At 38.7% G+C, this 1,153,433-nt stretch overlaps 3 protein-coding genes, 2 long non-coding RNA genes and 2 pseudogenes across 9 annotated transcripts; 4 read left to right on the top strand and 3 right to left on the bottom strand.

Annotated features, from left to right (window-relative positions):
- The first annotated feature begins 39,594 nt into the window (after positions 1-39,594).
- On the top strand, positions 39,595-41,342 carry LOC105732274 (heterogeneous nuclear ribonucleoprotein A1-like; annotated as a pseudogene).
- Positions 41,343-90,686: 49,344 nt separating this feature from the next.
- Positions 90,687-217,941, top strand: CDK13 (cyclin dependent kinase 13). Of its 2 annotated transcripts, none has more exons than XM_012473569.2 (14): positions 90,687-92,208; positions 116,952-117,611; positions 125,565-125,732; positions 127,420-127,559; positions 129,981-130,151; positions 166,854-167,043; positions 168,801-168,857; positions 185,000-185,101; positions 185,197-185,274; positions 198,507-198,623; positions 199,229-199,360; positions 208,320-208,525; positions 212,483-212,755; positions 213,585-217,941. In XM_012473569.2, exons 1-14 carry the CDS (start codon positions 90,998-91,000, stop codon positions 214,433-214,435), a joined length of 4,356 nt encoding a protein of 1,451 aa, XP_012328992.2. In that variant the 5' UTR covers positions 90,687-90,997; the 3' UTR covers positions 214,436-217,941. The 2 variants fall into 2 exon arrangements, with proteins under 2 accessions (XP_012328992.2, XP_012328986.2); XM_012473563.3 differs by having other exon boundaries at positions 90,998-92,208; positions 212,303-212,755.
- A 23,823-nt stretch (positions 217,942-241,764) lies between these two features.
- MPLKIP (M-phase specific PLK1 interacting protein) lies at positions 241,765-243,853 on the bottom strand. The gene is made up of 2 exons (XM_012473555.2): positions 243,243-243,853; positions 241,765-242,279 (listed from the first exon to the last, which is right to left on the bottom strand). Exons 1-2 carry the CDS (start codon positions 243,579-243,581, stop codon positions 242,079-242,081), a joined length of 540 nt encoding a protein of 179 aa, XP_012328978.1. The 5' UTR covers positions 243,582-243,853; the 3' UTR covers positions 241,765-242,078.
- Positions 243,854-243,993: 140 nt separating this feature from the next.
- Positions 243,994-935,486, top strand: SUGCT (succinyl-CoA:glutarate-CoA transferase). 4 transcript variants are annotated; one of them, XM_064366747.1, is made up of 15 exons: positions 243,994-244,141; positions 257,740-257,850; positions 260,653-260,704; positions 262,183-262,256; positions 265,710-265,795; positions 266,731-266,781; positions 274,138-274,258; positions 321,132-321,223; positions 362,649-362,792; positions 394,829-394,924; positions 518,559-518,630; positions 530,015-530,112; positions 577,266-577,368; positions 829,640-829,703; positions 935,034-935,486. In XM_064366747.1, the coding sequence occupies exons 1-15, from the start codon at positions 244,021-244,023 to the stop codon at positions 935,195-935,197; spliced, it is 1,449 nt and encodes a 482-aa protein (XP_064222817.1). In that variant the 5' UTR covers positions 243,994-244,020; the 3' UTR covers positions 935,198-935,486. The 4 variants fall into 4 exon arrangements, with proteins under 4 accessions (XP_064222817.1, XP_012328957.2, XP_064222819.1 ...); XM_012473534.3 differs by lacking the exon at positions 257,740-257,850; XM_064366749.1 differs by lacking the exon at positions 266,731-266,781.
- Positions 356,915-359,826, bottom strand: LOC105732223 (keratin, type I cytoskeletal 19-like; annotated as a pseudogene).
- A 78,326-nt stretch (positions 935,487-1,013,812) lies between the features above and the next one.
- LOC105732375 (uncharacterized) lies at positions 1,013,813-1,031,134 on the bottom strand. Its single transcript, XR_001110965.2, has 3 exons — positions 1,030,603-1,031,134; positions 1,017,000-1,017,069; positions 1,013,813-1,016,431 (listed from the first exon to the last, which is right to left on the bottom strand). It is a non-coding gene; the product is annotated as an uncharacterized LOC105732375 (long non-coding RNA).
- Positions 1,031,135-1,056,277: 25,143 nt separating this feature from the next.
- Positions 1,056,278-1,060,307, top strand: LOC135270728 (uncharacterized). Its single transcript, XR_010338855.1, has 3 exons — positions 1,056,278-1,056,732; positions 1,058,365-1,058,474; positions 1,059,949-1,060,307. It is a non-coding gene; the product is annotated as an uncharacterized LOC135270728 (long non-coding RNA).
- Positions 1,060,308-1,153,433: the final 93,126 nt, after the last annotated feature.

Genomic DNA, 1,153,433 nt, shown 5'->3' with positions numbered 1-1,153,433 from the left:
CCCAGGAGTTTGAGACCTGTTCAGGCAACATAGAGAGACTCCCATCTCAAACAAACAAACAAAAAAGATGAGGTCAGCCAGGCGCGGTGGCTCAGGTCTGTAATCCCAGCACTTTGGGAGGCTGACGTGGGTGAATCACCAGGTCAAGAGTTCAAAACCATCCCAGCCAACGTGGTGAAACGCTTGCTCTAGTAAAAGTACAAAAATTAGCTGGGCATGATGGCACACGCCTGTAGTCCCAGCTACTCAGAAGGCTGAGGCAGGAGAATAACTTGAACCCAGAGATGAAGGTCGCAGTGAGTCGAGATCATGACTGCACTCCAGCCTGGCAACAGAGTGAGACTCCATCTCAAAAAAAAGAAAGAGGGGAAAAGAAGATGAGGTCATTAAGGTGGGTCCTAATTCAATATGACAGATGTCCTTGTAGGATGAGGAAAAGCGGCCCATAAGGAAAAGATGCCATGAGGCGCTAGAGGCAGGGGTTGGAGTGATGTGTCTATAAGGCAAGGAATGCAAGGGTTGCTAGCAAACACCAGAAGCCAGAGGGGCAATGAAGGACTCACCCCTCAGGTTTCAGAGAGAGCATGGCCCTACTTTTGGATTTTAGCCTCCATAGCTGCAAGACAATTTCTGTTGCTTTCAGTCACTCGATTTGTGGCACTTGGGTAGAGAAGCCCTGGGAGTCTAACACACCTGGCCACACCTGGTGGTAAGAGAGGCCAGGAAATATAGTTATTCTTCTGGGCAGCTGTGTGAGATTCTGTTATTATGGAAGAAGAGGAGAACAGAAAGTGGGGAACAAGTGGAGTGTCTGCCACAGGCGTTGAGCGCAGCAGGCTTGAGAACATCTCACCAAGTCCCCAAGAACTCAACAACATACTTACCTAGAGAGCAGTAAAATGACCTCTGCACGTGGCCAAGGGCAGTGCAGACATGGCACTAAGGATCTAGTGGGGGTGACGTGGACATGGTTTATCCTAATCTCTCGTCCCCATGTATTCCTTCCTGGGGATGAGAGATTAGGATAAACCATGTCCACCCCAGCCCCGTTCTTTCTGGAGGAGTCTTTGAAGCAGAAACTGAAGGTGAAGAGAACATATAGAGAGGAGGGAACAGGATGGACACCAAGCTGGGGCTTCAGGAGGCAATACCAAGACCTCAGCTCTGAGCACTGCAAAGGAGCAGGTTTCCGGATATGGTCAGGGCGCCGTCAAGAAAAGATATCCTTTCTAGGGTCATGTCTGGTTATAATACATTCACTTTGTTCAGTACCAATGATCACTTTCAGAGCAGAGGCTGGGATGGAGAGTTTGGAATTTAAGTTCTAATGCATCCTAGAGCCAATCTCCTTGAGGGCAGGAACCTTATTCTCTTATTCATTACTGCATCCCCAGGCCTTGGAAAAGGACCTGGCTCATAGTTGGTTCTTGTTTATCCTGAGAAGGAAAAGAGGAATGACTTCCTTCCAGGGACCCTCCGCAAGCTGGACTGAGCCAGGTTCTATGGCCACCTGAGGAAGCACACTGCAGGGTTTGGGGCACAAAGAATCCTTGGCAAAGTCCTCCCTCACTCCCTCCCTCCTTCCAAATACCAGTGAGTAGATGCCCACCTGTAGGAACATCCAGCCTGGGCTCTGTGGCTCCAGACCCATGTTTTTCACTGTCTGCTTGCCATCTCCAGCAAGACAAGGTGGCATTCAGGCTCCCTGCTGCTCAGCTTCAGCCAATTCTTCCCCTTCCCGCCACGCACACTGTGACTAGTGGAGTCATTTTCCAGTGTGGGATTTTCCTCTCCTACCCTCCCCCGTTAGGAAAAGTCCTTCCTCTCCTGGGCTCCCATCCCTGCCTGGACTCCACTCAGCCTGCCCCGGCAGAAGCGAAAGCCAGGAACAGGATTTCCCCTGGAAATCTCTGCCAAGGCCAGTTCCTCTTACACTCTCCCACACCCAAGGGCCACTCCTCCTACAGTAGACGGTGGTGCCTACATGGAAAAGGAATTCAGGAGAAGGAGCAGGTGAGGGGAGGAGAGAGGTGGTATTTTGGAGGCACTTGATAGGAGGTGCCTTGGGACACCTTGGAGGCGAAGAAGCTGCGTCTATCAGTCTGCAACTCTTACTCCTCAGCCTGCACAAGAATCCCAACCCCCGGCCAGAGAGACTCCAGGGATCTGCCAAGCTCGCAGCCAACTCTGTAAAGCCTGCCCAGCTACCGTGACGTCACGAGATCCCCGCTATCTCATTGGTGGCTATTTTCTATCTCGCTGTGGTCCCTGGAGACGCAGGAGGAGGTTTCCGTGACAACTGCAAGTTGGCTCCAACCAAGCCGCCCACGTGGGCCTCCCCGGGCTGCTGAAGAAGAAGGGATCCCCCAGGGCAGAGGCGGCTATACCCGGAGAGCCGAGAAACCGGAAGCGCGGATCCTGCCTGCTCTGGACACTCTGCTCAGCACCAGCGCGGAAGGAAGGCCCGGCGAGGCGAGCGCCCAGCCTCCATCCGGACTTCAAAGCCGCTGGCGAGCCCTGGTTTTGTCATCACGGCCTTGGACTAGTCTTCTTCTCTCTCGGACATCAGTTTTTCATATATAGACCCAGGAGCCGCTCGTGATGTTCCGCAAGCAGGTTCCGCTACAGAATCAGAGGTGCTTAAGCAGGAACCTGGATGCTAGATCTGCCCTCAGTTTAAACTGCTGGCCTCAGTTTCTTTACCTGTAAAATTGGGATATCGGAACTGTGAAATTAAATCACTCAAACTTAAAAGAATTCCAGCTTAAAACTGCTGAAAGTTTACATGATTCTGAGCCTTGAGAGGAATGTGGTATGCAGCTGCAACCTCTGCCTTTTTTCCACTGTAAATAATTAAGAAGACCAGCACCCAAGATAAGACCCCCTTAGATCATTGCCCCTTGTCGCAGTCATAATCTTCCTTGGAATGTAGCAATCTGAAACCAACCAAATGTCTGTGGGTATGCACCTTGCATGGACACTTTTAATCCTGCTGGAACGTCCGCATCTCTGCCTATATAATTGTAACCTTAACTTCACTTTGGAAATGCTGACACCGTTTGTTTGGAGTCAGCCCTTTCCTGAGTGGCCATCCTCAATCTTTGCTCTCAAATAAACTCTAGGCTTTTACATTTTCTGAACTTCATTGTTTAAAGTTGACAGAATGCAGGGAGTGGGGGGAGAGTGCAGTGGAGGGACATTAGAACCCCTAGAGTCCTGTGATTCCCAGTCAGATGGGTCTCTCAGCTGCCAGATCTCTTTCAAGTGTTCGAGATGAGGTGACGTGCCCCAGGTCCCACAGTGAGGAAGTGGCTGAGTCGGAACACAGGTAATTTCCAGAGCTTCTAATTAGCAATTCACACGGAGATATTTCTGAGCCCCTGCTTCCCCATTTGTAGAATGAGGATTGTAAACCCTTCTTCAGTGTGATGTCCATAGAATTATGTGAAACCACTACAAAAAGTGCCAAACACATGACTCTTAATAAATGGACATTATAATGTCATTAATTTCTAATAAAGAAAATGAATTCTTATTAAATTTGTATTCTGTGTTGGGTCCTCATGCTTATTCTTCTGTTAACTCATTCCTCTTTAAGCTAGTCTGGCTTCCTGGTCTTCCTCTCTCCACCTCACTTCCCACTTCTGTAATTCCTTGGGACTCAGCTTGCTTCTCTTTCACCCTGGTCACTTCACTATCCCCTCCAGTAGGTTTTGGGAGGTTTGTACCCTAATCTGCTAGTCTCCTTCCCGTTCCAGGCATCAGTTTTTAAAATATATATAGATTTACCCTAGACCGGGCCAGGGGCTCACGCCTGTAATCCCAGCACTTTGAAAGGCCAAGGTGGGTGAATCCCGAGATCAGGAGTTCTAGACCAGCCTGGCCAACATAGTGAAACCCCATCTCTACCAAAAATACAAAAATTAGGCATAGTGGTGCGTGCCTGTAGTCCCAGCTACTTGGGAGGCTGAGATGGGTGAATTGTTTGAACCTGGGAGGTGAAGGTTGCAATGAGCAGAGATCACGTCACTGCACTCCAGCCTGGGCAACAGTATAGGACTCCGTCTAAAAAATAAATAAATAGGAAAAAAATTAGACTTACCCTAATCTGCATAAAATGTTACCCTATCTCTTAGCTTCCCTCTGTCCTCATCATTCCCAAAGACAAGGTTACAGAACTTTGCCATAATTAAGGGTTTTGCGGTTTTTATTATGGAAACACAATTGGATGCAAGGAGAATAACAAACTAGAGGTAATTATGGAGCTTAAGGAAATAACACAAGTTATTGTGTAGTATTTCCCTCAAGTCCTCTGCCACATGCTTAGATGTTGGCATCCCTCTGGGTACTTGCCTAAGCTGGCTTTTCACCTCAAGTACCCTCTCTGCAGATAGCTCCCACCTCTCTGTTGGCAGCTCAGATCTCTCCTGACCTATGGACTCATGTATTGTGCACCTCCTTCTTCCATTCAAGGGTACTGATCTCTTCCCTTCTCTGAGTAACTCTCAAGAGGAACAAACCAATGAGAGACAAGCCCCCACTTCTGATCTAACAACCCAGAGGTGGGTGGACCAGGCAGGAGTCAGCCAGATTGCCCAGATGCCAGCAATCTCAGTGATGGCAGCCCCAGATAGCTACAGATAACCTGGCATCACCAATCTTAGCTGGTGGGAAGAAGCTGACTCTAGGGTGCATGAAGGTCCAGCAGTTCTTATCTCATCTCCAATAAGCCTAGACTAGGGAGATTGGCCTTTAGCCAGGCCTCAAAAGCCACTGAAAGTGCTGGGTGATGACGAAGTGAAGTAGCAAGGCTCGTGCTGCCAGGGCTGATCGGTTAACAACCTCAGTTTACTCATCTGTAAACTGGTGAGAAAAATACTACCTGCCTCACAGGTAGTTATAGGGAATAAACGAGTGAATGCATATGAAGGCCTACTAAGTGGTATGTAAATCTTAGCTATTATTATCGTTTGGAGAGGTGAGAAAATGGAGTAGCTTTTTTAGTGGGTAAAATAGAAAGATTGTCCACACACCTCTCTTCTTTTGCCAATGTGGTCTCTTCATATGAACATATTCATAAGTTAATCTTTCTTTTTAGTTTCTGTCTTACTGTAAGAACTGCAATATTTACACACTGTCACAGTATAAATGAACTTGTTTCATAAATTATGTAGTTTTCTTTTTCTTTTCTTTCTTTTTTCTTTCTTTTTTTTTTTTTTTTTTGAGATAGGGTCTTACTCTGTTGCCCAGGCTGGAGTGCAGTGGCAATCATGACTTACTGCAGCTTCAACCTCTTGGCTCAAGCAGTCCTCTTGCCTCAGCTTCTGGAGTAGCTAGGACAAGTGTGCCACCATTCCTGGCTAATATTTTTATTTTTATTTTTTATAGAGACAGGGTCTCATTATGTTGCTGAGGCTGATATTGATCTCCTGGACTCAAGTGACCCTCCTGCCTCGGCCTCCAAAAGTGCCAGGGTTACAGACGTGAGCCACTGTGCCCGGCCAATTATGTAGTTTTCATGTACTTACATGGTTCACAGTCTATCAGGCTTCTGACAATTGCACTTTCCTCCTTTGGAACATCAGCAAGACGTTGGATTTATACTAGGACTTGTCATGTTGGGGGAGGTAGCTCTGAACATGTTGAGGACATGGAGTTTTGTTTGAAAGGGACTTCAGCTTCCTCTCTACCCACCAAATGCTGTGCTTATGCCTGTGGCTTGTCCTTCTGCTTTGGCTTATTGAAAGAAAAATATAAGACACTTAGGAGGCAGAAATTTTGAGGCCAGGGATAATTGAGTGTGGCATGGTCGGTCTGTCTGTATGAAGTCACTTGGTTAACTATGCTGAATAGAAAAATACAGTCAAAGAGCCCACCTGCTGTTCTCTGGGGATCCTGGGACATATGCCAGCTCCATGCTGTTATAGTACCAGAGCCCAGAGGGGCGTGGGTGGAAACCTCACAAACAGTCTGGCTTCTTCTAAGCCCCTTCAGATGTTGATCCTTTATATATCCAACTTGGAGCACAAGTGAGGCAACTCAACTTGCTGACAGGATTAAACAAGAATACCTGAGGCTGGGCGCGGTGGCTCATGACTGTAATCCCAGCACTTTGGGAGGCTGAAGGGGGTGCATCACTTGAGGTCAGGAGTCCAAGACCAGCCTGACCAACATGGTGAAACTCCATCTCTACTAAAAATGCAAAAATTAGCCGGGTGTAGTGGTGCACACCTATAGTTCCAGCTACCTGGGAGGCTGAGCCAGGAAAATCACTTGAATCCAGGAGGCGGAGGTTGCAATGCACCAAGATCACACCATTGTGCTCCAGTCTGGATGACAGAGAGAAACCCTGTCTCAAAAAAAAAAAAAAAAAGAATATATCTGCCCTAACCCACCAACCCCATTTCTTTCACTCTCTTGAAGGAAAAAGGCCCAGGAACTGTCAACAATTTTTATCCAAAGTAACTGACGCCAGGACAAAAATACTTTATCAAAACAAGAGAGACTATAGACTATTTATTAATCCCCTGGAAACCTGGGCTTCTTTTGAAATGATGTGGTGTATCTGAAACCCAAATTCTGAAGTTCCTTGGACACACCAAGAGCAGGGCAATGACATTTATTGTTGTCTTCTGTGTGTCAGTCAATGAAAATGCTTTACATATGTTGAATCATTTTAAGCCCTCAAAACAAAACTATCTTCACTTTTATGGGTCTAGGAAAGGAAGTTCTAAAATTGAAGTCATACCTACAAAGTAGCATGACTAACATGTGGTTGTGGCTGGAACACCAATTCTGGATCTATCTAAAGAGTCCAAGTTCTTAGGGGAGGCAACTCATCTGTTTATCAATAGCTGGTCTGTCTTATAGTGAATAAAATGGCTAAATATGTTTTTTTTTTTTTTTTTTTTTGAGATGGAGTCTTGCTCTGTCACCCAGGCTGGAGTGCGGTGGCACAATCTCAGCTCACTGCAACCACCGCCTCCCAGGTTCAAGCCATTCTCCTGCCTCAGCCTCTTGAGTAGCTGGGATTACAGGCACGTGCTACCATGCCCAGCTAATTTTCATATTTTTAGTAGATACTGGGTTTTACAGTGTTGGTCAGGCTGGTCTCAAACTCCTGACCTCATGATCCACCCACCTTGGCCTCCCAAAGTGCTGGGATTACAGGCATGAGCTACCATGCCTGTAAAGGTATGAGTTTTATAGACAAGTTAGAAAAAAAAATATAAGACTGGGCGTGGTGGCTCACTCCTGTAATCCCAGTACTTTGGGAGGCCAAGGTAGGCATATCACCTGAGATTAGGAGTTTGAGACCAACCTGGCCAATATGGTGAAACCTGTCTCTACTAAAAATACAGAAATTAGCTCAGCATGGTGACACGTGCCTGTAGTCCCAGTTACTCAGGAGGCTAAGGCAGGAGAATCACTTGAACCCGGGAGATAGAGGTTGCAGTGAGCTGAATTTCAGCCTGGGTAACATAGCAAGACTCTATCTCAAAAAAAAAAAAAGGGAAAAAAAAGAAAAAATATATAAGCAAAATAATCAAACATAATCCCCTACCCAAAGTTACCACAGAAGACATTTTGGTATTATATTTGAAACTCACATCAATATATTTACCTGCTATTTTCATCTGAGCTGTTATAGTGAACCCTTTTCTAGATCAATAAATGTAGGTCTACGTCATCTACAGTTGGCTGGATAGTATTTCAGTGCTTGTAATGTCTCATAAATTATTCATCTGGCTCCCCTATGTTAGATATAGGAAGTAGAAAAGTTCCACTTCAAAGTTTCCTTTCTTGTTTAAGAAAATTTTGTGTTAGAAATAATAGCTTGTTTTAACCACTTTCTTCAAAAACCTTCTTGCCTTTTTGCAAGAAGCCTTATCCTATGTAGCTGTTATACATGCTTACAGGCACGTAGTACATTCTATGTCCTTGTACTTTAACCAAGATATCTGTGCTGGACGTGCCCACAGGCATGTCCCAGCTTGCTGTCTATGTCTCTTCCTCATTTGGACTTCCTTTTTTTTGCTCTCCATTGCTTTTACCTGTTTAGAAAAGTTTCAAGTTATTAGCCAATCAGGTTTTAGTTTAGATTGTGAGGTCTGGCTTCAGCCAACGGAGATCAGACACAGCAGTAAGGTCAACCCCAAATGCGTAAGAAATAAATATGTCTGCTTTCCTTTGTTTGTTGTACTCTTGTGGCAAAATTGCTAAAGGGAGTACCCTTTCTGCAGGAAGTAAAAAGAATTGCTTTGCCTAGAGATCCTTTGTCCCACTACTAATTTTTCCTTGCAGCACCAAAAAGAAAATTTTTATACATAACATTAGACATTTAGGTTGTCTCTAATTTTTATTTATTGCAAATAGTACTTTCATGCATATCTTTGTACATTTTTGGGAGCTTTTATTTTTCTTAGGAAAAGCTCTTAAAAATAGACTTGCAATTCAAAGGGCATGCATATATTTTTTGTAAATTTTAAATCATATATATATATATACACACACATATATAAAATACATAGAAACATTAAAATGGTAGCTATGGAGGGTGGGGGCCCTGCAGTATAGAAGGAAATGGGAAGATGCAGGTCAAAGGAAACAAAGTTGCAGGCTTGTAGGATAAGTAAGGTTATAGATTTAATGTACAGCATGAGAACTATAGCCAATAATACTGTATATAAGTAATTTTCCAAGAGAGTAGATTTACCACAAAAAAGAAAGGTAACTATATAAGATTATAGGCATGTTCATTTGTTTGACTATAGTAATCAATTCCCTATGTCTGCATATATCAAGATAGGTCAGTATAGCAAAACATCATGTCATATACCTCAAATATATACAGTAAAAAAAAAAAGTATATCACGTATACTGAAAGTGCACAAATTATAGTTTGATGAAATATCACAAAAATGTACCTGTATGAATATGACTCACTCTAGTCCTTCAATGTAAATAAGGAAAAAAAATACATATATATGACCCAGATTAAGATATAGAGAAACACCAATACTCTTAACCTCTCTCGTGCTTCCTCCCTATCTTTTTTTTCTTTTTTTTTGAAACAGAATCTCACTCTGTCGCCCAGACTGGAGTGCAGTGGTGTGATCTCAGCTGGGACTACAGGCATGCACCACCAGGCCTGGCGTATTTTTGTATTTTTAGTAGAGACAGGGTTTTGCCATCTTGGCCAGGCTGGTCTTGAACTCCTGATGTCAGGTGATCTGCCTACCTTGGCCTCTCAAATTGCTGGGATTACAGGCGTGAGCCACTACACCCCGCCCCCTCCCTATCTTCACTGCACCTCCTTTCCAGATGTAAGCACTCTTCCAACATTTAATATACCAGATTAATGCTGATTTCTTTTAGGCTTATATAAATGTAATCATTCAGTGTGTACTCATTCGTGTCTGGTTTCTTTTACTCAATATTATTTTTATGAACTTATTCATGTTGTCAAATATAGTGGTAGCCCATTCATTTTAATTGCTGTCTTTTTGGATGGTAAACTCTAATATTTAATTTAACTTAATTTAATTTTTTTTAGAGACAGGGTCTCACTCTGTCACCCAGGCTGGAGTACAGTGGCATGAACACGGCTCACTGCAGCCTTGACCTCCCAGGCTTAGGTCATCCTCCCACTTAGCCTCTCAAGTAGCTGGGACTACAGGCATGTGCCACCATGACTGGATCATTTTTGTATTTTTTATAAAGATGGGGTTTCACCATGTTGCCCAGACTGGTCTCGAACTCCTGGATTCAAGTGATCCACCCACCTTAGTCTCCCAAAGTGCTGGCATTATAGATGTGAGCCACCGCACCCAGCTAATATTTAATTTTTTTTTTTTTTTTTTTGAGACCCAGGCTGGAGTGCAATGGTGCGATCTCGGCTCACCGCAACCTCTGCCTCCTGGGTTCAAGCAATTCTCCTGCCTCAGCCTCTACAGGCGTGCGCCACCATGTCCAGCTAATTTTTGTGTTTTTTAGTAAAGATGGGGTTTCACCTTGTTGACCAGGATGGTCTTGATCTCTTGACCTCGTGATCCACCCGCCTCGGCCTCCCAAAGTGCTGGGATTATAGGCGTGAGCAATATTGAATTTTTTAAAAAGTGAATACTCACATGTAACCATCACTCCTTAAGCCTCTCTTGTGCCCTCTACCAGTCATTACTTCCTCCAAAGGTAACCAGTCTTCCAATTTCGATCACCCTTGATTTGTTTTGCCTACTTTTGAACTTCAGATAAATGGATCATGTATATTATTTGATGACTGGCATATTCCATTCATCATTATGTCTGATTCATCCATGTTGTTGGGTGTAGCAGGAGTTCATTCTTTATTGCTGTGTGAACATACAATAATTTATTCATCTATTCTACTGTTGATGGATATTTGGATCTTACATAATTTTAGGTTATTATCGATAATGCTACTATGAACATCCTTGTGCACGTCTTTTAATGTTTGGGGGGAGGAGTCTCCTCTTCATGATTTTTCTTTTTCAGAATTTTGGGGCTATCTTTGCATGTTATTCTTCCATATAGATATATTTTGATATTATTTGGTAGAAATCTCAGAAAAAGTAATGTCAGCATTTTGATTTGGACAGTGGAAAAAAACAGATTAGTTTAGTATCTTGATTTTAAAAATTGTCATTCAATGTTATTAAAATTTTTGTGTCTCTTGGAAAGTCTTATAGTTTTTTTCATATCATTTCTATGCATTTACGTATTTCTACTCATATATATGTATGTGTGTGTGTATGTACGTGTGTGTGTGTATTATAATTTTTTTTTTTTTTGAGACGGAGTTTCGCTCTTGATACCCAGGCTGGAGTGCAATGGCGCGATCTTGGCTCGCCGCAACCTCCGCCTCCTGGGTTCAGGCAATTCTCCTGCCTCAGCCTCCTGAGTAGCTGGGATTACAGGCACGCGCCACCGTGCCCAGCTAATTTTTTGTATTAGTAGAGACGGGGTTTCACCATGTTGACCAGGATGGTCTCGATCTCTTGACCTCGTGATCCACCTGCCTCGGCCTCCCAAAGTGCTGGGATTACAGGCTTGAGCCACCGTGCCCGGCCATGTATTATAATTTTTGAGACAGAGTTTCACTCTGTTGCCCAGGCTGGAGTGCTGTGGCATGATCTGGGCTCACTGCAACCTCCACCTCCTGAGTTAAAGCAATTTTCCTGCCTCAGCCCCTCAAGTAGCTAGGATTACAGGCGCATACCACCATGCCTGGCTAATTTTTGGATTTTTAGTAGAGATGGGGTTTCACCATGTTGGCCAGGCTAATCTCAAACTCCTTACCTCAAGTGATCCGCCCTCCTCGGCCTCCCAAAGTGCTGGGATTACAGGCATGAGCCACTGTGCCCAGCTCTACTCTTATATTTTTAAAGATGAGGTCTTGGTCTGTTGCCCAGGCTGGGGTGTAGCAGTATAATCATAGCTCACTGAAGCCTCAAACTCTTGAGGCTCAAGTGATCCTTCCCACTTATCCTCCCAAGAAACTGGGACCACAAACTTGCACCACCATACCAGGCTATTTTTCTTTTTCTAATTTTTATAGAGAGGGAGTTCTTGACATGTTGCCCACACTAGTCTTGAATTCCTAGCTTCAGTTGATCCTCCTGCCTCAGCCTCCCAAAGCACTGGGATTACAAGTGTTGAGCCACTCACCCAGCTATTTTTAAGTTTGTTCCTAAGTAGTTTATATTTTTCTTTTTTTGGTTGTTTATGTTGTTTATGTTTGGTTGTTTGATAGTTTGTGTGTTTCGGTTGCTTTTGTGAATAGGATCTTCTTCTAGGGAGGCCTTTACATGACACATCGTAAAAGAAACTGAGTATTGTTTAGAAATTCAGTGTCTTAAGGAAATTTTATTTACCTTTTTTATTTGTAAATAATTATCAAAAGGTCTGGCATGGTGGTTCACACCTGTAATCCCAGCATTTTTGGAGGCTGAGGTGAGAGGATTGCTTGAGCTCACAAGTTGAAGACCAGCCTGGCCAACATGGTGAAACCCTACCTTTATTAAAACTACAACAAATTAGCCAGGTATTACGGCGCATGCCTGTAGTCCTAGCTACTCAGGAGGCTGAGGCAGGAGAATCGCAGGAACCCGGGAAGCAGAGGTTGCAGTGAGCTGAGATCGGGCCACTGCACTCCAGCCTGGGCAACAAAGCAAAACATTGTCTCAAAATAATAATCATAATAATAGTCAAAAATGATCATCATTGCTTAGTAATGTGTCCTGTTGGCTTTTCATCTCATGGTGGTACAAAGGTAACAGAATTTTAGAAAAATTCGAAATTGCATGGTGGTGTTGGAAGCTTTCCCACTTCAGGAGCTGCTACAGGAAGTCTTTATTCGGCTGCCAGAAAAGAACACCTAAAAGTTGAGCCACTCAACAGGTGACTATATTACAGGTACTAAATCTTCAGCATGTAAGTGCTAAAGAGAGGGTAATAAACCCAACAGATGAGCACAAAAAGCATGCATAGAGCTTTGAGTCTTGCCTACAGAGAGGGAATCGCCAATAACCCAGCATGTGCAAAGGCTTTCCAGGCCCGGGAACCTCATGAGGAAGGTCCTGAAGAGGGAAAAAGATTCATTCTTCGGAAAAGGAGGAGCGCTCTCTGCCGGTGCGATGCGGTGCTGCAGCGAGGGCTGAGTATACTTAGATGTCTGCAGTCCCACGCGGGGGTAACACACGCGGGTCTTGGAGGACGCTGAGACTGTGGTCTTCCCACTCTGGCTTAGACCAACTTGTAGACCATTCCGACTCCGGTGGACAAAGTCCTGGAGATTCATGATCAGGTGGTCTAATACCAGCCACTATGAACAGCACTGTTCCGACCTAGAAGAGACCCTGGAGGGGTCGGTGGGCACGAAGGGGCTGGAGGCTTCAAGTTGGGGGCTCAGGTGGCCCTGGTTGAAAGGCAGGTTAGGACTGAAGGCCTCAGACTGGACTTTGTGGCTGGAAACTGAGTTCGAGCCCCAGCTCTGCCTCTAACGGTGTGCATTAGGGCCGGTCACCTAACTAGTGCTCTCTGGGTTCAGTATTGAGTTGGACACCTGGCACTTTAGCTTCCTACCCAGTAAAGTAAGAAACATTACTGATGAAATGACCATTTAAAGCTAAACATAGGAAAATACATTTTAGCATCATAATTACAGATTCACTTCATTTTTTTTTTTCAGGCAGAGTCTTGCTCTGTCACCCAAGAGTGCAGTGGCACAACTCAGCTCACTGCAACCTCTGCCTCCGAGGTTCAAGTGATTCTCCTGCCTCAGCCTCCTGAGTAGCTGGGATTACAGATGCACACCACCATGCCAAGCTGATTTTTGTATTTGGAACATCAGCAAGACATTGGATTTATACTGTAGACGGGGTTTCTCCATATTGGCCAGGCTGGTCTCAAACTCCAGACCTCAGGTGATCTGCCCACCTCGGCCTCCCAAAGTGCTGGGATTACAGGCACGAGCCACCACGCCTGGCCAAGATTCGCTTTATCTTAATTTTTAACAATATTTAATAAGCAGTGACTTGGGAACCTTTGGCTTTGACATTCTCCCTCTGCTAAGCATTTAAAGATCTATAAATATACCCAGGAGAAGCTGCTTCTTAAAGGGACCCTTTTGTAATCTGGGAATCCTTTTGTTATGATGATAATTTCACCCTCTAATTTGGTGCAGTAAGAAAATAAATGGTAAGCACGATTACATTTAATCATGTAAATACTGCCCATTGTGGGGGAGGGGATGCTTACTCACACAGAAGTCTTTTTATTCACACTCTGCTGTGTTGTGTGTTTCTGTGACTGGTGTCCCGGTGTCCTGTTATTCCAAGCACTCTCCTCCAGGAAAGCCATTGTTTGGCCCAAAAGAGATAGAGAATCTGAAAATGATTTTCAGACAAAGGCTAGACAGGTTGAGGATTGTAAGTAGGTCGGTGACTTCCTGGGGTCCCTGAACATCTGGACAAACTGGAGATAGGGGGCTCTAATTATGGGGCCCATTGAGAAAGCAGAGGATGTGTCCAAAATGAGGACATTTCTGAGGCAGCTGGAGGTCAAATGACCTTTGAGATTTCATTATTTTCTAAGCTGGCCTGCCCATAGTTCAAAATTTGGCACTAGTTTTCATGGAAAAATGCCGTCTGCCTCAGCCATGAGACCTCTTTCACTGTCTGCAGTTCCACTTCCCAGCTGAGCCAAAGCCAGCTCCTGAACTCAGGTGGGCCAAGCCACCCCGTGGTTCACAGCTAGCGTGCCCATGTCTCCCAGTTTGCCTGTGACACTCCTAATTACACCAGTTGTCATTATTAAGACTGCCCATTCACTCTCCAAAGTGCCTCAGTTTGAGTGATAAATTATTTGATCTTATTCAGAATCCTTTCTGCTACTCTCTCAACAGTTTGCAAGATTTGACAGCCAAGGTTTGGAGAGCAAGGTTCCAGGGACACGACACTGGTTCCTAAAAAGGTAAAAGGAAGGGAGAGTGTGGGAAGGGTCTAAAGCATTCAACCCAGTGTGGGAAAGACCCAGGAGGCAATGAAGCCTGCTCCAGTTCTCTTCCATGATCATGGTCACCCTCGTTTGTTGAGCTCCTGCATTGCCTCTCCAGATAGCAGGAATCCAGATACAAAAAAGGCAGCGCACTGATCTCAGCCTCTGATTAGGAGGAAATCGAACATTCACCCCACCTAAGGAACATTTACTGATGCTCTGCCTTGGGCCAGGAATCCAATAAGGACTTCAAAGAGTAAATAAAAAATTATAATAGAGGCCAGGTGTGGTGGCTCACGCCTGTAATCCTAGCACTTTGGGAGGCCGAGGTGGGCGGATCACCTGAGGTCAGGAGTCCAAGACCAGCCTGGCCATCATGGTGAAACCCCATCTTAAAAAAAAACAAATTATAATAGAGTAAGGTGAATGCTGTGAAGTAAGTTGAAGGTGTCACAGGAGCCCAAAGGAAGAACCTACTCACTTTTCCTATAAAGGGGGTGGGATGGGTAATGGGAAAGATGTCACCAAGGAGATGTGTGAGCCTGGCTCTGCAGACAAGACAAGGTATCGGATATCTCCAAGTGGAGGCAGGGAATTCTCAGCTTTCAAGAGCCAAACAGCCATGATTAGAAGCATGTGTTAGCCAGCAGCGGAGGCCCAGGCAGGCAGATGAGGAAGATGAATTATGTCCCCAAGGGTAGGGCTGGTGCTCCTTCAAGCCCTCCCTCTTAGGGCCAGCTGGTGCCAAGACCTGAGCGGGGGTTGGGGCTGAAGGTCAGCAGCAACCATATGGCCTGCAGAAGAGAAGGGGTGGGGCTGAGTCAGATACACATTTATCTGATATCGGACCAATTTCTCGGGGGGTGGGGGGCGGGGCAGGGTGGAAATATGGGCACAATGTGTCGAGGCAGAGAAGCAGAAAACATGGGCAGGCCCCCAAGGCACTGGTTTATGCCTGACCACAGGGAAAGGTTTAGAAACAGGCCCTCCCTAGTCCACTCCTCCACCCCTCTCCACCCACCATGATTTCTGCAATGGCTGGCTCCACTCGGCGGTGTGCCCAGAGGATCTGGATGACTTAGGTTCCAGGATCTGGCCAAGGTAACCCAGTACTTCAGCCTACATCCTCAGCATCACTGAGCAGGCTTATTAAACACAAGATGTTGGGCCTACCCCTGAGTCTCTTATTCAGCAGGTCTGGAAGGGGGCCCTCCAAATTATGCCTTAACAAGTTCCAGGTGATTCGAGTACAGGGACCATGTTTTGAGAACCACCAAGTTAATCCAGGCCAGGTATCCTCGTTGACCAGGGGCCATGGAGACCCTGCCTGGAGCTAAGGCAAGGACACTGGATTTGGAAGCTGAGGGCTTTAGTTGTGGGTTGGCTCTGGCTACTGGGTTGCTGCATGTATAAAAGGGTAATTCTGTGTCTCAAGTAAGACCTTAGATGTGAAAGCCCTTTGTCAACTGAGAGGTGAGATTTGATGTCAGTTTTTTTACATCAAACCTAGGGCTGTAAAGTTTGCTTATTTCTCTTAAAATAATTACAGCTGTGGTCTGAGGACCCCCCACACCTACATGAGGATCCCCTGGGAAGCTTCCTAGAATGCAGATTTTGCAGCTCTAAATCTTGGTGTGGGCCTCATCATCACATTTACATTTTCTACACATCTTTAGTGATTCTTGTGCACCCCAAGAAATTTGAAAACCACTTGCTTACGTTGGGGCAGTAGCGAGGGTTGGAAAAAAGTTGTTCTTCCGTTTTCTGGTTTGCTCTTGGGCCACGAAGATCCCCCACCCTCGCCCTGAAGTCTGCTTGCTGCCAGCATCCTGGGGGAACCTCTCTTCTCAGGAAGACTGTGTCTCTGTGCCCTCATTTTCCTCCTGGCTCCCAGCTGCAGGCAGGCGCCACCTCCTGGCAACATAGTTTTTTCACTTTTTTTCTTCTGTTGTGTTAATCAGATCCTCCCACATTAAGCATTGAGAGGAGCCTTTCTAATGTCAGAATGAAATGTGATTCTGTCATATTTGAGGGGTTTCGATGCCTCCTTAAATGTCTTCACTACTTGTGATTTTACTGTTCCAGTCTCTAAAAAACAACTACAACAACAGTTAATAAATATGTATACTTTTAATTCTCAGTTTTAAGTTTTTCTTTTTTTGAGACAGACTCTTCCTCTGTTGCCCAGGCTAGAGTGCAGTGGTGCTATCTTGGCTCACCACAACCTCTGGCTCCCAGGTTCCAGCAATTCTCCTGCCTCAGCCTCCCGAGTACTGGGATTACAGGTGTGCAGCACCATGCCCAGCTAGGTTTTTTTTTGTATTTTTAGTAGAGGGTTTTACCTTGTTGGCCAGGCTAGTCTCAAACTCTTGGCCTCAGGTGGTCCACCTACCTCGGCCTCCCAAAGTGATGGGTTTACAGGCATGAGCCACTGCACCTGGCCTTAGTTTTAATTTTTAATACAATAAATATCAATAGATATATCCCACATAAACAAAAACATTTTGGGACTCTGTGTGTGTGTGTGTGTGTGTGTGTGTGTATGTGTGTGTGTGTGTTTTAACTCTAGGTGCTAACCTTAAATAATTGCCCTCTGGGCCAGATGTGGCTCACACCTGTAATTCCAACACTTTGGGAGGCTGAGGCAAGAGGATCTTTAGAGGCCATGAGTTTGAGACCAGCCTGGGTAAGATCTAGTTTCCACACACACAAAAAAGAAAAAACTAGCCAGGCATGGTGGCAAACACCTGTGTCCCAGCTATTTGAGAGGCTAAAGTGGGAGGATCACTTGAGCACAGGATGTGGAGGCTGCGGTGAGCTACGATCACACTGCTGTACTCTAGCCTGGGTGACAGAGTGAGACCCTGTCTCTAAAAACAACAATAGTAATAGCACATGTTAAGAGAACAAAGATTCTAAGACCAAAGAGTTTGAGAGTCACTGATTTATATATTTATAAAATGGAAACAAAACTCTCACACTACAGTATTCATCCTTATATCATATAATGCACCCTGAGGCTTTCTTTTCTATTCCATTTTATTTCATCCTTTTAAAAGTATTGGTCATGGCCATGAATTTGTGACAGCTTAAAAAGCAGTCAACCAAAGTATGCGAATACTATGTAATTTTCTGGGGTCCACTTTTTATTTAAGTTAAACATGTTATTTAAATTTAAAAAGTGTCTAAGGCCACATTAGCCTTAGGATCATCTTCTTTCTTCTAAACAGCTGAATTTGCCACACAGTTAGTGAAGCTCAGATTCAAGGCTCCTGACTTTCACAGGCCCCTTCTGGAACCCCCACCTATTTTTTACCTATAATTTGGCATTCTTTCTAAAAGATAGTCACCCAATCTGTATAAGCTTCAGGCCCCACAAAAACCAGATCCGCACCTGCTACTAAACCATATTTTTTTCTGTATACGAGCTGGAATGTATTAAAATAATGTCATTTCTGCTTGCTTTTCTAATTAGAAACAATGGTAGTTAATAGTCAGTTTTTCTAATTGAAAAAGAGCTGCTGTTTGCATTAGGTCCTCTAAGACGTTTCTCCTGATCCTCCCATCTCTCTGGAACATGGTATCTCTCCTTCAAAGGGAGCTCAATATAGAACAAATCGTTAGCTACACTGTTAGAAGTTGGGAATTTAGGTAAAAATCATTTGGAATGAGTGCAGTGGGCTGTCTTCCATAATGACTACTAGTTGATGCTTTGCGTTGGTTTCTATTATCAAGTCATGCACGTTCCTGATTCAGGCTGGAACTGCTGCCTCCCCTGGAATGTGTTTACTTTAGACCAAGACTCAGCAAACTGTGGTCCATGGGTCAAATGCAACCCACAGGCTATATACACAGCTTTTGAGCTAACAATATTTTTTACAGTTCTTAATGATAGGGGAAAAAAAGAAAAATAATGTTTTGTGACACATGAAAATTACATGGAATTCAAATTCTACCATCCATAAATAAGAGATCATTGGAACACAGCCACACTTATTTATGTTGTCTATGGCTAGTTTCCTGCTACAAGGATGGAGTTGAGTAGCTGCAACAGAGACTGTATGGCCCACAAAGCCAAAAATGTTTACTGTCTGGCTCTGTACAGAAAAAGTTTGCCAACCCCTACTCTAGATGACCTCACGTTTCACTCCCTCACTTCATTCAGGTCTCCGATCAAATGTCACCCTGGTAGGGAGAGGTATTCCCTGATCTTTCTATCTAAAAAAGAACATGTTCCCCCAACCTGCTCTCTGCACTGTTATGTTGCATTATTTTTCTTTGTGGCACTTATCCTCAGCTGACGTTATAGTGGTATTTGTTTATTACGGGTCTCTCCTCATAAGATCCAGCTTCGTGAGATCGAGGCCTTTGTCTTGGATCACCTCCTTTTTTTTTTTTTTTTCTCATTTTTCATTTTAATGAGAACCTAGAGAAAATAATGCTTTTTAAAAAATGTATTATTTATTTATTTATTTTTTGAGACAGGGTCTCACTCTGTCACCCAGGCTGGAATACATTGGTGTGATCACAGCTCACTGCAGCCTTGACCTCCCGGGCTCAGGTGATCCTCCGACCTCAGCCTCCTGAGTAGCTGGGACTACAGGTCTGAACCACCATGCCCAGCTAATTTTGTATTTTTGGTAGAGATAGGTTTTTGCTATGTTGCCCTGGCTGATTTCAAACTCCTGAGCTCAAGGGATCCATCCGCCCTCCTCAGCCTCCCAAAGTGCTGGGATAACAGGTGTGAGCAACTGCACCCAGCCAATATTTTGGCTTATTTCCGCATGCTCAGAGGCTCTCAATAAACATTCAAATGAATGAATGAATATTCTCTAGAGTATCTCTCAGACCTTCCCTGGTGGTTAAACTATTTTACTTTGATTTTGGGAGGGACAAGGTGTTGACTGAGTGTACACGCTAAACTAGGTTACATTAACAGAGATAATTAAAGTTATTGTTTGCCTTTTATAAAATGATGAATATACATTGTGAAATATTTCTTAAAAGACCTGGAGGCAATGCCTTCAGACTTGGAGGCCATAAATCAAAAATCATTCTTCTGCTGGGCGAGGTAACTCATGCCTATAATCCCAGAACTTTGGGAGGCTGAGGTGAGCTGATCACTTGAGATCAGGAGTTCAAGACCAGCCTGGCCAACATGGTAAAACCCTGTCTCTGCTAAAAATACAAAAAGTAGCTGGGTGTGGTGGTGGGTGCCTATAATCCCAGCTACTCTGGAGGCTGAGACAGGAGAATTCTTGAACCTGGGAGGTGGTGGTTGCAGTAAGCGAAGATCGCGCCATTGCACTCAATGGAATGCGGAAAATTGATTTTGACTGTTTGTTTTTTAAGAGAGCTTAGGGACCATTTTGTCCCATTCTGTTTCTGTTTTATTTCAAAATTCTTCTACATTTTAATCCAAATATGTATATATATATATAATGTGTATATATATATATTTATATAATGTATATATAATTTATATAATGTATATAAATATATAATGTAGGCAAAACATGGGTTCCAAGATATAATTTATATTCACTTTGGGGCAAGGAGTTTTCTGGAAAAGTAGCTAGCATCACTCAAGAGCCTCTAATGACCTTCTCATACCCTCCCATTTCAAAGTCAAATGAGTTGTTTTTAAAGGAATAATTCACCTTCCTCTCCCTCCTTTTCTTTTATAAAAACTTATCTCATAGTTTGTCTGAACAATGTTTTTAAAGAAACGGCCTTGAGTTTACTTTGTGTTGGGTGAACAGACCCTGTTTACTAGGAATATGCCTTCTTTTCTCCTGCAGACAAACAAAACAGAAGACTGTATCTGAGGGATTGGCTCTATTACCATATTAAGGAAATTTATACAAATGACTTCTATCTGGAAGAATCCATACTTTTACCAAGTTGTGGTAGTTCTCTCAGGAAGACCCTCTTTTTGAGATTGTCATTTTGGGGAGAATTATGACTTCTGTTTTAAATTCTGAAGTATTTGCAGTGGCTCATGCCTGTAATCCTAGCATTTTGGGAGACTGAGGCAAGTGGATCACCTGAGGTCAGGAGTTCAAGACCAGCCTAGCCAACATGGCGAAACCCTGTCTCTACTAAATATACGAAAATTAGCTGGGCAAGGTGGCGTGCACCTGTAGTCCAGCTACTCAGGAGGCTGAGACAGGAGAATCACTTAAACTCAGGAGGTGGAGGTTGCAGTGAGCCGAGATTTCACCACTGCACTCCAGCCCAGGGGACAGAGTAAGACTCCATCTCCAATAAATAAATAAATAAAGAGGAAAAAAGAGAGAAAGACAAAGAGAGAAAGAGAGAGGGAGAGAGAGGGAGGGAGGGAGAAGGAGGGAGGAAGAGAGGGAAGGAAGGGAAAGAAAAAAAGAGAGAGAAGTATTTTTCTTGGATATCATGGTCTAAGCCCCAGAAAGTTAAGTGGCTTGGCTGAGGTTACAGCTAGAAGAGGATTCAGGGGTCCTGCCTCTACCACCAAGGCTCATTCTGCCTCCCCTCATGCTTCGATACCTCCCTCCACTTTCCCAGTTTCAACTCTCAGAAAGGCACTGGGGCTTTTTTTGTTTAGTATTTGCCTATTTGCCAAGTAAGGATGGAGACAGACTGATTTAAGTGGAATTTCTATTTTTAGACATTTCTGGTTCTGCTGAATAGAAAATTTAAAAACAGTGTATTCCTGCCTCAAGGAATGGTAGGACTTTCTGAGGCTTAATGACAAAGGGAAACAAACATGAGTGCTTCAAAGTACACTGAACTCTTAGGTTCAGTGAATGCTTTCTCGAATACACTTTGGATCTAAAATGAGAAATCAGTTTGTCCTGGTGCAGACATATGTGGGAGCATTAATTCTCCTGGGCTTAAACTGCCCCAGAAGACAGTGCTGGGAAGAGGAGATCATGACTGGCCTCAGATCTGTTAGGATGGTAATCGATCATTTAGAAGCTTTACAACCAGGAGAAAAATGAGCATGAGAGGAAATGTGAAACAAGGACACATCATCACTCTCCACCTAGAGCCCTCCAGTTTCTGAGAAAGATGGAAAAGGCAGAAAAACAAACATACTAACAATGAAAATTCTAAAGATTTTTTAAAATGAGAAACTGAGAGGAAAAATCACATCTAAGTTCTTCTAGAAAGATCACAATTTCAGAAAACCTATTGTTTGGAACAAAAACCTATGTTTAAGTTTATTTTATTTACTTGAGAACAATTTAGTAGAATTATTTCAAGTGTCTATCTTAATACAGACTTTTCAGAAGTGGGATAAATGTACACTTTCCTGCTACCGAGGGCTGCTATGAGAATTAACTAAATTTAAAAAAAATTAGACACAGTCGACTGAAATCTTTCTCTTAAGAGTTGTGCTATGGCTGGGTGCAGTGACTCATGACTGTAATTTCAGCAGTCATGAAATTGGGAGGTCAAGGCGGGAGGATCACTTGAGCCCAGCAGTTCGAGACCAGCCAGGGCAACATGGCAAAACTCCAACTCTACAAAAATACAAAAAAGTTAGCTGGACATGCTGACACATGCTTGTAGTCTCAGCTACTGGGGAGACTGAGGTGGGAGGATCACCTGAACCTAGGCTACAGTAAGCCACAATCTCATCACTGTACTCCAGCCTGCTGGGCAACAGAGTGAGACCCTGCCTCAAAAGAAAACAAAAAGTTGTGCTATGAATTAAAAAAAAAGAAACTCAAATATTTACTGCTTGAAAATGAAAGAATTAGGTTGGAGCCTACCTATTCTCTAGTTCAAATTTCACTGTCTCTCTTTAGGTAAGCATCGGAGGCATTTGTTGTTTTGTTGTATGGATGTGTGCTGGGCCTTCATGAACCAGCTTATTGGCTATTGGTGGTGGTTGTTTTTACTCAGCTCTATTCTGTAGAAACAGTACCCCAATTTTCATTTGGGAAATTACCCCTGCCCCCTGTCTGAACCCACTTGCTTTGGGTGAACCTGAATCCATCCATGGACTCCTAGGGAGTAGAAAGTGAGTGAGGCTAAGCTCCTCAGCACCGTCTCTTTCCCCTGATGACAGTCATTGTCTCAGGGAAAAACACATCACTCAAATTAAACCCAATTAGAGCATTAAAAACTTAATTGTTGGTGGAACTGCCAAATGTTATAACCTTATGGAGGGGAATCCAGCAATCTCTAAAGATAAATAATAATAGAGTACAATTAATTGTCTGTTGTTTTCTTTCCCATAAAAGATATTACTGGTGCTGGGTGCAGTGGCTCACGCCCATAATCCCAGCACTTTGGGAGGCCAAGGTGGGCAGATCATGTGGTCAAGAGATCAAGACCATCGTGGCCAACATGGTGAAACCCTGTCTCTACTAAATATACAAAAATTAGCTGGACATGGTAGCGCATGCCTGTAGTCCCAGCTGCTCAAAGGCTGAGGCAGGAGATTCACTTGAACCCAAGAGGCGGAGGTTGCAGTGAGCCGAGATCGCGCCATTGCATTCCAGCCTGGCAACAGAGCAAGACTCATCTCAGAAAAAAAAAAAAGATATATCAGGAAAATGGGTGAAATTTAAGATCTGTAGATTAGTTGATATTATTGTATCAGTGTTACTATCTTGAGTTTGATAATTGTATTGTGGTTAATGTTCTTATTTTTAGGTAACACTGAAGTAGTTAGACATGTAGGGTCATCACATCTGCAACTCATTTGCCCGTGGTTCAGAAACAATTATATTGTATACACACACACACAACAGATAAATATATAGAAAGTAGGAGGGCAAGAGAAAGAACGATAAAGCAAATGGGCTAAAAAGTTAATAATTGGGAACTTGAGTAAACGATATATAGCAATTCTTCATACTGTTCCCAAAACTCTTCCATAAATCTTTATTATATTGTAAAAGTTTATTTTGCCAAGGTTGAGGACACACCTATGACACAGCCTCAGGAAGTCCTGATGACATGTGCCCAAGGGGGTCGGAGCACAGCTTGGTTTTATACATTTTAGGGAAACATGAAACATCAATCGGTATATGTAAGAAGTACATTGGTTCAGTCAGGAAAGGCGGGACAACTCAAAGCAAAGGCAGGAACACTCGAAGCAGGACATGGCTTCCAGGTCACAGACAGGTGAGAGATAAAGGTTGCATTATTTTGAGTTTCTCATTAGCCTTTTCAAAGAAGGCAATCAGATATGCATTTATCTCAGTGAACAGAGGGATAACTTTGAATAGAATGGGAGGCAAATCATGCCTTAAGCTGCTTTTTCCCTATAGCCTAGTGATTTTGGGGGCCCAAGATATTTTTCTTTCACATTTCCCCATTTTCTTTTTTAAAATCTTTTGGAGAAGGCATTTTAGAAAAAAATGAGTCTCTTGTCCTAGGATTTGTCTGATCTCTCATGGCTAGGATGATTTATTCCTATACAGATAGATCCGGAGTTCTTAGGAAAGCTCATTTTTAGAAGGTTGTGAAGTCACATTTCCTACGAAGAGAAAATAGGGGGAGGAAGGGAGAAAAACAACCACAAACAAAAGAGCAATCCTGAAAATCTACATAGGCCATATTACTCTGAAGTCTATACATCAGTAGGCAGGTATGAAAGTGGCTTACGTATGTAAATAGGTTGCCATTATTTTGTTCTGAAGTTTAAGTTGTCTACTTTCAGTTCACAGGGCTTTACGAAAGCACAGCTTAGTTTTCAGTGAATCCAAATTAAGAAACCTGGGGGACAAAAAGAATGAAAAAAATTGAAAACACTATTTTGAGACTTGTAGCCAAGAAAAAAAATTAGAATTCTCTCCAAACTGTAGAAAATAAAATGTAAAAACATTGAACAAGACTAGAATCTCACAACAGGTGTACTATAGTTTTCGAAACATAGTTTTTCTCTCTCCAGTTTTCCATTTTTGCTGAAGACAAATCATAGTAAGGCTGGCTTGCTTTATTTTACTTGGCATAATTATTTGTATACAGTGCACCAATAATAATTATTTTTTACATAGGCTTTTAAATTGACTTTGATGGAACTTTGTTCCATGAAAAGAATCTCAGATAAGACATTTTAAAGCTGAGCCCAGCCATGAAGTTGTGCCATCAAATACCTATGAGTTGGGTTAATTTCCTCTCCTCTTGAGGTTCCAAGATAACTGGGGCTTCTGGGCCTGTCAGAAAATGACATTCTTTACTTACCACAGGTCAGAAACCCTGTACAGGGACTGTGTACACAAAATATGAGACCAGTTTTTCCAAGGGTGTTTTTGGCTCCATAAGTCAAGTTTGATTCCTTAAAGGAAAGCATGTCATCCCAGTCAAATCCTTGGTAAATTAACTAGTTTCTCCAATTGTGTCCTGTTACAAATGAAAATAGATTCTTATTGCACTTATGCAAATAACTGTATTGCTAATAAGTTAAGAATACTCAAAAATGGTTTCCAAATACTGGATAAATCAGGTAGAGAGAAACAAATATGCTCCAAATTTTGTTCATAGGAGTATACTAAATTGTTAAAGTCTGTCAATAGTTCAAAAGAAAAGTTCAAAGATTCTGAAAAACAAAACAAAGGATCAGCAACATTTGAAGCAAAAAGTTAAAAATATTAGTTCAGTCCATGCAGTTCCTTCCTGTTCTGCTTGATACTTATGAACATTTTAGTGCTCCATGAGTCCTAAAATTTTTTCCTCTATTCTGATGTCATAATCTCCAAAGTTATCAGAAACCTGAATTCAAGAGCACCTGTTAGAGTTTTATAGCTAATTATAAAACCACCTCCTAGGTCGGGCATGGTGGCTCATGCCTATGATTCCATCACTTTGGGAGGCCAAGGCAGGAGGATCATTTGAGGTTAGGAGTTCAAGACCAGCCTGACCAACATGGAGAAATCCCATCTCTACTAAAAATACAAAAAACTAGCTGAGTGTGGTGGTACATGCTTATAATCCCAGCTACTTGGGAGGCTGAGGCAGGAGAATCACTTGAACTTGGGAGATGGAGGTTGCAGTGAGCAAAGATCGTGCCATTGCACTCCAGCCTGGGCAACAAGAGCAAAATTCCACCTCACAAAAAAAATGGGAAAAGTTGATAGGTGCACATGTACTCCAGAACTTTAAAATAGAATCAAATTAATTTTTTTAAATAGGCAAAGAACTTGAATAGACATTTCTCTAAAGAGAACATACAATAAGCACATGAAAGGTGCTCAGTATCACTGATCATTAGGGAAGTGCAAGTCAAAATCACAGTGAGATACCACCTCACACACATTATAATGGCTACTATCAAAAAAACAGACAAGTATTGGCAAGACGTGGAGAAATTGGGACCCTTGTGTCCTGTAGGTGAGAATGAAAAATGATACAGGCACTATGGAAACATTACGGTTATTCCTCAAAAAATTAAAGACGGAATTACCATGTGATTCAGCAATTCCATTTCTGGATGTTTATGCAAAAGAACTGAAAGCAGCATATCAAAAAGATACGTGTATTCCTTTTGCAGCCAAAAGGTGGAAGCAATCCAAGTGTCCATCAATGGATAAATGGATAAAGAAAATGCAGGATATTCATACAACAGAATATTATTCAGTCTTAAAAGGGAAGGAGGCCAAGTGTGGTAGCTCATCCCTGTAATTCCAGCACTTTGGGAGGCCAACGCAGTGGATCACCTGAGGTTAGGAGTTCAAGAACAGCCTGGCCAACATCATGAAGCCCTACCTCTACTAAAAATACAAAAATTAGCCTGGTGTGGTGGTATGCACCTGTAATCTCAGCTAATTAGGAGGCTGAGGCAGGAGAATTGCTTGAACCCGGGAGGCAGAGGTTGCAGTGAGATGAGATCGCGCTGGTGCACTCTGGCCTGGGCAACAAAACGAGACTCCATCTCAAAATAAATAAATTAATAAAGGAAGGGAGGAAATTTTAACACATGCTGCAAGGATGGACTTTAAGAATATTATGGCAAGTGAAATAAATCAATCACAAAAGGACAAATATGGTATGATTCCACTTATATGAGGTAGTTACAGCAGTCAAATTGCCAGGGGATTGGAGGAAGGGGAGAATGGGAAATCAGTGTTTAATAGGTAGAGTTTCCATTTTGCAAGAAAAAAGAACTCTGAGGGTGGTTGGTGGTGATGGTAATGGTAATGAACGCAATACTATTGAACTGTAAATTTAAAAATGGTTAAGATTGTAGGTTTTGTGTTATGTGTATTTTACCATAATTGTAGAAAAAAGTTACATGGACAAAAATACTTGTTATAGGACAGACTGAACAACTTACATAGCTTGGCCAGAGAACAGCTGGAGTAAACAAATGCATCACCTAAAGGAAATGAAAAATTTATAAATCCTGAGGGGGAAAAATTTTTGTTTCAACTCTAAGACCTATGCAAATTTCTGCAAATAAATAAATAAAACTCTAAGACATATCTATGTAGAAACCTTAGGAGAAAATCAGGCTGGGCACAGTGGCTCATTTTTGTAATTCCAGCACTTTGGGAGGTCGAGATGGGCAGATCACTTGAGCTCAGGAGCTCAAGACCAGCTTAGGCAAAATAGTGAGACCCTGTCTCAAGAAATTAAAAAAAAAGAAAGAAAGAAATCCTTCAATGTCTCCAATATAAAGCCAGCTTTGGGATCTACTACCCTGTGTTGGTGCTTCTTAAACTGGAGACTGCATGGTTCCCCAAAAATATATCCAGAGATCCCATCCCACTCCCTGTGTCCTGGGATCTGCTGACCTCATTTTAAGGAATACTGCACTTAATGTCAAAATAATGCAATCACCCTGCATTTGTGATTTTTACTTTGGTTGAATTATTTTATGTTATAAAGGTTTGTTATATTTAGTAATAATACACAGCCAAAAGCTTTATAGATTATCTTTAATTTCTTGAGGTAGTGTTTTCCCAAACTGAACGCTCTTAGCTGCCCAAGAATATCATTAGAGAAACCAGTTTGAGAAACACTGTACTACATAGAAGTTGTCTAAAGACCCTGAGATGCAATAATCTGGCAACAGAAGTTTCTGGTTTGAGCTCAATTGACTTCTAAACAAAGTTGGGGGCCAGGCATGGTGGCTCATGCCTGTAATCCCAGCACTTTGGGAGGCTGAGGCAGGCGGATCGCTTGAGGTCAGGAGTTTGAGACCAGCCTGGACAACATGGTAAAATCCCATCTCTACAAAAAATACAAACATTAGACAGGTGTGGTAGCACACACCCATGATCCCAACTACTCAGGAGGCTGAGGTGGGAGGATTGCTTGAGCCCAGGAGGTAGAGGTCACAGTGAGTTGAGATTGTGCCACTGCACTCCAGCCTGGGACAAAGTGAGGCTCCATCTCAAAAAACAAAATCAAAAACAAAAACAGGGCATGAGGGATGATGAAAAGATGGAACTTAACCAGCTGGGGCATTCTCCTGGACACTTCTCATGCTCCTCTGCTTCTCTTTAGCTCCTAGAGAACTAAGCCTCACCTAGCCCCCAACCCTGCTCCCCTGTCCATAAAGCAGCGCACATCCTTTTCAATACTTTCTGACAAAGACTAGGAAACCCAAGGGCTGGTTTTGTAGTGGAAAGTGCTGGCTAGGGTTGTGGAGCCCATAGGGACCTGGTTTCCTAATCTGACCCCACAGCTCTATGGCTGTGTGGTCTGCGGCAGCCACCTAACCTGTCTCAGCTTCAGCTGCCTCTCCTGTGAAACAAAGATGGTATTGCCCAACAGATTGTGGGAAAGTCTGAATGAAGTATTATTATATGTCATGTGCCCAGTGAACTGCATGGTATACAGCAGATGTTCAATAAGTAAGAGACATGGCCGGTTGTGGGCTCACACCTATGATCCCAGCACTTTGGGAGGCCGAGGTGGGTGGATTGCCTAAGGTTAGGAGTTTGAGACCCAGCCTGGCCAACATGGTGAAACTGCATCTCTACTAACAATACAAAAATTAGCTAGGTGTGGTAGGGCATGCCTGTAATACCAGCTATTGGGAGGCTGAGGCAGAAGCATCACTTGAACCCAGGAGGCGAAGGCTGCAGTGAGCCGAGACTGCATCACTGCACTCCAGCCTTGGCTGGAGCGAGACTCTGACCCTCCCCTAAAAAAACAAAATGGCTATAGTCACTCTGTTGTGCTAGGAAATACTAGGTCACCTTCATTCTTTGTATTTTTTGGGCCAAGATTGCGCCACTGCACTCCAGCCTGGGTGACAGAGCAAGACTCTAAAAAAAAAAAAAAAAAAAAAAAAAAAAAAAAAAAAAAAAATTTTAAGTGAGAAATAAGGGCAAGAAAAAGCTCCATTCACTGCCTCAGCCACATCCACTGCCACGACCACTGAAACCTCATAGGATAATTTGCACCTTTGATTTCAGATGCTGATAACTGCTTTCTGTAAGGTGAGGTCAGGGCAGAGAAAATCCAGGAAAGGGCTGGCATGCTGCTCAAAAGACTCCTTCCATAAGACGGCAGGGCTGAAACTGTCTTTGCAAAAATTATAATGGAGGAAATCATGTCAGTGAAAGAGATCAGACCTAATCAACTCCATCTTGCTTCTAACCTTTAAGCTGTCTTTGTTCATTCCTGGGCATAGGCTGAACTAACCTTGGGAAGGAATTTAGTTTATAGTTTGACTCTGAAACAAAATTGGTAATAGTCCTTTCCCCAAAAAGACCCACTTCTTGCCTGGGGACCAGTCTATCTTTGTAGGACTAACAAATTAGCTACAAGATTAGAAATCTGGTTTAGGGGTCATGCAGACTCTGGCTGCAAGTGTCTGAACCTCCCAGATTGCTTCTGGGGATAACATCACTATTAAACAACCTAAGATCAGTGCTTGAGATATTTTGCAGACCTTGCACTGGATGGATCAGCGGACACTACCTAGAAGGGTAATCTGGCTCAACCAATTCTGTGATCCCACCCAGAAACAGAAGACTGCAAGAAAACCTCATTTTGATCCCCTAAGATTCCATCTGCAAACTGGCCAATCAGCACTCCCCCACTTCCTGAGCCCCCACCCCCCAAGTTATCTTTTCAAATTCTCCAAATGCTCAGGGAGACCGATTTGAGTAATAATAAAACTCTGGTCTGCCACATAGCCAGCTCTGTGTGAAGTACTCTTTCTCCATTGCAATTCTCCTGTCTTGATAAATTGGCTCTGTCTAGGCAGTGGGCAAAGTGAACCTGCTGGGTGGTTACAGGGCTTTAGGTAGGTGGGAAAGAGATGAGAAGAAGAATGCTTGCAGGGGAGGCAAAAGGGGAATTTCTGAGGCAAATCCTGAGGGGAAAGTAAGGGAGAGGTACTCTTCAAGGGACATAGGTGAAGCCTGAGTCATCTGTAAATGTGAATACCTCCAAATAAATAGAAGAAATGTGAATAGTACTTGCTCTGTGCCAAGGCTTATTCTGGATGCTTTACAAATATTGACTCATGTAAACTTGTCAATAACTTGTGAGGTATGTGCCATTATTATCTCAATTTTGCATGTGAATGGACTGAGGCAAACAGAGGTTAAGCAACTCGCCCAAGGTTGCCCAGCTGGTAAAGGTTGGAGCTGGGACTCAGATCAGACTGGCCTGTTCAGCATCTCTCCACCAAATCTGGATATCTGTGACTGAGTGTTGAGAATGGTACAAAGAGTTGGGGTTACCGCATTTTGGTGGATCTTTCTTCTCCTAAAAACTGGGTCACCCTAACAATCCCCCAGGTTTACCTGGCCAGGATACCTTCAGTCTCCAGCATTTTTTTTCCTCCCTCAGGTCTGGTTCCTGGATCCCTCTTGGCTTGTGCCTTGTCTGCTCCAGATGGAGTGTCCTCTCTCTGTGCCAGTGTATCAGCCAGGGGTCCATCCAGAAAAGCCCATTCAGAGTGATGTATACTAGGGAGGTATGAGAGGACCTAAACAATTTTGGAAGCTGGCTAATGTAAACTAAAAATAACATTCTGGGCTGGGCACAGTGGGTCACACCTGTTAATCTCAGCACTTTGGGTTTTGTTATTGTTGTTGCTTTGAGACAGAGTCTCACTCTATCACCTAGGCTGGAGTGCAGTGGCATAATCTCGGCTCACTGCAACTTCTACCTCCCAAGTTCAAGCAGTTCTCCTGACTCAGCCACCCAAGTAGCTAGAATCACAGGCATGCACCACCACATCTAGCTATGTTTTGTATTTTTAGTAGAGACAGGGTTTCACCTTCTTGGCCAGACTGGTCTCAAACTCCTGACCTCAAGTGATCCACCTGCCTCAGCCTTCATCCCAGCCCTTTGGAAAGCTGAGGCGGGTGGATTGCTTGAGCCCAGTTCAAGACCAGCTTGGGCAACATGGCAAAACCCCATCTCAACAAAAAAAATTATGAAATTAAAAATAATAATAAAATTCTAAGGTCCGCCAACCATCTGAATGGACCCTTCCTCTCAACCAGGGCATTCCAAAGTTAACCTGAGAAACTGGTTCAGGCCATGATGGGAAGGGAGGGTTGGACATGCCTTATTATACCCTCCTCCCTTTTGGATTTCAGCAAAAGCTGACAAGCATTAACATCAACACAGATCTTAAGTCTGACAAGAAACACTTATGGGCCAGGTACGGCAGCTCATGCCTGTAATCCCAACACTTTGGGAGGCTGAGGCAGGTGGATCACTTGAGGTCAGGAGTTCAAGACTAGCCTGGCCAACATAGTGAAAACCCATCTCTATTAAAAGTACAAAAAATTAGCAGGGCATGGTGGCACATGCCTGTAATCCCAGCTACTCAGAAGGCTGAGGCAGGAGGATCACTTGAACCCAGGAGGCAGAGGTTATGGTGAGCCGAGATCACACCACTGCACTCCAGCCTAGGTGATAGAGCAAGACTCTGCCTCAAAAAGAAAAAAAAAGAAACGCTTTCAGTCTATTATATCTGAAGCTGCTACCTGGAGGTTTCATCTGCATCATAAAACTCTGGTCTCCACGGCCCTTTATCATTGTAACCCAGACATTCATTTCTCTTTATTCCAGGTCTTTATATAATAACTTAATAACTTAACTCTTTCAACCAATTGCCAATCAGAAAATGTTTAAATCTACCTATAACCTGGACCCCCACCAACTCTGCTCCTTTCAGTTGTCCCACCTTTCCAGACGGAGCCAATGTACATTTTACATGTATTTGATGTCTTGTCTCCCTAAAATGTATAAAAGTAGGCTGTGCCCCAGCCACTTTGGGCACATGTTCTCAGGGTCTCCTGAGGGCTGTGTCATGGGCCATGGTCACTCTCATTTGGCTCAGAATTAATCTCTTCAAATATTTTATGGAATTTGACTCTGTTTGTCAATATTGAATAGTCTGTAGATGGCTGGTTCTGGGGTCTGAAGTCTGCAGGGCAGGTCCTCTGGGGTGAGGATGAGGATGGATATGAAGTAGAGGAAAGCAAGTAGAAACTGGGATCCGTGAGCCAAAAGCTGAAGCCAGAGGACAGATTGGAACCCACATAGGTCTTTCAGAAAGCTTCCGGTTTCAAGGAAGTAGATGTCCTATTGGAAAAGCTAGAGCCCTCCACTATAGAACTAAACATACACCTGGCTCAAGAGTCAGAGAAGCTGAAAGAGGCTCCAGTGGAGTATGGAGGAGCTGTGGGCCAGGGGCTGCCACCAACAAAGTGAGCCAACAGAAAAGCAGCAACGTGAGCGCACACTGGGTTGGTAGCTGGAGCATGCACCAGTTGGCTTAGCACAGAAGGGATACAGCTGCTGTTTCACCTCTGTCTTCCAAATTCCACCCAAGATGTCCCTTGTGGGACAGGCCAGCCTGGAACTATGCAGGGAAGGGGATGCTGGGAGACATTGTTGCAGCTTAGCTCAACTGCTACAAGCCCAAGGCACACAACTGGGATGGGATGCCCTGCTTTTGCGGGGAAGCCCCTCCATTCTTTTTCTAGAAATCAAATTGCTGAAGAAAACAAGCCTCCTGCCCAAGGAATTTCTTTGCTTTAATATTTGCTTTGTAGTTTGGTGGATTTATTCCCTGCTGCCAACTTCTAGTATGGACACCCGGGTGGGTGCCTTTGCTTCTCTTTGGAACCACCCACACCTTTCTATCCTTGGGCTCTCCTCCCCAGAGCGGGGGGTCATTATCCCAGTCAAACACAGTGATGATGAACAGAGAATCCCTGACAGTCACCAGAGATGTCACATAAATGACAGTGTATTATGTCTACCACAGTGTTTATTCTTGATCTCTAGGATAAGCCTGGAACCAGTTATTTTTACTTAAATACTTTAACAATTGGTGGTGGCATAATCTAAGTCAGCAGTTGTCAAACTTTCGTCTATGGCAAAATCACCCAGAATCCTCAGATCCCCATTTTGATTTTCTTTTTTGTTTTCTTTTATTGAGACAAAGTCTGGCCATGTTGCCCAGGTTAGAGTACAGTGGCTCTTCACAGGTGCGACCATAGTGTGCTGTGGCCTCAAACTTCTGGCCTCAAGCTACCCTCCCACCTCAGCCTTTCAGGTAGCGGGGACTGCACTGTGCACACTGCAGCATCCAGCTCCTTCCCAAGTTTCCGATTCAGGTCTCTAAGGGGGCCTGAGAATTTGCAGTTCTATCAAGTTTCCAGGGGATGATGATGATGTTGGTCTAGGGGCCACACTTTGAGAAACACTAGCCTTGAGGTTAAGAGCACAGACTTCCGGATCAGACTCCATGGGGTGGAGTCCCAATTCACCACTCGTTTGCTTCATGACCGTGGGCAAGTTACTCAGTATCCTCATGCCTCAGTTTCTTTAGGACAAAAATGGCACCTACTTTTGGGGGTTGTAGTGACACTTAAATAAATTAATCCACATAAAATGTGTATCCATAAAGCACTATATTCATGTTTTATCCATAAAATACTTTATCCACATTAAGTATGGATACAGCATAAACACTCAACAAATATTTGCTATGGTTTTAATTCAACATATGTTTTGTGAGTGACTATGTAGCAAATGCATATTGAGTTCTATATTTACAGATCTTTCACACTCATAAAGGCTGAGTCTAGAATACACTGGTCTTTGATTTAATTTCTCAGTAATTGTGACATTTTCTTGTTTCTTCATACCTGTCCCTTCCTATTTCTCTAATAATGATCACTGAGCCAGGAAGTACAAGCAAATATGTTAGGAAAAAAGTATTATGATAGATATACAGAAGGTGTCAGCTCTTTTACAAAATATTATTCTAATGGAAAAACTAGCTTTATGGCAAAGTTTGAGTTTAATTTCCTAATTGTCCAGTGGGTGGCAGCACCACACGGGAATTTTGCAGAAGAGTATTCAATTCCCATCCCCAATCTTCAGCACCGGGCTGGCTCTTTTGCACTTTAAACTCCATTTCCTGGGTCTCAGATGCTTTTTTGTCTTTGTTTAGATTTTTCAAAAAGTAATTAATTATTATTATTATTATTATTTTTGAGACAGAGCCTCTCTCTGTCACCCATGCTGGAGTGCCGTGGTGCTACCTCGACTTACTGCAACCTCTACCTCCTGGGTTCAAGCTATTCTCCTGCCTCAGCCTCTCTAGTAGCTGGATTACAGGCACCCGCCACCATGCCCGGTTAATTTCTGTATTTTAGTAGTGACAGGGCTTCACCATGTTGGCCAGTTTGGTCTGGAACTCCTGACCTCAGGTGATCCGCCTGCCTCAGCCTCCCAAAGTGCTGGATTACAGGTGTGAGCTGCCGTGCCAGGCCCAGAGTTAAATGTTTATACACATGTTAAATGATTTCCTTTGGATAAGTTCTTATTACTATAATTGCTGAGTTAAAAGGTATACCGGGCTGGGTGAGGTGGCTCACAGCCTGGGCAACAGAACAAGACTCCGTCTCAAAAAAAAAAAAAAAAAAAAAAAAAGGCATACTGTACTATATATATCTTTAAAGCTTCTGACACTATTCTGAATTATATGGACAACACTGGATATTATAATTTTAAAATTCTTCGTAGTTTTTATAAAATCATCATTTTGTTTAAAATGTTACATTAAAATGGTTAAAAATGGTAATTTGTTGTTTTCCTTTGCTTTCATGGTATATTTAACTTTCTTAGTTTATAACTCGAATTTGTTTCAAGCTCTCTTTCTGTTGATTAAATGGAACAAAATAAAATGAGTTAAATGGAATTAAGCTAAATAGAATTCAACTGATAGTTTCTTGTGTGCATATATCCTTCCAGAGGTATCCTATGCATTTTCCACACAATACACTTTTCTACACCTTGCGTTTTCATATTTGTTCCTTTTTTTAAAAGAAAATCCTAGATTGACTTTTTTTTAACTTTCCTTAACAAATGTCAACTGTTACTTTAGCCTCATAATGATTGCAGTAGTCCAATTTCTTTCTTTCTTTTTTTTTTTTTTTTGAGATGGAGTCTTGCACCGTTGCCCAGGTTGGAGTGCAGTGGTGCAGTCTTGGCTTACTGCAACCTCTGCCTCCCAGGTTCATGCAATTCTCCTACCTCAGCCTCCCAAGTAGCTGGGATTACAGACACACACCACCACACCTGGCTAACATTTTGTATTTTTAGTAGAGATGAGGGTTCACTATGTTGACCAGACTGGTCTCAAACTCCTGACCTCATGATCTGCCCACCTCGGCCTCTCAAAATGCTGGGATTACCAGTGAGCTCCTGCACCTGACCAATAATCCAACTTCTTAAGCAGTAATTTCTTTTCATTTCCTTCTTTTCCTTTTTTGTCATTTGTCTTTTCCTCCAGATGGAATAGTAGGCAGTCAGATCCTGAGAGTCCTGGGGACCCTGAGGAACAAGCTTGCTCACATCTTTGTCACGTAAACAGGAAAGGCTGAACACAGCCCTGGGTCGAGCCGCAGAAGTCTCTCCTCTAAGATCTGTTGGCAGAGGCAACAGGTAATAAATGACAGATTTCTCCTTCTTGTAAGGAAGTCTCAGTCTCTCTTTCTCAACATCAAGGTTCATTTTTCTCATTCATCTCTCCATTTCCATTCAAAAATGCATTGCATGTAATCGACACTATGCAAATACTTGTTGAATGAACAAATTAATACATGAAAATATCAATGAATAAATACTAACCACAGAAATATCTGGTTATGCCTGTTTGAACAGTCCTAAAGACTTTCGTCCATGTGACTGGCTAACTACAAACAATCAATGTTAGTGTAGCACAAGTGCTAGTGGGATAGCAAGGAGTCATATCCTGTTACAGCTGGAAGAGGCCTTAGAGCTTATCATATCCCAAAGTCTCAAACCATTGAACACTAGTAGAGTATACTTATTTACCCTGCATAATCTTGTTGCTGGTGATGTTGGTTTTTACATTTGAATTAGTTGCCAACATAGAAAAATTAGGAGACCTCACAAAACGTGATTCAGGGGCTGCTTGAGGAACAAAACTGGAAAATAGCTACAGAAAATAGCTTAGGCTGACTAGTTGCTGCCCCTCTTGCATTCTATTTTATTTATGTATTTATTTATTTATTCTTCTGGATCTTCTTTCAAGAACTGCCCCCATTTTAGGGGAGTGTGTTCTATTCATTTAATGCAGCTCCCAACCACCCCAGTGCACCTGATGCATAGACAGGACTTGTCAGCTCTGGTAGCAGTTGCATTTGTGATGCCTGATCTAATCTCATGCCACTCCACTACCCCATTTTTTCAATAAGAAAACTGAGGCCCACTCAATTTGCCTCCCTAAAAATTTGCCTGATTTGGGCCTCATTCCTGCATTGTCTTCCATCCACTGCCATAGTAAACACTGAAAGATACAAATTTAACAAGGTCACTCTTCTGCTTAAAATCCTTCAGTGGCTCCTTACTAGTTTTGAAGCTCCCAATCTTCTTGTCGTGGCCTATGAGACCTTTCAATGCAAAGCCTACTTTACGAGCCTTAACTCTGACAACGCTAACGAGCCAGCCACACCAAATGTCTTCAAGTTCTTTTACTCTGCCATATGCTTTTATGCCTCGCTGTCTCTGTCTATGCTGATCTCTTTGCTTGGATTGCCCATCCCTATCATTTGTCTGACAAACTCATGCACATTCAGCACTTAGCTCAGGCACCTATGATTCTGCCCTGCCAATGCCTCCACCCTCCTCCTACTTCTCCTCCTCCTCCATCATCTCTGAGCCATAGGGCTCAGCTCACACTCCTATTTATTTACAGCTTTTAGAACAGTCAATTGTAACTTCCCCACTAGACTATGTGCTCCTTGAAGGAAGAGAACACAGCCCATTCATTTTTATTTTCAGCATTTTTTTCCCCAGTGCTCAATAAATGTTGAATAAATAAATGATAGCCTTGCTCCAGGTGACTTTGTTAGTGACCTATCTCTGAGAAAATAAAGGAATCCTTTAAAACTTGAGAGAGTGCAGGGACAAGCTACTTTCTTTCCATAATACCAGGCTGTCTCAAGAAACTTCGTCTTGGTGATTCTCTTCCTCCTTTTTCTCCTTCTAACATATTATGCACCTCATTTTGGCTGCAGCTTCCCAGTTAAAAAGTTTACCCCCTAATGTTCATTTGACTCCAGATAATTAGTATAAGCCAATCCTGGAAATTCTATACTTCTTGCTAGTGTTTGGTTCGTGAATGAGACTGTAATGAAAACCTGGTTAATGAAACATGAGGGAATCCCGATCTCAGGAAGATAGTCCTGAGAAATTTTCCTTTATACTAAAGAAAAGCCACAGAGCAGATGCTTCCTCCCTTTATCTTTTGGACATTATCATTACAAAATATTATGTATGGAAGTGCTGACAGCATCTTGCCATCAATCTGAAAATGAAGCTAATACCAATGGTAGAAGAATGGAGAGATGGAAAAAAGCTTGGAATAAAAGCATCACGAAGCATCTGAGCAACCAACCCTGATTCTTATTCCATTGTTACATCCAATAATACATTTCCTTCTTGTTAAGCCAGTTTAAGTCATGGCTGTATATTTTAATTTGGAACTAAGCCATACTGATACAGTTCTTCAATTCATGTTATTTCTAAAATGACTACATATAATCCTCAACTTTCTAATCCCTTTGTTAGTCTATGAATAGCCTAATTAATCAGGTAAGCCTCGGATGATCTAAAATTAGGCACCACGACGCAGGAGGGAGCATGACCAGGAATTTCTTAAATATCTGTTTTCTCCTTGTCAGACCTATACATGGCTCTTAATAAATGAAGTCCATTTTAGAGTTGGCCATGAGTGAGTCTCATTCCATCATTCCCTACCACGAGCCATACTATCAGCTTCTCTCCAGCTTTCAGCCACACTTCTCCTTCCTAACAGCACCCAGATTTGTTTACAAGAATACTTTTCCTCCTTGCAGCCACAACACCCCCACTTGTAAAGAGAGGCCTGATTCTTCCACAGACAATCCCATTGATCCTTGTTAATGATCAGTTATGCATGGTCCTGTAACTCGGTTCTGGCCAATGAGACAGGAGGAGAATTTATTAGGAAGCTTCTGGGAAAATCTTCCCCAATCCTAAAAGAGAGCTATAGGAGAAACTCTCCTTATTCCTCTTGACATTGCCCTGTTGGGACGTGAATACTCCAATTACTGCTGCCATCTTGTTATGAGCTTGAGGATAAAGCTAACAACAAAAATAAAATCAGAAAATAAATATCAGAAGAATGATGGAAGGAATCTAGGTCCTTTTCTTGAGACAGAGTTTCACTTTGCCACTCGGGCTGAAGTGCAGTGGCACAATGTCAGCTCATTGCACCTCCATCTCCCAGGTTTAGGCAATTCTCGCATCTCAGCCTCCCGAGTAGCTGGAATTACAGGCATGAACTACCATGCCTGGCTAATTTTTGTATTTTTTGATACAGACAGGGTTTAACCATGTTGGCCAGGCTGGTCTCAAACTTCACCTGCTTCGGCCTCCCAAAATGTTGGGATTACAGGCATGAGCCACTATGCCCGGCCTGGAATCCAGGTTCCTGATAGCACATTGAGTTGTTGAATTGACCAATCCTGAAGCACTCCCTACCCTAGTTGGGGATTTTTGTAATGTATGATAATGTGTTTTCTTATTTTTTTTAAATTATACTTAAGTTCTGGGGCACATGTGTAGATCTTGCAGGATTGTTACCTAGGTATACACACGCCATGGTGGTTTGCTGCATCCATCCCCCCATCACCTACATTAGATATTTCTCCTAATGTTATTCCTCCCCAATCTCCCCACCCCCTGCTATCCCTCCCCTAGCCCCTCACCTCCCAACAGTGTGTGATGTTCCCTTCCCTGTGTTCATGTGCTCTCATTGTTCAACACCCACTTATGAGTGAGAACATGCGGTGTTTCGCTTTCTGTTCTTGTGTCAGTTTGCTGAGAATGACGGTTTCCAGATTCATCCATGTCCCTGCAAAGGACATGAATTCATCCATTTTATAGCTGCATAGTATTCCATAGTGTATATGTGTCACAATTTCTTTATCCAGTCTATCATTGATGGGCATTTGGGTTGGTTCCAGGTCTTTGCTATTGTAAACAGTGCCGCAATGAACATACCTGTGCATATGTCTTTACAATAGAATAATATATAATCCTTTGGGTATATATCCAGTAATGGGATTACTGGGTCAAACGATATTTCTATTTCTAGATCCTTGAGGAATCACCACACTGTCTTCCACAATGGTTGAACTAATTTACACTCCCACCAATAATATAAAAGCGTTCCTATTTCTTCACGTTCTCTCCAGCATCTGTTATCTCCAGAATTTTTTTTTTTTTTTTTTTTTTGAGACCGAGTTTCGCTCTTGTTACCCAGGCTGGAGTGCGATGGTGCGATCTCGGCTCACCGCAACCTCCGCCTCCTGGGTTCAGGCAATTCTCCTGCCTCAGCCTCCTGAATAGCTGGGATTACAGGCACACACCACCATGCCCAGCTAATTTTTTTGTATTAGTAGAGACGGGGTTTCACCATGTTGACCAGGATGGTCTCGATCTCTTGACTTCATGATCCACCCGCCTCGGCCTCCCAAAGTGCTGGGATTACAGGCTTGAGCCACTGCGCCCGGCCTCTCCAGATTTTTTAATGATCACCATTCTAACTGGCATGAGATGGTATCTCAATGTGGTTTTGATTTGCATTTTTCTAATGACCAGTGATGATGAGCACTTTTTTGTGTTTGTTGGCTGCATGTCTTCTTTTGAAATGTGTCTGTTCATATCCTTCACCCACTTTTTGATGGGATTGTTTGTTTTTTTCTTGTAAATTTGTTTTAGTTCTTTGTAGATTCTGGATATTAGCCCTTTATCAGATGGGTAGCTTGCAAAAATTGTTTCCCATTCTGTTGGTTGCCAGTTCATTCTAATGATTGTTTCTTTTGCTGTGCAGAAGCTCTTGTTTAATTAGGTCCCATTTGTCAATTTTCGCTTTTGTTGCCATTGCTTTTGGTGTTTTAGTCATGAAGTCCTTGCCTATGCCTATGTCCTGAATGGTATTGCCTAGGTTTTCTTCTAAGGTTTTTGTGGTGTTAGGTCTTATGTTTAAATATTTAATCCGCCTTTCTGCCCATGGATGCTGCCGAAGAAGCATCGTTAGAGTCTCTCTTTTCCCTGCAATCATGTCTAAGTCAGAGTCTCCTAAAGAGCCCAAACAGCTGAGGAAGCTCTTCATTGGAGGGTTGAGCTTTGAAACAACTGATGAGAGCCTGAGGAGCCATTTTGAGCAATGGGGAACGCTCACAGACTGTGTGGTAATGAGAGATCCAAACACCAAGCGCTCCAGGGACTTTAGGTTCATCACGTATGCCACTGTGGAGGAGGTGGATGCAACCATGAATGCAAGGCCAAACAAAGTGAATGGAAGAGTTGTGGAACCAAAGAGAGCTGTCTCAAGAGAAGATTCTCAAAGACCAGGTGCCCACTTAACTGTGAAAAAAATATCTGTTGGTGGCATTAAAGAAGACACTGAGATTATTTTGAACAGTATGGAAAAATTGAAGTGATTGAAATCATGACTGTCCAAAGCAGTGGCAAGAAAAGGGGCTTTGCTTTTGTAACCTTTGATGACCATGACTCCGTGGATAAGAGTCATGCCATTCAAAAATGCCATACTGTGAATGGCCTCAACTGTGAGGTTAGGAAAGCCCTGTCAAAGCAGGAGATGGCTAGTGCTTCATCCAGCCAAAGAGGTCGAAGTGCTTCTGGGAACTTTGGTGGTGGTCGTGGAGGTGGTTTCGGTGGGAATGACAACTTTGGATTTGGAGGAAACTTCAGTGGTCGTGGTGGCTTTGGTGGTAGCCGTGGTAGTGGATATGGTGGCAGTGGAATGGCTGTAATGGATTTGGTGGAAGGTGGAGGTGGTGGAAGCTACAATGATTTTGCCACTTACAACAATCAGTCTTCAAATTTTGGACCCATGAAGGGAGGAAAATTTGGAGGCAGAAGCTCTGGCCCCTATGGTGGTGGTGACCAATACTTTGCCAAGCCACGAAACCAAGGTGGCTATGGCAGTTCCAGTAGCAGCAGTAGCCATGGCAGTGGCAGATTTTAATTAGGAAACAAGGCTTAGCAGGAGAGGAGAGCCAGAGAAGTGACTGGGAAGCTACAGTTTACAACAGATTTGTGAACTCAGCCAAGTACAGTGGCAGCAGGGCCTAGCTGCTACAAAGAAGACATGATTTAGACAAATACTCATGTGTATGGGCAAAAAACTCAAGGACTGTATTTGTGACTAATTGTATAACAGGTTTTTTCAGTTTCTGTTCTGTGGAAAGTGTAAAGCATTCCAATGAAGGGTTTTAATGTAGGTTTTTTTTTTTTTTTTTCACCCATGCTGTTGATTGCTAAATGTAATAGTCTGATCGTGATGCTGAATAAATGCCTTTTTTTTAAAAAGAAAAAACTTTAATCCATCTGAAGTTAATTTTTGTATAAAGTGTAAGGAAGGGGTCCAGTTTCAGCTTTCTGCATATGGCTAGCCAGTTTCCCCAACATCATTTATTAAACAGGGAATCCTTTCCCCATTGCTTATTTTGTTAGGTTTGTCAGAGATCAGATGGTTGTAGATGTGTGGCGTTATTTCTGAGGCCTCTGTTCTGTTCCATTGGTCTATATCTCTGTTTTGGTACCAGTGCCATGCGGTTTTGATTACTGTAGCCTTGTAGTATAGAACATTTTCTTATTTTTAAGCCAATTCAGTTTAGACTTTCTGATATTTTTAACTTAAAACATCCAAATGATACATCCACAGAAAAGGAAAAAAAGTGCCCTGCACGTAACCATTTGTTACTTTCCTTCTGGCTCTAAGATATTTTTGTATATTTTGTTTGATGAGTGAAGATCAATTTTTCATTAAGGATCTGCCATAGGAATGATGGGACCTTAAGAGGATATTTTGGAATCAGCTACTCTTCAGTTCTCTTTTCCAACAGAAATCAAATGGGACATAAATGTTTTAAGTCAGGATGGCATAGGATGATACAGTATCAAATTCCTAGTACCAAATTTTGATGTCGGTAAGCCAGAGTTCTCCTCCATCTGATGACTCAGGAATCCAGTCTTCTTCTATGTAGAAATGTTGCCCTTTCAGTATAGGGCTTCCAGGGTCACCATGGTGGGGAACAAAGCACATGGAGATAACATACCAGTTCTTAAACATGTCCATCCAGAAAGGACACACATCTCTTACATTCACATTTCACTGGCAAGAAGCAGACACATGTCTTGCTTAATGACTAGAAAGCTGGGAACTGTAGTCTCCCCTTGTATCTTCGAAGGAGAGGTGAGCCACATAGGGATAAGCTCTATCTTTTTTTTTTTTTTCCCAAAACGGAGTTTTGCTCTTGTTACCCAGGCTGGAGTGCGATGGCGCGATCTCGGCTCACTGCAACCTCCGCCTCCTGGATTCCAGCAATTCTCCTGCCTCAGCCTCCTGAGTAGCTGGGATTACAGGCACGCGCCACCATGCCCAGCTAATTTTTTGTATTTTTAGTAGAGACGGGATTTCACCATGTTGACCAGGATGGTCTCGATCTCTTGACCTCGTGATCCACCCGCCTCGGCCTACCAAGCTCTATCTTTTTTTTTAAACTTTATTATTAGTTTTTTTTGAGACAGGATCTCACTCTGTCACCCAGGCTATGCAGTGGCACAATCACTGCTCACTGCAACCTCAACCTCCTGGGCTCAAGTGATCCTTCGTCTCAGCCTCCTGAGTAGCTGGGACTATAAGAGTGTGCCCCACGTCTGACTAACTTTATTGTTATTTTAATTTTTGTAGAGACAGAGTCTCACTAAGTTGCCTAGGCTGGTCTTGAACTGCTGGTCTCAAGTGATCTTCCCACCTCAGCCTCCCAAAGTGCTGAGATTATAGGTAAGAGCAACTGTGCCCAATGATAGAAAAACGCTTTTAGTCTCTACTACAGTGTCAAAAAATTTTTTTTTAGTTTCATTTTTAAAATGACTGTTTCGGCTGGGCATGGTGGCGCATGCCTGTTATCCCAGCACTTTGGGAGGCAAAGGCAAGCGGATCACCTGAGGCCAAGGGTGCAAGACCAGCCTGACCAACATGATAAAACCCCATCTCTACTAAAAATACAAAAATTAGCTGAGGGTAGTGGCGGGCGCCTGTAATCCCAGCTACTCAGGAGACTAAGACAGGAGAATTGCTTGAACCGAGGAGGCAGAGGTTATAGTGAGCCAAGATCGTGCCATTGCACTTCAGCCTGGGCAACAAAAGCAAAACTCCGTCTAAAAAAAAGAAGACTATTTCATGAAGAGGGACTGAGGAAGTACTTGTTATAAAAGTTATTATATAAAATTTTTTGAAATTAGATCAGGAAAGCCTTGCTATTTTTTCCACATGTAAGTCAAAGAATAACAGTTATACTGAAGCTTCTTAGTAATCTGTTAATTGACTTCTCTGTTCTGAGCGGTAAACATCATCATCATTATTATTATTATTTTGAGACAGAATCTCACTCTGTTGCCCAGGCTGGAGGGCAGTTGTGCAATCTCGACTCACTTCAACTTCCGTATCCCAGATTCAAGCAATTCTCTCACCTCAGGCTCCTTTCTCCCACCTAAGCCTCCTGAGTAGCTGGGACTATAGGCATGCACCACCATGCCTGGCTAATTTTTGATTTTTAGTAGAGACAGGCTTTCACCATGTTGTCCAGGCTGGTCTTGAGCTCCTGATCTCAAATGATCCACCCACCTCAGCCTCCCAAAGTGCTGGAATTATAGGCGTGACCCATAGTACCCAGCCTATTTTTAAAACTTCCTTTAATTACCATGTTGTTTCACACTAAAATAGCACACTTTAAAAAAAAAAAAAAAGAGCTATAAAAAAAAGAAAAAGAAAAAAAGGGATTATATTCTTCAAAAACATTAATGTCATAAAAGATAAAAAAAAGACTGATGATGACCTGTTCCCAATTAAACACACATGACAACCAAATAAACATGTGATCCTAGTTTGGAAACTGTACTGGAGGAAAAGAATGCTGTAAGGAACATTACTAGATCAACTGACAAAATTGGAATACAGACAATGGATAAAATAAAAATATTATATCTATGTTAAATTTACTGAGGCTGGTAACTGTATTATGGAAATACAAGATAATATTCTTTTTTTTTCTCAAATGCCTTTTTAACAAGAATATTCTTATCGTTAGGAAATACATAACTTAAAATTTAGGGATAAAGGGTCATAAAGTACACAACTTACTAAGAAGAGTTATCAGAAGTCTTCACACAAAGAGGCCAGGAAGAAAACAATTAAAAAAATTTTTTAACTTATCAGAAGACTCAATATTGTTAACTGTCAACTTCTGCCAAATTGATCTAGAGACTCAATGCAATCACAATAAAAATTCCAGCAGGCTGTTTTGTAGAAACTGCCAAGATAATTCTAAAATGTATATAGAAATGCATAAGATATAGAATAGTCAAAACAACTTTGAAAAATAACAGAGTTGGAGAACTTATGCTACCTGACCTCAATACTTAGTGCAACTAACAAAAATGAACAATAACTCTGATGCACTTATCAGGAGATTCAACAGGTCCACGGAAAGAATTTCTGAGTTTGAGAATTTCTCAAAGAAATTGCCAAAACTGGGCCAGATGCAACGACTCACACCTGTAATCTCAACACTTTGGGAGGCAAAGGCATGTGGATCACTTGAGCCCAGAAGTTCAAAACCAGCCACGGGTGACATAGGGAGAACCCGTCTCTACAAAAAGATACAAAAAAAGAAAAAATTACCTGGTCATGGTGGCATGCACCTGTAGCCCCAGCTACTCAGGAGGCTGAATGGGGAGGACCACTTGAGTCTGGGAGGTTGAGGTGGCCATAAGCTGAGATCGTACCACTGCACTACAGTGTGGGGACAGAGTGAGACTCTGTCTTAAGGAAAAGAAAAAAGTGGCCAGGCGTGGTGGTTCACATCTGTAATCCCAGCACTTTGGGAGGCTAAAGCTTGTGAATCACTTGAAGTCAGGAGTTCCAGACCAGCCTGGCCAATATAGTGAAATCCTGTCTCTATTAAAAATACAAAAATTAGCTGGATGTGGTGGTATGTGCCTGTAGTCTTAACTACTTGGGAGGCTGAGGGAGAAGAATTGCTTGAACCCAGGAAGTCAAGATTGTAGTGAGCTGAGATCATGCCACTGCACTCCAGCGTGGATGACAAAGTGAGACTCTGTATCAAAAAAAAAAAAAAGAAAAGAAAAGAAATTGTCAAAACTGAAAAGTGAAGATAAAAAAGACTAAAGAAAAACCAGTGCAGAACATCGAAGAACAGCATGATGACTAAAAAACGTATAACAACATGTAATGGGAAATCCAGAAGAAGAAAAAGAGAAAAGAAAAGAAGCAATATCATGACATAATAATGACTGAGAATTTCATCAAATTAATTTTGTTGTTGTTGTTGAGACGGAGTTTCGCTCCTGTCACCCAGGCTGGAATGCAATGGTGCGATCTCGGCTCACTGCAACCTTGGCCTCTGGTTCAAGCAATTCTCCTGCCTCAGCCTCCCAAGTAGCTCGGATTACAGGAACCCACCACCACTCCTTGCTAATTTTTGTATTTTTAGTAGAGACGGGGTTTCACTTTGTTGGCCAGCTGGTCTCAAACTCCTGACCTCAGATGATCCTTCTGCCCTGGCCTCCCAAAGTCCTGGGATTACAGGCATAAGCCACTGTGCCCAACCCTAGAATTTCATCAAATTAATGTCAGATACCAAACCACAGATTCAGAAAACTCAGAGAACACTACACAGGATAAATGCCAAAAAATACTATAGCTGGCATAACATATTTAAATTGAAGAAAATCAAAGGGAAAGAAAAAATCCTAAGAAAGAAGTTGGGAGGGGAAGAAAATCTTAGATATGGAGTAGCAAAGATAAAAATTACATCCAATTTATCTCAGAAACTGTATAATCAAGGAGAGAATGGAATGAAATATTTAAGTTTTGAGAGGAAAAAAGACATAACTAGAATTCTGTACCCTTCAAAATTATTCTTCAAAAGTGAGGAAGAAACAGACTTTTCCAGACAAATGAAAAGTAAGAGAATCTGTTGCCAGTAGACTTACTTTACAAGAAATGTTTTAAAAATTTCTTTAGAGAGAAGGAAAACAGTATAAGTCAAAAACTCAGATCTACATAAAAGAAGAACGTTAAGGAATAAGCGAAGGTAAAATAAAACTTCAAATTTGTATTTCTAATTGATCTAACAGATAGATATACATACACACATATAAACATACACTTATGTAAATATATAAGCAAATATAAGCACATGTATATCCTTATGTATAAGTGAAATGAATGAAAGCTATTATACAAAGGATAGGAGGGAGGAATCAGAATAATTTGTCATTATATGATACTTGTACTACCTGTGAACCACTATAGTGTTATTTGAAAGTGGACCTGGATTAGTTATAAATGTATATTGCAAATTTTTTTTTTTTACTTTTTCACTGCTCGTTTCAAGGAAGGTATATTGCAAACTCTAAAACAACCAGTGAAAAGAAGTTAAAAGGCAGTATAACTGATAAGCTAAGATAAAAAATGAATTCTATAAAATGCTGCCACTCCTGCCATGAAACTCAGGACAAGCATGGAAGACAAAAAAAAAAATAAAGAACAAGGACAACAAATAAAAACCAGTAACTAATATGGCATATATTAACCCAATATCAATAATGACTTAAACGTCAATTGTCTAAACAAATCAATTAAAAGACAGAGATTGTCAGAGTGGATCAAAACACGAGGTAAAGGCCGGGCACAGTGGCTCACATCTGTAATCCCAGCACTTTGAAAGGCTTAGGCGGGCAGATCACCTGAGACTAACCTGGCCAACATGGCAAAACCTCATCTCTAATAAAAATACAAAAATTAGCTGGGTGTGGTGGTGCATACATGTAATCCCAGCTACTCAGGAGGCTGAGGCAGGAGAATCGGTTGAACCTGGGAGGCAGAGGTTGCAGTGAGCTGAGATCATGCCACTGCACTGTAGCCTGGCTGACAGAACAAGACTCTGTCTCATAAAAAAAAGCAAAAACAACAACAACAACAAACCCCAAAAATTAGTTGAGCATGTGGCACATGCCTATAATCCCAGCTACTCGGGAGGCTGAGGCACTAGAATCACTTGAACCCGGGTGGCAGAGGTTGCAATGGACCAAGATTGTGCCACTGTACTTTATCCTGGGCAACAGAGACAGGCTTTGTTTCAAAAATTAAAAAAATATTAAAAAGGCAAGATCAAGCCAGGCACGGTGGCTCACGCCTGTAATCCCAGCACTTTGGGAGGCCAAGGCGGGCGGATCACAAGGTCAAGAGATCAAGACCATCCTGGCCATGGTGAAACCCCGTCTCTACTAAAAATACAAAAATTAGCCGGGTGTGGTGGCACGCGCCTGTGGTCCCAGCTCCTCGGGAGGCTGAAGCTGGAGAATCGCTTGAACCCAGGAGGCGGAGGTTGCAGTGAGCAGAGATTGCACCACTGCACTCCAGACTGGCGACAGAGCAAGACTCCATCTCAAAAAAAAAAAAAAAGGCAAGATCAAACTATTTATTGTCTACAAAAATCTACGTTAGATATAAAGACATATAGGTTAAAAGTAAATGAATGGAAATGATAAACAAAATTGACAAGCTAACTAAGAAAAAAAGTGATAAGACCTAAATAAATAAAATCAGAAACAACAAAAAAGACATCACTACCAATGCCACAGAAATACAAAAGATCACTGCAGACTATTATGAACGACTATACACCAATACATTTGAAAACTTAGAGGAAGTAGATAAGTTCCTGGACACACAACCAGTCAAAATTGAACCAAGGAAAAGTAGAAAGCCTGAACAGATCAATAGCAAGTAACAAGATTGAAGCAGTAATAAAATGTCTCTACTAAAAATACAAAAAATTAGCCCAGTGTGGTGGTGCACACCTGTAATCCCAGCTACCCGGGAGGTTGAGGCAGGAGAACACTTGAACTCAGGAGGCAGAGGTTGCAGTGAGCCAAAATCACGCCACCATACTCCAGCCTGGGCAACAGAGCAAGACTCTGTCTCAAAAAAAAAAAAAAAAAAAAAAGAATAGTGCATACAGATTTACACTGTGAGATTTTTTCCAAGAAGCAACACAGAAATTTAACAAGGAAAACTGAAAGAAACCAATTACCCTGTGAAGGAAGCAGTGAGCAGCAGCCTTATGTCATTAGGCAGGCAGAAAACTGTGAGTCCCCAAGAGTGTGAGAGGAGAGGCTGCCTCTGTGATATTCACTCCCACTGGGGAACCTGGCAATCCAGGCCCTGGGGCAAAGCCTTAACCCTACCCAGTGCTGGAGCTGATTTACTGAGCTGTGGGGAGTATGTGTGAGAGAGAGGCATTAGGATGTGCTTTGTGTGCAATACCAGACTCCAGTGGAGATGATGGGAAGCCATTCCTTGTCCTAGCTCATAGGGGACCTCATGGAAGTCGGCCAGCTGTCTCAGGCAGCAGTCACAGGTTGAGAGAAGCTCCCAACTGAGATTTGTGATACAATCTTCTTCTTCTTCTTCTTTTTTTTTTTTTTAAGATGAAGTCTCACTCTGTCACCTAGGCTGGAGTGCAGTGGCACAATCTCAGCTCACTGTAACCTCTGCCTCCTGGGTTCAAGCGATTCTCCTACCTCAGCCTCCCTAGTATCTGGGATTACAGGCACCTGCCACCATGCCCAGATAATTTTTGTATTTTTAGTAGAGACAGGGTTTCACCATGTTGGCCAGGCTGGTCTGGAACTCCTGACCTCAGGTGATCCACCCGCCTCAGCCTCCCAAAGTGCTGGTATTACAGGCATGAGCCACTGCACCTGGCTGTGAAATAATCTTGAGCAGGGATGAAATCCCTTGGCCAGGACTGAGGGACAAGTGGGAAGTGTGCTATAGCCACAGGTGTAGGAGCTGGGTGCCCCTGCTTCACCAGGGCAGACTGGGAGAGGCATGACCTGAAAGACAAGGTTTCTGTTCCAATGGGGAAGGCTTATGGCCTGGGGAAGTTTGAGTTCTGAGCACAGGATGTCCTGAACCCAGTTAGCTGCTGCTACTAGAACACCATCAGTGTGAGCCTTGCCTTGCTAAGTGCATGAGAGCTGGGCAGGGCTTACTGCTGCCTGCAACCTGTCAATCCCATGTGGATTCTTCTGTGCAGCACAGGCAGCTGTGCTACTCCCTGGAACATTAACCCAGTGGCCCCAGAACTGTCCGATTTCCATTAAGGCTACTGCTTGCACCGACACATGGAGAGCCAGAGCACAGACTTGTCTGACCCAACCTACATCTGGCTTTTCACCTCCATCTGCCCTGGTAACTTAACACAAAGGACAGGGACTTTTGGGAGCTCCACGGTCTCACACATTGCCTGAGAAACCAGAGTACCTCCCCTGGGTAACATAAGGCAAGCACAAATCCCACTACGACTACTGCAGCTGGTACTCCTTTGCAACTGCCACCTTCTGGCTGGAGGCCAACCAACACAGTCCATTACAGCATCTACAGACACAATAAGACAACAGCCAGGAAGGAGAAAACTTTTGTGAAGCCTTGGCTATCACCACTGTCTGCATCATTCTTACTAAACAGGTTTTAGTCTCCTTAAACAGAATAACTGCCAGCCAAGAATGATACATCCAGCAAAATGAAGTTTCATACATGAAGGAGAAGTAAAATCTTTCTCAGACAAGCAAATGCTGAGTGAATTTCTTACTACAAGAAGTGGTAACAAGAATTCTGAATTTTGAAATAAAAGGTCAATATTTCCCAGAATAGAAACTTTTGGGCTGGGTGCGGTGGTGGCTCACACCTGTAATCCTAGCACTTTGGGAGGCTGAAACAAGCAGGTCATCTGAGGCCAGGAGTTCAAGACCAGCTTGGCCAACACACCACTGTCAGCACTAGACAGATCATTGAGGAAGAAAGTCAACAGAGAGACACTGAACTTAAACTTCCCTCTAGAAACAATAGACCTAACAGACATTTACAGAACATTCTAGCCAAGAACTGCAGAGCATACTTTCTTCTTATCACCACATGAAACATTCTCAAAGACAGACCGTATGGCCAAAAAACAAGTCTCAATAAATTATTAAAAATCAAAATCATATCAAGTATCTCCTCAGACTATAGCAGAATACAATTAGAAATCAATTCCAAAAGGAAAACTCAAAACTATACAAATATATGGAAATTAAACTATCTGCTCCTGAATAATTTTTAGGTTAACAATAAAATCAAGATGAAATGTTTTTTGTTTGTTTGTTGGTTTGTGACAGGGCCTCATTCTGTCACTCAGGCTGGTGTGTAGTGGCACAATCTTGGTTCACTTCAGCCCCAAACTCCTGGGCGCAAGTAATCCTCCCACCTCAGCCTGCTGAGTAGCCAGGACTATAAGCACAAACCACCATGCTTGGCTAAGTTTTTAGTTTTTTATAGAGACAATGTCTCGCTATATGCCCAGGCTAGTCCCAAACTCCTGGGCTGAAGCGATCCTCCCACCTTCAAGAGAGAAGATTTACATAAGCCCAGTTAGAAATGAAAATCGAGACATTCAACTGATACCACAGAAATAACAAAAGATCATTCAAGACTACTACCAAAGTGCTGAGTTTATAGGTGTGAGCCACTATGCCCAGCTTCAAGATGAAAATTAGAAAATTCTTCAAAATTAATGATAACAGCTGGACATGGTGGCTCATGCCTGTAATCTCAGCACTTTGGGAGGCCAAGGTGAGCAGATCACTTGAGCCCAGGAGTTTAAGACCAGTTTGGCCAACATGGTGAAACCCCATCTTTACTAAAAATACAGAAAAGTAACTGGACATGGTGGTGCATAGCTGTGGTCCCAGCTACTTGAGAGGCTGAGGCATAAGAATTACTTGAATCCAGGAAGTGGAGGTTGCAGTGAGCCAAGATTGTGCCACTGTACTCCAGCCTGAGTGACAAAGTGACATTTTGTCCAAAAAAAAAAGATAACAGTGACACAAGTGATCAAAATCTCTAGGATACAGTAAAACCAGTGCTAAAAGGAAAGTTTATAGTACAAAGTGCTTACATAAAAAATGTAGGCCAAGCACAGTGGCTCACACCTGTAATCTCAGCACTTTGGGAGGCCAAGGCAGGAGGATCACCTGAGGTCAGGAGTTTGAGACCCGACTGACCAACATGGTAAAACCTCGTCTCTACTAAAAACACAAAATTAGCCAGGCATGATGGTGCATGCCTGTAATCCCATCTACTCAGAAGGCTGAGGCAAAAGAATCACTTGAACCTGGGAGGTGGGGATTGCAGTGAGCCGAGATCGCACCATTGCACTCCAGCCCAGACAACAAGAGTGAAACTCCATCTCAAAAATAAATAAATAAAAAATGTAAAAGATGGGCCAGGTATGGTGGCTCATGCTTGTGATCCCAGCACTTTGGGAGGCCAAGGCAGGTAGATCGCTTGAGGCCAGGAGTTCAAAACCAGCCTGGCCAACATGGCAAAACCCCATCTCTACTAAAAATACAAAAATTAGCTGAGTATGGTGGTGCATGCCTGTAGTCCTATCTACTCGGGAGGTTGAAGCAAGACTACTGCTTGAACCTGGGAGGCAGAGGCTGCAATGAGCCAGGGTTATGCCACCGCACTGCAGCCTGGGTGACAGAGCAAGACGCTGTCTCAAACACAAAAACAAAAACAAACATAGTAAAAGACCTAACGTGGTTTAAGTTCAGTGTCTGTCTGTTAACTTTCTTCCTCAGTGATCTGTCTGATGCTTCTGACATAGGTTTTGAAACTTAAAACCTAACATGACATCTCAAGGAAATAGAGAAACAATATAAATTGATTTAGAAACAAACCATCCTAAGGAAAAAAAACCAAAAACAAACCAATCCAAAGTTAGCAGAAGAAAAAGAATAACAAAGATCAGAGAACTAAATGAAATTGAAACAAAAAGATACAAAACATCAATGAAATGAAAAGTTGGTTCTTTGAAAGATAAACAAAATTGATAGTCCATTAGCTAGATTAACCAAAAAGAGAGAAGACTTAAATAAGCTCAATTAGAAATGAAAATAGAGACACTGCAACTGACACCACAGAAATACAAAAGATCATTCAAGACTACTGTGAACACCTCTATGCACACAAACTAGGAAACCTAGAGGAAATGAATACATTTCTGGAAACATACAACCCTCCTAGCTTGAACCAGGAAGAAATAGAAATCCTGAACAGATCAACAACAAGCAATGAGATTAAATCAGTAATAAAAGAATTGTCAATAACAAAAAAAGCCAAGGGTCAGATAGATTCACAGCCATATTCTATCAGATGTTCAAGGAATAATTGGTACTAATCCTACTGAAACTTTTCCAAAAAATCAAGAAAGAGAGAATCTGCCCTAACTCATTCCATGAAGCCAGTATCACCCAGACACCAAAGCCGGAAAAGAATTTAACAAAAAAACCAAACTATACACCAATATTCCTGATGAACATAGATGCAAAAATCTTTAACAAAATTCTAGCAAACCAAATTTAACGGCATACCAAAAAGATAATTTGCCATAATCAAGTGGATTTCATCCCAGGAATACAGGGATGGTTTAACATATGCAAGTCAATAAATGTGATTCATCACATAAACAGAATTAAAAACAAAAACCATACGATCATCTCAGTAGATGCAGTAAAAGTATTCAATAAAATCCAGTGTCCTTTTTGATAAAATCCCTCAACAAACTAAGCATAGAAAGAGTATATCTCAAAATAATAAAAGCCATATGTGACAAACCCACAGCCAACATCATATTGAATTGGAAAAAGTTGAAAGCATTAGCCCTAAGAACTGGAACAAGACAAGGATGCCCACTTTCACCAATTCTATTCAACATAGAACTGGAAGTCTTGGCTAGAGCAATCAGGCAAGAGAAAAAAATAAAGGCAATCCAAATTGGAAAAGCGAAACTCAAAATATCTCTGCTTGCCAATGATATGATTATATACCTAGGAAGCCCTAAAGACTTCACCAAAAGACTCCTGGATTTGATAAATGAGTTCAGTAACTCTCGGGTTGCAAAATCAATGTACCCAAATCAATAGCACTGCTATACAGCATCAATTATTACATTGAGAATCAAATCAAGAACTCAATCCCTTTTGCAATAGGTGCAAAAATAATAATAATAAAATACCTAGGAATTCACTTAACTAAGAAGGTGAAAGATCTCTGTAAGGAGAACTACAATACAGTGCTGAAAGAAATCATAGATGATGCAAACAAATGGAAATACATGTCACCAAAAACCACTTGTACCCTGAAAGCTGTTGAAATAAAAAAGAAAAAAGAAAACCAAACCAAACAAAATAAACAGAAGGAAACAGGCAAAATACTTCAGGACATTGGTCTGGGAAAAGATTTTATGAATAACACCTCAAAATCACAGGTAACTAAAGTAAAAATAGACAAATAGCATTACATCAAACTAAAATGCTTCTGCATAGCAAAGAAAACAATCACAGCAAAGAAAAACAAACAAGGGAGTGAACAGACAACCTCAAATGAGAGCACTTGTTTGCAAACTACTTATTCATCAGGGAATTAATATCCAAAAAATACAAGGAACTCAAACATCTCAAAAGAAAAAAAAAACACAACACTCTGATTTAAAAATGGACAAATGATCTCAACAGATGTTTCTTAAAAGAACACATACAGGTGGCCAACAACAAAATATGATCTCACTCCAGTTAAGGTGGCTATCATCAAAAAGACAAAAAATAATAAATGCAAGGCTGTGAAGAAAAGTGAACTTACGCGCTGTTGGTGGGAATGTAAACTAGTACAGCCACTATTGAAAATAGTATGGAGCTTCCTCAAAAAACTACAAATAGAACTACTATGTGATTCAGCAATCTCACTACTGGGCATTGTCCAAAGGAAATGGAATCAACATATCAAAGAAATATCTGCACCCTCTTGTTTACTGTAGCACTATTTACAGTAGTCAAGATATGCAATTGGCCCAAGTGTCCAACAACAGATGAATGTATAAAGAAAATGTGGTTAAAAAAACACAATGAGATACTATTCATTGCTTAAGCTCAGGAGTTGGAGATCAGCCTGGGCAACATGACAAAACCCTGTCTCTACTTAAAATACAAAAATTAGCTGGGTGTGGTGGTGTGTGCCTGTAATCCCAGTTACTAGGGTGGCTGAGGCAGGGGAATCACTTGAACTTAGGAGGCAGAGGTTGCAGTGAGCCGAGATCATGCCACTGCATTCCAGCCTGGGCTACAGAGTGAGACCCTGTCTCAAAAACAAATATCTAAAAGTAAAATAAAAATTTAAAAAAAGAAATCTTGTCATTTGAGGCAACATGGATGGAACTGGAAGACATTATGTTAAATGGAATAAACCAGGAATAGACGGTTAAAGACTCATGTCCTTGTTCATCTGTGGAAGCTAAAAAAAAAAAAAAAGTTGATCTCATAGAAAGAAAAAGCAGAACAGAGGTTACTAAAAGCTGGAAAAGATGGGAGAAAGAAAGAGAGATTTGGTTTTTGTTTTGTTTTGTTTTTTGACTTTTTGTTTGTTTTTGTTTTGTTTGGTTTGGTTTTTAAGACAGAGTCTCCCTCTGTCGTCTAGGCTAAAGTGCAGTGGTGTCGTCTAGGCTAAATTGCAGTGGTGCCGTCTCGGCTCACTGCAACCTCTGCCTCCCGGGTTCAAGTGATTCTCCTGCCTCAGCCTCCCATAGCTGGAACTACAGGCGTATGCCACCACGTCCCGACTAACTGTTCTATTTTTAGTAGAGATGGGGTTTCACCATGTTGGCCAGGCTTGTCTCGAATTCCCTACCTCCAGTAATCCACCCCTGAACCTGGGAGATGGAGGTTGCAATGAACTGAGATTGCTCCACTGCAATCCAGCCTGAGTGACAGATTAACACCCTGTCTAAAAAAAAAAAAATAAGAAAATAAAAAAAGAGAAACTATCTAATGTCTACTCTCAGACTACAAAGGAATTAAACTAGAAACTAGAAACCAATAACAGGAAGAAAGCAAAAAAATCTCAAAACACTTGAATAGAAAATACATTTCCAAATAGCACCTGGGTCAAAGAAGAAATCTCAAGAAAAATTTTAAAATATTTCTAACTAAATGAAAATAAATAAAAACACAAGTTTCAGAATTAGAAAGATTCAGCAAAAGATGTGCTTAGAGGGAAATTTATACCACTGAATGCTTCTAATAGAAAAGATCTAAAATCAGTAATCTGCCAGGTGCGGTGGCTCATGCCTATAATCCCAGCACTTTGGGAGGCCAAGGCAGGTGAATCATGAGGTCAGGAGTTTGAGACCAGCCTGGCTAATATGGTGAAACCCTGTCTCTACTGAAAATACAAAAATTAACTGGGCGTGGTGGTGTGCACCTGTAGTTCCAGCTACTTGGGAAGCTGAGGCAGAAGAATCGCTTGAACCCAGGAGGCAGAGGTTGCAGTGAGCCAAGATTGCACCATTGCACTCTAGCGTGGGTGGCAGAGTGAGATTCCATCTCAAAAGAAAAGAAGAAAATGAAATAAAATCAGTAATCTAAGTTTCCAATTTAGGAAATTAGAAAATAAATAGATAATTAAATCCAAAGTAAGCAGAGAAAAGAAATAATAAAAATTAGAGCAGAAATCAATGAAATTTGAAAAATGAAATCAATCAACAGAAAATCAATGAAACCTAAAGCTGGTTCTTTGAAAAGATCGGTAAAATCAGTAAGCCCCTAACTAGGCTAGGAATAGAGAAAACACAAATTACTAATATCAAAAACAAAAGGGCTGGGCGAGGTGGCTCATGCCTGTAATCTCAGCACTTTTGGAGGCTGAGGTAGGCAGATCGCTTGAGGTCAGGAGTTTGAGACCAGTCTGGCCAACATGGTGAAACACTGTCTCTGCTAAAAATAGAACAATTAGCCGGGCATGGTGGCATACGCCTGTAGTTCCAGCTACTCGGAGGCCAAGGCATTAGAATCCCTTGAACCTGGGACATGGAGGTTGCAGTGAGCCGAGATGGCGCCACTGCACTCCAGCCTAGGCAACAGAGCAAGACTCTGTTTCAAAAAAAAAAAAAAGAAGGGACATTACAATTTCCAAGGACATTAGAAGGATTAAAAAAAAAAAAAATACTATGAACAAATCTATGCCCACAAATTTGATAATCTGGATGAGATAGAACAATTCTTTGAAAGACAGAATCTCCCAAAATTCACACAAGAACAAACAGACAATCTGAATAGGTCTGTATTTATGCCCTTTTTTTTTTTAAGATGGAGTCTTGCTCTGTCGCCCAGGCTGGAGTGCAGTGGCGCAATCTCTGCTCACTGCAACCTCTGCCTCCCAGGCTTAAGCAATTCTCCTGCCTCAGCCTCCCGAGTAGCTGGGATTACAGGCACATGCCACCATGCCTGGCTGATTTTTGTATTTTTAGTAGAAACAGGGTTTCACCACATTGGCCAGGCTGGTCGCAAACTCCTGACCTGATATAATCTGCCCACCTCGGCCTCCCAAGGTGCTGGGATTACAGGCGTGAGCCACCATGTCCAGCCTGAATAGCTGAATAGATTTATGTTTATTAAAGATATCAAATCAATAATTAATAACCTTTCAAAACAGAAAGCAACAGACCCAGATGGGTACACTGGTGAATTCTACCAAACATTTAAGGAAGAAATTAGATCAATTCTCTACAATCTCTTTCAGCAAATATAAGTAGAAGGAATACTTTATTTTTTCTTCTTTTAATTTTTTTTTTTTTTTTTTGAGACAGGGTTTTGCTGTGTCACCCAGGTTGGAGTGCAGTGGTGCAATCATAGCTCAGTGCAGCCTGGAACACCTGGGCTCAATCAATACTCCCATCTCAGCCTCCTAAGTAGTTGGGACTACAGGTGCACGCCATCACGCCTGTTTAGGAGGAATACTTTCTAACTCATTCTAGGAGGTTAGCAATTCCCTAATATGAAAACCAAACAAAGGTACTCCAAGAAAACTATAGACCAATAACTCTTGTGAACATCATGAAGAAATCCTCAAAAAATATTAGCAAATAGAATCCAACAATGTATAAAATTAATTGGAGGCTGGGTGTAGCGGCTAACACCTGTAATCCCACACTTTGGGAGGCTGAGGCAGGAGGATCATGAAGTCAGAGTTTGAGACCATCCTGGCCGACATGGTGAAACCCCGTCTCTAAAAAAAAAAAAAAAGAAATGGATACCACTACCAAGTGGAATTTATCCCCAGACATGCAAGGCTGGTTCAACATTTGAAAAATTAATGAATGCAATCTGTCTCATGAACAGGCCAAAGAAAGTAAATCAATAAATCACACAATCTTATCAATAAATGCAGAAAAAGCATTTGACAAAATTTAACACCAATTCATGACTTAAAAAAAAAATTCTCAATGGCCTGACGTAGTGGCTCATGGTGTTAATTCCAGTACTTTGGGAGGCTAAGGTGGGCAGATCACTTGAGGTCAGGAGTTTGAGACCATCTTGGCCAACAGGATGAAACCCTGTCTCTACTAAAAATACAAAAATTAGCTGGGAATGATGGCAAGTGCCTGTAATCCCAGCTACTTGGGAGGCTGACGTGAGAGAATTGCTTGAACTCGGGAGACGGAGGTTGCAGTGAGCCAAGATTGCATCACTGCACTCCAGCCTGGGTGACAGAGTGAGACTCCATCTCAAAAAAAAAAAAAACAAGAAAGAAAATCCAAAAGAATCAACAACAAAAAGTCCAGGAGCTAATATTAAATTATAGCAAGGCAGCAGGATGCAAGGTTATTATACAAAAGTCAATTATAGCCCGGCACAGTGCCACATGCCTGTAGTCCCAGCTACTCTGGAGACTGAGGCGGGAGGATCCCTTGACTCCAGGAGTTGAAAACCATAGTGAGCTATGCACTCCAACCTGGGCTCTAGGTGACAAAGTGAGACCGTATCTCTAAAAAACAAAAACAAAAAAAAAAGTCAATTGCTTTCCTATATGCCAGCAAAGAACAGTGGAATTTGAAATTAAAAACACAATATTAGCAGCCTCTATGATGAAATACTTTAGTATAAATCTAACAAAATTATACAAGATCTATATAAGGAAAACTACAAAACTATAATGAAAGAATTCAATAACTAAATACATGGAGGGAGAGAGTTTATGTTCATGTGTAGTAAGACTCAATATTGTCAAGATGTCAACTCTTCCCAACTTGGTCTACAGATTCAATGTAATCCCAATCAAAATCTTAGCAAGTTATTTTGTGGATATTGACAAGCAGATTCTAAAGTTATGTGGAGAGATGAAATTCCCAGAATAGCCAACAGAATACTGATGGAGAAGGAGGTAGTTGGTGGAGTAACACTACCTGACTTCAAGACTTACTATAAAGCTACAGCAATCCAGCTGGGCGTGGTGGCTCATGCCTGTAATCCCAGCACTTTGGGAGGCCAAGGTGGGTGGATCACCTGAGGTCAGGAGTTTGAGACCAGCCTGATCAACATGGAGAAATCCTGTCTCTACTAAGAATACAAAATTAGCCAGGCATGGTGGCCCATGCCTATAATCCCAGCTACTCGGGAGGTTGAGGCAGGAGAATCGTTTGAACCCAGGAGGCAGAGGTTGCGGTAAGCCAAGATCGCATCATTGCACTTCAGCCTGGGCAAAAAGAGTGAGACTCTGTCTCAAAACAAAAAAGGCTACAGTAATCAAGAAGTGTGGAATAGACAAAAGAAGAGACAAATATGTCAGTAACACAGAACAAAGCCCAGAATAGATCCACCATAAATACAGTCAACTGATCTTTGACAAAGAAGCAAAAGCTATACAATTGAAAAAAAGATAGTCTTTTCAAAAAAATGTATTGGAGGCTGGGTATGATCACTTATGAATATAATCCCAGCACTCTGGAAAGCCAAGGTGGGAGGATTGCTTGAGGCCAGGAGTTCAAGATCAGCCTACGTAACACAGTGAGACCTTGTCTCTAGGAAAAATTAAAAAATTAAGACAGAACATGCTCTCTGTGGAGATGTCTCTTACAAGTCTTGGGTTCCTGAAGAGGAATTTTAGAGATGTTTTAACAACTAAATCAGATGAAATAAGTTAACATGTTTAAATTATTATCATTTGCTTCTGGGATGCCTTGGCCCACACGGAACTGCAGCAATCTCCTTGAATGAAGAGTACAGCTTTGTCCCCAAGGTCACAGTGCCTCTGGCATTTCTGCTGCCTACTGTAAAACCCCTATGGACCAAAACTCTTAGGAAGTGTTTGAAGACTGCAAGATTTCACCCTCTCCATCACCAAGCCAAGGAAATCTGACCAAAAGGGTCAGATTTTCTCTTCTTCCTAAGGAGAAAAACACAGCAATGATTCTATTGAGGAATTCTGGTCTTCTGTTCAAAGGCCTGTGTTCCATTCCTGGTTTGTTTTAACAGATCTTAGGCTCATGCTTTCTGGCTAGGAAAAAGAAGACATCATGTGCTGGTCACTGGGTTTTAAGCATGACTCAATTTGTAGGTCAGAAGCCTACCCTTACAGGGTGTTGTCTCCCAGCTGACATTAGGATTTCAGCAGAGCATTGTGCTGTCCTATCAAATGAATTTGTGATGTCTGTGGTAAGATAGGTGAAGTTCACAGATGTTGGGTTCATTGTCCCACTTCTTAGGCAATGTTGCATGGGATATGAGAGTGGTGGATAAAGTATTCTGAGAGTCCAAAAACTGGTGGAGCTGGCAGAAGCACCGAGGATAGGGAAGATACATCTACAGCCAGTTTATGTGTCTATCCTAAACCTACCACTAGTTCTGTCCCTCAGGCTATCTCTTCTTCCACATGTAGTAGGCAACTAGATGCAACACCCAACACTCTGCTCATAGGGATTTTCCTTCACCGCTGTCTCTCTGGGCCACCCTTCAGTGAAGAGATGGTGTAGCAGCCACATCCCCACTTCCAGCTGGGGATGGCCAAAGGCAGATCCATCAACAAAACTGGCCTATGTGTTTCTTCTTCGATTAACTGGCTATATGAAACTCCTCAAAAGGGACTGGTGTGACTCGAGAAAGAGGCAACAAAGTAGTAGGAGCAGGAGCATGGGAGCCTGTGCTGCCTGCTCATACAGGGTGCTGTGTCTTCCAGACCTGCTTACCAAGCAGGTCATATCATTTCCATTTTATAAGAAACCTGTTGTTGGCCAGGCACAGTGATCCACCCACCTCAGGTGATCACCTGAGCACAGTGATCCACCTGCCCTGCTGTTGGCCAGACAAGTGATCCACCTGCCTCAGTCTCTCGAGGCTGAGGCAGGTGGATCACTTGAGGCCAGGAGTTTGAGACCAGCCTGGCCAATGGGGTGGAACCCTATCTCTACTAAAAATGCAAAATTTAGTAGAGAAATGCAAAAATTAGCCAGGCGTGGTGGTGCTAAAATCCCAGCACTTTGAGAGGCTGAGGGAGGTGGATCACTTGAGGCCAGGAGTTTGAGACCAGCCTGGCCAACAGGGTGGAACCCTATCTCTACTAAAAATGCAAAAATTAGCCGGGTGTGGTGGTGCACACCTGTAATCCCAGCTACTTAGGAGGCTGAGGCATGAGAATTGCTTGAACCCGGGAGGTGGAGTTTGCAGTGAGCCAAGATTGCACCTCTGCACTACAGCCTGGGCAACAGAGTGAGTGAGACTCTGTCTCAAAAAAGAAAAGAAAAAAAGGAAAAAAGAAACCTGCTGTGTGCAATTTTTAGGTTTTAGTGGAGCATATAATACCCAGTTCAGAATGACTAGTTTGGGTTACAGGTGTCTGTCAGAGCCTAGTAGTAATCTAGGAGGGTATTTTTTGGTTTTGGTTTTGGTTTTCAAATAGAGAATAAAGTTCTTTCAGGAGCTGAGTCCCTTCAGTGAGGGACAAAGCTAATGCATGGTGACTTCTTAGAGAGGACATTGGAGGAATAAATATCTCAATCTCACTTTCCTCCCTCTTTCTGGTCTCCTCCTGGGTTTGCCATGGACTGAACTCAAAACCCAGAGAAAAAAAGATTCACCAATGATTGCAGACCATCTGTCACCCTCCAAGGGCATACAGTAGAGTGGAGAGTGGATCTGGAGGGGCAAATAGATGATTTCCTGCACAGCAGGTGAATACAATCAAGAAAGAACAGAAATAAGAAAAAATGGAAAGATCATGAAAGTTAAGCTGGATAAGGGGTGTGGTGAGGACATGGCAAGAGAGTGATGAGAAAGACAGAGGATCCTACAACTATAGGTCCAAAGGGAGGTATCTAAGTGGGAATGCTAGAGTAAATTGGAAAGACAGAAGGTGCCCATCAAGAATGGAATTGGTGAAAATAGAGTTATTGGTTATGGTAAGGTTTTGAGCAGCCCTGGCCAATACAACTTTCTGTGATGTTCTTTATCTGTGCTATCAAATACAATAGTTACTAGCCACATGGACCTACTGAGCACTTGAAATATGGCTAGTGTGGATGAGAAATGAAATTTTTAATAATATATAATTTTAGTTAATTTAAATGTAAAGACTAGGAGGGGTGGCTCACACCTGTAATCACTGGAACTTTGGGAGACCAGGGCAGGCAGATCTCTTGAGGCCAGGAGTTTAAGATCAGCCTGGACCACATGGTGAAACCCCATCTCTACCAACAAATATAAAAATTAGCCAGGTGTGGTGGCACGCACCTGTAGTCCCAGCTACTCAGACGGCTGAGGTGGGAGGATTGCTTGAACCCAGGAGGTAGAGGTTGCAGTGAGCCAAGACCGTGCTACTGCACTCCAGCCTGGACAACACAGCAAGACTCTGTCTCAAAACAAACAAACACTAAATAAATCCATTTAAATAGCCACACATGGCTAGTGGCTACTGAATTGGAGAATATAGGACTAGAATATGAGCATTTCAGTGGCTTTATCAGGATGTGTAATTCCAGGGAAGCAAAGAGTAATAGAAAAAAGGAAGAAAGAGAAACAAACACGATGCTGCCATGGGCATCAGGGAAGTCAGGCCAAAGCCAAGCACTCGCCCCAGGGGAGTGTGAGTCAGCTGCGGTGTTAGGAGACCAGACAAGCTCCATTGAGCAAGAGGCCAAGGTCCAAGGGTAGGGCTGAGTGGAGCCAGGTGAGTCTGGATGGGGTGTAAACCCAGTCAGGTATAGGTGAGTGAGGTTAGGCAAGTCACTTAAGCACCTCAACTTTCAGTTCCCTCTTCTGTGAAATGGGTAATATTAGTACCTACCTCATATGCTGGCTCGGATCATTTATTTACGTTATCCAGTATTATTACACGAATTTTGTAAAAATAAGTGAGGCAGCTATCATTCTTGCCGTTTCACAGCTGTGGAAGCTGAAGCAGAGAGATTAAATACATATGACTTATAAATGGCAGAGCCAGACTTTTTTCTGACTCTTAGCCTCTTATGCCTTCCACCATACCACACTTCCCCTGGAGCTTTCACCAGTGGACTGAATTTCAAATCTTAAGAGAAACATAGTGAGGCATAAAAGTGAGTTAAAAATGATACTTGGGGCTGGATGCAGTGGCTCATGCCTGCAATCCCAGCACTCTGGGAGGCCGAGGTGGGTGGATCACCTGAGGTCGGGAGTTCAAGACCAGCCTGACCAATGTGGAGAAACCCCATCTCTACTAAAAATAGAAAATTAGTCGGGGATGGTGGCACATGCCTGTAATCCCAGCTACTCAGGAGGCTGAGGCAGGAGAATCACTTGAACCATGGAGGCAGAGGTTATGGTGAGCCAAGATCGTGCCTTGCACTCCAGCCTGGGCAACACGAGCGAAACTCTCTCTCAAAAAAACAACAACAGCAAAAATTAGCTGGGCATGGTAGCATGTGCCTGTAGCGCCAGCTACATGGGAGGCTGAAGTGGGAAAATGGCTTGAGCCTCGGGGGTGGAGGCTGCAGTGAGCTGAGATTGCGCCACTGCTCTGATGGAGTAAAATCTTGTCTCAAAAAAAAAAATTATACTTGGCTGCAGATATTATAAAGGATAAAATGTGTGCCCATGCAATTCTAACATTTCTTAATTTATTGTATAAAGTAAGATGTACTTTCATGACGGCACGTACCTCTAGTCTCAGCCTCTTGGAAGGTTGAAGCAGGATGATCACTTGAGCTCAAGAGTTCAAGGTTGTGATGCACCATGATAGCACCAGCCTGGGCGGCAGAACAAGACTCCATTTCTAAAAATGAAAATAAAAGATTAGAGATAAAGCCTCACTCTGTTGCCCAGGCTGGGGTGTGGTGACGCAATCATACTTCACTACAGCCTCAAATTCCTGGGCTCAAGTGATCCTCCCACCTCAGCCTTCTGAGTAGCTAGGAAAATAGGCATGTGACACCACACCTGGCTAATTTTTAAAAATTTTCTGTAGAGACAAGGTCTCCTTATGTTGTCCAGGCTGGTCTCAAACTCTTGGGCTCAAGCAATCCTCTCACCTCAGCCTCCCAAAGTTCTGGGATTATAAAAATAAAGTGACCAGCTTGTGTTTCTAAATTTTTTTTAAAAAGATACCTTGAAAGCAGTTTACAAGTGTATTTTTTGAAGTACCCCAAAACATCTTTGATTTGAATTCATGTATTTCTGTTGAATTTCAGCATCCTATTAAAACATAAAACAGAAGGTTTATTCTTCTAAAACATTTTAGGGGCCCCAATTTCATTTGCTAGGAGAGCGCAATAGGAGAGCTGCTATCGTTGAGATCACACTTGCTCTGATTTGTCAAGAGTTCCTTCTTGTGTCTTCGTCCCGCCAAGTAACAGGCTCAGCTATCATAACCTCTAATCCCTTGGATCCAGCTGCCCCCAGACTGTCAGAGCCTAAGCCACGTACCTCCCAAGCACAGCAAGCCTCTTTCAGATCTGAGTGTTCCAAGGAAATAATGACAATGGAATGGAGGGATTAAAAGCAAAGACCCTCCACACTACCCTGAGTAGAATGCAGTAACTACAATGAGCTGTGAATTGTGAAATGTTTGCACTTTATGCAAATACAGAGAGAAATCAAAAGTCTTTGAAAAATAGGGTTATTACTTGCCAGCCTTCAAGCCTTCAACTATCTGAGTAAGACGATATGGGAGTGACGTTAATGAGCTAGAGGTAGGCAGGGCTCTTGAAGCAGCCTCAGTTCCCAAAAGCACAGAGTAGAGATGAGCCTGCTCATGACTGAAGACTTTCCTTGAGAACTTTATGGACTTCATCAGGCTGCGGAAACAAACTGGCACCTGATAATGGAGTTGTTACCCTGAGAAAGCAATGCTGGAAGGGATGAAAAGGTCACCCAAATGTTAGATTGAGTCAGGTGTCCTGGACGTCTGGAGCCTGTTCATCATGCAAGAAGACAAATGGGAGTGCTGTCTTTTTTTTTTTTTTAAATTGGACCCACCGAATAGGAGGGAGTGCAGTCTTTACAGTATGACTTCTCTCACCCTAACTCAGACAGTGGGGCAGAGCCAAAAGGTATGATGATCATAAATATTGTTTTCTTTCATGGGGGGCTAACTGGTGGGCTACTTCTGATGTAAACACTTATCTGAATTGTCTCTAATGACATTTTTCTTTTAATTGTTTCTTTGTCAGGCAAGGACATGTTTTTGTTTTAGGGAAGAAGAATCTAAAATATAATATACCCTGGGATGATGGTATGCTATAGAAACTCATTTTAAATAAACGCAGGCTGGGCATAAGGGCTCATGCCTGTAATCCCAGCACTTCGAGAGGCTGAGGCAGGAGGACCACTTGAGCCCAGGAGTTCAAGACCAACCTGGGCAACATAGGAAGAAGCAGTTTCTACAAAAAGCCAAAAAATTAGTTAGGTGTGGTGGTATACACTTGTGATCCCAGGTACTGGGGAGGCTGAGGTGGAAAGATTGTTTGAGCCTTAGAGGTCAAGACTGCTGTGAGCTGTGATTGCACCACTGCACTCCAGCCTGGGCAACAGAGCGATATCCTGTCTCTAAATAAATAAACCTTCCCCACAAAGAGATAGAAACTGTGCTGTCAGAAAGGAAACAAGTCTGCTTTATGTTTTTATGTTCTTGTGCCCAGAGTAGTCCCCTCCATACACACAGTAGGACTCAACAAATCTTTGTCATCAATGCTGATAATTAAAAGTTTTGATTTGGCCCAGTGCAGTGGTTCACACCTGCAATCCCAGCACTTTGGGAGGCCACGGTGGGAGGATTGCTTAAGGCCAGGAGTTTGAGACCAGCTTGGGCAACAGAGCAAGATTCTGGACAACATAGTGAGACCTCTCCGTCTCTACCCAAAAAAAAGGTGGGGTGGGGAACTTGATTAAAAAAGAAAAAGTGTCCTGGGCTTTCTGAAGTAATGGCTAGGGAATGAAAACATATATGCTTTGACTTGACATTATCTCATGAAGCATTAACCGGCTGTCCTTTCCCAAACAGCTGTGAAAAAAATGTCTCAAAACAATTGTGTGTTCTTTAGACTATTATTCCCATTTCATGCCATCTCCTTTCTGAAGCATTAAGAAATACTGCTTAAGTTTCTATTCCTTGCTAGTTGTATGATGTTGAGGAAAGTAAATAATTTATTTAAACTTTATTTCCACATCTGTGAAATAGGAATGATAATAATGATACCTACCTCACAAGGCTGTTTTGAAAAGTAAATGGATTATTGTCTGTGAATGTTTTCAGCAGAATTCTTAGTATACTGTAGCTATTCATAGGACTATTGGATTTTAAAAACATACAAAAATGGCAGTTAAGCTTTACTGATGATATTTTTTTAAATAAAAAGAGCAGGATATAGTCCATATTTTGAAAAATATTTTAAAAGAAGATAAATGACTTGTGTTCCAAAGCATTTTTTTCAGAATTAAGTCAGTTCTCCCTTTTCTAGTCAGTTTGAATTTTCTTTCATTTGTGAAGGATTTCATTTAAATCAATGACCTTTATAAATCTAGATTTTTTTTTTCAGAGAAATACCAAAACTTATCAGGAAAAAAATTTCACAGCATTTCTGGTTTTATCTGGATTTCAATTGATAGATTCTTATCATCTCTTTCATAATTTTCTTGTAAAAATTGAGCATACTGTTAAACTTTCATGAATCTTCTCATTATCAATTAAAATTTTTTGCAAAATAAAAGCTCTTGCAATAATTTTTTGCTGTTGTAATAATTTTATTTTTTGCAAAATAAAAGCTCTTGCAATTTCTGCTGATATGTACAGAGATGAACTTGGAAATCAAGTCTTTTTAAAAATCATCAGCATCAAGAAATAGTCTGTGAATGCCCACTACTTTATACAACATGCTGAGCAATGGGAATATAATTCAAGTTGTTCAAAAGAAAAGTTAGGAGAGTTGATTGCAAGTACCGTGTTCTTTGAGAAAACAGTCCTCTTTCCTTGGCAGAACTTTCTTCTTTTTTGTTTTTTGTGTAATTCTGGTGTTAAGGTCTAGGACACCCCCTGTGGGAAGTGGGGAAGAGGGCAATTGAATTGTAAAGGGATCTAAGGGTGGGATTAGGAAGAATTTGATTATTCATCAGGTTTCAGATTTGTCTATTTTATAAATGAACTGAGAATGAAAGTCATTATTTAGAAACAAAAGAAGATGCAGTGGCTCACACCTGTATTCCCAGCACTTTAGGAGGCCAAGGTGAGAGGATAGCTTGAGACCAGGAGTTTGAGATCAGCCTGGCCAACGTGGCAAAACCTCATGTTTACAAAAAATAACAAAACTAGCCAGGCATGGTGGTGGCATGCTTGTAGTCCCAGCTACTCAGGAAGCTGAGGTGGGAGGATCACTTGAGTCCAGGAGATGGAGGTTACAGTAAGCTGTGATTGCACCACTGTACTCCAGCCTGGGTGACAGTTGTTTTAAGGAAGAATAATCTAAAATATAATATACCTTGAGTGACAGTGAGACCCTGTCTCAAAAAAAAAAAAAAAAAAAGAAAGAAAGAAAGAAAAAAGAAAAGAAGTCCAGGCGTGGTGGCTTATGCCAGTAATTCCAGCACTTTGGGAGGCTGAGGAGGTTGGATCACCTGAAGTCAGGAGTTCAATACTAGCCTGGCCAACATTTCACACCCCATCTCTACTAAAATACAAAAATTAACTGGGCATGGTTGTAGGCACCTGTAATCCTACGTACTAAGGAGACTGAAGCAGGAGAATTGCTTGAACCCATGAGGTGGAGGTTGCAGTGAGCCCAGATCATGCCATTGCCCTGCAGGCTGGGTGACAGAGTGAGACTCCATCTCAAACAAACCAAAGAAACAAAGAAGAAATTTTCTCAGTAAGGTGACCAATTTTCATGGTCATAAAGTTATAAATCCACTAGTGAGATTACCGTCAGATGATAATAGGTGAAGAAGCCAAACTATGATGAGTTATTCAAGAAGATGCTGTGGAAATACTTAAGATGCTATACAATTCAGCCTTGAAAGGGTGAACAGCGTCCCTCCCTGAATGAAGCAGACCTAAGCTGAGCTTTCATGGATAAGCAGAAGTTAGCCATGGGAAAGAGAACTGGAAAAGGAAGGAATAACACACCCAGGAGCTCAGGTTCAAGAACAAGCAATCATCACATTTGAGTTGATTAGAGAGTTGAGAGAAGAGGCCAGAAAGTGACCTGAGATCAGATCCAGAAAGACTTCATACATCTGGGCATGAGATTCCATGCCTGGAACCCCAACCGAGAGCTCTGGGAGGCCAAGGCGGGAGGACAACTTGAGTTTAGAAGTTCAAGACCAAGGCCGGGTGTGGTGGCTCACACCTGTAGTCCCAGCACTTTGGGAGACTGAGGCAAGTGTATCATCTGAGGTCAGGAGTTTGAGACAAGCCTGGTTAACATGGTGAATCCCCGTCTCTACGAGAAATAACAAAAAAACTTAGCTGGGCATGGTGGTGGATGCCTGTCACAGCTACTTGGGAGGCTGAGGCAGAAGAATCGCCTGAACCCGGAAGGCAGAGGTTGCAGTAAGCTGAGATCGCAACACTCTACTCCAGCCTGGGCAACAAGGGTGAAAACTCCATCAAAAAAAAAAACAAAAAACCAACAACAAAAAACACCCAAGAGTTCCAAATCAGCCTGAGCAACATAGTGAGATCACATCTCTAGGAAGACAACAACATCAACAAAAATGCTATATTAAAGACAGTGGGGATCCAGTAAAGGATTGGCTTTAGGGGAAGGCCTTAAGCAGATTTGCCTTTGAGCAAGGTCCCTTAGGACTAATATGGAGAACAGATTGAGGGATATAATCAGCCTATTTGTCTAGTTTTCATAAGTGTCATAGAGGGAAGAAAGTGACATATAATAAACCTATTTCTAAAGTTTAATCTAATTCTAATTTCTTAATATTGCTCTCAGAAACATCTTTAGTAGAGCTCTTTAGTAATAACACTACTTAACTGTATCAGTTCAACTTGTAAACTTCATGTAAATATATACTACTAATGTGGTGGTAGGTTTTTATAAAAACAAGAATTTCCAGATAATCTGGGTATGGTTCTAGAGATGATTTTCCTCTCATGCAATCTCTATGGACTGATTTTTTTTTTGATTTATCATTTGAAATCATTAGTCATGCCATTATGTCATGAACAGTTGTATAATTAAAGAATCTGTACTTCCAGCTGGGTGTGGTGGCTCATGCCTGTAATCCCAGCACTTTGGGAGGTCAAGGTGGGCGAATCACCTGAGGGTCAGGAATTTGAGAGCAGCCTGACCAACATGGAGAAACCTTGTCTCTACTAAAAATACAGAAAAATTATCCAGCCATGATGGCACATGCCTGTAATCCCAGCTACTCCGGAGACTGAGGCAGGAGAATAACTTGAACCTGGGAGGCGGAGGTTGTGGTGAGCTGAGATCTCACCATTCACTCCAGCCTGGGCAACAAGAGAAAACCTCTGTCTAAAAGAAAAAGAAAAAGATAGTGATGGAAGAATGAGGACCAAAAAAAAAAAAAAAAGAATTTATACTTCCTTTATGAAAGGCACAAACAGCTCCATGAAATATGGGTGGCACTTTCAAGTTTTCTCATAGATGATTTCAAAATGAAATGACTAGAATGGATTCTTAATTTTTTAGTTCCTCCTTAATGTAAAACTTAACAGATTACCTTACTCAATTTTTTCATTTCCACAGATTAAAGCATACTTAAGATTAAAGACTCTCATGACCTCCATAAAGATGAATTCTGAGGGACAAAAAAGTGTGGAAACCTAAATTTTGTCTGTTCTTTCAAATCTGCTGAGACCTATTTTCCTTCAGCGAGAGATAATGTCTTTTGCACTCTTCCAAACTTTTTCCAGCTATTGGCCTCCTCTATTATTGCTGGCAAAAAATATAGTTATACTTACTCACTTTCAGAGTAAGTTCCTGGCATGCCTAATAATACCTACCTGCCTTTCAAAATCAAGGAATATAAAAGAAATTATAATGGAAAGCAACAGTCACCTGCCCCACCCCTTATACCATTTTCCAGAGGCAACTACTTTGAATCATTTTATTGCTATTTCTTAATTAATCAAGTTTAGACATTTTCTCTTTACTTCCTGCTGTAACAGTTGAAAATTCAGCACACTTATACCCCATCTCAGCTCACTTACCTCCCTTCTCAATTCTGTCAGTCATAGCCCATTCAGTATTAGTAGTTTCTCTACTGCAGAGGTTGCAAACAGATGGCCTTTTTTTAAGCCAACATTGAAAACTTATTAGATATATTACTATTTTTTTAAATTCAAATGTTGGCTGGGCATGGTGAGTCACACCTATAATCCCAGCACTTTGGGAGGCTGAGGCAGGAGGATCACTTGAGCCCAAGAATTCAAGACAAGCCTAGGCAACAAAGTGGGAACTCATCTCTACAGAAAAAAAAAATAGGAAAAATTAGCTGGAGGTGGTAGTGTGTGCCTGTGGTCCCAGCTACTCGGGAGGCTGAGGTGGGGGCATTACTTGAGCCCAGGAGGTCCAGGCTGCAGTGAGCTGTGATTGCACCACTGCACTCTCACCTGGGTGATAGAGCAAGACCTTTTCTCAAAAAAAAAAAAAAAAAAAAGAAAAGAAAATGTTTAACTTCTCACAAAAAGTCAGTTGTAGCACACCTGAGTTTCCTAGGATTGCTATAAAAAAGTACCACAAGCTGGATAACTTAAAATAGCAGAAATATATTTTCTCAGAGTTTTGGAAGATAAAAGTCCAGAATCCAAATGTCAGCAGAGCTAGGCTCCCTTTGAAAGCCCTAGGGAAGAATGTTTCCTTGCTTCTTCTTAGCTTTTGCAAGCAATCCGTGGCACTGGTTAGCTTGTAGTTGTCATTACTCAAATTTCTGTCTCTGTCTTCATGTGGCTTTCCCGTGTGTGTGTGTGTGTGTGTGTGTGTGTGTGTGTCCGAATCTCCCCTTCTTGTCAGGACACTAGCCATTGAAGTTAGGGTACACCCTAATCCAGTATGACTTCATTTTAACTAATTGCATGTGCAAAGACCTTATTTCCAAATGAGATAACCTTATGAGGTCCCAGATACACATGAAATTTTGGGGGCATAACCAGTACATGAAAAATACAGCCCCTATCCCAAATATTTATCTCATTAAAATTAATGATCAAGTGACTGTACTTTCCAGATGTGGCAAGTACCAGCTTGTATACCAAAGTTTCACTCTTGTTGCCCAGGCTGGAGTGCAATGGTGCGATCTTGGCTCACTGCAACCTCTGCTGCCTCGGTTCAAGCGATTCTCCTGCCTCAGCCTCCCAAGTAGTTGGGATTACAAGCGTGCAACTGCTTAATTTTGTATTTTTAGTAGAGACAGGGTTTCTACTAAAACCTGCCCAGACTAGTCTCAAACCCCTGACCTCAGGTGATCCGCCCACCTTGGCCTCCCGAAGTGTTGTGATAACAAGCATGAGCCACCATACCTGGCCTCCTGTTTCATGTTGAATTGTGTCCCTCAGAATTTATATGTTGATGTTCTAACCGCCTGTATCTCAAAATGTGGCCTTATTTGGAAATAAGATCCCTATGGGGTAGTTAAGATGAAGTGAGCCTCTAATCAAATATAAATGATGTACTTAAAAAGGGGGAGATTTAGAGACAGTCATACATAAAGAGACAAAGACATGTAAAGATGAAGGCAAAGACTGAAGCAACAGGAGCCAAGGAATGCTGAAGATTACGTTGAACTTGGAGAGAGGCATGAGCAGATTCTCCTTCACAGTCTTCAGAAGGAACTAACCCCAATGACACCTTTAGCTCAGTCTTCTAGCTTCCAGAACTGTGAGACAAAAAATTTCTTTTAAGATCCTTTTATGGTACTTTATTTTAGCAACCCCAGCAAACTGATACATCTACATGTGTTAAATGTTGTCAAATCTATATTGTATTGTAACATTTTTTTTTTTTGAGTTGGTGTCTCGCTTTGTCACCCAGGCTGGAGTGCAGTGGCGCGATCTCAGCTCACTGCAACCTCCGCCTCCCAGGTTCAAGCGATTCTCCTGCCTCAGCCTCCCAAGTAGCTGGAAGTACATGTGTGTGCCACCATGCCCAGCTAATTTTTGTATTTTTAGTAGAGATGAGGTTTCGCCACGTTGGCCAGGCTGGTCTCGAACTCCTGACGTCAGGTGATCCACCCACCTCAGACTCCCAAAGTTCTGGGATCACAGGCGTGAGCCACTGCACAGCCTATGTTGTGAAAATTTAAGTAACTCTTGTGTTCTATCATCCTCTTATATCTGCTGATCTTAGGTTATCCATTCATATTTAAGAATGAGTCAGTGGAATTCTGCTTCCACTTATGGAGTGGTGTCAATATGGAGTTTACTATACTGCCATAAAAAAACAGAAAACAAAATGTGTGAAATCAATGTGTTAAGCCCTTTTTTCTTCCTTTCTTTTTTTGAGACGGAGTCTTGCTCTGTCACCCAGGCTGGAGAGCAATGGCGCAATCTCGGTTCACTGCAACCTCCACCGCCAGGTTTAAGCAACTCTCGTGCCTCAGCCTCCCAAGCAGCTGGGATTACAGGTGTGCACCACCATGCCTGGGTAATTTTTTTTTTTTTTTTGTAATTTTAGTAGAGACGGAGTTTCACCATGTTGGCCAGGCTGATCTTGAAATCCTGGCCTCAAGTGATCCACCTGCCTCCACCTCCCAAAGTGCTAGGATTACAGGTGTGAGCCACCATGCCTGGCTTGCTTTCCTTTTTTAGACAGGGTCTCACTCTGTTACCCAGGCTGGAGTGCAGTAGGGTGATCATAGCTCACTGCAACCTTGGACTCCTAGGCTCAAGGGATCCTCCTGCCTCAGCTTTCTGAGTAGTTGGGACTATAGGTACAGACCACTACACCCAGCTAATTTTTTTATTTTTACTTTTATTTATTAATTTTGGCAGAGAAAAGATCTTACTTTGTTGCCCAGGCTGGTGTCGAATTCCTGAACTTAAGCAATCCTCCTGCCTCAGCCTCCAAAAGTGCTGGGATTACAGGTGTAAGCCACCACCCCCAGCCCTAAACCATTTATTTTTAGCTATTGAAAGAAAGGAAATCAGTAAGGTGTGTCTTTTGATTGCTGCAGCTTCCTTCCTAAAGGCAATTCCTGGCTACGGCACAGAGAAGGGAAATGCAAACATCACTGAGAGATTTCACTGAGTTAATGAAGTAGAGATAAAAACTTGGTATATTTTACCTGCTCTGGATATTTAAAAAACAACAACAACAACAACAACAACTTGGGGAAACTGAGGTGGCTGGAATTTGTGGGGCAGAGTTCCAAAGAGGGAGATACGCAGAGAAAGAGATCCAAAAGTTTGCATCACCTTGATTATTTGGCAGAATGTAATGTGTACTATGTGAGGTGAAATTACACAAGGCTGAGTGAAGAACAAAGTCTGGGAGCTCTAAGCTAAACAAGTCCTAGAGCTCACACAGGGCTAAAAGACATTTGATCTTCTCCTTACCAGAGTGAAGAGAACTTCAGAAAAACCTGGGCATTTAGGCTGGGCACAGTGGCTCACGCCTGTAATCCTAACACTTTGGGAGGGTGAGGGGGACAGATCACCTGAGGTCAGGAGTTCGAAGGCCAGCCTGGCCAACATGGCGAAACCCTATCTCGACTAAAAATACAAAAAATTAGCTGGATGTGGTGGTGCATGGCTGTAATCCCAGCTACTCGGGAAGCTGAGGCAAGAGAATCACTTGAACCCAGGAGACAGAGGTTGTAGAGAGCTGAGATCAAGCCAATGCACTCCAGCATGGGCAAGAGAGTGAGACTCCGTCTCATAAAAAACAACAAAAACAAAACAAAACAAAAAACCTGGGTATTCAGCACAGAACCAAGAAGTGTTATGTCTTAGTAGTAGAGCTAAATATCTTAGAATAAAAACTACTTTAGATCTTCCTTAACAAAGTGTAAAAGTATGTCTTTAAATGATCAAGCTGATATCCAAGTAACTAAATTGCCTACCAAATAAATTCAACGTTCATTAAAAGAAACTAAAATCTAAATATTCAACAATATGATGTTCACAGTGTTCAACATCTAGTGAAAAATTGCTAAAAAAAAATGAAAATATGATCATCCCACTGCACTCTAGTCTGGGTGCCAGAGTAAGGCCCTATCTCTAAAAATAACAGTAATAAAATGAAATATATTTTTTAAAGAATCAGATGGAATTTCCAGAGGTAAATAAAACAATATGTGAAATGAAAAATTCACTGATCTGCTTTCATGGGGACATAAATTAATTTTTTTTAAAAAAGAAAGAAAATTTGACTGGATGAGCTTAATAACAGTTTAGATACTGCAAATGAAGAGATCAGTGAACTTGAAGACACAGTAATAGAAATTGCCCACATGAAAAAGAATAAGCTAGCAGTAGCGGCTCATGCCTGCAATCTCAGCACTTTGGGAGGCTGAGGTGGGTGGATCACCTGAGGTCAGGAGCTCAAGACCAGCCTCACCATCATGCTGAAACCCTGTCCCTAGGAAAAATATAAAAACTCTGTCCCTACCAAAAACAAAAAAAAATTGTGGCGGCGTGCCTGTGAACCTAGCTATTCAGGAAGCTGAGTGGGAGAATCGCTTGAACTCAGGAGGTGGAGGTTACAGTGAGCCGAGATTGCCCCACTGCACTTCAGCCTGTACTAAAAGCACTAAAATTAGCTGGTCATGGTGGCAGATGTCGGTATTCCCAGCTATTCAGGAGGCTGGGGCAGGAGAATAACATGAACCCAGAAGGCAGAGGTTGCAGTGAGCCCAGGTTGCACCACTGCACTCCAGCCTGGGTGACAGAGTGAGACTCATTTCAAAAAAAATAATAAAATAAATAAAGCCTATTACCTGTATATTTATCAGTTCTGAAGTTTATTATTCCTTTGTATAAATTTAAGGTTTTCTGCTATCATTTCCTTCACACTGAAAAATAGTCTTTATATTTCTTGTCTGAAGACAAATTTGCTCAGCTTTTTTTTGTTTGAAAAAGTTTTAATTTTTTCTTTATTTGGAAAGTATTTTTACCAGATGTAATAAAAATGAAGGCTGGGCACAGTGGGTCTCACCTGTAATCCCAGCACTTTGGGAGACTGAGGTGGGCATATTATGAGGTCAAAAGATCGAGACCATTCTGGCCAACATGGTGAAACCCCGTCTCTACTAAAAATACAAAAATTAGCTGGGCCATGGTGGCGTGCACCTGTAATCCCAGGTACTCCGGGGACGGAGGCAGGAGAATCACTTGAACCAGGAAGGTGGAAGTTGCAGTGAGCCTAGATCGCACAACTGCACTCCAGCCTGGCAACAGAGCAAGACTCCATCTCAAAAAAAAAAAAAGGGTTAAGTATGAGAAACGGGATTTTTTTAGAGCACTGAAATTATTCTGTTTGATGCTATAATGGTGATACATGAATGTTTATGGCTGACATGAACTGATAGCCCCAACCTAGAAAAAACTCAAATGTCCAATCACAGGTGAACAGATAGGCAAAATGTGGTACTGTATATCTGCTGTATACTGTGAGGTACTACTCAGAAATAAAAAGTAATGAACTGATATGAGCTATGACACGAGGAATCTGAAAAACATGCTGAGCAAAAGAAACTAGAACCACATACTCTGTGATTCAATGTATAAGAAACTCTGGGATATAAAAACAAATCCACAGTTAGTTGCCTGTGCAGGGTGGTGACTGTGGGCATTGATGGCAGAGAGGCTATAGCCAACTTTTTATTTTTGTAATGAAATATTCTTTGCTTTGTGTGGTAATTATATGCTATATATATTTGCCAATATGTTATATTTTGCATAAGCTATGCATCTATAAAGTTGACTTTTTTAAAAAAGAAGACAACATCAAGACTGGCTGATTTGTGCACAAAAGATGAGATTCTCAATGACAAGTATCACTTGAGAATGCAGGTCAAGGACTGGCTTTTATGCTGGAAGCTTCCCACAGGTCAGAATGGAGAGCTTTCCTCTGTTATTCCAACTCTTCCCTGGTAGCCCTAGTTCTCTCTAGGCAGTTCTTTTGAGAGTAATTCTCCTGCTGGTATATACTAAGTATTTTCATCCTCCTGAAATTTATATGTTGAAACCTAATCTCCAGTGTGGTTGTGACTGGGTTTGGGAGGTGATTAGGTCATGAGCATTGACCCCTCATGAATGGGATTAGTCTTCTTATAAAAATACCCCAGAGACCTCCTTTTTCCCTTTTGCCATGTGAAGACATAATGAGAAGACAATGTCTTTGAATAAATGCAGACTCTCACCAGACACTGCATCTGCTGGTGCCTTGATCTTGGACGTCCCAGGCTCCAGAACTGTAAGAAATACATTTCTGTGGTTTATAAGCCACCCACTGTATGACACTTTGTCATAGCAGCTTGAATGACTAAGACACCTGCTGTTTTCAACCTTCACCACCTTCCACCTTGGCTGCACGCTATTCAGTGCTTCAGGGTACGGGTCAGAGTCAATCTGTTGCCTGTACACCTTTAAACTATTCTGTTTTGGCCTCACTTCTCCCTCTTTCTTTCTGTAATGCTTTCAATATCCAAGTCCAGAACCTCTCTAACTCCCTGCAAATTCAAAGTCGTTAATTTGTTCTCAAGGTCTTTATTTATTGATGTGCATTCATTGACTTAATCCTAACTAAAAAGCAGTATATTGCTTATCAGTTACCTGTTGCAGTGTAACAAATGCTTCACACTCTAGGAGCTTAAAAAAACAATAAAAAAAAGGCTAAGGACCATTGGAGGCCATCTGAAAGGTTGGCTAATACAGTTAGTAAATATTTACTTGTGTGTCTGTATTCATCAACTTCATCTTTATTCCACAGCAAGTCTTTCATCTGCTGCTTGTGAAGAAAATACCAATCACAGATACCATATATGATGATAAGCATAACCAAGAAATTTCTAGTATTTTTAAATTACATTTGTAGTCTAGGTGCAGTGGCTCACACCTGTAATGCTGCACTTTGGGAGGCCAAGGCGGGTGGATCACCTGAGGTCAGGCGTTTGAGACCAGCCTCGCCAACATGGCAAAACCCTGTCTCTACTTGAAAATACAAAAATTAGCCAGGTGTGGTGGCATATGCCTGTAATCCCAGCTACTCTGGAGGCTGAGGCAGGAGAATCGCTTGAACCCAGGAGGCGGAGGTTGCAGTGAGCCGAGATCTTGCCATTGTATTCCAGCCTGGGCGACAGAGCGAGACTCTGTCTCAAAAAAAATAAAATAAAATAAAGTAATTACATTTGTAGATACTCTTTTTATTTTAAATTAACATACTTTTAAAAGCAATTTCAGTTTTAAAGAAAAATTAAGTGGAAAGTGTTGCATTCCTACGCACCCTCCCCATCCCACTCCCAGTTTCTCCTATAGCTATCTTGCATGAGTGTGCTACATTTGGTACAACTGATTGATGAGCCGATATTGATGCACAGTAACTAAAGTCCATAGTTTACATTAGGGTTCATTCTTTGTGTTTTACATTCTATGGGTGTTGGCAGTGGGTATGGTAGCATGTGTCTACCTTTGCAGTATCATATGGAATAGTTTTGCTTCCTTAAACATATCTCTTTCTCTGCCTATCCATCCATCCTCCCTTTCTTCCTTCCTCCCTGAATCTCTGCAATCTCTGATCTTTTTACTGCCTCCATGGTTTTGCCTTTTCCAGAATGTCGTATCATAGTAATCATCCAATATGTAGACTTTTCAAATTGGCTTCTTTCACTTAGCAATATGCACATGAGTTTCCTCCATCTTTTTTTTTGTTTTCTGTATTTTTAGTAGAGATGGGCTTTCACCATGTTGGCCAGTCTGATCTTGAACTCCCTACCTCAAATGATCCGCCTGTCTCAGCCTCCCAAAGTGCTCATATTACAGGCATAAGCTACTGTGCCTGGCCCTCCGTATCTTTTTGTGGCTTGATAACTCAGTTCTTTTTATCACTGAATAATACTTCATTCCATGGATGTGCTACAGGTTATCACTTTTTTGAAGGACATCTTGGTGGCTTCCAAATGTCAGCACTTATGAATAAAGCTGCTATAAACATTTATGTGCAGGTTTTTATATGAATGAATACTTCTTTTTCATTCCTGGTTCTTCAGGTTTACACTGGGTATTTTTTTTTTCTTATATGGTTCATTTCTTCCATACCTGAGAAAAACTCTTAATTTTGTTTTTACAAGCCTGAATTCTCATTAGATTTTCATTAAATATTAATTGTAAGAAAGTTTCCTCAAAGTTAATATAAACATTTAAAAATTTGTTGAGTGATTCTCAAAGTCCCTTGAGTTTCTCGGCTCTTGGTCATTTCCACAGAAAGATGAAATTATGTGCTGTAATTGAGATTGGAGCACTAAATAACTTTTCCGTAATGTAACCAAAAGTATCTTAACTTCTTTTCAGTTGATACTTTAAAGTCTATTTTGTAATTTATCTTTAACTGAACATTTCATTAAGTTAAATGTAGATATTTATCACTGCATCTGAACTACTGAGTATTCCTTTTGATGACAGCATGAAAATTACGCTTCTTTAAGAGCATCTCCAAAAACATTACAGTGTGTTTTTTTATTACTTTTTGAGCCATTCTAGAAGCCCTGAATATGCACATGGTACCAAAACAAACTGCTTCTGTGTGGGGACACATATTTTGCTTTAGCTCTAGACAGCTGTAACGAACAGCTGTACTTTCTTAGCTGCATTATATCCAAACCTTTTCCTTCTTATGTGAGGGAATTCCCTACTGTCTTGGTAATGCTTGTCTTCCTACTCTGGAGGCATTAGAGAACCTATCCCCAGCCACCCCCCCACCTCCAGCAGACTATGCATGGGCATGTGATCTAGGCTCAGCCAATGATCTTTTTTCCAGAACACTGATTCTTGACCAAATGACAGAAAGACAAAGGGGAGATGATATTCAATTCACAGCAGTAGGGAGATTATCTCCAAGAGTACTGAGAATGAATCCTAAAAGTACCCTGCAACAAAGGTGGCTGTGTCTTTCCCAGGCTATTGCTAAAATCTTGTAGCTTCTTGGCTGTCTGGAACCACCTGGGTCTCTATCCATTTTTCAAGCCGAGTATTATAGATTCCTGTGAGTTTGTTAGCCCTTGATAAAGCCCTTCTAATAAATTAATTTTTCCCTTAAGATTGTTAGAGTAGCCATTTACTATCCATAAAAGTATTTCATGGAAATATTTGGATAATTAAAATCAATCAATTCATTCATAAATTCTCCTAATATTCATTAAACACCTGCTGTATATTGTGGTAGAGCTTAAGAATATGGTGGTGATTAGGCAGAATATAATGGTGACAAAGAATATGATGGTAATAGACACTGTTTCTACTGTCTTGGAACCCACAGTCTATTGGAAGATACAAACAAGGAAAGAGATAATTGAAACACAGGCATGATGGAGAAGGATGCTATTCACCAGCAACACAAAGAAAGAGCATTTACTCCACCCTTAATGATGGTAGTGATGGGGGATGTCAGATAAAGCTTCAAGTGGTATCTAAATTAAGATTCTAAAATATATAAAAATGACACCTAATTGTTAGGTAGGAGGTGAAAATGAGAATTCCAAATAGAGGAAAAATGCCATGTGATGCTCCAGAGTTGAGAAGTGCAGTACCTTTAAAAAAGGAGAAAAAAGTTCTATATTTCTGAAGTGCAGAGTAAATTTAAGCAGGTAGAGAGAAACAATAAGTGGGACTCAGATTATGCCAAGTATTGTGAGTCACATAAAGGTGTTAACACTTTTCCCTATAAATAGTCAGAGGCAACTGAAGGGTTTCAAGCAGAACCATCAGTAGGCAGCTATCTGGTACCTGGGGCCTGGGGAAATTGTGTAAGAAAAGATTGTGAAATTCAGGAGTGAGAGCAAAAATCTCTGATATGTCATGACTTCAAAGTCATTGATTTTTTTTTTTTTTTTTTTTTTTTTTGAGACAGAGTCTTGCTGTCACCCAGGCTGGAGGGCTGTGGTGCAATCTTGGCTCACTGCGACCTCCACCTCCTGGGTTCAAGTGATTCTCCTGCCTCAGCCTCCCAAGTAGTTAAAATTGCAGGTGCATGCCACCACATCTGGCTATGTGTGTGTGTGTGTGTGTGTGTGTGTGTGTGTGTGTGTGTGTGTGTTTAGTAGAGACAGGGTTTCACCACGTTGGCCAGGCTGATCTCAAACTCCTGACCTTAAGTGATCCACCTGCCTTGGCCTCCCAAAGTGCTGGGATTACAGGCATGAGCCACCGTGCTTGTCCTGTTGATTTTTCTAAAAATTTTATCTTATTTTTTACAGAGATAGTATATCTCTATGTTGCCCAGGTTGTTCTCAAACTCCTGGGCTCAATCAATCCTCCTGTGCAGCCTCCCAAAGTGCTGGGATTACAGGTGTGAGCCACCATGCCCAGCCAAAATCATTTATTTATTTATCTTTGAAACAGAGTCTCGCTTTGTCCCCCAAGCTAGAGTGCAATGGCGTGATCTTGGCTCATTGCAACCTCCGCCTCCCAGGTTCAAGCGTTTCTCCTGCCTCAGCCTCTTGAGTAACTGGGATTACAGGCACGTGCCACCACTCCCGGCTAATTTTGTACTTTTAGTAGAGACGGGTTTTCTGCATTTTGGTGAGGCTGTTCTCGAACTCCTGACCTTGTGATCCGCCTGCCTCGGCTTCCCAAAGTGCTGGGATTACAGGTGTGCCCACAGTGCCTGGCTGTGGATTTTTTTTTTTTTTTTTTTTTTTTTAAGAACAAAGCTGCTGGGCGAGGTGGCGCATGCCTGTAGTCCCAGCTACTCGGGAGGCTGAGGTGGGAGTATCGCTTGAGCCCCAGGAGCTCTGGGCTGTAGTGCGCTATGCCGATCAGGTGTCTGCACTACGTTCAGCATCAATATGGTGACCTCCCGGGAGCGGGGGACCACCAGGCTGCCCACGGAGGGGTGAACCGGCCCACGTCGGAAACGGAGCAGGTCAAAAGTCCCGTGCTGATCAGTAGTGGGATCGAGCCTGTGAATAGCCACTGCACTCCAGCCTGGGCAACATAGTGAGACCCCATCTCTTAAAAAAAAAAAAAGAACAAAGCTAATGTGCTTTCCTTTATGTGTGGAAATGATAATACTGGGTTAAAAATTAGTGGACAGGCTGGGTGCAGTGGCTCATGCCTGTAATCCCAGGACTTTGGGAGGCCGGGGCAGGTGGATCACCTGAGGTTAGGAGTTGGAGACCAGCCTTGCCAACATGGGGAAAACTCATCTCTACTAAAAATACAAAAATTAGCCAGGCATGGTGGTGCACTCCTGTAATCCTAGCTACTCAGGAGGCTGAGGCAAGAGAATTGCTTGAACCCAGGAGGTGGAGGTTGCAGTGAGCCAAGATCATGCCAATGCACTCCAGCCTGTGCAACAGAGAGATAGTCTGTCTCAAAAAAAAAAAAAAGAGCAGACAGGTTTGTTGAGAAATTTTTCTATAACGGTAATGGATTTACTATGATTTAGCAATGTTTCACAGAGGACTACCTATGAGAGTGGCCTTCAGATTTTTTGCTTGTATTCTTTAAAATCATCTTGGAAGCCTATATGTTTGTACATTTTTAAGTTGATGTTTAAGATTTTTTATTATAAAATTAAATAGTTACAAACAGTAAAATTTTCTGTCATTGTGTAAGTAAAACTAAATCACTTGTGTTTATGTATGGAAAATATTGAAACTATAGCAATTTTATATCCACTATCATTCTTTTTTTTTTTTTTTTTTTTTGAGACGGAGTTTCGCTCTTGTTACCCAGGCTGGAGTGCAATGGCGCGATCTCGGCTCACCGCAACCTCCGCCTCCTGGGTTCAGGCAATTCTCCTGCCTCAGCCTCCTGAGTAGCTGGGATTACAGGCACGCGCCACCATGCCCAGCTAATTTTTTGTATTTTTAGTAGAGACGGGGTTTCACTGTGTTGACCAGGATGGTCTTGATCTCTTGACCTCGTGATCCACCCGCCTCGGCCTCCCAAAGTGCTGGGATTACAGGCTTGAGCCACCGCGCCCGGCCTCCATTATCATTCTTTTAGAAATACTGCATCATCTTTAGTAAGCAGAATTTTACATTGTTCCTTTTTCCTTGACTTGTTATTTCCATTCTACTTCCCTCACATAATTTTATCATAATATAATATGTTAATTACTTTTTGGCTTCCAACTCCCTGATTACCCTATCATATATCCTGCTATAAAAATGTGTATTAAGTTGAAACTTATGAGCTTAAATTTTTTTTTTCTTTTCCTCATTTTCTATGGCTGGAGAAAAATTTTTTATTCTAAATTAAGCCTTAATTTTAATTATCACTAATATTGATTAAAACAGCAAATATATTTTACACTTTGATAAATAATTAATGTGCCATCCACCATTAATTCATATGTCCATAGAAGATTTGTACTTACTGCTACAATGAGACAGATTGCCTTGATTAAAAAAGTCTTTCTCATACCAGTGTTTTGAACTGCGGCTTGCTTTGTTTGTATTTGTTCTTACATCTTTGGGCAATGCACCATTATGATTAGAAAATGAATAAAAGTGGCATCAGCCGCATGTGGCTGTAATCCCAGCACTTTGGGATGCTGGGGGTGGATTCTTGAGCCCAGGGGTTCAAGTCCAGGAGGAGTTTGAAATCAGCCTAGGCAACATGGCGAAACCCCCATCTCTACTAAAAATGCAAAAATTAGCTGGGTAGCACGGCATACACCTGTAGTTTCAGCTTCTTGGGGGCTGAGGCAAGAGATCACCTGAACCTTGGGAGATTGAGTCTACAGTGAGCCATGATCATGCCACTGCACTGCAGGCTGGGTGACAGAGCAAGACCCCTGTCTCAAAAGAAAAAAAAAAAAAAGAAAGAAAGTTGTGTCTTCTTTTGGTAAAGTGAGAGAAAGAGACCCAGCAAGACACCTTGAGGCCGGGCACAGTGGCTCACACCTGTAATCCCAGTACTTTGGGAGGCTGACGAGGGTGGATCAACTGAGGTCAGGAGTTCAAGACCAGCCTGACCAACATGGTGAAAGCCTGTCTCTACCAAAAATAAAAAATTAGCCAGGTGTGGTGGCGGGCACCTGTAATCCCAGCTACTCAGAAGGCTGAGGCACGAGAATCGCTTGAACCTGGGAGGTGAAGGTTGCAGTGAGCCAAGATTGTGTCATTGCATTCCAGCCTGGGAGACAGAGTAAGACTCTATATCAAAAATTAAAAAAGACGACTTGACCACAGGCAGATCAATTTTATTTTATGTATTTATTTAAAATGTTAAAATTTTAATTTTATTTTAGATATGTGGTCTTTCTCTGTGACCCTATTAAAGTGCAGTGGCACGATCATGGCTTACTGTAGCCTTGAACTGCTCAAGTAATCCTCCCACCTCAGCCTCCTGAGTAGCTGGGACTATAGGCAAGTGCCACCGTGCCATGTTACTTGTTTTATTTTTTGTAGAGATAGGGTCTTGCTAGTCTCAAACTCCTGGCCTCAACCAATTCTCTCACCTCCATCTCTCAAAGTGCTGAGATTATAGGTGTGAGCCACTGTGACTGGCCTAGATCAATTTTAGAAGTATACAAGTTGAGGATCTAAAAACTCATTTCCTTAAAACTTTCCCAACCTATTCATTCCTTAGAACATCTTTGAGTACCACTAGTGAATTTCAAAATCATGGATCTGGATGGAAGGCAAAATAAACCAGGCTTCTTTTACAAGGATCTTGGACAAGAAATTTGTGTAAATCTCAGTTTATGTTATAAAAAGTGAGTGTGGGGGGATTGAGTTAATTTTTAAGATTTTAATTTTTTTTTTTTTTGAGACAGGGTCTCACCCTGTTACCCAGGCTGGTGTGCAGTGGCACAATCTCAGTCTACTGCAACCTCTGCCTCCTAAGCCTCAGGTGATCCTCCCACTTTAGGCTCCTGAGTAGCTGAGAATGCAGGTGTAAGCCAACATGCCCATGTAATTTTTATATTCTTTTTGTAGAGGTGGGGTTTTGCCATGTTGCCCAGGCTGGTCTTAAAACTCCTGGGCTCAAGTAATTAGCCCACCTTGGCCTCCCAAAGTTCTGGGAATCACGGCGGGAGGCAAAAGGCACTTCTTACATGGTGGCAGCAAGAGAAAATGAGGAAGAGGCAAAGGCAGAAACCCCTGATAAGCCCATTAGATCTTGTGAAACTTATTCACTATCAAGATCTTGTGAAACTTATTCACTATCAAACTTATTCATTATCAATTTATTCACTATCAATAGTACAGGAATGACTGGCCTCCATGGTTCAAATATCTCACCCTGGGTCCCTCCCACAACATGTAGGAATTCTGGGAGATACAATTCAAGTTGAGATTTAAATGGGGACACAGCAAAACCAGACACTTTAAAAAAAATAGTTTTATTTGTGTTTAGAATATGTTTTGAGGTTAATTTTTTTTTCACATTATTGTTTATGTGGCTATGGGCAACTCAATCTCTTCGATTTTTACTTTTCTCATCTGTTAAACGATAATAACGTCACCTATTTTGTACTTCAGGTGATGATTACAAGAGAGAAACTAAGGCTTCTTTCACTTAGCATAATGTCTTCAAGGTTCATCCATCTTATAGCATGTATTAGATATTCATTCCTTTTTATTGCTGAATAATATTCCATTGTGTGAATATGCCACATTTTGCTTATCTGTTCATTATTTGATGAACATTTGGGTTGTTTCCATGTTTTACCTCTCAAGACATATTGTGCAAACATACGCTTTCATATATTTTGGGTAATATACCTAGGAGTAAGATTGCTGGGTCATATGGTAATTCTATGTTTAGCATTTAGAAGAACTGCCAAATTGTTTTCCAAAGGGGCTACACCCAGCCTGGTGCAGTGACTCATGCCTGTAATCCCAGCACTTTGGGAGGCTGAGGTGACAGATCACTCGAGGTCAAGAGTTTGAAAGCAGCCTGGCCAACATGCTGAAACTCTGTCCCTACCAAAAATACAAAAATTAGCTGGGTGTGGTGGAGCGCCTGTGACCCTAGCTACTCAGGATGCTGAGGTGGGAGAATTGCTCGAAGCTGGAAGGTGGAGGTTACAGTGAGCCCAGATTACCCCATTGCACTCCAGTCTGGGGGATAGAGCGAGATTCCTTCTCAAAATAAATAAACAAAACAAAAAGCACAAAAGACATTTTGAGAGAAGATCTCATATTTAACAAAATTTGAGTATTAAGCAATTATAAACATCTACTTTTTAAAAAAAAAAGTGGCTACCCATTTTTACACTTCTACCAGCGAAGTATGAAAGTTCCAATTTCTCCACATCCTCGACAAAACTTGTCCATTGATTATAGTCATCTGTTGTTTTTTATTTTGTTTTGTTTACTTATCTATATTTGAGACAAGGTCTCGCTCTGTCCCCCAGGCTGGAGTACAGTGGCATGATCTAAGCTCACTGTAACCTCCACCTCCCAGGTTCAAGCAATTCTCATGCCTCAGCCTCTCAAGTAGCTGGGACTACAGATGCGTGCCACCAAACCCAGCTAATTTTTGTATTTTCCTAAAACCCAAGTTTCATAATGTTGCCCAGGCTGGTTCTGGTGTTTGAAATGGTATCTCCTGTGGTTTTTATTTGAATTTCTCTAGTGGATAATGACATTGAGCATCTTTTCATGTGCTTTTTGGTCACTTGTATATCTTCTTTGGAAATATGTTTGTTTAGGTCCTTTAACCTTTTTTTTTTTTTGAGACGGAGTCTCACTCTGTCACCCAGGCTGGGGTGCAGTGGTGTGATCTCCGCTCACTGCAATCTCCACCGCCTGAATTCCTGTGATTCTTGTGCCTCAGCCTCCTGAGTAGCTGGGATTACAGGTGTGCACCACCACACCTGGCTGATTTTTGTATTTGTAGTAGAGATGGGGTTTCACCAGGCTGGTCTTGAATTCCTGACCTCAGGTGATAGTCTGCCTCTGTGTCCCAAAGTGCTGGGATTACAGGCAAGAGCCACTGCACCCAGCCGAACTTTTTTTTTTCTGATAACACTTAAGATCTACCCTCTTAGCAAATGTGAAATATAGGATCAGTTTTTCTTTGTTGTTGTTTTTTTTTAGATAGTGTTTCACTCTGTCGCCCAGGCTGGAGTGCAGTGGAGGGATCTCGGCTCACTGCAACCTCCACCTCCTGGATTCAAGTGATTCTCCTGCCTCAGTCTCCTGAGTAGCTAGGATTACAGGTACGTGCCACCACACCTGGCTAAATTTTGTATTTTTAGTAGAGACAGGGTTTGGCCATGTTATTGAGTTTGGTCTTCAACTCCTGGGTTCAAGCAATCCACCTGCCTTGAATTTTAATTTAGATGAAATCCAGTTCATCTATTTTTCCTCTTGTCACATGTGCTTTTGGCTTATTTTGGATTTTTTTTTTTAAATATGGTATGAGGTTGGTGTCTAGCTTCTTTCTTTTGCATGTGGATATCCAGTTGTCCTGGTAATTATTTGTTGAAAAGTCTATTCTTCCCCATTGTATAGTCTTGGCACCTTGCTGAAAAATCAACAGACCATAAATGTAAGGGTGAATCAATTCTTAAATGCTGATTTTTATACTTTTAAAAAATGTTCTGTAAACAAAATAAGATTCACATTGCCAGTTAAAAAGTTCTAGTAGAAATGATTTCCTGTGACTTATATCATCATCAGCATTAAATTTTAAGATGTTAATGACTCTACTTATGAGAAATTTTAACAAAACACAGATGAATTGTTCATATTGGTTTTTTCTCTCAAATTTGTTGATATAATTAGTAAATTGAAATATTCTTGTTCTCTAGTTGAACTTCCAAATATTCTTGAATATTTATCTCCTAAGAGTACCTAAACATTCTTGTAAAATTAAAGAATAAAAAATATTTGGCCGGCTACAGTGGCTCACACCTGTAATCTCAGCACTTTGGAAGGCTGAGGCAGGCGGATCACTTGAGGTCAGGAATTTAAGACCAGCCTGGCCAACAGGGTGAAACCCTGTCTCTGCTGAAAATACAAAAATTAGCTGGGCATGATGGTGGATGTCTGTAATCCCAGCTACTTGGGAGGCTAAGACAGGAGAACTGCTTGAACCTAGGAGGTGGAGGTTACAGTGAGCCAAGATCATGTCATAGCACTGCAGCCTAGGCAACAGAGCAAGACTGCATCTCAAATAAATAAATAAATAAATAAAAATATTTTTTCCAGGCCAGGTATGGTGGCTCATGCTTATAATCCCAGCACTTTGGGAGGCCAAGGAGGGCGGATCACTTGAGGCCAGGAGTTTGAGAGCAGCCTGGCCAACATGGTGAAACTCTATCTCTACCGAAAAATCCAAAATTAGCCAGGCATGGTGGCATGCACCTTTAGTCCCAGCTACTTAGGAGGTCCCTTCACTCAAGCCTGGGTGATAGAGCCAGATGTTGTCTCAAAAAAGAGAAAAAAAGTTTAATAGTTTTGACTGTGCATGTCCATTGAAAAGGTTTTAGGACCAGATCACTTTTTTTTGAGACAGTGCCTCACTTTGTCACCCAGTCTGGAGGGCATTGGTGCCATCTCAGCTCACTGCAGCCTCAACTGCTGCTCACTGCTAGCTTCAAGAGACCCTTCCACCTCAGCCCGCCAAGTAGTTGGAACTACATGTGTGTACCACCACCCATGTTTTGTTTTGTTTTATATATATATATTTAGAGACGGGGTTTCTCCATATTGCCCAGGCTGGTCTTGAACTCCTGAGCTCAAAGGATTTGCCCACCTCGGCCTCCAGTTTCCTGCATGAGCCACTGTGCCTAGCTAAGATCACACTTGGCTATAGAGTGGTATAATATAACCTGTCAAACAAAGAAAGCAAAAATGTAACCACCTTTTCTTTAAAAAACAAAACAAAACAGGAAGCAACAAACAATAGCACACAAAACACACAAGCATGTAATCCTAGCACTTTGGGAGGCCAAGGCCAGCTGATCAACTGAGGTCAGGAGTTTGAGATCGGCCTGCCCAACATGGTGAAACCTGGTCTCTACTAAAAATACAAAAAAGAAAAAAAAGATGAGCCGGGAGTGGTGGCAGGCGCCTGTAATCCCAGCTACTCGGGAAGCTGAGGCAGGAGAATCACTTGAGCCTGGGAGGCAGAAGTTACAGTGAGCTGAGATGGTGCCACAGCACTCCAGCCTGGGCGACAAGAGCGAAACTCCATCTAAACAAACAAACAAACAAACAAACAAAAAAACCCCAAAAAACCAAAAAACAAAATATATACACACACAAGCAGTAATATAAAAAAATATAAAATCTCAATGGCAATTTCAATTTCAAATCTCTTTAATATTCAGGCAAGCAGACAGGCTTATAGACACAGCTTCTAATTCAAAGGTCGTTGCCATTTTTTGGAGTTTGAATCCTATTATTAGTGTTTCCAACCACATGGGCAGGTATCTTTGGAGAGTTCAAAAGGCTTCATTCACCCTCCCCCACCGATAGACTCTTTGAGGAAATGTGGGTGGTAGAACCACAGTAAAAATATTTTAGTACATCTTTTTTGCATTTGCTGCTTGGATTGGGAACCATCCATTTACCTTTTTTTTTTTTTTTTTAACTCCATTAATACGTTTACCCATGGGAATTATCCATTTACTATAGATCAAATTTTCTTTGAAAGTATATGATAGAAGATAACATTCTCAAGTGGAACTGGTTGTAGATGTGGGGAGCTGCAAGCTAAACCTCTTATTTCCTCTCTTTGTTCTGTTATTCCAGGCTATTTAACGTGGGATGACAGAATAGGTTGAACCTACATGTTTCTGAAAAAGCCACTTGCTAAACAGTCTGTTAGGAGGCTGGCTACAGGACCTTCACTCAGTAATACTGCTACCGAGAAATTTGTTTTGGGCATCCTGCCTCTAAAACTGAATAGAAAAGTATTCTATTCAGTTTCCCAATGCCTGCCCCATGGTGTGACCCACCCAGGCCTGCCCTCCTGGGAAATGCACTGACTTTAAGATATTACCTATTCCTTTGCCTTCTCCTTTATCCATCAGCAAACAAACATCCTTTGTATTCTGCCAGTGAAGTCTGATCTTAGATCAGTCCAGTCTGTGATACTGTGAAGTCAAGCTGACTAAAATAATTTACACTAAGGTATTAATGATGGATAAATACCAAGTGTTTAAGAACTAAACCAACTGATGATCTGAACAAATATATTTTCAAAGGGATGACTACATGTAGTCATTGAACAGACGGCTTAGCTTTTTCTTTTATTTGAGGCAGGGCCTTGCCCTGCCGATTGCCCAGGCTGGGGTGCTGTGGCACGGTAATAGCTCACTGCAGCCTCGAACTCTTGAGCTCCAGCTATCCTCCTGCTTCAGCCTCAGGAGTAGCTGTGACTACAAGTTTGTGCCACTGCGCCGGGTTGGCTTGCCTTTCCAACCATTGTACAAGCCAATAAGCCATTTAGATTTTAATCTAATTATGCTGAGTGCTCAGTCTGTAACTGAAGGGCAATTCTAAGGCAAGAAATGAGACATGAGGTCATATATAGCTATGTTTGGCAACCTCAGAGGTTTGGATATTAAGGTGACAGTGGGTGAAGTACTAAGAGGGCAGTCTCATCATTCGAACAAGATGTTTTGATTTCAAGGCCCCTGATAAATTATGGAATTTTCAGTAGTTCTTTTTAACATTCCACTTATTCCCTCTATTGATTTAAGGCCTAAAAAATTTTTATTTTAAAGTAAACAGTGTTACCGAAGCTTGAGCTATGATTCCCAAGTGTGTTTTTTAGGATGAGATGGGGCCTCGCGGAGGTTGCGGTGAGCCGAGATTGCACTCCAGCCTGGGTAACAACAGCGAAACTCCGTTTCAAAAAAAAAAAAAAAAAAAGATGGGGCCTCGAACTTTGGTGTACGTGAGACAAGTTAAATCAACGCCATCTCCGCCCTGTTTTGCGGGGTGTCTTCTCTCCTTTCGCAGCCGTTCCACTCCCCGGGCTTGACTGAAGGTAGACGACGGGGTGACTGCCCAGCCCAGAAGGCCACCAACAGCATTATGTCCCTCACAGTCTCCAGATATACTTGTTCTCACTGTGACCTTTCGCTCAACAGGCAGGCAGTGCGGCGTCTGCAGACAGCTGGGACGGCATTGCACGCTGGACGCAAGCAACAGGCACGACCCGCGCGCCACCACAGGGAGAGTCTCAAGCAACAGCAGTGGGCGGCGCACGAAGCCTCTCCTTTCTTTAACCCTTCTTCATACCGAGTCCCACCCTCGCCGGAAGTCGAGCGACTGCTACTTCATGCCACTTCCGGTGCGGCCGGCCAGTCCCTTGCGGGAGCGAGCACGCCACTGCGCGGCAACTTTGTTCCCGCCTCTCTTGCCTTGCCACCACTCATCTTGGGCTTTCGCTGAGCGTGACGTGCGTGCGCGCTCCCGGTCGTACGCCGGGGCTGAAGGGAAAAGCCGAACGAGCGAGGCGAGAAGGAGGGGTTGTGGAGGTTAGGGCCCAACCAGCTAGTCCCGTTGCTCTCCCTCCTACTGACGAGGAGCGAAGAGGGAAGGGGAGGAGCGAGCAGGGGCCGGCCGCGCACGCCAGGAGCCTCCTCGTGGAGGGGGGGAGAGCGGAGGAAAGGGGTAGCTCCGCCACCTCTGCTCGCGACGGCGGGGGCGAAGGAAGAAGAAAGTCAGGGCCCGTACCCACCGCCACAGACTCAGAAACGCCCCCGCCCCCATCTCCCCGGAAATAGCCCCCCGCCCAGCCCTGCACGTTCGCTGCCCCAACCGTCAGCCGCGGCCCGGTCGCCCCCGCCTCGCCCCGCCCCCCAGACCCGCGGGCCGCAGAGTGCGCGAGGTCCTAGGCTGGGAGTTGTTGTCAGGCCCAGGCCACTTCCGAGGCGTCTGCGGTGTGTCGCCGCCACCACAGGAGGACGACGTCGACGCCGAAGAGGAGGTGGTGGAGGCGTGTTGTTGTCTCGCCCACTCCCCTCCCCTGAACTCGCACCCAACGTCAGGGCGCGATGGAGTGAAGCGGCGAGGAAGGTGGTACTTCCGCGTTGCGCTGCCCGAGCCGAGAGCGCGGCCGAGGCCGCTCCCCCACCCCCGGGGGCACTTGGAGGACTCGGGACTGCCCCGCGGGTCAGCGCCCGGCGCATCTGGTGTTTTCGTTGCCGCGAATAGGACGACGAGCGCGATCGGGAGCTCTGCCGCCCGGATTCTTGCTTCCCTGAGGCCCGGAGGCCGCTGCGTACCCCACTGTGACCTGGAATCCAGGGACTCGAGTCCCGACCCGGATTATCGTGGCGCGTCTCCCGGCCGGCCCTGGTGCTCGGTGTCCCTCCGCCGCCGCTCCCGTTTCCGGCGGGGGAGATGGCCAGGGTCTGACCCGGGAGGAGGCCGCACCCGCGCCGCGCTCTGCGGCGGGCTCTAGGCGATGCCGAGCAGCTCGGACACGGCGCTGGGGGGAGGCGGGGGTCTGAGCTGGGCGGAGAAGAAGTTGGAGGAACGCCGCAAGCGGAGGCGATTCCTGTCCCCTCAGCAGCCGCCACTGCTGTTGCCGCTCCTGCAGCCGCAGCTCCTGCAACCGCCGCCGCCCCCGCCGCCTCTGCTCTTCCTGGCTGCTCCCGGCACGGCCGCCGCCGCAGCCGCCGCCGCCGCGGCCTCCTCCTCTTGCTTCAGCCCGGGCCCCCCTCTGGAGGTCAAGCGGCTGGCGAGAGGCAAGAGGCGCGCAGGAGGGCGGCAGAAGCGGCGCCGCGGGCCCCGCGCCGGGCAGGAGGCGGAGAAGCGTCGGGTCTTCTCGCTGCCCCAGCCGCAGCAGGACGGCGGTGGCGGTGCTAGTAGCGGCGGGGGTGTGACCCCGCTGGTGGAATACGAGGATGTGAGCTCCCAGTCCGAGCAGGGGCTGCTGCTGGGGGGGGCCAGCGCGGCAACGGCGGCGACGGCTGCCGGGGGAACGGGGGGCAGCGGCGGGAGTCCGGCCTCCTCCTCTGGCACCCAGAGGCGCGGGGAGGGGTCAGAGCGCAGGCCCCGCCGGGACCGCCGCAGCAGCAGCGGTCGAAGCAAGGAGCGCCACCGCGAGCACCGGCGGCGGGATGGACAGCGCGGCGGCAGCGAGGCCTCTAAGTCCCGCAGCCGCCACAGCCACAGCGGCGAGGAACGGGCCGAGGCCGTCAAGAGCGGCAGCAGCAGTAGCAGCGGTGGCCGCCGGAAAAGCGCCTCGGCCACGTCCAGCAGCAGTAGCAGCCGCAAGGACCGGGACTCGAAGGCCCACCGCAGCCGGACTAAGTCGTCCAAGGAGCCGCCTTCGGCCTACAAGGAACCGCCCAAGGCCTACCGGGAGGACAAGACCGAGCCCAAGGCCTACAGGCGGCGGCGGTCTCTGAGCCCGCTGGGAGGCCGGGACGACAGCCCGGTGTCCCACAGGGCCTCTCAGAGCCTGAGGAGCCGCAAGTCCCCCAGCCCAGCAGGAGGTGGCAGCAGCCCCTATTCCCGGCGACTGCCGCGCTCCCCGAGTCCCTACAGCCGCCGCCGCTCTCCGAGCTACAGCCGCCACAGCTCCTATGAGCGAGGCGGCGACGTGTCCCCCAGTCCGTACAGCAGCAGCAGCTGGCGGCGCTCTCGCAGCCCCTACAGCCCTGTGCTCAGGTGAGTCCCGCCGTTCTCCCCGTGTGTGCTTTGGCTGCGCTGATCCCCAGCAGTAGGGAAAGTGGTGCCTGGGTGCTCAAAACCACGCAGGTCCACTACCGAAACAAGACAACACCGCCTGAGTCTCCCAGGAAGGAGAGGCGTTTTCGCGCGCCTGTGACACTTTTAGGGGGTCAAAGGAACAAAGCAACTGGGCAAGTGAAACTTCTCTCCTAGCTGTGGCAGGGAAGATTTCTGAGGAAGAATTTAAAGTTTCAGACGTGTTGCATTAATGTATTAACGGGTTTCTCCCAATTGCTCTTTGTTTTTCTGGCACAGTTAGTTTGGGTAAACTTAGAAGTGGTTTAAGTTGTCTCAATTTTGAAAGTTCTGTGAAGAGGTTTCATTGTTGAGGATTTAGGAATGGACTGCAGCTTAGGGTCTAATGTACAGGGAATAAGAATCAGGTGCTGATGTCAGAGTTAGATGTAGATTGCAGATGTTTCTTATGATTATTACAGTGGTGAGAGAAGCAGCCTTTCTGTAAAGTTTATTCTTTTAGCATGTGAAAAAAGCTTATGTGGAAGTTGTTAGTTCTCAATACTGAAGATAAGGAAGCTATCTATTTAGTGATATTGTTGTGGGGGATTGTTTTACCTGATCTTCCAAAGTCATAATTACAGAAAGTAGAAGAAAATGAGAAGATTGTGGTTCCTTGGTTTGTGATGACACCCAGTTGCTAATAACATTATAAATCTGGGTGGTGTAACCTAGTGTAACCAAGGGAATGGTTTAGTACATTCTTATACTATTATAAGTCTGTAACTGCTTAATTTAATGTTACGTGGACTTTTTTTTTGTTTAGATATGCCCGAAGGATAAAAACACAAGATAACTAGACTTTTAAATATCAGAATCTTTGTCCAGAAATCTTTAAAAGGTTTAATTTAATTTAGTGAAATTGGAGTAAAAGTTTTATGTAGCTTTCTTGCCTCTTTTGTTATATAATATTCTTTTTTTGAAATGTGCCTTGAAATATACTTATCAACTAAGCAGAGTTCACTAAAAACAACTTTCGTGTATTTTATGGGTTCTTATATTCCTTGAGATGTTTGCACATTCCAGGCCTTATGATTTCTATTGCAAAATGACATTTGGATCACTTTTTCTTACTGACTTTCAGTAATGGCAAGTGGATGCACAGTACCTCTAAGTATGGGTTATGTGGAATCTTAACACAATATGAATATGCATCTGCAAAATTAGCAGACCTCTTTGAAATATCAGCCTAGTAAATGTAAAGGTGTGATGTTTGCAGAGATCTGAGCGTGTTTGTCTTTAAGCCAAAAGAGTTGTATAAATTGCTTCACTCTTAAGAGGGTTGAAGCACACTTAAAATGGTAGTTGGTGCCTTAGTGAAGAATTGAAAAACTCATTCATCAAAATTAGCCATTATATCTTGTAAGACATTGTATTTTACTTTTAACTATAATACTTGGTTTGCCAAAAGGTTTGCGATTTTTGCAGTTGAACTTGTTTTGCAAACTGATTGGTTTAAGTTTCAGGACTTTAGTAATTTAAAATGATGCAGTTTTAAGAATGGACTTTTTATTTATCAGGTTTTTTAATTGCTGGATACTTTAGCGAGGTCCTTTATTGTATAATAGTAGTATGTATTTTATGTAATTTCGGTATGTATGATTAGGACTATTCACATTTAGTATTTTTGTATTGTATGTCATATACTGTTTTAGGTATTGAGATGTAGCAGGGAAGAATTAGTTACTGCCCTCATGGAGCTTACATTCTGGAGGACCATTCTATACAGAATCTTTTCATAGTGTTTATATTGACCACCAGTATTTCTACAGGATTGAATTTGGAAGGAACTTTAGGGTATCTTGGCTAACATTCCTGACAAATGGCCATTTGGTATGTGCCTGAAATACGTCTGGAGGTGGGAAGCACATTACTTTGAGCAACCTCTTCACTAGATTTGGGACTTTAGCAAGATCCTTGGAGACTCAGTTTCCTAAACTATAACAGGGAAACACTTGTTTTTTGGGATTATTTCAAGGATTAAGTGAAAATTTATCTTTTTAAAGCTTGCAACCTTACAGAAATATTTAATATAAGGTGGTTGAATTATTCATTATCTCAAATAGTTAGAATTCTTCATATCGTAAGCAAAATACACCTTCATGTCACTTACCCATTGCTCCAAGTTTAACCCTTTGGAATGGTACAGAGCACGCGTGTATGCTAAACCTTAAAATGTAAAGACAATTGTCATGTCTTCTGAGTCTTCTAGGCTAAAAAACTCATATGGTTTTCAGATTTTTCACATTATATCTAGTTTGTCAAATGTCCAGCTTAAAACATGGGTCCCAGAATTAATAGCAAAATAGTTGATTGAAAAATCTTAAGATTTTAAAATATAGTAAATGTATTATTACTTTTAGGAACAGTTGATTGAACTCACTTGTACAGATTAATGCAAAAAGTGTTATTTATTTTCAGAATTTATTACTTGTGGTAAGTGGCTCATGTTTTTTAATGAGTAGACTGGCTGTGAGTTCCATGAAGGCACTGGCCTGTCTTGTCCACCATTGTATTTCTAGTGCTCAGCATTGTATCCAGCACAAATACACTCTTAATAAATGTTGAATAGGTATATGAAGGGATGATGGAGTTTACTGAACATGCAAAATATTAATGTGGGACTGTATTACAAACTTTGTTTAAATATTTAATATAGACCATGTGTAATGCTGTAAGAAACAGTGTAGTCTTTTCCCAGCCTACTCAGAATTTACATATTAATGAATTGTCAATGTAGATTTTTTTTTTTTTTTTTTTTTTGAGACGGGATTTTGCTCTTGTTACCCAGGCTGGAGATATTTTTAAGGAAATACATACACATTCAAAATAGTATGGGAAATCATGGTATGAAGATTAAAAACAATTTTTTTAAAAAATAAATAAGCTGAAAATAGAGATAGGGTTTCATCATGTTACCCAGGCTGGTCTCGAACTCCTGGGCTCAAGTGATCCACCTTCCTCGGCCTCCCAGAGTCCTGGGATTAGAGGTGTGAGTCACTGCACCCAGCCTGAAGTTTTTTTGATGTCAGATCCTAGAATAAATCATTTCCATTTTAGTGATTTCTACCTCACAACTTATTCTTTGTCTTCATTTGAATCTTCAGTCCTTAGCTAATGCATTTCTTTTCAATCAGTTCCTTCTTAACTTTACCTGGCCTCCCCACCTCCCCATATAACCTGTTTGCTGTATTTTCTTTGCTAGTTGACTGTTGGGGTGTGGAAGGTCACATAATCTTGCTGGTTGGCCCTATAATAAATGTGAGGGTGTATTGAAAAGAGGGGAGGGTACTGTTTGTAGTGTTTTGCTGTGTGCCAGGCAATGATAAATATTTAACATACATTGACCACTGAAATCCACGTGATAGTTGGAAACATTCTCATTGATGGATTGGGAAATGGGAGCTCTAAAAAGTTAAGTGATTTGCTCCAAGGTCAGCTTGGATTCAAACCCTAGGTTGATTTGAAAGTACACACTCTTAATATTAAAGAGCATGGATTTTGGTTACAATATGAAGGTAGATTTTGGTTACAATATGAAGAATTCTAACAGCAGTCTATTCATTAAAGAACATGGGCCACTTACCACTTAAAGCATATGCTATATTGAACTTAGGTTTGCATTAAGGAAGCTGGCAACCTCACACAATGACCTCTTTTGGTGAAAATCAGCTGCTGTTTGGATATTTATGTGTTAATTTCTGTTTCTTGGCCATTTATTCAGCATTTTGAAGATTTTAAAAGACTAATCTTATAAAGATTCTTTCAGCTTATTTGTGTTTATTAATTCATAGTATTTATGAACAATTAGGTTTACATCTTGTGGATGTAGTTTCTATTTTGTCTTTACAAAGATTGGCTAAAAACATTTCTTGAAGGCATTAATTACTCTTAGTTATTGATGGTGATTTTCCAGAGTTATTTTGATCTGAAGTTACTGATGTCAGATTAGTTAAAATCAGTGCAAGAAATTATTATGTATGTTTTGTTCTTTCTCTAAACCTATGGAAGTTCCATTCCACCAAGAAACACAGAAGCCTTCATTATGGAATAATAAGAACTTAAGAATCTGAAAAAGATGGGTGAACTCTTGATATAAATAAGTAAAACTATTGGTATTCACTTATTATATATGGTACTTCTGTTATGGATTATTTAGTGTTTTTTTCCTGATAACTATTGTTCAAAAGTATATGAAATGGAGATATTCCAGAATGAAAAAAAAAATCTACTCATAAAATATGCCACTGATTTAATATATGCTTAATAGAAATCAGTCATGAATATCCCTAGGTGAAAGGAATTCTTAAAATGCTTTAAACAGTTTCAAAAAATGGATCCTGCAATAAATGTAGAAACTCTCAGAAGGGAATGGAAGTGTAGATTGACTGTCTTAAATCTCCAAAGCTACAATCATTATTTTCATTCTCAGAGTGATGGCTTTGTGTTTTCCTCCTTCTCTGACCAAACTTTACCTGACATTTACATCTACTCAGTCCTTGTCACATTTCTTTTCCGCTAACACTAATATTTATTTCCTCTTTTCCATTTCTATCACTCTTTAAGGTTAATCAGTTAGACTTCCTGTTACTGTTAACATTCTTCTCATTTCATCCATTCTTTTCTTTCCAGATCGTTCCTTTTATCAAGAGTTTTCTTAAAATCTTTGTTTAGCTCATGTCACTCCCATTATATTAGAATTATTATTAGCATAAATCTAAACTTTTTTTTTTTTAAGGGATAGTGTCTAGCTCAGTTGCCCAGCCTGGAGTGCAGTGATGTGATCATGGCTCACAGCACCCTCCAACTCCTGGGCCCAGAGGATCCTCCTGCTTCAGCCTCCCTAAGTAGCTGGGATCGCAGGTGCACACCACCATGCGTGGCGAATTTTTGTATTTTTTGTAGAGGTGGGTTTCACCATGTTGCTCTGATTTGTGTTGAACTCCTGGCCTCAGACAATCTTCCCACCCGGGCCTCCCTGCCCATCCAGGCATGAGCAACTGTGCATGGCCAAGTCTAAACTTCCTAATGCATTGTCAATTAATGCCTTTTATGATCTGACTCCATTCTATCAGAATTCTATTTTTAGAGACATTTTTATTTCTATTTTTATAATTGCTATTCTCTTAGCTTAAATGATAAGAGACTCCAAACTCTCTTTTGCTCTTCATCTCCAGCTTTGCATTTAAAAGTCAGCTGAAAAATCCCACTATCTTTTGTGGGTTGTTTATTTGTTTGTTTGTTTTTTGGTAAAGATGGTGTCTTACTATGTTGCTCAGACTTTAGGCTGGTCTTGAGCTTCTGGGCTTAAACAGTCCTCCTGCCCTCACCTCCCAAAGTGATGGGATTACAGGTGTGAGCCACTGTGTCCAGCCTTAAATCCCACTATCTTGAATTCATCTAGATAAAAGTTATTTTTTTTTTCCTGTATCCCCACAGTACTTTATCTTTGTTATAGAGCTTTTAAAAATTCTGTTTAATATCAGCTTAGTTGGCTGGCTACTTTTGTGTTTTCCTTATAAATTGTAAGCTCCTAGAGGACAAATTCCAGAGCCTATTTATTGGTGGTTTAATTTAAATACATTTTTATCTACAGATTAGTGCATATAAGTCTGCACAGATGCCAATTATACATCTAAACTTGCTTGCTATTTTGGTTCATATATACTCTCATACTCTAGGATGGGGCAAGAAATTGTTTTGAATTATAAGGAGGGAATTTAAGAACCTCCTTCTAGCTTCTACTTTATTAGATTGAATAGAGGATACTGGGAGTCACTTTAGTGTGAATGCAATTAATTCAGACCTAGTGTTTATATTTGCCCTCTTTTGTGCTGATCAAGATAAATTCTTGGTGAGTTTGAATTAATCTTTAAAGCAAAAATTTTCTGAGCAGACATTATGTCAAATTTTTATTTCCCCCAAAATTTTAATTTTTCCTTTATTTGCACTTTTTTGTGAATATCATTTTGTTGTTGTTATTTCGGTTTTGGTTGGCTTTGTTTCATATAAATTCATAAGCTTTGAAGTGAGTGTTGGAAGCAGAAGTACCAAGCTAGAATCAGAAGCATTACTTGTTTGCAGTGATTTTGTTGCTTGAATTTGTGCACATTTAAATCATGGAAGAACCTAGTATTCTTTATGTATTTGGAAAATAAAATTGATGTACATTAGAGGATAAATGTAGGTAAAACTGGAATGTAAATAAAATGAAATGAGAAGGGTAGTGAGAGGAACTGAAAGTGGTAAATGATCTACATGCCTCCCCACTTTTCTGTTTGCATTTTCAGTTGCATAGGGGCACTTTCACTGGTATATTTTATTGGCATTCCAAATTCAATTTATCTAACATTAAATTATTTCATCTTTCTTAGAGTCATTTTTTTACTGATACTGCTCTTTATTATTTTTCACCTGTTTGCAAACATAATAGAAGCTCATGGTAGAAATTTTTAGTTAGTACAGAAAAGTGTAAGAGATTAAAAGGCCTCTTAGGTCCAGCTACCTGATGAGATGATCACTCATGACATTTTGATAAACATTCTTCTAGACTTGTTTATGCATATATGCACAGGGATGTATGATTTTTACATAAGTGGGAACATATAACAATGCTATCTTGTACCCTGTACTCCATAGTAGAGTATATCATTTTTATTAGTAGCTCCTAGTATTCTGTTGTATGGATATAGCATAAATTGTTTGGCCAAATCCACTTTGATAAATTCTTAGTTGTTTTTTTTTTTTTAATTTTTGCTATGTGCATGTATCTAAAGCAAATATATTTTTTGTATATTTGTTCCATTTTTTTCTTTAGATTAAATTTCTCAGGGGTAAAATTATTGAGGCAAAGGTGGTATATACATTTGTAACATTGATATATTGTCAAAATGCCTTTCTGAAGGGTTTTACAAATTTACATTTCCCAACAGTGTGGGAGTACCCATTTTTCAGTCTCACCAACACTTGGAGTTGTCACATATTCCATTATTGGTTTTTTTGTTTTGTTTTGTTTTGTTTTTGAAACGGAGTCTTGCTCTATTGCTAGGTTGGAGTGCAGTGGTGCTATCTTGGGTCACTGCAACCTCCACCTCCCGAATTCAAGTGGTTTTCCTGCCTCAGCCTCCTGAGTAGCTGGGACTACAGGTGCCCACCACCACGCCCAGCTAATTTTTTCTATTTTCAGTAGAGACAGGGTTCCACCATGTTGACCAGGATGGTCTCGATTTCTTGACCTCATGATCCACCTGCCTTGGCCTCCCAAAGTGCTGGGATGCAGGCTTGAGCCACTGCTCCCGGCCGTTGTTTTGTATTTTTAATAGAGACAGGGTTTTGCCACGTTGGCCAGGCTGGTCTTGAACTCCTGACCTCAAGTGATCTGACTGCCTCGGCCTCCCAAAGTGCTGGGATTACAGGCGTGAGCCACTGCACCTGGCCAATTTATTTTTTATTGACAAATAATTGTTTATGTGTATGATGTTGTGGTGTTTACATTGTGGAGGGCTTCAGTCAAGATAATTAAGAAATCCATCACATCACATACTTATTTTGGTGGTGAAAACATTTTTAAAATAAGTTTTTTTAAACAAAGCTCCAAACAGCCATTGAAGAACACATTTTAAATCTACTCTTTGGCCAGGCGCAGTGGCTCGCGCCTGTAATCCCAGCACTTGGGGAGGCCAAGGTGGGTGGGTTACTTGAGGTCAGGAGTTCAAGACCAGCCTGGGCAACATGGTGAAACCCTGTCTCTACTAAAAATACAAAACATAACTGGGCATGGTGGTGTGCACCTGTAGTCCCCAGCTACTCGGGAGGCTGAAGCAGCAGAATAGCTTGAACCCAGGGGGTAGAGGTTGTAGTGAGCCGAGATCACTCTGCTGCACTCCAGCCTGGGCACAAAGCAAGACTCTGTCTCAAAACAAACAAATAAAAAAACTACTCTTTTGTCAGTATCAGCATATGCAGTGCTTTATTGTAGTCACCATTCTGTGCAATAGATCACTAAAGTTTATTCCTTCTATCTGAAACTTTGTGTCTTTTGATCAACATCTCTTTCCCCATACACTCCTCTCTCTTAGACCTTGGTAACCACCATTCTACTCTCTGCTTCTGAGTTTGACTTTTGTGGATTCCACTTGTATATAAGATCATGCAGTATTTATCTTCCTGTCACAAATGACATAATTTACTTTTTTTTTTTTTAAGCTGAGCTGAGTGTGGTGGTACATATCTGTAATCTCAGTACTTTGGGAGGCTGAGGCATGCAGATCGCTTGGCTCAGGAGTTTGAGACTCGTCTGGGCAACATGGTGAAACATCTCTACAAATACAGAAAAATTAGCCCAGCATGGTGGCGTGTGCCTGTAGTCCCAGCTACTTGTGAGACAGAGCTGGGAGAATTGCATGAGCCTTGGAGGTCGAGGCTACAGTGAACTGAGATGGTGCCGCTGCCCTCCAGCCTAGGCAACAGAGTGAGACCCTGTCTGAAAAACAAAACAAAACAAAACAAAAAACAAATTTGAATAACATGAAAAAAAATCCATTCATCTAATGATGGACACCTAGGTTGTTTCCATATCTGAGGTATTTGTGAATAATGGTGCAGTGAACATGGGAGTGCAGACATCTAAGCATACTGATTTCAGTTCCTTGGGATATATACCCAGAAGTGGGATCATGTGGTGATCCTGTGTTTTGAAGAACCTCCATACTATTTTCCATGATGTCTATAGTAATTTACATTCATACCAACAGTGCACAAGGGTCCCTTTTTCTCTGTACCGTTTCCAACACTTGTTATCTTTCGTTTTACTGATGCTAGCCATTCTGACAGGTGGGAGATGATATCTCATAGTGGTTTTAGCTTGCATTTCCTTGGTGATTTTTTTTTTTTTTTTTTTTTTTTTTGAGGCAGAGTCTTACTCTGTTGCCCAGGCTGGAGTGCAGTGGTACAATCTTGGCTCACTGCAATCTCCACCTCCCAGGTTCAAGCGATTCTCCTGCCTCAGCCTCCTGGGTAGCTGGGATTACAGGCGCGAGCCACCATACCCGGCTAATTTTTGAGTTTTCAGTAGCGACCGGGTTTCACCATGTTGGTCAGGCTGATCTTGAATTCCTGACCTCAGGTGATGCACCTGCCTCAGCCTCCCAAAGTGCTGGGATTACAGGCTTGAGCCACCTTGCCCGGCCTCCTTGGTGATTGTTGATGATGATGGGCATTTTTTCATATATTTGTTGGCCATTTGTGTGTCCTTTTTTTAAAAAAAAAAACAAAAAACATTGAGATGGGATCTTGCTGTGATGCCCAGGCTGGTCTCAAACTCCTTGGCTAAAGCAGTCCTCCTACCTCACCTATCTTAGCCTCCCAGGTAGCTGGGATTCAAGCACTAATCACCAAACCCAACTATATCCCCTCTTTTGAGGAATGTCTGTTTAGGTCCTTTGCCCATTTTTGAAATTGGGTCATTTGTTTACTTTCTATTGAGTTGAGTTCCTATATTTGGCTGTTAAGAGCAAAGCTACTGAACATTTGAGTACGGGTCTTTTGTTTTTGTTTCTTTTGAGTAAGTTAGGAGAGGATTTGTTGAGTTGTTGTATGGTAAGCAAATGCTTGACTTCCTACAATCCCATGTTTTTTTTTCAAAATGTGTTTGCTATTTGCATTCCAGTCAGTTGAGTATAGGCATTCCAGATGCCTTGTCTCCTCAGTAAGACTTCATTTTTTTTTTTTTTTGTCAGTCTTTGATTTTAGCCATTATGGTGGATGTGTATTGGTATCTCATTGTGGTTTTATTTGCAATTCCCTAATGATAAATGATGTCAAATATACTTCCATATGTTTATTTGCCCTACATATCTTTTGCTGAGTGTCTCAAAATGTTTTGTTTATTCTTTATGAATTGGATTGTTTGTCTTACTGAGTTGTAAGAAGTCTGTATATATACTATCTGCATATTTTGCAAATGTTTTTTCCTCAGTCTGTGGCTCACTTCCTTAACAGTAATTTCCAAGAACTTTTATTCCAAGAGCAAAAGTTTTAAATTTGGATAAAAACCAGTTTAGCATTTTTCTTTTATGATTTATGCTTTTTTTTTTTTTTGAGCTAGTGTGTCTTGCTTTGTCACCGAGGCATGTTATCAGATCACTGCCACCTCCGCTTCCCAGGTTTAAGTGATACTTGTGCCTCATCCTCCTGAGTAGCTGGGATTATAGGCGTGTGCCACCATGGCAGGCTAAATTTTGTATTTTTAATAGAGATGGGGTTTCACCACGTTGGCCAGGCTGGTCTCTAACTCCTGACCTCAAGTGATCTGCCTGCTTCTGCCTCCCACAGTGCTGGGATTACAGGCGTGAGCCAGTCACTGTGTTCAGCCAGATTTATGCTTTTTACGTCCAAAAAAATTTTTGCCTGGCTGGGTGCATTGGCTCATGCCAGCACTTTGGGAGGCCAAGGCGGGCGGATCACCTAAGGTTGGGAGTTCGAGACCAGTCTGACCAACATGGTTGAAACCCCGTTTCTACTAAAAATACAAAATTAGCTGGGTGTGGTGGCACATGCCTGTAATCCCAGCTACTTGGGAGGTTGAGGCAGGAGAATCACTTGAAACTGGGAGGCGAAGGTTGTGGTGAGCCGAGATGGTGCCATTGTATTCCAGCCTGGGCAACAAGAGTGAAATTCCGTCTCAAAAAAAAAAAAAATCTTTTTTTTGCTTAAGCCACAGTAACAGAGATTTTTCTCGTTAGGTTTATAATGTTCATGTTTATCAGTCTACTTTTATGTATAATGTTAACATTTTGATACCATACTTCCTTTATTTTTATTTTTTTTTTTTGAGACGGAGTCTTGCTTCTTCACCCAGGCTAGAGTGCAATGGCATGGTCTTGGCTTACTGCAACTTCTGCTTCCTGGGTTCAAGCTATTCTTCTGCCTCAGCCTCCCCAGTAGCTGGGATTACAGGCATGTGCCACCATACTTGGCTAATTTTATATTTTTAGTAGAGACAGGGATTTCATCCTGTTGTCCAGGCTGGTCTCCAACTCCTGACTTCAAGTGATCCACCCACCTTGGCCTCCCAAAGTGCTGGGATTACAGGCATGAGCCAGTGTGCCCAGCCTGTTGTCATTGTTTTATGTCTGTGTTTGCATGGTATATATGTGTTAAATATAGACATAAAATTTAAAATGAGAAGAGTCACTTATATTTACTCAAATATTTACCTTTTCAAATGCTTTTCCTTTTTGCAGATCTAACTTTCCATATAGTATCATTTTCCTCTGACTGGAGGAATAGCTTTGAGCTTTTTTTATAACGTAGGTCTGTTTTTTGTGTGCCTGATAAAGTTTCCATTTTGAAAGATAATTTTACTGGATATGGAATCCTAAATTGAAATTTTTTTCCTTAATATTTTGACTTGTTTTATTTCTGGATTATAAATTTGCATAACATTTTGGTTTTGCTTTAGCCATTGGATTTCAAGTCCTGTGACTTTTTAAATATTTGTGGTTCTTAAGCATATGATAGTAGATACCTAGCAAGTGAGATTTAATTGCTTTTTTTGTTTTGTTTTAAAATTTTATTTTCTAGGGCTGATTGTGGTGGCTCATGCCCATTATTCCAGCAGTTTGGGAGGCCAAGGCAGGCGGATCACCTGAGGCCAGGAGTTCGAGACCAGCCTGGCCAACATGGCAAAACCCCATCTCTACTGAAAATAAAAAGATTAACTGGGTGTGGTGGTGCATGCCTGTAATCTGTAATCCCAGCTACTCAGGAGGCAGAGGCAGTAGTATCACTTGAACCCGGGAGTTGGAGATTGCAGTGAGCCAAGATCTCGCCACTGCACTCCAGCTTGGGCAACAGAGTGAGACTCTGTCTCAAAAAACAAACAAACAAAAAACCTGGTATTTTCAAGCAAACGATTCTTTCAGCATAAATTGCTTTGGATTAAAAAAAGAGGTCCAGGCTGGGTGTGGTGGCTCACGCTCAGCACTTTGGGAGGCCGAGGCCAGCTGATCACGAGGTCAGGAGTTCAAGATCAGCCTGGCCAATGTGGTGAAAACCCCATTTCTACTAAAAATACAAAAATTAGCCAGGCATGGTGGTGCACGCCTGTAGTCACAGCTACTTGGGAGGCTGAGGCAGAAGAATCGCTTGAATCCTGAAGGTGGAGGTTGCAGTGAGCTGAGATCACGCCACCTCACTCTATCCTGGGTGACACAGTGAGACTTTGACACACACACACACACACACACACACACACACACACACGAGGTCCAGATCCACTAGGTTAAAAAAAATATCTGTTGATATTAACAAGGTCTATACACTATGAACAAATTCTTAATGGGTAGACACTAATCAAAGTGTATGTGCCTTTGTGCAAATCAAATACTGAGCTCCCTTCTACTCTTCTCACCTTCTTTGCTTTTTCTGTCTTCACAAACACATCTCAGGGTGTGGTTCAGAGAAACATAGAGACAAACACAGAATTTATGCTCAGTGGACTAGAACGTGTTTGCTTGAGCAAATCTGCAAAAGTTGGCCACGTGTCTTTTTGTTGTTGTTACTTTTAATACAGCATAAGGACCATAAAGGAAGTATACTTTTAGAATAAACAAAATATTTCAATGTTGTTATCTGTGCATTGAGATGTTTCACATACTGTACAGTTACTGTTTTAAACTACAATTTATTCTTTAGTCTTTTCATAGCATTGTGTAACTGTCATCACTAATTTGAGAATATTTCAGTCACTCCAGAGAGAAACTCCATGGCTATTAGTAGTCACTCCCCATTCCCACATCCCCTAGTCTTGGCAACCAGTGGTTGGTGATTTCTTTCTGTCTTTATGGATTTACCTATTCTGTACATTTTATTTCAGTGGAATCATACAATGTATGGTCTTTTGTGGCTGGATTCTTTCACAAAGTATAACATTTTCAAGGTTTCTGTGTTGTAGTAGGGATCAGTATTCCTTTTTCTGGCCAAATAATACTCATTGTATAATTATGCCATAGTTTGTTATTAGTAATGAACATTTGGGTTAACTTTTTTGTTATTTTTGTTTATGCTGCTGTGAACATTAGTTTACAAGTTTTTGCATGAGCTTTTGTTTTTATTTTTCTTGAGTGTATACCTAGGAGTAGAATTGCTGGGTCATATGATAATTCTATGTTTAAGATTTTAAAGAGCTCTTTAAAAAAGAACATAGAATTATCAAACTGTTTTTTAAAGTAGCTACCTCATTTTTTTATTCATATCGGCAACATATGAGGGTTCCAATTTCTCCACATCCTCAACAAAAGTCTTTTTCGTTGTAGCCACCTTGATATTTGCAGTATGATCACATTTTGGTTTGGATTTGTGTTTCTTTAATGATGAATAAAGTTGAACATTTTTTCATGCTTTTTGACTGTTTCAGAAATGGCCAAAATCTTTTTTTGAGAAATGTCTACGTGAATCCTTTGCCTGCCCCCGTCTCCCCTCCATACTTTTCCTTTTTGAGACAGGCTTTCACTCTGTTGCCCAGGCTGGAGTGCAGTGGCACAATCTCGACTCACTGCAACTTCGACCTCTGGGGCTGAAACGATCCTCCTACCTTAGCCTCCTGAGCAGCTAGGACCACATTTGCACGCCACCACACCTGGCTAATTTTTTTGTATTTTTGTAGATATGAGATTTCGCCATGCTGCCCAGGATGGTCTCAAACTCAAACTCAAGCAATCCTCCCACCTTGGCCTCCCAAAGTTCTGGAATTACAGACATGAGACACCATGCCCAGCTTTCTTTGCCCATTTTTCAATTGGGCTGTCTTCTTATTGGATCTTAAGAGTTTTTTATATTGTCTATTCTAGACATAAGTCCTTTATCAGATAAATGAATTACAAATAATTTCTCATTCTGTCACTTTGTTGATTGTGTCTTTTAATAGACAAAAGTCTTTTATTTTGATGAAGTCCAATTCATTATTTATTGCTTGAGTTTTTTGGTATCAAATCTAAGAAGGCTTTGTCCAATCTTTTTGTTCACAAATATTTTGTTCCTGTATTTTCCACGAAAAAATTTATAGTTTTAGCCCCTACTTTGATCCATTTTCAGTTAGTTTTTTGTATGGTGAAAGGAAGAGGTCTAACTTCATTCTTTTGTATATGGATATATAGTTGTTCCAGCACCATTTGTTGAAAAGAGTATTCCTTTTTCATTGAATTGTCTTGGCACCATTATTGAAAATCAACTTATCATAAATGTTAGGATTTATTTATTTATTATGAATTCTATTACATTGATTTATATATCTGTCCTTATGCCAGTACCACACAGTCTTGCTTACTCTGATTTTGCAGTAATTTTTGAAATCAGGAAGTATGAATCTTCCAACTTAGGTCTTTTTTAAGATTGTTTTGACTGGGTTCTTTGCATTTTCACATGAATTTTAGAATTAGCTTGCCAATTAGTTAAAAAAATCAGCTAGGATTTTGATAGGGAGTACATTGATTAAAAAAAATTTTTTTTCATCACTACAAAACTTCAATACATTGACCTTTTAGATTAATTTGGGGAGTATTACCTTTTATTGTTAATTTTTAAATTTCTTTTTGAGATAGGGTTTCCCTGTGTTGCCCAGGCTGGTCTTGAACTCCTGGACTCAAGCAATCCTCCTGCCTCGGCCTTCCAAGGTGTTGGGATTACAGGCATGATCCTTCATGCCTGGCCAGGGAGTATTACCTTTTAACAAATTTAAGTCATCTAATACGTGAATGTGGGATGTCGTTCCCTTTATTTGGATTTTCCTTAGTATTTTTTAGTGTTTTTTGTAGTTTTCAGGGTATAAGTTCTGTACTTTTTTCATTATGTTTTTAGATACTTTATCTTTTTAAAGGCTATTGCAACGAAATTGTCCTTTTCTTTCTTTTTTTTTTTTTTGAGATGAAGTCTCACTCTGTTGCTCAGGCTGGAGTGCAGTGGCATGATCTTGGGTCACTGCAACCTCTGCCTCTGAGTTCAAGCGATTCTCCTACCTCAGCCTCTCATGTAGCTGGGATTACAAGTGTGCACTGCCACACTGAGCAAATTTTTGTATTTTTAGTAGAGAGGGGGTTTCACCATGTTGGCCAATCTGGTCTTGAACTCCTGACCTCTCGGGTGATCCACCACCTTGGCCTCTCAGAGAACTGGGTTTATAGGCGTGAGTCACAGTGCCCGGTCTGGATTCCTTTTATTTCTTATTCTTGACTAATTGCAATGGCTAGAACCTCAAATACAATGTTGAATGGAAGGGATGGTAAGGGACTTTTCTTGTCTTGTTCCTCATCCCAGAGGGAAAGCATTTAGTCTTTTGTCTCAAAGTAGTTAGCTGCAGATTTGTCATAAATGCCTGGTTTTATATTTTAATAAAAAATAATGACTTTGATTCCAAGTCATTGCAGAAGTCAGGAAAAAAAAGACTTTGTTTCCTTCATAGACTGTGTTTTGGTGTCAGAAAAATTCTGGGTTGGGCATGGTGGCTCATACCTGTTATCCCAGCACTTTGGGAGGCTGAGACGGGAGGGAGGGTCACTCGAACCCAGGAATTTGAGACTAGCCTGGGCAACACAGCAAAAATGTGTCTCTACAAAAAATACAAAAATTAGCTCGGCCTTGTGGCACCTATAGTCCCAGCTACTTGGGGGCTGAGGCAGGAGAATCGCATGAGCCTGGCAGGTTGAGGCTGCAGTGAGTCAAGATTGCACCGCTGCACTTTAGCCTGGGCAACAGAGTGAGACCCTGTCTCAAAGAAAGAAAGAAATACCTTGTTTGACCCCTGTACTTGAGCATATATTAATATAAGTTTTCATTACTATTCTAGGGCCCATGAACAAAGGCAATCTCCTGTTTTGTTTGTAGTATGTGTGTAATGATTTGCCGCATTGATTTCTCATATACCATACCTACAGAAATATTTGAACAGTGTTTTATAATGAATAATGTATGCATTAATGTTGAAATTATGAGAAAGAGCCAACCGTGTGATGATATAAACATCCCAGGAAAAGAAAATGATGTATGCTTAGGCACCAAGTCAGGAAGAAGCTTGACCTTCTGCAGAATCAGAAAGGAGAACAGTGTGGCTGGAGTCTAGTAAATAAAGAAGGGTATAATAAAGATGGAAGGTGATTTAGGCCTTGTGTGTCACAACACAGAGTTTTATTTTTATTTTAAATGTAGTTAGAAACCATTGGAGAGTTTTAGTTAAGGACGTGGTGTAATCCAGTTTATGTTTTTAAAAGACAAAGACATAAAATAAAAGGCAATATGTAACAAGTACTGTGTGATTTCAGCAAATGGGGAAATGATAGAGATGAGACTTTGGGTTGACCTGTGAAAGATAAGAATTAAATAGACCAGGCATGGTGGCTCTTGCCTGTAATCCCAGCACTTTGGGAGGTCGAGGCGGGCGGATCACCTGAAGTCAGGAGTTGGAGACCAGCCTGGCTAACATGGTGAAACCCCGTCTCTACTAAAAATCCGAAAATTAGCCGAGTGTAGTGGTGGGCGCCTGTAGCCCCAGCTACTTGGGAGGCTGAGGCAGGAGAATCACTTGAATCTGGAGTTGGCGTTGGAGTGAGCTAAGATCATGCCATTGCACTCCAGCCTGGGCACAGAGTGAGACTCCATCTCAAAAAAAAAAAGAAAGAGTTAAATAGAGAAGAAAGATGTAGTGTGGTAGCAATAAATACTGCCTGGCTTTGAAGTGGAAGACTTGTGTTTGAGTATTGATTCTGCCTCTTCTTAGATGCCCCATCTGCTTTCTCTATACCTTGTTGCACATGAGGAGCAAATCAAATGAAAAATGCTTATAATTGTGACCCTGTCAGGGTGGTATGTAGTCATGTCCTCAGTTTTTTATATATATATCCGTGCCACTTCCTGAGAATAGGATATATTTAAGGAGAAGAAGGGTGGATTTGAAGAGGAAGCTTAATAGTTTTAGCTATATGGTGTTGAAGATACATGTCAGAGAGTTGGAAGTAGAGAGCATGTGGGGGAGCAGTGGCGGTGGGGGGGATGAATTGACAACATTTAGGTAATCATTTAAGTCATACATAGTGTAAATTAAACTTGTGAGAGAATGAGTATAGGAAGGAAGAAAAACCTTAAGGTGTAGAAATAGCCATAGAAGTAAGAAAATCATGAAAACAAAAGTTAGTAGAAATAGCTAGGACATGTTTTTGAGGGTATAGCCAACATTATCACAGAGAGTGATTTTTCTTTTTCTTTTTCTGAAAGGTAGGTCATCGGTTGCCTCAGAGGTGACCAGTTGTAGAGAGGATGTATGTGTAAGTCAGATTGTAGTGATTTGAAGATTAAAAGGACAAATGAGAGTTTGACCGTAACTGGAAGGAGAGCTAAAGATAATACCAATATGCCATCATTTTCTCTTTTTTTGTTTTAATTTTCTTGTCAGTTTTTAAAGATCTTAGAGACTTGAGTAGTTTATTCCTTCAGAGCAATTAACAAATATGAACAGCAAAGGTTAATGTCACAATTAATAGAATAAGCCAGCCATAGTCATAGAGTAGCCTAGCGTAGTGCATCTCAAACTTTAATGGGTATCTTGTTAAAATGCAGATTCTGGTTCAGTAGGTTTGGGTTGGAGTCTGAGACACAGCATTTCTGACACGCTCGCAGTTGGTGCTAATGCTGCGTGTCTATGGACTGCACTCTAAGAGATAAGGCTCTGGAGAGTATGAGATTGATGCATTATAGGGGAGTTAGCCTTAGATAGAAAGAGGATCACCTCCTCTCTTAATTGAGGTGGGATGTATGGTGGATGAAGATAGAGGAAATACAGATTAGATTTGCAGGCAAGCGACATGCCTGATAGTCTTTGTTCTTTCTGTGAAACAATAAGTGAAGCTATGTTGTGAGAAGACTGGGAATGGGATTATGAGCTTGATGAAAGTTGTGAAGGTTTGGAATAGCTACTAAGAGGAGGAAAGTGAGTGAATTTGGGGCATGTAATAATTGCTGAACATTGAGGATTAGTTTGGTTATGGTGTTGTAGAAATAATTGGAACAGAGAGAGACTAGTAATAAAGAAATTGCTTATTTTTTCATTTCAGTGAGGTGGAGTTTTGCTCTTGTTGCCCAGGCTGGAGTGTAATGGCGCTATCTTGGCTCGCCACCACCTCCACCTCCTGGGTTCAAGGGATTCTCCTGCCTCAGCTTCCCTAGTAGCTGGAGGCATGCGCTGGCACACTTGGCTAGTTTTGTTTTTTTAGTAGGTTTCTCCATGTTGGTCAGTCTTCTCTCAAAGTCCTGACCTCAGGTGATCTGCCCGTCTTGGCCTCCCAAAGTGCTAAGATTACAGGTGTGAGCCACTGTGCCCGGCCATGAGATTGCTTATTTTTTAAGATGATATGGTAGCCTAAATGATATGATGATAGGATATGAGGTCTAAAGTAGAACAGTGGCTTCAAGAATGGAAGAGGAGGATGTGGTAGGCCAAATGATACTTAACCCAACACCCGCTCCAGGTGCCATGCCCTAATCTTTGCAATCTCTGTTATAACTTACATTTTAAGAGGAACTTTGTAGGTATGATTAAATTAGGTATCTTGATATAGAGGGGTTATCCTGGGTTATCTAGATGGGTTCTGTATAATCACAGGAATTTTAATAAAAGAGGAGCTGTAGGGTCTAGTCAGAGAACTCATGTGATGACAGGAACAGGAGAGAGAGGAAGTGTCATGATGAAAGTAGAGGCCTAAGTGATGTGCGGTTTTGAGCCAAGGAATCTAGGCAGCCTGTGGAACCTGGAAAAGGAAAGGGAACATTTCCCAAGAGACTCCAGAAGGAACAAAGCTCTGGTGACATGTTGATTTTAGCTCACTGATACTGATTTTGGACTTCTGACTTGCAGAACTGCAAGATAGTAAGTTCATGTTGTTCTAAACTGCTAACTTTGTGGGGCTTTCTGTTACAACAACAATCAGAAACATTCAGAGGGTGTGGATATCAGGAAACTAGATTTCTAGACTGGGTAAATGAGTGGGAAGTAGTGAAATTAAAAATAGAGGAGTAGATGTTAGAGGACGGTATATTCACTTTGCATGTCATTTCAGGAACTGGTGAGAATGGTATTTTGAGTCTAGTAATATAGACTAGATAGAGTGGAAGTAAATCGGAAACGAGATGAATTTAAGAGGCTACCACAGTGGTGTTACATATAGTTAATAGGGCTGTTATAATAATGTTACATGACAAAATACATAGGAACATAAAAAATTTTGACTGAGAAGATGGTGAAAGGGATGATTGAGAGAGACAGATTTTTGAAAAAGTAATACCACTGTATATTTATATAGTGCTTTTCAGTTTGGGAGTCATATTCATACCTTTTTGGGGGGTTAATAAGTTTTTGAAATGGACACAGCTGCTATTAGCAGCTCTCTCCAAGGAACACTAAATAGTCTAACAATGGGCACTAAACAGTTGGGTTTCAGGATACTGGGTTTTTATTTTGGTACTACTTTGTGTTGTGTGTATTTGGGAAAACCTGTCAGAAACATGCGAAGTTCTCTTCTTAAAGAGGTCCTGTAGCCTCTTAAAAACATCAAAAACAAGAAACAGGTAATATGTATTCATTGATTTCTACAACAATATTGGGAAAACATTTTTAGAAAGAAAAATCTTGGTGTGATGACTCATGCCGTAACCCTAGCACTTTGGTAGGCCAAGGTGGGCAGATCACTTGAGTCCAGGAGTTCGAGATCAGCCTAGGCAACATGGCGAAACCCTCATCCTTACAAAACATACAAAAATTAGCTGGGCATGGTGGTATGCCCCTGTAGTCTCAGCTACTTTGGGGGCAGAGGTGGGAGGATCATTTGAGCCTGAGATAGCAAGGCTGCAGTGAGCCTTATTTGTGCTACTGCACTGTAGTCTTCAAGATAAAGTGAGACCCTGTCTCAAAAACAAACAAAAAAAGATTATCTATTAAACAAGGAAGTTGGACCTGCTACCTACCTCCATTTCTATTATTTTAGTAAAACATTATCATGCCAGTTCATTATATGGTTTTAAAGATGCACTTCTCTCTTCTTCTCATAACCATAAGGCTGAAGTATTAAATCAGTAGTAAAAATGACCTAAACTTAAATTTGTTTAGTTTTAAGTTCCTAAACCATGTTTGTTATGAACAGTAAATATATTACTGGAATTTATTAGCAAATCACAATATCTGAGAGAATGGAAATTTACTAAGACATGGAATACATAGTTTAAGGAAGGAACTTTTGTGGAAAAATAGAGGAGTTGGAGAGGAATGGAAGTTGTATCTAGAAGAATTCAATTGATATAGTGATCAAATATATAAAAAGCCACTTTCAAAATATCTTTTTATAGAACAAAAGTTTTCTGAAGCTTTATTGATACTTGTGTTTGGATTTTACCTATTATCTTTGTATCTCTTTTTTAAGATAAGATTTACTGATTGTAAATCTCAGTTAAATACAGTTTTTGTGTCTGTGTGAAACTGATGACCAGAATCTTGCCAGTGTAGGAAAGTTGATTTAAGAAAGCTTTGCTTTCTAAGCCTTCTGTGCTGTTACCTTTGATGAGTTGATAATCTCTTTGCTTTCTTCTGCTGCTTGCCTTTCTGCTACTCACAAGTATCTGATCAGGGAATAGAAACATGACGTGTATCAGACTTATTTGGAGCTCCAACAAAATCTGAAGGGAGAAGAAATTTAAAATGTGGCTGAGTATTTCATTTATGACACTTTTGGTTCCTATCTTATTTTACAACCATCTTAAAGTGAGTTCACATTTAGCCAAACATTTCCCTTCATTTCTATGTATAATTATAAGCTTATTGATTTTTAGCAATTGGTATATATGAATATTTAATAATAAGCAAGTATTGAATTAGGATGTTTTCTAAAACAGTGTTCCCATTAATCTAAATCTTGATATAAAGTATGGGTTTTTATGAAATGCTTCCTCAGTATTGAACCCTAGTTGACCTTCATACTTGTTTTTGAAAGAATGAAGTAGAAAATGAACTTGTGTCTGAGTCTCTCCTAAACCTAATCATCATTTGTTTTTGATCCTAAAGTTATAGGATGTTTCTAAACACTTCCCTCCACCCTCTATTAATGTCAACTATGAACAGAAACTTTCAGTGGCCAGGCACGGTGGCTCACGCCTGTAATCCCCACACTTTGGGATGCCAAGGCAGGAGGATCCCTTGAGCACAGGAGTTTGAGACCAGCTTGGGGAGCAAAGTGAGACCCCTGTCTCTACAAAGTTAGCTGGGCATGGAGGCACAGACCTGTGGTCCCAGCTACTCAGGAAGCTGAGGTGGAGGATTGCTTGAGCCCAAGAAGTAGAGGCTGCAGTGAGCTGTTGGTAGTACCACTGTACTCCAGCCTGGGTGACAGAGTGAGACCACGTTTCCAAAAAAGAAATTATTTTTCTCTCTGCTTACTTATTTGAATTTTAAAAATTTGGTGAAATAAAAATTTAAAAAAATGTCATGGGTACATAGTAGATATATATATTTACGGGTTACATAAGATATTTTGATACAGGCATGCATGCATATTAGTCACATCAGGGTAAAGGGGTATCCTTTTATCCTTTGTGTTAGAAGCATTTATCTTTTGTGTTACAAACAATCTAGTTATCCTCTTCTAGTTATTTGTAAATGTGCACTTAAATTATTTTTTACTGTTGGCCAGGTGCGGTGGCTCACAATCCCAGCACTTTGGGAGGCCTGGGTGGGTGGATTACTTGAGTTCAGGAGTTCGAGACCAGCCTGACCAACATGGTAAAATCTTGTCTCTCCTAAAAATACAAAAATTGGCCAGGCGTGGTGAGGCATATCTGTAATACCAGCTATTGGAAGGCTAAGGCAGGAGAATTGCTTGCATCCGGGAGGTGAAGGCTGCAGTGAGCTGAGATTGTACCACTGCACTCCAGCCTGGGCTGGAGCAAGACTCTGACCCCCAAAAAAAAAAAAAAAAATTATTTATTCATTTTTACTGTAGTCACCCTGTTGTGCTAGCAAACACTAGATCACCTTCATTCTTTGTATTTTTTGTGTCCATTAACCCTCCCCCCACCATCCACTCTATCACTACCCTTCCAGCCTCTGATAACTGTCCTTGTACTCTCTATCTCCATGGTTGAATTGTTTTAATTTTTAGCTCCCACAAATAAGTGAGAACATGCAAAGTTTGTTTTTCTGTGCCTAACTTATTTCATGTAACATGATGATGTCCAGTTCCATCCATATTGTTGGAAGTGATGGGATCTCATTCTCTTTTTATGGCTGAATAGTACTCCATTGTGTATATGTACCACATTTTCTTTATCCATTCATCTGTTGATGGACACTTAGGTTACTTCCAAATCTTGGCTATTGTGAATAGTGCTGTAGTAAACATGGGAGTGCAGATATCTCTTCAGTATTATTGATTTCCTTTCTTTGGGGTATGTACCTAGGAGTGGGATTGCTGAATTGTAAGATAGCTGTATTTTTAGCTTTTTGTGGAACCTCCAAACTTTTCTCCATGGTGGTTATACTAATTTACATTCCCATCAACAATGTACAAGGGTTCCCTTTTTTCCACATCCTTGCTAACCAGCTCCTTGGCAGAGGAGGTTAACGTGTTAACCTGCCTACTTCAGAGTTAAACACCAACAACAAAAAATGTTGAATTTAAGACTTGGGTTCTAGAAAAAAACAGACTCTAACTCAGATGGTATAAGAGACTTTAATGCAGGGACTGTGGAGGTGCAGTGGATTAAGGGAACCTGTAAGGTATGTTTTTGTTAGCAACAAGGAAGCCCAAAGGGGCAGGTAAAATAACAGTGCTGTTGGAGCCTTATGAGAGCTATGAAGAGGGTGCCTTACAGCAATCATGGTGGTAGAGGGACGCAGCTTCTGCCAGAAAGTGTGGCCATGAGGAGGGAGGGAGCTAGGAAGAAATAATCCAGCGTTTCTCTGCCTTCTTATCTTCTGTCAATGGCAGGACAGCACTGGAACCCAGAAAGCATATCTGTTGAGGTCAGCATTATTGGGCTCAGAGTAGGGCAGAAATATATTGGGTGATAAGGTAGTTGCAGTAAGATAATAAGTAACACAACTACTAGTGATTTTAGGTGTTGACTTCAGGTAATGTAATATTTTACTCAATTTCTTATCTATTAACTATGCATACCTTACTGGGTTGATGTGGGCATTAAATGAGACAACATGTGAAAGTACTATCATAGTGTCTTTGTCTTGTGAGTATATTAAAAGTTTTGGTAAGGTGTGGATTTGAAAAGCTCAGCTTCCTTTTACTTGGTACTGTGCTGAATTTATTTTGTAGGAACTTCGGTTGCCACCCTACTTTTAAATATATGTTTTCCAATAATTTTTGAGAAGCGAATGGCAACATTATTATTAAATAGTTCCTAAGATTTAGTTTCTCATTTTTTATAGAGCCAGGAGCCTGAAAACCTAAGTCCTAGCTCAGACTATACCACTATTTGTGGCATAGTTCTTTATGGGAATTATTTTTACTTTGCCTCTCTGTGCTTTTCCCTTCTGATAAATTGGAGTAACAATACTTAATTAGTAAATGTTTGACTCTATTATGGTAAAATAATAGTTGTCAAGCACTTAAATGAAGACTTAAATGATACGTATATTAACTTTTTTTACTATCATTCAGTTTGAAGAGTATCAGAGCCTCAGATTAAGAGTGATTGGATGGTTTTTACTTTGTTGCATTTTCTGTGTGGAATTATGTAGCTCATAAGATATTATTTTGTATATGTGTGTTATGTGAGTAAAGTGATTATGCTCATGTCTATTTTAGTTAATATGTGTGTGAATGTAAATTTTCTTTTCTTTTCTTTTTTTGAGATAGTCTCGCTCTGTTGCCCATGCTGGAGTGCACTGGCATGATCTTAGCTTACCACAACCTCTACCTCCCAGGTTCAAGCGATTCTCCTGCCTCAGCCTCCTGAGTAGCTGGGACTACAGGCGCACACCACCATGACTGGCTAATTTTTGTGTTTTTAGTAGAGATGGGAGTTTCACTATGTTGGCCAGGCTGGTCTTGAACTTCGGACCTCGTGATCTGCCTACCTCAGCCTCCCAAAGTACTGGGATTACAGACGTGAGCCACTGCGCCTGGCTGTAAATTTTCTTAAAACTGTCTTTCTGAAACAAACCCTAAGAGACCCTATTTATTGCCCAGTAGTAGGTCTTATCTTTTTCACTCTTGCCATGGACAGTGCACTGCTTACATCTGAACTTATGGATGAGGAAGGTAGTTTTGAGGTTTGGCAACTGTCTCCTGGTAAAAGATATGTTAGACTTTACCTACTACTATTACCATTGATGTATCCTTATTGCCTACTTCTTTTTTCTGAGACAGCAGTGATGCCTTGTCATGTTTTACCTCCTAATTTTTACATTTGTAGACCACAGCAAGATCAGGGCAATCCATTTTGAAGAAAACTGTGACCACTTTAAAGAACTTTTTATTTTTCTAAACTCCTTCAAAAATGTAACTTTGAAATTAAGTAAATTCCTATTTTATTTCATAAGCTCAAGTTAGCACTGTCTTTGTAAATTCCAAACTGAACCTTTTTCCATTACTGACTAAATCTTAATTATTTCTCACCAGACGGTCTGGCAAATCCCGAAGCAGAAGCCCATATTCATCTAGGCATTCACGATCTCGTAGCAGGCACAGGTTGTCTAGATCCAGAAGTCGTCATTCTAGTATTTCTCCTAGCACACTAACTCTGAAGAGTAGCCTGGCAGCTGAATTGAACAAGAATAAAAAAGCACGAGCAGCAGAGGCAGCAAGAGCTGCAGAAGCAGCGAAAGCTGCAGAAGCAACTAAGGCTGCTGAGGCCGCTGCCAAAGCTGCAAAAGCTTCAAACACTTCTACACCTACCAAGGGGAACACAGAAACTAGTGCCAGTGCATCGCAAACAAACCATGTGAAGGATGTGAAGAAGATGAAAATTGAGCATGCACCGTCTCCCTCAAGTGGTGGAACTTTAAAAAATGACAAAGCAAAAACAAAGCCACCTCTTCAGGTAACAAAGGTGGAAAATAATTTGATTGTAGATAAAGCCACCAAGAAAGCAGTCATAGTTGGAAAGGAGAGTAAATCTGCTGCTACAAAGGAGGAACCAGTATCTCTTAAAGAGAAAACCAAACCACTTACACCAAGCATAGGAGCCAAGGAGAAGGAGCAACATGTAGCTTTAGTGACCTCTACATTACCACCATTACCTTTGCCTCCCATGCTGCCTGAAGATAAAGAAGCTGATAGGTAAGTGCAAAAATATTTGTCAATAACTGTTTAAAGAAAAAATGTAAATCTGGAGTGAGAAATGATTTGGCCTCTCCAGCCCCCTCAAAACAACCTTAGTAAAAAAGACTACAAGTAACTGAATGAATTCTGTGTATTATATGCATCTTAAAATGAAGTACATTTGCATACAAGTTGGCAAAATTAAAGTTTATGCTAAGAAATTCAGGGAAATATTGCCATTGCCTTGGGATCCAGTGAATATTTCAATATGAGTTTGGGTATTAGAAATGCCAGTATTCTCTTTGGTTTAGTTTTCCTCGATGATGCAGTCAGAGACAGGACATTTTATGAGTGAGTTGGCCCTGGTTGATATAAGTCTCATAAGCATTTGTCTCATTTATTTCTGAGTTTCTTCAGTGGCATTGTAAATTTATCACTGTCAGTGGCTTTTTTTTTTTTTTTTTTTTTTTTTGAGACGGAGTTTCGCTCTTGATAACCAGGCTGGAGCGCAATGGCGCGATCTCGGCTCACCGCAATCTCCGCCTCCTGGGTTCAGGCAATTCTCCTGCCTCAGCCTCCTGAGTAGCTGGGATTACAGGCACGCGCCACCGTGCCCAGCTAATTTTTTGTATTAGTAGAGACGGGGTTTCACCATGTTGACCAGGATGGTCTCGATCTCTTGACCTCGTGATCCACCCGCCTCGGCCTCCCAAAGTGCTGGGATTACAGGCTTGAGCCACCGCGCCCAGCCCTGTCAGTGGCTTTATTGTCACTTTTTAGTGTAGTCTTTTCGTAAGTTTTTTTTTTTAATTCTTCCCAAGCCAATGTATTTCTTAATCTTAACTCTTTTACTTAAAAAAAAAATTATTTTAGCCCGTCTTGCGGTTAGGGATTAATCACATTATATTATAGAAAACTCATAATGTGGCTGGGCACGGTGGCTCAAGCCTGTAATCCTAGCACTTTGGGAGGCCGAGTTGGGTGGATCACCTGAGGTCAGGAGTTCAAGACCAGCCTGGCCAACATGGTGAAACCCCGTCTTTACTAAAAATACATAAAACCTACCTGGGCATGGTGGCGGGTGCCTGTAATCTCAGCTACTAGGGAGGCTGAGGCAGGAGGATCACTTGAACCTGTGAGGCAGAGGCTGCAGTGAGCTGAGATTGAGCCATTGCACTCCAGCCTGGGCGACAGAGTAAGAACTTGTCTCAAACAAAACAAAATGAAGCAAAACAAAAAAACCCCAAAGAAACCCTCAAAACTCATAATGTGATTATGCTTTCCTTTAAACATTTAAACATTTCTATTATGAACATTGGGGGTATGGCTTTTTTTTTATTGAGAAACAATATATTCTTAAGAGGATGAAGGTAAGAGGGACTGTAAAGTAAATACAGCTAAGAATGTTTCTTTTATGTATCCTAGGGTAGAAAAAAAATTAGACTATTGTGTGGTTTATCTGCCTATTACACCACTTAGCTGTTTTTATTTTTATGAAGAAGTTAGAGCTGCCACTCCTTCCCACTCCCCATTAAAAAGCAACTATATGAGTAGTTTTCCTAGCTAACTTTAAAAATACACATATTTTGAAAACAGATGGATAAAAATGCCATGTGCACAAGTGCTTACTTTGTCATTATGAAAATTTTAGAATTTAACACAAACGAAAGTAAAATCGTAGTTCTTGAATTTCATGCCCATTGAGGTGCCTTTTTAAAAACAATCAAAATGTTGGGAGACCCTATCCAATTTAATCAGGTTTTATTTGATTATACTGCTATAATTGTATTTGCAGGTTTGACTGTTTTCAAGGAACACTTAAGATTCATAACAGTAGTGATTTGTAATTGTGATGAGTCCTAGAATGGGCTCTCCAGCATAGAGGGACTTGAGTGTGGAATTGATCACTTCATTAGTGAGAGAGTAACCAGTTACTGAGAATACATGTTTGATTGAGACTGGTGGTTCTCTACTTTATTCTTCATATATGTTTTAGGAGTAAATTTTTACTAGGATATTTTCAGGAACTCTGTACGTACACATGAGTACTTAATGAGGTTATTCTTTATGCATCTGTCTTTAATTAGTTGGTGGCACATTTAATTCTTGGTCATTACATTTATTTTTGATCCATCTTTTCTGTCTTCTGCTTTTTCCTCTTTTTGTTTTCTCTTTTTTCTTTGAATGTGTTTGTATGTTTAATGGATACAGAAGTTTTTCTTAGATTCATGAGCACTATTACTATATGTGTATAGCCAAAGATTAATTCATCACCAGTGGAACTTTCCTTATCTTGATGTCTGTAATTTAACTACCAAAATGTAAACATTTTACTTTTTATAAAAGTTTTTAGGTGATTAAATAAAAATGTATTTTAAAAAGAAATGGTTAGAAGTGATTGCTTTTAGAAATAAATGGGTGTTGAAGGGAATGGATAGCACAGGAGACTTATTTTATATTTAATATTTGTAATACTTTTAGAAGTACAATACAGTTTGTTAGTGGACTATAGTAGAAAGCTTAGTTTTTAGTGCTAGTTGTACCTCTTACTACTCTCATGACTTAATCTTTCTGTGCCTCAGTCCATTTAGTTATATTCATGGGTGAAAATATTTACAGTTTAAACTCACAGATTAGTTATAAAGATTAAATGAGTTGATGGACTGAATTTTGCAAGCTGTAAAGTGTTACGCATCTTAGTTATTGTAATTAGTCATTGTATAAATCAGCACTGCAGGAAATATTAAAAATATTTAAAACTGCTTTAGGTTACTGAAAAAAAGTAAAAATTACAAAATATGATTTACATTGTGTAATATATAAACCATTATATGTGTAACATGTAGATCTGTTGCTTAAGGAATAGACCTAGTGCTTCGTTTGAAAAGGACTGGTTTTTGTGAAAGAGGAACTATTGGTTGGTTTTCCATCCCCTTTTATAATGGAGGGGGACCATTATATGACCACCCCCAGGCCATTTTTTTTTTCCATGTATCTGAAAGTAATAGTCCTGGTAATTTTACGTTTACAAGTTTCTTTTTAGTAACCATTGTATACTTTTTATTTGTGCTGAACAGCTATTAGTTGAAAGTGGTTTATAAACTATTTCTGTTGAGGTAAAGAAACAATCTTTTCTGTCATAACATGGTTTAGGAAACCTGAATATGGGAGGTGTCTTTATTTACTTGTTATTCACTGTAAATTTAAAGATAATTTTAAAGAAGAGTGAGTAATGGTCTGCATAATCTCATTGCATATCTTAAGGAAAGCTTTTGATCTTTGCTTTCTTTGAACGTACCTGTGTCTATATTCCTGGTTAACTGTCACTGTTGTATCCACACATACATTAGCAAAAGAGTGTGTGTGTGTTTTGGGTGGCCTCTTGATTTTGCAAATCTATACTCAACTTGTTTTTGCTGTTTTATTATATGTCCAAGTAAATTCTCCCCTTCCTTCATACATTTTTTTGTTTTGAAAGTATTCAAGCACTTAGAAAAATTGAAGAATAATAAAATTAGCATCTGTATAACTACTGGATGGAAGTTACCCATCTAGATTCAGCAAATGTTAACATTTTGTTTTATATGCTCCGTCTCAATGGGAGTGATGGCTCACAGTTGTAATCCCAAAGTGTAATCAGCACTTTGGGAGACCAAGGTGGGCAGATGGCTTGAGCTCAGGAGTTAGAGACAAGCCTTGGCACTTGGCAGTACCCCGTGTCTTCACAAAATACACAAATTAGCTGGCTGTGGTAGTGCACACCTGTAGTCCCAGCTACTTGGGGAGGCTAAGGTGGGAGCATCACCTGAGCCCAAGAGGTCGAGGCTGCAGTGAGCTCTGATTGTACCACTGCACTCCAGCCTGGCTGACAGAGTGAGACCCTGTCTCAAAAAAAAAAGAAAAAAAAAAAAAATTACACACACGCACTCAGGCACATTCCATCTCTAGTTAAGAGAACTAATGAGGGTGTGTGTGTATGTATACACTTTCTTTCCCCCGAGATGAAATCTTGCTGTGTTGCCCAGACTGGAGTGCAGTGTCAGGATCTTAGCTCACTGCAGCCTCCGCCTCCCCAGTTCAAGCAGTTCTCCTGCTGCAGCTTCCTCCTCCCCAGTTGAAGCAGTTCTCCTGCCTCAGCCTCCCAAATAGCTGGGATTACAGGTGCGCACCACCACGCCTGGCTGATTTTTTTGTATTTTTAGTAGAGACAGGGTTTCACCATGTTGGCCAGGCTGCTTTTGAACTCCTGACCTTGTGATCTGCCTGCCTTGGCCTCCCAGGCAGTGAGATTACAGGTGTGCTGAGATTATGGGTGTGAGCCACCACGCTTGGCTGGTATACATTTCTTTTTGCTATACCTTAAATACTTCAGTCATCTCCCAGGAATAAGGTCAGCCTCCTGCTTGATCACAGTATCATTGTGATAACAAGGAAATTAACAGTAGTTAATAATCTAATGGAAATGAACAATAATATCAACCACTATATGTAATCAATAATCAGTACTCCCCACCCCAGCCCCATGACTTTTTGAAGAGTCTAGGCCAGTAATCTTATAGAATGTCCCACCTTTGTATTTATCTGATTATTTCTTTTTGTTATCATTTAACTTCTCCAACCCCTTTATTTCCCATAGTCTGGAAATTACTTGTGCTTTGTTTAGATCAAAAATAAATAGTTTTTTAGCCAGAATAGTTAAGAGATAATTTTATGTAGTTTATGCTATTGTTACAGGGGAACCAAAATATCAGACTGTCTTACTCTCCTATTAGTGATGTGATCATTTGGTTAAGGTAATGACCAACCTTAAGGTCTCTCCATGTATGAGGGTGTATACCTGGAGTTTGCTTTGCAGTTAGAAGTGAGCTATAGGTTAATACTTCTGACAATGATTGAATATCCTTTTTCCCAACAGCCTATCACCTAATGGTTTAGCAACCATTAATGATATTTGTCTAATTCAGTTACTATAGTAGGGGCTGCAAATGGTGACTTTTTTTTTCCTATTGCTGCTGCCCAAATTAAAAATGGTGATTTTCTAATCCTGCCATTCATTTTAACATTAGCTGGCCGTCTTTTGTAAATACATGTTACTCACATCCCATTTAATCATTCTACTCTCATGGATTTTTATTCTGTGTTACTGATAGTAATAGCCACTATTCTTTTTGACCCTCACATTGTCTGAAATTTGGCCAGTGCAAGCTCCTGTAAGCTGACTCCTTTATTATTTTGACATGATCTCATTTGTTTTTCAGTGTTTCCTTGCTTTCTAGTCAAAGGTATATCTTAGGCTCACTTTGAATTTTGCTTCATTCCCAAAATTGGAGTCTATTTTCCTGCAAAATCATAAGATAGATGGTAATCTATGTGTTTTCACAGAATGTAATTGTTTTCTTTACTTTTTTAAAAAATTAAGATCATACCATGGATAACGTTTCTTGACTTGCTTTTTCATTTAATGTGTTGGAGATCTTTCCATGTTGGTATGGATGGGCCCAGTATTATTACAGGAATGGATATATCATGTTCTTCTACTGTTGATTAATGGATACTTAGGTGTATAATTATTTGCTATTAAACTCTCCTTATATATTAATATTTTTTGTATATTTAATTAATTTTTATAGGATGGTTATATGTTAAAGTATGCACATTAAAAATATGATAGAAACTGCCAAATTAATGTATTAATAAGGCTATATACTAATTTATGCACCCAGATATATGAAATTGCTTTAACAGTTTTGGATAGTGTCAATTTTGACAGTCTTTAAAATATGTAATTGTTTAATTTTGTATTTTTTTGATAATGAGGTATAGTATTTTCTTGAATGTTTATTGGTTATTATTTTTCTGGTGAATTGCTTGCTCACATTCTGTGCTAGCTTTTCCTTAAAGTTGTTTTCCTTTTTCCAATTGATTTTTAATTGTTATTTTAGGGATGTTGACCTTTGCCTCTCAGAGTTTATTGCTTATCCTCGTCATTTGTTTTGCTTTTGGTCATATGAATGTTTTCCGTTTTAATCTAGTCAAGTCTGTTCTCTTTCCTTTAAGATATCTAGGTTTATAAAATTTAAGAAGGTTAAGTCAGATCTTAGAGAAATTTGGTTTTGGTTATCGTGTAAAGAAGTGTTCTGATTCTTTATTCTCCCCAACCCAGTGTTGTTACCAGTATCGTTTATTGAATAATTCACCTCACTAATTTGAAATGACATACATAAAAATTCTTACAGATACGTGTTTCTCTACTTTCTTTTCTTTTAACATGTTTTATTTCTTTGTCAGTATCTTACTGTTGTAATGTCTTTAGATACATAGTGTATTGGCTCCCAAACTCAAATTTCTATTTTAGGGGTAGACAGTAATATAAATGTGAAGGGAATGGTGTAAATTAATGATGAGTAAACCACTCTGCTGTTGAACCTCAACACCATGTCGCTGTATAAGAATTGAAGCCCAGTGTATTAGAGCTTTTACTTTTTTTTTTTTTTTTTAAAAAGGAAGCCTAGAACCTGAATATTATGTAAATCTTTGGATTTAAAATTACAATTCATAGTTCTTTATAAAACATTGAATAGAGTGAGTAATATATATCCTTTGACTTCAATTAAACTTTGGCTTCTAGTTCTAGATCTTTGTATAGGTTGATAGGGCAAGTCCCACTTAATTTTACTTTTTCAGAAATTTCTTGGCAGTTCTTTTGCCTTTATTCTTAGACAAATTTTATATCAGCTTGTCAAGTTGTATTTAAAAAAAAAATCTCTTGGATTTTTTTTGAACTCTTAAATGTAATAGAGTCATAATTTGGTGACAGCTTTATAATATTAGAGTTTCCCCTATTAAAACATGGTTTCTTTTCATTCGTTCAGATCTAATTTTATGTTCTTTAGTCAGATATTTTTTTTTTCTATTGCTCATGTATATTTCTTTTTAAGGCATTTTATTGTTTTTGTTGCTATGGTGTACAGAAACGTTTTTAAAAATCATATATTTTCTATTTGATTATTGCTAATATTTAATAAAAGTGTAAAGTTTTAAATTATGTAACATTCTTGGAAAGTAATATTTGATAGTTAATATACTGACATTTAATATAGGTAACCTTTTAAATTTTAAATTGTAAGTGAAATTAAGACTTAAGTTTTTTGCTCACAAAAATCTTGATTTGAATCTTCAGACAAATAGGAACTTTTGACTAAAGCCTAATTACAAGTTAGAGACTATAGTTTTCTAAGTAAGTTATTCTGAATAGGCCTATTTTCAGATGGTGTTCAGATGATACCTTTTCTAAAAAGAAGCCTTTACTGTATTTCAGACCTGATTTAGCGACCCATTAGCTACTACAATACTCTAGGAATTTGTTTGTATAATGCTTTATCCTATTGCCTACCTATCTTCCAGACTGTAAGCTCTTTTTTGAAAGAAACTGTAGCTTAAAAAACAAAACAAAACAAAACAAAAAAACAAATGCTTTGCAAAACTGAGTTTTATTGCAAAGCATGTTTAGTTGATTTTTAATTTTAATGTGCAGTTTTATAGTTAATCCTATATCATTTTAAAAAATAAACTTTATTTTTATAACAATCTTACCTTTGTAGAAAAATTATGAAGATAACACGGAGACCCTGAATACCCTGTCCCTGGTTTTCTCACCATAATGTCTTACATCAGTATGGTACACTGGGTAATAGTGAATCAATATTGATACAAAGTTATCATTAAAGTTCCTACGTTAGACAGATTTCCTTAGTTTTTACCTAATTGTGTATCATTTGTACCCCAAATTTTGCATTTTACAGTTGAATATAGTGTATTACTTTAGCTGGAAAGAAACTCAGACAATAGTCTTATAATGTGAAGTATTGTTGAATTATTCATGATTGTTGCTACTTAAATGTAAGACATGAGCACAATTTTTATTACTCAACAAAATTTTTGTTTTATTTATCTGACTTCTTTCATTTTTAGCTTACGAGGAAACATTTCAGTAAAAGTTAAAAAAGAAGTAGAAAAGAAACTCCGATGTCTACTTGCTGATTTACCGCTGCCCCCTGAGCTACCTGGAGGAGATGATCTCTCAAAGAGTCCAGAGGAAAAGAAAACAGCAACACAGTTGCATAGTAAAAGGAGGCCTAAGTATGTGCTTGCTTTCTACCTGCTCTTAAATTGACCAGCAGTGATTCTGGGTCATCAGAAATTCATAAAACACTAAATTAAGGTTTAAAATTAAAAATGTACTTATTCTTTCAACTTAAATATATGAATTCTATTAGAGTTTTGAAAAAAATCATAATTGCTTGCATTCTTATTCACAATGACTAATAAAACCAAATTTAATTTTCTCATGATTTGTAATGTATTAATTTCCTTGGGTATTTATTGTATATGTTAAAGATACTTTATTAAGAGATTGAAATAACACAGAAACACTGAAATTGGGCAGAGTAGAAGTCAGCATTTAGTGAGCCCAAATAAAATTAGTAATGGGCAAGCTGCTATTTCCTTTGCTTTTACCTCCGTTTTCTCCCATAAACAAATGTATTCTTCATTTTGCAAGAGATGGAGTAGAAGAAGGTTTGAAATCTGTATCCTAAATTAGCTTCAAGTAAGTGCCTAGAGAGAACACTTTTCTTTAAAACCTGTTAATCAGTTAAAGGCAGGGAGCATTGGTGCTTTTTTTTTTTGTTTTAAACTTCTAAGGGACAGAGAAGACTTTTAAGTTAGATATGATTTTAGAATTGCAGTTCAGGTAGTGCCTAGTGTATGAATTTGAGATCATTTTCTAAATGGAATAGAAAGCTAGAAAACTGGCTTGGCACAGTGGCTCATGCCTATAATCCCAGCACTTTGGGAGGCTGAAGTGGGAGGATCACTTGAGTTCAGGAGTTTGATACCAGCCTGAGCAACATAGGGAGACCCCATCTCTACATATAATTAAAAAAAAAAAAAATTGGCTGGGTGTGATGGTGCACGCCTGTGGTCCCAGCTACTCAGGAGGCTAAGGCAGGAGGATCACCTGAGCCGAAGAGGCTGTAGTGAGCTGTGATTGTGTGCCACTGTATTTTAGCCTGGGCAACAAAGCAAGAAGGATCCAAAGAAAATTTAAAAGCTAGAAAATAGTCTCTTCTTGAATACTGCAGTTTATTCTTTGACTTGAATTTCTGTGATTTAGTAGAATATTAAAATACTACAAAATTATGTATCTTTTTGAAGACTGTAAGATTTTTGGATTTTTGTCCTACCTGTCTGTCTGTATCTGCTTAAATGTGGATTCCTGAGAGTTGGTTATATTAATACCTTTTGTACTCTCTTAGACTGAAAAATCTTTTTTTGATGTTTTTCAGATAATTTTATCCAGCCATAAGTCTAAATTTGTCGATAAGTTTTATAGTTAGATTTTTGTTAACATTCATTATCAAGCACTTGTTCTTTAAAAATACATATTGTTAATGGATGAAAAATAAAACTTTCTGGAGTTTGGTTAGAGAATTTTGACTCTACTAGTGTTGGTTTCATCTACTCATTGAGAAATTACATTTTATTTCTGAAAAGTAAGCCCTTCATACAAGCTCTACTACTTTTTTTCTGAGTTTAAATACTTATCTACAGAGGAAGAGTCAGTATGTAGAAATGATACCTCAGTTTTTATGATAACTTACAATACCAAATTGTTGTTACTTGTTTTGGATAAATGATCATAAATATTGCAACGGTAGGGAAAAATAAAGAGTATACAATTGGGTGGCGGGTAGATACTGAGTTATTGAACAGTTGATTCAATTTGCTTGATTGTATATAAAAACTTTAGAACTGTATTTGATAGAATATGTGGGCCTCGCTATGGTGAAATCAAAGAAAAAGATATTGACTGGGGAAAACGCTGCGTGGATAAATTTGATATCATCGGAATTATTGGAGAAGGTACTTACGGACAAGTTTACAAAGCCAGGGATAAAGACACTGGTAAGAATGCCAAGTTGTGGGGATCTTTGGGCCTATGGAATGTGCTTAGTTTCTGTTTCTCTTCTAGTGTTTAGCTTATGGAAATTTTCCAAAAAGTTTAATTCAAATTTATTGTGTGTTTGTTTCATCTTGTTTTTTATTTTATTCTATATATGCACTTACGTAAGATCTGAGTACATGTAAGTGGGTCTGTATATGTTCATATTTTAAAAAGTGTACCTTTAGTATTTGTGACATACTGTATGGTAGGATTTAGTTTTTCTTTCTTCTTTCATGGTGAATAATTCTTATACTGTTATTAATCAGAGGGAAAAGTATCTTGACCTGAATTAATCTTAGTAGTAAATTTTTTTGTCATAAGCCCAACACTTTCATTTTAGTTTTCAGTTTTTTTCATGCAGAAACTACCCTTGGAGGCCAGTTTTAGCAGCTTAATCTTTCAGAACGTAATCAGGAACTCAGAAAGTTTTAAAAGGCCTCATAGGAGAGCAAAAAGTAGCTGTTTCAGAAGCTATGTATTTTACTTAATAATGCATAGAGCTAGTAATTTATCTTTCTTTACTCATAATTCCTTATTGAAATAAACCAATAGGCTGGGTGTGGTTGCTCATGCCTGTAATCCCAGCACTTTGGGAGGCTGAGGCAGGCAGATCACCTGAGACCAGGAGTTCGAGACCAGCCTGGTCAACATGACAACACCCCGTCTATACCCAAAACACAAAAATTAGCTGGGCATAATGGCATACGCCTGTAAACCCAGCTACTCAGGAGGTTGAGATAGGAGAATTGCTTGAAACCAGGGGGGCTGGAGGTTGCAGTGACCTGAGATAGTGCCACTGAACTCGAGCCTGAGTGACAGATCGAGACTCCATCTCAGTAAATAAATAAATAAATAAAATAAAAACACAAAAATTAGCTGGGCATGGTGGCGGCACCAGTAATCTGCTACTTGGGAGGCTGAGGCAGGAGAATTGCTTGAACCCTGGAGGCAGAGGTTACAGTGAACTGAGATTGCGCCACTGCACTCCAGACTGGGCAACAGAATGAGACTCCTCTAGAAAAAAAAAAAAAGAAGCCAATAGATTAAAATAGCATAGCTATTTGAGGCCATATAGTATATGGGAGATGCCCTTATGGTTAGAAACTACTGAGGGCAATTACTGCATAGAGTAATAATTGGTATTTATAATGATGTGTTATCAAAAAGATTAAATTACAACTTTTAAAACTGTTTAGTAAAACAAGGACTCATATACAATATAGGAGGAATTTTATAAAAAATGAATAGAATAAGTTGTAATGATTAAAAGAATAAACTTTGTTCTTTTAGAAAATTTGTAAGAACATGTTTTTTCTCCAAAGAAGTGGAATGAACAAACTTTATTATAGTGAACTTATTATTATTCACTATAATAAAGCTTGTGTATGTGTGTATATTTACTTTCTGGATCATTTCTGACGCAAAGCTGACTCATACCTAAATTATGTAGCAATTTAGTGTAGTGGTGAAAAACACATATTTTTGAGACAAGTAACTGGATTTTGAATTCCAGTTTTACTACTAGGTAACTGGCCAGGTTTGAGCAAGTAGTATGTCAGAGCATAATTTTTAACTGATAGAGTTTTTCCTCTTCTGTTCAGAGAAATTTTATGCATACATAAGCATATTGGCTATTTACCATTTGCCTCATTCGCTTAAAAAGAATAAAAATGACAGTGTGATTTACTACCCACTCTTCAGCATCTTTTTTTTTGAGATGGAGTCTCGCACTGTCATCTGGGCTGGAGTGCAGTGGTGTGATCTTGGCTCACTGCAACCTCCACCTCCCAGGTTCAATCAAGTCTCCTGCCTCAGCCTCCTGAGTAGCTGGGATTGCAGGCGCTCCCAACAACACCCAGCTGATTTCTTGTATTTTTAGTAGAGACGGGGTTTCACTATGTTGACCAGGCTGGTCTTGAACTCCTGACCTTGTGATCCGCCCACCTCGGCCTCCCAAAGTGCTGGGAACAGGCGTGAGCCACCACACCTGGCCTAGCATCTTTCTTTTTTCTATCTGTCTATCTGTCTGTCTGTCTGTCTGTCTGTCTATCTGTCTATCTTTTCCTTCCCGAGTGAATGTAAAAGTATCTTACTTTTTTCACTAAATATATAAATGGGGAAATGTATTTGACCTACCTCATTCTTTCTAGCAGTTGTATAGTATTCCCTGGTTTATATAAATATGCCATGATCTATTTAATGACAGACTTAATTTTTTGAACTATAAATATTATGATTTGCTATATTGGAAACAAACATTTTTTGTGTTGTATTTTTGAGAATTAGGAACAGAATTGGATTAAAATACATTTAAAGTTAAGAAAGATGTCATCTGCTTGCATGTCAGCTGGTAACCTGATTTTATTTAATTTCCTTAATAGGAGAAATGGTAGCCTTAAAAAAAGTACGTCTGGATAATGAAAAGGAAGGCTTTCCAATTACAGCAATTCGAGAAATTAAAATTCTCCGGCAGCTTACCCATCAGAGTATTATCAATATGAAGGAAATAGTGACTGATAAAGAAGATGCTTTGGATTTTAAGAAGGACAAAGGTGTGTGTGCATATTTACTATTTTGTATTCATGATTGATGTTGCTAACTTGCAAATTTTTTTAATAGATGTGACTATTTGCGTAATTAGATGCTGTTGCTCTAATGTGAAACTCTGTATTTTTAAGTTTGGTAGAGTTGAAGAATTTACTTACTTTAGTCGTTTTTGAGTAAGCTTCGTAAAGAGTATTTGCCAATATTACACATAAAGTATTCACTAGTAGTATGTGTCTTTTTGGGCATCAGTGTATAGTTTTTAGTATTCATTTTTTAGTAGTTGAAAAACTAGTTCATAGAATTTTATTTTTACCCTACATTTTTATGTTACAAATGCCTTAACATACAAGGAAATATCATGGTAGCCATATATATTATTTCTTAAAGTGTGGAGGCAAAAATCTGTACTTGAAATTTCCTTTAATAATTTATGGTGGGGTATGTATATCTGTATAATTATTTAGCAGAGAAGCTGACAAAAAATTAGTCTGCTTATTATAGTTATTACATACTTATTATAGGGGACATGATGGGTGAAAGCAATGCTCTACTGCTGATATGTTTTACATCTCTGTAGTAAGATTTTAGAACCAAAGTTTACGACTTTATATTCTGAGGTTTGCAAACAGCAAAAATTTTTTTTCAAACTAAATCTAACATAAAATAGACACAGTGTCTCACATCAATAAGCCAAACACTTGGGAGTCCAGGGTGTGAGGATCACTTGAACCCAGGAGTTCAAGACCAGCCTGGGAAACATAATGAGAACCTATCTCTACAAAAAAATCAGAAAATTAGCCCTGCATGGTGGTACATGCCTATTGTTCCATTTACTCAGGAGGCTGAGGCAGGAGGTTCACTTTAGTACAGGAGATGGAGACTTCAGTGAGCCATGACTGTGCCACTGCACTCCAACCTGAGTGACAGAGCAAGACTGTATCTCTAAAAACGATAAGAAAAAGATACAAATAGATATGTTCTGATTGAACATGGTACTTAGCCTCCTGTCCTCCTCCCCAGCTCTACACACACACACTCACTCACATACACTCTCTCTCTCACTCTCTCTCACTCTCACTCTTATTCTTCCGGGGGACACAATTCAAAATGATTGATATGCTACATCGTAGTTATTTTGCATAAAGGAACTGTTTGAAAGTATTCTGTATACAATATGGGGTTCAGAATCATCTTTTTAATTGATGTCACTTCCGTTACTTTTTGTCCCTAGTAAAGATTGGATTCCTCAGCTTGACTTTTAACCTGATTTGTCTTTTTAACTTTAGTTTTCATTACTACTTAGTGTGTAGTAGAAGGGGTAATGGTGTAACTTGAGTTAGAATGTCTGGATCTTGAGACTTAGTGTATTAGTGAGTGTGGCCTTATTAGCAAGACTTTTAGCCCTTTTGAGTCTGTTATCCCTTCATCCTTAAAAGAGAAACATTATCTCTCTTAGTAAGAATTAAATTAAGACTTTTAAACATGAAAGTGTTGTGCAAATTCTGTTTGTTTTGCATTAACCTCCTGCTCTAGCTAAATTAGTATATTTGCTTTTCCTCCAGCATCCTGGGGACGTCTTGCTTTTTTTTATCTATGAGATCACCTGCCTGCCTACTTCTCCAATCCCTTCTATGCCATTTTGATTGTCTACCAAGCTACACACACACACACACACACACACACACACACACACACACACAGACACTCATTCACACATGCATGCACGCACAATTTGAAAGGTTAAATTCTCACGCCTAAGATCTTAGCCTGAATGTTGCTTTATTCATTAGTGAGACCTTATCTGATCAGCCTTCCCACTTTCCACTATATATAGACACAGGCAATTTAATGTTTCCTAATAAGTGGGAATAATTATAATGGTTTATTACTTGTTTCTATACAGATAAATGGGAACCATACCTGTTGTATTCACTGTTATACCTCTTACCTAACTCAGCAGCTGGACCGTAGAATGTGCTGAATGACTAATTCCTGAATGAATATATGAGCTCTATTTTTTTAATAATCCTATTTATACTTTAATACTTAGAAAAAATAGTACCTGTGAATATATGAATAGTTATTAATAGTCTTTAATTATGATCGTAATTTATTTTATCAGGTTAAAATTCCCTGAGCCTTTGTATTTTGCTTTGTTTTTAGTTTTATTTCTTGTCATTGCCTAGCACTGCATTTCAGAAATCGTCGATTTTCATGTTATTTGCACCCTTCATCATCTTTCTTCCTACCATAATCCTGTTTGTAATTCTATGAGTCATGATAAATAAGAACATGTTTTACTATGTGAGAAGTTACATGTAGGTATCTGGAGTTAGTTAAATGCATTAGAGTATGTGAGAGGTTATACAATTTAAAACATAATTCTTTCTTAAATGAATCTAATAATTTTTATGGGAACTATGATGAGGCAACATGATTTTCTGAAAAGGGAACTAGATTTGGAGTTTAATCCTGACCATGCTAACTGTATGACATAACACTAATTGTGATTGCTGTGCTGTGTGGTGTTGAACTAATTTTGATTGTCATACTAGAGCATAAAGACAGTTCATGAACACTGGTTAAATATTATGGGCTACTCTAAAATGAGTGTTCAGCCTTCCAAGTAGCCAGGATTACAGGTGTGGGTCACCACACCCAGCTAATTTTTATGTTTTTAGTAGAGACGGGGTTTTGCTATGTTGGCCAGGCTGGTCTTGAACTCCTGACCTCAAGAGATCTGCCCACCTTGGCCTCCCAAAGTGCTTGGATTACAGGCATGAGCCATATGCTCTGCCAAAAGTGAAATATTATTTCATCTTAAAGAAGGAATTAGGGTTAAGTGATATCACCAAGTCATGAGTATATTTTTGTGCAGAAACTTACAGATGCTGAAGAAGCTTTTTCTTGTTTTTTTTTTTTGTTTGTTTGTCTGGTTTGTTTTTTCTTTGAGGCGGAGTCTCATTCTGTCACCCAAGCTAGAGTGCAGTGGCATGCAATTAGGGCTCACTGCACCCTTGACCTCAGGTGATCCTCCTGCCTCAGCCTCCCAAGTAGCTGGGATTACAGATGTAAGCCACCATGCCTGGCTAGTTTTTTTCTATGTTTAGTAGAGATGGGGTTTCACTGTGTTGGCCAGGCTGGTTTTGAACTCATTATTTCAAGTGATCTAACCGCTTCAGCCTCCAAAAGTGCTAGGATTACAGGCATCAGCCACCTTGCCTGGCCATAACTTGTATTTTCATATAACTTCTCATGTTTTCATATGTTATTCTTACTGTTTTTCTGAGGGCAGGGACTGAATTTTATTCTTTGTGTTAATTGTGTGCATCACACAGTTGATTATCATTAAATTTCGAGTAAGTGAATGAATGAAAGGAAGAGGTAGGAAGGTTCTATGGAACAGGTGGAATGTTAAAGGTGTGTACAGTTTGGATAGGTATAGTGGAAGACATTCTAATTGTTAGTTGTCATGACTTGTTTTTACAAGGCAGCAAAATATTGTCATATCCCCTAAAGAATACCTAGCTTCCAAATTATTTACCTTGTGTTTTTCTAGGTATAAATTTATATTCCCACAGTTTAGAACTGCTAGTATCTCTTAAGGTTTAAGAAGATAGCAACACTGATTTGTTCATTCTTTCCACAAATGTTTGTTGTGCCAGGTTCTAGATAGATATGGGCTGGCCAGTGCAGTAGCCACTAGCCATATGTAGCTATTTAAGTTAATTAATATTAAATAAAATAAAAAGTTTAGTTCCTTAACTGCATTAGTTGCGTTCCAAGTGCTCTATAGCTACATGTGGTTACTGGCTACATTTTGGACAGTGAAGTTATAGAAGATTTCCATCATCTTAACATTGAATAATGCCCATCTAAATACTGGGGATATTAAACAAACAAACATCTGGTCCCTGACTCAACCTAGTTTCTGAAACCAGAAGAATCGAAAACACTGCTAGAATTGAATCAGACTAATATATGAATGACAAACCTGATTTGCATAGTGGTTTTTCTTTATTGTTAACTTAGTTAATCTATAATTGTTAAAATTTCAGTTGAAGGTATTGAGTTTCAAAAGAAGTGAAAAAACTTAAATGATAACAGACCCTGGAACCTACCCAGTAAGTCAGGGAGCTTTACTAAGGAGTCTGTTCTTAGCAACTATAAACTATGTCTCTTTTTTTCCTCCTAAAGAAAGAAATGAACTTGCAGGGTTTTTTTTTGTTGTTGTTGTTAAAAATAAAATGCTCTTGTAACAGTAGGGCTCCTAGCAGCATGTTAAGGCATGGTTGAAAGTCACTCATAAGTTACTTCTTTTTTTTATAGTGGGGGCTGCCTATATTGTGTTATTCATTATGTTATATAAAAGATAAAACTTGCAAAATAGTCTCAGTTCTAATTTTATTTTTATCTGGAATTTTATGTGGGGAAATTTACAATTAAGGTATAAGGTCAGGGATTCATAGTTTTAGAATTCTACCCCTCTGTTGGTGTAGTACTGTTACTATGTAGAGTTAGTACCTTTTTGGGGGTGGAGCAGAAAAGGAGAAAGAAGAATGTTAATGTATTGGTTTCCTTTACTTGATTATAAAAGAAATATTTGTCACATATTTGAAAAACAAAGTATAAAGGAGAAAATAAGATTACCCAGATACTGTCACTATCATCATTTATCTCTATTTTCCTCTAGTGTCTGTTTTCTCACATCTGTATGATTAGTACGAAATGAAGGTTCTGCTTCTTTTGTCTTATTTAATAAAATGCTTTTGTAATGGCATAATGTCACGTGAGTGAAATGTAGCCTGAATTGTATTTCATTCCTCCATTTTGCATATTTAAGTTCCTTTGGGCATTTCACTATAGTTCCTTATATTGAAGTTTTATGTTTGGCTATTCTAGCCTGCCACTATTCATATGCCTTCAGCTAAAGAAGAGGCTTCTTCTGCTAGGAAAAGTCCTAATCAATTCCGAATTACTGGTTTGGTTAGGAATGAAGTTTTGAAGATAAAAGTCTTACATAATGAGCAGCTGTTGCATCAATCCTAGGAGTCGGTGGGTCATAGATACTAGAAACAGATTTCCTTCCATTCTGAATGTCCTTAGGGGTAAAACATTTTTTAAACATCTGATTATTTCCTTAAGTAGATCAATAGGAATTGAATTGATAGGCCAGAGTTTTTAAATTTTGAAACTTCTTGACATATATCACCAAGTTGTTTTCCAGAATAAAAGGTGCCAATTTATACTCCCAAGTCCAGGGTACACTCAACAACCTAGAAATAGAAGGGAACTGCCTCAGCCTGATAAAGGACATCTTATGAAAAACAGGAATATCTGCTTCTACCACTTCTATTCAGCATTGTACTGGAGGTTCCTGCCAGGGCAATTAGGCAAGAAACTGAAATAAAAGGTGTCCAAATGGGAAAGAAAGAAGTAAAACTATCTTTGGTTTGGGTGTGTGTTTATATGTGCATGTGCGTTAAAGTATAGAAAATCCTGTGGAATCCACCAAAACAGTGGACCCCAACCTTTTTGACACCAGGGACCAGCTTTGTGGAAGGTCATTTTTCCTTCCACAGGAAAAATGGAAGGAAAAAATGGACTGTAGGGGAGGTGGGGATGGTTTTGGGATGATTCAAGCACATTACATTTATTGTGTACTTTATTTTTATTAGTATTGTAATATGTGATAAAATAACTCACCATAATATTGATCACTGGGAGCCCTGAGCTTGTTTTCCTGCAACTAGATGGTCCTGTCTTGGGGTGATGGGAGATAGTGACAGATAGTCAGGCATTAGATTCTTGTAAGTAGTGTGCAACCTAGATCCCTCACATGCACAGTTCACACTAGGGTTTGTGCTCCCATGAGAATCTAATGCTGCTGCTGCTCTGATAGGAGATGGAGCTCAGGCAGTAATGTGTGCATTGGGGAGTGACTGTAAAATACAGATGGAGGGCCAGGCCTGGTGGCTCACGCCTGTAATCTCAGCACGTTGGAAGGCTGAGGCGGGCAGATCACTTGAGGTCAGGAGTTTGAGACCAGTCTGAACAACATGGGGAAACCCTGGCTCTACTAAAAATAGAAAAATTAGTCGGGCATGGTTGCATGCACCTGTAATCCTAGCTACTCAGGATGCTGAGGCAGGAGAATCACTTGAACCCTGGAGGCAGAGGTTGTAGTGAGCTGAGATCATGCCACTGCATTCCAGCCTGGGTGACAGAGTGAGACTCCATCTCAAAACTAAATAAAAAACAGTTGGAGCTTCACTCATCTGCTACTCATCTGCTGTGTGGCCTGATTCCTGACAGGCCACAGACCAGTACTAGGATTGGGGATCCCTGCACTAAAAAACTGTTAGAACTAATAAGTTCAGCAGGGTGGAAGCATATAAGATCAATATACAGAAATCAGTTGTTCTGTATACGAGTAATGAACAAAGTAGAATTAAGAAAACAATTTAACCATCCTGGCCAACATGGTGAAACTCCGTCTCTACTAAAAATACAAAAAAAATTAGCTGGACGTGGTGGCGTGCGCCTGTGGTCCCAGCTACTTGGGAGGCTGAGGCAAGAGAATTGCTTGAACCCGGGAGGTTGAGGTTGTAGTGAGCCCAGGTCACGCCACTGCACTCCAGCCTGGCTCCTGGTGACAGAGTGAGACTCTGTCTCGAAAAAAAAAAAAAAAAAGAAGAAAACAATTTAACTTAAAAAAGCCTTAAAGATAATGAAATACCTCAAAATAAATTGACGAAAGAAGTGTAAAACATGTATCTTGAATACTAGAAAACATCATTGAAAGAAATTAAAGAAGACTGAATGGAAAGGCATTCCATGTTCATTGATTAGAAAATTTAGTATTAAGATGGCAATACTTCTCAAAGTGATCTACATAGTCAACACAATTCCTGTCAAATCTTAGCTGACTTCTTTTCAGAATCTGACAAGCTGATTCTAAAATTCATATGCAAATTCAAGAGAGCTAGAATAGCCAGAAGAATCTTAAAACAGAAGAACAGAGTTGGAACCCTCACACTTCTCAATTTTGAATCTTCCTGCAGGCTGGACACTGTTGCTCATTTCTGTGATCCCAAGCCCTTGGAGGCCAAGACAGGAGGATCACTTGAGTCCAGGAGCTTGAGACCATCCTGGGCAACATAGTGAGACCCCATCTCTATTTTGATAAATTTATATAAATTAAAAAAAAATTCCTATAAAGCTAGAATGCTCAAGATTTTGTGTACTGGCATTATGATAAACATATAGATCAATAATATAATTGAGAGTCTAGAAATTAAGTCCACACATTTTATAAGCTCAGTTGATTTTTGACAAGGTGGCAGGACGATTCAGAGGGAAAGAATAGCTTTTCAACATCTGGTGCTGGGATAACTGATTATCCACACACAAAAGAATGAAGTTGGACCCCTTCATACCTCATACAATAATTAACTTAAAATGGATCAGTGACTTAAATGTAAGAGCTAAAACCGTAAAGCTTTTAGAATGAAATATAGGAATAAGTCTTTATGATCTTGGATTGGGCAGATACTTAGAAGATATGACACCAAAAGCAGGAGCAACAAAAGAAAAAAAATAGATTTTATTGAACTTCATCAAAATTAAACTTTTGTCCTTTAGTGGACATTATCATGAACATGAGAAGACAACACTTAGAATGGGAGAAAATATTTGTAAATTGTATATTTTATAAGGGACTTGTATCTTAAATGTATAAAGAACTCTTAGAACTAAATAATGAAAAAAGACAACCTGATTAAAAAGTGGGCAAAGGATCTTAATAGATAGTTCTCCAAAGAAGATATGCAAATGGCCAATAAGCACATGAAAAGATGTTCAAGAACTTAGCTATTAAGGATATGCAAATCAAAACCATAGTGAGATACCTCTTTATACCCATTAAGATGGCTATTCTAAAAAACAAAATACCACCACCAACACCAAAAAAAAAAACCCTAGGAAATAGTGTTGGTGAGGATGTGGAGAAATTGGAACCCTTACTCACTGCTAGTGAGAGTGTACAATGGTGCAGCTGCTGTGGAAAACAGTATCGCCTTTCCCCCAAAAAAATCAGAAATAGAATTCTAGAAATTCTACTACTGGATCTCCAAAAGAATTGTCACTAGGTGTGGTGGCTCATAGCTATAGTCCCAGCACTTTGGGAGGAGGCCAAGGTGGGAGGATAACTTGAGTCCAGGAGTTCAAGGCCAGGCTGGGCAACATAGCAAGACCCCATCTCTTCAGAAAATTAAAAAATTAACGAGGTGAGGTGGCACGTGCTATAGTCTCAGTACTCAGGAGGCCGGAGAGTCACTTGAGCCCAGGAGTTTGACGCTGCAGTGAGCTATAATCATTCCATTGCACTCTAGCCTGGGTGACAGAGTGAGAACTTGTCAAATAAAACATTTAAAAAATAATAAAAAATTGAAGACTGGGCATGGTGGCTCACACATGTGATCCCAGCACTTTAGGAGGCCGAGGTGGGTGGATCACCTGAGGTCAGGAGTTCGAGACCGGCCTGGCCAACATGGTGAAACCCCGTCTCTACTAAAAATACAAAAATTAGCTGGGTGTGGTGGTGGGTGCCTGTAATCCCAGCTACTCAGGAGGCTGAGGCAGGAGAATTGCTTGAACCCTGGAGGTGGAGGTTGCAGTGATCCGAGATTGCACCACTGCACCCTAGGCTGGGCGACCGAGTGAAACTCTGTCTCAGAAAAAAATAAAATAAATAAAAAATTGAAAACAGCATCTCAAAGAGATTTGTAAGCTCATGTTCATAGCAGCATTATTCACAGTAACCACAAGGTGGAAGCAATCCATGTGTCCTTGGATGAAAGAACTGATAAGCAAAATGTGGTATGTACATACAATTAAGTACTGTTAAGCCTTGAAAACAAAGGAAATTTTTATACATGCTACAACATGGATGTATCTTGAAGACATGCCAAGTGAAATAAGCCAGTCACAAAGATAATATATGTATGTTCTACTTATTTGAGGTACCCACAGTACTCAGATTCACAGAGACAGAAAGTAGAATGATGGTTACTAGGGGCTTAAGGGAGAGGGGAATGGGGAGTTACTATTTAATGAGTAGAGTTTCAGTTTTACAAGATGAAAAGAGTTCTGTAGAGGGGTGGTAGTGATGGTTGCACAACAGTGTGAATATGCTAATGCCACTGAACTGTACAGTTTAAAATGGTTAAGATTATGTTATGTGTATTTCACCACAAAAAATTAAACGAGATGAAGTGATACATACTACAATTTGGATAAACCAAGAAAACATGCTAAGTGACAGAAGCCAGTCATAACAGACTATTTATTATGTGATTCCATTTATATGAAATGTCTAGAATAGGTGCCAGATAGCATCAGAGTATAGATGGGTGATTGCCAGAGACATGGGGAGGGGATTGGAAGTGGAGAATGACTCCTAATGCTTATGAGGTTTGTTTTTAGGGTCATGAAAATGTTCTAAAATTCATTGTGGTGCAGCAGAACTCCAAGTACACTCAAACCAATTGAATACTTTAAGTGGTTGAATGTATGATATGTGAATTACATCTCAATAAAGCTGTTATTTAAGGAAAAAACCATAACTAGCTCCTATGAGTTTTGTGTTTAATGAAAATACAGTGCAAATTGAGAGGGATAATTGCAGTGGAAGGGGTGTCTCTTATAATAAAAGATGAGACTGTAAGGGTAGGCTACTACCCAATTTGGTGCTAGACCTTGAATACTATGCCAAGGAACCAAAATATCAAAACACTTACTTTTTTCAAAAAATAATACAGTGCTTATTGTACATTTTAATCAGCATTTGTAGTGATTTTATTTCATCTTTGGGCATTTGATAGACAAAAAATACTGTCTTTTAAATACATGTTTTTTAATTTCTGTGGTGCTTGAATAGCTTCTTATACTTCTAGGCCATTTATATTTCTATTTTTTGAGACAGGACTTCACCCTGTCACCCAGGCTACAGTGCAGTGGCGCAGTCGTCTTGGCTTACTGCAGCCTTGACCTCCTGTTTTCAAGTGATCCACCCACCCCAGCCTCCCAAGGAGGTGGGATGACAGGCACATACCAGCACGCCTGGCTCATTTTTGTAATTTTTTGTAGAGATGTGGTTTCACTGTGTTGCCCAGGCTGGTCTCAAACTCCTGGGCTCAAGTGATCCGCCCGCCTTGGCCTCCCAAAATGCTGGGATTACAGGCATGCACCACTGTGTCCAGCCCATTTGTATTTCTTTAAACATACATTTCATGTTTAGGTCCTTTTTTTTTTTTTTTTTTTTTGAGGCAGAGTTTTGTTTTTATCGCCCAGTTGCAATGGCGCAATCACGGTTTACTACAACCTCCACCTCTTGGGTTCAAGGAACTCTGTTGCCTCAGCTTCCCAAGAAGCTGGGATTACAGGCATGTGCCACCACACCTGACTAAATTAGTATTTTTAGTAGAGACAGGCTTTCTCCATGTTGGCCAGGCTGGTCTGGAACTCTTCTGACCTCAGGTGATCCACCTACTTCAGCCTCCCAAAGTGCTGGGATTACAGGTGTGAGCCACTGCACCTGTTCCTTTGCTCTTTTTTAACTAGGGTATTAGTGTTTTTCTTAATTGATTTTGAGTATATGTTTTACATAGTAAAAATGTTCCATCTTTTGACTGAAAAGCATTAAAAGCTATTCAGGCATCTGGTTTTCTTGTTCTCCATGTGTTGCTTATGTTAGTGATCAATTATTTTTTTGGGGGGGTGAGTTGAGAAGAAAATATTTATAAAATAGATTATAGTCTGTTCCAGAATAATAATCAGTAGAAGATAAAGGAATCTGTTTTACTTAAGATATTCCAAATAATGTTTTAAGGGAAAAAAGCTCAATTCTTAGTTTAGCATGACTTTCTTCTGGGTTTCAAGGAAATGTAGAGATAGTACCATGTGTTGAAATTTAAAGAACATAAAGAGATCAGAATGTGTTGGATGCCCATCAGGAGATGATCCATGGCAAAGGGACTGTTAGGAGTTCAATGGAAAAGGAAACTGTGGGCAAGTAGGAAAGGGAGTTGGATAGGAATGGAAAGTAGAGTGGGGAGAGCATTTTCCCATATCACTATTTCCTGAACAGTGCACTAGAGCACTAGAAATACTTGCTCTTGGAACAGGTGGTATAAGGTAATAATGATGGTATAATGGGTTAAGAACATGAATTAGAATTCTATACTGTTTTCCTCATCTGGAAAATGTGGTAGTAGTGACTATCTCATAGGTTTGTTGTGATTATTTAGTAATATAGGGCATGTGAAATATTTCACATAGAATATGGCACATAGTAAGCACACAGCAGTAAAGTTTAGCTTGGTAGCAGATTGATTTTGAGGGCAGAAGTAGATCATTAATATATTTATTAGGCAGGTAGGATGGAATTTTGGAAGAAATAAAAATTTTAGTTTTAGTCCTCTAGTGAAATTTTATTATGTGGCGATCAGACATCGGTAATGGAGTTGATCCAGAAGTTAAAAAAAAAAAAAGCACACCTTTTCTGAAAGCTTAGAAGCAGCCTCTAATTATTAATAGTAAAAGTTGTCAAGAAAAGTGAAGAGTTTCAGTCACATCTGACTAGCTGTGAGTGATTGGTTAACTCACCAGAAAGAAAAAAATGAGTCATTGGTTGTGATCAAACCCAAACTGGCAGTGAAAAGACTGAGAATTGAAACTCAGGAGCGGATAATAAGGGAAATGCAAAGAGCAGATGCCTTGATACGGGTTAGAAATGGAGAATAGAAGAGGAAGTTAAGGAGCATATCCTCTGATGTTGAGTTACTTTAGCCAACAAGAACAGATAGAATTCTGCAGTTAAATTCTGTACTGGGAGAAATGCCAGCAGTGAGAGGGGTGGAAGTGGCAGAGTGGTATTTAGAGGATATTAAGCTGAAAGTTACCTGTTACGTTGCTGTGCAGTTTTGGAGCCCTGTTGGAGGAAACTACTAAACTACTGTTCTTCATTGTGAAAAGTAGAGGACAGTGAGGTTGGGGGGATTGTTTAACTTCTGCCACCTAGTAGTTGTGTGAATGTGGGCAAATTAGTGTCTCTGAGCTTGAGTGTTACATGAAGATCGTTACACATTTTTGGTTATTGTGAGGCATAAATGCAGCAATATGTGAAGTATTTTCACCATTCTTTCTTCATGATTACCATTAGAGTCAACCTATATGTACTAGGATGTCACTCTTACTATGCCATATGATAGGAGAGACTTTGTATAGTAGTTGATGCATCATGCAATTACCATATAAAACTTTCAGGTTTCTTACTTGTTTTAGTTTGTGTTAGAATTTTGTTGAAAGTCAAATGTTAAAGTTTGGGAGTATTGTTCCAGGTGTTATATATTTTTAGAAATATATCCTCTGATGTTGAAGAGAAATATGAATTGTGGCATAACTTTTCTTTTAAACAAGAAGGTGCAGTTCTCCTTTATACCTGATTAAAGATTTACTATAAAAGGACATAAGGCAGGGCAATAAGAAAAAAGTAATTTCTGGTAAATGTAAGAAAAAACATCCAGCCTTACCATAATAAAATAAATGTAATTTAAGTGATACAGACTTTTTGCCTGTCAAAAAGTGGTAGTGTTTTTAAAATTTTTTCTCTCTTGATTTTTTTAGAATTATAAAATTATCATATTTGGGTTAATTAAAACATTGGAAATGTAGAAATAAAAAGCATAAATGAATAGAAGGGGAATATGCATATGTAGCAGATAAGAATATCATGGCCAATGGTGAAGAGACACTAGAGTTGCACTTTTTGTTTCTTTACACACAAGTTTTTTGTGCAAAACAAGCATATGCATTATTCTATTCATGAATTTTTTCAAAATTGAGGCATTAATATACAACATTCTGTAAAATAGATATCTTTATGTGCCATGATATAGCCACTTAAAAAACAGAGATAGTATTCTGTAATTTGGATATATTTTATATTTTATTGGGCTTGCCCATATAGATGGATATTTTGGTTATTGATTTCTAGCTTCTACTAACAGTGCTTTACCAAACATCATTAAGTGTAAATCTGTATGTATGTTGTTTGAGACTTGCGTAGGATACATTTCTAAAAGTGGAATTGCTAGTTAAATGATAGTTATTTTGTATGTTAATAGTTATAGCCAAATTAACTTATAAGAAGTTTATTCAATTTTTTTACATTCTAGTCAAAATTTTATGAGAATACCTAGTTTAGTGAAACACAGTATATTATTGATTTTCTGGTTTTGCCCATCTGCTAAGAGAAAGTAACACCTTTTTCACTATTGTTTGTGAAATCAAACCTTTTTATCCATAATTTTTGCCATTTCCTCTGTGAATTTGCCTGTTCTTTTGACATTTTCTTACTGATCAGAGAGAGATTAAAATATAGCTGTCAATGTTTTATGTGTTTCATGTGTCAGATAATTTTTCCATTTTTATTGCTTGCCCTTAACTCTGTTTTTCTGTGTTCTTTGTTATTTAAATCTTTATGTGGTCATGTCTGTCTGTTTGGGTTTTTTTTTGGAATGGTGCTTTCTCTCATGCTTAGGAAGGCTGAATCCTTGGCAGGTATTTAAAAAAAAATTATAGTTTGGAAAAATATTTAGATGTCTTAATCTTTTTTTTTTTCTTTAAATCTTATACTGTTCTGCCATCTTTAGCCCATATGAGATTCCCACATGTTCTTTTTTTTTTTTTTTTTTTTTGAGACAGAGTTTTGCTCTTGTTGCCCAGGCTAGAGTACAGTGGGGTGATCTCAGCTCATCCCAACCTCCACCTCCCAGGTTCAAGAGATTCTCCTGCCTCAGCCTCCCAAGTAGCTGGGATTACAGGCATGCACCACTACACCCAGCTAATTTTGTATTTTTACTAGAGACAGAGTTTTTCCATGTTGGTCAGGCTGGTCTAGAACTCCTGACCTCAGGTGATCTGCCCGCCTCCCAAAGTGCTGGGATTACCGGCGTGAGCCACCACTCCCAGCCCCCCACTTTTTAAAAAATTCCCACATGTTCTGAGCATTCCTGTGTCATTGATGTGTTTGTGTATCCTGCTACCATATAATATTGTTTTAATTATCACCACCCTATAGTATATTTTAATTTCTGGTGGATAAAGGTCTCCTTCTCTTTCCCCCTTAAAAAAAAAAAGATTTTATTTTTATGCATGTTAGATGGATAGGTGGTCTGAAAACATACTGATGGAAATTTGGCTATAATTACATTGATGTTAGTGTGGGGAGGAAGAAGGCTTTTGAAAAATTGATCAGGGTATGGGATCATTGACAAGCATATTAATATAATGCTGCTGGAGAGTAAAAATTTTTAGAGAGTTATTAAGGACATAGTATAGAAACTGGCATGTGCTAATGACTACATAAACTTTTATGTTAGTATTATAATTATTATTTCTTAAAATAGAATGTGTTCTTTAACTCTGCAATTGTATTTTTGGAAACATAAGGAAGTAATCATACCCAAGAGAAAACAAGTCATTATATCAAAAAGATACCTGCATGCATATGTTTATTGCAGCACACTTCACAGTTGCAAAGGTATGGAAGCAGCCTAAGTGCCCATCAGCCAATGAGTGGATAAAGAAAATGTGGTTTGTATACACCATGGAATACCGTGCAGCCATAAAAAGGAATGGGAGTGTCTTTTGCTGCAACTTGCATAGAACTGGAGGCCATTCTTCTAAGTGAAGTAACTCAGGAATGGAAAATCAAATACTGTTAGGTTCTCACTTATAAGTGGTAGCTAAGCTATGGGTATGCAAATGCATACAAAGTGGTATAATGGATGTAGACTGAGAAAGTGGGAGAGTGGGAGGCAGAGTACGGTGAATACTACTCAGGTGACAGGTGCACTAAAATTTCAGACTTTACCACTATACAATTCATCCATGTAACCAAAAACCACTTGTACTCCTAAAGCTATTAAAATTGAAAAAAAGAAATTTAAACAGTAATCAGGGCTAGATATAGCTACAAGACTGTTCTTCATTGTATTGTTTATAATAACAAAACTTTAGCAGCAACATAAATATCTCAACAATAGAGAATTGTTGAACAGAACTATGGTATATTATTACTATAGAATGCTATATAGTTATATATGTTATGTAAAAGTTAAATTATAAGGAAGGTTATTCACATTGTTTACAAAGGACTAGGTAAAGTTTAATGAAAATTTTTGTTAAAATTTATATTAGGAACACAAAACTTTTGAGGATGATAGATATATTTACTAAATTGTAGTCACAGTCTCATGGGTACATACCTGTGTGAAAACTGTTTAAGTAATTCCCTCTAAATACATACAGCTTATTATTGTCACTTAACACATTGAAGCTGTAAAAGAAAATTTTCTGTTAAAATGTAATAAACTTAAGCTAAATTATTCAGTTTATTACCTTAAGAAAGAACCAGTAGGATGTATATTTACATATATATAGAGAGAGAATTATTTTAAGAAATTAAGTCACACAGTTGTAGAGACTGGCAAGTCTGAAATTTGTAGGGCTGGCCAGCAGTCTTGAGTCTGAAGGTAATCTGGAATCAGAAATTTTTCCTTTTTGGTGGACCTCATCCTTTTCTTTCAAGGCCTTAACTGCTTGGATGAAGCCCACTCACATTGTGAGGGTTCATCTCTCCCCAAAGTCTTCTGATTTAAACATTGATCCTATGTAATAAATACCTTCATAGCAACATGTAGACTGGTTTTGACCAAGCATCTGGGCACTATAGGCTAGCCAAGTTGGCATATGAAATTAACCTTCAAACTGTAACAGGATGATTTTGGCAGAATAACAAAATACCCAACTGAGAGAGTTTTAAATCATATGAGAATCTGTTAGCTTACATGAGAAGAGACCCAGAGATAAGGGCAGGGTTTAGGGTTGATTGAGTTAGTGTCATAAAGATGTTATCAGAAACCCAGTGTATACCATAATATATGCTTCATTCTCACTGCTCGAGAATTTGGGTAACAAAAACTGAATGATTTTTGCACTTTGGTGAAGTTTTTTTGTTATTTGTCTCTGGCTTTAAACGTGTTTTTGGAAAGTGAAATGCAATTTTACAGTATGGTCTAGATTTAATATAAGTGATAAACTTTCAACTTTCTTTTTTTTTTTTTTTTTTTTTGAGACCGGGTCTTGCTCTGTCACCTAGACTGGAGTGCAGTGTTGCAGTCTCCGCTCACTATAACCTTCACCTTCTGGGCTCAAGGGATTCTCCTGCCTCAGCCTCCTGACTAACTGGGACTGCAGGTGCATGCCACCATGCCCAGCTACTTTTTGTATTTTCGGTAGAGATGGGGTTTCTTTCTTTTGCCAAAACCGATCTCTAACTCCTGGGCTCAAGTAATCTGCCTGTCTCAGCCCCCTAAAGTGCTGTGATAGCAGGTGGGAGCCACTGTGCCCGGCCCAAATTGTTTTAGTGCCTCATGTTATTTCTGCAGCAGCCACTTTACCAACCAGGATTCCTTTATTGTTACTTTCATACTCCTTTACTCTTCATTTTTGGAGCTCTCCTTTTTCCTTCTGCTGTTCCCCCAATGTGTTTTGTTGCATAAGAAAGACTGAACTGGCATGCTACTCTTAAAATGTTAACAGTGATTGCATTTGTCTCAGAATGTTATTTAGGTTACACATACATCTTGCTACACTTCCAACTCTTTTAGCAGACACTATATTAAATAATGGCAGTTCAATGGAATATTCATAATTAGACTAAATAAAAGTTGCTTAAATATAACATATACTTTTAAGATGGTAACAGTATAGCTATAGGTTAAATACTTTGTAGGTAAAATTTTGAAAAAGCAAGGTAGCTTTGAAGGATGAGATTATTTTAAATAGATTAAAAAGTTTAAAATCTGAAATTCCCAAAGATCTGTTTATATGCTCTCTTAGAAATAATAATTTTGGCTAGGTGCAGTGGCTCACGCCTGTAATCACAGCACTTTGGGAGGCTGAGGTGGGTTGATCACTTGAGGTCAGGAGTTTGAGACCAGCCTGGCCAACATGGTGAAACCCTGTCTCTACTAAAAATATAAAAATTAGCCATTGTTGTGGCACATGCCTGTAGTCCCAGCTACTTGGGAGGCTGAGTCAGGAGAATCGCTTGAACCGAGGAGGTGGAGGTTGCAGTGAGCTGAGATTGTGCCACTGCACTCCAGCCTGAGCAACAGAATGACTCTTGTCTCAAAGAAAAAGAAAAGAACTAATGATTTTTATCTGTTTTAACTCAATAATTCTCTTATATATAGACCTCCAAAAAGTTTTTGAAAGTATCACTAAAAAAGACTAACATACTTTTTTTGGAAAACTAATTAGAAACTTAACAAATCTTAAAAAGTAGTGTTTTATTTAATTAAAATATATAATGCTTACTGTGGGCCAGACACTGCTTTAAGCTATTTACAAATATTCATTTAATCATCATAACAAATCTAAGAAGGATAGAGAAGGAAATGAGATACAGAGGTATAGGAAAAGTTAGAATTATTTGATAATACACTAAGTATCTATGTGAAAAATAGCGGCTAAAAATATTCTTTTCAAGCAGATAGTCTTTTCTGTTTGTTTGATTTTATCAGAATGTAGAGAATCTCATTATTTACCAAGGTATATTTATGGGAAAATGTGTTTAGAACTCAGATTTTGAGGCCAGATGCACACCATACCTATTCCCACTCCCAGTTGTGGTATCGTTAAATGGATTTCTATTCTTTATACTCGTATCACCATTCATGTTGCGGGAGCATATTTATTTAGGCAGCTCACTATCACTAGAGGCCTTAAGGCCTGAAATTAGGAATGGAAACCCTGAGGTAAAGAGCCAGGTGTCTTAAGTTTTTTAGTTTGAAGGTTGGAGGACCAGAGTTTTCTTTGGGCCTCTTTTTGGTGTAAACACTTCTGGGTTTGAGATAGATACTTGGTTTCATGTCGGTACAGTGACCAGACCTTTCTTTTTTGCCATTTCAGGAATTGATCTAGTTTTTCTTCTGTCAGCGGCAAACTTCTTGTAATGTGCATGTATCAATTTTTAGGTTTCCTACCACTGATACTAATGAGAAATGGACGACTATAGGTCTCTTCTCTGCCAATACCCATACTACACCTTCTACCTTCAGGCATTTTTTTTTTCATATTCTTGTCTACAGGTCATGACTTTGGGGTAAATAGAAATGTTGTAATAAGATACCTGAATACTTTGAAAAGAAATATTGTAACAAATATTTGTTAAGCACCTGTTATATACCAAACGTTGTTGTAGGTGCTTGGGATAGATAAGGTCTCTAATAATGGCTGAGGATTGGGGCTTAGGGAAATAGAGGAAATCTCTCTCTCTCTCTCTCTCTCTCTCTCTCTCTCTCTCTCTCTCTCTCTCTCTCTCTCTCTGTGTGTCCCAACTTGAACCAGGGTCAAAGGAGAGTAGAGGAATGTCCTGATCCACCCCCATTGATACTGTATGACTTGAGACTCTAATGTTAGGTTAATTTGCTTCCTCCTGTTAAAACTAGAATTGTTTTCTAGCAATTACAGATTAAAAGTAGAGAGATTCATAGGAAGAAATGTTTTTTCTTTTTCGTTCTTTTTTTTTTGCAGCATTTAGGTAGAGTGGTTTTGAATTTCATACAAATGTCCCGAAAACTTTGCAAATTCTGATTCTTTTGTCTTCTCAAGTAAAGATCAGTGCAGTTTTTTGCAGCCCTTAGTTTTACAGTTAGAACTGTTAAATCTTGTTTCTGAAATTCTCTTCCTTAGTTTTTTCTGTTGAATTTGAGAAAGCAGAGTTCTAGTCCAACTTAACTTTTTTTTTTTTTGAGACAGAGTCTCACTCTGGAGTGCAGTGATGCTATCTCAGCTCACTGCAACCTCTGCCTCCCAGGTTCAAGTATGCTCATGCCTCAGCCTCTTGAGTAACTGGAACTACAGGTGTGCACCACCATGCCCGGCGTGTTTTTGGTAGAGAGGAGGTTTCTCCATGTTGGCCAAGCTGGTCCTGAACTCCTGGCCTCAGGTGATCTGCTCACCTCAGCCTCCAAAAGTGTTGGGATTATAGGTGTGAGTTTCTGTGCCCGGTCACCTTTTGATTATACATTTTCATAAGGTATTTGTGGTTGAAATGGATCTGAGACTTTGGTCAGGAAGTTTATACTCTGATATTTTGTCTTTTGATGTCACACCTGCCCTAGTCTTGCAGCTTGGATCGATCTCTTAATACTAAAACTGCTGGAGAAAAATCATTACAGCCATCTGGGTTATTTTCTTCTCAGATTTATGGTCAACAAAGCTAGGACTTAAGGGCTACTAAACTATCCTTTTATTTGTCTTTAGTCAGTTCTGTCTTCCATTCTGCAAAGCAAAGAATCTTGTTCAGCTTCTGTTTCTTTTCTCTTGAGTAGAAGACATTTGCTTCATTTTCTGCAGGGTAAGTCAGACCAGCCAAGAACTCTCAACTTTTAACTTTTCATGCATTTACCTCACTCTATACTCGTTTTACTCATTTGTCTCAGAGGAAGTAATATTTCTCTTTCCTACTTGAAGCTGATTCCCTCATGTTCTTAGGTACTTTGGTGTGTGTTATCTCTTCTGTATTTTCAACTGCTTCCCTCTCCAACTCCTTACCTTCAGCACCAACCCTATCCACATCTTTCCTGTATTAAAACAAAAAAATTTTTCTCTAATTTGAGTCTGCTTTATGAATCATTGCTTAGTCTTACTACTTCTCTTTGTTGCCAGACTTTGTGAAAGAGTAATCAGTACTTGTTTTGTACTGCCTCACTTTGTCATTCACCCATTGGTCTGCATTTTCTCACTACTTTATAAAGATAAGTAATTTCTTGCTAAAAGTAATAGTAGTTTCTCAAGTTTTCCTTAGGTGACTTGACCAGAATTTATTATGTTGACTTGATCATTTTTTAAAATGTCTGCCTTTTCTGAAAGAGTTCTATTCAGGTTTGCTTTATCCCTCTCTGGCTGTTGCTTCGTAGTCTTTCTCAGTGGCTCTTCTCAGGAGTGTCTACTTGGTGGTGGTCTTCTTCCATGTTAAGAGTAATAGGCACTTGTTAAGACTAAAGCCTTCTGAATGGACAACTTAGTTCTAAACAGCTTGGTAGTTGCCCTACTTTGGGAGAGATGGCATTTGACATGTTTTGGGGCCACCCACCACTGATTTACCTCACTTTCTATAGCAGCCTTGGGCTTTTTTTTTTGAGGATTCACCTTTTGTCTGTTCTCAGTCCCTATAGTTGTGAAGCCTACTCTATTTCTAGGGGTACATGATTCAGCTTGGGCAGTTGGAGCATTACAGTTCAGCTACAAGGTTGAGACTTATGCTGAGATTTCATATACAGAGTGAGATTCTCTTACCTGTGCAGTGTGAGTGTGAGGGTAATCATTTGAGACAGGTTAGGTTCTGAGAATAGAGCAAGCACTGAGAAATGTAGAGAAGGAACTTAGGCTCTTGCCATAGGATTTTGATACTTCTATTTTTTTCCGTAATTATAATAGATGTTCAGAAGATGGAGAAGTTATCTTTTTTTTTTTTTTTAAATTAGTGTACATTGGCTTTTCTGTCACTTGCAAGTGTGACATTCCAAGTAAATAAGAAACATGGGTTGGGAGGTTCAGTTTGAAATAGCCTTATGTCTTAAAATGCCCCAGCAGCAGAGGGTTGTTCTCTGGTTGATGGGGTTTTCACCAGGGAGAAATCAGATCCTTTGTGATTCCCAGGACCTCAGATGCTTGAGTTGACTTTTTACCAGGGTTTCTACAGACTTGTTGGTGGGACAGATACTTAAGGATCTACTCAGTGAAAAGGATCAGAAATGCAAATAACACAATTATTTACTCCCCTGGTGGTGATCTCACTGAGTCTTACTTGCTTTGCTTGTGAGTTTTGAACTAATTGTGACCAACTTTTATTGACTTTTAAATCTGTTGTATTTTAGGGACTTTTAACTATAAATTCTGCAATACTTCTCTTATTAAAATCAAGTTCTTCTGTAAGAAGTGTGAGTTTACTATGACCATGGTAATGCAAATATATATAAATAACATATATAATGATGTAAATACACATGAAGAAAAAATTAATTTCCCATTTTCTCTTGCTACTTTTTGCCCAGTCCAGTGTTAACAGCTTACTATGTATCATTGGTGCTTAAAAAAAAAAGGAAAATAAAAATGGAAAAGTATGTTAGATATACGGTTGAACCTTGAATAACCTAAGTTTGAGCTGCATGGGTTCACTTATATGTAGATTTTAAAAATATATTGGAAAAAAGTTTTGGGAGATTTGCAACAGTTTGAGAAAACTCAGATGAAGCATGTAGCCTAGAAAATTAAAAAATTAAGAAAAAGGCTAGGCATGAAGCATGTAGCCTAGAAATTTAAAAAAATTAAGAAAAAGATTACAATGGCTCACACCTGTAATCCCAGTACTTTGAGAGGCCAAGGCAGGTGGATCACTTGAGGTCAGGAGTTCAAGACCAGCCTGGCCGACATGGCAAAACATTGTCTCTACCAAAAATTACAGGAATCAGCCGGCATGGTGTTACACGTCTGTAGTCCCAGCTACTAGGGAGACTGAGGCAGGAGAATTGCTTGAACCCAGAAGGTGGAGGTTGCAGTGAACTGAGATCATACCACGCACTCCAAACTGGGTGACAGAGCAAGATTCAGTCTTTTTTTTTTGAGACAGAGTCATTTTTTTTTTTTTTTTGAGACAAAGAAAAAGATATGTCATGAATACATAGAATTACATAAAATACATGTAGATGCTAGTCTGTGTGTTAACTGCTATTGGGAAGGCTTCTGGTCAATAGTAGGCTATAAGTAATTAAGTTTTGGGGGAGTGAAAAGGTAAACATGGGATTTCAACAATGTGGGGGAGTAGTGACCCTAACTTCCACTTTGATCGAGTCTCTCTCTCTCTCTGTATATATATATATGTATACACACACACACACACACACACACACATTATTCTTATTGTCTGACGTAGTAGACAAGGACACTATTCTTTCAAACCCTTGGTTAGCAGTCTCAAAAGCACTTGTAGCATCTCTTTTAAGTGCTAACCATGTGGGGAGAGTATTTCAGTAGAAGTAGTTATGGCCACTGTATCTTTTCTAGAGAACAAGAGTACCTCACCACTGAAATTAAAAGAGAAATACACACACACACACACACACACAGAGAGAGAGAAACAGTCATTCATGCAGTCTGTCATGCAAAGACAGAAGAGAATCTGAGAGTGAGACAAAAAATAGTTTTTCTGCCTTAAAAATCCTGTGTTCATTCTTGCCACCCCTGCAACTCTGGCAACCACTGATTTTTTTTTTTTTTTGAGATAGAGTCCTGCTCTGACATCCAGGCTGGAGTGCAGTGGCGTGATCTCACTCAGCTCACTGCAGCCTCAGCATCCTGAGCAGCTGGGATTACAGGTGCACACCACCACACCCAGCTAATTTGTATTTTTAGTACAGACGGGGTTTTTGCTGTGTTGGCCAGGCTGGTACAGAACTCCTGACCTCAAGTGATCTACCTGCCTTGGCCTTCCAAATTGCTGGGGTTGCAGGTGTGAGCTACTGCGACCTGCCATTGAGTTTTTAAAAAAACTTTATCCATAGTTTTGCCTTTTCCAGAATGTCATCTAGTTGGAATCATACAATATGTAGACTATTCAGATTGGCTTCTTTTACTTAGCAGTATGCACTTAAGGTTCCTCTGTGTCTCTTTGTGGCATGATAACTCAGTTCTTTTTATCACTCAATAGTATTCCATTGCATGGGTGTGCCACAGTTTGTTGAACCATTCACCCAATGAAGGATATTTTGGGTACTTCCAAGTCTTGACAGTTATGAGTAAATATTTGTATGCAGGTTTTTGTGTGGAGATAAGTTTCAACTCCTTTGGATAAATATCAGGGATTGATGGATTATATATAGTAAGAAAATGATTAGCTTTGTAAGAAACTACCAAACTGTCTTCCATAGTGTCTGCATAAGCAATAAATGAAAGTTGTTTCACATTTTTTACCAGCATTTGGCCTTGTCAGTTTGGATTTTTGCAATTCTAATAGATATGTAATGGTTGTTGTTTTAATTTGCTATTCTCTGATGTTAAGACCAGGTGTGGTGGCTCACACTTGTAATACCAGCATCTTGGGAGGCCGAGGTGGGTGGATCACTTGAGGTCAAGGAGTTCAAGACCAGCCAGGCCAGCATGGTGAAACCCTGTCTCTGCTAGAAATACAAAAATTTAACTGGATGTGGTGGTGTGTGCCTGTAGTCCCAGCTACTTGGAAGGCTTGAGAAAGGAGAATTGCTTGAACCCAGGAGGCAGACGTTGCAGTGAGCCGAGGTCATGCCACTGGACTCCATCCCTGGCAACAGAGTGAGACTCTGTCTCAAAAAAAAAAAAAAAAAAAAAAAGAAAAGAAAATAAATATGATATTAAGCATTGTTTCACTTGCTTATTTGCCATTGGTGTATCTTCTTTGGTGAGATATCTGTTTAAATGTTTTGGCTTCTTTTTAATTGGGCTGTTTATTTTCTTTTTTCCTTATTTTATTTTGGAGATAGGATCTTGCTCTGTTGCCCAGGCTGAAGTGTGGTGGCACAATTATGGCTCATTGCAGCCTCAAACTCCCAGGCTTAAACAGTCCTCCCACCTCAGCCTCCTGAGTAGCCAGGACTATGGACATGCACCACCACGCCTGGCTAATTTATTATTATTATTATTTGTAGAAATAGGGTCTTGTTATGTTGCACAGACTAGTCTCCAATTTCCTGCCTTCAAGCCATCCTTCTGCCTCGGCCTCCCAAAGTGCTAGGATTATAGATGTGAGTCACCGTGCCCAATGGATACCAATTTCCCATTCTCTGACTTGTCTTTTCATTTTCTTAGCAGTGTCTTTTGAAGAGCAGAAGTTGTTGCTGGATTGTTTTGTTTTGTTTTGAGATAGGGTCTTGCTCTGTCACCCAGGCCTAGAGTGTAGTGGTATGACTTTGGCCCACTGCAGCCTCTGCTTTTCAGGTTCCAGCGATCTTCCTACCTCAGCCTACCAAGTGGCTGGGACTAAAGGCGCATGCCACTGTGCCTGGCTAATTTTTGTAAGGTTTTTAAAATTTTTTTTGGAGAGATGGGGTTTTGCCACATTGCCCAGGCTGGTCTGGAGCTCCTGGGCTCAAGTGATCTGTCCACCTTATTCTCCCAAAGTGCTGGGATTACAGGCATGAGCCACTGCACCCTGCCAAAGAGCAGAAGTTTTAAATTTTAACAGTATTCAATTTACTAGTTTTTTCTTTCACATATTGTGAATTTGGTGTCTTATATAAAAAGTCATTGCCAAACCCAAGATCACCTAGATTTTCTTCTATGTTATCTTCTAGAAATTTAGTTTTGCAGTTTACTCTTAAGTCTATGATCCATTTTGAGTTAATTTTTGTGAAAGGTATAAGGTTTGTGTCTAAATTCATTTTGTTCACATGGCAGTGTCCCCTTGTTTGAGCAGCATTTGCTAAAAAGGCTATCCTTTCTCCATTGAAGTGCTTTGACTCCTTTGTCAAAGATCAGTTGACGGTTTTTTTAATGGATGCGTTTCTGAGCTTTTGTATTCTGTTCCATTAGTCTAGTTGTCTGTTTTTTTCACTAATACCATAATGTATTAATGTAGCTTAATGTTCAGTCTTAAAGTTGGGTACTGTCAGCGCTCTAACTTTGCTCTCTTTCAATGTTTTGTTGCTACTCTGAGTCTTTTACTATTCATATAAATGTTAGAATCAATTTGTTGATAATCAACAAAATAACTTGCTGGGATTTTGATTGGGATTGCTTTAAATCCATATATCAAGTTGGGGAAAGAACTGACATCTTGACGTTGTGGAGTCTATCTGTATGCATAGAATTTCTCTTCATTCCTTTGATTTCGTTAATTAGAGTTTTGTTATTTTCCTTATATAGATAAACATTTTTAAATTTTCAAATTCAAATTGTTCATTGTTGCTATAAAAAAAAAGCATCTGTGATTTGGTGTCTATCATTAATTTGGAGTCAGTTTCAGTCTCTAAATGTTTCTTCTGTTTTTCTCCTCTCCTCTTCTTGTTCCACGTATGTTAAACTTTCTGCAGCTGTCTCATGGTTTTTAGATATTCTGTTGTGTCTTTTTCATTCTTTTTTTTTTTGGCATTTCAGTTTTGGAAATTCCTACTGATGTATCTTCAGGCTCACTGATTTTTTTCCCTTAGCCATGTTTACCATATTGATGTGCTCATCAAATATATTTTTTAAGATGGGTTCTCACTCTGTCACCCAGGCTGGACTGTCGTGGTATGATCATAGTTCACTAACTTTGAACTCCTGGGCTCAAGCGATCCTCCCACCTCATCCTCCTGAGTAGCTTGGACTATAGGTATGAGCTTCTACACCCAGCCGGAGACATTCTTTTTTTCTGTTACAGTGTTTTTGATTTTGAGCATTGTCTTTTTTTTTTTTCTTTGAGACAGAGTCACTCACTCTGTTACCCAGGCTGGAGTGCAGTGGTACGATCTTGGCTCACTGAAACCTCCGCCTTCCAGGTTCAAGTGATTCTCCTGCCTGAGCCACCCAAGTAGTTGGGATTACAGACATGAGCCACGATGTCTGGCTAATTTTTTGTATTGTTAGTAGAGATGAGGTTTCACCATGTTGGCCAGGCTGGTCTCGAACTCCTGACCTCAGGTGATCCGTCTGCTTCAGCTTCCCAGAGTGCTGGGATTACAGGCATGAGCCACCGTGCCTGGCCTGAACATTGTCTTTTGATTCTTTCTTAGAGTTTCCATTTCTCTGCTTTTGCATTTTGTCCACTTTTTTTTTCATTAGAGCTCTAGGAATATTAATTAGAGCTTTAAAAAAATTCGTAGTCTGGCTGGGTGCTGTGGCTCACGCCTGTAATCCCAGCTCTTAGGGAGGCAGAGGCGGGAGGATAGCTTGAGCCCAGGAGTTCAAGACCTGCCTGAGCAATGTAGCGACACCCTGTTCTCCACAAAAAGACCCCCCCCCACAAAAAAAGTGTAACTTCCCTCAAAAAAATTCGTAGTCTGGTAATGCCAATATTTCTGCTGTATTTAAGTCTGACTCTGATGCTTACTTTGTTTCTTCAAACTGTGTTTTAGCATGCTTTTAAATTTTTCATTGAAAATCAGACATAGTACATGGGATAGAAGGAACTGAGGTAAATAGGCTTTTAGTGTGAAGTTTTGTGTTTATCTGGCTAGGAGTTAGACTATGTTCATTGTTTGCTGTGTAAGTATCAGAGGCTAAAATTTCCTCTAGTGTTCTTATTTTTGTCTCCACTGTTGTCTTTTGGTTTCTCTGGAATTTCTTTTAAATAAGGTCTGAGATGTGCAGTTTGTTTAGTTGTGTTCTCCACTTAGTATACAGGAGCTATATTTGTATAGTGGTAAGGTATAGAGGGAAGGGAACTATTCTATAGTCTAAAGATTTGTTCTCAGTGTTTTAGTGAACCTGTGCCCTTAGACTGTAGTCACCACAAGTACTTCAGATGTTTTGGTTTTTCCCTGCAGTGAGACAGGAGTGCTAGAGAATGCTGGTGGTGGGTATTTCATTCCCCTAAGGATAGAATGCTTTGGAGTTGAATATTTCCCTTCTTCTAGGTTGGTAAGGCTCTGGTAGAACCCTGGTGGGTTAGGCTCTGATAAATAGTTTCTCTTGAAGTCAGGCCTTGTTAAGGACAGAATGTTCTGGGCATATTTCATCATAACTACATATTTTTCTCTGATTTTCACTATGATAATCTGGTAGGGCTTCTGGTTGTTAAAAACTGACAAAATGGGCTTGGCACAGTGGCTCGTGCCTGTCAACCCAGCACTTCGGAAGGCCAAGGTGACTGGATCACAAGGTCAGGAGTTCGAGACCAGCCTGCCCAATATGGTGAAACCCTGTCTCTACTAAAAATAAAAAAATTAGCTGGGTGTAGTGGCAGGCATCTATAGTCCCAGATACTCGGGAGGCTGAGGCAGGAGAATTGCTTGAACCTGGGAGGCAGGGGTTGCAGTGAGCTAAGATCGTGCCACTGCACCCCAACCTAGGTGACAGAGCAAGACTCTGTCTCAAAAAAAAAAAAAAAACCTGACAAAATGTGGAGGCCTCTCAGACAGGGTCCTGCCTGGAGTTTTTATAATTGAAACTTGTGTACACTGAGCCTCCAGCTCAGTTTAGGCTTTCCTACCCTGCTAATAGTTCCCAAGGATGTTTCTGCTATGGTAAATTGTGATTGTCTGTATCTGCCTGCCTGGCTCTCTCTCTCTGATTTTGGAGGCAGTGGTTTGCCCTGTGACTCCAATTTCTTTCATGGCTCTAAGAAGAGTTGTTGCTTTTCACCTTTGCTTTTATTTTATTGTGAGTATGAAATGGAAATTTTTAACTCCTTAAATTCCAGAGCAGAAACCAGTGGTCCCCAGGCCTAATTTTTTTTTCTATAGTTTACTTTTCATATCAAAGAATATAACATATCTCTAGCTGCATAATATACCACAATATGGATATATTAGATTTATTCAACCTTTTGTTTATTGATGGTTATTCAAGTTTTCTCAGCTTTTTTCCATTATAAAAAGTACTGTTAAAAATATTCTTCCACATGGCCAGGCATGGTGGCTCATGCCTGTGATCCCAGCACTTTGGGAGGCCGAGATGGGTGGATCACAAGGTCAGAAATTTGAGACTAGCCTGACCAACATAGTGAAAACCCGTCTCTACTAAAAATACAAAAATTAGCTGGGCAGTTAGCTGGGCGTGGTGGCACATGCCTGTAGTCCCAGCTACTCTGGAGGCTGAGGCAGGAGAATCACTTGAACCCGGGAGGCAGAAGTTGGAGTAAGCTGAGACCGCACCATTGTGCTCCAGCCTGGGTGACAGATCGAGACTCCATCTCAAAAATAAAAATAAAAATAAAAATATTCTTGGACATGTATATTTGCATACTGGTGCTGTTATTTCTTTAGATTTACTCTTTTTTTTTTTGTTTTTGGAGACAGAGTTTCGCTCTTATTACCCAGGCAAGAGTGCAATGGTGCGATCTCGGCTCACCGCAACCTCTACCTCCTAGGTTCAAGCAATTCTCCTGCCTCAGCCTCCCGAGTAGCTGGGACTACAGGCCATGCCACCATGCCCAGCTAATTTTTGTATTTTTAGTAGAGACGGGGTTTCACCATGTTGACCAGGATGGTCTTGATCTCTTGACCTAGTGATCCACCTGCCTCGGCCTCCCAAAGTGCTGGGATTACAGGCATGAGCCACTGCGCCCGGCCCTAGATTTACTCTTAAAAGTGGGATAGCTAAGTCAAAGGATATTTGTATTTTTAATAATACATATTGTTTAATTATTTGCCCAAACATAGCAGTGTATGAGTTTCCTCTCTTTGGCCATTACTGGATATTGTCAATTTGATAGATGAGAATAGTACCTCATCATTGCTTTGATGAGTATACTTTCTTCAAAACTGGTGAGGTATGGAGTATCTTACATATGTTTATTTACCATTATAATTTCCTCTGTAGATTCTTTATTTGTGGATTTTGACATTTTTCTTCCAGTTGGGTTATTTGCTGTTCCCCTTATTAATCTGAATGTTAGGCACAATTGACAATATTTTTTTAAATTGTATTTCTTTCGGAAAAAGTTAGAAAATAGCAGCATAAAAGAAAGTAAAAATCACTTATCTGTTCACATAAACTCCTCTTAGAATTTTGATAGCCAACATTTTTCAAAGGATATGTATGTATATCAAATTTCCTATAATAATGAAATGTATGTGGCATGCTGTGTTTCTAAAACTGAATACAATATAGGAAAAATATGGAGCAGTATAAAAATGTTTTTAAAAATGCAGGTCATGACCTATTCAGTTGATTGCATGACCCACAGATTGAAAAACATTGCCTTAAACCAGGGTTTCCCAGCCCCCGGGCCATGGACAGGTACTGATCTGTGGCCTCTTAGGAACTGGGCCACATAGAAGGAGGTGAGTGGCAGATGAGCGAGCAAAGCTTCATCTGTATTTACGGTGGCTCCCCATAGTTCCCATAACTACTTATTTCTGCCTGCTATCAGATCAGTGACAGCATTAGATTCTCATGGGAGCACAAACCTTATCGTGAACTGCGTATGCAAGAGATCCAGGTTGTGCACTCCTTATGAGAATCCATTGCCTGATGATCTGTCACTGTCTCCCATCACCCCTCAGATGAGACCATCTATTTGCAGGGAAACCAATTCAGGGCTCCCACTGATTCTGCATTATGGTGAGTTGGAGTTGTATAATTATTTTATCATGTGTTACAATATATAGAAATAAAGTGTACAAGAAATGTAATGCACTTGAATCATCCCAAAACCATCCCCCCACCCCCGCCTTACACCCATACCCAGTACATGGAAAAATTGTCTGCCATGAAATTGATCCCTGGTGCCAGAAAGGTTGGGAATCACTGCCTTAAACTATATAAATAGATAACCTTGGCTTACACCTATAATCCCAGCACTTTGGGAGGCTAAGGCGATAGGATGGCTTCAGCCCAGGAGTTTGAGACCAGCCTGGGTGATATAGTGAGGCCTCGTTTCTATAAAAATTACAAAAATTAGCCAAGCCTGGTGGCACACACCTGTAGTCCCATCTACTGGGGAGGTTGAGGCAGGAGAAGGATCACTTGAGCCCAGGAAGTGGTGGCAAGATTGTACCACTGCACTCCAGCCTGGGCAACAGAGTGAGACCTGTTCTCTAAATAAATAAATTAATACATATACATATACATATACATAAATATAAACATATACAAACATCTATATATAAAACCGTGATAAAAAAATAATCAATTTTAAAATATAGGAACATTAAAATTCATCTCTGAATTCAAGATTATTTCAAAGCCTTCTAAAATTTTATTTACATTTTTAAAAGTCTCATTATTACTGAAATACTCAAACATCTCAAAGTCAGGAGTTTGAGACCAGCCTGGCCAACATGGTGAAACCGTATCTCTACCAAAAGTACAAAAATTAGCCAGGGTGGTGGCAGGCGCCTATAATCCCAGCTACTCCGGAGTCTGAGGCAGGAGAATCACCTGAACCTGGGAGGCGGAGATTGCACGGAGTTGAGATTGCTTACTGCACTCCAGCCTGGGCAACAGAGCAAACTCCGTCTCAAAAAAATAATTAAGTTAAAATAAAATAAAATATAAAAAAAGTAGAGGAAATAGTAAAATGAATTCCAGTGTTGCCATGCTTCAATTTTATAGTTAACATATTTTGCTAAATTTATTTATCCCTACTTAAAAAAACAAACCTCCTAGATTATTTTTAAGTGAATCTAAGGCTCATTGTATTATAAAAGTTAGTCTTTGATTATCCAGAGATAACAGACAATGAAATTGTAGTTATATTTCAAAAGAAAAGAGACTTTATATTTAACAAAATTGGCAATAATTTTATTTCATCTAATGGTCTACATTCACATTTACCCAGTTGTCTCAGAAATGTTTTTTTATAGCTGCTTTGTTTGAACCTGGATCCAAAAAAGATGTGCATGTTATTCATGATAAATTAATGTTTTAAGTCTCATAATTTATAGTGGCTCTTCTTGCCTTTTAAGCATTTTATTCCATTTATTTATTGGAGAGTAGACTGCATTTTCAATTTGGCCAAATGCTTCCTTTGGGTGTTAGCTTGTTCTTCTATCCCTCATATTTCCTCTAAATAGTAATTAAATCCAGAAGTTTATTTAGATACAAATTCAATTCTTTGGCAGTTGTACTTAAAAGGTTATGGTGGGAGCTACTATGCAATTTCTGTGGGCAGGAATTTGGGAGCATCTTTGCTTGGCAGGTTTGGTTTGAGGTCTCTCATAAGATTGCAGTGAGATGTTAGCTAGGGTTGGTTGTAGTCATTAGAAGGCTTGACTGGGATTGCAGAATCCACTTCCAAGGTGGCTCCCTCACATGGCTAGCAAGTTGTTGTCTTGGTGGAAGGTCTCACTTATTTTTTACATGGGCCTCCCACAAAGTTGTGTAAATATCCTGACAGCCTTGATGGCTGGCTTCTCCCAGGATGAATGATCTAAAAAAAGTAAGGTAGACACTGCATGTCTTTGCAACCTAGTCTTGGAAGTCACATTATTCACTCCAGTGTTTTTCTGGTCACACAGACCGTCCTTGAATCATTATGGCATGGTATGGATGCCAGATAATCAGGATCATTGAGGACCATTTTGGAGGCTGGCTACTGTAGATGATTTCAGTTTCAAAGTACAGGATTTATACATCTTTGACCTTATTTTTCTTGTAAAGTAAAAGCCTTAGTTCCTAAAATATTAACATAGCTTGTTTTGTCCTACAGTGTACATGTAATAATTTCAAAGTACCTGTAATCTCTGCTGCTTGGGAGGCTGAGGCACAAGAATTGCTTGAACCCAAGAGGCGGTTGTAGTGAGCCAGGATTGTGCCACTGCACTCCAGCCTGGGCAACAGAGTGATACTCTGTCTTAATAAAAACCAACCAAACAAATAATACATTTAACCCAGTATATCTAATAGATTATTTCAGCATGTAATCAAGACCACAAATTGTTGAGATATTTTGTATTCTTTTATTTTGTACTGTCTTCAAAATCTAGTGTGTGTTTTGCATAGCATTTTCATTTTTTTCTGTACACTTTTAATAATTCTCAATTAAAGTCATATCAGAACTCATAGCATTTTTTAACTAGCCACATTTCAAGAGCTCAGTAGCCACATGTGGCTAGTGGTTAGTAGCTACTGTATTGGACCGTGCAACTCTAAATGCTTTCTTTTATCTTGCTGTGTTACATAATGCCACCAATATCATGTTAAATAACAGCAGAGATAGTGAGATATATATATATTTGATAATTGACTTATTTTACTCAGCATACTCAGTACATTTCCACGTCAATAATTATGCCTCTGCTACATTTTTCAAAGTTGCATGTGACATAAGATAGATACACCTCCAGATGAGGTTTCCTGCCTTAAAAAAAAAAAAGAGAGAAAAGAACTTTTTTGGCGTATTGTTTTGTTTTTAAGTGTTTTATTATTACGTTGCATTAGTGATCATACTTATAGCTAAATCTTTGCATTCTTGCCATGTAAAAGAGTATGCAGTTTTTAAAGATTTGAAATATTGCCAAATTATATTTTCTACATATTCATACCAGTTTATTTCTGGCAGTATATAACAGTATCTGCTTATCTCACACCTTTATTGAAACTGGGCACTGTCTTTTGAAATCTTTTTCTCTTAGTTAAAAGTGGTGTACAGTTGCTTTGATTTGTATATTTTGTTTAGTAATGAGATTAAATATTTTTCCTGTGTTTTTTGGACATAGCCATTGTTTTGCATATTGACAGTTCATTTGATTTCTTATTTTCTGTTGTGGGATTGGTCTTTTTTTTTTTTCCCCTCAGACATAGTCTTGCTCTGTCTCCCAGGCTGGAGTGCAGTGGTGCGATCTTGATTCCCTGCAACCTCCACCTCCAGGGTTCAAGTGATTCTCCTGCCTCAGCCTTCCAAGTAGCAAAGATTACAGGCATGTACCACCACACCCGGCTGTTTTTTTGTATTTTAGCAGAGACAGAGTTTCACCATGTTGGCCAGGCTGGTCTCGAACTCCCGACCTCAAGTGATCCCCCCTCCTCAGCCTCCCGAAGTGCTGGGATTACAGGTCTGAGTCACGACACCCAGCCATTTTTGTACTGATTTGTAAGATCTCATTTTATATTAAGGATATTAACCTAGTATGTGTTATAAATACTTCTCCAGTTTGTCATTTTCTTTCTTTTTTTTTTTTTCCCCCCGGGACGGGTTACTCTATCACTCAGGCTGGAGTGCAGTGGCACAATCACAGCTAACTGCAACCTTGATCTCCCAGGCTTAGGTGATCCTCCCACCTCAGCCTCCCAAGAAGCTGGGATTACAGGCATGTACCATCACACCCAGCTATTTTTTGTGTTTTAGCAGAGTCGAAGTTTCACCATGTTGTCTAGGCTAGTCTGAAAACTTCTGGCCTTACACGATTCACCCACCTTTGCCTCCCAAAGTGCTAGGATTACAGGCGTGAGCCACTGGGCCTGGCTCTCGGTTTTTTTTTTTTTTTTTTTTTTTTGGAGACCGGGTCTGTCCCACTCTGTTGCCCAAGCTGGAATGCAGTGGTGCCACCATGGCTCACTGCAGCCAGACTCAACTCTGGCTCAAGTAGTCCTCCTGCCTCAGCCCTCGTAAGTAGCTAGAATTATAGGTGTGCACTACTACACCTGGCTAATTAAAAAATTTTGTAGAGACAGGAATCTCTCTCTGTTGCCCCAGGCTAGTCTCAAACCCCTGACCTCAAGCAGTCCTCTCACCTTGGCCTCCCAAAGTGCTGGGATTACTGGCGTGATGCCCAGCCGTCATTTGCTTTTTACCTCTCTTCTATATTGTTTTCTTAGGCAGTACGTGTACATTTTTATTTAGTGAATTGTGACTTGATGGTTTTTTATTGCATTTTTCTTTGATATAACTGCCCACCTCCCTATGGGATTATACGTTTGGCAAAACACTTTTATCTATTCTTTCTTCACTGACTTAAATTGGCTATTTTTATAATTATTAGACATATAATTGGGATCTGCTTTCTGGTGTGTATTATTTCCACTGTTCTGTCAGTCCCTATAGTATGACAGGTCATATTAATTTCTAATAGGGCAAGTGTTTCTTTTCAGAAATGTTTCTGCTAGTACTCTGGTTTATTTTCTTCAAGGATAATTTTAGAATTATTTTGTCAAGTTAAGTTTCCTTCTCTGTCCTAGTGATAAAGGGGAAAAATAAACCATTGGTCCTTTTATTGAAATTGCTTTAAAATACAGAGTTTTATTTGGGCGTGGTGTCTCGAGCCTGTAATCTAGCACTTTGGGAGCCAAGATGGGAGGATCTCTTGAGCAGGGGAATTCAAGACCAGCCTGGGTTATGTAGAGAGACCTCATCTCCACCAGAAATAAAACAAAAAAATTAGCCAGATATAGTGGTGTGGGCCCGTAACTCGAACTATACTTGGAAAGCTGAAGTGGGAAGATCACTTGAGCCTAGGAAGTCAGGGTTACAGTGAGTTGTGATGGTGCCACTTCACTCCAGCCTGGGCGACAAAGTGAGTGAGACCCTGTCAAAAAAAAAAAAAGAAAGAGAGACAGGAAAATACAGAGTTTTACAATGTGGTGTTTCTTAATGAATTTTGTATAAATTTTTTTTTTTTTTTTGAGATAGAGTCTTGCTCTGTTGCCCAGGCTGTAGTGCAGTGGCACGATCTCCTCGGCTCACTGCAACATGATCTCTGCCTGACTGGTTCAAGCGATTCTCCCGCCACAGCCTCTGGAGCAGCTAGGATTACAGGTGCATGCCACCATGCCTGACTAATTTTTGTATTTTTAGCAGAGACGGGGGTTCACTATGTTGGCCAGGCTGGTCAACTCCTGACCTCTAGTGATCCGCCCACCTTGGCCTCCCAAAGTGCTGGGATTATAGGCTTTGAGCCACCATGCTTGGCCCAGTTTTGTATAATTTTGTTAAAGTTTAGTCCTAGTCATTTGTCATTTGTAGTTATTTTTTTCTTTTGTGAAATTATTTAAATTTTATTTTCTAGTGAATTTTTGCTTTATATATTAAGTCTTTTGCTTTTTTTTTTTTTTTTGAGACAAGGTGTGGCTCTTTTGCCCAGACTGGAGTGCAGTGGTTTGATCTCAGTTCACTGCAACCTCTGCCTCTTGGCCTCAAGCCATCCTCCTACCTCAGGCTCTCAAGTAGCTGGGACTACAGATGCACACTACCACACCAGGCTAATTTTTGAGTTTTTACAGAGACGGGGTTTCGACATATTGCCCAAGCTGGTCTCACGTTTCTGACTGCAGATGATCCATCTGCCTCAGCCTCCCAAAGTGCTGGGATTATAGGCATGAGCCACAGAGCTTGGCTGTCTTTTGCTTTTTGAATATTGATTTTTCTTTAACCCAGCTAATCTTTATTCTTTTGAATTGTCCAGAAAAATAGCCATCTTATCTGTCAATCATTGTATTTTTATCTCTTTCAATATTTATACTTGGTTAAATTTTACGAATTTTCACAACAGAGTTAGTAAAAATGAATTATTTATTATGATTTTTGAGACAGTCTCGCTCTGTCCCCCAGGCTGGAGTGCAGTGGCACTGAAACCTTTGCCTCCTGGGTTCAAGCAGTTCTCCTGCCTCAGCCTCCTGAGTAGCTGGGATTATAGGGATGTGCCACCACACTCGGCTAATTTTTTGTAGTTTTAGTAGAGATGCGGTTTCACCATGTTGGTCAGGCTGATTTCAAACTCCTGACCTCGTGATCCACCTGCCTCAGCCTCCCAAAGTGCTGGTATTACAGGCATGAGCCACCACAGATTTCTTTTTGGCTTATACGTAATACTTGGCCTTTCCTATTAAATGTGACATTGGTTGTTGGTTTTGGAGAGGGACCATAATAAACTTTTAAAAAAGAATCCTTCTGTTGCAGGTTTACCAAGAGTTCTGTGCTCGGTTTTTTATTGTTGTTGAGACGGAGTTCACTCTTGTTGCCCAGGCTGAAGTGCAGTGGTGCGATCTGGGCTCACCACAACCTCTGCCTCCTGGGTTCACATGATTCTCTTGTCTCAGCCTTCTGAGTAGTTGGGATTACAGGCATGTACCACCATGCCCAGCTAATTTTGTATTTTTAGTACGGACGGGGTTTCTGTATGTTGGTCAGACTGGTCTCGAACTTCTGACCTCAGGTGATCCACCCGCCTTGGCCTCCCAGAGTGCTGGGATTACAGGCGTGAGCTACTTTGGCCTTTTGCTCTGTTTTTAAAATTAGGATGCCTTTTAAAAGTTCAGATGCCTTTTTTGTTTTGGTGTTTTTGTCTTTTTCACAGATGTAATACATTCTAGTTCTCATTCAGTTTGTGTATAAGTTTCATTTACGATTTCTAAATCTCTCATAAGTATGTTTGTATAGTTTGTGTGTGTGTGCTATGTGCTATTTTAGGTTTTTGCAGCAGGACTAACCTGGTCTTTATAAAATAAAGTTGTAATTTCAAATTATATTGTTTTTTTCTCAAATTCTCTGCTCTTAAGTACTCTGGAGCTATATAGACAGAATTAAATTGTATGTTTATTGAAGGATTTAGATGTCATCTTACGTCTTTCTGTGCCCAGACTCTTTTTAATTAAAAGCAGTTCTTTTAACAACTTCTAATTTTTTGATAAACTATATTGATTTTATTCAGCTTCTAAGAGACAATTTGATGTCTTAAACATTAATCACACCTATAAACTATACAATATGGAAAACAGCAGGGTGATTTTTATTTAAAAATTATAACAGTTTTTTTTTGGGAAAATAATTGGTTAGATGTTTTCATTGGGATTTATTTATTGATATTATATCCAGAGAGAAAGGTGAATGTTATTAAAGTAACAAAGTGACACTTCAAGGATTAATTTTTCCCCCACCAGCATTTTATTGTTAAAAATTGTGAATTTATAGAAAAGTTGTAGGAATAAGTTTTTAATGTATTAATTATTCTCATTCTTAGGTGCATTTTATCTGGTGTTTGAATATATGGACCATGATCTGATGGGACTACTGGAATCAGGCTTGGTTCATTTTAATGAAAATCACATAAAGTCATTTATGAGACAGCTCATGGAGGGTCTGGATTATTGTCATAAGAAGAACTTTTTGCATAGAGATATTAAATGTTCCAATATCCTTCTAAATAATAGGTATGGGTATGAACTTTATATATGTCTAAAATGAGTGTTAGCATGGATATATACATAGAGAGAATAGACTGGAAACTGTAAAGGTGGGGAATGTGGGGGGTGGTGAGGGTTGAAAATTACCTATTAGGTACAATGTGCAACATTTGGGTGATGGATACCCTAGAAGCCTAACCCCTACTATTACACTTGTAATACCCATGTTACAAACAGGCACATGTACCCCCGAATCTGAAATTTTTTAATTAAGTAAAAGGTAAAATGAGTGTTGCATGATATATACCTTGATTATGTTAAAAAGATTTAAAATTTAGTTGATACAAACTATTTAAAAATAATCAGGCCAGCCACAGTGGCTCACACCTGTAATCCCACCACCTTGAGAAGTCGAGACTGGCAGATCACTTGATGCCAGGAGTTCAAGACCAGCCCGGCCAACGCTGGCGAAACTCCATCTCTACCAATAAAATACAAAACTTAGCCAGGCGTGGTGGGGCACACCTGTGATCTCTGCTACTCGGGAGGCTGAGGCATGAGAACTGCTTGAACCTGGGAGGTGGAGGTTGCAGTGAGCTGAGATCATGCCACTGTACTTCAGCCTGGGTGACACAGCGAGACTCTGTCTCAAAAATAAAAATAAAAATAATCAACAGTATTATAGCTTGGGATACTCAAAAGTTGTGTTAAATCCCTGTTAGTGGCCGGGTGGGGTGGCTCATGCCTGTAATCCCAGCAGTTTGGGAGGATGAGGCAGGCGGATCACTTGAAGCCAGGAGTTTGAGACCAGCCTGGCCAACATGGTGAGACCCTGTCTCTACTAAGAATACAAAAATAAACCCAGTGCGTTGCTGCTTGCCTATAATCCCAGCTGCTAGGAAGGCTGAGGCATGAGAATTGCTTGAATCCGGGAAGTGGAGTTACAGTGACCCGAGATCATGCCACTGTACTCCAGCCTGGGTGATAAAGCAAGATGAGGTATCAAAAAAAAGTCGAATAATAGTGTGTAATGCATAAAAAATAATGCTTAGTTCACTTTTCTGCTTGCTATTATTCCAAATAATGTGAATGGATCATCTAATAAGCAATATAATTTCAGCTTTAGGCTGAGAATAGATTTTAGAAAATTTAAAAAAAAGTCACAATTATAAAGAACTTTTTGGAAGTGTGTACACACACATACACATATTTAAAATTTATGTAAATAAGCTTATATTTGTAACAGCTTATGTTATATTTGAATCCTGGTAATTCTCTTATAATTGGTAGTTTGTTAATTAAAATAAGGCATGCCTGGTTCTGATTTTAATTAATAGAGAGTGTTCTATGCATCTAGCCCCTCTAAGACCTGGAAAATTAAACAAATTAAAAGTGATGTCACTTAATTTTTGAGCACTATTAACTTGAACAAGGAATTCGTCTTATTGCTGAGTAATAAAAATGATCGCATTTTCATCGAAGTATGCTTTTCTAAATAGGAGCTGAATAGTAATAAAATACTACTCTACTAATATTATAATGCAATAATTATAATATACTACTATAATTTTAACTAAAACTATCCAAAGTATTGTTTACTTTCTCGTTTTGTGAATTTATCCATACTTGCCTTTCCCTGTATTACCTTGATGATGCTGCAGTGTGAGCAGAGTTAAAGTTTACAAAGGTGTATGTTTTGTCAGTTGTAGGCATAGAATATATATGTGTATTGTCAATTTAGAGTAAATTAATACCTTTTGTTCATTTTGTCTTATTTTCACCAGAGGGCAGATAAAACTTGCAGATTTTGGACTTGCTCGATTGTATAGCTCAGAAGAAAGGTAAGAGTACCTTCAAATGAATGTTGTAGACATTAGAGCTTAGTATTAGAGGCTATACTAAGAATAAGTTATTAATTTTATTTTTTAAAAGAGAAATTAACTTTTCTTGGTTAGTATATAAAACATTGAAATTTTATACAATATTGGGTTGACTATTGTAATTAAAAATTTTAAACATTATGTCAATTGATCTTTAACACTTACAGGTAAAAATGATTTTTAAAAAACGTACATCTTTAAGTGTGACTGCAGTGAACTTATACTGACATTTCTAATGCATATCTAGGTATTAATATTCTTTTTTTTTTTTTTTTTTTTTTTTTAATTTTTATTTTTGAGACGGAGTTTCGCTCTTGATACCCAGGCTGGAGTGCAATGGCGCGATCTCGGCTCACCGCAACCTCCGCCTCCTGGGTTCAGGCAATTCTCCTGCCTCAGCCTCCTGAGTAGCTGGGATTACAGGCACGCGCCACCGTGCCCAGCTAATTTTTTGTATTAGTAGAGACGGGGTTTCACCATGTTGACCAGGATGGTCTCGATCTCTTGACCTCGTGATCCACCCGCCTCGGCCTCCCAAAGTGCTGGGATTACAGGCTTGAGCCACCGCGCCCGGCCGGTATTAATATTCTTAATGAAAACCTTTTAAATTGCATTTTAAAATTTATAAACTTTGTTTTCATTATTATTTTAGACTTCAGGTTTTATTGTTATATCTACAGTTTTTTGTTTTTTTTTAACTCCCTAGAATGCTTTATTTAAACCAACCGTTGTGAGGATGTTTAGTTTGTAAGACACAAAAAAGTAGAACTTTTCTGGCTAAAGTTGGAGTATATACCCAACTTGATTTTCTTTGTGCCTGGTAGTAGTGAAATATGACTTATCTTAGTGGAACTAATATGGAATTTCAAAATAAGATATTTTTGTGCAATAGTAGGTTTTATGTAAATAAACTATGGAATTAATTGGGTTTAATAAATCTTTAGTCCATTTACCCCATTCCTTTTCTGTCTTTATTTTCAGATATATAGGTATATATCTCTGTAATAATATATTTAAAGAATTTTAAAATTACATACAATTTTACATATAATTACATATAATTTTAAAATTACTTATGACAATTCTTTTTTTAGTATCATAATTTAATATAATGAAACATCAGTTGTTTGGAGTCTTAGATGTATACTTTCACTTAATCTGTGCTTATTTCGATAAAGGAATAAACAAAAACTCTTGTTTGAATTTTTCAGAGTAAAAAGTCTATTTTTTTCAATCTTGCAGTGTCTGTGACATATTCTGGAAACTATTTTCATTATATAGTGTTCTAGAGGTTTATAAGTGTATGGTTTGGATCCATTCGAGTTCCATGAAACCCCTCAAAAAGTGTGCTGCAGGCTGGGCACAGTAGCTCATGCATGTAATTTGAGCACTTTGGGGAGGCAGAGGGGGGCAGATCACCTGAGGTCAGGAGTTGGAGACTAGCCTGGCCAACATGGTGAAACCCCATCTTACTAAAAATATCTGAATATGGTGGTGCACACTTGTAATCCTAGCTACTTGGGAGGCTGAGACACGAGAATCCTTGAACCTGGGAGGCAGAGGTTGCCGTGAGCCGAGATCGCAGCATTGTATTTCAGCCTGGATGACAGAGCAAGACTGCCTCCAAAAAAAAAAAGAAAGTGTTCTGTGGATGGGGTTTTGTGATTGGACCTCCAGTCCTTTGTACCTACTTTCACCAGAGTTAGTTGGTTTTTATTTATTTTAACTACTACACTTAAAATTAACATTTTATGCCAGGCACAGTGGCTCACGCCTGAAATCCCAGCACTTTGGGAGGCCCGAGGCAGGTGGATTACCTGAGGTCAGAGTTCAGGACCAGCCTGACCAACATGGAGAAACCCCGTCTCTACTAAAAGTACAAAATTAGCCAGGGATGGTGGCGCATGGCTCTAATCTAATCTCTAATCTACTTGGGAATCTGAGGCAGGAGAATCGCTTGAACCCAGGAGGTGGAGGTTTTGGTGAGCCGAGATCACGTCATTGCACTCTAACCTGGGCAACAAGAGTGGAACTCCATCTCAAAAAAAAAAAAAGAAAAAGAAAAATTAACATTTTAGGAAAGCATTGTATGGGTTTTTTTTTTTTAAGTTTTAAACTGTTTTAAAACTCAAAAGCTATATCCCTCATTTTGCATTTGAGAGAATTGAGACCCAGAAAGGGTTGAGTTACTTTATTTTTTAAATTTTGAAATGTGTATACATTGTGAAATGACTGCATTGAGCTAATTAATATGCATTATCCCACATTTTTTTTTGTGTATGCTAATACTTAAAAATCTACTCTTAACAATTTTCAAGAATACATTATTACTAACTGTAGTTACCAAGTTTTACAATAAATCTCTTGAATTTACTTTTGTCTAACTGAATTTATATATCCTTAGGTCAACATCTTCTTCCCATACTCCCTACACCCAGTGTCTGGTAACTACCACCTCTACTCTCTACTTCTGTGTGTTCAGGTTTTTTAGATTTCACATACAAGTGAAATAATGAGTTATTTTGTGTTTTTATGCCTGGCTTATTTCACTTAACACAATGCACTTCACTTTCATCCAGGTTGACATAAATGACAGGATTTTCTTATTTTTTTTTAAGACTTGAATAATATTTCATTTTGCATATATGCCACATTTTCTTTTCTTTCTTTCTTTTTTTGGAACAGAGTCTCACTCTGTTGCCCAGGCTGGAGTGCAGTGGTGCAATCTCAGCTGACTGCAACCTCCACCTCCCGGCTTCAAGTGATTCTCTAGCCTAAGCCTCCCGATAGCTGGGATTATAGGCCACATTTTCTATATCCATTCATCTCTTAGTGGACACATAATGTTGATTCCCTGTCTTGGCTATTGTGAAGGGTTGAGTGACTTTAAAGATCAAAAAATGTTGGCAGAGCCAAGGGTATATAGTTTTCAATTCCTAATTCTTTATTCTTTCCATCATATATAATAGTGCCTCTTGGTAGAAATTGAAAGGAAAAATTGATCTGATTGTGTACTTAATCCAAAACTTCACTTGAAATACATTTTTTTTCTTCTGTAGTTTAAGAAACATACATATTTTATTTTATTTTATTTTATTTGAGACAGAGTCTCACTTTGTTGCCCAGGCTGGAGTGCAGTGGATCCATCTCAGCTTACTGCAACCTCTGCCTCCAGAGTTCAAGTGATTCTCCAGCTCCAGCCTTCTGAGTAGCTGGGACTACAGGCATACACCACCAAACCCAGCTAATATTTGTATTTTTTTAGTAGAGACAGGATTTCGCCATGTTGGCCAGGCTGGTCTGGACTTATGACCACAAGTGATCTGCCTGCCTTGGCCTCCCAAAGTGCTGGGATTACAGGCATGAGCCAGTGTGCCCAGCTGAGAAGCATATATGTGACTAAATTAATGTAGCTATTATTTTGGGCAAGTTCTGGTTAATTGAGAATTCTGTCTACTAAGCTGGTTAATTGAGATTTCATTATAATTAGATTTTGCTTAATAGAAGTTTTTGTCTATCATTAATTATGTAAATCCTTTTCCATGGAATGGAAAATAGCTAATTATAATTTCATCTAATAGATTTTTGTTATGCAGATATTTGTGCACGTTTGGAATAGATATGTTCCAGAAAAGCTGATTATAAAGCCAGATTTTATATATCAGGCTCAATTTTCACATTGATTTTTATTTTAAAATATAATTTGGGTTCCAGTGGAGTGCCAAGGGTATGCCATGGGTTCACTATCATTATGGAGTTTATATACTCCTTTAAAACTTCTCTTTTTTTAAGATCAGAATAATTCTGATTTCTTTAGGATACTGGAGAAGTAGGGTTAATATAATGGAATACCTTTAAAATACATATATTGTTCTAGTGAACCTTAATAACATACTGATTTTAAAAGAAATCTACCGGCCGGGCGCGGTGGCTCAAGCCTGTAATCCCAGCACTTTGGGAGGCCGAGGCGGGTGGATCATGAGGTCAAGAGATCGAGACCATCCTGGTCAACATGGTGAAACCCCGTCTCTACTAACACAAAAAATTAGCTGGGCATGGTGGCTCATGCCTGTAATCCCAGCTACTCAGGAGGCTGAGGCAGGAGAATTGCCTGAACCCAGGAGGCGGAGGTTGCGGTGAGCCGAGATCGCGCCATTGCACTCCAGCCTGGGTAACGAGCGAAACTCCGTCTCAAAAAAAAAAAAAAAAAAAAAAGAAATCTACCTTTAGCAGATTTATTGTATTGTCTCAAATTTTCCAGTTTTTTTGAGATAAATATACAACAAATGATTTTTTATTCATATTTCTGCTTTGTTATAAACAGAAAGCCAGATAGGGCTTCATTATAATGCTCATGCAAATATAAAGTCACTTAGAAGTATTTTTATTTTCTAAGTAGTTACTATAGATCGAATAACTGAAGTGTTCAAGAATTCCGTGTAAGGTTTTTTGTTTGTTAATAGAGCATATTTTATGCTACCACTGTAATAGGATCAACCACAGCTCTCATTAGGTTTTGGATGTGCCTTTATTGAATTTGAGGAAAGCTAGGTGGAGGTATAGCTAGTACTTGGGGGTCTGTGACCAGTATGGATCTGGTCTGTCGTGTACCTATTATTGAAGAAAGAAGGAGAACCACTGGATTAAAATTAGAAGGGAAAGTTATTTATTTAGATTTGTGTCATTTTCTCATTTTGAACATTGGTGTTTATACTTTGTCTCTTCTGCATTGGGGACTTTAAAACTTGAGAATACCTATTCATCTTTCAGTATCTTTTTGTTTTTTCGAGGTGGGGTCTTGCTCTGTCACCCAGGCTGGAGTGCAGTTGTGCCATCTTGGCTCACTGCAGCCTCCGCCTCCTGGGTTCAAGCTATTTTCCTGTCTCAGCCTTCTGAGTAGCTACTACAGGCACCCGACACCACACCTGGCTAATTTTTGTACTTTTAGTAGAGACTGGGGTTTCACCATATTGGCCAGGCTGGTCTTGAACTCCTGACCTTGTGATTCGCCTGCTTCAGCCTTTCAAAGTGCTGAGATTACAGGCATGAGCCACCATGCCGGGCCTGGTATCTATTTTAACTGTAGTTTTTCTTAACAGCTACAATGTTTCCTTCTTCTTCATTTTTATTTTACCAAGTCATTGTTCCAATGGTTTCAAAAGGATGGAGTATCTTTCTCTCTTTATGTGACTGTCCTGTGAGAAAAAATGTTTTCCATATTAATTGAAATTAGCTTCATTTTCTAGAGAAGAAACTATAATGTAACACTTTCTCGTTTATAATTTTTTTTTTTTTTTGAGACGGAGTTTCACTCTGTCACTCAGGCTGCAGTGCAATGGCATGATCTCAGGTCGCTGCAACCTCTGCCTCCCTGTTTAAGCGATTCTCCTGCCTCAGCCTCCTGAGTAGCTGGGATTATAGGCACCTGCCTCCATGCCCAGCTAATTTTTGTATTTTTAGTAGAGATAAGGTTTCACCCTGTTGGCCAGGTTGGTCTCAAACTCCTGACCTCAAATGATCTGCCCACCTCTGCCTTCAAAAGTGCTGGGATTAGAGGTGTGAGCCACTGTGCCCAGCCTTGTAAAATGTATCTTGAATAATGGTTCTAAATATTACTATGATCAAAATAAAATAGTTATTTGAACAATAACCAGAATGCCTACTACATTTCTATATGATGATCCAGTAAGGAGAGAGAAGGGAAAAATGTAAAGGGCCTGAGAGTGTTAGCTCACTAATACCACCCTCCCAAAACACAGATACCTTTTTGAAGGCGGTATCGCCATCTATTGACTTTTCAGAACATTGCTATTGAAAGCAAAAAGCAAAAATTTTTCTGAAGTTAAAGGTATTAATGAGAGAGGAAGACAGTATTACCATATTTTATTCTTTTGTGTTTTATGTGCCCTAAAACATTGAATGAATTAATGGTAAATGCTTGGTTGATTTTGATCTGGGAGAAGGTGGTCCTTATCTGGAGTATCCTCCTGATGTAGATGAGTGCAGGAAGCTTTGGGGATTCCAGGTAATAAAGAGGATCTTCTGAGAATCACTAGACAAGATTGGAACCATGATAATAAAAAAAAAATACCAATAACAGATGAAATACAATAAATAATATGATTAAACAAGCTTTAGGAAAGGAAAGCTCATTTAGATCACTGTTTTAACTGTAAGATCAAGATTAAATTGTTCTCCCTTCAGCTTTCATGGAGTAGTCTGCATTTTTGAGCATATAAAGTAGAAAGAATTCCCCCCTCCTCCGTTGGAGGAGTCTCACCCAAAACCTTAATGCTGAATACTTATAAATCTGAATTCCTAGCCTTGATCTTTCTTCTGATCTCCAAACCTTTTTGTTTATTGGAAATCTCTACCCAGGTGATTTGGGTACCCTAAATTAAACTTTGTTACAACACCTATCTGTTACATTCCCCAGAAAAATGTCTACTCCTTTTCCTTTATTTCCTGTTTTAGTTAAAGGTACCCAGTCACCTTCTGATATAGACCATTACAAACAGAATTTTATTGGTTTTCCTGCCCTCTGTTTTTTCTCACTTAGGTTTTTCTGTCCTGCCATTGCAGTCCCCCAGAGAAAAGCAATGTTGAACTATTTGTAGTTCCTTAAACTTGCTGTGCTCTTGAATGCTTTTGTGAATCTAAGTAAGCTGTTCCTTTTGTATGTAATTATACTTCCCACCTGAGTTTGACAAATTTGTTTTTTTTTTCTTTCAGTGTGCAATTCAGGCCTTACCTCCTTTGAAATCTGTCCTGAATCCCACAGGCATCATTGGGCACATCTTCTTTTATGTGTTCAGAGTATATTATTCATTCTATATACTATTTATAGTACATGATTATGATTTATATTACCACTTTTTTGTTGTTGTTGTTAAAGACAGAGTCTCGCTCTGTCACCTAGACTGGAGTGCAGTGGTGAGATCTTGGCTCACTGCAACCTCGAACTCCCAGGTCAAGCAATCCTCTAACCTGAGCCTCCTGAAAGGACTACAGGTGTGTGCCACCATGCCTGGCTAATCTTTGTATTTTCAGTAGAGATGGGGTTTCACCATGTTGGCCAGGCTGGTCTCAAAACTCCTGACCTCAAGTGATCCACCTGCCTCAGCCTCTTAAAGTGCTGGGATTGCAGATGTAAGCCACTGCACCCAGCCTACCAGCATACTTTAATGCTCTAAACAACTATAAGTGTGGATTTTTGTTTCTTTAACCATCTGGTAGTGCTTAATTAGCACAGGGCCTAGCTCAGAGTTTCAATAAATAGTTGTTTATAAAGAAAGGAAAAGGAAGGAGCAAATTTAACTCACATTTGTATACATCACTTTATTATACATAGTTTCCTTTCATAAGAATTATTTTAAAAGAAATCTTTTTGAAATGGATAATGTTGGTATCATTATTCTTATGTACATTTTCAAGATAAAGACTTAAGTGGAAGACTTAAGTGCATTTGCAAGATCACACAACCAGTAAATAGTGGAGCTCAGGATCTTTTGACAGAAAGATTATTTTTATTATGTGGGAGTGCTTCCCTGGTAACACTCTGAATGCAGCCTTGATTACCTAGAAGTATCTTCCAGGTGGAGAACTCTAGGGGCCTCTCAAGTCTGCTTTAGAGGTACCATTAGGCTGGTGACAATTTTTAGAGTTTTTTTGTAGTCAAGGGTCTGTTGAATTTTGCTTTTTGCCTTTTCATCCTCCAAATATAATATTTTATTTTTGACAAATGAAGTATGCGATAGTTTTAAATTTTAAGCAGCTTAAAAGCTCTTGAAATATCTAATGAGAAATCTGTAAACAAAAATATATTGATGCAGCAAATATTTTTAAATTACCTGTAATTTTTCACATGAGAGGTTTTTTTTTTTTTTTTTGGAGATGCAGTCTAGCTCTGTCACCCAGGCTGGAGTGCAGTGGTGGCATGATCTCAGCTCACTGCAACCTCTGCCTCCCAGGTTCAAGCAATTCTCCTATCTGAGCCTTCTGAGTAGCTGGAACTACAGGTACCCGCCACCATGCCCGACCAATAAGGTTTCACCATATTGGTCAGTCTGGTCTCAAACTCCTGACCTCAGGTGATCTGCCCACCTCAGCCTCCCAAAGTGCTGGGATTACAGGTGTGAGCCACTGCACCCAGCCTGACTCTAAATTTTAGTACTTTGTTAGTCACATAAGGTTTAAGGAAAGAAAAAGTGTTTGATTTTGTTTTCTAAGGTGTTACTTTCCTGGCAGACAAAGAAATGGTGTCTGCCTTCTTTTCAAAAATATTAATGAGATTTACAAATGAAAGTATTTAGCAGAGGGCCTGGCCTTGGTGACTCATGCCTGTAATCCTATCCTAGCACTTTGGGATGCCAAGGTTTGAGGATTCCTTGAGCCCAGGAGTTCGAGTCCAGCCTGGGTCAGCATAGTGAGACCACTATTTTTTTTAAAAAAGTAGAAATTTAAATACACAATATTTAATGTTGAGACCATTATTTTTGGTTTAGTTTTTTGCAATCTAATAACAGCTTATCGAAGTTAATAATTTTGTTTTTCTAATTTAATGGCAGAAGGACTATGTATGTATGTTTTCCTGGATTATTGAGTTTATTGCTTGGAATTGATCTTTATGGAAATAAAACTGCACTTGGGGAGGCAGAGGCGGGCAAATCACCTGAGGTCAGGAGTTCGAAACCAGCCTGACTAACACAGAGAAACCCTGTCTTTACTAAAAATATAAAATTGGCCGGGTGTGGTGGCGCATGCCTGTAATCCCAGCTACTTGGGAGGCTGAGGCAGGAGAATCTTTTGAAACTGGGAGGCAGAGGTTACGGTGAGGCGAGATTGTGCCATTGCACTCCAGCCGGGACAACAAGAGCGAAACTCCATCTCAAAAATCGTTTCATTTTTAGATTTTTCTTTTTTGTGTGTATACATTTATTTGATAACACCTAAGAACTTGACTGTATGTTTTTCAGTCCTGTTTCTTTTTCAGTGATAGTTAATTTGCTTTTTGTACAAATACAGGTATAGACACACCACAAGAATGTAATTTGTTTTTTAATCCATAAAAGAAATAGCTTCGTGTATGTAGTGTCACATCAGTTTGCTGCTGCTTTGTGTGATCTAAACAAGATAATCTCTATCATGTTGGCAATGGGTAGCAAATCTTACAGAGCAAGTTTTAGAAATACTCATTTTTGAGGATTCTGGTTTTTTTTTTTTTGGAGACAGAGTCTTGCTCTATTGCCCAGACTGCAGTGCAGTGGCGTGATCTAGGTTGCTTGCAACTTCTGCCACCTGGGTTCAAGCAATTCTTGTGCCTCAGTCTCCTAAGTAGCTAGGATTATAGGTGCATGCCACCACGCCCAGCTAATTTTGTGTCTTTTTAGTAGAGATGGGGTTTCACCATGTTAGCCACAATGGTCTCTATCTCTTGGAATTGAACTTTATGGAAATAAGCTGCACTTCCAACTCGATCTCAGGGTTTCACCATGTTAGCCAGGTGATCCACCCACCTCAGCCTCCCAAAGTCCTGGGATTACAGGCATGAGCCACCACGCCTGGATGGATTTTCTTTTATTTGTCTATCTTTAGATAATGTATTTTCATATTACAACGTGCTTTAATTTTCCTATGATTTAAATTTCCTGGAGCCAAAACATAGTTTCAGTCTCTGTTACTTTTGTCTTTACATTTGTAAATGGTTAATGAGATTTAATATTAGCATCCTAATCATAACACGGATTTTTTCGATGGTATCCTATATTATTGAATTGAATGAGAGTAAATCATCATACATTTTTTCTGGTCCTTAGTAACGGTCACTTTCATTTTCTTTTGTCAGTGTTACCTTTTAAAAGCTCTAAAAAATGCTTTATTAAAAATGTTTTAAAGTACAATTAAAGCACCACTAATTTCTTTAAAATTTTCTTGCCAGCTCTGTTCTCCTCCTGGGTTTATCCCCTTTCTCTGGAAAATGAACATTTGCTGTCCTCCCTTAGGGAACTGAAGGTTCAGTGTGGTTGGAACAAAAACCAAATGATAATGCATTTTATAAGCCTTGTGTAGATATTCTCTAGATGGAAGCAGTGTGTACTATAGGCATAACATATTCATGTTTTATTTCATACTATCACTTTGACTGCATTTTGGAAAGTGGCTTGGCCTTGTAAGTCTGAAAGCAAGGGCAATCACTTAAGAAAGTTGTTACAGTAAATCCAAATAGGATGATTATAGCTAGAACCAAGGAACAGGCACAGGTATTGGAAAGACAGGTTAATTATAAGGATGTAGAATTGTAAGAACTTGATGGTTGAATGTGTTGTGAGATAGATCCCTGCCTCTACCCCCTACTGTAAGCTTTCTGATTAAGCAACTAGATGAGTGATTTGTTGGTTAGGATAGTCTAAACTTTTGTAACAGAACCACAAAAGTTAGTGGCTTAAAGAATGAGAAGTTTATATCTGTATTTCTCACTTAATAATCTTGAGTGGTGGCTGGGCATGGTGGCTCACACCTGTAATCCCAGCACTTTGGGATGCCAAGGCGGGGACAGGTCACCTGAGGTCAGAAGTTCAAGACCAGCCTGGCCAACATGGTGAAACCTCATCTTTACTAAAAATACAAAAATTAGCTGGGTGTGGTGGCATGCACCTGTAATCCCAGCTACTTGGGAGGCTGAGGCAGGAGAACTGCTTGAACCCAGGAGCTAGAGATTGCAGTCAGCTGAGATTGTACCACTGCATTCCAGCCTAGATGACAAGAGCAAAACTCTATCTCAAAATAAATAAATAAAAATTTTGAGTGGTTGCTGCTTACCTCAGTGCACAATTAAGAATATTTAACCATATCACCAGGTCAGATGGTGACTGCTTCATACAGTTATTCTGAGAAGCAAATTGGAAGATCTGCCATCTTCTATACATGCCTTCTAAGGCTGATGCCAGAAGTGAGAAAAGAGGAGGGAGGAGAGTAATGAGCCAGGCCTAGAAATGGCACTTACTACACGTGCCCATGTTCCATTGGAGAGCACTTGGTCATGTGACCACACCTAACTGCAATGAGAATGGGAAATGTAGTGGAGCTGGACAGCTGCCATAGCAGGGAGGAAGAACAGATTTTTAGAGGACAGCTATGAATCTGCCACGAATAGTGAGGCTGTTTGCTGAGACAGTAAAGAAGAACAGAGATGCAGTTTGTAGCAAAAGGTAATAATGTAGGTACTTACAGGACTTCTAAATTTGCTTGTGTAATAAGTATGGGCAAGTAAGACAGTTGATCTTCATAAGATGACAGCATCAGTTGGGAAAAATTGGATTTGTTTCTCTATAGCACTGTGATGATAGAGGAATTTTAAAATTATTTTTCTTGGAAGATACCTAAAGGAGGAAAACAGTTCAAATAGAAAGGCAGGGGGAAGAGCATGAGAGAAAAGATTGTGTTTATTGTTATGTAGTTATGGTATATGAAAGTATTAATAAGTTAGACAATGCACATGTAGGGTAAGGAATTTAAAATAACTAAGTGCTACAAAGCAAATAAAGACTATAGTGCCAAAGCAGTGGTGGTAGTGGCTAATTGGGTAATTTTCACTAGAGTAGTTATGATAGACATCTTTTAGGAAGTAAATTGGAGCTAAGACCTGAGTGATGAGAAAGGGAGAACTTAATGAAGACCTGGGCCAAGAACATTCCAAGTACAAAGGAGAAGGAACTCAGTACAGCCTAGAAACAGACTTGGGAGGTTTAAGGTCAAAAAACTGCCCAGTGTAATAGGATGTAAGATCCTCAGCGTACATGACAGCTTTATCAACTGAAGTAAAGTCTAAATTTTATTTGATTACATTGGGAAATTACTGGGCAGTTTTAAGCAAGTAGGTGATACCTACTTTTATGCTTAATAAAAAAACTGAAAAGAAGTTAAGAGTAGCCAGGCATGGTGGCATGTGCATGTAATCCAAGCTACTCGGGAGGCTGAGGCAGGAGAATCGCTTGAATCCGGGAGGCAGAGGTTGCAGTGAGCCAAGATCATACCACTGCATTCCATTCGGGGCGACAGAACAAGACTCTGCCTAAAAAAAAAAAAAACGTAGGGTGGATTAGAGATGGAGGCAGGGAAACCAGTGAAGATATTGTTGTGGTCATACCAGTGAAAAGAATAATGACTTGGATTAGGTATTTGGATTGGGGATCTATTTTGGATATAGAATTGACAGAAGTTGTTTGGAAATTTGAGGGAAAGATGAATCAAGAATGACACCTGGATTTTTGACATCAAAAGCTGGGTAGGTATTAAAAAATAGATCCCACATTTCTTTTGTAGGTTTGGTAGATTTTTCTGCAATGGATTGTGAATGTCATAGAGATGACATGGCATTTTGTATATATAATGAATTTAGTTAACTGAAGACTCTCTTTGTCTTAAAACACTATAAATTATAGTGTAAAAGAAGTGCATGGGAGGCTTGCCTTCAAGCAAGTAGAAGTACAGACTTTATCATATGATGTTGGAAAAATGAAGCATTTTAGAGCAAGTTTAGGTATTTCATTTTATATGATTTTTTTTTTACCACTTAGAATGGTCTTTAACAAAGGCACCAACTCTGCTTTATAAATTTTAACTGGGATTATCCAGTTCCCCCAAATACTTCAAGGATCTAGGATTTTATTCTATTTTTCTATACATATCTAGACCAATAGGAGGTTGAAACATGTGCCAGAAAAGTTGCATACTCCTTATCGCAGTGCTTGGTTTGTTATGGATAGAGTGCAGCTTATCAGGCCTTAAGGTAGGGAAGGCCACAACCATATCTCATCTTCCCTGCCCTCCATCTCTGGAATTTCTAGGATTGTTTTTTGTTTGTTTTGAGACAGAGTCTGGGCTCACTGTAACCTCTGCTTCCAGGGTTTAAGCAGTTCTCTGCCTCAGCCTCCTGATTAGCTGGGATTATAGGTGCCTGCCACACCATGCTGGGCTAATTTTTGTATTTTTAGTAGAGGTGGGGTTTCACTGTCTTGGCCGGGCTGGTCTTGAACTCCTGACCTTGTGATCCACCTACTTGGGTCTCCCAAAGTGCTGGGATTACAGGCATGAGCCACCACACTGGCCTTCGTGGAATTGTTTAGAGGCAAAGTATTGGAATCTATCAGTGAACAGATACTCTTTGATCTCTACTCTGTTGATACTTCCTTGAATGTAAAAATAATTTTGAGAGTGTAGTACTAAAAGTATATATCAGTCTGAATATTCGTTCACTTCATAAATGAATTTCCATAATTTTGAAATTACACTAGTGTTTTAAAATTCAACTTCCTAGGCTAAATTTTACAGTTGAATGTTTTCTTTCAGTCTTTGCCTCGTTCTTATTTCTTGTCTAAAACAGAAACTAAGCATTTGGAAAGGCCATTAATTAGTATACATTAAATATTTTTCTGTACAGTTAGAAATATATTTTGTGTGGTTTTGTGTTTAATCATTTTTGAAAATTTACTATTTTCACTTCTACATCAATTAAAAATTGTAGCAATTAATAAAAATTATAGTTTTTTTTTAAGATTCTATTTTTTTCTTTTTTTTGGAGCTTTAAATTAAGTCTGTTTACTATGTATTACAGTTTTAACTGCTAAGATGACTGCTAAATATTGCCTAGAATTTGATACACAGTATGTAAAATTATCTTTTATTTAGATATTCCTTTTTAGTCACCTGAATTTGTGTAGTTTCTCTTCAATTCAACATACTTTTAAGATGTTTTAAAAATTATAAGACACGGGGAGGGATAACATGGGGAGAAATGCCAGATTTAGGTGACGGGGGGATGGAGGCAGCAAACCACATTGCCTTGTATGTACCTATGCAATGATCCTGCATGATCTGCATATGTACCCCAGAACCTAAAGTGCAATAAAATAATATATATATTTTAAAAATTACAGGACACTAAAAATATTTTTAAAAATAAAATAAAAATTAACTATTTGCAGATAGATTTATATAAATTTAAACATTTCCTTGAACCTAGTTACCAGTTGTGCTCATAGACCCTTGATGTGTTTGAGAAACTAGTTGTCATAATTTTTACAAATTGCATTGTCCCACTCAGTTAATCATGTGCCATCTAAAGTTGGAGGCCATATACATTAAGGTGCCTGACCTATACCCAGCATTGTTCTGGGCTTTGTGTGTGGGCTTCATAATAAAAAATGTTATAAGGTCCTTTTACTTTCTGGGAAAATACAAAATAGGGAGTTCAAGACAGTGATAAATACAATGTAAATTTAAGAATGTGAAGATAAATACATTATTAATAGAGATTAGACTTATGAATATGCATTTTTCACTAGGTTGTAAAGGAAGTATAGCACTTGAATGTGAAAAACAGGGAAAGCATTTAATTAAAAGGAGGTAAAGCAGCCAGGTGCGGTGGCTTATGCCTGTAATCCCAGCACTTTGGGAGGCCGAGGTGGGCAGATCACGAGGTCAGGAGTTTGAGACCAGTCTGACCAACATGGCGAAACTCTGTCTACTAAAAGTACAAAAATTAGCTGGGCCTTGTGGCGTGTGCCTGTAATCCCAGCTTCTCAAGAGGCTGAAGCAGGAGAGTCACTTGAACCCGGGAGGCAGAGGTTGCAGTGAGCTGAGATCATACCACTGCACTCCAGCTTGGGTGACTCGAGCGAGACTCTGTCTCAAAAAAGGGGGGAAAAAAGGAGGTAAAGCCTAAAGAGGTGAGCATAGTTTTTAAGAATAATTAAGTTCCGTTTAGCTAGAGTAGCTAAAATTTAAGACTTGCTCATTATGTGAAGATAAGTGATTCCAATAAACAAGCAACAATCACTGAGAAAACTACATTAATAATGTTAAAAAAAACCTAATCTTAATTTACGATTAAAAATATTCATCTTAGACTATCTTTTTGCAATTTTTACCAAAGTCAAACATTTTTTCTAGCTGTGGAATACTATTAACTACAGTCCTGTCTGTGGTAATGCTATAATGCCTGGATTGATAGTTTTGTAATACTAGTGCTTAAATTATTTGGAGAAATTTGGCTGGATGGGACTAGAGAAGGCCAGATCTTATGTTGCCTGGAACTGCAGATCTATAGGTGGCAAGAGGGAATTGCTTTGTAAATTGTACGCTCCTTTTACTTAACAAGACTGATTCAGGGCCAAGCCAAACTTAGGAAAATGGGCTTGGAATACAGCCTTTCTGGGAAATTTGCTATGGCTTTTGAGTCCTTGTGATTTGGAAAACATCTGGATATAAAGAGATGTTTACAGTTGATCTGAATACATATGTGATCTCCCTGAAGTCAGTAACTACAGATCAGCCAAAGAACCTCCTCTGACTATTTAGGATTCTCTTCATGCATGTCAATCAGATAGAACGTGACCATTCTCTGAGGCTGAACACTTTGCCAGAGAATTTGTACTGTGATAGTCAAACCCGACCCTATGACTAAATAATCTCTTCTGTGGCAAATAAAGAGGTAGCAGTATGTATATGTCCTCTTTTCAGAATGTGATAAAGGGATTATCTTATAAAGTATCATACTTTGCAGGAGTAGACCTCAAGTACTATATAGTCTGCATTTCTATGCTTTTTTCTATTCACATACCACAATAGGTATGTGAATCAGTGAAAAATGGCCAAAAATATGATCAATTGAAAACTTGTTAGGTGATCTCCATTTGAACGATATCTTGTCATCCATTTGTAATTTACAAGATTTGGTCAGATCCAATCAACTCTCTTTAAATCAGTTAATCCCATTAAAGGTTTTTATGGAAAGGAAAACAGTATTCAACAGTTGAGTTGATACTAAAGCTTTGCTTTGACCAAATTACAGTTAATACCAGCCAATTACTTTTTATTTTTATCTTCATATATTAAGGGAATTATTCAGTTAAACAGATTGCCCTCACACACATTTTATGATCATATAATAGATGCCTTTGGATGTCTGTATTTTTTAGTAGGCAGATGAAAATGTTTTTAGTTACAATTATAAGGATAGCTTTAATAAACAAAATAATATTTCCTAAGAGAATTTCTTATTCCAACAAATACTAACTCTAAAGACTGCTTTCTGTGTTTTTTAGTCGGCCATATACTAACAAGGTAATTACTTTGTGGTACCGTCCACCTGAACTGCTACTGGGAGAAGAACGATACACACCAGCTATTGATGTATGGAGCTGTGGGTAAGATAGCCTTATTGACTGGTTTATTTTACTTGAAACTTTTGGTAGTGAATTAAAATAGATCATTTGGTAATGATGGATATTTTTTTCATTAGCTGTATCCTTGGTGAACTCTTCACTAAAAAACCTATATTTCAAGCAAATCAGGAACTTGCACAACTAGAATTAATAAGGTAAGCTGCTGATTATAATATTGATGGGAGTTGGGAGACTGTCATAATCCATAGGAAACTTAAACTCTCTCAAGCTTGTCTTTTCAGGAAGAGAATAACATGGTTCTCTGGAGGTTTTAATGATTGCTAAATGGAGGACAAACTGAAATGTAGGCACTTTGATACTTGTTCCAGTGAAATTAAGGATCTTAAAGCCCCTGGGTGTGTGTGTGTTTGTGTATGTGTACGTGCATGCATGCATGCATGCATGCATGCGTGTGTGTGTTTTTTTAAATAAAAGGACTTGAAGCCCAAAAGATAAGACTGGCAAGGAAGAGTAAATATAAGGTAGGAGAGAATGAATGATATATATATATTTTTTAATTATGACAGAAGGAAAAATTAATGTTTTAGGGCATTGTTAAAAAATACTGTAAACACATGAATATTCTTATTGTGTATTTATATGTGTCTATATATGTGTGTATACACACTAAAATACATGCATATACCCCCTAACATATGTCTTCATTATTTGGAGCCTATCATAGGACCTAGTTCATAAGCAATTACTCATATGTTTTAGTCACTTTTCTCTTTATCTTATATTTTATTTTATTTTTTTGAGACAGAGGTCACTCTGTTGCCCAGGCTGGAGTGCAATGTCATGATCTTCACTCACTGCAACCTCTGCCTCCCAGGTTCAAGCAATTCTCTTGCCTCAGCCTCACCAGTAGCTGGGATTACAGGCACCTGCCACCATGCCCGGCTAATTTTTTGTATTTTTAGTAGAGAGGGGTTTTTACCATGTTGACCAGGCTGGTCTCAAACTTCTGACCTCAGGTAATCCACCCACCTCGTCCTCCCAAAGTGCTGTGATTACGGGTGTCAGCCACCACATCCAGCCCATCTTATATTAAAATAATTTTAATTTAAAAAATGGGCTTCGGTTTCATATGTAATAATGTCAGTGTGCACCTTACAAAATTTTCATGAAAGTATCAAAATATAGATGAAGTTTTTTAGGAAAGATGTTGGTAGGAGACACAGATTTACAGAATTTTACTTTCCCACTTGAACAAAATGAACATAAAGCAACAAATAGTAACCAGAGAAGGACCGCAACATCATCTCATAAACAGACAAATTTAATCAAACTAAAAATCTTCCTATTGCCCTTTTTGGTGGTTAGGCAAGGTTTTTACTACAGGGTACAGCAGGGAACGATGAGTGTCCCAGTTAGAGCCTACTTCTTCTCTGGGGATAACTTGTCTATAATCAGAAGTACCCAAGCCAGAAACTAGCACTGCTTCAACTCCAAAACAGCTAGTTGCCTCACCTTAAAATGGAAACATAGAACTAATTATGTCCAGACTTCACTGAGGGTATCCAAGCACAGAACTTTTAATAAAATTACAAAAAGGAGAAGGGAAGGGAGGGAGTTCACCTGAAACATAGAAAACTTTTATCATACCTTTGTTTTTAGTTTTTTTTTTTTCCTTCGAGGCAGGATCTCATTTCGTTGCCTAGGCTGGAATGCAGTGGGGCAGTAGTCATGGCTCACTGCAGCCTCGACCTCCTGGAGCTAAACGATCTTCCTGCCTTAGCCTTCCAAGTAGGTGGGACCACAGACATGTACCACCATGCCGGGTGACTTTTGTTCTTTTTTTCTGTAGAGGTGGGATCTCCCTATGTTGCCCAGGCTAGTCTCCAACTCTTGGGCTCAAGCGATCATCTTGTCTCAGCCTCCCAAAATGTGTCTTACCTTTTTAATTGTGTGACAGACAAGTAAAAAGGGTTAGGAAGAACTAATACTCTTGGAAAAAAGAAATATGCCTTTCAGTGCTAACGGGGCATTTACAAAACTTAGTTATATAATTAGTAGAAAAAGAAACTCCAAAACATTGAAATAATATAGGCTAGGTTCTCTAAAATGGAATAAAACTAGAAATTAATATAAAAATGGAAACAACACAGTCTCTCAGCTATCTAAAAAATTTGTATATGCTAAAAAAATTTTGAATTAAAGAGAAATCAAACTTTAAAAGACAAAGGTGTTCAATCTTTTGGGTTCCCTGGACCATAGAGGAAGACGAATAGTTGTCTTGGGCCACACATAAAATACAGTAACACTAACGATAGCTGATGGGCTTGAAAAAAAAAAACCTCATAATATTTTAAGAAAGTATGAATTTGTGTTGGGCTGCATTCAAAGCCACCCTGGGCTGCATGTTGGACAAGCTTGCTTTAGAACGTTTAGGTTTAAAAAGAGTGATAAGTATAAAAATCCATAGATGAACCCTGTGCTTAGGAGAAAATCACAACCTTAATAAGAAAAGGAAAGGAAATGAGTTAAGCATTCTACAGACAAACTAGCCAAAGCAGCAAAATAAATCCAGGGAATAAAAGTGACTTATAATAAGTAAAATGTAGAAATTGTGAAGAAATCTATGATCTGGTCTTGGGTTTATTCACACACGTATGCAATACAAATTAATCCAGTAGTTTAACTTCATATGAAAAGAGAATATAAAGAAACTAAATGACTTGAGTGCGGTGGCTCATGCCTGTAATCCCAGCATTTTGAGAGGCCGAGGGAAGATCAGTTGAGCTCAGGGGTTTGAGACCAGCCTGAGCAACATAGTGAGACCTTGTCTCTACAAATTAAAATAAACAAAAACAACAAATCATCTAGTCATGGGAGCATGAGTCTGTGGTCCATGCTACTCAGGAAGCTGAGGTGAGAGAATTGCTTGAGCCCAGAAAGTCGAGACTGCATTGAGCTGATGGCACCACTGCGTTCCAGCCTGGGTGACAGAGTGAGACCCTATCTCCAAAACAAAACAAAACAAAACAAAAACCAGCCCCAATATTTTCTTTGATAAATTATTGCACATCTTTTAGAAACCAATGATTGTAATGTTCTTTAAACTATTCCAGAACATAAGAATAGTGCAATAGAAGCTTTCTTACTCAGTCTTCTCTTGAACAGTCTTATTAGATTAATTGATGCTCTTCATTCCCTTTGTAAAGAAAAACTGGCTTGATAACATGACAAGCTGAACTAGTAAGACTGTGTATTTATCCCACCAGTTGAAGAGTGTGCTGAGGTTGTTAGTTTTCAATTTTTATGTTAACTTATTATTATAATTACATAGTTTAAGCATAGATACAGTGCTTTACAAAAACTTTAAGACATTGCTCTCTAGGGGTGGACAAGTAATTGTGTAACTTAAAAAGTCATAAAAATCTAATATTTGGCATTAGATTGCTTTGAAAGTATGTTTAATTTCTAGATTTATTTAAAGAAATCAAAACTAAAAATACTTGATGATGTATTATGGGTGTGGTTTGTACAAGATTGCTAATACAGAATTCCATTTGGTGAATCCTGTGTTCAAAGAGAAAGCCTTGGCCTTTGTCAGAAGATTGGGAAACAAATGTAAAATTTGTTAAAATAAAATGTTTAAATTATGTATCTGTGTATCTTTTTTTTTTTTTTAATGATTCCTTCTAACCCATTTTTTTTTTTTTTTAATTTAACCAGCCAACTCTTGGTTCTGATTGTACTGGATACTAGGGCTTCTATTAATGATAGTTAACATGTATTTAGTTTATGTACAATATGAGCATTATTCTTAGAGTTTCACTTGAATTATCTCAGTTAGGCTTCATAACAACCCTGTGTTTTCTCTTTGTAGTTAAGGAAACTAAACCTTAAAGAGATGAATAATTTGTCTAGGGTCATATAACTAGCAAGTATCAAAACTGAGATTTAAACACTGCTAGGTGATACCTTAGAATCTAAACTTGTAACCATTACTCCAAACTACAGGCCAGGCGCGGTGGCTCAAACCTGTAATCCCAGCACTTTGGGAGGCTGAGACGGGTAGATCACTTGAGCCCAGGAGTTCAAGACCAGACTGGGCAACATGACAAAAACCCACCTCTACTGAAAACACAAAAGTTAGACGGGCATGGTGACACACACCTGTGATCCCAGCTACTTGGGAGGCTGAGGCACGAGAATTGCTTGAATCTGGGAGGCAGAGGTTGCAGTGAGCTAACATCGCACCACTGTACTCCAGCCTGGGTGACAGAGCAAGACTTGGTCTCAAAAAATAATAAATAAATAAATAAATAAATAAATTGCATAGGAAGGAAACTATCTGGAATCTTTTCTTTTACAAAATCAATATGACACAAATATCAGTACTTGACAAAAAAAAGCATGAAAAATTTTATAAGATATTAGGCTGGGCATGGTGGCTTATGCCTGTAATCCCGGCACTTTGGGAGGCCAAGGTGGGAGGATCACTTGAGGGTAGGAGTTCGAGAACAAGCTGGGCCAACATGGTGATACCCCCCTGTCTCTACTAAAAATACAAAAATTAGGCCGGGCATGGTGGCTCACTCCTGTAATCTCAACACTGTGGGAGGCCAAGAGGGGAGGATCACTTGAGGCAAGGAGTTCAAGACCAGTCTGGCCAACATGGTGAAACCCTGTCTCTACTAAAAATACAAAAACTAGCCAGGTGTGGTGGTATGTGCCTGTAGTCCCAGCTTCTCAGGAGGCTGAGGCACGAGAATTGCTTGAACCCAGGAGGCGGAGGTTACAGTGAGCTGAGATTACTCCACTGCACTCCAGCCTGGGCGAAAGAGTGAGACTCCATCTCAAAAAAAATTAAAAAAATTTTATAAGATATTAATCCAAGAATTCTAAGGGAGGTATTAGCAAATAGTATCCAGCTTTTTATCAAAAAGTTAACTTGCAGAAAATGATGGGAGGTAAGCTGATACAGAGGGTCAAGGACGTTTTATCCCATAAAGTGGCATTTGAGCAGAGATCTGAATGATGTAAAGAAATGGCAAAGTAATAAAGACTCTGAGTGTATTTGGTTTATTTTAGGAATATGTTCTCAGTGAACCATATGGGGGGAAAGCTTGGTTTATCCATTTTATAGCATACTGTACAGTTGATAAAAAGGTAATAGTTGGTCAGGCTCAGTGGCTCAGGCCACTGAGGAAAAAGTATATGCTTGATTTTTAGATACAGCAATGGAAAAGAAATATGAAAACAGTTACAGAAGGCTATATTGAGATTGATCCCATTTAGGTAAAACAAAAGACTCAAATTGTTCATCTGAATATGGACTTTCTCGAGAAGACTAGGGAGGAGAAATTTTTATTTTCTGGTTTATTTCAGCATTTTTGTTGTTGGTTGTTAAGATATTTATAATTTTATAAAGAGATTCACCGGGCACAGTGGCTTACACCTGTAATCTCAGCACTTTGGGAGGCCAAGGCTGTGGATCACTAGAGCCCAGGAGTTCAAGATCAGCCTGGGCAACGTGGCCAAACGCTGTCTCTACAAAAACTTCAAAAGTCAGCTGGGTGTGGTAGCACACAACTATAGTCCGAGCTACTTGGGAGGCTGCGGTATGAGGATCATCTGAACCCAGAGAGGTCGAGGTTGCAGTGAGCTATGATCGCACCACTGCACTTTAGTCTGATCAACTGAGCAAGACCTTGTCTCTAAAAAAAAAAACAGAAAACAACAAAAAATAAGATGCTTCAATTTTGATTTCATAGCATTAATTCCTTTTTAAACATGAAGAGAATGAAAGGAAGTTTCTGATAAACAATGAGTATAATGAAGCAACAGAGTATACTGAAAGGTGTCTGGGCTTTAGAATCTTACAGACTTGGGTTCTAATGCCAGCTCAGCTACTCTGCTCTTATGATTTAGGGTAAATTCCATGTGCTCCAAGTTTATTTCTTCAAAAGTAAAAGAGTACTAATAACATGCTTAGGATTGTAGGAATTAAATGTAAATAAGTTTTCAGTACATATTTCTTCCCTCACCTTATTTGCAGTAATGCTAGGTGGTTTCTCTAATCTATAGGCTCAGGAACAATGAGATCTACTGTCAGTACTATACAAATACATGTAAAACTGATCAAGAGTGGTAACACTAATCAGAATTCGCTTTAAATGGCTTTATACCATAGTGATTGAGTTACTTTATTTATAATTTGCTTTGTTCCAGAAAGTATTTTAGGCAGATTACAAACATTTCATAATAGAAGTGGCATTAGGTTAAAAAGTGATGGAGGAGCTGGGCCTGGTGGCTCATGCCTGTAATCCCAGCAGTTTGGGAGGCTGAGGCGGGCAGATTACTTGAAGTTAGGAGTTCAAGACCAGCCTGGCCAACATGGTGAAACCCTCCCATCTCTACAAAAATACAAAATTAGCCTGGCATGATAGCTGGCACCTGTAATCCCAGTTGTTTGGAAGGCTGAGGCAGGAGAATCTGTTGAACCCAGAAGATGGAGGTTGCAGTGAGCCAAGATTGCATCACTGCACTTGAGCCTGGGTGACAGTGTGAGACTCTATCTCAAATAAACAAAAAGTGATGGAGGAAGACAATGGAAAACACAGATGGGGACGAAATGGGATGAATGAAGGCAGAAATCTCTGTAGCCATATATACATATCCATATATATTTTTTTAACATGAGGGTTACATTTTTAACTCTGCTTTCTAACAGTCAGCTAAAGAGCCTTTATATCACAGTGTACATTGATTATGAGATAAGAAGGATTATAATCAGTGAAGAAAGTAGATTAGAATTAAATGAATCTTCCTTTTCTCTGACCCTCTGCCACCCCATCCAGTATACACAAAGCCTCAGGCCTAGGTGGTTTACACAGGTGAAGTTTTTTAAACTTTAAAGGAATAGATTTTGGTTGTTCCAGAAGACAGGAAAAGAAGGAAACTTCCTTTTGAAAAAAATAAAGCATGTATACCTTCATAAACCAATAGCACAAAATTCTGTAGAGTTGTGCTTCTCAAACTTTTTGGTATCAGAACTTCTTTATACTCAAATTATTGAAGATTCCAGGAGTTTTTGTTTATTTTGATTATCTATTAAGATTTACCACATTAGAAATTAAAGATATTTATGAATTCATTTTAATATGTTAACATGTTTTAAAGTCAAGTATAGTTTCTAAAATAAAAGTTGTTGGAATGAGTGGCATTGTTTTGCATTTTTACAGATCTTTTAATGACTGGTTTAGTAGACATGACACTTGTATCCTCATTATCTGTGATGTGCTGCTTTCAGTAGCCTTTTGGGTAATGGTGCATATTATTCTTAGAAAGATGATTGGTAATTTCTAACAGGTTGGTGTAATGTGTAATCTGAAACCATATGAAGGAATATTTTATACTGTACTGTATTGAAATCCATTGTTCTGTCTTGCACATTGAATGGATCTTTTATCTGTGATAATTTTGTGACATTATGCATTAGTCATTTGAAAAATGCTGGTACACTGAATTGAACAGATCTTCCAAATGTAACCTTTTATTATATAATTTGTACTACCACTGATCTCATCAGAAAAGCTTTTCAGTATTGTGAAGCTGTTAAGCACACGGTGGAGGATATAAGTTTTCCAATAGTCTAATTTCTCTAGAAAGTTCAAATTTTATAACTGATAATAAATACTGTTGTTTTCCTTCAAATGCCAAGCTGACTTTGTTCCTATTTGAAAAAATGTCTGGAAAATACCCACGTTTGAATGACTACAGTTTGTTAGTTGTCTTTGCTGGTAAAAATAGTGGTCTATGAAGAAAGCAGCTACGTCAGCTTGCAAGTTGAATCATTGCACAGGCACATCTCCTCAAGATAACTACCATATTTTGTTGTACAGTAGAAGTGCTGATGAGTATTTCCCATTTCATCACAGAGAATATTAAAGAGATACATACTCAAATGTCAGAATTAAATGCCATTAATAATTTGTACTGCTTCAACAAGTACATTCTTTTTTTGAGACAGAGTCTTGCTCTGTCACCCAGGCTGGAGTGTGGTGGTATGATCTCAGCTCACTGCAGCCTCCACCTCCGGGGTTCAAGCAATTCTTTTGCCTTAGTCTCCTGAGTAGCTGGGACTACAGGTGCACGCCACCACACCCGGCTAATTTTTGTAGTTTTAGTAGAGACAGGGTTTTGCCACGTTGGCCACGTTGGTCTGGAACTCCTGACCTCAGGTGATCGCCCACCTTGGCCTCCCAAGTGCTGGAATTACAGGCATGAGCCACTGCGTCATGCCTAACGAGTTCACTTAAGCCATTCTTAAGTGAAACTAGCTTTTCCTCCCAGCCTGAAATTTGCATGATAATGAAGAGTACATCCTGCTAATATAGTTTGTTGCCACTAAGTTGAATCATTTTAAGGTGCTGGTAGTTTGGTTTTGTACCATTAGTGCAAATCAACACGTTGAAAAAAGCAAATAATGGCTTAGTAATAACTTTGACTTGCCAGACCTTGAGGTGTCTAGGGGACACTCAGTGGTCTTTGGACCCCATTTGTGAAAACTTGTTGTATATCAGTCTCACATACGAATACCGATGTACAACCTCTAACTTAACAAGTAGAAAATACAGCGTTACATTGAAATAATAGTACTTTTATTGGGCTCAGCTGATATTCTGCTTTTGAATACAATGATGAATATGTATTAGGAAATCTGTTAATCTAATTTACGTTAGTAGCTCCGGGAGAAAATGCAGATGATGATTGTCATAGAAGTTCTAAAAAATAAAACATAAACTAAAGCACTCTTAGAATGTAAAAGCCACAGAAATTAAAACCCATAGTAGAGATGAATAAACGAACCCTTCCTTAACAGGAAGTATATGTGAATTTGTAGGTATGTATGTGAGTATATTTCTCTCATATGTTTCTCAGACCAGAAGGCATCGTTCTCCCCAGAACTAAACAATGAATGTGCTCCCATTAAAATCAGAAAATAAAGTTACCCAATGTTGTGTACTGTCATTATCATTTTAACATTGTTTAGGAATTGCCACATAATATACCATAAAGATACATTTGAAAAAATACAGATGAATTCTAACATGGGTTTTCTGATTTATATACCTGAAATGCCTCAAAGAAACAACTACTAAAACTGGTAGGAACCCTATGATCTTAGATGACTACCTATTAAAGTTTTGTATGTGGCCAGGAATGATGACTCACACCTGTAATCCTAGCACTTGGGGAGGCTAAGACAGGAGGATCGCTGGAGACCAGGAGGTTAAGGTTGCAGTGAGCCTTGTTTGCACCCCTGCATTCCAGCCTGGGCAACAGAGTGAGATCTTACCTTAAAAAAAAAAGTATGTAAAATTTCAAACCTTTCCTGTAATAAAGCTTTCTTTTCTTTTTCTTTCTTTTTTTGTTTCGTTTTTTGGGGTTTTTTTGACCAAGTCTTACTCTCTGTCACCCAGGCTGGAGTGTAGTGGTGCGCTGTTGGCTCGCTGCAACCTCTGCCTCCCAGGTTCAAGCTATTCTCTGGCCTCAGCCTCCCAAGCAGCTGAGATTACAGGTGTTCGCAACCATGCCCGGCTAATTTTGTGTTTTTAGTAGAGACAGGGTTTCCTCATCTTGCTGAGGCTAGTCTCGAACTCCTGGGCTCAAGCGATTCACCCACCTCAGCCTTCCAAAGTGCTGGGATTAGAGGCTCACTGTGCCCGGCCAAGCTTTTCTAATTAATTGCTTAGAAAATATAATGGGCTAAAAACATGTTTAAGGTTGGGCTCAGTGGCTTACACCTGTAGTCCCAATACATTGATAGACTGAGGCAGGAGGATCACTTGAGGCGAGGAGTTTTAGACCAGCTTGGGTCTCAGCTTGGATGGATGTAGTGACATATGCCTGTAGTCTCAGCTGTTTGGTAAGCTGAGGCAGGAAGATCATTTGAGGCCAGGAGGTTGAGGCTACAGGAAGCTATGATTGCACCACTGAACTCCAGCCTGGGCAACAGCGGGACCCTGTGTCTATTTTTAAAAAAACAATTTAAAAAGCAAAAAATAAAACCCATAAAGGAAATACACAAGATCTCACTGAAAAAAATTATATAACATGGAAAGAAATAGAAGAATTGACTATTTCTAAGACAGAAATATTAAGCATTGTAAAGGCAGCAGTCAGTTCTAAGTTAATCTATAAATTCAAAGTGGTGGTTGAATCCTAGCAGGATTCTCTTTTGGAGTGTTACAATATTGATTATAATTGTTGTACAATAAAATTTTTAGGAGAGTAAGTGAAGAGGTGGATAGAAGGAGATCTGTGCTATCATGCTTTCAAAAAAATATTAATAGCACAATATGGTATTGACACCAGAGTAGAATGATCAGATCACAGTAGATTACCAAAGGAGACCTCAGATAATTGGGGATTTAGCATATACCTTAGCATATGATGCATCTCAGTAATAAATGGTATTGGAGTAGCTGACTGGCCACCAGGCACAGATTTTGATAAATTCATTTATTAGCTGTTATGTCTACCTCTCTAGTTTCTAGGAACTTTCCCTGCCTCGGTATGTCTATTCCATCTTGTATGCTGCTTTCAGTTAGGTAACTTCAGTACTCAGTTATCTTTCAACATAGCTAAGTGTAATGAAACTGATATTTATTAAAAGACTATTAATGGGCTAGAGGCTTGCTCATTTAATTTCATAGCTTCAAAATAAAATCTTTAATTTCCAAAAGAGGAGCAAATTCCTAAGCAAGATAATTTGACCAATGTTAGATAGGATTCAAATCTAAAGCTTGCTTCTAAAATCTGTCTTCGTTTTAATTAGGCAAAGTACCTTCTTAGAACTGTATTGTGGATTAGGTGCAATGGCCCATGCCTGTAATCCCAGGAGGCTCAGGTGGGAGGATTACTTGAAGCCAGGAGTTCAAGACCAGCCTGGTCAATATAGCAAAACCCTGTCTACAGGTATTATGTAGACCCCAGTTATGCTTCCAGCTAAGCCCCCCTGAGCCCCGTATTCTACCTACACTGGTTTACATAGCGTTCCTTCCAAATGTCTATACTTTGCTACTTCTGTGCCTTTGCCTGTGTTCTCTCTTCTGGTAACATAATTATCTTATTCCCTTTTCCACCTGTCTATGGTTTATTTATCCTTGGAATTATAACCAAAATTCTTCACCTGAAGAAAACTTACTCAAGAATACTTACCTAACTTGAGTAAGTTTTCTTGCATTTCTGCAAATTGCAAGTATCTCTGACTTCCTGTATTCCAATATGCTTTATACTTCTACTATAATGCCCATCAGTCTACCTGGGGTTGATTGACTATGTTTACATGGTTACTGGGAAAAGTATATAAAAACAAGAAATAGTTTCTGAACCTACAATGTAGGAAAAGAGATGTAAACAACCAAAATAGAAAGCAGGATGAAAAAAATGTCAAACCAGTAGCATGCAAAGAGTAATTCTGAGTAGTAGTGGGGAATGCAGAAGACTTGTTAATTAGATTACTTTTGATCTGAATCTTGAGAAGCGAAAAGAATTCAGCTATATAGAATTTAGAGAGAAGGATCAGGAGCACAGACATGAAGGAGTGGCCTGTGGGGAGAAACGCATTGGGAAATGAGACTAGGAAAGCAGATTGGGACCAGCTCTAGAGAGCTACAGGAGTTGGGCCTTCTGTCCCAGGGAGTATAGTTGAGGCGGTTGTAAAAATTGGACTTTAAGGCAAAAGTGAGTAAAACTGTACAAAGAATAAGATCTTAATATCTTTAAAGCTTTGGTTTATAAAAATGTTAAATATATTGAGACAAAAAAGTATATTTCAGTGATAGATGGCTTTAAAAACATGAAAGATCTCATATAAATATGTGTTTCTGAGGTATCATTCTAAAGCTCAGCTAAAAGAATGTCTGGCAACTTTAGCCATTACTTATATACGTTTATACATGCATTTTTATTTACGTATGTATGGAATTTTTTACTTTGAATCAGCGATACATCAACATTTTCTTTTTACATATGCAGACCAGCTGACAATTTTATATATAATATGCAGCTATCCTTGAAATTTGGCATACTAAACATAAGTAGGTTTGTTTTTTGCTTTTTGAGACATAGTTTTGCTCTTTGTTGCCCAGGCTGGAGTGCAGTGGGTGTGATCTCGGCTCACTGCAACATCCGCCTCCCGGGTTCAAGCAATTTTCCTGTCTCAGCCTTTTGAGTAGCTGCGATTACAAGCGCCCACCACCACGCCTGGCTAATTTTATTTTTAGTAGAGACAGGATTTCACTGTGTTGGCCAGGCTGGTCTCAAACTCCTGACCTCAGGTGATCCACCTGCCTCAGCCTCCTAAAGTGCTGGGATTACAGGTATGAGCTACTGCACCCAGCCAATAAGTAGATTTAATCAAATTTTCATCTACATATTACTAAATCAGTTTTTAAATGTTTATTAGCTGGAGTTGCCTATTTGTTTATAGCATTTCTTCTACACATTACCATAACAATATTTACTAGTTAATACCAAAATAATTAGGGTTTTTCAAGATGCAGATAAGCCAGAGTAAGGCAGTTAGAATTTCTTTGTAACTTAAGATCAGCAGCAGTACTTAAATTGAAGAACTTTAATGTTTCAAGAGTGTTAGGTTTAGGGTGCTTCTATTGATGGCAGTCCTGAGGTCATATAGGAATCTGTTTCTTCTGCTATTGTAGACTGCCTTATATTCATGGGAAGGAGGAGTGACAGGTACCAAAAAACTAGAGAGGGACATATACTAAACTCTATTTCTTTAATTTATTTGCATAATTTTTTATATTGGTTTTAAAGTATAGGTCACATATTTTGAGTGTCATCATGTTTTCAGATTTTATTTTGCAAATATGAAAGTCCTCTCTAAGAATTGGAATGCTTGGATTGTTAGAAGTACCCACTGAAAATAAATTAATTTCTCAATTAATTAAATTGGGATGACTGAAATATTTAACGGGAGCCGGGGTGGCTCATGCCTGTAATCCCAGCACTTTGGGAGGCCTAGGTAGGTAGATCACTTGAGGCCAGGAGTTCGAGACCAGCTTGGCCTACGTGGGGAAATCCTGTCTCTACTAAAAATACAAAAACTAGCTGGTCTGTGGTGGCGCATGCCTATAATCCCAGCTACTTAGGAGGCTGAGGCAGGAGAATCACTTGAACCCAGGAGGCAGAGGTTGCAGTAAGTTGAGATTGCACCATTACACTCCAGCCTGGGTTACAGAATGAGACTCTGTCTCAAAAAAAATAAATATAAAATAACAAAACGTTTTACAGACGAAGGCTTCAATTTTTGTGTATTTAAAAAATGAGCTGATACTTTGTATAACAGTTATATGTATTCTTTAGGTAGTTTATAGTGATGTACTTCTTTTTATGTGTTGCTTAGCCGAATATGTGGGAGTCCATGTCCTGCAGTGTGGCCTGATGTAATCAAACTACCGTATTTCAACACCATGAAACCAAAGAAGCAATATCGTCGAAAGTTAAGAGAAGAATTTGTTTTGTAAGAAGGAGATGTGTAAACATCCATATTGCATGAATGTTTTACTTATAATTCTAGTGAATTATAAATGTTAGCCAATTCTCTAGTGTTCTGAGGTAAACCTGTAATTCTTCTAGGGCATTTAATTTTGAGTTCTGTTTGCTATATGCAGATTACCATTTTACCATTATTATGGAATCAGTGATTTCAGGTTGTGTGTTTGATTTGGTGCTTACATGAAAGAACTTTAATAAGACCATTTAAATATTACTGGAACAGTGTCAAGTTACTTGAGACCAAGTTTTCATTTTGCTTTAGAAAAAACCATACTGTTCAGTTCTTAATTTGTGTAATAACAGCAAATTGCCCATGTAGTAATAATATATACTATTGCTTGCCAAATGGTTACAAAAATTATTTATAAATAATGAAATATTTATTCAAAAGAAAAATTGAGATTTATTGGAATAAAGTATTATGCACATATTATAAAATGTTATCTAAAATTATTTTTAAATTTCCTTAGTTTTAGTTTTAAAATTTAATTAAAAATAATTTAAGCTCCTAAAGAAACATAAACTTGTGTCTAAAGAACATACCTGACTTTTATAATCCTCTCATGCTAGTATTCCTGCAGCTGCATTAGACTTATTCGATTACATGCTCGCCTTGGATCCTAGTAAGCGCTGCACTGCTGAACAGGCTCTTCAGTGTGAGTTCCTCCGAGATGTGGAACCCTCAAAAATGCCTCCACCAGAGTAAGTGACTTTTTATTATATTAGCTTTCACATACACAGACAGTTTTAATAACATATATAATGATATTTCATGCCTGGTTATGAGAAAAGAAATATAATCAAAAGAAAGATAAAACAGCAGTAATACACATAATTTGCACATCTGGGTTACAGGTGCCTGCTTAATGTTTACCCATAGGACTAGCAAAAACAGCTGGCTTCTAGCTAATTTTAGGCTTGATTGACCTCAAGATTTAATAATATATTTCAACTCTAATAAAATATTACTGCTGTTGCTATTCTAATACTACTTCTACTACATGCACTACTAGTAGTACTGCTATAGCTATAATTCTGAGTGCTGTGCTAAGCATTTTTTCATGTATTACATTAATCTTTATAATCTTGTAAGGTAGGTATTGGTATTATTATCATCACCATTTTACAGAGGAGGAAGCAGGCTCAGAGAGGTTAAGAAACTTGCCCAGGAATACAAATCTAGTAAAGGGTACAGCCAGCTCTCAAATTCACATTAGTCCAATAATAAAGAGAGGTTCTGAAAATACTTTATTTATAGCATACTATGCAATATATATTTCTTATCATTGAATGAAAAACTATTAGTATCAGAAGCCTGTATGAAAGGAAATATTGTCTGATGGGGGAAACATACAGAGTTTGGGAGTCAAAATAGCTGGCTTCTCTTGAACCTTTACCTTCACATGGCTCCTGTTACTGCTCTAGGATTGACTTGAAGAAGGGGTAAAGGAAAAACAGTCCATTTGCATCTCCTTGACAGGATCTAGAAACCTTGTAGGGATTTTCTTAGTAATTTTTTTGTTTTTGAGACAAAGTCTTGTTCTGCCACCCAAACTGGAATGCAGTGGCAATATCTCAGCTCACCGCAACCTCTGCCTGTCTGGTTCAAGTGATTTTCCTGTCTCAGCTTCCTGAGTAGCTGGGATTACTGGCGTGCACCATCGCAAATGGCATATTTTTGTATTTTTAGTAGAGACGGGGTTTCATCATGTTGGTCAGGCTGGTCTTGAACTCCTAACCTCAGGTGATCCATCTGCCTTAGCCTCCCAAAGTGCTGGGATTACAGGTGTGAGTCAGCACGCCCGGCCTTTTCTTAGTAATGTTTAAAATGATAAGGAGTATCATTAAAAGCAAGCATATTATCTCTAATAATAAAATATTTTCATGTAATAAAATTAGCATATTTTAAATGAACAGACCTGGGCTCTGGAGTTCAAATCCTGGTTCTTCTACTTATCAGTTAGATAGTGCTTATTATATTTCTATGAGGCTGTCATATTCAGCTTCACTAAGCTTTTATTGAGCTGTACATAGTTGTCTTTTATGGGATGATTTGAAAGCCAAAATGGATCTATTATCTGACATCATGAGGGACCTGAATCTTTCACTGTTGAATTCATTGTTTTATGTTTGCTTTTTTCTTAGTATGTATCAGTAATCTTAAAACTTGGGCTCAGTACCCCTTCAAATAACATTTTTTTTTAAACTTCTGACTTGGAAAAATTTCAATTCTACAGAAAAATAGAATAGTACAATGAGTATTCATGTATATCCTTTACCTAGATTAAACAATTATTAATAGTTGGACACATTTGCTTTATCACTCTATACTTTTTTCCTCAACTAGTTGGATAGCATGTTGTGGAGGTGACACTTATAAATATCTAATCCTATCTGTAAGAACTGGGACTTTATTCTACATGCATACCATACCATTATAAAGCATATGAAATTTAACATGAGAATATTTAATGGTCAGTCTATATTCAGATTTCCCCAGTTGACCCAATAATTTCCTTTACAGGCTTTTTTTTTTTATAAAGAATTTTTCAGAGTTCAACATTCTATTTATTTGTTATGTCTTTTTTCCATCTTTAATTACTCTCTGGGGAAGAGATCTTACGGCATTTAACAGTTCTGAAGATTCCAAGCTAGCTGTTGGTAAAATATTTCACAATTGGGATTTGACTGTGTTTTTAAAATCAGAATTAGATTAACAGTTTGGGAGCAAGAATATAACCTAGCTGGTGATCCTGCTCTATGATTATTATGTTCAAGAGAACATAATGTTATTTTGTACCACTATTCTTGGCAATGGTGACTTTGATCAACAGATGTAACCACTCTACTTTAAAATGTCCGCATAGTAAATGCTGACGTTTTTAAGTACAACGGTTACATCACTCTTGTAAATGTCTCAAGTGGAAGGCAACTATCATAGCATTTTGATATCCACCAATAGTTACTTAGAAAATGTTGAGCAGTGTACATTGTCCTATTTTCATCTTGAACTTAGGTTACTCTTATAGGCTTTTATTCTAATGTAACATATATTTATGCTTGAAAGTATTTTATTAATTACTATATTATATATTTTTAAAAACCAGTACATGTATATAAATGGAAATTAAATTTCATAACATTTCCTGTGATTATAAAGCTCTCCTTGATTGAACTGTCATTGCAAATACCAGTAGTGAATATTTCCATTTTAAATAAAGAAAAAATTAGTAATTTTGTTAGAAGTACAACCTAATGAAAAAGATAGGGCTGAGTTTTTTTACCAAGTAGTTTGTATATCTGTTGATTAATACTGCTTATTCTAGAATGAGACATATTTCCACATTAATTGCAATTTTGTTTTTTATTTTTATAAGTAAAATAAGTATTTGAGAATGTAAGGAGTTTTGTCAGTTACCATCACTGAGTTACTGGAACTCCTTTGACATGTGTGAAAAGTCTTTCATCAAAAATGACTTTAGGCCAGGTGCAGTGGCTCATGTCTGTAATTCCAGCACTTTGAGAGGCCAAGGCAGGTGGATTATGAGGTCAAGAGTTCAAGACCACCTGACCCATATGGTGAAACTCCATCTCTTCTAAAAATACAAAAATTAGCTGGGCGTGGTGGCGGGTGCCTGTAATCCCAGCTACTCGAGAGGCTAAGGCAGAGAATTGCTTGACTCCAGAGGTGGAGGTTGCAGTGAGCCAAGATCACACCACTGCACTCTGGCCTAGGCCGCAGAGCAAGACTCCATTTCAAAAAAAAAAAGATTTTAAGGCTGGGTGCGATAGCTCATGCCTGTAATCCCAGCACTTTGAGAGGCTGAGATGGGAGGATCAGTTGAGGCCAGGAGTTAGAGATCAACCTGGTTGACATGGCAAAACCCTGGCTCTACTAAAAATAAAAAAAATAGCTGGACATGGTGGCCTGTGCCTGTAATCCCAGCTACTGGGAAGGCTGAGGCAGGAGAATCACTTGAGCCTGGGAGGCAGAGATTGCAGTGAGCCAAGATCACACCACTGCACTCCAGTTTGGGTGACAGAGCAAGGCTCTGTCTCAAAAAGAAAGTGATTTTAGGCCAGGCGCAGTGGCTCATGCCTGTAATTCCAGCACTTCGAGAGGCCAAGGCGGGTGAATCCCTTAAGCACACAAGTTCGAGACCACCCTGGACAACATAGTGAAACCCTGTCTCTACTAAAAATACAAAAAAAAAAAAAAAATAGCCAGGCATGGTGGCACATGCCTGCAATCCCAGCAGCTGAGGCATGAGAATTGCTTGAGCCTGGGAAGTAGAGGCTGCAGTGAGCTGAAATCATACCACTGCACTCCAGCCTGGATGACAGAGTGAGACTCTGTCTCAAAAAAAAAAAAAAAGATTCTAATGACGTCTTCCAGGTGTCAAGTTAAGATTCTTTCTCCTTCAGTTTTGTTGATAGTAAAGAATTGGAGGCCAGGCATGGTGACTTGCACCTAAGTAATTTCAGCACTTAGGGAGGCTAAGGCAGGAGGATTGCTTGAGGCCAGGAGTTTGAGACCAACCTGGGTAACATAGTGAGACTGTCTTTACAAAAAAAAAAAAAAAAAAAAAGATGAAAAATTAGGGATCACATGATCCACAGAATGATTTTTTTAATCTAGTAATTACTTGGTTTTTTAGTTCTCTTACCAATACTTATGACATTTTCTAGTACTTAACTACCTTTTCTTTTCATAGCACTTGTTTAATCCAGTATACTTAAAAAAGATTAGGAAATCAGCATGTAGTATCACTGTTACTTTGCCAATCCATTTTAAAAATTGTTTCTTAATGATGTTTTTTAAGTATTTTGCCAAAACCTTGGAACTATATAGGTTTATTCCACTCAATTTATGGGAAATGCCTGCCTTATAATCTAATTATAAACTGTGTCCTTATTGTAAAACAAATCACCTAAATCAGATTTAATTTTATCAGAACACACCTGACTGCATTTTTTTAAATTAAAAACAAACACGTTAACACACATTTGAGGAAAATTCTGTAAGCTATCTATAACAAATTCTGAATGAATCTCATTACATACATTACTAAAGCATTCAAATAAAGATGATCAGATTGATCCAATATTTAAATAAAAACATTTTATAAACAACAAAATATATCTGTACTTTGTAATATGATGTAATGAGTAGTTAAAATTATAAATTAGGAGGTAAGGACTATGAAGAAAGGCATTTGTATTCCTTTAGAGAGTTGGAAGATGTATCAAGCTCTTTTGATCAATTTTTTAGGAATAATCAAATGAGAGAGCAGGGTATTTAAAAATCAGATATAGGCTGGGTGCAGTGGCTCATGCCTGTAATTCTGGCATTTTGGGATGCCGAGGCAGACGGATCACTTGAGGCCAGGAGTTCAAGACCCACCTGACCAACATTGTGAAACCCTTTCTCTACTAAAAATAGAAAAATCAGGCTGAGCTCAGTGGCTCACCCTGTAATCCCAGCACTTTGGGAGGCTAAGGTGGACAGATCATGAGGTCAAGAGATCAAGACCATCCTGGCCAACGTGGTGAAACCCCATCTCTACTAAAAGTACAAAAAAATTTAGCTGGGCATGGTGGTGCTCGCCTGTAGTCCCAGCTACTCGGGAGGCTGAGGCAGGAGAATCACTGGAACCCAGCAGGCAGAGGTTGCAGTAAACTGAGATCGCACCACTCCACTCCAGCCTGGCAACAGAATGAGACTCCATCTCAAAAGGAAAAAAAAAAAAAGCCGCACGTGGTGGTACACAGCTATGTTTGCAGCTACCAAGGTTGAGAAATGAGAATTTCGGGCTCAGGTGGAGGTTGCAATGAGCCGAGATAGTGTCACTGCACTCTAGCCTGGGCAACAGATGAGACCCTGTCTCAGAAAAAAGTCTGGGTGCAGTGGCTCATGCCTGTAATCCCAGCACTTTGGGGGGCCGAGGCGGGTGGATCACCTAAGGTCAGGAGTTTGAGACCAACCAGGCCAACATGGTGAAACCCTGTCTCCACTAAAAATACCAAATTAACCGGGTATGGTAGCACATACCTGTAATCCCAGCTACTTGGGAGACTGAGGCACAAGAATCACTTGAACCTGGGAGGCAAGAGATTGTAGTGAGATGAGATCACACAATTGCACTCCATCCTGGGTGGCAAGAGTGAAACTCTGTCTCAAAAACAAACAAAATCAGAAATAACTCCATTAATTGCATTAGATGCCCTTTCAAACCTAAAGTAGATATAACTAGAAAGTGAATTAGACTAGCAGCCAGCTTGTAAGCTTTAACAGCAAGTAAAAAGCATTAAGCCATTTATAAGACAAAATATCAGTTGCCACTAGAATAAATATTTCATGATGTGATTTGATTGAAATAGTTGTAAACTACCTAATTGAATTATGACCAATGATATCAAATGTGAATTAATATATTGCCTACTTTGTAAGAGGCACTGCCCAAACGCTTACAAATGTTAACATACGGTACCTCTACCCCATGAAGTAGATAGTATTGTTAATCCCATTTTTAAAGATAAGGAAAATGAGGCACAGAGGTCAAGTTACATGCCTAAGACACACCAAGTAAGTGACTGAGCTGGCATTTGAACCTTTAAGAAAGCAAATAAAAGTTTGGTTATTTGGAAAACATTCCTGATTCATCTGAAAGCGTCGGCATCAGTAACCTGTACTATTTTAGCTATTTGTTGGGTGAAGTTTATCTTTCCTAAAGATGAATGTTAAGATCATCCATAAAGAATGTCTTACTTTTAAGAGGGCTAAGCACAGTGGCTCATGCCTGTAATCCCAGCACTTTGGAAGGCCGAGGCGGGCAGATCACCTGAGGTCAGGAGTTCGAGACCAGCTCGGCCAACATGAGAAAACTCTGTCTCTACTAAAAATACAAAAATTAGCCAGGTATGGTGGTGTGCACCTGTAATCCCAGCTACTGGGGAGGCTGAGGCAGGAGAATTGCTTGAACCTGGGAGGCGGAGGTTGCAATGAGCTGAGGTCGTGCCATTGCACTCCAGCCCGGGCAACAGAGCAAGACTCTTACCTCAAAAAAAAGGAAAGAAAAGAAAATAATCTCTTACTTATAAATTGTGGGAGGGAACAAAAGCTCTTTTTAATGGATTGCTTTGCTTTCATGGGGTTCTCCTTCAAGAGCAAGCTTCAGGATGGAAAGGTGGAATCACTTCAGTTACTGTACTCTGCAGTACTGCAGTATATCTGAATTTAAGGTATCCCAACAGAGGTTAAGGCCCATATCTCCTCATACACACACTTAGAAAGGAAAGTCTTTGGTGGGTTTATGATGCCTGAAAGCTTCCCAATATCGATATTTCAAATTGTCCCTTTGTTTGTTACTCCAGGAGGTTTTTACACGCTGAGGCAATGCATCATAGTAAGATGGCTGAGAGGTATGCCTTTGTTTTGTTTTTGGACCTCAGGTGCATAGACTTGGTTTAATCATAATCTTTGTGTCACTCATCATTGGTCCATGCATGGCTCTCTTTTATTTATTTTAGTTACTTTAGTTTTTTAAAATAAAGTTAATAAGCAGCCATGAACCTACCAGACAAAAGCTAGAATCTTGAAAATAACATACTTTAATCATATTACCCCTGTCCCCTCCAACGTATCCCCTTGCCTTCTTTCACCTGAGGTAACCATCATCCCTGTTTTATTTTGTATATACTTTTTGTTGCCATCTATATGTACTCATAAAAGGTTATATTTTAAAATTTAGTTAATTTTACAAAAGTGTCATGCTGTTTGTAATATTTTGGGAATGACTTTTTAATACTGCTAAGATTCAACCATATTGTTGCATCTGCCTTTATTTTATAACATGCGTAATTGTGAAAGAGGAGATATGATAGAAGAACTTGCTTGAACAGGCAGGCCATCCTCAAAGTTCAATCATAGGAAAGTGGACATATGGATATGGAAATTCCTTTAAAAAAATACCAGGTGTATACCCCTTCAAGAGTCTTCATGTACCTCCTAGAGGTAAACAGATCTGGGTTGAGGACTATAGGTATATATCACCAGGTGGGGTTGCTTAAGGGAATTTGTAGATATTCTGGGCAAGTTTATTCACCTTTCTAAGCCTCAAGTTTCTCATCTTTAAAATAGATACAACAGTAACGTTCCATTAAACACTAAATTAGGGTAAGAAGAAAGCATTTATAAGTCAAATATTTGTATCTTTAAGCAAAAGTTATTCTCTAGTGTTACCAGTTGTATGAAGTTACTTTTAAGATAGAATTGATGAAGAATTGTGGGCAATTTTGGTAGTTGTTATTCACAACTCTGTAGCCACTCTATCCTTGGATTACCCATTTTGAAAACTCATCTATAGCATCAGTTTAATTCTAGAGCATTTGGACAGATAAGCAAATAAGTTAGTAAAAAGTAAAAAGTTTTTACTATAAAGTTCTTCACAAATATTATGTTCTAGCCTTACTCCTTTTTTTTTTTTTTTTCTGAGACAGGATCTGGCTTTGTCACCCACGCCAGAGTACAGTGGCATGATCTTGGCTCTCTGCAGCCTATGGACTCAAGCCATCCTCTCACCTCAGCCTCCTGAGTAGCTGGGACTACAGACATGCGTCACCATGCATGGCTAATTTTTTTGTAGAGACAGGGTTTCACCATGTTGTTCAGCCTGGTGAACTCCTGAGCTCAAGTGATCAGCCCACCTCAGTCTCCCAAAGTGCTGGGATTACAGGCATGAGCAACTGCACCTGGCCCTTTACTACTTTTTTTTTTATCCCATATCTAGTTTCTACAAGTGGCATATTTTTCTTTTTTGTGTGACAGAGTCTGGCTGTGTCGTCTAGGCTGGAGTGTAGTTGCATGATCTCAGCTCACTGCAGCTTCTACCACCCAGGCTCAAGCTGTCCTCCCACCTCAGCCTCCCAAGTAGCTGGGACTGTGCACACCACCACGCGTAATTTTTTTGTTTTTGGCAAAAACAGAGTTTCGCCATGTTGCTCAGGCTGGTCTTGAACTCCTGGGCTCAAACCGTCTCCCACGTTGGTTTCCCTAAGTGTTGACATTACAGGCGTGAGCCACTTTTTTTTTGAGACAGAGTTTCACTCTTGTTGCCCAGGCTGGAGTGCAGTGGCACAATCTCTGCTCACTGGAACCTCCACCTCCTGGGTTCAAGCAGTTCTCCTTCCTCAGACTCCTCAGTAGCTGGGATTACAGGTGCCTGCCACCACAGCTGGCTAATTTTTGTATTTTTAGTAGAGATAGGTTTTTGCCATGTTGGCCAGGCTGGTCTTGAACTCCTGACTTCAGGTGATCCACCTGCCTTGGCCTCTCAAAGTGCTGGGATTACAGACGTGCACCACCATACCCAGCCATAGTAGCCTATTTTCATGAATATATATTTTTCATTCATAATTTTGATAAATGATTTTTCATTGATTATTCAGAAGCCAAAGAAAAATAGTTTTATCTGTAAAGACAAAGCAAGCCCTGAAAGAAGTGGGGCAATAAGGATGATTTTTATTGGAGGAGTTTTACAGAGCCATTCTATGAAGTCTTCAACAACTGTTTGGGGTGGGAGCATGGCTTGGTGGTACATAGTAACTTTAGCATTTTTTGTTAAGAAATGCCATTTACAATATAGTTCTTTTTTTTTTCCAGCCTTCCTTTATGGCAAGATTGTCATGAGTTATGGAGTAAAAAGCGAAGAAGACAGAAACAGATGGGCATGACTGATGATGTTTCCACAATTAAAGCCCCCAGAAAGGACTTGTCTCTGGGCTTGGATGACAGCAGAACCAACACACCCCAGGGTGTGCTGCCATCTTCACAAGTGAAATCTCAGGGCAACTCAAATGTGGCACCTGGTCAGTAATGCTTCCATGGGTTGGTTTCCTTCACATTGTTTTGTGATTAATGCTGATCATATTGTTCTAGTGTTGAAGCATCTTGTGGCTAATGATAACAATTAACATTTATTCACTGAAGTAGACATTTCTTTGTACCAGTACAGAAGTTTCATTGCTGTTGACACCACAATTTTAAGTAATCTTAAGATAACTTATAAAGAAGCATCAAATTACCTGATTGGCAAGTCCTCAGATTTCTGTACTTCCTTTTTGCTCTTAGTGCAGGAGTCAGTAGGTCTTTTACAAACACTACTCTCATCGAGGCTCAGCATTCAGTGTCTACAGATGCTTAAGGAGTAGGAAGAAAGATGTAAGAAGACAGCCAAAAATCATAATGGGAGCTCTTTCATACCATTTATAATGTCCTGATGTCACTCCTAATGTTTTGATTTCTCCAATTATAGTAAAGAATCTAAAAGATTGGAAACTGATATTTGAGCCCAAAATAACTTACAATATGAGAAGGGAAGGTCAGGCATGGTGGCTCACGCCTGTAATCCCAGCTTTTTGGGAGGACAAGATGGGCAGACCACTTGCACCCATGAGTTCGAGACCAGCCTGGACAACATCCTGAAACTCTGTCTCTACTAAAAATATGGAAAAATGTAGCTGGGTGTGGTGGCACGTACCTGTAATCCCAGCTACTCAGGAAGCTCAGGCACGAGAATTGCTTGAACCCAGGAGGCAGAGGTTGCAGTAAGCCAAGATTAAGACACTACACTCCAGCCTGGGTGACAGAGTGAGACTGTCTCAAAACCAACCAACAAAGGACGGTATCTTATTATCTAGTTATTTTAGGAAAACTTAAATTTCTTCCTCTGACTCAATCTGTCATAGAGTAAGCTTTTTGATACAGTCTGCCTCTTTAATGTTGTCAAGAGTGTTAAAATCATTTAATTCATTTAACTTTTTTAAAAGGACATCCACTTCCTCATTTTGCCTAAAACATCCAGAAACATTCATCTTTAAGTTTTAACAGAGATTGATGTAAAATAATGAGACACAGAGAGAGAGAGAGAGAGAGACAGAGAAAGTATGTGAGGTGGTGGCTTATTAAACTTGAAAAAATAGACTAGCAGTTCTTAAGAGATGAGTAAATGTTGACTGATCAGTTAGTTGATTAAAACAGATATGTGGATCAGACTGAACTTTTGGTGGTTAAAGATAAACATAGGTTAACTGAGAAAGCTTTAAAAAGATTACCATTAATGCTTGCCCATGTAGTCTACAAGCTACTACTTGACTTTGGTTTGACTGCATACTTAAAGTACTCATTCTATAAATGCCAAAAGCGATTGTTATTTGTTGTCCAAAAGTATTCTTTCTTGAAATAGTGAGTTCCCCTTATACATGAAAATTTTTGTCCTGCCAACAAAAGGATGTGAGATGGTAATAACAGAAATTTTGGATGGTGGTCCATTTTCCCAGGCAACTGTTGTCATATTTAGCAAGACTCTCAGGTCTTTATTTCTTGTTCACTTCATGGAACTGATGTCTTAAACTCTGCTAAACCTGGTACAACAAAAGGGTTGTTAGTTTACTCATTTTAGCTGGTAAAAAATGAATTGCCCTTTCTGGGCTCATTTTGTTGTTAATTTGCTCTAACTTACTTTACAACCCTATTTTAATGGAGAGGTTTTTTTTAAATTAAATTTAATTTTTTTTTTTTTTTTTTTTTTTTTTTGAGTAGAGTCTCTGTTGCCCAGGTTGGAGTGCAGTGGCACAATCTCGGCTCACTGCAACCTCTACCTCCCAGGTGGTGATTCTCCTTCCTCAGCCTCCCAAGTAGCTGGGATTACAGGCATATGCCACCATACTCAGCTAATTTTTGTATTTTTAGTAGAGATGGGGTTTTGCCATGTTGGTCAGGCTGGTCTCGAATTCCTGACCTCAGGTGATCTTATGTTCAGGATTTTGATACCAGCCCAGGTAACATGGCAAAACCCCATCGCTATAAAAAATACAAAAATTAGCCAGCCCTATATTCCCAGCTACTTGGGGGACTGAAGCGGGAGGACTGCTTGAGCCTAGGAGGTCAAGGCTGCAGTGAGCTGAGATTGCACCACTGCACTCTGGCCTGGATGATAAAATGAGACCCTATGTGGAAAAAAAAAAAAAAACAAAAAAACGGAGAGAGAAAAGAGAAAAATCAATATTATCATGAGTGAGAAGTGAGAATTGCAGGCTGGGCATGGTGGCTCATGCCTGTAATCCCAGCACTGTGGGAAGCTGCGGTAGGTGGATCACCTGAGGTCAGGAGTTTGAGACCAGCCTGGCAAACATGGCAAAACCAGTCTCTACTAAAAATACAATTAGGTGTGGTGGTTCGCGCCTGTAATCCCAGCTACTAGCAGGGGCTGAGGCAGGAGAATTCCTTAAACCTGGGAGGTGAAGGTTACATTGCGCTGATAGCGTACCACTGCACTCCAGCCTGGGCAACAGAGCAAGACTTTGTCTCAAAAAAAAAAAAAAAAAGTGAGAATTCTGTTTTGTTTTGTTTTTTTTTGAAAAGAGGATGAATCCTTCTCCATCATCAGCTAAGTGTGCTGAAATAAGAAAATGCCCCTTCAGCAAAAGAGGCACCTCAATTAAAGAACACATCCCTGAATTCACATGGCTAGACTATCTGTGCTAACAGGGAAATGAAAATAAGGAAAAATGACTTTTGATGTGTAGCAAACAAGCATAGTTTCTTATTAATGTTCACAGGTCATCAGAAGAACTTGCAGAAGTATCTCAAAATATATAAAGAGAATATAAAAGCATTAAACATCAGTTTTTCGTTGTTTAGAGTTCCTCTTCTATCAGTCAGTCATCTGTGATTATGGGAATTGCTTATCACTGCAGTCTTACAGTTATCATATGTGGTATTATATGCATTTGAGCCTTGTTGTTATATGTGATTCAGATAAGCTTGCATGCATGACGACCTGTGTAAATATCCCAAGTCTACACTGAAAATTGGCAAACAACTGAATCCATGTTACTGGTGACGAGTTAATACTATCATATGCATGTATTAATAATAAGCATGTTTCTGTAGGCAGTCCTAACTTACTTAGAGTTACTTAAAAGGTAATTTGAATAAAAACACAGGCATTTTATCAGAATCGGCAGAATGTCATAATTTCAATATAGTGCAAAGATAACCTTAGATTTTACATAATAAACTTTATTTTAGAGAAAGTACGGTATAGTTAAGAGCTCAGATTCTGGAATCAGAATATCTGGATTCAGATCTCACCTCTGCCACTTACAGAATATTTAACCTTGGGCAAGTTGCTTGGTCTCTTTGGGTGTCAGTTTCTTCTTCTCAGTAAAAGGAAGCTAATAATAGAGCCTGCCTTATAAGGTTGTTGAAAGGAATAATGGATATTAAATGCTTAGAAAGTATGTGACACTCTTAGCTGTCATCTATATTCATTTCCCATTCACAATGTGCTGTTTCCTGGTAAAATCCATAACATGAGTTTCTAGTAGTGATCTTGATTTTCCTTTTGAAGTATTTACCCCTAAAGATAAGTTACTCAAAATTGACTGCAGTTCTTTTTATGTACATCTTAAATGTACATGATATTTAACTAAACTTGAGGTTCTTTTTTTTTTTTTACAGTATTTCTTAAACGCTCTTCTCCAAAATGTACATTTTCATATGGTAATACAGAGCCATTTTGCTGTGGGGGTGGGAGGAGATGTGAATTATGGCAGTTCTAATTAATACAATTTTGTCTTTAGTAAAAACAGGCCCTGGACAGCACTTAAACCACAGTGAATTGGCAATTCTACTAAACCTACTACAGTCTAAAACAAGTGTTAATATGGCTGATTTTGTCCAAGTGTTGAACATTAAGGTAAACTCTGAGACTCAACAGCAGCTAAATAAAATAAACCTTCCTGCTGGAATTTTGGCAACAGGTGAAAAACAGACAGATCCATCAACACCACAACAGGAGTCTTCGAAACCGTTGGGAGGAATTCAGCCTTCTTCTCAGACCATCCAGCCTAAAGTGGAGACTGATGCTGCCCAGGCGGCTGTGCAGAGTGCATTTGCAGTTCTGTTGACTCAGTTAATAAAGGCTCAGCAGTCAAAGCAGAAAGATGTGCTACTAGAAGAGAGGGAAAATGGATCGGGACATGAAGCGTCATTACAACTCAGGCCACCTCCAGAACCTAGCACTCCAGTGTCGGGTAAGTGTGTAGATACCAGACCACTAACACGGCTGCATTTACACTGTCAGCTCAGTGTTGGTGACTATAATGTATATAGTTCAGTGAGATTGCTAAAAGGTGTCCTGAAAAATCTCAGGTTACTGGCAATAGGTTGGTTTTTTAGTCTGTTTACTTCCAGGAATGGATTCTTTAACAAAGTATCCATGTGAGTTAGAACTCATTATGAATGGTAAAGATATTTCTAAGGTAAGCCTATGGTTAAGGAATAATATTTAACTCCAAATACAAAAGGATGCTTGACCAAGGCGTAATTTATATATACAGTAGCTTTTGTTCCTCAGGCAATACAGTATATATGAAGTACCTTTGAATAGCAAATTATGGCTGAGTGCGGTAGCTCACACCTATAATCCCAGCACTTTGAGAGGCTGAATTGGGAAGACTGCCTGAACCCAGGAATTCAATAGCTATCTGGACAACATAGTGAGACCCCATCTCTAAAAAATTTTTTTTCGTTAACTGGGCATGGCACATGCCTGTGGTTCCAGCTACTTGGAAGGCTGAGGTGGGTGAATCACTTGAGCCCAGGAGGTCAAGGCTGCAGTGAGTTGTGATTACTCCATTGCACTCCAGTCTGGGTGACATAGCGAGACTGTTTTAAAGAGAAGCCAAATACAGTAAAATCTTCCAGTTACCATAGTATTTGTAAACTTTGTTTTTTTCATTTAACATTTTGCTAGAGATGGAACTTCTAATCATCTTTAGGACTACCTACAGGAAACACTGAGTATTTTGAATATCAGTTTTCCATGGTAACTTTTGACCTTGTTTTTGCTGTTTCACTTAGGACAAGATGACCTCATCCAGCATCAAGATATGAGGATCTTGGAGCTAACACCAGAACCAGACCGGCCTCGAATTCTGCCTCCTGACCAACGACCTCCTGAGCCTCCTGAACCACCACCAGTCACTGAGGAAGATCTGGATTATCGGACAGAAAACCAGCATGTACCCACCACTAGTTCTTCATTAACTGACCCTCATGCCGGAGTGAAGGCAGCCCTGTTACAGCTGCTTGCTCAGCATCAGCCCCAGGATGACCCCAAAAGAGAAGGTGGGATTGATTATCAAGCAGGAGACACTTACGTGTCCACGTCAGACTACAAGGACAACTTTGGATCCTCTTCTTTCTCTTCTGCTCCTTACGTTAGCAATGATGGTCTAGGAAGCAGTTCTGCTCCACCATTAGAACGACGTAGTTTCATTGGAAACTCAGATATTCAGTCTTTGGATAACTACAGTACTGCTTCATCTCATTCTGGTGGTCCACCTCAGCCTTCTGCCTTTTCTGAGTCATTTCCCAGTTCAGTAGCTGGATATCGAGACATTTACCTCAATGCTGGTCCCATGTTGTTTAGTGGAGACAAAGACCATAGATTTGAATATAGCCATGGTCCTATTGCAGTCCTGGCAAACAGCAGTGACCCTTCCACGGGGCCAGAGAGTACTCATCCTTTGCCAGCAAAGATGCATAACTATAACTATGGTGGTAACTTACAGGAAAACCCAAGTGGTCCCAGCCTCATGCATGGACAGACCTGGACTTCTCCTGCCCAAGGACCTGGATATTCACAAGGATACAGGGGACATATTAGCACATCAACTGGCAGAGGTAGAGGCAGAGGGTTACCATACTGAGTATCTGTTTTTCCTCAGGCACATCATTTTTATCTGGAAAGACTTTTCTAGCTGCAATTTAAGGCAGCAATCCAAGAGACTTGAATAATATTAATTCAACAACAGCTTTATTTTTATGTGGAGAAGGGTCTTGCATACAATAGTTTAAAAAAGACAGAAAAAAAAACCTTTGCTTAAATTCATGCTGTTCTAAAAACTAGATCTATCGATTGTACATCTTCACAAATTCTAGTTAACAATTTTATTTTGTATTCTTGCAGTTTTAAGTGGATGCTAATTTTAGGGACATAGCCTTTTATGGCCCTCTTGCAGATCTTCTGAACTATGCACATTTGTGCTTTTTTTGTAAGTTTGGACCAACTTTTATGTAACAAACAGCCCCTCCCCACCTCCAGTTTTACAACAATCAGAAAGGGCACTGATTTATTTGGTATTTTTCTTTTTACAAAGCTACCTTTAGTCAAAGGTCACTGTCAGTCTTTGCACCTGCTTTCAGTGTTATTGTGAAAGGTGTACTTTGTGCTCATTTCAGAAAATAAAACACAACCTTTCTCTTGATGCAACAGTTTTATAAAAAAAATGGTAAACGTTATTTTTGTTTTGTTTTGCAGATTATCATAGCCTAGCAAAATGCATTCAAATGAAATAGTGAGTTTTATATGCAAACTATGGGTGGGGTGGGGAGGGAAAGTAAGTGCCTTAACAGGTAAGGTCTGAAAAAAGAGTTAACTTTTTATCCCCATTTGTCTTTTCAAGGGAATCAATGCATTGAAAAGGCAGGAAGCTCTCAAGTTTTCAGGGGCTGCCTGTTCAGTTCCTGTTAGGTCCATTCCCTCTGCCTGTCACACTTTCTCCTTTTCTGCCTGTCTTTGGGCTGTGTTACCTTTCACTACCACCTTCTCTTGATAGGGGAGTGAGAGCAAAGAAAGGGAGAAGAACTGCAATCAGTACTTTTTTTGTTACTTCTGAGAAGTTCTAAAAAGTTTTGTCATTTAAATGGTTGAAAGTAATAGCTCAACGAGAATTTTAGAGTGCCATTTTCTTTCAGGCTGGCATATTGTCCCTGTTTCCATTTGCCATGGATAATTGGAGGCCATAGTATAGAAGCAAGAGTTAATAACAGAACTTACATAAATGTGTTAAAGTTCATGGGGGAGGGGTGGCAAATACCATATTTTAAGTTATGTAATTGCCATTTTAAGGAAGTCAGTTCTGTTCACTTGTTAACTAGAAACATTGCCTACATTGAATTTATTGAAGCAAAAAGAAAAGGCAATGAGAACTTTTATATTCCTTCCTGTCACCTTCTATAAAGTTGATCATGACTTCTGCCAGACTCAGAGCAACAACTTTAGTTCATTTTAACTTTTTTTTTTTTATAAAGAGCATCAAAGAATGGAGTAATCCTTATTTAAACTAATGGTGTGAAGTCTCACTGCGTGCACAGTCACTCTGACACATACACACACAATTATAATAATTCTAGAAAGGAACCAAAGGTAAATCACCAGTGTTTCCATTATTACTAAATGGAAAAATTGACTGGAAGTTAGAGTTGTGCCAATTAATCATTTTGTTCATTAACTGTTCTGGTAACTTTTGTTTTTTTTTATTGGAATCTTAAATTGGAACACCTGTTACGGAATATATATTGCTCCAGTTCTAAAGCCAGTTAACCCTGTGCCCTCTAACTTATGAACCTTCATTTCAAAACAATGTGGGAAGCATTGTAGTTTGATGACAGTAAGACTATTTTAAAGAGGATAATTTACCATTTTACTACTATAAAATAAGTTGATATCAGTTGACCATTTTATTTTTTGATGGACTCTTTTTTTCATTGGGGAGAAAGAAATGAATGAAAGAAAAAAAAATCTTGCTTTTATTTGAATATTGATTACTAACAGCTTATAAACTACATTGCAGGAAGTGAGGAAATATTTTGAAATTAGCAAAATAGCAACAGTATTCAAGTATCTGAAATTTTAATATGGTGAGTCTTAGAGCTTTAGGCTTTCCTATAAGTGACAGTATCTAAGTTATTCTGAATAGTCACACTTGATAATTCTGCTGACCATAAGCAGCTAACCTACAATTGAAGATATTTATGTGACATGAATAGCCTGTGTTTCAAAAATTAAATATTTTATATAAAATTGAACTGTGTTTGGATAGTTTTTCTAATCAAACATTTCAGTGACATGTTGGGAGAGCGGCTGGGAGGACAGGGAAATTGTTGCTTTGAAATTGAAAATTTGAACTAGAACTTCTAATATTATCCTAAGATATCACTGCATGTGAGACATACGTCTTTTATGTATCCCTTAAAAGAAAAAATGTTGCCAATTAAGCCAAAATACAGTGCTAAGATGTCATCAATTTTAAGCTACATCCCAGATTCAGACATGTTATATGAAAATATTTATCTTATAATTGATAAAATATGATAGTCAAAACTCTTAATGCTTCCTTCCATAGTATTTAATACTTTAATTCAGTGAATTTGGATTGATAGGACAAGGTTGGGAAATCAGTAGTACTATAGGTGGTAGTAAAAGCAGTCATTACTGAAAATTTGAGTGAAATCTAAGGAACAAATAATATTGCTTAAGTTTTTTTGAAAAAAGCAGGTAAGTCAAATTGCAAGTTAAGAAGACAAAAATAGAAAAGATTTGACCTGCAAAAAGAAGAAAGTATCTTCTCCCACGTGAAATTATCTTTTGTACTTAACTCACACAGCAGGTTTTTCTGCATGCAACTCAGTATGTCCCATGTCTTCATTATTTGTTGGAGAGTTGCAGGTCACTTGCGAAACCTTAAAATACTGATTTTTAAGGAGTTTATTGATTAAAATCATTTGTGGAATGTGAATTAAGGTAATAATTCTAGCTGTGATTCACAGCTTTATTCTGTCAGCAAATACATAGTGCCTACAACATGCCAAGTACTAGTCTAGTCCTTGGGGTACATCAATAATCATCAACAGTGTTAAATCGTACTTCTAGTGTGCTGACAGTGAGCAAGATTTTTTAAATGTCTAGAGAAGCTAGTGGTATTTGCTTCCCTTAGCTGTATCTAAGTTGAACTTAAGTGAATGTAAGGCATGAAAATTTGAGTGTCTTTTTGAAATTTTAAATTGAAATTTGGATAGAGATGGTTCTGGAGAGAATCATCAAACAACTGGAAATTCAGTGATAAAATTTTAAGTTGAATCTGGCCAGTTTGCAATGGCCTATTTGTAAGAAATATCAAGACTTCTTGAGGAAAATGAAAAGTGAATAGGTAAATGTTTACAATCGAATCGGACTGGTACTTCTGAGTCAAGGTTTTGCTGTTTGCTTTGAGCTTAATCCAATTTGGGATGTTTTTTTACCCTAGGGCTTTTTGTTTTCTTTATTTTTTGGGGAGGAGGAGACTTGTTTTATTTTCCAAAAAGTAGAATCCTTCCTGTAGGAGATAGCTAAAACAAAAAAAAAGTTGAAATACATGTTTTGAATATAGATCAACTAATTCCCTGGGATATAATATCCTTTCAATTTTTTTTTTTTGGGGGGGGGCCCAGTCTGCCAGTACCTTTTGATGTTTTATTTTTTTAATTTTTGCAAGACAGTCTTGCTCTGTCTCCCAGGCTGGAGTTGCAGTGGTGCCATTTCGGCTCACTACAACCTCCGCCTCCCAGGTTCAAACGATTCTCCTGCCTCAGCCTCCTGAGTAGCTGGGATTAAAGGCGTGCACCAGCATACCTGGCTAATTTTTGTATTTTTGGTAGAGACGGGGTTTCAGCCATGTTGGTCAGGCTGGTCTCGAACTCCGGACATCATGATCCGCCTGCCTTTGCCTCCCAAAGTACTGGGATTACAGGTGTGAGCCACCACACCCAGTCTCCTTCTGTTATTTTAAAAGCCTTGAACAAGATGTCCCAATAACCTAAAATGATCCAATCAGCCTTCTTACTTTACAGCTAAGAAAAATAAGGCTTAAAGAGAGGGATTGCCAGAAATTTTGGCAACTGGATTGCCTGTGCTTGCTCTGCTAAGCCATACTTAAATTCTGTAGTACATAGTTAACTTTTTAATAGGGAAATTGCCTCAAAATAACTTGACCAGTGGTACAGTAAAATAATTAAATTTAGACTATGGGACTAATGGTTTTACACAACTGGCTTTAAAAAGTCTGCTTAAAAAACAATATTTAGAAAAAAATAGAAAAAAACTTTTTGAAATCTAGGAGCCTAAAAGGGCTGTTTGTTTCATATATGGAGAATCTTTGAAAAGGAGAGTCCTGTGTATTTTTTCATTTGTTCGAAGAAGATTAGTTATCAATAGGCTTGCAAACATAATTTGCTTTGAAGTTCTTTCAAGGTTTTATGCAATAAATGACCTATTGATTTGGAATTTTTTCTTAAAAAATTAAAAAAAAAATACTTTTAGGGTTTCATAATTTCAGGTGGATTTTTAAGAGGAGCGATAGTTTGCCATTTACCAAAGATTTCTCCAGATAATTTCCTAAATATTTCTACTTAAAAGCTATTAATAATTAGCTGTCATGGGATCCAGTTGAAGATAGGGAAAATAGAAAACTTTTATCAGAATGGGAAGAACTTATCCTTTGAATTTTATAGACTAACAGATTCTGTGGGTCTTAACTCATTTCAGCCTATCAAATGTCCCATTAAAAATGAATTCTCTAATTGTATTCAAATGAGGCTCTATGGTGAATACAGAATCACTCTTTTAAGTTTTTTCCCCAGTTAATTTGTTGTAAAAGTGTTATGCCCTTTTGCAAGAACGTTGTCTTGTAACTGTTAAAATCTAATGTATTAAATACAAACCATTTGTTTTTTACCTTTTTTTTTTTTTAAGGCTGTATTCAATAGTCTAAATAAATTGCCGTAACACTCCCAGGCCATTTTTCAGCCTTGTTTGCTTTTTGCTTCTATCCAGAAAATACTTTTTGAAGTAATCTTATCTGATAAGGATAACTACTTGTAATCCAATATACCATATATATATATTTTTGACAAAGGTTAAGATGTGGAATCCTTTTATAATCTTTTTATAATTAGTACATATTCGGAAATAGGAACACAGAGAAGAACACCCCCAGATAACCACTTAATATTTTACCTTTGATGGATGTCTTTGAATGCTTATCAGTTTTTTCTAAAACCATGGGATCATCCTGCCCATAGCTTTGTAATTTGAATTTTTTCATTTAATAATATGTTGTGAACATCTCTTGGTATTAAACAATTAAATTCTACCCTCTTATTTAAAAAAAAAATTTTTTAGAGACAAGGTCTCACTCTGTCCCTGAGTCTGGAGTGCAGTGTTGAGATCATGGCTCACTGCAGCCTCAAACTCCTAGGCTCTAGTGATCCTCCTGCCTCAGCCTTCCAACTAGCTGGGACTACAGGTGTGCACCACCATGCCCAGCTGATTTTTTTTATTTTTTTATAGAGATGGAGTCTCCCTGTGTTGCCCAGGCTGGTCTCGAACTCCTGACCTCAAGCAATCCTCCTACCTCGGCTTCCCAAAATGCTGGGATTACAGACATGATGAGCCACTGTGCCCAGCCCTCTCCTCTTTTTAATGGTTGTAAATTACTGCTTTATAGAGGAACCACAATTTCACAATCTCTCATTGCTGGACATATTTTGAACTTTTCTGTTACAAATAATGTGATGAAAGTCCACAAACATATACATAGACACAAACATAAATTAATGTCCTTGGAGTTGCTGGTATAAAGAATGCAGTTTAAAAATGTTTGCTAGATCCAAATTGTTTTAAGGAAAAGTTTACCAGTTTCACATTCCTCTTCCTTAACCTTTTCATTTAGTTATGTTGGGTACTTAAAAGTTCGAGATCTCTGTTAGTTTGACAGATGATAAATCATCTTGTTTTAATTCATATTTCTTGGATTACTAGTAAAGTTCAGCACTTCATATGTTAGCCACATCTTTCATTAACTATTCAGATGTTTAATTATTCGGTACTACATCTTTGCTTTGAAGAACTTGTTTCATTAGGAAGGTAGCCCTTTGTTAAATGTATATATATATATAAAATATTGTCTATGTTTTGTTATAGGAGAATTTTAAAATTTTATGTAAAGTCTGTTAATCTTTTCCTTGTTTCTCTTTAGAAAACCTGTCCTACTCTAAGGTTATTTAAATATTTACACAGATTTGAGTGTACATTTAATTACCATTCTATAATTTATAGATGTTTGCTGTGAGATATGGATCTAACTTTATACTTTTTCTTCTTTTTCTTGATCTTTCTCTCTTGTTTACAAGTCCTACACTTGTATCATTATAAACTAGACATCTGACATTGTGTGTGTGTTTTAAAAATCACTTTATTTTCAGTTCCTAGAACAATGTGTAGCACATATAATTTGTCAGGCAGAACTTCAAATTAATTTATTTCTCCCCTTTTCAGAGTTTCCTATTCCTGCCTGTTTATTTTTCCATGTGACTTTCAGAATCATTTAGATTACTTTCTCAAGTATTCTGTTAGGATTTTAACTGGAAACATATTAAATGTTTTTTACTTAGGAGATCTATCTTTCCACTGAGAGCATAGTAGAATTGTTTCTTTACATGCTCCCCATTAAGAGATTAAGAGTTCCTTTTTTTTTTTTTTTTTTTTTGAGACAGAGTCTCACTCTGTCACCCAGGCTGGAATGCAGTAGCATAATCTCAGCTCACTGCAGCCTCCGCCTCCCAGGTTCAAGTGATTTTCCTGCCTCAGCCTCCCAAGTAGCTGGGATTACAGGCACCTGCCACCACCCCCTGCTAATTTTTGTATTTCTAGTAGAAACCACACCCCATTAATTTTTGTATTTCTAGTAGAAATAAGGCTGGGTGCAGTGGCTCATGCCTGTAATCGCACTTTGGGAGGGTAAGGCAGACGGATCACTTGAGGTCAGGAGTTCAAGACCAGCCTGGTCAACATGGTGAAACACTGTCTGTACTAAAAATACAAAAAAATTAGCCAGGCGTGGTGGCAGGCACCTGTAATCACAGCTGCTCAGCAGGCTGAGGCAGAAGAATCGGTTGAACCCAGGAGGTGGAGGTTGGTTGCAGTGAGCCCAGATTGTGCTGTTGCACTCCAGCCTGGGAGACAGAGTGACACTCTGTCTCAAAAAATTAAATAAATAATGAATAGTAGAAATGGGCTTTTACCATCTTGGCCAGGCTAGTAAGAGTTCCAAAATTTTCTTTATGTTCTTTTTTTTTAAGTTTCTAAAAAAATTTTTATTGCTTTTAGATATGGATTTCTCATAAGTATTGTAATATTTCTAACTAGTCACTGCTTATATTGGAAAGCTGATTCTTTATTATTGTTGTTAAAACTGGTTATATAACTTTTATTACCATTTTTAATAGTTTTCAATGAATATAATAATGGGCATTCTTGTTTGATTTTACTGATGTCTGATTTTTAGTGTTTCACTTGTGTAATTTATAGGCTAGAAATTGAATATTATGTTTAAGAAAAATTTTTTCATGAAGTCTATTAGGATCAGCTGAAGTTTTTTTTTTTCAAATGACATTATATGCATTTGCTCTTTTGACCTTTTGATGACAGACACCAATTTTATTAATAGAATGTAATAAGAAACCATTAATTTAAAAGGCTGTTATATTCAAATGCCTAAATATGTATTTAGGATTTTGTATCTACGTTAATTTTGATTAACAGGTTATGGCAGGTTGGCAGAATAAGCTGGAAAACTAATGTTTTATTTAGAATATAGATCCTGCAGGGTGCAGTGGCTCAGGCCTGTAATCCCAACGCTTGGGAGGCTGAGGCAGGTGGATCGCTTGAGCTCATTCGAGACCAGCCTGGGCAACAGGACAAAACACTGTTTCCACCAAAAATACAAAAAAATTAGCCAGGCATGGTGGTACACACCTGTAATCCCAGCTATTTGGGAGGCTCAGGCAGGAGAATTACTTGAACTCTGGAGGCAGAGGTTGCAGTGAGCCGAGATCAAGCCAGTGTCCAGCCTGGGTGACAAAGTGAGATCTGTCTCAAAAAAAAAAAAATATATATATATATATATATATATATATATATATATATATATCCTGAGAATTACCTGTTTTTTGATGTTGGAGCTATTTATAATCAGATATACTTGGCTCTTGAAAGTAATTCTTTCACAATGTTTTTATTTCCTTCTGTTTGGTCTGTTGAGACCAACAAGGAAATCTTGGTACTTTCCTTTTTTCTGGAAATTCATCATTCTGCCTTTTATTTAAAATGTTTTAAGCATATAATTGGACATAATAATCTAAATATTTTAAATACACATTTATAATTACATATACTTTTTGTGTCTTTTCTCTCTTTCTTGATTAAACAGCTAAGGTTTGCCCAGGCTACCTCCATTCTCTCTCTCACCACCTGGGAATGAGAAACTATCATTTATTTTCTAATTTATTTCAGTATTTTGGCTTTGATTCCTTCCTTCTACTTCCCTTATTTATTCCTATTTCTTGAGTTAAATAATTGGTCCATTTATTTTTCTTTGAATTCTCAAAGGAACCATTTTAATGTTATGAATGTCCTCTGGTTATTTATCTGGTTCCATCCTATAGGTTAAAAATGTTTTCATCCAGGCACGGTGGTTCACGCCTGTAATTCCAGCCCTTTGGGAGGCCAAAACATGAGGATTGCTTGAGCCCAGGAGTTTGAGACCAGTCTGGCCAACATGGGGAAACATCGTCTCTACTAAAAATAAAATTAGCAAGGTTCGGTGGTGTGAGCTGTAATCCCAGCTACTTGAACCTGGGAGGTGGAGGTTGCAGTGAGCTGAGATCACGACGCCACTGCATTCCAGCTTAGGTGACAGAGCGAGGCTCGGTTTCCAAAATAAAAGGGTGTTTTCATTACTGTTTTCTAAATATTCAGTGGCTAAAAGTTGACTGCTTGATCTGAGTTGCTGAGGATAGTATGTTTCTATTTCCATGTGGTTGGATATATTTTATTTTTCAGTTTTTGTTAACAGTTTGTAGTTCTAATACGTAGTATATATAATCTGCTTCTGGAAAGTTTTTGAGGATTTCTTTTTAGCTTGTTAAGCAGAAATTTTGTAAATATTTCATGGGTTCTAGGAAGGGTGGTTCTTCAGTGCACTTTGTTATGTATCCATTTAATCAATATTAATAATTAAACACTGGTGGATTCTCTATGCTTATTTATCTCTCAAGTAGTGAGAAATGTAAAATAAAGTCTATACTGCTGTTACGTATTTTTTCCCTTTTTATTCAGTGCTTTGTATATTCAAATCCCTTTTGCTTTTTATATTCAGTGCTATACTCATCACATAAAGGCTCACAACTGCTTAATTTTTGTCCCATTTATTTACATTTTTTACCATTATGAATTCTATTACATTCAGTTTTAGCATTACCACAATTACATGGTCTTCTTTTAATTTTATGCTCCCTGCTTGTGTTTTTTTCTTCTTAGTGCTAATTGTTCGGTTTTTAATATGTTTTTTTTGTTTTTATTTTGTTTTTGCTTTGAGCAAAATGGTTTTTAATCTTTTCTGAAAAGAATTTGTTTGTTTGAGATGGGGTCTAACTCATCACCTGGGCTGGAGTGCAGTGGTGCGATCTTGGCTCCCTGAAGCCTTGACTTCCTGGGCTCAGGTGATCCTCCCACCTCAGCCTCCCAAGTAGCTGGGACTGTAGGTACATGCCACCATGCCCAGCTAATTTTTTTTTCATATTTTTAGTCGAGATGAAATTTTACCATGTTTCCCAGGCTGGTCTCAAACTCCTGGGCTCAAGCAATTCACCCACCTCAGCGTCCAAAAAATGTTAGGATTACAGGCGTTCCCTCACGCACCCAGCCAAGAATTTTGAATAACTTCAGGAATAGAAGAGTGGCCATAGACTGCCTCCTAAATGAAATGAAATTTTCACATTTTCACTTTAATCTGCTATTTCCTCCCCTTTTATTTTAAGGGTCATGATTTTATTTTACTGTAAGAGTCTGATTTTAGACTCATTTTAAAAGTGATGTTTTAGGCAGGACATGGTGGCTCACCCTGTAATCCTAGCACCTTGGGAGGCCAAGGCTGGGAGATCACTTGAGGTCAGGCGTTCGAGACCAGCCTGGCCAACAGGTTGAAACCCCATCTCTATAAAAAATTAGCTGGGCATGGTGGTAGTGCCTGTAGTCACAGGTACTATGGAGACTGAGGCAGAAGAATAGCTTGAACCTGGGAGGCGGAGGTTGCAGTGAGCTGAGATCATGCCACTGCACTCCAGCCTGGGTGACAGAGTGAGACTCCATCTCAAAAAAAGGCGATATTTTAGTTCTCTTCTTTAACTATTATAATTATTTCGAAAACATAATCCAGCAAACATACTTGGGGTAGAATGTTAGACGCATTCATTTTAAGATGAGGAATAGATAAGGATGTTCATTCCATTGTTAGTTACTGTTCAGTTAGTCAGCATTTTTGAGGAATGGAGGAAGGTAGAGAAGGGTTTGAAAAGGAATACTTTTATTTATTTATTTATTTATTTGAGACAGGGTCTTGCTCTGTCACCCAGGCTGCAGTGTAGTGGTGCAATCATAGCCCACTGCAGCCTTGAAATCCTGGGCTCATGTCATCCTATGGCCTCAGCCTCCCAAACAGCTGGGACTTACGACTTACAGGCACATGCCACTATGCTCGGTTATTTATTTATTTGTATTTTTAGTAGAGACAGGGTTTCACTGTGTTGGCCAGGCTGGTCTTGAACTCCTGACCTCATGATCCACCTGCTTTGGCCTTCCAAAGTGCTGGGATTACAAGCGTGAACCACCGCGCCCGGCCAATTTTTTTGTTTTTAGAGACAGAGTCTTGCTATATTGCCCAGGTTAGTCTCAAACTCCTGGCTTCAAGTGATCCTCCTGCTTGGGCCTCCCAAAGTGTGAGGATTACAGGTGTGAGTAACTGTACCTGGCTAGAAAAAATTATTAATAGCACACTTATATGACTATGTAAAGCATACAAGATAAACTATTAGCATTGACAGATTTGTGTGAACTGCCAGAAACATTTACAGTAGTCTCGCCTTATCTGTGGGTATATGATCCAAGACTCACCACTCAGTGCCTGCAACTGCAGATAGCACCGAACCCTGTCTAATACTATGTTTTTTTAATCTGATAACTGAGACAGCTACAAGGGAGTAATGGACGGGTAGCCTCTACAGCAGGTAGAGCCAGGATGGTGTGAGATTTCATTATGCTACTCAGAACTGCTCACAAATTAAAACTCACAAATTGGCCGGGCGTGGTGGCTCAAGCCTGTAATCCCAGCACTTTGGGAGGCCGAGGCGGGTGGATCACGAGGTCAAGAGATCGAGACCATCCTGGTCAACATGGTGAAACCCCATCTCTACTAATACAAAAAATTAGCTGGGCATGGTGGTGCGTGCCTGTAATCCCAGCTACTCAGGAGGCTGAGGCAGGAGAATTGCCTGAACCCAGGAGGCGGAGGTTGCAGTGAGCCGAGATCGCGCCATTGCACTCCAGCCTGGGTAACAAGAGCGAAACTCTCTCTCAAAAAAAAAAAAAAAAAAAAAAACTCACAAATTGTTTCTGGAATTTTCCATTTAATGTTTTCAGACTTGCAGTAGAGCTCTGATAACTGGGTAAGCAAAACTATGGATAAAGGGGAACTACCGTGTGAAGAGGCCATGAATAAGGTAATTTTGAACAAGATTTTGAATTTGTTCTACCAGATATAAAGATTCCTGGGACAAATTATTATCTACAAGAAGAAATAGGAAGAGGCAAATTTTGAAAAACAATACACATTTTCATAGATCTGAATGGCAAAACTTTAAAATACTGAGGAAGAACAAATACACTTTCACCTAGCAACTCCACTTCTGGACATAGATATATGTAGCTTATTTCTGTCTGTATTTTATATATAAACTTGTTTGAACTGTGCCCCATTAGTGATCCTTTAACAAACTGCTTCAAATTTTTTTTTTGAGATGGAATCACCCACCTCAGCCTCCTAAAGTGCTGAGATTACAGGTGTATGCCAATACGCCCGGTTAATTTTGTTTTGTTTTGTTTTTGTATCTTTACTAGAGACGGGGTTTCACCATGTTGGCTAGGCTGGTCTCAAACTGCTGACCTCGTGATCCACCAACCTTGGCCTCCCAAAGTGCTGGGATTATAGGCATGAGCCACCACGCCTTGTCTAATTTACGTCCTTCTTGTATGCTGACGTAAGTAACCAGATCTCATGAGAACTCACTACCATGAGGACATACCAAAGGGAATGATGCTAAAGCATTAATGAGAAATCCTCCACCATGAAACCTCAAAGTTTCAACCTGGATTGCAGGCTACAGCTAGAAAGAACTCCTGCTTTCAGACAGGCCATCTTCAGCTAAATGCATCTGTTTCTTGCAGTTTACAAGAAATAGCCAATACATTTCAACATCTGAATTTTTCCTACCATTTTCTTTAATAGTACATTCTGTAGGTAAATGGTTAGTATCCCAATGTAGAAGGTAACAATTTAACCAAATACAAGGGTCATCTGAGCCTGGAATAGTGGGAATCATGTTGCCCAATTCTCTACCTTGCCATTTCCACATTTTTTAATTTGTTACTTGAACACCCCACTTCCTTTAACCCATTTCTGTATCAGGCTAGTATGTTTTGGCTGCAAATAACAGAAAACCCGCTCAAAGTTGCATGAGCAAGAGGGAAATGTGTTTTCTCATTTAAATTCAGAGGAGGTTTGCTTATACCCATTACTGGAGATAGTAAAGCAAAAAAAAAAAAAAAAGAAAAAGAAAGAAAAATAAATAAATTCAGAGGAGGTTAGGCTTTCAGACATGGTACATCAGGATTACAGGACTACTACTTAATAGTTCTCTTGGTCCTATTTTCCTCTATGTGTTGGCTTCATCTTCAGCATAGCAGCAAGATTGCTGTGGCAGTTCTACATACCACAGTCAAACAAAACTCTAGAGCAAAAAGAATAGCCTCTACAACAGATGCTGGAGAGGATGTGGAGAAACAGGAACACTTTTACACTGTTGGTGGGATTATAAATTATTAGTTCAACTATTGTGGAAGACAGTGTGGTGATTCCTCAAGGACCTAGAAATAGAAATTTCATTTGACCCAGCAACCCCATTACTGGGTATATATTCAGAGGATTATAAATTGTTCTATTATAAAGACATGCACACGTATGTTCATTGCAGCACTGTTTACAATAGCAAAGACCTGGAATCAACCCAAATGCCCGTCAATGATAGACTGGACAAGGAAAAGGTGAAACATATACACCATGGCATACTATGTAGCCATAAAAAATGATGAGTTCGTGTTCTTTGTAGGGACATGGATCATCTGGAAACCATCATTCTCAGTAAACTGACACAAGAACAGAAAATCAACCACCACATGTTCTCACTCATAGGTGGGTATTGAACAATGAGAACACATGGACACAGGGAGGGAAGCATCACACACTGGGGTCTGTTGGGGGGACTAGGGAAGGGACAGTGGGGGGTAGGGAGTTGGGGAGGGATAACATGAGGAGAAATGGCAGATATAGGTGATGGGGATAGAGGCAGCAAACCACATTGTCATGTATGTATGCACATGTATCCAAAACCTAAAGTGTAATAAAATATATTAAAGAGAAGCATATCTCAATAGCCAGAATTGAGCTACATACATATTGCCAAACCAATCACTGAAAAGAGAAATGGAATTACCATAACTGACTTAGATCAGGGTTAAAGGAATTTTGGAAAGTCACCTATAATTACTATTACAGTATTCCTTCTTAAAAAAAAAAATGGCCAGGCACAGGTGGCTCACGCCAATAATCCCAGCACTTTGAGAGGCTGAGGTGAGTGGATCACTTGAGGTCGGGAGTTTGAGACCAGCTTCACCAACATGGAGAAACCCCATCTCTACTAAAAATACAAAATTAGCTGGGTGTGGTGGCACATGCCTGTAATCCCAGCTACCCAGGAGGTTGAGGTTGTGGTGGGCCAAGATTGTGCCACTGCATTCCAGTCTGGGCAAAAGAGCAAGACTCCATCTCAAAAAAAAAAAAAAAAAGGCCGATAAAAGTAAGAAAATTCTTGGAGGCTAAAATATGACTACAAAGAAAATGATAGATGGTATCCATAAGTAAAGAGCAAATTAGTGGCTGGGTGTGGTGGTTCACGCCTGTAATCCAGCACTTTAGGAGGCCAAAGTAAGCAGATCACCTGAGGTCAGGAGTTCAAGACCAGCCTGGCCAACAGGATGAAACCCCGTCTCTACTAAAAATACAAAAAATTAGTCAGGCATGGTGGTGTGTGCCTGTAGTCCCAACCACGCAGGAGGTTGAAGCAGGAGAATCACTTGATCCTGGGAGGCAGAGATTGCAATGAGCCAAGATCATGCCACTGCACTCCAGCCTGGGCAACAGAGTGAGACTCTGTCCCAAAAAAGAGCAAATTAGTGAACCTAACTATCAAATTGAGAGATGCTAGGGATGATCCTCCCTAAAATTAACCACTAAAAATTTTTAAAAAGTATAAAGGCAAATTGAGAAATGAAGAATAGCTCCAGATATCCCATTATCCATCCTATAGGGGTTCCAAAAGGAGAAACCACAGAGAATGTGGAGGAAGAAACAAACAAAGAAATAATAGAAGAAAAATTCCCAGAGTTAAAGGAGACATGAGTGTTCTAATTGAAGAGGCCCTTGGAATACCAGGCAAGATACATGACAAAGGATTCAAACTTGGAATACATCAAAGCAAAATTTCAGAATTTTAGATTTTATTGGAACTTTAATTTATATTGAGAAAATAATAAAACCAGATTGTCTACAAAAGAAAGGATCAGCCTAGCATCCAACTCCTCACCAATTAACATTAGATGCAAAAAAGATTCTTCAATGTCTAAGAGAAAATAATTTTGGCTGGGCACAGTGGCTCACATCTATCATTCCAGCACTTTGGGAGGCCGAGGTGGGAGGATCACTTGAGGTCAGGTCTCTATTAAAAATAAAAAAATTAGCTGGGCATGGTGCGGGTGACTGTAATCCCAGCCACTCAGGAGGCTGAGGCAGGAGAACTGCTTGAACCCAAGAGGTGGAGGCTGCAGTGAGCTGAAATGGCGCCACTGCACTCCAGCCTGAGCAACAGAGTGAGACTCTGTCTGTAATAATAATATTGACCTTAGCTTACCATACTAAGTGTGTTAAAGTATGGTTTTGTTTGGAGAAATACAGACACCTTTTCTCTAAGTGTTCCCTTGGCCTTCTTGGACTGAAACCTGGCTCTTCCCTGAGGACACTGATTGCCCAGTAGCCTTCTCCAGTGATGGCTGTTTTCTCTCCTTTGTACCACTGGGTTTGGAATCTAGCTGAAGGTTATTTCATAGACATATAAATAAATAGGAGAGACACATCAGTTGGCATCTGAGAAGTTTTCTCGCTCTAGGGAGATTCTTTAAGCAATCACTAGGTTGGTAATACACAGATGTTTCATTTTCTTTGTATGATGAAGATCAGGGATCTAAAATTTAATCGAAAAGCTAAAGAGGCACCATTCACCCCCACTGGAATGGCAGGTTTTGTAGCAATTGTTGCATATGGATTATACAAATTGAAGAGCAGGGTAAATATTAAAATGTCTCATTATCTGATCCACATGCGTATGGCAGCCCAAGGCTTTGTTGTAGGAGCAATGGCCGTTGTTGGTATGGGCTATTCCATGTATCAGGAATTCTGGGCAAAACTTAAGCCTTAGCAGAAGATATACTGTCTTGGTCTTGCTGGAGGAGCTTGCTTTAGTTAGACATCTCATATATTAATGTTGAAAATAAACTATTTGAGTAGGTTCAGATGGTAACACGGAATTCTGAATACTGGCTTCCTTTCTCGCAGGCTTGATTTGCCTGGTAACTGAATTACTAGTGACTAGTTTACTAACTAGGTCATTAGAGGAAGTAAAATTAACATAAAAGATACATGTCACCTAAATACACTTGATGGTGTTGAAATGTCTACCTTCTTAAACTGTTAAGATGAAATTAGTTCTAAAGAAGATAGTATTCCAACCCTAAAGTACTCCCAGTTTGCTGCAGAAGCTCACATTTTGGATGTTATATAAGAGTCCTATTTGCCCAGTTAATTTAACTTTTTTTCTGCCTGTCTTGTGGACTGGCTGGCTCTTTTAGAACTCTGTCCAACAAGTGCATGGAATATAACTTGTAAAGCCTCCCACGACTGATATTATCTATGTGTATGTGTGTTTAAACCCAATCTCAGAAGCTTATAATAGAGCTGCACAGTAGTAGCATTTATTAAAGAATCACAACTGTAAACAGAATAACTGATGGATTCTAGTTTAGTTCTTTGGTAATTGCAGAATTCTATTTTTGCTGCTGTTTAAATGTCATCTTGAAATAGAAATATGTATTTTGGTTGGGCACAGTTGCTAAAGTCTGAAATCCTAGTCCTTTGGGAGGCCGAGGCAGGTGGATTGCCTGAGCTCAGGAGTTCAAGACCACCCTGGGCAACATGGTGAAACCCTGTCTTTACTAAAATACAAGTATTAGGCATAGTGGCAGGCACCTGTAGTTCCAGCTACTTAGGAGGCTGAGGCATGAGAATCGCTTGATCCTGAAAAGTGGAGGTTGCAGTGAGCCGAGACCGTGCCACTGCACTCCAGCCTGAGTGACAGAGTGAGACTCTGTCTCCAAAAATGAATAAAAAAATAAATATGTATTTTAAGCACTCCTGGAAAAATAAATGAACACTTTAAAAATGTGTATGTTGCTTGTTTTCTCTATAAAAGCTGTAAACATTAAATAAATCACCTATAATGGCATTGACTAATGACTTACAAGCAAACTGGTTTAGCCAGAAAATATACACAAACTTTTTTTTTTTTTTTTTTTAGTTTCACTCTGTCTCCCAGGCTGGAGTGCAGTGGTGCGATTGCGGCTCACTGCAACCTTCACCTCCTGGGTTCAAGTGATTCTCCTGCCTCAGCCTTCCCATTAGCTGGGATCAGAAGTGGCAGGCACCATGCCCAGCTAATTTTTCTATTTTTAGTAGAGATAGGGTTTCGCCATGTTGGCCAGGCTGGTCTCAAACTTCTGACCTCAGGTGATCCACCCACCTCAGCCTCCCAAAGTGCTTGGATTACAGGCGTGAGCCACCATGCCCAGTACACAAATTTTTATATACTACAGAATGCTATTATACTTGTGAAATTCTCCTGTCTAGCCTGAATTTGCATTCCATGGTGATAACATGGTATATGCATTTTTATGAAAGTGACCATGTCGAAGAATAGGAAGGAGAAATCCCATAACTCCTACTACATCACTTCTACCTCTTGCAACCATTTCCATTTCACTAACTTCTGTCCTGCTGCTATGGAAAAATTATCTGAACACCTAGAAAATCTCTGCTTGACAAACAAAGAACATACCAGCTCACCACTGTCTCCTGCATCATTTTTTCCCCCCATATAATAAGCTCCATGAGGGCCATAGTTTTTTTGTTTGGTTGTTTCTACCCCTAGCATCAAGTAGTGTGCCTGGGACACTATACAAGCTTAGTCTTTAATGAACAAATACTAATTAAATCTGTATATGGGCAGAGTATAGTGACTCATACCTGTAACTCCAGCGCTTTGGGAAGCCAAGGTGGGCAGGTCACTTGAGGCCAGGAGTGAGACCAGCCTGGCCAACGTGGTGAAACCCCATCTCAAAAAAAAGGCCAGATGTGGTGGCTCATGCCTGTAATCCCAACACATTGGGAGGCTGAGGCGAGTGGATCACCTGAGGTCAGGAGTTCGAGACCAGCCTGGCCAACATGGTGAAACTCAGTCTCTACTAAGAATACAAAAAAAATTAACTGGCATGGCAGTCGGCGCCTGTAATCCCAGCTACTCAGGTGGCCCAGCCATGTTTTCTGTCTACGATTGCATCCTGACTAAGCCGGAGTCAGTTAAGTATGATTTAGCAATCATTTGCCATGAGAAGTTGTATTATATGTAAACCTGAAAAGAAATACAAATCATCCATGGGTTTTTGACCCTCAATAGGAATGAATAATGAGACTTTCAGCCCCTGAGGTGGTGTGTTTTGTTATATAAGTTAGACAGTTTCATTAGCTTGGGTGTGACTATTTTTTTTTTCTTTTTCCAGTCATTTTAGAGCATTTATTTTATTTTTTTGGGTGTGACTATTTTTAAGAAAGTATATGGATGCTATATGCAGTGTGGAATCCTGGATTGGATCTTGGAATAGAAAAAGATTGGAAAAACTGATGAAAGCCACATGAATTCTGTAGTTTGTTTAGTCTTCTTAATTTTAACACATGTTCTATGGTTATGTAAGATGTTAGCACCAGGGTCTTTAACTTCTGGGCACAAGTGATCTGCCCACCTTGGCCTCTCAAGGTGCTGGGATTACAAGTGTGCACCACTGGGCCACTGCACCCAGCTTTTTTTTTTTTTTTTGAGACTGTCACCCAGGCTGGAGTGTAGTGGTATGATCGTGGCTCACTCAAAAAGCTCCAACCTCCTGGGCTCAAATAATCCTATCTCAGCCTCCCAAGTAGCTGCGACCAAAGCATACACCACCACACCTGGCTAATTTTTGTATTTTTTGTAGAGATGAGGTCTCACTTTGTTGCCCGGGTTGGTCTTGAACTCCTGAGCTCAAGCAATCTGCCCATCTCAACCTTCAAAAGTGCTGGAATTACAGGTGTGAGCCACCATGCCTGATCTACAAGCTCTCACTTTAAGTGGAAGCTAAATAATGGATACATGTCGACATAAGAGTGTGGAATAGACCCTGGAGAGTCGGAAGGGTGAGAGGGTGCTGAGGAATAAGAAATTACTTAGTGGATATGATGTATATTATTCAAGTGATGCTTGTGCTAAAAGCCTAGACTTCACCACTATGTAATATATCCATGTAATAAAATTGCTTTTGTGGCCATTAAATTTATACAAAAAAAATTTTTTAAAAGTCATAGCCAAACCCAAGTTCACACAGATTTTTTCCTGTTATCTTCTTTTATAGCTTTGCGTTTTACATTTAGGTCTGTGATTCATTTGATGGTTTCTGTAAAAGGTGTACTATCTGTGTCTCGATTCACTTTTAGCATGTGGATGGTCAGTAGTTCCAGTACTATTTGTTGAAAAGACTATCCTTTCTCCATTGAATTGCCTTTGCTCCTTGATCAAACATCAACTGATCTTTGATTAAGATCAATTTGTATTTGTGTGGGTCACACAACTGTATTTGTGAGTCTATTTCTGGTCTCTTTATTCTGTTCTACTGATCTAGTTGTCTACTCTTTTGCCAATACCACATTGTCTACATTACCGTAGCTTTATAAGTAAATACCGGTCTGGTACTGTCGGTCCTCCAACTCTGTACTCAATCAATACTGTACTGCCTATTCTGAGTCCTTTACCTTTACTATTAAACTTCAGAATCAATTTGTCTATACCCACAAAGTAACTTGCTGGGATTCTGACTGGGACTGAGTTGAATCTACAAATCCAGTTTTGAAGAACTGACATCTTGACAATATTGAATCTTCCTACCCATGTGCATGGAATACATTTTTTCACCAGTTCTGCAGTTTTCCTTACATTAAGTCTTGTACATATTTTCTTAGATTTATACTTATACTTAAGCATTTATTTTTTGGCTCTAAGGTAAATGGTACTAGGTTAATTTCAAATTCCAATTGTTTATTACCGATATGTAGGAAAGCAATTTACTTTTATGTAATTAGCCTTGTATCCTGCAACCTTGCTGTAATCGCTCATTAGTTCCAGAAGTTTTGTCTGTTTTCGATTTTCTGCAATCATGTCATTTTTGAGGAAGTTTTATTTCTTCCTTCCGAAATTCTATACTCTTTTATTTCCTTATCTTATCGCATTAGTGAGTATCTCAGTACCATATTAATACGAGCGGTGAGAGGACATCCTGACCTTTTCCCTGATCTTAGTGGGAAGAATCTAATTTCTTACCATTAAGTATGATGTCAGTTGTAGAATTTTGTAAGGTAAAAAAAAAATCCAGTTGAGAAAGTTCCCTCCTGTTCCTAGCTTGCTGAGAGTTTTTGTCATGAATGGGTGTTGAGTTTTGTCAAGTGCTTTTTTGTGGTTGGGCACCGTGGCTCACAACTGTAACGCCGGGAAGTTAAGGTGGGTGGATCACTTGAGTCCAAGAGTTTGAGATAAGCCTGGGCAACATGGCCAAACTCCATCTCTACAAAAAATACTAAAATTACCCAGGCGTGGTGATGTGCAACTGCAGTCTCAGCTACTCCAGGGGCTGAGATGGGAGTGCTTTGGGCCCTGGAGGTGGAGATTGCAGTGAGCAAAATCATGTCACTGCATGCCAGCCTTGGCAACAGAGTGAGACTCTGTCTCAAATTAAAAAAAAAAAAAAAGCTTGTAACTATCTATGGATGTTGAGTAAGCCTTACATATCTAGAATAAATGCCACTTGGTCATAGTATATAATTTTATCTGATTTTGAGTCAGGGTTTTGCTCTGTCCCCAGGGTGGAGTGTGGTGGCGTGAACACTGCTCACTGCAGCTTTGACCTCCTGGGCTCAAGCTACCCTTCTGCCTCAGCCTCCCATGTGTTCCTATGCAGCTGGGACCCTAGGCGTGGACCACCATTTGTACAGATAAGGTCTTACTTTGTTGCCCAGGCTGGTCTCCATCTCCTGGGCTCAAGTGATTCTCCCACCTTGGCTTCCCAAAGTGCTGGGATTATAGGTGTAAGCCACCATACCTGGCCAATATAATTCTTTTTATTTATTGTTGGATTCTATTTGGTAATATTTTATTGAGAACTTCTCCATCTACGGTCATGAGATATTGGTATGTATTTTCCTTTCTTGTAATGTTTTTGTCTGACTTTGGTATTAAGGTGATGCTGGCATCATAGTATGAGTTAGGAGGTCAGAGTAAATTTTTTATTATAAAATATTTCAAAGAACAGAAAATAAATATATGTGTATTCCATGGCCAGGTTTAATAAATTTTAACATTTTCCAAATTTGGTTGACTTGAAACCATACCCACTCACACATTCAAGTTCATTTGAAGCTTGTATCTCCCCAAACCCACCCCAAAATAATTACTTTATCTAAAGTATTTGTTACTTTTATTTGTATTTATACTATTACCTTACATTTACCGCCTATAGAGAGTATAGCATATTGTTTTGCAGACTTTTAAATTTTATGTAAAGAATATCACGTAACTTTTGCTTTGGCTTTTGTTTGTACACGATTTTAGGTTTATTTATGTTGTATCAAGTGGCTCTAATTCAATCAACTGCTATCTTATTACACTGTGCAAATACACAACTTATCATTTCTCCTACTGATGGTCATTCAGATTGTTGCCAATCTTTTAACTGTAAAACTTTTTTTTTTGAGACAGGATCTCACTCTGTGGCCCAGGCTGGAGTGCAATGGCATGATCTCAGCTCACTGCAACCTCTACTTCCTGGGTTAAGTGATTCTCCTGTCTCAGCCTCCTCTGTAGCTGGGATTACAGGCACATACCACCATGGCTGGCTAATTTTTGTATTTTAAGTAGAGACAGGGTTTAACCATGTTGGCCAGGCTGGTCTCAAACTCCTGACCTCATGATCTGCCTGCCTCGGCCTCCCAAAGTGCTGGGATCACAGAGTGAGCCACCGTGCCTGGCTACAATTATGCTTTTTAGTGAATTTGAACAAACATAAATATCTGAGAAGAGTTAACTTTAATTAAATAAAGTCAATTTTCTAGCCAAATGTACTGTTCCACATTACTTTTTCAGGACGTCTACTCCTATATACCTACCTATATGTAAGTATATGTTCTGCTTTTAAGAGTATTGTAGGCCGGGCCTGGTGGCTCATGCCTGTAATCCCAGAAATTTGAGAGGCCAAGGCGGGCAGATCAGGAGGTCAGGAGTTCGAGACTAGCCTGGCCAACATGGTGAAACCCCGTTTCTACTAAAAATATAAAAAATTAGCCAGGCATGGTGGTACGTACCTGTTGCTCCAGTTACTCGGGAGACTGAGGCAGGAGAATTGTTTGAACCCAGGAGGTGGAGGTTGCAGTGAGCTGAGATCGTTCCACTGCACTCCAGCCTGGGTAACAGAGTCAGATTCTGTCTGTAAAAAAAAAAAGGGTATTGTATAAGAGCTGGGGGTAGTGCCACACACCTGTAATCCCAGCTACCCAAGAGGCTGAGGCAAGAGTTGGAGACCAGCCTAGGCAACATAGCAGGACCAGTCTCAAAAAAAAAAAAAAAGAGTATTGTATGGTATCTTATTAAACTAAAACATATATTTAACATCTCTGAAATTAAGATGTACCTTATAATCAATGACATATCATAGCTAAACTGGCAGTATTTTTGCTAAGTGGCATATAAAATAATAGTGAATCTTAAAGCAACTTAAATTAGATGATAAATTATGGAAATTATGAGCAAAATAAAAGAGATAATTGAGGCTGGGCATGATGGCTCACTCCTGTAATCCCGGCACTTTGGGAGTCCAAGGCTGGCGGATCACCTGAGGTCAGGAGTTCGAAATCAACCTGGCAAAACCCCATTTCTACTAAAAATGTAAAAATTAGCCAGGTGATGTGTCCCATCTACTTGGGAGGCTGAGTCAGAACTGCTTGAACCCAGGTGGAGGTTGCAGTGACTTGATATTGCACTACTGCACTAGCCTGGGCAATACAGCAAGACTCCATCTCAAAAAAAAAAAAAAAAAAAAAAAAAAAGAGATAATTGAGTCATTAGGAAGTTCAGCTTATATAAGATGTCCCGACGGCTACTATTTTTTTTTCCAGACTAAAGTGCAGCAGTGAGAAGGGGTGGGGAAGAATAGAACAAGGAGTTTGATCTGTAACTGACTGTGAAGAATTAATTGATATAACTCACTGAATTCAGACCAGCCTCACAGAGTGCTGGGATTACAGGCATAAGCCACTGGGCCTGGCCTACAACACTTTTTAATTCTTTATCATTATTAAGAATATTAGAAATACAGAGCTTGCTTCACAAGAGATTTACCAAAAGTAATCACGCTTTTACACTAATCTTGAATATTTTAATTCTTAGATAGATGAGGCAAAGAGCATTACCATTTGCTTTTTGCCTAAAAACAAGGTATCTTTTCCTTCATTTTAATTAGTGCGCTGCCACGCCCAGCTAATTTTTGTATTTTTAGTAGAGACGGGGTTTTACTATATTGACCAGGCTGGTCTTGTGTCTTATTTACAGTAAAAACCACAACATATTTCTGTTAACTGAAACCTAAGTATATGGTAGGAATGAATGAAACAGAGAAATCGTTGAGTGACAATAGCAGTAGATTTTGGTCTAGGTAAAACAATTAATATGGATTTATAGAACCTAATAGTAAATGTATGGGCAAGGGTTAATGAAAATGTTCCTCTTAAGAATCTGAAAATGTTTCAGAGAATATAAACTTACTTCTAAAATATGTTTTTAACTTGAAGATATAATGTTAGTATGTCAGAAGTAAACATGGAACTTTTAACTTCTTCCTCCTTGAAATCATGCAAATTATGCTACTGAAACAGGAATTGAGAAATCTTCATCAGGCTCTTTATCATTATCAAGAATAGTGGAAATACAGAGCTTGCTTCACAGGAGATTCACCAAAACTAATCATGCTTTTACACTAATCTTGAATATTTTAATTCTTAGATGAGGCAAAGAGTATTACCATTTGCTTTTTGCATAAAAATAAGGTATCTTTTCCTTCATGTTAAATTCATGCTTTTCGCTTTCCTTTCACACGATACACCCACAGAAGAAACGATATTTTTAATAGTCCAGAAACAAAAAGGCAAGGTCATTGAACACTGTCATCATTATTTCCCAACTTGATAATACATCTGAATTCTGAACATCTCCACATGGGCCAATATAATGTTTTGTTATTTTTGACATGGGAGTCTCACTGTCACCCCAGCCGGAGTGCAGTGGCGCTATCTCAGCTCACTGCATGCAACCTCTGCCTCCCAGTTTCAAGTGATTCTCCTGCCTCAGCCTCCCCAGTAGCTTGAATTACAGGTGCACACCACCATGTCCAGCTCATTTTTGTATTCTTAGTAGAGACAGGGTTTTACCATATTGGCCAGGCTGGTCTCTAACTCCTGACCTCAAGTGATCTGCCTGCCTGGGTTCCCAATGTTCTGGAATTATAGGTGTGAGCCATGGTGCCTGGCCCATAACTCATTTTTAACACCACACTTTACCCACAATGCATAATTATGGAGGTCAGAAGTCGGCTAAGAGGCTGAAGGTGGTGGCTCACACCTGTAATTCCAGCACTTTGGGAGGCCAAGGATGGAGGATCCCTTAAGCCTAAGAGTTAGAGACCAGCCTGGGTAATATAGGAAGACCCTATAGGGAGATCCCCTATCTCTTAAAAAAAAGTCTGTTAGCATTCAAAGGGAAGGAACATAAATCCACATCTTGATGGGGTAGTGGCAAGGTTCTAGAGGGTATGAGACTTTAAATATTTTTGGGGTCATTTTTGGAAAACACAACTTGCCATAGGTTTCTTTTGTGAAATGGGAGAACAGTGATTACCAAAAGTAGAAGGGAAAAAGAACTGGCATGATCCCTTGATCACGGACATGTTTTTAAGTAGGGCAATTTAGAGTTTATATGGGCATTGGGATTTGAATTTGCATTCCCTTAAAGCTATTTATGCCTGCATAACCCTTAGAAAGTTTAATATTCCCAGGAGTATACAGACCCTTGTTTGAAGATTCTACTATGGACTACACTCCTATCCTTCAATCATCTGAATTTTTTAAGACATATACTTACTTGTAAGTTTTTCTAAAAAGTTATTTGGCATTTCTATGAAGGTAAAATGTGTATTCTAGAACACTAAAATACGATTCCTTTCATTTTAGAGAAAGATCAATTCCTTTACTCAGCTAAATAAGAGAGTAACAGTAGCAAATCAAATAACCAATGCCGTAAGAATTTTGATAACTGAATACACTACTAATTGTGTATGTACTTTTCCTTAGGAATAAAGTTTTCTCTTAAAACACTCAGAAAGGCCAGATCTCTGGAAGCAGATGTTGGTAAGCTTTAGCAAGAAATTTTACCTTTATGTTACACTTATAGTGAAATGAAATGTACGTAGATCATTAGAAGAGCTACAGTTTGAATGTCCTCCAAATACTCTATGAATACACTGGCATAAAATCCTTCCCAATTTCTATTTTCGTCTTTGCCAATAACCCAGTGATCTCTAAGAGACGCTTCAGTAAATTACTTTCAAGTGTCATTTCCTAAAGACAGTATTTCTTACCTATAAAGTTCAATGAAGTATTTACAAAAGTATTCTCTTTGCTTTAATTTCCATTACACATCAAGACCTCAACACATCTGGAAAGACATGATGTTAGGGAATAAAGACTTTCTCTTTATAATACTGGGGAAAATTTACTAAGTTATCCCTTTTATATACAGGGTATAGGTAAAACAATATAGTAGTTATAATCAGAAGTTCTATATCCATTCGTCAACTTATTAAATATCTACTATTTTGCAGACACTATTCTAAAAACTGAGGAAATAGGGGTAAACAGAAAGTAACAGCTACCATTTATTGAGTGATTACTATGTGCCAGGCCCTGGGTTAAAGTTGCATACATAAATCCATTTAATCCTCCAACACACCTCTATGACACAGGCATTATTAATTTCCTCATCTTACATATGAGAAAATTGAGGCATAGAGAAGTGAACTCATCCAGCTATTAACTTGCAGAAACAGAATTTCCAAAATCTTGGCTTTCATGGAAATTTTATTAATCTAAAAGCCTTCCATTCTTATTTTCTAGTCTCTGTGAAATATCTAATGAACAAATAGAACTGGGTATGTTTCAAATAGGAGGTGTTGACCATTTTGTTTTTACATGTTTCTTTCTGGGAATGCTGAAACAAAAGTTTTACTAGCTTTATCTTCATATTTTGTGATTTCAAAACATCTAGAGTCTATGTTACATGTTGAAACACTTGATTTCAGGCCGAGTGTGGTGGCTCACACCTGTAATCCCAGCACTTTGAGGCCGAGACAGATCACCTGAGGTTGGGAGTTTAAGACCAGCCTGGCCAACATGGTGAAACCCTATCTCTACTAAAAATACAAAAATGAGCCGAGTGTGTGCCTGTACTCCCAGCTACTCTGGAGGTTGAGGTGAGAGAATCATTTGAACCCGGGAGGCGGAGGTTGCAGTGAGCCAAGATCGTGCCACTGCACTACAGCCTGGGTGACAGAGTGAGACCCTATCTCAAAAACAAAAAACAAAAAACCCCACATGGTCTCTACTAAAAATACAAAAATTAGCCACGTATGGTGGTGTGCGCCTGTAGTCCCAGCTACTCTGGAGGTTGAGGTGGGAGAATCACTTGAACATGGGAGGCGGAAGCTGCAGTGAGCCAAGCTCGCACCACTGCACTCTAGCCTGGGCAACAGAGACTACATCTCAAAAAAAAAAAAAAAAAAAAAAAAAAAATTCGAGTTTTAAAAAATAGTTGGGGTTAATAATTCTTCCATATGTTTCTCTCTAGTACTATAGGTATATACACATAGCATCTCTTACTTTGGAAAACCACTTCTCTACTCCAGGTAGGCCTAGTGGTGCTCAAGGCCACAGAATCTTGTCTCATTATGGTGATGTGTCCATGATTCAAGCTAATTAGTCTCAATTGGTTCAATAATAGAGAAAAATGATCTAAGCATGGCCAATTTGTCTTCTCTTGGACTGATGGAGATGAGAGATGTTCTTTTTGCAATGGAAGTGATTTGAGACTGCGGGTAGCTATCTTCTTTGGCCTCAAGAGAAAATTACTCCATAATGCTAAAAGGTAAAGAGTAGAGAAATTCAGATAGAACACTTTGATTTAGCTATATGTGGTCTGTCTTTGCTTTTTCCAGTTCAATGAGTATAAAGTTATGCTTAAGTGGGATTCTGGGGCTTGAAGTTTTAATGCATTTTAACAGTAGCATTAGATAAAATGAGTATGAATAGAACTGTTATTCTCATCCTCATTGTTTATGAACAAATACAGAGCTGACTACAGCTCAAAGGATAATTTATCTATTTCATTTTCAAAAATAATTTGCACTTTACCTATGAACTCTAAGTGATTACAAACCATTACTGTAATAAGTCTACATCTTTATCATACCATAAAACCACAATATAGCTAGAAGACAAAATGTTTTATTTTAAAACATTGAAAAAACATTATAAGACAAATGTCCATTATATAACCAGGAATGTTAAATATATGAAAACTGTAAATCTCTAAAATGTGGTAGGCACTTCCAGAGCTAAATGTTGCAAATTATCCTACTTTTTTCTCTAATATCAACAGTACCCGATATTATGAAAAAATAATAAAAAGACCTTACTAATTATCCAATCAAAGTCATCTTTGGGTAAATTTATATCAACACAAGTTAAAGTTTTGTCCAAGATGTTCCTGACACATGAAGCTTCCAGTTGAATTTCAGAAATGTTAACAAAAGTATCTTCCTTTTTTGCCTGTGAATGTTTGAGTATTGCTGTATTGTTGGCTTATATCCACTACAGATACTGGTTCTAGGCCAGCCCAAGGGTCTTCAAGCATTGAAGGCTTGAAATAATTTTCCAACTCATTAGACATTCTTTTTTCTCTAACACGCCCTGATCCAAATGGTGTAGATGTCCTTGGAGAACCCTTTAGAAAAAAAATCAGTTAAAAAAAACACTTAGTAGAGATAATTGGTACTTCTTCCTTTAGCTAAAGGTTAGAGGGAATCACATTGCTGCTTAAAGGTTGTGACTTGAACCTAAATACGTTCAATTACAAAGTCCATGCTTCCTTAAGTTTTTTTTTTTTTTTTCTTAAAAAAGTACTTAAAGCAATTTGGTGTTCTCATTTATTAATAATTCCATGCCCACTGTCATCTCAAATACTTTTGTGTCTAATGTAGTGACTTCGCAGTAATTAAATACAAGTACTGATGAAATCAAGTTATTCAATTTTCCCTCAAAATGTTCATTTTTTCAGGAGAAAACAAGACTATAGTTTTAAAGTTTCTAGAACTTTTCTAGCTCATGAATATTTTCTTTACTCTTTCGCTCCAGGCTCAAAAGAGGTAGGGTTGGTGTAGAATGCACCAAGCTGGAAAAACACATAGTTGCAAGTTGTAAACCACAGAAATCCTAGACAGGCTAGAAACACTCCGTCTTTTGTATTTACTTTCACTAAAGGAAAGGAAAACTTCCACTACCACCGATTTTCTCTCCAGGGAAGTTGGAACAGAAGCCAGTGTAGCTCGAAAGATAGATTAAAAAAAAAAAAAAAGAAAAAAGAAAAAAGAAAAAGAACGATTTACTGAAACAAACTGGCAAGGCCCTTGGCAAAGAGGAGGAAATGGAGAATTAGAAAAATCTGTGTATGGGTGGCAGTGTACTGGTTAAAAGCACAAGGGCTCTAAAACAGAACGTACGACTCTGCCACTCTTTAGGGTAATCTTCCGAAAGTTATTCAACTTCTCTAAGCCTCGGTTCGCTCATCTGCACAACAGGCCTAACAATAGTACCTCACAGAGGCTTAAACAAAATAATCCACGTAATGGGAATATTAGTACCGTGCCTGCCATACAGTGAGAGCTCGGCAAACGCTGGCTATTATTACCTGGGGGTGGGTCTGCTGTTGCCCTGGGGAGTAGCCGAATTGCTGCTGGGACCCCGCAGGGGACCTGGAGTAGGAGCCAGGGTAGCCGCCAGGGGACGGAGACCCGAACCGGCCCCCCGGGAAGTTGCCGCCGTGTCGCGGAGAGTGGCTGCTCCCGTAGGGCCTAGACCGGGGCCCGTACGGCGGCGTGTGGTGCGGACTCCCGTACCCGTCTCGAGGGGAGGGCGGCCGTGGTCCGCCCCCGCCCGGGGTACCCCGGAAGCTGCTTCCACTACCCCAACCTCCTCCACCCGGACCAGGGTAAGGAGGAGTCGGTGGCCGAAAATTCTGTCGCTGCATATCAGCAGCCGAAGCCGAAGACCTCGCTGCAGCGTTCTCCCACCGGAACTGTATCGACCGGCCCTCCACAGAGAACTGCTAGTCCTTTACCAAAACAGTCCTCCGACCGCAGCCATCTTACCGCACATTGGTTCCGGCTTCACAAAGGTTCCGCCAGGGACGGCGGTATTACAAAAGTTACTAACTTGGCGAGACACTTCGTGGATTAAGTGAAAAGAGGAAGGAAAGGGCACAGGAAAGGACGGAGACCCGACCCCAGCAACAACCTTTCTAGTCTGAGTGCCCTCGGTCTGACTGACAGACTAGAAACTGGCCCGGCAGGAGGCTGGGACTGAAGTGCTCCGCCCCGCCCGGCGGGGGCGGGGTCTGCGGCGTCCTTGGGCGCCCCCCAGTGGCGCAGGATGGCGCCTCACGGAGTTTGCAGCTCGCACTGTGACTGATGCTGTGTGAGACGCGCACTATGCTGGCGACGCTGACAAGGGTGGCAGCTCTGCGCAGAACCGGCTTCTTCTCCGACTGGGGCGGCAGGAGCGGGCTGTGGACTGGCCTCCTGCAGTCAGGTACCCTCCGAGATTCGGTCTGGGCGGCTAAAGGGATCCCCGTCCCAGCTTGCCCCCCGGGGCGCTCTGAGGAGAGCAGTCGCGGTCTGCTGAAGTCTCTGCTGACCCCGCAGCCCATCCGGTGGCTTTGCTGGCCTCCCTGCGTCCCCGCTCCGTGGGCCTCTGGCCTGCCTGACCCGCTCTGGCCGCCTCGGGGTCGCCCCTGCCCCACGCGTTGCTGGGACCCAGGACTCGGGGCGCGGTGGGGTCCGGCCATGCGCGTCCCGCAACTCGCGCTTGGCGTCTCTTTACTCCTATCCTCTCATTTGCCAAGTTTAAGTAACTTCGAAAATGCACACCCATCAGCATTTCAGAAAGACTTGAGCCCTCTGCTTTGAATAACTTGCGGGGACAAAGGCTGTGCTGACAAATGCTGGACTCTATCTCCCCTTCTTTGCAGTTCTTGTCAAATGGAAGCGAGTTAGAGAGGAGATTAGGAGGCAGAGATACTGATTTAAAAAAAAAAAAAAAGCAAAATGTATTCAAAACTCTTAAAATGTGGATTATTTCACGAACTTCTAGTTATAAAGAAGTGTGATAGTTCAAGAATGACACTTACTGTACAATAAAAGACGCCTTTGTACAGTTACGTGTCGCAGAATTTTATTTAGAGGTTGAAATTTAACTTTACTACAGTGTTATAGAACTTTCTTTACTCCCTCTGAATTTGAGAATGGTAATCCACTATGAATCTTAGAAGCATTAGTTTTTTTGTTTTTTGTTTTTTGTTTTTTGTTTTTTGAGACGGAGTCTCAGTCTTTCACACAGGCTGGAGTGCAATGACACCATCTCGGCTCACTGCAACCTCTGCCCCCTAGGTTCAAGCGATTTTCCTGCCTCAGCCTCCTGAGTAGCTGGGATTACAGGCATGCACCACCATGCCCGGCTAATTGGCTAATTTTTGTATTTTAGTAGAGATGGGTTTCACCATGTTGGCTGGCCTGGTCTCGAACTCCTGAACTCAGGTGATCCACCCGCCTCGGCTTCCCAAAGTGTTGGGATTTCAGGCGTGAGCCACTGTGCCCGGCCGACTATGAATCTTGAAATCAGTTGTAGGATACGGGATTTTTTTTTCTTCTCCAGAGATGGAGTCTCGCTCTGTTGCCCAGGCTGGAGTGCAGTGGCACGATCTTGGCTCACTACAACCTCAGCCTCCCGGGTTCAAGCAATTCTCCTACCTCGGCTTCTCGAGTAGCTAAGATTATAGGCATGTGCCACATGTCTGGCTAATTTTTTTGTATTTTTAGTAAAGACGGGGTTTTACCATGTTGGCGAAGGTGGTCTGGTATTCCTGGGCTCAAGTGATTTGCCCTCCTCAGCCTCCCGCAGTGCTGGGATTTCAGGTGTGAGCCACCACACCCAGCCTAGGATGCAGAATCTTAAAGAGCTTTAAGACTCGTTAAATTATAGCCTAATGGGTAGCCTGGACCTGTGATTTCCATTCACCCTCTTGTAGTTACTACTCCTTACTGTCTCTTTGACATGTTCTGTGACATCCCAAGCTGATGAGTGTGCTCTCTTCTCAGCTTCTATCCTCCTTGATGAATGGAGACACACACACAGTTTTTTTGTTTATTTTGTGGGAATTCAATTCATTACATTTTGTTTCTTCTTTTAAGCCTGTTTTTTTGTTTCTTCTTTTTAGCCTGTTTTCCATTGTGCCAAGTGCAAAGATACTGTGGCCTAAAGGAAAGGCAAATAACATAATTACATCTTAGGCCACTTTCATTGCCTATGAATCTCTGCTATTCAGTTGTTCAAATTCTTTAACTCTCCCTCAAGAAGTAAAGTATAACATTTTGTGAACAACATTTGCCCCATAAGATGAAATCTCACAAGTCCTATAGGAAAGTTTACCATCTGCTTTAAAAATTAAAATCCACATCTATTATTCAGAACTAAAATAGAGGACTAGGATTTATCAAAGGGACTGCAAAAATACTGTTAGTAGTAGCACAGAGCATTACTATTTGTAGATAGCAGAGGCCGGCGCAAAAAATTGGGATTACAGACATAAGCCACTGTGCCTGGACTAGGATACCTAAGATTTTAGTGCCTTGTCTTAAAAAAAAACTACACTTGGAAGCCCACTACACAAGAGCAAATGGGCTGCATTCAAAGGAGGAATTGGAGTCCCAGAACCCTGCTCACTGTACTATTTTAACTACCCCTCTACCCACTTACCACCACTAGAAACTTCTGAGGGCACCACTGAGAAATTCCCAAGGTTCTGCAGAAAGGATTTGAAAGCCACTATTTTAGGTAGGTGTCAGGGATTAACAAGTGCTGCAAATAGAAATCTATGGTTAGTTTTACTATGTATTATTAAGAAGCAGATATTGGCTGGGCATGGTGGCTCACACCTCTATTCCCAGCACTTTGAGAGGCTGAGGCAGGCAGATCACTTGAGGTCAGGAGTTTGAGACCAGCTTGGTCAACATGGTGAAACCCCTGCCTCTACTAAAAATACAAAAATTAGCCGGGCATGTTGGTGCACACCTGTAATCCCAGCTACTCAGGAGGCTGAGGCAGGAGAATCGCTTGAACTCAGGAGGCAGAGGTTGCAATGAGCCAAGATGGCACCACTGCACTTCAGCCTGGGCGACAGAGCAAGTCTCTGTCTCAAAAAAAAGAAAGAAAAAGAAAGAAAGAAAAGGATAAATATTTTCATGTTTCTGCATGGTCAGGGCTTTCTGAGCATAGAAAAGTAGAACCTGGGTTAAAGGACAAGCCTTGGAAGTTAAAAGATGGCTTAAGGGATATAAAACCTAGAGCGTTGGAAACATTCCAAGATTATAAACCCAGTGATGCTTATCTTACCTTCTCCTGGAGACATTTATTTATGTTCCAAAGGGTAGGAACTCAGGGATCTTCCCCTTTTCTTCCCAAGGAGAATTTGCTTACCAAAGGTAGATTAGCTTTCTTTCTCTTTCTTAGGTGAAGGTGGCAGCTGGGCAGTTATCCTGTACAAATTTACAGATTCAGAATTTTGGGATTCTTCTCCTGTGGTTCAACCCTTACCAATCAAAGGGTTTTTATTGCATTGTTTATAGGGTATTAGGTATGGGGAAATGATGTTATTTCTTGACTTAAGTAATTATAACTCTGATCTCTGCTCCAGAAACTTTGTGTTTACTTTCAGTTTACAAGAATGAATAAATATAGAGATTAAAAACTTAAATATTTTTAATGTAATAATGTGAAACACTTCTTAGGAGATATACTTAATAATTTTTCTGCACAGAAATGATTGTATGTATACTTCAGGTTTTAGCTTTACCTTAGTAGTCCTAAAACTTTTCAGATTATCTCAGTTTTCCTTATAGAGGTGCTTATCGTTAGCTGTTTCATGTTAAAGACTACTAATAGTGGAAAAGTAAATGTTTCTCTAGGATGTGATTAGCTCACTCATTGATAGGGTTAGACCTGCACTGAGCACAGTAGATTGCTTAACTCTCACTTAAATAATGATCTCATTGAAAAAGCGAAAATTAGAAGTGGCTTGTTTTCAAGGGTTTCTGGAAGCCAAATTCTACTGCTTCATTAAATTGTGATATTTTTCAGGCTGGGTGCAGTGGCTCACACCTGTAATCCCAACACTTTGGGAGGCCAAGGCAGGCATATTACGAGGTCAAGAGTTTGAGACCAGCCTGGCCAACATGGTGAAACCGTCTCTACTAAAAATACAAAAATTAGCCAGGGGTGGTGGCGCATGCCCGTAATCTCAGCTACTCAGGAGGCTGAGGCAGGAGAACAGCTTGAAACCAGGAGGCGGAGGTTGCAGTGAGCTGAAAGTATGCCACTGCACTCCACCCTGGGTGACAGAGCAAGACTCCATCTCAAAAAAAAAAAAATCAGTATTTTCATTTCCAATTATGCATGGTAGTCAAGCACAGGAGAATTGTTTTATACATATTTACTTCTTTGTAGACTGGTATTCCTCACCCAAGTGTAACAGGTATTAATGCATTAACTTATGCTTATAAAAGTTTTTAATGAAAATAATAAAATTGCTGACAGATTATTTCTATATGAAGAAAAATATAACAGAGTATGAATATTGTTTTTCAGATACAAAGACTAAAAGTTTATTTAAAAATGAGTAAATATAGCTGGGCGTGGTGGTTCATGCCTCTAATCCCAGCACTTTGGAAGGCCGAGACAGGTGGATCACCTGAGGTCAGGAGTTTCAGACCAGCCTGCCAACATGGTGAAACCCATCTCTACTAAAAATATAAAAATTAGCTGGGCATGGTGGTGTTCGCCTGTAGGCCCAACTACTTGGGAGACTGAGAGAGGAGAATTGCTTCAACCTGGTTGGGGGCGGAGGTTGCAGTGAGCCGAGATCATGCCACTGTACTCCAGCCTGGGTGACAGAGTGAGATTCTGTCTCATTAAATAAATAAATAAATAAATAAAAGAGTAGGCCAGGTGCGGTGGCTCATGCCTATAATCCCAGCACTTTGGGAGGCCAAGGAAGGTGAATCACCTGAGGTTGGGAGTTTGAGACCAGCCTGACCAACATGGGGAAACCCCATCTATATTAAAAATTCAAAATTAGCCAAATGCGGTGGCACATACCTGTAATCCCAGCTACTCGGGTGGCTGAGGCAGGAGAATCGCTTCAACCTGGGAGATGGAGGTTGCAGTGAGTCGTGATTATGCCATTGTACTCCAGCCTGGGCAACGAGAGCAAAACTCTGTCTTAAATAAACAAATAAAATGAGTAAATAAAATTTTTAGTTTCTAGCATTTACATATTTGGATTTTTCCAATTGTTCAAGTGATGCATATGTTTTGCAGAAAATGTGAAATATTTAGGAAAACAGAAAGCAAGGAAAAATACAGATCTCTTTTTAAATTTTTTTTTTTTTTTTTTTTTTGAGACGGAGTTTCGCTCTTGTTACCCAGGCTGGAGTGCAATGGCGCGATCTCGGCTCACCGCAACCTCCGCCTCCTGGGTTCAGGCAATTCTCCTGCCTCAGCCTCCTGAGTAGCTGGGACTACAGGCACGCGCCACCGTGCCCAGCTAATTTTTTGTATTTATAGTAGAGACGGGGTTTCACCATGTTGACCAGGATGGTCTCGATCTCTTGACCTCGTGATCCACCCGCCTTGGCTTCCCAAAGTGCTGGGATTACAGGCGTGAGCCACCGCGCCCGGCCCTTCTTTTAAAATTTTATTTTTTGAGACAGCGTCTGGCTCTGTCTCCTAGGATGCAGTGCTGTGGCATGATCACAGTTCACTGCAGCCTTGACCTCACTGGCCCAAGTGATCCTCCTACCTCAGCCTGCTGAGTAGCTGGGACTAGAGGCATGTTTCACCATGCTTGGCTAATTTTTTTTTGTATTTTTTATAGAGACAGGGTTTCCTCATATTGCTCAGGCTGGTCTCCAATTTCTGGGCTCAAGTGATCTGCCTGCCTTGGCCTCCCAAAGTGCTGGGATTATAGGTGTGAGCAACCATGCCCAGCCAGATACTTTCCTTATGGCCGGTTTTTACACAGATATGGCCGAGAGACAATTGGCGTAATGATTTTAGGTTTTGTGGCTGGCCTTGGGAAAAAGAGGTCTGGTTTCTGTGACTCTTCTTGGGAAAGAGGGATTCTAGTTTTTATAGGTAGCCTCAGAGGAGCATGGGACTGAGTGACAGGAGGGCAGGAGTTCAGAGTAACACTTTGGCTTCTGAGGCTGCTGTGATGCCTTCATTTTGGGGTATGGTTTCTGTGTCTAAACGAAGGTAAACACCTGTCTTTCTTATGGGAGAGAGTCTGCAATTTTGGTACATAGTATGCAGAGAGTGCCTATGTAAATAGTCTTCAGTGAAAACCTGGATTTTGAGTCTCTAATAGACTTCCCTGGACAGAAACACTGTCTTTATATCTATTTTTTTGTTGTTACTGGAGAAAGAAGCATGCTTGATGTGGCCTTCCATCAGAGCAAAAGAATGTAAGAAGCCTCTGCAAGGTATGAATATTTTCCATCTCTACCTGTGTCTTTTTCTCTTGTTGGTCCTGTCATATGTCATTTTGCTGTAGTAAACCTTAGCTCTAAATACAACCAGATATTAAATCCTGTGGATTCTCCTAGCAAATCACTGAAAATATGGGTGGTCTTGGGAAACCCTGAAACAATACCAAAGGCAGAAACCATAAAATAAACGATCTTCTTTTCTTTCCTTTCCTTCCTTTCTCTCTTTCTCTCTCTCTCTTTTTCTCTCTTTCTCTCTTTCTTTCTTTCTTTCTTCTTTCCTTTCAAGATAGAATCCCACTCTGTTGCCCAGGCTAGAGTGCAGTGGTGCAATCTCGGCTCACTGCAACGTTCGCCTCTCGGGTTCAAGCGATTCTTTTGCCTCAGCCTCTCGAGTAGCTGTGATTATAGGCATGAGGCACCATGCCTGGCTAATTTTTGTATTTTTAGTAGAGACTGGGTTTCACCATGTTGGCCAGACTGGTCTCGAACTCCTGACCTCAGGTGATCCGCCTCCCTCAGCCTTCTAAAGTGCTGTGGCCAAAATGATTTTTTTAAAACGTGAAATTTTAAAACACCTTTGAAAAATGAAGAGCACATAGGGAAAAATTGCTTTTACTAAATATGACTGATAAAACGTTAATATTCTTAGTGTATGTATAATTCATATAAACCTATAAGAGAAAGATAAATATGCATATAGAAATATAGACTAACACCAAGAATAATTTGTAAGAGAAGATATGGAAAGAGCAGATTTAAAAGATGTTTAATTTCAGAAGTAATTAAATAAGTACAAATTAAAATGATAGTGACATGCAAATTTTTAACTGCTAATTAAAATCAGAGATGCCTCTGATGCCTGGCATCTTTATTGGGCAGGACTGGTTGGGTTGTGCTGCAGTACAAATTAGCCCAATATCAGCAACTCATTACAATAAAAACATCTTTCTTACCTATGTAGCTATACTATTTAAAATTTGTGGGCTCTAAGGGGAGTAGAGGACTGGAGGATTTCATGGGGTGTTTTTAAAGGTCAGAGTTGGAACTGGCTTTTATTATTTGTATTTAACTGTCAGGTTTGCAGCAAACAAACAAAAACCCCATAAACCCAAGAGATTATGTTTAGGGTTATGGAGGATGATGGAGAACATGATTTTTACAGTATACTGATATATATATACACACACATATATATATACACACACACATATATATATATACACACATATATATACACACACACACACACATATACGTAATATTATATATACCCTTTTTGGTGGACAATTTAATAATGTATTAAGAGTTTTAAGGAATTTGTAATGTGAACATGGCTAGGCCACTTTAAAGCCTGCCTCTGTCATTGGAACCTTGTCCATCTCCAAAAACTCTGAAAGCATTAAAGACTAATTTTTACCTTTACTACTTGAAGAGAAGTCTCTGGGAAGATTCCATAGTCCAGGTCACAGAAACTTCTAAATGTCTCTCCAGACATTTCTTTTGCTTTTCAGAGTTGCTTACTGGAAACTGTTAAAAACAAAATCAAATCATAAAACAAGTTCTCTCTCACATGCATATCTGCCCCCACATTTCTTCCAAGCTGCCTCTTCCTTTCCCTTCTATTCCTCCCAGTTAAATATCTGAAATATTCTGTGGAATAAGGCTTAATATATTTTTGTGTCAAGAGGCTCTTGGCATTCACAGTCTAACACTGCAACACCCCACTGTCTTCACCCACCCCTGCATATTTTCTTTGCTGTGACAATTATAATTCTCCTCAAGTACCTATGAAGGTGTTTGATCAACCAACCTAGATGGGCACTACTTTGCCAGTTTTCCCCAGGAAGGGATGCATTTTTATTTATTTATTTATTTTTAAAATTTTAAAATTTATTTTTAAAAATTTTGTTTATTATACTTTAAGTTCTAGGGTATTTGTGCAGAACATGCAGGTTTGCTACATAGGTATACACAGGCCATGGTGGTTTGCTGTATCCATTAACCCATCATCTACATTAGGTATTTATCTTAATGCTAAGAGATACGTTTTTCTTATTTGCACTAAGGTCTTCCTTTTGGTCAGTCTTCTCTCTAGGAGAATCACATCACCAACATTGAGAAATTCCAGGAATCTTTTGGGTTTGTGAGCATTCTTATATTGAATAGTAATTTGCAGTGATCATTTCCCCTCAAGTTTCTGGTTCAATCCCTTCTATCTTCTGGACGGTTAACTTCAGGATGGCCAGTTGAAGAAGCCTGAACATCTAAGAAATTTTTTCCTTTGGCTTGTTTACTTTGGTTGTGGATTCTATAACTGTAGATTGAATTATAAAATCTATAAATTGGTACCATTTTGCACCCTTCCACATACCAATTCCTAGTGATTTTCAAATCCTAAAATTTGGAAAGCAATTCTTTGCATATTTTAAGTTGATATTTTAAAGTTATCATTGCTTATGTAAATTTTATACTGTAAACTAAGGTGAGAGTAAGAGCTGGGATATGTTAGGAATCTGCTTTCCTTTGCATAGTAGAAGGCTTATCATGAAGAAAGGCTTATTTATAGGTTGATCAATTGTAGGAAAGAATAACTATGGAAGTTGAAAATCTGGAAATTGATTTATTGAAACAATTCATGTATCTCTTAGGCAAGTATTTTTTCCCTTTTTATTAGACAGGGTCTTACTCTGTTGCCCAGATTGGAGTCCAGGGATGCAATCATAGCTCATTGCAGCCTTGACTTGCTGGGCTCAAGTGATCCTCCTGCCTCAGTCTCCTGAGTAGCTGGGACCACAGGCATGCATCATCATTCCCAGATAACTTTTTTATATTTTGTTTTTATTTTGGTAGAGATGGCATCTTGCCATGTTGCCCAGATTGGTCTCAAACTCCAGGGCCTAAGCGATACTCCCACCTCGGCCTTCCAAAGTGTTGGGATTACAGGCATGAGTCACCTCACCCAGCCTTAGGGAAGTCTTTCCGTATTCCAGTTTTGAAGATTGCCACTAAAAGGACAGTGAAAACAGTCTACCCTGAAATAGACTTCCTAGTTGTTGATAGTGTGAACTCATTCAACACTCACGCTGCCTCTGATGCCTGGCATCTTTATTGGGCAGGACTGTTTGGGTTGTGCTGCAGTACAAATTAGCCCAATCTCAGCAGCTCATTACAATAAAAACATCTTTCTTACCTATGTAGCTATACTATTTAAAATTTGTGGGCTCTAAGGGGAGTAGAGGACTGGAGGATTTCATGGGGTGTTTTTAAAGGTCAGAGTTGGAACTGGCTTTTATTATTTTTGCCTGTGTTTCATTGGCCATATCCCAGTCATTTGACTCCAACATAATTGCAAGAGAAGCTGGAAAACGTAGAAAGAACAGTGAGATTTGGGATTGGTACTGACTTGTACTTTGGTTGTGACATGCTTTAACCATGATTCCAAACATTTTCTTCTGGCCTTTTTGTACCATACTTTCTGTAAATTTCTCAAGTTTTAATTAAAATAGTAGTGTTAGTTGGGGGTGGTTGCTCACACCTGTAATCCCAGCACTTTGAGAGGCTAAGGCGAGCAGATCATGTGGTCAGGAGATAGAGACCATCCTGGCTAACACGGTGAAACCCCATCTCTACTAAAAATACAAAAAATTAGCCAAGTATGGTGGCACATGCCTGTAGTGCCAGCTACTCAGGAGGCTGAGGCGGAGGCGGGAGAATTGCTTGAACCTGGGAGGCGGAGGTTGCAGTGAGCTGAGATTGCGCCACTGCACTCCAGCCTGGGTGACAGAGCAAGATGCCATCTCAAAAAAAAAAAAAAAAGCAGGTTATTGTATAATATCTAGCACATTAGAGTTTTTTGAACAAAATAGTGCATCTATCTACCTACCTATGTATGTATGCACCTACCCACTTGTCTATCTCTGAGAGGATTTATACCCAAAACACTACCAATTATTACCTTTAAATGATTACAAAATAAGTGATTTCAATTTTGTCAATTTTCTTAATTTTTTGTATTGAAATTTTTTTTTTTTTTTTTTTTTTGGAGACGGAGTTTCGCTCTTGTTACCCAGGCTGGAGTGCAATGGCGCAATCTCGGCTCACCGCAACCTCCGTCTCATGGGTTCAGGCAATTCTCCTGCCTCAGCCTTCTGAGTAGCTGGGACTACAGGCACACGCCACCATGCCCAGCTAATTTTTTGTATTTTTAGTAGAGACGGGGTTTCACCATGTTGACCAGGATGGTCTCGATCTCTTGACCTCGTGATCCACCCGCCTCGGCCTCCCAAAGTGCTGGGATTACAGGCGTGAGCCACCGCGCCCGGCCTGAATTTTTTTTTTGAGACAGAATCTAGCTCTGTCACCCAGGCTGGAGGGCAGTGGCACAATCCCATCTCACTGCAACCTCCACCTCCTGGGTTTGAACAATTCTTCTGCTTCAGCCTCCCAATAGCTGGGACTACAGGCGTGTGCCATCACACCTGGCTAATTTTTGTATTTTCAGTAGAGGCTGGGTTTCACCATGTTGGCTAGGATGGTCTCGAACTCCTGGCCTCAGGTGATTCTCCCACCTCAGCGCCCTAAAGTGCTGGGATTATGGATGTGAGCCACCACGCCTGGCCCTTGAATTGTTTATGTAAAGAGAAAACATGGAAATTAATTGCAAAAGTTGAGGATTTTTTTTTCTGTTTTTACTGTGTCTTATTTATTTACTTTCTTAATGTAACATAGGCTTCAGGAAATTAATATTAATTAGTTGAATTGGAAGGTGAATTCTCGTTTTATTTTTTATTTTGCATAAACATTTGATGCTGAAAATTCATGTCCTCCTCTCTGCCTCCAGAGATTTCAGAGAAAGAAAACTAATTAAAAATTATCATCTTGATGTGATTCTTTTGTGAGTAGTGGTGTTAAAGAGGAATAAAGTGGATGATGATGAGAGTAATTAATCTGTAATTATTTCAATACATACTCATGAATTTCCATGATGAATAGAATTGAAGCCTCTTTGCGTCTGTGAAGATCTTTTATTCTCCTTTTCCACAAACCTCATTTCCTATTTCCCATGAACTTGGAAATTGAAAACAATCATTGTCTGGTGACTCCCAAATTATAATTTCCCTGGAATGTCTTCTAGTGAATACTAATTTTCCAGGTGGCTTCCTCTTCTAAAATTTCCTGTCAAACTGGATTGTTAGGAACAGAGCTTCTTCTGTGACTTCTGACACATGCTGGAAAGAAAACATCATGCTAACTATTACAGATAAAGCTTCAGCAGATTAAGAGAGAATGCTTTGAAGAGAGGCCCATTTTCTGCCTTCTCACACATAAGTTCTGGTGGTTAAGTTCTCTGTACATCAAATTTAAAAAATTATTTTGGTGTATATCACAGGTTTCTGTTTCATATTGCTATTTGAGCAGTTTGTTTTGTGACTTGGCCTTTAAAAATTTTTTTAAATCTCAGTAGTTGGCTAGTATGGGTGGGAAGGGATGCCATGATTCCTGTCACAGATGAGCCACTTGTGTGGGCATCTGTCAATTATCCCTGCTCTGGTGTTGCTAAAGTTTATTTGTGTCATGGAAACCCTAGAGCCAAGTACCAGGGGAGTCCTACCAAGCAGCTTTGGCAAGCATAGAATTGATGGCAGCTTCGTTATAATTATACTTCTTTGCATGGGTGACCAGCTGTATCATCATAATAGCTTTCCATACTAGAGGCCAAAAAGACAGAGAGATATACAAGCTGCTCAATATATTTCAACAAATTACATTACAATTTATGCCTTTTCCAACTGTTTTATGCCTTGTAATCATTCCCTACTCCCACCCAGCCCATCATTTCTTTCACAAATAGGCAAAATACAGCTCTAGATATCCTTTTTAAGTATAGTGCATTAAGAAGTATTTTTTCCTGTTCTGTAGAATAATCATATGTTTATCTTTTCTTGTTTTCAAACAAGAAGTTATTTGCTTTAATAGTTCGTGTGACTGTGTAATACATATATGATAATGATGATAATAATAACAATTGCAGGCCCGGTGCGGTGCTTCGTGCCTATAATCCCAGCACTTTGGGAGGCTGAGGCCAACAGATCACCTAAGATCAGGAGTTCAAGACCAGCCTGGCCAACATGGTGAAACCCCGTCACTACAAAAAACATTAACAAATTAGCTGGGTGTGGTGGCACATACCTGTTATCCCAGCTACTCGGGAGGCTGAGGCAGGAGAATCACTTGAACCTGGGAGGCAGAAGTTGCAGTGAGCCGAGATTGTGCCATAGCAGTGAGCTCAGATTGTGCTTCTGCACTTCAGCCTGGGCAACAGAGCTAGACTCTGTCTCAAAAAAAAATTGTATATGTGTGTGTGTGTGTGTGTGTGTGTGTGTGTGTGTATATATATATAAAATAAGAATAATAATTGCAAACATTTAGTGAGCATTTACTTTATGCCAGGGAGTGTACTAAACACTTTATATACAACATTTCATTTAAAACTTGCAAACTCTATGAGACAGGTGCCTCACATGAGGAAAGGGAAGCTTTGACAAGTGGAGTTACCTCACGCAATGTCACTCAGGTTGTACGTGGTAGAGCAGGGAGTTGAATCCAGGCAGTCTCACTCTTAACGATTTAAAACTCACTCATTGATTTTGACTTAAATATGTTCTAGAAGTCCTTTCTGAGTTTCTTATCAGATAATAAAAGTAAAATTCCATGACCTGATATTAAATGAATTCAGTTTAAAGGTTTTTGCTTCATTAAATGGCCAACTATTACATGAAATGATATTCAACACCATTAGTCATCAGTGAGATGCAAATTAAAACCACAACAAGAAACCATTATACACCCATTCAAACAGATAACATTAAAAATGAACAATTCCTATGTTTTAAGGTTGTGGAACATATGGAGCTCTTGTACAATGTGGTGCAAGCATTTTAGAAATCTGTTTTGGCAGTTTCTTAAAAAGCTATACATACACTTACCATATAACTCAGCCATTCCACTAAGTATTTACACAAGAGAAATGAAGACATGTTCTCACAAAGATTTTTACACAAATGTTCATAGCATCTTGATTCACTGTAGCCTAAAAATCAACTCAGTGTCCATCAACAGCTGAATGTGTATAAACAAATGTGGTATATTCATACAGTAGTGTATACTCATAAAAATGCAACAACATGGATGAATCTCAGAATCATTATGCTTAAGGAGAGAAGCCAGACACAAAAGTACATACTGTTTTTCATTTATATAAAATTCTAGATAATGAAAATTAAATTATAGTGACAGAAAGCAGAGCAGTGGATATCTGAAGCTGAAAATTGAGGTAGAGGTAGTTTGCAAAGGGCAGGGGAAAGTTTTAGGTGATGGAAAGTTCTCTTTCTTGATTGTTAAGGTGATTTCACAGGTGTATATATCTGTCAAAATTTACTTAATTGTATAATTCATTGTATTTATAGAAATAATATATAGTCTATCATATAAATTATACATAATGTATCATATATATTGTTATTTATATAACATAATTTATTTATATAATGTATATACTCTGTGCATGTTTGTGTGTATTTTTCTTAGAAACAGGGTATTGCTCATCACTCAGGCTGGAATGCAGTGATGTGATCATGGCTTACTGTAACCTTGAACTCCTGGGCTCAAGTGATCCCCCCATCTCAGCTTCTCAAGTAGGTAGGGCCACAGGCATGCCACCATGCCTGGATAAGAATATTATAATTTGTTAGATATTATTATTATTATATGTAAGTCATTCTTCAATAAAGTTAATTAGGTGCTGGATGCAGTGGCTCATGCCTGTAGCCTCAGCTACTCAGGAGGCTCAGGTAAGAGGATTGCTTGAGCCCAGAAGGTCAAGGTTACACTGAACTAACTATGTTCCTGCCACTGCACTCCAGCCTGGGCAACAAAGTCCAGATCTTTTCTCTAAATAAATAGATAAATAAATAAATGAAGTTGATTATAAGACATCTAAAGTACAGCAGAAAATCAAAACAAAATTTCTGCCATGAACGCTTTTATACCTGTGTCTTAGCATACTTGTAGAATGTTTCTGTGAATTAAATTCTGCCAACAGGAAAACTTAATTAAAGGTCATTTTCCTGGCAAATAAATTCCCATTTCTATCCAAAAGGACAATAAAAAGTTTTCAGTGAAATGTAAGAAAAAAAAAAGATTTAAAAATATTATAGAAAGTATCAATTGCTCTCCTAAAAGATGGTTATTGATTGACATTCCACAATATATGAAAGTATCCATTTCACCCCACTTTTGCCAGTATTGAATAGTCAGTTATCTTTTAAATCTTTGCCAGTCTGGTGAGACATTTTTTTTCTTTTTTTTGAGACAGAGTGCTCTGTCACCCAGGCTGGAATGCAGTGGCTTGCTCTTGGCTCACTGCAACCTCTGCCTCCCGGGTTCAAGAGATTCTCCTGCCTCAGCCTCCCGAGTAGCTGGGACTACAGTCACATGCCAGCGCGCCTGGCTAATTTTTTGTATTTTTAGTAGAGCACTCCAGCCTGGGCGACAGAGCTGCCATTAGTGAGTAGTCAAATTCCTACATACAGAATCTGAGGATCAACTGTAATTCCTCTGTAATGCTGCTGCCATGTGTACAATGAGTCAGTAAAAGCTTCAGAGTGGAAATATTCATCAAAGCATTGCAGGGCGCTATATAGCAGGAGAGACACAGAATGATACTTCACCCTGTTCGTGAATGTAATATAATTTATTAATTTATTAATTTTTAAAATCAAAGTTTTAGGTATACTTAGTTTTAAAAGTTTGGAAGTTCTACAATGTTAATTATGAAAAAGAATAACCCCTTGGGCCTTTCTGCCCCTTCCCTTTGCCCAGAAACAACAAATTTCAATTCTTTTGTTGTTTCTTTTGTTTTTTACTGCCAAATTGCTAAAAAACCTGATTATAATGTTATTGATTCTTTTGTTTTGTTTTTAGGCACTATAAAGACTAGCTTTCAGGCTGGGCTCAGTGACTCATGCCTGTAATCCCAGCATTTTGGGAGGCCTAGGCGGGTGGATTACCTGAGGTCAGGAGTTCGAGACCAGCCTGGCCAACATGGTGAAACCTTGTCTCTACTAAAAATACAAAAATTAGCTGGGCATCATGTTGGGCACCTGTAATCTCAGCTACTTGGGAGGCTGAGGCAGGAGAATCACTTGAACTGGGAGGTGAAGGTTGCAGTGAGCAGAGATCGTATCACTGCACTCCAGCCTGGGCTACAGAGTAAGACTCTGTCTCCATAAAAAACGAAAAAAAAAACAAAACAAAACTAACTCTCTTTCACTACCATTTGAACAAATATTCATGCACTTTACATCCTTCCAAATCTTAATTTTTTAAAAATTTTCCACCCAACTCATGCAAACAAATCATAAATTTTGTTACATCACTATTCAGTATTTACATTATTATACTGTTTCATCAAACTAAAATCTGGACTAAGAAAGCCTCCATACTCACATACTTGAATTTTTACCTAAAACCCACAACCTAATTTAGTAGGTAAGCAAACTGAAAACCTAACTTAGGAATATACTTCAATAACAAAGTTGCTGACTCTCAGTCGGGTGTGCCACCTGTAATTCCAGCACTTTGGGAGGCCGAGGCAGGCAGATTACCTGAGGTCAGAAGTTCAAGACCAGCCTGGCCAACATGGTGAAACCCTCTCTCCACAAAAATACAAAGTCAGGCATGATGGCGGGTGCCTGTAATCCCAGCTACTTGGGAGGCTGAGGTAGGAGAATCGTTTGAACCTGGGAGGTGGAGGTTGTAGTGAGCTGAGATCGTGCCACTGCACTCCAGCCTGGCCAACAGAGCAAGACTGCATCTCAAAAATAATAATAAACAATTGCTGACTCTCAGCCAGTCCCAGCAGCCGGACCTCAAAGGCTTACAGGCCACCAGCTGTTCAGACCTTGTTCTGATAAGGCAAATGCTGAGCTGTAACTCACTCAACTGGCTGTTTCTGTACCTTGCTTCTGCTCCCTGAACATCACTTTCCTTTTTTTTTTTGAGATGGAGTCTTGCTTTGTCACCTAGGCTGGAGTGCAGTGGTGCGATCTCGGCTCACTGCAACCTCCATCTCCTGTGTTTATGAAGTTCTCCTGCCCCAGCTTCCTTAGTAATTGGGATTACAGGCAGGTGCCACCATGCCTAGCTAACTTTTGTATTTTTGGTAGAGATGAGGTTTCACCATGTTGGCCAGGCTGGTCTCAAACTCCTGACCTCAGGTGATCTGCCTACCTTGGCCTCCCAAAGTGTTGGGATTACAGGCGTAAGCCACTGCATCTGGCTGAGCTTCCAGTATTCTTTACTAGAGCTATGTGGTCTGTGGATTCCCATGCTAAGAATCACTGTAGTCCTTGTGATCTGTTTTAAGCTTATAATGGTGTATGTGAAAATTTATAAAAATTAGTAACCAATTATCTTGAAATATTTTCTGTGTTTTGCCAGATATGGAGAATGTAAAGCCATTGGAAGGTGTAAAAATTCTGGATTTAACAAGGTTTGTATTGGTTTATCTACATTTTAGTGATTGGGTTTTTCCCTTTCCTCAAAAACATTTAATTTTTTGAATTATAAGAGGAACTGATATGCTTATGTTGAAATTTTAGAGAAGAAAATAAGAAAAGAAAAATTCCTGGCTGGGTGCAGTGGCTCATACCTGTAATCCTAGCACTTTGGGAGGCTAAGGTGGGCAGATCACTTGAGGTTAGGAGTTCAAGACCAGCCTGGCCAACATGGTGAAACTCTGTCTCTACTAAAAATACAGAAATTAGCCAGCCATAGTGGTGGGCGCCTGTAGTCCCAGCTGCTTGGGAGGCCAAGGCTGGAGAATCACTTGAACCCCGGAGGCGGAGGTTGCAGTGAGCTGAGATCTTACTATTGCACTCCAGGCTGGGTGAAACAGCAAGACTGTCTCAAAAAAAAAAAAAAAGAAAAAAAAAAGGCTTTTCACATGTTCACAAGATGGCGCTGAAAGTAAAGAAGGAAGCTTCTGCCCCTCCTAAAGCCGAAGCCAAAGCGAAGGCTTTAAAGGCCAAGAAGGCAGTATTGAAAGGTGTCCACAGCCACAACAAAAAGAAGATCCGCACATCACCCACCTTCAGGGACTGCAACTCGAGAGGCAGCCCAAATATCCTTGCTCCCAGGAGAAACAAGCTGGACCACTATGCTATCAAGTTTCTGCTGACCACTGAGTCTGCAATGAAGATAGAAGACAACAACACACTTGTGTTCATTGTGGATGTTAAAGCCAACAAGACCAGATCAAACAGACTGTGAAGAAGCTCTGTGACATTGATGTGGCCAAGGCCAACATCCTGATTCGGCCTGATGGAGAGAAGAAGGCACATGTTCGACTGGATCCTGATTATGATTCTTTGGATGTTGCCAACAAAATTGGGATCATCTAAACTGAGTCCAGCTGGCTAATTCTAAATACATGTGTATCTTTTCACCATAAAAAAAAGAAAAATTCCTGTAATATCATTCTAAGAGATGATTAATGTAGTATTTGTCTTTTCCCAACTTATATTTATGTGTAATCTTAAGAAACAAAAATTGGAACTATATTGAAATTACAGTTTTACCCACATTTTAAACACAATGTTATATTTTAAATATTTTCCTATGTAATTCAAAATTCAACAAAAACATAAGATAGTATTTTATTATATTGATGTCACATAAATTACGTAATCATCCTCTAGTCTTTCACTATTATAAACTAGGCTTCTTTATACACAAATGTTTCCCTCAGTTTTGATTTCATTCTCAGGATAAAATTACAGAAAAAGAATTCTAGGATTAAAGGGGATATTTTTAAAGCTCCTATTACATATGTCCAAATTGCAGTTTTAACTGTTTTGTTTCTTACTAGCATTGCATGAGCTTGTCTGTGTTGATGGGTTGTTAAGAAAATAATTATTATAAAAATTTTCACAATGATAATTAATATATTTATCATTGTTAACATTGTAGAGTCCTGGCAGGACCTTTTGCTACTATGAATTTAGGAGATCTTGGAGCAGAAGTTATAAAAGTGGAGAGACCAGGTAAAGCTATTTCTCTCTTTAAAAAATAGAAACAACCTAATAAATATTTAAAAATAATTCTCTAAGTACCTAGGTTTAGTGTACCTGTAGGTGGGATAAAGAGAGAATCAAGATGAAAGGATTGTCTTTTTCTTCTCCATTTTTCATTTTCCTGTGAACTAACACTAATGATCTCTTTTTACTCGTTATGTGTGCTAAGTGCTAAGGCTCAAACCATTTTCTTCTTCGTACCTGAGGGCAATTGTTAGAAGCTGAGGCCAGGTGCAGTGGTTCACACCTGTAATCCCACCACTTTGGGAGGCCAAGGAGTGAAGTTCACTTGAGGTCAGGAGTTCAAGACCAGCCTGGCCAATATGGTGAAACCTCGTCTCTACTAAAAATGCAAAAAAAATTAGCCAGGCATGTTTGGCGGACACCTGTAATCCCAGCTACTTGGGAGGCTGAGGCAGGAGAATCACTTGAACCCGGGAGATGAGGTTGCAGTGAGCCGAGATTGTGCCACTACACTCTAATCTGGGCAATAGAGCAAGACTCCGTTTAAAAAAAAAAAAGAAAGTGGAGATACAGCATATAACAATGATGATAACAACACCTACAGTGCCAGGCATAGTTCTCAATGCTTTGCTTGTGCTTAATTACAACCCTATGGGCTGATGGTATTATTCATAATTTATAAAGCAGAAAATGGAGGCACAGAGATGTAAAGCAACTTATTTAGGGGCACACAGCCAATAAGGAATATTCAGACCCTTAGCCCTGATCCTGGCCTTAGCCCCTGCCTCGCTTTACCGTTGAGGCTGATATTAACCTGGGCCTGACCACCCTCCCTCACTGTGGGATAAAGAGAAGGCCAGGAGAAAGGAGGATAAAAGTGAAGAAATAGGGTACAGAAGAAGGAGAGAAGCCAGCTACTCAGGAGGCTGAGGCAGGAGAATTGCCTGAACCCAGGAGGTGGAGGTTGCAGTGAGCCGAGATCGCGCCATTGCACTCCAGCCTGGGTAACAAGAGCGAAACTCCGTCTCAAAAAAAAAAAAAAAAAAAAAAAAGAAGGAGAGAAGGAAAAAAAGTCAAATTCCTGCAAAAAAGAACCCAAGGCCAGGTGCGGTGGCTCATGCCTGTAATCCTAGCACTTTAGGAGGCCAAGGCAGGCGGATAACTTAAGGTTAGGAGTTTGAGACCACCCTGGCCAACATGGTGAAACCCCATCTTTACTAAAAATACAAAAATGAGGCGGGTGTGGTGGCAGACACCTGTAGTCCCAGCTACTTGGGAAGCTGAGGCAGGATAATTGCTTGAACTTGGGAGGTGGAGGTTTCAGTGGACTGAGATCATGCCACTGCACTCAAGCCTGCATGACAGAGTGAGACCATGTCCAAAAACAAACAAACAGAAAAAAACCCCAAATACTCCAACCTAAGTCATTCTTTTCTATTTTTTTTTTTTGTTTTTATTTTTTCCCTCTGTCACCCAGGCTGGAGTGCAGTGGCATGATCATAGCTCACCGTAGCCTCCAACCACTGGGCTTGAGCAATTCTCCCACCTCAGCCTCCTGAATAGCTGGGACTTCAGGCATGTCATGCCCAGCTATAATAATAAAACATTTTTTTTTTTCTTTGTAGAGACAGAGTCTTGCTATATTGTTTGGGTTAGTCTCGAATTCCTGTCTTAGCCTTTCAGAATGCTGGGATTACATGTGTGACCTACCACTTCTGGCCATAAAGGAAACATTTCCCCATTTTATAATTTTAAAGATTTTAGAGGGAGAAACACCTAAGCTTAGATCAATTTTTTGCTTTTATGTTTTTCCTGTGACATCTTTCCTGTTCTTTCTTCCTCCTTTGTTCACCAAATAAATATATTCTGTGTACAAAATTCTCACTTTTATTTGGTATAATCTTAGCATTTTGGTGTTTAGTTCAAGCTGTTACTGAAAAAGTTGCTTAGAAAAGTATTGTTGGTCAGGTGTGGTGGCTTATGCCTGTAGTCCCAACATTTTGGGAGGCCAAGGTGGGCAGATCACCTGAGGTCAGGAGTTTAAGACCAACCTGGCCAACACAGTGAAACCCCGTCTCTACTAAAAGTACAAAAATTAGTGGGGCGTGATGGTGGACACCTATAATTCCAACTACTTGAGAGGCTGAGGCAGGAGAATTGCTTGAACCTGGGACGCAGAGGTTGCATTGAGCTGAGACCACATCATTGCACCCCAGCCTGGGCAACAAGAACCAAACTCCATCTCAGAAAGGAAAGTGTCATTGTTATGTGCCCTTTCTCTCCAATAAGCACTTAAAGGGTACAGTCCATGTTTTTAAATGTCTGCTACATCATCCTATAAACAGCTTGTTTTATTTTACTTTATTTTTCTGAGACAGAGCTCCTGTTATCCAGGCTGGATGCCATCATGTGATCATAACTTATTGTAGCCACGACCTCCCGGGCTCAAGCAATCTTCCTACCTTAGCTGGGACCATAGTTGTGTGCAACTGTGCCTGGCTAATTTTTTTTTTTTTTTTTTTTTTTTTTTTTTAGACAGAGTCTCAGTCTGTCTGTGAGCCACTGCACCCAGGCTTATTAATTTTTTTTTTTTTTTGGTAAAAATGGAGTCTTCCTATGTTGCCCAGGCTGGTCTTGAACTCCTAGGCTCAAATGATCCTTCAACCTCAGCCCCCCAAAGTGCTGATATTACAGGTGTGGGTGAGCCACCACACCTGGCCTATGGAGCTTCTTTTATCCTCTAACCTGTGAATTTTGTCTGTCTTGTGTGTGTGTGTTTTAAGTAAATGAGTTGCTTTTGCTTTTTTCCTTTCAAAAGAAAAAAAAGTCTGTTTTTCTTGTTCAATTTTAATGGGTAAAGTCTAATGGCTAATAAATTGGTTATGTCATTTAAATGATAAGGGTTTAAAACTTTATCCCACATTCACAAATTCTCTCTTTTTGGAGGTCTAGTGATAAATACTTTAATTACCTATATAATAATTGGTTTTATCTGTACTCTCCGATAGTTGCTTTTTGTGCAAAGAAAACATTTTTTTCTGTAATTCTGTAGTGTTGTCTTTGAATCAGACATGAATACAGTTCAGAATTACTTGAAGTAGATATCCATCATAAAATACCCCATCTTTTATGGTGTTGGATTTGTAATCCCATACCTGTAATCCCAGCATTTTGAGAGTCTGAAGCGGGTGGATTGCTTGAGGCCAGAAGTTTAGAGACCAGCTGTCCAATGTGGTGAAACCCTATCTCTACTAAAAATACACAGATTAGCCAGGTGTGGTGGTGCACCCCTGTAATCCCTGCCACTGGGGTGGCTGGAGGCAGGAGAATTACCTGAACCCAGGAGGTGGAGTTTGCAGTGAGCAGAGATCATACCTTTGCACTCCAGCCTAGGCAACAGAGCAAGACTCCATCTCAAAAAACCCCCCAAAGATTAATAGCTCATATTATTATTTTCAGGAGCTGGTGATGATACACGAAGTTGGGGGCCACCTTTCGTGGGAACAGAAAGTACATATTATCTCAGTGTTAACCGAAATAAAAAAGTAAGAATATCATTCCCTTTTTTGCTTTTTTTGTGTAATTCTCTTGTAACAGCAAAACTGATGATATCATTGTGGCTGTTTTTTCTTCCTTTTATTTTTATTTTTTTAAAGATGTAACTAACATTTCAAATAAATTAAACTTCCATTCATTTACCATTCACTGAGTAGAAACAATGAGCTTTTTACTACTCTTTCTTATCTACCAAGTAACTTAGAACATTTCATAAGAATTTATAATGGAAATAATTTTATGAAAGAGAAAAATTATTTGATGGCTTACATTTGTTATTCTTTTAGGGAATAATTATCTAACACTCGGTATTATAATTGAAAAACTTCTCCCATAATCCTTGTTAGCATATATCCTCATGATAAATAGAATCAGTAGGATGATTTAAATATTTCCTCATGCATAAAATAAATTTAAGAAGATCTATGATATGAATGGCTTTCTTGTCAGCAATAAGAAGAACTTTTATGACCAGGCTCAGTGACTCATGCCTGTAATCCTAGCACTTTGGGAGGCTGAGGCAGGCGGATTGCCTGAGGTCGGGAGTTTGAGACCAGCCTGGCCAACATGGTGAAACTCCAAAACCTCATCTCTACTAAAAATACAAAAATTAGCTGGGCGTGGTGGTGGGTGCCTGTAATCCCAGCTACTGGGGAGGCTGAGGAAGGAGAATCGCTTGAACCCTGAAGGCAGAGGTTGCAGTTAGCCAAGATTGTGCCACTGCATTCCAGAGCAAGACTTTGTCTGAAAAAAAAAAAAAAGGAAAACTTTTATGATAGCATTTTAATATACTTATTATTATTTTTTTTTACTTTTTATTTTAGATTCAGGGGATACATGCGCATTTTTGCCCCTGTATAATGGTGGGACTTGGGCTTCTTGTGTACCGGTCACCAAAATAATAGATATATATTTTAATTTTTAGAGTATTGCTGTTAATATCAAGGATCCGAAAGGGGTGAAAATCATCAAAGAGGTACAGTATGCTATATAGAAGGCATCCCACCACCTAGGTTATAATTAGGGATTGGAACATCAGAGCAAAAGTATTTTAAAACTTAATTTTATGGATGAGCTGAACATTTGCAATAAATACCTTTTAAGTATTTGTCTTGATTTGTATACTTCTTTGTAAGTGCAGTGTGCTTTAAATTTCTTGTATATTGTGTGTAATTATGGTGCTAGCTACCATTGACTGAGTGCCTACTGTGCATCAAATCCTGGGCTTGGACTCTTTGCTTACATTATCTCCTATAATCCTCAGAATTTGCTTTGTAAATGAAGCATTGAAATCTCATTTACATAAAAGGGAATTGAGTTTCCTGGGGCCTAAGTGATGCTCCAAGATTACCGAGCTAATATGGGGAAAAGCTGACATTTGGTTGTGGGTCACATCACTGGAGAGTCCAATCTTTCTATAACCCTTACTCAGATAACCAATACATCCAAACCTATCTCAGCATCTTTCTTTGAGTAGCTGGAAGGCACAGTGGTTAAATTAAGGTTGGATACCTTTGCATGTGATTTGAACCCTGCCTTCTGTACTTACTGTACTACCATATGACCTCAGACAAGTTACATAATTTCTTTGTGCTTCAGTTTCTTCATCAGTAAACTGGAGGCAATAATAATACCTACTTTCTTTCTTTCTTTTTTTTTTTGAGACAGAGTCTCACTCTGTTGCCCAGGCTGGAGTGCAGTGGCACAATCTCAGCTCACTGCAACCTCTGTCTCCCAGGTTCAAGCGATTCTCCTTCTTCAGCCTCCTGAGTAGCTGGGATTAGAGGTGTGTGCTATCACGCCCAGCTAAGTTTTGTATTTTTAGTAGAGATAGGGTTTCACCATGTTGGCCAGGCTGGTCTTGAACTTCCAACCTCAGGTGATCCGCCAGCCTCAGCCTCCCAAAGTGCTGGGATTACAGGCGTGAGCCACTGTGCCCAGCCATTTTTTTTTTTTTTTTTTGATACAGAGTCTCTCTCTGTTGCTCAGGCTGGAGGGCAATGGCATGATCTTAGCTCAGTGCAACCTCCCTCTCCTGGGTTCAACCAATTATCTTGCCTCAGCCTCCAGAGTAGCTGGGATTACAGGCATGCACCACCATGCCTGGCTAATTTTTGTATTTTTAGTAGAGATGGGGTTTCATCATGTTGGCCAGGATGGTCTTGAACTCCTGACCTCAAGTGATCTGCCTACCTTAGCTTTCCAAAGTGCTAGGATTTACAGGTGTGAGCCACTGCACCCAGCCTAATAGTTCCTACTAAGATTGTTGTTAGAATTGAGTTAGTCTATATAAAATGTATAGATGAGTGCTTGCCACAGTCAGCACTCATTACGTTTTAGCTGTTATTATTTTCTATGCTCCTGATGTTGGATTCATCATGTGGGATAAAACTTGTTTGCCATACTAGTTAAGGTTTACAGTTGAATCTAATAGATGTACAGTATTCTTCTGTATTCAGGGGATTGGTTCTACTAGAACCTCCACATATACCAAAATCTGTGAATACTCAAGTCCCACAGTCGGCCCTATGGAACCTGATTATACAAAAAATTGGCTCTCAGTGTACATGGGTTTTGCATCCAGTGAATACTGTATTTTCCATCCACGTTTGGTTGAAAAAAATCCGCCTGGGGTGGACTTGCACAGTTCAAACCCCTGTTGTTCAAGGGCCAATTGTATTTATGGCTATTTGGTTAGAGAACCAAGTCTCAAACTTTATTTTTTACTTACTTACTTACATATGTATGTATGTATTTTGAGACAGAGTCTTGCTCTATTACCCAGGCTGGAGTGCAGTGACAAGATCTCGGCTCACTGCAACCTCTGCCTCCTGGGTTCAAGAAATTCTCCTGTCTCAGCCTCCCGAGTAGCTGGAACTACAGGCACATGCCACCATGCCTGGCTGATTTTTGTATGTGTAGTAGAGATGGGGTTTCACCATATTGGTCAGGCTGGTCTTGAACTCCTAACGTCAGGTGATCACCTGCCTCAGCCTCCCAAAGTGCTGGGATCACAGGCGTGAGCCACCATGCCCGGCCTGCTACATTTCTATCAGGGCTTCTCAATAGGGCAGTGTTAGTGGGATTCATAACTCTTGCTACTAAGGCATTGGTATACCTATGGATAATTTAGGGCTAGATTTATAATGCTGAGCAAAACAAATGAATTGCTGTTACTTCCTTCCTACTCTGTCCTTTATCAGTTTGTAACAATTTAAAATTATATTTCACTCTAGGCTTGATTTCTCTTCAAGTCTGATTTGTAAATAGTTTTAAAAATTTTAAGTACATTCAAACTCATTAAATATAAATAGGTTGTCCGGGGACATTATTTATGTCTATTGCTTTTATTTTTTGTTCATTTTATTTTATTTTATTTTATTTTTGGATACAGTTTCACTCTGTCACCCAGGCTGGAGTGCAGTGGCACATTCTCAGCTCACTGCAGCCTCTACCTCCTGAGTTCAAGTGATTGTCCTGCCTCAGCCTCCTGAGTAGCTGGGATTGGGTGTGCGCTACTACACCTGGCTAACTTTTGTACTTTTAGTAGGCAAGGGGTTTCACCATATTGGCCAGGCTGGTCTCAAACTCCTGGCCTTAAGTGATCTGCCTGCCTCGGCCACCCAAAATGCTGGGATTACAGGCGTGAACCATCATGGCTGTCCAATTGCTTTTAGGTAGTTATACAATTCATAAGTTATGAATCTTACTATCTAAAGGAAAATTATTTTTTCCCTAGTCTTTCGTATTTCTGGTATAGATTTCTCTTCTGACTTTAAGAATAGCAAAAAAACCCCTCTCTATTTAGGCCTTGGTGGCCATGATTGCTAATATAATGAGTCTAGTTTATAGAAACATTTCCAAAGTATTATACAAGGCAATCTGCTGGATACATGAGAGCTTCAATAAGTATGACTCCTTTGTCAACTAGGCTAACCAAAAACAGGTTGTGTGAAAACCAAAACTCTGCTTAGGAAATCTATATGGAACTTAGTATTATTGTGGCAATATGATTTGATAACTCTTGATCATGTATTATCCATTATTTTAGACAACTTTCTATGTTAATTAGTTGACAGTCACAATATTATTATTATGGGCATGTGTTATCGTCAGCAAAGCAATGCACGAGTTTCATTTTCCTATAACATTTTGTTATAAAAAATTAAAACATTCAGAAAAGTTGAAAGAATAATGAACTCTCATTTATCCTATGCCTAGATGAAACAATATTAGCATTTTGCTATCTAGCATGCAGTTTCTTTTCCTTAGAGATTGTAGGAGTGTTTTTTTTTTTTTTTTTTTTTTTTGAGACACTGTCACTCTGTTGCCCAGGCTGGAGTGCAGTAGCGTGAAGTTGGCTCACTGCAGCCTCCACCTTCTGGGCTCAAGCAATCCTCTTGTTTCAACCTCTTGTGTAGCTGGGACTATAGGCATGTGCCACCAAGCTTGGCTAACTTTTAAATTTTTTGTAGACACAGGCCTTGCTATGTTGCCCAGACTTGTCTCAAACTCCAGACCTCAAGTTATCTGCCATCCTCAGCCTCCCAAAGTGTTGGGATTACAGGCGTGAGCCACTGTGCCCCGCCAATTATCGTGATTTCTTTTTTTGAGGTGGAGTCTTGCTTCGTTGCCCAGGCTGGGGTGCAGTGCAATCTTGGCTCACTGCAACTTCCACCTCCCAGGTTCAAGCAATTCTGCCTCAGCCTCCTGAGTAGCTGGGATTACAGGCATATGCCACAATGCCTGGCTAATTTTTTTTTGTATCTTAGTAGAGACGGGTTTTACCATGTTGGCCAGACTGGTCTGGAACTCCAGACCTCAAGTGGTTCACCTACCTCAGCTTCCCAAAGTGCTAAGATTACAGGTGAGAGCCACCACCCCTGACTTACTTTCCTGAGACAGGAAACCAGAATAACTTCCAAAAAAAGAAAAAAAAAACAAAGCCAGCAAGAGGTTCCTTACAGCAATAAGAAAACACAGAAACTGCAAAACCTTTTAACTGACAAGGGTGTGGGGTTGAAATACCTGTGATGGAACAATAGATGATGTGAGGAGCAATCTTGTCTGTATCTTCATGTCCCAGGCCCATTGCAGACAGTTTACCAGGGAGATAGTTTTCCACAAACACATCACAAACAGCTGCAAGCTGAAGGAAGAGGTGAACATGAGTCAGACTTCCACTGAACAAATCCCCACATGATGGAATTTTAACTTCTACACAATTGATTCTCCCTTTGTAATAGCCCAGAAAAATCGAAGGACAGATGAAGTAAATTAGATAAACATAGAAGCTCTGGTCAACTACTTAAAGTATTACTGTCAGTAAAATAATGGTTATTAAACTTTCTGTAAGTACATGGTATTCAATGGATTCTGCCTCCTTTAAATGTAATAATTATCCAGACTAGACTACATGGTCTGTCCAAATAGATTCTCAAAAAATTAGGTAGAAAAATTAGAATGTAAGTACATTAAATATATAAAAGAACACCTTTTAAAATCTTTACAGGGTTTTTTTTTTTTTTTGCTACTCTTAAGGCCAGAAGAGAAATCTATACCAGAAATACGAAAGACTAGGGAAAAAATAATTTTCCTTTAAATAGTAAGATATATAACTTATGAATTGTATAACTACCTAAAAGCAATTGGACGGCCATGGTGGTTCATGCCTGTAATCCCAGCATTTTGGGTGGCCGAGGCAGGCAGATCGCTTAAGGCCAGGAGTTTGAGACCAGCCTGGCCAATATGGTGAAACCCCTTGCCTACTAAAAGTACAAAAGTTAGCCAGGTGTGGTAGCGCACACCCAATCCCAGCTACTCAGGAGGCTGAGGCAGGACAATCACTTGAACTCAGGAGGTAGAGACTGCAGTGAGCTGAGAATGTGCCACTGCACTCCAGCCTGGGTGACAGAGTGAAACTGTATCCAAAAATAAAATAAAATAAAATAAAATGAACAAAAAATAAAAGCAATAGACATAAATAATGTCCCCAGACAACCTATTTATATTTAATGAGTTTGAATGTACTTAAAATTTTTAAAACTATTTACAAATCAGACTTGAAGAGAAATCAAGCCTAGAGTGAAATATAATTTTAAATTGTTACAAACTGATAAAGGACAGAGTAGGAAGGAAGTAACAGCAATTCATTTGTTTTGCTCAGCATTATAAATCTAGCCCTAAATTATCCATAGGTATACCAATGCCTTAGTAGCAAGAGTTATGAATCCCACTAACACTGCCCTATTGAGAAGCCCTGATAGAAATGTAGCAGGCCGGGCATGGTGGCTCACGCCTGTGATCCCAGCACTTTGGGAGGCTGAGGCAGGTGGATCACGAGGCCGGGAATTCAAAACCAGCCTGGCCAAGATGGTGAAACCCGTCTCTACTAAAAACAGAAAAAATCAGCCGGGTGTGGTGTCATGAGCCTGTAATCCCAGCTACTAGGGAGGCTGAGGCAGAGAATTGTTTAAACCTGCGAGGCAGAGGTTGCAGTGAGCCAACCCCTGGCTAATTTTTTTGTAGTTTTAGTAGAGACAGGGTTTCACCATATTGGCCATCCTGTCTTTGAACTCTTGACCTCGAGTGATCCGCCCGCCTTGGCCTCCTAAAGTGCTGGGATTACAGGCATAAGCCACCATGCCCCGCTTTTTTTAAAAATATTTTTTTTTCTTCTTTGAGATAGGGTCTCACTCTGTCACCCAGGCTGGAGTGCAGTGGCGCCATCTCGGCTCACTGCCACCTCTGCCTCCTGGGTTTAAGTGATTTTTGTGCCTCAGCCTCCCGAGTAGCTGGGATTACAGGCGTGTACCATCACACCTGGCTTATTTTTTTTTGTATTTTTAGTAAAGACAGGGTTTCACAATGTTAGCCAGGCTGGTCTTCAACTCCTGACCTCAAATAATCTGCCTGCCTCGGCCTCCCAGTGTGCTGGGACTACAGGTGTGAGCTACTGTGCCTGGTCCTTTAAAAGCTTGTCTTTTTTTAGATGGAGTTTTGCTCTTGTCGCCTAGGCTGGAGTGCAATGGCACGATCTCGGCTCACTACAACCTCTGCCTTCCGGGTTCAAGTGATTCTCCTGCCTCAGTCTCCCAAGTAGCTGGGATTACAGGTGCCTGCCACCACAAGAGGCTAATTTTTGTATTTGTAGTAGAAACGGGGTTTCACCACGTTGGCCAGGGTGGTCTCGATCTCCTGACCTCAGGTGATCCACCTGCCTCGGCCTCCCAAAGTGCTGGAGTTCAAGCGTGAGCCACTGTGCCTGGCCTTAAAAACATTTTTAAAAGTGTGTAGTCACAATTGAAATTTTGGGAAAAAAATTAAAATTAAGGTTTACAATGCTGCATTGTTCTCTAATTCCTATAACAGTAGTCTGGGCATCACAATCTGGATTTTGTTTCTGACAGTTCCTGGTTTCCTGGGCTATAGTTTAGTAGCCTGAAGTAAAACAAACAAACAAACAAATAACAACAACAACAAAACTCCATTGGTTCATTAATACATTTAAAACTCTTTGGGAAGAATGCATCTGAAAGGTGTGAAAACCTTTCAGATGTGAAAGGTGTGAAAATCGGAATCCTGTTTACATGTGTTAAGTGCATGTTATAATGAGGAATATTACATAGTAATAGGGATGCAGAGTAGTAAAGACATTGTATTTAGGTCTTTTTTTAAGACAAGATCTAACAATCTCCCAGCCTGAAGTGCATTGGTGCCATCACGGCTCACTGCAGCCTCAACTTACCAGCTCAAGTGATCTTTCCACCTGAGCCTCCCAAGTAGCTGGGACCATAGGTATGCACCACCATGTCTGATTAATTTTTGTAGAGATGGAATTTTGCCATGTTGCCCAGGCTGGTCTTCAACTCCTGATCTTGTACTCCTGGGCTCAAGCAATCCACGTGCCTTGGCATCCCAAAGTGCTGAGATTAGAGGAGTGAGCAACCATACCTGGCCTATTTAGTTTTTTTGTAAAGGTTTTAAAAGATGTTTTTTATATATTTAATGTACTTACATTCTAATTTTTCTACCTAATGTTTTGAGAATCTATTTGGACAGACCATGTAGTCTAGTCTGGATAATTATTACATTTAAAGGAGGCAGAATCCATTGAATGCCATGTACTTACAGAAAGTTTAATAACCATTATTTTACTGACAGTAATACTTTAAGTAGTTGACCAGAGCTTCTATGTTTATCTAATTTACTTCATCTGTCCTTCGATTTTTCTGGGCTATTACAAAGGGAGAATCAATTGTGTAGAAGTTAAAATTCCATCATGTGGGATTTGTTCAGTGGAAGTCTGACTCATGTTCACCTCTTCCTTCAGCTTGCAGCTGTTTGTGATGTGTTTGTGGAAAACTATCTCCCTGGTAAACTGTCTGCAATGGGCCTGGGATATGAAGATATAGACAAGATTGCTCCTCACATCATCTATTGTTCCATCACAGGTATTTCAACCCCACACCCTTGTCAGTTAAAAGGTTTTGCAGTTTCTGTGTTTTCTTATTGCTGTAAGGAACCTCTTGCTGTCTTTGTTTTTTTTTTTTTTGAAGTTATTCTGGTTTCCTTTCTCGCAGGGTGTTTAGGCTGCTGAACATTAAGGAACATTAACCTAAATGAACATTTTCATAAATTTATTGACTATTCGTATTACTTCTTTGAATTTTCTGCCTATAGTTTTGCTAATTTTTATGTTGATGTTTTACAAATGTTTACAAAGTGCTGTTATTAACTTTTGCAAAGGTGAATTTACAGTTCAAAAAACTTTTTTTTTTTTTGAGACAGAGTCTCACTCCATTGTCCAGGCTGGAGTGCAGTGGCGCGATCTTGGCTCACTGTAACCTCCGCCTCCTAAGTTCAAAGAATTCTTCTGCCTCAGCCTCCTGAGTAGCTGGGATAACAGGTGCCCACCACCACGCCTGGCTAATTTTTGTATTTTTAGTGGAGACAGGTTTTCACCATGTTGGCCAGGCTGGTCTCTAAATCCTGACCTCAGGTGATCCACCCACCTCGGCCTTCCAAACTGCTGGGATTACAGGTGTGAGCCATCTCTCCCGGCCTACAGTTGAAATGTTAATTGGCTTTCCACTTCTCAACGAAATAAGAGAGGACACAAACAGATGGAGAAACATTCCATGCTCATGGTTAGAAAGAATCAATATCGTGAAAATGGCCATACTGCCCAAAGTAATTTACAGATTCAACGCTATCCCCATCAAGCTACCAATGACCTTTTTCACAGAACTGGAAAAAAATACCTTAAACTTCATATGGAACCAAAAGACAGCCCGCATAGCCAAGTCAATTCTAAGCAAAAAGAACAAAGCTGGAGGCATCACACTACCTGACTTCAAACTATACGACAAGGCTACAGTAATCAAAACAGCATGGTACTGGTACCAAAACAGAGATATAGACCAATGGAACAGAACAGTGGCCTCGGAGGCAATGCCACACATCTACAACCATCTGATCTTTGACAAACCTGACAAAAACAAGCAATGGGGAAAGGATTCCATGTTTAATAAATGGTGTTAGGAAAACTGGCTAGCCATGTGCAGAAAGCAGAAACTGGTCACCTTCCTGACACCTTACACTAAAATTAACTTCAGATGGATTAAAGACTTAAACATAAGACCTAACACCATAAAAACCCTAGAAGAAAACCTAGGCAAAACCATTCAGGACATAGGCATAGGCAATGACTTCATGACTAAAACACCAAAAGCATTGGCAACAAAAGCCAAAATGGACAAATGCTATCTAATTAAACTCAGAGCTTTGGCATAGCAAAAGAAACAATCATTAGAATGAACCTGCAACCAACAGAATGGGAAAAAATTTTTGCCATCTACCCATCTGACAAAGGACTTATATCCAGAATCCACAAAGAACTAAAACAGATTTACAAGAAAAAAACAAACAAACCCATTCAAAAGTGGGCGAAGGATATGAACAGACACTTTTCAAAAGAAGACATATACGAAGCCAACAAACATGAAAAAATGCTCATCATCACTGGTCATTAGAGAAATGCAAATCAAAACTACCTTGAGATACCATCTCACGCCAGTTAGAATGGCAATCATTAAAAAATCTGGAGACAACAGATGCTGGAGAGGATGTGGAGAAATAGGAACACTTTTACACTGTCGGTGGGAGTGTAAATTAGTTCCACCATTGTGGAAGACAGTGTGGCGATTCCTCAAGGACCTAGAAATAGAAATTCCATTTGACCCAGCAATCCCATTACTGGGTATATATCTAAATGATTATAAATCGTTCTATTATAAGGACACATGCACACGAATGTTTATTGCAGCACTGTTTACAATAGCAAAGACTTGGAACCAACCCAAATGCCCATCGATGATAGACTGGACAGGGAAAATGTGGCACATATACACTATGGAATACTGTGCAGCCATAAAAAAACGATGAGTTCATGTCCTTTGTAGGGACACGGATGAACCAGGAAACCATCATTTTCAGCAAACTGACACAAGAACTGAAAATCAAACACTGCATGTTCTCACTCATAGGCGAGTGTTGGACAATGAGAACACATAGACACAGGGAGGGGGGCATCACACACTGGGGTCTGTAGGGGTGAAGTAGGGGAGGTAAAGTGGGGGGTGGGGAGTTGGGGAGGGATAACATGGGGAGAAATGCCAGATATAGGTGATGGGAAGGAAGGCAGCAAACCACATTGCCATGTATGTACCTATGCAACAATCTTGCATGTTCTTCACATGTACCCCAAAACCTAAAATGCAATAAAATATATACAAAAAACAAGATAATAACACAGGAGCTCAAGGTATCTCTTCAATATATTCAGAGGCACTAAGCCAAGGGATGGAAAAGAGTGGCATAAAATCTTCAATTGCCAGCGAACCACTTGCATGTATGTGTATGTTTAGGCTATAGGGAAAAAGTCATAGTATTACTTAGTTTTATATATAAATACTTAACTCTTAATTAGGGATGCAATATAGAAAAGTGACTCATAACATGTTACGTTAATAGTTTACATCAGAAAAATTCATAATATTTTAAGTTTTTACTCATTTATCCACCAAATATTTACTGCAAACCCATGATCTTTCAGGCAATAGTCTCATGGTCTGGAATACAGGAGTGACAAAAACCCATCTGTGTTCTCTAGAACATTTATGCTCTAGGTTAGAGTGATAGCTAGTAAACAAATAAGCACTTTTGTTTTGTTTTCCGTAATGGAGTCTGATAGTGGGCAAGAGAGTGGGATGAGGATAAGCTATTTTATACTGGTAGGTGAAGGAATGCTCTACCCATATGGTGACATTTGAGTGGAGACCTGCATGAGGTAAGGGAGTGAACCACATAGCTACTGACAAAGAGGGTTTTAGGCAAGACAACACCAAGTGCACTAACCACCCACACCTGGCTAATTCTTTAGTTTCTTGTAGAGACGGGGTTTTGCCATGTTGGCTAGGCTGGTCTCGAACTCCTGGCCTCATGTGATTGGCCTGCCTCGGCTTCTAAAAGTGTTGGGATTACAGGTGTGAGCCACCATGCCTGGCCAGAAGTGTTTATTTTCATAGGCAATTTAAACTTAAAAACATAGATAGTTTAAGCAGAAAGGCATACAGCATATGTAGGTTGGAATTACTTTTGTTTTTTAAAAGACGGAGTCTTGCTCTGTTGCTCAGTCTAGAGTGCAGTGGCATGATCTCAGCTCACTGCAACCTCTGCCTCCTGGGTTCAAGCAATTCTCCTGACTCAGCCTCCCGAGTAGCTGGGATTACAGGCACATGCTACCACGCCCGGCTAACTTTAGTATTTTTAGTAGAGATGGGGTTTCACCATGTTGTTCAGGCTGCTCTAGAACTCCTGACCTTGTGGTCTGCCCGCCTTGGCCTCCCAAAGTGCTGGGATTACAGGCATGAGCCACCCGCACCCAGCCCTGCAATTACTTGCATTTCTTAAACTCACTATATTCTCTTTCACTTCAGAGCCTTTGCCTATGATGTTCCCATTGCTTGGAATACTGTTCTGTCACCACACCTGGTTATGGTGTTTTTATCCTTTAGATCTCAGCCTGTATGTTGTTACTTCTGCGCATTTGATTCCTGAAGATTCAGTTGGGTATTCTCCATCTCATTATTTATTTTACTTTTATTTTTATTTTTTGAGGTAGACTCTCACTCTGTAGCCCAGGCTGGAGTGCAGTGGCATAATCTCGGCTCACTGGAACCTCCGCCTCCTTTGTTCAAGCGATTCTTGTGCCTCAGCCTCCCAAGTAGCTGGGATTACACACGTGCACCACCTCGCCCAACTAATTTTTGTATTTTCAGTAGAGATGGGGTTTCACGATGTTGGCCAGGCTGGTCTCTAACTCTTGACCTCAAGTGATATAGCTGCCTTGGCCTCCCAAAGTGCTGGGATTACAGGCGTGAGCCACTGCGCTCAACCTCTATCTTGTTTTTTTTTCCGCTTCCTTTTTATTTTCCAATTTCCCCCAGGCTCATGAAGGCTGTTATTCTATTCCCAGTTCTACCTGTAATGCAGAGCACATGATAGGGGCTCAACTGCAGGTTGTTTTTTTTTGTTGTTTTTTTTTTTGAGACAGAATGTCATTCTGTCACTCAGGCTTGAGTGCAGTGGTGCAATCTCAGCTCACTGCAACCTCCGCCCCCCAGGTTCAAGCGATTCTTCTGCCTTAGTCTCCCGAGTAGCTAGTCTCCCGAGTAGTAGGTGCCCGCCACAATTCCCAGCTAATTTTTGTATTTTTAGTAGAGATGAGGTTTCTCCATGTTGGCCAGGCTGGTCAACAGCAGTTTTTGAATCAATGAATGAGTAATCAGAACTTGACTAAAGGGTTTGAAAGTTGCAATTTTTTCTGCATTCTTTTTTTCAGAGATAGGGATAAGCAGTAAATAGTATGCTTACATTTCCAAAGAAACTTTCAGAGCATAGCCGCAGGTTAGTACATAGTTCACCTTATCTGTGATTTCTTTTGCAGCTTATCCATGGTGCTATATAAGATCATTGCTTTAAGATACCAAAAGGGCCTGTACCATGAAGCAAATATTCAATTATTGTCATAGGTCACTGTACCTTGTCTTTTCCCAAGCTAGGAAAAGGAACTAATGCATTTAAAGAGATTTTAAAAAGGAACTAAGCAAAAGTTTTACTCCTATTGTTCAGTAAGTTTATCTTAAAATAGATATCTAATTTTTTTTTTTACCATAAAAAGCTTCAAAATATTGTTTTTTTCCTTTGAGACAAAGTCTCATTTTGTCACCCAGGCTGGAGTACAGTGGCATGATCACAGCTCACTGCAGCTTCTAACTTGTGGACTCAAGCAGTCATCTTGCCTCTGCCTTCCGAGTAGCTGGGACTAGAGGTGTGCACCCCCATGTCTAGCTAATTTTTTAATTAAAAACTTTTTTTTTTTTTGTAGAGATGGGATCTTGCCGCATTGCTTAGTCTGGTCTAGAACTCCTGGGCTCAAGTGATCCTCCTGCCTCAGCCTCTCAAAGTTCTGGCATTACAATTGTGAGCCACCATGCCTGACCTATATATGTTGTGTTAAGAAATATTCATAAAAAATAACTAAAATACTGTTACCATCTTTCTTTTAAACTGTAAACCATAAACCAAGTTCCTCTCAAAGTTAGTTCAGCCTATGCCCAGGAATGAACAAGGACAGCTTGGAGGTTAGAAGCAAGATGCAAGATAGATTTGGTTGGGTCAGATCTCTTTCACCATGTCAGTTACAATTTTGCAATGGCAGTTTTAGTGTCTTCATATAAAGTAAGCTGCAGGCTGGGTGCGGTGGCTCACACCTGTAATCCCAACACTTTGTGATGCTGAAGCAGGTGGATTACCTGAGGTCAGGAGTTTGAGACCAGCCTTACAAGTATGATGAAACTCCATCTCTATTAAAAATACAAAAATTAGCCTGACATGGTGGCATGTGCCTAGTAGTCCCAGATACTCAGGAGGTTGAGACAGGAGAATTGCTTCAGCCTGGGAGGTGGAGGTTGTAGTGGGCTGAGATCGCATCACTGCCCTCCAGTCTGGGCAACAGAGTGAGACTCTGTCTTGAAAGAAAAATTAAAGATATAAATTAAGCTGCAATGTTAGGGTGGTTGTCATTTTAGATGGGAAGAAGAGCCATAGTGATTTTTTTTTTTTTATTTGAGGCAGGGTCTCACTCTGTTCCTCAGGTGGCAGTGCAGTGGTGCAATCTCGGCTCACTGCAATCCCCACCTCCTGGGTTCAGGTGATTCTCTTGCCTCAGCTACCCCAGTAGCTGGGATTACAGGCATGCATCACCATGGCCAGGTAATTTTTGTATTGTTAGTTGAGACAGGGTTTACACCATGTTGGCCAGGCTGGTCTTGAACTCCTGACCTCAAGTGGTCCACCCACCTTGGCCTCCCAAAGTGTTGGGATTACAGGTGTGAGCCACTGTGCCTGGCCCTGATGATTAACTTCTGTACTGAATGTCAGATTCTGTACATGGTAGATGATTCTTGGCCACTAGATCTCACTTTTTACAATGTGTTATTTTATAGATCCATAATCATATTTTCATTTTTCTGTCTAAACAACAATATTTATATGTGTGGCTGAGAGAGGGAGAGTTTTTTTCCATTAGACTCTTGTAATCTAATGGAAATATTGAGGTTTAAAATGTTAATATAGGTAAATTATCTTCTTAATTATATTACCATAAAAATGCTGCATAACCAAAAAATGCAAAATGTTATATGACATAAGCATTTATTTCTGTTTCCCACGTCTGTGGTTGGCTGGGATTCAGTTGATACAGACTGGTTAGGTTTGGCTCCAAGTTGTGGGTTGGGGGCCTGGTATGCTCTGAGTGTCTGTTATCCTCCTTGGACCAGTGGCCACCAAATGCATTTCCCCTCATAGGGAAAGGTGGAGTGCAAGAGAACAAGCCCATTCCCACCAATGTGTTTAAAACTTCTGCTCCTATTGTGTCTGCTAACAAATGGAATATTTGTCAAAGCAAGTCACATGGCCAAGTCCAATACCAATGGGTGGTAAAATATATTTTATTTTAGAGGGAGGAACTACAAAGTCTCATGGCACAGGGCGTGGGTTTTGAGCAGGATGAAAATTGAGAATAATAATACAATTCGTCTGGGTGCGGTGGCTCAGGCCTGTAATCCCAGCACTTTGGGAGGCCGAAATGGGCAAATCACCTGAGGTTGGGAGTTGGAGACCAGCCTGACCAACATGGAGAAATGCCACCTCTACTTAAAATACAAAATTAGCTGGGTGTGGTAGCACATGCCTGTAATCCCAGCTACTCGGGAGGCTGAGGCAGGAGAATTGCTTCAACCAAGGAGGCGGAGGTTGTGGTGAGCTGAGATCTCGCCATTGTATTCCAGCCTGGGCAACGAGCAAAATTCCATCTCAAAAAAAGAAAAAATGCATTTTATCACATCATCAAGTCAAATAAAATGCTAGTCCACTTGGGAAACCCCACACTTCCCAATGATTCACATTTAAAACTAACTAGTTAGGGTCAAAAGCTCTTTTGGACCTTGACTTAATGATTGGAGAGTCTCTAAGTTTTCTTATAGTTCTCCAATTCTATATTGACATTTTAGTTTGGCAAATGGCATTGGAGATAGATTATATAATTCAGCAGTTCTCAGATAAGGAAGAATGGGTCTCTTATGTGCTTTTCAGTGGTAGAATGGAAGAATAAGAGGGTGATAGGCAGAGGCATGTGTAGTCTGAAAACTTACTTCTCATTATTCTATAATCTCCTCATTCTCACCTCCTGACAATTATTAGAATAACATCTATATACTCTGTTCTCCTTTATTTCCTGATAATGAAACAGATCCAGACCTAAGGTCACACAGCTATTTGATAGCAGATGGGTTTAAAACTCAGACTTCTTGACTCAGTAGTAAGTGCCTCTGCGCTTTCCATACTTAGACATATCAATAAGTAATGATACAGATTTTGTAACTAGGAGACACTGATCAGTGTTACTTGAGAATAATATATTTATGCCATTTTCTTTCACTTACTGTTAATCTTATTTGCAATGGTGGATGTCATGAACAAATTTATTAGTCTGGGAGTCTAGATTTCAACAGATTCTTCTGAAAGCCGAAGTCATTCATGAGTCGTGAGTTTGTGTGCATACAAAGCAAGGTTCATCTCTTCTTTTAGAAGTTTGATTTTCTTGGCCAGGCATGGTGGCTCACGCCTGTAATCCCAACACTTTGGGAGGCTGAGGCAGGTGGAACATCTGAGGTCAGGAGTTTGAGACCAGTCCGGCCAACATGATAAAACCCCATCTCTACTATAAATACAAAAATTAGCTGGGTGTGGTGGCAGGTGCCTATAATCTCAGTTACTTGGGAGGCTAAGACAGGAGAATCGCATGAACCTGGGAGGCGGAGGCTGCAGTGAGCCGAAATCATGCTATTGCATTCCAGCCTGGGTGACAGAGCGAGACTCCATTTCAAAAAAAAAGATACATTTTTAAAGATTAATAAAGGCGCTTACAGTGTTTCAGAGTCAATAGCAGAGAATGGTGAGCCCAAATGGCTGAGGCAAATTATTTAGCTGGTCAGAGATATTCTGTAAACAAGTTAAAACATACAATAAATATGACATGTATTAGCAAACTGTACTATTATGAAAGAATGAAACAGTACTGTGGTGGAGATTTTCTTGGTAATCATTGTTTTTTAAAAATGTTTTTAATAAGACTGATTACATCAGTCTAAAGTTGCACATGTTATGATTGGGATCCTAGACTTTCCTGATGTTTCCCAGTGGTATTGCTGTCTTGTCAGTGCTGTCCAAGCCCAGAGAGTTTGTTCTCACTCACATGTTGGCCTTATTGCTGATGAGAGTAATCTTAGAATGGCTGGGAGATTACTTTAATGCATTCTGTCAGTTGTGTGGTTGAAATTGCCTCAGTCTATGAAATTTGGTCTGCAGGACAAAAATGCTAGTGATCACAAGGGAGGAAGGACCTGATTATTTTTATTAGCACGGTCCTCTTATCATTTCAGAGGGAGCTGAGTATGCACATTAGGGGGCAGTGTTTAAACAGCTATTATTCACTAGGAATTCTTTTTGTGAAAAATGTAATGTTTCCTGTGTACTCCTGGGTAGGGAGATTCTCTGAAGGACGTATTTATGTTTGTAAAGTGACCACTCTATATTTCTCCTTACTTTTAGAAGTACAATGGTATTTCCCCTAACAATTTAATTTTAAGTTGTACCTTTTTTCCCTTATATCTTCTGAGCATGTTATTAATTATAACAATTTAGCAGTAGGAATCCTCTCTACTGCATTTTAAAATGTTACTTTTTCTCTTCTTGTTAACTTCGTTACTTTTTTTTTCTGGAAGGATAAACATTTCATTATACTGTTGACTAGACTAAGTTTTTAGTGGGAACACTGTATATGTCATTTAATTATGTTTCCCTTTTTTTTTTTGAAAGAGAGTTTGAAAAGTGCCTTTTTGATTTTTTGTGAATTCCTCAGGGGCATTTCCTTAATCTCCATTAATATAGCATTATACAGAGTTAAAATCATACAAAATATATATGGTAAAAATATGAAGACATACAAGGTAATGAATAGTACAATATCCAAGAGAATTATTAACCCTGGTGAGGGGAAGGGAAGATATGGGACAGGGAAGAGAGACACACAGAATTTCAATTATACTCACAAAATAAGCTGACTGGCTGGTACATGAGTATTTGTCGTCTGTATTTTATGATTTAAGTAAGAATGAAATATTCAGAAATGTCCAATAGCTCCCCTACTTATTGCCTTCCTTTCCTCCCTTCCCTACCCCCAAACAACTATTTCTTGAGCTTCTGTATATTCCTGGCTATGTTGAGTGTTTGGGGCAAACAATGTAGACATTGTCCCTGCATTTTTTTTTTTTTTTCTTTTTTTAAAGAGAAAGAGAGAGAGAGAATAGGAAGGAGGAAAAAGGAAGAGAAAGAGAGAGAGAGAATAGGGAGGAGGGAGAAGGAAAAGAAAGAGGGAGAGAGAATGGGAGTATTGCTTTCTTGCCCAGGATAGAATGCGATTTAGTAATGGGTATTGAAAACCTCTTTTATACTGATAATTATACTTAATGATGTAGTCAGGAAGGAATAAGGGAAGAAGATAACAAACAAACAGCCAACCAATATTTAATTTAAACCTATGAAATGCTATGCGATTACTGAGGAGTGATTTACTTCCAATTATATAGTCACCTTTGGAATAGGTGTGAGGTGGTAATGTATGTTTTGTGTATTTGAAGTGGAGAGTTCTATAAATGTTTATTAAGTTTACTTGTTCCGGGTCTGAGTTCAAGTTCTGAATATCCTTGTTAATTTTCTATCTCGTTGATCTATAGAATCGTTAGCTCTTGTTGCATAGATCCTTTTGCCATTATGTAATGTCATTCCTCGCCTCTTTTGATCTTTGTTGCTTTAAAGTCTACTTTATCAGAGGCGAGAATTGCATCTCCTGCTTTTTGTTTATTAGTTTATTTTTACTCTCTGTTTGGTTGGTAAATCTTCCTCCTTCTCTCTGAGTCTTTGTGTATTGTTGCATGTAAGATGGGCCCGGATGCAGCATACCGATGGGTTTTGGCTTTTTATCCAATTAAAATATATATAAGTTTAATACTGGCGTTTGATGCTAGCTGGCTGTTTTGCCCATTAGTTGATGTAAATTTTTTATTGTGTTAAAGTTCTTTGCTTTTTGATATATTTTTGGAAAGGCTGATATTGGTTGTTCCTTTATATGTATAGTGCTTCTTTCAGAAGCTCTTGTAAAGCAGGCCTGGTGGTGGTGAACTCTCTAAGTACTTGTTTGTTCACAAAAGATTTAATTTTTCCTTCGCTCATAAAGCTTAGTTTGGCTGGATAGGAAATTCTGGGTTGAAAGTTCTTTTCTTTAAGGATGTTAAATATTGGTCCCCACTCTTTTCTGGCTTGTAGGGTTTCTGCTGAGAGATCTGCTGTAAGTCTGATAGGTTTCCCTTTATGGGTAACCTGACCTTTCTCTCTGGCTGCCCTTAGTATTTTCTCCTTCATTTCAACCCTAATAAATCTGGCGATTATGTGCCTTGGGGTTGGTCTTCTTGAAGAATATCTTTGTGGTGTTCTCTGTATTACCTGGAGTTGAGTATTACCCTGCCTTGCCAGGTTGGGAAAATTTTCCTGAATGATATCCTGAAGAGTATTTTCCAACTTGGATTCATTCTCTTCATCACATTCAGGTACACCTATCAAACGTAAATTAGGTCTTTTCACATAGTCCCATATTTCCTGGAGACTTTGCTCATTCCTTTTCATCCTTTTTTCTGCATTCTTGTCTTCTCGTTTCATTTCACTGAGCTGGTTCTCGACTTCTGATATCCTTCCTTCTGCTTGATCAATTCTACTGTTTAAACTTGTGCATGCTTCGCGAAGTTCTCGTGTTGTGTTTTTCAGCTCCATCAATTCACTTATATTCTTCTCTAAATTGTCCATTCTCGTTAACATTTCGTCAAACCTTTTCTCAAGGTTCTTAGTTTCTTTGCATTGGGTTAGAACAAGTTCTTTTAATTCACAGAAGTTTCTTATCACCCACGTTTTGAAACCTGCTTCTGTTATTGGAACACACGTGTAATCTATTAAGCCTTGTTCTGTTACTGATGAGGAATTGCAATCTGCTGTAGAGGGAGAGGCATTCTGATTTTGAGTATTCTCTACCTTTTTACGCTGGTTTCTTCCCTTCATTATATATTTGTCCGTCTGTCGTCTTTATAATTACCGACTTTCTAACTGGGTCTCTGACGTCCAACTTGTTGATTCCCTGTGCCGAAATCTGAGCAATCCACTGAGCCGGCCAAAACAGCGGTGTTAAGATTGATGGTGCTTTTCTGCCCGGGAATCTCCGGACTCTGCACCAAGAACTGGCGTGCTAAGGCACCAGCAAAACCGCCACGCCGGCCACAAGAGTCGCCCTGGCGACCCGTGGAGCTCCTCCACTGGGAATCTCCTGGTCCGTGAGCAACTAATATTCGTCTGAAAGTGTGGCGTCCTCTCGTTCTTTGCGCTTTCACTGGGAGGTACGTGCCCGAGCTGCTAATCATCAGCCATCTTGGATCCGGATTAAATCTTTTAGAAAAAAAAAAAGTATATATCTGTCCCTGCATTTTTAAGGAGATGATAGCCTAGGTCAGAGACATGCTATAAACAAGTTAAAATATATAATAAATGTGACATGTATTAGCAAACTGTACTATTATGAAGGAATGAAACAGTACTGTAGTGGACATTAATAGAGGAGAGGTTGCATACTGTAAATGGCCTGGTCAGGGAAGGCTTTTTTGGGGAGGTAACTTTTAAGAGACCTAAAGGATGAGAAGGAACAAGCCATGTAATGAGCAAGAGGAGAAATGATTCAGGCAGAGAGAATATCATGTGTAAAATCCCCGTGGTAGGAAAGATCTAGACACCTTTAAGGACCTAAGAGAAAGCCAAAGTGTTTGGAACACTAAAAACTGAGAGCAGTATTCTTGAGAAGATATGACAGAGGTGTGCAGGGGCCATGGCATGCTAGAAGGGGTTTGAGCAGTGGAGGAGTAGGATCATAATCTTTAAAAGAGGTAGGATTTTTCAATAGAATGCAGATTAAAAAAAGGTAGAATTCAATTCCTGTTGGCTGAATTTATTATAGGCATTGGAGATTGAAGTTGAGTTCATGTTTCACAGAGTAGGTATAAAGATAATTTTTTAAAGATTTTTTTTTTTGAGATGGAGTTTCACTCTTGTTGCCCAGGCTGGAGTGCAATGGTGCGATCTTGGGTCACTACAAACTCTGCCTCTCGGGTTCAAGCTATTCTGCCTCAGCCTCCTGAATAGCTGGCATGCACCACTACACCCAGCTAATTTTGTATTTTTTAGTAGAGATGGAGTTTTTCCATTTTGCTCAGGCTGGTCTCGAAATCCCGACCTCAGTGATCCTGATCAGACGATCAAGTGATCCTACCTCAGCCTCCCAAAGTTTAAAGATTATTAAAGGCCCTCATAGTGTTTCAGAATCAATAGCAGAGAATGGTGAGCCCAAATAGATGAGGCAAATTATTTAGCAACTGCATTCTACATTTATATCATGGCAACGGGAATACAAAACAAAACACTGCTGCAGTTGGATTCTTATGGGATGAGTTAGTCTGTGTGTGTGTGTGTGTTCTTATTTTTGGCATATTCACCCCATAACCGTAGCTTTTAAAAAAGATAGAATAATTAGAATAGGATCTGCAAATCCATACTGCAAATCCATAGACATTTTGAAAGTAAGAAAAGACATGAAGACTAGAGAGAGGGAAAAGAAGGGAGGAAGGAAGAAGGAATGAAGGAAAAATGAAGGAGGTAATGAAGAAAGGAAGACAAGAAGGAAGAATAAAATAAGAGAGGCAGAGTGGAGTAAAATAGGATAACAGTGACATTTAAAAAAAATTTCTAAAGTAGTAGTCTAGATTAGATTATCTGGCAACATTCACATGGCATTAAGCATCATTTTTAGACTGAGTAAATAGTCAATATGGATATGATAGTTCTTGACATTAAAAGGAACCCTCATAGTCAAAAGAATTGAAAACTACTGGTCTAAATTATGAGTGTCTCTGTTGTACCCTCTTATATCAGGAAATATTTTTTCACCAGAATTTCAGGATATTGTGGCCATCTGTCCAACTTTATAACCAGTGATCTTTAATGAAAGTGTGGTTTGACATATTTACCATTTCGTATTAAGCTCATTATTTAAAGAAATAATGACACCATCTCTTCAGGGGAAGAGAAACTTAGCATATAAATGTAGGGTTTCAAAACACAGCCCTTGGAACTAAGGACTGAGATTATATTTTGTCTGTAGACATGGACTGATTCCAGAAAATGACTATGCCTTCATTTTATTCCCCAATGGCATAACCTTTTATCTTCAAATATTTCTTTTTACCCATACACATATAACAGATGTTATATGAGTTGGAATTACCGGAGTACAAGCAGACACTTTCTTCTCTCCCAGTCCACCTCTGCAAACCTGCACTGTCCGGTTATTCTCCTTCCTCATAGACGAAAACCCAAGCAAATCCTATAGATTTTTTTCTACCCAGTTATTTCCTTTCCTTTCCTCTCCTCTTCTCTCCTTTCCTCTCCTCTCCTTTCCCCTCTCCTCTCCCCTCTCCCCTCTCCTCTCCTCTTCCCTCTCCTCTCCTCTTCCCTCTCCTCTCCTCTCCCCTCTCCTTTCCCCTCCCCTCTCCCCTCTCCCTCTCCTTTCCTCTTCCTTTCCTCTCCTCTGTCCTTTCCTCTCCTCTCCTCTCCTTTCCTCTCCTCTCCTCTCCTTTCCTCTCCTCTCCTTTCCCCTCCCCTCCTCTCCTCTCCTTTCCTCTTTCCCCTCCCCTCCCCCCTCCCCTCCCCTCCCCTTCCCTCCCCTCTCCTTTCCTTTTTTGAGGCAGGGTTGGCTCTGTTGCCCAGTCTGGAGTGCAATGGTACAATCTCTGCTCACTGCAACCTCTGCCTCCCAGCTCAAATCATCCTCCCCCTCAGCCTCCCGAGAAGCTAGGAGTACAGGCGCTTGCAAACACACCCGAATAATTTTTGTATTTTTGATAGAGATGGGGTTTTGCCCAGGCTGGTTTTGAACTCCTGGGCTCAAGTGATCTTCCCGCCTTGGCTCCCACAGAGTTGGGATTATAGACATGAGTCACCATGCCTGGCAGTTATTTTGTTTAAAGTATTAAAATGTTCAGTTAAATCTAATTAATATCAAAACCTCAGACTCCTGTCCAGTTTATGACATCTCCTTTTCCCCAACTTCAGGCTACTTTCTTGGGAATGTGAAGAGTATGTGTGTGTGTTTGTATTACAGGTGCACATATGTTGCATGTGTGTGTGTTTGTGTTATGTATGCACATGCGTGCACGTTTGTGCATGTCTATGTGTTTTGAAAGAGCCTAGTCAGTTTCTTCATTATCCATCTTTTCCTGTTCATAGCTCCTATTTGTGGTTTCTTCAGAATCAGGCCGTGCCAGGGAAGGGAAGCCAGTTAAAGGGTGCAAAAAGACTACTACTTAACCTGTGTAGTTGCAACCTGCAGTGGAGTCTTCTGTGTGCCTGAAGCTCTGTAGGTGGCTTTCTTTTTATGGGGAGCTTTGTAGTCTCCTCAGAGACCTCAGACTGTAGTTCTCCACCTTCAGACCCCGTTTTTTTGTGGTTGTGTATACACAGAGTTTATCTGTTATGATCAACTTGTCCTACAGGCAGACCTCATGGGTAGAATTCCTTTTCAGACAAACTTCTTCTGCTTTCCTCATGGTGCACTTGGCCCATGGGGTAAAATCTTCCTTCCTCTTTGTCATCATTGGCAGGTGTACAATTTATTCCCAACTCTTAGCTCTGTTGCCTTTAGCTGATGTAGCCATAACCCCTTGCCTTTGGTATTCTTTTAGGCACATGCCACAGGTGCTTAGGTAATTCCAAATTCCCAGAATTCCCAAATTCCCTCGGTGTGTGCCAAGGTCTCTGATGCTTTTTTGAAAGTCTGTCTCATGTGGCTTAAATTAAGGGGAAAACAGCTTGTTCCTCTCTTATTACAGTGTGAGATGCCTAGCACAATGACAGCTCTTTTCAAGGAAATTTGGCTGAAGGTTTTATTTAGCTTTCCACCTTTTTTCATATATCCTCAAATGAAAGATAAGCTAATGGCAGTGAAATTGGTTTCATAATCTTTTAGTGTTATCTGTGCTGGTGTTCTGGCACTTAGGACATTTTTTGGGGATTTGAAGCCTCGGATAAAACTGAGAGAAGGAGTCTCTTTGGAACATTTTTGAAAGCAAATTTTGCTGAAGAAATATGTTTTCAGGTAGTAAGGAATAACATTAAGTCAAGTGAACATGAGATAGCTGTCTTCAAAGTTTTTAAGTATGGAAATAGACTATTTATTTAAGCCAGGCATGGTGGCTAACACCTATAATCCCAGCACTTTGGGAGGCCGAAGAGGGCAGATCACTTGAGGTCAGGAGTTCGAGACCAGCCTGGCCAACAGGGTGAAACACCATCTCTACTAAAAATACAAAAATTAGCTGGGTGTGGTGGTGCATGCCTGTAATTCCAGCTCCTCAGGAGGCTGAGGCATGAGAATAGCTTGAACCTGGGAGGCAGAGATTGCAGTGAACTTACATGGTATCATTGCACTCCAGCCTGGGCATCAGAGTGAGACTCTGTCTCAGAAAAAAAAAAAGACTATTCTATAAGGTAAAACTATTTTGGCTAATGTTGTAGATATTTTCAACTATTTAAACTCAAATGAAACGGCTAAACTTTTCTGTATATATAATTTTAAAATATATTTTCCCACTATCAAAAATCAATTTAAAGGTAATAATGAATTATTACTGGGTATAAGAAACATTATGGCAGTTTTCCTTGGGAATTTTTTTTTTTTTTTGAGACAAAGTCTCACTTTGTCATCCAAGCTGGAGTGCAGTGGCGTGATCATAGCTCACTACAGCTTTGACTTTCCAGGCTCACGTGATCCTCCCACTTCAGCCTTCTGAGTAGCTGGGACCACGCATGCACCACCACACCTGGCTAATTTTCTGATTTTTTTTTTTGTAGAGATGTGGTCTCACTATGTTGCCCAAGCTAGTCTCAAACTCCTGGCCTCAAGTGATCCTCCCGCCATGGCCCTCCGAAGTACTGAGATTACAAGCATGAGCTAGTCACTGTGCCCAGCCTACTTGGGAACTCTTTATGAAACTGTGGTATTAACAAAAACTCTTGGAGTGGGACACATTAACTCATGCCTGTAATTTCAGCACTTTGGGAGGTCAAGACGGGAGGATCGCTTGAGAATCAGGAGTTTGAGACCACCTGGGGCAACATAGTGAGACCTCGTCTCTACAAAAAATTAAAAAAAAAAAATTAGCCAGGCATGATGACACAAACCTATAGTTTCAGCTACTTGGGAGGTGGAGGTGGGAGGATCAGTTGAGCCAAGGAGTTGGAGGCTGCAATGAGCTCTGATTGCTGCAGTGAGCTCTGATTGCGCCACTGCACTCCAACCTGGGTGGCAGAGTGAGAACTTGCCTCTTAAAAAGAGAAGGGCCTAGTGCGGTGGGTCACTCTTGTAATCCCGTCACTGTGGGAGGCTGAGGCGGGTGGATCATCTGGGGTCAGGAGTTCGAGACCAGCCTAGTCAACGTGGCAAAACCCCATCTCTACTAAAAATACAAAAATTAGCCCAGCATGGTGGCATGTGCCTATACTCCCTGCTACTTGGGGAGGATGAGGCAGGAGAATTGCTTGAACCCGGGAGGCGGAGGTTGCATTGAGCCAAGATCGTGCCACTGCACTCCAGCTTGGGCAACAGAGCAAGACTCCATCTCAAAAAACAAAACAAAACAAAAATAAGAAAAGAAAAAAGGAAAATGTATTGGATTGAAACATGGATAAAGTGATTTTCCATCCTGTTAAAAGTGACAAAATTATTCATCTTAGAAGAACTCTGCTAGGTATAATTATGAATATGCAAGTACCCTCTCATAACACAACTTCGTACATAAATGTATGTGGTCTACTTCAATTCCCAGATATTTTTATTTTTCTGATACTATCGATTTAAAAAAGAAAAACCCAAAACTTTAGCAGGAGACTGAGCTGTTTTTCTACATGCTCTAAAGTTCCAGAAGCAAAGAGATTGCCTGGGCCTAGAAATATGGTATAAATTTAGTATAGATCATTACCCACCAGAATCAGTTGGTTTCACCTTTGGTCTCTAACTTCTGATATATGGTTAGAATAGTTTCCAATTTATAGAATCTCTTGGAGACTAGGGACCGTAGAGGGAAAAAGATGACAATACTAGTTAATGTCACAGCAGTAGTTATTTCAAAACTGTCACAGATAGAATGTTTTATAGATAGTGCCAGATAAACATGCCAGGACTTAGCCACCATCCAAAAACCCTGTCATCAGAACTGAAATTGTTTCCCCTTATGGTAATAGGCCTGGGAAATAAATCCATAAATTTGAAGAAGCAATGTTAGATAAGAAAAATTTTATACTTAAAAGGATAAAAACATACATGTCAGATAGTGTTTAGATAGCATTCATCTCGCAATTATTTTTTCCATTCTTTGGATGTTTCTCCAAGCCAGCATTAGTGCAATACTACAACTTTCAGCCTTTTATTTGAACCTTATCACAAATGTTAAAAGTATGTGGTGTAGGTAATAGTCATGAACCTGGAAATATCAGGGATTTTGATGGAATACTAGATTGTGGAATCAGTGAAATTCGACTTGTAAAGAATATATTATGCACAAAGGATTTTCAAGTCAAAAATAGCAAAGTTTAAGAAATTTGGGAAACATACAGTTATTTATTTGGCAAACATACAATTAAGTTTATGTGAGGGATTGGTTTCAGGACCTTCTATGGATGTTTGAGTCTCTGATATGATTGGCATAGTGTTTGTATATAACTTAATGCACATCCTCTTGTATTCTTTAAATCATCTCTAGATTACTTGTAATACCTAATATAAAGTAAATGCTATGTAAATAGTTGTTATACTTACTGTTTAGGGAATAATGACAAGAAAATAAAATGTACATCTTCAGCACAGATACAAGTTTTTTCCTAATATTTTCCATTTGTGATTGGTCGAATCCATGGATGTGGAACCCAGAGATACAGAGGGCAGATTGTTTTTGATTATAAGAAAGATTAGTCTGGTCAGGCATGGTGGCTCATGGCTGTAATCCGAGCACTTTTGGAGACTGAGGCAGGAGGATTGCTTGAGCCCAGGGGATAGAGACCAGTCTGGGAAACATAGTGAGACCCTGTGTCTACAAAAAATTAAAAAATTAGCCAAGTGTGGTGGTGCACACGTGTGGTCTCATCTACTTGGGAGGGTGATATAGGAGGATTGCTTGAGCCTGAGAGGTTGAGACTACAGTGACCTATGTTGTGCCACTGCACTCCAGCTTGAGTGACAGAGCAAGGACCTGTCTGAAAAAAGAAAAAAGAAAGACTAGTCTAACAAGCCATCAATTAGGAAATGGGCAAAGGACTTGAATGGACACTGCTTCAAAGAAGACTTACAAATGACCAATAAGCACATTAAAAATGCTCAACATCATTAGCCTTTAGGGAGATGCACACCAAAACCACAATGAGATACAACCTCACCCCCATTAAGATGGATACTATCAAAAAACCAGGAAATAGCAAATGTTGGTGAGGATGTGGAGAAATTGGCACCCTTGTACACTGTTGGTGGGAATGTAAAATGGTTCAGCTACTATGGAAAATGGTATGGACATTCCTCAAAAAAATTAAACACAGAAGCTGGGCATAGTGGCTCACACCTGTAATCCCAGCACTCTGAGAGGCTGAGGCAGGTGGACCACAAGGTCAGGAGTTCAAGAGCAGCCTGGCCAAGATAGTGAAACCCCTTCTCTACTAAAAATACATTAGCTTGGCATGGTGGTGGGTGCCTGTAATCCCAGCTACTCGAGAGGCTGAGGCAAGAGAATTGCTTGACCCAGGAGGCAGAGGTAGCAGTGAGCCAAGATCACACCATTGCACTCCAGCCTGGGAGACAGAACAAGACTCCATTTCAAAAAAAAAAAAAAAAAAAAAAATTGATTCTTATATGTGTAAGTTAAAAGCCCTTTATTTTAAGGATTTTGTTTTTTCTTTCTATCTGCTTAGTACTGTATAGGGCACATACTTGTCATTTGCCTAATGATAAATTTTGACCAATATTACATGATTTTGCCCTTAAAATTCTATTTCATACACATCTTTAGATTCTTACTGCTATTCACTGTATTTTGTCATACTGTTGTAAATTGTCATTCCTAAAATTGTCTAGGAAATGCTCAGAGGATTGAGTGGTGGGAGTTTAAGTCAGTGCTTTCTGGAGAGAAGAGAGTTTTAGGAGAGTTGCTGATATTACTTCAAAATAAGGATAAAGGGCCAGGTGCAGTGGCTTACACCTATAATCCCAGCACTTTGGGAGGCTGAGGTGGGTGGATCACCTGAGGTCAGGAATTGGAGACCAGCTTGACCAAACCCTGTCTCTACTAAAATACAAAAATTAGCCACGCATGGTGGCGCTCTCCTGTAGTCCCAGCTACTTGTGAGGCTGAGGCAGGAGAACCACTTAAAGCAGGAGGTGGAGTTTGCAGTGAGCCCAGATCGCGCTATTGCACTCCAGCCTGAGTGGCAGAGTGAGACTAATTCCAAAACAAAACAAAACAAAACAAAACAAAGAATAAAGATTTCATAATTATTTTTAAAATTTCAATCCAAGAAATGAAGTATTTTGGCCCAAGTTTTTCTAAGAAGGCACATTTCTCCTACATAGTCCATCTAGAAAGTTCCATTGTGTTTCTTACAGCTATCCGAGGAAAGCCAAATGGTAGTATGGGACAAGTCTTCACCTCAGTTAGATGCATCTAGAATCTGACATATTCTCTTATCATCCTCGTACCTTGAATTTTCGACTTTTCTTTCTTTATTATACCTCGGTTTTTGCCTCCTATACACCCTCAGTTGTGTTTCAAACCCAGCATATTGATACAATGGTTCTACTAAGCTGTATGTACATATATATATATATATATATATATGTATATATATATATATATACACACACACACACATATATATATATATATATTTTTTTTTTTAAGACAGAGTCTCTGTCACCCACACTGGAGGGCAGTGGCATGATCTTGGCTCACTGCAACCTCCACCTCCTGGGTTCAGATGATTCTCCTGCCACAGCCTCCTGAATAGCTGGGATTACAGGTGCCCACCATCCTGCCTGGCTAATTTTTGTATTTTTAGTAGAGACGGGGTTTCTCAGTGTTGGCCAGGCTGGTCTTGAACTCCTGGCCTCAAGTGGTCTCCTGCCTTGGCCTCCAAAGTACTGGAATTACAGGTATGAGCCACCTCGCTGGCCTTGGACTTGAATTATTTATTCCATACATGAGGCATGGGGATTATTGGATATAAACTTTTTGGTCCATCATTATTACCACCTTGAGATCTGCAGTATCTAAGACAACCAAAGCTAATGTGGAAGGCACAGAACACTGGATATGCGGCCCAGACCCTTCTCAGGTAAAGATGGTGGAGAAAAAGAGGGACAAGGCCCAGTGGAATCTGAGACTGTGAGTGACATGAGTGGAGCTTATGTTTTCTTTTCATGCCCCTACCTCTCACACCACCACATTCCCAGCATTTCTTTGAATTCTTTGCAGTTCCCAAATTTACTTATCTAGAGCAGGGGCCTGGAAGAATTATTTCCATTCTTGGGAATGTGGGCACAAGACTCACATTCTTGACTTTTACATCATAGCGCATTTTCTATCCTAAGTATCCTCAGGGTCTAGATTTTTGAAGCTCAAAAGGGAACAAATAATGTACCTTTTTTTCTCTATATCCTATGGTGTCATCCCTGCCTTTAGGCCATGAATACCAAGTACTCTAGATCTGGGGGTTGCAGACTTTTCCTGTAAAGTGCGAGAGAGTAATTTTTCTTCTTTTGCAGACAGGGTCTCACTCTGTTGCCTAGGCTGGAGTGCAGTGGCATGATCACGGCTCACTGCAGCCTCAACCTTCTGGGCTCAAGTGATCCTTCCACCTCAGTCTCCTGAGTTTGCTGATTCTAAAGAGCCTGGGTAACATAGTGAGACTCCATCTTTAAAAAAAATAGCTGGGAATGGTGGCATGTACCTTTAGTTTTAGTTATTTGGGAAGCCAAGGCAAGAGGATTGCTTGAGCCCAGGAGTTTGAGGCTGCAGTGAGCTATGATCAAGCCACTGCACTCCAGCCTGGATGACAGAGCAAGACCCTGTCTCAAAAACCAAAAAAAGTTATGTGCCCCAAATAGTATGGCCGCATTATACATAAAGCAAAACATGATAAAACTATAAGGAGGAACATGTAAATTGATGATTATAGTTCTATATATATATATATTTTTGAGATGGAGTCTCACTCTGTTGCCAAGCTGGAGTGCAGTGGCATGATCTTGGCTCACTGCAATCTTTGCTTTCTGGATTCAGGTGATTCTTCTGCCTCAGCGTCCCGAATAGCTGAGACTATAGGTGTGTGCCACCATGCCTAGCTAATTTTTATGTTTTTAGTAGAGATGGGTTTCACCATGTTGGCCAGGATGGTCTTGATCTCTTGACCTTGTGATTCACCTGTTTCAGACTCCCAAAGTGCTGGGATTACAGGTGTGAACCACTGTACCTGGCCTATAGTTCAAGATTTTAATGCATCTTTCTCAGTGATTGATAAGAGAACAAAAATAGTAACTGTGAGGTGATGGTACATTAATTAACTTGATGATAATTCTTTCACAATGTATATGAGAACATCATATCATATATCTGAAATGTATACAATTTTTGTCAATTATACTTCAACAAAGCCAGAAAAAAAATTAAAACGAAATAAAAAATTTGAAGGTTTTTTCCATAGGTCAAGATTGTTAATTATATAAGTATTTCATATTTTTAATTTTTTTGTAGTTTATTGTCTTATCAATTATCAATTATCTTATCAATTATTGCAAAAGATGCATTAAATCTTTATTATTCAGATTTGACCAACTTTTTCACTTAATGTCCTTTTCTGTCCCAGGAACCAGTGTAGGATGTGGTACCGCATTTAATGCTTACACCTCCTTCGATTTCTCCAACATGCAACAGTTTCTCAGTCTTTCCTTGTTTTTTTGACCTTGACAGTTGTCAGAGACTTGTCAGATATTTTGTAGATATCCTTCAAATTGGGTTTGTCTGATGTTTTCTTAGGAACTAAGGTGATGGCTTTTGGGAAGAATATTACAGAGGCGAAGTAGCCTTCTCTTTGCATCATGGCAGGGATTATCTGATGTCATCATGACATCACTGATGATGTTAAATTTGATCTCATTAGGATGGTATCTGCCAGGTTTCTCCACTGTGAATTGACTACCCTTCCTTTTCCATATGATACTCTTGGGACTCAAATTCAGCTTCCTCTCTGGTGAAGGGAAATGAAGTTTCACCTCCTGAGAAGGGGGAGTATCTCTATTATTTGTAACTATTCTGAAAGCAACATTTGTTCTTTTTTTCCCAGTTGTTTATTCAGTGATTTGTTTATGTCACTATTGACTTATATATATTTGTTTTATTCTTCAAGTTGTAGTCCAATACTATTGATTTTTGTTTTGTTGCTAAAATGTCTCCAGCTTTGGCCAATGGTTACTCTTTCAGGTTGGCTTTTGTGTCTTTCTGACATGACTCTATGCTTTCAATGTCCTTTTCTGACCCAGGAAAGAAAACTATAAGGAGGAACATGTAAATTGATGATTATAAATCAAGATTTTCTTTTCCTTCTCTCTCCTCTTTCTCTCCTTCCTCCTCCTTGCATCAGCCCTATAACTCAGTGTTTGTTTTGATAAACTCATTGAATCCTCAAGATAGCCTTGCAAGGTAGATAGATATTATTATCTCCATTTTTAGATTTTGAAACTAAGTCACATAGTACTTGGCATAGTCAGACCATGAACTCAGCAGTTTGAACCACACTATCGATTGCTAAACTATGTACTCTCTCCTTTTTCTGACAAGTTCACATTCAAAGGGAGAGGTTCGTTGAGGAGGCTGTTACTGATAGAGTTTAAAATTTTCTTATAACTATTGCCCTGCCTTCCAGACTCTTCTGTCACTGAGAATCCAGTAATGAGCAAAACAAAAAAATTCCTGTCCTCGAAGAGTCCATATTGTAGTTGGGTAATGATAGCGATTACTGAATACTTATTAAATGTTAATCACTGTAAATCACTTTAATGTATTACTTGATGTAATATTTATAACAGCCCTGTGGGGTAGCTTCAATTATCATTTTAAAGTGAGATAACTGAGGCACAAAGAGGTTATGTCACTTGTCCAGGATTACCCTGCTACTAAGATACGGTTGTGATGCATACCTCTTTGTGTGTCTGAACTAGGGACTGGGAGCAGAGAGTTGTTGTTGTGGTGATGTTCTTTATGAGAGGTATTGTGGATCTAACCTGAGATTCAGTGAAAGTAGGAAGTATGGGCTGGGCGCGGTGCCTCATGCCTGTAATCCCAGCACTTTGGGAGGCTGAGGTGGGCGGATCACGAGGTCAGGAGTTTGAGACGAGCCTGGCCATTATGGTGAAACCCTATCTCTACAAAAATACAAAAATTAGCTGGGCATGATGGCAGGTGCTTGTAATCCCAGCTACTCAGGAGGCTGAGGTGGAAGAATCGCTTGAACCCGGGAGGTGAAAGTTGTAGTGAGCTCAGATTGCGCCACCGCACTCCAGCCTGGGTGACAGAGCAAGACTTAAAAAAAGAAAGAAAGAAAGGAAGGAAGAAAGCAAGCAAGCATGATAGAATATGGCTGGCCTAGCTTGCTTAAAAAGAATGTTGTCCAGATGTGGTAGCTCACGCATGTAATCCCAGCACTTTGAGAGGCCAAGGCAGGAGGATTGCCTGAGGTCAGGAGTTCCAGACCAGCCTGGCCAACATGGTGAAACTCCATCTCTTCTAAAAATACAAAATTAGCTAGCATGGTGGCACATGCCTGTAATCCCAGCTACTCACTTGTGGGGCTGAAGCAGTAGAATTGGTTGAACTCGGAAGGGGGAGGTTGCAGTAAGCCGCGATTGTGCCATTGCACTCTAGCCTGGGCGACAGAGCAAAACTTCATCTCAAAAAAAAAAAGAATGTTGTAATTTATTATTTATTAGTACCCTTTTCATATCAGAATAAAAATCGGTGGGGTGCAGTGGTTCATGTCTGTAATCCCAGCACTTTGGGAGGCTGAGGTGGGTGGATCATGAGGTCAGGAGTTCAAGACCATCCCGGCCAAAATGGTGAAACCCCGTCTCTACTAAAAATACAAAAAGTAGCAGGGCATGGTGGTGGGCGCCTGTAATCCCAGCTACTCAGGAGGCTGAGGCAGCAAATCGCTTGAACCCGGGAGGCAGAGGTTGCAGTGAGCTGAGAACCTGCCACTGCACTCCAGCCTGGGTGACAGAGCAAGACTCCATCTCAAACAAACAAACAAACAAACAAAAAACAATAAAAATCATTACAGGCAGTCAGGACATTCAGGGCACATATAAGGATTTTCCTTTTGGTGTTCTTTTTACTCTGTTCATTTGGTTGCTGGCATGTCCCCCCTTTCAGTCTTAGATTGAATGGCAAATACTTTTTGGAGTCTGTATGAATTTAGCAAAAGTTTGCTGCACTGAGGTTTATAGTCTCTTGTCTTAACTGCCAGATACTGTGATTCAGCTAGGGCCACAGATACCAATTGATGTTTGCCCCTCTCCCTTGCCCACCAACCTATCTTGAATTGACTCCAGAATTATTCTTCTTCTTTTTAAGGCAGAGTCTCACTCTGTCACCCAGGCTGGAGTGTCATGGCACCATCTCAGCTAGCTGCGACCTCCGCCTCTGGGACTCAAGTGATCCTCCCACCTCAGTTTCCCAAGTGGTTGGGACTTTAGGCTCGTGCCACTACACCAGGCTAATTTTTGTATATTTTTTTTGTAGAGAAGGGGTTTTCCCATGTTGCCCAGGCTGGTCTTGATCTCCTGAGCTCAAGCAATCTGCTGATCTTGGTCTCCCAAAGTGCTGGGATTATAGGCATGAGCCACCGTGCCTGGCCAACTTCCAGAATTATTGTTATCTCCACACCTGCTTACAGAGGTTTTCCAAAGCATCCCAGCATGTTGTGCCCTTCTACCCACCCTCTGTTTTCTCCTCTGTTGTGTACTGGCAACTTGGAATCTCTGATTGGCTGTAGAAACAGAAAAGTGTATGGGACTGATGGAAGACTCAAATTTGAGTTTCAGAAAGCTATCTGCTGTTTGACATGCCATCTAGAATTAAAGACCATACCAAGATACCCTTGGAACATCTTACATTTGTGGGCAGAAGCATTTGGCTACTTGCCACAGGATTATCCTGGAAAAAGATGGGCTTGAAAAACTCTCATTAGTGTCACTTGAATTGGTCATCCATGGTTGGTAAGTTCCATTCCAAGAGGATAATTTACACAATTTAAAATAAAGGGGGCTGGGTATGGTGGCTCACACCTGTAATCCCAGCACTTTGGGAGGTTGAGGTGGGCAGATCACCTGAGGTCAGGAGTTCGAGATCAGCCTGGCCAACATGGTGAAACTCTGTCTCTACTGAAAATACAAAAATTAGCTGGTCATGTTGGGCACACCTGTAATCCCAGTTTTCGGGAGGTTGAGACAGGAGAATTGTTTGAACCCAGAAGGCGGAGGTTGCAGTGAGCCAAGATTGTGCCACCGTGCTCCAGCCTGGGTGACAGAGTAAGACTCTGTCTCAAAAAATAAAATAAAATAAAATAAAATAAATAAAATAAAATAAAGAGAATGAAAGCAAGAGGTGCTTTTCAAAATTATTATTTTCTCATTGGACAAATGTACACATGCACTACTTTGTAGTAGTAACATTTTTATTAAACAACAGAAGCCTGGTTCCCAGTTCTCCAAATGAAGTGGGGAAAAAGGGTTGTAATTGGACGTCATCATCCGTTATCTCAGTTATAAAAGTTAGGTGATGTTGTCTCTTTGGGAGATGGTGACCAGGCTATGTGAATGAAGGTTGTCAAAGGATAGGCCTCTTTCCAGCAGGTATGCCAATGATGGTGGTAGGGGTGGTGACTTTTTTGTTTGGATATTAGAATGTGCATTAAACAGACACAATAAAAAAAAAAAAAGAAAAAGAAAAAATGTAAAAAAACAGACACAATAAAATACAAATTAAAAAAAACTAAAAAACTTCTTAGAAAAGGGCAGCAAAAACCTGTGTAGATAATGCCTTAAATTAAAATTAAGAAATTAAAAGGGAACTTGTTAGTAAAAACTCTTTTTGATCCAACTTTTTTCCTTAGAATTCTCAATCTTTTGTTCACTGCCTTATAACAATGTCAACTAATTAATTAGAACCTGGTTGAAAAAAAGGAATACCGTAATTGCTGGCTAGTTTTCCTTAGTATTGGAGCATGTGAGGAAATAAAGCTTTTTTCCCAACTCATTTGAAGGCAGTTTGTACTGTTTTGATTCAGAATAGGAGACACATGATTTATCATTTAAGAATGTGCTTCTTAATCCTTTGCACCAATGATACTTTTTGTGGAAATTCTTTACTAAACATGGTATGTGATGTTATCTTCCCTTTAAAGTGTTTTTCCTCCACTTTGGCCAGTTTTGATCTTTATTATATCTCTCTATAAGTATTTTGATGAGATGTTGAGAGGCATACTGGTATGGCTGTCTGCTGCCATGCTAACCGAGAAATAGGAGCTACTTTTGATGCATTCCCTGATATTCCATCTGGCTATAATGATATTCCCAGAGTGTTTCAGATATTTACATGCATCTGGTGCAAAGTTATTATTAATTAAAAGCATAAACCTGGCTTTGCAACTTACTATATCAGGAGGTAAGTTGTTATTGGTTCATGACTTTTTGATAAGGCTGTTACCAAGTATTTTTAAGCCATTAGGCCATCTAGCCAAGTGATAGTCCCTGAGTGACAATGGAAGAAGCACCACTTAATCTAAGTTGCATGTGGAGATGACAAAATCTGAAAGCCTTTAATGATTTCATCCACCCCATTTAACTTAGGGCTACAAGGGAAAGTACTCTTTATGCCATAGTTTCTCATATAATGTGGGAAATTTTCTCTTCTTGGCACAATTCCACAAATACATAGACATATCCATTTTCAAAAAAATAATGCCAGCCTCACGTTAGCTTCCTATTTTAGCATTGTAAATTCTAAATTATTTATTTTTGGAGTAGCCACAGAAAAATTTTGAGCCTGAGCTGACTCACTCAACACAAAATGTTTTGACATCATCTTCCTTTACTATTGTTTGGATTGTTAAAAGAGAATATACTTTTATTTTACTATTAGCTTAGCTCAAACAATGAGGAAGGTAATTTAATTGATGTAAAGCCACATTTTCTGTATTGAAGATGCATTAACAAGACAATTTTTGTTTTAACTTTTTAGAGTCAGTGTCTTTATCATCAGTGGAGATACAAAATATATGAATATGGTTAGATCCCCTCTTGATATTTGTCATGCACTTAGCAAAAACGACCCAAAAAACAAAAGGCAGTTTTCATCTGTATTCATACTGAAAATATACTTTTAAATTATTATTATCAGAAATCTAATTATAGCCTGTAATCCCAGCACTTTGGGAGGCCAAGGCGAGCAGATCACCTGAGGTTAGGAGTTTAAGACCAGCCTGTCCAACATAGTGAAACACTGTCTCTACTAAAAATGCAAAAATTACGTCTGTAATCCCAGATACTTAGGAGGCTGAGGCACAAGAAATGCTTGAACCCAGGAGTAGGAGGTTGCAGTGAGCCGAGGTTGTCCCACTACACTACAGCCTGGGTGACAGAGTAAGACTCCGTTTCAAAAAAGAAAAAAGAAATTAATTATAGAATAACTCATATGTTTATATTATCTATTTTTTAATTTAGAAAGCTGTTACTGCTTTTTTTGTTTTGAGGCAGAGCCTTGCTCTGTTACCCAGACTGGAATGCAGTGGCACGACCTTGGCTTAAACTGCAACCTCCATCTCCCAGGTTCAAGTGATTCTTGTGCCTCAACCTCCTGAGTAGCTAGGATTACAGGCGTGCTCCACCATGTCCGGGTAATTTTTGTATTTTTAGTAGTGATGGGGTTTCTCTATGTTAGCCAGGCTGGTCTCAAACTCCTGACCTCGGGTAATCTGCCCGCCTTGGCTTCCCAAAGTGCTAAGATTACAGACTTAAGCCACTGCATTTGACCTCATAATCAGTTTTTGTTTTCCTTGAGATGGAATCTTGCTCTCTTGCCCAGGCTGGAATCAGTGGTGTGATGTCAGCTCACTGCAACCTCAGCCCCCTGGGTTCAAGCAATTCTCCTGCCTCAGCCTCCCAAGTAGCTGGGACTACAGGCATGTGCCACCATATTTTTAGTAGTGACGTGGTTTCATCATGTTGGCTAGGCTGGTCTCGAACTCCTGACCTCGTGACTCTTCCACCTTGGCCTCCCAAAGTGCTGGGATTACAGGCGTGAGCCACTGAGCCCAGCCTCTTGCATAATCATTTTTAATTAATAAATTTTAGTTGAATTTCATAGTTTCACAAGAAACAGTTCTACAAAATCTATAAAGGCAAAATAAAGGGGCTTCACTGGGACCTCTGGAAGATTTTTGTTTCCTGGGCTTAGTGGATGAGTGGATTAATATATGATTCACGCCTGAGATATTTAGAGACTTAGAGGATGTCTGGAGGGCTGTGGTTTGGGATGCCACTGCAGTTCTTCAAATATTTCCTGTGGATTGGGGTAAGAGAGAGAAGAACATTGTGTGCTGGTTTTAGACCCTGCGCAAGAGGGCAGAAGGAACCTGGTGGTGTGCTGATGATGCCTGCGGCTGAGGAGGGACTTACAAGTGATCAGGTGGAAAACAGATAGATTAATCAATGTAAAAAATTCTGGCGGTGAGAGATCCCCACTGATGGAGTGGAAGAGATCTTGGAAGAACCTATTACAATGCCCTGTGTTACAATAAGTAGGCTTTAAATCCCTGTGAATCCCAGAGAGCAACAGTGCTGGGTCACCACAGTAGTGCAATTAAGACCTTCATTACTGCCCATACCTCTTCTCTGTGTTCTCCAGTCCCTCCACCTCATGTCCAATCATGGAGGCATTAGAAGCTAGGCTTTGCACAATGAGGTGCTACATGGATTTGCTTCTGTCACTATTGAACACTGATGCTTTTTCTTAAGTGTTTCTGATTTTTTTGGAAGTAATGTTTACACATGGTAGATATTCAGATATTTGTCAAATCAAAATTAGTGGAATAGACTGGGCATGGTGGCTCATGCCTGCAATCCCAGCACGTTGGGAGGCTGAGATGGGCAGATAACCTGAGGTCAGGAGTTCGAGACCAGCTTGACCAACATGGTGAAACTCCATCTCTACTAAAAATACAAAAATTAACCATGCATGGTGTGCGCACCTGTAGTCCCAGCTACTTGGGAGGCTGAGGCAGAATTGCTTGAACCCAGGAGGTGGAGGCTGCAGTAACCCAAAATTTGCACCACTGCACTCTAGCCTGGGCGACAGAGCCAGACTCCGTCTCGGAAAAAAACATAAAAAACCAAAATTGGTGGAATAAAATGTTGTGACTAATTTTCTAGAAATGAGATGACTTTGTCCAGTGATGGGTGTTCTTTTCCTTCCTGAGGTTTTGCTTTAAGAGACTGGCTTTGGTGAGCGGCTTTAATTGCTTTGCCGTGACTTCATCATAGCCTTAGTCTCGTGTCTAAGTGGTACTCTCATTGCAGCTTAGGAGAAAGCCCAGAAACTTTGTGACATAGAATAATGTTACATAGTGCTTTAAGGTTTTGGGCTGTTTCTTCAAATATCTTACACAGAAGCTGAACACAGATAAAGACGGAACTGCTCAGGTTAAAGTAGGGCTAGGAGAGGAGGGTCATTGTGTCTTATAGACTGGTTAAAGTACTGGCTCTACCACTTCTTTAGTATTTACTTATTTACTTATTTGAGACTCTTGCTCTGTCACCCAGGCTGGAGTGCAGTGGTGCAATTTAAGCTCACTACAACGTCCGCCTCCTGGGTTCAAACGATTCTTGTGCCTCAGCCTCTGGAGTTGCTGGGACTACAGGTGCACACCACCATGCCTCGGTAATTTTTAATATTTTTAGTGGAGATGGAGTTTTGCCATGTTGGCAAGGCTGGTCTTGAAAGACCAGGTGATCTGCCTGCCTCTGCCTCCCAAAGTGCTGGGATTACAGGCATAAGCCACCATGCCCGGCTGGCTCTGTCACTTCTTTTGTAACTTTGAGCAAGTTATTTAACCTTTCTAAGTGAAATTTTCTCATTTGCAAATTGTGGGGTTATTGTTAAGTATTAAATGAGATAATATATGTGAAGTGCTTGGCATGTAGAAAGTGTTGAGATGTTAGTTCTTCTCGATGTTTCTTTATGAAGAAATTAAATACTTTTGGCAGTCACACCCCACAGAGTGATGCCAGTGTTCTCAGCGCACATGTTGGAAGCACATGCTGCTGATTAGTTCCATTACTAGCAATGCAACTTGGATCATTGGGTTAAGGTGGTGTCTGCCAGTTTCTCCATTGGAAAGTTACTGTTTTACTCTTTGTAATTAAAGAATATCTTCTGGGGAGAATATACTTTGAGACTATGTAAGTATTCTGGGACTTTTCAAACTTTCATCCACTAGTTATCATACATTATTGATTCTTGCATGTTTATTATTGTTATGATATATGTAAATAGTGGTTTTCTACTTCCACCTTTCCTTCTGCATTTGTTAGTTTGCTTTCTACTACAAGGAAGAGCTTTCCCTTCTCCCTTTATTATTTCCATCCATGTGGACTCTTGTATTGGTATTCTATTCAATCAGTTGTAATGCCTAACTGTCACTATTTCTTCTGATGCTCAAATTATTTCAGGTTTGGCCAGTGGAAACATCTTCAGGATGGCTCCTGTATGTTTTTACTCTGTCCCCATCTTCTTTGGGCACTTTCTTAATTTTTGGCACAAGAACATCTTATTTAATTTTTATTCGTTTTCTTTTCTTTTTTTTTTTTTTTGAGACAGGGTCTCGCTCTGTCTCCCAGGCTGGAGTTCAGTGGTGCTATCTTGGATCACTGCAACATCTGCCTCCTGGGTTCCAGTTATTCTCCTGCCTCAGCCTCCTGAGTAGCTGGGATTACAGGCGTGTGTCACCATGCCTGGCTACCTTTTTTTTTTTTTTTGTATTTTTTGTAGAGATGTGGTTTCACCCATGTTGGCCAAGCTGGTCTTGAACTCCTTGAAATCAACCATTTCTCCAAGAAGCCTTCATTCCATTGAGTGACAAAGGATATTTAAAAACCAAGATCTGCTGGGTACGGTGGCTCACGCCTGTAATCCCAGCACTTTGGGAGGCTAAGGTGGGTGGATTAGAAGGTCAAGAGATTGAGACCATCCTGGCCAACATGGTGAAACCCCATCTCTACTAAAAATGCAAAAATTAGCTGGGCATAGTGGCACGTGCCTTAGTTCCAGATACTTGGGAGGCTGAAGCAGGAGAATCGCTTGAACCCGGGAGGTAGAGGTTGCAGTGAACCGAGATTGCACCACTGCATTCCAGCCTGGGTGACATAGCGAAACTCTGTCTCAAAACAAAAAGCAAAAAACAAAACAAAAAACAAAAAAACAAAGATCTGAGCACTACATGTGCTTATAACTGCAAACTTTTAAAACCACTCATTAGATAGTTATTCTATAAGTGATCATTTTCACCAGGGCCATCACATATTATACATGCCATTACATGCTCTTTCTCCTGTTTTCACATTCTTTTCAGCTCTGGGATTTGGAGCCACTGTGTATGTTTGCCTATTTAGGAAGCATTGCTTGCTCTGAAGTCTGTACTTTTGAAAAGACTTTAATTGCTCTTTCTTTGGGCAGTTCAAAGGTTACTGGATTTTATTTACTATCTTTCTTACTTGAGTTACTTTTATTCTGTTCTTTCATTTATATCTACTAAATAAAGATGTAGACTGTACTTAATTGTCTTTTTCCTCTTGGCAATGGAGCAAGGCTAAAGGTGATTCTTGTTAATTTGTTACTCATTTGGGTTATTCATTTATCTGGATTTGATTTGAGATGATGTTTAGTCTTGGTTTGTAAAGAGATCTGTACTGAACATTTCTGTGTTCTTTGCCTAAAATGTCCTTTCACAGGCTGACGTAGTGCTGCTATTTGGAGTGTGGGAATCCAGCTATAGGGAATTGGTTTTATGTGAGAGTCTGGCTAAGTTTTTATTTTCTTTTCTACTCAAAGAATATGTTTTATATTCCTGTCATTTGAAATTTAATTTTGCTCCTGACAATGAAAAATATTTAACAATGGTAATTCTCTTCATTCTTTAATGATTCTTTGATCCATCTGCCAGAATGTGAGCTGCATTCATTTTGTAGAAAATGTGTGACCTTTGGGACATAGATCTAATTCCTGATGTAGTTTCTTTAGAATATATTCCATGAAAATATATTTAAATTCTTAATTTGAAGACAAATTTTGCCTTTTATTTTCATTTAGTCTGTGTGGTTTATAATAGTTTTTTTTCCCTCCTTATTTGAATAAGTCTTCTAGTATTTAGGATAATCTCTCTTTCTCTCTCTCTCTCTCTCTCTCTCTTTCTGTGTGTGTGTGTGTGCGTGTGTGTGTGTGTGCTTGTGTATAAGTGTGTGTATGTGATTGTTAAGTTTAGGTAAGGTCACTTTTAGCAAGATACATTGACATGGTCATCAGAGCCTTTGAAATTGTAGACTCCATTTGAATAATAGTTTTGAAGACTTTTTATTTTTTTTCTTTAAAAAACATAGTGTATGTTGTAGGCAAGATAGTATTTTAATACCTAGCTCCTGTCAATCTTCTGAAAACACTCATTTTGACGGTTTATCTGAAAAGCATCACAGGCATACATGGAATACTGTAGAAGGCAAAAATATGCACCAGTCAGGTGAAAAGTGTTTATTAAATTCCTGCTATACTACTGTTTCTTGTGTCCCGTGTTCCAGCTATTCAGATCAGACAGGACCTCTTTTCATCTGTATGGATGTTGATGTTCCAAGTAGGGAGATATTGTGACTCTGCCTTTTGTATAGGCCTGAATTTGGGGAGTGCTTCTCCTGTGGGGCTGCAATCATTCTGAATTGTTCCAGGATGGCTGTCTGTAGGTGCATCCATGCTACATTCTCATGGGAGAAGCCCCAGTTGTGTTTGCCGTGGGGTGCCTGGTGGGGAACCAGACCCTTCACTATCACAGAGGCTACCTCCTGTTGGGGTAGAAGGTGCTATCTAGTTGAGGAAAATGAAACAGATGCGTATGAAACAATTGCCAGACAAAACATACCTTTATATATTGGTATTCCCAAGTTGGATTTAGTAAAACAAAGTGGGAATTCTGTGATAAAGACATATATCAGTGTAAACTTTTTTCTTTTTTTGTTCAGTATGTTTTTGCTGCTTCACAGGATACTGCTTATCAATTTACTTACCTTTGGCGACTAGTGACATATGCTTCTTAGTATTACGTTTCAGAAGTTTTAGGTGTTGTGTAATTAATCAGCCAGTTTTCCTGCCTCTCTATGGTAGAGATTGAGGCATTCATTTTCAAAGGGGTTATTGAGGTAGCAAGCCATATTAATCACATTTTTGGTCTTAGAATAATATATGTTTTTTTTTTTTTTTTTTTTTTTTTTTAGATCGGGAGTCTTACTCTGTCACCCAGGCTGGAGTGCAGTGGTGTGATCTCAGCTCACTGCAACCTCTGCCTCCCAGGTTCAAGTGATTCTCCTGCCTCACCTTTCGAGTAGCTAGGATAGTACAGGTGCGTGCCCAGCTAATTTTTTGTATTTTAAGTAGACATGGGGGTTTCACCATGTTGGCCAGGTTGGTCTCAAACTCCTGACCTCAAGTAATCTGCCTGCCTCAGCCTCCCAAAGTGCTGGGATTACAGATGTGAGCCACTGCACCTGGCTAAGATAAAATTGTTGATACTCATAGAAATACTTTGTAAAATATCACTCATAGTAATGAGTGTTTACAGTTCAATAATTACAGAATTACAGAAAGTAGCTATGTATCTTTGGGTAAGGTACTTAGTCTTTCAGAACCCCAATTTTCTCAGTAGTAATTAAACTAGGACAATAAAATTTACTTCGTATATTTCTTGTGAGACTTAAATGAGATGACACATATGAAGCTCCACACAGTTCCTAGAATACAGAAGTGCTCTGTACATGTTAGCTATTATTATTACAACCCTAAATTATTGCTATTTGTTGACCTTATGGAGTCTTTGGGTTATATATTAATTTAGATTGGCTAGCAGGTATACTGGGAGTTCTCTTGCTGTATTGAAATTTACATAAATCTTACTGGAATCCTGCTGAGGTTGGTTTTGGAATCTTGCATGTAGAAAAGTGACTATCTTGTAGGTTGGAAATGCTATATCAATACCCTGAGGGAAAAAGGATAAAGGAAATAAAGCAAAATGAGGTGCAACTGTATGAATCTATATTATTATACGTATGACAGAAGGACAAACTACTAAATTGACAGTATGGTTATGGTAAAACTTCTTTCAAAGTAATGAGAAGGCCTTTTACTATGTCAATAGAAAAAATTAAGTGAAATGCCATAAGACTGTAAAACTTTGGATCATTTGCTGACCACATCTCATTTAGTTCTAACAAGGGAACTGTCTGCAAAACAAAACAAAACAAAACAAAACAAAAACACAAAGCCTAAAAACACTGGAGAACTGGCTCTTGGTTTTGTTTCTGAAGTAACTCTATGAAGTAGAAAGTGGCTAAGAAGAATCTTCAGAATAGAATACTAACTCTTTCTTTTCAGGTGAAGGGTATCCACTGTGGGAAACTGAAATGAGCATTAGTTCTAGTTTTGTTATTGCTTGGCTTCGTGACTTTGGCCAAGTCTCTTAACCTGTCTGATATTTAATTTTTTTCATCTTTTAGGGAAGAATTTTTGCCCCAGACCCATTTAGCTCTAAAATTCCTTAGTGAACTTTTAGACATACAAAATTAAGTTTAAATATCATTTAAAAATTTATTGGCTGGGTGCAGTGGTTCATACTTGTAATCCCAGCACTTTGGGAAGTCTGGGGTGGGGGGTAGGTCACCTGAGGTCAGGAGTTTAAGACTAGCCTGACCAACATGGTAAAACTCTGTCTCTACTAAAAATACAAAAATTAGCCAGGCATGGTGGTGGCAGGCGCCTATAACCGCAGCTACTTGGGAGGCTGAGGCAGGAGAATCGCTTGAACCTGATAGCTGGAGGTTGTAGTGAGCCGAAATTGTGTCATTGCACTCCAGCCTGGGCGACAAAAGCAAAACTCTGTCTCAAAACAAACAAACAATTTATTCATTTTTTAAACATTTTATTGTGGAAAAATTTAAAGTTACCTAAAAGTAGAGAGAATAGTATATCTTTTTTTTTTTTTTTTTTTTTTTTTGAGACAGAGTCTTGCTGGATTGCCCAGGCTGGAGTGCAACGGCGAGATCTCTGCCCACTGTAACCTCTGCCTCCTGGGTTCAAGTGATTCTCCTGCCTCAGCCTCCTGAGTAGTTGGGACTACAGGCACCCGCCACCACACCTGGCTAATATTTTTGTATTTTCATTAGAGACGGGGTTTCACCATGTTGGCCGGGCTGGTCTGGAACTCCTCACCTCAAGTGATCCGCCCCCCTTGGCCTACCAAAGTGCTGGGATACAGGTGTGAGCCACTGGCCCTGGCCTGTATAATAGATCTTAAGGTACACATTGCCCAGCCCAATAATGATAATTCATGGCCAATCTTACTTTGTCTAGAATTCTACCTCTTCTCCCCTTGGTTTAAAAAAAGTTTTAACTAGTACTTTATTTTTATTCCACCCCCTCCGTCCGCCGCTGCTTTTTTTTTCTTTTGAGACAGGGTCTCTGTTGGTTGCATAGGCTGGAGTGCAGTGGTAATGGTATCACAACTCACTGCAGCATCCTTGACCTCTTGGGTTCAAGGGATCCCCTCACCTCAGCCTCCCCAGTGGCTAGGACTACATATGTGTGCCACCACGTCTGGCTCATTAAAAAAATTTTTTTTGTAAAGATGGGGTCCTGGGCTCAAGAGATCCTCTTGCCTTGGCTTCCCAATGTCAACTTTATTTCATCAAAACATTTTTAATTGATATATAATAGTTGTACACTCCTCAAATATTTTTATTTATTTATTTATTTTTGAAATGGAGTTTTGCACTGTTGCCCAGGCTGGAGTGCAGTGGTACAATCTCGGCTCACTGCAACCTCCCAGGTTCAAGCGATTCTCCAGCCTCAGCCTCCTGAGTAGCTGGGATTACAGGTGCGCACCACCACGCCCAATTAATTTTTGTATTTTTAGTAGAGACGGGGTTTCACCATGTTGGTTTGGCTGGTCTTGAACTCATAACCTCGTGATCCCCCTTGCCTTCGCCTCCCAAAGTGCTGGGATTACAGGTGTGAGCCACTGTGCCTGGCATCCTCCATTATTTTAAAGCAAATCTCAGACTTCATAATTTCATTTCTAAATATTTCAGGATATATCCAGGAGGAAAGGACTCTTTTTTAACGCATAAACATCCAGGCCAGGTGCTGTGGCTCACGTCTGTAATCCTAGCACTTTTGGAGGCCAATGCCATTATCACACATAAGTAAAAAAAATCATAATTCCTTTATTTATTTACAGATGGAGTTTCACTTTTGTTGTTCAGGCTGAAGTGCAGTGGTGCGATCTCTGCCCACTGCAATCTCTGCCTCCTGGGTTCAAACAATTCTCTTGCCTCAGCATCCCAAATTGCTGAGATTACAGGTGTGCGCCCCCACACCAGGCTAATTTTGTATTTTTAGTAGAGATGGGGTTTCACCATGTTGGTCAGGCTGTTTTTGAAGTCCTGACCTCAAGTGATCCACCGGCCTCCACCTCCCAAAGTGCTGGGATTACAGGAGTCAGCCACCGGGCCGGCCTTTCTTTTTTCTTTTTTTCTTTTTTTTGGTCATAATTCCTTAATATCGTTAAATATACAGTTGTTTTTCAGATTTTTCCCAGTTCTCTTTTTTTTTCAGTTTGTAATTTGAATTGGGATCCAAATAAAGTAATCATAGCAATTGAGTTATGTATTTCTTAAGACTTTAAATTTATAGTTCCTTCTCAGTCTTTTTCTTGCAATTTATTGTATAAAAAAACCAGTTAATTTGTCCTGTTGTATTTTTTGATTTTGCTAAATTTCTGTGATGTTAATTTTTTTTGTTCTTTATAAAGTGATCTATAACTTGCTCAGTTTTTTTTTTTTTTTTTTTTTTTTTTATCAAGAATACATCATAGAAGGTGTTGTATTCTACCAAGAGGCATATAATGGCTGGACATTACTTTATCTGTGATATTGACAGGCACTGATGATGATTTCCTAGACCTGTGAATTTATTAGGAATTACGAAATAGTGCTATTCTAGTTCTATCATTCCTTCTTCATATATTAGTTGGAAAACTTCTGTAAGGGGACTCTTTCTCTCATGGGCTATTTGATTGCTCTGAGGTATAGGCAGGAGAAATGCACATTCCTTTTATTTACCAATTGTCATAATAATTCCCCTAGGCTCTACCAGTGGTAGCTATTTTTTTTGGTAAATATCATTATGAACCCATGGTATTGAGCATGTTTGATGTGCTTCAATTTATTGCAATTATTATCCTTCTTGATGTTCACATTCTCAGGCCAGCAAAGGCCTTTTCAGGTTGGCTGCTGCATCTTTTTGACATCACCAATAATCTTTGATATCTTCCTTGATTTCTGGTATAACAAGGTATTCCAGCACCATTTTGTACATTTCCTGCCCCATTCTGGAATCAGCCATTTCTTCAAGGACTCTTAGTTCCTTTTAGTGGGAAGTCGTATTTACATACCACTGTCTGATAGTAGTAATCTCAGTGATACTGGGTTAGTCTTTGCTTCTAGGCCTTTTAATGGATGCGTAAGAAAATAAATATTAAAAAAATAATATACACTGGGCGCAGTGGCTCACACCTGTAATCCCAGCACTTTGGGAGGCCAAGGTGGGCGGATCATCTGAGGTAAGGAATTCAAGACCAGCCTGGCCAACGTGGTGAAACCCTGTTTCTACTAAAAATACAAAAATTAGCTGGGCATGGTGTCATGCGCCTGTAGTCCCAGATACTTGAGAGGCTGAGGCAGGAGGATCACTTGAACCCAGGAGACAGAGGTTGCAGTGAGCCTGGATCACCCCACTGTACTCCAGCCTGGGTGACAGAGTGAGACTCCATCTCAAAAAAAAAAATACATCATGAGTTTATACTTCATCATTTTAATTCAGAAACATCCTACACTAGAAAATGAGTAGAGAAATAAACAGAATCCAGATATGTATATGCATTTTGAAGAATTACATTATTACTATGAAATATTTTATTGCATTTTGTTCTCCTTTCAGGTAAACAATCTATTTTTGGAGTTTCTTTACTTGCTGGAATATTAATATTAACCTTCTAGCTAATAACAATGGTATTACTTTTAAATATCACCTGTTTTTGAACTCATTACCAGGATACATTTCAGTCCTCTTTGAAAACAGCTTCTTTCTTGTCCCTAACAACCCATCATTGACCAGGTCTATATCTTAAGGAGTGCTAGGTTCGCGGCCGGGCGTGGTGGTTCATGCCTGTAATCCCAGCACTTTGGGAGGCTGAGGTGGGTGGATCACGTGGTTAGGAATTCGAGACCAGCCTGGCCAACATAGTGAAAGCCTGTCTCTACTAAAAATACAAAAATTAGCTGGGCATGGTGGTGGGCACCTGTAATCCCAGCTACTCAGGAAGCTGAGGCAGGAGAATCGTTTGAACCCAGGAGGCGGACGTTCAGCAGTGAGCTGAGATAGCGCCATTGCACTCCAGCCTGGGCAACAGGGCGAGACTCATCTCAAAACAACAACAACAACAACAAAAAAAATACAGTGCTAGATTTGAGCTGTCCTGCTGTCCTTGAACTGACAAACAATGGCAATGGGGATCACAAGTGAAATGGCTTGTATAGAGGCCCAGAGGAATGAAAGAGTTTGCATATTTGAAGAACAGCTATTCTAAGTATGAGTTATTTTGGAGGGGTGGCCAGAGATAAGATATAGGGAGTGGGTGGGGGCTAGGTCACAAACAATTCAGTATGCCATGCTAAGGAACTGTTATTTTTATCCTACAGGAAATTTCCTAAGAATTTTAATATGGAAATATCTTGATTAGAATTGCAAATTTAAAAGGCTTTTTTAACCACCTGAAGAATAAACTGAGATGGGGAAGCAGTAAACAGGCTATTGCAGGACATGAGAAGCTGGACGGATTTGGGAGTTATTTGCCAGGTCAAATAATTAGAAATTAATGATCAACTGGATATAGGCAGGAAATGAAAGAATAGAGTCCAGGATGGCCCTTAGGTTTCCTTCAGTTTGAATTATAAATGTAGAATGTAGAAGGAGCAGTCTGGGTTGGTGGCATGTGAGTGTGGCTTAAGTGGGATAAGTTCTGCTTAGGGGTTGTCAGCTTGCATAACCTTGGACTTTCTGGTAGAGATGTCCATACATGCACAAATATATATAAACATAAGGACCCAGACTTGGGTTCAAATCCCAGCTCTGTTACTTCCTATCTGTGTGACCTTGGGTAGGTTAGTTAACCTTTCCATGTTTTGTTATAGTTGTAGAAAGGGGATAATGGCACATAATTCATAAGGTTGTTGTGTGAATTAAACAATCTAATTGACAAAAGTCTAACAGTGTCTAATACACAATAACTTGATAAATGTTGTCATTGCTATTCTAGATATGGGGATTGCCAGTATCTTGTTTAGAGCCGTGGAAGGGATGAGATTCATTAGAGAGATGAGAATGAGAAGAGGGGGGACCAAATATGGACTGTTGGGTATGTCAACAGTTGAACCTCAGAAACTCAGTTGCTAGGACTTCTCCATTCTGTCCTCTACCCTCAATAGGTTATTTCAGACATCACTGGAGGAAGTAGAGGTTTATTTCTGTCTTATAGCCAGTTGTAACAAGTGTTGTTTTTACTCCCAGGTTTATATATTCACATTCATTCATTTATTGAACATGCTTTTGCTAAGTTACTGGTAGACGTTATTCTAGGTGCTAAAGATATTGCAGAGAACAGTCACCTCAGTCACAGGCCTCAGAATACTAACATTCTAGAGGAGAGAGAGGTAGCCATCAAAAAGATAAAAGTATTTGCTAGTGATAAGTACTTTAGAGAGAATGAACATATGAAATGCTAGAGAATTCCTAGGTGTCTATGATAGATTGGGTGGTAGAGAAAGCTTCTCTGAGAAGGATATAGGACATGAGAGGCTGGATGGATTTGGGAGTTATTTGGCAGGTCAAATAATTAGGAAGATTGGAGGGAAGTGCAAAGGTAGTGCAAGGGCCCCTTGGTAGTGCAAAGGCCCCACCATGGGAATAAGCTGTGGAGAACACTAAAAAGACCAGTGGGACCCAAGATAGGGCACTGGGAAAACAGACAAGCTGAGGCCAAAGAGCAGGTGGTAACCAAGCCACATAGGGCCCTCTAAGCCAGGATAAAGAATGGAGGTTTGTTTTAAGTGACTTGGAAAGTCTCCAGAGAGCTTTAGGCAGGGAAGTAGTACACTGATTTGCCTTTTCTATCTTTCTTTCTTTTTTGTTTTTGAGACAGAGTCTCACTCTGTCGTCCAGGCTGGAGTGCAGTGGCACGATCTTGGCTCACTGCAACCTCCCCTTCCCAGGTTCAAGTGATTCTCCTGCCTTAGCCTCCTGAGTAGCTGGGATTACAGGCGCACACCACCATGCCCTGCTAATTTTTGTATTTTTAGTAGAGACAGGCTTTCACCATGTTAGTCAGGCTGGTCTTGAACTCCTGACCTCATGATCCTCCCGCCTTGGCCTACCAAAGTGCTGGGATTACAAGCATGAGCCATCATGCCCGGCCTTTTGATTTACCTTTTCAAAAGGTCACTGTATGGTCGAGCATGATGGCTTATGCTTGTAATCCCAGTACTTTGGGAAGCTGAGGTGGGAGGATTGCTTAAACCAGGAGTTCAGGACTAGCCTGGGCAACAAAGCAACATCCTATCTCTACAAACAATTTAAAATTAGCTGGGTGTGGTGGTGCACTCCTGTGGTCACAGTTACTTGGGAGGCTGAGGCAGGAGGATTGCTTCAACCCAGGAATTTGAGGCTTCAGTGAGCCAAGATCACACCACTGCACTCCAGCCTGGGTAATAGAGCAAGACCCTGTCTCAGTCAATCAATCAATCAATCATTCAGTGAGTCAATCGGTCAATCACAGTAATCACAAGAGTCAAGAATGAGGTAGGGACATTGATCACAATCAGTCAGTCAATCAGTCACAGTGATCACAAGAGTCAAGAATGAGGTAGAGTATTCATTTGACATACCTCAGGGCAGAAATAGGTGGCTAATGAAATAATATAGATGAAAGATACTTTATTTTGTTCTCTCTTTTCCTTTTATTACCAAGTGAAAGCCTCATCCTGAGTCTCTTGCTTGCTTGGAAGCCTCACAGCTGTCCTTGAACAGATCCCTGTCGGGAGAATTGTTTGGATAATTGAGGTGCTTCAGGCCTGGAGCCCTAATGACCTAGTGAAGGTACTTAACCTGACTCGTAACACAGGGCAGCAGGGGTTAATGAATGGGGTTCTAAGATATGAGCATGTGTTGAATTACTTTCTTCTGAGGAGAGTTCATAGCTTCTTACCAGTTTGTCAAAGGGACCTGTGACCTCCAAAAGGGTAACCATTAACAGACAGTGCGTTGAGCACTGATGGGAGGTGTCATAGGAATTACAGAAAACAAGAGCACCAGTGATAGCTCCCGCTTTCTAAGGCAGAGGTTAGGGAGAGAGGGAAAACACAAAGTTAGACATAATTATGAAGAAAAATGGGGTAGGCAGGCCAGATCATATGGCAGTCAGGGAAAATATTAAGAGATAATAAATCTTTTCCCCTTAGCTTCCTCCCTGTACATTTTTACTTGGGTCTAGAAATTCACATGTTGCATTCAATGTCCATAAATACCACAAGATGGCGAGGTTGCTCCTTAAAACGAATGTAACTTACTAAGTGGTAAAGAGGGAGGGAGGAAGAGAAAGAAAATGTGTGTTAGGTGCGCCTCTCTGATTTTCCATAACTTCCCTGATTTTTCTTAGCTCTACTTAAATATAAAATAGAACTGACATGCATACATTTTTCCTCTTTAATTTAGATTTTGATCGTAGTTGTTTTTGGAATTGTAAAGCTAAAAATAAAATTTAGAAGAACTATCTGGATCCCAGGCTTAACATTTTTTCTAGCTCTTTATTAAATCATTAGTGAATAATTTAATTCTGTACATTGCCAACAGAGCCATCTTAGCAAAATACCATTTTGATGTCCATTCTCTGCTTTATTCTGTTTATTTGTTCTCGTAAATATTTGTTGATAGTACAGGTAGTCAGTATTTAAATAGTTATGGTAAGTATAAGGTGAAAATGTGGAATAAATTTTGACTCATTATAGAATATATGTTTATTATTATTGTCAGCTTCTTTGCTATTATGAATAAGTGCAAGGTTTCAACTGCAAAATATTTCAATTTTTATGGTTTATTAAACAACATAATTTCAATACTTAGATGTCTATTGTCATCATTTGACATATCTCAAGGCAGTTTTCTTTTTGTTATTCTCAACATTTTGTAGAAAAGTTAAGCTAATATAGTATTAATATATTGATTAATTCATCTTTAGTAACTATATATTTAGCTCTCAATGTAAAATTCATTTTGCTTGTGTTATCTAATCAAATTAAATCCTCATAAGAAATCTATGAGAAAATGTGAATATTGCCGCTTTACAGTTGAAGACATTGAGTCTTAGGGAGATTGAATAAATGTTAAAGATTTAATAGTTGTCAGAGCTATAATTTGAATCTAGATTTTTTTAAATCTCAAAACTCCTCTTTTTCACTATACTTTACTGCTTCCAACAAGAGCAACTATTCCTTTTCTCTTTAATAGTAATACTAGAAGTTGTAATTTACAGTAATTAGGATATTTGTGTCTCTCCCTTTTTCTAAGCTGAACAGAAAGAGAATTTTTCTTGTAGGCCTTTATTTAGAAGAGTCCGTTTAGAGCTGCACTGATGGTGAGAGACCTGGGTTTGTGCCATTTGAGGGATTTAGGCTTCTCGCCAGAAGCACCTGATTTTCCAAACCTAGAGTGAACTGAAACTTAATTCCTTTTTGTGACTTCCTGCTGAGATAACAGGTGGTTCATGGTGCACAGGCCTTCCTGCTATTGGCAGCTTCTCTCTGTTCCTGGAGAATTGTTTTATGCTGGGGACTACTTGTGGTTTGAAAACCATTGCTTTGAAGACTGGAATCCCGGGCCAGGGTGCCCTTTACACAGTATGCTGCCTGCCCTGGAACTCATTCTCTAAAGCTTGGTGTTAATTTATTTCTGTACAGAGAATGTTGACTTATAGTTTGTTTCTCTTTATTTACTTCATGTTCCATTTTTGCTTTTCTGAAGACTGAGAGAGTAATAGTTAAGAATTTATAAGTTTTGTTATTGATATTGGGAGACAAAACGAATTTACCTGAATCAAGACGTTTGGGTTTTTTCAGTATGGTTTTATGTGGCTGGGAGCAGTAGCTCATGCCTGTAATCTCAGCACTTTGGGAGGCAGAGGCAGGTGGTTCCCTTGAGCTCAAAAGTTCAGCACCAACCTGGGCAACATGGTGAAATCCCATCCCTACCTAAAATGCAAAAATTAGCCGGGCGTAGTGGTGCATGCCTGTAGTCCCAGCTACTCGGAAAGCTGAGGTGGGAGAATTGCTGGAACACAGTCAGTGAGGTTGCAGTGAGCCCTGACAGTGCCACTGTACTCCAGTCTGGGCGACAGAGTGAGACTCAGTCTCAAAAATAAACAAATAAAAATAAAATATGAATTGAAAAAAACAATGATTTTGTTTTTTCTTCATGTAATAGTTCTAATTGAAAAACAGGCATAGTGGAAATAAGATTGACCATGAATAATTATTGAAGTTGACTGATGGGTTTATTTTATATATATGTGTGAGTGTGTGTGTATATATATATATATATATATTTTTTTTTTTTTGAGACGGAGTCTTGCTCTGTGACCAAGTTGGAGTGCAGTGGTGCAATCTCAGCTCACTGTAACCTTCATCCCCTAGGTTGAAGCAATTCCCCTGCCTCAGCCTCCCGAGTAGCTGGGACTACAGGCGCGTGCCACCATGCCCGGCTAATATTTTGTATTTTTAGTAGAGATGGGGTTTCCCCATGTTGGTCAGGATGGTCTTGATCTCCTGACCTCGTGATCCGCCCGCCTTGGCTTCCCAAAGTGCTGAGATTGCATGCTTGCACCACTGCGCCCAACTGTGGGTTTAATTATATATTCTATCTATTTTTATTTGACATTTTCTAAGTTAAAACATAAGCAGAGACATGTTTTAATACCTTTTTATCATCAGTAATTATAAATATAATATTGAACTATTTTAATTCTTTTTTATTTTAGCAATTAATTCAAGAAAGATATTTTAATTCTTTAATATTCAGTGATAATTTTATCTGTGGAGTTTGTTTTACATACTCTTATTTGTAACAAAGATCATTTCTGGTGGCGAATGCATCTGGGTACGTTAATCGGTGATGATCACTTACTTCTACAGTTTCCTTTATTTACTTTTTATAGATTATTTGTTTTTTTTTTTGAATTATTATTATTATTATTATTTTCTGAGACAAGTCTCACTCTGTTGCCCAGGCTGGAGTGCAGTGGCACCATCTTGACTCACTGCAACCTCCACCTCCCAGGCTCAAGTGATTCTCATGTCTTAGCCTCCTGAGTAGCTGGGACTACAGGCGCATGCCACCACACCGGCTAATTTTTGTAATTTTAGTAGAGACAGGGTTTTATCATGTTGGCCAGGCTGATCTTAGATTCCTGACCTCAAGTGATCTGGCCTCCTTGGCCTCCTAAAATTCTGGGATTATAGGCATGAGCCGCCACGTCCAGCCAAAACATTATTTTTATATAAAATATTTTTGTATTCATTCCTTCCTTCAATAAAGCTTATTGAACACTGTTCTAGAGGCTGAGGATACAGCAGCGAACCAAACAGAAAAACATTCTGGAGTGTACACTTTAGTAGGGAGGAGACAAAATAAATCTAACAAATAACTGTTTTACATTTCTATTATGATAAGCACTGTGGCAGCATATATAATGAGGGTACTCTTTTATAAAAGGTTGAGGGAGAGTCTTCCAGGTGGCTGGAGAAACAAGGCTTGCAGGCAATTCTTTCATGGCCTTCCTAAAGCAGCACATGCAGGGAATATCATCAGGTAGCTCATGTGTATGGAAAGCTCTTCATTGGGCTACTCTGCTTGTTGGGGACAGATTCATATAGCTTCTGATACAGACTTTATTTATTTTTATTTTTATTTTTTTGAGACGGAGTCTTGCTCCGTTGCCTAGGCTAAAGTGCAGTGACGCGATCTTGGCTTACTGCAACCTCTGCCTCCGGGATTCAAGTGATTCTCCTTCCTCAGCCTCCCCAGTTGCTGAGATTACAGGCACTCACCACCACGGCCAGCTAATTTTTGTGTTTTTAGTAGAGATAGGATTTCACTATGTTGGCCAGACTGGTCTCAAACTCCTGACCTCAGGTGATCCTCCCATCTTGGCCTCCCAAAGTCCTGGGATTACAGGTGTGAGCCACCACACCTGACCTGATACAGTCTTTATAATGTAGCAATAAGCACCAGGACTGAGGGGAGCAGTAAGAAAATCTTTCTTGTGTTCTGTTGATTCTTGCTGATTGCAAAAAAAAAAAAAAAAAAAGAAAGGAAAGAAAAAAATGTGATACCTGTGATACCTTCTCTACCTTCTCTTTGTAATCTTAAAAATCACTTAGTTGATGTAATTGTTTTATTTAGTCCAAATTTTAAATTACACCCAGCCTCTGATTTTCTTTAAGAATAGCCAGGGTAGGCCACTCATGCCTGTAATCTCAGCACTTTGGGAGGCCGAGGTGGGCAGACCACAAGGTCAGGGGTTCGAGACTAGCCTGGCCAACGTGGTGAAACCCTGTCTTTACTAATAATACAAAAATTAGCCAGGTGTGGTGGCATGTGCCTGTAGTCCCAGCTACTTGGAAGGCTGAGGCAGAAGAATCGCTTGAAACTGAGAGGCAGAGGTTGCAGGGAGCCAAGATCTTGCCACTGCACTCCAGCCTGGGCAACAGAGTGAGACTCCATCTCAAACAAATGAACAAGCAAACAGAATATCCAGGGTAGAGCACTGTAATGAATTCTTACTGCCTTCTTCAAGGAATGGTATATATCTAATAGTCTCAAAATGCTGCAGGATTTCTGGATAGAAATGGTTTTAACACACTGTATTTATTGTACAATGATTTTAGCACACCCTGTGTAGTGCTGAATATGTTTATTCTTGTTTTTTTAGGGTATGGTCAGACAGGTCCAATTTCTCAGCGAGCTGGTTATGATGCTGTTGCCTCTGCTGTTTCTGGTCTGATGCACATCACGGGGCCTGAGGTAGGTATCCTTCTTTAGAATATTCATAATTTCTTCCCTTACATATTCCAAAGGGATTTTACTTTGCACTATCCCATAGGATTAAATGAGTTATTGGGTTGGGGCAAAAGTAGTTGCTGTTTTTGCCATTGAAAGTAATAATTTTAGAAAGAAACCGGGGAAAGAGAATGACTTATGAAAGTAAAATGGGAAGCGTTCATTACAAATGTATTAGAGGCTAAACATCAATTTGGCCACATGGAAAAGAGCAGTGTTTTTAGCAAGAAGCCATAGATAGTTGGTGAACACCTTTTCCACATTTATTATGTTATTCAAGCTTAATATAGGTAACTTTGTGTGATTTAGGAATATTCCTTCTTTGAAATAAAACAGTTGAATAGACTAGACCACAGATGTCGATTTCTACTAGAGTGCCTTCATTTGGCATGTATACATAGCAGAGGGTTTCTTAAATTTGTCGCTTAAGGCCTCAGGTTTAAATGTATCTGATTTGTCAATGTGCATTAGATTCTGACAGTGAAATAATTAATTTGATTTTATAATAATTCCTCTCCACTGATAGTGGGTTGGGAAGTTTCTAACAAGTATTTAGATGGCCAAAATGTAGTTGGTTAGATTAAAAGAAAGACTCCTGGGGAAAGCAATATGAATGACATTAAACAAAGTTGAAAAAAAAGTGTGAAAGTCTAGTAAATAAAAATGCTTAAAGACATCTATTTCAAAACAAGCAGGATTCATGGCCTTACAAAACTTGTTTTAGTAGGTATTCATTCCCTAAATCACTTCCTGTAGTTAATTCTTCAGGAAATATTGCTTGCTGTAGTGTTGAAATAGACTGAGGCAGAGTGACCTCAAGTCTTTTGCAATCTTCCTTTCATTTAATTTTACTAATTAATGAATTATTTCCCTTTGTCTCTAATTCCTGATTATGAGATTTACTTTTTATTAATTTCAAAGAGCTGTTGAGGTTTTAATTTCTTGAAATATAAAGTTATTGTACTTTCATCTTCGTTTCATTTTCACATATTTAGGAAAAATGTGAGTGGCCTTTGCTTTTGTTTTGTTTATTTTTTTATTATTATTATTTTGATACAGAGTCTTACTCTATTGCCCAGACTGGAGTGCAGTGGCATCATCTCGGATCACTGCAACCTCCATCTTCCGGGTTCAAGTGCTTCTTCTGCCTCAATCTCCCAAGTAGCTGGGATTATAGGCATGTACCACCACCCTCGGCTAATTTTGTACATTTAGTAGAGATGGAGTTTTACCATGTTGCCCAGGCTGGTCTCGAACTCCTGACTACAGGTGATCCATCCACCTCATCCTTCTAAAGTGCTGGGATTACAGGCGTGAGCCACGGCACCTGGCCTTGTTTTGTTTTTTGAGACAGGGTCTCAGTCAAGGCTGGAGTGCAGCCTCAATGGCACACTGCAGCCTCCTGGGCTCAATAGATTCTCCAACGTCAGCCTCCCACATAGCTTGGACTACAAGTATGTGGCACCACACCTGACTAATTTTTAAATTTTTTGCAGAGATGCTATCCTATTATGTTGCTCATTCTGGTCTTGAACTCCTGGGCCCAAGCCATCTTGACCTCCCAAAGTGCTGGGATTACAGGCGTGAGCCACTGTGCCCTGCTGGCCTTTCCTTAAAATATTCAAGAGCACCAGTTTCCTTTCCATCCATCGAGAGAATAGAGCATGAACATTTCTCTCATTGCTCAATTCCATAGAGTCTCATATGGCCAAGACATTCTTCATTGTGAATGCTTTTATTTAAGGGTGTTGAACTCAATTAGGAATATGTGAAAAGATCTGGGATTTAAACATTTGTATATTCAAATGATAAAATGAATTAAATGAAAAACTGCTGAGATGGGTGATTACTGTAGTTCCTTTAGTACATTGTACTGTGGTCTAACAGGGATAACCACACAGTATAGCTCAACCTTATAATTTCCCAGTCAATAACAGCTTTTAACTCTTGTATTACCCTACTTGGGTGATTTTTGTTCTAGGTGAGCAAATAACATTTATTGAGTGCTTGGTATGTGCCAAACATTGCTTTATATACTTTCCATGTATTACATTAAGTAAACTTAACTCTCATACTGTATTTCTTTCACATGGACACATCTTTCACTTCTTAATTCAGTTACTCATCCACCTAGTAAGTAGTTACTGCATCTGTTTCCTACTGTATGATGGGAATGGTGGTAGGTGCTGGAGATTAAGCAGGCAAGAGGACAGGCACAAGTCCTTACCTTCCTATAGCTATTAAGTGGGGAAAACAAATATTAACAGAAAATATTTATTACATGCAAATAAAAAGAACTCTGAAGAAGTGTACAGGGTGCTATGAACATATATAACAGTGTGCCTCAGGCCATTATTATGCTTCTAAAGATCTCCACAAAGTGTGGTTTGGCAGCCAAGGATAAGAGCAGATTGAAAAGAATCAGTCCATGCTGGGAGTCCCGCTTAAGAAAGTTGTTTTCCCTTATCTTATCAGCAATATATTAATAATTTCCTAAGCCTCTCAGTGGAGATTGTATAGGAAAGATCACTTCTGAAAGCCTTGGCTAATATTTTTAACCAGCCAATGCACATGCACTATTGCCAATTATATCCATTGTGTATGAGCTTTTCTCTAACTGCACAGCCATGTATCTGTGCTGTAGCATAACTCCATGTTGTCAGATGACTGATTGGAACCCAGGCTTCTCTGACATCAGGAGCCTTCTCCACATCACCCTACACAGTGGAGCCCAACTTTATCAGGGCTGTTGGTCAGGGAAGGCATCTCTATAGTTAGAGTGGGATCCTGTTAACCATTAGCTAATTAGCATTAGAGAGTAATGCATGGTATTGCATGTCATCTAGATTCTGCTGGAGAGTCTGGTAGTTTTGAAGAGCCCAGAGAAGGGCAGTGTCACTAAATTATTGTGAATTAATAAAGAAGTGGGGCCAAATGTGGTTGGGAAGGTAAGGAACAGTGGCCGACTTATTGGTTGTGGATTTAATACATTATTATATACAAATTTATTAAATACTTTAATACATTATTATATACAAATATATTTTTAGTGATAATCTTATATATTTCTGCCTGTAAATCAAGTGATATTCCAAAGATATAGACTAGTGTTACAATGAAAAAACTCAAAATGCATCTTTTTTTCCCTATAATGTAATAATAATGTAATTTTTATACAAAAGGGGGCATATCTAAACGTATAGTATAGGGGCTGGGCACTGTGGCTCATGCCTGTTATCCCAGCACTTTGGGAGGCCAAGGCAGGCAGATCACTTGAGGTCAGAGTTCAGGATCAGCCTGGCCAACATGGTGAAATCCCGTCTCAACTAAAAATACAAAAATTAGCCAAGCATTGTGGCACATGCTTATAATCCCAGCTACTTGGGAGACTGAGGCAACAGAATTGCTTGAACCTGGGAGGCAGAGGTTGCAGTGACCCAAGATTGTGCCACTGCACTCCAGCCTGGGTGTCTAAGAGAGACTTTGTTTCCAAAAAAAAAAAAAAAAAAAAAAAAAATTATAGGGAAAATTTTATGAAAGCAGTCTTTATCATGTGATTTAAGGTAAACTAGTTACTGTTAACTTTTACTAAATCTAAAATCCAGCCTTTTAAGCATGCTATGGTGTTGTCAGATTAGATTATATTTGATTATGGACAAAAAGAGAATATGTTTTGAATATCTACACTATGCCAGATAGATGATAGACATTTTACATATATTATTAGTTCTTTTGATCTTCACATTGATACTTCCAGGTGCGTATTGATGAACTCCTTTTCTCTTTCTTTCTTTCTTTTTTTTTTTGAGACAGAGTCTCATTCTTTTCGTCCAGGCTGGAGTGCAGTGGCACAATCTCAGCTCACTGCAACCTCCACCTCCTGGGTTCAAGTGATTCTCCTGCTTTAGCTTCCCTGGTAGCTGGGATTATAGGCATGTGCCACCATGCCTTGCTGACTTTTTTTTTTTTTTGGTATTTTCAGTAGAGATAGGGTTTCACCATGTTGAGTGGTCTCGAATTCCTGACCTCAAGCAATCCACTTGCCTCAGCCTCCCAAAGTGCTGGGATTACAGGTGTGAGCCACCAAGCCTGGCCTTATATTGATACATTCTATAACTGAAGCTTAGAGGCTTACATAACTTGATATGTGAAGTGGTAAAGCCAAACTTTGAACCCAGGTTTGCTTTACTTCTGTAGCTTGTACTCTTTTCACTCTCCATGATACTTGCAGAGTGATCCTGATGTCTGTTATATTTGCATCTTGCTTCTGCATGATGCTTGATATATGTTACAGTGTGTAAATAGACCATTTGGAAGAGTGGGAGAGCACTCGAATAAAGAATTTGGGGTTCTAGCTCTAATTTACTGCTATCTGTTCACTGACTGCCTAAAATGGGCCTTGGTAAGATATAAGCCTCATAGGAAAGACCGTGGTTTTTTATTTGGTCACTACTTTATGCATAGAACAGAGTCTTACTAAATAATAAAAATATATTGAATAAATGAATGTCTGATACTATATTATGTGATTTTTTTTTTTGAGGTAAGTTCTCACTCTGTTGCTCAGGCTGGAGTGCAGTAGTGTAATCATGGCTCACAGCAGCCTCAACCTCCCCACTCAGCCTCCTGAGTAGCTGGGACCAAAGGCATGTGCCACCATGTCTGGATCTATCTATCTCTTTATCTCTCTATATCTATCTATCTATCTATCTATCTATCTATCTATCTATCTATCATCTCTCTGTCATGTTTATCATCATTTTTTAAATGCATATAGAATATGAAGAGATTGGGAATGAAATCAATTAGTATGAAAGATTCTGAAAAGTAAATGACCCAGACATATGAGATATGTGTTCTGAGTAACAATTCAACTATAAATCTTGGCACACTTGAATATCAAGAATAATTATACTGAGAAATCAATGAACAAAGATGTATTGACCATATGTGTAGTGTTGCATTAGCTTCCATAATAAGTTACTCTGTAAGGAATGATTTCCTTCCCTAGATTAGACATGTACGCGTGGAAACATTAGAAAATAAAAAGAACAGAAAAGTGAATAAAATTAAGTGATATGTTATGTTGTAGATAATACATCAAATTGGAAAATAAAGCATCTTTAATTTTTTCTTGAGGATTAATAACATTGGAAAACTCTAGTATTATAACCCTAGAGGCTTGGGCATGGAAGTGTGTGTTTGTGTGTGTATATGTCTATATATACGATGTTGACAATGAAGGCAGTTCTTTGCAAGTAGCTGAGAGTGGCAGATATATGAGGGCAAGTTAATATGATGGCAGTTGTTAGATATTTCTATGAGAACTTCCATGATAGGGATAGCCTCTTATTCAACTCTGTGTCCTAGTTGCCAGTATAACAAATGCTTTTCACAACTTTTTTTTTTGAGACAAAGTCTTGCTTTGTTGCCAGGTTGAAGCGATTCTCCTGCTTCAGCCTCCTGAGTATAGGCGCACGCCACCATGCCTGGTTAATTTTTGTATTTTTAGTAGAGACGGGGTTTCACCATGTTGGCAAGGCTAGTCTCAATCTCTTGACCTTGTGATCCTCCCTCCTTGACCTCCCAAAGTGTTGGGATTACAGGCATGAGCCACCGTGCCCAGCCTGCTCTTCATAATTTTAAAAAACTTAATTAATAACATCTTTGGAATCTATTTATGGCTTACACTGAATCTGTTGGAGAGAAATTTTTGTTACAATTTGACAATGTAAGGTATAGGGTGAATGCAGTGACTCATGCCTGTAATCCTAGCACTCTGGGCAGCCGAGGTGAATGGAGTTTGAGACCCGGTTAATTTTTGAAACCACGTCTCGACTAAAAATACAAAAATTAGCCGGGTGTGGTGGCAGGTGCCTGTAATCCCAGTTACTCTGGAGGCTGAGGCAAGAGAATCACTTGAACGAGGGAGGCAGAGGTTGCTGTGAGCCCAGATTGTGCCACTGCACTGCAGCCTGGGTGAGAGAGTGAGACTATGTCTCAAAAAACCAAACCAAACCAAAACAAAAAACAAAAGCAAGCAAACAAAACAAAATTAAAAAAAATATGTAAAGTATAAATGTGGTTCAGGGTGGGACTTTAAGGAAGTGGTGGAACTTAAGTTGTATGGTGCCTGGAAAGAAAGATAGAATGTGGATGGATTGAGACATTCCCAGTGGAGATTACAGGGTGGAAAACAAATACAGAGAAGCAGGAAGGATTCAGGAAGATTTAGGGAAAATAATAGGCTAGTTACAGAGGCACTGAGAGTTAAGGTTTCAGAACATTAGGGGAAGGTTGCTTTAGGCCATACTTTGGCACGTCTTCAAGGTCAAGTAAAGAAGTTGGGAGGTTGTTTGCTCAAAGTGAAGTTCAGAAGATGTTTCAGAAGGGGAGTGATATGATGAAAGCTGTTCTTCATAAGATTAGTTTGGCCCAAGTGTGCAGGATGGATTAAATCAAGTTTATAAGCATTGCTTCTTAAATATTTATCTCCTCCTTTAAAAACTAAGAAAACACAAAATTACACAAAGAGCAATTGCTCTTACATTGCTGTCAAAAGGCACCGTATTATGCTTAGTTTATATTTTATTTATTTTTTGAAGAGGCAATACATTTACATAATACTAAATCCACAAGATACATAAGTAGGCAGATCGTATAATTGATCATACAAACCAGGACACTTTTGAGACAGAGAGCAGGAAGGTCCTTTAAATGATAACATTGGGACATAAACTAGGTCTTTTTCCTTGATTGTCTAGCAGTCTACAATATAAATCTCCTTTCCTCTGTGCCCATCCCACCTTCTTCTCTTCCTCAGATGAAATCCATGTTGCCAGTTCTTTTTTGTATCTTTTCAGAGATATTCTATTCAAAACCAAACAAAACAGTCTTCCTTTTTAAACTTTCTTTTCTTTTCTTGAGACAGAATCTCACTTTGTCACCCAGACTGGAGTGCACTGGTATGATCTTGGCTTACTGCAACCTCTGCCTCCGGGGTTAAGGCAATTCTCCTGCTTCAGCCTCCCAAGTAGCTGGGATTACAGGTGCCTGCCACCATGTCCAGCTATTTTTTTTTTTTTGTATTTTTAGTAGAGATGGGGTTTCACCATGTTGGCCAGGCTGGTTTCGAACTCCTGACCTCAAGCGATCCGCCCACCTTGGCCTCCCAAAGTGCTAGGATTACAGGTGTGAGCCACTGCACCTGGCCATAAACTTTTTTTTTTTTTTAAATTTTTATAGGTACATTGTAGATACATATTTATCAGGTACATTAGATTTTTTGATAGGGGCATACAGTATATAATAATCATATCAGGGCTGGGCACGGTGGCTTATGCCTGTAATCACAGCACTTTGGGAGGCTGAGGTGGGCGGATCACCTGAGGTCAGGAGTTTGAGACCAGCCTGACCAACATGGAGAAACCCCATCTCTACTAAAAATAGAAAATTAGCTGGGTGTGGTGGCACATGCCAGTAATCCCAGCTACTTGGGAGGCTGATGCAGGGGAATTGTTTGAACCCGGGAGGCAGAGGTTGGGGTAAGCCGACATCATGCCATTGCACTCCAGCCTGGTCAACGAGAGCGAAACTCCAACTCAGAAACAAACCAAAAAAAAAAACAAAAACAAAGAATGACAACAACAACAACAAAAATCCAATAATCATATCAGGATAAATGGGGCATCCATCACCTCAAGCATTTATCATTTCTTTGCATTACAAACATTACAGGTCTTGCTCTGTCACCCAGGCTGGAGTGCAGTGGTGCGATCACAGCTCCCTGCAGTCTGGGCTCAATTGATCCTCCCATGTCAGCCTCCTGAATAGCTGGAACTATAAGCACATGCCATCACGCTCAGCTAATTTTTGTAGTTTTTGTAGAGATGGGGTCTCTCCATGATGCCCAGGCTTGGTTCAATTTTTTTTTTTTTTTTTACAAATGTATACACCTGAATAGACACTACGCAGTTCAAGCTACAGCATATTTCTATCACTCCAGAAAGTTTCTTTTTCTATTCCCAAATGCTACTTCCTCCAGAGGTAACCACTATTTTGACTTCTAATACTATATGCTATCTTAACTTCTTCTATAAGTAGAACCACATAGTATGTTCTTTTTTTTATTTTTTTTTGAGACGGAGTCTTGCTCTGTCATCCAGGCTGCAGTGCAGTGGCACAATCTCAGCTCACTGTAGTCTCCAAGGTTCAAATGATTTTCCTGCCTCAGCCTTTTGAGAAGCTAGGATTACAGGTGCTTGCCATGACACCTGGCTAGTTTTTGTATTTTTGGTAGAGACCAGGTTTCACCATGTTGACTAGGGGTGATCTTGAACTCCTGGGCTCAAGTGATCTGCCTGCCTCAGCCTCCCAAAGTTCTGGGTGTGAGCCACCTTGCCTGGCCTAGTATATTCTGATTTATGCCTGACTTCTTTTGCTTAATTGAAGGGTTTTTTTTTTTTTTTTTTTTTTTGGTCTGAGATGCCTCCCAGGTTCAAGCAATTCTCCTGCCTTAGCCTCCTCAGTAGCAGGGATCACAGGCACCCACCACGATGCCTGGCTAATTTTTTTGGATTTTTAGTAGAGATGGGGTTTCACCATGTTGGCCAGGCTGGTCTTGAACTCCTAACCTCAAGTGATCCGCCTGCCTTGACCTCTCAAAGTTTGTAATTACAGGTGTGAGCCATTGTTCCCAGCCAGTCTTTTAAATTTTAGCCATTTTGGTGGGTATGTAGTAGCATCTCATTGTGATTTGAATTGGCATTTCCCTGATGAGTTAAGATGTGTTTTTTTAATGCTTAGTAGTTATTTAGGTATCTAAGTGAACTATATGTTCCAGTCATTTCCATTGTTTTTATTGGAGTGTTAGTCTTTCCTCAATCATTTAACAGATTTCTTTGTGTATTCTAGATATAAGCATTTGTGAGATGTATACATTGCTAATATTTTCTCCGAGTCTGTGGCTTGCCATTATACTATCAAAATGCTATCTTTTGACAAGTAGTTTAAAGTTTTATTTAATTCAAATTAGTTAATTTATCTTATGGTTGGTGTCTTTTATGTTGTTTTTAAGGCATCTTTGCTTACCCTTAGTTTTGAAGATTTTCTTTCAGAAGGTTTATAGTTTTGATTCTTGTTTTTTTTTTTTTTTTGAGATGGAGTTTTGCTGTTATTGACCAGGCTGGAGTGCAATGGTGTGATCTCGGCTCACTGTAACCTCCACCACTGGGGTTCAAGCTATTTTCCTGCCTCAGCCTCCCAAGTAGCTGGGATTACAGGCATGCACCACCACACCCAGCTAATTTTGTATTTTTAGTAGAGATGGGGTTTCTTCATGTTGGTCAGGCGATCTCGAACTCCTGACCTCAGGTGATCCACCCATCTCGGCCTCCCAAAGTGCTGTGATTACAGGTGTGAGCCACCGCACCTGGCCCCACATGTAAAATTGTATCTGTAGGAAAAATCCCTAGAAGGAGACTGTGGTGTCAATGGATTAGTTCATTTGTATTTTTGATAGGTATTGATATTTTATAAGATTGAACCAATTTCTGTTCTTAGCAGCAAAGTCTGAGAATAAAACCCTTTGTAAAATTAGAAATATTTATGCAAATAAACAAGTAGAGATGCCCTTTCCAACACACATGCGCAAACACACGCATACACACACGCACTCTCTCTCTCTCTCTTTCTCTCTCTCTCTCTCTCAAAAATTCAACTGTATTTGCTATGGGTTAAAATACACGTTCCCCAGGCTGGACATGGTGGCTTGTGCCTGTAATCCTAGTACTTTGGGTGGTCGAGGCAGGAGGATTGCTTGAGCCCAGGAGTTTGAGACCAGTCCTGCCAACGTAGGGAGACCCTGTCTCTAGTAAAAATTTTAAAAATTAGCCAGGTGTTTTGGCATGAACCTGCAGTCCCGGCTACTCAGGAAGCTGAGGTGGGAGGATTACTTGAGCCCAGGAGACTGAGGCTGCAGTGGGCCCCGATCTTGCCACTGCACTCCAGCCTGGACAATTGAGTGAGACCTTGTCTCAAAAAATCCACCAAAAAACTCTCTCTCTCTCTATATATATAAAATATGTAAGATATGTAACATAATCTATAGAATATATTATATACAAATATTACATGTATTATATTATAGTATAAAATATATATTATATAGTTTATAATATTATATATTTATTTTATATTATATATTTATATAATATATAATTATATAATGTTTATATAATAATATAGTTTGTAATATAATATAAAATATATAATATAAAACTATATAATATATTCCACAAGAAATGTCATGTATTTCTACATCTCTAGTGCCTAGGAAAGAACTTCACGCTCAATAAATATTATAGGAATTACGGGTTCTTATGTGTATAAAATATATTTCTCATTTTATGACTTAGAATGATATAGTTCATTGATTTTAATCTTAACCATTATAAATATTAGTTCACTAATAAATGAAGTTAAATAGTCTAGGTTAACTAATAAAGTTTTCCTTAATTCGTGCACCTTTCTACAATGACACTGCTGAAACATATCTGACCACTGATTACAGTCAGAGTTAGTCAGAGATAATGGTGGAATAACTTAACTGCTCATTTATACTTTATTTTAATTGACTTTTTTTTTTTGAAACGGAGTCTCTGTCACCCAGGCTGGAGTGCAGTGGCGCGATCTTGGCTCACTGCAACCTCTGCATCCTGGGTTCATGAGATTTTCCTGCCTCAACCTCCCGAGTAGCTGGGACTACAGGCGTGCACCACCATGCTGGGATAATGTTTGTATTTTTAGTGGAGACGGGATTTCACTCTGTTGGCCAGGCTGGTCTTGAACTCCTGACCTCAGGTGATCAGCCTGCATCCCAAAATGCTGAGATTATAGGTGTGAACCACCGAACCTGGCTTAATTGACTTTTAAAAGTAATTATTCTTGGGTCAGGCACAGTGGCTCATGCCTGTAATCCTGACACTTTGGAAGGGTGAGGCAGGAGGATCGCTTGAGCTCAGGAGTTTGAGACCAGCCTGGGCAATGTGGTGAAACCCCATGACTACAAAAAATACAAAAAAATAATTAGCAGGGTGTGGAAGTACCCGCCTGTAGTCCCAGCTACTCTGGAGGCTAAGGTGGGAGGATTGCTTGATTGAGCCCAGGAAACAGAGGTTGCAGTGGGCTGAGCTAGTGCTACTGTCCTTTGGCCTGGGCAACAGAGCAAGATCTTGTCTTTTTTTTTAAGTAATTATTCTTATATATAATACATACTTATTATAAAACTGAAACATTGTCAAAAATAATGGAGAAGAAAATCATAAATTATCATAATCTCATCAGTCAGAAGTTTCTAGTGTTAATAGTTGGTAAGCATCAATCTATATGTCTGTATATACTTATACGTTGGCATATTCATAGCATATGATGAACAGAAATTATTTTATAAAGATGAGATCATAATATTCTTGCTAATTTAAAGTAAATAAGTATACAATTCAATTGAATTTAACTGAGGAACAATTAATTGAAGTGAAATAGAGAGTATTGCTCCAATTTGGCTAAATGTTTCTTCTTTACAAAAGTAATCATTACTAAAAGATCATATGGAGGTTGAGAGGAGATTATGAAAACCCTTAAGACGTTGGAATCATTTCATGCTTTTAACTACTACCTACATGTTCCATCCTGTGCTGATTTTGTGCTCTGAGAAATGATTAGCATTCAAACATTTGTTCCTTCCATCTTCCCTCTCTTCACTTTGCAATTGCTGCTGAGTAAGTACTTGTACTTAGTCAAAGTTAACTTCCCCTTTATACTTAGATACTTTTACTTAGTAATTGCTGTCAAGTACTTTTACTCACTTAGCATAACCTAACTCTAGTCAAGTTCCTTAACATTTAAATTCTATACTGCAACAGTGTTTCCTTAGCAGTTGCCTGAGGTAATGCATAGAAGTGGGATGATGTTGAAGAGAAGGCACCATAGCAGACCAAGCCTTGCTAGGCTGAGTGCTGTCTTTACAGGGCTTGGGGGTCAGCACTCTTCCCAAGACCCCAGTCTATTCCTTGTGTTAGGCATCCTCCACCCAGCCAAGGGTGCATCCCACTCCCAATTGAAGGGATGTGGCAAATCCTGCCAGCACCTTTAGTCTTGGTTCTGGGCCTGAGACTTTCTCCTTTAAGGTTATTTTTGTTGACATTTCCCAGTGTTAACTTATTATTTCACTGTATTTTCCCCTTTAGAGATTTTTGGTGGGATAATTCGGATTCAGTCAACTGACCTTTTTTTCCCCCTCAGTATTGTCTTGGTAAGGAAGGAGCAGTGAGGCACTCTCCTACACAGGTAGCACTTCAGTCTTCAGTTTCTTTGCTTGGCTTTATCCTTTCAAGTCCATAACATAAGTTTGTTCTCCTTTCTTTGGTTGTTAACAGGACCAATTTGTATGACCTAGGAAAAATAAAAAAACAAAAAAGAGCTAAGTAGAGATGTTTTTGAGAAAAAATGTGTTGGTGGAATTCTGCCTTAATGTGTTTGTTCACTACCAGAAAACTGGAGATTTTCAATATTATTTTTATCTTTATGAATGAAATGATGTACTTAACATTTGATTTGTTTGTTAAAATTATAGTACTATAGATCATATAAAGATTTCAAGATAAAAAAAATCTTAAGATAAACTATAAGTTGATAAGCTATAGTTTTTTTGTTTTTTTCTTTTGAGACAGGGTCTCATTCTGTTGCCCAGGTTGGAGTGCAGTGGCACCCTGTCACTGCAGTGTTCACCCCTTGGGCTTAAGCGATCCTCCCACCTCAGCCTCCCAGGTAGCTGGGATACAGGCATGCACCATCACGCCTGGCTAATTTTTTGTTAGCTAGGAGTTTCACCGTGTTACCTAGGCTGATCTTAAACTCCTGGGCTCAAGCGATCTGCCTACTTTGGCCTTTCAGAGTGCTGGGATTACAGGCATGAGCCACTGTGCCTGGTCCAAAAAACTCTGGGTTTTATTGTGATAAATGTTTTGGGGTACCTTTAAACAATGAAATATGATTTGTGAAACAGAGCAAATTTTACTAGGAATTTCCACATACAACTATTTCAGAAATGATAGTCACCCTCAAAGTACTACATTTTTAGAATTCATATTAATAAACTTACCATTCTTTTTATTTTCCGACCCCTCTAGAAATATGGTATATAGTAAGGATTTGGTTTCTTAAAACTTATTTTATTTTTTGAGACAGGATCTCGCTGTGTCACCCAGGTTAGAGTGCAGTGGTGCAGTCATGGCTCACTGCAGCCTCGAACCCCTGGGCTCAAGGGATCCTCCCACCTCAGCCTTCTAAGTAGCTGGGACAATTCACACATGCCACCAGGCCTACCTAATTTTTTTTCAGTTTTTGTAGAGACGGGGACCTACTATATTGCCCAGGGTGGTCTAGAACCCCTGGGCTCAAGTGATCACCTCAGCCTCCCAAAGTGCTGGGATTACAGGTGCAAGCTGCCATGTAAGGCTAAAATTTATTAAAGCTAATGAATAATATAACTGTGGAAACATAACTTTGAAAATAGACCATTTTGATTTTTATCAGCAGTTGTGTGATATAGTGCAAAGAACACGGGATTTGGAGTTACATAGCTTTCAAATGTAGGCTCTGCCACTTATTATCTATGCAAATTGAGACAAGCTATTTAGACAAGGTACTGTGACCCTCCCTTTTTTCATCTGTGAAATGGAGATAACATAGCTATTTCTCATGGTTGTTGTGAAGATTATACCTATTAACATGCCTAAATAAGAATATGTGTTCAATAAAGGGAATACTTGATTGAGTGTACTACTAATTGGAGGTTCAGTCCTGAAAGACTGACATCCCTTTTAAGTTGTCCACTCACCCTCACGATGTTTCCAGTTACTCTCCAGTTCCTTATCCTCCTTTAGTTTTCTTCATAGCACTCATCTTCATGTGTGAAATTATATTTCATTCTTATTAGTTACTTTCTTTATCTACCTTTAAGATGTAAGCTTTCTTAAGGCAGAGACTGGCTGTACTGTACCCTCAAATCTAGAACAATGCCTGGAATGTAATCGGCATTCACATACTGGTTGATTAAATGTGTAAATATATTTACTTTTTTACTTTTTTTTTTTTTTTGAGGCAGAGTCTCACTCTGTTGTCCAGGCAGGAGTGCAGTTATTCGATCTCAGCTCACTGCAACCTCCGCCTCCCCATGGCTGGACAGAGCCACCACGTCCAGCTAATTTTTCTTGTCTTAGTAGAGGAGGAGTTTTGCCATGTTGGCCAGACTGGTCTTGAACTCCTGACCTCAGGTGATCCACCTTGGCCTCCGAAAGTGCTGGGATTACAGGCATGAGTCACTGCACCCGACCTAAATGTTTTAAAATAACTAGATTCTTAGTTAGTTCAGGGAAACAGCAAATAAATATAGAGAAAATAAACAAGCATGTTTTTCTACATTTACACAACTCATCTGTTGGTTGACTGACTTGACTGCTCAGTTTAGTTTAGTTAGTTTAACTAGAGTTGGATTTATAGACTCAATCCCAGTGACTGAGATTAACACTACGGATATTTATTATTGAAGCTCATATGATATTTCAGTTGTTATTTCATAGAAGTTATATCACTAGGTAGTTTTACTTTGGTTTTTCTTATATTTGATCCCTAAATGGAAGGAAAGCCATAACAAGAGTTATCTGTAAAATTTATATAGGAAAGCAAAATCTTCAAATTCCTTTAAAACCTCTTTTCTAAAACAGAGTGCTTGTGAAAGATTTCACATACACATACACACATACACACACAGTGAATCCTAGTTTTTCAAGAAACAATTCTTATATCTTTTGGGGGAAAGGGACTTCCCTATTTGAGATTTTTTTTTTTTTACATAGAAAATATTTCGTTTTAGAAGGATTATGTCTCATTCTGAAATATCTAATACTTGTTAAAATGTATTTATTTATTTACTTATTTGTTTTTGACAGTCTCGTTCTGTTGCCCAGTGGCATGATCTTGGCTCACTACAACCTCTACCTCCCGAATTCAAGAGATTCTCATGCCTCAGCCTCCTGAGTAGCTGGGATTACAGGTTGTGCACCACAACGCCTAGCTAATTTTTGTATTTTTTTTGAGACAGAGTCTTGCTCTGTCGCCAGGCTGGAGTGCGGTGGCGTGATTTTGGCTCACTGCAACCTCTACCTCTGGGTTCAAGTGATTCTCCTGCCTCAACCTCCTGAGTAGCTGGACCTGCAGGTGCCCGCCAGGTTAATTTTTTTTTGTATTTTTAGTAGAGACAAGATTTCACCATGTTGACCAGGCTGGTCTCCATCTCTTGACCTTGTGATCTGCCCACCTTGACCTCCCAAAGTGCTAGAATTACAGGTGTGAGCCACTGCACCTGGCCTGATTTTAATATTTTTTAGTAGAGACAGGGTTTTGGCATGTTAGCCAGGTTGGTCTCAAACTCCTGACTTCAAGTGATCCACCTGGCTTGGCCTCCCAAAGTGCTGGGATTACAGGTGTGAGTCACCGTGACTGGCCCAAAATTTATTTATTTTGTAAAAGGTCATGCAGTTTTCTATAGTTTATAATGTCATGTTTTATCTCTGTTATATTTCTCTTTCTATAATTCAAATGCCTTTTAAAGAAAATGTACCTATCCTTTTTTATATAAATTTTTTTTTTAAATAATTTGGCACATTCATGGTAATGATCCTTTAGTGTTTATGTGACCCAAATAAAATATTTTCTTTAAACTTTGGAAAAGAATAGTAATGAAAGAGTATGTCTTCAGTTTGTATTTGTCCATAAATTGCAAGAGGAAAGAACACTGGTAGAAAGATTAGGTAAGAGATGGTTTATTTTTGCCTGGCTCAATGAAAGCGTTCAAAATAACAGGTTGCATTGTTTATGATCGGTAGCTTTGTACATTTTCCTTTCTTTGTAATCTCATTGCTCCTTGATATTTTATTTTCATCATTACAGTCTAAGAAGGAGATATTGGATGTTGGACTTAATTTACTGCCACCTTGTACATAGGTCTTTGAAATTCTCTATTCGTTTGGTAAATATAATGGACAGAGTTCATACCAAGTACTATGAGTGCTCACCTGATTTTTGATTCTTATGAAGGTGTAGATAGTTGCTAACTCCTTGTGTGTGTGTGTTGGGGGATGATTGGTGGAGCTTTCTATTCCACCATCTTGCTCCACCACTCTCCTGTACAGAGTTAATCAGGGTTAATTTATTGTCGTCTCATGAAATCTAAATTTCTTTAAATTTTATGATCCCATTGGAATTTCCTATTTAAGAAAAGTATAATTGCATAGTTGTTTCTGAGAGAAAAATGGAGAGGAGGAGATGATTTGCACGTCTCAAGAGTCAATGAGATTTATATTTAGAATTTCCTTTCCTCTGACATTTTTGGGTTGTGGTTTAAGGTCCTTTCTGGGACCAGATACAGATGAAATTCCAGCCTGTTCCTCGTTTTCCATTCCTTATGGCTAAAAGGATTGGTTTTGGCTCTTAGTAGTTTTTAGCCTTCTCTGTACAATGAAGATTCCGTAGTAAGAGCCATAGCAATGGAGCCCACCAAGGTCAGCTACAGCTCATTTATAGATGCTGTTACTGGTCAAAGCAGAGTAAATAAATGAGATCAGGGACATTATTTGAGGAAAATGCTTAAAAATTTTCTCATCTAAATACTTTTAAATTGGAGTTACATAGGCTGAGGCATGAGGATGCTGATGTATTTCCTTTTTTGGGGAGAGAAAGGTTCAGCCCCTATGTTTGGACTGGGAATGAGGATTCTCAATGGTCAATAGTCCTTGTTATGGAAGCAGTTATTTGTTGGCATCTTTCTAAACAGTATTGCAAATGTAATCACATTTAGAATACATTATTTGATTATTTTTTATTATTTATTTATTTGTTTTTTTGAGATGGAGTCTCACCCTGTCGCCCAGGCTGGAGTGCTGGGATTACAGGCACTCGCCACCACACCTGGCTAATTTTTGTATTTTTAGTAGAGATGGGGTTTCACCATGTTGGCCAGTCTTGTCTGGAACTCCTGACTTCAGGTGATCTGCCTGCCTCAGCCTCCCAAAGTACTGCGATTACAGGTATGAGCCACTGCACCTGGCCTTTTATTTATTTATTTATTTTAAGACAAAGTCTCTTTCTGGTGTCCAGGCTGGAGTGTGGTAATGGGATCTCTGTTCACTGCAGCCTTCACCTCCTGGGTTTAAGAGATTCTCCTCCCTCAGCCTTTCGAGTAGCTGGATTACAGGCATGTGCCACCACACCTGACTAATTTTTATATTTTACTGTTATTTTATTTTTTAATTTTTAAAGATAGAATACATTATTTTTATTGAGCATTCTATGTAACAATTATTTCTTGATGTTGATTCTCTTGATATTGTCAATATTTTGAGCTGTGTCCATTTTTGTTTCACATTATAGAGGAATAAGATCATCATAGTTTATATATATAGGGCACTGGTACATTGGAATCTGTAATCCTGAGTTGGTCTATAAGCATCAAAAATGCCAGAGAAACATCAACAGACTGAAATAATTTCAAAGAAATGTTTTTAAAAAAGAGAAAGGTTCTTTTAAAAAGGTAAACCAGGAGGAAAGACTAAAGTAAATATTAATATAAATGGTTTGTTTCACTGTTATAAGTTATAAAGGAAATTTAAGTATACATAAACAATATAGAAAGAGTATAGATTGGGATAGTGGTTTTAAGTTACTCTCAATTGGAGGATGCCCGTTCTGGCTACTCCACTTTTTGTAAACACTAAACCAGGGATGGTGTCCCAGGCTTCTTGCTGTCTACCTCCACATCTAGTCATGGTTCTACAACCTATGCCAACATCTATTCCACTTCTAAACTCTATGCACATACTCCGTTTCCCACTGTCCTAGATAACAATCATCCTGGCCTTTTTCCTTCTCTCCCCATGTTATCTGAAACCTTGACTCTTACAGTTTTCTCCTTAAGTTCATGTCCTGTCCTTACTTTGAGCAGTTTTAGCATCTTCATTGAAGATTTAATACCTTTATCGAACAGTCTTAGGAATCAGAAAACCTCAGTTTGAATTATCATTCTGTCATTTTGTGTAACATTAGACAGATTTTCTAACTTAAGTTTTTCCATCTGTAAAATAGGGAAAATATGTTGTTGTTGTTTTCTTTGAGATGGGGAGTCTCACTATGTCACCCAGGCTGGAGTGCAGTGGTGTCATCTCGGCTCACTGCAGCCTCTGCCTCCCGAATTCAAGCAGTTCTCTGCCTCAGCCTCCCGAGTAGCTGGGATTACAGGCACCTGCCAACATGTCCAGCTGATTTTTGTATTTTTAGTAGAGACAGTTTCACCATCTTGGCCAGGCTGGTCTTGAACTCCTGACCTCGTGTTCCACCACTTCAGCCTTCCAAAGTGCTGGGATTACAGGCGTGAACCACCTCACCCGGCCTAAATGTGTTTTTTAAATGGTAATTGTAAAGTTGTAAAGTGATGACTGTTAGTAGGCATGTAAATTAATGTGGCCATATGGAAAGCAGTATGGAGGTTCTTCAAAAAATTAAAAGTAGAACACTTGTATGATCCAGTAACCCCGCCATTGGGCATATACCCAAGTGAAGTGAAATCAGTAATGTGGAAGAGATATGTGCACTCCTCTGTTCATTGCAGCATCAACCTAACTGTCCATGAATGAATGAATAAATGTATAAAGAAACATGGTATATATATGCAATGGAATACTATTCAGCCTTAGAAAAAACAAGGAACTCCTGTCATATGCTACAACATAAGTGAACCTGGAGGCCATTATTTCAAGTGAAGTAAGCTAGGCACAGAAGATAAACACCACATGACCTCACTTATATATGGAATGTTAAAATGTTTAACTCATAGATGTAGAGAGTGGAATGGTGGTTATCAGAGGCCTGGGGTGGAGGGTAGGTTAGGGAGATGTTAGTCAAAGGATATAAAAATTTATCTAGGAGGAATAAGTTCAAGAGATCTATTGTACAACATAGTTACTATACTTAATATACAGTTGACTCTTGAATAACATGAATTTGAACTGTGCGGGCCCACTTAAATGTGGAGGTTTTTCAACCAAATGCAGATTGAGGGATACATATTCACTGAGGATCAATTTTGCATATATTTGTGTTCTGCAGGGCCAACTGTGGATATGCAGATTTCTGTATTTACCAAGGGATGACTGTATTGTATTCCTGAAAAATCTCAGAGAGTAGATTTTAAAATGTTATCATAATAAAATATAAGTATATGAGGTAATGCATTTGTTAATTAGCTTGATGGAGCTATCCTACAATGCGCATGTATTTCAAAATATGTTGTATACAATACATGTATACAATAAAAGAACAAATACATGGCTGTAAAGTGATGGTGCAGCATCACATGAGGTATAAGTGTGAAACCATGCTGTAACTTGTAGTCTTATTTAGATGCCAGTTGTATGGTTATCTTTACTTACCGACATTCATTTGATATAGCTACATTTTGTATTTTGTGATATTTGTGAAGATTGTATTTTTGATTTTATTCTCTGATTGCATATTTTGTATCACAAATTTATTGACCTTATTAGCTCTTTTAATATTTTAAATAAACACTTTCACTCATTTATTTAGTCATTGAACTCCTAGCTTCACTTTCCCTGCTACTGTTCATAATTAAGAAGCAATAGGATAGTGGGTCCCTTCACTATATCAGTTCTGAGCTTGAAGTATCCTAGGCTATAGCGTTGGTTTTCATCTGGAGATAGTAAAACTCTAGGGAAATTTTAAAATGATATGTGGGATAATTCATTTGTTGTTGACATTTAATGCTTGGAGTATAGATTAAACATCCTTAATGTATAGGACAGGCCCATGGATCTAAATTTTTCTTACAGAATGCCAATAGTACTCCTATTGAAAGTGCTACTAGGCATGCGGGACTTCTATCCATCCTTTATGACCTGTTTTTTTCTTAACTCTCAGATTTGTTTTGCCATCTTTTTCCTCTACGCTTCTATGTTTTTACTTATGCTGCTAATATATATCTGTTTGTCTTCCTCTTTAGAATATTAGTGGCTTAATTGAGAGAGAGTCTTTGGGACACTTTTTTTTGTTTATCTAGAATATAACAGACCCACCATAGAGTGCTTATTGGTTATTTGCTGTATATGAATTTGTAATCTTAAATTGTTTCAGGAAGGATTCAGCTTCAGTTAGATAAGAAGAAGCTGCTACATGGTCGCCATAGGTATGGCACTTGATTCCAAGAGTTCTTAAGCTACACACTTAAAATGAGAGTCTTTCTTAATAGGTAAAACCATGTATTCTGATAATGTGAATAGAGAATTTCTGGGTTGTGAATATTTGGAAAAAATATGGTACAAATGTTTGGAAAAAATATTTGCTCTGAGGTAAGGATTAAAAAGCTTCCTTCCTCCCGCTCCTCACCCTGGTGTCTCCCTCTGTTGCCCAGGCTGGAGTGCAGTGGAGCAATCTCAGCTTACTGCAACCTCTGTTTCCTGGGTTCAAGGTATTCTTATGCCTCAGCCTCCCAGGTAGCTGGGACTACAGGTGCACGCCACCTTGCCCAGCTAATTTTTGTATTTTTAGTTGGCCAGGATGGTCTTGAATTCCTGATCTCAGGTGATCCAGCCTCCTGTAGTGCTGGGATTAATTACAGGCATGAGCCACAATGCTTGGCCTATTTTCACTTTCTGAATTTTATTAAAGAAAGGAACCCCACCCCCACTTTTTTTCGTATCTCTATTACTTTTGAGAGTGTTGTGTTCATTTGGGTCATAATGCTTTGAAAAAGTTGTTATAATTGGAGAAGAAAAATGGCCAAAATGATTTCAGGGATATAAAGTAGACTTTCTTTGGTGAAAGCCTATAGGGACTGTAGTTGTTTGCCTTGGATAACACAAATAAATAATTTGATTTCTGTTTTAGTCTATTTTTATGGGAAAGATGTGGAGCAGTTATTGCTATTGTAGATAGAGCGATGAATAAGAGAATATTAGCTCATATCAGAGAAGAGGTTTTAATTACCTAATGAAGAGTTCTTTGACTACCAGGGCAGTGAAACGTGGAATAGATAAAGAAGTAGGTCCAGGTCATGCAGTTTTTGTTAGCATGATGGAGTAGAAAGATCTTGGGCTTTTAGACAGTCCTGGCTTGGAATCTTAGTCCCAGTTAACATCTCTCAGCCTCATTATTTTTTCAATTGTAAAACTGAGAATACTAACACATATCCTGAAACATGTACTAAGATTCAGTGAGATAATGTGCAGACAAACACAGAGGAAACAATGCTAGCTCTTTTCCTCATTGTAGTGCTAGCCTGGCATGTAATAGACACTCAAAAACTGTTCTTGGTCCTCTGGAGATATTTAAAGAGAGAGAGGGATGAGCATATCTCATAGATGACTTAGAAATTTACCTACCTAAGTCAGGGAGTTAGGCCAAATATCTCTTTAAAAGTTTTTTTACAGACTGAGTTCAGAGGATGCCTATTAAATATAGGATTATTTATACACAGATCATAGTGGATATAAACATCATTTTGTTTCAGAAGTTGGAGCCATTAACTTTTTTTTTTTTTTTTTGAGACAGAGTTTTGCTCTTGTTGCCCAGGCTGGAGTGCAGTGGCAGGATCTTGGCTCACTGCAAACTCCACCTCCTGGGTTCAAGCGATTCTTCTGCTTCAGTCTCCCGAGTAGCTGGGATCATAGGCATGTGCCACCACTCCTGGCTAATTTTGTATTTTTAGTAGTGATGGGGTTTCTCCATGTTGGTCAGGCTGGTCTCAAACTCCCAACCTCCGGTGATCTGTCCTCCTCATCCTCCCAAAGTTCTGGGATTACAGGCGTGAGCCACCGCACCCAGCTGGAGCCATTGACTTTTACATTTGTTCTTTCTATCCTCTGATCCATCAGTGGAGAAAGCTGTAGCACAGAAACTATAACTAAGAAACTTTTTCTGGAAGAGGAGCATGGAAAGATGTAAAATAATTTTTGAAATTATTTCTTAGTCTATTCCTTAAAATATCACAATTCCCCAACCTTCCATTTCATTTTCTTTTTTTTTTTTTATTGCGTTTTGGTTTTGGGGTACATGTGAAGAACATGCAAGATTGTTGCATAGGTGCACACGTGGCAGTGTGATTTGCTGCCTTCCTCCCCTTCACCTATATGTGGCATTTCTCCCCATGCTATCTCTCCCCAACTCCCACCCCCTGCTGTCCCTCCCCTATTTCCCCCCAACAGACCCCAGTGTATAGTGCTCCCCTCCCTGTGTCCATGTGTTCTCATTGTTCAACACCCGCCTATGAGTGAGAATATGCGGTGTTTGATTTTGTGTTCTTGTGTCAGTTTGCTAAGAATGATGGTTTCCAGGCTGATCCATGTCCCTACAAAGGACGCGAACTCATTGTTTTTGATGGTTGCATAATATTCCATGGTGTATATGTGCCACATTTTCCCTGTCCAGTCTATCATCGATGGGCATTTGGGTTGGTTTCAGGTCTTTGCTATTGTAAACTGTGCTGCAGTGAACATTCGTGTGCATGTGTCCTTATAGTAGCACGATTTATAATCCTTTGGATATATACCCAGTAATGAGATTGCTGGATCAAATGGAATTTCTATTTCTAGGTCCTTGAGGAATCGCCACACTGTCTTCCACAATGGTTGAACTAATTTACACTCCCACCAACAGTGTAAAAGTGTTCCTATTTCTCCACATCCTCTCCAGCATCTGTTGTCTCCAGATTTTTTAATGATCGCCATTCTAACTGGCGTGAGATGGTATCTCAATGTAGTTTTGATTTGCATTTCTCTAATGACCAGTGATGATGAAAATTTTTTCATATGTTTGTTGGCCTCATGTATGTCTTCTTTTGTAAAGTATCTGTTCATATCCCTCGCCCACTTTTGAATGGGCTTGTTTGTTTTTTTCTTGTAAATCTGTTTTAGTTCGTTGTAAATTCTGGATATCAGCCCTTTGTCAGATGGGTAAGCTGCAAAAATTTTTTCCCATTCTGCTGGTTGCCGATTCACTCTAATGACTGTTTCTTTTGCCGTGCAGAAGCTGTGGAGTTTGATTAGGTCCCATTTGTCTATTTTGGCTTTTGTTGCCAATGCTTTTGGTGTTTTGGTCATGAAGTCCTTGCCTACGCCTATGTCCTGAATGGTTTTGCCTAGGTTTTCTTCTAGGGTTTTTATGGTGTTAGGTCTTATGTTTAAGTCTTTAATCCATCTGGAGTTTATTTTAGTGTAAGGTGTCAGGAAGGGGTCCAGTTTCTGCTTTCTGCATATGGCTAGCCAGTTTTCCCAACACCACTTATTAAACAGGGAATCCTTTCCCCATTGCTTGTTTTTGTCAGGTTTGTCAAAGATTGGATGGTTGTAGATATGTTGTGTTGCCTCCGAGGCCTCTGTTCTGTTCCATTGGTCTATATCTCTGTTTTGGTACCAGTACCATGCTATTTTGATTACTGTAGCCTTGTAGTATAGTTTGATGTCTGGTAGTGTGATGCCTCCCGCTTTGTTCTTTTTGCTTAGAATTGACTTGGCTATGCGGGCTCTCTTTTGGTTCCATATGAAGTTTAAGTTGGTTTTTTCCAGTTCTGTGAAGAAGGTCATTGGTAGCTTGATGGGGATAGCATTGAATCTGTAAATTACTTTGGGCAGTATGGCCATTTTCACGATATTGATTCTTCCTAACCATGAACGTGGAATGTTTCCCCATCTGTTTGTGTCCTCTCTTATTTCGTTGAGCAGTGGTTTGTAGTTCTCCTTGAAGAGGTCCTTTACGTTCCTTGTTAGTTGTATTCCTAGGTATTTTATTCTCTTTGTAGCAATTGTGAATGGCAGTTCGTTCTTGATTTAGCTCTCTTGAAGTCTGTTATTGGTGTATAGGAATGCTTGTGATTTTCGCACATTGATTTTGTATCCTGAGACTTTGCTGAAGTTGCTTATCAGTTTCAGGAGATTTTGGGCTGAGACGATGGGGTCTTCTACATATACAATCATGTCGTCTGCAAATAGAGACAATTTGACTTCCTCCTTTCCTAATTGAATACCCTTTATTTCTTTTTCTTGCCTGATTGCTCTGGCTAGAACTTCCAGTATTATATTGAATAAGAGTGGTGAGAGAGGGCATCCTTGTCTAGCGCCAGATTTCAAAGGGAATGCTTCCAGTTTTTGCCCATTCAGTATGATATTGGCTGTTGGTTTGTTGTAAATAGCTTTTATTATTTTGAGATATGTTCCGTCGATACCTAGTTTATTGAGGGTTTTTAGCATAAAGGACTGTTGAATTTTGTTGAAGGCCTTCTCTGCATTAATTGAGATAATCATGTGGTTTTTGTCTTTGGTTCTGTTTATGTGGTGAATTACGTTTATAGACTTGTGTATGTTGAACCAGCCTTGCATCCCCGGGATGAATCCTACTTGATCATGGTGGATAAGCTTTTTGATGTGCTGTTGCAATCGGCTTGCCAGTATTTTATTGAAGATTTTTGCATCTATGTTCATCATGGATATTGGCCTGTAGTTTTCTTTTTTTGTTGAGTCCCTGCCGGGTTTTGGTATCAGGATGATGTTGGTCTCATGAAATGATTTGGAAGGATTCCCTCTTTTTGGATTATTTGGAATAGTTTCAGAAGGAATGGTACCAGCTCCTCTTTGTATGTCTGGTAGAATTCGGCTGTGAACCCATCCGGACCTGGGCTTTTTTTGGGTGGTAGGCTCTTAATTGCTGCCTCGACTTCAGACCTTGTTATTGGTCTATTCAGGGTTTCGACTTCTTCCTGGTTTAGGCTTGGGAGGAGGCAACTGTCCAGGAATTTATCCATTTCTTCCAGGTTTTCTAGTTTATGTGCATAGAGTTGTTTGTAATAATCTCTGATGATGGTTTGAATTTCTGTGGCATCTGTGGTGATATCCCCTTTATCATTTTTTATTGCATCTATTTGATTATTCTCTCTTTTCTTTTTTATTAATCTGGCTAGTGGTCTATTTTGTTGATCTCTTCAAAAAACCAGCTCCTGGATTTATTGATTTTTTGTAGGGTTTTTCGTGTCTCTATCTCCTTCAGTTCTGCTCTGATCTTAGTTATTTCTTGTCTTCTGCTAGGTTTTGAGTTTTTTTGATCTTGCTCCTCTAGCTCTTTCAATTTTGATGATAGGGTGTCAATTTTAGATCTCTCCTTTCTTCTCATGTGGGCACTTATTGCTATATATTTTCCTCTAGAGACTGCTTTAAATGTGTCCCAGAGATTCTGGTATGTGGTGTCTTCATTCTCGTTGGTTTTGAAGAACATCTTTATTTCTGCCTTCATTTCATTGTTTATCCAGTCAACATTCAAGAGAACGTTGTTCAGTTTCCATGAAGCTGTGCGGTTCTGGGTTGGTTTCTGAATTCTGAGTTCTAACTTGATTGCACTGTGGTCTGAGAGACTGTTTGTTATGGTTTCCGTTCTTTTGCACTTGCTGAGGAGTGATTTACTTCCAATTATGTGGTCAATTTTAGAGTAGGTATGATGTGGTGCTGCGAAGAATGTATATTCTGTGGATTTGGGCTGGAGAGTTCTGTAAATGTCTATTAGTTTTGCTTGGTCCAGGTCTGAGTTCAAGTCCTGGATATCCTTGTTAATTTTCTGTCTCGTTGATCGGTCTAATATTGACAATGGGGTGTTAAAGTCTCCCACTATTATTGTGTGGGAGTCTAAGTCTCTTTGTAAGTCATTAAGAACTTGCTTTATGTATCTGGGTGCTCCTGTATTGGGTGCATATATATTTAGTATCGTTAGCTCTTCTTGTTGCATTGATCCTTTTACCATTATGTAATGTCCTTCTTTGTCTCTTTTGATCTTTGTTGCTTTAAAGTCTGTTTTATCAGAGATGAGAATTGCCACTCCTGCTTTTTTTTGCTCTCCATTTGCTTGGTAAATCTTCCTCCATCCCTTTATTTTGAGTCTTTGTGTATCCTTGCATGTGAGGTGGGTTTCCTGGATACAGCACACTGATGGGTTTTGGCTTTTTATCCAATTTGCCAGTCTGTGTCTTTTGATTGGGGCATTTAGTCCATTTACGTTTAGGGTTAATATTGTTATGTGTGAATTTGATACTGCCATTTTGATGCTAGCCGGCTGTTTTGCCCGTTAGTTGATGCAGATTCTTCATTGTGTTGATGCTCTTTACCATTTGGTATATTTTTGGAGTGGCTGGTACTGGTTGTTCTTTTCTATGTGTAGTGCCTCTTTCAGGAGCTCTTGTAAAGCAGGTCTGGTGGTGATGAAATCTCTGAGTACTTGCTTGTTCACAAAGGATTTTATTTTTCCTTCACTTATGAAGCTTAGTTTGGCTGGATATGAAATTCTGGGTTGAAAGTTCTTTTCTTTTCTTGAATATTGGCCCCCACTCTCTTCTGGCTTGTAGGGTTTCTGCTGACAGATCTGCTGTGAGTCTGATGGGCTTCCCTTTGTGGGTAACCTGCCCTTTCTCTCTGGCTGCCCTTAGCATTTTCTCCTTCATTTCAACCCTGGTGAATCTGACGATTATGTACCTTGGGGTTGCTCTTCTTGAGGAATATCTTTGTGGTGTATTTCCTGGACTTGAATATTGGCCTGCCTTGCTAGGTTGGGGATGTTTTCCTGGATAATATCCTGAAGAATATTTTCCAGCTTGGATTCATTCTCTTCGTCACATTCAGGTACACCTATCAAACATAGATTAGGTCTTTTCACATAGTCCCATATTTCTTGTTGACTCTGTTCATTCCTTTTTACCCTGTTTTCTCTAATCTTGCCTTCTTGTTTTATTTCATTGAGTTGATCTTCAACCTCTGATATCCTTTCTTCTGCTTGGTCAGTTCGGCTGTTGAAACTTGTGCATGCTTCATGAAGTTCTTGTATTGTGTTTTTCAGCTTCATCAATTCACTTATATTCCCCTCTAAGTTGTCCATTCTTGTTAGCATTTCGTCAAATCTTTTTTCAAGGTTCTTAGTTTCTTTGCATTGGGTTAGAACATGTTTTTTTTAGCTCATGGAAGTTTCTTATTACCCACCTTCTGAAGCCTGATTCTGTCATTTCATCACACTCATTCTCCATCCAGTCTTGTTCCCTTACTGGTGAGGAGTTGTGATCCCTTGTAGGAGGAGAGGTGTTCTGGTTTCGGGTGTTTTCATCCTTTTTGCACTGGTTTCTTCTCATCTTTGTGGATTTATCCACTTGTCGACTTTGTAGTTGCTGACTTTCTGATTGGGTCTCTGAGTGGACGTCCTGTTTGTTGTTGATGAAGTTATTTCTGTTTCTCAGTTTTCCTTTTAACTGTCTGGCCTCTCTGCTGTAGGACTGCTGAGGTCCACTCCAGGCCCTGCTTGCCTGGGGATCACTTGCAGCAGCTGCCCAACAGTAAAGGTTGCTACCAGTTTCTTCTGCTTTGTCCCAGAAGGATACCTGCCAAACGTCAGTCTGAGCTCTCCTTTATGAGGTGATTCTTTGGATATACAGGGGTCAGGGAGCTGCTTGAGGAAACAGTCTGTCCTTTATAGTAGCTCAGGTGCTGAGTTGTGAGCTTCATTGTTCATTCAGAGCTGCTGGGCAGGTAAGTTTAGGTCTGCAGCAGCAGAACTCATAAACCCCTTTTTTTCCCCAGGTGTTCTGTCCCGGGGAGTTAGGGCTTTATGAGTTTCTGCTGTGCTGCTGCCTTTTTTTTTTTTTTCTTCAGGGCTGCCCTGCCCACAAGGAGGCAGCCTAGTCACTCTCTGCCTGCAGAGGCTTCGCTGAGCTGCTGTGGGCTCTGCCCAACTGCCATGTGAACTTCCCTGCAGTCCTGTTTATATGGGTGTAGTTAGAACTGCCTTGGCAATGGTGGCCCACCTCTGTAATGACGGACTCTCTCTGTAATGGTGGGTTGCCTTGGCAACGGCAGGCTGCCTCAGCAATGGCAGACTGCCTCCATAGTGGTGGAGTGCCTCGGTAATGGTGGACACCCCTCCCCCACAGAGCTGGACCATCCCGGGTTCAGCTGTGCTTGCTGTGAAACTCTCAACCCAGAGTGTTTCCAATTGCTGTTTTTTTGTTTTTGTTTTTGTTTTTGTGGGGGTGGGACCAGCCGGCCCTGATCACCTGGCTCCCTGCCTCAGAGCCTTTTGTTTTTTAGTTGAACGGTCGGCTCTCTCCCAGGTGTCCTGGTTGCCTGTTGACAAGGCACCGGGATCTATGTGATTTCCTGTGCGATGACCCACTGCGCCGGCTGAAACCGCAGCTCTGAGATTTGTGGCGCTTTTTTGCCCAGGAATCTCCTGGCCTGTCTCCCTGTTTCAGCTTCCCTTGCTGGCTAAGTGGGGACACAGTCCTGTTTACTCTGCACTAGGAACTGCTGCGTTGGGGCGCCAACAAAACAGCCGCGCTGGCGACCCATGGGGCTCCTCCGCCTGGGAATCTCCTGGTCTGTGGGCAATAAAAATCTGTCTGGAAATGCAGCGTCCACTCACCCTCTGCGCTTTCACTGGGAGCTGCAATCCTGAGCTGCTCCTAACCGGCCATCTTCCAACTCATGATCCCATTTCATTTTCTTCCAGTCTTACTCTATTTAAATTCATGAGGACAGCCAGGTTAGATGATATTTTGGGCATCTCACTGTGGGAGCTCAGTAAAAATGATTGAGATGGTTTTCAGTCACTAGACAAGAAAACAGTATGGTTAGAGTATTAAGGGATTTTCACAAAAAATTTTTTGTAATTTTTTTTTTAAATTTATTTTGTGGTTTTGTGTATTTTTCAATGTAGGCTGCCAAGGAATTCATTCTTTCTATTACTTTCTGAAAAAAGTTTTGGTTTACATTGTTCAGATGGTAAAAGCATCTATGGCCATACCTCCCTGAATGTGCCCTTCCTGCCTGATCTCCGAGTGGTAAAAGCATGTTTCTCTGTAGGTGCAATAGATTGTTTGCAGTTCACTTGAATTGCATAGAGCAAGGCATACGACATTAGGGCCAATCATTTCTTGACTGCAGTTGTAGAAATGACAAATTAATGTACATAGTTAAAATTTTTGCTCTTTAGTGATTGCCTGAAAATGAAAGATGAGGAATATTGAGGTATAATAAAACAATATATTGAGAAAAAATGGTAGCAAAAAGAGCAGAAGCTTTTGGATCAGAATTTCCGAGTTTGAGTTGTACCATTTTCTTTCTGTGACTTTGACAAGTTATTTTCTAAATACTTATTTGTTTTGAGACAGTCTTGCTTTGTCATCTAGGCTGAAGTGCAATGGTGCCATCTCAGTTCACTGCAAGCTCTGCCTCCTGGTTTCAGGCAATTCTCCTGCCTCAGCCTCCCTAGTAGCAGGGATAACAGATGCGTGTCACCACATCTGGCTAAGTTTTGTATTTTTAGTAGAGATGGGGTTTCACCCTGTTGGCCAGGCTGGTCTTGAACTCCTGACTTCAAGTCATCTGCCCACTTTGGCCTCCCAAAATGTTGGGATTACAGGTGTGAGCCACCATGTCCAGCCTAAATATTTATTTCATGAATTGTAAAATTGTGATAATATTGGTACTTATTGAGTGTTAAATGCAACATCATGTGTTAAACCACTTAAAAAACCATGAAGCTAGAAGCATACATGTTACAGATGTGAAAGAGATCTGAATATAGCTTCTTACTAGTTTACTAAATACAAAATATTTAATCCAAATCTGATCATCAGGAAGGCATTTGAATTCAGCAGTGTGATATAGGCAGCAATTTTTGGATTAACTGATTTGGGGGTCTCATCTTGACTTTGCTACTTAACATCTTGTAGTATTTACTTAAATTGACTCTTCCTTAGCTCCTCATCTATAACAAGGATTGCTGGCTTTTAAGCCTTGTGTAGAGTAAGTTAGATGCTGCTTTTAAAATTTGACTATATAATGTTATGATCTGTAAGTTCAGCCTCTATGTCATACTTTTCATGTTTGGAAGGGCAGAAAATTTTAGTATAGTATTACAGAGACATTAATAATATTAGGTAATCAGTCATTTACAAAGGATCCAGAGAATGACACAAATCACTTTGTTACATGTTCCCCTGAGTTACCTGTCTAATGTGGTGAGTCCACCTGTGATGAAGATCAGAGAGAGTTTTTGCTTTCTTCTTTCCCCTTTCCTCTCATTCTTTCGTTTTTTCACTTTCTTCTGGGGTCCCAATTTGTCATTTTTTTTTCTTTCTGGCTTGTACTTTGTTGAGGTTTAGCTGGAGGTCTATGAATGAGGAATGGGTTGGGAGCTTCAAGTCTTTTAGGATGTAATGAAGAAAAATGATCTTCCTGTTCTAGTCTGCAATGTAAAGACCTTTCTCTTGTTGGGATTGTTCACCACCTTTAGCCTAAATTTAGTGCCTTGTAGTGTTAAGACTCTTTTCTCTGTCTTATTAGGGCTCTGTTTGTCAGTAATTAGTAGACACTGATCTCTAAACAACTTGTGTACTTTCCTGCTTGTTTACCTTTATTCATAAGAGGATTGAACTACAGGAGCCTTTCAGGTTCTAAAATGATGTGATTTAGACTGGAGGACTCCATAGTGTTACTGAGGTACATAAGTAATATATTTTGTAATGCCTATTTATAGATAAGGCAGTGGAAGGATTGGAGTTCAGTGTTTTGAGTTAGTAAATGGAATTTCCTTCAAGTAGGGGAATGTTAGTTTGTGGAAATTTGTATGTGAACGTCTGTAAGCATATTTTTAGTATCAATTAGTGGTTCAAGTAGAGTGTGTGTTTGGAACAGAAGGTTCAGATGCTGTGTAGTTGGAGAGTCTGTGCCCATGAAGTGTGAATGCAGTGACTGTGAGGACTTGTGTTCTGTGTGCACGGAAACCCTCATTTGATCTGAATATTCTGTTCTTTGTTCTCTATGCTTGCACTTCCACTAAAGACAGTTTTCCTACTAGTTAGGGCTACAAGTTGTGTTAATAGTGGTTTTAACAATGAAAATATTACCTTCATATTAAGAAACTTAATTTCCTGTTGATTGTTTCCCCAAATTTATTTTACTTTTTACTCTCCCCAACTGATCAATAATCAAAGTCTCTGAATTCAAGTTTCTAATTATCTCTTGAATCCATGTCCTCCACTTGTCCTTGATTGAGATTCTCATCTCGTCTCTCTGCCCTGCATGATTGTGAAGTCATTCTGATGGGTCTCCCAGCATCATATCAAGTATCTTATAAAAAGTCTCATTGTGCAGCCTTTTACATTCATAAAGTGCTTTTATACACCTTTTCTTACTTAATTCTTATACCAAATGATGAAGTAGATTTTATCATTATCCGTATTTGACAACTGAGAAAAAAATGCAGAAAGGCCAAGAACTTTTCCAAAGGTTATGGGGTTAGTAAATGCTAGAAAGATTCATATTTTGGAAAGTAGTTCATTAAAAAATTTGTGTGTCCCAGGATGCAAAAAAAATTACTGTAATGAATGACTCACTATGAAATAAAGATATGACATAGGGACACAGATACATTTAAGAATGATTTTTTCTTTTAGAAATGAAGCCAACTACTTAAAAAAAGTTTTAACACTTTTGTTGTTTTATGAAGTAATTAGGTTGAGTAATGTAACAAGAGAAAAATGCTTGGCGACTTTTCAAATTCATGCTTCTTTATTGAACATATGCCCAAATTGATTTACAGCTTCGATGTACTTTTTAACAAAACAAGATTTTAGAAACTTAGAAAAACACATGATTTTTTTTCACTCTATCCCTTCATCCCCCCTCCTTCTGTTCTTCCTTCTCTCATTTCTTTCTTTATTTCATTTGACAAACTCTGGATGTAGTGAGAAGAACATAGGGAAATGAATAAAAATGTTAAAAAATCTTAAATTGTGTATGAAAGTAATCTTTTAAAATACTTAATTTTGTAATTTAAGAGATCAGGATGTAAAGGAAACAAAACCTTTGGCCGGGTGCAATGACTCAGGCCTGTAATGCCAGCACTTTGGGCGTTTGAGACAGGCAGATCACTTGAAACCATGAGTTCGAGACCAGGCCAACATGGTGAAACTCCATTTCTACTAAAAATACAAAAATCAGCAGGCCATGGTAGCACTTACCTGTAACCCAGATACTTGGGAGCCTGAGGCAGGAGAATCACTTGAACCTAGGAGGAGGAGGCTACAGTGAGCTGAGATCATGCCACTACACTGCAGGCTGGGCGACAGAGCAAGACTGTCTCAAAAAACTCCCCAAACCAAAAACCTTCACAGGTAGTGGTGTGGTTTTCCCCTTCATCTCTAGATTACATCATCAAAATAATAATATAATAAAAACCACTAAACCATTTCTGTCATTTCAAAATCATTTTTTAAAAGAAAGAATTCAGGTTTTACTTTTTGACTTTTTAATTTTGAAGTTTTATACCTATCACAAAAGTGGCACAAATAATAGAGTGCCTATCCCCTTCACCCCATTTCTCTGTAGAACTATGATCAAAACTGAGAAATTATCACTGGTATAATTCTTTTATCTAAACTGCATCTTATTCAGATTTGACTAGTTTTTCCACTAATGGTCAGCCTTTACTTTTAGTGAGTTTTTGAATACATGAATGAATGGGTGATGACAGAGTATAAGAAAATAACACTGGGGGCCAGGCATGGTGGCTCATGCCTGTAATCCCAGCACTTTGGGAGGCCAAGGTAGGCAGATCACGAGGTCAGGAGTTTGGGACCTGCCTGGCCAACATGTTGAAACCCCATCTCTACTAAAAATACAAAAATTAGCCGGGTGTGGTAGTGTGCACCTATAGTCCCAGCTACTTGGGAGGCTGAGGCAGAAGAATCACTTGAACCTGGGAGGCGGAGTTTGCAGTGAGCCGAGATTGCTCCACTGCACTCCAGCCTGGGCAACAGAGTTATACTCCATCTCAAAAAAAATAAAATTAAAAAATTAAAAAACGAAAGAAAATAACATTGGGAACAGTGAGAATAGAGAAAGACATGAATACTTACGGAAAGTGAATAATCAAAAGACTTTTAATATTTTTATTTAATACTTTGTTCTCCCACTATAGTTGTATGTCTTAAGTGTTAACTAGAGACTCTTCCCTTTCTTGTCTTTATCCATGATAGGCATATCTGTTACTTTTACAGCAAAATTATCATAAATCTCTCTGACAAAGGGTTACATTATTTCATTAAAAGAGCTAAATAAATTTAAAGCAATTTCTAAGTGAATATAAAAAAATAAAAATTGTACTATCAGTTTCTAGAACTATAATTTAATAAAATAAAATATTACTTGATGTTTTGAAGTCTATATATGAGTTTAAGTCCACTTCTAATAGATTATGATGAGATTCTCCGGCATATTGCTTAACAAGGTTTCTTAATTACCCATTTTTTTCAATGTATTTTTACTAAAGATTTTGAGTAATGAATTCCTTTACCCATGATAAAGAGACAATACCACCCCATTCATCCCAGAGTTAAGAAGGGAGACATTTGTTTTGTACTGTCCTTGCAGCAGAGCTCTCTGGAGTTCCAGATGTGGAAGGGAGTTGTACCTGGTAAATACACAGCCCCTTCTCTGATTTTTGTCTTATTGTAACTGGGAATACTTAAGTCACTTCACAGCCACAGTGTGGTTCTCTGTGGGGATTCCTACTAACTAAATGGTAATCTATTTTCACTTTTTTATTCCTCTGGCATTCTGACAACTTTTCAATGACAGGAATATATTTATAAGAGATTTTCACAATATAAACGTAGCCACCTCTGAATTGTACTAGGGAATGAAAGGTACACCTTCTTTAGTTATTGTTACCCAATAGGCTTGAATGAAATAAAACTTCTAGAATTTCTACTAAATACATGATTTTAATCAGGCCTTTAAAGAGTTTTTTTTTAAACTTTATTTTTTCTGCTTCATTTAATCATCAGGATTATGGAGTTTAAAAATACAATAGCTTTATGGAGATATAATTCATATACTATACAACTCACCCATTTAAAGTGTACAATTCAATGTTTTTTAGTATACTTAGTATACTTCACAGGTTTTGTGACCTTACCAAGGTCAATTTTAGAACATTTTCCTCACCCCATAAAGAAACCTCTTACCTATTTGTGGTCACTGCCTATTCCTGCCTCCTCTCAGCCTCTGGCTAATCTACTTTCTGTCTCTATGGATTTGCCTGTTCTGCACAGTTCACATAAAAGGAATTATATAACATGCAGCCTTTTGTGACTGTGTTCTCTCAATTAGCGTAATATTTCTTAAAATGCTTCCGTGTATTTCATTTCTTTTTTGTTGCCTAAAATATCCCACTGTATGGCTAGTCCACACTTTATTTATCTGTTATCATTTGGTGGACATTTGGGTTACTTCTCTTCTTAGGCCATTATGAATAATGCTACTATAAAAATGTGTGTCTAAGCTTTTTGTGAGGATACATGCTTTTGTTTTCTTTTAATTTTTTTTTTTTTCCTGAGCTAGTCTTGCTCTGTCCCCCAGACTGGAGTGCAGTGGTGCAATCTCGGGCCACTGCAACCTCTACCTCCCAGGTTCAAGCCTCAGCCTCCTGAGTAGTTGGGATTACAGACGTGCACCACCATGCCTGGCTAATTTTTGTGTTTTTAGTGGAGATGGGTTTCACCATGTTAGCCAGACTGGTCTTGAATTCCTGACCTCATGATCCGCCTGCCTCAGCCTCCCAAAGTGCTGGGATTACAGGGATGAGCCACCGTGTATGGCCTATGCTTTCATTTTCTTGGTTATATACCTAGTAGTAAAATTTCTGGGTCATATGGTAACTCTATAGTTCTAAACTTTTTGAGGAACTGCCAAACTGTTTATCCCAGTGGCTACCCCATTTCACAGCTCACTAACATGCATGATGGCTCCAGTTCTTCACATCCTTGCTAAACCTTGTTATTGTCTCTTTTTTATGATAGTCATCCTTGTGAGTGTGAAGTGGTATTTCATTGTGGTTTTAATTTACATTTCTCTGACAGCTAATGATGATGAGTATCTTTTCATGTGCCCATTGGCCATTTGTATCTATGTTCTTTGGAGAAATGTGTCTTTAAAACCTCTGCTCATTTAACTTTATTTTTTAATTTTTTATTTTATTATTATTTTTTGAGACAGAGTCTCACTCTGTTACCCAGGCTGGAGGGCTGTGGTGGAATCTTACTTAGCTCACTGCAACATTCACCTACTGGGTTCAAGCAATCCTCCCACCTCAGTGTCCCTAGTAGCTGGGATCACAGGCGTGCACCACCATGTCTGGCTAATTTTTGTATTTATCGTAGAGACAGGGACTAAGCCCAGGTTGGTCTCAAGAAATCCTCTGGCTTTGGCCTACCGAAGTGCTGGTATTACAGATGTGAGCCACTGTGCCTGACCTGCCTGTTTAAAAAATTGGATTAATTGTCTTTTTATTGTTGAGTTGTTGACTCATTGTGGTTTTCATTTGCATTTCTCTGATGGCTAATGATGTTAAGCATCTTTACATGTGTTTAGCGACCATTTGTATATTTTCTTTGGAGAAATGTTTATTGAGATCTTTTGCCCTTATTTATCGCCCAGCTGGGCTTCAGTACTGCTTGCTGATCAGTGCCTGAATGTGTGCCAGCTGGGCTCTAAAGCACCCCTCCGTTTCTGCCAGTGTGCCTTCCAAGGTGGCTTTCATGCTCAGCTGCGACTGCAGCTCAGTCTCAAGACCCTGGAGGGTGCGCCGCAGGTTAGCGACCTTGGTCCTGCTCATCTGGAGATGCTCCGTGTGGCCAGCAACCTCCCAGTTCAATTCTTCACTCCGGCTGGTGAACCAGGCTTCAGCATCCTGGTTCTGCTCGGCCATGACCTCATATTGGCTTGCATGTCACTCAGGATCTTGGCAAGATCGGTGCTTGGAGCCGAATCCACCTCCACACTGACCTGGCCTCCCACTTGGCCCCTCAGTGCACTGATTTCCTCCTCCTGGCTGTGCTTCAGGTAGGCCAGCTCTTACTTCATCCTTCGATCTGCATCTCCAGGTCGGTCCTGGCCAGGGTCAGCTCATCCAGAACCCTGTGCTGGCCATTGATGTCGACCTCCAAGTTCATGTGCAAAGCCTGCTCCGTCTCAAACTTGGTTCGGAAGTCATCTGCAGCCAGAGGGGTGTTGTCGATCTGCAGGACAGTCCTGGAGTTCTCAATGGTGGCACAAAGAATCTTGTCCCGTAGGTCCTGGATGGTCTTGTAGTAATGGCTGTAGCAGCGGGAGGGCCCGGGCCCCTTCTTCTGGTACCAGTCGCGGATCTTCACTTCCAGCTTGCCGTTGGCTGCCTCCAGGCGCGCACCTTTTCCAGGTAGGAGGCCAAGGCGGTCGTTGAGGTTCTGCATGGTGAGCTTCTTGTTGCCCGCCAGCAGCTCGTCGGATGCGGCTAGGACGCCGCCATAGCCGCCGCTGTAGCCCCCTGAGAAAGACGAAGACACGAAGAGGGCGGATGACACGGACACGCCGCGGCCTCTGGAGCTCCCGTGCATGCTGGGCGCGCGAAAGGTGACCCCCAGCCAAAAATGCACGGAGCCGCCGCCCAGGCCCCCCTAAGGAGAACGTGGCAGACGACTGGCGATAGCTGTAAGAAGTCCTGGCGAAGTGGATTACGGACAGAGCGACCCTGGTCCCAGAGGCTGCGATTTGCGGGAGGAGCCTTCCCCCCCGCCGCCGCCCTGTTGTAAATGTTCTTTAAAAATTCTGGGCCGGGTGCTATCGCTCACGCCTTTAATCCCAGCACTTTGGGAGGCCCAGGCCAGCAGATCGTTTGAGCTCAGGAGTTCAAGACCATCCTGGGCAACATGATGAGACGCTGTCTCTACAAAAATTACCTGGGCGTGGTGGTGTGCGCCTGTGGTCCCAGCTACACCGGAGGCGGAGGTGGCAGGATTGCATGAGCCCAGGAGGTGGAGGTTGCAGTGAACCCAGATTACACCATTGCATTTCAGCTTGGATGATAGAGCAAGACCCTTTCTCTAAAAAAAGAAAATTCTGTACAAATTTATCAAATACATGATTTTCAAAACTTTCTCTTATTTTTTGGATTGTCCTTTCACTTTCTTGGTGGTGTCCTTCGAAACACATGTTTTTAATTTCAATTATGTCTCATTTATCTATTTTTTCTTTTGTTGCTAGTGCCTGTGGTGTCATATCAAAGAAATAATTGCCAAATCCAAGATTGTAAAGATTTACTCCTATATTTTCTTCTGTTATATAGTTGTAGCTCTTATGTTTAGATTTTTGGTCCATTTAGAGTCAATTTTTGTATGTACTACGAGGGGATCCAATTTCATTTTTTTTTTACCATTTTTTTTGTAAAGATTCTTCCAATTGAATCGTATTGGCGTACTTGTCAAAAGTAATTGGATGTAAACGTGATAATTTTTATTGTTTATATGTCTGCCTTACACTAGTACCAAGCTGTCTTTATTACAATAGATTTGTAGTAAGTTTTGAAATCAGAAGTTATGAGTCCTCTAACTTTGTCTTTTGGCTATTCTTTGTCTATGGTATTTCCACATGAATTTTTAGGATCAGATTTTATTTCTGCAAAAAAGGCATCTAGGATTTTAGTAGGTAGAATTGCCTTGAACATGCAGAGGAGTTTGGGAAGCATTGCCATATTATCAATATTAAGTCTTATGCTTCATGACTGTGAGATGTCTTTTGATTTATTTTTGTCTTAATTTCTTTCAACAGTATTTTGTTATTTTAAGAGTATAAGTTTGTACTTCTTTTGTTAAATTTATTTCTAAGTATTTTATTCTTTTTGATTCTATTACAAATTGAATTTTTTTTAATTTCATTTTTTGTTTGTTTATTGCTACTGTGTAGAATACAGCTGATGTTTCTATATTGGCTTTTATCTTGCAATCTTGCTTAACTCGATTACTAGTTCTGTAAGTTTTTTAGTGGATTCCTTAGGACTTTTGATATATAAGACTGGGTCATCTGCAAATTGAGATAGTTTTACTTCTTTCTTTGCAATCTACATTCGTTTTATTTCTTTTTGTACCTTAACTGCACTGGCTAAAACCTCCTCTGTAATGTTGAATTGAAATGGTGAGAGTGGATGTCCTTGTCTTATTCTTTTTAAAAATATTAGTTTAAATTTATTTTCTTTTTTAAAATAAATAGTTGAGGGTCTCACTATGTTGTGCAGTCTGGGCTCCAACTCCTGGGCTTAAGTGATCCTCCCCTCAGTCTCCCAAAGTGTGGGATTACAGGAATGAATCATTGGGACTGGCGTCTTATCTTGTTCTTGATTTTAGGGGAAAGCATTCAGTCCTTCACCTTTAAGTATGATCTGGGTTGTGATTTTAAGTAGATGCCCTTTATTAGGTTAAGAAAGTTGTTTTTTTTTTTTTTAGCTTTTTAAAAATTGATACATAATAGATGTACATGTTTTCAGGATTCATGTGATAATTCCAAACATTAATATAATCAGATCAGGGCTGTTGATATACCCATCACCTTAAATATTTACCATTTCTTTATTCAAGGAACATTCAAATTATTCCCTGCTAACTATTTGAAATGCACAGCCTTTTGGTGTTAGCTATACTCACCCTACTGATCTATCGAACAACAATTCTTATTTCTTCCATCTAAGTGTATATTTATACCCACTAATCCACCTGTCTTCATTTCTCCTCCCCTTACCCTTCCCAGCCTCTGGTAACCATGAGTCTGCTCTCTATCTTCATGAGATCTGCTTTGTTAGCTCCCACGTATGAGTCAGAATGTGTGATATTTGTGTGTCTGTGCTTGACTTCTTTCACTTAACATAAATGTCCTCTGGTTACATTCATGTTGTTACAAATGAAAGGAATTTATTTATTGTCCAGCTAATTTTTTATGGTTGAATAATATTCTGTTATATTATATAATACATAATATAATATAATATAAGTCAAATTGCAGTTGTTTTTGAAACAGGGTCTCAGTCTTTTGCCCAGATTGGAGTGCAGTGGCATGATCATAGCTCACTGCAGAGCCTGGAACTCCTGCACTCAAGTGGTCTTTCCACCTCAGAGTCCCAAGTGGCTGGTGCTATAGGTGTGTATCACCATGCCCAGCTAAATTTTATATTTTTTGGTAGAGACAGGTCTTACTCTGTCACCCAGGGTGGTCTTGAACTCACAGCCTCAAGTGATCCTTCTGCTTGGCCTCCAAAGTGATTGGATTTATAGGCATGAGCCGCTGTGCCTGGACACATTTCTTTATCCATTCAACCAGTGATGGACACTTAAGTTGACTCTATATTTCCGCTGTTGTCAATAGTGCTGCAATAAAAATGGGAGTGCATATATCTCTTCATTATTGATTTTCTTCTTTCTTGGATATTTGCCCAGTTGTGGAATTGCTGGGATATAAGGTAGTGGTTTTTTTTTGTTGTTGTTGAGATGGAGTCTGGCTCTGTTATCCATGCTGGAGGGCAGTGGTGCTATCTCAGCTCACTGGAGCCTCTGCCTCCTGGTTCAAGCAATTCTCCTGTCTTAGCCTTGTGAGTAGCTGGGAATATAGGTTCATGTATATACGACACCTGGCTAATTTTTGTATTTTACTAGAGTAGCTGGGAATACAGGTGTGAATACACCACACCTGGCTAATTTTTGTATTATTAGTGGAGACGGGGTTTCACCATGTTGGCCAGGCTGATCTCAAATTCCTGACCTCAGGTGATCCACCTGCCTCGGCCTTCCAAAGTGCTGAGGTTATAGGTGTGAGGCACTGTGGCAGGCCTTTAGTGTAACTTTTATTGAAAAAAATCCACCTATAAGTGGATCCATGCAGTTCAGAACGTTGTTGTTCAAGGGTGAATGTAACTTTGAATTTGTCTCTCACTTTTAATTTAATCTTAAATTCTAATGACAAATTTAATTTTAAATGTATCGATTTAAGGCGTTACATTACAACTTTTGACAATAATAACAGAAGGCTGCCAGACATTGCCAAGTTTCATGGCAATATCGTCGTTGAAATTGTATTGAAAAGCAGGGAAAAATAAGTTTAGCCACTATATAGTCTCAGTTACTTGCTTTAAACATTATTTAGTACTTTTGGAAAACAATTTACATGGTTTATGATGGGCTAAGAAAAAGGACAAATTAACTTTTGAAAATGATTCAACAGAAGCTGGAATTAATTAATAAGGAGATGACTGAATGAATGTGTCAACCAGTTGAAATGTGAAATGTGAGATTTTTAGGTATTCTGTGCAATTCAAGGCTTAGCAGAATGAAAGGTAGTGACAAGTAAAAACTATCTGATATATCAATGACTAATAATAATGTTGATGATAATTTTGATAGGTGATTTTTATTTTGTGTCAAGTACTGTCCTAACATCTTTACACATGGGCCAAGGAATGGATTGTCAAATCAGACTGACATGAAGTGGAGACGTTAATCAATATTAAGCTTTCATTATAATTTCAAGAATATAAGCAATCAAAAGGCTCAGGAAAAGCAGAGACAGGTCCGGGACATTGAGAGAGGCCCCTGGATCCTTTCTTACTGCAATAGATAAAACTCTGCAGTGCAAAGCAGTAGATGAGGTCCTTAATGAAATATATGAGTTACTAGCAGGGAGTGTTATAGGCTGTGAAACATCTCCATTTTATACCCAGATCGTTGCAAAGTTCATGCCCTGTGCCCCATGTTCCACATCCCATAAACCTGTAGATTCACAGTTTGTTTATCGTAATAATCCTAATTCAGGTGCAGTCTGCAAAAAGCTTTTTATGGGTAAGTAGTCTTTTTTAAAATTATTAAGCAAATACCATTAGTATTTTTTGTCAGCTATTGGCATACTTATAAGGAGGTTAGACCAGATTTTATAACCTTTTTTTTTTATAGTGAGAGAGTCTCTCACCCAATAAGGAGAAAAACACTGCTTTAACTCTTTCTCCTCAGCAAATTAACTCATTTAAATTCAACTAATTATTTTTTTTTAGCATAAACAAGATAAAATATATCAAGAAGGAATTTAAAACATTTGAAACATCAGATCGGTTTCTAAAATATCTTTTATTTTTACTTTGGTTTAGTTTGATTAGTAGGGGTTGGGGAGAGAAATACACTGAGAAGTATATAATAAATATAAATATTTTCCTATTATGAACAGATATTCACAATGGCAATTTATTTTATTAGTTTGTTTTTGTGTGTATGTGTCTGCACAGTTCATAGACAATTCCTTTTTCCATTTCATATTAGAAGATTTGAGAAATCATATGATTCTTTTAATTTTTAATTATTTCTTCTTTCTCAACCCAACCTTCGTATCAGGATGGAGAGCCGGTTCGCCCAGGAGTAGCCATGACTGATCTTGCCACAGGCTTGTATGCATATGGAGCTATTATGGCTGGATTGATACAAAAATACAAAACTGGGAAAGGACTATTCATTGACTGTAACCTACTGTCATCTCAGGTAACAATCCAAAGAACATTTTAGATAACGTTATAAAAACTGTGTCTGGGTTATACCTTTTCAGATCAAATTCTCTGGTTACATGTATAAAAACAATACAAAAACCAACACAACAACAACAAAAACTGCTTTGCTTTGATGTACTTGTTTTCATATTAAAATATGTGGACCATGAAGATTTTGTTATAATGTAGACATCGTTGTTGAACTCCAATTTTCCAGGCTGTTTTTACTAGAATGTGTCTGTTGCTTCTTGTGAGACTAGAGATATAGTTGCTTCACATGTGCTCTATAACTTCTTTTGACTTGTTTCTTCACCCTTTTTGTGCCATGGATCCCTTTGGTAGTCTGGTGAAGTCTGGACCTTTCCCTGCAATTGTGTTTTTGAACACATAAAATGAGGTACTTAGGATTACAAAGGAAGCCAGTTATATTGAAATATATTCAGTGGAAAAATCAATTTTGCATTATAAAAATACATATAATTTTTACTGACACATTAAACCACAGTATCTAATAGTGGGTATAACACTATTACAATTTTGAAGTTGTGTTGAGCATAAATGGTATTTCACAATATCGGTAGTAATTGTAATATGATACAAAGGTATGTATAATATTTATTTGTGATCAAGTCATAGGTACTGCTATGGTTTGTCACCTACATTTATAATAGAAGAAAGTGCTAAAGTTTAGTTAGAGGTTGATGAAAATAAAGATATAATTTTTTTTTTTTTTACTCAAGTTGTTTAACTCCCAGAAATCTGTCCATAGACCCCAGATTAAGAATTCCTGGCTTCCACAGTTATCAGTTATGTTGTGCTAAATACTAAACTGAGGGAATAAAAGGGTTAACTCACTGTCAAAATGACATTTTGCCTTCTTTTCACTGGATCAGACCCAGATGCTGTACCATATGTGGAAGTTGATTCTGAATAGATAATTTTTCCATGATAGAAAAAGAAAATATCTGATTTGTGCAAGGAGACATTTTACTGTGGGAAAAACTACTTTCTAGACATAGAGACCCCAGTTGGGAATTTCAGATTTAAAAGACATACATGGGAAAATAGTAAACTTGGAACACAGCTTTGGACATTTTTTCCTCTTAGGCAAAATTAAGGAGGTGTATAGAAATAAAAAACATCAATATGGTTGAAAATGAAATATTACATATGGGTTTTTATATAATAGTAGCTTTGAGTCGCAGTCAGAATTTTAATGTTTCTATAAAAAGGTAAAAGAGCTCTTTTCAAATGAATGGTCTCACTCCTTAGTAGAGAACTATGGATGTTAGTTATAGGAAAGTGCAGAAAGTCTTTTCTTCCCTAAATTTTAAGCTGTAAGGAACCTGAAGTAGGGTCAGTAACTGAATAAAGGTTGCACACCCAATAGGTACGGAAGCCATGGAGGTTTCATGGGTGTGTGACCTGTGCAGTCACAGGTGGCCCTGGGCTTAGTTAAATGTTCTGCTGTCACTGTGTTGAATTCGTTAATAACTTCAACAGGAGGCCCTATAGTTTTTTATTTACACCAGGACTCACAGATTATGTAGCAGGTCCTGGAGTTGGGACTCTGCTTAGATCTCCTGATTTTTACCTATACTGCTTTACTATAATTTATAAAGAGTATTGTATTGTTTAAATGAGTATTGTAGAGTTTAATTCAGTTCTAGCATCTAACTAGCAGTTCACCATGTGAAGGCGTGTATTTCCCTGGGAGTAAGGGTTGGGAAGGTGGAATCACCTGCAGGGTTGCTTCGAAGTGAAGGCACAATGAGTGTAAACTCATGCATATACACACAGCTATATAGTCAATCCTTTTTGGTGTGTGTGTATGTGCATGTGTGTGTCTATTTTTATTGTCTATGTTTCTCCCTGAGACTGCAAGTTCTATGACTGCTGGGACAATGTTTTTGCTTACCATGATATCCTTAATGCCCAGCCCAGGCTTTGTTAAAGATTAGCTTTTCCAATCTTTTGAGATCAATGTGAGAAATCCTATTACTAATGGGAATGTCTTGTAACCTTTAGGTTTGCCAGGGAAGATGAGAAAAGGTAGTAAACCATTAGAATTAGGATAAGTACTCGATAAACAGCTAATGATGAGATGATTTGATTTTGGCAAACACAGTAGCACTGATTTGGCCTGTTGTACTATAGTTAACTCAGATTGCCAAAATATTAGTATATTTAAGTCTCATTAACTATCTATGCATCTTTTTTTTTTTTTTTTTTAAGATAGGGTCTCACTCTGTTGCCCAGGCTGGAGTGCAGTGGCACGATCTCAGCTCACTGCAACCTCCGCCTCCCAGGTTCAAGTGATTCTTCTGCCTCAGCCTCCCAAGTAGCTAGGACTACAAGCATGTGCCAAAACATCCGGCTAATTTTTTTTGTATTTTTTGGTAGAGACAGGATTTCACCATGTTGGCTAGGCTAGTCTCGAACTCCTGTCCTTGAGTGATCCACCTGCCTTGGCCTCCCAAAGTGCTGGGATTACAGGCATGAGCCACTGCGCCCGGCCAGAGCCACTGTGCCCAGCAAGAGTTCTTTTTCTTTGTCCATAAATTCTGTTAGGTGATGGTCTTTTAAGGCAAAGAATATGTCTCTTTATATACTTGCTATAGCTGCCCCGTTCAGAATAACTTCTGGGCTGTGAGTAGTGGTTAGAGAACTTCAAAAGGCAGTTGTAAAAGATAATTTATTCTACAGCTTACCTGACATGCAAGGCAATGCATGGTAAGAACTTTTTAACTCTCTGGATCCACTACATCCTTAGCTGTTTTACTCTTATCTTTTTGCCTCTGCCTCCTTGTCTCTGGCCTCTGTTTCTTCTCATGTGCCCTTGTCTAGCCTGGGCATCTCTTTTCTCCTCTTTTCTCTCTCATCTTTCTTTTCTTTCTTGTTTTCATTTCTCTTCTATGCTCTCGGCCTTCTTCCTTCTCCCTCCTCTTTTTCTGTCCTTCCATATGTGGAACTAAGGTTGTAGCAGTTTTGGTTTCAGATCTTACATTTTGTTTCTCATGCTGTTGCCCAGGTTGGAATTCAGTGGTGTGATGATAGCTCACTGCAACTTCAAACTCCTGGGCTCAAACAATCCTCCTTCCTCAACCTCCCTAGTAGCTGGGACTACAAGCATATAGCATTATGTTTGGCTAATTTTTATATTTTCTTTTTGGAGATGGGGGAGGTCTAACTATGTCGCCCAGGCTAGTCTCGAACTCTTGGCCTTAAGGGATCTTCCTGCCTCGGCCTCCCAACGTGCTGGTATTACAGATGTGAGCCACTGCATCCAGCCAGATCTTAGATTCTTACACCATCTTATTCCGGAAAGATTCAGAATCTTACAGTAGTTCCTATGAGAGAAAAATGAAGTTCCCTTTCCTAGAAGTCCCAGAAAACAAGACCATAATTTCACTGTTTAAATGACCATTCCTAAAGTGATAAATGGGGCCTGAAAGATAGAATACACTGAGTGGCTTAAGCAATCCCTGGCACTAGAGATTGGGTAAACTCTACCCAGACTGTATGCCTGAAACTGGGGGACAGGTGATTCCTCCAAAGAATGGCATGGTTATTTTTTGGCCAGAAGAGAGGAAAATGGATATTGGGGAAGCATCTGCAAGTATTTACTACCCTAATATATAGGGTTGTTTTTAGGATGTAATGCATTAAAGGATGTGAAAAATGCTTTGTAAATTAGAAAGTATTTTGCTGATGACAAGCATTAATTTTACTAGGTTATTGAAAAAAATACATCAGTGTTAGTAATGTGCTGAGATTAAAAAGTTGGCTAATAACATAATTTTGTCAGAATTATTTTAACTTTTCCTAATAGATAAACCTTGACTGACTTCAATTTGTCTTTCAATTTAAGATAACGCTTATAGAGTCTAGATCCAAAAACCAACCACAACATGATTAAAATCTGCTTTATGTAAATAAGGAGTGCTATTTCTAGGTACTTTTCAAAAAAGTATAACAGGAAACTTCACCTTTTTTTTTAATTAAAAAATATTATTTTTTAAAATATAAATATTCACCTGCATTAAGCAGGTAACATTTGAACTTAATTCCAGCTGCCTGGAAAATGCATACAATTTCATGCAGTAGTAAAAAACACCCTTTTCTACTCATTTTGGTTATATTACATAGAATGACAAATGAATAATTATAACATTCAATGTTTGTGGCTAAAAATGAAATTGTTATACTCTTTAAAAGTGATCTAGTGTAAGAAAGACAAATTACACTCGATTTGAATAGTAGCTAATTATTAACTCAGAAATGATTGCCTCAGCCACAACAAAACCATTTCAAGTAGTTCATTGTAGAGACATGACAATTGCCAGGATGTGGTTTGTAGTGGGCACCAAATTTTTTTATAGTTTTAGGGCTATAAACTTTTAACCCTTGTCAAAAATTCCTTTGATTTTTTTTCTGAATCTGAATATGATTTAGATTTGTCCAGTCAAGACAACTAGCATCAGCAATTAAAGCGTGTTCTTTAAATGATATTGGTAAATAACAAGGAAGTGGGTTTGGATGTGGTTCTACTTATTCTGTTGCTCTGTTCTTCTGTTGTGGCTTATAGAAATATCTTTTGGAAGTTTTAATATCCTTCCTGTACTTAATTGCAACCAGGCTCCCTTAATTACTACTACAATGAGTTGTTTTTTTAGCACTATAATTATTTTCACATATAGAATATTTTGTCACTTTTGATGTCACCATCCTTTACTCACATAAGTACATTGGTCATATTATAATATATGAACATATTCGAGAAGATATAGTTTTAATTCTTATCATTTTGATTGATAAACTTTTGACTCTCAAACAAGTATAGTTATCTAAAATTCATTGTTTTGTGTCCTTAGATATACCAGTGTTTCTGTTTTTTTTAAAAAAACTCTATATATTTTTAAAAACAATTTTATTGAGGTGTATATTACATATAAAAATTACAACTTAGTGATTTTAGTAAGTTTAGTGAGTTATTTAACCATCACTATTAATCAGGTTTTGATGAGTACCCATATTGTTACTTCTGGTGTGGGTCTTGCCTGTGAGGCTAAGAATGGACCAGTTTTGAGTTGGGAGAGATCTGAGACTGAGCTGACTTAAAAGAAGGAGACCATTATGACTTCTGTGGGCCCTGGCAACTTTGGCCTTTGTGGGTCCTTTCCTTCATACAAATATTAAAAATTATATTCTATAACTGCATTGGTATAAAGATGAATATAATTCGTTATTCTGCATTTATTGTTATTATACTTTTTCCCCTAATTTTAAATGAAATGTAAATGGAAACATTTTTGTGTACCCCTGAAGTATTGTGGGCCTTAAGCATTGTGCCTACTGTGCCTAATTGATAGGTCAGCTTTAGAAGAATTACCTCGAGAAAAGCCCATGAATGTACAAATCTGTGAGGAAAGACAGTTGTATATCCAGGAAGAAAGTAGAGCTGAGGCAGGAGAATTGCTAGAACCCGGGAGACGGTGGTTACAGTGAGCTGAGATTGCACCACTAGACTCCAGCCTGGATGACAGAGCAAGACTCCATCTCAAAAAAAAAAAAAAAAAATGAGGTGATGTGTATGTTAACTAGCTTGATTCAATTATTTCACAGTGTATACATAGATAAAAACATTATGTGTACTCTCAATATTTATAATTTTATTTTTCAGTTAAATAAAAAATCAATTAAAAAAATTGAAAATAAAAGATCTGTTATTAAGATGAGTAATTAGGAAGTTAAAGACAAACCAAAAAAGGAAAAATCAGATTACTTCCAAAGAAAACTAAAGAATTTTTAATACTCTTATCATTTTATGTTACTGTTATGCTATTGGTTAGGTTAAATGCAAATTGACTTCAGTACAAAATATGGTTTGTTGTCTTTTTGAGGAAAATTGAGTGAAATGTAAGTGAATTGGGAACATGCTCTGGTTTTGTATAACTGAAGTCATTAGTTATATTCATGGGCATTGCATATTTTTATATCATATGAACTACATATGAGGAAAGCCAGGTCTTTCAACTTGTAATAACTGGTAATTACTAGTAGGAGAATATCCTAAAGGAAAAAAGAATAAAATGGGGAGACATATTTATGGTGATGTAATTTTATTTTTTTATTAGATACTTCAAAACACTTTGGAGGTTTCCAATGTTCTAAAGCAATCAAAAAATAATTAAGATCAAGACATGAAAGAAATAGAAATGGAAAGGTTTATTGATGTTAACATGTTATTTCCTGAATTTAGATTTTTGTCTTTGTAGAACCTAGTAGCATCATGAATTTGATGGACTTTAATGATACTGGAATCACCTATATTGTCTACTTTCAGAGTTAGAACAATTTGTTTTTGTTACTAAGTTAATTAATTTCACCTTTATCTTTGTATTTTCTCAGCTCAGGGAATTATTTATTTATTTATTCTTTTTTTTGGGTGGGGGTGTGGGAATTTTGTTGAGAATAAAATGTTGCAATCATGTCCTTGTGTATTGGCTAATCAATGGTGACTACCCATCATATGTCTGTAGACTGGATCGTGTCTCTTTGGTTCCAGCTGTTATGCCATCATTGTAGCTAAATGATAAGTAAACTGCTTGGATCAAGCATTGTGGCTGAGGTTTAATTCTAGGAAAATTAGTTCTCCAAAGAATGGGTATGAGGTACAATGGTGGTAAATTTTTAATGTTTATAATTGGTTTGTAGCCTAGAGTCATTATATACAAGCAATGATAATCAGATGTTAATTAACTGGAGTGCTGAGCAGTCTAATATTATGGTTGATGTCATTTTCTAGATGAATAATAGTTAAAAGGTAACTAGTTTATACCCTTGTCACAGAAATTCTTCTAAAATGCTGTAATTTACTTTATATATTGTAATAAATCCCATATGCTAAATATATTTTCACCTCCAAGGGTATTATTCTGATCTAATTCTTTTTACATATTGATATTCACTTAGGAAGTAAGAGATTAAGTTGCATTTGTACAAACAGAATCCATCCATTCATACCTGCTCCTCATCTATTACATGCCAGAGTATAAAATGAATGATAGATAAGCCAGCAAGTTTCCTGCCCTGTGGAACTTTTATTGTAGTTGGGGATATAGACAAAAACCAAGTAGTTAGTAATAAATGTACATTAGGAAACACAGTTTGCTAAAGATAACAGGGGCACTTGTGTTAGGCTGGGTAGGAAAGCCTACTTTAAGGAGTTAAAATCCAGGGGATGAGAAGGAGCCTGCCACAGGACTAGCCAAGTCAAGGTAGTTCCAGATAGACCAAACAATAAATGCAAAGGCCTGAAGCAGGAGAAAGCTTGACATGTTCTACAAACTGATGAAAGGTTGGTGTGACTGACTGAAAGTCTTCCCCTAGCATTTGTGACTGGTACTAAATCTTGCCATTTCTTAATACTAATGTGAAGAATAAACACTGGGTGTGGCATTTGAAATAATAACCCTATGTTCTATAGTTAGTAGGTCCATTTGAAGTAAGGAATCAGTAACAGGCTGTTTTTTGTTTGTTTGTTTGTCTGGGAAAGAGGGAATTACTTGGCAGGCCAGTTGGCCAAGCTGGTAGAGCAGGAGTTGATTACTGGTGCTCTTTTGGTGGAATGGTAGTAGAAGCAACACAAGACTGCAGACAGCTTTAATCTTTCTGTCACTTGGACCCTGACTAGAGGATGGTATTGAGAAGATTGACATGGCTTCTGGAGAAAGTGCTGTGCTTATTATCCTTGTCTGCCAAGGTGCAACACTGGGAGGGTGCAATAAGTTTGCTGATCTTGGCCTAGGTGCTGCATTACATAGGCTATTTATATTCTCTAAAGTTCAATTATTGTGATCAGCATAGAGCAATATAACATAATGTGATGATCATATATTGATCTTTTTTTAATCTTACAACCTTGCTGGGCTCATTATTTAGTTCTAAAAGTATTTTAGTGGATTCTGTAGGATTTTTCATATGTGAGATTACATCATCTGCAAAATAAGATAGTTTTACTCTTTTCCTTTCTAATCTGAATGCATTGTATTTCTTTTTCTTGCCTAATCACCCTGGACAGAACTCCAGTAAAATGTTGAATGGAAATGTCAAGAGCAGGGATCCTTTTCTCATTCCTGATCTCAGGGCAAAACATTTCAGTCGTCTTTCACCATTATGTATGATGTTAACTGTGTTTTTTTTCCTTGATATCCTTTTTTTTTTTTTTTTTTAATTTAAGTCAAGGTCTCTCTCTGTCACCCAGACTGGAGTGCAGTGGCATGATCATGGCTCACTGCAGCCTTGAACTCCCAGGCTCAAGCAATCCCCCACCTCAGCCCCCTGAGTACCTGGGACTACAGGCATATGCCATCATACTCAACTAAATTTTTTTTTGAATTTTAGTAGAGATGGGGTTTCACTATGTTGCCCATGCTGGTCTCAAACTCCTGAGCTCAGGTAATCCTCCTGTTTTTGATCCTCCTGCCTTTGATCATCCTGCTGGGATTACAGGCATGAGCCATGGTGCCTGGCCTTCCTTGATACTCTTTAACAGGTTGGGGAAGTACCCTCTGTTCCTAGTTTACTGACTGTTTTTTTTTATAATGAAAGAGTGTTGAATTTTGGCAAATGCTATTTCTGTGATTATTGACATGGTGATTTGGTTTGTGTTAGTTATCCTATTTATATGTTATTTGGTTATTGATTGATTAACGACTGACAGATTTTTGTGTATTGAATGAATTTTTCAATGCTTGGAAAAATCTCAGTTGGTCAAGTTGTATGATCCTTTGTATATATTGGTGTACTCAGTTTGCTAGTATGTTGCTGAGGATTCTTGGGCTTATATTCATGAGAGATATTGGTCTGTATGGTCTGTAGTTTTCTTATGATGTTTTTGGTGTCTGAGTAACATTTGTCTCATAGAAAGAGTTGAAAAGTATTCCCTCCTCTCCTGTCCTGGCTTTTGGAAGAGTTTGTGAAGAATTAGTACTAATTTTTCTTATATTGTTTGGTAGAATTCATCAGTGAAGCTATATAAGAAAAAAAAAAAAAGAAGAAGAAGAAAAAGAAGAAAGTCTGGGCTTTTCCCCACTAAACTTTAAACTCATTCTATTGACTTTTGTGGTTGCCAGGCTGCTGATATTTAGTTACTGATGAGACTGTTGGTTCTCAAGCCTGGTAGAAGTAGATGGTAATATGGCAAGTTAAGACGCCGCAAAGCTTGCTGGTCTTATTAAAATTCCGCTGTTTTTTCTTGGATAAAAACTCATCAGTTATTACAAGTCTTTAGTTATTAATTTCCAGAGTTTTCAAAAATTTGATTCTGAGAATTTTTGCCAGTGTTCTTGTTGCTTTTATGGCAGAAGGTTTTATTTCATCTTTTTTGAGTTTACTTATTCCCCACATCTGTAATTTAAAATTCTCTATTAGCCCTGTTAAAAAAATAAAGAGGAACAGATGAGATTAATTTGGTTATATATTTTATTTGACCAAATATGCCCCAAATATTTTCATTTTAAAATGTAAAATTTGTATAAAATTAATAATTAGATATTTTACTTTTTTCCTATATGATGTCTTTCGAGTTTTATATGTAGCTGTACATTTACAGCACATCTTAATTTGGAATAGTGCCATCAAAGTCTCAATAGCCACATGTGGGCAGTGGCTATTGTAATGGCCTGAATAGTCTTAGAACACAGAAGAATGGGCTGATGCTTTGAAATTCCAGTCTTTTCTTTCTTCTTTCTCCACTCATGTTGAAAGTGAAAAATAATGTTTAACCACTACTATGTCTACTCTTTCCTCCTTCCGTATTACCACCTGTGGTAGGCTGAAAATAGTCTCCAAAGATGTCAACGTCCTTATCCCCAGATCCTATGAATATGCCACCTTACATGGTAAAGGGAACATCATAGATGTGATTAAATTAAAGATCTTGAGATGGGAGATTATCTAGGATTATCCATGTGGACCTAATGAAACTAAAAGGGTTCCTGGGAAAGAGAGGGGAGAGTATCATAGTCATTGCAATAGTCTCTTCTTAGCTGTAGGGGATATATTCCAAGATCCCCAGTGGATGCTTGAAACCGTGGTTAGTACCAAATTCTATAATACTGTGTTTTTTTCTATACATTCATACGTATATATAAATTAGGCACAATAAGAGATTAACAATATGGTAAGATAGAGCAATTGTAACAATATACTGTAATAAAAGTTATGTGAATGTGGTCGGTCTCAATATATCATTACAATATGTACTATACTCACCTATTTCTAGATTGCAGTTGAAAGTGGAAAGTGAAACCACAGATTAGAGGGGATTACTATAGTTTGAGATGTAATAACGGTAGTAAGAAGTTGAAGTGATTTGAGGAATGGGGCCACACATCTAAACGAATGCATTCAGCCTCTAGAAGCTTAAAGAGGCAAGGAAACAGGTTCTCACTTGAGAGCCTCCAGAAGGAACCAGCTTTGTCAACACCTTGACATTAGCCCATGTGGTGTGATTTCAGACTTCTGACCTCCAGGATTAAAAAATAATATAAATTTCTCTTGTTAGACGCCACTAAGTTTAGGGGAAATTTGTTATAGCAGCAATGGGAAACCAATTCACCACCTTAGCAGGTGGAGGTGGCTACAGACAGTTTTGATTTTATATGCCAATTTTTGTTAATATTAAAGAACATACATTCTGTAGAAATGAAGGTCTATATCAGCTCTGATTCAAGCTTTACATTGCTGATGGAGTTGTACTCATTTTTAATTTCAGCAATTTTAGGTGGATTTTCATAGGGGCAGGGGATTAACACATTGTTGAGAGACAATTGCAAAAAAATTTCACCTAGCTCTAGAGTCTGTATTTTTTAAAGTTCCAGGAACTTCTTGGTGGGATAGTTTATTTTCAGTACAATCAGTTCTTCCTGAAACTGAACCGCACTTATAGAATAGATGAGAATTCAGATATATTTTGAGGTTTTCTTTAAAGGAAGCTGGAGACATTTAAAGCATGATTTGAAATCATGTAAGTCATTGAGTCCTTTATGAAATGATGGCTTCCTTTCTACCAGATAGCTCTGTAATTCTTTTATATCTTTGATTCTATTGAACTCAAGCCAGGTCACAATAGTAAAATGAGTACGTTCTCCTTTTGCCTTCTGTGAAGTCTATAAGCCCAGTTTGAGTTTGAAATTTGTACTTCATTAAGGAAAGACATACTTTTAAAATTCTGTGACTGTAGTTTCTGGTGCAGTATATTCACATATGTTTCGTCAGGTTTAATAATCCACTATCTTATCTTGTAAGCTCCTGAGGTGCATCCATCTTTCAGTCTTTTAACTACAGGAGCTCTTGATTTGAGGTATCAGCTCAATGAATCTGAAATTTAGTTTGTTCTGATACATATTCTATTTCTGTATTTTTGAACTATCCCCAAGCTGTTAAAAAACTGATTTGTAACAGCATGGAAAAAAAAACCATATTGGTCACTTCATCATGTTATTTAATGAAACTGATTTAGAAGATAGGTTCAGAGCTGTATTTAGAGCATAAGTTTTCTGTCAATAGAGTCTGGAATTAATGAATTGCCTTTTTGTTTGTTTAAAAGCATTCAAAACTTTTTTTTAATTGTATGGGGTCATATTTGGTAATGAGAATTTTTCTGTGTTTAAGCCACACTTAACATTTTTTATGGAAGCTTGTTAGGTCTTATTGTTAGCACTATGAAAAAGTGAGTATTAACCATTTTGTCATTGTTGTTATTGTTAAAAGTCTCAAGTTGAGTGTGATTTGACACTCAGGACTCGAATTGGTCTCTAAGCTGTACCTTGGTCCTTTACAACACCAGTGCTCAAAGTTGGCTGCCCAGTGGAATCACCTGTGGAGTTTTCAGAACTTCTGCTCCCTCTTTCCCATCCCCAGAGATTCTAATTTAATTGGTATAGGGTGTGGTCTGTGTACTGAGGTTTTAAAAATCTCTCCAAATGATTCTGATGTGCCACAGAGTTTGAAAACAGCTGTCCCACAGAATAATTCATGAACTTATAATGTATAAAAGTACCAGAGAGCTTTTTGAAAAAAAGGTTACTGGGCTTCACACGCAAGCATAGAGATCCAGTCAGCCTGGGGCAGGATTCAGGAATCTGTCTCTTGGAGCAGCAGCCCAGATAACTCTGATGCAGTAGACCCGGGGGTCATAATTTTTAAAAAAAGTGTGTTTTAGGGTAAACCTGCAAAGTGTATCTCTTATATATAGGGGGTTCTTGGACGGTTCCACTAATATTATTATTTGATACTCCTAAAATTAAATGGTATTGAAGTTCCCCCCAATAATTTTTAATCAAAACTGAAGTTGTAGTAACTTTCTTGGCTGGTCTGTGGGATAGTGCTGTACTTCGTGTCTTTGCTCTACAGGCTACCTCAGGACAGGGGACTAAAAGAACATAGAGTGATTTAGAAAGAACTTTTTTTTTTTGAGATGGAGTCTTTCTCTGTCTTCCAGGCTGGAGTGCAATGGCGTGATCTCGGTTCACTGCAACCTCTGCCTCCCGGGTTCAAGCGATTCTCCTGCCTCAACCTCCCTAGTAGCTGGGATTACAGGCATGTGCTACGGCGCCTGAATATTTTGTATTTTTAGGAGAAATCAGATTTCACCATGTTGGCCAGGCTGGCCTCGCAAACTCCTGACCTCAGTTTCCCGAAGTGCAGCGATTTTGTATTTTTAGTAGAGATGGGGTTTCACCATGTTGGTCAGGCTGGTCACGGACCCCTTGAGTGCTGTTCACCACCACAGGGTTAGCCACCCGCCTTGGCCTCCCAAAGTGCTGGGATTACAGGCACTCAAACAATGAAAATTTTAAAGCTAGCTTAGCTGTCAGTGGGAAAATGTGCTGTGCAAAATGATTAGATTCTGAAGTAGTTCTGTGGTAAAGGGTATTTGTTAGTTTAACCAGAAGCTGTGTTTTATTAGTGTGTGTGCAAATCATTTACACAAATAATTGAAATGTATAAGAGACTTAGAGTCATAGACATTGAAATGTATAAGAGACAAAGTTTTATCTTTCAGTGTTTCTTCATTATGACTGTAAAAGTGTGGAGCATAGTACTTTTTCACATCTTTAGCAAAAGAAGATCATATTAGAAAAAATGCCAAAATGATACAAATGTGTAAGTTAATAAGTAATTTTTTTTTTTTTTTTGCAATTCCACTCCTTAGTGATAACTACTACTAAAAGTTTGGTGAGTGTTTTAGAAAAAAAAAACATTAAAAGAATTCATGGGCTGGGTGTGGTGGCTCACACCTGTAATCCCAGCACTTTGGGAGGTCAAGGCGGGCAGACCATTTGAGGTCAGGAGTTCGAGACCAGACTGGTTAGTGTGGTGACCCCATCTGTACTAAAAAATACAAAATTTAGCTGGGCATGGTGGGACGCGCCTGTAATCCCAGCTACTGGGGAGGTTGAGGCAGGTGAATCGCTTGAACCTGGGAGATGGAAGTTGCAGAGAACCAAGATCGTGCTACTGCCCTCCAGCTTGGGTAATTGAGATTCTGTCTCCAAAAGTAAACAAACAAACAAACAAATAAAAGAAATATAACTCACTAATGAATGTTTCTTGAATTCCTTCCAGGGACATAATTAACTGTTTTCTTTTAGTGGTATAATCAGCCATAATGTTGTGGTTTTGGATGAAAACTAAACTTCAGAATTTATTTAAGTCATAATATAAACATTGTATGAGAATTTTGTAAAAATAATTGCCTATTTAGGTGCATAGATAAATTTTACATTGTTTGATGCTTGCCCAGCTCCTCTTCCTACATCCCCTTGTCTCTCCTCCATCATATGCTTAATTGCTGCATCTGTTTCTTTTTGGAGGTTCTGTAGTGCAGGTGCTGCTAATAGCAGAACTAGCCATGATTTACTTCGCTGTGTGTAGGGCAGGTGCTTTCAGCCCTAATCACTGAGTGCTTCTGAACTCTGCAAAATACGCGAACTGAAAAGTCATGTTAGGCAGCAAGAAAGTACCGTATATGATGACAATATAGCTTCGTTGGACGGCTGAGATGCTGTTAACGAATAGTTTGAATGATTTCTTGAGGAAAATCAAGTACTCGATTAGATTATCCAATTATTCCTCTTTACCCTCAAGTTAATAGTTTGAGTTGGTCTTGTCTGAATTTATATACTTAATTAAGAAATAGTGGAGAATTTGAATGTAAGGTAATTTGGCAAAGGTTATAGGAAAATAAAAGATAGGTGTTACTCATGCTAATTTCCTTTCTTTATGTGAAAGTTCTGAATTGCTTATTGAAAAGACTAAGGTTAAATATTCGATTCCCTTGCAGAAGAGGATGCGCTCGTGCTTCACCTACTTTATCGCTGGATGGCACTGTGTGCTCTTGGACTGCCCTACAAATGGGATCTCTTTGGTGGTTAAAATGTTGTGTGGCCATGTTTCCGGAGAAGGCTTTTTGTGTTCTTTTCTAATGTTTGTAATAGCACATGTTACTTGTTGCCAAGTACATATTACATTTTATATTGTATTTATTAGTAGGAGAATATTTTAATTTCAATGCAATGCAAATGTTTTTTTCCCTTATAAGGCAAAATCTCAGAGAGAAAGTGGTAGGGGGAGAGATAATGAGTGGTGTGTGTGTGTGTGTAATTAATTTTAAGCTTATTGTTGAATTAACTTCTTTATTTGGTAACCTTCCTGTATAGGCCCCTAGGGTAGTGGTTAGGAAAACCTCAGTGTGTGTGTGATTGTGTGTGTATAATTGATTTCAAGCTTATTGCTGAACTCACTTCTTTCCATTTGGTAACATCCTATATAGGCCTCTAGAGTAGTGGTTAGGAGCATGGACTCTGGAGCCAAACTACATTGATTTAAATCCTCAATATACTACTAAGTAGCTGTGACACTCAGGTAGGTCATGAAATGATCTATGTTTTAGTTTCTTCATTCACTAAATGGGAATAATAATAGTGTTTGCCTCCAAGGATTACTGAGGATTAAAATGAATTAATTTTTGTTAACTGCTTATGGCAGTGCCCACTATATAGTAAGCACTAAATAAGTGTTAGCTTTATTACTACATTATTCCATTACCTTAGTTTCTCCTTTTTATTCTCTTTCCTTCATTCCCTCTCTGCCCATTTTCAGCTATTACTACATTGATTAGCCATGCATGTCCTGCCCCTAGGAGCCCATTGGTTGCAGCAAAAACTGATTTTTACCAAAAGCCTTTACTTTTGGATAGTCTTGCAATTATGAAGTCTTCCTGATGTAAGAGTCTTACTTTGCTACTGCTTTAAAAAAAATAAATTAGGGTAATGTGCATGCTAAAATGCTTCAACCAAAATTAAATGAAACTTGCTGATGGCATATTTCTTATTGTAAACATCCATGTGAAGCTTATGGATTCTGGCTGCTTCTTAGGCTAGGCAGATAACTGAGATAACTTGAACGTTTAGGAATGACCTCTTTGATAGTCAGCTGTGATGCAAATGTGAGCATTTCGAGGAAAAGTACTCCAGTGCACATTGACCTCTTTCACTAAAAGAGATCTTGACATAACTGAGGTTCAGATCTTTAGCATTAAATTGGTGAAAATCAGTTTACTGAAACAAAGGTCAACATGAATTAGTATAGCCAGCACATATTACTCACTACAGGTAAAACTGTTATTCCCTTTTTTGGGGTCTTGTTTTGTTTTTGGTTTTATCAATAAACTCCTCTTGACTCTAAACTGCATCATTTCTCAGGAAATGATTTCTGATTTCCTGATTTATTAGGAAATGATGCAGTTTCCCACATACTCTCAAGCATGTCCTGTATACATGAAGTATGTGAAAACTCAAGAGATGAAAATTTTTTCAAGGTGATTCATAACAATGGTATTTGGATTTTGTCCCTGCCCAAAATTTGTATTAAGAACAATCTAAGAAGACACATGACATTGTTTTCCTCCTTCTGTTTTTTAAACATAGACCTTCTTTTTTTCCTCATGTAACCTCAAACCTTCCTTTTCTTTCCCTTCCTTTCCTTACCATCCTCCCTCTCTTCTTTCCCTCCTTTGCGATTCTTTAACCTTCTTGTTTTCTTGCTGCAGTAAAGTTGACCTTATAATTTGGGGACTAGGATAGAATTCCAAATACTTGATATTTTTGAGCATCTTGATTAACAAAAAAAAAAAAGTCAGTCACCATTCTAAAGTAGGCCTGAGACGAAAGCAAGGTTAGTGAGGGGAAGAGGAAGGAAGACAGATTCTTTAAAGTGGTGCATTGGGGTAGAGACTTCTCATAGGTGCTCATGTTGCACCATTTTAAAGGTGGAAGTGATTACTGTTAGGACAGTGTCAAGAAATACAAAACCTATAGATGGGAACTGTTTTAGGAACTTCCATTTGTCTTTGTTCTTTCTCAATTTTGTCCTCTGTATTTGTTCTTAGGAGGTGGTTTTTGAAGAATGATTTTCTTTTAGTGGATAGGACTATGAAGTTCATGCCCCAGGGGAAGAGACTGATAACATGAAATCATTATTGTCGTGGGAAACACAGACCTATGTATTAGAACAGGATACACTATAGTCATCTGTGTATGAATCCACTTAATGTGACATGAAAGGGAATTTTCCTGACCACTATCATGTCTGGCTTCATGTTCAGACATTCTTACCGAAAGACTCATTTAATCAGAGGTTTCTCTTGTGAAGGAATTTTTTTTTTTTTTGTCCAGGTTTTCAAGATTCCGTCCAATATCCATGTAAGGTTTTTAGATAAACGAAAAAATCCTTCATAGTTTTGAGAAGCAATTTTTTTCACTAGAAATAAAAATTTCAGGTTTTATAGTTTGTTTCTTAAAAGTATATAATTAATGATCTCTTTTTAAAATATTTATTTTTTGCTGACTCCTTACTTTGTGATTTTAAATGTATGTTACAGTCTTCTTTTGTGCATGAATAACAATGGTTTGAAAAGGAACAAAAAGGAATCTAAAGATGATATTTCAATTTGTCCAACAGTGTTCAATTGAAGCAGTTTTTTAAAAAAATTTTCAAACAAGCACAGTGACTTGATTTTTTTCCCCCCATGTTATCATATAACTAAGAGTGTGTTTTGAATACAGTTTGACCATAAACCAGGAATTTCAAAGTCAAATGCTTAACTATGCCAGATGGGTAATTAAAATAAGTGGACTGAGTCAGATGAAAAATAATAGGAAATGGTGATGGATGTGAACTAAAAAGCCCACATCCTGTCTGAGGAGAGAGTCACTAGTCTCTCCAGTCATGTGCTACCATGTGACATTATGATCCCAGTGCAGTGGTGTGCTGGTAAATGTTTAACAACTGGTTGATTAAAACAAGAACAACAACAACAACAAACTGTAACATGTAGCATTTGCCAATTCTCATAGTGTAAACACTCCCACTTAGCTAATTTCAAGCCTCTACTATAATTGTCACTGAATATGTTTAGAAAGGATACTAATAATTGGCTCAACGAGCAAGTACAAGCTACTTCCAGTACACCACTAGCTCCAGTGTAGCAAGGTTTGCAATTTTTGAAGAAAACTTTTTTTTTTAATATAAAAATCTCTTAGGTTTTAAAATACTATGTAGTCCACGCCCCCCCACCAAGAAAACCCACATTAATGAACTAAATCATGCTTATCAATTGCCAATTTACAATCTCTGAGAGTAAACTGATAATATTTCTTGGAAATCTTATTAGAAATCAATTTTGCTATTTTATGGTCAAACTGCAGATGTCTAATCAATGGTTCCACTGGCATTTTTTGGAATCCACATTATTTTTATTTTTTTACACACAAAATGCACTGCTATCAACAGTGTTTTAATGTATGTTTAGTATTTATATAAGGTAAAAATTAGCAGTTAAGAAATTATTCTTTGATTAATTAAAATAGTCAGTATACTTGGAATTTCTAAAGCTGACTAAACCTGGCTTGCCATCTGTAGGAGTTGTTTTTCCTAGATGCATTATTTGTATTCGTGAAAGATGGAAAACATCAGTCTAATTTATTGAAATTATGACACTATTGTATAGCAAAACCCTAAGTAAGCTGTTTTGTCTGTATTTCCTTGGACGATATTTAAAAAAATTGTATTTTACAATTATTCTTACTTTCGAGTATTTTCGAAGCACTTTTGACAATGTTACTCTGAAGTCATACAGACAAGGGTGTGAGGAGGTTAGTGATTCAAAAACTCTGCCCCCTTCGGAACTGTCTAGCTCTCCAATTGTGGTTAAAGGGTAAATGGAGAATATGGCTAAGATAACGATAATTGCTGGATGAATATGAGAATTGACACAACAAAGCAGAGTGGCTCCTTAAGAGTTTTATCATATTACAGTCTTCTCACATATAAAACATAGTTGTGGGTATGTTAGAATGCAGACCATATGCAAATGTGCTGAATTAGGGACATATGAGTATATGGATATTTGATATAGTATGTCATCAAAGGCTGATTGTGTTAGTCTACCTTTGAGGTCTCTTAGGGTTGACGTTGAAAAGCCCAAACATGTCTACAGTTTGCTGCTTAGATCTTAAAAGCCATCCAGTTACTGCCATGTGGTCTGTTGTTGATGAGTAAGTTAGAGAATTTCTGAAATCACTTTCCTTGATTTTATTCTGTGGTGAGATGCATTAGTAAGAACAGAGAAACAATTATACAGGTGTTCGTGTGTGTAGTGGGATGTTCTCATTGTTTCTGTTCCTGTGAAGTGATGATCATAAAATGACAGTTATATTTAACAAAAGAATCTTGTATGAGTTTGGGGAGGGGGCAAGAAGGTGTGAAAATAACATAATTGTCATGCAAGCTCATGTTTGAAGTAACTCTTCTGGGCCTGTTTTCAATCAGACTTTGTCCCTCAACTCTTCATGTCACTGGCTGTTATTATTATTATAATCTCAGCATATCATCTCTCTGAGTTACTGGGTTTTATAGTGTTTAGTATGTGTCTTTTGTACCAGACTCTATGTTCCATGAGGACACAGAATCATCTCCTTTCACCACTCTATCTCAGCACCTAGCACAGTGCTTGAATGAAGTAATAAGTATTTGCTGAATGAAAAAAATGAAATATACATAAAAGGTTTTTAAAACTTTCAAATAAAACAGCATTAATATATGAGAATATAAAATGTGTTTTCTCTCTTTTGCTATTCTTCAGGTTGGTTTTTAAATCATTGAGTTTGTTTAATTAATTAGTACAGCAATCCTTGGCATTGTGTACCTGTATTCTTTGCATGAATTTTTGCTTGAAGTGTAAACACATAACACATATTTTACCTGCTGAATCATTTGGTCACTGAAATAATGCATTTCCTGTTCTATTCCACACTTGGCTTTGCACTGTTCCCTGGAACTCTTGTGAGATAGACCACTTTAAGAAGAGTCATCACTAAAGAACTTCATCATGTACTGTGTAGTCTAGTGAGTCTCCCCTGTTGTTTTGGGAACCATTCCACAGATGCTCAAGAGAGCAGTGTAGTGGCCAGAGAAGGACTGTGCCAGCTGTGTGGTGGTTCATAAAAATAATCATCAGATTCACCATTACATTCTTAGATTTTGGTTAATCAGAATGATCAGATGTAGGCAGAGTGTCTAAGTTAATTTATTTTGTTTTCATGCTGGGGCTTGGTTCATGAGCTGTTGTGATATGTGGGGTAGCTTTGTTACTTAATAGTTCTAAGAATGCCTGAAATTCCACTAAGAGAGCTTCATTCCTTTAGCTGTAGGGAAAGCTTTTGAATCTTTATTATTTTTTTTATTAAAGTATGTGTATCCCTGGAAAGGGTAACATCATGAATAACCTTTACTTGATTCCATTTTTGGTGATGTGGTTGTGCATTCCCACTGTTGTTCTATTTCTTTCCTCTTTCAGTGCCAAACTTAATATGTTACTTATATTTGAGGTTTCTACTTCCTACCTACTAATTATTTTCTTGATGGTTTGCATTAGATTGTACACTCCTATCCTGCTACTGATGATGCCTTTGATATACATTCAACACTCTACCTTCTAACACTCTCCTCCTTTGGCCTTTAGACACCACACCACCTGTTATTATTCCCACCTGTTTTTTTTTTGTTCCCTCCTTGGTTGACTCTAGTGGTCCTGCCCTTGTCCTCTACTCTCCCTCCAATTACACAGTCTTGTCATCCACTTCAGTGGCTTTATCCTGTGTTAGTTTTCTATTGCTGCATAACAAATTATCAGAAATGCAACATGCAAGGTGCCTTCCAACAACATAAATTATTATTTTATAGTTTCTGTGTATCTGTTGTCTGGGAATGGCTTAGATGGAGTTTCCGCTCAGGTCTTAAAAGGCTGCCATCCAGGTATCTGCTGGACTGCAGTTCTCACCAGAACCTCAGATGTCTCTTCCAAACTCATTAGATTGTTGGCAGAATATAGTTCCTGTGGCTCTAGAGTTCATGGAAGTTGTATTTTCAAGGCCAGCAGAAGCATGACTCTCTGAGCTTCACCTTCTTTTAAAGGTTCCTCTGGTTAGACCATGGCTACTCAAGATGATCTCTTTTTTGATGAATTTATCATTGACTGATTACAGATCTAGTCATGGGAATGACATCCCATTGTACAGGATGTATATATCAGAAGATGGGAATCTTAGTGGCCATCTTAGAATCCTGCCTACCACAAGCCTCAGTGTAGATGGGAACTAAATATTCATTACTGTCTCCCTCATCATTATTCAGGGTTCCAGAGGCTGGATGGCAGCCACTCATGGGCATCTCCACCTGGACATCCCATTGACATCGACACCTTTAAGTAAATATCCCTTCCCCAAACAAACAACCCCATTCTAACCTAGCATATTTCTTCACCAAGAAAGCCATTTCTATAAAGTAAATTCACATTTCTTGTAAGTTCCAGTGTAAAAACATTGGAACTCTCTTTGTAACTTCTTGTTTGTTCCCTACAGTCTGTTCCCAGATCTTGTGATTCCATCCTTTAAATGACTCTCAGATTTTCCATTTCTTCTCTTTCACACTATCCATACCTTACAAAGACCTGTGCAAGCTGGCTCATTGTCTTGTGAGGAAGAGGAACAGTCTAAGGAATGCCTACATGCACTATATTCCATACTTTCATAGTTTTGTGCCTCCTCTCCCCTTGTCTTGAAGGATATAATACATTACTGAATGGTGTTGGCCAGGCTCAGTGGCTCATTCCTGTAATCCTAGCACTTTGGGCGGCTGAGGCGGGTGGATCATTTGAGGTCAGGAGTTTGAGACTAGCCTGACCAACATGTTGAAACCCCATCTGTATTAAAAATCCAAAAATTATCTGGAAATCAGCTAATTGAACCCAGGAGGCAGAAATTGCACTCCAATCTGGGCAACAGAGTGAGATTCCATCTCAAAAAAAAGAAAAAAAAAAGAATGATGTTGAAGAAACAGTAACAAAACAGCACCAGGACATAAAGGCAATGGTAATTAGAACTAGAGGAAAATGTGACAAATAGAGAACTAGAGAGGGTAGTAGGATAACTAAACAAAGGATGTGAAGCTCTTCCCAGAATGAATCACTCCTGTGGAAGAAACAGCCTCTTGGGCTCCATGAAACAATGAAAGAAATCCACAGAGGTTAGAGGGAAGTAGCCTTTATTCAACTTGTTTGCTTTGGACATGCCTAGTGCTACCTCATGGAACCTATTGGTCACCCCAGTTACAGACTCATCCCATGCCCTATTCCTAGGCCAATTCTTTTTTTTATTTAAATTTTAATTTTTTCATATTTAATTTTTTAATTTTTTTATTTCAATAGGTTTTGGGGGAACAGGTATGTTTGGTTACATGAATAAGTTCTTTAATAGTGATTTCTGAGATTTTGGTGCATCCATCGCCTGAACAGTGTACACTGTACCAACATGTAATCTTTTATCCCTTGCCACCCCAACCCTTTCCCACAAGTCCCCAAAGTTCAATGTATCATTCTTATGTCTTTGCATCCTCATAGCTTAATTCCCACATATGAGTGAGAACATAGGACGTTTGGTTTTCCATTCCTGAGTTACTTCACTTAGAATAATGGTCTCCAGGCTGGGTACGGTGGTTCACGCCTGTAATCCCAGCACTTTAGGAGGCTGAGGCGGGCGGATCATGAGGTCAGGAGTTTAAGACCATCCTTGCCAACATAGTGAAACACTGTCTCTACTAAAAAAATACAAAAAAATTAGCTGGGCGTGGTGGTTGTGGGCTCCTGTAATCCTAGCTACTTGGGAGACAGACTGAGGTAGGAGAATCACTTGAACCCTGGAGGCGGAGGTTGCAGTAAGCCCAGACTGCACCATTGCACTGCAGCCTGGGTGACAGAGCAAGACTCCGTCTAAAAAGAAAAAAAAAAAATGGTCTGCCACTCCATCCAGGTTGCTGTGAATACCATTATGTCATTCTTTTTATGGCTGAGCAGGACACCACATAAACGGAATTAAAAACAAAATTCACATGATTGTCTCAATAGATGCAGAAAAAGCATTGGACAAAATCCTGCATCCCTTTATAATTATGATTAAAACCCCAGGCCAATTCTGACTTCAGGGAAGGTTTGCTATTTCTTTTCTCTACCCATCCATGGGTCTTTAGCATCATCATGCACTCAGTTTTAGCCCCACAGGGTCTCACTCCCTGAAGATTCCCTCATTGCTCCCTAAGCCACCTTTCCTTTTTTCTTCACCCTGAATATGGGTCCTCAGTGCCTGACTTTGTTTCCTAACTCAGCCTCTATATTTATCATCTGACATGTGGGGAAGGAAGAAGTGGAGTTGGTCTTTGTCACTCCAGTGGGCAGAGCCACTGAACAAGGCAAATTTCAGCCTGACCTTCTGTGGAGATGCTTTTCTACTATTGTACCTTTCTGTGGGAATTGTATCTAACTTTCCTCCTTTTCTCTTGAAGGATTTCTTCTTTAAATTCTTCAAATTAAAGGAAAGTGGTGTTATTCATTCATTTATTTTTGAGTTTAATAGTTACTGATTGCCTACAGTGTGTCTCCAGAGTGTTTTTGTTGTAGAGAGGGAGCAGCAAACAAATTAGACAAATCCTTTGCTTCCTGAAGCTTGCATTCTAGCATTTTGTCTTCAGAAGACAAAATGATCCATCTGAGTGAGTGAGGCAAGACATGACTGAGAGATGACACTTTAAACCACAATCCCTCCTCTTCTACATTTTTTCTCATCATTTCCATCTTGCTTAGAAGTGCACATCTTCAATTATTCTTTTCTCTTGTATATGTAGATGAACTCCAGTTATTTTTTTATTTTTATTTTTTTTTTGAGACAAGGTCTTGCTCTGTGTCCTAGGCTGGAATGATCATAGTTCTCTGAAGCCTCAATATTCTGGGCTCAAGCAATCTCCCCTTCTCAACCTCCTAAGTAGCTGGTACTACAGGTGCACACCACCGCTTGAACTCTTGAGCTCAAGCAGTCCTCCTGCCTCGGCCTCCCAAAATGATGGGATTATAGGCATGAGCCACTGTGTCTGGACAGTTATTTTATTTTTTTACATCCTCAAAAATAAAACCATTATTCTTTCTGCTCACCAACTTAAGCTACTGCCTATTCTCTCTCCTCCCCTTTTTACACAAGCCTCTGAGATATCACTGTGGCTCTCACATTCTTTTCATTCATTCCTTTGCCCCGTTAATCTGGATTTTGTCCTTGCTGCCTTATTGACACTGCATTTTAAGAATTATCTATGATCTCCTGGTCATTAAATTTAATGGCTTGTCTTAGTTTTTATTCTCAATGCTTTTCCAAACATGTGACTGTGACCACAATATCTTCCTACTGGGAAGGCCCTTTCCCTTGTTTTTGCATGACTAAATTCTCTTTATCAAAAAGTGTTAGCACAAATGCCACTTTTTAATCCCTTCTTGGTTTTTAAAAAAGACTCTGTAGCACTGATCATTTCTATTCTGAATTATAAATGATAAATTAACCTTTTTGAGAGATGAAACTATTTTATTGATTTTGGTATCTCCCACTACACTTAACAGATTGCCTTGCATATAATAATTACTTATTAAATATCTGTTAAATGCATGAAGAAAGTAATAAGCACAAGTAAGTTTCATTTTTAGAACTTTTCAAAACCAGAGTTATAGAATAATGTAACATTTTATTCTACAAACAAATATTTTGAATATCTGTTATGTAAAATGTAAAAAAATTTTGAAGAAGACATTTGAAACTGGACTTGCTGTCACAGGAATAAATAAGCATGCCCTGTCATTGAATGTTGTTTTTCTACATTTCCACTTACTCATCACATTTTTTTTTTTAGTTGTTCATAACCACTCTTTGAGTCATGTGATTGACTGGGTCAGTGGTTCATGGTAAGAAATATGTTTGATGTATTATTTTCAATATGCTTTTGAAATTCTGTCTTTCTTTGCTGTCTGGTCTTATCTTCTGGCATTTGATATCCAGTTTCCTCATATGTCTGATTTTGATTGATATGGATCAGGAAAATTATTCTTAGTATAATGTGGATCTGTTTTTCTTTTGAGTTCATAAAAAAATAAACATCAGTATGATTTGACTGTTGTTAGTGATAATTTAGAGGAATGGGTAATATGTATGTTCCTTTCATTAAGTTAAAAAATTACTGTAAGAGGAGAATTCTATTACATGTTTTTTCTTTGGTAAGTAAATAAAAGTAGAGATTTTCAAATTATGTAACAACTCTACTGGCTTTCAATGTTTACAGGGAAAATATTTATCAGTTGAAGTTTATTTCTAATTACATTGAGGTAGAAATCAAACCATATTTGCAGCAAAGTGGAAAACTTTGAATAAGTACTGCATTTTGTGTAATGTAATAATTAAGGTCAAATTTATCTGTAGAGGTTCACTTAATTGGAAAGGATGCTCAATCACTATTTTTTCTTTACCAAGTAGTAAGCTCCAACTAAACTTTTCCAGGATCAGAGCCACTCAGAAATTTTGAGAAGTCTGATTCTGTATCTAATTTAGTATAGAATGCCAGAAACCAGGCTAGCTGAGTTCAGATCCTGGCTTGTCCACTTACTAGGCGTATAACCTCGGGAAGATTATCAGACTACTCAGTGCTTCAGTTTTCTCATCTCTAAAATGGGGTCATTGTAAGTACTTCTCCCATAAAGGTGTGATGAGGATTAATGAGATAATTCATGTAAAATGCTTAGAACAGTGTGCAATAAGTGTTAGCTTTGATCAGTTGTAAATACTAGAAACAATGATAAATGTGGCACAGATGGGTAGAATACTGATTCTCTTTTTAACAGGGCATAGTCAATATACCTTGTGTACTCCAGAGTCTTTTTTTCCTCCTCCACCCTTGTTATTCTGAAAGAATCTGTTCACCTTAAGGTGTGAGGGACAAAGTGAAGCAAGTTAAATTTCAAAGGGAGTTTGACATGTAAAGTAACAGTATTAGGTTAGAAAGAGAGAGAGATGCCAGAAACTTAAAATCTCTTCCCGAGGCGAGGTCAAATTTTTCTTCTTGAAAGTTATGTTCTCTATGAATGCTAGCCCCTTCATTTCTCTTTTAGTGTTTTTACTCCATAAGATATTTTATAGTTAGTAAATGAGTGAGGTTGAGCAGAAGGATGTGAGAATGTATTGATTTGTTAACAGCGTGTTTTCTAAGTAAGTACAGGGGACAGTAGAGGACTTCCAGTCCATTCCATTGATGTAGAGGGGCTTGCCTGGAATATAAAATGTGAAGCCAAGGATACAACCAAAGATACAAGTGTGAAGCTTCTCACTACCAGGGTAAAAGGGGCGGGGAGCAGAAAGGCTGAACAGAGAGGAGGTAGTGGCATGGGGATGGCTTAGAGAGTACAGTGATCTGTGTTTGGGTCAGGATTTTTCCATTTGCCAACTGTGAGAGCTAGACAACATATTTAATCTCCTTGGTCTTTAGTTTTTTCTTATAAAGTGGAAGTTGTGGCCAGCGTGGTGGCTCATGCCTGTAATCCCAGCACTTTGGAAGGCCGAGGCGGGCGGATCACCTGAGGTCAGGAGTTTGAGATCAGCGTGGCCAACATGGAGAAACCCTGTCTCTACTAAAACTACAAAAAAATTAGCCAGGCGTGTGGCAGTTGCCTGTAATCCCAGCTACTTGGGAGGCTGAGGCAAGAGAATTGCTTAAGCCCAGGAGTTGGAGGTTGCAGTGGGCCAAGATTGCACCATTGCACTCCTGCCTGGACAACAGAGCAGGACTCTGTCTCAAAAACAAAAAAAAAAAGGAAATTGTAATGTGACTTAATTTGCTTTCATTCATTGCCTGTTCTTACGCCGTAATGACCAGGTGATTTAATTATAGAAATCAATGCCTTCCCATGACACTTAGAATAACATCTCAGATCCTTACCTAGGCTTGGAAGGACCCATATGATATGGCCCTTGTGTACTTTCCTGACTTCATCTTGTACTACTGTCTCTTTTACTTACTAGGTTCCAACTGCAACGGTTCTCTTTCTGTATGTACGCTTTTTAGCATATTAAAGTTTTCTAACTGCTCAATCTCACTGCCTAGAAAGATTTCTTCTAGGCTGGGCACAGTGGCTCACACCTGTAATCCCAGCATTTGGGAGGCCCAGGTGGGCAGATCACTTGACATCAGGAGTTCGAGGCCAGCCTGGCCAACCTAGTGAAATCTTGTCTCTATTAAAAATATATAAATTAGCTGGGCATGGTGGTATGTACCTGTAATCCCAGCTACTTGGGAGGGTGAGGCAGAAGAATTGCAGTAGGCGAGATTGCACCACTGCACTCCAGCCTGGGCAACAGAGTGAGACTCTGTCTCAAAAAATAAATACATAAATACATAAATAAATAAAGGAAAGATTTCTCCTAGATTTTCACATGCCTTATCCAGGTCTTAAAGATAATATCTTCGAAGAGGCTTCTACTAAACCCGTTAGTTTAAAAGAGCACCCTCTGTGATTCTGTTGCATTTTCTTTATAGCACGAATCATTTCTTAATATTTTCCTGTTTGTTTATGTCTGAATGTAGCTTACCCTAGATTGTAAACTTTATAAGAGTAGGACCATGTCTTTCTCCTTCACTGCTGTATCCCCAGTACCTAGAGCAATTCTTGGCACAGAGTAGGTGTGATATAAGTGTTTTTTTTTGTTATGTTTTTTTGAGATGGACATTTAAAGTAATTACTGATAGGGAAGGACTTATTGTTGTCATTTTTAAATTGTTTTCTGTCTGGCTTGTAGCTTATCCCCCATGTTTTCCTCTCTTGTTACATTCTTTTGTGTTTAATTGATTTTTGTAGTGACATATTCCCTTCCTTCCTTCCTTCGTTCCTTCCTTCGTTCCTTCGTTCCTTCCTTCCTTCCCTCCCTTCCCTTCCCTTCCCTTCCCTTCCCTTCCCTTCCCTTCCCCCTTCTCTCCCTCCCTCCCTCCCTTTCTCTCTTTCTTCTTTTTCTTTTTGAGACACGGTCTCACTCTGTTGCCCAGGCTGGAGTGCAGTGGCACGATCTTGGCTCACTGAACCCTCTACCTCCCGGGTTCAAGCAATTCTCCTGCCTCAGCCTCTTGAGTAACTGGGATTACAGGCACTCACCAGCACGCCTGGCTAATTTTTGTATTTTTGGTAGAAACGGGGTTTCACCATATTGGTCAGGCTGGTCTCAAACTCCTAACCTTGTGATCTGCCTACCTTGGCCTCCCAAAGTGCTGGGATTACAGGTGTGAGCCACTGTGCCCAGCCAAGTTATTTTTATTCTATATTCCTTTATTTATCCATTTGTATATTAAGGAGTTTGACTAGATTCTCATAAGGCTTTGGTTCTCAACTCTGATGTGCAATTAATACTACACTGGTTAAATTATTTTTTTCCAAGATTCCATCCCTGAAGAACTTGATTCATTTGGTATGCGATGGGTTCTAGGAATTCCATAGGTGATTGGGATGCATGGGTAGGTTAAGGAAGTAGTGACCTAGCTCCTTCTAGCGTTGACATCGTACAATTCTAATTGTAGTACAAGAATAACTGTGAAAGTGCAGCAGAAGTCAGATAAATTAAGTGTTTTATTCATTCAAGGGCAGGGAATATAACCTCTTGCTTGCTGGCTGAAGTTGGGGCTTAATGGAAATGATGATGTTGACATAGACTTTGAAGAATAGGTAGAAATGTGGGCAGATGGATGATTGCATTGTTGGTGTTCAGTTCAACTTAGTTGAAGGCCAGAAGACATACAAGGGAATAGGGGGGAAATTGACCTGTTTTGGTGCTGTGGACCATGGTTCTAGTCTTGTTTTTCTCATTTTACCTGTCACACTTGGTTGTCCTTTTGGAGATGAAAGATTGTATTATTGCAGCTGGATCCTTATTCGGTGGAAGTGGAACATATGGTGACAGATACCATGGGACTGCTTTGGGAAATAATTGGGCATATTCTTCCTCAAGCCTTTTGAGGCTGTACTCTTTGAGATCCATTTTGACCACCCCATTGGTTTTCTGGTTAGAAACAAAGAATATCAGGACTCACTCTGTTATCTAAAATAGTAGTTTTGCTGTCAGAATGATTATTATTAAACCAAAGTTGGCTTTTTTGTTTAGATGAAACCATAAAAAAGCAACATTCTGAGTAAATTATATAGCGTCCACTTGATAAAATAATAAGCCTAAGTTTAGGGAATGAAAGTAATGATCTAATGCAGTATTTAGAATGGGTATACAGTATGTAGTTATTAACCAGAAAGTCACATCCTGCATTCTTTTAATTTGTGCAGAATTTGTCATTAATTGCCCAGGAAACCGCTGATTTTTTTCATAATCACATCATAGCTATTGACTTTTTTCCCTTCTCCTGCCTTAAAATACATCCCTATAAATAGTAGATTACATAGATTACATTCAGATTTGTAATACCCCCTTTAAACATTGATTTGCTAAGTTTAGCCATGTTGCTCTCTTTTTTAAAAAAAAGATTTTTTCCCCTAACTTTGCTTTTGAGTTGTTACTGACAAATCACACTTTGTTGTTTTTTTATTTTTATTTTTTTTGAGACTCCATTGGTGAGGCTGGAGTGCAGTGATCTTGGCTCACTGCAGCCGTGACCTCCCCAGGCTCAGGTGATCCTCCCACCTGTTTTGTTTGTTTGTTTGTTTCATATTTTTGGTAGAGATGGGGTTTTGCTATATTGCCCAGGTGGGTCTTGAACTCCTGGGCTCAAGTGAGCTACCTGCCTCAGTCTCCCAAAGTGCTAGGATTACATACACGAGCTGCCATGCCTGGCCCACACTTTGTTTTTTTGTGTCAGTTGGCTTAAAATTTTGTTTAATAATCTGCCCAGTATGAGCTTGCTAATTCTGAAATCCTTTTTGATTTCATTAACTACCACTGTATGAAGGAAATGTATACAGTATTCTACTTGCAAACAGATTGAGAGATGTGTTCTGACTCTTCATTCAAACACATTATAAATGGGGCAGGGTCAGAAACACAGAAGTCAGGAATTGAAAAAAAAGAATAAGATAATGTGTAAGGAATGAGGCAGCCAAGCTGATATCCAGCCAAGAATCCAGTCCTTCCCTATTCCCGGCAACTCTATTAGATCAATTTAGGATTTATAAGTTGGCCTGTGATAATCTCATGCAGCCCTTGATGATGTTGATTTGTTAACTTTGAAATTAGAAAAGAAGAAATAACAAGCCTTTTGTGATTGACTACTTGCACAGAATAACCTTTACTAATTTGCTTGTTGGCCTTCAGTAGCAACAGAGCCCCTTAGAGAGTAACATTCATCATGATTTATTTGAATGAAAAAATAAATAAAAAGAACAACAACATAGCTAGATCTGAGAAGAGATCTCAGAATTCAGAAAGTGTCTCCAATTTCAGGAAGGAGTGTCTTGGGAAAATTACTGCTATTGCATCCCTTGTGTCTTTTTTTTTTCCTTTGGAGATGAAGTTTCGCTCTTGTTGCCCAGGCTGGAATGCAATGGTGCGATCTCGGCTCACTGCAACCTCTGCCTCCTGGGTTCAAGTGATTCTCCTGCTTCAACCTCCAGAGTAGCTGGGATTACAGGCATGTGCTACCATGCCCAGCTAATTTTGTATTTTTAGTAGAGACAGGGTTTCTTCATGTTGGTCAGGCTGGTCTTGAACTCCTGACCTCAGGTAATCTGCCTGCCTCGGCCTCCCAAAGTGCCGGGATTACAGGCATGAGCCACCATACCCAGTCCCTTGTGTCTTTTTATCTGCCAGATTGTTAAGAGGCATAATAGAGTCCGAAGTGTACACCAAATTTGCCTTGTAAGCACATTGAAGATTACTTACTATTTTGCAGATTGTGTTCGGTGTTCATGCTCCCTGGGGTGGTGTTGCAGGACTGCTTCTGCTTCATCCAGAGCACTTGAGCTGTTCTCTGCTTACATATTTATATATTAGGATTTCATGTATTAGTAGTTGGATATAGTTCTGTTTTTTTTTTTTTTTTTTTAAATTGAAAACCTTTGGTTTAGCTCAAATGCCAAGACTTTATAGAGAATGTATCAGAAGATCAAAGAAGATAATTTATATACCTACAGTCATGGAACTATTTAGAGGTCGACAGAGATTAGAAACCATCCAGGTTTCAACCAGCCATGTCTGAACTTCCTATCCAGGGCATTTTTGCTACAAAATGTTGATTTGATTTTCCATTTTGAAAGACACAGAAGTGATCTGTGAAATGGTGATTAGCACTAGGTGGCCCCAGGCAGCCTTGGAATGCTTCGTGGTTCAAATGCCCAAGACCAGATGGAAGTCCAGAAGTGGATGACTCAAAGTTTATTAGTTTTGCCACCTGGGCTGTACAGCCAAACCAGCTGCCACAAGGCAGTTCCAATTTTGACAGAGCAGTAAATGAACATAAAAGTGAGTTTAAATCCCAAAAATAAAGTAAAGGAGAATGCTGCGGAAGCAAGGAGATTCATCCAGGCTAAGTCCTATTGATATTTCTTGTAGGAAGCACAGCTGCTGTGCTTGGTAGGGGGCAAGAAAAGGCCTGAAAAATCATGCCTTGAGTTGTTTCAGGAGCCAATCTTAATTTGAGCTATGTTTTAATGACTGGCTTGGTGGGTTTTCCAATCACATCTGATGATCTAGAAAGGGAAAAGCAAGCTGATGCTATATCATGATTATGTAATGTGGCCAGAACCACTTTTTATTCTTTTATGGAATTCATGGAAAATCATTTGATTACTTCCTTTCCATAGTTCTGCAGTGGTGGAACCATAAGTATTCATTGGAACATAAGATACTTGTGGCAGATCACCAGGAAGCAATTCATTATCCTCATATTATTGTCATATTGAGTTGAGCTATTGTAGATTTGTCGAGATCTGTCCATGAAATACTGCAATAGTCAGAAACTTACTCTAAGGTTTTAGATGACCCCTTTAACAGATATGCAGTTCTCAAAAACTGAATTGAGTATGACAATGAGAGTATGAGGCTAGGAGCAAATTGGGAGAGGTACAGTAATGTTTCTTTAAATGAGAATGATTCACTAATTAATTTTAAAAAGTCAAATAATCTTGATCTTTTGTGTCAGAATGCTTTGGGCCACAAGTAACAGAAGACCTGGCTAAACTGACTTAAATAAATGGAGGGTTATTATTATTACTTTTTTATGTCATCAGAAATTTAGAGAAATGTGGGTTTGATGATAAAGGCTGGACCATGGTTCCATCTGCTTGGTCAACCTCTGCTTTCAGATAATCTTTTTAAGGGTTGAACGTTTATATGTTTATATTTCTCAATTGACTATTACTTAGTCTCATGCAATAATGTAACATGATTCTTCATTTGTGTGATAAAAGTACAAGTGCCTGTATATTTTCTAACTTGATGGGCAGTTTTTTTTTCTTCTACAATGACATGAAGTGAAATCACTTTCATAATATAACATTCTGTTTATGAGTATAGGTAAACTAGCTGTTCTATTTTATTTATTTACTTTTCTTCCTGGTAGGTGGCGTGTTTGTCCCACATAGCTGCAAATTATCTTATTGGTCAAAAGGAAGCAAAACGTTGGGGTACAGCTCATGGAAGTATTGTTCCTTACCAGGTAAGGCCAAGGCAGTCTAAGGTTGGGCTATTGTAATTTGCAGTTTTATATGATGTGTTTTTGGAAAATGATTCCTTTATATGCAAAAATCCTTTAGCTTTTTTTGTAATGTATCTGTGTCTGCCTATAACAAGATTTTGTTGTTCACTTTAAGTTCTGTTTTGCCTATTCATCAGAAAGAGATCAGTAACAGGACCCTTAAATAGATCAAAGGAACTCGTTGAAAGTGAGTGACTTTTGGGCTCATATGATGGTTTTTTTTTTTTTTTTTCCACCCAAAAGAGGCACTGACTGTAGCCACTTTATAAAGCATGATTTGTTAACCATGTCAGTTATAAAACAAATGTTACCTACCCCATCTGACAATAATATTCTCACAGGATTGAAGTAAAATGAAAATTTGCGTGTGATGGTTCTTCATTTTTGGAACAAAGCAGATGGCTCAGGAGCTGCTGTTCTTTATTAAGTGTCTAAACTTGTCCTTAGAAATTCTTGACTTTGGCTAGTGTAAATGGATATGTGAAGTAACTGTGATCTTTCAAAAATAAAATTTAAAACAAAACCTCGCTCTTCTTCCAATCCCTAACCTTTGCTTGGTCTAGTTATACCATGTATTGTTGTATTTATTAATGTATCTGCCATATCTTCTGTACTCTATTGCAAGTGCTTAAGAGTAGAGGTCACTTCTTCATCATTGTGTGTCTTCTCACAATCAATGGAAGCACATGTTAGGTACTGTAGACATATCTGTGGAATGAATGAGTGAATTTTACTGGAGTCATTTCAATGCTAGTGCTCTTGGGAGAAAACAAAAAAGTCAGCATTTTGATTTACGAGGAAATTCATCAACCCTGCTAATCATCCTTTTAGCCTTAAGACATTATTTCCTTAGGCAAAACTAGTTTCTTTTCCATTTTTAAAAATCAGATTTTGAGGAAAGCACTGACCCAATATGAACCTAGTATCCTTCCCTCTCTGTTTATATTCATGGCCCCTTACCTGAGGCATTACTATGATTTCACTGTAGAACTGCTTTTCAACACATTGAGTTAATCTTCAGATGTAATTACAATTGTGGAGGTATTTTCTCCAGTTCTTCTCCTTTGCCTCTACCATTGGTTTTATGACCACCATTAATGACATTTTGCTTCCCCGCTTCCTAGCTCTTTGTGACTGACCCTGTGCTTCTAACCTGACCTGCTTCATTTCACAGAAGTCATTACATTTTTGAATTGGCTAGAGATCATCAGATTTCATCTTCTTGTTTTTCAGATAAGAAATCTCATACCTAGATTGGGCAGATGGATTCCAACTATGGTCCCCTGCCTCCTTGTTGAAAATTCTTTCAGATCCTGCTACCTTTGACAAGAAAATGTGATTTCAAGTCCCTTCATCAACTCTACCCCTACCAAGGCTCTCCATCAAACTTGCTCCTAGGTCAAGGGTCTGAGCAACTACATTTATACTTGTCAGTGATAATAGAGGTCTTTCTCAAGGGTATTTTAACAGATGTTGGAATCTATGTGAAATCATCTCAAATAATGGAAGTCTGGCCTTCAATCTTTTATTTATTTATTTATTTTGAGACGAGGTCTTGCTCTGTCTCTTAGGTGGGAGTGTAGTGGCACAATCTCAGCTCACTGCAACCTCTGCCTCCCAGGTTCAAGCGATTCTTCTGCCTCAGCCTCCTGAGTAGCTGGGACTACAGGCATGTGCCAACGTGCCTGACTACTTTTTGTATTTTTAGTAGATATGGGGTTTTACCATGTTGGCCAGGCTGGCCTCCAACTCCTGATCTCAAGTGATCCACCCACCTCAGCCTCCCAAAGTGCTGGAGAGTGCCACTATGCCTGGCCTAGCCTTCAGCTTTTGATGGACATGGGGAAAGCATTTCTTAGTTGGAAGTTTCTCTAGTGTAATTTCAAATCCCATCACTAGGTAGGTGTTTACTACATTCAAACATTAAGTTTATAGTTTATTTTTTGCTCATTTCGAAAATGAAATGTCATCTTAAAAAGCACATCCCTTCTGGGCATGTGCACCTAGACTAGAGTTCTGGCATCTTGGGTATGCCCTCAATTATTTCACTATGTGGTAAAAAAAAAAAAATTCAGAACCTTGGCTTTTATTTTGGAAAGTAAAAGACACAGGACTCTCTCTCTCTCTCTCTCCTTACCTCCCTCTGTGTGTGTGTGTGTGTGTGTGTGTGTGTGTGTGTGTGTGGTGTGGTGTGTGTGTATGTATCTGTGTCTGTGTCTGTGTCTGTTCTTCAATGATAGAATTGTGCTTTTACTGGTTGAATTGTACCATTCACATAAAATGGATACTATGCTTATTTGATTTTAGTTGATTGCAGCTTTGTTGTCTGTTGGAAATAAGAAATCTACCAGAGTATTTCCTCAAGAGCTCAGAATTAATTTGTTTCCTCTTCTAAAGAACTAGTTCAGCACTGTGATTAAAGAATAAATGCAAATTTAGCTGAAATGAAACTAGCATACCAAGATGGGCCCTAGATATGCTTAGAGATCCCGGCCTGTTTTCAATTTTAAGAATAGATTGGGGGAATATTTTTGTGGGTGAATGCCAGGATAATTATAATTCAGTTTTCTGTAATAATTACAGCTTTGTGTCTAAGTTAAGTTGTCTGAGTTTTGGGCTGAGTGTCTATAATGGAAGACTCTGATGGTCACAGGAGTTACTTAAGATGCCCAGCTCACTCTCCTCCATTCTTGTTGAACCCTCTCTGAAAGATTATATACCTCGAATGCATGGAAAGCAAATTTCAGAAAAGTAGTGATCTTTGTTTTGCATGTTATTTTATAAGCATGCAGTTCTTAACTTCTCAGATTGATTATCCACTCATGCCCTTTTCTTCCCTATTCTTTGGCTGCCAGCTTATTAAGATTAAGTAAGTTATATAAAGGTAGACAAAGCTGAGATAAGCATTTTGGTACTTGTTGAACCTATTGGTGGATGCTTTTCTGAGAATTGAGATCTATATTTATTTATTTATATATTTAAGAGACTGGTTCTCACTCACTTTGTGGTCCAGGCTGGAGTGCAGTGGTGTGATCATAGCTTATTGCAACCTTGACCTGCTGGGCTCAAGTGTTCCCAGTAGCTGAGACTACAGACATGAGCCACAGTGTCTGGCAGGTTTCAGATTTTTATGAAGTTTTAGATTTCACAGCTTCTTTTGTTTCCATTTCTAGTGGACGCTGCCACAGAGAAGCATTTAGCCCAAGGGATTAATGGTACATAATATTTCTGTTAACACACACACACACACACACACAGACACACACACACACATATATATTATTATTATTTTTTGAGATAGAGTCTCACTCTGTCGTCCATGCTGGCGTGCAGTGGTGTGATCTTGGCTCATTGCAACCTCTGCCTCCCAGGTTCAAGCGATTCTCCTGCCTCAGCCTCCTGAGTAGCTGGGATTAGAGGCATAAGCCCCCATGCCTGGCTAATTTTTGTTTTTTTAGTGGAGTTGGGATTTCACCGTGTTGGTCAGGCTCGTCTCAAACACCTGACCTCAAGTGATCCACCCGCCTCGCCTCCCAAAGTGCTGGGATTACAGATGTGAGCCACTGCATTCAGCCCCTGTTAATATTTTTAATGCATAGATATGTTTCCCAGTCCTTTAAACAATTATACTTAAAGACAGGAAGCTTTTAGAGAAGGGAGAGGAGGGTGCAGAGAAAGCAGATAGCTGGATTTCAAAAATAATATATTTTATTATGTAGCATAGTTGTCTGTGGGGCCACTGCCCTTTAGATACATGCCTAACAAGATAATTCTCTTAATTTCCTAGCCTGCCTATATCTAAAACTCTCATCCAAATTTCTTAACCTTGTAGGAACCTTCATTTGCATGTCCTCCTTTGCTTGTGACCTACACTGACCTCTACCTGTCTCCAATATCATAGAAGATCCATTCACAAATACACTCATGAGGACAGGAGACGATACTGAATATAGTGGAAAAAATGGAGTTTTTATTTACTTATTTTTAAATTAGATTTTCGAGCATACAAGTGCAGGTTTGTTACAATGGAAATATTAGGTAGTGGTGAAGCCTGGGCTTTTAGTGCAGTCATCACCCAAATAGTGTACGTCATACCCAATAGATACTTTCTCATCCCTCACTCCCCTCCCACCTCCCACATTTTTAAGTCTCCAGTGTCTGTTATTTCACTCTCTATGTCCATGTGTACATGTTATTTAGCTCCCACTTGTAAGTGAGAACATGCAGTATTTGACTTGCTGTTTCTCTTTCTTTTCTTTTCTTTTCTTTTTTCCCTTCTTTCTTTTTCTTTCTTCCTTTCTTTTCTTTCTCTCTTCCTCTCTTTCCTTTCTTTCCTTCTCTTTTTTAAGGTGGAGTCTTGCTCTGTTGCCCAGGTTGGAGTGCAGTGGTGAGATCTCGGCTCACAGCAAACTTCACCTTCCTGGTTCAAATGATTTTCCCACCTCGGCCTCCTGTGTAGCTGGGATTACAGGCGAACACCATCACGCACAGATAAATTTTTTGTTCTTTTAGTAGAGATGGGGTTTCAGGGTTTCACCATGTCGGCCAGTCTGGTCTTGGACTCCTGACCTGAAGTGATCTGCCCACCTCGGCCTCCCAAAGTGCTGGGATTATGGGCCTGAGCCACTGTACCTGGCCATTTTTTGTTTTGTTTTGTTTTGTTTTGACAGAATCTTGCTCTGTTGCCCAGGCTGGAGTGCGGTGGTGCTATCTCAGCTCACTGCAACCTCTGCGTCCCGAGTTCAAGTGATTTGCCCTGCCTCAGCCTCTCCAGTAGCTGGGATTACAAGCCTGCACCACAACGCCTGGATAATTTTTGTATTTTTAGTAGAGACAGGGTTTTACCATGTTGGCCAGGCTGGTCTCAAATACCTGACCTCAGGTGATTCACCCATCTTGGCTTCCCAAAGTGCTGGGATTCTAGGCAAGAGCCATTGCACCCAGCCTGACTTGCTGTTTCACGTAAGATCATGGCCTCCAGTTCCATCCATGTTGCTGTAAATGACATGATTTTACTCTTTTTTAATGTCTGAGTAGTATTCCACAATATAGATATACCACTTTTTCTTTATCCAGTCCATTGTTGACAGGCACTTAGGTTTATTCCATGATTTTGTTTTTGTGAATAGTGCTACAATAAACATGTGAGTGCAAGTATCTTTTTGATATGATTTCTTTTCCCTCGGGCAGGTATCCAGTAGTGGGACTGCTGGATTGAATGGTAGTTCTATTTTTTAGTTCTTTGAGAAATCTCTATTACACTGTTTTCCATAGAAGTTGTACTAATTTACATTCACACCAACAGGGTATAAGTATTCTCTTTTCTCCATGTCCTCACCATCTGTTCTTACATTTTAAGAGCAGTGTTTTTTTTTTTTTTTTTTTATATAGATGAAATGTATCCAGTCTTACAATAGGAGGCCTCACCTTTCTAACCATACCCTTTGATTGTTACCAGGGAGTTTCACTGTCTTGAATAGCACAAGACTCTCCTCATCTTCTGTCTCTTTCTCTTTCTCCCTTCTCCTTTCTGGCTTCAGAGGTCCCTTGTCTCTTTTCTCCTATTCAAGAGCAGTGAATTCCTCTAGTCTTCTATGAGTTTTTATACTCTCTAGTGCAGGTACAGCCTTTATGCCCATAGATCTTTGGGTAGCTACCACTACACTAAATGCTTAACGATTGAGTTTTGATAAACAGTGAACCCCTTCCCAAGGGGCAAGCTGATGTGAGGATCTAATAGAAGCCCACTAGACTATGTTCCCGGTAAGACCATCTATCTCCCAGCACATTCCTTCTGCAGCAGGAATTGAGGAAACTCACAATTTATTGTGCTTCTGGTAAAACCACAACTCCTTCAGCTATAGTGTTGCCCTCATGACAGGGTAAATTGCCCAACAGGCCAGTCTTGAGAATAAGAGTAAAACCTTTCCTTAAAAAGACTCCTAGAGCCAGTTGTGGTGGCTCATGCCTGTAATCCTAGCACTTTAGGAGACTGATGTGGGAGGATTGTTTGAGCTCAGGAGTTTGAGACCAGCCTGGGCAATATAGTGAGACCCTGTCTCTCTAAAGAAAAAAGAAGAAGAAGAAGAAGAAGAAGCCAGGTGTGGTGACACAAGCCTGTGGTCCCAGCTACTCTGGAGGCTGAGGTGGGAGAATTGCTTGAGCCTCCCACCTGACCTGGGAGGTTGAGGCTACAGTGACTCTGATTGCACCACTGTACTCTAGTCTGAGTGACAGAGTAAGACTCTGTCTCAAATAAAATAAATAAAATACTACCAGAATGAATCACATCACTCCTTATACCTATTTGCCTCAATTACAACCGGTACTCCAAGCCTTTTGTCCATCTGTTATCACTTGGACAGTTTTCCCATATGAGTCTGTTAATCTGTCTTCTTTTGACCTGGTCATTTCTCCAGTCATCAGTCTTTAGGCTGTAAAATCCACATAGAGGAACCTTGAAACAGTCCAGCCTCTCCTTTCTTTAACCTCTCCTGTCTTGTAATGATCCTTTCCTGTTCTCTCTGGCTCCCACTCCCATTCACTTGGCATTTCTCAAAGTTTAAAGTGCATATGAGTCATTTGGATATCTTGTTAAGATGCAGATTCTGTTTCAAGGTGATGTTGATGCTATTAGTAGGGGCACTAAGTTTCCAGATGTAGACTGTATTATCATTATTTTTACAGAGACAGAGTCTCTCTCTGTTGTCTGGACTGGAGTAGTGGTGTGATCATAGTGCATTGCAGCCTCAAACTGAAGCGATCCTTCCACTTCAGTCTCCTGAGTACTAGCTGGGATCACAGGCACACACCACCATGCCTAGCTATTTAAAAAAATTTTTTAAAGACAGGCTCTCATCATCTTGCCCAGGCTGGTCTTGAACTCCTGGACTCAAGTAATCCTCCCACCTTGATCTCCCAAAGTGCTGAGATTACAGCTGTGAGCCATTGCTCATGGCCTTAGACAATTATTATCAATGACTACACCTTTGCCTGCATACTGAGCTGGCAAAATCCCAGTGTGGATAGACTTAATAGTCCATCTATTCCTGGCCTGCAGTCAAGTGGTGCATATGGCCAGAAGAAAATATGCTACTATGCTAATGATATCCCTCCCAATTCATGGCCATCTCTCTCAAGTGGCCCCTTAGGCTTACCCAGCAATCCTGCCACATTTACTGAGGTAATTTATTTTCTCCCTCTCTGAGATGACTACTTCATGTCTTCTCTTCTCTCAGATCTTGTCCATCTCTCCTCATCCTTAGATAAAGACTTTGTCTCTTATTTCCCTTAAAATTAATGCAATCAGAAGAGAGCTACCTTATCTTTTCTCTACTGTACCTCCCAAACTTTTGCATGTGTACCTATAAATAGATCACTGCATTCCTTCCTGTCACAAGAGACAAAGTGTCCCTTTCGATATTTTGCCTAAGGGCATTGCATCTGCATTTTATGTTCTCTATCACTTTATGTTACTTTATTGGATAAGCAGATGATCACATTTATATGTATATATTTTGAGACAGAGTCTCACTCTATTGTCCATGCTGGAGTGTAGAGACACAATCTCAGCTCACTGCAACCTCCACCTCCCAGGTTCAAGTGATTCTTGTGCCTCAGCCTCCCAAGTGGCTGGGATTGCACATGTGTGCTACCACGCCCAGATAATTTTTGTATTTTTAATAAAGATGGGGTTTCACCATGTTGGTCAGGCTGGTCTCGAACTCCCGACCTCAGGTGACCCACTTCCTTTGGCCTCCCAGAGTGTTGGGATTACAGATGTGAGCTACCATGCCTGGCTGGATCACATATATATTTTTTACCTTAAAAAGCCCACCAACCTTTCTTTGATTCCCAAGCAATGTCTTTTCCAAATACTATCCTATTTCTGTATGTGCTACTATACAGGACTCTTCCAAAAAATTTTGGGTGATGTTTGCTGGATGGAAGCCCTCTATCATGTAGTCTATGATGCTGTCTGTGCTTTTCAGACCAAGAATTTTTATAGTACTGGGAGACCCCAGGAGTTCAGGTGGTGTGCAATAGCTAGGGGTAGTTGACTGTCTGAGTAGTTCATTAATGAGAATTCTCCTTTTATGCTCTTTCATGAGCCTTTCAAAGGGAATTTTCCTTTAAATGGCCTGATAATTCACATGGTAATTTCTTCAAAACTTTTCTTCTGAAATGGCTTCTAACTCAAGAAGTTGGAGAAAACAATTATTTATATGATTAAGCAAAATAACTTTTTGGTTCCAGTTTGGGATTATTCAACCAAGGAGTAGAGCAGGAAGCTGTGCTATGTTATTTCTGGTAGGGACATTATACTGTATATTTAATTTGGCAGAAGCAGAGACTAAGACAGGCAGTAAATTCCAAGTTTGAAGATATGCAGTACTTTGCTATCATTCCTTAGAAAAATGTCAAAGTGCTGTTAAATCATGGTAGATTAGGTAATATTAGTAATTTTTTTCTTTTTTTTTTCTTAAACCCATGTTAAGGATTTTTTTAAAACGTCAAAATGTAAATGATATACATCTGTCTCTTTTTATGTGACTTTTTATTTGTTTATTTTTCCATAGTCACACTAAGTCACCAAAGTGTGAAGGTATAAACAGGCATATAATTGTATCACATGTTTGAAATAATTGTTGTACTAATAATATCAGTAATAATAATTATGCTGGTTACCACTGGACATGTACTATGTAGCTGGGAGATATATGTATATATACATGTATATATGTATTTATAAAATTTTTGCTGCTTCTTTTAGCTTGATGAAAGGGAAGCTTAGAGACATTAAGCAATTTTGTTCTAGAATAGATAGAAACCATGGTTTTAAGGTTTTAAAACTTGTTTCCTTTCTGACTGTATGCAAACTAATAGTCCTTTCAGTGCTGGATACATGGTGGATGCGTGTCTTTTTTTTGGGCAGATTCTAGAATCCTTCCAATTTGTTTCCATCAACTCTTTAACAAATGTCAAGTTTATTATGATTCTAGTGGGTACCAAACCTAATAGCTGACCTTGATGCAGAATAATATTTGAATTCTGAGCTGTAGGGCAAGTGTAGGTTCTCCCTACCATGGTTTCAGTCCATTGCTTTCAAATGACTCTTGACAAATCAATTAAAAAATAATTTCTTGAGCCCCCAGTGGAGTAGGCAGTGTTTTGGTCCTGAAAGCGTCCAAATGAGAAAGAACTGGGCCCTTGATTTCAAGGGACTAAGAGGCAACATAGTAGTCAAAGTTGGGAGAACTTGAGCTTTGGGGTCAGACAGACATGGAGAATTAAAAGGGATCATTGTACTAAGTGTTTTGTGCAGTATCTAACTCTAGTGAGCCCTCAATAAAAGGTGGCTCCTGTTATTATTGGTGTGTTGAACTAATAATTATAGCTGTTGCGAATAATAGTTTCTATGAAAATATGAAATAATCTCTGTGAAAACTATCCATGCAAACTTAGGGGCAGAGTAAATAAAGATATAGAGCTGAATTTCTTTCTTAACTTTATGGGATTTTTAGCTTAATTTCTATTCATTTTTTAAAGAGGAAAGGAGGGCAACATGCTGTGATATTTTTCTGTTTTAAAAAACTCTTCTGGGAACTTTTTTTGAAATTGTAGCCTTCAGCTCATTGTCCAAATATAGCATTATTAAAATTAATAGAGTTGAGGAGAATAATGTATGGCAACATCACCCAGTTGTTAAAAGGAGTAAAGCTTCTAGTTTATTGAATGGTTTAATTAATTGAAATTGAGTATAGATTCATACTTAACGAAAGGAACCGTGACAAAAATGATTTTCAGGAGTAATCTCTGAGAAGCCCACAAGATGGGAACCTACCTTTATAAAAGATATATACTCACTTTTGTAAGAGCAAAAAATTGTGGAGATTTCTCTTTTGGTTTTAAAAAGTGAAGGAAATAGAATATTTAAACACTTGGTCTCATAACCTTAAAATTGCAAAGGATGTCAATAATGCTTACCCATTATAAAGTACTTGGAGATTTATTGGGAACAAAAGAGTAGGTGATAGCAAATACATTAGATCACATTTCAGATGCTTCTACAAACTTTTAATTAATTAGCAGTGACAAGTTAGAATATTCGGAAGTTGGTTTTCTGGTAAATTAAGGCATGGATTTCATGAAACCCCAACCCCTTTAGTTCTAAAGTTTTTGGCTAAGTAGCTTTTGAATATTTGCCTTTAAGCTTGTGTATGCCTTGATCCTTATACATTTGAGATTCTTGTCAAAACAAAACAAAATATTCTGTTTGAAGATCCTGGTTAATTTGGAACCAGTTGGCCAGGAGGTTGCCACAGTCTGAAGAATATAGGTCACTGGGCAGTCCAAAAGCAGATAAAATTAAGGCAGATGTGCCAGCTACTGGCATAATAGCTGCCACCCTCTGGGCTACTTCTTAGAAAAGATTTGACTGTCTTTGATTTAAAACAGAATTTTTAAACATAACATAAATAAGGTAACATAATGTCCAAGGGTAACTATTGCACAAGGAATAAGTGCACTTATAACTGTTCAAAGACCATTATGATTTTTAAAATTCAGAATTCCCTCTAATTGACATGTAGTGTTTTAAATGTGTTTTGCTAAAAGGTAAAATAGAAGGTGGTGCAAGGAAAGTAAAAGTAATAAATCTCTAATTCCTTTAGGATCTTTTCAGCTTTTCTTGCATTCTTAATATGTATGCAGAACTAATGTGTTTTTATATTTTCTATGCCTGCCATATTTGGCTAAAATTACCTAAAAGAATCAAAGGCCATTTTGAATATTCAGTCGTAGTCCTAGTAATATTATCTTAATCATTATAATAATTGTCAGATGTAACATTTATGAATGATTACTATGTGTTATTAAATGCCTTACATATATTAAATCAATATTTACGACAGCCCTTAAAATAGTTTTTGGTATTATCTCTACTTTCAGGTATGGAAACTGAGACATAGAGAGTTTAGATAACTTGTGCAAGGTCACAAGTTTGTGGTATAATTGGGATTCTAACTGAGGCAGAGGGACTTGAGCCCATTGTACTGTATAGACAGATGATACAATGATGCATGTTTAGTTTCATTTTCCATCGTCATCCTACTTTTGACAAATAATTATCTGACATTTTCCTCCACAGAATTTCCCCTTTAGGACTGCCAAGAGCAGTTGAAGAGGTATAAACAATTCTGTTGTTTACTCATTACAGGGATCCTTAATTATGACTTAAAAGCAAATTTCCTTCAGGAAATCAGGTTGTACATCTTTTGAATAAATCCTTTGATTGCATATGCTAAAATTGTATTAGGCTCATAAGTAAGTGATAGTATAGTGAAGCAACTCTACCTATTAATAGTTCCATCTACTTAATGAGAACAGTACTGTCCTTGAGCAATACAGGAGCTGGGGATGGTTTTAGCTGTTGTGAGAGTCATCGTTTCTGGTTTTCAAACTGTATTTCTGTGAGGTTGGTAGGGTGGGGACAGAGTTGGGATGGGAAGGAATATTTGGAACACGAGGAGAGGAGTATTCCAGGGCCTAGAGTCGGGGATATTCTGGGTAGAAACCAAGTAGACAGATTTCCAAGTATTCCCACCCCATTTCAACCAGAACAATTCCACCTTCTGGTAGTTTTTTTTTGAAACAGGGGTTCTGCTGCTTAAAATTCATTACTTGTCCTAGATTGATCATCTTACACTGAAGGACTTTACTGAACTAGAAAGGCGATTTTGTACGTGTATGTGTGTGTGTTGGAGAAAAGAGACTGATTTCCTTCAGTGTTGGAAATTGTTGTTGGTCCTAGAACTGTGGACCTAGAACCAAAGAATGGGTTCAAATCTACCCAAGATGGAGGCCTTGGTGAGAGGAGTTTGGATGAGGCCTGGCATAGCTCCACTTTGAAGGGGCACACATATTACCTCACAGCTAAGAGTCTAGCCTTGTGGCTCTGTGTGGAGGTCAAGGCTCTTTAGCTCAAATAAATCACACAGGACTAAATTCTGGAAACAGCTAGATTTGGATGTAGTTACACATCCTGTTTTTTTCCTAGAGGTATCCAGTGCAAATCTTGTTGAAATTCTGAGTAGGTGTGCTTAGCACTAATGCAGTAGTACCTTGATGGGTCTCTGTTTAGGTGCAGACTACCTGGAGGGAAAATAACTGAATTCTGATATGGTACCAATTACTATTTTAATATAATTCAATATTAGGCAAATAATATAACAATGGGAGAAAGCCTGTGAGATGGTAAGTACTGAAGTGAATCTGTACTGGAGACTTGAACAAATCATGTTCATGTATAAGTATGGCTGTGAAATATGCTGTTTCCTTCTTAAGTTTGCTTCTTGTATTTAGGAAAAGGAGTACTGCTTCAGGGACCCTGCCCAGACAGGAGATGGTATGTGTGCATGCTGAGTGGGGCTAGTGAAATAGGAACATTATGAAGAATCATATTAATAATTCATTTAAACTGGAAATTATTTGTTCTCAAGTGCCCCTTCCTCCTTCTCTCATGAGGGTTAAAGCAGGTGCAAAGTGCTCTAGGTCCTAGTGACTCTTAGTGGTCCGTGGAGTGGCAGCATGGGCATCACTTGGAAGTTAGAAGTAACAGATTCATTCTACTGAACCAGAATCTACATTTTAACAAGATGCGTGCTCAGGTGATTTGTTTTCCTCAGACCTTTGTTGTCATTCTAACATGAGTCCACTAGATGTCACTCTTGTAACCTGGTAATGAGACAGGATATTTCAATGGGGATTTGCAAGAATCCCTGAACATGATCATATTATTATTAGATGATTTCCTCCCCATCCTTAGAGCTACTGATATACACATTGATTATTTAAGGTAAAATGATCTTTCTCTATGGTTCAAAGTCCTGGAGAGAGATTCCTGGGAATGGTTTCCATTTTGTTGGATTGGCACTGCTGCCTACTCTCTTCCCTGTTGCATGGGTTAGTCTGTCATTATATAACCTCAGCAGAGAATACCCTGCAGATGCTGTGATGGGCTCACTAAGAAAGCAGCATCTTGGGCTGCTGAGCACGGCAACACAGAATAAACATATAGATTTGATCTCCGTAGAAATTATTGAGAACATAAAGGAAGCAAGGCTATATCCTGAAATTAGCATCAGCCTCTAAGATGTGATTGTTGGAGGAAGTGCTGAGCTTTCTGATTTTCTGAGGTGTCTCAAGGGTAGTTTTATAAAGAAAATTGAGTCAGCTTAGAAAACAGTGTTCCAAGTGTAATCTTGTAGGGAGTTAGTTTCAGCCATGAAGATGAATATAGGGACATTTACAGGTAACATAGTACCCTGAGGGATAAGATATACATTTAGAGATGTATGAGGTTCCTAGGAAAGGTCCTGTTAACAACTGGTTAGGTCTGCATATTAGGAAAGAAGGGTGAAAAGGGTAAGGACTATGCTTTAGAAGATCCAATTTTTTTTTTGCTGGATCGGATGCCTAGCTTGAGAAAAGTTAGTTCTTGAAATAAATTACCTACTTGCAAAATACTCCTCCCCTTGAATCTGATGTGGTTTTTCCTCTGTTTCAGTTAACAAGGGTAGAAAACAAGTCATAAAGTAGCAGGCGTGTGTGTGTGTGTGTGCTTGAGTGTGTTTTGTGAGTGTGTATATTTCCTCTTCTGGATGGGGGTGCATTTAATTTATGTCACTAAATGTATGGCAAATACTTGGTTTGGGTGATTGTAGCCAAGAAAATGGTTTTATTGAAGTAAAAACAATACAGTTTTATTTTACTTATCATTTTCTTTTGTTCAAATAATAAGGCCACCATAGTAATTACTTCTAAGATTTAGGGTCCTTTTTTTTTAAACATCATTTATTCTGATATGATTCCTTGTGACCAGGAACAGAATTAACTTTGAAACATTTTAGTGAAAATCAGTTTTATTTTTCTAAGACATTATCTAAAATTTAGATAATTTTTTGGCTTCCCTGCATCACATTGGAAGAAGAATTATCTTGGGCCACACATAAAATATACTAACACCAATGATAGCTGATGAGCTAAACAAGTAAATCACAAAAACGATGAGTTTGTGTACTTTTTAGGAACATGGATGTACCTGGAAACCATCATTCTTAGCAAACTGACACAAGAACAGAAAATCAAGCACCTCATGTTCTCACTCATAGGCCGGTGTTGAACAATGAGAACACATGGACACAGGGAGGAGAGCATCTCACACTGATGTCTGTGGAGGTGATTAGGGGAGGGACAGCGGGGGGTGGGGAGTTGGGGAGGGATAACATGGGGAGAAATGCCAGATATAGGTGATGGGGAGGAAGGCAGCAAACCACATTGCCATGTGTGTACCTATGCAACAATCCTCCATGTTCTTCACATGTACCCCAAAACCTAAAACGCAATAAAAGAAAACCTCATGATATTTTAAGAAAATTTATGAATTTATGTTGGACAGTGAAAACCGTCCTGGGCTGCATGAGGCTTGGGGGCTGCAGGTTGGACAAACTTGATCTAAATCATGGAAAACAAGCCTAAAATGCCCTTTCTTAATCTTAGGCACAGTCTAAACATCTACTTCTTCAGCGATAGTATTTTACACTCCCATCTCCTTTACTGCTGAATTTTTTTCTCCCTTTTTCTTTTTACTTGTTGCTGCTGAGACTTAAGAAGTTGCTAGAGATAGCAGCATATTTAGATGTAGTGTTTAAAAGCATGAGCTTTGGAGTCAGACAGACCTTGGCACATTGCTTCATTTCACTGATCCTTAATTTCTTCAAGTATAAAATAGGGATAATGATACCTGCCTCATGGGTTTTGGTGACAAGTCACAAGACAGTGCATTTAAAATATATGGCATAGAGTCTGGCACATAGCGTATGTTCACTAGCCAGTAGCTGTGACTGCTAGTACTACATGAGCTCAGAGACCCCAGACCTGCTGCTCTTATCCTCATCTCTCAGCTGATAATCCAGTTACTCAACCACCAGGAGATCCTGTTCCTATAAGGTTTTATCCACCAGAGGAGAACTCCAGGCCATGGAGAAACTTTTCCTCTGCCTGACCAATGTTTTCATGACAAAGGTGTGGGTCAGTGGGGAGCAGATCGGTAGGCTTGTAGAGGGGCAGGGAAACATGTGGATCCTAGAAGAGGAACTGGGAGCGAAGTTCCATGCTGAGATTCTCAATGAAAATTTTCCTCAGTGTTATAAATGGTGATCAAGCTCGATAGAATTGTTAGCACCGTTAGTATTGTTAGTATAGCCATCTTACAGGCTGGGCCATGTAAACTTTAAATGACATAGTACTGATTTAAGCTTTATTTCTAAAGAGAAACAAACTCTGAAGATCAAACTGCCAAATTTTAGTTGAATGTTTGCCACATAAATTCCAGATTTTCTGTTCTTTATTATCTTTATTGCTTTGGAATGACTGTTTTTGGTTCAGAGAGGACCTCTAGGTTTTAATAGCTATGACTCACACCTTGGGGTCACTGGAACATTACTTGGTTAGCAGCAGCCTTGGAAAACTACTTCAAGGAAGTCTGAAGAGATCTCTTATCCTGAAAACATGCTAGTAAGAGTGTTTGCACTTCCATTGTAAACAGCCCCATAGTTTCATTTGATAATATCCCATCGATGAAGAATGATGGAGATTCTGATTTAACACCACCTGTATTAGTGTGCTGTCTCAAATAGAAGAATACAACATTAAAGAATTAAGAGCATTGTGTGTCTTAAAAATAAGCTCATCTTTCTTGTTAGACTTTTGGAATCTGCCTTGGATTTTTTTTTTTTACATAGTTAAATTTGAGATATATTTTTGGTCATTGTTTAAAATGAATCTCAAAAAACTTTAGGAGGGGTGTGCATTGTTCTTTTTTCCCTACCATGTCATTCCTGTTTCCATTGTAGGAATCAAATCAGTAAGTTCAGTCCTAGTTCAAAGAAGCTGGGGGGCAGGGAACAAAACTTATAATGGTGTTACTGTGTAGATTGCAGAAGAATCTGAGGTTTGTTCAGCAAACATAATGGTGCATTGAGGTGTTGCGTTAATGTGGGGGGCCAGAAAATGAACTCTGTGTGTAGTGAATCTGTTAAGTGGCAGTTTAGGGTTTAACCTAAAAACTGGGAGAAAGTTGATAAGTGCAGAGGAAGCATGAGGCCCAATTTGACACAGACCTTGCTAGGGTTCTGGTGGCAGGCAGTGGAGGGAGTAGTGACAGCAGAAGAGGATTTAGTGGTGTATTGGATGAAGATGATGTGTTGGACATGGCAAAATAATCCATCCATGTAGACAGCAAATTAACAGTTTTGTAAGGCATAGCCCCCAAGTATTTATATGCGTATTAGATATATAAACGCTAAAAGCATGAAAAAGAATGGTTAGAATGATTGGTGATAAGTATCTTGATTCCGTTTTCCTTTTATAGTCTTAGTAGAAGGAGTAAATTAGTAGAAACTAATGGAAACTATTACTGCTGGGTTAAGAAATCTTTAAGAGCATCAGGGATGGATGAAATTGTGGGATTATAACATTTTGTATATAGAAATGATGAAAACAGATTAAGTGTAATAAAAACAGTAAAAATGTATAAAATAATGTTGGACAAATATATTCTCTGTGGATGAGAAAACACATGGTTAGTACATAATAATATATTTGTGGCCAGGTGTGGTGGCTGATGCCTGTTATTCTAGCACTTTGGGAGACCGAGGCAGGTGGATCATTTGAGGTCAAGAGTTCGAGACTATCCTGGCCAACATGGCAAAACCCCATCTCCACTAAAAATACAAAAATTAGTCAGGTGTGGTGGCACACACCCATAACCCCAGCTACTCGGGAGGCTGAGGCAGGAGAATCACTTGATTTTAGGAGGTACAGAGTGCAGTGAGCCAAGATCATACCACTGCACTCCAGCCTGGGTGGCAGGGTGAGACTCTCTCTCCAAAAAATAAATAAATAAATAAAAATATATACATATGTGTGTGTATGTGTGTATACTATGCATTTATATATCTATATCTAAAATTATATCTCTATAAAATATATATAAAAATATTTATATTTTGTCACAGTTTCGACTAGTGGCTTTTAAACTTTGTCATTGCCTGTAATTCTTCTGAGGAACTGATGAAAGCTATGAAAGCCTTTCTTAGAGGCACATACTGATATACAAGCATGATTTTGCCTGTGATATCAGGAGCTTCTCAGACTTCATAGAAGTCATCCCTGGACCCTAGATTAAGATTATCTGCCAGACACCAAACGAATAGGGTAAGGGTAGTGAAATTTCACTGAGAACACTGGAAAATTAGTCCAAATAGTGGTAGTATGAGAGAAATCACACCATGCGACTGAAAGAAGATTGCACACAAGTGTCTGCCACATAGGGCAAGAAGTGTTAGAATTACATAAGAAATGGACTTATACTAGACTAGGACTGTACAGGGATTGGTAGAGGAAATAATCTGTGACTGTTCTAATAATGCTCACCACTCAATTACATTTAACCTTCTAAAGGGGGAATGAAGGCCAAAAACAAAAACGAAAAAAATCCCATCACATTATTACTCAATTTTAGAGAATGGAACTATGATCAAATCAACGTGTGCATTAAGTTAAAAAATGAAAGTAATATTTTTAAAAGTCTGTAACTTGTAAGAAATCTGGAAATGCTTTAAACACATTAATAGAAGGGCAGGGAAATATGTCATATCAAAGATTAGGAGCTCATGTAAAGACTTTTACATCCATTTCATAAAGTAAAAGCAGCAAAAGTAGTGGGGAAAAGTAGGCGAAAGATTGTTCGAGTGAGAACAGGGAAGACCTCAAAGTGTGACAGGTCAGGTGTAAATAAGGAGCCAGTCAGGCTATAAAGGAATTCAAGAAACAGCACAAAAAGGACTACAATTCAGAAATAAAAGCGTTTTTATACATGAAAGGCAAAAGGTCGACTGGGGAATCAGTGAGACTGCTTGATGATCAGGGTGCTCATGGGGAAGAAAGGAGATCTGGAGACTCAATGAATTCTTTGCTTTGGTCTTTGTTGAAATGTAGAACTTTCCACTGTCATCATGTCTTTTGAAGCAAAGAGGTGAGATATGTCGTATTAGATCAAATAATGATAAGGGAACAGGATGTTCTGCCTGATTGGCCTGATGGATATAAGTAAATTGCTGAAACTTTATGGCATCCATTCTGAGGGTCTGAAGCAACTTAAGGGAATAAATGGATCTAAATGTGAAATAAGTTACTGCACTCACTCTTCAGTATTAGTGAATTCTTGTTTACATTCTAATGAAACCTACTCAGGAGAGCCTACAATCTATTGACTGTTGAATCTCATTCATATTAGTAAACTCCAGAAATTGTAGGATCATTGACCACTTTGTATAATGAATGGAGAAAAGCATCCTGTTTTCCATAATATGCTTGAGCTGTTTGAAAGGGTAAACAAGCACCAGGAAAAAGCAGGGAACAATTTGTTTAGACTTTCAAGGAGTCAAAAAGTTTCACAATGCTATTCTAAATTGTGTTACCATGGTATTAGGAGGAACATTTCATCACAGGTAGATAATTCATGGAGATAAAAAATGTAGCATGTATGAGCCTGCTGTTGATGGAGACGTGTAAACAGTGAGGTCCCTCTAGGGATTTTGCTGGGCCTCTTTATTAAACATGTTTATAGATAATCTGAAAGGGCAGGCACACAATAAAATTTCTAAGGGTACAGGATTTAAGCTTTTTTGGCTAGTGAAATTATAAAGCAATGGGAATAAGCTTTTGAAAGATGGCATAAGTGAACTAGAGAGTGGCAGGGGGGATCCAGTACTGTGAGAAGTGCTACCTGTTTTAGGGAAAAAGAAACCAGACTAAACTTGTAAAATTGTGGGCTGTGAATTAGTTAGAAACCTGGATTCATTTAGGAACCAGGAAAGGAGTTCAGAGGCATTGTAGATGCATCCTTCTGAGTAGGCCAGCAGAATGTTGGACGGTTCTGAAAACAAAAGTACACTTGAAGCAAAACCATTGTGCCTGTGCATTCTTTTGGTTTTGGTGGACAAATATTAAAAAAAAAAAAGGAGTATGAGAAGGACCTGGTTTCAGATCCTGACCCAGTCCTCAAAGGGATGTTCTGAGGACCAAATTAAATGCATGCGAATGTGCTTGCAAATGTGGTACAGTCTTGAATGCAGCATCTCAGAATGGCCATGATGAAGTCATCCTTCTAGTTGGAGGAAATTAATCAGTCTCTCACCTGGTATGGGAAGCCCCTGAGAAAGTCTATGCCAGATGCTGATCCATCTTCTCTCCAACCCAGCTACAAGTTCACCTCTAACAAAGGGAGATAACTTGATTTTTGAACCTCTCTATTTGTCGTTAGTGACTTAGTAGAAAGCTATTGTAATTCATACAACAACAGAATACAGGGACAAAAGGGGACTTGAGAGATTACTCAGAAAGCTCTTTCTTATGGATGAGTATGAGCAATATGTAGGCAAAATCAAAGCTCAGAAAAGACAAATTACCAATTTGTGAACTCTGATCTTTCAACAGAGTAATCAACCATAATGTTTCATCCACACAAACCCACACACCTCTGTTTAGTTCATATTATTAAATGTTGATTAATTCAGAAGTAGGCTTTGTGGAAAGTGCATAGAATACTTAGTATTTGATTTTTAAGTCTTTTTTTTTTATTGCATTTTAGGTTTTGGGGTACATGTGAAGAGCATGCAAGATTGTTGCATAGGTGCATACGTGGCAGTGTGATTTGCTGCCTTCCTTCCCTTCACCTATATGTGGCATTTCTCCCCATGCTATCTCTCCCTAACTCCCCACCCCTCGCTGTCCCTCCCCTATTTCCCCCCAACAGACCCCAGTGTGTAGTGCTCCCCTCCCTGTGTCCATGTGTTCTCATTGTTCAAAACCCGCCTGTGAGTGGGAACATGTGGTGTTTGATTTTGTGTTCTTGTGTCAGTTTGCTGAGAATGATGGTTTCCAGGTTCATCCATGTCCCTACAAAGGACGCGAACTCATCGTTTTTGATGGCTGCATAATATTCCATGGTGTATATGTGCCACATTTTCCCTGTCCAGTCTATCATTGATGGGCATTTGGGTTGGTTCCAGGTCTTTCCTATTGTAAACAGTGCTGCAATGAACATTCGTGTGCATGTGTCCTTATAGTAGGATGATTTATAATCCTTTGGATACATACCCAGTAATGGGATTGCTGGCATTTTTAAGTCTTTAAGGAAATGTCTGTTATCAATATTGAATTTTCCATTTCCAGCATATTAAAAGTTAATTGAAGGTTCCAGTGTCCTAAAATTACTGTCAAATTTCTAAACATGTACTTTTTTTTTTTTTTAAAAGACAGAGTCTCTGTTGCCTAGGCTGGAGTGCAGTGGCGTGATCTTGGCTCACTGCAACCTCTGTCTCCCAAGTTCAGGTGATTCTCCTGCCTCAACCTCCCAAATAGCTGGGATTTCAGGTGTCTGCCACCACGCCATGCTAATTTTTGTATTTTTAGTAGGGATGGGGTGTCACCATCTTGGCCAGGCAAGTCTTGAACTCCTGACCTCAAGTGATCCGTCTGCCTCAGCCTCCCAAAGTGCTGGGATTATAGGGGTGAGCCACTGTGTCTGGCTTGGCTCCAGTAGCTTAAAAGTTGGTCTTCTGGCCGGGCGCAGTGGCTCACGCCTGTAATCCCAGCACTTTGGGAGGCCGAGGCGGGTGGATCACGAGGTCAAGAGATCGAGACCATCCTGGTCAACATGGTGAAACCCCGTCTCTACTAAAAATACAAAAAATTAGCTGGGCATGGTGGCGCGTGCCTGTAATCCCAGCTACTCAGGAGGCTGAGGCAGGAGAATTGCCTGAACCTAGGAGGCGGAGGTTGCAGTGAGCCGAGATCGCGCCATTGCACTCCAGCCTGGGTAACAAGAGCGAAACTCCGTCTCAAAAAAAAAAAAAAAAAAAAAAAAAAGTTGGTCTTCTTCAGTTTGAAATAAATCTGATCAGGAATATTTTTCTGTTTTTAGACACATGGCATATAAGAAGTTTTCTATGTGAAGTAATGACTGTTGACAAACTTTGCGTGACCTAAAAAAATTAATCTGAAGGCTGTTCTATGGAGGAAGTTCCATAGTCATACTCTAATATGCACGTCTCTATGAGCCTTCCACCCTCAGCTTTATCTTACAATGTCATCCTCATTTGTCTGTTTATTCCTGAGATTATTATTGTTATAGTTGTTAGAAATTACCATTAGCTCATTAACTCAAAACTATTATAAATACTTACGTAATATAAATCAAATGCCGTGCTAATAATTTCTGATATTTATTTATAAATAATTACCAGCCTATCACTTCATAGCATGTGTTAGCCGAGTTTATAGAGCAAATTAATCAGACTTGGAACTTGAACCCAGGTCTTTTTAAGGCTGAGGAATCAGAAATACCTTTGAATCTATATCTGGTGTTTTGGTTATGGACTGTTTTAGGAAAAAATAAGAAAAAGGAACCCTAGATATCTGTATAGATGACATTTCCTCAAAACTCCACCAAGAATAGAATCCCTTGGGCTGATCTCCAAACTTGAAAATAATTATTTTTTTCATTCTCACCCCTGTACCCCTTCTTTTCTTCTGAACATTTTTACTAGTTGAAACTCTTATCTCCTTTTCCTCACTGTCTTCTATGAAAATCTTAGGCCTGTTCCCAAGAGGTTGCATATTAGATAGTCAACGTACTTTAGGTAATTGTGTTGGCTCCAGATGGTGAGGAACATTCTGGATTCCATGGTGCCATTTTATTCTATTTCTTCCTTGCTCAAACTTGTGAAATTATAGATTTAAATTGCCAGCTCAGGATATGTTTCCAACCACATGATTTCATAGAATGTTGCCTCATTAATATTTTGTTTGCATTATTTATTAGTATGTTTATTTTGTCTTCATATTTATAAGACTCTTAACATCCAGACCCATCTTGTCCTTGCATTGTGTAGCATTCATTATCAGCTTTTAGTACTGATCCTATCCTTGGGCTTATTTATTTCCTTTTCAATATTGCAGGGGTGGGCAAACTGATTTTACATGACCCATGAGCTAAGAATAGTTTTCCCACTTTTAAATGGCTGAAAAAAATAAAATGAAGAATAAAAGTTTTTCCTATGTGAAATTCAAATTTAGATGTTCATAAAGTTTTATTTAACCACAGCCATGCTCATTTGATTGTATGTTGTCTAGCTGCTTTTGTGCTAAAATTACAGAGTTGAGTAGTTGCAACAGAGATTGTATGACCTGCAAAGCTGAACATACTTGCCATGAACCGTTTACAGAGAAAGTTTGCTGACCCATGCTTTAGAGTGTCTTCAAAGGCCCAAATAACATCACTCTATATCTCTTCTTGGACTTTTTTCTCCTCAGAGGTTTAGCTTGAATTCTACTTCTTCTATGATTTTCAAAAAATTCTCTTTCCTCTTTATCTAACCCATAGTAGCGTTTGGTTGATTGTATAGTTCTCCAATAGTTTTATGTATATTAAATTTTGTGATTTTTTTGGGAAATGGAATATTTTTGAAAGCAGGGACCATATAAAGTGTTTAGCAATTCAGCACTCAGCCAAGGATTCGGCACATAGTATTTGATTCTTATAAGATACTTGCTGAGTTTAATGGAATTCTTTATGTGAGGTCCCCCAGAGTTCATATAAGGAGCCACAATCAAGAAAAGAAGATTATGATATACAAATAATTAACTGCTTTAATTGTGGTTTGTACAGAGAACTCTGGGAGCCTAGATGAGCACAGGAAATCAAATTTGATCTAAATCTTGAAGGGAGAGTAGAAGTTTGATAGGAAAAAGGGGAGAAGGCGAAGAGGGTTTGAACATTCCAGTCCTGGATGTGTACAAGGTATGGAGGGAAAAATGTATCCCAGTGATCTCTCAGCTCCTTTCCTCCCATCCAGAGGTATAAACACTGTACTAAATCTGGTGTTGTCAATATCACAGATGCTTTTATTCTTGTATTACATATGTGTATATCTTTAAACAATACATGGTATCATTTTATATGTTTGTAAACTTGACATATATAGTACCATACTGAAACATCACTCTCAAAAATGCCTTTCTTTCAATCTCATTTTTATGAGTTTCTTGTGTGTTTATATATATAGTTCTAATACATTCTTTGTTATGCCTTATGTTATTCCATTCGTTCACTATGGCACCATTTGTTTGCCATTCACCTGTTGAACGATTTTTAGGTTATTTCCCAGTTTTTAGTTTTATAAGGTTGCTATGCACATTCTTGTAAGTGTTTTCAAAATTCATTTGTCTTAAATGATCTGAAATCTATATCTAAGAGTAGAATTGCTGCATCATAGGTATGTATATATTCAATTTTGCCTGATATTGCTAGAAATTAAATTATATCACTAGATTTTCTAATATTACATTGTCCTTCCATTCCAAAGATTAACTATTAGTTATAATGTATCATTTTTCTTGTTTAGAGATTTATTTTTTTCCTATTGTTTTATATAGGAATTTTGCATCTATTTTCAAAGAGAAACTCGCTCAAATCTTTTTTTCCTATATTCTTGTTTTCTAAAAAATTAATTAATTACTTTTTTATACATGTAAAGTTCTTTGGTGGTGATTTCTGAGAGTTTGGTGCACCCAAAGACTTAAACTATGGTTTTTGTGTTAGTTTAGTTTTATAAAATGAGATAGAGAATAACGATCCCTTTTCTATTCTCTAGAAATTGAAATTATCTGTATATTAAAAGCTTGGTAGAGATAATTTGTTAAACCTTATAGGCCTAGTGGTTGTTGAATGGATTTTAAATTATAGATCTATTTATTTTCAAACTTAAAAATTTATACAGTCTTTCCATTTCTAAGTCAATTTTACTGACTGTGTTTTTCCAGAAATTTGTCCACTTAATCTATGTGTTTAAATTTATTCTAAAGTAGTTTTTTCTTTTTCATAAAGTTGAATATTCTTCCATGATTGAAAAAATCAATTATATTCATTATTGTTTTCTTTTCACCCCTAACAGAGAGAAAATTACGACAGGATAGGTAGTGTTAGTACAGACTCTGTAGCCAGATTATCTGGGTTTGAATCTAAGATTCACAGTTTTCTCGTTGTGTGCCCTTAAGAAAGTTGTATAACTTTTGTTGTGCCTTAGGTCCTCAATTGTTAGTAATAAAATAACACCTACTTTATAGGCTGAACTTAGAATTTTATAGACATAAATATGTGTATACACAGACACACACACACATTACAGACTACACATGTCCCCCAAAATTCACGTACTGTAGCCTGTATTTGGAGATTGGTTTCTAAGGAAGTAATTAAGGTTAAATGACATCATAAGGGTGGAGCCCTAATCTGACAGGAGTAGTGTTCTTCCAAGCAGAGACACCCGAGAGTTCTCTCTTTCTCCTTGTACATTTACTGAGGAAAGGCTGTATGGGTACAGTGAGATGGCAGCCATCTGCAAGCCTGGAAAAGTGCCCTCACCATTTACCAATCTGCTGGAACCTGATTCTTGGACTTCTAACCTCCAGAACTATGAAAAATAAATTTCTTTTTTCAAAAGCACCCATTCTGTGGTATTTTATTACAGTAGCCCAAGTGCACTAATACAGATTATGGTACTGAGAAGCAGAACATCTGGAAGTGGCTTTGGAGCTGGGTGATGGATAGAGGCTGGAAGAGTTTGAGGTGCATGACAGAAAGAGCCAAGATTGGCATGAAACAATTGTTGGAAGAAGTACAGACATTAAAGACACTTCTACTGAAGGCTCAGAAAGAATGAGGAGAGCTGGAGAGAATGCCTTCATGTTTTTAGAGAATAGATACATAATCCTGAACAGAATGTTGGCGGAATATAAAATCCATCGTGGTGAGGCCTTACAAGGAAATGAGGAACAGGTTATTGGCAAATGGAGAAAAGGCAACCTTTGTTATAAAGTGGCAGAGAACTTGGCTGAATTGTCTTCTAGTGTTTTTTTTTTTGGAAGACAGAACTTGCAAGTCATGAAACTGGTTATTTAGCAGGAGAGATAGGAGTTCAAAGTGTGGCCCATGTCCTCCTGACTGCATATTGTAAAATGTGAGACAAGAGAGATGAATTGAAGAAAAACTGCTAAGCGCAAAGATACTAGAGTTAGAAATTTGAAAAATTCTCAGTCTGTATTCCAAAAAATGAGAAAGCATGTTCAGAAGATGCCAATGTTATTGTGACTTATTTCCAACCTCTAGTTTGCATGCCATCTTTCCATTAATCAACGTAGTTTAGTTATAGCTGTTGATCCCACTGTGAATCCATTTGCTAGCTTTATTAATCAACTTACCCTATATATTGCACTGCAGGATATTGTGATAGACATATACAGACACTTCTTGAAAATCTGTTCATATCATTTATGGTATTTCCTTGTTCTAGTTACTCATGCTATTACTTGCATTCCATAAATTAGTATGTAATTTACTAGAGTGAATGTAAAAATTATGTCTGCCTAGCATCCTTTTCTTTGGAGGTACTTTTTCCTCTTCCATTTTAAAAGCATATCACTTGGTACATGTGTTTTAAGGGGTGGGAATGACCTTATCCCTTGTAAAGTTTTGTAGAGAAGGTGAGGGTAAAAGAAAAAGAGAGTTAGTTGGTGGCTCAACAGCAACACAGGTTTATTGAACAAAGACCTGCAGGGGTGGGGGTGGGGGAGAGACACCAGCTGGGGCCGGGGCCTACCCCTGCTTACAGACTGGGGTAATTATAGGATCAAACAGGAGAAGTCTGGGCTTGTTTCGAACTGGGGTGGTGGTGTGGTTAGCTGCTGATAAGGGAGGAATTTCCTGCAGTCAGGTGGTTAGGCCTGGCACTTGTCCGGCAGGATATTTCTCATGGCTGGAGCCCTAGTGGAATTTTCCACACTGACCAGGGTCTGCAAAATGGTAAGGATTTACAAGATGGTGCAGCTTGAGCTAATACCTCTGATCTTCTGTGCCAAGCAGGTCTTGTGAATGAGTCTGATTAGAATCCAGTCCCAGGGCCAGATGATTGGTGTGGGCATAGGCATATGCTCTCAGCTGATTATCTGGATCCATCCGTGACAGGAGCTGGAATACCTTTGAACTCATTAAGTCTGTGAGCAATACACTTGGCTCACAAGTGTATTGTAAGCCTCTCTGTTTTAGGTCTCTTGTCTGTCCTTCATATTTATTATGCTTCATCAATTTTATTTTGGCTCCTTTTCTTCTTCATTCTGGAAGAAGTTTTCAGATTTGTCCTCCAGGTAACTTACTCCATTTTCTGTAATGCCGAATTTTGCGCTTTTACCAGTGAAATCCATAGTATTCTTATGTGTCTTTATTGTAATTTCTTTTGACTTCTCAGTTAGTGCTGTTGTTTCATAATCTTATGTTTGATCTCATATTTAAGGAAGACCATATTTCCCTGAGTTGTTTTGAGTGGATAAGCAGACACTTTTTATAATTTGCTTCTTTCCCTAGGTAGATGGTTTTGAAATTCTTGTTTTTTGCTGCACCTGGAGGACTCTGTTCTCTTTCTTTTATATTGTGGGATATTTCTATAGGTCTTTTCCATCCCCCTTCTGTATATCCTCACTGAATGAGTTCTCACCTATATTGCCTGGTGTTTGCAGGCAAACAACGTAAAGTTATAATAGCTTTGTTTCTCTTTAATACTCATCACTATGTGGTTGCTGTTCAAAATGCTTCTCTTAAATCTTAATGTGAAATGCTTATTGATACAAATTTAGATTCAGAAAGCTTTACAGAAGTGTGCAGGCTAATCAGGGTAACTATGTCTCTTCATCTTTCCTTCCCTTTAGCTACATTTGATTTAGCCATTGCTTCAGTGACTAACTTTCTTTCTTTTCTTTTCTTTCTTTCTTTTTTTTTTTCTTTGAGACAGAGTCTTGCTCTGTTTCCCAGGCTGGAGTGCAGTGGTGCAATCTCAGCTCAGCTTCAGTGACTAATTTCTATACTTGACAGTATAATAGTCCTTCTTTCCTAGTACAAACTGGTCTTTTGTCTGAAATAGTTGAGTATAGTTCCTGTCATTCTGTTTCCTACTTGGTGTTGTCTGTGCACAAATTTTCGGGCCCTCTCTTAAGAGCCCTTCATTCAGCTACTCATTCTCAGTTACAAAATGGAGGCTTTGCTGCTTGCTCCCCACTTTGTGTACCATCACTCATTCCTCTAAGAAGGTCTTACATGTTTTTTTTTGAGGCAGGGTCTCACTCTATTGCCCAGGCTGTAGTACAGTGGCACAATCATGGCTCACAGCAGCCTCTCTCTCTCAGGCTCAAGTGATCCTTTCACTTCAGCCTCCCTAGTAGCCAGGACTAAAGGCACGCCACCACATCCAGGTGATTTGTTTTTATTAATATTTTTAGTAGAGATGAGGATGTTCTACTAATCCTACATTGCCCAGTCTGGTATTGAATTTCTAAGCTCAAACAATCCTCCTGCCTCGGCTTCTCAAAGTGCTGGGATTACAGGCGTGAGCCACTGCGCCCGGCCTTTCCTATATTTTTGTCAACATAGGTTTTTTACTTGTGTGAGTTATCAGTGGATCTCTGGTGATTTCATTTATTTTGGTTCATTTAGAATATACCTAGTAGAAAATCTTTAGCATTTGAGTATCTTTTATTCTAGTATTGTTCTCTTCTTTTTAAAGTAATTTCATACATATAATTTATATATGTTAATTTTAATGGCAATCCATGAAGAATAATAGGTAATACTTTTTAATGTCATCTCCATACTAATTACAAATTGATTTTTAAAACTTTTCCTGTTTTTTAAGTGAATCATACTTATTATCTTATTTATTTATTTGAAAGAGTCTCACTTTGTTGCCCAGGCAGGAGTATGGTGGTGCAATCTCGGCTCACTGCAGCATCCACCTCCCAGGTTCAGGCAATTTTCCTGCCTCAGCCTCTTGAGTGGCTGGAACTACAGGTGCCCGTTGGTGCCACCACACCTGGCTAATTTTTGTATTTCTTTTCTTTCTTTCTTTCTTTTTTTTTTTTTTGTCGAGAAGGAGTCTTGCTCTGTTGCTAGGATGGGTGCAGTGGTGTGATCTCAGCACACTGCAACCTCTGCCTCCCCAGTTCAAGTGATTCTCCTGCCTCAGCCTCCCAGGTAGCTGGGACTACAGGTGTGCACCACCACGCCCAGCTCATTTTTGTATTTTTTGTAGAGACAGGGTTTCACCACGTTGGCCAGGATGGTGTCTATCTCTTGACCTCATGGTACACCTGCCTCGGCCTCCCAAAGTGCTGGGATTACAGGTGAGCGCCACTGCACCTGGCCTTAATATTTGTATTTCTTTTTAGTAGAGTCAGGGTTTCACCATGTTGGCGAGGCTGGCCTTGAACTCTTGACCTTAAATGATCTGCCCACTTTGGCCTCCCAAAGTGCTGGGTTTACAGGAGTGAGCCACCATGCCTGGCCTATTATATTTAGATTGTTAATGATTTTGAATATTGTTTCTAGTTTCTTTTATTTATATTTTTATGTTTTTTATTGCTGTGTAAGTCTTATTAAGAACTCTTCGTAGATTGATAACATTATGCCCAACTTATATTCGTTTTGACTAGTCTTTCTCAGTTTGTGTTTTAATTTTATTTCTGTTTTTACTGTGTCAAATATTATGTTTAAGTATCAGATTTAATAATTTTTCTTTCATGACCTCTTTTATTGGGTTTCTGCTTTAAAAGTATTTGCCATCGTAAAATCTAAAAATGGATCTCTTTTGGATGAAGTTTTATTATTTTACACTATTTTATATTTTTATTTCTCCTCTTTTTAATAAAACAAATTATGTTCCTAATTCCTTGAGTGGATTATTTATTTAGGAATTTAGCAAAATGTACTTATAATAGTGTGATTATATTGTTTTCACTACTCTTTTAAGATTTTCAAAGCCTTTATAAGCATTATCTCATTAATTCATTTAATACCTTTTTGGGTTAGGTAATAACTGTGATCAGGGTTCCACATAATGGTTGTAGAAAATATATAGAATGAATACAGCTTAATTTTGTCAATAAAACATTTATAAGCACTCAAGTGACTAGCTGACATCACATTTAGCGTTTGGTTAAAAACAGTTGTATTTAATGGCAACTTTGCCAACTTATCTATGTTTTTGTCTTCCTTTTTTAATCTGTGGAAAATTTGCTACTCCTGTATTGCTTTCTTAAATGATATAGGTGGATTATTATTGAAGAAACAGAGAAGAGTTTAAATTTTTGATTACTGGTTCTCAACCCTAGCTGCACATTAGAATTACCTGAGAAGTTTTTAATGTAAAGTTAATGTTTAAGTTTCACCTCCAGAACTTAGTATTTAATTGTTATTTGGTGTAGCTGAGCATTAAGAGTTTCAGAAAAGCTTCTATTATGCACCCATGGTAGAAAGCCATTATTTTGCATCAATGTTTTTCAAAGTGTGATCCCCAGATTTGCTGCATAAGAACTTGAGATGTAATGAAATGTGAATTATCAGGCCACATCTCAATCTGTGGGCTTTTTTTCAAAAGAACTTTTTCTTCTGAGATAATTGTGGATTCACATGCAATTGGAAGAAATAATACAGAGATCCATTGTCATCAGTTTTGCATGCCCTTGTGTGTGTGTATTTACTTCTATACAATCTTTTTTTGTTCTTTTTAAGTTTTATTTTAGGTTCAGAGGTACACATGCAGGTTTGTTATATAGGTGAGTTGTGTGTCACTGGGGTTTGATGTGCAGAGTATTTCACCACTCAGGTACCCAATAGGTATTTTTTCAATCTTCTCCCTCCTCCTTCTCTCTACCCTCAAGTAGGCCCTAGTATCTGTTGTTACCTTCCTTGTATCCATATATACTTAATATTTAGCTCCCACATATAAGTGAGAATATGCAGTGTTTGGTTTTCTGTTTCTGTGTTAGTTTGCTTTGGATAGTGGTTTTCAGTTCCATAAATACATGATCTCTTTCTTTTTAATGACTGTGAAATATTCCATGCTTTATCCAGTCTACCACTGATGGGCATTTAGGTTGATTCTATGTCTTTGTTATTGTGAGTAATGGGATGAACATACATGTGCATGTGTCTTTATGGTAGAACACCTTTGGGTGTACACCTAATAGTGTGATTGCTGGGTGAAATGGTATTTCTGTTTTGTGTTCTTTGAGAAATTGCCAAACTGCTTTCCACACTGGCTGAACTAATTTACATTGTCATCAACAGTGTCTAAGCGTTCCCTTTTCTCTACAACTTTGTCAGCATCTATTATTTTTTGACTTTTTAATAATAGCCATTCTGACTAGTGTGCAATGGTAACTCATTGTGGTTTTGATTTGCATTTCTCTAATGACTAGTAATGTTTAGCATTTTTTCATATGCTTGTTGGCCACAAATATGTCTTCTTTTGAAAAGTGTCTGTGTCCTTCGCCAACTTTTTAATGGGGTTGTTTTCAGATGTCTACTATCACTAAAGTCGAGATATAGGATACAACAAAAATCTGGGTTTTACCAAGTTTTCAGGTGACTGGTACAGCTAAGGATTGAGAACCATGGGAAAAATAAGACTAGGAGAGCAGGAACAGACTTTTTTTCCCCCAAAAGGATTATTCTAAAGCTCAAAGGGTACTCATAGACCAGAAGCATAGATCTCACCCAGGAACTTGATATTACTGTAGAATCTTAGGTCCCATCTTGGAACTAATGAATCAGAGTTCACATTTTAACAGGATCCTCAGATAATGTGTGTGCATATTGAAGTTGAAAGGTACCTAATGGGTAAAAAAAAGCAAAACAAAAATGCAAGCAAACAAAAACAACTAAATCAGTTTTCCCAAAATTGGGTTCAAATATTTATTCTCACAGTAAATACCTTTCATAGTGAAGATAATTTGTCTTTTAATAAAGATAATTTTAGTGATTAAGCAAAACTAATATCATTTACTGTGCTTTACATCTCATTTTAGGGTCATTAGGCTATTATTTTTTGCTGATAGAGTTGGATTCTTAAAAAAATACAGATATGTAAGTTGAGATTTTCTATCAACTAGTCTTAATATTATACCATGTTAAGTACAGAAAATATGACAAGCATCATCTGTTTCATCAACATCAGACTTAAATGTGTCTGAATTTTTTCCTCATCTTCTTTTTCCACTTGTCACTTACTTCTGATAAAATTGGATATACTGGGTTTGTTTCAGGCCCCTGTTGCAGTTCATTTGGTAAATGTCATCATTTTCTGCTTTTATTTTTATGGTATTTGGTTTGAGACTCTAAGAAATAATTTTTAAGAAAAAGTGCAACATTTAGAAAAACAGACAAGAGACCAGGAAGTAGCCTTTTTAATAGATAGATGTATTATTTTAGGGTATTTTCCAATTCTGTTTTGCTTCCTCCCCCAACAAGTAATAGATAAACACATTTATAATTCTTGTTCTCCTTCCCTCCCTTCTTTTCACACTGTTTAAGGTGGAAGGGAGTTTCTGGCTTAACCATGGGAAGAGGATTGTTAAATAAGGAAAGAGATGCAGAAGGCTGAATAAGAATTTGTGAAGTGGATTTATTGATCGCAGAGCAGTAGAATACAGAATTCAGTGCTGATAGTTCAAATTGAGGTACTATATACAACAGTGCGTGCAGAGGGCAAAGAAGGGATGGACAGAGAGGTAGGAAAAGCAGGGCTCTATCACCTCGCTATACAGCAAAAGGGACAAGAAGGAAATATATTTCCTGAAGCCCAGTAAGGGAACTGTGGAGGACAGGCCGCTGGTTAAAGCTGTAGTCATGGAGGGACCTGGCTGCTTTTAGAGATACAGTGCCTAAATGAGAGGGAGCCGTAAAGAAATTCTTCTATCTATTTTTCTTCCCAGAGGTGAAATCTAATGAAAAGTTGGCTGGGTATTGCAGTTTGTGGGGTCATTATCAAGAGCACTGAACAGAGTAGAGAAGGCTGAGGATGGATGAAGTTTGGGGATATAAAATAAAATAACCAGGAAATCAGAGTGGAATGCAATTCCAGAGAGAATGAATGTTGTGTGCTAATGCACAGAAATGCCAAAGATTGGCAACTGTGGGAATAATGAGGAGTATAGGAAGCAGAAAATGTGAAAGCAAAGTAGTAACAGGAGATGAGTCTGGATAAATAATAATAATAATAGTTAATATTTTTGGTGCCAGGTACTTGGCTAAATAGTCTACATAATTTCAGTCTGCACATTATTATGAGATTGGCCCTATCATGTAGCAATTATGACTCTTGTCCACAAATGCATATGCAAATTTTTTCTTACATTGACTCAGATTTCATTCTGAACCTTTACTTCATATTGGGAAATTGTACCTCAGTCATTGGCTTGGCTCTTGCCTTCTCCATAGAGTTCCATAAAACTCCAGGAGATTTGCATGGTGACCAGATAAATAGGGAAGGACTCTAATCTCTAGGCCACCAGGTTCTGCCTACCTCCTCTTTGTTACTGATAGTGGTCACTTGAAATTCCTGGATTCTAGAGCCATGGGAAGGACACTGAAGTCTTTTTGGAGGCTGTGAGACCCAGTGGGTTAGGTGTCTGCTCCCTTTGTAGGTTTTGGCTTATTATTCCTAATGTCATAAACTATGTCAGAATCTTTTCATAATTGACTTAGGAGGTTTGTCATATCTCGTTCATCTTTCGGACATTTATGTCAATCGAAATCTGTGACAATTTCTTACCATTACGTTTTGTAACCTGTTCTACTTTTGGGTAATATTAACCATGTATGCTCCTTAGAGACTGTGAGATGTTCCCCTTTACCATCAACCCTTTGAGTGGGAGTTGGCAAACATTTTTGGTAAGCAGCCATATAGTCATAAATTTAGGCTTTGTAGGCCAAGAGGCAAAACTGAGGATATTATGCAAATATTTATGCAGTAGGAGAGGAAAACATCTCACAAAATTTTAAGTGATTAAATTAAAAATATAAAAATAATTTAGTGTTATTTATCAGACAGATTTACTAATGAGAAGAATGGAATTCTTTTTTTGGGAGGATTATAATTCACTTCATTCAGTTGTAAAATTAATGTTCCCTATAATTAGAATTGATTTCAAATGTTTATCTCTTAATGCTGATCTGTAATAAGAATTTACATATTTCATCTTTGAAAATGTCTTTTCACGCAGAAAGGTTCTGCCAAGTAGTGATATCAATCCACGGCATATGATTTAAATTGAGCATATTCATTGCCTGGAAGGCATTTGTAGAATTTATTAGACTTTTCTCTTGATATTTTCCTTTTACATGTCATTACATTGCAGATTAATCACTTCCAATTGAAAGTTAGGTGGAAATTCCTCAATTGCTTCGTTAAATGGATTTTGAAATATGGAAATTTTCTTTGCACTTGCATCAAGGTCTGAAGAATACTGCTGTAGCAGAAAATATATCTGCTCCAGATTCATGTGGGAATGGAACTCTCACTTTTTGTTTTATCTTCTGACAGTGCAGGAAGTATATAAAACAGCTTGGCATAACTTGTGATTCAAACAACATTAGTTGTCATTCAAATGACTTTACCGTTATAAAAGTTTTGCATGTAAATGCTGTTTTGCCTTGAAATTTTAAATTGAATTCATTAAACATATTGTCAAATCCACAGGAAAATCTAATTTCCAAAGCTATTTAGTGCTCAATGAAAGTGGTTGAGGATGGATTTTCTTATTCAGAAAAATTTCATTCTTGATCCTGAGCTCAAACACCACACCTAAGTTTATCCCTATTACAGGCATGGAAGTACTGTGTGGTGGGGTGAGTCAGAATATTAAACTTCTATTTCTGAGAAAACTTCTTGGACTAACTAGTTAAACCTATCAGAGCAAAAAATACTTTCTGAACAGTACCTGCTGATGAATAGTACGATGAATAACCATAGGCTTTGAACACCTTCCTCTGTAAATTTGTCCAAGACACTTTCTGCTCCACATATAATTTTTGCCACTCTAAGTCGTAACACATTTTAGCAGATTCCACTTGTTTTGAATAAGTGTTTTCTTAAGTTTTTTAAAAAATACTTGTTTGTAGTTGTTCCGTGCAGTCTATCCACAGAAGTTAATTCTTTAGCCTCTTCAAAATCGGCACTGACTCCTTGAAAGAACAACTGAACAGTATCCATCACATCTGTTAGCTTATTAAAAGCTGAGGAAAACCACTCAAAATAATTTGCCTTATGTTCAAATTGACTATTGATATTGCTCCCAGTGTCTTCAACTCTTTGAACAACTGTTTTTACCAAAAGATTAATACTTCTAATTTATTTTCTCTGGACATGTATCTTTAGCTGCTGTATTCAGACACAATTTAAAATAACTCATCACTGGTAAATGGTTTTCTTTGCTTGACTCAAAAAGGAGCCACTCAGAAACTCACTGCAGTCTCATTTTTATTTTTTAATTTTTGTAATGAAATTCTGCTGTTTCAGTATAGTCTGTTTTAAATTTTATAGTTTTTCTGACTATGGCTTTCCTATCAGTTGGGAATATTTTCATCAGTACACAGCTTGGCAGTTATTGTCTCCCTTTAGCACAGCTATAATGTCATTACATAATAACAAAAATGCTTTGTCATCTAATTTAATAAAAAAATTTGTCTTCCAATGTATGCTAAAATCTGGCATGTTGAAGTCCATTTGTATTCTCTTCTTTTGACATGATTGGTATACACTGGGAAGATTAAAAAAATGTGGAATGACAACACAGGTAACACTGTCAATTTTGTTGAGTTATGACTGTGTGGCTGTGATTCGTGGTGCACCAAAAAGGTATGCAAAGCAATGAGCATGAGAATGCGACATGCGGTCTCTGTGACAACTACTCACTTCTGCTGGTGTAGAGCAAAAGTAGCCATAGATGTAAACAGATGAGTGTGGCTGTGTTCCAATAAATATTTATGGACACTGACATTTCAATTGTATGTAATTTTCATGTATCATGAGATATTTTTCTTTTGATTTTTAATTTTTTTCTTCTTTTTTCTCTTTTCTTCTTCTTAGTCTTTTAAAAATCTTTTTATCTTTTGTTTTTTAACTTTTTAATTTTTTTAACCATTTAAACATGTAAAGAACATTCTTAGCTTGTGGGACATCCAAAAATGGGCAGCAGGCCGAATTTGGCCAGTAGGGCATTGTTTGCTGACCCCTACTATTGAGAATCATTCATCTATGATGAGTAGAATGTCAGAGACACTGAAAAATAGGTCCTGCTTTAAGACTTGGCACATATGAATAGGAGACTTGGCTGTCTTGTTTCCCATTAAATCCTTAGCACATAGATGCCCAATAAGTAGTTTTGAATAAGGCAATTATAGAAAACTTCTGGCATATAATAAGCCTAAAAAATCTGTTCTATGAATGAAATGAATGAATGATTTGCTGTCTATCTTACACAATATCTGGGATCTTAAAGATGATGGATTAAAAATAAACTGTTTAATCTGAGAGAGTTCAAAAACAGGGAGAGGTTATCCCTGAAAAGCAAGAATTATTTAGTAGCTGGGAATCATTATGGCCAGGTTATTAAGTAATAATAACTAGATAGCATATTATTTTGGGTAATTAAGATGTGAGAGGAGGACAGTAGACAAACCCAATCCTCAGTATGCTATTTCTGTGAGGCTCTTTGTAACTAAATTGCTTTAAGAATTTACTCAGAGGGCCGGGCACTGTGGCTCACACCTGTAATTCCAGCACTTTTGGAGGCCAAGGTGGGTGGATCATCTGAGGTCAGGAGTTTGAGACCAGCCTGGCCAGCATGGTGAAACCCCGTCTCTATTGAAAATACAAAAATTAGCCGGGTGTGGTGGCGGATGCCTGTAAGCCCAGCAACTCGGGAGGCTGAGGCAGGAGAGTCGCTTGAACCCGAGGTGGAGGTCACAGTGAGCCAAGATCGCACCACTGTACTCCAGCCTGGGCAACAAGAGTGAAACTCCATCTGAAAAAAAAAAAAGTTATTCAGAGAAAATGATGGAATTTTCAACCAAGAAAAAACTTGAAGCCAAAGAAGCTAATAGCCAATTGCATTTTCCAGGAGGGTGAACTCCATGTTAGCGTATTTTAACTATTTAATAGGCTAGACTGTTTATACAACATCCCCCAATTATGTGTACTTCCAGGCATGTGGTATATCTCTCAGGTATACCAACTGTGGGAAATATGACTGCTAGCCAAAGATATGTTTTACACTATGTACAAACTCATTTAGATTACATGCAAATAAACAATTTGGCAAGCTTTTAAGCATCACCTTTGGCATGGGGATGTTCCCTGGATATGTGGTATTTTCTGAACTCAGAGGCGTTGTTTACTTCAGCAGCCTTAACTTTATGTTCTGTTCTGTTATTTAGTTATTTATTTATGTTTTTGAGACAGTTTCACTCTTGTTGTCTAGGCTGGAGTGCAATGGCGCAATCTCAGCCCACTACACCCTTCGCCTCCCAGGTTCAAGCGATTCTCTTGCCTAAGCCTCCCAAGTAGTTGGGATTACAGACACTCACCACCACACCTGGCATATTTTATATTTTTAGTATAGACAGGGTTTCATCATGTTGGTCAGGCTGGTCTCTAACTTCTGACCTCAGGTGATCTGCCCACCTCGGCCTCCCAAAGTGCTGGGATTACAGGCGTGAACCACCATGCCTGGCCTGTTCTGTCATTTAGTAGAGTAAGATTGAACCTGACATGGAAATATCAATACAAGTGTCATGTTAACTGTTTTTTTCTCCATGATACAAGAGTAGAGGTACCCCCACACAAAGGAAGGGTATAAAGAGAATGATTGTCAAATTGCCTTTCTCACATCATGTATTTTTGTAGGCAAGGTATTTACCCTTCTGAACGTTCATTTCTTCTTCTGAGAAGTTATAATATGATCTACTTTAGAGCTAGATTGTGGACATCAAATGAGACAACATGTGTCAACTGCTTAGGACAGTGCTTGGAGAATGTAAATGGTAGCTATTTACATTAACATGGCAGATTTTATACTTTAATATTTTAAAATTTAAGATGAGTAGATGACTATTGTCTCTGCATAACACAAGCTCATTATGGATAGTTTTATTGGTACGTACTTATAAATGTTAGAGAAATGACCTGCAGCCTTTTATTATCCACTGCATAGCCCATGGGTCTGCTGTGCATGTGTGTGCAAGATTTCTTTCTTTTTTTTGAGACAGAATCTCACTCTGTTGCCCAGGCTGGGGTGCTGTGGTTATGATCTCGGCTCACTGCAACCCCTGCCTCCTGGGTTCAAGTGATTCTTCTGCCTCAGCCTCCCAAATAGCTGGGATTACAGGCACCTACCACCACACCTGGCTAATTTTTGTATTTTTAGTAGAGGCAGCGTTTTGCCCAGGCTGGTCTAGAACTCCTGACTTCAAGTGACCTGCCTGCCTTGGCCTCCTAAAGTGCTGGGATTACAGGTGTGAGCCACTGCACCCAGTCTTAAGATTTTTTTTTAAAGTACCATTTTTATTGTATTCTACCTTTGTTTGAAGAGAGTTAATGCAAATTTCATTGAGATTTGGGAGAAGGAATACAATTCGTTCACCGATTTATCGGTTCATGACGTCAACAAATGCTGCACTGGATCCACAGTGAAGAGCAAGACATTGCCTCTGTTCCTAAGCAGCTCACTTGCACCTAGGGAGAAAGTGAAGATGGTGATGGATGCAGTAACAGAGTAAGTGCACTGTGATATGGCCATGCATGCAAGGCACTCCTAACCCTGTTTTGGGAGACTTGAGATTTCTTAGAAGAAGTAAAATCTCCATTGAAGGCAGGTGAGGCAGGGATGAAGGGATTGGACTAGCATGAGAGGGAGCAGTGAATGTAACTTAAGAGGTTTCCAAGGACTTTGTAAACCATGTTATGAAATGTAAACACTATCCTAAGGGCAGGAGAGTGCCTCTGAAATGTTTTAGGTACTTAAAGACATTTGTGCTTAGAAAGATTAATAAAATTTTGACAATAGTATGGAACAAGCAAAGGTGGTGGATCAGGAGACCAGTTAAGGGGCTGTTACAGTATTCCAGGTGCGAGGAAATGGTGGCTTTGAGGATGAAGAGACAGCAAACAGGTTCAAGGTATATTAAGGAGTTAGAATTGATATTGTTTGGTTAATAATTGTTAGTGTGAATGTTGGAGGAGTAGACTATGATTCTCAGGTGTTTGACCTCAACTTCTGGGAGGATGTTATTAGGAAAGACGAGAGGAGGAGCAGGTTGTGTCTGGAGAAATAAGGGAATAATGACTTTGCTTGTAGACGTTGATTTTTCCAGTGCTATGGTCACTTCAACTGGAGCTCCTCTTAAAAATGTCTGCAGTTTAGGAAAGGCATTCTTGCATGAGTTCAGTTTCCTAGTTAGGAGTCTAATGTGCACTTTAGGATATTAACAAAGCACAGCAGCTCATCCCTCAAAAAGAGAAAATTAAAACACTGTAGGAAGAAGTGATTTAAATTTCAATAAAATTTTCAGTTTTGTTTTAATTTAAAAAGTAACATTTTATTTTGTGGTTTACTGTATTGTTTTGGTATTTTATTTTTGAATGATAAAGGCAGTGGTAACTGGAGATACAGAATTGGGAGTCACTGGCATAAAGATAACAATTGAAGTAATTGAGTTCTCAGGGAGGGATCAAAGAGCAGTCATGTTCCTTTCCTAATGGCACATTGGAATCACATGAGGATCTTAAGTAATACCAGGTGCCTGAGATCCAACCCCAGAGATTCTGATTTAATTGCTTTAGGGTGGCCTAGGCCAAAGTTTAAGAAGCACTGACTTAGAGTGAGAAGAAATTATAGGAAAGAATGTGGGGGGATCATAACATTTAAGTGTCAATCCCAAGAGGAACATAATACAGTAGGCCACCAAGGAGTTTAAGGAAAGAAAACTCTTTAGAACATCAGGTGTAGCTGCATCACATGTTTTTGATTCAGATAATTATGAAGTTCAACCATGCCCGGTGCAGGGGCTATCACCTGTAATCCCAGCACTTTGGGAGGCCAAGGTGGGCAGATGGCCTGAGGTCAGGAGTTTGAGAACAGCCTGATCAACATGGCAAAACCCTGTCTCTACTAAAAATACAAAAATTAGCTAGGTGTGGCGGTGCATGCCTGTAGTCATAGCTATTTGGGAGGCTGAGGAAAGAGAATCGCTTAAACCCAGGAGGTGGAAGTTGCAGTGAGCCGAGATGGTACCACTGCACTCCAGCCTGGGTGACAGAGCAAGACTCCATCTCAAAAAAAAGATAAAAGTAGTTCAGCCAACCACTCAATATAATCCTTCAATGTCTCAGCACTATCAACCACATTAGTCCCCCAAAGATGTATGAAGAAAAAATTGCCTCTGTGATTAAAACTTCTGGTGTTAAGTCTGCATTCTAGAGAAGGAAGCTTGGGTAAATATATAGGTATACATAGTTATCATTCTCTTTTACAATACTATTTAGCTGTAAGTATTAATAATGATTATACCTAACATAGAAGGAATGTTGAAAGTGGAAATGTAAGTTTGGAAACAATAATATAATTTAAAAAAATTGAGATATAATGATATAATTTATATATTATAAAATTAGTTCTTTGAAATGTACAACTCAGTGGTTTTTTTGTATATTCACAAGTTTGTACAGCTATTGCTACTATCTAATTCTGGAAAAAAAATGTAGTCTTGATCTATATGGTATGATTAGAATGTGGCTTTTAGCCATTCTATTTGTAAAGTGCAATTTTGTCTCATAGTATATGAAATAGATCTAATTTTAAAAATCACAAGGGAAAATGCAAGCAAAAAAATCCCTCAATACCAAAATCCCAAATGACAACCCATTTTTAAAATGGTTGGCACTCAGATAGTCACTAAAAGTATGTGAATTTACTAAACAACACACTGTCCTTGTCAAAAAACACTTCATCTTTTTTTTGTAGAAAAAGAAATGTTATTTTACCTCTGTAAAAGGAAAACCAGCACCACTTGCAGTAAATAGTAGGGAAGAGCAAAAAGAAATATAATAGAAATTAATGCAATATTTAACTAAGGCAAACACAACTGTCCTTACCTCTCAAATCTCTCCTCTTATTTCCTCTTCTTTCCATCTCTGCTGCCCCACTGTGGTCTGTTATCTCTCTTTTAGAATAGACTCTCATTCTCTCTCTGCTTCCACTCTTGCCTCCCAAGTGTCATGTCACCCAACTGATTCAAGGATAAAGACCCAGTTCCTAACATGGCTTTCCTGGCCCTTGCCATCTGTCCTCACATTCTCTCCATCCCTGCTTCCCACCATTCTCCTCCTCCTTCATGGCACTCTAGGCAGACCACCTGTTTTCATTTCCTAGATGAGTCACTCCCCTTCTAGTCTCTAAGCCTTTGCTCCTGCCACTTTTCCATCTCCCTAGAGCATTTCCAGTACCCCTTCACCTAGGAAACACCTACTTATCCTCCAGATTTTATCTCTATTGTCACCTCTGAAAGCCTTCCTTGACCTTATACTTCCTGCTTTTCCTTCCTAAGTCAGATCTCACATTATAACATTTTAGTCTATACTTATGGGTTTTTTTGTGATTGTTTATATTCATTATTAATATCTGAAGTTCTTCTCTTACATGGAGGCTGATATGATCACTGCATAGACTTGGAATCTTCTGTCTGCAGTTGCCTCAAGCTCGGATTACAAGTACAGAGTATCTTCATTGAACGTAGACCTAGATCTGAAACTAGTTTTGAGTCTAAGTTACCACTACTCTGAACTAGGCGTGAAACCTCATGAAATGAAAGGAAGTCCATTTTCCTATAATGTACTGATTTTAAAATCTGGCTGATTTTCAGAATCATCTGGAGAACTTTTCCACATGTAAATTCCTGGGCTTTAGGCTTATTCAATTATAACTTTTGGCCGTGCATGGTGGCTCACCATGCACGTAATTCCAGCACTTTGGGAGGCCGAGGTGGGTGGATCACCTGAGGTCAGGAGTTCGAGACCAGCCTGGCCAACATGGCAAAACCCTGTCTCTACTAAAAACACAAAAATTAGCCAGGCGTGGTGGTGGGCACCTGTAATCCCAGCTGTTTGGGAGGCTGAGGCAGAGGAATTGCTTGAACCTGGGAGGTGGAGGTTGCAGTGAGCTAAGATCATGCCACTGCACTCCAGCCTGGGTGACAGAGCAAGACTCTGTCTCAAAAAAAAAGAAAAATTACAACTTTTGAGTGGTGATCGAGTGTATTCTTAGTTTCCCAGATGGTTCACATACAGTGAGATTAGTACTGGATGGCAGAACTAATACTTCAACAAATTTGGCAAAATGCTTGTTGTAACTGTATTTCCTCTGCTTTGGAGGTGGAGTGGAATATGGCAATGAACTAGACTATTATTATAGATTTCTCAGGCTTTTGTGGGAAGAAGATGGCTTCTAAATTGAGTTTTTCTTAAAGAAACTGACTCCTGGGGGTATGGACAAGATGGCCTCTTAGGAGGAAGTCGGGATTGCAGCTCCGAGAGAAGGCGCAGAGGGTGAGTGGATGCCACATTTCCAGATGGATTTTTACTGCCCACAGACCAGGAGATTCACAGGAGGAGAAGCCCCATGGGTCGCCAGCGCTGCTGGTTTGAGTGGCGTGGCCGCTCAGCCTATGCCCTGGGGCGGGGGGCAATGGCTTCTTATGCGGAGCGAGAGAGACAGAGTTCCCTCTGAGCCAGCAAGGGGAGCTGAAGCAGGGAGTCAAGCCAGGAGACTCCCTGGCAAGGGCGTGCCACGAATCTCAGTGCCGCTGCTTCGGCTGACGCAGCGGCACACAGGGCAGCGGATTTTAACTGCCCACAGACCAGGAGATTCACAGGCGGAGAAGCTCCACGGGTTCCCAGCACCGCTGGTTGGACTGGAGCAGCTGCTCGGCCTGCACCGGGGGCAAAGAGCAGCAGCTCCTTGAGCAAAGTGAACGAGACTGTGTCCCCTCTGGGCCAGCAAGGGGAGCTGAGGCAGGGAGTCAAGCCAAGAGATTCCCGTGCAAAGAGGGCCCCACTGGAAACACGGCTGAACCAGGGACGGTCCAGCTCTGTGGGGGAGGGGCGTCCTCCATTGGGAAACACCCTGCAGTTCCCGGGGCAATTTGCTGTAACCAAGACAACCCACCACTACAGAGATCCGTCACTACAGGGGCGGGCCAGCATAGCGGAAGCAGTTCTAACTACACCCATATAAACAGGACTGCAGGGAAGCTCACACGGAAGCTGGGCGGAGCCCACAGTAGCTCAGCGAAGCCTCTGCAGGCTGAGTGTGACTAGACTGCCACCTTGTGGGCAGGGAAAACGACAGCAACACAGCTGAAAATCATAAAGCCCTAACTACTCCCTGGGCCAGAACACCTGGGGAGAAGAAAAGGGGGTTTATGAGTTCAGCTGCTGCAGACTTAAAATTACCAAAATCAGAAAGACAGCAACTACAAAGTCAATAGGTGGATAAATCCACAAAGATGGGAAGAAACCAGCGCAAAAAGGATGAAAACACCCAAAACCAGAACACCTCTCCTCCTACAAGGGAGCACAACTCCCCACCAGCAAGGGAACAAGACTGGATGGAGAATGAGTGTGATGAAATGACAGAATCAGCTTTCAGAAAGTGGATAATAAGAAACTTCCGTGAGCTAAAAGAACATGTTCTAACCCAATGCAAAGAAACTAAGAACCTTGAAAGAAGACTTGATGAAATGCTAACGAGAATGGACAACTTAGAGAGGAATATGAGTGAATTGATGGAGCTGAAAAACAAAACACGAGAACTTCGCAAAGCATGCACAAGTTTCAACAGCCGAATTGACCAAGCAGAAGAAAGGATATCAGAGGTCGAAGATCAACTCAATGAAATAAAACGAGAAGGGAAGATTAGAGAAAACAAGGTAAAAAGGAATGAACAAAGTCAACAAGAATTATGGGACTATGTGAAAAGACCTAATCTGCGTGTGATAGGTGTACCTGAATGTGACGAACAGAATGCATCCAAGCTGGAAAATACTCTTCAGGATATTATCCAGGAAAACTTCCCCAACCTAGCAAGGCAGGCCAATATTCAAGTTCAGGAAATACAGAGAACACCACAAAGATATTCCTCTAGAAGAGCAACCCCAAGGCACATAATCATCAGATTCACCAGGGTTGAAATGAAGGAGAAAATACTAAGGGCAGCCAGAGAGAAAGGTCGGGTTACCCACAAAGGGAAACCCATCAGACTCACAGCAGATCTCTCAGCAGAAACCCTAAAGGCCAGAAGAGAGTAGGGGCCAATATTCAACATCCTTAAAGAAAAGAACTTTCAACCTAGAATTTGATATCCAGCCAAACTAAGCTTCATAAGTGAAGGAAAAATAAAATCCTTTGTGAACAAGAAAGTACTCACAGATTTCATCACCACCAGACCAGCTTTACAAGAACTCCTGAAGGAGACACCACACATGGAAAAAAACAACCAGCACCAGCCACTCCAAAAACGCACGAAATGGTAAAGAGCAGCAACACAATGAAGAATCTGCATCAACCAATGGGAAAAACAGCCAGCTAGCATCAAAATGACAGGATCAAATTCACACATAACAATATTAACCCTAAATGTAATTGGACTAAATGCCCCTATCAAAAGACACAGACTGGCAAATTGGATAAAAAGCCAAAACCCATCAGTGTGCTGTATCCAGGAAACCCACCTCACATGCAAGGATACACAAAGGCTCAAAATAAAGGGATGGAGGAAGATGTACCAAGCAAATGGAGAGCAAAAAAAAGCAGGAGTTGCAATTCTCATCTCTGATAAAATAGACTTTAAAGCAACAAAGATCAAAAGAGACAAAGAAGGACATTACATAATGGTAAAAGGATCAATGCAACAAGAAGCGCTAACGATCCTAAATATATATGCACTTAATACAGGAGCACCCAGATACATAAGGCAAGTTCTTAAAGACTTGCAAAGAGACTTAGACTCCCACACAATAATAGTGGGAGACTTCAACACACCATTGTCAATATTAGACAGATCAATGAGACAGAAAATTAATAAGGATATCCAGGACTTGAACTCAGACCTGGAACAAGCAAACCTAATACACATTTACAGAACTCTCCAGCCCAAATCCACAGAATATACATTCTTCTCAGCACCACATCATACTTACTCTAAAATTGACCACATAATTGGAAGTAAATCACTCCTCAGCAAATGCAAAAGAACGGAAACCATAACAAACAGTCTCTCAGACCACAGTGCAATCAAGTTAGAACTCAGAATTCAGAAGCCAACCCAGAACCACACAGCCTCATGGAAATTGAACAACTTTCTCCTGAATGTTGACTGGATAAACACTGAAATGAAGGCAGAAATAAAGATGTTCTTCGAAACCAATGAGAATGAAGACACCACATACCAGAATCTCTGGGACACATTTAAAGCAGTCTCTAGAGGAAAATATATAGCAGTAAGTGCCCACATGAGAAGAAAGGAGAGATCTAAAATTGACACCCTATCATCAAAATTGAAAGAGCTAGAGGAGCAAGATCAAAAAAACTCAAAACCTAGCAGAAGACAAGAAATAACTAAGATCAAAGCAGAATTGAAGGAGATAGAGACACGAAAAACCCTACAAAAAATCAATAAATCCAGGAGCTGGTTTTTTTAAAAAGATCAACAAAATAGACCACTAGCCAGACTAATAAAAAAGAAAAGAGAGAATAACCAAACAGATGCAATAAAAAATGATAAAGGGGATATCACCACAGATTCCACAGAAATTCAAACCATCATCAGAGATTATTACAAACAACTCTATGCACATAAATTAGAAAACCTGGAAGAAATGGATAAATTCCTGGACAGTAGCCTCCTCCCATGCCTAAACCAGGAAGAAGTCGAAACCCTGAATAGACCAATAACAAGGTCTGAAGTCGAGGCAGCAATTAAGAGCCTACCACCGAAAAAAAGCCCAGGTCCAGATGGGTTCACAGCCGAATTCTACCAGACATACAAAGAGGAACTGGTACTATTCCTACTGAAACTATTCCAAATAATCCAAAAAGACGGAATCCTTCCCAAATCATTTTATGAGACCAACATCATCCTAATACCAAAACCCGGCAGGGACTCAACAAAAAAAGAAAACTACAGGCCAATATCCATGATGAACATAGATGCAAAAATCTTCAATAAAATACTGGCAAGCCGATTACAACAGCACATCAAAAAGCTTATCCACCATGATCAAGTAGGATTCATCCCGGGATGCAAGGCTGGTTCAATATACACAAGTCTATAAATGTAATTCACCACATAAACAAAACCAAAAACAAAAACCACATGATTATCTCAATTGATGCAGAGAAGGCCTTTGACAAAATTCAACAGCCCTTTATGCTAAAAACTCTCAATAAACTAGGTATCGACGGAACGTATCTCAAAATAATAAAAGCTATTTACGACAAACCAACAGCCAATATCATACTGAATGGGCAAAAACTGGAAGCATTCCCTTTGAAATCTGGCGCTAGACAAGGATGCCCTCTCTCACCACTCCTATTCAATATAGTACTGGAAGTTCTAGCCAGAGCAATCAGGCAAGAAAAAGAAATAAAGGGTATTCAATTAGGAAAGGAGGAAGTCAAATTGTCTCTATTTGCAGACGACATGATTGTATATCTAGAAGACCCTATCATCTCAGCCCAAAATCTCCTGAAACTGATAAGCAACTTCAGCAAAGTCTCAGGATACAAAATCAATGTGCAAAAATCACAAGCATTCCTATACACCAATAACAGACTTAAAGAGAGCCAAATCAAGAACGAACTGCCATTCACAATTGCTACAAAGAGAATAAAATACCTAGGAATACAACTAACAAGGAACGTAAAGGACCTCTTCAAGGAGAACTACAAATCACTGCTCAATGAAATAAGAGAGGACACAAAGAGTTGGAGAAACATTCCATGTTCATGGTTAGGAAGAATTAATATCATGAAAATGGCCATACTGCCCAAAGTAATTTACAGATTCAACGCTATCCCCATCAAGCTACCAATGACCTTCCTCACAGAACTGGAAAAAACCACCTTAAACTTCATATGGAACCAAAAGAGAGCCCGCATAGCCAAATCAATTCTAAGCAAAAAGAACAAAGCGGGAGGCATCACACTACCAGACATCAAACTCTACTACAAGGCTACAGTAATCAAAATAGCATGGTACTGGTACCAAAACAGAGATATAGACCAATGGAACAGAACAGAGGCGTCGGAGGCGACACAACATATCTACAACCACCCGATCTTTGACAAACCTGAAAAAAACAAGCAATGGGGAAAGGATTCCCTGTTCAATAAGTCGTGTTGGGAAAACTGGCTAGCCATATGCAGAAAGCAGAAACTCGACCCCTCCCTGACACCTTACACTAAAATTGACTCCAGATGGATTAAAGACTTAAACATAAGACCTAACACCATAAAAACACTAGAAGGAAACCTAGGCAAAACCATTCAGGACATAGGCGTAGGCAAGGACTTTATGACCAAAACACCAAAAGCATTGGCAACAAAAGCCAAAATAGACAAATGGGACCTAATCAAACTCCACAGCTTCTGCACGGCAAAAGAAACAGTCAATAGAGTGAATCGGCAACCAACAGAATGGGAAAAAATTTTTGCAGCCTACCCGTCTGACAAAGGGCTGATATCCAGAATTTACAATGAGCTAAAAAAGATTTACAAGAAAAAAACAAACAAGCCCATTCAAAAATGGGCGAAGGATATGAACAGATACTTTACAAAAGAAGACATACATGAGGTCAACAAACATATGAAAAAATGCTCATCATCACTGGTCATTAGAGAAATGCAAATCAAAACTACATTGAGATACCATCTCACGCCAGTTAGAATGGCGATCATTAAAAAATCTGGAGGCAACAGATGCTGGAGAGGATGTGGAGAAACAGGAACACTTTTACACTGTTGGTGGGAGTGTAAATTAGTTCAACCACTGTGGAAAACAGTGTGGCGATTCCTCAAGGACCTAGAAATAGAAATTCCATTTGACCCAGCAATCCCATTACTGGGTATATATCCAAAGGATTATAAATCGTTCTACTATAAGGACACATGCACACGAATGGTCATTGCAGCACAATTTACAATAGCAAAGACCTGGAACCAACCTAAATGCCCATCGATGATAGACTGGAGAGGGAAAATGTGGCACATATACACCATGGAATATTATGCAGCCATTAAAAACGAGGAGTTCACGTCCTTTGTAGGGACATGTATGAACCTGGAAACCATCATTCTCAGCAAACTGACACAAGAACACAAAATCAAACACCACATGTTCTCACTCATAGGCGGGTGTTGAACAAGGAGAACAGATGGACACAGGGAGCGGAGCACTATACACGGGGGTCTGTTGGGGGGGACAGCGGGGGAGTGGGGAGTTGGGGAGGGATAGCATGGGGAGAAATGCCAGATATAGGTGAAGGGGAGGGAGGCAGCAAATCACACTGCCACGTATGCACCTATGCAACAACCTTGCATGTTTTTCACATGTACCCCAAAACCTAAAATGCAATAAAGAAAATAAAAAATAAAAATAAAAATAAAAATAAAAAAAGAAACTGACTCCTAGTTATGTCCACCATTTTTTTCTATCATTGTTTCCTTTCCACACATCAAATATCCTATTCTACTTCTGACTTCCCACACCCATGATTGTAGGAGCTTGATGTACAAGTGCTTAAAACATAAACATTTGTGTCTGGCTCCTTATGAATGATTATAATTGGCTGTTGCAAGAAGGAAGGAAGTTGAGTAAAACAATGATTCTCCCCCAGCTCTGGTCCCTAAGAAGGAGGAGGATGCAGGCATAAATCCTCATTACATGATTTAAGAGGCATATAAAGGTTGAATCCAATCTGGGTTAGGATAAATATCAGAGATTCCAGTTGACATGGGCAGGAAATGGCAGCAGAATTATTGGATGGAAGCCACAGGGAATAAAGTGGGCCTGTGGATTAGGAGCCCGAGGGAAGTTAATTCAGTTGCAATAGATCCAAGGCGTCTACCAATTGTATGAGTTTTTATGTTGGGAGTGGTGATAGGTCATGGAAAGGAGAAAAGAAACTGGTGACATCTAGCAGCATTTCAAGGCTCTGGCAGGATTAGTAAGGTATATGACCAGGCTGTAGTGCTGGTGAAGAATGGGAGTATTATACTGGTTCAGAGACTTCTAGTTTGAAGGCTCATGGTTCATGCAATCCATGGTATTACAGCTACTTTGTATTAGAGAAAAATGAGACACTGGATACATTGGATCCTTGGTTTAGGGCAGTATGTAAATATCCAAGTCTACCCACTGGCGGGAATGTGCATTTTGATCTACTGCCAGGGTCAGTTCTCACTGGCAATCCATGGCTGAAGCATAACTTTCTACTAAAGTTGTCTCATTACATCTGCGTCCCCCTCAGCTTAATTAGTAAAGAATGCCAAGAAAAGGTAGGCAAAAAAGAAGGAAGAAAACAAAAATAGGTTTTGCAAGGCCAGGGAGGGATCAATTTTGAGGGAGAATGAGTCTTCAGGGGACATCTGTGGGGTTCTGCTGTCTAGCTGCTCCTCTCTACACATGTATTCTCTTAACTCTGCCGAACTTGGAAGATCAGGAATGATTTTCCCCAAAGGGCGTAATTGCTGATCCCCCCATATGAAGTTGGTTGCTTTGTATGTAACTGAGGTTACAGCAGGAAAAAACATACCTAGAGATCTTCACTTGCAGAGGTTCTTTTCACAATGCTTAAGATGGGTGTGGAGGGCAAAGCAGAGAGAGAGAATAGAGAGAGATGGAGACAGAGAGACATTGAATGTTAAATGTGGTATCTCTTGGTTTTAAGATTTGGGAGGATTTCCTTTTTTTTTCAGGATTTTCTAAATATTTCTATAATTTTTGTATTTACTTCTTAGGAAAAAGTATTTTTATAAAGCATTTTAACTGCTATTTGCATTTGTGGGAAAGTATGAGTGCTATGTGGTTTAAACTAATAACTACTGGCTTAGTGTTCATTTATTGAGTACCTATGGTGTGTTAAGCCCTTCATCCTTGTTAACTCTCAGTACTGTTTTGCAGGATATATAGTTGGAGGAACTAATGCTTAGAGATATTACATGACCTGGCCAGACTCATGTAACAAATGGCCCAGAGCTAGAGAGTCCCAATTCCAAAGACCATGAGTGTTTCTTTCATGCTAAATGCTTTTACTCATTTGAACATTCAGAAAAAAATGCCAGAAAGGAAGATTCCATTTTGACCAATTCTCATCTGTTTCTTACCCAATTTTCTCTCACTTTCTCTCTTTTTCTTAGTTACCTTAAAAGAATTTTTGCCATATAAATGCTCAGATTGGTTGCTTTCAATGACTACAGATGTTAAATAGAGCACAGGATGAGCCAGGAACGATAACTAAAAAAAAGCAAAAAGCTTTGCATTTGTGTTTTGTTTGTTTGTTTGATTTGTTATTTTTATTTTTCTTATAGCTGGTTAACACATGGTAACTAGTGGTATCAGATGAGGGAGGAGTTGAAAAGATTGACTATGCAATAGAAAATTGGTTACTAACCATCAGCAATGCAGCTGTGGAGTCCAGTTAAAGCAAGACACACTTTTTCGTGCACTTCAAGTTTCTAAAAGTATTTTTAAATAACAGAGAAAACAAATTCATTACATTGTGGTTTTTCTACTGCTGCTAACTGAGCAGATTTGGGAGCTTGTAAAAATATTATACATTGTTTAAAAATATTACAAAGAAAGCTTTGCACCAGAGATTCGTTAAATTTAGCATTTTTAGAAGGTATTTTTACTCATTAAAGACTTTTATTATTGTTTCCTTTTTGTCTTAATTGTCACTGTTCAATCAGAATTAACATCTGTATTGTTCTGATCTTTGAAAAGATTACAGAGAAACTTTCACTTCATTTCCTAAGTTATAGGATGAAGAGAATCTTCTGATTTTCTCCTGTGTAATTTAAAAATCATGTTCATAGGAAATTCTTCCTAATCCTTTTAAGTAAACAAAAAGCATAATTATTGCTTTAGATGTATGTATACACATCTCGAACACACACACACACACGTTTGTGTAAAAATAGTCTAGGTTGAGGAGGACAGTGTGTTTTTTAAAAATAATCAGGATTATGAAACACATATTCCAAATGAGAGCCAGGTTGTCTGTGTGTTTTTGACATGGTTTTACTGGTTTGAGGTTTTTTGTTTTTTTTTTAAGGTTTGTTTTTGGATTATATTTTTTTGACGCTCTTCCTGTTTTTTTCCAAGCCCAGTAATGGAATAAGAGTTGAAGAGCTGAAAGATTCACATGTAGATGACCTTTGTGACATCATCTGTCAGGTGTCTGTGTCTTTCTTAGTCATCTGGAACTCTGAAGTCTGATTGAGGCCATTACAAAATGTACTGCAGATCTTAGACCCTACATCTTTAATTAATTAATGTTAGCAAAGCTCTTTGCAATTGACGAATGAAGCTAGCTGTAAAAATGTACTGAATGGTTTGCTCTCTTTTATTTTTCTATTTCCTTAATCTGATTTTTAAAGATTGTGCTGTGGATACTCCTAAGCACTTTTTTCTTTTGAGTTGTTTATGTTATTTACATAAGGTTTGCAGAGAAATATCTTCTGTAATTTTTGCTTCTGATTTCACTGGGAAATATATATTCATATAGGCTATGGATTTATTTCTCAACTGAAAAACACCATCCCAATGTTGTGTTAATTATTAATAGGATTAATCTTTTATGTTGTAGAAAAATATCTAAAATTATTTAGGCAAATAAATCACACATTTACAGAAACTTTGAAAAGAGAAACCTAAAGATCACAGAGAATGTTCTCTAAGAGAATGGAATATTCCAGGATAATGCTTTCTAACAAGCAAAGGTAATTTTTAATCTAAAACAAATGTGACTGAGGAGCAGGTCATATTTGAACTGAAAAGATTCAATGCAAGTAACCACACATTTTGTGCTCTAATAATTTATAATTCAAATCCATATTGATTTGTCATAAAAATAAATTACAAGATAAATATATACAGACAGAGGATTATTAGGTTGCAAGAGCCAACTCTAAGAATCAAAATTTGTGCTGTATGTAAAAATCATATGGCTTAATTGTGTATCATAGTACTAATTATTACTGAACAATTTTGGGGAATTCATAGGTGAAAATTGCTGCTAGTGAAGTCAGAAGAAGTACAAATTCCTAGAATATGTGATTTAAAGTTCAAGTTAGAAAGTTAAATTTTTCTTCTCCTTTTACTTTGAAGAAGTTAAGTGATATTAGAAATAATGCCTATTTAATTATCTGAGTTTTCCACTTAGCTATAAGAATTAATATATGGAATTTAAAATCTATAGATTCTAAAATATTTAGAATCTATAATTAATATATAGAATTTAGATCAGTGAAAAGTATCCTAAAACTTTATAAGTTTTATTTTGAACAGCATTATAAGATGTAGAAAAGTGAATTTCAAATTAGTACTGCCCTCATAATTTGAGGGTACTCATTTTGACATGTGAGTATTTTCAGTATGAGAGTATATACTCCTGAAGAAGAAATATAGTTCAAAGAAGTCCTCGAATTCAAATGAGGACAATGCTAAGTATCTGTGGACTTCATTCTGTTCCCAAATGCATATTTCTGATTGTCATTGATATTACTGGAAGTCACATGCAAGTTTATTTTGGTAAGAAACAACAAGATAAACAGGTGACTTATGTGTGTGATTGACTCATTATGTTTGTGCCAAATTTATTTTGGACTGTATTTTTAGGAGATTTGACAAGATAACTGTTTTAATAAAAATGAGTCAATAACAGGAGTGATAGAAATCTGTAAGAATGTTTCAAATGTTTTATAGTAGAAAAATGCAAGTTGAATTCATTATCACAAAGAGGTACATAATGCCTATATTAATTTTCTTTGCCACTAATTTACTTTGGCATCAATTTCTAGAACTCCTATCATATCTGGTTAAGTAGAAAAATATTCTGGTTAATTTTTGTTGTTGTTGTTGTTTTGTTTGGCTGTGAAGCAAGACTTGAAGTTCTCAGTGAATCTACTGAGTTAACATGGCACTTTCCTTAGAGATGAACAATACTAACTATGTAAATCCATGAGGCAAAATATTAACAACATGTTTCAGGAACTTTGCTGGGCACAGGCATATATAGGGCTGAAGAAGGAGGAATATTAACGTAGCCTTGAGCAGGTGCTATTTCTGGGTTGGAGATTTTAAAAATCCACAATTACAGTTTGAATTAATATTTTTATGTTGCTTTTTGCACATGCTTTCTGTTTTGATCTTCAAAATGACCCTATGAGGTAGGTGATGTCGTCATTTTACAGATGAGGAAGCTGAGGTTCAGAGGTTCAGAAATATTAATTCCCTTAAGTCATAAGTAAATAAGTGGATTTAACCTGAGCCTTCAAGCTCCACTTTCCATGTTTCCCCTTTCCATCAAGTAGAGGCACAGGCAAGATATTAATCCAAATTAAGAGTATCAACACAAATTCTCTGGGAGGAACGTTTCTTGCAAGACAGAGGAAAGGTAAAATCTAGATATATGAAACTAGGGATGTCTCAAATTGAAAGGTTCGTTGACTGAATTCATCCTGCTTGTGAGTTAGGTATAACTAGCTCTGCATTTTTCAAAGGGTATAAATTTGAGTGTCTTAGGTATAAAAAGGTTTTTCTTGTTTTCTCAGTGTCCACCACTCTTCTGTTCTCAGCTGACTCACTTATGTCATCTTCTTGTATTCTGATATTCCATGAACATGTAATCCTGGGCTGATTGAATCACACAAACGAGAACATGGTGAGACATAGGTGGGTGTGAGAGCAGAGAGCAATTTTGTCTGGCCTAAGCCTAGGTTTTCTTGAAGGGGACTCATAGAAAGTTGTTAGGGGCCAGCTTATGGATGCTATCTGGCCTTCTTTGTCCCCCAACTCCACTACCTCTTCCAAGAACTCTGTGTTAGTTGGGTGGGCCAACATAAAAGTGAGTAGGAATGAAGATTGTCATGTGTGGGCTCAGTCTTCAGAAGGAGGTCCTGAAACTTTGAACATAGTGATATAGGTCCAATTCTGTGGGAAACCATTAGTACAGACAGCATCACAAAGCTTCGTGTTCTGAGCTGGGAGAAGGAATTGTGGTGCAGTGGTAGATAAGTAAGGAAATGCCTTGAATATTGCTGTGAATACTGGCTGACATTAGTAGTACACTTTTGAGGGTCAGTGGGAGAATGGTGTTTTATCAATAACAAAATTTTAAGGGCCAGGCAAGCTTAGAAAGGTACAATTAAGTTTCTTTGTGTATGTAGAAGATTATTTTGTGAGACATCTAATTAAGGCACGTCCCTTTGGAAACTTTGAGTGGGAGGACTTGTCTGAGTCCAGTGGACCTTTGAGTCTTTGGAGGATTTGGAGGAGAAATAAGGTTATAAAAATTATCATATCAAGATTTGTAAATTGTGGGTTTCTGTCCTACTCCCCATCTTATGGTCTTGGCACTTGCTTTATTTCCTTCATGGAATGTTCTTCCCCAACTGTCAGTGGAGCTGATTCTTATCCTTTAGACTCTTTACCTATTATTAGCACAACTATCCCTCCTTTGAGAGGTTGTCTCAGAGAACCCTATCTAAAAGGAAGTTCCTTCTACCTTTACTCTGTTCTTTAGTTCTATATTAATTTACACCACAGCATTTCTCAATTTATAATTGTTTTGTCTTAAATAGACAAATTATAGACATATAAATAGACATATAAATTGTTTATATTAACATACCCTCTTAATAATGTACCTCATAGTACCCTCAGAGAATGTACATTCCATAGGGCAGGGAGTTTGAATTCAGAGTCTAGTTCCATGCCAGAATGGATGCTCTGTGTTTGTGAATGAATGGATGAATGGTTAGAATATAGCTGGGAAGAAAAACACCATGGGTATTTATGATGAGAAAGTGTACCACAGATTCTCATGTCAGATAGAGGATGTAGCATATGCTTTTCTAATGTGTGTTACAACAGAAATTCAATATGTAATAGCAATGGGGGACCTTATATGTATAGATATCTCATGAAAATTTCATAATGCTAAATTAGAACATTGATTAATTCTTTTAAAAAGTTATAGGATTAGTATATTCTGGATGTAAAAGTTTAAATGACAGAAAAAGCTACAAAGGGAACATAAAATATGTCCTTTTTTTTCCAATTCCTTTCACTAATCACTATTAATACATTCTTCCATGTCTTTTTGCAGATTTTATGTATATATATGTACAATTAATATATTTATCTTTCTGTAGATAGTTACCTACTTATTATTTAAACCATTATGATCACAACATTAATATAGTTTTGCTATTTGCAATTTTCACTAATATATCTTTTTTTTTTTTTTTTTTTAAGACGGAATCTTGCTTAGGCTGGAGTGCAGTGGCACGTGATCTCTGCTCACTGCAACCTCTGCCTCCCAGGTTCAAGTGATTTTCCTGCCTCAGCCTCTTGTGTAGCTGGGACTAGAGGTGCATGCCACTATGCCTGGCTAATTTTTGTATTTTTAGTAGAGATGGGGTTTCACCATGTTGGCCAGACTGGTCTCTAACTCCTGACCTCAGGTGGTCTATCCTCCTGGGCCTCCAAAAGTGCTGGGATTACAGGTGTGAGCCACCACATCTGGCCTATCTAACGTATCTTGAATGTCTTCTTGTGTCAACACATAAAGATATAATCACTCTTTTTTTTTTAACAGTTGCATACTCTATTGGAGTTTCCTTCTGTTATCATTTTCATTCTGTATGAAAACTTCCATTCTTTTAGAACAAGTCTGCTGCTACAAATTCCTTAGTTTTCATTCATCTGAAAATGTCATTATTTTATTTGCATTTATGAAAAGTATTTTCACTGGATATAGAACTCTGGTTTATAGTTTTTTTTTTCTCCCCAGCATGTTAAAAATGTTGTGTCAATTTCTAATGGTCTTCATGGTTTTTCATAGGAAATCCATAGTCATTTGAGCTGTAGTTCCCATATAGGTGATTATTCTTTGGTATTCACTCACATTTTTTAATCTGTGTTTATGTCTTTTATCAAACTTGGGAAGGAAATTTTCAGCCACTCTTTTTTTTTTTTGAGACTGAGTCTCAGTCTGTTGCTCAGGCTGGAGTGCAATGGCGCGATCTTGGCTCACTGCAACCTCTGCTTCCTGGGTTCAAGTGATTCTTGCGCCTCAGCCTCCCTAGTAGCTGGGATTACAAGTGTGAGCCTCCATACCCAGCTAATTTTTTTATTTTTAGTAGAGATGGGGTTTCACCATGCTGCCTAGGCTGGTCTTGAACTCCTGACTTCAGGTGATCCATCTGCCTCAGCCTCCCAAAGTGGTGGAATTACAGGCATGAGCTACTGCACCCAGCCTTCAGCCATTATTTCTTAAAACATTTTTTCATTAGTGATCCTTTTCCTTTTCATTCTGAAACTCTTGACAATACAAATGTTAGACCTTTTGTTACTGTCCAACATGTTCTTGTTAATTTTTTCCTCAGTTTTTTCCCTCTTTTGTTCAGGTGGATAATTTCTATTGATCTATATTCAAATTCATTGATGCCTCTGTCATCTCTATTCTGCTATTGAGTCCATCAGTGAATTATTTTGCTTATTATATTTTTCATCCCTAAAATTTCTATTTTATTCTTTTCTATACATTTAAAATATATTTTTCTACCTTCTATTTCAATATTGTTTTAGGAGTGTTTATTATTATTTAAGTATTTTTATAATAGCTGCTTTATAGACTGTCAGATAATTCTGACTTGTTTCGTTTCATACTTGACGTATGTTGACCGTCTTCCTATATGAGCTGATGTTTTCATAGCTCTTCAGGTACTAAGCAATCTGGATTATATCCTTGATATCTTGAATATAATGTTATGAGACTTTGTATCTTATTTATATCTAATGGAGAATGTTGATATTTAGGGTCAGCCTTTAAGTTCACACTGCCTTCTGTTGGCTTTGGTTCTAATGTCAGTTCAATTTCAAAGTCTTGGCCATGCTACTCAAATATGTCCTGCATGTGTATCATTCAGGGTTCAAACTGGGACCTGGGCTGAGGTCCCTGTTAGCTCAGTTTTCAAAATCTTTGATATACTAATGAATGTCAGATCCACACAGGTGTAGCTAGAGGGTGAGCCCAAGAATTCGTAAGCAATTTTGTGGAGGCACTCTGCAGACTTCTTTCCTCTTACTTACCTCCCCAGTTCTTTTTGGTTCCTGGGCTCTTCTTTATGATCTTCAGGCCAGAAAATTCTCACTTCTCCAGTTATACTGTCTCTGGGGTCAAGTGGTGGGAAGGCCAAGCAAACGAAATAGACAGGGTCCCCTTCCGTATTGTTTTGGCTTCCACTTTCACGTTGCCGTTTGCTTTCACTCCCACCCTCTTCTCTGCGCTTTGGAAGATTGTCTCATGACTAGGGTATGAACCCCTCCACCCACCCAAATACCCCCAAAAAAGAAGAGAAAGGAGACTTAGGGGAATTTTTCTTACTCTCTGAGCTTTTAGGATTTCTCTTTTCTGTGCCTTGAGTCTGAAGTAGAGGTTTATTCCTGGATCTCTCTCTGTCTGCACCAGAGCACTTTTAGGTTTTAGGCTGTATTGAGTTCAGGCCAGAGGGTATTAGAGGAAAACACAATTGCAGACTCATAGCCAGTTTTTGTGATATCTTACACTCTAGTGTTCTGTGCAGATCCACCTCCTATTTACTTTTCAGAGTCAAATAGCTGTATCATGGATAGCATTCACAGGGAGAGAACATTGGCTTGTGTTTATTTCATCTGAACTGGAGCTGCAACTCCATCCTGTTCTTCACTGATAATATCTATTAACTATATACTTTTTACTCTCAATTTATTTCTTAATCCTTCTTTACTCCCTTATAATTTTATTTAGCTTTCTTATCATTCTATCTCTGATCTTGCTTTAAAAGTTTTACATTCTCTTTACTTTGTTCAAGAGAGTATAGGAAAATTTCTTATGATACGTCTTCTTCCAGAATGGATTCTTCATCTTTCTTTACCCACCATGTTCTTTTCTTTTTTTTTTTTTTGAGACAGAGTTTCACTCTTGTTACCCAGGCTGGAGTGCAATGGTGCGACCTCGGCTCACCGCAACTCTGCCTCCTGGGTTCAAGCAATTCTCCTGCCTTAGCCTCCCAAGTAGCTGAGACCACAGGCATGTGCCACCATGCCCAGCTAATTTTCATATTTTTAGTAGAGACAGGGTTTCACCATGTTGACTAGGATGGTCTCGATCTCTTGACCTCGTGATCCACCTGCCTCGGCCTCCCAAAGTGCTGGGATTATAGGCGTAAGCCACCGCGCCCAGCCACCATGTTCTTTTCTAGCTTGCTTTTTTAAAGCAGGATTTTTATATCAGTGCCATATAATTTAAAAAATGTTACATAACTTTAACATGAGATTTTAGATATCAGCTGTCTATTTTCTCAAATATCATGTGAATTAATTCCCATCAATCTCTTTTTTTTCATTTTACATGGGCCCTGATAGTGTCTTTCTGTCATTGTTCATGTTTAAGGATGAAGTATTAATTACTTGTCTTCTATTTGGTCTTCTGTTTCCTGTGGGCTGAGTAGAGAGGGGAGAAAGTGATAGGATAGAAAGGGCAATAACTTTGGAGATGTGAATTGGCACAGTTGGTGAATTTAGTCTTTGCTATTGTATTTTTTTCTTTTTGCTAAATTCCCTGGATATCTATGGAGCCTATGGAATTCCTGAGGTATTTAATAGGATAATTTCTTGAGGGGACCTTCAAGTTTTTTTATTCCCCTGCCGCTTTGTTTTGTATAGAGAAAATCAGCTCTACTTTTTTGTTTCCTAACATCCCCTACTTTCTCCAACAGCTGTTTCTAGACCTTTTCATCTCAGGGGAGAATAGATATTTCCTAAACATAGAACTTTTGTTAAGTAGATATTTTCTTGTGTATCAGTTTAATTCCTTGTTTGTTTCATAGTGGTTGCTCTTGGGATTATACTTAATATTTTAACTTACAACAATCTAATTCAAATTAATATCAACTTAATCTCAATATTATACAAAAACTTTGTTTCTGCAACTTGATTTTCACTCCCTTTGTGCTGTGGTTATCATAAAAATTATATCTCTATAAGTGAACGTCCATTCATGCAGTCTGATAATCATTGCTTTATGCAGTTATTTTTTAAATGAGATTAGAGAATAAAAGACTTACAAACAGAAATATATTTCAATTGTCTCTTATATTTAACTATGTAGTTATCTTACAAGTGTTCTTTCTTTCCTTGTGTGGATTTGAGTTACTATATAGTGTCCTTTCATTTCAGTCTTACGGATTCTGTTTAGTGTTTCTTGTAGGGCAGGTTTGCTTGCAGTTAATTATTTTATAATTTTAATTTTTCCTTTATTTATGAAGAACAGTTTGTCAATGTAGAATTCTTGGTAAATGTTTTAGTTTGTGTTTTCCATTTCAGCACTTCAGATATAAGATATTTGATATATATTCCACTGTCTTCTGGATTCCATGGTTTCTAATCAGAAAGCATGGTTAATCTTACTGGTGGTCTGTTATATATAATGAATTGCTTCTCTCCTGCTGCTTTCAGGATTCTCTCTTTATCTTTTGATTGTTTGGTTTAGATGTTTGTGTAGGTTTTGATTGTTTGTCTAAGTGCTGATCCACCTTGGAATTAATTGAGCTTCTTTGATGTGTAGGATCTTTGTTTCTTGCAACAAAGATGAAACATTTGGCTGTTTCCTTAAATATTCTTTCTGTCCCCTCTTCTCATCCCCCTGTTCTCCTCTTCTCCCCCTTCTCTCTTCTCCTCTTTTTTTGGGACTCCTGTTGTGCACATATTGGTACTCATGATTATGTGCCACAGTTCTCTGAGGATCTGTCAGTTTTTCTTCATTCTTTTTTCTTTCTACTATTCAGACTGGATAATTCCAGTTGACTTACCTTAAAAGTTTCTGATTGTTCTGCCACTGCAAATCTGCTATTGAGTCTCTCTGGTGATTTTAACATTTCTGTTATTGTACTTTTCAACTCCAGATATTCTGTTTGGTGAGACATCTTTCTCCTACTTTCTTTTTTTTTTGAGATAGGGTCTTCTTGCTCTGCCACCTAAGCTGGAGTGCAGTGGCACTGTCTCAGCCCACTGCAACCCCTGCCTTCCAGGTTCTTCAAGCAATCCTCCCACCTTAGCCTCCTGGGTAGCTGAGACTACAGGCATGTGCCACCACACCCAGCTAATTTTTGTATTTTTAGTAGAGATGGGGTTTTGCCACGTTTGCTAGGCTGTTCTGGAACTCCTGATCTCAGGTGATCTGCCTGCCTTGGCCTCCTGAAGTGCTGGGATTACAGGCATGAACCACCATGCCTGGCCTTTCTCATACGTTTCTTTAGTTCTTTAGACATGCTTTTCTTTAATTCTCTGAACATATTTTACATGGCTGATTGAAACTCTGTGTTTTGGGCTGAAAGGTGGCCCCTAAGATATATCTATGTCCTTATCATTGGAGCCTGGCTTATATAAAAAAGGTGTAACTATTATCAGATATGGTAAAGATGTGATTGAGTTAAGGATCTTGAGAGGTGGAGGTTATCCTGGGTTATCTGTATGTATGTAATTACATACATCCTTATCAGAGAGAAGGAGAGGACATCTTGAGACACACAGAAAAGGAGAAGGCATTGTGCAGAAAGATTAGAGTGATGAAACCTCAAAGCAAGGAATGCTGGCAGCTACCAGAAGGTAGAAAGAGCAAGGACTGAATCTGTCCTATAGCTTTTAGAGGGATGCATGGTGCTGCCCACACCTTGAATTTAAACTTCTGCTTCCAAAACTAAGAGAGAATAAATTCCTATTGTTTTAAGGCACCTCCTTATTCGGCGATAATTTGTTATGGCAACTGTAGGAAACTAATGCAGTCTAGTCTAGTCTTTGTCTAGTAAGTCCAACATCTGGCCTTCCTCAGGGACAGTTTCTATTGACTGCTTACTTACTTTTTCGAGGCTCCTAAGTTTTTAATATTCTTGCATATCTTATATTTTTGTTGTTGCTGAATATTGAATATTTTAAATAAAATTAATGACAACTCTGGAAATCATATGCTGGCTCTTTTCCAGGATTTGTTGTTGTTGTTTTCCTAGTCAGTTTTCTGAACTAAATCTGTAAAGTTTATATTCTTTGTTGTGTGTGGCCACTGAATGTCTGCTCAGTTAGTAGTAGTCAGCTAATGATTTGACAGTGATTTCCTATCTCCACGTATTTGCTGAAGGGTTTGGTCTGTGCTGAGGCTTGCCTTCTGCGTTCAGCCAGGCCATTGACAATTCTGCTTTAGTCTTTGCCTCTTTATTGTACAGAGTCTCAAGGTTAGTAAGACATGAAAATGTAGAGCCTTCTCAGGTTATTTCTGAGCTGTGCACAGTCCTGGGCATTCAAACGTTTCATGTGTTTATAGGTCTCATAGGTTACCAGGAATGTGGTGGGAGATTCTCAAAGCTCCTTATGGATGTTTGTTCCCCAGATCTCCCTTGGTACGTTTTTCTGCTTAGTTTATCATTTACCTCAGCTATTATCCACTGGCTCAGACAGCTGAGATATTAGACAATTGACAAATGCCCACAAGGAGATGGTTGTTAACGGTGGGTGAGCCCTGAGTCAGGTCTAATAAAGGAAAGCTTTGAAAATGAAGTCTTTTTCATAGGCCACATAATGATAATTCTGTGCTGATGGTGATTTGAAGGAGTTCCAACCCAGTTCAGTGTCTTCTAGCAGCTGCTATGATTGCAGCTTAGCTAGTGGGAGATGGGAATAGGACAAGTTAAAATGCCATAAACTCAACTGTTTTTTCCATGATTTAGCTGTTTTTTTCAAATACATGCTCCCTAGATTGCTGCAAGCCATTACTCAATTTCCATAGTTCTGAAAAAGTTGTTATTGACTATTTTTGCCAATCTTTTCAAATGTTTTTGTGGAGGAGAGGATTTTAGGAGGTCTTTACTCTGCCATTTGTGCTGACGTCATGCAGGCATATGGCTTTTGAACTCTGTGCAGCCTGCCTCCTCTGAGTTGCTGTTTTTACGTATTTACGGCTTATTCTGCTTTGAAGCAGCATTCTTTGCCTTTTCTTTTGGGTTTTATCTCATCCCCTAGATTCTCCTTCCATCCAAATTGGGGGATTTCACTAAGAATTATCAGAATTTTCTGGATTCAGTTTCTTCCATCTCTATAATGCATATTGATGGTCATGAGAGGAACTGAAAGCTGATGTCTGAAATTTTTACTCTCTTGACTCTGGTTGGCATTTGTCAAAATTTGTGATATACATTGCTAACTTTCTTAATTTGATTGCTGCCTGTATATTTTCCTTTCTGTATTTATTTTGTTAAGTTTTGGGGGTCACAGCTTGCATAATTATGTATTTTCTGTTTACTGTATTTTTTTGAAATCATACAGGATTATTCACTGTGAAATCAAATGAAAACTGATTTAAAAAATGAAATGTGTAGCTTTTTCTTTCTGGCTGTAATTAGTAAGGCTAGTGTCTGTCTGTGACCATACCTAGTTTGTAATACTGAAATAATACCATCTTTTGTCAGATTATTAATATCTATTCTCAATAGGTGGAGGGCAGTGGAATGTGTTGAGAAGAATGAAAGAATCTATTTTGTTTTATCTCTTTAGTTTCCTGAGGAGTGATTTGATTCTTTAAGACTCAACTTGATTCTCATAGTAGTAGTAAGGTACAGATAAGTATTACCCTGAATATGTCTGGCTATATAATATATAAATAATAGAAAAATTATTGTTAGTAGTAACAGCAGTAGTGATAGTAGTAGCAATAATAAATTTTTAATAATGAGAGAATTATATTTTAGCTCACTTTCACAGGAATATTATAAAACACTGGTATTATTTAGATTTTCTTTGCTCACATCTCACAGTACTTTGTTCTTTTGTTCACATGGATAAAGTGTTATGAAATTTTTATAATGTTATGTTCTTTAAAACTCCAATCTTAAAACTGTCTTCAGAGCATTACCGTTTTTTTGTTGTTGTTTTTGTTTGTTTGTTTGTTTTTTAATAACAAAAAAAGCTCCTATCTGTTGACTCATGGTCCCTAAAAAAACTATAAAATTCAGGAACTTCCAAATTATAGTGAAAAGAATTTTTCCTTATCTCAGGAGACAACCTAGGTTCAATCGTGTTGTGGTAGTGTGGATGTAATGAAACTTACTACATTACTAAGGAATATGTTGGCAGTTCATATCATATAATTTCCTAATTCCTTATCTCTCCCGTTGTACCAGAATCCTAGGCATTAAAAAAATTACAAACACACACACATACAAACCCCATGAAACCAAATAACTATATGCCATTTGGAAAAATGTTTGTTTGGGATACATGAGCAAATGATTAGTATTTTTTATGTTAATCATTTTCTGTTTATATTTATTTCATACATGTTTTTTCTGCTGAACAATTATTTCAGATGGAATTGATAAATTTCTCTTCATCTAGTATACCATGCCAGTGCTGATGACACAAATCTGGAGTAAATGTGATTCCTATCATCAAGAGATGTGTATTTGTGTGTGTGTGTGTGTGTATGTGTGTAAAACTCTAGGAATTTCTTGAGTGTCATGTATGGATTTTACTAAACAGAGTTTATTTTTCAAAAATCACCTATAATATTTAAAAATATAGTCATTGCTCTTTAGTACATTTATTTTCATATGTCCCTGTGTAGCCTCTTTTAAGAGTTTTATGGGCATGTGGCTTTTCTGATAGTCTGAATAAGTTTTTCAAAATCTTGCATAATCTAGTGACTGTCACAATTATGTTGTCAGGAATAGAATTTTATTGCTTGTAGGTTTACTTTTCACATATTTATACTTGTGACTAAAAAAGGGAAAAGCTTTTTTAAATTGGAAGTGAGCTTAGCTCATCTTATGTATTCCCTTGAGAGCACATGAGTCTCAGGATTTGGCACTTCCACTTCACTTTATTGGATAGGAAGAGGTCATGGGTCACTAGTCTTAGTCAATATCTCCTTTTTATGAAAGGAAATACTCCCCAAGTTCACAGAAAGGAGGATGTGAGAGAAGATTGAAGTCTTTGGCTTTGTGGTCTAAGCTCTTACCTTTAACTCATAATTATAGTGCTAACTATAATGTCTTATGTTGAGGAAGGAGTTGGAGATGAATAAAATGGAACAGCTTATTAAAGCAAATGTATTTGTGTTAAATGGCGAGGAACTGACCTACAACAAAAGAGAAAACTTAACTTATAAATAAGTCTCTTTAAGATAATATTTGTTGAATATATACATTTCAAAAAAAGGACAATTTAGATGCTTTGAAAGCTTTGTTAGCTTTTTGAAGTTTTGAGATGATATACTCATGTTCATTATCTTTGGAAAGTATTTAGTGCTAAAACATGATAATATTACATAGAGAACTAATAAAAATGTGTCTGCTTTGTAAGATTTCATATTTTAAGACGGATTACATTCATTCATTTTATTGAATGTACAAGGAGAAGCTTGGATAGACATTAATTAAATTGTCAGAAATAAATAGAAATTGTAAGTAAGACACACCCTGCAAAGTGGAGATTTATGGTGCTATAAGAGCATTACATGGAGGGATTTGATGTAGTCATGGCCCTCTGGGAAAGTTCTCTATGGAGGTGATGAAGAGTTGAGCTCTGAAGAAAGACTAAGAGTTACTGAGCAAGGGGTATGGGGACTTGTGTTTCCTCTGTTTGAAATTATACACATATTTTATGCTGTACACTACATCTATGTATTAGTAATGGCCTGAGAGCTTTGCTCTAATTCATGTTTCTTTTCAGATGAAGAAACTAGAATCCATGGATTTTAAGTAACTTGCCGAAGTTTCATAGCTAGCCTGTGATAAACATGGAAGTAGGACTATGTTTTATGATTCATGCCATTTCTATTAGGATGGGTTCAAGATATAAGAACATCAGTTACAAAAATGCACTTAACTCTTTATTCAGTCATTTTTTTATTCATCTTAAATTACAAAGTACCCAGTATATAGAAAGGATTGTGCTACTTGGCGTGAAAGATGAGGCAGTAAATGATGTGTGGCATTTGCTTCCAGGGAACTTCCCATCTACTGGAAAATATAAAGCATAATCTGAATTTAGACAATAACATGATAGATGTCAACAGAAAAATATAGATAAAATGTCAGAATTCTGATGAGGAAGAGATTATGTCCACTGGATCTAAGTTTGGGGTGGGTTCCTGGAGGAAATGATAACTGAGCTGGAAACGAAAGGCATTTGGTACAGAGTGGACTGCATAATCAAAGCAAAGAGTTTATCAGGGCATCAGCAGGTAGTTCTCTTAGATGGCACTAAAATGTGTGAAGGGAGAGATAGTGGGAAATAGATTTGAAATATATATTGAGGCCTGATAGTGAATAAATACTATAGATAAGGGGTAGCCCTTAATTTTCTGATAAAAAGGAGAACAGATTAATGGCAGTTGTTGTTCAATGGTAAGTGCATTGGGTAGAGGATAAAGAAAGGTTGAATGTGTAGCTGCTCTGTGGGGTGCTGAGGATACAAAGATGAATTTGTGTAATTTAGGGAGTAAGTATGATGCTCAAAACACGATGAGAGCCAGGTGTGAGAATCATGCCCAGTGTGTAATAAAGTGAAGCTATTCGTTCGCCTGTGAAGAGTTTTGAAAGGCTTCATAGACATGTGGACTCTTAGTTGCTGTTAATCCCTATATGTTTTGTCTTCTTAGATCACAGTTTCCCTATGGTTTGTTATTATCCAGTAGTTGACAAGGAGGTCTTACTGCTAGGTGCTAACATATGCCCTGGCTCCCTTAGTCAATAATTTTTTTTTGAGACAGAGTCTTGCTCTGTCGCCTAGGCTAGAGTACAGTGGCATGATCTTGGCTCACTGCAACCTCCACTTCCCCGGTTCAAGAGATTCTCCTGCCATAGCCTTCCAAGAAGCTGGGATTATGGGTACCTGCCACCACACCTGGCTAATTTTTAAATATTTTTAGTACAGATGGGGTTTCAGCATGTTGGCCAGGCTGGTTTTGAACTCCTGACCTCAAGTGATCCACCTGCCTTGGCCTCCCAAAGTGCTAAGATTACAGGCAGGAGCCACTGTGCCCAGCCCCCTCAGTCATTCATTCAACAAAGGTGTATTGAGAGCCTACTATATGCCAGGCACTGTGCTAGGTTCTAAGTCTTGTGGTAAACAAAAATAGACTCTCTTCTTGTCCTCAAGGGCTTTGTAGTCTAGGGGGCAAGATACATTAAACAAGTAATTAAAATAAAAATGTGATTAGTATTACTGATAGAATAGTATGGAAGATAAAAGGCAGGACAGTTGTAAATGATCATAACATTCTAGGAAATTAAAAATAGTCTTATTAGTTCATATTTTAATATTGCACTGCCAGAATCCATGATGGCCACTAGGAAAGATCCTTATTCTAAAATTAATGGAATCATACCATGTGAGGGGTGAAGAGAAAAGGAGGCTTCATGGGCTAGGATCATGGGGTTTTGAGTTCATGGTTGAAGTCAGGGACAGTTCTGGCTGAAATTCTGTCAGTACGTATTGGCTAGGTGATCTTGTATAAGCAACTTAATGTCACTACCCTAGGCTTCTTCGACCGTAAAATGGGGAAAATTATATTTACCTATCAGGGTTGTAGTAAGATTTAAGTGAGACGAGTACTTTTAGTGCCTGGTATATAGTAAGTGTCCAATGAGTGCTATCTTCTAAAAAAGATATAATTGCTCAAAAGAGAATGGCACTTAGTGTCCTAATCTTTATGTAGGATTTTGATTCAATCTTCACTGATCCCTGTCCTCAGGCAAGAAATCTGAATTCCTTGTGCTGCTTCCCTCATATGCAAAGGGACTATGTTTCACCTTTTTTCTTTTTAGCAAAGAAATATAAAGATTACTTACATCATACAATGGTCTTTTTATTTTCAGGGTAAAGGTGATACATAGATGTGTTTTGTTCCTTTCCTCAAATCTATTTTTATACTACAGTTGAAAATGCTTCCAGTCTCTTTCTATTTTTTAAATGCATGCTGATGTTTAGTTAGCTTTTAAGGTGACGTGTGGACGTATCTCATAAAACCAATAATTTGTGTCACTTTATATAGCATTGTAAAAGTCCCTTCTTGCCAATTTTGTTTTGACATGTAACAATTGTTAGGGAGGATGGATGCATATCCAGATGCTTAAGCAGATTTTATTGATTATAAATAAAATAGCTTAAAAATAAAACTTTAAAAATGTAGTTACTGCTGCCATTTTTACACACAAAAAAGTAAGAGTAAAGAAATACGTGGTGGGCCGGGCGCGGTGGCTCAAGCCTGTAATCCCAGCACTTTGGGAGGCCGAGGCGGGTGGATCACGAGGTCGAGAGATCGAGACCATCCTGGTCAACATTGTGAAACCCCGTCTCCATTAATACAAAAAAATTAGCTGGGCACGGTGGCGCGTGCCTGTAATCCCAGCTACTCAGGAGGCTGAGGCAGGAGAATTGCCTGAACCCAGGAGGCGGAGGTTGCGGTGAGCCGAGATCGCGCCATTGCACTCCAGCCTGGGTAACAAGAGCGAGACTCCGTCTCAAAAAAAAAAAAAAAAAAAAAAAAGAAATACGTGGTGTTCTCTTGGGGACAGAAGAATGGCCTGGTTTCGTCTTTGTTGTACTAGGACTCAGATGCGGTCTAGAAAGCCATCTCAGAACTGTTACTGTAGAAAAGGCTGTTGCATCCCCAGAAGTGCACAGAAGATAGCACAAGAGCTTTGTATGTTTTCAGAGAGCCCCTGACACTAAGCTGTTAATCTGAAATATCTATAAAGCACATCTTCTCAATAAACCTTGTTTTGCAAGAAATGTCTCTTTACGCATTTCTTTTGAATCAACTAAATCCGACACTGAGCTCTCATCCCACCATCTTGATGGGACTCTCAGTTATAATGGGGCTCCTTCACTCACAAAGCTATGGGGCTGAGGTCCTGTGATGGTGCATAGAATGAGGTATTCAGGTGAGACTCTTGGGCTTTTAGTTCAGATTAGTTTGCTAATTTGCTGATTGGTTGGCTAAATAGTTTCTCTTAACAGAGGCGTGCTGGAGTTTTGGTGGGACAGTTCTTGTGGTTTAGGAGTGTTCTATACATTGCAGGATGCTTTTAGCATCCATGACTCATTCATTGTGACAACTGAGAAAAAGCCTTTTCTACCTTTCCAAAGCTCCTTAGTTGAGTGCCGTAATATATCTACTTTAATTCCCCCAGCTGATCCCTTGGACTGTGATGGGGTTGGGACTGTTGTTTCTCACCCAGGGCTGAGAAAGTAGTGGACCCAGATGCTCTGAAGGGAGCCTCATGTGGCCACTTTGCTTCCCATGGGGATCTAACCTTTTTCCTGAAGCTCTTCAAGAGGAAACTTTTGGATACATTTACTTGTAGGTGTCTCAGACCAGTCCTTCCTCAAGCTTGGGGCAATCTCTTTCTCTTGCTGCTTGTGCCAGACTTGTCCCCACCTTCATCCCTTGGCTTCTTTTTGACTCCATAGTACTGAGATTTTGGAAAACAATAGCCAGTAAAGTAAATTCTCTTAGGCCACTTCAGTGGTAGCTGGGCAACCCTGTGGTGAGGAAGCGTCCAAGACCTGGCTCTCTTCTCAGAAGGTAGGCTGAGGTATCAAAAGGCAAAATAGGAAACGCCAGTTACTAACTGTGATTTCAATCTTTTGGGTTATTCGATGGCAACAAAACTACAAAGCTCATTAATACCTTAGTAACTTACCTTGCACCCAAACATAGGTATTATTCATATTTCCTTCAAAAGTGAGTGATCTTGCCCTACCTCTATGGTCTGATTTCTTTACCTTGGGGAACCAGAGCTCTGTAACTTAGGCAGATCAGATACATGGCCCACATGTAAGGCTGACACAAAGGCTGGAAATCTATGGACAGGGTTCAGGGCTATACTTACTTTCTATTTGGATTTTTGAACTCAACAACAGAACACAGGAAACTATTTGAGTCACTATTTTTCTCATTTCTCTTGTGATGCTACTTTCTAGTTTAATAGGAAAGAAGTTAGATTGTTACATGCAATGGTTATCTCAGGGCATTAGGGTTTATTTTTCTTGCTGAACCCTTTGGAGTGGTTAGTGCTAATTTTTGTTTTTCTGGTCCTGTTGTCCTTTGAAATAATCAGAATTGTGGTATACAAATGGGTTTTCCTCTATTAAAGGAGGATGATAATAGTACCTACCATGTAGGTACCATCAAAGGAATTAGTAATGTCTGTAAAGTGCTTAGTACGCTGCCTGGCCCTCAGTGAGTGCTATGTGAGGGAATAATGTTAATGAGTCCAGCTACTATGCTAAGTACTTTAAATCTTGGTGCTTTCTCATTACATGGTCCCTAAATGTTTCTGAGATAGATACTATTATTCCCATTTCACAGATGAGGATTAGGAGGCTTAGAGAGTTTGTTACTTGCCTAAGGAAACACAACCTGTAAGCTGATAAGCTGGAATTGGATGCAAGTTAGGAAGGGGAAGTATCCTCTCCCCAAATGGGAAGAGAGGGGCCTGGACTCACCTAATTTTTAAAGCCTCAGTCAGTGTTATGCTGAATTTGTCCTTTACATGTCTGCATACTACTTTTAATTGAAAGTCAAAAAATGAAATAGAGATCTAATAAAAATTATCACAGTGTTAAGACTGAAAAAAGGAATCTTTGTCTAAATCTGTTGAGTACAGAGCCTACTACACCTGGAACATATTTCTTTGATCCTCTTCATAAACTTCTAAAAAATATATGCTGTAATTACAGGCATTTAATGAATCAAGCTACTGGGCACTTTTGTAATAGGTTGCGTTTTATTTTCCTTAGGATAATGACCAGGCTTATAATAAGAAAATTTTGACTTCCTCATCTTAACTTAGTTTTAATTTAAGTCATTGAAAGCAACACAATTCAGAACATTCTCTCTCTCTCTTTTCTTTTCTTTCTTGAGACAGGGTCTTACTCTGTCACCCAGGCTGGAGTGCAGTGGCACAATCTCAGCTCACTGCAACCTCCAACACCCAGGTTCAAGCAATTTGGCTTGCTGCAACCTCCACCACCCAGGTTCAAGTGATTCTACTGCCTCAGCCTCCCAAGTAACTGGGATTACAGGTGCGTGTCACCATGCCAGGCTCAGTTTTGCATTTTTAGTAGAGATGGGGCTTCACCATGTTGGCCAGGCTGGTCTTGAACTCCTGACTTAAAGTAATCCACTCACTTTGGCCTCCCAAAGTGCCTGGATTACAGGCATGAGCCACTGCGCCTAGGCAGAACATTTTAACGTTTAAAATATTAGAAGATGTTTTTGTGAACTTAATGTTTTATATTTTCTTTCTTTCTTTCTTTCTTTTTTAAATTCAGATGGAGTCTCACTCTGTCACTGGGCTGGAGTGCAGTGGAGTGATCTTGGCTCACTGCAACCTCTGCCTCCCGGGTTCAAGAGATTCTCCTGCCTCAGGCTCCCGAGTATCTGGGACTACAGGCACCCGCACCAAGCCTGGTTAATTTTTTTGTATTTTTAGTAGAGATGGGGTTTCACCATGTTGGCCAGGATGGTCTCGATCTCCTGACCTTGTGATCTGCCCACCTCAGCCTCCCAAAGTGCTGGGATTACAGGCGTAAGCCACCACGTCCTGCCATGTTTTATTTCATATCATCATGCTCTGAAGTAAAATGAAAGCACAATCTCCTGTTATTTTGGATTTGGATAATTCTTAATAATTTAGATATTAGGGATCTTTTTTTTTTTTTCTTTTCGGAAAGAGTCATCCATCATTCATAGTATTCCTGTTTTACCACTTAGGAATTAAAAAAATATGTTTGAGATTTCGTTTATTGTGAGAAAACCTGCAGCTCTTCTATCTTTTCATTGGCAAGTCATTGTCAAAATTTGCTTGTTATTGTTTTAATATGTATCAAAATTACTCCTCTTCGTAATAAAGAGGTATTTATTTGTAAGCATTAAAATGACTAACTTATATAAAATATAAGACTATTTTACAAAGATTTCTTTGCCAAAGTAAGGCATTTAAAGAAAAGTTACAGAGGCCAGAAGGGGTGGCTCATGCCTAATCCTAGCATTTTGGGAGGCTGAGGCAGGTGGATCGCTTGAGCTCAGGAGTTTGAGACCAGCCTGGGCAATCTGGAGAAATCCTGTCTCTACAAGAATACAAAAATGAGCTGGGCATGGTGGCACACACCTGTAGTCCCAGCTACTCGGGAAGCTGAAGTGGGAGAATCAATTGAGCCCAGGAGGCAGAGTTCGCAGTGAGTCATGATCGCACCACTGTACTCCAGCCTGGGCGACCCTGTCTCAACAACAAAAAAGAAGAGTTACTGAACATATACATTGCTGTTTTGTATTCTAACTTCAAAGTCAGCAACAAACATTAATAACAGCTACAATTCTAATTTATTGGGTTCTTAACCTGTGTTAGTTTATATCCTAAGCACTTTATCTCTGTCAGTGACAAAGCAATAAAGTGAATATTATTTCTATTTCACATATGAGGGAACTGAGGAACTAGAGAGGTTATATGATTTTTTCAAGTTAAGGGAGTAGATAAATAGTGGCAAAGTAATTTCAATCAATTTTTCTGTGATTATGCACTACTCCTACCTACTGCACTCTGATATGGATAATGTGCTTTGATATGGAAATGCACAGGCTATGATGGACATAGAGAGGTGGACATGTAACCAAGCCTGGGAGTCATGAGTCTTAAAGTATATGGATTAGCTAAAGCTATAGAGGCAGGCAGAGGAAATGGGTGGGAGAAGAAATGAATTCCAGGTATAGGGTTCAGAAAGTACACATCTTATTTTTGTTACTTGTTACTATGAGTATCAAGTGAGATTTGCATGATGCCGGAAAGGTGAGGTCCAAATTTTTGAGAATCTGTGTTAAGAAGCTTGAGCATTATCTTGTATGATAGAGAGATACTGATAGATTTCATGCATATCAATGACATTGTAATATTTGTGTTTTAGGTAAATTATTCTTGAATGGGTGAGGAGATGGTTTTAGGAGAGACAAAACTGGAGACAGGGAAGCCAGTTTTAATCTTCCATGTGAAAGATGATTAAGACTTTGGATTAGGACAGTGGTAGTACGGAATCTATTTGAGATGTAAGTTTGAAAAATAAATTTGCAGGACCTAATGATGCATAGCTTTCGGTGATGAAGCAGAGAGGGGGGTAAACAAAAAGTGCCAGGTTTAAGCCTGTATAACTGGGTGGATCATAGAGTCACCAATTAAGACAGTGAAATACAGGAAGAGGGTGAGGCAGAAGATATAGTGAGTTTGCTTTGGGACACATTGTGTTTGGTGGAGTCAAATGGTGATAGTCATCAGAAATTGACTATATGAGTTTGACCTTGTATGCAGAGCTTTGTGGTGGGAACACTTGAGAAATTATTATCGTCTGTGGTAGGTGCTACTGTTATAGTGACTGAGTCATGGTGTATGTGGGAATAGTAGATGGATTACTGGGGTACCTAGGTTCATTGAAGAATGGAGAACGTGCTGAAGACACAGAACAGGAATAATCAGATGTATGATGAGAACCATGTAGTATCAGAGAAACAGACAATTTCAGAAAAATGTTAAACAGTGTGCAGTGCTGTGTAGAGGTCTTATGAGATAAAGGTTGAAGAACGTCCACTAAGGGAATCCCTTTTTACATATTTTGGATGATAAAGGGAGACAGTTGGATGATAAAGGGAGACAGTTTTTTTGGGGAGGTTGAGGTGGTAGAATTTACAGGTTTCTAGGTTGTGGGAAAGGAGGCTATTGAGAGGAAGGTGCTGAAGATAGAAGAGTGAGTATGACCAACACATAGTTCCAAGTCTGGAACAAAGAGATAGGCAGAGGGTGGACCTTGCACGGGTCTACAGACCCATTTCTTTCCTGAAGGAAAGGAATGAAGATGGTTATACTTTTAGATCATGTGTGGGTCTTATGTGTTAACAAGTACGGTGATTACACAGCTGGTTTCAGCCATCTGGAGGAAGAAGGAAGCAGTGACAACTCTTGAAAATGAATGCAGTGAGACACAAAGAGAGTAGTGGAAGATTATACTGGTTTTTGAATTGCTAGAATTAAAAACAACAACAAAAAAGCAACCAAAGAATTGTTCTAGGGATTGTGTCTTAGTCTGTAGTGACAAAAATGCAGGGATTGTGCAGAAATGATCTATGAATAGTTGAAGACCTGAACTTTATTCTTTGACTTTGGTGACTTTGTCTATAGTTGCTAAGATGTGGGTAGGATGAGAATATTTCCTTTAGACCAGTGGTTTTCAAACTTGACTGCTCACAGGTGTTATTTGTCAAACTAAAAAAATAATGATGCCAAGGTCACTCTCAGAAATTCTGCATCATCAATAATTTAAAAATATCCCCAGGTGATTTGACTACGTAGCCCTAGCTAAGAACCACTGCTGCAGACCAGTGGTTAGCAATTTTTTTTTTTTGTAGAAGACCAGATATTAAATATTTTAGGCTTCGTGGTCTATACAGTCCCTGTTGCAACTATTTAACTCAGTGCAAAAGGAGCACAGATAATAGGTAAATCAATATGCCCGTCTTCCAATAAAACTTTTCTTTGAAATTTTATTATGACTTATTTCATTGACAAATATAAATTATATAAATTTATGCTCTACAAAGTGATGTTATGAAATATGTATACATTGTAGAATGGCCAAGTCAATTAACCTATGCATTACGTCACATGCAATATTAACTGTAGTCACCATGTTGTACAATAGATATCTTAATCTTATTCCTTCTAACTAAAATTTTGTATTTTTTGACCAACATCTCCCCAGTGCCTCCTCTGCTTCCTCCACCAGCCCCTGATAACCACTATTCTATCCTCCGCTTTCTATGAGTTTGACATTTTCACATTTATACGTAAGTGAGGTGATGCAGTTATTTCTATTTTATTTTTTATGCCTGGCTTATTTTACTTAACACACTGTCCTCCAGATTCATCCCTGCTATTGCACATAACAGGATTTTCTTCTTTTTATTTATTTTATTTATTTTTTTTGAGACAGAGTCTTGCTCTTGTTGCCCAGGCTGGAGTGCAATGGTATGATCTTAGCTCACTGCAACCTCAGCATCCTGGGTTCACACGATTCTCCTGCCTCAGCCTCTTGAGTAGGTGGGGTTACAGGCACTTGCCACCATGCCTGGCTAATTTTTGTATTGGGATTTTCTTCTTTTTAAGGCTGAATAATATTCCGTTGTTTATGCATACAATACATTTTCTTTATGGACACTTATGATGACTTCATATCTTGGCTATTTTGAATAATGCAAGAAAGCTTTTATTTACTGACACAAATTTGAATTCTTTATAATTTCTAAATGTTGTGAAATATTATTATTCTTTTAATTTTACTCCCAACAGTTAGAAAATGCAAAAACCATTTTTATCTAGTAGGCCAAGTAGGCATGGGGTGCAGTTTGCTCTGGATCCTTGCTGCTACTTAGTGTGGTCCTGAACTTGCAGGATAGGCATGACCTGGGAGCTAATTAGAAATTCAATTTTGAGGCTGGGTATGGTGGCTCACACCTGTAATCCCAGCACTTTGGGAGGCTGAGGCGGGTGGATCGCCTGAGGTCAGGAGTTTGAGACTAACCTGACCAACATGGTGAAACACTGTCTCTACTAAAAATACAAATATTAGCCAGGTATGGTGGTTGGTTCCTGTAGTCAGCTACTTGGGAGGCTGAGGCATGAGAATCAGTTGAACTCAGGAGTCGGAGGTTGCAGTGAGCCGAGATCGTGTCATTGCACTCCAACCTGGGCAACAAGAGCAAAACTCTGTCTCAAAAAAAAAAAAAAAAAAAAAAAGAAAAGAAATTCAATTTTGAACCTCACCTCTGCTGTACTGAGTCAGAATCTACATTTTAACAAGATCAAGTATGCAGATTCAAGTTTGAGAATTACTTATCTGCATTCCATCTCAGCTCAGAAAATGTGGGAGCCTCATCATCTTTTCTGTTGTCTCAGAGACCTTTTAATGGAAGCATGAGAGCATTGAAGGAAAACTGTGGCAACAGGCTGTCATCTAGGTGTTCTGAGTTGCTTAACAATTTAGATAGTTTTGCTTTTGGTCCTAGAAATCCAAGTGGAAAGTTATTATTCTCCTAAAAAAAATGAAGAGTTTAATTTATATTCTAGCAACTGTAGACTATTCTTTTTACAGAACGGGCTTACTAAGGTTCTTCCAGGGAGAACCAAACTTTCCTTTAAGAGACACCTTGAATTTATTCAACAGTCTGTCTATGGACTTTTTGAGACTCCTGAGAACTGAAGCCAAGAGAATGTAAGAGATAATTTTAGTTTTGCTCTCTGAGAGGATACCATAGGATATTGAACATATAACAACTAGCTTGGACACTCACAGTGAGAATATTAGTGAAAGAAGTGCCCCTGTTTTTTGCATTTTTGAGGTTCAAAAAATGAATTATTTAGCAAATAAGATGATTTATTTTAGATAAATTGGAAGAAAGTGGAATTTGAAATGCCATAATACAACTCTGAGATGGGGAAGTTTTTTTGAACCTTTGTTTTATCATCTATAAAATGTAGATCATGTTTTTGGACCAATTTTTTCTAGAAATATTGTGAATATTGAATGTATGATAATTTGCCCTGAAAAGTACTCATTGATGTTCAGAAGTAGAATAAGCCATGCTTCTGTGTATTTATAAGAGCTAGAGTAAGACTGCATTTGTGGGCTGACAAAACAACCTTTAGGACTGTCTAAAACAGTCTTCAGGTTGAACTAAAGTACTCATCGTGTAAGAAAGAAACAATTTCCTTGTAGCTTCAGTTATTACATTTTTGCTGATTTACTTCCCATTTGACTCTGGTAAGAGTAAGATTAATAATGGGACTGCAGCAAGAGTAAAATGTTAATCCCCCAGGATGTGGATAAAAACCACATGCATACAAATGTGTTTAACATTGATTTCCCATGTTATTTATTTTGGCTAATTTCCTTTAAATTCACATATATGTGTGGATTCAGGCACCTGTTGAAGAGAGTATTAAGCATTGACTTATTTTGTTTATTTATCTTTTTTTTTATTACCTCATTCTCCCTCTTTTGTAAAATACAAACCATCTTGTTTTTTTTTTTTAAGCAGTAACTGGACAAAGAAACACAAAAAAGATCATGGGCTCTTAAACTTTTATGCTATCTTTATATGACCACGAGGGAATGAACCCCTTCTGAATTCCTACATTCCATTTCAACAAGTTTAATCTTGTAGAAAATTTAAAATGTGAATACTACAGTGGTCTTTAAAAATAATATATATTGGGTAGACCTTACCACCAGAGGCATTAATGTCATGCCACTTTTAAGAGTTGAAAACTCTGATGATAGATTATTGAAGTGGTTAAAAATGCATGCAGAGTGGTCCTTTCCAGCGATATCTCCCTGGACACTTCTGTGATGTGTACATTATGCTCTAGCCAAAGCAGACTATATCTCAAAGGAGCATGCATTTTTCTGTGGTTGGAGCTTTGCTTATAATATTCTCTATATTCAGAAAGCCCTCTAGCCACCTTTTACTGACAAAATCCCATCCATCCTTCAAAGCTCAGATCTCAAGCCTCCTCATTCACATATCCTTCCTGATCCTGCCAACTGGATGTGATATTTATCTCCTTTGAGCTCTCAGAGCACTTTGTGTTTACCTCTCTTATGGCACTTAGCTTATTTTGCCTTATGTTTTAGTTATTTGTGACCCTGACTTCTGGAGAGCAGGGACTTTATTCTTGAAACTCTTGAAAGTTAATGCTCCTATTTCCTCATGAAGATCATTGTCGAGGAGAGTAAAGACAGACTGGTTAGAAAAGGGACATTATATCAAGTCTAAGTTGCTTTTGTATTTTGGATAGTATTCATCAAAGTGGAATCTATTATGTTTAATAAGGGGATTGTACCTATGTTTGAATATGTAATACAATATATTAAGTAGGTGAATGAAAATGTATATAGAGACTGCAGAGAAATCCGTGAGGTAATGAGGAGGAGAAAGAGCTTGCTGGTATTCTTGTGATCATGAAGTTGAGGTGACTTGCAAGCTGTTTTGGACAGTGTAAGGGATGCTGTTGATGTTCCATTCCATATCCCTTCCATCCACTCCAAGTTTTCCTTCAGATATGGTAGATAGCCCTGTACTCACTGACAGCTTCCCACCTCAAATATCTGTCTCTCTCAATCTCTGACTGAGATCTTGCTTTCGTATCACAGGTTCTTGCTTACCTCACACAAGGAAGTTCAAAAATGCCAGGGATTTTATGTCTCATGGGCAACCCCAATAAGTGAGGTATGGGAGTCAATGGTTGAATATTCCACCTTCTCTGTTTCTTTTTTTTTTTTTTTTTTGAGACAGGGTCTGGCCCTGTCTTCCAAGCTGGAGTGCAGTGGTACAATATTGGCTCACTGCAACCTCTGCCTCTGGGGTTCAAGCAGTTGAACCTCAGCCTCCCGAGTAGCTGGGATTACAGGTGCACAGAACCATGAGTAGCCAATTTTTGTATTTTTAGTAGAGACAGGGTTTCCCCATGTTAGCCAGGCTGGTCTTGAACTCCTGACCTCAAGTGATCTGCCTGCCTGGGCCTCCCAAAGTGCTGGGATTATAGGTATTAGCCACTGGGGCTGGCCCCACATTCTCTATTTCTTGATAAGACAATTCTGAGGTATATCATATGTCATTCATCAGAAAGCCCCAGTGGGATTGAGTCTCAGTTGGCCAGAGCAGCAACCTGATCAGTAATACTTTATTGGCTTTTCTTTTTTTCTAATTTTCTTTTTATATCTCCCTAAATTATGCTTCCTGGGATCATGTATCAAATAGGATCTTGTTTTGGATCAGCTCATCCTAGTACATTCTAATTAAATGTAGCTGAAGTCTAGGCAAAGAATAAATTAATCCTGATATAAGGCCCGATCTTTTTATTAGTGGTCTCATAATCACAACAGCTATAGGTAAAAGAAACACGGAGTAATGAAAAATATAATTTATTTAGCATAATTTTGGAGAAGAAATTTTGGAGGGATCTGTGCAGTGAACAAAGGATGGAATTATAAAAACGATGACCTTGGGGAGTAGATAAAAGTGACTGCATTGAGCCTTCATGCTTGAAAATCTAATGTCTACTACATACGTCTCATATCTCCTGTTGACTTTGTCCATAATCATTATAAATAAAATAAATATGTAACTCCACTGCACATATCTGACATGTCTGATTGCTATTCCACTGCCATTGCAATGTGGAAAGTGAATCTAGAAGGAGTATGATAGATGAATATACATTATCACCCTCCTGCATTAGTGAAGAGGTTTACAAAGGACTGCTTTTGATTCATCAGTCAGGGAATTTTTTTAAAAAAACAAAATTTAACATGTGGCAGGAAGGTTTTTATACTAATTTTTTATTAGAAAATAATTATTTTACCAATTGAAGGTAGATTTTGAGTTAACCCTAAGGGAAGAAAATCGAAGACAAAACGTCAGAAGGAAAGAAATTAAAAAAGTCTAACCTCTGAGAGGATTTAAGGTATTAAAAAAAATGTATGAGGAAGAAATTAAATCTCTTAGTTGACAAGTGACAAAAAACCTAACCCAAATTGGCTTCAGCCAAAAAAGATAATTTATTATTTTATGTATCTAGAAGGTCCAGTCATAGAACTACTCTCAAACCAGCTTTATTCTTGGTTCAGTGTCACTAGGATAATTTTTAGACCCAGCTTCTAATAGGGGAGGGTGGTCACCAGGAGACTGAGAGTTTCCTCACTACAATAAAAGATAAACAACAGGAAAGAGAGTTCATACCAAAATTTAGAAATTGTTTCTCCTTGGATCTCATTAGCCTGATTTGGTTCATGTGTCCATCTCCAAACAAAGGACTGGATAATTAAATGAGCATATTAGCTTATTTTACTTTTTGCTTTCCAATCTGTATATCATTAATTTCTTTTTCTGGCTTTATTGCACTGACTAGTACCCCTAGCACAATGCTGAACAGAAAGGGTAAGAGCACATCACTACTTTACTCCTGATATTAGAGAAAAATGGTTTAGTGTTTCACCTTGATAATGTTAGTTGTTGGGTGTTTTTTAAAAATAGATTTTATTTATTAGACTGGAAAAAGTCTCCTATTTCCAGTTTGCTAAGTTTACTTTAAAAAAATCATAAATTGGGTTGAATTTTGTTAAACGCTTATATGGATTTTCTTCTTTATTCCTGTTAGTATGGTGAGTTTATTAGTCTATTTTGCATTGCTATAAAGGAATAAGTGACATTAGGTATTTTATAAAGAAAAGAGGTTTATTTGGATTTTGGCTCTCCAAGCTGTACAAGAAGCATGGCAATAGCATCTGCTTCTGGCTGAAGGCAAAGGAGGAGCAGGCAGGTCACATGGTGAGAACATACAAGTACGTGTATCTTTTTAATATAACGATTTCTTTTCCTTTTCTTTTAATGGCTTTGCTGGATTGAGTGATGGTTCTATTTTCAGCTAAGAGGAGATATACTCTTCATGAAGAGTCACTAACAGGACCAGAGTTAAAATCAAGAGGTTTATTAGTGCCCACTTTCATGGGAAAGTCTTGGGAGCCAACTTCTGTTCCCATCTCAGCATCATTTATTAATGTGTTTTCTGTGATGAAGACTCCTGTGACAAGAGTAGTGCATAAACTGCTCTTCTAACTGGCATTTAGTGAGGATCTAACCACATACCAGGATATTTCTATTGACTTTTTGTTGATGTGTTGGATTTCTATGCTTATGCATTTTGCTTACTTTTTACTTTACTTAACTAATGAGAACCCACCTTTCAGGGTCCTTGGATAGTCATATCTCACCTCAGGCCAATCCCCAGAGATAAAGAATGTGACCTGTACCCTAAAGCAGTGATGGAGGTATAGGCAGGGAAAAGCTTTTTGTACCCTTACTTGAATAGTTTTGAACAGAATCAGATGGAACTTTCCAAAACATGTAATCATCAAGAAGGGATTCCAATTCAACCGTTGGAAGTTGCTAAAATGCTTTTGTTTTATATCCTTCTTTGGTCTTCATGTTACTCTTTAGCTGTAATTTATTCCTTCTTTTTGTCATTCATGAATTATTCTTAACTTCGGAGATTAAGGAGGGATAACTGGTTTCTTTTTTTCTTGTGGAATAGCCTGTATCTCATAAAGCCTCAGATATATTTATAAAAATTACAATATCTGGTCTTAAGGAGGAAAATTTTCTGTCATTACAAGCTGACTAAAAATTTCCCCCTGAGAAATAATTGTGTGACAATATAAGTTACAGTAGTACCTTGTGCAATTAACTTAGACTCTAAGAGGTCTGCTATGCACTAGGTCCAATAGACCTAGACCTTGAAATGATTTAGAGAAGGGCTCTGCCCTCTGTGTGCTCTACAACTCTTTTAAGTAGAAGTGTCAGACTCTGTGGACTGGACAAGGAAACATGGAAGTGGAATAGCATGTTAAGAGGCCACTAATTTATTTACTTAGGCAAGACACTGTTAGGGCCCAAACAGAGAACACTCTATTAAACTGTGAGCATTCAGGAAAGGTAGGTTAAGGACTCTTTATTCTCTGGGGTTTGCACTTCCAATTTTGCCGTCTGGGAACTGACCATTCATTTAATCTGAAGAGTGATTAAGCCCTGGGGAAAATGCACTCACAATGACCAAATTCTGGTTTTAGCTAGAAACTAGTTTAATAATCTAAAATAGGAAATACCTCTTCCTAGAAAGGAAGTTTACATAAGACCAGAAATAACAAGAGGTATAAATCAAGACAAGAAAGCAACTTGGTGAGTATTTAGTATTTGAACAAAGAAGGGTCCCCAAGGAAAAGCCTTTTCCAATTATTTGGGTAGTCTTGTTTAGACAGGCGTCCTCTCCTCTTAACTGTGATTCTGCTTCTTTCTCTCTGATAGCCTTTCAAAATGCTGGAAATTTTCCCCTTAATATTTTGGGTTTCAACAACTTTTTTTTTGCACCAGACATGCCAGATTGTTTCATTAAAACACATTTATTAAACACTCATAACAATAACGGCTAATATTTATTGAGTGTTTATGTGCCAGGTACTATTCTAAATGCCTTTACCCCTCATATGCACTCTGTAAAATAGGTATTTTTATCCCCCTCACCTTTTTTTTTTTTTTTTCAAATGAATGAGATACGTGGAAACTAGATATCTTACCAAAGGTTACGCAATTAGAAAAGGTGGTTCTAGACCGTGTGCTATTAAGCATTCTGTATTTCTGTCCCCTTCTTTCTTTTGAGTTGCTGGAGACATCAAAGATGATTTGATATAATCTATTTTCATTGTAAAAGATGAGTGAACAGGGAAAGTTATACAAACTCAGTTTACGGCTGACATAAAAATCAAGCTGTCTTCTCTTACTGTGCTATATGACATCCTATGGCCTGGAAAACAACTGCCTCAATTAGGAAAGCCCACTTACATTATAAGAAGAAAGCATTTTCTTTTTCTTTTCGTAAATTTCTATGAGGAAAAATTTATGATGAGTTAGAAAAATAAATCCCCTTAACAGTATGCAATACAAAGTCAGTGAAACTTCCAGATATTGTTTATTTGTACCTGTTTTTTTTCCCTGTTTTTTCTTAAAAACCCACTTTTAAAAATACATCTAAGTTTTCTCTTTTTGGCTTAAATGTGTTGGAATGGAAATCCGTGTATGCATTTTAATAAGAGCTATATTAAATGGTTCTGGAAATATAATCTCTTTCTTTCTCCTCTCTCAGCTTTTAGAAAGTCCCCTCTCATTTTTTCATCCTGATCGGGTAGGATTCATCCTCTTTAGGGTGAGAGGAAGTTCAGTCTCCAAAAAGCTTAAGTTTTTGGACTCTCCAGAGCAATCACTGCCAACTTTCTGATGTATGTGTGGTTTTAGTGATGAAGACTACTGTCTTCCATGGATTTAGGTGAGAACACAGGAGACTTTTTACTGGAAACTTCATGTTGCACTTCACTTAATTTCCAGTAGGTTAGAGGCAGCCCACAGCATGATTATGTGCATGGAGGCATTGTCTGGTCTCAATATCTGTGTTACTTATTACATTTCAAACTGTACCCTTATTCCTCATGTCCTTTGTTTACTCTTACATTGATTTTTCCATTTTCCTTGTTTTGCCTTTGGGGAGTAGATGACTGTAAACTATATGTTAAACTCTACTTTTCTTTTTGCTGTCATTTTCCATGATTTTATTAGGTTTTGTACAAAAATGCAAGTGCTTTTGTTGCTTACCTGGCACAAAAATAAGGAAGTAGGTAAGCTTAGCAACATTAAAATCTGTCAATAGAGAGTTCCATGCAAGCTTTATTCACAGATATGTAACATAAGACTTGTCATGCAGAATGAAAGCTGAGTAGTATTTTATCCAAAACACACTTGACTAGGGTACAAATTTCTTTATCTCACTTTATTAAAAATAGTGATAACACTTGCAGGGACACTGAATTTGCTAGAGGGACTGTAAGCCTAAAGGGGCAGGAGAGGAGCATTTGCAAAAGAGGAATAAAAACTATTTTTTTAACTGTCAGTATGTTGGGCAAAAAGAGTTACAACAGACATAAAATAGGAGGGGCCATTCGAAAATTGAGGAGAATGTTCACATAACCCAAACCTGTCAGTGTGGCTTGAACACAGGACAGAGTAATTAAAACTTTAACTTTCCGAGGCAGCCATAGCTCTGCTTTTCATGTGATTAGATGATTCACAACTTCCCTTTACTCAGTTTCTTCATAGTAGAATGGAACTAATTTGATGCAGTTTGATGGCAAGCATGTTTTCATGTTTTCTTTGTCTATATGGCAAACAGGTTGAGTTTACAGTGCAAACATGCCCTTTTAATCTCTTTGAGGATTAGTTTTGGAAGTAGCATCTGCTCCTGGGATTCTTTTTGACTGGCTTGCTGGCTGATGCAATGTAATCCATCTAGATGAAATTGTGCATTACATTCTTGGGTACTTGTGTTTTTTGGTAGATTTCCTTTTCCACAATGTAGCCACATAGGAAAAGGAGATAAGGAAGGGATCAGGAAAAGGAACACACTAGCTACACTCAGGCACTAAATGCTAAGATGACTGGCACAGGTCACTTGGGAATGAAAGGAAATGGATGAGCACTGCCCTGTGCAGGAAAAGGGCCTCTGCCAGGATCTCAGGAAACTCCACTGCTGGATGACCTTGAGCAAGTTGCCCAATTTTGCTGAGTTTGAGTGTCCTCACCAGAGAAAGAAAAAATTAGAGCCAAACAAGTTTCTTACAGTTACAATTGCACAATTCTAAGCAAAAGATGGAAGGTGATATTGGTCTTACTTCTTAGGCAAGGCTCCTGATATCTTGTAGTGTTGGTACCGAGACAATGACCTCTGTAGTCATTCTTTATCTGTCATCCTTGGTCTGAGGAAGACATACTTTCAGAAAAGGCTCCACCTGATTTTTTTTTTTTTTTTTGAGATGGACTCTCTCTGTCACCCAGGCTGGAGTGCAGTAGCTAGATCTCAGCTCACTGCAACCTCCGCCTTCCTGGTTCAAGCCATTCTCCTGCCTCAGCCTCCTGAGTAGCTGGGATTACAGGCACGTGCCACTATACCTGGCTGATTTTTGCATTTTTAGTAGAGATGGGGTTTCACCATGTTGCAGGCTGGTCTTGAACTTCTGACCTCAAGTGATCTGCCCACCTTGGCCTCCCGAAGTGCTGGGATTACAGGCGTGAGCCACTGTGCAGCCTCCACTTGAATTTGTTGCTATCTCTTTGCCCCCAGAGGAAATTTTGATCCATGTTTTGATAGCATAGCTTTTGGTAGAGAAAAATGCTTCTCAGGTTAACAGAGACTGTTCAGTATGATTCCATTCTCTGACAGGTTCTTAATGTTTACAGAGAGAGATGTCCTAGTAGTTCTGGGAATAGTGGTTTCTATTCCTAATTCCGGTATCTTCATAGAATTAGCTGGGCTTTAGGTTAAAACGCAATACCAAAGCTCTCTGGTATACTGAGCCAGGGAATGTTTTTCAATTTCTAGGCCTTTTTATTACCTGAAACCCAAACCTAAATCTTATCACTATTCTGTAAGCTGCATGGCAAATCAAAGAGATGAGAGCCCCACCTGGAAGATCCCCTTAACAGTAGAAGTGTTTAAATAGCCAAGCCTTATCCTGAGCTGTTTTGGCAAGGCTAAGGTGTCAGTTTACTAATGGCTGAAGAAGTAAGAGACCCAATCACATATATACTGTGACCTTAGCCCTAGGAAATTCAGTGTTTTTTGCTTTTTTAAAGTGATGTAAGATATGCATTATAGGATATGTTATATAAATATCAACCAGTTTCTCCATTTGCATAATGGGGATATACTGTCTTTTCTTTTTCTTTACTATTAAGATAATACATTTCCTGCTTTAAAATTAGCATTTGAACATATGGTTTAATTATTACAAAGCACCTTTACTTTGCTTCTTATAATATCAGTTACTTAGTATAGAAAATATTTTACAAAATTAATGTTTTAAGTAATGAGGAGCCAGGTGGGGTGGCTCATGGCTGTTATCTTGGCACTTTGGGAGGCTGAGGTGGGTGGATTGCTTGAGGCCAGGAGTTTGAGATCAGCCTGGCCAACATGGAAAAACTCTGTCTCTATTAAAAATACAAAAATTAGCCAGGCATGGTGGCAGGTGCCTGTAGTCCCAGCTACTTGGGAGGCTGAGGCAGGAGAATCGCTTGAACCTGGGAGGTGGAGGTTGCAGTGAGCTGAGATCGCAACACTGCACTCCAGCCTGGGTGACAGAGCAAGATTACATCTCAAAGAAACAAAAACAAAGACAAAGGAAAAAACAACCAATAAGGAAATGTTATTTTCAATTTATGAAATCCTATAATGCAGATTTTCATGGTGATGCCATTGGTGTAACCACACAGCAGATTCTTCTTGCCTGCTGTCCAGATAAAGCCAATTTATCACATGGGAATTACAATAGAGTTTAATACTCATAGAGCTGGTTAAATGGGAGACAGGAGTTTTATCATTCCTTAAACCAGCTTCCCTGAAAATTTGGAGCATAGGATTTTTTAAAGGTAGTTTGGTAGGCAGGAGGCTAGGGAATGGGGGATGCTGATTGGTTGGGTGGGGGATGAAATCATAGGTAGCTGAAGCTGACTGCTAGGAGAGTCAGTTCTTGGCGGGGGACCACAGACGGGTTGATCCAATGTACTTGTCTTGATGGTGCCAGCTGGTTCATCAGAATGCAGGGTCTGAGAAATACCTCCAATATCAATCTTAGGTTTGACAATGGTAATATTATATATAGGAGCAATTGGGAGATTAGACATCTTGTGACCTTTGGCTGTGTGACTTTTGAGTGATAATTTCTAATGTTGTAGCTGATTTGTTAGTTTTACAAAGGCAGTCTTGTCCCCAGGCAAGGAGGGAGTTCATTTTGGGAAGGGACTGTTGTCATCTTTGTTTCAAAGTTAAATTATAAAGTAAATTCTTCTCAACTTTGGCCTATGCAGAGGAATGAACAAGGGCAACTTGGAGGTTAGAAGCAAGATGGAGACAATTAGGTCAGATTTATTTCACTTTCAGAGTTTTCTCACTGTCATAATTTTTTCAAAGGTGTTTTCATTAGGCAAGGAAAATGATGCATTTAGGTTAACTAGAGAACTAATCTGATTAGGGTTTGTTCAATTGTTAGTCAATTGTTTCTTTATTCAAAAAGTTGTAATTTAATCATAAGAATGTATCTCAGGGATAAGTATTCCAAAAATCTGTCCTAGACTTTTGATAAGTTTTTAAAAGAGTAAATAATATTGCAAAGTATACTGGTTTTTTAGGTGCTCATTCATATTCAATGACAGCTGAGAGAATTCTGAATTTTTACAATGATCATTTGGCATGGGACTGGAAACAAAGGATCCCTCAGCTATTTTTGCTGAGCTTTAAATTATACATATGGACAGAAAACTGGAAAATATGATGATAGTCTAGGTTCTTGGTTTAAAACAAGTTTCGTAATAAAGTCTACCTACAAAAATAAAAACTTAAATACATTTTTTTGTTCAAAAAGATAAAAAAAAGAACAAAGAGCTTGAAGCCCTTCTTTGAAGACTACAACAAAGAAAACAAAATATGAATGAATATAAGAATTCAAATGCAAAGACTTACACAAAAGTGCTTGTAATTTACATTATTGTCATCAGATATATTTTGTCGTTGACATCTCTGTTTATTCAAGACAAATTTTATCCTGATTTACTTGGCTCTATGAATAGAAATATAATAAATGTAGCCGTGTGATATTTCAAAAGCTGGATGAAATGGCTTTTAATGTTTAAGCATAATTTCAGATATTTTGATTTAATAAAACATTGAAAGTTAGCATTTATCAGGATATTATCTGAAATTAAACATTCAATTATTTATATATCTTTAAAGTTGATGAAAATATAAAATATGTATATTAAAATGGTGGCAAAAATAAAAAAAACAAGTATGTCATTATTTATGGTCTTCTTTAAGTCTTAAGAAGATGGAAATAGTAAGCTTCGGTATATAAGATCATGCCAAAAAAGAAAAAGAGTATTGTTCTGCTCAGTGTGTAAATATTGAAGAAAGAACAACATTGACAATAACTTTGTTTTTGATCTTCTCTCATTCTATTTTGGCAATCCTCTGCAAAAAGATTTGGCAGATCTGAGCTTTTAGAAAGCTTTTCTTAGGAATGAATTGAGAGTACCCCTGTCCCCTAATTTACGAATTGGCAACATAGACTAGAAGAACATTTTCATTTATATTTCCTCTAAATGAGACTATCTCAGCTTAGAACAGGACATCTCTGAAATAAGAGCCATCCAATTCATTCCCTAGTGATGCTGAAATAGTTTCTGATTACCATAAACTCAGTATCTTACCCCTGAGTTCAGATGTTTTCTTTAGTTCTGTTTTACCTATTTTCCTTGAAAGGATATTAATGGTTTATTGATTTTGATGCCACCAAGCTTCTCCAATGCCACCAAGCTTCTCCAAGTCATTCAGATTAAATGTACTTTTCTGTAGTCTTTTGGTACTCATTATGTAAAAAAATTTAGAAGGCAAATTGAAGGTGATACCTTTCTTATTTAAAAGACAGTATTCCTAGAGCATTTCTTAAACTCGAAAGCAACGTTAATTACAGTTACCTCCTTTTGTTTAAATGACAGATGCTCTTGGTTAATGTATAATGCATATACTTGGATATTCGATTTATCATGTATATTGGAGCTACTATTGAGAAAATATTCTTTAGTTACTTTTCTAGAGATACTCATCTATGTTACTAGTAATTTAGGACATCTAGTCATCATCATTTGAACACTTTTGTTCCCTAAACCATGTTAAAAACTGGCTTCTGCAAACTGAAGGATTCACTTGATTACTTTTATCCCACCCTAGTATGCTTCCCGCTTCCTACTTACCTGGACGATGATCCCATGGAACTCCTCAGGAAGTCATACTTTTCCAAATCAATACCCAACTGTCTAAGAATATTTTTCAGCCATTTTCTTTTTCAAAGTTTACCTGGGTTATAGTTTATTACCAAAGCAATTTTTTCCCTCAGTTTCATCATTGTGGAAGGAATCTCAAATTTATAGAATTTTTAAAAATTTTTTTTGTTTCTAATTACAACTTGTATTGAACCTTTGTTATTAAAATAACATTTACGAGCTTTTTCTAATTACAAAATGGAAACATTCTTATTGTTGGAAATTTGAAGAGCTCAGGAGAATACCAAAATGACAGGGAAACACATACACACAAAAAAAACCAGAAGCAAAATGAAGTCATTTGCCCAAAGATGAGAAGTTTATATTTTGTGTAGGCCCTTCAAATAGTTATTCCATTAACTTAGAACCATTTATATAAATGAAACCCTTCATTTTCAATATTTTTTGCTTATTGTTTTCTGTGTATTATTTTGGAGTAATTTTTTTTTTTAGACAGAGTTTTGCTCTTGTTGCCCAGGCTGGAGTGCAGTGGGTGTGGTCTCAGCTCACTGCAACCTCTGGAGAAAATTTTGAGGGAAAATGTCAAGTTAACAACAGTTTATCAGATTTTGATTGGCATTGATTTAAATATAAAAATTAAGTTGATTAGAGTTGATCTGTTCATCATAGTTGAGTCTTCTCTTCCAGAAGGATAACACTAGTCAATGTTCATAATAGCAAGTTTTGTAGATGTCTTCGTATACATTGTATACCTGTCTTGGTGTCTGTTTCTAGATATTTTACATCTTTTGGGTGCTGTAGTGGGTAAAATCTTTTCCCCTTGTGTAGTCTGAGCATATATAGTAATTGTTCATATTATATATGTCTCATAACTGGCTGCATCACCAAAATTGTTTATTACTTCTGGCTTGTTTGAATTCACCTGTCTTGAGCTACTGTATTATATAACCTTCTTTAATTTTATTTGTTTTTTTCAATTATTATTTTAAATCCAGTTAATACTTTTTGTCTGGAATCCTACAATATTTATTTGTTTATTTGATATTACTTTAGTCCTTTGTACAACTTTGACCATAAATGAAGGCAATAGGGAGACACTATTTGCACCCTTCTACTTTTTTTCTTCTTTCAGCTTCCAGATTTGTTTGTATATTTAGTTATTTTTTTATCTCAGTTACTACTTCAGCCATTATTTTTAACTCCTATATCTTTTCTTTCAATAATTAGTATACCCTTTTATTTTATTTATTTTAGCAGCGATTTGGATATAATTCTGAGTCTGAGTTGTGGCAGTATTTATTCCCATTTCTTTCATAGCATAACTTGCATATTCATGAGTTTTTTGTCTTACCTAACTTCTTTGTGGTAGGAATATGCCTCCAACCTTTCATTATTTCTCTAGGAGAAATAATATTTCTTTTCTTTTCTTTTTTTTATTATTTCTCTCATAGGTGACATATTTTGTTAGTCCTTACATATCTGACGATATCATTCTGTTGTGTTTACAAGTGTATGACAATTTGGCTGGATGTAGAATTTTGATAAGCATCTTTCCACATTGAAAAGTTATAATTTTATTCCACATACAATATTGTGATGTGATGTAGGCCAGTCTGACTTTTAAGTCTTTTTTAAGGACTATGTCTTTATCTTCAAAGAATATTCCTCAGGATTGTCTAGGTTTAATGAATTGTGCTTTATATAAGGTGAATTTTTTTGATCAGCACAAAAAAGGTTAGATTTGGTTAGATATTTATTCAGCTCAGTAATTTTATTTGTTTTAGAAAAAGTCTGATTAAGCTAAAAAAAATATAGACTGGGAAAAATGGCTCTTCTCACTTTTCTGTAACACACTGTCGTAAGCCAATGAATTGGCTGGGCGCGGTGGCTCATGCCTGTAAATCCCAGCACTTTAGGAGGCTGAAGTGGGCAGATAACTTCAGGTCAGGAGTTTGAGACCAACCTGGCCAACATGGTGAAACCCCATCTCTACTAAGAATTTAAAAATTAGCTGGGCATGGTGGCACTCACATGTAATCCCAGCTACTTGTGAGGCTGAGGCAAGAGAATCACTTCAGCCCATGGGGCAGAGGTTGCAGTGAGGTGAGATTGTGCCACTGTACTCCAGCCTGGGTGATAGAGTGAGATTCTGTCTCAAAACAAGACAAAACAAAATGCCAGTGAATTATGCATTTGAGGAAAGAACAAATTAAAAAGTTCTGTCATTTACTGCAGCATAGATGGAACTGGAGGTCATTATGTTAAGTGAAATAAGCCAAATAGAGAGAGACAAGTAGTGGATGTCCTCACTGACATGTGAAAGTTAAAAAAATGTATCTCAAGAAGATAGAAGTGTATCAGTGGTTGCGAGAGACCAGGAAGGGTAGAGGGGAGAGGGCAATAAACAAAGATTTATTAATGGGTACAAATATACAGTTAGGTAGACGAAGTTAAGACCTCATGCCCAACAGATTGTTTGGGTGACTATAGTTAACAATAATCTATTGTACATTTCAAAATAGCTTGACAGGATGAATTTGAATGATTCTACCATATAATAGATATATATTTAAGGTGACAGATATCCCAATTACCCTGATTTGATCTTTATACATTATATGAACGTATTGAATTTACACATGCAGCCCCCAAATACGTACATCTGTTATGACTCATTTAAAAAAGTAAATTTTTTGAAAAAGGAAAAGAACATGATTTTTTGACAGTAGTGGACAAAAACAAGGTGGGGCATTTTTTCTTGCCCCCTTTAGGCCGACTCCATCCATTTTTCCCACTCATGTTCAAGTGCTCAAATATTCTTTCTCTGGCTGGGCATTCTTGATGGCAAATATGATATAAATAACTTCTTATTCAAAGGTGGAAGTCAGAGGCTCCCAGGGTGGTTTCCTATTCAATTACGCCTTGTATAGTGTTCCCAATCCACAAAATCTTGTCCATTAGACCAGAGACTGCGCTGCTTGTCCAAGTCCTCATAGTGGTCACTTCAGAAGCCACTCACTGTTCATGCACTTCTTTTTTTTTTTTTTTTTTTTTTTGAGACGGAGTTTCGCTCTTGTTACTCAGGCTGGAGTGCAATGGCGCGATCTCGGCTCACCGCAACCTCCGCCTCCTGGGTTCAGGCAATTCTTTTGCCTCAGCCTCCTGAGTAGCTGGGATTACAGGCACGCGTCACCATGCCCAGCTAATTTTTTTTGTATTAGTAGAGACGGGGTTTCACCATGTTGACCAGGATGGTCTCGATCTCTTGACCTCGTGATCCACCCGCCTCGGCCTCTCAAAGTGCTGGGATTACAGGTTTGAGCCACTGTGCCCGGCCTGCACTTCTTTTCTCAAATTCTCACTCACAAATTGACTGCTTGTTTCTTATTGGTGCATCTACTTATTAAGAAGACAAACTTTAGGAACTAACATTTCTTGGTGGCCAAAATGTACTGTCCAATACAGATTCCTGTTATTGCTTGGAGGAATTAAGGTTTATAAAATTAGCTGATGCTTTTCCTCCTTTCTTTCTTTTCAAGATAAGATAAATAACAGCTAAAATAACCTATAGCTTTAAGAAAAGTTTCTTATGCAACATTTTATGTTTTGTCTGATTTGTTTGGATTTCTTCTTTATTAAAATACATTATTTATATGTTGGATCTCCATTTTATGTCTCCCATAATTCTTATCATTTTGGGGACCATTTTAATATGTTCATCCTGTTTTTCATCAATCTTGCCTGGATTGATTTTCTGCAATGTTGGTTCTGAGCTTTACAAGTTTTATTGCAACTTTAGACTGTGATAAGGCATTCTTCTCTCCTTATTTTGTTTTGATGAATCTGCTAATTTTCTTTTTGTTTAAGTGTTTTTTCTTAGCTCATCTTTACTTTCTTTGTTTGAATGGTCCAGAGAGTTTTCTTTAATATCATGAGAGCATAAATAAATGCTTTCTAAAATGTACCTGTTTTCTGCCATTTTTATGTTAAAAGTATGCTCTTCACCTCTTAAATTTTATGTTTATTTCCCTTTGTAGGGTATATTATCTTCATGGATATTATTTTATCTTCTTACCTTTTTCATTCTTAAATGAAAATGATTTATTCTGATCTTATATTTACCCCAAAATAGCATGGATGGATTGTTTCTTTATCTCCTCAATATTCTCTTATACAGTAGTATTCTTCATTCACATCTAATATTGAATGGCTGATTAGTGTACTATTTACATTAGTGACCAAGCAATTTGGGGAAGTTGGAGACATGGGACATCTAAGCAAGGAGATTTCCTCTCTGGTTGGTTTACTCTCTGTACATGGGAAAACTGCTGTTCCATGGGCCAGCTTTCCACAGTTAGTATCTTTTCCTCCTGGCATCCCCTCAAGAATACTGCTTGGCTGTGTCTGGCCTCCTTCCTGGAGCTCCTGCCTGCTGTTTCAGGCAAGAACCCTACTTCAATGGGGAAAGTCAGATTCCTAAGTCACTTCATCCACCAAAATAAACTCCAGATGGATTAAAGATTTAAATGTTAAAAAAAAAATAAAACTTTGCAAGTACTTGAAGAAAATAAGGGAAAACATTTATAAACTCTTTGGACTGGAATGTACATTTTAAATCCAATAGAAGGAAAATTAAAATTACTGATAGGTTTAACTATTTATTTCTCACAACATCTCTGTGTCAGAAAGCTCACTCCATATACAGTATTGTACAGTAAATAAAAATATAATATGATTTGATGGCCAAAGATTGAGTCTTCATGTATAATGATTTTTACAAATTAATAAGGGAAACATGAAAATCCTAATTGTAAAACAAGCAACATTGAGATAATCCATAAAAAGAATGCATAAGTGGCTAATAACAACATAAAAAAACTTTCAGTCTTATTAGTAATCAAATAAATGTAAATAAAAGCAATGAATTATAGTTTTCTTTATTACATTGAAAATGGGAAGAAAAGATAATAATACTAATTCAATACTTGGGAAATTGTCTTTCCAAGACTGCATTATTTTTTTATAGCTGTATACTATTTCATGGGTTGGATATAACTTGATTAATTCCCCTATTGATGGACAATATATTGTTTCTCTCGTTTGCTATTATTATAAATACTACACTAAACATTATTTTATTTATGAATAACATATGGCTTTTAAATCTACAAAATAGATGATCAGGTATGAGATTGCTGTCACTAAGGAAGGAAAGAACTACAGTAGTCCCCACTTATCTGCAGTTTTGCTTGACAATCATCGGCTGTGGTCTGAATGTACTAAATGGAAAATTCATTAGATTTAAATTGCACGTTTTTGTGAGTAGCAAATCTTGTGCTATTCTCCTTCATCCCACCCAGGGTGTGAATTATTCCTTTGTCCAACATATCCATGCTGTATATGCTACCCAATTGCAATCGCCATCTAGGTTTTCAGGCCAAACAAGCGTAGCATATATAGGGCTCAGTGCTGTTGGTGGTTTCAGGCATTCACTGGGGGTCTTGGAACATGTCCTAAGTAGAAAAGCAGTCTAGCACTACTCTGAGTGCTAGACTTTTTTCCTAAAAGATAGCAGTCATTCACATATTTAACAACAATGTACAAAAGTGCCCTTGTCCTATCTCTAATTTTCTGTAATAATGGATATTGTCACATTAATAAAAATGTGGCCATGTTGGCTGGGCATAGTTGTTCACATCTGTAATCCCAGCAGTTTGGGAGGCTGAGGTGGGTGGATCACTTGAGGTCAGGAGTTGAGACCAGCCTGGTCAACATGGTGAAACTTCATCTCTACTAAAAATATAAAAATTAGCCAGGTGTGGTGGTGGGCATTTGTAATCCCAGCTACTTGGGAGGCTGAGGCAGGACAATCAATCACTTGAGCCTGGGAGGTGGAGGTTGCAATGAGCCACAGTGGTGCCACTGTACTCCAGCCTGGGTGACAGTGAGACTCCATCTCAAAAAAAAAAAAAAAAAAAAAAAAAAAAATATATATATATATATATATATATATATATATGTATATATGTGTGTGTGTGTATCTATATATGTGTATGTGTATATATAGATATATATTTATGTGGCCAAATATATATAAAATGGTACTGTGTGTGTGTGTGTGTATATATATATATACATGATCACATAATGGGTAAAAAAATGAATAGCAATGCAATTTTAATATTGACTCCTCTGATTCAGATTGAGTTTGATTCTCTTTATGTTTATTGGACATTTGCAGTTCCTATCCTTTTTTGGTTGCTTATACTTTTTTTTTACTAATATATAGAAACTCTTTTTATGTTAATATTTTTCCTAATCCATTATTTATCTTTGACATTGTTTTTATTTTTTATCTAAACAAGTATTTTTGATTTTTCTTTTTGAGGTTTTGGGTCTTCTACCTTTGGTTATAACAACCTTATTTAAAAAGTCTCCCTCAAAATTTATTCTCCTAAATTTTATTCTCTTACTTATTTTCACATTTGTGTCTTTACTCCACTCATATGAAATATGTTTGTTTATATGATGTGAAATAAAAACTTAATTTACTTATAGATGGATAGCTAGTGTTGACAGTGTTTTTAATAAATACTTATTTTCTTACAAAAATAGAATTCTACATGGAATATATTAATTACTTGTATATATTGGGATCTACTACTGGACGCTATCCCAACCACTGAATTGCTTATTTTTTATTTGTTTAGGATGCTGTTATAGTAAGTCATTTTTATAGATAGGAGTCTTCAACTTACTATTGTTTTTATATTTTTTAATTTTCTTAGCTATTTATACTTCCATATGAACATTAACATCATTTTAACTGATTTCGAAATTGTGATTCTAACTGGATTGCTTAAAAGTATACTTTAAAGCATCTACTTTTAGGAGGATTTATAATATTTTGGCATCAAGTCTTCTTTCCCAAGGACATTGATTGCCTATCTGCTTGTTCAAATCTTATTTTGTATTTAACAGTAAAATTTTACAACAACATAGAGGGTTTTTTTGTTTAGCTATTGTGAACAGCATTTTTTTTCTGTTTTAATTTCTTGTTTTTGTTAGATACAAAATATTGGCTTTGCATATAGTGTATGTAGTCATCTTATACAATTCCCTTGTGGTTTTAGTAACTTTATTACTATTATATTAAGCCAATTCTTTTCTTTTTTTTCTTTACTTACTAGAACCTCAGAACCTAATTTTGAGTGACAGTGGTAATAAAGGGTCATTCCGATTTTAGTGATGTTTTTCTTTATAATAAATTCTATATTTATTTCCTTCTAATCTGACTTGGAATTCTTTTTAGAAAATATGACTACATTTTATCAATTTTTTTTTAGTACCATTTATGATATCATAGATACATAGAGCTGTTTCTTTAAGGTTTCAATGTAATGAATTTGTCATTATGTTTATTGGCCATCTTTGGCTTTCTGAAATAAATCCTACCTGATGACAATGGATTACTCTGTAGAAATCTTGCAAATATTGATTTAATTTGTTAGTATTTTATTGACATCATCTGCACATATATTTACCAGTGAAATTGAACTGTGATTTTCTGTTTCTGAACTTTTATTACATCTGGCTAGTTTAAAATTTAAAAAACAAATTAGGAGGCTTTCTATTTTTAACTATAATCTGGAATAATTTAAGTATCATTGAAATTTTATATCTTTCAAAAGTTGGATAATTCAGCTGTAAGCCTATCTGGAACTACTGCCTTCAAAAAAACAAGGCTTTAATTGCCTTGATAATCTATATAATTAGTGGTTTTTATATTCATTTTCTCTATTTTTATCATTGTTGGTAATTTGTATTTTTCTAGAGAATTATCTACTAATCCTAGGCTTTCAGATATGTCATCATAGACTTGCATATAATATTTTCATAAAATTTTCTAACTCTCTATCTGGTATATCTGTTTTATCTTCTGCTTGCCTTTTGTATTCTTTCTCTTTTCTTCTTACAGACTTGTGACAATGTTTGCATTTTATTCACCCTGGCAGAATAAATTTTTGAATTCTTAGATCATACATTTCATCTTTTTTCTTTGTTAATATCTACATTTTGTTTTCTTCTGGTTTATTTTGTATCTTTCCTTTTAAATTTTTTAAAGGTGTGTTGGTTCCATTCAGTTTTTCTTTTTTAATATGATTTTTCAGGGCATAATTCTTCTATAAGCAAGTCTTTATCTGTATCCTAAAGGTTGGGTATGAAGTAGTCTCTTTTTAATTGTCTTGTAGACCCTTAGTAATAGCAGTTTTATTTTCTGACCTAAGGATTATTTAGGAAAATATTTAGCAATTTCCAAATAGTTAGCTTTATTTTTGTGAACATTTTTATTTATTGTGCTTTTTAAATTTATTGGTTTATCAAAAAATGTAATCCATGTGATATACCATGTGTTGAATTTAAGCATATTTTTTGTTCAAATGCATGATTTAGTTAAAAATATTCTATGGATCTGAATAAAATTCTTATTCTCCTTTCATAATATGTATAATTATATTTATCTATCTATATAAAATCTTGTTTTTGGTTGTATTTTTCATGTTTTCTTTTTCTTTTTTTTTTTGAGATGGAGCCTTGCTCTGTCACCCAGACTGGAGTGCAGTGACGCGATCTCTGTTTACTGCGACCTTCGCCTCCTGAGTTCAGGCAATTCTCCTGCCTCAGCCTCCTAAGTAGCTGGAATTACAGACATGCGCCACCACACCCAGATAATTTTTGTATTTTTTTAGTAGAGACGAGGTTTCACCATGTCGATCAGAATGGTCTCAAACTCCTGACCTTGTGATCTGCCCGCCTTGGCCTTCCAAAGTGCTGAGATTACAGGCATGAGCCACCATGCCCGGCTGTTATTCATATTTTCTATTAATTATATTATTAAATTTTTTCATGTCCTTACATGTGTATGTGTGTGTGTGTATATATACACACACACACACACACACATACACACACACATATATATACATATATATGATTTTTTTTTTTTTTTGAAATGGAGTCTTGCTCTATTGCCCCAGCTGGAGTGCAGTGGTATGATCTCGGCTCACTGCAGCCTCCACTTCCTGGGTTCAAGCGATTCTCCTGCTTCAGCCCCCCGAATAGCTGGGACTACAGGTGTGTGCCACCACACCTGGCTAAATGTTTGTATTTTTAGTAGAGATGAGGTTTCACCGTGTTTGCCAGATGGTCTCGATCTCCTGATCTCCTGATCTGCCTACCTCAGCCTCCCACAGTTCTGGGATTACAGGCATGAGCCACTGTGCCCAGCTACATATTTTTAATATAGTAGCTGTATGGTATTTTGAAACGTGGGCATGAATCTCTTTGTCAATGATTGTTATATTTATGATTTCTCATATTTTTGTTAGTTTTTGCTTTATTTATTATACCCATATTTAATTTATGTTATTTTCTTCATTTAACATTATTTAACTTTTATATTATATGTTATGCAGCATAGAAAAACAACACGTGTGATAAATATTATGTATTTCACATGAACTGGAAGCTTCATGTGATGTCAGCTGCCTTCAGACAGATGCATATGGTTTTTTAAATATAGCCCTAACTTTTTACACATCTTTTGATATTTAAACAGGATAAATTCTTGTTTTGTTAGGTTTTTGAATTTTACATCTCTGAAATAGTTTTTTTTAGCGTTAAAAGAACAGCACTAATTCTTCAATAGCTACTATGTCAGCAGTCATTGTGTTTCTGATTGATTGCAAGGAGCAAGAGTCCCTCAGTGAAAGGAGGTTTACTGTAAGGATTCAGATGGGAATCTCAGGAACAGTGTCTTCTCTAGGAATGGGTTTCCCAGCCCTCTCTGCTTCTCCTTGGTTGGGTGATATAATCTGCCCTTAACAGCTACTCAGTGGAGTTTTTGCCCTTCATTATTTTGGGTTGCATGGATTGTTGCCTTGCCATGTTCCTGACTCACCCTAACTGCACCTTTTTATTACCGGCTTTACATTTAAATGGCTGAGTCTTTCCTTTTCCCAATAAGTGTTTGAGAAAACAATGAGTTTGTACCAGTTCAGTTTTTAATCAGGTACAGGCTAACTGGGTGGTCTGCAGATGAGCAGCCATTGATCAGGTCCCTCTAACTCCTACCAAGTGGGATGAGAGGGAGTTGCATGATAGAGGAGTAGGCCACTTGGGCTGCAGGGGTTCTGGGCAGGCCCATTACAAGTGGGGTGTGGCCTGGACAGGCAGTGACAGCTTCTCCCCTGTAATCCACTGGTTACCAAGAAGGTCTTTAAAAATGAAGAGAACCACCTTTTCAGGTTTTCTCATTTGTAAAACAGAGGAAATGACATTTTCCTTCCCCCTGTCAGTGTTGGGCAGCTTAATTGTAGGATAGTGAAAATAAGTAAAAATGTCATATTAAGCACCATAAATCATAAACTGTAATGTTTGTAACCAGAATTGCAGTATTCATCGTCTTGAAATGACGTGTTCTTCTTTTCTTCACTCTCTGCCTACAATAGAGTGCTGTACATGTATTTGGAAATTGTGATGACATTAAATGTAACGTTAAAGAAGAAATTCACTATAAAGTATGTTAAATGAGTTTTTTGTTGTAATGAGATGGAGCAGAATCATAAAAAAATGTACTTATTTATGGGGCGGTGAATTCTTATTGTATGGAACAAAAGGCAAAGTTCATGTTTGCATATTGTAAATGGATCCTGTAAATGGATAGTTAGTTCTTAATGGGTTTCATTGAATTTCTTCAGCTGATGACAGAGGTACCAAAAACTAGTGCAATGAGAGATCTGATACCAGTAATTCAATTTTTTTCTTGTTCTTAATTAACCACATCCATTTCTATATATTACTGGCCAACTCTAAGCCTAGACAAAATCCCCAATATACTCATGAATCACTTGACTCATTACTGAAAAGGGAAAAAATAAATTTGGCTTGAATTAGAAGGAAATGAAGGAGAGTTCTAATTATTTCTCATTAAAAGGCTACTTTCCTCATTTATTTGTCTTTATTTTTTTCTGGCTATAAAGCTATACAAAGTTCAGTTTGCAGTTTGGGTAGCTCCCTCTCCACATTTTCTTCTTCTTTGGTATCTGTGGGAGGAAATGATGAATTTGTTCAAGACCATGCTCATCTCTTTGTGAAGTTGTAGCTCAAGTCCACTGTTGAGGTCCACTGCTCAGAGGCATTGTTTGGAGGGAAGAGGGGATGAGATACCAGGGATGGTGGGGGAAAGACTGGTTCTATTCATTGACTTAGAGGATATCTCTGACATGTAGCCTAATCTGCTCATTGTTTTGTCTGCAACATCACAAGAGTGGTTAATAATAATAATTTTAAAAACCTTTATTATTCTGTGTTTCTGTCATGTGAAACACTGTGCTAAACAGCTTGCATGTATTGTTTCCTATACATTTTGCAGTAGTCCTGTGAGGTACCATGGATGATATATAGCTGGCAAGTTACAGAAACAGGAACCTGGTCTCCTAACCATGTGCTTTTTCTCCCTGTGACTGGATATAGTTTCAGGAAGGAGAACAGAAAATCTGAATCAGCACTTACTGTGTGGTAAGTGTTGCAGCTGAGATACTGCAGGCTGCTGTGTGAGTACATGGGTGGGAGAGAAGAGGAGAACCTCAGGAATATCAGCAGCTGGGTGATTTTTGAAGTGTGAGAATGAGTTGATAAAGGAAGAAAGTGTTAAAGGCACATTGGGGTGTGTTGCTGTTACTAGCTACAGTGAAAGTGTCTTGAGAGTGGCAATGGGAAAGGAAAGTATGCGAAATAGTCAGATCATATTATGTAAGTTGCTTTTAAGGAAGAGTATTTATTTATTTATTTGAGACAGAATCTTACTGTGTTTCCCAGGCTAGAGTGCATTGGTGTGATCTCGGTTCACTGCAACCTCTGCCTCCTGGGTTCAAGCAATCCTCCTGCTTCAGCCTCTCGAATAGCTAGAATTACAGGCGCCTGCCACCACGCCCAGCTTATTATTGTATTTTTAGTAGAGACAGGGTTTCACCATGTTGACTAGGCTGGTCTTGAACTCCTGACCTCAGGTAATCCACCTGCCTCTGTCTCCCAAAGTGCTAGAATTACAGGCATGAGCCTGGCCAGGAAGAGTATGTGTTTTAAGGAAGACTAAGTGCCGTGGAGAAATTGTCTTGCCGGTTCTTTGTGCTGCTGTGCTTTCTATCTCCATTTCCATGGACATGTGATCCTACCTCATTTGCACTTGTCTGGACTATTGTACAAGCTGCACTCCAGGATACATATATGTATATATACTCTTTTTTTTTTTTGAGACAGAGTCTCGCAATGTCTCCCTGGTTGGCATGCATTGGCTCAATCTCAGCTCACTGCAACCTCAGCCTCCCAGGTTCAAGCGATTCTTCTGCCTCAGCCTCCTGAGTAGCTGGGATTACAAGAGCCCACCACCATGCTCGGCTAAATTTTTTTTTGTATTTTTAGTAGAGATGGGGTTTCACTATGTTGGCCATGCTGGATTTGAATGCTTCCTTGGGAAGTCCCCAGCACTGACACTTGTAATTACTCTGAGGACTGTGCACTCACTGATACTTGTCACCTGCTAAGACTGCAGTAACTCTGAGCTATAGTTCATCTATAGCAGGTCCTTCTGAACAGTTCTCAGAGATCTCCGACCTTCCAGCTTTGGGCCATTTACCTTGCCCTAACTCTTTCCCTTAGGTGTTAAAACATTAGTGATGTTTGGTGATCTGGTGTCTAATATTTGCCCTTTGATATCTACCACTTATGTCATTTGTCCCTAGATCCAGTCCAGGCCTATGTGTCTCTCGAACTCCTGATCTCAGGTGATCCGCCCACCTTGGCCACCCAAAGCGCTGGGATTACAGGCCTCGGCCCCCATGCCCCGCTGGGTCTACATGTCTCAGGGGACTGTTGTACCTTTTTTTTTTTTTTAATTTCCAAAATCTTGTGGAACACAATTAAGATGGATTTAAAGCCTTCTAAATCAGTCTTAAATTTTACTAAGTGCAACATGGTGGGAGTAGGGTGAAATTCTGTTGTGTGGTCCTGTGTTTATATGTAGGCAGTATTTTGTCAGTATTGAGAATAGGGTGTAATTAAATTTTTAATAAAGCAATTATTTATTGACTAGCATTTTTGAGTGGTTGGTATTGAGGCAATCACTGTGCTAAAGGTTACCATACATATTATTTCATTTAATCCTATGGAAAATCTCAACATGTCTTCCATGGAATCTTCTATAAAAATGTTCTTGGTCTTTTCACAAGTTGGCCAATGCCTTCGCATCCAACCTCATTTCCCACTATCTTTCAATCCTTTTTTCTGGCATTGTATATGCCACATTTGCAAATTTTTTTTTCTTCACTTAGAATGCATTCTTTTCTCTTCGCATCAGAATCATAAACTTGTAGTTTTTACCCCTTCCAGGACATTTCAGTCAATCTGTATACAATGTAATCTTTGGCATTGTCCTTAAATAAAGAAGGCGCTAAATGAATATTTCTTGAATTAAATGTCAGGTGTATTGGGTAGATTTGCTAACTTATCACATTTAAACTAAGCAGATGTTTTGTAATAGCCATGTAATTACCGTGGTTTGAGATTATTTGCTATTCTTTATCTTTGACATTTTAGAGAATTAACCAGTTGTCCAAAAAAACTCCCTAAAGCATATATTCACTAAGAATCTCTCCTACTTCATTTTGAGAAATGTTTCATGATTCAATAATACTTACATTGTCTTTAAATAAAGCAAGTTTCAGAAAAACTAATTTAGGGAAACCTGCTCATAGATGCTGAATGTTATGAATGAATGGATCCTGTGAGATATGTTTTGTATAATTTTATTATCAGTTTCAAAATGAGATGCCTGGAGCATAGAGAGGTTAAGTAGCTTGCCTGGGTGACAGAAACTATCAATTGGCAGAACTGACACCTTAAGCTATGTGGTTTCAACTTCTGGCCTATATTCCCATCTCTGCTAACAGTTATAAGAGGTATAATTTTAAATGGAGTCTCATTTCATATTTAATTTCATTATTACTTTTAGCACCCCACCCTTTTAGGAATACTTGGACTCCCAAATACTGTGAGTAGTGTCTGTGGAAAGATATTAATGTTACTGCTGATGCATGCCATATTCACTAAGAAAGTACATGTCAAACTGTCTGAAATCTTAGACTATTTTATAGAAAAAGATGTGACTAAATTTATTTGGCAACAAATTTCCAAAATATGTTTATCAATATAAGTAGCCAAAAGCTATTATATAACTGCTTTACATTACCTGTTCCTCAAAATAATTTTTAAAAATCTTCTTTCAAATGGTCAGCCATTACTTTCCATTTCTTCTCACTTAAAAAAAAATGTTACTAAGAACACACTTGCCAGATTTTCACTTAATTGCATTTTTATGGTCCAGTCATTAACCTACTGAAAAAAAAAAGTAGCTTAAATGGAAACATTGACATAAACCTCATTACACTGGCTCCAATGTGTTGCTATCATAAACTATCCATCTTCTATATGTGTATGTTTTCATAGGATACTATTGAAAAGGTAATGGAAAATTAATGTTGCAATGGAGAATTTGATTCTATGTATAAATTTTTTAAACACACCAACACAGTATATGTTTACAACATCAAGGGGTTTATTTGGAATTAAGGTTTATCATAAACTTTATGATATTTAAAACACATTATAACTGGCCATATATTATTTCTGGTCCCCGTTTTCAAGTTTTTCTTATTTTTTTTGACAAAATATTACGTGTCTCTCTTTGGACTGGTAACAGACAACTGCTAATCATTTTCAGTAAGAAAAAAACGTTTTAGGATTTCAGAGTGGTCAATGTATCATACTTTCCCCTGTAAATTATTTTTTGACATTTACATTTTATATAGCATGCTCTGCCATAGTTGGATAGTTCTGCAAAGGTTAGAAACAGTTGAGTCCAAGATAATTATTTAAAAGGTGCTATTATTATTATCAGCCTCACTGTTTTCAGCACAGAGACTTACTTATGTAGTTTTCATAAAGAAAGGAAGGTAGGTATAGGGAACTGAATAATTGAGATGGTGACAGAAGTACTGGAATATGTCAGCACCTGGGAGGTCATTTATTTTTGTACATATTTGATATGTTTGTAGGTGTGTGGAAAGCAGTAGAAGTAGAAGAATTTCATGATTTATTTGAAATTCTATAAGCACAGCCTGAATAATCTAATAATCCTACGTATCTATTTGTGAAACATGAGAATAAATGAGTATTTTTCTTCTGGATTTTGAGCTTCTACCAGATTTTAGGTGGTTTGAAGGTAGGGATTTGTAAGCATTGATCTTTTAAGCTGTGTAACTCTGGACAAGCCACTTCACTTCTGCGTGTTTCAGTTTCCACACCTATAAAATAATGCTTAACTGATGAAGTTGCCATGAGGCTCAAATGTATTATCAGGTAATAATGATTTAGCAAATTTCACTACTATTATTATTTAAATAGTGGATAGATTTATTCTAAGTTGTTTTGGAGGCAAAATGGCAGAGCAGAGTTTGACAGACTTAGGTTCTCATCCTGGTTTCTTATTTAACAGTTGTTCAGCTAAGCTACCATTCTCTCTTATGATTGATTTTTTATGCGGAAAGTGTGATAATTATACATATTTTGCAGACTTGTTGAAGAATAAAATTATGTATGTAAATTGCCAAGCATAGAGTCAGATCGAATGGTAGGTGCTCAATGAATAGGAGTTATTGTAATTATTTACAAAAAACACAGTAATAGAGTGGGTTCCTAAAGACCTCATGTCTTTATAAAATAGCATTACTTTACTCAACAACATAAATAAAAAAGTCAGTGTTCTCAGAAACTCATGTAGTTGAACATTTCTCTCAGCCAAAAGAAATATATTACAGTGTAAGTGGTTGTAAATGCTATGTTCTATTTATACATGATGAAGGTGCTGTGAACTATGGAGCCACATTTTAAATATCATGTGTGTGTGAGGGCCTTCTTGTTTCTTACCTTATAAAATGTCCTCATTTTAAATGTCTCTAAGTGCATGTAAACATGGCCCCAAACACTCATAATAAAATAAGCAAGATCTTCTATTCCAGACCATTTTCTTTCTTTTTTTACTACTTTATTACAATCCTCCAATCATGATCTCCTGTTTGATCTTGAAATCACAGAATTTTATAGCTGGAAGGGACTTCTCTCACACCCTAAATTTATAGATAAAGAAACTGCCACCTGACCTATTTAAGTGATTTGCTCAAGGCCATATAGTAAGTTAGTGTTGGAATCCTGATCTCTTGTTTCCAAGTCCAGAACATTTTGGGAAGAGAAATGAAAACTTGTTTCAGACACAATTAAGCTTTTTTATTTTTATTTTTTAAACTTATGAGAGGTGGTGTTGGGGTCCTACAAAGTGACTCTCAGTCTTATGCTGAAAGGAAAGATTGGTGGGGGGCCTTAGTTGTGGGGACTTTTACCTTGTAGCAGAGACTGCCCTTGTGGAATTACCTAGATGGAGCATACACCATTTATAATGGATATTGTGATCTCAGGTATATTCAGATAACAGTTATCCAAGGATATCAGGTTAAACCAGAAAGACAGCATCTGGTGGGGTTCCAAGTAGTGGGATAGCAGATTCAAAGTCAGGCAAGTGATAGCACCTTAGTTCCAGGGAAGCCTTGCTAATGAATGCTTGGGGAAGTTGCTTATCTTTCCTAACAGTGAATTTATAATAATACATATATCTTATGGTTGTACTGATGATCATGCAAAGTAATTCATAAAATGAATTTATTATAGTGTCTGGCATATCTTAATCACTTAATAATTTAAAGCCACCACTATAATTCCAGGTGATCAGTCTCTTCACAGTAAGAGACTTGTTATAGGGAGATAAGCCCTATTCCTTCAGAAAGGACTAAGAGAAGTTTTTAGGTTTTCAGAGTCCTAGCTCAGTCACCCATAATTTAGGATAACATCTTAGTCCAAACAAGTCTTGCGGGTACTTAGTAGATAAACTGAGGTAGAAACCTCTCCCATGAACTAGCCAACAAGGTGGATAATTAGTTTGATTTTAGCACAGAGACTATTATGATTTATGGTATACGCATGTTACCTGGATATATCTCAGACTCACCAGGCTCTAAGACAAATTTCAGTGACCCTATCCTGATTAGATTTAACATTCACCAGTGGGTTTTCATTCTGGAATTTTTTAGAAAGATAACTTATTCTCTATGTCCTCAAGTAGTTAAAAACTACTTCCAGGAAGAAAAGCTACGTGGAGGCTGATTTCAATTTAAAATAAAGCACCTCTTAAGATGAGCAGAAATATCTATTTAAGAACTTGGTTACTTTGGATGGTATTGACTTTTACATCACTGAAGGTGTTTTTATGATAGAAGACAGCCACACTCTGGGGATTCTGGAATTGAATCTCAGGCCCTTAAGGTTTTATAACACTGCAGAATCTCTGGGTTTATGATCAGTGAAAGTTTATGGAAATAGTGGGGGATAAAGTAGGAGTAGAAGGTATAGAAGTAGAAAAGTATATATGTATTTTAAGAATGGCACATTTAATTTATTATTTATTATTTATTATTTTTTTTTGAGATGAAGTTTTGCTCTTGTTGCCCAAGCCAGAGTGCAGTGGTGTGATCTGGCTCACTGCAACCTCTGCCTCCTGAGTTCAAGTGATTCTCCTGCCTCAGCCTCCCAAGTAGCTGGGATTACAGGCATATGCCACCACACCTGGCTAATTTTTTTGTATTTTTAGTAGAAATGGGGTTTCACCATGTTAGCCAAGCTGATTTTGAACTCCTGACCTCAGATGATCCACCTGCCTCTGCCTTCCAAAGTTCTGGGATTACAGGTGTGAGCCACTGTGCCTGGCCTAATTTTTAATTTTTTTTTTAAGAGACAGGGTCTTGCTCTGTCACCCAAACTGGAGTGCAGTGTTGTGATCATAAGTCACTATAACTTCAAACTGCTGGATTCTAGCAATCCTCCTGCCTCATCCTTCTGACTTATTAGAATTACAGGCATGCCGCTAATTTTTAAACCTTTTTTTTTTAAGAAACAGAGTCTCCACCCTATTGCCTAGAGTGATCTTAAACTACTGGCCTCAAGTCATCCTTTTGCTTCAGTCTCCTAAAGCATTGAGATTACAGATATGAGCCATACCACCCAGCCAAGAATGGCACCTTTTAAATTTTGATTGAGACATATATGTCTAGGAATTTTAAGCAGTGTGATTAGACAAGCTAATCAGGATTAAATTGTGGGGAGTTCAAATGTCTAATGAAGGGAGTTGGGTTTATTTTTTGAAAACAAGTGATAATAATTATGATCCTCTTGGGATAATTCTCACAATGTTCTATAAGATCGTCAGTATTTATATTTTATAGAAGACATAACTAAAGTTCTGTGACTCACCTAGGGTCACACTGCTAAGTAATTGTCAATACTGGGATTCAGACTCAGCTCTATCTGACTTCAAAGTCAATGTCATCTCCTCCTTAACATAGTGTGGACATTGTATATTCTGTCTCTTTTTCAGTGATTACTTTAAAAAACTTTAACTGTTAAATAGTTGCATCTTTATGTTCCTTTCACACCTTACGAGCAAGGTTTGAACTCTGCTTATTCCTCAGTTTGCATATTGTTGTTCTTCTGTATTTAGCTCCACCATGGTTTTAATTTTAACTTCGTAAACAGTCATTGTGGTGGTTTGGGTTCTCCAAGAAGCAGATGCCAAGGCTGAATTACACATGCCAGGGGCTCACTGGGAGGAATTCCTGTGGAGCAGGAATGGGCAGGGAGAACTTCCGATTGTAATGCAGGATATGACACCTGGGAAAGGACAGTAAAAGAAGGAAGATAGGGAGTGATATGGTTTGGATATTTGTTTTGTGATCTAACATAGTCTGGTGAATATTCCAGGGGTGCTTGAGAAGAATGTGTATTGTGATGCAGGGTGGGAGGTTCTGTATATGTCTGTGAGGTACATTTATTCCATAGTATTCTTCAAGTCATGTTTTCTCTTATCTGTCTGAATGTTCTATTCGAGATTGAAATGGGTTTTTAAATGTAGTATTACTGTCGTGTTCTCTTTATCTTCCTTCTGCTCCATCAGTGCTTGTTTCATATATTTTCATAATTGCTTTATCTTCCTGATAAATTGACCCTTTTGTTGTTCTGTAATATCCTTCTTTGTCTCTTGTGACAGTTTCTGACTTAACATCTATTTTGCCTGATGTAAGGATGGCTACCTCTCCCCTCTTTTAGTTGACATTTGCATGAAATTCCTTTTTTCATCCATTCATTTCCAGCCTATGTGTGCCCTTAAATTTAAAATGAGTCTGTTGTAGACAGCATATAGTTGGATTTTTGAAAATTGGAATTCAGGCACTTTATGTCTTTTGAATGGGGAGTTTAATCCATTGACATTTAAAGTAATTACTGATAGGGAAGGACTTATTGTTGTCATTTTTAAATTGTTTTCTGTCTGGCTTGTAGCTTATCCCCCATGTTTTCCTCTTTTGTTATATTCTTTTGTGTTTAATTGATTTTTGTAGTGACATATTCCCTTTCTTTCTTCCTTCCTTCCTTCCTCCCTCCCTCCTTTTTTCCTTTCTTTCTTTCTTTTTCTTCTTCTTCTTTCTCTCTCTCTCTGTCTCCCTCTTGGTCTCTCTCTCTCTCTCTCTCTCTCTCTCTCTCTCTCTCCCCGTCTCTCTGTCTTCTATGGGCCTTGTTTAAAACGTAACAATACATTTTAAGCTGATAACTTTAATTTGCATACTAAAACTATATTGTCTCCACCCATTTATGTTATTGATGTCACACATTACACCTATTTTATATTGTATATCCATTAACCTATTTTTATAGTCATGGTTGTTTTTTATGCTTATAGCTTTAACTTATTTGCCAGCATTAATTACATACCAATGTTATAGTATTACAGTATTCTTTTTTTGTCTATGTGTTTGTCAATGAGCTTTATACTTTAACACTCTATCATATGCTATCTAATGTCCTTTCCTTTCACCTTGGTAAACCCCATTTAAGGCAGCTTTTAAAGGGATACCTCTTGTAAGGCAGGTCTAGTAGTAAAGAATTCCTTCAGCTTTTATCTGGAACAGTTGTATTTCTCCTTTTTTTCTTTTTTAGAATACAATTTTTAATTGTGTATATTTAAGGTATGCAGCATGATGTTATGGGATACATATAGAGAATAAAATGGTTACTATAGTGAAGCAAGTTAACATATCCATCATCTCACATAATTACTGACTTTTTTGTTATTGTGGGAAGAGCAGCTAAAATCTACACATTTAGCATGAATCTCATATACAATACAATTTTATTATTTATAGTATTTATGTTGTACATTAGATCTCTAAACTTGTTAATCCTATATATCTGCTACTTTGTATCCTCTGAACTGCATCTCTGTATTGCTTTCCCTTCTTCCCATACATGGTGTACTAGTGAGGGTTCTCTAGAGAGACAGACTAATAGAATAGTTGTATATATAGAGGGGAGTTTATTAATGAGTATTGACTCACACAATCACAAGGTGAAGTCCCACTATAGGCTATCTGCAAGCTGAGGAGCAAGGAAGCCAGTTCAATCCCAAAGCTTCAAAAGCAGGGAAGCTGACAGTGCAGCCCTCAGTCTGTGGTCAAAGGTCCAAGAGTCCAAAAGCTGAAGAACTTGGAGTTCTGATGTTCGAAGACAGAAAGCATCCAGCACAGGAGAAAGATGGCCAGGAGACTCAGCCAGTCTAGTCCTTCCGTGTTCCTCTGCCTGCTTTTATCCTAGCCATGCTGGCAGCTGATTAGATGGTGCCCACCCAGATTGAGGGTGGATCTGCCTCTCCTAGCCCACCAACTCAAGCGTTATTCTTTGACAACACCCTCACAGACACACCCGGGAACAATACTTGGCATCATTCAATCTAATCAAGTTGACACTCAATATTACCCATCACAGATAGTAACCTCTCTTTTGTTCTGTATCTCTGTATATTTGAATTTTTAAAAATTTAGATTTCACATATAAGTGAGATCATGCAATATTTTTCTTTCTGTGTCTGACTTATTTCACTTAGCATGATGTCCTCCAGGCTCATCTAAGTTGTGGCATTTGGCAAGTTCCTGTTCTTTTTAAAAGCTGAACAATTTTATATTTTGTGTAAGTATCACCATTTCTTTATCTATTTGTTTATCAATGAACATTAGATTGTTTCCATATTTGGCAATTGTGACCAATGCTGTAATGAACATGGGAGTGTAGATATCTTTACAAGATGATGATTTCATTTCCTTTAGGTATATGCTCAGAAGAGGGATTGCTGGGCCATATGCTAGTTCTATTTTAATTTGTAAAGAAGTAAAGGGTATTCAATTAGGAAAAGAGGAAGCCAAATTATCTCTATTTGCAGATGACATGATTATATATTTAGAGGATCCCATCGTCTCATCCCAAAATCTCCTTAAGCTGATAAGCAACTTCAGCAAAATCTTAGGATCATAATCAATATGCAAAAATCACAAGTATTCCTATACACCAATAACAGACAAACAGAGAGCCAAATCATGAGCAAACTCCCATTCACAATTGCTCCAAAGAGAATAAAATACCTAGGAATACAACTAACAAGGGATGTGAAAGACCTCTTCAAGGAGGACTACAAAGCACTGCTCAAGGAAATAAGAGAGGATACAAACAAATGGAAAAACATTCCATGCTCATGGTTAGGAATATTCAATATCATGAAAATGGCCATACTGCTGAAAGTAATTTTTAGATTCAATGCTATCCCAATCAAGTTACCACTGACTTTCTTCTCAGAATTGGAAAAAAACCACCTTAAACTTCATATGAAACCAAAAGAGAGCCTGCATAGCCAAGACAATCCTAAGCAAAATAAACAAAGCTGGAGGCATCATGCTAACTGACTTCAAACTATACTACAAGACTACAGTAATCAAAACAGCATGGTACTGGTACCAAAACAGAGATATAGACCAATGGAACAGAAAAGAGACCTCACAATTAATGCCACACATCTACCATCTGATCTCTGACAAACCTGACAAAAACAAGCCATAGGGAAAGGATTCCCTATTTAATAAATGGTGTTGGGAAAACTGGCTAGTCATGTACAGAAAGCTGAAGCTGGATCCTTTCCTTAAACCTTAAGAAGAAAACCTAGGCAATACCATTCAGGACATAGGCATAGGCAAGGACTTCATGACTAAAACACCAAAAGCAATGGCAATGAAAGCCAAAATAGACAAATGGGATCTAATTAAACTTAAGAGCTTCTGCACAGCAAAAGAAACTATCATTAGAGTGAACTGGAAGTCAACAGAATGGGGAAAAATTTTTGCAATCTACCCATCTGATAAAGGGCTAATAACCAGAATCTACAAAGAACTTAAACAAATTTACAAGAAAAAAACAAACAACCCCATCAAAAAGTGGGTGAAGTGTATGAACAGACACTTCTCAAAAGAAGACATTTGTGCAGCCAACAAACATATGAAAAAAAGCTCATTGTCATGGGTCATTAGAGAAATGCAAATCAAAACCACATTGAGATACCACCTCACGCCAGTTAGAATGGTGATCATTAAAAAATCAGGAGACAGATGCTGGAGTGGATGTGGGGAAATAGGAATGCTTTTACACTGTTGGTGGGAGTGTAAATTAGTTCAACCATTGTGGACGACAGTGTGGTGATTCCTCAAGGATCTAGAACTAGAAATATTTGACCCAGCAAACCGATTACTGGGTATATACCCAAAGGATTATAAAACATTCAGTTATAAAGAGACATGAATACCCATATTTATTGTGGCACTGTTTATAATAGCAATGACTTGGAACCAACCAAAATGCGCATCAAAGATAGACTGGATGAGGAAAATGTGGCACATATACACCAGGGAATACTATGCAGCCATAAAAAAGGATGAATTCATGTCCTTTGCAGGGACATGGATGAAGCTGGAAACAATCATTCTCAGCAAACTGACACAAGAACAGACCAAACACTGCATGTTCTCACTCATAAGTGGGTGTTTAACAATGAGAACACATGGACACAGGGAGGGGAACATTACACACCAGGTTCTGTTGGGGGTTGGGGGCTAGGGGAGGGATAGCAGGGGGTGGGGGATTGGGGAGGGATAACATTACAAGAAATACCTAATGTAGATGATGGGGGGATGGATGCAGCAAACCACCAAGGCATATGTAACAAACCTGCACATTCTGCACATGTACCCTAGAACTTAAAGTATAATTAAAAAAGAAAGAAAGAAAGAAAGAAAGAAATATCCATACTGCTTTTCATAACAGCTGTACAAGTCTATGTTTTCACCAATGGTATACAAGAGTTCTCCTTTCTCCACAATTTTACCAACATTTGTTATCTTTTGACATTTTGATAGTAGCTATCCCAATGGATGTAAGGCAGTAATTCATAGTGGTTTCAATTTGCATTTTCCCGATGATTAATGATTTTGAGCACCTTTTAATGTACATGTTGGCTATTTTTATGTCTTCTTTGGAGAAATGGCTGTTCAAGTCTTTTGCCTTTTAAAAATCAGGTGGTTTTCCATTATTGAGTTGTGTGAATTCCTTATGAATTTTGATCTTAACCCTTGATCAGATGTATGGTTTGCATATATTTTTCCCCCCAGTGTGTAAGTTGCTGGTCTGTGTTGTTTATTGCTTTCTTTGCGATACAGAATCTTTTAAGTTTGATGTAGTCTAATTTATCTATTTTTGCTTTTGTGGCCTCAGCTTTTGGTGTGATATCAGATTACTGCCTATGTTCTCTTCTAGGAGTTTTAGAATTTCTGATCTTATATTTAGGTCTTATACCCATTTTTAGTTTACTTTTTAAGGGATAGGATAATGGCCTGTGGGCCAGGCATGGTGGCTCACACCTGTAATCCCAACACTTTGGGAGGCTGAGATGGGCAGATCACTGGAGGTCAGAAGTTCAAGACAAGCCTGGCCAACATGGTGAAACTCTGTCTCTACTGAAATAAATACAAAAATTAGCTGGGCATGGTGGCACATGCCCATAATCCCAGCTACTCAGGAACTCAGGAGTCTGAGGCAGGAGGATCTCTTGAATCCAGGAGACAGAGGTCACACTGAACCAAGATCACAGCACTGCACTCCAGTCTGGGCAACAGAGTGAGACTTTGTCTCAAAAAAAATAAAAAAAAGATAATTGCCTCTGGATATTGAATTTCCTGGCACCATTTATTGAAGAGACTATTCTTTCCCTATTTTGTCTTCTCTGTGACCTTGTGAAAAATTAGTTGGCAGCATATGTTTGGTATTATTTAGTACATCTGGACTGTCTATGTTTTCTACTGGTCTATGTGTCTGTTTTTATGCCAGTACCATAGTGTTTTGATTACTGTAGATTAGTAATATAATTTTAAATCAGGAAGTATGATGCTTCCAACTTTGTTTTCTTTCTCAGAATTGTTTTGACTATTTGGGGTCTTTTATGGTTCCATATGAATTTTAGTATTGTTTTTTCTATTTCTGTGAAGAATGACATTGGGATTTTGATAGAAATTGTATTGAATCTGTATATTGATTTGGGCAGTATGTACCTTTTAACAATATTAATTCTTCTGATCCATGAGCATAGGATATATTTTCTTTTATTTTGTCTTCAATTTCTTTAAGCAGTGTTTTATAATTTTCAGCGCAGAGTTCTTTCACTTCCTTGGTTAAATTTATTCCTAAGTATTTTGTTGTTTTTCCTGCTATTGTAAATGGTGTAAACTCTTTACAGGTCAGTTTGTATTTTATTGACATTATCAGCATTGGTTCTATTTAGATATTTTATTTTTATGCTGTCATAAATGGGATTTTAAAAAATTTCTTTTAAATTTGTTATTTGTGTATAAAATGCTTATAGTTTTTGTTTTTTGATTTTATATCCTGCAACTTTGCTGAATTTGTGTGTGTGTTCTAATAGTTTCTTTTAGCTGGAATCACTATTGTTCCCCATCTCCCCCCACATAGAATTATGTTATCTGCAGATAGATATATTTTTACTTTCTCCTTTCTGATGTGGATATCTTTTACTTATTTTTCTTGTCTGACTGTTTTTTCTAATAGTGTCAGTACTATGTTGAATAGAAGTGAAGAGATTGGGCATCCTTGCCTTGTTTTGGATCTTAGTGGAAAACATTCCATTTTTCCCAGTTGATTATAATTTGACCTATGGGTTTTTCATAAGTGAAGTGACTTTTATTATGTTGAGGAATTTCTTTTCTATAGATTTCCTCATTTTTGAAGGACATTTTTGCTGACATAGTATTTTTGGTTAGAATTTTTCTTTAATTACTTTCAATACATTATCCTATTTCCTTCTAGTCTGTGAGGTTCCTGCTGAACAAACCAACTGATAGTTTTATAGAGACTCTCTTGTACATAACAAGTCAATTTTATCTTGCTGCTTTCAAAATTCTCCTTTTGTCTTGGACTTTTGACAATTTGATTTCAGTGTATTCCAGCGTAGATTTCTTTGTGTTTATTTTTGTTCATGTATTTTGGGCTTCTTGAATCTGGATGTCTATTTCCTTCCCTGAATTTGGGAAACTTTTAGCCATTTTTTCTTTAAATAAGTAGTCTATCCCTTCTCTCTCTCTCTCCTTCTTTGTGAACATCTATGATGTGCATATGTGTTCACTTGATCCCTAGGCTTTCTTCCCTTTTTTCATTATTTTTTCTTTTTACTCCCTTGATGGAATCATTTCCAATGACCTATCTTTGAGTTTGCCGAATCTGTCTTATGCTTGATCAAGTCTGCTATTGAATGTCTGTATTGAATTTTCCATTTCAGGGATTGTTTTCTTCAGGTCCAAAATGTCTGGTTCTTCATTATGTGTTCTGTCTTATTGTGGAGCTTCTTACTTTGTTTATGTATCATTTTCTTGAGGCCGTTGAGTATCCTTATGATAATTATTTTGAATTATTTGTCAGGTAATTTGATATGCCTCTGCTTCTTTAGGTCAGTTTGTTAAAATTTATTCTGCTCCTTTGATTGGATCATGCTTTCCTATTGTTTTGTGTGTCGTATAACATCTTGTTGATATCCACATGTTTTAAAAAGTATGTGACATATAATTGATATTCACAAGAAGTAAGATGCCATTAGGAATGAGGTAGTTGCTTTTTCCATATCTCTATTTCTATTTTGTAATCTGATCTCAGTTTTAGTCTTTATTAGACTTTCTGCCTTGCTTAGTTAAGCCTAATATGGCCATCTCATCTCCACCTTCATGTTTCCTTTTGAATCTTCAAACTGATGCAGTTGATTTGTGCCAAGTAAACCTACTGGCCAGCATGGGAATGGTGCTTTCACTATTTTATTCAACCAGCAAAGAGGTTGCAAGGTGTTTGGGGTGGAATAAAAATTAAACATATCTAATGTAATTGGGATGAAGAATTATAGTATTTGGGGAGGCATGCAATAATAAATTATTTTCAGCACATTCTGCTATTGTGCTTAAAAATGTTTACGTATTTTCCACCTTTATTTATAGAACAGGAATCCCAGAGAAACTGAAATATAATAATTACTCACACAGATAAATTAACTGTAAAATAAAATAGAATTCCTTGGCTACACTTGACCATTTAGCTAATATAGGCTTGTTATAATAGGCTCGGGGTGGGCAAATACATACCACATATGTTATTATAAATGGTTTTAGAGATCTGGAAAGAATTATTGCTTTCTTCACCTTGTGACCTACTAGGATGACTTACTAATTTTTTTTTCATGTTGCTTTAGAGGAATGTTTCTATTTGCTCTGCTGCTAACTTACTTTGGAAAAGATAACTTCCTAGTTGGTCTAAATTTTGTTGCAAACCTTACATAACACTCTCATGACCTTAATCATGGTAGATGTGCCCATGTGAGTCCAATTCTTTTGAGTAACTTATGATTGAAAGATATGTACAGAATACTATTCAGATTGTATCTTGTTTTTTTCCTGTATTTCATAGACTTTAATGGTTGAGGTAAATTGTGAGACCTTAATCTTCTAGCAGTTTATCATGGTTCCCTCTGTTGAACAAGCCTGGTCCTACTTTTTTCTCTTCTTATAGTCACAGAGAATGGTCTAATGATTTTTTCATTGGAAGATTCAGGCTGAAATTTATGTCTAGATTCATGGAGACTTGAGAAGGAAGGACTTAAACCATGGTCACATCTGTGACCATTTTACCTTCTAATTATGAATTTCCCAAGGAGAGAATTAGTCATAAGTCTTTAAGTATTGTAGCTTGTAATATAGTTTTTTCTAACCATATAGTAGTAATTTATCCTTCTGATATCTATCTTAATCTCACATGTATGTTAGATGTCTTGAGTTAGGCTTCAAGGTCTCATCACCCAGTATGAGAAGTGAGTCCTATAAAGAACAGGTCCAGACCCTGAAATATGGCAATCTCATCAAGACCCTGCCAAGTCTTGTTGCCTGATACCTTTTCCATCAGTTTTTTTTCAGTTATAAATGTCTATACATTTCTCAGATAGGGCCTTCCCCTGTGCTTTAGTTGACTTTTTAACACTTGGTTACTCCATGAGAATTTCATTTGCTCCTGTGGGTCAGCAGGGCCTCCCATAAGAACTCATTCTCCGCTGAATGAGCCAAGTAGCCATTCACACCAAGCCCAAAGATATTTTGAGACTCTGTATATTTTAGATTCTAACCCTCTGTATAGGAATCGAAATTTAGATGGCAAATATATTTTATTTTCAGTGTATATCCCATTACTTAGTAGTAACTATGTGGAAAATGGACAAAGGCTGACCCTATATTATATGCTTCAAGGGCAACTTTTGGCCATGGTAAGAAGAATGAGAAGTACCTAATAAGAGAGACTGAGGTCTTTATTGTTCCCGTTATAGGATCCTAGTGGGAGTATATTCAGCATCCTACTTTAACTAATTTTCACCCTTAAACTTGGGTGATCATCTGTGAGGAAGGAAGTTTGTTTGGGGAATCTATTCTTAATGTGCTTGCCTTTTTTAGTTGGTCCTTATCTTTGATTCCCTGAAACTCTCCTCTAGCATAAGCTTCCAGTTTTGCCACCAAACTTTTGTATAATGTCTTGTATTCCCTGAATTGCCTAGGTTGCTGTGACACATTGACATTGATTTAAAAAATTAACTGGATTCCAATTTCCCAGATTCTGTCTTAGATGCTAGATGTAACTAGCATCTTGAACTAGAGTTTAAGTTGCTCTTATCTGATATTCAGCCACCTACCCTCCCCAGAGATCACTCTCCATGCTTCGTCTGCCTTTGTTCAATGGCTTGGGCTTCTGCTTTTGCCTATATTCTCTGAGTTTTTTAAATTAACTCTCTGATTCCTGTCCCTCCTCCCTTTGCCTTCTTATCACAATTCCTTATATGAGAATTTGGTGCTAAGTTTCTGAGTCTCATCCTCATAACTGGGATCCTGCAGCCTGTGACTATACATTTCTTGGGCCATTTACCTACTGTGAGTTTCAAGACTTTTTCTATCAAAAATTTTCACCTCCCACATGCCATACTTTATCTTGCTGACTGCTTTCTTTCTTTCTTTTTTCTTTTTTGAGATGGAGTCTTGCTCTGTTACCCAGGCTGGAGTTCAGTGGCATGATCTCAGCTGACTGCAACGTGTGCCTCTTGGGTTCAAGCAATTCTCCTGCCTCAGCCTCCCGAGTAGCTGGACTACAGGTGCACGCCACCATGCTCAGATAATTTATATATTTTTAGTAGAGATGGGGTTTCGTCATGTTGGCCAGGCTGGTCTCAGACTCCTGACCTTGGGTGATCCTCCCACCTCAGCCTCCCAAAGTGCTAGGATTACAGGTATGAGTCACCATGCCCAGCCATGACTGCTTTCTTGAACCACACTTGTTCAAATTTTCCATACTCTGGGATGAAACTCTGCTGTCACCTTGGCCTGTGCTCTAATGCCACTTTAGGTCTAGTGGGCAGGCCTAATTTCAGGGCCTCCTCCAATCTCTGTCTCACTATGTATGACCTGTGTTTTGTCATGGATAATCCTGGACATATGATGGGCATATATGCTTGGGAAACATTATTGGCAATACACTATGTAAGCCAATTTAGAATATTTTTATTGTAACTAAAGTTACTATTTTTTCTAGCTTGATTCTTTGCTTGTAGGTAGTGAAATATGGTGACAGCTTGACTAAAGCTCTGTTCTGTAAATGCCTTTAGTCTGAGGTAAATGTAGGCTTTGTCAGAAATGATATTTTCATATATGGTACATAGATGATACAGAACTGTGATTGTTGTAGCATGTTTGAGATACAACAAAGAGTACTTAAAAATATTTCGTATGCTCAAAGCATTTTTACCTTGGGGTATTCCTGAAAAATCAATATGGCCTCTTGTCTAGCATTTTTTTGCTTAGTTTCTATGAAGCAGTGGATGCTTTTGGTAGGCTATTCAAAATAATCTGGTCAGAATTCTTTATAATACAGTTAGTTCAGGTTTCTTAAAACCAGTTTTTGGCCCATATGCCTCAGGAAGAAAAACTCTATATGTCATTTTATATTGTGCTCAAGATACATGATAACTGCCTTCTTGAATAACAGCAGGCTTTCCTCGCAAAAAAAATTTTTATAAGAAAAATAATATCCATTGACAACATGCAAAGAATAGAAAATATGTGAGGTGGTTGCCCATTTCCCTCTTTGTCATTACCTCTACACCCAGTATCACAAATGGAGTAATTGAAAATCCTAGATATGTTTGATTGGAAGTAAAATTTAATTTATTTGGGGCACCTCAAAGATTTCTGTGAGCATTCCAACTTCCCATAATGGAATTAACAAATCCTAGCCTGGATCTGGTGTAGGAAAGCAGTAAATAATGTTGCTTTCAAGGCTACTCTAGAATACCTAATTCAAAGCAAGGGCTTATATTTAGCAATGCCTTCTCAACATGGTTTTTTCCATGTAAAAAATGGCCAAAGCCAAATTGGTAGGTGGAGTTGGAGACTCCAAGGCTCATCTACCATTTGTGGCATCGTTCCATCAATAGATGACACTGTTCTTGATTTGTAAGCAGTCTGTGCCTCATTGCCATCTGGCTCAGTGCAGTTCCAGCGCCATAAGGTGAACTGAACTGTCAGCAGTAGGAAATAGTGCTCTATGTTTGTCATGATGTACTAGCACAGAACCAGAAGTCAATAACTGCTTGGCATTCCAGAAAACATTCTCATGGCAGTGAGTTAAACTTCATGGAATGTCTTTTTCCAGTGGATGATGAAGTCATTTAGCAATGGTTACCTTTTGTGGAAGAAAATCTTGTTAAAAAGTAAGTAGCCCCAGGAAGGCTTGAAGTTTATGCTCTTGTTTTTAAGTAGACATACTACTAATTTTTTTGCATTTCATTTAGGCCTGGGAAAATACTAGATGCACTGATAAAGTTACTTAAGGAGATAACATGGGAACTTCCAGTTGTACATTTTTTTCTTTTACCACTTGATTATGTGACATATTGTGTTGACATGGGCTTCTGAAATCCTTATGTTTTCATCTTTAGTCAGCTTAATAATTAGTATGTCATCAAATGAGGCTAACATGCCTGGAGGCCCAGAAAGTAAAGTGTCTGGAAAGGAGTAGAAACTTCCAGGAGCAACAGTAATTCTCAATTGACCTTCTCAATTCCCTGCCTTCACATCTGCTCCATAGTCTGCACTTCTGTATCTTCTGTCTCAGGGGTGATCACATCTTCTGTGTGGAGCTGCTCTAAATAGAGAAACTAAACACGGAATCTTCATGCCCTTCTCCTTTTGTATCTCCCAGTTTGATAACGAAGTTCTTCAGTTTTGTTGTGTCATCAAATTCCTTGACTCATCATTATTTCCTCAGTCTCAACAAAGATCTCCCTATCCAGGAAAGGAGGTTTATTATGATGAGCATATGAAGAAAATGTGCATTTCTGTTTGGTCTCCCTATCAGTGAATCTTGTTGCCCCTGAATGTGCACATCTCCTAGTGAGAAGGATGTCTTTCTTCAGGAGTAATACAATCTGGTTTCCTGTGAGGCAAGGCTTGGTTTTGGCCTTGTCCTTTAAAAATTCTGACACTTGCCCTTGCTGCTGTCTCCTCACATCATTTTATGCAGAAGTAATCGTTTCTTTCCTCCTGAGGCTTGAATTTCTTACAGAAGACACATTCCAGTCCTGACTGTTTACAGCCCAATTTGCTGCCTATAGTTTGAGCTCTCCCTGTGATCAAAACTCTGCTAGTGGTGTGTGTGCATGACATGTTACCATTTGGTTTGCTTTCTTTTAGAGTGAGGCAACCAACAAAATGAGGAAAAGAGAAGGAGGAGTGATTTGCAGGGTCAATGAGGGCCTGGGAGTCAAGACCTAAGGGCTTAGAATTCACTGAGTCAGACCTAAGGGCTTAGACTTCACTGAGGAGTTCCTTTCTTGTGGGACCAAGTACAGTAGTAATTATATCATAATTATAATATCGTAATCAAACTCCACAGCTTCTGCACAGCAAAAGAAACAGTCATTAGAGTGAATTGGCAACCAACAGAAAGGGAAAAAATTTTTGCAGTTTACCCATCTGACAAAGGGCTGATATCCAGAATTTACAAAGAATTAAAATAGATTTACAAGAAAAAAACAAACAAGCCCATTCAAAAGTGGGCGAAGGATATGAACAGACACTTTACAAAAGAAGTACATGAGGCCAATAAACATATGAAAAAAATACTCATCATCACTGGTCATTAGAGAAATGCAGATAAAAACTACATTGAGATACCATCTCACGCCAGTTAGAATGGCGATCATTAAAAAATCTGGAGGCAACAGATGCTGGAGAGGATGTGGAGAAACAGGAACACTTGTACACTGTTGGTCAGAGCGTAAATTAGTCCAACCATTGTGGAAGACAGTGTGGCGATTCCTCAAGGACCTAGAAATAGAAATTCCATTTGACCCAGCAATCCCATTACTGGGTATATATCCAAAGGATTATAAATCGTTCTACTATAAGGACACATGCACATGAATGTTCATTGCAGTACAGTTTACAATAGCAAAGACCTGGAACCAGCCCAAATGCCCATCGATGATAGACTGGACAGGGAAAATGTGGCACATATACACCATGGAATATTATGCAGCCATCAAAAACAATGAGTTCGCGTCCTTTGTAGGGACATGGATGAACCTGGAAAACATCATTCTCAGCAAACTGACACAAGAACACAAAATCAAACACTGCATGTTCTCACTCATAGGCGGGTGTTGAACAATGAGAACACATGGACACAGGCAGGGGAGCACTACACACTGGGGTCTGTTGGGGGAAATGGGGGAGGGACAGCGTGGGGTGGTGAGTTGGGGAGAAATAGCATGGGGAGAAATGATATAGGTGAAGGGGAGTAAGGCAGCAAATCACACTGCCACATGTGTACCTATGCAACAATCTTGCATGTTCTTCACATGTACCCCAAAACCTAAAATGCAATTAACAAAATAATAATATAGTATTGTGTATATAAATATAATTATATATAGGGAGAGCTATATATAGGGAGAGTTATTTAGAGTCCTTTCTCTCTCTATATATAGCTGTATATATATATACATAGATAAACATGATCATTCAAGTCATTTCAGTGATTTTCCATTAATTTTATGATAAATAAAATATTTCGTATGGCTTCTGACTTCATCTGGCTCCCTGCCTACCTCCGCATCTTCAACCACGTTACTCTACCTCTTCTCTCTCTTGAGCTGTTGCTTCTTCCCACCATAAGTCCTTTGTGCAAATAGTTCTCCCTGCTGCCAGCAATGACCTCCTTCTCCTCTAGCTCTTTACCTAGTTAATAACTACGAATTCTCACATCCCAGCTCTGAGACCACTTTTCTAGTGATCTCAGAGCTGGGATGTGAGAATTCATAGGCTTCATAGCTCCCAACCAAGACAACATTAGGTCCACGTACCCCAAGATCTCATTGTTTGAGGGGCTGAGGTTGGAGGATTGCTGGAAACCAGGATTTTAAGACCAGCCTGTGCAACACAATGAGACTCCATCTGAGTAGTCCTAGCTACTCAGGTGGCTATGTGAGGAGTATCTTTTAAGCCCTGCAGTTTAAGGCAGGAGTGAGCTAGGATTATGCCAGTTTACTCCAGCCTGGGTGACAGAGAGAGACCCTGTCTCTTTAAAAAAAAAAAGTAAGATCTCATTCGGTTTTGTACTTTTCTTTTCCAGTGCCTGTCACTGTTTGTAATTATTTATGTGAATGTTTGATTAATGCCTGCTACTTTATTAGAATATATGTCTCATTTGTCTTGTCATTTTCTACCCATTGTACTTAGAGCCTAGCACATAGTAAGTTATGTCGACAAATATTTGCCAAATACATGAATCAGTGTACTTTATTAACTTAGTCAAAATAATTTTAAAGGTAAGTACTGATCGTTCCTATTTTAGAGATGTAAAAACTGTGGCTCTTAAATTATGTAAATTGTCTGATATCACAAAGTTAATTATTAATAAATGTCTTAGCTGGGATTCATTTTGCTATTTTATCCCCCAGGACTTACTGGGGCAAGGTTGGCTTTTTAAGGATCTTAGTTGGACCAGACATTTTCTTCAGAGTTTCAGTGTGAAATTCAATAATTTTTTATTTGTGATATTAACATATGAAATAGGGCTTGATTTGAACAGAAAACAAACCAAAAAAACCCCTCCAGTTTAAATGAACTTAGAATGTTGAAGCAAATTTTGAAAAAGGTATTTTGTGTCATTAAAAACGATGACATTTTAAAATGCTTGTGATATGATGTTAAATGAAAAAAATGCAGTCTAGAAATTCATGTACAATAAGATATTCATGTAATTGCCTGACTAGTTCTTCTTGCCTGCTGCAGAGATAAAAGCCAATTTTCTGAAACATCAGTGTTACAGTAGAGAAACAGTTTAATAATCACAGGGACAACAAAGTGGAAGTATGGGAGACATTCCTCAAGTCAGCCTCTCAAACAACTTGGAGTCTAGTGATTTAAATAGTAATTTGGCAGGCGGGGGAAGAGGGATTGGGTGCTACTGATTGGTTGAGGATGAAATCTTAGGAGCATCCAAATTATTATGTTAGTACTCTGAGTGAGTTTCTGGATGGGGGTCCCAGGACTTGTTGTATCACTTCCTTCCTATGACTCACTGGTCTGGGTAGAGTCAGGTCATTCACCAGAATGCCAAGTCTTGCCAAAGTCTGAAAAATATCTTAAAGACCTATCTTAGGAGGTTTTGACAACAGTGATGTTATCTGTAGGAGCAATTCAGAAGTTACACATCTTTGACTTCTGAAACAGTAAATCCTAATAGAAAGGTAAGCAAGAGAATAGTGCTGGTTATCATTTAACTATGCCATATCTTAGCAGAATTCAGGTCCCTGTCATATTTCTCTCAAAGGTAGTTTCCTTAATAATGTAAAAGTACATACAAATAAACGAGAAAGAAGAATGGCTACTTAATATTAGTAGTTGCTTCTTCTGGGTAATGATATCATGCAGTTTTTTTCTGTCTTGTACTTACCCAATTTTCTATAGTGATAAAGTATTATTTTTTAAAGTTCTTATTTAAAATATGTTTATTAAATAAATACTGTAGCAGTAACAGGGAACAAATAATTATTTAATAAAACTCATAGTCTTACCTGAATCTTTATAAAATCGATTTGATGATCTTTTAGTCTGATTATATTCTGGGGCTCAGCTGTGCCATGAGTTCTTCACTTTTCAATGATCATTGACTAGTTATCTTTGCTTAAAACTATTATGTTTTCTGGTTTATTATAAAGGATATTAACAAGGATACAGATGAAGAGATATGTCAGGCAAGGTATAGGAAGGGGTATGGAGCTTCCATTCCCTCCTGGGGCATGTCATCCTTCAGGAACCTTCACATGTTCAGCTATCTGAAAGTTTCTTAAAAATTTAAACTTTCACATTGATAAAAGATATATTTAAATATATGTTTGAGGCTGCAGGAGAAAATACACACTTCTTCACTTACTAAAAGGACACGAACACCCTACAAAATATAAACTTATTGAATATGTCTGATCCAAAATTTAGAAAACTTTTCTTCACATTATACATTCCAACACAGATTGTGACTTCACATTTACTTATTCACTTCCTACCTCATCATTCTCCACAAAAAAGCAAGCAGACAACCTGTGTAGCTTCACAGTTGTCAATAGTTCCTTGCAATACCTTGGCTCAAAATCCTTTGTACCTCACTCACAGCTTTGTTGCAGATTTTCTTTGTAGTTTGAGAAACACTAATGCATTGTTTTTGACACTAACTTTCCTTTTGCCCTCATGGACAAGGGACAATGTTTAAGGTTTATGTGATATCTCCTTAATAACATTCCTGACCAAATCAAGCAACAATATAAATAGAATAAAACCTTGTTATAATGTATTACTTGAGATCTATATTAGCTACCATTGTATTACCTGGAAGCAATCCTTTGGTTGATTCATTATCGTTTACCGACTATGTATTAATTGCCTAACATTCTTCAGATATCACTTTAGGTCTACTAGGATGATGAAGACTAAGATTAAGACATGACGAATACAATCTCCCAGTTCCACTCTACCAGCACTGTATAACAGAACTTTATGTGGTGATGGAAATATTCTCTGTCTGTGCTGGCTAATACAATAGCCACTAGCCACATGTGGCTATTGAATGCTTGACATTTAGCTAGTGTGACTATGGATCTGAATTGTTAATTTAATTGTTAATAACAGCTTTATTGGAATAGAATTCACCCATTTACAGTGCACAATTCAGTGATTTTTGGTGTATTCAGAGTTATACAACCATCAGTCAGTTTTAGAACATTTTCATTATCCTGACAAGAAGCCCAGTATTTATTAACAATCACTCCCCATCTTTCCTCAGCTTCCACTGCTTTATGCAGCCACTAGTGTTTTTTCCATTTTGATGGATTTACCTATTTTAGACATTTCATATAAATAGAATCACAATATTTGGCCTTTTGTGATTGGCTAATTTAATTTTAGTTTATTTAAATTTAATGATCACACGTGGCTAGTGGCTACTGTAAGAAGCAAGTGAAGTGAAAGACCAAAGACAGGTGCTTAAGGAATGCTGAAGACCCAGGAGAAGAACATTCTGCAGAAAGGGTATGTGCGAAACAGAGAGCTAGGAGATGAACCTGGACAGAGCCTCAAGATAAGAACAGGTTCATGAAGGAAGAAATGGTTTACAGTACCAAATAATAGAGGGGTCAAAAAGTATAGTTCAGTGTGATAATAAGCATCCTGATGACAGAGGGCACTAGAGTGTGGTCTTCGTGAGGAAGTGAGAGCAGGTGGCACTCCTATGTCATTACAGATGAAGGGGACAACAAATCAATTGATATTGAATTAATAACATCACTTTAGAATAAGCTTTCCATATAGATATTTTAGAAATTAAAGTCGACTTTTGTGGTCTTGTCAACATATAAATAATATTTACCTGTGTATTTATTTCTTTTAGGCTTTTAAAACCAAGGATGGCTATCTTGTAGTTGGAGCAGGAAGTAACCAGCAGTTTGCCACCATGTGCAAGGTAATCTGTAATTACTGGGTTTGGTTGATGATCTTGTACAAAGCCAGGGAAATTTCAGTTTTGCCCAGGTCATAACCAACTTAGGCCCCCTGTCTTGGCACCTAAAAGTATAGGATTTTCATGTTTGTGAAAGACAAGGCAGAGTCCAAATTAACAGTCAATATTTTTTTTGTGGTATCTATCTGTATTCTAAGATGAAGAATCATAGTAGCTTAAATTGTCCTAAAATTTGACCTGCCTACCAGTCCAACCAAAATGGAAAAGAAAACAAATCATTTTTAAAGGGACTTTTAACACTGGAATTTTTTTCTTTTTTTCCCCTTCCTCCTTCCCTTCCTGCCTTCGTTTCTTCCTTTTGTTCTCTCCCTCCTTCTCTTTCTCTTTTACTATATCAGGTTAATTGGACCCATCTATAGCTAAGTCACTCCCATATTTAATTTGCTACTGGAAATTTTAAAACTATTTTTCAATTTAACCTTTATTTAATGAGTACCTTTCTGAAGAATTTATGTTTTAAGGTTTTAGGAATTAAGATTATATTAAAATCGTTCCTTCTCAACAAAGCCTTCAAATAAAGGCCTTGGAATCATTTAAAATAATTTATTCTTAGGGATATTCCAAACTTGTAGCATTTACTAGACTTCACAATCTCGAATCACTGCAACCTCTGCCTCCTGACTTCAAGTGATTCTCTTGCCTCAGCCTCCTGAATAGCTGGGATTACAGGTGTGTACCACCACACCCTGCTGTTTTTGTATTTTTAGTAGAGACAAGGTTTCACCATGTTGGCCAGGCTGGTCTGAACTCCTGACCTCAAGTGATCTGCCCATCTCTGCCTCCAAAGTTCTAGGATTACAGATGTGAACCACTGCACCTGGCCTACTAGGCTTTTTCCTTTTTTAAAAAAATTTGATGTTTATATTATTTATCAAGACTTTGGTGTTTTGTTTAGGCCTTTGGTATCTGTTCACTTCTTCTAGTTTCAATCCAAGGAATAGAATCTCATTTTTATTTTTCTTAAATATATACAAAGGCCTTACCTGTTGAGAATTTTTTTTTTTGAGAGACAATCAGTTTTTGTACTAAATTTTACCATGAGCTTTCTGTGTAATCAAAGATGCCTATAAAATTCTGAATCTCATTTGTTGTAGTTAACTTATTATATACAAAAATTATTTATTACTGTGCCTCTTATGAGAAGTTAGGGAGCAGAGCTAAAAACCACAGCAAAGGAGTGGGAAGGACCATGGAGAAGGTGACAAGTGGAGATAGTTCTGATTGCAGGAAGGGCAGAAACATCTGAGTTGGGAAAGAAGGGAGCCTTTTAAATGGTGACTCTGAGTAAGTGTAGGGAAAATCGATTCAAACATTTGATCTGGGATCAAAGAATCTTTATTATGAACGGTCAATGTTAAAAATATGAAACATACGGAAGCTGTTGCCTGTGAAGTAATTTGCGTACTCTAACTGCAGAGATGTAAAAGCCAGTTCATTGCTATAAACGAGTACAGATTTTCTTCCTGGGCCATATGTTTTGGAGTTTTCTTTCTCCAGAAAGTGGTGGGGTTGGGGGTGGGAGGGCCAGGCAGCAAACATTACTGGTTGACATACTCTTTACTTTTGAAAATAACTGTACTGAGTTCTTTTTAGTTTTGATTCATTACTGCGGATCAAGTTAGCACTTTTGAATTTCCTCATAAATATCCATAAGAACAGTTTTCGACAAAGGTTCTTATTTCAAAGCAGAATATTTGCCAGAAGTTTTAGTACTGAAATATGACTTATTGTTATGGTGTGTTATAACACATTTTTTATAAAGTAGACTATCAGAGGGCCTTAAGAACGGCACACTTGACCTTGCTTTTCCCATATGTGAGTTAGGAATGATAATCCCTGTTATGAGCCATTAAGCCAATGTCTATAAAACTCTTTGAGATTCTCAGAAGATTTATGTGTACAGGATTCTTGAGTTATTTACATTATTAACTAGGCATCCTTTGTGAATGTTGCAATCTGATTGACTTTTTCAATCTTTATAATTATATCCTTACATGTAAACTTGTCCTAAAAACCTTCTTACCTAAGAAAAATCTTCTATTCTTCCATTCTGAAGCAAGGTTTTCCTCCCTTCCCAGTCATGTGTAGTGTGTGGATTTCTTCTAAGCAATTTTTTTCAATCAGATTTATTTATTACCTAGAGCCTTGTTATTCAAACTGGGCTTATAGAGGATGAGGTTCCCAGTTCTTCATAGTAAGCCCCTCAAAACCATTCTTTTGTTAAGAATGCTCCATCAGAAAAGATGGGGCAGCTTTACTTCCTGGGGAGAAATGTGGCAGCACTGCCTGTGACAAATGAGTGGAATTGACTTATGCCTGGTCTCTTTCCAAAATAGAATTGATATAGTGATTGACTGATACTTCTTGGAGAGGAGGTGTATTAGTGAGCTTTCATTATAAAGGGTTGGAGTGGGAGCAAGAATGTTGGGTTCAAGTCTGAGGGTCCAGATAATCTTCTTGTGAATAAAATGAACTTTGTTCATGACGAGTCCTACTTAATGTTCCTTACCGTGATACAGCAAAGTAGGAAAGTGAACATATGTAAGCTATTTTAAGCTGATGGATGCCACCCCTAATGGTTATTCCTATATGAAGTATTGAATATTGACATCCTTTCGAAAGTAATGTAGATTGAAGACTTCTTTCATTGGAGAGAATATACATTGATTCTCAATGTAGTATGCATAGGAATGTCCTTTAGCCCAATTCCCAAAGATTTTGCTTTAGTATGTCTGGGGTGAGATAGAGGAAACTTCAATTTTAAGAAGCATTGTAGGTAATTTTGGAGCAGGTTTTTAGACTACCTGCTCCAAAATATAATATATCCAAGGTATAGTGTTTAAAGCCTACTATAAGTCTTGTCATTAGGCAGGTGAACTCTGTCAAGGTCCTTAATCTTTTCTAAGCATCTGTTTTCCTATATATAAAATGAAGATTATAATACATAATTATACCTATATAGAACTTGGGGGTTTGTTAAGTGTTAGAGAAGTAAAGCACTTAGAATAGGCCTTGCTCATATGCACTTAATAAACGGCATCTATGAAAATTAGATGTGATGATTCTGGTTCTGGGGAGGATAGAGTAAACATACCTTTCCCTATCTCTTACCCCAAGCATGGTGATCATACCTGGATAGAATTCAAAATCTTTTAATACGTGCTCCATGGATTCATTTAAAAGACTTTGAAAAGTAAATAGTAAGAGATTTGGGGGAGAACACCCGAATTTGAAGTACCTCTAACTGGCAGTCAACTTACCAGCTTTTTCCTCTAGTTATTCCTTCACTTGAGTATAGTTGAACCTGAAACCTGGAAGTGAGCACTAGGCAATGCAGCAGATATCCAGGAAACACTCTTTATTCCTGGTGCAAAGAACATGAACAAGTAAGCTGTAATGTCAGAGGGAGTGTGGAAATAGTTTATTTCCCCCTTCTTTCCATTTTCTTATGCCCCAGACTCCAAGTAATCCTGTATTGGAAACAGCAGATGAGCAGGAGCCAACTCTGAGAAAGAAGAACTTTCTTCATTGCTGAGCTGTGATCCCAAAGAAAGGATTGAATCCCTCTTGCTTTTTTCCCCTCCGTCCTCTTATTGCATGGCCTGTGCCCTGAAACTACGCTGGGGAATGAGATAACTAAAGCAGGAGCCCCAGGGAACTGGAAAATGCTATAGAGATTGCAGAGAGAAGATCTTGACGTAGCAATCCTTGACATTATTTATGAACTCCTGGGATCATCCCTTACTTGCATATGCACTAATTTGATCCTAATCAGCATACCAAAGATGATAGGAACTGAATTAATAAGTAGACAACTTCCCAGGTTGTCACATGACCATTAGGTTTGGCACATACTAGTCAGACTCAAATAACACTGCAAAGGCTTTGAAAACTTAGTCAACATGAGAATCAAAGCACATTGAAGGTGGGTTAGAACTTGCAGCCTGGATGTAACCAGGTCTATTGTCTGCTAAAACAGCAAGAGTAACAATTCTCCTTAGAATTTAAACGAGGCCCAGTGGTTCATAATATAGTTATGTTATAGTTCAAAATATTCAGAATACAGTCCAAAATTACTCAGCATATGAAGAACCAGAACTTGTGTGAGAAAAGGCAATCAATAAATGCCAATGCGAAGATGACGCAGATGTTGGAAGTAACTCAGAAAGATGTTTATATAGCTATTATAACAATGCTCTAAGAAGCATCACAAACACTGTTTAAATAAATGGGATATAGAAATATTCAGCAAAGAAATACAAGGTATGAAGAAGAACCAAAGGGAAAATTTAAAATTTAAAATTATAATAACCAAGAAAAAAAATTTCACCTCACTAGTTGAGCTCAATAGTGCAATGAAGATAACAAGGAACTTGAAGATAGATCAATAGAAATTATTCAATCTGAACAATAGAAAGAAAAAAAGATAGCTCCTTCTTACTCAAAATAGGAAAGAACAGATCTTCAGAAACATGTATGACAATAACAGAGTCCAATATTTATGTCATTGGAGTCCCAGAATGAGGGGAGAACATGTACATGCTGAAAAAATATTTGAAGAAATAACAATTGTATATACCAAATTTGGTAAAAGTTAAATGCTCATGGATTTAATAATTTTAGTAAACCATAAATGTGATAAACTGAAAAAAATCTATATGTGAACATATAATGTGTCCCTTAACAACAGGTATATATCCTGAGAAATGTGTCAGTTGGTGGTGGTATGTGAATATCATAGAGTGTACTTACACAAACCTAGATGGTATAACCTACTACACACCTAGGCTATATGGGATAGCCTATTCCTCCTAGGCTATAAACCTGTACATCATGGTACATGTTACTGCACTCAATACTATAGACAATTGTAACACAATGGTTACACAAAAATCATCTAGAAAGATACCCAGAGGAAAAAACAATGTATGATCTATGGGGGAACAGTGACTCAATTAACTGCATATTTTTTTTGTCAGAAATCAATGCTCCCAGGAAGAAGTGGCACAACATGTTTAAAAGGCTGAATGGACAGAAATGCCAACCTAGATTTCAATATCCAGTAGCAATATCCTTAAGGAATGAAGGTTAAATAAAGTCATTCTGCATAAAGGAAAACTAAGGGATTTGTAGCCAGTTGACTTGCTCTAAAATAATTTTACAAGGAAGTTTTTCATTTACAGAAGGTAAATCTTTTCAGAAGGAAACTGGAAGCATCAGAAATGAAGGAAAGGCAACATAAATAGTAAATATCTGGGTGAATATAATGGTCTATTCTTTTCCTAGTGAATTCTTTGAAATATTTAATGGATGAAAGCAAACATTAAGACATTGCCTGATGGGATTTTCAGTGCACATAGATTCAACATACAGATATATGCAACATAAAATGGGGAGAGTAAAGGGACCTATATTGTAGTGAGTTTGCTATATTCCACTTGAAGTGGTAAAATTTTGATTATAACTACAATGTTAAAAGTATATGCATTATGATCCCTTAAGCAGTCATTAAACATCTACGCAAAAATAGAGCCAAAATCAAAATAGGTAAATGTAATAGTAACAACTCTAAAGAAGACCAGAAAGGAAAACAGAGGAATAAACAGAAAAAAAAGAATAAACTGATAGATCTAAGTCATTCAAAAATATCAATAACATTAAATGTGAATAGTCTAAACACAAGAATTAAAAGACAAAAGTTGTCAGGAAAAAAAATGACCCAACTTTTTGCTGGCCAATTCATATTTGAAATTCACTTCAAATATAATGATACTGTTAAACTAAGATGATGGAAAAATATACAAACACAAACAAAAGAGGCAAACACTAATGAAAAGAAAACTGGAGTGGGGCTATATTAACTATGGATCAGTTTTTGTCATCTCAGAAAACTTGTTTGCAACAAATTATTGTGCAAGTACTTATTTAACATTTGTACTGGCAGAGGGAATATCAGATGATCTGAATTTGTAGAGAAATTGTGAAACCTCACATTTCACAAGAGATGTTGCCTTTTCCTTTATTTAAAAACTAGATTCCAGTAGTTCTTATACTACAAGTGATTCTGTTTCTGCATCTTCCTGCATATGAAAAGACCTTTTATTTCAGTACTGAGTTATCAAATTTTCTGTTATACTGGCTGCCATTTTAAATTGCAATTGAACTTAACATGTGTTGTATCAATAATGCACATAAAGCGATGGCAGTGTGTATGAACATTATGACTTACAGGCAATGACAACTTTTCCTAATTTCCTCCTGACAAACAGCTCTTTCAAAAGGCCATATCACTTTTAAGAAGCAACTACATTTATTTTTATTTATTTATTTATTTATTTTTGAGAGGGAGTCTCACTCTGTTGCTCAGGTGGGAGTGCAGTGGCATGATTTCGGCTTGCTGCAACCTCTGACTCCTGGGTTCAAGTGATTCTTGTGTCTCAGCCTCCTTTGTATCTGGGATTATAGGTGCCCACCATCATGCTGGCTAATTTTTGTATTTTTAGTAGAGATGGGTTTCACCATGTTGGCCACATTGATCTCGAACTCTTGACCTGAGGTGATCCACCTGCCTTGGCCTCCCAAAGTGCTGGGATTATAGGTGTGAGCCACCATGCCTGGCTGCAACTAAAAAGTGATTTTAGACATAATGGAATAAGGCATAGGCATAGAATAATGTCTGAAATATCATATACCTCAAAGTTTTCACATTGTTTATCTATGAGCTTGTCAGTTGAAGAATATGTTATCAGCATTTGGGCTATACCAGTGAACAAAACATTCAAAATACTTTGACCTTGTGAAGCTTACATTCTAGCAGGGCAGGCAGATAAGAAGTAATAAACATAATAAGTATGTTAGGTGATAAATATTATGGGAAAACTGGGCAAGGGAAGAGGGAATCAGGGGAGTCAGTGTTGTGTGGGGTGGGGTGGCTTGTGATGGGGATAGGGTAATCAGGGTAGTTGCATTAAGAAGTTCAATTTTAGATATTTCCTTGCTTCTCCTGTGGGCATTTATTGCTCTGTATTTTCCTTTAGACACTGCTTTAAATGTGTCCCAGAGATTCTGGTATGTTGTGTCTTCATTCTCATTGGTTTCAAAGAACATCTTTATTTCTGCCTTCATTTCATTGTTTATCCAGTCAACCTCTTCAAGGAGAACTACAAACCACTGCTCAACAAAATAAGAGAGGACACAAACAGTTGGAGAAACATTCCATGCTCATGGTTAGGAAGAATCAATATCGTGAAAATGGACATACTGCCCAAAGTAATTTATACATTCAACGCTATCCCTATCAAGCTACCAATGACCTTCTTCACAGAACTGGAAAAAACCACCTTAAACTTCATATGGAACCAAAAGAGAGCCCATAGAGCCAAGTCAATTCTAAGTAAAAAGAACAAAGCTGGAGGCATCATACTACCTGACTTCAAACTATACTACAAGGCTACAGTAATCAAAACAGCATAGTACTGGTACCAAAACAGAGATAGAGACCAATGGAACAGAACAGAGGCGTCGGAGGCACCACCACACATCTACAACTGTCTGATCTTTGACAAACCTCACAAAAACAAGCAATGGGGAAATGATTCCTTGTTTAATAAATGGTGTTGGGAAAACTGGCTAGCCATGTGCAGAAAGCAGAAACTGGACCCCTTCCAACACTTTACACTAAAATTAACTCCAGACGGATTAAAGACTTAAACATAAGACCTAACACGATAAAAACCCTAGAAGAAAACCTAGGCAAAACCATTCAGGACATAGGCATAGGCAAGGACTTCATGACTAAAACACCAAAAGCATTGGCAACAAAAGCCCAAGAGTGGGACCTAATTAAACTCCAGAGCTTCTGCACAGCAAAAGAAACAATCATTAGAGTGAATCAGCTACCAATAGAATAGGAAAAATTCTTTTCAATCCACCCATCTGACAAAGGGCTAATATCCAGAATCTACAAAGAACTAAAACAGATTTACAAGAAAAAACAAACAAGCCCATTCAAAAGTGGGCGAAGGATATGAACAGACACTTTACAAAAGAAGACATATATGAGGCCAACAAACATATGAAAAAATGCTCATCATCACTAGGCATTAGAGAAACGCAAATCAAAACCACATTGAGATACCATCTCACACCAGTTAGAATGGCGATCATTAAAAAATCTGGAGACGACAGATGCTGGAGAGGATGTGGAGAAATAGGAACACTTTTACACTGTTGGTGGGAGTGTAAATTAGTTCAACCATTGTGGAAGACAGTGTGGCAATTCCTCAAGGACCTAGAAATAGAAATTCCATTTGACCCAGCAATCCCATTACTGGGTATATATCCAAAGGATTATAAATCGTTCTCTTATAAAGACACATGCACACAAATGTTCACTGCAGTACTGTTTACAATAGCAAAGATTTGGAACCAACCCAAATGCCCATCAATGATAGACTGGACAGGGAAAATGTGGCACATATACACCAAAGAATACTATGCAGCCATAAAAAACGATGAATTCGTGTCCTTTGTAGGGACATGGATGAACCTGGAAACCATCACTCAGCAAACTGACACAAGAACAGAAAACCAAACACTGCATGTTCTCACTCACAGGTGGATGTTGAACAATGAGAACACATGGACACAGGGAGGGGAGCATCACACACTGGGGTCTGTTGGGGGGAACTAGGGGAGGGACAGTGAGGGGTGGGGAGTTGGGGAGGGATAACATGGGGAGAAATGTCAGATATAGGTGATGGGGAGGAAGACAGCAAACCACATTGCCATGTATATACCTATGCAACAATCTTGTATGTTCACATGTTCCTCACAACCTAAAATGCAATAATATATATATATATATAAAAGAAGTTGAATTTGAGCAGACTCAATGGAAGGAAAGAAGGAGCTAGCTAACTAGATGTCTGGTGGAAGATGTTCCAAGCAGAAGAATAGCTATTTTTAAACTCCTGAGGCTGAAGTGAAATAGACATGTTCCTGATCCAGCAAGAAGATGAAATGGCTGCAGCAAAGAGCAAGGGAGGAGAGCATGGTAAGAGGTGATGTTAGCGAGGTAATAGTGCCATATCGTGTAGAACCTTTCAGGCTATCTTAAGGATTTTGTTTTTTGCTGTAAGGGGAACATTAGATGACAGGCGTGTTAAAACACTGACAGTTTTTATTATCATGGATCTTCATTTTTTTTTTTCTCTTTTCCTCTTTTTAGAAAATGTGTGCCACTCCATTAAATGGCATTTTTTTATTTTCTTTTTTTTTCATTTTTGCCAATGTCTCTTTATTTTTTTTTTTGCAGAGCCCTCCCTCCTTTCTTTTTTGAACCAATATATGCTTTTAAAAACTTTCTGGCCAGGCTCAGTGGCTCATGCCTGTAATCCTGGCACTTTGGGAGGCTGAGGTGGGTGGATCATTTGAGGTCAGGAGTTCGAGACTAGCCTGACCAACACGGTGAAACCCCGCCTCTACTAAAAATACAAAAAAATTAGCCAGATGCGGTGGTGCACGCATGCCTGTAGTCCCAGCTACTCAGGAGGTTGAAGCAGGTGAATCGATTGAACCCAGGAGGCGGAAGTTGCAGTCAGCCGAGATCATGCCACTGCATTCCAGCCTGGGTAACAGAGTGAGACTCCATCTCAAAAAGCAAACCAAACCAAAACAAAACATTTCTTTTGGGGGAAACAGTACCTAGTTGGAATACTTCACAATTATTTAGTGTTTAATATGTCAAGCACTTTCATCTACATTGTTTTGTTTTATCCCAGGCAGCACTCTTTTTTAGGCTCCAAAGTAATAGTTACGATCACAGTCCTTGAAGCTGTCTCTCTAGAAACATTTTGAATGTTAGCTGCCATAGCTGAAGATGGAAGGATAATTACTTTGGCCAACAATTTCACACCATCTTTGAAACAGAAAAGAGGTCCAATAAGTCAAATACAGAGGACACACAGGCATTTCAGTTACCCTTGAATGTGGTCACTGTGTAATCTTTTGTTGCTGATGGTGCTTTTTAGGTGAGGCCAAGTTTATAAATTTAACCTGTGACTTATTGATGACATTTGTTTTTTCCTTGAAATGACTTATTCACTCCTAGGGAAAGAGGGTGTCTAAATGCTGGATAGGGCATGAGGCCAATTCTTGGATCAGGTGTCATGAGAGGGAGGTTTCTAGACAGGGTGCTGTAAGTGGTGTTGCTTTTTAAAATCTGGGAGAATAATGCTGTCTTTATTATTCCTAAAGGAAATGAATAAGTGGAACATGTGAAAGAGAAATTACATCACTGAGATGGTCTCTTTACTCTGGGGAATCTTCTTCACTTCTCTGTCCTTTGTAAGATGATTAATAGATTGATTTTGTTTAGACTGTGGGAAATAAATGAAATCATTAGATATTTATATTGAAAGCAAATACATTAATAAAGGCAATGAAGCTTGCTGTAGGCTGCATGGCCTGCCCCCAGGCTGTAAATGCTCCTTCTGACTTTCCAACGCAACTGCCAAGCACTGCCTCTACAGTCTTTTACAACTTTTCCATTCTAAATCCACTTGGTACTTTCATTATGGTCTTGTTAATGTTGAACGTTGTCCAAAGGGACTTGCAAGATAGATTTTCCCTTTTATTGAGGAGGAGCAAAAGAGGAAGTCTATAAAAACATTTCTAGTTGGTATTGCCTCAGGTAGATACATTAATAAAAAATAGTCATGCTTCTATAGGAAGAAAATCTTTTAATTTGCTATTGTTTAAATGATGAGAATTTGGGCAAATGTATTTGCTTTTACTTTATTTTAGCACCTTTTAGAACATTCTGCATAGGACAACCTGGAAGATCACAGTATTTTATTTATATGTGGAGTAAGTAAGTGAATATATCTACAAGGTGCACGTTGACCGTGTATAAGATGCGGGCAGACATGCACTTAAGATATTGGTTTTTAGAATTTGGTCCATTTTACCCAAGTTAGCATCTCTCTCCCTGTGTCCTCCAAGCAAAACTTTTTCTGTGGGGATCAGATAACATGTTTCCTATGTTCTCATATTTAGCATAAGACTTATGGGGGTCTTTTGCTGCTCTCCTGTGTGTAAGAATATTTGCTTAAATGTAGTAAAAGCCTCTTAGAATGACAAACCCTTTCAGCAGCATGATCTATCCTAATTGTGTGTTTGTTTCCTCTACATGTCCTTGTTGAGAAGCATAAAGACCAGCAAAGAATGTTCTTGAGAAGGGAGAGATAGGACCTGAAAACTAGCACCTACAGGCAGGTACAAGAATAACTTATGTCTTATACTTGAAAATTGTGTTTCTCTTTTAGATCTTGGATTTGCCTGAGCTGATTGATGACTCCAAGTATAAAACTAACCACCTTCGGGTACAGAATAGAAAAGAGCTTATTAAAATATTATCTGAAAGGTAAGTTTGGATCTTGTATTCATCCATTTAAGAATTAGTATGTGATAAGCATTTATCTGGTGTTTTGTTAGATTTATTCTTGGCTTATTTGAGATCAATTTGTAATTCTCTTCCATTTTACAAAACTGGCTAGTGGAGAGATTTTAAAGCTGTGGGTATTTTGTTTGTTTGTTTAGAAGCACTTGAACACATTTTATATGATTTGTTACATACTGAGTAATAACAATGATATAAATAAGAAAGTCACCATGTCTCGAATTAGGTTGTTTCTCTGTGTCCTGTAGCTGTTTGGGTTTAGTATATCATAAATACAACACCACCACCAATAACAGTAATAATTTAACATTATTTCATACTTTCACTGGGTTAAATGCTTTAGATACGTTATCTAATTTAATCCTCATACTCATCCTGTGAAGTAAGTTCTGTTATTTCCATTTTACGTGTAAGGAAAACAAGGCAAAGAGAGGTGAAATCAAGAGTTGGTTTGCATTTCTGAGCCATTCCTGTGAATCATGATGTTATTTCTGGATCATTGCAAATGCCACATTGAGTTATGGGTCATAAAAGATTAATGTTAATTAAGTACATTATTTGATTTCCAATTTTTTCCATTAATGTCAGGTTATTCTTTTGTAATACCTGTACCATTTTTTCACATTTGTCTGAAAAAAAGTAATTATTCTTACTGTTTCATGTCACTTTCACTGTTTGTTTGCCTTTACATGTCTTCTCAATATGTACAAATAGGCTTTGTGGCTTTTGTAGATCTAAATGCCCACATTAACTTTTCTTTTATATTGAAAATTTGCTCTCATCATGCCAATAAATTAGGCAATTTTGTTCAAATACCGTATCTAGTCTTTTGAAAAGGCCCATGTGTTTCTATGTAGTACACATCAAAGTTTTAAGAACTAAAATTCTGCTATTGTTGTTTTTATTTCTGTGTGTTTGTATTTGGGGATGTCTGCAGGAATATCTGAGTCAACATTTATCTATTTTCTCTTTCCTGGATTTTAAATACTTTTGTAACTTTAAACACTTTTGTATTTTAAATATTGCCTGTATCTTGTCCATGTGCCAAATGTTGTTCACATCAATAGGGGCTGTGTGTGTTGGACTGATAGACACAGAATCGGGGAAGGAGAACTGGGTGCCCTTTCCTGGTCTAGTTAAATATAACTCTGATTCTACCGCAAAGCCCCAGAGCCCTCAATGATTAACCTTTCTCCACATGAGAATTGCCCATTTATTTCTACTTTTTGCCTCTTTGCCTCTCAAGCATTTGAAATTCATTTAATTAATTGATAAAACTTTTCCTTTCACACCATGTTTACCAAGTTTCAATAATAGACACTTGTGAGAACCTTATCAGAAGCTCTTTGATAATCTGAATAAATCATGTCCATGCTGTGAGAAGAGATCCCAAGAAAAATACGATACCTAGGTAGGGTAGGTTTCCTATGTGTTAAAACTTTTATTCCTTACTAAATTCTTTTACAGAATTCAACTGTGGAACGACTTTTAGTATCATCTGTAACATATTCATTTCCATTTTCCTCCTTTGAGGTGAATGAAATAATCTGCAACCTTCTTCTTTCTATTCTTTTATACACAGAAGTTTCAGCATTTTGGTATCCATAAGATTGTTACATATTTATTCAAACTGAACAACAAGTAAGGAATCAACATGTAAGGAAGAGACGGGGTATAGTCCTAGAAGAGGAAATTTTATAAGGAGGTCACATAATCATTGGTACTGCTCTTAAAACACAAACCACAGATAGGTCCCTTGGCTGCTTGGAGCCTACATTTATGCTGTCTTCTGCTAGTGCGCTGACATTTTATGGTACTTTCTTATAGGTTGCAGTTCTCCAAGTCTCTTCTAGCACATGTCTCTTCTCCTCCATGGTGGTTCAAATAGTGATGACCTGGGAAAATTAGAATTAGAATATTGATTCACTTCAGTTTATAAGCTTATCATTTATTTTTCTAAATAGCTCTGGAATCATTAATACTGCTTAGTGCTTAGCTTTGAGAAAAGTCTGTGGGTTCTTTAAAATTTGTCATTTTCATTATATGATTCTATGTTTTCCAGTATTCAAAAATGTTAGTGGTGCTCCATAGATTACAGGATTAGACCTAGCCTTCAGTCTGGCATGCGAGGTCTTCCATAATCTGACATCATCTTTCCTGTCCACTCTTCTAACGTGTTTCCGAAGAAAGCCCCTGCTATAGCCACCCTCCCAATTGGCTTAGTTTCCTCTCTGAAATGCTTCTCAGAATTACCACTATTCTGAAACTTAGTCATGCTTCAAGGCCAGTTCAAGAACCCTCTGTTCCCAGTCAGATGATGACACCTTTAGGAAAGAAGGTTGTCCTTTTCATGCCTTATCAGTTGTCAAACAGAAGCACAATCAATGTTAGTTGTCATTATGAATGATACTGCTCCAGGGCCTGCTCAGCATTCTCATCTTGCTCAGCACACTCATTGTACAGCCACCTCAGAACCTGCAGTCACTTTGTTTCATAATGACAGTGTTACATTAGCTCACAGCCACAAAAAGGAACCAGGGAGAAAGGAGGGAGTGGAACTAACCTTTGGTGGGTGCCAAGTACATGCCCGATAAGTGTTATTATTCCCACTTGATATGAAAATTCTGACAGTCAGGGAGGTGGTCTCCAGGTGAGGCACATAGTGAATAGTTAGAAATGGGATTCAAAAGTCCACACATTTTCCATCTCTTATATTGCCTCTCTGAAGTGGCACATGAAATATGACTGTGTTCTTGTTTGTTTATGTGCTCAAGAAATATTTATTGAGCACTTACTGTGTAGTAGGCATAGACAAAGCATATCCATGAAAAATAATGCGGGCCAGGACAAGAAAGAATGCCAGAAGTTGAGTGTGAAGCTGGCTTTTTCCTTTAGCCTGGTCAGAGAGGGCTTCTCTGTGAAAGTGACATTTGAGCAGAAGCCTGCAAGAAATGAGAGAAAATGTCTGAGGGAGGCTGGCAGACATCTGGGAGATGCATTCCATGCAGAGTTTATGGAGTAACTCAGAGGACAGTGTGCTTGGATCTGAGAGAGCAAGAGAAGAGGGGTGTTAGGTTGGTTCAGAGAAAGTGAGGGCCCATGGCAGGCAGATCATGTTGTGAAATCATGAAAGCCTTTATAACAAAGTTGTTTCTTAAACTTGTGAAATAAAGAATTTTTTTGGAGGAGGGCATAAAATGGATTTGCTTATTAGCAATTCTTTATTCTTTCTAACCTGAAGAGAGAGTCTCAAGGGAGTGTTCTAACTAGTAGAGGAGAGGTAAAACATTCCAGCAACATGGAGTCAGGAAGAACCCGTTTCTCACCTGGAGAGACCAGAGGGCCAGATTGAAATGATCTATGCTTCTTCTCCATATATTCAGTCTCTCACTTATTCAACAAGCATTTATCAAACACCTACTATGTGCCATGAACTGTTCTGAGCACTAGGAATATAGCAGTAAAATACAGTCAAAAATCCCTGCCCTCCTGAATTTTCATTTGGTAACCATTGCAGACTTTTTAGAAGACATACTTCTTTTGGATGGTGGTGGTTTTTGAACTCTTCCTTAAAACATTTGTTTTGGTGCTCCTAAGAAGTTAGTTTTCCATATTTTTTATAATAACCACTTTTACAAAAGTATTGCAGCTATAGGCTGTTCCTGTTACTCATTTATTGTATTTTTTCAATATGTTGATATACATGCTCTAGTTTTTTAAATGTGGTTTGCAAGTCATTTCCATAGTAAAAACATATTTTTAGTAACAGTAGCCACTCACAGGTAATCGACTTTAGCATATTAGTCTATCATGTTTTTGCCTGTTGTCTTCTACTAAACCTTACATCACAAGCATGTTTTATTAATACTTACAGACACTTTCCTTGCCTGATATTTTTATTTTAGAAAAATCTTTAAAACATGTAAATATGTGGACGGATTCATGAGTGAATTTGCATAGCAGATAACTTTAAAAACAAACTCTAGGAATGATGAACTCACTGTATTTTAAACAGGTCTCTTATCCTTTACACCCAGTTTGAAGACAGTGAAAACAGAAGCACTTATGGATTTTTACAAAGTTGGCTCTTCTAAATATACACATGAATTTCCTATTGTATTTCAAAATCTTCTTTCCAAAGTATCTTCCCTGAGCAATTTTTGAATACTCCCCTCCCTGTCTCTTGTAAGCATTCATTTATATTTTTTAGAATCAAGTGATTCTCCTATGAAAAGTACAGGCTTTTTTGGAAGTATCTACCAGAGTTGTCAGTCACTTACTTCACTTCTCTGTTATTCTTGCTAAGTACAGTTTGAAGCTACTCTCTCAGGGCGGTCAGCCTCACTCAGGACGGCAGCTGCCTGTTTTGGTCATCAGCTGCATTTTCCACAGCCAGCACACACAATTCCCCTCAAATGCTCTCAGGTGTTACTATTCCCCAACCAGGGTTGTGAGCAAGTCTTTTTTATTAATCTAAAGGTAAAAGACTTTCCCCTGGAGTTTGCCATTTTATCCAGGGTGTTGCAGAAAGTATGTTTACCCAGCTGCTAACATTGAAAACTAGGTAAAACTCAATCACGTTAAAAATCCCTAGCTAAAACAGAAGAGGAGATATAATGGAGACTAATCCAGCGCCAGATAAAACAATCCCCTTCTTTGCAGCACTAAGGAGCAACCAACTCTTAAACCTTTGCTACTCACACACCAGATCAGCATTTTTACAATAGTTAGGACCTCAAGAGAGATATTGCAAGTTGTGAATTGAAACTAGGAAGAGAAGGAATAAGATGATGTATTAGTGTTAGGGGAGAAATAATAGGAAGACATGAAATGAGGATGAAGGAGAAGAGAATTGATTGAGAAAATAGACATAAAATTTATTTTATTCCCTCTCTCTTCCTCTCTTCACCAACATTTATTGACCACTGACTGTTTACCCTCGTCTGCAGATACAGAGCTGAAAAACGAGGCCTGGGCTCTTAAGGAGTTCATGGTGTAATTAGGAAAATAAACACAGAAAGCATTGATTTTAGTAGCGTGTGGTAAATACCAGGGTAATCATATGCACAGTGTGCTGGGGAGCCCAGAGAAGGGGCAAATCCTTCAATCTGGGAAGTCAGGGAAGGCTTCCTGGAGATGGTGCCATCTAAGATAAATCCTAAAGTACAAACAGAATTAGGCAGGTAAAGGAAAAGTTCAAGAAGGAAATATTGATGTGAGTGTACTTTTATAGCATAAAAATAAAATCATGGGAGAAGAAAAAAAGTACATATGGTCCCCAACTTAACAATTTTGTTTGACTTACAATTTTTTAAATTTACCATGTGCTTAAGTGATACACATTCATTAGAAACTATACTGTGAGCCTGGACAACATAGCAACACCCTATCTCTCCAAAAATTAAAATTAAAACCTGGTGGCATGTGCCTATAGACCCAGCTACTCTGGGAAAGAAACCATACTGTGAGTTTGGATCTTTTTCCAGGGTAGCCATATATGCAGTATAATACTCTGCTGTGATGCTGTATGGTGGCAGTGAACTGCAGCTGTCAGTTTGGTAGGTTAGGTATATTAAATGCATTTTTGACTTACGATATTTACAATTTATTGATAGTTTTATTGGGACATAACACCATCACAAGTTAAGGACTATCTGTAGTTTGGAGAGATGCAGATGACAATTTTCAAACTGCTTTTGGAAAAATGTTACACAGGTAAAGCAAGTATATGTCAGTTTAGTCCTAGTGAAGGCATTTGTAAAAAGTTGTTTACATTATGTCATCATAAATAAAAATAACAGTATTAGATGAGTTTGCCTTTTAAAATACTGTGGCAATTTCTTTAGTAAAATAAACATTTTTGGTTTTAAATGATTTGGTTTTGTTCTTAGATTTAGTTTTTGATATATAATTGTCTCTTTACTTATTTTAAGAGTTTACTGCATTGTGAAGTTAAATGCCCTATATCAAGGCCTTTTAACAGAGGTGCCAAATAAATATTTGTTGAATTGAATCAAGAGTTTAGGCCTGGCATGGGGGCTGGCCAGGTGTGGTGGTTCATACCTGTAATCCTGGCACTCTGGGAGGCTGAGGCGGGCAGATCACCTGAGGTCAGGAGTTCCAGACCAGCCTGGCTAACATGGTGAAACCCTGTCTCTACTAAAAATACAAAAATTAGCTGGGTGTGGTGGCACATGCCTCAGGAGGCTGAGACAGGAAAATCGCTTGAATCTGGGAGGCAGAGGCTGCAGTGAGCCAAGATCATGCCACTGCACTCCAGCCTGGGCAACAGAGCAAGAAGACTCTGTCTCACACACACACACACACACACACACACACACACACACACACACACAAAAGTTTATTAGTGGCTTTCCTCTAATTTGATCATTTTCAAAATTTAATATCAAATTATTTAGATTTATACAAAAAATATTGGAGAGTTGGACCTGGAACATTTGCTGGCTCTTGATGGAGCGATTGTAACTTCAAAGGTCCCTACACTGAATGTCAATATAGACAACTGACGTCTGGGTACTATTAAGCCAATATGATCATTTAGGAATATAGCCTTTCTGGGGCTCTCTACGGCTTTCAGAAAAAAGTATTTTTTTTGAGTCAAGGTCTCACTCTGTCACCCAGGCTAGAGTGCAGTAGCGTAATCATAGTTCACTTTAGCCTTTAATTCCTGGGCTCAAGTAATCTTCCTGCTTCAGTCTCCCAAGTAGCTAGGACTACAGGTGCATGCCACCATTCCTGCCTAATTTAAAATATAATTTTTTGTTAAAGATGGCTGGTGGGGTGGGGGAGTCTCCCTTTGTTGCTTTGACTGGTCTTGAACTCTTAGCCTCAGATAATCCTCCTGCTGTAGCCTCCTGAAGTGCTGGGATTACAGGGCTGAGTCACCGTGCCTGGCTTCTATAGCTTGAAGAATAACATTCAAACCATTTTACCTGAACACATGCACCTCCCACCTTGTCGGCCTTGCTGGGGCCATACAGAGCCATGTGCTACTACTTTTAATGTGGTCTGGTCTTTCAGTCCTCCATGTTTCCCCGCATGCTCATTACTTGACACTGCAATGATGGAGTTTCTTCATCTCACTACTACCTGCTAACAGTCCTTTAAAATAAGCACAAGTTTTAGGAGCTTTTCCAGCCTCGCTAGTCTGTTCTAAGCAGCCCCTCCTGTGCTGCTGCATCATAGCATCTACCCCACTCAGCTGTCATCAGTCATTTACTTCTCTTCCTCCTTGACAAGATAGTGAATTTCTTATGGCAGAGAATATATCTTTTGGATTTTTATTTCTAGCACCTATTTAGCACTCAGTAAATGTTCTCTCAGTTAGTGAACATGTGAAGCAATGATGGGAAAGGTATCCAAGTGTGGCAGAATTGGCCAAAGGGAAAAAACAAGGATCCATGATGTCAGGTCCTACAAAACAGAAAAGAGCAGTGGTAGCTGGAAATTAGGACTTTGAATGAATTAGAGATCCTGTATCATGGTCATAGAATATCAGAAGATCTGAATTTGAGATCCTAGTCTTTCAGTGATGAGCCTTGAGCTTCAGATTCTTAGATACCATACACATAAAAATACCTACATCACAAAGAGAGTTAAAAAAACAGAACAGGCATGAAAACAGTCAGCACAGTTTGAGCATGCAGCAGTACTCAGCCTATTTGAGGAAAATCTTTTTTAAATTATTTAAAAAATTTTGGAGTACATAGTAAGTCTATAAATTTATGGATAACTTGAGATATTTTGATACAGGCATGCAATGTGTAATAATCACATCAGGGTAAGTGGAGGTATCCATCAGCCTACACATTTATCCTTTGTGTCTCAAACAAGTAGTTATACTCTTTTAGTTTTAAAAAAATGTACAATGAAATTATATTTTACTGTAGCTACTCTGTTGTGCTAGCAAATACTAGGTATTATTCATTCTTTCTATTTTTGGGGACCCATTTGAGGAAGATCTTAATCCTGGAAAATCGTAAACTTTAGTTCCCCAATTGTTTTCTTTACCAAGTTCTATATTAGCTTTAAATTCATGAACCTCATTTTGAAGAGATTTTTTTTTCTGCCAAACTGTAATTCTTATAAGAATCAACTTTCACAACCTATGTTTAGGAAAGTTATTTTTAACTGCCAATCAGACATCCTAATAAGGATGATATAACTAGTATTTTAGTAGTGATTTAATTCTACCAAAACCAAAGCATGACATTTTCATTGGCTTGCATAGCCTTGTTTTAGATGGATTAATAATTTGTTCAACTTTTTGAAAAAATAAAAATAGCTCATAAGACTTAGGAATACATTTTACTTTGTACTAATTTTCTAATTAAGACTATTAATAGTGCTCATTTTCTTTCTTTTTTTTTTTTTAAACTAAAAGAGTGCCTTAATAGCCCATATTCTATTCCCTTTCAAGATACACTTGTTCTGCATTGTGGGTAATGAATTTAGAATTTGTGAACACTCCGCTTGAGTTATTCATTGCATTTGTGTCTGTATTTTCATAAAGAATGAAACACTTTTGTGTATTCCTTAATTGCTACCCTGTGTTAATAGCCTCCACGAAAAGCTTTAGCCCATATCTTTAAGCACTTTAGTAAAATACACCCATGACTTCTCCTGTGCCATTTTTATATGTACATTTTTCACGGTTTTATTTGGTATCTCTAGCCTTTCTGAAAACTGTTGACTTTTAGTTAAGTAATATCTGTAATGTCCTTATTTTCTATTTTCTCATGTTTAATTTCTAACATCTGTGTCATCTTCCTTGACCTTTCCCCCTTTCCTAAATCTCCATCTTATTCCTCCCTCCTTCCTTTTTGGCCTACCTTATCTTCCTGCCCCTACCCTGCCTTTCATACTTTGAACTGTTTTAAAACTAAACAATAAAGGGATATTATGTATTACAGTCTTAATTGGATTTCACTTATTTGCATGAAGGCTTTATTGAGCACATGATTTCTTAGAGAACAGGGAGGATTTTTATCAGTGGTTACCTATAAAATACAAATTAGAAGGGATGCAAGGAACCTTTATTCCATGGAAGATAATTCTTCCTTACACATAGTTTGCTGATTTCAGAGGTTTTACAATTAAAGATTTTGTGGGGGAATGGGGGTGGGTTAAAAGTTTGTACACTCTTAAGTTTCAAACAGCACAGGGAGGGTTAAAGCTTGAACTCTGATTCCTTAGTGTACCTACATCTTTCCAGATCTTTGCCTCAGTTAAGATTTTAATGTGGACAAAATAGAGGAATAATCCAAACACTGGCTGCCTAAGGTGAGTGAAAAGGGACAGAATGAGAAGCTGAGAGCAGCCAGGAGCCCCAGAGATGAAGATCCCCTTCCTGACACATTTGCCCAGGGCTGAGAGGTTATGGAATCATCTTTTAAATCCGATGCATTCCACCTCTCCCTCAACTTGGCAACCATCCACTCTCCCATATCTACATGTTTTTAGTATACATAGAGAAACGTATGTTTTCGCCCTCTGAAACTTTTTTGTCGGTCTATTATTCTTTTCGCATATGATCACATTTTAAAATCTCTTCTGCCAAATTATTTTTCTGACTTCTATTAGCGTCTTATGAGGCTGCATTTAATAAACTTTATATGTATCCTCAACCTGCATATTTAGTTTATTGTAACCTCTTCCCAACCCCTCATAATTCTTTGAATAATATCATGGCATTCACTGTAGAGGGGCTAATTTGGATAAATGGATCTGACGTTTGGTGAGGGTCACATTTGTTTTCTTATACATTCCTTGGCAGTGCTGCCATTATCAGCTAATAGATGGTCCCTTGTAAAATGTCTATATTTTATGTGGTACATTTTCTGAATGTTGATTATTTGGAGATAGATTTAAGTGGCTGTGTTTTGTTACTATAAAATCAGCCTGGAGGGTAAAAGAAAGAAAGAAACACAGCTCTGGAAAGCATCCCTTTGTCTTAGAGAATGCAAAGGGAACCACTGCAACTCCAGGCAATCTCCTCGTGACCAAGGCTTTTTCCACCCTGCTAGGAGAATTCTTTGTGACTGAGAATCAAATGATGTCTTTAAGTGAGTCAGGATGGAATGGAATGTCATCTCAGTTTTTTTTTTTTTTTCCAAGAGGGCTGTAAACCATTCCACACTACCTTTTAGGAGGAGGAAGAATTAGGTGGTGGTTGTGGGATATTTATATGTTTGCATACAGAGGGGATGATGGTGGTGGGAGGGAGTCCAGCAAACTCTTGTTTCCCTGGATAAAACATTTAATACCCTCATTTCTCCATTGGAACTTAATGTGTATTTTTAGATTTGTAGAATGTTAGAGTCCTAAACACTTGGGGAGCCAGATAGAAGTTTGGATATCATCAAATTTAACCCCTTCCTAAGTGTGAGAACTTAGAATTAATAGTATCAAGGGCCAGAGATCCCTTGAAACATGGTGGAAGACTCCACAAGTCAACACTAAAGGCCTTCCTTTTTGGGAGGGGGAAGGTACAGCTCTCCAGACGTTTCTGGCTGACCTTGTTTCGCTCTTGACTTTGGAAGTGGATAGAGAATCTGGAGTTTGACTCAGTCAAATCTGGTTTGCTCCTTGGATTCCCTGACTCATTCCTGTCCCACCCAATTTCCTGCTTGCCTTTGGATCAGACTGAGTTCTGTTCTGCAACTACTTTGCCCACTTGGGTTCCATTCTTATCTCCTCTTAGTTTTAACTCTCCAGCCTGGACCTTCCTTGTCTTTGATCTTGCATCAACTGATGTTTCTAGTAAGGGCCGACTCCACCTCTCTCCCAGTGCTGACAGCTGACATCCCTGCTGAGTCCTGATTTCCACCAGCTGTCTAGTGTTCTGGATCATTCCCTGTTGACCAGCTGCTTCTGGCCATCCTCACCTGGACAATCCGCAGTAGTTTTGGCATATTGCTCACTGCTTCCATTGCCTGACTGTACCTACCTTAGTTCTAGTTTAATGTTTTCCCCAATTCACACAGCTCATCGATGAGGCTCAGATTGGAATCTTCTGGTTATCAGTGTCTTTTCCATAGCATTCACAGAATAATTGCTTATTCTCCTTTTCTCTAACTACAGATTTTATGTTTACAGTATTCCTGGCCAGGAAAAGAAATTAAGTGAACAGGCTCTGTCTCTGTCTTTCTCTCTCTCTCTCTCTTCTCTCTCTTTCTTTCTCTCTCTCTCTCTGTCTTTTTGTCTCTCTCTCTCTCGCTCTCTGTCACATACACACAGAATCATATGTACTCAAATCTCTAAATTTATAAATTTACATTTTCCTTTTTAAATGATTTTTCTTTCCTCTATTGTGAATTGTTTTTCTTTTCTCATTTGCTAACTTTGGAAACAGAAAAAATCCAGACATTGGAATGTCTGAGTTTATTTAAGTCTCGGAACTCTGTTCAATTTAATGAACGGAAACAAAAAAGGAAAATCAAAATGCTGGCCTGGATCTTTGTGGCTCCAGGATTGGCCCTTTTTGGTGGCCATTGATAGATACTGTATTTGCAAAATAGGAGTAATTGTTGGTTCTAACTTACTTTTTAAACACCTCAAAATATACAAATATATTCTAAAACACAGAAATTTGGAATTGTGAAAAAGTGAGAGAGAAATTGTGAAAAACATAGTTGTATATAATTTAACATGCTAGTATCTAAAAAAGAGGATGAAAGAGAATAAAATGGGTCTCTGAATGTACACTAACAAGTACAGGTTGTTTACTTAAATGGTTATATTTCTTAGACTAATAAAAAGTATTAAAATACTAAATATAAAATTAAAATAATAATATTTAAAATAAAAATTTTAAACTCTATACAAGTTGTAGAGGTAAGCATCTGACCAAATAGGAAATTAATGTACTTGCCTATATAATCCAAAATGTAATGAAGAAGGGATTCTATGCATAGTTAACAGCAGCATGAACTATAGTATATCTAGGGATAACAGTAACAAGATGTGTATGGGACTTACATACAAAGAAACCTATAAAACTTTCTTGACTAGAAACACTAAATATTACAGTGAAGATGTAAAATTTTCTCATATTAATTGTTTCACAAAATTCAAAACACCATTTCAACAGGGTTATCTTCAGAATTTAACAAATTCCAAAGTTCATCTTCAAATATACATGAAATTGTTAAGTACTGGAGATAACAATCCCTGCTATATAGTAGAACAACTCTAAAGTTAAAGCAACATAAATACATTGAAAATGTAAGGTAGGAAATATATTTCTAAGAATAACTGCAGATAATAGTAGTTATTTTACAAGGACACTATTAAAATAGGTCAGAAAACATTGCAACAACCTCAGTGTATGAACTTGAAATACTTCACAAAAGCTGAAAATACTAGGTCAAATTCATGTAAAAAAATATTGTCTTACTAGAAATTAAATATAAGCAAATAAAATGGCTGAAACATGTTTTTCTCTTTTTAATCATTCAAATACTTATAAAAATGAATAATAATTAATGTTGCCTAAGGCATATTAAGACATACAGGTTCATTCCCTGCTGTGCAAAAAACAATTGTTCAATAGGCATATAGAGCCTTAAAGTGTCATTCTTAGTGACTCCATAATTCTATTTTCAAATATTCATTCTTGGAGTCCTGGCAAATGTCTTTAGAGGAATCAAGATAAAGAATGGTAAGTACACAATTGCAGAGTTGTTCACCATCATGAAATAGCTCAAAGCACATACACATCTGGCATTAGAGAAACAAGTAAAACTTACTTTGGAATATTCTGTATTTACTAAAAATTAAATTCGCCACAGATTTTTTATTGCGTGGGAAATGCTTATTCTGTCACACTAATTTAAAGGCACAGTTATAAACTATGTTAGCAATAACACAAAGGAATAATACCAAAGAAGGAAGTAAAGCTAATATTATCTGTGGTTGTCTCTCCATAGAATTATGGGTAATTGTTTTACATCTTCATATTTCCCACTTTTTTCCACGTTTTTAATGTGAACATCTCAGTAATCAATAAATTAATGAAGCTAACAAATAACTTTGGAATATACATCCATTTTTTTTTTTTTTTTTATTTTTTTTTTTATTTTTTTTTTTATTTTTTTTTTTTATTTTTTTTTTTATTTTTTTTTTTTATTGCATTTTAGGTTTTGGGGTACATGTGAAAAACATGCAAGGTTGTTGCTTAGGTGCATACGTGGCAGTGTGATTTGCTGCCTTCCTCCCCTTCACCCATATCTGGCATTTCTCCCCATGCTATCCCTCCCCAATTCCCCACCCCCCCGCTGTCCCCCCCACTCCCCCACAACAGACCCCCATGTATAGTGCTCCCCTCCCTGTGTCCATGTGTTCTCCTTGTTCAACACCCGCCTATGAGTGAGAACATGTGGTGTTTGATTTTGTGTTCTTGTGTCAGTTTGCTGAGAATGATGTTTTCCAGGTTCATCCATGTCCCTACAAAGGACGCGAACTCCTCGTTTTTAATGGCTGCATAATATTCCATGGTGTATATGTGCCACATTTTTCCTGTCCAGTCTATCATCGATGGGCATTTGGGTTGGTTCCAGGTCTTTGCTATTGTAAACTGTGCTGCAATGAACATTCGTGTGCATGTGTCCTTATAGTAGAACGATTTATAATCCTTTGGATATATGCCCAGTAATGGGATTGCTGGGTCAAATGGAATTTCTATTTCTAGGTCCTTGAGGAATCGCCACACTGTTTTCCACAATGGTTGAACTAATTTACACTCCCACCAACAGTGTAAAAGTGTTCCTATTTCTCCACATCCTCTCCAGCATCTGTTGTCTCCAGATTTTTTAATGATTGCCATTCTAACTGGTGTGAGATGGTATCTCAATGTAGTTTTGATTTGCATTTCTCTAATGGCCAGTGATGATGAGCATTTTTTCATATGCTTGTTGGCCTCATGTATGTCTTCTTTTGTAAAGTATCTGTTCATGTCCTTCGCCCACTTTTGAATGGGCTTGTTTGTTTTTTTCTTGTAAATCTTTTTTAGCTCGTTGTAAATTCTGGATATCAGCCCTTTGTCAGATGGGTAGGCTGCAAAAATTTTTTCCCATTCTGTTGGTTGCCGATTCACTCTATTGACTGTTTCTTTTGCTGTGCAGAAGCTGTGGAGTTTGATTAGGTCCCATTTGTCTATTTTGGCTTTTGTTGCCAATGCTTTTGGTGTTTTGGTCATGAAGTCCTTGCCTACGCCTATGTCCTGAATGGTTTTGCCTAGGTTTCCTTCTAGTGTTTTTATGGTGTTAGGTCTTATGTTTAAGTCTTTAATCCATCTGGAGTCAATTTTAGTGTAAGGTGTCAGGAAGGGGTCCATTTTCTGCTTTCTGCATATGGCTAGCCAGTTTTCCCAACACCACTTATTGAACAGGGAATCCTTTCCCCATTGCTTGTTTTTATCAGGTTTGTCAAAGATCAGGTGGTTGTAGATATGTTGTGTTGCCTCCGATGCCTCTGTTCTGTTCCATTGGTCTATATCTCTGTTTTGGTACCAGTACCATGCTGTTTTGATTACTGTAGCCTTGTAGTAGAGTTTGATGTCTGGTAGTGTGATGCCTCCTGCTTTGTTCTTTTTGCTTAGAATTGACTTGGCTATGCGGGCTCTCTTTTGGTTCCATATGAAGTTTAAGGTGGTTTTTTCCAGTTCTGTGAAGAAGGTCATTGGTAGCTTGATGGGGATAGCATTGAATCTGTATATTACTTTGGGCAGTATGGCCATTTTCACGATATTAATTCTTCCTAACCATGAACATGGAATGTTTCTCCATCTGTTTGTGTCCTCTCTTATTTCGTTGAGCAGTGATTTGTAGTTCTCCTTGAAGAGGTCCTTTACATTCCTTGTTAGTTGTATTCCTAGGTATTTTATTCTCTTTGTAGCGATTGTGAATGGCAGTTCGTTCTTGATTTGGCTCTCTTTAAGTCTGTTATTGGTGTATAGGAACGCTTGTGATTTTTGCACATTGATTTTGTATCCTGAGACTTTGCTGAAGTTGCTTATCAGTTTCAGGAGCTTTTGGGCTGAGATGAGGGGGTCTTCTAGATATACAATCATGTCGTCTGCAAATAGAGACAATTTGACTTCCTCCTTTCCTAATTGAATACCCTTTATTTCTTTTTCTTGCCTGATTGCTCTGGCTAGAACTTCCAGTACTATATTGAATAGGAGTGGTGAGAGAGGGCATCCTTGTCTAGTGCCAGATTTCAAAGGGAATGCTTCCAGTTTTTGCCCGTTCAGTATGATATTGGCTGTCGGTTTGTCGTAAATAGCTTTTATTATTTTGAGATACGTTCCATCGATACCTAGTTTATTGAGGGTTTTTAGCATAAAGGGCTGTTGAATTTTGTCGAAGGCCTTCTCTGCATCAATTGAGATAATCATGTGGTTTTTGTCTTTGGTTCTGTTTATGTGGTGAATTACATTTATAGACTTGCGTATATTGAACCATCCTTGCATCCCCGGGATGAATCCTACTTGATCATGGTGGATAAGCTTTTTGATGTGCTGTTGTAATCGGCTTGCCATTATTTTATTGAAGATTTTTGCATCTATGTTCATCATGGATATTGGCCTGTAGTTTTCTTTTCTTGTTGAGTCTCTGCCAGGTTTTGGTATTAGGATGATGTTGGTCTCATAAAATGATTTGGGAAGGATTCCCTCTTTTTGGATTATTTGGAATAGTTTCAGTAGGAATGGTATCAGTTCCTCTTTGTATGTCTGGTAGAATTCGGCTGTGAACCCATCTGGGCCTGGGCTTTTTTTGGGTGGTAGGCTCTTAATTGCTGCCTCGACTTCAGACCTTGTTATTGGTCTATTCAGGGTTTCGACTTCTTCCTGGTTTAGGCTTGGCAGGAGGCAGCTGTCCAGGAATTTATCCATTTCCTCCAGGTTTTCTAATTTATGTGCATAGAGTTGTTTGTAATAATCTCTGATGATGGTTTGAATTTCTGTGGAATCTGTGGTGATATCGCCTTTGTCATTTTTTATTGCATCTATTTGGTTATTCTCTCTTTTCTTTTTTATTAGTCTGGCTAGTGGTCTGTCTATTTTGTTGATCTTTTCAAAAAACCAGCTCCTGGATTTATTGATTTTTTGAAGGGTTTTTCGTGTCTCTATCTCCTTCAATTCTGCTTTGATCTTAGTTATTTCTTGTCTTCTGCTAGGTTTTGAGTTTTTTTGATCTTGCTCCTCTAGCTCTTTCAATTTTGACGATAGGGTGTCAATTTTAGATCTCTCCTTTCTTCTCATGTGGGCACTTATTGCTATATATTTTCCTCTAGAGACTGCTTTAAATGTGTCCCAGAGATTCTGGTATGTGGTGTCTTCATTCTCGTTGGTTTCGAAGAACGTCTTTATTTCTGCCTTCATTTCATTGTTTATCCAGTCAACATTCAGGAGAAAGTTGTTCATTTTCCATGAGGCTGTGCGGTTCTGGGTTGGTTTCTGAATTCTGAGTTCTAACTTGATTGCACTGTGGTCTGAGAGACTGTTTGTTATGGTTTCCGTTCTTTTGCATTTGCTGAGGAGTGATTTACTTCCAATTATGTGGTCAATTTTAGAGTAGGTGTGATGTGGTGCTGAGAAGAATGTATATTCTGTGGATTTGGGGTGGAGAGTTCTGTAAATGTCTATTAGGTTTGCTTGTTCCAGGTCTGAGTTCAAGTCCTGGATATCCTTGTTAATTTTCTGTCTCGTTGATCTGTCTAATATTGACAGTGGTGTGTTGAAGTCTCCCACTATTATTGTGTGGGAGTCTAAGTCTCTTTGTAAGTCTTTAAGAACTTGCCTTATGTATCTGGGTGCTCCTGTATTAGGTGCATATATATTTAGGATCGTTAGCTCTTCTTGCTGCATTGATCCTTTTACCATTATGTAATGTCCTTCTTTGTCTCTTTTGATCTTTGTTGCTTTAAAGTCTATTTTATCAGAGATGAGAATTGCAACTCCTGCTTTTTTTTGCTCTCCATTTGCTTGGTAAATCTTCCTCCATCCCTTTATTTTGAGCCTTTGTGTATCCTTGCATGCGAGATGGGTTTCCTGGATACAGCACACTGATGGGTTTTGGCTTTTTATCCAATTTGCCAGTCTGTGTCTTTTGATTGGGGCATTTAGTCCGTTTACATTTAGGGTTAATATTGTTATGTGTGAATTCAATCCTGTCATTTTGGTGCTAGGTGGCTGTTTTGCCCTTTGGTTGATGCAGATTCTTCATTGTGTTGATGCTCTTTACCTTTTCGTGTGTTTTTGGAGTGGCTGGTACTGGTTGTTCTTTTCTATGTGTAGTGCCTCCTTCAGGAGCTCTTGTAGAGCTGGTCTGGTGGTGATGAACTCTCTGAGTTCTTGCTTGTTCACAAAGGATTTTATTTTTCCTTCACTTATGAAGCTTAGTTTGGCTGGATACGAAATTCTGGGTTGAAAGTTCTTTTCCTTAAGGATGTTGAATATCGGCCCCCACTCTCTTCTGGCCTGTAGGGTTTCTGCTGAGAGATCTGCAGTGAGTCTGATGGGCTTCCCTTTGTGGGTAACCCGACCTTTCTCTCTGGCTGCCCTTAGTATTTTCTCCTTCATTTCAACCCTGGTGAATCTGATGATTATGTGTCTTGGGGTTGCTCTTCTAGAGGAGTATCTTTGTGGTGTTCTCTGTATTTCCTGGACTTGAATCTCGGCCTGCCTTGTTAGGTTGGGGAAGTTTTCCTGGATAATATCCTGAAGAGTATTTTCCAGCTTGGATGCATTCTCTTCGTCACATTCAGGTACACCTATCAAACGTAGATTAGGTCTTTTCACATAGTCCCATATTTCTTGTTGACTTTGTTCATTCCTTTTTACCCTGTTTTCTCTAATCTTGCCTTCTCGTTTTATTTCATTGAGTTGATCTTCGACCTCTGATATCCTTTCTTCTGCTTGGTCAATTCGGCTGTTGAAACTTGTGCATGCTTCACGAAGTTCTCGTGTTGTGTTTTTCAGCTCCATCAATTCGCTCATATTCCTCTCTAAGTTGTCCATTCTTGTTAGCATTTCGTCAAGTCTTTTTTCAAGGTTCTTAGTTTCTTTGCATTGGGTTAGAACATGTTCTTTTAGCTCACGGAAGTTTCTTATTATCCACTTTCTGAAAGCTGATTCTGTCATTTCATCACACTCATTCTCCGTCCAGTCTTGTTCCCTTGCTGGTGGGGAGTTGTGATCCCTTGTAGGAGGAGAAGTGTTCTGGTTTTGGGTGTTTTCATCCTTTTTGCGCTGGTTTCTTCCCATCTTTGTGGATTTTTCCACCTGCTGACTTTGTAGTTGTTGTCTTTCTGATTTTGGTAATTTTAAGTCTGCTGTGGCAGAACTCATAAACCCCCTGCTCTTCCCCCGAGGTGTTCTGTCCCAGGGAGTTACTGTTTTCTGATGTTCCCCTGTGCGGTTGCTGTTTTCCCTGCTCACAAGGTGGCAGCCTAGTCACACTCAGGTTGCAGAGGCTTCGCTAAGCTGCTGTGGGCTCCACCCAGCTTCCGTGTGAACTTCTGGGTGTAGTTAGAACTGCTTCCGCTATGTTGGCCCGCCCCTGTAGTGACGGAGTCTCTGTAGTGGCGGATTGCCTTGGTACAGAACAGCAGGGTGCCTATGGAGAACGCCCCTCCTCCACAGAGCTGGACCGTCCCAGTTTCAGTTGTGTTTCAGGTCTTCTTGCTGGGTAAGAGGGGACACCGTCTCATCTGATCTGCCTCCGGAGCCGCTGCGTTGGCTAAAGCCGCGGCTCTGAGATTCGTGGCGCTGGCCTGGCTCCCCGTTTCAGCTCCCCTTGCTGGCTTATAGGGGACTCAGACTCTCTCACTTTATACAGTGAGCCGTTGCCTCAGGGTGCCGGCCCAGCGGCTGCGCCGTTCAAGCCAGCGGCGCCAGCGGCGCTGGCGACCCGTGTGGCTTCTCTGCGTGTGAATCTCCTGTTCTGTGGGCAGTAAAAATCAGTCTGGAAATACGGCGTCCACTCACCCTCTGTGCTTTCTCTCGGAGCTGCATTCCCGAGTTCCTCCTAAGCGGCCATCTTGGGTTTACAGTATATACATCCATTTTTAAGAGAGAAAACCACATAATGCCAATAGTAATAATAAAAAGAAACCTTAGGGCTCTGACATAGCTGATGAGCGCTATCAGCAATTTTGCTTGTAGCCTTTTGTTGTTGAGAGCCGATAATGGCACAGAACATAGAGGTCAAAATATAGGCAAGAAATAAATGCTACTTATGGAAATGGCTTCTGTTACTAATTCATGTTCTTGACTTTCACTTTGTGTGAATATCACAGTCACATGTATCTTTGAGTATTTTCTAGCTTTTATGTTACTCAGGAGAAATGGCTAAATTCTATAATAATGTGTTATACAATTGACTTATTTTCAGTTGCAGTTTTCTTCCTTACAAATGCATTAAGAAACTTGTATATTTTCCTTTCTTTGATTTTTCTGTGGGAAGGAAAGTATAAACTCAGTAAGAGGGAAAAGAACCATGTTTCTTGTTTATATATTACAAAATGTTTCATTTTTTAGTGGGAGAGTGAATGTTCTGATGAAACACAGTCCACCAATGACTTCTGTCATAAGTAGCTGAATCCACCAGCAGTTTATGCATGCTTTTTGTGGTTGTTTGCTGTATTGTTCAGTAAATCTTAATACTTATTTTAACAGTAATCATATGAAGCATCTTAAAGCAACATGCACATGCAAAAGCTTGTCAATGAGATATGTCAATCATTTTATGATAGTTGGTTATGTTATTTTTACTAAATATATCAGTTTATCCCCACAGCAATAGTAGTTGAATGTGATATTTGATTGAAATATCATTTTTCAGTGCATTAAAGTTAAAAGCTAAGATTGCATTTCATATACTCTCTTAAGTAGGCTTTATTTTTCCCACTCCATGTTTCTAAGTCTGAAGTGTTTCTGAGTCTGAAATGTTCGTTCTGTAGGTTAGCAGCACCCCCACATAACTGAGTTATTGATGGCACTTTTGACCACCTCCCAAAAGTCCTCTTAAAGTTAGAAGAGTGTGACTGTGATCCACAAATGCAGTAATGATTAGAAAAATGGTGGCATGATTTAACCAAGGACAAGTAATTGTTTTCTAGTTTGCCAGCCCAGTTTGAGTTACATGTTTGAATGCAAATATTCCCCTTGGGGTGTATCCAAAAAGAAATGAATTTAGGAACTCACTCATCTTAGAAATATTATTGCAGACGATCTAGTTTTATAATTTGGTGCATGGAGTCCTTGGGTGGCTGACAGGGTGGGTAAACACCTAACTTTTACTTGAGTTATAGTGATTAAATTTAAAATTTCTGTCTCATATTTCTCTCCCATTCTTTTACCATTTCTCCTTCTCTCTCTCTCTCTCTCTCATTTACTATTATGTTTGGTAGGCCGCCTGGAGGAAAATCATGCTAGCTTCTCCCCTTTTCCCTGCGTCAAGCTGTAGTTTAGGTGGTAACATAAAATAGTCAAAGAATGTTTAATATCAGGGATACCCATGTTGTGCTGAAAAAGATTAATTATTTGAAGTAATTTACTTAAGTAATTACTTCATGATGTAGTTGTTGGAAGATTTGAAAAGATTCAGAAACAGCATAGAGTAGTATGTTAGGATTTGCCTCGAAGCAAAACCATTCTGGGGTCTTGGGTACTGTTAATTTTTTAGGGAGGGGATTCCAGGAAATGATATTGAGTGTGGGAGAAGGTGGAGTGGGAGGCAGGGAAATGAAGCAGATAAACAGTTTGCCATTTTGGGTAGCTGGGGCTCAGTCATTCTGGGAACACTCTAAAAACTGTGTGTACATACTTCAGAATCATATAACCAGAAGGTGTGGATGAGAGGGCATTTATCCCCCAGCTACTATCCCCTACTGTTTGATAGTTGCCCCTGGAGGTCCCATTCAGCAAACTCCCATAGTTTTGGAAAAAGCCACATGCAAAGAAGAGGTGTAGCCATTTGGGAAGGAAAGCCGTCAGCAGCATGGAACTGTTTATACTTCCAGTAAACAAGATAACCCAGACCAACTCAGGTGGGTCAAGGGATGTGGGATGGGGCACCTATAGCCTCTACAGCTGTGAGTGTCAGAGGACAAGAAAGGCTAAATGCAATCATGCTAGCATTGACGCTTCAATCAAACTGCTCAGCTTTCAGTACTTGTCCTGTCCTATTAAGACATTAGTTATGTGACTTCTGTGTTTCAGATTTTTTTCATCTATAAATTGGGGATAATGAACATATAATAGTAATTCCTAGCTTTAAAATTGTCAAGAGAATTAAATGTGTGAATACAGTAGAGGGCCCAGCACATGGCAAGCGCTTGATAAGTACTACTTATTGTAGGAGTCTGCCAGGGCAGCAACATAGTGTGATGGTAGTTAACTTGTCTTGAGTAACAGAGTTCATTTAATGAAGTCTAAATTTTCACTCTTTTTGGTAGCTATGTGCCACGTTGACTTGCATTAGGTGCCCACCACTAAATCACCTTTTAAACAACACCCTGGCTGCTCCTAAACCTTATTTCTCCTGTGTCTTCATTATAAAGTACATTTTTTATTCACTCTGTTTAAAATAAAGCCATCTTTGTTTAAACCAACATGATTGCTGTCTCCACTAGCTTCTTGTTTTTCACAAATCTGACCATGTTCAACATCATCCAAGTCCTTGCTTGGGTTCATCAATAGACACCATCCTCACTACCTGAGATTGAAATGGAAATCTCTGGTTGTATTATTTGACTGCCTTCAAATTCACATATTTGTGCTATTATGCAAACTACATTTCTCCATCTTATTCACAAAGATATTTTGAATGACCTCTTTAGTACCTTTGGTGAAATCCAGAAATACTTTGTCCATAGTATATCCCTCATATGGCTGTTTAAAATCAAGCAAAAAGAAAATGAGATTGGCTTGGCATTGTTTGCCTTTTAGGAAACCATATTGGTGACTAATTCTTAGTATTTTCTTTTCTTGACTTAAAAAAGTACTTTAAAATCTTTCATTCAACAAACAGATATTGAGTCTGAACTCTGCCAAGCATCATTTCAAATCCCAGGATTTTTCCAAGAATTAACATCAAATTTACAAAATCCAGTTTTCACATCTTCAAAATGGGACAATATGAGGCATATTACAGGATTGCTAATATGATCCAGTAAGAAATGTGTGAAAGCACCTAACAGACTGTCAGAGCAGAGAGGTGCTCACTACAGTTTCCTTTCCCAGGTTCAGAGAAATGAACTCCAATAATTAATCTGTAAATCAGTGTCTAATTATCAATCCATCAGTTGATCATTTCATTCATCCATCCATCCTTAAATTCATCCCCCTTCATTGCTCACCTCCTCTTTTATTGAGGTGGTATAGCATGGGGATGGGATGGGGTGTTAAGAGCATGGATTCTGGGGCTCATACTGTCTCAGTTCTAATCCTGGCTCTTGCTAACTCTGTGACGTTGGCAAATCATTTGAACTCCTCTGTGCTTCAGGCCCCTCATATATAAAATGGGGATGATAGTAGTACTTACGTTATAGGGATTAAATGTCTATGTCTATGTCGGTGTCTGTGTCTATGTGAAGTACTTAAAACAGTGCCTGACACATAGTATATGCTAAAAAAAATTATCAGCTGTCAACTATCAGATTCTGTCCTGGTGCAAGGCTATGTAGAACAGGGAACAAGTGAGACCGTTTCCTGCCCCACAGTGCTTACAGTTAGTGGAGCGCCCCATACTCTCTATTAAGCCATGAGACTGCTTTAATTATTTGCCAGTTTTTTAAAGGATTTGGAAACTGTTGAGGAAGAAAAAAATATGATGATAAGGGAAAAATTTTCTTTGCAAATTGTTTTTGGAGTTCTGTTAATGTATATGCATAGAGAGATGTAATCATATGCACATACAATTGTGAGTTCTGTTTTTGCATTTGCTTAACGTTCTTTGTGTATACGGTATCAAGTATTTTCTGTACATTGGCTATATCTTTTACTTCAAATGGCTCATATACCACCCTGTTGTATAAATATTTCATAGTATACCAAAGGATTTTCCTTTTTTTTTTTTTTGGCATTTGGGGGATTTAAAATCTTTATTGTTACTAGAATTTTATTGTCATGAAAATATTATTATGTTGAATAATACTGTACAAATGGAATGATTCAATCAAACTGAATTAAAATATTTATAGTTCTCATTCTTTTGGAGTCTCGCACTGTGGCCTAGGCTGAAGTGCAGTGGCACAATCTTGCTTCACTGCAACCTCTGCTTCCCAGGTTCAAGCCATTCTCCTGCCTTGGCCTCCTGAGTAGCTGGGACTACAAGCACATGACACCACACCCAGATAATTTTTGTATTTCTAGTAGAGATGGGGTTTTGCTATGTTGGCCAGACTGGAAACAGACTCCTGGTTTCAACATCTCAAAGTGCTGGGATTACAGGTGTGTGCCACTGCGCCCAGCCCAATGTCGGTTTTTAATATCACAAACAACATTTAAATTAGTTTTTGGAAATGAGAGCAATCATCTTAGCTGTAATGTGTTTATTCTTCAATTAATATAGAGAAACAGTATTTGAGATAAATTACTTAACCGTTTCTCATAATAATGCTATATGCATAGGGAAAAGAACATCCTCCAGCTGATTTTATTGGATATTATTATCATAATAATTATTATTACACATTAATACTTACAAAATATTTGAATTATTTGAGTGATAGTTTTGAAATAGAGACATCATCTTTAGGAGTAATTTAAAGGAAATGAGTAATTTAAGGGAACAAGACTAGTCTGGGTGGGGTAAGAGAGGATGGACAGAAAGCAGCAAGACTGGGGAGATGGAGTCTTATTTAGAGATTTCCAAAAGTGACTTCCTTCGGATCATGGTGGTATTTCCTAGAAGAGCACTTCTTGTGCTCTATACTTGCAAAAGTGGTTTGGATGAACTCTCTTCTGGGTTCCTCAGGTGGGTTGACATTGCTGGCAAAATTTATTCTACCTTTGGAATCTTTTAGAATAAAAAATAACATTTTCTATCCTATGCCTCTTTTCTGAATACCATTTTCATGTTGGTGTTTTATGTACAGTAAAAAAATAATGTTCCCATTCCTAAGACTATTTATGCATGGAAGGCAGCAAATGAGAAAATGAGTAAATGTGTAAAGTAGTAAATTTTTATACTTGATTTGAAAATTTCTTTCTTTTAATAAGTTTAAATTAAATTCAGTGGGGACATATTAAAAATAGGGTTTCAAAACAGAAAAATCAAAGAGAAGTTGTAGGCTTATATATTCTGGTGTGTTGCTTTCCATTACCATGTACTTGAATTTAGATTATGTTGGATATGTTGCTTAGAGTCTGAATGTGCAGTTGAAGTGTCTTTAGCTTGATTATTAATCTTTGCAGTATGTCAATGGAGAACAAAGAAATTTTAGGCAAGAAGTCTGACAATGGCATCCCCAACAAATTATTGTTTGTGATTTTTTCTTTTTCTTTTCTTTTCTTTTCTTTCTTTCTTTCTTTTTTTTTTTAAAGGAGAGAGGTTCTTACTGTGGTGCCCAAGCTGGAGGGCAGAGGTGCAATTATAGCTCACTGCAGCCTCAAACTCATGGGCTCAAGGGATCCTTTTGCCTAAGCCTCCTGAGTAATTGGGACTACAGACATTACAGGCATGTGCCAGCATACCTGGGTATTTTTTAATTTTTTTTTCTAGAGACAGAGTCTTGCTTTGTTGCCTAGCCTTGTCTTGAACTCCTGGCCTCAAGTGATCCTCCCTCTTCAGCCTCCCAAAGCACTGGAATTATGGACATGAGCCACCATGTCTGGCCTCCTAATTTCTACCTAGTACTTATTACCATGTGCCAGGCGCAAAAATAAGACTTTCATTTACATCACATCTATTTTATTTAACCTTCACGAAACTTGCGTGAGGTAGGAATCATCATATGTGCTTTTTATTTATGATGAAACTAAGGCTTAAAGACTTAAAATACTATAAGGTCATGATGGAGACAAATCCTGGCTCACCTATTTAAAGATGTATTCCTGTTTAGACACATAGTATTCATGTATTAACATGCTGTACAGGTTTGTAGCCTATCAGCAATAGACAATACCTTATAGCCCAGATGTGTGGAAGGCTGTTCCATCTAGGTTTGTGTAAGTACACTCCATGTACTTGTTCTTATATGATGAATCACTTAGCAATGCTAAGTGTGACTGCAGTTAATGATACTTTATTTCTGTTTTGAGTGATATATGACTGTATACCTAGAAGTGAGATGGCTGAATTACAAAGCAGTTCTATTTCTAATTTTTGAGGAGCTTCCATACTGTTTGTCATAATGGCTATACCGATTTACATTCTCACCAACAGTGAGAAGATTTCCCTTTTCTCTGTGTCCTTGCCACACTTGTTATTTTTTCTGATAATAGTCATTATAACAGATGTGAGGTGGTATCTCCCTGTGACTGTGATTAATATTTCCCTGATATATCAAAGTTGAGCACCTTTTTATTTATCTGTTGATCATTTGTGTGTTTTCTTTTATGAAATCCCTGTTCAAGTCCTTTGCTTTCTTTTACATTGGGTTATTTGTTTATATTTAGTATGGAGATGTATTAGTTCCTTATATATTTTGCAAGATTATCCCTTAAATATATGGTTTGTAAATATTTTCTCTCATTCTGTACATTGTCTCTTCACTTAACTGATTATTTTCTTTGCTTTACAGAGACTTTTTAGTTTGATATAATCTCATTTGTTATTTTTACTTTTGTTGATGGTGCTTTTATGGCCGTAATACAAAAAAATGTTGCCCAGGCCAATATTAGGAGACTTTCCCCCTGTTTTCTGCTATTAGTTATATAGTTTCATGTCTTACATTTTAGTCTTTAACCCATTGTCAGTTGATTTTTGTATACAGTGTCAGATAGGGGTCAAATTTCTCTCTTCTGCCTGTGAATATATAGTTTTCTCACTACTATTTATTGAAAAGACTATTTTTTCCCTATTCTGTGTTCATGGCATCCCTGTGATGATCACTTCACTGTAGATGTATGGATTTATTTCTGGACTGTCTATTCTGTTCCATTGTTATTTTTTTTTTTTTTTTTTTTTTTTTTTTTTTTTTTTGAGACGGAGTTTCGCTCTTGATACTCAGGCTGGAGCGCAATGGCGCGATCTCGGCTCACCGCAATCTCCGCCTCCTGGGTTCAGGCAATTCTCCTGCCTCAGCCTCCTGAGTAGCTGGGATTACAGACACGCGCCACCGTGCCCAGCTAATTTTTTTGTATTAGTAGAGACGGGGTTTCACCATGTTGACCAAGATGGTCTCGATCTCTTGACCTCGTGATCCACCCGTCTCGGCCTCCCAAAGTGCTGGGATTACAGGCTTGAGCCACCGCGCCCGGCCTCCATTGTTATTTTTATGCCATTACCACATTGTTTCGATTATTGTAGTTTTGTGATCTATTTTGAAATCAGGAAGTGGGATGCCTCCAGTTTTGCTTTTCCTGCTCAAGATTGCTTTGGCTATATTCTTTCATAGTTCCATATAAATACTTGGATTTTCTTTTCTATTTTTGTAAAGAATGCCTTGGACAGTTTGATAGGGTTTATATTAAATCTGTAGATCGCTTTGGGAAAAATACACATTTTAATGATATTAGTTCTTCTAATCCATGAACATAGGTGTATTTCTGTATCTTCTTTAATATTCTACATTAATGTTTTATAATTTTTAGTGTACAAGTCTTTTAATTTTCTGATTGAATTTTTTTGCAATTGTTTAATTTGAATTTTTGTTACTACTGTGCATATAGCTGAGTAATCTATTAGAGAATAAGCTTCAGACCACAAAAGTGCCTGGAGAGATAATCATCTACAGACTAGTGGTGTGTTTGATTTATACACACACATATACACATATAGACAAACACTCAAGAATGGCTTAATAAGAGTCAATGAGTAAGAACAGAATAGGCAATGAGCATATGATTTATGTAGACACATAGTTACAGTATGAAATTAAACATGGGGATAGAAGTGGGGTAGTTAATCAACATTTAAAAAAAAATAAAGCCTGGTGCAGTGGCTGATGCCTGTAATCCTAGCACTTTGGGAGGCTGAAGTGGGAGGATTGCTTGAAGCCAGGAAGGAGTTCACGACCAGCTTAGGCAACATGACAAAATCCTGTTTCTACAAAAAAATATGAAAATTAACTGGGCATGGTGGCATGCACTTGTAGTTCCACCTGTTTGAGAGGTCGAGCTCTGAGGATCACTTGATCCCAGGTGTTTCAGGCTGCAGTGAGCTATGATTGCACAATTGCACTGTAGCCTAGTTGACAGAGTAAGACCCTGCCTCAGGGGGAAAAAAATACATATATATATACATATATATACACACACACACACACACACACACATAACTGGTTGTGGTAGAATTAAGATATTATGAGATTATTGTGTATATGATGTAGACTAAAGCAAATGAGAAATTGTGAGATATTCTAATTTTATCATTACCTATGTCCTTGAGAGCTGGAAGTTTTCTAAAAGTTCTGTGTATTCAAAACCACCATCAATAAAAACTTAAGGTAAATACAAAGCTGGTCTAACATACTTAATATAAAAATCATCTACACATTAATAAGAAAAAGTAACTCAATAGAAAATTTTCAAAAAGATATAACTAGGCATTTTGTAAAATAAGATGTGTAAAGAACTGTAAGCATTAATAATTAGTGAGATGCCCCTTTTCTCCCTATCACACTGGGAAAAAATTCAAATAGGCAGCTGGCAAGATGGCCAAATAGGAATGGCTCCAGTCTGCAGCTCTCAGTGAGCTCAATGCAGAAGGTGGGTGATTTCTGCATTTCAAGTTGAGGTATCTGGCTCATCTCATTGGGTTAGACAGTGTGTATAGCCCATGGAGGGTGAGCTGAAGCAGGGTGGGGCATTGCCTCACCTGGGAAGCGCAAGGAGTCATGGAACTCCCTTCCCCTAGCCAAGGGAAGCCGTGAGGGACCCTGCCATGAGGGATGGTGACACTCCAGCCCAGATATTGTGCTTTTTCCATGGTCTTCACAACCCACAGATCAGGAGATTCCCTTGGGTGCCTATACCACCAGGCCCCTGGGTTTCAAGCACAAAATTGGGCAGCCATTGGGGCAGTCACCATGCTAGCTTCGGTTTTTTTTTTTTCATACCCCACTGGTGCCTGGAATGCCAGTGAGACCGAACCATTCACTCTCCTGGAAAGGGGGCTGAAGCCAGGGAGCCAAGTGTTCTAGCTCAATGGATCATACCCCCATGGAGCCCAGCAAGCTAAGATCCACTGGCTTGAAATTCTTGCTGCTAGCACAGCACTCTGAAGTCAACTTGGGATGCTCCAACTTGGTGTGGGGAGGGGTGTCTGCCATTACTGAGGCTTGAGTAGATGGTTTTTCACTCACAGTGTAAACAGAGCCTCCAGGAAGTTCAAACTGTGCAGAGCCCACCACAGCTCTTGGAAAAGCCACTATAGCCACACTACCTCTCTAGATTCCTCCTCCTTAAGCAAGGTATCTCTGAAAGAAAGGCAGCAGCCCCAGTTAGGGGCTTATAGATAAAACTCCCATCTCCCTGGGACAGAGCACCTGGGGGAAGGGACAGCTGTGGGCACAACTTCAGCAGACTTAAATGTTCCTGCTTGCCAGCTCTGAAGAGAGCAGTGGATCTCCTAGCATAGCATTCAAGCTCTGCTAAGGGACATACTGCCTCCTCAAGTGGGTCCCTGACCCCCATGCCTCCTGACTGGGAAATACCTCCCAGCAGGGGTCGACAGACATCTCATACAAGAGAGCTCTGGCTGGCATCTGTCAGGTACCCCTCTTGGATGAAGCTTCCAGAGGAAAGAACAGGCAGCAATCTTTCCTGTTCTGCGGCCTCCACTGGTGATACCCAGGCAAACAGGGTCTGGAGTGGACCTCCAGTAAACTCCAGCAGACCTGCAGCTGAGGGTCCTGACTGTTAAAAGGAAAACTAACAAATAGAAAGGAATAGCATCAACTTCAACAAAGAGGACATCCACACAAAAACCTCATCCCAAGGTTACCAATAAACATTAAAGATCAAAAGTAGATAAATCCATGAAGATGAGGAAAAACCAACACAAAAAGGCTGAAAATTTCAAAAACCAGAATGCCTCTTCTCCTCCAGAAGATCACAACTCCTTACCAGCAAGTGTACAAAACTGGATGGAGAATGAATTTGATGAATTGACAGAAGTAGGCTTCAGAGGGTGGGTAATAACAAACTCCTTCAAACTAAAGATGCATGTTCTAACCCAACGTAAGAAAGATAAGAACCTTGAAAATCATTAGAGAATTGTTAACTAGAGTAAGCATTTAGAGAAGAACATAAATGACCTTATGGAGCTGAAAAACACAGCACAAGAACTTCATTATGCATACACAAATATCAATAGCCAAATGAATCAAGCAGAAGAAAGGATATCAGAGATTGAAGATCAACTTAATGAAATAAAATTTGAAGACAAGATTAGAGAAAAAAAAGAATAAAAAGGAACAAACAAAGCCTCCATGAAACATGGGACTATATGAAAACACCAAACCTATGTTTGATTGGTGTACCTGAAAGTGACAGGGAGAATGGAACCAAGTTGGAAAACATTCTTCAGGATATTATCCAGGAGAACTTCGTCATCCTAGCAAGACAGGCCAAGATTCAAATTCAGAAAATACAGAGAACACCAGAAAGATATTCCTCGAGAAGAGCAACCCCAAGGCACATAATCATCGGATTCACCAAGGTTGAAATGAAGGAAAAAATGTTAAGGGCAGCCAGAGAGAAAGGTTGGGTTACCCACAAAGGGAAACCCAGCAGACTAACAGCAAATCTCTTTGCAGAAACCCTACAAGCCAGAAGAAAGTGGGGGCCAATAGTCAACATTCTTAAGGAAAGAATATTCAGCCCAGAATTTCATATCCCAACAAACTAGGCTTCATATGTGAAGGAGAAATAAAATCCTTTACAGACAAGCAAATGCTGAGAGATTTTGTCACTACCAGGCCTGCCTTGCAAGAGCTCCTGAAGGAAGCACTAAATATGGAAAAGAGAAACCAGTACCAGCCACTGCAAAAATGTACCAAATTGTAAAGATCATCAACACTATGAAGAAACTGCATCAACTAATGGGCAAAATAACCAGCTAGCATCATAATGACAGGATCAGATGCACACATAACAATATTAACCTTAAATGTAAATGGACTAAATGCCCCAATTAAAAGACAAAGACTGGCAAATTGGACCTATCAGTGTGCTGTATTCAGGAGACCCATCTCATATGCAAAGACACACATAGACTCAAAATAAAGGGATGGAGGAAGATTTACCAAGCAAATGAAAAGCAAAAAAAAAAAAAAAAAACAAACCAAAACAAAAAAACAAACAACTGAACAAAAAAAACAGGGGTTGGAATCCTAGTCTCTGATAGAACAGACTTTAAACCAACCAAAGATCAAAAAAGACAAAGAAGAGCATTGCTTAATAATAAAAATGGACCAACACAGCAAGAAGAGCTAACTGTCCTAAATATATATGCACCCAATACAGGAGCACCCAGATTCATAAAACAAATTCTTAGAGACCTACAAAGAGATGTAGACTCTGTGTAGTCCACATCTATATAATAGTGTGAGAGTTTAACACCCCACTGTCAATATTAGACAGCTCAACAAGACAGAAAATTAACAAAGATATTCAGGACTTGGACTCAGCTCTGGACCAAGTGGACCTAATAGACATCTACAGAACTCTCCACCTAAATTCACAGAATATACATTCTTCTCAGCACCACATCACACTTATTCTAAAATTGACCACATAATTAGAAGTAAAACACTCTTCAGCAAATGTAAAAGAATGGAAATCATAACAAACAGTCTCTCAGACAACAGTGCAATAAAATTAGAACTCAGGATTAAGAATCTCACTGAAAACCTCACAACTATATGGAAACTGAACAACCTGCTCCTGAATGACTACTGGATAAATAAAAAAATTAAGGCAGAAATAATTAAGTTCTTTGAAACCAATAAGAACAAAGACACAATGTATCAGAATCTCTGGGACCCAGCTAAAGCAGTGTTCAGAGGGAAATTTATAGCACTAAAAGCCCATAGGAAAAAGGGGGAAAGATCTAAAATTGACACCTTAACATCACAATTAAAAGAACTAGAGAAGCAAGAGCAAACAAATTCAAAAACTAGCAGAAGATAAGAAATAACTAAGATCAGAGTAGAACTCAAGGAGACAGAGACACACAAGCCCCTTCAAAAAAATCAATGAACCCAGGAGCTGGTTTTTTGAAAAGATTAACAAAATAGATATAAACTACCCTCAGAGAATACTATAAACATCTCTATGCAAATAAACTAGAAAATCTAGAAGAAATGGATGAATTCCTGGACACATACACTCTCCCTAGACAAACCAGGAAGAAGTTGAATCCCTGAATAGACCTATAACAAGTTCTGAAATTGAGGCAGTAATGAATAGCCTACCAAGACAGATCAATTTTGGCCCATCTGTCCCAGGACCAGATGGATTCACAGCTGAATTCTTCCAGAGGTATGAAGAGGAGCTGGTACCATTCCTTCTGAAACTATTCCAAAAATAGAAAAAGAGGGACTCCTCCCTGACTCATTTCATGAGGTCAGCATCATCCTGATACCCAAACCTTTCAGAGACACAACAAAAAAAGGAAATTTCAGACTGATATCCTTGATGAACATCAATGCAAAAATCCCCAATAAAATACTGTCAAAATGAATCCAACAGTAAATCAAAAAGCTTATCCATCATGATCAAGTCGGCTTTATCCCTGGGATGCAAGTCTGGTTCGGCATATGCAAATCAATAAACATAATCCATCACATAAACAGAACCAATGACAAAAACCACATGATCATCTCGATAGATGCAGAAAAGGCCTTTGATAAACTTTAACACCCCTCCATGCTAAAAGCTCTCAATAAACTAGATATTAATGGAACGTATCTCAAAATAATAAGAGCTATTTATGACAAACCCACAACCAATATTATAATGAATGGGCAGAGCTGGAAGCATTTCCTTTGGAAACCAGCACAAGACAAGGATGCACTCTCTCACCACTCCTATTCAACAGAGTATTGGAAATTTTGGCCAGGACAGTCAGGCAAGAGAAAGAAAAAAGGATATTCAAATAGGGAGAGAGGAAGTCAAATTGTCTCTGTTTGCAGATGACATGATTGTATATATAGAAAACCCCATTGTCTCAGCCCCAAATCCCCTTAAGCTGATAAACAACTTCAGCAGTCTCAGGATTCAAAATCAATGTGCAAAAAACACAAGCATTCCTATACAACAATAATAGACAAACAGAGAGCCAAATCATGAGTGAATTCCCATTCTCAGTGCTACAAAGAGAATAAAATACCAAGGAATACAACTTATAGGGGATGTGAAGGACCTCTTCAAGGAGAACTACAAAACCACTGCTCAAGGAAATAAGAGAGTACACAAACAAAAATATTCCATGCAAATGGATAGGGAGAATCAATATCATGAAAATAGCCATACTGCCAAAAGTAATTTATAGATTCAATGCTGTTTACGTCAAGCTACCATTGATTTTCTTCACAGAATTAGAAAAAAAACTACTTTAAATTTTATATGGAACCAAGAAAAGATCCCATGAGACAATTCTATGCAAAAAGAAAGCTGGAGGCATCACCCTACCTGACTTCAAACTATACTACAAGGCTACAGTAACCAAAACGGCATGATACTGGTACCAAAGCAGATATTTAGACCAATGGAACATAACAGAGGCCTCAGAAATAGTGCTACACATCTACAACCATCTGATCTTTGACAAACCTGATAAAAACCAGCAATGAGGAAAAGATTACCTATTTAATAAATGGTGTTAGGAAAACTGGCTAGCCATATGCAGAAAACTGAAACTGGACCCCTTCCTTACACCTTACACAAAAATTAACTCAAGATGAATTAAAGACTTAAATTTAAGACCTAAAACCATAAAATCCCTAGAAGAAAACCTAGGCAATACTATTCAGGGCATAGGCATGGGCAAAGACTTCATAAAGCAGTGGCAACAAAAGCCAAAATTGACAAACTGGATCTAATTACATTAAAGAACTTCTGCACACCAAAAGAAACTATCATCAGAGTGAACAGACAACCTACAGAATGGGAGAAAATGTTTGCCACCTATCCATCTGATGAAGGGCTAATATCCAGAATCTACAAGGAACTTAAACAAACTTATAAGAAAAAACAAACAACCTCATCAAAAAGTGGGCAAAGTATATGGACAAACACTTTTTGAAAGAAGATATTTATGCAGCCAATAAACATGAAAAAAAGCTCATCATCACTTGTCATGAGAGAAATGGAAATCAAAACCACAATGAGATACTATCTCACACCAGTTAGAATGGCAATCATTAAAAAGTCAGGAAACAACGGATGCTTTAGAGGATGTGGAGAAATAGGAATGCTTTTACATTGTTGGTGGGAGTGTAAATTAGTTCAGCCACTGTGGAAGACAGTGTGGCAATTCCTCAAGGATCTATAAATAGAAATACCATTTGACCCAGCAATCCTGTTATTGGGTATATACTCAAAGGGTTATAAAACATTCTAATATAAAAACATATAAACACGTATGTTTATTGTGCACTGTTCACAATAGCAAAGACTTGGAACCAACCCAGATGCCCATCAAAGATAGACTGGATAAAGAAAATGGCACATATGCACCATGGAATCCTATATAGCCCTAAAAAAGGATGAGTTAATGTCCTTTGCTGGGACATGGATGAAGCTGGAAACTGTCATTCTCAGCAAAGTAACGCAGGATCAGAAAACCAAACACTCCATGTTCTCACTCATAAGTGGGAGTTGAACAATGAGAACACATGGACACAGGGAGGGGAACATCACACACTGTTGGGGGGGGTGGGGGTTAGGGGAGGGATAGCATTAGGAGAAATACCTAATGTAGATAATGGGTTGATGAGTGTAGCAAACCACCATGGCATGCGTATACCTATGTAACAAACCTGCACATTCTGCACATGTATCCCAGAACTTAAAGTATAATAATTTAAAAAAATCAAATCAATGATAAAAATGATATCGAGTTTTGGTGAGAGAAACTGCTTATATAATGCATTTGACACTTACTCTTCTCACTGAGACCTTCTTAAGTTACCCTATTAAGAAGTGCAACTCTTCACAAAGGGCTTTATTTTTCTGCTTAACTTTCCTCCCTTGCAATTTCACAAATAATACAGATTTTATTTACTTATCTCTCCTTTTGGCAATCTTGGAGATTACAATTTTTGTCTATTTTGTTCACTGCTGTAACCCTACACAATGCCTTTTATTTAGTAGGAACTCAATAAAACTTGTTCAATGAATGAATATAGAACAGTTTTGAAATTATACACATTTAAAAGATTTCCCTTTCCAAGAATGGATCCTAGTGAAGTAAGATCATATATAGAGTTTTGTCTGCAAAGATGTTTATTGAAGAAGTACTCAGAAATTTTAGGAAAATAAAACATAAATATCACAGGTTAGCTCAAGTAACTTATGATATATCCCTATAATGAATATTCTTCAGGCATAGTAGCTCACTATTTCTGGACCAGAATATATGATTGCTAAGTTTAAAATGGTTACAAAAGATTATGATCACTTTTTAACTTTATAGATATACATTTGTTACAGAATCATGTTATGGAGAAAAGAATAAAAAGTAAACATCCACATTTATATAAAAATGCTAAAATTATGCATAAACCAAAATTATTTCTATGTGGTAAGGTTATAGTTGATTTTATTTCTTCCTTTGTCTCTGTTGATATTTAAATATTTTTCTTCAATAATTTTGTATTACTTTACCAGTAGTTCTTCACAAAGAGATATAAATTAAAAAGACTCATTATTTAGTATAAGTAGCCTCTAGTGTGAGGTGTGACTAGACCTTGGTATTGTTAGTAACTTTCCTGTATCATGTTTTCATTGACACAGCTTAGGTTGTGTAGACTGTCATAGCAATTCTGGTCAGGCCAAACTATTGTAATATATGATCCACATTTCATTAAAAATCTGTACAAAACAGTTTACATCTGAACTGCGAATGGTTATTAGTATGGACAATATTGTTAATGTATTAATAATAACTGTGAGTCTTAATACATTAACCTGTATAACATGTTGTCTTTAAGAGCAAGTTGTATGGAATGTACTGAGCCATCTTGAGACCAAAAGCATTGCCTAGATTCCTTTTTGGACTCTTATTTTGTCTTTTGTATGGCCTACAAATTGACATTCAGACAATGGAGAGCTCATAAATGCTAGAGGGAGAAAAGATAACTTTAACCATAATTTATCAGTAATACGTAGAGATAATTCCTAAGAGGAAATAAGATCTGAGGAAATTACAGGAAATATTAAATCTGTGATTCTGTTTATGGTAGAAATGCTGACCAACAAATTCCAGCTGTTTTTCTGTGGGTTACAGAAGTGTCACAGGCCTGTTTATAGTTACTGAATTGTAGACTGCAGGCTGGGTCTTGCAGAGCCTTGTTGGTTTGGTTTGGATTTACTCAGATTTGTCCAAAGGGACATTTCCTATAGGTAATGCATGTATGGAATGCACCCCTGTACCAAGTTTTGTTTCTAAAAACTTCTTCTCTAGTGTCTTTCCCTTCCCTGCCAACAGCTTGCCTCCTCACAAATGTTAGTGTAGTTTTGTTTATTTAACACTTATATAGTGCTTACTTGTACCATGCACTGTTCTGAACACTTTCAAAGTGTTAATTCATTTAACATCTTATAATAAGCTTATGAGGCAGGCGCTATTTTTTAAACCAACACAAAAGCAAAAACCTTGAAGGACGAGAATAATTTATGTGATTAAAATAGCTTCGATATGAAAAAGATAATTAAAAGAGAAGCTATAGTCTAGGAGAAGAAATTTGAAATTCGTATTAACTGATAAAGGATTTATATCTAGACTAGTCCAAAATTCCTGTAAGTCCATAAGAAGACAAACCGTTTCACTGGAAAAAAAAAAAAAAAAAAAAAAAAAGACAACCCTCAACATCTGATGACCCTTAGGCTTATGAAAAGATGCTTAATTTCTCCAGTTGTGGGAACTTTAAATAACCATGAGATATACCATTCTCCCTCTATCAGACAATAACAAAAGTTGGTGGGAATATGGAGCATGGTGGAAGTAGTGAATGGCATCAATTACTTTAAAGTGCAATTGGGCAAAATTTAATACAGCTGGAAATGTGTCTAGTTTCTGGCTGAGAGGTTCCACTTCTTTCTCTGTCTACCCTTAGGAAATCACTAATAAGTAAGTGATACTTACTGTTACTATGCACTGTGCTAAGCAATTTACAACTATTTTATTATTATAATTTCCTTAGAACACATGAGAAAATTGAAACTCAGAGAAGTTAAGCAACTTGCCCATGGTCACAAAACTAGATTAAGATGAAGTATCAGGCTTATCTTCTCAATGAATTTTATTTATTGATTTATTGATTGTCTTCTATATAAGGCAGCAGTGTGTAGTGAGATGAGCTATGGAACTAGAATGTAGACTTGAATGTGAGTACCTTTGTCCTTCAATTTTTCGTATTCCAAATATAAAGCATTTGTCTTTTCTCGTAGCATTCTTGAAAGAATCAGTTTACAGAATTGTTGCCAATGTTAGAAGACATTTTGGAACCATAGGTTGATCAGTGGTTAGTTGGAAGGAAGTCAGATATGGGTAGAGCCTAGGCAACCCTCCCAGTGCTCCCAAGTGACCTTAGCTCAATTGCCAATGTCCTAAAGGTGGTCCTATATCTTAGAGTTTGTTTGCATTGTTGTTAATATTTGGTGAACTGAATGAACGTAGAAAAATACCAATTCAAGGTCTCCCCCAATTAAGAGATTTGAGCCTTCAGATCCAGACATTGCCCCATCTACCTCTCTAAGCCTCAGTTTCCTCAATCATGAAGATCATAAAACTCATGTCTTAGGAAGACTGGAAATAGTATTTCTTGTGGTGCCTGGTACATAAAAGGCTTCAGTTAATGCAGCACTAAGATACTTATTTTAAATACTGACTGACTTTTTAAGCCCTCTGTGGGACTGGTCTTCAGCAGCACATCACTCACAGAGCTTTGTGTGGTCTACTCTCATGAACTTCACCCCCAGAAGTCATCCAGTTGAAAGTGGTGATTAACAAATGAGCATTGGGCCCAGGATAGAATTTCTGCTTGCTGCATAATGTTTATGTGAATCCAAAAAGTTACTTACATTTTCAAAACATTGATTTGCTTATCTTTAAAATGAACATATTAATACTTACTCCATAGGATGTTGGAAGAATTAAATGAAATAATCTGTACTAGTAAAATATGCTTAGCACAGAGCCTTGAACTTACTAAATGCTTAATGAATGGTTCATTTGAAAAAATGTTAATCTTAATTAGTTGAGTTTTTTTTTTTTTTTTGAGACGGAGTTTTGCTCTTGTTACCCAGGCTGGAGTGCAATGGCATGATCTTGGCTCACTGCATTTTCCACCTCCTGGGTTTAAGCGATTCTCCTACCTCAGCCTCCCAGGTAGCTGGGATTAGAGGCATGTGTCACCATGCCCAGCTAATCTTTCTTTCCCTCCCTCCCTCCCTCCCTCTCTCCCTTCCTTCCTTCCTTCCTTCCTCTATCTCTCTCTCTTTCTTTCTTTCTTTTTTTCTTTTTTTGTATTTTTAGTAGAGAAGGGGTTGGCCAGGCTGGTCTCAAACTCCTGAATTCATGTGATCTGCCTGCCTCGGCCTCCCAAAGTTCTGGGAATACAGGTGAGAGCCACCATGCCTGGCTCAATCTTAAATTTTTTAAGACTTGTTTTGTAGCCTAATATGTAATTTGTCCTGGAGAATATTTTACATGTAGTAGAGAAGAATGAGTTGGATGGAATGTTCTACATATGTCTATGTCCATTTGGCCTAGATTATTATTAAGTTTAGTGTTTTCTTGATTTTCTGTCTAGATGATATGTTTATTTTTTAAAATGGCATATTAAAGTCTTTTACTACTATTGTAGGGCTGGTAATCTCTCCTTTTAGAACTATTCATATGCTTTATATATTTAGGTGTTCCAATTTGGGTACATATGTATTTACAATTGTTATGTCCTCTTGCTGAAGTGACTCCATTATTATTATATAATGTTTTTCTCTATTATTTTTACAATTTTTTCATTAAAGTCTGTTTTTTCTGAGTATAGGTACTCTTATAAGTCTAAGGATGTCCTTAAAGGTGAGGGAGTCTCCTGTAGTCAGCATACTACAAGAAAAGAAAACCAACTGGCTTTTCTTTTTGTTTCTGTTTTTTAATCCATTCAACTACTCTGCTCTTTTTTGGAGGGTGGGGAGAAGAATTTGATCCAACAAATTCAATGTACTTATAGATAGGTAGGGAGTTAATACTACCATTTCATTATTTTGTAGTTGTTTTATAGATACTTTTTATTTTCTTTCTCTCTTGCTGTCTTCCTTTGTGGTCAATTTTTTTTTTCTAATAGTATGTTTCAATTTCTTGTTTTTAATTTTTGTGTATTGTTTCTTTGTGAATACCATGAAATTTACAAAAACTTAGGTTTTTGTAATAGTTGTAGCACATAGGAATAGTTATAGAACATTATTATAAGTTAATAACAAATTTTGATTGCAACAACAAAAAAACTCTACACTTTCACTTCACTCCCTCTTCTCCACATGTTGAATTTTTATGTCACAACATTCATCACATTACATTGTATATCCTTAAACAAATTATTAGAGTTATTATTGTTTATAATAGTTTTATCTTTTAACCTTCATTCTAAAGATATAAGTAATTTACACACCATCATTACCATATGAGTATATTCTGAATTTGGTTATGTACTTTTATATGAGTTTTACACTTTCAAATTTTTCATATTACTTACTCATGTCCTATTCTTTCAGCTCAAAGAATGCTCTTTAGCATTTCTGAAGAGGCAGGATGGATTTCCTCAGGTTTTATGTGTCTAGAAAAGTCTTTATTTCTTCTTTATTTTTGAAGGATAACATGCTGGGTACAGTATTCTTAGTTAACAGTTATTTTCCTTCAGTGTGTTAAATATGTCATCTCACTCTCTCCTGACCTATATAGGTGTTTCTGTTGAGATGTCTTCCGCCAAATGTATTGAAACTTGCTTATATGTTAATTGCTTCTTTTCTCTTGTTGCCTTCAGTATCTCTCTGTGGTTTTGATATTTGACAGATTATAATATATATTTCATTAGCCTGATTTTGATGAAATCTGTTTGGAGATCTTTGATTTTTCTGTTCAAAAATATTTATATCTTTCCACAGGTTTTGGAGGTGTCCTGCTCTTATTTCTTTAAGTATAGTTGTACCCCTTTACCTTTCTCCACTCTCTTGAACACCAATAATGGCTCTTTTAATGTGGTCTCATACATCCATTAAGCATTCTTCATTTGTTTTTTTATTTTTCTCCACTGCTTATATATTTTCAAAAATCTGACTTTGAATTCACAGATGTTTATTCTTCTTGGTCAATTCTGCTTCCATTCTTCTCTGTTGCAGTTTTTTTGGGGGGTTCACTTCATTTTTAGTTCCAGGATTTTGGATTTTTAAAAATTATCTCAATTTCTTTGATATTTGCTTCTCTATATTTTCTTTAAGTTCACTGAGCTTCCTTACAACTGCTATTTTGGGTCGGGTGCAGTGGCTCACACCTGTAATCCCAGCACTTTGGGAGGCCGAGGCAGGCAATCACAAGGTCAAGACATCAAGACCATCCTGGCCAACATGGTGAAACCCGTCTCTACTAAAAATGCAATTATTAGCTGGGCATGGTGGCGTGCACCTGTAGTCTCAGCTACTCAGGAGGCTAAGGAAGGAGAATTGCTTAAATTCAGGAGGCAGAGGTTGCAGTGAGCTGAGACTGTGCCACTGCACTCCAGCCTGGCAACAGAATGAGACTCCATATCAAAACAAACAAACAAAAAACACTGCTATTTTGAATACTTTGTCATGCACTTCAGTTATGTCTATCTCTTCAAGGTCAGTCCCCAGCACATTGTTTTGTCCATTTGGTGATATCATGTTTCTTTGATTGTTCTTGCTATTTGTGGTTGTGTTTTGATGCCTATGAATTGAAGGAGATATTCGTTACAGTCCTCACCATCTGGCTATGCCTAGTAATGTTCCTCAACAGTAAGCCTGTCGAGAAATTTTGAGCAGACCCTCTGTAGTGGTCCCAAAGCCTATGATCACCATAGCTATTGTAGCACTAGAAGGAGTTCTAAGTTCAGGACACCCATGGTCAATGTCACCCAGGCTTGAGTTCCTTGACTTATACAGCTGGTAGAGCAGCTGTCTGGAATCAATCTGGGAAAGACTCAATGAGAGCACCAGCTTTGTGTAGAGGCTGGTCATGGGTTCAAGCCTGGAAGACCAGTGGTCTGTGTTTCCTGCAGCATAATGCTGTTGGCTAGTTTCTCTTGTGTGGTACCTTCATTGGCCCGAATGCAGAGCAAGCACCAAGGTTTGTATATTAGTTGCTATGAGCCCAACCTTGTGCTTTTTTTTTAACTGAGCCTAGGTCGTCTAGCCCTGCTGGTACTCCCAAAATTTCTCATGGGTTATCAGAATGGTGGGGAACCTGAATGTCTGCTTTGAGCTCCACTTTTCCCACTGCAGAAATTGTGAATGTAGGGCAATTCTCTGTGTGTGGTACAGTTTTGGCTTGGGAGAGAAGTGAAATGGTCAGAGAATTGTTCTTACTATTTGATTATGGTTTTTCTCAGTTTTGTGGCGCAATTGGGTGTCTCAGCCTCCCCAGTCCTTGGATATTCACACTGGTACTTTTGCCTGATGATAGTTACTAGTTGGATTTCTTTGTGGAGGAGTTAAGCTGTAGAATGCCTATTCTTTCATCTTGCTGCTGTAACTCTAAAAGAATGGATTTTTAAGGTCATTTGAATTCCTGAGATCTTAAGACTCTGGAAAGTATAGGAAGTCCCTAAATTGAAACATGATGTTTAAGCATTTGTGTGTTAGTCAGTTTTTCAAATGTGAATTTTTTTCCCTAGACATACTCCAAGACTTTCTGCAAGACACACAGAATTTAGGGACCAGTCTCAAAGAAAAAGTAAGAGGAGATGCTGTGCTATTCCATTTAATTTAAGGGTCTCAAATTGTCTTCCTTCTCTCAACGTCTGATTAAACATAGTCTTTACAAGGTTTTAGGAGACAATTATGTACCACATTAATTCAAACGAATGTGACTGAGAGTCTCTTATTCTTTCCAAATCAGCAGCAAATATTGAGTGCCAATTATCTTTTAATTACTTCGTAAATAGCAGTCAAGAAACAGTCTGTTTTAGTGTGAGAGAAGGCAGTAGTCCCGGGGAAGGAGAGAGTCAAACAGACTTGAGATACACCTAACATCAGTGACTTTTTGGAAGGAGGAATATTGGAGGCAATATGTTTTTAAACAGATATTGTTATAGTCTAAGTGTGCAGAATCAAGAGCCAGGACTGTGATAGTTACAGTGTGAATGGAGTAGTAGTTGATTCTACAGACAATTGCATCTAAATTATAAGAAATGATGGAAGGAAAGGAGTTCCAGGTTTAGCCAAGGATGTGAGTACTGGCAAGTGAGGAATCCTAGGTTTATGAGGGAAATGGAAATCATAAAATCTTCCATGGTCATGTTATCATGGGGATGCAAATGATTTGAGCAGAATTCTCCTATGGTACATAGAAAAAGGGAACTAGGAGAAGAAAGGTCTGGGCCGGTAATATGGATTTGGGTGTCATCTGCATAGGGATGACAAGATGACTTAGGTGAGTAAAAGAGAACAAAGAATATTGAGAGTGTCCAAAAAAAGCACAAACGTCCAAAGAGATATTTAGAGAATCAAGGGAGGGCTGGGTGTGGTGGCTCACACCTGTAATTTCAGCACTTTGGGAGGCTGAGGCAGGAGGATCACCTGAGGTCAGGAGTTCAAGACCAGCCTGGCCAACATGGTGAAACCTCCTTCTCTATTAAAAATACAAAAATTAGCCAGGCGTGGTGGTGGCACCTGTAATCCCAGCTACTCTGGAGGCTGAGGCTGGAGAATATCTTGAACATGGGAGGTGGAGGTTGCAGTGAGCCGAGATCATACCACTGAACTCCAGCCTGGGTGACAGAGCGAGACTGTGAAAAAAAAATCTAGGAAACCAAGGGAGAATGGTGTCATAAGACCTCCAGGTAAAATAGTCAACATCATCAAATACTACATAGGGATGTAGTATGACAACCAAGAAAATAATATTGGATTTGACAGATGGTCACTGGAGACCTTTAGAGACTGGGTAAGGAAAGCCATTCATGACCAAACCAGATTTCAGAGGCTCGGGAATGATGGTGGATTGAAAACAGGCAAATAAGTAATTAAAAGGGGTGGGAATGTCTAGAAAACAGTTTTTTTTTTTTTTAAATGAGAAACTTGTTTGTTATTGATAATAATATGGAAGATACTGATTGGCAGATTTTGGATACATCAAAGGCAAAGGGTATGTTGCCGCCTGTCAAGTTTCTCATCTACATCAGCCCTACATCTCTAGTCTCATCTAAATCAGCCCGTTATCTGCATCAGTGCTGAGTAGGTCAGTCCCCTGCTTAAAGACCTCTCTGGATTCCTTGTTGCAAGAAGAAATCCAATATTCTTAGCATAGCAGACAAGTTGCTTTGCATTCTGGTTCTAAACTCTCTGTCACATTTCATCTTCTGCCACTTGGGGCACAGGAGATTTCAGATTCTTTCCAAGTTAGATCTTTGTACATATTGCTCTTTCTACCTGGAAGAGCCTTCCTCTCATCTTTCACATGTCTAATTCTAACTTGTCTTTCAACACTCAGCTAAAACACTCAGCTCAAAAAAGTCACCTAACATCAGTGACTTTTTGGAAGGAGGAATATTGGAGGCAGTATGTCTTTAACCAGATATTGCTATAGTCTGAGTGTGCAGAATCAAGAGCCAGGACTGTGATAATCACAGTGTGAATGGAACTATTTGTTTTTGAACCCTTTCCTGCCTCTGTGGGTCCAGTGCAAGTCTCCCTTTTTGGTGCTTCACCCATAGTGCCTCTTCACATCTTTGCCTCAGTATCCTGCATTGTAATACATCTATTTTCATAGCTGTGTTCTCCATTAGACTACATGAACTCTTAACACAGGGACTGTCTTTTTTATTGCAATCTCCATGGCAGAGGCAAAACAAACTCTTGCTAAAAGCATCAGGAATGAATGTGGATTAATATAATAATATATACTGAGGTATATAAGATAGAAGTCAAGAAGCTTATTATGAGTGCAAAAAAAAATGAACAATTTCACCTCTGCTCCTTCAGTTTTTAGCTGTGACCATATATAATGCATAAAATATGTGAAGCTATGCATTCCGAATGTGTTCTGCTACAGTCATTATGTGTTAGAACGTGGTTTTGGAGTTAAGCAGTCTCAGCTTTAAACATGACTTCTGACTCTAAAAGCTGTATGAATTTGAGCAAGTTAATTTCTCTGAACCTGAGTTTCCTATTGGTCAAATGAGGATAATACCGTATAGTTTGGTTGTGAAGGTAAAATTGATTAAAATCTATACAAAATTTAGATTAAACAATTTAATGACCAACATTTAGTCATCATTAACGTCACAATTATTTCCAACTCTCACCTTCATGACTGAAATTTCTTATTAGTTTCTCTCTGGTCTTGTATTTGGCTCATTTGCAACTTTTATTCATTTTATAAGAAAAAGAATGTTTCAAAGTAGAATTTTGATGTTAGGAAATTTAACATCAGCTGTATTTCATCTACCTAAATGATGTCATTTGATTCATAATACTCACTGCCAGCATTAAGTGAATTTACAAAAATCTAGAATGAAATATAGGTGTTGATGTAGTAAGTTGCCAATTAAATTTGAATTGTTCGTTTAAGTCTCCAAGTAATTTCCCAGTGAAGGTCCTAGCTTCACTTGCTAAGCTGGATCTGAGGACACCTTTTTTTGTCTTATCTTCTGGAATCTATTGCCCTCAGTTATTTAGATACCTTAGATATTAGCTCTTTTTATTTTTTTTTAGCAGAATTTTTGTGGTTAATAAAAACATGTGCTTACAGCTTTTTGCATAGATAAAGGAAAGGATTCCACATCCAATTTAGATCAAGAGATAAATTTTTAGAAAAAAATGATGAATATGTCCTCTGAGAGCAGTGGAATGCAATGATGTTCTGTCCTTTTCTGATTGAGTTCCTGGCATTTCAGAACCCTTCCACACCCACACCCACACAAAGACACAGTGGTCACAACTACAGCTCCCGCAGTCTCATTTCCAGAGCACCTCCGTTGTTTTCCATATCATTTAATAAATCCCTCTCTTTAGCCCAGTGGTGAAAAGCTTATATAAATACTAAAACTTCAACTATTCCCCTGAGTTTTCTGTTGGCTAACTTGCAGCCATGGGTTGGTTTGGATATTGACATGCATTTGCTATGTAGATCATTCATTCCACTTTTGTGAGTCCAGTGGTGATAAATTCTGTTGTCCTGAAAATTTATCAGGCTGTTTTAACACCCCATTTATGAAAACTTAAATAATTGACAACCTCATTGAAAAGGTTCTAGGTTCAAAGTATCTTTCTTATTCTTTCAGCATATATCATTCTGATGATATATATCTATATATATTTTAGGAAGTCTTGGCCAGGAGATGACTGGAATAGTCATTGAAAAGAAAGCAAGAATGTGAAGAACTGATTGGAGCCAAAATGTTTAACCTTGCATTGTTATTCCTAGGACAGATTTTTTTTTTAAATTATATTTAGAAGTGAAGTATTTTATTATTTACTAAATAGGGGTAGTTAACATTACTGGGGTGAAATTAGAATGTATAATAAAAAATCCTTATCCATTGAATTGGAGAGAAAATGGAAGGCATATATTTAAAAACAAAATCAATACTTGGTGTATAATGGGCAACAGTAAATGAATGTGGGATAGGATTGATTAGATTCCTAGTGAAATGTAATACCACCTTTATAAAATATTTATTATATCCTTAAGTAAAAACTTATATGATTGAACATCATGGTTAATATAGTAGCCTTATTTTGGAAAATACATGTATTCCATTTTTTCTTTTTATTTCTCATTTTTCATTTATTCTCTTAGATAGCAATCAATGAAGTGTCCTCCAGTATTGATCCAGTATTGAAACTATTCTGTTTTTTTTTGTTTTTTTTTTTAAACACAGAATTTCCTTCTTGTTGCCAGGCTGGAGTGCAATGGCGCAACCTCGGCTCACTGCAACCTCTGCCTCCCAAGTTCAAGGGATTCTCCTGCCTCAGCTTCCTGAGTAGTGGGGATTACAGGCACCTGCCACCATGTCTGGCTAAACTTTTGTATTTTTAGTAGAGATGGCGTTTCACCATGTTGGTCAGGCTGGTCTCGATCTCCTGATCTCAGGTGATCCACCTGCCTTGGCCTCCGAAAGTTCTGAAATTACAGGCACAAGCCACTGTCCCCAGTCACTGAAACTATTCCTATAATTTTTTTTTTACTGGTGAAAGAAGCAAATTTTTCTAATACAGTTTCCTATGGAGTCTGCAGATTTGAAGCTAATTCTAGCTAAGTACAGGAGAACTGAATGGGAGTCTATGAATACTCTACTATTGTTTCACTAGTCCTTCCAAATTAGTAAAACATTTTACCTGCTGCCAATAGTCTACTTTGGCTAATGTTTTAAAAATGTCTCTTTGGTTATCTAGATTATTAATTAAAACAGGTTTGATATTTTAATAATCAATAATTCTGAAATGCTTCATACATAAGAAACTAATTGTGTTGAGGTGTCCCTATAGATCCAAGATTTTATTCCTGTGTTTACTGTCTTTACAGAGATGAAATAGAAAATACTAAATTTCATACATGTGTTAGCTCCCTTTCTGTAAGACCTATTAGAGAAAATAAATAAAATCCAATATGCTTTTCTGTCTGTGAAATACAATTTTAAATTATAGTAGAGGCTGGGTGCAGTGGCTCATGCCTATAATCCCAGCACTCTGGGAGGCCAAGGCGGGCGGATCACAAGGTCAAGAGATCAAGACAGCATGGTGAAACCCCGTCTCTACTAAAAATACAAAAGTTAGCTGAGCATGGTGGTGTGCGCCTATAGTCCCATCTACTCGGGAGGCTGAGGCAGGAGAATCGCTTGAACCCAAGAGGCAGAGGTTGTAGTGAGCTGAGATGGTGCCACTGCAATCCATCCTGGGCAACATAGCAAGACTCCATCTCAAAAAAAAAAAAAAATTATAGTAGAAATAAAACAGCCAAAGGATTCGGATGAATTTGAGTTTTGTTGGCTAAACTGAAATATCACTCTTTGCATGTCTTGAGTTGTGCTGGTTAGGAAATCATAGTACAAAGGTTGTTTGTAGGCCAATGGTTGTGACTATTAATTTTTGCATACTTTCCCCCAAAGCTTTCTTAAAACAGCTATATTTTTGGTTATGAAGAATAATATATTAGTGCCTATTCTAACCTGATTTCTTCTACTGAGACCTAAAAGACATATTGCCCAATGACTTCATGCTCAAAGTACAATGATATTATTATTATAATTGCTCAGGGAGTTCATAGTAATAAAAATAGGAAGAATTACATCTCTAAGTGATGGATTTTTAAACACTAGGGCCTGGGTGGCTACTCCTATCCACTACGTGGCCACTCAAGTTATTTCATACAGACAGCCTTCTCTCAAATGAGGTATAAAGAAAGACTAGGAAACATATTTTTGTCACTATTGCTTGCTTTGAAAGAGGGCCACGTGATATAAGAGGCTGTGTTACCTTCTTTCAAGTGTAAAAAATTTATCCTTGTTTGTCTTCTTAGATTTGAAGAAGAACTGACCAGCAAGTGGTTACATCTCTTTGAAGGCAGTGGAGTCCCATATGGCCCAATCAACAACATGAAGAGTGTATTTGCAGAACCTCAGGTTTGTTTTTTTGAAGTTTAACAACACAAGCATTTGCCTCTCTTTTCTGTCCAGATTGGTTTATATCAAGGTACTTTTGCCACTGATCTTAAGCTTAAGTCACATGATATGATTTTTTACTGTTATACTAAAATTGTTTGTGGGTTTGAGATAAAAAGAACCAGAACTTAGAAGTGGCTGTCCGTGTCCGGGTGCGGTGGCTCACGCCTGTAATCCCAGCACTTTGGGAGGCCAAGGCGGGCGGATCACCTGAAGTCAGGAGTTTGAGACCAGCATGACCAACATGGAGAAACTCCATCTCTGCTAAAAATACAAAATTAGCTGGGCATGGTGGTGCATGCCTGTAATCCCAGCTACTCGGGAGGCTGAGGCAGGAGAATTGCTTGAGCCCAGGAGGCAGAGGTTGTGGTGAGCCGAGATCGTGCCATTGCACTCCAGCCTGGGCAACAAGAGCAAAACTCTGTCTAAAAAAAAAGGAAGTGGGATCCATAAGCATACTTGCGTTACATTTAACATACTGTATTTCTTCGTCAATCACTACATGAAGTTTCTGAGGCCAGGGTATTTAATTTTCCTGAAAAACAGAAATATACACAATTGAGATATTGGGGTTGGGTACTCAGAGACTGTTCTTTGTAGGAAGAACTATGAGAACTTTCATAGTTACAGTCCACCTCTGATCATCTGATTATCTTAAAATGTACAGAGCAGGTCATATTTAATTCTGCAAGTGAGAGGACTTTGTTTGGTTTGATTAATTTGTGTTATTTGTGAGGCATAAATTTTACACAGATAATGATTTGTGCTCTACATTATTTATCAGGCTCCTTTTTGGTGCCCAGGAACAGGGTCACCTGAAAATATATTTATTTTATAACATTGTTCAAGTGATTATTTTTAGATGATATCAAAATAATATTTTGAATTTATTACTTCGATCAATATAACTAGAAGCAATTTTCCATTTCTCAAATTCATAGATTAATCCCCAAAGGTAGAGGGACTCCATTTTAAAGCTTTCACTATGATTATTCGATCATCTTGTCAGTTTCCAACATTCAAAACTATGGGGTATTTTTCTTTGGGTTCTTTATTTAGTGGCAGGTTTTTCTTAGAAATAAACTACTGAACATAGAATACACCTTTTGAGGGAGGAGACCTTTGTTGGAAAACCAATCTATCTCTTTAATTTTGGTACCTTTAATCTTACACGAATATCTGCTTAAAAGAAAATTGAAATATTTTGCATTTAACGGTTATGACATTTTCTGGGGAAAATGTATGAAAAATGAATGAATTCAGGAATTCTGCATGTACTATTTTTCTGCCAAGATTGTGAGTCTGGCAAAGCTTTGTTCATATTAAAACACTGGTCAATAATGGTCAATAAGTATTTGACATAAGGGGGCCCATTTGTTGTGTACTATGTGAATTCATCTGAAAGGGACCCCACGCCATCCGTGGATTAATGCCTGGTGATTCCTTACAAGGAGGTAACATTGTGCACACTCTGAATGTAGGAGAACAGGGGACTGTTTTTCTCACTTCATAACTTTGAGTGAGGCCAAGCCACCATTTGAAGCTGTTGTGTATTGAGCTATTGTGTAGAACTTCATGTATATCTCAATTTGAGGGTACATTTTTCTGGAGATACTTCCTAAGAGTTTTCCATCAGCATTTCTATTGCTCTATCTGTGTTTTATCAGAGATGAAGGCACCAAAGCAAAGAATTATTTTTAAATAATTATATTATTTATTATTTATATAATAATATATTAAATATATATAATTATTTAAAAATATATTAAGTATATTCTAACACTACCTAGTTTTTAGGCTTTGATAAACAAAGATTTACAATTGCACCCACTATCTTAAAATTATTCACTTTATTGGCTAGTTCAAAGTGAATATAGGATAATTAGGATTTTCATACCTAATTTTCTCTTGTGGTTTGGCGTAATTACTTTAATCTTTGCATCTCAATTCTTTTGGAACTACAAAAATTTCTGTTCTTAGTCTATGGCATATTTTTAGTCATTAGCCTACCTTCCAAAATGGAGAACATTTATATTACCTAAGTCAGCATACCAGCTTTTGATACTGTTGCAAATGTCTCTACAAACTACCCTTTGTGAAATTTGTGTAAAGCAGATTATTTTTAAAAACCCTCAAGATGACATCTAACTATGATGACTAAGTTCATTCATTTATTCAACAAACTTTTGATATATCCAGTGCTTGTGACTTAGCATAAATTTAGTACACAATGTGTACCTGTTATTAAGTCCATTTTGAATTTATTTATTAGAAAGGTAGGGGTTAATGAGTTGGTTAACTCTGGAATGTGCAAGTTTTCCAAATAATCAAGTGGCTCCTGTGTAGTCCCCCCAGCTTTTAAAATTCTCCCCACCATAACTATCATCCTGTGTACTTCTGAGAGAGGCTGACAAGCTCTATCTTCAGGGCTGGTTGGAAAACCCTTGGTAATCTGAGGGAACTAAGTGTAACATAATGGTTAAGACCATGGAGTCAAAATTGGTGGGCAGTTTATTATAAACTTTCTAGACTTTGGTTTCCTTAAGTGTAAAATAGTGAACTAGCATCTGAGTTATTGTTTATAAAGAAAACAGCACAGGGATTGTGAGGTGGTAAACAGCCAATGCCTAGTAGTAGCTGTGGTTATGATGGTGCCCTTATATTCCTGTTTAATTTCTTTTACTTATCTTTGTATAGTGGATAGAAGAAAATCTAGTGTAGCTTTGGGGATGGGGATCATTAACTTAAACTTGCACTCTGCTATCCTTTTATAAAAATATATCTGCAAACTCTATGCCAAGAAGAGGACTTCCCTTCCTTATTTCTGATTATTGAAAACCCTTTTATTTTTCATTTTTTGTAAAAATTTTTTCTAAGTATGATTTCCATGTAAGGTATCCTCCCTTGTTTTGCCTCTGATGAGCTGTAGAGTTTCTTGGCCCTGGGTGCGTGGAAACGGCCACTTCTGTTCAGATGTGGGAACGCACCACTGGTGCGCGTGGCCCACTCTCTGAGTGTGCTGTGCCAGCACAGCTGCTCTGAAAATTGCTCTGTGTGAAGTACAAGGCCTGGAACATGGGGCAGGAATGGAGACCTCGATAAAATGAAAAGGGGTATGTGTAACAACAACAGCGAAAGCCAGGATTAGGAGCCTCAAGTAACAGCAGAAAAATTTGAGTGACTACTTCTCAAGTAAACCATTTACAACATTTCATCTGTGGTTTGAACTTGGAGACAACAAAAATTTACTTGATAGTAGAAACTATTTTTAGCTTAACAATTTCATCATAGTCTCATGGATTGAGGTAACTTGATTTTTTGGTTCAACCAAAACAACAGATGATATTATTTTTCATGGATAAATGAAAGATTGTCTACCTCTTATCCTCTGATTATATGTGACAGACCTTTGCACAGTTAAACTGATCCTACAGGCATCCACTGTTAAGTCAATCAAGAATACTGCAGGCTGGGCGGAGGGCGATTGGTCTGCATTTACTGAAAGTTCTGAGGAGTTTTTATGCAAAACCTTTAGCGTGGGAGTTTTATTGTCTTTCTCTCTCAATGACAAATTATCTGTGGAAAGCTCTGTGCATTATAGATGTATAATATAGATTATCTGCATATAGATTTTAATAGCCAGTCATTTTTCCAAGTGCTTTCTTAAAATATCTTTTTTTAATCAAGCCAAGATTGTGCAGTACATTAAAGGAATTCTTAAAAAGTTTCAAAAACTTACTAGATGACCTCAGTATGGTCCTATTTAACATACCCTTGGGAACATGTGCATGAAATACATTGTGGTTTGAGGGTTTCCAACCCAAACAAACTTAAAAGAAAATGCAGCTTTTAATAGAAACTATTCAAATTCCTGCAAACATAGGTATATATCTTACCACTGAGAGGGATTAAAAACATCATTGTCTACATTGAGAATTAAAAGACAATGTGACATTCTGCTTTTAGACTTCACTTAAAACTGTACATTTGGTGATTCTAGCATATCACCACTTTGATTAAACTGCTTAATTAAAAACTATGAGTGATTGAAGCGTCTAATTAGTGTTTTTTGTTGTCATTGATGCCATGACCTGAGGGTAGGGAAGAGAGGGCTAAAGTTGTCACAAAACTGGTGTTATTTAATAGAGTCTTCACATTTGTACCACACAAGTCGAATATATCAGGTGTAAGACATCACCCTGAAGCATCGCTTCTGAGAACTATTGGGAGGAAAATATCAGAACTATTGAAATATCACAGCTGGCCCTGATTTTAACTAGTGCCAAACACCTGCAGGCTCTAAAAGGATACCAAAATAAAACTCCACCCCATGGCAGCAATCCATCCCTTAAAAACCCTTTCTTAACTTTGCATCACCATCAAAATTAATTTAACATTTTCTCCAGAAACCTTATTCTTTCTGTCCCAGAAGGCCATTACAACCCCTATAGCAAATCTTTCATACGGGATGAATGTGTCATAGAAACAGAATGAAGTCTTGAAATATTTGAAGGCTGAAAATTATCTGTTTTCATCTGATTATTTGTGTAAGCTTTTGAAATCAGAGGGTTTATTAATCTCTAGACTAGCTCATATTCTCTGAGTGATTTTGTTTTAGCACATTTTGGCAAAATATCTGAGTATCTCATTTTTTTAGAAAGGCCAATATTCATATAGTAAGCATCAGAAGCACCCCAAAATACAGAGTTAGCTTTCAAGACCTTTCTAACACACACACACACACACACACACACACACACACACTCTTCTGATGCATTTTAAAAATCACCTTTCAAATGACATTAGTTAATATTTCTTGAAATGCAGTTTCATAGCCCTCAGAGGCTTATACACGTCAAGCAAAATTATATTCTTGCTTCTAATACTGCTGGGAAATACATACATACAGTGGTCTCTGCAACTGGAAAACTGTTGATGAAGATCTGATGTAAAATAATAGGTCTGGAAATAATTCCTAGCAGACAAGGAGATAAAAACATAAATTTTATGTGTGTCTCTGAATATACATGACAGATTTAAATGATATACAAATTTGGATATACCAGATTATTTGTGTGTTTTGTTTTATTATACCTGAGTATAATATTTTAAATATTTGAAGAAATAATGTATTTCTGACTTAGGTGATAAAATAAAGATGGAGAGTTTAAGCTCCCAGTTTTATAATGATATATAAAGTATAAGGCAATAATGTACAGTTTTATTTTGTTTAGTTGAGAAAATTATTGTTGCAAAAAACTTCCTGTGTTACTATTTAAGAGGAAACATTAAAAATGTTGAATAAGAATCAAGGACTTACAACATTACTAACGTTTTATGTTCTTTTTCTTCTATATACCTACAAAATTTGGACACACTTTTTTATGGACGTAATGTCTTTAGGCTATAACACATAGGGGCAAACGAGGTCATAATCACTTCTTCGTTTAGTCATTCCTTCTTTAATTTAATAAATCGTCACTGACATCAGCTATGTCTATAGTCTTGTGTTTGGTGTTTGGCAAGGAGTGGTATGATGGTAGAAAGTCAATCAAGAAGACAAAGCTGTCAAAATTTCAAGGATTTTGCAGTTTAGGTTAAGGTAGAAAGTGTTCAGTGTCACAGAGAGTTACATATAAATTCTCTGAGCATTTTTCATAGCAAGAAATAACAGGTATAAAACTTGATGTTTTCTTGTTTAATGATGTAACAAAAGTTTAAAATCTGACAAAATAATTTAAAATGTCTTAAGCATATTTGCCTAAGAACTCTTTATCCTTTCAAATATCTTTTGTAATTAGTTTATTCTATTATTAATAAATTTCTTCTCAATGACTAAGAAGAAGATAATAGAGGGTTTCAGCTTTTACCATTTAGTAATTTTGAAATTATTTGTGATCTTGAGACATAAAATATATTTTGATGTCTCATAACATTATTCTCTGTTTCTCTCTCTCTCGCATGTGCTATAGTTTATTCATCAAGCTCCACATACATACTTTGTATTTTCTGAACACTTCTATAATATTTCAGAGTGGAAATATATAGTATAATAATTAACTTTTACTAAACCTTGAACTTGCAAGCCAAAGACATAATTTTTTTAATGTGTAAAAAATTAAAATCAAGAAAACTGAATGAATATTATTTGGGGGCATTTTGCAACCAGAATAAAGAGTAATTTGTGGCTGGGTGCGGTGGCTTACATCTGTAATCCCAGCACTTTGGGAGGCTGAGGCAGGCAGATCACGAGAGCAGGAGTTCGAGATCAGCCTGACCAAGATGGTGAAACCCTGTCTCTACTAAAAACACAAAAAAATTAACTGGGCATGGCGGCATGCACCTGTAGTCTCAGCTACTCAGGAGGCTGAAGCAGAAGTGTCATCTGAACCCAGGAGGCGGAGGTTGCAGTGATCCAAGATCATGCCACTGCACTCCAGCCTGGGCAACAGAGTGAGACTTTGTCTCAAAAAAAAAAAAAAAGTAATTTGTATCAGCTAATTTTTGAAAACAGTTTAGCACAGTGTTGTACAATAAAAATATAATGCAAGCCATATTTGTCATTGAAAGTGTGTAGTGGGCAAATTTTAAAATGAAATAGCAAAATGAATTTAACATTAATAGCAAAATGTATAATTTAAATTATATATTTTATTTAACTTAAAATATTCAAAATAGAAATTAAAGGGGAACCTTAATGAAACATTTTAAAGTTTGTGCTAAGTCTTTGAAATCTGTTGTACATCTTATGCTTATAGCACTTATTGCAGACTAGCCACATTTCAAGTGCTCAGTAGCCACATGTGGCTAGTGGCTGCAATGTTGGCAGGATCAAGATAGCCAATTATAAAAATATGTGGGAGTTTGTTCTTTATTCTCCAGCTTTGCTCACTTTTTAGTTATTTTAATTTTCATTTGTTAGCCTCCAACTAAATTTAACATATTCTTTTAGATTTAATGTCTTCATAATATTTTATTTGAAGGCATAAGAGTTTCATCTTTTAGAAGTCCTATATGGAGTAGGTAATTAGCATGCATTCTACTACCCATTTCTTTTTGGAAACCTCCTAAATTTGTATTAGAAGAAAAAGCTTTTACTCAAAGAAATGATTTCTATAGTAACAAAATGAAAACATGTAATATGTTATTGACTGTGTTTTCTGATACAAACACCATCAGATTTTAGGGCTTTCAGGCTTGGTGTTCTTGAGGGGGTTGGAAAGAAAAATGCAAGGCCTAGATACAGAAAACTATTAACATTAACCTTGATTGAGAGACAGAAATTGTTTGAATATATGTAGAGACATAGTCATTCATGGCTGCAAACACTGAATATTGTTAAGGAATCAATTATTCCCAGATACTTATAGCTCTAATATAATTGCAGTCAAAGTCCCAGTATAATATTTTTCTGAAAATTTTTAAAAAATAGTTTTTCAAATCTACCTGAAAAAGAACATGTGGACAAGAATAGCAGATATTTTGTATGGTTAAACATAAGTAATGAGAAGGAAGCAAGCATTATCATACATAATTAAATATATTCCAAAACCACAATAATGGGGCTAGCAGAAAATAAAGAGATAGATTAATGAAACGTAAAGAAAAACTTTAAAACATGCATAGAGATTTGGTATGTGATAAAAATAGCATGACAAATAAAAGGAGAAAGGGAGACATTTTCTGTTTGAAACAAAGGAAATTAACTTATTTTTCTCTTAAAATTACATCTATGCTTTATTCCCAGATAATAGAGGTTTCAGAGTTTACTGTAGACTATTTTTAACTAAAAGAAAGTATTCATGAAAATCAGTTAGATTTTAAGAAACAAAAGCATCAATGTAATAAAAGATGTCAGAAAGAAAAGAAATTGATAAATTTGATCAGTAAAAGTGAAAAAATATAAAGTACATACCATTATGATAAAAATACGAAGTTTAGTTACAGAACAATATAAAAGTTATTGCAATGAATATGACCAAATGCTGTTGTAACTTAAATATCTTGGGAGCTCTTAGAAACGACAAAAAACACTAAAATTTCCAAAAGAATAATGGGCAAAAGACATGAGATGCCACTTTGTAAAAACTCAGAAAATTCAAAGAATCAGTAAATATATAAATGTGTTTATATGTTTACTCTCCTAACCATAAATTAGAAAGAAATGTTGGCCAAAGAGTATAAACTTTGAAATATAAAACTTTTCATTTATAAACGTACTTACGATTAAGTTCTGGATACTTAAAGTACAGTATAGTAATTATAATTAAGAAAAATACATTGTCTACTTCAAATTTGTTGGGAGAATAGATTTCTTCTTCTTCCTCCCCCCCACTTTTTTTTTTGAGACAAGGTTTTGTTCTGTCTCCAGGCTGTAGTACCTGGATAATTTTGTTTATTTTTTGTAGAGATGAGATCTCACTATGTTGCCCAGGCTGGTCTCAGCCTCTGGCCTCAGCCTATGCTCCTGCCTCAGCCTTCCAAAGTGCTAGGATTATGTACCTGGCTAAGAATAGATTTTTTTAAATTTTTAAATTTTTATTTTTTTTGAGCTGTGTCTTGTTCTGTTGTCCTGGCTGGAGTACACGGACACTATCTTGGCTCACTGCAGCCTCTGCCTCCCAGACTCAGGTGACTCTCATGCCTCAGCCTCCCCAGTAGCTGGGATTAGAATGGTGCACCACCATGCTCTGCTAATTCTTGTATTTCTAGGAGAGACGTGGTTTCACCATGTTGGCCAGGCTGGTGTGAAACTCATGGCCTCAGGTGATCCCCAAACCTTGGTCTCCCAGAGTGCTGGGGTAATAGGCATGAGCCATCGTGACTGGCCTAGATCCAATGGTCTCAGTACTGTTGTTGAAAAGACTTTTGTTTTCCATATGAATTTTCATGTCAATCAATCTTTCTCAAAATCAATTGACCATTAATATAAATAGATTATTTTAAAATTCTTGATTATTTAGAAATTTCTTATTTAGTGTTTACTATTTTGTATTTCCCAAACTTTCTAACGTTAATTTCTAGTATTGCTTGTTGTGTTTGAAAACATACTTTGTGTGATTTCAGCTCTTTTATATTCATTGAGTCTTGTTATGTCCTAGCATATAATCTATTTTCTAGAATGTTTCATGTATTTTTGGAAGAATGGGTATTCTGTTGGAATATTTTATAGATGTCTGTTAGGTCCCTTTGTCTGCCTTATCAATATGAAGGTTTCTCTAATTCTAGTAACATTTTTGTTTTAATATCTACTTTCTGGTATTAGTATAGCCACTCTATTCTCTTTCATGGTGTTTGATTATATTATATATCCTTTCATTTTCAACCTGTTTGTAACTTTGATTCTAAAGTATGTCTTATGTGGAAGGTAGATAGTTGAATCCTGTTTTTTTTTCTTTAATTCAATCTGAAAATATCTACCTTTTGATTAGGTTATTCAAGCCATTCATACTCAATGTTATGATTTATAGGATGGATTTACATCTGCTATTTTGCTTTCTGTTTTCTATGTGTCTTATGTCTTTTTTACCCCTTTGCTATCACTTTATTTCCTTCTTAGCAGGGGCAACAAGAACCATGCCCCCAACCCCATTCCTTGGCCTGTCATGCTTAAGGTAGAGCTTCCACCTTACATGTGGGGATGGGAAGGGGGAAGGCAGACCATGTCATTTTTGCTATGTCTGCCCAGAATGTATCTTCTGCAGCACAGGCTATGAGAAGTGAAAAACACAGCAGCCTACTCCTCTTGGGGTAAAGCCATAGTCCTAGAGTAGAAGGTAGGTAGAGAGTAAGCACTCCTTATCTTGGCTGCACCTGCCTGGAGTAGAGTGCCTCCATTAGAGCTTTTGTAATGTAGAGGTGTAGAGCTTGGTGGTAATGGTGGAGGTTAATGGAATAAACCATGGCTCGTATGCTATGGACCCTCACCATTCTTACTAAGATTGAGTTGATTTTCTTGAATGAATGTTTCTTCATTTGCTGTATGACCTTATAATAATTTCTAGAGAATATCAATTTTTTTAAAAAATAATTTTCACCAGGTAAATTACTGTTTTACTAAGAAGAAAGTTCATTTCAAAAGTTGTGCCCTGCATGCTTTACCCTGCCTCTTTCCAAGATAACCCGAATGTATCTTTACTCTAGCAGAATAAATGTGCTAAATTTGTTTTACTTTGTGCTTGGTGCTCATTCTCTTTCAGTTATTTCCTATACCCTCAAGAACCTCTGACTGTGCCCTACTGTGGTGTTCAGCCTCCTTGTCCTGACCTTGTTAGCTGTGATCTCCCATCTCACTTTTTTTTTTTTTGAAAGACAAGTGTGAAAGTTTTACAGTAGTTGTGTTTGGAATAATCTCCCAAAGAACACCTTGGCTCGAATCATCCTGGAGCCTGTTTATGTTTCTGGACCTAACAATGTCCAGTGATTTCTAATATCTTTCATAGGGCTTAGGATTTGGCATAAGTAGATTGCCAGGAATTATTCTGGTGTAAACTATGTGGTTCATAAACAGCTTTATATAGTCATATTCTCAAGTTTTTCTCTCATGATCGCCCTGGTTACTTCCAGTTTTCTGGGACACTTTTTTTTTTTTTTTTTTTTTTGCAAAAATACAACGACTTTCATTACCCTAATCTACTGTGCACTTCCACAACCGCACTGTCTTTGGGGCAAGGTGGCAGGAGATCACAAAGGGAAAAAGACCAATGGGATTTGGCTCTACCCTTTCGAAACTGTGATTTCTTTAAAACTAGAAGAATGTCCCCTTTCTTAGGGTTTTGTCTTTTGTTCACTCCCATTCCCTCTTTTGTCACTGCTGCTGTTACCACCGTCAGCAGAGAATTGCCTGAGGTCTGGTGGGTAGGCAAATGAACAAAATAATTTTTTAAAAAATATTTGAGGGTTTTCACATACTCTCTGAATGTTTTGCATTCCCTTTCCCATAAGCCAGAACTAGAAGGCTTCTCCTGGGCTTTTTCTTTCTGTCTGCTTTTCAGGGCTCACTTCTTTGTTTGTTGTGTGTTGAGTTCAGACCGGGGGATACAGGAGTAGAAAAGTTAGTTATGTTACCACTTGTTTGCTGGTATTTGAATTCTGTTCCTCTTCCTCAGTCCATCTGCTGCTATTTACTTTTGAATCCTCAAATAGCTGCTCCTTGTAGTCTGTCCAGGATTTAGAGCTGTGTTCAGTGGGAGAGATGGTGTAGAGTTATTGCTCCATCGTACCCGCAACCTGAATGTTCCAACTTTAAAGCAACATTTTCTTACTATTTTTGAAAAAAGTTTTATGATTGTTTTGCTTAAGAAGAATCCTGACATAGCTTTTAAATTGAAGTACTCTAAAAATTTAGATATTTTGTAAGTACTTATTCGTAGAATTTAGAATTTTTGTAATATATCTAATTCAAACTATAGAAATATATTATATAAGAGAATAAATAACTGGAATTTTTATAAAGCATGGATTATTATATTGATTATAATGTAAGCAAATGTTATAGTTCTGGACATGTATATAGATATATTTATAATAATACTGTATTACTTTTTAATTACTTATATACATATTGGAATTCTGTTTTTTTAATTAAAATAAAATCTGGAGAAAATAGATGCTGGAGAGGATGTGGAGAAATAGGAACACTTTTACACTGTTGGTGGGAGTGCAAATTAGTTCAACCACTGTGGAAAACAGTGTGGCGATTCCTCAAGGACCTAGAAATAGAAATTCCATTTGACCCAGCAATCCCATTACTGGGCATATATCCAAAGGATTATAAATCGTTCTACTATAAGGACACATGCACACGAATGGTCATTGCAGCACAGTTTATAATAGCAAAGACCTGGAACCAACCCAAATGCCCATCGATGATAGACTGGACAGGGAAAATGTGGCACATATACACCATGGAATATTATGCAGCCATTAAAAATGAGGAGTTCGCGTCCTTTGTAGGGACATGGATGAACCTGGAAACCATCATTCTCAGCAAACTGACACAAGAACACAAAATCAAACACCACATGTTCTCACTCATAGGTGGGTGTTGAACAAGGAGAACACATGGACACAGGGAGGGGAGCACTATACACGGGGGTCTGTTGCGGGGGAGTGGGGGGGACAGCGGGGGGGGGAGTTGGGGAGGGATAGCATGGGGAGAAATGCCAGATATGGGTGAGGGGGAGGGAGGCAGCAAATCACACTGCCATGAATGCACCTATGCAACAATTTTGCATGTTTTTCACATGTACCCCAAAACCTAAAATGCAATAAAAAAAAAAAATTAAAAAAAAAAAAAATAAATAAATAAAATAAAATGTTTTTTGTTGAAAAGACAGAAAATCTGACACAGGGAAATGAATGGCTAGCTTCTTTTTACACTACTTTCTTTAAATACAATTTTTCTATAATAAAGCATTTAATAGTTACTTAGCATTTATTCAGTATTCTCTGGTAAATACAGTGTTTTGAAGTGTGAGGGAAACAAAATTTTCAGAAAAAGGTATAAGTCATCAGAATCTGCAATGGTCGGGGTGAGTGAGGAAAAAAAAGTCTTGTTTTTTGGTATCTGAGCAATACTAAATAATCTATCCTATACTTTACCTCAAATATAATACAATCTTGAAACATCTTGTGGTTCTGTTAAGTAAGGAAGTGCTCACAAAATGATAGGAACATGGCAGAAGTACAAAGAGGAAACGTTAAGAGTTTTCAACAGCCACTTTGGGACAATTTGTGTAACAAAATTGTATTACTGGATTCTACTTTTCAGAATAAAATAAATATTCATGAAGTCATACAAAAATAAATACATAGTTAAATACATAAATAAATAAATCTGAAATGTAGAATTTCGATTAATAAACCTAGAAGGAAGAAGAGAAATAGAAAATTACCCTTAGGTAAACACCATATTAACAATTGTTTTGGAAAAGGACCATTGGCAGATGCCTCAGAGTCACCTGGAAAACTTTTTCAATATACAGATCCCAGAGCTCCAGCAAGAGAAAATACAGGTATAGGATGGAGTTAGGGATATCTGAATTTTAAAAGATGCTGCAAGGATTTCATTCTAGAACCATAGAATATTTTAGATAGAGTGCTGTTGCTGTGTACATAGTTTTCATTGTTAGACATAGTATTTTTCCATCTTCTTCATTACAAGGAAAATTCCTTCATTACTGTGGAGGAATCTTATAGACACCATCTTAACCAAGTCATCATACATCCTAAGTATATAACCAAGTCATCATTCATCATACATGAACTTCCATATCATGTGCCCCTTGATATGATGTATAACCTTAATTTCCTGCCCGAAATGCATGACTTCAGTCTAATTGTGGAAAAACATCTGGCCAGCTCAAACTTAGGGACAATGACATAGCTGACCAGTATTCTTCAGAAGCATCAAGGTTATGGAAGACAAAACCTGAAGAACAGTTTCAGATTGCAGAAGGCTAAACAACATGACACTTGTATGCCATGTGGGATTCTAGATTGCTTCCTAATCCAGAGAAAAGAACCTTATTGGGCCACTTGCCAAAATTCAAACAAAGTCTGTAGATTAGTTAATAGCCCTGCATCCATTTTGATTTTTTGGTTTTGATACTTTTACCACGGTTAGGTAAGATGTTAATAGTAGAAGTTGAGATGGGAGTATGTGAAAACTTCACTTTGCAACTTTTTTGCAAGTCTAAATTTATTTTAAATAAAAAGCAAAAATAACGCAAAACAAATTTCATTTCAAATATCTCACATTACATAAATGCAAAGACAAGGAGCCTTGAATTTTTTAAAAATGTGAAAGCATGTAGTGGCAAAGGGGGAGCCCCATATATGCCATGGTTTTCATTTGTGTCTCATTTCACTTATTGATTACAATAATCTTCCTTTTGGTGTTCCAAAAACATGAAACACTGAGTAGTATAAAGCCTGAAATATTATTAATATTTCTTCATCATGCTTGAGATTTTAATTTTGATGTCTGAGGACCACTAAGACAGCTACACACTCAATCAAATGTTCAAATCAAATCTATTCTCCACACAATTGTAGTTGATCCCTTGTCAAGAATTTAAATGAAAGATAATTTAAATTCATTTTTCTTTACAAAACAGATTTTTGCTAATTTACAAAATGTAATTAAATGTTACCAGAATGCAGTTACTCCTGGAAGTACTTCTCTACAGATTCTCAGTTTTGTAAAATAGACATGTCTCATTTAACTTTTTTGAAAAATGGTATATCACCAAAATTGGTTTCAGATGCTATCCAATTCCTTGTGGTACACTGAAGTGTCAATACTTGTTCTAAGCCCTTCCATTTCATGAGGTGGTGGTTCTCAAATATATTGTCGCTCAGAGTTACCTGGGAAACTTTCCCAATATGCAGATCCCAGAGCTCCAGCAAGAGAAAACACAGGTTTAGGATGGAGTTATGGATATCTGAATTTTTAAAAGATTCTGCAACGATTCCATTCTAGAACCAAAGAATATTTTAGATAGAGTGCTGTGGCTGTGTATGGCTTTTTCTTTGGGCTCTGTAACTTACTTGGTGGGTGACTTTGGGCATTACTCAACTTCTCCGTGCCTCAGTTTTCTGTAAGTTTTTATTTATTTTAAGGATTTATATTTCATTGATTTAATTCTGATTTTTTTAAAGATGGTAAGATGTTTGCTGGAAAATGTGGTGAAGGGGTAGGTACTTTAGGCAGAAGTAGTAACTGTCATAGAAATGGTAGGTGTGATACTGCTGGGGAAATATGAGAAATTCAGGTACTGTGTATGGCCAGAGAATAGTGTGCAGGCAAGAGACGGTGAGATGAAAATGGGGAATCAGTCAGTTTTGGAATATCTGTATGCTATGTTAGAGAGTTTGATCTATATTCAAATTGTAGCACCATATATTATTATGCCAGCTACTGGAAGTGGAGCATATTGACTCATACCAGCAGGAGTGGATTCTGCTGATCCTGAGTATCAATATTCTTCTGGGCAATGGAGCTCAGCAGCATGATCCAGGATGTAGATATGCCTGTGTATGTCTACAGTTGACAAATGTAGGGGATATCAGTCCCATGGTAGGGCTTTAGTTTAGAAGATAGAAGTCTTCAGGTCCAAGTCACCTTTAACACAACCTGCCAAAAAACATACCTCGTGTGATTTTTTTGGGATCTTGCCCACTATAACTATTTGACCTTTGTCTTATACCCTGTTAGTCAGAACTCTGGGCCTCAGCTTCTAGCAAACTCAAATTCTGATAATAATCAAGCTATGGATGACCAATGAATGAGTACTGTAAAAGGTATGCTGTGCTTCAGGTTACTAGAAATCAGATACTTCTATATATGAATGTGTGTGAGCATCTTGGGGAATTCTATTTATTGAACCAGAATTGGGCTAAGGTAACCTGCTGTAAGCTCCGTTTTGGCCATTTGGGATAGTAAAATTTGTTTGAAAGAGCTTTTCTGGGATAAGATTCAGTTCCTAGTTCCTGAGAACTCCATTTTACTTATTCTCAAATTGTCACTAAAGTAGGGGGAAGCCAGCACCTAACCTGAGGGATACTTTTGTACAGGAGCAAACACAGTAAGGCAAGATGCTCTTCTATACTCTGCCATCCTCTTAAACAGGCACTCAATGACATCATGACTTTGAAAAAGTCATCTTCATCCTGAAGACACTTAGGAGCTGTAATTGGGACTTATTTAAATTAGGGGATTCTCCTAGAGATAGTGCTGACTGTGATCTCTAAACTCGGGGAAGTATTTTTATGCAAACTTTAGTACAAATACAATTAAATATGGACTATTTTTTTTTCAGCGACTCAGAAGCTTATGCATAGAAAAGAAGATTCCTTAAATTGACATTGATGTTTCCTTTAGGCTGAGCTTCACAGTCCTGATGTGAAGCCATCAAAGCTCAGTTTGTTTTCTGAGGCCTGAAGATTCAGACTTCATTTATTATAAAATATTTTGTGAATGCCAGCTGTGCAAGGCAGTATGCTAAGCACCAGGGAAAAAGAATCACAACTTGGCCTATTCTTTCACAGAAAAATATGAGATTTATTAACAAACAAAAATGCCAAGCTAAGGCCAAGCATGGTTGCTCATGCCTGTAATCCCAGCACTTTGGGAGGCTGAGACAGGTGGATCACCTGAGGTCAGGAGTTCAAGGCCAACCTGACCAACATAGTGAAACCCTGTCTCTACTAAAAATACAAAAATCTAGTCAGGCATGGTGGCACATGCCTGTAGTCTCAGCTACTTTGGAGACTGAGGCAGGAGAATGGCTTGAACCCAGGAGGTGGAGGTTGCAGTGAGCCGAGATTGTGCCATTGCATCCAACCTGAGGAACAAGAGCAAAATTCTGTCTCTCAAGAAAAAAATAAAAATGCCAATCTAGATATTTGCAATGAGAGATTTGCTTCAAAGCCTGCAACACTCAATGTCTATTTGCCAGGGCATAGTTTTCAGGTATTAAGGAACTAATGGAGAGCCAAATTAATAATCAGGACATTGATGATAAAGATGAGATTTAATGACCATGGAAGTTATTTTAAAATATGTAATAATTGGATTCACAGAATATCTTGAAAGTTGTTAGAGAGGTCTTGTGAACTCCTTACTTGATTTCCCTCAATAATTACATCTTATATAATTAGAGTATAACAGCAAAACAAGGAATCTGACATAGTTACAATGTGTGTATATATAGAGTTCTTTGTCATTTTAATACATGTGTAGATTTTTGTAACCATGACCACAGCCAAAACACAGAGCTGTTCCATCAGCACAAAGATCTCCTTCATGCTACCCCCTGTGAGTCACACCCACATTGTCCCTCATCCCTGATCCATGGCCATCATTAATTTGTCTTCCATCTTCATAATTTTATCAACTGAAGGATGTTACATGAATGGAATCATGCACTATGTGACCTTTTTACCTTTATTGGGATAGTCACATACTGTAAAATTACCTTTTAATTAAAGTATATAATCCAGAGTTTAGCACATTCATAGAATTGTGCAACCATCACCATCTAATTTCATGACATTTTCATAACTGCTAAAAGAAACATCATTAGCAGACACACCCTTCTTCCCTCCCTTACCCCTAGTAACATAATCTACTTTCTGTTTTCATGAATTTGCCTATTTTGAACATTTAATATAAATAGAATTATTGAAAATGTGTACCATTTTGACTTAGAATGGTGTTTTCAGTGTTCTTTCATGTTGCAGCATGTATCAGTACTTTATTCCTTTATATGGCTGAATAATATTCTGTAGTGTGGGTATACCACATTTTATTTAGCCATTTATCTGTTATAGGCATTTGGATTGTATCCACATTTGGGCTACTATTAATAGTACATATATGTAAATTCAGGTAGTCTTTTATATGGGCATATGGTTTTCCCCTTCCACTTCCATATGAATTTTAGGAATGCCTTGGCAGTTTCTTCTATGAATCTGTTGGAATTTTGTTAGGAATTGCATTGTATCTGCAAGTTATTTTAGTTCATATTGATGTCTTGTCAATATTAATTAAGTCTTCTGATTGATGAAGGTGATATGTTTTTCCATTTATTTATGTCTTCTTTAATTGCTTCAAAAAATGTTTTTCAATTTTTAGTGAACAAGTCTTTCACTTCTTTGGTTAAATTTATACCTGAGTAATTTTTTTCTTTTTGATGCTACTGTAAATGAAATTATTTCTTAATTTCACTTTTGTATTTTTGTTTTAATTGCTGTTACATAGAAATAAAATTGATTTTGTATGTTAATCTTGTATGCTTCCATCATGGTGAAGTCACTTATTAGTTCCAGTAGCATTTTTTTTTTTTTGATGTGGATTTCTTAGGATTTTCTAAATGCAAGATCGTATTATCTTCCTGTTCAATCTGGATGCCTTTCTTTTCTTGTCTTCTGTTTTCCCTTTTTTCCTTTTCTTTTACTTTCTTGATCTCCCTGGCTAGGACCTCTAGTAGATTGTTAAATAGCAGTGGTGAGAGCCAATATCCTTGTCTTGTTTCTGATTTAAAAACAATGCATTCAATCTTTGACCATTAAGAATAAAGTTTGCTGTGTTCTTTTCATGTGTACCTTTTATCAGGATATGAAGATTCCTCTGTATTTTGAGTTGCTGAGTTTTATCATAAAAGGGTGTTGGTTTCCTTTTCCTTTAGTTGTATGTACATATTTATAGTGATTGTTTTGAAGGTTTTATCTGTTAAGTCTGATATTTGGTCCTACTATTGATGTTCTTATTGAAATTTAGCAGATTTTACTTCTCTAAGCATTTCTTTCTTTGCTGTATGCTCCTAGGATGATTTACGGAAGTGTTACATGGTTGTTTTTAATAATGATTTTCACCACCCATAACCATGGGTGGTTTACTGAAGAGTAGTTGGTCTATGAAAGTCTTCATGCTATCATTCTGGAAGTTGCCACCCCTCTACCTATCCTGGTAGATCTTAAATTCGTATTGCTGTATGAAAGAAGCCAGCCACACAGGGATGTGTATTATGTACTTCTACTAATACACCATTCTCTGAAAGGAAAAACTATGGAGTCAGAAAACAGAATAGTGGTTGAGAGTGGAGGTAGGTGGTAATTACAGAAGGGTGGCACAAGATAATTTGGGGGGTGATTGAACTCTTCTATTTGGTACTGTGGTGATGGATACAGAACTTTATGCATTTGTCAAAACTCATTCAAGCCTACAGTATAAATAATATATATATTAAGAAAAAAATCAACCGGGATATCAAGAGAACCCAAGATGAAATCCAGAATGTGACAAATGAATGACTACACTGAAAGGGGTAGAGAAGAAAAGAGCTGATCAAAGTAGCCTTGAAACCAGTTATTTTGATCAGATTCTGTAAGGCTAAGGACAATAATTACTACATCCAAACAATGTCTTCCAATTGGTAAATTTGTTTTTCAAATGGGCCTGGGATAACAATTATGAAACATTTTATGTGTATACTATGTTTGAAGACATAAGCAAATATATTTTAGATAATGAAAGCCAGATTACTTATGTTGTGGGAAGATGTTGTTAATAAGCCAAGTGGGAATAATAGAATGAACTAATGTCAACTCAGGTGTTCTTTTTAAAATGCAAACAGCTACTTAGATGCAGAAACAAATATAGTATGCATGCATTAATTAGTATTCATACATATGATATTCTAGAAGCAGTTGTATCCCAGATGTCAGGAACTTATTAAGCTCCAAGATCTTGCTTTCCAAATATTTTTTTTCTATTTAAAAGTATCAGAGCTTCTTGGAGTAATAGTGGTTGATTCCAGGGCTGGTACAGGAAATCATCTAAAATATGTCTGAAGTCTTGTGGTGCCAGAAAAGTCAAAAAGATATAGGAGTTAACCAGAAAGAACTGCCATGGCCAAAGTTAGAACAAATTTCACAAAAATAATCCAAATAGCAATAAATAGACCAGAATTCTTTGACTTACAACTCCAAAAGAACTCCCAATGGCCAAAGTTAGAACAAATTCACAAAAAATAATCCAAATATCAATCAATAGACTGGAATTCCTTGAGTTACAACTCTAAGTTGTAATTCTTTGAGTTACAACTCCTAAGAAATACAACTTATTTTATTTTATTCTAATAAAATAAATATTCATGATATAATGATTGCTTAAATAAATGAGGGAATAATGGAATATAATAAGTTTTCTTTATAAACGTTTTCCAGTTAACAAATACATCTTAACTCTGTGTGCTTGTAACTTCTCCAGAAATAAGACATTAATGTCATGTATTTCTGGATATAATTTGCACAGAAGGGCTCATTACTTTTGCAGTAGTGTCTCCAAAAGTCCATAACCTCAGTCTATACATAAGAAAATGCTGGACAAACACAAATTGAAGTGCATTCCATAAAATATGTGGTCACAAGTGCCATCTTCATGAATGATGAGGAAAAATTGAGTAACTATTAGAATGAAGAAGACACAGCAACTAAATTCCAAGTGCAAACCTGAGTTAGATTCTGGTACAGGAAAAAGACATTAGTGGAAAAGCTAATGGAATCTGAATAAAGTCTCTAGTTTAGTTAATAGCATTTTGCCAATATGAGTTTTGCATTTTGCCAATATGAGTTTTTTAGTTTTGGCAATTGTAGCATGGTTATGTGAGATTCTTGCATTAGGGGAAGCTAGCTAGAGTACACAGGAACCATTTGTAGTATTATTTCACTTTTCTGTATGTCTGCAATTATTTCTAAATAAATAATTTTAATAAATAAAATATTCAGTGAAACAACACTGCATAAGAGATGGCACAAAATGCTGTATGTTCAGTAGACACAGAAAATTCTTGGAGCCAAGAAGAGAAAGGGTTGAGAAAATTTTGACAGTATATGTCTGAATTAAATCTTTGAAATAAATTGCCAGGAGAATAGAAAGTATAATAAACATTTTTAATGGGTCAGTTCATAAAAGATAAGACAAGCTGTTGATACATTTTATTAGCTCCCAATTACAAACAAAGAAATCTTGTATTAAGTTAATAATTAATAAAAATTACTTTTCCTTCTAGTAGGGGAAACCTATATTGCAAAGACAGATTCAGTGTGAAACTCTGATATAGAATTAGGATAATTCAGATAGGTAATAAAATGGATAATTTAGAAGGGTGTCCAACAGACTCCAAATTTGTTGAAGCACTCGTTTTATCTACTCATTTGTTCCAGGTACTTAATAAATGATAGAGTTACCAATAGCATGTAGTTCTGCTTATACCATATTATGCTTTGGAATTTGGACTATTTTAAAAAGGAAGGTGGATAGCTTCTAAATTCAACGTTTGAAAGACTATGGAAATAGACAATGGGAAACTGGCTTACTTATTACAGACAGAAAGAAAAATTCAACTAAGAGTTGACAATCAGTTCATATTTAGGACATGCTAACATAGCAAGTTTCTTAGACATGGAATAAAAACAAATCACCAAAAGGACACATGGTATCCTTACAATACTAGAATTTTGATAGTTTTCAACAAATAGCATTGAATATAATTAGAAGAGCTAAAGATGCAACAGGTTAAATAAATTCTGGTGTCTATTAAACATTAAAGGGGCTTTCATGGTTTTCTAAGAGTTTTGGTCAGAAAATCTGGCTTTTAGTACTGTAACGTAGAGTTGGTCTGCCCCTGCAAAGCTCAGCTTCATTGTTTAATGAAGTCATGCAAATATCTGTCTCCCAAGATTATCTTAGCATCAAGTGAAATAATGGATATAAAATAACTTTGTTAATATATTAGTTATTATATTTTAAGAGAAACTTTTACTTTCAGAGGATCCCACAGAATGCTGCAACACACATTGTAGCACTCTGTACAACTAGCACTCCTTCAAGGCATTTGCTACAATAGGAGGAAGAAAAGTACAAATCCTTGGCCTTGACAAACTGCATTCATGGTGAGAGATTTGCCACTCTGTGTTCTCACTTCTGTCGTACTTCTGGTTCGTGGATACAAGTGATCCAGGTAAAATAACTTGAATAAGCATTTCAATTAAAAAAATAATAAATTATCCCAGCACTTTGGGAGGCTGAGGCGGGTGGATCACAAGGTCAAGAGATCGAGACCATCCCGGTCAACATGGTGAAACCCCGTCTCTACTAAAAATACAAAAAATTAGCTGGGCATGGTGGCGCGTGCCTGTAATCCCAGCTACTCAGGAGGCTGAGGCAGGAGAATTGCCTGAACCCAGGAGGTGGAGGTTGCGGTGAGCCGAGATCGCACCATTGCACTCCAGCCTGGGTAACAAGAGCGAAACTCCATCTCAAAAAAAAAAAAAAAAAAAAATAATAATAATAATAAATTGACAGCACATCCATGTGCCTCTGTAGAGTGTATGAAGGACGTGTTTGTTGCTGCAATTTAGGTGGCAGAACAAAGAATGGAAATGTTTAAAGGGGACACATTTTCTTGTATTTGTCTTTCAGATTATCATGTATAATTTCTAATATTGTTTCTAAAATGACATTTCAACTCAAAACTAGTAAATAATTTTATTGCAAGCGTGGTTAAGGGATTTAAAATACTTATAATTCTCATACACTGAGGAATTCAGGTGAAAACACTAGAATATAGAAAATATGATAAAAGTAAAACCAGGCGTTGTCAGCCATGTGGTTTGGATCTGTGTCCCCACCTAAACCTCATGTTCAGTTTTAATCCCCAGTGTTGGAAATGGGGCCTGGTGGGTGGTGATTGGCTCATGGAGGCAGATTCACATGAATGGTTTAGTGCCATCCCCTTGTGGTGCTGTTCTCCTGATAGTGAGTGAGTTCTCACAAGATGTGTTTTTTGTTTTGTTTTTTACGTGTGTAGTACAACACTTTCCCTGCCTCTCTTTCTTGATCCTGCTTCAGCCATGTGAAGTGTTGACTCTGCTTTCACCTTCCAATACGATTGTAGTTTTCCCTTGCTAATGAAAATTGGGCTACATCATGGAGGCAGGGCATTCTCTTGAAAGTCTTTTAGTACTTCCGTGTTAAATGAGAATTAAGGATTCAGACACTTTAAGAAAGAAGGCATAGGTTACTGACCAGTGAAGTCTTGGCTGATGCAGATAGTGAAAGAAGGGAGTTATAAACAGTAGTGACATCCTAATGATCTTCCAAATCGTAATTGAATCTTTATTCATATTCATCTTGTTAGTTTGCTCATGTTTTGATTTTTAAAAACATTTGACCACAATGATTTTAATTTCCAGAAATGCTGATTATTTCTCTCCCTTCAATTCTTTCTGTATAAATTCTTTCTGCATAAAGACTGTAGCAACTATGCCTATTTTATTCTTTTATATCGCCTCGGTTTTTTTCTTATTTTAGTTTTTTTAGAGATTAATTTTTCATTTAGTACAAGGTAAGAAAATTCAAATAAGACTGTGTTTGAAATTAGGGAGTAATGTAGTATAGGGATAAATACCATATTGTTAGGATTTTGTGTTTACTCACTTTGAAGAGATAGTGTCTTCATTTGCATTAATAATAGTTGTATCTTTGTGAATTAGAAACATAGATTGGTGGTGCTGGTATTGTATAAAAGAATATATTTAGATGTGAATTCACCAAAGCTATACTAACTACTAAGTTATTTCTCAGCAGCATATTTACCTTTCTACATTCTGTTTTGTGATGTTGGACCTGGAATTCTATAAACTACATTTCTGCTTTGCAACCTGACTTCCTGTTTGAATTTTACACGGAAGAGACATTAGAGGGAACTGGCAAGATAGGAGGAGGATGAAAAGACTTTCCCTTTTCTGTTCTTCGGCTTTTTGCTCATGGACTTCATTTTGTCTATGGTTCCAATAGTTATCACCCTAGCAACACTTGTTCATCTTGGCAGCAGCGGTTCTTTGATGTACCAGCAGCTAATTCAAACTTACAGTTTCTCTAACACTTGCACATTAACTTAAAATGTCCTGTCTCAGAGAAACCAACTCTAACTGGCCAGCCTGTCCTCCTTAGAAAGGTCTGAGTTTTAGCTTCAAAGTCCCTTCCTCTAAGTTTCTAAGTTATTAATTCCAATATTTTCCATTGTTTACCCCCAGCCATTGGAGTGATAACTACTTACACTAGTTGCTGCCATTGTAATATCTTAGACTTCTCTTTTTATCCTTGCAGTTACCTAGTCAACAACTTTATTTTTTACTAAATTATTCTTTCTATCACACTATCCCTGAAAAGAGAAATGGTGTGTTTTCTGTCTCCTCACTTGACCCATCCTGATACTAGATGTGCAAGAAAAAATTTTAATCTGGAGAAAAATTTTTGTAGGAAATATGTAACATATAATAAAGGAAAACATCTCATAAATATTTTAGACTTTCCATCCAAGCAGTAACTAGAATGAATTCTTCTTTTTCCTCTTAGTTTTAACTCTTGAGCAGACCTATTTATAGTGGCTATACGAATAAGCCACAAATTGCAGATATAATGCAAAATGTTTGTCCCATGTGCATACTGACAAGTCATTTTCTATTTCTTGTTGAGGGTCTCATGCTGCTATTATAGGTGAGGTTCTTAAGAAATTTCAACTGACACAAACATATTGCTAACTTTCTAAAAATTTTAGAATTCAGTCTGTTACATCTATTTTATGCATTAAAGCTTAATAATATATGATTAATGTTTGCCAAATTATTGAGTGAAGCTGACAAAATATAGGAAGTGAATATCCCTTTTGATTTCTATTTTATTAACAAATAATTTCATGATAGTGTCAATAGAATTAAGAAAGACATGAAGAAAGTCCTTACAGCAAAGACTGAGATATTTAGGGGAAAGTGGTAAGTCCCTTTCAACCAATAATATTGATTGGTATTATTCTTTGAACCAATAATATAAAAATCTCCCAAATGAAGTTTATCTAATGTGCAGGCATTTAGGATATCTAAGCATTTCTGAAGTCAGACTATCGGCAGATATAATGAAATTATGTATAATTAAAATAATTAGAAAGTCTTATGGCTTGACATTTAACATCTGTCTTAAGAATTTTAATATATAAATGTAGCTGTTTTCCCCATGGAGAAGACTGTGATGTCAAAGGCAAGAGGATATGTTAGTATTTTCGTAACCTGATTCGTGTCTGATTATATTAGTTTTCTATGATTGCTAGAAACCACATAGTGGCTTAAACTAACATTAATTTATTCTTGTTCTGGATCTCTGGAGTCTAAAAATAGGTCTCACTGGGCTAAAATCATGATGTTGACAATGTTAAGGTCCCATTGAATGTTCTAGGGGACGATCTACTTCTTTGCCTTTTTCAGCTTCTAAAAACTGCCCACATTCCTTGGCTTATGGCCTAGTTGGGAAAGGGCTCTGATAATCCTAGTAAAGGAGAAAATCATTATCAAGGTAAATCCCATGTATGCATGGATTGTTTGCTGGACTTTTTATTCTGTTTCTGAACCAGTCTATATATTCCTGGATTAATTTCTTGCTAGTTTTTAACTACTGTAGCTACCTAGTATAGTAGGCCAAATTTTTTCTCAATTTTTTTCTTTTTAAAAAATGTTCTTACTGACTTCATGAATCTATTATATATAGATTTTAGAATCACATGAGAGGATTTCATCTTATTTATAGATTAATTTGGGGGCAAATTTATAGTTTTATAATGTTGAATCTTTCTGTAGGAGCATGGTGTTTCTCTAGGATTTAAGCCCCTTCTTATGTCCATGGTAAGGCTGGCAGTTAAACAAAATGTTTTGCACATTTACTTTATTTACTTTTCCCTTGTTCTTAGTTTATGAGTATTTGTTTTCTGAATGAGATCTTTAGGGTTTCATTTTCTAATTTGTGATTGCTGGCTACTGACTTTATATGTTGATATGGTTTTCAACTGGCTTAGTAAACTCATATTTATTTTAATAGTTTTCCAAATGTTTTGTTAGACATCAGCTTGTTGGCAAAGAATGCCTGTTTTTTAAATATGCTGTATTTCTGATGTCTTTTTGCTAGGATATCTTCTGTTTGCTAGGACCTACTTTTAGTCCTGAGTGATTTCTGATGATCTTCCAAATCATTAATTGAATCTTTATTCATATCCATCTTGCTAGTTTGCTCGTGTATTGATTTTTAAAAACATTTGACCACACTGCTTTTAATTTCCAGAAATGCTGATTATTTCTCTCCCTCCAATTCTTTTGTTCTTCTTCCTCTTCCTCTTCTTTGCTTTTTTTCTGAATATTATTTTTAAGGGAATGCTATATTTCTTCAGCCTTATTGATTATAATAAGAAGAATTCTTTTAAAATTTATTTCTGTTTCTTTCAGAAATTCTGAGGAATTAGTTCAGATTTCTATGGGATTAGTTCTATTTGTAGGATTGTGTCACATTATTGGCTTTTGTAGTTTTTAATAGTTACATTTGAAGGACTCAGTTGAGAAGCTTTGATAGTTGGAGGGTTGTTTCATAAGCGCAGAGAGGAATTTCTATTCTTTCAGCAATGATTTGTGGCTAAGTCCCAGGAAGGCTGACTAAGGTGGTGGTGTGGTAGAGAGGGGAGGGGTATGTCTGCTTCACCTCTACACTGTGAGCCACTGGGGCAGAAGCCTTTTTCCTTCATAAATATATTTAATCTTTGGCATCTGGAATATCACTAGCTCAATATTTAATTCAAATGATTCTATATAACTTAAGCAAAGACCTTTGTTAAACTTTTAAACATTCATTATTTTGTCCTAACAGTTGTAAATTCAATATAACAGAATAATGAAATTAGAAGCACTGATCTATAATTAAATCCTGGAGAGTAAGCAAGCTTTAATTTATTCTCTGCTTTAATGCCTATTCTCACATTGGCATTTTGCATCAATCACTGTTTGTCCAAAGATTTGGAGAAGGATGAACAAGAGTTACTGGAATGAACATTCGTGACATGTTTTTAAGATAGTGAATATAGAACTATGATTGGAGTGTAGGGTTCACATAAGGAAAGAGCTGGAGATAAAGTTGTAGCCAAGCTGTGAAGATGTTTATATTTATGTCTTAGGAGTTTGGACCCTGTCAGTAATGAAGTATTGATGGGTTTTGTGCAAGAAAGCATTGTGGGGAAAGTGTCTGTATTTGACAGTGGTGCCATAAGAAGTATAAAGGAAAGGATTAAGAGATTGTTCAGTAATCTAAGATTAGATGGTGAGGGCCTGAGATAGTGTAACGGAAGTTGGAATGGAAAGAAAGTGACATTTAGAGGAATCTGAACATAATAACTTTAGGATCCGGTGATTTCTTGGATGAGAGAGAGAGGAAATATGAATGCTTAACAAGCATAAGGATTTAAAGCCTGGGTGACTGTAGAACTAAATAAAGGGATCAAAAAGAAGTGCTTGATATTGATTTCCTAGTTTAGCTGTCATTTAAATACTTAGACACAATCATGTTTTATATCTTGAATTCTTTTACACTTTCTGTCCACTGACATCAAAAATATCCATTAATTACATAAGGGAGCAGAGGTGCAGAAGATGGTGTTTGAGCTTTGTGTTGGTCAGACTTGGGGACAATCTGGCTGCACTATCTGCCATCCATCTTGTCGCCAAGACTGTTAAGTGCATCTGCCTCTCTGGACTTGGTCCAGCTCTCAAGAATGGAACCAATTCAAAAGTTGACTCATGAATATCCTAGACTGTTACCTGTGAGTCTTTCAGGATAAGTTTTATGAAGATTTTTTTCTGTTAAAAGTTGCTTTAAAGGTATGCAAAAATCCTCTTTTGAGGCCTCCTAGGGTTTTGTCTCTATTGCTATTGATAGATGTGCATTCAGGAAACTCACTGTTCTCATAATAGTGTTGTTTTTTCTTTAGTAATTCTTTTCATTGTGCCCTGTCAAGCTAATGAGTTGCATTGACTTAGTATATATACAGTTGCCATAAGGATTAAATAGGAGAATATAAGTAATATGCCATGAAGAATGCTTTGCTCAGTTAGCCCTCCATAGCTGTTAACAGTTTACCATCAGGATTCACAGACTCAGGAACTTCTCTACTTGTTACTGATTGTGTTGTCACATTTAAGACAATGTACATCATACTTTAATATGCATTAAAGTAATCTTTAGGATTTATTAAAACACAGATTACTGGGCCTCACTCTCAGAGTTTCTTATTCAGTTGGTCTTGGTTGGGGCCTGAGAATGTGTATCTCTAAAAAGTTCCCCAGTGACGTTGATGCTGCTGTTTGGGGATCAAACGTTGAGAACCAGTGGTTTGAGAGGGATTGGATGGGGTGAAATTTTTGTTTATAATGGAGTCAGTCACTTTGCAATTAAGAATTCTGTTCTTCTTCTGGCTGTACATTCTGAACCTAGTCTGCTGTGCTCTTTGTTTTCGGAATCAGCAGAAACCAGTCAGCAGGTGACAAATTTCATTACTCTACTTTCTTTGAATTTTCCCAGAGAGTACTAAGTATACCACTGTTAGTGCTGGCACTTTTTTGTTATTTTAAGGATTTGTTGGTTTTTCCAAGGTGGTTTTCCCTCGATGCCAGAAGACATGAATAGAAACATTATAATGATGTTTGGGTCTATCTTGCTATTTGGCATATGGTAGAATTTTTCACTTAATATTAATTTTTTAATCTGAACTTTTCTTTTTTACTTTTTTTTCAGTTCTCATTTAATTAGAGTTACAAATGGCATCACTTATAAACATACTTATTGTAAGCACAGCAATGTGGCTTTCAGCATCTCTGTAATGAAAGTTTAAACTACTTGGAACTCTAGCTTACATTCCTTTAAGTCTTTATGATCTAAATATTCTTTTCCATGATGCCAAAAAGGTTCTGTGTGATCATCTAAAGTTTGAAATTCTTTTTCAAATCAAAGGCACTGCCAAACTCAGAAGCAACTGTGTGAAGAAAATGTGTGGAAACACCACTCATTACAGGTTGGTTTATAAAAAGAGTTGCAGATTGATAGGTCTTTGAAAAATGTTTGGTGACACAAAACTCTTTCAATCAGTTCCAAATCTGGCAACTCTCTTGTTGCCTTAGATTTTTTTCCCCTCACTTTTCTTCTCTTTCTAACAGAGACAGACACATCCCTTTTCCTGTGTCCCATTTTAGATGACTGATGGAAAAGTAAACACCAAATATGAGCATGTGGGGATGGTTTATTTCTTTTTACATTGACTAGAAGGCAGTGTTGAAAGGGAGACACTGCTGTCATTTCACAATGTAGGAAATTTAGAAAAGGTGTTAGAGCTGTTTTAAATAATTTCTATTTTTGGATTATGCCATTCATGAGGGTATGTAGTCTTTCCTTTATAGAAGAAATTTGTTTAAAGTATATCTGAGATCTCTTGGTGACAAATAAACAGTGTGTTCAAAAGAAATCCTGTAATTTTTTTCATTAGATGATTCATGCTTAGAAATGTCAAATGATCAGAAATGAAAGACCCAATGATCGGGTCATTAGAAACATATGGTTCTGAGAATTATTGTGCATGCCAACTCTAAATATGGAATCTCAGTCCATTCTTTTGTCCTTTTAAAGATAGTAGAGGCTTTTGTGCCTAGTTTTTTTCTTTTTACATTTTAAACTCAGTGCCCTTGATCTCTTTCACCTATAAGGTAGTACAGCTTAGTGGATAGATACAAGTGCTGTAGGATGAGTTTGCCTGAGTTCAAGCTCTGACTCTACTAATGCATGAAGTGATGTTGAGAAAGCAAGTTAGCCTTTCTGTGCCCCCATTTCCTAATTTGTAAAATGAAGATAATAAGTATACTTACCCTGAAAGACTGCAGTGAAGATTAAATGAAATCCTACCTGCAATGCCCTTAGAACAGTTCTTGGCATGTAATAGGTGCTCCATCAGTGTTGGCTTTTTATTTACTTTGACTAGACTTCTTAGTTTGACTTACTATTCCCCCTAGAGAGGAAAGATTACAACAACTTTAATGTAAATTGCTATTTAGGATGCCCTTTGGGAACAGATCTGACTTAAAATGGCTTAAATATTATACATTTAGACTATCATCTTTATGAAAATTGAATATATGATATTTTGTTCATGGGTTTAAAGATAGATACACTTCTACTATTAGAAACCACTGTTTGTTATGGTAATTTCTCCGCACATTAAGAATAGAAAATTCTGTTTTAGACCGGTAGATTTGGGGAGACTGTATGATCTTTATTTCTGTCTTATTTTCTCAGCAGCAATGGAAAGGTTGTATCAAAAAGGATAATTTGTTAATCATATTGAAACTCTTAAAAATGACCATAGGAAAATATAACTTCATGAAAATCTGTTCTTCTGAACTGTATATTTGGATTTGATATGGATGTTTCAAGATATAGATTTTGAAAATATTAAAATAATGTGTTTAGATTCCTGGTAATGCCAAGTTTCTATTTGTTCCTTGATTTCTCCCAATCTATCAAATCAATAGCATTCGTTGCTTCTTGCACAGGATCGACCCAGATGAGGATCAACATTTGCCTTTGATCTTTCAAACAGAATTTGGAACATGTATAGCAAGATGATAGTCTTCAAGCCAGCACCTTTTGTTTGCAAAAGACATGCTTTTTTGAGGTAGAAAAAAGGAGGGGATGTATATTATGATATTCTTATAAATCAGAACTCAATATGAAGATCTTAGAGCAGAACAGAACAGAGAGGAACAAAGGACAGAAAACATGGGAAATTTCCACAACACAGGAAGGAGCAAATCTCACTGTACTGGGGAAGATTACTGAAGCGGAAGATCAAGAAATTTGACATAACACTTTTACTTCTCCATCCTGTCACTGTTAGGTGAGATCTTGAAACTAGGAGGGGACAAGTAAAAGTTTAATTGATTGTTCCAAATTCCAGAACCTGTAGACCCTCTTTATAGTGAAATGTCCAATATGACATTGGGGTGGCTAATGGGGGAAGCTAAGGGTACCTTGAAGGAGTTGTGCAGTGGAGGGCTTCCTCTTCACTTCTTCTCCAGTGTTCACATTCTGTGAGGACCAGTGGACTAAGGAGCAGAGAACTCACTGCCAGGTGCAATGGCAATTCCATGGTCATCAGATGTGGGTACCATTAAAAAACCAGAGCAGACCAATCACTGTTACCAGGAGAGGATTTCTAGCAGACTGGACAGATCGCAGGACATTTCAGCAAAAGCCCCAGGAACCCAGAAGACAGAGGAACTAGATGTTCCTTTTCATTCAGAAACACTCTCTTGGGAAGAAGGAGGAGTATGAAGAAAATGTTCCTTTTAATTGTAAAGTAAAAGGATGTTTTTGTTTTTCCATCTGTAAGCAGAAGACCTGTAAGGAGAACCATATCAATGATAAAAAGTATTAGGTTGGTGCAAAAGTAATTGTGGTTTTTGGTATTGAAAATAATGATAAAAACCACAATTACTTTTGCACCAACCTAAGAAATGAATTGTAGAGGATAAACTTTACACCTACCAGCTAAGTGATTCATTCCATGTTCAAAAGTACAAGGAAAGTTGACTTTTCTGAGGACTGGAAATGTGGCAGTATAGCTCATTTAGCCTCAATGTGGATCATAACCAGTGTGCCAGTGCCTGGAGATTTTAACCTAATTGCTCACCTGTTTCCAATTTTTTGCCTTTAAATTCTATCATGCATTTTGCTGCCCATGTAATCATCTGCCTGCAGTCTGCCTCTGTGTCACACAATTCCCTGACTCAAGTACCTCGGTAATGCGTTTCTTTATACTTGGAAGAACTGTGATTCACACCTAAGGTTTATTTTTTGTTTTATTGCTATTTTTTCTTCCTTTTGAGTGACTCTAATTGTAACTTAAAGCAAGTTGGGTAGAGTTTGTTCTATAATTTTTAGCTACAGAAAATGACTATTTAGATCATTTTTTCCATGCCTTCACTGTTATTCTAAACATAATATATAGTTTCTGACTATGACAATATAATTGTTTTAATAAAAATTCAAACTGACCAACAGCAGGAAGTGTATATAAGCCTTCAAATACTACTGCTAACCAATTGAGTTCAGTGACCACACTGAAACTTGAGAAAAGCATGCTTAAATTTAGCTTTGTGGTATATTGGAGTCTTGTATGTCAGTATGCATCTTTCATGGGATTTGTAAGCTGAAAGACCTTGATGCTGACTTAATACAAACAAGATTAAATATTCTTAACAGAGTGTGCTGACCATATGTGAGATTCATTTGATGATGTTTTTCATTTTCTTTATAAAACATATCTTAGGACCACTAGCAGTTGTTGTTCTGAAACTTAAATGACACAAATGAAGTCATATCATTGTGATCAGTGAATCCATCTCCAATGGTTTAAATTTTAGATTCCGGTAACCTAAACTAAATTACTTCTATATCACAGTATATCATGCATTCATTTAAACATTGATATTTTTTCCCATCATGGGTTAGGCACATGCTAAGGCACATGAGACAGAAGAGATAGAAGGCATAGTTTAGGGTCTCAAAGAACGTACAGTGTGGTCAAGGAGTTGGAATAATAAACAAGTAAATATAAGGGTAAAATTTGTGTAAGTTTATCTTGGAGCCTAGAGAATGGGCTGATCCCCTCATATGGTCATGGAAGGTTTCCTTATCTTGATGAATTAGTCTCTATTACCCAAGTAAATAGAGGAAAAATGCATTGAAAGCCAAGGAGATAAATGAAGCTGATACCTTTAGAGAACCTTGAGGAGTTTGATTTGAACAGACCATAAGATGCACATGGAGAAAGTGCCTAGATATAAAGGCTGAAAGGAGAGTTTAGGTGAGATCATGCACTATCTAAACCTCACAAGAACTCTTTTAAAGTATGCTTATTTTACATGTGAGGAAACAGCCTTGGGGCACTTAAACAACTAGCTTACAACCACACAGTATGTGGCAGAGTAGATCTTCTGACCCCAAATCCTGGCCTCATCTCATTATCACAAACAGAGGAGTTATTGGATTTTTTCATCTCTTAATGGCCCTTTTTATTTCTACCTATAGTATCAATCATTAATGGAAATAAAATTTTGAGTTGGAATTGCTTAATGGTAGCGAACAATGCTATTGAAAAATTTATTAATAATAACAAGTCATAGCTCTTATGATTATAAGAAGCAAGAAATTCCCATCTATCTTCACAGCCATTTGTTTAAAGTTTGTATTGAGTATGAGACAAATATATTTTAAAATATATATTTTTATTCTTTAAAAAAATATGTTTCTGCCACATGTATCGGCAAGCCTTTCATTTTGTCCTTCTGAATATCCATTTGTTCAAAAGCCTGAGAAGTAAGGGAACTAAGGGATGAGGCTGACTGGAAGGTTGGTCTCATATAGATGTTCATCTGTGGTTGGCTAAAATTGTTGCGAGATTTCTTCTTCAGAAATAAGGATTCAATGCTAATGAATGATTTGATGTCTTAGAGTGACTTAAAGCAGCAGAAACATTGTAAGTATTACGTTTAGAACCATTAAACTGAAACACATGAAAATTTAGCCATGCCTTATGCTCCTTGAGTGACCATCAGGAAGAAAATAATTATTCTTTTAAGGGAAAATTTATTAATCTGAAGTTCATCCCCCTAAGGAGAGGTCTAATGGTAAACATTAGGTAGGTATATATGTGTGTGTAATTTTTCTGCAATGGAGAGACTCTGTAGGATTCTTAATGGGACCCAGTAAATTATGAAGGACTAAGAATCATTTGAAGTGTGACACCTTGAACTGAGCAAGTGTGTGTGTCTGTGTGTGTGTGTATATATTTGTCTGTGTTTGTGGATAACCTTGGATTACTTTTAATCTGTAGTGTAAGATTCTCTAGAGTTGATCCTAGGTAAGCAAGCAAAAATTTTTACATGACATTTTAGGTTAACATTAGGCAAAATAAGATTTTTTGTTTGTTTTGTTTTTTAATAGTAAGAGAGGATTTTCATAAAGTAACATACTAATTCCATTATGTCATCCAAACAATAATATCAACATCATGTTCCACAATAGGAAAGCTTTAGAATCTATAAATTAATGTTTTATATGTGAATTATAAATACAATATTTTAATTATGTCAGAATTAAATCAGTACCACATCATCAGTCTCTCAGCTCACATGAATAAATAGAAATGTGATCTTTAATTTTTATTGAGCTGTTTACCAATTTCTGCTTTTTAAAATTTGTGATAGGCTACTAAATCCCTTTATAAACTCTTCCTTTTACCCCCAAAATATTTTCAGATGATGCAGAATAGAGCAAGTTGCTACAGTAACTGTGCAAGCTAAAGTAATATGCCTTGTAATAGCCATGAAATACAAGTAGCATTATTATGAAGTTTGTGTTTTAAAAAATGGTAATGTATAAAGGTGATACAACCATAAATAAAATTTAATTATGTGTTGATCAATCAAACGAAAATCTGTGAATCACATTTTCCTCACCTATAACGTTTTTGCACATTCTCAATTGTTTCATATGTGTTTATTTTCTTAAAGGGTAGCTCTAAAGGTCCTTTTACTTTACTCAAATTTTTGCTTTCAAAATATAAACAAGTTTAATAATAGTGTATTTAATTAATATTTTAGAATATCAGTTGTGTTAACATTTATATTTTATTATAATTGTGCAGAAATATATAAATCCAAAATCTTATTTTATGTTTTTACAGCTTCATAGACTTTTTTTGCATTTGAAGAATAGTTGTGACATATTTTCCACAATTGCAAAGAAAATTTGAAAGTTAGCCACTTCTAAAGAACTACTAATTTGAAGGCCAAGAAAATATCTTTAATTACACATTTTACCTATTTAAGAGAATTCTTTTAACAGCATATAACAAAAATTTAGGCAAAACATAAATTCTGATTTGAAAAATAGTATCACCTACTTGATTCCATCCACCTATATGTTCTATTAAATAATAACTTTCTAAAACATCTAGTGTTGTAATAACTTTTGCAAAGATTTCAGTCACACCTAATAATGTATCATTCTGATTTGAAAAATAGTATCACCTACTTGATTCCATCCACCTATATGTTCTATTAAATAATAACTTTCTAAAACATCTAGTGTTGTAATAACTTTTGCAAAGATTTCAGTCACACCTAATAATGTATCATATTATATATACAGCATGTTATAAACGTTATTCAGATTCTTTTACATTATTACTCCCTATTGGTTAAAACATTGCAAAATGGACAGTCTTTTTGTAGAGATACACAAGTAACTGACAGGTTTGGGAACAGTTTGCGATTCTTTAATTGCTATTTTCTCTGAAAGCTATCACTGCTACTTCCAAAAGACATGTGACATTCAAAAGTATACACTTACATTTTGTAGCTAAATGTTCATGTGTGTTAATGGCATAAGCTTAGGATTGGCATAAATTTTTAGGAAAATAACTTTAAATTGATACCATTTTAAAAAATCCACAGTAACTATTTGTGATGATCTTATTATATTCTCTTAAGACTGATGAAACCAGAGAATCTCTCTTTGAGATGGTTTCTGTCTATTACCTGTAAATTACCACAAACAGATTCTGTTTTTGTGGTGTGCTATTAGTTGTGACATTCAATATAATTTAATAATTCTAAGGACATTGATCTCATTGATAGTGTTCAGTAAGAATTTGCTTTTCATTATGCCAATGATTTCATATTGAATTAAGACATATTTGTAAGAATCAAATAATTAATTCTTAATTTCATATATATTTTTTCTTTTTGATGTGGAGTCTCACTCTGTCACCTAGGCTGGAGTGCAGTGGCGTGAAATAGGCTCACTGCAACCTCTGCCTCCAGGTTCAAGTGATTCTCCTGCTTCAGCCTCCCGAATAGCTGGGATTACAGGCACACGCCGCCATGCCCAGTAGCTGGGTTTACAGGCAGGCACTGCTGTGTCCAGCTGAATTTTGCATTTTTAGTAGATATGAGGTTTCACCACGTTGGCCAGGCTCATCTTGAACTCCTGACCTTAGGTGATCCACCTGCCTCGGCCTCCCCAGGTGCTGGGATTACATGTGTGAACTGCTGCGCCCAGCCTAAAATTTCTTTATCTTTCATTCTGATTCCCAGTAATTTCCAAATAACCTTTAGTCAAATTTGAAGAATTACTTATGCCATTATAATGGTAAACATGCTTTCGAGAAATAAAATGTTTTTAACTATAACTTTTGCCTACTCTATTTGTCTTAATGTATCTTTATAACTTATTAGTGACAGGTGATCACAAAGAAATTTCCCCCAAAACTGAAATGATTTCAAATATATTTATTTATATGATTTTAAAATGTTTTTGTTGTTTGGTGAGTGACTCTTCTCTATAGATTAACATTGTCATGGCAGAACCAATTTGCATTGAATTAAATACAATATCTTTTCATTATCATTTATCTAAATATAAAGATGCTATAAAACATAGTCTGTCTTAAAATTTTTATAATTTGAAGATAAAATTTTACACATAATGGCACTTAAAAATTTTTTTTTCCTCCAACTTTTAGATTCCATGGGTACATGTGCTGGTTTGTTACCTAGGTATACTGTGTGATGCTGAGGTTTGGGTTACAAATGATTCCATCATCCAGGTGCTGAGCGTGGTATTCAATAGTTAGTTTGTCAATCCTTGTTCCCCTTCCTCCCTACCCCCAAGTAGTCCCCAGTTTCTATTGCTACCGTCTTTATGTCCATGTGTGGCCATTGTTACCTCCCACTTATAAGTGAGAACATGCAGTATTTGGTTTTCTGTTCCTTCATTAATTGACATAGAATGTGGGAATGTCAATTAGTTCAGCCACTGTGAAAAGAAGTATGGAAATTTCTGAAAGAATATAGAACTGCCATTCAGCCCAGCAATCCTGTTATGGAGTATATTTGTAAAAAGATACATGCGCTTATATGTTCATTGCTGCACATTTCACAATAGTAAAGACACTGAATCAACCTGGGTGCCATTCAGGGTTGGACTTAAAGTGTGGTACATATATACTATGGAATACTATGCAGCCATAAGAAAGAATGAAATCATGTCCTTTGCAGCATCATGGATACAGCAGGAGGCCATCTCCTGGTCAGGCTGGCCTAGAACTCCTGACCTGAGGTGATCACCCACCTCAATCTCCCAAACTGCTGGGATTACAGGTGTGAGCCACTGTGTCTGGCCTTTTGACTTTTTATTAATAGCAATTGACTAGTGTGAGATGGTATCTCATTGTGGTTTTGAGTTGGCATTTCTCTGATAATTAGTTATGTGGAGAATTTTTTTTCATACATTTATTGGCCGCTTATATGTCTTCTTTTGGGAAGTGTCTCTTCATACCTTTTGCCCATTTTTTGATGAGGTTATTTGTTTTTTGCTTGTCAAGTTATTAAAATTTCTTATAGATTTGGAATTAGACCTTTGTCAACTGCATAGTTTGCAAATATTTTCTCCCATTGTGTAGATCTGTTTACTCTGTTGTTAGTTTTATTTTGCTGTGCAAAAGCTTTTTAGTTTAATTAAACCCCACACATCAATTTTGGGTTTTGTTGCAATTGCTTTTGAGGGAGGAAGACATTTCATTTTTCTGGAGAAAGAAGGAAGATAAATGGAATAAGATTTTGAACTTGGTGTAAATGGGAAGGTATACATTCTGAACATGGGAGAAAGATACCGTATGCTCTGAGACTGACAGGGAGAAGGGGCAGGGATTACTGGTGTCTGAAGGTACAAGGACAGGCAATAGAGTGAGTTCATTCTTTGTTTATTTTGTCAATTAAGTAGGAGGCAAAATCATTTGTGAATTGTAGGAAAGGAAGGCAAGGTAATTTGCCCCAAGGGTTTTGAGAATGGAAAGTTTTGGAATGGCTGTTTACAATTGGATGTGAGATAGCCAAGTAGGGCCAGGGAGTAGTTAGCTGTGTGGTGTTGAGTCACATTAATTTAACAAGCATTTCCTGAATTCTTGCTACATGTCAAGCACTTGGCTAGGCTCTGGAGATACAGAGATGAAAGATCTGGTCCTGGTCCTTGGGAGTTTACAGACATGTCAATCACTATTTACCCTGTGGGTGCTGCTATGGCAGCTGAGAAGAGGAAAGTCTTCCTCAGCTTGGGTAGGAGACAGAAATGGATATGTTTTACCTGAAGGAGAGCTTCTTAGACCCTCTTAAGTGCTATAAGATCATCTTGTTTTTAAGCAAATTAACAGCAGAATATTCTTAAGGTGTAAGTTATGCACTGAATGGCATCTGACAGTACAGTAGGAAATTAAACCACAAAATCTAAAAATAATGAACACCGAAATCTTAGGCAGAGTCTTTCAATTGTTAGTGACTAAAATCCAAAGTAAATTAAAGAGGCGAAAAAAATTGAAATTGTTGATTCACACCATTGCAACAATCTAGAAATCACTTTTGGTTTCAGAAATGGCTACATTTAGGGGTTTAAATAATATCAACGTCTCGATCTTTCTAGGATTTTGAGACAGGAGCCTCCTCTATACTCCGGCAGTTTCATATCATACACCTATAAGCCTGTGCATTTCCCTTTGAGAAGGTGAGAAGGAAAAGTTTCCCTTTTGCTACAGCTATGTGGCAGAACTTTGAGTCCCAGGTTCAGGAAAGCTGTGTTCTCTGTCCAATCTGCCCGCCGAATCTGATGAGAACATTTTGCCTTACTGTTATAGTTTCAGAAAATATACTATTTTATATTTTTTAAAAGTTTGGGGTAACACTATCAAATCTACAATTAAAGCTTCATCTTTATTAACAAAATAGACACTAATTATCTGAACATAATTCTGAATACATACCATATGCAATTCTAGTGTTAAGAGTTAATAATTTAAACAGAAGAATACAAAAATGTACATTAGAATCTTAGATGCAGATGTAGGCAAAGTCATATGTGCTTGTTTGAGAAAGAATTTTTGTGTTATATAACTTGGGATAGATAAAGCATTATAAAACCTTCAGTGCAGGGTCTTCTTTAACATTCAAATGTGCTGCCCTGTTAACTGAGATTGTTAAGATTTTTAATGAAATGTAATCCAAATAACTATTAAACACTTTTCCTAGTTTTGTTTAATACTTTCAGGAAACTGTCTGATCATGAAAATATAATGTTTCTGAAGCAATTTTTTTAAGAAGTTCAGACATAGTCACATGAGGCTAATCTTAGATTATTTAACTATAATATAAGCAAGAGAATTGATGTTTTGGGAAGCTGAGAAAATAATGTATATATTTTTTATGTAATCAGTAAGAATCATTTTAGTTTGGGAGGCTGAGGTGGGTGGATTACGAGGTCAAGGGATCGAGACCATCCTGGTCAACATGGTGAAACCCCGTCTCTACTAAAAATACAAAAAAATTAGCTGGGCATGGTGGCGCGTGCCTATAATCCCAGCTACTCAGGAGGCTGAGGCAGGAGAATTGCCTGAACCCAGGAGGTGGAGGTTGCAGTGAGCCGAGATCGCGCCATTGCACTCCAGCCTGGGTAACAAGAGTGAAACTCCCTCTCAAAAAAAAAAAAAAAAACCACAATAGCTATAAAATGTTGCTTCCTTTACTTAGTTTATTTCAGCTTTGTTATATCCTCATTTGCATTCATCTGTAGGTGAGCAATTAACATTATTATTTGTGTTGCTCTTAAGTAATAAAATATCCCATAAACTATGCTTTAGATAGTCCAGTTTTATCACTATGATAAATAACTACGATAATTATTATTTTTACGTCATTTAACATTTTTGGCATAAGAAATCATCACCTCAATAAAGGCAATGAACATATTCATCCACTGAGCATTAATAATGTTTAATGCTTGGATTTTGAAACTATGTTAGAGAGCAGTTTGAAGGATGAAAACATCAAGATTGTCACTGAATAGGAAATAAATGTCCTGGTATGGAAGACATGAAATAATATAAAAAATTTAAAGTTTCTGCACAACCCAGGGTAAAAAAATGAAGGCTTATGACTCAGTCTTTGCAGTCAAAATATCTCCTCCCCTCCTTCTAAATGATCTCAATTAGATAAGGTTACTGTTGTGGTCATCACATTTTTTTAAGAGCAGGGCATTCTGCCCTCTAAGTTTCTGGTCAGAGGTTGAAGCAATGTAAAACAAAATAAGCACCATTGTTACATAAGCACTGCATGTAGACAAGGTATATTTAGCTTTGTAGGTAGTTCAGAATACTAAAGATTAGAATATGAAGGCTAAGAGTCTGGGGAAATTTTTTTAAAGAAATGTTTCTGAGCAAAACCACAGCAAAAATTAAGGATTGGTGCTTAGAATACAAAGAATGATAAGCAACATGCATTAAAATTTTACTGAAGATATTTTCTTAGTAACAACTTTACATGGAAGACCCCTGGGCTCTTTAAAGTGGTATGCAGATGATGAAAGACTGACTAGGATGCCTTGGTATTGTTCAGGGCAGAAGGAAGACAGAGAGACAAAAGATTGCTGACCTATAAAGGGCTCTAAGTGGAAGTCCAAAATTCACTTTTTCCTGACTCATCATTGAGATTGTGCTTTTCATTCATAGTTTAACCTTCTTTACTCAAGATGGTAAAGGAGCAATAGGAAAATCTGGGGAAAGAAAAATATGGGTAGGAATTAAAAAATGTATCTATGAATGAGGTAGGAACACAGAATTCATGCTGTGTAGTCCAGCACATTCAGAAGTGACCTCAAATTTGGTCCTGAGATTTCTAGCAGCAAGCAAAAAGAAAGAAGGCAAATCAGTTACAAGTGTCACACATTTCATAAGGTCAGAGTTGTTCTAGGGAAGCAAAACTCTTCACTGACACTAAAGGGAGACATTTCTTCTGTCAGTTGTTTTATAGTTAACGAAATGGTGGCTCCTCTTCCTTTGGACTCCAGTGTTAGGGAGAATCTTCTGATTTCCTAGAATGTTGAATAAAAGGTGGAAATCTCTTACTGATACTGTAAAATGTAAAAAAATTTGCCAACATAATTTTTATCTCTAGAAAAATGCTTTTGACATTTGGAATTATGTTAAGAATATGTTATTGTTTCCAGTACTACCTAAATACCGGTAATAACCAAGGTGCTATCAAACTAGGGATATCAGTGATATTTAACATGTTTCATGCTATTTTGCAGGTCTTGAAGTGCATTCACATAATCACTTCAAATTTTTATAGTATTTCTGTGGAGTAGATAACATTATCTCTGTTTACAGTGGTTTGCCTACTGGTTTGAGGTCAAGGGACTTGCTTGAACTCAGAAATAAGTGGTATAGTTGGAACTTCACTTAAACATAGAAGCTAATTTTTAAAATATTTTTCCCACTACGGAAATTACAGTTCAATTTTGCAAGGAAAATCTCCCACTTACTCATTTATCATAGGTAAGGCATGTCTTTTCAATACTTATTTTATATGTTAGCAGCATCCTTTCATTGCTGTAATCTTGATAATATGGAATAGGCTGAAGAATAATGGGCATAATAAAATAACTACCATTTATCAAGTACTCTATAATTTCATTTAGTTATTAGAATAGCTCTGTAAGGTAAGTACCATTGTCCACATTTTGCAGATGAGGAAACTGATGTGAAGAGAAATAAAATAGTAACATAGCTGATATGTAACAGAGCCAAAATCCTAAACAGGTCTGCCCAACTCCAAAACCCTTATGTTTTTGATCAGCTTGGCAACTTTTATGATATACATGAAAGAAGTTTCTGTGATGGTAGAGTTAATTAGGTTTAAGACTATTATTGCTCTGTCCTTACCAGGAAGGTTACAGAAAATATCCCTTCCTGCACTGGCTGCTGGGTAAATGCCTACTTACTCTCTGGGGTATATTAATGTTGGCAAACAGGGCAGTTTTCTTACACCAGGCTGTGTTCCTATATTCAAGAGCAGAGCTTTTGAAGTTGCCAAGGTAAAACTGCCAGCCTGACATCCATTTGGTCCATAAAAGTGAATAGTGAGTGAGTGTCCCTGCACATGGGACCAAGGAGACACATGGGACCATGTATGTTGTATAGATCTTTAGAATGTTGCATAGAACTTTAGAATTCTGTACGTTAACACCTTGTTCCTTCCCTTCTTTATGGCATTTGAGATATTAAGTGGAGCTGCCATTTTCAGTTCAGCTGGCCAAGGGAAATCATGGGTTTAGCAAGAAGAGAGTTAGTAAGAGCAACATGTAACTATTCCCATCCACTTAAACTTCCACACCTTCCATTTATTTTTGTGTTCCTTTTTTTTTTCTTTTTTCAGGTGCCATGGTAGGTGTTACAGTGAGTGCAAAATTGAGGGGAAAAATAGCTTATACTTTAAAGGAATTTATGATTTAGCAGTGGGTGAAGAGGAAAGATAAGCATTTTAATTTTAAAAAGCCCTCCAGGCTCTATAAGCTAAATGGCCAAGAAAAATAGACCCATGAAGATTAAATGCATTAGTAAGCAGAGAGATACAAATGAAAGGAATAATAAGATGTCACTAAAGTGACCATAAATAAAGTGGCAAGAGTTAGAAGACCAGAGAGAGCCAAATAATGGCAGTAATGTAGAGATGTGGCGGCCAACATGGACTGCTGTTGACATTGCATAATGACACAGACATTCTAGAGAACTGTTTGGCATTACTTGGGCAATAAGGTCACCTATTCCTATGACCCTGAAATTCTTCTCTTTGACATATAGATTAAGAAAATTCTCAAACAGGTCTATAGTGGTCAGATATGAACATACTCATTTCTGGTGACCAGTAGTTGAGTCAAAAGTGTGGAGAGTAATCATCATGCAGTGATTAGAAGTTCCTGTGGCACCTTGGAAGGGTTGTAAAGACCAGCATGGTACAATCAAGAAAGGAGCATGAGATTTTTCACAGAATCCAGTTACATAAATGAGAATGAATATATAAAACAGTACATATTTTGCAAAAGTTATACTAGATAGAATAGCTCCTATGGAAGAAGAGCCTAGAGATTGGATTGGAATTACAAAGGAATGTAAATATAACAGAGGAACTATCCATGAACCAATAATTATAATGTTCCATTAAATAAGGAGTATGCCAAATTGAAACCTCTAAACTAGAAAAAACAAAAAATCTGGAGATTCTATGGGATAAGAGGTCACAACTTGGAGAGTTCAGGATATATTTCATGAAGGAGGTGGCATTTGAGCTGTATCTTGAAGAATGGGTAAAATTTTAGACAGATATTGGGGAGGACAGGGAGCTGTCACAGGTAGGAAGTAGTGGAATATATGAAGAAAGCCTTCTACCAGGGAGGAGGGTCAGGGCCAGCAAATGCTTGGCAATCCAGTGGCAAGGGGCAAAGATTTATTTAAAAGAGGGGAGTTCACTTTGGTTGGAGCAGAAGGTATGTGAGAGGCAAAGTAAAGATAGTGAACAGTTATTTAGCTCTCTGTGTCAGGCATTGGTCTGAGTTCTTTATGCATCATATCCCTCACAAAGGCCATATGAAATAGACAATGTAGTCATAACCATCATCATCATTATCATCATCATCATCAACTTCACAGGTGAGTAAGCCATGTCTCAAAGAGGTAAATAACTTTTCAGCCACGTTCCTGCAATTGCTAGAGTCATAAGGAACAGCCTGCGTATAGCTCTTCCTCTACCATGACTCCCTTTCTCCAGGGATACCTCACACTTGTGAAAAATAGAGCCATTTTCTCTATCCCTGTCAATGTAGATGCAGAGAGGCTTGGTGGTGAAGTGGTTAAATAAGTAGAAACTCAGCCTTACACTAGGTATGGCTTTAATTACTCCATAGTACTGATTAGTTTGATAGCAAAAAGGGATATTTGAGAAGGAAGCTGCCCATATTATAAAGCCCTGCCTATGTAATAAAGGCCTTTTTGCTCATGTGTGTCTCATTGAAATGATGGAGGGCCTCTGCCAACATCAAGCTAAATAAGGAGAAAACGTTTATAAGCACCCTTTTAACTCTGTTAGAGCTATGCATTCTGAAATCCCTTCAAGTAACAAATGGGTAAGAACAAAAGGGGCAGAACTGGCCTTTCAACTACAAAGACTGAGGCTCAAGCTTTAGGGAATCCTGTTTATGATACTGATTCGATATAAATTCCAAGCTTCTATGCAGTTAAACTTGGGGGAAATGGCCATATCTATAAGGTAGGATTATGAGTCTCAAGCATTCTGAAAAGGAATTTTGGACTTGTCATTCTGGTTAATGTAGGAATAGGATATGCTTCATCAACTAGGTGAACATTTAGGCCAATTGCTATGGCTGTGTCTTAGAAAGTGACATTTGTGACATGAAAAACAATTAAGTATAAAAGCCCACCAGTGAACAACAAAAGCCAAAATGTCCATGTGAACGAATGTTTCAACGTGTCTGTTTTTAATTTATGCCTTCCTCTTTTTTGCATCTCTACCCATTTCTCAAATTCTTCCCTTGCTATTTACACTTCAAAACATCTGGGATTGGGCTTCCAGCACCTGCTATAGGAAGCAGAGATTATCCTGCTGAAAATATGATTTTACATGTTAAAATTTAAATTAATATTCCTTATTTAGTTCAAAAACAGTATGTTTTAAAATCTAGCTATTCTAAAATATATGCAGCTCAATAAACGATAACAACTACAACATTTTTACAAATAAAATGTTCAAACCTGAAGATCTTGATAAAGGAATTAAAAAAATGAATGCTACAACACACAGACTGAAAACAGTCTCTTCATAGTTTAGGGTTGGAAGACTCTGCCGTACATCTGTTTAACATCTTGCAGTTTGAAGAACCCTGCCTTCCAAAACCTTCTGTACCAATGACACACAGAATAAAAGGTTATATTATGACTTTCAGATGGAAACCTGCAAAAGTTTATCTGCTGGACTGGACCATTAACTCATGCTACTTTTGATTCTAACCATTAAAAGGATTTTTCATGTGCAAATTATAATGAACTTTTAGATTTATGTTAGAAAGCACCTGAAAGAATTCTTACTTGGAGAGAGTGAACATGCTGTGGAATGAATAGAATGTTTTAGTTGTGATGTTCAAATGGAACTTAAATTCTCCCAATAGGGAATTTATAGAGTGCATTTTAATAATGAGTATATATGCCTATATATTGAGTTGGGAACAAAAGCACCACATTTGAAATATGAAAGTATTCCAAACTTCCATCACTGCCAACATTTATTGAAAGTTTAGCTGAGAGAACAGAAGCCTATTTTCAGGTATGGCTTCACAAAAATGCTCATCTATTGATGTGGCAAAAATCATACTTGATAAGGAGGAGCTCTAGTTTGGAGTAATGTAATAGAAAAATTAGAAATCCCTTTTGAGATCAGTTGGCTACCAGAATTGCATTGTCTTTGCTAACAATTTACTTGGCTTGGGTGAAGGTGGAGAGTTTTTTTTGGGGGGGGGCAGTTTCTAAACACACCCTGTCTCCTCTGTTAAGCTCTGTCTCCTCTGTCATGTGGATGTGCATTTTCTTAATTTGTAGGAAGAAGATACTTCCTTTTCCTCTACAACCCAGGAGACTTCACTGCCAGCCTCTGGCCCCTGCGTCTGCAGCATCCAGCACACAGATCCTATATATGCTGTGGGAAGCTCACTGTGCCACAAGTGGGTGTAGGAACAAAGGAGAGGTAGCATTTCCTTTAGAGACACACACACCCTCTGACCCAGATGAAGGAATAATCTACTCTGCAGTGGGCTTGCTGCAAGGGACTTTCCATGTGCATTTTATTATGCCAAAGCTGACGGTGGTGACAAGTTCCACATTAGGTATCTGTCTTTTCTGAAATTTCACATTCTCTTCTTTTTGTAGGGAAAGTGCTGTAATACTCTATCGCTGTGTAAACAGTATCATTTAGACGGTGTCCGTTTTCTCTTGTGTACCGTGAAAGCTACCTTATCCTCACTCTGGGACCGTTGTAGACTTTGGTTATGCAGTGATTACCTGAGCTTTGGGGGACAGTGGGGTGTACATATTGACATTGGTAGTAGCCAGCAGTTTTCACTAGGGAAATCAGTTTACTATACTGTTATTAATTTGGTTTAGAAAATAGCTGCAGAGTGCTCAGACAAATAAAATGAGCAGAACACATGGTGTTCGTTATTCAATAACTATCCTTCTGCAAAGGAAGCATGGTCTATTTCCCATTTGAGAAGGAACTTACAAAAACTAGTAAATATGAAAAGAGGGCATTTACTATAATTTTATAGAATAGTTGTCCTCATTCACTTATACAGCCCCCTCCTCTCCCCCACACCCCCCAATCACATTCACACAACATGTCCACATAGAATGTATTCCCAGCTGGTATTAGCATAATCATTACCACATTATAAACAAGCCTGTGGAAAAATAGCCTGAGAAACTTAGATGGCTTGTTTTATAAATGAAGGTGGGGGTGGAAAACTAGATATTTTTGGAACAAATTCCTCTCTATTTAGAAATGATAGCTCAGCTCTCATAAACTTCACTTGATAGCATGGACTGAAGAGGTGGAGTTGAAGAAAGTCATGACATATTTGGTATTCTTTGGTGAAAGTCAATGAAAGGTCTTCTATGGAGCCCTTCTGCTGGAAGAAGTCCTCATGATAGAAATGTTGAGCCTTCCTTTTTTACTTTCTTACTAGAGCACACATGGAATACCTTTTTTTCTGGTTTAATATAGCTCCTGTTGGTCAAGAGCTCTGGCTGTTTCTCCTTTCTCTATTGTATTTTTCCTGGAGTTGACTAGATGAGAAATCCTGACTTAATGGCTAATTCCAAGTTTACTGCCAAGACCAGAAATAAAATATGATGTAAAATATGGCCTTACCTGAAAGCTTCCGGACATTAAATGCTGTTAGATCCAGTTTTCATTGTAAAAAGAACCCAAGACAAAGGAAGGAAAAGAATTTTATGAAAGTAAGAGTTGGTTTATGTGTCCAGGTTCTAAGAGATCAGACAACAGGCTGAAAAGAGATTTGGTGTGCCATCCTTTTTTCTTTCTTTCTTTTTCTGTTTGATTTTTACAGTTATACAGAGAATAACTAAGTATGCTTGCCACAGACGAATCATGGATGTGTTCTTTTAAACATCTGACTTTGGAAATACCCAGAGAACTGTGTGATGAGGATGGAGATGGCATTAATGAATGTAATTCAGACAGTGCACTCTCTGTGGGCTTATTGCATCTGTGGTCTAGTGATTTGTTTGTAAGATTGCCTTAATTTGATCAGATAGGCTGAGTCATGTGTATCTATAAAATCAGAATCATATATCATGTGGATCACATGAAGTTCAACATCCAGGAAGTTAATCTTCAAGCCCAGTACTCAAATGTCTTTCACCTTTGACATTGAATTTCTATTTGGAATCAATTCAGTGAGACTCTTTCCTCCTGCCCTGGCTTAGACTTAGACATAGGGCATCATTACACGTAGCAGACCAATGGGAAAAAAATTCACACATATCACACTGGCATGGCTGTTTGGAATACTGGAACCTCACTTTAATCCCTGTATACTGTCCTCACATTGCACCAAGTGCTGTGCTTATTTAATGTTTCATTATCAATAAATTACTTGATATGAAGTAATTATACTCATATATTGGCTTTTTTCCTTCAGAAAGGTAATTAGATTAAGACAAGCCTATTTCAAAGTAATGTGCCCAGTTTTCCATTATATGTTTGCAAAGTTAATAAGGTAATTGATATTGTAAAGAGTTTGCCAAAAGTCAGGGCAGTTCCAGGCCTTAAAATCAAAGCCTGATGTCCAAAAGAACTTGCATAATATATTATTTATTGAGCACTGATGGAATATTCAGTATAATATAAGCCAACAAAATTAAGCCAATGTATTCACAGTTTGAATAAAAGCTTCTAAATATTTTTTCCTATTGATAGTAGAATCTTAGACTCATAGAAGGGAAAAGTACCCTGGAGGGGTTATGTTCTATCAAACTCATAGTATAGATGAAGTATCAGAGGCTTAGGCAAGGGCAGTGACTTACCCCAGGGCATAGTAGCCCAGCTGAAATTAGAACTCAGTCCTATTGATTTTCTAAAACTGATAATCTGCCCCTTTTCCCAGATTCTACCCCAGGCCATCAACTCATCCTTTTTGCTCACTTTCTGCAGTATCTTTCTGGCTCAATATTTAGCCTCTGCCTTCCCCAACTCTACTCTGCATGCCATTATAAGATTAACCTTCTTCAAGCATAATTTTAATAATTTCTTATATATTAGAGTTCTCCAGAGAAACAGAAGCATTGGGAAACTTAATGTCATGAGAGATATATCTCCTCTCACTTTTGTTTCTCTGGAAAACACTGACAAATACAGAAGAGACTAGTTATATGTATATGACTTATAAGAAATTGAGTTATGTGATCAGTTCAAAGATCTGCAGTTGACAAGCAGGAGAGCCAGGATATAATTCCACTATGAGGAGTGAAGAAGACCAATGTCCCAACTCAAACGGCCAGGCAAGCAAAGTTCCCTCGTAGCTTCTTTGTCCCCATTCATGTCTTCAGTTGGTTGGTTGAGAGCTGCTATACTTAGTTTGCTGATTCACAAGTTAATCTCTTCCAACAACAGACTCACAGGCATATTGGAATAATGCTTGACCAAATGTCTGGGCACCCTGTGGCCCTGACAAGTTTGTGCATAAAATTAACCATCATACCTTCCTTAAAAACTTATAATGGCTATATCTTTTTTATTATTATTACTCTAAGTAAAGCATTTTATTTATTTCAAAACTTTTTTTATGGACTTACTGTATCTAATTTTGGATTCAGAGAGAGGAGAAGGCAGTGCTGACATTTAGTTTCAGATTGTTCTGAGATACTGAGATTATCTTTCAGCTTTTATTTTTTTAATTATGAAAAATATAAATGCATACTATAAAAATGCAGATAATAGAGATAAGCAAAAGAAGGAAATAAATGTTTTCCTTAATTCAAAGATCAGAGGTAACTTCTCTTTATAGCTTTTTAAAATTTTGTATATGTGTAGTTTTGTAAAATATTAGAAATATTCTGATATATGATCATCATTTTTTATTCACATACATATACCTATGAAAGGATTCTTTTTAATCATTTTAGTGTATTTGCTTTATGGATATTTTATAGTTTATTTAATCCAGTGTTTAATATCAAGATTGCTTATAATTTATGCTGAGATACAGCTTTGTACACAGAACTTTGCACATGTCTGATTATTATTTTGGAACAAATTCTAGAAAGTGAAATTTTTATTTTCCTTATCATTTCAACTCTTAATGATTTTGTCTCCTTTTAGCCTTATAATCTTAGATATATTTTCTACAACTTTTTAACACAAGTCTTTCATTTAGTGACCTCAGTTTTATACTGTTTTGCATTCTTTACTTTTTGCATGTTTTAGTATTGATCCTACAGATAAGCTATAAACTTCTTTTTTTCTTTCTTTTTTTAAATTTTTATACTGTTTATGTCTTGTTTTATTGCCCAGGCCAGAGTGCAGTGGTACAATCATAGCTCACTGAAGCTTTGAACTCCTGGGCTCAAACGGTCCTCCCGCCTAACTCACTGAATAGCTGAGACTACAGGCACACCCCATGGTGCCCTGCTAATTTTTAAAACTTTTTAACATTTTTGTAAGACAGGTTTTGCCTTGTTGCTTAGGTGTGTCTTGACCTCCTCACTTCAAGCAATCCTCCTGACTCAGCCTTTTTAATTGCTTAGGTGGATCTTGACCTCCTAGCTTCAAGTGATCCTCCTGCCTCAGCCTTTTTAATTGCTGGGATTTCATGCATGAGCTATGACATCCAACCGTTTTTTTTTTTTTAGTAGACTATTTTTTAGAGAAGCTTTAGGTTCACAGAAAAATTGAGCAGCAGGTACAGGATTTCTCATATATCCCCTGTGTCCACATATCCATAATGTCCCCTGTTATCAACATCACCCACCGGAGTGGTACATTTGCAATAATCAGTGAACCTACATTGACCTATCCTTATCATCCCAAAGTTCATGGTTTACATTAGAGCTCACTCTTTGTGTTGTACATGCTATGGACTTAAAACAGTGTATAATGACGTGTATCATATCCATTAGTGTATTACCATATAAAATAGTTCCATTAGCCAGGTTTGGTGGCTCACGCCTATAATCCCAGCACTTTGGGAGGTCAAGGCAGGCAGATCACAAGGTCAGGAATTCAAGACCATACTGGGCAATATGCTGAAACCCTGTCTCTACTGAAAATACAAAAATTAGCCAGGCGTGGTGGTGGGCGCCTGTAGTCCCAGCTACTCTGGAGGCTCAGGCAGGAGAATTGCTTGAACCTGGGGGGCGGAGGTTGCAGTGAGCTGAGATCACGCCACTGCCTGGGTAACAGAGCAAGACTCCATCTAAAAAAAATATATATATATATAGTTTCATTCCCCTAAAAATCCTCTGGCTCTTCCTATTCATCCTTTCCAATCTTCAGACACCTAATCCATGTCTTTTTATCTGTTTATTGAAGGGAAGTATCATAATTTATATTTTTGTATCAAGTTTTTTTTTTTTTTTTTTCTAGAGAAAGAGAGAGAGAGAATAGGAAGGAGGAAAAAGGAAGAGAAAGAGAGAGAGAGAATGGGGAGGAGGGAGAAGGAAAAGAAAGAGGGAGAGAGAATGGGAGTATTGCTTTCTTGCCCAGGCTAAAATGCAATTTAGTAATGGGTATTGAAAACCTCTTTTATACTGATAATTATACTTAATGATGTAGTCAGGAAGGAATAAGGGAAGAAGATAACAAACAAACAGCCAACCAATATTTAATTTAAACCTATGAAATGCTATGCGATTACTGAGGAGTGATTTACTTCCAATTATATAGTCACCTTTGGAATAGGTGTGAGGTGGTAATGTATGTTTTGTGTATTTGAAGTGGAGAGTTCTATAAATGTTTATTAAGTTTACTTGTTCCGGGTCTGAGTTCAAGTTCTGAATATCCTTGTTAATTTTCTATCTCGTTGATCTATAGAATCGTTAGCTCTTCTTGTTGCATAGATCCTTTTGCCATTATGTAGTGTCATTCCTCGCCTCTTTTGATCTTTGTTGCTTTAAAGTCTACTTTATCAGAGGCGAGAATTGCATCTCCTGCTTTTTGTTTATTAGTTTATTTTTACTCTGTTTGATTGGTGAATCTTCCTCCTTCTCTCTGAGTCTTGTGTATTGTTGCATGTAAGATGGGCCCGGATGCAGCATACCGATGGGTTTTGGCGTTTTATCCAATTAAAATATATATAAGTTTAATACCGGCGTTTGATGCTAGCTGGCTGTTTTGCCCATTAGTTGATGTAAATTTTTTATTGTGTTAAAGTTCTTTGCTTTTTGATATATTTTTGGAAAGGCTGATATTGGTTGTTCCTTTATATGTATAGTGCTTCTTTCAGAAGCTCTTGTAAAGCAGGCCTGGTGGTGGTGAACTCTCTAAGTACTTGTTTGTTCGCAAAAGATTTAATTTTTCCTTCGCTCATAAAGCTTAGTTTGGCTGGATAGGAAATTCTGGGTTGAAAGTTCTTTTCTTTAAGGATGTTAAATATTGGTCCCCACTCTTTTCTGGCTTGTAGGGTTTCTGCTGAGAGATCTGCTGTAAGTCTGATAGGTTTCCCTTTATGGGTAACCTGACCTTTCTCTCTGGCTGCCCTTAGTATTTTCTCCTTCATTTCAACCCTAATAAATCTGGCGATTATGTGCCTTGGGGTTGGTCTTCTTGAAGAATATCTTTGTGGTGTTCTCTGTATTACCTGGAGTTGAGTATTACCCTGCCTTGCCAGGTTGGGAAAATTTTCCTGAATGATATCCTGAAGAGTATTTTCCAACTTGGATTCATTCTCTTCATCACATTCAGGTACACCTATCAGACGTAAATTAGGTCTTTTCACATAGTCCCATATTTCCTGGAGACTTTGCTCATTCCTTTTCATCCTTCTTTCTGCATTCTTGTCTTCTCGTTTCATTTCACTGAGCTGGTCCTCGACTTCTGATATCCTTCCTTCTGCTTGATCAATTCTACTGTTTAAACTTGTGCATGCTTCGCGAAGTTCTCGTGTTGTGTTTTTCAGCTCCATCAATTCACTTATATTCTTCTCTAAATTGTCCATTCTCGTTAACGTTTTGTCAAACCTTTTCTCAAGGTTCTTAGTTTCTTTGCATTGGGTTAGAACAAGTTCTTTTAATTCACAGAAGTTTCTTATCACCCACGTTTTGAAACCTGCTTCTGTTATTGGAACACACGTGTAATCTATTAAGCCTTGTTCCGTTACTGATGAGGAATTGCAATCCCCTGTAGAGGGAGAGGCATTCTGATTTTGAGTATTCTCTACCTTTTTACGCTGGTTTCTTCCCTTCATTATATATTTGTCCGTCTGTCGTCTTTATAATTACCGACTTTCTAACTGGGTCTCTGACGTCCAACTTGTTGATTCCCTGCGCCGAAATCTGAGCAATCCACTGAGCCGGCCAAAACAGCGGTGTTAAGATTGATGGTGTTTTTCTGCCCGGGAATCTCCGGACTCCGCACCAAGAACTGGCGTGCTAAGGCACCAGCAAAACCGCCATGCCGGCCACAAGAGTCGCCCTGGCGACCCGTGGGGCTCCTCCACTGGGAATCTCCTGGTCCGTGAGCAACTAATATTCGTCTGAAAGTGTGGCGTCCTCTCGTTCTTTGCGCTTTCACTGGGAGGTACGTGCCCGAGCTGCTAATCATCAGCCATCTTGGATCTCTCTCTTGTATCAAGTTTTTAAGTAAACATGAAATAATTGACTTGAGTGTACTGCTTAATAACCACCTTGTTACTCAGAAGCCCTCACTGAGCTCTTTTCTTAGGCCCACTATATTCAAGTGGGCATGCTCTTTGCCCAACGGATTCTCCTCGGATCTCCTCCTGATGGTTCTCTTGGAACACTTGTGATTGTATGGATTACAACCTTCTTGTTCTCCCATTTCCCATTCTATTCAATCCTTAGTGAGGGTTTTGGCCTTTGCATTGAAAAGCTGATTTCTGGTATAAGAGGATTAACTATGTTTTTGCTGAATATAAAATTCTGTCTCTTTCAAGGGATAGATCTGATAGTACATTTTCTGTAGACTTAGCCAATGAATTATGAATAGAAAATATTAAAAATAAAACTCCTTTGTAATGACTAGGAATAAATAATAAGTCCTGGAATAATGACTAACTTTAATTGAATGTCAAATTAGCTAGCCTTAAAGAAATGTAAGCATTTGGCTGAAACTGTCTAGGAGGAAAACAAAGATGGAAAAGACAGTGTACCTCCACCTTAGAAGTTTATTATCTAGTTTGAATATTGGACACACACAACATTCTAGTATGTCAGTTTTCAATGGTGATACAGTCAAGCATTGGCATAATGTGGTCGGAACATAAGGCCAGGAACAGTTATTGTGACTGATTGGCCCAAGGAAACATTCATTGAGAAAAAGACAGTTGAGCAGGGCCTTCAATGACAAATATGATTTAGGTATGTGAGTTGTGGAAAGTAGGTTGTAAGTGTGGAAATAGCATGAGGAGGCATCATAGACATTTGAATATACAGAATTGTTTCTGAGTCATTGAAGAGTCTTGTGTAGCAGAATAAAAAGATGAGGGGATTGGGGAGTAGTCGGTGGAAGATAAAACTGGCAAGGTAGTTCAGGGTCAGATTCTGAGGCATATTCAGTGCTATCTTAGAACATTTCAGAATTCATTTCATAGGCAGTGGAATGCAACTAGGAAAGGATTCTGAGGAGGTAGCATGGTTGGGTTTATCTCAGGATAATTACTCTAACTTTGTCACAAAATGTAGATTGCAAGGGCTAGACACTGGAAGCTTACAGAAGGATTGGGAGACTTTACAAACAATAGTTCAGGATAGCAACAATCATAAATTGTTATCTATGCTGGTGGTTCTACCACCTGATTAAGAAATTTATTCAAATTAAAAGCTTCCTGGATCTTACCTGTGACTTTGGTCCTCTTCCTTTTATGGGATGTGAATGCTTTCTCTTCTGCCATTGGTTATATCTCTTCACATAGGGAAGGAGTGTTTGTATTGTTTACAGTGTTGCTAGTGTTACTAAATATTCCTGTTACCTGACAATCCAGAATTGTTCTTCCCTGGAATACCTTGTCTTTCATGAGGTTGTGTTTGCTTTCTGACACCAATTCTGCTCTATCTTATTTTTTTCTATTCTTGTACAAGAAAGCAGGAGGAGAGGCAGAGTCCATCAAGAACTGTTTATGCCTGCTTGGGTAGAGGAGAGCAACCACACATTGAAGCTTTTGTTACACATAACAATATCCTTTCAGGGCTCTTATCCTGAGACTTATAATCAAAAGCAATTTATTTCAGAACAATGTAATCATATGCTATGGCAAAAGCATGAACTAAATGTACTAAATAATTATTTGAATATTTAAAACAAGTATGAATATGCTTCCCTTTGTTCACCAGTTTCGATTCACTTAGCAAGTTATCCCTAGCCAGAATAGCCATTGTTATTTTCTTTTTCCATTTTACTCTCATTGTCTCTTGTGCTGTGTTGCAAGGGGCTCTAGATGTTTTTCAGGATTCATATACATTTCATCTTTGTTCATCAGGATCCATTTACTATATTATTAAAACTCTCCTCTTCTGGCTACAAAATCTTACTGCAGCACTTTCTTTTCTTCTTGCCTTCTGTTTTATTCATTTTATCTGTTTGCTTTTCCCTTGTCTTGTCAGGCCTCTGTGGCAGCCTTCTCCCTGCCTGCCCTCAGGCAGCAGTGTGCCATGTCTTTGCAATGCCTTGTTGCTCAGGGGCCCTCACTGAGCTCTTTTCTCAGGCCCTCTGTGTTCGAGTGGGCATCCTCTTTGCCCAACAGGTTCTCCTAGGACCTCCTCGTCTTGGAACACTTGTGATTTTATGGATTACAACCTACTTGTTCTCCTATTTCCTACTCCACCCTTTGGTGAACTCCTCAGTGATGGTTTTGGCCTTTGCACTGAAAAGCTAATTTCTGGTATAAGAGTCTTAACTACATTTCTGCTGAATATAACGTTCTGTTTATTTTCCTTTGGGATATCCTGTGTCTTTTGAGGGAGAGAATTGACTTCCAGGCTGAACGCTACCAAGAATTCTATCCTCTGTAAACATACTCAGCCTATACTCACTTATAACTTTAAAACATCTTTAAGCTGTCTTTTAAAGTTTGTAAACAGAAAAATGGCTAAGTTAAATTACAGAGAGGTATACAGTTTAAAACAGACAGAAAGAGAAATAAATATATATTGTGCTCAGTCATAATAAACATTGACAGTTCAGGCTGAAGTATATCCATCATTCACTCAACATATACCCATGGGCACCATATGTGATCAACCCTATGGATGGAAGGCAGTAGAAGGCATACTCCTTGTCCACAAGAAGGGACCTTTCAGTTAGAGAGACAAACATAAACATGATGACTGATTACAATGTGATAGGACAAGTGTCATAATACAGCCATGGAAAAATAATCTTGAAGATGCAGATAAGAGATTGAATAATTCTGACCAGCACAGGAAGCTGGTCCAAGGCAGGGGTGCTGAGTCAGCCAGTCTGAGGAAAACAGAGTGAAATGAAGGGGCCTTCACAGGTCAGCACTGTACTTGACTTGCAAGCTATGAGAGGCTCCCTTCAGCTCAATTACAGAGTCTACCTGACTCATCAAACTTGAGCTACATCATCTTGGAATGCTTGATCAAACTTTAAGGATCCCGATTTTCTAGAGAACAAAAGCATCTATGCGGTGCTAGATAATTGTCTTAAGAGTTCATGGGTCACCATTCCCCATGTCACAGGACACTTCCTTAACAGTGTGACAGGAAGGCAGCAACATCTGTTTCCATGTGACTACACCATGATACATTGAAAGGGACAGGCGGTGGTTTAGTGCAGCCTGCGACTTATGAGGAATTTCATATGGAGAGAATTCTACTCTGTGGTTCTGAAATTAGGAAAGAGAGGAAGTTGCTTTTATTACTGTGGCATGAGAGGCCCCTCTGCCCTCCATACCTCTTTTTCTAATTTGTAACCATTTCCTGACTGCTGTTCCTGTTGCATGCTTTTTTCATAAGTTACCCCATGCTTACATCAGTTAATGGCCAGGGCTGCACTCTGTGAGCCCGGAGCGGAGTCCCTGCACCTGGGCTCACACTACTAATAGATCACCCAGGGCCTGGTGATGGCCTGCAAGGACAGCTGGAATGGCTCAAACCTCCCCCCGCCACCAACTCATCTGTCATGATTACCATGCGTCGGGGGTTTGCCTGGCTTGTTCCACTCATTTCTTTTGTCAGCATGACTAAGATCAAAGTGCAAGTAGGATACATAAATGATAACCTAGAACTTTGCCCAAACACATAGGTTACGATCTGGGCGACATCTTCCATCATACGTTTCCCACAGGCGCGGAAGGAAAAGGGCAAATTATGTTTAAATATAGGCTTTCTTGCCCAGCCACTTTCAGCCCCCCATCCCCACCCCCACCTCCTCGGCTTTGTTTCCTGAACCCATCATAGTTGTATTAATCAATTGGTTCAGGGATTTGAGATTTCCTGACCTAATCACAGGATTGTGGAAATCCTGATTTCTGTTTATATGAAACTGTGGCTGTGATTGCAGACCTTGTACCTGGCTGAGCTTGCGTCTTTCATTCCCTGTTCAGAGTGTGAGATGGTTCTGGCCACTCTCCTGAAGACTGGGACTGAATGATCTTTGCATGTCTGTTGAGCAGAAGATAATTTACTTGCAGAATGTATTTTGTTTAAAATAATACTGATGAAAGTTTTCAAAATAGTAACAATAGTTTATGGAAATATTTAGGCAGATAATAATTACTTTTGGAATTGTGTTCCCGATTCAAAAGCAAAATACCTTGCAGTGTTTCTGAGTTTACTTTTGTCATACTGTATACGTTCTCTCTTCAAAATGAATACTGATGCATTAAAGAAAGGATGAGATGAATTTGGGGTATGGGTGCAAGTTAGGGCTAACTGCTAGGAATTAACTAAGAATTATTCCTTCTGAAAATAACATTCAGATAACACAAAGGGTATTTAGTTAGCAAAATGTATATAATCTCTGGATTGATGTTGTCTTTGAGAGTTGCATTATACAGAATAGACACGGAAAGTTGCCATTGAATGATGTAGCCCTTGGTCAATGCCATTGAACATGCATGTTTTCTCTATCGAGATAATTTTTTATTTTTTATAATAATATATGAGAATTTCTCCATGAATTTACAGATATCACAGCTAATCCATGTGATTTCTTTCTAAATATAGATATCTATATATTTTTTCTATATCTATATATGTCTTCACTCTACACACATACTGACAATCATTAACTGATAGTAAAAAGCTAAAAATGTAGGCTATTTCCACACAATCTACCTCCTTTCCTAAGCTGCCACATTATGTGTGTGTGTGTGCACAAGCTGTGCTATGTTTCAAATGTTCTATTTTCTTTCCCAGAAACTATTGGTGCATTTTGGAAATATTGAGAATGCCCCAGTGCTATCATCCCCCATATCAGATAGTGGAGCAACCCTGCCCTGGGAACTTAAACAACTCAGATTAGATCTTCCCAGTAGGCTAATCAGGCACCTAATGTCTTTGTATTTCATCTTCCTCACCTGTAAAATGGCTATCTCAAGCAATGACATTTAGGAGGATTAAATTAAAAGAGCTAATGTGTGAAGAAAAATTGCTTAGTGCATTGAACTCTGGCTCTGGGGTCTGCAGATCTGGATTTGAATCCTGGCTTTTCTATTTAAAAGCTGTGTAACCTTAGGCAATGCATTTAATTCTCTGTGCTCAGCAATAAATGTTTTAAGGCATATAATTGGCATAGTGCCTGACACATTATAAGCACCCAATAAACACTTGATATTAATGTTAAATTGTAAATCTGTACAGATGATAACTTTTTTTGATGAGCTGATAATAAGACAATACCGAATTCTGATGGTGGATGGTTTCCCTAAATGTGACAATGGATATAGAGAGTCTAGTGGCATGTAGATTGTCATTTTGTTCATTCATAACCTGCCAACTTGTTAGGGAATGAGTGTATTTGTAAGTTTAAGCTAAAAGTGTGATTGGATATATTTTTCTTAAAGACACCTGGAATCATTTAGCTCGTCCATGTTGTAGAACACTTCTATGGTAAATGTGAGAGTGAAACAGCATTGTATAGTTGTAGCTTCTCTTACTATGTTTTATTGTGTGGATAATTTTACAGAAGAGGTGTGTTTCATTTATTGCTATCTACAGTCTGCATAAAAATGTTCCCTTGACTTCCCTTAGACATGTGTTTGTCATATACTTAATTTATGTCATATATGTCAGAGTTTCTCATATATTTTCTTCCTATCAACAGTTGTACTTCTGAGCCTAAAGATTTTTCCTCTTCTAGCATCTCTCCTTTCTAATCCATTTTGCAAAACTTGACAATCATTTACCTAAAGCGTGACTTCTGTTTATTTCACTCCTCTGCCTAATGTTTCCTCATCCTGACCTTAATGCCTGTCCCCACAATCATACATTCATTTCACCGTTCTGCATATCCTGGCCCATGAAACTGCTATTCCTTCATAAATTATACCTTACTATATTCACAGTCACTACTCAACAGTTTTTGTGTAGGAAATATCTGGTGTCCTATATAGTATTTGACATATGATCTCAAAGTAGTGCAGCCTGCCCTCATTCTCTTTTGACCAGTATTTTCTGAGGCAGTGTGGGTATTTATGAGCCCCCAGAGCTGGACCAGTTTCCAAAGAAAATGGAAGATCAGGAACTCCGAGAACTTCCAGGAAATGGATGGGAAGATGGCCAGCTCTCGATGGTCCAGGCTGCAGTCTCTGATCAATGAAACCCTTCCTATCTGTCGTTTTCTTTTCTCACTGAATGGGCCACATGGAATTCTGAGCTCAAGCTTGTTGTTCACAAAAGTTTGCTCTTTGGATGACTGTCCCTTCATCTAGTCTAAACTTCCTTCTCATTCCTGGGTATTATTCACTCCAGACCAGGAGTGTGGGAGTGTGATGCTGGGCAGGCAGCCTGGTTCCAGGTAGCCTGGTGCATAGTGCTCAGTTGAGCTTTCACGGGCCCACGATCTTGGATGTGGTAGAACAGTGTCTCTCCAACTTAAGCAGGCATCAGAGTCTCTTGCAGGGCTGGTTAACACATAGCCTGCTGGACCTCACTTCTGAGTGTCTGAATCAGAAGCGGGGTGTATGGTGTGGGGCCTGACAATGTGTATTTCTAATACTTTTTGGGGAACTTGTGACAAATTCCAATATTTCAACAACATTGTAAGGAAGTACAATATTGCTGAGTGGTATGATTATGAAAGTGCTCGATATCTTCATATCTCTGTGTGGCTGCTCATGTTTGAATGTTCTTGTAGGCTTTCCCCAGGTCTTTCCATTTACAACACCTAGATCAAATACTACTTCTTTAATGATGTTTTTGTGACTCCTTTAACCAGGGCATAAAACATTTGCTGTTACTCTTCTAACTTCTTAGCAATGTATTTGCCCCTCTTATAATATTTATCACCATGTACCCTACATAAAGTATGCCTGTCTTTCTGCCAGTACATGATCTCTTTGAAAGTGAGTGTATTGATCTCATCCATCTTGCTTCTTTGAACGCTTGGTACGGTGCCTTATATGCAAAACATATTGTTGGCCTTGTGCCCAGATCCCTTGAATCCACTTTTTCACCTCTGTAAGTCTATCTGCCACCTTTAGCACACTTTGTTCCTAACAACTTGAACTTGTAACTTTCTCCAGAGGACTGAACTTGAATACTGGAGCCTCTTCACTCAGACATATGGAAATCTGGGATTGTCTAGAAGTTTGTCTCCACAGCAGAGTTATCTGCAGTGTTATGCTGAAGAGTGGTGCAGCAGTATGAAGGCCCTGTTTCCTTGCCTTGAGATGGACACACTACAGCTTTCTACAGGATCAGGCTGATGCAGACCCTTCAAACCCTTGTTCGGATTCTTCCCCTTCTCTGCCCCACTTTCCTTATTCCCTTAACTGATTTCTCCTGGGAGCACTTCCCTAATAAATCACTTGCACACAAACTCTTGTCTTATAGCCTGCTTCAGGAGAACTAGCAGGTGTTGTGTGAATATTTGTAGAATGAATGAATGCTTGAAAAGGAAGACTGCCTGAATTTAAATCCCAGTTCTACCACTTAGCAGCCATGTGACTTTGAATAAGTCATCTAACTTTTTTGTGCTTCAGCTTTTTTATTCATATACTGAAGCTAAAATAGTACTTTATATGGGGTTGTTATGAAGATTAACTAAATTAATACTTTTAAAGCATTTGGAACAGTTTCTGGCACATAATAAGTGGTAGTTAAGTGTTTGCAAGGATAAATTAAAAATAAATGCATTGAATGACATTAAAAACGTAAGTAAATGGAAAGACATCTTGTGATTATGGATTGGAAGACTATATTATTCAGATGATGCTACTACTCAAAGTGATCTCCAGATTTAATGCAACCTTTATCAACATCCCACTAGTGTTTTTTACAGAAATAAAATACCCATCTTAAAGTGACCTCAAATAGCCAAAACAATCTTGTAAAGGAATAAAGGTGGAAGATTCACACTTCCAAATTGCAAAATTTACTTCAAAGCTATAGGAATCAAAACAGTATGGCCTGGCAGAAGGACAGGCATATATAGACTAATGTAATAGTCTATATATTATATAGACTATTATATATTTTACCCCACACATATGGGGTAAAAGCTGAATTTTAAGCTAGGTGCTAAGACTATTCAATGAAAAAAGGAAAATCTTTTCAACAAAAGTGCGTGGAAAACTGATCTCCACATGCAAAAGCATGAAACTGTATCCTTACCTTAAGAGATAAAGGTATAAAACTCTTAGAAGAAAACATAGGGGGAAATCTTCATGACACTGGATTTGGCAGTGTTTTCTTGGATATGACACCAAAGACACAGGCAATGAAAGAAAAAATAAACAAAGTGGACTTCATCAAAATTAAAAAATTTTGCACATCAAAAGACACTATTAAGGCCAGGCATGGTGGCTCATGCGTATAATCCCAGCACTTTGGGATGCTGAGGTAGGTGGATTATCTGAAATCAGAAGTTCAAGACCACCCTGGTGGAACATAGTGAAACCCCACCTCTACTATAAACACAAAAATTAGCTAGGTGTGGTGGCATGTACCTATAGTCCCAGCTACTCAGGAGGATGAGGCAAGAGAATCGCCTGAACCCGGGAGGCAGAGGTTGCAGTGAGCCAAGATCACACCACTGCACTCCAGCCTGGGTGACAGAGCAAGATGTTGTCTCAAAAAAAAAAAAAAAAAAAAAAAGACACTCTCTTGCAAAAGGACAACTCACAGAATGGAAGAAAATATTTGTAAATTATACATCTGATAAGGTATTAAGAACCAGAATATAGAAAGAACCTCTATCAGTCAACAACAAACAACTTAATTAAAAAATGGTGAAAGGTCCTGGATAGACATTTTTCCAAAAAAGATAAACAGATGAAAACAGGTCAATAAGGAGATGAAAAGATGCTCAGCATCATTAGTCATTAGGGAAATGCAAGTCAAAACACAATGAAATACCATTTCACACTTATTTGATGGCTATTACAAACAAAACAGCAAACCAGAAAATAACAGGTTTTGATGAGGGTATGGAGAAATTGGAACCCTTCTGCAATGTAGGAATGTAAAATGGTGCAATCTCTGTGGAAAACAGCTTAGTAGTTTCTCTAGAAGTTAAATATAAAACTATTGTAAGATCTATTAATTCCACTCCTGGGAATTACTCCCAGAAGAATTGAAAGCAGGGACGCAGATACTTGCATACCAATGATCATAGCAACATTAGTCACAATAGCCAAAAGATGAAAACAACTCAAATGTCTGTCAAGGATGACTGGATAAACAAAATGTAGTATGAATGAAATTCTGATATATTTTACAATATGAATGAACTTTGAAACATTATGCTAAGTGAAGTAAGTAGGGGCAAAGGACAGATATCATTAGAATTCCACATATATGAGGTTCATAGAATAGGCAAATTCATAGAGATTGGAAATAAACTAGAGGTTATCAGGCTTCTGGTGGTGGGGTGGGGAGCAAAGTGAGAAGTTATTGTTTAATGAGTAAAGAGTTTCTGTTAGGGATGAGTAAAAGTTCAGGAAAAGTGATAATTGCACAACATTGAGAATGTACTTAGTGCAATTGAATTGTATATTCAAAATGTTAAAATGGCAGATTTTATGTTATGTATACTCTACCACAGTTTAAAAAAAAAACGTTAATTCTGGTCTTGCATTTTGTTATTCCTGCTCTTCCTCTAGGACTTTGATATAGGCATCAGTAATGCTGCTTTTCTCTCTCATGAGGGAAGTTCCTGTGAATTGCCTATGAGCATTTAAACAATGTGCTTGGATATCTATGAATTTTTAAACATCCAGTTAAGAACAGAGGAAAAAAAGCACTGTATACAAACATGAATAAATAAAGGAATAATTAGATTATTTGAAAATTCTTTAGGTTTACTCATAATTTGCAATAACCCTGTGAGTGCAGTGAGTCCAGTTCAATTATGGATACCATAAAGCAGTCTGAACCTAGAGTTTTCTTCAGCTTTACTGCTCATGATTTTATAAAAGCACTCCACATGGGTCCACTTGGTTTGAGCTTATAGGCAAATTGGTCTCCAGCCATATGCTCCATCTCCTTATGTGTCACACCTCTCCATCAGAGCTGAAATGTTCCCCTGAAGAGAAACTTTTTAAAAGCCCACAAACTCCAGTTTAGCCTTTGGCAATCACTACGTTGTGGTGTTTGAGTGTTTTAGACTTAGTAATAAATAGTGTTTTAAAACTTCCAATGTTGTATGTCTTATTTGTCGTGCTGTTTGTATGTATGGGCAACAGCCCTGGACATGACAGTCCATGAAATGCGATAAAGTCACCCAGTGGTTACAATTGTCCTACCTGTCCCATAGTCTCACATTTCCCTCATTTTTTATCATAAATGGTGAAATGAAATGAAGAAGAAAGGGGACGAGAAAGTGTATTGGTTCGTGAGATAGTGTCCCTCCAGGAGTCAGTTGGTAAATTTGACTAATCTCTATAACGTTTACTCTGACACACTTTTGCATCTTTGTTTTCTATACTTGTATGTTATTATCTTAAAGACTTCTTGGTTTTCATCTGGGAAACCCAGTACTGTGGATACGTGGGACAGAGAACTGATCCATTTATGTCATTTATGTGAAATTTCATTAAAGAGAATGCAATAGCAACAAAAGGCCAAATTCCATTTAACAAGAACTTTTGAAACTTTCACCACTGTCACACTTATTTCAAACAAAGCTACTTTAAGTCTGTTCTGGAATAAGATAGTGTGTAAAGAGATAATACAATATGTTAAGCTAATGCAAAAGTTTTGGGCTCTGGATATGTAATGATATATTTTAACCTTTTCTATTTTGGATTCAGATCAGGTCTTCTGTTGTGGATCAATGGTTCCTAGGTGAAAGGGTAGTTTGCTATGAATCATCCTATTTAAAACATCTTGTTACTAGTGGTTCTGTTCTTGAAGAGTGTAAATATAATACATCTCCCTACCTTCTCTGCATGGAGTTAACTATGACAAGAAATGAGTGGCCCTAAACATACAGCTAGGTTTATCACATGAGTGTTTAGTTGATTCCCACTGGTTGAAAATCTGAGCATTTGGGAAGTGACACGCATGCACGTATATTTACATGCACACATCATATGCACATGCATACATGTTTTTCCCTCTACTTTTTGGATGGAGAACGTTGCAGAAAATAAAATGTCCGGTGGACAGAGAGACAGTAAAAGGAATGGCCATGGGATAAAAGGCAGCACAGAGATGTAACTTGTAAACCTAGTTTCTTCTTGTTATTTGCTTTTTCCGTGGAAGACAGAGAAGCATTCCTGCCTAGGGTTAATAGTATTAAAGCATATTCCCTTATGGCAAACATAGAACTACTGGAACATCTTTTAGGAATGATGTATCTTAAGGTGAAATCTGATACTCCAAGGATCTTAGAGTCCTGAGTAGAAACTATACTGATAGAGGCAAATGGGTTATTTCCACCCAACCCTCCAAACTTCACTGTTTAGCTTTTTATTGAAAATTGAAAGTATGTCTTTATTTATTTACTTTCATTGCAAAACTTGTATGGTAAAAGTTTGTTGATGTACAGCGTATCCCCAGAGGGAAATTACTAGAACTAACAAGACTAGGAATATTTGTTTTCAAATGGATTTTTAAATTGACCTTGATAGTTTTCAGTGTTTCTTAATTAGTGTTTGCAAATCTGCTGATTTTACGAAAAATCTGTTTCTTGCTGTATTAGAGTATAGCATCACAACAAAATTAGCATTCCATATGTTGTTTTGTTAAACATCCTTGGTGACTTTCTTTAAAATCCTTTGGGAAATGTTTTGAAATTTGTTGAAACAAATATGCAACACTTGAAAATAAATGGTGATTATCACCACATTGTTCTTTCTTAAAAGTATTGCCTGTATTTGGACTTAGTAGAAATGCTATCACTGAGCACACATCCTTCAGAAATTACTTATGAGTGGGTAAGGCCTAATATAAGCCTTTTTACACAGATAAGGAAAAGCAACTTGCTAAAGAATTCTAGCAATGCCATGATGCGCTGTGTAGTACATAACTTTACCAAAGGCTGGAGTGGCAAGACTCATGTATAAAAGCCTTTATTAGATTTTTTCCTTTCCTAAATGGAATGAGCAAATTCAGCTTCCTTTTCCTAAAATCTTCAGTTTTCATAAGTAAAAACAGAGGAATGTATTTCATCTGAAATTGGAGAACTGGGTTGCATCTCATGGTAGTACCACTCATTTTTAACCACTTATTAAAACAGAGTCCTGTCTGTGTCTTCATTTTAGATTTAAGATTTAGTCAACAGGTATATTGAACACCTATTATGTGCCAGGCATTGTGCTTGGGGCTAAAATTGCTAACAGGAATAAGACAAAAACAGTGGATTCGATAACCCTACTTTGAGGGCATCATAACTCAACAGGGGAGATAACTTGAAGCAAAACAGGGCTTTGGGGAGGGGTTCAGGGACGATTCACCAGAGGTGGAGATGCTTAAGGTGAGTCTTAAAAGGTGAATGCCAGTTTATCTGGTAGAGAATGCAGGATATGTCATTCCACGCTAAGTGACTGAGGTGCAAAGACTGAGGCACTGAAGTGTAAAATGGTGTAGAATGCTGGTGTAATAGCAATTTCTTCAGTGGGGCTGGAGCATGGGGTTCAGGATGGGCCATCGGGTGTAGATCTAATGCTTTTGTAAAGCTATATGCGTGTTTTCTGCTGTGCAGAGGAAATTGAGCTTCAATTTGTAGGATTGAGAGACTGAAGAATTTTGATAAGGGATAGAATTGATCAATGGGGGGAAGGTGGAGAGACTGAAGACAAAGGTATTAATTAGGAATCTGTTCTAATAGCCTGGGAGATGATGGTAAGGGCCTGACCTAAATCATAACTGTGGGATTTAAAAAGTTACCCTGCTTAGGTCTGAGAGCTAGGAAGAAGGATCAATTTCACTCTAAGGAAAGAAACGTAAGATAGAGAGAATGATGATGACGTCCAAGGTTTGTGGTGTGCAAACTGGGTGCATGGCCACACTATCTATTATTAAAAGAAATGGTAGACATTTTAAGAGGAAGAAAATGAGTTCTGTTTTGGACATGTTTAATTTGAGGTTACAGTGTAACGGATCGGAAGTATGCATGTTGGCCTTGGTTCTGATAGTTGAAAGATTTTCTTTCTTTCTCTCAGTGGCTTAAGACTTCTACTTTCTGTGAGGTAGGAGTCTGAGGAAGGGAGTGGGGTTGAACTCCTGCCCCTCTTCTTCCACCCAAGTAACAGTGGATCATCTTGCGCATGCACGTACCTCTGAAGTGCTCTTTCCACATCCCGTCCTCCTCCCATGCTTTCTCATCAGCCGGTGCTCAAAGAGAGGAGCTTGTTGAAGACTCCCCTTTGAGCTGTGACTTTCAGTTATTCTGTCATGCTGTTCTATTTTCAGACTTTAAAATTTGTAAAAAATTTTACTTATTTTCTTCTTGCCTGCTTTTATGGCAGTTGCCTCTTCCTCCCATGCTCTACCAAAGGTGAAATAGTTCAGATACTGTCTGTTCTTAGAAGGGTTTGACAGTTCTTTGGTATTTGGTTTATGCGGTTGCCTTCTAGGAGATGCTAAAGAAAAGTCATTATTTGGCCTGAGTGTGGTGGCTCATGCCTGTAGTTCCAGCACTTTGGGAAGCCAAGGCAGGAGGATTGCTTAAGCCCAGGAGTTTGAGACCAGCCTGGACAACATAATGAGACCTTTTCTCTACCAAAAAAAAAAAAAAAAAAAAAAGAGAGAGAGAGAAAGAAAGAAAAGAGAGAGAGAAAAAATAACTGGGTATGATTATTGGTTATGGGTCCCTGTATTCCCAGCTACTTGGAAGGCTGAGGTGGGAGGATCACTTGAGCCTGGGAGGTCAAGGCTGCAATGAGCCATGATTTCGCCACTGAACTCCAGTCTGGACGACGGAGCAATACTGTCTCAAATAATAATAATAATGATAGAAAGTAAAAGTCATTATTTGTAGATTATTTGGCCTTTTCTTGTTGTTAGGACTAGAGCCTCTTATGGCTTTCTGCAATCTAAGTGGCCTAAGTGGGAGCAGTACTTTCTCTGTGAATGAATTTTTATAATTAAATACTACCAACTATTTTAGAACATGATCTGAAAGGCCTACTTGTGTACAGCTGCTGGCAAGTAAAGCATACAAAAAACAAGTCCCCCAGAGATGTCAAGGAGACAGACACAGATATAAGTCCTTAAAAGTCCACAGCAGAATGCGTGGATATGTATATACAGAGAAAAAAATATCTAGAAATAAACATACCAAAATATTTCTTATCTTGGGATTGCTGAATTGTAGGTGATTTATTTCTTAAATATATGCAACATCTGCAACAGTAAGCCTATATAACTTTATAATCAAACAATAGTAGTTTCATAATAAAACAATAATTATATCTGTAGGGTAGAGGAAAGGAATGTACTTGAAATTGCTCTTAATAAGAGTTAATTTCAATTTATTCTGTTTACTTGTCATGAATCAGAATCTCAATTCTTTTTTTACTGGAAATACGTCTGTCCTTTAGATCACCATTTAATATCTTGACAATGAAGAAAATTGTATAACCTAGAAAGGGCTGAATATTACTGAGCCCTGAGACCTGGGTCAATTATAGCTGTAATGTGACCTCTTATAGGAGAAGCGTGGCCTAACTTCTTTTACCCACTGATAGAAGGAATCAGATCTCCCTAATGGCAACTTTCCCTTTCTGCTAGTGAACTGAGCACTCTAAAAGATCTGTTTATTACTTCAGAGCAGGTTTTTGTATACTGAGAATGAAGACAATTTTGCTGTCTCCAAAATGCCCAATATTATTTATCCTGGTCTAGGTAAAAAGCCCTTGCTAACCATGTTCTCGTGTAAGTAGCTCCAGATCCAATTTCCTGTACTCCAGGAAGAATGGTAATCCAGGATTGATAACCTCATCCTTCAATGAGAGAAACTGGATTCCAAAGAAGTACTGTAGACACTAAAAGTGTGTTGTGGGTGTGGGCAGTTTTTATTACCAGAATTGGCTTTTGACAGTTGAAAAATAGGCAGAATTCAGCTTTATTTTCTTCTCCTTTTAGTAGTGTTCTCTCAATTTTTTACTGTTGCTCATCCCCTCTTGAGAATCCAGTGGAAAACTTACCCCCTAGATCTCTTTTTGTCCAGACACTTAAGAAAACTCCTTTCTTTTGATAGTTATGTTGGCCAAATCTGTTAGCCAACTAATTCATGGAACACACTGATGGCTTGAAGTGGCTAAATTATTATACTGCTCAGGTATATTCTGCAAAGTAAAGGGAATATAGTTTTGATTAGTGGTAGATAAGTTTCTGCTGGGGCACAGGCTGTTACCACCATTTCTTATACTAATTCATCTTTTATTTTCTTTCATTCAAACATCTTTATTGAACATCATTTATATACTTAGTACTGTTTTCAGCATTGTGCTTTACTTTAGATGGAAACCCTATTCATTGGACCACCCTAATCATTGGACACCGTGATTATCATGACCCTGTTGTGCTCAAATCCTCCAATGTGTTTCCATCATGATCAGCATGAATTCCAGGGGTGGAATGATCTGGTCCTATTTACTTCTCTTATCTTATTTTCTCTCTCTATCCAACCTTCTCTACTGCTTCAGCCCCACTGACCCCTTTGACGTTTTCGAGCACACTAAGCAAGTGCCTGCTTTGGCATGTAATAATTCCTGTTATATCTATATGGAATATTCTTTTTACAGACATTCATGGGGCTTAATGGCTCTTTTTATAAGACTCTGCTAAAATGTCACCTCAACAGAGAGGTTTCTTTCTCTTGATCACCATATTTAAATAACATTCCTCATTTATTCTCTGTTCTCTTTCCTTGCTTAATTTTCTTTGTAGCGATCAACAACTGGCATATCACACACACACACACACACACACACACACATGAATATAAGCTTCATAAAGTCAGGTATTCCTGGCCATAATATATACTCAGTGTATAGAATACATAATATACTCTATGTATGTTTGTTGAATGACTCTGCTTCCCATGGAATGTCTACAACGTAGTCTTCTTAATCTTGAGTTCTTATCTTCTGCCCAACACATAACCAAGTAAACAGAGACAGAATATCATTACCACACCAAAAATAATAATTAAGGAGATTCAATCATATGTTCCAAGTACTTAACACAGATACAATTATTATTAGATCTACACATTCCTTTCCTAGGAAGGGCCCTGTTTGCAGGACATTTGGCCGTTGTGACTTTGGTATTGCTTTGCTGTTATTTTTACATGGTGTTAATGTGTTCCTGACATATTTCAGAGACCAGGCTTGTCATTTACTTTGAGGGGTCCCGTGAATTTCTCTCTTACACTTTTCAAATGAAATTTCGGAATTGAATCAAATTTATTGTTTCAATCAAAATGGATTTGAATTACAGATGTCTGATCCCTTAAAAACAGAGCTAAAAAAAGAAAGCTTCCATCAACTTCAGTTCTTCTTTGCTTGTCTGCTACAAACCAGAACCAAGGACTTTCTATGAGACTTTAAAAATCTTTATTGTGTTAAAAACATTATGCATATTAAGCTAAACATATTATATTTGCTTATATTTGAAGGTTTGTTTCATCGAGGAAGTTGTATAATCCATGAGCAAGTTGTGGATGCTTTCTCAAAATGTGATTATAGCTCATAAAAGTGGTTTTAATTGAAAATTTTATGCCATGGAGAGCCTATAGCAATCTTAGATGCACATACCTATATTTATATCTATAATTTACTTTTAAAGATTCCCTATACAACACTATTTTGAAATTACTAAAGGAGTTTTCCTTCCTTTTTGTTATTCATCTGGGTAACCTAAAAAAATATTGCTGTTATATTCAACTGTTGGCACTGTTGCAGGCAACTAAAAGCTTAAGAAAATTATTCCCTCGCCTGTCCCCCCCGCCAAAAGCCACATCTAAAAAGGTCACAAAAGGAAACACATAATTCAAATAATCTCCATGCTGTATCTAAGATTAACTTGGACACAGATGTTTTAACTTACAGTTTGATCTGGCGTAATATATACATTTAACAAAATCCTGTTTTGTATTGCTTCTATAAACACTGACGTCTGATAAAAGTGTATTGATTTTTCTGCTGTTTAAGAGCTTTTGAACCAGTGCTTAAAGCAGGTTTTCTCCAAGGCCTAAATTAACTCTTTCAGCCTTTGACTATGGTCTCCATGTAGGAGTTTTTATGTGCGTTACAAGTATGTGTTTGTTTATGCTGGAAATGCATTAGAATGACAAACCATTTTGTGGTCTGCAATATTTTACTCAGTAGGGATAATCATTAGACTTTGTTCTTGATTTTTTTCTTAGGAGTTTAAATGATTCAACGCTATTCATTACTGCTCATTTTAGAACCACGCTATAATTATTATAGACCTAGATATTATCTGAAAAGTTACTGAATAGGGGATTTCTTCTAGCACTCTGGGCATTTCAATGTGGACATCATCCTTCCTCCTCCCCATCCTCTGGTCTTTTGTCCAACCTTAATATGAGGGCTCTCAAAAAAGTGGGAACATCCAGCCAGTTTAAGTCTCTCTTGCTTTCAGAGTTGTTCTCACACTCTCTTCTTTGTTGGCCAACATTCTAACATGTCACAAGTTTCTTTTCTTACTTTGTGTGGGAGCACAGAGCCACACAATTGCAAGTAGGCTTCTCTATGTAAACTGTGTCTTCAGACTAGGTACTTCCTGGGGAAAAATCTCCAAATTTAAAATAGCAAAAGAAATTTCAAATTCAGCAACACCACAACCTTTGAAGCTACAGAAGGTCGCTGTTATGTGGAATCTCTTATGATGGCATACAAAGAAAGGCTGTAAGTTATGTAAGGCACTAGCTCACATGAGGGCTTATTAGACTTTGTCATTTTCAAAAGTCTTCAAATGAATGATTCCAACTGAGTCTCAGTATAACTTGGGTATTTTATTAGATATCTCATTTTGCAAATGATAACATCATATCTGAGAAGGGATGAGTGGTAGAGACAAGAACCTAAATTCTGCATTTTTTTTTTTAACCAGCCAGAAAGATATATGTCTCTGGCTATAATGGAGAAACAAAAATTTGATTCAATGGAAAGCTAGTTAACTGGCTATTTGTGATACCACATTTCTTAATTTTTAAATTATTCAGGTACATAGTAAACATAACCTATAACACTGATAAGAATATTTCTTTATCAGTAAAACACACACACACATACACACATGCACCCCTCAGGAACAGGGAACAAAAACAGTTTTTGTCCAAACTAGAAACCTATAAGGTTTTGTACAAAGGACTGTTACCTTAAGATCTTCCTCAAATAAAACTTATAGAAAATGAAAACTGTTTGAGTGCTTTTTATAAAAAACAGCTTTAAGGGGAATTAGCTCCTCAGCTCCCAAATATTGTCTCTTTCCTGGGACAGAGCTTCCAAATACACATGGGCACCATAGTGGTCATTGGCAGTAACATGGCCTGTGCAGAGCATGGACAAGAATCATGACTTGTCCAGACATCTTGCCATAAAATGACTTTGTAATGATGCTATGGCTCTTTGGAAACCCAGTACAGGTAAAGTTAATATTTATTATTAGAAAGATGATGGAGATGACGTTTTACATATTTTCATAGAGAGTTTATTTAATTTACATTTCATTAAAGAAAAATTTCTTTCTTTAGTTAATAAGTTCCTTTAGTGAGAATTAGAAGCAACAATTAAGTTAAGAGAGCAGCCTCCCTCTGAAGGATTTGGACTTGGATCCTGGCTCTGCTATTTCCTAGCTGTGTGACCTTGGGCAAGTTCATTGTCCTTTTTGAGCTTCAGTTTTCTCTCATGCAAAGCATAAATAAGAATACCTACCTTTAAGGATCGTTTCAAAGATTGTAGAAATACATGCATTGGCCCAAGGTAACTTTTTAAAAATCAAGTACTCAATTTATGTGGGTAATGGGACTTTGGATCATTAAGAGCCTCATTGCACATATATGCTGCCAAGGAATTGTTAGTCCTTCGCTTGAAATACTAATTAACAGGAATGAGATGTAGAGGGCAGGGATTTTAGATCTTAAGAAGATGAATCTAAATGGAGGATGTAGGAGATCCTAAGGAAACACTTAAGTCTCTTCTTTCCCTCCTGTGGTTACCAAACCCTTGGCAAAGGAACTGGTACCCTGATCAGTAATGTGTGAAATGTCATCCTTTCACTCAATATCTTTTCCCATGTGTCTTTGAGTTATATCTACTCATTTTACCCACCAAATTTGCTTTTATTATCTTCATCTTTATAGAGCCAGCACATCTCTACAGGAACTAGCTGAATCTGATTCTGCTTCTCACATCCCTGACAAAACTGTCAGCTTCATTTCCATCACAAAATCTTGGTAGCTGTTAAGGGTGTCAGGGCTCAATGTTTCCCATCCCAGGTTGAATTGGCACAGCTGGGGCAAAGAGGCACTGCCTTAAGACTAAAGAAGTGAACAACTTGAACTGACAAATAATTGAGAAAATACAAATGTGGGTTTAAATTTCTACTGTAAAATACCAATTGTCTCAACATGGAAGGATTATAAAAAAATAAACTTTGACTTAACTCATTGATAGTTGAGAGTTACAGTATAAAAAGCAACTAGACTGTCTGTTCCCTTTGACCTGTGATCTATTCTGATGATAATCATTGCATTAAAAACCTTTAAATCTTGTTAAACCTTTGATTCTAACCTAAATGATAAAGTTTTTTTTTTTTTTCATTTAATTGATTGGAAAATTTGTTAGGTAAAAATGTATGCAGTTATTCTTTCATCAGTCTATGAAGTGTGGTATCCAAAGTTGATGTTATGCAGCTTGCTACCGTGAAAAGGAAGGCTGCGTTAGCCACATTGTTATAAAATCTTGTCTTCAAAGCAAAGAAAATGAGGGTTTCAAGAGAAATTACTACATTAGGGTAGTGGCTTAGTGGTGATTGCATTATATTTTCAAAAAAAAGAACTTTTTTAGTTACCTGAAGTTGACACTCTTTTTTTCCTTCAGATAGACTTACTTTAAACATTTTTGGTGGACATATTATAAGCATTTTGCTCTTTGTTTGTTAGTTAGAACATACTCAAGTTTACTTTTCCTGGAGGACATAGGGTTAAAGTATTTTTTCATTTATTTATTCAACTGATATTTGCTGAGTGCCCATGCACTAGCAGTTACTGTATAAACGGAGTCTTAAAGAAAGAAGGCCCAGCCATGTCAAGAATGGGGAGAATGGAGTTCCCAGCAGGGAGAACAGCATGAGCTGTCCCTGAGGTGGGAAAGCACTTGGCAAGTTTTGCAGAACTGAAGAACAGCATGGTTAGAGCTTAGAGTGAGACAAGGAGAATGGAACAAGAAGAGACTGGAATGCAGTTAAACACAGAGGGACTATTAATGTACATGGAGCGATTGCCCTTAAGTTAAATGTCACCAGGCTGCTGCATATTTTCTGATACATGTGATGTATTTGTTTTGTGATGTTTCTGATGTCTCTTCCCCAGTTGCTTCCTTCATTGTGTTAATTATTTGACTTTGCAGGCATTGTAAAATCTGAGTCTAGTGGCATTTCCTTTTTTTCTTTCTAAATAGTCTTCTATTGGGCTGGAGGATCAGATAGCCAGCCTAATTAGGATTATGTCTAAATTAAGAGTAAAACAGCTATGAGTTTGGAACAGGTACACTCTCTGGGCAAAAGCTATAGGCTTTTTTTTTTTTTTTTTTTTTTTTTGGGATAGAGCTTCCCTCTGTCACCCAGGCTGGACTGCAGTGGTGTGATCTCAGGTTACTGCAACCTCCGCCTCCTGGATTCTAGCAATTCTGCTGCCTCACCCTTCCAGTAGCTGGGATTACAGGCACCTGCCACAATTCAGGGCTAAAAAGCTTTAGGCTTTTATAAATGTACCACACTCCTTCTGGGCCTCAGTTTCCTAATCTGTAAAAGCAGACTACTGATCAAAATACCACATAAAGGCCCTTTCAATTTGTAATTTTACTTACAATAAAAGATCTTTAAAACATATTGCATTTTTTTATGCTTGCCCTTGCCACATCTTAATTATCTGCAAGCATTAACTACTGTTTAAAATAACAGCATCCTCAAAACATTAATATTGACCAAAATAAAGTAAAAAATTGAAGTGTCGAGAATTACTGTATAAATGAAATTATTTATTCTATTACATTTTTTCTTTATCTGACTATGAAATTTGTTATGAGAAAATGTGAACTCAAGTGCAAATTAGTTTTGAGTTCCATGTCTAATCATTTCTTAATTTGGTAAATGCATGTCATTATTTTCTTATTCCAAAATTTTCAATTCTATACTTTCTGTACACAGGAGTGTTACAATTGTTCATGGACACACAAATGTTATTTATCTCTTAAGGGAGAAGCTGTTGCTTTGGTTTTCATGTCAACCACAGCATTTGCCATAGTATTTTGAATAAAATGAATGCTCAAGAAAATGTTTTTTGAATGAATGCATCAATGAGAAAAATTCCTTGGCTCGAATCTGACTTAAATATTTGCTAAATGGATCAATCACCAGCACCAAGCTACTTTTCTGTCTTCAGAAAAGTTTTTATCAGGCACCAGTTGCTTAAAAATAAAGTGTGAATCTGTGGTATTCTTAAATTCTTTGGGATTATGTAGGAATGTGTAAAATGATGTTCAAGTGTCTCAGGAGAAAAGGGTTAGTAAGCAACACTTACATAGAAATGAAACTGTTTCAGACAGTGGTCAACCTCAGCAAAGTATTTGCAAAATAACAAGTGACTGCTCTCCTTTGCTTTGGGGGTCAGAAGCTGTCCACTTACCTCACTCCTCACTAATTGCAGGGAGGGATGAGTGGAAAGCAGGGCACTGAACGAGTGCTGACAGCTGTCCCGAACGTGGCATCTTGTGTCCTGCGGGCCCAGGTCTGCTTAGCATTCTGCAGTGCTTAGGTTCGTTCATTGTGGTCAGTGTTTGCTGGGAGGTATATGAGACACTGGCTTTCCAGGAGGAAAGCTCCTGGATATTTACACCAGGCATGCAAATTTGACTGTAGAAAATTGACTGTAAAAATTCAGGGGGGAAAAAGAAAATTTATTGGTGTGGCAGCAAGGAAAATATTTTTTTTGCCTCCCCAAAGAAAAAGAAATTCTGCAGGGCTTAGAGTTTGTATTTGAAAAGAGATAAATTCATTCCTAGAAATATTTTGGTATCACTGGCTCTCAGGTGGCTCATGTTCCATTCATTGGTGGTCAGAGCTTTCTGGGAGCTAAGGAAGGAGAGGTGAGGAGTTGGAGGGGAGAACCTCACATATAAGGGGGGCATATGTGATGTGATATAACAATCACTGAGCCCCTCAGCAAGTAGTGGAAATTATGTATTAGATTAATCTGTGTCTAACTTTAATGAGGATTATCTTCAGTTTAAAAAGCAAAAGTGGAAAAAAGCATCTGGGGAAAATCCTTCACACCTCTGGAATAAATTTATGATTTTAATCTCATCATATTATCCTAAAGTTTAAAGTCGTAACTTTTTCTTAGGAATAAGCAGCTAAATCGATGGTGCGTCAGATCGCTGCTGGCTTTCAATTTCAGGGATGCTGTGATGAATGAAGAATGAAGGGTGTGTCTGAGAAAAACTTGAGCCTGTCTAATTATTTCCAAGTCAAATTGTGTCATTGGTAGGATCCACTGTGCCATCAAACTCCTTAGAAAGAAGAGAAGACAGGATATATGCATGGAGGCACATGATTCGTCTTGAAGTCGTTTGTCCTCTGAATTATTTGGAGAGTGGGCTGAGAAACCCCGGGACTAAGGACATAGGGTAGAGTAACAAAAATGCACCCTATCACAATGTCTAAGCACAAATATTCACTTTTTGTTTCAGCTTGAGCTGTGACCTCTCAAAACTGCTTGCTCAGCCTTTCTTAATACCAGAGTAACTTAAAAACAAGTCCCATCTTCTACCAAAACTGCTTTAGGAAGCAGCTCCTCTGGGCCCCTGGCTTTGACAGGATTCATTCTGAAATGGTCCTGTTTCATCCAACCAATATAGCAAATCTGTTACTTTTATAACAGAAGAATCTGACGGGATTTTCCAGAGGCCAGCTGTGGATCTTTAGATTGTCGTCATGTTACTCAGAACAGAACAACTGTTTGAATCAAAGCCAAAGATGTCCTTGAATCATTTGGTATCAGGGCACTAATGAGCTCTGCAGACATTTCAAATTCCTTTTCCTTCCCATCCCTTCCTCCTCATCCACCTTACCCAGGTGTGACTTAATCCAGTCTATTTTTCCCCTAAGTAATAAGCTGTAACACACATACGCTTGTGCACACACATACATATAGACATAAGATTTATAGGTGTATAATCTGTTTTGTATGGTGAAGTGAGTTTTCAAAACTGATTTTTCAAAAGAAGCAGCAGAGTTTTCACTGACCTATTTTAATTAATAGATATGTAGAAGTAGAGCTTTGATTTTCATTGTGTTCTATGGTTTTTAGAAATGACAGGTTCCTTAATGATCTGTTAAGCCAACTCTGAGTTTTTGGAGATGAGAAAACTGAAGCCCAGAGTTTGAAGAGATTTACCCAAGATCCCCCAGGTAGCATCTGGTAGAGCTGGACTCAATCTGGTTATTGAATACTGGGTTCTTTTTCTTCTATAGCACACAGTTTGAGAGCCTTATTCATGTTTCTTACTTTCTCCATTTTTCTTGTGCTCAAAACTGTCTGTTATAAATGGGCAAGTTTTATTCACCTATGATGCTTCTTTTTCTTGTTTTTCATGGCAAATTGATGAAATTGTGTTATTCTGAAGTCATGTTATATGAGCACATATAATTTCAGTCTGGTATGCTCACTGATCCCTGTCTCCTACCCCACTACATCTGTGTGATGAATTCCTACTTATAACCAGAGCTCAAGTCCTCTGTGAGTCTCTATGCAAAACAAAACCTCCCCTGGATACTCACCTCCCCTCACCCTTGGCAACTGCTCCTCTCTCTACTCCAGCAAGGCTTTGTATATGGAAGCACGAGCACGCCTACATTCTATTGTATTTATTTATTCATTCACTTACCTCTTTTTTATCCCCAGTTCTACAATATAGGAAATGAAATTCTTTATAGAACAAACCCCTACATAACTTAAGACTGTTTTAACCTTTATTTCGAATTTCATTTCTGAAAATGTATTATGTCATCTTGAAGGTGGGCCTGCTAGTTTGCTGTTATTCTTGTTGTTGTTTTCGAGCCAGAGTCTTCCTCTGTCACCCAAACATGGAGTACAGTGCCATGATCTCGACTCACTGCAACCTCTGTCTCCCTGGTTCAAGAAATTCTGTTGCCTCAGCCTCCCTAGTAACTGGGATTACAGGCGTGTGCCACCACGTCTGGCTAATTTTTGTATTTTTAGTAGAGAGGGGTTTCACCATGTTAGTCGGGCTGGTCTCAAACTCCTGACTTCAGGTGATCCACCTGCCTCAGCCTCCCAGAGTGCTGGGATGGCAGGCGTGAGCCACCTTGCCTGGCCAGGTCTGTTAGTTTAAGCTTCCATGAGATTGTGAATTAGCTTCCTACTTTTTAACCGACATTTATTGAGCATCAAGTACTGTGTTACAAATAACCCTAAGGCTTGCTTTTGCAGACATTATCCCACAAAATCTTCACAACAATCCTGGAGAGTTAGGTTGGCCTAACTTATGAATAAATACAGAAACAGAGCAGAAAGAGGGTACATCTTTTGTAAAGTCTACTGAGTATCTAAATCTGAGATTCAAACTCAACCATTTGAACCAGTGTTTAAGATCTCTACCCCTCTACCCCTGCATCCCTCCTTATCTCATTAAGCAGATTTTTTTAGTATGCCTATACTTCAACAAGATAGAAGCAGGATTGAGGGGGAGGTGTTGGGAGAAGTTTTGGAGTAAATTCTTTGGATTGTCTGCCTCAAACATACCCCTCCAAAAGTCATCACTACCAATATGAAAGTTTAAACTGTTATACATCTTAAAGAAGAGGACTTAGGCTCCCTCAGCTCTCTGGTATTGTTGCCTTATTTTCTGTTCATCATTTGTCTGATTTAATTTCTTACCAACATTATTTTTTGAAAAAACTAACCACTGAAAGACAGTTCCTAATTATCTCAGGATAATGAAGAAGAGGGGATGGCATATTCAAATTACTAGTTGATTCAAAATGTAGAAGTTGATGTCTAGTAGCTTCCTCCCACCAAATTCTTGTCAGAACTCTATTTAACAGCAAACATACATTACATCTACTTTTTCCTCTTACATCTTTTAATCTCAGAAGTCTTTTTGGTTCATTAAGTGGCAATATGTAAAATGGTAAAAGAAGCGAAAAATTTCTTAGGTTTCCATCACTTGTACCTGAAGAATTAAGAGTTTTATGAGGTTGGGTATGGTAGCTTATGCCTGCAATCCCAGCACTTTGGGAGGCTGAGGCAGGAGGATCACCTGAGGTCAGGAGTTCAAGACCAACCTGACCAACATGGTGAAACTCCATCTCTACTAAAAATACAAACATTAGCCGGGCATCTTGGCACATGCCTGTAATCCCAGCTACTCGGGAGGCTGAGGCAGAAGAATTGCTTGAACCGGGAACGGGAGGTAGCAGTGAGCTGAGATCATGCCACTACACTCCAGCCTGGGTGACAGAGCAAGACTGTGTCTCAAAAAAAAAAAAAAAAAAAAAAAGAGTTATATGTGTAGCTGTGTAATGCTTCTCCCATGTTGTAAAAACTAGACAGTATCACTGGGTTGCGCCAAATCAGCCCTTTATAATTCACTGTTGCTCATGTTTTGCATCTATCAGTTAGTACTAAAAAGTAAAACGCTAGCCCTTTCATTGACATAAAATAAAAAATAAGACGCATGAAGCTTATTGAGCTTTTTTAAAAGCTCAGCTCTAATGGCAGAGCAGGAATGTGTTTAAAAGAATGAATGAAAAGTGATGAGAAGTATTTATCTGTTGATAGAACAGCAGCAACCTGAATGTTGACCCTTCCTGAAGCTTTGAACCATTTGATTACTATTTGTCTTCTCCCTTTCAACTGTCAAACAAAGGAAGCAGGTTTTGAAAAGGCAGTAGAGAAAGAAGAAAGGGAAAGGGGTCTGCCCTCACCAGAGGAAAATGTTTCTTCGATATGGTTTGCTTAGAAGCTATTTTATCCCACCAAAAGGATAAAAAGTCTCTCCCATGTGTCGAGAGCAGGAAACATGTGAGTCAGGGAAATCGGCGGTTCTTGGAGACCTAAGTGTTACTGCAGACTTATGCATGTGAAAAGTAGGCATAGAGCATGGCTGTTCAAAATGTAGCTACTGGTCAGAGTAGTCTAGCTGGTAAACCCGACCAGAGGCAGGAGTTGCCGGGATTGTTTTTGATTTGTATAGGCAACGACTTGGCTGAGTTTTGTTAGAGCCATTGTTTTCAAATATTTTTCTTATCATTTGAACTCTTTTATCAAATAAAATATCAATATATAAAACAGAGAGTAGCAGAGGTGCTCTGGTTGCAGTAGGGGAGAAGGCCTGCCTCCTAAGCTTCACCTTCCCTCTAGTAGCAGATGCTCAAGCATCAGATTTCCCCAGGAAATAATTCAGAAACAATACAAGGAAAAGTGATTGGTGAGATCCCTTATCATCCTATTTTTTGAGGGCCACAGGGAGTGATGCTCAGACTAGCGTAGCCCCAGACCAGAAGCATCAGGATTACTGGGAACTTCTTAGACATGCAAATTCAGAATCTCGATCTCTTAGGTGGAGCCCAGCAACTGTGTTTTAATAAGACTTGCAAGTGTCAAGACCACCAAAGTTTGAGAACCATTACTGGAGCAGTAGTTCAGATCTTAAGCTTTCTCGGATCCATTGTGTAACTGAATCCTCAGAGAAGCAGGCACCACTTGCAAGGATGGAAACACCTATGAGAGAAAATGCGGCAGGAGCTGGAAAAGACTGTGAGAGCTACTGAAATTCATGCAAGTCTACTCTGAGTGGAGGAGAGAGGGAAGGAAGATTGGGCGGAAGACATTATCTTGTCTCCATTATTTGTAATTAACCTTGCAAATGCCATATTTTCCTGGATTTTTTTTTTTCTGTGGCATGTTGGGGCAGTTATGTAGAGTAAATTTAGATTGTTTTCTAGTCATGAATGATCTTTTTCAGAGACTCTGTATTTTGATATACTCCCCTGAAGAGTGCTGTTTTTTAAAAATAGTCATTTCAGTTTGCTGGACTCAAACTGTCCAGCAAAAGAACTAACCTTGGTTTAGTTCTTTTAGCTTTAGCTATCAGTGCTATGTGCCTATCACAGGGTCAGCCACAGTTGGAACAAAGTTTGTAGACTCTGCATTTTGGGCTGTCTCCTGTCTGGAATTTCCCCTTTGCTTCCCAGTAGCTGTAGTGTCCTTGATTTCTATTCTCTGGTTCTAGTAAGACTGTACCTTTTTCATGGGAGTTTTATTCTCCTCTCATGGATCTGACCATTTTTTTGTTTATTTGTTTCAATTTTTTTGCTTTAAGTATCTTGTGGTTTGGTATATTTGGATTCATTACTGGAATGTATATGCATATGTAGATATTCATAAATTATGCCTTCATTATATCCCTCTCTTTAATCTTAGTGTTTTGTCCTCAAATTTTACCTTATTTTGTTACTAACATTGCTACTTCTACCTGCTTTTTATTTACATTTGCCTATCTCTTTACTCATTTATTCATATTAAATCTTTACTGCTTTATTTTAATTTTTAAACATCTAATTTGTCAATCTTTTTAAAAATGAGATCATTATGACCATTCACGTTTATTTGACCAATGATATATTTAGGAGTGTTTTTCTCCATTTTACTTTATACTTAATATTTATTTCCTTCTTTTCTCTTTAAAATTTCTTTTTGATAATTCCCTAAAATTGTCTTTTTTGTTTTATTGCCCTTGTTCAATTAGTTTTCTATTCCATTAATGGTTGCCTTTACTTTCCAGTATTCATAATCTTACCCATATTTCCCTGTTCTCACATGGAATCAAGAAGTTTCTTCTGCCAAAATACTCTATTCTTGCAGGAAGATATATAAAACCTATAGAAAACCTTTTCTATCTATTTCTCTCTCCCCATATGCTTACCCCAAATTCCTAGGCTGCACTGAGGTAGTATATTTTAAGTTATAGAGAATATTAACATTTCTCTTAAGGTATGTCTGTTTTATCTCAGGAGTCTTTACTTAGCATGCATTTTACACATTTTTGGATAGTCTGTCGGTGTATCATTCCTAGATTTAATTATATGTGCATAACATGTACATATGTATATATGTGTATCTGTATTTATTTCTCATTAATGCTCTTCCTTGCTTAATCTTCTCTTTTCTTGAGGCGTAATCTCTTTTCCTGAGGCTTCTGTTCATATCTATTATTTCAATAGGTTTTTTTTTGGGTATTTTCTTTAGATGGATATTTGGGTCATTTATTAAATGAATAGTTGCATATCTAAAGATTTTTTTTCAAGTCTGATAATTGGTGGAGGCTCTCTGGTTTGCAATTCTTTAGATAATCTATAGGCATTATTTTGCACCTTCTAACTTCCACATTTGCAGATGAGAAATTTGATATATTTACATGTCTAATTCTTTTCTCTTACTGTAAAGAAATTGTTCTTCCAACCTGGAAAATTGTGAGATTTTGTTTTCAAAACTTTGAATTTCAAGAACTTTAGCATATGTGCTCAACTGTAGTTTATTATCAATTCCACTTAAAACTCAGTTCAATCTGTAGCCTAAGTCTTTCTTCCTCTTGAAGCAATTTTCTTTTATTATTTAATTGTTATGTTAGAGGGCTCCAGTATTAATCTTAAGATGAGTTATTTTTCTCTCATGATTTCTCTCTCTTTGCATGTTTTCTCTTTGATTTTCTTTTTTTTAAAATTTATATATTTAACTTTAGGTGCATACTATATCTGGCATTTCTCCCCATGTTATCCCTCCCCACCCTCCCCTCCCTCCCATCCCCCACTGTCTCTCCCCTACCCCCCATTGCCCCCAGTGTGTGATGCTTCTAGGCTACTAATTTGACTCTCAAAACAGGTCAATCTCTTTTTCAGTTCACTCCTGTCGCCCAGGCTGGAGTGCAGTGGTGCGATCTGAGTTCACTGCAGCCTTGACTTCCTGGGTTCAGGTGATTCTCCCACCTCTTGTACTTTTTTTTTTTAGGTTAAATATTATCTTTTTTTTTTGTTTTCTTCAGTCTTCTGGTTAGGATACCATAGGTAGTTGTGGTCATGAGAATGGTAGAGGGCTTATTGTCTCTGACTCCATTACAGCAACACTCAAGTAGAGAGTTTCACATTCAGGCAGAGGAGGGCCTCTGGATTTCTTAGTTCCACCCATCTCCCAGCCTCAGCAGGCAAGCCCTCAGCCCACCTGTTTAGTCCTTCTCAGTATCTTGGGCTCCAAGAATAGGCCCAGCTTTTCAGAACAATAGCTCAGGTTTGGTCTCCAGCAGAGCAAGAAAATTGAAAGGGGAGGATTTTAATCATGTATCTACATAGTGTGACAGTCCTCCTGGTTTGGCTTGACCCACGAAAAGTACTTGGTCTGGGGTGGGGCTGGGAATGGAGGGGAAGAGAGCTGTGTTAAGCCACCCATTTACAGTACTAAGGTAGCTTCAATGGCAAGACAGAGAACTTGGTGGTTTTTAATTCTTTCAGGGAAATATAGCAAGTACACTTTAAAAAAAAACTGTAAGTGGTTTTCTTTTGGCATTATATTATCAAGGTACTCTATTCTAAGGAGTTTCACAGCAGTTTGAGCCTTATGCTGATTTTCTTTTGCTTTTGTTTAAAAACTACAAACATTTGTCTTATTCTTGTGCAAAACATGCCTTTCTACTGGCTTATACATTCATAAAATCATATTCATCCCACTGTTTAGACATTATCAACATATATTTCCTGATGAATTTATTTATTTATTCATTAATTCTTCAAACCAGTGCCCCTTCTTTGTCTACACTGTAGACACAGATTTCTCCATTACTTTAACACATTGGTTCTCAAACCTTAGTCTAAATCAAGATCATGCAGAAGGGCTGTTATGAAACATTGTGGGGCCTCAGCCCAGTATTTCTGATGCCATAGGACCATTCTTTGAGAACAACTTGCCTAACCCTGGTGACTAATTATCCTTGTTTGCCAGAGACAGCCCCAGTTTTTGCACTGAAGTTTTCACGTCCCTGAAAGTCCCTTAGTCCTGAGAAAACTAGGAAGACTGGTCACTTGTCTAACACACTTGGCTGTACATTGAAAACTCCTGAGTACTTTTTGAAAATACTGTTGCTTCCCACTTCTCACTCCTCCTGGCCCCACTCCCACCCCATCGTCTATTTAATGGGTTTGGGTTGTGTCCTGGGCATCTAGAGGTTTAAAAACTGTCTAGGTGATTATAATTAGAGATTTATTAACCACTGCTCTAATCACAAGGGTTATCCCTCATTGGAAGAGTTTGGTACTAGCTGTTTTTTCACCTGGAATGCTTTTCCTTTTCAGTGGTTCACAGTCCTGATTACTAGAATCAGCTGGGGAACATATAGAACATACCAATGCTCAGGCCCCCACCTCCCAAACTCAGTGAAACTAGTCTCTGAGAATGTGGCCAAGGCACTGATGATAGTCCTCAATTCCTTAGGCAGTTCTCTTAGGCACCCAAGAATGGGAAGTCTTACGATCTTCTCACAGCTGGCTCCAGTCATTCAATGAAAAAGACCTATCCTTCCTATCCATGCTATTTAAATTCACCCCCACCTGCTCTCCTTGATACTTGTCGGTTTCTGATATTTTCTTCTTCATTTAATTCTGTTTATTTTTTCCTTTCTCAAATAGAATGTGAGCTCCATGAAAGCACGAGCTTGATCTTATTAGTCACAGTATTATCAGTTCTCAGGAGTGTCTAGAAGATGTAAGCACCCAATAAATGTTAATTCATGCCTTTATGCCTGCAATGTATTGAGTACCATGCGTGGCTCCGGGGAGAGTACAATAATGAACAACAACAATAACAACAACAACAGACAAAATAGTAAGTCCTTTCTGACTTCATAGAGCTCATGGTCTAGTGGACTACTTCCTTTTTTAAAATAACATTTTGTGCCTGTAATCCCAGCACTTTGGGAGGCCGAGGCGGGTGGATCACGAGGTCAAGAGATCGAGACCATCCTGGTCAACATGGTGAAACCCCGCCTCTACTAAAAATACAAAAAATTAGCTGGGCACAGTGGCGCGTGCCTGTAATCCCAGCTACTCGGGAGGCTGAGGCAGGAGAATTGCCTGAACTCAGGAGGCGGAGGTTGTGGTGAGCCGAGATTGTGCCATTGCACTCCAGCCTGGGTAACAAGAGCGAAACTCCGTCTCAAAAAAAAAAAAAAAAAAATAACATTTTGTGGTATTCCATTGGAATCTCAGAAAAGTAAATGATGAAGTAAGTCGAGGGGAAACATTTCACCACATGAAGATTACCACTGGCATCTCACCATTTCATGGCAGTTACCAGCATCATGTTTCCATGGTTAGATGCACTTAGTGATCTATAGAAACTGAAGTAACATTTCAACCCTGCCTTATGACAACCTGAGCCATAGTTTCTGGGCTTTGTGAATTTCTTCTCTTTTCACTGGCAACTTGGGGCTGTTGAAGAGCTGAGAGACAATGCAGCTTTCACCTCCACATGTCAGGCCCACAGTGGGATCCTCCTGGTGGTCCAAGGACAGAGCCAAGTCTTGCTGCTGTGGTTGGGTGGCAGGAAATACTCTGGCGTCCTTCACATCAGCTGGACAGATACATGAAAGGACCCAGGAACACAGAGAAACCATGTAAACAAGTGGACATCCATTTTTATGGAAACAGACATAAATGGTGTGGGGGTGCTGTAGCATGTGGGTGTCTAGATTCCAGAAGGCTTAGTCAGGAGACAGTGTCAATGCTCAACGGCAGAAATTTAAACGAAGGAGGAACTTTGTTGGAGAGGTCAGGACTAGAGCATTGCAGGCCGCATGAATGACACTGCAGAGTCTTGGGGGACCTTAGCTGACATACCCAATGTGAGGCCAAAGCACATAGTCCCTGTACTGTTCTTAGGGAGTCCTACCTGGAGCAGAGTAGGATGGTTTATGGATTAGATAGTGTCAACATTTCTTTTTCCTGCTTTTCCTTCTGAAATAATTCACCTATCAAGTCAGGTTTATTTCAAGATTAAAGATAATTGTAAAGTAACTTATCCAGTGATATGAAACAATCTGCATAGCCAGAGAGATACTGTGAAGAAAGAAACCTCAACTTTTGCCTAGATTATCTAGATTTAGTATGTCTCTAATGATTAAGTCACTGGAAATATTTCATCTAGAGCTTTGTTTTTGCGATGCAAAATTGTAAAGAGAAATCCGTTAGTTGAGTGAAACATGAGTGTGAACAAGGTATATTTTTCCACATACAATACATAGAATATTCTATGTACAAAGTATATACTATTGTGTGTATATAGTATATATATATATATATCTACATATATATGTTTATTTGTCTCTTGATCAATTAGTCTGTCTTTCAGATGAAATGACAGTTTGCTGAAAGGTGGTGACCATTCTATACCACTTAGAAAATATATTTAAAATGTGTCCTATTAGCATTTAAACTGTGTTGTTAGTGAAGGAAGTTTAAGAAAAGTGCTAGAAAACTTGTAGCTTGCTTAGGTATAACATCTACCTAGCTGTATTGTCTCTTGAATTGCTTTCATTTGATCACACATCACATCTCCCCAAACCCAGGCCATGCTGTGAAAGATCAAACCATAACTTCAGAATATCCCAGGTGGTATATTTTGCCATTTACAGCCAGGAAAGAAAAGTCCACCTGGAAAACAACCAGAGCGAATCTCAAGGAGTCCAAGTCATTTCTTTATCTGTAAAAACTGGCCTAAGAAATTACATAGAAGAGACCATTGGGCACAGAAATAAATGTCCCTGCTCCTGCATGACTAATCTGAGAAAATAAAACAGATAAAGGAAACAAAACAAGGAAGGAAATATCATCTTTCTTCTTTCCACTTTGGTACTAAAAGTATTAAACAGGGACATGCACAGTCTTACCCAAAACTTACAGTAAATTACAGTTCTGGACAAACACACACCACTCTCTATAACAATAATAAGGAAAAGTCACCGAGAGATTGCTTTCAGAAGCAATAAACAAATACAAAACCATTTCATTTTCTAATAGCGTCATCACAAATTACAAGCTAAAGTCAAGTCTGAATGTGGAGACATTCCCTTCAAGATGGTGTTACCTGCAGGACTGTGACATGCCTACTTTGTTGGTATAATCTGTATGTGATTTCCTGAGGGCATATTAACAAATTGTGTACTGGTTTTAGTGTCTCTCAACTATGAGGTATTTGAATTCCATTATTATGTCACAGGCAGAACTGAAGTTAGCCAATATTTTGCCACTAAACTATTGTAATTGAGGCACAGGGTCTTTTTCATTATAATTCATAATAATGTTTTCATTAATAAAAGTGCCATAAATATAACTCATAATTTGGATATTTGATAATCCTCTTTTTGTAGATACTAGTTTTATCTGTCCTGAAGGTAAGCTTGTGGCCCAAACTTGGAAATGAAGTTCCTTTCTTTGTATGCTAGAGCAGAGGTCCTGCTCATCCTCTGTTGATTGCTGCTGCAAACACCATCATCATTAGGTTGCTGGTTGCAGAGCAAGTGCTCTGTAGTTGATAACTTCAGCTTTCTCTAACCACTTTGCTTCAACTTCCTCATCTATATGTTGAAGAAACTCATTGTAGCTTCCTTATTGGGTGGGTCTTAGTTCCATCGCTGTCACAGAGCACATACTCAGTATATGTTAGCTCTGCATCCAAAAAGTTTAGAAAAGTGGTCTAATAATATCAATACAGGGCGTTTTCTATAACAGTAATGCTGATATTATTAGTATATCCTAGATATTGTTGGTTATTTTCAGAAGGAACCTTGGATCAGCTGTATTTATATGTAAGTAAACATTCCTTAAAAACTAAATTAATGTAATAACAAACAAACTGACTCACTGTGAAAATACAGAACACAAAAACTAGCAGCTCAATAATTTGCTTTGCAACATAGTATCCTTAAATAACAAGTAGCTGACATTGGAAGCTTTGGAAAACAACAAATTAATTGAATAGGGTGCTACATCTGTATATGAAAACATACCTGAAAGTATTTAAACTCAAGTAAAGAGCAAAAGTGAGAAAACAGCCTTTGAATTCCTGTCATAAGGCAATATAAAAGTCAGAAACTTCATTGTTAATTTCAAGTGAATGAAATTCTTTTTCTTAAGTATAGACAGAGATAGATTTTTCATTTTAAAAAAAATTGTAGAAACTCTACTTTCCTATATGTATTGATCTTTCCTTGGCTTTTCTAATGAATACTTTTTAGTATTATGCCTTTATTGTAAAGTGATCTTTGAAAATCACATATCCTTGCCATTGATAGTCCAAATATATCTTCCCTGGAATTGTCTGATGATATTTAGAGTCATTGAGTTAATGATTTTACCTTCACATTCAGACAATTACGTTTAAAATGAATTCTTAAACATTCAGGATTGAAGAGAGTGTTTCCACATTAAACCAATGGCTCTTTTGGTATCTACTGCACGGCTTAATTTTTACCACATATGTATAAATTGGCAAAGCATCTTACGGATTATAATAATCCTGATGGCTTGAAATGGATGTGTTGCCATCATAGAGAAAGTCCTGAGCCCATCTACCCTGAATCTTTGGATAAAGACAAAACTCTATCCTGCCATGCACCTGGTCAGTTGTGCAATGCTGACCAATACACAGCTGCTAACAATAAGGGTATTGTGCTTATGTAACCCAGTTCAGGATCTGACGATTAGTCTCTTGATACGTGCTGAAACACTAGGGAATTTTTTCTTGCCAGGATGCCTGCTTCATGGAAAATATTGTGTCTATGTTGAAGCATACACTTACATCTCTCTATATAAGTTGATGGACTTGAATTCTACCAGATTACATTAGTTTTCCAAGTCAGTTTTGATGGGGTTAAGGCTCTCTCAGTCAAGAAAAGGTCATATGATGTGGCATAGAATGTAATTTTAGGAATTGTTTTTTGTGCACTTGTTTTAGCAAGTTAACAAAAGTCTGTATTATGTTTCTTCTCATTGGATGTGGGTGTGTCCTTGTGTGTGTATTATTTGAGAGAGGCTTCCATTTGTTGAGTGATCTTCATGCAAACATCTTGGAGTGCTTTACAAAAGAATTTAAAAAATTAAACCAAACAGGATATGAAACTGTGCTGCCAAACAAGTAAGTCTTTAGGCATGATTTAAATTTAGTTAATGACATAAAGAGCTAAATCTGTGAAAGGAAGCAAGTTCCTTGGATCAGAAAAAAAGCAGAAAACAGATACTCATATTTTGTCTAAGTCTTCATTTGAGTAGCTCCAAAAATGTTCTTTGAGAAGTGAAGTTGGAAAATCCCAAGCTAAGTGAACTCCGAGGAGCAATGTTTTAGGGGAAAAGACCAGATAATAGTTCCCATGTGCATAGTGATCTACAGATTGCAAAGTGTTTTCCAGCCATTATCTCATTTGACCATCACAACACTCCATCGAATTAATTAAGGACTGCATTACCCCAGTTTACAGATGAATAAACTGATGACAGGAGAAATTAAGGAATTAAATGAGTGTCACCAACTAGACAGTGATAGAGCTGGCATTGACATATGGGTATTGGTCTAAATCCCACGTTGTATATATAGTAACATGAGGCTCCACTGTGGCAAACTATTTACACTGGAAACTTTCCTCCTGCCATTATAGCTGCCTTGGGAATAATAGTAATGACTCTGACTTCCCAGGGTATTGTAACATTCTGCTTCCTCTCAGAAGGCTCTCCTGACATTTTTGCGTAAATAGAAAAGTAGAAAACCATGATCTTAATCTTAAACCATACCTTAATCTTTCCAAACATTTAAACTGACTTTGATGATTTACCTTTAAACTCACCCTCCAGTGGTTCTCAGAATCCTTCTTGAGAAGATAAGATTGAAATGATCCCATCAGCTCTGGTGGTTATAGGTGGCTTCTCGTGGTAAGGGACTGTAGTGGGGAAAATGGGGAATTCTTAATGAGCTCTCTTTCCATTGCTGACTTGAATCAAATGTAGTTACCCTTGAATGTTTGAGGATATATAAGCATTGTGGTCTCAGACAGTGAGTCATGACCTTGTGCCAGAGGGGTGGGTGATATAGTATGTGGATTGATTTATGAGACATATAGTGGCTTTTTAAGGTATATTCTGAAATGAGTCTTCCAGAAGTCAAGTTTTGTTGTCATCTTTGTTTTGCCTTCTTCTCTGAAAACACAGTTATTTTCTCATTCAAGGTTTGGACTTTAAAAGCTTACTTTTTCCTTGAAACACCTTTAGCTTGAGACACCTTTAGCTTGAGACAAATCTAGGAAGAACATTGTTTTCTGATTCTGTAGATATTTTGACAAAGTAGATCCTCCTGTTTCAGCCTCCCTGCCAATTATTTTTTTTTTTGTAGAGGCAAGATCTTGGTATGTTTCCCAGGCTAGTATCCAACTCCTAGGCTCGACCCATCTTACACCACTTGGCCTCCCAAAGTGTTGGGATTTCAGGCATGAGCCACCACATAGGCCCCTAAACTTTGTTTTGTTTTGTTTTTTGAGACAGGGTCTCACTCTGGCACCCAGGCTGGAGTGCATTGGTGCGATTATGTCTCACTGTGGCCTGGACTTCCCAGGCTCTGGTGATCTCACTTTAGCCTCTCAAGTACCTGGAATTACAGGTGTGCACCACCACGCCTGGCTAATTTTCGTACTTTTTGTAGAGATGAGGGTTATGTCATGTTGCCCATGCTGGTTTTGAACTCCTGGGCTCAAGCAATCCATATGTCTTGGCCTATCAATGTGCTAGGGTTACAGATGTGAGCCACTGTGCCTGGCCAACTTCTAAATTTTAATTTTTTTTACCTGCCAGACCTTGATAATCATTTCTTCTTTTAAATTCCTTTTATATAATTGTCCAGGTGGTTCAAGATCCCCTAAAACATGCTACATCATTGCTTAAGACAGAATATGTTGCACAGAGTAGGAACTCAGTCCATGTCTGCTAATTATTAATTTTTCCAGTTCTAAATGAAATTATATAGTTTTAAGTGTTAGGCAGTATTTTTAACTTAGAACTTAAAATCAAAATTGCTATGATGATTAAAATATTCTATATCCTTATGGCCCAATATGGCAGCCACTAGCCATTTTGCTGCTAAACACTTGAAATGTGGCTCCTGTGACTGAGGAAATGGATTTAAGTTTTGTTTAACTATCATTAATTTAAATGCATGAAGCCACATTGAGTAGTGGCTACCAGATTGGATGAAGCATGCTATAAGAATGTGCAGAATGGCAATCTAAATGTGAACTATGAGTCAGAGAAATCCTCCAAGAGAAAGAGGAATTTGGATCTTGCAGAAGGGACACAGAGAAAAGGGGTTGTGTTTTTTTTTTTTTTTTTTGTTTGTTTTTTGAGACAGAGTCTTGCTCTGTCACCCAGGCTAGAGTTCAATGGCAGGATCTCACTGCAACTTCCACTTCCTGGGTTCAAGCAATTCTCTTGCCTCAGCCTCCTGAGTAGCTGGGATTACAGGTGCCTGCCACCGCACCCGGCTAATTTTTTTTTTGGTTTTTGTAGAGATGGGTCTTCACTATCTTAGCCAGGCTAGTCTGGAACTCCTGACCTCATGATTCACCCACTTTGACCTCCCAAAGTGCTAGGATTACAGGCATGAGCCACTGCTCCTGGCCAGGCTGAGATATTTTAAGTAAGGAACATAGTAAAAGCTCTAAGGTGATTGACAGTGTTAAGTTTGGGATTAGTTTCAAGACTGCAAGTAGAGCAGAGTTTGAGTACTAGGGACAGTGGTAATAATAACAGCAGACACTTATCAATTTACAGGCCACATAATAATTTAATCTTCATACAATACTATAACTCCGAGAATATAAGTAATTTGCTCAAAGGTACAAGTTGATATTGGATGGGAGATTTGAACTCATATCTATCTAGCTCAAAAATCTAAGCTCTTAAACACAATACTATGCTGCCTTGTGATCTGCCATGTTAAGAAAGACGTACAAGTAGGAAATAGCATTTCAGCTAGTAAATGAGTAAACAAATAATGGAATACATCCAGTCAATGGAATACCACTTAGGAATATGAAAAGTAGCAGAACTATAGATACATGTAACAACATGGATGAATCACAAATCCATTATGCTAAGTGAAAGAAACCAAAGGTGAAGGGCTATATACTGTATATTTTGTATGACATTCTAGAAAAGGCAAAATTATAGAGACAGAAACAGGCTCAGTAGTTGCCAGGAGCTGGCAGTGAAAGGCAGAGATTAACTGTAAAGAGACACAACAGATTTTTGGGGGGAGGATGATAGAAATAGTGTATACCTTGACGGTACTAGTGGTTACATGACTTTACATTTGTCAAAACTCACAGAACTGTGAACAAAAAGGGGTGAATTTTACTATATATAAATTGCACATCAATAAAGCTGAATAATAAACAAAGACAGTCTTACAAGTAGATCCAAGTTTATTTTCTCAATATGGTTAGTTCTTGTAACCAGTGTATTTTGAAAAATAAATAATTCTAAAATTTTTGTGTCTAAACATGTCTTCATATTTATGGTATATATAAATATATAGAACACATATAATAGAAAAATGATGTAGAAATTAAAAACTCATAAAATGTGTGTGTACATAAAGCAGTTAAATTTGTATTTAACGTGAGTTGACACATTAAATGTTTATTCAATTTAATGTTTATTTGTCATTGGCATGGCAAAGCAGTTGGAGGTGAAAGAGGAAGAGATATTTTAATTAAACATGATTGATAAGATGTCATATGACTTATCCCATTTTCCTTTCATTGTTTTTAAATGAAAATAGCTACCATATGAAATCACCAATCCTTTTAAAGTTTGCTTTAAAATTTTTCAAAACATAATGACATTTTCATTTTCACTCATATTTCACTTATATAAACCAATTATATGAGACAATAGTATAATGGATATCTTTTAAGATAGATATATTTATATCCTCCTTTTATATTTCTTTCTTTGTTCTTTTTCTTTTTTTTTGAGATGGAGTCTTGCACTGCCACACAGACTGGAGTGCAGTGGTGTGATCTCAGCTCATTCTCCTGCCTCAGCCTCCCAAGTAGCTGGAATTACAGGCATGCACCACCATGCCTGGCTAATTTTTGTATTTTTGGTAAAGATGGGGCTTCATGATGTTGGCCAGGCTGGTCTCGAACTTCTGACCTCAAGTAATCCACCCACCTTGGCATCCCAAAGTGCTGAGATTACAGGCATGAACCACCGCCCCCGGCCCTCTTTTTATATTTCTAAGAAAATTCTTATGCGAAATAAACTTCCTGAAGGTCTTACATCACTTTCTCATCACTAGTTTTGTTGCGTATTCATAAAACTATAGATTAATATAATTTTTAGGCAGAGAGGACTTCATCATCTTCACTCTCCCAGTCTGTTGCCTACAGCAGGTAAGGGATTATCCCTGTTTTATAATTGAAGAGGTGACATATAGAATTCTAACTTTCCCATGATCACATTTTTAATGATTAGAGTTTTAGGTTTAAAGAGTGATTAATCTTAATAGAGAACTATAAACAATATTAATTAATGATTATGATTTAAGCATTTCATTTAATTCTTTACTTTAAACATTTCTCTAGGTTCAAGCTTTAATACCATCATATATAATAATACTGCAATAATCCTGGTTAATCTTAAAATAGTCTCGCTAGGGAAAGTGTAAATTATAGGATATGTTATTCTTTGAATGAATTTCATGTACTAATGTGGAATTTGAGGTAATGAATGTGAAAACAGTTTGAAGGCTATAAAGCACTGAACAAATATTATTTTCTTCCTCGTTTTTATCCTTCTGTCATTTACTTGCCATTTTCCTTAGAATCTTGAGTAATATTCATGCATACATTTGCAGGGAAAACTCAAATCTGATATTTTTGCTTGCTAGGAAATAACTCTGTATTTGTACAAATAAATATATAATGAAACATACATCTACATGTAGCATATTTTTGAAGTATGATTTAATTAAAATAATCTAAATAAAATAGTCTTTTTTTCTGAACTGATACAAAACCAGTAATTGGTGTCATAGCAACCTGTCACTCTGTTTAGTAATCTTGTAGCATTGTTTAAATATGTATGTGTGTGTGTGTGTGTGTGTGTGTGTGTGTGTGTGTATCTATCCTTAAGACTGTGAGCCAAGATGATATTTTCTTATGTACCTCCTTTATTTTTCTTCTTGTAATTTCACTCTAAAACATTTATGTATTTTGTGCTACTATAACAATACATGAGACTGGGCAATTTACAAAGAACAGAAATTGATTCTCTCACTGTCTGGAGGCTGAGAAGTCAAAGATAAAGGCACCAGAATCTTAGGGCCAGTTTCTTTGCTTCCAAGATGCTGCCTTGATCAGCCTTCTAGGATGCCCCTGCCATTCTAGAGGGCAGGAATGCCATGTCTTCACATGGTAAAGGACCAGAAGACAGCAAATGCATTCCAGAAGCCCTTTTTATAGTGAGGGCAGAGCCCCCAGTATGTAAACATATCCCATTAGGCCCCACCTCCCAATGCTGTTGCATTGGTGATTAAATTAAATTTCAAGCACATTAATTTTGGGGAACAAATTCAGGCCATAACAGATATATAGGGAGAGCAAAAGTAGACACAAGTAAGGCCAGATAATTTGCTAACTCTTAATTGTGTTATGGAAATGTTATTATCTTCATTAATGTATTTAAGTTAGTGAAAACTTAAACCAAATAACAAAATGGTAAATTTGTTAATGTTACGTGTATTTTACATCCTCTAATGCATTTCAGGCGTTTTGGATATATTATTTTGTCCTTTGTTTATTTCTGACTACAAGGCATGCCTCATTTTATTGAACTTCACTTAATTACAATGTGCATATATTGCTTTTTTTTACACTTTGAAGTTTTGTGGCAGCTCTATGTCAAGCAAATCTATTGGTGCCAATTTTTAAACATATGCTCACTTTGTGTCTCTGTGTCACATTTTGGTAATTCTCCCAATATTTCAACCTTTTTCGTCATTAATATATCTGTTATGGCGATTTGTATTTAGTGATTTTTGAAGCTACTCTAGTAATTGTTCTGAGGCTCCATCAACCATGCTCCTAGAAGACACTGAACTTAATAAATGTGTGTGTTGTGACTGCTCTAGTGATCAGCTGTTCCCCATCTCTCTCCTTCTTGTTAGGCCTTCCTATTTCCTGAGAGACAATAATATTAATATTAGGTTAATTAATAACCCTACATTGACCTTGAAGTGTTGAAGTGAAAGGAAGAGCCATACATCTTTCACTTTAAATCAAAAACTAGAAATGACTGAGCTTAGTGAAAAATGCATGTGGAAAGCCAGGATGGGCCAAAACCTAGGCCTCTTATGCCAAACAGCCAAATTGTGAATGTAGAGGAAGGAAATAAAGAAAAGAAGCCATCTTCATAACATAAAAGTACAAAGTGAAGCAGCGAGTACTGATGTAGAAGCTACAGAAAGTTATCCAGAGGATCTAGCTAAGATAATTGATGAAGGTAGCTACATTAAACAATAGATTATTAATGTATTCAAAGTAGCCTTTGTTTTGGAAGAAGATGTCATCTGGACTGTCAAGGCTAGAGAGAAGTCAGTTTCTGGCTTAAAACTCAAAGAAAGGGCTGACTCCTTTGTCAGGGGCTAATGCAGCTAATTAAGATGGAGCCAATGCTCCTTGACCATTCTGAAAAATCTTAGGGCCCTTTGGAATTATGCCAAATCTACTCTGATGGATCCGAATAAAAGAAAGTAAAAACCTTCTGAAAAGGATTCACCATTCTACATGCCACTAAGAACATTCGTGATTCATAGGAGGAGATCAAAATACCAACATTAATAAGAGTTTGGAATAATTTGATTCCAGCATTCACAGATGACTTTGAGGGACTCAAGACCTCAGTAGAGGAAGTAACTGCAAATGTGGTAGAAATAGCAGAGGATTAAAATCGGAAGTGGAGCCTGAAGATGTCACTGAATTTATGCAATCTTATGATTAAACATGAATGGGTGAGAAGTTGCTTCTTATGGATAAGCAAAGAAAGCATTTATTGAGATGGAATCTACTCCTGGTGAAGATCATGTGAACATTGTTGAATCTACAACAAAGGATTTAAAATATTTCACAAATTTAGTTAATAGAGCAGTGGCAAAAATTTAAGGGAATTTACTCCAATTTTGAAAATTCTACTGTGGGTAAAATGCTATCAAATAGAGTTGCATGCCACAGAGAAATCTTTTGTGAAAGGAAGAGTCAGCCAATCGATGCAGTAAGCTTCATTGTTCTCTTATTTGAGGAAATTGCCGCAGCCACTCCAGTCTTCAGCAATCACCACTTTGATTAATCAGCAGCCATCAACATCAAGGCAAGACCCTCCACCAGTAAAAAGGTTATGATGTGCTGCAATGAACATTCGTGTGCATGTGTCCTTATAGTAGAACAATTTATAATCCTTTGGATATATACCCAGTAATGGGATTGCCGGGTCAAATGGAATTTCTATTTCTAGGTCCTTGAGGAATCGCCACACTGTCTTCCACAATGGTTGAACTAATTTACACTCCCACCAACAGTGTAAAAGTGTTCCTATTTCTCCACATCCTCTCCAGCATCTGTTGTCTCCAGATTTTTTGATGATCGCCATTCTAACTGGCATGAGATGGTATCTCAAAGTAGCTTTGATTTGCATTTCTCTAATGAACAGTAATGATGAGCATTTTTTCATATGTTTGTTGGCCTCATGTATGTCTTCTTTTGTAAAGTGTCTGTTCATATCCTTCGCCCACTTTTGAATGGCCTTGTTTGTTTTTTTCTTGTAAATCTGTTTTAGTTCTTTGTAAATTCTGGATATCAGCCCTTTGTCAGATGGGTAAACTGCGAAAATTTTTTCCTATTCTGTTGGTTGCCGATTCACTCTAATGACTGTTTCTTTTGCTGTGCAGAAGCTGTGGAGTTTGATTAAGTCCCATTTGTCTATTTTGGCTTTTGTTGCCAATGCTTTTGGTGTTTTGGTCATGAAGTCCTTGCCTACGCCTATGTCCTGAATGGTTTTGCCTAGGTTTTCTTCTAGGGTTTTTATGGTGTTAGGTCTTTGATCCATACCTGGAACCAACCCAAATGCCCATCGATGATAGACTGGACGGGGAAAATGTGGCACATATACACCATGGAATATTATGCAGCCATCAAAAACGATGAGTTCGCGTCCTTTGTAGGGACATGGATGAACCTGGAAACCATCATTCTCAGCAAACTGACACAAGAACAGAAAATCAAATACCACATGTTCTCACTCATAGGCGGATGTTGAACAATGAGAACACAGGGACACAGGGAGGGGAGCACTACACACTGGGGTCTGTTGGGGGGAAATAGGGGAGGGACAGTGGGGGTTGGGAAGGTGGGGAGAGATAGCATGGGGAGAAATGCCAGATATAGGTGAAGGGGACGAAGGCAGCAAATCACACTGCCACGTGTGTCCCTATGCAACAATTTTGCATGTTCTTCACATGTACCCCAAAACCTAAAATACAATTAAAAATAAATAAATAAATAAAAATAAAAAATAAAAAATATAAAAATGTTATGATGTGCAGAAGGAACAGATGATTGTTAGCATTTTTTAGCAATCAAATATTTTTAAATTAAGATGTATTTTTTAGACATAATGCTATTGCACACTTAATAACTTTCAGTATAGTATAAATATAAGTATTGTATGCACTGGAAACCACAAAATTCATATAACTTGTTTTGTTTTGATATTCACTTTATTACAATACTTGCTTTATTGTGATATTTGCTTTTTTTTTCAGTGGTCTGAGCCAAAGTTTGTAATATCTCCAAGGTATGCCTGTATTTCTCTGCATAAAATATAGAAAAACTTTGCAAAAAGACAAAATTTTTTTACTGTAGGAAGTGTCAAATTTATATTAGAAGACAAATCTTTGGTAATATTAAACAACGGGTTTAAATATGTGTTGAAATGTTGGTTTAGATTTTCTTTAAGATCACTTTCTCCCTTGTGAATTGCTAATCACCATAATTATGGGCTGTCCAGTTGAGCCATTGTTAAAGGAGGGCCCATAGGATAGGGATCAGGTCCCATTGTCTCTCTTATTACTTTGTGGCAGAGATTCAAATAACGTAATGGTGACTGCTGTTCCTGGGTTTTCAGACCACAGATGAGGCATCCTAAGAGCACTGGTTTGTTGTCTGGAAGAGATGTCCATCCTCTCCGGTTGATTGTCTGGGTCTGCACACCCTGAGCAGAGGAATTGTGGGCAGAGAGTATGCAGGGGAGGGCTAGAGGAATGATGAAGGTGAATAAAGGAGGTTGGAAACTTCGTATACTATAAATTGCAAGATTGCTAATCTAAGGACATGCATATGGAATGGAGGAACTGTGTGATATTTGGAAAATGTGTAGTAAACTTAGAAGGAAAGTAGTGCCAGGGGCTTTCCGATTTGTTTTTAGATTCTGTATTTGGGTTCTGCTGAGGAGGTGCTTACCCTGAGCCAGGCAACATTTTGAATATGGTTTTGACTGAGATATTTTGATGTGTAACAAAACAAAAAAAGAGGTAGTAGCAATTCTGTGTTTTGTTTTGTTTCCCTATGATCAAGGAGATAAAGAGAGATCTTTATCCAATTGCTTTTTCTCATTTCTAGGTCTTGGGTATTGTTTCTGGAGGTCAGGGATATCAGTTGCACACATTTATCAGTGATAAATAGTGATTTTGACATTTTGACACTTTGCGTCAAAAGGCTCTCTAAAGAGCTAAGTGAAATGTCCTGCTTAGAATTAAGGGTACAAATAAGTGTCAGATGATTGAACCAGATGAGGGCCTAGGGGAAGAGCATAGCTTTGGGTCAGATTCTGAGCAGCTGGTAGGACCGAAAGGGGAAGAAGTGAATGATTACGAAGGATGGAGGCCAGTAGAACATAAGAGTTCAGTCACAGAGGCTGACTTGGCCTTGGAATCCAGAGCAAGGGAGGAGCTGAACAACCAGCTCTGTCCTTGGCCTAGAGCCCATGAGATTCTAGCAGGAACCCCTCTCCCTTTTCTCCTGTTTTAACAATTTCTCTCCCTTGCCTCCCCAAACCTACACCTTCCCACATGCCCAGCAACCTACCAGAGAGGTAGACATGGTCAGACCGTATTATCCTTGGTTGGTGATTTTAGGGGTGGTAGATGGATTTTGTTGGCAGTTAGAAAATAGGCATTGGCAAAGGACAATGCACAGTTGTTGCCTTCAAGAGTGGCCTGAGTGTTTCATGAATAAGAAAGTTTGAGAACTCTCTAATAAAACGTAATAAACAGTGTCAATGAAGATTTTTGGGTTAAATATCTCAGGATGGGCCAGGCATGGTGGCTCACACCTGTAATCCCAGCACTTGGGGAGGCTGAGGCAGGCGGATCACTTGAGGTCAGATTTTTGAGAATAGCCTGGCCAAAATGGCGAAACCTGTCTCTACTAAAATACAAAAATTAGCCAGGTGTGGTGGCATACTCCTGTAATCCCAGCTACTTAGGAGGCTGAGGCAGGAGAATTGCTTGAGCCTGGGAGGCAGAGGTTGCAGTGAGCTGTGATCGTGCCACTACATTCCAGCCTGAGTGACAGACTAAGTGAGACTGTCTCAATAACAACAACATCAACAAGAACAAAACTCACTATGATTTTCCAGATAAAATGTTATGTAAACTCTCAATATATTATCTGTTCTACCAAGTCACCTCTACCATAGTTATGAAATATGATCACCCTTCCTTTTCATACTGAATTATTATGACAGGAACCTCCACTTGCAAAATTGCTGGCAATTTGCCCATTTCCACTCATTCTCAAATGATTTAATTAGCTCACTTGGGCAAATTAGTTAACCTCCCCATGCCTCAGTTTTCTCTCTAACGTGGGGAGTCTGACTCAAACCATGGCCCCAGATTTACCTTCCTTACCATGAATCTCTTCCAGGATTATTCACAGTGAGAACAGCTGGGCAGACCCCTCCTTTCTTCACAGGATTTTAGTCAAGTCTTTTGTGTCACCAACATGACAATCAAAAAGTAGGCCATCATTGGTGAATTTCCCAAATCCTACATTTATCCATGGTCAATGTAAAACAGAACACAGTGCAGCTGCTTTGGTTAGAGAGAGAAACTCAAAGCCACATCTGCTTGGCTTCCCTGCTCACCTTAACAGCCCTTCAGTCCACTCTGCTAAGTTTAGAATGAAGATCGGATCCTCAAAGCATCATTTCTTTAATAGTTTAGGAGTGGCTGAGCGTGGTGGCTCATGCCTGTAATCCCAGCACTTTGGGAGGCCGAGGCAGGCAGATCACCTGAAGTCAGGAATTCGAAACCAGCCTGACCAACATGGAGAAACCCCTGTCTCTACCAAAAATACAAAATTAGCCAGGTGTGGTGGTGTATGCCTATAATCCCAGCTACTCTGGAGGCTGAGGCAGAAGAATCGCTTGTACCCTGGAGGCGGAGGTTGCAGTGAGCTGAGATCACGCCAATGCATTCCAGCCTGGGTGACAGATTGAGACTCCATCTCAAAAATAAAAGTTTAGGAGTACTTTATTGACAAAATCTCCTTTTTTCTGTCATCATTGAACCATTCTCACTTTAGAGCAGCCATTGACCCTGAATTTGAAAAATGAAGTTGCTTAAGACATCAGAAAAAAATAGTTCTCTGTATATTTAATATTGTAAGAAATGAAAAAATTTAAAGCTTGCAATGTGCTAGGTGCTTCAAAGTATATTATCTTTATACTATCTGCTACAACTCTGTGAAAAACTATTGCCTCCATATTATAGTTGATAAAAATGCTCCCCATTCCCCCAGCAAAAGTGAAGTAATATGACTGAGGTCATAATGCTATTAAGTGATGTATGATGCTGAAGGCCATATTCTTTCCATTCCCTCCTTTCCATTTGTGGAGACTTCAGGAAATGTATTGTGATTCTTTAATTTCTGTTGTAGTATATTATGATTCATTATTGTCATGAGCAGAGAAGAGAGTTGAGTAGAGTCAGTGAACATTGAAAAGCATTGCATACAAAGTTGGAAGCATTTAATTGACACATTGTCATTGACAAAACTGACATCACCTTAGAGGCAGAGGACAGGTCCTCACATTGCTTTTGGGACAGGGGCATGGAAAAAGAGAAGCTTTCACAACTCCCTTTATTTTATGTATCTCAATGGTTCCTAAATACACCTCTCTCTTCTCTTTTTTCTTTTATTTTTTATGTAACAAAAAAGAGTACAGTACATTGTTAGGAACTAGTTACAGCTATAACTAGTGACACCACTGCCATCTTAAAAATCATTTAGCTGTCCCAACTCATTAGAGGTCAAATGTGGTAACCAGAATATGGAGATGATCTTTGCTAATAAAGATTCAAACTAACATGGACTCTTCACTGTGGGCTGGGTTGGATTTAGATATTATACCAGTGGTTGATAGCCTATGATCTTAAGTTTAGTAGCTTAAGCAACTTGTATTCATCAAAGTTACTGGTACCTTTTCCCTCTGCAGCTGATGGAAACCATGTCCTATTTAATTGGAAGGAAAAGTGTCTTAAAATAACACTGAATCTTGGACATGTTGAAGAACAAATAGTTACATTTCCATGTAGTGCGAAATCCTCATTTTATTTGGGACATGGCTGACATGTTTATAAGCTAAGTTTCTTTTCAAACTGGAGACTCCCACAGATGTCTCATCTGGGAGGACTTAGGAGCTGTGTGACTTACTTTATTGTTATTGTTAATAATAAAACAAACTGTTCAATTTAGAAATCATTTCTTATCCTTTTCATTGCTTTTTGCACATTTCCTTTGTAGTTATAAAAGGATCCTTTGTATTTTAATAGTTTATTCATTCATTCCAATAAAAATAGCTAAAAAGTAAAATTACAATAGGCACTGGGAGTACATCATGTCCTTGGAAACCATATTGGTACTACTGATATTAAAAGGACCAGACAGTCCCAGAAAAAATTCTACCACCACTTTTCTGAATATATAGAGATCAGTTTGGTAACATTGAATGTTGCTGCTGCAATGTAAATTTTCATGTAGGAAATGGGACTCTTTAAACATGCACAAATTATTTCAAGTTGAATACCTAGAAAGTCAAAGGAGAACTTAAGGCCCTATTAGCTATCCAAGAAAACATGACTCTTTCCCTCCATGAATGGGCCACAGACTGACAGGTTTGGCTTTATATATCTTTGCAAACTTGGACATGTGTTTTATTGAACACTGGGGGTCCGATAATGTGAATGGATGGAGATCTTCTTTTAGATAATATATGAGGTGTTAAAGTTTACATTTGCCTCTTGTCTTCATTGCCTTTCCTGTCAGTTGTCTTCCCTGTTACTTGATTTAAAGGCTCTTATACTGGTGCATTGAACAGATTAGTGAAAGTCTTGGTAATTTTTATATTATACACATTTATTCCTGTATTAACACATTCTATTATTTAGAATCAAGTGATTTCTGTAACCGCTAGCAAACAGATTAGAAGATCCATGAGATCAAGAATCATGTATTTTCCCCCTTAATAACTTTTTTTTTTACCAATGGAACCTAGTGGTTGCATCCAGTGGATGTAAAATGACATTTGATAATTGAATGAAATAATGTTGTCGATTTCTGGATAGAAATATCGAAGCACGGGGCTTCAAAGTTATACAGCAAGTAGATAAGAAGATAGGAACTAGATCTTAAATCTTTTTGCTATTCTAATAAATCTTTGTTTTCTATCAGATTATGTTTCTCCAAAAGATAATCCTTAACATATAAAAATCAGATTGTTAAAAGGTAGGTTAATTTTCCCCAAATTAGTTATCAAATAAAGAATTGTTCTGGCCTGGCTTCCTTAGCAAAACACCTTGGAGATATAAGTTTGCAATTGTTGTACAACTTCAGGTTCAGATAAGTTTTTTTTCCTTAGAATCTTTCAGATTGGCTATGGAGACTCACATTTATGAACAATGTACATTTGATTCATTTAAACTAAATTAACAGGAAAACCTGTTTCAGTAAAATATAATTCAATTTATTGTAGCAAGTGTGATCTACTTTACAAGCTTGAGGTACAAATAAGGTCATGTGGTAGTCGTCAGTGCTGTTTATCAAATATTTCCAGCTTTCTGACTTTTGGCACTGTGGCGGGATTGCACTTTCTGGCTTTCTTATAGTAGGGTGGGATGATGCGACTAGATCTGGCCATGGTGCCACAAACAGAGGGTTGTATGTCATTTCCAGGCCAGAGCATTCTGTATCCTGCTTGAGACCCTGAAGAGCTCTTATTCTCCTTGGCGTGGTGGACTGGTAAATGCTTGGTACAGTGACTTCTTTGTCAGCCTGGGTTCCTGAATGATTAAAAGGAACAGAGTCCACTATTGACCCACAGTTGAAATATAGCATGGAAGAGAAATGAACCTTTGTTGTTTTAAGCCACTGAGATTTGGGGTTGCTCTTCCTGTAACATAATTCAGCCTATCCTGACAGGTATAGGTACTATTTTTTATTTTTCCAGCTAATCTTTGAGCCCTTCAGATATCATCTGCCTCCCCTATTAGTTTCTCAAAAAAAAAAAAAAAATCAGTGTATTATTTTACCCAAAAAGGTCTGGAAAAGACTGAAAAGTCTTTTTTTTTTTTTTTTTTTTTTTTGAGATGGAGTGTTGTTCTGTTGCCCAGGCTGGAGTGCAGTAGTGTGGTCTCGGCTCACTACAATCTCCTTCTCCCTAGTTCAAGCGATTCTCCTGCCTCAGCCTCCTGAGTAACTGGAACTACAGGCATGCACCACCACTCCCGGCTAATTTTTTGTATTTTTAGTAGAGACAGAGTTTCACAGTGTTAGCCAGGATAGTCTCAATCTCCTGATCTCATGATCTGCCCACCTCGGCCTCTCGAAGTGCGGAGATTACAGGCATGAGCCACCGTGCCTGGCCCAAGACTGCCTTTTCCCCATCTCTGTCACACAGTATACCCATGGCTTCTCATAGACAAGTGGATTCTTGTTTGCTAGAGTGATAATACCCTTGAAGAGCCAGGTCTCTGCATAGGTAGTGCCACATGCCAAGATATCAGCTGTTTAAATTTGCACCCTTAGCTGTTGCTTAAAGCACAGTAGTGCAAAAGGGTATCTGGAGCACAGCACTCAATATACTGGAACCATGTCTTTCTCTTGAGTACTGGACCATGGTGGGCCCTTCTCTGCCAGTAGACTATAGTTAGAGTAATGATTCAGCCAAGAGATTCCAATTGTCTTCAGTACCAAAAGGGACTAAATGAATGGCTTGAACTTTGTTCAGGGAGCTAGACACATATACAATTAATTCATGTATGTCAGCATGCCAGGTCATTACTATAGAGGCAGATGCTCTTTAGAAAGGTGAGTGGAGGAAGGATTCATAGAGGTGATAATTATGTTGGGCATTCGTGTATATGAATTTCTTTTTCCTAGTAGAGAACTAGAGAAAGTCATTGCAGGAAGAGAGACTGTTCACCTAGACATGAAATCCAGAGTGGGAACAAGCATGCAGTAGTCAAACATCTGTTTGGTGGGACATCAGGATCTGTTGATGGGACAAACATCTGTTGGGATGCATGGGATGTGAGTCATAACTGTAGGATATTATTTCAGAAAACCAGGTGGCCAAGAAGGTGACAGAAGATGGTAACTTTGACCAGGGAATGACAGCTACCATCCGAAACACAGGATCTGTGTAGACAGTGTGCATATTTTCCAACCTCACATGTGTGATACATGACTCTCAGAATGGAGGGGGTTGAAATTTGAGAGAAGGAGAATATTATACTTTCAAAGTATTGACAAGGGGATAATGATTCTTAATAAGAGCATCTCTCTCATCTCCAAGACCATCTTCTTTTCTGTCCATGATTCTAAACATAATGGTGGCTGGAGAGTTGGAATTGTAAGGGGAACCTAAACGGGGCTCACCTTCCTCTCTACTTCCTTCTGAATGAAATGCTGTCTCTTGTTGTTGCTGCCAACTTCCGATGCCACAGGAAGCAGCTCTGTTTTGTGGTCAGATGAGAGAGGGAGGTTGAAGCCAACATTTTAAGGGAAGCCTCAGAAGCTGGTGCTCAAGATTTGCTTGCTACCCAATATTATCCTTGCCACAGGATACCACAGGGTTGGGATAGGGTTTCTCAGAAGTTTGTGGGTAGCATGTGTATTCTCATTAATTAGGAAATTAGATTGTTGGCTGTAAATTGAAGGGTAAGGAATGTTTTTATTTAAAATTGAGGAAATGAAGTGTGGGAGGGTAGATGATAGCCATGCTTTTTACACCAAATTGCAGTGGTTTACTTGCTTTTGCTTTGAGGGTCATATTAACTTCAGCACCAAAGCTGGTCCCTTAGAATGCCTTTCCGTCCTCCTAAGGGTGGATTCATTTGTAAGATTTCCTGTATGAGCATGATTCTGGGTAATATAAGTCACCTTATAGATTACAAGTTTTCTTTCTCTTCCTCCAAATTGCCCATCTGATTTTCTTTAATATTCTCTCTTAGTTTTTCTAGAAACAAACTTAAAACCTAATTGCTTTTTATTTCTAAGCTAAGTTTCTTTAGGCTTACCAGCTAGTGGATAATTCATAATAAACCATAATATCGCTTTTACCTCACTGGTTTAACCCTGGCCTCTAGCTATACTTTCAAGCAGTCCTTTCTTATTTTCCTCATTCTAGCTCCTCTAACTGGAGTCCAAATCCCAGGAAGTCAGGTAGGGGTAGTGCCTGAGGAGTAGTGCTAGATGGATACTGGTGTCAGGGTCCAAAGAACCAGCATAATGCACTCTGGAACTCTTCCAAAGTGCCCATAGGGTGCCGGGATCCTTGCGTTTCTCATTGTGACGAGGCTGTACCAGGTTCCACACATGTGAGGAGAATGCTTCTCTTCCTCTTTGCGGTTATACTTTGTCTGTTGGGCTCTGGCACAACATTTCTTGTGCCTGTCAGCTTTTCCTGCAGTTCTTCTTTCTATGGGACTGATACTATGACCCATATCTGAAGTTGAAAGCAGTCTGCTCTGTCAGTCACAGCCTCTTCCTGGATTTGTCTACAAAACCATTTCATTATTCTTTTTCAGGAAACTTCCCCCAAACAAACAAATAAGAGCAAAAATTTCCAACAACAGAAGAATAAAAGCCGGAATTCCTACCCACTCATTTATCATGTGTGTGTGAGAATCCCAATGTAGACTCAAGCTGGATTTCTGTGCATCTAAGAAAGTTACTAAACTCAATTCTTCCATTAGCCCAATCAAATAAGTTGTGGAGAAAACCGTTTCACCAGAATCCCACACATCATTGTTGTTAGATGAATGGGTTACCAGGGCTGACTGATAACACATCGTTTGCAGAATGTCATCTGAGGTATTCATTTTGTTAATGTTACAAGGTTTTTGAGAGAACCTTTGTACATCTGCTTCATCTCCAGGGCTTTTACATCAGTTTGGGGTATAAAGCTGTAACAAGTCCTGTTCATTTTTCTTTGATGAGAGACATGGAGACTTGGTACTTAACTTCCTAATTGATTTGAAAATTTGAGGCTCAAATACTTTTGGGAAGTAGAAATCATGAAAACCAGAGTAAATCGCTTTTATCCCCCCCTTGGTCAAGGTGACATATAAATTCTGAATTTCTGAAGAATCAAGGTAGAGTTTTTTTTTTTTAAATAAGCCTTGTGAATTGGATTCAAATTCATTTCATATAAAGAGAGTAGATATGTCTGAGGCATGAGGATGATGCTTAGAATTGTCTAGTTAGAGACGATTTTGTTTTGTTTTGTTTTTAAGCTATTTTACATTGATATGGGGGCAGGGGGCAGCTAAGTACTTTTTAAGGTACTTATCAAAACATGAAATGTGCTACTGTCATTCCAATATAGCTACATAAATGGAATACTATAAATCCGAAGCCAGTTCTAGAAGGAAAGAGGAGAAAGGAATATTTTTTAAGTCCCATATTAATATGAAATTCAAAACAGCTATGGGAGTAGACAAAGAACATTCCTTCAGTTCATCTATGTGCAGGACTCTTTGAATGGTCAGATGTATTAGTAGCAAATAGCTTAATATTTGATATTTGGATGTCTTAGAAAATAGCTTCCAGGGTATTGATTACGTAAGGTGGGAATCTGTAGAGTTTGACATCAGGGTGTATAATCTAAAAACGCCTTGTTATCCTAGTTTATCTTTTGTCTTGTGTTGACCTGAAGCTCCTGGCTCATTTGACTGGCAAAGGGAGAGATCTGGACCTGCAGATATCTGGTTTCCCTGTGGACTGTAACCATCAAGAACATATGTCCTTGCCACAAATCTTTGAGGTCCTAATGTAATGGGTTTCTGAGTGATAAAATAATACTGCCTAGAAATGTTTTCTGAAGGCTTTGAGTCTGTTGTGGAAATAGTTACATGAACCACAAAATGCCCTGGCTTTATGCTGTGGTTCATTACCATGAAATTCCATGATGTGGAGTATCACAGGAACCTTACGATTCTTCATCTAATATTTGACAGCAGCAGTTCTGCAGCAGAAAGCTCAAACCTCTAAGATAAGCTTGCCCAACCTGCGGTCTGCAGGCTATATGCAGCCTAGATGGCTTTGAATGCAGCCCAACACAAATTTGTAATTTTTTTTTAAACATGAGGAAAATTTTTTTAAGCTCATCATCTATCATTAGTGCTAGTTTATTTTATGTGTGATCCAAGACACTTCTTCTTCAAATGTGGCCCAGGGAAGTCAAAAGATTGGACACCCTTTTTCTAAGGTCTAACCCTTCAAATAAGATCTACCTTTCAAATGGTCAAATTCGAAGTGTATCTAAAAATCCAGTATTGCCCTTTGCCTGAAAGTTCTCATTTTAAAGCACTCAACATTTTTACTTAGAAATAGTTTCTTTAGCCTTTTATAGACAGACTCTTTCATTTTTTACTGTGGAGACCTCTTCATAAAACAATACTTAGAATTTTAAACCTGGTTTCACTTTAAGTAATCTCAGCCCAACTCTGCTGAATGAAATAGATTTCTTTCCTCTCTCAATTTTGTCGGCTGTAATGTGGTATCAGATTATAGGTCTGCCCTCAAACCATGGTTATATCCTTATTCAAGCCATGGGAAAAACCAAACAACCAACCCCCAAACCTGAGTTACTGAAACAGTAGAAAGTCATAGTGCCCTCATGAACTGTTTCCTTCCCTTCTGGGATCTTCTTTCTTTTTGTCATCCATTCTAACTGTTTCTAGGTGTACTATCTCTCCCTTCCAGGAAGATTAGCAGTCCCATCTTAGACATCATTCATGGTAGTGGCAGCATTCTCCAACAGGATGACACTCTTAGGATATTCCCACTTGCTTCTAGAAATGGTAGAAATTTCCCAGACACTCTTGGGTGGCTGCTTTTCAGACCCGCAATCGTGATGAGATGTTGGAGCAAGGAGCTGGCATTATAATTTTGAGCATAAATAGGACTGAAGAGAACAGAACTCTCATGTGAACTTCTAGGGAACTTAACTTCTAGGAGGAAATAAATATATTCTTCATTTATGTTTATTCTCTAGTTTGGTGTTGATGTGTTTTTAAGAATAGCTAACCTCTATTTTTCAAAGAGATGCAGCCTAAGAGTATAGAAAATATGTTGATTTAAATTTGATTTTCCTAGGTTCAGATTCCATATATATGCTTGCATAATTGGATGTTAGAGACTAAAAGGGTTTAGATACATAGGAATGTATATTACAAATGCATAATGATAACAAAAATGCTTTCATTGGTATTCTTGTGTGTCCAAGATTATCTATAAAATAAATAAAAAACAAGTGATTTCCTCTACTTGATTCGAAGTAGTCTGAGAATTTCTAAAGACAAAGATTGCATTTTATTGATCTCAGAGTTCCCAAAATAGTCTAGTACAACGGATTAAATATAATAGCTGTTCCATAAATATTTTTGTGTAATTAAGTTTCTGTATAATGAATAATACTTTTATGATTGGAAAGTAAGATAGCAAGTCAAATCACTTGAGATTTTATTCTGCATTTAGATGGTTCTCAGTCTTGTGGTCTGCATGAATAGCCCTTAGGGTTGTTCAAGGCATGAGAGACTGCCTGGGTTTAGGGTGTAAGTCAAGTGGACTAGAAATGAGAGAAATTCCCCTTCTTATTCGGTATGTCCTGCTTTTCGAAAATAAGTTAATGATCTTGCCATGCCCTATCATAATTAGTAAGCATGAAATTTAATTTGACATTTCATGTTTGATATGCATAAGCTTGCCCCGCTATTTTCTATTTCTAGAATGATCTTCCCAACATGCAAATCTGCTCATGTCATTTCCCTGTTTAAAATTCCTCAGTGGTTTCTTGTGAGTTTAAGATATAGATCATACCATTAGCGCTACTTACAGTGAGTTACACCAACCTTCATCTTTCATTATCCCCAGTCCCCACTTTGTTCTTCAGCCCATCCTGAGGTGGTCACCATTTTTCAGTAACCATGTTCTCTCCTGCTTCTAGACCTTTGCATAAGAGTAGGGGAGGTTCCTCAATGTGGGGGTAAAATTCTGGGCAGGCTTCTCATTTCTCTGCTTGAAGCATATTTTGAAGGAAGAGAAAAGTATTTTGTGACTTCTTTCTGAGTGTTTGCCAAGGCCCCTCCTATCTCCTCCCTCTTAACAGGCTTCATGGTTAACAGAGCAGAAAAGCCATCTCCCTGCAAGGCCTATGATGGTTCCCTTGCTAGAAGTGTGGGAACTTACAGGTTTCCTTGAATGTTACATGAATCTGCTTGGTTTATTTTATATTTTCAGTTTTTTCTTTCTAGATCTCTGGCCCTTCCTCTTACATTGATGAATGGAAGCATCTGTTTTTAGAATGTGAGAGGATGTCATGTTTCCTCTCCTCTTCTACAAGCTCATTAACTATAAGTAATCTAAGTAATTTAAGGATTTTACCCCATTTAGCCTTTTAATAGGCTGGTGATCTTAACGTTACACTTCTGATGCCTAGAATACTTAAACCAAATCAGTAAGAGTAGAAAGTCATTTTCATTCAGTTTGGGGACAGCGGCCTATTGAAAACCTCCACCTTGATCTTCCCTTATTCACTGACAGAAGGAAAGAATTAGAATGTAAGCTCCAGCCAGTTTAGGATGATTTCTGTCTCTGTAAGGCGAAGTAGGAATGAGTTAAAGCTTCCTTTTCCAAGAAATCACCACACTCCTAAGTGAAGAGCCTCACCTTTGCCCTCTCCCTATTTGCTCCCAAACTGGTGTGCCTGAGAGCTGGAGGTTCACTAACACCTCATTGTGAGTGGGAAGAACAGAACAGAATGCCAGAGAGCAGGCAAGGACAGGAGGTCAGCTCGCTGACCCAGATTCAAAGGCTTGAGTTTGTTGAACAACTTCACCCAGTCCCACCAGCCAGCTTTGTTGGGCGGCCTTGCACGGTATTGGGGGCTGTGCGCCCTCTGCTGGGCAGAGCCTCACACAGGTCCGCCTCTCAGCGCCTGGCCTAATGAATTTCGAGCTTTTGCTAACACAGGGGCAGATTTTCCTCTGGTGTGGTGCTCTGCCAGTGTCAGACGACGGACATGGAAATACAGCCTTGAGTTATTTTGGGGAACTTTAAGTCAAAGAAACAAATGACAGCTTACTTTACGCTCTACTCCAGTCAACTTCAGAGCTACCAATTTCCTTTCATTGTTGAACGTGGCTTTATATTTGCTCTGATGACATTCAATTCAGTGGCACAATACACCAAAGTCTACGACTTTATGTTCACAGACACAAATGGAATCACACAAAGAATTACCTAGTAACTCACACTTCCCACTCAATATAGTCTGTGGTTTTTTGGAGAATACAAGATTTGGCATATTTGTGTCATTTTCCTTATGATTAACATAGCTCTTTCTGAAATCAAAGCTTTAAAATCTATTAGGAGTTCATTCATTCATTCATTTATTTTTCAGTCACTGAACAGACATGAACGGGCACCCACTATGTACCTGGCACTGTGTAGGATTGTATATAGCAGTTAGAAATGGAGGAGAAAAGAGAATGCCTACAATCTTGAGAAACTCCATCCAGAGGAGAACTAATAAAAGCACACTAATAAAGGAAGTTATTAATTGTGAGGGAAACACAGAGATGGGAGTAACAACACTATGAAGGGGTAGGAGTTAGGATCTGCTTTGTAGGCTGGCAAGAGGTAAATATTGAAAGATATTTGTATGTTTGAAAGATATTTGTATGTTTGCCAGTAAGACAAGGTCAGGCATGGCAGATAGTAGATGGTAAAAGAAATGGTGTGTGTGTATCTCACAGGGTCTTTTGAGAGGCTGGCATCCAAGAAGTGGAGCCTGGTGAGAGGTGGGATAGAGTGGTAGGTTATAGCTGGTTTGTGCAGTGCCTAGCATGCTGAGTAGATGGCATCGTATCCAGTCGGAGAAGGCAAGTCATTGAAGGACTGTCACTAGGAGAGTGTGAGGATTGCTTTTCATTTTAGAAACATCTCTCAGGAAGGTGGTGGATGGGTAGAGGGTAGAGGAATGTCAAAAATAGCAACAGAAAGCTGTTTACCTTTTGTTGGAGCAGAAAAAGCAAAAGAAGAAGGGCAAAGAGAGTGGGGCTCCTGGAAAAAGGATTAACTGGAAGGCTTTCTAAGGGGCAGAAAGTTGATTGAAGTTGGAGGATGAGTAAGAAGGAAGCATCAAGGAAGACTGGAAGTGGGGATGACACTGATTCCAGGAGAAGCTGAAAAAGGTTTGGTGCTGCAGTCATGAGTTTTCCTTTGGGCATATGGAAACTGAAGTGACCATGTGTGAGGGTACCCACTACGCAGTTGGAAATAGGGTCTTCAGCTCAGAGAGAGAAAATGCAAAAGGGTGAGATTTGGGATCCCAGAGCATTCAGGAAGCATCTTTGTGTGGAAGAGAGGGTGATAGAGACAAATGGAGCCTTGCCTTGTTTCCTGCTTCCCTTTTACTTTGGAGATTAAAGTGACAGTTTCATTAACTGCTTTTACCACATTAAACATTATTGAGAATGTGGATTTGGGTAACATTTTGTCTTAATAAGAAACCTACTGAAAAGTAAGTTTTTCAAAAAGATGTTTTACTCTAACATGATCAATTCTTTATCATGGAACCTGTCAGCGTTAACATCTAGGATTTAATGTCAACCAGCGTAAGCTTTAAAAAGCCATATTAAATCAGAAATGACTTAAAAATAAACTCTAGATGAACTTGATCTATTTAAGTTAAAGGATTAAGTTATATACATGATGGAACATCAAAGATTGAGTTCTTTTTGGGTGGGCTTTGGAAAGGGAAAACGCAGAAAGATCTAATTTGTTTTGCTTTTGAAGAAGAATCATCATTTTTATGTATGTGTGTATATGTATATGTATTCATATGCATAACTTGATGGGAAAATGCTTGGTATTCTAACCTTTTAATGAGGGGGGAAGAATTTAGAGATCATGTTGTAAAATTGTTTTCCAGGTAAGGAATCTGTACAATAAATTTGAGAAACACTGAAGGCTGTACTTTATGCTTTTTCTGGAGATTCATAATTTTTTTTTTTCTTTGAGACAGGATCTCATGTTGTCAGCCAGGCTGGAGTACAGTGATGCAATTATAGCTCACTGCAGCCTCATCCTTCTGGGCTCAAGTTATCCTCTCACCTCAGCCTCCTGAGTAGCTGGAACTACAGGCATGCACCACCATACTTAGCTAATTTTTAAAGTTTTTATAGAGACAGGGTCTCATTGTGTTGCCCAGGCTGGTCTCAAGTTCCTGGGCTTAAGTGCTTCTCTCACCTAGGCCTCCCAAGTGCTGGGATTACAGGTGTGAGCCATATACCTGGCTGAGAGTTATAATTCACACTGTCACATTAAAGAGTCAGAGAAGTTCTGCAGGGACCTAGTCTTTCCTAGTCTTATTTATTGGCCAACACCGTATTTCCCAGAGTTTGGATGATGTTACTTTAAGAGTTTCCTTTATAATTAAGTAGAGCAATGTAAATGTTCAAGCTTTAGCCACAAAACTCAGTTCAGTTAGTAAATATTTGTTGAGCTCTTTTATTATAGTTACCATGGTAGGTCCCAAATCATAAAGATTATTAATAAAACAATAATAATGACAATAATAATAGTAGCTAAGACTTGTTGAGTGCATACTAGGTGCCAGGAAATTTACTAAGTATTTTGCATACACCATCTCATTTAATCCTCGTAACACTGGGAGAAAAGTATCCATTTTAGAGATGAGGAAATTAAGGCCCAGAAAAGTGAAGTGCTTTTCCTAAGGTCGTAGACCTAGTGAATTACAGAATGGGTTTTAGGTGTGTTTCTACCTGATCCTGCTGCTCACATTCTTAACTACCATAGCCCTGTCTATGGAGAATTTATGGCCTAAATAACGTCTATGAATATTTCCAGGATGGGCTTCCAGTATTTTGACTTGAGGATCTTCAACCTGTGAGTTCTATTATTAGTTTCTGATGTTCTGTATTACCCTGAAACATCTTCCTGATTTAGAACTAAAGTAGCCCCCTTTTTCTCTGAATCTGAAGCTCTTTGTATCAAACGGCCTTTTGTTGGGATGTAGTATCTCGCTTCTTCCACGTTACGTAATGCAACATACATGAAGTAGATCAGGACATAGCTAATTTACAACTTTCCTACGTGGTTCCTGAATGTTCCTTTTTCATTTTTTAAAGTGGGAAAAATGAACACTATACTTTGAATCTTCCTTATACACTCTAGGCAATACTTAAACATTTAATTCTTAGCAATTTGTTTTTAATGGAATAGGGTTTTCCTTTTGGGTCATTTTCATAGAGTAACTTTGGTTGTCCAAACATACTCTGAAATACGATGGGGATTATGGTTTCAACACATATAAGCCTAAGGCCGAAGTATGAGTAACACATGATATTTTGTTACATTTCATGAACAAACCACTGTTTTGTGGTATAATACAAAACATAGCTAAGTAGTTTAGATTACTATCAGGCATTACAAGGTTAGGTTTCCAATTTACGGGATTACTCAAAGCTCATTAGAAGTATATTCTCTAGCTCTAGGGAATGCAGCCTAGAAAATAGTGGTTTCCCTTGTGAAAATGGTACGTTTTTAGTCCATTTATTTTATTTTTAGTTTATCTCAATTATGTCCTTTTGTACGTTAGTACAATAGTTGAATTCACAAATAAACTTACAAAGTCTGTTTTACCAATGAGCCAGAAATGGTAAAAAGAAAAGAAGGAAAACACATTGTTGTTATTTATTAATTTAAACTCTGTCTTCAGAATGTCACAGACACTCTGTCAATGAAACCAATACTTCAAATTACACTTTTCAGAGCAAACCAACTGTGATTGGTAGAAAAGCTCTGACTTATTGTAGTTCTGTCTCTAGCATACACTACAATGCCAGTTTGTCTTTCTGATATTTTTTGGTTTCCTCATTTAGAACATGGGCCTCGCATCCTGTACTCTGCTATGTGAGTGTTCTTTCAAGGTATGCTAGAAATAACGTGTGAACTTCGCAATTACATGTAAATGGGCTCCTATTCTTTTGGTGTATCTGTGATCTCGAGCACATTATTTAACCTCTTTGAGCCCTAGTTTCCTTCTCTGCTAATGGTAGAGTCTACATGATCAGATTATTGTGTAGATGAAATTAGGTACCCGTAAGTACCAGAGACTGGGATGGATGCAGGGTAGCTTCTCACTGCATGGGAAGTTCTTTCTATTCTTCCTTACGATAGAAATATTATCATCACTTTATTCTTTCACACACTGTTTCTTAACTTTTGTTTATTTATCAGTACTTCAGAATTGCACTGAAAACTCTTAAAACAGAACAACAAAACAACAAATGTGTATTGTGACTATATATGTAATACCTGAAGAATTGGGCCGAATTTCATCCAGCATACATTTACTGACCTTTAGCTTTGCATAACACATTGGAGTAACAAATGAGAGCTGATTTCTTTCTGAATTCTTGATAAATCCACATTTCAAAATGCTAAGTATTTTTGTTTTTTTTATTTTTTAAAAGCCAAATCAGAATGCATTATAGGCCATTACTTTAAAAGTTTCCTTTATAATTAAATAGAGCAATATGCAAGTGTTCAAGCTATTCGCCACAAAGGTCAGTTTATGAGCTCTTGGTATTATAGGTACCATGTTAGGTTCCCAAATCACAAAGCTTATTCATAAAATAATAACAATTATTTCTTTTGGTTTAAAGTGGAAACACAGACCATATTTTAAAAACTGAAGTACTGTCTTGTCTGTAGGACACCCCTTCCTTCTGGAGTGGTTTGGGGCCTAAGGGAAAGGGCAGCAGCCGTTGCTCTGGAAGAGACATGTGAAGGAAAACCTTCATGCGGCATCCACATGAGTCTTAAGTAGACGCACATTAACTGAAATATTTACATATGTAATTTTAAAATGATCATTTAAATCTGGGTCTCTATCCGCAGTCCCTTTAACTTAATTCTTGCAGACCTTTTCTCTTCTTGCTTTTACCACCAGAAAGCTTAAAACAGAATCTGTGGCCCAATTATATTAACTTTGTGATATAGTTTTTAGCTTGGGTGTTATTTTTCTTGGTCCTGATATTTGTGGTGTGTCTCATATATTGTTGTCTATTAGTGAGTCATAATTTGTTGAGTAGGGAAGAGGATTAATATAAAAATAAATCAGGAAAAAATTCTAGGAAAACCGTTTACTAGAAGAGAGCTTGTTCTCAAATGAGTCAGACATTAGACTTGTAACGGGTGATTGGTTTAGCTTACACCTCATCTGCTCCCCCTTGGAAACTGCATTTATTTTGACAAAGCCAAAACTGAGTGTTTAGAAATGGAGTGTTCTGAGGAGGAACCAGCAAATCCTAGTGATTCTGGACTGCACCTGGGATCCCAGTGCTCGTTTGAACAATAATCCTGATTTTTAACAGCTTATTATGTGTGGTTCCACTTTGGGTCAAGGGGATTTAGTTGTGTTTAAAACTTTGAATTCCATCTTGAACTTTGGTCTTGCCTCATATCAGTTTAAGATTAATTATGATAATTTTCAAAGCAACTGAATGTGTGTCAGAATTTCCATCTGGATCAACACTCCTCCTCTGATCCAGAACCCATGTCTGGGGAGGCTGGGTGAGGAAGTGGAATTAGGGGAGAGACATGCATTTTAGGCATTTCCCCTGAGTGTGCTTGCTTCTGACACCAGGCCTTGCCTGCCCACTGTTGACAGTCCCTTCTTGTACATTCGCTGTACATTTCCTGGCGCCCTCATACAGTTTTTTAGTCAGCGTGCATCAGATTTAGTAATACTTCTCCAGAATAACCATATGCTGTGAGGTATATTTCATTTTCCAACACTGAAAATGAAAGTGCTATTATGCTCTGAATCTGTAAACAATCAGTCATTACGTGTATAAAGTAAAATGAATTAGCATAATTTATTAGCAAATACAATTTTCTTTAAAGTGCTATTTGTATTTCTAGTCTGTATCATAATCGTTAGTATTGACTCATTTAAGATAATGCCATAGGACATTTTCCATTTTAAATTATTAATGGTGGGGCATGATTGAAAGAGGAACAAAACATACTGAGTGTCCTTTCACAAACTTCATGAAATAGGGTTACTGGATGTTCATGTGGAGCATTGCTTTTATTTTAATTCAAATGTGGTCTCTACATCATGTGCCCCATTTCTTCTCTTGGGGCAGTAATTCTCTCACAAGGTATACTGAGTTAGTTAGTAAGATTGCATAGTAGTAGTAGTAACAATAGTACTCCTAATAATAGCTAACTCTTTTTGGGTATCTGCCAAGCTTTCTTCTAGGTACACTACATATATTAGTTCATTTAAAACTCTTTAACGTGTAAGTCAAAAGTTCTTATTGTCTCCATTTTATAATCCTATTAAGGCAGGCATTTTTATTATCCTCATTTTATAGGTAAAGAAACTGAGACACAGACAGGTTAAAGAAGTTACCCAGGGTCACATAGCCATTGAATAGTACAGCTGATATGGTCTGCGCAGCTTGTATGAAGAGCTGCTGCTGTAACCACTATCACAGAGCTGCCTTCTAGTCATTTTTTATTGTTAATATTTTATAAATTTATGTCTCATTAAAGTACTGTTAAAAACCTTGATTCCCTCTCCTTTTTTTTTTAACGACACATCACTGATTAGTAATAATATTCTTAAACTACAATAATGATTGTAATAATATGTTAGGACGTTTTTGTGTATGTTCATGATGTCTCTGGTGGTTAGCATTTATGGATAGGCCATTGTTCAAAGTTCTTTATATGCTTTAAAACCTTTAATCCTACTATTATTTAGGTAATGTTAGATAACAGTATCTTCTTCATAGGTTGTTGTGAGAATTAAATATGTTAATCTATGCAAAGTGCTCTTGAATGTGTGGCTAATAATAAGTGCTCTGGAATGCTGATCATTATGATCCATATGTTACAGCTGGGGAGGCTGAGACTTTAGTGAGATTGAATGCTTGCTCACAGGCCCTTACCCACTTAAAGACAGAGCAAAGCTTTGAACTCAGATGCTTGCCTTCTAGAACGCACACTCAGCCATCACACAAACAAGAAATATCAGGACCTTGTCTTTATTTATTTTGGCAAACTAAAGGTTTTGTGTGGTTTACAAGAAGCAGCATGGTATCAAGATTAAGAGGACAGGATCTGGAGTCAGCCTGCCTAGATTGGAATAGCATCACCCTCCCTTGATAGCTATGCAATCTTGGGGAAATTTACCTAAATTCTCTGTGCCTTGTTTTTCTCATCTGTATGATGGGAATAATTACAGCTTGTATCTCACAGGATAGCTATGAAGATCAAATGAGAAAAGCCTACAAAACTTAGTTTAGTGTCTGGCATATGGTAACATTCAAATAAGATTAGCTAACATAATTATTAGAATTATATTTGCATTTCTGAAATATCTTTTGAATTTCAAAGTCACTGATTGAATCTTTGGAGCCAGGCCAGGCACAGAGTGGCTCATGCCTATAATCCCAGCACTTGGGGAGGCTGAGGCTGGTGGATCACTGGATGTCAGGAGTTCAAGAACAGCCTAGCCAACATGGTGAAACCCCGTCTCCACTAAAAATACAAAAATTAGCCCGGTGTAGTGGCACGTGTCTGAAATCCCAGCTACTCTGGAGGCTGAGGCAGGAAAATCGCTTGAACCCAGGAGGCGGAGGTTGCAGTGAGCCAACATCACGCCACTGCACTGCAGTCTGGGCGAGGAAGCGAGACTCTGCCTAAAAAAAAAAAAAAATCCTTGGAGCCAAATACAGTGATATTCTTATAAGCTATGCCAGACTCCCCCTGAGAGTCTTTATGTATGAAGCCTTTTACTTTGAAAGACTATGGGCTGTCATAGCAGGGTTTTGGGGGGGCAGTTACCATGAGGCTACTTTCACAGCTGGAGTAGCTAAAAGGGGCACTGGGTGAAGATGCCCTAATGATTCGCATGGCCACATTTATTTTGGGCACTTAGAAACTGTGTTTAGACTGCTTATTCTCTGATTGTGTGGGGAGTTAGACTTTACTTAGCTCCATCATGACTTTGTTTTCCACAATTGGGATAGATGGAAGAGAGAGAGAGAGACAGAGAGAGAGAGAGAGAGAGAGAGAGCAAGAGCAAGAGCAGAGGCAGAGGCTTCTTGACATTATGTTTTCCTCATCAGGATTCTTCTAATCTGGAAAGATGAGCTAAATGATGTAATCTTCTTGCAACAGCTGACACACACATTTGCTCTTCCTTCCCAGTCTTATCCTGCACCCAATGTTTTTTTTAGATGGAGTTTCATTCTTGTTGCCCAGGCTGGAGTGCAGTGGCACCATCTCAGCTCACTGCAACCTCCACCTCCCTGCCTCAGCCTCCCGAGTAGGTGGGATTACAGGCTGCTGCCACCATGCCCGGCTAATTTTGTGTTTTTAGTAGAGATGGGGTTTCTCCATGTTGGCCAGGCTGGTCTTGAACTCCTGACCTCAGGTGATCCACCCACCTTGGCCTCCCAAAGTGCTGGGATTATAGGCATGAGCCACCATGCCCGGCCTGCATCCAGTATTTCTAACTACATAGTAGTGCTTTCGATGAGGTTTATTGGATTTTATTAATTTTCAAGTTGTTTCTGTCATGTTTTGAATGTCATATCTGTGCTAATTCTTACGTCTACAGTTTTTAGTCTCCACTCTGAAAGCCTACCATTTCATTCAGGGAATTACTCTGAGGTAGGGTAAAAGATAAGCCAAAAACCATAAACAACCCCAAGGCTGTTTTTTGTTTTAATAGTTTTTTTTGTTGTTATTTAAAAACTCACCTTATTATCCAATTGACTTTGAGGAATGTTTCTTTATTTTTCTTGCTTTCCCTAAATTTTGTTGAGTTCTGCATTCAAAGAGGACACTTTCCATGTGTCTATAGCCAACTTCCCTGGTCTGTTCCGTATAAGTCAGAGGATGTTAATACATGCTCTGCTAAAGACATGTACTGCTTTATGTTAGTTTGGGAACCACCAGCACATACAATGTAAGCAGGCTTCTTATCTGCTGGACTTTGAGAATCCTTTGCTAACGCAGTGTAGGTGTCTGTCTCCAAGAGGAGACAATCATACACTGTGTTTATTTATTGTGGCATCTTTATTTCTTGCAGCATCTCACAAAGTCAATGTCAGAGGACCACGCTTTGGAAAGTTAGTTTATGTGGTAGTCGTTGCTATAGATGGAAATAGGGAAAGTTACGCCAGCTTAACAGTAGTTGTGCTGTTATTTTTTAAAATGATTAAATGAGGCCATATCACAGTTTATTAAAAACAAACACAAAATTATTGAAATCAGAACTTAAAAGAGTGTTTTTTATTCCTATATGGAAAATAAAGAGGAAAATGATAAAGGCGGGTGCAGTGGCTCACGCCTATAGTCCCAGCACTTTGGGATGCCAAGGCCAAGGCCAAGGTGGGCAGATCGCCTGAGGTCAGGAGTTTGAGACCAGCCTGGCTAACACTGTAAAACCCCATCTCTACTAAAAAAAAACAAAACAAAAATTAACCAGGCGTGGTAGCAGTTGCCGTTAATCCCAGATACTCAGGAGGCTGAGGCAAAAGAATTGCATGAACCCAGGAAACAGAGGTTACAGTAAGCCAAGATCACACCATTGCACTCCAGCCTAGACAAGAAGATCGAGACTCCATCTTAAAAAAATGAAAACTGGCTAGCCATATGCAGAAAGCAGAAACTGGACCCCTGACTGACACCTTACACTAAAATTAACTCCAGATGGATTAAAGACTTAAACATAAGACCTAACACCATAAAAACCCTAGAAGAAAACCTAGGCAAAACCATTCAGGACATAGGCGTAGGCAAGGACTTCATGACCAAAACACCAAAAGCATTGGCAACAAAAGCCAAAATAGACAAATGGGACCTAATCAAACTCCACAGCTTTTGCACGGCAAAAGAAACAGTCAATAGAGTGAATCGGCAACCAACAGAATGGGAAAAAATTTTTGCAGCTTACCCATCTGACAAAGGGCTGATACCCAGAATTTACAATTAACTAAAACAGATTTACAAGAAAAAAACAAACAAGCCCATTCAAAAATGGGCGAAGGATATGAACAGATACTTTACAAAAGAAGACATACACGAGGCCAACAAGCATATGAAAAAATGCTCATCATCACTGGTCATTAGAGAAATGCAAATCAAAACTACATTGAGATACCATCTCACACCAGTTAGAATGGCGATCATTAAAAAATCTGGAGACAACAGATGCTGGAGAGGATGTGGAGAAATAGGAACACTTTTACACTGTTGGTGGGAGTGTAAATTAGTTCAACCATTGTGGAAGACAGTGTGGCGATTCCTCAAGGACCTAGAAATAGAAATTCCATTTGACCCAGCAATCCCATTACTGGGTATATATCCAAAGGATTATAAATCATTCTACTATAAGGACACATGCACACGAATGTTCATTGCAGCACAGTTTACAATAGCAAAGACCTGGAACCAACCCAAATGCCCATCGATGATAGACTGGACAGGGAAAATGTGGCACATATACTCCATGGAATATTATGCAGCCATCAAAAACGATGAGTTCGTGTCCTTTGTAGGGACATGGATGAACCTGGAAACCATCATTCTCAGCAAACTGATACAAGAACACAAAATCAAACACCACATGTTCTCACTCATAGACGGGTGTTGAACAATGGGAACACATGGACACAGGGAGGGGAGCACTATACACTGGGGTCTGTTGGGGGGGACTGGGGGGGACAGCGGGGGGTGGGGAGAGTTGGGGAGAGATAGCATGGGGAGAAATGCCACATATAGGTGAAGGGGAGGAAGGCAGCAAATCACACTGCCACGTATGCACCTATGCAACAATCTTGCATGTTTTTCACATGTAACCCAAAACCTAAAATGCAATAATAAAAAAAAAAAGAATTAAAAAAAAATGACAAAAATTTAAAAAGAATTTATTTACAAACTGCTAATTCTATACGGAATGTTGAATTCACTGCAAATTTAATCTAATAACATACATATTCTATCTATAGTCAGATTGATGCCCAGGGAACTACAAGCTCCTCGGTTTTCAAAGACTTTTTTTTTAAACAAATGTCACAATACAACATATATAGATTAATAAGCAAAATTTTTTTTAACACAGATTTTAACTAAAGTGTTTTCTGGACATTCCCAGCTACCCAGAAAACCATTTTTCCAGAATCTCTCAATCCCAGTAAACAAAATTATTTATTGTGGTGATATGTTAGTTCATGCCTTTTAATTCTTAAGTGAGAAAATATTTAGTTTTTGCTATCAAGATAGGAACCTAGAAGGATCCTGAACAGAAAGTCAGAAGGCCTTGGTGACCTTGTTAAATTCAGATCCCAGTGGGCACCATGCCTGTTACAGAATGGGAACCCAACACATTGCTGTGGAATGGACTTTTTCTGCCTCAGCTCATCTGCTGTTCAGTGAGAAGTTGGACAGAATACATGACCTCCTAGGTTCTTTTAGTCATGGAAATGTGGGTTCCATGGTATACTGTGGTCATTTAGGAGCAAATAAAATTTAAGTATAAGCTTTAATTTTAAGAAATGGGGGTTCCTGCCTTCTTCAGCTTCATCCTCCTCGTTGTGTGTGCCATGCATTCCTATGTGCCCTCTTCACTGCATGGAAAATAAAGCAAGTGATTAAGAAGAGTTTGCTCTCCATTTTGAAAGACACCTATACCATTTAATATGTTTAATAATATTAGGGTTTAATTAATGCACTTATCTCTTGGAAACATCACCTGTTTCTTTTCCCTCAGAGGTCTCTATACTTTAAATTTCAAGATCACTACCTAATGTGAAAAATAGCATAAACATATGACTAGAGAATGCGGTTAATGATTATTGAATGCCTATTATGTGCCAGATGCTGCACAACGTATTTACAGGTGTTTCTTCTTTATTCTTTTAAGAAACCAGGGAACTAGGTATTTTAAAGTAGTTTTTTTTTTTCTTTTTGAGATGAAGTCTTACTCTGTGGTCCAGGATGGAATGCAGTGGTTTGATCTCGGCTCACTGCAACCTCTACCTCCTGGGCTCAAGCCATTCTCATGCCTCAGCCTCCCAAGTAGCTGGAATTACAGTTGTGTGCCATCATACCAAGCTAATTTTTGTATTTTTATTAGAGATGGGGTTTCACGATTGACCATGCTGGTCTTGAACTCGACCCCAAGCTATCCCCCTCTTCAGCCTCCCAAAGTGCTGGGATTGCAGGTGTGAGCCACTATGCCCAACATTAAATTAGTTTTGTACATGAGAAAATCAAGGCAAAATAAAGTGATTTGCCCAGGATCCATATGCTAGTAAATGATGGAATAGGAATGAAAACCTAGTTATCCTCAGAGATAAAACAATATCGGGGAGTAAGTAGTCCACTTGAAGTGTGTGGTGGATTATGTAACTGTGGAAAGAGTGAAACAGGGAAAGACTCTGATGGTGGCCATAAGGGACTATTGTCCCTCACTCAGGGAGAAGTCCTGTTGGGGAACAGTCTTCAGTAGAATTAGGGTACAGTCCCCTTTCCACCTTGCCCTCTGAGGGGAATTGAGACATCAAGTAGCATTTTGTTCTGAATAGTGGGGGCCTGGGGAGAACAAATTTAACAGCATCTTTCTATCTGATTAACGTTGGTTGTCCTGGGGAAGTCTGTGTTTTCCAATTTGCATGTGAAAGAACCCAGATATTCAATAAATTTTTCCATTTCAAATATGAAAAGGCTATTTTTAGTGGATTAAAGGTCAGGCATAATTATGACTTTTTTCATACTATGCCACAGGCAAATACGTTTTGTCTTTTTTTTTAAACCTACGCTTTATTTATCTTTTTCTTCTTGTTTAATATTTGAAAAAAAAACATCCAAAGACACTTGCCTCTATTTCCCACTATTTTGAAGAAATCATTCCTAAAGACTGGAATTATGTCTTTGAAAGATGGATGAACACTATTTTAATGTCTAGCCAAAAACTTTTGTCATAAGGGGGCTTAATGAATACTTTCAGATGATCAAGGTTAGATGAAAGCATTGAGAGGTCATCCAGTCCTAGGCTTTGAATAAGATCTCCTCCAAAGTTTCTGTCAAGCTTGAAGCTTTATACTTTTATGCTATCTGAAGTGTACCCATGAAATGTCTCCTTTTGACGTATTTTTGAAGAAGAACTTTGACTCACAAGAGCTCAGATGTCCAGTAAAATTCTGATTCAACTGGTTAGATTTGTGTGTGTGTGTGTGTGTGTGCGCGCGTGCGCGCGTGTGTGTGTTTTCTTACTCGTTGACCTGCTCTTCTAGGAGAAAAGAAATTTAACAACTTGAAAAAACGCACTTGACTTTTATGAATGCCAGTATAGAAATAACTTACTGGGATTAAAAAGTGAAATTTCAAAATATGAGAAGACTTAAAATGTCTTAGAAATGCTATAACTTTCAGATTTTGTCTATAAGTTGATTCTAAATATTGAAAACCAGTTAACTACTTACTTTTTTTTCCAATGGAGAAACTGTGACTATAATTTCTTCTCAATGCTTTCAGTGACATAACCCTTATGTTACTCATAAAAAATCTAAAAAGATTGTTTTTTCTTAAATTGTACTGATTGTTCAAATTCATGTCTTCCTTCAGTTTTTTTCATATTAATGTCATTGACTCTGAAATACTGTTTTTCTTTTTGTTTTAATTGCCTTTCTTCTACATAATTGAGAGAAAAAAATATTTTTACTTCACCATATTCCTGCTGCTTAGTCATTCTGTGTAGCCATTTCATTTTTTCTCTAGAAGACATTCTTGGAGTCTTCTGATTTCCTTTTTGAATTTTGAGTGTTTTCTAGGCTTGTTACACAGCTAATGTTCTGAGAATTATTTTCAAAGAACTCTTAAGTTGGTTTCAACATTCTTTATTACTGCTATCTTTCTTTTATGATATTTTCAATTCTTATTTCATTAAATATACTAGATGTCTTTACATGGATGTCTCATAAACATCTCAAATTTTCTTGCTAGACTTGCTCTACTCACTGTCTTCTTCATTTTATTTTATGGCAACTCCATCTTTCCAGTTGTTTAGGACACAAATCTTGAAACTACAGTCAACTCTCTCTCATACTCCACATCTCACTCAGCAGGAAGTGCTGTAGCTTTACTACCAAAATGTATTAGAACCTAACCAGACCTCTACTGTAACCATGAGCAGCATCAAAGTGGTACCCATACTACTGTCCTGGATTTGCACATGACCCAGTAACTTTGTTATCATGACCAAAATGGAACTTTAGAGGAGACATTTAGGCTAGTAGCATGTCTTGATACATTCTGTGTTGAATATGAACTTTTCCCTCTTCAAAGAACCTTGATGGCATTTGGTAGCTATTTTCAAATAATTTAGAGACTGTCAGAAGTAATTTTTGGATTTCACATGATCTGTTATTTTTTTGTATAGAAATTTAGTTCATAAACACTATACATGGTTATCTCATTTGACTTTTATAATCTTGTAGGTATGTATTTTTATCACTGTTTTGCAGGTGAAACTGAGGCTCAGATACTACATTATTTGAGCTAATCTTGTTAATGGTGATGTCTTCAGAATTTAAATCTGATTTTTCTGTTTCTAAATTTTATTTTCTTTGTGTCATTTCTGTCCTCTAGGAGACATAATTAGGAAATAATTATAAGTCTGAACTTGTAGATAGAGGATCCTGTTGAACAAAGATGGACACTCTCCTAAGTAGAACCATCCATCCAATGTTAAAATGTGCTGAAAACCCACCATCTCTGAGGCACATTCTAACATTCAACACCCTCTACCTCTACCTCCTCTCCCACTCTGGCCAGGAATACTATGGGAATTCTGCTATGGCTAGGTGATGCCTTCCATATTTTCTTTCAGACATGAGATTCTGTTATTTACAAAGGTAGTGGGCATGTCTGCTTCTGTAAGAACCCATTACATCAGAAATATAACGAGGCCTCTTGCAATCCCATTTTAATAGAACTATTTTTAATTAAATAATTGAAACATCTACATTACTAGTCATGACTACTTCTGCCCTGCTTATTAATTCGTTAATATTTGTATTATTTTCTTCCATCCTATAGTAGGCCAGTATATTTAAAATGAAGGGTAAAGGAATTTTCTGATGAATAATTGGAAAATATGTTGTTTATTTTACATTTTCAAATGGTATACATCTATTAATTTTGTTTTTTTCTTCATCTAGAGTACTTAAAATTTTAATATTAAAATCTAAATGAAGCAAATAATTTCTGCCAATTTTATGATTTATTGTTTTTTGTTTGACAGTTTTTATACATTAATAATGAATGGCCTTTCCATCAGCTTTACAATTTTTGTTTAGGATTTTTTGATATGTGGGAGAATGCATTTTCATCATACAGTTTTTAAAATCTGATATCAGGATAAAATTCACTTTAGTTTTATAATCACACATAAAGTAATTCCTATCTTTTATCTCAAAGTTTTTTCAACCCAGCAAAGCCATTTAAAGCTTTTTTCCCCTCATATTCATTTGTGATGTATTAGCCCCATGTTAAAAGAGGGTTGATATTTTCCATTAGTAGGCTTATCATACTTTATATAATGTTTCCTTGCCATATTACTTTCAATTCAGCTTTCAAAGTTATCTACAAAGAGTTTTCATTTTGACTCTGACTTCACATAGCAACAGGATAACTTAGTGGCTTTCCTCTATATTCTACCTTTACAGTGAATGAAAATAGCTGATAGATAGGAATTGTTTGATATTGCCAGGAAAAAAACATGTCCAATGTCCAATCTCTATACTCATGCTTCCATTCTCAAGAATGTGGCAGTGATGGAAGATTCTGCTTTTAGAATTAAGTTGGCCTATCTTAAAGTCATGATGTGCATGATGTGAGGGATGTACCCTACCTGTCAAGTTGTGATTGTGCACATCTCTATGCTCGGTGACGTCACCTTGGTATGTAGAAATACCCTCTTGTTGGGGTATTTACACCTTGGAACCAGCAAATACTATGGACCAGGACTCTCCTATCACCCAAAAAGGGCTGTTTGTTAAACGTTTACCAGTACAACACTTGTTCAAGCACATTGAATTTATGTGACTTTGCTCAAGATATTTAGCCTAACTTTTTATCTCTATAAAATAGAGGAAAGCTAGTACTCTACCTATGTCACTCATTTTTCAATTTGGATAACTCTTAACATAGTATGGTATTTAGCATTTGGTGAGTGCTGTAATAATAATGAGACTGATAAAAATTATTTCAAACACGAATAGATTGTTAGTGTTACTTTATAGGCCTGCTTTATTTGCTGTTAGCTAAATAGCAAGAGGAATACGTTTGCAAAACACTAGGGGAAACTTCATCTATCTTTAGGTGGAAATAGTCTTGGTGAGTTTTTAACTTACTTTGGTTTAATTCAGCATCTATTTTTAGTATTTGTCATAAGGCAAACCAATATGATAAACAGAGCGAGGAGTATGTTTTGCATTTTGTAGCCTGTTTCCTTTTGTTTCTTCTGAAACAGTGAATAAAATAATTTTACAAGTAAGCATCAATGATTTTTTCAGCCTGTATTTTTATTCCATCATCAAAGACTTATTTACTTGTATACAGAATACAAATTTTATATATACATATATGTATTATTAGTACTGTATTTATTATTGTAGCAGGTTGAGAAATAAATGGGAAGTGAGAAACTGAAGACAGACAAGGAAGTCAGCAATTCTAGCCCAGCGAATACAGCAGCAAGAACACTGTTCGCTTGAACACTGGAGAGCTTTCTTATGTGTGTTATTTTGGTTTCTCCTGTCTTTCTCCTTGTAATGATCAGTGATGGAAATGAGCCAGTGTGGATATTCTTAGAGCCGAGATGCTGAACTGCTTTTTTATTCCATGGCTTGAGGCTTAAACACACAAAGTCTCCAGGGAAGAGTGGGTGGGAGTAGCTACCTAAGGAGAAGGAATAGGTTAAATCTTTGGGGCCTTTGTCTTAAAGCAAAGGAGAACAGAGTAGGCTGGTGTTGGCTTGCAAATCAGCCCTGAGGCTGATTAGAAGGGGCCCTGGTGAGGTTTTTTGACATATGGAGCAGTTGGAGAAATCTGGTGATAAAAGGAAGAAGGTTGTTTCAGTAGCTTGAGAAGAAGGTAACAGGCAAGAGAAAATCAAGGATGCAGGATGTGAAATCAAATGATGGAACTTTCTGGCTTAATGTAGACCATCTGGCTATCTTATCTTTAAATGAATGATTTCCCAGACATTTTTCAACTTATATCTACAATGACCATATGTCCCTGAGTTTTTAGGATAGGCCAGACTTCAAATATTTCTGCCATTGTTAGGCTGTTGGTCCCAAATTGAGATTGGAAAATATGATCATTATTCTTACATCCCCTCCCCCAACTTCTGTTACCTTTATCACAGGCATTTGAGGAAAGCCTATGGAAGCCTCCAACTAGTTAACAGCATCATTAGGCAGCTGTCCACAGCAGTAGATCCCAAAACTGACTGTGTATCAGAATCATCTGGTGACATTAGTTAACATACTGCTTTCTGTGGCACCTGCCTCATTCCTGTAGCCCCGGAAATTCGTATTCATTTGGATGTCAGAAATATTCATATTATTTGTATTTTTAGATTTATTTGTATTTGTCTTATGTATTCTGCTCATGAGACACCCATCCTTTGGGGCAGGTTTTTGGAAATCAGTGTGCCAATCAATGCCTTTCACATCTTTACCTGAGCATTCAAAATCTCTTACAACAGGGCTTCTCATAGTTGGGCCTTTGACTTAACAGTGATCTTTGAACTTCTGAAACTTGATGATAAATTTGTGAGTATGGGTTCATGAGCAGTTCCCTGGGAGAGGACCTCAGTTTTCATCCAGTTCTCACTGGTGGTAATGCCCAAAACAGTTACAAACCCAAGGCTGCATGGTCAGCAATACAAAGATCATCCAGAATGTGGAAGGTACTTTTTTTCGTTCATCTCAGACTTAATTGCCCTCATGTTTGTTGTTGTGATTGTTTTGATTTTTTTTTCATCTTTTGAGAACTAATTTCTGGCTAAAATTCACACACACATATGCATACTGCTATACCCACCACTGGTGACTTGTTCTTAAAATAATGACTTCTTTCAGACCAATATTTTCAATTTTGCCAACCAATAACATTTAATAGGGGGTGTGTGTGTATGTGTGTGTGTGTGTCTTTGAAGGGTGGCTGGTTGTTGGGGTGGAAGATCTAATTAGGCCTCCCTATCTTCTCAACCATCCTCTCTTCCCTCTCTCCATGGCTTTCCACATGCACCCCCTAAAACAGGTTCTGAGTCTGTGATCCCATGAAATCCTGTCTGGTTTAAACCTTGGGCTAATATTCTGCAGCTGTGTTGCCTCAGCTGTAGGGAGACTTTTTCCTTGACAAGCGTTTGTGGTTTAGGGAGCCAAACAATTGATTGGAAACTTCAGGGCTATGAGTTCTAACTCTTGGTCTGCTCTGACACAGTGTGTGACCTTGGGCGATTCATTTGATCTCTGTCCAAACTCTCTGATGCTTGATAACAGGATTTTCTAGAAATCTCCCTGCCAATAACGACATATGGAACCACTCCTTGGTTCCACAAGGGAAGGCTACACTTCATTATCTTTCAGGCTTTTAACTCTCTTTCTCCATTTGCCCATCTCTCCATGCCAGGGACCCCATAGTTTTATTGTGTCTGTTTTCCTAAGTCTTAGAAACACATTCCTACTTTTCTTCCCCAAAATACATCAGCAATGCTACTCTATTTCAGCAGTCCCCAGAATTTTAAACTTTGTTCGTAAATATTTATCCCACATTACTAAATTACCCAGACTGCTTTGGAACAGGGAGCTGTGCAGTGCTGGACTCTGCCCTGAATTTCACATGGCTACTGTAAATAGGAAAGCTAAATTTCTCATTTTTCTGCATTCTACAAGTACAATTTATTGGTTTATGAGCCTCCACAAATCATTTTATACTCCCTCTTCTTTTTAACATCTCCTTTTATAGAAAATGATTAAGTTAATACATTTATTAAAAGCAGTATAATTCCAAGAATTTTTTTTGTAGAAAATATGTACTATTTTAGATTTTGGACTTTGTTAGAAGATTATTTACTCAGATAATAACCTTAAACTTACCTTTTAAGTTTTAGGAATGATCACACACACACATTTCCCAGTGTGTAATCAAGAGTTTTTTGGGATGACATAGGAGAAAATTATGTTTTGTAAGGAGCTTTTATAATGGCTGGTTCCTTGTTTTAGAACAAGGCTGAAGAAATAGAGTTGTAAATATTTCTTTCTTACTAATATTTTCCTCTGCTTTCTGCCTCAAGATTCCATGTCTCTCTGGGGCACTGGATTTTGATATTTTCATCACTTTATTTCTGTTAATATTAATTAGGGTTCTTGGGCCAAAATACTAAGAAGGGTCAGTATGTGGTTCATAGTAAGTCAATCAAATGGACATGTGTTAAACAGGTCATGGACTAATTTCTGTTGTGTGTCATATGTCAGATACTCTTTGGCTTGGAGTGATGTTACTGGTTACTCTTCCTGAATGGAGAACGTTCCTTTCCTGGCACTTCCCTCCATCTCCTCCCAGTCCACATGGGACTAGCACAGAGCACCCACCTCAGGCCTCCTCCCCCAGTATATTCCTCTTGCTGTAGACGATCCTCTCCTCTCTCTCCACCAAGACCTTTTTTAGGCAATTGCCAAACTGAAAATGGTTTGATAACCTCGTATCTATATGTTATTATTTCTGTGCAAAGGAAGAGGTATATTAAAGTTACAGTAATAGTTAACACTTATTTTTAACTCTGTGCTAGTCCTTTCTATGGTACTTAACATGTAATTTTACAATTAATCATCCCAATAACCATATGAAGATGTGTATGCCTGTCTACCTACTATATATTAATAGATGAAGAATGAAAAAGCATTAAGATAATTTTCCTAGAATCACAGGATGAGTGAAGGCAATCTGATTTGAGACCTTGTGTCCTTAATTAACGTACTGATAAGCTGCCTTTTTGAAAAATAGCGAAATGCACCTCTGCATGTGGTTTTTAAACTGCGATGGTTAGACTCCATTCACAAGTAGAACTGCTCTTTGATTAAGAGAAAAGTCGAGTGAGGAAATTTAGTAGGTAGGGCTCTGCCTTCCCTCCTCCATCTCTCTAAAACATTCCTGTGCAAATACACACACACACACACACACCCCCCAAAAATGCCAAGCTTAGCAGACCTTCTTTTATGTTTTCACACTGGACTTCCAAGTAATGTTTCATCTGAAGAAAGAGTTTCTCTGTAAAAAACAAACACACTTTGAAAATGACTGCCTGCTACAACCCCGCTTATCATAGTGCATTCTTATCTCACTCTCCCCACCCCCGCCACTGGAAATGCTAATATAACTCAGATGTTAGCTGAGGTCATCCTTGTCTCTGAGGTCACCCTGTCCTTTGAGATTGAAATAAAATTGCCTCAATCCCCCATTTCATATCTCCTAAAAGGTTCCAATGCCATCCCTCAGATTTCTGCACATTCTTGGACCTATTCTCATGGGTAGTTCTTCCTGGTGAACTCTTGACCTGGCTGCATCTTACCTCCTCTGGCTGCATTTTTCTCTGTGCTCTATGCTGACCTAGATGTGGAACTCAATTCTTTTTCCCTAACATGCAACCCCCTTCGTCCCCACTTCACTCCTACAGAGAAATGTTCATGAAGATTTGCAGGGCCATCGGTGAGGGTTTATATCCCAGCAAAACATTTAAATTGGATATCAGGATCCATGTTCTTAAGAAATCTGAAGCCATTCTGCCACTGGAAGGTTCTTATTGACTGCATTCTTGTGCATCACCAGGTTGGGCCCCCCTCAGTCTCTCACTTCCTCTTCCTCATCTTCCTTCTCTTCCCCTTTGTCTTTCTTTTTGCCACCCATCAATTCAAAATTCCTCTTCATTTTTTCAGTGAGGCTTTGATTGCTGCTTCCTTCTTATCCATGTCTCTCTGAACCGCACCTCTTTTACTCCAGGCAACTCATTAGGGTACTTTTCAAAACAAAGACTGTTTTCTATCCAGGAGAAACTGTGGTGCAAACTATTAAAATAAATTTATTAAGATGAATTCCCCCCCAGCCCCTGCAACATTAATACAATATAGCGGATTGGAGGGATTTAAGCAGGCCAATTAACAAGCCCCACCAGAAGATAACTTAAACCCTCACTGTGGAACAGTCAGGGCCCACGTGCAGGGCAGGCGAATGCTTTCTTTTTCCAACAACAATTTATTAAGAGTGATTTAACAAAATTATTAAGCAGTTGATCAACATCAAGCATGGTGCTAAACACTTCCCATTCTTTATTTAATTGAAATTCACATCCTGTGAAGTACATATTTGTATTTTCTTTTAGCTAATGAGAAAAGTCAAGCAATTTGCCCAAAAGTCACAGTTTTAGAAAGTAGTACAGCCTTCGATGGACCCTGCACTGACCCTCCTTTTTCTTAACTACCATACCATGCTATTCAACCACCTTGTGGCCAAAAGGACGTTCCTTTTTCTAAATGTTCCATTCCACCTTCCAGCACTCCTTGCTCTCTTCAGGAAGTTTCCCCCAGACCCTGTGTTATTTTCCTGCCTTTAGAGAGACTTTCATAGAATTTTAGAAGTACAGCTACTTTCAACTCTCTTCTGGGAATGTGTGCTTTCCACAGAATTCAGGAAAGAATGAAATGTGCTAAGTAAACATTTTTATAAATAATGAGAAAACTTATAGGGAGTGTGTTCTTGGGGTCAGACAAACATGGTTCCAAATCCTAGTTCTGTGTCTTATTTGTGTCCTATGCCAAGTTGCTTATCTTTCCTGAGCTTCCATTTCTGTATAACATGCACAATCATACCTGCTTCTCTAGCTCAGTGCTTGGCACATGGGAAAATGCTCAATAAATACTAGTTTCTTTCCCCATGCATGTCTAGTTAAAGTTCTCATATCAACACATTTACTATTTGTTTAAAACATCAAGTGGTTTCAACACTGGCAGTTGAAGGAAAGCGATGTGATGAAAATGTTCTATTTTTCCAGTTTTCCTTATATTTTTATGTGGTATTGTAAAGTGCCAACAAAGGGAGGCCTGTTATCCCACTCCTACCTTTGGTGCAGATTGAAAGGCATGTAGACAGAGGGTGTGGATTCAAGACCCACTGTTACTGGTGGAAGATGTCCAGGTTCTTGGCATTTTGAACAAAGAATTGGACAAAATGCACAAACAAAGCAAGGAAAGAATGAAGCAACAAAACCAGAGATATACTGAAAATGAAAGCACACTCCACAGTGTGGGAGCGGGCTGAGCAGCCTTCAAGTGCCCCAGATGCAGAATCTTCTTGGGTTCAAATGCCTGAGTCTGATTGGTTGTGGGAAGCAACCAATCAGAGGCTGAAGTGAAGTTGCAAAGGTCACACTCTAATGCAAACATCTGATTGGTTGTGGAAAGCAACCAATTAGAGGCTAAAGTGAAGTTACGAAGTGGCACTTCTATGCAAACAAAGACTTGGCCCACTGATTGGTTGCAAAAAGCAACCAGGGGTACTTTCAATTTCCTATCTGCCTTGCAGAAAAGGTGGGGGTTTGCAAAGGGAGTAGCCTCTGGTCCTTTTGTTACTTTGGTGTGGAACTTTAGGATTTTCCTTTCAATTTAGTTCTAGGAAGTCAGTGTGAAAGGGCCTTATGTTCCTTGCCTCCAGACACTATTCTCCCACCTCACCATGACATGAAACTTCTCTGCCAGGGCTAGATGGCAGGAGGGCTCTCTAAATGTGTCTGGCAGGAATTGAGTATGGCATTGACATCCTCAAATTGAAACATGTGGCCTGTATTCATTTGAATATAACAGTTTATTGCCCTTTTGACTTTGGGTTTTAGGTTATCAATACTTAATATATTGAGTGATTTTATATCCAAATTTTCTGTGCAGTAGGGTCCGGCCTTATCTGTGGTTTTGCTTTCTATAATTTTGTTACTGAAGTCAACTCTAATTGGAAAATATTATATACAATAAGATATTTTGAGAGAGAGAGACTATATCCACATAACGTTCATTAAAGTGTATTGTTGTAATTGTTCTATTTTTATAAATTAAATTTTCCACTGGAGGTTTTGGGACATATCCCCTTTGGATAAAGGGGGCTACTGTGAATGACTTGTTGTTTAAATAGGCTTATTCAAATGCAAGGTGCTTACCACAGGTATGCTAGGTGGTTAGATCATTTAGCTCCAATCCAATTATTTGTCAGATGTCTCCCTCAATAACCACACTCACAAAACATCTGCAGTATTCTTATTTAGAACCACTGGTTTCATAGCTGTGATTCAGTAATCAGAGTATGCCATTTATTTTTATTTTTATTTTAAAATTTATTTATTTAACTTTAGGTGCATACTATATCTGGTATTTCTTCCCATGTTATCCCTCCCCACCCTCCCCTCCCTTCCCACCCCGCCCCACGTCTCTCCCCTACCCACCCCAACTGCCCCCAGTGTGTGATGCTCCTCTCCCTGAGTCCACATGTTCTCATTGTTCATGAGCCAAACACCCACCTATGAGTGAGAACATGTGGTGTTTGGCTTTCTGTTCTTGTGTCAGTTTGCTGAGAATGATGGTTTCCAGATTCATCCAAGTCCCTACAAAGGACACAAACTCATCGTTTTTTATGGCTGCATAGTATTCCATGGTGTATATGTACCACATTTTCTTTGTCCAGTCTATTATTGATGGGCATTTGGGTTGGTTCCAGGTCTTTGCTATTATACACAGGGCTGCAATGAACATATGTGTGCATGTGTCTTTATTGTAGAACGATTTATAGTTCTTTGGGTATATGCCCAGTAATGGGTTTGCTGGGTCAAATGGAATTTCTATTATTTCTAGATCCTTGAGAAATCGCCACACTGTCTTCTACAGTGGTTTAAATTGGGGGTTCCGGTCAGGTGGGACATCTAGATCAGGCCCTCCAGCCAGGTGAGAGCACATTCAGGAATGCCTGCCATCTTGAATGGAAAGATCTCACCTAACACCAAATCCTCCTCCTTTCTTCTTAACACCAACAACTATAAGTTTAAAGGAGGTGTGTGTACAAGATAAAATAATCTTCTCCTTTCAGGTTTTTAATTATCTCTGAAAGTGGATAATATTGAAAGCTTTAGAATTTACTCACTTTGTGTGTGTGTATGTTTTGGGGTGTGTGTGTGTGTTTTGAGATGGAGTCTCACTCTGTCACCCAGGCTGGAGTGCAGTGGCATGATCTTGGCTCACTGCAACCTCTGCCTCCCAGGTTCAAGCAATTCTGCTGCCTCAGTCTCTCTAGTAGCTGGGATTACAGGCATACACCACCATACCTGGCTAATTTTTTGTATTTTTAGTAGAGACAGGGTTTCACCATGTTGACCAGGCTGGTCTCAAACTCCTGACCTCAGGTGATAGAATTTACTGTTTCAGCATCCTTGTTGTACAGCATTGGTTCCCAAATCTCACTATCCATAATGTCTGCCAGATTCTTAGGTCCCTCCTCACAGGTTCTGACTAAGTTAACTTAGGATGGAATCCAGGAATCCTGGGCTTTCCAAAGTTCCTTCTTGAGTATTTCAGTGCAATTCATGCTTATCTTTCAGCCACATACAGCCTGTCACTTACCAAGCATAATTTATGTGGTTTGAAACAATGAATGATATATTTATCCAGAAAGAGAAAAACCTGTGTGCCACTCTTCAGGACATGTCAGAGCTAAATAATTTAGCCAGTCATTTGAAATAAAAGAATGTGTCACACAGAGTAAGTAATAAGCCAAGAGCGAGGGTAGATGCTCTACCTGAGGGTTGTCAGAAGGTCAGGGAGAACCTCTCAGATGAAAAGCTTTCAGGAAAGCCTTGAAAGTAGATTCTGAGTTTGCCACACAGATAAGAGAAAGAGGGCTTTCAGGATTTAGCAGTGAAAATAATGTGTGTAGATCTCAAATAATCCTATGTGGCAGGAATAAGGTGTTGGATAACGGCAGAAGGAGGTGGTCAATTTCAAAGACCATTTTAGAGGAAGAATATGTTACTCAAAATCATATCATCTGTGAGTAAATGAGATGGGAATAAAGTTAATTTATTTGAGAAGGGGTCAGGGAAGTTATTCAGAATTAGTGATGAGAGTTAAAGACTGCCTCCTCTGTCAGATTTATGTATTAAGAAATACTAGTTTTAAAATTTATATGTTTTATCCATATGTCAATTACATGTAAATTTTTGCATATGGATAAATTTTATATTACGTGTAAAATTACCCTGGAAGAATAATGTTCATGACCCTTGAAAAGATCCATTGATCCACAAGAGGAGCTCATTTTGTGACCTGCAGAGCTGGAGTGAGAAGCTACAGGGTTTGAGAGGAGACATTCTAAATTTTTGAGACCAATTTCATGGGAGAAATAAAAGCCCAGCACTTCAGGAGAGAATGGTTTTGGGGATTACCTGCCTGTATTGCCTGTGAAATATGACTTCTTGCTTCGTGATTTTAAACCTATGCTAAGGCATGGAACAGTCCTCACCTCCTCCTCAACCAGCCAGAGCAGTCCCACGCTTTGCTCCTGCCATCACTTCCCCCAGCCTGTTCCTTTATGTTACAGGGAAACCTGTCTTCTGTGAGCTGCTTTCTCATTTCACCTACTGTTTCTCCTTCAGTGGCTGTTCCTTAGCCCAAACCCAAAGTCCTCTAATACCAGCTACATATGAAGTCACACCACAGAGGGAAGCCCCTGCCCTACTCCCCGTTGGCCTTCTGGAGGTGGGAAACTAAGTCCTTTTCCTCTTCATCCATGGGTTGTTTAGTTGACATTATAAAATACTTGCTCTCTGCTTACAGCCACCTGATCCAATATCTGAGAACTGAGATGCTGTTTCAGAAGAAAGAGTGACCCTATTCCACAAAAAGGATACGTGGAAACTGGAAAATAGCAAAACCTCTTTTTGTAGAGGCCTCTTAGGACTTGAGCATAGTAAATGCTAGAAAAACAAAAACACAAAGTAACTTTTTCTGACTAACTGTATGCCAATAGCTTTCTGAATCCTCATGTCAGAAAGACAATGTGATACATCTTCTGTCCCCCAAAGGGTTCTCAGTCTAATAGAGAAGGTAAATTTATAACAAATACTTTAAAGTTGTATAATAAAGTATACACAAGATTCTGAACTAACAGAGTGGGGATTTATAAACTCATATTTGTGTATGTCTGTGTGTCTTTGTGTTTGTCTGTGTAGATGTGTATGAGACCCACATATGGGGTCGGGGGTTGGAGACTTGTTAATTTCATACAAAAATCTTATGATATGGGTATCAGTATCTCTGTTTATAGATTAGGAAATTGAGACTTAAAGTGGCTGTGTGATTTGACCACATCATCTAATACATGGTTACTTGACATTCTTACCCAAATCTTTCTAACTATAAAGTCCAAAGTTCTTTTATTTCACCCTACTGTTTCCTGTCTCCCTAACCTAGTGTTCTAGAATGATTAGAAAGAACAAATATATATTAAAAGAGGAGAGCATTATTTGTTTTCATGAGCACTCTATTGTGGCATAAATGTATTGCACAGCTTTACTTTTAATGATTCTGGGTTTCTTTTAGCATTATTTCCATGTAATAAGAAACCATTTACTTTTCAACATAGACTTCTGATTTGATTTATGCTTAATAACACCCTTTCTTCCTAAGCTTGGCTGTTTATGGATGGTTATGGGTTTGGGATATAAAATGCATCCTGAACAGGAGTAAAGATTACCATGTGACATTTGTTTTTCCTGCCACCAGCTGTTTAGACTTAGTTTTACAATTCAACAAATTCAACGTTTGATGGTTTTTACTCATCAAAGAACTAAATCAGCAGTTTCCCAACAAACTGGCAAAAGATAGTCCTTTTATGATCTGAAATCCTGTGCCTGGATTGGCTCTGGATAACCATAGTGGGGATGAAGTGATCCATGTTTAGACCTTGTTTTATGAACTCAAGAAGATAATGCTACAGACTTCTTAGATCAGATTCTGCCTGCAGATATCCATCTTTCCTGAGACATAAGAGCAGTTCCATCTCAAAAGCCTGGGTAGGGTTTGATGGATGTAGCTAGAAGAACACTGAGTTAAGATTCCCTTGAACATGGACAGGCTCCTGTTTTTTCTCCTAGGACATAGCTAGAAAACTAGAAGACCACTGACTGAGTTGATATTCCACTGATCATGGACAGACTCCTATCTTTTATTCTAGGAAAATAGGGATTGACCTCATTGCTACATGAATTTGAACTTTTTCTTTTGAGAATCTGGGGTTATGCCCAACTTGCTTTTTGAAGTTACTGGGTTCTTTCTTTGGACTCTGATGTTAATCCCTGCAGATGCTCCCATGCCAGAGCCCTCTCTAACTCTTCTCCTGGAATGCTAGCTCCCCAGGAGCAGGATCTCATTTTCCACAGGATCTCCAGGGCCTGGATATCCAGGTGCTTTGTACATACCTTGTCCACCATAAATATGTGTGGGATGAATTTAGCATAGATGGACACTCAGGATGACCCACTCTGGTTTGACATTGTGTCTCTCATGGGATGGAAGTCCTGATTCATTCCTGCCCTGTGTCAGCATTATTCTGAAGCCTTGATAAGCTCCTGTGCTGGCCTTTTGCTGGAAAGTAAGAATTATGGCCTTAGGCAGTGGGCCTTGCATGTAGTGTATAACTAGTAAATGCCAAACCTGCTTATCTGAATCTTTTGCCTCTGAGTCTTCTTAGGTGGTCTGTGATTGCCATGGGTAGTGGTGTTCAGGCATCTGTTTCTCTGTACTTTATTCGTTTTTATTTTTATTTCTTAGTCTGTTTTCATCATCTGTACTTTATTGTCCATTTGCTAGTCACTCAATATGAAGACATACTAGATAGACATGAAAAAGGAATATGGAGTTACCCCACCAATTTCTTTCTTCTGACTTTCTTGCCATTCTATGCCTGAGCAAGAAGAAAAAGAATGTTATGTATCTGTTTCTATACAGATAGTGTAAAACCATATTCATTCATTCATTCATTCAAAAAAGATCTGAATGTGAAGTATATGTCTGTCACACAAGTAGTTGAAAATATGATTTATTTTTCACTGCGTCTTCAAAATAGAGATTTAAAGTCTTCCATTTAGAAATTTTAGGCAAAAGAAACTAATATACAAGTTCACTTGAAATTTAAGTGCATGAATATTCCTAAATGCCATTAAGGTTGCCTAAATTAAATGACCCGTACATTTCATGAATCTGGTTACAGACTATGTTAAAGAGGTTTTTCTTTAGCTAATTAAAAAAAAAGTCAAGCCAAGTCCTGAGTTTCCCATAGTGCCACATTCATTATGCACATATTTATGGGAACACAGTATCTATAAGGCACTATCCCTAGGAGGATAGCTTCAAAAACTATGTCAGAGAGAGAGAAGAGAACCGACTGATTTATAAGAGATTCGTCACATAGCGTAAGATAACTATATTATAAAATTGGCTAGAGGAGGAATTGTGTGTATCTTACTCATTCTTTTTATCACCTGTTGAAGATGTTCAGTAACTTTGCCTCTGAGTTTCCGTACAGACACTTTTAAATAATATCAGAAACCAAAAGTGTCTATATTGTTTTCTCTTTTAAATCTATGGAATATTTATTATTGAAGATTGAAAGAACATTTATCCTTTTTCAAAAAAAGTAAAATAAATATTCAATGATATATCCCATATGCAGAAATCAATTTCTTTGCAGGAAGATGGGCCTACGCTGAAATGGGCTGACTTGACTCAGGTTTTTTAAAATAATAAAGTTTGTTAACAATGAACTGACATATAGACAAGTATTTATTTGAAGTCTTTTGTCATTCAGTGCATATGTCAAATCACCTGCACTTTTAGCCAGGAAAGTGATACCTTTTAGCAGGTGCTTGGTACAAAATCAAGCAATCACGACTTGTCTTTGAAAGTTATAACCAAAGAACCTATCCTCACCTGGCCAAACTTGTTTATGCTATGAAGCTCAAGCAAAACCCACCAATTCCAAAGATTTAAAGGCTCCTAAATGTACAGTTTAGGAGATCTGTGAAAGGTTCATGTTCTATGTGAGGAATACGTGTGTGATTTTCTACATATCTTCTGTTTTGCATAAATATACATGCATATATATTTAAAAGTTAGCACTGAATCAAATATTTATCAGACATTTGCATTGCCTATAATACTTTCATCATAATATTATTTTTAGTTCATTAGAGCAAATATATCATTTTATATAATGATAGACTTATTGTCTTCTGTTCATCATAATAAATATGAAATTTTATCTATGAAAATATAGGGATCTTCACACTAACTTGAGGAAATGAAAAGAATTACTTTTATTCTGATTCTTTTCTCTATGATCAAAATGGCAGAGTGGGTACATATGGGGTACAAGCAGGGAGTGCCTCTCCATCTACTTGGAACACAGAGAGTTGGGGGAAAAATAGAGTTTCACTTATAAAGCAGAACTTAATATAAAAATTTCTGCTGAACAAAAACACAGTGAAACAACATACCACGAGCTGGTGCTGCAGTGCCTGGGGCACTGAGACTGGAAAGAGGGAGCTAATCTAACCCCTGTCATCCAAACCCCATGAGGCACTAAATGCAACCCATCGCAGTGTGTCTCAAGGGCTACTGCTCTGTATGATGTCAAGGGCTGTGGTAGAAATGATGTGACACAGAGAAGAACTGGCTACTTGCTCATTCCAGTGGATTTTCCAATGATGCCCCCATGTGCTCCCACAGAGACTAGGTCTGTGATTTCCTCCTGGCAAGATCCTCAAACTTCTAGTATAAGACGTGGTTTTGCGCTGTAGACTGTGGGGTCAGGGCTTAGTCAATTGTGAAACTACCCACTACAGGTAGGCGAGTTTAGGAAAAGATAAAAACAATGAAACAAAACAAAATTTATTAGGCAAGAAGAGCTTAAAAGACCAAATTTTAAAACACAAGGAAGTTTAAGGCTATGATAGATAGCCAGTACACCCAAAAAATGGGAGGAGTTAACACGTAAGGAACTAGACATTATTATGCATTGCTCAAATTACTGAATAAAATTATTTTATAAATCTTTGAAAAGATAAAAAAGAAATGAGTATCCAAATTAAGTAGTAATAAGAGATTGTCAAGAAAAATAAAATGTTTTAAAACTAATATGAATGAATACAGCCAATAACTCATTACTAATCTTGTAAATAAAATTTTCATATAGCTTACATGTTCAAAAAAGACTCTAGGAGAGTAAATAATAGGTCAGACACAGTTGAAGTGACAGTTAATGAAAATGGGACTGAGGCTGGGTGCAGTGGCTCACGCCTACAATCCCAGCATTTTAGGAAGCCAAAGGGGGCAGATCACTTGAGGCCAGGAGTTCAAGACCAGCCTGGCCAACATGGTAAACTCTGTCTCTACTGAAAGTACAAAAATTAGCTAGGCGGGATGGCCAGTCTCCCAGTCCCTGCTACTTGGGAGGCTAAGGCATAAGACTCACTTGAACCCAGGAGGCAGAGATTGCAGTGAGCCAAGATTGCACCACTGCACTCCAGCCTGGGTGATAGAACAAGACTCTATCTCAAAAAACAAAACAAAACAAACACAAATAAGGATTGAGTCAATTACATAAAATATTGAAGAAAGAAAGAGATGTGTATAATATGGAAGAGCAGAGCATCAGGGGATGGACTGAGACACAAAATACAGGAATTTTTCGGAAGAGTTAAAAAGCAATCTACAACAGATGACAACAGCTAAGAATTTTCTAGAACTAAAAAAAGTCATGAGTTATCAGCCAGAAAAAACATTGAGTGCTAATCAAATTAAATCAACACAAAATAGCAATAAGAATCTCTATATAAACATATTGTATTGAAGCTCCAAATAAGGGAATATTTTGAAACATTTCTTTCTTTCAGTCCTGTTGTTGCCAGAACAGAGTGTCTGCATTATTGTTTCTTCTTCTGCCATCAAGATCTTCTGTTAATCTGTTTTCATTGCCATTATTTATTAAATGAAGGGGCAAGTTATCAAAATAGCCAAAAGCTGAGTTTTTTTTCTCCCAATGTATGAATATGAGTCGTTATTGTGCATATACTCAGGTATCACTAGATGATTCAAGACTGTTCACTCCTTCCTCCCTTAACTTTGGATTTAAGTTACTGTGGACTTACTGACTTAAATATTCCACAGCCATATTGTCTCCAGGATTCCCTGGAGTTGGCCTGTGAATTTTTTGCTTGATCTATTCTATGGGATACATGGAGCACAGATCTTCAGCTGATACATACCTATGTGATGTACTGGCCAGCATTTAGCATGATTGGTTGGTATTCCAAATCTCCATTGCTGCATAACAAACTACCCCCTAATTTTGTGAAACAAAATGATAACATTTATCGTGCTTATGAATCTGACATTTGGGGAGGGCTGGATGAGGCCAGCTTGTCTGTTTCACATGGCGTCAGCTGGGGTGGCTCTAAAGCTGGGAGCTGGAATTAGCTAAAGGCTCCTTTACATGACTAATGGTTGATGCTGGCTGTTGACTGGGTCTTCAGCTGAGGACGTGGCCAGAATCCCCTTGACCTCTGCATGTGGCTGCTTGGATTTCTCAGTGTATGGAGGCTGGTTTCCAGGGAGAGGTGGGAGGAAGTCAGGTGGAAGCTGTATTGCCTCTGTCTGAGCCTCCAATTTACCTAGTGACACTTCTACCTCATTTGATTCATAGGGAGTGTGTGACTAAGGTAGGCCCATAGTCAAGGGAAGGGAAATCTTCTAATGTACAGAATGACAAAGAATTTACAGACATTAAAACCACTATAATCCTTATACAAGGTGCCTAGAATAGGCAAATTCTTAAAGACACAGTAAACGAGGCTGCCAGGGACTAGGGCAGGGTGCACAGGGAGCTTGTGTTTGATGCGCACAGAGTTTCTATTTGGGATGATGAAAAAGTTCTGGCAGTGGAGAGCAGTGTTGGTTACACGACATTGTGAATGTATTTTGTACACTTAAAATGCTTAAAAGGATAAATTTTTTGCTGTATATAGTTTACTACAATTTAAAAAGCCACATTATCTGCATTCATTCTAATTAATCATGCCTGACTATTTTGCTCTTAAAATTTAAAAAATGTTCCTTTTGGATACATGTATGTCCCAAAAATATTCAGAAAGGTATCCCTAACCCCACCTTTCCTGGCAAGGATTTCACAAAGGGAGAAGGAGGCATTACTAGTGAAAGGAGTGATGACTTTTGCTGTATACTCCTGGGGCTAAAAGATCTAGAAAAGTTTGGGAATAAGCTAGGTCCAATTTTATTTCATGAGCAACCCAATAGGGGAGCTACTTTTCATATGCAGGGATGACTGATGAAGCTCATGTTTCCCATTTATGTTTGATGAACTCATAATTTTGTTTCCCTCCAGGGAAAACTCACTAATATATCTAAAAAGGAAATCATAATGGAGTTTTTCAACTTCTCAATCGAGCTTCATCTTTCTGTTTGCTGGGAATAGGAAAAACCAGATATCCTCATAGCTCACAGAGTTACACTGGGACTTGGTGAGAATGTGCTAAGACTGACCACCTAGTGAACAGAAGGTCCTTTGGTGTCTTGCCACACATGGCAATCTCCCCTGAAACATTTAAATCTAATAACTTGCATCAAAGAGAGGTGTGGCTGAGGCATAGGAACCAGGATCTCTGAAGGAAGAAAGAAGTGTTTGATAGGAAACAGGGACTATCTCTTGACCCTAGGATCGATTTTTTTTTTTTGAGATGGAGTTTCTTGTTGCCCAGGCTGAAGTGCAATGGTGGGATCTTAGTTCACTGCAACCTCTGCCTCAGCCTCCCAAATAGCTGGGATTACAGGCATGCGACACCATGCCAGGCTAATTTTTCAATTTTTAGTAGAGACAGGGTTTCTCCATGTTGGCCAGGCTGGTCTCGAACTCCTGACCTCAGGTGATCCACCCACATTGGCCTTCCAAAGTGTTGGGATCACAGGCGTGAGCCACCATGCCTGGTCAGCCCAGGGTCATTTTGTATAGCGCCAGACACCAGGGTAGTTCCTTGAGTAAAAACATCTTTTTTGGTATTTTTTGTTAATTCTCAAACATCAGACCCTAGTGAGAAAACTGCCAGAATACATGGCTCTCTAGACTGAGAAAATTGGCTATTCCCACTTCAGTGTGATGGTCCTCCAGTAGGAACACCTGAGCTTATTCTCACCATGTTTTGCTTCTAACTGAGAACCTGGACAAATGCTCTCTTGTTTCTTAGTTTTATAAAAGTGATTATACTCACACATTAACTGTAATTGGTTATTATGCTAATGGCATGAAATGTTCTTCTTTGAGATTGTAATATGGCAGTTGGAAGATTTTTTAAAACGAAAGGTTTAGAAGGCATAATGTTTCTATACAATCAGCCAATGTGGAAGGAAAGCTTTGGGCTCAGTAACACAGTGTTTCTTCTTCTTTTTTTTTTATTATACTTTAAATTCTGGGGTTCATGTGCAGATCTTGCAGTATTGTTAAATAGGTATACACATGTTGTGGTGGTTTGTTGCCTGCATCCCCCTGTCACCTACATTAGGTATTTCTCCTAATGTTATCCCTCCCCCACCCTCCCCAGCTCCTGCTATTTCTCCCTTAGCCCCCGACCCCCCAACAGACCCCAGTGTGTGATGTTCCCCTCCCTGTGTCAATGTGTTCTCATTGTTCAACACCCACTTATGAGTGAGAACATGCGGTGTTTGGTTTTCTGTTCTTATGTCAGTTTGCTGAGAATGATGTTTTCCAGATTCATCCATATCCCTGCAAAGGACATGAACTCATCCTGCTTTATGGCTGCATAGTATTCCATGGTGTATATGTGACAAATTTTCTTTATCCAGTCTATCCTTGATGGACATTTGGGTTGGTTCCAAGTCTTTGCTATTGTAAACAGTGCTGCAGTGAACATAGGTGTGCATGTGTCTTTATAATAGAATGATTTATAATCCTTTGGGTATATGCCCAGTAATGGGATTGCTAGATTAATATCATGAAAATGGCCATACTGCCCAAAGTAATTTATAGATTCAATGCTATCCCCATCAAGCTACCATTGACCTTCTTCAAAGAACTGGAAAAAACCACCTTAAACTTCATATGGAACCAAAAAAGAGCCCACATAGCCAAGACAATCCTAAGCAAAAAGAACAAAGCTGAAGGCATCATGCTACCTGACTTTAAGCTATGCTATAAGGCTACAGTAATCAAAACAGCATGATACCGGTACCTAAACAGAGATATAGACCAATGGAACAGAACAGAGGCCTTGGAAGTAACGCCACACACCTACAACCATCTGATCTTTGACCAACCTGACAAAAACAAGCAATAGGGAAAGGATTCCGTGTTTAATAAATGGTGTTGGGGAAACTGGCTAACCATGTGCAGAAAGCTGAAACTGGACCCATTCTTTACACTTTATACAAAAATTAACTCCAGATGGATTAAACATTTAAACATAAGACCTAACACTATAAAAACACTAGAAGAAAACATAGGCAATACCATTCAGGACATAGGCATAGGCAAGGACTTCATGACTAAAACTCCAAAAGCAATGGCAACAAAAGCCAAAATAGGCAAATGAGATCTAATTAAACTTAAGAGCTTCTGCACAGCAAAAGAAACAATCATTAGAGTGAACGAGTGAACTGGCAACCAACAGAATGGGAAAAACTTTTACAAGCTACCCATCTGAAAAAAGGCTAATATCCAGAATCTACAAGGAACTAAAACAAATTTACAAGTAAAAGACAAACAACCCCATTGAAAAGTGGGCGAAGGATATGAACAGGCAGTTTTCAAAAGAAGACATTTATGCAGCCAACAAACATGAAAAAATGTTCATCATCACTGGTCATTAGAGAAATGCAAATCAAAACCACATTGAAATATCATCTCATGCCAGTTAGAATGGTGATCATTAAAAAATATGGAGACAACAGATACTGGAGAGGATGTGGAGAAATAGGAATACTTTTACACTGTTGGCAGTGTAAATTAGTGCAACCATTGTGGAAGACAGTGTGGCCATTCCTCAAGGATCTAGAAATAGAAATTCCATTTGACACAGTGTTTCTTCTAATGACTTATACAGAGTATTTGTAAGTATTTAATTGCATTATTATCTGTCCTGATACTGCTTGAAATTTTTAGAAGAGGCTGTGGGGTATGTAGTTGAGCATATGTGGTGCATTTTATCAGAACTACTTATAACTTCAGCTAATTTGCCACAAAATAGCTCCTGTCAGTCCGTGTTTCTGTAGCTTACCTCTGTTGAACAGTAAGTTGCCTTTAGAGTGCAGGGTTACTATCAACTGTCTTCAAATGTCCTGCACTTGTTTTGGTGGCAGGTTTATAATTATAGTGCCTTGGCTGTGAGTGCCTTACCTTACTACTAGTTAAGTGAATTCAAGTGGTTTATTAAAAAAAAATTGAGCAGATTCAAGCTTTTTGCTTTAATAATATTACTCTCATTTGCATTCTGAAATGCTTCCTTGATGAAAGAGAGTAGGTGAAGTTCTGGCTGGATCACTCCCATGAGAGTGTATTCTACAGGCAGAGTTCATCTATCCTGTGCATGTTAAAGAATTCTGGTTAATTTCAGCACTTTGTGTTAATCTTGGCTCATGACTTGTATCTGCTTTTGAAAAATCTGAAGACAGAGATGACTGAACACATGTTCTCAGGTGGTAAAAGCTTGATTAGAGTATTGCCATAAACATTCTGACTTTTCTGCTTAGCATGAGGAGAACATCCAGTACCCAAGAATAATATGAATTTGTCCTTTCTGCCATTGGGGAGGTGCTCAATCCTTGTGCGCAAAGTGCTGTAGAGACCAGTAAGGGAGGAAGGGAGCAGGGTGTATATTAGAAAAATGATGTAGCAGGGATGCAATGCCTGTGATGTCAGATTGCCTTCAGGAAGTGTGATGGGGATAAACAAGTCATGACTGGATGAAGGAGAGGGAGTAATAGGCTGCTTCAGACATGATGTAGGTGGGACATGTGCTACAGACAAGGGCAATAGAAAGGCTTGAAATCCAAGGAAAGAAATTTAAGAAGAACCCATCCAGTATCTCTCATCTTATTCTACCTGGCCCTGCTGAAATCACAGAAACTAAAGAAAACTGAGTGGATAATATTTTATTTAAATAGAAATATCACACTATTGATATTGAATTGAGTGAGCAATGGGATGACTTGAAGTTTAGGGGATGAAGTTGATTACTCAGCAAGTAGCTTTCTGTGGCATTAGTGCAGAATTCAGAATTTATACCATTTGGCTAGGTTCCCCTTTTGTCCTCTTGTATGCTATACTGCCTGTTCATAGCCCAAATTTTACTATTACTATTCCTTGTAGGTCTGTCTCCTGGGCTAGATTGTAAACTGTAATGGCAGGTTCACATATGCCTAATTTACTGCTACATTCCCAGTATAGCGCCCAGCAAAAAAATAAGTGCTAACTAAATAATGCCAAAAGAAGAAATATAACACAGAAGAAAGACCACAACATCTCAAAGCAGATGAGCCTGGGTTTAAATTCCAGTTCTATTACCAGATAAGAATTGACTTATCAAACATCTAACTTGAGACAGTCACATCAATTACTATGATTTTCAGTTTCTTTGCTTGTAAAAGGAGGGTAATAATGTATGCTTTTTCAGAGATTTTTTTTTTAGACTGAGTCTTGCTCTTGTTTCCCATGCTGGAGTGCAGTGGCACAATCTTGGCTCACTGCATCCTCTACCTCATGGATTCAAGTGATTCTCCTGCCTCAACCTCCTGAATAGCTAGGATTACAGGCACCCACCATTGCCCGGCTAATTTTTGTATTTTTTTTTTTTTCAGTAGAAATGGTTTCACCACATTAATCAGGCTGGTCTCTAACTTCTGATCTCTGAGTGATCCGCCCCCTTGGGTCTCCCAAAGTGCTGGGATTACAGGCGTGAGCCACCGCACCCGGCCGCCTTTTTCAGAATGTTGTAAGAGTTAAACTCACTGTCTGTAAAGATTGTCATTCAGTTTCTGGTTCTTAGTCAATATTCAAGAAATGCTTTTTATTATTTATAGTAATAATTTTAAAGTCATCTTTCTCTGGCTCTTGCTAGATAAGACTAATGCAATTCGAAAGCTGTGAAGATTCAGTATCACAGTGTTTGAATAGTATGTAAGAAAGTGTAAACTATCCTTATGGCACTTGCTAGAACTCATTTCAGAAGGATACAAAACAATGTTCGCACTTTCTTAATGAACCTTTCCCTCAAACTTTTGGTGGCTGCCTTTTCCTATTAAACCCAGCAAGTAAGAAAATCAAACAATGAAATCAAAAAAGTTAAATCTAACCATGGGAAGTGAAATAAATATTTACACATGACTTCCATAAGCATGATATATATTTATACCTTTACTATGTTTTGATTTGTGTATCTTACCACCTTAAGATATAAGCATCTAACAGCTGGGAACCTTATCCTGGATATATTTTGTATTGTACTTTATTGTGTCTAATGACCGTCAGAGTCCACCAATAAATATACTAGACTTAGTGTAGATACATGCATGGCTAATTCAACAAGCATTCTTATCTAAAATTTTGTGTTTTTACTTGGCTGCTGTATCGGTAGACATGAAGACTCAGCCGCAGCTGTCCTGGGAGGCTATCTATAAAAGTGCAGGTGTTCAGCATTAGCAAATATTTCTTATTATATGGATTGACTTTTGGCAGCTAGTAACGATGTTTCCTGAGATTGAAAAATGATTTTCTACCTTAAACAGTGGTTTCACATTACTGGAATGCTGAATTAAAACACACACACACACACATAGACACACACACAGACACACACCCCCCCCACAAAATTCTTCTCATCAAGTAGTACTGAAACTGTTTTTGTTAGTTGTATACATTTCATGATTTGTATATTTTGTAGTAGAATGCAAGTCTTTCTTTTTAACTGTTGTGGTTAGGTTTAGGTCCTTTGCCAAATGAAGCAGACTGTGAAGTATTAGGAAGCATAATGCATCCTGGGGTTGTGTTCCTGGTAAAAGGGACTTGGACCTGGCTAGAAGTCAAGGAAGGACCTGGGGCTGAAGATATTTTCAAGGCTTTAAAACTATCAGGACATTTTGGTGTTCTACTAGTGGAGACTTGTTTACATCATCAGGTATTAACAAATAGCCTTTTATCTCTGTTTACAAGGCATTCAAATACCCTTTGTGATGTATCTCTTCCCCTTCTTAACCTGAAAGTCACAAGTGGGCAGAGTTTGAGGACCTTTTTTAAATGATTTATGGGAAGTTGAGAAATCCCTCCCTCTGAAGTCCCTTCATTTCCTATATATACACCAAATAATTCAACCAAAGGATAAGATATTTGGCTTGGTAGCTGTTAATTTCTAGGTTAAATCTAGAAATTATACTTTTTCTGTATTCTATAAAACAGAAGACTAAAAGTTGAAAGTAGAGGGCAGGGACGTTTTCCTTTTGGAACATTATAGAAAAAAATATGAAGATCATTTGTAGTGGGTTAATGAAGCTTGCATTTAATGCCCGAGCTTTTCACTGCTTGTCCGAGAGTTTTCCAAACCAACAGAGAAATTAGTTTAGCTAAATAAATAAATGACAAGAGGGTGCTTTTGTGTGCAGTGAGGTTGGATAATTGAATCCAACTTAAGTACTGCTGGTTCTGTTACACAAATCATTTTTCTTACTTTGGCAACACATTACTGATGTTTTGGAATCTTTACAAGGCAGGTAAGCCTTGATATCGAGGAAAACCAAACAAACCAGTGTCAATTATTTGAGCTAAGCTTTACTTTAACAGACTTGAGTTACGACCCATGGCAGGAAAATTAAAAAATGTTCCATGTGTAAAGGTTTCCCCTTTATCATCTTACCTTCTCTGTCCTTCAGGTCTTTGCAGGAGAGTGCGTTTCAGGTTTTTGTTCAGCTTATGAAAGGCTCAGTTTCAAAGGTTTGGGTTTTCACATCCATGTCAATATCACAGATTGAAATGTGACCGGGTACCTGGCTGCATACTTTCTTTAAACCTGAGCCAGTAATACCACAAAACATTAGGGGAGGTACTCTTTCATCTCACACTTTAAAGTGAGGTTTGTTGATGTAACCCAATTTCCAGTCTGCAGAGGTCACCCTGTAATGTAGTGTGATGATGATAAACCCATCAATCCTGTTTGATGTTCAAATACCCCTTCCCGTGGTTTTTACCTCCACTTTGTTTTGTAAAGTAAGTTTGGTAATGGTGATATTCTGGCTTGCCAAAGTGTGATGATGAATTCCCCTGACAGTCACTGGCTTTTTAAACCATGCACATACTTTTGCAAAGATTATACCATGGATATAATTATGAAGGGGATAATAGAAATAAATGTTTTTATATACTTTTGATGATGTTCTTGGGAAGAATAAGTGATCAAATGTAGAGATGCTAAACCCTGGTTCCTGGCCTTCCTATGTTCTCTGAAAGTAGTGAAAGTTCTTCTGAATTCTGTGAAGTGTTTAGCAGTTGGTATGAAATTAGTTGGTGGTCTCAGCAGTCTCTGTATGATTGTGGGTGTGTGGGCATGAACTGAGGGTAAAGAGAAGGAAGGAATGGACAAGAACCAGAATTAGCAGGAGGAAGGGCATGATATAACTCATGTGACAGGCTCAGGAGTCCTTGGTAGAACACCCAGAACCTTAAATAGAAGGCTGCACTATGCTTACTGGTCCCTGTCCTAAATTAAGAGGCAGAATCAGGGATGAACACGGGACTAAAGCCTGTTATCTGGAATATTGGAAGGTCAAAGTCAATTGAGAACCAGGCCAGTGAAATACAGGTTGAAATATATAAAAGTGCCAGTATTTGGTCATTTATGGTTTACAAAAACATGTGATTCAGTGTTTTCGTTTCATCTTATTTCATGTGATTCAACCTAATTCTGCATGCAATAGCCAAATTATTTCTTTTTTCTTTTTGTTTAGAAACACCCGCCTCACCACCTCCTTGCTCATGGAAAGCCAGAGTTATAGGGAGGGGAATAGGGTCTAATTAGCAGCTGCCTATTGTGACAAATGTCAGTTGTTTTTTGTTGACTCATCCTTTCTGGCAAGGGGTAGGAAAAAAAGAAAAACAGAAAAATATAGCATATTCGAATTATTGTGTTGGAGGTGATTGGAAACTCCATTAGCTCACCACTTTTCCTCCAATTAAACCATCTGGATTATAATTACTTACCACTTTGCAAAGATCTGTATTACTGGCAATGGCACAACTCTTTTTAGTGGTATTTTTCAGCGTGAACTTCCTGGCTAGGTACAACCTCCTCTAAGACCTGTGGGCATTAGTAGATGAGGTATATTGCAAGGTAAGAAGAAATTAGACTAGTAATAATAATATAAGTCCCGTTCAAGTAAGTTGAAGCTCTTTGTGTTGATTTTAAGACCTTGTCAACATGAGGCAAACCATGATGGATCCTTGTAGTATACCTCCACCATTGATTCAGCTGTGCCATTTGGGCAGTCACATAACTTCTCTGCTTGACATTTTTCTAGTACAGTAGAACCACTTCAGAGGTCTGGAAACTACAGCATGGGTGGTGCTGGGGAGGGGAGCGGAGTCCTCTTGGTTGAGCCTGGGCTTCCCACACCTCTTATGTTTTTGTCCCATTCAACAAGAACAGCTCTGTCTTTTGTTTTATAGTTGAAGGAAGAGTTCAATGCTAAAAGGAAAACATTTGAAAACAACCGGATCAAAAAAATCTCTAGGCCTTCTACTAGCTCTTTGCAAAATTTTCTTCTGTAAATATCAGAATGTACAATCTGACGATATATGCCAGTACAATGGAAGGAGGCTAATTTTCTTCCTTTCCAGGCATCCCTACTGAGGCCCGTAAAATGGAAACATCTGTCCTTCTGGAAATACTAGGAAGGGAGGAAGCTTTCACCCTTCCTGCCAGCCCCCTCCCAAAGGAAAGAGGGGACTTATCTGATTGCCAAATTGGGGGGAGTATCAGACTTTCTGTGGCTCAGCCCCCTTGGGGCTGTCTTTCTGTCAGCCCAGCTTGCCTCCAGGCAGGGCATGTTCTTCTTTCCTCCTTGTGCTAATCTTACTAGGCAAGCTGTGCCTCTGCCTCAGGAAAACCTGTCATTTGGGATGGGTGCGGGAAGGTAGGAAGTCTGATTGTGACCTCAGATACTAGCCACATTCTCTGGTCCAGCTTTACTAGTAATAAAGATGATAGATGATCCCAAGCTGACTCCTGCATCAGCTTCTCTGTAAGTTCTGAAACTGTAGGAGTGGGGAAACATGGCAGAAGTTTTCTGGGAGAAACTCCGATAAATAAATCCTTATTCTCTGGCAGTTCATTATTGATTTCCCACAAATAGTGAACACCCGTCTCCCGATCTTAATCTGTCTTACAGTGCCTTCCATGTCCAGATTAAGAGTCCGTCCCCTTGAATGTCCTCTCTCCTTATTGCCTCTGTGGTTCTGGGCTGTGCACACAGCTACCCCTTGATGACTGATTTCTGGATTATGGAGCCACTCACTGATTATGCTTTTGCTTTTCCTCACATTGCCTCTGCAATTCAGCTTTGATTTACAACCCTGTGAACCACCATAGGTGGATCTGTGTTTCATAAGAAAGGTGTCAATTTTTAGACTTCCTATAGCTGTGTTTGCTGATCCTAAGAAACCATGCAGTGTGCTCAGCCCAGGTTAATGAGCAGTTGGCTCACCCACAAGCACTCTCTGCTCAGGCATGCTAAGCCCTTTCATCTCTGGATCCCTCCCTTTGTCCCATCACTCTCAGAACTGTCAGGCAGTTGCCAGCTACTAGGGAGCCCTGCTGCCTGGCGTGAAGTTTGGCAGCTCCTGGAATTCCATGTGCAGGAGGAAGCTCCTGTCATTCCTTGTCTCCTCGTTTCCTTTGTGGGCAGTCCCTGTGTGGCGCTTGCTGTCACTGAAACTTGCCCTCCTCAGACTGGCTGATGGGTAGACATGGGGTCTACCCAAGTGACTTTGTGGGTTCAGCCTCCTCTCTGCACCTGGGTCCATAGAAAAGGCAGATCTTGCACCTTGCCTCAACTGCACTGTGGCTATGTTTCTGTGTCAGCTGTTCTCCAGTGTTTACAGCATGATACAGTTCAACATGGTTCCCCTGCTGGTCCCTTCTTCCTGCCTGCTGCAGGCCTTTTAATCCCGTGAGTCAACATCACTCTGCAGAGTAGGTATTGCTGTTCTGTACCCCTGTCCGCTATGTCCTGCTCCTTTTCCTCTGTTAGTCAGCACCTACCTTGCAGGGAGAGACACTGAACTGCTGGTAGCTCTTACGTGAGCTATGTCTCGACTGCACGCCTTCCCTCCTTTTGACTGCTCTGCCTAAAATGTCCTCATTGCTCTCAGGGAGTTGGACAAGGAGATCAGAGCCCCATTGTTCTAGAGAGCAAGTGAGAGGACAGTCCTAGAAGAATACCAGAGCCTGGTGCTGTGGGCTGCGGCTCTCTTCTGTGTCCCAGGCTGGAGTGTGGTGTGGGAAGACTCACCATGTACAAAGGCCAGGGACTAAGTGGACATGAAACAAAGGTATCAGGGCTTGCCTCTCATGTATACTCCTCAGTTCATACCACGTGAGCAATATCTATTCAATTACTTGCAAAGAAGGTCGTCTATCCCAAGATTTTTCCCACCCTACTTCCCTGAAGTATGGTGGATTTATCCTCCTCAGAAAGACACTGCCTTTCTGCTAATACTCATTTAAATACACGCTCATGATAAAGCACAAATACTTGGTCCAGTATAGACTGTTTTCAGACTGGAGGAGGCTTACCTTTGGTATAGAAGCCTGGCAGGGAGTCTCTAGGTCATATCAGCCTCAATATCAAAGACCTGAGATCCAATGGGATCCAAGGGTAGATCTGGTTCTACTGCACAGTGAGGAGGAACAGGCAGGAGGTCAGTCCCTCTGCCAATCAAGCGGGGGTTCAGGCTGAGGCTCTATTCACAGTGGGAACTGTCTCATAAGGTCTCGCAAGGCAGTTCCAATACAACGTCCACATTTTCATCCTGAGCTTAGACCCCATGTCTCAATTCCAGACATGGATATCTAACTACGTCTTTTCATCTCCACTGGGACACTGGATGCACAGGCATTTCAGTTACCACATTTTCAAGACTGAACTCTAGTCCCCCCCTTTCATCTTCACCACTACCAGATGCCCCCAACAAGATTTTCTCGTCTGTCCCCAACCCCACCAGCCAGCCATTTGCTCAAGCAAGAATCCTAGCAATGGCCCTTAGTTCCTACTTCTTTTCCACATACAGTATAACTCAATTTTGGCTTTCCCAACATAAAGCTCAAATGCTTCCAATTCTCTGCCTCCACACTAGTTCAAGGCCCCATTATCTTCACCTAGAACTCCTCATAGCCTTATAAGTCTTTCCATTTCTACCCTTTTCTATCTATTTTTCAGAAAGCAGCCACTTTTACAAAAACATAATTTAAATAGTTTTTTTCTTTGCTTAAAACCTATTGATGCCTTCTCAGTGCAATTAAAACAGAATCAAAACGTACTTCTTCCTGTGTCCTACAAGACCAAGTGCTGCAGGATCTGGTCTTCATTTAGCTAACTCACATCTTTCCTCCCTCCCCTGCCCCACTCGCTGGCTTCCTTTCTGTCATTTGCACTGGTCTAGTGCTTTCCTGTTCAGCACCTTCATACCCGCAGAATTTATTTCCTCTCCCGGGCCACTCTTCGCCACTCTTTGCATGGCAGGTTACTTTCATCCTTGAAGTTTTTAATTAATTGTCACCTCCACAAACAGGCCTTCCCTGACTACCCAGCCTAACCAGGTCACCTCTTCCTCTTGTTCTCTGTCTTTGCACCATATCGTTTTTCTTGTTGGTGTTTATCACAATGTATCATATTGTATTTGTTTAGTGCTTTAATTCACTAAACTCGAGGGGGGCAGGTGCAATTTTGTTCTGCATCTAGTAAGTACAGGGCCTCCCACTCAATGAATATCTGTTGCATGAATGAATTAGGGTGAGCAGGATGCTGATGCTGATTCAGAAATCAGGCACACCTGCCAGCGGAATTAGTGCAGTGGGCAAATCCCAGATGACTCTGCTCTGAACAGTTACTAGAGTTCAGTGAAGCTGGGCTGGGTACACCTGAGTGTCACAGACCCTCAGTACATGCAGCTTGACAGGGCAAGACAGGAACAGATAATATCAGGGCCCTCAGCACCTGTGGTCATTTTTTTACTGGGTGCTGGACAAGTAACTGAAAGTCTAAAACACTAAATCATCATTAGATCAAGGCACCTGAAGGATATCAAAGACTATCGGGAAATATATCAGACTTACCTGTGTATTTGATAGGGGAGGGACAAGCACAAATATCTAAGGGGTCACTTTTGGACTACTATACCTTGTTTGTCATTGAAGTCATCATACCGCATTTCAGGAGAGTGCACTCAATCAGAATATATTAGGTTGGTGCAAAAGTACTACTGATACTCTCAGACACTCCATAGGAAATTGTTGGTCAAATTATAGGTGAAAAGCAGTTGACTTATTATTCTTATTGAATATATGAGCAAAAACCTTTCTAAAATGATGTTCTGAGACAACTTCTGTTGTATATCAAGCTTACAAGTTAGGACACTGAGACACATAGAAGTTAGGCCACTGGGCTGGGCGTGGTGGCTCATGCCTATAATCCCAGCACTTTGGGAGGCCAAGGTGGGTGGATCACCTGAGGTCAGGAGTTCGAGACCAGCCTGGCCAACATGGCAAAACCCCATTTCTACTAAAAATACAAAAATTAGGCAGGCATGGTGGCACATGCCTGTAATCCCAGCTACTTGGGAGTCTGAGGAAGGATTTCTCTGTATATATACATACACAGATTATTAGCAGTCATTATCTCTTTTTGCATATTTAAGTATCTATTTATATTTTAATATTTTTAGTTTACATCGTAACACTGATATTTTTATGTATTAGTCTTCCACAAAGTTTTAGTAAGTTTTAAGTATTTGATTATTTAAATACATGCTAATTTGCCTGTTTCCTTATTATCACATATTTAAATTGTTTCCAATTGTTTTCAGGTGTACACCTTTTGAACACAGTACATTGTCGTGGGTTGAATTGAGTCTACCCCAAAAAATATGTTGAAGTCCTAACCCCTGGTACCTGTATGTGGTACCTGTGAATGTGACCTCACTTGGAAATAGAGACTTTGCAGATGTAATTGAGTTTATATGAGGTCATACTTGATTAGGGTTGACCCTAAGTCCAAGGATTGGTGTTCTTACAAGGAGAGCATTTTTATCCTTACAAGGAAACATAGCCACACACACAGAAGGAAGATGGCTCTGTGAAAGTGGAGGCAGGAATCAGAGCATTATTGCTACTTTCTTTCATTTCAGCTACAAGTATGCCAAGGATGACCTGGAGCCATTAGGGGCTAGAAAGAGACCAGGCGGGATTTTTCTTCAGAGCCTTCAGAGGGAGCATGGACCTCCCAGCACCTTGATTTTGGGCTTCTAGAACTGTGGGAGGATACGTTTTTGTTGTTTTAAGCCACCTAGTTTATGGCAATTTGTTACAGCAGCTCTAGGAAACTAATATAATAATATTTTGTTCTCTGAACAAATTTATGAAAGTTTTTTACTTAAAAAATTAAGAGAGCTATTCTTATTTATTTATTTATTTATTTATTTTTTATTGCGTTTTAGGTTTTGGGGTACATGTGAAGAACATGCAAGATTGTTGCATAGGTACACACATAGCAGTGTGATTTGCTGCCTTCCTCCCCATCACCTATATCTGGCATTTCTCCTCATGCTATCTCTCCCCAGCTCCCCACCCCCACTGTCCCTTCCCTATTTCCTTATTTTTTACTCTCACTAGTATAATTGGTCTAAAACTTCTTTGACTAATTTATTGTTTTTTATATGCTTACTTATGTTTCCTTTTTTGAGCTTTCTGTTGCTTATATTTTCTCCAGTGTTTTGAAATCTGTATATTTTATTACCTTTCCATTTTTCAAAATAATTTTTTAATCTATATTTTTAATTGTCAGAATTAAGATTCAAATAGCAGTAGTTGAGATGCCTGTACTTGAGATTAGAAGTCAAGCAAATTTAATTTTTTCTTGCTTTGCCCCTTTTTACCACTTACAATGTGATAATAATGCATCACATTTACTGAGCAGGTACCGTGTCCCCGTGATAGTCTTTACAGGTGAGAGTGGGGAAGCATTGAGAGATGATGAAACTCGCGCAGTTACTAGATAACCTTTGCATAGCCACGGCCACTATGATCTCTAGCACTGTGCTATCACGCCTTCCAGATAAATTCTGGGGTGGTAGACCTAATTATTTAGGACATGTTCTACATTAATTATATCTTCCATTTTTAGATTTCTTTTGGACATTTTATTTTGGTATTAAAAACAGATTGTTGGTTTAATTGGTTGAATAGCTGATTTCTAAGTCTGTGTAGTACATACAGACTTGATGGGATTAGTATGTATACAAGGCTCTTGCTCAAACTAAAGGTGTCTTCCTTCCCAAGACCAAGAGTAATTTTCAGTTGTTCAAAATTTGTCCATATGGTAGAAACTCCAGAATGTCAAGAGAGGGAGAGATAAAAGAATCATTTGGTATTTCCTTACTCTATTCATTATTAACCTGTAATATATTGGTTATTTATTGCTACATGACAAATTATCCCAAAATGTAATGGCTTAAAACAAACATTTATTATCTCATAGTTTTTGTGTCAGGAACCTAAGCATGGCTTAGTTGGATGCCTCTACCTTAAGGCCTTTCAGAAGACTGCAGTTGACATGCTGGCCTAGGCTGCATTCCCATCTGAAGGTTCAACTGGGGGGAATTTGCAATCAGGATTCATATCCTCATAAGATGTTGAACTAAGGGCCTCAGTTGTTCATAGGCCCTTGGATGGAGTCCTCTCTCAGTTCCTTGCCATGTGAGTATCTCAGTTTTTCAGGTGACAACATGGCAGCAAGAGGACTCAGGACAAGGGAGAGAAGGAGAGTGCTGGGACAGAGCCAATCTTCATCTTGGAAGTGACATTCTGCTACCTCTACCACACTCTATTCATTAGAAGGGGATAACTAAATTCAATCCATGCTCAAGGAGAGGGATTACACAGTAGTGTGTACCAGGACATGTGGGTTATTGGAGGCTATCTTAGAGGCCACCTATCACATGTTGGTTTCAGCTCTCTGCTCATGAGATAACATTTTAAAATGTAACTTTTGAACAGGTTTGAATAATCTGGGATCATTTAGAGGAATCCAACACTAAGGGTTTGGTCCACCCCCTGTGTATATGTTTTGTAAGGTGTAATTTATCTCCTCTTATAATCTTTTAGGCAGAAATAATTGGCAGTGATCACATGGGCATGTTTTAGCCAACTTTCAGCAATAAATCAGATAATCCTCGATTTTCATTTGGTATTTAATGTTGCAAAGGGTATTTCTAGGAATAACCAAAATTTGTTCCCTCATATTGCAGAATTTGGTGATGTTTTCACTCAACTTTGTACTTTAAAAAAAATTTTATTTATTTATTTATTTAGAGATGGAGTCTAGCTCTGTCACCCAGGCTGGAGTGCAGTGGCATGATCTCAGCTCACTGCAACCTCTGCCTCCCACATTCAAGCGATTCTCCTGCCTCGGCCTCCTGAGTAGCTGGGATTACAGGCACCTGCCACTATGCTCAGCTAATTTTTGTATTTTTAATAGAGACAGGGTTTCACTGTGTTGTCCAGGCCGGTCTTGAACTCCTGACCTTGTGATCCACCCGCCCTGGCCTCCCAAAGTGCTGGGATTACAAGTGTGAACCACTGTACCTGGCCATTTATTGTTAAGTTCCAGGGTACATGTGTAGGATGTGTAGGTTTGTTACATAGGTAAATATGTGCCATGGTGATTTGCTGCATCTATCAACTTATCACCTAGGTATTAAACCCAGCATGCATTAGCTATTTTTCCTAATACTCTCTCTCCCCCACCCTAACCCTTGACAGGCCGCAGTATGTGTTATTCTCCTCCCTGTGTCCAAGTGTTCTCATTGTTCAGCTTCCACTTATAAGAACATATGGTATTTGATTTTCTCTTCCTGCATTAGTTTGCTGAGGATAATGGCTTCCAGCTCCATCCATGTCCCTGCAAAGGAAATGATCTCATTCCTTTTTATGGCTGCATAGTATTCCATAGTGTATTTGTACCACATTTTCTTTATGCAGTCTATCACTGATGGTCATTTGGGTTGATTTCATGTCTTTGCTATTGTGAATAGAAAAATATGTGTGCATGTATCTTTATTCCCATTCCCAACAACAGTGTAAACACATTCATATCTCTCTGCAGCCTCATCAGCAACTGTGGTTTCTTGACTTTTAAATAATCGCCATTTTGACTGGTGTGAAATTGTATCTCATTGTGGTTTTGATTGGCAGTTCTCTAATGATCAGTGATGTTGAGCTTTTTTTTTTCATGTTTGTTGGCCACATGAATGTCTTCTTTGAGAAGTGTCTGTTCGTGTCCTTTGCCCACTTTTTAATGTTATTTTCTTGTAAATTTGTTTAAGTTCCTTTTAGATTCTGGATATTAGAACTTTGTCAGATGGATAGATTGTAAAAACTTTGTACTTTTAAAATGTTATCATCATGTGCTCAGGCATGCATTTTTTCACTGGTTTTCCTGTGAACCACTGAAATTACTTACAGGTGACTTTCTTCATCTCACAGAAATTTTTTTTAACTTTTATCTTTAGTTGATGCTACTTTCTTTCATTTCACTTTTTTCTTCAGAAACATTATTCAGCCTCAACGTGGATTTATGGGTTTTATCATCTGTAGTTCTCATTTCCTTCTACCTGCTTAGTTCTTTTCTTTGTATACTAAGAAACTTCAATGTGTACCAGCACATTTTTATTTGAGTTTATGTATCATTGATTTTGCCCTTCCTTCAATGCATATTTTATTTCTAATAATGTGATTTTAATTCCATTGCAATTATGTTTTCATCACCCATTTTATTTCATCCTTGTGTCTTTTTACTTCCACTTGTCTTTCCTTGAGATTATTTGATCCCAGCCTAGATCCTTGACTTTTTGTCTTCATTGAAGAAAACAGATGTTTTCGTGCAATTTCTACTCAGTCCTGAAATTAATGAATGTAATGAAATGTTTTATTCTTCCTTATTTTCTGCATGCTATTTCTTATTCCTTTTTCTGCAAATCATTTTCTCCATATTGGTTTTCCTTTTACTTATCTTCAAACAAGTGTTCAGTTTCAGCAGTTTTCAGTAAATAAGGAAACTAAACTGTCCTTTATACCCTGAAATTGAATTACTTTCTTAGTTGTGCATGTGGAGGGCAGATTCATTTATTTACCCATTTTCTAACAGGCTTAAATTTATAGTGCACCTCTATTCTATCAACAGAACAACTTGTTCCTGCCCTGCTTTCTTATTTATCTGGTTTGATGAACTCACTGAATACATGAAAAAATACATTTGTGATATCAGGGTTATGTCTATCTCCATCTTCAGAGCTGTACTATTCTACCTCTAGGATCTCCCCCCACCTTCATATTTACTACTCAATGGCTTTCTGGTTTTTGGTCTGTGTTTGCAAATAGAATGGAACAGAGACAGATGCATCTCAGACTAGGTCCAATAATCTAATAGTTATTGTACATTTTCCTAAATTCAGACATAGTCTATTGATATTCATTTGAGGTTTATTTTACTATTTTTTGTGTCTTGATGGATATTTGAACAAGAAGTGGGGGAAATTGCACTTGTGGCTTCCAACAAACATTGTTTAGAAAGAAAAATCTGTATTGCTATAATAATGCTTTCCCTCTCTGATCTGTTTGCTGTAGTGCTGCCTAAAGATCTTTGTAAAGGGCATAGATCATGTCACCTCTGTCTCAAAGCACCTTAATGTCCTTCTTATCCAAACTCCTTCTTGTGGAATATTTGATCTTCAGAACCTCATGTCTGTCTCAATCTGGAGATCTGCCTCTTTCCTCACACTCTGTTTCACCTCTCTGGGCTTTGTCCTTTCCTCCCAGTTTGTCTTGAAAATGTCTGTTCAAATTTTAGGACTCAGCTTCAGCTTCATCTACACCATAAAGAGGAGACTTAATGATTTTTTCTTTGTATCTCTGTTGGGCACCTTGCCTAGGTTGGTCTCAGCACCTCTATCTCTTTATTTTACTTGACCCTGGCTGGGCAAAGGAAGTTTCTAGTTTACCTCTGTATCCCCAGATCCTGGTTTAGCCTGTCACATATTAAATGCATTTTAAAATGGTAGCCTATTCAAAGAACACCTGGATTTGTAACTACATTTCTTCTTTCTCCTAGTAAAATAAAAATAGTTGAATTATGGGATTAGTTCTTCTCTTTAGTTCTACTTATTCCCTAAGGATTTAATACCCAATTCTTGAACTTATTATTATTTTTTTCCGAAATAAAAACTTCTTGTCCTTTGAAAGTTTATAACATGCATTATGACTTTATTGTCCATTACCACTACTCTGTGATAGCTGATACATCAACCCTCCTATCAGGAAAATGGCTTAGTAAGCTAGCTGACTCTTGAATGGACGTTCCCAGGTGTATGTAAAAAGCTGAATTCAGTGGCCCCATCTCCTTTTCCCTCCCTTTCAGTTTCTTCTCCCCTCTCTTCTGGAATTGTTATAATTGCCTGGGAGCTGCCTGGTCAGCTGAATGAGGTCCTAATCCTAGTCCAGATAGGCTGTGACGCTCTGAGGGAACCGTTTGCACTTTTGGGTGTCTTACTTTTAACCCCTGAAAAACATTTTGACTTGGTTCATTGTGTTGTTTCACATGAAATACATCTATTAAGTAGCAGAAAAGTAGTATTGTTTTTCTCTTCTTGAAAGCTAAATTTAGTTTCTGTGGAATTGGTTTTGTTGCCACTAACAGTATTGCGGACTCCTGTGTGACACAGTAGCAAGTACATATCAGCTGTTAAGAAACAAAGATCTTGCTTCCCTACTGTAGACATATGGTTAAAACCACAACAACAACAATTAAAAAAAAAAAAAAGGATACCAAAAGAATATTTTGTATACATAGGAAGAAGTCAAGAGAATTAGTTTCAAGTAATATATCACTTACTTTACCATAAGGTATCAATATCTCACAAACACTGAAAAGCATTGATCCAATTTTTAAAATTTTGATGTTAAATTAAGATGCTAGTTACTTTAGCAACAGGGAGATGGATAGAGTACATTAGAGAGTGAGAACTAGTCTTTTGCTGTTGTCACTTATGAGAATGAAAAGGATAAGAAGAGCTCAGGCAAAAAAAAAATTCATTTCTAATTGCAGTGCAACCCACAAGCTTGCACATCCTATAACGAGAAAGCTCCTTGTTAGCTGCCAAAATCTGCCATCCAATCTGTCTAGTAGTTGATTTCGTTATTACATTTTGATGTGCCCTTGACAAGCTTTAGCACACAAAAACTCAACACCTCCTCCTAAGCTCCTCTGGTACCAGAAAGATCAAGAAAGAATGACAAAGGCCTGTGCTTGGCTTTTTATTATTCATATAGCTAAAATGTTTATAAACAGAACAGAGTGTAATGAGAGCAAATGCTCAACCACATCAAGTGGTTCCTGTGTCTTGCATGTCATTTAAATATCGATTTAATCTCATCCTCCACTATATGCTTCACACAAAGACCCAAACCAAGTGCCTGAAAACTGTCCCTAGGGGCTTTCAAAATGTGGACAAACAACTCTCTTTTCTTTGGATAATTGTGAGGCCTTGTTCCACCACTTTGGGTCTACAGCATCTGGTGTTTCCAAAATCATCTTTAGATGTCACTGTGATCTCTTTGGTCAGCACTGGTCCACTCTCTGTCCCCTAACTCATCCTTACAGATTTACTTCTGCACACAGATTCAAGTGGGGAAAAACAGACAATAAAATTAGAGGGAATTCAATTATATTACTAATTTCAGGAAATATATTATAAACCTTAGAACAATTTAGGCAAAAAGCAATTAAAATGACGGATGCCATGAGGTCTTAACAAATATATTTATAGGCTAGGTGACTATAATTATAGGCAACACACTTTTGGAGGCTGAGGCAGGAACATCATTTGAGCTCTGGAGTTCAAGACCAGCCTGGGCAGCATAGCGAAACCTGGTTTCTACAAAAAAATAAAAAATAAAAACAAATAGCTGGGTGTGGTGGCATGTGCCTGTAGTTCCAGCTACTCTGGAGGTTGAGGCGAGAGAATCACTTGAGCCTAGGAGGTCAAGCCTGCAATGAGCCATAATTGGATTATAGAGGGAGACCCTGTCTCAAAGATAAAATAAAATAAAATAAAAATCTTAAAAAATATATAATTATATACTCTCTCTCTCTTTTCCATTCACTAGTGTTAATGTGCTATAAATGTTCTGGCTGTGTTTCAATGAAAAGGTTATAACCTGCTACTTGGGAGTAAAATATTGCTTTCAGTATTATTGTTAGCTACACTAAACTTCATAAGAAAGCAGAATTGTCTCCCCTACTCTGACAAAGTTTTACTTTGCAAACTTGTCCATTGGTAACCTTAAGTGTTAGGGAGGCATCAGTTACAAGGCTGATGACCCACTCTGGGCCAGGATATTCTTTAATGCCAGGGACTGTGATTGTCCTACTTATGGAGGGTCAAGATGATCACAATATGTGAGTATTTACTACTTTTGGCAAGGTCAGGGGAGGGGAAGGGGACAGAGGTGAAATCAAAAAGATTCAATTTGCCACAATCATAAAAATATATGCCAGGAGATGCATTTTAAGAACTGTATTTAATGACAACAATAAACTTTTTTTTTTGCCATATCCAATGGAGAATACTTTTAAATCTACATATATGCTTAATTTCTTGTATTCTGTGCCATACTACTGATGTTTTAGGTTGTAGGATATATAGAGCTTCGTGTCTTGTTATATTTGCCAAAAATATATTGCTTTTGGAAAAATAAGTTGTTAAATAATAGAGGGAAGAGAGCCAGGAGGGGCAAGAGAATTATCATTTGTCGAATACCTTCTGTAACCAGCTAGTCTCATAATTGTTTATTGTGTTACATATGCTATACAATTTAATATAATCATAATATAGATCTCTTTAAGATAAAAATTATCCATATTTCCCAGATAAGGAAAGGATAAAGTGAAATTAAGTAACATTCCCAGGGTCACATAGCTAGTATTTTAAAATCTTGATCTGTCTTAAGCCAAAATCATGCTTATTCTCATAGCATCTTTTTTTTTTAATAGATAAGATGTCTGAACACCTAGATTTGACCCTGACACACTGATACTCCCAGGAAAAATCTGTACCTCAAAGGGACATTCCAAAGTTTGCCTTACTTAAGTAACAACTGATTGAAACTATTTGTGGATATAGTACTAATGATTCTGGTATAAATATTATGAGAAGCAAGTAGATCACTAGCTAGATTTAGCCAGTTTGCATTTGAGATTAGCTGGCATTTGTAGGTTATTCTTTCTTGTTTTAAAAAATGTAATTAAACCAACTGTCCTAAGAAAACTCTTCCACATGTAACCAATTCCAGATGTAAAACTGATTCCCTACAATAATTGGTTAGTGTTTTACTTTCTTAAAACCTACTCCTTGACCTTTCTTAAAATCTACTCCTCTCTCAAACTCATTTAGATGCTAGTTTCCAGACTGAAATAAAATTTGGACTCTAAAATGAGGAATGTCTGCAAACTGAGAATTCCAATTTAATTTGCACTGTTCTCGAAACATTAGAAGTTGAAGGGAAGGAAAGAATGATGATCTCCCAAGGGCCAGAGATCCAACCCCACTCTTTGGTATGTTCCTGTGGCTTAGCCCCTCTTCCAGGGAAGACCCTCAACTGGGGCTTTCTTGGCTTGAAGTCATTTTGCTGCAGTTAACATTTAGTTCACACATCATTAGGTGAAGCCCTGGTTACAGAGATACACTGCTCTTGTCATAGCAGAAGTATGCTGCATGCACCTGCAGTTTGAAGTTTTTGTTGAGGGAATAGACTGAAATGAATGAAAAGATCGAAACGCTTACTTTTTTGTGACTCCACCTGCTATGGTATATTTTTGTTGGACAGAATAACTGGAGGTGTGTTTATAGCTTCAGGGAAAGGATACATTAGGGGTTACATGATTTTAAGGTGATTTTTTTTCTTTAAAGCTATAAATCAAATTTCTATGAAAACAGTTATATGTATATAACTGCTATAGGATTTGTGGAGATCTATATGTAACTATTATGCTTCTTTTCCTCCTTGGTGAGTAAGAAAGGAATAATTGCCTTTGTTGTTGTCATCCCAGAAACAATGTTTCCATGGTAGTAGTATGTCAGCATCATATTTGTGTTGTATTTTTCATTGACAATAATGTCAATCAATGCTAGTCTATCATATCTACAAACTTACAATTATTAGATTCTGTTTTAAGTGTATTTCAGAAAGCATATTCTGTATCAAGTACTCAGACCCTATAACATTTAATTAGTAATCTCATAAAGTAGATTTTTTTCTTGAGATGGAGTCTCACTGTCGCCTGGGCTGGAGTGCAGTGGTGCGATCTTGGCTTATTGCAACCTCCATCTCCTGGGTTCAAACAATTCTTCTGCCTCAGCCTCCTGAGTAACTGAGATTACAGGTGCCTGACACTAGGCCCAGCTCATTTTTTGTATTTTTAGTAGAGATGGGATTTCATCACATTGGCCAGGCTGGTCTTGATCTCCTGACCTCATGATTTGCCCACCTCGGCCTCCCAAAGTGCTGGGATTACAGGTGTGACCCACTGTGCCCAGCCATGAAGTAGATTTTATAATCCCCATTTTCAAGATGAAGGACCTAACATCAAAGAAGATAAATGTCTGACTGAAGCTTTTGTAGCTCTTCAGTGGAGAGATCCAAGATGGCTGATCACTAACAGCTCGGGCTCGTAGCTCCCAGTGAAAGCACAGAGAACGAGAGGATGCCACACTTTCAGACGAATTTTTGTTGCTCACAGACCAAGAGATTCCCAGCGGAGGAGCCCCACGGGTCGCCAGAGCGACTCTTGTGGCCGGCGCGGCGGTTTTGCTGGCGCCTCAATGCGGCAGTTCTTGGTGCAGAGTCCGGAGATTCCCAGGCAGAAAAGCACCATCAATCTTAACATCGCTGTTTTGGCCGGTGCAGCGGATTGCTCAGATTTTGGTGCTGGGAATCAACAAGTTGGACGTCCGCTCAGAGACCTAGTTAGAAAGTCGGTAATTACAAAGACGACAGAGGGATAAATATATAATGAAGGGAAGAAACCAGCCTAAAAAGGCAGAGAATACTCAAAATCAGAATGCCTCTCCCTCTACAGGGGATTGCAGTTCCTCATCAACAATGGAACAAGGCTTAATGGAGGACGAGTGTGTTCCATTAACAAAAGCAGGTTTCAAAAGGTGGGTGATAAGAAACTTCTGTGAATTAAAAGAACTTGTTCTAACCCAATGTAGCTCTTCAGTGACGGAGCTGGGATGAGAACCTCAGTCACACACCAAATCCAGTAATCCACGACACAACAGTATCAAGGAAAACGCTAAAGCCTCAAATGACAGTCAAATACATTGTCCCTTTATTAGTATGTATCAAGTCTTCAATAAGCCATTTCTGTCCATGAATTCTAGGCCTTCCATATATTGGCATTTATGTTGTTAATCTCAGAATATTTACAAGTCAGCATGAATCTATGATGTATAACCTCTTTATTGAGGAGTCTAAACTTTTTGAGATAGAGGCATGAAATGGTCTTTTTTCCAATTATTGTTTCAATTCTGTTATGCTGAACTCCTCCTCCCTTTCCCATCTCTTAATATCCTATTGAGATGACTCCATAAGTTTCCAGTTATTTTAATATGAGACCTAATATTATTCTAATCCCAAACTCAGCCTAAAGTCCTATCTTTTTCCCATTTAAGGGGCAGATCTGTCCTGGCTCTGATTTCCCTTCTCCCCATCCTCCTCAAGACTTAGATCCTTATCTGCAGGTAAGGGAACTAGGAGAGGCAGGTACTCTTCTGTGTTACTCTGGTTACAGGGAGTAGGGGACACATCCCTGGCAGTACTCTGATTTAGTCTAGTTCTGTCTGATGCTATGCACTTTATTTAAGGTGAATGTGTCTCAGATGATGAATTGTCTTACAATTATTTGAGTCCCCTTTGTTGTGAGTACTCTCTCACAAAGAGGCTGTTCAGTTTTCCTTTGGCATTTCCAGCCATAAACTCCCTCACTCCTCTCTGGGGGGTGGGGGGTGGGGGCAGATTCATGCTTGGCCTGGTGGCTTCTTATATAACCCCATGGATTTTGCCTGGCTCTTCCTCTGCATGCTTCATCACATAAGCCAAGAAAGATTATAGAAAATTTATTCTGTTCTTTGAGGGAACTGGAGTGGTATGGAGTTTGACTCACATTTCATTCCTGGGAACACTACTCCATTTGTCCCTACAAGACCCATTGGCATGGCTGCTCCAGTGAGGCTCTCACTTCTGGAAGTTACTCGTCTGGGAGCAGTCACTAGTCTCTGTTTATGAATGCATTCACACTTCTGGGAATGGATTAGGTAGGCTTTCTCTGATGTTATAGCTACTTAATATGCAGGACAGATCACCCCCCAAAATTATGCTTAACTCAATAATGATACTTTATTATCCCATAGTTTCTCTGGGTCAGAAATTCTGAAGAAACTTGGCTGGGCAGTTCTATCTCAGAATTTCTCATGAGGTCACAGTTAGATGTCATGTGGAGCTGTAACCATCTGAAGGCTTTATTGGGGCTAGAGCATCTACTTCCAAGGTAGCTCACTTCCATGGCTGGCATCCTGGGGCTCACTATGGGCAGAAAGTCTCAGCTCCTCTCCATGTGTGCCTATTAGTGGTGCTGCTTGAGTGTCCTCATGACATGATGCTGGCTTCCTCCCAGGATATGTGAGCCAAGGCAAAAGCTGCATGTTTTTTGTGACGTCAGCTCATAGGTCACATACTGTCACTTCTGTACTATTCTAGTAGTCACATAAAGTAGCCCTAATTCAGTGTAAAAATGGACTACACAGATATATGAATGCCAACAGGATTATTGTGGGTCATATTGCAGGCTGGTTACCACAGTGGGCCTTCTTAACTAAATGAAAAACAAAGCAGCAGGAAAGAGAAGGCAATCCACCCTCCTAGCATGCAATCCCAATTTCTACCAGTGACTCACTGAGAGCCCCCAGATTTACTTGGCTTGGCGTGAGGGACACCATCACTTTCTCCTCTTGAGATGTACTCTAGATGTACTCTACTACTCTACTATTCAATAGTATATAGTATACTACACTACTCTGTGAGTGGGAGCCAACAGCTTAGTTCTCTTCTCTTCTTGTTCCTCTCCTTATTAAACTAGGGAGGAAATGTGGGGTAATGGCTGGTGTGTGAGGCCACTACATCTCAGTGATTTTTTTGAAGAGGTCTCCAGCTTTCATTATTAGACATATGATGGATGTAATATTGATTACAGTGACAGCTGCTGTAACAAATTTAACACCAAAATTTGAATGGCATATTCACTTTCAGTTTATATGTTTCTTCTGTAACGTTCTCTAACTGGGAGAATTGCCCTATATAGTCATTGAGGCTGAGAGAGGCTCTCCCATATTCAATATGAGGTCTGCAATGTCTCCTTGACCTTGATCTATAGCCAGTGAAATGAGGTAAGGGAGAGAGTATGGGAAGTTTTTCTAAGCTTGGCCGGAACTTGCCCTCCTCCCTCCTGTTCACATTCTGTTGGCTAGCTGGGACTTAGTTACATGCCTTCACTTAATTTCATAGATTGGGTGAGGGCAGTAGCTACAGTAAGAAAGGGGAGCATGGACCTTTCACAGTCAGCCAGCTATCCCTGTCACAGGATGGCATTCACAAATGTAACGTGATACATGTGTGAAGCATCACCCATGTGTGGAAGGCACACCAAGGGCTCTTGGGAGTGAGCCGCTCTCTGCAGGGATGGGACCACGTTCCCTGTGTTCACTGCTCAGTGGTGGCAGCCCCCTGAGCTTGGCTGTCACTGAGTGCACACACTACACACCAAGCCCATCATTCCTCACATCCTCAGTTGCTTTTAGAGATCCCCATCTTCCATGGCTCTTACTGCTTTGTAACCATATTCATCATGTTTCATTTGCCACCCTCCCCTCTTTCCCTGCCTCTTCATTCTTCCCTGGTTGAATCAACAAGTTGCTTACAGCCTCAACCTTATCATGAGAAACTGCCTCCACTTTCTTGCTCTAACTCCAACCTGGCTCTGTCCTGAGAACACTGCCTCTCCTAGGCCTCTCAAATGATAAGCCATGTTTTCTTCCTATCCCACATGTCTCAGAGCTAGAAAGAAGGCCAAGGAGGTATCACTTTTTGTTCTGCTTCCCAAGTATCTCTCATTCTTCCATCTTTGGCATGCTTGGCATCAGACTTTACTCCCTTAGCCCTCCCTGTTGACATCTGTTGGCCTCATGCCCTCTCTTATTTACTGAAGTTGTTGCCATTTGGGTCTAGTCTCACCCCTGACTGCTTTTTTGTTCATTCTTGTCAATGTCCACAGCTAGGCAGATAACTAAAACAGTATCTTGGCTCCTCAGTTCTCAGAACTCTTTGGCTTTGATGATCTTCTCTGCTACTACCTGTTGGAAACTCACTCATGCGGGCATCCCTTAGATGTTGTAATCACTGGCAACATCACAACAGAGTTGTGCCACCCCAGAAAACTTTGATAAAAACAACCCAGTCTCTGACTGGGTTTACCTCACTTACTTTGGTTCTGCCTTTCTGAGAACTCTCCCACTAATCTACAGCTGTACCTGTTTTCAATTCCTCATAATTCTCCTTGCATCCTCACCTCCCTGTCTACTGGCCTGGATTCCTGGGTCCAGCATTAAAACCTTCTTGCCACCCCTGTCCTTTCATTGTACATGACCGGGAACCCTCTGTCTCCTTGTGCCACACCTGTATGTGTGCTCTTGAACACTATCAGTGAAAAAACATGTAACTTTACTGACTGGACTCACTCTAAATTTACAACCAAAAGTGTGAAATGGGCACTCCACACTGCCTGATGATCCTTCTAAGATGCCTAGGGAGCTCACTTTCTTATTGTCTAAGACATTCATTTCACACCTTCTCCCTTCTCTTCTCCTTCAAATATTTTTGGCTAAAGACTTCAATTTATAATTCTTAGAGCTAATTGATGAAATCAGTCAATAACTACTTTAACTTCCCATTGTTCATTACAGTGGAAAGTGATTCCTGCTCCTAAAACCAACCGCTTCAGTTTTTTCTTATATCCTGTGTCTTGTACCTTCTGAAAGATTTGGTTACCATTATCCCCTTTCTGTCTTGCATCACCAACTTTTTCCTTTCTACCAGATCATCTCCACTGGCAAACAAACATGCTGTAATATCATTCGTCTTAAAATGAAAATCATATCCCTTTAATCTGATCATGCTTTCAAATGTCACCCTGTTACTTGACTATTTTTCACAGAAAAACTCCTTGAAAACATTCTTCAAATTCACTGTGCCTAAGTTTTCCCCTCTCATTTCTTTTTCAGTCTACTGAAATTGGAATTTGACACCTACAACTGTACTAAAATAGCTTTCAACAAGATCTCCAGTGATCTATGTCTTGTCAGTGCCAATGGCCGAGCCCCGCCTATACTCAGCCTCTCAGCAGCCACCCTGGTTACATGTTCCTTCTTAAACGCTGTCTTTTCTGGCTTTCTACAACACAACATCCTCTTGGATTTCCTTCTTCTTGGTCTACATTACTGGTTTCTTTTTCTCTACCACGTTTTACATGTTAGTGCTTCTGCCATACCCTCTCCCTTGATGACCTCATCCAGTTTGAGTTTTTTAAATCACTGATGTACAGATATCTCTAAATTGTTCTCTCCAGCTCAGTGTGCCACTAAGGTCCAGACCTTTAAATCTAATGGCCAAATTGATATCTCTTCTAGAATTTGTAATTCTAAACTGACATGCAAAAAACAGAGCTGTTTCTTTTTGTCAAACATATCTCTCCCTTGCCCCAAAGCAAGCTTTTCTCTTTTCAGCAAATGGTGCCATCAGAGGCCCAGTTTCTTAAGCTAATATCTTAGGAATGTCCTTGAGGTTTCTTTTTGTCCATTGACAAGTCCTGTTGATTCAACTTCCAAAATATAGTCCTAATTCAACTCTTTCTCACCAGCTCCATTGCTGAAACCTAGCCTGCACTGTGTCACCAGTTTGGTCTACTTCAAGAGCCACCTAACTCATCTCCTCACATCCTCTGTTCTCCTATAGCCCATCCTCCCCACATAGAAGTCAGACTGCTATTTTAAAGTTGAGACCATGTGATTTCTCTGCTTAGAATCATCCAACCACTTTTATTACCATAAAGGCCTACCTGACCAGACCCTGCCAAGTCCTCTAACCCCAGGTCCCTCCTCTCTCCCTCCTTGTTCATTGTGGTTCTGCCACATTGGCTTTCTTTTGGGACCTTGGACTTGCCAAGCTTAGCTCCATCACAGAAACTTTGCACTTACTATTTCTTTGATCTGGAATGCTCTTTCTCCAAGGAGTTGTATGGCATTCTCCTCCTCTTTTGCATCTCATTTCAAATATTGCCTCCTCAAGAAATCTTCCATAACCATAGAGGCCTAAAAACTTCCACTTTACATCATAGCACGCTGTTTTATTTTCTTTCTAGTTATACTGGGACCTGAAATGCTCTCTCCATATTTTGTATTTTCATGTTACCTTTTTAAAAACTTAATACTTGTAATCATGCTCTAATACTTAAGCTCCTTGAAGACAAATCCTTGCTTGTTTGCTTCTTGTGATATGTCTAATGCCAAGAACGAAGCTTCCCACAGAATGGATGCTAATAAATATTTGCTGAATGAATGACTGACTCTCATAATTTCAGGCATTCAATTATAACTCAGAATTCAATGGGATAGTCGTCATTATAGCAGCAATCTTGTTTTCTATATGTAGAAAACAGGCAGGTTTAGTACTTTTAAATGACATATTTAAAAGGTTAGCATAGTGTCCAGCTAATGGCAACATATTAGTAAACCATTGTATCTTCATATTGCAATGAAGAACTACTGCCGTCTTTCATGAAGGTAAATAACTGATCAATCTTACAGCTTTCGTGCAATTTTTAATTAAGGATATATTTTTTTAGATAGCTATTTTAACTTTTACTTGCTTATTATTGTAATACATGTATATTTAAAAAAAATTCAGAAAGTCTGGGAAAAAATAGTTATGTGAGTGTGTTATGCACTTTTAAAGCCATCCAGAGAAAAGTATTTCTGATATTTTGGTGTATTTCTTTATCTTGTTAGTCTGCATCTCTGTCTCGGTCTCTTTGTCTTCTTTTCTCACTATATTCACCAAAGCACTTTGTGTGTGTGTGTGTGTTTCATTACTTAAAGGTTTATTTCTCCCACTCCAAGTCTGTCTTGGAGGTCCTCTGTGATGCATGGTCTCTTATATGTTCTTAAATTAATCCATGCCGTAGGCATGACCAGTAGTGTATTTCTAGTACTCTGCCCACCTGCTGGTTATCCCTCAGATTGTCTCGAGTGTATTCATCTGAGAATAGGGGTGTTTCAATTCCACCCAGTCCCATGCATAGGCATTGTGTCTGGTAGAACCTTGTTCTTTGAAGGGTGATCCATGGCCCAGCAGTGTTGAAATAACCTAGAAGTTTGTTAGAAATGCAAATTCTTGATTTCCACCTATTACGGTTTAAATTGTGTCCCACGAAAATTCACATATTCAAGTCCTATCACCAATACCTCAAAATATGACCTTATTGGGTCATATTTACCTTGCTTTACAGAGGTAATCAAGTTAAAGTGGGGTCATTCGGGTGGGCTCTAATCCAATGTGACTATTGTCCTTATAAAAAGGGAAAATTTGGACACAGAGAATGCATAGAAAGGAGATGGCCATCTACAAGCCAAGTAGAGGGTCCTGGAACAGATTCTTCTCTTGATGTCCTCAGAAGGAACTGATCCTGCCAACACCTTGATTTTGGATTTCTATCCTTTAAAAGCTATAAGACAATACATTTCTGTTTTTAAAACCACTCCATATGCAGTATTTTGTTATAGCAGTCCTGGCAAACTAATGTAACACTGCAAAGCTATGAATCGGAATCTGTATTTTAAGAAAATCTCCAGTGATTTTTATGCATGTAAATGTTTGGAAACATGGAGCTAGAATGCTTTACAGAGCAAGTCAGGGGAACCTAACTCTAACAGTCATTAACAAAAAACAGGATTTACTGCACTGGCTCAATCTAGATGCACACTAGGGTCACCTGGGGAGCTTTTAAAAATCGTAATACGAAGAGCATAATCCAGACCACTTAAGTATGAATCTCTGAAAATGGGTCCTAGGTATCAGTAAGCTTCTCTGAGGAACTGAATGAGCAACCAGAGATTTGAACTACTGATCTATTGATGCATGTAACTGAGAAAAATTCTCTACTGAAGAACTGGGAACAAGCATCTTCACTTATTTAACATTAGATTATGCTAAATGTGCAATGATGCTTATAATCTTTTAAATTTAAATGAAAGCTTTTTCTTTGTCATTTTTATGGCAATCTAATTTTTTCTTATATGTTCACTGTAATTATTTTACTAATGGTGTATTATTGAACACCCTGGGTAATACTGACATAGAAAGCTGGGCCAACAAAGTGAACTTTACAAAGCAAATTTAAAAGTACTAGCCAGCCTGGGCCCGGTGGCTCAGGCCTGTAATCCCAGCATTTTGGGAGGCCGAGGCGGGCAGATTACCTGAGGTCAGGAGTTCGAGACCAGCCTGACCAACATGGCAAAACCTTGTCTCTGCTAAAAATACAAAAAAAAATTAGCTGGGCATTGTGGCATGTGCCTGTAGTCCCAGCTACTGGGGAGGCTGAGGCAGGAGAATTGTTTGAACCTGGGAGGCAGAGGTGCAGTAAGCCAAGATCATGCCATTGCACTCTAGCTAGGATGGTAAAAGTGAAACTCTGTCAAAAAAAAAAAAAAAAAAAAAGTCCTGACCAAAGAGAGACGAGAAAAAACAGGAAAATTTAGCATGAGTGAGGCCAAGTGAAACCCTGTTTCAAGAAGAAATGAGTTTTCAAGGGTGGTGAGAGCTAAAGAGAGGTGAAGTAAGAGAAGGTAATAAAAGTTTCCATTGATTTGAGCATTTTGGAAATCATTGTAGGGGAAGAATTACTCTCTACAAAGTGGGGACCAAAACCATTTTGCAGCAGATTGAGGAGTGGGGATTGGGGAATGGAGGCAGCGAGTGAAGACAAATCTTTTAGGAGTCTAGGTAGGACAGGGAGAAGATAAGGTGGGAGCACAGGATGTGACGGTAAGGTTCTTGTTTATTTAGAAATTAATGTATTTTATTTTTTAATAGGTGTGTCGGTAAGTATAAATGCTGAGGTTGATAATTCAGATAATGAGAAGAAATTACTGGTAGATATAAGCCTCTGTATAGGGTAAAGAGATTAGGATTTGATTCACAATTTGAGGAAAAGCGACTTGGATGGGAGAAATGCCTTTTACTTGTGGCCTGAAGGAAAAAAAGAAAGAATGGGTAGGGATATAGGTCAGCTTTTTTGGTGGGTGGACAGGATATTTGGGGATTTTCTGCTTCATGTTTTCCATTTTTCCTGGGGACTGGTAAACAAGAATGTTTTCAAAGAATGAAGAAGGAAGTAGTGGGCGGATAGTGGGAAGACCAGTGATGTGAACAAGCTACTGTGTGGAATGGAAAAAAAAAGAAAGTCAACCAGGGAAACCAAAAATGTTTTCTGCTTAATGCTGAGGATCCAGTGACTTCAGATGTAATAAATTTATGTTTCATGTGTTTGTATGATTTCCTCCAACACTGCATAGGACAGGACAAATCAGGTAAGTAGATTGGTTCAAAATCATAGGTTTACTTGACAGGTATAACATAAGAAAAGAAGTGGATACAACAGATTAATGTCAAGAAAGATGTTAAAGCAATGGATCATGGACTCACAACTCAAAAGATAAGAAAGTGCTCACGGGAGCACTTTGGGAGGCTGAGGCATGAGGATTGCTTGAGCCCAGGAGTTTGAGACCAGTCTTGGCAACATAGTGAGACCTTGTCTCTACTAAAATTAGATGTGGTGGTGCATGCCTGTGATCCCAACTACTTGGGAGGCTGAGGTGGGAGGATCACTTAAGCCTGAGAATTCAAGGCTGTAGTGAGCAATTGTTGTGCAACTGCACTGCAATCTAGATGACACAGTTAGATCCTAGCTCTCAAAAAAAAAAAAAAAACAAGAAGTGCTCATTGGGACAACAAAATGGATAAAGGTACTGAAGATTTTTAATGAGATAGAAAACATTTTATGTATCTGTTTAGTTGATTATATGGTTTTTTTTTAAAAAAACTCTGTGTAATTAATTATATTTATTGATTTGCATATGTGAAGCCAATATTGCATCCTAGGAATAAAGCCTACCTGATCATGGTATATTAACATAAGAAAAGAAGTGGATACAACAGATTAATTTCAAGAAAGATGTTAAAGCAATGGATGTGCTTTTTGATGTGCTGGATTTGGTTTGCTAATATTTTGCTGAGAGTCTTTGTGTCTATGTTCATTAGGAGTGTTGGCCTGTAGTTTTTTTTGTCTGTTGTATCTTTGCCAGTTTTTGGTATCAAGAGGATGCTGGCTTCATAGAATGAGTTAGGGAGGAGTCTTTCCTCAGATTTTTGGAATAGTTTCAGTGGAATTGGTACTAGCTCTTCTTTGTATGTGTGGTAGCATTTGACTATGAATCTATATCTGGCCCAAGGCTTTTTTTTTTTTTGGTAGGTTTTTAATTATGAATTCAATTTCAGAACTCAATATTGGTCTGTTAGGGTTGCAGTTTCTTCCTGGTTCAATCTTGGTAGACTGCATATTTCCAGGAATTTGTTCATTTCCTCTAGATTTTTTAGTTTGTATGCATAGAGATGTTTATAATGGCCTCCAAGGATCTTCTGTATTTCTGTGGGATCAGTTGTAATGTTGTGTTGTTGCTTCTGATTGTGTTTATTTGGATGTTTTCTTTGTTAATCTAGACAGTGGTCTACTTATCTTGTTTATCCTTTCAAGGAACCGATTTTTTTGTTTAGTCAATCCTGTGTGCAGATTTTTGGGTCTCAATTTTATTCAGAAAGCAACTGAGAAAAAAATTGTAAGGATATTATGTTTGATACCAAGAAACCTGATATTCATAAAATTAGAACATTATATAATCATAATTAAAGCAATTATTTAATCATGGTTTCAATGCTCGTTGCTAACCTTCTTAAAACTGAGATTTCATACTTGAGTTAATTTGCATTTGTCAGAATATAAATGGGGGTACATCTTTAATTAAATTATTTTACAGTATGATATACTGGTGAATGGTATTGACTGAGTCCTTTCATATCTTAGAATGTTTTTGTGCTGTCCTCACATATGAAGTACGGTTTGTCTGACTTCAGAATTTTAAAATTATTTCTATTTTCTAACAACTCCGAAGTATTTAATGGTTTTCTGGCATTCATGGATTCATTCATCCTTATTTTTATTTTATTCCTTTGTAGATAATCTTCTAATTTTTATATGAATAGTTGTAAATTTATTATATATAACTGAAGTATTTACCAAAATATTTTTACCTTGGGGATCTTTGCATCGATTCATTTTCTAAAACAGAATTTACTTTAAAAAAAAAATCAACTTTGGAGACTTCTGCTTCCAGAAAAGCAGAATAAATGTTCTTTTCTCTATTCCTGCTGCTAAGTAAAAATGAAAACCCTGGATATTATATATTAAACAAACATAAGAAAGTTCTAAAAAGCAAAGAGAAAAGGGCATACTGATTAGGCATCTCAAGATCCAAGAAGCAATATGATGGTCAGTTCTTTTCCTTTTTTTTTTTTTTTTTTGGATTTACATATTCCAGAGTTAGAGCTAAAGAAGGTGGCAACCTACCTGGAAACACTAATAAATAGGCCATGGACAATGAAAACTCCAAGATAGCCAAAGACAAGGAAAGAGGTAGCCTCACAAGACAAAAATCTTTGAATAACTGCTCTACTCTGCCCAAACACCATTGGAAAAACTGTGCCCTCATCCTCAATCACTCTAAGGCCAAGTTGGGAGCCTAGACTTCTATCCTTGCCAGGCTGTAATGAGATACTCCAACCCCCGTGACAGGGTGTTCAGAGAAGGCCGAGTAAAGAACGAGGACTTCCATCTCTGCCAGGCTGAGACCACATAGTGGAATTTTACCTCTACTCAGCAGTAGCAAGTTCCCCTTCTGTGATGTCAATGCCACATGAGGAATAGGACAAAGATTTTTTTGCCCCTTCCATTCAGGGCAGTTTTAAGTGGAGACCTACTGGGGAGCCAGAACTCCCACTCCTACCTAGTAATGAGTGGCTTCCTCCTCTTCAGAAGGTCTAACTTAGGCCAAATGGGAAACCAAGACTTCTACTCTAACTTGGCAGTACAGAGGTGGCTGTATTGAAGTAGAGTTAGATGAAGCCAGCTAAAACAGAAGGTTTAAATAAGGTCCAGAGTCATATAACATAATACCCAAATTGTGTAAGTTTCCCAAAAAAAAAAACAAAAAAAACCACTCATCCAACCAAGAACTAGGAATATCTCAAATTCAATGAAAACAGACACTCAATAGATGCCAACAGAGATGCTAGAGTTATATGACAAATATTTTAAAGCAGCCGTAATTAAAATACTTTAAGCAATTATAAATATGCTTGAAAAAAATGAAAATATAGAAAATCTCAGCAAAGAAATAGAAAGTCTCAGAAAAGAAATAGAAGCTCTAAAAAAGAACCAAATGGACATTTTAGAACTGAAAAATACAATAACCAAAAAAAAAAAAAAAAACCCAAAGCAAAACAAAAAAAAACCCTCAACTCAATGGCAGATTTAACAGCAGAATGAAGAGAATCAAGAAAAGAGTCAGTGAACTTGAAGATGAACAAAAGAAATCACCCTTAATAGACAACAGATAGAAAATAGATTAGAATAGAAAGAATAAACAGAGTTTCGGGACCTTTGGGATCTAACAGGCCTGTTACTGGAGGCCAGGAAGGATAGAAGAAAAAGAGTAGGGTGGAAAAAATACTAAAAAAAATTTGGTGAAAAACTTACCAAATTTGTTAAGAGACATAGTTGTAGAAATTCAAGAAGCAGAGCACATCCTGAATAAAAACATAAAGAAATTCATGCCAAAATACAGTATAATACTGAAAACTAAAAACTAAAGACAGAAAAAAGTATTGAAAATAACTAAAGAAAAATAACACCTTACCACAGAGGAAATACAATTTGAATGCCAGCAGCTTTCTCATCAGACATTATGGAAGCCATGAGGAAACTACACTCCAGCCTGGGCAACACAGGAGACTTCATCTCAAAAAAAAAAAAAAAAAAGAAAGAAGAAAAGTCTCATATCAATAATCTAAGCTCTTTCTTACTTCAGAAACCTAGAAAAAGCAGAGCAAAATAAAACAGAAAGAGAAGGAAGGTATTAATAAACAGAAAAGCAGAAATCAATGAAATTCAAAGCAGAAAGCCAAGAAAGAAAATCAATGAAACAAAGGGCTGGTTTTATGAAAAGACCAATAAAATTGACAAACCTCTTCAAAGACTGACAAAGATAAAAAGGAGGAAGACAGAACATACTAATGTCAGGAATAAAACAGGCTATTACTACAAACCTTACAGACATCAAAAGGATAATAAAGATATACTATGAACAACTGTACACACATAAATATGACAATTTAGTTTTACATTAAAAAAAAGTAATCCCAGCACTTTGGGAGGCCGAGGTGGGTGGATCACGAGGTCAAGAGATCGAGACCATCCTGGTCAACATGGTGAAACCCCGTCTCTACTAAAAATACAAAAAATTAGCTGGGCATGGTGGCGCGTGCCTGTAATCCCAGCTACTCAGGAGGCTGAGGCAGGAGAATTGCCTGAACCCAGGAGGCCGAGGTTGCGGTGAGCCGAGATCGCGCCATTGCACTCCAGCCTGGGTAACAGAGCGAAACTCCGTCTCAAAAAAAAAAAAAAAAAGTTTTTTAGAGACATTGTTTTGCCATGTTGCTCAAGCTGTCCTCAAACTCCTGGACTTGACCAATCCTTCTGCCTCAGCCTCTTGACTAGCTGTGCCTGACTTAAATTTGACAATTTAAATGGAATTGACCTCCTCTCAAAAATACAAAATACTATATCTCACTCAATATTAAATACATAATATATATAGCCTTACAATTATTTATAAAATTGGAGTCAATATTTTAAAACTCCCCCAAAAGAAACCTTCAGGCCCAGATGATTGCAAGTGAAAATTCTACCAATGTTCGAAAAAAAAAAAAAAAACCAAAAAACAAAAACACCAATTTTACACAAACTTCTAGGAATTAAAAGAGGACAGAAGACTTTCAGTTCATTTTATGAACAGACAAGTCGGTACACAAAAGAAAGCTATAGACCATTATCCATCATGAAATACTTAAAATATTAGCAAATGGAAATCAGAAAATATAAAAATAATTATATACCATGAGTAAATGGGGTTTAATTCCAGGGTGCAAGTTACAGTGCTTGAAAACAAAATGTTGTCTATGTCTTGCTCAGATTTTGACAGGAACTGTGCAAAACCTGTGTATCAATTTGATGATTGATATAGTTTTCCTCTGTCGAGTCTGCCAATCTGTGGGACACCATGTATCCATCATATTGATAGGCTAAACATGAACAACCATATAATCATGTCAGTCAATAAAGAAAAAGCATTTGACAAAAATTAAATACTCATTTGTAATAAGACTCTCAGAAAAGTATAAATAAAGGAAAATTTTATCAACCTGATAAAGAGCATCTACAAAGTTCTGGAAGTTCTAGCCACTACAACAAGGCAGTGAAAGGAAATAGAAGATATATGAGTTGGAAAAGTAGAAAATTAAATGGTCTTTATTTACAAATGACGTAATTTACTATATAGACTATCCTGAGGAATCTACTGAATACTTCTAGATCTAATAATTGAGTTCAGCAAGGTAGGGGGTGCACGTTACACATCAAAATCAATTGTATGTCTATGTACTAGCAGTGAACATGTGGACACCAAAATTAAATAAACAGTACCATTTACATTCTCTCAAGGATGAAAATGAAATAGATGTAAACCTAACAAAACATATATAGGACTTGTATGTTACAAACTACAAATGCTGGTGAATGAAATAAAATACATTTTTAAAGTGGAGATATACTGTATTCATAAACTAGAAGACAACATAGGAAAGATGTTACGTCTCCAAGTTGATATAAAAGTTTCATGGAACTCCTATCAGAATCCAAGCAAAACACAGACACACTTATTCTAAATTTTTTATTTAGAGGCAAAGGATCTAGTCTAGCTGAAACAATTTTGAAAATGAAGACTAGGAAAGCAGGAATTAGTCTACTTGATTTCAAGACTTATTTTATAGCTATAGTAAACAAGATTGTGTGCAGAGAACAGATAGACAGATCAGTGAACAGAAGAGAGAACCTGGAAATAGATCCACACAAATATATCCAATTGATTTTTGACAGATTGCAAAAGCAATTCAATAGGGAGAGGTAGCCTTTTTAACAAATGGTGCTAGAGAAATTGGACATCCCTAGGCAATACAAAACACAAAACAAAAAAACCTAACGTAAGTTTCACATCCTACAAAAAAATTAACTCAAAATTCATCACATATTTTAAGGTGAAACATAAAACATAGGAGAAAATCTTTAGGATCTGGGTTAGGCAAAGTAATCTTAGAGTTGACATCAGAACACAGTCCATAGAAGAACACTTCATCAAAATTAAGACCTTTCCTTTGTGAAATACCTTGTTAAGAGATGAAAAGACAAGTTACAGAACGTAAGAAGAAGAAACAAACTATTGATATGTGCAGTAACTTGTATGGATCACCAGGGAATTATGCTCAGAGAAAAAGACAATCCCAATAGGTTGCATATGATAAGATTCCTTTTATGTGTACATGATTGGAATAACAAAATTATAGAAATGGAGACTAGATGAGTGGTTGCTAGGATTTAAGGAGAAGGTGGGGACAGAAAGCAAGTGAATGTGGTTGTCAAAGGGTAACATGAAGGATCCCTGTGGTTATGGGATTGTGGTGTTGGCATATATCTTGACTCTATCAATGTCAACATCCTAACTGTGAGATTGAAACAATAGTTTTGCAAGATGTAACCACTGGAAGAAACTGCATAAAGGTTATATGGGAGCTCTGTATTATTTCTTACAACTGCATGTGAATCTACAATCATCTCAAAATAAAAATTTCAATAATATCAATTTCATTTAGTTGTAGTTTACATACAATAAAATGTCTCCTTTTCATGTGTACAATTTGATGAGTTTTGATAAGTGTATAAATGATAAATATGGTGGCGTGTATGTACCACCACAATCCCCCAAGCAGTTTCCCTCATGCCCTTTTGCAGGCCATCTTCCCCAATCCCAGACATTGGCAACTTACAATATGCCACTATAAATTAGTTTGTGTTTTCTAGAATTTCATATTTACTTTTAAACCACAATATTTAGATCCCTATCAATATCAGTAACGTTTTCTTCATTAACTTATAGCTAGTTTTGTTCCATTTGTGTTTGTTTCTTATTTGGAAAATTCTATTTTGTTCAGATTAAAATTTGGGATCTCCATCCTCCACGTCTGTTATCTTCTTTCTCACGTTGTTTTCATTTGTTTGTTTCTTTCTTCCATGTATCAGGAGAACTTCTCATCTTTGTCCCCTAAATCACTGATTGGATTTTCTGTAGAGTGATATGTCTGTTACTCTCACCAACATGGATTATTATGCTGCTCTGTGCCAAGTATTTCTTATAAACCACCTGTGGGCTCTGCTTCTGTCTTTGCTGCTCTGACTAACCTCCCATGGTCTTCCATCATTTAGTTTCTTCTTCTGTGGATGCCATTTCATCTCTTTGCCAACAATCCCTCTGAACCACTGAGTCACTTCCTCTATTTAAATCTTGCCTCAAAGCCCTCTTTTCCTTTTTTATTTATTTATGAATGAAACTCTCTGTGAGGAGTTTTGTGGTTCTATATAAGGGCACTATATAAAGCTGAAGAGTATTATGTAACCATCTATAAAATGTCTCTGACTGAAGTACATACAATTGGAGGTTATACAATTCATAAACTTCTTTTATAGTCACCTATCACTTAATAAATATAAGGGGACTAACTGCATTCCATTTTTTCATGAACAAAAACCAATCTTTGAGACAAAATTGCCTATGCTTTGGAGCTGATTCTATCCTTCATGCTCTAAAATTTATGCATTGTGACATTATACTGTTGGAGATCAATAATTCTTCCCTCAATTATACAAAGGGTTTTTGCTACCTTAAAAGATATTCCAGATATCTAGAAACCTTTTCTACAACCCAAACCCATTTCCTGTCAAAGTCACTTAAGACAATAACAGCCACTACAACAATAACAACAGTGAAAATCAGCCACAGATTTTACACTTTTAAAAGTTCTGTTACAATGAGGGTTGATCCAATTAAAGATCAAACATATGAAAGAAAAAAATGTAAAAGGGTTAAACTAGAAAGACTTGTTTTTTTGTTTTTTGAAAGAACAGTTTTGTTATTATTAAAGTACCAAATACTATTTCTCCTGGAGAGAATAAATTTTATAAATGGAGTGGCTACATAAAATGGAGACTTTTGCTATAAGTTATATAGTCTGTGGAAAATTTCATTACCTTGTAGTGAAAGCTCCCTATTGCAGTTTATTGCCAAATCTCATGCTTCACTTCAGAGAAACAGAGCTGGTTAGTGCCACTTATGGCAGAAGAAGAAGTCCTTTAAGGATGGGCAGAGATTTCAGTTCAAAATGGCATTATATTCACATTTTATGAAACATCGTTCCCTGACTCTCTATTGAAATACTCATGAAGACATTAAAAAAAGGCAAAACGGTTATGAAAACCAAAGACAGTTGTGAACCGTTTGACAGCTGCAGAGGAATTCTCACCAACCACAGCAGGAAAGAACCTGGATGGAGACCAAAAACTGTGGCCCCGGCATGCATGCCTCTACTTCTGAAGAAGAGCTTCATCCATGAAAAGTAAAACAATAAAGTAAATTTCAAAAATTGGGAAATTTATAAAAATGACTCTAGTTAACAAATGGAAATGAAGAAATCCAGACAGGCTGGTTTTTAATTTTTTTTTAGGGGAAAGGTTGATATAGAAATAGTTTTCAGAAAATGTTTAAATACATAGCAATATTAGAATGTATATCAATGTTAGTAAAAAACTATAGAAAATCAAGTCAGTGATTTAGGAGACAAAGATGAGAAGTTCTGCCATCCATGGAGCAGAAAGTGGAGGTGGGTGCTGTATATTAGGAAAGTAGTTTTTGATTGAACCTAGTCTACTTAAAAGGTGGAGTAAGGTCATTAAGATTATAAATTAGACTATGACTCTAGAACTGAAAAGAGAATCTCTCCTCCTGTTATATAATTAGATGTAATATAATATATGTATTTCTAAAATCTTCTTTTTTTTTTTTGAGATGGAATTTCACTCTTGCCCAGGCTGGAGTGCAACGGATGGCATGATCTCGGCTCACTGCAATCTCCGCCTCTTGGGTTGAAACAATTCTCCTGCCTCAGTCTCCCGAGTAGCTGGGATTACAGGCATGTGCCACTATGTCCAGCTAATTTTTGTATTTTTAGTAGAGACAGTGTTTCCATGTTGGCCAGGCAGGTCTCAAACTCCTGACCTCAGGTGATCTGCCCACCTCAGCCTCCCAAAGTGTTGGGATTACAGGCATGAGCCACCACGCCCCGCCAATTTCTAAAATCTTCTAATGTTTAATCACATATGTATAAAATATACATTTTCTATATGCATATATATTTGTATGTGTAGAAAATATGATATGTTTCAGAAGGAGAATGAGTAGTTAAATATGCAAGTTTAGTTATGCTCGGCTCAGAGAGAGACAAAGGCACAACAGTAAGGCCTGGATTAATAGAGGCACATGGTGCTAAAAGAAACATCTACTGAGGCCACTAACCTACAGCTGGGGGTCAGAAGTGATGTCTAAGATGAAGGACATATAAGAGTTGGGCAAAAAGAGTCAGGGAAATTGCTCCATGCAGAGGCACTTTTGGTTGCAAATGTCTGGAGCTGGAAAAGCTTAAGGAACTGGGAGAAATCCAGTACGGATCAGACACAGAATGAGCAGTAAGAGTTAAGAGACAGAGGTGTCAGAATGCAGAGGACTACTGAGAGATGAGGCTGGAAAGCAAGGAAGGGGTAAGTGACACAATTCAGAAGTGTCACATCAAGGAGTTTTAACTTAATTCTTTGAACAACAGTGGAGAAATATGGACAAATATAGACAAGAAAGATGTCTGTGGCTGCAATCAGATTGGAGAAGAGTCAGGGAGACCAGTGAGGTGGCTGACTTACATCTGGAAAGCAGACAAAAGCGAGGAATATCAAATATATAATTAACAGTATCTGATAATTGATTAGATTTGGATGGGGTTGGGGAGATGTGGGAGCCAGAAACAGGAGGCATTGCGACGTAATGATATGCGCAAAAGCTCCGGACTCAACGGTGCTTGGCTTACTTTGTAAGCATCATCAATCTTCTCATATAGCAAAGAGACTGATAAAAGAACTTATATCATGAGGTTATTGTTAAATATAGATGAAATAGCACATAGAATATGCTTGGAAACAGTAGAGAATTGAAATATGGTTACTATTACTTTTCTAACAATTATTTCTTTAGCATCAGGGCAACAAGTGAAATATGTTTCATGAGATCTTGTGTCTAGATCTTTTGCCAATGTGTATTTCCAATTCATGGGCTAAATGGGAGAAGTATATACCAGATCCTGCATAATGTTTACTTGGGTGTTATTCATTAAAGCAGAGAAACATCAAGGAGAAAAAATCCCTTGTGTTCTTGGTTTTTTGTTTTTGTTTTTGTTTTTGAGATGGAGTCTCATTCTGTCACCCAGGCTGGTGTGCATTGGCATGATCTCCACTCACTGCAACCTCTGCCTCCAGGGTACAAGCGATTCTCCTGCTTCAGCCTCCTGAGTAACTGGGATTACAAGCATGCGCTACCATGCCTGGCTAATTTTGTATTTTTAGTAGAGGCAGGGTTTCTCCGTGTTGGTCAGGCTGGTCTTGAACTCCTAACCTCAGGTGATCTGCCTGCCTCAGCCTCTCAAAGTGCTGGGATTACAGGCATGAGCCACCACACCCGGCTCAAAGGAGCATTTCTAAAATCCATTATGCTAAAGAACACAGCCCCTGGTGTTTCTCAAACTTGAAGGTAGCTGAAACCTCTCTTATGAAAACTGTATCTGGAGTTGGCCTTTTGTTTAAGATTTTTCCCATGCTAGTCCACCACTCCTGGAGTATGTATCCCTGATAAGAAGAGAAGACCAGCTCAAAGGTGTAGATTAAAATGAACACTTGCAAATACATTACTAATCTATGCTGGAGTATCTTAAAGAAGGCTACAATCTCATGACTGCTTCTCTTTGAAAAGCTGGGCAAAGTTGCATCCTACCACAAACTACTGCCCTCATTTATGCCAGTCTCTTGAATGAAATCAAGAGCTTCTATTCATAATGACTAGTACTCTAGGCAACCTTTCCCACTTTGCTGCTGTTCTGCTGGCTGGATGCAGAGAACACCTTTTCTGGCATGGACAATAGAAGAGAGCTAGTTGATAAAATAGTGATGATTCATTAACATTGGAAAATTTATGATTTAAAAAACCCACATGTAGAAGGTAGAGTCCTGAGTCCAAGGCCAAATTGCTTAGGAATTAAAATTTAGTTTGTCTTTGTTAAAATCCTCCTTCCTTTTCCAAATCTCATTGGCTATCCTATGATTGGTCCTCTTATTCACACCAGTATTCTCTCATGATGAGAATTTCATATCCAGTCTAGACAATGCCTTAACTGAAGATATGCTATTTGATTTTTTTTAAGGCATCGTTGCTAATACATGGCTCTCCATCCTAAATTAAAAAGTTAGATGAAAGAAAATGTAATGTCATATTTTGGACCCTTCAGCTTTTTAAGGAACAAGTCTACATGAGGTCATATCTTAATATTCACAGAAAGTTTATTTTGCAGAGAAATGCAATTCTTTTTCTCAGACAGAATAGAGAGGAAAGATTTACTATCAGAATCACCTAAATAAATAGAGCTTGTTTTTTAATTTTTTGGTTTGGTAATAGATAGATTTGGTTCTTTTAAAAAATCAAACTCAACTGTTTAACACCTGCAAAAGATTCAGGATATATTATGTTCAGTAAGTGTTAACTTTTTAAAAGGGGCAAAAATTCAACAAATAGAAAAAAATATCAGTACAATAAATGTTAGCATCTGAGAATCTCTCTTTGGCTTATTTGTGAGTGTTACTTAGAAGTCTGTCTGAGGCTCATTAGGCCATTTAAAATCACAGGTCTATCCATATGTAGACCAAATGTTTAAGAAAGGATTACACACCCACAAAAGAAGTAAAAGAAAAATAAAAGGCCTAGAGACCGTGCCTTGAAAGTCCCAGGGTGCATTCTCTTGTCAAAAGGTAATTATACTTTACTCCCCTCCCCACCGAAGGATGTAACTACTTGTTCTATGAAGTTTTATAGGGGGAAGAAGTCTCATATTTTACATTGGTACAATCCCAGTCTGGAGGGAATTTTTAAATTTATAACTAGTAATCACATATTCCCCATTCTGCATTTTCTATGCTCCCTTTGATGTGGCGACCATAGTTACCATATCCAAATCAGAGATGTGTGGCCAATGTAGTCACGATCATTCTACCTGGGGGTGGCAATCTTCTAAAGTAGTAGTATAGTAGATGAGACACTAGGGGTGGTAATGAGTATTAAGATAAAGCACCATGTCTACACTTAACATTAGGAAAATTCATGCACTTTAAATTTGAGCAAAATTGTAAGTGTGAGCATGTTTCCACTAGCAATGGACAACTGAAGACTTCCTCTGGGATATTAACTTCAAAACACCCTGATCTCCATTTATAATACGCCTCAGGTATTGGGAACCATGAGGTTTGTGATATTGTGAAATGTATACAACATTTAGTCTTTCTCTAAAGAAAGTGCCTAAAACCCTTGGAATCTCGAGTGATTAGTGTGTCTTTCGTATGCTAATAAGACAGCATGACTCATTAGATAGTAGTGACTGGCAGCTCCTATACAGTTTAGAATGAGTTTGGTTACCAGAAAAACCAAAGCCTCATTAGAGGGTTGAAACTTTCAGCCCCACCTCCCCAAGCTCCAGGGAGGGTAGAGGTGCTGAAGGTTGAGCTAATCACCAGTGACCAATGATTTCATTATGTTCATGTAATGAAGCCTCCATGAAAACCCAAAAGGACAACGTTTAGATGAGCTTTTAGATAGTTTAATGGGTAGAGGTTCCAGGAGGGTGGCATGCCTTGTTATAGAGCCCAACTGGGGTCCACTTGCTCTGTACGGTAAGACCAGATACCACACTGAGGTTTTGCAGCAGTAGAAAGCAAGGCATTTATTGGCAGAGGGCTAAGCAAGGTGAATCAGGGCAGCTCATGCTTCTTTCTCACCTGAATTCCTCAATGGCTTGCAGATAAGGGTTTTTTAAGGCAGGGGTAAATTTCAGGAAAGCAGACGTTACAGGCAAAGTCATAAATCAAAGCATGGAGGTTATACATTGGTCTGAGCTCAAAAAGGACCTCTTGATGTAGGGGATCCATGGGTCAGAGGTGGATTCAAAGCTTTTCTGATTTGTGACTGGTTCAGGACATGAAGCTTGTTTAAAATTGGGGATCAGCAGAAAAGAATATTAGCTCTAGCTCATGGGCATAACTTCCTCCAGACGCTCAGGAAGAAATTTGGAATAGAGGACAATGGTCAGATTCTGTCCTCAGTTTTTCATGCAGGCAGATCTGTTTGTTGGGGTTCTGGGTTTCTGAAAAACAAGTCAGGAATGCATATTAAGATATCTTAAGTTTCTTTAGAGAACCAAACATTCTTGTGACTAACTTCCTTGGCTATTGTTTTAGGCTACTATTACCTTATTGCTTATCAAGTTGCTTATTTACTTCTCAAGGCTAGCTAGGTGCCTCGAATCTTCCTTGGAGGAACTCAGGATTTTCCTTTATTTCTATGCTTTGGAGACTCCCACAGGCCCCTAAAAGAGGTGTCCCTGCTCCATCTCAGCCTGAAAAGAGCATGGAAGCTCTGTGCCCCTTCTCCCATTCCCCACCCTGTACGTCTCTTTCATCTGACTGTTCATTTGTATCCTTTGTAGTTTCCTTTCTAATAAACAGTAAATGTAAGCAGTGTTCACCAGACTTCTCTGAGCTGATTGAGGACCAGGAACCCTGATTTATAGCCAGTCAGTAAGAGGTGCAGATCACAAGCTGGGGCTTGTGACTGGCATCTGAAGTGGGAGGCAGTATTGTGGGACTGAGCTTTAATCCATGTGATCTGCTGCTGTCTCCAGGTAGATAGTGTCAGCACTGAGTAGAATCACAGAGCACTCAGTTGATTTCCACTGGAGAACTCATTGCTTGGTGTATGGGGAGAAATCCCCACACATCTGGTGTCAGAAGTATTGTATTTACTTGTGTGTGAGAGTAAGAAAAACACTGTTTTTTTCAATGTCTATTAAAGTTTCATAGAAAACTGACTCCCCCCACCACCCCACCTTCCACAAAAAAACCCACCTACTTTCTCTGAGAAGAAGGAGAGGGGTTAATTTTTTGTTCGATTTACATAGCTTGAACAGAGTCATTATTCTTTTTCTGTTTTGTGAATGTGGACCTAAGTTATATTTATCTCATTCCATTCTGAATTTTTGGTGTCTCCTGAAGGAAAAGATCTGTTTGAAAATGAAAGGTCCGTGTGTATTGTGAAAATGGAAGAGGTTCCTTCCATTTTTATTACTGTTCTTCTTTCAACAGCTTTTGGAACTTGTGCCTTATCAGTAGTGAAACAGATTCCTTTGCATTTTTTAAATTTGTCAATTTTCTCACTTGTATCAGTAAATTATCCTTTTAAAATTTACTTTAGATGACTTTTCTGCTTTAAAAAAAGTAACCCTAGTCTTTTTCTGTAAATAGAAATTTTAATAAAGACAATTTCTCGGTTATTCTTTATTAATTCCAAGAGGCTTTTATGTTCTAGTTAAGAAAGTGATTAGGACAGTTTTCCTGATTTGCTGGCTGTCAGGTTGAAGTGAAGGACAACATCTTTTGTTAAAGCCTGTGTATCCCTGAAACTTCTGCAAATGTTGCTTCTCAGAGGGCTGTGAGAGTAGGTTAGTTTCTCCACCTGTGCTCAAGACCACCCCCTTCCTTTCTTCAGGGCAGACTTCTGAAGTCTGAGTTTGTGCTTTTTATCTTGGGTGCTTATAAATATTTAAATTCCATCATAAACACAGGCCACTGGCTTGGATGCATTTGAGAAATGGCTCTAATGGAAGAATGTGGAAGAAATTTGGTTGTTTGAAGTTCCCTTTCCCACCGTGGGAACCTTCAGACTTCTTGGCTGTGCTAAAAACTACTGATCAGCCTGTGATGGGGAGATGGATACTCCATTGCTTGACTTTCAGTTGACCCTTGTCAATTATGTTGAGAAGATGAGACAATCTCTTTAGTGAATTTTAAGTTCATGTGTTTATTGAGCATTTTAAGTGTCAACATTCACTCTCAGACATTGTCACGTAAGTTGGTAACTACATGAAATGGCTTGGCATCTGGCAGTCTATATTAGTTTTCTATTATTGCCATAATAAAGTTCTAGAAATGTCATGGCTTTAAACAAAACAAATGTGTTATCTAACAGTTTTGTAGATCAGAAGTCTCACATAGGTTTCACAAGGCTAAAATCAAGATACTGGCAGATGTATTCCTTTGTGGAGGCTTTGGGGGAAAAGCCATTTTCTTGATCATGTGTGTTACTGGCAGAATTCAAATCCTTGTGGTGTACTACTGAGGTCCCCGTTTTCTTTGCTGGTTGTCAATAGAAGACTATCTCTGGCTTCTAAAGCCTCTTGCATTCCTTGGCTCATGGCCCCTTCCTTCGTCTTCAAGGACCAGCAAGGGTGAGTTGAGCCCTTCTATTATTGCATCTCACTTCCTGCAGCCCGGAAGGATAATCCAGGATAGTTTCTCCATATCAAGTTTTGTGACCTTAGTTACATTCACCCTTATTCATTTACATCATAAGTTTCAAGGATTAGGACAGCATCTTTGGGGTGGCATTATTCTCTCTACTGTAGTCTTGGTGTCCTTCAATAGACAGAGATGCAAAGAGGCATTCCATTTTACTTAGAGTCCATTTCTGAGACTCTACCCCACTCTTTAAAAAGCCTTCCTTGTAATTTTAAAAAACATTTTAATCAAAATAATCCGTACGTGGTTTGAAGACACAAGTAGTATGGGTAGATTTATAATGAAAAACAGCATAACCTTGTGCCACCTCTCCTCTCCAGATTCTTGTCTCCTGAGAACTCTGAAAGTTATTTCTTCTGTTAATTATATCTATATTTCTAAATAATGAAATTGATACTATTTCCTAATTTTTTTGAATTTCAGACATTTATTCTGTTCTGTGGACAATGAGGATTTAGCTCTCTTTTACCATTTTCTACACTCTTGTGACCAACTTCCTTGGCTCTTGTTTTAGGCTACTAGGTCATAGCAGGTAATAGTAGGCTACTAGGTAATTTAGGCTACTAGGTAATAGTAGCCTAAAACAAGAGCCAAGGAAGTTGGTCGCAAGAATGTTTGGTTCTCTAAAGAAACTAAAGATATCTTAATATGCATTCCTGACTTGTTTTTCAGAAGCCGAGACCCCCACCAAACTCACAACCTGCTTCTCTCTCTCTCCTTTCCCAAGATAATCTTATACCACTATTTTTGTTAAATTAGTAGCTAATATTTACATTACTATGAGTATATAAATGTTTCTCATAGTTGAGACACATAGTGTCTTATGAGTTTTGTGGTGGTTGTTGAGACAGAATTCTGCTCAGTTGCCCAGGCTGGAGTGCAGTGGTGCGATCTTGGCTCACTGCAGCCTCTGCCTTCCGGGTTCAAGCAATTCTCCTGCCTCTGTCTCCCAAGTAGCTGGGACTACAGGCATGTGCCATTATGTCTGGCTAATTTTTGTATATGTGTGTGTGTGTGTTTTAGTCGAGATGGGGTTTTACCATGTTGGCCAGGCTGGTCTCAAACTCCTGACCTCTAGTGGTCTGCCTGCCTCGGTCTCTCAAGGTGCTGGGATTACTGATGTGAGCCACCACACTCAGCCCTTATGAGTATTTTTTTCCCCTGATTTTAACAGTTTGCCTCCATTAATACACTGCTTAGTTTTCTGTGTTTGTTCTAGTAATTCAGACCTAAACTCTCTACTGGAGTTGTAAAACTGTGCAATACAATTTTTAAAAATCAAGAAATTTACAGATTATAGTTTACCTAAAGATAGCCCTCCTGGAGCCCTCCATTCTGATGTGGATTAATTCTGTATAGACATTGCTGTTCGACTGTCTTCCTGAATTGTCCTTTTACTATCAACTTGGGATTATTTTCTAGAACCCTGTCTTTCTACTGGAAAAAGACACTTAGGACATTATTTTGTGGAGATTTTACATGCGTCTTTATCCTGTTTTTACCTTTGATTGGTAATCGGCCAGATGCCAGTCCTCTTTGCCTTCAGGGTTGTTGTTGCATGCCTCATCTCATTCTCGTTCTTCATCTTTTGATTGTGGATTTTTTTCCCTCTCTGGAAACTTTAAAAATAATCTTTTCATATCTGGTGCTTGTTTAGTATTCTTTGACTCATTTACTCATAAGTTTTAGGCCACATGCATGGCTCTTGCCTGTAATCTCAGCACTTTGTGGGGCCACGGCAGGAGGCTCCCTTGAAGTCAGAAGTTTGAGACCAGCCTGGCCAACATAACAAGACCCCATCTCTATTAAAAAATTTCAAGCAGTTTGGAAGTTTTCTTATATTCATTCTTTGAGAATTTCATACCACAGCTTAATCTGTTGTTACTCTCTAGATAGACCATCCTAGTTTTCTGTTTCTTTTAGTTCTGTAATTCTGTTTTATAGTTCATCTATCCAATTGTCTGCATTCATAGTCTCATTCTCTGAATGAAAGAGCATCCTGTTTTTATTTAATGATTGTAATGTCTTACCTGAGTAAATGTGATATATCTTTCTTCTGGTTCCTGGTTATATCTTTCTTCAGTTCCTGGTTTCCTGTCCCATTGTTTCCCTTTTTTGCTTCACTTTGCCTCTGTTGTCATGTTTGAGGCAGTAAAATGTACAGGTTAGAAACATGGGCTCTGGATAAAAACTGAAAGTCTGTGAAACTGGCCATACTACTTTGTAGCTTGTGACCTTGAGCAAGTTACTTAATTTTTATGTACTTTACTTTCCTTACTGGAAAATGAGAATAGTAGTGGTACTTCTAAAACTGGGATAAGTAGTAATTCAAATTATATGTAGATATGAAAAATATTAATATATATAAAGAAGTTAATTTGCATAAAAATTAAAATGTGCTTAGAATGGTGCTTGACACACAGAAAGACAGCACTGGCTGTCTATCGATATATCAGAATGTGGCACTGATAAGCTGACTGGGAGCTTTGTATGTGTAGGCAGAATTTGACGACTGGCAGCTTCTAGAGTGGAAACAGATAAGATGGTAAGCTGGCTTTTTCTTTGAAGGACCCCAAATATCAGCATCTACACATCTATTCTCATGGTCTGCTCAGTTCTCCAGAGGAATTCTACACATCTCTGCCTGTGGGGTTTAAACCTGATTGTCTTTGTTCTAGGAGCCCAGTAGGGGAGGGAATGGGGAATCTCATATTTGGCATGTGAATTTTCAGTTCATTGTCTGGTTTTAGGCATGGAATATTGCTTTTGTTCTCAGCTGTGGATGGTGTTACAAACTCTATAGTTTCTATGTTCAAAATCTCTAGAAAGCTGGGGCAGGGGCAGTCACCTATTTACAAATGTTGAGCCAATACTCCTGTTTTTAGTGTTACTCTGCACACCCACCTTCCTCAGGTTACTCCAGTCCTGGGATTCACATGTTTGAACTGACTTCTTTCTCACTGACCCTCCTCAACCCACAGTTTCAGTTTTTTCCCATCTTCTAAGTTGATTACCACTTATCCACTGTATTTTCAGCCTATAAAATGTTGTTACTATCGATCATCATCTGTTGTTTCTTCTCCTCTTTGTCTTTCTAGGTTTGTTCTTAAAAAAAAAACTTCTAATACAGCAAAAACTGGCCATGAGCAGAAAAAAAGGAAAAAAAAGAAAAGAAAAAAATTCTTTACTGTCATTTTGGTGGAGAATTATGAGGGAAGAATAATAAGCACTGTGTTCAACCTACCATGTCTAATTGTCACTCTAGGCAAGGCTGTCTCCACTGGCAGAAGGGAGCAGGGAGGAAGCAGGCATTTAAGTAGACATTCTTTTGAGTTTTGTCTCTTCTTTTCTTTGACACTGGTAGACTCTGTTGATGTCGTGATTGTTATTTCTTGAGGTGACTTTCAATTTTACTCTAGCTCCCTCTCAGAGAATGGCAGATTATTTTTTAGCTGCATCAGTAGTTGATGGTCTAGTCCCTTCTACCTTCTTCTGGTGGCCATTTGGTGGCTCCACAGCTCCCACATCCCCTCTAACTTCTGCGTTCCTTTTTTTTTTTTTTTTGAGACAGAGTCTTACTCAGTTGCCAGGGCTGGAGTGCAGTGGCGTGATCTAGGCTCACTGCAACCTCTGCCTCCTGAGCGATTCTTCTGCCTCAGCCTCCTGAGTAGTTGGGATTATAGGCACCCACCACTATGCCCAGCTAATTTTTTTGTATTTTTAGTAGAAAAGGGGTTTCACCATGTTGGCCAGGCTGGTCTTGAACTCCTGACCTCGTTATTCGCTTGTCTTGGACTGAGTTCTTTCTACCCTCAAAGTTTTGTAGAGAATTGGAATGGGAATACCCACAATTTTTCTTCCCACAAACACTGTACTGTTATAGCCCCTTCATGTCCTATTGGCATGGGCTGATCCAACAGATCTCAGTTCCTCCTAGATGAGAAGCAAGCACTAGACTCTATTTTTAATTTGTGCCACCTACACCCATACATACTTCAGAAGACTTATGGCAAGCTTCTTAGGAACTCCTTCACCAGCTTCTCTAAAGGCTTTCAGGTTCTAGGAGTGAGCAAGCTTGAAGCAGAGAGGCGGTGGCTATACTTGGAAATGGTGGAGATAATTTATTTTTGTCCATTTCTTTTGCGTGTATTTGGAATTATGGGGTCCCCCAATTTTTTAGCCACCAGTTTATTTACCATGCAAGCAGTTTGATAATTTGGAGCTATTCATCCTTCAACAGTTTTTATTGAATATTCAAGATGTTGACTTAATTTGGAAACTGTTACAAAAATGTGTAATCTCAATAGTATTCCTAATGCAATGGTCAGTAAATATGAGTTCTTTCATAAGCGAAGACTTTGGGACTCCCATGGCACAATGAGTCTTGGCCCAACAGGCTCAACTTTCTTCCACGTGTTGGTGTTGCAATTGATGCCGTTAGAGACACAGACTTTCTCTGTACACAGATTCCTGGCTCAACAGGGTCAGAAAAGGGTCTCTCTGTTACCAGAGATTTAAAGTGAGATGTTTCATAATGGGAATTTTGCTTCTGAGTTCACATTTGCCCCAAGAAATTACAATCCAAGTCTTATTCCCAGTCACTGGAATAGTTGCTATGGCACTTCTATTTGTCTTGAAATTATATTTGTCCCTATGATACCATGTAATAGTAAAAAATTAAAAACAACTCCCAAAGCCTCTAAGCAGTTATATCTGAATTACAGGTTGTCATCAGACCTCTAATATATATATATATATATATATATACACACATATATATATAATTTAAAAGAAGATAAGTCACAAAATTTCTAACACACATTGGTCACTGTTATACTAAAGGAAATATGAAAAATAAAAAATTTCCAAGGAAATACACTCAAGTTTTAACACTAATGGTGTTTGGGAATGAGATTGTGGTGTAAAAGTTAGGGCTAACTTTCCCCTTTAAAAAATTTTTTTTTCCATGTTACAAATTTTCTGTACTGAAATTATATTCTTGAGTTAGAAAAAATAATTTACACAGTCACATGATAGAAATTACTAAATTAAATTAAAAGTAGTATATTTGTAGATAAAATTAAATATTCAACTTCTCTGTTCATATTTTAAAAAAATCTTTGGAGAGAGTAAACATTCTAAATCTTTACCCCATCACACTACTGAATTCTGAAAAGAAATGGATTTATGTAAAGGCTAACTTAAAGGACTGTGGAGTGGAGCAAATATGGTAGTTTTTACATTGACTATTGCTGGTATAGTTTATCAAGGAAGGGAGGAAAGGGAGAGACTGACTTTTCTGAGGCAAAGACCCAACTTTAAGTTTCTTTAAAAGCTTCTTGTAGGTTAAGACATGTTTAGAAAGCTGCAAACCAATATGCGTTCTAATTCTCATTGCCCTTCATTTTTGCCTGTGTGTTTACTCACTTTTAGCCTGTCAAGTAATAGAAAAAGTAGCCTTGGGTGGGACAGACATGTCATTGTTCTAGAAAAGGTTTAAGTGTCCAGTGGATAGCAAGCAATGAGCCCTCAAGTTCTGGGGAAAATAAAAATATCACAAAGGCAATCTTTTTTATTTTTTTATGTCTGAACTTTTTAAGAAAATCGTAGAATTCCAAGCAAAGCAAAAAGACCATAGTTTGTTTAGAATGTCACTTTCAGAGGAAAAGAGGATTATCATGAGTAATTTTCCAATGAGAATATTTAGCAACTTTAATGGAACATAATCCTCTCAGATTTCAGACAGAGGCTTTCTACTGCTGATCTTCCATAAGGGCAAAATTCTTTCCTGACTTGTACTTCCTTCACTTTGTATGAAGGGCATCATATAGCCAATGCAGAGAATCTTCTGGTGAAATCCTGGTGCAAATGAGATGAAACCATTGCAAAAGGTCCATTTTTTATAAACAGACCAAGTCTGTTTGCCCAGCTCAGATTCTTCTAGCAGCCAAACTGGCTGGGCAGTTTCACTTAATTGAGTGGCAGGGGGTGGGGTGGATGGGTCAAAGGGTTGGGGGATTGGGGGGAAGGATATTGAGTGAGTCACAAGGATTAGCTGTGCATATTATTTTATTCAGGGTACTCTCTTCCTTAATTCCTATGACTTATCCCTATGGATTTTCCACATTTAAGCAATAAGTAGCCACTGTAAATTACCACTTAATAGGATCAGTTCCCCATGTCAGAACCTAAAGCACTTCCACACAATGGGAAATGAATATTTGGCTTTTGCTTTCTGAGAATCCATGCATATGGTCACCATACTACAAAGGATTTCTAATTCATATTTAGATAAATGGATTTGTCCTCTTTGCATTTGTAATAGTAACATAGAGGAGTCTTCATAGTTGAGCCCTTATTGTTGAGTCCAAAAAGGATGCCGAAATCATGTGGAGCTTGGGATATGGGCCAAGATGGTAAACAGAATGGTTACAATTTGATTGTCTGGGACTGTTGCCTTAAAGCTGTTTTATTTATAATATCATCGTATGTACGAACAAGAATATTTTTGTGACATGAGTAGACTTCTGCTCACAAAACAGTTTACAAAATGTTTTAGAACCTTAAGTAAACTTTCTAGTTACCTTTAGATGTACTCTATAAATCAAGTATTATATTTCTTAAGCACTTACTTCTTCTCCATGCCTAATTAGGTTAATTATTGCCCAATATGTTAATTATATTAATAGGTATATTATGCCTAATATGTTAAATATTTAAAAACTACATTCTCAGAAGTCTTGCTGTAAGTCATATTAATGGAATAGCAAGACAGAGAGATCAATTCATCCATATTTTTTTTTTTTTTGAGACAAGGTCTCACTCTGTCACTCAGGCCACTGCGCTTTCTTGATCTCAGCTCACTGCAACCTCTAACCTCTTTGGCTCAGGTGATCTTCCCACCTCAGCCTCCTAAGTAGCTGGAACTACAGGTGCATGCCAAGATGCCTGACTAATTTTTGTATTTTTTGTAGAAACGGGGTTTCACCTTGTTGCTCAGGCTGGTCTCTAATTCCTGGGCTCAAGCAATCCACCCTCCTCTGTCTCCCAAAGTGCTGAGATTATAGTAAGAAGCCACCATAGCTGGCCATCCATGTAAACATTTGAGCTGAACTCTTAGGAGGACCTAAAGATTGTAACTGGAAGTCACTGACAGGCACTCTCAAGGCCTGTTTCTTCTCCAGAAAAAAAGGCAAGAGCCCATCCAGACCAAGTATACTTGGTCCTTTTGCATTTGGGTCTCTGATATTTGCTCTGGAAGAGAAAAGGAAGACAGGAAAAACTGATACTGGGTCTTCCTACTCTTGGAGAACTAAGGATCTCAAAGAATGAAGACAGATTCTGTAGAAACAGGAAACAAATGGAGCTGTATGAAATCCTGGAGTGACCTGGCCCTCTACTTGAAGAGGCAAGAAATGGCTTTTGGGCTCAAGGTCAATCAGTATTTTCTTATACGAACCTAAAAGTGTGTATGTATGGGACTATGGTAGACTCCTGAAAAATACTTGATTAATTTATGTGAAAAACTTTTTTTTTTTTGCCTTTAGTACTGATATAAGACAGAACTTTTTCTCTTCATAGATGGATCACACTCAGAAGCCAGGTATCTTATTGATCATGAGCTATCATAGCCATTGGGGTTTAAAAAGAATTGAAATCAGCATGATCAATAATTCTCCCCAGAAGTCAGGCCTAGCTTTCTGGTGAGTGTAGAATCAGATATAAATTTTTGATATATATTAGAGATATGCCAGATATATCAAAAGTTTATGGAGCCAAACCAAGACAGCCTGCTATATCCACTCAGTGATGGCAGCCAGAAATTATTAAAGTTTTGGCCTAAGAATCCTGTTTTTACCTTCATGCTAGAACCTTTCTTGACATCAGATTTATAGTATTCAAGTCAAATGGATGTCTTTCTTTCTTAGAGTCTGCTTGGATGAACGCTCTTAAAACTTGTTCTTAGAATTCTCTTTTATCTAAAGTTTCAACAATTGCCTTCCTCTTTTCTAGGGAGAGGAAATGGTACGGAGTTTTAGGAAAGAGGATTACAAAGAGAAGAAAATGTGGGCAGATTTCAAGAGACACCAAAATTTGTTAAGTGCTCACCATGTAGCAAAAATATTTATATCCCTTTCTCTTTGGATTCTTAATAATAAAACGGTCTATTTCATAGTTAAAGAAACAGAGGTTCACAGAGGTCTTGCCATAGGAGGTGACAAAAGCCTGAATTTGAACCTAGATGTCTCTAATACCAAAAATTATGCTCTTTCACTGTGCCACCTCTGTCTCAACTATCCTAGTCACTCATTAATGATATCTCAGTAAACCCTATTCAGTGTCTATTATGTCTCAACACTATGCGAGATGCTGAGCAGAGAAAGGGTGTGATCTATTGCCGTAAGTGGTATAGTAGTGGTACTTAGAAGGGATCGTGAACGACTGAGGGGTGAAGACAAGGTAGCAATTCTGTTTTGCAGGGAACACAGATATTCAGTTCTATGAAAACTATAGTGAAGGTGGGACATTTAAGTCTTCCCCTGAGAGTAAGAGTATGACTTTGCCATGTTAAGGGGACAAAGGGTTGGGGGATAGAATAGGGAAATGAAGAAGGTACTTCAGGTTTAGGAAGTAAGAATAACAAAAGCAAAATTTGAAAGCTTGACAATCCTGATTTTTTGGAGTTTTGTGGTACAGCCAGTGAAGTTGCAAAGGGTCTCGTACTGTGTACTAAGAAAATGGGAGCCTTCCTAAAGGCGAAACTGGATGAGAAAATTAGAGCTGTAAAATGCAATGATGGAGTTGAATATACTACTGCAGCACACACTTTCACTAACCCAAGAACAGTTCATAGAGCCTGGCTTCCTGGGACACAGGGATACTTGTACTGGAGAGAAGATTCCAGAAGAAAAATATATACAGAAAGAGTTCAGGCACCAACAGTAAACTTCACTAAAAAACTCAGCAAGAACCTGCTAGTCCTCTTTTCCTTCACCTAGAAGCCACCTGAAACAGGGCTCACAGTCTCATTCTACCAATGAGACACACATTCTTGAGAACTGGTTGAGTAAGGGGAAGAAGAATGCTTTGAGATATTCATGCTTTGTGCTAAGTGTCAGGAAGGTGACTGGTTTAAACTAAGGGAAGAAGGGTTTTGATTGAGCTAGTAGGGATCATCTTTGAAATCATACTACTTCATCTCTACTATAAGGGCTTTGGAGATTTGGAGAGAGGAAAGGAGTTGTGAATGTCTCCTGGAGAGTCATTAGGAGCTAATTCTTCTTCTTCTTCTTTTTTTTTTTTTTGAGATGGAGTTTTGCTCTTGTTGCTCAGGCTGGAGTGCAATGGCATGAGCTCGGCTCACCACAACCTCCGCCTCTCGGGTTCAAGAAATTCTTCTGCCTCAGCCTGCCGGGTAGCTGGGATTACTGGCATGTGACACCACGCCCAGCTAATTTTGCATATTTAGTGTAGACAGGGTTTCTCCATGTTGGTCAGGCTGGTCTTGAACCCCAATCTCAGGTGATCCACCCACCTCGCCCTCCCAAAGTGCTGGGATTACAGGTGTGAAGCACCATGCCCAGCAGGCGCTACTTCTTAAACTAAGAATGTTCCTTATCTCTGCCCTAGTTGCCATTGTTTCCTGTGGTACAGTAGACCAACCCTTCTTGTCAGTCATTTCCCCAAATACATTATTTTGTGAGTGATTATGAGCTTGGGCTTTAATTCGTGACAGAAGTTTTTCAAGTACTGGCTCCACCACTTATGAGCTGTGTGAACGTAGACAAGTTAATTGACCTAGCAAATTTTCACTTTTCTTATTTGTGAGATGGGAATGATAGATGGTACTTAATGCACAGGGGCTATGTGCAGATGAGATGGGACGTGGAATTGATCGCACACTTTCAGGCACTATTCCAAATGCTTTATGTGCATTCATGCCTTGAATTTTTAAAACCACATAAGGTAGTGCCATCATTATCCTCATTTAACAGATGAAGAAGCTGAGGGCCAGAGAGGTTAAGTAAGTTTCCTAAAGTTACATGACTAGTTTCAGAGCTGAGATTTGAACCCAGACTTTTGGGCTTCAGAGATAACACTCTTTGGCTACTGTGCTATATTGCCTCTGAAGGAGCATGAAACACCTGGACACATTTACTATCAAATATAATCATGAAATAAAGATCACCCAGTCGAGAAAGCCTGGTTTTTTATTTCAGCCTGATGTTCAGTGTATTCCTCAGTATTAGAATTTTGGAAACTCACCTTACCTTATTGTTACATTAGCTGATATTTACTTCTTTACTAATCCAGTTACATAAACACCATTAAATATTTGCTATTTCCAGGACCTGGGAAAGTTTTAAGGAAAGACACTTCTTTCAATCACTAACTTAAAATAATTTCATTTCAACCTCACAAAACACTGTCCTGTCCTCACAAAAACATTGTCCTGCTGTGTTCTCACCATCCTTTTTGAAAATATTCCCACAGCTCAAACAAATTAAAGGTGTCAGGATCCATTGCATAGCCAATGTGTATCTAGATATTTCTTGTAGTGCATTTTCACTTAAGTTCAAGTTTATTCTGGTTTTATCATATATTGTCCTTACTAGGGATCTCCAGATGTTGTAAAACTTGAAGTCTTGATTTTAACTGGCTTCCATTTTCGTTTTCCATTTTGAAAGCTTCTGTCAAAGGCCTCAAGTATGAATGAGGAAGATTGCCTTTAGTCCTAAGCTCACCAACTTGTTTCCATCCTGCAAAAAGCTGACATGGAGAAAGTTCAGCAAGGATGTCAGGTCTGCCCTAACATATCTGTGATGTTTTGTAAAGCATGTGAGCAGGCTCTTGGCAAAACCCTGAGGAGAGGAACTTCAGCTATTGCTCTGGGCTGCTATCCCTCTCTTGAACTTGGCACTTAATGAATCGGCCCTTAGCTTATTTGCATCTCAGAATCAGCTTGGAATAAGCTTCATTCTCAATGTTGGACTTTTCAGTTTTGTCTCTAGCATTTCCTTTGCAGTAGAAATTTTATTAACATTCATAAATAATGTGTTCCACATACTGTCATCTATCTCTTTTCCACCTAACTTATCCCAGATTTTCTGGGGAATGTCTGAAAATCATTCACGTTGTTAGTGAACAATTTCTACATTGTTCTTGGTGGTTGCTAAATAGAGCCTTGCCCTTGGTTAAGTCAATGAGAAAGATACAAATTTGTCTTCTTTCCAACAGTTTGTTTCCTGTTAAACAAACTGAAGAAGATAGAAAATAATTCTTGCCATCGGTGGTCAGAACCCTCTTTTACAAAGATATCGTGGCTAGGAAATGGCTCGGAATTTTCTGAGATGAAACGACTACCTTTCCTCTAGAAGTACTGAAAGAATTTGTACCAAGTGGCTCGAGATGTTTTGGGGGATTGGATATACTAGTATCACTGGGTCACCTGCTCAGTTGTAGTCACTTTGCTTGAAAAGCAGACACATTGGTGCTGACTATCCCCTTTGTTTTATGATGTGAATCATGTTTTTAGGATGAATGCTTATGGGGAATTGTTGAGGGGTATTACAATTGCCATCTGCACCCAAATAGCCCAGATATTGAACTGCCTTAAGATGCTTTAGACTTTCACCATTTTATTTATTTATTTCATTAGTATTAGTTGCCTAAACCCTTATTTTTATTTTTATTTTATTTTTTGAGACAGGATCTTACTCTGTTGCCCATACTGGAGTGCAGTGGTGTGATCATGGCTCACTGCAGCCTTGACTCTCTGGACTCAAGCGATCCGCCCACCTCAGCCTCCCGCATAGCTGGGACCACAGGTGCATGCCATCACATCTGGCCAATTTTTGTATTTTTCGTAGAGATGAAATTTTGCCATGTTGCCCAGGCTGGTCTCAAACTCATGGGCTCAAGCTATCTGACTGCCTCGGCCTCCCAAAGTGCTGGGATTACAGGCTATATTGTAATTTTAATGTGGGTTCTTTTTCAGGATGTGATAATGTGGTAATGACCACAACTATTATAGCAAATGTTATTGAGAGCTACAAGGGCTTTTTTTTGAACAGGTACAATTATTAGCATTCCACTAAGACAGAATTTTTTAGCCTCAGCACTATGGACATTTTAGGTTAAGGATAATTGTTATAGGGGCTGTCTTGTGCACTATAGGATGTTTATCAGTATCCCTGTCCTCTACCCACTAAATGCCAGTAGTAACCCCTTCACTTCAATTTGTGACAATCAGAATATCTCCAGACTTATCAAATCTCCCTGGGGAAGGGAACTGCATGCAGTTAAGAACCGCTGTGTTAAGGAGATGATAAAACTGAGGTCTGAAGAGATTGAGTAGCTTTTCTAAGGTCGTAAATGGCAGAGCTAGTTCTACAAGGCTTTTCTGACTAGAAAATGCTTGTCTGCTTCCTACTGTATAACACCAACCCATCCAACAATTCTTTTCCCGTTTCTGTCTAATGGCATATGTCCAGTGGACATTTGCCATGTATACAGGTGTGCCTGTATTTAATATTTCAAAGCATCTGTACGTACTCATGTCCAGCAACTATCTGTTAATATTTCAAAGCACTCTTATTTTTTTGAGACGGAGTCTTGCTCTGTCTCCCAGGTTGGAGTGCAGTGGTACAATCAATCTCAGCTCACTGCAACCTCCGCCTCCCAGGTTCAAGCAATTCTCCTACTTCAGCCTCTTGAGTAGCTGGGATTACAGGCATGTGCCACTACGCCCGGCTAATTTTTGTATTTTAGTAGAGACGGGGTTTCACCATGTTGGTCAGGCTGGTCTCAAACTCCTGACCTCGTGATCCACCCACTTTGGCCTCCCAAGGTCCTGGAATTACAGGCTTCAAAGCACTTTTAAACTGATTTTACATTAATCCTCAGTCACCCGTCAGTCACGAATTGTAGAAAAGGAAACTGATACCTGTTTCTTTATCCTACCCATTTCTGAGTCAGGATACATTTGAATGGAGGTCTATGGTCAGAGACTTGACATAAAAGTTCAGATTAGGAGACCCCACTGCAAGCAAACTTTCATTTTTTAATGGAGCTGTGTAGCCTGCAACTCCAATCATCCCTACCCAGGCCTTACTTATGTTTGGGGTAAATAGAATATGCTAGTCTCCAAGGGATAAATAAATAATATGAAAAAGCTCCAAAATGCTTCTCACCCCTGTGCTGTTATGAAATGGAAATGACACCCAAAGCTAAAACTAGCCAAGTATATATCTTTGTTTCCTGCTCATCCTGTAGTCATTATCAAAACCTCCAAACTCCAAGTTTCAGCTTCTTCCATCCGAAGCAGTTGAGCCACTAGGAATCTTTGAGAATGTTAGTAGATTTTAATTCTGTGTCTCTTTCTCTCCTGACTGTTGACATCAATTCCTTCATGCTCAGTGACATTTTCTTCATTACTTCATAAATACACGAATATTTATTACTATGAGGGGAAAACACACTACGGTTTACAATGACTGCAGCTGGGAAAAATGCTAATTAACATGAGAGATTTCCAGGACTCAGGAGAGTAAGCAGCCCAGGGAAGGCAAACCAGGGTCTGTGGAATATGAAAACAACTGTCATCCAGAAACAACCAAAATGGTAAAGACCTGTCAAAAGTCATTGTGTTGGTGGAAAATAACCAAGGGAAGTTTTAGATTATAGTGTATAATTAGTGTGTAATTAACATTTGCATAAATATTCACTCTGCGGTACTTTGTGCATAGTACGGTAGTAGCAGATACCAACACCCCACAGACACACACACATACACATAAACATATGCACACACACACACAGCTAAAAGGCTCAAAAAATGTTTATTCATATACTTATTCAAAATCTTACTCAAAACTCAACTTCCTAGTTAAATCTCACCCATTTTGCCTACAAAAATACTTGGCATTTTATTCCGAACTCTATGACTCTTTTCTATTTATAAGTCTATTATTTCTTTAGACTCTAGACTCTTGGCTTACCTGGTTTATTGCTTCCACAGTGCTCAGTGAAATGCAGGTATGTAGTAGATGCTCAATAATTGATGGCTGAGCTGGGCACGGTGGCTGATGCCTGTAATCCCAGCACTTTGGGAGGCCGAGGTGAGTGGATCACTTGAGGTCAGGAGTTCAAGACCAGCCTGGCCAACATGGTGAAACCCTGTCTGTGCTAAAAAAAAAAAATTACAAAATTAGCCAGGCGTTGTGGCAGGAGCCTATAATTCCAGCTACTCAGGAGCCTGAGGCAGGAGAATCGCTTGAACCTAGGAGGCAGAGGTTGCAGTGACCTAAATGACGCCACTGCACTCCAACCTGGGTGACAGAACAAGACTCTGTCTCAAAAAAATTGATGGCTGACTGAAGAAAAATGGTCAAGATGAGAATTGTTTGGTTCAGTTTCATTTAACTACCTGATAACATGCCCTAAACAGGCAGTGTGTTAGCTACTGGAGAACAGAAACATCTCAAGGATTTGTGGCCTTACCTTCACCGTGATCTGAGATGATCATTTGTACTACAGCTTATTGCTCAGTTATTCAGCTAGTTAGATAGCCAACAAGCCTTTTCCCTCAGTGCTCACAAAGTGCCAGCCATGTGCGGGACTTCTGAGAATATGCAGCAAAGAAGTTAACAGACATTTCAATTTGCTATCATACATGCTGTGCTTGATATGTGCTCAAGATTTTTTGAATGAACAGAGAGGAAGACATTTTGACCCAGACTAGTAGAGTCAGTCAATACTTTCCAGTCAAGATTCAGTCATGAGCTAAATCTTGAAGGATGAGTGAGTTGCTCAGATGGGCACTGCAGGCAAAGTACAGCATGAGCAAGTCCTGGAGATGGAGGAGAGATGATGAGATGGCAGCCTGTGGGTGGCTGGCATGGCCGGGTGACAGCAATGTGAAGGCCTTTGGAGAGGTAAAGGTGGTATCTATGTAATATTCATAATGCAAGTGAATATCTGAGATGGTCTCAATCTAGTCTTTTAGAGGGGTTAGGGAGGGTGAGGCCAGAGGAGGTAGGCAGGGCCAGACTTAGTGGCTCAAAGTGTAACCCAAAAGGAGGGAGGCTGGTAGGGACAGGGGGCTCACCCCTGACTTGCAGGACTCTTTAAGGGTGGAATGCAGAATTCCCACCCTATGTAACTGGAGTGCAGGCTCAGGGCAGAGAGCAAGTTCAGGATGCTGTCTCCATTAGGGTTAGACCTCCTCTTGCGGTCAGCGCCCAAGAGGAAGAAACAACCACACCCTGTCATTTGTTGTGGAGACTACACAGATGCCTCGAGTTACACATATCAGGCTATCAACACAGTCTGTTGAAATAGTTTGCTCTTTTTCTTTTGGTCATTTACTTCAAAGTCAACTTTGTCTAATTGGTTGCTAAGATTGGGTTAGCATCCAGTTAAGGTTGAAGCATTATATTTTACTATCCACATAATTCGTGAGTTAAAAATGCTTCCAACAGTTTATGACTCATACTTTTCAACTCATAGATGAGAAGTGAGGTGGGTGACTGTGGATGCCTGTGATTTTGGTATAGGCTCAAGGGCCAACGAGTTCTAAATGTGATTTCTGGCCTGCTGAAAAGGCCCTGACATTCCCACATTCCAAGACTTTCAGGCGATGCCAGAAGTTAGAGCCACATCCATTTAGATTCAAGTTTATTACCTACCGTGATGAGTAACATTTTAAGTTTCTATCAATCACACCGTCTTTTATGTGTTTGAAAGATCTGGGAGTAGGTTTTGATAGGTGGGAGTCAGGGTTGAGAACAAGAGGTTACAGAGTGGGGGAGGCACAGAATTCACTTGGTTTGCGATTTCATAGCAGATTAATGCAGTTTGGTTCAATGTGCCAAATATTTATAGAACACATACTGCATTCAAGATATGGCGACATGTCCTCAGGCTATCAAAGATGGGGCTCCTGTGCTCCTTGCCCTCAGTGAGGTTTCTAGCCTTTGGAAACACTAAGAAATATATCAATAACTGGGATGCAGCTCACAGTATGATGAAACAAGCTGCTAAGGTGCGTGGAGGTGGAGAGCTAGGTTTGTGTTTGCAGATGGGACTGGGTGGGGATGAGAGAAGAAAGGGAGCTCAGGACACATGGCAGTGGACACTGAGTGAGAAGACTGCCAAGTTATACAGACCCACCCTAGAGTTGGCTTGCTTATTTGTAAGCTAGGGGTGATAAGTCTCCCTGTGTTCTGCAGAGGTATGTTGTAAAGGTCGAATGAATTGCATAATGTTAATGAATTTGAAATATATAAGGTGTGTTTAAATGCTGTTAAAGTCACTCACAGTGGCTCATGCCTATAATCCCAGCACTTTGGGAGGCTGAGGTGGGCAGATTGCTTGAGGCCAGGAGTTCAAGACCAGCCTGGCCAACATGGCAAAACCTCATTTCTACTAAATATACAAAAATGAGCTGGGTCTGGTGATGCACATCTGTAATCCCAGTTACTCGGGAGGATAAGGCACAAGGATTGCTTAGATCCGGGAGCTGGAGGCTGCAGCGATCTGAGATTATGCCACTGCACTCCAGCCTGGGCGAGAGAGTGAGACTCCATCTCAAAAAAAATAAAATAAGTTAAAAAATAAACAAATGCCATTAATTCTTTGATTGTTGGCAGCATCAGAATCAGAACCCAGGCTATTAGGTTTAACCCTTAAACTCTGTGAGCCTTTCTGAAACTTTTTTCTCCTTTTCAGTGGAATTTGCTTATTGGAGAAATCTTTTGGTTGCTGTAGGCAGCTGCATGTGTCTCTTGATTTATAGAGGAGGGTGGAACAAGGACAAGGAGGAAGAAGATGACATTGATAAGTGTGGGTGGAGAATTCTAAATTTCATGAGTCAAATACAATTTCTGGGACTCTTAAGATGCTTGGAACCTCTTTGAAAAACTGCCTTACACCCTGTGTTTTAAATTGCACAATGTAGCATACATTAGCTGAGTGGGCCTGCCCTTACAGCTCCAGTCCCATCTTAGGACTGGAGATTCCTCAAGTGTTCAGGAGAACTTAGCTTTTCCCTAAGACATGGGTCTGTTCAGGCCTTGCTTGAGTGAAATCTTACATTGTAACATTTAAGTGATCATGAAATGAGAAATCTAAGCATTGAATTTATTAATGGAACCTATAGTGAGAAACCTCCCCAATATACTATTGTTTGAATAACTTAGAAAGTAGAAATAGGCCAACAATGCTGTCTGAGTATTTTGCACAATATTTCATTTGCTCTGCTTTCAGATCAATTATTTGTATTTTTGTTGTGACCGAAAATTGACCAATGTCAGAGGAAATGCTCCAATGTCATGGTCAATGCTCCATTGACCATGTCAGTGCTTTTATATCTTAAGGATCAGCAGTTGTTCAATTTGTTCTTTTCCTAATTTCTGACAGCAGAATTCAGGTGACAAGAAATGCTTTCTGAGCAGGTAGTATATTTTGTTAGAGGTCATTAGGCGGTGTATGGTACAATAAGCAGCTACTGATTCTTATTTCACCTCTTAAATATATATCTATTGTGGGAGTAAGAGGAGACTAGCTATGAGCCACAGTCACTCACTGAGGAGAAAAGAGCCACTGCAGAACCAAAACCAAACCTCACCTCTCTTCTAAGTAGCTTCCTGTAGCCAATCCAGTCTGAAAATTATAAGCAAGGGTTGGGGTTGAGATGGAACCTTCTTCCCCCCACTCTTTGTTTTGATTGGTAGTGGTCCGGCTGAAACCCTGGCTCCTTTTATCATTCTTTCCTTTTATAGTTGCTTGAGGAAAGCCCCAGGCCTCTGAGGCTGGCTTCCTCCACCTTCAGAGATTTTAAATGTGAAGACAGGAAACGTTTGTTGGGCTTCGTCATTTCATGACACCGATGCCCACTCCCCCTCCCACACACTCTCATTTGATGCCTCCTGAAACGTTCTACCAACATTAAGCAACCATCTTTTAATGTGGCTTTGGCTGAACTTGTCCTCTAGGAAATGAGTGTGGCAGGGCACTCCTATCTCAGCCACGGCAGCCACTTCAGAGAGCTGAGCTCATCCGCCATTCCACTGTTCAAAGGCCCTGTGGGCGTCAGCCTGGCTCCTACAGTGCTGGGCGACCTGAGGGGCCAAAGCTACTTCTGCAGGGCTATCTGGCTGCTTCTAGGACCAGCCCTCTCCTTTCAGAGGGAGCTGCTAGGTGTCCCAACAAATGATGATACACTGGGCATATGCATAGTATTTTCCATGCGATCCCCTGGGAAATGACAGAGTTTATGTGGGAACTAGATAAATACAGAGTAGTTAAAGGAATTATCCATCCACAGCCATTCAGGCTCTGATAGAAGGTGAATTCCAGATCTCCTTTCTACCAAACTTTATCTAATTAGCTAGTGTATTTTCACTGTTGAATCTCTAGAGCAGTTCTAAAATTGTAACATGCTCTGCCATCCCCATTTGCTAAGCTTCACTGGAAAGCTCTGTGAAGTAGGTATGTGGGGGCTTCCTCCTACTTTCAACTAAGGAAGCTGAGTTGGGGAGAAAGTTCTTATATGGCCTGGAGCCAGACAGTGAGTGAAGGAGAGATATGCTCTAAAAACTTAGCCTCAGGTTAGGAGACCCTGGTTTGCCCCAAGGCCATGGTTCTGTCCCTTTGCTGTCACACATATGCCAAGGGAAAGCTGTAGAAATGCATAAGAAACTCATGGATTACTGTGCAATCCACCTGGGTTACATCATCACAGGATTCAACTCTTACTTAGTCATTAGCCTTTTCTGTAAGCCCTGCCAAAGATTCGCTTCCTAAAATAATCCTCAAAGCCACCAAAAACCTGAGCCTTCTGCCCGAGGCAGGGTGTTTGAAGGCAGCCAGAACTTCCTCAGGTCATCTAAGTGGTGATAGAGAGATAGTTACCAATGTGCAGACTTCTTTTGCATCTCACAGTTTGTACTGGATAGGCAGGCCGGCTGCTAGAACAAGTTTAGAAGAAATTTAAAATCTAGTTTCTAACCTCTCACTGTGTCTAGGTATTTCTCCTAATGTGGAAGAAACTTGGCACTATTTCATGAGGGAAATCATAGAGTGAAAAATACACATTTTCATGTGACTTTTCTGTAAAAAATATCAAAGTGAAGAAAACCAAGTTAAATCATTATTCATTACCTCTAAGAGCCACAAATTACCTTCTCAGCTTCTTGGACTATGGGCATCTGTCTGCCTTTTCCTCCCTCATGTGCTCAGCAATAATGTTTTGAGCATATGGTATTGGTACATTAGATTTATGTGTATTTTAAAGGCATTGAGTCCACTTCACTTTAAGCTTCTCTGCTTTAGGGGTCAACCTACTGTAAGGCTACTTTCAGTTTCATAGTGCTCCGTGTTTTGGGGGTTGTGAGAACTGTGTAACAAGGTGTTCTTTTAATGTCCTGCAAGCATCAGTGTGGGATTTCCAGCTCAATGAAAGATCCCTGAAAGGCATTTCCTGGGCTAGTTTCTTATCCCATGGGGCCCTCACGTATAACCAGAGCTAAACATGGAATTCTTTTACAGCCCAAAGCTAGGTAACTCTCAAATCGGCCCACAAAGTGTGCAAGAATATTTTGGTTCTGTTTTTGTGTGACAGAGCTGTTGTACCAGTCCTGCCTCATCATTGTTATTCCAAGGAAAAGCATCTAAGTGCTATCTACATGGACTGTTTTAACAGGAGAAATTTGCATTCTGTGTGTGTGTGTGTGCGTTTCAGCCTGTCCTCTTTATAGGTGGTGATAAGTGGTCCTTGCCAGGGTCCAAATGTCCATAGTTCTTTTGAACAAATTTTTCCTAGAGATCTCAGGTGAAGCTCTGCATTGACCTGTAGCATCCCCTCAGAATGTGTTTTTTGAGTCATTTGAGAAGGTCACCTTCTCTGACCTTCTCACTGTATATATACATACTCAGATTTCTTTGGAGGCTGGAAGAATTGGAGGTACTATCTTTTAGAGTAGTTTTGCTGAAAAGTGATAAACTCCTTTCACAATGTGGAAAAAGAGATCCAGTAAAGCTTTATCACTTGCCCAAGTTCACAGTAAATAGTGATTTTAAGAGAATTCTTGGCAACAAGAGCTAGCAATAAATCAAATACATTTCCTGATACTGATACTCAGGTTTCTATACTTACAATCCCAGATGGTCAAAGAAGGGCATATATACAAGACCTTCTCAAACAGAAACATAGGCTACCTCTGCCTTCTTCAGGCAGTGTTTCAAATTTGGGGGCCAAGGATTAGAAATTACAGACCACTGTGTTAATTGTTGCAAGTGGATACTAAATAATAGCAACATGTGGTCCCAGTGTTCTATGAGCCTCCAGTCTATTTGAGGAGAAAGAGCTCTAAAGCCACTAAAGGTGTGCCAAAAGCAATGTGTACTTACGCCTAGCGTGGTCCAACTATAGGAGCAGCAGACCAGAGGAGACTTAGACGGTGAGTCCTCCTTTCTGGAACGCTGATGAGAATCAAGAAGAGAAAAGTAAAACCTGTCTTGACAACAAGGTGTCCAAAAGCTCCCCCTGGAAAAAAGTGGAGCTCCAGAGATTCTTATTGGGAATCTCTTAGTTTAGATGATGCCCATAATGTGGGAGTTTCCCATCACTCTGGAAACTTCCAGTCTTGGCTTTTAAATCTGAAAACTTGGCTTTGAGAATAGGAACTACTTCTTGTGGCTGTGTGATCTCAGGAAAGTCACTGACTTTTCTGAGGTCGCTTCTCTTCATCCGTAAGTGGAGATATCTATGCACAGGATTTTGTGAAGATTATCAGTGGTAATCTGTGGGAGTATGCAGATGACAACACCAGATGCTGTCACAAGGGGGCCCTTATAAGCATATCATTACCTAACTAAGTGGACAATAAGACCCATATTAGAAGGGAGGTGAGGGTGAGTAGCCAGGGAGGCAGGGGTATGGGAAAGAGCAAGGAGTCCCAGCTAACAGGTGACCACAAGGGTAGAGATCATATAACATAACATGAATCATCAGCTGTCAGGGTAAATGGCCAGGCCTGACTCAGCATGAGGGTGTCATTATGTTACAGCTCAGCTCAGGGCAATCTGTCCAAGGGTGAGTTTTCCCCAGCCAGCCTCTGTGTACCTGAGAGCCTGACATTTGGGAAGGTTTTGTCCTTTTTGTATTGAATTGTAATAAGAATAATAATGATGACAACAACTAACTCAATTAACACCGTGTTCCAGATACTATTCTAAGGACTTTACATTACATCGTAGTAACTTATTTACTCACCAAACAATTTATTGAGGAAGGTATTACTATCTTCATTTCACAGATGGTAAAGCTGAAACTCCTTGAGGTAACTTTCTCAAAGTCATGTAGCTTTTAAGTAGTGGAGTCATGATTTTTGTCCAAGCTGTCTGTTCATACTATCAACCCCTATGTAAATAACATATTGAGACTTCTGAATCCCCATTTGTCAGGTATGCTGAAAAATCTTAATATTTGCCTTTTAATTTTATATTTTTGTATATTCAGAAAATTTCCATTTTTGTAGTTAAATGTATTCTTTAGGGTTCTTCCTCGCCCATATCAAGTTCAGCTATTTTTTATTTCCTTTTACTTCTTTTATGCTTTTATTTAAAACTTATTTTGACTTTTTAATTTTTGAGATAATTATAGGTTTGCAGGAAGTCACAAACATCATATGAGGAAGTCTTGTGTACCTTTCACCCCCTGTCCCCAGTGGTAATGTCTTACATAATATATAGTGCAATATCAAAATACAGAAATTGACATTGGTATAATATGTATATATTGTTTCATGCCATTTCATCAGAGGTAGATTTATGTAATGAACACCACAATCAAGAGATAGAACTGTTCCATTACCACAAAGATCTTTATGCTTTCATTTTTATTCACAATTTTTTGGCTCATCTGAAATTTATTTTGGTGTTATTGAGAAGTAGGGAATCTATTTTCTAATTTCCAATTTTCTCAGCACCATTTGTTTTACAAATCTCCATTTTGACACTGATTAGAAATTTCACCTTTTTTTCCCAGCATGACACTATTACAAGTCCTAGATTTTTCAGACCCAGAGCCATTGCTCCTTCTAATCCACTACATATCATCCTAAAATTTGGGTCATACCAGAAGTAATATTTAATCTTTATGCCATCAGAAGCAATAGAGATTAAAGCAAGGTCTTGGACCACTTAACTGTGCTGCTGGTGTCAAATTATTGCCTTTTTCCTTGACATTTATCCCTGGATTTCACTAAGACAACAGGGAAAACGGCACCATCTTCTGCACCCTGCTGACTCCTTTCCATAGTGGCATGTCTCAGAAACTCAGAGGGGACTGGTGTGGTACAAAGGGCATGAGTTCAGAGCCATGAAACCAGGTTCCCTCACTTTTCTTAATTTCCTTAATTTTTCTTTGGCCTTAGCGTTCATCCTCTATAGAATGAGAAAAATTATATCTACCTCAGAAGCATGTGATTTTTATGAAGATCACATGAGGTCATAACTTTAAACGTGGGTCTAGGAAGAATTCAACGTTGTCTAGTATTTATATGATCATTAGTATTTCTAATAATACAGCATTTCCTTTATTCTATGGCAAATATATTTTAATTTATATTTGAAGACACATTTATATTAGTATGTGTCTTCAATCATGATGGTGATTCTTATTCTTTCTGGAAAAGTCATTGTAGAGTGCTAGACACAATGGCTCATTTCTGTAATCCCAATACTTTAGGAGGCCAAGGCAGGCAGATCATTTGAGGCCAGGAGTTCAAGACCAGCCTGGCCAACATGGCAAAATCCTGTCTCCATTAAAAATACAAAAATTAACCAGCAGTGGCAGTATACACCAATAATTCCATCTGCTCAGGATGCTGAGGTAGGAGAATTGCTTGAACCCAGGAGGCCGAGGTTGCAGTGAGCCAAGATCGTGCCACTGCACTCCAGCCTGAGTAACGGAGTGAGACTCTGTCTCAAAAAAGGAAAAAAAAAAAAAGAAAAGAGAAAAGTCAGCATGATAAGAATCTTTGAATTGAGGAAATGTGGTCATTGTGAGGTTAGAGCACGGAGTTGATTACAGTAAGTGGAAACATCCTCCTTCCTCTCTGGGTGATGTTTCTCATGGCAGTGGCTTCTTCGGTTGGCAGTAACATCCATCCAGCAACTTCCTAGAGGCTGCTCTGGCATGGGGACAACCAGCCTTGTTCCCAGCACCACTTCTAGCAAGCAGCTATCTCTAGAGACCTTGTTGAGTCTGAATCTAGAAGAAACCACAGAATTGCCAAGAAATTTTGAGATAGCTTTGTGTGCTGGCTTTGTGTTTAGGAGGCTGGGTTATATAACCTAGCTGCCTCTCTTTTCCTTCTCTTGTGAGCACAGGCCCCAGACTCTCACTTTGCACAGGATGAGCAGTCCTGCTCCTTAAGAGAGTCTTCACAAAGATTGTGGTCACGACACAGTTCGGATAAGTAGAGAACTGCCCACTGACATTGTCCACTCTCATTGTCCACTTTCACTCTTGGAACAAGAGTACTTCTGTGTTAACATGTATCAGCAGCTGCCTCAGATACCTGGATATCCTATAATTGCCCAAGGTAGAACTGTTGGAACTGAACTCGAATAGTGACTAAGATTACGTGAATTTACACCTAACACTAAAAGAAGAACCTGCCTTTAAATGAGGGGTATAGATTTGAATTCTTACTGTAAGCCAAGAAAATGCTGCAAAATCTATTTTTTTTTTAAAGGCAGAAATGTTTGGGCAAAGAGAACATTTTCTTTGTCCCCTTTCTTTTTGCTTCATCCTCGTTTGTTTTGGAAGGTGTTTTGAATGAATGTATATGCATGTTTTTCTTCTAAGTTGTCATCATATAACACAAGAATGATGCTGTGATTATCATTTCCTAAAGAGGCATTTTTACAGGAAATTGGGCTGCAAGAGAGGAAAAGTGTGTGTTTCCCTGAAGGAAGTGCTTGTAGAAAGCTAAATCTGGGAAACAAATCATGGAGAATGTATAAATAGACTTCTGGCCCTTTGCATTTGAGTGGTGAGATAGTACCTTTGGTCCTATGGAACGCAAATGTTTTTGGATATAATCCCTTTAAGGCATGTGAAAGATTCAGGTTTAATTTTAAAACCAGCACCTACAATCTTCCAATAGCCCACTTTCCCTAAACCGCTTGACCACAGGCGCATATACCACAACCATCAACATCAGGAAATGTACAAATGGGAAAACTGAATTTCATTTAGAAAAGGAATCTCCATGGATTTAAGCCTTAAATATTGTTTCTAAGTAGGTCTGGTGGATTTTTGTTTCTTACCAAAAAAAACTGACTTCTTTTGTTAAAACTTGCTTGTGATATAAATCATAAAATATTTTTTTCTGTGCATTTAGAAAATACTGACAATAAAATTTTAGCAATGAATAGCAGCTTTTATTGGGAGAAAAAATGAATTTCAGATTTTTAGCTGTTAGCATAAATGATATAAAATCTTTCTTTATGGTATTATTTAATAATATTTATATACTTTGAATAAAATGAAATAGAGGTAGGTTGTTCCTTACCTTTCAGCTTCAGAGAATAGAATGTGGTCTCAAAGATACTTCCCAGCTCTCTACAGCACCATTTAAAGTGACAGGAAGCAGAGAGATATATCAGTACTAATGAAGTATTTCAGTACTAATGTCAACATTGGCTACCAGGACTGAAACACTTTCTGGGTACTCTGTGCTTTAATGGTGTCCTATACGTACCTCAGTCTGGATGTGAGACTTGATGCCCTCATAAACCCTTATTTCCCATTCTAGGTTGTGATAAAGCAAAAAGCAGAGTTGCATTGAGTATACAGAGTGTGTACATCTTGCAGGGCCTGTGAGACCTCTTAGTGGATTAAGGAAGTAAAGGAATAGGTCAATAAACTTTCCTGGAAGCCATTAGTGTTTGTTTCATTCTCACCTAGCCTACTGCTCTATCCTTTTATCTGTGGTCCCTGATTCTCTTGCTCTATCTTCATTAGGTCAACCATGTCACCACCTGCTCATAGCCCTTAGAGGCCTTCGGATCACACCATGTTCTTCCTGTGAACCTGGGACCTACAAGCTCCTATGTGATTAGGGGCCTGGCTATGTCTTGAACTCATCTCCTGCCACAGACTCCCTTGCTAAGCAAGCCCCTGCCTCAGGTCTTTATACTTGCTATTGCTTCCACCTGAGCACTCTATATATTCTCATGGCTTTCCTTACTGCAGTCACTGCTTGCTCAAATATCACCTCTTCAGTGCACTCCCCAAACCCCACCCCAGTTATCACTCTCTATCCCCTTCCACTTGTTTCTTCTGGTCCATAGCATTTCTCACCTCTCTGTATCAGATTACATATATTCATCTGTTTATTGCTAGTGTCTCTCATCAAGATGGAAATTCCTTGAAGGTAGAGACTTTGCTTGTAGAGTTTACCATTGAGGTCCCAGTGCCTGGAACATAGGGGAGCAGTAAACATTTATTCAATGAATTATTCTGTTAGTAAACATGAATTCCTGCCCCTCTTGCAACTTCTTGTCACAAAATTGTACAATAAGTATCTCTTATTCACTATCAGGAATTATGATGACATAAATTTTAGAAGAATAGAGATCATGTGATCCACCAGTTTACAACCTTTATGTTTGCAGTGCCAGAGCATACAGCATTGTTTGATGCACTTTTAGTAAGACTCCTATGCATATTCCTGCATTTTTTAACTCTTCCCCACCAAACAATAACTAGCCCCACCCATTAGCACCCTAAGAAAAGTTTTTTAAGTAATTATACAAGTAGTCATGTCTTAGTCTATCTCCCTAGAAGCAGACTTGAGAAGTGGATTTGTGTGCACAGGATTTAATGAGGGAATAATCTTTGGGGAAATCCTGTGAGAGAGTGAGGAGAGCAAGATAGAGAAGGAGGAGTGTCTACAAGGATGTGGTCTTAGGCAGAATCTGCCCTTGGCCAGGTCCCCAGGCTCACAAGGCTGTCTTGCCCTGCAAGGAGTTCAGGCTTAAGTACCTTATGTCATTGGCCACCCCAAGGTTGTGGGTAGGTGGCTTCCCACACATCTCTCCTTATTCTGCCAACCATGGAGAAGTAACGGGAGAAGAACACAGGTGTAAACCCTCAGCTATATTCCTCCAAGCAGCCCAGGTACAAGTGCATTGGCTGATCAGGAAGATCTGAATGGGTGGCACCAACAACCTCTACAACAGATGTTTTCTCTGTAATGGTTACTCACTGTAGGTGATCACCACAGTTCTCAAACTTCAGTGTGCATGAGAATCACTTGGAGGGTGACTTAAACTACATAGTATTGTGTGGCTTCACTCCCAGAATTTCTGACAGAGATCTGGAGTGAAGCTCAAAGATTCATTCCAACGAATTCCCAGGTGCTGCTTCTGCTAGTCAGGGGTTAGGAACCAACTTCAAGAACCACTGGTTATAGCATACTGAAGATTGCCTTGAAGACATTCTAGACAAAAGAAACACAAATTTTACCCTAAACAGCATTGGAAGCAATGTGGATGTTTATTGAAATTTTCTTGAGGAAGGGACAGGGCTGTACATAAACTATGGACAGCACCCAGCTAACTTCCTGAAAAAGAATCCTTAGATATTGCTCCTCTCTTCTAAATTCCCACTCTTCACTGTACTGACTGCATTTCTCTCTGGGTTCTGAAACATTCTCTGCATGTTAACTATACGGTGGGCCACCTCTTTCTCGCTCATTCCAGAAAATGCTGTAGAATGCAAGACAGAGGAGATACATTTCTACAGACATAAGCTTGAAGTTGCTTTTACTTACTGAGAAACAAGCCATTTGTAAATTTTTATTCACAGGTATTAGGAACAAAATATTTGTGATCCATCTCAGTTTATGGAAATAATGTAGATACAATCCTAGCCTTTGTTTTATAGTTGGTGAGTAAGGGGCAATGACGGAGGTAAGCCTGTTAATGTTTTACCCCAGAGAACTTATCTTTGGAGTTTTTCATCCACTTCCTCTTCCTTCATTCTCACTCCTCTAGCTCTTCATAAAAAGGGTAGTTTTAAAGATGCATTTATGTGTGTGTATGTGTGTGTGTGTGCAAGCGAGAGACAGATTTCTAAAATCATACCTAAAGAACAACAAATGAGAAAAACTTTATAGTCACATTAATAACTAGTCTAGGAAAAAAATGAGATGCTACAACTAGATAATTTAATTTGAGTGGAGAGTCCAGTAAATAATTATCCACTTATTGAAAGATCAACCCTGGGGTTCATCAGAAATTTTATTATTGCTGAATTTATTTTTTCCCATGGGATCTTAATTTAAGAAAATTACCTTGAGGAGTTTTTATTTGAAAGATGCCATCTAAAATAAACTCAAGGTTTGCCTGTGGTTTCTCTATGTTTAGAGTGTGAAATGCAGCCGTTAAAGTGTTACAGGATAAGGTATTGCCAGTGGACTGGGGTAAAGGAAGGAATTGGGAGTACGTCATGGTTGCCTGAGTCGGTTGATGTTCACTTAGGTCTGTAGTGCTATTTAGCAAGGTTGGTGACACTTCTAAATCATATATGAGCAATCCCAAATGCCTGCCAGGGCTGGGTAGGGAACATCAGTAAGTAAAGGCCAACGGGTGTGAGAAGCTTAACAGAAGTGACCACTGCGCTGCCCTAGAGAGGACAACTGTTCTTGAGAGAGCAACTTCAACCCAGCCCCTGGGGTTAAAAGAAAGTTGGAAATCAGGATTTTGTTGTGAAATTTGATAATGGAGCCATTAGTTTGCAACCTCTGTATGAAAAACTGCCATGCCCATTTCTCTTTCCTATCCAATCCTCCTCATCGACCTCCAGTCCTCCATCCTTTCGAAACTTCATCACTGCTGCCCGTGGAGTTCGCTGCCTCCTATGAAACCTTATCACTAACTGGTGGAATTACTCATTGAATTTATACTTTTTTTTGTGAATTCTGTTTATATCTGAACCTTGAAATCGTTGTGAAAATGTTTCTACGTATCCTCAACTAGATTTTAGGTTTGTAAACTCTGAGCATAGTATGCAGTCTCATGGATCTTTGGGTTCCCTGGAGTGGCTTATGCCTTGACATGTACAGAACAGGATGACTGGCCTGCACTTAGACAGCGTGGCAGAGGCTTTCACATCCTCATTCTCATTCAGTTCTTCCCATGGCTCTGGAAGTGAGGTCCACAGCCAAGATGAGGAAACTGAGGCTCCGCAAGCCTAGCTGACTTAGAAGGGGGCCCAGCAATAACGACTGGCCTTAGAAACTGACTTTGACTTTGTTGCCCTTTATGGTATGTAGACTATAGCTTCTTTGCTTGGTTATTAGGGGTTTTGAATGATGGATCCATGTTCGAATATTCTAATTATTTGTATGGATTACTAAACATTCATCTTGTAACTTTTAGGAATGGTATTTGTTAAAGGAGCAATACTAACAGAGAAGTCGGTAGATGAGATCAGATAGAAAAATGTAACCTACCTTCTTTTAACCACAAGTAATTTTATAAGAACAGATTCATCTGTGTTTCCTAGCCAAATAAAGCATATTGTGTTGCATCAGACAGAGATAGAAAGCAGCATATATCTCACATTATATGTTACATGAAAGTTGATTTTTCATCATAATTTGTTATATAGGATGTTGTGCAAACCTCCTGGAGCATAATGCAGTATAGAAGGAAAGCTACCAATTGCCTCTGTAGAGAAAAAGAGTTTAGGATTATAAAACTTCGCTTGAGTTTGCAACTCTTACTTGAAATGCTGGGCAAATAAAATGGAAATGTATTTGTTTCTTTTAAAGTATTTATTAGAACTACCAGTTAATAGTTATCCTTCCAGAAAGGGATGTCGAATCTAACATTTCAACCTTCAGCCTCCGAATATACCTCAGGGGAGGATGGAGTCTCTTACCTGAGGCCACAGTGGCCCCTTGGCACACGCAGGCCTCACATCTCCATAGAGTTAAACTTAAGGACCAGACTTCAGAGCATGCTGACATTACTTTATTCTTTTGAAACCTTTAGATTTTCCTGCCTCTGGACCTTGGGACCATCCCAGAACATTTTCAGTGACTCGACAGTAAAAAGTTTTCCACATCTCTTTCAGTAACAAGACTTGTCTAAAATGTAATTCTTACATTAACATGGTAGAATAGCAAAATCTCTGAAATACTGTAGAATGAAAGCTTCTATTTTTTTCCATCAGTGGCCTACTTCAATTCAGAAGTCTGTAGTGGAGGGAGGAGGGAATATGTTTGGCTTCTGTTCCATTTCCTCACCTGTCACTTGTCCTGCACACCTGGCCCCAGTTACCTGTCAGGAGAGGGACACAGCAGAGTAGACGCAAGGACAGGAGAAGCCTCCCCTTACTGGTGCTGTGTAGTCTGGTGTGGACTTTCTCTGGGGTGGAGACTGCTGCAGGCTGACGCTCTCACAGAAAGGGCAGTTTAGTTCTTCTCCCACTCAGAAAGTCCTTCTGTAGGGCTCTGGGCTCAGATAGTACCTGTCCTGTGCCTGGCCTCCTAGCATTTCCTCAGCCCCTCCTAAGTCCTGTAGGTATGATAACCCCCCATCTTTTCTTAGTTATCTTCTGCAGGCCTCTTTGATTAAGCCTGAGGGCAGGAAGAAGCAGTTCCTTCATACATCCATGGTCAGGGGTGTTATCACAAGAAATGCCACTGTATTCCAATAACTTTATATTCATGAGGTAGGTGTTGAGTTAAGGGTTACAAAACCAGTTTTCACCACTGCCTTGCAAGTCCTACCAAGGCATTCCGGAACCACAGCCACCTGTTAATTTGTGTTTAATCTTTGGGCCTTAACCACAACAGAGGTGGATGTAATTCTATCTTAATATTCTGTAGCATGTGCAAATCCTGCTCGAGACTTAGAAATCTAGCTGTGGTCAATTTGAGTATTTGAGAATTATCAGTTCTGTAGAAAATTGTTTGGATTATTCGTTTCTCTCCAGTCCCTCCCCTCTCCAGTCCCTCCCCCAATGCCCCCCACCACATCATTCATGAAGCTTTTCTTCATATTCTCATACTCCTTTTGGAAAAGAGGCATTTTAACCACATTGGGGGACATCGTTTGGTATCCAACTTCCATTTGCCATGTAGAAAACCATCTGAAGTTATTAAACTAAGAAACATTTTAAACTTTATATCAGTTTCTATGAGAGCATTAATTAGCTAATGTTAATCATTGAAAACAAAACAAGGCCAGGCACAGTAGCTCATGCCTGTAATCCCAGTACTTTGGGAGGCCAAGGCAAGGAGGATCACTTGACGTCAGAAGTTTGAGACCAGCCTGCCCAACATGGTGAAACGCTGTCTCTACTAAAAATACAAAAAATTAGCTAGATGTGATGGCAGGCACCTGTAATATCAGCTACTTGGGAGGCTGAGACAGGAGAATTGCTTGAACCCAGGAGGCAAGTTGCATTGAGCAGATATTGTGCCACTGCATTCCAGCCTGGGGGACAGAGCCAGACTCCGTCTCAAAAAAAAAAAAAAAAAAAAAAAAAAAAATAGAAACAAAAGAAGCATAACTACTCATCCCCCACTCAAATTCAAAAGATTCTCTGAGATTTGTTATATACTTAAGTGTCCCTAAAAGCAGAAAGCTATGGTTCTGCTGTAGTTTCTGTTTAAATCTCATAGTTTTGCCTGAAGCCATGAAGTTAACCTCAGAGCAGAGCCTCTCTCCAGCCCCTACTCCCCAAATGAAAACCATGTGCTTGTGTGGTTTTTCTTTGTTTTTCTTTTTAAAGATCTCCATTATTTAAGGAAATTATTACATAATGCATAGGTCTTCAATAATAGAGTTCACACTGGCTTTTATCAATTAAGTCACAAATAGTTGTCCTCAGAAGCAGATTTAACTCTAGACATTTTAAAGGCTGATTGTAACACCTTGGAAAAGCTAGAAACTTTTTGCATGTTAGCCAAGTCAAACTGTACAAGACAATACATGGAAATAATATGTGGATGAAATACTTAATACTAGCATGGTTCCTAGCCATACTTTTCTTTTTCCATGAAGGCAATTAATCAGTCTAAACTCCCACGCTGGGTAGTGCCACTTCTGACCCTGGTTTAAAGGTAGAAATATGTAATTCACACTGAAGTTCTATCACATTCCTAAAACTCAGCTGCAAATCACAGGTCAGAACACAGAGTGAGTGTGGTTTATCTGCCTTCCACCTGCCAGGAGTTAAGGTTGTATATGGAAAAAAAAAATTGCAAGGGTATGACTTGGATTATAAAAATCACACTTTTACTTCTATTGAAACATTATTTTAAAAAACAAACTCTCTCCTTTGTTCTTAAAATTGACCAAATTTGTACAGATAGCACATTCTTGAACTGTCTATTCATTTCAGTTACACAACAGAGAATGAGCAATTTATGGTTAGTGCAGCAAACACAGCAAAGGTATTGATGTGGGGTGGGATGGGGAATTTTGCTGCTATGATCTCATCTGTACAATTGCAGAAGAACATCTAGCCTGCCTCTGCTACCTTCTTAAAGTCCCTTCTCCTGTTGCCTGGCATCCCCTCTCCTTTCTTTCAGGAACCCAGTGTCTTCTAGTACAGGATGGAAGGAATGTCCCCCAAGGCATACTCCATCCATCAGTTGTCCTCATTTTCCATAAAACAAACAAACAAAAGGGTTCAATGTGTCTAAAACTGAGTTTATCTTTGCCCCTACTCCTGTGTTTTCTATCTCAGTGGATGGGCACAAGCATCTACCAAGCATAAAGCTATGAAAGGGAGAATCATCCCAGACTTCTCCCTGTCTTTACCTTCATATTCAATCAGTTGCTGAGTCCTAATTCCACCTCCTCTTCCTATCTTCTGACTCCTTTTCTGTTTTCCCACACTTGTCTTTTGACATCCTCCCTCACATCTCCTGCCATATGCTTCTTAAGCTGTTCTCAGTCCCGGTACCCCCAACTCTGTATCAACCAAGTGAATCTTCACATACTAATTTCCTGTGTTTTTTTTGTCCTACCCTGTTTCCTCTTGGACCATTGTTTTCTTCTTTGTTCTCCTATTGCACCCTCCCGTACATCAGGAAAGTAAGGATTGGATTTTGTAGCACTTGTTATTGACTTATCTTTCTTCCTCACTGGCTGGCGTTCTGAAGTCAGAAAAATTTTCTTATTCCTCTGCCTGTCTTTAGTGCTGAGCACAGACAAGCTGCTTATTAAGTGGTAGGTGAGTACACTGCTGGACTTAGGCATTATAAAAGAGAAACTTGTGAGCTCAATTGATGAGCTGGGTGGGGAACATGTTCCTGACTTTAACATATTGCTTGACCCTGGTGGGCTGCCCATAAATTCCCATGGAATTCTGTTGAATACTGAAGCAGGGAGGCTTTCCCACCCTGCACAATCCTCCTTCCTCCTTGATTCCATTAGGCCAGAGAGTGGTCATCAGCAGTGAAGAAATACTAAGTTTCGGTTTGCTGGGTCCTATCATATATAACATGACTGAGCAGTAATAAGTCAGGGAGCCCAACTGGCTGATTGACGTCTAATCTGTACAACTGTCATCTCTGCAGAAGGTCCAAAAAGTTACTTCAGAACTTTAACTTATTCCAAAGTCTACTTCTCTTTAACAAATTTAATTAATGAATCAATGGTTCTCTATTAAATGCTTCTTGTGTTTAAAGGGATTAGTAATATTTAAACAGAATAAGCTTCAAATATGATATATGAACACAAAAAGAACTATTCAATAAATATCACTAGGGTAATTGGCTAATCATTTGTGAAAAGAGTAAATTTTTGAGACTACCTTTATTAAATATTTCAATTTAATGTATAATAGTAGGAGAAAACTAAGGTAAGTGTTTATCATAGAAAGTTAGAGAAATCATGGACGTGAAGCCAATGAAGAAAGCAGCTCACTATGTAAATTCTAAAACTTCTCTGTATCTGCTAAACACAACCACAGTATATAAACGCAGATATGGTATTTTATAGATTTCAGATATTGATTGATGCAACATTATAAGTATTAATGAGAAAGAAAAGAATGCCACTAGTCTAACTATGGTATACCATAAGTTGTAATATATAACTAGATTATAAAGATGTTAAAATGTGAAGGAAAAATGTGCCTCTTGGAAGCCAGAAAATATAATAGCAAACTAGAAAAAATAATATGATAGAAAAAAGTCATCTGCTCACCTCTACTGGGAATGTGATTCTGTACACTATTTTAGCAGTTATATGCCAAAAAGATTAAAATATGCACCCTTTGGACCCCAAATTTTATTTCTTGAATTTGTGCTGAGGAAATAATCAAGAATGCATAGAAAGATTAAGCTACATATTTGTTCACTGTCATAATATTGTTACAGAACTTTCTCCTTAGTTCAGCTAAAAGCAGGCTTTTGTCACACACGACTAGGAAGGATTAGGCTCGCGGACACATAGAAGGGTGAGGAAAATGGAATTTATTGGCGAAGAGGAAAAAGGAAAATGAACTCTCAGCAAAGCAAGAGAGAGTGCTGCTGGCAGGTTTTCTGCTTCACAGATTGAATCCCAGGTCACCACAGGAGCTGGAAAGCAAGCTCCTCCCCTGCATAAGGCGGGAATACTCTGTGGCTCCACCCATTTCCCCCAGGGCAGAAGTCGGGCTCCAGTCCACTGTGGGCATGCCCAGACAAGCCCTGGGCAGGTTCCCTCATCTACATAAAAGCTTCTGGTGTAAACACTTGTGGGGCGGGTTGGAGATTCTCTGGGGACCCCTTTTTATCTGTGTAGGCATTTGGCTGTCTCAATATTTATAAAACTGAAATATTGGGAAATGCACAGAAATCAGTGATTAGTTGAATAAATTATAGCATATCCATGTCAGGGCACTATCCTTGCTATTTAAAAATAATGCCGTAGATGAAGAGTAATTGGCCTTGGGAAGATCTTCACTGCATGTTTTGGTTCCAAGATTTTTTCTAAGAAAATATCCATAGTCATAGTCATAGATAAATAGATATGCATACACAGAACAAAATTTGGAACTAAGTTTATATTAGAGGTAGTTACTGAGAATGGTACCTAATGAGAAGTATATTCTCTGCTTTTTCTTTATATACATATTTTAGTTTTTAAAAATTACTGTCTATAATAGCACAATAATGAAAAGTTATTTTCTATTTAAAATGAAGATATGTCTTTAATAAATAGATTAGATTGACACAGTCAAGGGAGAATGCCAATGAAAACGTTTTTGAAATAAAAGTAGAAACTGTGCCCTCGATTTTGGTCATTTGTATCAAATCATATTTCATGCAAAGCAATAAGCATTCTGGTATAAAAACTAGCATCCTCCATTTTATCACTGTGTTGATTAATAACAAATCAGGTTTCTATTTGTGTCTCACATGTGTATTAAGACTCTAACCTCTGCAACCAAATCCAACAAAATCTTGTGAAAAATTTCAGAAACAATGTTTGAGAAGTAACCCGGGACTTAAAAATGAATGAATATGCCATGTAACCTGACCTTGAGTGTCATATTTTAACATCTGTTTTTCATGTTAGGATACTTATTTGAGATTTGGTATTATTAAGTAATGAGGAAAATATCTTACTGTTTCCATAGGTAACAGGGCAATAACTTGAGACTGATGGATTGGCATGGTTTGTCTATATAATGTAATTCAAATAAAGTCATAACATTTTGGCTATGGCTCATGTGTCAAGCATTTATACATTTTTTTTTGTCTGATAAATGAACTGCTAGGCTTTCTGGCTGGTTAATAATAGTCCAATAAAAAGGGAGAAGAATGCTCTTAACCTTCCATTTAATATTACTATCAGCAGCTTGGAGATTTAGGTATATATGTAAACATTTAAAAATAATTTTGCAGTGACTTTTTTTCAGAAAAAGAACTTTTAATATTTTAAATAATGCTTGCTGAAATGGATTCCACATACTTGTGTCTGAGCCAGTGTCCACACTATTGCCACAAACTCTAGGAACAAATTTTGATGTATCAGATTTTATACAAATATGTATTTATAATCTTTTTCCCATAGAGTATGTGATATAAAAATTTAAAAACTAATATGAGCCTAGACCACTTTGAAAATGTGACTGAATATAGTTCCCTAAGGAATTAAGACCAATTTGGAGATTTCATATGTAACATTCTAAAATACAAATTGCATCATGTTATTCTATGTCTAAACTTTTTAGTATCTCTTCATTGTCCTTAAGATAAAGCCCAATGCCCTGACATAGCTTTTGATGCCATATGTGATCTGGCACCTGCCATTCTTCCTGGGTTCATCTTTTATATGAAACCCCTTTCATCCTTCAGAGAATTGACCATGTCCTGCCTTAGATAGGCCTTTGCACATGCTGTTTTTTTTTTTTTTTTTTTTTTTCTGAAATGCGCCATTCTTTTCCTTTCCCTATTTCTCAGTCCTGTATATCCCAGTCTTTTTCACATTCGATTCCAGGCCCTAATCATCTCTAACTTACTGTGATTATTCTTTAAGTCTCCTGCTTTTTTAGCTGCTGCTGTATGCATCACATCAGCTTTCCCATCCTGACCATGATCTCCCTCAGGGACTTTCAGTTGAACTTGTGGTTCCCACGTTGGATTCTTTGGCATTATACCCAGCTGGAGCCAGCCCCGGAGAGCCACATGCCAGGGGGCCTTAAAACCTGAGGGACTTCTGCAAGCCACCAACTCAAGAACAGCAAAACTGAAAACCAGGAAAAAGATCTTCAAAACTGAAAACGAGGCAAAAGTCCACAACAGAAAAATCAAAAGCAGAATGAGGTTGAGAAGTGAGTTCACACAGAGGGTAAACTGGGGTGAAGATGAGAATCTGATGGGCCAGATGAGGTGAGAGGCAATGAAACTGCTGAAATAAAGGTGCATAAGGGAAAAGACAGGAGTACGGAGAGCTCAGGTGAGACATCAGTAGTAGGCAGAGCACATGCAATTCTGTTTTGTTTTGTTTTTGAGACTGAGTCTCACTCTGTCACTGAGGCTGGCGTACAGTGGCATGATCTTGGCTCACTGCAACCTCCGCCTCCCAGTTTCAAGCGATTCTCCTCTGTCAGCCTCCTGAGTAGCTGGGATTACAGGTGTCTGCTACCACGTCCGGCTGATTTTTGTATTTTTAGTAGAGACCACGTTAGCCAGTCTGGTCTTGATCTCCTCACCTCAAGTGATCCACTTGCCTCAGCCTCCCAAAGTGCTGGGATTACAGGCGTGAGCCAGCACACCAGTCTGTGAGCACATGTAATTCTGGTATAACAGTCATAAACCTGGATTTTAGTCCCCTCACTGCCAGACTTGGGTAAGTCACTTAATCTCATGTTATTTTAGAGTCACATGACCTTGTTTAAGTCACAAACTCCCTGGTCCTGAGTATTCTTATCTATCAACTGAGGAATTTTTGTTAGATTTGTATTTGTCAAAAGGCGCATAAATGTCAAGAGGTACAAGGGGGGATGTTCACAAAGCTATGGCATAAAAATGCCACATCTTGGATTAATTTTATGTAATAAAACAATTCTAAACATTTTAATCCAAAGAAGAATGGAGATGCTGTGTATCAAATGCAGAATTTGAACCGTTTTAGCATGAAGCATGAGAATACAAAGAAATTTTATTCATGGTCAGGCCGCTAGGCTTTTCCCCAAAATGTATATGAAGTCTCTGTTCACTCATCTCCACGATTTGGGGCCCTTCAGTGGACATGTATGATAAAGAATGACTACAGTATTACTCAGACTCTTTCCATCTTAAACAAGAAATTAAAAAAAAATAAGATTAGTGTAATGTGTTAAATATGATGTTTACTAATAACAGTATTCTATTTCTTTAAGTAAAATAGTAACCTTTAGATGGCCAGATGTCACTCTGTGTCATGTTTTTTGCTCCTCAAGTGTATATATGTTGTGATAAAATGCATCCCTTACATATCATCTTTGAATGAGACCAAAAGATGCATGGTGTTTTGACAACATGAAGAAAGCTTTACAGCATGTTACATATAGAAGATTTTAAAACACCGAGCTATATTTTCCCTATGTATTTCTAGGTTCTACCTGGATTTGTAAGAGTCAGGTTATTTTTCCTCGTCTTTATGAAGCTTATTTTCCAAAAGCACATAAGGTTAATTTTTTGAAATACTCAAACATTGAGGAAACAAAGTCTGGTGATGGTAATGGGAATTTATGATGTGCCCACTCCAGTGACTTCTTCATGCAAGAGCCTTAAGTAAGCAGGTTCTGGAGCCAGCCTGTAGGAGCTCTCTTCACTTTGACAATGTGTTGATGGATTAAAGCAGAACCCAAATAGTCCACTATCTGCCTGTTGCTGTGTAAATGAGAACCCCCTTGATATTTTTTTAAAGGAGGGTTGAGTGTAAATATCAATCCTGGGAGGTAACCAGATTAGCATGAAACAGAGCTCCCATTTTATACTATGCCTCATTCAAGTGATAGTCATTCAAGTTGCATTTTATTTTTCATCTCCTGAGAGTTATTATGAACTTTCTTTACTGAGTGTTATATTTAAGGCTTTTGAATAGTTTGCTGTCTGCAGCGGTGGTGGCAGATAAGGAATGCTCTCAGAGGATCTCACTGTGAGACATAATGGTGAAATGCTACAATGCATGGAATTTTATTTGGGACTGCAATTTAATAAATGATGAACTATCTCTAGGTCAAATCTAGTCCAGATCAGTCATTACCATCTGTCACCAAGCTACAGCCAACTGGCAGCTGGTTGGTGGCCATTATGAAATCCATTAGTAATTTCAGTTCATTTCTTAATTGATGGACGTACTTATGCACAGAACATCCCATAATTGACCATTTTCTTAAGTGGCTTCATTCTGTTCCTGTTTTAGGATGGACATTCTTTACCTCTGAGGAATATGTCTTCTAGTTTGCAGTTGCTACAGTGGGGATAAAGTTTCTTCTATCCCTGTTTATGCATATGTGTACAATCTGTGAAGGGATGGTAGCTTTGAAATTTCATTTTACATAGCTTGAAGTTGAAAATATGATTCCCAATGAGACTCTGAGAGTTGGACACATTTCAAGAATGTCCTTTCATAGGAGATTTTAGCACTGCATCCATATATTCTGGTCCCAGATGAAAGAAGGTCTTATAGAAACTTTCAACCAAAGGAAGAAAATCTATCCTTTTAAATATGAGGAAAGCTGGCCTGTGTTTGGGCCATTCTCCCAGTAAGTTTTTTTTTTTAAACAGTTTTGAATGATTTCATCCACCACAAATTGACAGAGCAGAGGACCTCCTGTTTTGGAGTTGCCAACAAGCACATTTTGCTACCAGTAAATTCTCCTAAATAATAAGTATGATGAATAACAACCAATTGGGGAAAAATTTTCAGCATGAAAAAGGCTGACAGCTGTGAAAACAAAGCAAGCATGCAGCTCTTCAATTTAAAGAAATCCTTGCTCATGCTTATACTATAACGTAAGGGAGTCTTTTGGCAGAGTCATATTTTGCTCTATTTTTACATAATAAATACACATATAATCAAGTGAAAATATACCTTGGTGCAGTGCTCAGCCATTCCCTTGCTGTGACGATATAGTTCATGTAAATTCTCCTTGGGAATGTTGGCTCATTCAATGAGAAAACAGTCAGTTTTAGACCAAATATAGTCAATTTCAAAAAGCATTCAAGCCAGTTGCATGAAAATGAACTTTTTTGCTTCTCCACTGGCTGGTTTCAAATCACATTGGCCCAGACAGAAAATGGAGTAAGCATTCTAAAACCACATGGTTTATCCAATATAGCTTTCTTTTATTATTTTTTACTGATAAATAATAGTTATACATATTTTGGGAAATACATTTTTCCCAAATATTCAATACTTACCTGTTTCTTCTCTAAGCTAAATTACCATATTGCTACTTCTGTTGTCTTATCATATCTTCAAATTGCCCCTTTAAGGTGAAGTATTTTTTCCTTTGTCAATAAAATGTCTGTGTGACACATTGAAGTGATATCCTTCAATCTGATAACATTATTTATAAACCCTATAAATCATAAACAACATCTGTACTCTCAAGTTATGTTTGCCATCTGAAATGAATCTACCAATAGTGCAGTGTAAGTGATATGCTTCCGATATCAGCTGGCTTGGAGTCCAAATACAGAAAACAAACTGGCAATTTTCACGAACATTTTTTACAGGACTATTGAAACTTCTATTTAACTAAAATGACAAAGTGCTTCCAAAGCTTTGTGCTTTGTGAAACTGGAGGTCATACTGTTTCATAAGCACACCAGATGCCTTTACATGAGGCTGGACCTTAGGCACTTACCTGGCTCTGTATACATAATCTCCAGTTTTAGCAGGAGGTAAATGAACTAGAATCTTGGTCCCACCATTTCTTCATGACCTTTGAAAGTGACTTGACTTCTCTGATTTGAGTTTCCTCAGCAGTTGACACAGGTTTGAAAGGAGATGATGGCTGTGGGAGTGGCTGGTTCTGTGCTCACCCTAGTGGTATTTAGCAGTGTTCTCTTTCTCTGTATCTTTCCCCTTTCCAGCAGGTGTAGGGGCTGTGGCTTTTTCTTTCCATTTCACGTTTATTTGCAGAAATATAGAAAATGCATGGATTCCTCAACTGATGATGGAGCAGTTGACTGCTTAGCCTCTGGAATATTCTGTCTCCTTGAAGTCCCAGTTCTGTAAAGGAGAATGAGTTTTACTTTGACTTGACTCGAACAGCTTCTGCTACTAATTCCTTGTAATGGACTCCTCCTTGTAATGGAATCACTTGTGTGATTCTGCCTTCCAATTAAATCACAAAACCAAAGGAAATCTCTAATTTGTTTTTAACACTAACTTTTTGACAAAAAAAAAAAACCTATGACTTTCCCAGAAACACTAGAATTTCTTATTTTTCATGCTACATCCCATTAATTCAGACACATATTGAAAATATTCAGCCCTTAACCACTGTATATCACAATTGTCTGCTTACTATCTGCATCTTTATGATACGGGATCTTGTTCACCTCTATCACCAGTTCCTACCACCTAACAGGCCCTTGGAAACCGCTGGTTGAATCAACAAACGGATCAATATTTATGTATTTCCTGTCTATTTCTCAAAAGGATTCAAGGCAGTTTATAAGAAACACATGTGAAACAGAGCAATACAATTAAGATCAGAAAAAAGGAGACCAGACACCATGTGAAGAAAATGAAAAGATATTTATGCTGAAGACCAAGGCCTGGTATGAGATCATTTGAGAACTAGACTTAACTCTAAATTAAGGCAAAAAATGAGCACATGATTGCCTATACTGTTCCCTTAATGGGAGAAAATAAAACATACAAGGGGAATTTATTCATATGGGGGCACTAGCAAGTAGGAGGATATTACAAATGACCATTGTCACTTCTGACCCTATTGTGTCTATGTGGCATTCTTGGTCATTTCTGTCTCTTATTAAGATGGTCTGGGGTTAAATGTAATGTCCTGGAATCTGAGATCTAAGCACAGCTAGTGGTTTACTGTTCTCTCTTCTGAAGTCAGTACAGTGCAATTTGGATGTGTACTATATGAAGGTTTTTATATATAATACATATTTTAAATATATATGTACATATAAATATACACATATAAGTTACATATGTATATTTATCTCATGTATGAAAGCTACATTTCTGTTGGAACCAACTCTATATCCTTTATTTTTAAAAAAGTCAAATTAGAAACAGATAAAACTTTAACAAACATTGCTATTTAAGGTTTGAGGAAACAAAAAGGAAATTCCTTTTAAACATCTATTCTGCCACTGTAGAAGGAGCCTTTGATGCATTTGCCAGTAGCCCATTTTTATAGCCATGTAAAAGCTCTAGAAGTACTCAAAACAGTTGAGAGTTAGAAAAGCTGGACAGGAACAGTGCTTGCTGAGACACAAGCTGTCGTGGAGCTCCTTCCAGATCCTGTTCCCCACTTCTCATTTCAGCCTGGCCCTGCTTTCCTTTCCCAGGACTTACACATCTGGTAGTATTCTCAAGCAGTTATAGAATGTAGAATTTTGCCATTCAAGATGAGTTCTGGCAACATCAGCATCACCTGTAGTCTCAGGAATGCAGAACTCCTAAGCCAATTCTACAGAGGATTCTTATGCATTGCTAGTGTGCCAAGCAGCAACAGAGAGGACTCTTCCTTTTGAATGAATAAATGAAAACTGTGAGACCTTCTTTCTTTAGAGTATACTTTTATGATATGCATTATCTGAAACTATCTTCTTAGAATCCTGATATCCAAATGACACGATGGGTTTTCCGTTCTGGCTTAGAAGCCTTGCCCACTTTTAATCTTTTGAGTTTCTGTGTACTTGTATTTCCTTTTAAAGTTTCTCCTTCTAGAAGAAACCCCACTATTATGTAGGTGGCTAGCATAACACGTTAAGGGTCACAAAAGACTTTGAGCAGTAGAGACCTCTATTTTCCTTTTTTTACTTTTCACTCTTTTTTAACTATTCAAACTCACTAGTACATCTGTCCCCTTGCTATGCTCATATGCTTCCTCCTAAAGGTAATTTCTTGAAACCCTATAATTAATTGTTTATACCTACCTTAAAATCCCGTTTCTTAGCAGAGTTAATACAAATCTGTGATTCCCAGAATCACTGTGTTCTTGATGAAAATCCTGGACTCTTTTTATGGAGAAATCAGATTTTTCCTATTTATCTTGCCTCAAATCCTTTTATAGCCTTGATTTTTAAGGATATATTTTTTTTAGACAAGGAACCCAACAGAAGCATAAGAGAGTAAAGAACTTTATAGAGAGGGGCAGCAAGCAGCTCCTAGTGAAGTATTAGAGAATCTTGCAATCAGGAAGGCAGTCAGTAGAAGATAACATAAAATGAGTGTCAAGAGTTTTGGCCCTGGCACCAGGGAGCCCCAAGTCAGGAAATGATCCATATAAAACCTCAGCATGTAATAAATACTCACCTAATATTAGCAATTACAGTTAACCCTTGAACAATGTGGGGATTATGTTCCCACTCAGGAATGGTGTCAAGACCCCTAATCCCAATACTGTAATACTTGGACTCCCCAAATATTACTACCCTACTATTGACTGGAAGCCTTACCACTAACAATCACTAACACATATTTCATTTATTATATATATTATACACTGTATTCTTACTAAAAAATAAAGTAAGCTAGAGGAAAAAATGTTATTAAGAATATCCTAAGGAAGAGAAACTACATTTACTATTCATTAAGTGGGAGTGGATTATCATAAAGGTCTTCATTTTCAACATCTCCACGTTGAATAGGCTGATGGGGAGAAGAAAGGAGGGGTTGGTCTTGCTGTCTCAGGGATGGGCAGAGGCAGAAGAAAACCCATGCCTAAGTGGAACATAGGCAGTTCAAACCTATGTTATTCAAGGGTTAACCGTATCACTTAATATGTACTAACTTGCACACTTCAGATACTTAACACTTTCTTAGGTGTTTATAAAGGCCAATATCTTATATTTCAGTGTATTCACACATGAAGAGATATTACATTTGGAGTGGGGTGAAAGAAAAACTGAGGCACCACAACCGAATTGCCAGGTCTATTTTGGGAGGGCATCGACAATGGGTTGGCTTACCGCCACTATGAGGACACATGCTGTACTTGACTACACAGGTGCTGCTTGGAATAGGAATTTTCATGGGAGGAATAAGTGTGATCATCAGGGAAGGAGTTAGTATCCATAGCCAAAGGACTGCACTAAGACAACGAAGAGTGATATATAAACAAGGCACAACACTCACATGGCAGGAGAAAGATGAATGGGGCACTTAAGCAGAGCTCTCAAGACAGAGTAGTGTGTGATTGAAAAGGCTACAGTGACTATGTATATGGTGTTTGGAGAAACAGGTGAGGTCCCCATGGACTGTCAAATAATGAATAATATATTAGTAGTAATGGTATCATGTTATTACTAGTGACACCTTTTCACTGTTAGCTAAGGCAGTTGCTTTTTCTCTTTATGAGGATTTCTTGACCTGTGAGATTTCCTTTTTTGCCTTTCACAGTACACTTTTCAATGCTATATACAAAGGTGTCATGATTTCTTTAACAGGAAATCTATTATTATTGCCCCTTGGAAGTCATTCTTCAACTTATCCAAAGTATATAATTCACTTTTGCATTTCTAAGTCACAGTTGTTGATTCCCTAGTCTTAGTTGATATAAAGCTGTAGCATTTTGGAAACTGTTCGCCAAGCATCTTTCTTCATTCTCAGCAGTGGAATCTAGTCCCTTGGACCATTCTCCTCTCTTGTAAGCAATTTTTATTTAGTCATGTTCCAAGACCTTTATGGTTTTTTTATGATACACCTTTATTTATTGACAAATGAAGACTATTCCACCTAAAACTTTGTTGTGTACTTCATGTCTGATATCTGTGCTGAGGCTTGGCAAGAAATAACTATATCTCACCATATAGGCATAATTTCTTCCAAATTAGCCATCCAGTTCAGATTAGAACTGAGGTTTTCAAATTTTGATCTTTGATAAAACAATGTACCTGTTGATTTAATATCACCTTTTTGTCTAATTCTGGATGCATAGGTCATAAAGTTGAAATGTTTAGTTACTACTTGCAGAAAGAGAATTTTGCCACCCTTGGAAAATGCTGTAGTTCTAGAGCTTATTAAGAAAGAAGTGAGTTAATTTTCTTTCATTTTTCCCTCTTAATATTGGGGATTATTTTATTCATACAAAATTACATTATTCATTTTTACTTAGTAACTTTCTCATGTTGTTAAACAACTCTGTGAACATAATTTTACTATTTCCTCAATGTTCTAGCATATATCTGTGCTATTTTTAGTTATTATTGCAGTTTTAGATAGGTTCTTGTCAATTAGATAATGCTACAAGTATTCTGAGATGAGCATTTTTAGGTATAAGGTTTTATTCTTTGTTAAAATTATCTCCATTATATAGATGAAGAGTGTTAGGATTGTTTAGTCAAAGAGTATTTATAAAGTTCTTTAGTCAAAGTGTATTTATATTCACTAAACCTTTTATATAAATTTATACCTTTACCTTCAAGGTGAAAATTTTATGTCTCGTTTCACCTTTGAAAGTTATATCCTTATTAAGAATATGCATATTTAGACCAGGCACAGTGGCTCACACCTGTAATCCCAGCACTTTGGGAGGCTTAGATGGGCAGATCACCTGAAGTCGGAAGTTCGAAACCAGCCTGGCTAACATGGTGAAACCCTGTCTCTGCTAAAAATACAAAAATCAGCCAGGCATGGTGGTGGGTGCCTGTAATTCCAGATACTTGGGAGGCTGAGGCAGGAGAATCGCTTGAACTGGGAAGGCAGAGGTTACACTGAGCCAAGATCACATCATTCACTACAGCCTGGGTGACAGAGTGTGATTCTGTCTCAACAAAAAAGAAAAAAAAGAAAGAATATACATATTTATATGTTATAAATAGATGGTGTTTTATTGTTGTTTTAGGATAGCTTTTCTTCAATTACACATAGTTGTATAGGACTAAATTGGAACTGAACAAAAGGAGGAGTTTCCTGAAATTTCTATCTATGGGAAATGAAGGCTTTATGATTTGTCTGAACATAGAGATTTTTAAATCTAACGTAAGTGATACAGAAGACCTCAGAATATAGCTCTGTCACTACAGTGCTGTCCTATAGGTCCAGTCTGGGGAGTGGCTACATAAAGGAGACTTCTTGATGAAGAAGGCTTTCTATAACAAAACAATAACAATAACTATAATTGCAGTAACAATAATGTCAGCTAAATTTGTTTAATGCTTTGTGCCAAATGCACCTCAGTGTTTTGTAAGTCATATAATCATCTCAATATCCTTGGAAGCAGGTTAAAATTCCTATTTACATATAATTAAACCATTTTGACAAGTAACTGAGCTAGAATTTTAATCAGTAAAGTCTGACTCTAGAGCCTACAGTCAGATGCTATACTATGATGCTATTACTTTCTCTTTTGGTGGGATCCAAAGTGAAATTCATTCATACTTAACTCGAGACCGTAATACCTAATATTATTTATACCAAGTCAAACCAAATTTTTAGTCTTGTTGCGTGCCAAGTAGTGGATAAGTACTCAACATTTTTGTTTGTTTTAGCCAGTGCATGTTAATACTTGTATATATCAAGTACTGTGCTAGAGGGTAGGGATATAAAGGTCAGTGAGCATGGCCCCTTTTCTCAAGGACTATATGTCCACAGATCGTTAGAAACCAATATCATAAATTCTACAATGTGTGTAGCATTAGAAGAGGAAGCACAGAAGTTGCTCTGAGCTGACCAAATAAAACTTCACTGAAGTAGTGGCATTTAAGTAGAGTCTTGTAGGACATATGTTTGCAAAGAAGATAACATTGGAGATGTGGTAGTGGTGGTGGGGAGTGGAAGCATATTAAAAATCCAGAAGATTTTTTGAAAGAGTGTGCTGTTCAGGAATCTCTAAGTGTTTGATGTTGTGTTTGGGTGAGATGAAATGAGGAAAGTAGTCCAGGGTAGGAATCTGAGGGCCTTTGGTCCATGCTAAATTTTGGACTTTATCTTCTAGACCAAAAGTCACAGCTCAGATACCATCAGATGCTAGGCAAATAAAATCAGTGAGTGAATCAGACTGGTAACCAGCAGAGAGAGTGGTGGGGACGATGGAAAGTAGGAAAACACATCTCACTGCTAAAGAGAAGCGCTGTCTCTCAGCTCCTATAGGTTGTATCCAAGGGTCTGGTTGCATGGAATTTTTTTTTTCATGGAAATTCATAAATCCAAGTTTGTATGTGAAATCTCCAAATTTTCAGTCTTGGCAATTAAGATGGAAAATGATGATAAAACACTGTGTAAGCCAGGGAAAATATAAAAGATACCCTTGGGCGTCTCGGCTGGGTCATGCCCTATAGAGGGTCTGTGGAAGAACATGAAGGAGGGGAATGACATGGATTTGAACACTGGAGAGTCCATTTAGATGATATTGGTTTTTGTTTGTTTGTTTTTGTTTTTGTTTTTAAGATGAAGTCTCAATCTGTTGCCCAGGCTAGAATGCAGTGGCATGATCTCGGCTCACTGCAACCTCCACCTCCCAGGTTCAAGTGATTCTGCTGCCTCAGCCTCCTGAGTAGCTGGGATTACAGGTGTGCACCACAGGCACAGCTAATTTTGTATTTTTAGTAGAGACAGGGTTTCACCATGTTGACTAGACTGGTCTCAATCCTGACCTCAAGTGATCCACTTGCCTCAGCCTCCTGAAGTGCTGGGATTATAGGTATGAGCCACCACACCCAGTCTATTTTTATTTTTTTATGACAAATAATAATTATATATATTTCTCACATATGCTGTGATAATTTTAAATATGCATAAATTATGTAATGGCTCAGTTGAGCTAATTAATATCTGCATTACCTCACATACTTATTTTTGTTTTTGTGGCTGAGAACACTTAAAATCTACTTTCAGTGAGTTTCAAAATGCAGTACATTGTTATTAACGATAATCACCATGTTGTACAATAGATCTCTTGAATTTATTTCTCCTAACTGAAATTTTGTGTCCTTTCACCAATATCTCTCCATCACCCTCTCCCTCTGCTCCTGACAACCACCATTCTACTCTCCATTTCTGTGAGTTCAACTTTTCTAGATCTCACATGTAAGTGTGATCATGTGATACTTGTCTTTCTATGCCTGGCTTATTTTACTTAGCAAAACGTCCTCCAGATTCATCCATGATGTTGCAAATAACAGGATTACCTTCATTTTAAGGCTCAGTTGTATACATACATACCACTTTTTAAAAATCCATGCATCCATCAATGGACATCTAATACTGATTCCATATCTTGGTATTGTGAATAATGCTTCAATGAATGGACAAGTAATAGACTTGGTAAGGATTTTAACTTGACTGAAGGGCAAAGGTGGCAAGTTGTTAGAAAGGGCAAAGTCAAGGAGACTTCCCAGGTGTGAGACAAGGGTAAATGAGTGAATGGGAGTGCCAGTGGTTGGTAGGGAATTTGGGAGGAGCAGGTGTGAGGTAGGGTGACAAAGAGTTTTGGGTGGCCCTGTTGACCTTGAGAGCTTCTCAAGGGTGTTCAGGTGAAAATATTTCAACTCATCTAATTATCTTAACAAGGCTACATAGTCGATCATAATAGCCCAGTTTTTAAAAGTGCAGAGCCAGAAGTCCAAAGAAGTTAAAAGAATTTTACTAAACCCATCTCATCTGATTAGTGGCAGAATCAAAATTGGTAAGTGTTCCTTCTACTAGTCCATATTATTTTAGGTAAGATCAGGATCCTTTGAAATACCTGTTCCTCATCTCATTATTTTGGTTTCAGAATATTCTCATTTATAGGAAAAAACAGCATTATCAATTATGCTTGTATAGTTGAAGGAAAAACTTGAGAAAGTCAATATTCAGGAATCCTCAGAAAATAATTACGTCTTAGAAATAAACCAAAAGAGTGAGGATAACATGCATCTGCATTTACATGGTGCACACCCCCCCACAGGAATCACCAACCTGTGCCTGAGTTCAGGTTATTTGCATAAACAAATCACTAAAGTGGAAGAAAGATTAATTTGGTGTGAAAGTGGTATTTGGTTTTAAGTTTTCCCCAAATTATTGAGAATGGCAAAACTAGTTCCAAAAGAGTGAAAAATAGGATGGAAACAATAATATTTCTTTATGAAAATAGTTGCAATAGAATACTATATGGTTGACTTCATTGTGATTATATGCTGTTTGAAATAATCCTTTCTTCATGATGTAGCACGTCTGAGTCTCTTTTGGACCATAAGATTGATTCCAGTTTTTAATTATTTTTTTATTTGGAGGGGTTATTTGTTTAGATAGGGGTTCATGAATTAAGCTGAGAATTCTAGATCCTGATAATCTATGTAGGTGTAACTCAGGAGCTAGTATACAGTTTGTTTTAGGGCTGCTGTAACAAATTACTATAAACTGGACTGCCTAAGAGAACAGATATTTATTCTTTTACAGTTTTGGATGCCAGAAATTAAAAATGAAGGTGTTGGCAGCATTGCACTCTCTCTGAAGGCTTTAGGGGAGAATCTTTCTTTGCCTCTTCCAGTTTCTCTGGCTATAAGCATTCCTTGGCTTGTGGCAGCATCACTCCATTCTCTACCTGGCTGGTCACATTGCTACTTCCCCTTCTGTATTTCTGTGACATCTTTCCTTGCCTCTTTTATGAGAACACTTGTGATGGCATTTGGGGCTTACTCCCATAATCCAGGGTAATTGCACCATTTTAAAATCCTTCATTTAATCCCATCTGAAAAGACTCTTTTTTTAAATAAGGTAACACAGTCCAGGACTGGGACTTGAAATCTTTGGATGGCCATTATTCAACCTGTTACAGGCAGTGTAAGATTGGATTTAAGGACTAGGCAAAGTAAGATGGGCATCTGACATAGGGTTCAACTTCAAGGAATGTCTTTATTGTGAGCAAAAGCAAAATGTCCAAACTAGAGTGGCAGTGTCAAGTGTTAAGCCTGAAAGATAAAGCATGGATATGAATAGAAGACAATCACACAGCAGCACTCAGAAGGCAGCACCTCTCCCTGATACTCAAGCAGGGCAGAGGCAAAAACCACTTTTCTGGTTGGGTGTTGAGATATGATAGTGTTGTGAATATCCATTCTGAAACCATGTGTCTGTAAGTCAGGTTGATGACACCTGATTGAAATTGTGAGCCAACATGCCTGGAATCTCAGCACTTTGGGAGGCTGAGGTGGGTAAATCACTTGCGGTCAAGAGATCAAGACCATCCTGGTCAACATGGTGAAACCCCATCTCTACTAAAAATACAAAAAAATTAGCTGGGCACGGTGGCACGTGCCTGTAATCCCAGCTACTCAGGAGACTGAGGCAGGAGAATTGCCTGAACCCAGGAGGCGGAGGTTGTGGTGAGCCGAGATCGCGCCATTGCACTCCAGCCTGGGCAACAAGAGCGAAACTCCGTCTCAAAAAAAAAAAAAAAAAAAAAGCAAAATTGGCCGGGGATAGTGGTGCGTTCCTGTAATCCCAGCTACTCAAGCATCTGAGGCACGAGAATTGCTTGAACCCAGGAGGCAGAGGTGAGCTGAAATTGCGCTGCTGCACTCCAGCCTGGACCACAGAGCAGACTTCATCTCAAACAAACAAATAAAAAGGACGAGACCTAGTCCATAATTATTTTAGATAAGATCAGGATCCAGTAGTGAGCCAAGTGAGCTGGGAAAACAAATGTGTCTGAGAGAAGCTTGGGCTTGACTCCTGACTGGACTCATGTCCCTCCATTTTAGTTTCTATGTATTTCCATCTCTACCCCTCTGTCCCACACCTCAACACTAGCAAGCCAGAATTACATATACATGACTCAGCCCTTTCTCCCTGATAACATCTCTTGGCATATCCAAAGGGTCACTTGCCCACAAAGTTATCAGTGACTCTGCTGACTTATCAATATTATCTCCCCCAGGCCTGGTCACACAGGCTGCTTCCTAAAATAGTTCTCCTTATCACCTGGCCTAGAGCAAACATGTATTTATCTGCCTGCAACAAGCAAAGTTTATTTCCCCATCCACACAAATTCCCAGGAAAAGCAAACCAAAATGTAAAATGAAAACACTGAGTTTATTGAATTTTAGAACCACCAGCTTAATGTTCTTAAGTCTTAGAAACATGTTAATTATCATAATGGTTCTGGGACTTTTTGAACCTGAGCAAATTTTTGGCATAATGAATTAGGTGCCAGGAAGATGTTGTGTTCAGTGTCTGTGTCTTTCGGTAGCCACAGGACTGTCACTTGATTGCCCCCTGTGTGGTTATGGTTCTCTAGAATGGCTGACATAAAGCAAACAAATGATACTGCTTCCTCATGGCAGACTGAGTAATCGCACATTTATCAACTGCCGCTTGGCCTTGTGGCTGTTCAGATACTGTGTGTGCCACGATATCATTTCCTCTGTGGTTTCCTGTTGCTGAAAACCTTTCCTGGTTAAACTTATATCATTACTATATCAAGAGGGATAGTCTTAAACATATTTGGCATATATGACTTTATTAAGAAAATTTGTTGGGAGAGATCCAAGATGGCCGATTAGCAGCAGCTCAGGATTGTAGCTCCCAGTGAAAGCGCAGAGAGTGAGTGGACGCCACACTTCCAGACGAACTTTTGTTGCCCACAGACCAGGAGATTCCCAGCGGAGGAGCCCCATGGGTTGCCAGCGTGACTCTTTTGGCCAGCGCGGCTGTTTTGCTGGTGCCCCAGAGCGGTGGTTCTCAGTGTGGAGTATACGGGACTGGGTGCCCTTTTAGTTGACGTTTGGAGCTCTGGGAAGGCAGAGTCGCCCATTCAGCTGATTGAAAAGGGGACTGAAGCGGGGAGCCAGACCAGGAGATTCCCGGGCAGAAACGCGCCACGAATCTTAATGCCGCTGTGTCAGCCAGTGCAGTGGGTTGCCACAGGGGAAATTACACAGATTCTGGCGCCTTTTCAGTGGGCTACTGGAACACCTGGGAGAGAGTCGACTGTTCAACTTAAAAAAAAAAGAAGAAGAGGCTCTGAGACAGGGAGCCAGGTGATTGGGCTCGGCTGGTCCCACCCCCACAGAAAAACAGCAATTGGAAGTGCTGAGGATTGAGAGTTTCACAGCAAGCACAGCTGAACCCGGGAAGGTCCAACACTGTGGGGGAGGGGCGTCTGCCAAAGGAAAACTAAGAAACAGAAAAAACTTCATCACCAACAAGCTGGATGTCCACTCAGAGACCTAATCTGAAAGTCAGCAATTACAAAGGTGACAGGTGGATAAATCCACAAAGATGGGACGAAACCAGCGCAAAAAGGCTGAAAACACCCGAAATCAGAATGTCTCTCCTCCTACAGGGGATCGCAGCTCTGCATCAGCAACAGAACAAGGCCTGATGGAGAATGGGTGTGATGAATTGACAGAATCAGGCTTCAGAAGGTGGGTAATAAGAAACTTCTGTGAGCTAAAGGAACATGTTCTAACCCAATGCAAAGAAACTAAGAACCTTGAAAAAAGATTTGATGAAATGCTAACGAGAATAGACAATTTAGAAAGGAATATAAGTGAATTAATGGAGCTGAAAAACACAATACGAGAACTTCGTGAAGTATGCACAAGTTTTTACCATTGAATTGATCAAGCAGAAGAAAGGATATCAGAGGTCGAAAACCAACTTAATGAAATAAAACAAGAAGACAAGGTTAGAGAAAAAAGGGTAAAAAGGAATGAGCAAAGTCTCCAAGAAATATGGGACTATGTGAAAAGACCTAATCTACGTTTAATAGGTGTACCTGAATGTGACGAAGAGAATGAATCCAAGCTGGAAAATATTCTTCAGGATATTATCCAGGAAAACTTTCCCAACCTAGCAAGGCAGGATAATACTCAACTCCAGGTAATACAGAGAACACCACAAAGTTATTCCTCAAGAAGAGCAACCCCAAGGCACATAATCGTTAGATTCACCAGGGTTGAAATGAAGGAGAAAATACCAAGGGCAGCCAGAGAGAAAGGTCAGGTTACCCACAAAGGGAAGCCTATCAGACTCACAGCAGATCTCTCAGCAGAAACCCTACAGGCCAGAAGAGAGTGGGGGTCAATATTCAACATCCTTAAAGAAAAGAACTTTCAACCCAGAATTTCATATCCAGCCAAACTAAGCTTCATAAGTGAAGGAAAAATAAATTTTTTTGCGAACAAGTAAGCACTCAGAGATTTCATCACCACCAGGCCTGCTTTACAACAGCTTCTGAAAGAAGCATTACACATAGAAAGGAACAACCAGTATCAGCCATTCCAAAAACATACCAAAAGGTAAACAGCATCACCATAATGAAGAATCTACATCAATTAATGGGCAAAACAGCCAGCTAGCATTAAATGGCAGTATTAAACTCACATATATCAATATCAATCCTAAATTTAAATGGACTAAATGCCCCAATCAAAAGACACAGACAGGCAAATTGGATAAAAAGCCAAAACCCATCTGTATGCTGCATCCAGACCCATCTCACATGTAAGGATACACAAAGACTCAAAACAAAGGGATGGAGGAAGATTTACTAACCAAATGGAGAGAGAGAGAAAAAGAAAAAAGCAGAAGTTGCAATTCTCATCTCTGATAAAATAGACTTTAAAGCAACAAAGACCAAAAGAGACAAAGAAGGACGTTACATAATGGTAAAAGGATCAATGTAACAAGAAGCGCTAACGATCCTAAATATATATGTACCCAATACAGGAGCACCCAGATACATAAGGCAAGTTCTTAATGACTTACAAAGTGACTTAGACTCCCACACAATAATAGTGGGAGACTTTAACACTACATTGTCAATATTAGACAGATCAACGAGACAGAAAATTAACAAGGATATCCAGGACTTGAATTCAGACCTGGAACAAGTAAACTTAATAAACACTTACAGAACTCTCCACCCCAAATCCAGAAAACATACATTTTTCTCAGTATCACATCACACCTATTCTATAAGTGACCACATAATTGGAAGTAAATCACTCCTCAGCAATTGCATAGTATTTCACAGGTTTAAATGAAATATTGGTTGGCTGCTTGTTTGTTATTTTCCTTCCTTATTCCTTCCTGTCTCCATTGTTAAGCACATTTATTGGCATAAAAGAGCTTTTTAATACCCATTTTTAGACTGCATTCTAGCCTGGGCAATAGAGCAAGATTCCCATTCTTTCTCCCTCTTTCTCTTCTTCCTTCTTTCTCTCTTTCATTCTTTCTTTGTTTCTTTTTTTTTTCTTCTTTTCTTTCTTTTTCTTCCTTTCTTTTTTCTCTTTAAAAGAAAATTTGTTAAGGAAGCAGATGTTAATGTTTTTTTACATCCTTCTTATTCCTGTGGACTTACTAAGGGAAAGCTTTGCTACATCAAATAAGGAGATGACTTGTTGCAATTCAATCCCAAAGGAGATTTAATTTCAGTAGAGTTTACAACACACTACCATCAAGGAGACAGAGAGGAAGGTCTCTGTAAAATATTACTGACTATACCTGATTTTCTCAGGTAGCACTTGCACCAACAGAAGAAATGACAAATTGCTAATGTCAATCATTTGGAATATTCTGTGTCCCCAATGAGTCTTTCTTCTTATGTCTGTGTTGCACCTAGATCAGCAATACTAGAATCTTATTATAATGGAAAGTTGTAATGAACAGTCTAGAGACAGACACAAGTGTGGTAGAAAGATCATAGGCTCTGCTGTCAGACATATTTCATCTTAACTTATAATATTATTCAAGTTGTTTTACCTCCCCAGATCTGTGTCTTCATTTTTAAATAGAGATAATAATGGAAAATTTATTTCACCAGGTCTTGGTGCATGCAAATTGCCACCTAGTTATTAGGCAAATGTCAGGTACAGTCCTCTCACACTCACTCTGTCCTTGTTTTACATTCAGGCTGGTTGGACTGTCCAACCCTGACAAGTTACACAGAAAACTCTGCCCACTCAGAGAGTCCATGTGCATTTTTTTTTTTGTTATGCCATATTTTTGTCCAATTGGCTTTTTTCCTCCTTACACTCTTTTGTTACTTTGGTCTCTGCAAAAAAATAGAATTGTTGGCAGACATTAAAGTGATGAGTTCTTGATCAACAAATGAAGAGTAATAAGAAAAATGTTTGCCTCAATGGCTTCTGAAGAGGATGAAGCATCATTTCATTAATAAAGTAGATAGCTTCTGCCTCTTAGACTGGACTCCCAAGTTCTTGCCTAGAATCTTCAGTCTCTGGGGAAGACAGGACTAAGTCCAGTCAGAAATATATATATATATATATATATATATATATATATATATATATATACACATACATATATATACACACACACACACATATATATATATATATATATATATATGTATAACCTCCTGACCTGTTCTTAGGACTAATAAAAACTCACAGGTTTCCCACTGGGAAACTAGAAAATTCCTAAGAATGAAGGAGTTATTTGGTTCTTGCTAAGTGAAGACAGCACACACAAAATTACCCGCTGACCACAACTTGGAATGGTTCTTTTCACAGGGCTTTGTGGACTGCTGTGCTGGAAGGGAAAGAATGCTTTCTCAACTTGAAAGTTTGTAGTTTGGTTCTGGGATAACTTAATTAAAGGCCCCGCTTCCAAGAAGGATAGAATTAAAGATGTAAGTCTGGACTTCTAACAGCCTGACTTTAAAGTTCAGAAATCACCTTTATATTTCACTGGATTCTACTGTATATCCACTTTTATTTAATAGTTGTTATTTTTCTTATTTTCTGGGCTACTTTGTCTTGGGAAAGGTTGGAACACCAAATTAAGACTTAAGATATAGCTTAAAGAGGATACAGTGATATCTGAAGGACCTGTTTCTGACAATATGGAAGACTATATAACCACAGAAATTCTGCCTATAGAAAAATGATTAGAAAACATGCATGCAGAGAAGCAGGCACTAGAACCAGCATTTGCTAATACTCTTTGGCTTAGAACTTGAACTTTATGCGCCATAAGAAATGAGGCTATAACAAGCATCCTGAAGTCTACACTAGGTGGGAGATAGAATAGAAACTTCAACATAAAGGTTAGACATCCAAAAGTCAGCATTGTCATTGGGCGAACTAGGTAAAAAACAAAACAAAACAAAAAAGAAAGCAAACAAATTTTAAAATCTGCCACTGGAGACTGAAGAAACAAATAGATATTCTAACCTGTTTGGAATATGGCTCTTTGAATATGGAAATGTATAAAAAGAAAATCTCTCATTTTTCTGGGGCTAGGAGATGGCCTAGCTACAAATCTACTGTCCTACATATAGGACAGTAATTAATTCTACTTGGGGGCCCAAAAACCACCAAACAGAAAATTAAGTTTAATGTGGTCCTATTTCAGTGGTGCCTTTAAGCACTTAGAAAAATAGTATGCAAATCATCTCTGGATTAAGAACAACTGCACAGCAAATTAAATGGTAGATTAGATAGGAGAGAGAATTCATAATCAGATGCATAGATCTGAATAAATTAATTACAACTCAACCAAGAGAGAGACACACACACACACACAGGAAATACAAGAGAGGCAGAGACATATAGAGTGCTCACATCTAATATATAGCTTAAATTTGCATTAATTTCATATATTATATATGTAATTTATTGTATATACTTTTGTTCATCAAAACATAACAAAAAATAAATGAGAAATAAAGCCATAGTAGTTTCAATTCCAGTGTTTTCATGTTCCAATGAAGAGTTCATATCCAGAATATGTAAAGAACTCATAAATGCTAGTGGCCTGGTGTGGTGGCTCACACCTGCAATCTCAGCACTTTGGGAGGCAAGGCAGGCAGATCACTTAGGGCTAAGAGTTCAAGACCACCAGACAACATGGTGAAACCCCATCTCTACTAAAAATACAAATATTTAGCTAAGTGTGGTGGCAGAGGCCTGTAATCCCAGCTACTCAGAAGGCTGAGGCACAAGAATTGCCTGAACCTGGGAGGATTCAGTGAACCAAGACCATGCCACTGCCCTCCAGCTTGGGTGGTAAAATGAGACTCTGTCTCAAAAAAAGAAAAAAAAAAGAAAGAATAAAAGAAAAAGAAAAATATAATTAAGTCAGTAGAAAAACTTCTTGAATAAGCATTTCATTGAAGAGGAAATGTAAATTATTATTAAGCAGAGAAAATATACTCAACCTGATTAATAATTAAAGAAATGCAAGTTAAAGCTTTAATAAGATACTATTTCACAGTGATCAGACTGGCTAAACTTAAACTCTGATAATATTAGGTTTTGCTGAGATATAAAACAACAGAAAATAACATTTACCACTGGTGGGAATGATCGGTAAATGATTTAGGAAAATTATTTGTCATTACCTAACAAGTGAAGATATATTTAACACTATGCCATACCAAATCAAGCTCTAGAGAAATTGTTGCATGAAGAGATGAGTTAATAGCAGCATTGTTTGTCATAGTAAAATAACTGGAAACTACCTAAAAGCACAATAAGTTAAATTATGGTATATTTGTACAATGGCATACTTCATATAAATGGCCATGATTAGCTGATAGCCTCATGCTTCAGAATGGATGAATCTCAGAAACAATGTTATGAGAAAAAGCAAGTCAGAGAATTGTATGCTTGATTTCATTGAATTAAATGTTACAAATGGGTGAAATCCAGGAGGAAATAGTTGGAGTATATACACACTGATACAAGTAGAAAAAAAGTAAGGAAAAGATTAACAAAATTCAAGAGAATTCTATTTGGGGATAGAATAGGAAGGAACTGGGCATACCTGGGACTTTAAACATTTTGGTAGTTATGTTTCTCAGGCTGGGTGTTTGATGCATGGGTGTTCATTTTATTAGTCTTCAGTAAGCTATATATATATATGTGTGTGTGTATAAATATATATGTACATTATATGTATACACACACTTTATATACACACTATATATGTGCACACACATGTGTTTGTGTAAAACACATACCTTTTACATGACCAATTTTCATTGTTTTTAAAATGCCTTTTACATAACCAATTTTCATAGTTTTTTTTTAAATTAGAGAAAACAGGAAAAAGGCTATATCATGTGCATGCATGGCAGAATGAAATTTAGTTACAGTGAATTGTTTCAAAGAAGTAAGAGAATAAAAAAATGTCAGCTTTTAAATGTGATCTCCATTATCAAAGTCAGCTGTCCTTAACCTTTTTGGCACCAGGGGCCAGTTTCATAGAAGACAGTTTTTCCATACGGAGTTGGGGGATGGTTTCAGGATGATTCAAGGGCATTACATTTGTCATTAGATTCTCATGAAGAAAGCACAACATGCTCAGTTTGCAATAGGGTTCCTACTCCTGTGAGAATCTAATGTTGCCTTTCAACTGACAGGAGGCGAAGCTCAAGCTGAAATGCTCCTTGCCTATTGCTCACCTCCTGCTGTTTGGGCCGGTTCCTAACAGGCCATGGACCAGTACCAGTTTGCGGACACTTGACCTAAGTAAAGTTAGGGACTTTCATGTCAATTTGTTTTCATGAATTTATGTTATTTTTGCATTTTTGAGGGCATAGTTTTCAGAAGTAGTTGAATTAACTTTTAAATATATTTACTGTAAGTTTTGCCTTCAGTTATGTAACCTTTCAAATATTATTCCAAGGTTATTTTCTATTATGCTAGAGGAATGAGTAAATTGCTAATATGGGAAATAAAATAAAGCATATTACTCTGGTGTTTTTTGCTTAGTAAGATATTGTGTGTTTTAGAAATGGTTTTCTGAGTATTCCTAAGAAGAGCAATTCTGTAAATGTTTTCTTCAAGTTTAGTAGATTAACTTTACATGTATAAATGTGCGTGCCCATGTTTCTGCTGAATTCCTAGGTCCCCCTTTTTGGCTTTCCTTTATTGATAGTGACCATTGTCCTTGCAGAGCTTCTCAGCATGGCCTCTGTAATGTCTTAAAATATGTGCAGTGTATATGGCAGATTCAAGATCAGCGGGAAGCTGCTTTAGAAAACTGAAACAATTGCAAGGCAACACTGGAACTTGATAACTAAATTCTTAAAAATGACTGTATTTTGGAAATTCAGTAAAACAGTTTTGTGTCTAAAGAACTCTAAGGATTCATTAAAAGCTTAAAACCAAGAGCACTCTACCCATACTTCTATAAAAAGAACTACCTGCAAGGTACTCAGTTAATTTAATTTAACTAAAAAAATTTAGTAAATGTTTATTGAGCATCTACCAGATAGTGCCAGATAACTATCATGGCACTGGGCATATAGCCTGGGACAAAACAGATATTATTATGTATCAATAATAGACCAGTGGTTTCTGCTTAATTAGAAAGTTTGCCTTAGGAGGCAATCAGCTTCTTGAGGGCATGACATTGACATTTCTGTGACCTGTTTTTCCTCAGCACATAACAATGCCTGGCACATTAATATATATTTAATGCTTATTGTTAATGATCATTCATTACTGTTAGTACATTTAATATGTGTTCAGTGAATGTACCTCAAAGCCACACAGCTTGTACTTGATGGAGCCAGAGTTTGAACTCAGTCTATTGGCAACAGGAAAAACAGTTGCCACTTCATGTGAGCGCACTCTGCACCAGGGCCTATGCTCAGGGCTTTATGCTCATCATCTTACTTCATTCTTTAGAAAGAGATATTATTATCCTATTTTTACTGATAAGGATTTTGCTTTTATTTTTTAAATGCTTTTAATTTTTTTTTTTTTAATGGAGTCTTGCTGTCACCTAGGCTGGAGTGCAGTAGAGCTATCTCGACTCACTGCAACCTCCGCCTCCTGAGTTCAAGCGATTCTTCTGCGTAGCTGAGATTACAGGTGCACACCATCATGTCTGTCTAATTTTTCTTTTTTTTTTTTTTAGTAGAAATGGGGTTTTGCCATGTCGGCAAGGCTGGTCTTGAACTCCTGACCTAAGGTGATCTGCCTGCCTTGGCCTCCTAAAGTGCTGGGATTACAGGCATGAGCCACCACGCCTGGCCACTGATGAGGTTTCTGAGCCTTAGAGTACATAAGTGCCTTGCCCAAGATCACCTGCTGGGTCCATCCCCTTCAAATCCTTCCAGTTTTCAAAGCCTTTGTATCAGTGGTGCCAGAGTATCCTTGGCTTCCTGCAATGGTGCAGCTCAGTTTATTAACTAATAGGACCACATGGTGCCATGTAATCCGTTTGGCTGATTTTCTTTCCCCACTGAAGTGACTAATTTGTTATACAGAATTGACCACATCAGCTAGTTATTTTAATGGTAATCAAATAATGCTTTTCCTTTTTTTTTTTTTTTTTTTTGTCTCCAACTGCCAGGAACCTGGCTAAATTTGACACACCTAAATTATAATCCAAGATCAGCCACTTAGTAGTTGTGAAATCTGGACAAGTGCTTAGCCCCTCTAGGTTTCTAACACCTTATCAGTAGAGATGAAGGTAATAATAATTCCTACCTAGTCTGGTTAATGGGAGGATTAAATGAACAAAGCTTTAACTCCTAACACAATGCCTGACCCTTCAGGAGCTTTGCTGAGCAGCACCTGCTGTTATTACATTTGTCATTGTTGTTTTTAACCTTAACATCTAATTTCAATATTATGTTTGTTCTCTAGTCTTTACCAACCTCCGTGACCTAGGTCATTTAAATTCTTTCTGGATAGGCACAGTTACTTACTTGCTCCTCACTGGATTTGCTCCTTTCTTAAGGAGCTTAAACTGTGTTATAAAAATTTACATACTGTTATTAAAAACCTCTCTTATTCTATACCCTCTCTGCTAATTACATACATTTTTAATGCAGGTTCATTCATCTTTTTATTGCCAACTCCTTCATTGTGCCTAGCATATAAGTGCTCTGTGGTGTTTGTTGTATTGAATGAATAGTTCATATCACTATTCACAGTGAATAGATAGGTCAGTTCTCTTTTGTGCATTATTGCCAATGCCATTGGTGGTATTACTTTGATTTTGATATGTATAAAGATAGTATAGTCTTTACAAACATCATTTGTGTATGTAATTTCATGTCTTTTCATTTGACTATTCCTGGCTCTAGAAAGGGTATCGATTTTTATTTTTTGCATTTTTGTCTTGCTAGTCCTATATTACATTTTTTTCTTCTACCATTTCTGCCATAGGACTTTATAAAAAGACTTTCTTACTTTCACTTAAACTTTTATTTCCCACGTTACTTTAAGGTATACATTTTACTCTTTCCCCCCATCATTAATACATTACCATTTGACTCTGTCATTAGGCTGTCAATCTGTAAAACGCTTGAGAAAGAGAGAGACCTTATTTTAAATAGGCCTGATACTTTGCTAAAGAGGTTGGCGCACTGTCTACAATTCTATTCTTGTCAAGAATAGGCTTTTGAATTTCAAGGACAAGAAATGGAATTTAGAAGAGCCATGAAACCATGAAAGACCTAGGAAGGGTAAAATAAGTAAAATGAAGGAGATAACAGTAAAAACGAAAGACACTGCCAAATGAACAAAATTCAGTACAAAATTCTAGAGAAATTCCCTGCCATATATTGAAATAACTCAATATGCAACAAAGAATGCCCTGTATGGTCAGACCTAGCACCAAGGCATGAAACTCTTTAAGGCATGAAAATTTTAAGGGAAATTGTAGCAGTTGATTGTTAGAAAACGAAACATTTTTAAATTGAATTTCTAGGTTAAGGTGATAGAGGTTGGGGTGTTGGGGCCAGATGAGAAAAGAACAAGGAAACGTTTAGTTACCATTCTCCAAAAAATGTTATACAAATGGTGGTAACAGGTTGTTCCTTCATTTCCAGTGAAGTTTAGAGGAGACGGATTTAATCATGTAGCAAAGTTAAGTGTCAAATGTGAAAGGGTAATGAAGCAGGAGAGATTTATGTTAGAATTCAGACAGACTTCCTGGGTTCTGAAATCCTCTAATATGTTACTAAGCAGAGCAGGATTCGCCCCACAAACAAGGCTGGAGAGTTTTCCAAGATTCCAAGTCATTAGGCAGGGTTTCCAGGGACAGCACTGCTACAGCCCGCATTGTTCTCTGGGATATTCTGACCTGATTCACAAAGAAAGCCTATGGAATCGTATGGACTTCACACTCTATATTAAAAGGTGGGTGGCAACCAAGCAGGGGAATATATCAGTTCCTTCTGAACATGAGGGCTCAGACCAGTCCGTCTGCCTGATAATTGTAAGCATGCTGCAGCTAATGAGAAACTGCAGTTAACTTCCTCTGCCGAATGTAAGAATTTACATTTTTGCTTAAAACGGAATGGGTTTCATGCAAAGGCATTGATAAGGTTAAAGTTTCATATTGAAAATATCCTATATAGACAGCAATCAGCATAGGGGTGGAGAAAGTACACTGCTTAAACTGCTTCCATGGAAAATTTCAAGCAACTGTTAGCTTTTGCTTCACAAAACTTTGACATATGTCCCTTGACCTTTACCAACTACCCTTTCACGTTTGACACTTAACGTTTGCTACATGATTAAAATTCAGCGTTAATTAATTTCAGCACTATCAGTTAAGTTATATTTAGCTAAGAACACTCACTTTTGTCTTTCGTGAGTAGCACTGCAGTGTTATTACAAAGAGGTAGTCAGGAGGGCAACAGAGATACGAGGAGAGAAGAATGATTCAGTGTGCAGATAATTGTTTTGAGTGAAATTTAGCTCGGTATTTTTGTTCCTGTCCTCAGTAGAACTGAGATTTAGCACCTCCCGTTGGCATTTAGCCCCCACCCCCACATAGAAGGAAGCTGTGCGGGGTGGGTGCTGAGAATGAGCCACACCAGAATTAAATTATAGCACAATTCTAACACTGGCGAGAATTTTATCTGGCCAGCTCTTGAGTACAAACCTGGTGATCCCAAAAGAGAGAATCTCTGTGTGGTCTGTTATCATCCTCAATGAGGGAGGTTGACATCGTTTAAAGAGCATCACCCAAAAAGTGGTAACCATTCCCAAAGAAACCAGTGGCAGCCAGAGTATTTAGCCATAGCAAAACTGTAATTCTAAACTTAAAAAGTCACTCATGAAGTTGTCTTATTGATGATTTGTTTTATGATGTGACAAAAAACTCACCAGAAATGAATAAAACCCAAGAAATTTGAGCTCTTTCTCTGAGTCTTGCAAAGTGAGAAAATGTTTTTAATAGTTACTTTATTCAACGCTCTTTTGCTCTGCGAATAGATTATGGTAAGAAGGTAAATATACAAATCTTGCTTTTACCTGAAGCTCAGAATGCTGTAGAACCATTATAACTGCCATTCTTTGGAATGTTGGCTTAAAATTGTGGTCTGTAAGATTAATGTGCCACCCAAATACTTCTGTCCTTTAGATGCACATATAGGACAGGAAGAGAGAGGTTCTCTGCTTGGTAGATAGCGCAGGTGAAACACAATTTATATGTAAGATGCCCATAGATGTCTAACTGAGGTTCTAGTAATAGATGTTGGATTCTTTGAGACAGTATACCCAGGTAGCCTCTAATTGTTTAAAAAAAGAAAGAAAGAAAGAAACTTTTTGCATTTATATTTGTGTATCACAGAACATTTTGCCTCTAATAATTCAACACTTACGTCCCAGAATTTGGTTCTATGCCTTCAGCGCATCCACCACCTATAGTTAGAGGGCACTTCAGATTTTGTCTTTTTGCCTCTTCCCAGGAAAATTTCCAGCCTTCATTCGCCAGGGATTTAAGTTGCTTTATTTCAGTAGTCAAGTGATTCAGCATCAAGTCACATTTCTCTAGTCAGGCACTGGTAGAACGTCGCTTCACTAGTAACTGGCCTTAGATCTTAATCCCAAGCCAAGGCTACCTTATGTTCTTGATGGCATACTAGATACCTATCTCAGTCCCATTGCATGAGAACCTAATCAGGCCTCTGGGATGAAGTCTCTGGCTTTTTTCTCCAGGATCCTGGAATCCTGTTTCTGAACTCTAGTCTTATGCTTAAGGTTTTGACTACCATGGACAACGTTCCTGGTTCAGCTCTCCTGCACACACTTATGACCTGGATCTCCTCTGGGTTTGCTGTCAACTGCTCATTTGCTTGTCACAGCAACCCTGAATCCTTCCATCTCCAGCAGTCACTGAGCCTTCTGGATACTCTGATTTATTCTTCAAAGTGGTCTGACTTCCCATACCTTCTGCTGAACAGATTTCCAGGAGTATGTGTGCCACCCTAGTGTGCTGTTCTGTTCAAGGTCCTGTTTCTTGACCTTGGCCAAGTCCTACCATGAGATAATGCAGGAAAAGGCTGAGTTTTAATATTAGGGGAGCATCCATAGATGAAAGAGAGGAAATAATCTGCTATATTTAGGAGCAAATAAAAATTTTAAAAGTGGGAAGGTCTTACTGAAATATTTGCTAGTCTGTGAATCCTCTAGTCTTTTTTGGCTTCATTTGATGTATTATAAGATGAAACATTATTTTTACCTCAAATATTCACTTTCAAATGAAAATTTTAAACATCTCTGTGTTTTGCCATATCTTTCTTTGATGTTGACTGAATAGATGGCTGTACCATACCTTGCAGTTGAAGATGGGTTTATTTTGTAAATTATTTTTCTCTCCATTTTTGCCTTTTCAGGTATTACACAATGGCCTCATTATGGAGATGGAGCATCCGACTGTGGGGAAGATTTCCATCCCAGGTCTGAAAAATTTTGGTATTTTTCTCTAACACCTTTCTTTATTAATTGTCCCATACACTGTTTACTACATGTAGCTTATGATCTCCCAAACAGCTTTCCAAGACATAATCCAAATTTATAATGTTAGGTAAAAGGGGAATCCTAGAGCTACACTCACAGAAATGCATGCTGAGGCTACAACATCGTGTCTTAGCTCTCAGGAGTGTCAGTTTGCCATGATGACAAAAAAATGCTTGCATTTCTTAATTCCATTTTGTGTAATCAGGTGCTCACAAAAGTACATCATGTAATTATCAACAGATTGATAGTAATAGGTATGGCCAATAATAAGAAACAGAGTGTGGTTCATATGAGAATTGGAAAGAAAGTCTGGCAAGATGTAACTGGAGTCCGAGGAAGTCTACTGACTGCCCAGGCCCGGGCATTTTCTTTCAGAACTGTGGTTTAAGGTATGGATCATGGTTTTACAGATCAAGAAACTATGTTTTCAGTACACCCAGAATAGATTGAATTTTTGTAAGTTGACTCACACTAAATCAACTCACCAGAAACCGCTGCCTAAGCTGAAATGCCAGCTTCTTCCCTTGCAGAGGGAGCTCTCTTTTCAGCAGCCAGTAGCCTCATGCCTACTCTCAGAGCATCTTCTTAGGTTGTGCATTTAAACTGTAGTGAGAGCTTGTGACCAATACATTTCCCCCATACAGCCTTCATTTCTCTACTAATCATAATATTACCTTTATCAGATCTGTTGTTTCTCTGTTCCAGGCATTGCTGGAAAACCCACATTCCAGCAATGGAGTTCCACATTGTTTGTTCATTGTGTCCATGTTTTCTAGACTACACACAAACCCTGCACTTATTTTTTTTTTTCCTTCTGATTGAGGTTAATGCAATTAGCCAGGATATAACTTTTGTTACCGTTTTTTCCTAACACCATTTCCTGGTAATTGTGCTTGGAATTTAGGTATTTCCCAAACTCCTCAGTCACCTCAGTCAGGTGGCATAGAGCATTTGCTTCTATAGGTATCTGATCTCATTTATGGAAGGACTGTTATTGTTAATTTTATCCTAAATAGAATCTAATTCTGAAATTTTGGGTCAGCTTTATAATAATCTCCCATAACCTATAAGATAGTGACCACTGGCACATGAAAAGAGTAAGAAGAGGTAAGTGTGATGAATAAAGAAAGTTGAAGAGAAAATTCTGATGTTTAAGAACATAAGGAACATTATGCATGGATTAAGGACAGTAACTAAGAGAGCAGGTATAAGCAAATGACAGACATAGGGAAGTGTTATATGGTATAGAAAAGTGGTAGAAAAAATGTTGACAAAAGCTAAGAAGTTCATTAGTTCATTCACTCATCTATATTCCTGAGTATATACTATGTACCAGGTACTGCTTTGGGTCCTAAAAATACAAAAATAAACCACATAACTTCACCCCTGGCCACTTGGAGCTGATACTTAATAGAAAGTTGGATGATACAACAACCAACAAATGTTTTTATAACTGTAAATCATGAGTGCAAAGAAAGAAGAATGTGCTGCCATAGAGAATGATAGGGGTCAGGTGGGGCCTTCTGTAGTTTAGGTGATCGAAGAAAGTCTCTCTGAGAGGCTGACTTATTATATGACACCGAAGGGCAAAAAGCATAGAGGATGAACATTTCCAGCGGAGGGAACAGCATGGGAGAAAAACCCCAAGGTGAGAAAGAGTAGGGTGTGTTCTAAGCCAGGATGAAAGGTGGGGAAGTGGGGCAGGAAATGAGACTGGAGAGACAGGGAGAGCCTGGGGGCCCTGTTAAAGTTGGGTTTTCTCTCATTTTAAGCAGGGGAATAAAATGATACAATTTACAACTCAAAGCAAGGGGTCAGGTTAGGAAGTGATTACAGGAGTTTAGGTGATAGTGTCTTAAATTAGGGTGATGGGAATAGAAATAAAGAGAAATGGGTGGTCAAAATAAATAATGTAATCATAGTGCTTTGAGTATTAGAAGACTTTAGAAAGCATCTGGTCTAGTACTTCTTGATATTTAAACAGCAAAACTGATTTTCCACATGAAGAATCTGTAGCTAACACAGATGGAAGCAGAGTTGTGCTGATTGATAGGTTAGCACTCATATTGTTCAGCTTTCCTTTTCTGCCCACCATGCTGTGGTCTTCCACACATCTCTTCTCAGAAGCCTGGGCCCTCAAGAACAATTCAAGAACCTGTGATCATTTAATTCCAAAAGTTTACAGATGAGGTCATACAGGGGTTGGTATCCCCAACACAGTAGAGAAAGGGTAAGCATTTGAAAGTCAATATGATTGTCAGCATGATAAGGAGGAAAAAAGTGTCAGTGGCCAATCTAGAATAAAGTCATTGGATGTAACACTCTTTGAATCAATCAGGCATTAATTTGCTGACTTTCATAGTAAATAAATGAAATCTGTGTCTCAGGAAGAGGGAAATATTCTTTTCAGATTACTAGAAGGGAAGAATATTTCTTTTGCTCACTTTAATTTATAAATGTATCAGGAAGCCATTGTCACAAGAATGCTGTGTAAGAAATAACCTCAAATTCTTAATGGTTTCAGATATAAGCATTTATTTATCCCATGCACGTGGATTAGCTGGGAGGTTTCATATAGGTTGTGCTCAGCTCGGTAGCTTTGTTTCTAGTTCCAGGGCTGGACAGGCTTAGCTCCTGCCTGTGTTTGGAGTCATTTCCAATCCATGTGTCTCTTCAACTATTCTGATGGTCACAGCTACAGAATATCAGGGCAAGGAGAAACCACAGTGCCACATAAGATGTTGGTGTACAGATGGCAAACCCTTCTGCCTGAATCTTACTGAACAAAGCAAGTTTTATTTTTTTAATTAATTTTTTTGAGACAGAGTCTCACTCTGTCTCTCAGGCTGGAATGCAGTGGCACAATCTCAGCTCAATGCAACCTCCAACTCCCAGGTTCAAGTGATTCTCTTGCCTCAGCCTCCTGAGTAGCTGAGACTACAGGGATGAACCACCACACCTGGCTAATTTCTGTATTTTTAGTAGAGATGGGTTTTAACCATGTTAGCCAGGCTGGTCTCAAATTCCTGACCTTATTCATTCACCTCAGCCTCCCAAAGTGCTGGGATTACAGATGTCAGACACCGTGCCCGGCCAAAAACAAGTTTTAGGCTGTACCCAGAAGGGTGGGGAAATACATGTGATCCTTTCTGAGAGAAATTTCAAAGTTATATGGTGAGGGGAGTGGGCACAGCGAGAAGTAAATAATTGAAGTAAAAAATTCAGCTGATCACAATAGAGTTCTCAGATCTACAGCAATTTCTTTCTCCCCCCTCTTTTTTTAGTCTCCCTTTGGAAAATTCTATTTTTGTTTAATGTTTATAGGGCTTAGTCATCTTGTTATCTTATATTCTTTCTATAGAATTATCAATATGGGAATTCCCAGATTTGAGATTACATGGATGAGTCTAGTTTATGTTCGGAATTAGAATCTGAGTGTTTTTTGAGGGCAGCACATCTGGATTCCTCATGAGAGGGGAATGACAATTCTGCCTATAGATATCAGATAAAAAGAGGCTATTGTATCTCCTAATTCAGTGTATCTCAATAAGAGGCTACATAGGCAGGACAAGAGTTATTAAATGCAAAAGGAATTTATCAGTAAGTAAATTTAAAATTTGCCTGTGGATTCTACCTGTCCTTGATTTTATTTATCTATGATAGTTCTGCCTCTCTTTGTTGGGGATGTCCCCACTGGGAAACTCATAAATGCTTTAGAAATAACTCAGATTTCCTCACAATATCTCAATGTGGTAAGTCTGCCAAAAGAAGAAACGTAGGCTAGAATTAAAGGTGACTTTTGCAACACTATTTTCTCGTTAACTAGTGGAGACACATTTTGAATTGCTAAACATAGTTCTATAGATTTACACATACATATCTACATCTTCATGTTTGCAGTGAAGATGTAGATATGTGTTGCATTATTAGCATTAGTATTGCATTATTAGCATTACCATCTTATTAGCACTGAACTTCTTGCAACCAGTACCGAGTTTTCTATATGTCACACTAATTTGCCTGAAGCACTTTCTATTTTAGTCATTACCAGAAACTTGTCTTCTAAAAACAGCAGTAAATCATGTGCTATTTATGGAGCCTTCTTTAGAGGTGTATAAATTTACATAGCATTCCTTCAGATGAGAGCTTATTGATTAATACATTAAAGATACTGGTCAACCCATGTTTAATATACTTTGGATAAGGATGGGAAATTATTTACCTCTTACAAATCCCTCTTGGCTACTTAAAGAAAATAATTATTTCAGCCATTGAGTATATTGTTTCATTCTTTGTAATCATTACCATTACTAAAATACAATAAATAGTGTGATCTAAACTATTTCCTTTATTAATTATATCTATTGCAAATACTCCCTTTCATATCATTCTCAATCATCTTCAAACTATAATAAAGAATTAGGAAAGAAATATAATTTGTGTTTACAGATGACATAGTTAAAGCATGCAAACTAGTTAAGCTCATGAATTATCTCTAAGTATGAGTTTTAGTTATGCTAATGTTATTTTTCTTTATTTAGTATATTATTCATTAAACTACTTTCTCATTGAACTTTAAAGCCTATTATACAGTTAAAAGTGAAGAGAGACAAGGATAAATGAACTATCAATGGGCTTATATGTGAGAACAGGTATCATGTGTCTCCTTGCCAGATTCCAATGTTCTCATGTTTTAAGAGCCCTCAGTGAGGGGAGTGGTTGTTAGTTTGAACTCACTATTAACTTAATGATAGAAGTGTCGGCATGGTAGGCACAATGTACTAATTTGCTCTTAATTAATTAATATAACCTATGTTGAGCACTAAAACCTCAAATGTTCCCTCCCCTTCCCCCCAAAACTAACCTAACTAATTTACTGTGTCTGGTACACTACATAAGCTCCAGGGAGAAAACTGGACAGGACCAGACCCTCATGGAGCTAATGCTTTGCCAGGGAAACAGGCATAAACAATGAACATGGTAAAGTAGGTTGAGTGTTTCCTTGGAGAATCAGAGGCTATAGCTCGAGGCTTTGGGAGCACATATCTGGGAGACCTCACCTAGTGTGTGGGCTGAAGAAAGGTTTCTCTGAGAAGGAAAGTGTATGCTTAACCTTCATTGTGTAACCACATGCAAAAACAGTATCAATGTTGAATCTGTGAGTGGTTTTCCATTTATTGTGATGTGCTACCATAAATATACTTCTTTAATTACTTCAGGTCTCTTTGATCACCTATTTAAATTTGTGTACATTATTGTACATAGAATAAAATGTTATCACAATAAAATTTGAGCAAATAGTTTTTTAATAGATGCAATGATCCTATGATATATCAACGGTGCCAACTATTCTTCAATTAAATTATATAATGTAAAAAAAATGCAAACAGATACAGGAATGATGTGAGTGCGTGGCACCCTGGAGGAGCAGAGAAAATGCTCCAGTGGAGAAATAGGAAGGGGGCAAGCTCACAGTGACCCCAGAGAGGGAGCCGGAGGCCAGATGAATAAGTTCTAAAATAGAGCTAATAATCACATGAAATACAAATCAAAAGAATTCAAAGATGTCTATGCTGGGGTCCCTGAGATTCCTATTGTCTGAGGAGTGAGCGTGGGACTTGGAAGTGGAGCTTGAATAGACACCACTGGTTTAGCAGACGTTCTCATGGAGTGATTTTAGGGGTAATTACTATCTCTATTGAAGACTTTTGTAAAACTCATAGTGTCCTAAATTTTAAACTGTGAACAAATACACAAATGTGTATTTGTTAATTACAGTAATTTTTTAAAAAGTACATTAAAGTTGACACCTCGCATTTCTGCAATGGGAGATTGGCCATTATGTAAACTTCACCTTATTTGTGACTTTAGTGGGAAGATCCTGCATGAGTTATTACCATCCCAAAGAATGGCCAGTTTCCACTAAGCCATTCACATTTGCATCTTCTTCTTGCAATGACACCAGTGTTCGGCCTTTGAGTCACAGTGGAGCATGCTGTCCTTGCATGTACTGTGGAGGTGCCAAGTTAGCATTGGTGCTGAGCGCCAAACTTCAAAGGATGTCATTAGAATAGAGTTTGATGTGTAGCTCTGCAGTTTCTCACCATAAACTTTTTCAGATACATCCTGTGAATGTGCATTGCAGTCTCATTTGATTCTAGTTGCACTTCTGGGAAGTGTTTCAGTGGTGAGTGTGTCTGCACTGTGAAGGAGAAGCAGTCTTTCATACATGCAAAAGGATTCGAAATTGAGTTACTTCTGCCTGCCGGTCCCTTGATCTGTGTTTTTCAGAAAGCAGCTCCAAGTTATTCAATATATTTTCTCCATAGTATTTTAATATTCACATTTGGAACCTGTAGCAATTTTAAACTAGTGGGTGTTGGATGCAGAAATAATAGTCACGACCATGCATTAGTGTAGTTTGAATCAAATTATTAGAATATTGATGTTTGGATTTTAAGGTGAATTTTTATAAAGTTGAATGTACTTCTCTATTTTATTATCTGACATATTTTATTTCTGAATGTTTTGCAAGATGTTTTGTAACTAATGATCTAAAACACGTCTCTGGGTTTGAGATAGTATACCTTCAAAAGCTCCTGGAGGGCAAAAATGTCATAATTTGAAGTCTAACCAGCACCCTCTATGCCAGCTAGGTACTCAACGTTTTCTGAATGATGATAATAGAAAACTATTAAATAATCAAAAACATGATTTATGATTCATTTATTCAGTATTCATTTTTTATTAATGGACTGGCTACCTGCAGAAGCTCTCAGATAATGATTTACTTTACTTATTTAGTTTGTTTTCAGTTTGAAGCCCATACAGTAAATGGAGTAACTGCCTTGTATTTTCCATGTGTTACAATTCTGCCTTTTCTATGATACACAAGACTTTGCCTTACCCTGTTACTTTTAGCTTTCTTTCTTCCCTTTAGGTAGAAAATTAGATCATGTTTCTGAAATCACATGTCCTCAAAGTGCAGTTAAATTTCTATAATGGATAACAGCAATGGGAAAAGCTGTCACAAATCTCACTGGGGAAAAAGAAAAATTAAGAGGAACCAAAGTTTCAACTTATATCTCTCCGTAAAGTTTAAGTATGCTGATGCTCATAAGGAGTTCTATGTAAAACCAATGTGAGAATGAGAGGTGAGATAAGTTATTTCTTCCAAGTAGAAGGGCCTTTCAGATGACAACAGGAAAAGTGTGTAAAGTTTTCATGTTTTGCGTAGTGCATAATCTATCTTCTAGAAAGAGCATACTCCTTTAGGGACCAGGTTAAGCTGCAAAAAGAGGAAAGAGATGAAAGGAAGTTTCTATAGTCTGTCAACAAAATGAGAGAAAGCTGGCAGGAAAGTGAATTTTCAAATAGACTAGCTAGGGTACTTCCCAAAGTCCTCAATTATTTTTTTACCATTATTAAATCCTTAACCCATAGCAGGGTACTGAGAGTGAAATCAATCAGTGTATCTCAGGTGATTTGCCAATGAATGCCTGCAGTCTTCTCTGGAAGTCCTGTAACAATAAGACGGGATAGTAGACATTGTCACTATTCTGTGAGAAATGAATAGCACAGTGATTTTCCTTCCTAGGAAAGCAGAGAAGAAACAAAGGACTCGTGAATTGCATCCCCAGGAATGTCTTTCCATCAGGCACTAGAGAAGCTCCCCAAGCCAAGTTACTGTCACTGATACAACTCAGGGATCTCCATCAACTATGCTTATCTGTGGCATGAGGAAGAAATATTTTGTGAGACCTGGGCTTTCATGCTCCGAGAATTCTTGTTTCTGTTAGCTGGGACTTGGAAAGCTGCCAAGAACTCAGTTGTTCCTTTGCAACATATCGTCATCAACCTAGACCCTAGTGGGTTTCCCGATACGTGAATGTGTCTAACAGACAAGAAACTCGTATTGCAAATTGGCCCTAAGTTATCAATGATTTCCTGGGGTGCAGAGTAAGTTTTCACTACTAGGAAGTCATATTTATGCTCAAGAATGGAATATTTAATTGGACTTATACATTCTTTGGGATTTTTTCCAGTGTCTCTATGCAGAACGATCCTTCAGATTAGAGGTATATTTTAAATAATCTGAGTGGACCACTGAATGTTAACCTGAAGATATTAATCAAAACAAAGGCAAAACAAAAAAAAAAAAGCCACAGGGAGAGTGGAAGGATAAATGATGGTATACCATTTTTGTAATTGTGTCAGAAGATGTATCAGAAATTTTCATCAGTTCATGATTGTGTTCCTGGTATATTATCTGCAGCCAACCTTCATTGAGTGCCCAAAGAAGTCTTTCTGGATCAACTTTAAGTATTGACTTTATGGTGAGCTTTTAGGGAATAAATTAAATTAATTAAATTTAATTAGACATGTAAACTGATTAGAGAAGTAAAAACAAATACCTTACAATAGCTAAATACAAAGGTTTTAAAATTATCTTCCAGTTTGGACTTCAATGTCATGGCTTCAGCTTGAAGAATCAAGAAGTGACATCATCTTTGCTTCCAAGTGGCCTCAGCTAGGAGTGAGTTGCTTGGCTTTGTTGCTGGGTTTATTCATGGCTGGACAAGAAGTCATTTTAATCCTTTCTCAAAGAGGAGTGGCTTTGCTTTCCTTCAGCATTACCAAGAAGGGATTCTGTGCAGGAAGAGATAAATTGGGCTGAATTTCATGGAATTTTCTTTTTTTAATATCAGACCTAAAGGTGTCAAGAAGTATTCTGATTAAGAAGACTTAGTCAGATAAAATATTAATGGAGCAAGCCATCTTTTTATTTAAAAGGATCCTAGTTTAATTTTGACTAAGCACACAATGCACACAATGTTACATTAATATTAAAAAGATGTTGGTGGAGATAAAGAAATGGTAGTAAAGGGTTTAAAGAAAAGCCTCCAGATGCCCTACTATAATCAATAGAAAATGTACAATATCCCATTTTTCATATCACTCCCAAACCTTCAGGATTTGGGGTCACTGAGCTAGGTCTGTGGGTCTTACTGCTTTCTCCTCAGCTGGAGTGAATCTTATTTGTCCTGTATATATCAGCTTTATTGAAACCATATCTTCGTGTTTCATATCTTTATCTGGGTATGGCATTAACAGTCAGGGTGTCTCTGGATTCCCCCTTTTAAGTAACATGTTCTAACACCACATAGGAAGGGGGGCCTGAGGGACCTTGAAATGCTTCCCTAATTTGCCTTTTATCTGAACATTGTGTAAGTCAGAGAGGGCTGTGTGCCCCTTGGAGTGGGTTGCCAATTAGTCTAACCTACTTACAACCCTTGTATCTGTTTGAAGTGTTCCTAAGAGCTCTAAATCCTGGGTTATTTCAAGAAGCCATAGCTTTTCAAACAGTTAAGCAAAAACCAAATTTTAATCAAATTAAAAATGAACAAAATTAATAACAGGACACTTTGGGCATTTGAGGTGGGGATGTGGTGAAATGAAAGTGTACCAAGAAGATGCTGAAGCCACAAAAAGCTAGAGAAGCACTACCCTCCTTAGACTTAATGAATATCAGCAACAAAGACTAATTCTGCTTTCTCTTTGTTGCTGGGCCTTCAAGTTCATGTGTGACCTTAAATAACTGACTTCAGCATCTGGCGCCTTGTTTTCTTGTTCTAACGGGATTAGTCTTTTCATCCTTTTAATTTAATGGAAAAATGCACTTCACTGTGCTGCATATAACTATATCTTGTGAATGGTTTCTAATGTCATAGTTGCTGTGGAGCATTCAAATTTGAAAGGAGGAAATGTAAGTAAATAAACATCTGGTTAGTACTTCTGTATATGTGATATGTATATGAATACTTTATGTACACCATTTGTTTCTTCTCCAGGACAATTCAGTAAGCCATATTACTATGTCCATTTTACAGATGAGAAAATGCAGATTCACTGAATGTTGCTACACCAACCAATGTTAGTGTTGCAATTCAAACCCAACTCTGAGTATATTTTAAATCTGTTCTCTTTTCTCTATTTATTATTATCTCCTAAAATTGAGTCAAAAAGGGAAGTCGAACTAACTACTGAGTTTTTTTTTTTAACCTTATTTACATTAGTCTCTAATTGAAAGGCTGCTGGATATATTTTAAATGTTTTATTTGCAAATCAGTCTGGAAATTTATTTAAATAATATTTACATATTAAGGATTTAAAGTTAGATTCAGCCTATCTATATTGGGATTACCTATTCTAGGATTACATTTTTCTTTTTGCTTTTTACAAAGTTTGTAATTGTGTTTCTATTAAAAAAAAAAGAAGGAGCAGGCATCAGAAAATGTATTGTTAGGCCATTTTGATATTCTCAAGAGCATATAAGTGTAAATGCACCAAAACATGTGGACTACATTTCCCCCTACTTGTACTGTTTTCACACATTAACAGAAATACTTTTTGGAAGGGGAATAAAGGAAACATGTTTGGGTTATATATGCAGATTTCAATCATCAAAAGACCCAAGATATTAAGCTGCCTCCTGGAATCACCCGGAATTTTTGTCTTTCCAGTGATCTCTGTGGCCATGGTGCTGTGTGAGCAAATTTCCTCTTGCTCACCTGGGGCTGGTTTTATTTCAAAGTTAGAGCTCGATTCCTTCAAGCAGCATTAATTAAACAACAAACAATGTTGTGTTGGTATAATAGAATTAAGATGATTTTCTTCCCCAAGCATGTGGTTGATTCTATGGCCAGAAAAATTTAAAAATAAATTAGTGACAAATACTGTGTGATTTCATATAAGGTATCTAGAGTAGTCAAGGTCATAGACACAGAAAGTAGACTAGTGGTTGTCAGGGGCTAGAGGGAGAAGGGTATGGGGAGTTAGTGTTTACAGAGTACAGAGTTTCACTTTGGGAAGATGACAAAGTTCTGGAGATGGATGGCAGTGAAGTTGCACAACAATGTGAATGTCCTTAGTGCCACTAAAGTGTGCACTTAAAAAAATGGCCAAAATGTTAAATTTCATGCTATACATATTTTCAGCTATAATAAAAACATGATTTGTAAAAATATTAATTAACTTCTATGATGTTTTCATGTGTACATGTAGGATGTATGCGTGGTGTGCATACAAAACAGGCTAGAATGGAGAGCATATAGGTTTAGTCACTGAGTCCTGAGCTCAAAGCCTGGTTTTGCAATTTGTGCTTGGATATAATTGACACCCTATCTCATGTGTTTCAGTGGCAGCTTTCTTATCTGTAACAGGAAGAGCAAATACTGCAACTTACAATAATTAAATAATAATATATGTCCAGTGCTCAGCACATAGAAGAAATTACATGGAAACACAGTATAGATAGTTAATAAACTCATATCTTCATCTACAGTAACAAGTTGTCTTGGGGAAAAATAAAACTAGCCACATGATTAATTTTTCAACCATTAAACCTTGAAACAATCACTCATATTTCTTTCAGGAATACACTAAAACAAGTCACTCTTTTGTTCAACAAATATTTATCTAGTGTTTATTTGGTGCCAAGTCCTGGCTGACAATAAGCAATGTGTAATGAGGCATGTGACAGTGACCAATCAAATAAGACACAGTGGGGACTGTGAGATCCTGGGACTGTCACTGCCAGATGCGTGCAAGGCCAAACTGACCTCTTTGTCTGTTTTCCAAGTAGGAGCTCTTGGATAAATGTTTTGTGCATAAAGTCAGTGGAGACCATGCAGTATGAAGGCTTCCTCCAAAGTTATTGTTTTCAGACAAACCATGCAGGTGAAAATAATGCAGAGGTCATAGATGAGACTGTAACAGCTTGTTTAGGGGAAGTTAGAGAGGGGTCCATGATAGAACATTTCCTAAATGTTCCCTGCCTAGAGGACCTTAGTTTGCTGAAATAGTAATAGTTGTCCCACCACAAAATGACCCTTTTGTCAAACAACTTTGGGAAACCTGCATTAAGCAAAGGTCAGTGAGTTTTCTTTACTTTGATATTTCTCAGAAGCATTGATAGCTTAAGATGTGTTTGCCTCTCTAAGAGGGAGATACTGAAGACCATCTTTCCCGAAGTTATTTGACAGCAGAGCCCTTTTCCCCCCAGATCGCTTATAAGATCCTGTGGAAAAGTGATTTGTGGGTCACCCTACTAGGAACATGTGTCCCTTGGAGCCACATGAGACAAGTTGTAATAGTCATTTATTGAAGAAATTGGCTGGATTATGCTAACAAAGGAAGAGGAAATCAAATAAGAAAACTGACCGTCCTCCAAGGGTCAGGATTTTCTCTTGTTTTTTTTTAGCTCAAGGGAGCAATGGTCCCGAGGAATGTCAGAATTGGGTTCTTTCTGCTGTGAGAGCTGAACACCCATGAACACTGGGCAGGAGAGGGTGGGCCAGGAGCATGCCCCGGAGAGCTGGTGTGGCTAAGAGACCTCCAGTGGGGGGTGGTGATTTCACTCCTAGCAGGCTCAGCCCCCACCAGAAGCGCCTCATTTGACAAGGAAAGGCATTAATAATGGAATGGATTGAGGGCAACACTGACGTGCAGATCAGGAATAGCTCACACGGTGATGCTCTTGCACTAGAAGCAAAAACTATCCTGGGATCTAAAGAAATCACTTAAGAAGAAAACATTTCCTCTTCATTGAGCCTCAGTAAAGCTGCACGAGGAGAATTCTGCACAATTGTTCGTACTCTAGCTTAGAAAATGGAGTTGATTAAGTGGAAGGAAACTTTAAAAATGTGACAAAGATGATGAGGTGATTAAGGGGTAGGTTTTAAGTAGCAAGATGTGGGGAATTTAAGATGTATGACTAGTAGCAGTGACAGTGAGGTTTATGATAGCTGCCTATAAATACCCAATTAATTGCCTAATGTGGCAAATGAGAAGAAACAGGCTTTTACCACCAAAAGAGAAACTTGAAATATATTAGGGAAACAGTATTTAACAGTAGGGGTGATTTGGCTGCCATGATATGGAGAAATCAGTGGTGTTATTTGGATAAAGACTCAGGAAGGTACTTTTCTTCCTGTAACATCCTGGTGTCAACAGATTATTTTTCTTTTAAAAAAGATGCATACATTTTCATGTTTCTTAGGAGCAGAAATTGAAGAATAGAGAAAACTAATTTGCTGTAATTCTGGGTTGCCTCAAGCCTCCAAACATGTTTTCCTCCAGGCTGAATTATAGTAATATCCTTGATGGGAAGAAGCATTAAACAATTCTTAATTCTTTTTTTTTTTTTTCCCAAGATGGAGTCTCACTCTGTTGCCCAGGCTGGAGTGCAGTGGCGGCATCTCAGCTCACTGAAACCTCTCCCTCCCAGGTTCAAGCGATTCTCCTGCCTCAACCTCCTCAGTAGCTGAGATTATAGGCACCTGCCACCAGGCCCAGCTAATTTTTGTATTTGTTTTTAGTAGAGATGGGGTTTTACCATGTTGGTCAGGCTGGTCTTGAACTCCTGACCTCATACCCCCACCTCAGCCTCCCAAAGTGCTGAGATAACAGGCAAGAGCCACCCCTCCCAGCCAGCACAAAACAATTCTATGCATTGTATTGCACTGTAGGTGGAGCTACATCTGATGGTGTAAGCCACCATAAGACTAGTTACTGTAGGGCGCACCTGATAACACTTGCTAACACTTAGTGAGCCTGAATATGAATTAGGTACTTTATGCAGGAGTATTTAATCAGCATGTAGACTCTCTGAGTGTGATATTAGAGTCCCCATTTCACAAATGAGCAAACTGAGCCTCAGATAAATTAAATAGTCCGAGGAAGTTCACTTAACTAGAAAGTCACAGAGCCAGACTTTGCATTCACTTCTGAGTTACTCAGAAATCCGTGCCCTTTTATTGCAATGCTATACTGCCTCCTGAAGGCATTTTTTGATCACCACTTTTATAAACTTTAGGCTTAGTTTATATGAAGCACTCCTGAGAGTGAAATGGTGTGCTTATGTTTAAGAGTGGGTGGTCACTAAGGGTGTTACTCACGCTTGACACAGATAATATTGTGGCATGGCTTCAGCAAACAGTTTACCCAGGATTGCACAGAGAATGAGATCGGCCGGGCTAGAAGGAAGGGGCAGTTGGCTCCAGCTCACTGAGCGTTCATATGGTATATGGAGGAGCACTGCCAGATCTCAAAAACAGCATCCAGATTTGATTATAACTTCTCTTTGTGGTCTTTGAAGCTTTGTGTTATTTCTTCCCTTCACTCGTGGAGTTCGGATCTATTTTCACATAAACAAATGATTCCTCCTTTCTGAGCACTTCATTGTTGGTGGCATTGTGGAATGTCCCAGGAAGGGGGAAATGGGGCCAATTAGAAAGGAGAAATTCTTCTTCAGCTTGCATGTTTATACGAAAATGCCAAAGCCACCAGCTGTTGCAGCAGCAGGCCTAGGGTAAAGCTCTTCCCCAACTGTCCTGCATCATCTCTACAGCAGAGGGAGGTCATTTCAGTAGGCCCAATTAGAAAGTGGAAAATAAAAAAGCACCCCCACCAGAGAAAAGTGTGATCCTCTGCTCATGAGTTGTATAGCAAACTTTGGAAATAAGCACTTAAGTATACTTTTTATTTCTTCAAGAAGTTCCCAAATATGAGCATGAAATAGAAAACTCAAATTCCAGCCATTCTCTATTAAATACCTTACCTCAGCTCACCACTGAGGAGTTTGTTCCTTGAGTAGAGAGACTGTAGATTGAAAAAAATTAATTTAACATTTCTATTTATGGGACATTTGAGACGAACAGCCCATCAGTGTTACTGTTACCTCATTCGCCTTTTTTAGCCATCAGGACTGACTGCTTATGTCTTTTACGTTCATGGGACACATTTCAAATCTGAGGAATTCAGTTCCATAGCAGGACTTTAGCAGATATGATATATGTCATCTTATTTGGCTATCTTTTTAATGCTTTCTTCTCTTCTTCAAAAGAAAATATAAATGATATATTAGTACTGATGGAAAAAGCAGACCTGGCAGGAAGGTTAAAAAAATTAGTGGCTTAAACAATTATTCTGGAATCAATTCAAGAGTAGGGTGGAGTAGAGTCTGAAACCAAATAATATAATCCCAAAGATTATATTTTTAAAGTGAAGCTTAACTGGGGTTGTTTTACTGCATTTTACTAGCTAAGGTGTTTTCCCTGTCAGCCTTCCCAATGGAGGTAGTTCCAATCCTGTTTCATCTCTCTGCTACCTGGTGTACAAGGTGAGCTGTCAATTTCTTGGAGAGGAGCAAGATCACAGCTGGGACTCAAACATAGTTAAAGCAGGCCACAGGTAGGGGCTGTAGTGTTCTTTCTGTGGTGTGGAGGGGCATCTTTCTCTAGTATTCCAATCCCAGAGTTTCTTTGTGCTTATGTTATCTCAAGTTATAATCAGAATGGCATAATGGGGTTTCATAATCTCCTTTGCCAGCATATAGCGATAGAGTCCCTACATTCTCAGAATGTGTAAGTGACAGTTGATTTTATCTTTGGCATTTTAGATTCAACGAGATTTAACAACAGTTTTTATTAGTTAATTTCTCTTTATTTGTAGTGAATTACAGATAATTTTCTTTCTGATCCTTTTTCTCCTAAATCTTTAGTTGTGAAATTTTCCAGTAAGACAAATACAAAGAGCTGTCATATAAATGCATTTGGTCTTAAATCAGATTGGAACTGTGGACTCTCCAAACCAGAGGTTCTCATTCCAGTTGAAATACCAAGATATTTTCTATGGAATTGGTTGGATTCTCTTCATTTCAAAAAAAACTAAACTATATAAACAAAAAAAATGGCTTGAAAATGCTTCTTGGTTTCTTTACATTCAAACTCCTTCCTGGAATCCAAAGAGCTTGATATAAATGCTTTCAGGGACATGCCATTTGTAAAAAAAAAAAAACCCAAACTGTGTTTTTCTTCTGAAATAAAAAATAACCAACTATTATAAAGTCATCTATTCGACTTTAATGATTTGGGTATTCATGGAGCTGAAAGAAAAATGAGCTATTTAGAATAAGAGGTTTCTAAACCGATATACATTGCCAGTTATGTTCTTCTTTATCTTTTAAGTCTTCTTTGTCCTTATGTAGAGGGTTTAGGAGGTAATAATAAAGAAGACTAAAAGAAGGCCCATACAGGGAGAAAAATCTGGAATTCATGAGTTAAAAAAAAAAAGTAGAACAGATACTCATGTTTGAGCAGTTTCTGAAGTAGTCTAAATCTTTCACCCAGTCAACCAGGGTACCTTCTTTCAGATGCAGGAAAATCCTCTGATGACATAGCCTCTTCCTGTTCTTTTCTTGAATATCAAGCATCACCCTCTAAGTTTTCAGCCGTGTATTTTCTTTGGACTACTCTTCTTTACCTTTATTAAATGCCTCACATATATGAAAGGAAATGTCAACATTCAACTTTTCGTGTGAGGTGGGAAAAGGCAAAAGTTTATTTCGGTGCTCTCCTATTTAAACACAAAGGAACTCTGTTGTAATATAATTTTTTATGCTTGAATTCCAATATATAGTTGAAACTATAAGCCCCTCGAAAATATAGACAAAACGATACATATAGTCTATATACAAATCCTGTTGTCAATCCTGATATAACTAAATTCAACCTTAAATCTTTATTTATTTATTTATTTAGAGACAGGGTCTCACTCTGTTGCCCAAGCTGGACTGCAGTGGTGTGATCTCTGCTCACTGTAACCTCTGCCTCCTGGATTCAAGCAATTTTCCTACCTCAGCCTCCCAAGAGGCTTGGATTACAGGGATGTGTCACCACGCCTAGCTAATTTTGTATTTTTAGTAGAGATGAGTTTTCACCATGTTGAGCAGGCTGGTCTCAAACTTCTGACCTCAGGTCATCCACCCACCTTGGCCTCCCAAAGTGCTGGAAAATATCTTCATTTAATATATGGATATGCCTGTTGTTTTTCTTTTTTCCCCGAAAATCTAAATTCCTGCAAATCCTGTCAATTTAGTTTTTTTCCTAATGTAAGTTGTAAATTTCAATATGTCAGTATGTTACTAAAAATTAAGCTTTGAAGCAAATATTTTTTTCCTGCAACACTCTGTTAGGGTATGTATAGAGAACTTCTGGAGTATTTGAAAATCAACCAGTAGCTAGTTTTTTTTTTTTTAGATATTAGCAAAAACGCATATTTTTCATATAAGCAATCCAATCTTATCCTCCTGGCCTGCATATGCAATTTGAGGTGTATTATGTGTTCATGTGACAAGTCAAATATTTTAAATGTTATACTAATGTAAGTTACTGGTATTATTATTGTATATGCGATATTTAATTTGCACCATGGGGAATTTAATGATATTGGATGAAGGTGATAGCTTGGATATAGTAGTACAGGCATGAAAACTGGCATCCACACTTAAAGAGACCTCACATTGATAATGATGATTATGTAACAGCAATATCTCTACATCTAACCTAAGAAATGTTTAGATATGTACTGTCTGGATTTATTTACATATTATATGCTTTTGAAAATGTTCCAGTGACTTAAGATTTTCAAATCTGTCTTTTGCAAAGGAAGAAAAAAGTTTACTTAAACCACAACACTAAAAACAAGTTGGCTTATAGGAATTGACCCCCTGCATTAAAAAAAATAATAATAACATAGGTGGTGTCTTCACAGAATTTTTCTCAAAAGGGTATAATATTAATTCCTGTAACTTAAAAAAGCCATCTGTAAAGTTTTGTACCCAAAATATGCACCCATAAAATGCAAATCATGTGATATAAAAGAAAACTGTATAGTATTCCTAAGTCTTAACATTCCCAAACCTATCCTAATGGGGCATTTTTCAAAATGCTATTGGTCCAAAGGGTCTCTCATGGCACCCCAGAGCTGATATCCATGGGCTGCTCCATCCTACTTGGGCAACTAACCCTGTCACAGAGGAGAGTGACAGGGTTAGTTGCCCAAGTAGGATGGAGCAGCCCATGGATGTGAGAACTTGGAACTGGGCAGGCCGACTGGTACGGGTCAGAGTGGCAGCAGAGGAAGGCCTACCTGCGGGCAATGGAAGGAATGCTGACTTATCAGGTGGGGCACAGTAACTGGTAAATATGGTGTCAGAAGATTTTGCAAGAGATGAAAAGGTGCCCTGATCCTCAGTAGACAAACACAGTGAGATGGTAGGTTCAAGAAACATCACAGAATTCTAGCAAATAGGTAAGACAGAGGCTTCAGGTAAATCCTTCTGGATAGCAAGGCCTCAGTCACAGGGCTAGTATTCAAACGCAGAACTCAATTCCTGACATTTAAGAAAGAAAAAGCCAGGAACAAGATGGAATCATTGATTTTTCCATATCCTGGAAGGACACTGTTGCCAGAATGGTTTTAAGGGTGGAACTGAGACCAAGGGAAGAAGGCAGAACCTACTTTTCAAAACTTGAACAAAAGTAGGAATTCATTTCAGGACACATTTGAGCATCACGACTGTGTGTGAAAACATAGTGAGGACTGGATCTGCCATAGGTCATCTGAGCTTGGACCAAAAGTGCCCCATACTCCTTCAGGGTCCCAGGCTCTGTAGAAACTGGGGAGAATTAAAGGACAGAAAAACCAAGCAGAATTATTATCCAGATAAGGTTTTCAGCTCAGTTTTGGGCTTATTCTCTGTTCAGCAGGTAAGATTCCATAGGCAGGGGCCTCAGGCTGCTTCACTACCTATTTCTCAGAACTCTGCAGAGCTTTAGTGGAAGATGGAAGTGGCTGCTCAGGGAGAGTTCACAGCAATCTGCAAGAAGCCTCAGCTACTTCTTGTGTTCCTGGAAAACTTCTCAGGAGTTTCCTAGAGTCCTCAATGGCATCATGGACTCTTGTTCTCCATGAAGGATATAAGAATGGTGTTTCAACTTGCCTTTGTGGGAGGCACCTTTTGACCGGAAGTAAGATTACCCAGGAATCTGTTCAGTGTATTTAAACACAACCCCTAAATGTTTTAAACAGCACCGAGACCCACTCTATCTTTCTATGACCATTTCTAGGTAGAAGTATATTCAACATGACCAATACCAAATATTGCTTCATAAAACAATATTTGCTATGAAGATCAGGCTGGATGCTTTAAAATTGTGCCCTATAGCCAGTTTATTTCCTTTCAAATAATGTCACGTTTGCTATATTGCAATCCAAATGTCTTTGTGTTATGGTTGATGCTGTTGGTGTCACATTTATAAAGCACTTAATTTGTTAATGGTATTGGAAGGCAGGTGCACACTGAATGAAGTTTGATGCAGGCACATGTGAGTGCCGCGTTGTTCTTTAGGGAGATTGCAGCCTGCATAGTGAGGCAGCTTCAAACTGTGTCCTGTGCTGAGTGTTTCTATTAGGAGAAGTCATGACTACAGTGGTTAATGTAGAGAGGGATATTATTTGGGAGGGCAGAACTAGGACTAATAATTAGATGTTAGAGGGAAAGATTCAAGCTCAAGGCATAGACAAGCTTTCTTATGTGGGGAGCAGTAAAGAAAAACAAGGGGGAGAGTACTGACCTTCCTGGCAAGGTAGCAAACAAAGCAGTAGTAGTGGAGTTAAAAGAAGAGAGTGGATGAGCACTTAGCAGTAATTTTATATTTAAGTGTAGAGTAGAGAATTGACTTAAGTGGCTTTTAAGGTCAATCACTGAGTTAGAAGCAAAATTCAAATGTCTTATTTCCTAATCTGGAATTTTTATCTGATTCCTTGAGGTGGTAGCTGAACAATGGCCCCTAAATATGTCATATCTTAATCCCTGGAGCCTGTGAATGCTCTCATATATGACAAAAGGGACTTTGCAGGTGTGATTAATTCAAGGATATTGACTTAATTATCCAGGAGGGCCTCGTGTACTCACCATCATTTTATAAGAGGGACAGAGGAGTAGTCAGAATCAGAGGAGAATACTATGTGATGATGGAAGCAGAGAGTGGAGGGATAAGCTTTGGAGATGGAGGAAGGGGCCACAAACCAAGGAATGCAGGCCGTCACTAGAAACTGAAAAAGGCAAGGAAATGGATTGTCCCCTAGAGCTTCCAAAAGGACTGTAGTTCTGCCAGTGCTTTAGCTTTTGCCCAGTGAAACCCATTTCAAACCTCTGAGCTCCAGAGCTCTACAGAAACAAAGCCATGTTTTTTTGTTTGTTTGTTTTTGTTTTTGTTTTGAGACAGTTTCGCTCTTGTAGCCTAGGCTGGAATGCAGTGGTGTGATCTCGGCCCACTGCAACCTCCGCCTTCTGGTTTCGAGCAATTCTCCTGCCTCAGCCTCCCGAGTAGCTGAAATTACAGGTGCCTGCCACCATGCCTAGCTAATTTTTGTATTTTTAGTAGAGACTGGGTTTCACCATGTTGGCCAGGCTGGTCTTGAACAAATGTCGTGTTATTTTAAGCCACCAACTTTGTGATGATTTGTTACAATGGCAACAGGAAATGAGTATACCTGCCTTTCTCTAAACTCTGTCTTAAATTTTGTTTGAGCCCTAAACAAGGTAGCCAAGGCCCCAAATGTACACACCAACGCAGGAAGCTGTGTGACTTCCTTCCTTCAACACTTAGTGGTTGATTCTTGGATTGAGCCTGCATATTAACGCAGTCATTTCTTATAACATTATTTCTCCTTTATTTAAATATGCATTTTGACTTTTATGCATTTCTAATTAAATCCAATTTTCTTTGCATGACCTGCTAGCCTCTTCATGATCAAGCTTGCTACCATCTACTTCCTCCCTGAACCCGTGTCATGCTGAACTTTTCAAGTTTCTTGAAAACACTGCGCTGTTTGTCTCTTTTATTTTGCATGCATTGTTTCCTCTGTGGTGAGTGGCTTTTATGTCAGGATTATGTTTAGCTATAATAGAGACCCCCAAATAGCACAGATTAAATAGATGTTCATCCTCTCTCCCATGATAGTCTGGAGGTGGGCAGCTTAGCGCTGGTATGACATCTCTGCGCTGGGATGTCCTCAGGAAATCAGGCTCCTTTTAGGTTATTGCTCCATCTTCCCTGGAGTGTCATTCTTGTCTTTGTAGTACAAGATGGCATTTCGAACTCGGGTCATTGCATCTATGTTCCAGACAGAGGGTTAGAGGAAAGCACAAAGAGGAAAAGGAACAAAGAGCACACCCCAACTATTTTGGGAGAAGGTTCCTGGAAGCTGTCAAGTTATACCTCTACTCACATATATTAGCAAGTACTTAGTCACCTGCAAAGAGGCTGGGAAGTATAGTTTTTATACTATGGATGAGGAGTACCATTTGTCCTACTGGAAAACAGATGCCCTATTTCTACAGAAGAAGATAAGGGATATTAATGGACAACAAAATGTATCTGTCACATCATCATTTAAGATAAGACTCAGCTTATACAGTTGCTACTCTGGGAAGACTTTTTCCTAATCCTGAATGCATTGGTGTCCCTCCTGTATGCTCCTCACATCCTGTGAATACCTTCACTTACTGTGTCAAATGCCTTTATTACCTTGGAGACAAATTGCTCACTGGACTATGAACAATTTGAGGCAGGAGCTCTGCGATCACTTTATCACCTAGCACAGTAACTATAAAAATGTATTTATATTGAATGAATGAACTAATTAACCCTGAAAAGTTTCCAGATGCCAGAGTATCTAAAATTTTGAAATTTGAGCAGATATTTTAATTTCATGTATACTATATTTTGTGCTCTTAAAAGTTTTCTAGAAATTCCCAGGAAGTTAAGATTGTATATACAAAAGTATTTGGATTGTGCATCCAAAATGTAGCTCTGTGTGTATGTTTTATGTTTTAAAAGTTGTAATTCGACACATAACAAAACATACTTAGATTCCCCCCAATGCTCACCCCTATCATTCTCTGTAAATATAGCTTAGAAAGGTGTAATCAAAGGAAGGTTATATTAGTTTAATCTATTAAAATACAGCAGATTGTGTGTCGATCACAATCTGTATCAATGTAACCAAACTATATCGGTAGCTGTAACATTAAAGTTATCAAATAGACTGATAATCAAATTAAATTATAAAATCTATCAAGTAACACAATACACAGTTTATTTTCTAGCAATTTTTTTTCGAATGTGTCCCTTTCCTGTGATGTGTCTTAACAGTGCCATGAGATTGTCAATGCTGGAAAGATAAATACTGTGGTTCAGAGAAATCCAGGGTCTTAGAGCACTCTCTCAGTTCAAGCAACTAATTTTATCTTGTAAGATTAATTCAAGATTCGATGGGGGAATAAAACTGTAATTATTATTCATATTATTTTCATTATGTAGGTCTTCCTTTTTTTTACGGATACTATTTTGATAACAGATATTTATCATCTACTGAAGAAATGAAACAAATGAGACTTGAAAGGAAATATAATTTTAAAATACATGATTCTGGCTCTTAAAAATGTGTAATCTAATAGGAAAGAGAGATTATACTGGAAAGTGTAATGTATTACAGTTAGCTATTCACTGAGACTGACTGAATGAATGAATACATAAATTGGGGAGGCTATTTCTTCAGGGTATTCTATGGAATACTTTTGTGAATTATTCCTTTATATTTTCTGACTGCCCTCTACCTCAAGAATTGTTAGAGGATAGTTAATTAGCATAGTATTTTTCATCTTGCTCCTTAAAACTAGGGTGACCATATATTCCATTTGCCTAGAACTGTCTTGGTGTATGCCTGTTGTCCAAGCATAATTATTAATAGTCCCTCCTTATGATCCCTGAAGGAGTCAGTCAGCTTGCAGCCTGCTCCTCCATCCTCAGATGAATGAGTTTTCCCTTCCTCCACTCTTCTTCTTCACTTTCCACACCAAAAGCCTGTAGGAGTAGGAGAGAGAGTAACATTCTCATTGAAAGCTCAGTTTCTGGTGTTGGTTTTATTCCTGTTACCACCTGCTGAATATCAAGTCTTGCAGATTGTTTCAAGTTCCTGTGGTTACAGATAAAAGCTTTTATTCTTTGGAGGAGAACATGCTTCCGGTTTTTTTAAAAATGAAAAGACAGAGTTCCATGTTTGAGCTCACAAGCAATTCTTTAAATAACTATGGGATTATCCAGCATTCATCATGATAGATGCTAGATCTCTAGAGGGTATCCTTATGTGTCTATCCTTTTGAAGTATCTATCTATCTATCTATCTATCTATCTATCTATCTATCTACTCTCTATCTATCTATCTATCTATCTATTTTTCAGACAGGGTCTTACTCTGTTGCCCAGGCTGGAATACAGCTTTGAAATCATGGCTCACTGCAGCCTCCATCTCCCTGGGCTCAAGTGATCCTCCCACCTTAGCCCCCTTAGTAGTTGAGACTACAGGTGTACACCACCATGCCCAGCTGATTTCTTTAGTAGAGGCAGGGTCTTGCCATGTTGCCCAGGCTGGTCTCGAACTCCTGGGCTCAAGCAATCTTCCTGCCTTGGCTTCCCACAGTGCTGAGATTATAGGCATAAGCCACTGCACTAGCCTGAAATATTTTGTATTCCATGAATTCTTTATAAAGTTACTTTATAAAACAACTTCCTCACTTTCTTAACTAATGTGAATTGAATAAAATGAAAACTTTTCTGTTTTTATAATCATTATTAATGTTAATTTTTTTATAGTAAGTGATTTCTTATGGACTACAGAAGCACATGGAGTTATTTGACCTTTTTATTAATGATTTTTAAATTAGTATCTTTTTTTTTTTGAGATGGAGTTATGCTCTTGTTGCCCAGACTGGAGTGCAATGGCATGATCTCGGCTCACGGCAACCTCCGCCTCCTGGATTCAAGTGATTCTCCTGCCTCAGCCTCCCAAGTAGCTGGGATTACAGGCACCTGCCACCATGCCCAGCTAATTTTTGTATTTTTAGTAGAGACGGGGTTACACCGTGCTGGCCAGGCTTGTCTTGAACTCCTAACTTTAGGTGATCAGCCCACCTCAGCTTCCAAAATGCTGAGATTACAGGCATAAGCCACTGTGCCTGGCTGTATATTTTTATATCATATTATTCTTAGTGTATTGCCTCTGTTAGTCTCTCTTTCTCAGATATGATTTGTTTCTTCTAATCTGCTCTAGCCTCAAAAACAACATCAGCATAGTGATCGGAATTGTGAATGAAATCAATGTACATTTGCTTTAAATGGTAAGCAGCTCTCCGATAGAGAAAATCTATGTGATTTGATGACATCACTTTGCCTGCAGAGATACTTTTTTTACTTGCTTTTTGTCTGAGTTCCAAGTAGTTGAGTTTGTAGAATAGTCAACCTCTAGATAAGTAAAGTGTTTTTGTCATTCCATTTGAAAATTAGTGTGGAAAATTAAGGTGTGCACCCCCATAGAGAAAGTTGAGGTCAAGTAATTCATTCCCGAAGCTGTGCAGTCATAAAGATTCACATGCTGAGCTCAGAACTAGTATTAACCAATCAAATTGCTCCCAGAGGGGTGCTTACTTCCTAGGTCAACTCTTAAAACACTCCACATAGCCATTTTAGGCTTCTAAATACTTGTTGGTGAATGGACAGAGAAACAGGAAATCAGAGTGAAAATGGACGCTATAAATCTATACTCTACAGAAATGTGTTACGAGGGCAAATATACTACATCAAATTTTAGATTCTCACAATACTTCCGAATTCAACCCAAACCTTTCCTTTGTTACATTTCTTTCTTTCCCTAAGTTAAGATTCACCAAGACTGTGCAAAGCTTATGATTACTTCCAAGTTTTGGAAATCAGCCTTCTTTTCCTTTTATAAAGATTGAATAGCCATCCCTCTGAAATTCACAGGGGAGATAAGAAATTTTATGAAGTAGATTGAATGTATCACATGAAAGCCCAGAAGTTATTCTTGCCAAAAAAATGCCTTCAGAAGTAACAGGCAAAATGGAAACTAAAATATTTGCTGTAATTTACATAAATGCTCTCTTTTATGTAATTACAGCAAATAAGTATAATGAGATATATGTGTTTATGCCTTCTCTTTAGAATAGATGTTATTAATTCATCTTGAAAAGTTCCCAGTGTCCCATGAGATTGATCTATAATGTTCTCATTACTCATTGCAGAGATGGGGAGATTGCTGATTGTGTTGATTTTTGTGAAATTTTGATTTTTAGATGCTCAAGTAGAACCTGTAGGCCAAAGACACTATGTTCTGCTGGAATGCAATTATAATTTCCTAATAGAGTTATTTCTGTTGTCGATACTTGTATACAGATTATAAAGCCTTGCAAAGACTTACAGATTTTGATTGTATGTTGGCTTTTTCCATAAGTTTCATATTTTCAATTTATCCCAAATAATGCAACTGTGAAATATAATGACTAAGTCATTTTGGGGAAAAAAAATCCCACAAATTTGGTCTGAACGTCAAAAAATAATGGGTCTTGAGTTTTCTTGGCCATGTGTACTGTCCCATTAGTAACATTTAGTTGGTAGTAAAAAGAGAAAAAAGCTAAATAAAATGATTCACATCTTTTAAATTGTGGAACAGCAATGACCAAAAATGAGACTCTAAATGAGAGTGAAATTCTTGTTATTGGAAAAAAATATATATTTCACAGTAGCAATTTATACTTATTTTTGGAACTGCTTACCATACCATGGAATTCCCACTGTGGTGTTATTAGGGTTTCTGCACAGAAGAGATGCCAAACAAAAACAAAGGCCAAAACTTTTATTTCAGAGCCATTCAGAATTGCTCGAACATCTCTGAAGGTTTTGAAGGCTAAATCTGCTTTACCATCTATAAACATTAATGTGACTTGCACTAAAAGGAGGTGGCCTTAAGGGCCCATGAACACTAATGAACTGTGCTCAAAATGAGTGCAATGTCCTTTTTCCAATTATTTACCCCGACTTACAAGTAAATGTATTTTACTTCTGCTCTCAACCACTGGCTTATACATACATGAGGTCTTTGGCAGGACATAGAGTCCCAATTTCTTTACTGGAAAGGCAAATACCTACAAGCATTCTCAGTTAACAATGCTAAAAGGTATATCTGCAAACTAATAGTTAATATGCATTGAGTGCTAACTCTGTCAGATAAGATGCCTAACATACACTGTTTTAAAAACATCCTTGGCAGGTAGATACTATTTTCTCTGTTCTACAGATTAGAAAATTAAGGTTCAGGTCAATTAAAGACATGGTTATGGACACACGGTGAGAGGCAAGGCCACACTAGACCACTCTTTAGCTTTGCTACTCCATGGGAGAAAATTTGGCCTCATTTTAGATGGACATACTTTATGCCTTTTAGAGCACAAACTCAAGATAATAAACTGTCTCTGGCTTTAAGTGTAAAGTGAGTGGATTATTTCTGTACCTTATCTCCTTCCGTGGAAATGTAAATAAGTCAATATAGGTACAATCTTTCCAATTCCTATAAAGCAGCAGCAATATAAAATCATGTCAGCCTAGGGTGTGAGAAGGAGGAACTCCATGTGGGTTTTGAACACAGGTAAGGCTTTCAGAATGATTTTGTCTCTGGAATTGTTACTTTAGTTCTTTCACTTTTTCCAAAGTTTGTGTTCTAAAGAGTCTATTCTGTTAAGACTTGTTGTCCTTCAATGTCAGATGATCTCCTGGCCACTCACCTGAGCCCTTCCCCATTGTGCCTGCCACTTTTATACACCTTGGCCAAGTTCCTGCTGAGCCATATTGCAGTTTGCAGTGAGTTGCCCAGCGGTAGTCCCCATCCTGCCACTGTGAAAGTCAGCCAGGGAATCCACATGTCTGAGAACTAAAACAAGTCAACTCCAAATCAACTCTTTTATTTCTAAACCCAATATCTGCTGTTGATTCACACTGGGGCCTTTGAATTAGTTTTCTCTTTCACACTCTACTTCAGTTTCTTAATTATCAAGATAGGAAAAAGAAAACAAAAGCACATGTATTCTGAAGGGAGATTCCAGCCTTATTTAGATTAAAAGACTTTTTGAGTTTTGTGGGGTTTTGTTGGTATCTTTTTTGTTTGTTTTTTGAGACATAAGCCCAAACTGATTACATCACTATTTGTATTCATTTTAATGGTTGTTTCTCTTTGACATCATATGGTCCTTTTGCATCATGAGAAAAACCCTACTTCTTGGATTTGAGTTTTCATATTCTTCTGGAAGTTCCATAGTTATTAATTAGTTGCTCTTACTTTTTCTGAACCTAGAAGCTATAAGTTTCATCAATGTTACTTTCTATATATTATTTCAGTTTTAAATGTCGACACCTCTGTCTCAAAGAGATATTTGAAGCTGAATTCTTTGTGCTAGGCTCACAAATGCAGTCCTCTAAATTAAACACTCACTTATACACTAAAGTTGTAAAAGTTGAAGTTGGCTGCTACCTAGCATTCTGGCTCTTTTCCCTGCCATACGTGTGCCAGACATTGCTCATCAATCCCAGGCCCTTTTCTATCAAGCCTAGAGTCCACTTGGCTTTGGAGAAGCCCTCCTGGGACAGGGCTCTAACAATCATTTGGAGTTAGCAAGTAGGATGAAATCCATTTGCCATCTATAGAACAATGCCCTATGTAGTAAATACCAAGCCAAAGGTTGATTTTTCTCCTCAGGGAGCTCTTTGAAACCTTAATGCAGTAGAGTGGTGAAGCATGAGAAGGTGCTGACAATCTTAGAAGCTCTGTTACAGTGTAATGGGGATCTCCTCTATGAAGTTTGTACCAGAGGTAGAGATTGGAGAGATTTTTCTTCTCTTCTCTAGATAGCCTCTTATCTACCTTCATAGATTGTGGTTGTTTGGATTCATGCTCACCAAACACTAATGAAATGCATGTTCTTCTTCCTAGACCCAGATATTAGTCTCTAGGTATTGATCCTGAGGGAATGTGTTCTCTTTCTGGGTCCACAAGGGGGTATAATTTCAAGGGCAAGAACTTCTCAGTGCCATGCCCTCCACCCCCATCTCTCTCCATCTGGGAGATTTAATGGTTCCTGTTTAATTTTCGTGGGCATGGGAAAGGACTAAAAGGTCAGTCACTCCAGCTGAAGTTTAAAGGAACTCTTTTCATTGGCCAGGGGTCTTTGAGTAGGTGGGAATTCCTCCCAGGTTAAAAGTTCCCTTCTTCCACACCCCTTCAGACTCCATGTCTGGATCCCCTTCCACAAACTCTTTGTGGAAGCTGTCTTTCCTTTCCTGGATTCCACCTTTCTGTATTCTCTCACTCAGTGTGAGAGGAGCTTTTCTTCTTGGTTTTCCTCTCTGAGAAACTTCTCACTCAGTGTGAGAGCAGCTCTTCCTTCTTCTCACTCAGTGTGAGAGCTAGCTGTTTCTTTCTCCCTTTCTCTCTCTACATAAATAAATCACTTTCTGCAAAACTTTTGGGCCTGGTATTTATGAGTGCACCATGTCCGGCGTGGTCCCCTCTCCCATTCTTGGGTGAGCAAGAGACCAAGAACCCGAAAAAACATTCTCTCGGTGGAGCTGTGCCTTCCCTGAACCCCCAAACCTGGTTACAATCCTACTTGCTTTTTTTCTGCTTAACTTGAATGGAAAGCCACATGATGGAGGTATGCCTCAGATTGGGCATTCTTATCTTTTCCATGGGCATCAGGTACAACTAGTGGAGAGGCCACGGGTTTCTACTGCAGTAGGGTAAAAAGACATCAGAGCCACATTCTGATGTGAATGGCCACATTCCAATTTATGTTTCCATGGTTTTTTTTTTTTTTTTAATCAGTTCACGGTTTTGGGTAATCTTTTAATCTAAATGTAACCAGTATTAAATTTCAGTGATACTTCATGTTGATTTTAGAGGAAGAATGACCAAATTGCTTGAAGTACTCACATGAACCAGGAGCCACCCTAGGAGGCACCCTTTTCTGGGAGTCCTGGCATTGCTGTGGGTCTGGGGAAAGCTGGGTATGCTTGGGACTGGGCAGTGCTATGGTTGGACCACCCCAGAAGATCTTTAATCATTTCCTTTGGGGGCCTTTTTTTCTTCTCAAGGCATTCTTGGTTACAAGAAACAGACATGTACTTAAGTTGCCTCCTGTGAAGGAGGATTGATTGAAAGTTTGTGCCTGGAAGAAGCCAAGCGACCAGCTGCAGCAAGGGCAGGGGCTGCACTGTGCCACCCTCATATCCTTGTTTGAATCACAGTTCCTCTGCCTGACTCTTCCCTTTCTTTCCCAGCTGGCTTCCTCTGTGTATTCATAGTCACTCCCCTCCTCAGCATATGCTTAGCCTAGCCCACAGTGGCCACCCCAGCAACGCCTCCCACCACCTTTCCACTCTAGTGGCCCCTGCTGTCTAGCTCAGTGACTTAGCTTGCCAGTTCTTAATTTCACAGAGAGGACTGGGACACAGTGTCTCTGATCTTAATGTCACATAGACTGAAATCCAGTGGTTAACCACTTTGAGTCAAGACCTTATTGCTTTATTCAGCTGTGGCCAGAGGTTGTAGAATCGGACTTTACAAATCACAGCTACCTTCTAAGGACTCTTTAGTATACCTGTGCTTTTAGCACCCTTGGGGTGTGAGAATATAATGATGATGCCTAGATTAGAATCATGATAATGTACATGATTTACCTGGGGAATATTGTAACAGTGCAGTAGCCGTTTCCAAAGCTAGCTCCAAAGAGCTCACAATAGGATTAAAGTTATGTTTAAAATTAAATATGATATTTAGCTCATTTAAAATTTATATTCGTCTACTCATTTATTTTTTCCTGGCAGAAGTAAAATTATTTCAGAAGCACTCATTTTTCCTGTAATTATTGCCATTGGCTTATTTCATGATTTAATGATCTAAGAATGCTCCGTGTCAGCCAGTGGTGAGGTGAGGCTACAAAGAAAGGACCCTTGGCATCCTGCCCTGCACCCATAAGTGATCAATAAATAATCAATGTGGATCACAGGCCTGGAGGCCAAGGAAGCTGGTTTGATATGAGTGAACTGCTTGGCATGAAACTTATGCCTTTCTTACCTGACCTTCCCGCTTAGTGGAATGTGATCTTACTAGTAACTTGGGATTAGACCTGAGAGCCTTGGAGTATAAATTTTTTGTAGAAACATATTTCTGTGGCAGGTGAGATGAAGTCTTTTGGATAAGGAGATTTTCCACTCCATTATTTTTTGTATGGCTTTTACCAAGTACAAATCAAGCCAATATTAGAGTCCGTTTCTGCAACCCTTTTGGCTCCCTTTCAGCCACCTCAGGAATGTTAGAATGGACATTGACCAAAACACCCCAGCCTTTTGTAGAGAATGCAGGTAGTGTTCTGAACAGTGACCCTAGGGAAACAGATCAGGCAGAATGGCTCAGGGGTCTGGGGTCTGAGATTCTGCACTGAGTGGTGCTAGTTCTGTCTCTGTTGATGTCTTTGACCTAGAAAAATTCACCCAACTTCTTTTCAGGTCTCAGTTTCCTCATCTGCAAAATGGGCATCAATTCCCCTCAATGACCTCTAAGGACCATTAAGAAGTTTGCTTATTAATGATGCTAAGAATGCTTTGGACTTACAAATATTTCCTAAGCAGAGCTGATATCTTTCCTCTTGCTATAAGATTGGAGAAGGTATGCAGCATCTCTTCTGTTCATCTGTAATTTAGTCAGCTTGTGTACATACTGCATTGCATTAAACGCTGAACTCTGATCCTAGTGTTTAAACATATTAAATACAAAATATGAGTAGTATAAATTGTATGAAACACTTTTGTCTCCTACTTGGAGGCTTAACAAGATTTTGATGCAGGGTCAGCACAAACATTATACAGACACTGCTAAGAGTAAGTGGAAGTTTGTAGACAGTGGTTGGAAAATAGTCTTACAGAAAAAGTAGTAGAAGCCCATCACTGGGGGGTTTATAAGTAGGCCAAGGGAAATTGAGGGTGGGCAAGGATTTGAGGTATTTGTTTATTTTATTTGCCCATTAACTTTTGTAATGCTGTTTCTCTAAAGACCACAAGAAAGCTTCACAGATAACAGACTTCATGTTTTAAACTCTTCCTTCCCACAACAACTTTGCTGGGGTTTGCTGCCGTAAATTAATCAAAAGGAACGTCACCTATCTCTCCCTTTAGAAAAATAAAGCTTCAGGACAAGGCAGTTTTCTATTAGTGGCTTGGGGATAGAGGACACCACCACATGTCTTTTACTTCTGAGATCTGGCTTCTGGGTGTTCATTAATAAACATACAAGGGGTTTTACCTGATGGCTCTGTAAGGTGCAGTGCTGTCGGCAAACTGCATGGAAGCTACTGATGATCATCAGCATGTCCTATTGTTTAATTGCAACTCTAATGGTTTTATTTATATAAGTATCTTTAAATTATGGAGTTTTCTTTCATCCTCTTCTGGAAGTGGTCATCTGTTGCCCTCCTTTGCTTTTGCCTTTGGCTGGTGATTTGTAGCCTCTGCATCCCTACAGTTGCAGTTCTCTGAAGCCACCCTGGTTGGGAATCAGGCACTGAGTGAAGGTTTATGTCCTAAAAGAAATGTGGAGCTCTTTAACTATTTCCTTTTTATAATCCTGCTGTTTTCGGTTTTTGCTCTGACTTGTGTTTTTAAATTTTGAAGTCTTTAATATTTTCCTGTGGGGCAAAGTCCAAGAAGAAAAGAAATCCTCTAAAGAGTGATAGAAATTGTTAACAAGGAAAGTTTGCAAATCACCATGTTTTATTTTAGTTTTCAAAAACTATAAGCAGACATACAAAAATCCCAGCAGTTACCCATATCTGCTGATCCCTCTGTCCTCTGAGAAGAGGGAAGAGATTTATGGAATCCACAGGGGCTAGGGCCACATAACCCAGTTTGAGCTTAGAAGGCACTAGCTCCTTAATGCCAAGTAAATTTTGGAAATGATTCTCCTTTGCTGACAGTACCCTCATTACTGATTGTGTAGAGTAATTTATCAGGCATTTCTTAAAATAAACCGTTCATTTATACTAATAGGACTTGGCAGGAAGAAAAAATTGGCAGGACTTGAAGTTCCTAGTGTGGGTTTCTTTTTCTTTTTCTTTTTCTTTCTTCTTCTTCTTTTTTTATTTTGTTGCCTTTAAAAAATTTAAAAACACCAGCATTGAAAAGTTTTAAATATTTTGAGGAAACAGTTTTCAGGGGCCAGCTTGAAATTCATTAAAGCGTAAAGAATGGCATTATAAATCTGCAAAATGGAAGAAAGGAAATATTTCCAATGACAAAGTTTACCAAAAGAAAAATTAAGTACAATGTATCTGATTTTATCTTTCTGCACTCTTAAAAAATTGGGTTCCTCATGTTGATAACTTTGTTACCTATTTTTGGTGTCACATGGGCTTTTGAAGAATGCTCATTTCCCTTTTTCTTCTCCATGTACAGTTACAATCTCCTGATCCTTGGAGTCTGTGTCAGCTAGCTGCTTCTCCTTAGTTATGCACGTAATGTATCAGTGTTGTTTATATATACCCAAGATAGTTATTCTCAAGGCTTTCTTATTATCTCTGTATTCTTAGCCTTGGGTCTCTGACAATAAATTTCCATCTTACATTCCATTGGAATTAAAAGGACATCACCAGTATTGATAACCTTTTTTTCCTGAATAAAATGATAGTGATGGAAATCATAATAAAAGATAAGTAACAGTTGAATCTGCAGGTTCAGGAAAACTGAATTAGCCCTCTGCCAGCACTGGGAATGAGGCTGGTCTGAGAACCAAACTCAGACAAAATGCTATAGTGCAAGGAAGATACACACACACACACACACACACACACACGTAAACATTTGTAACCACACACCCCTATATATAGACATATTTTTAAAATAATGGACCTATATAAGTTACAGCATGTATTGCGATTCAGACTTGCCAGGAGGTTGTGTGAGTTCAGACCAAAACAGAAAGAATAAATGTTTTCTGAGAATGAATAGAGTTTTTAAAAAGTTCAGGGGTCTACTGATGGTTGAGTCACACTAAAAAGGGGTAACATGGGCTAAGTGAAACTTACAGGAACAAAGGCAAGTGTTTTCCTACCATTGAATTAGCAGACTCTACCTGCTTCTCAGGCAATTTCTTTAACTGACTTTTTAACATCAAATGGTTGTCCCTGTTTTCATCTTCTTTCCTATCTGGACCTTAGAGCTTGTTATTTGTCTAAAACTCAACTTACAGATTGTTTTGTAATATTCAAGCTTTTGCATAATTGATAGTATGAGGTGTATGCCTCCCTTCCACAAAAAATCTAGAAGGAAATATATTCAAATGTTAAAGACAATGTTATGATATTAATAATAATTCTTCCTGGGTGATAAGATTTTGGGTAATTTTTATCTTTATTTTTCTTCAGTATTTTAAAATAATTTACTATAGTATTTAGAAAAATGTTTCCAGAAAAATGGGAAAAGGTCATATACCTTATTTTTTAGAAGTACAGTGTTAATTAATAAAATATTGTTTTTTCCTAGAAAGTTAAAATTGTGCCCATTATTTCTTTCTACATGTGCATTGAGAATCAAGGTTCTTCACAATCATATTATATTCTGTTTAGCCTTATTTTTATTACATATCTATAATTTTTAAATATGCCTGACCAATTCATCAGTAACTTTTAATTCTCTAGTTTTTTAATACTTTTATTGCCAATGTAAGTAGTCTTGCTTTGTTTCCTTTCTTTTCATTTTTCAGGCTATTAATACAAGCATATTCCAGTTTATTTTGATTATGATCTGTGGCTTATGACATAAGGAAATTTGGTAGTAAACACTTGGGCCTTGTAAATTTCTTCTGCTCCTAACCAAAGATTTCTAGCAAAATAATTAGCAGAGGTGTTCTTGCAGCCACCACATTTAGGTCATTGTCTTTAATTTCAAACCAAAAGATAGTCTAGAAAAGTTTGAGGGCAGTGTATATTTAGATTAGCACATGCATCCTTTGAGCCTAAATATAGTAAGAGAATCCAGAAAAATATATCATTCCTGTCAAGGAAAAAAGTGGTATGAGGGGGCCGTGTTCCTTACCCCTTTTCAGATTAAATTCATCTCATGAAATTGCCATGTTCTTATTTAGCAAAACAGAAGCATAGAGGAACACAGTTATTTTATGATAAAGATTCTTTTTTATCACAGTATCTTTGGATGTCCAACCAATTCTGGTCTTTTCACTATAGTCTTTTAACCCTTCTAACCACAGGTTGCCTTTCCTGAGTTAATGTGTTTTTCTGGAAAGGGGACTCAGTTAACAGGAATGAGTGAGAGAAAAACTTCCATGTGACTCTGCCTTTGTTAGTGCTGTGGTTATGATGTGGTGGGACGATATTGGAGTCCAGTTGATTCCGTGCTGAGAAAGGCTGACTTTGAGCATAAAGCTTCTTCCTGGCATCAGTGACTAGTGAGACACCCAGCCAGAAATGAAAATGAAATCTGTCTTTTGTGACAAACTCTGGGTGGTCACAACATCCAAAAGCTTACTCTGTGGAGACCAACTAATGCCAGCCAGAGGACATCAGGCTACCTTGTCCTCTTGCTAAAAATTATTTCAGTCCTGGAGCTGTGACCACCTCCTTTTCAGGGAATCCCACATAGAATGAGGTAGAACTTTCTGGCTCCACAGGCAAATTAGCTTTGATAGGCTCAGAAAGCTTTTCTTAATTAGTTTGCCTATATGTATAGCATTCTTACTTCCCTTTTGTTCTCCTTTAATATTCAGTAAAGGGAACTTTGCTGAACATTTCAACCAATTTCAATGAAAACTAATAAGTAAAACTAATTTTGTTCCTGTTTATTTTAGGGCAGGAGGGGTGTTAAGGGGTCCACAGGAGAGGGCATAAGAATCAGAGGGGAGAAGGAGAAAAGGTAGGTGAAGCCCAGGGGGAGAGACTGGGGGTTGGTTCAGACACTCCTTTTCAGCCATTGATTTGCTGTCCAATGAAAAACTCTGAAGATCTCTATGTCTTATTAAAGGAAATAATCCCATTGGTGAATTACTGAGAAAATGTACCAATGTTGATGTGCTTACAACTTCATGCAGGTTTACTTAGGCTGGGATCCTAGATTTGCTCTCAGCTGTGAACTTTAGAAATTTCTCAGTTATTTGACCTGAATTGCTATGGTTTACTCTCCCAGTAGGTTACAGGCCCTGATAAAATTGGTTTATACCCTTTAAACTCACTCATAAAACTAATTTGCAGCAAAAAGCCTGTTAAATTCTGAGCTCCTAAAGGGCAATGGTGTCTCTATCATTTTAGATTCTTCAGTGCTAAGCATGACTGTATGACTCAATCAATGACTTGTTGAATGAGTGTGTATTAAATTTTTGTGTGGGAAAAGCTTTCACAGTTTCTGGACCTTTCTAACCCTGAATATGATACCTTTTTCTTAATCTAATAAAAACCTAATATGGCACATTGATATTCACAAGATGGTTTGAGCATGGCTTCCCGGCAAAGAGAAGAAGGTAGTTTGGGGCCATTTTGTGTGTGTTAGGGGTGAGGGGGTGGTGAGTTTCACAGCTTTATCAAAAATTGGTTCTGCTCCACTCATCAGCATGCCTTTATCATCTTTTGAAACTTAAGCTCCTGTGATGGTGTCTCCCTCGGACAGGCTAAGAGCATTCTTTTCATTCTCATTTTCAGTGTTTCAAGTGGGCCACTCAGAACTGCTTAGGTCATCCTCTTCTCATAGCGATTTCTAATACTTTTATGTCATTAAAATTCTACATTACCGAGGATTACATCGAGAGGGCGAGATTTGCTTGCTTCTGGGAGGAACTCTTGTAGACTAATCCCTTACTAATACAGATGAATTCTTGACCTCTTGGGCCAGAAAGTACACCCTTTGATCTCTTTCCAGTTCATCTTTTCTGTAGCAGGGACTGGAAAAGAAATAACTTTAAAACAATTATGAGTACAATGCTAAAATTACTCTTACATGCCTTGAGAATAGTTTAACATTGTTATTTGATGTGATTATAGTTGATGCAGGTACTACCTGGACTGTGGAGAACTGGAAAGAATAAATAATGAACAAAGAGTTAGAATACAGCTTTCGTCCTTATATGTTTTGTTACCTGTAGCAAGTCACTTAATCATGCCAATCCTCCCTGTCTTCACTGTAAAATAAATAACTTTACCTACTATCAGAAATTAATATTAGTGTATATATCTATAGGAGCCCATAAATGCAAGGTAATATTGCATGTAATAGATGAATAGCAAAAATATTTTTGAAGAAACCACTTAACAGGGGACATTTACCTTCAAGGCAGGCTCAATAATTAGTTTTAGCTGGTCAAAACTGTCACAGTCTCTGCCATCATAATTTCCCCCACACTTCTCCAACATTTATACACTTCACAGTTTTTACATAAATTTTATCAATGGAAGACAGCCTCTTATAGTGAACTAGAATATATACAAAAGTGATATCAACCATTTCTTCTATTAGGGAGAATAAGCTGCTGGATTGTCCGCTGCTGGATTGTCCCCTCCTGGAGAAGATGGCTGTTCTCAGATTAACGTGGTCTGCCTATCTGTTTTCTCACTAATTCTTTAGGGATAAGAACCATGACTAAATTAGCTCAGTGAAATGAATTTTGACAATTTGGCAGTTTTCAATCTTCCAGTAACCGAATCCTTACAGTATCTTCAAAGATAAGTGTGTCTTATAAATCCTATTAAAGAAAGCTTAGTCACAGTTAGAGAACTTACATTTGATATTGAGATTTCTTTGGACCAAATTAGTAATCAGGAACTTAAGGTAGATCCAGGAAAAGCCTCCAAGGCTTGGTCATAATCACTGGGAAATATTAATACATCTATAAGCACTTTTTGTTTTTCTTTTTCTGCGGGCAGCAAGAAACGCTGGCTTGCAGCTGGCATTCTTTTCCCTCCCTTTTTCTTTCATTTGCAGCACATGGTTCCATTTTCAATGTAGCATATAAAGAAAAAGAAGTTAAGGTATTAAAAATGCTTGTAATGTCTTCTAAATTGGTGGATTTCAGAGTGAAGAATTGTAACTGTATTACGATTTGGCAAAATTATTAATTAGGCTTCTGTTTGTAATTTGGTTTAAAGAAAAGTAGTTTTAGGGACAGGCATGGTGGCTCATGCCAGTAATCCCAGCATTTTGGAAGGCTGAAGTGGGAGGATCATTTGAGTCAAGGAGTTCAAGACCAGCCTGGGCAACATAGTGAGACCCTGTCACCACAAAAATAATGAAAAAAAATTTTTAATTAGCTCATGGTGGTAGAGTATGTCTGTAGTCATAGCTACTCAGGAAACTGAGATGAGAGGATTACTTGAACCCAGGGGTCTGAGGCTGCAGTGAGCTATGATTGCCCTACTGTACTTTAGCCTGGACAACCGAAGGAGACCCTATCTCCAAATAAGAAGAAAAAACAAAAACAAAAAATCTTAGCTTGCATAATGCCTTGAATTTTCCTATGGAAGGTCAGTAAATGAAATATTGACTAAGGCTTATGAAATTTGAGTATATGATTTCAGTCATGTGTATTGACAATAATACACTGATACCACAGTTCAAGAAGAAAATGATTCAGCAAGTAATAGAAGAATAAAGATGGCCACTATTAACTAATTTGCTAATGATTCTTTTCCATAAGATATGTGTTATAGGATGTTCTTAGTTTCATATATTCAATGTAACACTTTTGATTAGTAAGAATTACTTATTATCTCAGCTGTGAGGTTGGCCTTAACATAAGTGATTTGTCTTAAACTGGTAATTATGTCTAATTTCAATTATGTTAATGAAAGGTAAAGATATCCATAGACTAGAAATTAAGAGTATACTAGTAGAAACAATTCCAAATATTTTTGCTAATTATATTCTTGCATATTATTCAAATAAGGAGCCATATTGAGCAATTATCTGTGGAAAAAACCAAAAAAAATAATTAATTTATAAAATAAATAAAAAATAAAAAAATCTGAGGTAAGTATACAAGAGTAGTACTCAAAATACCTTAACAACAGTTAATCATACCCCCTCACTAAAAATAACAGAGTGCTGGCCAGGGCATTGGAATGGTGTCACTGAAGCTGCATCCCGAACTGGATGTTAGCCTTAATGTTTGGATCATTAAGAATTCCAGCGGGATCCCAGGTTGGGCATAGGTGATGCAGGACAGCAGTTATTTACTAATTAATATGAAATAGATTAGTATTCTAGTAACCAATATGAATGTACCAGTACACACAAACTTAATGTCAGCCCTGGTGAAAAGCTAATAATTCATTAGTAACTGTTTGATTCGTTTTTTATTAAACTTTACAAAAGCAATCTGTCTTGATTCTTAGGCCTCCACTGTCAGAATTGAATTATAAGTCCTGGACAGATACAAGAAAAGAGAATACTGGTTACAATATTGTATGCAAATCCTAAGGAGGTATCTGAGAGTTTCATTTCTGATAAGGAAGACCAGTTTGTAGCACACAAACCCTTCCAGCAAGAACAGTAAGAAAAACTGAATAAGTTTTCAAAAATCTGTTTAAAATCACTGGGGAACTACCAAGAGAGTTAGGGCTCCAGGGCTAACATCCCAAAGAGAAAGGAAACATATCGGAGTAAGCCCTATATACTCTTTCCCTTTCCCCGCTTAGGACATTACCATTTCTTGGTGCATGGGATAAAGATCTACCAGAAATGGTGACTTAAAGCTTGCGCCAATGTTTCTAGGTCTGGTTTAGGGACACTAAATCAGTCAGCACTTATGGGTCCAAGATCTCAGAGAAAAGTAGATGTTGGAGATAAATTTAAGACTGAAAGGCAGAGAGAAGAAGGCAGACCAGCTAGTGATCTTGGGATCTAAGGATCAACATGACAATAAGATTCTGGGATTTCTTTTTGCTTCACATATCTCAAGTTGGGTGTTGGAGAAACTGGTAACCAAGAAATTTTGACCAAAAATAAAAATAAAAATAAAGCCTCAAGAAATCCCTGCTCTCTCTAGCCAAAGAACCAGGAAAGGGGCAGGCTAGCATGACAGAAAATATTTAGACAGTAACCTCCCTACTTCAGCCAAACACCACAGGAAAAAAAGGCAGCCCCACTTCCACCTCTTTCAGCAAAGGCAGAGTGAGAAGCATAGACCTTCATTCCTACCTGGCATTAATGATGCCCACGTCCACATCAAAAGTAGAGACCCATGGGGAGAAGGTAATTCCTCCCCCACCTGGTGGTAACAGGCATGCCTGCCTGTCTCTGCTGGTGAGGTGTTAGAGACCAAGGGGGAAAGCCTGGACTGTTATCTTCCAGCAGTAACAAGCCATGCACTCCACCACCTGCTGTATCCATGAAAGCCACATGAGTAGGAGCAAGAAGGTCTCTGGTATCAGCAGAGACCCAAGGGGAGCCCGAAGCGCCACCTCTGCCCAGTAGTATTGAGAAGTCATTCCCACCGCAGCATCGTGTCAGTGGAGACCAAATAGGGGCCTGGGCTTCCACCCCCAGCTGCCATAATGAGGCAGGACCCCTTCCCTGACCAGCATGGAATCAGAGGAGGCTTCCTAAGACAGAAGATTGAAATTACACCCAAAATGTCTAGGCGTACAATTGAAAATCAGTCTTCATACCAAGAAAATCTCAGCTTGAAGGGAGGGGGGAAACAATCAATGGATGCCAGTGATGAGACTGTAGAGATGTTGGAATTATCTGGCAAAAGTTTTGAGGCAGCTATGATATAAAAGCTTCAACAAGAAGTTGCAAGCACACATAAAACAATGGGAAAAGTAGGAAGTTTTAGCAAGAAAATAGAATATCTCTGCAAAAAAACAGAAGATATAAAGAAGGACCAAATGGAAATGATAAAACATGTTGAGCCCATACAGTTTCTGTTCTCTTCAGATGGATCTCTGTGTGGGTTGGGGTCTGCATTCAAAGTCCAGACATTTCTCAGGTCTGTCTCAGCCTTTGCTTTCCACATGACCCTCTCATGGCTCCTACTCATGGCAGTTCAGGCAGGCCTGATACAATCTCCCCTGGGCAATGAGGGAACATGAATCTACTACATCCTCCTGGCCAGAGAGTTCAGCCCAGGGCTAGGCACATAACCAAGTCCAGATAACATGAGAAAGTTCTTGAATGCTATCTGTAATTATCGGGAAAACTCTCTCTTCAGTTTGTCACTTAATTATTAGAATAATTATTAGAGCTATTACAGCACAGGCTTCTTGCTGCCATATTTGTCACCACTTAGTTGGAGCCTGCTTGAAGTGAGCCAGGAGACAGCAATTAAGACATGATCATTATTAGGATCCTGGTGACAGGGTTTCATCACCAGGATCCATCTAGACTTTCTTGAGTTAAACTTTTCTTTTTAAAATATTATTTTATTTTATTGTAAGAAAACACTGTGAGATTTACTGTCTTAAACTTTTAAGTGTGCAATACAATGTTATTAACTATAGGAACAATATCGTACGGCACATCTCTAGAAAGTTTTCATCTTGCGTAATTGAAACTTTATGCCCATTGATTAGCAGTTGCCCATTCTCCTCCCTCTTAGGCCCCAGTAATCACCGTTCTACACTCTGATTCTGTGAAATTGACTATTTTAGATATCTTGGGGAAGGGGAATCAGGCAGTCTTTATCCTGTGACTGGTTTATTTCACTTAGCATAATGTCTTTAAGGTTCATCCATATGGCATGAATTTTCACATCCTTCCAAATAGCAGGTAGGTAGCATGATCTTCTTTTTTAGGGTCAATAATATTCCATTGTATGTATATACATTTTATTAATCCATTCATCCATTGATGGACATTTAGTTTGTTTCTTAGTTACTATGAATAGTGCTGCAGTGAACATTGGGGTGCTAATGTCTTTTGAGATCTTGATTTCAATTCTTTTGGATAAATACCCAGAAGTGGGATGGCTGGATTTTGAATTGAGTTCTTGAGAAAAAGTCTTATGAAAGAGTCTCAAGAAATAGAGTCCTAAAGAGAAAAAGCATACTTTATATTATCATTTTTTGGATTAAAATGTGGAAAAGAACTGACTTAATATTATTATGTACCTTTTGTTTATAAAGCACTGTATTAGGTTTTACACTCATCAATTCATCTAATCCTCATAAAACCCAATGTGGTGAGGGTGATTTCCACAGTTAACAAATGTGTGAAGGAGGAGGCTCAGAAGGGTTAGGAAATGTGTCCAAGTCACCTTGATTAGTAATGACCCAGGAAAAATTCAAGGCCAGAAGTGGTTGCTCCCAAAAGCTGACTTCAAAATAAGATTTATCTGTAAATATTTGAGGAAGATAAGAATGTATTACAAATAACTTCTAAATCAATGAATTTTCACTGCTGTAGTAAAACTTTGATATGGTTTGGCTGTGTCTCCACCCAAATCTTATTTTGAATTATTTGTAGTTCCCATAATCGCCATGTGTCATGGGAGGGACCCAGTGGGCGCTTGCTCCCATGCTGCTGTTCTTATGCTAGTGAGTGAGTTCTCATGAGATCTGATGGTTTTATAAGAGGCTTTACCTGCTTTTACTTGGCACTTCTCCTTGCTGCTGCCATTTGAAGAAGGACGTGTTTGCCTCTCCTTCTGCCATGATTATAAGTTTCCTGAGGCCTCCGGAGCCCTGTGGAACTGTGAGTCAATTAAACCTTTTTCCTTATTAAATTACCCAGTCTTGGGTATTTCCTCATAGCAGCATGAGAGTGGACTAATATAGCTTTCAGTGTATTCTAAATACTTAGCCAGGATACAGAGGAGAGTTTACTTTTCTCTGAAAGCCTAACTCAGATCTGAGAAATAATTCCAACAGCTAATAGAATAAACAACAGTATGGACCACAGAAATTATTTGCAGACAAATAAAATTAATTTAAATGCAGTGTTGAAATAATTCAAAAATATTGTCATCATGTGTTTACTTATATGCATATGATAATTTAAATTCCGATCACTTTATCTTGAGAAAATAAACATTTGAGATATTACCAATGATTTTTTAAAAACTCTTTAACTTAAAAAGTGATGAATAAATATTTGAATGTTATCTGTTTTAGAATTATACTCTGTCTTTAGACAATGACTGGTGTGCATTCTTTTCATCTGTAAGCAAGGAACTAAATTACTCTCTTGATGCAGTCCTTTTATTTGCTAGTCAAAGAATATCACAAATGATTGAAAGGATTTATAAAATGAGGTGGCTGAGATTTGTTCTTATTTGCTTGCAGCTGAAAGCATAATACACTTAATGCTTCCAGGATATGGAGGAGCTAACAGATGTCAAAAGAGCAGAGAGAGTGATTTTGCAAAGATCGTTCAAAAAGCAAACAAAAATCCTTTCTTTTACAAAATTCATAAACTTTCTCTGTCAGACATTAATTGTCTTTGACAGAAAATGCATTTACTGTTTATATAGAATGTATCTTTTCCCTTTTAAATTAAAAAGAAATTAAAGTTGTTATGATAAAGGTAAAACCACTGGATTAAAATTAGTGCAACACAAGTTTGTCTTCATCAAAAGAACCATTACCGTAAGCTCTATCTTTGTACCACTTTATTGTCAATGCAATGTAGACAAATAATTTTGCTTAAAGATAGCAACAAAATAATTTAAAATCAAAGAATGTTTCTACTTGCTGTTTTGCTTAAACAGCTTTTTAACTGATTTGCATTTCCAGGAACTGCCATTTGACACTAGAGATTTTATTCAGCAAATTCAGAGACTGTGTATGTATTCTAGTGATCAGAGGTCTGTAGGGCTGCCTAGCTAGGTCAACTTCGTATGCTTGAAGGAATAATCGTAACATTGCACATTAGAATTATAAGAGAAAGATGATAGTTTGAGGAATAAATTGCTTAATGCTGTTTCCATAGGTCCCATGTAAACAAATAGTAGAATGCTGGCAAGTTTTTACAATCAAGGCCAATGTTTAATAAAGACAGGAAGGAATAAAAAATTGAAATATTATTTCTGGATTTACATTTTATCTAATTTCAGTCCAAATTCCTAATGCTAAAACAATCCAAAAATATACTGAAGCTCTCACCTGGGCTGCCACCATGCTCTTATAAACATGTTACTTAAATGAATTGATTTGTTTCTGACAGAAGCTCCCTTTGGAATTAATCAGGAATACTACAAATATAGTAACTATTTGGCCTTACACATCATTTTTCCCTCTTTTGTTGGTCTAGCCCCTCTTTTTTCTCGGGTAACTCCTCCCACACGTGGAGATCAGGAGCAAAGATTTTAATCCTATCCTCTGACTGCACATGATTTGTCAAGGTTTGGCCTAAGATGAGTAAATATGAAGCATTACCACAGAAAATTTGCAATTATAATGGAAGAAACCATTTTTTTATTCGGTGGTGGGCAAAGCTGCATTGACTTAATAAAAACAAAGTCATATTAAATTTATATATCTGTCTTAAGACGTATCTGGACTTTAGAAATATGAACATGTGCCTGTGTCATAGAACAGGAAGGAAGAGTGTATATTTTTTAAACTGTTACTCTAAAGCAAGGTACAGCAGTTAAGGAGTTTTATGGGGGGCAATGTCATCTGTGCACATCCCAATCTGTTCACGTACTCAGAGTTCCATTATCAGGAGGATACTAAGGTAGATTAAATTGTTCACAGGGTTATTGTTAAAAGTCCTACATATTCTGGTCTTGTATTAAAAATCATTACTTTGATGAGAAGGGTATGTCGAGGGTTCTTCAATTTGTCTTACCCCCTTGTTCTGATTCCATATTCGCCAGCAACCTATTAATTGCCATGAAGAAAATATGCTGATGATATATGCTGGACTTGTAGCTATCTGGTCCACGTGACAATGGTTTCTGATGCAAATGAAGTCTCTACTTGTAATTATGCTTCCATGTAGTTGACTGTAGGTGGAGAATGGGCCAATCATGGGAACATAAATGTCAGTGCTTCATGTGGCAGCTGTATACATTAAGGAGTGGTAATTTGGTGCCCATATTAGTTTTAAAGACAGTTTGATTTGAGTTTATCAGTTGTCATGAGACTGAGAACTATTAAGAATCAGGTACTGGGCCTTTGGAGCACAAGGCTACATCTAGCTGGAATTCCCTCAAACAACTTGTTCTCAAACCTTTCCATATATCAACATTGCTTAGGGAGGCTTTTAAAAGTACAGATTTCTGTGCTGGATATTCTATTCAGTAGATAAGGCACAGTCCAGCTATTTGTATTATTTAAGAACACTCCTTAGATAATTCTAATGCATATCCACATTTAGGAAGCACTGTCTTAGACTATCTCTATAAAACATTCATATGTGCCTTCTTTTAGCTGATTTTTAAAGCCATAATTAGATTTCATGAGTTACTGGCATTGCATGCATTACACTTATAAATTTGACTCTAGATGAAATTCCTGGTTGATTATCTAAGGTACACATCTCTGGGTTTGCAGAAGAGGTGGAATGGAGGGATGGCAACAAAAATTCAAATTTGCATCTTTGATGTGGTAAATAGGCAGCCAAGCTCACTACTCCTGTCCCTAGAGACTGCAGTTCAGAAATGATTGGTGATTACCCTTAATTTTAATGACATTCTTTCTCTAGTTAGTTATTTCATTGGTCAGCTCCTGATAGTTTTTACTTTGTTTTCATAATTATAGTATATTATACAAGACTATTTGCATTGACTAGCAATATCTATGCCTCTGCCTTCATTCTTGCTGTTGAGAAGTCAGCGCCCTATCTAAGTTTTGTTACTTTATAGGTAATCTTTTTTCTTTCTCCTTCGACTTTTAAATTTAAATTTTTGTCTTGGACTTTATTTTTTGTTGTTATTGTTTGCTTGTTAGTTTTGTTTTTGCAGTCTTACTAAATGTAAGATGTATCTAGGTATGGATTTATTTATATTTTTATTATCTTGTTTATAATTTGGACTTTTTGAATCTGAGAAGTCATGTTTGTCAATAGTTCTGGAAGATTCTTCAAATGTTGATAGTCTCTTTTCTCCTTCTAGAACTCTGATTAGATGTGTATTAACCCTGATTACTTTACCTTTCATGTCTTTTAACTTTCATATTTTTTAAGTCTGATTATTATCTTCAGTTCTGTTTCACAGTTCACTAAATGTCTCTTCAGCTGTACCTAATCTGCTGTTTGCAATTTGCTGTTTCTTCATCTGTATCTATACTGATGTTTAACCTTTGCATTGAGTTTTTAAATTAATAATTTACTTTTTATTTCTAAAAGTTACGTTTTCACATGTAATTATTCATATGGACTGATTTTTTTTCTTATAACTTTGATTCTTCCTCTTGAAAACATATTTGTATGTTGGATCTGATAATCTAATAGCTGAACTATATAAGGATCTGGTTCTTTTATTTATTTGTTTTGCTTTCTGTAGTTCATGGTAATTTATTTCCAGGTGTGTTTGATATGTTATGTTCCTTGGAACTTTACTTGTCAGAATTCTTTGAGGCCCAGATGGAGAACATATTCCTTTGTGTTTGTTTCAGGTAGATACCTACAAAACTTCAAACTAACAATTTTTTAAGCTTCATTTCATGTTATAGTGTTTGTTACTCTTAAAGTGGTGTGAATTCAGGCGGTAACCCTATATGAGGTATGACTTATGGTTACATTCTCAAGGAAATTTTTTTATCACCCTCCATGCAGCATCAGGGTTCTTGCCATTGTTCCATGGGATGTATTTTTATTTATAGTTCACTGTTTCACTGAAGTTATAACTTTTGGGAAGCCCAGCTTTATGGAGGTATCACAAATATGGCTCCTTATCATGTACAACCCTTAAGCTATGTTTTCTGTTCTTCTTGTGGTCATTTATACCACAGCTATAAGTTAGCAAGTATTGGCAGATGCACCTGGAGAAGCTGCTAGCTTCAGAACTTACTTAATATTTTACCATTTACTGTGTGTACTGTATCCTCCCCACTCTTCTCCTGCCCTCTGCGAAGATTTTTTCTTTATTTTTTTGTTAATGCAGCCATACATTTAAAATATTTTAAATCTGTATTCTAACATTTTGTTAATGCCCTGGATCAAGAAGATTTTTTCAGAATAGTTAATCCACCACATTTTCATAAACAGAAGTTTCATGTTCTTTTTAAAACTAAAGAAAAACAACTTCATTCTTTAATTTTTATTTCATGCCACAGACACTTTGAGCAATCAAACAATACAAGAATTTGTGAGAGTTTCAATAAACAACTTTTCCAATATGCTAATATGTTTCTGGTGAGTAAATATACGCCTAGAATAGCACTTCCCAAAATAAATGTTCCATACAATACTAATTGTAGTTACATGGTAAAATAAGCTTGGTAAACACTGGGTTAAGCAAACTTACAGATTTCATTCTCGAAGAAATTACGTGATGTATAATACACCAGCGAGCTCAAGGATCTTGGAGAGTAGGATAATTTATACCCCTGTCTTCCTAGAGGTGCACTGGAAGAAAGCTGGCTTAGACATAAAAATGACTTCCCCAAAACCATAGAGGTAGTTAGCAGCAGAGCCAAGACTAGAACCCAGTTCTCCTCACACTCCCTTTCTCTTTATTACCACAGTGAAACATTTTGTAAATAGCTACTTCGGAAACTATTTCCAGCAGTACCCCATCCTCAAATTGAAATGTGTTTAAAGCCCATCTTCTTTCACTAAATGAAAGTTGGCTTCTTTCCTAAAAACAGCTAAATAGGAATGTTCCAGAAGTTCTTCAAGAAAAATAAAATCTTAAGTAGAAAAGCAGGGGTTCCACATCTTGAACTGAAGTCGAAAATTGATGCTATTGTGGGGCTTCAACCCAAATTGACACAGAGATACAGTAATCCTGTCTGATTGTCAAAAGGGTTTGTATTCTCTTGAAAATCATAGTTTTTAGTTGGCAAGGAGCAAACTCCCAAGAACAAGTTGTGACAGAAAACTTAAAAAAAAAAAAACAAAAAAAACTACTTTTGGATTTCAACCAGCAGAATGTGCATAGTTTCTGACTGTTAGTGTATTCTTCCCCCATTATGGAAAATGGACTATGGGAACTCGGGAAGGTGAAGTGCAATGTTATTTACATTTTTGTGCCAAAACATTATGAAGTGAAATGGTCAAACATGCTGAGTGAATGCAGCATATGAAAATTAATAGGAACATCTTGAATATGTGATCTTTTACTTGAAACAATATAAATGAAAAGCGTTCTGTGGAGGTACTTTCTTGACCTCTTTTAAATGTTTCTTTTTCTTTCTTTCTTTTTAAACACTCTCCATTGTTTATAATAACCCCTTTGGATCCTAGACCTCAAAGTTCTTTCCTTTCAAAATTTCATTTTCTCTGTTTGTCTGTGTACAACAAATACCTTTCAGGGAAAAAGAAAAAAAAAAACCACAGTGTATTGAGCCAACTAAATAGTCAGTAAAAGATGTCTAATAGCATCTAGAAATAGGAAATAAGGTGAGTATTGGGTTGGGAATCTGAGTGTCGGTGTCCCATTTAGTCATCAATCCATGAAAACAAGTAATTATATGCAAAGGTATTCGAAAGGGATGAGAACACTGATAATGGTAAGTAGAAAACTTCCAAATGAAAGCTAGAGAGTGACTTGGACATTTCTGAGAAGGTGCTTTGGAGGATGGCAACTTGGTAGACTTCATACTAACAAAGAATATGTTAGAGAATTAACGATGATGAGGCAAAGGAGAAGGAAGAGAAGAAGGAGAAATATTGAGCTTTGTTAGGTACCAGGTTAAGCACTGGCCATATATGACTGTTTTATTGTATCAGTACCTCAAAAGCTAGGAGGCATCTTCTATCATCATTCCTGTTTTATAAGTGAGGCTTAAAGAGCTAACGTAACTTATTTGAGATTTTATATCATACATAGCAGACCAGAGATTTGAACTCAGTTTTTTCTGATACCACACCCCAGTCTTCATCACTAAGCTATATTGCCTTCTATACAAGGTGTGGCTATAGGTTGCATCTTTTTTATGTCTTAGATATTGTGGAGAAAGGGTTTGACTTTATGCTATGAATCTAGACCAATGAAACTTTGAAGCCAACTGATAGACCCAGAAGTTTGGCCCTGAGGCAGTGCCCAAAAGAGAGGATGACAGTGAGTGAAGGTCAGACCGAGATGAGACAAGGCAGGTCCCTGAGGGGAAGCCAGGCACAACCTGAAAGCTGAATGTCCAAAGAGTAAGGTAGAGTAAGGCCAGAATTGACTGGGATATAAACAAAGTATGAAGTGGGTCAGGGTAATTCTGACAAAGAATTTTCTAGTGGTCATGACCAAGTTTCCTCAGTCTATAGCATGCATTGCATACTGTGGGGTTCATTTAAGTCTTGGGTTACATTTTTATTTGTTCAATGGGATGGAGAAAACATGAGATGATGCACAGTTTAATTCCATGAATATTAAACTGACCTTCAGTATCAGTATTAATACTTAAAGTACACAGCATTTCATAGTTATAGTAATAGATCCAAGTTGAAATGTGTGCCTTATTTTTTTTTTTTTTTGCAAAAACTGCATATTGGGATGTCCTTACAAAAGTTTTTTTAATTTGGAAAATATGATTGCTCTCTTTGTAAGTAATTTCAATGTCTTAACTCAAGATCTCTGAAACTACACTGTTTTTCTATTCTCTGACGTCCTTTCCTCCTCTTGTACTCACCCTGGATTATTGGTTGCATTAGTCATGGTGGCTGGAAACGACAGTCATCCTAGCCTGCTTCTACTCTTACTCCCCATATCCATCTGGTCAATGGAACTCTCACTTCCATGTCATATGTATCTCTTAGATTTATCTCTTCTTCTCCATTCCTACATTTCCCATACTGTGTACCTTACAGGCCAATAGCTTTCTCATGTCCAACCTTTGGGTCAGCCACTGATTCTCAGTCCACTTTATTGTTATCAAACTTACAGAGTCACATGATGAAAAGCATGGATCCCCAAAGAAATGGTAGGCTGCTTTGCTTCGAAGAGGTGATGCAAGTTGTAGGTACTTTTAGGATTTAGGGCTTCATGGTATTATGTACATACTCTGTATGCCCTTTGCTTATAAGTCAGAATTCATATTCTATATTCTGAAATACAAGGACTTCTTTACCAAGACCCCATTCATCTTCCCTACTTGTCTTGCCTCACGGCCAAACTCATGCTGTATAGATTAGCCACTCAGATATTTTGGCAGCTTTATGCAGTTGCATGACTTCTGTTATTTCCTATGCTTGAAAGGTATATCCCTATAATGCCCACCAGGAGATCTCCAATCCCTCCTTTAGAATTGAAGATTCAGCAATTCTGATAGAATCCTCAGCCACACACAGATTTTCCAACCTGCCTTACTTTTCTGCATACATGCATTTCCTAGCATTTATCAAATTGTATTATAGCAATAATTTGATATTATGTCTTTTCCCTCCCCAGTGATCTTCTTGACTGTAGACTCATATTTATCTTTCATCCTGAGCCCCTTGTAAAAACTTGGTTCAATAAATTTCCTGTACTGTTTGATTGATTATGACAAAAGAATAACTGTGGCTCCTTTGATACAAATTCTGTTGGTTCTATGGTACACTCCTTTTTGTGAGATTCTTTAACTGTATAAATGAATAATTTTTAAAAGGGAAAAATATGTATTTTGAATTGCTGAGGTAGAACGTCAATATATTGAGAAATTTTTATAAGAATTTTTTCGTTAACAGTAGTAAAAGATCAGAAGCTTTAGTCAAAATAAGTGAATTTTAACTCATTTTAGCCCATAATACATCCTGGTGCTAGTGAGTAATATTTCAAAGCACATTGGTGTCTTGGGTTTAAATAAATCTTTTCTTTAATGCTGTAAGGTTCAAATACAACCACTTATTTTGTCTGTTTCCTTGATGCTTTGTGCATGCTACTTAACTCTCTGAGCATTATAATCCCTACTGTAAGTGCAGAAAATAATATCTACCTCCCAGAACTATCATAAGGATTTAAGGAGGCAAAATACCTAAGTTACTGAAATAGCAGCTGACCTAGCATTTAATAGTAATTTTTTTCTCTTTTATATTTTTAAAAATAATTTTTGTTAAATGGACTGTACCCCAAAGTGTTGTTAGGTTCAAAAATGCATTATAGCTCATCATTTCTCATTACAAGCTAAACTACCACAGCGCCATTGCAAATCCCTGCAGATTTTTGCTTTAGGAAGATTGCTGTAGAATTAATGGGTGAATCACTTTGCTCTGCTGGATGGAAGCCCACAGCCACTTTGGGCAAAGGAATTCTTATGAGACAGGATGGACTCTTGGCCCAGACACATTTCTGATTCGATCAAAAATGCCCTGAAAGGCCACCAGAGCTACCTCTTCCATGAAGAGTGCCGGGAGCTGATGTCTCCTCTTCGTGTACCAGGAGGCTCTTTAGTTCCCTAGAATTGGTGCTCTTATTTATCCAAACACTCAAATCAGACCTTTTTTTTTTTCAAAAAAAAAAAAAAACAAAAAACTAACATCAAGGTTATTGGAAAATTTTGATAACTTTTATGTAGTATATTTTGCTTGGGGATAGCATACTCCTTTTGAAAGCTTCTAAAGAAAGCATATAAAAAATATCCTGTGCATTTTGTGTGAAAGATTGACAAAAGTATATTTTCCTAAAGAAAGTTACCCAAACAACCAGAAGAAAAGTAAGGCAGAGTGAAAGGATAGAAAAGGGTTGGTTGATGGTTGACATGTGAAACCCCTTACCATTCATAAAATATTTAGGTTATTTGAGCTAAGGAGGAAATTGCTAAGGATTAGGTATATAGCACTTGACCATGTCTTAGAAGTGCTACTCTGTAAAATTTGTCAAAGAGGAAAAAAGAAAAAGAAAAGAAAGCAATTTCATTAGGCAATTTGGACTTTGCATCCTGTCGTTTATTAAATTTGTCAGTTGAGGCAGTTAGGATTATGGCAATAGATTTATTAATTTTTCAGAAAATCTGGCATGGAAAAGCCTTATCCTTGGCAGTAACCTGGAAAACACAGAGAAGAAAGTTTGTGAAACAAGCAGAATGCTGAATACCTGCAGTGAAAAAATCATTACTATAGCAAACCTGCCCTAGATGAAGCCAGGTAACAGATTTTGGAAGGACTAGATTCCTGAAAAACAGTGAGATTTTATTCAGAATCTTTTTTGTAGACAGGAAAATCCTTTCTTAGCACGAATGCTATGGTGGCTGCACTGACTGTGGGCCTGGAAAATGACATTGTGCTCCAAGCAGACATTTGTTTTCACTTCTGACATTCAAAAATCATTGCTATCAATGTCTCAAGATTTATCCTTGTCTACCCAGCCAAAAAGCTGGGCTTACTCCTTTGAAACCTTTACATAATGTTGGGGGCTGCAGCACTCTGAGATCATCTTGCTGATGCTCCATGCCTTGGATGATGGGTGTGGCCTTGTTTGAGAGTGGCTGTAGTCTCAGGCAGGACTAGGACAGCATGAGGGTGTTGTACTAATGGCCTTTTAAAGTCTTTGCTGTTCATTCTGGATACCACGGAAAGAAGGTTCTCATTATTTTCTTCTACTGCTTACTGTAGGTTCAAGTTGCTTTATTTCTTGTGTTTTCTACCCAGGAAGGTGTACAGGGTATACAGAGGGTTCTATATTGTATACGGAAGTTGAAGCTACAGTGTTCTTGATTTAATAATAATCATCATAAATTGCTTGCTATACTTCAGGCACTATTTTAAACACTTTACACATATTAATTAACTTAATCACACAATCTGTATTCTAACCCTATGCAGTGGTTGCTATTATTGCCACCATTTCAGAGATATGGAAACTGAGACAGACATGGTTAAGTGTCTTGGCTGAGGTCACAGAGCCAGGAAGGGTCACTGCCAGGGTTTCTGTTGCCAGGCACATCCTGACACTGATCTCAAGCAGTCATGCCATGGTGGCAGACAATGTGTTTAACGTGAACCAGATTAGCTTGTTCTCACAGAGCAATAGTTCCATCGTGAGTACTAATAGGTAGAAAGAAGAAGATTCCTGCCAGGAAATGGATTGATAGTGAACGTGTGTGAATACTCTTCAGGATAGAGTGAAAGGGATGAAGACCTTCATCACTCCTACTTTAGTCCACACTTGAGTCACCCAGGGGATTTAACTTTTCCCCTACCTGCAGAAATCTCTGATTCAGCAAGACTTAGTGGGATTTGGAAGCTACATTTATGTAAACAATCCCAAACAATTCAGAACATCTTGGGGGTGTCTGAGATGTATTTAGTTACAGATTTATGCCTTATTCTCTCACGTTTGGGTTATTTCAAAGGGGATAGAGAGAAAATTTTATCCTAACAACTTCCCAACCAGGACCTTGTGGATGTGTCTTGGTAAGGAACTTTGCAGTACTTAAAGTACTTCATTTTCATGGGTAGATTTCATGTGTACAGTTAAGAAGGGATTTGGAGAAGCTGGCAACAGTGAGCCAGTCTACAATCTTAACCATAAAAATGAAGACTGAGTTTTTTCACAGGAGGATGCCCCTTCTTCTGAGAGGTACAGCAGATGGCAGTGTATATTTTTTCTAGAAATAAGTTCAGAAATGAAATCTTCTGGGACATTTTAAATTGGGCTGAACTTTGAACTCATGTTTATATACCTTGGACATAGGAATGGGAGAAAAATAATAACCCTAAAGATATAAGGTAATATGTGGTTTATCACATGTGCTCAGGCCCTCTGAGTTGGGATGCAGACATCTGAAAATGCCCTCATAAGTGCATTGGAGGAGGATCTGACCCCATAGACCAGCTTTTATAGCTCTTGTGAATAAAAAAAAATATGCATCTAGTCTTACATCCCTTCTAGCGAATGTTAAACGTGGCCACCAAGAAACCCAATCATTAAAAATGAAAACAAAAACTATTTCCTATGGCTTGATGTAAAGAGCAGTCTTTTTTTTTTTTTCTTGAATGGAAACAGTGACTTGAAATGGAGTAAAATTAAGCTAAATAAGAGGAAACAGTGAAATTTTGTAGACTATGGAATAGTCTCACTGGGAGCATTATGAGAGCCCCATCACTTAGTCATTACAAACTAGACCAGAAAAATGATTTGAAGATATGCTGTAAGAAGCAGGGTCATAGGGAATGGATGAATTAATTTTTTCTCTATCCCCCATGGAAATTTCTCCTGTGGTTTCAGCACACACACACACACACACACACACACACACACACACACACACCACAGTTACCTTCAAGTTGTCTTCTTTCTGACTGCAAAGTGATCATCACCAAAATAGCACTAAAAAACCCCCAAAGCCTCTTTCTATTCCTGGGTCTACATTTACTGTGTATTCTGGTCCCCTGTCTCCTTGATTATGGATAAGGTTTTCTGTTAAGACTATAAAAGCCTTACAGTTTCCACTTCGTCATCTTTAAAGCCTTGTAAACACCTTCCCCAGCAAAACCTAGTGATTGCAAGTAGTGAGCAGAACTGAACCCGATGGAGATTGAAGAGGACAACCCAATTCTATTCAAATGGTGGTTTACAGAAGCTGTTTGCTCATTTAACCTACACAACCTAAAAACCACTGAGCATTCCCTCTGTCCCTTGAGTCACACATGCTTTTTATAGATAGCTGGTAGAAATCACAATATTGAAAAGCCAATTACTTGCATATTTGGAGCTAAAAGTGGGGATTTGAAGTATGACCATCCCCAGTGTTTCCTATTCTATAGAGTGTAGCCCACACCGGGAAATATATAAATGACCAGATTTTATTCACTGTTTGTTCAATTTTCTATTACTAGCTACAATAAGATATTTGAATAAAATTTAAAGATTACTGTGGCTATCCATTTAAACACATTATTTTTGATTCTCAGATTATAGGAAATTAGGAATTGGTTACATGTTTCTATAAAGAAGCTGTTTACCTATTCCAAATAGTTGATGATAATGGGAAAGAATAAGAAGACCAATTTTTATTTTTTAACCATAATTTTATTTGGAAGACAAGACTTTTCCGTTATACTTCATTCCTTTTCTTCTTGTTGCTCATGGGCAAGACAAAACAAAATTTTCCCTCTTGTCTTATGCAATGTAATAATAAAATAAAATACTAAGAATAGTAATAATGAAAAGTAGCAACCATTTATAGAGTGCTCACAAATATGTCAGACCTTGCACTAAGTCCTTCATGGATATTGTCCAATTTTATGCTCACAACAGCTCTCTAAGTAAAATAGTCTTATCTTACTAATGGGAAACTTGATCTTAGAGAGGTTCAACTGTGCCTAAAATCATGTGAGTATTTGGCAGAACCAGGATTCAAGCCCATTTTTTTCTGACTCCAAAGCTTGTGCCTTTAATTACCTGCTATGTACCTTGAATTCCTTGTCTTAAGGAAATTATTGTATTTCCTGTGCCCTCCCTCCCCTCACAAGAGTTCACTATCCAAAATAATATTTTTGGACCATTAAACATAATAGACACAATTATTATTAATTTCACCAGTGATTAAAATGATCACAAAAGTAATATGATCATGCACAAATTCTTCGAGGAACCTAAAGAAATCAAAATTTAATGTAAATTTCTTTAGGGTTCCTAAGAAAAAAAATCAGATAATTGAAAACCATTTCCAGCACTTTTATGCTATTGCATTTGTTTTTTCAAGTGCTAGTTTTATTGAAGATTGTAAAACATATTGTTATAATCTACAGTGGAAAGGATAGTGTGTTGATTACATTTACTTTTGGAAGAGGAGGAAAATAGTGCTTTATATTACTTTTTCTACCTGGTCATCTAAAAAGATCAACTTCAAAACCCAAGAAAATTCACTTTCCACATGAAAAGCAGCCCATGGTAGTATGTTGACTAAATGGAACATGGGGTTTTGAGGTGATAGTATTTTATTACTATCTTTGTTGCAAAGGGGCTAATCCTAATCATCTAGGAACTGATTATTGCCCTACAAAGAAAAGTGTGTGTAAATTTCTTCCCGCCTTCCAAAAGCTTACAAGTTTTGGCAGCATTGTACATGTTGTGCATAAACATAACATTGGGCATAAAACTAACAGAAGAAATGCTTACAAGATATTTAAATCAAGCCTTAATTGAGCAATACAGCATTGATCTAGTTCTTTATTTTTCCCTCTTCAAGTATAATAGAATGCAAGTTTTATGAGGGCAGATACTTGGGACTTGTTAATTAATTGCAGTCTCTCTAACATTTAGAAAAGTACCTGACACATAATAGATGCTTAATAAATATTTCTTAGATAATATGAACTTTAAGAGGAGGCATCATGGGGATGCCACACCTCATCTTGCATCTATTTATATCTATGAGTTGAAGTAGTTAAGTCACCCACCTTTGTCTTTGTAAGAATGTCCAGGCCATTACCCTTCTCAGGCAAAAAAAAAACATTCTTTCAGTGCAATCAGCATTGTGGATGATTCAAAGATGGAATATCTTAAGCGAAAGCATCTGTTGGAAAACAGGATAAGGTACTCAGAGACAAAGTCCTTGTCATTTATATGTTCTCAATGATGCCTGACTTCCCATGGGTAAACACTGAGACCTAAATGTGATAATAAAAGATCAGTGCCATTGCCAGTAAAATGCACTGAGTTTCTACTAGCTTGACTGCAGAAAAAGAAAGAATGTTGGCACCATAGGACTGATTCTGCACCCATGTGGAATAATTTAATTCTGTTAATAATGCTAGAAATGTTAAGAAAACTTTTGGGGGAGGGAAAGGCAGAATATGGGGGCATGCAAAACCAGTCTTGTTTCATCTGAACTCCAGGATCCATTTGTTTTTCATTGTTTACTGTACTTATTCTGGATCTGTTTTCACTTTTATTCGTGGTCAGCTTCAATATGTCTACACGAAAGCATACTTCAGAACTAAAATGACTCTGTCTTTTTACAGTATGACTTCAGACAGTTGGACAGTTTTAGAATGCACTGGTTCCTTCTCCCATGTCTGCTTAAGGCATGCTAGTTAATATACTGCAAAGAGAAAAGGCATTGTCTCTAAAGGCACATGAATCCAACTATTGAGCTGGATTCTGGGTGTACGCCACGCCCTTTGAGCCTTATGCATAGCACCCCAGCCAAGTTCTGCCCACCCCCAGAAGTTGAGCCTTAAGCATAGCACCCTAGCCAAATTATGCCCCCTAGAAGTTCTCATGCAGTTTTCATTGACTATAGTAGAACTCATCTGGGTGTGTCCAAGGGCAGAATCTGGCTGGCTACATGTAACATACTGTTTGGGTTGGGGCATGAAGCCAAAAAAGCACTGTTTACTATTTATATGGGTCTTCACCAATTTCTGGACTCTAAAAGAGATGAACTCACTGCTTCTGAATAATTCATTCATCAAAGCAGACATGAAAAATTTTGTTCCTTGGGTTTAGTTAGAAAGCAAAGCATTTGCTGTTTCACTGTCTGGAAGCCAAAATATGTTTGGGGCTCTCCACTTCAACCCAAGCTGACATTCCCAAGCTGACAGCATCTTAAAGCAAGATGACTTGCTTTTTTGCAAAGAGGCATATATGCAAGCAATTGTGGCCATGAGGGTATGACAAAGACATTGAGATTGAACCTCCCTCAAGGTTTCCTACAAATTTTACATTCCTGTAAACCATTTGGGAAAGAATCACTTTAGTATCATCTAGACATAAATCCAGCCTAGGGAACTGTTAATGTTTCTACTGTCAGGAATCAATATTTCTTCTGTGGAGTTGACTTAATAGCAGTTGTCATTTGTTTTATGTCTTTGTGAAAAGAGTACATATTCCTTTGGGGTGCTTTTTAATATAAAGATTTTAGTGCTTTGCTTTTGAATATATTAAAAGGTTCCATGTGTATTAACAAACTATTGTAGTAGCATAGAAGAGGGTGTTGCTCTGACTTGGACTAAAATTGTTTGTGTGTAGGTGGAATGCCATCTATGGTACTTTAGAGACAGCACTGGAAACATGAAACAGTGAGGAGGAAAGTCTCCTTGAAATAGTGTGTGCATCTTGAAAAGCTACTTGGGGACTTTCCTTAAAAGGGATGGCTAGATATACTTCCAGATCCTAAACTATCAAGCATCCAAGTGAAAACCATTAAGTTTAATGAGTTACTCTGTCCATAAAAGAAAACTAAAAGCTTACAGAAATTTCAAATTTACAAGTACCTAGGGCTAGATATTCTATAATAAGTTCCTGCTTTTAAGAAGCAGCTATGTCTACACTCTGTAGTGTTGGTGGAGTTTTGTTCTCAAAGGTTCCCAGGTGGTCCTGAATAGCCAGTTTCAGGATTTTATCAAACTCAAGAGCAAGCCTTACAGATATTCAACTCTAAATCCACTCTGCTTTAAATCTTTTTTATCTTGTTCATATTTCTATGGATGTTGAGAGTAAAATCCTCATCAGGAATTTTTTTGAACAACTGAAATTCAAGACACCCTTAGCCTTCCCTTCTCAACCATTATCATTGTAACCTTCCCTGTCAACCTGATTTTCCTCTCTTTGCTTATCTTTCTTACTTTTTTCCTACATTTTATAACATAAGAGGAATTATGGTGGTTGAATGATCTTGTTATCTTATACCCATCCTTGGTTTTCCTCTCTGCCCCCTTTTATTTGTTTTGTTAAAAAAATCATCATGAATATTGATTCTAAAATCAGTTTCTAATTTTCACATATTTGTATTCAGAGTGACTCTACCACTCAACCAAATTTCTTTAACTGGTCCTTCACAATATATTCAATGTGATAGAATACATTAAAATCAATAATATTGATACAAATGCTGGGATTGGAATCCTGGAATGAACCCATGGGGCCAGTTGAGGAAGAGGCTGCAGATTTCACCTGGACTCTACCCAGCTGCCCTGAGGATGAGGAAATCTGTATCTCAGAGGGTGCTGCGTGGTCTCCATGCAGCTTCATGTGCACAGCACTTGGCAGTCTCTGGCTTCAAGTCTACATATGTCAATTTCCAGACCTATAAAATTAAAACAAGGAGGATATTCACTACCTACCTTCTAAAGTTGTAAGATTGAGTGAGTTCTTACAGGTAAAGCACTTAGCACAATGTCCATCACTCAAAAGATGCTAACTGGTAATAGTAGTAGTATAAGTAGTGGTAGTAGTCACAGTAGCAGTTGCAGTAGCTTTATTTCTTTATAGTCTCACAAGTAGGAGAGAATCATTGACAAGTTACAGGCCAATGTTATTTACATTTTCAGAGAATGTTTATTTTATTTTTATTTTGAGTTCCGGGGTACATGTGCAGGATGTGCAGGTTTGTTACATAGGTAAATGAGTGTGATGGTGGTGTGTTGTACTTATCCACCCATCACACTTAAAGTTCTAGAGCAGGAAATTTTGATGTAAGGTCTCACAGGATGAAACTGCAATGAACTAAGACAAGTGAGAAGGGGGATGGGTAGAGAAGAGGTTTCCACAGCAGGTAGAGTCTGGAGGAAATTACTCCGTTTCTCAGCAGAAACAGGTGAAGTACCTAAGGCTAGGCCATACAAATAAAACAGTCAAAAAGCTGAGATTTAGAAAAGGATGATGGCTCTTGACAAATCATCTAAAGGAAGAAGCTGGACAACCAGACAGAGGCTCAGACCATGATGAGGCTAACTTGGGGGTAGTTTGAGTTATGATGGAAGGGCTATCTGACTACGCTGGACATGTCCCATGGTGTATTAGTCAGGGTTCTCTAGAGGGACAGTACTAAGAGAATAGATGTATATATAAAAGAGAGTTTGTTAAGGAGTATTGACTCACACGATCACAAGGTGAGGTCCCACAATAGGCCATCTGCAAGCTGAGGAGCAAGAAAGCCAGTCCGAGTCCCACAGCTGAAGAACTTGGAGTCCAATGTTTGAGAGCAAGAAGCATCCAGCACGGGAGAAAGATGTAGGCCTGAAGACTAAACCAGTCTAGTCTTTTTGTTCTTCTGCCTGCTTTTATTCTGGCCTCACTGGTAGTTGATTAGATTGTGTCCACCCAGATTGTGGGTCTGCCTTTCCCAGTCCACTGACTCAAATATTAATCTTCTTTCACAAAATCCACAGAGACACACCCAGGAACAATACTTTGCATCATTCAATCCAATCAAATTGACACTCAGTATGTACTATCACACATGGCTACTGCACCCTTACTCTGTTTGTCAGTAAGGAAAGCACAGGAGGAGGTGAGGGCAGCCAAGAGGCTTGGCAGTGGATTCCAGGCCTGAGAAAGCTGCTTGATTTCAAGGCTAACTGGAAGGACTCTGCCCTTGAGACTGGCCCCTGGCCTCACCTGAAGCAAAGGCCGTCAGACATTCCAGCAGCAGGAGCCTGGGCAGTCTGAATAAATGGGAATGGCCTGGAAAACGAAGAAGGCTTTGATTTTCAAGAACCGTATTCAGCCAAGTCTGGATTATCTGCAAAGAGGTATCCATATGGTTGGATACTGTCTCATCCCTCACTGCCCAACTGGTCTACTTCCAGCCATGCTCCCCGGGGGCATTGCCTCCATTCCCCAAGACTTACTCTTCTGCAGTTCCACAAAGCCCAGTTGGTTTAAATTCTTTGTCCGTCCATTGTCCAAACTGAATAAGGAAGTCAGTCAGCTGTGGGTTGGGATAAGGAGCTGGTTGGTGGTAAGAAAGAACATTCCTCTAAAGGCCTTTTGATCTTTAAGAGGCAATAAGTTGCCCCAGTCCCTGCTTTTATACAAAAATATCTCGTGTGTGTGTCATTCAAACAGATTGTTTTCCTTCCCATGAATGTAATTGTTGTCTCTTGGATATTTTATGAGAAACAGAATTCAGGCCATTCCAAAGTTAGGCAGAGGAGGAAAGCATATGACTTTATCTTGCTCACTTCCCAGACTTGTCTCTTTTACTTGTTGATATTTGTCTCCAGGAGTCCTAAATGGCAAGGCAAAATGCCCCCAGACAATTCATGCCTGTCTCTGACTCTGTACCTAACCAGCTGTGGGATCGTGGTTAAGACGTTTTATACCTTTGGGCCTCAGTTTACTTATCTGGAAACTTGGGAATTTGGATTGAACAAGATAAATTTGGCAGGCAGTGTGTTATTGCTATCAAAAACACGGATTTTGCAAATTAACATACCTGATTTTAAAATCTAGTTCTGTTGTTTGCAAAGATGACCCAAGTGCAGCAGAGCCTAAGTTTTCTCTTATAAACAAGGTTGTTATGAGAATTACACAAAATAATGCTTGTGACGAGCTTAATACTACTTGAATATTCTAAGAGTTAAGTCAGCTTTAACTCATATTTATTGTTTCCATCTATGATTTTTCCTTCTTAAGTAAACTTTACAATATCTATTATTCTTTACCATACATGCCAATGATATTTTCTGTTAGTGTGGGCAAATCAAAATGGACAATGGTAGCACTGTATTTTATTCTATATATACAAGTATGTCTGTGTGCACGTGCGTGCTCTCTTTGTCTTACACACACACACACACACACACACACACACACAAACTGATTTTCCTACCATCAGCAAAATCTAGGATTAACTTATAAGAGGTTATATTAAACTAGTATGGTTAAAGAGGTACCATACTAAGTTTTGGATCCTCAAGGTCTTTCATCAATTCTTCCTTTTGAGTCAATAGCTTGTGAAGATAGTAGGTCAATTTTTTTTCAACTTATATTTTAGATTAAGTGGGTATATGTGCAGGTTTGTTATTTGGGTGTGATGCTGAGGTTTGGGATATGAATGATCCCATCACCCAGGTACTGAGCATAGTACTCAACAGTTTTTCAGCCCTTGTCGACCTCCCTACCCTCTCTAGTAGCCCCCAGTTTCTATTGTTGTCATATATTCCCGAGTGTTTAGCTCCCACTTATTTATATATGAGAACGTGAAGTAATTGTTTTTTTTTGTTCTGACGTTAATTTTCCTAGCATAATAGACTCCAGCTGCGTGGTATGTAATTTTATTCTCTTTTATGGCTATGCAGTATTCCATGGTGTATATATACCATGTTTTCTTTATTTTATCCTTCTTTAATGGGCACCTAGGTTGATCCCATGACTTTGCTATTGTGAATAGTTCTGTGATGAACTTGTGAGTGCATGTGTCTTTTTGGTAGAATGATTCTTTTCTTTTCTTTTTTTTCAGACAGGGTCTGGTGTGGTCATCCAGGCAATGGCATGATCACGACTCACTGTGGCCACAACCTCCCAGGGCCAAGCAATCCTCCCACCTCAGCTTCCCAAGTAGATTTATTTTCTTTTGGATATATACCTAGTAATGGGATTGCTAGGTCAAATGGAAACTCTGGTTTTGGATCTTTGAGACATCTCCAAACTGCTTTCTACAGTGGCTGAACTTATTTACATTCCTACCAAGAGTGTATAAATGTTCCCTTTTCTCTACAGCCTCACCAGCATCTGTTGTTTTTTGACTCTACTAATAGCCATTCTGACTGGTGTGAGATGATATCTTATTATGGTTTTGATTTGCCCTTCACTGTTGATTAGTGATGTGGAGCATATTTTTATATGTTTTTTGGCCACTTGTATGCCTTCAACAGATGTGTCTTTTGCTGTACGTTGCCCATTTTTTAATAGGGTCATTTGCTTTTTACTTGTTCAAATGTTTATGTTCCTTATAGATTCTAGATATTAGACCTTTGTTGGATGTGTAGTGTGTGAATATTTTCTCCTATTCCGTAAGTCATCTGTTTATTCTGTTGATAGTTTCTTTTGCTGTGCAGAAGCTCTTTATTTTAATTAGATCCCACTTTTCAATTTTTGTTTTTGTTGCAATTGCTTCTGAGGGCTTAGTTATAAATTATTTCCCAAATGTTATATCTAGAACAGCATTTTCTGTTTTCTTCTAGGATTCTTATAGTGTGAGATGTTACATTTAAATCTTTAATCTATTTTGAGTTAATTTTTGTATATGGTGAAAGGTAGGGTTCCAGTTTAATTCTTCTACATATGGCTAGTCAACTATCCCAGTTCCAAGTATTGAATAGGAAGTCTTTTCCTCATTGCTTATTTTAGTTAACTTTGAGGAAGATCAGATGGCTATAGGTATGTAACTTTATTTCTGTATTATCTATTCTGTTCCATTGTTCTATATTTCTGTTTTTGTACCAATATCATGCTGTTTTGGTTAGTTACTGTAGCCTTTTAGTAAGTCAGGTAGTATGATGCCTCCAGTTTTATTCATTTTGCTTAGGTATGCTTTAGCTATTTGGGCTCTGTTTTGGTTCCATATGAACTTTAGAATAGTTTTGTGTTTTTTTTTTTTACTCTCTCTTTTGTGAAAAATGATGTTGATAGTTTGGTAGGAATGGCATTGAATATGTAGATTGCTTTGGGCTCTTTGGCCATTTAAATGATGCTGATTCTTACACTCCATGAGCATGAAATTTTTTTTATTTGTTTGTTTATTCTGTGATTTCTTTTAGCACTGTTTTATAGTTCTTGTACTGCTCTTTCTTGTCCTTGGTTAGATGTATTCTTAGGTATTTTGTTTGTGTTTGGTGTTTGTAAGTGGGATTGTGTTTTTGATTTGGCTCTCAGCTTGAACATTATAGGTGTACAGAAATGCTGCTGATTTTTATACATGGATTTTGTGTCCTGAAACTTTAGTGAACTTGTTAATCAGTTCAGGAGACTTTGATGGATTTTTTGGGGGTTTCTAGGTGTAGAATCACATCATCCTTAAAGAGAAATAGTTTGACTTCTTTTGTTTTTTGGATATATTTTATTTCTTTGCCTTGCCTGATTGCTCTGGCTAGCATTTCCAGTACTATATTGAATAGGAGTGGTGAGAGTGGACATCCTTGTCTTGTACCAGTTCTCAAGGGGAATGCTTCCAGTTTTTGCCTGTTCAATATGATGTTGGCTGTAGGTTTGTCATAGATGACTCTTACTATTTTGAGGTGTGTTCCTTCAATGCCAACTGTCTTGATGGTTTTTGTCATGAAGGGATGTTGGATTTTATTGAAAGCCTTTCCATGTCTATGGAGATCATACGGTTTTTGGTTTTGATTCTGTTTATGTGGTGAATCACATTTATTGATTTTTGTGTATGTTGAGCCAACCTTGCATCCTAGTAATGAAGCCTACCTGGCAAATTAACTTTTTAATATCCTGTTAGATCCGGACTGCTAATATTTTGTTGATGATTGGCCTGTGATTTCATTTTTTGTTGTGTCATTGACAGGTTTTGAAATCAGGGTAATGTTAGATTAGTAGAATGGTTTAGGGAGGAGTCCCCAATCATTGACTTTTTTTTTTTTTGAATAGTTTCAGTAGAATTGGTACCATCTCTTGGTACCATCTCTTCTTTGTATATCAGGTAGAATTCAACTGTGAATTCATCTGATCTGGGGCTTTCTTTATTGGTAGTTTTTTAAATTACTGCTTCAACTTCAGAACTCCATATTGGTCTGTTGGGGTTTTAACTTCTTCCAGATTTAATTTTGGGAAGTTAAGTGTTTCCAGGAATTAATTCATTTCCTCTAGTTTTTTTTCTAGTTTGCATGCATAGAGGTGTGCCTAATAGTCGCTGGAGATCTTTTGTATTTCTGTGAGATCAGTCATAATGTCACCTTTGTCATTTCTGATTGCACATATTTGGATCTTCTCTCTTTATTTCTTTATCTAGCTAGCAGTCTATTGATCTTGTTTATTCTTTCAAAGAACCAACTTTTGGTTTTATTGATTTGGATTTTGTTTGGTTCTCAATTTTATTTGGTTCTGCCTTAATTTTAGTTATTTCTTTTATCTGCTAGATTAAGGGTTAGTTTGTTCTTATTTCTCTACTTCCTCTAGGTGTGACATTAGACTGTTAATTTGAGATCTTTCTAACTTTCTGCGGTAGGTTTGTGGTGCTATAAACTTTCCTCTTATCATTGCATGTGCTATATCCCAGAGATTTTGGTAGGTTGTGACTCTATTTTCATTTATTTCAAATAATTTTTTGATTTCTGCCTTAATTTCATTATTTAATAAGAAGTCATTCAGGGGCAAGTTCTTTCATTTGCCCTTAGTTTTCAGAGGTCTTCTTGGTACTGATTTCTAATTTTGTTCCACTGTAGATCCAGAGTGTGGTTGGTTTGTTTTTTTTAAAAACTTATTGAGACTTGCTTGATGGCCAAGCATGTGGTCAATCTTGGGTATTTTCCATGTACAGATGAGACGAATGTATCATCTGTGGTTAATGAGTGGCATATTTTGTAGATGTCTTTTAGGCCCAATTGGTCAATTGTGAAATTTAAGTCTATAATTTCTTTGTTAGTTTTCTGCCTTGATTATTTGTCTAATGCTGTCAGTGGGATGTTGAGGTTCCCCACTATCATTGTGTGGCCGTCTAGGTCTTTTCATATGTCTGAAAGTACTTGTTTTGTGAATCTGGGTGGTCCAATGTTGGCTGTGTATATATTTAGGACAGTTAAATCTTCTTACGGAATTGAACTCTTTATCATTATGTAATGGCTATCTTTGCCCTTTTTTACTGTTGTTGGTTTAAAGTATATTGTAGCTGATACAAAGATGGTAAGCAACTCATGCTCTCTTTTGCTTTCTTTTGTGTGCTGGATCTTTCTCCAAGTTTTTTTTTGAGCCATGGGCAGTGTTATATGTGAGATAGGTCTCTTGATGACAACAGATGGATGGGTATTATTTATCCAATTTGCCGCTCTTTGCCTTTTAAGTGAAGCATTTAGATCACTTACATTCAAGGTTATTATTGATAGATGAGGTTTTGATCCTATCGGGAAGTTGTCAGTTAGTTGCTTTGTAGTTCCTATCGTGAGGCTGCTTTATAGGGTCTGTGGACTACGTAGTTAAGTGTGTTTCTGTAGTAGCAGTTATCATTCTTTTATTTCTATGTTTAGAACCTTAAGGATCTGTTGTAAGGCTTGTCTAGTGGTAATGAATTCCCTTGGCATTTGCTTGCCTGGAAAATATTTTCCCTTCACTTATGAAGCTTAGTTTGGTGGGATATGAAATTCTTGGTTGGAACTTTTTTTTTTTAGGAATGCTGAAAATAGGCCCCCAATCTCTCCTGACTTAAAAGATTTATGCTGAGAAGTCTACTGTTAGCCTGATGGGTCTCCCTTTTTAAGTGATCTCACCTCTTTATCTTGGCTGCCTTTAAGACTTTTTTTCTTTAGTGTTGACCTTGGACAGTTTAGTGACTGTATGCCTTAGTGACAGTCATTTTGTATAGTATCTGGCAGGTATTCTCTGGATTTCTTGTATCTGGGTGTGTACCTCTCTGGTAAGATAAGGGAAATTTTCTTGAATGATTTCCTTAAATATTTTTTCCAGGTTGTTTATGCTTTCTCATTCTCTCTCAGGAATGCTAATAATTTGTAGGTTTGGTCACTTTACATAATTCCATATTTCTTGAAGACTTTGTTTATTTTTTAAAATTCTTTTTCCTTTATATTTGTCTGACTTGGTAAGTTTAAAAGACCAATCTTCAGGCTCTGAAATTCTTTCTTCTGCTGGTGTAGTCTATTGATAAATCTGTCAATTGCATTTTGAAATTCCTTAGGTGAGGTTTTCAATCCCAAAAACTCTGTTTGATTTCTTTTTTAAAGATGTTTACCTCTTCTTTCATTTCCTTGATTGCTTTAGAAGTTTATTTGTGTTGATGTTCTACCTTGTTTTAGAGGTTGAGCTTCCTTGCAATCCATGCTTTGAATTCTGTCATTTCTGAGTTTCCATTTTTGTTAGGAGCCATTGCTGGAGAGCTAGTGTGATCCTTTGATGGTGTCACCACATTCAAATTTTAGGTGGTGCCAGAATTCTTGCAGTGGTTCTTTCTCATCTGGAGATGCTGGCATTTCTAATTTTTATAATTATTTTAGTGTGGGTAGGATTTTTCTTTTTCTTTCTTGCCTATAATATTATTTTTTTCTTTACCTTTCCCTCCCTCCCTAGGTGATATGACTGTAGATAATGCTGGGTAGGGTCTTTTGGCTATGTTTCTATAGCCCATGCACTTCTGATGACAAGTTTTATATTGGGCTCTGCAGTTTGACCCACAAGCTAGTAGATAGTGCTTATAGGTAAGAGCCAGCTGCAGCCAACATGATTGAGTATATACTTCATCCTTGCTTGTTAGGAGAAGCTCTCTGTTTCCGCAGGCAAATGACATCTTGCCCTTGGTCCTAAGCTGGGAAAAGGTATTGAGGTTTTCATGGTGTGTTTCTCTTGCAACATCTTCAAGCCTTTCCCCAAGTTAGCACTAGGGCTGGGGAGAAACAAAGTGCTCCCTGTTAGCCTGGGTTGCTTGGATCTCCATTGGAAAGGTGAGCCTCAAAGGGAGGCTCTCTGCCTCTCTCATGTACTGGGGTTTTACTCATTTTTATCAGCTAGACACCATCATAGGGACTGTTCGCTGGCATTTTTCTCCCTGGATTCTAGTTTGTTCTTCAAGATTCTAGTGGATTGCTATTTTTCTTCTTGAATTAAAGTTCACAGAGTTGATCTTTATACATTGTCTTGCTATCTGCAAGTGGCTGAGACAAAATAAAAGCCTCTAATCTGCCATCTGGGGTGGGGTGGGGGAGTTGGTCAATTTTGAGGCTAAAGAGGTTACTAAGCTTATTCTTTAGCAAGTCCATTGTATGCAAAGTTATGGCCTTTTGTATACGTGGAATGAACAGAATCTTAATAGGTGAAGTTATCACAACTCTGCAATATTAGCTATGGCCATTAACTCCAGAACCAGGGCTTGGTTTAGTAGGAATAGACAAGTAAGAAGTTACATAAGAGTTGCATGAAGGTATTGTAAAGAAAGAGTATAAGAAGGGGATGAGAGTAGAGTAAGTTAAAAATGTTTGTCTGTAGTGTCTTTGGGGAGGAGAAGTTCAGAGATTACAAACCAACACGTCCGTTGTCCAATATATCACATTTCCCATTCTTAGTTGAGTTGGTTTTGATGTAATTTGAAGGCTGGAGCTTCTTCAGTTTTATGTATGGCACAAGCAATTCTGACTTTTGACTTATTTATCCATTTATTTATTATCTACTCAAAAAGCAGTAATAAGTACCTACAGTTGGCCAGCATTGTGTTAGTTTTTAAAACTGGTCCTCTACCCCAGGGAACTTACATTTTTGGAGGAGACAGATGAGAAAGTCAAAACTCTCAGTACAATAGGTGGTTCTTGAAAGAGGTATACAGCAGATATTATGGAAACACAGAGTAAGAACACCCAAGTCACTGGGCAGTTGGGGAAAAAAACCTGAATAAGCAGCAATAGAGGGCTGGAGTGGTGAAGACATACTGGAGAGAAGTTAAATCATGGAATAAGTGAGAATAGTGACTGGACTTAAAATCAGGTTACTGGCTGGGGTGATTTAGGATAATAATTATATCAACTATTGATGGAAGGAATACAAGACAAAGAGCTATTTTGTGCAAAATAATGATAATTTTGCTCTTAACCATGTGGATATTTGAGGATCTTGTGGTACATCCAAAAGAAGATAAGAGATCCAGCAAACAACTGCTATTAGGATTCAAATGGAAGTTGAAGCCATGAATATATAGAGAGTTCTTCAGAGTATATAGACTGCACAAAATAGGCAAAACCGGAAGACCCTTTTGTTTTTTTGGTTTTTTTAGAGATGGAATCTTGCTCTGTCACCCAGGCTGGAGTACAGTGGCATGATCTTGGCTCACTGCAACCTTCACCTCCTGGGTTCAAGCGATTCTCTTCTCTCAGCCTCCTGGGTAGCTGGGTCTACAGGATTATGCCACCACGCCTGGATAATTTTTTGTATTTTTAGTAAAGAGTGGGTTTTACCATGTTAGCTAGGATCTCTTGACCTCGTGATCCACCTGCCTCAGCCTCCCGAAGGAGGACCCATTTTTAAGGGTTGAAATGAGTAAGTAAGATAGTAGAAAGGAAGAGAAGAAATAGCCTTGCTAGTAGGACGAATACCTAGAAGAGTTGTATTACATAAGCTGAGAGAGAGAACTTCTAGAAGGAGGTAGTAATCTGTAGAGTCAAATATTACACATGTAATATAATGATTGCTAGGTGGGCTTTTTGCTAGCTAAGAAATGTTTCTTCAGTTTTTCTTGATAAAGAAATCAAAAAATCAATTTGCTTGATTATAAATATACACTCCTAAAATGAGGTAGAGAGAAACCCTATTCATGCAAACAGGTTTTGAGAGAATAGGAACCAAAGAAAGCTAGGCCTCATAGAATGGACTGCAGTTCAAAAACTAGGTGTTCAGGATATAACACAACTCTTGCAATCAGGATATTTTGTTGCCTCCTCAATAGGAGGTGCACCCTGGTCTATTTACAGGCAGTCTGCCATCAATCTAACTCTTTGTTACTCTATGGAGGTCTACACACCTTAGATGTACTTCCATATTATCATTCCTAGACCAGCTCTTTCAAGAGAATCCGACTGGTCTAGTTTATCCCCATGTTTCTAATTAAGAAGGGACCTCATAGTCCATAGATTGGTAGTTATTGAATCACTTGTGTTGCGTCACCCCTTGGGGCCCAGTCAGCTGTAGCCAGGGAAACAAAGTAATATGTATTCAGAACATGACTATCTCTTCATAAAGAACTGGTAAGGACTGCTTTCCTCAAAAAGGGTCAGTAGCTCTGGAAGATGCTTTCTGTTTTAAAGTCTGTTATCATGGACTTTAATAATGTGGAACTATATTTGAGAGTATCTTCTACACACTGGAGAGTATCTTCAACACTGGATTTGAGATCTTAATGGATTGAAGAGTAAATGGGAAGTGAGCCAGTGGAGGAAGGGAATATAGATGAATCTTTGTGGGAAGGAAGGTAAGAGATATAGTACTACAGCAAATAGGACATATGCTTCCAAGAGAAGACTGTCATTTAAGATAGAAGATACTTCAGCCTAGTTATATAATAAAAGGAAAGACAAAGAGAAAGAGAGAGTGCATATGTAGGGGAGAAAATGAGGTTTTTGAGGAACTGCAAGGGAACCTTGTAGAGCACCGTTTTTTTTTTTTTTTATTTTTTACCTTATTCATATGTACACGTCAGTGGACTGTCCTTTCTGAGGTAATCTGATATTGTTGAATGTGAAGAAATTCTGAAAGAGATACAGGGAAGGAATAAATTGAAAAATTTAAATTTAGTTAAAAATAAATTGAAAGTGAGAGTGTTAAAGAAATGGAGAAATACTATGGGAGTGGGCAGATAGAAACATAAATTAGGAAAGGAAAGAGTGGGAAATTCAGAGAAAGTGAAGAGTCAGTCAGCAAGAGTTTGATCAAATATTCCCAAGGGACAGGTTGGAAGCCCTCATGGGTGTTCTGATGACCAAGGGCTGCTTATTTCTTTTGCTGCAAGGAAAAAGCCGAAAGCATACCTTGGTTGTGATGGCTCTCATAACTCACTACCATAGCAGGCAAACCCTCAGGTATTCTAGAACTTTTTGTTTTGCATCAATAAATATTTGCTGCTATTGTATCATTTTAATAATGATTTACCATACATCCTATTTGAATTTCATCGAGCAAACCCCTTAATAATTGTTAATACCAGAGATAATCCTGGTGGATAAGTCAATTAGGTCTTAAAAATAGAACCTTTGTTAAAAGGTCACTCCAATTTCTCTTCTGGTGTTGGGTTCTGACACTGATAAATTGTCCCCAGGCTCCTCTCTTAACATCTTAAGTTAAGACTGTCTCTAGTACATACATATACCAGAAGCACTGAGATTCTTTTTTCATTTAAAAATAGATCCAAAGGCAAACATATTTAAAGTGGATTTCCTACTATGGCGATTTCAAAACCTAACACTGGAGAATGAAGGTGGTAACTGTCTTTTCACATGTGCACTCAGCAAATGCAATTTCTACTCCCATAGTTTTCCTTTTCCTCCACTTAACTCTACTATGCTGTAGACTATAAATATTAGTTGGAAGGGGTAGATTTTATAAGCATTTGGGACCTTCATTTTCATCCTTGAGAAGAAAATGAACCTCTTAAAAGTTTTCCTGTACTTTTCTTTCCTTCCTTCTTCCTTCTCCTTAGCCTATTCTTGCTCCTTCTCCTCCTTCTTTTTTGAGAAGGAAAAAAGGAAAAAAATATTTGAAGAGAAATTAAGAAGTGGCATGTATCCTTAAATTTTTATTTCCCTTAAGTTTCAAATCTGGGATTCAAATAGCTATGAACTAAGAGAAAGGTCTGGCATCTTTCCTAGTCCCATGAAATTGTCCTAATGCCTCTTGACAGAGTTAAGGCCATTTGTCTCCTGGTTTTAATCTTATTGCTAAATAATAGCTAACTTTTAATGATTACCTAGTAGGTTCCAGGTATCAGGGATAAAAAATGAATAAGCACTGGTCCTTTTCCTAAACGAATTCACACTATAGTGGTGATGATGGGGTAGTGGCTAGATTAATGCAACAATTTAGGGAAAGTGAAAGTCAGGAGAGAAAATGGCAGGAGCAGCGGATGAAAAATCTCTCCCTTTCCCTCATTTGGGTTCATGACAAGTAGCTAGCTAAATCCTCAGATTTACTCCATGACTGCAGAGGGCAAAATATATTCCTTGCTCAAAAAAAAATCATTAAGGAAAGAAATTTTTTTTATAGCAATGAAGCTTATTGATGTTCTTAAAGTCCAAAGAATCTTTCCTGTCAGGCCTGCTTGCCATTTCAAACGTGGAAAAGGAGTATATAAAGGTAAATGGATATGTGTCTGTGTTGAGGAGGCAAGAACAAAGGGAGGAGGGGGAAAACATCAGGTAGAGAGACAGGGCACTTGTGCAGATAAAGCAGTTCTCTTAATTGTTGTCTTAAAATGATGGCTATGGTTGAGGTAGGAAATAAGGAACACAGAGAACATACATGATATAATATGGTATGCATTAGTTGGGGTACATGATGCAAGCTGCTACAACAACCACTAAATCTCAAATAATGATTTCTTGCTTCTTCATGTGTCTTAGTCTGTTTTGTGCTGCTATAACAGAACACCAAAGAATGAGTAATATATGACAAACAGAGTTTTACTGGCTTGCAGCCTAGTGGCTGGGAAGTCTAAGATCAAGCTGCCACTATCTTATGAGGGATTTCTTGCTGTGTCATCCCATAGTGGAAAGCAAAGGGCCAAAAGAGGCCCATAACAAGAGTGAGAGCAAGAAAAAAGAGAGAGCAGGAGTGAGCAAGCTCTGATAACTGGCATTAGTCCTCTTAAGAGGGCAGTGCCCTCTTAAGGCCCCACCTCCCAATATCATCACATTGGCAATTAAATTTCAACATGAGTTTTGGAGGGAACAAACCTTCAAACCATTGCAGCCTGTCACAGACCAAGATAGTCATGGAAAAGAGGGCACTGTTTCATGAAGTCTTTCAGGAACCCAAGTGTCTCCTGTCTTGCAATGCCATCTTCACTATGTGGTCCCAGGGCTATTGGAAAGGGGCAGGAGAGATGGTAAAGGTTTTGCAGGAGGTGGGAGGATTCTGGCAGAACTGGAAGTAGTATACACAACTTTTGCTTGCATTTCTTTGTGTAGAATTCAGACTCATACCCCAAAATTAACTACAAAAGAAACTGGGAAATGTAGTCTTCCTGTATGCCCAGAGGGAAAATAAATTGTTTTTTTCAGTGAACTTATGGCATTGTCCCTGACACATGGTACTACTTTCATCAAGTTAAAATTGACAGTGATAAGAGGCCTAAATAACAACCAAGTGAGGTCTTGCCCTTGTTGGAACACTAGCTCCCTTGTTTTTAGCATTACTTAGGAGAGTTTGAATATTTGTGTCTCTCTGTGGCTTGCATGAAGGACCCTTTTAGGGTTTCAAATTTTCTGTGGAAGCTTAATTTGAAGTACATGCAATAGGTTCAGTATTTCTTTCTGTTTTTTAACATATTCCATGAAATAAAGAAAAAGAAAAATCTGACTTATTTTAAGTCCTAACCCCTCCACATGAGTAAGGGAAAAATGGAGGGTGGAATCCGAAGTCAGCTTACTTTGAAGAAGATGCTTTCTCCCAGCTCTGACTGTCAAAGTAGACTCAGCTCACTAAGTAGGCTAGGCAGGTGACCCATCCTTCCCAGCCCTCCAATGGTCCAAACAGACACCTTCCCAGTTAGAGGAGCCCTCTTTTTGGATTAAGGTTACACAGATGCTTACATTCCCAGCTAGAACTTCTAAAAAGCCCCCATGGCATAGAAACTTGTCTTTCAATGTCAATATTGCTGTAGGAATAACTACATGGCCATATTTTATAAAGGAAAAATAAATTGCCAAAAGTTCTAATATTTTATATATAATATGCATGTTGTATATATAGTAAAACTATTTTATTTTTCCTTAAAAGTCCATTTTATTAAGTGTCTACAGACAAAATATTAAGAAAGAGACTTAAGCTCAAAATGTAAAACTCACAATAAATAATCCAAGTACTGAATTTTCAAATCCTCAGATTGCATGGCTAGTTGTCTCTAAATTTTAAATGGTAGTTGCTAAAGCATACCATCAAGGATGACTTTTAGCAAAAATAACAGCTGGCTTTGAAATGAATTTGAAAATGAAAATAATCTATAACAGGTACATATACATGAGGTGAAGTAATTCCTGGCATCCTTCAACTGATACACTATCTTCAAGTTTAGGGCAAAGCATTTAGTATTCAGGAAAATTACACATAAGATTATATTTTATGATTTTTTTCCCTGGGAGCATATGAACAAGCATTGCAAACATGCCATACACCTGTAAGACCAAGCATCATGGTAGGTAACTAGGGAATATCCACAGCACTAGAAAGAAATCTGCACAATGAATCAGGCAGAGAACAGCTGGTGAAGAAATCAGATGGAGAATGGGAGTAATCTGTGGAAGGTATTTGAGTTTGCTATAAACATTTTGCAAGCATTGGGTGAAGAAGCTAAGCCTCTGGGCCTCACAACTAAAGCCCAGGCTTGCTGCAGGCTAGAGAAACAGTTTTCAAAAAGTACCCAGCTCCAGACAAAGAATGACCATTTAAACAGTATGTGGAGAATGCTGTTAATTTTGAGTCTATGGCTGTTTTTGAATCACCCATAAGGCATCCCTCTTGGTATGTACTGGTCCCAGGTTTCTAGAGAGTTTGACCTCTTGGGTGCTCTGTATTCCACTGTTAGAAACAAGTGCATTGCTAGAGAAAGAAAGGACATTTCTTTTAAGTAAGTGCTGAGCAGGAAAGTTTGCCTATACCTTCAGGCACAAAATAAGAGCACTCTGGTGAGTAACTGAGAACTTGGCCAAGAAAATAGATCTGTTTAAGGTTTGGAAAACTGGGTGCAAATTTGCTTTCTTTCACCTCCAGTTCCACTATATTTTTCTGTCTTTGTTTTCCTTTGGTGCTTCAATTTTTTTGTGTTATGCATAGTTAAAATCCTGACGAATTAAAAAGAATCCTCTGTCATACAAACAAAGGAAGAAGCTCAGTGTACTTAGGCCACAGCATAAAGGAGGGATGGGGAGGGAAAGAGAAGCATAGGAAAGAAAAACACAAAAACACAGATACTGGAGCAAACTCAGACCTCTGGGTCAAATGAAAACCCACAGTGCAAATGGTAAAGGATCAAAGGTGATAGGGTGTGTTGGGGGGAAGGTGCTGCCCCTGCTCTGATACATTCCACAGTGAAGAGAGTCCACTGGAATCGAGCATCTGCTGCTTTAAGAGCAGAGCCTCAGAGTAGGGGAGAGAAGCCTTCTGAGTAGGGAGGAGAGAGGGAGCAAAGAGGCTGCTGGGGTCAGAAGCAAGGGACAAACAGAGCTGCTGCATTTAGAGGCCGAAGTGTCGTTTCCCTGCTCACCAGCTTCAATCTGCTTCTGATTTGACTGTTCTCAAGTCAACTGAAATGTGAAAAGCTCTTAATTCCAGCAAAAGGTTAGACAAAGGGAGCTTGGCTCTGTTACTAACCACGAGGATCATTTCTCCTCCGGGGCGTGTCCCGGCCTGGCGCTTTGGGCCTGATCCTCTCCTTGTCTCTGTGGCCAGGATACTTGATCTGCAACTCTTTTGCCCATTCTCAAGGGAGTCTTTACCATCCAGCTCTCCTTTGGTCTTAAGCAAGGCTGGCAAAGGGAAAAAACCACAAGAACTTAAACTTCACAAGAGCAACAACAACAAAACTCCCCCATACCACGGAAACCATCCAGCCAAAGAGAGGCCGGCGTGTCTCTTGGTGGAGTTGCTTTGATACTGCCAGCACAGAAGTTGCCCTTCTGTCACAGATGGGTATCAGAGTCTTGAAAACCAATCCTGTCCTCTAGCCTAAGCTCTACAATGACACTGGTCAAGCTGCTACTTCAAAATCCATGCCTGGATTCTTATGTGGAATGTGCCCTCTGTCTACCCGCATTTCTTTAGTGCTTAAATCGAAACACTGCCTGTTCAGTGAAGGCTCTGAAATAAAAATAAAACAGGTAATTGGAACATGAGAGAATAGAACAGTAACAGTAACCAGCAAGTATAGCTCCTATGTTCAGTTTTACTTTGCTTGCAGAAGTGACTATGCTAATCAGTTCATGAGTCAGGTGAGACTGCCCCCACGTTAGAAAGTCTATCCCCAATCCATGGGAGGAATCCTGCTGGGGAAAGGGAGCAAGCAGTGGAACGAGTTGGGGGCTACAGGGCCACATGGTCTTTCTTGTCCTGAGGGGCTGTGAAGCTACCATTTAAAATTGTCACAACATTGAATGATCCTCCCATTTCTCTCCAAAAGCTTTGCAGTTAAGAAATGAAAAACAGGGAGGGGTGGAAAAAAGGCATCTGGAGAGTTGGCATATCAGGACTTCCAAAGCACCTCATCTTCACATTGCTCTCTCTGCAAAGATTTTGTTTCCTCTTCCTATTACTCTTCTTTTCTAAACTATCTGACCTGCTAGATAAAAACAATAACAAAAGCCCATTGCAAGAACACAATGTTGAATTAAAAAAAAGATATAAAAGAATACAAAAATTTACCCTTTACATTAATTTGAAAAACATACAAAATTGTACTATGCACTATGCATTGTTATGGAAATACCGTATCAGTAAGAGCTAGAAAATGTATGGGAAGGACTGACCTCAATATCATCATAATGGTAAAGATCACCTCCAGCAGCGCCATAGTTCCTGACCTTCAGCGAGAACTTCCCATACACCAGGCACAGTTCTCATTGCTCACTAAAGCCTCCTGGAGAAGGAAGGAGAAGTGGTTCAGATGGAGGGAACATGACTTTAGTTTTCTGCAATGAATATAGTGAGCTGGGAGATCAGCAGGATTTATACCCTGAGCACCAATCACGACCCTACTAATCAAAGCAAGATGCAGCAAAGACACCAGCCGAAACCAGCAGAGGGCAACAAAAGTGACCCTACTTGCCCTCACTGCTAATAAACATAAAGACAGTCCCACCAGTGCCATGACAGTTGACAAATGCCATGGCAGCAACTCAGAAGTTTGCTTATATGGTTTCAGGAACTTCCCTGCCCCTTTTCTAGAAAATTCTGAATAACCTGCTCCTTAAATTGCATATAATGAAGAGTGTATATAAATATAGCTAGCTAGCAATTCATAAGGATTGCTGTTGCTGCTGCTTTGGGCAGTTCTGCCTATGAGAGAGCCTTGCTCTGGGGAGCAGCCACTCTGCCATACAGCGTTGCTCTAATAAACTTGCCTTTTTTCATTGCCAGCTCATTCTTCATTTCTTTCCTGAGCAAAATCAAGAACCCTCCTGGCTGAGCCCCAATTTTGGGATTTGCTGCCATCAATTGCAAAGTGGGAAAATGTTCACAAGTTAGAAATTTGGGTGGAGTGTCAGTTATTTTATTTTCAGTATTCAGCATGTTTTGAAATATTTCATAATTTTTTTAATTAGAAAAACAAAATCATTAACCAAAAAAAGGAACACACAGAGTTTTTCTAAGAAAGGGCCCATTTTGTCTTGTCACTTTCCACACGTGAAGTGGCATCTCCTTCCTCAGACCTCTAAAATGCTGTGCAGTGTCATGGTGGGTTCTCCTCCCTCTCCTCCATTCCTGCTCCCCAGATGACCTTGTCTGGCCCTGTGCCTTCACACCATCACTCTGTGGAGGCCTCCCCAGTATCTCTCCCTAGGCCTGCACCCTTCCCTAGCTCCAGGGCCTGCTTCACATTTCCACAGAGACACCAATAACATGTAGCAAACTCAATTCATGTAGCATGGAGCAAACTCAATCCAAAATAGAACGCTGACTTTCCTTCAAAAACCATTCCCCCCACAGTATTCCCCATTGCAGTAACTAGCATCACCTTTAGAGTAAAAAGGACAACAACTTGATTCTTTCTGTGCTTCCTTCTTCCTCCCACATTCTACTACCATGCCATCAGCACGTCTAATTGGCTCTACTTTACCACATACCCAGAGTCAGAACACATCTGTATCTACAACTGCCACTGCCCCAGCCCCAGAGCCTCATCTCAGGTCGGCTCTGCTGACCACAGTCACCTCCCAGTGCTTGCCTGCCTCCACCTTTGGGCCCCTAGTTTCTCCTCCATGTGGCTTTTCACAATGTTAATTCCTTCACTCAAGACCTTCCAAGGGCTTGGGTACCTAGAAGTTAAGAGAAAGTCCTTCCAGCAATGTGCAGGTATATCAACAGGCCGTTGTTCCTGCCGCCCCCCCCCCCCCGTCCCTGCCCCATGCCCATACTTTTTGCTCCCGGCACTAGTCACAAACACCCCTGAGGACTTCCCTGCAATGTCTCAATCAGGCCCTAGCAGGCCCTGACAGCCTGGCCTTTACCCTGATTATTCCCTCTTCTTGGATGCCTCTTTCTGGATATTTCTATGGCTCACTCCCACTCCTCATTCAGATCTTACTCAAATCTCATCTAGTCAGAGAAACTTCCCTGACCACTCCATCTAACAGAACAGGCCTGCCTTTATTATTTTCCCTTGACTGGATTCATGTTTCTAAGATGGTGCCAGGCCTATAATAGGTGCTCAACACACATTTGTTAATACAGTGAATGATAATTATTGACCAGCTAGTTGTGGGCATTCACACATATGTTAATTCATTGCCACCAACAAAAGCCCTCAGAGGACAGCACAGAAGACAGTAACTCAGAGAGTGTGCCCAGCCTCTCCATGGGGCTGATTCTGAGAGTGGAATTCAAATCCACTTATTTTCACTCTAATCTTACCCCTGTACCACACTGCAACTCTCAAAGGAGGAAAGTAAGAAAAAGCAACATTCAACTATCTGGTAAATGGTGCTGAAGATTATAATAGTCACATTTACACAATTACTTTGATCTTCGCAAACACCCCAAGAAGTAATGTTATCTCAACATTAGAGATGAGAAAGCTGAACCTTCTAAGAGGTTAAGTATTTAGCTTAAGATCATCATTTTTAATAAGAAACAGAATGTACCCCAGGCCTGCCGTATGCCATGGCCTGTGCTTTCTTAATGACATTCATCTATCATGCCTAAAAGTTGGATTTTAGATTCCAGTAAAAAGCCTGTGTCCTATCAACAGTGTAGGTTCACCCAATGTTTGCTGTCTGGTGATGATTCCAACTCTGTCTTCTTCCCTCTCCTGCCCCCCTCCCTCTACTGCTGGGACCGTTCCCCAGCACTTTCAACTTCTCATTGCTTACGCCTGCTGTAGCCTCAGAGGAGCAATAGCCTTCTTGGGCCACCCAGAAGTTGGACATAAGAAAACAGGTTAGGTTGGAGAGAGTGAGAGGGAGAACAGCCAGTGCTGGAAGACAGACAGTGCCCAACTTTCAAATGGGTTTGTTTGCTAGAATTTCTTTGGATGGCTGTCCTGTGAAACTTGAAACACATTTTCCCATAGAAACAATATTATCAATGATGGATAGGGTCTTGCGGTCATCCGTGAAGCCCTATATAATGCAGATGTTTAACCAAGATATTACTAAAAATTCCCAGAATTATTGAATCTCATTAGCAAGTCAGCATCAGTCCCATGGATTCTGTGGGAAAATACAACCTTGAGTTCCAACTGTGGACACTAGAACACTTCTGTTTACAGCTCTAGCTCCTATCTCTGTATGATACTCTTCTTACTATTCACCCCCACCCCAGCCAGAATTCAGTAGGGCTGGCTACAGCCAGCCTGTAGGGTGATGAAGGCTACCAGGGATGTTGAGGAAGAAGTGAGTACAGGCTCTCTCTTATTCTCTCTTCTTGGATGCCTCTTTCTGGATATTTCTGTGGCTCACTCCTACTCCTCATTCAGATCTCTGCTCAAATCTCGTCTATTAAGAGAAACCTCCCTGACCACTCCATCTAACGGAACAGGCCTGCCTTGATTATTTCCCCTTGGAAGGAGAGCCTAGAGGGGGCTCCAAGGACTCCCAGAGGAGGAGTCTTCTGGCAGGATGATAGCCTGTGTTTAGAACATGTATATAATAGTGACTCCAGTTTCAGGGCAATAGCACATGTTGGACGGTCTTGGGTGTTGTGATACAGTTACCTAAGCGTGCAGGGGAATGAAAGAACGTGAGCAGCAGGGACCCTGTCTCCATTCACAAGGGGCCATGCATGCAGATGTGTGGCTGTCCCTGTGTGCATCCAGGTATCTATGGAGAGAACTCATGAGATAGGTGGTGACGCAGAGTTCTGAAAAGTAACCCACAGTGGGAATCCAAAAGCTCTGGTTCTTGCCCCGCTTCCTCACTTGGGGGATTCTAGACAACATGGAACCTCTCAAGGCCTTATTTTCCTTTAATGTTAAGTGGGAAAAATAATTATCATTCATTCCACAGGGTCATTGTGAGTATCATCTAATATGGTATGGTTATGAAAACACTGTGTCCCATTTAATGCTGTGGTAGTATTAATATTATACCTAGAATTACATAATAGGATACATAGTCTCCAAAACTTTGTATTTTTTAGTGTTCTGCACCAAACAGCTAAGAGAAGGATAGCTGTAACAGTCCATATATCCAATCTGGCTTTTTTGTTTTATTTTTTTTGTTTTTATTTTTTATTTTATTTTTTGGAGGTGAGCACTCCTAGCAACAGAGAATTAGCTAAAAATAAAGATTTCAGCCCAACATACCCATTGCTTCAGGCATTCTTTGTTTCTGCCTCTCATACTTATAGTCTGCTTGCTGCCATCCCGTCAGACCATAGCCCTCTGCTCGGGCCATCATCCCTTGGCAGGGCTGCATGTTCTACCTCTAGATATTTTTTTTTTTTTGCAGTAGTCCATTTTTTCTTGATTGTACCCCTGGAAAGGAATTTAATCAATAATATTTTTAGATGTTGTGATAATAATCAAATAGATCCCATTGTAGTTGAAGATTACTGGAAGAAAAAAAAAAAATCTTGATTCAAACTCCACAAGTAGGAATGTTGATCTGAGATGGGTTGTTTTCCAAGACCCATCTTAACTTAACAAGAACATTAACAACCCAAGGAAGTTCCCCTGTTTGGAAAGCTTTTTTTTTTTTTTTCTACCTGCTAAATTATTTCTCCCATTTGTGACGTAAAGTTCTCTTCATGGAAAGTAAACATTGACTTAACTGACTCTTGTTAAATGACTCTGTTTTCTGTAGGAGAAGCCTGCCTATTTAGTGCCTTGCCATTTCAACATGTGTTCATACACTGATTAGTTAATTTGCCAGATTCCCTGTTTTAAAGTCCCAGCCTGCATTGTGTCTTTTGAAAATTGAAATCACGTACACAAACTATTTTCAAGTTAGGTGAGACATTAAAAATAATTAGGTCCTTCAATATTTCTCTAGAACCGTTCCTTTCAGGGTCTTGGCACATGCTGCATCGTTAATGCACAGCCACCTGCTTTGGGATCAGGTGCAGCAAATTTTCCTCTGTTTCTAGACTGAATGAGTCAGTGAGAGATTTGGTTCTAAAACATTCCAGCTGGACAGTGGTGAAGGCAGCATTTAGAACAGAGAGTTCTCCTCTCCCACAGCCAGTTCAGAGTTTTGTACCGGAAGTGCATTTGGTGACAGACTGTGGTAAATACCGAACTCATTAGGATTCAATTAAGTAGTACCCTACCCTTTATTATTGTTTGAAAATCAATAGAACCATTAGAAATTGTTTTCAGTATTGTTTTAACATGAAATGCTAGAGTTGCCCACTGTGGGGTGCCAATACTTCAAGTGCATCATCCCTTCTCCAGGGTTGGTAACTTCTCTTCTGTGCTGTAAAAACCTCCCTAGTCATCAAAACAAAAAATCTCAGTGTCTGCTTTTTTCACTTTCTGGGAAAGGTGAAGTGTATTGCAGGAGATTCAATAAAAGCTGGGTTACTAGGTATGTCTTTGTGGGTAAAATAGAGAAGCATGGACTGCACAGTTAAATACTTGAACTGACTTCTGAATGGTTGGATCCAAACTGTGATGATTCTTAGGCTGGGGGTTGGGTGGTGGTTAGTTTCCCAAAGACATATGCTTGGTCCCCATTATTAACATTTTTAACAGTTACATAGAAAAAGATGTTGGAGGCCACATTTTTGCATCTGATATAAAATCAACAGGGTAATGATTTTCCACCGGAAGTATTCAAAAGTGAGCTGGTTAGAAATAGGATACACATTTCAATTTGATAGAGCAATGGGTCACATTAACTAGATTGTGGAGTTTTATTTGACTAAAAGCTAATTGCAAATAAATTTATTGGCAAGGTTACTAAAAGACACCTTGTGACTTTAGTGTATAAAAGTAGATGCATAATATCTAGAATAAGGAAAAAGATAACCTTCTATACTCTGAGCACCTGGAACATTACACTTAATTTTGGCGTAAGTTATTTGACTAGATATAGATAAATTGGAATCCAGGTTGGAATTCAGCAGTAAGCAGCCAGAACAATGAAAGACTTAAAGCCATAGATCAGTTTCAAAGAAAAGAAATATTTCTTTTAACTAACCTGCAAAAGAATGAAGGAAATAAAAATTATCTTCCACAGGTGTTCAGACATCGATAACCAGAAAGATGCAAGCATGTGACAAAGTGTTTTGACAGGATAGTTTTCAGGGTCGTCCCCACCCTACTGTCCTAGGAGGCCATGAATATGAATCCATCGATGTGTCATTTGTAAAATGGTATCATTTTTAAATTAAAAAAAAGTTTTGGGACTTTTTAGTATTTTCATTAATTATCTAGATTGGAGCTGTCCAGTGCTTTATTGAGATGATAGAAATGTCTTTCTTTACTGTCCAACATGATAGCCACTAGCCACATGTGGCTGTCAAGCCTTGGAAATGTGCTAGTCCAACTGAGGAACTGAATTTTAGTTTTATTTAAGTTTAAATCAAACATTTACATGGGGCTGGTGGCTCTGGCCCAGGACAGTGCTGTTCAAGATACTGCCTTCCTCTTCCAGTTCACTTTGCTGACAACTTGGATTTTTTTTTTTTTTTTTTTTTTGTCTCTTTGAGATTCACCTGAAAACTTAAAAGCATAAGAACAACAGAATTAAAATCTAATTTCCAAATAACTATATGTGGATTGTTTTTTATTTGTTTTAGATTCCTTCTAGGTATATCCTAAATTCTATGCACAAATTCTTCAAATTTCTTCTTACAAATAATGTCTGCTATAAGCACTTTCTCCTGTTGCTTACATGTTGAAATATTGACTACAGAAATTAAATTCTGCTAGTGCTCGCCTTCTGGCAATACCTACATTCCATTCTATTGCCAAATCTCCAGAAACTGTGTTTTCTGTAAAGGACCTACATAAAACTTGATTCGTATGATACGATAGGCCATCTCCCAAGGCTTACAAACAACTTGGAAGAACATGTTTGATGGCTTTATTGTATATTCTTAGTTGGTTTCATAACTTTTAAAAATGTAAACATATTTTTGAATTTGAAGTCAAATTTAGTCTTGGTTTAATGTTAAGCTTCATGAACCCATTACTAAGTTCTCTGGTTCAGGTAAATCACTAACTTTTCTCTCCTGCAATTACCAGATCCATCCAATTGGTTAGGAAAATATTCCATACTTTCCATTTGGAAGAAACCAATAGTATTTTCTATTTTCTTTTTCTTTTCTTTTCTTTCTTTTCTTTTCTTTTTTTTTTGTGTGAGACAGAGTCTCACTGTGTCACCCAGGCTGGAGTGCAGTGGAGTGATCATGGCTTACTGCAGCCTTGATTTCCAAAGCTCAAGCAATCCTCTCATCTCAGCCTCCCAAGTAGCTGGGACTACAGGATTTGTCACTGTGCCTGCTAATTTTTAAATTTTTTTTTAGTGGAGATGAAGTCTCACCGTGTTGTCCAGTCTGCTCTCAAACTCCTGAGCTTAAGCAATCCTCTCAACTCAGCCTCCCAAAGCTCTGGGATTACAGACGTGAGCCGCTGTGCTCAGCCGTATTTTTCATTTTCTTGAAATGGGATGTTAGATACAAAATGATTTTTAATACAAAATGAAAAGCATTAATCAGATGTAAGGCTTTTGTTTTTGTTGTCTTTTCATAGCTTTTAAAACTTTTTAATTTTGAGATAATTGTAGATTTACATGGAGTTTTAAGAAATTATCTGTTCACTTGGTTTGCTTCAATGGTAATACCTTGCATAACTATAATACAATATCAAATAGGAAATTGACATTGATACAAGGATCCCTCATACTGCCCTTTTAGAGGGACCACCACCTCCTGCTCTCCTTTCTTCTATAATTCCTGTCAAACACTAATTGTTCTTCATCTCTATAATTTTGTTATTTCAAGAATGTTATATAAACCCAAATTCACACTGTATATAACTTTTTTAATTTGGCTTTTTTCACTTAGCATAATTTCCTTGAGATTCATCCAAGTTGTTGCTTGTGTCAATAGTTCATTCCTTTCATTGCTGGATAATATTCTATGGTATAAAATACAACACCTTTGTTTAACTGTTCACCTATTGAAAGATATTTGTTTCCAGATTTTGCTATTACATATAAGTCTGCTATGAACATTCATGAGCAGATTTCTGAGTATATGCAAGTTTTTATTTCTCTGGTATAAACGTTTAGGCATACAATTGCTGTATCATATAGTTGATGCATGTATAGTTTTGAAAGGAACGTCATACTCTTTTCCAGAGTGACTGGAAAAATTTTATATCCCCAACAGCAATGTATGAGTGATCCAATTTTTCTGCATCATCATCAGCATTTGGTGCTATCACTATTTCTTTTTTAGTCATTCTATAGGTGTGTTTCAATAGCTAATTGTGATTTTTATTATAATTTCTGAATGGCTAATATTGAACGTCTTTACATATACATTTAGCCACCTCCATATTATCTCAGTAAAATGTCTGTTCATGTCTTCTGCTCATTTTCTAACTAGATTTTTAAATTTTTTACTTGAGTCTTGAAATTTTTTTTTAATATATAAATTCTAGGTACTAGTTATTTGTTAGCTATGTGATCTACAAATATTTTCTTCAAATTTGTAGCTTGTCTCTTTATCTTCTTAATCTGTTCTTTCACAGAACAAACATTTTCCATTTTGATGAGGTCTAGTTTATCAATTTTCATTTTAGATTTTTCTTTTGGTATCAAGTCTAAGAATTCTTCACCTAGTCTTAGATAAAGACTTTTCTCCTATGTTTTTATTCTAAGGGTTTTACACTTTTAAATTTTACTTCTTTTTTTTGTTGTTGTTTTGTTTTGTTTGGGTTTGGTTTTTTTTTTTTTGAGACAGAGTTTTGCTTTTTCACCCAGACTGGAGTGCAATGGCGCAATCTTGGCGCACTGCAACCTCTGCCTTCAGGGTTCAAGTGATTCTCATGCCTTAGCCTTCTGAATAGCTGAAATTATAGGCACCTACTACCATACCTGGCTAATGTTTTGTACTTTTACTATAGATGGGGTTTCACCATGTTGGCCAGGCTGGTCTTGAACTCCTGACCTCAGGAGATCCATCCACCTTGGCCTCCCAAAATGCTGGGATTACAGGCCTGAGCCACCATGCCCAGTCTATTTTGAGTCAATTTTTATGGGGTATGAAAGTTAGGTTGATGTCAGGTTGCCTAGGGATGGTCAGTTGCTCTAGCACTATTTGCTGAAAAAGCTATCTTTCCTCTATTTAACTGCTTTTGCACCTCTGCTAAACATCAACTGGGTATGTTTGTGTGAGTCTATTTCTGGATCCTCTATTCCTGTTCCATTGACTGATCTTTCTCTCCCTCCACTGGTACCACATGGTCTTGATTATTGTAACTGTATAATGTTAGTTAAAATAGAGTAGAGTAAATCTTCCTACTTTATCCTTTTTGAAAAAATTCTTTTAGCTATTACAGATCCTGTGTCTTTTCAGATAAAATTTAGATCAGGCTTACCTGTGTTTATAGGAGAAAACAACAATTCTTTCAGGGATTTTGACAGAAATTGCGTCCAGCATGTGTATCAATTTAAGGAGAATTGACATCTTTAATATGTCGAGTTTTCCAATTTATGAACACAGTATGTCTCTCCATTTACTTAGGTCCTCTGTGATTTCTTTCATCAGTGTTTTGTAATGTTGAGCATACTTATCCAATAAAAGCTTTGTTAATTTTATACCTATTTCATTTGGAGTAATTGGAAATAGTATTGTGTTTTTTATTTGTTTCCACATTTTCCTTGTTACTACATAGAAATATGATTTCTTTGTGTGTCTTTATCTTGTATCCTAAGGTCTTCATTACTTCTAGGGTTTTTTTGTTTGTTTGTTTTATAGATTACTCGAGATTTCCTACATAGACAACCATGTCATCTGTAAATAGAGACAGTTTTATTTCTTCCTTTCCAACCTATATTTTTTTATTGCCTTATTACATGGGCTAGAACTTACAGTACTTTGTTGAATAACAGTCATGAAAGGGGACATCCTTGCCTTGTCTCTAATCTTCAAGGAGAGTATGTAGTTTTTATCATTAAGTATGGTGATAGCTACTGGGTTTTATAAATACTTATTAGTTTTTTATGAAGTTGAAAAAGTGCCCTCTATTATTCCTTTGGTAAGAGTTTTTTTTCACAAGTAAGTGTATTGTATCTAATATCTTTTCTGCATCAACTGATATGATCATATCATTTTTCTCCTTTAGCCTGTTCATATGGTGAATTGCACTGATTGATTTTCAAATATTAAACCAACTTGGCATTACTGGAATAAATTCTACTTGGTCGTGGTGAATATTTCTTTTTTATACATTACTGGATTTTATTTGCCATCTTGAGATTTTTAGACATAAGTTTATGAGATACATTGATCCCTAGTTTTCCTTTGATATACTGACTGTTTAGTTTTGAGACCGTATTTTTATTTTTTAGAGACAGGGTCTTGTTCTGTTGCCCAGGCTGGAGTGCAGTGGCAGGATCACAGCTCACTGCAGCTTCAAACTCCTGGTTCAAGCAATCTTCCCACCTCAGCCTCCCAAGTAGCTGACACTGTAAGCATGTACCACTGTGCCCAGCTAATTTTTATTGATTTTGAGACTATAAAATGAGTTGGGAGGTATTCTCTCCTTTTCTAAATTCTGGAAGTGATTGTATAATTTTTTTTTAATGTTTGGTAGAATTTTACAGTGAAACCATAGAAGCCTAGAAATTTCTTTTTTAGAAAAGTTTAAATTATGAATTCACTATCATTAATGGTTATAAGATTGTTCAACCTATCTTTTTTTTTTTTGAGTTTGGTTAGTGGTTACTAAGTAAAAGGTTCATTTTCTAAGTTAAATTTTTGAGAGTAAACTTTTAATTACTACAGGATGTGGAGTGATGCCCCTTGTTTCATTCTTCATATTTGTAATTTGTGTTTTCTCTATTTTTATTTTGTCAGGCTTAGCAGGGGTTTATCAATATTATTAACTTTTTTTGAAGAACCAGCTTTTTGTTTCATTGATTCTATTCCCCTGTTTTCAATTTATTGATGTCTGATCATACGTTTATCAGTACCTTCCTTTTACTTCCTTGGGTTTATTTTTTGCTTTTTTTCCCCTAGTTTCCCGAGGTGGAAACTTAGATGATTGATTTGAGACTTTTCATCTTCTCTGATGTAAGCATTTACTGCTATAAATTTTCCTCACAGCACTGCTTTAACTGTGTCCCACAAATTTTGACATACTTTCATTTAGTTGATTTAATTTTTTTCTTTCTTTTTTTTTTTTTTTTTTTTTGAGCCTTCCTCTGACCTATGCATCATTTAGAAGTGTGTTGTTTAATTTCCAAGTGTTTGGAGTTAATCCTGTTGTCTTGTTGTTATTGATTTCTTGTCTGTGAACATATTCTATGATTTTGTGGTGGTCACCCTGCAGGATTGACCTCCACCCAAAACTTCATTTGGATGTTGAGACTTAGGATACAAACACGTACCAAGAGGGAATGAAAGGGTTATTATTTACATAATGAGACTTTCTGAGGAGTGCAGGATGGCTCCCAAGCAGTTTACAAAGTGGCTCAAATTTAGATAACAAGCCCTACTCTCAAAGATTCTGATTTACTATGTATAAGGCCAGGCTCAGCAGTATGCATTTTTGACTTGGCAAGCTAGAAAACTGAAGTGAAAAGCCCATTATTCACATTTTGACAAATACCTAAGGCATTGAGGCATCTGTTTTTTCTTTGATAAGCTGCTGTCACCCATGAAGGAAGCAGAAAATGAGAAAACTTCTTTTTTTTTTAAAGGAAAATAGGGATTTGGAGGTGCTCTCCTCTTCAGGGTTTTGCCCAAGAGGCTACCAGAATTTCCTGTAGCACACTTAGTGGGCATTACTGCACATTCACTGTCACGCCACTGGGCTGGGCAATCAGACTGACTGCAGAATAGTCACTTTTGTTTCATAGGAAACAAAATTGTTATCTTTAAAACGTACGCATGTATTTTTTTTTTATGTTACAGCAACTATTTTTAGAGACTTCCAACTACCTAATCCTTTTATAGTATATGAAATTAGTCACTTTTCTCATATAAACTATTTTGTAATCTTAAGGTACAAAAAACTTTTAAATAAGTGTAATCCAAAGAGCACTCTTAAATTTATAACTCGTCATTGTTATAATACATAGACTTTTTTTTCCTTTTGTGGGATTTAAAATGTAATGTGGGAACAATGTGGGTATTTTCTTTTTACTTATTTATTTTTCCTAATAAACAAAATATAATTTTGTTGAAACAGACAACTAAATGTATTAACACAGATGACAAATTATTCCCACATTCATTCCTCAAGAACTTTTTAATAGACAATAATCTATAAATCATTATCTGAGACTAAGTCTTCCTGTTTTACAGATCTTTAGACTTAGAGACCTAAGAGTATTTACATTTCAAATTTGGTTCTCATTAATTTTGAATATATGATCACCGATTATAGATGGGACAACCAAATTGAGGTTTATCTTTGTGCTATCTTGTTAAAGAAATTCCTAAACAAATTGTTGGTTTAATTATGATTACACAGGAAATGTTTCAGTTATTCCTAAAAATAAGCCCGCTCAAAAAAAGAGCAAGTACCCATTGTAGACAAAGAATTGATTTACTAGTTATAATCCACTTGTGTATTTTAGTAAAGTAAGTTTTCTTGTGGGTTTGTAAGACACCTTGGCCTAGTTTCATTTATTTATAAGAAATGATATGTTTCATATTTTTCATTGCCTATGCTGGATTGTGACTCAGCAAAATTAGTGAAGTTTCAATGTGGAAAGAAATGTCTTCCCATTCAGCATGGGCTAAGGATATCCTAAAACATTTCATAGACAATGGCCATCTCTACCCTTAGTGGGAGAGAAGAGCCAATTTTATTTCTTGGAAACTGTGCAGAGGGCCCTGTGGGGAGAGAGAATAATACTCATGTATTTAATTAGTACATAATTGACCATTAGTACATAATTAGTATAAATGACCATATTCAGATACACAATGAAACTATGAAAATAAAAACATTTCAGATTTTCAGTACTAATTCGCCCTTTTCACCTTGTGTGTTAAATACTTTTAAGTAATTCAAAAGATACCGGGAAAGAATAATCACAGAAATAACATTAGGAGAGTTGGCAGGGCATTTTGTAAGTATCAATCTAAATAGCTAATAGGGAGAATATGGAGAAAAGAAAGAAACAATAAATAGGAAAATGTTTGTGTACCACAACAGACACATATCATTATTATTATTACATGAAATTTGCAACACCCACTATCAAAGAGAAACATGGGAAACAAAAATAAGGTTATTGTCCAATTGTAAAAATTATAGCCTCATATAAATAAGAAACAAGACTTAAGTTTTCCAAGTAGAAAAACAAAGTCATTAAAAAAAATGAATAACAACTTATGTTCTTCCAAGAAGAAATAATAAACAATTTTTAAAAGTCTGACAGTGTTTTCCTGACTCATTTTACGTGATTCATGGAGTCTTACCTATTATTGTCATAGTAAAAACTTAACATCTAAACAAATTAAATTAAGGTAAAATTCGGTATCATCAGATGATAAAACCTTTAAGTGAAAAGTAAAATTACCTTTTACATCCTTGTTTATTTATGAAAATATAGAGACTCTTCACCTTCATTCATTTGTTCAGTTAACAGATATTTATTAAGCATGTTAATTTACTAGACTCTGGACATACAATGCAAAGAAAACAGATAAGATTCCTGCCCTTAAAGAGCCTAAAATTTTTCTTGAACACCTGTTTTTAACCAACTAATAAAGTGGATCTCTATACTCAAAGATTTCACACAGCTGTTAGAATGTTTCATTTTTGGAATATCACAGGGCCTCTTACAGGTAACATATATGCAAGTTGCACAATTCTATAAGTCAGGTGCAGTGAGAACAGACACATTGCATTTAAAAAAACTTTCTTGTCTACATGGGACTATTTTGGTTCATGGTCAGTGAAAGTGCCTCACCTTACTTTTAGATCTGTTTGACAGAATTTGCTTTTTGTGGTTGTGAGCACTTTGAGTTTCCTTGTTTTAGAAACCTGAGGACTGAATTCAAAGTTTAGTTGAACTCAATCAGTCCCTCATTCACTCTCTCGAGGAAATACAAAGATCTCTACCATTATAAAACTTACATTCTGGCAGATAAAGACAGATAAAGAATGGTAGATGTACATGAAAAGTATCCTGGAAGCAAGGAAGTAGAGTGCCCTAAGGGGCGATGGGAAGTGGCAGTCAGAGTGGCAGGATGAAATGGCAAAAGTAGAAGTGAGTCAGCGTAGGCCCCACTGAGCAGAAATGTGAAGGACTTGAGGGAATGATGTGAGTACAATTTAGGAGGAAGAATGTTCCCAGCAGAGAAGAACGACTGGAGCAAAAGTCCCAAGGAGGAACATGCCTGGTGCACAGCAAGGAGGCCAGTGTGGCTGGGGCAGACTAAGCCAGAGGGAGCACCGCAGGAGAGGAAGGCAGGGGGTGGCTTGGTGGGAAGGGGAGTGGATTATGTAGAACCCCATAGCTTATTGTCAAGAGCAAGGAAAAGCTTCACAGTTTTGAGCAGAGGAATGACACAACTGGACTTGTTTTTAAAGGGTGACTCCAGCTGCTTTGTTGAGAATACACTGAATGAAAGCCTGCAGGCAGGGAGAGCTGGTAGTGGTATTTCCCTTGACCCCTTCATAATACTTGTGAAGGGGTGGCTTATTTACTCAGACAGCAGCTCTGAACCCATCACGGGAAGGGGAGTATGCAGGTGAGTGGGTGCAGGAGCCAGGGCAAATGAACACTGGAACTAGCTGGTCACTCCTGTCTGGTGGGAGCAGACTCTGTGCAGGAACTGCAGCAGCATCCGAGCGTGTTAAAATGCTCTTTTAGCGCTCCTGTCTGGGAAGGTGTGTCTGCTACTCCCAGAGTCCCATAAGGCGTGTGTTATAATCAGTGCTCTTTTAGCATTTTCCATATGCAGATGGCTAAGTGTTAAGCAGCTCAGTGGAGGAGCAGGGTGGCAGTGTTTTACACCCTGCCCTCTTGGTACCCAAGTTCTTGTCCAGTATCCAGGAAGGATCAGACCCACTCAAATGAATTGAAGGCTAGTGTATGCAGAGAATTTTGTTGAGAGGTAGAAGTGGTTCTCAGTGGGAAGGGGACCTGGAAGGGGGATAGAGTGGGAAGATAATTTTCCCCTGAACAGCTGAATTCTTCTTGGAAATCCCGCCATCAAGCCACCCCCTGAAGTCAAGCTGCTTTTCCCTGTCATCTGGCTGCTGCTTCTTTTCTCCTTGTCTCTGCTGCTCCACTTTGCTCCCTTGCCACTGGAGCTTGGGGTTTTTATGGGTACAGCATGGGCCAACATTCAGGTGGGAAAACAGGGATGTTAAAGTTCTCATTTTGGGCCACATGTCCAGGCTTGAGGGTGGGGCCTTCACCAGGGACTGCCCTCTTCTACGCAGTATTTCCCTGCCTCCTGTCTGTATCAGTAGGATACTCTCACAGAAATCCCAGGAGAAAATGGTAGCTATCATTAGGCTGGTTGTAAAAACTGATTGGATTTTGTATGTGTTTAGAAGATGGAATCAATAGAATTTGCTGATGGATTGGATATAGCATGTAAGAGAAAGAGAAGAGTCAAGATGACTTTGCTTAGAAACATAGTACAAAATATACCAATCTGTAGGCCCTGACCTCCCTTTAGTTCTATATTTCAGATATTTCTAGTGGCTTTGTTTTCTAATTTAGGAATCTAGTGGTTTTGGGTTTTGGGTTTTTTTTTTTTTTTTTTTTTTTTTTTTTTTGTCTAATGCTTTTGGCAGTTATTGATGGAATACTCATTATATGGTACATGCTGTGGAGGATACACAATGAACAAAACATTAATTTTGTTGTCAGCAAAGATCACAAGAGATAATTAAATTAGAAAGTGAGCTACAACATTGCAGAGAATAAGATCAAATGTTATAGGGAGACAAAGAAGAGAGACGTTTCTTTGGACTATGGGAAAAGGGGAAGGCCCAACATCAAGTTAGCCTAAACAGAGCTTTGAGAATATGTAGACTTGAGGATTGCTAAGCTGAGATGCATTCCATTTTGGCACATAGACCCACACAGCATCAGGTCCAGAGGAGAGTAAGTGCAGTTTGGCTGGAGGAAACAGCTGGGGAAAAGGATTAAACAAGTTGCCCTCATATTGCACAGTGCTTTGAACCAAGGGGATGGCAGAAAAGATCAGAAGTGTGGGTGTGTATGAAAGACATATTCAGAGATAGGACTGTGGGGCTAGCAAGGTATAAGTAAGGCCAGAGATTCGAATGCTGTCATTGAGAGAATTGAGGATAATCATGCCAAAACTCAAATAGAGGCATAGAGAGAAAGGACTTTCTCCTAAAACCTTTCCATCTGCACTGCACAGGCAAGGTGAAAGGGAAAAACTAAGATCAGTTCTTTGACAAATAATTAATACATTCCCATTTTCTTAGCAGCAGGTTTGGGGGCTTAATTTTCTTGATTCTGTCTTTGCTTGGAATATGACTGTGATTTGTGTGATCTTAGGCTCTTGAGAAAGAATAGAAGATGGTTGATATAAGACTGATTCTTTTACTGTAGTGACTAAGAAGTTCATAAATTAAATTACAAAAGACCAGTATCATCAGGTTTATAGAAAAACTTTTCAAAGCTCATTTGAGGTAAGAGCCACAAATAACCACTTACTCCAGCTCTGTTTAGTTCCTCCCTTTAAAATGGAATCAAAATGTGATCTGGCTTCTCTGACTGGAAACTTCCGGTATTTTCCTTAATGGAGCACAGAGGCAGAGGAGGTGAGGAGAAGGTCACTACTTTGAAGGTCTATGAAGCTTAAAATGTTCTGGCTGTAGACTTCAGCTGAACCAATTTTGTTTTCCATGGTGAAATCTAACCAAACAAAGTCTTGGGAATACACCCAAAGAGCTTATATTGAGTATTTGAATTCTAGAAGCAAAGAAGTGGAAGAATTGATTATTTAGGCAAAGAGCACATTGTCGGCAAGGTGTTTCTTCATTCTTTCGAGTGTTCACGAGTGTCTAAAATAATGAGAAGCCAACACTAGTGTTGGAAAAAACGTTCAGGAGAGAGCTTCTTTCAGTCCCACATTTTTCAGAGACCTCAACGGAAGGCTTGGGTAGCACACTTTGAGGGGAGACAGCATGTTTACTAATGAATATGAATAGTATTTCCTTATGGGCCATATATTTTTCCAGTAGGAAATGGATAATCTACTATGACATTTCAGTGGGTTGGAACAAGATAGATAAATCAAATACAAGTTGCCCTGTTTCTTTTTCAAATGAAAGATAAATGCCTTAATGGATTAGCAATCATGAAATATATAAGTATTTATAATACAGTACTGCTTTATAACACCATCTGCTAAAGAATGGTATTTATCCAGCCACTGATATGAGAGCAGATTTTCTTCCACATTATGCAGGGAGGAAGTACATCTCAGTGTTAACGAGCACGCACTTTGTATTTAACCAGCCTAAGTTCTAATGAAATTCTTCAGTTGACAAGCTGTGTAATTTTAATACAGTTACTTAACCCCACTTTCTTCATTGGGAAAATGGTATCATAATGATCTTACCTTTTAAATTCATTTAGTCCATCAAGGAAGGTAATATATAGAAAGCATTCCATCAAGTGCTTAACACATGTAAGTACTCAATAAATAATAGCTAGTATCATCATTCCACTGGCCAAAATTGGCTACACACAAAATGAGCTGTTTCAAAGCATTTGGAATGTCTGGAGTGAATGCTTTTTAAGGGAGTGCTGAGGAACTAGATTAATGAGTTTCTCCTTTAGTCCAGGCAAGTGGGTCTCTACACTGAAACCGAGGCATGAGATCAATCTTAATAGGCTAGTTTGTGGTAGGGTAACAAACAATTCCAACATAACAGTATCTAAAAACAACACAAATGTATTCCTTGCTCACACTGCTTGTCCATCATGGGTTGACAGGTACCCAGGCTGGTGGAGCAGTCATCATTCTCACACACTGTCAAAGAGACAAGGAGACGTAAAGGGTCTTAAATCAGCAATTGAGGGTTCTGTCCTGGAGATGACATACACATTTCTTTCTTTTCCTTCTTTTTTTTGAGATGGAGTCTCACTCTATTGCCCATGCTAGAGTTCAGTGGTACTATCTTGGCTCACTGCAACCTCTGCCTTCTGGATTCAAGCGATTCTGCTGCCTCAGCCTCCTGAATAGCTGGCATTACAGGCCTGCGCCACCACGCCCAGCTATCGTTTGTATTTTTAGTAGAGACAGGGTTTTACCATGTTGGCCAGGGAGGTCTCAAACTCTTGATCTCGTGATCTGTCCACCTCAGGCTCCCAAAGTGCTGGGATTACAGCTGTGAGCCACCGCATCCAGCCCACATTTCTTTCATTCACCATTCGTTGGGCGCACAGAGTTTTACCCAACCCCAAAGAGATCAGGGTGTGTAATACTGTCATATTCCTAGAAACTAGTGTAAAGGAAAATAAAAAAAAATCTCAGAACCCCCAAACTCCTTTGCAAAAGGGAATGTTAAGCCGTGAGGCTGAGTCATGCAATGCCCTTTTCCAAATGAATAGCTGTTACTGGCATTATACATCAACCTGATGTCCACAAGGTAAAAGGCCTTGGGCATCTATGAAGGATTGCTCTCAGAGATCAATCATGGGTAAATCTTTTGCTGGCCTCCCAGAAATAAGGGTGTGCCAATTGTAACTTTAGGTTTGCAATCTAAGTCTAGCTCCTAAATCTAAAGTCTGTCGGATTCCACACTGCTGCTGTAGATTACAAGCTTATTTTCCCAGGTGCAGAACAAAGACAAGAGGAGACCAATCATTTCCACCTACCCAGAGACACTTGCATAATTTACTCTTCCTTTACTTTTTTTTTTTTCTCTTCAAACATTCACCTTATTGTATGTAAAATGTAGATTTACCTGGCACTAACTGAGGTCTCACAGGAATGTAACCATCTACCCTACCTTGTACCTGGCCCCCTTCCTACATGCTTTCCCTTCCCTTTAAGGAAATGTATAAATACTCAATTGCCTGAAAACTTGGGAAAAACAGCCACAGGTGTGTCTATGGCTGGTGTTTTTCCTGGGTGTACCCTAAAGCTGGCTTAATAAACCTCCATGATTGAAACTTTTTCCTCAGTCCCTCATTTTGGTTGTCAGCAGAAACGGAAATTTAGTGGATAGCACTAGTAACTATCACAGGGTCATTGATGTGGTTAAAAATAGACAACCTATAGATAATGGCACTTTGAGGCCCTGTTTATTGAATTAAAAAATAATGAGGCAAAATTTATTCAAGCAGTAGTGATATATGGCATTTCTGAACTCTGAGTTCGACTGGAGACCTATCTACGTTGGTGGTACATACCACAAGATGCCTTGAGTTTCTGGGACGCCTGGTCCTGTAAGCAGTGCCATGGATTGCATTCCTTGGTTAAAAATATTCAAAGCCATATTTATTCTCTATGGCCTTATCCCACCATTCCATGCTAGCTAAATAGCTTTATCTGTTTTTATCTCACATCTAATGGGTTTAATGTGTTCTAACTGTATAGCTCCATTTGGTGCACTGGATGCTATGGCTGAGAGGTGCCATATAAAAATATTGTTATTGTTGTGATTATGAGTTCAAACACTGGAGGGGAAATTGTGCAATAACTTAGTACTGAGCTATCATTATTTTCAGCAAAATGAAGTTTGGCTTCTTACTACACTAGTAAGCCTTGAAGATTAAATGGTATCTACAGCATGTATCTTAGCAATGGGCCAAAGAAGTCCGAAGAAAAATGTTTGCCATAACAAACATTTCATATATTATAAAACAGATGTTCACTTTTAAGTATTCTTGATACTTTAAGGAGTTGATGATACCCATGTCAGAAATTTAAAAAAAAAAAAATCAAATGAAAAAAATCCACACATTTAGGGTATTTTTCCATTTATTGAATTTTTTTCATTCTTATTTCCATTGTAATCAGAGTGGCCAGCTATGTTAATTAATTTAACCCATAGTGCTGATCAGTTGCCAGGTAGCTGTGAGGTTGAGCAATAGTTTGTTTCATTGCTGTAGAAATGCATCATTAGGATGGAAGGTGCATGGAGTTCTGGAAAAGGAACTGTTGAGGTCCCTTCTCTCATGATGATGTGATATTATGTTCCCATTACTTGAATATTCATTATGGTTTCCCACATGTTTTTGGCTACCTCTGTTTCCTGCAACTGTTTACATTATTAAGTTGGTTTGGCTTATAGATATGTAGCTTGAACCTGTATATAGTTAGAGTAGCTTGGGATGTTTGCATAGATTGGGTAGATTCCCTTTTCACCCTAAAAGAATCATAGGAGGTTTCTAAAACGAGGTGAGACAAAACAACTGGGGCCATGTTACAGAGGGGCCTCAAACCGCAAATGGAAAACACCACAGGACTAGTCTGGGGGATTCTCGGGGGGCGCCAGGCACTAAGTCCTCCTTTTGCTTTGACTCAGGAAACTTTCCACAGAGGGCACAGTGAAGGCTTCTCTCCTTTCAGGGTAGGTGGAGAGGGAGGCATCGCAGAGCATCCCCTGACCCAGAGACATGAGAAATTGGCATGTATTGACAGTGCTGTGAGTCTAGGACTTCCTACAAGGGGATAGGTGGCATATGACAAATTCACTTGAAAACATGAGGTAATAACAAGTATTTATTGCACAAGGAATCTAGTGGACTCTGATCTAGAAAGATGGAAAGGACATACTGGTTAGAAGATGAGGCCTCAAGTGACTCTTGTCGTGTTCTACTTCAGAACCCCTGAGTTCAGTTTGAAGCTGAGGTCGTTCTCCCCTTTCATTGCTGCTCTCTTTCACCAGAAAGTAGTGTGGTCCAGTGGCAAAGAGCTGGGATTCCAGCACAGGACTGTCTGGGTGTGAATCAAAGCTCTGCTCCTCACCCGATCTGTGACCCTGAGCAAGTGACCACCTTTCTGTCTCTCAGCCTCCCCGATTTGTAAAGTGGGGATAATAGTGCCTTCTGGGGTTATTGTAAGAGCTGAGCAAAATAAATGAGCGAAGCACAGTGTCTGGCACATAGTAAGTGCTTCTTAAATGAGTGAAAGAAGTCCCATGTTTCCACAGTTCCTTCTACTTAGCTAGTTAAAAGTTAAAAGGGCATAAAACAAATTTCTGGGATGTGTCCAGATGCTGTTGGAGACACTAAGTATGTACTTATAAGAAGTGTGACTTGGGTAACCATCCAACCTCCCTTGCCTTCCTTTTATTCTCTGTAGAAAGGGGAAAGATACCTATCTCAAGAGGTTGTAATGAGGAATAAGCAAAATAAATATTTGAAATGTGCTTTTTATATAACACATGCTTAAGAAATGGTTGATTCCTTCCTCCCTTTTCCCTTCACTTAAAACAACCTTGTCCCTAACAATTAAATATTTCTACAAGTTAAAACTTTTATCTTTAGCCTGGTCTCACAAATCTAAAATGCAGCTAACTTGCTAATGTTCTGGGAAGTCCAAAATTAGCAGGTGATAAAAGTTCTGTGAGAGGTATCTAAGTTGCTAAGGTCATCACTGTCGCAGAGAAGAAAGAATAACATATATTGAGTATTTACTATGTGCCTGGTATTGTTCTCAGGGATTTGTAAGAAGCAACATTTTTAATTCTCACAGCTTTTTATGATAGGTACCAGTGTCACGCCCATTTCACTTGTAAAGATACTGAGGTGCAGGTTCATTAAGTAAATTACGCAAGGAGGTGGAGTCAGTAAATGGCAGAGCCAGGATGTGAACCTAGACTAACTCCAGTTCTAGAACCCACAGTCTTAACCACCTTGCTGTATCACTTCTCAAAAACAACAGCGATGAAGTCAATAGATCTATATATGCCTCTGTTGTGTGCTCTTATACACAATTTTTAACCTCTCTGAGCTCCATGTTCCTCTTTTGTGATTTAGAAATAAAATGCCCATTCATAAATGCAAAAAAATAGTTTAATGTTGTTGTGAGGATCAAATTAGATAGCAAACATATAGGACCTCACCTAGGTGAAGTATGCAGTAAGCATTCATTAAATAGTAGTTTTAGATGTTATCACATATGATTTAGAAACTGTGACAGGATCCTTCCACACCTACCTCTGCATTTTGTCTACTGCCAGCTCTCTAATTCTGGCTTCCATGAAGGTGATCAGTTTAGCCTCTTAGGTATGGGCATATGAAGCAGTTGAAGCAAAAAGCCTTTGTCATTGTTTTAGACCCCTCTGGAACCATCCCTTAGAGGACGACAGGCAGTCCACACACAGTCCTCGCTTAGAGGTAGGCATAACCTATAAGCACGGCTTATAGTAAAAGTAAAAGTACCCTAATTTATACCCTGAAGTCCATAGAGATTTGTCTGTTGAAGGATACGAATATGGACTTTCTTTTAAAGAAATGTACTTATCTCCAAAATTATGAGCTTTAGAAATTAATTAATTAATTTATTTTGCTTCCTGTGGACATAAAATATTTCTGATGCAATAGCTTTTAGTAGAGACCTTACATAGTAGAGAAAAGGCTGCATGAACAACTTATTTTTAAAACCTCAGCATCAGAGATGTTGGAATAAACAATTGCCGTGGAAATATGTTGTTTTGGAATGAGGACATTTAGATGGTAAATACTTCTGATTTTATAAATGCTGGCCAAAACTCTTCCTTTAATTTCAGACTTGCATAGCTAAAGACCAACTGACATCTCTCCTTGGATATCTCATAGGCATCTCAAACTTGACATGTCCAAAAAAATCTTGGCTTGTGCAAAACTTGTCCATGCAATCCATTCAATCTTCCCTATCTGGTACATGAACCCAGAAACTCAGGATTCTTCTTTGTTCCTTTTCTTTTTATCCTGAACTACCTTTGTCCATGTATTCATCAGTGTGCCCTCATTATATCACCAGGATACTTCTCAAACATATCCACTTTTCTCAAACCCTAATGTACCATTCCAGTCAAGGCCACCATCATCTCTTCCATCTACCCACAACAGCCTCCAAACTTATTATGTTCTCTGCCTAGCACGAAAACATTCCTTATTGTATGTCCTGTCACTGCTTTGCTTAAAGCTCCAGTAGCCTCCCACTGAACCCAGTATAAGATCCACTGTCATTACTACAGCCTATGCCCCGTGCATACTATCTCCTGCCACTCCCTACAATTTCATCTAGTACTTCTCTTCTATTAAATTATGTGCTAGCCACACTGGATCATTTTTTTTTCCGTTCCTTGAACATCAGTCTTGTTCATGTTGCCTGAAATCTTTCCACCATTGTTCATAATGATAGCTCAGCTTCTGACTCAGCTTAAAGATAATCTAATCAGCTTGGCCTCCTCTGCACATCCCATTTAGAAAAGCCCTTTCTTCCACCTCAGCCCCTCCCTACTGTGCTTGCAATATTATTTCCTTTTCAACTTGGTTTTTAATAATTTTATAAGTTTTAGCAAATTTTAGCAATTTATTTGCTTTTGTTTGTTCGTTGTCTACCTCCCACATCAGCAATTAAATTCCAGGAGATTAGAGTCCAGGTGTGTTTTGTTTGCTAATAAATATCTAGATCATTCAGCCCAGATCCTGACACTGGGATAGATACTCCACAATTATATGTAGAAAAAAATTGTTGGATACATACATTAATTAATATGATATGTATTACTATGTGTAGTAATATCACAGTATTTATTCCAATGCCTTTTATTGTTAGTAATTATTTGCTCAACAAATTTGTATTGATTGACAGATCATGAGCTATGGAGTCTAATAGATAGAAGCTCTTATACCGGTTCTATCACTTAGCTGGATAACCTAGACAAATTATTTAACCCTTTAAAGACCCTCAGTTTTCTTATCTGTAAAATGAGAGCTATAATACTATCTACATTATATAAATTGAAAAGTCCAATGAAATAATGTAATAAAAAGGCATAGTTCACAGTCATAGCCAGTATCTAAGAAAGAATGCTTGCCATTGATATCTTCATTTTATAGGGACCATGAAAAGCATTGAAGGCCCATTAGGAAACAGTTGACGTTGTACCTGCCCCTGTAGGGGATACAGGCATCTAAATAGACAATTTAATACTGAGAGCTATTGAAGATAATGCATAAGGTTATATGTGCTACTCAAATGAATGTTCTTGGCATCAAGGTCAAATGAATTTTCTTTGTATATATTCCATCAACTACTTAAGATCTTGCCATATTTTGGATTGGCTTTATATTTGGATCTTGATTTTTCCATGCATGTTTTTTTTTTTCTAGAATGTTATTTTTTCTGGCGTGATGTAACTTTTTCTCATTATTATATTTTACCAACTTTTTAGTTAGAGCAATTATACAATGAAGGCTCTTTTTTACCTTCTTAAACTTCCCATTTGAAGGCCTCTGTCCTCCTTCTTCTTCTCTGCTTTTATTGTCTCTCCAGGTCTGAGCTGTCATCCTGGGACCTTCTTTCCCTATGCTCCTCATTGTGTATCAAAATTTTCTTTATTTTTTTTTAATTGGCTTCTATGTCTTACCGGAGTCATACTCAAGAAACTTATTTCAGCATACTTACTTAGTCTTTGAGAGTTTGCACATATCTTCATACTTGATTAATCATTTGACTGGCCATACCATTCTAGGTTTAACAATATTTCCCTTTAAAAGTTGAAAGCTGGACATGGTGGCATGCTCCTGTATTCTTTTTTTTTTTTTTTTGAGACAGAGTTTTGCTCTTGTTACCCAGGCTGGAGTGCAATGTCACGATCTCAGCTCACCGCAACCTCCGCCTCCTGGGTTCAGGCAATTCTCCTGCCTCAGCCTCCTGAGTAGCTGGGATTACAGGCAGGTGCCACGATGCCCAGCTAGTTTTTTTTTGTATTAGTAGAGACAGGGTTTCACCGTGTTGACAAGGATGGTCTTGATCTCTTGACCTCGTGATCCACCTGCCTCGGCCTCCCAAAGTGCTGGGATTACAGGTTTGAGCCACCGCGCCCGGCCACTCCTGTATTCTTAGTTACTCGGGAGGCTAAGGTAGGAGGATGAGGCCAGGAGTTTGAGACCAGCCTAGGAATGTAGCCAGACCCCATCTCTAAATTTTTTTTTAAAAGTTAGCCTGCTATGGTATTACACTCCTGAAATCATACCTACTTTAGAAGTTAAAGTAGGAAGATCCCTTGAGCCCAGGAGCTCGAGGCTGCAGTGAGCTATGACGGTGTGATTGCACTCCAGCCTGGCAGACAGCATGAAACCCTGTGTTTAAAAAAAAAAAAAAGTTGAAAGCAAGTTCTACTTGTAGTTTTCAGTAGACACTAGTGAGGAGTTTGGTGCAGTCTAATTTTGTTATTTAAAAAACTACTAGTTTCCACCTTTCTGTCCCACTGCTTAGATCTGTCCCACTGAGACTTGCCCCACTGCTTGGACCCCTCCTCCACTTCCAAGAGTTTTCTGAGGTATTTTTAATGCTGATATTCTGAATTTTATGTAATATCAAGATGTAAATCTTTTCATCTATACTGTTAGATTCTCAGTTGACGCTTTTATTCTGAAAAATAATGCTCTCTTATCTATTCTTCATATTCTTTGTTGAAAAATTTCTCCTCTTCTACTCTTTTTGACTCTTTTTTCCTGGGGTTCTTGTCTGTCTTATGAGAACTCCTAGCTTCTTTCTCACATTTATCAGACAAGCTATATTTTTTCTCCCTACATCCTTGGGAACATCTACTTTATTTTGTAAATTCCTAATTTTGACAATAATATTGGAAAATCTAAGTGCTAAATTTTGTTTCAATTGTGTTTTTTTGCATAGCATTCTGTTCTTGTTCTGTTCTGAGTTATCTTCATTGTTTCTATTTTTAAAATCTTTATTTGGTTCTCATATTTCTGATGATCCTCTGGCTGATCATTCTTTTACAGAAAAAAGATCTGGATGCCTGGCTTTGATTTTTCTCTGTTGTTAAGGATGTTTTCCACTTTTACTGGATCTACCCTGAATGAAAATGCTTGGAAGTGCAGGTGAAGGTAGTTTCACTGACAGTCTTTATGACATGGATGCATAGACAGGCTATGGGCCTCTCATATGTAGGGGTATTGAGGGCTTTGCACTGGGGCACAAAAGCCTGTATTAAAAAATTTTAACTTTCCCTTTATAGCTTTCTTGAGTTTTTTAAAAGAACTGGTTGATGCTGGCTGTACTCTCCTTTCACAAAGCTTGCTTAAATGTTACTGCAGATCCAAATTGGACTACTTGTTCTATACTGAGACATTCAATCTTTCTTCTTAGTCCTATTTCTAGTTCCTGTTCTGTGTCTCTCATAATCACTGACTTTAAGATCAAAGGCTCTTGGGAGGCAAAACAGGCCAACTGCCATCCACTTGCTCTTACTCTCCTTCTAGAATAATTTAGGCTTCAGCTTTCTCTACCTCTTTTATCCATCAACATGATCTCATCCATGTGGCCTGTAAATTCGTTGGAAATATCTCATTCATTAGTGATGCTCACTTCCATTCTTTTCATTCATATGAAGTTTTTTTGTTTGTTCAATTTTTATACTTTTATTTCAGTGGGATTTCAGGAGAGTTTGAAGGCAATATATGTGCTCAAAGCCAAAAATTAAATTATAACTTGAAATTACTATACAATTTCCCTATAATTTATTTAACCACTGCCCAACTTTTGGACAAATCTTTCTAATAGTTTTCAACATTATAACTATTTGACCTTTTTATTTGGAAAAGAGAGGTTAAAGATAGGCCTGCAGGGCAGTACATGAAGTAATGAGAAGCTAAATGCCTAGTCCTAACAGAGGTAACCTTTGGAAGCAATGAACAGACAGAAAATTCAAGTTAAACCAAAGTTAGGTATCCCTTACAAAGAATTTTCATGGTCTGTAGGTTAGAATGCCATGTAGGAAGTCAAGAGCTCTTAAGAGTACTGAGAAGATTAAAAAATCTTTATAGATCTTTGCCTATGAAAATTGTGAACATTCCTGATTATGTCCATAGGAAAAAAATTTAAAGTGGGATTTCTCCATCAAAGTATGTGAACACTTAAAAGTCTTGATATTTAGTTGACAAATTTCCCCCAGAAGGATTGCACCAATTTACATTCCTACCAGCCACCAACCTTTTAAAATCAAACAAAAATTCCCACATGATTTGCTAATTTTATAAGCAAAATTTTATCTTGTTATTTTTATATACATTTCTTAGATTATAGCTGATATTGAATGTTATCTATATAATATTACTCAGTGCTCAAACTGACCTTCAACAGGTATTGCTGACTTTGTCTTAGAAATGTGTAGACTGAGGCTCTGAGATCTTAAGGGTGCTGAAGTTCACACAGCTTGTACATATTTAAAAACAGATGAGAACAGAGATGTTACCTTGCCAAAACATTTCAGAACATGTGACTTACCTTGCTTATAATTTTTTAGATGGAAGATCAGATTAGTCATTTTCTTTGGACCTTAGATATAAGTAATTACGTTAAACATTTTCTATTCTTTGAAACAAACGTATTTTGTGAACCCTTTGTTTTCTGCATGCAAATGTTATTCAGAGAGGGATGTCCCTGCTATGTAGGATTATTGCACAGGGTTGCAAGAACAGATTTTCAAATTGCTCATGGGAATTTCACTTTATTTGTCCCATTGCAGTCTATGTCTTTATCCTAGCAAGTGTGAAAAAATTGCCAAGTAATACCATTTTACCAACCTAAATTCCTGATGTTTTATGCAAAAGGTCAAATACTCTTCATTCTAAACTGGTAGCATAGTCTTCAGTGTAGATTTGGAAGCTACCAAGAAAGTATGGCATACAGCGGGAGTAACACAAGTTGAACTGCTCTTCAAATTTCCTTTGGCTGGACCTGAAGAATTAATTCCCTCATTCGGTCACTGCATGGAGGTTAAAAGTCCAGGATCTTAGTACTGATATGCACAGTGTGGATGAATCTCAAAAATATTATGCTAAGTGAAAGAAGCCAGACACGAAAAGTCACAAATTATATATGATCCTATTTATAAGGAGTAGCCAGAATAGATAAATCCATAGGGACAGAAAGTAGATTAATGGTTGCCTGGATTTGGGAGGAATGAGGAGAAGTTGCTTGTTCACTTTAAAATGGTTAATTTTATGTTATGTAAGTTTTACATCAATAAATTATTATTATTTTTTTAATCCAAGTTCTTGAACCCAACAGACATGAAATTGGAATATGCTTCTATCATTTTCTGTGTAAACTTGGGCAAGTTCATTTTAATTACCTAACTTTAATCCTTGCTTTAATGCTTAAACCTGCATTCCCTTCAAACTCCTAATCTGGAAACAAAGATGACTGACAGTCTACCTACCAGACAGGATTGTTGTGAGAACTGTATGCAATGATATAATACTACATAGAGCCTTTGGTGCAGTGGTTGACACATCACAAGTTCTTAAGAAATAGCAGCTAGACTATGATAACTATTACTTCTATTGACTTGCTGCTACTACCACCACCACCAGCAGCAGTAGCTGCAGGAGCTGTATTCCAACCCAGGTTCCTGATATTCAAATGACTGTTTTCCATTCTGTAGTCTGGTTTCAGGTAATTCAAGTGGGGTAAAGTCACATGACATAGACTTCAGGAAGCATATATTGCCTCAATGGAGTTCTTCTTTTGAAAGATGGGTTTTAGATTAAAACTGTTTTTAATTAATGCCAAAATGGAACAGAGTTGGAGAGAGCTATGAGTAAGGTTCAGATCCCTAAACCATCACATTATTGGCATTCTTGGGAGAGCTGTGAACCTTGCCTCCCACTGTGTGCTATGGTTGATTTCTCCCTTACTTTTCAGTATGGGACACACCCTTGAAAAGGTAGTCATGCACTGGGGCATTTAAAAGAAATGTGAGAAAAAAACAATGAATGTCACTAAGCTTCAGAGAAGGGAAAACTTTAGCCATCAGTTGAAAGTCGTCTCTCTGTAGTGGATTGAATGTGTTACACAAAGGTGCATCTTGATGATGTTAGGAGACCCATGTCCTCCATCACTGTCAACAATGGCATGTACAAAACTACTTTCATTAATGAAATTCTCCAAAGAATTCAAAGCTCATTTGCTGCTTTACTGATGGACATTCTTTTACCCACTCATGCTTTGGTTTTATTTGTTCTTCCTATGGGCTCCTCGAATCAAGAGAAAGCCAGAAAAAAAGTTTTGAGAGAGAAATGTCTTGTTTTATAAAATCTTCTTGTGACTACTATCTCATTTGTTCTGAAGCTGAATCAAATGAGACAGAAAGGACAGCCAACATAAATACCACTTACTCAATGTGATAACAAAGGTAAAATGAGTTGAAACAACATGTTCCCCAGTGTCCAGCTTCTCCATGGAATAGTGAGAAGTCAGAAGAGGCTGCTGATGTTATGGAAAGTGCATGGCCTTTAATGTGAGACAATTCCAATGGACACAGATTTTCATCCAGGCCCTGTGATTAGCTATGTGGCCTTGAGCAAAACCTTAGGTTTTGGGGGCTTTCATGTTCTTGTGGGAAGAATGGGGATAATAAAATCTATTTCCAATATTTATTAAAAGCATTGCTCAATAATGTCTAGATGAACTTAGTGCCCAGCACCCCTTTTCTCCTTCCACTGTAAGCTTCAAGAAAGATGTTGTGGCAGATTTTGTAATCATAGTAACCAACAAGTTTTTGTGCATTGTCATGGGTTAGGGAATGCTTACTTAGTGCTTTCTGTCTATCATCGCAATTAAATCCTTACCTCAAGTCTATGTGGTAAACATTATCACACCCAGTTTCCATTGTAAAACATGAGGTTCAAAGAAGTTCAGTGATTCATCCAAGATGGTTCTTCTAGAGAGCGTAAGAGCTGAGAGCAAAGCCAAAGTTCTCTGACAGTGAAGCCTACACACATAACCTCCTCTGCCAGCAAAAGGCTTGAACTAGGGTCTGGCCGAGGTTTCAGTGATATCTGCAGTGAGTTGAACTAAACCTTGGAACTATACAATAGACGCTGAGTAGTCAACTTCTGGATTGCTTTCACCTGGGATCAAATTTCTAGCTTCAGAGAGACACTACATTTCTATGGTCACTGTTCTTTTCCACCCAGAAAGTTCACTCAGTCGAGTGCCTTACCTTTGAGTCTTCATGATGGGAACACCAGCTTCAAAACAGGCCTGGCACATGTTAGCTTCATACATGCAACCCCACTGCATGGTGATGAGCGAGTCAGATGAGCACTGCACATTTGGATGAACCTGAGTCAAGAAAAGCCACATGTGAAAACACGTTTATTTCCAGAACGATGGTGCGTCTGCCAGGGTGTAACTGGCACTCATTGATATTTTTGGCATTCATGGAAAACACCCCAGGCCGCTTAGGTAATTAATTTCCTAGGGTTAGTCATTAACAAGCTTCCTGCTTTCCTTCTCCTTTGGCAGGCCCAGCTGTTAGATACAGTAAGTTCAAGATGTCAGAGGCCAGGCCGCCTCCCCTGCTTGGGCAGCACACAACGCACATCCTGAAGGAGGTCCTAAGGTATGATGACAGGGCCATCGAGGAGTTGCTCAGTGCTGGAGTGGTGGCCCAACATGAAACCCACTGACAAAGGAAGAGGGCTCCTCCTCATAACCTCATATCCTCGATCCGAATACACTGGCAAACGCAACACTCTGCTTGGACCCTTCTCCCCAGTTCTGATACCACTAAAAAGAAGATGTAGAGTAACTCCAGAATTCCTGCATTGTGTCTCCAGAATGGCTCTGGTATTAATGAATCTAATGCCTTTTAAATGTACCCTACTTTTGCTCCCTATGATTTTTTTTCAGATAATAATTTAATTATGGATTCCTGGGATTTTTAAAAATAAAGATTTGATTTTTTTTCTGGAAAAATGCATTCTTCATTCTAATTACATTAATGTCCTAAACGTTTGTCTCCAACCCCTTATGCCCCTACCCCGCCAGTCCACACAGGCCTGAAAAAGAGCAGATCTCTTGTTACTTTCTACTTGTACATAAAATCTGCATTTAAATTTGTGTTAGAGAGTCAAAGCAATAAGCAGAATGACAGTCTCTGTGATTGATTTTAAACAGAATAACTTAATTCTGAGCTCTTGAACAACCGTTTGTTAGTCTGTAACTTAAACCATGGATTTTGCTGATGTCCATTATAAGACCGAGCTCCATTCTCCCCTGCAGGGGTAAATATTTGCTTTATGTTGTATTTCTCTGGTGATTTTATGCTATGTGGCAGAAAGTCAGTTTTCCCCAATGCATTTAGAGATGTAGGTATCTGTCTGCACAGGTAGTTGAGTAGTTCTACACTTGGTACCTTATTTTGAGCCCAGTGAAAATGCAACAGGTTTTTTAAATGAATTAAACAGGTTCTTAAATGACTATCCAGATATTAAATAATTTATACATGATAGCAAATAGAAGAATGACAGGAAGACACTGCTTTGTAATCCGAGCATCCACTGATTGGAGACTAGATTATGTCTTAGCTTCGAATATTTTAATGAATTTGAAGTATAAGAAACATCTCTGTTCAGTAAGTGAGAAATGATTAGGATATATTCCAGGATAAATTGTTACTCAAGACTGCTAAGCCCAGTTATAGACTGGGGATCAGATGTCCCCATGATCAGGTTATCTTATTCTGAGATAACCTCAACTTATGGCTGTTAGGTTCATCTATTTTAAAACAATGTCATTACACACCAAGTTGTAATTGAAAACTAAATTACAGATGTTCATCTTTCAAACTGTGATTTAAAACTCATTTTCTTTTCATATTCTTCTTTATTAGAATGGTTTGAATCCTTTATCTATGCTGTAAGGCCCATGGTGTTTCTAGAATGAAAGATTCCAAACAAATAGGAAGCTTGCCTTCTCACAAGACCTCCTGACAGTTTTCCAAAGAATGTTTACTAATTTTTGAAACAGTTATTGTCCTCTCTGTTTTGCTTTTTGTGGACAACTTATTCTGAAGAACTCCTGCAGTTGTTTCACTAGTTAGAATCACATCATACAAGGGTAATTGATGACTTTTGCAGTGCTTTTCCTCCATTGGCTAATTCACAGATGCACACTCAGAGACATTTACTTCAGGCCAGGTATTGAAACGACATTTCTTTATGCTTACACATTTAGTATGAAAAATGGTAAAAGATTAGATGGTAGAGAATTGGCAAAACCACATGTCTTGAAAGATAGACCCAATCATTTATTCTACTGATCTGGGTAGATATCTTGAAATGTAAATTTACTCAGTTACTGAGCAGACTCTAAATATCTGGGTAAACATATGCAGGATGATCATGATTGTTTGTAGGGGACAGAAAATTTGTCTAAAATTTTCAAAATTCCTCTAAAATTTTCAAATCCATGTAGACTGTAGTCTTCAGACATGATGCAGTCACCACTGAAACAGAAAGACTATGTCTCTAGTGAAATAATATATGTTTAGTATCTAGGTCTCCACATACACAAGTCAAAATGATCCAGAACTTTGAACCTACTGGTCACCCAACAGAAAGCATTTATTGTGCTCTACTGATTTAGTGAAAGAAATAACTTGGAATGTATTTGAAGTTCAGATGAATAATTAGCCCTGAAAGAAACATCATGCTTGCTAAAATTTCTAACAATATGCCCCAGATCAAGTTATGCTTATAAACAAATGTGCTGTTTTAATTATCAGGGCCTATTATCTTACACATTCCTGAAACAGAGCACACTACTAATATACCATATGCTCAAGTTCAGTTTGTGTCAAGGCCTGCCTTCTGGCAGGTTTGTGTCTAAGGTTGGCTTAGAAAATTTTCTGAAACATAGTGGGCTAATCGTTACGGAATTGGAAGTGTGTCCATAAGCAAATGAGCTTCTTTTTCTGTTTTTTTTTCTTCAACTTTTTCATGATTTTCTGATTAATCAAGCATGGTATTTTCCAGAAATCAGTCTGATATGCTGAATGCTTCTCTAGCAGAAGAGAAATGAACATTGATCAACTTTGTGTGACTACCCCAATTGCTTGGTGTGAGCATGTGTTTGATCCATCTCTTTGGGTTAGAAGTACAATCATGATTTAAGGAAACAAACAGGGGCCAGGCATGGTGGCTTATGCCTGTAATCCCAGCATGTTGGGAGGCTGAGGCTCCTGGATCACTTGAAATCAGGAGTTCAAGACCAGCTCAGCCAACGTGGTGAAACCCCATGTTTACTAAAAATACAAAAATTAGCCTGGTCTAGTGGTGGGTGCCTGTAGTCCCAGCTACTTGGGCTACTGAGGCAAGAAAATCACTTGAACCTGGGAGGCAGAGGTTGCAGTGAGCTGAGATGGCACCACTACACTCTAGCCTGGGTGACAGAGTGAGACTCCATATTAAAACAGAGTTTTATAGATGCTAGTTTATACCAAGACATTAGGCTGGATAGCACCACAAGGCAGGGCTTTGGCATGAAGTCTTCAGAACTCCTGCCCTTGGAAAGCTTGCACTCTCTCATATCTCATCTGAGTTTGATATTTCACCACTGACTCTTCTGTGCCAAAGGTTTGGCATGTTGTATTTTAAAGGCTTTATAGATATGAAACTTGCTGGTCCCACATGGCTCAATGCTGCATTCATGAGTAGGATTCATACTCCAGATAATGGATCTAAAGAGTCTGAGAATGAAGGCCAGGTTCAGGCTGGACAGACTGTGCAGATCTTCAGCCTCTTCTCATAACTGTTCACCATGGATTCTCAATTGGCAAAGAAGTCGAGTGGGAAAATGCACACTCTTGCCTCCATACTCTAACTCTGGACTATTCATTTTCAAACTCATTCCCCAATATTCTCCTTGCATTTGCTTCTGTGCATGGGAGACTTCCTGATATAGTGAGCCCTTCTAATTGATGGAATTCTTGAGGTGCAATGAGCCTAAAAAAAATAATTGCTCATCTTGATTATAGTATGGGTGATCTTTAGGAGGTCAGGATGTCAAGCTCACTCCTCTTCCTTCTTGATCTAGTGGTACTAGTACTAGTGTATGTGTTTGATAAGGAATATGAAGAGATTCAGAAAAAAAGGTACATATTTCCATTTCAAACAGCAGTAAGGGAAAATAAAAAACCCACCACAGAGGCTCTTACATTGCGATCTAAAAGTTTTCTCAGGCATGGGATACAATTGAATTTCTTCTTACTATCCCAGAATAACAATACTAGGGTTAAAAGTTTCATGAATTACTGTTTTCATAAGATTCCTAAATAGTTACTCTATACAGACACACCATGCCATTTTCTGAACATGAATGGCCCTGAATGTTTCTTTATTTCTTTTTTTATTGCATTTTAGGTTTTGGGGTACATGTGAAGAACATGCAAGATTGTTGCATAGGTACACACATGGCAGTGTGATTTGCTGCCTTCCTCCCCGTCACCTATATCTGGCATTTCTCCCCATGCTATCTCACCCCAACTCCCCACCCCCCGAATGTTTCTTTCAACATCTCAGTTGACTAGGCTCTGTTGCTCAGACTGGAGTACAGTGTTGCGAGCTTCACTCACTACAACTTCTGCCTTCCAGGTTCAAATTATTCTCATGCCTTAACTTCCCAAATAGCTGGGACTACAGGCGCACACCACCACTGCCCAGCTAAGTTTTGTATTTTTAGTAGAGACAGGGTTTCACCATGTTGGCCAGGCTGATCTTGAACTTTTGACCTCAATTGATCCACCCACCTTGGCCTCCCAAAGTGCTGGGATTGCGGAAATCAGCCATCGTGCCCAGAATGCCCTGAACTTTTAAACAAGGTGGACAGTATGCAGGACAGGCTTATGTGGTGGGATTAGTGGAGCAGAAGCAACTCCACTAGACATGTTTCCCCCAACACGCACTCAAAAATATGTCTTCCAGTATCACTTTAGAAGGTTAAAGTATTACAGGCAAAGGAATGCAAATACTTTGCACTAATACATTTATTCCACACACTAGAGAAAACAAGTACAAAAAAGGAGAGATTTGCAGGAATGTTTCCCAAGAAGCAGCTCTTTTTTCTCATTCGTTAAGACCTTAGGGTTAGAAGCACAGGACAGGAAAGTCACTTCTTTGCAACGTGAACAATTTTTGCCTCCCCATTCTTCCATTTTCACCTCTTTCTCCCTTTGTTCTGATTACTCCCGTTCTTTCTTGTCTTTTTTCCCATCTTTTGAACATTTTCCTTCTCTCTCTTTCTCTGTGGTAAAAATCGTTTTCCTCCTGTCCTTTTATTTTCCTGCCTCTCCTCCACCTCTTTCTTCTCTCCTTTCTTCATCTCCTCATCTTTTTTCTCTCTCTCTCTCCACATACAGACATGCACACAGAGTTATAGATTCATGTTGTACAAATGTGGATACCAAAACCTCTGTCCAACCTTCAGAAAAAAATAGGACTTTCTCAGTCATTAGGAAGATAACTAGTGGTAATTCGCACCATGATTTCACCCCCACAAACAATCTTGAATTAATCTCTAGGTGGGGCAGATCTTTAATAACTAGCTGCCACTTCTCGTCCCTTGAAACACAGGGAAAGAAATGAAAGGGTGTTCAAATGCCACTCTGGGCTGTGGCAGAGTTCTCAGGCATATTGGCTCTACGTCACATGCCCCCAGTTCTAAGGGGAAAACCTGAAGTAAATAAAATAGAATGCAGAGCAGAGTCTAGACTCTTCACTCCAGCCCCAGACACTTTGTTCCAGCCCCAGACACTGGAGCTGAGCAGCAAGGGTCTTGCTGCTGTGGTTACAGAGGAAGTTCCATTAGGGAAGGAGCAGGGAGGGCATGATGGTGTGATGGGGGACTGTTCTGCTCCAGCATCAGGCTGGGTCTTGGACTTTGCTTCTTGCTCTTTCTTAGAGAAGAAAGCTTACTTGGCCTTCAGGTGGTGATGAATGGTTGGTCCCTGGCCATTTTAGTCCAATGGCCTCCACAAGGATGGTGCCTTCACCTCTACCTTGTTAAATAGGGTGATTCCATTCTCATGTTCCATTCACTTTCTTCTCCGAATAGGCTGAAAACACTTTACCACATCCCTCCCTGTGCCTCCTCCTTTTCTTTTTCTTTGCAGATTAACCACATGACAGTCTGTTCAACTCCAGTTGGTTTCTTTGGCTCCTGACCATATAGATTGGGGGAACAGTGTTTTCTTGCTTTGCATCCCATCATCCACACCCCTTCCTCTCGCCTAGAGCTTTGCACAAGTACTCACCATAAAACAGGAGCCTCAGCTTCTGAAGATGAAACTGGGATATTGAAAGAAAAGAAATTAATGTCAAACTGCCACAGGAAAATGCCTTTCTTTCCACCCCTCTTACTTCTTTGTGAACCCACAACAGTTAGGATCTCTATAGTATCTCTTGGTATGAGATGTGGCAACATGTGTTAACATGCATTCACTCTGACAATCCTGGATTTATGTTCTCAGATTTTACAAAACACTTCTGGCTGTTCCTGATAGAAGCTTTGAAATGTACTCCTGATGAACATTATTGTGTTCTTTTCTTGGAGAGGGTCAAGAAAACTATAGCTTCCATTTTGGGAGGACAATTAAAGAATCACTATCTCTAGAGGTAGAAAAATGAACTTTCTTTTCCTATCTAGGATTGCCTCTTTACGTAGCCAAATGTGCTTGCGATGGCATTGACACAGGTCACAGGGAAGGACAGAAAGGCAGTGACTCACAAGTCCACACGTGCAATGGGAAAGGTCTGAGGCCACAGCAGACTAAAGTCTCCATTCTCAGAAACATGACAGAGCCAAAGTAGCCAATGACTTGGGCTCCCACCTCCAAGACCACGTTTCCCATATGCTGAGTGCCAAACGTCTTGTCTCATTCTCTAGCTTTACTTTCTGGAGTCCGGGAAAACTCCAGTGAAAGGATGTAAGCCCAGCATGCAGGCCAGAGGTGGTGCTCAAGGCTTGCTAAGTGAATCGTTAGCTGAACTCACTGACAAACCACGGAGAGATGACAACGATCCAAACTCGACGTTTTATGCAACTACTCTCACACAACCTGGGTGACATGAGGTGAAATGAGTAGCTTGGTGGGTCTCTGTGTGGGTGCATTTCTGGGGGAAGGTTTATTAGCTCGGCAAAAAAAAGCTCTCAGATCTAGAATAGGCCCAGATAGGGGGAGAAAGAGGACTCTGACAGTTGTCAGAGTTATTACCTTTAATTTCCTGAACAAAGTGGAAGTAGATTTACAAGATGCATCCATGTAAAATAAGAACTCTTTATCTATATATAAAATAAGATTAATTATATAAAATAAGAACTTCCCCTATATATATATTTATGTTTCTATATCACATGCCCCCATATATATGACTCTATATCTCTCTCCCCATATATATAATATATGATACATATTATAAGCTTATAGGAACATCTCTTATAAGCTTATAAAACATTTTCAAATATTTGAGCATGTATACATACGTGCTTGCTGTCTCTCTCTCTCTCTGTGTATATATATATGGGGAGAGAGCAAGAGAGAGAGCATCTCTTATAAGCTTATAAACACTGGCTTACCAAAAATTCTGAAAAATGTTAGAAAATGAGTGAAACATATTACCAATTACATTTCAGATTCTTGGACAAATAAGAAGTATGAGAGATGTCTAGAATTATATATATGATTCCAGTAGTAATTTAAAAATTGTATTAGTAGGAAAACGTGCATTTACGTAAAAACCTACTCTGTAAGCAAATTAAACAAAAAATGTAGTCCCACAAAATGAGCAGATATAGTAGTGAATTGAACAGATAACTTCTTTTGGTTTTCATTTGTTGAAACATTTTCAAATATTGGAGCAGAAGCAGTAAAGAAGTACGTCTTCATGTTTGTCCATTAAGCCATGATTGAAACTCTTTCTGATCAGCACAATTAGAAGTGCTCTCTGCATGTTGTTTGCTATCTTAGTCCCCTGTGCTTATCTGACCAGAACAGCTGCCACACATTGAGCTATTGTTACCTGGGTACTGGTGCTTCTCTTCTATTAAAGTAGATTGTAATTGTGGGTATTGTAGTCACTATTGTATCTCCAGTTGTTATCATAGTGCCTCCTCTATAGGAGATACATAACAAATATCTGCTGAATCAACATCCTCTTACCCACCGGATTACAAGTTCTATGAGACAGAAATTGGTCATATTTATTTTATTACTCATAGTGTCTGGAATAGCCTTCAAGGATGGTCACCATCAATTCCTCCCTCCCCATATACACATGTCCCTCTTCCTTTCAAGAGATGCACTTTAATTCTCCTCCCCTTGACACCGAGCTAGTCTATTTTTTTCTTTATTTATTCTAAACAAACAAACAAACAAAAACGGGATACATGTGCAGAACGTGCAAGTTTGTTACTTAGGTATAATTGTGCCATGGTGGTTTGCTGCACCTATCGACCCATCCTTTAATTTCCCTCCCCTTACCCCCCACTCCTCAACAGTCCCTGGTGTGTGTTGTTCCCCTCTCTGTGTCCATGTGTTCTTATTATTCAACTCCCACTTATGAATGAGAACATGGGGTGTTTGGTTTTCTTTTCCTGTGTTAGTTTTCTGAGGATGATGGCTTCCAGCTTCAACCACGTCCCTGCAAAGGACATGATCGCATTCCTTTTTATAGCTGCATAGTATTCCATGACACTGAGCTAGTCTTGTGACTTGCTTTTTGTTTGTTTGTTTGTTTTAAGAGGTGAGCTCTTGTTCTGTCATCCAGGATTTCAGTGGCACAATCATAGCATGTTGCGGTCTCAAACTCCTGGGCTCAAGCGATCTTCCACCTTGGCTTCCTGAGTAGTTGGGATTACAGGCATGCACCACCATGCAGAGCTAATTTTTATATTTTTTGTAGACGTGGGGGGGGTCTCACTATGTTGGCCAGCACAGTCTCAAACTCTTGGCTTCAAGTGATCCTCTCACCTCATCCTCCGAAGTGCTGGGATTACAGGTGTGAGCCACTGAGCCTGGCCATGACTTGCTTTTTTAAAAAAAACTTTTTACTTTAAATAATTTTAGATTTACAAAAAAATGCCAAAAATAGTACATAGAATTCCCATGTACATTCACCTAGTTTCTATAACCAATGTAACATTATGTAAGCTGGAAAATTAACATTCATGTGATACTATTAGCTAACCTATAAACATTATTCAAATTTTACCAGTTGTCTCACTTGGGTAGGCAGAATTCTAAGATGGTCCCCAAGATTCCCAGCCACTGATGTACACACACTCTCTCCCAGTTATCCAGTCAAACACTAAATAAGTGCTGCTATGGAAGGAATTTGTAGATATAATGAAGGTCCAAAATCAGTTGATCTTTGAGACTACATGGGACGGAGCTAATCACATGAGTCCTCTTAAGCCTGGGTCTAGAGATCAAACACATTAGGCCTCAGATTTGAAGCACAAAGGCGATTTGACATGTGGAAAGCCCCCATGCCTGGAAGTAGTCACATGGCAAGGAATGCAGGTGGCCTCTAGGAGCTGAGAGAGAACCCAACTGACAGCCAGCAAGAAAACAGGGACCTCAGTCCTACAACCACAAGGGGCTGAATTCTGCCAACTACCTGAATGAGTTTGAAAGCGAATCCATTTCCAGAGCTTCAGACAAGAACATAGCCAAGCCAGCTTGATTTCAGTCTTGTGATACCCTGTGTAGAGATATACCATGCTAGAATTCTGACCTAAGGAACTGAAATCTTATAAATGGCTGCTGTTTTAAGCCTCCAAGCTGGAAGTAATTTACTATGCAGTGATAGAAAATGAATATATCCACTAATGTCATTTTTTTTCTCATCCAGGATCAATTCTAGGATCTCACATCACATTTAGTTGAATTTTTTCGTAGTCTTTTCCAATCTGGGTCAGTCTCCAATCTTTCTTTGTTTTATGACCTTCAGTGTATTGTGCAGTTATTTTGTAGAATGTCCATTTATTTGGTTTTGTGTGAAATGCGTCATTATTAGATCAAGATTATGCATTTTTGGCAAGAAATTTCAGAGGTGATTTTGGATTCTTACAGTATGTCGTAACAGGAGGTACAGGATGTTAAGATATTGTATTACTGGTCATTTTAACCTTGATCATATAGTACAGGTGGCATGTTCCAAGTTCCCTTTAAAAGTCCTGGGTTTGTTTTTGTTTGTTTGTTTCTGCAATTAGTAAGTATATTGTGGGGAAATATTCTGAGACTGTATTAGTTCACTTTGGTCACTGTAACAAATTAGCACACACATGGTCATGTAAAACAATAGGACTTAATTCTCCCACAAATCTGGAGGTCAGAAGTCTTGGATTTGATTCTGATCAATATCATTGAACTGAAAGAAAAGTGACAGAGGGCTGTGCTCTCTGTGGAGGCTCTAGAAATGAATTCCGTTCCTCACATAGTCCAGCATCTCAAGCTGTATTCCCTTCATTCCTTGGTCCATAGCCATTTCTCCACCTTCACAGGCAGTGGTGTAACATCTTCTCTCTCTCACTCTGCTTTCTTCCTCCTCCTTTACGTGATCTTCTGTGTGTCATCATATCTCCTTCTGCTTGTCTCTTGTAAGGAAACTTGTGGTTCTATTCAACGCCCACCCACACAATCCAAAATAACCCCTCCATCTCAAGATCTTTAACTTAATCACATCCATGAAGTCTTTGCCATGTAAGGTAACATTTATAGGTTTCAGGGATTAGATAGAATGTGTTATCTTTTGAGGAGGCATTTTCTAGCATACTGTAGAAAATATGCACATATTCTCTTTTTCATTATAGTTTTGCCCACTAATTTGAGCATATGTCAGTGATTCTTGCCTTAAACAATTATTTTGATATTCTACTTCTATTTTGCCTGTTTTTAGATTTATTAACCATAATTCTAGTGTAAGAGTTTCACGTTCTCCATTTGATTATTTATTCAATCGCTTACTTATATCAATATGGACCAGTTGATATTCATTTTATTTTGTGGGTTATAATTTATTGTAGTCATTATTTTGTTGCTTAAATTGCCACAGATCTGGCCATAGGGAGCTTCTTCAGCATGACTTGAATGTCCATTCAACACGCTCCTACCTTTTCATGAACACTTTCTTACCTTCTGTCAATACAAGATGTTTGGGATCATGTTGTACTTTTCCTGCTATAGCTCTGGAATTAATCATTTCTCCAAAAAGCCCTTGTTCCTTTTGCTAGAAAATGGTATTTACAAACCAAGTTCTGAATGCTAGATGTGTTCATTGTTACTGGAATATCATTATGACTAGGTTCCCTTTACAGATGAGGGGGGAAATACATGCATACACACACACAGTCACACATTTATATTTGTTTCTATATCTATCCTGCACATATTTTTAAAACCACAGACCAATTCTAAGCTATGTGTTTAAGAGGTCTGACATCTCCCTTTTTTGCTCTTGGAAATCAACTAGCATGCTAGATGTCTGAACATCATCCTCTGAAGAAGTCCAAACTAGTTATATGGAGAAAGAGGGGGGCCATTTGGAGGAGCACCAGTATACCAGACATGTGAGTGAAGCTTTCTTGGATATTCGGCTCATCTCAAAAACGAAGGGAATACAACTGAATGAGTGACCCCAGCCAGTGCCACATAGAGCAGAAGAACTGCCCAGCTGAATCTTGACCAAATTTCTGACCCACATAAATTGACATTGTTTTAATCCACTAAATTTTAGATAGTTTGTCATATAGCAATACATAATTAACTGTAAACTCAGAGAAGAGTTTAACTTCTTGAGTGGTTTCTGCAGTGGGCCACCTTTATGGTGCCCCCCTTCCCCCCGACAGTGAGCCTTACCCCCTGGTATTCACATCTCTTAATGATTTCCACTCTTCGTCAAGCCTTGTCTGGATGAGGCATTATGAAGGGGCAGTGTTTGCTGTGTTAACCTTTTTTGGAGGGAGCTCAGGATAGGAATTACAGCAGTAATGGTAGAGTCAGTGGTAAAGGATATGGAACACAAACACCAATGAGAAACTTCTGCAAGGACCTCCCAGAATAACCTTCACGTTCTAGACTAGTGGTTCTCTGGGAGGAGGGTAGCAATTTTTTTCCTCATGGGAAATTTGCTAATGTCTGGAGACATTCTTGGTTCTCATAACTGGGGGCACCATGGAGGAGGATTGGATTGCTAGTGGCATCCAGGGAGTAGAGGCTGGGGATACTGGGTACTGATAAACATCCAGCAATGCACAGCACAGCCCCACAGCAAAAACTCAGCCTAAAATGTCAGTAATGCTGCTGCAGAGAAACACTATTCTCAAGGAAGCTAATTCCTGAGATGGGAGAGCAGGTGCCTGACCATCCTGTTTAGTCATATTTTTTTTACATTATAAAAGTTTAAGGGAAGATACAGGTGGGCTCATTAAAATGTAATTGATCCACAGATAAAACTTACCAAAATTGTTTTTTGATGAAAAATTCTTGTTCTGACTTCTTGTGAAATCCTTATTTTGGCTTTTTTCAATGAGTATGTTTCAAATGTGGAGGGAGCAAAACATTCTATCTAAAGAAGTTTCCTCATTAATTGTTCTTCAAATTCGCAGTTACATTAGGGACATGAGTCAAGTTACAGGAACGATCTTTGTTTTTAATATAATTAGAGAACTGTAAGCTGTCCAAGTGACACCGACCAGGACGAATCCCCCTTCTGGGTCACAGATTACTCTGATGAGTCAGGGGCTCTGAAGACATAATTTGTCAGATCCATATTTTGAGTTCTGCCATTCTTATTTCTTTCATACTGTGGATACACAGAGAATGGCCTAAGTGTAAAGAAAACAGATAGACAGTTTTGAACAGTGAAGTTTAAAGGAGAAACACACTTTAAATGAAGACTTAACTTCATTTAAGTCTTCCCTTAATGGGTATCTGGTAACTCAGAACTGTAGGGAAGCAGAGCGTTTACAAATTTAAGAAATATCAAGTGAGAGAATTCATACCTTCCTTGGCACACCTTCCTAACTGATGTATACACTCTACAGATGTCTGCTCTGGAGAAGAACTGAGGTGGATTAAGGCTAAAGCGTTGAGCATGAGAGGCGTCGGAGGTCAGGGCTTGCTGATTGGGTCACAGCTGTGCAGCCACAGCAGAACCTGGGTGATCCCTTGATCAGAACATAATAGTAACCTATACTACCACATTGAAAACCTGCAGATCTAGAAGTCATAGCGTCTTTTTTACAACATGGAACTTTAGAGAGGGTTTTGAGGACATGAAAAAGAGGATAAATACATATGCAAAATAATAATCAACATTTGCAGTTCTGTCAAATTGTTGTAACAAGGTTAAAATGAGGACCGAAAAACTCACCAACAAGCTTCCCATTGGAAAAAATTACTTTGCCAAAGAAAATGGTATTTTAAAGAATTGAATGGAAAAAAATATTTAAAGGTCATAAGATAGAATTTGAGCCTACATGATGACTTTTTCTTGGCCCTAATTATCAACTCTATAGACCTAAGCAAGTTACACCTAGAAGATATGCAATGGGAAGGGCATCTGGCAACCAGACTTCTGCACTGGTTTGTTGATTTTTATTGCACTATCAGAACGTGGCCAGGTTCCCGGGCCCACCCATTTCATGTCCACATTCTTTTCTATGTCCACAGCCACCATTTTAACCTACGCCCTTCTCGCTTCCTCCTTCTCACACTTCAGTCATTCCTGCCCTTTCTTCCAAATCCAATTTTAAAAGTCAGTGGTCTAGTAAACCTTTAAAAAATTAGTTCCAGTTTATTCTGGTTATAACTGATTACTTCTTTACTCAGCTCAATACTTTATGCCTGACTTTATACTGCCATGAACAGCATTGTTGAAGATTTTGTGTTTGTTAAGCTTTGGGTACAGAGGATTAGGCAGGTACTGAACATCAAAGAACTAAAACCAAGGTAGGGAGGCAAGACACATAAACGTGATGCATAATAACTCATCCTATCACCTAAGAAATGCCAGTGCTGTTGGAGTTCAGAGATGGGAATGACTCTGTAAACTGCTGTGCTTAGGAAAATAATTTTGTAGGAAATGAGCCTTCGTCTTCAAAGGAAAACAAGACTCATATAAGTAGAGGCACAGAGAGTATTACATGCAGACGTGAGCAGGCTATGGAGGCAGGGACGTCACTGGCATATTTGGAAATATAAATCTTAAGTAAACAAATTTAGTTAAAGGAGCCATTTGGGTAGTGAAAGAGGGCCACTAAATGGAAATAGATTGGAAGACTGGAAAGAAGCAGATTTCAGGTGATAGTGGAGACCTTGAAAGTCAAGAGGGTAATTTTTCTACAGGCACTGTGATAGTATTATAGGTTTTCCACCAAGAAAATGACATGTCCAAATCTGTACCTTATGAAGATGGCCCTGACAGTTGTGTATAGAGAGGACCAAAATTAAGCCAAAAGAACCAACTGTCATAATCTGCCTTTGAGGCAGTATGAGGCCTAGATGAGAGGTAATAGTCTTGTATGCTCCTTTATACATTTTTTTCTATATATCTATGTTGTATTAAGTTAACAGATTATAAATGCATGGTAAGCCAGACCCATTTTCTTTTCAGTTTTATATCATATCTCTTCTTGCCTATACAGTGCTCTGGATTAAGTGACTGCTGGTGGTAAACTATTGCTGTTATTATCACCCTGTAAATTTTTATTAGGCTTAGCTGCTCCAAATGAGTTATAGATAGGTAGAACTGATATAAGCATGTAAGAATTTGTGATGTACAATATATTCTTTGTATAACATTTTCTCTAAGGCCAAGGGTGCAGAGCCACTTTGGTAGATCAATGCTGTTCAACTGGGAATCCTAAGAGTTGTGTTGGAAGATGGTGCAGGAGCCTGAGAAGCCACTACCACACTTAGTGCTAGAAACCTACCTCCTCATCAGGCCTCAAAAGTCATCCTTTTCTGGAAGAATACATATTTATACAAGGTCACAGTAGTGGTTACGATTAGTACATGGAAGAAATTGAAGCCAAATCTGAAAAACTCAGGCCATCTGTCTGCCTGCTCCATGGAAAGTATCTGTCCCTATTACAGATTTAGGCAGAGCCCGTATGCCACTCTGCCAAACAGCGCTGCGCTTAATTGTGGGATTCTCCCTGGTCAAGTTAGTCATGGCCAATTAAAATGGCGGTAGCAATTTCCTTGTGCTCTGAGTTCTAGATGGTGTTTTCCACTATTAACCCTTTACTGCTCACATGTTTTGTTTCTGAGATAGATTGGAAATGTCTTAAGGGTAGAGTTTGTGTCTTACACGTCTTCTGTATCCTGCTTAGCACCTGGCACAACACAGGAAATAAGTTAGTGCTCAGGAAATAGTCATTGAATTGGACTGTTGAGAAAACTCACTTTCTCAGAAATCTTTCTCTCAGAAATTAATTTTTCCATGGGGAAGATGTGCTTCTGGTTTTAGTCAGAAAAGCCTGAGGACATATTAGTGAAGTTTCATATTGTTTAAAGTTTAAAAGGTGCCAGAGTAAAAGAGTGTAAATGAAACAGAACCCAGTTGTTCAGTCCTACCCATGGCATCAATGAGGCCATATCTTCCATTCCAGGCCACTTCTTATAACGAATCATTTTTCCTTCTCCTCCCCAGCACAGTTAGAATCCCTGAATCCTTCTTACATACCACTTTATACAGCCACTAGAAATCAATCTGAAGTGACACAACAAATAAAATGTGTTTGTCATTTCAAGACCTTTGTGGCAATAGCCAGTTGCATCTTTAGAAAAGCTTCCTGTAAATCTACAAGCGCATTCATAATGTAGACAATAATGCTAATAAAAACTAACCTTTACAGAATCTGTAAGTAATATTCCCCTTCATCCATCTCTCCTGCAAAGATGAGTCTGTGCTAGGCTTGGTAATCCTGGCCTCCCTGTAGTGATTATTTTAGAATAAGCACAGGATGAGGGAAGTCTCCTGGAAAGCTTCTGGGCAAGTTTGCTTCACCCTTTCTTACTGAACATGAACAAGAAATTATGCCACAGGTGGTCATAATGCTGTCCATGGGCTGCCATTATGTGACCAAAATAGAGAGCAGCATCGGGATGAAAGCAATGCCAAGAATAGCATAGAAGAGAAGAAAAGAACCTGGATTTGGGGCAACCCACTGAATTGTCAATCATTTTGTGCTGAAGCCTGCTTTTCTGGATTCTAAGTTATATGAAACATACATTTATTTATTGTTTTCACTATTTTGAATTGCGGGTTTTTTTTTTTTTTTAAATTGCAGGCATAAAACCTCTAGGCAGAGGAATATCCCAACTTTGTTGAGATTATCTCAATCCTCATAAAAACTCCATAAGGTTGACACTCTCTTCATCTCTATTTCAGGTGGGCAGATTGAAAATTAGTTTGCTTAAGTAACTTTCTTAAGGTCATGGAACCCATGCGTGTCAGAGCTTTCATTGGACACGTAGGTAATCAGACTCCAGAACACACACTCTTAAAACATTATTCTTAAACTCACACTCTTACAGCTGTCTGTCAATTTATTCCATGGAAATAACAGAAGGATCATACTAGAAAATATACAGGTTGGGCATATTGACGTTTCTAGAAAATTATTTAAATATTTTAAAGGAAAGGGTATCCTGTGTGTATGCCAAGTCGAAGATATAACTTAGGTGCAAATGCCACCCATGGCTTAGAAGTCTGTGTATAAGAAGTGTTTAATTTGGCTTCTGTCCTTCTAGCAGGTTGGAAAGAAAGGAAAGCTTCACCACCATAAATCAGAGGCTCTCCAAATTCCTCCTAGGTTGTCTCAGGCCCATGGAAGTTGGGGTCAGTGTGTGGGGCTGGTGAAGGCCTTTAGGGTGGTTTGGTGAATAACCATGCTGAATGGATTTGTATGTGTGCATCCATCTCCTGGCTGCTGCTTAGAGCTATGGGTTCCTGCTGTGAACAGACACTGGCTGTGCAGCTGCTGCTCCTGGAGGGGCCTGTGCAGCTGGGAGACTTTCCAGGACTCCCCAGTATCCGTGGTCTAATTTCCCCTGAGATTAGCCATTTTTTTTTGACAGTACCCTTTGTTAGAATTCATAAAAGCCTGTAATCCCAGCACTTTGGGAGGCCGAGGCAGGTGGATCACGAGGTCAAGAGATCGAGACCATCCCGGTCAACATGGTGAAACCCTGTCTCTACAAAAAATACAAAAAATTAGCTGGGCACGGTGGCGTGTGCCTGTAATCCCAGCCACTCGGGAGGCTGAGGCAGGAGAATTGCCTGAACCCAGGAGGTGGAGGTTGCGGTGAGCCGAGATCACGCCATTGCACTCCAGCCTGGGTAACAAGAGCGAAACTCTGTCTCACAAAAAAAAAAAAAAAAAAAAAAAGAAATTCATAAAAGCCCTTCTTTTCTTTAATATTCACATGGATTATTTTCTTTTTCACTTAGAGCCTAGACAAAGTTCAAAATCATTTAAAGTTAATATCTACTCAACTTTATTTTCAAGATATCTCTTCTTTTGTATGTTGATCACTTCAACTTCTTGGAGTTTCCTTCAGCCAAAGCATGTGCTCAGATGAACAATTTCTTTTGAAATATGGCCTGTAATCAAAATGTTAAATAGCCTTTAGATCAAATGTAATAAACAACTTAGCATGAGCTTTCTAAGAATATCTTTCATATTATACCCAAATGTGTGTCTGTGTGTGTTTACCAGAAATGACATGTGATTTCAAAGTTCATTATTGGATATTTTTTCCCAAAATCATTAGCCATGGGTTCTATACACTTTGATAAGCATTTTTTTAGACTTAACCAGTGTAAAAGTAATTTTGGCATATTCTTTAGTTTTTTGATAATGTGCTGCAGGAAATTAATATGTACTCAATGAATCAGGAGTGTGTATGAAGTTTTTATCAACACACTAACATTTTCTTTTTATAAAAATTTCAAACATTGCTCTCATATGAAAACCACTTAGTTTCAACTTTCAAAACCAAAATGATGGGAACTTCTCTAGCTAATTTATGTCCCTGTGAGAGATTCTTAATTTGTTTTTAATCTTAAACTATATACACCAAGAGCTGACAATGAATGTAGAGACTAGACTTTGAGATTCTCAGTTCTAGAAATAAAAGCCTGGCTGAGTTATTAGACACGTAAGGATTTACTCCATATGCTGCTGAATCTTCTTTGGTTTTACATTTCTAGAATATGCTCATCACGTTAAATTGCTTCTGCACATGTGCATGTCATATAGTCTGAAACTGCATGGTGACAAAACCAGACATGATGAAAACACTGAAGATCTAAACTAATCTCTAGAATTCCACCGTTCTGTCAGATAAATGGCTATTCTAGTCTTCTCTTATTCACTTTAGTTTCTTCCCACTTCTAGGTTCCCCAAATGTTTCCTTCACTTTCCCAGTGATAGAAAGTATCAGATTTCTCTTTCCTTTCTCGGAGGTACTCCATTATATAATCTTTTCTTGTTTCTTCTTCTTTTTTAAAAACAAACATATGAAAAAATGCTCATCATCACTGGTCATTAGAGAAATGCAAATCAAAACTACTTTGAGATACCATCTCATTCCAGTTAGAATGGCGATCATTAAAAAATCTGGAGACAACAGATGCTGGAGAGGATATGGAGAAATAGGAACACTTTTACACTGTTGGTGGGAGTGTAAATTAGTTCAACCATTGTGGAAGACAGTGTGGCGATTCCTCAAGGACCTAGAAATAGATATTCCATTTGACCCAGCAATCCCATTACTGAGCATATATCCAAAGGATTATAAATTGTTCTACTCTAAGGACACATGCACACGAATGTTCATTGCAGCACTGTTTACAACAGCAAAGACCTGGAACCAACCCAAATGCCCATTGATGATAGACTGGACAGGGAAAATGTGGCACATATACACCATGAAATATTATGCAGCCATCAAAAACGATGAGTTCGTGTCCTTTGTAGGGACATGGATGAACCTGGAAACCATCATTCTCAGCAAACTGACACAAGAACACAAAATCAAACACCATGTGTTCTCACTCATAGGTGGGTGTTGAACAATGAGAACACATGGACACAGGGAGGGGAGCACTACACACTGGGGTCTGTTGGGGGGAAATAGGGGAGGGACAGCGGGGGGTGGAGAGTTTGGGAGAGATAGCATGGGGAGAAATGCCAGATATAGGTGAAGGGGAGGAAGGCAGCAAATCACACTGCCACGTATGCACCTATGCAACAATCTTGCATGTTCTTCACATGTACCCTCAAATCTAAAAGGCAATAAAAAAAAGAAAAAAAAAAGAAAAAGAAAAAGAAAAACAAAACAGAAGAGTAGGAGTTGGGATTGAATTTTAATTTCCAGCAGTTCTTTCTTTACCACTAATTTTTCATTTTTCATAGAATTCTGCTCTTGTTTTATGAACATTATCTTGTTTCAGTATCTTTGAGAATGCTAACTGAAAGATTTTCTTTTTAAAAAATGTATTATCCTCTGTTTCCTAGTTATTTCTGTTTTCTCTAGTGTCACTTTTCCTGTGTTTATCTCTGTTGTGCTGCAGATTTCCCCAACTGTACAGTGACTCTTCGTAGTCCGCTCACACCTAAGAATAAGGCAATATTGATCTGTTTGTCATTCCTCTGTGGACAGGGCTGATTGTCTGGTGGGCTTCACTTTAGGGTGAACACAGGAGGAGCTGATTATTGGGCTGAAAAGCCCTAGATGCTACATTTTGGAGTGCTTTGCTCTTCGGCACCAGTACCCATATTAGCTGCCCTAGTTTTCCTTAGACAGGTTTTGCTTTGTTTAAAGGAAAAGGAAGCCTGCTATTTTTCACTTGGAAAGCAAACGCATTGCCAGATATCCTTCTGTGAGCAGATGGCTGGATGGGTGAATGTGGTAAAGCTGTTGACTTCATGCTGCGCTCTCCAGGGCAGATCAACACCCTCCGCCATAAAAACCCCTGCCACCCTCTACCACACATGCACATAATTGAGAATGAAGCTTTCTCAACCTTACTTTCTAAGTTACCACTCATCTGACCACTTTATATCTTTAATTTTATCTACTGATGACTTCCTTCATATCCTGTCATGGATATGATATCCATGATATCCCCAAAGTGACATTTTATAGTTTGAATTGAGGCCCAATCATGGTTTAAGAAATGTCTTCAACGGTTACATTTCTCCAGTTTTTTTTTTGTTTAATTCTATATAATTCTTCCTTTTGCATATGATTTTTCCATATTACATTTACCTACTTTATTGTGGTAACAAATGACCACAAAATCTCAATAGCTATAACACAAAGGATTAAATTTTTAAATTTCTGGACCACAGCGTACATTGTCTGCAGTTGGGCAGTACTTTGGCCTCTCTCCATGAGTCTCATTTTTCCGGGACTCAGGCTATTTGTGTCAGGATGTTCTTGTGGCAGAAATAAAAGGTCAAGAAAGCTGGTGATGGTATAGGTGACACAACTTTGCTTGGACATGGCATAGTCTCTGCTGCCTACTTGCCATTGGTCAATGCAAGTCATGAGGCCCAGCCAACACCAATGGGACAGGAACATATTCTCTTCTTTGAGAATGGCCAGCCAAGGAGCAATACACATGAATGTATAATCCTCTCACAGGAAAAAAGAGTGAATAATTGGGCAATAATCCAGCCCACTGCATATTCTTTTGATCAATTCGAGAAATAGGATATTTGTTCTGTAGACTGTCCTACATTCTGAATTTGACTGATCGCTTCCTCATGGTATTGTTTGATTTACTCTTTTATGACCCATAGTTCCTGGAAACTGATGTGATTAGATTTCCTGGAAACTAAAGATTTGGGTTTATTTAGTTGTTTGTTTATTCAGGCAAAAGTACTTCATAGCTCATGCTCTGGACTCCCTGCTGCAACTCCTCTGAAGGCACACATAGCTGATTAACCCACTTTTACTAATAATAGGTATGAAGACTGGGCTTTGTTGATGTCAGCCTGACCCCTGCATCATGCAGCTCCCCATCAATCTTTCATCTTTTGATTTCAGCAGCCATTCATGGTTCCTGCCTAAATCCATGGCTTCATTAGGGACTACAAAACAATGCTTTTCTTTTTCTAATTCTACTATCTATATTTACTGAGTAAAATTAATAAAAAGTTGTGATCAAAATGCCAAGTTGTATCATAGCCACTGTATTTTATATTTTGATTAAAATTTCATTGGAAAAAACTTTTTATGAAAAACAGTTTAAAAAAATTACTGGGCCAGAGAATCTCTTGGTTACCTTTCAACTCTAATGGTTTATGATTCGGTGACCTGTGCTGAACCAATGTTTCATGACAGGAAAAAGGAGTACAGCTGATAGAAGTTCTGTTGTTAAGTGTCCAAAGGTAGCCAATTAGATTTTTCCTCTGGCCTAGAAGAGATAAGATATTGATGGAATCATGGAGGATCTTCTGGGCAACAGCTTATTGTGAGGTGGAGAGAGAAGGACTCTCAAGCCTTGGTCCTTGGAAGCTATGCAGAATGATTATGAGGCCAAGTTATACAAGCATATGTACCTCACACCGATGTAGAATGTAAAACTGGGATTACAGAACATAACAGAACATAACTTCTACCTTATCCCTTCACCACCTCATCCTCAACTATGAGATTTTCAGTTTCTTGTAAAGTAGCTTGACCCTGTTCTCATGTTTTCATGGGGTAACATGTTCTCCCATGTTCTCAGAAACATGGAGGCTTCCATCATTAACTTCTTATGACCCATCAGCCAAAGCCTTGGCTCCTTTGAAACCATAATCTGCCACCTAGAGAACACAGCTCTTCTATGTTTTCTACATTCCCTGGTATGCTAAAGCTACTACCATTCCCTTTAAAGTGGGAAGAATTCCTCTTCTTTGTATTTGTGTTCCATTCATTACAAGAAAAGAAAAACAATTCTTCTGGGCACTCAATGATTTACAGAGATTTTAGTGAAACCTCTCTCTCAAGTTGAGCCCCCTACCCCTTCTCCCTTAAAATTCAGGTACATGTTTACTGGGCTTGGGAGGATGGGTCATCTGAGTGACAGCCACTTTATTGCATATCAAATGCTCCTTTTATTGTTTTGGCTGGGAGATGAGGGTGGCCCCATGTCCTGATATAAAAAAGGATATTGTTTAGCCCTTTCTCAACATGATAGTTGCATGCCAAGTAAAGCAGAGATCTCAGGCACAGTGGCATCCTTCACCATGTGGAAGTTGACACTGGCTTCTGAAACATAGTATGGTTCTGGAGAGAGTCAAGATGAAGTCCTGTTGATAGAAGAACTGTGTTTATTCTGAAGTCCTCGCTCCCACCCCAGGAAAAGCCGATTACAGAAGGAGGAGCTTGACAAGCTAAAGGGTAAACCCTGGAAAATGGCATAATTTAAGGTAACATTAAGGACTACGGTAGTAAAAATGCTCATATGAAAACCATCACAAAGAGGGTCATTTGGTTTACTAATTAAATCAACATTGGCTCTAATATTTGTCTGCGTCCCTGAGAAAGGTCCCTTTTCTCATACCTTTGTTTGCTTCCTAGTTTCCTTTTAGACAAAGTCTTGGAAGTTATGAAATGTCCTTGTTATAGATGAGAGCAACTCACTAGATTTGCCACACACAGAAATGTCTCCCATTGCTCCCCAAGCATCAGAAGATGATGCATTGGGCTGCAAATGATGGAGGAAAATTTCATTCATTTATGAAGGTTTTGAAATATCCAACACTAAAGTTGAAATTCTTGAAGTCTGGCCAGTATAAACAATTTTACATAAAACTGTTTACTTCTATTTAGAAGCAGTCAAAATGACCCAGTTGTTCTGTGGAGCATGGAGCTCTGTTGTCTATCATCCACTGGTTGGATTTCTTTATGGTCAAGTTATAAAGAGGATCATCTTAGCTACTTCCTGTTATAAAATTTTATCCTCTTTTCTCCTATGGAAGGCAATATCAATGGTCCCTTTAGAATATATGTTATTGGTAGCACACATCAAGGCTGTGTGTGTTGTGTCTGTGTGTGTGCTCTCAAGATCCCCACTGTCGTTAACAGAAGAGGACTATCAATATACTTCCTGTTAGAATATACAATAAAGCTCTTTGATTGAGGCTTACACTAATTGCATGTGAAGTCTGCTACCTGTTGAATTCACGTTAAAGTTAAAAGTAATAAAGATGTTACAGGTGTACATTGACCTTACATACACACACAATGAAATTGCATAAATTTAATTGATGAGGAAAACAATGAAACAAATTAGTGACTATGTCATTAATTTTCCTGATTCAAGTTTGAAGTCAAGAAGAGTAAAAGACAGGGAATCAGAATTGGTGTTGTATCAGGTAAAACTGGATTCATATTATTTTATTTATTCTAGGAACAACAATTCATCCTGGGTTATTTCTTAGAATGATTTCATATTGTTTTGAAACTCAAAAACTTGAGCCCATCTCCATCTGTTCTTTTGTTTAGCTTTGAAAACCTTTCTATGCTCCTAGTATATGTGGATCAGCCTGCTCTCTCCTCTTTCTTCCTAGAATTCTTTTGCTGCCTTGGTTTTTGGCTGTGACAACCTTTTGGCTTAGTTGTCCTGCCTAACTGAAAGCATGAGATTAAACCAAGGCAATAAGAACTTGGTGTTCCCGACTTAAGTTTGTGTGGTCAGTTCATCAGGACCCACTATGCTTTGTTCTTAACAATACAGCCTTCTTAATTAAGTATCTGTCCAGCTCATGAGCTGCAAGAGGTGAAGACCTTTCCCATGTATATTTGGAATAAAAAACAGCTTGCTTCTGGTGGTTTGGAACCTTGGCCCCAGTAACTCAGCTGTTCTTTATTCATACAGCCTACCTTCATGTGTGACTTTGAAAATCTCAAGGGTTAGAGAATAGGGGGCAACAATTAAATTGGGACTCTTAGAGTTTCTTTTATCTGATCCTTAGTATGCATTACATACAAGCTAATAGCATGGGCCCTAGAGTTTAACAGCCTAAGGTCAGATCTTTACTCTGACCCATATTCTGTATGAACTTAGAAAAGTTTCTTATTCTCTCTGTCAGTTTTACCTACAAGATAGGCATAATATAGCTATTTATCTCATACAATTTTCAGGATTATTGAGTGACACAATACATGCAAAATGCTTAATACAGAATAAAGACTTGTTAAATGTTAGCTACTATCATTGTTGTAAATAGTGTTAAATTGGCCTTCTAGAAGTTAAGGGTGGCTCTTTCCAGGATGTACTTTACCTGTTTTAATGTTTTGGAATGCAGGTGCTTTGAATGAATTTTGTAAAGTGAAACACTACAAACTTAACTTCCCATGTAACTTACTGTAAGTATAAGCAGTTGATTGATTTATCCCTGTCTCAGTCCCGAAAGATCAGGCAATCTTTGTCTACCTACTTTGGGGCATATCCCACTGAACTGGCTCCCAACTGTGGGAGCAGGATATGCAACCACAGACAGAGTCCCAGTAAATTCAGTTTCCATGAGCTTAAATCACAGAAATGCTTTGCAATGCCAAGTTTGTTCCAGAAAGAGAAATACTATGATCATAGCTCACAAAATCAGACTGAATTTTCACATTCTCTCTTGTATCACTAGTGAAAAAAAAAAAACTTACTGTCAAGGAATCTCCACCCTAGGCAAAATTTATGTTCCACTTTCCTGACATTGGTGCTTTTCCTGGGATCAGACTCATTCCAATATGTTTATGCTTGAAGAGTCCACTGGAAAACTTTCCAAGCCAGCAATAGGAAACTGCTACCTGGCTGATTCTCCCCTCGGCTGCTGGCATAGCAGAGAAAAGACTTTAGGAACCTTCAGCCGACTGTCTCCCTGTCCAGATTTGTATCAACATTAATGCTTTGCTCATGATTGAAAAGTATGTTCAGGCTTCCAGACTCAAATATGTTTCCTTTGCTTATAACCCTCTGGTGAGAGAACAAATGGTTTTGGATCCCTGGAGAGATGGGATGTCCCTTTATGACTGAGTTTCCCTGAACTCAGTGGGCTGCTGTGGGCTCTCTGGATGCCATTATGATGAAGTTGGAGATGATCCTTGCTTGGCTCAATCCTCACATGTTAGTATTTGGCCCACCTGTTCTGCAGTGATAGATATTGAGGGATAAGAGTTTTTTCCTGAATTTTTTTCCTGCATTTTTCAAGCAGAGGTCACAATGACCTGCTGAGAAAGCAAGAATGGCTATAACAATTTAGAAGAAACATGATAACCACCTCTTGCTTGGTAGAAATAGGCAAGGGAGTGATAGCCCCAAGGGATAAGTAGAGAGACTGGTTATTCTAAAGATTGTGATGAAGTCACTGAAAGTATGAGTGAGCAGGAAAGGAGTAACTGGGGATGAAAGGGATGAGAAATATGGAGCAGGACTTGTCCTTACTTTTTGGTTTGTTGTTTGTTAATCTGAACTCTCCTTCTCTGCCCCAAAGGGACCTTTCATCTGTCATAGTGGTTAAAAGCAGAGCCTTGGTGTCAGATGCACTTGGGTAAGAGCTCAGCCACTTAGAAGTATGCCTTGATCAACTTGCCTGGCCTTTCTAAACCTTAGTTTCCTAATTATTAAAGAGAATAATTCCTATTATATACATTAATGAAAAATAAACATCAGATCACCTATAATGATACCTGCCAAATAATTCGATGACACTAAAGAGTGACTAGTGATAGTGGTGGTGGTAGTGGGAAAAGTGGCTGAGGTTATGGTATTGGTGTTGAGGATGGTGGTAATGGCAGTACAAGCAGAAGAGGCAGTAAGACTTGCAGGCTCCAGTGTTTTCACCGTATGATTCAACAGTCCTCCAAGGGCGCCACAGCAGATGTACTGACTTGGAGAGAAACCAGAGGTTGTTGGCCTCACTGCTCTACTGCCTCGTCAAAAGTACACTTTTTCCACCACTTTTGCCTTCTTTTAATGGAACCAGACTTACAAATGGAAAAAATAAAACGGGCCCATATTTCTGACACCTGCCTCACCTGTGCTCCGACTTGGCAGTGAAGATTTCCCAAGGGCCATGGCAGAAACTCGTCTACGAGTCTTCCTCTTTGGGGACCCTTGTTCCCTTTCCTGGATCCCCAGCCAGACAGACCAGGTGGTTTTTCATGCCATCAGACTCAGGTCTTAAAGGAAAAGGTACCATTTCCTTTCACCAGTCCCTGGAGCCCCCCTCCATCCTATGATTGGCCTTGTCCCAGAATGACTCATCAACCCAGAGTTTGTCCTTCTGCTGACCCCTGACGTCTTCCTGAGATGGGTTGAGACCTGCTGGGAGGAAAGGCAATCATTAAATCATCCCAAGCTGAGGCTACATAAACACTTCCCTTCTCTAATGAATGGGCTCCAAAGGGCAGGCTGACTTGTCTTGGTGTGGCCCTCCTAGGCCAAGGGTGGGGATGAGAATTTAAGTTACGTTGGTGTTGGGAACATTTAGATATCAATTTCCCAACTTTTTCTCATTATAACAGATTGTTAATGCTTTTGCGAAAGGACCTTTCTTTACCTCCCCCCACCCCACCCTTTTAAGAGACTTTACAGAAGCAGAATAGGAAACCATTCTGTTAACAGTGTGTGGCCTGGAAAGTGTCAGTGCTTTATATACTGTGGAGGCCTGGAATATATGAAGATGAACCTCAAGAATATGGATAGTCATGCTTTGAAATGAGGCAACATAGTGCAACAGCTAAGACAATGCATGATAGAGTAGAACAAATGTGGGCTTGAATGGTGAATGTGGACATGCTACTTCATTTTCTAGGCTTCAATTTCCTCATGGGTAAACTGGGGATATTGCTGGTACCTATCTCATAGACACTATGTTAGATAAGGCTTATAAAATGCTTAGCATGGTGCCTGGTGTAGAGATTATACTCAATCCATGGTAGGATGTGGCAAAGGCCACTAGTAGGAGATAAGCACCATCACCTGGATCCCCAAGGAGAGAACACTAAGCTACTCTTGGGATGAACACTTAGATTCAGGTATTCATGAGCTGACATTCAGACTGGGACTTGAAGGAGTGTGTTGCTTCCACAGTGGCTAAAGAAGTATCATAAAGAATGAAAACAAAGCTGTGAAAGGTAAATTCATCAAGCAATGAATGGTATGTGGGTAGAAAGACGCTTGTGTGTGGGTAGAATAGTGAATGAAGAAATAAGGTGGGCTAAAATGTTGGAAGGCTTGACTAATGCACTAACAAATTCTTCTAGAATATAATGCCTCCATATTGGTCCATTCTCTCAGGCCTGCTAGCTAACCAACTCCAAGAATTATTAACCCCAACAGGCAAGATAATTTGGAGATACCCATGTTGGTATGCAGAGAGCATCCCAGCACGTGCTTTAGGATTGTTTCTACCCCTGTAATTCAGACTTACTGACAGGTCTGAACTATTGCAAGGACAGGGCCAGAAAAGTCTATTTATATGAGAAATCAGGGTACTGCCAGGGAAAATAACTATTTCAGGAACCTGGCTCTTGGTCAAATATGTAGCTTGAGAGAGTAGGAGCAATTAAAAATCCATGGGATCGCTTACTTGAGTCTCCCTAGGACCTATACCTGAGTCCTATATTAGATAAAGATCCAATAAACCAGAAATGGCAGGGAGTCCTAAGCTCATGGAATAGAAACTTTGAGGACTTTAAGGTGGAAAAGAGGATCAGTATAACCAGTGGTTGGAAGGTAGTGAAATTGAAGATTGAGGCAGAGTCCAGATGATAAAGAACATTCTAAATCCTGAAGGGATAGTCTGAATTTATTAATATTTCTAAGTAAAATGGGAAGTTACCAAGGGGAATTTAAGCAGCTGAGTGACATGACATACTTATGAGTTAAAGACCACACTTATTTGGAGACTATGTTGGGTAGGAGAAGGTCTGGAAGCTGGAAACTAGTTAGGAAACTACTGTAGCAGTAAGAGCAAGAGGTTGTGATGACCTTCATTGCTACAAGGATAGGGGAAGGAGTCATGGAGACAAGTATAGATTCAAAATATCTTTTTAACATAGAACGACAGAGCTCAATAATAGATTCGAAGAGAAGTGAAGTCAGAGAGGTTGGAGTCAAGAAAGTCTCCTAAGTTTCTGGATTCAGCAACCAGGCCAACAGTGGTGCTATTGACTGAGATGGAATACACAGGGATGAGGAAGTGCTTTGGCTGGAAGACGCAAGAGTTCTGATTTTGAGAAGTTCAAATAGGTCATCAAGTAGGCATATGTTTATCCAAGACCTTTCAATGCCCTGGGAGTGGTGTGGACTAGAGAGACAAAGGTGGGAGGGCTGAGCTTCCTGAAAGAGAAGAAAAAGACAGGGCTCTGGAACTAACCTCCAGCAACTCCAAAGTTTTGCGTTTGGAAGGAGAAGGCAGAGCCAGTAAAGGATACTGAAAGGAAGTGAACAATAAATCTGGATGAAAAGCAGGGAAATGTGGTACTGGAAAGTGGGGATTGGAGAGTGCTTTCAAACACGGGAGGGCTCAGCAGAGTCAGGTGCCACTAAAGAGCTCACTATGGCAAGTGTGGCACTAAGCATTCTACATGTAGCACCTTATTTTATCTCTGAAGTGGCAGAGCTGGGGTTGAAAACAAGGTACATCTAATTCCAAGGCCAATGCCTTTTCTACTACCTTATGCTCCATAAGCATCCATGCCTTCATTTTGTAGACAAAATACTGAGTATCAGAGGATGAAGCAACCATACAGACAAATAGGAACTCATGTTGGACTGAACCTGGGGTATCTCACTCCTAAATCTATGTCTCTTCTCCTAAAGCAGGCTTCCTCTCCTACTCTGTTCCAACATGGACTTGGAAAACTCTGGGGATGTATGCAAATGGTTCCCCATGAAGTAGAAAGAAAGGTAACCTTTTCTACTGTAAAAGGTAGAGATATACCCAACATCAGGTTTTCCAGCAGTGTTTTTGAAAAATTAAAATAAGCTTGATGTGCATAGGAAGCAAAAATGAATGACATTCTAAGTTTTGTGCTTTAAGGCACATTCATAGGTTTAAAAAAAAAAACAACCATGTCCCATAATAAAGCAAGGTGCACTTTGGGTGTGGTAGACGGGAACATCCAAGCAGGGACCACAGGCATGGGTTGGGAGCACCTGCACATTTGGGAGGATTTATGGCAGACCACAGATAGGTACTGCTCACTGCATCAGTGAGGGCCATGGAATTCCAGGTGGAAGGCAGTTGTCAAGGAGGAAGTCTGAGAAGAGCCCAGGTCCTCTACTCCCGAGTATGCTTTGGAAAAGGGACTCAGAAGCACCTGGGTGTGGCAGTATCCACTTCTGTTTCTGGAACCAGAGCCATAGCTGCTGCTCAGCTAGGCTGGCTTTGCTGCTGTCCTCCCTGAGCTGTCAGAGTCAGTTAGGCTGAGACAAAAATCCTATGTCCTGATACTACTGCATGGATTGTGTTTTATTTGACTGATTTTATTTTGGCACAAAAGTGGCAAGAAAATGCAAATGCACTGCAGCTTGACTGTGATGAATGGGGCAGGAGGGTGGCGGGGAGAGGGCTGGTCCAGGAGTTAAGCTGTGCCCTGAGGCAATCAATGGGCTGGGCAGGCAGTGGTGGATCACAGCTGGTAAAAGCATGGACCCTGGTGGGTAGGCCAGTCAGGCTCCCATGGCTCTCGAGGGATATCTGAAAAGAACAGGGGATTAGTCTGTGGCTTTTAACTAGACTTGATGGTCTTGAAACATACGGGCTGAAGTATTTCCTTGAAGGACTGCTAGTTGCAATCCTTGAGGGTTATGTGCTCTGTGGATCCAGCTTGCTGGAGGAGAGGGTGTCTCAGAATAGCGTTAACTTTGGAGTAGGCCTTAAGACAGGATTGTGGAAAGCTTTTGCCTTATCCCAAGCACCCAAATACCATCAAGAGTCGTTCTCAGAGGCCTTTTTAAGGGTCTGATCATGAGCCTTAGCTGTTTTCAGAATCAGAAACAGAGCACATACTCAGGCCCTCATAATTCACTACCCTGGGGGCCTGAGAGTAGATTCTTATCCCCCAGACTGAGATCTCTTTCTGCGGAATCCCATGTGGACACATAACAAATTCTTTATCACCAATATCTTGCCTAACAAACTCCCCTCAAATTCCCTTTGACTTATTAATATAGGTCAAGTAGGTTATTGCCTACTGACCACAGTTCTCACAGTTCTATTCCACTGGACCTTTTCCAAGAAAAACTTCAGCAAAAGACTATCCCTGGTATTCACTTCCCTACGTTCAAACTCCTCCTGTCTGAAATTGCCAATGGGCAGGAGTGAGAAAAGGTGTTCAGTGAAGAGATCTTTGCTGCTTTTTCCTCTTAGGAAATAGTAGTTCCTTCCACTCTGCAGAAATGTATAGTGTGATGAATGCATAGGCCCCAATCTAGAATGCTAGTTCCTCAGATCCTGCATGGCTTTTAGGTCTCTATTCAAACTTACCTGCCCAAGGAGTCTAAGTCTCATGCGCTATACAAAATAGCCCCACAACTCAGGTTCTACGCTTTTACTCCCCTTGTTTGTCAGCATGATACCTGATAACCATGTTATTTGGATGTTTGTGTTTATTGCCCCCTTTGTCCTGTAGAATGCAGGTTCCATGAGGTCAGTCATACTGTATCTTTCATTCAGCAATGACAGCATATCTGACATATAATAGTTGTTCAATGAATACTGATTCAATCATTGAGTGAATAAAGGGTCTGGTCTGTGTTGCTGCCATATGGGGCATGATGAGGAGACAGGTGAGCAACTGGAGAGGTAAACCTAAGCATGTGTAAGCTGCTGAGTGTTGTATTAATATATTTGGGCTTTCAGCCCTGTGGACCCAGCCTCTAGGGATGCCCCCCATATCCAGGCCACTTCTCTGTCCCATGCTTTTGGCTCACCCCCATTCACCCAGGCTTCTGTCCCATCTGAGGACTCGGTTATCAGGCTCATCCCAGTAGACCCTAGCACCAGGCCAGCCCCTTTGGGTTCATGCTCCAGGCCTGACTCAGGCATCAGGCCATCATGCCTGAAGACTCCAGCAACAAGCCTGCCCACAAGGCCCACCAGTTAGCCTACCCATAATCCATCCACAGGCCGACTGGTAAAAGGCTTTTCCTGGTGAAGATGGTCTACAAAGACTAGAGGAGGTACTTACTTCTTCAGATGCATACAAGGCAACAAAAAACATGAATAATCAGAAAAACATAACACCAACAAAAGAACAAAATGAAGCACCAGTAACCTAAAACAATGGATATCTATGAACCTTTTGACAAAGGATCAAACTAATTTTCTTAAAGAAGTTCAGTGAGATACAAGTGAATGCTGATAGAAAACTAAATAAAACTAAGAAAACAATATAGAACATAATTAGAAATTCAACAAAGATAGACAACCCATAAAAAAGAACAAAACGTTTCTAGAATTTAAGAGCATAATGCTTAAACTGAAAAATTGCATAAAGAGCTCAACAGCAGACTCAATCAAGCAAAAGGGAGAATTAGAAAGCTCAAAGGCAGGTAGGTCATTTGGAATTTCCCAAGCAAAGGAATAAAAAAAAGGAGTCAAGAAAGTCTGTGGAACTTATGAGACACCATCAAGGGAACATGATATAAGCATTATGGGAGTTCTGATGGAGCAGAGAAAGAGAAAGGGACAGAAAGCATATTTTAAAAAATAATGACAGAAAACTTCTCACATCTGGAATGGGAAATAAATATCCAGATCCACTAAGTCCAAAGAACCCCAAATAGGTTAAACATAAGGAGATCTTTACTGAGACACATTGTAATTACATTTTCTTTATTTTTGAGACGGAGTTTTGCTCTTCTTATCCAGGCTGGAGTGCAATGGCGCGATCTCGGCTCACCGCAACCTCCGCCTCCTGGGTTCAGGCAATTCTCCTTCCTCAGCCTCCTGAGTAGCTGGGATTACAGGCACGCGCCACCATGCCCAGCTAATTTTTTGTATTTTTAGTAGAGACGGGGTTTCACCATGTTGACCAGGATGGTCTCGATCTCTTGACCTCGTGATCCACCTGCCTCAGCCTCCCAATGTAATTACATTTTCAAAAGTCAAGGTCAAAGAAAAAAATTATCAAAGCAGCACAAGAGAAGCAACTTACCACAAAAAAGGGAACCCTCCTCAGACTATCTATAGATTTCTCAACAGAAACCTTGCAATCCGAGAGGAAGTGAGATGATATATAAAGTACTGGAAATAAAAAAGGAACAAAAACTGCCAACCAGGAATATTATCCCCAGCAAAGCCATTCTTCAAAAATTAAGGAGAGAGAAAGACGTTCTCAGACAAACAAAACCTGAGGGAGTTCATTACCACTAGATCTACTTTACAAGAAGCGCTGAAGAGAGTTCAAGTTGAAAAAAATGATGCTAACTAACAACGTTAAAACATATTAAAATATAAAATTCACTGTAAGGGTAAAAATATAGTCAAACTCAGAATAATACTGTCGAGGTGGTAAATAAGTCACTTTTAACTCCAGTATAAAGCTAAAAGATAAATATATTAATAATAACTATAGCTGTAATAATTTGTTTATGGATACACAATATATAGAAGATGTAAATTTTGACAGCAATAGCAAAGTGTGGAAGGATGAGAAGTTAAAGTGTAGAGTTTTTATATGTGGTGATATGTTATTATCAATTGAAATTGGCTTTTATAATGATAAGACATTTAATGTAACCACATGGTACATGAAATTGGATTTTATAACTATAAGATGTTTAATGTAACCAATTCATGGTAACCACAAAAGAAAACACAGACCTATAGTACATACACAAAAGATAAAGCGACAGAAATAAAATTATACTACTATAAAAATTTATCAAATCATAAAAGAAGACAGGAAGAGGGAAAATGAATAAAGGAATTGTAATACTATCAGAAAACAATAAACAAAATGTCAACATTATGTTCTTACCTCTCAATATTACCTATTTTATAATTAAAATTAATGTTATTTTAGAAAGAGGGTCTTGCTTTGTCACCCAGGCTATAGTGCAGTTGTGATCATAGCTCACTGCAGTCTCAAATTCCTGGGTTCAAGCAATCCTCCTCAGCCTCTCAAGTAGCTAAGACTGCAGGTATGTACCACCACACTTGACTAATTAAAAAATTGTATGTGTGTGTGGGTCTTGTTATGTTGCCCAGGCTGCTCTCAAACTCCTGTCCTCAAATGATCTTCTCATCATGACCTCCCAAACTGCTGGTATTGCAGTCATGAGCCACTGTGCCCAGACCTGGTAATTACTTTTAAATGTAAATTGACAGAGTGGCTGAATAGATTTTGAAAAATAAGATTTAACTATATGCTGCCTATAAGAGACTCACTTTAGCTTTAAGGAGGCACGCAGGTGGAAAGAGAAGGAGTAGGAAAAAATATTTTGTGCAAATGGTAACCAAAAGGAAGCAGAAGTGGTTGTATTTATATCTGACAAAATGGACTTCAAGTCAAAACTGTCCCAAGAGAAAAAGATCATCATAAAATGATAAAGGGCTCAATTCATCAAGAAGATATAACAATTATAAATATATATACATCCAACATCAGGGCCTCTCAATATATAAAACTGATAGTAACAGAAAAAGAAATAAGTAGACATTTATATAGTAACAGTAGGGGACTTCAATACCCCACTCTCAACAATGATTACATTATCTGGACAGAAAACCAGTAAGGAAACAGTGGATTTGAACAATACTGTTCAAATGTTATAGATCAAATAGATAAACAGATATAAAAATAATATTCTGTCCATCAAAAGCAGAATACACCTTCTTTTCAAATACACATGGAACATTCTTCTGGATAAATCAAAGGTTAGGTAGGCAACGAAACAAGTTGTAACAAATTCAAGAAGACTAAAGCCATATCCAGTACCTTTTCTGACCATAATTGTATCAAACTAATAATAGAAAACAATATCATGAGGAAAATTGGTAAATTAACCAATATCCGGCTGCATTAATTTACCTGACTTCAAACTATATTACAAGGGGCTGGGCATGGTGGCTCACACCTGTAATCCAAGCACTTTTGGAGGCCTAGATGGGCAGATCACCTGAGGTCAGGAGTTCAAAACCAACCTGGCAAACATTGCAAAACTCCATCTCTACTAAAAAATGCAAAAATTAGCCAGGCATGGTGGCAGGTGCCTGTAATCCCAGCTACTCAGGAGACGAGGCATGAGAATCACTTGAACCTGGGAGGCAGAGGTTGCAGTGAACCAAGATCACACCACTGCACTCCAGCCCAGGTGACAGAGAGAGACTCTGTCTCAAGAAAACAACAACAACAGAAGCGAAAAAAAAAATACTATACTACAAGGTTGAGATTATAGAAATCAAAACAGCATGGTACTGATACAAAAACAGGCACATAGACCAATGAAACAGCACGGAGTCTAGAAATAATCCTGCACACCTACAGCCATCCAATTGTCAACAAAGCTGACAAAAATAAGCATTACAGAAAGGGATCCCTATCCAAAAAAAAAAAAATAGTGCTGGCATATCTGACTAGCCATATGCGGAAGATTGAAACTGAACCCTTTCCTTACACCATATACAAAAATCAACTCAAGATGAATTAAAGACTTAAATGGAAGACTTAAGACTGTAAAAATCCTGAAAGAAAATCTAGGAAATACCATTCTGGACATAGGATCTGGCAAACATTTCGTGATGAAGATGCCAAAAGCAATTGCAACAAAAAAACTGACAAATGGGACCTAATTAAACTGAAGAACTTCTGCTCAGAAAAAGAAAATATCAACAGAGTAAACAGACAACCTAGAGAATGTGAGAAAATATATGCAAAGTATGCATTCAACAAAGGTCTAATATCCAGAATCTGTAAGAATCTTAAATCAACAAGCAAAAAACCACCTCACTAAAAAGTAGACAAAGAACATGAACAGACACTTTTCAAAAGAAGATATACATGTGACCAACAAGCATATGAAAAAATACTCAACATCACTAATCATTAGAGAAATGCAAATCAAAACTACATTGAGATACCATCTTACACACAGTCAGAATGGCTAATATTAAAAATTCAGAGAATAACAGATGCTGGTGAGGTTTCAGAGAAAAGAGAACACTTATACACTGCTGTTGGGAATATAAATTAGTTTCGCCATGTGGAAAGCAGTGTAGAAACTCCTTAAAGAACTTAAAACAGAACTACTATTTTAACCCAGCAATCCCATTATAGAGTATATAGCCAAAATAATATAAATCGTTCTACCATAAATACACATGAATGTGTATGTTCATTGCAGTACTATTCACAATAACAAAGACATGGAATCAACCTAGATGCCTGCCTGCAGTAGAGTGGATTAAAAAAATGTACATATTCACCATGGAATACTACACAGCCATAAAAAAGAATGAAATCATGCATGACCTTTGCAGTAACATAGATAGAACTGAAGGCCATTATCCTAAGCAAACTAACACAGGAACGGAAAACCAAATATCACGCGTGCCTCACTTACAAGTGGTAGACAATGAGGATACATGGACACCAAGAGGAGAAAATACACATTAAGGCCTACTTGAGGGTGGAGGGTGAGACAAGGGAGAGGATCAGAAAAAATACCTATTGGGTACTATTTTTATTGCTGGGTGACAAAATAATCTGTACATAAAACCCCAGTGATATTCAATTTAACTATGTATTAACAACAAACCTGCACATATCCTGAACCTAAAATAAAATTTAAAAAAAGATTCACACACTATAATCAAATGGAATTTATCCATGGGATACACGGATAGTTCAACATATGCAAATAGGTAAATGTGATACACCATATTAACAGAATGAAACACAAATTATTGATTATTTAAATAGATATAGAAAAACATTTGAAAAATTTTAACATCTTTTTATAATAAAAACCCTCAACAAATTAGACATAAAAGAAAACAGGAAAAAAAAAAAAGCCTAAAATGTGTATGAAGCCACAAAGTCCTCAAGTAGCAAAAACAATCTTGAACAAAAAGAACAAAACTGGAGGGATCACACAATCTGATTTCAAGATATAGTACAAAGCTATTGTAATCAACACAGTATGGTACTGTGGGCCTCAACATAATAAAAGCCACATATGAAAATCTAACAGTGAATATCATTTTCAATGGCCAAAAGCCAAAATCTTTTCTTTTAGGATCAGAAGTAAGATATGACTGTCTACTCTTGTCTCTTGTATTCAAGATAGTACTGGAAGCCCTAGTCAGAGAAATTAGATGTTTAAAAAATGCAAGTGATCCAAATTTGGAAGAAAGAAGTAAAATTGTTCCTGTTTGCAAATGACATGTTTATATATAGAAAAATTCTAAAGATTCCACCAAAAAACCTGATTCAAACAAATAAACAAATTCAGTAAAGTTTCAGATTACAAACTCAATATGCAAAAATCAGTTGTGTTTCTATACACTAATAATTACCTGTTTGAAAAAATAATAAGAAAAACAATCCCATTTATGATAGCATTAAAAAATTTTAAAACCTTAAGAATAAATTTATCCCAGGAATTGAAAGATCTGTACACTTAAAGTACAAAACACTGATGAAAGAAACTGAGGCAAAGATATCCAGTGTTTATGGATAGGAAGAATTAATATTGGTAAAATATTCATACTACCTGATATGGTTTGGCTGTGTCCCCACTCAAATATCATCTTGAATTTCAGTTCCCTTAATCGCCACATGTTGTGGGAGGGAATTGATGGGAGATAATTGACTCATGGGGGTGGTTTCCCCCAGGCTGCTGTTCTCATGATAGTGAGTGAGTTCTCATGAGATCTGATGGGCCTTTGTCAGGGCTTTTATATAAAGGGCTTTTCCCCTTTTGGTCAGCACTTTTCCTTTTGCCACTATATGAAGAAGGATGTATTTGCTTCCCTTTCCGCCATGATTATAAGTTTCCTGAGGCCTCCCCAGCCTGGTGGATCTGTGAGTTAATTAAACCTCTTTCCTTTATAAATTACCCAGTCTCAGGTATGTCTTTATTAGCAGTATGAGAATGGACTAATACACTACCTAAAGCAATCTGTAGATTAAATGCAATCACAATGAAAATTCCAATGTCATTTTTCATAGAAATAGAAAAAGCAATCCTAAAATTTAGATGAAACCATGAAAGTACTCAAATAGCCAAAGCAATCTTGAACAAAAAGAACAAAGCTGGAAGTATCACATAACCTGATTTCAAGATACACTACAAACCTACTGTAATCAAAACAGTATAGTACTATGTAAAAACAGACATATAAACCAGTGGAACAGACTAGAGAGCCCGGAATAAATCCATACCTTTATGCTGATTTGATTTTTGGCAAAGGTGCCAAGAACACACAGTGGGGAAAAGATAGTCTCTTCAAGAAATGTTTTTGGAAAAACTAGATATCCACATGTAGAAGAATGAAACTGAACCCTTATCCCACACCACATACAAAAATCAACTCAAAAGGAATTAAAGACTTAAATGTAAGTCCTGGAATGGTAAAACTACTAGAATAAAATTTAAGGAAAAAGCTTCTTGACACTGTTTGGGCAATGACTTTTTCGGATATAATCCCCAAAGTACAGGAAACAAAAATAGAATTAAACTAGTGAGATTTCATCAAAAATCATGTTATACACTTTAAATATATATAATTTTTATTTGTCAATTATACCTCAATAAAACTCCACACAGACACACACACACGTGTATAGTTGGGGTTTACCTTCCAGCCCATGAAGAAGCCACAGAAGGGCTTTAACCAGTTCAGGGATAGGATCCAAGTTGTGTTGTAGAGTGACACTCTGGTGGCTGGGAAGAGTGAGTTGTTTTACACTCAGAAGCCGAGAGATCAGATTGTGCAACCATTGCAGTGGGACCCCAAGAGCCTTCAGTGGGGGCTGCTGACTCCAACTGAGCCTGAAGGATTTCCAAGGGCAGAAAGGGGGTAGGGTGGCAGAGAACAATACTCGGTGAGGCCTCAGGGTGCCATGAGATGGTCATGGGATCAGAGTGAACAGTTCCCAGATCACGGAGGGTCAAAACTTCCTAGCTAATGAAGAAGCTATCCTTCAAACAAAATCTCACTTGGAACTTCCGCATGTAAGTAGAGGAAAGGGCAGTAGCTCTCCTTGGGGCTGGAGAAGGGGTCTACAGCCAAGTCTGGCTCTCACGCATTGTTATTTCTTTTCCTCTTTCCCCAGATGTGGCCTCCAAGCCACTCTTGTAGAACCCCCCAGGGCTCTGAAGGGCCCAGTGGGAGAACCTCTGACGAGAGGGAAGGAGTGTGAGTGCCCTGCTGTGCCCTTCCTCTCACCTTGCTTTCTTAACATGTGCTGTGCACAGCCCTTGATCTTCCTGAGAACAGACTGGCATCTCTGGCTGCCCTCCCTCCCTTCCTCCTTCCACACCAACCCTGACCAGCAGAGGTTCCCTGCGTAGCTGACTCAGTGAGCCACCTTCCTTAAGGCAGGGCCCTTTATTTCCCCCTCTGCCTCCCACTTTGGCACCTCGGTGGCTATAAATACGCCCTGTGAATGCAATTACGTGATGGAACACAGGCTGTGCCAAAGCCTTGCTCCAGGCTATGGTGTCAGCCATCTACCTCTGTGAAGCATATAAAAAGACACGCGACTTAGGAGGCAATGCACGCGCTGAGACAGAAAGCAAGAGCACAATGAAAAATACAACAAACAAAACTCATAAGACGGCATTATGAGTATTCCCAGGAGAACAAAAAGGCTCCAAAATGGTAACTCGCGTCTCTTGAGCACACAATGTGGTTTTTATAAACTTCCAGGACTCTCTTCTACTTTTTTGTTTTGCTTTGTTTTTACCATTTCACCCCCACAACCACTTTTTTCTTAAGGAAATTGAACACAAAACACCTACTGTATATTTAATTTAAAGAGGAAAAAAACTCCTCAAACCTTTCAATGTTGAAATATCATTAAGGAGGGTGACGCAAAGCTGGAGAGGCCAGGAAATTGAGTCTTTAACCTGCCACTCCTTCCCAAGCGTACGACCATATATGCCATTACACACCACTCTGCTCCAGAGTATAAATTAACCTTCATTATAAAGATAAAGAAGGCAGCCCTGGCCTGGAGCTTCAGCCAGATCTGGCTGCAGTGAGCTGGTGGGGAGTGGGTAGGCCCTGGCCCTCTCTGGTCTAGAGGTCACAGTAGTAGCATAAGGACCCCCACCTCCATCTTGCGGGGCTGCTGCGAGGCCCTCTTAGTCAAGCATTGGCCGGGCCCTGGGAAGAACCTGCGATGGACAGGCTGTGCTTTCCAGATTTGGAAACTTGGCTCATACTTTCCCTTAAGCAGCCTCTCCCTTCTCTGTGTATCTCAAATCTTCCTGTCAGTCAAGGCCCAGAGCAAACACCACGGTCTTGCTGAAGCCATCTCCAACTGCCCAGCTATATCTTTCCCTCTGGCCCCTCCTGCATAACCAAAATTTTGAATTGTGAAGTCGATTGCCTGAGTTCCCAGCAACGTTCTTTCATGTTGGACAGGTGACTAAACCTCTTTATGCTTTTATTTCCTTGTCTACAAGATGAACTAGTTGTGCAGATTAAGTGAGATCGTGCCCATAAAACACACAGTCATTTAACAACTCTTCCTGAAACTGTATTGAGAGCATAGCAGATGTGAAACAAACTATCTTTAGTCCGCTTTGAGTTCCAAAGTTCATTCCACAGATCTGGCTGGCTCAAACAATAGTACTTGTCTGTCAAAGGCATCGTCCGTGCCCGGGTCTGGGCTGGGGAGTGTCAATAGCTAGTGAGGAAAGAGCCGAGGAACTCTGAAGGTCCTTGCCAATGAAGAGCACGTCATACTTCCAGGATATTGTCTGTGCTCTGCAAAAACCATGAGGCAGCCTAGAAGCTGCATTTCCATAAGGAAGCTAAAGGAACTCAGGACAAAGGACTGCTGGGCTGCAGTGAAAGGGGAACTCTTGCAAGAAAAATGGCACATCATTTATTTTTCACTTACAAAGTGATTAACCTATGTATTATTTTTCCCGAAAGGATTTTAGGTGGTTTTTAAAAGCATGTGCAATTCAAAATGTAAGATAAATGAGGGGAAATATATATATAATTGTCAGTTCAGGGATTATTTTTGACCCTTGGAGCTTAAGAGAAAAAAATGGTTGGAAGGATGTGTATGTGTGTATACGTTGTGAGGTGGGGGTGGGGGCAGGAGGAGTGGGGAAGTGTTTCCCAACTGTAAGCTGATTGTTTTAGGTTTTCATCGTGTGATTCATACTATATTTGGCTTTGAGAAGCTTAAGTCCATTATAGAGAAGATACTCCAGCTGACTTACAGCTCTTACATGGACTCTAAGCAGAACTTGGTTACAAAGGATTGGGAAAGTGGCCCAAGGATCTTGGTGACCAATATCTGGGGACATAACTAATGAAGAAGTGACCCAGGCTAACAGGGAAGAAAACAATGACTCTCTTGGCTAGCCCTAAATCTACTGTTTTCTCACTAAGGTCCTTTGGTCACCTCCTTGGCCAGACAAACCTGTCCTTACTGTTTGTTTCAACATATGGAGAATTGCCTGGGAACCTGGCCCTATCTCTCCATCTCATGAGAGTAATCTTTAATCGTACGAATCTTCACAAGATGTGCATATACAACCAGCACCTTAGGGTACTGGACAGTGTAGTTGGTGTGAATCCAATAAGAAGGTCATCCTCAAGGCATTCTGGAAGCTCAGGTCTCACAGAATGGTGTTTCCAAACTGCCTTGATTACTGGTGATTTCAAACAGGATCACAGAGCACTCTTCAGGTCCACATTAACCTCGTTGCTTTCTTGGCACATAGATCCCAAAGCAAAGGATGCCAGGCAATAAATCAGAAATACAATTGAGAAATAAGCACAAAGAGAATCGAGGGAAGTGCAGAATACATTGAGTTTCTGATGGGGGATAAGTGTATGTTATAGGGGGTGGGGAGTGAGACTTTACAGTCTTAAAAAGGTTTGAAATAGTGCAGAATAGTTATGGTCTTAAAAAGCTTTGAAATAGTGCAGACATGCTAAACATGAAAAGAGGTGTTGGATATTTTTAAAAATTCTAGAAACTCAGAACCAGTCTCATGACATAAGAGGGATTCACTGGTCATTTTACACAGTGGTGCCAGAAATAAGGAGCATGGCGGTACACATCCAGCCAAATCCAGGCAAGTAGGGATGGAGAGGCAAAGAGGGCTTGGTTTAAAACATAGTTATCATTTTCATGCCCCACCGGAACTTACTGAGGTCCTTCCATGGGCTCAGAATTCAAGCACATGAGCTCACCTTCAACTTTAGCAGCCTGCATTCACTATCCCCAAGTGGTTCTGCAAAGAATAAGAACCTGTGTTTTCCTTCCAAGTGACAGAGACCATGAGATGAGTGTCAGGCTGGTTTTCCTGAAAATCCAGCATCATAGAAAAACTTGTGACTACATGAAAAACAAAACATTCTGTGGATAGAATGATATGTTTATGTTTAATATACTTTGCAATTAAAAAAAATCAAAACCACAAAGAATTAACGAGAGCAGGCTGTCTATAAAGCTATCTCCTTGTATTTCTTTTAGAATCATTTAATAATGTTAAAATCTTAATGTAAATGAAATCATATTTTCAACATAATTTTCAGGATCTGTACGTCTCTCTCTGTCTCTAAGTCTAAGCCAGGACCTTGACTGCAGAAAAGTATTGCTGCATCCTGTTCTGTTCTGGTCTTGTCTTCCTGAGAGGGTAGAGAAACAGGCTCCAAGAGATATCCTGTAGCTGAAAAAATCAAAACTGTTAAAGCTAGAAAACACCCTAGGCAATGGGTTTAATCCTATCCTGTTACAGAGAAGGGCCCAGACTTTGAAAGATAAAGAAATTATTTCCCCAAGTTCAGATCTCCTGACTCAAAATCAAATTACTTTCTATTGTCCTGGGGCCTGGAGTGCTGGTAAAGTTAAGGGGGGCAACACTTATCTAGCCAAACCATCCACCTCTGGAGGGCTGTGCAGCTGGATGAGGGTGAGAGGGAGCTCTAAATGGGCTCTAGGCAGAACAGGTGCCACTTGAGGGACAGTTCCCAGTGCAGGGAGCCCCCACTTCCACATCAACTCCTGGATGGCAAATTATGGAAAGTAAATCGGGACGGAGTTCAGAAAGGGGAAGAAGAGGGCCAGGGGAGGAGAGAAAAATGTGGCTCAGTAAGACCACAGCCTTTGCTAGGATGTCAGTCTATTGAGCCAGAGGTCCAATATGAGAATTTCCTTGGCCCTCTTTGGAAGGCCCCACACAGGCCTACTGGTGCCAAGTCACTTCTGACTCTGAAGGGCCTGCCTTTTGATCATATTCTCCCAGTAAGTACATCAGAATGAGCAACAACAACAAAACTTCTTTTTACTTAGATAAACCCTCCTCTAGCAATCCCTGCAGAAAGAAGGGTTCTTTTGTCACACACAAGGCAAGGGATGGCACCCTGGGCTTTCAATGGGACTTGTGTTCAGCAGGAAACAGTCATTCTCCCCAGCCTTCATTTCCAAATGTTACATCCTCCTGCTTACATCTTCCTACCAAAAAGAAAGATTGCTACTGTTCAAGGGACCTGGGGGGCTTGAAGGGCACCTCTGTATCCCCAGTAGGGCTGAGATTGACAACTGACCTTGTGTTTTCTGCTTAGTAGCCATGAACCCAACAGCACTTGATATATTTGAGATTTGAGGACCATAGAAAGACGAACCTTTCAGAAGCCAGTACTGGATGGCCGCTGCCCAAGCTTGGCGCAGCTTACCTCATGCATACTGTCTTTCCTAACCGGCCAACCATCCTCGGCCTCTGGCAGGGTTCTCGCCAGCAATCATTACGACTTTATTATAGCCCCTTTCAGCAACTCATGAGTTTTTACAGCCAAATTACAAGTCTGTTTACAGTTAAGTAGCAGCGAGTACTTTTAAAGCAAGTACTGTAGATATTTTTATGACTGAGTTTGCACCATCAGAAACATACCGAGTATATGGCAGGGCCCAGAATGCCAGGCTGTTTAGGGTTCATATAAATAGGGCAAATAAAGGGGCTTTGTGTTTGCCTCATGGAGGCAGGTCCCCACCAGGCCAAGGCTTGGATTTTACACCACAAGGTCTTTGTATATATACCAACGTGGGGTTTATCTGATAGTTTAAAGGACGTAATTTGCTTCATTAACTGTATCAAAAATTAGGATAATTAGGTTACAATTTTAAAAATTATTATTGTCACGTAATAGAAGAGTCACATTCGTAGAGACAGAAAGTAGAATAGCCATTGCCAAGGATTGCAGGGTGGAAGAAATCGGGAGTTAGTGTTTAATGGAGACAGAGTTTCATTGTGAGAATATGAAGAACTTCTGGAGATGGATGGTGATGACGTTTGCACAGCAATGTGAATGTACTTAATGACACTGAACTGTCCACTGAAAATGGTTAAAATGATAAATTTAATGTATATTTTATCAGAATAAAAATTATTTAGAAGCTGAAGACATATTATTGCCTTCAGGTAGAAGATGGAGATTTAGGATTAGGAAGGTAAGTATACATTTGTATGTATGTGTATGTGTATAAAACAATCCCTTAAATCAAATACCACATGTTCTCACTCATAGGCGGGTGTTGAACGATGAGAACACATGGACACAGGGAGGGGAGCATCACACACTGGGGTCTGTTGGAGGGCTAGGGGAGGGACAGTGGGGGGTGGCGAGGTTGGGGAGGGATAACATGGGGAGAAATGCCAGATATAGGTGACGAGGGGATGGAGGCAGCAAACCACCTTATCATATAAGTACATATGCAACAACCCTGCATGATCTGCATATGTACCCCGGAACATAAAGTACAGTAAAAAAAAGAAAGAAAGGGAAAATGAAACAATCCCTTTATTGAAACACGTATTTAAGTTTCTACTCTTTAACTTTCTACGTTGATAACACCAATATCCAGGTTTAGTACAAGATAACTAAAACATTCTAGTTTTATCATATGAGCCAAGTTTGCCTGAAAACAAGTGGCTGATGGTATTTTAAGTGTGGTAAATAGTTTCATTACTTTCAAGTAAAATCTCTATAACATGGTTAATTCATGGAGTGAGGTGTTCAATTCTGAAGAAACCTCTAATAGGATAACAATTTCAAGTATTTTCCGTGATGGAATCACTCACAGATGTTTGAGAACATGATAAGTATGTCCAACAAATAAATAAACTATTCATATAGAGTAAATATTTTTACTTGAATCATTTGGGTCGTAAAGATGACTTACTCACCATTTCCACGCAGCAAGAAACCCTTGGTTGTGACAATACAATTCTGAACAGTTTGTGTATAAGAAGAGTGATTTTCTCATTGATTTAAAACATTCTCTCTTTTGATTACAACCTGAAGAATTCACGTTTTCTCACAAAAAAGCAGAAGGACAAGCAAATATTAATGAAAAGAGATGGAGAAAGGAAATAGAGCAAATGTAGCTAATATTGATTATACATTTATAGATTTTTTTTTGGTTTAAAACAACAGAAATGTATTTCCTCCCAGTTCAAGTTCTTTATCGTTACACTGCACTATGCCTCGTTCATATAACGCTGTTCATTTTCTACATTTCCCTCTGAACAGTAAATTTCACAATGGCCAAATATCTGTCTTTCTCATTCATTATTGTGCACCCAGGGTGTAGAGCATTTTCTGACATCTAATAGGTGCCTTGAAAAAAATTATTGTGGTGGAATATACATGACAACAAATTTACCATTTTAGAGACACTTGTCACTCAGGCTGCAGGAGTGCAGTGGTGTGATCATAGTTTATTGCAGCCTCAAACTCAAGTGATCTCCCGCCTCAGCCTCCCCAGTAGTTGGGACCCCAGGCACACCCCGCCACAGTGGCTAATTTTTAACTTTTTTTTGTAGAGATGGGGTCTCACTATGTTGCCCACACTGGTCTCAAACTCATGGCCTCAAGTGATCTTTCCACCTTGGCCTCCCAAAGTGCTGGGATTACAGGCATTAGCTATTGTATCCTGCCTTCATTTTAACCATTTTTAAGTGTACAATTCTGTGGCATTAACTGCATTCATACTGTTGTGCAACCATCATCACCATCCATTTCCAGAGCTTTTTTTGCAACAAACTTCTAAACAGTAAAGCAAAGACCATAGTGGAGAACATTTTTTAGAAACTCAAGGATTTGATCTAAGGAGTGTATGCACCAATGATATCTCCCAACAGATTTGAGCATGCAAAACTCAGGCAATCCTGTACTCTGAGCTTTTCTTTCCACAGTACTATCCAAGGTGAAAAGCTTCATCCAAATCAGAGAGAACTGGGGAAACATTGGCCAAAGGACAAATAGTGGGTCTTGAATATATTTAATTATAGAGCCCAAACTAAAATAAATGTAGGATCAATGGTAGAAAAATAATGTGTAATTTTTTATTGTCCCGACAAGTATATGGGTGCTCCGTATCTGTGGATTCCACATCTTCAGATTAAAACAACCACAGATAAAAAATAAACTTTTAAAATGCAACAATAAAAAATACAAATAAAAGAACAATAGAGTATAATGACCGTTTACACAACATTTACATTGTATTAGATATTATAAGTAGTCTAGAGATGATTTAATGTGAGAGGATGTGCATAGGTTATATGCAAATACTAAGTCATTTTTATAAGGGACTTGACCATCCTTGGAATTTGATATGGGAGGTGTTGTCCTGGAACCGATATTCCATGGATAACATGACTATTCAATAATACAACTTTAAAAACTGGAAGAAGAGAGGAGAAGGAGAATAAGCACAATGATTGCGGCATAAGAATTAGATGGGAATTACAATTTTTAAGAATGCTATATAATTTATAATTGCAAGTGAAGTAACAAATCTTCCCAGAGAGTGGGTATTCCTCCAAGCATTGCTGGCCTCCCAGAGACCAGCAAGGCGGTTTTTGTTTACCATGGAGATGCTGTTGTCAATAACCATAAGCTTACCTGGTGCTTCTTTGTCTCCATAATAGGATGGGGCTTCTATTCAGGGTAGGAAGATGGAAGTAAGATATATGTATTAGGAGAAATATTTGTTCTATTTGTGTGTGTGTGTGTGTGTGTGTGTGTGTGTGTGTGTGTGTGTGTGTGTGTGTGACAGAGAGAGAGAGAGAGAGAGAGAGAGAGAGAGATTGTTTGAGTGGGGACTTGGGTTTCTGCTTCAGAATCATGAACTTCACTGGCTTCTCAACTCTTTCTTAGCTCAGAAATGCAGTATCAATGTCCTGACTGAGCTTACCCACTACTGTTATATGTCATATTCCCAGAAGGAAATCAACATCCCTGGAACTAAATTCTATAAGGAGTGGTGCTTAATCTAGTTTTTACCTTCCTAGGCTTTGAATTCCTGATTCTAATTGCAAGACAAGGCCCATAAATAACAGGTATAATAATACTGGTTTAATATAGCCAACACTTACTGAGTTATCATTCTGTCAGGCACTAGGCTTGTAAAGCAGTGCCTAAATGCAGTTAACATTTAACTTTTACTAGTTTTATATGCATTGCCTCATCTAACGCTCACAAAAGACCCTATGAAGTAGGTGTTATTACTCTTCCCATTTCACAGCTGAAAAAACTGAAACTGAGATTAAATATATTGCCTAATATCACATGGTTAGCAGGTTACAGAAAGGACTTGGATCCAGATTTGTTTAACATCACAGCCCATTCGCTTAACAACTCTGTTAATTCTGGAGGGGCTTTTAACTCAGAATTGCATAAAGATGAGGCAAGGATGTTGAGAGTGCCTGAGACACACTGCATGATACAGCTGTAATCTAAGATAAGTTTGACATCATCCTCACCAAAATTGAGATATTGGAACAGGAAAAGTTTGTTAATTTATTTATCTTATGAGGGGAGTCAATACTCACCTTTTAATTATAAAATCTAGGAACTAAGAATCTAGTTTCATTACTTTATAATGTTACAGTGTTTAAAAGTAACTATCTAGTTTATTTTATTGTAAGATGTTTATGCAAATTGGTAAGAAAAAGACTCACATCCAACCTCAATCTAACAGAAAAATTGGAAAGGCATCATCAGGGCAGCCATTTAAAAATATGGACCACAAGTAGATGAAGTTGACTAGAAATCAAAGAAATACAAATTAAAACTTAATAATATACCACTTTATTCTATCAAATCAAAATATTTTTAAAATTAATAATGCACGATGTTTTAAAAGGTATGAGAAAAGAAAGGCGTCATTAGAAATAATTTGAAGAACAACTTGGCCAATTAAATAATAAGCTTTAAAATCTGCGTACTCTTTGATACAGCACTTTCTTTCCTTCATCTAGGAATTTGTAATACCATATAATGTAAAAATATAAAAATATTTAACAGCAGAATATATAGCAACCAGATATTTCATAGTAATATCGAATAAGGAAATTGGTTAAATAAACTTTGGAAGACTCTTACAATTTAATACCATGTGGCTATTAAACACAGTGGAATATCTGTAGCCATAGAAAAGCACAATAATTTAGTAAAGAAAATAGAACTTACAAAGTAATACGGATTTGATTGAGTTCTACATGTATACATGCACTTTTCTGTATGTATGTTTTATCTAAATTTTTTAAATGACCATGGCTGGTATGATTTCATTTTTGAAAAGTATGGATGGATATATCATATGCAGAAGAAAATCTTCAGAGTGGAACACCCTAAAATACCCACAAGACTCTCTCTGGTGGTCATTTATGTTTTTTTCCTACTTTTTGTGATGTGCTTTTTCTACAGTGCATGTATTCTACAAGCTTAATAATAAAATTTTATTAAGTAAAAGAGAGTGGAGACCCAATCTGTTGTGGCAGAAATACAGCCTCAGCCATTTCCAAAATCAACAGTTCCTTCTCGGGTCACCTGGACCGGAGCTCTGCCGTGGACAGGCCGAGGTCTGGAAAACAGTAGATCACTTGGTGATCCTGGCAGAACCTGGGAACCACGCTGCTGGACACTCGATGTTTGGTTTCTGAGTGTGACTGTTCCAAACAGTGCATGCCTCCACCTGTCTCTTTGACTTACTGCTCTGAAGCACGGCTGCATGTCACCCTGGGGTTCGCTTAACTCCTGCTCATGGGCTGTGGGCCAGTGTTTAGTTACTAAAAGTGTTGTATTTTATGACAGTCAAAATTGGTTGCTAGATGCAGTGAAACGTGAAGGCAACTGAGTGTGGGCTGCAGATCTTCCTTTGATGTCGCAGGGAGAAGAGAACTACAGGGCTACAGGGGAGGCTATTCTTAAACATTGGAGTTCTCCTTTAATAACTATGGCCTTTGCTTGGCTTTTCTTTCTGTGTAACTTCATCTGGAATTCTATTTTCTCATTATTACCTGTTTCCAGATATTTCATGAGAGATTTCAACTAGTCCACTTGTCTGATTATTCTGGCCCCTTCCAGACAGACTGGCTCCAAGGTTATGAGGTAGTTTGGACTCATCTCATGGCTTTATCAGGAAGGTTTGTAGAAGAGTGAATTCGTCTGTACGAAATTCTTACTGAGTGGCGGCTTTTAGAGCCAATGTGTCTGAATCTAAAAACAGCAAGTTGGTTAGACAGGGCCTCACCCAAGGGCATCTTCCAGGAAAGTGCTCACATTACCTGCTGACTTCTTGAGTTGGGGTTCAACAGGCTAATTCACTTTTCATTTTCCTTGTTGGAAGCTGGTGGCAACAGGGAGAACATCTGGAGCTGGAAAATTACAATCCAATCCAGTTGCTTTTGCCTTGACCTAGATGTAGGATTTAGTTTCCTTCCTTTTTTTCCCCTCCTTGGTTTTCAACATGGAAAATGTTTTCCTAAGGCCTACCAGCACACAAAGAAGGATTCTCTAAAGGACCCATGGAATAGATGAAGAGTTGGAGACAAGGAGCAGTCACAGGCTTAACCAGCAATGCACATCAAGCTGGAGACAGAAGACTAAGATGAAGGATGACAGATGTTAGGTCAAAATAGAAGAAAGATGGCAAAACGCCCAGTCTGAGAAGATTAAATTTTAATGGAGGGTAGCAAGAATTATAAACATAGGTTGGTACTTGCTATCTACAGGAAATAGTTAACTTATCATGTGCTGGGTTTAAGAGATATTGCAATGCCTGCCTGCAAAAATATGGAACATTTTTATAATGACATAAGCTTCAAAGTTGATCCATGCTTACAAAGTGTGCTGCGATGCGAACAAAGAGGGGACATAATGGCAGTTAGAAGGGAAGTAAGAATTCCAGTAAGAATGCCTGTCTATGTGCCTAGTACTGATCGAGGATTCTCGTGACCTCTCTGACACTGTTGTTTGGGTGACTTTGGAAGATCCAGTCAGCCTTTGCCCTGTTTGGTTCCTACACTTGCATCCTTTGATCAGTGCTAATAATTATGGTCACCCCATGTTTCCCTTTATAGAAAGCAGGAGACACACTTCCTTTACCTCTCCATGACCAATACCCAGCATAGCCCATGGCACACAATAGATCCAAAATATATTCACTATTCAGCATGTATTTAATGATTGCCTTTTACATATAGAAATGATGTTAGGCCCCGGGAAAAGTCAAAATGGCTTTACAGAGAAATTTTTGGTTAGTTTGTTTGTTAGTAATAAAGACCATCCTGGCACTGGATTGTTTTCAGGAAGGAAATATAACTCAGAGAAGGAGGAGATTCTGATAATAGGTGCTAAAAATGGGTCTTATTAATATAAATCTTTGTGCCCCCTCCCATCTTTATCCCCCTTCCCTTCACCATGGCTGGTAGGCATAACTTTCTATTCTTTCTGAATACTTACTCCAAAGTAGCCATGGGTGACTCTTCTGGTATTGCTTCAGGGGTGGGATAAGATTAGAAGAAATAAAAAGATAAACAACAAACAAAGCAAAACAATACAAAATACGCAAATAAACAGTACAACCCACTAAAAATTGTAGTGAAGTTCTAGGTTATTAAGACATTGTACTTGCTTTTTTGAAAATACTCTTCTGAACTTCGAGTACAGTTCAAAGTCAATGACATTACGTTAAAATCTTCTATGTGAGAGCTGCTACAAGAACAGTTGATTGTTAACAATCACTGTCACAAGTACAGTGATTGTTAATAATACTCGAAGTCCTTTAATTGTTTCTAATATAATAAGTTAAGTACAATAAGTTATTAGTAATATAATTAATAACTAGTAAACAATAAAATATTAGCTGACCTGTGCCTACCGATTTCTGGAAGCCAGGAAATGAAAGAAATACAAATTCACCAAAATCAAGCAAACTTTGAGCCTAACACAACCCATTCTCTTCTTTCCCCCTCTTATTTTTTTTTCTTATCCTGTCTTCCTCTTTTCATTCATTTATTCATTTTTTAAACAAATATTCCTTAAGCCACCACTTAATGTACTAGGCACTGGGCTAAGATCATGATGGTGAACAAAATATTCAAGTTTCCTGCTTTCTTTGGAGGTTAACTGTGATATGGATACTAATGAGTGATACTTCCTGTTGAATAATAAGGTAGATTATCAAGAATTATCCAAGTAAACTGAATGGCTGAATCCCCATATTTTTTCTACAATGCAAATCTTTGTGTAATGCCAGCACTTTGGGAGCCCACGGTCAGAGGATCACTTTAAGTCATGACTTTGAGACCAGCTGTAGGCAACATAGAGAGACCCCATCCCTACAAAAATAAAAATTAAATAAAATTTAGTTGGATGTGGTGGCACATACCTGTCGTCCCAGTAATTGAGGAGGCTGAGGTAGGAGGGTCAACTGAGCCCAGGAGGTCAAGGCTACAGTAAGTTATGATTGCACCACTGCATTCTAGCCTGGGTGACAGAGTGAGACTCTACCTCAAAAAAAAAAAAAAAATGTATCTCAACGTTGGCACTTTGGGGCCAAATAATTCTTTACTGTGTGACTGTCTGTGCATTGTAGGATGTTTAGCAGCATCACTGGCCTTTACATACTAGATGCCAGTAACATCCCCCAATTAGTGACAATCAAAAATGTCCCCAAACATTGTCAAATGTCAGGCAAAATCATGCTTAGTTAAGAACCGTAAGTATAAAGGAACCATGAAAAGCAGTTTTCATGGTCTTGTTTCTTACATCCCTATATTCACATACTGAAGGAATTGTAGTAACTGTGAACTCATGCAGGAGGGAGGGCATAGTGTGTGTGTGTGTGTGTGTGTACGAGTGTGTGTGCACAGGTGTCAACTAATTATACATGAAGGTTGATGGAAAAACTGAAAATTTAAATTTAAGGTCTGTTGGTATTTTGTCCTAGGCACTCTTCCCCAAGGTCTGGCATTTCAAGAAACTATTGGCTTTTATATGACAAATTTACTACCCTGAAATTTATTGAGGAATAAAGGATGCATCACTTAAACTTACTGTGACAGCTTGCTTTTCTTTTCTTGAAGAACTAGGCCTTACACGTTATCCTGCAAAAGTTTTAATTCAATGTTTACAATAGCTATCTTTCTATTAATTTAGATTGGTCAAATTTATGATACATTAGGCCTGCATTTTATGTGTTATTTTAAAATTCTTGCCCATTTTATGGTGCTGGGGTCAAAATTTTACTAATTCAGACGATTTTAAAGGTTTATGGTTGTTGTATCTCGCTTGTATGACATTTAGTTGGTTATAGCTATGATTTATCTGTTGCTGAGTCCTTGGTCAGGAACACAACTCCCAATTATCCAACCAATTATAACGTTGTTCCATGGGAAAACTTTAGCAGCTGAAACTGTTGACTCAGTATAATAAAAAAAGAACAGCTTAATATCAGATAAACTAAACTAAAATTTTGTTTTGGTCAACGATTGCCAACATTCACAAGGCAAGTCCTGAGGAACTCCATCTATCTTTGGCTTACACTGTGTAGTTTTCTGTGCTAGATGGGCCTGTGCTGATACCATTTTTGTAGTCAGGATGTGTCCATCTTTGTAAGAATTGTTCTTAACTTCCAAATTAAAAACAATTGTTTTGTGATATGATGCTACGTGATAGTCTGTGTTCTGAAAGACTGCATATTCAGGCAATTAAACATTTCCAAAAAAAAACAAAAAACAAAAAACAAAACTTACTTTACTGTAATGCAATGTGGATTTCACTATTTAGTTTTCATAATAGAGTGGTTCTTTGCTTTTAGTTAACTTGTACTCCATCAATATTTAATGGTGCTATTTGGATACTTGATACGCTTGTCAGAGAATACAGCCCAATCTGACTGCTCCAGGCCTGTCATCTCCTACTATCCTTTATCATCCTTCTTGACTACTGAATTGCTGGACACAACCTTTGATGGACACATTGTAAACAGTGTGGCTCAGGGTATGGAGAAACATCATCATATGCCACTATGCCACATGCACATTGATTTTATAACACATCCTGGTTTTGGAAATGTTAAAATGGAAGAAAATTGTACATCTTAAAACTAAGAACATCACATTATCCCCCAAATCTCCATTAGTCCACCCAAAGTAAATATACAATCTAAATAAAAACAGTATCTTTGCTATGAAAATTCAATTTCAAGACCAGGCGCGGTGGCTCACACCTGTAATCCCAGCACTGTGGGAGGCCAAGGTGGGCGGATCAAGAGGTCAGAGTTCAAAACAAGACTGGCCAACATAGTGAAACCCTGTCTCTACTTAAAAAAATACAAAATTTAGTCAGGTATGGTGTCACATGCCTGTAGACCCAGCCTCTCGGGAGGCTGAGGCAGAAGAATCACTTGAACCCAGGAGGCAGAGATTGCAGTGAGCTGAGACCATGCCATTGCACTCCAGCCTGGATGGCAGAGTGAGACACTGTCTTAAAAAAAAAAAAAAAAAAGAAAGAAAATTCAATTTCCAAATAATTTTTCTTGTCTCATATTCCAACTATGTTTTTGCTTTTAGAAAGAAATTTTGGAGCATCTACTGCAGGATGTCTTAATGAGATTTTGCCAAAATAATGCTGCCTGACAAATAATATCAAAGCTTAGTAGCTGACAACACAAGCTTTCTTGCATTCACTATTTTGCAGGCTGACCTGCAGTTCAGCTGGTCGAGAATCGTCTCATCTAGTTGTCTTTGCTTCAGGCTGTGGGCTGGCTAGATTCAGATCTGCTATAAGTGTGTTTATTCTGTGGCCCAGGGTAAAGGGAAAGCGCTATCTGCAGTGTGCTCCTCTCAAGCCGATTACCAAAGCAGAAGAGCCAAGTTGAAGTGCACAAGCTCATGGCAGGCCTCTTCATGTCATGGCCACTAACATTCCATTTGCTATAGAAAATCATATGGCCAGGTCTGGCATCAATGATTCAGGAAAACAAATTTCATCTACACAAGAAAGGGAAAGGGAAATAAATAAATATTTGCTGAACAATAATTCTATCATAAAAATATGACATTTGACAATGAGACTAAACATGCTGTTGAGTTTTTTTTTTCCAAATTTTTTTAGCTTACTCTTGAGTTAACTCAGGCAACACCACTTCTACATATCTAATTTTGGTCTAGGGATTCTCCCTTCCCCCTCTTTCAGTTTCTAATGTCTGGATAGGGTTCTATGCTTGTCCTAAGAGTGACACACATCACTCAAGGTCAGATTACATTTCCTTTGTCACAGTGCTCAATGCATCTTAGGACAAGACTGATGAGACTTTTTTCCCAGCCCTCTATAAAGCCAGGTCTCCTCCTGGACTTTTCAGTTTTGTCACCCAGTTAATGGCTGTGCTTGATACCTCATATTTAGTAAGTTTATCATGGATAAGATCTTTACTCACACAGAAATCATTGTCAGAAATAGAGTATAGTAAGTATTAGATCTTAAAATATGAAAATGCTAAGCTGAGGAAGCAGAGTGGAAGACACTGAGAACCCCTATTCACAACTTAGAAGTTGGTGATTCATGTTGTTTGGTAGTGTAGCCATATCTCAAACTGTTATATCCCAGACCTCAAACCATAGGCATATAGACACTGCTGCATTATGGAATTTGGAGGAGAAATTCAGGATATGGGAACATATGCCTGCCTTTTGTGGCCTTTTTAAAGGCATAGTAATGTCCCATCAGAATTATACAAACCTATGTTGAAACTTGCATATCTGAAATCAGAGAGGAAGGAAAGTACAACCTGGCTAAGAGATGCCCTTCCGCATGAACCCTGTAGAATAAGGAAGATGAGAATTGGGTGATTTGGAATTTTGCAGAGTTGGAAAAGTTTATTCTTACCACAATCATAAATTAGTGCAAACCCCATCAGGAAGGTAGGGATCATATCAGAAAATACCATTAGGATGTGGGGCTAACTTCTTTTTAGATCACTGCTGAGCACATCTAGTTCTCTATGTGACAAACAGGATAATTATTCATGTTCTTAAGGTGTGACTGGTTGCTGCCTGAGTGCCAGATGAGTTTTATTACCTCAACTATTGTTTCAAATTGCTCTGGGCAGCCCAAAGTAGAAGGTCACTAAGGGAAAGACATCAGGGATGGACAGAGCCCTAGTCTTATCACTGAGAAACAGAAATTCTCAGTCTGGAATCCAATTTCAAGGATCATGACTCAACAAGATATCTGGAGACTGGCCTATGGAGGTCAGTATTTGAAACTAGTAAAACCTCAAATGTTCCTAAAGGAGCCAGACAATTCATAGGAGGAATTGTTTATGAATGTTTAGTCTCTAAGAAAACTCTGAGGTCTAAGAAATGTTGTCAACAACAACAGCAATAACAACAACAAAAACAGGCTAATGGTGGAGACACTTTTGGCAATGCCATGCTAAGATATGGGAACAGAAAACAAAAGATCAGGAGGATTCTACCAAAAGCAGAAAAGATGGCCATAAGGCAGAGGACAGCAGCCATTCTCTTAGAGGGAAGAGCAGGAACAACTTAACAAGCTGGGAAAGGAACTCATTCTCTTGCTGGGACAAGCAGCCTTTCCCATGCTTGTGTAGCTGTGTGTGCATTCATTATTTCAGCAAATACTATTGTATCTAGTATGTTCCAGAAAATGTAGAAATACATAGGTAAATAAAATCGAATTTGATCTGTGCATTGAAGCAATGATTACTAATGTTTCCCATCCCACTCTGGTTTTTTTGTTCTCTCTCCTCCATTGTATATTGGGCATGTTGCATACCTTATGAGGACTGTACATCACCCATTAATCTTAAATTTGAAGTAGGGTGAAATCATCAAATATTTCACTTTTTCTTTCTGGAGACTGAGTGAGTATATCATATATGTCATGTATGGATGTGGACTGTGGACTCTCTCTTTGTATATATATGTATATATACACACGTGGAGACATATACATATACATATATATATACACACACACACACACACACATACACACAGGTATACATATTAGCACTAAAATTGTATGTGACTGTTAGGCAGCCAAGAGGTTAATTGCAGTGGGTGGTTGCCATTTGTTTCTCCATCATCTGTTTTTCCTTCTTTCAATACCAGACCTAATATTTAGTTTGGACTCTACTTCTTCTCAGTCCACACGGTCTAGATATGGGTCCACTCACAGCCCTAGAAATGAAGTGCGTGACCTAGGCCTAAGTCTATCAGTGCATTGCATTCTGAGTGCAGTGGCTGATTGAGGCAAGTCCGGTGCAGTGGTTGATTGAAGGGAGCAAGTCCAGTTAAAGCGAATCCCAGGATGTTAGGAAAGACTCTCACTAGTTACTACTGGATTTTAACTTGGCATTAGGTAGCTCATGAGCTTCTGACATCTTGTGAGGATGAGGGAGGAGTCTTTCTGAGAATGTAGCCAATACAGATGAAAAGAGATGAACCGAATCCTGATAACATCATGTGGGTCATAGCATCCTATCATAACTGAATCTAGGTCTATCCTTGAAAGTTTTATTTCTGAATCAATAAGCTGCCATTTTCATTACATTCCACTATTGGTGATTGATTTTTCAATTACTTAACAAAAACAGCTTTACATGTGTGCTTGTGTTTGTGTGTATGTATGCAGAAAAGACAAAGACATGCTACTGGCACTTTTTGAGTGCCAGACTGTGTAGGCTTTAACATTTATTATTCATTTGTTTCTTTATATACACAGATATTATACTTTAAAACTGTCTATATATGAAGCTATTGACAAAGCCATATGGAGTCTGGAATAGTTACAGAATTAGAAACACATGATTGATTGATCCTAACAGTGCAAAATGTCAGAAGCTATTGGTTCAAGTAAACAAGGAGTCATAAGAAACACTGTAGATAAAAGAGGGCCCCATGGACTGAATTTATTAAGTAATCTTCTTGTCTGAGAAAGTAGCCTGGGAATATCCAACACAGGAATAAGCTATTATTCAGCAGACCCAGTGAGGGACATTCAAGAGTTCCACAACCATACAATGTAGATTTCTTTTCCTCTGGGTTGAGAAGCATTAGTTACCCATAGGGGAAGACTTTGGACAAACATTCATGGCTATCAACTCCAGCAAACTTTCTTTGTATCTTTAACTCTTCTAATCATTATAAAATGATTTTACAATGTTTCCTATAATTTAAAAATACTATGTAATTCCCTTTAAAAGAAGGAGGAGTTCTTGGTTTTATTACCCATCTTACTCACAGTTTCTACAATACAGAATTTAGGGTAGGTAGGTTACTCTTGTAAAAATATTTCCTTAAATTTAGAGGCTCAAAGAACAAGAAGTTAATTTTTCTCTAGAAGTTAGAGATGAGAGGTCAAAGTTGCTGAGATGTGTGCAGCCACCTAGATTCCTTTCCTTTTGTCACCACATCATCCTTGAGGGCCTCACCATCATCTGCATGGTAGAGGCTGAGTTACGGCCATGCCCAGGCTCTAGCCTGCAGGAGGGTGGAAGAAGCCAGTGGCCTCAGTTAGTTCAAGCTGCTGTAACAACAGCAAAAAACTTGGTGTGTTATAAACAACAAATATGTGTTCTTCACAGTATTGGGGGTTGAGACATCCAAGAACAAGGCACTGGCAGATTTGGCATCTGGCGGGGGCCCTCTCATGTTTAGCAGATGGCCACCTTCTTGCTGAGTCCTCATATGGTAGAGAGAAGAAACTCTGGCACCCCTTTCTCCTCTTATAAGGCACTAATCTTATAATGAGGGCTCTGCTCTCATGACCTCATCTAATCTTAACTATCTCTCAAAGGCTCCATCTCTTAATACCATCACATTGGGGGTAAGCAGTCCACCATATACATTTTGGCTGGATACAATCATTCAGTCCATAATACCTGTCTCCATCCTGAAGGTCTACATGTAGAAGGGGCAAACACTTTCCCACTGGAGAACCCCTAGTCAGAGGATCACTGTATTGGGAGGTGGGAAATGTTTCCTAGCCATGAGCCTAGAGGCAGGGGAATAAAATTGGGTGGAAAATAAGTCTCTTCATCTCCTCATACCCGCCCCCCGAGAAGGGTCTTTAGTAAAAAGGGGAAAATATGGAAACTCTGTCTGTCTATTACAGCTCCAAAGCTATGATTATAAGAGGAGAGTCATGTTAGCATGGGAATAACCTACTTGTTTTAGAGACATTACCCTCTCTCAGACCTTATAACCATTCTCCAGGTTGACATGCAATGGAACCCGCTGAGCGAGACCTGAATTCTTGAAGACGTTTGGAATACAAGGTTGGAACAAGGAGGTGGGGGAGAGCAAATGCATTCCTTGGTGCCCATCCTGGCTTCAGAAATCTTTGTTTATGCCTGAAATTCCATTCTTAGTGGTTCATTTCTTTGGTATTCAAATACCCAAACAGCCAGAGTCCCTCAGAGTCTAAATTCCACAAGACAGTGTAATACTTTTAATCTCTTATATCACTGTTTGATACAAGTATGCTTATGTCATTGTCAGAAGGATCTGGCATCTGTGGGACTCTGAATTGATGAAAAGTTCCCTCACAAGTGGTGATGAGAGAAAAGTTACCTGACACATTCTGGTTTATTTCACAAGCATGGAGAGCCATCCACTTAACTGTTGGGGTTTTCCTGAGTTTTATCTTTTCCCTCTCCTCATTCTAAGTGTTCTTTCTGGATGAGCTCACTGAATCACATGCCTTTAACCGCCTGCTAGCTACAGATAACTCACACATTTATTTCTGTAGCCCTGACCTCTCCTCAGGCTTCCACTCATTTGCTCAGTGCCCACCAGACGTCTCTACCTGCATGTCCCACGGACACTTCAAACTCACCCTGTCTAACACTCTACTCATCTTTCTCTAAAAGTAGGCTTCCTCCTGTATTGTCTGTTATTTGTTGGTGCCAGCACCCACCCAACCAGGCACTGGGAAGTTACCTTTGAATCAACCATTTCCACCATTTTCTGTTTAATCACTTAGAAAGTCCTATTCATTTTACCTTCTAAATAACCCCAAACTGGGGGTTCTTAATTTATCATTTATAATCCTGCAGAAGTGTTATAATGACTGATTGACAGGTCGCCTCATCCTAGCTTTGCCTTTTCCTCATTGCCCCCACTCCAATACATCTCAGATTGTTGCTAATAGGATATATAGAACCCCAACCCGAGGTTTCTTAATTTGTCTTTTATGATCCTATATACAGAAGTGTTATAATAACTGATTGACAAGTGTCCTTGTTCTAGTTTGCTCCTTCCCCACTGCCCCCCACCCCGCAGTATGTTTTCAGATTGTTGCTAGAAGGACCTACCTGACCATCTAACTTCCTTGTGTAAAACCTTTCCACGACTGCCACCTCCCACAACTCCTTACCTGACAAAGTCCTGTACCTTCAGAATGCATCCAGGCCTTTCATAGCCTGGCTCCTCCTGATTCTTCACACGGCTCTCCCAGAGCTCCTTTAGCAGCCCCTCTGTACCTTCCTTTCTAGCATCAGCTCCAGTTTCCTAAACACATCTTGCTGATCCAGTATGTGGCTCATGCTTCTTTCTTCCTCCGTAGTTTTTCTCATAGTGTTGCCTCCTTTTCCTCTGTAACTCAGCCTGGGAGCAGCTTCTCGGAGGAATCTTTCCTGACTACCTTCTTCCACCTCCTCTACTTGGTTAAAGGCGTCTCTTTGTATCCTCATAGTCCCCTATACATTCCAGAATTTCTCCAGTTAGGACCTTGTGTTGAAGTCATTTGTATTTATTTATTTTGAGATGGAGTCTCGCTCTGTTTCCCAGCCTGAAGTGCAGTGGTGTGATCTTGGCTCACTGCAACCTCCACCTCCCTGGTTCGAGCAATTCCCCTGCCTCAGTCTCCCAAGTAGCTGGGATTACAGGTGCACGTCATCAAGCCTGGCTAATTTTTTTGCATTTTTTAGTAAAGACGGGGTTTCACCATTATGGCCAGACTGGTCTCGAATTCCTGACCTCAGGCAGTCCACCCGCCTTGGCCTCCCAAAGAGCTGGGATTACAGGCATGAGCCACCGGGCCCGAACTGACGTCATTTATATTTCTAGTTCACTGGCTAGATTGTAATTTTCTCAGGGAAGGAAGCACGTCTTGTTCTCTTTGTTTTCCTAAGTGCCTAGATATGGCATATACGATGCCCATGATAAATATTTCTCCCTTCGATTTGGCTTCTTCTGTGAGGAAAGTATGCCCTGTGCAGGACAAATGACAATTGCAAGTGAGATTAACAAGTGTATCACCAGAAGCCCTGGAAAGTTCAATATCTGCTATCACCTGACCTGTACCTGCTGATATTGCCGAAAAGAAAGGGCCAAGGGGAGAGTGGGACTTCTCCAGGAATGACTAAAAAATGCACCCTCCAACTCAGCCCATTTGGAAGTGAGGTGGTCCAGCTACTTCCTGTTGGTATATGGCCATGTAAGAGCCTCAGGCATGAATTGGGCTTCAGTTTTATTGTTGTTGGTTGGTTGGTTGGTTTTATTTCTTCTTTCTCTTGCATGATTCTTGGTCTAACACGGCAAGAAAATTATCCTCCCAAATTGTTGATTGGCAGATCTTCTATTTGTCAATATGTCTCTAGATTCCCAGATGAAAGAGAAAGGATGGACTACCTTTAGATATTATCAGAGAGAGAAGGAGAAATAGTATGAGAGAATGTGGCCAAGAGAGAAATAAAAATAAAATGAAAGATAAGCAAGTTTAAAGTTTGAATACTTAATACCTTGTTTTCTGAAAGCCTCAGAAGGAAAGGAAAAAAAAACAAAATGCCAAGCATGTTCATTTGGATGGTAATTAAATTGCAGTCCCATTTCTGTGATTAGTATTCCTGTGTCACGCTCAGGAAGTGGACAGGTTGGTGTTGACCCTGAGGGTAATTGTTTCTGGGTCGGGTACAGTTAGCTCCACCCTCTGTGCCCATATCTACCATTGTAGGTTGGATGTTATTGGCACCTTCCTGTGCTTGCCAGTACTTAGGAATATAAATGCAAATGTGTTACTATAAATCTAACATAGTCAGGTTATAAGAATCACTTCAGTAGGTGCTTGCAAGGTGAAAATTCTGTTTTTAAATTACATTTTATTTTTTTAACAAAAGAATATATTATTTGGAAGAGTGGCGAATAAATTTGTACATGGACTATAGGAACCTTCTAAAAACAAGAAGCACAGGCCCCTGAACCTCTTGTTTTCAAAATCCAAAGTTGTTGCACTCTGCCAGGGTGGAAAGGTCCTAGTGAGAGGGAATAGCAAGGTCTCTGAAATAGAACCTCCGTGGAGGTAGAGAGGGGCTGGGGGCCAGGTGCCCCCTTGTACTGAGGCAGGTCATCAAGGTGCTCAGATCTTGCCTAGGTGACAGCAGGCGGCACTGGGAGACCAGGCTTAGTACAAGCTGAGACACTCTTCAACTTGAAGAACTGCTGGAGCTAGGTCAGAACTCTAAACTTTCACCATGGCAAAGAAGAACCCAGTAAACAAGAACAGCACAGTCAGATGCCTCGGCATTTCTCAGCTGTCATCTGCTGCAGAGGCCTTTGCCTGCTTTCAATGCTATCAACCTCAGGTGGTGGTGGCTGTAACCTCCTGCTTCTCGGGGGCCTCAGCTGGAAAATGAGGTTGCCCACTGCACTTCGAGAGGTTTGTGTGGGTGTGCGCGTGTATGCGCATGCAAGGAAAGGCTCTGGACTGGAGATGAGGACAATCTTACAATAGGGAGGTGGCAGTTCCAGCCATTTATTTAGAACATTAAAATTAAATATTGCCATCTTTTTCACTCTACCCTCGAGAAGATGCATATATCCATAACATGAATATAAATCGTCAGTTAACTTGCAGATTCAAAAGAGACACCAGTGTTCTTATATTAACTCAGATATGTTAGAAAGGAAAAAAAAATGTGTCTTCTCATATTTGTCACCCCTCGGATTGTTTCCATGGTTATCCATACCCATGAGGGGAGATACTTGGTTTTTACTCCAGGGCTTAGAGGGGTGAGGTGTTCCTTAATGATAAAGTTTAGCATTCTTCCAAATTGGACTGTGTCTTCTAGTGACCCCTTTTGGGCTTAGTGAAGTATTTGTCCCACATCCCAGAGTTTCTATAACATTGATCAGGAAAGAGGCAGTGTTGTTTCACCTGGCCTCCCTGGTGGTAGGAGCACCAGCATTCCAAGCCCTAATTTCAGGAAACTCTTTGGCTCTTTGCCTGTGCTTTTTAAGACCTGGGTGCTTCTAAAGAGAACATCTTCCTTCTTCATCAGGTGGCTCTTGCAATCTGCCTCAGATTCACACCTCAGGAGTCAGAGAGCCTGACTCATGGGGCAGTGTTCTTAGTCTTTGCCAAGGAGACAGAGACAGTAGCCTCAGGCAAAACTGACATCACATGCATACTTTAAAAGGAAGCAAAAAACACAAGGTTTCTTTACTGAGCGTGCATAAATCAACAATGACTAGCTTCTCCTGAAAGAATCCACTGGTATATTTCACTTCATCCAAAACAGAGCAAGATTCAAGGAGAGGCCTCATGAGCTTTGGGTTAATAAATTGAAAGGTGACCTTGACAGTTGCCTCGAGTTGGAGTTAGCAACTTTTTCATAATGATGAGTGGAGTTTACTTTGTAATAAGTGCCACAAATAGCTGGCTTGCCTTCAGACGTGTTTCTTTGTAAGCCTCTATCTTTCCCCTTTATGCCCTTTGGCTATTTTACACAGGCTTGGGCAACACCAAATAATTACTAATAGGAGATTTGCCCTATGAGCTATCTTAAAAGTGTCCAGCTCTTCGCTACTGGACAGATCCTTTGGTACAAGGCCATTTCCTATGTGCTTCTGGGAAGATTAGAAAGCTGAGATGGGTGGAGAGGTAGATATCAAGGCCAATATTTTCAAGATTCAGTTGGAGCTTCTATAAAATAGAAATTGAGGGAGACTCCTTCGCCTGTAAGTGTGAAGAAAGAGGAGAAAATGATAAGCAGTGTTTCGTCCTGGGTGTGCACCCTGTGGAGATTTTGTACAGGAACTTAGGCCCATTGGTTTCCTGCCTGGTTTTAAAAGCATTGTAGTTACTTGACAAGTGACTATCAGAGAACATCACAGAATTGTCTGCTATTTATGTTGAAGATATTACATGCAAGAGAGATTTATTCTAAAAAATGCCATTTGAAAATCAGAAAAAACAAGGGCACTTAGCAGTTTTGAAAAGAATTCTAACTCTCATAGTGATTTTGGCTTGGTCATTGATAATCACTGACCATGGTTCTGCACCATTTATCCATTCAGAGCACAAAGCTCTTAGGCAGAGAGTTATCAGTCAATAATCAACATTGAAAATGAAACGTGTTCTGTTATTTTAATAATCCAAGGAGACCAAAAATAGTTTTCAGAATTTCTGGCTTGAGAAAAAATCCACAAGCCCCTAAACCTTCCCTTCTCTAAGGAAAAAGCACTGACTGGTCAAGGTTTTTCTTGGGGACCACCAAATTCCCCAGGCCTGCAATTTTCTCTAGCCCATCAATACTCCCTGTATCCTTGGCAAAAATGTGGTATTTGGTGTTTCAGATCCCATTCTAAGTTATCTTCTCTACTTCTCTAAATGAGTCCTTCTCATTCTTCTAGTCTTTACTTCTTCAGTGTCAGTTGAGTCATCCTGGAGGCCATGGATCTTGATCTCCATGAACTGTAAATGGAAACATTTCCCTGCTGATGATAAACTTCCTCATTTGATGCTGTGGTCTGAATGTGTCCCCCACAAATTCGTATGTTAAGAGGCAGGAACTTTGCAAGGTGATTTGATCATGAGGACAGAGCTCTCATGAATGGGATTAGTGCCCTTATAAAAGGGGTGTGAGGGAGATTATTTGCATTTGAGGTCACATAGAAGGCACTATCTATGAGGAACTGGCCCTTACCAGCCACCAAATCTGCTGGTGCCTTGAATTTGGACTTCCCAGACTCCAGTACTATGAGCAATAAATTTCTATTGTTTATATATTATCCTGTCTTAAATGTTTTGTTAAAGCACCCCAAACTGACTAAGATATTTCATCTTCAGCGAAGGTGGCCTAGATCTTTCAATTACATACATGTATATGTAATTATATATTATATATAATATTAACCAATATTAATACATGCACAATATATGTATTATATATGTAACACACTATATAATATACAATTATATATGTTATATATGTGTGTTACATGTATATGTAATATATACACACACACACATATATATATAATTTTGTTTTTGAGACAGGGTCTCACTCTCTCACCCAGGCTAGAGTGTAGTGGCACGATATCAGCTTACTGCAACATCTGCCTCTCAGACTCAAGTGATTCCTCCACCTCAGCTCCCAAGTACCTGGGACCACAGGCATGCACTACTATGTCCAGCTAATTTTTGTATTTTTAGTAGAGATGTGGCTTTGCCAGGTTGCCCCATCCAGCTGGTCTCGAACTCCTGAGCTCAAGAGGTTTGCCTCCCTTGGCCTCTGAAAGTGCTGGGATTACAGGCATGAGCCACTATGTCCAGCCTCAATTTTCTATATTAGACCCTGCGGGAAGACGCTCCAGGACTGGCTTGGATGATTAGCCCATCAGTCATCAGTATGGATCCAAGGACCTCAGATCTCTCCTTCAACTAGGTACCCATTACAAAGCACACTTCAACATGGAGGACTATCTCTGAAGCTCAAATGCACAGTGTGCATAACATACAGATCAAGAAACTCATATTTAATGTTCAGATGGAGTGAACAAAGGAAGGAAATGTAGGCAGTGCTTGTTAGTTATTAATTCTGTATTATCAGTACTTCAGTAAAGTTAAGGTGAACTTTCTTCACTCACAGATTCTAAGATGCTTTCATGTCATTATGTGTAACTATGGCACATTTATTTTTATGCAATATAATATTCTATCACAACTATCATGATGTGTTCATTCTACAGTCATATGGATATTTTGTTGCTATGGAGATTCTTGTACATGACTCTCAGTGTACCACATGTAAGTTTCTCTAAGTCTAGTGTATATGCCTAAAACTTTTTGCAGTCTCTGTTTTTAGATGGAGAAGAGCTATATAGCAGGCCACAGCTTGCAGAGCTTAACTATGATGTCTCTGGGTTATAATAGCAAGCCCCTGACTATCCCTTGGAATAAAATTAACTTTTCTTAAGCAAATCCTGACTTTCTACTTTTATGAGAATTTTCTTTATTTTCTGACAGTAGCCAAAGCCAACATTCACACTGAAGATGGTTTCTTATCTTACAGGATGAACCCACATGGTATTCCCCCATATAAAGACTGGTTTCTGCATGACTCTTTCAATTTGAATTGCTTCAGTGAAAGGAATGAGTCTTGTCTGACTTGCTCTTTAATATGCCTAATAGAATACAGTCACAATGAATTCATCCCCCTCAGTTGTCCACATGTATATTATCTTCTCAGAGATAACTATTGTGACAAACCCTGGCATTCTTTCACTTTTTGTGATATTAGCTCTATGTAATTTTAAGTGTTATTACTCCCTATTCTGCAGAGCCTCTCAGATAGAGCTTAGTAAGTGTTCTTTTCATCACAGAACAACTCTTTTGGGCTTAGTTTACGTGAGTTTGGAGAGGCACCAATTGAGAGCAGGGAGGAGAAAGTAGCTGAACCGGACACCAAGATAAGAAAATTGGACCAGCTTCCATTCCCCTCCAAAATGGCATATTCACAATGCAACTCTGATGCTTCGCTTGATGCACAGAATTTATGGAACCTCAGCAGAGTCACAAATCATACTCAAGCCAAAAGCATTGGTTAGTGTCATTTAAAATTTCTAGCCAGGCATGGTGACTCACACCTGTAATCCCAACCCTTTGGGAGGCTGAGGTGGGAGGATTGCTTGAGTCCAGGAGTTTGAGACCAGCCTGGGCAACATGGCGAAACTCTATCTCTACAAAAAAATCCAAGAATTATCTGGACATGGTGGTACATGCCTTTAATCCTAGCTACTTGGGAGGCCAAGGTGGGAGGAATGCTTGAGTTCAGGATGTTGAAGCTGCAGTGAACCACGATCCCATGATCACGCCACTGCATTCCAGCCTGGGTGACAGAGCAAGTTCCTGTTTAAAAAAAAAATAAAAAAAATCCCACTCTACTGCTCATTCTGCTAATTGAGAACTAACTACTGATGCTGAGTAAATGCTATCTAATACAGCTTGAGTCTTCCCAAACAGGACCAGCCATTTTACTCAATATTTCAACAGCAGTAATCAAGCCTTATTCTTCCTAGCTTATAATGGAAATCATAGAAACTAACTCTTGAGAATTAGATAAGATTGTCTTCTTCTTGGACTCTTTGTTTGGCGTTATTCAGCTAAACATCCACAAAATTTCTCCTTAACAGAGAAATGCCACTAGACTCATGTATCCTAGATCAGAGGATTTCCTAAAACTGCTGCTGGAAACCAGAAGATTGTTAAAGGGCAAAGGTAAAAACTTAGAATAAAGTTGTAAGAGAGTTTCTAGATTCAAGTAGTTTGCTTTATGTAATGGACCAAATGTTTGTATCACCCCAAAATTTATATATTGAAGCCCTAATCTCCAGTGTAATGGTATTTGGAGATGGGGTCATGAAGGTCAGTCCCTCATTATGAGATTAGTGTCTTTATAATAAGAGACACCAGAGAACTTTCTAGTTTTGTCTCTACCATGTGAAGAAACAGTGGGAAAACAGCCATCCACGGCCAGGAAGGGAACCCTTACCAGGAACCGAATCAGCTGACACCCTGATCTTGGATTTCCCAGCCTCCAGAACTGTGAGAAACACATTTCCATTCTTTAAGTCACTCAGTCTATGGTAATTTGTTATGGCAGCCCAACTAGACAAATACACTTTAGTTTGTTTTTCAGTCTTTCCATCAAGGCCAAATATTAGTTTGAGCTAAATTCCAAGTTGTGAAGACTGATTCATTCAATAGAACTGCCAGGGCTCTTGTAAACCTGAATGTTCCTGCCAGTATAATTGTTTAGACACTGCCCATGAGGAGATCATGTTCAAAATCTCCACGTGGGAAAATAGTGTCTCAAAGACTATAAAAGGTAGTATTTAAGAACTTGTATATGTAGCATGGCAAACTAACCAATCTCACACAGTCTAAGACGTGTGAAGGAAAATGTAGCTGCTCAGCATTCCCTAAGGCATCTAGTCTCATTTATGAGTGCTACCCACTCAATCATGGGAAAATATGAAATAAATTGATTCAAATTATTATTTCGTGATGTCTTAATCTTTTGGTAAAAACATAGTCATATGGGTTTCCTTTCTCTTGTCTTGCCCTACTTGTATGTGGTATAGAAGTAGGTAGCACTGAGTGGCGGGAAAAGGGGAATCAGAACCTTACAATATCCTCTGTATGCTTGCTGAGGTCTTTTCTGTGGAAGACCCGATTCTTGTATTGATGGCTGCTGTGGTAACCAATCGACAAGAACCAAGCTTGTTCTCGTCTTAGCATTAAAAACTTTGTATACCAGGAAATACCTGAGACCTGGGAAAACTTAGTTGGTCGCCTAAATTGACTGTTGAGGGGCATACGTTCATATCTAACCTTTTGGGACAACATATAAGACCACTGAATTAAGTCCTGGCTATTTGCTTCTATCTATGATGTCCCTGCATACTTGAGTTTCTTGGTCCTGAGCTCAGGCCTCTTTCAGTCCAGTGACTTTTTTGGAACCTCCATGTAACACCACTGAAATGGGATATGGAAACATCTGTGTTTCCTGCATGTCATTCATAATTTGTGAGAAGTTAGAATCATTGCCTGAGTTCATATGTTTGTAGTAAATTTATGTAGTTTTCATATGTCTTTATATACCTTTATGTCCTTACTCATACGTGACAGTTTAGGTATAAAATTCTAATTTGATGATTATTTTTCCTTGGCATTTAAAAAGATATAATTTCATTTTCTTCTGGAATCTGTTGTTGCTAATGAATCTCTGGTGGTAGTCAAATTGTTCCTTGGAGAGTAATCTCTCTTTTCTTTATCTTATTTATTTTTTCCTGAATTTTCCCAAAGATATGTCTAGTTACAGGTTTAATTAAATTAATTATTTTTATTTTTTCTCTGCCCCTTCCCCATAATTTTATTTAATTTGCTTAGTACTCAGAGTACATTTTTCCTACAAAACCCTATGCCTTTCTTCAATTATGAAAAATATTCAAATATTTCTTTTTCAACATACACTCCATTTTTTTTACATGAACTTCTGTTAGGCATATGTTGGAACCTCTCAATAGATTTACTTTATCTTTTCACTACTATTTCAGTTTTTAAAACATCTTTTCCTCTTTTTGCTTTATTTTTGGCAAATTGCTGAGTACTATCTTTCACCTAATTAATTTTCACTTTGACTCCATCATGTCTGGAGGTGGTTTTTCTATTAAGCTTCTTTTTATTTCAATAAATGTATTTTTCCATTTATAATATTTTTAAGTCTTCTTTGTTTGTAATTGTTTTTTTCTTTCAGTTCTTGTTTCAGATTTTTAATGTAAGGTATTCCAGCATTTGTATCTCTGAGGATAGTAAAACTCTGATTTTAAAGTCTTTCTCTGACTGATAAATGAATAGAAGATAATATAGAAAACATGATTTATTTCATCTGGAATAAATTTATGCTCAAATTATCTATTTGTTGACTGTGCTCACTAGCTTCAGGTATCTTCATGTTTTTTACAATTTTGATGGTCTAATTTTTTAAAATTTAGATTTTTTATTCATATACCATAAAAGTCACCCTTTGATAATATACAGTTCAGTGGTTTTTAGTGTATTTACAAAGCTGTGCAACCGTCACTCCCATTGAATTCAAGAACATTTTCATCATTACCCCAAAAAATGCCATACCATTAGTTGTCACTCCAATTCCTTCCTGACCTCAGCCCTGGCAACGACTAATCTAATTTTTATGTTTAGATTTACCTATTCTGGGTATTTCACATAAATAGAACTATACAATATGTGGCCTTTGTGTCTGGCTGTTTTACTTAGCATAATGCTTGCAAGGTCCTTTAATACTGAAGCATGAATACCTACTTTATTTATTTTTATGGCTGAATAATATTTCATTGAATGGATATACCACCTTTTGTTAATCACTTGACAAAAATGTTGGTCTCAATAATTAGCAATTATGAACAAAGTTGCTATTTGCAGTCATGTAACAAGTTTTTGCATGAACATTGTTTTCAGTTGTCTTGAGATACAGCTAAGAGTTGAATTACTAGGCCATATGGTAACTCTATATTTAACTTTGTGAGTAATAATAAAGCTAGTTTCCAAATAGACTGTACCATTTTATAATCTCACCAGCAGTTTATATGGGTTCCAACTTTTCTAGATCCTTACCAACATTTATTATTATCTTCTTTGAAAGTGCCTTCCTAGTAGGACTAGTCAAGTAATATTTTCTGTGGTTTTGATGTCCATTTCACTGATGATTGAAAAATGTGCTTATTAACTATTTGATGAAAAATTTTCTATTCAAATCCTTTGCCTATTTTTAAATTGTGCTGTTTGCCTTTTATTTTTGAGTTGTAAGGATTATTTATATATTCTGGAATTTTTTTCCAAATAATTGTGATATATTTGGAATTAATTATTTCAATGTTTGGTAAAATTACCACTGAAGCCATTTGGGCCTGAGTTTTTCCTTGTGAGAAGTTGTTTATTATTATTATTACTAATTTAACCTTCTTTTTGTAAGAAGGTTAAATTACTAATTTAACCTTCTTACTTCTTACTTTTATTCAGCTTCTCCTTCACTAAGTTTTGGTGGTTTGTGTCCATTTATTCAGATAGGTAATCTAAAATATTGGTATATTATTGTTCATAGTAGTCCCTTAAAATTCTTCTTGATTTTTTATTATTAGTACTAATGTTCCCTCTTTCACTCCTGATTTTAGTAATTTGAATCTTCTGTCTTTTATTCTTGGTCAGTCTGGCTAAAAGCTTATTAAATTTGTTGAAAGTTTCAAATAATCAACTTTTGGTTTTGCTGGCTTTCTAAATTATTAATATTTTCTATTCTCATATTTATTTAGGTTCTAATATTTATTATTTTCTTACTCTTTCTTGTTTTGTGTTTAGTTAGCTTTTTTTCTAGTTTCTTATCATGGAAAGGTAAGTTATTGATGTGAAATTGTCTTCTTTTTTCATATAAGTTTTTAGAACTATAAATTTCTCTCTAAGTACCTCTTTAGCTACATCTTACATATTTTGATATGTTGCATTTTAAAATTTTCATTCATCTCAAGGTGTTTTAAAATTTTTCTTATGATTTCTTTTTTGATCCATTGGTTGTTTAAGGATGTGTGGTTTTATTTCCACATATTTAAAAATTTCACAAATTTCCTTCTATTGATTTCTATTTTTATTTCATTTTGTGTCATGTCAATCTTTTGTATGATTTCTTTTAAATTTTTGAGACTTCTTCAAAGTCAGAGGTTGACTTTTCCAACTTCTGCCTCCCAGGCTCAAGTGATCCCCCCACCTCAGCTCCCAAGTAGCTGGGACCACAGGTATGACATAGAATGTTCTGTCCTGGAGAATGTCTGTATGCACATGAGAATAATATATATTCTGCTGTTGTTTGGTGGACCATATAGATGTCTGTTAGGTGTAGTTTATAGTGATGTTGAGCATTTTTTTATATGCTTCTTGGCCATTTGTATATCTTCTTTTGAGAAGTGTCTGTTCATGTCATATGCCCACTTTTTGATGGGATTGTATTTTTCTTGCTGACTTGAGTTCCTTGATGTTTCTGGATATTTGTCCTTTTTCAAATGCTTACTTTGCAAATATTTTATCCCATTCTGTTAGTTTTCTGCTTACTCTGATAATTATCTCTTTTGTGGTGCAGAAGCTTTTTAGTTTAATTAGGTTTCATTTATTTATTTTTGTTCTTTTTTTTCTTTTTTTATTTTTGAGATGGAGTCTTGCTCTGTCGCCAGGCTGGAGCACAGTGGCATGGTCTCAGCTCACTGCAACCTCTGCCTCCTGGGTTCAAGCGCTTCGTCCACCTCAGCCTCCCAAGTAGGTGGGACTACAGGCACGTGCCAAATGCCCTGCCAATTTTTGTATTTTTAGTAGAGATGGGGTTTCACCATGTTGGCCAGGATGGTCTCAATCTCTTGACCTCGTGATCCACCCACCTCAGCTTCCCAAAGTGCTGGGATTACAGGCATGAGCCACTGCACTTGGCCTTTATTTTTGTTCTTGTTGTATTTGCTTTTGGGTTCTTAGTTATAAATTTGTTGCCTGGCCAATGTCCAAAAGAGTTTCCCCTAGGTTTTCTCCTAGAGTCTTTATGGTTACAGGTCTTTGATTTAAGACTTTAATCCATTTTTAGTTGAATTTTCTATGTGGGAAGATATAGGGATCCAGTTTCATTCTTTTACACATGTCTACCCAGTTTTCCCAGTAGCATTTATTGAACAGGATGTCCTTTCCCCAATTTGTATTTTTGTATGCTTTGTTGAAGATTAGTTGGTTGTAAATATTTGGCTTTATTTCTGAGCTCCCTATTCTGTTCCATTAGTCTATGTATCTACTTTTCTAACAGGACCGTGCTGTTTTGGTTACCATAGCCTTGTAATATAATTTGAAATTGGGTAATTTGACACCTCCAGATTTGTTCTTTTTTGCTTAGGATTGCTTTGGCTATTTGGGCTCCTTTTTGGTTCTATATGAATTTTAGAATTGTTTTTTCTAATTCTGCAAAAAATGATGCTGCTATTTTGATAGGAATTGTGTAAAATCTGTAAATTGCTTTGGTCAGTATGGTTATTTTCATGTTATTGATTCTTCCAAACCTATGAGTATGGGATGTCTTTCCATTCGTTTTTGTTATCTATGATTTCTCTCAGCAGTGTTTTATAGTTCTCCTTGTGGAGATCTTTCACCTTTTTGGTTAAGTATATTTTGAGATATTTTAATTTTTTGCAGCGATTGTAAAAAAGGATTTAGTTCTTGATTTCATTCTCAGATTGGTCATTGTTTTTGTATAGCCATCTACTGGTTTGTATACATTGATTTTGTAACCTGAGACTTTATTGAATTCATTTATCAAATCTAGGGTCTTTTGGAGGAATCTTTAGGGTTTCCTAGACAATCTTGAGAGTCTTCTAGGAAGTTGGACATCCTTTTTCCCAATTTGGATGTCTTTTATTTCTTTCTCTCACCTGATTGCTCTAACTAGCATTTCCAGTTCTGTGTTAAATAGAAATGGTGAAAGTGGCCATCCTTTTCTTATTCCAGTTCTTAGGGAAAATGCCTTCAACTTTTCCCTATTTAGTATGATGTTAGTTGTGGGTTAGTCACATATTGCTCTTAATACTTTTGGGTATGTTCTTTCTATGCTTATTTTGCTGAGGGTTTTTATCTTAAAGAGATGCTGGATCTTATTGAATGCTTTTTGTGAATTTATCGAGATGATCATATGTTTTTTGCTTTTAAATCTGTTTATGTGGTGAATTAAATTAAAGGTCACAGTTTTTACCTTTCAGACTTTTTGAATTAGGCATTTCCTGCTATAAATGTTCCTTTTAACACACTTTGCTGTATCCCAGGTGTCTTGATAACTTATGTTGCTATTTTTCATTTTGAATAATTTTAAATTTTCATCTTGATGTCGCTGTTAACCCCAAAATCAATCAGGGGCAGGTTATTTAATTTCTATTGATTTGCATGGTTTTGAGCGTCCCTTTTTGAGTTGAATTTTAGTTTTATTCCACTGTGGTCTGAGAAGATATAATGTTGATTTAAAAAATATTTACTAAGGCTTGTTTTGTGGTTTCTCATATAATCTATCTTGGAGAATATTCAGTGTTCTGGTGAGAAGAATGTATATTCTGCTGTTCTTGGGTAGAATGTTCTGTAAACATCTGTTACGTCCATTTGTGCTAGAGTTCAATTTAGCCCAGTGTTTCTCTTTGTTGACTTTCTGCCTTGAGAATCTGTCTGTGCTGTCAGCGGAGTGTTGAAGTCCTTCATTATGATTGTGTTGCTGCCTATCAGTTTGCTTAGGTCTAGTAATAAATGTTTTATAAATCTGGAAGCTCCAGAGTTAGGTGCAGATATATTTAGGATTGTAATATCTTATCGTTAAATTGATCATTTTATTGTTATATAATGATCTTCTTTTTCTTATGTTTACTGTTGTTGCCTTAAAGTCTGTTTTATTTGATATTATAATAGCTACTCCTGCTCACTTTTGGTTTCCATTTTCATGTAACATATTTTCCACCCCTTTACCCTGAATCTATAAGAATCTTTAGATGTTAGTGAATCTCTTGAAGACAGAAGATATTTTATTTGTGAGTTTTTATCCATTCTGCCAATCTGTATCTTTTAAGTGCAGCATTCAGACCACATTTAACATTAATATTGAGATATTAAGTACTATTTCAATCATCATGTTGATTGTTACCTAGATACTTTGTTTTCTTCACTGTGTTATTGTTTCATAGGCCTATGCATTTTACGCTTTCTAGAGGTTCCATTTTAGTGCATATCAACCTTTTGTTTCAAGATTTAGAATTCCTTTTAGCAGTTCTTGTGGGGCCGATCTGGTAGAGACAAATTCCCTTAACATTTGCTTGTCTGAAAGATACTGTATTTCTTCATCATTTATGAATCTTAGTTTTGCTGGTTATAAAAGTATTGACTGATTGTTATTCCATTTGAGGAGGCTAAAAATAGTACCCCAGTCCCTTCTGGCTTGTATTTTACTGATAATTATGCTGCTAGTCTGATAGGTTTTCCTTTATAGGTTACATGATAGTTTTGTTTCAATACTCATAATTCTTTCTTTTACTTTGAGTTTAGATAGCCTGATGACATATACCTTGGTGATATTCTTTTTGCAATAAATCTCCTAGGAGTTCTTTGCACTTCTTGTATTTTGATGTCTAAATCTCCAGCAAGGCCAGGAGGATTTTCCTCAATTATTCCCTCAAATAAGTTCCACACTTTTTGTTTTTTTCTTCTCTCTCAGAAACACCAATGATTCTTTGGTTTGGCTGATTTACATAACCCCATATTTCTTGGAGATATTGTTTCTTTTAATTTTTTTTGTCTGATTGGATTAATTTGAAAGCCTTGTCTTCAATTTCTGAAATTCTTTCTTCTACTTAATCTAGTCTATTGTTAAAGCTTTCCACTGCGCTTTATCTATGTAATTTAATATCATTGAATTTTATCTATGTAATTCCCTAAATGAATCTTTTATTTCCAGAAGTTCTGGTAAATTTTTTAAATATATTTATCTCTTTAGAAAATTTTTTATTCATATGCTGATTTTGTATTTTTTTTTTACATTTTTTTATGTTAGTTTTCACCTTTCTCTTGTATCTCCTTGAGTAACTTAATAATCAACCTTTTGAATTTCTTGTCTGATATTTCAAAGATTTCACCTTGGTCTGTATGCATTGTTAGAGAGCTAGTGTGATCTTAGGGGTGTTACAGAACCCTGTTTTGTCATATCACCAGAATTATTTTTCTGGTTCCTTTTAATTTGGGTTATTTATTTTAATTACTTTGAAATTTTTTGACTGTGTTTATTTTTTAATTTTTTTTCCTCCCTTGAAGATGTGACTTTAATGATTATAATTTATTAAAACTTAATTCAGCTCTTTGTGCTTTCAGGGGTGAAGACGCTGTATAATTTCCTTAGTTATAGAGAGTCTTTGTAAAATGGCTTTTTCAGATGCCAGTTTTAGTAGCAATGTGCTCAATGTGTGAGCAGGTTCACTATCTTCTGTGGGGTTGGAATGGTAGAGGTCTCTTGAGGCTTATGTCATTCCCTAGTGGTTTGCACTTATTTATTCATTAATTTCCCTCAGTATTTTATTTACTGGATTGCATAGTTCAGACTTCAGGCAGTAGAGGAGATATCTATGGGTAAAAACCAGCTGTGACTAAAACAGGTGGGTAAATGCCATACCCAATGGTGGGCAGAGGTTCCAGTTTTGACAGAGGCACAGGGGTCAGGGACCCATTGAGGAGGCAGTCTGTCTCTTATCAGAGCTTGAGTGCTGTGCTGGGTGGGCTGCTGCTCTCTTCAGAGCTGGCAGGCAGGTATGTTTAAGTTTGCTGAAGCTGAGCCCACAGCAGCCCATACCCCTACATGCTCTGTCCCAGGGAGATGGGAATTTTATCTATAAGCCCCTAACTGGGGCGGCTGCCTTTCTTTCAGAGATGCCCTGCCCACAGAGGAGGAATCTAGAGAGGTAGTCTAGCTACAGTGGCTTTGCTGAGCTGTGGTGGGCTCTGCCCAGTTCAAACTTTTCTGCCGTTTTGTTTACACTGTGAGGGGAAAACCGCATACTCAAGCCTCAGTAATAGTGGACACCCCTTCTCCCACCGAGCTTGAGTACCAGGTGGACATCAGACTGCTGTGCTGGCAGCAAGAGTTTCAAGCCAGTGGAGCTTAGCTTGCTGGGCTCCGTCGGGTGGGATCTGCTAAGCAAGACCACTCAGGTCCCTGGCTTCAGCCGTCTTTCCAGGATAGTGAACAGTTCTGTCTTGCTGGCATTCCAGGCATCACTGGGGTATGAAAAAAAAAACCTCTTGCAGCTTGCTCAGTGTCGCCCAAATGGCTGCCCAGCTTTGTGCTTGAAACACAGAGCCCTGGTGGTGTAGGCACCCAAGGGAATCTCCTGGTGTGCGGGTTTTGAAGACATGGGAAAAGTGTAGGATCTGGGCTGGGAAAGCATAGTATCTGGGCCAGAGTGCACCATTTCTCAAGGCACAGTCCCTCATGGCTTTCCTTGTCTAGGGGAGGGAGTTCCCCAACCCCTGGCACTTCCTGGGTGAGTCGACACCCCACCCTGCTTCAGTTCACCTTCTGTGGGCTGCAACCACTGTTTAACCAGTCCCAGTGAGAGGAATCGGGTACCTCAGTTGGAAATGCAGACATCACCTGCCTTCTGCGTTGGTATCACTGGGAGCTGCAGACCAGAGTTGTTCCTATTTACCCATCTTGCTTGGGAATCCCTCAGAAACCTTTGATGCCACATTGCCTGATTGCTTGCATAATTAGGAGATTTTGGGGCCTTTATGAAGTCAACAAACAACTACCCACAAAAGGTCATAGCATCACATTTGCACACTCTCCTTCAAAAACCGTTTCTCATAGTGAAACAATGAGAGTTGTTTCTCTGCGATTTCTTTGGAACTTGGAATATGTAGATCTGTGCTCATGACAATGTTTTGTTTCCCCACAAGTTTATTCTTAAATCAGTCATGGTACATAAATGACATCAGTATTTATGGGAAGAGTCCCATTAGTACCATTAAAAGTATTCTCTATTTTGCTCCCAGGTCCAAACAATATGTTTGAAACCAGACAAAATCCTGGACAATACATAAGCATTTCAGATATCATAAATACTTTCAAATGCCCCATAGATCTAAAAGATGTTGGAGATTCAGAAACATGCACTTTAGTATCACTAGAAAGATATTTTTCAAGAGAAAAATTATAAATATATATTACATCAGCTTGGAGACATTTGGATAACTTTTTCAATTTGTTGTTTTTTCTAACGATTCTCATGCTTATCTCACAGAAAATGAGAAATATCTCATATGTATTTCCTCCATTTTCATACTGTCTTCAGCATTACATTTCATTTATGTTTCTTTTGATGTATCTTAGCATACCAGCATGTTGCTTCTCTCCCAAAACATTAACGCATTAGTCCACAAATGTGTACACGTGTGCCAGTGCATAGTTGACAGCAGTCACACGCTTACATCACTGGTCGTGTGACAACTCACTTGAGCAGGAAAGTCTGAAAAGCATTTACTTACCACAAGGATTTTTGAAGTTGAATGTTTATTCTTGAAAGATTGGAAGACTCCCTTAAGAAGGGAACTAAATACTGTGCAGATACACATAGATATGATATTAGAGAACAATACTATCGTGGTTTACTGTAACTGATGTGCCTCCTCCCTTGCCCTCAGCCTCCACACACCCCTGATATAAAGTTACCTTAAAACACATACTGGATTCAAAATATTTAAAAATACTTCAAAGTGGATTAAAGTTTACCAAATGCAATTTAACTGTCCTTTAAATACTGAATTGCTCATCCATACAAAAGCCCTTTCTAAGGGAAGGCTCTGGAAACAGATGGGGTCACACACAGTGCCACACCTGCCTTCCTAGAAAGGAGAGGGAGTGTGACCAAAGACTCCAGATGACAGAACTCTGTATTCTGTTTATTCTTCTTCTCTTTTGTTACCAATCGCCTCCTTCCCCAGCCTTGGGTTTTGCTAGGATGGACTTCATCTCACACTTTTTGTGGCTGAAATGGGAGAGGAGGACTTAGAAAATCCCAGCTCTTCTTCATTTGCTTCAAAAGCAATCAAATCCTAAAATAGAAAGAAGATAGTATGCTTGCTGTCCCATTTGCCTCAAGTGGACAATTGGTAACTCTAGATCCTTCAGATTGCATGATACTCAGTTCAATAAGCTGTGCGCACCAAGAACCCCTCAACCCCTACTATACAGAGTCCTTCAAAGACAAATCACACACACACACACACACACACCCCAGAAAAATGGGGATGGGGAGTTTTTGCCTGGGAAGACAGCACACTTGCATTACTAGTGAGAAGTTCTAGGTTAAAAAAAATCCGTCAGTGTCATGAAAATAGTATGCAATTCAGTGGGAAAAGGGTGGGTGAGTTGGCTCTTCCTGGGCTGATCACACAATGGCTGCAGGTTGACTTTTGATAAAGAACACAACTGAGTTCAATGTTCTTGTTAGATAGAAGTGTTATGGATCAGCTCCTGGAAACTTTTCTACCCTAATCTGCCCAGCTTGTTTATTTTCAAATCGATGTACCACTCTTTTAGGCAGGTCTCCAGGAAGATCATCTGGAGATGAGTTTATTTCCAGCTTCCTCCCCTTGTAACAATGTCCAAGAAGAAACTGACCAAACCAAAGGGATTGTGTTTGAAGCATCAACTACACCTTTTTCTGGGAATTGCCTATAAACAAAGAAACATTATCATGTTGCCCCAGCTCTGTGCTTTCATGTGCTGTCTCTTCCAAGTTATACCATTTCAGAATTTCCCTAATTTTTATTTGAATTATTCCCATATGTATGTATAATCCTTATTTTTTTTTTCAAGAATGTTGGATTTTTTTGTACCCAGACATGAGAGACACTTTTGGTGAATGTGAAGGTATTGTGGGCTGCCCAAGTGGGGACTGTCACAAAGCTCCTCGGCCCACTGAACAAGAGCATGTCTTATCCCAATTCAGCTTCCTAATAAGATGGAGATAGAAGTTCTTCATTGATTTTTACTATTCCCAACTTTCACTCTTCCCAATGCAGCAAATACATTGTCTACTTGGGTATTAAACTCCAATTAGACACTCTTTAAACATCTACTTATTCTCTGCTTTCAGGAATGAAAATAGTTGCCTCTGTAACCTGAACTGCAGGATATGCTTCTATGCCTTACCTGGAGCCAATTTGTACTGGGAAAAATGTTTTCGTGTTTCTCTTAAGAAAGCTGTGTTAAATTAAATGGAATGCTCCTTTCCAAATGTATTTGCATACAAAATTTAATAATAGTGAATGGCATTCTATGGCATAAATGTAGGGAAACATTGATATATGTTTCAATATCCTAGTAGGATTCATTCTGCTTATATACAGTCATCTGTGTGTACTCATTCTTTTCATTGTTTCTGCCAGAAGATGTGCCTCTAGTTCTAGAAGTAGGTGCAAATCATCAAGATAGATGTTAAAAATAAGAGAAGTTAAACTTCCATGTTTCATGCTGTTCAGTATTTTGATCCTTTGAAAAGATGTCAAATGCAGGTTTAGACTGCATTTGTGTGAGGCTAACTTAGTCACCCATCTTGATTAGGACCATCATCAGAAGGGATACCCTGGACTGTGGAAAGCAATGGTTTTCCTTTCACATTAATCCTTGAACTGATGTCTCCCAGCCCAGTAAATGTTAAATCGAACATTGGTATTTAGGAGTATCAGAAAGACTTTCACATTCTACATAGTATTTCTTGCTGTCATGAAGATACTGAAATGTCCTATTAATCTTCGCTCAAGAAGGACTTCTCTATTCATTTTGTATCAATGAACCATTCATAAATTAAGACAGATTTTCCTTGCTATGCTTGAATAAACTTGGATCTTGCCTATGTAGCTCTTAATTGCAAAGGTCTTCCTGGGTAGAGAGAAAGCCCTGTTTAGATCAAAGAGAGAGTATTTAAGGGGAAACAAAGGAACTTGCTAAAATTTAAACTTAATTTTGAACATCTTATTTGCATCATAAAATCAGAAATACACTAAATCTTTGTGGGGATGTTAGATTGACTGTATTGATCAGCAAGAGACAAGTCTCTGAGACTCAGATTCTGGAGAGGGGTTCAGGAAAGCACAGTCCAGGCAAGTGCCTCAAATGTCATAGGCACTTGGATCCCTCTGGGTGGGTCTCAGTAACATCACTTCACAAAGCTCACATAAAGAAAAGCAGTCAGTAGTAGACAGCACTAAGTGAGGATGCTTTGCCCCATGTTCCAATATCAGTCATGTGACTTCATGGGAATGATCTCAGCTAAATGAGCCCAAGGTAAATATTCTCTTTGCAAAAGGTGAATACACAATTCTTTATTGATATGCTGGGAATAAATACCTATGAGAAGAGTTGTCTGTATTCACGCTCAGAGCCTAACTGTGTGGGGTGGTGGGAGGAGAGTAACAACTTCTCACCTGTTAAATTGGTTTTGTCAGAATTCTATGCTGTGGTTGAGATATCTGGTTCAGAACAACATATCTGCCTTCAACTACCTCATCACACCACTGGCCTTCCTTGTCCCCACTGAAAGGCAATATTAGGCTGTCTATTGTCCAGCCTTCACAGAAGAGTTGTCTAAAAGTTAAGCACTCCGTTAATGCTTCTACTCAAGCTAGACTGATAGAAGCTTCATACTTGGGTTTACAAATTGCCTAAACTGGAGTGTGTTTTAAGGTTGTGCTCTTGGTTTCTAAGAATGAGACTCTAGCCTTGCTTGTAGGACTCCAGTTAAGTTCAGTGTGTATGACATCACTCAGCATTTCCCATATGAGGCCCCACCAGCCTGATTTCCTTGAGAAATTAGTACAAGAAAAATACATTCGCTTTCCCTGAGGAACTAGCATGTTTCTTCTCATCTAATAATGAGAACTATGCAACTGACCATGTCTCCCCTCTTTTGCTTTGGCTGCCAGGGGGCTAAGAGCCAAATTTAAATATATTTGCAACAATGCGCGCCTATATGGGTCTGTGTATTTGCATCCTTTTTTCACCTGCCTGTTTTTTTTCTTTTTTCCTTTCTTCGTTAATTCATTTGTTTTAGTCTTACCTTCATCAATTACTCTGAAAAAAGGCAGATTTATATATTAATAATAACCTAAAAAGTAGAAAATGTTTGGTAATTTTCAAAATAAAGATGGCTTTACTTAAGAATGATTATTGGCCTCTTTCTAATGTCAGCTTTATGAATTCATATTAATCGAGTTGTATATGATGTTTCTTTTAAAGTACTATATGTCCACACTAAAACAAATGTAACAAAACAAAACATACTTTTGTCTTTGGGTTGATTTAAGTTTCAGAGATTTGGCAGTTCTACCTCTGAAAGACAAAACAGTCTGGAAAACAAAACAAAAACTGATGTAGAACAAACAATCTATGCATCTACTATCAGAGAATGACCTCTTTGTTTTAAAATGGAAAATGAGAGTTATTTACATTAGCTGCACTTTGTTAATTTGCTGATATCATGAATGAAAGAAGACTGTTGGTTGAAAATCCAAAAAAAAAAAAAAAAAAAAAATGGTAAGAATTCAGTCATTGTAATGGCCTAGTTTCAAATATCACAAGACAGGTTTTGGGGGGTTTCTCCCCCATTGTCACTCCCTTCTTTTCTGCTCCACCACTCTCTTACACAAAAACCTTTTTTAAAAATTAGGTATCTTAATTTCCATAGGACTGCATCGGCCATCACGGTTACATGATAAAAAGTGGGCACTATTAGTAAAATAAAGGTTTAACATGTTTGAGTTTTGAAGAACCTAAAGCTAGTTCCAAAACAAACAGGACCCTGTAGATTTTACAGAACTTTTACAAGTGGTAAAACTAAATGGCAGAACAGATTGAGAGCCAGGGTTCTGAGAGAAGGCAAGCAGGACACAGAGACTGTGAAGGGAGACCAGAGGAGAGGCCTTCTGAGAGGGATTCTGCATTGATGGAAAAATAGAAAACAAAGCTGTTGGGTACCATCCTCTGGACATGCACGAGTGATCATATGATAGCAATGTTTTCTTTCTGGTAACGGACTGTCCTCTTTTGCCCTTAAGAAGTTAAAGCCTCTCTTAAACAATACTCTTATTATTGATATGCTGGGAATAAATTCCTTTGAGAAGAGTTTTCTGCATTCACGCTCAGAGCCTAACTCTGTGAGGTAGTGGGGGAAGAGTAACAGCTTCTCATCTGTTAAATTGGTTTTGGCAGATCCCAATGCTGTGGTTGAGATCTCTGGTTCAGAACAACATATCTGCCTTCAACTATCTCATCACACCACTGGCCTTCCATGTCCCCACTGAAAAAGCAATATTAAGTCATCTATTGTCCAGCCTTCACAAAAGAGTTGTCTAAAGGTTTAGCACTCCATTAATGTTCCTACTCAAGCTAGACCAACAGAAGCTTCATACTTGGGTTTACAAATTGCCTAAACTAACTTAATCATAGAGGAATAGACTGCCACATTGGAAAATGACTCATGGTTTGGTTGAAAGAGCTGAAAGAAATGGAGAAGTGGATGCTTGTGAAACTGTTCTAGAGGTTGTTTCAATCAACCCAGAGATGCTTAACCTAGCACCTGGTTCACTATCCAGAAAGATGTGCTTGTGGATCCCTCAGACCTCATTTTTCTTTTCTTACATCTTTTGGAAAATTTGTTGCTTAATATCATGGAACTCTGGGCATTTCCAAGCTCATCCCTCTCTGAGTTCAAGTCTGTAAAGCACAACTTAGGTGTGCCTTGGATTCTTTGTTTTGTTACCCAAATGGGTGAAAATGGACTCACCCTGTGCTCTCTCCCATCACCACAGAGTCTCGTGCTATCCAGTAACCTCCTCTTCTGTACAGGCCAGAGCACAATCTCGTCAGCGTGGAAAAGGTGCTAGCTACCAGGCTCCCAGAGGCAGGGATGTTATCCTTGTCATAGCTGGAAAAGAGCAAGTTGAGATTGGAACCATGAAGTGTTATTACAAGTCACCAAGTTCATGTGTAAGTAATGAAAGAATCACAGAATCTCCATTTAGTGACTAAGACAAGTACCAAATTTCTCAGAATAGAGTGCATTTCATAGGAAACTGATAACCAGATCCTCCCACACCCAAGCAATTAAAATAAAATGACCTCCTTCCTGCTTCCCAGTTTCACACACCCTCACCCTCAATCAAATTGAAATTGAAAAAGTACTTGTATAAATTCTGGCTCCATAGCATTGTATATCCTCTCCCAAATTATGGGAACTTCTGCAAATGAAACACAGTGAGTTCTTACACAGAAATACATACAATAACCACAAGAACTCACTCCCACTATTGCTTCCCTAACATAGGTTCTAAGACTGGAGTCAATGGATATAGAAGTGCTGAACCTGTTGAGCATAATTTTAGTAACAGATGCTATTTAATACATTTCCATGTGCCCATCCATTTTTCTTTTCTTCTTTCATGAACCTAAGAAAATTTCCAAATGAAAAACAGACTCCCATATGAACAATGGACCCGATGAGGTTTGGAACAAATTTATCTTCTTGTCTGCAACTTTGAGTCTTATTTGCATATATCTGTAAAACTAGAAAAGAATAAAATAGGATGAGGCAATCTAGATTATTTGAAATGTTTATAAAACAAACCCTTTTACGATAAATAATTTACAACACCCCTGGACCAGGGCACACATCGAACCCCATCTTCATCTGCCCATAATGTGAAACTGAACAATGGAACTGCATCTGCCGAGTCTGCTGTGAGGAGGGCTGCTTCCAGCACAGCCTCATTTTATTGTCAGGGCTTAACTCAAACTGGCATGGACACAGCAAACCATGATCAGTTGAGGACGCTGCCTCCCTATATATAATTCACTAGACAGGTCCAGCACTGGAGAGCTGAGAAACTGACGCAGTGCAGTGACCATACATTATTAGTGCCCAACCTGTTATCAGCCACCTCCAAGGTAAGTCAGCTCCTGAAGCCTCAAGAAGAGACATCAAAAAAACAGAACGAAGTTCTCCATGGCCTACAGTAAAATAACTGCTGCTGATCTCAAAACCAAAAGGTGTGGCTAAAGGTAGAGAAAAGATACAAGGCTTGATGTTCACCAAGACAAGAGGAGTAACCGAGGCTGGGGCACAGAAGTGATCTCTGAAGCAAACCCTCCAGTAAGTAACAAGGCCTATCTGTGGAGGGCTGTGGGTGAGCTGCTGCAGGATGTGGGCCAATTCTTCCTCCATGTGCCACCCAGACCCCACAGACCTGAGGGTGGAAGGCCCTTCCTCACAGGTACCTGTGGTGTGAGTGTCCAGAAGGCCTGCCTATAGCCAAGTGCACCCTGAGCAGCAGCTCCCAGAGACCCCGGTCCCACCCAGAAGCCCCTGGGGTTCTACTCTTATTCCAGCTCCTGCTCCAGCTGTCCCCATGAGGCCAACTCAGGGCACTGTGGGTGTCAGGAAGAGAAAGAACCTGTAATGGCAAAGATGTTTGTCCTGATTATCACTTAAGAGATAGTTCTGTAAATGCCACTGCTTCTTATTGTTCCAGAGCCTTTCTTGGCAGAAATCGTCATGTTAGAAATGGCTTATCAGTCCTCATGTTACATGGTCTGTCTTGACTTTTCAAACTCTTTCTGGAACCACTGTGTTATACTCTGCTTATGATAAGGGGTCACACTGATGAAATAAAGATTATTTCAAATTTACATGTGGTCTGTATTTTAGAGGCCTATTCTGACTGATGCATTTAATTAATTAATTAATTAATTAATTAATTTGGAGCCAGATCATTGCTCTGTTGCCCAGCCTGGAGTGCAGTGGCACAATCACAGCCACTGCAGCCTCGACCTCCCAGACTCAAAAGATCCTCTTGCCTAGCCTAGGCTGGTCTTGAACTCCTGGCCTCAAGCCATTCTTCCACCTCAGCTTCCCAAAGTGCTGGAATTACAGGCATGAGCCACTGCACCCAGTCTTCAACTGTTGTATTGTAAATGGAACTTAGAAGCTTGATTTCCAGTTTCAGGCCCACATCCTATTGGGTCAGTTTTTATGTCTGGTCATGGCTTTTGTTTGTTTTCTACATCTGCTTTAGTTCATCTGAGTTGACATTTATTTCTGTCTTGAATGTTTTTTGAATAAATTACAGAAAAGGTTTAAAGTATCTCTTAGTATGCTTAGTTCCACAGGATAATCTGATAAAGCATATTATCCTGCGGCGTTAGTTTTTCCTATTGGCTTTTGTCCCAGCGATGCTAACATATCCACGGTGGCAGGAGGGGGAGACTGCCCTGTGTCTGACAGAAACTAAAACGTCTAAAGCAACATTCTTTAGAGGTAAAAATCACCCAATTTATTCCTTTCTGGGTAGCAAAATAATGATGGCAACACGATGAGAGTCTATCACGAAGAGGCTTTTTAATTGGGAACTTTTCAGAATCAAGAAAGTTTGTTGAGTGTGTTTGTACTCAGACTCTATGTATTTTTTTAAACATTTTTAATAGCTTTATTGAGATATAATTCACATCCCAAAGAATGCATTTATTTAAAGGGTACAATTCAATGGATTTTAGTATATTCTTAGAGCAGTGCATTCATCATTGCAATTAATTATGGAACATTTCATTTACTTAAAAAACCCCAGCAACCCTTCGCTATCACCCCAATTCCCCTATCTCCTCCAGCCCTAAGCAAACATTAATCTCTTTTATGTATCCATAGATTTTCCTATCCTAGACATTTCATATAAATTTAATCATACAATATATGACCTTCTTTCACTTTGCATTACGCTGTCAAGGTACATCCTTGTGATACCAGTTTCTCATTTCGTTTATGGCCAAATAATATTCTGTTGTATAGCTATACCACATTTTATGTATCTGTTCCTCAGTTGATGGATGTTTGGATTGGTTTCCATGTTTTTGCGTCTTACATATAATGCTGCCATGAACATTTATGTACAAGTTTTTGTGTGAACATGTGTTTTCATTTTTCTTGGGCATATGCTTAGGAGTGGAACTGAGTCACGTGGTAACCTTATAACCATCTGAGGAACTTCCAGACTGTTTTTCAAAGTGGCTACACCATTGTACATTCTCACCAGCAATCTACAAGGATTCCAGTTTCTCCACGTTTCTTTCAACTTTTTAAAATCATCTGGCTTTTTAATTAAAGCTATCCTAGTGGATGTGAAGTGATATTTCATTATGGTTTTGATTTGTATTTCTCTCATGGCTGGTAATATTGAGGACCTCTTTATGTGCATATTGGCCATTCATATATCTTTTTTTGTTATTATTAAACTTCAAGTTCTGAAATACATGTGCAGAACGTGCAGGTTTGTTACATAGGCATGTATGTGCCATGGTGGTTTGCTGCACCCATAAACTTGTCATCTACATTATGTATTTCTCCTAATGCTATCCCTTCCCTATCCCTCTGCCCCCTGACAGGCCCTGGAGTGTGATGTTTCCCTTCCTGTGATGCCTACTTCTGTCAGTTCATCAAACTCATTCTTTGACTAATTTAGTTTCCTTGATGGTGAGGAGTTGTGATCCTTTGGAGGAGAAAACGCATTCTGGTTTTTGGAATTTTTAGCCTTTTTGCACTGGTTTTTCCTCATCTTCTTGGATTTATCTACCTTTGGTCTTTGATGTTGGTGACCTTTGGATGGGGTTTCTGTGTGGACATCCTTTTTGTTGATGTTGTGCTATTGCTTCCTATTTGTTAGCTTTCCTTCTATCAGTCAGGCCCCTATGCTGCAGGTCTGCCAGAGTTTGCTGGAGGTCCAGTCCATACCCTGTTTGCCTGGATATCACCAGTGGAGGCTACAGAACAGCAAAGATTGCTGCCTGTTCCTTCCTCTGGAAGCTTCATCCCAGAGGGGCATCTGCCAGGTGCCAGCTGGTGCTCTCCCGTATGAAGTGTCTGTCGACCCTTGCTGGGGGTGTCTCACAGACAGGAGGCATGTTTGGGAGAGGCAGTTTGTCCCTTATCAGAGGTCAAGTACTGTGCTGGGAGATCCCCTGCTCTCTTCAGAGCTGGCAGGCAGGAATGTTTAAGTCTGCTGAAGCTGTGACCATAGTCGCCCCTTCCGCCAGGTGCTCTGTCCCAGGGAGATGGGAGTTTTATCTATAAGCCTCTGACTGGGGCTTCTGCCTTCTTTCAGAGATGCCCTGCCCAGAGAGGAAGCATCTAGAGAATCAGTGTGGCTACAGCGGCCTTGCTGAGCTGTGGTGGACTCTGCCCAGTTCTAACTTCCTGGTGGCTTTGTTTATACTGTGAGGGGAAAACCACCTACTCAAGCCTCAGTAATGGCAGATGCACCCAACCCCCACCAAGCTTGAGCATCCCAGGTCGACTTCAGACTCCTATGCTTCAGTGAGAATTTCAAGCCAGTAAATCTTAGCTTGTTGGGCTCTGTGGGAGTGGGATCCACTGAGCTAGACCACTTGGATTCTTGGCGTCAGCCCCCTTTCCAGGGGAGCAAAAAGTTTTGTCTCACTGGCATTCCAGGTGCCACTGGGGTATGAAAAAAGTATCTCCTGCAGCTAGCTGAAGTTTTGTGCTTAAAACCCAGGGCCCTGATGGCATAGGCACATGAGGGAATCTTCTGGTTTGTGGGTTGCGAAGACAGTGGGAAAAACAGTATGTGGGCTAGAGTGCACTGTCCCTCATGGCACAGACCCTCACAGCTTCCCTTGGCTAGGGGAGGGAGTTCCCCGACCACTTGTGCTTCCCGGGTGAGACAATGCCCCCCACCCTGCTTCTGCTCACCCTCCATGGACTGCACTCACTGTCTAACCAGTCCCAATGATATGAGCCACTTTCCTTAGTTGGAAATGCAGCAATCACCCCACTTTTGCATTGATCTCTCTGGGAGCTGCAGATCGGAGCTGTTCCTATTTAGCTATCTTGCCAGCCACCTTCTGTTTTGTTTGTTTGTTTGTTTCTGACAGAGTATCGCTTTTTGGCCCCGGCTGGCATGCAGTGATGCAATCTCAGCTCACTGCAATCTCCTCCTCCCGGGTTCAAGCAATTCTCCTGCCTCCGCTTCCTGAGTAGCTGGTATTACAGGTACCCACCACCACGCCCAGCTAATTTTTGTATTTTTAGTAGAGACAGGATCTCATGGCATTAGCCAGGCTGGTCTTGAACTTCTGACCTTAAGAGATCCGTCTTGGCCTCCCAAAATGCTGAGATTACAGGTGTGAGCCACTGCACCTAGCCAGACTGTATGGTTTTAACTATATATTTTTTTCATTCAGGTATAGATTTTGTTTTGGTTGCCAAGTATAGGACTAGATGTTGATAATGTAAATATAAATAAGATGTGGCTCCTGATCTCATGTGTTCACAATCAAATAGGAAATTTATGAGAAATATACAAAAGCAAAAGGTGGTAAGTGTTTTGATGAACTTAATATGATATAATTGAGACTCCAAGGAAGGAATTCAACTTGGGGAGACTGTTATGAAACCCTTCCTGGAGGGTCTGAATCTTGGCATGAGCATTCACCTGGCAGGGTGGGAATGGGGACGTTCCATAAATGAGATGCAAGAGACCAAGAGAAATGAGTCTGGGGAGAAGGACAAGGAAGACAACAAGAAAGGTTAGTGAGGCCAGCTCGTGGACCTCATGTGCTGGGACATCCTGTGGGTATTTGGGATACAGTGAAGCATTTTAAGCAAATAGGTGACACTCTGACTTATGTTTTTAAAACAATCAAGTGGCAGTATAATTACAGTTCGGTGAAAGGAGTGTGTGTTTGGTCATTCTTGTGTTGCTATACAGGAATACCTGAGACTGGGTAATTTATTTTTTTAAAAAAGAGGTTTAATTGGCTCACAGATCTGCAGGCTGTATAAACATGGCACCAGTATCTTCTTGGCTTCTAGGGATGCCTCAGGGAGCTTTCACTCATGGCAGAAAGTGAAGTGAAAGCAGGCATATCACATGGCAGGGGCGGGAGGAAGAGAGACAGGGGAGGTGCCACACACTTTTGCACAACCAGGTCTCATGTGAGCCCACTCATCATGAAGAGGATGGTGCTAAGCCATTCATCTGTCCACATGATCTAATCACCTCTCATCAGGCACCACCTCCAACACTGGTGATTATATTTCCACATGAGATTTGAAGGGACTTCCAAACTATATCAGCATGTGAAGTAGAGAGACCAGTTCAAAGAATATTTTAATATCCAGGAAAATGATGTCAAGAACCTAGAGCAGTGAAATGCACTGAAAGGGATAAGCACAAGAGATATAAAAGGGATTTGTGCAGAGGCGAGTCAGTGATTGAGAGCTAACTCTCAGGCTTCCTGGGTGACTTGTGGCACTGAATAACTCACAGACACTGAGCGAGAGTGTTTATTCATTAAAATACCAGACATAATTTGCACTTCAGATTCTAAAAGTTAGGTTCTGAGACTGATCTTCAGTTGTTCTAAGAGGGTCATATCTAAAATGGGTATTTCCATGATTTGATCTCTTTCAGGTTCTATAGGTTGTTATCACTACCACAGGCAGAGCTGTCTTATCAGGAACCTCACTTCTATTTGCAGCTCCCGCTGTATTTGCCTAGCAGTTGTTCACAGTTTGTTTCAAGTATAAGGATTTTGTCATATGCTCTTTTTCTACCAGTTCTTTGTCAATTAATATAATTATGTTTTTACATAAGTAATTCATATTTACATGGAGAAATAAGAGACCTCATAGATGAGAAAATAAAGAAAACTCATTTATGAGTCCACCACATAGAGAAAGCTCTGGTTAACATTTATTTTTTTTTGGTATGGAACCATGCAGAAGTTTTATACCTATACACCTGTGAAATGTTTATGTGTTTATATAAAAGTGGTCCATTAATATATGTTTCTTTTTTACCTGGGTTTTCACTCAAAAATATGTTGTTATTTTATTTCCATGTGAATAAATATACATCCCAAAGCCATTCTAAATGTCTGTACCATACCTATGTGCCACAGTTAATTTAACAAATTTCTTCTTAGATGACAGTTAATGTCCTTGTTTTTACGAAACAGTCATCATAGCTGTAAGGTCTGGGATTTGATTTTACCCTCCTTGCCAGCTAAAAAGTAAATCTGCTACTGTTTCACGGATGTTGGTAGAAGACACAAGATGCTGGGTCAGAGACAAAGGGCTTTATTACTATAGTACAACAGGTAGCCTGAATATCAACATGTACCTTGGTTTCCCTTGCTTCCAAACCCCACAAGTGTGATACCATAGGCTCAGATGAATGCTTTTCACACAGTGGGTTTGCATTGCAACTGAGGAATACTGAGCTTAGGGTATCTACTTCCGCTTTGTAAACGGTAAGCAAGCCTGCTCTTTGTCTCAGTAGGAGACGTTACCTCATCCTCCAAGGTTTCTTGCTATAAGCACCAGCCTGGGAAATGGCCTTGGTAAAGCCTGGTAAAGGATGGTACATTCTTGCCATATCCAGCAAGGTGTGTAGTAACACAAGAGATTTATCTAGGGCTAGGGCTACCCCCAACAATAAGCGTCCTTGCCTACATATCCTAAGAATAATTTCAAAGGAGTGAAATTACTGGACCGAAGGGTTTGCAATGCTGTAGACTTTCTGTAAGACTCTCTAATTGTAATGTAATTACCAAATTGCCACCTAGAAACTTGCTCATGCAGGTTTGCTTTCTCACTTGTGCTCTGTAAAATGACTATAGCTTTTCACATACTAACCCAGGAATGGCCTCTCTCATCTGAGCACTCAGATCCATGTTGGCAGTCTCTGCTTTTCCGGAGATATGTCTCATTTGTATTAACAGGGAGGGTATTTTAGCAGAGCCGTTTCCTGATGGGTGTCAAGCTGAAAATAGATTGCTTGCCCCCAGGTTGGTGGAAATAGGAATGTTTAGAAATAACATTGCCTCTCCTTCTCTGCAGCAGGTCAAGCCTCTTCCTACTCATGAGGCCTAAGCCCCTGTTTTCTCATTTGATCTAACACTCTGGACAGGTGGTATGTTCTGTGTGTGCTCATAGGTGAATTTTAATGACATTTTCAAGGCATTCTGAAAAAACAAAGCAATTCTTTGAATTGCTTTTGTGTAATAATAAAATTATTTGACATAAGTCTTATTGAAAACAGATGTGGAAATATGCAATTCTTACTTTTTTACTATCCTTTCCTTGGGCCTTTTGACTTAAGCCAATCTGAATTTTGATGTTGAAAGTTTCAGAGTCTCTCTTTTCCAGGTGTATTGTCTTTAACATATGGGAAAATCTAGGAGGAGAGATGCTGAGCAGTAGCTAACACTGTTGAAAGCAACTCTGAACCATCAAAAAGCTAATTAAGTAGGAAAGGTTTGTCCTTGGACCAAGGCCTCCCATGTGATAGGACTCTGGTGCGTTGAGTCCTGGCATGGCTAGTGCCAGTGGGTTTGAGTATGGGAAACTCTGTTCTAATCACAGACTTTTCCTATAATTTTGGCATATTCATTTCTTTTTGATTTCTTCTTCTGTTAAATGAAACTACAAATATCCAAACTTTAATTGCAAAATCATTTCTAATAGCCCTTGTATTTCATTTATGTGTGTGCCACCAAAGCATATAACTCTAGACAGTATTTTGTTTTCCTTCTAGACCTCCTCTCTCATTCATCCCCCAGTAGTAGCTCTCCATGATCTTACCCATGCATTTCCTGGCGCTGGAGGCAGATAAGTTGAAATCGATTATGTATTGGCTAATAGAGGTTGTTCATAGTTAGCTGCTAATGGATTGCCTATAGTATTTGCTTGAAGTCAATGAGTCCAGTATCTGCAGAGAAAGAATTCTGGCTACTGGATTCTCAAAATGGTTTATTTTGGTTTATTTTTGTCCCCATACCAGGGATGTTGGAGGGAAAAGTCCATAGTGCCTAAAGAGCCACCTTCAAAGAAAAGTGACTCTATTTTTCTTTCTGGTCTTGTGGTACTGTTCCTATAGAGTGCCCTTTGAGTGACATCTACCCTACTATTGCAGCAGGAAGAATCATCCATTATTATAGACTGAATGTTTATGTTCCCCAAATTCAAATGTTGAAGTCATGACCCTCCAATGTGACTATACTTGGAAATTGGACCTATGAGGAGGTGATAAAGGTTAAATAAGATCAAAAGTGTGGGAGTGTAACCTGATAGGGCTGATGCCCTTATAGAAAGAGAAAAAGATGCCAGAGCTTGCTCTTTCCATCATATGAAGACACAAAAAGAAGGTGACCATCCACATGTCAAGAAAAGAGCCCTCAGCAGAAACCAACTCACCAAATCTCGATCTAGGACTCCAGCATCCAGAACTGTGAGAAAATACGTTTCAGTTGTTTAAGTCACACAGTCTATGATATTTTGTGTGGCACCCTGAGATGACCAATACAGTCACATGGACATTCCAGAAACAGCCACCTAGAACTGGGCAGGTGGAAGTCCAATCACCTTTGAGATGACATGTGACATGTGCCCAAGAATAGCATTTCACCTTCACTGATTGGTACCAAATGAATCCTCTGAAATCTCTTATTGGCAAAGCACAAATGCTAAGTGAATTAAGGAAAGTAGATTATGTGTGCCAAGTTTTAGTTCTTATCTATGCTGAACATCTTTTTCATTTCTCTGTAAAATGTACAAAGATCCTAACTATCCAGATAGTCATCCAACTTTATAGGAAGCACTTGCTGAAAATCTGCTTTGAGATCTGTATTAAGACTCTCTGAGCATAAATAAATCTTAACTATCATGATATTCATCCACCTGGCATAGTAGGTGGTTAATAAACCTTTGTTATAGGCTAAGTGAATGAATAAATGAATGAAAGAATGAATTGGTAAAAAATAGAATGTGAAGCGACTCTAGTGTCTGATCAATTTTATAAATCATTCCACATATCTTCTGACTTTCCAAAAACCTTCATTACCCATGGTTTTCTATACATTTCCTTTCAAGAAACCTAAAGAAGACTAACCAAGATATCTTCATCCAGTTCTACGCTATAAAGGAGGGGGGATTTGGAAGTGGAAATCTCAAGGATCCTCCTCCTCACATGTACAGAGTGTTCCTTCAGATTTCTATATGACTTCCTTGGGCCCCATATCACAGCTGAGATGTTCAAATCATTTAAGTCCATTTCATAATGTTCAAGAGGTGTGCAAGATTACATTCATTCTAAGTATGAGAAGCCACTTCTTCTGTTTGCAAATATCAGAATACCCAACTCACAGGAGCTTAAACCAATAGTTATATATTTTTTCTCTATATGATACAAATACTAGAGGTAGACTGTCCTAGGCTGGTCCCTTGATTCAATGATCCTTCAGCTCTATGGCCTTTAAAAAATGTTTTCCAGATGGTGGCTTCTCTTCCAGGCATAACATCTGCTTTCTCATCAGTGAGAAATGGGAAGAGTATGCCTTTGCCTTTTTATTTTAAAACTCATCTTCCAACCCACAGAGTTCTACCTATATCTTCTCTGCCAGAGTTTCATTGCATTGCCTTCCTTAGATGCAAGAAACAGAGGAAGGCAAAGAAGAACTGGGTTTAGAATGTGTGTTGAATGAACACACATATGCCAGTATCTTCTACACTTTCTTAAGTAAGAAGAGTAAGTTTTGGAGAATGCCAAACAAGACTTGGAAGTAAGAGTAGCTTCTGAGAGTTCAGCAAAAAGCATTATGGCTATTTCTTTCATAGCCCTGCCTTAACGAAGCTCCATGACCAAGTCTGTGTCATCTAGTTCCAATCTAAATGGCCAAACCAGGATCAGATATCCCCATGGGTCAATCATGGCTAGGGGTCCTGCGAGCTGAGGGCCAGGGTTAGATGGTTAAAACATGGGTTGTAGGGCCACTCAATGTACTAATAGCACAAAGAAGAGGAGTCATTGTGAACAAGGGAGCCTCAAGTTGGGTCCGTGTACTCTTGGAGGAGGTGAGTGGATTGCAGGAAAATTCTTCCAATATCATCTCCTGCTGCCCTCAATTGCTTCTGGATGTGTTTTTAGAGACCTTGGAGAACAGAGTTCTTGTCTGAGCATACAAAGACATAGGAGGTATCCCAGCTCTGAGCTATGACTTTGGGCAAACTATTCTTTAAATATCCATTGCCTCATCTGTTCAGTAAGAATAAAAATATCCACGGATTAAGTGAGAAATTGAAATAAGCACAATCTGACATGACTGAAGCCTTAGATTGATAGAAGATGTGCTATGATTTGCATCTTAGAACAGTGCCAACCTGTAACTACCTTTCCTAGCCATTGATAGGTTTCATATCTCTCTGAATGTGACCTCATGAACATGGGCCATCAATATTTACAAGAAGAATTATTTTTGAATTTTTCCAGGCTTTTTCTCACCTCTCACCCAGCATGTTCTCTTACAATGACTGATTGGGGGTGGCAGACGGAATATGTCTTCTGGAATCAGGAGCTGTGTCTCATGATCCCATTTGCAGTGTGTGTGACTACAGAAGGCAAAACCTGAAATCCCCTCTTCTCACCGGAGGTCACACAGAGCCCAAAGGGTTAAAGCAACAGTCAAATGAGCTGCACACTTCATCTCTAACAGACTGTTCAATAAGATGGCTACTTGACCACACTACTTTCCATGAGGTAATTGTCCCATATGCACCCTCTTTCCTTGGTAGAAGGTACATAACATATAAATAAATGATCAAGTTACAGAATGAACTCTGAATGACCAATTCTGGTTCAAGTAAAGGCCTTCCCCTACCCTGCAGCCCCTGATGATAAATCTTTCAGCAACAGGCTGATCCCTTTCCGAAAACAGACTGTCTAGCAATGTTTTCACCTTCTGCACTTGTCAGGATGGAGTGAGTGTGAGAGGGAGACCTGAACACACACAACCACAGACAAATGGCCTTGAATGGGTTTCCTCATTCAGGGCCATTTGGCTGATCCTCTGGCGGCTGCTGGGAGGAAGAGAAAAGGGAACAGGTTGCAATGTCAATAATAATAGCAAATGCAATAGACCATCTGCAAAAGGGAGCTGTTGATCTGACTTCCAGAGCATGCTGGCGACAAGGTTGAAAGGACAGGACAGAGCTCCCACTACTAAAATGAATGACAATGTCATTTTCCATTTCTTCATTCTCTTAGTTTTCCCTTGGGGGTAAATTATTTAAAGTCTGTTGTGCGTCTTTGCAAATTTGCAAAGCAACTTTTATGTGCTATCTCATTATACAGATATCCCAGGCCTGTTTGTATGCCATAGGAAAAAGGATATGAAGGAATTAGGGCTTCAATATTTCTCAAGGTGTTCTTTGGTGACAAGTTGCATGGGGCTTCTAGGGGAGGGGGGATACGAAAGGGCTTAGAAAGTTGCTGCTCTGACCAGAAATGGAAACCACTCCCTCTCACAGGGAAGTTATTGTTGATCAACACCTTTCAGAGGCAGTCAGAGGATATAGAAATCGGGTAAGGTTATTTTCCTTTGTCTTGTTTCTCTGGTTCCCTGGTGTTTGCTTTTCCCTCCAAATAAATTGGAGTGAAACTGCATTAAAGTGACTAATAAATCTCAACCTGTGCAGATCTTCTCTAAATGCCACCACTTCCTCCTCTTGCTCCTACCAGGAGGTTCTAGTCTTGGGTCTGGCTAATGTCTTTCTGTAATCCAAAGCCTGCCTCTATGACCTGATGGACCTGCCACTCGATCCTTAAACCACAGCCATCTTGGGGCTGCAATTCAGGTCTTTCCTGTTCGCCATTGGCTCTCTGGTCTGTAAATCTCTTGAGTTATTGATAGAGTCTTGGATAGTCCCTGCTGTGTCTTTGTGTGAATTTCCAAAAGCTCTCAGCTCTTGGCAGTCTAAGCAGAAAAGCATCCCCCTGTGGATTGAGGTGGCTGGCACCTGCCCAGCCCTTGGATTGCAGGCTGGTCCTCAGCCCTCACTTGCACCCCTCCGCCCAGCACACAGACACATGCTGTGGGCTGCAGAATGGCAACACCTCTGTCGTTTCTCTTTGCCTCTGGCCAAAGTGTCACAGGGAAGTTAGCTCTGATGGCAAGTCAGGCAGGGGTTGCTCTCTGGGCTCTTTTGACTGCTGTGTCAGGCCACCACAATGTCCTGGCAAGGACAGCTTAACTCTTGCCAAGGGAACTTTCATTTATTCATTCAAACACTGACTGAACACCTTCCAAGTGCCAGGCAAGTGTAAGGTGCTGGGGATATTGAGGGGGCACCAAGACAGATGTGGTCCCTGTGCTCATGGGCCTCATAGTCTAAGTGTGGGACAGACAAACACGTGTGAGCAGGCAGAGTAATTTCATAATGTATGAGGGCTGAGGAAGTTATGACCAGACTGCTGAGAAAGAAAATAATAGAAAAGCAAGGGATGGATTTCAAATGAGGCATTTGTGGTGAGATCAAAAGGATAAGGATAAGCCAAGGCCAAGAGCATGAGTGGCCCATCTGAAAACAGAAGCAGCGTGTGTCAAGGCCATGAGGCAGAAGAAGACTGACATACTTCAGGAACCAAGGGGGCACTGGAGCAGAGGGGGTGAAGCTCAAGAAGGGAGGCACGAGTAAGGTCTTTGAAATGTGCACGACACAGGTCATTCAGGACTCACTAAGGCTTTCCAACTGCATTCTTGATGCAATGGAAGTCATTTGAAAGGCTTTAAGCAGGATATAACATGATCGGGTTTGAATTTATGAAGATCACTTTGGTTGACAGCTCTAGTTTCTGTAATTTGCTTTATCTGCCTTGCTCAGCCCCATAATGTACCTTCCTGATTGGGAGTTGGTGCAAGGTTGATACACCCCTACATTCACAGTCCCTGGCCCCCCCACCCATGCCTTTTCCATCATGGCCCTATGCTTGTGCCTTCACAAAACACTGAGCCCCATATCTGTGAGGAGAGCTTCCTCGACTTGGTTTCCCCCTTAGCATTTCCCACTTTCCAAGCTTCAAGATATCCACAGGCTAAGATCCTTGGGACACTTTTCCTACTCATATGAAACAAGTGGGGATCCTGTTACTCTACTCTTTACCAAGACTCAAATGTGGGCTCAAACTACCTGTGAACTTGACATAGTATACGTGTTAATCTAAAGACCAGAAATGCTGTTGCAAAATGTTTTACCTTTATGTAGGTACTAAAGACGCATTTGCATTTTTCTCCAAGTGTTCTGGCTCTTCCCAGTCCACAGAAGGCCAGCAGCACGGTGGTCTGATGAGTGGATTGGAGTATGAGTCATCAACGGGTCTTCCTGGAGACACTGCAGAGGCCTGACTGCATCTGGTGAAACTTCATTTTGACGCAGGTGTTGGTGACATGGTCAAGTCATGTAGAAATGAGAGATTCAGTTTCTCTTTTCCTTTGTGGCCTGTCTACACAGCTTCATGAGAAGAAGGGTGGGAAAATTTGTATCCCACTACTCGGAGACGTTTTAAGAAGAATAAATCCAAGCACCTGGAACCTGAAGTCAAGTCATTTTTTTTTTTAATTCATTGGTATAAGGGAAATTTTGGAGAAAAAGAGGATACAAAGCTTTCTTTCTGGAAGTCTTTAGGGGAAAAGGGACTTTCAAAGGTGTAGTATAGTTGGTCGAGTGAAAAACCCTCAAGTAAGGCTTCCAGATTCAAATCTCAATCCTACCACTTCCTAGGCGAGTGGTAGGATTACCATTTAGTCTGCTCAGGCTGCCATAATGAAATACCCTAGACTAGGTGACGTAAACAACAATAATTTATTTTCTCACAGTTCCGGAGGTTAGAAAGTCCAAGATCAAAGTGCTGGCTAATTTAGTTCCCCAGTGAGGGCCCTCTTCTGGCTTGCAGATGGCTTGCCAACTTGCTGTGTCCTTATATGGAAGACAGAGAGAGAGACAGACAGAGAGAGGAGAAGCTCCCTGGTGTTTCATCCAATAGGGACACTAATCCCATCATGAGAGCCCCATCCTTATTACCTCATCTACCCCTAATTACCTCTCAAGGACCCTGTCTCCTAATACCATCGAATTATGGGTTAAGACTTTGATAGATAAATTTTTGGGGACACAAATATTCAGTCTATGGCACTGCATCCCTTTGCCCCCAAATTCATCCCCTTATTGCACACAAAATACATCCATTTCCCCACAGTAGCCCCAAAAGTCTTAACTGATTTGCAATATTATCTCTAAAGTCCAAAGTCTCACCTTAGTATATGTAAATAAGCTATGGATGAGACTCAATATACACTTCATCCTGAGAAAAAGCTTCTCTCTACTTGTGAACCTATGAAACCAAACATGTTGTATGTTTCCGAAATGCAATGATGGGAAAGGCATTGGATAGACATTCCTATTCTAAAAGAGAAATATTGGAAGGAAGAAAGAGGTGAGTGGTCCCAAGCAAGCATAAAACCTAGGAAGGCAAATACCATTATATCTTTTTTTTTTTTCTTTTTTAGATGGAGTCTCACTGTCACCCAGCCTGGAGTGCAGTAGTGCAATCTCAGCTCACTACAACCTCTGCCTCCTGAGCTCAGGCAATCTTCCTGCCTCAGCCTCCTGAGTAGCTGGGACCACAGGCATGCACTACCAAGCCAGGCTAAGTTTTTGTATTTTTGGTGGATATGGCATGTCTCGCCATGTTGCTCAGGCTGGTCTCAAACTTCTGAGCTCAAGTGATCCACCTGCCTTGGCTTCTCAAAGTGCTGGGATTACAGGTGTGAGTCACTGAGACTGACCCCATTAGACTTTAAGGCTCAAGAATAATCCTCTTTGGTTTGCTCCTTCACCCTCCAGGCCCAGTGTGATGGCAAAATCTCTCCCACAGGTCAGCAGGGCAGCCTCATTCCTTTGGCTCTCTGTGGTAGCTCTGCCCACACAGGGCTCTGCAGAGTTGTGGTCCAGCCATCTGAAACTTACGTGGAGGCAGCCTTGCACCCCTGGCCTGTGCACTCTGGACCAGTGATAGGATTGGCAGCCCTGATGAATTCTGAATTGTGGTTCTGGGTTCCTCTTTTCCTTATCTTGAAAGATAGCACATGTGTGCAACTAGATAGTTTCATGATTCCATCAGGTAAAATCCAAAAAGTCTGACAGACTTGCTGCATTTTATCATGTCTTTTATGTCTCCTTTAGTTCATACTGGCAGTGTCTCTGCTGGTATAATCTCATCTCTATTCCTGGCTTCTGTTAAGATGGCTAATTAAATGTAGAAACTTCATGCATGACCTCTATTAAAGTGTTGATCATTCATACTCTTAGTGTTCTTTTCAGAACAAGTTTTCTTTTCTTTCTTTCTTTCTTTTTACAATATGGAATACCTGAGAAATTTTCAGATGTTTAAGTTCTGGTTCTTTCTTGTTTAACAATTTCTTCTTCAATTTATCTCTTTCTTCACATTTTGCTATAAACAATTAGGAGGAACCAAGTCACTCCTTCAACACCTGGATTAGAAATCTCCTCAGTTAAATATCCAATTTTATTACTTATGAGTTCCACCTCCAACAAAACATTAGAACACAAACACAAGCCAATAAGGTTCTTTGCCACTTTATGACAAAGACTGCCTTTCCTCCAGCTTCCAATAACATGTTCCTTATTTCCATCTAAGACCTCACCAGAATCTATGTTAATGTCCATATTTCTAGCATACATCTCAAAACTCTTTCAGACTCTATTCATTACCCAGCTCCAAAGTTACTCCATATGTTTAGGTATTTGTTACAGAAGCACCATACTTTTGTTTGACCAAATGTCTGGGCATCTTGTGGCCCAGTCAAGTTGACACATAAAATTAACCATTATAGCATCATGTCATATCCAAGATTGTTATCTTTATTACTTCCTTCATCTATAAAGCAGGGATAATATAAAATCAACCTCATAGAGTTGCTTTGAAGAGTCACCTTTTCAATGCATATAAAGCACTTAGCAGTGCCTGGCCCACAGTGAGGACTCAGTACATGATGGCTATTATTATTGCCACTAGGTTGTACACATCACCAAATAAAAAGTCTACAGTGAACTTTAGAATGTTCATAAGTGAGTTCAACTCACCCCTGATTATTCATAATGCTGTAATGCCAGGTTCCTTAGCCTTGAACATATTATCCCAGGACAGTGTGATCTGGCATTGTATCTGTTGAAACTAAAAACCCTTACTGGGCTTTTAGGGTCGGACTTTGTGTAAAGTAGTGAGTAATGCTAACTGCATTAGAACCACCTTCTAACTTGTAAAAAATAGAGATTCTTAGGTTCCACATAAAACTTACTACAGCAGCACCTCTTTTTTGTTGTTGTTGAGATAGAATCTATGTCACTCAGGCTGGAGTGCGGTGGCATGATCTCGGCTCACTGCAGCCTTGACCTCTCAGACATTGATCCTCCCACTTCAGCTTCCTGAGTATCTGGAACTACAGGCATGTGCCACCATGCCCAGCTAATTTTTTGTATTTTTAGTCGAGACAATGTTTTTCCATGTGGCCCAAGCTTGTCTCAAGCTCACAGGCTCAAGCAATCTGCCCACCTCAGCCTCCCAAAGTGCTGGGATTATGGGCATGAGCTGCCATGTCTGGCCTAGTAGCACCTGTTGACCAAGGAGCCCAGGGCTCCGCACTTTTAGCAAGAACCCTAGGACATTCTTAGGTACATTATATGTTGAGAACCACTGTCTTTGTGGAACTTGGAGCAGGCCGCTGATTCATTATTTTCATCCCTGTGCTTTAGTAATGCACTGAGTTGACTGTGTTTTAACATTTTTGTCCCATTTGAGTTTTTGTTAGTGTTTTATCCCTCTTGTGTTCCTCAAGTTGTAGATCATGTTCCTTCAGGGTGGGGTTCGGGACAGTTTTCTATGCTGGTTGGTCTCGTGGTCCAAGGCCTCCTCACCCCATGCTTGTTTACGGCTACTGAACACATCATTCACAGACAGTCCTGCCGACTCCCTCCTGATTTATCCTGTATTGTATTACTTTCTTTCCCTCCCCTTCTTGGTGATTTAAGAAGCTGTTTTTATTGTTCCTAGAGCCAACACATCTGTCATATATTTTCCTCCAACTTAAAAACATTGGAAAATCACTGGCTACTTAGCACAAAGTCCTGCCGGCACTGCATGATGGTTCCTTTTGTAACTGGTGCTCGCTTAGTGAGGCTGGACTTTCTAGGCTTCTGTTCTCCCACTCCTTTGCTGCCATTTAGCCCAGGCCCTTTGACTCGGAGGAGACAGAGAGGCTTCTCAGCCTGGGTTTGTGTATATAATTGCTTCATTTTGTGAATTAAACAGTGTGGTTTATCCATAGTTTCCCATTTTTAAAAATCTATGCTCTGTCTATGAACATAGAAAATTGAGCCATAGTTTTAACTGAGAAAGTGATAAAGCACAAAATATGTTAGCAATGGAGCAACAAGGACTAGATTGGAAATGACTGGTCTGCCTCTACTACGATTATATTAATAGTGAATTTCTTGCTGATCAGAAGTTGCAGAAATCAATTTTGTCTATCCTAAACAAAAAAAGAATTTTTTGGAGGATGTTGGAGAGATCCCAGAAACATCAGGCTTGACTTGCATGTAGGAACCATGGGGACCTCTGTAGCTGGATCCTCTGGCAGAATGCAGGTAGGTGAGGGGTAGGGTCATGCCACTTCCAGGTTCAGAGCCCCAGTGGAAGCTTCGATTGGATGGGTTCCACCAGGTAACCACTCTCTCACTGCCAGAACCCTCCCCTTTCGGCCTCCATAATGAAAGGTGGGCCTTCCTCCTCTCCATCAGAGTTCCTCTCAAATACAAAGATTTGGTTGTTTTTTAGCCTCAAATGACAAAAGTCCACTCTAAACATGATTCACATTCCCTGTATTTCTACTGCAATAATAATATCTGTCAATTACTGAGGATTCATTCTTTTTCAGGCATTGTGCTAGATGTTCCTAACATAGAACCTTTAATCCTAACTGAAACCCTCCGGAAAAGATAGCAACGGATATTTTTTTGTAGGCAAAAATTTTGAGGCTCAAAGAGGTTAAATGACTTTCCTATAGCCATACAGGTGCCAAGTGATGAAACCAGACTGTTCAGCCCCCTGGAACTGATGGCTGGTCTACTCTGTTATGCTGCCACTTTATGTATTATCTTCCCTTCATTTTTGTCCTATATTCTAGTAAGTTGGGCAGATGAGACTTGTTTCTTAGCTATTAGATGCACATCTGAGTAATGAAAGATATTAACAGCAGTTCCTCTGAGACTCCTTCCATCTGTGACGTTCTAGGTTGCTATAACTGTATTCTGACAGCTACCATTTTACAGTGGCATTGAGTATATAATTTCAGAACAGATTAGGCCAATGTCGGTGGAAGCATTATTGCTATCAAGTGTGATGCTGTTTCTTTTGGTATCATGCAGTCTTCCTTCCCTGTAAGATTGTACTTCTCCTACCAAGTTAGGTCCCTGAAATCTGTTAGGAAACTAAATGCAGGCCTGTGTTCCTGTAGAAGTGGCTGCCAAACACACAGTTTCTGCTGTCTGGTTGGTGATCAACCTTTGTGCTTCTAAATGAATACATCTCAGCATAGACTCAAGGGAGCATTTTCAAAGAACAAAGTGTATGTGTTCACCATTTTTACGTGGACAGGGTGGCTATTCAAGTGGTAACTCTTGATGTTCTCTTGGGTATATGTGGTTTTAACTAGAAGCTAAAACCTACTTGGATGCTTTTGCAGAACCATATCCCTGGCTTCAGTCTGGAACTTGATACAATTGCAAATTGAAATTGCAAATTGTATCAGGGTTTTAAAAGGCATGAGTTCTGGGCTTGTTCCTTTCTAGTGAGGAGCAGTGTGTGATTCATTTATTCAATTGCACTGTAAATGGGCATTTATGGAGCATCTGCTTGGGGCTTGGGATTGTCTCGGAGTTGAGCTTTCATTACAAAAAAGACGAGTCCTTGGGAGATAGACATCAAAACAAATAATGAAAATGCTTGTGATGGAAATGACATGACTTGAGTGACTGGAGAATGCACTAAATAAGAAGGAAGAAGGGAGCCACTAGGTGTTGGGGAGTAAATGTGGGGAAGAAATCTCATAAGAAGTTATATTTGATTGCAGTGTTGCTGACAGCAATTTTACCTGGAAGATAAGGAGTAGTGTGTTTGAAGCCTGAAGGATAAAAGCTGGCATGTTTGGGATATCAGGATTCCTCCCAATCATCCATTGCCAACACAGGACTATTGTGAATTACACAGAAGGAGAATTTTTAAAGGGGCAAAAATAGGCCGTAACATGATTAGTACAGTACATCATGCGGAAGGATTTGGATTAGTTAACAGGGAACTGTTGAAAGTTTTCACTAGAAAGTGATACAATCAGATCTGTATTTTAGAAAGATCACTCTGTGAACAGAAGGATTAGGGCTAATAGGGAAAAGCAGCCCTTTGGGTAGTAAAATTAGAGTTTGGGTAAGAATAAAGAATTCATATAAGAATGTGAAGACCCATGGTTTTCAGCCTCTTTTTTTTTTTTTTTTTTTTTAAAAAAAGAAGGCTATGAGGCTTAGATATGAAAATGTGTGGAAATCTCATTAGGAAATAATTATAGTGTTTATTTTCTTTTACTAGCCTGAAATGTTTCTAAAAAGACAGTAGGCCAGTACTATATGATTTGCCCTTTCGTAGCCTAAATTTTATACAACATGAGCCAAATTTTGTCCTCTAGTCCATAAAATGATTACCAACAGAAGCCTCAGTTATGGCGAGTTAATATTTTATTAAGAATACTATTTCTTATTTGAAAGTTTTCTCAATGGTCCTCTTGCCAGTGAAAATGCTTATTTAATGTTCAATGATTTATTTAAGAACCACCTTTCAAACATGTATCATGTGTCATTGAGTGAAATCAGAAGATGTGAATGTGGACTTCTTTAAGACATGTCAAAATGAATGAGTTTCAGTGAGCTGTTTTATTTCTTGTACAAGCCAGAGAAAAAAAAACAATAAGCAAGTCTTCCGTGTCGAGATGGGGAAATACGAAAACCATCCCAGCTTACTCCACTCATCACCATGGTTTCATCATCTATTACACAGTAAAACAAACATAGCCACTGACTATAACCCTTAATGAGCATATGTGACTCCGATAATATTTGTTGGGTTTATTTGTTTGAGGCCAACTGAAATGAAAAGAAAACAGTGCGGCACTGGGTCATTACTCTCTTCTGACGTGTGCTGTAATTCTAAGGAAAACATTAGTAGCCTATTTTTAGCAAGTACCTCCATCCACTGAAGAGATAATGGCCCAAGGAGTAATCTCTGAGATGGAAAACAGAAATTCCCAGAATTAAACTGTCTTGCTCATCTGTTCTATGGTCATAGGAAATCTATCAGTACTGTCATTTCTCATCAACAACGAGGAATGTTTTACATCAGACCATTATGCAATTCTCCCCAACTATGCTGCCTTTCACCTTCATCTCTGCTAAGTCAGGATCCCCCAGCCAAAGGAAATAAAAACATCTCACCTCCTCCAGAAACTCTCTCCACATCAACCCCTTTGTCCACAAATGTTATCACTTGTACCTTATATTATTTGCACTTACATAATCTGTACAGTCTATGTTTTTCCTTTATTCAAAAAATCTATTGAAAAAATCATACAAAAATGATAAAGGCAAGACATTGTTCTACTTCCCACAATGATGGTGTCTGGGGGAGGTAGAGCTAGATGAAGAAGGTAGCGCTTGTTCCCTAGAGGAGTAAGTAACCCAGTAGGAGAGATAAGGACCATGAACAGGGTCAAAAAGTGGCCCTCAGTATTGTTTCACCTCAGGGTCTGAGAGGGATGCCATTCCCTGCCACCAGTCCTCAGGGTCTGAGAGGGATGCCACTCCCTACCACCAGTCCTCAGGGTCTGAGAGGGATGCCACTCCCTACCACCAGTCCTCAGGGTCTGAGAGGGATGCCACTCTCTGCCACCAGTCCTCCGGGTCTGAGAGAGATGCCACTCCCTACCACCAGTCCTCAGGGTCTGAGAGGGATGCCACTCTCTGCCACCAGTCCTCAGGGTCTGAGAGGGATGCCACTCCCTACCACCAGTCCTCAGGATCTGAGAGGGATGCCACTCCCTACCACCAGTCCTCAGGGTCTGAGAGGGATGCCACTCTCTGCCACCAGTCCTCAGGGTCTGAGAGAGATGCCACTCCCTGCCACCAGTCCCAGGGACTCATAAGAGATGGAAAAAGGTAGATGGATGAGGGGACCACAGTCCAGGCTGGTGGGTGGAAGAGAGGAGGATGTGGAAAGTGGTTTGAAAATGATCAGAAGACACTGGCGGTTCAAAGCAGGATTTTTGAGGATATGGATTACAATGTGGTACCTTCCACTATCTGTGTGATTCTTGATGATTTATGTAATTTTTTAGAACTTAATAAGATTCGTGTTACGTATACTCCCACCATTTCTTCCGGTAGAGAATCATTGTGTTAAATTGTAAAATGTCCCCCATGGAAAATACTATATATGCTGGAGGTTCAGAAGAAAAGAAATTCTATGACTTTGGAGGACAGGATCAGAGACAGCTTTGTGAAAGAGATGCTGTTACATCTGGGTTTTAATGGTTAATTATGATTTGAGAAGCAATCATGAAGAAACAGAAACCATCCAACCATAAGCCAAATGACAAATGGAGTAAACAGGGAGTATTTGCATATTCCTTTCTTGGTATTTCAACATGAATTTCAGGCATTTGTTGATATTCCCACTGTAAACTTCTTAGAGCAGGAACCGTTATTTTTCATTTTATTTATTATCTATCTGCACAGAGAGGCCAGTGGGAATAAATACCTTGTTGATGATCTGGGTCCATGTGAGGTCATTCTTAAAACATAGAGGTTGATTGACACACTGTGAAACTTGTTCTCCTTCTGTCTCTCTCAAAGGGATAGGGAGGCTTGGAGATGGAGGGATGGATCCAGGGAGTGGGATGAAGCCTTCTCATTTCTAGATGGATGGTTTCACTTGTGTGAGCTCCCATGGATTCTCCCCTAAAAGGCATGACATATGCCCTCCAAAGTCAAGTAGTTAGGGTTTATTCACCATTTGTAATTCTTCAGTAAATGGTAAAGCCTTTAATTTTTTAAATTTTAATTTAATATTAAAATTTTGCAAACATGTTTTCAGCTAAGCAAAGAGGCGACTAGATGAAGATGTTTAGTTTAAATGTGTATAGAAGTGTTAAAGTCCAAGAGGACCCATGGGAATTGGTGAGTGGAGATAAGACTTTATGGCACAGGGAGCTCCAGGGAAAGGACGTTGGGCTCCTTGACTTATCCCTCCTCCCCAGGAGCAGATTCTCCTTCTAATGCTATGAGGTTCTGCGGTCCAATTTTTTTTTTAAGGCATATGTACTTCTCCTTGAAGGAATCTTTTGGAGATTGGCATAAACTATTGAGATAATGCCACAAGAAAGTGTTCAACAAAACTGAGTTTAGAGACTGCTGTACGGCAGTGTAGGTCTTAAAATGTAGATACTGAGGTTGGGGATAATAATAATGCTACAGAAAAAAAGTGTGTGTTTTAAAAATATGCTTTAAATATGTGCTCTACATGTAATTTATGATTAGTATAAAGAAAAATATCAAAATATTGAGAAAAGCATTAAGGATAAACTAAAGAGCTCCCATAAACTTATTATTTTAGCATCTTATATACTAGATTTCATAGATAGATTCTTGGGAAAAAAGACATAAGAGAATGCTGAAATTCCTGTGTTGTGACTTGATTTTTTTCCAGTTAAGATATGACTTTGTCAATAAATATATTTCTAGCACATTCTTAATTTTTATAGTTTTTATTTGTTTGTTTTCTTCTCAGTATATAGGCAGGTTTGATTCCAGACCACAACAATAAAGCAAATATAATAAAGCAAGTCACACAGATTTTTTGGTTTTTCAGTGCAAATAAAAGTGATGTTTACACTATACTGTGGTATATTAATTGTGCAATAGCATTATGTATAGAAAACAATGTACAGACCTTAATTAAACATACTTTATTGCTAAAAAAAATGCTCATAATAATTTGAACCTTCAGCAAATTGTAACCTGTTTGCAGGTGGAGGATATTTCCTCAGTGTTGATAGCTGCTGATTGACTGGTGTCGTGGTTGTTGAAGATTGAAGTGACTGTGGTAATTTCTAAAATATGACAACAATAAAGTTTGCTGCATCAACTGACTCTTCCTGTAATAATAGATTTCTCTGTAACATGTGATACTGTTTGATAGCATTTTACTCACAGTAGAACTTCTTTCAAAATTGGAATCAATCCTCTCAAATTCGACCACTGCTTTACCAACTTAGTTTATGTACTATTCTAAATCATTTTTGTCATTTCAACTTACATAATATTCTAAATTTGTCTTTGTCATTTCAACAATGTTCACAGTATCTTCACCAGCAGTAGATTCCATCTCAACAAACCACTTTCTTTGCTCATCTGTAAGAAGTAACTCCTCGGCTGGCATGGTGGCTCACACCTGTAATCCCAGAACTTTGGAAGGCCAATGTGAGCTGATCACCTGAGGTAAGGAGTTCAAGATCAGCCTGGCCAACATAGTGAAACCCCACCTCTACTACAAAAATACAAAAAGAAAAAAAAAATTAGCCAGGCATGGTGATATAGGCCTGTAATTCCAGCTACTTGGGAGACTGAGACAGGAGAATCTCAGAAACCTGGGAGAAGAGGTTGCAGTGAGCTGAGATCGTGCCACTGCACTCCAGCCTAGGTGACAGAGTAAGACTCTGTCTCAAAAACAAAACAAGACAAAACAAAACAAACAAAAAACAAAAGAAGAAGCAACTCCTCATTCTTTCAAGTGTTATGAGATTGCAGAAATTCAGTCACTTCTTCAGGCTACATTTCAAATTCTAGTTCTCTTGCTGTTTCAACCACATCTGTGGTTACTATTTTTTTTTTTTTCTTGAGACAGAGTCTTGCTCTGTTGCCCAAGGTGGAATCCAATGGCATGATTTGGCTTACTGCAACCCGTGCTTCCTGAGTTCAAGCAATTCTCCTTCTTCAGCCTCCCAAGTAGCCGGGATTACAGTTGTGCACCACCATTCCTGGCTAAGTTTTTGTATTTTTAGGAGAGATGGGGTTTCACCATGTTGGCCAGGCTGGTGTTGAACTCCTGACCTTGTAATCCACCTACCTCAGTCTCCCAAAGTTCTAGGATTACAGGTGTGTGCCACCAGTCCCGACCCATTGTTACTTTCTCTACTGAAGTCTTGAACCCCTCCAAAGTCATTCATGAGCGTTGGAATCAACTTCTTTCAAACTCCTGTTAATGTTTATATTTTGACCTTATCCCATTAATTACAAATGTTCTTAATGGCATCAAGAATGATGAATCCTTTCCAGAAGGTTTTTAATGTCCTTTGCCCAAATCCGTCAGAGGAACCAAGCTCTATGGCAGCTACAGTCTTACAAAATCATCTTCTTAAATAATAAAACTTGGAAGTTGAAATGACTTCTTGATCCATAAGCTGTAGAATGCATGTTGTGTTAGCAGGCACAAAAACAACATTAATCTCACACATCTCCATTAGAGCTCTTGGTTGACCAGGTGCATTCTTATGAGCAGTAATATTTTATTAGTTTGGTGCTAAAGTAATTGCAGTTCTGCAAATACTTTTGCACCAAGCTAACAAAAGGAATCTCTTTTTTTTTTTTTTCCTGAGTAGTCGGTCTCAACAGTGGGCTTAAAATATTCAATAAACTATGTTGTAAACAAATGTGCTGTCATCCAGGCTTTGTTGTTGCATGTATAGAGTACAGGCAGAGTATCTTTAGCATAAGTTTTAAGGACTCTAGGGTTTTCAGAATGGTGATGATCATTGGCTTCAACTTAAAGTCACCAGCTGCATTAGTCTCAACAAGAGAGTTGGCCTGTTATTTGAAACTTTAAAGCTAGACGTTGGCTTCTCTCTAGCTATAAAAGTCCTAGATGGCAGCTTCTTCCAACAGAAGGATGTTTAATCTACATAGCAAATTGGTTTAGTGTAGCTACCTTCATCAATTTTCTTAGCAAGATGTTCTAGATAACTTGTTATTGCTACTCCATCAGCACTTGCTGCTTCACCTTTCACTTTTATGTTGAGAGAGCGTCTTTTCTCAAACTTCATGAACCAACCCAACCTGTGCTAGCTTCAAAATTTTTTTCTACAGCTTCCTCATCTCCCAGCTTTCACAGAAGTGAAGAGAGTTAGGGTCTTGCTGTGGATTAGACTTTAACTTAAGGGAATGTTGTGGCTGGCTTGATCTTCTATCCAGACCACTCATACTTTCTCCATATCAGCAATAAGGCTGTTCTGCTTTCTTACTCCTTTCCTTTTGCATTCACAACTTGACATACTACTTTGTGCAAGAGGCCTAGCTTTTGGCCTGTTTCAGCTTTCAACATATCTTCCTCACTAAGCTTAATCATTTCTAGCATTTGATTTAAAGTAAGAGATGTGAAACTCTTCCTTTCATTTGAATAATTAGAGGCCATTTTAGGGTTACTAATTAGCTTAATTTCAATATTGTGGTTTCTCAAAGGAAAAGGGAGGCCCGAGGAGAGGAAGAGAGTTGGGGAATGCTGGTTGGTGAAGCAGTCAGAGCAATCTAAACATTTATTAATTAGATGTGCCATTTCACTGTTCATTGCACCCTAAAACAATTACAATACTAACATCAAATCACCATAAAAGATATAATAATAATTTGAAAAGTTGGAAATATTTTGAGAATTACCAAAAGGTGACACAGAGACATGAAGTGAGTGCAGGCTGTTGGAAAAATGACACTGTTAGACTTTTGGACACAGAGTTGCCACAAGCCTTCAATTTGTAGAAAATGCAATATCTGCGAAATGCAGTAAAATGAAGCACAATAAAATGAAGTATCCCTCCACATTCTCACTTCATCTATTGTATTCTGATTTGTTTAGGGCGAGGCAGGCAGGAGGCAATTTACTTCCTCCCGCTTAGCCATGTGATTGGTGAGAAGACCCACCTACAGCTCCAGGAATGCCCCCCAATTGGTTTAAGTGTTTCAGTATTTTCACTTTCAGCTCCTGTGATTGGGAAAGAATGGTCATGAAACAATTTGAGCCAATAAATGATAATAAATCCAGATCAAACAGGTATTAGAAGAGCCTTTTCCTTTTCTGCATGGTGTTTGAAGATGGAAGTTGAGTTTTCTCAGCTATTTTGTGGCAAGAACGTTGGAGAGGGGAACCCCTAACTGCCAGAGAAAGTGATTCCAAAAAGGGGTCCCAATCCATACCCCAAGAGAGGGACAAATTCTTTCTTGGCCCAAGAAAGAATTCAAGATGAGCCCATAAAGTTAAAGTAAGTTTATTGAGAAAGTAAATGAATAAAAAACGGCTACTCCATAGGCAGAGCAGCCCCAAGGGCTACTGATTGGCCGTTACTGTTATTTCTTGATTATATGCTAAACGAGGGGTGGTTTATTCATGAATTTTCCAGGAAAGGGGTGGCCAATTCCCAGAAGTGAGGGTTCCTCTGCTTTTTAGACCATATAGGGTAACTTCCAGATATTGCCATGGCATTTGTAAACTGTCATGACACTGGCAGAAGTCTTTTTTAGCATGCTAATGCATTATATTTAGCATATAATGAGGAGTCAGGACAACCAGAGGTCACTTTCAAAGCCATCTTGGTTTTGGTGGGTTTTAGCCAGCTTCTTTACCACAACCTGTTTTATCAGCAAGGTCTTTATGGCCTGTATTTTGTGCTGATCCCCTATTTCATTTTGTGACTAAGAATACCTTCACCTCCTGGAAACACAGTCCAGTGTAGGTCTCGCCTTATTTTACCCAGCTCCTATTCAAGATGGAGTCGCCCTGGTTCAACCACCTCTGACAAAAGGATTCCTCTTGTGGGTATATGGGATCTGAGAAAACTGCTTCCCCATATTCTGCAAAGGGTTTTTCTAGGAAAAATGGGCCATAGGAGTTTTGTATGGAGTTGTTCTGGTTATAATGGGAAGAGATTTGGCTTTGGAGTGAACCAAGCGTCGCTTCAAATTCCAGGCCCAGCCACGCCTAGCAGTAATTCTTCCCTAGGTGAGTTATTCTCTCTTTGAACTTCAGTTTCAGTACCTGTAATGTGGGGACAACAAAACATATCTATGAGCTGTTGTGAGAATTTTAGGCATATAGGTAAGAGCAAGAGTATTGTGAGGTTTGAGCATTGTGAGAGAGGCAGGCAGACACAGACACAGTTATGGGGGCAGAGGATAGGTAAAAGAATAAAGGGGGAATCAGGGCACAGGCCTCCCCATATGCAGGCTAGAGGGAAATAGGTTATCTGGTATAGGCTTCTCAACCTTGGATATGTGGACAAATCACCTGGGGATCTTTCTAAAATGCAGATTCTGATTCAGGAGTTCTTACATGAGGTCTGAGTTTCTGTTTCTAACTAGCCCCCACCTCCTGGTGATACGGATCTTCTGGTTTGTGGACTTCTTGGGTCACAACGCTCTAGTGGATCTCATCACCCTTATTTTCATTCTCAAGAAGTCTTTATACTGCCCACTAAATGACAAGCTCTTTCAGGGCAATCCTAGATGTGCTCAGTGTTCTGTGCACTGTGTTTGCTCACTCTATGGAGGAAGAGAGCTCAGTTATGGGAGATAAAGGAGATGCCCCGATGCTGCCTGCTTATCCTGCAGAGCTGAATGGGAGAGGCTTACAAATGGAACTGAGCTCAAAAGTCAGGAAGCATTGGTAGAATCCTGGCTATGGCCTGGGTGGAGAGCTTCTCAGAGGGAAGATGGGAAATGAAAGGCTCTCTGTGTCACTGGTTGCCTTCGTTGTTGGGTGTTCACTTCTTGCTGTACAGGAAGCAGCTTCATCTGCAGTTTCCTTCATGAGTCTAGGCAAAGCAAATTACTCCTTGATAGGAGGTAGGTAAGAAGGTGATTTGTTTCCCATTGGCAAGCATTTTATATGTGGCCAGAATCCAATCCCAGGGGTGTGCGTTTTTGAGATTGAAAAGCAATAGATCTGAAACTGGAAGAACTGAATGGTGCTCAGAGCTGGCAAATGACCTACTCAGTTCCTTGGACAAGTTATCTAACCTCCCTGAAACTCAACTTTTTAATCTGTAAAATGATGGTTATCGAATAGCACAAGTTTTCTAGTAACCCTATTATCAGGAACAAGTGAACTTTGAAAAACAAGCAAATAAAACATTATTCAACTGTAAAGGATTGTAGGGACAAGAGTTGTAAGGCAGCTTAGCTACCAAATTGCCCAGCTGTAAAATTATGTTTATGACACTAGAACCCAATAAGGTGGGCCTTAAGTATGTCTGAGGAAGGGGCAATGCAGAGAGAAAGGTGACAAGCTGCTCTGGAAATCTATCATGTCCTCTGTACACCATACTGTCTCACATCATGTGATCACCTCTGTCCCCAGGGATGCAATGTAGATCAGGACATGACAGCCAGAGCATGATCCCAAATGATAGACCCCATGGCCCCTTGAGGGTGTCCAGTCGGTATTCAGTTTGAAGGCAAAGAGATCTCCCTAATCTAATAAACCACATCCGAGCAAAAGGATGGAGTTCAGTTTCTTCATATCATTAAAACTAGATTGAGATTATCCCCAAAATCTAATGTATAGTTGGAAAAGAAGAAAGAAGATATCCACATCCCTCTTCTCTAAAAGAGTTATGCCCCATTTTGGAAATCTGTCAGCTTCCTAATAGTGTTCTTTTCTAACTCCTTGATCTGAATTAAAAAGTCCCATGCCCCAAGTCTAAAGAGATTGAAGCACATGCTGTGGATTGGTTTCTTGACATTTTAAAGAAACAGGAAAAGCTCAGAAACCACCTAGTATCCAAACCAGGAAATGCAGGGCCTGGCCAGAGAAGGTACAGAAGGCCACAAATTTTCCATATGGGTTAGTCCACGCAGTCTGCTAGAGTTTGAATGTTTGTCCCTTCAAAATCTCATGTTGAGATGTGTGATTCCCAGTGTTGGAGGTGGAGTCTGGTGGGAGGTGATTGGATCATGGGAGTGATCTCTTATGAATGGCTTACCGCCATTGGTGATGAGTGAGTTCTTCCTCTGAGTTCACCCCAGATCTGGTTGTGTAAAAGAGCCCTGTTGCTTTTGCTCCCACTCTCACATGCAATACACGGGTTTGTTCCACCATGACAGTAAGCTCCTTGAGGCCCTCACCAGAAGCAGATGCTGGCACCATGTTTTCTGTACAGCCTGCAGAACTGTGAGACAATTAAACCTCTTATCTTTATCAATCACCCAGTCTTAGGTATTCCTCTATGGTGACACAAATGTTCTAACACACAGTCCAAAAATCACATGTTCCCTTAAGCTTCACCTACTGTACGATTCTGATAGATAATGCAATGAAGGATGCTGAAAGGGAAGGGAACACTAGCTAATCTCTAGGGACTGGGAATAGAGATGGCAGGGAAGTCAAAGAGTCAACTGTATGCTCAGGGAATGACTCTTTCATTTAGCCATTGGATTCTGTCTAAATGTTATCTTCTTTGTGTCTCTTTCTCTGACACTCATTAAGCAAATTAGCACTCACCCACTGGACACATACACACATTATATCCCAGTTGCCTCCTCCCTTTCTCAGCATTCTGTATCCTATATAGCTATTATTATGATTATGATTATAGTTTTCTCTCTTCCATCACTATAATGAAAGTTCCATGAAATCATTTATTGCTTTGTTTACTATTATATCCTCAGCACTTAGCATAGCTCAAAAGTGATAGGTGCTCAATAAATATTTCAGAATGAATAATGCCCTGGATTGTGTGCAATTTAGTCCTTGAATATTTCCCTCACTTAATAGTTTTATGTTCTTCTTTTGCTTTTTCTTCATTCATCTTAATTCCTTTAATATTTTTCTCAGTCTATTTTCCTATCATCATCATGTAAAATGGCTAGCATTTCTATACGTGGAGAATTTAAAACCTTATGGCCCTTCATGGTAATAGCTCCCTGGCAATCCACCTATAGGCACAGAAAGGGCTGGCAGTTGTACCTCGAGCTGAACAGTCTCCAGCCGCCTTCAGGCAGACTGCTTCCTTTGTGAAATTCACTTCTCAGGGTATATTTCTCTCCAGGTCATTTATGAAAAGGGACTAGATTAGTTGGATAAAAGGAAGTCGCAAAAGCACTTTTCTGGTGATATCATACACCAGAGGCAAATGGAGTGCTGGTGTTCTAGCCCCCTGAATTGCAAAGTGCCTTCTGAGTGGCAGGAAACATGTTTCTCCAGTGTGAGCAATTTTGTCACAGATGGAGAAATATCGTTGGAAAAAAATATCTGACATATAATCAGCACTCAACATTTTTGGAATGAATGTGTGGACCAAATCTCCCTGGCTGCTCCCTTTCTCCCTCCTATGTTGGTGGCTTGAATTTTGGGGATTTGTGGTAGAGTTAACTACATGTCCATACTTTTTTTCTCCGAAGCCCAGCTGTCACTGTGTAGCCTCTGTCTTCCTGTACATAAAACATTCCCTGTGCATCTGGAGGCTCAGAGAAGGGACCTCGCCAGTCTGCACATGAAATTTGCAGCCTCAGCTTCTGCACCTGTGGGCTGAGCGATCTGGAATATATTTGCATTTCCCGGTCACAGTTGGAGCAGTGAGAATTGACCTTTAGAAGGCAGTGGTTTGTTGAGAGCCTGTTCTTAGTTCTTTTTAAATCATGTACACACTGCAAGAGCTGGACACCTCTGCCTACTGAAGGCTGAAGGAATGTGACTTGAAGCCAAGTCTAGACAGAATTCCACAGCAAGGGAATTGGTGGGGACCAGGGAAATTGCCACACGGTCCACGCCAACTTTCCGTCCTGCAATTTTACCAATTTTGTGTTTCTGGATGTTAGCCAAAAATGGGATGCCTTTTGTGCCAGGAATGACCATAACAAGCAGATTGAGGTTTCCACTGGAGGTTAATTTAAATGTTCCACCTTCCTTCAGCTCCCAATTTAGAGTGCATTACATTTCCCGAGGCAGCCCCAAGATTTTCCAGGCCTCTGGTTTACTGAGGGGAGAAGCGAGGAGAAGCCAAACTTTTCTCTGTCATTTCTCAGTTTATAGCCACCTGTCGTCAATCATCAGATGAATGGGGATTTACAAAAACAATTGAATTAGGAAAGTACTAATCCCAACTGTCAATGCGATGAGTAAAACCCCTAATGGAAGTGAAGGAGACAGGCACGGTCTTTCTGCCTCACTTTCTGCAGATGCCCAATGGGGCTCCGCAACCCGAGACTGAGCCGGCCCCAAGCCACACAGCTGGCATCCCATGAAAACCTGGCACCCCAAGCCCTCACGTGGTTTGTGGCCTTTTGTTTTAAACTGCCTGCCCTACCCATTTCAAACTCCATGTCCTGAGGAAGACATTCTCTGAGCATCTGACAGTTTCTTGTTTGGAATCTACTCTCTGCCTCCCTCATCCCACACATTCATCAGCTATGAGGTCCCACTGATTTTACTTTCTGTCCCATTCACATGCACACCCACTGTCAGTGGGCTGCTGTAGGTCCCACCATCCCTCACCTTTCTGGGACCATCTGCCTGCTCTCAACATGTTCTCCATACCAGCCCCGCTCTCAGCTCTATTCTCCACATGGCAGCCGGCACCACAGATCAGCCACGGGAATCTGAGCTTGCTCTTTCCTGCTTGATATTCTAAACTTTGATCACCAGACAGCTCATGGCCCTCTTACCACCAACCCCCCAACACACACATCAGCTGAATCATGACTTCGCCCTTCCTTTGGCCACTCCCCAGGTATTCCCAGGCTTCACTTGGATAATGGCCACTCCTCAAGATGTAGATAAGGTTGAATCTTTTAGAAATGCATCACCCTGGATCAAACATGTCTTCCCACTCTGCGCATAATTTCCCACATAATTTTGAAATTATTTGATGACATCTCCTTCCTAAACTCTCAGATCCTAGACAGTGGGATTGCACCTACCTGACCCTATACTTGGAACACAGAAAGTACTCGAGAAATCTGTGTTGAATGGAAGTGATAAGCCTCACTTTTCCCTAAAATCACTTTTCTTGATATTGATCCCTTGACTTGCTTTATTTCCTGTCTTGACAATGGTGTAGACTGTTTCCTCTAAGAGTGCCTGCCCTGGTATCTTGGTAGGCAACCTGTCCAAGGCTCACCATCTACTCCTAGAAAATCTCTCCGTGGTCCTGGAGTCCATCCCTGGGATCTCTCAGTGGCCTCTCTGCAATTTTAAGAAGAATTTTCAATGAGGACTTAATTCTGGAATGATTTTAAACTAGGTGTGGGTGGTGGCTCACACCTGTAATTCCAGCACTTTGGGAGGCTGACATAGGCAGATCACCTGAGGTCAGGAGGTTGAGACCAACAGGGCCAACATGGTGAAACCCCCATCTGTACTAAAAATACAAACAAAATTTAGCCGGGCATGGTGGCACATATCTGTGGTCCCAGCTACTCAGGAGGCTGAGGCTGGAGGATCACATGAACGTGGGAGGTGGATGTTGCAGTAAGATGAGACTGCATTCCAGCTTGGGAGACAGAGTAAGACTCTATTAAAAAAAAAAAAGGAACTAGTGTGTTGAATTGAGTGCATAATCACTACTAAATTAAAAAACTGCCCTAGAATAAACCCAGAGGAGCAAGGATGACATGAAAAAAGTTGCAGTCCTATGGCACTTTGTAGGTACAGAGGTTGGTGTTATTTGGAAAATTTAGTAGCTCATATGCCTACCTGTTACTAAATTAATATGTTTTCTGAGTGCTGGCTTAATATCAGCATCACCTAGGGAGCTTTTAGAAAAGCTGATGCCCAGGTACAATCTCAAAGGTTCTGATTTAATCGGCCCAGGTAAAGCCTAGAGTACTGGTGTCTTATAGATAGTCCCCCAGGGAAATTCTGAGCATCCAGAATTGAGAAGCGTTGCTCTACAATGAGCTTCTCCTCATTGGTTGTGACAACGCTGACTCTGTCTTCCCAGCCAAAGCAAGTTCTTTTTCCCTGTGCCCTTCGTGACAGCGGACATCACAAAAGCTTAGGTGATCTCTCTTGAGCACAGATTCTAGTGATTCTTAACTTGGAATTTCACTATGCGGAAAATTTGTTGAAAAGAGAAAAAGAAAACACTGCAAAGGGATCACCTTTATGATTCTGTAACAGGTAATTTAAGCAGTGGTACCCATACGCATGTGAATATATACCCAATGCAAATGTAACATACACCTGCCTCTGTGGAATGCAGTGTGGCACAACAGAGACCGCTGTGCTGTGAGCTGCTGAGGTGACACACTTTTAACTTTATCTCTGACTTGGGAGAGCCTGGAGCTCAATCTTTGTAAGTTTAGGTGAGGACATCAGTAGATTGAGGGTGCTGCCTGAAGGACAGACTGTTCCCTTCTGCTTTTTTTTGTTTTTCTTTCTAAACTATTCTTCTTGTCTTCCCGAAGCAAGACCAACCATCACTGAGGAGATGAAAAGATCTGACAAACATTAACTTTGGGGCTAAAACTTAAAAATAATTAGTCTTGAAATTCTTTCATGCCTCCTACATCAACAAACAGGTTCACAATTTCTGTGCTTGAATCTGTTGATCCTTAAATAACATCCACGTTGAGAAAGAGGCCAAGAGAGAGTTAGAGACGTACATAGTAAGCCTGGGTGTACGTGGAGATGTACTTCCCATTCATGAGAAGACTGTGGATTATATGACTTTGTGTTTGCAAAGCAAGTAGAATCGTGCCTCGCATTCACTTTAACACTATGTAAGTGTTAAACAAAAACAGGATAAATGTAGTAGAATGCTGCCACTTTTGCTTCCTTAGCTCATTTCTTCTGGGTAACAGCCCACTCCCCAATCAATGAGATTCCAGTGGGGCCAGAAATTCTAAAGTCTCCTTCCCCAAATTTTCCTGCAGAGAGCAAGACCTCCAGTAGCAGGATCATGGTAGGACTTTTACCTTTCCAGAATGCCTGCTTTCTTAATCCTTCATCCATTAAGAAATTTAACAATTACATTTGACGACTGCTTTGGCATAAAGATAAATAAAAATGCAAGCTGAATTTATTATTATATATTTGTTACTATATTAATTTTTTCTTTTGATTTTAAAGGAAACTTAAACATTTTCATGGGCCCCTAAAAGTACCATGGGTCCCAAGCATGGTGCTTCATGGGTAAGTTGGCCCTGTCCAGCAGTCCTATTGAACAGGCCATGACTTTGCCAGCTCTCTTCCTTTCCAGAACAAGATGGGAGTGTTTGATTTTGTTTTGTTTTGTTTTTGAGATTTGGGAGAAGGCGGATTTCATGAGCAATTGTAATTCAAATTCAAAGCACTCAACAAGTTCTTATTAAGCATCATGTTTGTGTGTGTGCATGCATTCCTCATTATACTTACACACTTTATACTTAGATACCTGTACACACACACGGACACATACACGCAGGCACACACGTGCACACAGGCACACACACACACACAGCATAGACATGCACACAGGCACATGACACACACACACTCTTAAATTGGTCTTGGATGGTAGGAGTTTGCAATCTGGTTGATATGTCCATATTTTATCCATATCCCAAATGTTTTCCTACAAAGAGCCAGACATTAAATGAATTCTAATCCGAGGCTATGTAATTACAGTTCTTCAACTGTAAGCAACTAAGTTAGACTCTGCCTAACTTAGTTTTTTTTTTTTTTTTTGAAGGGAATTTGGTGGAAAGATATTGGAGAACTCTCAAAATGAAGAAAAAGCGTCATTATCATTTTTCTTAAAGATGCTGTATTGTGTTTTGTAAGCCAGAGTGAGAAATTTGGATTTAATTACAATGTGAAAGGAAGCCATTGGATGGATTTAAAGGAGGGTAGTGGTGTGATCTGATTTATATTTGTAAATAATGTTTCCAGCTGCTGTATGGAGAATAGCTTGTAGATGTGTGGGATGAAATCAGGATGATGAGTGAGGAGACATTTCACAGACCTGGCGAGAAATGATGGGGCCCCTGCAAGTGGGAAAATGTGCATATGGAGAAGAATAGACTGAGGCACAACATATTTTCAAGGTTAAGGAAGGCATCAAGGGACAGCTCTTAGGTTTTGTCTCCTGCGCTTTGCATTTGACCAACTAGGTGTATAGTCATGCTACTTACTGAGGAAAAATTTAAAAACTGGAAAAGAAACATGTGTGAGGGTGGCATCAGAATTCTTGCTGTGGCAGTTTGAAGTATTGGTTATATATTCATGTGGAGATGACAGACAAGAGTGGTCTCTGAGTTCGGAGTTTCAGGGAGGGATCAGGGCTGGAGATATCTACTTTCAATGTTTATATGGAAATGATATTTAAAATGATGAGTCTCATGACATTACTCAGTTGAAGATGCTGATAGAGGAGGAAGGGGTTGGCTGAAGCTGTGGGGTGGCACTGCAGCATTTAAGGTCAGTTAGAGGACAGTAGATAAGGGGGGAGTGTGGTGTCACAGAAACTCAGAGAAGGAGTGTCACACAAAGATGCATAACAACCTGCGGAGATATAAAGTGAGGAGAGAGGACACCATGGATTAGGTGGCATAAGCATTCTTGGTGACTAGAGGTATGGGGGGAATAGAAGTCTTATTGGAATGAGTTGTGGGAAGAATGAGAAAGTCTACTTAGAAAAATGGGGACTGAGAATGGGATGTTAACTGGAGGGAATGTCTGAATTCAGGCTGCTAGAATAAGGTACCATAGATGGTGGCTTATAAACAGTAGAAACTGATGTATCATAGTTCCGGAGTCTGAAAATCTGACATCAGGGTGCCAGCATGGTCCAGTTCTGGTGAAGGCCCTGCAGACTGTGGATTTCTTTTGTATCTTCACCTGCTGTTACTAGGGTGAGAAAGATCTCTGGGGTGTTTTTTTTGTTTGTTTGTTTGTTTTTAATAAGGGCACTAATCCAATGTGTAAGGGCTCCACCTTCATGACAATTACTTCCTAACAACCCCATCTTCTAATACCATCACATTGGTGGTGATGATTTCAATGTACACATTTTAGAAGGAGACAAACATTTAGGACCTAACAGGGAAGTAGCCTCCAGACAAGAATCATTTAAAGTTGCATGTTTGTCTGCTGATGGCAGGAATACAGTAGAGAGAAATAATTTGATGATTTAGTCAAGGCAGGAGTCGAGTCTTTGAAATGATAAGAGTGCATGAGAGCTGGGTGCAAAATTGGAGCAATCACCTTTTCATGAGATTGGGAACTTTTTTTTTTTCTTGAGAGTCTTGCTCTGTTGCCCAGGTTGGAGTGCAATGATGTGATCTCAGTTCCTATAACCTCCACCTCCTGGGTCCGAGAGATTCTCCTGCCTCAGCCTCCTGAGTAGCTGAGACTACAGGCACACACCATTACACCTGACTAATTTTTGTATTCTTAGTACAGAAAGCATTTAGCCATGTTGCCCATTCTGGTCTCAAACTCCCAACCTCAAGTGATCTGCCTGCCTCACCTCCCACAGTGCTGGGATTACAGGCATGAGCCACTGTGTCCAGGGGAGAATGGGAATTTTATCCCTTATCAAAAGACAGAAGACAGAGAACAAGCAGGTCAGTAAATATGGTGGCAAAGAGGTGAAAAAGCTCCTAGCTGATTGCTTACTTTCTCAGCAATGAGGCACGGCCATCAGCTGAAAGTGAGGGTGGCAGGGATGTAGAAGATAGGGCAGAAGGGTGAGAAATCGTTGTTTGGGAGAATCTAAATGTGAAGATGAAAGGGAAACCCAAGGAGGGCTGCCTGGCATGAATGAGTGTCCATTTTAGATTTAACAACATCAAATCTAGAGGACCAATCAGCATAGTTGGGTTTTTGTCCAGCAATGTTTAGCTGCACTGGGGCAAAAGTCTTGGCCACAGATGATAATACTAGCTGGCATATATTTAATGCTTACTAGGTGTCAGACACATTCTGAAGCACTTTAGAAGTCTTATTTGTTTCTTAAACCTGCTTTATCATGTATGTGCTACTATTATAGGTGAGGAAAATGAAATAGGGACAGCTTGAAAGGGCTGGGGCTTGTTACAGATCCTGACAATTAGACTCAAAAGTCCACATAATTCATGCCTCATGGGCTGTTACTAGGACAAATGAATCAATGGTATATAAAGCATTTAACACAGTGCCCTGACCATAGGAATCATTCAATGAATGCAAGCTATGAATAGAAGTATTTAGGGAATGATATTATCTACCACATAGAGTTTTTATAAAGCTTAAGAGAGATGAAAAGTGTGAAATTCTGAGCCTAGCACCTGGAACTTAATAAATGTCAGTGCGTTTCTTTTCTGCCCTTCTCCACCAACCTACATAATATTCTGACATCTAAGTCCTTAGTCATTTGATTGCTGAGAACTGTGTTGCCATGGGAGACCACTAGGTGGCGCCACCAAAGAGCAGGCCTGTTTCATTTACCTTCCGATTTAACTCAGATACAGGTGGGCGAGCAGAAGCTGGACCTTGACAACCAAAAGAAGAATTGTCATAAGTAAATAAACAGATGGATAGAGAGAGGGATAGGGTTGCATTTAAAGCATATATTTGGGTAAGCAAATAAAACAAAGAGCATGTATATCCAAAAAGACTCTGTTAATTAGATAGGCAGGCGACAAGGGCCAGTGCAAATTTCCTGTGCTTGCAAGCTAAATAAAACAGAAATCTTGCCTACTTTCTCAAAACCAAATGATACTCCCAAACTGTTAAATCCATGCATCAGACAAAATTTCTAACCCTGGCATGGGCATATGTCTCTCTATTTCCTTTCCCTGCCTCCAGCACAGGTAATGGAGACTTCAGCCCAGCCCAACCTATAATTTGATAGCTATCTCTCTAGCTGCCAACCCCATCCAAGATCAACAAATGAAAACACCTAGTGTTCTAAGCAATGCTGCCTCATCCGGAGACAATCCCAGGTATCCTTCTTTGTGCAACACTTACATTCCAGGAGGTTCTCTCTGAACGACAAAGGTCAGAAACAGAATAGCACAGGCATGCTTTTCTTATCTCTCTTTCCCTAGGAGCAGTGATGTAATGCAATTGGAATCTCTTGCCTGTTTATTGTATCATCATCCATAGCTGTATGCCTCTATGGTATTCTGGGAAAGGCATAGATACAATTAAAATAAAAATCCATCCCACCTCATTATCATGGCCTTTGGGTACACTTTCCAAGTTCCACCCTCCCCATCCCTGGGCATCTTTATGTCATTCTATTGCTTCCTGGATCGCCCCACTAAGGCCATATGTATCTGCTTGTAGCCAGTGCAACTGAGCTCCCCAAACACAGATTCCCATGAAAACTGAACAAAAGAGGAGGGAGAGGCAGAGCATGTTAAATGTCTCATTAGGCCTTCTGTCTGATTCTCATTAGATTCGCTGACTGCTTCTCATTAGGCCCATTGCCTCAACTTCTTTCAGGCCCTGAATATGTAGGCCAGTGCTTATTGTCATGGTTGGTCGAGAAGATCCATTTCATTTATTCATAAATTGAATGTGGCTTATGCAAAGTCCCAGGCAATTTGTTTTGACAAAGTTGAGGCAGGCGTATTGTTGTTATTTGCTATTTTTTGAGCAATCCTAAGCAGGGTGGGCAGAAGAAATAATTTAAAAGAACCAGCATGAAAACTTCAAACACTGCTGCAGAACTGGAGCACTGGGAGACACATGGTTGCAGCCAAGAGGCCAGCATCATGTGCAGACATCTGCAATGGGACATCATGGTCACAATCACAAATACCATCAGGTTCAGAGAGGAACTGCTGTGGATCTAACAAGATGCCTCGTGTAGGCTATGGAAGAGAATAACTATAAGGGATATCACTAAGTTGCAATTCCTGTCCTCCCTGCCATTTGGAAACATGTAGCCAGTGTTTTGAATTAAGAGCCAAATAACACTAAAAAGTTACTGTACAGTTACATATTCTACAAATTATGTGTATAGTACATTACCCTTGTGGAAAAAAGAATAACTGACATCTCAATATTTTTCTCCCTGAAACAAGTGACCGATCCCTTTCCCTGGGAAGAAAGCTCCCAAGATGTGGCAGGAAGTTAATGGAACTTAGAGCAGTATATTTATTATGACATTGATGGACTTGTCCCTGAAGAATCACACAAAATACATATCTGCAATGGAAAAAATAAACATTGATGAGCATTTGCCCCCGAAATGGTAAGCAACTGCATACTTTCTATGCTGTCTCTTTGCCATTGTTTGCTGTCTTGGTGCTTGAGTTTCTCTCCTGGGTGCATGTGATGTACATCTAACATGACTTTCAGAGTCATCTGGTGCCTAGAAACAGAGAGGTGATTTTCACAAGGAATTACTTTTTAAATTTTCCTGGACAGTGAAGTTTGAGGGAGGAGATTTAGTACCCTTCAGAAAGCTAGTGTTTACCCCTCAGCTGAAGGTATGCTCTGTGTTTGATATAGACCTATCGAAGCAAGTCAGGCTGCCCAAGAAACACTTTTCTGAAATTGAATATTAATATTAGATTGGAAACTTTCTCCCTGTCCCAGCTCCCAACCCATGAGGGAGAAAAGAGGTGTCTCCATATAAAGCCTTCTCTATCAGGAAGCAAGGCGGGTAATCCCCAAGGAAGAAGGACCGTGACTCACTGAGGAGGTCCAGGGTGTGGTTTCTTGTAGACAAACTCCAGCTGTTCCATAAGCTGGGAAGACATGGCCACTTCTCCTTTGTGGGTTTTGTTCAAGTTTGCAATGTTGCATTTTGAGGTAGCACTGGAATCCTGTTTTTACCTTGTGCTGTAGGAAGAATTTCCATCTGGGTTCATGACTGTATCAGTGAGGTTACCTATGTTTAGGTTTGCTGCCTTTGTATCAGGCTATGTGGTCAGTCTTATAAGGACATACGTGAAGATCAGAGCATAGAACTTGCTGTTAGGAAAGAGCATGGCCATTCCAAAGATGCTTTTGTGCTGATTTCCCTCACCCCTAATACTGACTTCTCAGCCAGTTTCCCCATCATTGGTGAGTGGCCGTCAACCTTGTATAAGTACTCCCGCTTTGGGGAACTTGACCTCCGAGCATTCCAGGAAATGTGTAACCGAGACTACAACGTTCGCTCACAACATTCCCAAACAAAACTTGTTTTTCTCCCAGTTGGCTTGCGGAATATACTGTTTTGTGAAGTCCTTTTAAGATGACAGGTTTCTGTGCATTAATAAATATCAGAAAGAGACATGCTTATTGGTGCCTGTGAGACATAATTGTGGAGATGACATAAAAATTTTGGCTCCAAACCTTTTCAGTAAAAAGCCCAGTTCAGAGACAGGCTAGAACAATGAGCTGAAAATGATCTTGGCCTTTCAAGCGCTTTATCCTATCCAAAGTTTCAGTGCGAGAACCTGATCTCCCAGAAAGTATTTCTTTTATTGCCAACCATAGAGAATCACTGACAAAACTAATTAAAGAATTTGAACCTCATTTCCTCTTTCATTAGCTGACCCTCAACCAAGGGCTGGACTCCAAACAAAGGCGCTCTGAGCCAACAAGATATAGAATGTGAGGCTCTCACCAGGGTAAAGAGGGCTGCGTGCTCTCATTCTCCTCTTTGAAAGAGCTACTTGAGTGCAAAATACCTTGCCCCCTCTTTTTTTTATAATGGAAAAAGCTTTGGGTTGCCATCAGAAATAATGAAGTTTGAAGTTTCTGAAAGTTATTCATTTATTGGACTCGACTTTCCACCTTTCCCTGGAATTCCAGGAGCCAGGTCAAGACAGTGAGTTCTCATGGAAAATTAAGTATTTTTGCAAAGGTGCTTAAAGAAATATGCTTGTTTCAGGTTTCAGACTCTCAAGGGGATGGCGGTCATTGATTTCCAGGCTTAAGACAATGATAAAGACTTCCAGATACGAATGAGCCTATATGGAATCCAGCCAGTCTACCTGAAAGGCCTGTTGTAAAATACTTGGTTCTGTCTTGGATATTCACCCTTCTCCTTCTTGACTTCTTTCCTTCCGCATTTTAAGATTGCATAATTTGGCAGTCATCACAGTGATCACATAGAATGGCATTTATTGATTGAGTACCTTGGCCAATTGAATAATAACTAACTAAAGATTGTGAAATGATTATCCATGGAAGTGATGGGCTCTATTATAACATATATCCTTATTAGTTGGTTATGAAGCTGACATAAATTTAAAGAAGAGGGGCCTCAGGGAGATTTCTGGAAAAATTTTTATTTTATTAATATGGAAAAATCTTAAGCTTAGAGATTCAGAATTTTTCTTATATTAAGGAGCAGAAACAAATACCATTTTATTTTAAAATATATTTGCTTTTCATTTTAACTTTGATGACAATAAAACAAATATTTTGGTATGTCAGTCATCATTCAAAAACAAAAGATGGGTCTTGTTTCTGGAGTGGCACCCCAACCTACTTAATATTACACAACTGATTTGTCTGCATGATCCTGTTTGATCAAGTGAGATGGCCCTCACTGAACAGGCCTTTCCAAGAGCATTGTACATCAAGTCAAGACCTTCTTAATCCAGAGTAAAGCTAGGGATATACAAGAGTGGCAAAATGTAAACAAGGGGAGACCCAAGAATATACTTAGCATGGGAGCTCATGACTTCCTCTCTGAATCTGGCCAAGAGTATTGTTCCTGCTGTGTGCACGGCTTAGGATATCACCCAGGGAACCGGATGCAATGCTTTGGCACTTCATCTAATTTCTCTTCTCTGGAGAACTAGTCAGCAGTGCCAGACAGATTCCCTTGCAAGTGATCAAATACTTGACTTTGAACTTTTGGTGAAAAATATAATGTGGGATAATCAATGAGTGAAACTACATTATGCAATCCCAGAAATATGCAAAAAATAAGAAAAAGAAAAGGGAAATTAACATTCTTGGATTATTTGACCATGAGCGCATGGAATTTGCTTTAAGTAAAAGCTTCTATGACAATGGAATCTTGAAGGAATTACAACTGAAATCCAAAAAAAAAAAAAAAAAAAAAAAGAAAGAATTAAATGGTCTTATGTATTTTTTTAAAATCGTTGTGTTCAATTGTGCTATGTAGAATCCACAGTTTTCTCTTCCTTTAACAAAATCTTGGGTGTATTCCATAACTTCCTGGTCACATTTGGTAATTAAAACTTAGTGTGGCTTAATTTAAACCCTTAATTGCATATCCAATTTAAAGCTAGAGCTGTGACTCTGGCTGCTTAGAAAGAGGGTGGGGGGCAAAATCTGGCTACGGAGCAATGCTATCCTCCCCCTCCTCTTCAGCTTTTCTGGGGAGCCCAAAGGAGGGCTGGGGAATTCACTGAAATCCTTTCTTAAATGGCCATTTCCCTGTGGGAGGGAGGTGCCCCTGAGCACTCTTCTGATTCTTCCTGGTTCCATTTTCCTCTAGGAGTTTCCATGCAAGTGATGTATGTGTTTTCAAGCTTTCCGCACCCTCCTGAATGCAGCCTTGTCTGCCATCAGCCCTAGGAGGGCATCTCAGGTCTCCACTTGGTGGACCCTGGAGGAAAACACGGTGGATGCTGGAGGAACCTCCTGGCTTCAGCACCTCTTCTCACACCGGGTTTCTTCTAGTGGAGCCAACAAAAGGTCACAGTCTTATTTCATGTCCTCTGAGCACAGAAGAAAACTAGGTGGGTTGGGGATCACCTTCCCTTTCCCAAGTATTAATACCACAGTTCCTCCAAGTCGACACCAATGCCTTCAGAAATTCCTAGACTGAAAGCAGGCCATAGCTTGCGTGATCCTCTCTGCCTGTATCACACCTTAAGGCTCCACATTTTCTATGGAGACATTTTGAGTCTGCCAACTCTGGAAGCTCAGAGGTCCTCTAGGTGGGAAATGAGATGACAGTTTCCTTGTATTGCAAGTCCCGCCTGCCAGTCACTATGAATGACGCTCCTGGAGGGGAAACGTGCCCTTCCCTGGGCCTGTCTCACGCACACTTCTGCCACCTTCTCTAGACTGTGCAGAGCCTGGCAGGATGCGGAGGTGCTTGTTGGCAGTGGGTCCCTCCTGCTGCCTCGTAGTAACCCGGAGGGGTGGTGTCTGGTCCCGATGCATGGTGGCTTCTTGATGGGTCTTGCGAAAATATGGCCATATCTTTGTTTCCAGTAGTATTAAATGTCCTGTCACACGAGCAAAAAAGGAACATGGCTTAAAAGTGACTTATTTGGGGGAAAATATAGGTCTAAAAAATACAAATTAGCCAGTTATGTTGGATCACACCTTAATCCCATAGCTTTGGAAAGCTGAGGTGAGAGAATGACTTGAGCCCAGGAGTTCAAGTTTACAGTGAGCTATAACACGACTGCACTCCAGCCTGGGTGACAACGTCTCTCTCTTAAAAAGAAAAAAGCCACTTATATGTCTTATATGTTAAATGATGGGCAATGGAATGATTAGGTTTCACACAGTCTATGAATCTATGTTAATTGTTAATTCTCAAAATGATTTTTATACCTAGGGCTCAATGAATAAAACATTTCTTCATAAAAATTAGAGGAAGGAGACTGATTGAGCTTACATTCCCAAATCATAGGCCCACTACCACAGGACAGGTAAAGTCATGGAGATATATAGCATATCATATTCCTACTTGCTTACAATCTTCTTGTGAGTTTGGTTCCTAATTTAGAGTACTGGGTCACTGGGTCCATCTGCGTATCCATCCACCATCCATTCTTCCTTCCATCTATCTCCATATTCATCCATCTTAGCGTCCTGATTCTTGTCCCTTAAAAGCTATAATACAATGTTTCCATTATGTGATCTGACTTTTAACAAGCACCCCAGATGTGTCTAACTTAAGTTTGAGAAACTCTGGGCTATACTGAAGACTGCAGAAAAGTACCTTCTCATCAATAAAATCAGTGATCAGTCTCTTTGGTGATATTTTCCTAGGCATGGCTGGCCTCACAGAGAACTTCCCTTGAGATAATGTGCTGTATTCACATGCAAACTTTGATGTGCATACCTCAACCAAGTAAGCCTACATGTGTTTCCACTGAATGTGGACAATTTTGTGAAGTGCATTCAGAGAGATGGAGAGTTCAGATCAAGAGGAAGCTTACTCCCTGCCCTCTAGCCTCACACCACCCAGCAGAACTTCTTCACCATCTGAAATAATTGTTTGTCCACTTACTACTCATTATCTACCTTCTCAAACCTGAATGTAAACTGTGATATTAAGTACACTGATTGCTTCTTCACGGTGGAGCCCTGGCACCTGGTTTAGATACCAACACATAAGAACGACTGCTACTATTACTGTTAATGACTCAATGGGCCACATAGATAGACACAAGTAAAACACGAGCTTCACCAAAATAATTGCAGACATTGAGGTAAAGTAGGGATCACAGTGGAGGAAAAAAATGGATAGGGTTAGTTTGGGAAACATTTCTAAGAGTGAAATCTCAGAAGCCTTCTGAAAGGCGTAGAGAATGGAAGGTAGGAACTTGTTTCTTCTCTGTAGACCAGTTCAGGCAGAGGCCTTGAAGTGGAAATTGAAAACCTGGTTCTGAAAAATAAGAAGTGCAGCCTGGCTGGAGCAGAGGGACCTTGGAGAGGAGGAGTCACAAATGAGAGTGGCCATAGGGTGGTGCTGGGTGAAGGAGAGTTTGAAGGCAATGGTCAGAAGTTTATATTTGGTCCAGATGGTAATAGCAAGCCACCGGAGGGCCATGTTTACACATTTTCAAAATCCAATTAGGATACCACATGTTTTTGTGCTCTAATCACCCATTTTGGACCCATTAAATAAATTAGTTGAAAGAGAAAAACAAAGAAAAAAAATAAAACGATGTGTCATTTGATAGCATTAGGAAATCATGGGATAAATGTATTAAATTGGAATGTTTGACCTGGAACGAAATTAATCCAAATATGGTCTTGATGACTGAGTCTCAAACTGAGCCAGACCCACAGCTGATGTTTGAAAATATGAATGGCTAAGAAACAACAACAACAGCAAAATAAATCATGGTGGTTTGGGTGAGGAAAATAGGCATCTCTTTCCCTTTGAAGGGTTTGGATGTTCACTTACTGAGGGCAGAAGCCTAGACCTGCTGATTTCTCATGCTTGATTCCAAGCTCTAGATTACGACAGTTCTATAAGAACACTGGTTGACACGCATGAGGAGGAAGCAGCTGTTTCAGTGGAATTCCCTCTGGAGAGGAAGGAAGTCCAGCCATCCAGATGGGATCAGGCAGAGGGAGGCGGATAGAAGAGTAAGCAGGCGCTGGGAAGGGAGGGAGTTCTACAAACCTGGGATTTGCTGTGTACCTACCGTACATCCTTTCCTTAGCCTTAGCCACAAATTAGAACATGCAGAAAAGATAGTAGAAGACAAAGGGAAGTGAGAGGATGGACACAGATGCTGATTTCTTGGGAGAAAGTAATAATCTGCACCTCTTGTGCTAGTACAATTTATTTCTTAGAGCCCCACTATTCAAAGTGTGGTACCCCAACTGGGGTATCCCCCAATCTCTAGGGGAGCTTGTTAGAAATGCAGAAACTCAGACCACACCCCAGACTTACTAAATAAGAACCTGATTTAACAATAGTTCTCAAGTGTTTCATAAGCACACTGAAGTTTGAGAAGCCCTGTGTTAGAGTTTGGAGCAAACTAAATAAAATAAAATTCAAGGTGAGAAAAGTTAGAGAATTTTAATCCCACAGGACAGAAAACAATGTAAATCATCTCACGTCCCTCCCAGTGGAACTGGATAGGTTGCAGAAATTACTACAGACCTACCTACATATATTTAACCATAGAAACTCTTGATTCACAGATGTACATTTTCGTATACAGAGACATGTCACTGGGAATGCACTGGTGGGAAAAATTCTTGCTGTTCCAACCCCGAATCTGCTTGCTTTTTCCTTTACACTGTGGCTTTGGAGCTACTGTCTTTTCCCTGAATCATGCCCAGTTCTCTTCATCAGTGGTGTTTTATGTTCTTTCTCTGTTTCACTTCATATTCCACACTTGCGTCTTTCTTGAGTGCAGCCCCAGCTAAACCAATAACTGGGGGAGCCAAATAGAGACAGTTTGAACTGGAATCATTTGCCATTCAGCTGGAAAAATAATAATTCCCCGGTTCCTCAAGTGTGGAAATTTCCCGGAACCGGCCTTTTCCCAGGGCCTGTGGACCCTCCCTCATTAGTTCCGGTGAACTCTCCCTCCCTCTGTGTCTTTGCTTATACTCCTCACAAGGCTCCAGGCTTGATTAGCTCATGCTCCCCTGTGCTGCTTCCCATCACAGCTCAAGCTCACTGCCTTTCTTTGCGGCATTTAGCCTCTGTGAAGAGCTGTGAACTATAATGCTTAAACACAGTGGTTTAATGTCTGGTGGGTCTGTTTCAACCCAGCTCCACTACTCTGTGATCCTCGTCAAGCTACTCAGTCTCTAGGAACTGAAGTTTCTTAACCTATAAAGTAGGAACAATAATAGCAGCTGCATGGAAATTTTTCAGGATCAAAGAGACGATGTTACCTAAAGCGGTCAGCACGAAACCTGCACATAGCAAGTGCTCAAAAAATGATCAATGGTAGCTATCTGAGGCCTCCATGGTAAATTCATTAGGTAGTCTTGGCTTATGAGAAACATTAGTAGATCCAAATGCCTCATTTATATTGTGATTATTTCAATTCTCTCTAGACAGTGCTGCCCTAAGATTCATGGACATTTTAGGTGAAGAGACTGCCACCCACACATTTAATTACACTAATGTTTTATCCAGAGAAACTAAAAGAAAAATTAAAATGAAACAGAGGAATAAAAAATCGGAAAATTATGGTGATAATGCTGCAAGTGTATTTTCTGAATCTCAGGACCTATGATGAAAATTCTAAATGAAGGCCAGGCCCAGTGGCTTATGCCTGTAATCCCAGCACTTTAGGAGGCTGAGGCAGGTGGATCATGAGGTCAAGAGATGGAGACCATCCTGACCAACATGGGGAAACCTTGTCTCTACTAAAAATTAAAAAAGTAGCTGGACATGGCGGCACACGCATGTAGTCCCAGCTACTCAGGAGGCTGAGGCAGGAGAATTGCTTGAACCTGGGAGGTGGAGGTTGCAGTGAGCCGAGATCATACCACTGCACTCCAACCTGGCAACAGAGCGAGACTCCATCTCAAAAAAAAAAAAAAAAAAGAAAAAGAAAATTCTAAACAAAAAGCAAAATATTTTGACCTCATTAAAATATTTCCACCTTCAGAACTCTTGTAAATTTCTGTAAGTGAATTACATGGTTGCCGGCACAACACCATCTTGCAAGTCACCTTTAATAATTCAAGTATGGAAACTCTGATTTAAATATATATCTACATATATAGAATTCATTAATTACATATACATATATAATTTATTTTTACTAGGAAGTCCACTTACGTGTTTGCAGAAAGTTTTGTCCCACACAATCTGCTGTGCTGCTTCAGAACAATGATAAATACAAATGGCATTTCACTTCAAACTGCGGAAATAATACATGATTTCTGTTCCTTTGGCTGACCAGTCATTTATCACAGGTCATTTACATAGATGTGGATGGCTTGGTAAACTAATCACTAAGCTCTTTCATGTGGTACCACGTTCTTCTTAGTACATCATGTAAAATTAGTTTGATGATTTCAGTTCCTTCTCTTGGGATCCATAACCCCATTCACAGATGAACAAAAAAAATTTGGCTGAATCCACCAGACCAGGTCCAAAGAAGGGGACAGTTGTGTCTTGATGTTGGATTCATTGATAGCCAGTGAGTCAGTTCTGACTCCTGAGAAGGAACATTGGCTGAGGACACAGACGGAAATATAGTAACAAAGAAAGTGGTATCCATGTGTTCCTTTTTATGTACATAAGTGCATAGGTGGTGTTGGTGTGTGTGCATCTATATGTGTATTATCTATGCCTGGATATGCATTTTGTGGGTGTGTGCATGTGGATGTAGTGAATGAACTGACTTAGGAGGTCAAATATTTGGACACATTCCAAGTGGCTACTTCATGAAGTTTTGATCACTACACATTTTAGTTGCTTTTTTTTTCTTAAAGAAAAGAAACATTGACTTTAGGGTTTTTTTCACTAATTTTTCATCTTCCTAATTTCTCATGCCAATATTTCAGGTCTCACAAGCAGGTAACTGGAGTATGCATCATACATAATTAGTCTGATGATGTCAATTTTCAATTTGGGGAAACATACCCCAAATTCAAAGATAAACCAAAACAATTGGACTGAATCCACAAACCTGGGTTCACACGCAGGGACAATTCTGACTTAATTCGTTGACAGTGAGAGTCCATTATGGCTTCTAAGAAGGAGGCTTTGGCTGGAGAAACAGATAATAAGATTCTTAAAATAGTGTGTTACACAGAGTACCAAAGCTCATTTTGTTGTTTTGATATTGCACTATAGTTACAGAAGATGGAACCACTGAGGTGGAGTGGGTGAGCGTATGTGAGACCTCTCTGCATATCTTTGCAACTTCATGTGAATCTATTTCAAAATGATTTTACATGAGTATGTTGTGTGTGTGTGTGTGTGTGTGTGTGTGTGTGTGTCTGTGGTGAATGGGCTGATTCGGTATGACAATTATTATTCCCATGAAACTTTCAGTGACTACTTCATAAAAGTTTGATCATGACAGGTATTAGTTACTTAAAAAAAGAAACCTCAAAGTTAGATATATTTTTATTAATTTATTCACCACCTCCTCCTTCTCTAATCTCACACTGGATTTTAGAAGGGAGAAGGGGCCTATTATGATCAAATAGCACAGTTTCTTACTGGAAAGAGCATGATAAATATTGAGCAAGATCTAAGAAGGGTAAAAGACTCGCATCCTCTCTTGGTGAGTCCCAGCTGAGGACTTGGGGATGTGAGGGCCAGCCTGGAGCTGCAGATCACCACTGCTCTTAGGAGAGGTGTCAAACTCAACATTGAGCCAAGTCATCAGTCTGAATTACTAAGGGGATGGTTTTTAAACAAGGAAAATGAAACTTGGGAACAAAATAAAGCAACATAGGATCCCTAAGAAAAAAATTTACTAAATTTCCCAAATTTCTCCCTTTGTGTTTGTTATTATTAGATTTGTTTTACCAATAGATTGAGGAATATGGCAAACATAATTCATGAGGGGCCTGACGTAGCGTTTACAGCATCTAGATGAATAGGCTGGGGAAACTGAAAATGATCAAATAAAATCATGCAGCATGTGGATGACACATGGATGGCATATCCTGGAAAACCATTCATGTTCCAATAAATTACCTGAGAATTACGATCTTTTTAAAACAAAAAGAAAAGTATGATTGAAGGCAGAACTATTGAATTAGAGATGTGAAACACTGACGAAGAGGTGACTTTCCCTCTCCAACAGTCCAGTGGTCATAGAAGAGTCAGAACTGAAAGGAGGAATGAAGGAACAGAAGCGGAGATCGAAGAAGAGGCTTCATTTCAGGAAAAAGATAGAGTAGTTCACAGTAGAGAGAATGGGGCTTCTTGGTATTTACTTTGCATTGGTTAACTGACGTTGTGATGATGATGATAATGTATGTGTGATTGTTATGTGTATACATGTTAATTTTAAGCAATTAACTGGGCAAAATAAATTAGAACAAACTGTTGCTCTAAGTGGTCATGAGCAGAGGTTTTCAAACTTAGCAGATCATTACCTGCTGCCATATTTTTAAAAAGTAGATTCCCAGCCCTCCTCCAGACCCTGTATACCAGAATCTTTAAAAGTACAGCCCTAAGTTCTGTAATTTTAAGGCCCTTCCAGTTGATTCTTTATATTACCTAGGCTTGCAGAATGAGGTAGAAATGACTGAATGTTTAAGTTTTCTGTGCTTCAAATGATAACCAGCATCAGGCTATTTGTAGTCAACTGCATTGAGTTAACACGACTTTCTACAGGAGGGTCTGGTGGAGCCTTTCAGACAATAAGCAGACCCAGTGTGTGCTCTTCCCACAGTGTGGGAAAGCACATTTGAGTGATTTTATTTCTAGATTTGTCTGTTTTAACACAATAATACATTAACATATATCCCCCAAATATTTTTCCTACTTCCTTCCGTTAATGCCAAGCGTTCACCACACAAAATGCCTGGATTGGGTGTTGCATGTATGTGTGTGTGGAAGTAGGAGCAAGGTGTGTGCTGAGAAGGACGAGCTCAGGAAAGACCCTGTCTGCATGGTTACTGCATTCAGCTATAACGGTGAACAACAAATGGATTTGAAAGGCTGATGGTTCAGGGAGGTCCAGCAGCCTGAAAGGAATTGTGTCCTTTCCACAGGACAAAATGTTCCCATGTTCTAACCATCAGAAAGGTGTACCTTGGGAAAGGTGGTTTGCTATCCAAAGGCTTTGTAAGGGGGGCTTTTTCATATTAAAGTCACTTACAATTTAATTTTTGCTCTTTAGCTTTCTTAGCCCTTCAGGGAAATAAATTTTTGAAATTTATTATTTATTTTGATTTTTACTATTTGGTAAGTGCATTCAAGGTGGATGTTTATTGGTTAATTTTGGAGACAGATGCATGAATAAAACAATGCATGTATAAGTAAAATGCTAATCTATTATTTTATATTAAAAAATGGAGCAGCCCACAAGACAGTACATTACATCCAGGAGGGGCTTGCCAAGATAGCACCCATAGATTCCTGTTTCCCTGACTCTCTTGATTTTAATTCATACTTTTTCTCTTATTTTTTCTTTAAACTCAAATTTGCTCCCCCGCCTCCCACTAATTACAACAACATGGTGGAAAATCTAAGCAACATACATTAGCTTAAAAAAAAAAACACGAAGGAGAAAATAATGATCTTTTGCAATCCCAGCACCTAGCAATAACTGCGGTTAACATCATCCAGATATTTTAATATGTATCCTAATACATATAAGCCAGATGTCAACTGGGTCTGTCTGCTCCTCATTGTCTAGATAAGATGCCTTGGTCCTTCATTTCATTGTTCTCCTCCAGATTTTGGCAGTTTCCCAGGATCTCCCATTCCAATGCTCACCTGTGACTCCTGCTTCCTGAATCTTGTGAATTCCATTCTCCACTCCTCAGCCTACAGCTGTTCCTTAATTTTGCTTTGGCCATAGACCCCAAAGTGGAAATCAGGTTCTTTCCTTGATTCAATAATAACTACAAATCATCCATACGAGGAGTTTCGGATACACAGCTGACTTAACTGAACGTTTCAGGATGTGAAGACCATTACGCTTGAATGTTTGACATCCTTTTCCTTCGAATCCTTTGGTCTTTGAGCCACGTTACTCAGCCGTGCAGTTGCTCTGCTCTTACCACTCTCTTTTTGCTTTCTTCCTCTCATGGCAGAAATCATGTTCTTCAACCTTTCCTTTTTTTTTTTTTTATTGCAAAGCAATACAGATGTCTAAAGACCTTGCCTACAAACTTCAGGAATTCCCTTTCTATATACAAAGTCTCCCCCAAAACTTTGACATTCTCATTATCAAACAGGCCTGAGTTATTGGAAAAGCCCCTTCACATCTCCGTATGGGCATAAAGTTTCTACTGAGCCATAAAGATGTGATACATGGCAAAGACAAAGGGAGTTGAAAACAAGGCCACATGTGAGGCCCTGCCAGGGAAATATTTAAAGATCAGTTTCACTCTTGTCAGGCCCTTCCTTCCTATCAAGGATATCAAAGAAACAAGACTGGAGATTAGGAAAGGTTTTAGAAAGATTTCACCGGAGAGAGCAGTGAGAGGCCTGTAAGAATCCCCATCCCAACCAGAAAGAGATGGGAGTAGGATGCTTTCCATTTCACATCAAGTCAGAAGAGAGAAGCCTGAGGGCCTCCCAGAATTGCATTTGATGGAATTCTGTTCTTAGTTGGGGAGTTGAAGGAGACTGATGTGTGACTTCTGCTTGGGAAAACTTAAAAGCCAAAATGGGCTAGATGGACCAGGCTACTCTGCCTGCCCTAAAGTCAAAGGAGCGTGGCCTTAAGGGACAGCTGTAGCCCCTGATCAAGGATTGCTGACCAGACCATCTTCAGTCCAGTTCAAGAGGACTTTCTGGAGGGACCTGGGGACAGACAGACAGTCTCTACCCATGGACCGCTGCAAGGGAATGGCTAATTGGAGAGAATACATGACCAAGTCACAGGAAATGCAATCAAATGAGGCCAGTGCAGGGAGGGGGCTCCAGCAAGGCAACCAAGGGGGCTACCAGAGAAGGGGAGCTTTAATCTCCAGCTGGCCTGAGATGATGGTGCCTCTCACTGCAGACTGGCTGAGTAACTATCCTGCTTCTCACTTCTCCCCTTCCTCACTGGAAGCCACAGTTAGAAAAATGGAGGGAAAGGCGAGGGAAAGACAAGGAAGCACAGCAGGGAATGAGAAATGGATAGCCACTAGCTCTTTCGAACTTCACCTACAGAAGATTCAAGTTAGAGAAATGGATTTATCCTAAAACCAAGTCCTTTATTTTGACAATTACATAGCACTGGATATTTTACTGAGTTGGGATTGTATTTCCTTACAGCAATTCATAGAATTTAATTGCCTAAGAATTATTTCAAAAAACAAAACAAAACATGAGACTCCCTAGGTTTCCATCAAAGTATCTACTCTCCCCCTATCTAAAAGTGTCTGAAGAAATTATGGAGGATAGAAATGCAGATGCTGACTGATAGATTGCTCCGTACTGCATTAACTCTTCTGCAATATTATTTTTTCAATTATTGACAATTGCAAATTGTTAACAATGATTAATAATTCTTTATCCAATATCATTGAACTTGAGTTACTTTTTATTTTTCCCTACAAACAACATCGATATGAATACTAATATATTCTTAAGTATTTCTTTAGGACAACTGTGAAGTTGTTGGATCCAGGTGTATATTGATAATTAAAATATTAGCTATGAATTGCCAGATGCACACTGATTTACATGTCATTCCCCATGAGTACTTGTCATAGATATGTTAAGACCTTGAATTCTCCTTCCTCAAGTGACTTGGCTCTCCTGACCCTGATCCTTCTGGATTGATTTATAATGTAAGTCTTAAAGGACAACATTACTTTCCAGTTCTTGAGGTGGTGATCACATTCATAAACACACATGCATTTTGGAAATTCAACCTGTTCATATATTAGCAGCTGCCTTCATGTTATTTTTATGGTCTTTATTATTACAAGATTGGTCTGTGAATTCACCATTATTTGTATACTTCGGATAAATTACCATACTTGCGTTGGGAAAACAAATTTATTGGACCAATTTTCCAGCTCCATGTTCTCCTTTTGAGAAAGATGCAGTTGCTTTCTGACCTCACAGTCCCAGCTAAGGCTGTAATTCGGGTTAATTCAGTAAATATAGCTTCTGCCCTAGGGGGGTGTTTTCTATAAAAATCTCTGGTCTTGAAAGGTGGAAGAAATAGAACTTCAAGAATTTTCTTGGGCTTTTAGTATAGGAAAAACAAATTTTTTAAAAGTCTTAAGAAATATTTCAAAACAAGATTTTGATAAACTAATCCCCTCTGTCTATATTTGGATATGGGGTACCTCCCCATGAAATATAATTCCTAGCTGGCTGTCACTTGTCATTTTTCCTGTGTTCGATATTCACCAACATAAAGGTCCTATTTTGCCAACTCCCAGCACTTAATTTTCCTTCTCATTCATTTTACCATTTTCCCTAAAATGAAAATAACACTCAATTGTCAAGGGGATTGAATGCATTGTAAATAACAAATGCTATCTTACTCTCTGGAACTTATCTCATGCTATGTTATGGATTTACCAGGTCCCACAAAATATCGAATATATGAGCCTTAAAGGGGAAAAGTCTTCATACTAGTATATGAAAAAATTCCTAAATTCCAGAAGGGTGAATGAACAGATGGATACTTTTGGGACATGTGTGTGTGTCATTTTTGTTTTACATTTCCTTGGCTCTGCAAGAGAACGCATTTTCTACAAAGTATGGTAGCTAAAGTGAGGGATCATATTAAACTAAACCTGGAAACAAGAAATGAGAAGTAAATAGTTTAGCAAAAATGCAGTTCCATATGTTAATTTTGAAAAGTTTCATTATTAAAACCACGGATTTAAAATAACAGGGCCACAGTCTAAAACACAGAAGATAAATAGTGATGACTGATGTAATGGAGAATTTTTTCTTACTTGGAGGTATAGATGTCATTCTAAGTCATTCATATATGTAATTTCAGATTTCCTTTTTTAAGGAAATTTAATGTTTTAATAAACTGCCATAAAAGTAATTATATATTGGTGCTCTCCCACACCCCGGTGGTGATGTCTTCTATAGGCAATAAAGCACTGAGCAATTCTAGCAACGTAGAGGAGTAGACTATCGTAGACCCATCTCTTGTCACAAATATACAAATTCTAGAGAAGACCGTAACAGTTTATAAAACATGTCCCGGGGGAAAAAAATGAAGGAATCCCCAGTTTCCAGAAATGAAGAATGAACCCCTGGCCACAGCAGAGCTAATATAGCAGCAGCGTGACATGATTGTGGAACAATTCAAATTTAGACAGATGTCCTGCAATTTAGGGGCTGAAGTATGAATGCTCAGATATGGACAGGAGATTTGGCCTGTGGCCTCCATGAGGCACAGTGTTTGAACTGAGGCTGGCATTGAATTAACCACTTTGTAAAGAGACCCTCATAGAAAAGCTGCCTTGACCTACATGGCGAACTGCAAGAAGCTTGCACTGCCCCAAACATAGGGAAGAGTAGAAAAAGACACAAATAATCTCTTGAGAAACTGAAACTCTGGCCTGCCACAAGCAGAGGAGTGACAAGCAAAGTTATGGGACTAGCTAGCACTAAATCTCAACTCAGAAATCCACGAGGAATTGTGTCTCAGATGAAACCCTTGATACTTTGAAAAAACAAAACCACTAGGGATTCAGAGCTAAAAAGACTCACAGAAAAAGCAGACATTTTCCTTATTTATATTTTTCTCATGTATGTTTTTTAAAGTGCCCTGTTGTTATTCTTTATCCAACTGTTTTTTATGTGTGTAGTAGAAGGTTAATCTGTAATACTTCAGTTCACATGATGCTAGAATCAGATAATGACTTACTTTCTATGCAAGAAATCATCATTCAGAAAAAAAATTCAGTCTGAAAATGTCAAGATGAGCTTGCAGGAAAAACATGGGAAATAATAAGTAATTATTCATCATAATAGAGAGTCAGCAATGGGAGTATTAATGCCCTCCAAGAACTAGAGGAAATAGAATAATCTAAAAGAAACTATAAAACAAGAATATCTAAAATTATGAGATATTTTATTTTAAAAGAACAGAGAACATGATGAAAGGCATGACACTGTATGTAAAGAATAATCTAATTAACCAAAAAGTAGCCCTCAAAATAAAGAGTGTCTTTCTAAAGAAAAAGTAATTAAAAACTTAGAGGATAAACTAAATGATGCAGTAAACATAATAGGAGAGAGACTCAATAAACACAGATATAAAATCTGGGAAATAACCTAGAATGCAGCATAAAGTGATAACATAAATTGAAATGTGAAAGAGAAGTAAAGGAAAATGCAGAATAGTCTTAGGCAGCCTAAAATACATCAAATTAAAATTCCAGAAAGAAAGTAATAGAGTGAAAAGAATGAGCCAATATTCAAAAGATAATGGCAGAGAATTTTTCAGAATTGATTCAAGTCATCAGTTCTGAGATATAGAAAGCTCAATGAATCCTAAGCAGAATGGATTAAGACAAAATACTCACCTAGATGCCTTGTATGGGAACTATGGAATGCTACAGATAGGCAGAAGTTTTTAAGAGCAGCCCGCACAAGAAGGGGTATTTCAAATAAAAGATAAAATAAAAATCTTGTCATCACCAAATGGAGATCCGAAGACAATAGAATGTTATCTTCAAAGAGCCTACTAACTTTATATTGAAAACAACTGTTGGCTTAGGATTCTAGGGCAGCTAAACTTCTACTCAGGAGAGAAGGCAAAAGAAAAATATTTTCAGATAAACAATGAATGGGAGTTTCTTTAAACATGCTCATTGAAGAACCAGCGTAAGGGTGTAATTAAATTAGACAAGAATTAACCCTGGAATGCAAAAATTGGTGGTGAGTAGATGATTATTAAAATGTTGGATACATTTCAAAAGCATTGACTTGAAAATATTAAAACCAAGTATTTGAGACGAAACTTAAAATCCAGGTGCAACTAAAATGCTGGAAAACAGCACAAAGGAAGATGAGAAGCTCTCCACAAAACTAATGTATTTTGAATTCCTTAAAATGTTTAGGACAAGAGTATAAATATTGATTTTCTGTGCTCAATATGCAATACAATTTTAAGATAAGCATGTAAAAATAGGAATAGAATAGATATTCTTTCTCAGCAGGTGAAAGAAAGAAAATGTAAAAGAAAATAAGAGCATGATAAAGAGAAAACACAAACTAGTTAATATCAGTATTCATAATAAATACAAACATCAATTAATATAGCTTCTCAGATTGAATATTATTTTAACAATCCAAACATCCGTCCTGGCAGTTTTTCATGCTGATCACTAAATTTTCCTTATCTTCATTCTGGACTCTTGATTTGGATGTCACTTGCCTACCCCAGGAGTGAAGTGTGACTATATAACTTGTTATATGGTATGAGCTGAAGTGCTGTGTGCCAGTTTGGGGTGGAAATGCTAACAGTTCATGGCGTGTTAAGTTTTCTCTTTCTGCTACAACCACTAGCAATGGTGCAAACAATGGCTTCTTGGGACCCCAAGGGAAGGAGAAAGTGAAACAACCCCCCATGGAGCTTCGGGGGTTAGGCAGTCCTTTGTTTTGCTAATTTGTTAATCTGTTGAAACTGTTTATTACCACAGCAGAGTGTAGCCCATCCTTACTAATGTGTACAAGAGAAATATGTAAACATAAAGAAATATGCTTTGGAAGTAAGGGATGAGAAAAGAGACAAAGGAAAGCATTCATCAAAAGAAAAACTGTACATTAATATTAATGTTAGGTAGCATAATCTCTACGACAATAAAAATTAAGAAAAATATAGAAACAGAGAAAAAATAAAAATATATTCTTAAATAAGAATAAAAGGAACAATTTGACAGGAAAATAACAATTCTGAATCCTTATACATCCAGTATCTTAGCCCTAAAATAAGTGAGGTGAAAATAGACAGAATTATAAGGAGAGATGGACAGATTGACAATAATAAAACCGTTTCTACAATCCCATTTTTTTTTTTCCGGGCAATGATGAGTAGCTGTCCATGTCACCCACTGCTGGGCAATGGTGTGTAAGGAGCAATCCCCAGCAGGGATTCTGGGAAAAGGTTTTTATTTTAATTTTAATTTTTCTGATAAAAGTAAAATGCCCTTCATGCCTGCACTTCTCTTTTTGTCTTTGAAAGGGTTTTCATAAGGAAGTGATGGCCGAAAAAGCAGTAGCCATTCTCCTTTATTATTCTTATTATATGGTATTTTATAAAAGCCCATTTTTATGTCAGTGTGAATTGCAGCCCAAAGCATCCTAACAAATACAAAGGTCAACTTTCATATTAGATATCAGTAATCACAGTCTATCTCTGGTAATTAAAATTGCATAATAGTGCAGAAATGAATAAACAGCCCAACGCAAGACAACATGCATGTATGTGAACTTGATAGCTACCTTGAGTAGCACTGCAAGGAAGGGGAGACAAAATACACTATTCAATCAATGATTCTGCAGACACTCCATCTGGAAAAACATAAAGTTACCTTACTCTATACAGAAAATTACAGTCCAGAGGATGAAAGGTATAAATGTGGAGAGCAAAACCTAAAAATGCTTACAAGTTCTATTTCTAGATCCTTGAGGAATCGTCATGTGCGGTGGGGGCACTAGGGGAGGGATAGCAGGTGGTGGGGGTATTGAGGAGGGATAACATTAGGAGAAATACCTAATGTAGATGACGGGGGATGGATGCAGCAAACCACCAAGGCATGTGTATACCTATGTAACAAGCCTGCACATTATGCCCATGTACCCCAAAAACTTAAAGTATAATTAAAAAAAATACAAGTATATGTTGGAGAAAGTCTTTATAAGCTTGGATGGAGAAGGATTCACTAACCAAGACACACAAACCACAGACTGTGAAAACAAATGATTAATCTAAGTACATTAAAATTAAAATCCTTGGCCAGGCGCGGTGGTTCACACCTGTAATCCCAGCACTTTGGGAGGCCGAGGCAGGCGGATCACAAGGTCAAGAGATTGAGACAATCCTGCCCAACGTGGTGAAACCCCGTCTCTACTAAAAATACAAAAATTAGCTGGGCGTGGTGGCACGCACCTGTAGTCCCAACTACTCGGGAGGCTGAAGCAGGAGAATTGCTTGAACCCAGGAGACAGAGGTTGCAGTGAGCTGAGATTGTGCCACTGCACTCCAGCCTGGCACCTGGTGACAGAGCGAGACTCTGTCTCAAAAGAAAAAAAAAAATAAAATTAAAATCCTCTGTATAACAAAAGACAATCCAAACTTAGTGAAAAAGCAAGGCACAGACTAGGAGAAGAAACCTGTTACACTCTTAACCAACAAAGAATCCATATTCAGAACGTATAAAGTGCTTTCTCATAAAAGCATATCCAATTTTTTAAAAAATGGCAAAGGATATAAATAAGTGCTTAATAGAATAGAAAACCCCAATGACCAATAAACATATGAAAAAACAGGTAATCTCATTAGTGGCAGGGAAAAAGCAATAAAATGTCTCCTTATACCCAACAATTTGGGGGGGAAAATGCTTCATTACAACAAGTAAGAGAGAGGATGTGTAGTTGGGGAACTCTCAAATATTGATTGTGGGAGTGTAAATGGGTATAGCCCTCTGAATGGATATTGTCAAACTGCTCCCAACTGAAGATGTTCAAACTCTACAACCTGTATATATATATTCTTGAGAAATATACTTATATGCACAAGAACCGTATACCCTAATGGTCACTGCACATTGTTTGTTAAAAAAATAGTGAACAATCAGAGGGAAGCCTAAGACGTGCATGAGGCATGTATAAGTCATCCTATATACACAGGCGCTTACTAAATAGCAGTTAAAATGAATATCCTAAATCTACATGTGTCAACATAGATGCCCTGTAAGTGCTGAAGGGATAAAGAGCAAGTTACAAATGCATTATATAATTCTGGTAAATCAAAAAGAAAGACATAATGCTATCTAGTTACTTATGCATCAAAATATAAAACCATTGATAGGAAAGTTATAAAAACCTCAATATTTTGGTTAATTCTGTGATAAAAAGGAAGGAATAATATGGGGACATTTCAAATGTATCTGCAATAATCTATTTCTTAAAACAGATGTTAAAGAAATATGGCAATATGCCAACATTTATTAAATCTAGGGTTGGATATATCTGGATGTCTGTATATTATTTTCAGTACACTTGAAATACAATTATTTTGCATGTTTGAAAGAGAATCAATGTATAAATATTTTAAAATAAAATAAGAATGAGTTATGTGAAATAAAATAAATGAAAAGTTAAATAAAATGAGTTATGAATAAAGGTGAAAAAAGTGTTAAATTCTATAATTGGAAGGAAGACATCCATTCCTTTTTAGAATGGAAAGATGGGAAAGGAAGGTGCATTAGGTTTCTACCCTGAGTTCAGCTATGCACCCACAGCTTTCTGGAAATCTCCTTGCCAAGTTATCAAAGACCCCGTGCGGCTGATCTCAGACACTCTGCACATGTTAACATTTGTAAGTCCTGGAGCAGTCAAAATGGGTGGAGGGGTGGACTCCAGGAGAGGCCTGGGAGGCCAGCATACCTTTTACAACATTCACACTGGGATTTCTCTGAGTTGAACAATCTCACAGGGTGTGCAAACACAGTTCTATTTGTGGTCTGGAGCTGCACCTGCTGTCACCATCACCTTGATCTGACCTTGCCTCCTGGCCAGGGTCAACTTCATGGACTTGTGGCCTGAGTAGTTCTTCCTGATAAAGAACCCTGCATTTTCATTTTGTGCTGGGCCTCCTGAATTATGTAGCCATTCCCACTCCTGGCTACCACAGAGTGGTGATGGTCCCTGGTAAAGGGGATATGTTTTTCTCATCTTTACCTCGTTGCCACTGTCCCCAGCGGTTGAATTGAGCTATCCTTTCATACAACTTGCCTGACTCCTACAGGCATCTAGTTTGTTGCCTGTATTTTACAGCTTGGACCTGGCTGAGCCATTACATACAGTATGAAGGAGCTCCCAGAGAAAAGTGCTCTCCTGCCATCAAGCTCTGTGAAATTTTGGGTGTCCAGGGCAGAAGGCTGCATTCATCTTGACACTGATGCCTTGATACTAATTCTATTTATATTGGTGAAGTTATGGTATCTCACAAATGATTATTTAGGTTGTATTTAGGTAAACACAATCTGATTGTCTTTACATGGTGCTAGCATGCCCATCTACATAAGAAGTCTTGTACAGTCTTTATCTAAATCAAAGGTGCCAGCCTAATTCAGACTTTCATAGAAGCTGGTTGTCTGATTCTTCACTTTTATACTTAGGCTGGGTGCAGTGTGTCACGCCTGTAATCTCAGCGCTTTGGGAGGCTGAGCAGGTGGATCATGAGGTCAGGAGTTCAAGACAAGCCTAGCCAACATGATGAAACACTGTCTTTACTAAAAATACAAAAATTAACCAGGCATGGTGGCATGTGCCTATAATCCCAGCTACTTGGAGGCTGAGGCAGGAGAATTGCTTGAACCTAGGGGACAGATGTTGCAGTGAGAGGAGATCACACCATTGCACTTCAGGCTGGGCAACAGAGCAAGACTCCATCTCAAAAAAAAAAAAAAAAAAAAAAAAAAACCCAAAATCTTTTATACTTAAAAAGAAGTTTAAACAAAAACAACATCAGATCTTTCTAGATCTTTCTAGATGTCAGAAATAAATTATTAATTCATATATTCACTTTTGGAAGCAGAAGCAATCTGGAAAAGGAAACCCAGTGCTTTAGCCTAGGGCTTTAATGGCTGGTCCTCTAAACTCTCCCAGCCTCACCCTGCATCCATGCCTTCAACAGACATTTTGGGAAATTTCAGGGCAAGAGTCCCAAGGAAGGGATTGTTCTGGTACCATTAGTGAGGAGCATCAGCCTTGAAAAAAAAGCATCAGCCTTGAAAAAAGACCTTGGCTAGGGCAGGGCTGAGGATGGGTCAAGGGATGTGGCTGCTCTTCTCCTTGGTGGTGCTGTGGTGACCAGGAGCAGAAAAATGGTAATCCCTCAATGACACTGACTGGGTTTGAGGTTTACATTATATTGGCAGGAGGGAGAATTTCTCTTTCAAAAGCCTCCTCAATTCCTGGATATGCATAATGTTCTGCAGTGTAAGAAGCATGCCAGGAATAGAAGGGACAAATATGCAGGAAGTTTGTCCATCCACTTTATACGTACTACAAGTTGTGGTTATGAGAGCATCAAAGGTATTCAGGGCAATGACATTCTCATTCACAGCATTCCACTTGGCTCCTGGGGAATATAAACCAGTCGTCTCATGTAAAAAATCTCACACTTCCGTTAGGAAAACCTTAGGAGAAAACAGACATAACAGGGACATATTTAATTTTTTAACGACCGTCTAAAGACCACAAAAAGTCTGTGATATGAAAGACTTTAAATTCCTCTTTGATCTACTTTAGCTGAGTAATCACCACATTATCACAACATGCTAGGGCTCCAAGTATCCGAAGCAGTACAGACGTCATCTCAATAGATGCCATCCCTTCTGCCTCTGTGCAAGTTGATGAACTCATCTAAACTGGCTTTCCTCATCTGTAAAATGGGTGGATATTGGGATTTGCTTCATAGGTTTTGAGGATTAAATGATCATGCAGGCAACAGGCTTAGCACAGGGGCCAGCACTTAGGAAGTCCTTGGTGGGTGCTAAGGATGATTCCTAATTCGGGCAAACAGGTATTGAGGCAGTGCCTCCAGTGTCTGGTCCCTACATCCTATCCATAAAATTGATGCAGAGGGAACATGCATTACAGCAACAGACCTAGAAGCCAAGAGAAAGAAGAAATATTTTAGTTCTTCTGAAGCTGAGACCCTGGATATGCTGAGAAAACTAGCGTGGAATAAAGAGAGCAGAGCAGTCGAAGAAAGGCTTTAAGAAATAAAGTCACTGGGATTTATTGTTTCTGTTGAACACTGAATAATCCCTGAGAGAACTAACAGTATTACTGACCATCCCAAGTGATCAATTTGAAAAGCCACATACAGTCATGAGTTGCTTAACAACTGGGAATCCATTCTAAGAAATGCATAGTTAGGCGATGTCATCATTGTGGGAATGTCATAGAGTGCACTTACACGAACCAAGGAGGCAGAGCCTCCTACACACGTAGGCTTTATGTTGTAGCCTATTGCTCCAAGGCTACAAACTTGCACAGCATGTTACTGTGCCGAGTACCGTAGGCAATTGTAACATGACAAACATTTGTGTATATAAACATAGAAGGGGTACAGTAAAAATAAGTTATTATAATCTTATGGGACCACCCTCCTATGTACAGTCCATTGTTGATTAAAGTGTTGTTATGCAGTTCATCACAGAACCTAAATGATTCAGCTCTCTGGCTCTGGAGACAGACAACAGCAGCATGCTCTGGCTGGGTACTATAGCGTATGCTCCTTCACCTCTGTAAGCTCAGTCTTCACCTCTGTAAAATTGGGAAATCAATTGTGCCTCCCTCATGGGCTTGTTGAAGTGTTAAGTGTTAAGCTCTCAGTAGTGTTAATTGGTATTCTCTTTAATATATTCCCAGAGAAGAGGTTTAGGGAACAAGATGGCACCACAATCATATTTTTGGCATGCCTTTCAGACAACAGATAAAAGGATGATCAGTTCTGAATGCTCAAAGCCTGGCTTAGTCAGCCTCTCCTCATGCCCTCCTCCCCTGATGTCCTCAGTGATGTGGGAGCACTCGTGAGGACTCCCCAGCAAGCCAACCTACATGCAGTGCAATGACCTGAAAACTCAGTCATCTGCAAACTCCATGACGTGAGCATGAGTCACTGAGCTCTCCAAATGTTACACTCTACAAGGTGAGTGCTACTTGTTTGTAAAGACAGTGGGGCCTCGGCTATATCCGATCATGTCTCCTTGAAAATTCTTAGTCACATATTAGTCAGACCACCCCCAAGTCAGAAGGAAGAGCCTACCTCCAGATTCTGCATGTAACTTCTGGAACTTCCTGAGTCAGCAGCGTTGTCACACCCCTCCACCTCTGTGGCTGGGGTCAGGCACGTGACCGGATGGATAGATGTCCATGAAACAGCCTCCTACACCCTATAGAGCCCCTTGTCTGCCAGGCCCACTGCTAGCAACTGAAATTCCCTTGCCTTCCTTCTAGGAAAAACCCATGGTAGAGATTTTTTTTTTTTTTTTTTCTCCCAGTAGACTTTATTTTTTGGACAGTTTTAGGTTTTCAGAAAAATTGCTCAGAAAAAATGCTACACAGAGTTCCCATATACCTTCCCTCTCCCCTCCCCAGTTTTCCCTGTTATTAGCATGTATTATTTTGGTACATTTGTTATAATTGATGAGCCAATATTGTTATACAATTATTAATCAGAGCCCATAATTTACATTAGGGCTCACTCTTTGTGCTGCATATTCTATGGGTTTTGGCAAATATATAATGCCATATATCCATCATTGCAGCATCACAGATAATAGTTTAACTGCTCTGAAAATCCCATGGGCTTCACCTGTTCGTCCCTCATCTCTCCCCTCCTCAACTCCTGCGGAACACTGGTCTTTTTATTATCTCTATAGTTTTTGTCCTTTCCAGAATGTTAGAGAGTTGGACTATTACAGAATGCAGCCTCTTCAGAACAGTGTCTTTTATTTGCAATATGAATTAAGGCTTCTCCATGTCTTTACATGGCCTGATAACTTACTTTTTAAATTGTTGAATAATACTTCATTGTATAGCTGTGCCACAGTTTTGCTATTTGCCTATTGAAAGATATTGTAGCTACCACTTTTTGTCAGTTGTGAATGTAGCTGCCATGTGCAGGTTTTTACGTGGATGTAAGTTTTCCAGAGTTTTTTTTTTAATTATTAAGATCTTCAATGATTCAAAGTCTTCTTCTATTTTGACTTTTCTTAGAGAGTAGGCAACATGAAGTTTCATTTGGAAGCCTTACTCTTCTGAAAAATGGTTGGTGAAATGGAAAACCTGGCTTTCATCCTTTGGGAGTTCATTTAACCCTTCTGAACTTTGACCTATACTTTAAGGGAGTGATAACATACAGGCTGGAAAATGCGTATGAAGAGGATGGTTATAAAATAACAAGCAAATAAACCTTCATTTTACATGTTTCTTTACTTCCTCCTCTTGTTCCTCCCTTTACATTTTCTTGCTGAGAAAATTTAAAAAGTAGATTTCCACATTGTTGCTTGGATTTTTCACACATTTTAATTTAGTGTCTAAGGATTTCCCACACCACCCCAATTTCCATCCTGGATTAATCATACATTATAAATTCTGAATGTATGCTGACATTTCTGTTTGGTCTTTACACTTATGATAAAAAGTTAATTCCAAGGTGAGTTTTCATTGGCTGGAAGTAGATCATTGCCTCTGAGTTATGGGAGTAGCCCAGGGTGGTGAGTGAGGAGAAAGGGAGGATACAGGTCAGATCACCCCCAAGGGAGGAAGATACAGAGGGGAGTGCTGTAATGATTACTCATAGTTGGAGGACATATTAGTGCATCATAGATAGCATAGTAGGAACCAAGTGCCACATGATTGATTATTTACTTATTTTGAGATAGAGCCTCACTCTGTTCCCTGGGCTGGTGTGCAGTGACACAGTTTCAGCACACTGCAACTTCCGTCTCCTGGGCTCCAGTGATCCTCCCACTTTAGCTTCCTGAGTAGCTGGGACCACAAGTGCATGCCACCACGCCTGCCTAAGTTTTAAATTTTGTGTAGAGATGGGGCCTCACTGTGTTACCCAGGCTGGCCCATAGAATTCTCTAAATCAAATAACCTCTGTCTTCTATGCTAATAGCTTATGCCATGTCTTGATAGGGCGGTTCAATGAATGATGGCGTGAAATGTCACAGGTTGGTGAGGACGCTGCAATATGGTCTGGTCTCTCTGATTTATGAATTTTGGAAGCCGTGTCTGCATAGTACTACTAAAAGGGACTGAAAAAGAAAAGTATCTGTTTTCTACCCAGTTGCTTCACCAAGTAAGAACAAAATTATTTGGAATGGAATTGTCTGAACTGATTGATCCACAGTGGTTAAAAACAGTCTTTTCCAGACAGGTCAAGGTTACAACATGACTCTCTGTGACCATCTGTGACTTTCACTTCAAGCCCATCATTGTCTCTCTGTGATTTCCAGGCAAGGGCATCACGATCTGACCATTGCCTAACTTCTGTTGGCTTTTCCTTGTTTTGAAGGCTGTATTTCAGATATTCTGAACTTCCAAAATTTCCAGAAGGCCAACATTCTTCTTCCAAATTCTTTAGATGATGCTGACCATTTCTCCTAGAATGGCCCACCCACTCATCTCGATTACCTTCTTCTCTTACTCTTCTCTGAGCAGCTTCCCTAGCCCCTAATGGGCTGCATGCCTGGCATATTGTGTGCTCCATTGCATCATTTACTTCCCTGGTTGTGGCACTCTTCTCTCTGCCTTGTACTTACCTGTTCACACATCTCCCTTGTACTTACCTGTTCATGCATTCTCTACTAGAATGCAAGCTTGTGAGAGTAGGAGTCAGCTTCACTCCATCATGCTCATAGTGTGAGCCCTGTGCTAATAACAAGTAGGGTCTCTATGAATGAATGAATGAAAGGATGAATGGACCTAAAATTAGACTAAAGATGCTTGAAGCATATGTTAAAAGCTGGGGGATTATATAAACAAGAAAGGAACCTCATATTATTGTTTTTCACACCACAGCTGTAAGGGCTCCATAACTAAACCAACAAGCAAATACACACAACAAAAGAACTATCTTCCCCAAATAGGCCAAGTGGACATCTCCAGACTTGGGGTACACACTGCTGGTTACCTACCCAGGACCCATGTGCATCTTCTTCCTTGCTAATAGAATCCCAGTTTTGTTCAAGGAGACAATGTCCTACATTTAAAAAATAAAAGCTACATTTCTCATGTTTTTTTTGTAGTGGAGTTCACCATCTCAGACAATTTTCACTGGTGAGAAACAGAAGATTGCTAGAGATTCAGATAAAGTTTCATTTTCCTGATATAAAGGGTGCCTTTCCTTCCTGTTGCCTGTCTCTTCCTCTTTAGCACTTTGGGAGGCCAAGGCGGGTGGAACAAGAGGTCAGGAGTTCAAGACCAGCCTGACCAACATGGTGAAACCCCATTTCTACTAAAAATACAAAAATTAGCTGGGTGTGGTGGCACACACCTGTAATTCCAGCACTTAGGAGGCTGAGGCAGGAGAATCACTTGAACCCTGGTGGCAGAAGTTGCAGTGAGCTAAGATCGCACCACTGCACTCCAGCCTGGGCGACAGGGCAACAGAGCGAGACTCTGTCTCAAAAAAAAAAAAATTTAACTGTGTATCTTGTTAAATTTTGTTATGCCTGTCCTGGAAACAATGCAGCCCCTCTTGTATGCATAAGCACATGCACTCCCAAGCGATATTCTGCATGTTATTTCAGGATGGAAGGGCCCAGGGGTTCCTGGATGGGAGCTGAAGTCACCCTGCTATAGAAGTAGGAGAGCTCTATTGTAAGTGATTGTGTTAAAGCACAAAAGAGCAAATGTGAACCCACCTGCTAGTCATCTTATTTGGACTCCTGGAGACCACCTGCTTGCACTCAATAGTGAAGAAAAAAATTCAAGAGCCTTCTTTTCTCAGCAACATGAAGACTGTAGTGATAAGTCCAGGGGATACCATGGGCCTTGGCCTGTTTGCACTGGGTACTTTGCCCATCTACTAGCTACAGGAATTGATTGAGTCAGCAGGCAACTGGTGGCAAAGAAGAACACCGCTGCAGACAAAGGCCAGATCAGTGCCCCGGTGCCCAAGTGCTTCTCAGCCTGTTGGCCAGCCTGTGGGGCAGAGAAATAGGGATTCCAGCCAGCTTATGCTGACAGGGCCTGGAAGGGGCAGCTGGAGCGGAGCCCTGCTATTCAAATTCTCAACTCCATTTATGAGGCTGGGGTCTCATTAAGTGATGCCCCCCATCACCCCTAGAAAGAGGCCTAGACAAGAAGTAAGGTTTGCCTTTTGTTGGTAGAACACCTTCACTCAGAGGCCACTCCACCTTCCTCAAAAGATCAGGAAGGAGGGCAGACTGAAGGAAGGAGGAAAGAAAAGAAGCTAAGAAGGATGGATAAACAGGCAGAAGAATGTGGCTGCTGCTTTAAATGTACCAGTTTAAGCACCAAACATGGTAGCTAAGAGCTCATGTTAAATGAATAAACAAAAAGGTCAGTGTGTCTAGAGACCCAGTTACCCTCAGCCTGGTGCACAGGAAGGCCCAATTCATCTCATTAGCTCGCTTCTGTGGGGCTAGATGTGAGCAGCTCTGGCCCCTTCAGTCCCATCAAGATTGTGCTCACAGGTCCAAATTCTCCATGGTCAGCCTTGTTTTCTCAGGGCTCAAACTCTGCTTTAAACACTTGATGGTTTGACCCATGGAGAAAAAAGTCTGACCCAGAGGTAATGAACTGTTCTTTCTTAGTCTGTTTTACTTTCCTGTAAAATGAGAATTCTCTTGACCACACAGATACTACGTGAATTAAGATGCCTCATATCCCCAATCTCCCTTACACACACTCATATGTGCGTGCACGGGGACACACACACACACACACACACACACACTGCTGAATTCAAATGCTCTAGGTTGGACCATGCCAGCAGATCATAATTTAAATGCTCTCAACACAATGAGGAGTATAATTATGTTGCTCACGCCTATTGCTTTGTATTGGTTTCATGACCTATTATAATCAGCATGCCGTGGTTACCCTAAGCAAAACAGTTTGATATTAACACCCTGTCACTATAATGTACACAGACAACATTGGTAGGTTCAAACCTCTGTGGAGATGAGGACTTTTCTAGTATTATTTCCTCACCTCACCCTTGTGTCAATTTTCTTTTCCATATCCCTCACCTACTTGCCCCCCCAGACTCAATTCCAGTTTCATTTTCTTCAAGGCCTTGTTCTCAGATGGGGACAAGCTCAGCACACTGGGCCACCTCACACCCATCATGGGTCAACAGTTCTTCAAGTCTGACTCAGGAACCACCTGCAGCCAAAATACCTGGGTGCTTGTTAGTTCATGTTCCTGGGCTCTGTTAACTGAATCACAATTTCTAGGAGTGGGAAATAGAAATAAGCATTCTAAATAAGTTTCCTGGAAATTCCTGCATGTGCACATTTGCACGCATACCTCCCATCCCTTCCCCCGTACTGTAAAACCTCTAAGGCAAGCTATTTGACCTCCTAGAGCCGTAACAGAAGTTTGTAAACCATAAAGACTTGGAAATTTCGAGACACCACTCTAAGAGTTGGTCTCGTCTGGGGTTGTATAAACATGTTTGGGTCCTGGAGTTTCTACTGTGTGCAAGCTTCTTAGATGCAGTTATTGAAGGCTACCTCTGCAAAATCCAACAGATAAGTAAAGAAATTTAAGTGGCCATGCTGCATTATACAAATGACAGAAAAGAGAACTAGGGTGATAAGAGAGCAGGTAGTGGAAGTGAGGCCAGGAAAGAAAGTGAGAAAGAAGAGATGAGGGGAAAAGAAGTTTGTAGTTGTTGATCTGACTTACTGCAACTTCTGAAGATGTGGTATTCAGATGTCCCTTCACTGAGAGAGCTAATGGTGCCTGAGCCACCTACAATTCAATTGTTGAATGACCAAATGTTTGGGCCTGACTAGTTTCCTTTGCCCTCTACACATTAGGCCATACAAAACTTTTGGCCGGGCGCGGTGGCTCACACCTGTAATCCTAACACTCTGGGAGGCCAAAGCAGGCGGATCATGAGGTCAGGAGATTGAGACCATCTTGGCCAACATGGTAAAACACCGTCTCTACTAAAAATAACAAAAATTAGCTGAGTGTGGTGGTGCATGCCTATAATCCCAGCTACTTGGGAAGCTGAGGCAGGAGCATTGCTTGAACCAAGGAGGTGAAGGTTGCAGTGAGTCAAGATCATGCCACTGTCCTTCAGCCTGGCAACAGAGTGAGACTCCATCTCAAAACAAAAACAAAAACTGTTTTTGTTTTTTGTTTTTGTTTTTTCCCCACTTAAATGCATCCACTTCAGGAGCCTAGAGATAAAGCTCTATGCCATTCAGAGATTGTATTCTGCATCGGACACAAATTAGTCTCCTGTGGCTTAACCATTTTATTTTTCTCTGAGGACATATCTGAATGTAGGCTCCACCATATTTCTAAGGTCCAAGGCTCTTTCCATCTTTCTGGTCTGCCGTTTTTAGAATGTAGTCATGTACTTACAAGTGACTGTTTCCCCTGAGGCTGCAAGATCCTTCAGGGAGGACTCAGGTCTCCTTCCTATGGGAAGCCTTGCTTACTTGAGTGGTGCCAGGCTTATTATAGAGGCTCAAAAAAAGAGAAGTGTGTGGAATGCATGAGTGAATCAACGGGTGCACGAATGAGTGAGTGAATGAGTGCATGAGTGAATGAATGAGTGAGTGAGTGAATGGACAAACAGCTCCTATGTCTGGCCTCATCAGAAGAGTAATCCAATTAAGGCACCTTTCTAGACAATTTTTATAGCTGTCAGATTTTTTGTAACAATTTATGTCAGAAATGTTTCTACATCAGAAAAGCATAATATTTAAGAGCATGATATTGGGTTCTAAATCTGGTCTGATACCAACTAGTTGGTGACTTTAACGACTACTCTCATTCTGTATGAGCTCTTGGCAACATATGTGGCAGGTCTTAACCCTGTTCGTTCCTTAAGATTCTCCTCTCTTCTAATTTCTGTGTTTCCTCCGCTCCCTTGACTGTCTCAGCCCCTCTACCTCTTTTCTCTGTTCATCCCCTGGTTCCTGACATAACCCAAGATTCTATTGGGTTGGAGTAATTGCCATTACTTTTAATGGCAAAAACAGTGATTAGTTTTGCACCAGCCTAACAGTTGCCGCTGCCGCGTTCCTCACCAAATCCCCGCCCAGGATCCTCAGGCTCACACCAATCTGTTCAGTACTCCCATATCTGTCCCCAAACTCTCTTCTAATCCCAGACCTTTATTCCCAGCTAATCTGCTCCCACGTGTACCTTAATCTTGGCATTTTAAGAACAGAACTCCTTCCCTATCCTCTTGACCAAAGCCAGTCTGCTCCTATCAGGCACAAACTTTGAGTCTAATTCACAGACTCTAACTCAGACGGTAAGTTAGCTGCTTGAGTCCAAACTGTGCTTTACTTTTTTAGTGACCTTGGACAACTTCGACTCTCATGATCTTGGTCATAATTACCTCACTTATAAAATGGATAGACAAATCCTGTTAACACTGAAACTCACCTGTGCATGTGTGGATGAAATATAATTGAGTGTGTAAAATTTGTAGCACAAAGAAAGCCCTTCCTTTGGGATTGCCTTTTTTGCCTTGTCAACCAGAGGCATTTGTCGTCATTGTTTTTTGTTTTTTTTTTCTGCCCCTCTGAAGCCAAATTATTTCCCCCCCACATAGACGTTTTCACCCTTGAAGTATGGATTACATACATCCATGGATCTCATTGCATGCCTGTCTTTCCCTCTAAATTGTGAACTCCTGTGTCCTTACTGAATCTGAATCCTCACACCAGGCATTGAACATACATTAGGTGAGTTGTTTTAAGCTGAGTGAAACTTCTTAACAAAACGATATATTACATAAGTTTCAAGAAGATTCTAGAAAGAAGATGGTAAAGTTCATCTGCTCAGACCTTTGTTTGTTGTTTCAGAACACTGAGTTTCAAATCATTGAATTTACTGACAGAACAGTGAAAATTTCTTAACTAACCTGGAAAAGTTCACTCATTGAAAGGGTCATTTCAGTTGCAATTCCAGAAGCCTTCTGCAATCAGCTTTGGTGTCCTTGGCAAATGTCTAGACAGACCCTCCCTCCAACACCTAGACTGTGGAAATGCCTCAGTTATCAGTTCCCCACCATGTGTGCACTTTTTTTTTCTTTTTTGGAAAGGTAGATTTGAGTGTCCCTCCAACTTGTCTTGAGAAAAGCTGAAAATATGGAAACTTCTTGAGTAATTGATTTAGCTTCCCTGAAGCTCCTAGTTCTTGGCAGGTCCGATGTCGGAAACTGCAATAAGATTCCTTTTTCTGTTGTGTTTTCAACATTTGGTTCTTAATCCATATAAAAGTGCAGTTGCTATGAAGGAATGTTGTTGGGTCACTCAGAACACAGGAAAGGAAAAAAATTATCTAATAATACATACACACCCTGCAAGCGGGGGAAGAGTGCTTCTGATCTTTCTTGTATTTTTCTTCCCAAGAAAATCTTGAAATGGAGGGGGACAAAGGAAGGGCTGTGAAAGGACTTGGAGAAGTGGACAGCCCAGGGCACCTGCCTGCCCGGGGTTGGGACGGGTAGAGAGAGGCGTCTGTCTGTCCTCCTCTCCGCCCTCCTCTGCTGGGCCTGGTGTAAGTAGAATGTTGCTGCAGGGCTGTGTGGGGCACTTGCTGGAGGCATCTGACCTAGGCACTTGCAGCTGATTTCTGCTGTGTATTGACTTTTCTCTGATTCTCCGTTCAGCCATTCTGCAGGCAGCAAACAGAGGCCTTGAGAAGTTAACCCTCGAAAATGGCACCTTGGCTGAAAACCCAAGGGAGGCTCCCATCTCTGTCCATCCAGGGGATGTTCCACAGGCCTCTTTTTACGTGGGACGTGGATGCTGCTCTGAACAGACAAGTAGTCACATTTCACTCACTGTTAATATAGCCAGTGCCCCCAGCCCCCCTCTGCCAACTCTTCAGTGACCAGTGCCAATTTCTGACAGGGAAGGAAGGTGAGTTGCCTCCTCATCAACAGTGGAGGATCATCCTGCTGTGAGACAGCTTTCAAAACCCAGTTTGAATTTCCCATAAGCTGGCTCTGTTCACAGAAGGAGAACACATTAATCAATGAAGGCCAAATCTCTGCCTTCCATACCATGCCTCATAGTTTCCATAAAAGAGAGCACATTGGGCTCCATTTCTCTTCACTTCAATTTTGTCATCAGCAAGCTGAAGATAGTGATACTGACCTTGAAATGGGGCTGTCAGGATTAACTGACATGGGACATGCAATGCGGGAAAAGTGGAGGGGGTCAAACAGAAGGTGCTCCATAAATTGTAATTATTGTTTTATTTCTCTTTTATATGCTTTATTATTTTATTTTAATTTACCTTTGTCATTTCACTAACTTTCCTATTGGCAGCTCTTTCTCTACCAGAAACCCTTTTTCCTTTCTTTGTTTTTCATTTTTTGACACAGGATCTTGCTCTGTTCCCAGGCTGGAGGGCACTGGTGCAATCACAGCTTACCACAGCCTCAAATTCCCAGGCTCAAGGATCCTCCCACCTCCCATCTCAGCCTCTGGAGTAGCTGGGATCGCCAGCACATGCCAACATGCCCAGCTAATTTTAAAAAGTGTATTTTGTAGAGACAGGGTCTCACTATGTTCCCCAGGCTGGTCCAGAGGCCCCTTTTCTAATTCAAAGTCCCTATAACTTTCTGTTCTGTCAATGTGAAGGCATTGAACATGCTAAGAAATGTTTGCCATTGAAAGCATTCCCTGTGTGAGGGACCCCAGATACCACACCAGGGAGCTGACTCTTGTGAGATGAGGATTAAGGTGGAAAAATAGTCCAGTGTGGGCTGTGTGTGTATCTGTGTATGAGAGTGTGTATGTGTGTCCATGCCTGTCTAGAATGTGTTTGGGGTTGAGGTGGGATGAATCAGGGGCTTGGATTCTTAGAAGGGCTTAAAAATTTCTTGGAAGGAGAGACCACAGTAGTGAGGACCAGAGAATAATTGAGAAAGCAAGAGCTCCAGGGAGTGGGAAGAGTGATGTAGAGGGGTTAACAAATAGGAAGAGGACCTTCACTATCCCCAGGCCCCACTGTTGCCTCAGGCTAGTTTAGCAAGCCTGCTGAGCCTCGGGACAAACCTTGGGGTGAGCAACAGGGCCCTGAGAAAATCTCTGCAGCCTCTGGCTGCAGCATCACCTGGCTTCCTTCATTCCCAAGGCTTATGTTCTTGCCTTGTGGCTCATGTTTCCTCAGCTTTGGCATTACTGCTGGTCCCAGGCTCCTGTGGACCTCCTGCCGTCGTCTTCCAATGTGCTAACAATATTGTCTCTTCTCATATTTCTTGTTGATTGTGTGTCTCTGCAGGAGAGAAGAAAAGGTTTCCATAATCACTCACATATCCAGCCACAGTGCCTTGGATTGAAAGAGGTATTTTCTATGGAATTTGGTGAATTTGTTCTGCCAGGCTCTGACCTTCTGCCACTAAACTGAAAACTGGAAAGGGAGCTACCTCTCCTGAATGGTCACAATCCTCTGTGGGGCTTCCATAAATCTCATTCTGTTTACTACTGATCTCCTTTGCTCTGCTGCTCTTGGATTGCTGACTCTGAGGGTGTGAATACAACACAACTTCCCAACTAGAGCAATTCATTTAACCAAGAGAGAGCTGAGACTCTCAGTGGCTAGAAGAGTAAGTGGAAGACGGGACAGTCCAGGGTTAACTCTAAAATCAGTAGACCCACCAATAAAGGAGAGAACAACAGCCTCAGATTCTTATAAAGAGTGATCCTCTTAAACTGGAAGTGTGTTCTGGCATCTTTACTGTGTTCATAGGGAAGCCAAACAGTTTTTGTGTGTTTAAGAACTCTATTTAATTCTTGGACTTGAAATGCTTCTCCTTTATTTTTTTCCTTTTCAAAAAAAATCTTGATAGCTAAAGCAATGTTGAAAAAAGAATAAAATTAAAGATCCTTTGCTTACCAATGTCAAACTTTATTACAAGCTGTAATAATCAAAACAGAATGGCATAAAGACAGACACACAGACCAATAGAATAGAACATATGGCCCAAATATAAACCCTTGCATATGTGGTCAAATGATTTATGACAAGGGTACCAGGACTATTCAATGGGGAAAGGATGGTCTGAATTGGTCTTGTCATGTCTTGTCTTGGTCTTGTCATGGTCTTGTCATGTCTCCTCTCCTCCTCTCTCTTTTTTTTCAAGTAGTGTCTTGCTCTGTTGCCCAGGCTGGAATGTAGTGACATGATCATGGCTCACTGCAGCCTTGACCTCCTAGACTCAAGTGATCCTCCCCTCTCAGCCTCCTGAGTAGCTGAGACTACAGGGATGTACCACCACACATGGCTAATTTTTTTATTTTTATTTTTTTTTGAGACGAAGTCTCACTCTGTCACCCAGGCTGGAGTGCAATGGCACAATCTTGGCTGATTGCAACCTCCACCTCCCAGGTTCAAGTGATTCTCCTGCCTCAGCTCCTGAGTAGCTGGGACTACAGGTGTGCACCACCACACCCAGCTAATTTTTGTATTTTTAGTAGAGATGGGGTTTCACCTTATTGGCCAGCCTGGCTGGTCTAGGACTCCTGACATTGTGATCTGCCTGCCTCAGCCTCCCAAAGTACTGGTATTACAGGTGTGAGCCACTGTACCCAGCCAGGTCAGTCTTTTCAACAAGTGGTATTCAGAAAACTGGATGGTATTCAGAAAAACTTTTCCCATATGAAAAAGAATAAAGTTGAACCCTTATTTTACAGAATATGCAAAAAACTCAAAATAGACCAAAGATGTAAACATAAGAGCTAAAACTATAGAACTCTTACAAAAAAATAGAGAAAAAGCTTCATGACATTGAAAATGGCAATGATTTTTTGGGCATGACATCAAAAGCCCAGAAAACAAAAGAAAAAATAAGAAAAAAAGAAAAAATAAATTGGACTACATCAAAATTTTTAAAATTTCTGTGCATCAAAGGACACAATCAACAAAGTGAAAAGGCAACCTATGAAGTGGGAGAAAATGTATCTGATAAAGATATTCCAAATATTTGAAGAACTACAACTAAACAATAACAAAATAAATAACCTGATTTTAACACGGGCAAATGAATTGAATAGATGTTTCCTCAAAGAAGATATACAAATGACTAATAAGCATGTGGAAAGATGCCCAGCATCACTAATCTAAGGGAAATGCAAATCAAAACTACACTCGTCACTTCCATTAAAATGGCTATTATTAAAAACAAACAAACAAACAAACAAAAAACAAAATAACAAATGTCGGTAAGGATGTGGAGAAATTTGAACCTTTGCATGCACTGTTGGTGAGAATGTAAAATGGTGAAACCACTACGGAAAACACTATGATAGTTCCTCAAAAAATTAAAAATAAAATGTTCATATGATCCAGAAATTCCACTTCTGGGTATACATCCAGAAGAATTGAGAGTAGAGTCTCAGAGAGATATTTATACACTCGTGTTCATTGCAGTATTATTCATGATATTTCTAATGTGGGAACAACCCTCATGTAGGTCCAGCAGTTGAATGAACAAACCAAATGTGCTGTATACATACAATTTAAATATTATTCAAACTTAAAAAAGGACGGCAATTCTGAAATATGCTACAATATTGGTGAACCTTAAGGACATTATGCTAAGTGAAGTCAACCAGTCAGAAAAATTTTCTATAATTCCACTTGTGTGAGGTATCTAGGGTAGTCAAATTCACAGAAACAGAAAGTAAGATGATGATTGTCGGGGTGGAGGGTAATGGAAAATGGAGAGTCGTTGTTCAATAGGTATAGAATTTCCTTTTTTTAAGATGAAAAATCTCTGGAGATTGGTTGCTCAACCATGTGAATATACCTGAACTATATACTTAAAATGTTATGATGGTAAATTTTGTTATGTGGATTTTACTATAATTTAAAAATTTTTAAAAGCCAAATAGATATTTTGGTGACAGCAATGGTTGGATGTTGTTCTGCTTCAATTAGGCCCAGGTTTTAATCCTGGTCGTGTTATTAACATTAAGCAAGTGTGTGGCTTAATGTTGTTTGAGTGCCCAGTGCAGCCCTGTCCTAGATAATGGAGTCAGGAGGGTGGAGGACAGAAGAGAAAGAACAGATGAAAAAGGAACTTGAATTCTATAATATTCACAGACCAAATGAGGTCAGTAGCCTTTTAGTTATGAAGAAACATGACTACATTTTATTAGCCAGGAAGGACAAAGTCCAGAGTTTGAGTCCAGAGTCTCTTGAGTCCAGAGTTGTTTAGAGGACCCTGAGTGGATGTGTCAAGTGATGTAGCAGAGAAAAGCAGTATAGCTCAGGGCAAGGTCTTCACAGAGTGGCCCTTGAAACAGCAGCATCACCTGTGACTGTGATGTCCCCACACCTACACTTTGGTTAAGCCCATATCTCCTCATCTGTTAATGCAAGGTGTGCTTTTTCTCACAGGATTACTGTGAAGATTAAATGAGATATTATTTGTGAAGTACCTAGCACAAGGTCTAGTACATAGGAAGGCACTCGATAAATGTTGGTTCCTTTAATTACACATTCATGAGCACACATTGGTGGGGGCCAGCTGGATAGCAAAGGAAATGAGGTTTATGTGGAAGATCTCTTGTAAAGAAGCAGCATATATGTGCCTTACAGTCTCTCCCTCTTTGTTTAAGATGATGGTATGAAGTTCACCCCAGATTTCATAGTCCAGCAATGTTTTGAAGCTGTTTCTGGTTGCTTACATGGGACCCTCCTGATTGATGTGGCTCCTGATCTGTACTGAGAAGGAGGCATCCATTCTTCCACATAGAGTTTTCTCAGAAAGTAGCTATATGCTGATTTTCCACCAGAGATGGGGACTAGGGGAGGCAAGATTATTTATATGTATGGCCAGCATACTGCTATTTCTTGCCACATCTGCTATTTTTCAATTCATCTCAGAAGTTTTCATTGCACTGTGCCTTTTGTTGGAAAATTGGTGGTTTCGCAGAAGAGCTAAGTTTCTCTTCTAAAGCTTTATGCTGCAACCTCAGGATACTTGAGAGGCAGATGTGGGTTAGGGTTTTCTGTCTTTCAACCTTAACGTTAAGACATTTGAGAGGAAACCTTGAAATTTAGAGAATGTATCTGACCTATTCCCACAGCTGCTTCATCTATGCTGAGTTGGGTGTCAAATTAAACAATGCTTTGTCTATTGCAGAAGTGTCAGCCAAAGCTGTCCTTGAGTGCCCAGTGTAGCCTTGTCCTAGATAACAGAGTCCGGAGGTTGGAGGAGAGATGAGGAAAAGCAGATGAAAAAGGTACCTGAATTCTATAATATATGGACCAAATGAAGTCAATAGCCTTTTAGCTATGTAGAAAGATGATTATATTTTATTAGCCAGGAAAGTATCATATTTCCAGTATCACTGCACTAATAGGAAAGGTATGGTTTCAAAAGCATTCCTAACTCTTTCTTTCTCTAAATCTTTTTTCACTTCATTACCTAAATGAAGTGAAAATTCATTTTAGTGCCTGAAATAAGTTCTACCATTTTATTTTGTTCTCATTTAGGTTAATTAATAGGTAGCAAATTAATGGGTTATCTAAAACCTTTGCCTGGATGAGTTTATCAACCCTATCCCTGAGTCCAGAGTTGGTTAGAGGTCCCTGAAGGGTCTGTCAAGTGATGCAACAGAGAAAAGCAGTATAGCCCAGTGAAAGGTCTTTACAGAGTGACCCTTGAATCAGTGGTGTCACCTGTGACTGCCATGTTCATGTCCTGCCCACACCTACGGAATCAGAATCTCTGGGGGTGAACCCAGAAATCTGTGTTTCAAGAAGCCCTCTGAGTGATTCTGATGCACTGCCGATATCAGAAACACGCTTTTACTATCCACAATCCACGATCCGTGTATATTGAGCACTTACTCTCTATCTAGCTAGACTCATATTTTGTCTGCTAATTACAACAATCCTTTGAGGCTGATGTTCCTCTTGACAATTTGCAGCTGAGAAAATTGAAGATCAAAGCAATTAAATAATTTTTTTTCCAACAGATTCATTATATTTTGTTTCTTGGAAACAAGAAGACTGGCTATATATCCTTCCTGCCAAGAGGTGGAAGGACAGCCTGGCACTGCACCAGTGGTTTGAGGTTTTCTCCCAGGACCAAATAGACACAATGAATGAGGTCCTATTAGCTATGCCTCTCATGATACCTGTTTCCAAAAAATGTCACCTATTTTTCTTAAGGTCTTAACATATAAAAGTATAAGCATACTGTCTGCTGGATCCTTGTACTGACTGACAGCACGTGATTAAGAGAGAATTCAGTTAACTAATGCTCAGGCTGCACTCAGCATACTGCATTCATATTCTGGACACATTAAATTTTTCCCTATAATTCTCTCTCCTCCTAATTTTTATTTTTCTGCATTTTCAGGCTATTTTTTCTTTCTAAAATGTCCTACCAATTCCCACATGTATAAGTTATGATTCACTTTTTTTTCAAGCCCAGTTCTATGTCCTTTAGATTTTTCTTAAATGCTCACTTTGGAAAGTTCAACATTCCCTCTGCAATACCCATGACCCTTTATCTTCACAATTCAATAAACCTCATAATACCCTCAGAGAGGGCACATTGGACATCACAGGCAATCCCAATAACTTGTTGAACGTAGGAACAAATACAATATTGAAAAAATTATAAGCATTCTTGAAAGATCAGTTTCTCTTTTTGCTGTTACCATATACAATGTGATCACTATGTAGACATTCTATTTTATGTTTTTTCCAGGTACATTCAAAGACTCTAATAGAGAAAATATTCTCCTCTCTAATATTTTATAGGTTTTTATTTATTTTACTCTTCATGGTCAAGATCCTCATAAGAATAGTCTACAAATGCAAATGGAAAGTAGGTTCCATTTTGTGTGCCAGCTTATACTCCTATAGGGTGGGCTGTGAGTCCTTTGCCATTTAACTAAACTGGAAAGCCTTCTGTGATGTGCAGTGGTGCCTGCCATGGACAGTGAGCCACATGCAGTCATTCACAGCCCTGATGGACAGTGAGCACAAGCAGCCATTCACAGCCCTGTGTTCACTGATTCTCCTATGCAGTTGCCTTCACTTAAAAAAAAAATACTGTCTTTATCTTTCTTTTAACTAGTCATCATTATTAATATACTCATACCTCTCTCAGTGGGCTTTTGCTAGGTTCCTGCTGTGTGCCAGAGTTTCCTTCGTGCTGGATTAGGGAAATCAAGGAAGAAAAAGCTCCATGAGTAAGGGCAAGAGGTGAAATGGCTCAAAGAGCTTTAATTGCCTGTTGTGCGTTTGCCTGGAAATACCTGCTCCTCCAGCCTCAGAAGCCTTCCTGCTGCCTGCAGGTGGCACTGACCACCTGCCTGATGCCACTTACGTGCTTTCCAAGGCCCAGATCTGGTGCCACAGGATTGCCTTTGTTTACTCCCTGGCCTCTCTCCCACCCCCAGGCAGCCATCAACTCCAAGATGGCATCTGTCTCCTGGGTCTTGCTGTGCTGGAGATTGGACACTCAGACATTTCTGAATAGCTGGATGGCCTGATGGATAAATGAGTGAGGATATAAATATAATAAATTTTGGTCCAATAAAGGACAATATATCAAGTTATACAATTCTAACTTTATCTGTCAGTTCACTTGAAAATAATGGAGCTGAAGAATGGTGAGGGGAGGGAAATGAGTGATTCCTATTTATTAGGGATTTATTAATCATCTCACTTCAATGACTGACATTCAAAGGTCATCACAGGAAAGTGGGAGGCTGGGAAAGCTGTTTCTGCCAACTTTTTATTCCACGTGAGGATGGCCCATTACATACACGTATCCTTAGGACATGGCCTTCCTCTAGGAGCGGGAGGGCAATGGATGCTCTTGGGGCAGGACTTGACTTCAAGGAGTAAGCTGAACCTCAATGATGGTCCCTGGCCCTCTGCGCTGGGAGAGGGAGTTTTAACATATTACGAGAGAGCAATGGGTGCAGGGAGTGAGTCATTTCCTCCTTCTGGCTCTCTGTAGGGTTGGCCTGTGAGGCTCTGATTTGGAACGAATTTGGAGTGACCCCTGATGTGCTCTTGCCCCCCCCCACCAAGTAGCCTCAAAAAATATCTTTGTGCCTAACCGGATGTGAGTTAAACTAAAAAATGACTCTGCTAGCCAATAACGTAGGTCATCAAGCTCAGGGGCGGGTGTGCAGCTGGTGAATGATGTTTGTGTTGTCTCACTTACCAAAAGTGCCTCTTGGGGAGGGGAGAAATGTCAAGGAGGACATCCCAGGAAGAGGGGCAAGTGTAGCCCTGGGCCAAAGTTTCTTAGAACAGCTACTGAATGAGGTTGCGTCACTCCAATTACTGCAATAGTGGGTCCCCTGGGAAACTGGAAACCTTACAGGAGAATTGAACACTCACACACACTCACGAATACCCCTTAGTGGGTGCATTTTGTGTCAGGATTCCTGTCTGTCAGCACCTGACAAGTGCTGAACTTGAAGATTAGCAGGGTCACCATGGCTGCGAAGGTGTGTGTGTGTGTGTGTGTGTGTGTGTGTGTGTGTGTGTGTTTGTAAGCGGGGGTAGATGAAAAAACCACCTGCCCTCAAACACATATTCATAGTGACAACAGGCTTCGGTGACAATGCACAGGCTTTGTAATCAGCTGAGCATATCCCTGGGATAGGCATTGGGAGTATACTGGGAAGGAAAAGCCAGAGGAAGAGAGACAGCCAGCTCCATTTTGCTAAAAGAGAGATTAAATTTCAACCCCTGGAGGAAAACAAAAAGCAAAATTGAAAAATGAAAAAATACTAAATACAGGGTTTATTTTCCATGCTTTTTTTATTGTTTAAAATGTGTACCTGTGTTTTGAACAGTTGCAGAATGACAGATGCACGTGCTTCGACCCCAGTCCTCCTGGAGGCTGCTGGCGCAGCTGGGCATCTCTCTGACCTTTCTTTCTGGACAGCATGGTGATGGGGAGAGGGAAGCTTCACCCTCTACAATCTGTCTGATCCAGCACAGCTGCATTTTCTCATTCTTGAGAACCGGACGAGTTTCCTGAGCCCTGGGTTGATATACTGTACCATCTTTGGTGCAGCTGTAATTTTAACAAGGGGAACCGACTTGAACCTCTCTAATCCTTACTCCAGACACCTCACACTCCTGAGACTAGTGTGGATGTGTGCATGTGTTTTTAAGGGTTTTTCAGCTGTGCTTCTGAGAAAGTGGCTCAGTCCAAAGTTTAAAAAAGAAAGGGAAAAAAGTGGGGAGGGGCTTAGTGGCACATCTGTCTGATTCTGACCACAAGATATTTCAGTAGCTTTTGTATTTACAATAGCAAAAATAATGTTATTATTCTCTGCCACCTACTGATGTCTTTCCATTTCAATTGTCTCTTCTGGGGTAACAATGATGGACACTATGTCTCCTTCTTTGCTTTGAACTGTGGAAGAATAATACAGAATTAAATGTATGAGAGGTGTTGGGGGAAAGGCTTGGAAATCAATGCAACTAGTCTCAGAATTGTGCAACCAACTTCTGGTTTTTCTTTTTTCTCAAGACTTATATTTTGGGAGGGAGCTGTTTTATGAATGGATATAGGCTTGACACACAAAACGCGTGGGATTTGCCTGAGGGCCTCATCTGGGTCCACTGTGACATCTGGCTCTTATGAATCTGGCATATTGTGATTCACGGAGACACAAATAGTAATCCTTGATAGTGACCACTTGTGACTGCCGAAAAACCATGTCAAATGTCAGGAAACTGCTGTGGCTGCTGGGCTGAGTTGCTCTGGCCCCTGCTGCCCTGATGCTGTAGAAGGCTCTGAGCTGCTGGGAAGCATTATGGAGCTCTGAGCCTTCTCATACCACTAGGACCTCAAGCAGCCTGGCACTGAGGAATTTGTAGCCGTGAGGGCTCCCTGAGTGCTCCTTTTAGAAAAGCCTGGTTGAGAGCATATGGCTGTGATGGCCGATGGTCTGGGTTTGAACCCTGGTTCAGCCATACCCTTGGCTGAGAATGTGGCAAGTTGTTTAACTTCTCTGAGTCTGTTTCCTCATCTGTTAAAAAAAAAGTGAAACAATTAAAACAACTGATGTTTATTGATACTTTCTGTGGGTCAGGCATTGTTCTAAGCAAGGTACTAGAATTATTTCAACTAAGATTTTAAAAGTATGATGTGCTTGGTATATTTGCCAATGAAGAAATTAACACGCAGCCACACTGGTAGTAGGTGTTGAAGCCAGAATTCCTTGAGCCTTTTCGAGACTCTAGGGAAGTAGTTTCCAACCAGGGACAGTTTTGCACCCTAGGGGACATTTGGTAATGTCTGGAGACATTTTTAGTTACCACTACTAGGGGCAGGAGAAGAGTGATACTGGTATTTCTGGGGCTGAGGGCAGGGATGTTGCTTAATATCCTACAGTGTACAGGACAGTCCCTACAGCCAAGAATTATCCAACCCCAAATGCCAACATAACATGTGTTAACCCATTTAATTCTCAAAATAGCCAGAGAAGAGAAGTGCTGTTTTTATTCCTATTTTAGATATGGGGAAACTGAGGTGCAGAGTTGCTAAGCAAGTTTCTGCCAGCACAAAGACAGCAGGTGGCATAGCTAGGAAGAAAATCAAGGCAGTGCAGTACCAGAGGCCACACCCCCCACCACTGTGAGGAGCTACCTCTACTTAGAAGGGGACAGAGGTCATTTAGGCAAGGTGGGCAAAGAATCCCAACTGCAGCAAGTCAAGATCAAGAGATAGCATTAATAACATAAACACACACTTAAGCCACCTATACTGTTTATAAGCTTTTTTGTATTCCTCACTGAGGGCAGAAATTGATGAGTGAGTGGGCACACATAATCATGGATGAGGGAACTATACTTGATGTGGTTTCAGATGTAAGGGGAACCAGCCAGAAGCCATCACCCTGACCAGGGTATGGAGAGGGCATTTGGGCTCACAGAAGTCTGAAGTGTTGGTCAATATCTGTGAATGGCATCTAACCCTAGCCAGGTATTCCCAAACACACACCTTCCATGACGTGTTTTCTGAGTGTCTGCTGTGGGCCCCCAGGAGGATATTGAGGCAGAGGCACCACAACTGCTAAAGAAAGAACTTACCCACCACATAGCCCTTCAATCCAAAGGGGAGCCTGTTCAGAGAGATGTTTTCCAAGACAGCGTTGTTCTAGAATTCGGCCATACGTTAGAACTTTCATCTACAGTTTTAAGGATTCAAGAATTGGACACACTGTTGGGACTGAGCTTGGAAGAGAAACTGAGAGTTGAACCAATATCCCTCATAAGTCCTTTGCACACAGATGAGGACTGGAGTTCTGACCATCACTTCCAATTGATGGCCTACTCAATGCTAAAGAAGAGATGCTCAACCATTCAATGACATGGTCTGTCACCTGAAGAGGCTGGTGTCAGTTAACTACCAACCTGCTACCCAATGGCCAGGGAAGTTGGTGAGGGCAATTTATAAATGCATTGACTTTGTTAGGACCACCATGATGACACATTCATTCATGTGTATTAATCCTTCCTTTGCATGTTGAAATCCAAGTCCTTTCACATTTTGGAGGCACATATGTCAGGTCCTGTGCATTGCTCCTGAGAGAAGAATGAAACCAGAGGCTACAGCGATGCATTTCCTAGGAATGCATGTAGATTTGCCGTGATACCACATCCAATGCTTTTCTGATCCCCTTTGTAACTAAAGGCTGTGCCATTGCAGAACAAATACCAGGATTAGTGTGGCGATCTGTATGACTGCACCCACTGCCACTTCTGCCTGACAGCTCTTTACCCACTCCCAAAGCCTCTGCGGCTGTCTTCCTCCCCAAACATGTCACTGTGACTTTCTGGGAAAGGTCACCTTTGGCTCGATCAAGTGCACAAGTTCAATCCTGACACCTGAACTATCTGACACCATTGCCCACTCACACCTAAAGCCCTCTCTGTCCTTGGTGTACATGGCTTTGCCTGCCTCTCTGGCAGTTCACTGTTTTGTCTAGCAGTGACCTCTCCTCTCTGCTCCAGACTCTTCTACATCTGCAACTGCTGCCTGGATATAGACGCCTAGAATTCACAGAGTCAAATCACACTTAATTTGTCCCAAACTTAATTTATTCTGTTTCTACCCCATCCTGATCCTCTCAGTGAATTCTATATCTCAGTGGACACCAGGAAGTGAACTGAGGCCATAAACTCCCTATTTCCCCAAATCCAGGGAGCCAGCAAGTCTTGCAAACTGATTTTTGAATATGTCTTGACTCTCTTCCCACAATCATTGTCTCGATCAGGCCATTAGCATCTCACTCTTACATGATGGCAGTAGTACCTTTTCTGGCAATTCTTGCCTCTTGTCCTGCTCTCTTTTGAAACCATTCTCACTGTGTGGTCCTGACGTGTAGTCACATTAGGGCTACATGTGGTCTTTAGGTCAAAAAATGTTTTGGTCAAGATCCAAAAAAAATGTTAAATAATTAAAGCAAAGCATGGCCACCATGTAGAATCTGTATGCCGGCTTACTTTGTGAGTGTGAGTAGGTAAGCGTGCATATAGGCACATATTAGATGCACATATGCCCCTCCTCAACTATGCAGGAGTTTTTTAGAAGCATGTATTGTTTTTTTCTTGGAGGGGAGGATACGCTATAGTAGAAATTGAGGAAATCGGACAGGCAGTTACATGGAAATTAAATTAAAATTAAATTATATTAAATTAAAATGTAAGCTCCTTTAAGACAGCTGCTCATGATCTCTTGTTATGCCTCACAACACTTAGCAAAGTACCTTGCTTAATATGATTGGGTTCAGACCCAGAAAAGAGGCAACTTGCATTAATCAAAAGCAGATGAAGGCAGTTGAGCCTCTGCAGATTAAAATATGCCAGTCTTTGACGAGAAAATGGAATGGATTTCAGAAGCAAAATATTTGTGTGTGATGAGTTGGAGTTTGGGAGGTTTTTATTTTTGGGCTTTTTTGTTTTTTTTTTAATGGAAAAAAAGAAGCCTAAAGAAGCCAAAAAGACGCTAATGGATGAAATGCTTTGCACATATGGGATGGAAAATCGTGCTCGGCTAAGTCAAAAAGCAGCTCCTGAAGAACGTAACGTGGCTGCGGCTTCACAGGTGCCTGACCCGCCGCCCCGAGACGCCGCTGCTCTGTGTGTCTGGCCCTGCTCCTCCACTCCCGCCTGCAAAGGGAGAAGATTGGATTCAGTGAGGCAGAAACTTCTAGAACCGCTTGGAACTGCTGCTTGTGCCAAAGAAGATCCCCTCCTTCTCACCCTTTTATCCACACACAGGAGCATTAAAGAACTAAACAGCTCTCATCTCAACTTCCTCCCAACCTCACTCTTGGCTCGTCATCCTCTGAGGAGCAGCTGTTTTTCAGCTGATGTTTAAGCTCACACACTCTAAGTTAAATTACTCCATTTCTTAAAAAAAAAAAAAAAAAGGGAACTCCTTTTTCCCAGTTTGTTTTAATTCCCCCTAAATATCATTCCTACAGGGGTGCCTCACTTTACACATTTTTAACTCTCCTCCAGAACATATGGTTTATACACAGCAGTATAAATCCAGTATTTGCAAATTGAATCAGGATTGAAATTCACCAAGAAAGGATGCCATTTAAAGAAACCATGTGGGGAATTCTTTTTTCCTCTTTTACATTTCTTTTCTTTCTTTTTTTCCCCTTGAAGCCAAGAGTCCTTTGATAATGCATATGATTGATTCTTTTCACTCTTTCTTTGAAAGACTCCACTCCATTTCCACAAGCTTAGTAGATTTTGATTGATGTACATTGGAATTTCTCAACATAAGACAAGCACTTGTTTCCAGGCAAGCAGTTGCTCATAGGCAGTGGAAGTAGATTTGTGTGTCTCTCCTCATTTTCCCAGCTTGTTCTTACCCTTTAAAGAATGGTAACTATGCAGGAACATAATATTTAATACAAGTAGTAGAGTTCATATGTCCAAAAGAATGCCATCCCCTGCAAGTCATCACGTTGGGACAACCTAGAAGTCTGGCACTGTACTTTTGGTGTTTTTTGTTCCAACTTGGGAAGGATCCTAGGAGGACTGTGTAGTGAGCCTGTAGACACAGCATGCCAGGCCCGGGGACAGCTGTGGTCCTGTTGTGTGCTCAGAGCCTGGTCATCAGGAAAGTTGGTCTTCAGCATTCCCAGCCTCCTATTCATTGGCCCTGAACTTCTCCATGGAAATCTGCTTCCCTCACCCCCTTGTCTCTACTTTTTCTTCCTCCTCGTAGGATCCGTAGCTAACTTTAAATAGCACCACTTGTAAGCCAGGCACAGTTCCCACCACTTACGTATATCAACTCATCTCATCCACACAATAACTCCTTACGGTAGGTGCGTAGTCATCATCTCCATTTGGCACAACAGGAGGCTCAGGCTCAGAGAGGTGCAGGCCACACAATGGCAGGGCTTGGACTGAGAGGTTTAATCATGACCTCACTGGGTTTCTGGCCTGGGCTTGGGAAGGAGCCGTACCTGACTTCACACCTGATGGTGAGCCACGTCAGTGTGTCAGTGTCCTTCCACATTCTTCTGCAATAGTGACAGCTCGTGTTTATTTCACAGGTAGCAGATATGAAGCCTTTTGCTAAGTGATTTGCTGTTTTATTTATCCTTACAGCACTCCTTATATCTTCTCAACTATCCCTACTTATAAGTTAAGAAGCTGGATTATATAACTCATGCAAGGCAACAGAACTATCTAGCTGGTGGTAAGGGGGTTCACAAACGTTCTCTACCACCATAGGTATAGGTAACCTGAACATAAAGAGTAAATTGGGGACTAGGTGTGGTGGCTCACGCCTGTAATCCCAACACTTTGGGAGGCCAAGGCAGGCAGTTCACTTGTGGTCAGGAGTTTGAGACCAGCCTGGCTGACATGGTAAAACCCCGTCTCTACTAAAATTACAAAATTAGCTGGGCATGGTGTTGCACATCTGTAATCCCAACTACTCCAGAGGCAGAGACAGGAGAATCACTTCAACCCAGTAGGCAGCGGTTGCAGTGAGCCGAGATTGCGCCATTGCACTCCAGCCTGGGTGACATAGACTCCATCTAAAAGAAAAAAAAAGAGTAAATTGGCCCTCCATAAAAGAAATATAGTGGGATGGATAAAAGATATTTAGGAACAGGGTTAGAAGTATAACCTTGCAAATCTGACCCTTCTTACTGCATCCACTCTCGTTTCCACAACTCATATATACACATATAAGCACACACTTATTCCCATCCATGTACAGGCACACACATGCATGCTCCCATGTACACACTCCCATGCCTATGCACACACACCAGAAAGAAGCTGGTTCATAAAACGGAAGTTCTCATCACAAAGAAATGATAAATGCATGAGCTGATGGATAAGCTAGATATACTGATAGGGTCATTATGAACATATGGTTGTGTCAGGACATCAAATTGTACCTCTTAAACATGTACAATTGCAATGAGTCAACAACAAAAAAAAAGGCAGTACTCTTTAGTAAGTTAGAACAAGCTGAATAAAACCCCATGCCTGCTGGGACCTTCTTCCTTCAGGAGGCAGGTGTCCTGCTGACTCTCTTGTCAGGACGCTACTTCGAGCCTCCAAACAGGCTGCTCTTAGAATATTTTTGGTATTTGATTTGTTTGGTTTATTTCCTTACTGAGGAACTTACCAAGGCTTCCCATTTTTATAAGAACACATCCTAACTTTTTAGTTTATCAGTGGAGTCTTTGTCACTCAGTTCCAAACTTAACTTCCCTGCTTGCTCTATGATCCTTTGGCCACCATGCACCCTACACTTCTGTTTCCCTGGATGACTTAATTAACATCGAATGTGCCAAGAACTTGTATTCCTTCAACACTTTGTCCTGGCTGTTCCTTTGCCTTTCGTATCTTCTCAGACTACTGAGCTCCTGTTCATTGATCGAGACTTGGCTGATGTGTGTTTCCTCTATGAAGCCTCCCAGTGGTTTGTCCAGATATTATTACATCGAAATTCTTCCAGGTAGTGGGGCAGCACAACAGTAACACCTGTATTCCACTTGTGTGTTCAGGGCCTGCTGTCAACACTTCATACCTATTAGCTCTTTCAGTCATCTCCACAAGTCCATCTTCATTTTATCCTTGAGGAAGCTGAGGCACAGACAGGTCACGGAACTTCCTCAAGACCATGCACATGGCAAGTAGCAGAGCCAAGAGCTGAAGCCAGGCAGACTGAGTTTTCTTCATCTTCTTTTTTTAAGTGCTTACCCCAGCATGAAGTCTGGGGTGGGCAGGAAGTATTCTGTGTTGAGCCTTGCATCTGCTAACCCCTCATACTGGGTGCTTCGATGCATGCTTGTGACTGAAGGAAGATGTGCTGATGTTTCGAACAAACTTGTTCTATAATGGAAGGAAGGTTTTGAGATGAGGCAGATCATTCCAGTTCCTGCTGCCTCAGGATGGTGGAGAAAATCCAGAGAGGGAGACATGTTCTCCACAATGACTTGTATCTGACGTTTACCTTAAATCAAAGAATGCTGATGGAAGGAATTATGAGGACTCTCGATCAACACCTATCTAAGAGCCAGCCTGAGCTTAGATGGAGTGTCTCCAAGCCTCATTGCTCAAGTTCAATGTGGACTTCACTCTCAAAATCCAGCAGGAATCAGGTTTGTTGTCAGTTTTCCCACACACATGAGGTCCACTTTGGCATTTCCAGGTGACCTGGGTCATAGCATAGCCTCCAAGCTTCACCTACCTGGGTCTTCTTGGGAGGTTTTAACCTGGGCTGTGCTGCATAGGTGTGCATTGTGTGAGATTGAGGTGGTGGTGGGCGTGAAAGGGAGCTCATCAGTCTTCATTTCACAGCATAGAAATAATCAAGCCTGGATATTAATTTTGTGGTAATTGCTCCCCACTTCGTGTTTACAGAGAGAGAGAAACAGCTGGGGCGGTTGACATCTGAAACAGGAGCCGCTGATCATTACTTGCGCAGCAGATGGGCTTGAGTTATGAATAAGCAGCAAATGTGAAAAAGAGATTCGCAGGGGTGAGCCAGGCTTGCTTCGTGCGAAACCAGTTAACCCTTCTTTGCTGTTTGCCATGGTTGCTGCAGGTTCAAGGTTTGGATTACTGGGCTGCTGCTTTTTATGGTTAGAAACCTGGTACCACCAGATGTGACAGGGAATGGAGTAAAACTGGACTGAAAAAATGCATGAGAAAAGCCTGTGCACGCTTGATAAGTAAGCATGAGATCCAAACACAACACAGACCCTGCTATGAATGAATGGTGATGCAGCCCCTCTGCCTGGATTTACTCTCCTAGCGGACGCATAAATCAACACCTCCAAAGTGGGTCGGCCTCAGGAGGCATAGGGATTCCATCTGATGAGGATCCTGGACAGGATGTGATTTGAAAGGTGTCAGAAAGTTCCTATTTTCCACCAATACCTGCTTGACTAACTTCTCACCAATGTCTGCAATTTTATATTTAGGAGAGCGTTCCTTCATGTTGCATAACTGAACAAAGCTCATTAAGATGCAATGTCCTTGAGAGGGGTGACATGTTGAGACTTATGAGTTTGTCAGATCCTTTCCAAACTTCATCTTTCCAAGCTCTCAGAGAGCAGCTTCCTGTAGAGTTGGACAAATGACTGGGGAGAGGTTAAGCTGAAGAGGGGCCCTGAGCATAGTGACTGCCTTGAACATCTGGATTAACCTGGCTCTGCCACTTACTAGCCATGTAACCTTGAGCCAAGGGCCAAGCCTTGACCTTGAGGCACATAACCTAAGCTTCGAGATCCTCATTTTTAAAAAGTCAAAATAACAACAGGTACAGTGACTAGGTCATAGAAGGTAGTACGTATCAGACATGGCAAAGATTATGGGAACACCTTGACAGCTATGAAGCAATATACAACCATAAAATAGTAATTGTGGCATGATGGTGCTTTGAAGGGTGGTGTAGGTCACAGCAGTTCTTGCAGTAGGAGGCTTGGTACTTTTCAGAAACTACATAATATATGGGTTGGGGGGATGCAGAAGTGCTTGGAGTCTCTGTGGCTCAAGCAACCAAAGCCTTTGCCATAGGAGGCAAATGTGGCTAACCAGGAGTCACTCCTGAGTTGCAGTAACAGAAGTGACTTCTACCAGCATTGCACAGAGAGGGGCATGGAATTTATATTTCTGCTAAATATTGAGGGATATTCTGACCTAACCCAAGAGGCAGAATTAGGTTCTTTCATAATTGTAGAAGGCAGAGAATACAAATCAGGAATATCAGAGATAACCTGAAACCCAACAAAAAGAGGAAGAACTAGGGGAAAAATGGGAGAGAGCACCCAGGGCCCCAAGTGGAACTGGCAATCAGTATCTCCAGATGGGACTGGCAGGAAGCACAGCCTCATCGGCAATTCCTGATAAAGACAGTTCTTAAAATTAACTTTGAACCACTTTATCAGCAGGAGAGATGAGGGAAAGCCCTACTATAAGAAAATGAGGACACGGGGCAGATCTACTCGTGTTACGAACACCCGTAGAGCTGGAGGAACATGAGTTGAACTTGACAGATAGCAAAACACTAGCCCATTCCCAGTCTATGAGTTCCCAACAACTCCTGAAAGTGGAAGAACTGCAAATGTATACTAAAAGCACTTTAAAAAATTTGCTTATTTATGGTGTGTGTTAATTTGCATTGACTTGTATTTTAAAATATGGTTCTCTTTAACAAATCCTCTTCTTTTATCTTCCTAAGGTCTCCAGTTAAGGAACACTTACGAGATATGTTTACGGGTAGACATATTAACCTTGTGAGTTGAATTAACCATTGTATATAAGATGTTGATGTCTAGTGTGGTCAGGAGCTCATGTAATAGATTATTGTTTCAGCTGGGCTGGCAATTTGGTTTGCCCCACAACATACAAGCTTACAAACTGTATTTCTGCCAATTTTAGCTCCAAAGCTCATCATTTTCACCTCAAAGCATCATTTGTTGGCATTTTCCTTAAAATGTCACTGATAATATTTGGCTATGTCCCACCCAAATTTCACATGTTGAGGGAGGGACCCGGTAGGAGGTAATTGAGTAATGGGAGCGGTTATCTCCATACGTCTGTTCTGATGATAGTGAATGAGTTCTCACGATATCTGATGGTTTTACAAGAGCTTTTCCCCCACTACTTTGCTCTGCACTTCTCCTTCCTGCTGCCATGTGAAGAAGGACCTGTTTGTTCTCCCTTCTGCTGTGATTGTTAGTTTCCTGAGGCCTCTCCAGCCCTGTGGAACTGTGAGTCAATTAAACCTCTTTCCTTTATAAATTACCCAGTCTCAGGTATTTCTTCATAGCAGCATGAGAAGAGACTAATACAGTCACTTATGTTGACTCCTGGTGTGGTATATATGTATGTATGTATTGTGTATACACACACACATATGCATACACACACATACACACACACACATATAATGTCATCTCTCACTGCTCTGGGAATAACAACTATTGCTCCTGGGTTGGGCTTTATTTTGGATATCTTTCTAAAATCCTGACTGACAGGGATGTCAGACTTGGCTGCTGAGTTCTCCACATTACAAAGCTGAAGTTCTCCCTTAATTTACTTTGCCTTCTCTGTTCCTTTTGTTATGATTTTTTCTTGTTCTTTTCCTTATCATAGCACATGCTTTAGTGGTTTCTCTTGTGCCTGTCAGTTTAGGGCTCCAGCCCTTTCCCAAAGGCACCACCTTTAGTTTTTAGGGTCATCAGGGGGTTTCCAAGCGACCTCACAGTGACTCTTTAAGCTTCAATCACCCGGTATTCTTCCTCTGTTGCTTGGCCTGTCAGTGTCACCTCTATCACCACCTCTCACACTTTACAGGACCCGCATTCACTCTTGAGGAGCTGGCACCCAGGTGTACTAGAGCTTAGCTCTTTGGTGAGTCCTCCATGTGCCATAGCTGCTCAGGGTCCTTTACAGGAATTAGAAACATTGTTCTCGTCGTGCTTTTGATTAATGCTAAGATAGAGGAGGAACAAAGCTAAACTTTGGTGCCTCAAATTGCTTAGAGAATTTAGCAGATCCCACTGCCATCCCTGCCTCTCCAGAGCTGGGCAACACATGATGCTCTGAATGCTGCCACATCCACGGTCCCCATCTGAGGCCAGGAGCCACAGCAGTCCTTCAGGCACAAATCAAAATGGGTCACACCATGGGATCCCACCAGCTAGTCTCACCTGTGGACCAAGGATGGGCATCGGGGCCAAAGACAGTTCTCTGTATAGAGCTCAGCCAATGGGCAGATTGGGAGAAAGCTCTCACCAACAGGTCACTGCTAGATAGGGACTAACTTAACCAGGAAACCATTCCTTGTGGAGTCTGAACCCAGAATACACAGTCACTAGATTACGTGATCACAGAGACAGGGAGGAGGCACAGCAGCAATATGGCAGGGCCCCGGGGAATAGAAAATCACAGGCTCTTGACCTGGGGAAAATGAAGCGTTTCAGTCAGCAAGGTCTGGGTTTTGCCATAGATGGCATTTAATCCAGGTAAGGAATGATCCCTTCATTTTGTCCCTTTTTAAGCAGCAGCCCTCAAATACGGTGGCCAGCCTATATCTGTTCCTTGCAACCTGAAAGATTCAAATGGCTTGGCTCTTGTCCCCTCCCCCACTCTCCTGCTGGAGCAAGGCAGGATTAGTACGTTGCCAACTGGGCTGCTCCTGGAAGAGAGAGCTGCTTTTTTCTCTTAATCCTTTTGATACCAGCAATTAGAGTTCAGAGGAAAACAACAGCCTCAAACATAACTAACGCAGCTCTAGTCCCAGCCAAGGCGCTGTCCCTACCCTCTCTATGTGGCAAAACTCCCCACTGGAGGAACCAAGGAACCAGGAACTTTGGGCTTAGGTAATGACTGCAGAATTGGGCCCAAGTTGAGTCAGCCACAGCCCTTGGCATATCCCCAAGTGAAAGAAACAGCAGGTTGAGGGTTACTTAAGATATGAACTCTTTAAACCCTCTCCCTTTGGGAATGCTGACAAGCCAGCCAAAGTGCCTCCCTCCCTTTGTCCCTCATCTCAGCAAATGACAAAGTGCAGGTTGTTGCCTCCAGGTGAGCACAGCTCTGAGGAAACAAGGAAAGCAAACAAATACTGCTGTGTGGTTGAGTGGTTCCCAGGCTCCATTTCAAAGCAGTCCCTTATGGCTTTGTTTGCTCCTGTTTTTCCCAGCATAGGTGTTTGATATCACACAGACCCATTCTGAAATTTCCAAGAAGAGGAGTATTTAGTTTACAGTGGGTAGCTGAGAGTATCCTAGTTTGAAAAAGGGAATAAGTTACCTGTCCACCAGGTATATTTAAAAGCCCCTGATTGTGCTGGTATCAAGGTGCGGATGGGACATGAGAAAGTTCAAATCAGGTATCTGAGAAAAGCACCTATTGCAATGGCTTTTCTGAGACAGTGCGCTGGCATTATTCATCCTTGGTTCAAGGTCAACATTCTCACTGGGATCTCACTCCCGGTTCCCAGCTTCAGGTGTGGCAGGAGAAGTTTAGGACATCAGGTGATTGTTTACACAGGTAGGCTTAGAAAAGACAAAATGCTTGGGAGAAAATAGAAAGTGTGAGATTCCTATAACACCCCATGTATCATCAGCAATGTCCTGAAACTCTCACAACTATTCCCCACTTTTTCTCTGACACAGGCATGGCTAAATTCTTAGGAGAATTTAAATTCTGCTTCTCTTTAGCCTAGACAGGAACCAAAATGAGCAAGTCTCACTCAGCCATCACCAAGGAACTGAGAAAATGTGTCTTCAGCCATGAGGAGGAAAATTCAAGAGTTCCGAACATATACAAATACATGCAAAAGGACAGAGATGAAAGGAAGGTAGCCGTCAGAGAGGGATACAGGGGGAGAGGGAGCCGCACCCTGTGCCCAAGCCCCACCTGAGCTGTCCGGGCCAGCCCTCCAGAGACCAGTGTGTTTGTGGCACCCCTCTTCCCGGTCAAGCCTGCTCTCAGAAATCATCCTTGGGAAGGTAATAACAGTAGATGGGGCATAGTATCTCTTTCAACAATGCCTTGAGTATTTGCATTTTCACAGAGGAAGTATTGAAGATGGTACCTCAGTTCCAGGTTTTTAAAAAGGACTTGTAGGTAAATAAATCAACCAGACAATGCACCTACCTGAAGATTATCGTAATAATAGTGCTTCATCCCTGAAACATAAGGTGATATTGTTAGCAAAAGCTTTTATTGAAAAAAATCCAATCAATTAGAAAACATGTTAGAGTCGTCCTCCGTCCACCCATGCTCCCTCACTTCCAGTTCCATGTCACATGCAGGAAACGGCCCAGGCAGTAGACCCACAGGCCAGGGTCAGCCATGTGCCAGCAGCTGGACTCAGCACATCTAACATGTAGATTATTCTAAACTGCAGGGCATTTTGAGGCATGACTGGCAATGGCAACAAGGGTGCCCTGGGCTTGAGTTTCAGTGACAGGCTGTAGCTGTTTGTCAAGCATGGGAATTCCTTACCTACTCTTGTCTAGATTCACATGGCTCATAGAGGAATCCATTTCTAATCACATGGTCAGCCATCAGAGCAGCTTGGATGGCTGCTTCTGCCCTGGGCATGTCCAGGTCAGATTCTCCCGAAGTAAAACACAGCCAAGGAGGAAGAGACCACCTGGGAGGTGGGTGCAGACACAGAGCTGGCATCACACTCCTCCTGCATCTGTGGCCTGTGTGTGGCTCTGCGGTGTCAGGCTTGCTGAGGGGAGTCTACGTGGCCTGTGTGTGACTCTGCGGTGTCAGGCTTGCTGAGGGGAGTCTACAGTCTACAGCACATGTCCACATGGTGACTGGGTGCCAGGCACTCTTTTCAGGGCTTCATGTAGATAGTTTTCATAATCCCCATTCACAGATGATGAAACCGAAGTGTAGAAATGCTGAAGTCTTTGCTTGTCTGCGCATCCACACACACTGACTGAACCCTGACAGGGCTCTTCTCATGGTGCCAGGTATTGTGATAGGCTTCAAAGTACAAGAATGGCTCCTGATTTTAATGTTACATATTTTTAATTTTTTTCCCTTAGATGTTTTCTTTTTCCCTTCCTTCCTTCCTTCCTTCCTTCCTTCCTTCTGTTCTCTCTTTCTTTCTTTCCTTTCTTTCTTGTGTTTCTTTCTTTCCTTTCTTTCTTGTCTTTCTTTCTGTCTTTCTTGTCTTTCTTGCCGTCTTTCTTTTGATGGAGTCTTGCTCTGTTGTCCAGGCTGGAGTGCAGTGGCACGATCTCAGCTCACTGCAACCTCTACCTCTTGGGTTCAAGTGATTCTCCTGCCTCAGCCTCCCTAGTGGCTGAGATTACAGGCATGTGCCACCACGTCCGGCTAATTTTTGTATTTCTCATAGAGACAGGTTTACACCATGTTGTCCTGGATAGTCTCAAACTCATGACCTTAGGTGACTCGCCCACCTTGGCCTCCCGAAGTGCTGGGATTACAGCGTGAGCCACCACACCCAGCCTCCTTAGATGTTTTCTAAGCATGGTTACCAAGAGACCCACAGAAGAAGAATATCTTCCCCCACACTTTTATATAGTTAAGGTGTCAAGACTGAGCCACATAAACAATCCATGCACCTTTGAATAGGTGGCCCTATTTCAAAATGCGTCTCTGAAAAATACTTTTTATAAAATATGAGGGTTAACTTTATATAAAATATAAAATATTAAAATTACAACTACCTATATGCTTAATAAATTGCATTTATTAAAAGGAAAATGCATGCAATTTTGGAAAATCCATATTTATATATATTCAACACACTAAGAAAATTGCAACACTCGCAGTTTTCAGTTGTATTAATAGGAGATCATCTAAAATGACTAACTACAAATTTGTCTTTCATTTTTCTTCCTGATATTCCCTTAAAAAGACCAACAAAACTAAAAATAACCTATAGTTACGTTACCTGTATTTCATAAATAATATTCTTTTTTCATGTTCTAAAATTTATAATTTCTAAAATGTGTTAGAAAATATCTCTATGATTTTGTACATTAAATGGATATATTATAATTTATTCAGTTGTCAATTTCTGCTATTTTACATAAGATTGCTCTGAACAATCTTGTCCTTCCAGGCTCTTTATCTCTGATTGATCCTCAGGAGACATCCTAGAACAGAATCACTGGGTCAAAAATTATGAAATGTTTAAGGTTCTTCATGCTTATGACCTAATTGCTTTCCAGAAATGTCTAAACAATATTCTTTCCCATTAACAGATTTCAAGAGCGGCCGTTTCCTGTATTAACTATTGCAACTTCTTTCCTTGCCCTGAGAATTGTCAAACCACGTCCTTTCATTAGGATTTTGTGAGTAAATAAGTATTTTTCTTATTGAATTGGAAAAAAAGGTTTGCATATTAAGAATATTAATCTTCTGACATTTGTTTAATTCTTTCTTGCAGTTTGATGTTTATTTTTATGTTTTCCTATGACACTTTAAGTATAGCTGAAGTAACCTACTAATCATTTCTTGTGAAATCTTCCTCTATTTTCTCTTTTTTGCTTTTTCTATTGCTTTTTAAAAAGTTTGTATCACAATGCCAGTTAATATTAAATATTTAATAAATAAAAACTAACTTTATTTCCTGCCAAACCATGCATTTTGTAAACCACTTATTGAACAATTCCATCGATAAACCACCAATTTTTATGCCTGGGATATACTACTTGTATTATTATTGCACTAAAATATATTTTAATATATTTTAGAGTATGCCTTAACTGTTCAGCATATTCTCCCATAAACTTCAGAACCACTTGCTAAACTTCCAAGAACAAAAGAAGAAAAATAGCTGTATCAGGAATTTGTGCAAGTATCAAATCTATAAATTGTTGATCTATCTACCTACCTGTCTAGTTTTTTGGCTATTTTTAATTAGAAGGCCTCTAGTGTTTTATCACTAAGAATGACATTTAGAATAGATGTTTCTGATTATGATAAGGATATAGCTATCTATTTCTACTTAAGTCTTTTGTTTCTTTTAAAAAAATCACATATGGTGTTGGAGTCTTTCCAAAGCATTTTCAACATCTATTGAGATAATCATATGGTTTTCTCATTACTCTCTTATACGGACTCTCACTCTAGTTAAATTAATCTGCCTGCTCATTTAAAAATTTTATGATTTTGTGTAAGTCACCTTTTTTACTTGCTGCTCTTCTGTATTATCTAGGATTTCTAGGTGCAAGTGACAGAAAACCAAAGTGCAATGAACTTAAACAGACAAGGAAAGGTCAGTGATTACATAACAGTTCCAGGAACCCAAAAGGTGTCATCGGGACTCAGATTTGCCCTGTGTAGTTTCTGACACTTCACACTTTCGTCCTCGCAGATTCAAGTCCAGGGGGAACAAAGCTTTTTCCCTTGTGTTTTTATTTTTTGCCAATAGCTCTGACATATGTCTTTGACACAGAATTGATCATTTGCTCAATCTTGTACCAATCACTATGGCCAGCAGCCAGGCAAGCTGATTGACTGACAACTAGGATACTTGTCCACACTGAGCCTGAGAGCAGGCTACACTAAGAGGGGAGGACATTTCCACAGGAAAAATCAAGGTGGTTTTACCAAAAGAGCAAGGATGGATTCCAGATAGACAGACAAATTAAGCTTCCACCACACACCCTTAATAACTCAAAGCCTTCCAGGATTGAAGAGCTAAAGTATTGGTTTTCTTATTACCATGTAGCTTCTCCACACTCTCCAAACTTGGGCTTTCACCCCCTTTTACTCTGGTGGTAATTCTCCACCATTACTATGAACTGAAGGGTCCTAAAACCCGTCGGCTCATTCTGTTTTTAGCCTGAGTTGCTTCTCTGGCTCAGGGCTGGCTTGGCATTTCTCTCCCTAGAAGACCTCCACTGTGTCTATGCTGTTGTCCCATAAAACTATTTGATTCTAGTGAACAGGAAAACGGAGCCTGGCAGTCCTTGATGAAGCATTAAGGCAGTCCTGTGACTGAATCATTAGATCCTTGGTGTTCTGTTCACCACGCAGGCTGTGCAGCATGGCATGGTCTCTCTAGCTTCCTCACTATGTGTTGATCCACGGATAAGAGCCCATGTTTTCCTCAGGATGAGGGTCCAATTACTGATCTCAATACAGACACTACAGGCCTAAGAAAGGAGTTACACTGCTTCCCAAGCTTTATGAAATCATTCCCATTGTGGGTCCTGATAAATGGTTCTGACTTTCTTGTCGAGATAGTAGGTTGTATCTCTCCTTTTGGTAATCCCCCAAAGGGAACTAGAACTGAAAAAAAAAAAAGTCTCACAGCCCAAAATGCTAAGCACTTTTACATTGGTAAGAGTCTCTCTCCAAGGACATTCACCTCAAAAGGCCTCTACCTCACTCAGTCATTACCTGTTTACGGTGTTTCAGAGGACAGAAACAGAGACCTACCCAAGGCTGAATGGAAACCACTTTCAGCCATCTTTCAAACCAATTGAAAACGACAATTAGATGTAAATATGTTGCATTCTCCTACGTCATAGAAGTGTTGCAAAGTTAGAAATTAAGATTTATAAACCTAATAACCTTTTTTGATAGAGAGAGAAAGAGAGAGAGAGATATCTGACAGACCTAGGAGCATATTAAAACTGCCCTTCAAAAGAAATGGGATTGTAATTGACAGCTTTGTTGACCCAGAAAGGGTCCATCAGCCTAATGGCAGTAAGGAGAATGCTGCTTTGTGTGGCTTTTAGGGAGAGTCGAGGCTAGCTGCTCAGAAGCAGTTTAATGTCTTCAGGCTGTGGGTGGGGAAGGCGGGAGGAAAGGTTTGGTGGAGTAACCCAGGTAAATTTGCCAAGGTTCCCAGCAGGGTTTGCCTGCTCAGGCTGAGACTGCCTCAATCCAGTGCTTTCAAACCAGTGCTGAGAAGCACGACTCCTTCCTTGTTTGTCTTGCACTGAAACCAGGAGAGGGATTTGGTGGCTCTCACCAGCTAGGAAACTAGTATAAACATTCTTTACTTAACTTGGTTTCTCCTCTCTCTTTCATCTTTTGTCTCTGCTTTCTTTTTCCTGAAGGCTTATTATATCTTGACAAATCACCACACCCACTAGGATGAATTTAGGGTTGTAGGCAAAACACAGTTACCATATTGGGCCCTGCAAAGGTTCACTACTGGTATCTCCTACTGTAAAAGGCACAGTGGTGGAAAGTGAGCATCACTTGATACCAAGCTCCACCTGCAGAAAAGAACAACCTGAGTTGATGCCACACTGTTGTAAACTTGCTTGCCTTGCTGTGTCTTGCAACTAGAGTATGTATAGTTGTCTCCTGTTGATGGAAAAAATGCAATGTCATTCTTTTCCATAAGTCAAAAATCTTTGGACATTTGGCCTAGGATGTTAAGCACTTTAAAAAATAGTTAGAGCTTATATTATTACCCAGTTGGCCAGTCTGATTATTCTTTATATCTTTAATCATACCTTCCTAATTGTTATTGCACTCTCTTAGGTAAGGAACGCTAAGGGAATATGACCCAAGGATGATGTTAGCCCAAGCCAAGCCATCTTACCTCTGCAACTGCTGGGCTTTTGTCCATTGTCATTCCTCTGTCTATTTTCACTGAAAATTGTGAATGCAGAGTGTGTGGATCCCTGAATCCCATCTGACACAACATCCTGTGCTACTCTCTCCCCTCTCACTTTCTGTAGTATGAGAATATCAAGATAACAACCATGCCAAGACTTCTCTAATGCCTGAAATGTATTTGGCTACTAGATTCCCTCAGATGCTTTGAGGTATTAGGTGCCATTGGCGCAGGAAATTTGAACTGATATGGAAATGGGCCATGGATTTCTTATTCTTTACTTACGAAAATTCCTAAACACAGATGTTATGATACAGAGTATTAAAGTTACCCACTGCCCTGAATTACAGTGTTTGATTAAAAGGACATGGAGGTTGGTCACCTGGAATCTATAACATTCAGAAAATTAATCAATCAGGCAATAAGAGGTAGGAGCCAAATACTATTCTCATTGATACTCCCACCCTTGCATTATTCCAAGAAGTGAACACGCCAGGGATTCTTTACCTGTAAGGGATGGTCCCCTAGGAAAGCATAAAATAATCTCAAAAATTTGGTTTGGAAAAACACATATTGAGTAACAGACTATCATTTTATATTCAGAAAAGTATCATTCAAACAACACAAATTTAGGGAAGTAAAGTTGGTCAAAATTATCTGACCTAGTGGTGGTATCCAGAAGGTACAGGGATTCTCAGCCTATGGCCTGGCAGAGTCCCAGTGAATGGGGATGTTTATATGAGAGACAGACTGAGCCAGGAAGACAAAGTGAGAGAGAGAGAGAGAAGAGTCTGCATGGATTTTAAAAGATGCTAAAAAGGTAGAAACTTCTGTTTTTTTCTTTGAGTTGTTAACCTCTCTGGAATTGAGAATGAGAAAGTCCACATGTTGAGATATGCCTCTGGGAAAGGCCATGTATCTACTGCATATGTATCAGTATGTGTTCCCTACAGTTAAAAGTGGCTTATTTGATGGTGACAGTGTTGCAGGGCAAATTACTGTTGTAAGATTATTTATACACAGTGGTTTGAACCTGATGGTTTCTTTTTCTTGTTTGGGTGATGGACCCTTGGATATCAAACTTCCTCTGTCTGTGCTGTTGTCCCATGAAACTACTTGATTCTAGTGAACGGGAACACAGAGCTTGGCAGTCCTTGATGAAGCGTATTTATGAGTTAAGTCCAAATGAATCCAAAACATATGGATTAAATTTCCCTTGAAATATCTAAATTAAAGGTGGAAAGCACTGTGAAGAATGCACTGGGGACATGCTTGCTGCTCCTCAGGCCAGTTTTAGTTTTAGCTATTTTCTCCCACTCAGAAGAGCTTCAGGTTTGCCCATGCTGTCCAGTATTTGAAGGTCTCCACCCTGATTCTTTCATGGCAACTGCTGTCCCAGAACAGGAAAACCTTGATATCCCACCACTGACCCCACTTAAGTCCAGAGGGTCATGCCTGGAGCTGAAAGGGCAATGTTTTATTGAATGAGGCAGCTTAATGTCTCTTCCGGGTCTCTGCCTCATCCGAACCTTAAGCACAATTAATGGCAAATGTACAGGAATAAAAGAAGCCAGGAAGCCCTCCAAAAAGCATTTAGAGGCACAAGAATGACATGGACTCTTTCTCCCACAAGCCAAAGTCACAATGAATATAGCTCAGTACTTAAAAAAAAAAAAAAGGATAAATAAAACAAAACAAAAGCTATCCAGTCTTTGGAGTTCCTTCATTTACACATAAACTAGATTATTGTAATTTCCCAAATAGTTATACAATAGCTGAACTTTATCCCATGATCTTGACTTTTTTATACATTTGTCCTCCTGAACTGTAATAGTTATAACTTCAAAAAAGTTGCCTCAAATATTTACTAAAATTTTCTCCTCTCTATCTCTCTGCTTTGGACATACAAGATGTATTTCATCCGATGGTTTGATCTCAAACCATTAGTCATAGGGTTATGATTACTTTTTAAATTTCCAAAACTTTTCCATATAATGTTACTGGACTGCCTGGGCTTGACAGAAAATTCTTCTTGTGTATTTTCTTATAATTACAATAATTGGCCTAGTTTGTCTTTTTTCCCTTACAAGATTGCAATAATTTTTCCTTTGGTCTTTTGGCTCCACCAGAATATTCCAGTTAAGTTCAGGTCTGTCTACAAATGAGTTGAATTTAGAAACTGATATTGGTAATTTGCTCTATAGATGACCAAACAGAGATTGATTATATTTTCACTGGAAAGAGTTTAATTTTCCTTAGATTAATGCCTTCTTTATTGAGGCCAGTGGGACTTCAGAATTCAATGTTCTCAAAATTTGGCCACGTGCACATGTGTCAGAATTTCAGGTTGCAATGGTGTCTTTGGAATCAAGCACAACTGTTAATAAAAACTTTTCTTGGGCACCAAAAATGCTCTTTCTTATTATTTCTTTGCCTACTGGATTGCAACTGGCCAGAGGCAAGTGACTATCATTTTAACAGACCTCAAGGAAAACAGATTTCTCCTATTTCTCTAAGAAAATGAGATGAAAAGGCTTGCACTTAGTGACATTTTAAAATCCATCACGAAACACATTAAATTTTATTCTTTTATTATTAGTACTCATCACAAAGAAATGTCCTCACCAAAATAAACCTGTGCCAAGTTAAGTTCTAGTTTTTAGACATTAAAAGGTTGTCATTGTTTTACTGTTTCTCAAATATTAACTCTAAACTTGACCCTCAAAATCTTTGTGTATCTGCATACGTGAAGTTGGAGAAGTAAATTTTTAATAAACTGACATTGTAGAGAAAATAAATTTAGAAAATTTAGATCTAACAGCATGTTTTGTGGCCAAAAATATCTGATATCATTTGTATCCAACAAATGAGCAAGGTAATAGCTCACTGTTGCCTTCTTTATGTAATCATTACCTTTCTGTCTAGATTTTATCCTGGCCAACCTTGCATAGGGGAAGAATTATGAAAGCATTGGAACAGATGACGCCCTTGTGATGTATTCTCAGTGACCCTTAAGTAACAGTTCAGACTTTGGTTTAGAACAAAGCAATACCTCTCCTGAGTCTATGAACTTCCCCAGAGAGACTGAGTGTTTTAATAAGAAGAGGCCGTCCCAAATAGAGATGCGAAATGTCTGATGAGTGTTTTAGGGTGTATCTGCTCTGTGCAGATATTTCCTCCATCCTGTCATCATCCTCTGGACTCTCTGGGCCAGACCTCCCTGTGCCTTGACCCCCTGGCTCTCCCACAGGCTTTAAATCTGGCTCTCTGGCTGCAGAGAGCAGTGGGAATCTCCACTAAGTATTAAAGACTCGACATCTGGCTTTTCTTCCATGCTTCTTGAATCTACTGATTAGAAGCCAACTTTTAGTGGCAACTCATTCTCAGAGAGAGAACTGATATTTCACTGTTTCTCCTTGTCACACACTGAGCCTTCCTTTTTTAGAAAGAAGGGGCAAGATAAAAGTCAATTATTATTATTGAGATGGAGTTTCACTCTTTGCTGCCCAGGCTAGAGTGCAGTGGTGTGATCTCGGCTCACTGTAATCTCCACCTTCCAGGTTCAAGAGATTCTCCTGTCTCAGCTTCCCACATAGCTGGGATTACAGGCGCCTGCCACCATGCCTGGCTAATTTTTGTATTTTTAGTAGAGACAGGGTTTCACCATGTTGGGTAGGCTGGTCTTAAACTCTTGACCTCAGGTGATCCACTCGCCTCAGCCTCTCAAAGTGCTGGGATTGCAGGAAGTCAATTATTTTAAACCACAAAAGGACTACTTTACTGTTCATTGGTACATGTAAAAGTGATTCTGAGGACCAGTGAAGGCTGTGTTTATACCTCCTGCCTTTGTTCCAGGTATGTGTATCTGTTATTTTTTTTTTTTTTTTGCACCAATACTACAAAACTTCCTTATTTTGATCAAATTTTAAATGATTAATTTTTTAAAACAATAAATTTCATGAACAAAATCAACTGTATCAAATGAAGAGTAGTAATATGTAGTAAAACAATAGAGTTTTTTATTTTGTTTCTTTAAAATTTTATACTGTCTTATCAAGACTATACTATGACCCAAATAGCAATATGTGATTCATGTGTGGACTTTCATGACATTATACACACAGCAGAGCAAGTATGCATGGTTCAAGCATTGACAGAAGTTACAAAGTTTCTATCCTGGTCAGTTTGGCTGTCTTTGTATTCAATGAGTCTCTTAACGAATAAAGTCAATTGCCCATGTTCTGAGTTAACCAATTAAAGTTAACTACCATTGAGCTGTTTTAGCCTCTCATATCCTTCGGGCAGAACCTATGAACAAGTCCAATCAAATATGGTGGCCTTAAGTCTGAATCACTGTGGCCACAGAGACAAGTACTAAGTAATTCATTCTTGAGAGTAATTGCAGTAAACAAGAACAGAGGTTCTTGACTCCTCCAAGAAGTATTATAGAATAATAAAAAGAGTTCAGAGACATGTGGATTAAAAGTCTGTCTGTATCTCTTATTAGCTCTGTTGAAACTGCCCTTGCAAAAATTATAACAGTGAGAAAATTATGTCAGTGAAAGAGATCTGACCTAACCAACTCCATCTTGCCTATAATCTCCAAACTGCCCTTGGTCATTCCAAGTCTTAGGGGTAGGCCAAGCTAACTTTGGGAGAAATTTAGTTTCTAGTTTAAAATGATAAAGACCCTTCCCTTCCCAAAACTAAACCACCTTTGTAAAACTAATGAAAGTTCATCAGGTTAGGAGAATGAGGGGGCCTGAATTCTGCTAAGATGATAGGCATAAATGATTACCAACCATTATTCCAGAGGTGACAAGATTTGTAACTTCCCCAATTAATCCAGTAAATAACATCATAATTGTAGAACCTAAGATTGGCCTTTTGAGATTCCCTCTCAGGCCTTTGCATTTCTGAGGACTGGATGGCCACACTGGGACCAGCTACTCCTCTGTGTCCCCCTCCCAGAAACAGACTCAGCACACAAGGACCATTTTCCACACCCTTATGACTGCATCCCCCAGCCTATTGGCAGCACTTATTCTTAACCCCCACCCACCAAACTATCCTAGAAAAACCCTAGCCTCTGAATTTTCAGTGATGCTGATTTGAGTAATAATAAAACTCCAGTCTCTCATTTAGCCAGCTCTTAAAATCTTCTCAATTGCAATTATTTTATCTTGAAAAAATTGGCTCTATCTAAGCAGTGGTCAAGGAAAACCCATTGGACTGTTACCCTGTGACCTGCAGTAAGTTCTGCTACTTCTCTAAGCCTCTCTTTCCTAATTTCTCAAATGGGGATCATGACACCTCCTTTCAAAGTTGTCATGATGATCAAGTGAGACAAACTGTATAAAGAGATTGACCCAAAGGAGGCCCCAATACATGTTGATTAAACTCCCCAGCATTGAGGGACTAATTTCAAATGCTTCTACAAATATGAGGTAGAGAGCTCAGGGAAAGATACAAAATGCTTGTTGTCATGGAATTTGTTTGATCTTTCTGATTTCAGCAGGTACCCAAGATTATTTAGGGCCATGTCTGTAGGTCTTGCCTGCTTTCATAGAGCCAGGAACTAACATCTCTAGGTTTTCAGCTCCTCACAGAACTTGAAAACTTGCTAAAGAGAACTGGAATGGGCAGAATTTTTTGTAAATGTTGAAACATATCTTGTAAATACATAATTGTACTCCTAACAGATAAAGATCATTTAACCTAAATATGTGTACTTCAAGGTAGAGTAGTAGGTACCAATTGGTAGCTTTTCCTAATGTGTAACATGCAATTCCTAATATAATATATAGTCATTGAACTATTGTTTTCCCCATAGAATAATTCCAATTCAAACTGAGTTTGACAATCCCTTGAAAGGCTTTTGTGAACTTAAAAGTAGTCAGAATGCATTTAACCTGAAGTCACTTTCCTTCTTCCACTTAAATCAGCCCTATTTGGAGTAAATGAAGAATGGTAAGAAAAACAGTCACCCAATTCTCTATTACACACCCAGTAACGTTATAAATATTGTATCTTCATTTTTCTTTGACTAGTATTGTCCAAAAAGAGGGGACTTAAAGAGATTTCAGAAAATGTGGTAAAGAGAAAAGAGATTACATAATATCTATTTCCTAAAATCAAACAAAACCAAAGTAAGTATACATTATCAAAAATGCACACACAAAATCCTGCAGAAAAAAAAAGGCACAACTTTAAGGTCATAAGCAGAAAAGTAATGAATGAGGGAAAGAAAGTACAAAAATTAATTTTGAGAATTGTGTGACTCTTCAACCTGACCTTCAGAATCAGTCTAGGGAAAAAAAGTGGAAAAATCTAGAATAAAACTCCATTAATCCCCCTTAACTGAGGGACACTTAGACAAAGGAAGGATGTGTAGGTTCTTGGGCAGGAGATGGGGTGGAAAAGAAAATCGCCAAAAATTGGAAGCCTGTCTTCAATAGTGCAAAGCCTCACCTGAGGCCAAACAAACAAAAAACTGGGCAAGACTTCCACCCAGAGAATTGGAGTCACCTTAGTTTTTCCACCTATAAATAGGTAATCTCCACCAATAAACACAGGCACTTAGTTGAATGGAAGACAGGAGAAAGTAAACAAAAACTCCGGGAGTGTGTTCTCAGGGAGCAAGACGCTCTCGTGGAAAAGGCACACAGAGCAGCCTAGTTAAAGAAAGAGCTGCATCGGCTACTTCTCAATGAGAAATTGGGGCCCAGAGCCATGGGATTTACTGATCTTTGCCCACACTTGCTAGGAGGGGAGGAGCACAGAAGCTTGAGAGCTGAGGGTGAAGCAGGGGAGGGAATAATTGGGAGCTAATGATAAGGTTCCGAGGATCCTTCCTGAATGGGCATGGGAGGAAGGAACTTCCGTCTCTGAAGGTAACCCAAACAGGATGAAGAGGTGCCCAGGAGAAGTGAACTCCAGCACACACCCCCTTAACCAAGTTGTTGAAGGCAGTGCCAAGATCAGGTCCTGCAAGCACAACTGTGTATTGAGGTAGAGGGTGCTGCCTGCTCTCGCTCCCTCCAAGTTCTTAGAGAAAATTGGAAAAGTGCAAGAAAACACACATTATTCTGACTCCAAACTGAAGTTCTACGGAGGAAGACAAGAAAAAGTGACACAAATGTCTGGGAGAATTTATTAAAACAAAGCTCTAATAGACTCTTGAAACATTATAAAAATATTACGGTAACCTGTTGCATAATATCTCTATGTTATGATAAGAAGTAATGCAAAGGTAAGTATTTAATAAAAAGCTCTTGGAAGGAAAATTAAAAAAGCATTTGTAGCATTTGCTGATTTCCATGGTGTAAATACCCGCACCATAGACAATTAGAAAGTTAGAAAGAGGTGCAAACGTTTGACTCTCATGAACTGGCTCCAGCACACCAACACATAGTAACTCAGAAATATTCTACTTTGATAATGATGGAGAAGGGAAGAGCAGGCATAAGACAAATCATGCTTACATTTCATAAGCTAGGAAATCCCCTGTAGTGAGCATTTTTCTTTCTATAACTTAAACAGAATTTTTTTAAAAAAAGACATGAAGAACAAAACTTCAAAACAAAAGAGAAAGAATTCCAAAGCTAAGGAAACAAATTCAAGGTCCAAATAAAATAATTACAAAATAACTAAGTTAGGCTGGGCACAGTGTCTCATGCTTCTTATCCTAGCACTTTGAGAGCCCAAGGCAGGAGAATTGCTCGAGGACAGGAGTTGGAGACCAGCCTGGGTAACACAGCAAACCCCTGTCTCTACAACAAAACAAAACAAAACAACAAAACACAAAAAAAGAAGAAGAAGAAAGAATAATTAAATTAGAAATATCAAAAGCCAAATTGACCTCAGAAATTGGCAGCCATAAAAAGGCCTTATGCCAATGAAAGAATGCAGAAATAATATTAAAACAATTTAAAAAATAAACGATTATCTCATATAAAGATAATTGATACATCTGAATTTGAAAACCCACCAAATGGCAAAGAAAATACACTCTATGGAGCCATTTCATTTATAAATATGAATTTAAAGATCTTAAAAATATTGTCAAAATACAACATAATCTAATAGGTTTTCCTCAGAAACCCTAAGATGATTTGTTATTAACAAATCATATAATTCATCACATAAATAGGTTAAAAAAGTAAAACATACTTATTTCAAATATATCAAAAAGTAATTTAATAAAATTCAACCACCATTGCTAATTTGTTTCTTTAAAAAAATGACATTCAATAGATACTTCTGTGGCATTTTGTGTATATGTGTGTATATATGTGTATATTTGTATATGTATATGTGCAAAACAGGAAATAAAAAGTTACTACAATGTTAATGATGAAACACAAGGAAACACTCTTATTAAAGATTACGAGAGAGATGCCTTTTATAACTACTATATTTAACATTGTTCTGCAAATACCAGACAATGTAATTAAGGAACCACCTATAAATAAGGTATAATAATTGAAATGCATATGCAAAAAATTATCATTATTTGCATAACATATTTTTGATAGCCTAGAAAACTGAAGAGGACCAACTAAAAAGTTATTAGAAAGAAAGATCTTTAATCAGGAGCCAGTCACAAAACTAAAATAAAAAAATCAGGAACTTTTCTATGTGTAAACAATATCCAGTTAAAAAATAGACCAGGAAAACATGTTTCCTCTACAATAGAAAAATAGGATTGACACACTTTTAACTACTTACCTATTAATATAAAGGATGTGAAAGAAAACTCAGATGTTAAACCAGATTATATCTTGGATAGGGATGCTTGATTTTGAAGATTCCTTCGTTTATTCATTCAGTCACTTGGAAAATATTTATTGAGGGTCTACTGCATAACAAACACTGTTCTAGGTCTTGGGGAGTAGTGACCAAAAAGTTCCTGAGACCTCATGGAAGGGGACCTAGTGAGGGGAGACGGACAGTCTACAAACTAAAAAATATTCCATATATTATGGTGTTCAGTGCTATGGAGCGATGTAAAGCAAGAGGGTGGATAGACAAGGCTGAAGAGTTGGATAAAAGTGTGTTTTTTAAAATAGCATGGCCAGGGACTTGTCAGGGAAGACCTCAGTGATAGGTGATATTTGAAACACTGACCAAAGGAAGTGAGGATCAAAGCCAGGTGGCTGCCAGAGGGAAAAGCATTCCAGGCAGAGGGAACAGAAGATGCAAAATCTATACAGTTGGAGAGGACAGAAGTGTTTAGAAAAAGCAGGCAGGACTACTCATTTTAATAATCTTAATATACCAAATATACAACTTTATTTATCTAAGTTGCTCATAGCTTACTGTGGTTTTTGTCTGCTATGAAAAATAAGAAAGTAATATTAAACTTCATCTGGAAAAATCTAATGCTCAAAATTATGCAGAAAAAGAGGAAGAAGGTAGTGTCAGTCAAATCGGACACTGACCATATCATGAAGCTATCATAATTCATACATTTTGGTACTCGAGTAAATTATGTAAAAATGTGCGTTTTGGTGCACATTACTAGAATTGTTAAAATTCTAGTATTCTAAATCAGTATTGAAAAGAAGCCATCATTCTCAGCAAACTGACACAAGAACACAAAATCAAACACCGCATGTTCTCACTCATAGGCGGGTGTAGAACAATGAGAACACATGGACACAGGGAGGGGAACACTACACACTGGGGTCTGTTGCGGGGAAATAGGGGAGGGACAGCGGGGGGTGGGGAGTTGGGGAGAGATAGCATGGGGAGAAATGTCACATATAGGTGAAATGCCACATATAGGTATATAGGTGAAAGGGAGAAAGGCAGCAAACCATACTGCCACGTATGTACCTATGCAACAATCTTGCATGTTTTTCACATGTACCCCAAAACCTAAAAAGCAATAAAAAAAAAGAAAAGATAAAATAGTCAATAAACAATGTTAACAACTGGTTAGATATTTGAAACATGAATAAAATATTTGTGAATACCTGTTAAGGTCTTATGCCAAAATAAATTTCAGTTCTTTAAAGATATGTACACATAAAAATAAATTTACAAGACAAGGAAGTAAATTTAGAAGACAAAGAAATGATAAAATAAATTTAGAAGACAAGGAAATGTTTGTGTCAATATGTGTATATAGTATGTGTGTGTACTGAAGTGCAAAAAATCTTCATAAGCAGATATCCAAATCACAACCCTATTAAGGAAACAATTAATAAAATTAAAATTATATAGTAAAAATATGAAAAAATAAATTAGAAGAAAAAATTTTTAAAAAGTTAAAGCCCTCGTTGACTAGAGGTTAATTTACTTGAACTAGAAAGAACATTTAAAACATATATGAAAAAATACAACTTGATAGAAACTATGATACAAATAGCAAAGTAATATGCAAAAACTTCAAATCTACTTTAAATTAAAATATTCAAATGCAAAAACAAGGATGACTTTCCATCTAGTAGATTTGCAAAAATAATTTAAAATCATTGATGATATTCAGAGCTAAGAGGATGGTATGGTGAAATGAGAGTTGTATATTGATGCTGCATTTCCATAACACACATTTCTATAAAACTTCTATAAAAATTTAAATGTGTTTACCATTTGGTGAATTTGATAGATTTGATGTAAATGACATACGATAATAACAATATACATAGTTGAAACAGAATAAAGGTTTAAAACAGATCCAGAATTTAATATATAAAAAATAGGCTTTCAATTCAGTGAGGAAAATGCTTTATTTAATAAATAATATTTGCCTAATTGGTCATCAATCTAGAAGAAAATAAGTCTGGGATCTCTACCTTACAGTGTATCAAAAATAATTCCAAATAGATTAATATTTTAAATGTTAAAAATGAAAAAAGTTATTTAAAAAACTTATCATTTGACCATGCAATCCCACTGCCAGCAATGTATCATTGAGATACATTAAGAAAAATTTTCTAATCATTTTCTATAATTAAAAAAACAAGAAACATCCAAATGTCAGCCAATAAGAGTCTAGCTGAATTTTTAAAACATACATATATACAATAATTTTAAATATATGAAGCTACTTAAAAAAGAATGAGGCAGATCTGTGTTTACATGAGAAAAATCTTGTGGCAGTTTTACTTGATGGAAAAAGTATAAGTTAAAAACAACATGTTTAATATGTTTGCTTTTGTATACATTTTAAAATGCATTTATACATAAATAATAATTATGTTAGTAATAATAATACTCAGCATTGATTTATTTGTTACTGTATGTCCGGTACTATTTTAAACACTTTACATGCATTGACTCTCAACAACTCTAAAAGATAGATATTATCAACAGGCCCTCTGACCCAGAAAGTCAGAGTAATTTGCCCAGAGTCCTAGTAAGTGGTGTAGCAAGAATTCAAAACCAGGCAGTCTGTCTCCACATCCTGCACTGTTAACCATTGCTATGCTATGGGTATGCACGCTGAACACCACACACACTTGATTATTTTCTGGATACAAAGAAATTATCAGTTGTAGTTACCTGCAGTAGAAGAATAAAACTTGAGTTCTGGAATATGAGTCACTTACACTTACTTAATAGCTAACTTTCTGTGCTTGTTTGATTTTCTTAAAAAAATATATATACAAGTTTTTCCCTTTTTTTTAATTAAATAAAACTTAAAAATGAGAGAGAGAGAAAGAAAAAAAAAAAGGAAGGGATCTCAAGTATCCTCAGGAACTCCGAGGAAAAATGACTCCAGCTGGCATAAACACCCCTCCATGGCACAGAGCAATGAAACTGGACTTCGCTGAACCTGAGAGCAGTGGGTTCTTTGCCTCTGTGCTCCCTTTCCTGAGCTGGTGTATGGAAGTGACTTGCCGGAGCAGAACCTGGGCGCCACTGTGTTGCATTTCCTATCAGCAAAGAGATCAGAGAAGGATGCTGTCCTCTTTATCATGTCTCTCCTATCGATTGCTCAGGTTCTCTCCTTTTCTCTGTGCCCGATACCATGATACCCAGGAGCTTGGACTGCCGCTAGACTCAGGACAAACAACAAAGCTGGGGATGCTCACTTATCATCCCCTGGGAAGGGAGGCGTGAGAGCTGGTGCTGGTTGGCCAAGTCCCTGGCAGAGGGCCTTGGTTTTTCTGGCAGGGAAGAGGTCACCATATGTCTCCAGGCACTGGCTAGTTTGCTGCCTCCAAAGGAGTTAACTGTGGTCTTCACTAGAGGACTCAGGTGTCAAGCATGCTGGCAAGGTCCTGGCTGCCACCTGAAACCTCCAGAACCCTACATTGTTATCTTCCAGGTTCTGAAAGAGAGGGTAAGAGAGGAACCTGGCCATTATTGTTGGGCCCCAGAGAAATAAAATCAGACCTTCGGCAAATGCAATGTCAACGTGAACTGATAAAGTACTTGGTGCATTGTTGAGTAGTGGTTTCCCTGAATCATGCCTTAATTTTTCCAGGTGATACAAAGAATGGGTACAAATGAAGTCCTAACATTGAGGCTCAACTCAAAAAATTCAGTGATTGGGAATGTTGCAAATGAGGAATACTGAATAACGTGTATAAGGGTGTGTGTGTGCATGTGCATGTGTTAATACAAAGAAATTACCATACTACCTTCCAACAGTGAAGCATCAGAGAGGAAAGGTACTTATTTACAGGGTTGGGGTAGGAAAGAAAATGGGAAGGCAGGTTACATGGACTCGTGAAGAAGTGTTTCAGAAAAAAAAAAAATAAGAGCAGCATGTCCATATATTATATTTATTCTGATTGCCCCATAAGTTAGATTTCTTTTAAAAATCAAAGTTTATCAGACTCATAGTAGATTTTTGGCTTCTTCCTTTACAAGAGATTATTGACATGCGTGTAGATCAGTGGTTCTCAATCTTGTTGGTCTCAGGATTACTTTGGATGCTTAAAAATTGTTCATAACTAAAGCCAAAGAGCTTTTGTTTATAGGAATTATATCTGTCTATATTTACTATATTTTGCATTAAAGTTTAGAACTATTTAAAAATATTTAATATTTGTTAAAACCCATCACATCTTAACATAAAGAATACATTTTAGTGAAAATAACTATATTTTCTAAAATGATAATAAAGTTAAAAGTGGCATTGTTTTATGTTTCTTCTGATCTCTTTAACATGTGCCTTAATGGAAGATCGCTGGATTCTTACATATGCTGCTTCTTTCAATCTACTGTGTTGTTACAGCCTCTGGAAAACTTCTCTGTACACTCTTAAGAGAATGAGAGCAAAAAAGACAAATAATGTCTTACTATTTTTATGACAATAGCTTTGACTGCAAAGACCCTCTGCAAGAGTTTCAGGGACTCATCCGGATCCCCAGGCCACATTTTGGGAACCACCACTCTTATTAATAAGGAGACAAGTAATTGAGGTGATGTATGGGAAAATTACTGGGGTTATTGGATTGAATCAACTATTACCAGCATTGTTCTTTCCACTACTAAAATACTACTCACTGGAAGAGGAGAGCTCTGGGTTTGAGAAGGCCAATTGTGATTTTGAAAATCAAACCTGCAAGGTTGTGTTTTGGGGAAAGCCTGTAGAAAAAACACATCTTTGGTTAACAACAATGTCAAGCTAGCTAGCCTCATGTCCAAGCCCATGGTTAATGTTTGGGCAATTTGGAGACTTCTGGTGAATTCAATAATTTCAAGTATTTGAGCTTTTAGAAATTAAAAATCTAGTGGCACTGCTTTTCTTAAGATAATTTGTGTATTTGGAGCTTGGTGCCAAGGTTATTTTGCCTAAGTGGCACCCCAATTGTAATTCAGTCATTGGTTAAGTGGTTGACAGGTTAAGGACTGATTTTTTTGTTGTTTGTTTGTTTTTATCTCTCAAGGATTTGTGTGAAGATAATGAGAAAAATAAATGGAAAAGTTAGTGCAATAAAAATAAGATTTATTTGTTGCTTTGTTTGATTTTTGGAAGGGTCTATGTGGGAGAGCTGCCATGTTAATGTCCGAAGTCTGACCTTCAGGGAATATATGGACCACACAGGAATCTGACCTTCAGGGAATATATGCACCACACAGATAGTTGGGAATGGGAATAAGCAGTAAGAAGTTTAATACTGCTAAATTCAATAGTAATACTTTCTTACAAGGTTATGAATCCTGAAGAATGCCAGATGCACCCAAATAAACTTTCTGAAACGTTGAATTATTTGTGAAAGTAATTTCTTCCTCCTAGTAACTAGAGAGACTACTATATATGAAGAGAACAGTGGGTTTGCAGCATAATAATCCCAAATAATAAGGAGGCACACGTGCACACACATAATATCCAGCGTGTAGGTGTCTCAGTTGTGTGAGTTTGCCCAACTCCAGCCTTGCTGTAGCTTCTAGATTCAAAACGCTGGGTTAGCACTGTAAAAATTTCTGATTGGTAAGATAGTATATGCAGAGAGCCTCGCTTATGTCCTGGTCCTCAGAAAATACAGTACTCAGGAAATTCATTCATTCACCCACCCATTCCCACCTAGTTCAAAATAAAAAATAAAAATAAAATAAAATAAAAAAAAAAACAGAGCAATTCACAATTATAAAGGCTGCTAAACTTTGTATTTTATCCCAAGAATTTTGCCTCCCATGGAAGATGCTTTAACACAAAGAGATGGCATTACAATTAATTCCTTGATATTTGAAAATTGGCTTAAAAGTTAGAGAAATACTGCCTTTATGTTTCAAATGAAAGGTGTTGCTAAAGAAATAACTTGTCAGGAGAAATATGAAACTGTCATGTATTTGAAGGATGGGAGGAATGCTGGAATTGTAAATAAGCATTTGTAATTGGTGTGAAATGTAAGGTTAATTGTGTGAAAGTAAACCAGACTAAATTTGTTATTTTTTTTCTGTTTTATTCCAAGTGTAGACTTTAAGATAATGATTTACAATGTGTGTGCCAAGCAATGCTAAAAAAGGAAACACACACACAATTATTTGATGTCAGTATAGGAAGGGACTTTAAAGATGATCCACGTTGTTTATCAACCACAAGGGTCCTGCCCCAGGCAGTTTGGACTTGAGTGGGAACTCTTTTGTAATTGGAATAACCATGAAGGCGGGCTGCCACTCTGGCATTAACTGTGCACCTCAGAGGGCCAGGGACACAAACCATCTTGCAGCATAGCCTAGGATGCTTAGAGGCCTTATCTCACTCCAAATGCAAACAGCATTCCTTCCAGAGACACTGACTTTTCAGAGGTGTGGAAAGCTCACCTGATTTTCTATTGTCCAGAGAACTTGTTGGTGGAATTAGGACTAGAATCTTTAGTTTCTGTGCCTCAGTGCTTACCCCAATAAATCTTGATAAATATATGTTTGGTATATGGTGAATAAGAATAATTTTTACTTTGGGAATCATGTAGTATTTTACAGTTTTAAAACTACAGTGGACTATTAATCACTGTTGAGATAAATAAGAATTCATTATTCTTATTTAAATAACTTAAATAAACCAGTCTCTTATTTTGGAGTTATTAATTATGGACTTAGCTGAACATTCCAGTTCAAGGTTTACTCCAATTTTCCACATTGTGCAACAGAGATCTGTAGGCTTAAACCATGAGGATAAAAGACTTGAGCCAAAAAAATGTTTTTGTGCTGCACGTAGACTGACTCTTGTTTTATATGCTTATAGTAAAAAATAATGTGTTGCCAATAGTTTTAATTAATCTATGACATACAAAAAAATTAATGGTATCTTATTCATACCAGCATTTCTTTAATTATAATAGCTGTTATAATAATTCAGTATATTCAGTTCAGCAAAAATCTGCTTTTATGAGTCTTATAACCTGCAAAAGAGAGTAAGTTTAGAAAATACAGGAACACAAATGATTCAGGTGAATAAAACCTCTGGATTACACAAGTTCATGGACAAAAACTGTGGCTCCAGTTATACCAACTCCAGACAGATGGAATTACCAGGGCTGGGAGTCCCTTTATGGCAGGGTGCAGACCCCGCAGCCTCCTCCGTCTGCAGTATTTCCCATGGCTTGGAGTGCAATTTCCAGCTCTTTAACTGGGAGGCCAGAAATAGAGACGCTACTGGTGACAAAAGAAAAATATATGTATATGATGTTAGTGGATTCTTCTCTTTGTGTGCCATAGATTAATTTAAACTGTAGGCAATGCTTATTCTTGAGTAGTCAGAGTAGGGATGCATATTTTCATTTTCTTTTCTTCTTTTTCTTTTTTGGGAGGTTAGCTGTGATTTCTTTCCCATGAGGAAAAGATGGGCTACAGTTTAGGTAGCATTGCTAATTCTTTTGTCTGTTTAGTATTGGATGAGGAATCTGTGGCTGGGAAGCCAGACATGATCTTCAGACTTGTTTTTTCGGACATGATCACCTCTGCTTCAGTACAAAGAAGTACCACTGTTCCAGGGGAGGCTGTACTTATACGGTTGTATCAGCCAGAGCAGAGCCTTGAGTTAAGGAGTAGAGCAGTCCATCAGCCACACCTACCAACTCATATTAATAGGCAGTGTACCAACTGAGGACACGAGATGATGATATTGTGATGTTCAGGTTCAGAAAAGCATGACAGTGGGGCCTGTCATGCTAACCTTTGATTTCTGAAGCCTCTCCTATATTATGGCCTCATTGTTCTCATGGTTTAGTTCCTCTTTCCCACTAATGTACCTCTTTTTCTATTACTATCCAACTTTTTCCATGTTATTATCCTTTTTTTTCCTCTTTTGTTCTCTCTTCACCTTATCTTCTTTGTTTTCTCTATTGATGTATCACAGCATGAGATAACTATTTAGAAGAGCTATAGTTATATATCTCAATAGGATATGCCCAACAATCTATATTTACACCTGTCTATTTGAATACAGTCCCATATAGTCTATGTACTTCCCAGATAGCAGGGATTTTATTTTTTAAACACTAAGTAAATATTCACACATTTGAAAATTTTGCTAGCAGTGTCCTTTCTGACACCTCTACCTGCAGGCTTGGTTCAGGTATTACCTTCCAAATGAAGCTCTCTAGCCTTCCTTAGGCACCTTCCTCTAAAGAGGACTCCACATTTTCTCTTTTGGTGAGCTAATCCACTCCATGATTTTATTTACTGTAGGAATTTACTCAGTGTGGTGAGAAAAATATTCAGGGAAAAATATTAGAGAAAGTCATAGAATATAGTCTCAAATCCTTTTGGAAGACCTAAGGATTTTTTCTATAGTTCTTAGCTGAAGGCAGTCAGAGTCTCTTTGCAGGAGCCAGAGAGATTAGGATGCAAATACAAAGGAATGTGAGTAGTTTACCTAGCTAGCTTGTTTACTCATGTGGTCTTAAAACTAAACTTTGAGCCAGATAGCTCTCTTGGGGGGAGGTTGACCAGGGATATTACCCACTAATGGTGTTTGCTTTGGGCTCAGAACCTGGCCTTTAATCTTTCTCTACAAGTGTATTGACTTAGAGCCTTTGTCAATTAAACTTTACTAAATAAATGTGAGTCTCACTGGCTGGTGGGGGCCGGTGGTCACAACTGTTTACAACACTCTCCAGGGAGTCTGTAAGCTGCCCAGACACACGAGTTGAACTGGAAAAGCAAAATACCTGTGCATCAGTGTACTTTATTCATCCGTTGCTGAGTCAGGGTCTGCAGGACAGACAGACCCCCACAGGTGGTGACTCCCACAGGTGGTAACCCTGACAGTGGTGCCCAATGTGGGGCAACCCCAACAATTTACTGCTTCGATATGAATAGAACTCCAATCTACAATTCTAGAGCTAACTTTGACTCTAAACTGCAGGAAATCATGTCAATCAACTAGTTATTAAATATCTCCTCATAGGTGACCAGTTTATCCAGGAAGACAACATAGTCTCAATTCTATATATTAATCACTCCCAAATTCACACACATCCATGCATACACACACCACTCCCACACACCAGGATGTTGAGGCATGCATTTTTCCACCCCATTTGTAAAAGCAGTTTGGATAAGCTGGTGCATCAATTATTTTTTAAAATTCATATGTTACAGGGGCAAATTGCTGTTTTCTGAGCACTTCTTTTTTCACTGCCTTGTGTGTCCTCTTATTAAGACACACATGATCAGTGACTGCCTAATGCATTAGATCCGTAAAGTCTCTGCCTTCCCAGACTCTGAGGAATCTCCCCTGCCAACCACAACAGCCTTGAGCCATATATCTATTAAAGGAACTGGGTCTTGGTAGGGCACAGGAGAGAAGTGTGAGACACTCTAGGATTCTTCTGATACTCTAATACTCTGTCTAAAAAGAGGCCTGCAGTCTCCTTAGAAAAGATTCTTCATAAGCTGAACCATTAGAAGTACTGCAGTCACAACACAGATGGGAGTTTGTTCCAAGTCCAACTATGTAGGGGCTAGAGAAAGAGGTCAGACTGACACACATTCCTAACACCTTCCAGATGTAACAGAGAAAATGGGTTTCTGCTTACTGGAAATTGCTGTTAGTTTCTACAAATAGTGGTTTGTGTAGTCATATGTTCACCTGTCTGTCTGTATGGCTACTTGTATTTTAAGAGGACTTGCCAGCCAGAAGGAAAGTGAGGCACTCTATTATGTCATTCTCCTTTGTAAAACAGATTAAAGCAAACTATAAAGATTACTTACTGGTCATTAATTTAAAGCTAAATTAAAGGGTGAATTTAAAGGGTGAATTTTCTTCAATTATATTAAAAATCAATCAAACAAACAAACATCCTGGATGCAGAAACAGAAAAAAAGCGATTGTTTATGTATTTATCAATTTAATCAGCTGTTTTTGAACTTATAATGCAACAATTTATTCAGAAGGAAGAAATTTTTTTTTTTTAAAAACCCTTGACTAATTTATTAATATATAATTAAAAAATCTGTTGGGGAAACAGCATCAAGACGTTTAGGGTGAGAAGTTTGTTTCACCAACTCATGGCAATGTTCCTCACTACTACCTCCAAGACTTTCTGAATTTCTAAAAGACTCAACTCTTTCATAGACTTCCTACATAAAATGAACTCTAACCGAGACACACTAGCTATAATGGGCTAGTTATTGTTTTCAATGAAAAGGTTAAATCCATCAGTTTATGTAAAAATTTATAGCTGCGTAGTAAAATAATGGTTTTATTCTCAGTTTCCTTCCCTCCACACAGTAGAGAAGCCAATTTTCTGAACAATTCCCAGCAATGCCCAAGTTAAAATCTTCTGGTGTGTTGGAAGCTAAAACCATGGATGAATCATCATATTGATGAATGGCCACACAAATTCAGACCACACAAGACTTCACACTGGGCCTAGCATAGGTCAAAGATTTGTCAAGAATTTTGGTTTTCTTGTGAAAAAAAAAATTGATGAATTAATATTTTAAACTTGTAATCCGGAAGAATTGACATGACAATGTCTCTTCATAGACTTTTTCCATTCTCTGACTCAATGGTTGGATTCAGTTGAATGACAATAGTTACTACAGAGTTGTTTTTAAAAGTAAATTGTGTTTAAATGAATTAAATGTTTTCCTTTCCTCAAAAAGTTTGCTTAATAACATACACTAAGATATATATAATGCTGTAATATATTTGAAGACTTTTTAAAATGAGAGATCAAGCCATTGAGATTCCCGATAGTCATTTCTTGAGAGATATCAGGATTATTATTATTGCTATTACCAATGACAGTTTGCATCATATTACTTCCTAACCAGAAAACACTAATCATAAGTTGTATTCTAAAACAATTGACTGTAACTCTTATTTTAATTAAAGTTTTTGAATCAGATTGTTGACCTCAATAAATCATACCATTTGCCTCTCAGTGTCATTTATAGTTGTACCTGGTCCAATCACAACCTGATCACTGCTATTAGTTATTGCTTTTTCCATGTCTCCTTTTTCCAGTGAGCTATAATCCGAACTTCACAATGGGGCACATGGACACTGCCCAGGCTGTAAGGAGAAGTAAGTCCCATTTATCCCAACAGGACAAATAATACATAACTATTTTGTTGCAATAATTTTTATTTTTTGGAAGTTTTAAGTTTACAGAAAAATTGAGCTAATTTCCTATACATTTCCTGCTTTCACATAGACATAGCCTTCCCCACTATTCCCCACTATCAAATTTCCAATCCAAAGTGGTGCATTTGTGACAATCTATGAACCTATGTCAACATCATTATCATCCAAAGTTGATACTTTACATTAGAGTTGACTCTTGGTATTGAATAGTCTATGGGTTTTAACATATGTATAATGACATGTATCCACCATTAAAGTGTCCTATAAAATAGTTCTATTGCACTAAATGTCCTCCGTGCTCTTCCTAGTCATCACCTCCTCCTCTTTAATCCATGGCAACTACTGATCCTTTTACTGCATTCATTGTTTTCCTTTTCTGGAATGTCACATACTTGGAATTACAAAGCATGTGTAGTCTTTTCAGATTGGCTTCTTCCATTTAGCAATATGAATTTAAAGTTCCTCTATGTATTTTCCTGGATTGGTAGTTCAGTTATTTTTAGTGCTGAATGATATTCTGTTGTCTGGAATTATTACAGTTTGTCTATTTGCTCACCTGTGAAAGGCATCTTGGGTGCTTCTAAGTTTTGGCAATTATGAATAAAGCTGTGGTGCACATATGTGTGTAAGTTTTTTGCATGGACATAAGTTTACAACTCATTTGAATAAATACCAAGGAGAGCAATTGCTGAATCTTACGGTAAGAGTATGTTTAATATTGTGGGAAACTGTCCAACTTTCTTCCAAAGTGACTGTACCATTGTGCATTCCCACCAGTGTGAATGAGATTTTCTGTTGCTCTACAGTCTTGCCAGCTTTTGATGTCATCAGAGTTTCGAATTTTGGCCATTTAATTGATGTGTAGTGGTATCCTTTTTAAATTTGCAATCCTCTATTGACATATGTTGTTTATTATATGCTTATTTGCCATTTGTATATCTGCTTTGGTGGGATGTCTGTTCAGATATTTTGCCCACTTTAATTGGGTTGTTTATTTTTGTGATGTTGAGTTTTAAGCCTTCTTTATATATTTTGATTAATTGTCATTTATTAGATATGTATTTTGCAAATATTTTCTCCAGTCTGTGGCTTACCTTCTCATTCTCTTGACAGTGTATTTCACAGAGTAGTTTTAATTTTAATGAAGTCAAGCTTATAAATTTTGTGGTGTTTTGGTGATCATGTCTCTGGAGGTCATATACATTTTCTCCTATGTTCTCTTGTAAAAGTTTTACATTTTTGCGTTGTACATTTAGGTCTATGATACATTTTGAGTTAATTTTTGGAGTCTAAAGGCTGTGTCTAGATTCTTTTTTTTTTTTTTTACATGTGGATGTTTAGCTGTTCAGCACAATTTGGTGAAAATAATATTATTTTCCCATTGCATTGCCTTTGCTCCTTTGTCAAAGATTAGTTGACTCTATTTATGTGAGTCTATTTCTGGAATCTCTATTACGTTCCACTGATCAATTTTTCTGTCGTTTGCCCATACTGCACTTGGGATTTTGATTAGGGTTGTGTTGAATCTATAGATCAAATTGACAAAAACCGATTTTTTTTTTGACACAGTTTCACTCTGTAGCCCAGACTGGAGCACAGTGGCATGATATCAGCTCACTGTAACCTCTGCTTCCCAGATTCAAGTGATTCTCATTCCTCAGCCTCCCAAGTAGCTGGGATTATAGGCACATGCCACAACAGCTGGCTAATTTTTATATTTTAGTAGAGATGGGGTTTCACTATGTTGGCCAGGCTGGTCTCAAACTCCTGACCTCAATTGATCCATCTGCGTCGGCCTCCCACAGCACTGAAATTACAGGTGTGAGCCACCACACTCACCCAAGAACTGGTATTTTGACAATGTTGAAATTTTCTATTCATGAATATGGTCCATATCTTTTTAAAACTTAGTTATTTAGTTTCTTTCATCAGAATTTTGTAATTTTCCTTATAGATTAGGTACATATTTTGTTAGATTTATACCTAAATACTTTGGTTTGGGGAGTGCTAATGGAAATGGTGTTTTTTACTTCAAATTCCGGTAGTTCATTTCTTGTATATAGAAAAATAATTGACTTTACTATATTAACCTTGCGTCCTGCAACTTTACTATAATTGCTGATTAGTCCCAAGAGCTTTTTGTCCATTCTTTTGGATTTTCACATAAACAAACACATCATCTGAGAAAAAAGAGTTTTATTTCTTCCTTCCCAATCTGTATCCCCTTTTACTGTCTTTTCTTTTTTTATTCCCTCTTCTTGTCTTAATGCATTAACTAGGACTTCCAGTACAATTTTGAAAAGGAGTGGTGAAAAAGAACATGCTTGCTTTGTTCTTGATATTAGGAGGAAATCTTCTAGTTTTTCACCATCGAGTAGGGCATTCCCCTTTATTTCTATTTTGCTGAGAGTTTCTGTTATGAATAGGTGTTAGATTTTGTCAAATGTTTTTTCTGTATCTATTGATATGATCATGGGGTTTTTCTTTGGCCTGTTGATGTGATGAATTACATTAATTGATTTTCAAATGTTGAACCAGTCTTGTATATATAGGATAAATTCCATTTAGTTTTATGATATAATTCTTTTTCTATATGGTTGCATTTGATTTGCTAATATTTTGCTAAGAATATTTGCTTTTATATTTATGAGAGATACTAGTCTGTAAGTTTCCTTCCTTGCAATATCTTTTTCTGGCTTTGATTGTAGGGCAGCATAGGCCTCATACAATGAGGAAATAGTCCCTCTGTATCTATCTTCTGGAAGAAATTGTAGAGATTTGGTCTAATTTCTTCATTACATGTTTGGAAGAATTCACAAGTGAACCCATCTTGGCTTGGTGTTTTCTATTTTAATTACATAATTAATTATTAATTCAATTTTTAAATAGACATAGATCTATTTATATTATCTATTTCTTCTTATGTTAATTTTGGCAGGCTGGTCTTTTAAGGAATTGTCCATTTTATATGGTTTGGATGTCCTGTCCAAATCTCAAGTTGAAATGTAATCTCTAATATTGGAGGTGGGGCCTGGCGAAAGGTGTTTGGATCATGGGGGTGGATCCCTCATGGTCTAGTGTTAACTTCACAATAGCGAGTTCTTGTGACATCTGGTCATTTGAATATGTGTGGCACCCCTCTCCTACCCACCCCACTCTTGCTTTTTCTCTTGCTTTTGCCATATGATGCGCCTGCTCCTTCCTTGCCTTCCGTCATGATTGGAAACTTTCTGAAAGGCCTCCCCAAAAGCAGATGCTGCTGTGCTTCCTGTATAGCCTGCAGAACTGTGAGCCAATTGAACCTCTTTTCTTATAAATTATTCAGTCTTAGGTATTTCTTTATAGCAATGCAAGATAACACATACGTCATCTAGGCTATCAAATTTGTGAGGTTAGAGATGCTCATAATATCCTTTTTTATCTTTTTATGTTCATAGGATCTATAGTGGTGTCTCCTCTTCTGTTTCTGATATTAGTAATTTTGTTTTCTTTCTTTTCGTTTGTTAGTAAAACTGACTAGAGGCTTATCGATTTTTTTTGGTCTTTTCAAAAAACAAGCTTTTGGTTTTCTTGATTTTCTCTACTGATTTTCTAGTTTCAATTTTGTTGACTTATGCTCGGATTTGTATTACATATTTTTTTGTTTACTTTGGATTTAATTTGTTATTCCTTTTTAGTTTTCTAACTTAGATAGTTTGATTATTGACTTTATAGCTTTCTTCTTTTCTAATGTATGCATTCACTGATAAATTTTTCACTAAGTACTGTTTTCACTGTATTTCACAATACTTGGTAAGTTATATTTTCTCTTTTTTTTTGTTCAGAATGTTTTTAACTTTCTCTTGAGATTGTTTTCTTTGACTTATGTTATTTTTAAATGTGGGGTTTTATTTCCAAGTATTTGGGGATTTTTCATCTACCTTTCATTATTGATTTCTAATTTAATTCTTGTTGTGGTCTGAGGATATCCGTAATAAGGTTTATATTTACTTCAATTTGTTATGAAGTATTTTATGGTCCAGAATGTGGTCTATGTTGGTGAATGTTCCATGCAAGCTTGAGAAGGATATGTATTCTGATGTTACTGAATAAAGTAGTGAGTAGATATCAATTATAATATTTAATTATTTGATGGCACTGTCAAGTTCAACTATGTCCTTATAATTTTCTACCTCTGGATTTGTCTATGATAGAGGGGTGGTGTTTGAGACTTTAGATTATAATAGTGGGCTAATCTGTTTCTTCTTGATGTTCCATTGAGTTTTGTCTCACGTATTTTGAAGGTCAGTTGCTAAGACGCACACACATCAAGGATTTAGGTCTCCTCAGAGAACTTACTGCTTTAATACTGTGTAATACCACTCATTTATTCATAACTTTCCTTGCTCTGAAGACTGCTCTGCCTGAAATTAATATCATTATTTATACTTTCTTTTGATAAGTATTAGCACCTTTGTTTTTTCTTTTACTTTTAAATTATATGTATTTTTATATTTAAAGTGAGTTTCTTGTAGATAACCTGTACTTAGGTCTTATTTTTTAACACACTCTGACAATCTTTGCCTTTTAATTTGTATATTTAGACCACTGGCATTTAAAGTGATTACTGATATAGCTGGATTCATAGGTTACTGTTTTCTACTTGTGGACCTTGGTCTTTCTTTCTATCATTGTCTTTGACTCTTTTCTTCCTATTGTTGTTTTAATTAAGCATTTTATATGATTTACATTTTACATTATTTCTATGATTACATTTTCTCTCCTTTCTTAGCATATTGGTTATACTTCTTTTATCCCCCTCTTTTAAACCTATTTCCCTAGAGTTTGCAATACACATTACAACAAATCTGAGTCTATTTTTAAATAACTCTATACAGTTTCATAGGTAGTGCAAGTACCTTATAGTAACAAAATGTTCTTAATTCTTTCCTTCTATCCCTTGAAACATTGATGTCCTCCATTTCACCTATAATTATACATAAGCATGTATATACATAAGCATACACAATTGAATACATTGTTGCTGTTATTAATTTGAGCAAACTGTTACCTGTTAGATCAATCCAAGATAAAATAAAAGATTTTATCTGGCTTTCACTTGTCTCTTCTTTAATGCTCTTCCTTTCTTTATGTAGATGTGACTATCTGACATATATGTTATTTTTCTTTCTGAAAAACTTCTTGCAACATTTCTTGCCTAGCAGTCTACTGGCAAAAAATTCCCTCAATTTCTGTTCATGAACGTCTTTATTTCTCCTTCACTTTCGAAGAATAATTTTGCAGGGTACAAAATTATAGGATTTCTTTTTCTTCTCAACACTTTAAATATCTCTTTCCACGCACTTCTTGCTTGCATGGCTTTTGAGGAAAAGTTATATGCAATTCTTATCTTTGCTCCTCTGTATATAAAGTGTTTTTCCCACTTGCTTCTTTCAATTTTTTTTTAATCTTTGATTTACTGCAGTTTGATTATGTTATGTGTAGATGTTGTTTTTTTAGGCATTTATCCTGCTTGATGTTCTCTCAGCTTCTTGGATATGTGATTTTGTGTCTGATGTTAATTTGAGGTAAATTCACAGTCATTCTTGCTTTATATATTTTTTATTTCTTTCTCTCCTTCTCTCCTACTAAAATTCCCATTATATTCCTGTTACATCTTTTGTCCCATAGTAGTAGTTGCCTCACAGATCTTGGATAATCTGTTTCATTTTTAAAGTCTTTTTATCTCTTTAGTTTTTCATTTGGAAGTTTCTATTGACGTAGTCTCAAGCTCAGGGATATTTTTTCTTAGCTATGTCCAGTCTACTAATGAGCTCATCAAAAGCAGTCTTCATTTCTATTAGTGTTTTTTATCTCTAGAATTTCTTTTTACTTTTCTTTTCTTTTCTTTCTTTCTTTTTTTTTTTTTTGAAACAGAGTTTCGCTCTTGTTGCCCAGGCTGGAGTGCAATGATGTGATCTCAGCTCACCACAACCTCTGCCTCCCAGGTTCAAGTGATTCTCCTGTCTCCACCTCCTGAGTAGCTGGGATTACATTCATGCACCACCACACCTGGCTAATTCAGTATATTTTTTAGTAGAGAGGAGGTTTCTCCATATTGATCAGGCTGGTCTCAAACTCCCAACCTCAGGTGATCCACTCGCCTCGGCCTCCCATAGTGCTGGGATTGCAGGCATGAGCCACCGTGCCCTGCTTAGTATTTCCTTTTGAGTCTCTCAGAATTTCCATCTCTCTGATTGCATCTCTCTGATTTCCATCTCTATTTTTGCATGCTGTCTACTTTTTTCCTTAGATTTTTTAGCATGTTAATCATAGTTTTTAAGATTTCCTCTCTGATTATTCCAACATTCCTGCCATATCGGTCTGTTTCTGATATTTGCTCAGTCTCTTCAAATTGTGTTTTTTTCTTTCAGTGTGCCTTGTAATTTTTTCTTAGTTTTCAGACAAAATGTGCTAAAAGAAACTGTGTAAAAGAAGCTGTGATAAACAGGCCTTTTACAATGTGGTGATAAGTAAGTTGTGGGGGAAGGAGAAGCACTCTGTAGTTCTATGATTATGTCTCAGTCTTTTAGTGAGCTTGTGCCCCCGTCTAAGAACTTCACAAGTCATTCCCTCCCCACCCTGAAGTTGGGGCAGGAGAGCTAGAGTGGGCTGGAGTTGGGTATTTCCCTTTCCCAGTGTGGATGGTTAGAGGGAGCTGGACTAAGGTATTTCCCTCTCCCAGGTCAGCTGGGCTCTATAAATCCCCAATAGGTTAGACTCTGATAAAGTCATTTCTCTTGATGGCAGGCCTTGCCAAGAAGAACAAAATGCTCTGGCACATTTTAAATTGATTACTTATCCCCTTCCCATGCCTAATGGCCAAGGGGATTTTTTCTCTGCTCTTCACTGTGCAAACCTAGTAGAGCTCCTGGAGGTAAAACTCACAGAAGTGTGGGTGCCTCCCATGACTTGTCTCCCTGGTGTTTTTAATCTCTCAGATTTCTCTACACTGAGCCTCCAGCAAGTCATCAATTATCTATGGTTCAGGTTTTCCTGCCTGGCACTGGTTCCTGTGGAAGTTTCTGCTTATAGGTTTATTCCCTGGTAAGTTGTGATTCTTAGTATACTTCTGTCTGTCTATGCAATTTTGGAGGCAGCATTTTTGCACTGTGACCTCACTTCTCTGATGCATATAAGAATTGTTGATTATCCAATTTGTTCAGCTTTTACTTGCTGTTAGAATACGATGTCAACTTCTAAGCTCCTCACATGCTGGACTACAAACTGGAAGCCTCACACATAACTTTTGAAACTAAATCTCAGGTGAGAAGGGAGGAGGGAGGAGGGAATGGGGAGGTGCTGGTCAAAGGGTACATAATTGTGGTTGGATAGGGGAAATACATTTCCAGAGATCTGCTGTGCAAGGAGGTGATAATACTTAATCATGATATATTCTTGAAAAAGGTAGAGAGTGAATGTTAAGTGCTTTCACTACAAATGATAACTATCTGAGGCAATTCATTTGTTAATTAGCTAGATTTAACCATTCCACAATGTATATGTACTTCAAAACATCATGTTGTATGTTATAAAAACATACAATGTTATCTGTCAATGATTTTAAAAAAGAAAAAAACACAGCCTTAAAATTAAACGTCAGAAAGGGCAGACATTGGCTTTAAACTCCAATGGCATAAACGAATTTGATTGCAATAATTATAAGACCTAGAAACTAACCTAATTAGTTTATAAATTAGGCTTCCAGACTAGTAATGCTGATTGTTCTCCATTTGCTCCCTCTGCTCCCTTCAAGTTTAATTTTCCACCCTTCCCTGCCCTTCCTTATTCCTGGGGATCTCACTGTGCACTGCATACTCCTTTGGCCTCCTGTTGGGTTTGGCCAATGGAAGATTCCAGCTGGGAAACAGAAGATGAAAGGAGAGTCAGTGTGGCATACCCCTTCCCAAATTTCTCCCTGCTTTGATGGTTTAATTCTATAGGGGGCTGCAGCTTCGCCTGAGTGGTCCCAAGTCCAGAGCTCCTGCTGTGGCTTAGGCACTAATATTTCTTCCTTTTGCCCCATCATCTTAGGAATGCTACTGGCTTCCCTTTGATGATGGTCATGGGGACCTCAGCATCCCCTACCCTACTCACACTTAAAAATTCTCATCATTAAGATCGCCGTAATTAACTCTTATTTCCTACAAGGACCCTCACCTAGACACTATCGTTCTATAAAACTGGCAAAAATGTCTATCAGTTGTGCATATAAAACTATTTAACTTTCTTAAACAAACAACTTTTAACTGGTGAAGGGCAATACCAGAAATGACACAAATGCAAAAAATATGATTGTGTGCAAAGAAGACTCTGGTCTTCTTTAGGGCTATGAAATATGCTTTGTGGCATGTTTTACTTAAACTCATTTAGTTGTGTATATTGATTTCATCACTACTATTATTATTTTCCTATGGTTTTATATTTTACAGATATTTTATTTATTTATATATGATATTATATACAGATACAAAAATATATCTAGTTACCTCCTGGGTCCCCTCTTCTTGAGCTTTGGCCTGGAAACCCTCCACAAGTAGCAAGATATGGCAATCATATAGGTCATTCGTATCCTCTCTCTCAGGGACCATTGTCCTGTGATGTTATTATATGTCTAATATATAAATATCGTTGCCTATACAGCTTGCTTGTTTTTCTTTAGTATGCTTTAGGTGGGAAACAACTGTTACTCTATCTTAGACAGATAGAATCACTTTACTTTTAAAATAAAATTATTTTTGTGACCTCAAAGAATAGTTTATGTAAGGAAAATGATATAATGATTTTAAATTAACAGTGTAAAAAATTACAAAACTAATATTTAGTTCTGCTAAAACCTTGTGTAATTTAACATATTCTAAATCTAAACAGCAAAACAGAGATACGTGTATTGATTCACTCATTCATTTAGGTATTTATATATTGTTGCAACAAATACTTATTGGTACCTGTCTGTGTGCCAAGTAGAATGTCCAATGCTGTGGAGATAGGGTAACTAGACAGTGGAGAGGTTTAGATTCCAGTTTGTGAGATAGACACTAAAATAAATAAATGAATTAAAAAATTAATAAGTGCTAAGAGGGCAATCATGGAACATTCTCTGAGGAGGTAATATTTTTGTTAAGACCTGAAATCTGAAAATAAACCATTCATAGGAAGATTATGGAAAGAGTTTCTTAGGCAAGGTGGAGTCACAAGTCTAAAGGCTCTGAAAAGCTTGTTGTGTTGCAAGAATAAAAAAAAGGTCAATAGCTTGAAATTCATGTGTGGGGTAGTGGTAGAAAATAAGAGTAGAAAGCCAAATCCAAGTTGGCCCTGTGGGTCATGATAAAGAATTTGGATTTCATTCTGAGCATAATGAACAGCTATAGAAGTATCACTACAGAGTGATGATGTGATCTGATTTCGATTAAAAAAAAAAAAGGTTAGTTGCTTTGTGAAGAATGAATCTTTGAAGGTAAGAATAGAAGTCAAAGGGTGAATTAAGAGGTTATTGCAGCAATCCTGGTGAGAAATTATAGGGGTTTGTACTTGGGTGGCAATGGAAATAGAGAAAATTTGGAATTTTTTGAGATATGTTTTGAAAGTAGGACTTATGTGATGTCCTGCTGGATTGAATGTAGGAGCAAAGAAAACAGAAGAATCAGTGAATACTCCTCAAATTTTGGCTAGACCTACTGGATGTTTGATGGTACATTTAATGGAAGATTAAAAATTCAGCCCGAAGCAGGCTGGGGAGAGGATAGAGGGACATAAAGAGGTCTGTTTACAGATATGAAGTTGGAAATACTTATTATTCATACAAGTGAAGAAGACAAATAATTATACATACATATCCAGATATTAATGTGAGGCATCAGCATATAGAGGGTACTTAAAGTTATGAGATAAGATGAAACCATCAAGGGAGAAAATGTGGACAGATAACAGGGGCCAGGCCCAAGCCCTAAGGACTCCATCATTCATATCAGGTAGAGAAGAAGGAACCCACAGGAGATAAAGTGGTGGAGAGGTGGAAGGGCAACTAGGTAAGTGTGATGCTAAAGGAGCCAGGACTGGGATTCCGCTGCGTGCAATGCTGCTAAGAGGTTAGAGAAGGACGAAGACAGAAAGTGTCAGAGCTTTACTGAATCAAAAAACGAGATGTTACTTTGATGCAAATTAGGGCCACCTGTGAAGCATGAATAAATTACTGAAAAAAAATGGTCATAATAAAATATGCAAGGGAAGGAGACATACGGATTTTGATGAACCTTCTAAAAATGGCATCCTACATAGACACTCTTTTGAATTTTGTTCTCTGGAAGAATGATGCCTGGAGTTAGTAGGTACATTTACGGAGGGATCTTTGCATTTGCAAATGAATATATAGGGCATGCTGTTGCCTTTGGAGAAGGTTAATTTTCTGTCGACTTGTTCTAAATATACAGAGAAAGGTGATTGTTAGGAGGAATAAGGGCATTTTAAAATGGGTTTTCTCTGAATACTTTTGCCCAGTAAAGGTTATTTGTAGTAAGATGATGAAAGCAAAAAATTAGTTCCCTACAGAGGTGAAGACCAGTGATAAAATTCAGGATGATGTGAAAAGAGAAATGGAAACATACCCTGATAACTGGCTGATGAAATTCCATGTGAAGAAATGTCGAATAATGAGGAGAGGGTCAAAGTTCCAGAACAAGAACTATATAAAGCTTAGCAGCATTAGGAGGGAGAGGGTTCTGTGGGACTGGGAAAAATAAATTCCTAAGTCTCTGGCACAGATTGAGAGTGAGCAGTTTAAAGAGAAGACTGGGAAACAGAAAGAGTTTGAATGAATGTAAGTGGAAGGAAGACTGCACGCCCCTATAACGGATTAATGAGGCTACATATAAATTGTGGTTAGCGTTTCTTGTCACATTATGATAAAAAGTGTATGGGGAAAGCGAGGGATGATGAAGGGGGTCTGTGAAGTATTCGGTCAGGTCATGGAAAGTACAGCATCCTCCTGATGGGGTTGGATCAGGGTGGCCTGTAAGTGGAGTGAGCAAGACAGATGACATCATCCACAGTGGATCATTCCTGTGGTCTTCTGGAAATTTCTAGGTGAGAAGAGGGGCAAAGGACCATATAATTATAATAAAGCCTGAGTGGAGGGCAGGGGCTGTTGGTTTGGATAATGGTGGCCTGACCCTTTTAGAACTTCTGTGGCACTTTTTACCTTCCTCCCTATCACCTCACCCCACCTGGGAGTTTGGCAGATAAAAAGTTTTCTTTGTTCCTGTGTTAATCCATGCTATCATTGCTCAATTCCATGGCTAAGTTCCTTCAAGACTAGAGAGTCTGCGTTAGTCCCGTTAATGCCCATGCGGTTACAGTTTAGAATCTTACGTGTTGGAGAAAATCAGCAGAATTTGTAGATTCATCCTCCACCAAACTATGAGTGACTTTTCACCGGTGCAGTTTTTCAACCGTCTGGAAGAAGCCATTTGAGGTTTTGGCTGTGCTGAATATACATTTTTTGGACACTAAAAAAGCACAAGGTCAGTCTATTTTAGTCACTACTCAAGATGTAGTCATTATTATGAGACATATGTTTAAAAACATATTTTCTAACATTCCCTTTGAATATGCACTTCAGAGGTGTGTGTCATTGTGGCTAACCAGCATTAGCATGACTGATGATTACTGTTATTCTGTGTATGGGTGTCCTTATATGACTGTGGAAAGGAGTCCACAGGCTGCCTAATTAATGCCTTGTAAAAGTGATTCCTCCAAAGACACGAGAGAACTTGTTCATAATTATAAAGAAATGATCTCCTAATACACACACAAACATTCCCTTTTTTAAGCTCACTTAAAAAAATGCATCTATATGACTGTGCCCTACAGAGTAACCATTTATCACAATTTCCAAGTGGCAGTTAGCAGAGTTGTTGTTTTGTTCATTATCTCATTTAATACTCAAAAGAATCTCAAGTTGTGTTTCTCAATCAATAGACGAAAATACTAGGGCTCAGAGAGGTTAAGCTCCTTGGGGTACTATTATGAGTTAAGCAAAGAGCTGGCATCCAGATCCAGGTTTTCTGACCCCAAGCCACACACTTTTTTAATTAAATTGTACTAATTGTCCTCCTAGTAAGGGTTTTGTAAATACTCACTGAATTCAATTCAACAATCTAAATAGAAATCAGAATGTGAAAAGCCATGACTAAAATGCAGCCAAAATGTAACCAAAATGCAAGCTTGCTTTGTCTCTCCTTATTCCTTTAAAGTGTGTGCAGGAGTAAGGGATTGTTTTCCCACCACCAGGACTTTTTCAATCAAACTTAGGCCACAAACAGAACTAAAATCACTTGAAATTACAAACCAGTCCATTGTGAAACCAGCACATTCAGATTAAGATAACATCACTTCAGTCTTTATTCTAGGGTTACACTCCCTCAGCCTTTCCTCCTGTTAGGGCCTATACTGAGCAGCCACTCACCATCTGGGAAGGGGTGTGTTTAGCTCTTTCTCTCTCTACTCGTCAAGTTTTTAATTGGCCAGTGACTGGTACTTCAGCACACGGGCCCCTCCACACCCTGAAGCTGGCTCTCAGATGATCCTTTCCATGCCCAGTTGCTTATGAGAATCCCCTTCCTTCCAAGCATCCTCTCGAGTTGGACCTAAATAGCTCTAGACTTCTTCTTTGTGATCCGTGGGAAAAACTCACATACTCTTTGCCCTGCCATAAATTGGAGGTTAATTACTTCCAAAATACCGTCATCTATTCTGTCTGCCCTGCCACAGACCACTTTAAACCTTCTCAGGCAAGAATAAGCCTCCAATTCAAGATGGGCCCACATTTCCAGGAACATGCTTCAAGCTCTCCATCTGCTCTATTCTTGAGACGGAGTAGCTAGCAACAGCCCACTCCCACTCCCAGACGCACCCCCCAACAGATCCCCTTAAGTTGAAAGTGACTCACCCACATAGCAGAGAATAGAAATTCTCTTGAAACCTCACAACTCTTTCCCTGCATACTCTGATCTTCCATTTATGGCCTTGATTTGAAGAAGGCTTTGTGGGGTTAGTTCTTTACCGTTTTCTCTGTGAATTCTGCATTTTGATGCAGCCCTTCATTTTGAAATTCAAAACTGTGTTTTGGCACTTAAGTCGAAGTTTTAGTTTTAGCATCTTTTTCTACAAAGGATGTTTATATTTCATTTTAGAATGAGCTACATTAGTAAGAAAAGGCTGTTGACCTGTTGACATTGAAGTAGAATTTAATTTAAAGAAGCTCCAAATTGTCTTCATGGGATTATTGGCTCTATGATTTGAAAGATAAATCTTTGTGGCAGCTGGATTGAAAAGGGTCTTGAAATTATATTTCATTTGGTCAGTTATTCAAGTCTATAGAATAACTTGTTGAGTCATTTTCAGAATTCACAGATACAACAGGGGTAATTTAATTGAATTGATAAGCTACACTACTATGCTTTTAGAAGCTGTAGGCAACTTTCTAAAGATAAAACTCCTATGCTTCTATAGTTTTCAAAGAAATTGCATATATTGGCATGGCATGGTAGGACTGCAGAAGGGGACAAAACATAATTTCTGGAACAAGATGCAGAATTTTCTTCCTTACTTAAAAAGCAAGTTACATTTCTATAAGTCTAAAACTGGAAAACAAGTATACTAGTGTCTTATTGCCTTACATAAATTCTAAGGACATTGAAAGTTTGAACTTTTTTTTTAGTAAAAAGTATTCTGTGATGAAACAAGGTGTTTTCTATTTTATCGTTGGGGAATAAAGCAAACCTCAATTTCACAAATAATGGGATGATCTGTTCTTAGGTTTTTGAATAACCATAGAAATGGACCTTCCTTGTCTTAAAACCTGAAACTAACATTGGTCTCATCTGAGTTCCTTCTTTAGGACTGAAACCCACTAGATCCGTACAACCAGAGGATGAGATGTCAAGCTCTTCATTAATCATGATTGCCTCCTTGACCCTCCCTAATTCCTGTTTTCCCCACCTTCCAAGCTATATAAACACCTAGTGTTAATTTCTGCCCTGGTAATACTCTTTGTCTCAGTGATTAGCTTTAGGCATGGTGAGCAAAAAGACCTAGACCCAATCTCTGGCATTTTGGTAACATTCCTATTTTTAAAATAATCCATGCAATTGTAAGCATGTGGGACTAATTTGAAAGAAAACTGGAATCAAGATTTTCTTCCTCATTGCACAGACCCTGAGATTTGATGTTTATGATGATGACAATGGAGACCCATCAACTTATATTTGGGAGGTTTGAAAGGTGTCATCTATCACCAATCCAATGAGCTTAAGGACATTAAAAGCCCAAATCATCATAAGTTTGTCACTAATATGTCTGAAGAAAGGAGACAAAGTTAACATTAGGGAACAGTAGCATTTGTAACATACTCTCTGAAATGTGGACAAACATAATATTTATTTATGATTTATTTCGAACTGTATTTCCCAAAACACTAGTGTTCTCCATATGTTACATGGCACTTTCATAGAGGCCCCTAGCCAGCTCCAAGCAAAATAGTTCTAATCTTACATGTTTTCTATATTCAGATTTCAATTAAGATTTTTTCAAAAAGGTTATATCAAAAGCCACTTCTCTATTTGCTATATATGCAGGAATTTGCTGTATGTATACTTGGAAATGAAACTGATAGTCTAATGGGGAGAATCTCAGTACAAGTGTTACACACTTTTTCCATCTGGGGAGGATGATTGGAGAACCAAGTTTGTAGGTAAGAAATCTAATGAAGTTCTATGACTCCCTTCCCACCTGATGTGCTGTAGAGTTTCATAGCCAAGGTTATTTCACTGGGGGAAAGATCCCTCTGATCCTACTGAGGAGCCCTTTTCTGCTTCAGATACTAGAAAAAGAGGCTAAATGTAACAGTACGCTTTTGGCTCGAGGATTATTATTCTGCTTGAGGAGCTCCTTTAGTTGGCAATTTCTTACCTAGAAGGATCTCCACATACCTCTGGAACTCCTTTAACATAGAACTATACTGCTTTGTTAGGCTTTTTATGTCATCGATATTTCTCCTGCTCTATGATTCAATGGAAAGGTGATATGAAAGGAATCTCCTGGAATTTCGCATATGGGTAAACTGCATGGAAATTCTGGAAGTCTCTTGGTGTCACTTTCAAACTCCTGACATATTCAGGTGAGCAAGATCTGACATGCATCAAGGCAGCAAGGAGGGCACAGACTGCATTTACATAACTACATTTTGTTTGGTAATATAGTACAGGAGATGCTAGCAAAGCACAAAGACAAAACAAAGGTCACTTACAGAGTATCAGGATGAAAGATTCCCAGCACTGACTGGTGTGACATCAGAATTAAAACTGAGTATAGAGGCCAACTTCAGAAACTGTGAGAATTTAGGGAAGCAGATGACCTAGCTTAATTTGAAGAGACAGTAACTTGCTGGCATCTGACCACTGAGAAACAAAGTGCTTGACTTCCTAGTAGTGCCAGGGACTATCTTAAAAGCAACAATAATCAACAGGTCAGAAGTTATTAAAATAAAGAGACAAAGAAGAGGGACATTGTGAAGTTAAAATGGCAAGATGTCATGATTGGTTGCTTTAGAAATGGTGAGGGGGCAGAATGAATGAAAACGGATGCAAGAATTTCTGACCCAGGTAACCTAAGTGTTGGTAGACAGATTAATATGAGTGGGCAATTGCAGAATCTTGGCTACTTGAGGGAAAGAAGTGTAGTTTTAGATATGATAAATGAAGAGAAGCAAAAAGATGAAAATTAAATCCTAGAAATCAAAAGAAAAGGTACATCTGAGAGTCACAGTGTAAAGCTGAGAACTGAAGCCACTGCTTTGGGTCACCGATAGTGTATAGATGAAGAAACCAGAGGAAAGAGCCTTAGAATTGGGTAGATGAAGCAAAGCAAGAGAAGAATAGTATAGTAAATGCATAAACCAGTAACACAGTCATTTATTATCAAGTATTATGTACTGTACATTATTATTTATTTTTTATGACTAGCAGTGCAGTAGGTTTGGTGCACCAACACCACCCCAAACACATGAGTGATGTATTGTGCATGACTTTATGG

The sequence above is a fragment of the Aotus nancymaae genome, unplaced genomic scaffold (assembly GCF_030222135.1).
Source record: "Aotus nancymaae isolate 86718 unplaced genomic scaffold, 86718_ANA_hifiasm-v0.15.2.pri h1tg000065l, whole genome shotgun sequence".
NCBI classification, from domain to species: domain Eukaryota; kingdom Metazoa; phylum Chordata; class Mammalia; order Primates; family Aotidae; genus Aotus; species Aotus nancymaae.
This window is presented reverse-complemented; position numbering and strand designations above follow the sequence as displayed.

Excerpts from the sequence above, each read along its gene's own strand:
- CDK13 (XM_012473563.3), top strand. The coding sequence starts at position 90,998 with ATGCCGAGCAGCTCGGACACGGCGCTGGGGGGAGGCGGGGGTCTGAGC. Across the intron at positions 127,560-129,980 it reads AGCCAGGGATAAAGACACTG|GAGAAATGGTAGCCTTAAAA; the intron begins GTAAGAATGCCA and ends TTTCCTTAATAG. Across the intron at positions 212,756-213,584 it reads ACCTAGCACTCCAGTGTCGG|GACAAGATGACCTCATCCAG; the intron begins GTAAGTGTGTAG and ends TGTTTCACTTAG.
- MPLKIP (XM_012473555.2), bottom strand. The coding sequence starts at position 243,581 with ATGCAGCGACAGAATTTTCGGCCACCGACTCCTCCTTACCCTGGTCCG. Across the intron at positions 242,280-243,242 it reads AACAGCAGACCCACCCCCAG|GGTTCTCCAAGGACATCTAC; the intron begins GTAATAATAGCC and ends TTTTTTCTAAAG.
- SUGCT (XM_064366747.1), top strand. The coding sequence starts at position 244,021 with ATGCTGTGTGAGACGCGCACTATGCTGGCGACGCTGACAAGGGTGGCA. Across the intron at positions 262,257-265,709 it reads TATAAAAGTGGAGAGACCAG|GAGCTGGTGATGATACACGA; the intron begins GTAAAGCTATTT and ends TATTATTTTCAG. Across the intron at positions 518,631-530,014 it reads AGTTTGCCACCATGTGCAAG|ATCTTGGATTTGCCTGAGCT; the intron begins GTAATCTGTAAT and ends TTTCTCTTTTAG.